Source organism: Microtus oregoni, unplaced genomic scaffold, assembly GCF_018167655.1.
Source record: "Microtus oregoni isolate MIOR12 unplaced genomic scaffold, Mior012 000010F_ref0000083, whole genome shotgun sequence".
Lineage (NCBI taxonomy): Eukaryota > Metazoa > Chordata > Mammalia > Rodentia > Cricetidae > Microtus > Microtus oregoni.
Window position 1 is genome coordinate 48,097,576 of NW_024543069.1, and position 1,153,433 is coordinate 49,251,008.

General features: G+C 36.9%; 1 protein-coding gene across 1 annotated transcript; it reads left to right on the top strand.

Moving 5' to 3' along the window:
- Positions 1 to 106,928: 106,928 nt before the first annotated feature.
- Naaladl2 (N-acetylated alpha-linked acidic dipeptidase like 2) lies at positions 106,929 to 942,350 on the top strand. The gene is made up of 14 exons (XM_041659204.1): positions 106,929 to 107,037; positions 325,670 to 326,171; positions 440,893 to 441,166; positions 455,255 to 455,374; positions 505,643 to 505,793; positions 611,684 to 611,827; positions 629,876 to 629,968; positions 633,250 to 633,455; positions 636,441 to 636,560; positions 723,716 to 723,862; positions 777,783 to 777,878; positions 878,108 to 878,201; positions 904,985 to 905,183; positions 942,044 to 942,350. Exons 1-14 carry the CDS (start codon positions 106,995 to 106,997, stop codon positions 942,240 to 942,242), a joined length of 2,388 nt encoding a protein of 795 aa, XP_041515138.1. The 5' UTR covers positions 106,929 to 106,994; the 3' UTR covers positions 942,243 to 942,350.
- The last annotated feature ends 211,083 nt before the right edge of the window (positions 942,351 to 1,153,433 follow it).

The window sequence follows — 1,153,433 nt, forward strand, 5'->3', positions numbered from 1 at the left end:
AAACAAAGGTGGGGAGGTGAGAGAGATGCCGCTGGATAGACCCTGAAGGAAGTCATGGAAAGACTGACTGGCCTGGGATCTCAAAAATAACACACAAATGACCTGTCATTTTTAAATTTTTAAATCAATTAAATATTTTTCTTTGGTAGTCTTCTTCAGATTTTCTGGAAAATAGGCCATTGCTGCCTCCAAGAATGACAATTAAAAATATGAACAAAACTAAAAATAAAACAAAACACACAAATAACAAAGAATGAAAAACATAGGAGTGTTTAGAAGGATAGCTTAGCTATACAGTTTCTTTCCTTTGAAGACCTCAAAGAATGAAAAGATGGAGGAATATCAGGATTTAAGTTGCATGGGGCAGGTTAAAAGTGTGTAATTCTGCCCTTCTGTAGTCAGTGGTCCTTCTTAGCTGTGTCCTGCAGAGACAGTGTAGGTTCACCATTTTCACTCAAAGGACATGGGGAAACACAGTGAGAATGTCACAGTCTGTATTGAATACAAAACATAAAAAGGCACCACCAGAAGCAAACAGGATTGGTACCCCAATGGCTGCCAGACTTCAAGGTCTGAAAAGGTGAGAATCTGTGCCCACTGTCTCATTTCCACCTCCTATCTGTGACAGCTTGGTTTGTTGGCATGAGACAGTACTACATCTCTTTATTTAGAGTTAACTTTACTAACTATGGTATCCTTTTCACGATAATAAAAAATTATTACACTGGACCCTGGAGCAGTATAACAAGGGATTGGATAAGTTTGAAGATTGGGTTTAGCAAAACACACACACACAATACTATACATGAATATACATATATACACTTTATTGACCTTTGTATCTATATAATATACATATAAATTCTTTAAAATTGTCAAGAAAGCTGTGCATATCTATATGAATATGGATTGTTGAAATACAATGAGATAGTTTTAATAAATTTTAATTCACAACTAATTATTATGAACTAGTGGTTCTTTTGTTAATGAAGTTAATGAAGAATAAGTACAAAGTAAGGACAGTGTAATATTTTTGTGTGCAAAATTGTGGCAATTTTTTAAATTAGGGATTTTTTAAAATTTTTTTATTTATTTTTACTTAAAAAATTTCCACCTCCTCCGCTCTTCCCATTTCCCTCCCCCTTCCCCCAGCCCCTCCCCCATCCCCTTTCCCCTCCCTCTCCTGTTCAGAGAGCAGTCAGGGTTCCCTGCCCTGTGGGAAGTCCAAGGTCCTCCTGCCTCCATCCAGGTCTAGGAAGGTGAGCATCCTAACAGACTAGGCTTCCACAAAGCCAGTACATGCAGTAGGATCAATACCAAGTGATTAGGGATTTTTATTCACTTGTTTAGTATAAGACATTTTTCAGAATGGGTCCAGAATAAACAGACAGAAGAGCTCGCTTTAGGTGCCAAATCTAACACAGAGAATTATGCATTCTCTCTTAGCCATATACCATTCATCACAGGGGTGTTTTCTTTACAATTCTTACTATATAGAGTGACAGTTTCCATCACCTTAGTAAATGCCGAAGGTGGCCAACCTGATTCCCAGCACTAACGTTTTAGGTAATAGATTTTCTGATCAGCACATCTGCTTATCCATATTTATCTGTTAATGTTCGTAACTCCACTTGCTAATGTGCTCCCAAAGGGGGATCTGTGTGGCCAGCTCTAGGCTTCGCAGTTTCTAAGGAGTTCATTTGTTCACTGGTCTACTGTGTAAGCAGAGGCTTTAACCCAGAAGCCTGCTGTGTTTATTGATCTAGTTCTTCGTAATTCCATATCAAGCAATCACACAATTCATGAGCAGTCTGTGAGGGAAGAAATACACATATTACCATCAGCAGGAGACTGAACTAGCCATGCACTTAGAGGCTCCACTAAGGACTGTAGCCTCATCTGTTTTATGTGGAGGGATTGGGAAGGACCACAGCGAGGCTTTTAAACAAATCAGAGTTATGACTTTCTCCCTCTAAAGTACAAATGTTTCTTTAAGGATTCATTTTGGTATTTGCCTAAGGTTGTTTTTGCCTTCTGTTTGAACAGGAAAGGACATTTTCTAAGACCAAATGAGGTGGTCAGTGAAGCAGTGCTCAGTATTGCTCAGCCTTTGCTCTCAAATGGGTCTTTTCCACTGCAGAGTTCTGCTGAACGTCTGGACCTGAGATACATTTCCAGGGACAGACAGTGTTGGACTCTTCTGATGTGACCTCCGCTCCCTCTACTGGAAGGATGGCTTTTACTCTGTATATTCTTTAGCAAAATCATAATTTTTGTAATGGCTCATTTTAAGAGTTTCTCCAAATAATGGTTCCAGGAGAATACTAAAGTTATTTAGTTAAATTGAGAAATTTTAGAGCAGAATTAAGATGAAACCATTAAATTAATCCTGTCCAGTTGTGCAAAAAAATATATGCAGGCAGCAGACAGTTTTGCTGTGTAGAGGAGAGAGAAGCTGGTACAGCGCTCAATAGCACTGGAGTCTGAAGCAGAGCCGACCCAGCACAGGTCTGCACTGTGTGTCCCCCGATGCTCATGTCGCCGCTGATGCTTCTCACTTGTACCCTGGCTTCTCATGGCTCCCCAGTGGTGCACATGAATGTCCTTGGAACCCTTTCTTGACAACTGAGAAAGTCTTCTCTTCATTTTCCAGCATGCTTTTACACACTTCATGATATAGTAAGTGAAGTGTTCATGTCTCTACACAGGAAACAAAAATTCCCTTTGTATTCTTATGCTTCTAGCCTTTTTTTTTTAAAGTGTTTCTCTGTGTAGTCTTGGCTGTCCTAGAACTAACTCTGTAGACCAGACTGGCCTTGGACTCACAGAAGACTCTGTCTTCTGAGTGCTGGGGTTAAAGGTGTGCACTACCACTGACTAGCTGCCCTGTGACTGTGTCTTTTGACAATAGGTACAAATTAACTGTGAGAGAATCTGCCTTCCTTCTGGGCTCCACTTAAATGCCATTGGGTTTCATGGCCAATTTCTCCACTCTTATTTGTGAACCAATGTGCTAAGAAAGGGGAATTAGAGAGTTTGCAGGTCATTTGCAGAAGGCTCAGATCAGACCCTCCTAACTTAAAGCAAAGTCCCTTTATTCCACATGAAAAAAAAGAAACAGAGGTGGAAGTGCATCAAGGGTGCCAGGGTTGAGCAGCTTCAGCACAGCATCTTCTTAACTCGAGGCTGAAAGCGAAGGGGATTCTGGGTTCATAGTTGGTCAGAGGCTTGGCATGGCTTAGGAATATTTTGGAAGCCAGTGATTATGCAAAGTGAAGTTCATTTTTTTCATCTTATTTTCCATAAATTATTCAGAGCTAAAATGGGATGTTCTACAGGCCAATCCATTGTCCATATGGTGGGGGTGTGTATATTCATTCCTCCTTTGTTGATATGATAAAGAACAGCATGCAGAAGTAACTGTGCTTGGGCATCATTTCCAGAGGAATGAGCAGCAAGTGTGGTGGGGAAGCCAGGTAGTAAGGGGCAGACAGGATGACAGGAGCAGAGAGCTGAGAGTTCACATCGTTTGCCAAATGAAGAAGAGAGAGTACATAGACTAGAAGGAAGGCTGTATGTTCCCAAGGCCTCCAATGCCACGGTGACGTACTCCATCCTGAAAGGCCTGTTAAATCTCTCCAAACTAGAGACCAAGTGTTCAAATGTCTGAACCCTTTCGTGTGTGTGTGTGGGGGTGTGTGTGTGTGTGTGTGTGTTGCTGAAGACTCAAACGGCAAGGCTAACTATGTTCTTTTCCACTGAGCTACATCTTTACACTGTATTGTTCCACAATGCCTTTGTTGGCAGAAGATGTTCTCAGGAAACAAAAAGATGTGCTGTGGTTTCTTAAATTGATAGAAAAAGAGTTGACAGCTGAAGAGCAGTCAGTTGTTTGGGGCAGAGCATCAAGGTCCTTGTACTACAGATCTCCACGGTAACCAGAAATGTTAAGAATGAAAGATTGTCTTTCTAATGGAAAGGTTTTTTTTTAAAAAGAAATTAAACAAAAACAAAAAATAAACAAGCAAACAAACAAACAAACAACAACAACAAAAAAAAAACCCTGTTCTTTCATCCAGAAAGCTGGGAATTAGATTGAATAATTGCCTGGTGATCTCTCTAATATGTCAAGCTCCAACAACCAGGACAAGGATGGGGAGTAATCTAAAGACTCTTACATCTAGGGGCTGTCCAAGCTTCCATGACCAAGACCAAAGATACTTAATAATCTAAATGATCCTTACATGATCTGCATAGCCAGGGACTCTCCAAAGCTCCCACAGTAAGGACCAGAGGTAGCTAATAGTCCAAAGATCTCTATACTATTTGTATGACAAGTCAGAGCCTTCTCTAGGCCCTGGTGCTAGTACAAGTAGCCTATCTCTAGAGCCCATGTTCTTCAAAGAAATGGCATGCACCCTGGGTCAAATCTCGATGTAGCTGTGCTTCCTTGTGCACTGAGGATTGTGTTGCAGCATGAAAACGTTTTTCCTAATTATGCTGTGTTTAAATCTGCTTGCAGTGAAACCCCTGCTGTCAGATGCTTTCCAAGTCCTGATCCTATTTGATGAAACCAATCTGAACTGAGTTTTCTTCCTTCTCTAGTCTTCATGCTTCGCTTCCCTGCCTGATCCCTCACAGATGCTCGACTGACACCCCTCAGTCAGTAATGTACTTTAGAGAGCACTAGAGGAGCATTAGAGAGAAGATAAGACATGAGCAAAGAGATAAAATATCTGAAAGAGATTTAACAGAATTCCTGAAAGATAAATAAAGCCATTGATTTCCACCTTTGTAGATGGCCTTTAAAGGGAGAAGGGCCGTCATTACTGAGTGACTGAGTCCTCTCTGCTCTCATGATTTGCAGCTGCATGATGCAGAAGAATGCAGGTGCATTGATATTTTTATCAGCCACTGGCTCCAGACCACCACAACTCACAGAAAGGGCCAAGTGGATCTTCTCCTAGAGCTATCCTTATTTTCAAAATACCCTTACTTTAGAAAAGTAGACAACTTTAAATTTTCAGTCCTTTTTTATTTCAAGATTGCTTTCTCTTTCATTGAAACAAATCCTTCCCACAGTGTGATGTGTTTTATCTTCTCAATGTGACAGCTTGATTTAGTGAAAGAAAACACCATATATTGGCATCCATATATATATAATAAAGCAATAAAACACATAGCAATACCATAGGGCAGAGCAATTCAATGAACATTCTCTTTCCCTTATCTTGTGTTCTGGGGACAAGTCAGCAAACCTGTTGCAGTGGGTGAGGATTAGTGGAGCCGAGATAGCAGTCAAGCAAAGCTCAAGTGAAGTTCATCCCTACCAAAGGGAAGTTTCTGGCTTATAAGATGTATGACCCCTTTGGCCATCTTGTAATCATCCAAGAAGTAGAAGAAGGACGTGTATCCAGTAGAAGCCACTGTTTCTAGTCTGGGTGTAACCACTGAGATGTTCCTGCACTTCTAAATGCCTTAGCATCATGCTACACATGAAAGTCCAATCTGTGTAAAATGGAGTTGGCAATTTAGGCTCAGGTAGAGCCTGATGCAGCACAGCTTCCCTTATAGTTTTAGAGAAGCAAATTTAAACAGTTTTCAATGAGATTAATGATTTGCTGCTAGCGTTTTTATTTTAATTTTTTTAAATTCCATTTTACATTCCACCCACAATTCTCTGCCCCCCCCTTCCACCTCCTGCCTCCCCCCAGCCCACCCAACATCTTCTCTTCCCCATGGGAAGTCAACAAAGTCTGGTACATTAAGTTGGGGAAGGACCAAGCCCCCCCCCCCCCATTAAATTTGTGCATGGCATTCCACCATAAGAAATGGGCTCCAATAGGCTAGCTCATGCACCAGGGATAGATTCTGGACCTACTTCCAGGAGCCTCACACATAGTCCAAGTTTCACCACTGTCTCCTGCATATGGAGGGCCTCATTTAGTCCCATGGAGTCTCCACAGCTTTCAGTCTAGAGCTCATGAATTTTCACAAGCTTGGTTCAGCTGTCTCTGTAGATATCTCCATCATGATCTTGACCTCCCTTGCTCACATATTTCCTCTTCACTCTCTTCAATTGGATTCTCGGAGTTTGGCCTGGTGCTTGGTTGTGGATCTCTGCATCCAATTGTGTCAGTTACTGGATACTCTATGATGGTAGTTTGATTATAGGAGAAGGCCAATCCAGGCTCCCTCTCCACTGTTACTAGGAGTCTTAGCTGGGGTCATCCTTGTAGATTCATGGGAATTTCCCTAGCACCGGGTTTTTCACTAACCCCATAATGGCTCCCTCTATCAAGATCTTTCTTTCATTGCTCTCCACTCCATCCTCTCCCCACTCAACCATCCTGTTCCCTCATGTTCTCATTGTCCATTCCCTTCTCTTTACCTCCCCTCTTTACCCCCAGTTTACCCAGGAGATCTCATCTAATTTCCCTTACCTGGTGATCCATGTGTCTCTCTTAGGGTCTTACTTGTTACCTAGTTTTTCTGGAGCTGTGAATTATAGTCTGATTATCCTTTACTTTACATCCAATATCCACTTATGACTGAGTACATACCATGTTCGTCTTTCTGAGTTTGGGTTATCTCACTCAGGATGGTTTTTTTAGTTTCATCCATTTACCTGCAAATTTCATGATGTCACTGTTTTTGCAACTGAGTAATACTCCATTGTATAAATGTACCACATTTTTTTAATCCATTTTTCAGTTGAGAGGATTCTAGGTTACTTCCAGCTTCTGGCTATTACAAATAATGCTGCTATGAACATTGTTGAGCAAGTGTTCTTGTGTAATGAATGAGTGTTGTTTGGATATATACACAGGAGTGATATCGCTGAGTCTGGAGGTAGATTGATTCCCAGTTTTCTGAGAAACAGTCATACTGATTTCCAATGTAGCTGTACAAGTTTGCAGTTCCATCAACAGTGGAGGCATGATCCTGACTTCACATCCTCTCCAATGTAAGTTGTCCTCAGTACTTTTGTTGTTAGTCATTCTGACAGGTGTAAGATATGGTATCTGAGTCATTTTGATTTGCATTTTCTTGATAATTAAAAAGGTTGAGTAATTCTTTAAATGTCTTTTGGCCATTTGAGATTCTACTGCTGAGAATGCTCTAGCTCTATACCCTATTTTTTTTTTAATTGAATTACTTTGTTTTGTGATTTCTAGTTTCTTGAGTTCTTTTTATATTTTGAAGATCAGCCCTCTGTCAGACAGGGGATTGGTGAAGATCTTTTACCATTCTATAGGCTATTATTTTGTCTTATTAACCTTGTACATTGCCTTTCAGAAGCTTCTCAGTTCCAGAAGGTCCCATTAATTGATTGTTGCTCTCAGTGTCTGCGCTACTGGTGCTATATTTAGGAAGTGGTCTCTTGTACCAATTCTGCAAGGATTTATCAAGATTGTCTTCTTATTGAGCAAAGACGTTTTAAAGGGTCTGAGAAAAAGATGAGTGCAAATTTATATGCCAGCAAGTCATCCACATAGCTAGGACTCTGACATCTTTTCCTTTTGCTAGTAGGAAGAACGCAATTGTTTCTCCTGAAATCTAGTATTAACTAGAAAAATCTTTTTACATTTATGCTATCACAAATATTGTTCTACATGGAAGCTGTTTGCACTCAGTGCTGTGCTGTTAATTTCAATTTCAAAGGTTTATCTGGAATGAGTTGAGGATTATAAGTGGCATATTCTTCACAACTCACACGGAAAACCCAGATGCACATTCACTAGCTAATAGGAGACAGAATTCTCATTTCATACGCATATGGTTTTAACACAGTATGTCTCCCTGTCAATGTATAAGATGCATAGACAGCTATAATTGAATTTTATGCTAAAATGTTTTAGGGTAGTTCTTAAGGAAAGGGGGTACACAGTAGGTAGAAGCAAAATTATGTGTCTCATACACTTTCTTTGTTTTCTTTATATGTATGTCAAACACGTGCATATAATATTTCTCGAAAGGTCAAAGATCAGCGTCAGGTTTCTTCCACAGTCACTCTTCACTTGTTCAGCGAGACTGGAGAACTTGCCAACTAGCGCCACGCATCCTCGTGTCCCCACCTCACAAATGATACATTTATAAATGCAGGCCGTTACTGACATTTTTACATGGTGTTGAGAATCAGACTCGTGTGTTAATGCTTGTAAACTTTATTGACTGAGTCCTGTTCTTTTTTATTTATTAATTTAATTTAATTAATAATTTAATTAAGTAAATTTATTTTTTAGCAATCTTTTCTCTTTTTACATATATGTATATCCCAGTTTCCACTTCCCCACTCCTCCCACTCCCCTCACTTTACCCTCACCCCAATCCTCCATTCACTCAGGTGTTTCAGTGGGTATTCCCCTTATGATCTTGACCCCTTTGCTCAATTACTACTCCTCCATCTCTTAGACTGGTCTCCAGAAGCTCTGCCTAGTGCTTAGCTGTGGTAATATGGGCGGCGGGGCTGCATCCCCAGCACCCCGGCTGCCTGGCTAGCTTATGCCCAAAATAACAACACACAAACTGTATTCATTTAATCACTGCATGGCCCATTTCTATCTAGCCTCTTCTAGGCTAATTCTCACATATTAATTTAGCCCATTTCTAATCATCTGTGTAGCGCCCCTAGGTGCGCTTACTGGGAAGATTCTAGCCTGATGGAGGAAGGTCATTGGTTAAATAAAAAGAAACTGCTTGGCTCTCATTGGTTAGAAGATAGGTGGGAGGAGTAAACAGAACAGAACGCTGGGAGAAAGAGGAAGTGAGCACAGACTCCACAGCTCTCCTCTCAGGAGCAGACGCCTCAGAGAGATGCCATGCTCCCGCTCTCCTGGGCAGACGCACGCGATGAAGCAAGCCGCCAGGTTAGACATGCTGAATCTTTCCTGGTAAGACCGGTGCTCACAGATTATTAGAGATGGGTTGATCGGGATGTGAGAATTTAGCCTGTAAGGGCTAGAGCTAAAGGGCCAAGCAGTGTTTAAAAGAATACAGTGTCCGTGTAATTATTTCAGGGCATAAGCTAGCCGAGCAGGAGGCCGGGGTGCTGAGAATGCAGCCCCGCCACTCTTATTACTACACTAGCCTATGTCCATCCTGGGTCGGAGCTTCATCGCGTGCATCTGCCTGGGAGCTGGGAGCATGGTGTCTCTCTGAGGCGTCTGCTCCTGAGAGGAGAGCTGTGGAGTCTGAGCTCACTTCCTCTTCCTCCCAGCGTTCTGTTCTGTTTACTCTTCCCACCTATCTTCTAACCAATGAGGGCCAAGCAGTTTCTTTTTATTTAACCAATGACCTTCCTTCATCACTTAGCTGTGGATCTCTGGATCTGCTTCTATCAGTTGCTGGATGAAGGTTCTATAATGACAATTAAGGTAGTCTTCAATCTGATTATAGGGAAGGCCAATTTAGGCACCCACTCCACTATTACTCAAGGTCTTAGCTGGAGTCATCCTTGTGGATTCCAGAGAATTCCCTAGTGTCAGGTTTTTTGCTAGCCCCATAATGGCTCCCTCAGTCAAGGTATCTCTTTCATTGCTCTCCCTCCCCATTCTTCTCCATCTTAGCCAACCCGTTCCCTCATGTTCTCCTCCTCCCTTTAATTATCCCCTCCCTCTCCCTTTCTGCCCACTTTTCTCCCCTCCCCATTCCCAATTTTCTCAGGAGATTTTGTCTAATTCCTTTTCCCCGGGGAATCCATGTACGTCTCTCTTGGGGTTCTCCTTGTTACCTACCTTCACTGGTGTTGTGGATTAAAGGCTGGTTATCCTATGCTTTATGTCTAATATCTACTTATGGGTGAGTGCATACTGTGTTTTTCTTTCTTAGTCTGGATTATCTCACTCATCATGGCTTTTTTTCCTAGTTCTATCCATTTGCCTGCAAATTTCAAGATATCATTGTTTTTTACCACTGAGTACTCCATTGTATAAATGTACCACATTTCCTTTATCCATACTTCAGTTGAGGGACTTCTAGGTTTGCAGGTTTTGGCTATTACAAATAATGCTGCTATGAATGCAGCTGAGCAAATGTCCTTGTGGTATGAGTGAGCATCTTTTTGGTATACGCCCAAGAGTGGTATTGCTGGATCTTGAGGTAGATTGATTCTCAATTATCGGAGAAGCTGCAATACTGATCTCCAAAGTGTTTGTAAAGTTTGCACTCCCAACAGCAATAGAGGCATGTTCTTACTCTGCATCCTCTCCAGCATAAGTGTGTTTTTGATGTTAGCCATTCTGACAGGTGTAAGATGGAATCTCAGAGTTATATTGATTTGCATTTCCCTGATGGCTGAGCATGTTGACCAATTCCTTAAGTGTCTTTTGGCCAGTTGAGCTTCCTTTGTTAAGAATTCTCTGTTTAGGTCTGTAACCCATTTCCCAGGAGAGCCCAATCAATCCTGTACAAGAAAGAAATCTCTGGAAGCTTCACCATCCCTAACTTCGAGCTCTACTATAGAGCTATATTAATGGAAACTTTTGGTATTGGCATAAAAATAGACAGACTGATCAAGAGAATCAAATTGAAGACATTTATATTAATCCACATACCTATGAACACCTGATTTTTGGCAAAGAAGCTAAAATTATACAATGGAAAAAGGAAAGTATTTTCCTTAAATTGTGCTGGTGTAACTGGATGTTGGCATGTAGAAGAATGCAAATACATCCATATCTATTCCAATGCACAAAACTTAAGTCCAAATAGACCACAGACCTCAACATAAAGCCAGCTACACTGAACCTTATAGAAGAGAAAGTAGGAAGTACACTTGAACACATGGGCACAAGAGACCATTTCCTAAATATAACAATAGTAGCACAGACACTGAGAGCAACAATTAATAAATGGAGCCTTATGAAAGTGAGAAGCTTTGTAAGGCAAAGGACACGGTCAACAAGACAAAATGGCAGCCTACAGAATGGGAAAAGATCTTTACTAACCCCACATTGGACAGAGTATTAATCTTCAGAATATACAAAGAACTCAAGAAACTAGGCATCAAAATACCAAATAATCCAATTTGAATCCTATTTTTAATAAAAAATAGTATTTGCTTAAAAATATTCAGAATGTCAACAAAACAGCTGCAATTCTTTTTTGCAAATACAGAGTGGTATTCAGTTAGCAGAACAACAATTATCTTCGTATAAGCTGCATCAGAGACAACTAAAGATGAAAAAAAGAAAAAAAAAACTACTGTACCCATATATAACTAACTTGTGCTGTGCACCAACAAGAACCTGCTTTAAATTTCCATGCCATTTTATAACCCCCAGACTGTACAAAGCAAGATTAGTGGCTATGTAAATACCACCAGTACAGGGTTATCTAATGACATATTCGGTAGTGTGTTAACTATAAAAAAAGGATACTGTATAGTTTAAAAATGAATATTACTCAGGCTTACATTTCAATATTTTTCTTTAAAAGGAGTGAGTTGTGTATGGGGAGGTTAAATGCTTTATAGACAAAAAAAAAAGCTGCGCTAGAACAACGTATTCATCATCATCATCTGAATCCTATTCTTAAGTGAGTAAATATTATCTTTTTTCTTACATTTTTATTTTTTAAATTTACATTATAATTACATTATTTTCTTCTTCCTTTCCCTCACTTTAAGCCCTCCCATGGTCTCTTTATTTCATAAATTGTGTGTTACTTCATTAATTATTAATTTCTTTAATAACCTGAGTATGTACAAGTAATACTATACAGAATGCTCTCATAACTGTATTTCTCATTCTGTATACTGTTACTTCTATGTATCCTTTCAGGACTTATCATTTGAGATTGGATAACTAGTTGGTATAGTCTTTTCTGGGGAAGATTGTTTCTCTCCATCTCAGCACTCAGTACTTCTGAAGTTCTTTGTGTAGAGTTGAGGCCTTGTGGGCTTTCCCTATCCACTTGAGCATGTCTCTTTTATTGTCCTTGTTTAGCTCCTGTTTAGGCAGACATGTTGCTGAGCCTTTGTGGGTGCAGCTTCTGACACTGCCAGGAGGACATCTCACAGCAGTGCCCCAGTCCTCCGATTTTTACCAGTCTGTCCACCCTCTCTTCCTGTTATGTAGATATATCCATTGGGATCAGGCTCCACAAGTCCCCATTTTGACTGGTGGTGGTTTTCCCTGAAAATTTCCCTCTCTTGTAAAGATAAGCTTTCTTGATCTGTAGATATAAAGGCAAATATTTCATATTTCATCAGGAATTGTTCTGGGTTTTCTAAATTAGTCATTCTAAGTTTCTTTTTAAGGTCCACAACTCCACTGACCCTGAGTAGTTGCCCAAGTTTCCAGGACCAGGCATGGTTTGCCCCTAGTGGAACTTGCCCTTACTCCAATTAACTAGAAGTTGGCTACCACCAAGTTACAAGTACACTATTGTACACTTAGGAGTATCATGCCAATGTGGTCATTGCAGCGGTACATAAGAATCATAGCTTGAAAGGACGATAGGTTAGTTTCCCCTTCCTGGAGAATTCTCAAAAACTTAAAAATGAATTTGCTGCATGACCCAGTCCTGTGACTCATTGGCACAGTCCCCAGAAAGAACTCAACATCCTGTTCCTGATGCTAACTCAGTCATGTTCATTGGTGCTGTAAGCATGGTTGCTAGGAAATGGAAACCAATCTCCTTCATCTGATGAATGGTAGTGAAAGTATGATATACATATTCTTTGTAATACTATTCATCCACAAAGAAAAATGAAAATGAAGCTGGCACAGATCATATTACTTGAAGTAACCCAGACCAAGAAAGACATATGTCACATGTTCTGTCTAATGGGAGGCACCTACTTCAAATGACAGTGAAAATGGAGCATTGTTGGGGTGGGGTAAAAGAGAGGATGCTAGATGGGGACAAGTGATCTGTCCAGGAAATTGGAAGAGGGAGGCTGTAAGTAAAGGTATGGAAGGAGATGAAACACAGAAGAAGAAAAGAGGCTGAAATAACAGGTAGGATGTCTGAAAAGATGATAAAGAATCATACTTTAGCTATCTATCTGAAAATATCTATCATACCTCTATAGTCTAAATGAAACCTTCTCATCTGGGCTGATAATATTTCTCCCAATAGCCAAAGTCCATCTAACGACACCCTCCACAGACAAAGTGAGAAGCCATCTTTTGAACTTTGGTCAGGGTTGTCTATGAGCCCCACAAAACATTACAAGCTATTGCTACAGCTCTTGGTTGTTACCCAGTAGATGGAAGACAGTCAGTTTTGCTGAAGACACCATGCACTTCAAATGTAGGACCAGAAGGCCCTTGAGTGGGAACTACCGAGAAGCCATCTTCCTGAGGACTAGCATTCATGGTAACATAGTAATATTATCTTTAAAAAAATCTATCTTAGCCGGGCGGTGGTGGCACACGCCTTTAATCCCAGCACTCGGGAGGCAGAGGCAGGCGGATCTCTGTGAGTTCGAGGCCAGCCTGGTCTACAAGAATTAATTCCAGGACAGGAACCAAAAGCTACAGAGAAACCCTGTCTCGAAAATCCAAAAAAAGAAAAAAGAAAACAAATCTATCTTCCTATATAAGTTTAGAGCACTATAAACCAAACAAAGAAAGATATTTCTTATTCTGGATTAAGAAATCCAAATTTTTGAAATAAAATGGAAATTCATTATTATAACTTTATTCTTTAATATTTTGCGGTATGTAGGACATTATGTGTTCATCTCATTTAGCCCTTCTAATCCCCCGTAAAGTAGACAAAACATATGATGCTTTTTGTTTGCAAGGAACATTCTCCATAGATCTCACCATCCTCCATAGGTCTCACCATCCTCCATAGGTCTCACCGTCCTCCATAGGTCTCACCATCCTCCATAGGTCTCACCATCCTCCATACATCTCACCATCCTCCATAAGTCTCACCATTCTCTGTAGGTTTCACCATTCTCCGCAGGTCTCTCTATCCTCCATAGGTCTCACCATCCTCCATAGGTCTCACCATCCTCCATAGTTCTTACCGTCCTCCATAGGTCTCACCATCCTCCATAGGTCTCACCATCCTCCATAGGTCTCATCATCCTCCATAGGTCTCACCATCCTCCATAGTTCTTACCGTCCTCCATAGGTCTCACCATCCTCCATAGGTCTCACCGTCCTCCATAGGTCTCACCGTCCTCCATAGGTCTCACCATTCTCTGTAGGTCTCACCGTCCTCCATAGGTCTCACCGTCCTCCATAGGTCTCACCGTCCTCCGTAGGTCTCACCATTCTCTGTAGGTCTCACCATCCTCCATAGATCTCACCATCCTCCATAGGTCTCACCATCCTCCATAGGTCTCACCGTCCTCCATAGGTCTCACCATTCTCTGTAGGTCTCACCATCCTCCATAGATCTCACCATCCTCCATAGGTCTCACCATCCTCCATAGGTCTCACCGTCCTCCATAGGTCTCACCATTCTCTGTAGGTCTCACCGTCCTCCATAGGTCTCACCATTCTCTGTAGGTCTCACCGTCCTCCATAGGTCTCACCATTCTCTGTAGGTCTCACCATTCTGAGCCCTCATCTTCTTGCTGCAGTGTGTGGTTCTACCATGGGCCATCTCTCATCTGCTTTGCAAAGAAGTATTTCCATAAAAAATCTGCAGTACTAGTTTGTAGGAAATATAAAAATACAGGTGAACTTTTTAAGCAAATGATAAAGTTTCCAGATAAGCCAATATTGCATATACTGTTAGATTCCTTCACAGAGAGAGGGGATTCACCCATACAGTGGAGTGCATAATCTCTGACTATGGCTCACACAAATGAGTGAGTCACAGATTGAGTGATATTTTTTCATTTGGTTTTAGATTTCTTTGTGGTGGAGAATTTAGTTGCTCATCTGAAATAGTATCACTCCGAACAGCCTGGTTTTGTCAGAAAGACAGCTACCTCTTCACAGCTGGGTGATGCTACCTGGTCTGTGACAGGCATTGCTGTTTCTGTTGCTTCTGCGTACATGATTAAACATAACTATCCTGGAATCTTCAGTATCGCTGGAGCTGAAGTGGTGTGTACAACAATATTCATGGCTGCTTGGAAAGACGTGTTCCTCTGTCATGACAAGCAGAACAACACACATTTGTTCTGCATTCTGTTCTGTTGTTCTAGTTATATTTTTTTCTTTTCAACTTTTTCTTGTTGGGAATATTCATGTATTTAAATGGCAAGAAAAAGCAAGCCTGCCAGTTTTCGTCATCTTGGGGAACAGTAAGATCTTTTCTTTAAAAGGTGCATTGTATCTACAGGAATATGTATCCACATTGGATAATACAGGGAATACTGTTGAGTTTTTCTATTTATTTATCTAGAAAAAGAAAACAATGTGCCATAGGATACAATCATTCTGTAAATACACTCTTATTTACTTGGGGTCTCATCAAATGAGCTAACTTAAATGACTTAGTATCGCTTATTCTGTAAGTGCATGTACTTCTTTCTCACTCAAATAATATCTAACATTCAACATGAAAATTAAAAAATGTACCTTTTATGATGATATTTAAAATGAAAATAGTAGCGAGACACATATTGTTATAAAAATAATTTGTAAGTGAGTAGTTTATAAATAAAACATTTTGGGGTGTGTGTGTGTGTGTGTGTGTGTGTGTGTGTGTGTGTGTGTGGTGTGGAAATGGCAGAGTAGGCACTGTTAGAAGGAAAGAGAATCAAATCGTCCACAGTATGGTTCAGGAGAAAGACTTTATTATGGATATGAGAGACAATACACAACTGAGGCATCTGGAAGGGTCCAGACTAAACTGGGCCATGAGAGGAGACAAAGAGAGAGAGAGGGGGAGAGCAAGAAGAGCAGAGAGAGAAAGAGAGAGGGGGACAAGAGAGCCAACAAAATTTATAGGATTCAGAAGTTAGGGGAGAGGAATGAAGACCTTGAGTTAGAAAGGTTTAGGGTAGGATACTGGCTGAGAAGAACTGAGGGGAACCACATTGAATGAGCCTAGAGGCCAGGGTGTGCTTTGCTATGCAAATGGGCAGACATAATTAGTCATTTGTCCTGAGTTTCTTTGGGACCTGGCCAATTACATAGTTAAAAAAATAATCTAAAACCCATCATTAGAAGCATTTGAAACCAAATGCTCTGCTGAAAATGCTCAGGTGCTGAAGATCGTTCCTTTGTATTTACCCGGTATTTAAATGCTGAGGGTTCATTCTTCAGTGACCATAGCAATACTGCCTGCTTATAGGTTTTTTTTTTTATCATTTTTTAAAATTCAGATTTCCAAATGATTGTTCAGGTCTTTCTGCAATTTCATGCACATCTCATCACCCCCTGCCTTTGTTGGTTACAAGACCCCATGAAATGAAGCTTCCATCTATGATATTTGTAAAAGTGTGGCTTTGGAGGCTTAGTTTTCTCCCTTATAAATACCTGGAAACTGAAGAGAAGAAAGTAGACAACCTAGAACAAACAAACAATGTAGTCATGATCTATTCACTTATGGTCATTCAGGAAGGCCTGATATGATCTCAGTTCAGTTTTTCTTTTTTTTCTTTTTGAGCCAAATTTTAATGCTTGGTATGATAAGTACACATGAAATAAACATTGCTAAAACGTGCAAATCGGTAACTGCTCTTATAGCAACCTACCAATTAGTCTCTAATCAATGCAATTATCTGGATCTGCAGCTAATTTGTGGTAAAGAAAATATGTTTTAGTTAAAAATGAAAAGAGTCTACAAGTCTGACTTAGTAGTCAGTTTTGCTTAGTAGAGTGAACCTTAATTCTTAGGCAAACTCTACTTTAGGCATTGCCACAGTTTTAGATTTTGATGGCCCAACACAAACATGGCCACATGCTTGTCTTCTATACTCAGAAGGCTCAGATGTTGGGCATCATAGTGGATCTGAGAACATATAAGCTACTTTGTGCTACCACTATGTCCTAACAATCTAAACCTTACATTTCCATATTTGCAATATGAAATCTTAGAGTATTTATAAAAAAATAAGTAACATAAGTCAAATAACACATGAAACAATTTCACCATAATTTTCTTCCTCTTTACAAACCAATTCACAAACTTGGAGATAGAATTTATTAATTTGTCTAATATAACACAGTGGTAGAAGTGATTCACACTTGAATTTGGCTCAGCATTCTTACAGTATACATGTTACCATGTAGCCCTGTTAAATGAAACTGCGAAGAACAGCTGACTAAACCGCTGATTTTTTATTCTTTCTTAGAATTCGGTCAGTCCCAGCTAGGTAAGGAAAGAAAGAAATCAGACAGAAATATTTGGAATGTCAGAGTATTGTGAAGTAATCATAGAGACCCACACTGAGTCAGAGTCTGTGTCCCAGGGGCATGAGAGAGTTTTGTAGTTCGAGCTCTGAGGATTCTGAAATTTGCTGTTGAAAACCAAATTAAGCGGATTTGTTCATTTGATACCAAGTAATCAGTTTAGTATTTTCCAGAACATTTCCAATACTGGGATAATCTTATTGACATTTCTTTAAACATAAATATAAGATTTTCATGACATTTAAAATTCTTCCTTGATAATCATGCTGCCTCATTAAAATACCATTTATAACTTTGTATTTAGCATATGGATTGTGTAGTGCTCTATTCTTGCCTCTGCCTCCTTCAGTAAATCCTACTGGCATGCATCACCTCTACTAGCAAAGTTTCAGCATGTCTATCTCCAGCAGCGGCTCCATGGTGTCTCTCCAACTCCGCCCTTCTTTCAGTGTAGCTTTCCCTGCCTACCTAAGTTCTGCCTTGCTGTAGGTCCAAAGCAGTTTCTTTACTAATCAATGATAATCACAGCATACAGAGGAAAATCCCACATCAGAATTGTGACAATGATGCTTCTTGACTCAACAAACAGATCCCCAGTCCAACTGATGAAGACATTGTACAATGAATCAATAACAAAGACTTTGTCCCTGTGTGGATTTCCAATACCTGGAGACATATTTGATGCTATTGTAAAACATCTTACTAAAATATTAGTCTGATTTATGTTATGATGTCATAAAAATTAAATGTTTAAAATTATCTACAGGTTTGACTGTATCATGAATATGTGGTTGAACTTACATTTCTAATTGTGTTCAGAGGGATACATGAATATCTTGATTAATAGCATGAAATCTTGGGGTTTTATGCACTGAGGCAAATTATTAAAAGAGAGAACTGTAGAAGTGGCATTCATCCCAGACTCTTTCCTGACTGCAGCAGAGAAGCGTCGGTGCAGTGTTTCTAGTGTTAATGGGGTAGAAAATGAAGAATAGCCATGAAATGTTGGCAATGATGGTTGTAGGATGAACATAGGTTGAAATTGGATTTGTAAAGGTCTGTGCATCAGCTGTTTTTTTTTCTTTCATCTGATTGAAAAATAAAACAGAAAATGGTAAAATTCCGCAAGAATTTGAGAAGCATGGTCCTTTGAGATGTTAAGGGACTAAGATTAATTCATCAATGTCCCTTCCCTTGTGTCTTACATGAGGAAACCGAGGCTAAAATAGAGGAAATGGGTACTGTAGTCTTAATCATTTGACCCAGCATGTTTTTGTGGACCATTGAATTTAAGAGGTTCAAAGTCAAGCTGGAGTAATTACTGTGGAATAAGAACTGTCCTGGGGCTGCTCTTTCTCCTCTTCCCTAATTCTTATCAAAACCATTCCTAGCCTTCATTGTTTACCCAGTGTTGAGCCTTAGGGAGAACTACAAAACACAAGACAGTCTGAACCTATGCAGTGTTTGAGTCATTATGTGCAACTTCCATTGGGGAGTCTTAGAAGTAAAGCAAAGAAGCCACATCTTACAGCTCCCCCCTCACACACACTAATATATATATATATATATATATATATATATATATATATATATACTCATATGTGATAGAGAGGCAGGGTATTTCCATGGAGCTGCAGTTGGCATCACCAGTCTCCTACCTTAGTCTTCCAAGTGCTGGCATTACAGATGTGTGCCACCATACCCGGCGACCTAAATTACTCCTAAGGACAGAAATAGGAAATTTATTTGTGTGTTGAAATTTAATCTGATGCAAACAGAGGCACATTTTGTCATGGAAAACTTGGAAGTTATGCATGTACAGATGAATTCTTATTGCCTTTATTTCTGTTCCTCTCTGTCCGTTTTACAGCATGGAAATAATAGAATGGAGAATTTAATGACCAGGAAAATAAAACCAAACCAAGTCATTTAATGTGGACTCCATAAGACAAACATACATGCATGGGGGCAGAGGGGCAGGGAGGAGAAATCATTCACATTTATTTCTGAAGCTCCCAAATTTTAGATTCTATGGCAGATGGAATGGTTATTTATATAGCTAAAATGAGAACAGCATTAATTTTTGTGAAGTACTTGAATTCATAGTGTCATCTTACCCTGGTTAGAACAAGCTCCATTAACAACAGTGCGGGAAAATGCTGAGTTTTGTACTCTGAGGTGCTGCTGAACCAATCATAGCTCCTCTCTTACTGTGTTGCCCTCTGCACTATCCCTCTCACCTCCGTTCACCCACACAGCACCAGAAAATAGAGTTCCTGTCATTAGGAAATGTGTAGAATGTTGCAACAATAGAAAGGGAAAGAAAGACAAGAGCAAGTGCCAGTTGTCTGTGTCACTTCTCTGGGCTAACTGATGACAAGGCTGCTTAAGTTCACCGTCTTTCAGGGTGGCTGGTATTTATTTTTGAATGCAATGTTTAGGACATCTCTACCTACAGCTTGGGTTTTCATTATCTTCAGCAGCATGCCATCTTGACAAAATGATTACAGAAGATATTTTTTACATTATTTTCCATTACTTGAATTTTCACACCATATAACACCTGCTGCCGGAGAGGAACATGATACCCTCACCTCACAGTGGTGAGGGCGAGGAAGGCAGAGGAAAGAGAAAGCCTCCAGCTCAATTGTACAGCCAGCTATAAGTATGTTACAGCCGCCAGCAATGTTGGTGACCAGACACAAAATCCAGGAAAACAACTTTACTTTCATTGTGGGAGTCTACCTTGGGACCACATGGGATGCACACCTCTCAGCTTTTTGAAAGGTTCTGGAGTTTTCTCAAGCTATCAGACTTAGAATGTGTTGAAGGTAAAGACTTAAGGGAGTTCATTCCCCCTTCCCTGGGAACATCTGTGTGTGTCACCTTCTTTCTCACTTCAGGCCTATGTTGGTAGTCAGTGTGTAATTCATTTGGGATTATTCCATCTGCGGGTGGATCCAACTATATCCAGCTCTAATGTTGCTGATGTTCAGGCTTTCTTTACAACCACAAGCATTGTTGATCTCTACCTAGCTCCAGGTCTCCTTGTGTCATATCTTTCTTTACTGATGCTTAAACTCCTATAAGGTGAACGTCAGAAATGACACAGAGAAGAGTGAGGAGTGAGGGAGACACATGTGCATTTATTGATAATAAGCAAAGATACGGATTCATCTCTAATTCATTTCTAATTTAACGTGAATAGGCACCTTCTTCCAGGTAGTCTTAATGAGCTATATTCAACTTAGGACACTACTAGTGTGTCTGTTATTGTCGTATTTCAGAAATCCTCAATATGCTGAGTTCTCCTTTAAAACCATGTGTTTACTATTTATTAAATACCTGCTTTTCAATAGTCTTGGTGTTATGGTTTATGTAAAACACTGCAAGTCCCCAAATGGCAGCCATTGGCAGTGGGTCCCAAGACCACGGAGAGCCGTGAAGGTAGCCTGTTCCCAGGTAGGGAGCCTCCGAGTGGCCTGTAGGCCATGAGGGCCAATGGGTCCTTTGCAGAGAGGAGTCACGTAATGGATACGAAACTGAGATGGCTAGGCACGCCATGCAGAGTGAGATTGGATATTTATTTAGTGGGTTATGGAAGGAAAGAGGAGAGGGAGGGTGAAGAGAGAAGAGCAGAGGGAGAAAGGCAAAGGGGGGGAAGGGGAGAAGTGGGGAGAAGGGAGAGAGGCATAACCTTCCTCTTTGAGAGAGAGACACAAAAGAAGAGAGCTCAGGCCAGAAGAAGAAGGAAGATCTGTCTGCTTTGGTGGATGGGGGAGGGATTGGGTGGGGCTTGTCTCTTAAAGGATCAGGACAGACCATTACATTCCATTTCTTTTTTATAATAAAATGTATGGAGGTTAGGCACTACAGGTTAATGGAATTGGGGTGGCAGATTCTCAAGACTGCTTCCTGCTTATCTGTGGGTGTTGTCTGGGGGAGGGGCTGAAAAAGCTAGGTGCTGGTCACATCCTGGGATAGCTGGGCTCTTTGTTCCTGTCAAGTGTTTGTGATATGGAAATGTCTGGTTTCTCTTGTACCTGTTTAAAGTATTGGCAGAACAGAGGACAAAGTTAAGTTTAGGAAAAAAAGTTTTAGGACCGGGGAATTGAGAGGGGTGTTTAAGGTGACATGTTTAAGGTGGATCCTTCGATTTAGCTCCCTCTAACTTACAACAATTTTTTGGGTTTATAAAAACATAAGTTTAAACAGCAGCATATTTATATCAGAATGACTGTGACAGATACTTTTTGAACAATGAAAAATATTTTTAAGACTATGAAAGTCAGCATAAGAGAGAAATTTGACAACTTGTATTTGTCTTCACACCTTTATAACTAACTTACAGGTACACACCTTAATAACTTATATTTGTATTTTGCTAAAATTTTTTTGGTGAGATTGTTCTTTTAAACTGATAAAACTTCTCAGTTGTCAAACTGTATCCAAGGTCTTTGAGAAGGATAAAGTTTTACTTAAATTATTGATTAAAAAATGACAAAGAACTTACTTGTTAGGCACCTAGCAGTACTCCTCAAGGAGGTCATATTTGCCTTTCAATGTTTAGTTCACGGCATGCCAGGCTCCAGAAAGATCCTGTGGGCTAAGAAATTTGTAGGAAGACAAACCTATTTTGACCTGAGCAGCTAGGCTGTCAATTCCAGTGATTCTGTCCACTGTCTGGTAATCTTCAATTTAGATGAAAGACAGTTTTGTCCAGTGGTCAGCATTTGGCAGTTGAAGCAAATTGTGGATGGATGTTGTTCTGTGCCCATTTGCCTTCTGTCTTCTTTGGTGGAAATAGAGTGCTGGTGCTAGGAGCCAACCTGTCTCTTTTTGTTATGAAAAGTGTTTTTTTTAAATAATTAATGCCATATTCCCCAGATCTCTGAGCAGATAAGGGCTGTTTACTGAGTATAGACAAGTTATAGCTACAGTATAGAATCTGCCTGCAGAACTGAGTCTGAGCTTGACTGCACTGGCTCTCAACAGGTAAGATTTACACTCCTAAAAAGACAGAAGAAAACCTGCTTGCAATAGAAGGTTAACAGCAGAACTGACAATAGTGGTTTTTCTTGTAAGAGACTTTAAAGTACATACCAGTTTAACACATGAGAATTATTGTTTCATAGTCTGGAATGAAATAAGCATATTGCATTTAAGTTACATGTATGCACACACACACACACAGAAATTGAACAGGAATTGGGGAAGTGGATGCTCTTGGTGGGACCTACCAAAGGCATGCTACTTCCCAAAATGCACACATAACAGAGTCAACACTGGGGAACCAGGCAGGGAATACCTCAGTAAAGGTGGTGGGACATGGTCACCTAACCTGGCTCTCAATTAAGATGGTGGTAAGGTCACCTGACCTCAGTCAAAATGGCAATGGTCAAATGTTGTATGGAAGAGAGACCTAGAGGCGTGATCTGCCCTGTTGCCGTGCCGCAAGCCGCGATGGGGAGTAAAGGCTGGAAATGAAAACAGCAGCCTCATGGATCTGACCAATTTTGTCGGCCGCGATAGTGGTGGCCGGGGCAGTTTGAGGAAAAGCGAAGCCAGTGGAAAACCAGAAGAGTGAGGATTTAAGTCTGTCCTCACTGTATTCGGTGTTAGGTAACAATGTGGTCAGTATGTTTTTCCCAAATAAGACACATTCTAAATTATCAATACTTCTTTGATTTCATTAAAATTTACCCAGAAGTTGTCTTATCTTCCTTTTTTGTTGCTGTTAAATCTGAGGTTTAATTTTTGGTGTGATTTTGTGCTTATTGTAAAATAAATAGGTACAAGTATATGAAATATCTAATGATGACTTTGACTCCTTAAGTAAGGTTGGGGAAATAATATCATCATATTATATCTAGATACATAATTTCTTTATGCCCTACTTGTTTTTCATAGCTTTAATATTAATTCTATGATTTTAAATGTGTTTAAACTGCAGCTACAACACACTGCCTTCAGAGAATGTCAAGTGTCAAGCCATCAGGTGCTGACTGGTTGTTTTATTGTTCATCTTGTTGAATGATAAGATTTGAACACGTTTTAGTATGGAACAATGAGGAAAATAGATTTTTTGTTCTGTTTCCAATTCTTATTGGCATAAGTATTATTGCATTTTTCTTAACATTTTTAGCATTTTTTCAGTGGGTAAATGTCTAGATTTATTAAAAATCAATCAGTTGTACTTTAATATACAATATTTACTAAAATATTTTGCTTTTATTTCCTTATGCATTTTCCTTCATATTTTATAACCTAATTTGCATTCTGACATATGCAACTAATAAAGAAAATCACTTGAAGAGACAACTTATAAATATCTAAGTTCTCAGTATTCTCTACCATCACATTTCCTCTTTCAAAAGGCTTTAAGTAGTCCCCTTTGAGGCTAACTATATTTTTCTAAGTTCTCATCATTTATTTTGATTTCATTATTTCCTTAAAATTATTTTTAATTTTAATAGTCTTTATCCAAGATATTCAATACCTAAGCCCAGTTGTCTATTATCTTTTGGGTACTATTATTTTCAGGTGTGTGACTTTTGTGTACAGGTATTTGTTTAATTCAGTGAAACTGTGTTACTGTCCCTGTCTAAAATACCTCATGGTCCTATTAAAGAGAAGAATGGCCAATAGTAAACCAGGAGCAAGGTTAGGTGGAGTTAGTAGGCAGAGAATATAAATAGAAGGATAAATCTGACAAGAAAAAAAAGGAGCAAGATAATCAGAAGAGGAGGACATCAGGAGTCAGCTACCCAGCCACTCATGGAGTAAGAAGGAAAGAGGAAAGAAAGGTATATAGAAACGGAGAAAGATAAAAAACACCAAGAAACAAAGGTAGTCTGTATAATTTAAGTTAAGTTGGGAAGAAACAAGCCAGGAATTCATAACTAACAATAAATCTCCATGTGTGATTTATTTGGCAGCTGGGTGGTGGGCCCCACCAAAATGTCAAAAGAGTAAAATATCCCACAACAATTATCTCTTACTATAGAAGCTAAAACATTTTATTTTACTAGTAACTTTGATGTTTTAGCATGGTTATAAGCTTTTTATCAATTTTCAATATAAAATATTAATTAGCTATCTTCAGAAAATATATCAGTGGTTATTTTCACTGTTGATTTATATTGAAAATGAGAAGTCAGTTGTTTTATCTTCTGTCTGCATATGTATTTAGCCAAATCAGAGTTCACAGTTACACACAGAGGCATAGAACTGTGTCTAGAAAATGACAAGTAATGTTCATCTCTGGATAATGTTACCACTTGTCTTAAAATAAAGGAGAAGGAAACCTGATAGCAGGCTTTGTCTGCACCCAAACTGCTGCCAGTTTGGAATGCAATCCAACAGGTGATGAAAGACGCAGTTGTGGTACAGACTGCCTACTCAGTGAGCATGAAGACGTTAAACTCGGGAAAGGAACATGGGCTGAAAAGCCGGAAAGTGGGAAATCCTGCTTACTGTTTGGCATATTCTGTGGCCTTTCATCGGTGGGTAGGTAGAATCAGTAATATTTTAAAGATTACTTCATTGAATTTATTAGTAAAAATGCAATTCAAAGTGTTTACATAATTCAGGAAGTATTTTATATTAAGGAATGTATGAGTTATAATATTTAATAAATAGTTTTCACTTCAATTGTTTATAAGTACTTTAAATTGTTTTCTCATATAGTTTTGATACTCACTTTGCCAAGGTATATTTGAAATCATAATCTTTATGTTAAAATGTTATAACCCTATTACATTTCTGTCTGAATCTGTCTAATTCAGAATGAATTTATAACTTACGTAGTTTAAATTATTGGGTTTCTTCATGTTCAGATAACTTAATGTTTAACTCTGATGTTTTGGTCACTGATAAGCTAAATATATTTGTACATCAATTGCTCTGTGGTTCATTAAAGAGATAAAAGAGCAAATAAAACCCTTTCTCTCTAGTCGAGCAAATGTATGCATATTTATATATATGCACACATGCACACACAAAAGGTAGAATATTCACAATGTGGTAAGAGAAACTTCACTTCTATCTGAGGAGTCTAGAAAGAGCTAAACATAGAAGTATGGAACATGGGTTTCTCCTGAGTGCAAATTAATGTTCAGTCCAACATACAGCAAAGTGCTATGGACATGGTTGTTACTGAGTGTAAGAAAGTGATGTATGCACATGTGATGCCGTGCAAGATCAAAGCTGGTTTAGAGTGTAGAGAGACACTGTTTGTTTCTAATAATGCCCAGTAGGTAGACGGCAGCTGAGAATGGGTGGTGTAATGTCTAGAGATGAACTGAAAGACATGGATGCTAAATAGATCATAGGATTGCTATGTTTGAATAAGGTACAGAGCTCGCATTCTGCACAGAACCTAGAACAGTTACACTTGGTGGTAGAGGAACTATGTCACCATCTCACTCCTTGTAAAGATACCAGCAAGGGTTGTACAAAACAAGAGTGGCTGAGCTTGTTGTAAAAAGTTTAGAGAGAATCAATTTGGTGGAAGTTCTAAGAGAAGTAGAAATTTCCAGAGATATTTCAAAGGTATAAATACATTCTCATTCCAACAAAGAGGAATAAACACATAAGGGAAAGATAATTTGTGCATGATTACACACAGATAATGCATATTCATAACTGAACAAGGTGATCAGGTGTTGCTTTGTTGACAGACACTAAGACAACCCTTTTATACTTCAGAAGTTTGGAGCTTGGAGTTGGTCCCAGCATCTTTTAGTTTTTTAATTATGATAAAAGTTTATGCACACTTTCTGAACTATTGGCTATTACCAAGTTTCTAAAACACAGTAATAAATTAGATTAATTCCATTTGCCTGAAATCTTTACTCTTTTTTCTGTATTATTTTCATGTCATTGAGTTTTGTTGCTCTGCTGTTTCTAATTTATCACTTAGAGAATGAAAATATGTATTCATGCTTTTTCAAGAATAATTTATCACTGCATTAAAGAAATAGAAATGTATTATCTTCCTGATTTTCATTGCAGTTTTCTTTTGAATATTTGCAGATTCAAATTAAGTAGAGAGCATGTTAATTAGTGTGCAGATTTTTTAAACTGTCTATAATAGGAAGCTAATTGGTGTTTTCCTTAAAGAACAAATTTAGAGAAATGTGATTTGAAAGTTTAGGGCTGTTAATCACACTGAACCAAGTAGAAGAGACTATTGATTGAATAAAATAAGCATTTTGATTGTTTAACTACCAGCTTTATTCTCAGAGAATGGAATTAACTGATAGTAATACCTGCAACACTTAACCCATGAGAATTCTGACCAGATCTGAGTTCCTGTGTTTTGCCATAGTAGGTACATGCAGACACAAATTGGTCTATGCAGTTTAGGTTAAACTGGGAACATTGGGAATAAATGCATGAAAATAACTGTAAAAAAATCTTGGAGTAAATATGATTTATAAATGCAAAGTGTCAAAAGACATTCTTACAGATGTTTGGGGGAAACCAAGGTATATTTTGTTTGTTCTGAAAATAACTCTGAAAGGTGTGAAAATAGTTGGAAATAAAAGGAAAGTGTCTGGGCAAAGTTAAATGGTAAGCAGTGTTTTTATTTGTGGAGGAACTGAGCTGTAGATGGATGGGTAGGATAGCTACAGGTTTAAGAGTCGTCTTAGCCAATGCAGTGCTGAGGCCCCAGGGAGCCATGCTAGCTGCACCTGGATGAACGTGAATGCAGCAGCGCAAGACGCTAAGAAGGACAGAGACTGATTGGTCCTTGGAGGTCAGCTGACAACAGAGAGCAGGAGAATCTGAAGTCATCCCAGGACTGCTTAGAGAAGAAACGTACTCTGGGCAGAAAATCTTGTTTGCACACACTGAAGAAGGTTTCCGACTTCTACTAGATAATTGGTAGGTAGAAACTACATTCAGCATCAGTGAACAGATTTTACCTTAGAAAGCAACCGAAGTATCTTTCTGGGAGTTCTGCAAGAACTAAGTTTGTGATTGCTTCCCAAGAATCCAGAGACAATTGCTGAGAATACAGCTTCCCCAACTTTTGACTATTTGTTTGGCTGGAGAGGATTCAGGCAAACAGTGAGCTTTTCATTGGCGGTATGAGTGCACACACTAACATATGCCCGTGCTAGCTGTTGTGAATTCTTTCCAACTGCTACTTACAGTTTTATTTAGAGAAGTTGAGCAATTAAATTAGGGCCTACTTCAAATACCAAATATGTCTAGATTTAAGTGTTAAATGTGGGAGAAACTACGGGAGATGGGCTAGGACAAAACTTTCTAGTCAATATTTGTAAAGAATTTAGAAGGCCAAATGTTTCAAATGAAAAACAGTTTTTGAAGTTCATCTGTTAGCATGTCCCATATTAAGTAGATGCTTCTAGTGATGGAGACTGGAAAACAATTGGAATACGTGATGCATACAGATGTCTTTTAACAGGGACAATTTGAAATTCTCTTTATCCAATGTCATTGCCCCTGTGTCAACATATTTTTATGCTTGTTTGATGAATAAAGGTGGTAAAAATATTTCTTTTTGGGGGGTGAACTTAGCAGCTCTTCATTTTTTTTTAATTTATTTATTATTAAGGATTTCTGCCTCCTCCTCGCCACCGCCTCCCAATACCCTCCCCCTACCCCGATCAAGTCCCCCTCCCTCATCAGCCCAAAGAGCAATCAGGGTTCCCTGACTTGTGGGAAGTCCAAGGACCACCCACCTCCATCCAGGTCTAGTAAGGTGAGCATCCAAACTGCCTAGGCTCCCCCAAAGCCAGTACATGCAGGAGGATCAAAAACCCATTGCCATTGTTCTTGAGTTCTCAGTAGTCCTCATTGTTCGCTATGTTCAGCAAGTCCGGTTTTATCCCATGCTTTTTCAGACCCAGGCCAGCTGGCCTTGGTGAGTTCCCAATAGAACATCCCCATTGTCTCAGTGTGTGGGTGTACCCCTCGCAGTCCTGAGTTCCTTGCTCGTGCTCCCTCTCCTTCTGCTCCTGATTTGGACCTTGAGATTTCAGTCCCGTGCTGCAATGTGGGTCTCTGTCTCTGTCTCCTTTCATCGCCTGATGAAAGTTAATATTCAGGAGGATGCCTATTTGTTTGTCTTTGGATTCACCTTCTTATTTAGCTTCTCTAGGATCGCGAATTATAAGCTCAATGTCCTTTATTTATGGCTAGAAACCAAATATGAGTGAGTACATCCCATGTTCCTCTTTTTGGGTCTGGCATACCTCACTCAGGATAGTGTTTTCTATTTCCATCCATTTGTATGCAAAATTCAAGAAGTCCTTGTTTTTTACTGCTGAGTAATACTCTAATATGTATATATTCCATACTTTCTTCATCCATTCTTCCATTGAAGGGCATCTAGGTTGTTTCCAGGTTCTGGCTATTACAAACAATGCTGCTATGAACATAGTTGAGCATATACTTTTGTTGTATGATAGGGCCTCTCTTGGGTATATTCCCAAGAGTGGTATTGCTGGGTCCAGGGGTAGGTTTAAAAGAGCCCTTTTCTCCCTGCCTTCCCCATATATACTCACTATCCCCTCTCCTCCATTCCGAACTCTAAATCTAGAGCGTGGCATCTTACTGTCACTTTGACCTGCAGGTGGTCTTTTTATATAAAATCACAGGCAGTAGAAACAACCCCGGGCATAATCCATGATGCCTGTGTGAATCATTGCCAGTTCCACACTACATTCCCTATTTGAATTAGATTGTCCATCTTGGGTCCCTTTTCTCCACTTCTTTGACAGACTTAGAAGCAAGGCTGATAGCTGCCTAAATTGATATCTAACTGGGGAAGCAAAATATGAATCAAATTTTTTAAGGGCAACTCATAATGTGTCAGTATTGTAGTCATACGGCAGTTGCAGTTTTAAGGATAAAACAGCCTTTATTTTTCCCATAACCACATAGTTCTCAGAAGGCTTATGGCTTGAGGAGCCAGATCCTACATAGAGATTACAAAGAAGCAGGCAGGCCAGTCAGTTATTGCAGGGCCGCCTTACCTCCTCTTCATGCATGTCTCTTCTATTTTCAGTGGCTCTCTTACTTTACTCTAAGAATGGGATACACAGCATTTTTGGCTAGCCTATTCTAAAAGGAAGTCCCAGGTAGCATGCTGCTGGTATATGCTTACCAATACCCTGACTACCCTAAAGGAATATAAACCAGCGATAAGGGAGCATACTCCCAGGCTTCCTAGTCTTTTTGCTTGAGCATCCTCTCAAGGTAAACCATCTGAGTACCAGGAGAAGCAGTTTGCTCTATAAATGGGTTGAGAAATGACAGTTGTCAGTGACGAAAGGACAGATGCCTTCCATTTGTCATCTGTTTCATTAGTTTAAAGCAGCAAAATAGATTTTAAATGTCTTAATGGTTTAACACATGTAAATTTATTAACACAAGATATTAATGCACTGCTTATGAGTTTTGTTTGCATTTGTTGTGGTCAAACCTTGTGGATATAGGAAGGCTATTATCACATCCAATTTTAGAGCATTTTTCTTACTATTCCATCACAGTCAATGTTCTATTGATGCGAAGAGACACCATCACCATGGTAACTCTTAGTAAAGAAAGCAATTAACTGGATTAAAGTTTCAAAGGTTTAGTTCATTATCATCATCACAGGAAGTACGGCAGCACTGCCTAGACACCGTGCTGGAGAGAGAGCTGGGAGATCTACATCTGGATTGGCAGGAAGTAGTAGGAAGAGAGAGAGAGAATCATCAAGCCTGGCTTGGACATTTGTATCTCTGAAGTCCATCTCCAGTGACCTACTTCTTTCAAAGCCACACCTGGCCAAACAAAGGCACAGCTCCTAACATCAATCCCTAAACATTCAAATAATGAGCCTGCAGGTACCATCATTATTCAAACCACCAAAACCCTCATACCCATTAGCAATCAGCATTATTGCTTCTCTACCCTATTCTCTTGCAGCCATTTCTCTACTTTCTATCACCAAAGATGTGTCTATTCCAGACATTTCAGATAATGAACTAACAGTACAATATTTTATTACATAATATATTTGTTTCACTTGGCATAGGTTTGCAATGTTTAGCTACAATATAGCATATAGCAGTAGTTCATTAGTTTTAATGTTATAAATAATATTGTTAATAGACCATAAAATTATGTGTTGTACTTTTTTTTCATGAAAAAATGGATCTTTTCAAAAGACTGTTGGTAAACTTTTGATTAATACCCAAGAAAAGAAAATAATGTAAGTGGGGAGATGAGGCCACAGTGCAGGTTTCCCAATAGGAACTTCAGAGCAAGACTACCCTGTGGCAGGGTATGTGAACATCTTGAACAGCTGCCCTCTTTGCACAGTTATTGGTAGGGGACTCCTGAGTAAGGGGACTCCTGAGAGGAGCCCTGAGGTAGAAAAAGATGTAAGATTTATCTCTCAACCAATCACATTCCTTGGGATCCTGTAGTCTTTCTTTAAGAAATGATCCAAGTATGTAATTTCTGTAGGTAAATTTATTGTTAAAATGCACACCTATTAGAAATGTTTCAGGCATTTGCTTATCCAATTAAGAGTTCTGAATCTTATGCATATTCATCAACTGTTTCCTTTCCCTTGGCAGCTTTCGAAGATAGAGGATTCCACTTCCTTCTATTGGGTCAAATTTTCTCTAATAAGAACCACTGCACACAGGACAGCTCAGTAGATGCTGTTGACTAACAGACCTAGCTAAAATTTACAAATACTGCTTTTGTGCATTCTGCATCTCCTCTTCTAGAAATTACTGAGACATTCTTAGTATTGCAAAAATCATATGGAAATGGCCTAGAGCTACTGGGTGACTTCCCAATGATGTCACAATCCGGGTAATGACAGTAAAATAAAAACCATGATTGCCTACCATTGACAGCAGAGTTAAATTCTCTGGATTAAAAATATGCATGCATTTTATAGTCTAACAAAAGTACAGATGGTGCATTAAAAAACAACTTATGAAATACTTTTCCACTTAGCGTCTTTTTTTCTCTGTTCTGACACATAAAGTGACAAAATTATAAATAAACTCAGATTTTAAGCTTTAAAATTGATGAACAAATTGAAACTAACTCAAAGTACGTTTTTGAAGGTGAAAATGGGTCAATGACTCTGAGTTGTGACTTTGTGTAGAGTTGAGCAGTGCTGCATATGTAGTGTTGTCGAAATTCTGAGGCGTTCAATTGAATTATTCTTTTTGTCGTGGTGAGAACACACTTTCGTCAGGGTTTCTATTGCTGTGATAAAACAGCAAGACCAAAAGCTAGATGGGAAGGAAAGGGTTTATTTGGCCCACACTTCTACATCATACTTCGTTATCAAAGGAAGTCAGGACAGGAACTCAAACAGGTTAGGAACCTGGAGCTGATGGAGGGGCCATGAACTAGTACTGGTTACTAGCATTTTCCCCCTGGTTTGCTAGACCTGCTTTCTTATAGCACACAGGACCACACAGGGATGCCACCACCCAAAGTGGACTGTACCCTCCCCCATCAATCACTAATTAAGAAAATGCCTCACAGCCTCATCTTCTGAAGGAATCTTCTCAGCCTTCCTTTCCGATGACTCTAGATTGGGTCAAGTTATAAAACTAACCAGCATGGAGGGGTCAGAAGGTAAGAAATGTCTCTGGATTGTCAGAAAATTGGAGGAATGAAATCATAGAAAAGAGATCCTCACTGAGGGTATCATCCTCTCTATATAGAACTTTGTAACTCAGCTATTTCTGCAGTGTTAACTTGTCGACATAGGTTTCTGTCCTGCTTGGTCCTGCAGCCATTGAATCTCAAGAAACACAAAGAGGCTTACATTAATTATAAATTGGCTGGCCTAGCAGCTCAGGTTTCTTATTAACTGTTACATCCTACATTAACCCATAATTCTTGCCTGTGTCAGACACGTGGCTTGTTATCTTTTATCAGTGGGGCATTCTCACCTTGCTTCTTCTGTGTCTGGGTGACAACTGCAGACTCAGCTTTTTCTCTTCCCAGAATTTTCTTGTTCTGGTCGCCCTACCTATACTTCCTGCCTGGCTACTGGCCAATCAGCATTTTATTAAAATATACAAGTGACAAAATTTTACAGGGCACAAACCGTGGTCCCACAGAATTAGCTCCTCTTCCTTCTTCCCCAACCTTCCACTGTTAGCAAGACTTAGTATATGATCTTAATTTTCAGAGTTCAATCTTATTCCATCTATTTTCTTATTCAAAGGTGCCAGATGACTATTCAAAAAAAAAATCAATCTTAGACAGAAGGCAATTTTTAAATAGTACAGCTAGCTAGCTGCTAGTGTTAATGGGGACAAATCCACATAGCTTTGAAAATTATTTGCTACTGATATCTCAATGCTATAATAATCACACCAACAGATATCTTAGCTGTATTTTTTAGTGTTCACTGAATACACACTGCCATCATTCTAGATAGTATACTCTAAGATATTCTATATTCTTTAAGTACTCAAAGGGATTTTTTTTTTTTTTTTGGATTTTTCGAGACAGGGTTTCTCCGTAGTTTTTGGTTCCTGTTCTGGAACTAGCTCTTGTAGACCAGGCTGACCTAGAACTCACAGAGATCCACCTGCCTCTGCCTCCCGAGTGCTGGGATTAAAGGCGTGCGCCACCACCACCTGGCTCAAAGGGGTTTTGAATATGGTGTTCGGTGAAAATCTAAAAAAGATTAAATTAGTTTACTAGAAGACAATGATCATTCTTAAAAATGGCACTCCTCATTCTGCACTCTCTTATAAGGTATATCATACCACTTACATAGCTGTAGGAAGACCCTGGCATTCCATCCTGAGTTATAATGATAGGGAATAGTCACCTTTCATCCATGTCTAAGGAAGGAAGAGCACAGGTTATTTTCCCAACTTTAAAAGTTTCAGTTAATATTCTTTGCATCACTGGGATTAATCTCTTGCATGTTCAGAATGGAATGTCTGCACTTAATAAATAAAATATGCAATTCTCATCCTGGAAGTATGAATGCTTGTCTGCTGGGGCTAAGGAGAATGCTTTCTTATATTAGATGGGCATTCAGACCAAATTTCTTAAGTGGTATCTTTAACCTCTGAGTTTTCATTGTCCAGCTATACCCCCACCACTTAGTAAGAGTTTATATTGAAAATAATGAAGATGAGGAATAAGAATAAGATCCATAGGAGCTATTTCCACACCCACCCCCCAACATTAGGGTGATTTGAAACAAAAGGTTGATGATGAGGATTGCATTTGAAACAACTTAAAGGATGGGTAAAATTAAGTCATTATGAAGGAAACAGATGGTGAAGGAGTGGGAAACAGAATTAACAAACAAGTGAAGAGACAAACACTTGATGTGTTCAGGAGGGATAGCATAGAACACCCAGATGGCAGTCATTGTTTACTATAGCGGGACAGTGGAGACGGGCCCGGTATGTACAATGGAGACCAATGCGGTGACAGGTTTTAGCAAGCAGAGACCATACAGGTCTGTCTGAGCCGAATGCTTCTCTCATTTATTGCTGGGCATATACTGTATAGCCATGAATTTATCCATTATTTAATACAAGACTTTATACATCAATAGGTCCATTAATATGTATGTTTTTATTATTATTAAACTTGACGTTTACTTGCACCTTAGCTGCCTGACTGGAAGTCGAATGTACATATCCATTGTTTCTGTCTTTCATTGTTGGTTTCCGTTCATCATGCAAGTGGTTTGCTTTTATTCAAGCTTGAACAGCACTAGATCAAAAGCTAGGTTCAAGTAGCAAATGGATGAGCCAGAGAGTAACATTGCTCTTCCTAGAGTTCAAATCTACACTTGAATTAAGCATGCTCTCTGAGAGAAACACAGAAGAAGAATGCATGCAAAAGTCACTTTGTATATTTGTGTGTGTTTTAATATTTATGGTCTCGTTTGCTTTGATTATCATGATGACTTTTGTGCACTTGACTGATATATGATAAAATTTTGATATTTACACTGACATGAAAGAATATAAAAATAAGTTTGATGAAATATCTGAATGCAGGCCTATATTTATTGAGTATAGATGTAGGCATTAGGAATATTTTAAATATATATGTAATAATTTTTAAATTAAACAGTGAAATGAGTAGTGTATACTGTGTTGATGATAAGGAGATTTGGTTTCTCTTAACTCACTTTCTTCTTTTCTTGGATGACATTCATATTTATGTTTTTATGTAAAAATGACCAAGCACAGTGTTGTCCCCAGCAGAGAGCTCAGGAAATGCTAGGTGCCTGGTATTGGTGAATGAATGACTGCTTACTGATTTAGGATTAGCCTTAATCTCACATGATTTCTACCCAATTTTCTTCATTCTAATTAAGAAATTTTAGAATTGAATGATTGATTGATTTGGAGACAAGCTCTCATGTAACCAAGGAAAGTTTGAAACTCAGTGTATAGTTGAAGATGACCTTTAACTTTTGATTCTCTTGCCTCCAGCTTCTGAATCCTGGGATTACAAGGTAAAGCTGAAGTGTACCTATTTGTGAGATAGGAGGGATTAAACACAAATTATTATATGAAAGATAAGTAATTAATAACTGAACAACATCTCAAGTCCCCAGAAATTTAGAATTGTTTTCTAGTCAGGCTTGAGTCCCCTAAAGATAAAAAGAACCACAGTATTATTTTAATTATCACCTGATATGAATGATTCTGAAATGAGTGATTTAACAGCAATAAAATTCTTTCCTCATTTGAAAATTTTCAATCATACTTATAACGATAGTATTCTATGCCTCATAGAGAAATTATATTGATTAATGTGAGTTAAGCAATTGCGAAACAGTACAGAGCTCCATACCCCCAAGGAAAAACTACACTGCGGAAATGTACACCATTGACATCAGTTATTTTTATTCGAGGATCACGGAAAACACCTATTCAAACTCACCAGGGCGTTACTGGAGCTAATTGAGTGATGTTCACACAGCACCAGAAAGTGGGGGAAACTCACCTTCCCTTGCTATTTAAAGTGTGTTTCAGAGGTTAAATGACGTTTGCAGGTATTTACTGTTTATATTGAAAGTTCATATAAGTTCCTGCTTTACAATCCTCCTTGTTCACTACACACCAGACTGTCCTGTCCCTGTGGTTCTCTGCATCCTCGAGCACAGTAGCCCTCTGCTGCACCTGTGCAAAGTGGAAGAATCTGCAAGCTGCATTTGTGTTGGGAACATTAATGTTTCCAATATAATGATTATTATGTAAATAAGCACAATAAGTTTTAGTACTGTTTCTTGTTTCCTTTATCAATATAGTAGACTTTATTATATTCTTTCTATAGGATTCTCTGTGAATTATGTTCTATGAGAAGGTCATGGTACCATGTTTGCCCTGTAAGTCTATCCGCTGAACTGTAAGGCTTGCCAGTAAGATGCAGGTTGTGAGAAAATAAAGATTATAGCCATGTTGAATTCCTGGTATATTTATTTAATTTTTATGGTATTTGAAGGCTTTGCCATGACATCTAAATATTTAAAATTTTTGAAGGGGTCTAATGTGGGAGTGATTTCTTATTAATAAAGAAACTGCCTAGGCCCATTTGATAGGCCAACCCTTAGGTAGGTGGAGAAAACAGAACAGAATGCTGGGAGAAAGAAGCTGAATCAGGGAATCGCCATGATTCTCCCACTCCAGACAGACACAGGTTAAGATCTTCTCTGGTAAGCCACCTCGTGGGCTACACAGATTATTAAAAATGGGTTAGAGCAATATGTAAGAGCTAGCCAATAAGAGGCTAGAGCTAATGGGCCAGGCAGTGTTTAAAAGAATAGTTTCCGTGTAATTATTTCGGGTATAAAGCTACCCGTGCTGTGCCGCTCTTATTACAACAGAGGTCCAAATGTGAAGTTTTGCTTTAAAACTTATGAGATCTCTATCCATCACCAGATGAAGATTCTATGATGATATGCAAGATATTCGTCAGTATTGCTCTAGGATAGGGTCATTTCAGGTTCCCAATCCTCAGCTGCCCAAGGAACTAACTGGGAACCTCATCTTGGGCACTAGGGAGCCCCTCTAGGGTCAAGTCGCTTGCCCACCCTAAAGTGGCTCCCTTAACTAAGAATTGTGGTTCCGTGCTCCCCTATCCACCTTTCCTTTATCCCAATTCTCCCGTTTCCCAGGTCCCCCCTCCTTCCCTTCTACCTTTTCTCTCCCCATCTCCCCTTACCCCCATCAGTGACCCACACAGGAGCACTGGACTGAGCTCCCAAGGTCCCAAGGAGGAGCAGAAGGAGGGAGAACATGAGCAAAGAATTCGGGACCATGAGGCGTGCATCCACCCACTGAGACAGAGGAGCTGATCTACGGGGAGCTCACCAAGGCCAGCTGGACTGTGACCGAAAAAGCATGGGATAAAACCGGACTCTCTGAACATGGCGAACAATGAGGGCTGATGAGACACCAAGGACAATGGCAGGGGGTTTTGATCCTACTTAATGTGCTGGCTTTGTGGGAGCCTAGCCAGTTTGGATGTTCACCTTCCTAGATATGGACGGAGAGGACCTAGGACTTAACACAGGGCAGGGAACCCGGACTGCTCTTTGGACTGGAGAGGGAGGGGGAGAGGAGTGGGGGGAGGGGGAGAAGGGTGGGAGGAGGGGGAGAAGGGTGGGAGGAAGGGGAGAAGGGTGGGAGGAGGGAAAGGGAAATGGGAGGCTGGGAGAAGGTGGAAACTTGTTTTTTGTTTATGTTTTTTTTCTTCTTTTCGCAATAAAAAAAAACTTATGAGAGTACTCTATTCTTAGCTCTCTTCCCCCTTCATTATCTCTTTATCACTGTATTTCAAGTGGATCCCTGCAGGCCATTCTCAGCTAATATCCTTTTCCTGATTTAATGCATACTACCCAGTTGGTGATTGTGTACAGCACAGGCATTGCATGATTAGCTGTGTTATCTCTATTCTTACGTCTATTTAGTTAGCTGGTACCAAGAGGCCCCAACCCTGTCCAGAATACCATTCAATTAGCATCATGCTGCTGTCTAATCATTTTTGCATGATATCTGTAAAACAAGAAAATAATACTTTACAGCTGCAAGGGAAGGATGAGTATAGATTTGACGTCTCCTATCAGAACTTTCTTCGTCCCCTAACAATAAGTAGATTGAGGTTGATTTGTTTGCTGTGCCATTTAAGAAATATTTTATTTTCCTTTTTTGGGGGCTATGTTTGGCTGATAATGACTAAAAATTTAGGAAACAATAAGTTATTCAGACCAGGAAAAATCATATATAAAATTGAATTGTAAATGTTTACAATTCCAAAAGATCTTAGAAGATTAAGTATGATGCATGTGTGGAGTGCCTGGGAGGTATCTCTGACAAGCAAGGGGACCTGACTTTGTTTCCCAGCACCCACATAAAATGTCAATCTCACAGACATAACTGTACCACCAATAAGAGAAGAGACAGGTGGAACTAGAATTTATTAACCACTAACAACTTGATAAACTGTGTTTCCAATGAAAGACCATCGAAAAGGACGACACTCAATATCAACATTTTTCCTCCAGATGCTTATGCCAGGTATATATCCACCTATATTTGTACATTCACACACATGCAACTGTGTATTATACTACATCCTTAAACACACAAAAACATTGAAAAGTAGACATGTTTCTGAAGGTTCAATAAAATATCGCTACAATAATAATAACAAGAAGAAACTATCACTGTTTTTCTGCTCCAGTCCACACATAAAAATGATCTGCTTCTCTATTATGTTTGAAAAAAAAAATACAAACATTCTGACATAAAGTAAAGCTTGGCTACCCGTGTGGGACTTAAATCATACAGCAAAAAGAAAGCGTCTTTAGAGTGATAGTCGGATTTGAATTCTTGAGATATGAAGTTTTTAGTTTTCTTATTCCTTCTTCTAAACTGACAAAATATTTCACAAGTGAGGAAAACATTAAAAGTGTAATGAAAACACAATGCCCAAGATTGCATAAATGCATCTTGTTTTATTTATGTTTCTGGGTGTTTTAAAACCAAATTATTGGGTTTATTCACTGTTTTGACAGAGGCACGATGAAGAGTGGAACCTAATGATTGTTTCATGGTTCTATTCAATAGAGCTGGCACGGGGAAGCCATGGGCTGGGCGGCAGTGCCAGCACAGTGTTGATCACGTGTGCTTTGTCCCCTTGATCAGATAAGACTTATTCAATTCCTTCTGGATCCATATTACAGAAGTTTGTGAACAGGTGTCCCACCTTTAAACTAGATGAACTACAGTACATCTGTGTTCTTACCAAAGCAATTGTTTTGTCTGATTAGTTTACCATGAACTGATTTATATTCATTTAAACTAGCAAAACTCTCTATAGTTTTCTGTTTTCAACCCAGATTTTTACTTCATTCTGATTGTGTTTGTGTGTAGGTTATGTGGGAGGGACTTAATAGTGGACATGAAGATGTTTTGTGTGCACGTGGAGGCCAGATGTTGACATCAGGCATTGTCTTTACTCATTCTCAATGCATTTACTGAAGTGAAGACTCTTGCTTAACGTGGAGCTCATCAATTTAGCTTGCCAGCTTGTCCCTGCAGCTCCTGTGTCTCAAATCAAGTATGTGATTTTCAGGTAGGCCACCATGCTGGGCCAGCATTTCTGTGGGTGCTGGAGGTCTGAACTCACGTCAAGCACCTTATCCACTAAACCATATCTCTAACCCAGCTGGACAGAAATGAGTATACATATGAACAAACATGAAGCTTTTATGTTGTGCTAGCAAAAGGCACAAGAAGATACATTAGTATAGCTCAGTTTTTATTTGAAGAGACTGTGTCTTTTTTTATATTCTCTTTCTCAGGCCACTATCAATGTTTACATAAACATATTTACTCATGACGCAATGACTATAAACCACATACACCAGTGGTGAACAGAGTTAGAAAGAAGATAATTTTTTATTTGAAAAATGAAAGACGTGAACGTGAATCTGGAAGTCATAGAAGTCACAGGTAAAGTTGGTAACAAGGAAAAGGAAACATGAAGTCTAAAGTCATCAGGAAATTTGAGAAAATGTAGGAGCATTCATTATACTGAAGGTGTCATATGGAGAATGATATGCCAAAGGACATGACTTCCGTATGATCAAGTGGAGATGTTTTATTCAAATGAATTATAGGAGGCAGATAGATCCGTGTCCTCATAGATAGACATTATGGCATTCACAGATATTAAACAGGTTTGACTCTTCAAAGGGAGAGATTTGTAACCTGTTTTCTGGCCAGAAGGCTGGGAGAAGACGTAGTTAATAGCCTTGTGACCTTTGTGCTATCTGTGTGCCCAGGCCACACCAGATTCTCCCCCAGACATGTATCTTGAAATAAATGGAGGGAGAAATATTAATAAGAATTAGGGCACAAATCATCTAGGCTTTAAAACTACCAGTGATCAGCCTACATATTGATATATTGTATAAAAATTGCAACCTTATATACTTTATAATAACTTTGATACCTTTACTAAGTATTTGTCTCCACCAGAATTGAAAGCTAGAACAAAGTTTGGTATATGTGTGCTGAAGATGCAGCTCAGTAAGCCAGAATCTACTTCAGAGCATTGTCGGCTGACATGTGATAGCAGACTGTAAAAAAGAAAAGATATTTGATATTTGTCTTTCTCTCGTAAGACATAAAAAGTCTAAAGAAAAATCAGTCTTGGGTTATTTTACTAATTTCTCTAGAATGAATTCAGAACAGGTCATGATTGGTAGAAAGACTTTTCACTCACCATTGTGGAGAGGATATTTCAAATTTCTGAAATCTTACTCAGAACCACAGGAGTATTAATAGATAAACTCTCTCCAAATATAATCATGCTCTGAGCACTGAATCTAGTCACTCAAAATGAATTTAGGGAGAGCAGTTTCTTTCCCATACAGGAGAGGAACAAGACAAGTGAGCTTGTACAGTTATTGTGTTAGTGATGTGTGCTTGTGATGCCAAACACAGATCTCCACTATGTCTAGTAAGGAGATGGTATCCCTGACAATCAGCTGCATCTGAATTAAAGGGATACTTTTAGGACCTAAAAAAGTCAACTTAGGAGCTATGTGTTATGTTTCAGGCCATATTAATGTAGCTTCACTATTTCTGGGTCTGTAGTAAAGAATAAGATCATGGCCAGGAGCATGGGATAGGTATGAGCAGCCCACCCCATAGTGGCTAGGAGGCTGAAGGAGATGAGAGAGCAAGAGGGAAGGGTGTGGCTCTATCCCCCGAAGATGTTGTTCTGCCTCTCGCACTGTGCACCATCTTCTAATAGTGCACTTAGCCATAAATTTTCCCATGGCCTGAGCCACTGACACAGCTAAAGGCCTTATACTCCAATCGCTTTCCCAGAGTTGGAACTCTGACCATCACTACTTCAGTATGAGGCCTGCATCTCACAACCATTTGGTATATATTTCAGCTTGAAATCATAGAAGACTTCCTTGTCATTTTCATAGTATTTTGAGGAATATAAGAAGCAAAAATGAGTAGAGCAATGATTGAGATTAAATCAACTCTCTAAGCCCACCACACAAAAGAGTAACAGCTCCTTCAATGTTGTACATAAAAGCAAGGTTCACAAGTGAACTAAGTCTTAAATAGAGAGATTGTAATGGGTCCTTAAAGTGGATATCTGCATGGAGTTATTGTGTCTTCTGCTGAGAGCATCATTGCCATTATAAGAAACTGTTTTCATTAACCAACATGTGCTCACTTGTAGTATTAACAATAGCCAGCAATCTATGGACAGAAACCCGGGAACGAAGATCAAAATGATTCTTTGGAGAAAATCGTGTATGACAGATGCACTTCATCAACTGGTTTAGTTTCTCGCCTTTCTCTCCACTGCATATTTTGTGTTTCATAAATATTTTTATTTGAATTTTTTTTTAATTTTACATAACAACCACAATTCCCCCTCTCTCCCTTCCTCCTGCTCACCCCTCCACATTACCCTCACCTAACCCCCCTTCCAATCCTCAGGAAGAGTAAGTCCTTTCACAGGGAGTCAACAAAGTCTGGCATATCAAATTGAGGAAGTCCCTCCACCTTTCATCAAGGCTGAGCAAGGTATCCCTTCATAGGGAATGGTCTCCAAAATGTCAGCTCATGCACTAGGAATAAATTCTGGTCCCGCTGCCAATGGGTTCACAGACTGCCCAAGTCACAGAACAATGAAGCACTAAATGTGCCTAGTTTGGTCCTATGCAGGTTCCCTAGCTATCAGTACAGAGTCAGTGAGCTCCTACTAGCTCAGATCCTCCATCTCTGTGGATTTCCCAATCGTGATCTTGACCCCTTTGCTTATATGGTCTTTCCTCTGCCTCTTCAACTGGACTCTGGGAGCTTGGCCCAGTGTTTAGCTGTAGATCTCTGCATCTGCTTCCATCAATTACTGGATGAAGGATTTATGATGACAATTAAGGTAGTCATCAATATGCTTACAAGGTAGGATCAGTTCAGGTACGCTCCTCAGTAATTATTTAGGGTCTTAACTGGGATAATGCTTGTGGATTCCAGGGAATAACTAGTTTCTTGCAAGCCTCATAATGGCTCTCTCTATCAAGATATCTCTTTGTTCTCCCTTTCTGTACCCTCCCCCCATAACTCAACCATCCTGTTTCTCTTTAGCCTATCTCTTCCCATACCCCTCCCCATTGTCCCAATTTACTCAGGAGATCTTATCTATTTCTCTTTTCCAGGGGAAATCATGGATGTCTCTCTTAGGGTTGTCCATGCTTCTTAGCTTCTCAGGAGTTATGGATTGTAGCCTGCTTATCCTTTTCTTTACATCTAATTATCACTTATGAGTCAGTATATACTGTGTTTGTCTTTCTGGGTCTAGGTTACTTCACTCAACATGGTTTGTTCTAGTTCCATCCATTTGCCTGCAAATTTCAAAATATCATTTTTTTTTACCACTAAATAATACTCCATTGTGTAAATATACCGCATTTTCTTTATCCATTCTTCAGTTGAGGGTCATTTAGGTTGTTTTCAGATTCTGGCTATTATTAATAATGCTGTTATGAACATAGTTGAACAAATGTCCTTGTAGTGTGAATGTGCATCCTTTGGGTAAATGCCTAAGAGTCCTAAGGTAGATTGAATCCCAATTTTCAGAGAAACTATCACACTGATTTTCAAAGTGGCTGTACATATTTACAATCCCACCAGCAGTACAGGAGTGTTTCACTTACTCCACTTCCTCTCCAGCATAAGTGTGTTTTTGATGTTAGCCATTCTGACAGGTGTAAGTGGCATCTCAGAATTGTTTTGATTTGCATTTCCCTGATGGATAAGGATGTTGAGTAATTCCTTAACTGTATTTTGGCCATTTGTGCCTTTTCTGTTAAGAAGTATCTGTTGAGATCTGTACCTCATTTTTTTTTAAATTGGATTATTTGGTATTCTGATGCCTAGTTTCTTGAATTCTTTATATATTTTAAAGATCAGTTCTCTGTCAAATATGGTGTTGGTAAAGATCTTTTCCATTTCTGTAGACTGATGTTTGGTCTTGTTGACCTTTTCCTTTGTTATAGAGGCTTCTCTGTTTCAGTAGGTCCCATTTATTAATGGTTGCTCTCAGTATCTGTGTTACTGGTGTTATATTTAGGGAGTAGACTCTGATGCCAATGCATTTAAGGCTGCTTCCCTCTTTCTTTTCTTTCAAGTTCAGTGTAACTAGGTTTATGTTGAGGTCTTTGATCCATTTAGACTTGAGTTTTGTTCATGGTGATAGATATGGATCTATTTGCATTCTTCTACATGTCAACATCAGTTAAGCCAGCATTGTTTGTTGAAGATGCTTTCTTTTTCTATTGTACAGTTTTGGCTTTCTTGTCAAAAATCAGGTGTTCATAGGTGTGTAGGATTATGTCAGGTCTTCAATTCTATTTGATTGATCCACGTGTCTGTTTTTATGCCAGTACCAAGATGTTTTTATTACTCTTCCTCTATACTATAGCTTGAAGTCAGGGATGGTGATTCCTCTGGAGGTTCTTTTATTGGACAGGATTGTTTTGGCTATCCTGATTTTTTTTTCTATATGAAGTTGAGTATTATTCTGTCAAAATCTGTGATAGAGTTGTGATAGAATTTTGATGAGGACTGCATTGAATTTATAGATTGCTTTAGATAAGATTACCATTTTTAATATGTTGATTCTACCTATCCAAGACCATGGGAGATTTTTTTCATTTTCTGATATCTTCCTCGATTTTTTTTTTTTTTTGAGATTTAACGTTCTTGTCATACAGGTCTTTCATTTTTTGGTTAGTGTTACCCAAAGATATTTTGTGTTATTTGTGGCTATTGTAAAGAATAATGTTTCTATGATTTCTTTTCAGCCCATTTATCATTTGTGTATTAGAGGGCACTGATTTTTTTTTTTTTTGAGTTAATCTTGTATCCCAGCTGAAGGTATTTAATAGTTGTACAAGTTCACTGGTAGGAATTTTGGGATCACTTATGGATACTATCCTATTATCTGCAAATATCAAAAATTTGACTTCTTCATTTTCAATTTGTATCCTCATGATCTCCTTTGTAGTCTGTTGTAGTTTTATTGCTCTGGCAAGAACTACCATTACTATATTGAATAGATATGGAGAAATGGGACAGCCTGTGTTGTTCCTAATTTTAGTGTAATCACTTTGAGTTTCTCTCCACTTAGTTTGAAGTTGGCAGTCAGATTGCTGTATATTGTCTTTATTATGTTTAGATATGTTCCTTATATCCCTGATCTTTCCAAGACCTTTATCATGAAGGGGTGTCTGTTTTTGTCAAAGGTTTTTTCTGCGTCTAGTAAGGTAATCATGTGATATTTTTTCCTTTAATTTGCTTGCATGGATGGATTAAATTGACAGATTTTCATGTGTTGGACCATCCTTGCATCTCTGGGGTGAAGGCTACATGATCATGTTGGATGATTTTTTTTGATGTGTCTTGAATTCAGTTTGGAGTATTTTATTGAATATTTTTGTATCAATGTTCCTGAGAAAGATTAGTCTATAATTTTTTTCGTTGTTTCATCTTCATGTGATTTGGCAATCAGCATGACTGTATCCTTATTTAAAGAGTCTGACAATTTTCTGTCCGTTTCTATTGTGTGGAAAAATTTGAGGAGTATTAGTAGTAGCTCTTCTTTGATATTTTAGTAGAATTCTGTGCTGAAGCCATCTGGCCCTGGAAATGTTTTCTTTTTCCTTTTTTTTTCTTTTTCTTTCTTTTATTTTTTTGTGGGTGGGAGACTTTTGATGACTGTTTTCTATTTCCTTAGGAGTTTAGGCTTATTTAAGTTAAATGGTCTTGGTTTAATTTTAGTAAGTCGTACCTATCCAGAAAATTGTTCATTTCTTTTATGTTTTCCAATTTTATGGAATACAGGTTTTTGAAGCATGTCCTAATGATTCTCTGGATTTCCTCGGTGTCTGTTGTTGTGGCTAACCCTTTTCTTTTCTGATTTTGTTAATATCCTCTCTCTGGTTTGTTTGGATAAGGGTTTACCTATCTTAATTGACTTTATAAGGTAACTAAATCTTTTTTTCATTAATTCTGTATATTGTTTTCTTTGTTTCTATTTTATTAATTTCATATGAGTTTAATTATTTCCTGACATCTACTCTTCTTGGGTGAGTTAGCTTCTTTTTTCTCTAGAACTTTCATGTGCGTATTTAAGTTGTTAATATGAGATTTCTCTGGGAACTTTACGTAGGCACTTAGTGCTTTGAACTTTCCTCTTAACACTCTTTTCATAATGTCTCATAAGTTTGAATATGTTGTGCCTTCATTTGCATTGAATTCTAGGGAATCTTTAATTTTGTAATTTCTTCCTTGACTCAGCAGTGATTCAGCTGAGTGTTTTTCCATGAGACTATAAGGTTTCTGTATTTTTGTGTTGTTGTTGAGTTCTAACTTTAAGCCATAAGATACAGGGATTTATTCCAATTTTTTGTGTCTTTGAAGATTTGCTTTATGACCAAGTATGTGATCAATTTTAGAGACATTTCCATGAGCTGCTGAGAAGGTATATTCTTTTGTGTTTGGGTGAAATATTTTATAGATGTCTATTAAACCCATTTGAGTCATAATATGTTCCCTTATTTCCTCTGTTAAGGTTTTGTCTGGCAGACCTGCCCATTGGTGAGAGTGGGGTATTGAAGTCTCCCCCTATTAGTGTGTGGGATTTGATGTGTGCTTTAAGCTTTTGTAATATTTCTGTTACATATGTGGGTGTCCTTGTATTGGGGGCATAAATGTTCAGAATTGAGACTTCATCTTGAAGGATTTGTCCTATGATGAACATGAACTGTCCTTTTCCATCTCTTTTTATTAATTATAGTTTAAAGTATATTTTGTTAGATATTAAGATAGCCATACCAGCTTGTTTCTTAGGTCTATTTGATTGGCAAATATTCTCTCAACACTTTACTATGTGCTAAAGTTTTTCTTTGAAGTTTAGGTATATTTCTTGTATGCAACAGAAGGATGAGTTCTGTTTTCATATCCATTCTGATACCCTATGTCTTTTCATAGACAAGTTAAATCCATTGATATTAAGGGATATTAAGGACCAGTGATTGTTAATCCCTATAATTTTCTGGTTTTGTTGTTGTTAGTGGTGATGGTAGTGTGTCTGTGTTTCCCTTCTTTGGAATTTGCTGGTATGAGATTATCTATTGTATGTGATTTCGTGGGTGTAGCTACCTTCCTGGGTTGAAACTTTTCTTCTAGTACTTTCTGTAGGACTATATTTGTGGCTAGGTATTGTTTAAATCTGATTTTATCGTGGAATATCTTGTTTTCTCCATCTATGATGCTTTGCTGAGTATAGTAGTCTGTATCTGCAACACATCTGTCCAGGACTTTTGGCCTTCAGAGTCTCCATTGAGAAATTGGGTTTAATTCTGATGTTTGATTTATATGTCTCTCGGCCTTTTCCTTTGCACCTCTTAGTATTCTTTCCTTATTCTTCAAGTTTAGTGTTTTGATGATTATGATGATTATATGGTGAAGGGACTTCTTTTTAGTTTTTGTCCAGTCAATTTGGTGTTCTGTAAGCTTTTCGTACCTTCATAGCCATTGGAAGAGTTTTCTTCTGTGATATTCTCTGTGTCTTTGAGCTGTAGTTCTTTTCCCTTTTCTATCCTCATTATTCTTAGGTTTGGTCTTTTTATGATGCTCTGGATTTCCTCAATGTTTTGCATTAAGAATTTGTTGGATTTGACATTTTCTTTGACAGATGAATCTCTTTCCTTTATTGTATCTTCAATACATAAAATTCTCTTTTTACTTCTTGTACTCTCTTGGTTATACTTTCAGCTGTGGTTCCTGTTCATTTACCCAGATTTTCCATTTCCAGAAATCCCTCAGTTTGGGTTTTCTTTATTGCCTCTATTTCAATTTTCAAGTCTTGAACTGTTTCCTTCACCTGTTTGTTTATTTTTATTTCTTGACTTTCCTGACTTTCTTTAAGGGATTTATTGATATCTCCCAATTTTTATTTGTCTTTTCCTAAGATTTTTTTTTATTTCCTCTTTAAGGCCTCTATCACCTTCATAAAGTTATTTTTGAGGTTGCTTTCTTCTATTTCATGTGTGTTGGGAAGTTCAGGTCTGGTTACTTCAGAACCAATAGGTTCTGGTTGTGCCATATTGCTCTTTATGCTTTTGAATGTATTCTTAACTGCCTTCTTCCCGTCTGGGTTTGGATAATTATAGATACAGGTATTGATTCTTCTTCCAATTATTGCAGGTGAAGCCTGTGCCTCCAGGTGACTTCTCACTGAGACAGGTGGTGGAGTGACCTTACCAAGGTATTTTTGCATGCTGACTGGCAGTTGGGACTCTTCTTCCAATCAGAGCAGGTTGGGACTGTGCCTCTAGTGGTCTCTGATGTGGTTTGGGATGGTGATTGGGCAATCTCTTCCTCCACTTAGTGCAAGAGGGGGCTGCGTCTCTGGGGTCCTCTGATGCAGCCAGGGCTGTTGGTGAGCAGCCTTGACACAGGAGACTTGCCTTTTGACAGGCTGCTGGGACTGGGATGGGTTGGGGAGGGGCACAGCAAGTGCCTCCAACTCAGAGCCGAGTAAATGCAACTCACCAGCCTGGAGAGCCACCACTCACTTTCCCTCCAGTCACTGAATGTGGGGACTGTGCCTCCTGGGGCCTCTGACATAGCTGCGGATGGCAGTAAAGTGGCCTGAACACAAGCGACTTGTCTGCTGATCAGCTGCTGGGGCAATGATATATGTGGGAGTGTGCACAGTAACTTTTATAAAAGAAAATATTTAATTGGGGCTGGATTATAGTTTCAGAGGTTTAAACCATTATCATCATGGCAGATGGCATGCAGGCTGGCATTGTGCTGGAGAAAGAGCTGAGGCTCTACATTTTGGTCTGCATGAAGCAAGGAGAAACTGTGTTGGACTTCTGAGATCTCAAAGCCTACCCCCACAGTGACCTACTTTCTCAGGAAAGGGAACACCTTTCCTAACAAGGCCGTGCCAATTAATCGTATACTTCCTGTGGGCCACATGAGTTTATGGGGGGCTATACCTATTCAAACCATCATAGTTAGTCAATAAAAGTTTTATATAGCACTTTAAGTTCTTTCCATGAAAAATTCCCACAGAGTGAAGTAAATACCCATCCCTGACTAGGGATTCTACAACTCTGCCTTAGGCCACATTCTCCATTCTTGTCTGCCCTTTACTTCATAACTGCTATGATTTTATAGTTTATGTTCTCCAAGATTCCTACACTGAAACGAAACCCTAATATGATGCTGTTCGGGAAAGCAGCCTTGGGAACAACCTTTGAAAGCTCTAGTGCATGTATTCAGTGACATTGTAAATGTGGACCCAGACTTTTCTTCTCACTGAGATGGTAAAGACAGAGGAAAAAAGAAGCAATTTGTGAGTTAACAAACTAATCAAAGAACACTGGCTCTTCAGGTGCTGTGACCGAGGGCTTCCCAGTCTCTGGAATTTAGAGAAACATTTCTATTTTCTATAAGTCAACCAATTTATGTTTTATTAAAAAAGCCCAAAGTGTCTTAGACAACAATGTTTGCAACAGTCTCCAGAGTTTACCATTATTATAGCATTCCTATGATGAAATACTATAGCTGAATTTAGGCATAAAAGTTTTGAATTTATCTTAAATTTCTTTTAATATTATGAATATTTAAAATCTTATGTATCTAATTTTTATCCTTTAACAATTAAAAAATCATTGAAGAGTAGGGTGGATTTGCAAACTCCATAGAGAACAAAAATCTTTGTTCTGTTCATTGTAATATCTTGTGCCTTACACACAGAAAGTAATAAATACTTGTTGAGTGGATGACATGCACCGACTTTTTATGTCTGTATTTCTTTGGTAGGTCACATAAATTCTTTATTCATTACCCCAGACACTACATTTAAACTAGTTAAGGCCAAACAATTTGTTGCCTATCAATCTATTTTGTCATGGTCATTCTTTCAACCAGTGTCTGATGTCAATGCCAAAGGAAAAGGAAAAGACGCTCTACCAATATTCATTTGTCTGTTGTTTATAATGGATTTTTGATTTATCACTTTGTGTTTCTGTGATATGATTCTTATATACTCTGCTCAGATAGACGGTTGATTTTCCATCTTATATTGCAATTCTCTTGCCTCATGTTTGACCTATTTTTTCCCACATTGGTATGTGAAGAGAGCACAGCCACTTGTAACCACTGTACTGTGTCTCACTTAAAAATTCCCCCTGAAATATAACTATGAATGGAATATAGAACTGTATATTATTCAGCTTAATAATTCTTCAATTTTCTTCTCTTTTTCTTACTTCTTAATTTTTCTTAAATCTGGGACTAGTGAGACAGTTAATTGTTACAGGAGGAGAGGGCTGCTTGTTGTCCCAGCTAGGTTACACCCGAAATAATCCGAAATAATCACACAGAAATTTTAATTAAATCACTGCCTGGCCATTAGCCCTAACTTCTTATTGGCTAATTCTCACATCTTGATTTAACCCATTTCTGTTAATCTGTATATTACCACTTGGCAGTGGCCTACCAGGAAAGATTTGGCATGTCTGTCTCTGGCAGCTCCATGGCTGCTCTTCTTCTGCCCTTCTTCCCAGAACTCAGCAGGTAATGCTGCTTTACCAAGCTAACCAAGATAACAACCTAAACTCAATCCCCGAGATCAACATGGAGGAGAGAGCCACTTCCCAGATATTGATCTTTTCTTTTCGTGTGAATCTTGTGGAATGCATGCATGTTCCCTGATACTAAATAAAAATCTATAAAAGCAAGCTGGCTTCATCTATTGTACAATTCTTTTTCTCAATAACTTCTTCCACAGTTTTCCACAGAGATAGAATGGCATTACACTATAGATTGATGTGACACCCCAAACCAGTTGTTTTTATCTGTACCACATTCTTCTTGTTAACCATTTAAACTATGAGAGTTGGAAACAGTCAAGCATTAGGGTGATGTGTGTGTATAAACTTACCAACAGAACAGAGGCAGGAGGATTATCATTAGCTTCTAGAACATAAATAAGATTTACTCATTAAAAATTAATAAGTGTGAGATGGAAAGCCAGTATTCTTTCATGGGATGACACTGGGTATATAATGGCCATGGCAGGAATGATGAATGTTCAGGAGCAGTTGGTCGACATATTGTTCTCCATGTTTTAGTAGCTTTTTTGTTCTTGTTTTGTTTTGCAGGAAAGAAGATAAAGTTTGGTAGATGGAGAGGGTACAGGGTTCTAGGAGGGATTGGGAGCTGAGAAATAATGCTGATCAAGGTACCCATCCATACGGAATAGACTCCAAAAAGCCAGTTCATGCACTAGAGATAAATTCTGATCCAACTGCTAGTAGTCCCACAAACTCCCCAACTACACAACTGTTATCCATATCAGAGGGTCTAGTTCAGTCCTATGCAGTCCGCTGTCAGTCTGGAGTGAGTGAGCTCGGATCAGTTGTTTCTGCAGGTTTACCCATTGTGGTCTTGACCCCATTGGTCAGAATATTGCTTCTCCCTTTCTTTGACTGGACTCTGGAAGTTAGGCCCAGTATTGAACTGTGGATCTCTCCATCTGCTTCCATCAGTTATTAGATGGAAGGTCTATGATGACAAGCTAGTCATCCATGTGCTTACAGGAGAAGGCCTGGTCAGTGCCCCTCTCCATTGTTCCTTAGGGTCTTATCTGGGTTCATCATTGTGGATTCCTGGGAATTTCACTACTTCCAGTTTTCTCGCTAGCCCCTAATGGCTCCTTCTATCAAGATATCTCTTTTCTTGTTTTCCCTCTCTGTCCTTTCCCCAGATCATCCATCCAGTTTCCTTTTGTTCTCCTCTCCCTCCTTTTCTCTCATCTCCTTTCACCCTCACCCCTCTCAATTTTCTCAGGAGAGCTTGTCTAATTCCCCTTACTAGTGAAATCCATGTGTATTACTCTTAAGGTACTCATTGTTACCTATCTTCTCTGGGGTTACGGACTGTAGGCTGGTTATCCACTGCTTTATGTCCAGTATCCACTTACGAGTGAGTACATATCATGCTTGTCTTTTTGGGTTACCTCACTCAGAATGGCTTTTTCTAGTTCCATCCATTTGCCTGCAAATTTCATGATATCATTGTTTTCTACTTTTGAGTGGTACGTAATCCATTGTGTAAATGTACCACATTTCCTTTTTCCATTATTCAGTTGAGGGCCATCTAGATTCTTTCCAGGTTCTGCCTATTAAGAATAATGCTTCTATGAACATAGTTGAACAAATGTCCATGTGGTATGAATGTGCATCCTTTAGGTATATGCCCAAGTGTGGTGTTTCTTGGTCTTAGGTAGAATACTTCCTAGTTTTATGAGATACTACCATGCTGATTTCCAAAGTGACTTTACAAGTTTGCAATCACACCAGCAATGCAGGAGTGTTCCCCTTCCTCCACATCCACCCCAGCATAAGCTGTCCTCAGTGTTTTTGATCTTAGTCATTCCAACATTTGTAAGATGGTATCTCTGAGTTGTTTTGATTTGCATTTCCCTGATGGCTAAAGATGTTGAGCAAAGTGTCTTTTGGCCATTTGTGTTTCCTCTGTTAAGAATTCTCTGTTGACATCTGTACCCTCTCTTTTTTAATTGCGTCATTTGGTAATTTGATGTCTAGTTTCTTGAGTTCTTCATATATTTTGAAGATGAATCCTCTATCAGATGTGGGGTTGGTGAAGAACTTTACCCATTCTGTTTTGTGTTATTTTTACTATATCATTTGCCTTACAGAAGCTTCTCAATTTCAGGAAGTCCCATTTATTAATTGATGTTCTCAGTATATCTGTGCTACTGCTGTTATATTTAGGAAGTAGTCTTCTGTGCCAATGCATTTAAGGCTACTTGCCACTTTTCTGAGGTTTAGTGTGGATACTGAGGTCTTTGATCCATTTTGACGTGCATTTGTGCATGGAGATAGATATGGCTCTATTTACATTCTTCCACATGTCATCATTCAGTTATTCTAGCACTATTTGTTGAAGATTCTTTTTTTCCCATTGTATAATTTTAGTTTCTTTGTTAAAAATCAGGCATTTGTAGGTATGCAGATTAATATCAAAACCTCAATTTGATTCCCTTGGTCCACCTGTCTGTTTTTATGCCAATACCAAGCTGTTTTCATTACTATAGCTCTATAGTAGAGCTTAAAGTTTGGGGTGGTGATGCTTCTGGAAGTTTCTTTATTGTTCAGGATTGTTTTAGGCTATTCTGGGCTTTTTGTTTTTCCATATGATGTCGAATGTTGTTCTTTTGAGGTCTCTGAAGAATTATGTTGAAATTTTGATGGACGTTGCATTGAATCTGTAGATAGCTTCTCATAAAATTGACAATATTCCTGTTAATCCTTCCTATCCAAAAGCATGAGAGATCTTTTCATTTTCTAATATCTTCTTCAATTTATTCAAAGTGTTAAAGTTCTTGTCATACAGGTCTTTCACTTGTTCGGTTAGAGTTACCCCAAGATAGTTTATGTTGTATGTGGCTATTATTAAAGGTGATTTTTCTCTGATTTCTTTCTCAACCCATTTATCATTTGTATATAGGAGGGTCACTGATTTTTTTTTTTTTTGGTTAGTCTTGTATCCTGCCACATTACTGATGAGGTTTATCAGCTGTGGGGGTTCCCTGGTAAAATTTTTGGGATCACTTATGTTGTTTGTATCACATCATCTGCAAATAACAAAGTTTAACTTCTTCCTTTTCAATTTGCATCCCCTTGATCTCCTTTTGTTGTCTTATTGCTCTAGTTATAACTTAAAGTGCCTTATTGAATAGATGTGGAGAGAGCCTTGCTTATTTATGATTTTACTGAAATTGCTTTGAATCTCTGATTTAGTGTGGTTTTGGCTGTTGGCTTGCTATATATAGTGTTTATTATATTTAGATATATTTCTTATAACCTTAAACTCCCCAAGACCTTTATCATGAAGGTGTGTTTGGATTTTGCTCAGGGCTTTTTCGGCATCTAATGAAATGATTATGTGTTTTTTTCTACAGTTTACATTTATAGTGGATTACATTGACAGATTTTCGTATGTTGAACCATCCATGCATCTCTGAAATGAAGCCTACTTGATCATAGTAGATGATTTTTCCGATGTGTTCTTGGAATAAATTTGACAATATTTTATTGAATACTTTTGCATAAATGTTCATGAGGGAGATTGGTCTGTAATTCTCTTTCTTAGTTGCATCTTTGTGTGGTTTGGGTAGCAGGGTAGCAATAGCATCATATAAAGAGTTTGACAATGTTCCTTCTGTTTCTATTGTATGGAACAATTTGAGGAGCATTGGCAGTACCTCTTCTTTGACATTCTGATAGAATTGTGCACTGAAACCATTTGACCCTGGTTTTGGTTTGAAGACTTCTGATGACTGCTTCTATTTACTTAAGGGTTATAGGTCTATTTAAATTGTTTTTCTGGTATTGATTTAATTTGGTATATGGTACTTATCCAGAAAATTTTCCATTTCCTTTATATATTCAAATTTTGTGAAATACAAGCTTTTGCTGCATGACCTGATGATTCTCTTGATTTCCTCCATGTCTGTTGTTATGTTATTCTTTTCATTTCTAATTCTGTTCCTTTGAATGCTGTCTTTCTACCTTTCTGGTTAGTTTGGATAAAGGTTTGCCTATCTTATTGTTTTTCTTGAATAACAAACTCTTTGTCTCACTGATTCTTTGCATTGTTTCCTTTGTTTCTATTTTATTGATTTCAGTCCTCAATCTGATTATGTCCTAGTGTCTACTCCTCCTGGGTGAATTTGTTTCTTTATGTCCTAGAGCTTTCAAGTGTGGTGTTAAGTTGCTACTGTGAGATTTGTCAACTTTCTTTATGTAGGCACTGAGTGCTATGAACTTTCCTCTTAGCACTGCTTACATAGTGTTCCATAAGTTTGGGCATTTTACGCATTCATTTTCATTGAATTCAAGGAAGTCTTTAGTTTCTTTCTTTATTACTTCCTTGACCTGGGAGTGATTCAGGTGAACATTGTTCAATTTCCATGAGTTTGTGGTCAATCTGCAATTAGTGTTATTGAATTGTAACTTTAGGCCATGGTGATCCGACAAGAAATGGGGGTTATTCCATTTTTTTTTATCTGTTAAGGTTTGCTCTGTTACTGAGTATGTGGGCTATTTTAGAGGTTTCATGAGGTGCTGAGAAGAAGGTATATTCTTTTGTGTTTGAGTGGAATGTGTTTTATAGATATATGTTAAGCCCATTTGAGTCATAACATCTGTTAGTTCCTTTATTTCTGTTTTAAATTTATGTCTGGCAGTCCAGTCCAGTGATGGGAGTGGGGTGTTGACGTCTCTCACTATATATGTTTGGGGTTTGGTGTGGGATTTAATCTTTAATAATGTTTCTGTTTCAAATGTGGGTGCCTTTGTATTTGATGCATAGATGCTCAGACTTGAGACTTCATCTTGTTGGATTTTTCCTGTGATGAACATAGAATGTTCTTCTCCCTCTCTTTCGATTAGTTTTTGCTTTAAGTCTATTTTGTTAGATATCAAGATACTATAGCATATATTTCTTAAGTCTATTCGATTGGAAAAATCTTTTCTCAGTCCTTTCCTTTGAGGTAATGTTTTTCTTTGAAGTTGAGGTGTATTTTTTTGTATGCAACAAGAGGATGAATTCTATTTCCAAATCAATCCTTTAAGCCTGTGTCTTTTATAGCCAAACTGAAACAATTGATATCAAGAGATATTAATGACCAGTGATTGTTATTTCTGATAAATTTTTCTTTTGCTGTTGGTGGTGGTACTTTGTGTGTGTGTGTTTTCCTTGAGATTTGCTGGTATGGGATTATTTATTACCTGTATTTATGTGGGTGTATCTAACTTCCTTGGGTTGGACTTTTTCTTCTAGTAATTTCTATAGGGTTGGATTTGTTGTTAGGCATTGTTTAAATCTGTTTTTGTCATGGAATATCTTGTTTTCTCCATCTGTGATGATTGAAAGCTTTGCTGGGTGTAGTAGTCTGGGCTGATATATGTGGTCTCTTAGGGTTTGCCATACATCTGTCCAGGACCTTCTGGTCTTCTATGTTACTTTGTAATTTTCCTTTGCAGCGTGTAATAGTCTTTCTTAATTCTGTAGGTGGTTTATTGTTTTAATTATTATATGGGAAAGAAACTTTTATTCTTGGTCCAGTCTATTTCGTGTTATCTAAGCTTTTGTATTTGCATAAATATGTCCTTCTTCTTTAGGTTGGAAAGTTTTCTTCTATTACTTGGTTAAATACATTTTTTTTTCTGTGTTTGAGCTGGACTTCTCCTTCTTATATCCCTATTTTTCCTAGGTTTGGTCTTTTCATGGTGTCCCAGATTTCCTGGATATTTTGTATTAGGAATTTGTTGGATATAACATTCTCTTTGACTGATGAATTTATTTCCTCTATTGTATCTTAAACACCCGAGATTCCCTCTTCCATCTCTTGTATTCTGTTGGTTATGCTTGCATCTGTAGTTTCTGATCATTTACCCAGATTTTCTGCTTACCACATTCCCTGTTTGTGGTTTCTTAATTGTCTCTATTTCAATTTTCAAGGCTTGAACTGTTTCCTTCACCAGTTTGTTTGCTTTTTCTCTTGACTTTCTTTAAGGGATTTGTTGATTCTTTTTAATTTTTTGTTTGTCTTTTTCTCCACTTATTAGGAAATTTTTTCATTTCCTTTTTACAGGTCTCTATCATCTTCATAAAATTATTTTTAAGAACTTTTTTTTCTGATACATCTGCGTTGGGATGTTCATGTCTTGCTGTTGTAGAACCACTAGTGTCTGGTGTTGCCATATATCTCTTTCATGATTTTGAATGTATTCTAATAGTGTTGTCTACCCATCTCCTCCTCCAATCAGTGCAGGTGGGGCCTGGGCTTTGGCAGCTTTCTCTTCCTCCATTTGGTGCAGATGAGTTTTGTGGTTTAGGTGGCCATTCTTCCTACAAGTGTAGTTGGGCCTTGGCTCTACTGATTGCTCCTCCAGGTTCATGAGTTGGGGTGGGGCTTGCGATGTGCCACCTGGCTCTGAGGCCTAGAGAGCAGGGCAGTCAAGCCAGAACCAAAACCCTGACCTTTTCAATGTGCAGGTGGAGCCACACCTCTGGTGGAGGCTGATGAGGCAACAGATGGTTAGGGGTATGGTAATTCTGCTTCCAGGTCTCTGGGGTTTCAATGGGTGGGGGTGGGGCTCAGAATGTGCCACCTGAGGGCTAAGACCTAGAAAGCAGATCATTCAGCCAGGAACCCAAATACTCACCTCCTGTTGATGCAGGCAGGGCCTAGGCTCCAGTAGGGGATCTTTGGGGGTGTGGGGAAGCTGCTGCCAGGTCACTGGGGCTTCAGGGTTGGTGGTGGGGCTGGATATTTTATGGGGTTAGGGCCTAGGTAGCAGGGCCCCTTTCATCTGGAAACCTAAACACTCAAGTCCACCAGGTACAGGCAGGTCTGCAACTCTGGTGGTCTCTGATGTAGTGGGGGGATGGTTGGGGGTTTGGGAAGGCTTCCACCAGGTCTCTCGGGAGCTGGTTCTCAGGTACCACTGGAGTCTAGGGCCTAGAGAACTTAGCTGTCCACCTGGGAACCTAAACACTTTCCTCCTTCAGGTTCAGGCCGGGCCACAGCACCAGTAGTTGCTTTCCAGGTGTAGGTGGGACCATGACTCCATCAAATAAAATATTTTTAATAAAAATATTATATCCTTCCTTTCTCTTCCTCCCTTTAATCCCTCACGTCTTACCTCATTGTTTCTCAAATTCATGGACTCTTTTTAATTATTATTCTTACACACACACATTTACAGAAAGAGATATATCCATAAACACAATCTGCTAAGTGAATTAAGTGTTGTTTGTTTGTATATTTAAGATTTTAGAGGTGACCATTTGATATTAGATAATGGTTAGGTACTGATTCATGGGCATACTAATTCTCCCTCTCTCAGAAATCGTTAATTATGTATAGATCTTCATCTAGGTTACACCCTATGAAATTACCCCATTCGTGTTAGGATGTCAACTGGTATTGTAATTATCCCAGTCTTGTTTAGCAGTCATATATTTTGTCCTGAGTCATATCAGGAGACACAATCTTGTAGTAGATGCCTCGGTTTTTTTGTAATCTTTCCACTTTTCTTTTGCAATGTTTCCCAAACTGTTGATGTAGGAATTGTATTGTAGATAAGTCAGTTTGGGCTGGTTCTGTTTGTCTCCACTTCTAACTAAATACCGCTTTCTGTGACAGTCTCTCTCCATCTCTGCTTCCTTCATGAGGATGATAGCTATTTATCCACACATTTGAAAATGTCTTCTTATATTATAGCTGAAAATTCCTTTATATGTATATTATATATATACATATATCATATATTCATTATCTGTTCATCAGCGGAAAGTCATTTAAGTGCTTCCAATTCCTAGCTACTGTGATAGAGTGGCAATTGACCTTGATGAGTAATATCAATATTATACTTTTGACTAAAGTTATGAGTTACTTTTTATGAGATAAAAATGGTCACTCTATTCTTAATAAATATATCATGTTTTTATCAGTAGAATTATTGTACCTCAAGATGTTTACAGATGGATAATATCTTTGAATATGTAAGCATATAATTCATTGTGGTGAAATATGGTTTTAGAAAAATGGTTTTTTGTCTTTTTATGAATTGCCTTCATGAACTTAAACAGTGTATTTGGACTGATATAATTTGTAACATATATTATAAATGCTATATGGTTATTTGTGTTATTCCGTTAATATTCTTTCACCATATGTGTACACATGATGTATCATATGTATGTATATGTGTAATTGAAATGGTGTTTGTTGTTTATTAACATGGTTTTCTAAAGAGTAAGATATCAGTCATTGTATGAGCTTAACCTAGAATTGGATTACTTTAGATTACTTGATACTGTCCAATTATGGCATATCCTATTGTCTATTTTGAACCAAAAATAATTATCTTGCAAGAGATATACACAGTGGACACCATAACTAGTGTGTGGAAAACTCTTTAGATAAAAGATGTTGTCATAAAATTGGTAGTTCTGGGTACTTTTAAGGTGTAAGATATTTATGAGTGAATCTATTTAAAAGCCTTTGTCTATTTCACAAAATAGTCTTCCTATAAATTTAGCAATTTTTGACATAATTAAAAAATAGAAGTCTAAGAATGGTTACAAATTATGTTAAATAATTTTTTGCCTTAGTTATTTCACTCATTATTGCTATGTGTGAATAACCATGCCATCTAAGAATCTTCAGTTGTTTTGAGAAAAAAAGACATATTACTCAAAAGATCTTCCCAGTTAAGACACAAGAGTACAAACAATATAAGGGGAGATTTTTATGTTAGTGTAGATGGGATTTGATTTGTGTGGGCTAGAAGACAATTGAATTCAAAATGCTATTTCTTTAATATGCAAAGAAATTATTTTGTTTAATAAAGACTTTCTTTTTAAAAGAAAGAATAAAACTGAGAAATGTTTAAGGTCTAACATAAATTACATTATCGCAACTAGAGCTGCTAAGCAACCTAAGAAATGGGAAAAGTCAAAGCTCTTAAGAAACAAAACCTCTACTTTGCAATAGTTGATTCATTTTCTACCATTCTTAGGGCAGTATATAAAAAACAATTATTAAACAAGACATTTAAATATGTTGAATAGGTTCTTCTCAGGAAGTGACTTCCTTTTGTCTAATGAGAGTTTTCAATCCCTTAAAATAACTAACTTTTTGCTTCATTAGTTTCTTCCTTTAGAGGTATTGATATTAGAAGTGTTATCTCTAGGAATCCAATCCAGCATTTGATTTCAATCTCTCTTTTTAGCATCTGCAATGTGAGATTCCCCTCTATATGCTGTGAACACCATTGGTTAATATAAAAGCTGCCTTGGGCCTATGCAGGGAATAGAGGTAGACAGATAAAACTAAGCTGAATGCTGGAATAAAGGAAGTGGAGTCAGAGGGAGAAGCCATGTGCTGCTGTCAGAGACAGACATGCTGAAACTTTTCTGCTATGCCACGACCTCATGGTGATGCACATATTAAGGGACATGGGTTAAATTAAGATTGAGAGTTAGCCAATAAGAAGCTAGAGCTACTTGATGGAGGAAGGTCATTGGTTAAAAAATAAAGAAACTGCCTTGGCCCATTTTATTGGTTAGAACATAGGTGGGTGGAGTAAACAGAACAGAATGCTGAGAGGAAGAGGAAGTGAGCTCAGAGAGATGTCATGCTTCCCTCTCCCGGGCAGATGCAATAGCTCTGCTCTCTGAGGCGCACACGATGAGCAAGCCACCAGGTCAGACATGCTGAATCTTTCCCGGTAAGACCGGTGCTACACAGTTTATTAGAGATGGGTTGATCGGGATATCAGAATTAGCCAGTAAGGACTAGAGCTAATGGGCCAAGCAGTGTTTAAAAGAATACAGTTTAAAAGAATATTTCGGGGCATAAGCTAGCAGGCAGCCGGGGTGCTTGGGACGCAGCCCTGCTGCTCCTATTACTACAGCTACTGGGCCAAGCAATAATTTAAATAATAAAGTTTCTGTGTGATTATTTTGGTTCTGGATGACTGGGACAAACAAGCCCTCCTTGCAAAAGATCTGTATTTAATTCTATTAATGAAGGGTGAGGTTGGGAGATAGGGAGTAATTAAAAGGATTAAAAGATAAAATGAGTAATTTTTCCATACCTAGATAATCATTTTCTGGAGACTCAGAATGGCTTTTTTTCTAGAATCATGCACTTGCTAAGGTTACCTCAGTTTACCATAGTCTTGGCAGAGGCTAAAATATATTAGATATTATCCATTCCTATAGGAGCATACTACAAAAATTAAAATTTTACTTTAAAGTATTTTATTTTTCAGTGTGTGTTTGCTTGTGTGTATGTGTATGAGATGTGTGTATACATGTGTATATATGTGGAATCAGTAGCCTGACTATTGTAGGTTTCTTGCTCAATCACTCTCTACCTTATATCTTCATTGAAAATAATTTTTTAGGCAATAGATTCTATCATGGTTTTCCCTCCCCAAGTCTTCCAAGATCCTCCCTACCATCTCCACACCAATCTAGCTCCATATTTTCTTTTACTGTATTTGGAAAACAAATACATAAACAAATCCAACAAAAAAAGAAAAAATAATAACAAAGAACAAGCATAATAAACACACATATAAAGATTGGAAATCATTGTATACCAGAAGACCAGGAAGACAAAAAACAGCCCAAACAAAGCAATATGAGACACTAAGTACACAAAAATATCATTGAGTTGGATTTGTGTTGGCCATCTGCTGCTGAGCTTGGGGTCTACCCTTATACATGGTTAATACACACAGTGAGACTCCACTGGAGAAAATGAATCTTTTCTTTGTAAGTGGATGCCAATTGAAGATAGCTCCTGGGTTCAAGATGGTCCCTCATGTGTGTGGGTACTTGGGACTCACACACAGCAATTACTTTTACCTAAAAATTCATCTCCTGACCCTTTCATTATTTATTTTATTTGCACAAAAGTGCAGTTAGTTGTTGAGAAATAAACTATTTTCAATGTCTGGGTGTCTGTGTACTAAATTTAAATTACTTGTGTTTAAAGCTGTTTTTTTCTCTCCATTTGCCATTCGTATTTAGAAAATATTAAAATTAAAATATTAAAATATTTAAAAATATTTAAAATTTTGATCACTAGAAGCCACATTTTTCTTGTTAATACTTATATTATGGAAAAGTTAACAATGAACTTGCAGAAGAAAAATTTGCCATAGTTCTTATATTGGTATGCTGCAGTGGTTTTGATTAAAATAGCCTTTATAGACTTACAAATTTACATACTTCCCCTGTCTCCCCCATACATATACCAATCACTTGATGGAACTGTTTAGGAAAGTGTGGCCTTCGTGAAGGAGGTGTGTCACTAGGGGTGACTGAGGTTTAAGATTCATGCCACTCCCAGTTAACTCTCTCTGCATTTAACTGTGGGTGAGATGGGAGCTCTCAACTACCCTCAGCACCGCGCCTGCTGCTGCTGTGCTCCTGCCATGATGCTCATGAACTCTAACCATCTGCTCCCAAATTAAATGCTTTCTTTTATATTTGCCTTTGTCATGATGTTTTCACAATTGAAAAGCAACTGACACAAATATAGCATTTTAAAATGTTATACATTAGCATTTAGCTAACCATAACATTCGAAGTACACTTTAATGAGTTTTAACAACAGTTTAAGAGGTCACTAAAAGTGTTGCACTTCTGCTTTGACATCTCTAATTTTGCTAATGGCTTGTGATTGGTGTTATAAAATAGACATGCAAATTCCTATATTTGGCACCAGTGAAAACTTTCATCTACTGTGGCTAAAAATATTTCAATTGACATTCCAAAGATGACATCAGGCTTCTCTCAAATTTCTTCTTGTAAATTTTCAGTTTTACAGTTTGAAGCCACACACATTAAACACATTACATTGTGTTAACATTCTCCTGTATTCAGCTTTATTGTATGCAGAGTGGATTCTCAGTTTTTCACGTACCAGCTTTGGTGTAAGTAACCATGATATGCACCATTCTCTCTGTCTCCCTCTCATTTAATGAGTAATTGTTGCTCCTCCTCTTGGCGTAAACCTTTGCCAAGTGTTGAAGATGAAGAGTAAACACAAGCTACATGTCTTCTCATCTCATGGTTTTCAGTAGGGTGTGGAGACAAACATTCAATAAGTAGCTTTGTTCATAAGACTTGAGGATAGGACAAGGTAAAATTAATTAAACAATAAGACGTACAGAAAAAAGGTTAAAATGATTATTATTCATTACTTCTATCAATCTCTAAAATTGTCTTTAATTACTATATATGATTTCAGAATTAAAAATACTTCATATTGGATTTTCTCTTGTGTGAATTCTATGCATACATATGTCTGTCTCTCTGTGTGTATGTATATGTGGGGGTGTAAGAGAAGTATCAGAGAACTGTTTAGAGAAATAGGAAGGAATCGGAAGGTGACAGGGATAAGAGAGGAACACGAGGATGTGAGTGAGTGAATGTGATCACATTTGGATTGTCACTGTCTTTAGTGGACACATAAAACTCATTGTCTTTAGTAGACACATTAAATAGGCTCCAGAAGGGTCAAAGAGACTGGAGAGACAGATCAGCAACTAAGAGTTCTTGATGCTTTTCCAAAGTTCCTGAGCTCTGTTCTAGTACCCTTATTTAGATACTAATGCCACCCTGATGCAATTTCGGGGGGATCACATGTCATCTTCTGTCCTTTACAGGCACCTGCATGCATGTGTACATACACAAATACACACACATTCACACTCACACAGACACACACACATAAAATTTTTAAAATTATTTAAAAGGGATCAAGATGAATTTTTTCATAATTATAATATTTTACAAATTTAATGCTAAAATATTTATGATAATAAAGTGTGCAGAAGATTTTTAAATATAATTAATTTCTTGAAATACTTTTAGAAAATGTGAATCTCTAAAATATTTATATAATTTAAACCTTAAGATGTTTTTTGATCATGTGATTTGACCTGCAATCTAAATTTTCTTAATAGCACATATTTCGATCCTTCCTGTTTCTCTTTCCTGCCTGAATAATAGAGAAGAGACAGCAAACAAATGAGAGGGCTCCTGTTTTAAGGTTGTGCTGATCATCAGTCTTTTTTTTGCTTGCTTTAAGGACAAAGGTCTCAGTAAGGCTCGCCCATTAAAGCTCATTACTGCTGTCATTGTGTGGAATGAAAACATGAACTTCATGTATTCTTCATTTTATTTTATTAAGTTGTGATACCTGTGAAAGTTTTTTAGTTTAATATTTCAGGGATTGCTATTTATCAGCTTGAGTCTACTTTTTAACTTTCCCAGGTGCTTATTTTAAATTTGACTCATTAATGGTTCTTAAGAATTTTGTTAAAAAACTATAATCTATACTGAAAAACAGATACCACTTTCTAGTTGAGGCTAGTGACCTATTCAATTGACTAGTTCTTTTTTAATTTATAAGTGCATGAAGCGCTCTGCTCAGAGTTCTAAGTCCAGAGATACTGTCTCCAAGCAGCACTCAAAGACGATGGGGCAGTGAGTTTTGAGAGATGTGGAATACGTGTGATGTGGAAATAATGCTACCCATTTTCACAGAGAGCAAACCCGAGAATTCTCAGTTGTGCAGATAATAATAACTCATGTGAAATTTGAGTAACAGATTATAGGAGACTCTGCTTCCACTGCATTTAATTGACTTTGAACATCATTCTGTATTGAACTATTTTTTCTGGAATTTTATTTAATTTTGTGTATGCAAAGACTTTTCACTGGTTTGACAGTTGTTTTTTTTTAATCTTCTCAGCACTGAGCAATTTTATTTTTTATATAAATTTATTTGTTAAAGATTTCTGTCTCTTCCCCGCCACCACCTCCCATTTCCCTTCCTCGCCCCCAATCAAGTCCCCCTCCCTCGTCAGCCCAAAGATCACTCAGGGTTCCCTGCCCTTTGGGAAGTCCAAGGAACCCCCACCTCCATCCAGGTCCAGTAAGGTGAGCATCCAAACTGCCTAGGCTCCCCCAAAGCCGGTATGTGCAGTAGGATCAGAAACCCTTTGCCATTGTTCTTGAGTTCTCAGTAGTCCTCATTGTCCGCTATGTTCAGCGAGTCCGGTTTTATGCCAGGCTTTTTCAGACCCAGGCCAGCTTGCCTTGGTGAGTCCCCAATAGAACATCCCCATTGTCTCAGTGTGTGGGTGCACCCCTTGCGGTCCTGAGTTCCCTGCTCGTGCTCTCTCTCCTTCTGCTCCTGATTTGGACCTTGAGATTTCTGTCCGGTGCTCCAATGTGGGTCTCTGTCTCTGTCTCCTTTCATCGCCTGATGAAGGTTAATATTCAGGAGGATGCCTATATGTTTTTCTTTGGGTTCTCCTTATTTAGCTTCTCTAGGATCACTAATTATAGGCTCAATGTCCGTTGTTTATGGCTAGAAACCAAATATGAGTGAGTACATCCTATGTTCCTCTTTTTGGGTCTGGCTTACCTCACTCAGGATAGTGTTTTCTATTTCCATCCATTTGCATGCAAAATTCAAGAAGCGATCAGGGAAATGCAAATCAAGACGACTTTAAGATACCATCTTACACCTGTCAGAATGGCTAAAATCAAAACACCAATGATAGCCTTTGCTGGAGAGGTTGTGGAGAAAGGGGCACACTCATCCATTGCTGGTGGGAATGCAAACTTGTGCAACCACTTTGGAAAGCAGTGTGGCGGTTTCTCAGGAAATTCGGAATCAACTTACCCCTGGACCCAGCAATACCACTCTTGGGAATATACCCAAGAGAGGCCTTATCATACAACAAAAGTATATGATCTACTATGTTCATAGCAGCATTGTTAGTAATAGCCAGAACCTGGAAACAACCTAGAAGCCCTTCAATGGAAGAATGGATGAAGAAAGAATGGAATATATACATATTAGAGTACTACTCAGCAGTAAAAAACAAGGACTTCTTGAATTTTGCATGCAAATGTTTTGACAATTGTAATTTGTGTATTTCTTTGATTCTGTGTTGTGGTTTCAGCATGCATTTTGGTAGGCATTCTATGATCAGAGCAGATTACTGAGTCTTTATGGTCATCTGGTAACCAAGCCAGAGTAAATTCTCCGTGATAGATTCCTAAACACACAGAATGATCAAGAGACTTAACATAATCCCAAAACAATGTGACAGAACTTCAACACAAGCATTTCCAACCCTGCATGTAAATGCAATCACTTATTAAGCATGGGTTTATATATTTTAGTGCTCATCCTTGAAAGAATTTGAAATTTTGTTAGTTCATGTGCTAGCATTTCATGAAGTGGTAGTTTAATTGGACAAGAATGTATCTCTTACTTCAGCAATTTTCAACTTTACATTTTTTCCAGCATGAATACCAACACACTTAATGCTTGATATATTCAACTTCTGCTTCTATCTAAGACAATGAAGGAAAAACCAAACCAAACAAAACAAAATGCTGCTGATTTCCCTGGCCAGGGATGCATTTGCTAGTAGGTTTTAGTTCGTCCATGCACAGTGCACTGAACAGTGTCCAACTGAAGCATATGGATATTAGCCATCCAATTTTATCTGATACAGCATTTACTCAATGCAAAATTTAATTTGCGTTAAAATATTCTTTTTCTATTTGTTCTATTTTCCATGTATATATTTTTCTTTTGTAATTTGCTTGTTTGACACGTAGCCATGCTAATAGCTTCAGCAAGTCTTCCTCTTAAGAATGTGTAGTTTGCAAGTATATGTAAATTGCTCAAATGCTAGAAGCAGAAATGAACAAAGCAGGCTTGAATAATAAATATTTAATTTGTTTCTCATGCTGTATTGTATGTTGCTTTCATAGCGGGCATTGTTTTCATTTCTTTTTCAATGTATCTCTGTTTACTAAGATTTGAAGCATTCACAAAAGGATACATTCTCTTTAACATAGTTGCAAACCTATGCAGCCTTAAAAGAAAGCAACACATTTGTTCATCCCCTGTACTCTCATTTTGTGTGCGTGCAAATGCACACATATGCTTGTTCAGTGGCATAAGCCACAGATATTTCTAGTAACATGCTCAAAGGAAGCTACTAGTTGGTTTACAATATTTTATCCACTACATATGACTGTTTTTTCAATGCTCATAATGTCACAAATCTAAATAAATTCAATATGATATGCATGAAAAACTTGAAGAGTTTGAGAGTTTTGTCACTTTGTCAGAGGCAAATTGTTAATTTGATATTTTGAGTATCTTAAGTACTAAGAAAACATACCCACACATTAAAATTCTTACAGACCAATATTATTTTTCATGAGCAATTTAATTTTTGAAGAGACAACATTTAGGAAGTAGCAAAGTGGGAAATAAATTCTCTCTTCATTATGTAAAAATTAGAGTGTAAAATCCCATTAAGTGAAACCACACATAGGCAATTAAGCACTTACAGTGTCATATACAGCAGTTCAGTTTTCAGAGTGGCCTGTGTAAAGCAGATGACAAAGCAAGGAGGCAAAAGGTGCAAGTGTCAGCCTACCTTGAAGCATAACCTAAAATGCAATTGAAAGGCTTAAGCTAATGGCTCACGCCTGCAATCCCAGAACACGTGAGGCAAAGGAGGGTTGCCGTGAGTTTGAGGCCAGACCGTAGTATTCAGTGCGTTTACAGTTGTTCCAGTTAGAACTTGATCCAACAGCTAAGACTGCTAGCAATAGTGGAGAGCATGTCTGAAGGGCCTTCCCCTATAATCAGATTAGTGACTACCCCAGTTGTCAGCATAGAACCTGCATCCTGTAAATGATAGAAGCAGAGGCAGTGACCAACATCCAAGCTCTGGGATGAGCTCTTGGAGTTCCCTTGAAGAGAGGGAGGAGGGGCCATATGAACAGGGATGTCAACAGAACTATGGGGAAAACCACACAGACAGCTGACCTGAGCTAATGGGAGCTCATGGACTTTGGACTGACAATTAGGGAAACTTCATGGGTCCAAACTAGACCCTCTGAATGTGGGTGACAGTTATGTGACTTGATCTGTTGGGGGAGGAGGGGAAGCTGAAAGTCGCACGAGGTAAAACCAATCCCAGGAGCACAAACTGGTTTTTGGAGTCCATTCCCTATGATGGAATACCTTGCTGAGTCTTGATGGCACAGGGGAAGCTTGGTCTTGCCTCAAGTTGGTATTGCCAGATCTTGTTGACTCCCTAAAGAAGGCCTTACTTCCTCTAAAAAGTAGTTGGGGGATGAAAAGGGGAGGGAGGAAGAAATGGGGTTGGTATGTAAAATGAAAAGCAAAAATTTCAAGAAAAATATGAAAAAAAACACAATTTAAATTCCAAAGTCATCTTGCATTGAGAAACATATGACTAATATCATATTGGTATTTCTGCATCATGGAACTGATAAAATATTACTAAAGAAGTTAGTAGAATACTTGGCCTATAGTTTAGTGATAAAGCAGTTGTATTTTGAATAATTTCAGGCCAAAGCTGTAATAATGTAGTCCCAAAGTTCAGTTTCCAGCATCACACACATACTCACACATCAGAGAACTTTCTTCCTTTATTTAATAATCATAGTAACATAAGCATGGTGAAATATCCAGGGGAAATAACATGGTCCATATGTCCATGCCTTTCTTATTCAGTTTTATTTTCTTAGTAGAATATTTTGCTGAGTGTAGAATTAGCTCTGTTTAATGGAAGTTCAAAAGCAGGATTTATTTTAGACAGACTTTTTATAATCAGTACTCTAAACTTGTATCTATATTAAAGCAAAAACAATTGGCATATATGTATAAGTATCTGTGTTGCTCTAATCCATCCAAACATTGAAATCTTCCCTTAAATTATTTGAAATAGTTTTTGTAAATCATATTTAAATGCACACTTTATTGAGCCCCAGATTTCTGTGAACTTTTCTTTTAGATATTATCCACTAATTCAAATTACTTTGATTTGTCTTTTTTGAGCATTTACCTAACAGGACTCAGTAATCTTTACTGTCATGGTCAACAGTAAATAGGTTTTACATAACTAAGTCACAGAAAGCCGAACTGAAGCAGGTAAGAGGTGAGGGCTGGCCACCTTGTTGCAGCACACAGACAGGAAAGGTCTAGTAGGGGTGTATATACCCAGACTCCATTTGCTCAGGAGAAAAAAACTCAGAGTATGTATTTCTTTTTGGCTTTGGAAATACTGATATGATGGTGAGATGGCTCAGTAGCTCAGGCGCTTTGTTGCTGAGCCTAAGGAACTGCGACCTTCTGGGGTGGAAGGAGAGACCGCAATGGCCCAAGTTCTTCTCTGGCTTGTATGTGCTTATCACAGCACACTATACACAATAATTAATAAACAAATAAAAATGCTAAAAGAGTACTATAGCAACCATTTTTTAGTAGGGAGAGCATGTTGCTTCCTGAGTACATAACAGGTGGTTGAAGACAGTAGCTGAGTCCAGTGTGTTGCGCTGACAGCAGCGGAGGCGTGCGAGCCAATGTATCTGAGTCACCGCCATGACGTTATGTGACTCCACTGAGTATCCACCCTTGCAAAGAGGCTGAGTGTTTATAAAAGGGAGAAGGCATCCAGATATTTTTATAATGAGTGGCTCTCATCACTTTGGGGGACAACGTTGTATGTAAGAGGGCACATAATACAAAATATCGAAGACCCAGTGGGGACTGGTTTTAACCTAGGGACTAATTATATGAGTTAATTGACATTTTCTGAGTTTTCATATTTAGTGTATAATCTTTTACTTTTCTGAAATAGATGTTAGTCTGACCAAATAACATTAACAGTTTTAGATGTCTTAAATTTTCTGAAAGTCTAATTATAAAAAGCATTCAAAATCTCAATCTGTAATTCAGTTCCACGGTTTCATGTGTCTCTTCAATGGATAGTCTGGGTGTAACGTGTGGAGTTGCTTCACATCCTGAGCACATTATACCGTTGGAGCTAGAGACATTTCTAATGAATGTTTAATGATTATGTAGAGGGTTTGGATCTGAAGAGCTACCAAGAACTTTGTGCCTCGGTTTTCAAGACAGAAAGAATAGGAAGTATATATTGTGATCAGATTTGCCATTGGAACTGTCTGATGTTATTTGCTGTAGGAAACAATAAGGGAGCAACCAAAGGGCATATAAAAAGTTCCCCAAACCACAAAAGTATGTATGAGATTCTCCAAGGGATGCCCAACACTGATTGGAATTTGTATGTCTTTTCAGTCTCTTGGTACAGTGTAGTTGAATCTCAAGCCCAGAATGAAACTTAACAGGATAATAGTATTTCATCCACTGTTAATCATAGAATGATATGTCTTACGTGCTAATAATATGCTTTAGATTATCACAAATAATTATTTAAAATATGCTACTGTCACAAAACTTTAAGAGGATGGCTTCAAATATCTTATGTGTGTGTATGTTTATGAAATCTATACACACAGTTTGCCCACAACATTAGAAATTGTATACTTTAATCTCCTGTGGAAGAGGCAGAGGAAGGATTATAAGAGCCAAAGGAGTCAAGGACACCATGAGAATACGGTCCACAGGATCAACTAACCTGGGCTCATAGGAGCTCATAGAGACTGAAGCAGCAATCACTGAGCCTGCATGGGTCTGTGCTAGGTCCTCAGCATGCCTGCTGTGATTGCTTAGCTTAGGGTTTTTGTGGGACTTCTAATAGTGGGAGTTTGGGCATCTCTGACTCTTTTGCCTGTTTTCTGGACCCTTTTCTTCCTTTTGAGTTCCTTTGCCAAACCTTCATATGAGGTTTGGGGCCTGGTCTTATTGTATCTCGTTGTGCCTTATTTTGATTGATGTTCCTGGCATGCATATGGTCTACTTGTTTATTTAGGTGGAGAAGGAGTAGCGACAGAAAGCTGTCTACTGTTTGGCTGTGGGTTGTTGCATCTGTTCCCATCAGTTGCTGTAGGAAGCCTCTCTAATAATGACAATTTTACTAGCCACTGATATTTTGTAGAGCAAAATATCATTCGGAATTGTTTGGAAATTGTTTCATTGACATTTTCCTTTCTTTTGAACAGTAGTGTCTGGTTCTACCCTAGGTCTCCTGGCCATCAATCATTTGGATCTTAGCATCTGGGCAGTGCCAGGCATGGGCTCGTTATAAGTGGATTGAGCCTCAGATTTGACCAGCCATGGGTTAGCCACTTCCCCAAGTTCTGATCCATCATTGCCCCAACACATCTTGCAGGCAGAACAGGTAGAAGGTTTGTGACTGGATTAGTATCTCAGTCCCACTGCTAGCTCCCTTGGCTACGGAAGACAGCAAGTTCAGGCTTGCATCCTCTATTACTAGGAGTCCTCGCCAGGGTCACCCACAGAGTTTCCAGTGCACTAGGTTTCCACGTTGCTCCCCAAATGCACCCCCAATTCCTTCTCTACCCCACCTGATCCCTCCTGTCCCTATACCTACTCCAAAGTCCACTTCCATAATCTGTTATATTTCCTCTTTCTAGGGAGATCCATGTGTTCCTCCTAGAGCCCTCCTTGTTACTTAGCCTCTCTGAGTCTGTGGATTGTAGTGTGATTATCCTTAACAACTAATATCCACTTATAAGTGAGTACTTATCCTCTTTGTCTTTCTGGGTCTGGGTTGCCTCACTCATGATGATTTATTCTAGTTCCATTCATTTTGCCTGCAAATTATATGATGTCATTTCTAACAGCTGAGTAATACTCCATTGTGTAAATGTACCACATTTTCTTTATCCATTCTTAAGTTAAGAAACATCTAGTTTATTTTCAGTTTCTGTCTATTATAAATAAAATCAATATGAACATAGTTGAGCAAATGTCACTGTGGTAGGATGGAGCATCTTTTGGGTGTATGTCCAAGAGTGATATAGTTAGGTGTTGTTGTACATTTATTCCCAATTTTCTGAGTAACCACCATATTGATTTCTGCAGTGGCTTTACAGGTTTACATGCTCACCAGCAATGGAGGAGTGTTCCCCTTGCCATGCATGACTGCCAGCATGAGCTGTCACTTGTGCATTGCTCTTAGTATCAGACAGGAGTACTAGGAAGTAAGAAATTTAACTTCAGCTTCTTTGCTTCGATTGGAAGTAATATGGAGTATTTGAATGTCAATCATGTCTAAAAGGAAGGGGAACAAATTGAGTCACTGGATTATCCACAAGAATAAACCAAATGACAAAATCAGTCACAATGTTAATAATGACTTTGAATTACTAAATTGTTTGTCTTTACAAAATAGCTAAAAAAAATAAATCCCTTCAAATACTTCACATGAGAATATGGTCTGATCTTTGTCAAATACCCTTTAAAGCAGAAATTGAGGAATGTGCTTAATAATAAAATAGTAAACAAATACTTTGCAAAAGAGGATTAGAATATGTTATCATTCCCTGTAGAGTAATTCATTTAAGGCTAAAGCTTTTAGCCTCTTCTACACATACAGTTTACCAGTTTGTCATTTTCTCTCTTTTCAATTATGGACAAAAATTTTAAATAATGGATACAGTGCAGTTGGGACACAAGTAGCTCTACCCAGTTAGCAGCCTACTGATGAATGCTCGCCACCCGAGAACAATGGCTGTTATTCTTTGTTGAGGACTCCACAGGTATTTAAAATAATAAATGTGGAAGCAACAATGATTCATATACTACAAGCTCTGAAGATAAAGTAGACAGCAAGAAAGCAAATATGGGAACCATAAGCAAAAGCAAATTCTAAATCCAAAACTAAATTCTAAGGATAAAAGTCATAAATGAAAAGAGGTCTTTATTTATTATTATTATTTTGTGTATGTTCTTTTCTGACTAGCATTTCAAAATTATTTTCTAGCTCTTGAACAAGCTGATATTTTAAAAACAGAACTACCAGAAAAAGATGTTTCTCTTCAGATTGTGCTATGTACATGTTCGTTGCCAATAATGAAAGCACTTCTCTGAATTTCTACACTCACTTTATTCCACAGAAAATTCAAGCTGTGTTTTAGTCTTGGCGAAACAGTCCCATTGGCTTTCTTCATCTAATAGCTGCTTGGGATTAGCCATTGATTTGTCTGCCGTCGGTCCAAGCATGCTCTGAATGAATGCAGCCGATAGACTCAGTCATCCATCTTTATCCAACAATGCCCTTTAAAAGGCCAAGAGCACCCAAGTTGTTTAATAAAACTCTCTTCGATTGATTTTCATTTTTGCAGATAAGAATGGAAGGACAGGTACAATTCCCAGTGGCTGCACTCACTCCTGCAGCAGAGCTAGGAGCCCTGTATGCAGGTATTGTCTAGAGGGGAACTGATTTACTTAATACAGGGCTTATTTCTTGCTGCTGCAGAGATGCGTGAAATACCTACCACTTTGTGAGACCTAGCCTTAACTGTCTTACGTTTAGATGAACTGTCTTCGAAGCATGAGGATTTTTAACATTTATACATCTGGAGTGTGTATGTGTGCGTGTATGTGTGTGTGTGTGGGGGGGGGGTTGCCGTGCCTGTATCACATGCATGAGTGTGAGGGTCAGAGAACAGTTTGTGGTAAGAATTTTGTCCTCCCACCATGTGGGTCTATGGGCTAGAATTAAGGTCATTAGGACAAGCAGCAACTGCCTTTTCCCACTGAGTCGAGAGCCTGGTCCTCTATATGTTATGTTTAAAAACTCTGTGTTGCATTGCATTTGTTGCTACATTTATTTCAATATGAAATCATTTGGTTTATATAGAACATCAAGAAAAAACTGTTGCGCCAGGAAGCTGTGTCACCTTTGCCCTGTGGCTTGTGACATTTGCTCACGTATCCTGCATGTATGGCATGCCTTTCCCCTGCAGTTCCATGCCCCATTTAAAGGAGCTCTGGTGAGATCATTCAAACGTCTCTGCTTTAAGATTGTCTGACAGAATGAAGGCGGAGATGTAGAAATTCACATCAATAATACAAAATTTAGAGAATGCCTTGGTTTACAGAATAGAACAAAGAGTTTCACAAAGCCTCTAAGATCTTGCTAAAATCCATGAGGTCACTTTAGGATAAACAAAGGCCCTGTATAAGCTCTTGGTTCTCTTTTCCTCATTGCAAACAGGCCAGTTCATTTTCCTCATCTATTTTTTTCATTTACTATTTCACTTTATCAATGTATAGGCATTTATTTGATGATTATATTTTTAAGTTTTTTTTAATTGACTCATTCCTGTGTGAGACTAATTCTCCTCTCAACAGCCAATAACTACTTTTAGTTCTTTGTACATAGGTGGAAATCCCATTAAATATTCAACCTTCCATGTTAGCATGCCCATTTATATTATTGTTGTTCTGGTCTTGTTTATGGAACCATTTCTAGAAGAGATTATTCCATAGCAGACTTCAGCATATTTGGGCTCTTTCAATCTTTCTGGACTTCTTTTGTGATGTTCACTGAGCCCTAATATCCTGACCCAAAAGCCTTTTCCTGTGGTTTAGCTTTCATGGTTCTTGAAAATACTGTACCAGGTGCTAAGAGTGGGAATCAACTCAACAGGGCTGCCCAGCAGCAATACCTATGAACCACAACAGTTACCAGTATGGCAAGATACGTGTAAAGGTGCAAGTAACACTTCCATGTTCATATTTTTGGGGCTTAGTCAATAGGAAAGAAACATGACCTGGTGCAAAATCCTAGATTCCTGGAACTCATGACATCATGGACCTTAGAACAGAATCAACAACGGCCACTTTTCTAGACCAGCATTGTCCCTTACTTCATTCTAACCTTATCTTTATGTTTACAAATTGTATATCTTTGTTGCAAGTTTTTTATTAGATAATGCTAAGAAATTCTTTCCTGTCCCTTTTGCATGAGGCTGTAAATCCCTACGCTATACAGAAGACCATACAATGAAGATATGACTTTATTGTGAGATTTGTGAAGGTTAATTTGCAACTCTCATGTGAAGAGTCCCAGTTTTCCATTTATTTTTAAAAATAGAAAAAAAAATAGATATTTGACCTAAATCAGCTAAAACAAGTCTACTCCATCCTAACTTCTCTTTCTATAATTTCTTCCATTTTGGGGTTGCCGTAGAGACTGGGCCCAGTCTAGTTTTGTGGGATCTCTGGTGGGAGTAAAATTAAATTAGGCTTATTATGTATGTGTATGCTGTTCATCATAATTTTATGCATTTTAAACTATTTAATATATTTTGATATGTAGTCGTGCCTTCGGGAAAATTGTTAGTATTCCTTTTGTGATCATTATATGTGCATGATAGACATGTGCATGATAGATCATTATAGGATCACGTGCTAAACTGTCTCACTGGAGAAGCAGTATGGGTAGTGGAGATTTTACTGTGTGGAGTTAGAAGCAGCTTCATTAAAATATGTCAGATCAGATTATCATATTAAGTGGGATCTTTAATGAGCCAAGCAGTGGATCAGATATAACCATAATCACACCACGTATTTGCTTTCATGTTCATTAGAATTGTGCAAACTACAATTCATACACCTTCTTTGTTTGTAAGTGTGTGAAACTGTAACAATAAACAATATACTGAGTGTGCCTGCAAGTGAAAGAAACAGACCACCTAGAGGTTTTCCAGAATTTTAGAATAGTCCTTGTATTTTAGATGACATTTCAACTATGAGTTGTGAAAGCAAAAATAAAAACTTTTATGCTATTAGTAAAACACAAATTTTGATTGTATAGAAAGCCTTAGTTTTTTGTGCTTTCTGTAGTCAGTATTATAAAATCATTGTCATGAAAATTACAAGACAGTTCAGAAATGTGCAGCCTGAACTGTGAGAGAAAGGAGAGCTTTAAAGGTGCTCTGTGGAGTGCACTTAGGACTGACGGGCGATTAGAGAACCCCTCTGATTTGTAAAACATCTGGTAGAAGCTGGCTTTTGAAAACCCTGTCATCCATTGTCTTTGTATTCACTTTCAGGACCAGTTTCCATCTGTAACTTTGTTTTCAGAGAGCTCCTTCTCTCACAATTTGATGACTCCCAGTCACGGCCAACTCCACCACTACAGCCTCTGTGACCCACATATTCAGAAACAGTGGTAGTGTCTTTTGTCTGTTCTCCCTTAGGTAAATCGTTAGGCCGGTACCAGTGGTGGCTCTCCTAGCTGTTCCTCCCTAGGTTAAATCCTCAGCAGCTTTCCAGAATGGTTCTGCTTCTCAGATTTCCCATCAACCACTAGATTATGGTGCCCTTCCTCATTAAAGAAATTTATTATTTCATAATTTCATGCATGTGTGCAATACATTCTGTTTAATCCAACCCTTTTATCTTTTTTTTTTTTACCCTTGACAACCCCTCTCCACCATTCAATTCCCTTTCCCATATTCCTGTATTTTTGTTTTTATTGTGACCTGTTGAGTCTTACTAGATCCATGTACATGGCTATGGATGTGGAAATACCCACTGGGGCCTGGTGAACTCACAAGTGGGTAACTAATTGACAGCAGTCACCCCTTCACACCATCCATCCATCCGTCCGTCCATCCATCCATTCATCCGTCCGTCCGTCCGTCCATCCATCCGTCCATCCATCCATCCAGACTACTAGTTCCCACAAGGCAGTGGGGATCAGTGAGTTCCCCTCCTATCTGTGTCAAGGACCTTGGACATTAGCTAAGACTTCTACACTTATATAAACACGGACATATAAAAGTTAGATGTTGGTGAAGTAGAGCAATACCAGTGAATATTGACATTAAACTTGCATAGGTTAGCAGAATCTTGCTTACTAATCCCATTTGGTAGTATTTTGCCTTCAGTTTAGAAGTCAATACCTATCTAAATATAGATTATAACACCTGGATTGAGCTTCAGTGGTATAATAGGGAAAAAATTCATGGGTTACCCTGCTTAGTACTTGACACACAGTAATAAATATTATAATGATAGCTATTATTTTTCTTTAACAGCATTTAAAAAGAAACACAATCTTGATTCTCTACTTTTCAAGGAGACTGGGAAAAGTTTAATTACAGCTTTTAAACCCATGAGGTTTCTCCTTTCTCTAAGGATGAAAACATGTTTTTCCCGGAGGAGCTGATCAGATTGGGTAGATGAACCTTTAGCTTTGAAAGCAAGCCTGGTGAGGCCTGAAGGAGTTAGAGGCAATCACACAGGCCTGCCTTACCCCAGGAATTTGAAAGCTTATGGGAGTGTTGTAAGGAGCTGCGGGCTGCTTCCCTGCCGCCCCAGCTCCCGGCCGCCAGCTAGCTCTAGCTTATGACCCGAAATAATTACACAAAAACTGTATTCTTTTAAACACCGCTTGGCCCATTTCTATTTAGCCGCTTCTAGGCTAGCTCTCGCACCTGGACTAGCCCATTTCTAATAATCTGCTGTAGCCCACGAGCTGGCTTACCAGGAATGATCTTAACCTGCGTCTGCCTGGAGTGGGAGAGTCATGGCGACTCCCTGACTCAGCTTCTTTCTCCCAGCCTTCTGTTCTGTTTCCTCCGCCTACCTATGATTTAACCTATGAGGGCCAGCCAAGCAGTTTCTTTATTACTTAACCAATGAAATCAACAGATTGATATATGACACTCCCACATCATGGGAGAACTTCTGATGCTTCTCAGGACCTTCGGTGTTAGATCCTGGGCAGAGATCCAGTCATCCTGGAGGAAGATAAGAACAGGAGACATTGTGGAGGCACATTGTTCATGAAACATTTAGTAAGATGGAGAATCATAAATAGCTTCACTTCTGGTCAGATCTCTTTTAGTCATTTCTTATTTTATGAATTAACAGAACAGTAAAAGTGAGCATGGGGAAGGATGGCAGGTGCTTTGAGAAGGACTGACAAATGGGATCTTCAATTGGGAACATGAGGAAGTCGTGGTTAAAAATGGTACAGGCATAGAGACAAATGTAGTCAAAGGTAATATTAAATGACATTCAAATGACCTGGGAAGTTCCCATAGCCTGGAGGCTTCATATAAGGCTAGGATAACAATAATAGGGGAGTGATTTTAAACATTGTAACACATATATACCTATGTATGCACACACACACACACACACACACACACACACACAGAGAGAGAGAGAGATAGGAAGAGGGAGCAAAAAGAACATATTGAGAGTAGGAGGACTCAAACTGGGGAGACAAGAAGAGCAGTGATCTTGACTAGTTACTAAAAACTCTTGCATTCAAAAATACATTGGTTTTGCCTGGTGAAAATATTCCAACTCCTTTCTCTTCTACAGCGTAACTACAAATCTGGGGTTATGGGAAACCTGATAGTTTAAAATTTCCAGTTAGTATAAAAAGCACCTTGTTCTGGGCCAGATGTACAGTCTAACAGCTAATAGGAGAGACAGATACTTGTAACCTCTCTTAGAAGAGCGAGGCTAAGTCAGAGATGAGAGAGGGTGACAACAAACAACAGCTCAGAAGAATGACTGTGACTGAGCTGGGTTTGAAGGATTTGTCAAATGCTGCATGTGGTGGTTGGTTTATTGTGATTGTGGTATGGGTAGGTAGGTATCACACTACTATATACTATCGCTCTCTCAGTCAACAGTGCCCTCAGGAGGACTTGATGAAAGCAATTTCTGTTACGGCTACTAAGAGTATGGAAATGGTTAATATAGTTTAAATGTGGATGCATAGTTTTGTAAGACTTTACTGCTGTCAAATTCATGTATCTTAAAAACCAGGTTTGACCTTCCCCAGTTTAGACTTACTTTCTATTTTTAAACACAAAATGCAAATTATTTTACAAAATAAAGAAAAATGAGCTTTTAGTTTCTCTCATTGTGAGACCCTAATTAAAATGTTCCATTTGAAAGATTTTTGTCAGCTCAAATTCTTGTTAAATAAATGTTTTATAGCCTTCACTTGAGCATTCGGCTGCAGTATTCCTAGAGGGTAAATTTGCAAAAGACCACCGAACTCATATATATGGCTGCATATCTTAAAATACAGATTGCTCCATGAAAATTTTAATGCATGAAAACCCATTCGCCAACAAATTTTATATCTAACATTTTAGGAAAATGAAGTACATTAACATTGGCAACATGTTGGGGCTAGAGAGATGGCTCAGTGGTTAAGAACACTAACTGCTTTTCCTAAAGAATCCTGGTTCTATTACCATCACCCTTAAGGTTGCTCATAACCATGTGGAACTGCAGCCCCAAGAGACCCAATCCTCTCTTTAGACTTCAGATACTGCACACATGTGATGCATGAATGTACAGACAGGCAAAATACTCGTGCACTCAAAATTACAAAGTAAAATCAGAAAAATAATAACAGTAAAAGAATATTAGCATCATTCTGAAGCAAGAGACTTCTCCTCTACTGTCCCCTGTCCTCATAGACCCCGGTCATCACAGACCCCGGTCCTCAAAGACCTCAGTCCTCCCAGACCCCGGTCCTCACAGACCCAGGTCCTCACAGAGCCCACCTTTGGTTTCCTTATCCAAGCTCATGGGAAACTAACATGAATTTGAGCAATTACCATAATATAAACTCAGAGTCTGTTTCATTTTCAGGAAGCAATAAATTCATAACACAGTTCATGAATTAGGTTAATCCTTCCCTTTTAACCCTTTCAACGATCTTTCAGAACTAGGGTGGCTGGAAAACTGCAATTATACTAATTTAAATACATCATTATCTGAGACAAATTTGGTTTTACAAAGGGATTTATGTCTTATGCAATATTGTGACCATAGTTGCATATAATTTTATTGACTTGTGTCATTTTGTGTTTTACATTAAAACTGAGATAGAAAAGCAAAGCGCAGAATTTAATGATCCAATTTAAATATTAGTCAATTAAAATTATTTTTGAATTTATTTTTGGTAATTCACAAAAGAAGACTTTCAGTACATATATATGAATCTTAAAGGGTCTTTTACAAAACTTCTGAGATATATCATTTTACTATCATAAGCTTGCAAAGTCTGCAGTAAACATCAACTTTCTATTGTGGGAGAGGGTGGGGGGCTATCTCACTGATTACATACTCTTGATACACACACACACTTGTGAGTATTTGCAAAGCTCCACAGCATGCATCACAGTCTGGACTTGGAACACACAGGAAAAATGCTGGGGTGAGCTCAGTTTACTTCTCATGCTCTGGCACTGACAATGTGTTATACGAATCAGGAATGTGGGTGAATTCACAAAGCAAACGCTGCTAGGAACTAGGGTTGCTGGGAGAGTTTGAGCATGAAACCAAAATAGCAGGCATGTAGCCCTGCTCTGCTTGTGGTATCCAAGCTGTTCTTCCGAATAGATAAAGGAAGACATCAGAAATTATTTAGCTTATTTGACACATTTAATTCATTACTGAAGTAAGATCTCAATTTCTATTAACTTTGTAAAGCAATTTCATTGTTAGCAATACTTAGATAAATGAAACACAAGTTTAAAATCTTATGTTGTCTCAATTCTCATTGTTTAATTTTAATTTAATTGTAACTTTGTTCACATTGGCTTTATTTCTCTCAGTAAAGTTCCAAGTTCATTTCTACCCCCCCCCCAAGTCGTCTTAGTTAATCAGGGTTTTTCAGAGCAATATAACCATGTATATTTATATAGATATGGTGTGTGTATATATATAGGGTTATATATGTGTCCGTGTGTGTGTGTGTGTGTATCCAGATACATATATGTGTCCTGGATACATATATCTATAGGTGTCTTATCCTGAAAAGGCCACCTCTCCTGCTCCAAGCTTTACTCAGTTTTCTGTAATACTCTATGTAGGGTTGAGACTTGAGGTATTCATCCAGTTTAAAATGCATGTTGGTGTGAGTGAGTGTCATCCTCGCCCAGCTCACATCTGATAAGTCATATTGTCGAGGCTCTGTGGGTAGTCTGTTGTTATTAGGAGACACAATCTCATAGAAAACTGCCTGATTCCCTGCCTCTTCTCTTTCTGTTCCCCTCAATGTTCTTTGGGCTTTAGGTGCCTGAGTGTTTTATAGATGTATCCACTGGGATGGGACTGCACAATGCTCCATTTTGATTTGTTGTAGATTTCTCCATCTGTTGTGCAAAGAATTTTCCCTGATGAGAGGTGAAGACACACGTGTCAGTGGATATTGGACCAAATGTGTATAGGTTGTTAGTGATTGTGTTGGTTTAGTAAATTAGAGGGTGGAGATTCTCCTCCAAAATCCACAAGTTCACTAGTAATTAGTGAGGTTTCTGGTACTAGGCTTGCTATCCATCCTGTTGAAAGGTATTTAAGTTTATTTGGAGGGTTTTTCTGTCAAGGTATGCGTGTCTCTACTGCACCTCTAGGGATATTGTGCCACGCTGATCTTTGATATGTTTTATGGGAGTCATAGCTGGATAGGGCTCTTCATTGTCCCCGTCCTTTGCAAGCTTGCATACCATATTCTGGGACTATTGAAGGTAGTTTTCAGGAGTGGGTGGGGCACTCAGGTCAGTTCCAGTTCAGGGGTCTGTAGGCCTTTTTTCTGAGGAACTTGCTTCCACCTCACAAGGGTAAGCACAAAAATCATCAATAGGTTGTACTTGGGAGGAGTGTCTTTCTTAGATATCCCTGGACAACAACTGAAAAAAAGGCTTCTCATATGTAAAATGGTGATGCTGGCACAATGATTGTGTATATTGGATTGCATATGAGACTTTTTAAAATGTTAACAAGCTGATAGCATGGCATTTAGTGTATAAGTTATCATAAACATGAATGAGTAAATGACAATAGATCATTGGTGTCAGAAAAACTGAGGTTTACATTTCACTTTCACCTTTAAAAATTCTTTAACATTTTGAAACTCATTTTCTCAGTGTATGAAACACTATGTATTTGTAGAGTGTTTTATTAAGAAAAAATGGCCTGTGTGAAATTCTCAAAGAACTAATTTTTAAAAATGTAAAGATACAACAAGAAGAAATACAGCTGCCTAAAGTAATAGTGAAATGGGATGTTTCAGAATTACTTTTGTTAGAAAAAGTCCTATTGGCCTACACAAAAGTCACAGCTCATTGTTCTGGGAAGGCTGTGGTGCTCAGAGACCCTTGCATAGTCACCTGCGTGGACCTACTGCTGGGATCACAGGCCTAGTTATTACAATCCTTTGCTTCACAAGCGACACACATGATGTAAATCAATTCTGAGTTAAACTAAGCAATTAATGAGAGCATATTTATTATAACCAGCTGAATGAGCAGGAATTATTCATGGTACGTCCACAAACTAAATTTATTTGCTTTCGCTTTGCCCTTTAAACTGCATGCATTCTGTATCTCTGGTTGAGAACTGGGGCAGATGGCAGATGTCACACTTGTCTTCCTTGTCCAGGGGAGAGGAGTCTCCTGGTTTCCTAAGTCAGAATTAAGTTCAGTCAGTCACCTGTGGTGCTGAGCTAAATTCTACTGCTGGAATGCATTGCCCCAAAATGTGAGCATTCTAACAGTCCAAATCCACCACAAGTCCCACTGCACTGAGGTCCTAATGTCAGCAGCACTGTGGGCTTTCCCAGATGTCTGAGGACCTCTTCTTGTTTTCCTTTTTTTTTTTTAACTTTTAGTGACTATTCACTTTGGGTGGCCTGCCATGTCTTGTTCTGTGTTCAAAATAAACACCAAGGACTCCAATCTTTTTTTCTACCCTCTGAATCCTGTCTGTTCCTTGATTTCTAGGAATGTGTGCTATTAGATCAGCTCAGGAGTATCTGCAAGGTAATCCCCAATTTCTGGGTCATATTCCTAATTACCTGAATTCAATCAGTAAATTGAATTCCCCTTTGCCATGTACCAGAAGTAATTTCAATGCCTTCAGCACATCATACTGTCTCCTATGTCTGTCTTAACTTCAAAATTTTGCTGAGATTTTCTAAACATTTAACTGTGTCAGAAACAAGCCAAAACTATTTTTGACTTCCATTGTTTGCAAATGAATTTTTGCGGTTAGAAATTTTTATAAGCTCCCATTGAGGTCTCTCGCTCCCAATTTCTAAGTGTTGGTCAACTTCTTCAGCAAATGATCCCTAACCTTGATCAAAACTGACCAGGTATGGCAGGGCAAGTGATCTGGGAATAGCATGTCAGGCCCACGAACCCTTTTCTTAGGGAGGTAATTGTTGCATCACCAAAAAATGTCTCCACTGAGTATGTAAATTTCTAGATATTCTTATACATGAGAAAAAGTCGCTCATTTATGAAATCCAAAGCCTGACGGTAATTTTAATAAGGCACGAATATTCTGAACACATTTTTCTCTTTCTTTCCTTTTTTGTTTTCTGTCACATATTCTCATATAGTCCAAGTTGGCTTTGAACTCACTGTGTAGTTAAACCAGGTACAAACTCATTATTTTCCTTTCTTCACTTCACAGGTAAGATTTCTACCTACAAGTCGAGCTCTCTCTTCATTCATTATATCTATCTATTTTTACAAATTACTTGCATGGAAATAATTACCTTCTAGTCTGTGTTTTTAAGATAAAGACAGATATACACACAACTTTTGTATTTGTGTGTGATATTCTGAGTGTTACTTTGAAAACCAAGGTTGATGTTGCATGCATATGAGTCTAATGAAAAATAGCCTATGTACTGACCTATATAGGGGAAATGTTGGAGATGTATCTCAGTGATCTAGAGTTTACATAACACACACAATGTCCTAAGCTCAGTCCTCAGCACTGTCCAACAACATTAATAATATATATAATTTATGTGGTATATATACAGTAATATGTATGTCATGTACATATACATGTATCACACACATATATGTATGTATATTTCTCCAACATTTAGATTTGTACATAAGGTGAGGACATTGTGATATAGAAAAACAACTTCATAACCTATATATCACTATGCTTTCTAATTGGAATAAAACAAAATCAAAGATCATCAAAATAGTAAATATTTCCCAAAAGTCTGCCCTGTTCAGACCCTGCACAGCCATGATAAAGTATCACCTCATCCATGCAAGCAGATTCAAACATGATCTCCATCTTAAAGAAAATCAGGATGAGCCAACCTGCTGATGACCACAATGGGAGGAGTAATGGGATAGAACTGAGATCACATTGCCAGTTCTGAAGCACATAAAATAGTTCTCATAAAAAGAATAGCAAATAAATTTTATGGAGTAAAACAAAATTCAAAATAAATGCTATATATGTGTCTGCTCTATCCTCTCAATTTCCTCACAGCTCATGTATTGTAATTTCATCCTGGGTATCTTTGAGACTAGGGTTATTTGTTGTATGACGTCGACATTTCTTTGTCGACATTTTTAAACTCTCATTCCCATGAAGATGATTTTTGTTTACTTTATCAAGACTGAGAAATGTCAAGTTTATTTTCCTATTCTGTCAGGTCTCTAGAGAGCACCAGCTTTTTCTCGGGTGGCTCCTTGTGTACTTGCTGCCGCTGCTGAAACACAGGTGTTCTACCACTCTGCCTTTTAAACCCAAATCTGCTAAATCAATGTGCTCAATAGGACAGTTCTATCATTCTTTGTAAAATGAATGTTTATGAAAATCATGCTATAAAGTATCTGCTATATAACATTTATTTATCCTTTTCTCTACCATCCCACTGCAGAACATGAAAGTCTACAGCTTTTTAATTATAGTGTAGTTTCCTTTTATTCAATTCTTCCTAAAATTTGCATAATTTGCTCTCCTTATTGATTGAATTTATTACTTATATACACAGATTTCTCCTTTATTCTAGTTTATTTTCCAATACCAAACCTTAAGAATCCTTTTATAAAGGTTGAAGGTATGAGTCGTAAAAATGTCACACAAAGATTATTTGATATTTTTCAGAGAATTTTTAAAGATCTGTTGTCTAACTTTTCCAGAGTAATATAAAATAATCAGGAATCATAACTAGTACAGCCTCTTTCCCTGAAAACAAGAAATAAATATTTCATATAAATTATGAAAATAATGGATAACTTGGAAGTATCAAATATGAGGAGAGATTCAAGGCAGAAACTACATAATCACCAACATCCAACAGTCTTAAGATGTAGAGCAGGTAGTTAAATCATTTTTTAATCTAAAATTTTTATTTGTTTGATAATTTCTGAGTTCCCCTCTTTCCTTCCCACTTACTCCCATTTACTTCACAACTTCATCTCAAATTCATGATCTCTTCTTTTCTAATTATTAGTTATACAGTCACACATCACCACCATTATCATCACCACCATCATTGTCATCATCATCATTGTCATCGTCATCATTGGAATGTGTTAGCCTTTTTCTTCTAAGTCAATAAATGGTCCTGCATAAACAGGAAGAGATGACACCATTTTGTCAATACTTTTGTATTTTGACAACACTTGATCTAGACGGCCTCTGGTCCCAGTACCACTTATTCTTTTGAACTTGTTTTGCAGATCATGCATTTCTTGCAAACCAAAGGTTCCTGGCAAGCTTTTGTCAAGCAAGCCCATTGATCCTGTTTTCCCAACATCAACTGGTTATTTCTTCACTCTAACTAACCTTTTGTTAATTATCACAGTCTTTAAACTTCTAAAATATTTTAGTTACCTGTGTTTACTAATCTTTGATGTTGTTATTGCCATTGACTTGGATCACCTTGATCTATGATCTTGTTACACAGTGAATTTAATCAGTCAATCCTGGTTGAGTTCTGAGACATTCCTTTTTCTTCTCCTTCTCCTCAGGCATCTTTTCACAGAAGACACAATAATACAGAAATTATATAATTTCATAATTGCTTGTACATGTTCCACTGACTGTCCACACATTTCTCTGATGTGGGAGTGTCATCTATCTGTTGCTTTCATTGGTTAATTAATAAAGAAAGTGCTTGGCCTTTGATAGGCCAGCCCTCAGGTGGGTGGAGTAGATAGAACAGAATTCTGGGAGAAAGAAAGCTGAGTCAGTGGGTTGCCATGATTCTCCCACCTGACACAGAAGCAGGTGTGGGAGAATTTTTCCTGGTAAGCCACCTTGTGGTGTTACACAGATCATTAGAAATGGGTTAATCTAGATGTGAGAATTAGCTGATAAGAGGCTAGAGCTAATGGACCAAGCAGTGTTTAAAAGAATACAGTTTCCATGTAATTATTTCAGGTGTAAAGCTAGCCGGGTGGCGGGACGCAGCCCACCACTCCATTCAACAGAGTGGCACCCAACATGGTAATTAACTCCACATAAAACCTGAGAGGGCTTTAAAAAAAAAGGGAGAGGGAGTTTAACGCAGCTTTTTGCTGTTCGTGGGTTGTGTGCCGCAAAGAAATTTTCCTGACTCAGCAGCAGGAAAAAAACTGGCTGTTTTAAAATGCTGGCTTTCTGGGCTGTGCCACCATTGTGATCTTTGTCTGGCTCCTGTGGGAGACAGAGCTTTTGAATGGAGCATTTGGAGTAATGTGCTAAAGCTTGCTTGATGGCAATGTGGACTTGCTGTATGCCTGGAACTATGCTCAGTTCGTGGGTACCAAATGGCTGACGCAAGAGCGGCTCCAGCTCTGCTCCTCCTTGTTGAATTGTGCTGATCTCAGGTGGGAACTGCCATAATTACCATAATAACACTGCAGTTAAGGTTCAGACTGGGCAGGAAACAGGCTCTACCTATTACCGTATTACCTCTATATGGCACAACTTAAGCTTTTAAGAAATGCTTAGCATTTTAAGAACTGCTCCTGGATAGTAACAGATTCACAATAGGACAGATTAAGACATAGGCTTGGGAGAGAGAGAAAAAAAATATAGAAAGAGACAGAATAAAATGATAGAATAAAAATAAGCCACGTAAAAATGGAAAATTCACAGAGAGTCTGGATTCTTTGTATTATTGTGTTTTCTTTAAAAATTTTGACTGTGAAGGAGCTAAGTACAGAGAGACATTTCATTATATGGGCTGCCAACTGGAACCAGAATGGATATCATAAGGGTATTATTATGACTTCATAATTTGGGTCTAAGGATATGATGCTTTGGAGAGGGTCTTCTTTTGTTTTCACAGAGGATGAGACCCTCTGGATTGTTTCTATCCCAATATGGTATGATAGACCATGCCCTCCTGAAAGGTTGCTGTGCACACCCTCAAAATATTTTTTTCACTCAACCGCCAACTGAAATGAACCTGGCACACAGGTTACACCATGAAAAATCTGATTAACAGTGCCCCCATTCAGCAGGAAGCAGTTTGGAAAGAAAAAAACTGTGCCAATGTTCGCATATATTATTTATAAATGTTCTTTACATTTAAAGGGGGATATGATATAGATATGAATAATTTGCATTGGTATGGATTTTAGGGTCAATTTTGTTATAAGTACATGTATTTCTGATATTGATTAAGGTATTATGATTGTGTAGTTCATTTTTAAAATGTAAAGTATAATTAGGAAATATAGGTTGTTAATGGATAATCATCAATAAAAGTCAAGCTTGTAGTTATATTAGTTACATTTTCTAGATATATAGAGATATAATTCAATTAGATAGGCATTCTTCATATCTTTCAAAGACTACAGAACATGGCATTTAAGATGTTTTAATAACTTAGGGCTTTTCATGACAATGAGACACGTCTGCTCCTGGCAGCACCAATATACTTCAAGAGGAAGATGGGCATTGAAGAGGCTCGTTATGGAGTTGGTTAGCCATTTGAGCAAGAAACTGCTCTTGTCTGGACTGTTGCATAAACTGGGCACAGAGAACCCACAGAGAGAGTACTGCTGAACTTGCCTAAAGGTGAGATGGTCTTTCAGGAGTTTCTGATTCATGAAAGAATCTGCAAGACATTCTGCAGGACACAGTAGAAAGTGACTGAACTGTCTTAGAAATTTCCTGATTCATGGAAATGTCTGCTGGATACTATGGGCCTGTAGGCTAAAGATGGATGCCCCAATGGTACAAAAGAACTTTGGGTAACTGTCTAGACAGTGAGATGTCTCTGTCATTTCTAGAATTTTGGACTTCTTGTTTGCTTAGGTAATATTTTATCCTTCTGGAGTCTTTGATAGAGTTGAAGAATGGTTAGTTATAGTTATAGTTTTTCTTAATTATGATAAAAGATAAAATAGATTGCTCTTCGGGCTGAGGGGGGGGACTTGGTTGGGGGAGGGGGAGGGAGGTGGGGGGTAGTGGTGGGAGGAGACAGAGGTCTTTAATAAATAAATTTTAAAAAAGATAAAATAGATATAAATATTATAACTGTAATTCTTACTTGATAACTATTTTGTTATATGTAATTTTAGTACGTTAAAATTAAAGCCTTCTTTTTTGTTTAAACAGAAAAAGGGGAAATGATGTGGGAGTGTCATCTATCTGTTGCTTTCATTGGTTAATTAATAATAGGCCAGCCTTCAGGTGGGTGAAATAGACAGAAAAGATTTCTGGGAGAAAGAAAGCCAAGTCAGTCAGTCGCCATGATTCTCCCACCCGACACAGACACAGGTTGAGATCTTTCCTGGTAAGCCACACCTCGTGGTGCTACACTCATTAGAAATGGGTTAATCTAGATGTGAGAATTAGCCGATAAGAGGCTAGAGCTAATGGGCCATGCAGTGTTTAAAAGAATACAGTTTCTGTGTAATTATTTTGGGTGTAAAGCTAGCCAGGTAGTGGGATGCAGCCCATCGCTCCATACAACATTTCTCACTTAAGGTTCTTTCTTCCTTATCTCCCATCATGTTTTCCTTTTTTAATCATTCCTGTATCCCTCTCTCCCTTCATTGAATTTCATTTACATTATTTGGTTCAGACTGGCCTTTACCTTATAATCTTTCTATCTTTTAGCTTCATAGATGGTGACATTATAGTTGTGTGCTACCATGTCCAGTTTGCAGATCTCATTTTAAACTAAAATCTAAACTTAATTCAGCTTTGTGAAGAAACCATATTGAAAACAGAAATAGGACTGGCACCATGGCCAGTGGTTATGCATGCATGTTTCTATGTCTGTTTAAAACATTTTTATGTATTGACACATATTGTATTGATATACATACATATATATATATATAGTATATATTTACCATATTGCAGTGTACATTTCTACCTCTGATTAACATACTTATATAATGTTTGTGTATTGATATATATTTGCCATATTGCAATGTATACTTGTACAGTGTTTATATTTGGAGGTCATTATCCTCATTTGTTACACAGTTGTTTATTGTCTTAGTCTTTAAGTTAGATAGATATTGAGAATTATATAGATAAATAGTCATCTAAGTTTGTCATTTATAATTAGACTAATCAGGTTCTCCTGATATATAGAGATTATACTCAGTATAGATAGATAATCTTCAACCTCTTCAAAGAGCTGTAGAAAATGGCCTTTAATCTAACTCAGAGTTTCGTGATAGTGAGACACTATTGCTCCTGGCAACACCGCTCTATTCCTGAGAGAATGTTGAGCACCAAAGACACTCCACCTGGAGCCTTTTTTTTTTTTTTTTTGGCAGAACTGGCCTTTGGGCAAAGAAATGCCCATACCTCAACCACTGACAGAGATACAGAGCATGCATCAATGGATAAAACAGGACTGTCATATCCTGCCAAGACAGGGTAAGATAGTTTTGAAAAGTTCCTTGCCTTTAATAATGGTATGCAGTTATGTTAGGCCTTAGCCAAAATTGGTTGACTCAACGTTGCAAACAAGACTTTGGGTGATTGCCCAGGTAGTCAGTTGTCTCTGTCAATTGTTGCACATTTTGGATATATCTCGTTTGTTGAGTAGTGTTTATTCCCTTCTCAGATCTTTGATGGAGTTGAAAATTATATAATTGTAGTTACTCTCTACATTATTTGGACTCCTTGAGATAGAATGTTTAGCAAAGCTTTTGTTCTCAATATTGTTTGTTATATTTATTATTTGTTGTTATTGTATATAGTTGTATTTGGTTTAGTTCTGTCTTATTTAGACAAAAAGGGGAGATGTAGGGATAAGTCCCGCCCCTTAGGGGGCGTGTTCGCCTCGGGCTAATGTTGGCCTATAAATTTGGCAAGCCTGCTCCCAGCCATCTTTTTCTGCTTTCCTGGTCTCCACGGGAACGGTGGTTCTGTAAGTCTATTTCGCCATTAAAGCTATATATATTTTTACAATCTGTCTGCATTCGTTTACGCCATTACATTTTGGCGCCCAACGTGGGGCTGGAACCCACGACCCTGAGATTAAGAGTCTCATGCTCTACTGACTGAGCTAGGTGTTATTCTCATGAAAACTGACAAGATGGATGTAACATATCCTTATTGATGATATAAAGGGGTGCTATCACTCTGGATTAAAATATAAAATCCAGTGGTAGCCTTCTCTGTGAAACCAATGCCTTAATCAAGAGGAAATATATACTTTCTTGAATTTTATAAGGGCTGAGAATGATGAGGCAGGAGGCTTCAGAAAAATTATATGACACTAGATGTGTCCCTGGGAAACCATGTTCAGAAGATGAATGTCAAAATGAAGCAATGTGTTCTTGTAACAGCAGCAAGTCCTTCATTCTACCAGAAGGGATTTCCATTCAGAATTATTTTAGTTACTTGGATTTTCTTTTGTAGCAACATTTAACTTTTAATGTAGCTTTGCCTCCAAGTGTGAATGGTTTGGCGGTCTCAGATTAGTTGGAGCAGGCTGGATAGCCCCTGATAGGTGTGACTTTCTGGAGTATGTAATTCTAGACACCAGGAGAAAAGACATGGTTCTTGAATGGACCTGTGGGACAGAGGCATTTGCGGTTCCTGAACAGAGGAAGACTAACAGTTGGAAATCACTGCATAGGTCTCCAGCCTTGTGAGTAAGCTTGAGGGGGAGGGTCATTTCAGACAAGCAACAGGAAGGCCTTTAGGGAGTCCTGCTGAGGCTGAGGGAGGAATTTAGTACATGTGAGACAGATGTAAGCTTCTCTTGTAGGTAGTTATTGCAGCATTCAGAAGTTTTTACAATGATGATGTGTGGAGGTGGCTATACCAAATGACTCTTTTGAATGTAGACAAAACAACCTTATCTTTGAAAAAAGATGTCTTGTAGGATTTTCATAGCTAGAGGGCATAAATTAGTTACTTTTAAAAGACTGAAAGGACCTTCAAGACTCCTATTAAGGGATAAGACAGCTAGTGACATTAAGTAGATACCAGTGCTTATTTATCATTGTGGAAAATCATAGTGCTACTAAGGATTACACTAAATCTACTTGATTTTCCTCTACCAGTGGCGCAGGGAATCTTACACCATACCTGTTTCCCACATAGCTTGTAAAACATTGCAGTCTTCTGCTGAGAGTGAGCTTGTTGGAAATTGTTGCCTTTGTGCTCTGATTAGGATGTATGAAAATATTAATACTCTTTCACATCTGCTAGCATCATATCAATTTTGAAACCTGTGGATCAAGAAGCAATGTTTACACTTATGTTTTATTAAGAAATATATTTAAGGGTTTGGGGGAGATGGCTCAGTTAACAGAGTCCTTGGTTTATAAATGTAAGTTTGACATGCTTGAGTTTAGATACCCACTACTAATATAAAAGTCAGGTGTGATGGCACATATCTAAAGGAGTGGAAACAGGAAGATCTCTGGATTTTGCTGACCACTGTAGCTGAATCCAGTAACTACAGTTTCAATCAGAAACAGTATCCCAAAAGCTAAAGTGGTGTGAAACGGAGGGAGACATCCAGTGTCAATCTCTGATCTCCACGTGTACCTGTACACAAGTTCACCTTGCATGCATTATCATGTACACAAACACATTTACATTAATCCACACGAATACATTTACACAAAAATTATAACACACACATACACACACACATATACACACATGATGTTGGATGTCCATCTGTATGTGTTTTGCTCTTATTGGTTAATGAATAAAGTTGCTTTTGCCTATAGTAGGGCAGAATATAGCCAGGCTGGAAGAAATATATAGAGAGAGTAGGTGGAGTCAAGGAGCTGCCTTGTAGCTGCTCAAGGAGAAGGACATGCCAGACCCTTAATAACCTTACCTGTAGGCCACAGCCTTGTGGCAATACACAGATTGATAGAACTAAGTTAATTGATGAGGTAAAAGCTAGCTAGGAATACGCTAAAGACATTGGCCAAACAATGTTATAATTAATATAGTTTTTCTGTGATTACTTGGGTCTGAATATCTGGGAAATGAGCAAGCAGTATCTTCCTCCTCCTCTTCCTACTACTACTACTAGTACTACACACACAGACACACACACACACACACACACGCACCCACACATAGTGTGCACAAAAGTACATTTCGGTCACATATGATAGTATATGTGTGTAGTATTAAAACTTTTGAAATAAAGGATGATCAAAAATTAAAGGGGTTAAGATTTAGAAATATCATGAGTTAATAACCAGCTTGCAGTATTGAGACTCAGTGAGAAGGAAGAAAGGGTGAGAGTAATAACTCACTCATAAGTCCAAAACTTGCTATTGCCACACCACCCCAAATAACAAAAAACAAAAATTGATATAACTAATTTTCTATTAAAGGAGCCACAAATCTAAATACTATTACAAATGTTCATGATTGATTTAGGAATAAATGTCACTTCTTCATGGGATTTACAACTTCAGTGGTAATGGAGGAAGGAGTTGAGGATGAAGCAGAAACAACAGGAGAATCCTGGCTAGAAATAGAACCTGAAGATTTTATGTAACTGCTACAATTTCATAACGAATGGGATGAGAATTGCTTTTCGTAGATTGTGGAGACCCAAAAATGTGAGCCTATTTCTATCTTGTCTGAAGGTCAGTGAGGTTTAGCTTGTTCAAAGTTGTTAACAACAACTGTGGCTAGACACCCTAACCTAGGGTGTGGTTACTTGTATTTTGGACATCAAGATGGCCCATACAGGTTAACCCTTTCCACCCTGACCAGAAGTCAGAAAATTCAAGCATAGTTCTGCTCTTTCTTTTGAAATAGTATGTTTGACATAGGGAGTGACTGTCTTCAGGATACTTGGTCTAGGATGGGTTGACTACCTAGACAACAGAATGCTAAGGACTTGATGTCTCAAACTATTGAAGCAAATGGCTGTTCTAGTTGTCCTTTGTATCATGTTAATTCCATCTTTTGTTTTCTTCCCCCTGTTGTATTGGGGTATAAAAATGTATGGAAAATTAAACGTGAACAATTTTCAGTATTTACAGGAACCCCTTTCAATACCTGCTTCTGTTTCTGTTTTATTATTCTCACTTGCATCTTTTTACTCTTCACTAACTTTTCTAGACTGCTTGCCCTACCCTGGTAAGTGGTGTCAAAGCTGCTCTCTGACAGTAGATAAGCACAGAAGATGTAAACACTGTGGAAATGACAACAGTATTTAGGATATTACAGAAGTATAGTTCTTACAGCAGTGTCAGCATTAGCCGACAGTGACATTATGGGAAGTGCTAGTGTGCATAAATACTGTCAGGTGTGTAGAAAAGTCATTAGTGAAAGAAATAATCAGTGCACATACAAAGTTCCATTGTCAATCATCATTGAAGGAAGGCTCTCTATTAGCAACGGTATTGTTGCTCACTGCAGACTCAGATAAGTGCTAGAACATTAAAAAGCATCTTTAATGAAGGTATCCATTTTCTTCCCAAAGGCATGTGCTTTAATTGACTACAGTAAGTTATCAACATATCTTTGATATGTGCTGGCAAGCCAAGGTTTTTCACTTGTTTGATGTTGACATTACTGCATCTGACTAAAGTATGCCTCTATCTAGAACGTTTAACTATTTCATTTCTATTTCAGTTCACCGCTCCTCTCCTCTTTTGTTTGAGATTGAGGTTTTGTCTGGTGCTGAGGCTTCTTTCCTCCAATCCTCCTGCCTCAGCCTACTCACTGCTTTGATGACAAATGTGCCCAGAGTTCATTTTTTAAGATTCATTTTATTTTACATGTGTTTTGCTTGAATACATGTATGTGGACCACATGCGGGTCTTCTGCCTACAGAGTCCATAAGAGGATATTACATCTCCTGCAACTGGACTTTTAGTTTGTGAGTGACCATGTGGCGGCTGGAAACCAAACACAGATCCCCAGCGAGAGCCAAAAGTGCTCTCAACCTCTGAGCCATCTCTTCAGGTCCAATGCCCAGTTATTTTATACTGCAAATACTCTTGGCAGTTGTTTTTACATGAATCAACTTGTACATTTTTAAAAAAAAATATTGATTTTTAAGTCTCCAAGTGAAAGTATAAATTATTCGGCCTTTTTAAAAATATTGTAAATATATGTTTTTGTGCTCTCAAGAGCAGTTGTAGCACTCTGTTGTACCTGGCAAAGGTGAAATCCTGTTAGATTTGCTTCTGACATAGTTACACACAGAGTAGTAACATGAACACAAAAGCTGGTGACTGCATTGAGCAACAGGTAATCACGGTGATCTCTGACACAGGACAATCAAGTGAGTTGAGCCATCAAATTCCCCTGCCTTTCTACCTGAAGGCATTTTCCAGAATGCAATAAACAGAGCAGATCCCCTTACCGCTCCAGGTGAAACCATGGAACTTAAGCAGACAGAGCTGGACCCTGGTGTCTGCAGAGGTGATACTGAAAACACTAAAAGTTGCCACACTTCTGTAGAGTAGCCCTGGAAAATTCCTAACTGAAAACCAATAATGTCCAAGAATTAAAGTTATAATTGTGCAAGGAGCTGTTGAGGACAGCAAGGTTACTAGACTACACTGCACTTAGCAAGGTCTGCAGTGTGTATACACAGGGCTGGGATTCATTTGTGTACCTACCGAGAGGAGAAAAATCATTGACTGTGCAGTCATAGTCCTCAGTGCTCCCCACATATTGCATACTTAGCATCATAACTATGCCTATAATACAGAAAACCCCAAATTTGCCATAGAGAACGATTCCCAAAATAATCAAGTTGATCCACAAATGACCTGTATATGGCAAACTTGTCACTCAGCAGTGTAAAAATATAGAATAATAATATTCCATGTCAAATAAAAGAATATAGGCCTGAATAATTAAAAAACTATGAAATTGAAATCCATAATTAGAAATAATTAGGAGAGACCAACCCAGAGGTATGGAAGGAGCAGATATGTACTATAAACTTGCTTTCACAATATGCTAGATTATGTGAGTGCAAACATGGATAGAATGACGTGGGAATCAGGAAGATATCAGAATCAATTCTATATTTATAGCACACTATACACCGCAAAAGAGACTGCTATTCAACAAAAACCCAGGATGATAGCTCTGCAAATAAAAACAAAAAAGACATATATATATATATATATTATACTAGATATATATAATATATAAAGTATATATTAGAGCTGTCATGATCCACTCTGTACACTTATTTACATCATTCATTGTCTATAATATATGCTTTTATGGACTATCACAAGTAAAGAAAAATGAGGGAAGAAAAGAAATATTTTAATCTAAAAATCAATAGAAGAAATACATTAAGAATTTGGTGAATATTATAAATTTATAGGTTTAAGAAACTTATCAAACTCCAAGTGTAATACACATAAATAAAATATATGAACTCAAGTCACAATGACATTAGTTAAAACAAGTGACACACAAAATAAATAGAAACAGAAAAGGGATTTTATCAACTTCCAGAAGATTAAAGATGAGAAATGTCAGAGATTATCAGAAAATAATCCAGAGGGCAACAGAACAATATATAAAATGAAAAAGGGGGTTGGGGAAGATGGAAAACTCGGGGAAAGGATAGCAAGATAGAAACTCATCTGTACAGTGAAAGGGTCTTTCAACAGTGAGCACTAAATAAACACTTTTGCAGACAAGCAACGCTGAGAATTCTGTTTCAGCAGGCAGGAACAAGAAGGAATACTCAAGGGCACTTTAGAAGCAGCAGGAAAGCTAAACCTGCATCCACACAAAGGAAGAAGCAGTGGAAAATAATGAACATTTCTTTAAATATAAGACATGTTTCTCTCCATTTGAATGTACTTAAAATATAACCAACTACTTAAAGCGAGAATAATGGCAGCATATTGTGTGGCATTGCAGCATATGTTTCAGTAATGTGTGCTATCGGTATCACGCAGGAGAGAAGCAGGCAGAGCTGTACAATTCTCCAAATTAGTTACATGTGAAATTATATGTTATTTGAAACTACTTCACATTACCATAAAGTTAAATAGTTTAAGCTAGAAGAAAGGAAAAAGGGGGAGTGTTTTTGCTTGTTTTTTTATTATTTTTCTTTACTCTTTACTCTTCTGGCTCTTTTGGGGGCCCACCACCCTGCTCCCAAATAGACACGCGGAGGATTATTATTACTTATGCATGTCCGGCCTTAGCTTAGCTTTTCTCTGACCAAATTTTCTTAAATAAATTATCCTACCTTTTGTGTCTGGGATTTTACTTTTTCTTACATCTGTATATATTACTTTCACTCTTTGTGGCTGGCCGAGTGGCTGGCCCCTTGTTTTCTCCCAATTTTCTTACTCCTTGTTCTTTTTCTCCTCGTTTTTATACTCTCTGCATGCCAACCCTGCCTGTCCTTTCTCCTGCCTCACTATTGGCCGTTCAGCTCTTTATTAGGTCATCAGGTGTCTTAGACAAGCAAAGAAACACAAGTTCACAGAGTTAAATAAATGCAGCATAAAAGAATGCAATATATCTTTATATCATTAAACAAATGTTTAATTAATTAAACAATGTTCCAGAGCAGAAAGAAATGTAATATATCTTAAAGTAATATTTTACAACAGGGCAGAAAATGAAATTAAGAGATTGAGGAACAGATGCAACGCTGGCTATGAAGAAAAATGTAGAAATAAAATTGAATACTAAAATTAATTTTTAAAATGAGACAATATAAAGAACAAATGAAAAAATGTAACAACATATAGAAATCAAAGTATAACTAAGTCCAATAAATAATTTTAAGTATATTCATGAAGTCCAAGTATAAGCAGAAATAAAAGACTTATAGGTAATGTTAAGAATAAAGGATTCTGTCCTGTGGCCTACTTAAAGGAAAGAAAATTGAAATATAAAATTAAACTAGACATAAATGTCCATCAATTAAAATATTAAGATGCTTGGTAAAATTGATACTCACCAGGATATTAAGAACAGCAGATTGAGCTGGGCACACATAGACTCCAGGCCTCCAAAGCTCTCCTGTCCTCTTTGGTTTCATCCACATCTTCATTTAGACTACTTCCTCCTCCCTGAAGTTCGCTGTTATAATATTTCTACCTATGTATTTCATACTTGTGCACCTTAATTTTCGATAATCTATGTTCTTCCCTATCTCTAACTTGCCTGTAATCTTGCCTCTGAGAAAAATGTGGTATATTCATATTTATTATCAGTCATATCACTTAGCATGATGGATGATCATTTAAAGTTTCTTTTTCCTGTAAATGAACTCATTTTCTTCCTGTTTACAGCCAAATAAACACAACTCCACGTGGACAGATCACATTTTCCTTAGGCATTCACCTAAAGATGGGTGCATTTCTGGTTCCATAACTTGCTTATTGTGACTAGTGTTGTAGTAAGCATAGATATGAAAGTATGTCTTTAGTGTGCTGACTTTTACTCCTTTTAGAATGAGCCAAAGAGGACAATCTCACTGATTTCTGTAATACATTGTCTCCAGCAGCATGGGAAGGACACTCAGTACTCACCTTCTCACCACATCAGTTGTCATTTGGTTTATTTGAAGAAAACTATCATGATGCTGGTGAGATGAACCCACAATGTGGTTTTAATTTGGTTTTCTTTGATAGCTAAACATGTTGAACCTTTTCAATTTATTTATTGATTATTATATTTTCTTTTAAAAATTCTGTTTGATTCATATTCTCATCTTTTGACTGGATAATTTGAAGATTTTGGCTATCAAAGCCTCATTGGATGGGATCCACTGTGATATGTTTTCAGATTCCAGAAGAACTGTGCTCACTTCAGTGAGCATCATCGCAGTTAGTTCTTATAGACAGTAGGGCTTCTCTTACAGCATGGAACCAAGGCAAGAATGGAATAGGGCACAGAAAGGGGAATAATGAATCACTAGAAAAGTTTGGGAGAATAATGGACTATTATACACAATGTAATGCATTAAAATGGTATTCATCTATAATTTATCTCTAATAGATACATACAGTATAGAGCCCCCAACTAATTTGAACATTTTTCAAGTTATTCTTGTAACATTTTCATAAAGAAAGGAGGGTACCATTGTCTTATTCACTTTGTATGCCCTATCTCTTTATAAAAAAAAGCAAAACTGAACGTTCATGTATCAATTATTGTGATTTCCCGAGCTTTGTAATCTTCTCCAGGAAAACAGTGCCCAATTTTAATGTCATTAATAGGGAAAAATATAGTAAGCCTTTATTTAAAATTGTTCCCTTTCATTTTTACAGATGTTTCTCTGTGTAGCATAAGATTCTTGAATTTAGTTGTTGATATTGTCCAATTAACAGGGTCATATTTAGCTAAGATTTGAAACACAAATGTAGCAGTTCTAATGTGCTTATTTATTAGTAAATACTTGGTGTTGTATTTTGTATATTTACGCTGTGACTGGGATGAAATCTCTAGAGACTTGGTTATTAGAAGTCCAGCCTAGGGAATATTTTAGTAATAAAGCTTGGGTGTGAGCACATGAGTGTGTGTGAATATACATAAAAGCATCACCTGGTTAACTTTTCCTAGATAGGTATTAAATCCAGATGAAATAGAAAAATTGGGACAAATTTTAAGAAATGCTATTCTAGTATGTTCTGCCTCATCGCTTTATTAATAAGTTCTCAAAGCAACTGGAAATGAGTGGAAAGCTTGGCTTCTTTATTTTGGGTCAGTCACCTGTGTTCCTCTCCAGGAATGGATAAAATGCCAGGTATCTGGCCTCTGCTCCTTCAAAGCTGAGGGCAAGAGATAAGAACAAGAACACATCTTCTATCGACTTTTACAAAGTCCGGTTCCACATTCCCAAATGGTGCCCCAAAGTCTCCAATCTTCTCCTAAACCTGCAGTCATCTTGTATTCCAGAACTGGCAGAGTCTCAACTGGCAGACCACTCCTCCTGAGATGACCTTGGACAGGAGCATTGTTTCGCCTGAGCCAGATCATCCCCTCCAAATGACAGTACCTTGTCTAGGGTATCTTCAAAGGTTGCAGCGATCTGCTAGGCCACAGTTTGACCAAAACTTGTTAAAAATACCTACCCTGCCCCAGGTTTCTCCCTGACCAAGCCCAAAGCTCATGCTGGTACCCCAAAGATCGTCTAAATATTTACTTTGTTTTTGTGTTTGCTCGCTCTGTTCAGTGCCGGCTTCTGCCATATTGAGATCCTAAGTGCCACCTCTGGCCCAGAACTCTGGATACACAGTGATGACTGGAATTGAGTAACTCATCTAAAATAATTATGATTTTATATTAAAAACCAATTTCTATAAGAACAAAAGGTTTAAAAACCTTGTGCAAGATGTGTGATCTCTTAGAATTACCATCAATTAGAAAGTAAAAGCTTTTTAAAAATAATTTTAGTAACTAAATTGCCTCCAAGTTCTCAATGCAACTTGCACTTTCATGTTTGATTTAAAAAAAGCTGTTTTATTTAGTGGTGATCTATGTAATTTAATCTTAGTTAGTTTACTAACACCATTATGAAATTCAAAATATATTATTTTTAAACTTATCACTAGTTTCTGAGTTCTTTTAGGAAACATAAGGATGTTAATTATTCTATTGAACCAAAGAATTGGTAATATACTATAAAAAGATAAGCTGGAATACTAAAGACATTCTCAATTCAGTATCTCCCATAAATGTTTTCTTAACTTCATTACTATGCTTTAATAGGAAGGAAATATGCAGTAAAATTATCATTTATTTACCCATCAACATTTATTAAACAGTTATGACTCTGGAAAATCTAAATTCAACAGGTAAGAAATGTTCTAACCACCTGTCCTATCCTGAGAACAAGAAGGTTGGACCATAGGTAGCCAAGACTAATATTTAGAATGACATTTTAAAGTTAACTGATATGTTGGGATATAGGAAATCTGAAGACTTTAGAAGAGAATAAAGGGCTTGATAGAACCGTTAAAATCAACCTGGAGTTTCCAACTTCATTTCTACATTTATTCATTCTTAAAATTGCTAAGATGCCACTGACACCTCATTCCCCAAGGTGCTGGGGTGCCTTATTTTCAGCATCCTCTTAGGAGTTTGTTTTCTTCTCGCAGGTGCCTCCCCATTGAGTCTCCCATCCTGCAAACCCCATTCAGAGTACTGCTCCTTCATTTCTTTTCTTGCTCTTTCCCCATTTGGTAAATCTGGTCTCTGTAGGAAAAACAGCAGCCATTTCATTTTAAAAGGAAATCTATTTTAAGTAACAGCAGCTTGGGGAAAGTGTGCAGACTTTAATCCTTCCTCCTCTTTTCTTGAACAATGCTAGTTGGCATGCAGTCAGCAGGAAAGTGAACCTGGAGCTTTCAGAGAAACATTCTCAGCAGAAAGTCGTGGCCCATTATGACAGGAACAAAGGCAATTCCCTTGGAATCATTTTCCAGGAAAACATGTTACAGCACTGTGACTTTATTACAAAAGAAGGAATGACAAAAGAAGAAAAGTAGAGAGAGGGAAATGAAAAAAGGAATATAAAATAAAAAGAAAACAACACTCAGATAGGAAATAATAAAATATTTTCTCTGATTCTCACAATTGATATGTTATTTTTGAGAGCCTACTTTTGATCGCATTTGGTGGTTTGACGATGCTATTCAGTGTTTATTTTAACAAGCTATTGCTATTACTGTGTTCCATTTGGATATATCCATCTATTTTATCTCTTTAAGAGGAGAGAAATGCTTCTAGAGCGTAAGGAACCTCCCTTCTCACTCGGTGTCATTTCCTTGAGGGTTAGCCATCAGTGGTGGTCAAGAAAACCCTCATTTCTGAGCAGCTCTTAAATGGTGCTTTCATTTAATTAGTATTATCTGAAATAGCTTTGTCACAGTTGTCAATCATAACTGGTTATCTTCTTGGTGTTTAGCTTCTTGTTTGTTGTGGTTTCTGGTTACATCTATTAAAAAGTTACATAGAAAAATTGTCTTCATATTTTGGTGTTGCTGTTGAGCATGTACGTTTGTTGGCTTTCCTTATTGATTTCTAGATGTCTTAAGGTTTCCAAATTGATGCCAGATGTTGGTGATGCACATCTTTAATTCTAGCACATGGGAGGCAGGCAGATCTCTGTGAGTTCAAGGCCAGTCTAACAAGAGTTAGTTTCTAGACAGGCTCCAAAGTTACACAGAAACTCTTTCTCCAAAAACAAAGACAAAAACAAACAAACAAAAAAGTTTCCAAATTGATAACATCATCATTCTAGATTGTCATTGGGATATTGTATATCCCTTTCCCAATGCACTTTCTCAGCTTAGAGTTTTAGGAAATATTTTCTGTTTTTGAGTAAACGGTGTGCACTCGTAGATGGGTGTTGTGTGTGTGTTTGTGTGTGTGTACCTTCAATTTGAATTACATTTACTTTCAAAGCATTAAGTAGACACTTACATTCCATTCTCTTGCAAGGCACAATTTAACTTGTCCATTCTAAACAGTAGTTTTATGTTGCTTGCATAAATTAAGTTTTCTACTGTCATTATATTTCTAAGGCTGGGACAGTTAGCAAGGGGATGTTACTTTAAAAGATATTTAAGTACATATTTCTTGAGATTTTTATACAACTAGGATATGTTACTGTGTACTGTGATCATAGAATGTATTTAATGTCTAGTTATTTAGTTCTCCCATTGTGTGAATATAGGATGTGATTCCCAGAAAAATGTCTGAATGCATTGCATTCGCACTTCTGGCTCTTTCTAAGATGGCAGTGCTGTGTTTCTATTATTATTAAATGTTTCACACAGAAAACAGTGTGTGTGTGTGTGTGTGTGTGTGTGTGTGTGTGTTTGTGTGTGTGGTTTCTTTGGCTTCTCTTATTTAGTGAAGGTAAAGAGGATGAATGATGAGAATGATACTATTCTCCATACCATTAATTCTGACGTTATCAGTTTCCTTCGTAATGAACGTTCCTACCAATGAGTCACTATTTCTGTTCATATTCTTTAGTCACAGAATACAGTGACTGTAGTTGGTTGCTTTGTTTTGTTTTGTATTTGCTTGTTTTTATCCTCTTTGGGAGCCAGCCTCACAGTGCCTAAATAAATAACCGGAGACCTATTCTTACTTACGAATGCCTAGCCTTAGTTTGGTTTGTTTCTAACCAACTTTTCTAACTTAAATTAACTTCTTCCTCTTTATTTCTTTCATCTGGACTTTTTACCTTTCTATAGTCTATAAGTCTTTCATTTCTTCTTACTCCATGGCTGGCTATGTGGCTGAGTAGTTGGTCCACGGTATCCCCCTCTCTTTCTTTTCTCTCCAGCCTAGATTTCTCCTATTTATTCTCTCTGCCTGATAGCCTTGCCTATCCCTTTCCTGCCTAGCTAATGGATGTTCAACTCTTTATTAGACTAATCATGTGTTTAAAACAGCAAAGTAACACATCTTTATAGAGTTAAACAAATGCAACATAAAAGGATGCAACATATCTTTGCATCATTAAACAAATGTTCCATAGCATAAACAAATGTAATACATCTTAAAATAATATTCCACAACAAGTAACTATATGGAGATTGTGCAGGTATAGCAAAGGATAGATAAAAAATTCCAGTCTAGGTGACTAGGCACATGGTAACACCCCAATACACCTAAGGCAATGTTAGGCACTTCTCATCTGTCTAGTATCTGTTTACCAGGCTGTTCATCCACATTTATTCTGGAAGGATTCATATAATTACTTAGCACTTACACAGAACAGACAAAGCAAACTAGCATCTATTTTATAACAATGATGTGTGTGTGTGTGTGTGTGTGTGTGTGTGTGTGTGTACACGTGTGTGAATATCAGAGGTAAACTATTCGGGAATCAGTTCTCTACTTCTACTGTGTTCCAGATATCCAATATACAAATGATGTCACCAGACCCAGCTGGAAATTGTGCCATGTTATTGGGCCCCAACATAAAAAAGTTTTAATTACAAATACCCAACAAAAAGTCCAACTTTAATGAAAAACAAAACAAAGCAAAACAAAAAACCTATTCAAGAAAGATAGATGATGAAATATCTGGTTTTAAATGGTACCCTGACTTCTTTTAAAGTGACAGTAGTTGAACTTATTCTTTGACCATTTCCCACATATATATAATCAATTCTGATGCAGTAGCTCCCACCTACTCTCATCTTACCTCGATGCCATCTCTTGCAATCACATCTTCTAGTATTGTGTTGTGGTTTGCTGGATTTAATCAGTATTGTCAATGTCACCAAGAGCTGGCACTCAGCTGATGGAGCCTGCTGGGTACACAGCCGAAGATAAAGGCTGCTCCTCCAAAATCAGTCAGTAGCTATGGTTCAGCAGGGGTTAGAGTCCTGATTGATGAATGACAGTTGAAAGGTCCAGCTTACGTAGACCCATTGCAGGCAGCGAGGGCTGCTTAGGATCATAGCTGCTGCAATGGGGCCATATTCAGCAGAGGGCATCCCACATCCCTTCACCTCACCCTCTGGCTTTTTTGTTCTTTCTGCCCCTTCTTCTACAATCTTTTCAACTTCAATATTTTTATACTGTTGATAAATTTATTTTGACAAAGAAAGAAAAACAATAATTAAAGACATTTTAATCCAGATAATTTTTTATATTATTAATTTCCAACATTTGCAAATGTTTGTAATATTTTGGGTAATTGTAAAGACTTTAAGAAACAACATGAGCCAGGTGGTGGTGGCACATGTTTTTAATCCCTGCACTTGGGAGGCAGAGGCAGGCAGATCTCTATGAGTTCAAGGCCAGCTTGGTCTACAAGAGTTAGTTCCAGGACAGGCACCAAAGCTACACAGAGAAACTCTGTCTTGAAAGCAAAACAAAATAAAGAAGAAACAGCATGATGTGTAATTAGCCGATCAGCATATTTGACACTTAAATAGTAACTCGTGTAATTATTCCAATGGACTGTTCCTTCCTCCCTTCGTAGACAGTGACAGAGGGAAATAGCTTAAGCAACTGGACTAGCCCTAGACAAGAGCTTCATCTGTTTGCCCTAATATTTATGAAATAAATACTTCAAAACACGTAACTCAGGGAAGAGCATGCTTCTCAGTCTTTGATGGAAAGCCAACACTTGTACCTCATGGCTGAGGGTAGACTTTTTTCTTCTGGCTTTTTAGCTTTTGTCGAATCTGATCTAATCCCTGAGGCACGTACTTTGTTCTGTCGTAACTTAGTCTCAAAAGATTATGAATTCAAGGGTTCTAATCATTTACTCTTCCTTCTCCATAACATTCATATTTATCTCTTTTATTCTGTACAGATGTAATCATTTATTCTCTATTGACAAAATTAGCAGGTATGTTGAATTATCAGGTTTATATAATATTTGACATAGCTAGTGTCTTACATCCCATGACTCACTTGAGAATTTTCACATTCTAACATATGTCTTCCTTCAAAATCAGAGCCAGATAATCACAGATGCTCCCGTGTTTGACCTCATGCTAGTTTATTCTATAACATTGATTTCTCCACTATGAGTAGTTGGAATGCTATGTAAGAGTGATTGTATTCTTCTTTTCCAACTCTTTTTGGATTTCATTTCTGGATTAAATGATGTGGTTAGACACTTTCATTTAACTTTGGTATCTAAATTTTACAGTTATGAAACTAAATTTAATATCTAAATTTCTACAGTTATGAAAAATTGTGCAGGGCACATTGATTCAGAGCATTTTAAGATTCAGAAAATATTCTTGCAAATTTTTAAAATCGTCAGTTTTCTTTGGCTTCAAATGAAGCTGAGAGGCAATTTCTACAGTGTTTGATGAAGGCATGCTAGGTGTGTTCAGAGCAGGTGTGCAATGTTAAAAGTATGTGTGGCAATGCAGTGTGACAAAGACCAAGATGAAAGAGACCCTTAGCATCATGAAAGGAAGTGTAGGACAAAGGACATGTAGGGTGTCACAGAGGAGGGACTCCAGAATTTTTGCCAATAAGTGTAGTAATTAGAGCGGGGCTGCGTCCCCAGCACCCCGGCTGCCTGCTCGGCTAGCTTATGCCCCGAAATAACAACACACAAACTGTATTCATTTAAACACTGCTTGGCCCTTTAGCTCTAGCCCTTACTGGCTAATTCTGATATCCCGATCAACCCATCTCTAATAATCTGTGAGAACCGGTCTTACTGGGAAGATTCTAGCCTAGTCCATCCTGGGTGGGAGCTTCATGGCGTGCGTCTGCCCAAGAGCCAGGAGCATGGCGTTTCTCTGAGGCGTCTGCTCCCGAGAGGAGAGCTGTGGAGTCTGACCTCACTTCCTCTTCCTCCCAGCATACTGTTCTGCCTACTCCTCCCACCTATCTTTCAACCAATAAAATGGGCCAAGGCAGTTCCTTTTTTAGCCAATGACCTTCCTCCAACAAATAAGTTACTCAGGTAAACAGTAGATAAATACATTTTCTTCTAGGCTTCTAGAAAACATTTTGACTATTCAAAATCAAACCCAGGACCTATCAAGATGGCTCAGTATCTGCTGTGTAAGCGTGAGCATCCCAGCCAGATTTCCAGCACCTGCATACATAGGTGAGCTCTGTCTTCACATGTAACTCAGCAAAGGGGTGACAGAGACAGGACAAGCTCTCTGCCCCAATCAGAGTCTCTATTTCATTAAATATGCCAAAAATTCACTTGACAAGATACCTTCTGGCTTACACACACAAGCACACACAAAAATACACAGGTGTATCTTTGAACATGTACACACATATCACCAGCAGCAACAGCAACCATTTCCCTCATAAAAAGTTTTCCAAGCATGTGCAAAGGTATGGAAGAGATATTCTTATTGTTTCTCTGTCACTGAACATGTATTTTTGGTATTTTGTAGTGTCACAAATGACTTTTATGCTATTATCTTGGGTCAGTAACAAGAACAGAATGTAGAACTGTATTCCCCTTTCTCTGTAACCCACTTCAAACTGTAATCCACAACCCAGTATGCACACAATGGTGCTCTGTCCTATTACTAACTCAGGGTAGGTACCCGGAGCAATAATGTCAATCAATACATTTCCAACATGGTTAAAAAGACAGAAGATTAGAATTCATGTTGTTCCGGGGACCATGGAGTCAGACTATGATTACTGCAGTACTCTCCTGGTAAACATTCAATTTCAGTCTGCCTTGGCAAAGTTTGTAGCATGGTACATAAGGTAAGCCATGCAGCTGTTTTCAGAAGGAATGCCGTGCTCAGGAGCAGACCCAAGCCTGGATGACTAGAACCAGAGGCCCTGGCTTACTCTTACGAGTCAGGCTTTGATAGTAAGTTTTCTGGCATGCTCATCTGAGATAAGAAAATTAGTGTCAGGTAAACGATAAAGTCAACACAGAACATTGAAATATGGGGCTGGAGAGAAGGCCCAGCTGTGAAGACAATCGACTGCTCTGGAATAGAAACAGAATTTGGTTCCTAGTGCCCACCACAGATGGCTCACAACAACCTAAAACTCCAGCTGCAGGGTATCTGAAATGTCTGCTCTGTATAGACACATGTACATACTCACACACAAAAACACATACATGCATGCATACATATACATAATATCAATGAAATAAATGTTCAAAAAGGAATACTGTGTGAGTTTGAGGCCATTCTGGTCTACAAAGTTAGTTCCAGGACAGCTAGGGCTGTTACACAGAGAACACCTGTTTTAAAAAAGAAAGACTGAATTCTGACAAATATTGTGTTACTGTTACTATTTTTTAATGAATTTCTCATCACTACTGTTGCTTATATGGACTAGTTATAAATTCAGACTTTGCCTTATGCTAGTAAATGGTGAACAGATTACTTGTAAATGCAAAAGAGTTGTTAAAGGAAGAAACCAAGTCATACGTATCTCTAGTCTTGTTTTCCTGGTGAAAGCCAACAGGCAAAGAACTCAAGAGGGGGAAAGTGGAAATTCAAATAAATCTTTGTAATTTTATCAACAATTTCTTCTGTCATTTACGAATTATAATTTTAAGATAAAATTCTACTTTATGGCTCATCTTAGTGCTTATGTTTCCTTGAGGTTCACAGTTACTCTCAGTTAATGCTATTTTTTTCCTATTATATTTTCGTATTTTTTTCTATGATGTATTTTTTGTGTTTTTCTATTATTAAAATACATGAATATCAGCAATCTTTGTAAATGAGGACTGGATCTTTAAGACTGAAAGGATTAACTTATTTTTTTCAATGTACCTTTTGCTGGCCTGGAACTGCTGGGATTGAAGGTACACATCACCATAGTTACTCAGTCTGAAATAATTTATTTAAATCTCCCTGTTAAGTTGTGTGAAGTGATGCATAGATGAAATCTCAGAACAGGGGAGAGAGAGCAGGAAATGCACAACTTTCAGCTTGCGTGGGCTACATAGTGTGATCACTTCTTCCTTTATGCTTGTTTGTTTGTTCTATTGCTTTTTTTTATTTATATGCTGATTTTTGTTTATTTGTGATAGGGTTTCTCTGTAGCTTTGAAGCCTGTCCTGGAACTCACTCTGTAGACCAGGTTGGCCTCAAACTCACAGAGATCCACCTGCCTTTGACTCCCATTCCCCAGTGCTGGAATTAAAGGGGTGTGCCACCACCTCTTGGCTAGTGTAACCATTTCTTCAACAAACACACAAATGATAAGTAAATAAGAAATAGTGAATAAATATTTACCATAACTGATGTCAGATAGCAGCTAGTGACTCTACCTAAGGAAAAGAGAGAGAGAGAGAGAGAGAGAGAGAGAGAGAGAGGAGAACAAGAAGAAGAAGAAGAAGAAGAAGAAGAAGAAGAAGAAGAAGAAGAAGAAGAAGAAGAAGGATGAGGAGGAGGAGGAGGAGGAGGAGGAGGAGGAGAAAGAGGGGAAGAAAAAGGAGGAAAAGTGTCCCTCATTTTATGGTATCATCCACCATTTCGTATTTAGTGGGGTCCCACATTAATTTTAATCTTCATATTAACTTTGTGATGTAAATATTACTCCATTTTATGTCCTAACTCAACAGTACAACACAGATTCTGATGCAGTTCTTTCCCCCTATTTACACAATAGATACTACATAAAGTGCTTACATTTTTATTATATGTCTCTAAGAAACACAGACTAAGAACACTAAACAGAAAACAAAAGAAGACAGAAGAGAAACATTTCCTCTGAAACATGCCCTGTTGATAATACCGCCAACACTCGGGGGAAAAGTCAATATCCAAACTGGAACAAAGCCATGTGTTGTGAAGCAGTTTAGTAACAGGACTTTGGAGGAAAGCATGTGAGCTCACTTCATAGTAAAACAGGTCCTGCAAGGCCAGGTAACTCAGGAAGCCGAATGGTAATTATTCACAGAAGAAAGCCAGCAGTGTACTGTTACAATACTACTGTAGCAAGTCAGAAGGTCACAAGGCTTGCAAGGTAGCTGACACAACCCGAAACTGCTGGGCCCCTGTACAAAGAAAGGATAAAATGGGAGAGAAGGAAGCTGGTTTTTCTAACATGTCTTTGCAAGGTAAGCGCCAACAGCCTTTGAAATGTTCTCAGTCAGAAACTTCAGCAGTGTTCTTAGCTCTGTGTGTGCGTGTGCCCGCGCGTCTGTACTTCAGTGCATGTTGCCACCGCTGAGTTTTGAGGTATTTCCAGGCTGGGGGAGAGCGGTGAGGACTGTTACTAACGTGGAAGATGGATATTGTCGCTGCCGCGCTCACTCCTTTAACAATAGTAGAAAGTAGATAATGCCTGGGAATCCATCTGAACCCTGAGACTTGGTGATCTGGGCTGCAGTGGGTTTTCAGGGGCGCTCTCCCCAGCACTGGAAGAATAGTTATTTTTGTGTGCACTCGTGGATGTTTTGTTTGTAATCAGGCACTGTCATCGCGATCACTTAGGTTTACAAGTTAAGTGTCCTTGTAATCAATGTAACTCCACTTTTTCAAAGAAGGGAAGCAGTCTCAGAGGGCCAGCTTATCAGCAGGAGGAGTGGCTTATTTTACAGGTCTTACTTCATCAGATACCTTTGCCCTTTGAAGGGTTTGCTTTATTGACTTTGGCTAGAGTAGGCAGCCAGGCTTAATTTGTTGGGAACACGGGGCGGCTCACACATTTCCTTATTTGTATGTATGTATGTATGTATGTATGTATGTATGTATTGTGTGTGTGAAGCTCTTTTCTCAGAAAATAAATCAATAAATACTCTCTTAGTATGTTTTGCAATGTTTTATTATTCTACTCTGGAAAATTACTTACTAGCTTTATATAATAACATTTTCATCAGAAAGTATTTTTTAAATGTATTTGATAATTGCTTTTGGTTTAGGTTATTCCTGTGAAAATATAAAAAAACCTTTGTCACCAAAAAAATTGTAAAATATTGAACTGTTTATTCAAATGAATTCATCAAAATGGCAAGGGTGGTGGCCAGTCTTTAATCCCAGCGGCAGGTGGATCTCTGTAAGTTCCGGGCCAGCCTGGGCTACAGAGAGTTCTAGGACAAGGAGAGCCAGGTCAACACAGAAAAACCTTGCCTCAGAAAATAGGATAAATGTACATCTGTGAACAAAAACCAGATGCTTTAGAACAGCTTGGTAGCCAAAGTGGACCATCCAATCACAGATGAAGCCTTTGCCTACTTCATCTTCACAATAGTTGCTTTAGAGTTGCAAAATCTTAGTTTTTAAATCTTTGTATTTTTTCTAAAATACCTTTTGGAAAACTGTGGAAATGCTATTATTAGAAAATACTCTTAATTATAATTAATAAAAAATTATGTGATGAATCTAGTAAAATTAAAAGGCTCATTTGCCAGAATGTCTCATTTAGAATATTATGAGAATAATTTATTTGCATTAATTTTATTGACCAAGAGGTAAAATAGATATATACCGTATATGTGAGATATATATACCCATATATCACATATATATGTACATACCTTAACTTTAAGTAGTAGTATTCCTTGGAAAAGTATGAAAGAGGCACCTAGACTGTAAGAACATTTCCTAAATTGATTCCCTGAAGAAAATGTATATGACTGCTGCCGTATGCTAGTCCCTTGTAGGTTTGCTGATGCAGTTCACAGTTGAACATAAATGTAAGAGGACACAAACCTCTCCCATACTGTGACCATCTCAGTATGTGGGGAGAGCATCAATGTGTTTGCATCCTAGCATGGGGATGTTGGCTGTTTGTTGCTGTTCCATTTTTCTCATGTTTTCATACTGTATTTCTGACAGTCTACTTTCCCCTTCTCCTGTTATTCATACACAGCCTGCTTAGAAGTCACCTTGGCAGGTCTGCCAATTTAAGACCTGTGGTTTTAGAGTGTTGGCATGCTGTCATTTCAGTCCGTGTCACATGAAAATAAACAGAAACTACTGAGAGATTTGGGGAAACAAAGGAACATTGGCAGTTTTTACCCAATTTCTGGATTATTTATAATATAAAGAAAATTAATGTCTGGACCATGTCTATTTTTATTTATGTGTATAAAGATAAGGTGTTTTGATAATTTTGCTTACCACCTAGAGAATCAATACAACCCAGAGTCTTCATTTATATAATATACTAACATTGTTGTGTTATCAATGTCCTACCCAGTACTAGATCTGAAAATAGATATCAAAAATGATCAAAATGAATGAAATAAAGTATTTTCAAAGATTAATTTTGCCTTTTACTTAACAGCATATATTTTAAAGACTGTTCTGAGCTGGTCAAGGTGACTCACATTTGTAACCCTAGCCCTAGGGAGATGAGGTAGGAGGTGTGCCAAGAGTTTACACTAGCCTGTACTACAAAGTACGTACCGAGATAACCTAAGTTGTGGTGTGACACCCAGTGTCAAAAGAAAGAAAGAGAAGAAAAGAAAGAAAAATTAAAACTCTGAAGTTACTTGAAGATGGGTGTTTTTTTTTTTTAATTTGAAACACTATGTTCAGATATTGTTCTTCATACATGAAATACATAGCAGAAGGACAAGTGTTTGTCTTTGACGATCTTATTTATTATTACTGGAGCTCTTACATGTGCCTTTCAACAATGATTTTCTAAAGATGTTTATGTAGACATTTGATATGCTGGACCATCTCTAGACAGAAATGGGGGGTATTATGGTATAAATATATGGCCAAAATGTGTTGGTCATAATGTATCTGCGACAGAAGGCAGCCCCTGTTGGGAGGTGTCTGTGCTATGAGCGTTCTGCTGTCTTGCGTGGGTTCCTACAGCTGGAGGCAAGGCTGTTGTGAACAGTTGCTGTTCTGTTGCCCTTCTACATTCTGCCCTGAGAAGGTGCAGCAAGAACCTCTGTGCCAGATCATGGGATTCCTGTTCTTAACTGTGAAAGTAAAGTGGTGCTGATCACAAATTCCCAGTTTATTTTATTCTATTAGGGTAGCACAAACTAGTCTGTGTCAAGGGTTAGCCGTAGAAATAGAAGAGTCTTCATTTTGCTGGTATTATGTGTGTGTGTGTATATATATATATATATATATATATATATATATATATATATATATGTAATAATGCTGCTATATATATAACTTTATATATAGCCACAAAGTGATATATCTATATAATAGCATGTATATAGTACATATATGTATATATACATATATACCACATGTACAAAACATACACAGACATATATATAACACATGCAAAATCACATACACACACACACATGACACAGTCAAGCACCTGGTTGTACATATTCTTGTTACTGAAGCCCAGGCACTACTGATCTCTCATAGTTCAAACAGCTTGGAAAACTGGACTTTCGTATGTCAACAGCATGGGAAACTGGGCTTTAATAGTTAAGTTAATCTAACTCTATCTATAGTTTAATATAAATGAAGTTTTATTATCCTTCTAAATACAAAAAGTAATTCCTTTGAGTCTCCATGTCAGAGTGACCAGACAGAGAATTTAAGATATGAATTTTACAGTAGAAGTTCATCATATTCCCAGGTTCAATTGTGACTTGCGTAGGTTAAGACAGAGTACCAACTATGAATAGCATACAGAAATGGGTCATAAAGAATAGGCATGTGCTCTTTACACCTTGTCACTTGCTGAGGAAAGGAAGAACCAATTTCTAGCATATAGCACATAACTCAGTAGGTCAGCTCATTGCTCTACAGCACAGGTGGAAGCCATTTTTCAGGTGACTGGATAACCTGCAGTTCCCTTCCCAAGTCCCCGAAAGCTGCTATAGTCCAGGATTCCCTGTTATCTTTTCTTCCATGAGTGATTTAGATTATCTGCCGCTCCACATATTTTGTTACCAAGAAAGCATCAGGAAAAACTGTGAAGAAGACAAAGCATGTGTGATCACCAAGTTTCTGGGCCTCACTTGATCATGCCTTCCTCAACCCCTGTGAACTTCTTTCTTGCCTAAGCTGTCTCTCAGGCTCTATCCTTAGGTAGATATTTCCAAGTCTCCTTTTAAAGGGCTCAGCATGTAAATTCACTCCAGAGATGACTGAATAAAACATATTGCCTAGTTTTGAGCACTCACAAGGTCTTCAAGATATATCAAGAGCAATATCTGTCCTCTTCTACATGTATTGATGACACCAGTTCCTTGCTTCGCAGCAGTGTGTGTTCTTTGGGAGCTTGGGGTACCAGTTCTTCTCCCTGCCTCAGTTCCTTCTTGTTCTGTAGTTCTAGGAAGCAATTATTTACAGTCTACAAAAGCACAGGGCCCAGCATGGAAGAAAAGACAAGCCAAAACACTGTTCTGAGTCAGGCAGAATTGGCTGGGCCCTGTGGAAGACAGTACGGCTCTGGCTAGTAGACAGCACAAAGAGCCTTTGCTAGCACACTAGAGGAGACCTGGCATGCAGGGGAAAGGCAAAACTGCTGTGGAACTCTAACACTGCCAGGCCAGGGAGAACTGGGAAGACGAGGAGTCCCGTGTATGTGCTGTGTGGAGTAGGAGACAGAGATCCCATGAAACTGAGAAAAATTGTCCTTATTTTCTCAGAAACTTTGTCAGAATTTCAGTCTCCACTGTAGTCACCCAGAGCCTATAATTTTATTGAAGAATTTGGGGCATTATTTTTTAGAGCTGTTTATTTTCCAAATCCATAATGAAAGTCAATCTTCGGGGTATTTTCAATGGTGACACATTGTAGGCTTTGTGTTTATGACCTGGAAAATAATGTCTTGGACTCAGGCTATGGTGGGACTGGACCCCCCAGTCTTGGCTTTCTTCGAGACTGCATGGCATTTATGGAGAGACACTTTTAAGACCTTGAGTTAAACATCCCTTTCCTCCAGGAGTCATCTGAAAGCCACAGAAGGATTCTCATGGCATGCTTTAAGAAACAAAGCTGTTTTTTTTTCTGGCTAGTAAAAGAAAAACAAAGAAGTCTAGGAAGAAAGATAGGTGCCTTGGTGTCTGTGGCTGGGAGGTGCACCCTCAGGGTAGTAGGACTGCATTCTCTGACCCGTGGAACTGGTTTGGTGTGCATACTTACTGTGTGTGGTGGGAACTATCTCTGCATTCACCATTGCAAACCATGCTTGTGAGTGCCTAGAAAGATTTCTAAAGCCACAAAGAAGACTTTCCAGTTGGTTGTTGCAAAATTTTAACAACAGTTTAAATTAAGACAGGTGCAGAGAACTCTCCTTTAACCTACATGACAAGGACTCCTCCTGCTCTTAAGAATAGATGAAGGTAGGGAGATGATGCCTGTCTTAGTAGATATGAGTTATCTACTAATAGTTAGACTTAAACATTGAAAAGCAGAGATGAAGAATAGATGAAGGTAGGGAGATGATGCCTGTCTTAGTAGATAACTAATAGTTAGACTTGAACATTGAAAAGCAGAGATGAAGAATAGATGAAGGTAGGGAGATGATGCCTGTCTTAGTAGATAACTAATAGTTAGACTTGAACATTGAAAAGCAGAGATATAGGAGTTGGGATGTTTTACTGATTTAGCAGAGTTCTTTGGAGTTGAAACTTTCTGCAGCTTCCTAGACGTTCTCCTAACTTGAGAACAGAACCAAACACGTTTAGAGAAAGTGAAAGGACTGAAAATGCCAAGCGTAAAAATCCACAAGTATCTGAGTTAAATAAGCATGCTCCCAGGCAGGAACGTGTGAGAAACTGGCATCAGGGTATTCTGATCAACAAGGCTTAGAATTCTGGTGAAGGGAAATCAGATTAGGGGATGACATTTGAAGTATAATACAAGAAATAATGAAATCAGTGCTCCTGAGCTGGGAAGCTGTCTTCACATTCCTTGGTCTTTTTAAGTAGAAATAGAATCTGAACCTTATTTGAAATAGATTGACAAGCAATATGTTAAATGGAACATGAGGTAAAATGGGTTAATAATATGGTACTTAGTTAAAACCTGGTGCTGAGGGAAAAGCCATTTTTTCAAATGCTTTACAATGCAGTGTTTCTGGACTTTTAGCTTCTACGAAAGACAGAGTATCCCTTTGACTGAAATGATGCTTTGTGGCATTAAAAGAGTTTTAAAAGGAAATATTTTCTTTCCATTAAAGTCACTACAAGAAGAAAATGTTCTATATACATTTTAAATGATCTACACCATGATCATTTAACTATTATTGTCAATAATAATGCAATTAAGGTTTTCGTGTGTTCGAAAGGGTTTCTCTGTCTTTGAATCACTTCCCTTCCTTTCAGGAGTGGAACAAAGAATGCATTATTAATCTTATGATTATATGTGTATAAGCACCATATAATTATTACATTCTGTTCTAGTCTTTGGATTTTGGAAAGAGTTTAAACACATTTAAATAATTGAGTAGGGGAGCCAACTTTCATTTTTTTCACAGTTAATTTTGGAAGGATTATTAACTAAACATGTTGTTGGCTTATTATTAGAAAGTATTACACCTGGTTTACAAGTGAAGGGAAAATGGGCAACTGACAAGTTTGCAAAGGAAATGTCATTAGGATGAAAACATAACCGGGCGTTGGGCTGCACTTGAACCCCTGAGCTTCTAATCTCTCTTCAGGAAAAGAATGTGTAAACAGTTTTATTTGACAGGGCTATTTGGTTGCTCTGCTGATAGATATGTTTAATCATCCCCACAGCTAAATGCTTTAGAAGTTGCTTTCATAAAAGCTTTAGTAATTTATATGGAAAACCAGGGCAGCCCTCCCCTCTGATGCGCTGATCTGCGGAGTTCAGGCTCTATTACACCTCTGTACAAATGAGTGCAATTTAAAGAACATGCATAAAATCTTATCTACTAAAACACTGCAGAAGAAAAATGTAATCAAAAGTAAATGTACCACAATAGGCATGCAGATGTGAGAGTCCACTTTAAAATAACACAGTCAGCTTTGCTGCGTGATTTGGAATCTGAGAAATGATTAAGCTCTTGAAGTTTATCTATGTGATTTCTTTGTTTTATCAAAATAATTTAAAAAAAAAGACTTCCTTTGAAATAAAGAGCATGAGACACTGAAAAGTCCGAAGAGCCACTCTATTTAATTTTCCTCTTGTTTATGGATCAGCAATGCAATCACAGACAAGTCTCTTCTTCCACTGAGTACTGATGAATCTTGAAAAATCCTTCACATTCACATTTCTTGGGGCCTCTGCAGTGAAGGGTTGCACTTAGCCTTAGAGGTGAAATCTGCCAAGGGGCCCTCTGCAGTGAAGGACTGCGCTTAGCCTTAGAGGTGAAATCTGCCTCCTCTCTTGATGATTCTAGGTATTTCATACCACAGACAGTTATCTAAGAAACTGTAGATCAATATAATGTTTTGATATTGAAATAACGGTTTTAATTGGCTCTGGAATCTTTAAATTGGAACTAATGGAAAGAAAAAAGTTTTTTGTTTTTTTTTTGTTTTTTTTTTTTGGTTTTGTTTTTTGTTGTTGTTTTTTTGTTTTTTTTTGTTTTTCGAGACAGGGTTTCTCTGTGGTTTTGGAGCCTGTCCTGGAACTAGCTCTGTAGACCAGGCTGGTCTCGAACTGTATCTCTATATGTTTCCTTCTCTCTTTTCCACTTATTACAAACAAAGAAGATGTAAAATAGCACCAACTTATTTTGTCACAGACTACAAGAAACATATCTATGAACTGGGGAGGTAGACGATAGGAGAGTCGATACTTGCTGTTATCACAACAGGAGTTAAATCTATATATGAAATGCATGTTAGAATATTTCAAACAACTACTCTGTAACTCACAAGTTTCCAATCAAGTTCCCAGGCAACAACATAAAATTGATTTAAAGATACATTGCATTGAGATGCTATGGAATGCACAAATGATTCCAGAGAGCCACAGTTTCTTGGCCAGACAGTAAATGGCAGGCTATAGCCCTAACTAGAAAAGGAGCATTTGTTAGACGACACTGAGTATTTTTCTTCAAATAGCTATACAGAAACAGGAAAGTACCATGTAACCCATATCAGAATCCTGTGTTCCAAGCCACAGTGAATGTTCTTCACATATATTTATTTTAAAAAATTCAGATAATTTTCAAATACATTCTAAACATGGAAATAAGAAGAAAGCATAACCAGTGAAAATGAAATGGCAAATACAGACTTGGTCTTGGGGTGTGACTCAGAATTTGCCTATTTACCTCTTATGAGTAAAAACACATTTGATTTTAAGCAGTCAAGAACAAAATAAGCATTTGAATAACTTAACTCTTCACATTTCTCAGAATTTGAGACTATAAAAAGCAATCTATTAGATATTAAAAGCATACTAGCGCTTGAGTGGTGCTTTCTGCTGGAGTTCTAGGTTGGATTGAAAGTCGTCTGCAGACGTGTTGGAGAGGGTGGGTGAATAGCACCAATGCAGAAGAGAACTTCGGTGTTGACTTGCAGTCCATTGACCTATGACCTGCAGATATAGTGAGGTGACGTTGCTTCCTCAAAATATTTATTGTCCATACGAAAAATTTTATCCTGGTATAAAAGAAGAAAAATTGATAGGAATAACACTGTATTCACTCCCCAAGGACTATATTTTTACTCTGTTCAGTTGTCTATTTTACCTATGCAGATTTCTTTGGGAAAACATCTTTTTACAGATAAGAAATTTTTACTTTGCATACACAAAAACAAAAATCTTGTTTGTATATGTAAAATTCACTAGCTAATAAATTGCATTTAACCAAGTACTGTGATGAGATTTAGTGACCATCTGTAGTAATACTGAGATATAGGTCACAGAATATTTTAGTTAAAAGATGTTCTTTATATGAAATATGCTTTGGCATAAGAGTATAATCTCATAAAAAGTTGAAAGAAGTAGTTCGTATGCCCCTTAGGACAGAAATTAAATGTACAAAGCTTATGTGAGCCTCACAACTGTCTTAGCTTTCTCTCATCTTCAAAAAAAAAAAAGCCAGCAAGCTTCCTAATTCCATGCTGAGACCTGTACATACTGGTTGTGCCATCAGGAACTTCTGCTTTTCTTGTTGCCATTCGGATCCCAGGTGGTGCCTCAGGAATACAATGGCAAGGTGCCCGAGCTAAAGCTGCCAGGCTCTGTCCCACTGTGTGATATTGTTTCTCTTAATGTTTCACCATGAGACATTTTCTTTTCATGGAAATTTGTTCACTGTATATTTTTCTACATTAAATTTTTATCGTGTGATGAAGGACCATATCTGACATGTTTATTGTAGTCTTCTTTTGCCTAGAACCATCTCCAACACTCTGTTTTTTTAACAAAGAACACATCCAATATGCTTAGAGAAAAGCAAACATAAAATCCATAGTGTTAGTTCTACGATTTACATTTATTCAAACATGAAACTTAGTTGAGCATAAAGTAGCAGCACTTATCATGATCAATAAAAACGTAAGTCTTAATTAAAATGCCACTGAGAAACAAACACTGTCTTAAAATGAAAGAGACTGTTTCAGAAGATGAGTATGTGGCACAGTGTGTTTGATTCCAGGGAATTTGCAATATTCATTTGTAATTCAAGGTTGGATAATCTGTTCCTCCCCTCTACTGTAGTTTTCATCTACGGTGGTACTGGGTGGGGTTACCAGCATAAGCGGTCACTATAAGTGGGGAAAACAAGATAAATGAATGACCCTGAGAGGAAAAATTGGCTCATAAACAAACTAACTGATAGAGAATCAAATGTCTTTAAATGCGCAAACAGGAGGCTGAGCTGTTGGTGTTGCCAGTTGCCATACAACTAATAGAAGATGTACAAGACTTGTCCAGGGTAGATATGGGTATCTGGACAAATGTCATATGTTTGCCTTTGAATACAGCACAATTTAGGCAACTGTGAGGCACTGAAGCACTAGTCAATCTTTTGTTATGATCTATTGTACAGGATTGGATAGCCACGGGGAAACTGATCCTGACTTTTGACAAATCATTAGTTTTATGGAAAATGTATTTATATAATTATTTATTTTGTGTATATCAGCCACATGTTCCTTATTAGGAGATCCTGAAGATTAGGATCAATTTGCAGTACTTAGCACACGACTGTATTTCTTTGTCATCACGACCAGTCTCATCATCATTATTTTAATTTTAAAATTTGTCTTCAGCATCTCTTCGTAATGAAGAGCTGAACCCATGTCACAATCATTGGGACGTAAATGAAACTGTGCTTGAAAGAAGGCTGAAATCAGATGAAATTTTTGCTTGTATTGAATGCAGAAAGAGGAAAATAGTGTAAACTCGAATGTTTCTGTTTTTGACAAAGAACGTAGTAATTTTAACTGATTCAGAGATGGAGGATGAGAATGCAATTTAGAAAAGAGAAACATAAGGTGGCCACTTCAGATAAGAGCATTTCATTGACGGGGTCTATCCTGGTGCAAATGGTAGGATTTAAACTGTGATGATGGGGCAAGAACGAGGACGGTTTTAAAGTGTTGAATGTTTTGAAGGCAGAGGTTACACTATTGGCAGGAGTGGCTCACACTGTATGATTTCAGGATAAGAAGATGGTAGGCGGTAAGTGTTTGAGAGGAAGTGACAGGATTTAAGATGTGGTCAGCGGTGAGAGAAAAGATTCGTGTGTCAGAGTTCTCAGGGAAATGCATAGTAGGGGTTTGTATATGAACAGATGAAAATATAAAATGGCAGAAGATTTGATTTGGTGGGAGATGATTGGTTCAAATCTACAATTACTGCAGGGCATGAGGCAGACTATAATCTGAAACTCACCAGAATTGCTGCAAGAGACTCATCTGTAGAGGCGAACTTTAAGGCACTTGGAATCACATAATACATCCCTGGGAACTAGCTACAGTCAGAGAATGGGAACAAAGTAGATAGTATTAGCAACAGGAGTTTTAGGAGGCTGCTGGTATGTTATGGGAAAACTGAATTTCAAGGACAACCAGAACCAAAGGGGGTATGCTTTGAAAACCTCCACTCTTACTGGAATGTGCTTTTCTTTCTTTCAGAATGCCACTTTCTCCTGACCCTCATGCGTAAATATCTTTAATTAATTATCTTCAATAAAACGCAAATTCTGGTTAGATAATAAACACAAGGGGTATCTCAGAGGCAGAAGAGGACAGGAACTGTACAGTAGCATTCCATTGCAATTATTTTAATGTTTGCTATGGGCGATAAAATCCAGTGATGGAGACAGTAACACCACTGAGTGACATTCCCATCACAACAGTAAGGTAAGGCAGGAGTTGGGTGGGATGCCAGTTTTCTCAAATTAGAGTAGAGTGAGAAGGAGAACAGCCACCAAATGGCTTGTGTCTTCTACCCTTGTAGTTTATGCAACCCAAGGAGCTTGGTGGGTTTCCACATGGGATGTTGACTCCAAGTGGGATTATTACGAGGATTGTCCAGCTGCAATTGCAGTGAAGGATGCCAGAGGTAGTCTCTGATGTGGAAGAGTAATGAGACAAAACTTACACCCTGTTTCGTAGAGATGAGACGAACGTGTGTGTGTGTGTGTGTGTGTGTGTGTGTGTGTATGTGAAAGATATATGCCTACTCTTGATTTCTCCACATGTGCACCTACATATTACTACTCTGGAACCTAACTAGAAGAGAAAATGCATTGATACAAATCCATCTGCATTTGTGAAAACATTGGATTCTCTCTACTTCCCTGGTAATAAATTTAATAGCAACATCCCATTTGTGAAGCATTGCAATAGCAATCATATGGACTATCTACTATATACTATCCAGAATGAGATTGACAAATTCTGGAATTTGGAATGCTGAGGACCAGTTCCATTTGACTCTGCCGGAAGGAAGGAAAATAAAGTGGATCAATATTAATCTGTTCGCAGGTTTTACGATTTTTCAGTAAATGTTAAGTAGTCAGATTGGTGTCATTATTTCATCACTAATAATGAAAACATTGCACACTAGAACATAATTACGCTGCACGGAATGCTGTGTGCTGCTGATAGGACCATGTAATGGGGAATCGTAGGACTGTAGAAGCGTTTGCAGAGCCCAACAGTGAAGCCTTGATCAAGGTGATCTCTGGGCTCTCATACCTACACAATAGCTGGCAGGTAGACCGAGCTGTCCATTTGGAGGAAGACCACAGCATTCCTGTTCCTTTCAGACATGACTGAGACCCATGGCAAGAAGTTGAATGAGATTCTGTACATCGTTGTTGAAAAGAAATGGAAGCTAGTGGGAGATAGTTCTCCTCTTGTATGAGCCCTGTGTGGGTAGCTCAGCTTTTAGCACACAGTTACAGTGCTGCTTGTCCTGGATGTCATCCTCTCTAGTGCCTCAGTCTGACAGAGGAACATCTGCCTTGCGTGGTCAGGTGGCCCTATGAATGTGCACAATGAAACCCTCTTAGACCTCACAAGAACTAGCAGGTGAATTACTAGTGCTGTCGTGACTTTTATTGGCCCCAGCTATTCTATATTACTGAGGACAGGAATGCAAGAAAGGGGCCATCCCCTATCCAGAATGGAGGAGAATTTTGATGATGTTCCTTGTGGACACATCACCCCACTGCTTTGGTCTGGCTCTGATTCTGATGGATTAGGTTTTATGGGGCATGATTGGGGGCTTCAGTAATAGGTATTTCTCTCTGTATACAATTAAGAGCAACTGGGCAGCCCTTTACCCAGTTGATTCTAACGCCCTGATTTCCAAACCAGTCAGCTAGAACCAAGTACCACACAGATGGAAAAACTGTGTATAGTCTGGAGAAGCATCTCTCACAGACAGCAGATGGGTTAAGAAATTAGATGGTGCTGAGGAAGGTGGGTGATATGGTTTCAGGCTGCAGGGTTGACCAGGAGACTCCATGGACACACTTCTTGGTTCTACGGAATCCTGTCAACAGGAGAGCCTACACCTGGAGATGATAGTGGCAACAGCAGCAATGAAGTCCATGATAGCTCATGGACTTGAATTCATCCTTCTGAAGCCTGCTTGAGTTTTGAGGTATTTATGTTCGCTTGGCCGTGAACTCATTGTGTAACTCAGGCATCCCTGAAGTATGATTCTCCTGCCTCAACTTCCAGGATTATTGGGATCGCAGGTGTGTACCACCAGGCCTGTCAAGGTAACAAATTTTAAACATATTTAGCCTCTGAACTGATGTGTTTTCTGTAGCATCTGCTCTGGAGTGTCTTAGAGTAAACTGAATTACTTAGTTTTAATCTTAGCAGCCACCTTCTAGAAAACCTACTGTGATCAAGAAGTCATACCTAGTCACATAATCTGATGTATAGGAACTTGAGAACTTCCATGGAAGAATTTTCTTTGGCTTCTACCATGCTGCCATTATACTGTGTTGGAAGTGATTCTATACTGAATTGTATTTCTTGCATGTTTTCTCCTACAATGACAAACAAAAAGGAAGGACAACTCAGGAAGCTTCCAGGTTTCAGAGTTTGCTATTGCTTAACAAGTTTATCAATCTTGACTTTCCAAAAATGAAATATGTTTATTCCTAGTGCCCTTCTACCCTCTACTTCTTCTGCAAGTGATATATTCTTGCTTTCTCTAGACACTACCCATGTTCTTCCCTCTTCTTTCTGGGGATGACGTTTTTGCTTACCTAGTGAGATGAAGTGATAAGTACTAAACTTCTACAAAGGCAGGATTTGTATATTTTAAGGAAATGATAAACACAAATTAAATTTTAATATGTAACCTACAAAAATATAAAAAGAAAATAAAAACACCCAAAATTTTAATTGAATACCACTAATGGAAAAAGCTATAATTCAATGAAGATGTAGTTTTTTCTGCCTCTTGATCACTATAGTTTCCTAGTGTACTATTATTATAATTATTAAATGGCCCAGCCAAAAAGGAAATCATAACACTCTAGGGAAGTGTTACTTGACATTTAGCCACATGGAAAAATTAGCAGCTACTAAATCTTGCTAATAGAAAGAATAAGGTTTTGAACAGTCCATTCTGTAGTGCTATGGCTGCATTCTCAGGGCTCCCTAGAGCAGTCACTGTGCGCACAGATTTCTGTTAGATCTCACCCTGATTCCACTTGTCCCATCTCCATTCACCACCTTATGATATTTCCATCATACATACATTCCTGGCATTTTCATTAGAGGTGATAAAGCCCTGCAGAAGTAATTTGAAGTGAATGAGTTCCACTAAATTCAAGAATATTTTGACTGTTAGCCTTCATTTTGAATTTTAGGTGACCATATGCAATTATTAAACAGTACAGATTTATCTTCAGTAACTACACCTGGAAGAGGTTTTTAGACAATGGAAGTTCCGCTGATGTGAATTTCCTTCCTAGGGTTTCTAACTTAACAAATGACATGTAAAGGACATAAACTTCTTTATATTAGCTATAAACATAATAAAACATGTTCCATCATATAACATTGACTCAGTCAATAATTCTAGGCTTCGCCTTAGGGTTTGAAGAGAAAATTATTCCTGATACACATTTTAATTATGCAATGAACTTTGGGAAATAGCTATTGATCTTCAGCATTTTTTGTCAAAAGTGTTTTCTTTCTTGTTCTAGAGCCAGGGTAAAATTGTACATAGGCTCAAAATGAAGTATTCCAAAGGAATCAAAGATAGAGTGGACACAATAAACACTTGGCTGTTTATTTCAGCAATGGAACTGTTTGATGGCTTAAAAATAATATTTGACAATCTTTCTGCAGGCTAGATACACATCTGAGTTAAGAGGTATGTTACCTTGATAGGCTTGGTGGTGCTTACCTGTGATCCCAATTATCCTGGATACTGAGGCAGGAGAATTAAAGTCAGGAGTTGTATTAGCTACACAGTGAGTTCAAGGCCAGACTAAGAAAGTTAGTGAGACTTTTTCTCAAAGTTAAATATTCATCAAAATCTGGGATATTGCTCAGTGGTACTTGTTTATCCAGCATGAACACAACCCTGCGGCTAATCCTCAGCTCCATAACAAACAAAACAAAGCAAAATAAAGCAAAAAGAAACATGCATCTTGTTTTATAAAAAAAAAAATTGTCTAGTAGTATTTTTGATGATCGTTTCGATTTTAGAAATAAAAAGACTTAAGAAGATATATTTATGTACTACTAAGTCCATTTTGTTTCTCTCTCTCTCTCTCTCTCTCTCTCTCTCTCTCTCTCTCTCTTCACACCCTTTCTTATTGTTTGTTCTCCTTCTTCCTCTATTAAATGTAGTCCAGGCCAGCATCTAACTCACAACCCAAGAGCTAAGATTTGAGGTGTAACCAAGCATGCCCACCTCATGACTTAAACATCTCTTAAAACTGTATGAAATGCAATGGACTTTTTGACTGTATTTTAAAAGTGAATATCCCCTATTTTTCATCCTCAAATCATTGCATTTTTCTGCTAAAATTAAGTAGAAATTCACCCGCAAAGATAATGATTATGATTATGAATGACAACAAGCATAACATAGCTAGTACTACCTGAACTTTTATTAAAGATAGAGATTACTATAAGCAGTAGTATATGGCATGTTTTAACAGTCACAACCATTGTGTGAGAATGACCCTTTATTCCCCCATCCACAATAGGCTCTGTTAGTCAATATAGGTATTAAATGGTAAAGTCAGGCCTTAAACCCACATCTGTCTTTCATATATTCATGTTCTTCATCATTAGTTATAGGATCCTCTGCTGACATGAAAAGGAAATGGAAACTCAAGTTAGAACATTAAAGTAGGTTCATATTTATATTTAATGGTACCAAATGAATTTGCCATTGGGTTAGTTAGTGTTTCATTCCTTTGACAGAATATCTGTAATAATCAGTTTATGCTGATTTATTTCAGTTCACAGGTGTCTAGGTCTCAGCCCATTGTCTGTAGATCTGTGATAAAGGAATTCATCCAGGTGGGAATGACTGTGGGTATAAATTGTCACCTGGTGACAATCAGGAATTAAAGAGACAAAGAAGAGAACCATGTATACACTTTTTTTTCAGGGATGAAGGGTGAGAATTTTTCTATGCAATGGAGGCTGACTTTAGCCTGTAGTCCTTCTACTTCAGCTTTGTGTGTGTTGGGATTGTAAACATGCTGCATACCCAGCCTTCAACTGGCATTCATCATCTACTGGAACTTTTCCATATATCATAGATACATTATACAAAAAGATTTGCTCCAGGCATTTTTACACATTGCAATATATAAACAATATTTTAAAACTTAAATTTTTGTTTCAGTATTCAAGATCTACCTGTGAGCAAAGATTGTCTTCTAACCGTATTGTAACTTTCTCCATTGGTGTGTGTGTGTGTGTGTGTGTGTATCTACATATGTGTGTGTGTGTCGACATGTGTGTGTTACTTTATAAAACAAAGTGGACTTTTGCCAGTTTTATGATTTGAACAGGGAATAGTCATGGTACTTAGGCATTATATTAAAATGTATACTTTTAAAAGTAGGATAGTCTAGTAAGCGACTGTCCTAAGTTTTAAGGTTATATTTATTTACCCTGTTTGGGAAGAGAAACATTTAAGTAGAGTAAGTAAAATCTGCTTCATCCTCTGACCAAATAAATGGAGAGAGTATTCAGGTTAAAACTTCCCTTGAGCAAAAATTTATTGACATAACCAGAACTTCTGAAGAATGTCAAGTATCAACTCATCGTACATTCCCAGTTAACATTAGACAGAGTGGTGTCTACTTTTCTGAGTAGGCATAAGTCATATTTCCAGATCACTGGTTGATGTAGACTTGTAAGGACAGCTACATATTTTATATAATAGATGGCTGAATGTTGCTTTCATTTCATCTCTACACATATGCACCTACGTAGTCAAGACTATGTGCCCACTCAGCAGATGGAACATGAGCACATTTCACAGTTGTTAGCCACATTTTACCAGAGATGGTTCTGGAGAAAGTACCATGGTCTCATAAGGGTTTTGCTTCTACATGAAAACTAAGTGTCAATCCTCTCTACTGCTCTCTTCACTACTGATACTTAACGTGCCCAGTGAAAATATTTGCATAGCTTTGTGGGAGCTTAGGCAGTTTGGATGCTCAACTTACTAGACCTGGATGGATTTGGGGGTTCCTTGGACTTCCCACAGGACAGGGAACCCTGATTGCTTTTCAGGCTGAGGGGGGGGGGCTTAATTGGGGGAGGGGGAGGGAAATGGGAGGCGGTGGCGGGGAAGAGACAGAAATCTTTAATAAATAAATAAATTAAAAAAAAAAAGAAAAAAGAAAATATTTGCATAGTCAGGCAGGAAGGTAGCATGGGGTTTCCTGGCTCTTCTGTCTGCCAAAATGACAGGTTGCATTGCAACCAGTGCATAACAGAGCAACTAAGAATGTTCAGTGGGACAAAACACATGTGATACCAGTATAGGCGTTTTGAAGGAGTGACATATTATGGAAAGATTTGGCCTCAAGAGATTGTATTGAGGTTCTGGGTGTAAGAGCAATCTATACATGTGTAAAAAGCATTATTAAAGTTAGAAAAATAACCTTGACAGACAATGTGCATAAACGAAGGACTTTGCTACACAGTTTTTTTAAAAATACTTTTAATATTTTACAAGTGTCCTATTTCTATCAGTAGAAGCAAGGAACACCTGTCTTGGATGATGTGATCTTTTCTGACAACTGGACATCTTATTCAACTGCTGGGAGGGCAGTAATGACTGACTTGTTGAAATTTACAACAGAGAAAAAAAATCCAGCATCATCCAATGTATTTTAAGAACACTTTTAGTCTTTAGTGCCAACCTACTTTCTGTAAAATACCTAACCTAAAATGTAACAAAATAAATTCAGTATAAACACAATGTATTGGTCTCAAAATTTCAGGTTTGTTAATCATCTAATTGAAAGAAGTAAATTATGGCTGCAAAATAAAATATTTGCTTACCATATATGAATTCTAGTATTTGAGTAGAAGTACAGAGAAAGAGTGGCTTCCAGATACCATCCATGGACTCCAGTGGACTGACCCAGAATGAAGACTTCTATATTCATGTATATTTAATAAGAGACAAGGTATATATAGTTCATTATATTTTTAGAGTAATTTATAATCCCCGTATCATTAAGATGATTTCAAAATTTCCCATATTCAAAATTGTATAATTCACTTGGCATCTTTATATATTTCTGTTAATGCTTATTAACATATTTTGCAGAGACACAGGCATATTATTTTATTAAAAATAATTGTATTTCCATTTCTAATAAAAGATTTATATTTCTTACTGTAAATATTTTACTAAAGACTATTGAACATTTTGTCATCAGTTAAAAATAAAATAAAATCAAAGTAATATCTTACCAGTAGGGAATAAATTGTTACTTTCCCATTTTTTACCTACATAGATCATTAATACTGAAAGTGAATGAGATATCTGTATATACAATATAGGAAAAATATTCCTAGGGAAAATAAAAATACTCAGTTTGGAGATGATAGCTTAGTCAGAAAAGTATTTGCCATGCAAATATGAGGACTTGAGTTGACTGCCCAGCACTTTTTAAATTCCTAAGAGTGTGGAGGATGCTTATAATCCCAGGGCTGGGGATGAAAAAACCAAAGGACCCCTGTTGTTCAGTGACCATTAAGCTCTGCCTATGCTGTGAGTTCCAAGCCAATGAGAAACAGTCTTTGCCAACAGAGTAAGCAGACATTGAGAAATGACACCGGAGATTGACTTCTGGTCTCACATGTATGCCCACACAGGTGCCCATGCACCATCCTACACACATGTACAAAGGTGCACACACTCACAAATAATACTAAGCTGCTAATGTAAAATAAATTAAACAGATAATTAGCCTAAGACGGATTAATAGAGAAATACTGGGTTCCTTGAAGGAAATAAAATGTATATGTTGAGAATTGTGTGAAAATGTAATATATAATAAAATTAAATTTAATCATGATAATGTATAACAAATATATTTTAGATTATTCTCCACAAAAAGTATTAAATTTTTTTCTTTCAATGAACTAGAATAAGGCTTCCTCTCCTATTCTGTGGCTCTGTTAGAAAAAGCAATAAAACAATGAGGCAGTAAGAACCATCGAAGTTGAAGGTTTAATTGGTTTTTGCTCTGTCTCTTGTTTCCTGCACTTCCTTTATTTCCTGACTAACCACTCTCTACCCCCATTTGTTGTTCTTCATTATAATTCATTGCCATAAACTAATGTTAAATTTCTTCTCGGTGAACTAAGCTAAATGCATGTGCAATGATGGGTTTATAGTACAAATGGGAAGGAGTGTGTGTGTGTGTGTGTGTGTGTGTGTGTGTTTGTGTGTGATCTCACTTGCACTTTCTTCTTTAAAATCGTTGTATAGAGGCAGCCATCAGGATTCTTGGGCTAAGGTTTTAGTCTTTGACTCCTGTGAGAATATCTTCATTCACTGGGGCTTGTCTGGAACACCATAGACTGAGAATCAATACACTGGGTTACTGATACATTGTTATCTTCCCTTGTATTGTGTTTTACAAGCAATCTTCTGTGAGAGGAGCTGAGTGGAAGATGCTTTGGACAAGAGGCTTATTAGGAACTGCCTTAGTTAACTGGGCTACTATATCAAACTCCCATAGTTGGTGCTTTAAGTCATAGATATGTTATTCATAGGTCTGACAAAGCCACCATCAAGGCACTGGCAGAGTAAGATCATGGGGGAGTCTCTGTTTCTGGTTTGACAATGGCACCTTGCTGGGTCCTTACAGTGTGGATTAAATTTTTTTCTACCTTATTCTTCCTACGAGTATTCTGGGATCCTCCAGATCAAAACCTAATTACCCACGGAGACTCTACCTCCAAAGGCTGCCAACCCAGCTTAGCCGGTTGACAATGATTCAAGCTTCAAAACAACATTTGATGTACTTGGAGTAGATAGATTTTACTCTTTCTCTATTATCAGTTCTGGAAGCATCATTCAGAGAAGATCCCTCTGTATCCCAAAAAGCCCTGGCAGCAATAAAAAAACATCATTTTGAGTACATTTATTTTGGACTTCTAGCACAGCTCAGATTTATATTTTTTATATTTATTAGAGTGTTATTTCTACTTACTATTATAAATACGTTGTTTCAAAATAAGCCATAACTTTTAGTGTCTAAGTTTTTAAACTTATGTGATGCAGTTAAAGGAGGAGCCACTTAAGGGGACTCTTCTGAAGAAGGTGTGGAGATCTACAGCCGGAAGCTGCGAATGGAGATTTTAGCTGAGTGTAAACTTTTGCATAATTTAAGAACAGCATGATTTGTCCTTATAAGAAAAAGTGGAAAAGTTTGCTCTTCAAATGAATTTCTTGTGAGTAAATATAGTATAGCATAATTGGAACTACCAATCGTTAGACAGAAGAGGACTCACCTGTGTTTAGCTGTAATGCTATTTTATGTAACTTCTGAAACTAGTGCCCAAATTTTAAATAATAGCTTTATGTACAAACGTATGTCGTGGCATGAATTTAAGAACCAAGAGTGATACACTGGGTCCATCAAAGCTGGTCTAGTGTCTAATTTTAAAATGACGTTACAACTAAGTCATAAATAACACCCTAACAATATCTTCAAAAATAAATCTATGTAAAAGACTTCAAAGAAAAGCTATAGTTACATAATTAAATACCATAAAATTGCCACATAGAACATTACAGAAGAGAGAGGTGAAAGTCAGATGAAAGGTTTGTGTTATTAATGCAATTTTCTTCATGCAAATATTTTTTCTCTATATTTGTTAGCTCTCATAATCTGGATTTGGAAACCTAAAGAATCATTCTTTGAGAATATTTATGTCCTATTTAGATAATTGTGCTAAAATTTCCTGAGTTTTAGGATATTACTATGGAAATCTCCAAATACTGCAAAAGCCTCCATTTTAGAGGTTCAGGTTTTATTATTCTTTTCTTACCAAATAATTCTCCTTTGGTAGTTACTTTGTATTTCTCTCGTTAATGTGACTTTGAGATTACGTATAATAAATCTACTTTATTAAAGAGCACCTTGTCTGTAGACACTTTTAATTGCAAAGATAAGGAAACTCCATTTGGTTCACTCTTAATCTTGTCAAAGGCAGACTCCTGAGGTAATCCCCCTTTTCCCTAGTTCCACACAAGTTGTCCTCTGGTCTAAAATCTAAAATAACCAATTTCTTGTTTCCAATGACCTTGTCTTTTAACACTTATACACTTTAATAGCTATTGGGTTAAAATGGTTCTTTTAGTATTCAGTATTTTTTGTTCATTACTTGCTCAGTTATATATATATATATATATATATATATATATATATATATATATATCTTTCGTAATTTTGAAATGTGATTTATTTTCTTATCCATAGATTTTTTAAAATTCTATTGAATTCCATATAATCTAGTATTATACTTTGTACAAATAATTTCTTCAAGAGAATCATAAAATTTATATTCACAATTATCTAGGGGTCCCCCCCCACTCACCCAAAACAAAACAAAAAAACCCAGAGTCCCATTTATCTTACTCCTATCTATAAAAAAAAATGCTTGAAATTAATGTTTTGGCTTAGTTCTTTCTATTTCATCTCATCACGTGTGTTCTAAATATTTGTTTTTAAACAATTTAGTGAAAAGCACTGTATTAGGATCAATTCTGGCCCTCCCAACTATTCCAAGATCCTGCCCATTTCCTACACACCCCACTTCATTCTTTCTTTTCTTCTTCTTTTCTCTCTCATCAAAAAGATACATAAAAAATAATCAAACCATCATTCAAAGTGAAAATCAAACAACCTAAAAAGAGAGTAAAAGGGAGAGAGAAAATGAAACAAAATAACAAGTACAGCCCTCCCCTCCGCCAGACTCTCCCCCATCACCAATAGATCAGTTCCACTGTCACAGTGGGTGGGTGCACTCCTTGTGGTCCTGACTTCCTTGCTCATGTTCTCCCTCCTTCTGCTCCTCATTTGGATCTTAAGACCTCAGTCCGGTACTCCTATCTGGGTCTCTTTCTCTGTCTCGATCCATCGCCAGATGAAGGTTCTAAGGTGATATGCAAGATGTTCATCAGTATGGCTATAGGGTAAGGTCATTTCAGGTTCCCTCTCCTCAGTTGCGCAAGGTACTAGCTGGGGACATCTCCCTGGACACGTGCGAGCCCCTCTAGAGTCAAGTCTCTTGCCAACCCAAAGATGGCTCCATTAATTAGGATATATATTTCTCTGCTCCCGTGTCCACCCTTCCTTTATCCCATCCATCCCATTCCACCAAGTTCTCCCCATTCTCCCCTTCTCATGTTTCTCACCCCAGTTCCCCTTAGCCACATGCCACCTCACCTCCAAGTTCCCAGGTTTTGCCCTGCAATCTTGTCTACTTCCCATATCCAGGCGGATGACTATATGTTTTCTTTGGGTTCACCTTCTTATTTAGCTTCTCTAGGATCACAAATTATATGCTCAATGTCCTTTATTTATGGCTAGAAACCAATTATGAGTGAGTACATCCCATGTTCATCTTTTTGGGTCTGGGATACCTCACTCAGGATAGTGTTTTCTCTTTCTGTCCATTTGCATACAAAATTCGAGAAGTCATTGTTTTTTACCACTGAGTAGTACTCTAATATGTATATATTCCACACTTTCTTCATCCATTCTTCCATTGAAGGGCATCTCGGTTGTTTCCAGGTTCTGGTTATTACAAATAATGCTGCTATGAACATAGTTGAACAAATGCTTTTGTAATATGATAGGGCATCTCTTGGGTATATTCCCAAGAGTAGTATTACTGGATCTTGGAGTAGGTTGATCCCGAATTTCCTGAAAAATCACCACACTGATTTCCAAAGTTGTTGCACAAGTTCGCATTCCCACCAGCAATGGATGAGTGTGCCCCTTACTCCACAAACTCTCCAGCAAAGGCTATCATTGGTGTTTTTGATTTTAGCCATTCTGACAGGTGTAAGATGGTATCTCAAAGTTGTTTTAATTTGCATTTCACTGATCACCAACGAGGATGAGAATGACCTTAAGTGTCTTTTGGCCATTTGAATTTCTTCTGTTGAGAATTCTCTGTTCAGCTCAGTGCCCCATTTTTTAATTGGGTTAAATAGCATTTTAAAGTCTAGTTTCTTGAGTTCTTTATATATTTTGCAGGTCAGACCTTTGTCTGTTGCAGGGTGGGTGAAGATCTTCTCCCAGTCAGTGGGCTGTCCTTTTGTCTTGGTGACAGTGTCCTTTGCATTACAGAAGCTTCTCAGTTTCAGGAGGTCCCATTTATTCAATGTTGTCCTTAATGACTGTGCTGCTGGGTATATGCGTAGGAAGTGGTCTCCTGTGCCCATATGTTGTAGAGTACTTCCCACTTTCTCTTCTATCAGGTTCAGTGTGTTCAGCCTGATATTGAGGTCTTTAATCCATTTGGACTTGATTTTTGTGCATGGCGATAGATATGGACCTATTTTCATTCTTCTACAGGTGGACAACCAGTTCTGCCAGGACCATTTGTTGAAGATGCTATCTTTCTTCCATTGAATACTTTTAGCTCCTTTATCAAAAATCAGCTGTTCATAGGTTTGTGGGATAAAATCTGGGTCTTCTCCTCTATTCCATTGATCGACTTCTCTGTTTTTATGCCAATACCAAGCTGTTTTCAATACTGAAGCTCTGTAATAGAGTTTGAAGTCAGGGATGGTAATGCCTCCAGAAGTTCCTTTATTGTATAAGATTGTTTTGGCTATCCTGGGTTTTTTGTTTTTCCATATAAAGTTGATTAATGTCCTCTCAAGATCTGTGAAGAATTTGGATGGGATTTTAATGGGGATTGCATTGAATCTATAAATTGCCCTTGGTAGAATTGCCATTTTTACTATGTTGATCCTCCCAATCCACGATCAAGAGAGATCCTTCCATTTTCTGGTATCCTCCTCAATTTCTTTCTTAAAGGACTTAAAGTTCTTGTAAAACAGATCCTTCACATCCTTGATTAGAGTTACCTCAAGATATTTTATGCTATTTGTGGCTATTGTGAAAGGTGATGTTTCTCTGATTTCCCTTTCTGCTTTCTTATTGTGTATAGGAGGGCAACTGATTTTTTGGAATTGATCTTGTGTTTTGCCACACTACTAAAGGTGTTTATCAGCTATTGGAGTTCTTTGCTGGAGTTTTTGGGGTCGCTCATGTACACTATCATATCATCTGCAAATAATGAAAGTTTAAATTCTTCCTTTCCAATTTGAATTCCTTTGATCCCCTTATGTTGTCTTATTGCTATTGCTAGAACTTCAAGCACTATATTGAAAAGGTATGGAGAGAGTGTACAGCCTTGCCGTGTTCCTGATTTTAGTGGAATGGCTTTGAGTTTCTCTCCATTTAATTTGATGTTAGCTGTCAGCTTGCTATAAATAGCTTTTATTATAGTTAGGTATGACCCCTATATCCCTAATCTCTCTAAGACCTTTATCATAAAAGGATGTAGAATTTTGTCAAATGCTTTTTCAACATCTAATGAAACGATCATATGATTTTTTTTCTTTCAGGTTATTTATATGATGGATAACATTGATAGATTTTCGTATGTTGAACTAGCCCTGCATCCCTGGGATGAAGCCTACTTGATCATAATGGATAATTTTTCTAATGTGTTCTTGGATTCGGTTTGCCAGTATTTTATTGAGGATTTTTGCATCGATGTTCATGAGTGAGATTGGCCTGTAATTCTCTTTCTTGGTTGAGTCTTTGTGTGGTTTTGGTATCAGGGTAACTGTAGCGTCATAAAAGGAATTTGGCAATGACTTTTCTGTTTCTATATTGTGAAATACATTAAGGAGGTATTAGGTCTTCTTGAAAGTTCTGGTAGAATTCCGCATTGAAACCGTCTGGACCTGGGCTTTTTTTGGTAGGGAGGTTTTTTATAACAACTTCTAATTCTTCTTCGCGACTAACAGGTCTATTTAGATTGTTCACCTGGTCCTGGTCTAACTTTGGTATATGGTTCTTATCTAAAAAAGTGTCCATTTCTTTAACATTTTCCTATTTTGTGGCATATAAGCTTTTGTAGTAAGATCTAATGATTCTCTCAATATCCTGTGTCTGTGGTTATGTCTCCCTTTACATTTTTGATCTTGTTAATTTGTGTATTCTCTCTCCGCCATTTGATTAGATTGGATTGGGGTTTATCAATGTTGCTGATTTTCTCCAGAAACCAGCTTTTTGTTTCACTGATTCTTTGGATTGTTTTCTGTGTTTCTATTTTGTTGATTTCAGCCCTTAGTTTGATTATTTCCAGTCTTCTACTCCTCTTGTTGAGTCTGCTTCTTTTTTTTCTAGAGCTTTCAGGTGGGCAGTTAAATCTCTAATGTGAGCTTTCTCTGTTTTCTTTAAGTGGGCACTTAGTGCTATGAACTTTCCTCTTAGCACTGCTTTCATAGTGTCCCATTGGTTTGAGTATGTTGAGTCTTTATTTTCATTGAATTCAAGAAATACTTTAATTTCTTTTTTTTTTATTTTTTCCTTGATCCAGGTGTGGTTCAGTAGTTGACTGTCCAGTTTCCATGAGTTTGTAGGTTTTCTAGGGGTAGCATTGTTGTTGAATTCTAATGTTAATCCATGGTGATCCAATAAGACACAGGTGGTTACTAATATTTTTTGTAACTGTGTAAGTTTGCTTTGTTACTGAGTACGTGTGCAATTTTTGAGAAGGTTCCATGAGCAGCAGAGAAGAAGGTATATTTTTTCCTATTTGGGTGGAATGATCTATAGATGTCTGTTAAGTCCATTTGATTCATTACCTCCCTTAATCCTCTTATTTCTCTGTTAGGTTTCTGTCTGATTGACCTGTCCATTGGTGAGAGAGGAATGTTGATATCTCCTACTATTAGTGTGTGTGGTTTGATGACTGCCTTGAGTTTTAGTAATGTTTCTTTTACGTACGTGGATGCTTTTATATTAGGGTCATGGATATTCGGGATTGAGACTTTGTCCTGATGAATTGTTCCTGTTATGAGTAAAAAATGTCCCTCTCCATCTCTTCTGATTGATTTTAGTTTGAAGTCAACTTTGTTAGAAATTAGTATGGCCACACCTGCTTGTTTCTTAGGTCCATTTGCTTGATAAGCCTTTTCCCAGCCCTTTACTCTGAGTAGGTGTCTGTCTTTGTGGTTGAGGTGTGTTTCTTGTAAACAGCAGAATGTTGGATCCTATTTTCGTATCCAATCTCTTAGCCTGTGCCTCTTTATAAGTGAATTGAGTCCATTTATATTAAGTGATCTTAAGGACCAGTGGTTGTTAACTCCGGTCATTTTTTCTTTCTTTCTTTCTTTCTTTCTTTCTTTCTTTCTTTTTTTTTTTTGGTAGTAGAGTTTGTGTGTTTCCCTTCTTCGAGTTGTGCTGGTGAAGGGCCATTAGATGTCTGAGTTATTGTGGGCATTTTTGGACTTCTTGGGTTGTGATTTTCCTTCTATTACTCTCTGTAAGGCTGGATTTGTGGCTACATATTGTGTAAATTTGTTTTTATCCTGGAAAATTTTGTTTTCTCCATTTATAGTGAATGAAAGCTTGGATGGGTATAGTAGTCTGGGCTTGCATCCATGGTCTCCTAGTTTCTGAAGTACATCTATCCAGGACCTTTGGCTTTCATGGGTTTCCATAGAGAAGTCAGGTGTAAGTCTGATAGGTTTACCTTTATAAGTAACTTGGCTTTTTTCCTTTGCAGCTCTTAATGTCTTTCTTTATTCTGTATGTTTTGTGTTTTTATTATTATACGGCGAGGAGATTTTTTTTTTTTTTGGTCCAGTCTATTCGGTGTTCTGTATGCTTCTTGAACCTTCAAAGGAATATCTTTCTTTAGGCTGGGAAAGTTTTCTCCTATAATTTTATTAAATATATTTTCTGGACCGTTAAGCTGTACTTCTTCTCCTTCTTCTACCCCTATAATTCTTAGGTTTGGCCTTTTTATTGTGTCCCAGATTTCCTTAATGTTTTGTGATGAGAATTTGTTGGTTTTGCTGTTTTCTTTGATCAGTGTGTTTATTTTCTCTATGGTATCTTCAGTGTCTGACATTCTTTCTTCTATCTCTTGTAATCTGTTGGTAGTACTTGTCTCTTTAGTTCCTGTTCGTTTACCCAGATTTTCCATCTCCATCCTTCCCTCAGTTTGTGTTTTCTTCATTACTTCCATTTCATTCTTCAAGTCTTGAACCGCTTCCTTTACCTGTTTGATTGCTTTTTCTTGTTTCTCTTGGTTATCTTGGGTATCATTGAGCGATTTATTAATTTCCTCTACCTTTTTTTTGTAATCTCTAATTGTTTATGGCAGTTTTTCACCTCCTGTTTAAGGTCTTCTATTATTTTCATATAATTCACTTTTGAGTCGATTTCTTCTAATTCTTCTGAAGTAGGGTGTACAATTCTTCTTATTTCGGTATCCCTGGATTCTGGGGATGTCATGTTGCCTTTCAGGTTGTTGGAGGAATTCTTGCATTGGTGCCTTCCCATCTCTTCCTTGAAATGGAGCCAGGACAGGCCTGGTGTCTTGGTCCAGACTTTGCTGTGACTGACTCTCTGGGTGTATCTCCTCAGTGTAGAAGCAGGAACCGTTCCCGTCCACATGAAACTCCTCAGCACTGAAACATAGACACCTCGTAATCCAATGACCCGCGGACAAACGGGCAAACTTGGGGGGGTGGGTAGGGCTGGGTCAAGTAGAACACAGGAGACCCTGCTGCGCAAGCTGAAGGTGCCCGCGTTCCCTTTGTGGGTCCTTGAGGCCTGCCCAGTAGGCAGGCACTCACCTCTCTGGGTGGGTAGCCTTAGTGTAGGAGCAGAAACCTGTTCCTGAGCAAAGGACCTTGCAGACCACACAGGCTTGGGGGGGGGGGGGGTGTAAGAAAGACAGCCCTGCAGAAGGAGCTGGGGGAGAGGGGTTTGTCTAGAAATTATATTTTTGTAAGCAAAAAACAACATTGAGAGGACATGATTTACTGTGGCTTACAATTCCACATCACAGTCCATCAGCTGAGGAAGTTAGTCAGGAACTGAAGGTGAGAGCTTGGGGCCAGGAACTGATGTAAAAGCTATGGAGGAATGCTGCTTATTTGCATGCTTCTGGTGGCTTGTTTGGCCTTCTTTTACATAGTATCCAGGACCACCAGCTCAGAGTTGACATTGCTTACAGTGAGCTGGGCTACCCACACATTAATCATCAGTCAAAAAATGCTCCATAGGCTCGTCCACAGGCCAAGCTAGTGGGACATTTTCTCAACTGAAGTTTACTCTTCCAATATGGCTCTAGCATGTGTAAACTTGATACAAAACTATCCAGCACACACCCAGGAAGTGGTGGTGCACACCTTTAATACAGCACATGGAAGGTAGAGACAGGCAGATCTCTGAGAGTTTGAGGCCAGCCTAGTCTACAAGACCTACTTCCAGGACAGGCCCCAAAGCTCCAAAGAAACCCTGTCTCAAAAAACCAAAAACCAAACAGACAAAACAAACAAACAAACAAAAAAAAACTAGCCAGCACATTTTAATTGGCAAATACAGTGGCCCTGAGTTCAACTTTCATACTTTTCCTGCACTTATAGTCTTCAACACTTTCAACCCGCATCTTTCAAAATTGCTGCTCAGCTAATTTTGTTGTAACCAATGCTTCCATTTCACATATGAGGCATGATGGACTTGCTTCCTTTATAATGTAATCTAATCCTCTTCTCTGAGTATTTGTATTCTGTACTTACATTGTTCTTTTGTCTAGTGGTAACCAGCATAAGTACATAATTATATGCTTTGTTTTGTTGGTAACATATTTCAAGATGCACTATTATTATGGTGCTGTTTGAATTATATTTACTACATCAACATAAACATATAACTTAAGCTGAATTATTTGCCTGGTTTACTGTGATCCACAAATAATTACAGTGATGTCAGCTTGAAAATGTTATGTGATATTAAAACCACTGGATTCTTTCATTTCAGACTTGCCTTCAAAATCCTTATAATTTTCCCTATGGTTCATTAGGCACTGTTCAAGCTAGGTATACCCTTTACCATCATACAAAGCTCCTGCATAGCAATTTCAATACAGTTTAGAATTTTCACAGTAGGTGGTAGCCCAGTTGATACCTTCTCTTAAGTTCCAAACCCCATCCCTCTGTGCATAAGGTGTTATCACTCAAACATAAACTTAATGAAATTTGTCATTTAAAAAGTTCAGGGTATTTATATTGCAAAGTTAGAGTGTTTCTTTACTTTGGATTTTCATAGGTAACCCAAACATAGTTTAAAGCATGTTAGTATATTAAGTGAGAAAGTTGTCACAATCATGCTATTTTGCAATCTTTTTTAACTACCGTCTCCTTTCTTCTTCAAGACTGTAAATAAAATGAACCAAACCATGTGGGAATTAAATCTATATTCCTTTAATCATAGGGTTTATCCTCTCCCGATGACTGTCACTCCTGTGATTGCCCAGGTGCAATGTTGTCCTGTGTGTACTATTGTGTCTCTCCCACTTTGACTTGACTTCCTGCTTCTCGTGAATGGAAAGGGTCAAATGAACATTTGTGGGAATGTGTGGGAGTTCTATGATAACAAGAAGGGTTAAAAAGCCGGGTTGTTTTTTTCTGGATTAGAGAAGCAACTGTGAAAGAGTTTTAGAGCGGGTCTCCCTGGAGGCTAGGAATGCATATGTCAGCCTGTGAATTTCCACTTAAAAGTTCTGAAGAGAAATAAATCAATATGGAGGTTACTGTAGCATAAATTATACCATGGTTTGCATTGCAAGTGAGCTTGAGTCATGTTTTGAGATACCACCCGTGGGGTCAATCTAGAATGCTGCCTATAACCATCATGACAATGAAATATTATGGGTAGTATGTGTGCTTGCTAAACACAATTTATAAAAAAAAAAAAAAAAAAAAACAACAAAAAAAAAAACCTAACTTATTTTCTCTATATTTGAAGCTATGGAACATTTAGAAGTGTCTGGAACTGAACAAATTTAAAATGGAGACTCTGAAAGCCTTCACTTTTTTAAAAAATTTATTTATTTATTAAAGATTTCTGTCTCTTCCCTGCCACCGCCTCCCATTTCCCTCTCCCTCCTCCAATTAAGTCCCCCCCCCTCCTCAGCCCAAAAAGCAATCAGGGTTCCCTGTCTTGTGGGAAGTCCAAGGAACACCCACCTCCATCCAGGTCTAGTAAGTTGAGCATCCAAACTGCCTAGGCTCCCACAAAGCCAGTGCGTGCAGTAGGATCAGAAACCCATTGCCATTGTTCTTGAGTTCTCAGTAGTCCTCATTGTCTGCTATGTTCAGCAAGTCCGGTTTTATCCCAGGCTTTTCCAGACCCAGGCCAGCTGGCCTTGGTGAGTTCCCAGAACCCAAAGAAAAACATATAGGCATCCTCCTGAATATTAACCTTCAGCAGGCGATGAAAGGAGACAGAGACAGAGACCCACATTGGAGCACCGGACATAAACCTCAAGGTCCAAATCAGGAGCAGAAGGAGAGAGAGCACGAGCAGGGAACTCAGGACCGCAAGGGGTGCACCCACACACTGAGGCAATGAAAGCCTTCAGTTAATGAGTGGTTGTAACTAACAGGTGTTTTACATAAGATAGATTTTATCTATGGAATAGCAAAATGAAGATGACATTAGCATTTTGGAGGTGGTCATAACATAGTGTCAAAATCTTGTAAGTAATATAAGCATGAAAGATGTTATAGGAAAGGGTCACTGTGATTAAGAAAGATGAAAAATAAGAATAGTTTAAAATCCCTGAGCACAGAAAGATGGAACTTTCCTAGTAGAAACTATTGAAAAAAGAATGTGAGGACGAGCACGTGTGCCTTGAGCGGTGGCTGAGCCATACGGAGCAGTTGTCACCAATGCAGAGAATGGGCGTTTGATTCCTAGGACCCATATAGGTAAGGCCACAGCAGCTTGTAACTCCAGCGACAGGAAAGAAAGCACCCTCTCTTGTCTTTGTTGGCGCCCACACACAGACACACATGACTGAAATTTAAATAAATCTTTTACCAAATGGGGTAAAGGTGGAGGAAAAATGGAAGGAAGGCAGTGAAGGAATGATTGCTAGCCCTTTGGGGCTGAAACTAATGACCTGGGATGGAACAGCCAAGAAAATAGCAAAGCATAGTTGGAAACATTAGCTATCACAGGCCATTGTGAAAATATATACAGTCTTGAGGTAATATTTGTTCATGTTGTGCTGAGCAGACTGTGTGTGGTTATGCATTAACTAGCTCCATCTTCAGCTTGCTTCTGTGAATTATTAAGCAAACCTGAGATAAGAGATTCACTTACAGGTTGATATCTTCACTTTTTGAAATCTGCCGCTGTGTCCTTTCTGCCTCAGCAGTAAGAGTGCACGAGCTCCGTCATTCCCCAGCTTCACACGGTAGAAGGTCATAACTGACTCCTGGAGTTTTCCTTTGACCCTGGCACAAGCACTGTAACCAACAAAATAAGATACCAAACGAACAAATAAATATGTAAATAGTTTCAGTGGTATTTTTTAGTCATTACTTAGTTGATTCTATGTCAATGAAATAAAGAGTTATCAATAAGAAAGTAACTTATTATAATATCATAAGAAAATACCCCTATTAAATATTATTTAACTAAAAGAAAAGTACTTCCTAGAAACCAGGGATGTTATGTATTCATGCTAACACCATCAGTGATTCTACTCAGAAAAGCAAGGAGAGTTTCCAAACAAGTAAATCTTATTAAGTAATGGGTTAATACTAAGAGTTCCAGTAGTTGGCAAAACATATTGATATTAACATTCCTAGTATTATATTGACAAATAATTTTGCTGGTTAAAATGCAAACTAAAGATGCAGCTAATATTAAAGCTATAAAGATATTCCTTACAAAGGAAAAGATGCGAATTGGGACGCTCATTATTACTATTAATACTAAAAAATATTTTAAAGTTTTGTAGAAAGCAGGATATAAAAAAGAATTGAATCAATTGTGCTGAAAAAAAAGGCTAAATGTAGGATTATTCTCCATCAAACATGTTTTCCCTAGAAAATACATGATCATGAAAAAAACTTCAAGGAAAAAAAGAAAAGAAAAATTTAAGCCATTTATATATTCTTGAAATGAATAAATGGTAAAAATCATTCTTTTTCAAAATCAAATAGAAGAGCTAGTAATTGAGAAATAAAGTAGTAAGCTACATGTAAATCTTTTTAATACAATTTTAAACTCATGTTTTATATATTTTGTTTTACGCAGGAAGTATTGTTCAGTAGTAGAATCATATACACAGAAACAATAACCACACTCAGGAGAGGCTCTTGCTTACAAATGAATTAAAACAGAAGATGAACAGATTTCAAAGTGGCTTTCCAACTGACATCAAGAACAGTAATTAATGTCACATGCCAAAGTTGGCCAGCCATTTTCCACACAACAGACCCTAATTTAAACGTAACAGTTTTATTAGTAACATAATTATTTATAAATCAGGGAATTAATGTAAAGTAATATAAATGTTACATTTCATATGTGCTTATTATATGTGGTGAATATTCTACATACAAATCAAAATAAAAATTAATTTGTAGCTAGATGTGGTGTCTCATGCCTTTACTTCCAGCATTTGCAAGGAAGGAGCAGGCCTGAGTTCGAGGCCAGCTTGGTCTACAAAGCTGGCCCCACGACAGCCAGGACTATACAAGAAATTATGTCTCAAAAGCCCCCTAAAAGCTTTTAAAAATGTAATTTTGTCTTAGGTTACTTATAGTGATAGTGAGGGAACATTTAATTTTTCACCATATCTTTTCATGTATTCTGATTTATTTTAACCATGATTATATCTTATTATGGAAATCATCTAAGTTAAAATAAATGGACTTTGTCAAGCAGAACTGTCTCTGAAGAAGTAGCTTTTACACTTAACTATTGCATGTGTGTGTCCACTGTGTGGTTTCTAAGGGCTGGCAAGGGTTTCTAAGGGTTTAGCAGCAAATGCCTCTATCTGCTGAACCGTTTTGACAGCTCATAAAAAACTGCTAAAACCAAAAGTAATACAAGAAACCACAAACAAATTTACAAAAAAAAATCTTTGAATTGTGAGATGTATAAAACAGACTAAACCTTTTAATGAATGAGATTAAAAGCTTAATATATAATAGCAGTCAATATTCTACCAAGTAATTCACTTTGAGACAGTGACAGCGAAGAGATAATTGAGAGAAAGCAGCCTGTTCTCCAGCTGGAACCACGAGGGCCATGCCAGAGAAGAAATGCAAAGTTCCTAATTGACAAAGTGCCTGTAAAAGTTGTTTGCCCAAAAGATCTATTGAAGGCAAGGGGACGGTTAACTATGAAAAAATTAATCTTCATCTAAAGGAATATAGTCATATGGTCAGATCTGAAATTCAGATGATTAGCATGGCATAAACACTGGCAACTTCTCGCTACTATAGAGCACAAACTGACATTCTAACTGAGAATCAGAGTTCGCCGTCATGTGCGCCCATGGGTCTACAAGGTAGTTTAACGTCTTCGTTTGTGTCAGATATTCAACTGCATCTTGGTTAACGTCAACACGGTCTCAAATAGCATGTAGAGGAATGTGAAACTCCTACATGGGGCAGTCTCTTCAGTTAGTAAGCAGTGAGTACTTGTCAAATTGAAATAAGCACACACACACACACACGGGAGCAGGGAGAGAACACATTGGGAGTAGAACACTGCTGTATCTCTTCCCAGAGATATGTCAAATTAATAGAAATTATGACAGCAAAAAGTGTCACTTTTCATATTTTTAAAAAGATCAGAAATAATAAACTCAAATGCTAGCCAGGAAAGTTAAGTGTGTCTGCAAAATACAGCCAGGACAATCCTTTGCTAGCAATTTGCAAATCTACTGACATTACACTTTTTTTTTTAATTATTCTTTTTTTTTATTGAAAAAAATTTCTGCCTCCTCCCAGCCTCCCATTTCTCTCCCCCTCCCCTACTTCTTTCCCCCTCTCCCCATTCCTCTCCCCCTCCCTCTCCAGTCCGAAGAGCAGTCAGGGTTCCCTGCCCTGTGGGAAGTCCAAGGTCCTCCCCACTCCATCCAGGTCTAGGAAGGTGAGCATCCAAACAGGTTAGGCTCCCACACAGCCAGTACATGCATTAAGATCAAAACCCAGTGCCATTGTCCTTGGCTTCTCATCAGCCCTCATAGTCTGTCATGTTCAAAGAGTCCAGTTTTATCCCATGCTTTTTCAGTCCCAGTCCAGCTGGCCTTGGTGAGCTCCCAATAGATCAGTCCCACTGTCACAGTGAGTGGGTGAACCCCTCGCGGTCCTGACTTCCTTGCTCATGTTTTCCCTCCTTTCTACTCCTTATTGGGATCTTGGGAGCTCAGTCTGGTGCTCCAATGTGGGTCTCTGTCTCTATCTCCATCCATCACCAGATGAAGGTTCTATGGTGATATGCAAGATATTCATCAGTATGGCTATAGGATAGGGCCAATTCAGGTTCCCTCTCCTCAGCTGCCCAAGGAAGTAACTGGGGACATTGCCCTGGGCACCTGGGAGAACCTCTAGGTTCAAGTCTCTTGCCAACCCTAAGATGGCTCCCTTAATTAAGATATGTGCTTCCCTGCTCCCATATCCAACCTTCTTTATCCCAACCATCCCATTTCCCCAAGTTCCCCCCATCCTCCCCTTCTCACTTTTCTCTCCCCATCTCCCCTTACCCCCATCCCACCCCACCCCCAAGATCCCAATTTTTGCCCGGCAATCTTGTCTACTTCCAATATCCAGGAGGATAACTATATGTTTTCTTTGGGTTCACCTTCTTATTTAGCTTCTTTAGGATCACAAATTATAGGCTCAATGTTTTTTCTTTATGGCTAGAAACCAATTATGAGTGAGTACATCCCATGTTCATCTTTTTGGGTCTGGGTTACCTCACTCAGGATAGTGTTTTCTATTTCTGTCCATTTGCATGCAAAATTCAAGATGTCATTGTTTTTTTATCGCTGAGTATATATTCCACACTTTCTTCATCCATTCTTCCATTGAAGGGCATCTAGGTTGTTTCCAGGTTCTGGCTATTACAAATAATGCTGCTATGAACATAGTTGAACAATTGCTTTTGTAATATGATAGGGCATCTCTTGGGTATATTCCCAAGAGTGGTATTGCTGGGTCCTGGGGTAGGTTGATCCCGAATTTCCTGAGAAACCACCACACTGATTTCCAAAGTTGTTGCACAAGTTTGCATTCCCACCAGCAATGGATGAGTGTACCCCTTCCTCCACAACTTCTTCAGCAAAGGCTGTCATTGGTGTCAGAATGGCTAAAATCAAAAACACCAATGTCATTACACTTTTACTCTTTTTCACTCAGTGCGCTATTTCTTGTAATTTTACGTCGTGTTCCTAAGGGCCATTTTTCAGTTCCCAGCACCATGGTGACACCACACAATCTTCCATAATGCCAGTGCAGGTTATCTGATGCTCTCTTCTTGATGGTGATGAGGGCTCCAACTTTACATTCTGTTTGTGAACACTTCTACATGTAAAATAAATAAATCTTCAAAGTAAGAATTAAAGGTAAAATGGCTAATAAGTAAATAGGTGTATGTACACCTCCTATGACCATGAATATGCATGTATATGATTGTGTTAAATGAAAACTTAGATATTCAAGTAGGACATGTATCTTATACTCACAATATAGAAAACATTTATGATGAAAAAGTGTAGTGGCATAAATTAGAAAGTATGACACTGTGTATTCAAATTTTAATTTAGAAATAATTTCTAGGTTTTTTTATTCTTCCAAAAATATTGTTGACATATTATATTGAAGCTTTTAAATGAAATTAATAGGGAATGAATACTTTATTGTGGTCACAAGTGTTTAATAATTAATTCTCAAGAGAATCCAAGTTACCACATTAATCAATGGTTTAAAGAAGACTGAGAGGCTTGGAAGTGCAGGACAATTTAGTTAGAAACAATATTGATTTGACAAGAGAGATGGGAATTACATGCTGTACTTTTTAAATGATGGTGAAAATGTCACTCAGCAAACTTTATGTTACCAACTTATTAAGAACCTAAAACAGGTTATTCTTATCAGGATGTAAAAATATTTTCTGTGTGTTCCAGAGATCTAGATTCCTCCATTTGTAACATCAGAAATTTGTATGCCTTAATTAGTTTGTCATTCTTGGATCAGACATTGTAATCTGTGCAGGAGGGCAGCACAGCCTACCCATTTCCTGCATAGCTATTCTTTGACACCTTCCTAGCAATCCTGGCTTGTTTAACTAACGATGCAAAGGACCACTAGAGCCAAAGTCAGAAAGAAGGTACTGTAAATCCAAACCATCTCAGTAAACTTTATAGACTGTAAATATTTAAGTGGAGAAGATCATCACACACTTCTCAGCCAAAGACAGGAAGACAGAAGTGTCGCTCACAAACAAAAACAAAAACAAAAAAAAAAATGATAAGGCTATTTCTGTAGCTTCTCCCAGCAAGAACTTCCATTGCCTTTAGTTGGGTGTTCCAGACTCTTTAGAGCTTGGGGCAATAATTCATTCAGTTTAAAAACTTACCTCATCACTTTTGTTTTTTAATATATTTTCACAATATTAAGAACGGTTCACATTTTTTTCTGCTCTATTAAGAGTAGTTTTGGTATATTTGAATTTCAGCTCTGTCAAAATCTGCACACGTCCTAGGGGACTGCTGTGTGGGCAACACACAGCTGTTGTAGTAAGTCCTTCTGCAGCAGCTTCCTATTCCCAGTGACCCGTTCTTAACTAGTCCAGTGGTAACTATTCTGTATTTACATCAGATATAAATCGTAACTGTGGATATTCCAAACTGGCCACACCTTCAGTTCTGATCCTTTTTCAATTCCATGTTAAATGATTCGAATTATACAGATCTATATCTCTGACAGTACCAACACCTGTATAATGGCTGTCTATACTCTGTGCTATTTAATTTCATGTCACAATGCTGCTTGATACCATTATAGTCAATTAGTGACATATTGCTTTCAAGGAATAATAGTTGTTATGAAGCTTCTTTGAAAAAGTTATCGATGTGTAAGCTCACATCGATACTGGTGACAGGAAAGTCTATGCAATCCTTCCTGGGTAGCAAAGGAGATCAATGGGAATGGAGGCCACTGATGAGAGCATGCTAGAGGGGTGTTGGGGAGCATGTTCAGAGTGTCTTGTATATTTGTGTGAAAATGTCTTTAGAAACACTGTATTATAAAAAAGAATATATAGAGAGCGTTGTAAGTGAGAATTCCATGGTTTCTGAGATGCATATTTGAAATTAGTTGGCCTGTGCATTGTGAAATGGAGCCTCAAACTAAGGATGAGATTTGTGAGTAAACTTTTTCACAGAAATGAAAGATCCACAGAACAACAAGCACACCTTTGATGTGTCAATATATGAAATTTAAAAGTGTAAAGCTTTTATTTTTGTTTCTGGTTATTTTTTCATTACTATTACTTTTATTTTTAAAAGCAAATCAACTTAGTCTTATATTTTACATTCTAATCATCTGTCTGCCTGAGACTGATTTGTGGGAGGTCTGTGCTAAATGGCAGGAGGGCCTGAGGGAGTGGGGTCAAGTTATCCAGTTCTCCAAATTCTTGAAGAATATCGATGCTGAGAGACCAAATAAGAACACGAGGTTTTTGGATCTGACTCGTCAGAAGTATTTAGGGCGTTGGCTATAATTTTAGTAAAGAAGAACAAATGTACAGTCTTATGCCAGTCACTCAGAGATCTGATATAGTACAGCTGAAATGTTTGGATACAAACTTCTGTAAAAGATAATGTTAGCTGTGTGTTTCTCACTACTAGACCACCTTTGTCTGAGTCTGCAGTGTCTGATTTTTCTGTGCTGGCATCCATAGTTGTGCTATGCTGCCAGCCTTCAAGAGCCAATCATTAATGCTATTAACAAATCACACTGATAGAATTTCATTTTGGATGGATTATGGAAATATGTTTTTCAGTTAATAAAATCAAAAGAAGATTGAAAAAGAGTCAGCACAGTTTCCTGACAAAATACCAAATCTTTAATAGTTGGCTTACTTAAGATGTGGTAAATTGTTTTATATACCAGTGTTGTTACAAATGAATACTTAATGAAATAATGTGTTTGATATATTTTTTGAAATATCAACCACTTTCCAGCATTAATCAATTTCTATTTTTACATCAATTATCTCTTTTAAAATGATGAACTTAGTTGGAAGGGGCTTGCCTGAAACAAAAAAATTCCTTTTATCTTTCCACTATTTCATCAGTGATCACCTCCCCTGTTGATTTTATGTCTGTATACAATGGGTTCTGGAGTGTGGCGTCACTGTATTTGGTGCCCTAACATAAATCCCAGGGAGCTGGTTACCCCTTCACGGTATACTCTTAGGGACAGCACTCATCTCTTGTTTGTGTTAAATGTCTTAGTCTTTTCATACCACATGGCATAAATTAAATCAAAGTCATTTCAGAGCAAGGATAGAATAAGTCCTCCTCAGTGGGAAGTGGCACACAGGAATCCTGCACACCAGATGCAGAAGTCAGACTGGCTTTAACATGTCTTTAACATGCCAGTGCTCCCTGACCTGTCAATCAGTCATAGTGCCACAGAAATTGTGACTATAAAAGTTAATATTTTCAAATAAGCCCTGGGATACTCGTTGAGAGTGGGTAGACTTTAGGTCATCTGTGCAGATAAGTCTAAAGGAACAAAGGAAATGGGTAGAACTCTTAGTCAGCTCTCATTAGACAACAGAGAAGAAACCGCCTTTCCATGTAGTATGCGAGGCTGACTTGGGATGGAGTCTGTCTCCTGTCCTATGCTTAGTGAAACTTCCCACTGCTACATTACTTTCATTCATTCACCTCTTGTCACTGCTGCTTGTTATAAACAAAATTAGAGAAATGATCAAGAACATGCTTTTTTGTTTTGTTTTTGTGTTTTTTCCCTAACAACCAATTCATGAAGCTGTGGCAGTATCCACTCATCTCAAAATAAAAATGTAAGTGAAGGTACTGATGTTTAGATAAAGTCAAATATCAAAGTGGCTACAGAATGATCTAGAGCACTGGCGAAACTGCAGAGGCATTCATGGCAAGCCCATTTTGTTAAAATAAGGAATGTCTTTATCTTACTCAAAATGGACTCCTGAGCTTTACTGTTCCAGTTGTCTGACTGAATTCAGACTAGTCATGCATGTAGCTATATACGTGTAGCCATATGAGATCAGTCATCATTGAAAAAATACTGTTAGTAAAATAGGTCTTCATGGAATGTGAGATCACATAACAGATGTTGTGATGGAACATGTCCCTCCATTATTGTTTTCTTGGAGGAATGAATTCAGTCTAGAGACATGGACAAGATATTACTTAGCAAAGCAACAGCAGAAGAGCTAGTCAAAGAGAGATTGGAGTGAGCTGTCCCAAGGTGGAGAATAGCATAGTGGGGCCTGTGTTGTGGATTTCAAACAAATTTTAAGAACATTTATGAAATGGCAAATTCATGAATTAATGTGACATAATTCCTATCCCAAATCCATGGTGGGCTGGATACCCTTCTGAAGATATTTCTGCCAATGGTCACCATAAAAAGAGGAAGTTCTCAAACTCCTGGGCACATGATATAATGATGCCGAGTCTTTTGAGAATGAAGATTGTCCGTGACCTTTCTCTTGCCATGACAAAACTCTGTGGCCAATAAAATGTACAAAAGAAAGTTTTTCCTTTTGGCTTGGGATTTCCAGAGTTAGAGTTCATAACCATCATAGTGGGGATGACAGCAGCGGGCAGGCATGGCGTTTCAACAATAGCTGAGAACTTACACCTTGGTCTTCATTCATGAAGCAGAGAGAGCTAGCAGTAAATGGTGAACCTGGAAAGCTGCCCATGGTGGCACACCTCTTCCATCAAGGCCACACACCCTATATTCCCAAACATCTCTATCAGCTGAGGACCGAGTGTTCAAATATATGAGTGTAGGGAGCTATTATTATTCACACCGCCAAATGGACCCTTTGTTTGTACATGTATGTGGTTGAATACACAGATACCTTGGTTTATGACGTAGTTGGAACAGCCTATCTGCAGCTTCATGGGTGTTTAACTGCTCAGGGCTATGACCACTCTCTGAAGATGTAGCTACCAAGTTGTAGCCCCATATTCTCTTGGTTCCCTCTCATCTAGAGGTTTGTGTAGGGAAGGTCTGAAGTGGGCTTCCATCTGCATTGGTTGGATCACTTTTAGAAAGAATTCTTAAAATGTAGCCTCTCATTCTGGGGAGGGGAATTTTGGAGCACTTCTGGGGTGCTAACGAGAGCTTGCTGAAAGCTGCTTTTGTTTGCTTTTCATGTAGCTCAGCTTCTGCTCTGCATACTTCCATTTCTCATGTCTGTGCTTAGCTCTGCTGCTTTAGCACGCCTTCTCACCCTGACTTTCCTTTCTCTCTAACAACTACCTGTGAAACTTTTAAAAGAGCTTTTCAAATAGATAAGTTATAATGTTGTTCTGATGAAAAATTATTTAAAACAACCCATACAAACATCCTTGTTATTCTTATTTCACAGAGATATTTTTTAAAAATATTTACTTTTTGTATGTTGGTGGGGGTATGCATGCCACAGGCAAGTGCCATCTCCTGCTGTGCCATCTCACAGGCCTGGAGATTTTGGACATTATGAAATTATGCAGACTTCTTTATGGAGTGATTTGGAGCAAAGATTATAATGTACTTTTAGTTGTTGTTGTTTTATTTTTTTGAGGCAGGATGTCCTGTTGCTTTAGATATCCTCAAATTCACTGAGAACCTGAATCTGGCCTAAAGGCCTTGATCATCTAGTCTCTAATCCAAGTGCTAGAATTATAAACTTGAGAGAAAACTTTGTTTCAAATACTTGATTATATTACTTCCAGTTCTCAAGCTTTGAATAAATATATTTCTTTTTTATAAATTGAACCAATAAAGGAGTAAATGACACACATGTTTTGTTTGTCTAGAAAAGAACATAGTTCAAACACAATAAATAGCATTTTGGTTATTTTAATCTTTAAATTTACTGGCAGAGGACACGCTATTTTGAGAGTCATATGGTTCATGTCTTTTTACTGAGTAATTAAAGTTAAAAATTTCCACTGTAAATACAATAAAATTCAAGTGGGAGTAATGACACATTATGCTAACATATTCACAAAGCACAGTGTGATACACCACAACAGAAATAAAGAGCTAGTATTTTAGTTTATTAAATTAATCTGGGAAGATTTTCATCCAGAAGTAGAGGATTGTCTTAAAAAGTGGTTTTTAGAAGCTTCATTTTTCTTACTTTATAAAATCTTCTAATAAAATGTTATATAAAAATTCAAAACTTTTGGAAAAAGTTTGCACACTAAAATAAAATTAACCTAAAATTAGTAGCCTAGATTATTTCAAAAGTATCAGCATTTTATCATATTATTCTATTTTGTACATGTGTACTTCTTTTCAAATAATTTTTCTTCACTATGTTATATGATGGTTTTCCATTCACCGTTCATGTTGGGTACTTTCCTCATTACATGCCATATTTGGCAACACAAGTAAGGGAGGATTACTTTGGGCTCCAAGTCTGAAGGAATACAGTCCATCCTGGAAGGACAACTTGATGGCTTGAGTGGAAGGGGGCTGGTACAGAGACGGAAAAAGGGGAATACTAGTGTCTACATTTAGGTTACCCAAAACACACAGACTTGATTTCAGTCCTAAGCCATAGCCCAAAGGCTGCTGGAACTCACATTCAGGATGGATTATCTTTTCTCCTAAGATAAACCTCTCTGGAGATGTTTCTTAGCCATACTTCAAAATGTGTCACCAAGGTCATTTCAAACCAGTAGAGTTGATAATTGAGTTTTGACATTATGCCATGCTTTATGAAGAAAATTCCGGTGGCAACCATGGCACTGAAGGGCATCTGAAAAGGAGCCTTTTCTCATTTTTACTGCGGGGACTTGGGTGGTCAGTGAAGAAAAGAACAGCAGATGAGTTTGATTCAGTGATGGGTGTGGCGGTTTCTGATTTAGAAACAGCAAGCAATGAATTCCACATATGCAGGTGAGGGTTACTATGCAGGCCCACAGTGTGGACAGTAGATAACACTGGAGGGTGAGGGTTCACATCACATCTCTGTTCAGTTCACATCAGCTACGTCAATAGCTTTGAAAGAAACTTTGCTCAGCAAAGTCAAGTTTAATAGCCTTTTATATTTGACCTGTTCTTCTGTTTGTTTTGTTCACTTTGGTTTTTTCTCTAGAAAAGGAGACAATGAATAAGAAATGTTCAGAGTCAAATCTAGTCTAGGTCTTCAGTGTGGAATCCTGGGGTAAGGGCAGTGAATGCTTTCAGAAGATTGACTAGCAGTGTGTCCTGGCACACTGGAGCATGTGAGTCCTGATCACACTTGCGTCTTGACTAACAGTTTGTCCAGCTACACAGGAACATGTGTGTCCTGGTTATGCTTGTGTCTTGAATAGCAATGTGTTTGGGCACATTGGAGCACATGTGTCCTGGTCATGCTTGCGTCTTGCTCATCTTCCTGTTTTCAAGGCTTTGGCATCATCAGGAATAAGCCATGGCTGAGGGCGCTTAATACAGGAAAAAGAAAACAGCACATGTGCACACACACACACACACACACATATGCACGCACGCGCGTGAGAGAGAGAGAGAGAGCGAGAGCGAGAGAGAGAGAGAGAGAGAGAGAGAGAGAGAGAGAATATGTACAGCCATATTCCTGCAGTCCAGAGACTTGTGAAGCTGAGACAGGATCATCACAGCTGGACGTCAGTCTGGACTATACAGGAGCTATGAAGGCCCTGTCTCAAAAACAAAAAGCCAAGTTGGACAATTTTATTTTTTTCTTTAAACAGAACACATGCTTTCTGAAGAAATATTGTTATCAGTTTGAAGAGTCACACATATGTATTTACTTTCTCCTTAAAATTAACAACTGGTGATCTAAAGCCATAGGCTTTGGTTTAAAATCAAAAAACTAGAACCAGATTTACCTCCCCTTGGAAACTAATGAAAATTGTATACAGTATTTAAAACAAGGCCTAGCAAAACCTTGGGCAGAGAGATCTCTTAGATAGGGAAGTTGAAGAAGTGAGAGGAGCACTCATTTAGTTTTTCCTGGACAGAGCCTCTGGTCCATGATGACAGAAGGCCAAGCAGAGCAGAGATGCCCCAACTACTGGGAGACTTGATGGGATGAAGAGAAGCCAAGGTCATCACAGTTTAAACTCTTTTGTTGTTAAACTATTTCAATTTGGGGTTCAGCAATTTTTAAAAGGAAAGGACCTTACTTTTCTCTCTTTGTTTTGTTTTGTTTCCTATTCATTTCCCTTATTGTGCATTCCCATTTAAGGGCAGCCATATCTCAAGCGCCGAAGTCCCGCACCAGTGCCTGACAAGGGCGCTTTATGATGTGGCCCGGAAATGTTGGCTGCAAGTACCTCAGCCTTGAAAGGGATTTTTTCAATTAAATTGTTAAGATGTGTTTTTAACGTAGTACTTTCTGAAAAATCTATTCTCCGGCAGACAGGCTTACAGCTATCTTCCATTAGGGCTGGAAATTGACTTTTTAGCCACTGACACTTGACAGGGTGTTTATTTTCCTGTTACAACAATTGCCAATTGCCCCACCAATCTCTCTTCTCCCGGAAATAATGAAGGTCAGCTGCAATGAACCACACTCTCTGGAGCCTCTCTGACTATTTCTTTGCTTTCATATTTCGAGTTGTCAATTCTCTCATTTTCCTTAACGGAAAAAAAAAATAACAGGCGCTTAGTGCTTCAGAAAAGCTTCCCAAGGTGGGCAGCACAAAGAGAGAGGTCTGCCCGTTGTTCTTAACTAAAACCAGCATTTGACCAGATGGAATAGCAGTCAACATAGGCACACTTTCTGTATTTTATTACTATTATTATTTCAAAAAGCTCTTCAGTTTCCAGATAAAATATAACCTTGCAGTTGCTAAGGCAACATTTTTTTCCCTTCTTAGGAACAGCAGAAAAAAAAACAAGTAAAAACAAACAATCCTCCCAAACTTCCATAAATTATTGATACATAGATGTCCTAAGATAATCATAACTAAATATTTTACTGGAATCCTAGGTACCAACACAGTTCATGGGCAGATTCATCAGAAGTACAGCTTCCAGTCTGTTCTCTTTCTTGAGCAACCTAATGCAAATAAGGGAAATGATATTGACCACTCTTTTTAAAAAAAGTTGCACTTTTTCCTGCTCTTGTTACTGTTATTCATCTTGCTGACTATCAGCTTTCCTCAAAATGAAGCTCAAGACAGAATTGTCGTGGATATAGTGAAATACGAAAACACCAATTGAGGGTGATGGTCTGCCTCTTGCCTGTACTAGCTTAGAAGCACACATTGATTGCTTCCTGTTGTAGTTGTTCCATGATGCTTCTTTCTGCTGTGATTTTATTAATTTCTCCTCACAGTATGGTAGGATTATTTATGAAAGTATTTGGAATTTAGAAATGGTTGGGACAGTCTTTCTATTTCCATTCAGAATATCCCAATAAAGTCTGACACAAAAATATGCTAATATCTATGACATGTCATTGTTTCTAAGATGTGCATATCCACATTTTACATATCATTTATTAATTTTCTCATACTATACAACTCTGGCAGGAATGGTAATAATTATTTCAACTAGGCTCGACACAAATTTGTGGCATTTTTCCTGCCTCAACCACTTGAGTAGTGAGATCACAGTTGTATCTTGATACCTGGCTCCAAAATTCTTAAACTTAGTATATACCTTCCAATTCGTAGTATGTTATAACTGCTCCTAGATTCTGTATATTTCAAAGTGTCATGAAATGGACATCATAATAAACAGCACTTTTGCCAGATGAGACTAGGAATGATTTGCATGTATGAATGGATTTGAAAGACCTTTCTCCATGAGTTATTTTAATTGTGTCTCAAGAACCACCACAATGCCAAGTAACCATATTGTTCCAAAACAAAGTCACATCTTAATTCCTACGAAAAGGGTGCTGTTTCCTAAGTCTTGTCCCTTGAGATTTTTTTTTTTTTTGTGGCATTGTTCAGGTGTCAGTCATCTCTCAACATCCTCTTAGGATTTATTATGTCTGATTGTGTCAGACAAGACTGTTAACAAGATAGTTCATTCTGGATGCACTGTGGAGGAAGAACCATGAGGACCATGCATCTGCTTCTCATTGCTACCTCCCTAGTTCGCTTCATGGGCATCTAGTGCCTATTCGCATAATACAGAGCCTCCAAAGAAGTTCGGGGCCATTGTGGGCTCTCAAGTAGATTGCTGCATTCTCTGACATTCAGACTCACTTCTCGCAAACTTGACACCATATCTGGAAAATGGAATGGTATGTTATCTTAGTAATTTAGTTAGTGTTTGAAGATGTAATCTCATGAAATGCTATATTATAACTGCTACTCAACAAACATCAAGTTCTTTTCTCCACTTTCTTTATATTTTCCAGTAAACATCTCTTTAGGCCAATTTAGTAAGAAATGATTTTATGTATTATTATTTAAAGGTTATCATTCTTAATGTTTTCCAAAATGTTTTAAAAATACTGACTCAGAATAGATATTAATCTCACTCAATAGTGAGTTTTAAATAATTAGAGTAGTATGAGGAAGAGAAGATGAGGAAATCAAAATTCCAGAAAAAAATTAGAATGATTATATAGTCTCAATAACAAGAGATTGGGCATTTCATTTGTGTATTCTACTTTCTCCTATATTTTTTATTTTATTGTGTTAAAATTTAAAATGGTATTAAGCATGGTGGTACATATCTGTAATGGCAGCACTCAGGATGTCGAGGCAGGAGAATTACAAATTGGAAGGTGGTATAGGTAATGCTAGTGAATATGAAATAAAGCAAAACACCCCCTGTGAAAATTATAATAGATAGTGAATATTTGGTGCCATCTGGAGTCTATAGGAATGGACTCAAGAAGCTGGCAGACCGAAATCTGTAGTGTGTTTTACTCTTTCCTCATGCCACTTTGAATGCGTTACTTGATATGGTCCCAGTTTCCTGTAGGGAAAATTAAATTCATACTATGACCATTAGATGAGTAAAAGGGGATGATGTGTGCAGAGTGTCCGGGCATGCTGTGCCTTAGAGAGCACAGGTGGCCAGCACAAGTTCTTCTAATACCTTTGACATTGCCTGAGAAATGAAATTTTCCTTACATAAGTAAAATTCAGCGATAATATACTTCAAATGATGACTTGTTTTTGCAAGTTCATTAATGATAAAATTTTTTTTGGAAAATCAATGTCCCTGTTCTGTAGAAAATGAGAATGAATTAATCAAATCTAAAGCCCCACATCAACTGGGGATGGAGGTTTGAGCTTGTTAAGGCAACAAAGATAGAATAACATATGCTATGTCAACACCATAGAGATTATGTCCAGGTCTGCAAGTTTTCTGCAGAAATGTTGATGAAAATGTTGGAATTTATCAGTTTTAAATCAGTTATTGGCATGTTTGTGAAGGGGGGAGATGAATAAAGTTACATGTTAATTGACCCGAATAAGAAAAGCAAAACTCTACCAGCTTTAATAGTGTTGGGAAAGTTCTAAAAGTTTCAAAGTCTAAGACAATATTAGGAATATAGCATAAAAGTGCTTACTAATTATAACCTTTAAGCAGAAATATTTGTAAATATATGTGATCAGCATGCGTCTTTCATCCCAGTTACTTGGGAAGCTAAGGAAGATCTTGATGTTAAGGCCGGTATGGACAATTTGATGATAGATCCCAAAAACAAAATGCTAAAGATAGATGTTCTAATTGTAAAGCAGGGGACAAAGCCATGCCCTTCATTTGCCTCAGTATGTATATGTTTTCTATTTCCGAGAACCTAGTCAAAGGTCCATATTGTTGTTTATGTTATCCCAGGGAATAAATCCATCCTGGCTGAGGTTGCCCCATCCCATCAGAGTCTGACAAAATGTTAGACGTCTTCTAAACCTGGCTTTCTTTTCTGCATTTCTAAAGAAAGGCTGACTTTGTCCCACTTTTACAAATTGCAAAGCCAGGTTTGAATGGAAGTTCTCTGGGTTATGATAATGGCCAATGTCTCCAGTGTTCAGAATTGCCTTCGTTGCTTTTCAATTGCTGTGAGAAAGTGCCAAAGCAAGGCAACTTATAAAACCAAGCATTTAATTCTGGATTTACAGTTTCAGAGGCTTAGAGTTCGTGGTGGCAATCAAAGGCAGGATAGCTGAGACTCTTGATTTGCAAGTAGAAGGGAGAGAGTAGGAGACTTGGAATGGAATGAGACATTAGAATCCGTTCCTTCGATGTCCAACAGTATACCTTTTCCCAAAAGGCCACACCTCCCAAGTCTTCCCAAACAGTTCTACCAACTGGAGACTGAATAGTCAAATATGTGAGTCTATAGTGTCTGATCTCATTCAAATCACCACAGAAAAATATCTTGCTTAAAAGGGTTATATCAGACCATTTTATTATAATAAAGATAAAAAGATAAATTAATCATTTCAACTGATTAAAAATTAAATTGCATCATACAGTATTTTAGTGAATTTAAGAAAAAATATTATCAGAACTTTGGCCCAATCACATTATACTCTTATGACTATGGTCTTTTCTATATGTGACATACTGTAAACGTTTTAAAACAAAGATTTAAATCTGAAAAGCAAAGGGCCTTTTGGCCAAAGACATGACTCGGCAAATGACTCAGCAGTAAGAGCACTTACTCCTCTTCCACCAGGCCCAAGTTTGGTGCCCAGCAGAGCAGGTGGCCTACAAATACCTTGATTTTGACTTTATTTTTCTGGCCTCCACAGGCACCCACATGTATATAGCATTCTCATACAGAGTCACACACACAAATACAGAAACAGACCAAAAGATACACAGACACACAGAAGCACACTAAAATAAATAAATGAATGAATGACTGAATGAATAAATAAATAAATAAATCTTAAAGAATAAGTGGGTCTTGTGATGCATGTATGTAATCTTGTCAATGACAGGCTATGATGTTATACAGTGAGGTTGTCTGAGAAAGAAGTAAGGAAGCAAGGAATGGGGACAGAAGAAAGAATGGGAAAGAGGAAATGCAAAATACATTTATAGTGCCTTATGCATAGACTTTGTATATTTCTTGGTGTCAAGTTCTATTTAACATGTTCAACATTGTTCCAGCCTCTTGGTTCCTTGGTCTACCTGTACTGGGGAAGCCACCCTGGTCTGCTTGTGACAGAGAACGGTTTCAGGCAATAGTTTTCATTTGAAACTTTCTTTCTTGTATGCTGAAAGCACTTTTAGAATTAAAAATGTGATTTTATTATAATTCAGCAATTGTAATTTCATTCAAAATGTAAATTAATGTAATTCTATAAGGGGAGCAAAGAAGATTGGATTTTTACATAGTCCACTTTAAAGAAAGTTTATTTCTGTACTCTTCAGATCTCCTTCACTTATAATTCTCTACTAGTCCTGAATTTCACCAGGAACCTGATGATGAAAAAAAGTCAAAATATCAAAGGCAAAACATTTGCATCATGCTCACTGTGGCTAAAATACATTATATAATTCATGGAAAAGGGATGATTAAAATGCTAAGTCACAGGTACAGTTCAATGATGTTGAATGAAGACTTGAAAGTGCACGAGCATATGGTAAACTCCATCCTTCATATTGTGTAAGATAATTTTTCATTTAACTAACATGGTCTGGAGAATGAAATCCTCTGGTTTTCTTTTTAGGTACTCTGTAGTACTGTGATCTGCTTACGTAAAGAAAAGACACAACAGGACCCTGGCTACAGACAGACCATATAATTACCTTGTTATTTCCAATCTTTTTATTTCTTGAACTCTTTCCTATATCAAATATGATGAACTATTTGGGATGTATAGATTATGATTTAATTAAAAAACAGTTGCATTCAGCTACAGGGGGGAGGACCTTGGACTTTCCACAGGGCAGGGAACCCTGACTGCTCTTTGGACTGGAGAGGGAGGGGGAGAAGGGTGGGAGGGAAATGGGAGGCTGGGAGGAGGGGGAAACTTATTTTTTTCCTTTTCTCAATACATAATCAAAAAGAAAAAAATAAAAAAAAGAACACATTAGACTTGGGAAGCAGGACTTCCTATTAGAAGACATATATATGGGGCCCAGGATTGGCCACTTTTCCTTATTTTCCCAGGTGCTTAGCTAGTCAAAACAGGAGGATTTCAAATTTGAGTGCAATCTAGCAAAATGATTACATAAATATTAAGTCAGGTGAACATATAATTACAGTTCTATGCTTACTTTTGTGAAAAATATGTGATATTAGTTAACTTTTAAGTGCGTCAGCTTCACTTTTCTCCAAATAGACAATGACAACAAATAATAACTACCAAGAAGCCCTTATTTGGGGGTTAATGTGATAAATCTTAGCCAACCCAAGAGACTTTAAGAACCCAGGATGTTCTGCCCCATCAGCCCAAGACCAGTGAGCTTACTCTACACCTGCAGCTGGTAGCAGCACTCTACTGTTCAGTTTTAGTTGATTCTCCTTAAATAGGACCCAGTGTTTCACTAACTGGTATTCATTCTGAAGTGGTTCATGTTCTCTTAAGAGAGCAACTGTTCTTTTACAAGTGATTACTCATGGTCCCTTAAGAAAAGCTCCCAAGGTTCCAAAGAGGAGCAGAAGGAGGGAGAAGATGAGCAAGGGAGAAGATGACCACGAGGGGTGCACCCACCCACTGAGACAGTGGGGCTGATCTATTGGGAGCTCACCAAGGCCAGCTGGACTATGACTGAAAAAGCATGGGATAAAACCGGACTCTCTGAACATGGCGAACAATGAGGGCTGATGAGAAGCCAAGGCCAATGGCATGGGGTTTTGTTCCTACTTCATGTTCTGGCTTTGTGGGAGCCTAGCCAGTTTGGATGTTCACCTTCCTAGACATGGACGGAGGGGGAGGACCTTGGACTTTCCACAGGGCAGGGAACCCTGACTGCTCTTTGGACTGGAGAGGGAGGGGGAGAGGAGTGGGGGGAGGGGAAGAAGGGTGGGAGGAGGGGGAGGGAAATGGGAGGCTGGGAGGAGGCTGAAACCTTTTTTTCCTTTTCTCAATAAAATAAAAAAAAAAGAAAAAAAAAGAAAGCAAAGATATTATCTTATATCATTAGTCTTCATTCTCACAAATGTGGTCTCAGAACTGGTGTTATAGCAACTTTGATGTTTTCCTTATTTATCAGATGAAGTCATAAAACTAAGTCAGGTTCAGGAGAGAAGACACACTACCTGATGGTGGAAAAGAAAGGGGTGGAAAAGATCGTGACAGGTTTTGTAATATGCTAAAATCCTATGTATTAGTTAATGTTGGCTGTATTGGTTACTTTTTCCAATTCTATGGCAAAATGGCTGTCAGAAGGAACTTAAGTTGTTGGTGTACACAAGAGTTCCACAATAGCCCAGACTGGAGTATAACAAAGATCTATTCATTTGGGAATAAACTAACAGTAAGGGCAGCAAATCTGCATTCCTCTGCATGCCCTGGGAACTGGAACCAAATCCAGTAGCCAAGAGAGCCTGACGTGCTTTACATCTGCGTCTATAGTACATGAGATCACACCGAAGTTGACTGGTATATTAAAGGCTATTGTCTGAGGGAGTTCCTACAGCATTAAGGTAAATGAATTAATTTTGAGTAACTGTACAAAAAATAGCACAGTGCATCACATCAAGGGAAAGCATGGCGGCAGGACTGAGTGTCTATTCTGGTGACAGGTTCATCTAGCAAGCCTAGATTCATGAATGCTGATGCTCATAGCACTTCCTGGTTTCTCCCTTCTGTTCAGTCTGGTGCCAGACTGTGGAGTACAAATGCCCACTTTTAGGACAGATTTACCCTACTCAATAAATCACTCTAGAAAACACCCAGATTGACAAATCCATAGACGTGTTTCCATGGTGATTGCAAATCCCCAGTCAATTTGAGAATGAAGATGAACCATCGCCTTCGTCTAGAAGAATATGTGGCAAGAAAATTATGATTTCATTAAGGCTAATTTGCTTGATTGATTTAAAAGTAAGTTATTTAATTCTTATAAAGTATTCTTATTTTGTATTGTCTTCTCCTGTTACAAAATTTTGTATAATTACTCACTTTACAGTTTAGCAAGATTTTTTAAAACTACTAAAATTAGCCAGACTAAAATATTTTTTTAAAAACTGAAATAATAAATGTAGCAACATTTTATTTTATTTTATTTTATTGCTTTTTCGAGAGAGGGTTTCTCTGTAGCTTTGGAGCCTGTCCTGGAACTAGCTCTATAGACCAGGCTGGTCTCGAACTCACAGAGATCCACCTGCCTCTGTCTCCCGAGTGCTGGGATTAAAGGCGTGCGCCACCATCGCCGGGCCAGCATTTTATTTTTATAAGAAATAATGTAGTCATCTATAAGGAACTGGAATAAGAAAATCATTAGGCCAAGAACATAGAAATGTTTGTTCACTGATGGATCTTATTATGTATGTGTTTGAAGAGAAGCAGGATTACAATATTTTCTTTAACTTTTAGAATAAAAACAGTAAATACAAATTTTAGTTCTAAATTCTGTTCTAGGACCCAAAGAGATGCCTGAATGAATTCTCATATAGAGCCAACCTCTATATGCAAAGTTCACACACAGCCTACTTAAATTTAATGCCTTTTCTACTTCAACAAAATATGCATATCTAAATACAACCAAAAGTTATACTGTGGATATAGGGTTAAACAAGAGATTAGCATGAATTTCTATTTTCTTCATTAGAATTTAAGAGACAGGAGCCTGGTTCATAACATGACTTTGGTGACTTCACAATGCTCTTTGTTTTTCCCTTTTGTCAATATGGCTTCTCCTTGGAATATCTGAACTGTAATAATCACTATTTTGGTTCCATTTATGAATAAAGCCATGCCTACCTAAATGCAATGTGATTCTTAACTCAAAGAAGTATCATGTGGAAAATCTGAACAAAATGGGAAATTCCTGCTCCTAGTGGGCCATCATTCAGAGCAGTGTACAGTAAGAATATTGAGAATGGTTTTGTTTTAGAAATTGTCTATAGATGGCGGTGGACCATGGATAACCCAATCCAGAGGAAAATAAATTACAGAGACATATTTCTGGGGATGAAGGAGGTTTAGAAAAATGATGTTCCAAGACCTGCCAGAGTTTCACTTGCCATATAGTTTCTTACTACATCTAAAGGTGCATCATCTATCTGTATCCTCTTCTCAAATAAAGAGATAAAATCATTCAAACTGTACAGAAATGATCTTTTAGTCTCTAGCTAAGCACAGAAATATAGAATAAAAGTGCTATAATCTGATGTACATTTTGATAATATCTTCTAAGATTTTGTGAGCGTGGCATTGAAGATATAGAATATAAAACTTCAGTTTATGCACATTTTCAGAAGTTTGCCAGTGCTGAGTCCCATGCTCTATGCAACTGCAAGATGATTCTTAGAGAACATGCTGTCGTGACATTTGTAAATCACAGGAGCTGTGCGTGACATAGAAGTGTGGGACTTGATTGTGAAAACAGCAGAAAATTGAGAAAAGCACATGCAGTCTCACTTCAGAATGTTCGGAGGTCTACAACACAGTGTCTGTATAGAGTACAGAGAAATACCCTCAATAATTACACTGCCTAACTATAGGCATCATCTCAGTTTTCTTAATGCATTTTTATAGGTGATTGGATAAAATGCAATGAAAGAATATTAAGTTAAGATAGGTAAGTCAGGATTTGACAACGTGAGGCAGAGTATGCTGGGCTGTGGGAAGTCATTCAGCTCGCTGCGCTTGACGGGAATAAAGATATCGCACAGAGTGTGGGGTGTTTTCCGAGCTTGTTATGATCTCATGGTTTGTTGAAGTTTATAATGGTCTAATCCTTTTTCAGTTTTCATTATTTGTAGTTTTTCAATTCCATTAATGAGCTTTGGAAATTTAGTACAACTCCTGCTCCTCATGTGTGCACAGTATGACAACTCTTTTCCTTATATGGTGATTGACTCTTAACTAAGAATTTTACTTAAGAAAGAATGTGCTATTAGTAAACATAAATAACCAAGACCAATGATAATCTCATCGTTATCAACATTTAATATTTAGTATCAAATTATAAAATGTAAGTTATAATATTAATTGGTTATTATAAAATATGATTTTAAAAGTGAGAGGTGCCCTATGACAGGGCACAGGTATGGAGCTCAGATCTGCTGTGTAGGTTCTGCCTCCACCTTTATATGACTTATGCCATAACACTCAAGTTGCCAGGTATCTGAGGTGCACTAAGGTTGTTGTGGAATATTGCTTGAACTATATAAAGATATATTGCTTTTCCTTATGTTCTGGAGTATTAGTTTAACTATGTACAGATCTGTTGCACTCACTGGACCCTATTTCATTTTATACATAGAGCCCTAGAAGTTTAGAAAACATTTTGTACAAAATGGTATTTTTTCCTGGAACAGAGTGGAAGATTCTTGCAAGCTTTTATTTAAAGAAAAGGTATGACCCGCAGAATGGCCAGATCCTCTGTTGTGAGGGGCCACAGACTGAACAGATCTCTAGTTCCTGAAATAAGAGGATTTCTACAGAATGCTGGTTTCTTATGAGCTTTTCTTAGAAGTCAGGAAGACCTCTGTGGTTTCAAAATCAGCCGGTGCGATCTTGTCTAAAAGTAGTTTCGACTTCTTCTCTCTCATAGAAAAGATGGCATATTTTCTTTGTTTTATATTTATTTTTTTTATTTTTACTTAAAAATAAAATTTCCACCTCCTCCCATTTCCCTCCCCCTCCCCCCACTCCCCCCATCTCCTTCCCTCTCCCTCTCCAGTCCAAAGAGCAGTCAGGGTACCCTGCCCTGTGGAAGTCCAAGGTCCTCCCGCCTCCATCCAGGTCTAGGAAGGTGAGCATCCAAACAGACTAGGCTCCCACAAAACCAGTACATGCATTAAGATCAAAACCCAGTGCCATTGTCCTTAGCTTCTCAGTCAGCCCTCCTTGTCCGTCCGACACGTTCAGAGAATCAGGTTTGATCATATGCTTCATCAGTCCCAATCCAGCTTGCTTTGGTGAGCTCCCATTGGATCAGCCCCACCGTGTCAGCCTGTGGGCGCACAGCATAAGATGGCATATTTTCAAACAACTTGAATGCATTCATGTTTTTAATAGATGACTCATTGCCGGCAAATGTTTACTAAGGATGGGCTTTTATATTTGTAGGCTTTTAAACATGTATACTAATGGCAGGGCTACACAATTTATTGGAAAATTTAAGGATATGCAACTTTGCAATGGCAGCCCCTGATGGAAGTCTGTGGCGAGGCTGAGGGCATCGCATTTTCCACAGGAGGACATTCTGTTGCTTTCTCCCCAGGAGTTGCAGTATTACCAGTTAGGGTAGACTAGTAGCACATCCTTAGCCAGGCACAAACAAAGAAACTGCTGAGGCTAAACTGGATGCACTCTCTGTAGGACTGAGCACAGCGATGCCATATCATGCCATCACGACAGCAGGGAAGTGCACAGAAGTGTCTTGGCTAATGTTCTTTATTTGCAAATAGAATATTTATGTTTGTTGTTCATTTTGTCTCATTTCATCTGTCTTTCCAGGTCTAGCAGCAGGTGGTATCAGAAAGATATATAGTGCAGAGGTGATCAAAAGGGAAATTAAATCTATTGAGATTTATCATATTGGAATTAGTCACTGGACTTCTCAGATATTGATAGTTGAGCTCTCTTTAGATCTGCACCCAAATTATGCACTAACATAGTCCAAGGACAGAAAAATGGTATAGACTTTCTCTTTTACGGTGCTTTGTGAATTCTATATAAACTTTAACATTACATCAAATTGCTGAAATTTAATTTTGAGACAATGACTTACAGTAACATATTTCAAGATTGCTGTTATTTTTAAATTTTAAATTAGGATGATTTTGTTAATTAATAAAACTATTTCTTTTGGAACTGGGAGTTTCTTTTCTAAGTTAGCTGGATAATCGTGCTTTCCTCCCTAGTATAGATATAGTTTGCCTTTTGAATCCCTGAGAGAAGAAGTGATTTTTTTTTCTCTGCTGAGAAATACTATTTGTTACATGAGCTATGGTTATAAATGAATTTCAGGTTACTTCTGGGAATTCCTTTATGACCTCAGGCACACCCAGTTACTACATTCTTTGGAAATGGTGAACTTTTCCTCTGAGTTTTAGATGTTGACAAAAAAATCTACAAGACTTTAAAGAATTACGTTTGTGTTTTATCTTGTGTGTGTGTATTCTTACATGTTTGGATGTCCATGGAGGTCAGAATGGGCATAGAATACCCTGGAGCTTGACTTATACACAGAATTAAGCTGAAGAGCCTGGGCCCTGGGATCATTCCTTATGCCCTCTTGAAGTATTCTTAACTGCTGATCAGTTTGTCCAGCCCCAGCACTCACAGACTTTAGCTCAGCAGAGGTACCCCTTTCAAAGCTTCCTCAGAAGATTGTTTCTTTGGATAAATTTTAGGAAAATGAAATTTTAAACTATAACACTTTAGTTAAAATTTGATTACTGATTTCACCTTTAGAGAGATGTCCTTTGTTTCCCATGAAATAGAAAATGTGATATTGATACTTTTAAAAAAAAATCTCTCACTGTTAAAGAGAAAGAACATGTATATTTTATGAAGACATTTGCTTTCCTTGGCAGAACAAGGAATAGAAAAACAGAACACTCATTCTAGTCAAAGCATTTAGTGAACAATATTTGAGTTGGAGAACTGGATATAACTGGATACTTACAGCTTTTGGAAGGTTCTCTGGTCTTGTGTGTACATATTTAGTATCTATACCTACTGCAGTGTGGAACTTTCAACAGCTATTCTGAGCTGTGGTTTTCTGATCCTTGAAGCTCTGATAAATAAACACATAAAAGATCATATAGCAATGGAATAGCTTAGCATTGTTTCTGGCACTGATTTCCTCCAATATTCTATCCAGGCCACCCATTCACAGGTCTGTGTTTAGTTCTAGTCCTGCCTCTCTCACTAGTACTACTGCTACTAGCAAGAATCTCTGGCCCCACTCTTAGTACCTGATGAGATTTACCAGCATTTTCTTATTCTTGTGTGAAAACATATTACATTCCATAGCTAATTGTTTATTATTTTTAATTCATCTATTCATTTTCCATTCTGGCCACAGCCTCCCCCACAGCCTCCCCTTTCAGCCCCTCCCCCTCTATCCCCACTTCCACTTTGGTTCCCACCCCCTATTCGTCTCCTCTTATTTCTCCATCCAGGAAAGGGTAGGTCTCTCATGAGTACCAAAAAAACACCGCATATCAAGTTGCAGTAAGACTAAGGTGCAGTAAGCACCTCCTCATGTATTAAGGCTGGGTCATGAGACCCAGCTTGAGGAGTAGGGTGGCAAAAGCCAATAAAAGAATCAGAGACAGCTCCGTTCCCTCTGATGAAGTCCCACAAAAAGACTGCATGGCTGTCACATATATGCAAAAGGCCTAGGGAGCCTGCCTGTGGTGGCCTTGACCCCTCTGGCTCCTACATTCCTTTTTCCTCCTTCTCCTTAGAATTCCCAAACTCTATCTAATGTTTGGGTATGAGTCTCTGCTGCTGCCTTGATCAGCTGCTGGATGAAGCCTCCCTGATAACAACTGGATGAGGCACCAATCTGATCCTAGTTGATGGCCAGATCAGGCTCTCCACTATCGCCATAAGTCTACACTGGGGTCCTCCTGTAGACCCCTGGGAGATTCCCCTGCCCTAGGCTTCCACCCAATTCAGAAATGTGTTCCCAGCAGTCCCTCTCGGCACTCTCCCCTTCCATGGTTCCCCAACCTGATAGCTCAGGATCCCATCTTCACTTATTCTCAGATCACTCACAAAACCTCTTCTATTTTCCCTCCCTAGGGAGATCTGAATCTGTAACTTGTTTTCCTGAATATCCTCACATCTGTGAGACTCTGAGTACAGGATAGCAGGTAGGTGTGTTTCTATTCTCCCTCTCTCTCTCTCTCTCTCTCCCTCCCTCCCTCCCTCCCTTCCTTCCTCTTTTTCTTTCTTTTTTCCTTTCATATATATATATATATATATATATATATATATAAAATATATATATATATATTTTTTTTTGAGAAAGGGTGATTTCTCTATATAATGAACTAGGCTGGCCTTGAACCCCGAGGTCTACCTTCCTCTGACTCCTGAGGGCTGGGATTAAAGGTGTACACTACCACCACTTGTCTCTTTTCAGTTTCTTCTTTAGTAATAATAAAAACCGTGACCATGAATTCTTAGGTATTATTCTGTTGAATTCATTCTATCATAGGTTTAATCATTAAAAGTACTAAGTACAACTCTATGGTACACATTTTAGTTAGGCAGGAGATAGATACTGTTTTATCATAAATATATCTTCCTTGTCCTGGCAAATATAATATATTGAGTAGACAATTTAAATAATGCAGATTAATTTGGAGAGAATATTTTTATAGAGGAAACAGATGTTATTTTCTATGATTCTGATAAATTGACCTGTCATCTTTTGTAGTGGATAGGGTGGGTGAAGAAATCTGCCTACTGTGTTCTTTATGCACAGTGCAAGAAACAGAGGTAGGGATTCAGATGACTGTTGTAAATGCAGTGTTCTGCCTAGAGTAAGGAGAGATTTTGCTTTTCCATTTTACTCATTCAACTTCACATATTTCTGAGATTGAAGAGATCTGCATATTCAAAGGGCTTCCTGTAACATTAACTTGAAGCTGTTGTTCACACGAAGGTCGGAAAATGAGCTGTTCTTTTTCTTGCTTAATGTTGTGGTTGAACAAACGACCTTGCCGTGGCCAGGCTCCAAGTCTGCATTAACGAGGGACCATCATGTAGTTTCTGGAGTGTTCCTCAGAGCTGTTAAAAGTCACTGACAGATGCCTCAAACTTCAAAAGTTCTGAATAAAATTCTGGTTTATGGTATTTTTGACACAACTGTTACCAGTTAAGAAGAAAATGAAAACAGTCCTCGGTGGCATTCTGAGTCCACACCATCAGTGGCAGCATTTGTCTCAGGCTCGGCATTCTCTCATTTGAAGCACCACAGTTGATGAGTGATGGTGGACATGATTGGTGGAAGTAACACTCGGAGAAATTGCTCTTAAAAAAACAACAAACACATCCTGGTCTACAAAGTGAGTCCCAGGATAGCTGGGTCTATGTAGAGAAAACCTGTTTATAAAAGCAAAACAAACGAAGGACAAAAAAGCCAAACAACAACAACAACAACCAAAAATAAAAACTTTAAGAAGCTTGTTTGGAAGTCCTAGCAGGAGAGTGTGGCACCTCATTATTGAAGGACCAGGCCTCCTCTATTCAGCGAAGCTTGTCTGATCAGTTGTGCAGCTGGGAGAGCAATGTACATGGAGGGGGGAGGAGAAGGGGACCCCGACCTAGCCAGCCTCAACAGTCAAGTCAATGCTGGAAATCAATGGGATGCCAGCTGTTACAGCCACTTATGTTTTGTTGCTAGCTCTTAGGAACCAGTTCCTTTTGACTGGGGAGAGACAGAAAGGGAGTGGATCTGAAGGGCAGGGGAGGCAGGGAGAAATGAGGAGATACAGAAGGAGGGAAAACATTAATCAGGACATATTACTGTATGCAAATCTTTTTCCATTCAATATGAAAAAGGGTTTTTTTGTTTTTGTTTTTGTTTTTTTTTAAATTTTGTTTTATACATTGATAACTTCATACAGGTCTTTACTGAAGTTTGGTAATTTAAACTCCTATATTCTCCACCATTCCTGCAGAAATTTTCTTCCCAAATAGTACCCTTCTGTTCAATGTCCTTTGTAAGGACAATCCACTGAGGTTAAGTTTGTTTGCATGAACATTGGTGGGGGTGTTCATTAGAATATGGGTAACTTCCTAGTGGCTCCACTACTGAAGAAAAGTGTCCCTCCCCACAGCACCCATTAATTCCCATGCTCCCTGACTGAGTGGGGTGACCACATGAGCCATCATCTCCCCTTGTATGATGAAATTGTGACAGGTCCATTCCTGAGGAGACTGAACACTGTATGTTCTTTCTCATAGGTGAATCCTAGCCCCAAATATTTAGACTAATGTGTTTTGACTAAAACTTTTGTAGCTTATATAATATGCAGATTCATGTTTGTGACTTCAAAATTTTGGAATTTTCATATACTGTCAACTTTTAAGTTTATTTAATGAATATCTTTTTTCATAGTTTTTATTGATCTTTACATTTTTCTCTGCTCCCCTCCCTGCCTCCCCCCTCCCCTTCAACCCTACCCCAAGGCTCCCATGCTTCCAATTTACTCAGGAGATCATGTCTTTTTCTACTTCCCATGTAGATTAGATCTTACAAAGGACATTAAAGAGATGTAAGTCTCTCTTAATGTCCTCATTTTTGTCTAAGTTCTCTGGGATTGGGATTTGTAGGCTGGTTTTCTTTGCTTTATGTTTAAAAACCACCTATGAGTGAGTACATGTGATAATTGTCTTTCTGTGTCTGGGTTACCTCACTCAAAATAATGTTTTCTAGCTCCATCCATTTTCCTGCAAAATTCAAGATGTCTTTCTTTTTTTCTGCTGTGTAGTACTCTACTCCATTGTGTAAATGTACCATATTTTTCTTATCCATTCTTTGGTCAAGGGGCTGTTACATTGTTTTCAGATTCTGGCTATGATAAACAGTGCTGTTATGAACATAGTTGACCACATGTCTTTGTGGTATGATTGAGCATCCTTTGGATATATACCCAAAAGTGGTATTACTGGGTCTTGAGAAAGGTTGTTCCTAATTTTCTGAGAAATCACCACACTGATATCCAAAGGTGGCTGAGGAATGGATAGTTATAGTTTTCCTTTGTTATGATAAAAGATAAAATAGATATAAATATTATAATTGTAATTCTTACTTTATAACTGTTTTGTTATATGTAATTTTACTATGTTAAAGTGAAAGCCTTTCTTTTTTGTTTAAACAGAAAAAGGGGAAATGGTATAGGAGGCCCTTCTGTATTTGTATTGCTTTCATTGGTTGAATAAAGAAACTTCCTTGGCCTTTTGATAGGGCAGAACTTAGATAGGAAGGGAGGACAGAACTGATTTCTGGGAGAAAGAAGGCTGAGACAAGCAGACACCATGAATCTCTGGCCTAAGATGGATGTAGGTTAGAATCTTGTCAGTAAGCCACAGTCAACCATGGTGATAAACATTTTATTAGAAATGGGTTAAATCAAGATGTGAGAGTTAGCCAATAAGAGGCTAGAGCTACTGGGCCAGGAAGTGGTTAAATTAATACAAGTTCTTTAGTTATTTCAGGGTTAAGCTTGCTGGGCGGTGGGATGCAGCCCACTCCTCCATACTACACAAAGGGACTGTTTCAGCTTACATTCCCACCAGCAATGCAGAAGTGTTCCCTTTTCCCCACAATCTTTCGAGCATACATTGTCATCAGTGTTTTTTTTTTTATTTTGGCCATTCTTACGGGTTTAAGATGGAATCTCAGAATTGTTTTGATTTGCCTTTCTCTGATGACTAAGGATGTTGAACATTTCCTTAAGTGTCTTTCAGCCATTTTAAATTCCTCTGTTGAGAGTTCTCTGTTTAGGTCTGTACTCCATTTATTTTATTGGACTTTGTGTTCATTTGATGACCAATTTCTTGAGTTCTTTTTATGTTTTGAAAATCAGACCTCTGTCTGATGTGGGGTTAGTAAAGATCTTTTCCCATTCTGTAGGCTGTTGTTTTTTCTTGTTGACCATTTCCTTGCTTTACAGAAGCTTTTCAGTTTCAGGAGGTCCCATTCATTAATTGTTTCTATTAGTGTCTGTGCTGCTGAGGTTATATTTAGGAAGTGGGCTCCTGTGCCAATGTGTTCAAGTGTACTTCCCACTTTCTCTTCTATAAGGTTCAGTGTGGCTGGCTTTAATCAGTTTCTTCTAATATGCAAATTAGTTAATGAGATGCTAATTTGCAATTTATGTTAGTGATGATATTACACAGGTCTCAAGATCTATAACCACTTTTTATGTTTTTCTGTGTCTTTTGTCTTTTTTGTTTATGTTTTGAAATGTATGACTTTTGAGAAGTACTAGAGATTGAACATAGTCCTATTTAATAGACAAGTGTGCCACTCTGAGCTGTGCTTCTGGCTCCATTTACTTTTTATTTCGAAACATAGTTGCATTAAATTCTTTTCCAATGGCTATGAAGTTCCTTTGTAATTCCTGTGACAGGACTTCTGATCCTGTGGAGTAGATGGAATTAGAGGACCATGTCACTATCCCCAGAATTCTTACATATTTTTCTACATAAGATTAACAGGATTAATTGATATGTTTAGCACACTTTACTGAAAGCGCATAGGTATTTTGAATCATTGCCATGGTATTGTTGATGTCTGCTTCTGCATTTCTTTCACATAATGGTGAGAGGAAAGTGATTATTCATTTTGGAAAAACAGCATATAGAAAATCAATGTTGCATAACACAATATTGTTATGATTAATGGCTTATTTTGTCAGGAAAGCATCATTCTCATGGTTAAAGATCTAATTAATTCATCGGTAACAGATATCTATTAAATCCAGGATGAGTGTTCACTCGTCACAACATCAGGGGACTGGCTGAGAAAGCCAGAGTGAGGCCCCTGTCTACAGGCTTTCCATTGTGTAGGGGTGCTGTAGTGACCCCGACTGTGCTTTTGTATGTCTCTTCATTCTAGGAGGAAAATGTAAAGGGATTTGCTTTGTTATTCTGGATATATATATATTGAATATATATATATATATATATATATATATATATATATATATATTGAAGATTTTATTCCATTCTGACCATCTATATGCGAAATGAAGATGTGTGTGTGCGTGATGGGTGGTGCGTGTGTGTGTGTGTGTGTGTGTGTGTGTGTGTACCAAAAGGCACAAGTTCTACCTCCGACATAATTTCCCAGGACCAGTACTTGCAATCTTTTGAGACGTGGTGTCTCCCCAAAACCCAGAACTCACTAATTTTATCTTTCTGGCCCTAATTCTAGGATAATAATGGTTTCCTACCTTGTTTGACTTCTTGTGTGAGTTCTGGGACTACACTGACTTTATCATACCTTTGTGGAAAGTACTTTGCCAACTTAGCTATAACCTCAAGCCCTGCAAAGTGATCTTGATCTGTTTAGATCTGGCCTTGTTTAGGTCTGTCACGTAATGCGTACCACTACAAGTGGAATGCTTTCTTTTATTTAATGTCCCTATGATTTGAATAGCAAATCAAAAAGCAAATTGATTTGATAGTGAAATGCCCTTGGTTACTCCAATGCGTATTCATAAATATCACTTAATGAAGCAGAACCTGAACCACAGGTCTGAGGTAGCATTCTCTCCCAAGCAAAATACAAACTATTATAGCAGTTCATTTTTACTCATGTGGAACTCATTCCAAGTCTTGTAGTGGGTTCTTCAAAACTTCTAACACCAGTCCCAATAAAAAGTATGTATTTTCTGCATAGATATACCATGTATAATGGTTAACAGACAAATTAAACACAGTTGAAGTATTAGTGACAATTAAAGTAATAAAGCAGAATAATTATAACTGCATATATTAACAAATTTATAGAAAACTTATGAATTACTTATTTCAGGAACTTACAAATTGCTTATATTCAGACCACATTTAATTATGAGTATATAAAATCATAGCCAACACAAACTGACAGTGGGGAAGTACCACTTTCAGGGCATTGTTCTAACCACACTTTAGTCAATTTCCATATGATCTTAAACTAAAAGTTCAATAATTTTTGTTTTATACCTTGTTATGATTTTATTTAATATGGTTTCCAAAATCATATTAGCGATTCTGTGAGACGACCACTAATGATTAGTGACACGAAAAAGGAAAAGAGGTCTCGAAACAGTGGCCCGTGAGCAAGGTCAGTGTTACTCCTAGTGTTTAGAAATCATCATTTATGGAGATGCAGTCATATTCATTGTCATTTAGTATCTGTTGTACTGGAGCAAAGTGTTTGCAAAGCAACACAAAGGAAACGTGTTGGTCCTGGTGGAGATATTCTCTACCCTGACATAGCGAGGATGCTGTGGGTGCTCATACTATGCACAACCGGTCAAACTATTTATACTCTTTAGATATAGGCAATATAGTGTGTTTCGTGTATACTACCTCCAACTGAAATTTGATAAAACATATTGAAACAAACATATTATTATGGAGAACATAGTAATAAAAAGCACGCCCAAACATTTGTCATTAGATAGGACAGAAATGCAGTTATTCTGCCAAATTGTCATTAAAACGGAATCCTAAAGTCTTTATCAACGTCAGATCTCAACACGCTGAGAAGATAGGACAGAAATGCAGTTATTCTGTCAAATTGTCATTAAAATGGAATCCTAATGTCTTTATCAACGTCAGATCTCAACACGCTGAGAAGCCTTTCAGCAGCCGCACCCCACTCAGCACTTGCTTGACCATCAGTGCTCCAGAAAATCTAAAGGAAACTAAGGTAGTGATTGTCTCCTACTGCATGAGGAGAACACAACATGACAAGGAGTCAGCTTTCTGAGAGCACAGCAGATAGGGTATGGGGAAGATTCAGCAACAAAGGGCCTGCCACAACTATCCCGTGTCCATGTCCACTGTGCATGGAGGCCTGCTGATAATTCCTGCATTCAGAAAACAGAGCCAGGGTATCCCGAGAGCAAGTAGCTAGCTCGATTGCCTATTTTGATGAGCTCTGGTTTAAATTGAGGACCCTACTGCGGTGAATAAGGTAGAGTTGACTGAGGAATCTTTTCTAAGTCTTCCTCAAGTGTCCACATGTAGGTACACATGCAAGTATATCCACATGTATCTATACATATGTGCACATCATACACATGTACATTTAAAAAAACTATAAGAATACAGGGGAGTACATGGAATCTGCTGTGTTTTTTTCAATGATAATAATTTAAGCTTTTCAGTAGTTAGAGAAATTGAGAATAGCAAAAACTTCTCAAAGAATCAGGTTGGTTTTCAAATCCAATTCTTTTATTTGCTCCCTCCAAAAAATGTAGGCAGGTAAGCAAGCTGCAGAGAACCAGGAGTTTTTTTTTTTTTTAAAAAGAAGAAATGATAAAATGAGCATTCTCTTCATGCAGCTGTTTGTATCCATCTCTTAGAAATGTAGCTATTCAATAAATATGTGTGAGCTGAAATAAAGAGTCTAAAAGTCTGAGTTGCAGAGTTGCTAAGCAACTGGCCAGAATATAGTAGTTAGTGACTCTTGGTGCTCTCCTGCTGGCTTATGGTCTGTCTGAAGACTGGATTAAAATCATTTGCATATATGTGAGCTATTTAATTAAAAAGTGCTAACCTAGTACTCTAGGAGCCATTTGTAATATTCTATAGTAATTGCTCTTTGTACAAATATTGTAATTTTCACATTATCTCTATACCAAAGACAAGTATTTGTTTTATATGGATATATTCTGTCCCTTATGAAAGAGAAACATGCAAACATCTCTCTATATGTATATACACATATGACATGTATGTGTATTATACATGTTCTACATGTATAATGTATATACACATGCATATATGTGTTTATATAGTCATTGAATTTATTCATTTATATATAATATATATTTACTGAGTATATGTTAATTTCCTTAGTAATAGAGTATAATATGAAGTAAAAACATATTGTAGCATTTAGAGTTCTGGAAAGGTCATTCAATCCAAATGTAGTAGGTATTGATATATGTCTATATTTCTCCATTTGTAAAATAAGTTAAGGCAGGTTAATGAGAATCCATATTCCAGGCTCTGAATAAAAGCCTTTTCTGCTGTCATTACAGTTAATCACTTCTAAAATATCCCAGAGGTTAATACTGGCCCTTACACAGCACAAATAATGAAACTGGGATTGTGAAGACCACCTTAGCTGGGCACTTCACAGGTAAGGAAACTGCGATTGTAAAGACCACATTAGCCGGGCGCTTCACAGGTAATGAAGCAGGGTTTGTAAAGACCACCTTCACAGATAACAAAGCTGGGATTGTAAAGACCACCTAAGCTGGGTGCTTCTCTCCGCACTGTTTGCTGCTCCGCTGTCATTGCTGTTATCTGAGGTTTGATTATCATATAAAATTAGAAACTTAGAGTTCCAGGGTTTCTCGGTGGAGGATGTCTGTAGCATACAAGAGGTCCTCCATTCAATCAGAGAGAAGCAAATCACTGATAAAGCAAAAGAGAAGAGCATGGAGAAGGAATAAGAGAGAGCAAGAGAGGAAGACCAAGAGAGGCAGAGACAGCAAGAAGCAGGGACCCTAAGGATCAAAAGTCCGAACTGCCAGGATATCTGGATTCTTGGGAGTTACCCAGAGATCACCTTCAAATGAAATCCACAGATGGGGAAGTGGATGTGGCCCATATCTGCAGGTTATTATTGACAAACCCTGTCCTTCATTATTCAAATTTGTAGTTAATGGGGATGTAGATTTATATTAACTGGAAGAATGAAATTAGAAACCTCTAATAGAGGGCTTCCCCTTCCTCTTAAGTTATTCTTTTTTTTAAAAAAAAATATTTATTTATTTATTTATTTATTTATTTTCCCTTCAAAAATTTACACTTCCTCCCCTCCTCCCATTCCCCTCCTGCTCCCCCAATCACCCTCCTCCCTCCCTGTCCCTCCTTAAGAGAGGGCAGGGAATCCAGCAGTGTGGGAAGTCCAAGGCCCCGCCCCTTCATCCAAGCCTAGGAAGCTTTGCATCCAAATAGACTAGGGTCCCCAAAAGCCAGTATGCGCAGTAGAAACAAGTCCTAGTGCCTTTATCAATGACTTCTCAGTCAGTACTCATTGTCAGCCACATTCAGAGAGTCCGGTTTGATCACATGCTCATTCAGTTTCGGTCCAGCTGGATTTGGTGAGCTCTCATCAGAACAGGCACACTGTCTCAGTGGGTGAACCAATCCCTCAGGGTCCAGACTTCCTTGCTCATCTCCCTCCTTCTGCTCCTCAACTGGACCTTGGGAGCTGAAATTGGAAGCAAACAAGATTGCTGGGCAAAAGTTGGGAGCATGGAGGTGGGGTTGGGGGAAGGGGAGAGGGGGGGAGAGAGGGAGAAAGGAAAGACTGGAGAGAGCTTGGGGGAGTGGGAGGGTAGAGATGGAGGAAGGGCAGATATAGGAGCAAGGAAGAAGATATCTACATTAGGGAGCCATTTTAGGGTTGACAAGAGACTTGGCTCTAGAGGGGATCCCAGGTGTCCATGGGGATGTCCCCAGCTAGGTCCTTGGGCAGAAGCAGAGGGTGCCTGAACTGGCCCACTATCACACTGATGATTATCTTGAATATCACCATAGAATCTTTGTCCAGCGACAGATGGAGATAGAGACAGAGACCCTCATCAGAGTTATTCTTCACAATGAGGTGGAAAACATGAGTAGCATCCTGTACACATTTTCTGTCTAAATTCTGTATATGATTTTTCTAATACTTCTTCAGGCCGAGAATTTGAATTTATTCTTTTTTCTGTTTTTGTTTTTGTTTTTTGGAGACAGGGTTTCTCTGTGTGATAGTCCCGGCTCTTCTGGAACTCACTGTGTAGACCAAGTTGGTCTCAAACTCACAGAGAGCTGCTTGCCTCTGCCTCACTGAGTGCTGGGATGAAAGATGTGCTCCACTACTTCCACTTTGAATTCTTAAATATTCTTTGGTTAGCATTTTCAATGAAATATTATGTTGTTATTGTTGTTTGTGTTTTTAGTTTCTATTAATACATGTGTGACCTAGTTTAATTAAAATGTGTGGTAAAATTTTAGCAATAAACCCCGTGAAAGCAGAAGCAAAGATCGTTCTTCCTGGATTTGGATCCTGTTCCCTGATGAATAGCTGTGCCTTTGGGCAAGTTGTGCTATCAATGCTTAACCTTCCCTTGTCTGCTGAGTAGGGATCACCCACCTCCTAAGGTGGTTGTTGTGAGGATAAAAACCAGACAGATATCAAATACTTAAGGCTGCTCACTGTACAGTTAGGAATGTTTCTGCTTTTATCACCATTTTTACTGATCTTAGGCAATTTGTAAGTGTAGTTTTGTACCTCTGTTGAACAAACTAAAAAATAGATCACGTGGCTGACTCAGTGCTTAAGAACCATTGTTGTTTTGGCAGAATTCAATTCTCTGAACCCATGTGACACTTCACAACCATCTATAACTCCAGTCCTAGTGGATCCCTGATGCCATTTACTGACTAGCGGGGGAACCAGCCGTACACATACCTACCTACACATACTTACTTGCAAGCAAAATACTTACGTATATGAGATAAAATAAATTATTATAAAATAAGAAAAAATGAAGATAGTATTAGATCAGGGTCTTAGTGGTTCCCACCGGGAGTGCTACTCTTCCACAGGAACTGAATTCATGTCCCTGGACCCGTATCAGATAATTATAGCTAATTCCATTTCTAGGGATACAACCTTCTTTTCTGGCTTCTGTGGAATACATAGCAAAAGACATATGTGAAGATAAATAAAATGAATCTGTAAAAACATAATGAGGGTAGAAGGAAGTATATAAGAACAAGCTAGAGGGAAAGGGAGGGGCTGAGTAGGTAGACGGTGATTTGGGTGGACCACAAAGCTCCCAGGTGTGTGCAGAGGTCTCCTCCTGCTTTCTCCCACTTGCCATACAGTGAAAACTCAGTTTGCTCTTGCAGTCTTCTACCTATTCTTATTGAGCATGTGGATGGATATTCCATTTATAAGTATATTTACTACTGCAACTTAGGGACTTAAAAACAAGCCATTTACTTGGAATAATAAAAAATAAGCATTCAAAAATTGGTACTCTACACTCAACTCATCCCTAACCCTAACCTCCATTCAAAGTGATAACAATTTGATAATCTTGATATAAAACTGTGCTTAAATGGGGTAATTGCCTTTTGCTTGGTGAAAGCATTATTATTTGTCTAGAGTACATTTGTCTTCAGAAGGGTCAAATGTATAATTTTCCTGCCAAGTGATGCTGATTATTCTATATTGTAGTTATTCTGACCAGGTTGTAGGTTAAAAGCAACTTTGAACATTGTCTTCTTTCAATTGCAACACAGGTGCTTTAAAGAAAATTCTTAAAGAAATTTCCATGTTAAGTTAGCTCAGCCTTTGCAAAGGAGAATTTGCAAGGCTTTCTGGAAAGTACAGCCAAAGACTGCTTTTTTATGGTTTCACTCGGAGCAAATGTATGGACATAATCTGAATAGGAACAGTTTCTAAGATTAACAATGTCCTCCTTAAATGCTGACCATGATTAGGAATGGTCATATTAAAATCTGAATTTTTAAAAATTACCCAGAGCTACTCTTCCAAGGGCAGATATAAGCAGCGTGTAGCACTCTAAGGAGACTATGATGTTAATGATTTCTATCTACACTTGTATTAGTCCTGAAAAATGTCCATGGGAACATTGAAAAAGTCTTGTATTTGTTTTCTTTGTTCTTTTAGCTGAAAAATATATTTGTGGTACTAACATTTTAGAGGAGTAGTGATGATACATATATGTTAATATATATGCATGCACAAATATGTTATTCACATATACTGCTGATATATACATACATATGTATGTATGTTCTATAAGTCCTATAGTTATTATTTTAAAGATTTAGGATATCTTTTTTTCCAATATATTTTATTTTGGGACACTTACTTCTGTTTTAGAAACTAAATTCAGTATATATCAGTATAGATGAAAATATATTATAAAATATCATTTTCCATTTTATTAATTTAGGTATCTAAGATATTGGTATATAATACTGAAATGCTGTTGGGTTTTGTCACCTAAAGCCTTAGCTAAATTTAATTATTTTAAAAACAAGAAAACAGTAATTCAATAGTACCCAAGGGCTATTTTGGAGAATGTTTGGATATATCCATGTTTACTCAATCCCATGTTTAATTATAGCTTTTCAAATTAAAATTAAATTTGTCAAGCATCACTGAAAACAATATTGCAAAATATTAATATCTTTCTCTACTGAGGTAATTGCAATCACTGCAATTACACATACACACACACAAACACAGCTTTCACTTTAAATGGAGTAAGATGTAGTTTATTTTGAAGCTATTTTGAGTGACCATGACCTGGGATCACAGACATAGGCTAGCTAAACTTCTGTGATCGATTGTGGAAGCATTTCATGAAGTCTTATGGTCTTACAGAACAAAGAAAGTCATAAATCCAGGTAACTTTAAATGCACTGGTATATACATCCAAGAGATGGTTAGAGCAGGGTGGGGGAGGCATTCCTATGGTCCTAAGATGTTATCTAGTAACAATTTTAGCCTTTGGGTTCTGGAAGCCAGTACTCTGCTAAGTCTAGAGATTTAAAAAAGTTTTTATCTACCAGTAACTGTTAAGTCTGGAACGTAGCCCCAGCTCCTGGCATACATCCCAGCCCATGGTCTGGGAGTTACATTAGTCTGGACTACAAATCCCAGCATGGTCAGGACCACTCCCACGAGGTATTTAAGCAGGGCTCCGGAGGAGACACACATGGTTCCTGGTTCGCATGTGCTCCCCACTTTCCTGTTTCCCCATCATGTGGTCAGCCACCTGAGAGCATCATATTTAATAAAACAATGGGCATTTTAATTTGGTTTGATCTGACCTAATTAGATTTCGATATTTTTCTAACAGTAACAGGATTTTTGTTGTGACACAGAATTGAGCAAGGAATGGCTATTCTAAAGTTAAAATTAACCCACCATTTGGTAATTAGCCTCGGAACATACAACATTCTAATCTATTCACTTTACAGAAATTCAAATCTTTCAGTCAGTTTTTGCACACATAGGTTCTTTCTAGTATTCACATAGTTAAGTAATATTCAAATGGATTGATTATAAAAAACAAAATGATATCATTTTCAAGCATGGTTTCTTTGGCTGGTGAAGAGTGGCGATGACTTTTTTTTCTTTCCTGCCTGATGTCAGGGGTCTCTTTGAAGAGGACCTGGGTTATTTTGAGGCATCCTTTCTGCTGTGTGTGCTTGTCCATTGCCTCCAGCTGGGTCCTTATCTGGGCTGTTAGTTGCTGCATTTATCTACCCTTCTTCCTATTAGATGCTGCATCAAAACACTATATACTGGGCTCCTTGGAATTTATTTCCTACAATTCTAGAGAACAAAAAGTTTAAATGTAAGTCATTCAATGTCTGCTAAGGGCTGCTACTTCATAAGTAGCTGTTTTACTAAGCTAACCTGAATGAAACATTAACAAAGGGATTCTTACACATGGCCCATTTATACTGTCATTATTACTAGGTATTCTACTCTATGGCCTAATCATCCCAAATGTCTAGCTTCCTAGTACCTTTACCTTGGGCAAAAGGACTTTGGCCTATGAATAACAATGGTGGAGGTCATAAATTTTCAGGTTTACATCTCCAGTTGTCCCCAGTGAGCAATCTGAATGCCTCCTTGCCTGTAGTTTAACTAACTTTAGAAGTCATAGAATGTAAATTTAGCCATACTACAAGCTTCCCAATTTCCAGAGGTAAGGATGATTCTTGTTAGTGTCACCTCTTATTAGGTGCAAGGTCAAAGTCACAAGTTGCATTCCAAGATGATGGGAAATGAGAATGTTGTTGTAGCCATGTAAAATGTCCTATACAAATGACATAATGAGCAACTATTTCCTCTTAATACATTCTGCAATGAGCTCAGTTAGTTCCACCTCTGCTTTAGAGTTTCGACTAAGATCCCAACTAGACTATCAACAGGAAACAGCATACTATACCCTTCACAGTGGACTGTTAGTCAGATCGAAAAGGTGGATACAGACAAATGATGAGTGTTCCTCCCTTTAGGATTTGGGCTAAAGAAAAATAAATAAATAAAGTCACTTGTAGTAACAGCAGCTAAACATTTCTGAGAACTGTATGTCTTCACTTTTTCTCAGAATTATGAAACAGCAATACTGCTGGAGCTAAGTCCAGCACAGAATTCCTGGGCTCCCACTTGTCCCTTGGTTTTGAGAAGCGTTTCCTAAAATGTTAGCCATATATTGTAATATCAGACTTTTGGAAGAAAAGAAGTCTGAAATAAATAGGCAGCAAATTAAACCTAACTTTGGGCTGTTTCATATGGTCTATTTCCAAGAATGTTTATTTATTAATTTTCAAAGATTAAAAAAAATACAACACAGGCACCACCAATAAAATAAAAGTAGCAAAATATTCTGCAGAGATGAGCTAATATAAAATGTTTGCTGCCTGACACCTTATAGGTAATGTGATGAGCCCCTCCATCTCTCATACTTGATCAGAGTACAGACTCAGCTGACACAAGACGTACAGACCTGGAGCCAGAAGCGGGAAACGAGTTGTTGGGATTCTGCCTCTTTGTGAAGTTCCCTGAGAGTTGTTACCATGTTTAAAACATCTTGACCTTGAGATTTCAGTCCTGTGCTCCAATGTGGGTCTCTGTCTCTGTCTCCTTTCATCACTTGCTGAAGGTTAATATTCAGGAGGATGACTATATGTTTTTCTTTGGGTTCTCCTTATTTAGCTTCTCTAGGATCACTAATTATAGGCTCAATGTCCTTGGTTTATGGCTAGAAACCAAATATGAGTGAGTACATCCCATGTTCCTCTTTTTGGGTCTGGCTTACCTCACTCAGGATAGTGTTTTCTATTTCCATCCATTTGTCCTACTGCACGCACTGGCTTTGTGGGAGCCTAGGCAGTTTGGATGCTCAACTTACTAGACCTGGATGGAGGTAGGGGTTCCTTGGACTTCCCACAGGACAGGGAACCCTGATTGCTTTTCGGGCTGGAGGGGGGGGGGACTTAATTGGGGGAGGGGGAGGGAAATGGGAGGCGGTGCCGGGGAAGAGACAGGAATCTTTAATAATTAAATAAATTAAAAAAAAGAGTGAAAAAAATAAAACATCTTGAGAAGCATAAAATTTGATTGTTCACAGAAAGGTGTGAACTTGCTAGAGTCAGATTTTTTAACCAATGAACTAAATTCCAGTTTTATAAATTGCTATGAAAAATGTGTATATGACTTTTTCCACAGTGGATCTTGTTTTGTTATTATGAAGAAAAACTAGATAAGAAAGTTAATGAGTGTTCTTCCAATCCAAGATCTAAGCTAAGAGCCTTTCTAAGTTTCAGCCTTAAAGTTTTTGATATTACTTTGAGCTGCTAGTAGTTTTCATACAATCTAAAAAGCCATTTCAAGTTCATAATAATTTTATAAAGTAATTACTTCAAACAGAAGGATGTGTACAACTTTGCTTTTATGTGTCAAACAAAACAAAACCTGAAGCCAAATTATTATGTCACAGAGAGTACATTATATCCTGTTGTTCAAATTCTCCACAGACTTGAAATGACTTCCTGTTATTTATTCTTGAGTACTCAGTACCGAAGAGCTAGTAAACACCAAGTAAATATTTGTTTCATGAATAAATTGATATCTCCTTCCATGACTCTTGTAACATCAAGAATTCTGACCTAATTCACACTCTTCAGGCTGCAAATGAAATCACATGTTGTTGTCCTCCATTTGAAACAGGAAGTGTATGAGATAGATGCCCCCCCCCCCCGTATTATCACAGGAGTAATTGAATGAAGAATAAAGTCAAGAATATGTGTTCCTGAGTACTGAGTTCAAAATGAACTCTCACTGCAGTGCATTTACTTGGAAACACCTATCACTAGAGACGAGGGCACAGCCATCATTTCTCGTGAAGAAAGCAAACATATATTGTTATTGTAGGGGAGATTTAACTGAAACACCTTGATAAACTAAAGGGGACAATCACATGTCTCCCAGGGCATTACATCCCTAATCTACTCAATTTAACAGTCTGAAACGAAACCCTTGCTGTTCCTGTAACCAAGACAGCATTATCACTGTTTGCACCAAGGATTTTTACCTACATATCCAATGTGAAGAACTATGCTGGGTTAGGTGATGGATGCAAAAGTTGTCATTGCATTTTTGGTATAGTCCAAGTTTACACTTTTAGTTGAACTGATAATTTTCTACCTTTGCACTGCCCTTCTTTTCCACTCTCAAAGTATCCTAACCACCATGAATACAGTAAATTATGCATCATATTAGTGGTGAGCCATCTCCCTAAGGGAGATTAACAATGGGAAGTCACTGAGGTAGGAAGTAAAATTCATTGAAGTTGTTAAATACATTTTCATATTTAATTCTTATGATAGCTCTGTGGGAAGTTATTATTATTGTGATGATCTCAGTTTTACAGAAGAACATGAAGCAAAAAAAATCCACAAATGTTTAAGAGTGGTGTGCTTCATAAATAAAAAGGGCAGTATTAATCAAATGGATTCTTGCTTTAAAGCTTACAATACCAGGTTTTATGCTACTTTGCCTCCTGAATAAAAACACTGTAACACAGGTAGCAACATACAAATTTATATATATTTATATCCTAGGCCTATATGTGTTTTCTGTCTTCCCCCCATCAGGCATTATTGTCAACAGTACAAATAACTAACAAACGCAGTAGTGTGCTTCTGTGATAGTCCTTAGTATTTTGATGGAAACTGATACAAAACAACATGAAGAAGTTTGGCTGGATGATGAGAGTAGGAAGATGTATAACATAAAGCGATGAACAGTGTGCATTTCCCAAGGTCTCAACATCAGGGATTTCAACCAGGAAATGGGTCGTGTATCTTCCGTGTTTGAGGCTGTGTGGTGACTTTCCCTTTGAGCATGCTCTGACACTGCTCATGTCACTGCACTTGTGCTCGGTGCTCTGCATTTCATCAGTGAGAAGTAGAATCACTTGCTTTCTAATTACTTCCTCATCTATTTTTTCTTTACCAACACCAAATACACAGAAAAACACACAGAATATCTCTCTGCCTTTCCCTCAGTTGGTGTTAGTGAGGTTTCACGAAATTAAAATATGTAAACTAAATTAATCACAAACCTTTTACTTCTCTCTGTGTAGAAAAAATTCTGGATAAACTTTAATGTCAACCGTCTCAGGACTCTAGAAGTGGCCTTGATGCTCTCTAGTGAGGAGTTTGACTTCATTACTAACCTACCCTTTATCAGAGGTCATCTTTACAACTCTTTCTTCCAATGCAGTGAAGGACTTAAGATTAAGGTCCCAGTGAGAAACATGGACTACTGATTGGAAAACAAATAAGAGCTCTGGAGAATTTGGCTTATCCTAAGAGGAAATGTTCACATCTCAGGATTACTGCTAATTTCAGAACCCTGAATTCAATCCCTGGAACCCAGGTGGAAAAAAAAAAATGGAACCAACTTTTACAATTTGTCCTTTGAGCTCTAAACACACTCACATACAGGGATGTAATAAGGACTTTTACAAAATTACTATATATATTTATTTTTCCTTTGAAGCTAGATTGGAGGTGCTACAACAATACAGCCTGAGTGGGAATGTGTGTGGATCCATTGCTCGGGATCCAGCGTGGGGCACGCAGGCTGGTAGATATGTTCTTCCTCCAGTGAGATGCAGTTCATTATACTCAGTAAATAATCCTCTGAGAAAAGTTTAAGTGCTATGAAAATCAGGTTCAAGAGTACAGCTGAAGTGTTCTGACGATTCAGGCATGGAGAGAAAGGCAGTGAAATATGGATGGGAAATCCGATGCCCCTACTGACCTGCCATTAGCCTTCTGTCACCACAGCCCATGTTGGCTGAAGAGACAACTGGCGAGGTTCATAAAGTATTATATACATAATTAGAAGTCTTCTTTCTTGAGAGATAGAGATAGCACCTTCTGGAAAGCTCATTGAATTTGCAGTTCCATGTGTGTTTGGGGAATTCTTCCGAAATTCCTGTATCTATTAAGTAAAATACATTATTTGTCTTTTTAAAATTGCTTCTTATACTTATAAAAATACTTAATGAATCTAAATGCAATCCAAATTTGTTGCCTTTATGAAATGTACTTGGAAACCTTTTTTACTTGATTAAAAAAAAAATGGGACTGTTGCGGGAGGTCCTCCCACTCCTCCAGCCTATCACCGCTGAGGTACCAGCCCACTGGGGCGTGGTTTCTCTCCCTTTAAAAAAGCGGCCACTTCCCTCTTCTCTCTCTCTTCACTTCCTGCTCCGCCTGCGACTAGACTCCTTTCCTGGTTGCAAAGAGGGCTGTTGCCTGGGACAGTGATCTGTAAGTTTTTTCCCCTTTAAATAAATACCACCCTAATAATCATAACCCCGAATTGGTGTGGCATTGTTTGTGACTTACGCCTTCATTTTGGCGCCCAACATTTGGTTTTAGAACCTCTCCTTTCCCCACTCGCAGCCGCGAGTTCGGCTTGGCGGCCCCAAGTTCGGCTTGGCGGCTGCGGGCTTGGCGGGCGCAAGTTCAGCTTGGCGGCCGCGGGCTTGGCGGGCTCTAGTTCGGCTTGGCGGGAGCCCTCCCCTTCCTCAGCCGCCAGCGGCCTTGGACTCCCCACGTGGATTTAAACTTCACAGGCCCGCGTAGTCTCTGGCCGCGTGGTTTGCTCTTTTCTGAGTCATTTTTAAATCTCCCTTGCAAGTACAGCTCTTAAGTGGCACGAACCAGAGCACGTGGTTGCTGAAAGCTGCAACCCCTCAGGGTGACTTGTTCCGTCTCAGGAATTGATTTAATTAGATTTATTTTGTTGAGAAACTTGAATTTTCCAGTTTTTAACATCTACTAAGGCACTGAAACAGGACCATGTTTTCACCGCGACTCTGCAACAGCGCCACCTGCTGGATAATAGGTAATATTGCCGTTTTTGTTTCTAACGCAAATTTTACTGCTTTGTTTTCACTAATACAATGGATTAGTAAATTTATATTTACTAATACAATGAATTACATCATACAAGGTTTATATGATTATGGGGATACCTTAATTTGCTTGTTACTAGCCTTCAGTTTTCTTTTCCATATTCTATCATTAAGGAAGAATATGGCACTCCTAAGAACGATTGAATCTTTACGTACTAATAATGAACAGAAGAATATGGCACTCCTAAGAATGATAGAATCTTTACGAACTAATAATGAACAACTAATTGACAGGATTAAAATTATTGAAAATCAGAGGTTATCTGAACAAGTGGATACTATGACAGACAAAATTGATTCCATATCCAAGGGTATTAGAAAGTTACCTGAAAGGGTTCAGGCTGTTGAATTTGACGTTCAGACTTTATCACAAAGTTTTGATAAGGTAACAGACAGAATGTACCTCCAAGATGGGAATCTACATGATATACAAGAAAAGTTTAAGGAGGACATGTTATCTTTGAAGGAAAAAATTAAAGCTTTGGAATCACAGGTGCAGAATGGGGACCAAAAAATTGATACCTCAGTGAAATCACTGGAAATATATACAGGTCAGGAGATTCAGGATTTAAGAGAGACAATGATAAAAAGATTTGAAAAGATTGGGGAAATTATTGCAGCTGGTGAACAGAGTAAGGAGGCACAAGGACAGGATACAAGGCCTCCACCAGCTATTAGAACTGGCTTACCCAGGGTTCTAGCGACATACCCTATACTTAATTCTGAAAAAGCATCAACTTCTAAAGGCTCAAAGGGAGTCAGAGAAGCTAGATGGACGCCAATAGCAATGAATGATCTGAAAGAAATTAAGCAAGCTGTTGTTAATTTTGGCTTGCACAATGCATATGTAAAGGAAATGATAAGGACTTGGGCTTCTAATGCTAGAGCTACTCCCCATGATTTCCATCAGTTAGTGTCTGCAGTTTTAGATAATGGACCTTCCTTGATGTTTGGAATTTATTTCAGAGAAGAATCCAAACATATGGAACAGCAAGGAAGAGCAAAAGGTATTGAGGTTTCCCAAGATCAAATTCTTGGTGCAGGAGAATATGCTGATCCACAGGTCCAAGCTCTTTATGACGATGAAGTACTGTGTCTATGTCACCAAGCAGCTTTAAATGCTTGGAATAGGATACAAGATCCAGCAAAAAGGGTCGAATCATATACCAGAATTAGGCAGGGACAGAGAGAACCCTTTATTGACTTTTTGCAAAGATTAATTAAGGCTCTGGACATAGGGGTAACAGACCCAGAAGCTAGACGAATACTTCTTGAATCTCTAGCTTTTGAGAATGCAAACATAGAATGCAAAAAGATAATTGGGCCTTTAAAGTCTAGATCAGCACCTATGGATGAATGGATTCAGCATACGATGAATGTTGAGACGTTTAGCTATAATGATGAATCTTGGGTAGGAGAAGCGATTTCCAAAGCAATGAGGAGACATCAAACTGCCAGGTGTTTTAATTGTGGTAAATTAGGACATTTGCAAAGGAATTGCAGGCAAAGAATTTCTAGGAATAATATCTCTTCTGGGAATGACAAAAATAGGAGACCTCGGCCTTCAGGTATATGTAGGAGATGCGGTAAAGGCAGGCATTGGTCCAACGAATGTAGGTCAACAACAGACAGACGGGGCAATCCGATATCATCGGGAAACTCCTTGGGGGGCCTCTCGCAGGCCCCCAAGCCAACAGTGGCCCAGTCATTCCCAGTCACAGTGGAGAACGTGCCTCACCAAGAAAATTAAAAGCTCCAATTTCTGCTGTAAAAGTAATACTGGTCTAAATGAAGAATTACGTGTGGAGGATGAGTCAAAAAACCCAATAGGACAGAGTAAACGTATATTTTGGCAGACTTCTATTAATGATCAAAGACCAAAGCTAAGAGTCTGTATAAATGGCACTTTTATTGAAGGCTTATTAGACACAGGTGCGGATGTAAGTATCATTACCCCAGAATCTTGGCATCCGAATTGGCCTCTTCAAGAGGTAGATGTTCAATTCCTGGGAATTGGAACCCTATCTCGTGTAAAACAAAGCACAAGATGGGTTGAATGCATAGGGCCCGAAGGGCAAATAGGAAGACTAAGGCCATATATAGCCAATATTGCCATAAATTTATGGGGCCGTGACCTGCTACAGCAATGGAATACCCAGATTAACATTCCTGTATTTCCAGGAACTCATAATTCTGGGAAGGATATGATGAGGTATTATGGGAAAAGGTCACCAGCCATTCAGGCTGTACAAGAACATACAGCAAATACCAAACCTTTAGAGGTACCAACGGCCCTACCTTTAAAATGGCTAACTGAGAAGCCAATATGGACCAAACAATGGCCTCTAGCTGAAGATAAACTACAGGCATTGGAACAGCTGGTGCAAGAGCAACTAGATGCTCACCATATTGAAGAATCAACCAGCCCTTGGAATTCTCCTGTATTTGTTGTAAAAAAGAAATCTGGTAAATGGAGAATGGTGACAGATCTAAGAGCTGTCAACAAAGTAATTCAACCTATGGGCCCACTACAATCTGGAATTCCTTTGCCTTCTCTGTTACCAAAAGGATGGCCTCTTATAGTTATTGATTTGAAAGATTGTTTTTTCACTATACCGTTACAAGAAAAGGATAGAGAAAAATTTGCCTTCACAGTGCCTACTTATAATAATTCTCAGCCTAATAGGAGATATCAGTGGACTGTCCTCCCACAGGGTATGCTCAATAGTCCTACACTGTGCCAATATTTTGTAAGTAAGCCATTGGAAATAATTCGTAAACAATTCCCCAAGTCCATCATTTATCATTACATGGATGACATCTTATTATCTGATTCAAATAAAGATACTTTAGAAAGGATGTTTGAAGAAGTAAAGAAAGTCTTGCCTAGGTGGGGATTACAAATTGCCCCTGAAAAGATTCAAAGAGGAAATTCTATTAATTACCTAGGTTACAGAATAGGGTTAGAGAAAATTAAAACGCAAAAGGCACAAATTAGGAGAGACCGGTTAAAGACTCTTAATGACTTCCAAAGATTGTTAGGAGACATTTCCAGTCTACGACCAGCTGTTGGGATAACACCTGATCTAATAGTTCATTTAAACAAAACCTTAGATGGTGATAAAGATTTGAATAGTCCAAGAGAACTGACAGCTGAAGCAGAAAAGGAACTGACAATGATTGAGGAAAAATTACAGGAGGCACATGTGGATAGGGTGAACCCAAATCTTAGCTGCATCCTAGTCATATTGCCTTCCAGAATTTCTCCTACAGGGATTCTAATGCAGAGGGAAGATATTATTTTAGAGTGGATATTTATACCTAATAAACCAAGTAAAAAATTAAAAACTTATGTGGAAAAGGTCTCTGAATTAATTATAAAAGGTAAGCTGAGACTTCGTCAACTAGCAGGTATAGACCCAGCAGAAATTATAGTGCCTTTTACTACTGAAGAAATAAAAAAGTTATGGGAAGACAATGAACCGTGGCAAAGAGCTTGTGCTAACTTTTTGGGAGAAATTAATAGCAACTATCCCAAAAGTGATAGACTTAATCTCATAAAAAGAACTTCTTGGATTCTTCCTAGAATTGTACGTGATGCTCCAATAACTGGAGCCCGTACGTTCTATACTGATGCAAATAAATCAGGGAAAGCAGGTTACAAGTCAGATGAATTGAGTAAGGTGGAACAAAGCCCTTATAATTCTGTCCAGAAGGCAGAATTATATGCCATTCTTATGGTGCTAAGGGATTTTAAAGAACCTCTTAATATAGTTACAGATTCACAATATGCAGAAAGAGTTATCTTGCATATTGAAACCGCTGAATTTATACCAGATGACACAGAGTTGACTTCACTGTTTATCCAGGTACAAGACATAATCAGGAACAGGCTTTGTCCGATGTACATAACACACATCCGGTCCCATACAGGTCTGCCTGGTCCTCTAGCCCAAGGCAATGCTGAGATTGATCAATTATTGATTGGAAGTGTGTTGTAGGCCTCGGAATTTCATAAGAAGCATCATGTCAATAGTAAAGGCCTAAAGAAAGAATTTTCCATTACTTGGCAACAAGCTAAGGACATTATAAAGAGATGCCCTACTTGTTCTTTCTATAATCAAACACCGTTGCCTGCAGGGAGTAACCCAAAGGGTACTAAGAGAAATGAAATCTGGCAGATGGATGTGTTCCACTTTATGGAATTTGGTAAATTAAAATATGTACACCACACCATAGACACGTATTCAGGTTTTCAATGGGCTACTGCCCTGAGCTCAGAAAAGGCTGATTCAGTAATCACACATTTATTGGAAGTTATGGCCATCATGGGTATACCTGCGCAAATAAAGACAGATAATGGTCCAGCATATGTATCTAAGAAAATGAAACGCTTTTTTGATTATTATAATATAAAACACATTACAGGTATACCAAATAATCCTACAGGTCAGGCAGTTATAGAAAGATCAAATCGTACTATAAAGGATATGCTGAACAAACAGAAAGGGACTGAAAATACCCCCAGAAATAGATTACATAATGCTTTATTAACCTTGAATTTTCTTAACGCTAATGAGAAAGGAACGACAGCAGCAGAAAGACATTGGATAATGGAAAAGTCTGCTGAACTAAATCAACCGATTTATTTCAAAGATGTGCTGACCTCTCAGTGGAAGCCAGGAGATGTGCTACGTTGGGGAAGGGGTTTTGCTCTTGTTTCCACAGGAGAAGAAAAATTGTGGATACCATCAAAATTAATAAAGTTTCGATTTGAAGAGGAGAAACCTCTTGGAAAGGAGAAATGACAACTCATCCACAACGATGATATTCATACAGGTGGTAAGAAAAACATATAGAATGGGGGCAGGGTTCTGTTCTTATCTCCACAGGAAAACACTCATCTTTGAGAAATTCAAGGGACCCTGGATGTTTGGATACTGACAAATGGAAAAATACCTGCCCAATAGGAAATATGAAGACAACTGAATGGATTGTGTAAGTAATATTAAACCATATTTCTAAATTTTTATAAAGCTGGTTTTGAAGTTGGACTTTGGCTCAGTCCCTCTCCAATTCCAAGCCTGTTAGTAAGAGAAAAACCCAGAGTTTCTGGAGTTTCTGTCTCATGTCAAGAGCCATGATATGGGACAGAAAGAAATATGAGTTTAGAAAACATCTTTGCTTTTCTTCATATCTATCATACTTTTCATTGAATATATCTATCATGTCTTTCATTGAATATATATATATGTTTATATATGTCTATATGATTAATGTTTAAGTTTTTCATAATGAACAATGAGTTTTTCCTGAAGTGACATTTGAAGTTTTCAGGAAGAAGATGGGGCCCCATAACAACAACTCCACCTGGTTGATATGACGTCATGATGCTGATAGCGCTACTACAAGACCTGCTTTTGGTACCAGCTGCACAAGACAGTTCCAACTTGGTTAGCTGAAATGGTGCACATCTTATACAACATTTTGGCCAGACCTGCACAAAATACTCAGAGACTATTGGCAATTTTAAAAGACATTGATCTTGAAATTTAACCATCATTTCACTTTCACAGGATCCCCCAGAAAGAACGTCGCCCCCATGACAGCTGGAAGTAATTCTAGAGGACGACGTCCCCTTTCCCAGTAAAACTTGCCCTTGGGTTTAGGGACATCATTTAGGGGTTGATTATAATTAGTACACGATTGAGGGTTGGGGGAGGAATTTTATACGCTCAGGGATCATTTAAAAAAAAAAAAAAAAAAAAAAAGAGGGATGATGGGATAATAGATTTGTAATTGTGAGTTACTGTTTTTAGACAAATACATTGGTATAGATTCTTGTATATTGATACAAAGTTAAATTATATTGACTATTGTACGCATGCATGTTTCTACCTCTGTTTAAAACATTTTTTTTATGTATTGACATATATTGTATTGATATATATATATATATATTGTATATATTTACCATATTGCAGTGTACATTTCTACCTCTGATTAAGATACTTATATAATGATTGTGTATTGATATATATTTGCCTACTGCAATGTATATTTGTACATTGTTTATATTTGGAGGTCATTGTCCTCATTTGTTTCACAGTCGTTTATTGTCTTAGTCTTTAAGTTAGATAGATATTGAGAATTATATAGACTAATAGTCATCTAAGTTTGTCATTTATAATAGACTAATCAGGTTCTTTAGATATATAGAGATTATACTCAGTATAGATAGATAATCTTCAACTTCTTCAAAGAGCTGTAGAAAATGGCCTTTAATCTAACTCAGAGTTTTGTGGTAGTGAGACACAATTGCTCCTGGCAACACCACTCTATTCCCGAGAGAATGTTGAGCACCAAAGACACTCCACCTGGAGCCTTTCTTTTTGGCAGAACTGGCGTTTGGGCAAAGAAATGCCCATACCTCAACAACTGACAAAGATACAGAGCATGCATCAATGGATAAAACAGGACTGTCATATCCTGCCAAGACAGGGTAAGATAGTTTTGAAAAGTTGCTTGCCTTAGAAAATGGTATGTCAGTTATGTTAGGCCTTAGCCAAAGTTGGTTGCTTCAACGCTGCTAATGTGACTTTGGGTGATTGCCCAGGTAGCTAGTTGTCTCTGTAATTTGTTGCATGTTTTGGAAGTTGTTCTACTGAACTTCCTAATTACCCAGGTAACATTATTTCCCTTCTCAGATCTTCGATGGGGTTGAAGACTATATAAATGTAGTTACTTTCTCTCATGACTTGGCCAAGTTATTTATTATACAAGACCTAAGCTAGTTAGAATAGGATATTTGTACTTATTGTATATAATTTCATAGTAGGTTTAGAACTCTCTTATTTAAACAAAAGGGGGAGGTGTTGCGGGAGGTCCTCCCACTCCTCCAGCCTATCACCGCTGAGGTACCAGCCCACTGGGGCGTGGTTTCTCTCCCTTTAAAAAAGCGGCCACTTCCCTCTTCTCTCTCTCTTCACTTCCTGCTCCGCCTGCGACTAGACTCCTTTCCTGGTTGCAAAGAGGGCTGTTGCCTGGGACAGTGATCTGTAAGTTTTTTCCCCTTTAAATAAATACCACCCTAATAATCATAACCCCGAATTGGTGTGGCATTGTTTGTGACTTACGCCTTCATGGGACCACAGCTGAGAAAGTACCTTGAGTCTTTATATACTGTATGTTGGATACTTAAATTTTATTTCAATTTCAGTTTTTGAGAATTCTATATATTAACACACTAGATTGTCTTTACATCATTTATGCCACTTCCTCTCCCTCACCAACTCCTCCCAAGTACCCTATCTTATTACCTTTTTATGTATAAATTATTTATGAGTTTATCTATGTGTGTATATATATATGTATATATGTCTATATGTGTTTGTATAAATTTATATGCACATACTATCTACTGATTTCAATTAGCTTTTACCATATTTGTACATTTTTAGGGCTGAGAAATGGAATGGGATGATCTATCAGGCAACTCATCCCTGGAGAAAGTGAATTTTCCGTTTCTGCCTGTAGCTCTCCATCACAGGATGCGTGTTGAAATACGGAGCGGCGGGCTGTGTCCCGCCACCCAGCTAGCTTTACCCGAAATAATTACACGGAAACTGTATTCTTTTAAACACTGCCTGACCCATTAGTTTCAGTTTCTTATTGGCTAGCTTTTACATATTGATCTAACCCATTTCTATTAATCTGTGTAGCCCAAGAGCTGGCTTACCAGGAATGATCTTAACCTGCGTCTGTCTGGAGTGGGAGAATCATGGCGACTCCCTGACTCAGCTTCTTTCTCCCAGCATTCCGTTCTGTTTACTCCGCCTACCTAAGGGTTGGCCTATCAAATGGGTCTAGGCAGTTTCTTTATTAATAAGAAATTACTCCCACATCATTTCCCCTTTTTCTGTTTAAACAAAAAAGAAAGGCTTTAACTTTAACATAGTAAAATTACATATAGCAAAACAGTTATCAAGCAGGAATTACAGTTACAATATTTATATCTATTTTATCTTTTATCATAACTAAGGAAAACTATAACTATCTACTCATTCTTCAACTCCATCAAAGACTCCAGAAGGATATAATACTACCTAAGTAAACAAGAAATAAGAAACTTCAAACTCTAGAAATGACAAAGACATCTTGCTGCCTGGACAGTCACCCAAAGTTCTTTTGTACCGTTGGGGCATCCATCTTCAGCCTTCAGGCCCATGGTATCCAGCAGACATTTCCATAAAGCAGGAAAATTCAAAGTCAGTTCAGTCACTATCTGTTGTGTCCTGCAGAATGTCTCGCAGACTCTTTCATGAATCAGGAACCCCGAAAGACCGTCTCACCTTTAGGCAAGTTCAGCAGTCCTCTCTCTGCGGGTTCTCTGTGTCCATTTTATGCAACAGTCCAGGCAAGAGCAGTTTCTTGCCCAAATGGCTATCAAACTCCATAAGGATCCTCTTCGATGCCCATCTTCCTCTCAAAGTAGATTGGTGCCACCAGGAGCAGATATGTCTCATTGTCATGAAAAGTCCTAAGTTATTAAAACATTAAATGCCATATTCTGCAGTCTTTGAAAGATATGAAGAATGTCTATCTAACTGAAATGTATCTCTATATATCTAGAAAATCTAACTAACATGACTACAAGCTTGACTATTATTGATGATTAACCATTAACCTATATTTCTTAATTATACATTACATTTTTAAATGAACTACACAATCACAATACCTTAATTAAGATCAGAAATACATATACATATAACAAAATTGACTGTAAAATCCACACCAATGCAAATTACTCATACCTATATCATTTCCCCCTTTAAATGTAAAAGAACATTTACAAACAATATTTTGGGAACATGGGCGCAGTTTTTTCTCTCCAAACTGCTTCCTGCTGAATGGGGGCGCTGTTAATCAGATCATTTAGGGTGTAACCTGTGTGCCAGGTTTATCTCAGTTGCCAGTTGAGTGAAGTAATTTTTTGAGGGTGTTCACAGGAACTTTTCGGGAGGTCGTGGTCTATCATACCATATCGGGATAGATGCAATCCATAGGGTCTGGTCCTCTGTGAAAACAAAAGAAGACCCTTTCCAAAGCATCATATCCTTAGACCCAAATTCTGAAGTCATACCCTCATGATATCCATTTTGGTTCCACTTGGCAGCCCATAGAATGAACTGTCTCTCTGTACTTAGCTCCTTCACAGTCAAAAATTTTAAAGAAAACACAATGTACATAATCCAGACTCTCTGTGAATTTTTCATTTTTACGTGGCTTATTTTTCTTTATTTCTTTTAATCTCTTAACTATCTGTACTCTGTCTCTTTAAAGACTTTACCCTTTTTTTAAGACATTTGCTTTATTCTCTATATTCTTATTCTTCTCTCTCTCAAGCCTATGTACATTCATCCAACTCTGTGATCCACTGAGGTCTGTAATGTCTGAATCTGTTTTATTGTGAATCTGTAATATTTTTACTATCCAGGAGCATTTCTTAAAATGTTAAGCACTTTTTAAAAACTTAAGTTGCGCCATGTACAGGTAATACGGTACCACCTGTGTCCTGCCCAGTCTAAACCTTAACTGTGCTGTTATTATGGTAATTACGGTAGTTCCTGCCAACCAGCACAGTTCAGCAAGGAGCAGCAGCTCCTGCCTCAGATCCTTTTGGCTCCCTGAGCAGCACCATGAGCTGGACATTCAAGGTCATTTATTCTCTGCATTTCAACCGGTTGTGCACCTCTAGCAGTCTCTGCTGCAGAGTGAAGCATCTTTGATCAGGGGAGAGAGCAATTTATCTATGGCTTTAAAAATAACTATTTAGAAGGCAGTTAGAAATTATATTAAGTTTGCAAAATAATAGTAGGTGGATGGCTCTCCTTTAGGGTTTGTAACTTCTCTAGCCATGGCTTCTTGGCTAGCTTTCCGATATCACACATGTGTGCTCTCTTGTTGAACAGGTTTAAGTCCAATTATACAGCTATGGTAATCCCCAAGTTATAAGTCCCTAAGGTGTAAGTGCTGCTTATACCTAGGAATAGCTTCTTTGACTGTTCTTTGTTGTGGTTCAGAGGCTTCCCATCTCGATCAGACTCTTAATCACTTTTGTTCCTTGGCTACGTGCATAGCATCTTCCAACAAAATGGACTTGGACCTCAGGGAATTGCCTTCCACATGAGTATAGCCTGATTTCTCCAGGCTCTATGAATGGAGTGTGTGGTATCTTCAGCAATAGATTCTTCCTCACGTGTTCTGTCAGGCAGCTAACAACAATGGCAGTGGGTGGAAGAGGCTATTCTTTTGCTGTCAATGTGACTGCACCTGAAATTATTTAAAACCCAAGAGCTGGGTACACCTGTGAAGGGAAAGATGTGCTATCATTTCATTCCCAGCCATTAATAGTGCATCAATTTATGCCACAGAAAGGATAGTAAAATTGGTGATAAAATGTCCCTTCGTGATAATAGTAGTAGGGATAATAATAAATAACAATTAAAAATAGTAGATATTGCTAATAATAAATAATAATAATATTAAATAAATAATAGAAGTAGAGAACCTTGACTCTCATTGAGGAGTGGCAAATGCTTTAACCCTGCACATTTATAAGAGCCATTGCATGGCCTCAATGGCCATCTTCACCATCGACCTTTGTTTCAAACAGCATCAGATAAAAGACCACAAAGAGTGAAGGAATGCAATCTCTTCTGTTTCTTACTGTTGGCCTCTGGGCCTGGGTCTGAGGTGAGGAGTGGCCCAGAGATGCTATTGCTTGTGAAACTAGGTAACAACAGGGATTCTGAGGCTAAAGGAAGCGGCTCATTTTGAAAATTATGTTCAAGGTAGCATTCAGGGCTGGAAAAGGAAGGGCACTGTAAAAATTGCAAATGGTGAAGTCATATTTTGACTTTATTTGTGGACTCCATATCCCCAGTGGTCTGTTATCAGTGTAGTATTTGGTTCTTTGATTTATTTTTTAAGTGTTTAGATGAATAATATATTAACTTTTAAGAGGTGACAGATTAGTAAATTTATTTTACTGACTTTGTGGAAGAATAAGGATTTCAAAGACTGAATAAAGCCTGCTTTGAAAATCGGTGTGTCTACAATTGATCAAAGGGGGAGAATGAGTCAGACACGATGGCCAGGACTTCATTTCTGTATAATTAATTCACGTCCTGACTCGCAAACCTGCGCCAACCTTGGCAAGCTTGTCTCCCTCCATTTCCAATGTAGTCTGCTAACAAAGCTCTTCTTAAGGCCTTCTCCCGTCTACAGGAAAATGCCCTATTCTGTACATTGCCTTTTGCAGGGCATCTTTCCCCATAGCACAGCTCACGCCACCCTTACTCCAGCCATAGTACCTGAGCTCTTGCGGCATCTTTATGTTAAGTCTAGACTCCTTCCAAAGGTTCTTTAATGTTTTATTATAATTGTTTATCCACCCTTTGTCTAATCACTTCTTGAACTCCTTGAAGGACCTGAATAAATTTATATTTGTTTTTCTAAAAGTTAATACTATGCTTAGAATATACTAAATGATTAGTTGACATTTACTAAAATAAATTAATGAATGTATTGAAGCAGCAACCTTTAACCCATGTTGAGTGAATCACGTAGGTCTCTGCCACTCAGAGACTACAATACCAATGCTTAGATATTTAAAGACTCTATTACATTATTAGTTATTTAAATTACAGTGGAGTGCTTTATTTATTGATGCCATGTTTAGATCAAATCTGTTAATATCTCATTTTACTTTTCAGCAAATCTTTTATTTAGTAATGCTACTAATTTGTCTATTTCGTCTTTGCTTTCCTTTTTGTTCTTGCATTGTAAGTACGATGATGCATTTGTTTAATCTAGGATAAATTTTAACCCTTGATGGGTTCCGTCAGTTTGTAGACTACTTACATTCAATCAGTGAGAAGTTGGAAAAGATTATCTTGTACCATCATAGTAAATTTAATTATTTCTGTTGTTGCTCATAGATAATATGATTATTTATATTTGGTTTGTTTTATGAGGTATCTGTAAGCACTTAGCAGTGCAATCAATTGTTTATGCAATAACTATTTTTCAAAAAGTAATTATTTCCAAAGTGCCAGTGTGTGTTCTTGAAATATAACACAGTCTCCTATTGGGGTTTTGATGCTGGAAAAAAAAATTAGTCAAATTAAAAAAAATTGTGTAATAAATATTGTGGACATCTGTTCTTGAAGCAATTGTGACAATGGTTGCTTAATCATTGTCCCCTGGTACTGTTCTTAGGCACATTCCAATCCTGAAAGTTTTGGTGTGTAGGAACATGGCCAACAATCCATTGATTTTGCAGTGGCATATGTGTTTGTTGGGCACAGTTGAGCACTCATCAGGCATGATGATGTTGTTGTGAAGCCATCTGATAGCTATTCACAAGACCTTGTAGCAGGATAAACTATGTGAAAATAGATATTTTACAGACCTTAAATTTATGTTAGAACAGATCCTAATCTTTGAGCTCATCATTGTATAGGCAAAGCAGATTCTTTTGTGCCATCTTACTACCTGATGTACGCAACTTCGGGAGATGCACTACAAATGATTGTTTCAAAGAATTCTATCACAGAGGGACATTCCTGTAGTGATGCTACAAACTCTTAACTGATCTATGAATGTGGTACGGTGTAAGCCCTTCTGCCAGGTGACTCACTAAGGCTGCTTACAAGGGTACCCAAGTGTGCATTGTGACTAAATGAAAAGCTGAGCAAACAAAGGCTCCAAGAGTCCATCTTCTCTTTGCAGAGGTGTAACTACTGCATGGCAGTGGTAAGTGCTTCTCTGCACAAAGTCAAGTTACAGGAGCACTTAGAACTGAAATTACACAGGTCAGGGAATCCTGATTGCTCTTCGAGCAGATGAGGGGGGGGGACTTGATCGGGGGAGGGGGAGGGAAATGGGAAGCGGTTGTGGGGACGAGGCAGAAATCCTTAATAAATAAATAAATTAAAAAAAAAAAGAACTGAAATTACGTACTCAGTCATCATTTTCCAGAGGAGTAAGAGTTTAATTGAATGCAAGTCTTCAGATCACATCTCGAGTTATTTCATTTTATTTTGTTGTTGTGATCATTATTGCGGTGTGTGTGTGTGTGTGTGTGTGTGTGTGTGTGTGTGTGTTTGTGTGATATGGGAATGCATACCATGGTGTATGTATGGATGTCAAAGAATAACTTCATAAACTGAGTTTTCTCCTACCCACTTTTCAGGAATTTCATGGTTCAAAGTCGGGTCACTTATTAGGCTGCTTCTACAATCTACCCATCTGACAGTTATATTAAAATGCAAACTTGAGCTTACTGGAACTGTTCCATGCTACTTTATGACCCAATATTTATTGATTTTTGCTAAAGGCTAATAGTCCCTAAATGTTGCTGCTCATTGTAAATGATTTACTTAGACAGTCAGCAATAGGTGTTAACTGTTTATGAAGGTGGGAATCTGAAACAATAGAGAGAAGTTCCTGCATTCAGACTAACTATGTCCTTGATGATTCATTGTAACATAGGTGTGTCTACAAGATGGGAAATGCAATGACTTGGACGCACTCCCAAGCTATGATTATATTGTTGACTTTCCATTAACTGCCTCCTTGTTCCAGTTATCAGGTTCCTAATCTAGAAAACCGGAGAAAATTGCTGGTCATTTCTATCTACCCGTAATTGAGGATTCGCAGGAACAATTCCATCAGTAATTAGTAACTGATTTATGATTTTCTTTTGTTTTGTATTTTTTTTTGAGACAGTCTCTGTGTAACAGTCCTAGCTGTTCTGTTACTACTTCATGTAGATCAGGCTGGCCTCAAACTCACAGAGATCCACCTCCTGAGTGCTGGGATTAAAGTCATGTGTCACCACTGCCTGGCTGATTCATGATTTTTTGATATTGGAAAATAGATTTTCGTACATATATTCTGATCATGGTTTTCCTTTTTCCATCTTCTCTAAGATCATCCCACTTCCCCACTCACAACCCTCATGACCATTTTTCACTCTCTAGAAATCAACCAACCAAGCAGCAGCAACAACAACAAAACAGGATAAAAAAATCAAAGAAGACCACAAGAAAAATACACTGTACATATAGATACATTTATAATATAATATAATTAGTGAATAGATTAAGAACAAGAGTCATATTTCAAAATGTTGAGAAATCAAAGACTATTTTATTCTAAAGGTTACTATTTAAAAATATTTAACAGATTCTTGGTGGCTATCAGTAGTACAAGATGGTGCATATTTCTCCAAACAACTTGACAGTAAGCCTGCCTTACAATGGAATCAAATCATCTGCATCAGCCAACCACTAAATAAGTGTTTAATCTTTTAAGTAAGGGTTGCATCTCATTCAATGGTGTATCAAGGGTGTTGGCAAAGTATAGAGGGAGAAGTAAAGTGAAATTAGCTGACAAATGCATTAATCATGAAGCAGGGCTTAAATAAAGGTATGAGAGCATATTCTCAGTTCCTTAAAGTCACTAGGATCCAGTGGACAGCAATAGAAGATGGTGAAATTATATGTTAATTAACAAAGAAAAGATAATTTTGAAGACAATAAAAATGAATATACAAATAAAATTTACGCGTGATGTATGGGCTGGGCCTACCAGATGAGGATAAATCACTTGTCAAGAGGAATAAGTGAGTTATAATAGAAAATGTAATAGATAATATAAAATTGCAAGGCCTCTTCATGCGGAGCATTTAACAACCAGTTCAGTGTTTTCATTAGGTATTCTCTTTCCTTAGACTTCAATTCTAAAACCATCCATCCAAAGGACGTGTATCCATGTATTATCACCTAAGTGATATAGAATCATCAGAGAGGAAGTAGCCTTGATTGAGTAATGATCTCCAAAGGTTACTTCCTGTAAGACATGTTAATAATTAGTGATTGATGAAGGAGGGGACCATACTGTTGTGCATTATGTCATCTCTAGACTGGTGGTTCTGAGTTCTATAAGTAAGAGGCTGAGCAAACCATGGTGAGCAAACCTATGAGTAACACCCCTCCATGACCTCTGCATCAGTTCCTGTCCTTAGGTTACTAGCCTGCTTGAATTCCTGGGCTGGCTTCCTTTGATGTTGAACCATAAGGTGGAAGCATAAGCCAAATATCCCCCCCCCACACACACACACTTGATTTTTGGTTATGGTGTTTCATTACAGTAATAGAAGTCCTAACTGATTAACCTTTCTTTTGCAAAAGAATTTAATACATATATGAAACAAAATTATATCACCTTCCTTTCCCCTTTCCTACCTCCCTTGTTTCCAGGCCTACTCTCATCTCCCTTGAAGAACTCCTACCCCCTCCAGCAAATTCTTAAATAGATAGCATTCTTTTTCCTTAATAATTATTTCTTTGATTATTATATTACATTTATATATGAATATACAAATATATGTAGCTACAACTTGTTGAGTCTATTTTTATTGTGTATGTATGTACCCTTATTTTACACAGTAAGTATTTTTAGGTGTTAAACTGGAAGCTGAAACCTGCTTCCTTAGTTACAGAAAAAAACTGATACTCAATACTCAATGTTTTGATAATGTGAACATTATTTTATAGCTGAGTAAACTAGGAAACTTATTAGCCTTTCTTGAATTAATACATTCTCTCTGCATAATTTTAATGATGATAATGAAACATACTGGGTTTAAATCAATTGGGGGTGTTTATACAACTTGAACTTTAGAAGAGAATCCAGGTGGATCATTTTCCAGAGTAATCGATGGAACATAGTTATAGGGTTAATATAAAAACTTTAGTAAACTTATACTATATTTGAAAAAGTATTTAAGAATTTGTATCAGGGTATTAACTTGAAGAATATGTGAAATTTAGAGTTGTATCAGTTCCTTATTAGAGTAGGAAAAAAAAAGGAGATTTGAAAAAAATTGAAAAATTGCAACAGAAGCATTTTTAACTTTGCTGTGTAGGTATTTAAGTAGCTGCACCATTTGGGTGGGGTGTACTGTATCTCTGATGTCCCCTGGACTTCCTTTTCACAATTATTTGATTTCCTGACACCTCTCCTCTAACATAATGCTTTCAAACTTTACGTGGTGTTACAATAATTAGTTTAATGTTTGTCTCTGGTATGATCATGTAGGTAGAAAAAGCTAAACCTTATTTATCTTAGTATCATAGTATTTAAATAGCTCTTAAGGCACATGAGATTTCCAACAAATGTCAGTCAACTTAAAAATGTATGTCAAGAGAATGTTTGGGAAAGATAGTAGTCTAAAACTTTGATTAAGATAGTATGCTGTAAGAAGCTAACTAGGTTGGCAGATATCTATAAAGACAATAACATTATTTGGATGTTACTTAATAATATCTCTCTTAAGTTTTTAAATGAAATATGAAGTTAATTTATTGCATTTATATTAATACATTATACTTAAAGCTATCAAAATATACACAAATATGCAATAAAGCATCAAAATTATTTTTTTATTTTATGTATTATTATATCATTTGAAAAAACAACTTAGATATTTAATGGGACTTAAAATGGTTATTTGCATCCTCATTGTATTTCAAATGGTTTGCCTCACTTTTCATAGAACTTCATACAAATGGCTAGCATAATTATTATGTTTCTGCACTGTTTTATACATATAATGACTAAAATGTAAGTTTTTTTCTTATATAACTTACATTTTACTGGCAGGACACACTAAATGAAAATACTCAGAGAATCAAGAATTTTTGTTCAGTCGTGTTAATATACTAGTCAATATCATTATGCTGATTTTGACAAGAAAGTGTGAGAGATCAGAACTGGATAAAAATATACCATATTGAATAATAATTATATATGTACATGTCTGTATATATGTATAAGTATGAATTTATACACACACAGTCTGGTATTCAGTGACAAAAAACACCCATTGAGAGTATGTAAACATAACAGTAGAGAATAGAGCCACAGATATGTCAATATTTAAAAATTTAATAGATAGGGAAGGATAATTCATGAATGAAATGAGTGAGCAGATGATATCAAGTAGCCTGAATAGAAAGTGCATTTCAATAAGAAGAAAGTCATTGCTTGCATCTAATGCAATGAGAGATAAGATTGCAAAGAAGAACAAAACAGAACAAAAGCTCAACAAGATGACAATCTCTATGACTCATATATTATTACTGCCAACTCTATGAATAGCTGTAAAACAAATTTTAATTATAATTGTATACACACTTTTTAGTCCATACACTTCCCATTTCTTTCAGTTTCTAAGCAATTAAAAAATAAGCAACATCTTATCAGAGTGATGATTGGAAATATCTAATGACTGCCATTAGAAAAGAAAATAAAAGATGGTGCATTACTCACATGTTTAGAGAATACCCGTGAATGTCAGGTATTATTATAATAATGGTAGTTATTTGTTCCTTTATACGCTCTGATGATGGTAAACTTAAAACACTTTCCAATGGTTGTTTCCTGGCTCGGTTTCACAGCAGCAGGTAAGATGCATTTATTTGGAGGATTGCATGTAGGTCTAAAAGATGCTGTTGTCAGGAAGCCACATTTACTTTCACCAATCCGTTTCCACAGGGACAGTCTGAACAATGCAGGCTTTCCACAGAGTAAGAAGTTAAGAGCTAATGGGAGAGACTGTAAGTCTTTCTATGACTACCTATTTTCTCTGAAGGTCAGTTGGCATATTGTCTGCACTGCATAGTGTTCATCAAAGTCGTATCACAAGGGTATTACTACAGAAAACAAGGCTATATCTTGTGAAGTTCATGCCAAGAAGTGTGTAAATTAACTGTATGTCACCATGTAGTGGACAAAGAGTGATGTTTCTAAGTATATGATTTGGTAATTTTCTTCAGAGAAAAGTAGCAGAAAGTTATTATGAAGTGATAACATCAAGGCATATTTTAGTGTAATAAGAATGGAAACTTGGCATAAAGAAGAGAAAAGGTCAGTTTCCTCAAAGGCATAAGATAAGTTTGTTCTGGAAAAGGACCCACTGCAAAGGAAGAGCTGGGAGATGCAGTCACAGAAGTCACAAGGCAGAGCACAGTGAGAGGGAGGTTTTATGGAGTGAAGATGGAGCAATTGCTCTGAACATAACTTACTTTCCCTGGGAAGCATTAGGTGAACACAGTAATTGAGGAGAAAGAGAATGGGGGCTAGCTAAGGATTGGCACTAGGGATTTGAGGAGAGAGGAAACGAAATATAAGCATTAATGTCAAGAGAACAAAAATAAATTTCCTGTAAAATTTATAGTATGATTGTCTGGCTTTTGTGAGTGCCCATTTGAGAGTCTAGATCATTTGATCATAAGCGTAAGTGAGTCCACTCAGCACAGTTGTGGGTCATAACTCCCTTTGACTGGATCATAATTACCAGCTGCCTGGGCTATTACCGTCCTTATCTAGTTAATTTTTCTTTCCTGGATTTTTCCTGTTAGTGCCGCATCAATGTTCTTAAAATACTTTTAACATAAATTAAATTTTGGGACAGAAAATATTCATTGTGTCCTCTTGGTCTTAAAGACCATATCCTTAGATATATGCTCCCAGGCCTGTAATATGATCTTAGCTGGTTTCTTCAGTTGTGGGGAACAAAGAGATTCTTCCGTGAGGCAGTCATATAACCTACTGTATACTTTGTGTTTGAGAGTGCTCACCAGGCAACTTAGGGTAACCTCTTTAAGCAAGGGCGCTGGAAGATTTTGGAGGACTACAAGAAAGCTGGTAGAGAGAAAAGGGATGGCAGTCTCAAAACTTTCACGGTGCATGAGAGATACTTAAAGTAACAAGCAAACAATTCACTTACTTGGTATAAGAGTTATGTGAAAAACAATGAAAAAGAAAAGCAATAGAGTGAGGCAACATTGTGGTCAAATTCTATGCATATTAATTTTGAGATGACCAAGTAAACATGAATAAATTAATGTCTCACTTTTTCCAAAGTTTATGTATGCAAATTGTATTAGAAAATGAAGATTGATGGCCATTTCTATTCATTTATATTGAAATAATAAATTGAGATATCATCATAATTTACAAGCATACATTCATATAATTTTATACATATATCATAAGATATATATAAATATATGATATAAGATATATGAATATCATAAGAATATTAGGATCAGTAAAAAAGACACCAAGGAAGGTAGGAGAAATGAAGTAGTAACTAGTTATACAAACTCAATATGAAATTGATATGTGTGATAATATTTATAATATCAAAGTATATGGACAAGAAAAGCTGGTATTCTGGTATTTCCAATTGTTAACATTACTATAAAGGAAGTTCAAGGACCATTTTATTAGATTTTGAAAGAAAAAAACATGACAGTCAAGCTGTAATTCCCAGCAGGTGTTTGAAGGATGGAATTTGAGGCTAGGAAGAGAGAAATTGAAGCCCTTTGAGTTGGAATTTGGAAATGTAGCGTGCTCAGTAAGATCAGCAAGCCACTACAGAGGAAAGGCAATGGGTCTCAGAGAAAGCCGAGAAAGCACAGCATGTCCAGGAAAGCATTCTTAGGCTTGGGGCTGGGATCTGAAGAAGGGATAGAAACAAGGAAAAGAAAGTTGCTTTGGGCTTTAGAACTTAGGAAGCTGGCAAACCCATCTGGGCTCTATGAGGGAAGCTCCTTAAGCAGTTACATGGGGTGGGGTTTCTCAGGAGAATAATTGTATTATCTCATTAGATGATAACTATTCCTCCCATCTCCTTAGCAGGAGTACAGGTAAATCTGATTTTGTGGGGAGTGCTCGCCTGGTCGAAATGACAGAATTGCTCTTATAAATTCTTAAAGAAGGACAGGGTAGTATATGAGAATGTCAAGGGGAAGAGAAGATTCCATTCTTTTGATCAGAAGCAAGTAGTTTTCACTCAGTACAACTGGAAAAAGCCCAGCCCTGATACTTCTACCCAAAGTTTACCATGAAGGTTATCTAAGCCTATTAATCCCTATAACATTCCACCTCAATAATTAAGACCCTAAAAGGAAATCAGCATTTGGGCTAAAGTGGGGCATAAAAGGGAAGGGATCTCCATCATTGTTGACTTTCAGGTCTTGAAAGGAAACCAAAGGAACATGTCGATTGCAGCAGGACCATCAGAGTGTAGCATGACTGTAGCAGGAGATAACATCAGAAGAGCCATTTAGGTCATTGGTTAATCATGTGACTACCAAGGTTATAGTAGACATACCTATTTTGACAATGGCAATCCAGTTCCAAAGACTCCCACCAAAGAATTAAAGGTATCATGACTTGTGTGTTGGTCATGCCATCAAGTATAGCTTTCTAGGCAGGCAATTCTCATTTAGGCAAGAAGACAGATAACAAGAAACCTAAACTTATTCCTGTCCTCAAACCAGAAGAGTAACAAAGACATTTTTCACTTCCGAGCAAGGATGAGAATTAGAATTGCTTTCTTTCGGTGCCTGCCACCAATATTTCCTTTATTATATTAAATAAAATGAACAATATGGAGAAAGATTGAGTTTATGACAGTAAATCAAATGTTCTTATGGTGGAATGGTTGAAACTATCAAATAGCTATGTGATAGATTTCAAAGATAAATAAGGAAGAACTCCATTTTGAATTTTTCTTAACCGTGTGTGTGGTCGTGCAGACTCTAATTACAGTGCCGCCCTCTCGAGATGTACCAGGATTTCACTTCTTCCATAATTTATCCGGTTCTTGCCTTATTTAGACAAAGGGAATAGATAGATAGTATATTTAGACTATAAAGAGACTTATCAAGATATTAGGAATTTGTTTTGATTTTCTTGACTTCTATAAAGCACATTCTGAGGAAACCTGACTTTTTAAGAGAGAGACCATGTTGAGAGCAACCCTGTATGCAGCCTGTTTAGGACACTAGAGTAAGGCTCACATGGATGATCTAACATTAAAGTGAAGATTGCTCCAAGGCCATCAGGGACCTCGGGCGAGTCCAGCAGCTCAATCTCCATTCTTACAGGAGTACAAATAGCTGAGACTTTGACCTATTGTGTATTACTATGCATAAACTATTTAAATATACCATTCTAGTTTGTTGTGAATTGGTGTGTTTGCTCAAGCGTGTAACAAGTCAGAAATAATTTGTTACTCCTGGATTACCATTCTTTGCATTCTCACCACCGCCAAGGATAATAAGAGATAGTTAAGCATGCCGAACACAACATTTGTGTGGAACACTCCCCGATCGATTTTCAGTATTCCCTCATGTCCTAAAACACTGTACTCTATCTTCAATTATCCACTCAGTCTAAAGATGAGAACGCCTAGGCCTAGGGGTTTATTAACCTAGTCAGGGATACACATCCAATAAATTGGTAAAATATGCCACACAGATTGAACTAGCTAAACAGTTGTTTTTTCCAACTAACTTTTGAAGCCCTTTATTTCTAAATTTAAGTAACACTTATTCCATACTCTCGAAATTTCCAGTTGTGAGTAATGGATAAAATATATTTGTACCATAACACCTCTTTAAAAAATTATAGCAAGGCCGGGTGGTGATGGCGCACGCCTTTAATCCCAGGATTAAATTAAATTAAATCCCAGGATTTAATCCTGGGAGGCAGAGGCAGGCGGATCTCTGTGAGTTCGAGGCCAGCCTGGTCTAGTACCAGCTAGTTCCAGGACAGGAACCAAAAAAGCTATGGAGAAACCCTGTCTCGAAAAAATCCCCCCCCCAAAAAAAATTATAGCAAGAACATCATTACTGAACATTTTTCATTTATTTATTTGTGTGCATATGTGCATTTGGGGTACATGCATAAGCATGCTCCAGTATGATTATGGAGTGCACATGGAGATTAGAAGACAATTTCTGCGAGGTTCTACCAGTTGGGTCATAGGGTAGGAACTCACGCTATCAGTCTTGAGCTGTCTTGTTGCCTTCATTGAAGATTTTCTTTATGCCAAGCTGTGTTTTCTAACTTAATCATTATATGGCAGCTACACCTCTACTTTTATGCATCTAGATAGCAAATAATTTGCCATCGACCTACAATGGCAATTTTATAAGACTTAGACTCTAACACAAATCTTTCTATTATGTTACTGCTGGTGATAATTCCTAGATTGATATTTAGTTTTAATTTAATTTTTAGTTTCATTTAATTTTTAGTCTCTTAATCCCAGGATGATCTGTGGGAAGCTCTCATCTCAATGACTTTGTTCCCTACAATCTATTCCTGGTCTCCCATATATTCTTTACATATTACCAAGGTCTGTCTATCTGTTTTTCTTCCTTCTTTTCTAATTCCCCTGTTTCCATGTTCTTAACTAAATGTAGATGATAGGGATGTTGATCTCATGCCTTGTTAAAACAATAGCCAACATGCAAAGATTGTCATAGGACAAACTTTCAGTAAATATTAGTGAGTTAACTTATGATTTCTATGATTCTGGTTGACATGAAGTTACACTTTGAACCTTAAATTTTTCATAACCAAGATCCCACTGTCTAAATAAGAACACAATAAGTAATGTTTGAGATATACCCACTCTTTTGGGACATAAAAGTTATTGTAATATGGAATTATATTTCATGGAAAGTCTTTCTTGGTACCTAGAGAAATATCCCTGGTATCTCTTTGCCTGTGTTATCAAAGAGCACACCTTAAGCCCCTGTATTAAAGAATGTAGAACTCAATATAGTGGTTTCCATGGACAGCTATCACTAGCAGAAGATGTAAGATAAATTATCACAAGAAAGAGAGCATTTTAATCCCCCAGAGTCTGAAGATTGTGTCTACATAAAACTAAGGCTTTGGAAAGCAGCTTACACATCTCAAATTAAAAAAGAAACTCAGATATTAAACCAATTAAGATAATCTTAGTGTTCTTTTTACTTATTTCATAGCTTGGAAATCTTTCTAAGAATACTATTTCAATAAATAGCAAAAAACGTGTTTTCAGTTTGTTACTTATAATGATTGCAAAGATGAATTTTTTTTCTTTGAGGGAGATAACACTTGAGATGACTTAGAACCAGGTAGAGTCAAAATGTGACTGATTTCATTTCTTAGCTTCATGTAGGGACATTAACATGCATAAAGCCAATCATAAGACCACATTTTAATGCACTTAGAAGTAATTATTTCAAATAAATACAAAAATGTGAAAATATAATCTATTTAAATCTATGTAAATGGGAGGTTATAGTGAATTAGTATATAGCATTGCTGAGTAAATTGCTCAGGGTTTCATTAAAAAGAAAAGACTAAAGACTTGGGTTAGCAAGAAAAAGCTCCTCTGCTCTGATTCAGTTGCTTTAGGTTGTTAATCTGGTCCAAGATGATCAATTTCTCATTCATCATAATAATTAGGAGTAGATTTACTGAGCATTAGTGTAATTTTCAATCATGCTAATAGTTGTACAATCCTCTCCTCATTAATATAAATGAGGTAAATTAGATCTGTGACATTATAAAGGAGCCGCAGAAACTGCAGGAACTTTCCCGGGCCCTCCCTAATCTCCATTAATTTAATTGTGATATGTTGTTGCTTGATTCTTATTTTCACTCTCTTTATTTTCCATTGCTAATGGTTCCTTATACTGGTTAATGAGTATACTAACCTCTTAATTTAAGAGACTGCTGTGGTGTAGTCTAAATCATATATACTTATCTTGTCTCATTGCCTTTAACCCTTTCTCAGATATTCAGTCAATACCATTTATGGAGCAGTCACCCATGAGATTGAAAATTAGACATCTCAGCACAGAGTTACCCCCCATCAAAAGAAAAGAGAAACGAAAGGCATACCTTGCCTACCAGTTTGCAGTCCAGAAGCATTGCGAGTCACAGTAGTGTAATTAAAGATGTGAGATACTCAGGCAGTTTTAAACTTAACACTGCTTTTTTATGGTATCCTTAAAACTTTTATTTATATCCTCCAGATGTCAAAATAAATTCACTTTTCTATGTTTTATAGTTTAGTCTTAAAAAAATGCCTGTCCTGAAAGCACTGCCTAAATTATGTCTTCTCTGTACACATTTATCTGAGCTTTTTCTTAGTCCACATCAAACGTTAGTCAACACTGATTTTATGACTACTTACTTTCTCTCCTATAGTTTATAGGAAATTGAAAAGCATGAATAAAACTGTCTTCACAGATTCTATCCAGTTGGTTACTATGTTAAATTGTCAGATCAATAGATGAACTGTGACCTTTGCCCATGTGTTATACACATATATTTTTTTAAAATAATTTTTAAATTTTCTTCCACATGCAACATTTTAAAAGATTACAATAATACTTTTTTATTTATTTTTTAATCATTAAATAAAAAGAAAAATTCAATATTCCCAAGCAGTGAGGAATAGCTGAGATTTTATAGTATTGCTAGCCATCTCAAGACTCACAGTGTATGCTAATTCTTTTCTAGAGTTTAATTAACAACAACTAAAATGAAAATTAAAGACTTCCCAGTGTTTTTTATACTGGATAGTGTTTCTCAGTTTTATGCTTTCATGTGCATTAATTAAGTCAGTTATTATCCATACTTCCTAAATTAGTAAATCCAGATGTGTCACAGGGACATTGGCGTCAAGCTAAATCATCACTCTGACATTAGCAGTCATTTGCCAATATTTAACAAGCCTTGGCCTGCCTTGGCTTCTTCACAGTAACATAAAGATTATGACAGAAGACTGGTGAAAATTGCAAAGAAAATACATGGTAAGCAATATATTCCAAAGTATAGCCAAGTGTTAGCACACTCAAAATATTTGGATTAGCAGGAGGTAGCAGCTAGGCCATCAGCTCTGTGACAAACATCAGCCACAGAAACAGCATCCCAGAAAATACTCAGTCCTCCTCAAGATGTCCCTATCCATAAAAATTGCAAATTTTCTGTTTCCTCTACATACTCATTAACCTCCATCCCTTGCATTCCTACATCCCATGAATAGCATCATAGGCCACCCTCTCCTTGCTCCTCCATCTGTTTTTGTGTGAAGCCTGCATTTCCTCCTTTCTTCTAGTAGGTTCCAAAACTACACTATCTCTACACTTTCCAGTTACTGTCTTAATCGCCTTAAGTTGGGTGGTCATTGCCTACTATTTTGGTTATTTTTTTCATGTTGCTGAGATCAATAGAAGCAGCTAAAGGGAGAAAAAAAAGTTGTTTTTTGTTTTTTTTCCTTATAATTGAGGGGATGTCGTCTGGCGTGACAGAGAGGACATGGTGGTCCAAGAAGTAGTTTGTGCTGTGTCTGTAGGCTGGAGGCAGAGAGAGGTAAGTGTTTATTTCAGCTGGTTTCTTAGTTTTTCTTCTTTTCTTCTGTTTTTGATTCCTGTTTCTATTGTCTTACCACCTTTGGTAGTTTGAATAGGAATCATCCCCTTAGGCTCATACAATTAAATGCTTGATCAGCAGGGAGTAGCACTTTTTTTTTAATTAATTAATTTATTTATTTATTTTTGTTTTTTCTAGACAGGGTTTCTCTGTAGCTTTGGTGCCTGTCCCAGAACTAGCTCTTGTAGACCAGGGGAGTAGCACTCTTTGAATGGATTTGGAGATGTGATCTTGTTGGAGGAAGTGTGTCACTGGGGGATTGGCGTTGAGGTTTCAAAAGCCCAAGCCACGCCCAGTTCTCTCTCTTCCTGTGGTCTATTGATCAGAATGATCTCAACTACTGCTCCAGTGGGTGAAGTGCCATGCCTGTGGTTGAGCTCCCTGCCTTGAAAATCTACTAACCTCTGAAGGCGCAAGCAAAACCCAATGCAATGCTTTCTTTTATGAGAGTTATCTGTGTAATGGTGTCTCTTCAAAGCAAGAGAACAGTGATGAAGACACCACCACTTTCAGAGTGAGTCTTCCGATCTCAGTTAAATCTTTCTGAAAACTACCCCACAGATGACGGCCTAAGGGTACCATTCTAAACAGAGTCTAGGAGACAGTTCTTGAGTGAATGGAAGCTGGCAAAGTCTACTCAGATAAGCTGTTCCCAATAATCTAGTCATTTTGGCCAGTTGCTCCAATTCTATCCTCTGTAGCACTACACTGTCACATATGTACAATGTACCGCTTTGGCCAACTCAACTTTGGCATCTACTGAATTCTAAGTCTTTGGTTTTCCATTTCGTATGAGAGCTATCACAGATAAAAATACTGTTTCAAATCTATATGCATTCCTTCTATTGATCTTTTGTATACCAACTCAATTTTCACACCCAATCAAAAAGCTTAAAAGGCAAGGGTAAAAAATTGTCTTCATAAAAAAATGAATGAGAAGGCTACTTATTGCAAGTCCAGAGAACAAGTACAGTCTTCGCCAAGAAGTCTCCTGCGACAGACTGGTGTCCTATCCAATTGGATGATTTATTTTCACCATGATAAATAGATTTGAGTAAATAATATCTTCGAAGATTGACTACATTTGTCAAAATGACACTTCTAAAATCAGATCAAACACTTTATTTTTCAGTTAAAAAGAAAGCGTAGATTGTAGATTCCACGAACAATCAACTCAACTCTGTGATTTAATATCTGCATAACCATCATAAACATAGCTTTTAAGCTATATTCTTATGTAGGCTGTCTATCCCTACTGCTAAAGTTGAGCTACATCAGTATCTTCATCCTAATGTGAGCTCCTTGGGAGACTATAGCCCCACCACTCCACTTTCTCTAGTTTGCACTGAGTTTCTTTCACAGGTCTCATGTTTGTGATGCTGGACAGAAACAGTCCATGCTTTAATCCACTGTACAAGGAAAACAGACTAGGAAACTCAAGCTTCTTATTTTATGTCTATTAAACCTACCATTAATTTTTGCAATAATGTTGAATGGATTTGCTTACTAGCAATGTCCTAAGAAGATATTCCACACTGGAAGGTTTCAATAGTAATAAAAGCAGAAGAGATGGAACAGAAGTTAAAAGTGATTATTGCTCTTTCAGAACTCTGGACTGGTATGTCATAACGGCCTATCCAGTTCCAGGAAACTGATGCTCCCCTTTGGTCCTGAAAGGTACCTTCTCATATACTCAGCACATACAAACACACACACACACACACACACACACACACACACACACACACTCACACACGCACACACACAGAGGAGCATAGCAATGTGTATGTGTGTATATATATATACATATACATATATGTATGTGTATATATTTAATTTTGTTATGTATATTTCATAATATTTATATTTATACATAATATTTATGTATATTTATAATATACAATTATGTATTAGATAATCTATGGGTATATATAATACATAATAAACATGTGATTTATTTATATGTACTATATATAATATATATCCATTGGAGGTTAGAAGTTTGAGATAACTTAGTTATTATGTTTATTTTTCCTAAGGCCCCTCTCAGTCTTTAAGGATTAGCCCCACCTCTAGGCCCACAGGCTGGCTCTGCTTCACATTTCCCTCTTTAGTCTCTTCCTATTTTATAGGAAGACATAGTGTATAGGATGAGGACACGTCTATTATATTATCTATTTTATAGGAAGACATAGTGTATAGGATGAGGACACGTCTATTATCTTATTTAGCTTCAAAGCCCATTAAAGCACCTACCTCCAAATGCAATCCATACACAAATGTTACCTAAATGTTATTGCTTAAACATAGGAATTTAGGTTCTGTTCATAATGGAAACTTGTTGGATGAATGATTTGGGTTGCTTTTCCTGGATACAGCAAATTCTCTAACCTCTATTTCTTTAGCTTTTTTTGTAGTTCAGTATTTTGAATATTTGCTTTTTTATTAGAAAGTCCTAAATATCCTTAGGAGAACATTATACCTCCTGTCCCCTTCACTAAACAGTTTTAAACAAGTAATCATTTGATAAAAAAAAATCCATTTTCAATATAACTTAACATTTCTCTCTATTTTATGTGATTTTCACCATAAACAGAACAAGTATTTTTAATTTATAATATGTAATAATGGTTAAGATTAAAGTACTAAGGTGGAAACAGTATAGTTTTACCAATCTTACTAAAACTAAGGTCATGATTTCATTTTAGTGAGTTTCAAGTGTTACGTCATTTATGTAGTGTGTTCTTTAACATTATTATTATTACTCCAGCTGACATTTTTTATTAAGATATATACTTTAGAACTCTTTCAATTTTATGATGTCAGTAGAAAAAATTGTTGGTTTGCTAAGTTAAAATGTCTCTCCTTTTTTAGTTGAAAACTTATTTTTTTTTTCTGATTTAAATTGCCACTTTGAACATCAGAAAACAAAAGGTGTGTTATACATGGAGGAGAAGCCGATACTCCCGGGAAATTCTCTGCGGTGATTTAGTGAGTGACTCATTTAGAAAATGATGAAGTTAAGGAGTTATAAGTATTAAGATCCATTTGACTTGCCATTTGCCTAATTTGCTAGAGAGATTTTCAGAGGTTTCTCAAATTGCCTGAGTCACAATGGAAAGAAAATATGTGTGACAGTTTTTTTTTTATTGTTGTTCTTGTGGTGGTTTTATTGCCATTGTATTTTTAAATATAAGCAGTTTGCATAGTATTAGGAAAATGCCTAGGGCCACGGTACATCCAGTGGTTTACATTTCCATCACTCATATGTACAAAGAGAGGATTATTGCTGAAATAGTTTTACATGGTTGCACACAGCAACTTTCTGCTATACATGTTAGCTTGCAGCACTAGCTACAGAAACAGGTTCTAAATATATTATCTCTGGCAGTATAGTATGAGAAAATATTTGATATTTAAAGAGAGACTGCATTCCTTATTTGTTCATTTTTCATCTTTTCATTTATTCACTGGTTATCACATGTCTCTCAAAGGACAAATAATGACCCCTCAACTGTGTGTAATCTAGAGTCCTGACCCTTGCAGTGGAGTATTTAGAGGACAGCAGCTGCTCTTCTGAACATTAATTTTTCTATATATTATCATTTATTGTTAAAGGAAGATGGGTAGAGATGAAGAAAAAAGAGAAAGAGAGAAGACAGGAGGAAGGAGAAAGGCAAAAGCTTGAACTGTATTTTTCTGGGATGTGTGTAATGTAGCCAGATGTCTAATTACTCAAGTTACAGAGAATTTTTTTTCTATTAAAAAAATAAATACTTTGAGCTTTAAAATAAAGTTCATTTTTGAAAGTTTGGTTATTTTGAACATCATAGAAATATCTTGACACTAAGTTTGGTATTAATGAATTAGTTGCCCTTTAAAATGAAACTATTTGCCAGTTTCTTTCAAAAGTGATGGTAACTTGAGGTTACTATCTGTCCTTCGTTACTATAGGGATAGTGTTATAGTGCAGAGCCAGCGAGGCAGAGAGCACATCAACACACTGGGTTCTGTTCTCCTTCCTTCTGTGAATGACTCAATAGCTCTATCAAGCTAAGGAGAATTTCCTGCTTCTATCATTGGATTGATCTAACAATGATTGTTGATGAATTATTATGAGAGGAATCAATACCTAAAGATCCCATGGTGAAGTCTTGAAGTCCATGTTGCTGCATTCCTGGGCACACTGCAAATCAGGCTGCTTTACTGCTACTTTTTGCTGTGCTGACCTGAATTAAATCCTTCCCTTCTACCCAGAACCCACAGATATGGTGGAACGATACCACTTCAACTAGGCCATTCTGTATGAAGAATGAAGATAGGTCAACCAAAGTAACTGTGTCATATGGAGAGACATTCCATGTCAGAAAATAGTCTTACTGTCATTCCAAAGGAAAGCTAACTCTGGACAATTTTGAGCCTAGTCTTTTAAGACTATGCCTAAACTGTAATCTGAAATGCTAAAATCCCAAAACATCAAAATTTGTGAAACTGAGATCCCAAAATTAGCATACTAAATGTTAACATACTAACTCCCAAAGAATTAACATACTAAATGTCAAAACTCTGATATTTCCAAACTTTATTTTTTGTTGACAAAAGAGAATATAAATGGAATTGAGAGACAATTCCAATGAATGAGTTTATAGGTTTTTCAGTTATATGAATTTGTTGAAGGAGCTGCGGGTTGAATTCCTGCTGCCCTGCTCACAGCTGCCTGGCTAGCTTATGCCCTGAAATAACAACACACAAACTGTATTCATTTAAACACTGCCTGGCCCATTTCTATTAATGTGTGTAGCACCAAGGCGCACTTACCAGGAAGATTCTAGCCTACGTCCATCCTGGGTAGGCACTTCATCACATCAGCCCGGGAGAGGGGAGCATCTACAGGGTGTCTCAGCTCACTTCCCTTCTTCCCAGCAGTCTGTTCTGTTTACTCCACCCACCTATGTTCTAACCTACCAGGGCCAAGCAGTTTCTTTATTAATTAACCAATGACCTTCCTCCATCATGAATTCTTATAAAAGAATTAAAGTGGCAGCTGTCAGTCACAAAGGACACTGAGACATAATCCCACTCACTGAGACCTATTTGAGTGAGAGGACCTCAAGGTCATTGTTGGGCATTGATGAAGATAAAAGTCTATGTCTTGCTTGGTTCTGCAGCTGTTCAGTCCTAAAGAAACACACAGAGGCTTACATTTATTATAAACCACCTGGCCTATTAGCTCAGGCTTATTATTAAGTAGCTCTTACAACTTAAATTAACCCACAATTCTTGTCCATATATAGACACGTGGTTTGGTACATTTTCTCAATGAAGCATTCTAATTTTGCTTCATCTACATTTGGGAGACAACTGTGTTTCTGCCTTTTTCCCTCCCAGAATTCTCCTAGTGTGGTTGCCCTGCCTATACTCCTAGTCTGGCTTCTGGCCAATCCGTGTTTTATTAAACTAATATGAGTGATAAATCTTTTGGGACTTTAAGCTGTAGAGACTTTTGAATTGCAACACTCACTAGTATGCCATTTATTGTAATGCCCGAGTTGAACTCTAATGGCAGTGTGGTGATCGATTGTGGGCAAGCTGTACTTGTTCACCTTAATCCCCACAAAACAACAAGCAAAAAATGAAAGACATGGAACTATTTGTGCTAGCTAGCTGAATGACCTCAGAAGAGGATTTGTATATCAAATACCTCATGATAATGAGCACCCTGATTAGAGCTTTGTAAATCCTTGAAAAAGAGACAAGCTGAGCAAAGCCCAGTTGTTTGACCCACGGAAGCTGAGATAATAAACATGTCCCTTCTTAAATGTCTGTGTTTGTGGCAATAGGTTGTGCAACAGGAGAAAACAGCTGTGTATATAAATATGACAGTATGAACAATTCTTATAATTTCATGGTTAACTCAATGCACAATATTTTTGCAAGAATGTTTCCTTTTTTAATTTTAAAATGATTCTACAAAATGATGAACCATATTTTCTTTAAGTTGTCTTGGGCTTTTGTACTTTAATTTGTAATGAATGTTGTTCTTTTGATTTTGAGACAGGGTTACTGTCAAAAACTCAGACTGATTTCAAACTCGTTGTCTTCTGCCTTAGTCCCTGGGGATGTTAATCTTATAATCTGCAAGACGGGTTCAGATACAGAATCAAAGTATTGAAAGTATATAGTATATTTTGGACACATGCTTATGAGGGCATAATTAAAATGATATGTTCTCATCTACTCCACTCCTCAGGTCTTGTGTTGTGTTATTCAAGGAGAGTGATGTGAGGAGACAGTGCATTTGTCTTGTCTCTCAGAGAAACTGTGCAAACTTAGGACTCTCATCCCTGAGAGTCTGCGATCCTAACTAAGTCACTGTGAGCATGTGCTCTGTATATTAGCTCTGCTTTCTGCAAGCAGGGGTCACTCTCCATTATAGGGAAACCACCATCAAATGCATATACAAGCGAAGTGCTACCAACTTAGTCTGTAGTTAAGCACAGCAGTCACTGTCAGTGTTCCACATTGGTTTTCTGTAAAATAAAGAAACACCTTTAATTTTCTGAGCCCAAGGGAAATAGACACATTGTCAGATATTTAATATTCCCAGTTTTAAAGCCTTGGCTCATCTACACTTCTGGATAACAAGTGACTTCAGAGAGTATGTCCATCAGATAATGACTTAATTTGTTTGGATATTCCCAGCTGAGTCAAGAGCCAGAGCTCTCCTGAAATGTCTCATTGATTATTTTGTTCTAGAACTCAACCAAGCAAGTTAAGAGAGTCTAAACAATGTTATAGGTAGCACAAGGACCACTATGCTAATTGTAGTTGAAGTTTTGGAGGAGAGTATGCTCTGTGAAAGAGGCCAAAAACAGAAGGGCTAATCTTTCATATGTGTTCAGTCTTTAGACAGCTGAAGTGACAGACATAGAAATAAATGAGAGTTAATAAGGTCTGAAGTGGCGATGCTCAAGCCAGAAGGAGGAGGTGTTGGTTATAGGGCACAGTTTGATCCAGGTGAGAGGAACAAGCTCTGGAGACTTGTCAGGTAGCATCTGAACAGTGCACTTGTGATAATGTCCACCTGAAATGACTAAGAGAGGCTCAGCATGTTGCTTAGCTTTAGTCAACAATTCTTTAAAGTCTTTATTGTCTTATTCTTTAAAGTCTGTATTGGCTCCATAATATATACATAATATATACAATTTTGTCATATATATATATATACAATTTTGTCAGTTGGAAACAACTTTTAGATCAGGAATAATAAAGAAATATACAATTGGAGTTTCATTAGGTTCTAGGGAGTACTTTTGAGAAGAAAACCAATTTTAATTTGTTGAATTAAAGGTCATCATTAAACTGTGGCCCAAAGACAAAAAAAGTGCTCTGAGTGCCAATTAAGAAGGCCTCATGTCAATTGTTTTCAAATTTGGCCCTCAGAATATAATGTAAGATGTAGACTTGATGGTTGTTCATTAGTCATTCTTCTGGGATTCACCCTGATGGCATTGGAGAAGCATTTTATGCCTATTTACAATATGATAGGTTTGAAGGAATATAAACAGGGTTTGTCCTTTGGACCCTGAAAGTCATTTCCCTGTTGTTCCCCTCAGTTCTGTCTGTTTCCCAACCTTCAATGCCTGCAGCTTCCTGTGTTACTTTTTTCTTCAGCGTGCAGTCTCGTCCTTCTTTTGTAAATCACATAAAGCAAGACTTGGCAGGGAAGACACTGCTCTCTATTGCAGTTCTAGACCCTGGGCAAGACCTTGTGTGTGTGTTAAGCTTGTGGCTACTATTCTTATCTAAGACATTTTATTGAAAAAAATATTCTGTTCCTAGAACACGGAGCTCATGTTCTTCACTTTCAGATGAATGATTGATTGCCCCTGTTATTTAAATAGTACTTAAATTTTCATACCTATATAGCCAGGTAGGAAAATAAATATACCATGAGGGCAACAAAACAAACTATGAATCTCTGTGATCAGTATACTTCTCCAGTGGATTTGGACAACCTAATATATTCTGGGAACTTTCAGCACTGCTTACCTGCCCTTGAGAATATTAATGAGTGAGTTTCAAGCATATATATATATATATATATATATATATATATATATATATATATATATCCATATACAGAGATGGGCAATATATTCTGTGTTATTTGTATGTTTGTTATTTATTTTGGGGAAAAGTCAGTAGTCCAGACTGCTTCAGAGTTATTAGGTACTGAGGATGGTCTTAACTCTTGATTCTTCTGCCAACACAGGAGAAGAGCGCTGAGCTTACACAAGTTACCTGGGTTGTCTGCCCTACAGGGTGTAAACTCAAGGCTCCCTCCATGCTCTGCCAGCACTCACCAAGTGAGCAGTGTCTGCAGCATAAATTCTGTTTACATTAAATCCAACTGTAATTAAAGAAAATTTGACTCATTTTCTCACCACTCTGTAATATTGAGACTTATGGTGGTAAAAAACTGATGTATATGTCACTGTAGACACTACATGACAAATATGTAATTAAAATTCAAACCTGCTTTTTGTAGTGAAGGGTTCATAGCAGTTCTTACTCGTCACGCTTTACATCAATTCTTCCTGTTCTTCTTCCTTTCTTTTTAATCTACTGCTTTAATCTTTGCTTCTCTGTGTTTTCTAAACTGTTGATTTGCCCTGTAACTGTAATTGAAAATCAGCTGTGATTAAAGACATCAGCTACAACACTGCCACCAGCTAACTTAATACTGACTCTGACTTATGACTTATGTTCCAAATAAACACATTGTGGGCATGATCACATTTTTGTTGGGTGTGCACAGATAAGTAGTTCCGGAGTGACAACGTTCATGGAGTTCCAAAATGGCTCACAAGACTTCAGTCCTCTGACCAGCCTGAGTTACTCTCTTCATTCCTCTGATGGCATGCTTGAGCAAAGCAGTATGAGGAAGGAACTATTTGCTAAGGCTCCTGGTTTGTAGAGATCATCTACCATGGTGCAGAAAGTACGATGGCAGGACCTTGAGACAAGCTGCTTCCTTAATCAGAAAATAGAGAAATTTAAATACTGTTGATGGTAAACCTCTACAGAAACACCTCCCAGACATGCCCAGAACTGCATCCCTTACATGATTGTAAGTAAAGTCGAGCTGATTTTCATGGTTCCCTACCATACCACCTGCATTTCAAGTGAAAATGTTTCCCTGTTACAGAAGATGAGAAATGAATGCAGTGTATTATTTTCTCTCACTACTCTTTCCCCATTCCTTCCCGTTCACTACATCGTTTCCTCCTGGATTTTGTCTATAACAACGTTGAGAACTATCTTCATCCTACAAGGACCAAAAGAATGTTATCCTTAAATTTTAATGACACCATCTTCAGATAGGTATATGACCTCCTAAGCACAGATTCTTCTACAGACTAGAGACCTTAGGGTCCTTAAAGATATAGAAGGAAAGCAAATGAAATAGCATGATAAAAAATTGTTTTCCAATATAGATAAATATATTAGAGATAAGATTGATTGATTTATGTTAGATAATATATATATTTAGATATTGAAATAGACAGATGAACAGACAGATAAAAATGTTGTTGTTAGGCTTTGTTGAATAATTTGAGATGCAAGGTAAAGAAATGAGATTTTGGTCAACTATTGAAAAGACTGAATTCTGGTTTAAAAAGAATGTGACAACATGCCTGGCTTGTTAATGCTTTAAGGACTTGAAGAAATATGTATGTACTAGTGGATTAATATCAAAAAAAGTGAATTAATTTGTTCCAAATTTCTTCACAGTTTTCCAAAATAGCAACAACTACTGAGTAATGAATGAATTTTGTACAAAATGTTTTGGCAGAATAACATCTAGATTGATATTCAGATTAATTTAAAGTCATATACTTTATTAATTAAATGCTTTTATTTAACTCCAATATAATAAATAAAGAACTGCTCTATTTTCTTCTATCCTGATACACTCTGTGCCCAGATGAGCCCTAGGCCTTGCGAGGTCCACAGTGAATGATACCAGCTTCTGGTCAGAATGTGACTGATTAGCAAGTGCCAGAACATGAGCCCTCGTCAGTCAGAATATCTGTCAGGCTAAATGAAGACCTTGTCTCAGAACTGTGACAGCGACAGTGGTGAAGTCTGGCCTGATGTGCAGAATCTTCTTGGCATGGTCTTAGTGCCCAAAGGGAAGACTGAAACAGGCATTGAAGGAAAGTGATGAATGTTTTGAATATTATTGAGCAGACATTTCTGGTTTCAGCATTGCCTGAGCCGATGTTTCTATTGCTGCAATGAAATAAAACAGCCCAAGAGCAAGCTGGGGAAGAAAGCATTTATTTGGCTTAGGTTTTCACAGTTCATCATTAAAGTCAGGAGCAGAACTCAAGCAGGGCAGGACCCTAGAGGCAGGAGCTGATGCCGAGGCATGGAGGATCACTGCTTACTGGTTTGTTCAACATAACTTGCTTAGCCTTCTTTCTTTTAGAATCCAGGACTACCAGGCCAGAGATAAGACCACCCACAATGGGGTGAGCCCTCCTAGATCAATCACTAGTTAAGAAAATTATAGGCTTGCCTACAGCCCGATCTTATGGATGCTCCCTCCTCTCGATGACTGTAGCTTGTGTCAAGCTGACATAAAAAAAGACATAAAACTATCTACACAGCAATGTAAAAGCTAAACTTCAGATAAAAGATCATATGGCATGCTATCAAAAATTCTAATGAATAGGAGCAGTGAGATGCCTCAGAATAAGGGACTTGCACCAAAGCCTGATGAACTGCCTGTGTTCCAGTCCCCAGATTAATGTGGTTGAGAAGACTAATTTCTACAAGTTGGTTTTGACTTCCTTGAAATTGCATGCATGTGGGGACACACACACACACACCCACGCACGCACACACATGCACATACACACACGAAATTTAAAAAAAAATCTAAAGAAAAAATGTTTTAAAAGTCTTCCATAGCTGCATTATTCACTGATTTCAGGAACAAGTACCTTCATTTATAGTGTAAACTTTCCAGAACATTAATTTCATTTCATTTTCAACATAAAGTTGTATTCAAGTACCTTCTCTATGTATTTACCAGAAAGTTGACTAATAGAATTTGTGTAGAGATTTTTCTAGTTTGAGTTTCTCTTGGTTAATCTTGCCTTTCAATAAGGAGTAGAAACACGGAAGAACTGCAATGGAGCATTATGGCCGTGAGAGCAAACGGAAGACACGGCAGTGGCTCTACAGAGTGTGCTCCCATCCCCAACATATTATTTTCCTTTAAGACCTCAGTCTTTGCAAAATGTCTCTAGAAAAATGCGATTGCATCAGTGCCTTGAAAGTTTAATGCACAGATTTAAGGTTACGTAAATCTAAGCAATGAGCATTTTTTAATTGAAAAAGTAATGAAAAGTTAGGATTTCTTAAAACTACAAGTTGTGGAATTATTAAAATGATCGTATATGTATGGACCTCTGAGATATGGTGCAGAGTTGACTGCTTAACATGATTTCCTTGTTAGAATCTCTTTCTCTCCCCTTCTCCCTTTCTCCTCTTCTCTCCCTGCAGAGACAGACTGGAGTTCTCTGTGTAGTTCTGGCTGTCCTGGACCTTGCTCTAGAGAGCAAGCTGGCCTTGAACACAGATATCTGCCATCCTTTGCCTCTCCAGTGCTGGTGTTAAAGGCATGCACCGCCATACTTGGCTGAGCATCTTCTAATTGGAGAGTGTTATCTCAAACAGTAAAGAATAACAAGTATTAAAGTCTGTGTTCCTCATTTGGTTCATCAGTTAAGTGGAAACTAACTGTTCAATTCAGTTTCAATGAAGATTTAGTTTTATTGTTTCTTATCACGTCTTCTAAAACTAGAATTGTGCTAAGGTATATTGTTGTTGTAGCTGTTACCATTTTGTATTGAATCTTTTACTTACATCCAAATATCTACATTAAAGAATACACTCTTGGAGAGTGATATTTTGTCTTCTGTTTGAGGGATTCCACATACGGAAATGCAATGCCTTATCTAGAAAAGTATCCAAACCCAATTTCTCTATTTTATTGAGTTAAGAATAGGCTAATGATAGCTTAAACAGCATTTATCATTATACAAGGGCATTTTAAACAATTTTTTTTAGGCAACACAGATCCAAGTTCTAATCTATTCCCACCACTGAACCATGGGGAAGTTTTTAAAGTATGATATTCCCTAAAGATTATGTTGATTAAAACAAATTGTAGTAATGCATTTCTAGTTCAGTCCATACTCACACATATTTCTGATATGCCCTAGGAAACAATAAAAAGAAATAGTCAAAATATAAAGCTGTAGGTCGGTCATAAGCCAGGTAGTATATCTAGCACTCCCTCTGCTTAAACAGAAATCAAAGGGGAGCAAAAACTGTGTTCATGTTTGTAAGCAATCTTCCAACTGTATCCCAATTGAGTTTAAGTCTGGCTATTTTGGTCACAAACTGGGCAGTGACTCAGAACCTCTGGTTCTGTAAACAGTGACATTGACAGAACCTCAGAACCTGCCAGAAATGCAAATGTACAGGCATCACATCCAAATCCAATGAAGCAGAAATCCTGAGAATGGGGGCTCACGGTCTGCTGTAATAATTCCTCAGAGGGTTTCAATGCACGTCTAGTTTGGAAGGCACTGAAACAGAGAAAGGGGCTGATATCAAGCCTTTATGGCGAATACTCATAAATTCCAAGCTCCACAGCACCTGCCTGGAAGGAATTTTAGAAATCAAAAGTGAACATGATAAAGTTGAATGTATTTCGTAGAGGGCAAGTGCTTACAATTAAAGAGAAAGGTAATTTAAAAGAACATTAAGGTTGGCATGCCTTGGTCCCAACCATTATTCAATCATAAGCAATACAATGCAGCAGGCAAAAATTTGTGAACATATCTTTAAACAATGACAATAAATATTTAGGAAATATTTGGAGATGTGATTTATTCAAATCAGTTCATTGGTGATACATTAAAAATGTGGAGAAGGCAATACCCTCAGCCACTTCCTCAGGTCATGGACTTTGGGGAATGAGGAAGTATTTTGAGAAATTAAGGTCTCCTAACAGCATAGACTCCTAAGATCATACATTCCTATGGTGTGCCATCACTTCTAACACATTCTCCTGGAGCTTAGAGAGAAAAAAGAGGGAGAGGAGAGAGAGAAATAGAAATAGAGATACATAGAAAGAAAGACAGACACAAAGAGAAAGAGGGGAGAGAGAGACAGAGACAGAGAGAGAGACACACACAGAGAGACAGAGAGTCAGAGACAGAGAGACAGAAACAGAGAGACAGAGAGAGAGAGACAGTGGATAAGGGCACTGGCTGATCTTCTAGCATACTTGCTCAATTCTGAACACCCAAATGGTAGCTCAGAACCATTTCTAACTCCACACACAGGAAACCTGATTTCCTTCTTCTGATTTCGGTGGGCATCAAGCATGCACATGGTGCACAGACATCCATGCAGACAAAACATTCATACAACCAAATAGAAACAAATCATCTTTCTATTGTTTAAAAGGTTATTTCATGTGGTTTTATTCTTCATAAATTAGTAAAGTTAAGAAAGGTTTGTGAAAGGAATAGAACAATTTGTTGGGGTAAATTATTTAAACATTGAAAAGTCCAGCAAGGGAATTGACTTTATACTGTTTGTGGATCTGAGTTTTTGTAAAGCAAGAAGGAGCACAAGAGGACATCAGCTTGCTAAAAAAGAACATCAGCCTGATTGCTGTACAATAATAGATTAAAGGGAAATTTACTTAAGGTGGAAAAAAATTCATAGATTCTTTTTTTTTGTTTTTTTTTTAAATTTATTTATTTATTAAAGATTTCTGTCTCTTCCCAGCCACCGCCTCCCATTTCCCTCCCCCTCCCCTAATTAAGTCCCCCCCACCCTCAGACTGAAAAGCAATCAGGGTTCCCTGTCCTGTGGGAAGTCCAAGGAACACCCACCTCCATCCAGGTCTAGTAAGTTGAGCATCCAAACTGCCTAGGCTCCCACAAAGCCAGTACGTGCAGTAGGATCAGAAACCCAGTGCCATTGTTCTTGAGTTCTCAGTAGTCCTCATTGTCCGTTATGTTCAGAGAGTCCGGTTTTATCCCAGGCTTTTCCGGACCCAGGCCAGCTGGTCTTGGTGAGTTCCCAGTAGAACATCCCCATTGTCTCAGTGTGTGGGTGCACCCCTCATGGTTCCTTGCTCGTGCTCTCTCTCCTTCTGCTCCTGATTTGGACCTTGAGAATTCAGTCCTGTGCTCCAATGTGGGTCTCTGTCTCTGTCTCCTTTCATCGCTTGCTGAAGGTTAATATTCAGGAGGATGCCTATATGTTTTTCTTTGGGTTCTCCTTATTTAGCTTCTCTAGGATCACTAATTATAGGCTCAATGTCCTTGGTTTATGGCTAGAAACCAAATATGAGTGAGTACATCCCATGTTCCTCTTTTTGTGTCTGGCTTACCTCACTCAGGATAGTGTTTTCTATTTCCATCCATTTGTATACAAAATTCAAGAAGTCCTTGTTTCTCACTGCTGAATAATACTCTAATATGTATATATTCCATACTTTCTTCATCCATTCTTCCATTGAAGGGCATCTAGGTTGTTTCCAGGTTCTGGCTATGACAAACAATGCTGCTATGAACATAGTAGAGCATATACTTTTGTTGTATGATAAGGCCTCTCTTGGGTATATTCCCAAGAGTGGTATTGCGGGGTCCAGGGGTAAGTTGATCCCGAATTTCCTGAGAAACCGCCACACTGCTTTCCAAAGTGGTTGCACAAGTTTGCATTCCCACCAGCAATGGATGAGTGTACCCCTTTCTCCACAACCTCTCCAACAAAGGCTATCATTGGTGTTTTTGATTTTTGCCATTCTGACAGATGGTATCTTAAAAATTCATAGATTCTAAATAAAGTCCAAATAAGACAATAAGGCCAGAGGAGTGCCAAAATGCTATAGGATACAGTACAGACAAATTGCTTTGGAAATATGTATTTGACAGCTCTGTGCAACAGTTGCACATACAAATAAAAGAATCAGGAATGATGGGGCAGAATGCCTGCCGAAGTGAAGCAACCTACACACACTAAAGACTTGTATCTTCCGTATTCACTCGTTCATTTACTTATTTGATTATTTTTATGTTTGAGGCAGAGTTTCTCTCTATTGCCTTGACTGTCCCGGATCTCACTTGGTAGTCCAGGCTAGCCTCCAACTCAGAGATTTAGCTGCCTTTGCCTCCCAAGTATTAGGATTAAAGGCATATGCTACCAACACATGCCAACAGCATTCCTAAGTATTGTTTTTAACTATATTTGTAATTTTTCAATTGTCCTAATATGCTAAATATTTTGTCTTCATTTAAGTAACATTGCTTAAAATTTCTCTGTGGAGACTATGAAAATAAATTTATGTGTGAAAACATAACTTAGTGTTGTATGTCAGGAAACCAATTTACTAAAGAATAGTTTTATCCTTATCATGTTTCTTGTGGTTTGTGTCCCAGAATTAAATCTCTGTGAATACAGAATGACATCCCTTTCAAAAGCACCTCTCTTAGATCTCAAATCCATTTTGTCTCTACTAAATCAAGGGTACTGATTTAATGTTTCTTAATGTCTTGGAAATAAATGATATTTTCAGTGTCTTACCAGCTATCTATTGTCATATTGCCAATACTGTGGTTTCCCTGGCCTCCTTATATCATAGCTGAAATACTTATTTTATTCGTTATGATCTATAGAAAATAATTTGCATGTTATCCATTATTAATCCCTACCTATAGGAAGGAAATAAGAAAATGAAGCCTTGAGTCTCTCAGGAAAAATATTGTCCGAATCAACCTAGAAAATTTTACATACAAAATTATTAGATGGACTTGGAGAGTCTATTTTCTTTTTATAAAACTTCCATGTAACAAAGTTTTAGAAAGAATCCTTAAATATTTGCTATTTGTTTTAATCAGCATAGTTTATTAAAACTTGTATACATGAAAAACTGAAAGGTGTCAAGAGTTGATAAATGAGGAAAACTAAACTTTATATACAGAGGGCAAGTTTTATTAACTACACATGGCTATAGATATTTATGTAGGGAAATATACATTTTCCTGCTCTACTAGATTAGTGGCTCTTAACCTTATTAAACTATTTGAGCTTTTGAAGCAAGACTAACAGCTGTTTCTATTCGCATGAGATTCTGACTAACTGGTTTAAGGGAATGTGGAAGCCAGCAGTTAGTATTGTTTAGACCTGTTGCATGTGACTATTTGGAGTCTAAGGTACTGTATAAATGTAACTATCAACACAGAAAATGTACCATTGAGTCAAAGCAAAACCTTACTCTTTAATAGGTGTCAATATATTACAATCAATGAACATATAGTCATTTTTTCTTATGTCTTATATACAAGTAAGCAGTATCTAGGAGAACCCACACAAACTCCCCTTTCTTTATTGTGGACACAAATATTGGAAAAATAAACAGGGAAATTAGATTTATGAAGCTGATAGGTACAAACATCTATGATACTTTCACCTTATGTTTGGGTAGAGAAAATATCTATTATTTACTCAGTGAAAACAGTGAGTTTGTACTGAGTAGCCAGTATTTGTCACACTGACATCCCTACAGGACAATTCTACTTACAAGAGACAGGCCGAATTTCCATTATGGAAGTTACATCTATGAAGTAGAGTTAAAATTTGACAGTCAATAATTTAATATTATTGCTTCATTTTCTTTGTATATTTATAGGTTACCTATGAATTTCCACTTCCAAGATATAAATTCCGTTTTACAACAAACAAATTTAAATAATTATAAAATCCAAAAAAAAACTGATGGAGGTAAATACCCAGTTGCCCCAGTTATGAAAATATAACATGAGTGATGGATAATTGACCACACTCTCAGCACCCACATGTGGTCCCTGAGACAGTTTAGTGGTAAAAAATTGTCAGAGAAAAAAAAAATTGTCAGAGGACCCAGTTGGGAACTTCGTATGTGTTTATGAAAGTATATACTTTTGAGGGATTTTATTTCTATTCAGCATATGTTTTAGATTTTGTATGAGAACATTCGGCATCATTCAGTAGAATCAGATACGTCCTGCATCTATTCTGAAACTCGACACTCCAAATGCAAAACAACAAAAAGCTAGAAGTCAGATGAAGGAGAAAGATGCCAAAAGAGAATATGCAATTAAAAGATGCATTTGTGCAGAAAGAGACCAAAAAAGGTTGTTCTTGATTAGAGACAGTGGAGCAGAAGTGTTATCGTTTGGTTGAGAGAAGAGTCATGTAACAATAATCGTTCTGAGTTGGTATTATGTTAGAAAGAGTAGCTGTCAGATTGTCATCCAAGAGCTTTCTGTGTGTGTGACTAAACCAAGCCTAGAGAAAAAGTACCTGGAGATGCACAGAGCTCCCAGACAATGTCTTCCCCGATCATCACTGGGAGGCATATCTGACTCTTTCCAAAAAGATCAACATTAAAATTGACCTAAAACTGCAAATCATTAAATGAAACACAATTCACTATTCTATTTTACTGATTACAATACAGTGGCTTTAATATATATATATATTTTTCAGAATGAGTTGTTGGAAAAGTTAAGTTTAATGACCTGTCAATGTTTGGTGTTTGGTGCAAGACTTAATAAATTGTACCAACTATGATAAAAAAAAGCATAGAATACAAGAAAAATAAATTTAAGGGCAATCAGGACTATATATATATATATATATCTCCATATATATCCTTGAGACATATAAAGTTTGACCTATATCTCTTCTTAGACAGATCTGAAGATTAGATTTTTCCAATTATTGTATAATAAATGTTGAGAAATAAAAAAGATTAGTTTTGTGATATAATCTTTGTTGTTTGGAAGAGTGCAATTTCTTAGGTTTACTAACAATGAAGTAGGACCTATCTTCTTGTCTATTTTAAATTATAGTAAATATTTTAAACTCACAAGATAATGGATCTTATTATTTTGGCAGAGATAGCATCTATTATTGGGTAAACAGTATGTTTCATATACTTTACTATTATGCCTTACTTATACTAACTTAGACTATGTTTTACACACTTTAACACAGAGAACTTTATTCCAGAGACTTTATGCTTTGTTTCATTCAGATTATTCTTTAAATTTATGAATACATGTGCCAGTTTTCAGTGACAAAAGAACAATTCTTAAATTCTTAAAACTTGTGTTGTAAAAATGATATTCAAAATGTAAAACTGTTTTATAATTTGCCACTTAGAAATTAAACAAATGTATTGACTCAAAAGATATTAGTCAACCTTAACATGATAATTAAGGATATGTCACTCATATTCTTTATATATCTAAATATCTCACCATAAGGAATTTTTTTTGTGTGAATTATAGTGTTCTTTTAGATGTGCATCTAGAAAAGCAGCAAGCCAATCATCCTGCCTTACTTTTTCCAAGCCAGCCTATGATGTCGGATGTCCTTCTGTATGTGTGTTGCTTTATTGGTTGATTAATAAAGCTATTTTGGCCAATGGCTTAGCAGAGAAAAACCAGTAGGGAAATCTGAACAGAGATATATAGAGATAGTATGCAGGAGTCAAGGAGACACCATATAACTGCTGAAGGAGACAGGAACTGAAACCCTTCCTGGTAGGCCACAACCTCATGCTGATACACAGATCAATAGAAGTGGATTAATGTAAGAGGTAGTTAGGAATATGCTTAAGCTATCAGCCAAGCAGTATTGTATTTAATATAGTTTCTGTGTGATTATTTGGGTCTGGGTGGCTGAGAAACAAATGAGCAATCTCCACTAACAAGTCTATTTCCAGCTTATTAAAGATACTTGTCATAGATAACCAGCATATTTCAGGCAGGAATAGTGGACCAGAGCACACAATCATTAACATTGTATAACAACTCTCAAACTCCTTTCTTGTGTGTAATACTAAGTCAGAAATCAGAAATGAAATCTAATACTGAAGCGAACAAGAAATTGGGTTTGTAGAGAGCTGGGATAGATCTGAGAGGAATTGGGAGAAGATCAATATGATCGAAGTATGTTGTTTGCAATTCTCAAATAATAAATATTATTTAAAACAAACACAAACAATAAGTTGTATTAGAATTTAGTCCCTGGGAGTCAGATAAGAGGGATTAATGTAGGTTGTGCTTAGTCTGAAATAAATAGGGAATTCTGTCAATATCACCATACAACCTTCATCTGATGGATGGAGATAGAGACAGAGACTCACATTGGTATACTGGACTGAGCTCCCAAGGTCCAGTTGAAGAGCAGAAGGAGGGTGAAGATGAGCAAGGAAGTCAGGACTGCAAGGGGTGCATCCACCCACTGAGATGGTGTGACCAAGGCCAGCTGGACTGGGACTGATGGAGCATGTGATCAACCTGGACTCTCTGAATGTGGCTGACAATGGGGGCTGACTGAGAAGCCAATGATAATGGCACTGGGATTTGATTCTACTGCATGTACTGGCTTTTGGGATCCTAGTCTGTTTGGATGCACACCTTCCTAGACCTGGATGGATGGGGTGGGGGGGCTTGGACTTCCCACAGGGCAGGGAACCCTGACTGCTCTTAGGACTGGAGGGAGATGGGGAGAGGGAGTGGCGGGAGTGGGAAAGAAATGGGAGGAGGTGGAAATTTTTAATGAATAAATAAATAATAAAAATAGGAATTCTGTGTCATCTAAAGCCAAGTAGTGGGACCAAGTCTTTATAAGCATAACAAAACAAACAAATTCTGAAACCAGCTACCACCAGTACCAAACACGATGATAACCTTGTGTACATGGAAAATTTCTTATGAGCTTGACACATCTTATTAGCTTATTATTTAACATCTTTCTTGATGTGCAGGAAATGCAAATAACAAAAGCATTGATTTGACACTCATGTGTTTTAGAAAGAGAATCACTACATTTTCCAGGAATATATCATCTCAATAATGTTTCTGAAAAGTGCAGATTGTTTGACATATCTGCAAAACCAATTCTGGAAATATCAGATCCCAACACATCTCTTTTTTTAGGTGTGTTAAGTTTATACCAATAGTGGAGTGGGTAGAGGACATAAAAATTGGAGTTCAACCTTATGCCAGGCTAAGCTAAGTAACTATCCAATTCAACATAAGGAACCCCTTCTTGGAGCCAAGTGGAGCTCTTAAAACTAGCAGGGAATGATGCCTTCTTTCATACCAATTTATATTGGGACACACCCTATTAATGACATATGCTTCTACCTCTATCCTAAACAAGGAAGTGTTGAGTGCCTTAAGAAAATAGTTTAGTGCTGACTTGGGCAACACTTATACTAAATCTGGAACAATAAGGAAAAAATTATTATAGTACTTACAGCAGCAATAATATGAAAATTTGTGAGTCTCTCATGTGTTTGAACGTGAAATTGGGTGAATAGGGATGTGGAGGGGATCTATTAAAAGTAGGAAGAAAAGAAAGAATATGAAAAAATATATTTTATGAAAAATTTTAAATTAAAAAATTAATAAAAGCTAGAGAGGAAATAGAAAACAATAAAATACCTTAAAAATCAATTTTCCCATTTTCGCTTCTTTGATTAAACCTAATCAAAATAATATTTCGACTATAGAATTCCCAGAAGTTCACAGTTATTCAAAATGCACATATTTAACTTAGTGTCTCAGTGCCTTCAGCTTTCTGTTCTGGTATGTTTGGGCATTCCTACTGCCTGGTGGGCTTGGCTTATGTGTGTTGGCATTCCTAATGTCTGATAGGCTTATCCCATTAATGTTGGTTTCCCTACTCTCTGCCGGGCTTGATCCATGTTTGCCTGCACAGGTTCCACTTTTCTATTTTTGTCTTTGGAACCCTCTATCTTTTATTGGTCTTGATAGTTGTAGTCTGTGGTGTGAGAGAAGCCAACATAGCCCTTTCTTTTGGATACTGCTGCTACAACTTAATATAGTTTTATAACTTGAGAATATAGGACATGATGGTCCCTTGAGAGACAGACTTAATTTCTGTACTTTTTAGTATTGTTGCTTTAATCTGTCTCGAGATTCACCTCCTCAGGCTGGAGACATAGAGCTGTTGGTAGAGTAGTTCCCTACAAGGCAAGAAGGCCTAGTGGCTGGATTCCCACTACCCCTTAAAACCAGGTCCAGGACACATACCTTTAATCCCAGAAGTTAGGAGGTGGCAGTATCTGATAATTGCAAGTTCAAGTTGTTTCCTGTAGTAAATGATACTATGTCTCCTCAAATACAACAATACCTCCCAAAAGATTCAGAAAAGTTTTTCACTCATGTAGAAGCCAACAATTTTAAAAGACAATAAAAGTCAAAACAAAATGGAGTGTGACAGGGACCAGTTAAGTAAATTTACTTCTAGAAAGAAGTGGAAACCCCAAAAGATGTGGGTTATGACTTTGCAGTGCTATCATTAAATTGTGAGTGTTAATCACATTAAATGTTGTGTCCTTCTAGATGAAGTAACAGCATCTTTCAACAGTAGACATGTTGAACTATAGATACCTTAATATATTTAGCATTCATCATTTCTGGGAAAGACAATCAGGCTATATCCTTGTGAGAACTGTAAGAGATCATTATAACAAAAAACCAAGTAAAATCAGTCTATAATTGTTACATTAACTATTCATTTTCTAAGATTAAAGAGCAGAGCCCATGCTTCCTTTACCTTAGACTTTAAGAAAATAGCATGTATAAAGGCATTGAGTCTATTTTCCCTGTAAGAATTTAAGATAAAGGTAATATATATTCTTTTTGTGGTCCACTGATCCGGCACTGTAAAAGTTTTCCAAAATTAGACTCATTTTAATAACATTTAAGTGGCTGACAGCAGCTAATAGGGAGAAAATTATATTCCTAAAAGGTGAACATTTTTTTTTCAATTTCCTCTCTAAAGATTCATCTTTAGAATTTTCTTTCTCGATTCCAGCTGTGCATTGCAGGAGTCATGGTCTGGACATTAATTAGTTACTTGGAATTAGAATTGCAGCTTACTGAAGACACCGTGTGTCCTGTACTGTTTCTTAGAGTCAGTGACTTAGTTGCTCAGGGATCAAGTCCCTAATCAGAACCACTGGTCACATTATTTTCATAGTAAAATGGAATGTTAACTTTATGCAAATGGAAATAACTTATTTGTGACTAACTTGTATTTATGAAGGCACTCAAAAATCAAGTTTATAATTGATAACATATGTTCTTAGCATTGTGAATATTTGCTCACCCGTTTCAGCTTCAGACACAGATATCTTTCACTTTTAGCATCAATATAAGGCTGTTATTACTTGATAACATTATGTGTTTCTGCAAGGGGTTTTAAGAAATACCTTTTCACCTCAAGTGGAGAATTGAATTTAGATTTGGTTACTTTCATTGGTTTGTCAGATATGTACATTTGGAAACATAAAGATAGCATTAACTTGTAGCTGGAAAGTTGACTTCATCAGAGGGCTCTACGATCTATTGAAATATAAATTACTTCTCCATTTTGCCATTCTTCCTGTTCTACAATGTGGGAGTGTACATAGATGTGCATTTATATCTCAGTTTGATTCAATGTGTTTTAATTGACTACCTTTCATGAATCAAGGTATTTGTTGTGAACTGGAAGGGAAAAATAGATATAGGACATGGTACCTACCTCTATAAGGAGAGCGCTTGTTTGTTCCTGGATGCTCAGCCCGGAGGTAACCACACAGAAACCATATTGCTTGCAATACTGTTCGGCCAATAGTTTAAGCGTATCTCTGGCTAACCCATATTTTAAATTTACCCATCTCCATTAATCTGTGTATTGCCATGAGGTTGTGGCTTACCAGGTAATCTTCTGGTGTCTGTCTCCAGCCAGGCTACATGGCTTCTCTCTTACTTCATCTTCTTTCCCCAGCATTCACTTTAGTTTTCTCCTGATATTGGCTGAAGCCAGCCTTCTTTATTCATTAATGGTAATCACAGCATACAGAGGTGAATCCCACATCACCTACCACTTAGGGATAGTAGTTCATTCAGAAAAGAAAAATGGATGAATGTATAGTGTTGTGGGAGAATGCTTTTGTACACAGTAAATTTTTGTCACTTGTATTGGTTTAATATAACAGACAGGGCAAACAGATTATGAGAGTTCTGGGAAGAGGAAAGGCAGAGATGTAGTCACAAGTCTGACACAGAGAAAGCAAGATGAGAATGCCACCAAGTGAAAAAAGACACCAAGCCATTTGGCTAAACATAGATAAAAATTATGTGTTAATTTAAGTTGTATGATCTAGTTAATAATAATCCTAAGCTAATAGGCCAAACAATTTATAATTAATATAAGTCTCTGTATGTGTCTTTGGGATTGAACAGCTGGGGGACCATGGGGGACAGGAACTTTTGTATACAGTATAGTGTGAATACATCCTGGTGCATAGCCTGTATTCAGTCTAAGTGAGTTTTTCTGAAGTCATTCTAAAACTATATATAAAAAAAAAATCTATGATGAAGATATAGATTTAGGCTTGAAAAAGTTTTATATAGAGAGGGACTGGTTAAAGTTTACCATCTTGAGTTTTCCAGTATTCTAACCCATATTCCTCACTGTATCTCAAGACTAGTCATTTGTTAACTATAAGGAAATGACCGTGAATGGTCATCACAATCAGTTTACTTTTTCATCAGAAATGTATAGCTTTTCCTTTGTTCTTGATTTTCTTTCACCCCTTTTATCTCCTGTGATGTACTGAATCAATACATTATGTTGCTTGAAGGAAAGAAAGCAGAAGTTTGATTTGATTTATAAGAATCAAAAATTAATGGCTATTATTTTATATTTCTAATTGAGAACTTATTAATACCATTAAAACCTACTGATCTTTTAAAGTTATCTTGTGAAGTAGAATTTATTTCACTATGCACATAAGGAAAGTAGATCATGGAGATACTGAAAATGGCTTACAGTAAAATAATCTCTACCTGGACTTGCTTTTCTTGGTTCAAAGAGGTTTTTCATTTGCTTCTTTGATTATTCTTCACAAAAGAAACATACTCCACTTGAAAAAAGATTATTAGCAATACTGGGGTCTTGAAGGTCATTTTAAAAAGCTTTAAACTGTCTATAATAAATAGTTTGTAAAATCATGATATAATAAATTTCTGTAACAAAGTTTCTCTCCTGTGGTGTCTAGAAAAGATTAATATGTTAATGTGTTTATAGTGGGTCTTCTCTTTGCTAGGGTATTGCTAGAGTTTAATAAAGAGGTTATAGGAATTGTACTGTTAAATGCCATTTTTTATGCTTAAACTTTGTCTGGCGTTGTTCTAATGACTTGACTTTAGGGTATTTACTATCCAAAAAGGTTCAATGAGGAAAGTGCTATTTTCATCTGTAAGATAGAGAAGAAGGCGTTAAGAATTTGTTTTTTGTAAAAACAGATCAGTAGGAATGTTTTGAGACCTGATGCTTCGTGATTATTGACTGTATCTCAACCCTATATGTCTTCTGCTGATGTTGGCCATAAGTCATGTGTACTTGGGCTTACTGTTGCTGGCTGTCTTGTCTGCTTCTGAATATGCATCTTCTTGTGAAGGTGTGTCATGTTTGGTATCCTAGGTGGTATCAAATTCCAGATATCGTACTTGGCGATTAGTAAATAGTCATTAATTGAATGAACAAAAATTCTAGATCTGTAATCTAAATAAATACAAAATACAAGAAGTCAAAAGAGAGAGGATTTGATGGGGAAACTATCAACTGATAGTTTAAACCAATCACATCTAGTTAGGGTGTGGCCACCTAGAGCCCAGGTAGAAAAACCTGGGGATGTAGGTGCACGCTCTCTCTTCACGGACCTATCGGATTTCGGAGCTCCCATAGTGTAAGTTTCCCCTCTTTAACCATTAAAGGATTCCTGTTACTCTTGAACTAGCCTGGTTACTTATCATACTGACCTAATTCATGACAAGGGTTAGTAAACTTGGGAGAACTAGATATCTTTAAACGGTCCCTTGTTAGAAAATGTCCCAAGTAGACACTATGATGTATTGTCATCTACACAGTACCTATCTGTCAAATCCCCTTTTGGAACAATTGAAAGTCACCATGATAAGAGTACATTGAAAATCACATTAAGAATAAATATATTATTTGGTTTAATCGAAATTGTTTTATTTCAAGTTTAAGAGATCAAAATATTCATTTATTTTTTGCTTTGGGCTTCAAATCATATTGGTTTATTTGGAAATAATATTGCTATATAAGACATCTTCAGAATGTTTTGAAATATTGCTAATTGAGTTATATGTTTCAGCAGTATTTGACTAAAAGCAGTTGCTCAAGTTTCCAGCAGAGTTAGAAATATTTATCATGGTTGTGATGTAGCATATGCAACGTCCTTGAGCCCTCTGAGAAGAAAGCTGGGCTTCAAGCTCTTCATACCCACTGTGTGACTGCCTCTTTTCTTCTGTCCCTAAGTGTTTGCAACTGGGCTATCTTTTCTCTCCTTCCAGGGACTCTCTTGGAGTCCATCCTGTAGTCTCCGTATTGGGGACTTTCATAGACTTCAGTCACACTATAATGGCTTCCACTACCCCTGACACTTCCACCCTCCCCAACCCAATCTGTGATGCCTCATGTGGGGTGTGGGTGTCAAGTGGCCTTTTCTTAGTCCATTGTGCTTTGTTTCAGCCAATTCTTGTTTCCATAGCTATACCAAGCTTTCTTGAATACAAGGATTCAGAAATGAGTACATTTCACAATACAGCAAACGCTTAGTGAAAAGTCACTGTGATTTGAACATTATGCAAAATGACCTGCTGTTTCTGAGCTATACAGAATTATGTGTTTTGGAAGATTTTTATGGCAATCTTTCAACATTCTTCTAAACCAATCATACCTAGGAAAAGACTTTTTGGTCTTCTATTTTGTTTTACTTTTTATTTTCAGGACATAATCCCCTTGAGTGGAAGTCTTTGGAGGATAGAAATGGAAGAGTGAGAAAGCATCCATCTTCCCGATAAGTGTGCAGGGCCCTTGAGCTGTTAAGAACCACCACAAACATATTTAACACATATTTTCATGAAAAGATGGCATGTAATTTCTGAAATACTGAAAAGTTCTTTCATCAAATTGTTATTGTTCTTCACATTTAACACAACTCAAAACTCATCTGCCCATGTTTTTAAAGGGTTTATTTTTAGTTCCCATAAATATCTGACTTTGGCATTCCCATTACTATGTGGACTGTTCTGCTCTACTCAGAATCCAGAGAATACTAATTTGAGTTTTGGCATCATTTTGTCATTATAAAAATTCTATTTCAACAATCATAATTGTAAATATAATTAATATTATATCTAGAACATTATTGATGGAATACTAGATTTTTAAAATCTATGGCAGCAAATTATACATTCTTTGACTCGGAGTTTCCCTCTCAAGTTCTACAAGTGCCTAGGTTATTGTTGTCGTTGTTGTTTGCTTCTTTGTTTGTTTTATGACATTTCAAAATTGTTACTCATGAGACCAGGAAAAAATAGCAATGTGCATGTACATTTTTGGTCTATTAATTATTGTATCAGTTTACAAATTAGAAGTAACACATTGAGAGTTTAGGAGACTAAAATAGGCTATGTGAAAACCAGGGTCTATGCAGAAATAAATACTAGGGTAGCGGAGAGGATTCCTAGCAAAAAGTCTGCAGGAAGAATAGCTACATGACTTGCTCTTGGGCAACTGAAAAGTGTTGGGGAAACAGGCATCTGGCAAATAGCCGTGTGTGTGTGTGTGTGTGTGTGTGTGTGTGTGTGTGTGTGTGTTTGTGTTGTGTATATATGTATGTGTGTACTGGTTCTCTCATATATGTGTACATGTGTGGCTGATTGACATCAAGTATTCCTTGCTCATTTCACCTTACTTTTCGAGGAAGAGTTTTTAAACAAACCCAGAGCTCACTAGTTGGTGCAAGGGTGGTCCCAAGGATCCTAGAACCTTCCTGTTTTTTTTTTTTATTTTGGAGACTTCTGCCACCACTATGTTGCTTCTTTTGTTTTTATTCTCAACATGGACACCCATGATCCAAATTCAGGTACCTGCCAACCCATCTCCCCAGATCCCTTGTCTATTTTTAGTAGAGCCAAAAAATAACATCTAGATGACCACGAGACAGAAAATCTATGTGGCTACAGATATAGGAAAGCTGGGAAACAACTCTAGAAACTTTTTTTAGAAACACTCTTGGATCCATGAAGAGGAAGGAATTAATTCCAGAGACTTCAAGAGGACCCTCTAGGTGAAGTTTGGAACCAAGAAATCAAACAGAAGTTTCTCGGGTTAACTAAACAGAATATAGTAAATGGGCAATCTACCCCCAGTGTAGTCAAAAACAGATCCGAGTGTTAGTAACAGTAGGGAAGTGTTAGTGACAGTAGGGAAGCCTGCATTTAAATTGGAGCAAGGACAGTTCCAACCAATAATGGGCTTCCAAGTCACCTAGCTTCTTAGGGCTCAGATGCTTCTATAACACTGTAAACTTCATGTCTTATAAATAGTCACTAGGTAATTAAATGAGAATAAATGAACTAAATACTCTAAGTTCTGTTCTTTTTGTCATTGGAAGAGTTCTGGGGTTAAGATTTCTGCTACCATATGCAGCATTTTTACATAAGATCTGGGAATCAAGACTAAACCAGGACACTACAGAGAGTACTTTTATCTGATGGTACTCTCCCAGGCCACAGGTTGAATCTAAATTAACCCTAGAGGACATTATTAAGAAGTAATCTCATGTAAATGAGTTTTAGCTTGGTCAATAATGTTGCTTTTAATCATTATTCCCTACTGAAAAGCTGAAAAAATGAAGGTAGGATCTTATTGCCTATTTGTAGCCTAAATTGAATTAAACTGGAACAAATAACAACCATATGTCTCTAGTGATTTAGCTTCATTTTTATTTAGTCAAGTCAAGTATGCTATTTCTCTAAAGGGATTAGTCCACATTAGTCGGCCTTTTGTTGTATGAAAATCACTTTCAGAGAGGCTTCCCACACTTCCCACACACTTGGGTTGGCATCTTCAGTCTGTTTCTGTAAACTGCTCTACTCTTCCCATCTAACGACTTTGCACATGTCTTCATCGCGTCGATTTTGGCATCAATCTCATAATGCTGCTTTGGTAAGTGATTGTATTTTCCTGTCTGAACTTCAAGAATTCCGAGCGTAAAGCCAGAAAATAGAGAAACACTGACTTTACGCAAAGCCGTCATTCACCGTCATTAATTAACAATCTTGACTACTGAAAAAAGTACAGTCAAGTGCTACTGCAGGAATCCTGCAGTCTGGGGCCTCTCCTGGAGCTGAGTCCTGTCCTCTGCAGCCTTTGTGCTAGCTGCTCAATGTATCCCAGAAGGGCTCTGTCTCTGTCAGTAGACATGAATATCCTTTCAGTCAGGGTAGCTCAGTTATCCGACTCTGAGGTGCTGTGCGTCTACCAGCTCTTCATGTACAACTTACATACTGTCCTCTTTTAAAACTCTCTACACTGGCACGATTTAGAACATTCCATAAGTTTGTGGGCTTTCTGGGGGTATAATTATTGTTAAATTCTAACTTCATTCCATGGTGATCCGAAAAGACAGAGATGGTTACTAATATTTTTTTTTGTGTCTGTGGAAGTTTGCTTTGTTACCGAGTATGTGGTCAATTTTCGAGAAGGTTCCATGAAATGCTGAGAAGAAGGTATATTCTTTCCTATTTGGGTGGAATGTTCTATAGATGTCTGGTAAGTCCATTTGATTCATTACCTCCATTAATTCTCTCATTTCTCTGTTAGGTTTCTGTCTGATTGACCTGTCCATTGGTGAGAGAGGAGTGTTGAAGTCTTCTACTATTAGTGTATGGGGTTTGATGTCTGCCTTGAGTTTTAGCAATGTTTCTTTTACATAAGTGGGAGCTTTTATATTAGGGGCATGAATATTCAGGATTGAGACTTCATCCCGATGAATTGTTCCTGTTATGAGTATAAAGTGTCCATCTCCATCTCTTCTGATTGATTTTAGTTTGAAGTCAACTTTTTTAGAAATTAGGATAGCCACACCCGCTTGTTTCTTAGGTCTGTTTGATTGAAAAACCTTTTCCCAACCCTTTACTCTGAGTAGATGTCTGTCATTGTGGTTGAGGTGTGTTTCTTGTAAACAACAGAATGTTGTATACTGTTTTCGTATCCAATCTCTTAGCCTGTGCCTTTTTATAGGTGAATTGAGTTCATTGATATTAAGGACTGAGCTCCTAAGGTCCAAATGAGGAGCAGAAGGAGGGAGAATTTGAGCAAGGAAGTCAGGACTGCGAGGGGTGCGCCCACCCACTGAGATGGGGTTGATCTAAAGGGAGCTCACCAAGGCCAGCTGGACTGGGATTGAATGAGCATGTGACCAAACCGGACTCTCTGAATGTGGCTGACAATGAGGGCTGACTGAGAAGCCAAGGACAATGGCACTGGGATTTGATTCTACTGCATGTACTGGCTTTGTGGGAGCCTAGTCTGTTTGGATGCTCATCTTCCTAAACCTGGATAGAGGGGGGAGGACCTTGGACTTACCACAGGGCAGGGAACCCTGACTGCTCTTTGGACTGGAGAGGGAGGGGGAAAGGGAGGGAAGAGAAGGATGGGAGGAGGTGGAAATTTTTAATAAAAATAAAAAAAGAACATTCCATATACTCATTGATTGGTTTATTTTAAATATAACTACTTAATCATCTCTATCTATTTATCTATCTATCTGTCTGTCTGTCTGTCTGTCTGTCTGTCTGTCTTTCTATAGAGAGAAGCATTCATTTATAATCACCCTGCTTTTGTTTTATTTGAAACTAAGTCAGACTTTGTACTCCAGGTTGGTTTCAAACTTGTATTCCTGCTGCCTTAGTCGCCTGATAGCTGGATTTACAGGTGTGAGCTACCTCACCAGGTTTTAGGAACTAACTAATTTTGACTTTTAATAAAATGCCCACATGCTTCGAATTTAGAGTGCCCCATCATTTAGCACATATCCCATCTCTCATTCTCCAGGACACTTACTTTTGCATCCCATGATTGATGTCATGGGCAACTACATTTTGAAAGAGTTCCACCTTCTTACATTTGTAAAGAAATCTTTCTTCTTGCTTGCAATTGAAATAATTCTAAAGCAATCTTACCAACTTAGAAACTGAAGAGAAAGATTCCCAAGTTCTACAATGGTAAGAAGTGTCTCATTAACCAGCTGGTCAGTTGACTGCTTCCCATGGTTCTGACCAAATTAGTTTTGTTTTGTCTTGGGGGATTATGATACACTGCAGGAGAGGAGCCAAGAGAGTCTTTAGAGAAGTAGAAGAATAGATGTGAAATTTGATGGCTGGCTGCACTTGGTTTCTTCTGAAGTATAGTACTATTGTGGGTTGACTAGTTTCTTTATTGAGATGCCTACTTTGTTGAATGAGATGTTCATTTCTACCAACTTTTCCATTTTGTATCATGAGGTGGAGCTTCCTTGATCTCTAGATAAGAATGTTCTAATTGTACATGGGAACAGCAGAAGCCTCAAGTGTGACACACATCAGGAGGCATTATTGCAGAGTACTAAGGTAACAGACATTTATATTATAATATTATATTAGAATGCTTAAAGAATATACATTGTGAAGTGCACTTATTGAGGATCATTATTTGATCAATTTTATGCAACAATGTATAATTTATAGTTACTATCTTCTTGAAACATAGGTTAAAAATGAATAAATTGAAAAAACTCTTTAGACATAAACAATTTGCAAAATATATTTGAAAGCAATTTGTATGTTGATTTAAATTATTACAAATGTATTGAGTATGATAAACTATAAAATAAAACATTTCTAATCTATATTTTTTCAAATCCTTAACAAGAGGATTTCATAAAATCATTATTTTTGTCAAATCCAGTTAAAATAATTTGAAGTACTCAAAGTTTTAAAATATTTTGTAGTGCTTTTTCCAGAGACATTAGACAATAAGTTGGTTTATTGCCTCTACAGACAGTCGAGCTTAAATATATATTGGTTTTTCAAGACAGAGTTTCTCTGTGGTTTTGGAGCCTGTCCTGGAACTTGTAGACCAGGCTGGTCTCGAACTCACAGAGATCCGCCTGCCTCTGCCTCCCAAGTGCTGGGATTAAAGGCATGCGCCAACACCGCCCGGCTGCTTAATTATATATTACAGACACAGAAATACTTAAGTAAGTATTCAAATAATGAGAATCTACTTTATATATTTAAACACATCAAGAATAATGAGCTATGTTGCATTTTTTAAAAGCTGTTTGGATCTGCCCATGAATCAGACGTTGTTTGAAAATAGGGTCATTATAGGTACAGTTTAGATGAGGTCAGAATAGGTTAGACTGGTATGTAAATGCAGTGATTTAGTTTTTGTAAGAAAGCTACATGAACACTTGAGATTTGAGAGATGCCATGTGGTAATAGAGAGATATTAGAATGCTGCATGTACACATGACGCTATGCCATGGATTTCTCGTGAAATAGTCTCCTCCATAGGCTCCAGGAAGAATCAGCTGGTGGAGTACAGTCTCCTCCATAAACTCCAAGAAGAATCAGCTTTATCAATATCTTGAGTTTAGATGTTTTGTCTTTAGGATCGTGAAATAAGAAATGATATTATTTTCAGGCCTCCATTTCATGGTTATCAGTTAGGAATGTCGTAGCTAAGAAACATTCTGAACCTCTAATAAACAGAATGGAATCTTCATTTGGCCAGCTAAGGAAGAGCCTTGCATTGAAAATTGAACAAGGCATAAAAAATGTGAGCCTCTTATTTCAGGAGATACATTTATAAAATCATTAAGCAATTCTCTTGTTTCTTCAACAAAGACTGTCAGAGACAGGCTAAAAGATAGAATGATACTTAGTAAAAAATAACATGCTACATTTACAAGATGTAACTCAATTATTTTTAAAGTTTGTACTATACAAAGATTGCTTACACATGGATTTGTCACATGTTTGGGTCAATATCTGCTAGATCAGAGAAGCTGAGATGCAACCTTCTGACTTTCCATTTTGACCAGAGACCAGCAAGAGAGCATCTCTCCATCCCTTGCAAACCAAAGGGAATATGGATCTCTAAGTCCCTCCCTCCTCCTTCCTGTACATCTCTCTATCATATTTCTGGCCCCACCCCCATACTCCCTATGGCTAATTCCTGTCAACTAGTTGCTGACTTCACCCCCTGAACCAAAGTTGATTTTATTAACACAATTTCAGGGTTTCACAGTACAATCAGATATCCTGAAACAGTAGCAGTTAAGTCAAATAATCCAAAACGTCAAACATCCTCAAGATTCTTCCTAAGGTATGAGCTCTTTTTTTTTTTAATTTTTTTTTATTGCGAAAAGAAGAAAAAAAACATAAACAAAAAACAAGTTTCCACCTCCTCCCAGCCTCCCATTTCCCTTCCCCTCCTCCCACCCTTCTCCCCCTCCTCCCACCCTTCTCCCCCTCCTCCCACCCTTCTCCCCCTCCCCCACTCCTCTCCCCCCCCCTCCCTCTCCAGTCCACAGAGCAGTCCGGGTTCCCTGCCCTGTGGTAAGTCCTAGGTCCTCCCCCCTCCGTCCATATCTAGGAAGGTGAACATCCAAACTGGCTAGGCTCCCACAAAGCCAGCACATTAAGTAGGATCAAAACCCCTTGCCATTGTCCTTGGTGTCTCATCAGCCCTCATTGTTCGCCATGTTCAGAGAGTCCGGTTTTATCCCATGCTTTTTCGGTCACAGTCCAGCTGGCCTTGGTGAGCTCCCCGTAGATCAGCTCCACTGTCTCAGTGGGTGGATGCACGCCTCGTGGTCCCGAATTCTTTGCTCATGTTCTCCCTCCTTCTGCTCCTCCTTGGGACCTTGGGAGCTCAGTCCAGTGCTCCTGTGTGGGTCTCTGTCTCTATCTCTATCCATCACCAGATGAAGATTCTATGATGATATGCAAGATATTCATCAGTATTGCTCTAGGATAGGGTCATTTCAGGTTCCCAATCCTCAGCTGCCCAAGGAACTAACTGGGAACCTCATCTTGGGCACTAGGGAGCCCCTCTAGGGTCAAGTCTCTTGCCCACCCTAAACTGGCTCCCTTAACTAAGAATTGTGGTTCCGTGCTCCCCTATCCACCTTTCCTTTATCCCAATTCTCCTGTTTCCCAGGTCCCCCCTCCTTCCCTTCTACCTTTTCTCTCCCCATCTCCCTTTACCCCCATCCCACCCCATCCCCAAGATCCCATTTTCTCCCCGGAAATTTGGTCTACTTCCCTTAGCCAAGAGGACAACTATATGTTTTTCCTTGGGTTCACCTTCTTACTTAGCTTCTTTAGGTTCACCTCTTGTAGACTCCGTGGTCCTTATTTATGGCTAGAAATCAATTATGAGTGAGTACATCCCATATTCATCTTTTTGGGTCTGGGACACCTCACTCAGGATAGTGTTTTCTATTTCCATCCATTTGCATGCAAAATTCGAGAAGTCATTGTTTTTTACCGCAGCGTAGTACTCTAGCGTGTATATAATCCATACTTTCTTCATCCATTCTTCCATTGAAGGGCATCTAGGTTGTTTCCAGGTTCTGGCTATTACAAATAATACTGCTATGAACATAGTTGAACAAATGCTTTTGTCATTTGATAAAGCATCTCTTGGGTATATTCGCAAGAGTGGTATTGCTGGGTCCAGGGGTAAGTTGATCCCGAAATTCCTGAGAAACCGAAACACCGACTTCCACAGTGGTTGCACAAGATTGCATTCCCACCAGCAATGGATGAGGGTACCCGTTCCTCCACAGCCTCTCCAGCAAAGGTTATCCTTGGTGTTTTTGACTTTAGCCATTCTGACAGGTGTAAGATGATATCTCAAAGTTGTTTTGATTTGCATTTCCCTGATTGCTAAGGAAGTTGAACACGACCTTAAGTGTCTTTTGGCCATTTGAACTTCTTCTGTTGAGAATTCTCTGTTCAGTTCAGTGCCCCATTTTTTAATTGGGTTAATTAGCATTTTAAAGTCTAGTTTCTTGAGTTCTCTATATATTTTGGAGATCAGACCTTTGTCTGTTGTGGGGTTGGTGAAAATCTTCTCCCAGTCAGTAGGTTGCCTTTGTGTCTTAGTGGCCATGTCCTTTGCTTTACAGAAGCTTCTCAGTTTAAGTAGGTCCCATTTATTCAATGTTGCCCTTAATGTCTGTGCTTCTGGGGTTATACATAGGAAGCGATCTCCTGTGCCCATCTGTTGTAGGGTATTTCCCACTTTCTCTTCTATCAGGTTCAGTGTGTTCGGGCTGATATTGAGGTCTTTAATCCATTTGGACTTGAGTTTTGTGCACGGTGAGAGATATGGGTCTATTTTCATTCTTCTACAGGTTGACATCCAGTTGTGCCGGCACCATTTGTTGAAGATGCTTTCTTTCTTCCATTGTATACTTTTAGCTCCTTTATCGAAAATGAGGTGTTCATAGGTTTGTGGGATAAAATCCGGGTCTTCTATACGATTCCATTGGTCGACTTCTCTGTTTTTATGCCAGTACCACACTGTTTTCATTACTGTAGCTCTGTAATAGAGTTTGAAGTCAGGGATGGTAATGCCTCCAGAAGATCCTTTATTGTATAGGATTGTTTTGGCTATCCTGGGTTTTTTGTATTTCCATATAAAGTTGATTATTGTCTTCTCCAGATCTGTGAAGAATTTTGATGGGGTCTTGATGGGGATTGCATTGAATCTATAAATTGCCTTAGGTAGAATTGCCATTTTTACTATGTTGATCCTCCCAATCCAAGAGCAAGGGAGGTCCATCCATTTTTTGATATCCTCTTCAATTTCTTTCTTCAATGCCTTAAAGTTCTTGTCAAATAAATCTTTCACTTCCTTGGTTAGATTTACCCCAAGATATTTTATGCTGTTTGTGGCTATCGTGAATGGTGAAGCTTCTCTGATTTCCCTCTCTGCTTCCATATCCTTTGTGTATAAGAGGGCGACTGATTTTTTGGAGTTGATCTTGTATCCTGCCACATTACTAAAGCTGTTTATCAGCTGTAAAAGTTCTTCGGTGGAGTTTTGGGGGTCGCTTAAGTACACTATCATATCATCTGCGAATAACGAAAGTTTAACTTCTTCCTTTCCAATTCGAATCCCCTTGATCCCATTATGTTGTCTTATTGCTATTGCTAGAACTTCAAGTACTATATTGAAGAGGTATGGAGAGAGTGGACATCCTTGTCGTGTTCCTGAGTTAAGCGGGATGGCTTTGAGTTTCTCTCCATTTAATTTGATGTTAGCTGTCGGCTTGCTGTATACAGCTTTTATTATATTTAGGTATGACCCTTGTATCCCTAATCTCTCCAAGACTTTTAACATAAATGGATGTTGAATTTTGTCAAATGCTTTTTCAGCATCTAATGAAATGATCATATGGTTCTTTTCTTTCAGTTTATTTATATGCTGGATTACATTGATAGATTTTCGTATGTTGAACCAGCCCTGCATCTGAGGAATGAAGCCTACTTGATCATAATGGATAATTTTTCGGATGTGTTCTTGGATTCGATTTGCCAGTATTTTGTTGAGGATTTTTGCATCGATATTCATGAGTGAGATTGGCCTGTAGTTCTCTTTCCTGGTTGAGTCTTTGAGTGGTTTTGGTATCAGAGTAATTGTGGCTTCATAAAAGGAATTTGGTAATGACCCTTCTGTTTCTATATTGTGGAATACATTAAGGAGTATAGGTATTAGGTCTTCTTGGAAGTTCTGGTAGAATTCTGCATTGAAACCATCTGGTCCTGGGCTTTTTTTGGTAGGGAGGTTTTTGATAACAGCTTCTAATTCTTCGCAACTTACAGGTCTGCTTAGATTGTTCACCTGGTATTGGTTTAGTTTTGGTAGATGGTATTTGTCTAAAAAAGCGTCCATTTCTTTTACATTTTCCAGTTTTGTGGCATACAGGCTTTTGTAGTAAGATCTAATGACTCTCTGAATTTCCTCTGTGTCTGTGGTTATGTCCCCCTTTTCATTTCTGATCTTATTTATTTGCGTGTTCTCTCTCTGTCGTTTAATTAGTTTGGATAGGTGTTTGTCAATCTTGTTGATTTTCTCCAGGAACCAGCTTTTTGTTTCATTGATTCTTTGGATTGTTTTCTGTGTTTCTATTTTGTTGATTTCAGCCCTCAATTTGATTATTTCCAGTCTTCTACTCCTCCTAGGTGAGTCTGCTTCTTTTTTTTCTAGAGCTTTCAAGTGGGCTGTTAAGTCTCCAGTATGTGCTTTCTCTGTTTTCTTTAGGTGGGCACTTAGTGCTATGAACTTTCCTCTTAGCACTGCTTTCATAGTGTCCCATAAGTTCGAGTATGTTGTTTCTTTATTTTCATTGAATTCAAGGAAGAGTTTAATTTCTTTCTTTATTTCTTCCTTAATCCAGGTATGGTTCAGTAGTTGACTGTTCAGTTTCCATGAGTTTGTAGGCTTTCTGGGGGTAGCGTTGTTGTTGAATTCTAACTTTAATCCATGGTGATCTGATAAGACACAGGTGGTTACTAATATTTTTTTGTAACTGTGTAAGTTAGCTTTTTTACCAAGTATATGGTCAATTTTCGAGAAGGTTCCATGAGCTGCAGAGAAGAAGGTATATTCTTTCCTCTTTGGGTGGAATAATCTATAGATGTCTGTTAAGTCCATTTGCTTCATTACCTCCATTAATTCTCTAATTTCTCTGTTAGGTTTCTGTCTGATTGACCTGTCCATTGGTGAGAGAGGAGTGTTGAAGTCTCCTACTATTAGTGTGTGCGGTTTGATGTCTGCCTTGAGTTTTAGTAATGTTTCTTTTACGTACGTGGGTGCTTTTATATTAGGGGCATAGATATTCAGGATTGAGACTTCTTCCTGATGAATTGTTCCTGTTATGAGTATAAAGTGTCCATCTCCATCTCTTCTGATTGATTTAAGTTTGAAGTCAACTTTGTTAGAAATTAGTATGGCCACACCTGCTTGTTTCTTAGGTCCATTTGTTTGATAAGCCTTTTCCCAGCCCTTTACTCTGAGTAGGTGCCTGTCTTTGTGGTTGAGGTGTGTTTCTTGTAGACAGCAGAATGTTGGATCCTGTTTTCTTATCCAATCTCTTAGCCTGTGCCTTTTTATAGGTGAGTTGAGCCCATTGATATTAAGTGATATTAATGACCAGTGGTTGTTAACTCCGGTCACTTTTTTAGTAGTCGGGTTTGTGTGTTTTCCTTCTTTGATTTGCGCTGGTGAAGAGTCTCTAGATGTCTGAGTTATTGTGGTCATTGTTGGACTCCTTGGTTAGTGATTTTCCTTCTATTATTTTCTGTAAGGCTGGATTTGTGGCTACGTATTGTTTAAATGTGTTTTTATCCTGGAGAATTTTGTTTTCTCCATTTATAGTGAATGAAAGTTTGGCTGGATATAGTAGTCTGGGCTTGCATCCGTGTTCTCTTAGTTTTTGCAGAACATCTATCCAGGACCTTCTGGCTTTCATGGTTTCCATAGAGAAGTCAGGTGTAAGTCTGATAGGTTTACCTTTATAAGTAACTTGGCCTTTTTCCTTTGCGGCTCTTAATATTCTTTCTTTATTCTGTATATTTTGTGTTTTGATTGTTATATGGCGAGGGGATGTTTTCTTTTGATCCAGCCTATTTGGTGTTCTGTATGCTTCTTGAACCTTCATAGGTACATCTGTCTTCAGTTTGGGAAAGTTTTCTTCTATAATTTTATTAAGTATATTTTCTGTACCGTTGAGCTGCACTTCTTCTCCTTCTTCTACTCCAATTATTCTCAGGTTTGGTCTTTTTATTGTGTCCCATATTTCCTGAATGTTTTGTGATGAGAGTTTGTTGGACTTGCTGTTTTCTTTGATCAGAGTGTTTATTTTCTCTATGTTATCCTCAGAATCTGAGATTCTTTCTTCTATCTCTTGTATTCTGCTGGTTATACTTGATTCTGTACTCTCTATTCGTTTACCTAGATTTTCCATGTCCAGCCAGCCCTCTGTTTGTGTTTTCTTCTTTGCCTCCATTTCAGTTTTCAAGTCATGAACTGTTTCCTTTATCTGCTTGATTGTTTTTCCTTGGTTTCCTAGGGTATCGTTCACTGATTTACCCAATTCCTCGAATTTTCTATTATACTTCTCACCCATTTCCATAAGGGCGTTTTTTATATGCTGTTTAAGGGTGTCAATCACTTTCATGAAGTCAGTTTTTTCTACTTCTTCTTGATTAAGGTGTTCATGTCCTCCTGTTGTGGGGTCACTGGCTTCTGGTGGTTTCATGTTGTTTTTCAGATTGTTGGGAGAATTCCTGCATTGGCGTCTGCCCATCTCTTCCTCCCAATACTCCCTTTTGGATCTTCTTTTACAGGATCAGGTCTTCTTGCCCACTGATGTACCTTCCCAGTGATGTCACTCCCCAGAGATGTTTCTCCACAATGATGTTTCACTCGGTGCCCAGATCGAAACTCCGCGCTGCTTGGTTAGCTCACGAACAAAGGGCCCACCCCGCTCGCTGCGGGCAGGCTATAGGAACAAAGGAGCTACCGGCCACCCCTTTGTCCTCCCGGGTTGGATTCGGTCCCAGCATCCTAGCAGGCTGGGCAGGGAGGCGCTATGCCCCAAAGGAGGGAGAGAGGGAGGGAGACAGGGGGTGTGGGGATCTGGATGTAAGCTGAATGGGATAGAAATAGAGAGGCGGTTTGGGCAGTATAGCCCCTGTAGGATGGCCTGGAAGTGTGGGCGGGCTGAGGTATGTTCCCAGCTGCCGCAGCACTCACTCACCACAAATGATGTTTCACTCGGTGCCCAGATCGAAACTCTGCGCTGCTGCCTGGTTAGCTCGCGAACAAAGGGCCCACCCCGCTCGCTGTGGGCAGGCTATGGGAACAAAGGAGCTACTGGCCACTCCTTTGTCCTCTCGGTTCGGTCCCAGCGTCCTGGCAGGCTCAGGTATGAGCTGTTAATGTTCATTTATGACTTCTGTTTTTCGTCTGTGCTTCAATCATGATGAGTTTCTGCATTTCTTTCTTTCCTAATAATTGAAGTTGTTTAGTTCTATCTTAAAATTCATTTTCATTAGTTCATGAGTGAGCTCTCACCCTACTCACTTTTAAATATCTTTCTCACTGTTATTCAGTGATCACCAGTCTTCTCCACTACTGAAGACACTTTCCCATTTTGTTCACCCCATTGCTGTCCTATCTAGAAGACAGTTGAGGATACATGGATAGTTATCCCTCATTAATTCTGTATTTTAAATAAAACATATCCTTAAATTTAATGAAGAAAATTACTCACAGATGACTATTTAAGACACATTAATAAATATTTTGTTTATTGATTAGTTCATTATAACCGTAAGCGTCTTTAGGCGTGAGCATGAGTGATTGACTACAGTAGTATGACTAAATTCTTAATGAACAAAAATTGTGAAGATATTTTAACAACTAAATCACTAACATTTATTTCTCTAGCTGAAAATATGATTCTTGAAGCTTGATATACACTAGGCAATAATTAGAATCCAATACTTAAAGATTTTTCATACTCAAGTAAATTATTCATACATTTAACAATAAGGCTTTTTAATAAAGGACATATCATAGTCATATAATAAGGTATTGTGAAGTCAATTAAAACAATTTATACGGCAGCACAGTTATTGACAAAGAAACATATTCAGGATACATTACTGTTTTTCTAAGTAGAAAGAATGTATTTCTGTATAAGAGTATATCTGGAAAATTTATAATGACAATGGTCAAGTATGCATTGTTAAGCTCTTCCTAAAGATAATTATCTCTGAAATTTACTTCTTTGCTTTCTAAAATATGCTTTATTAAAAGTGTAATAAAATACCATATATATATAGTATTATATATATATATATAGTATATATATTTTATATTATATATAAATATTTAAGAAAATACGAAAGGGGAGGGCCTTGGTCTTGCCCCAAACAAGGTTGATGTGACAGACTTTGTTGACTCCCCATGGGAGGTCTTATCCTCTCTGAGGGGTGCATGGAGGGTGGAATGGGGAGAAGGTCAGAGGAGCAGAAGGAGGGGAGGGTGGCAGAACTTGAATTGGTATGTAAAATAAAAATACTGTTTTAAAAAAGAGAATAAATAAAATAAGAATAACTAAAAGAATTAAAGTTTTTAGCATTAATCCACCATGCTTTTCAAAATTAAATTTAACTGTTGTATGTGAACAGTAGAGAAATGAAACAGTTATATTTGTCATTTAAAGTATCTTTTTGGAAAGTGATAGTATAATTACATAACTCAGAATGGCAAGATAATAGATTTGATGACTTTACCTGACTTATTCATGTTAATTTACAGAAACATATAAATAATAATATATATCTTACAGAACTCTTTAGTTCCATAGTAGTACTGAAAGCAATGAAACAACCAGCCACAATTTTCTGGTAGTTGTGTTGTAGAAATCAGAGTAAATACTCTGTATGATTGTTTTTTTTGTGGCTTCTAAGACCATGCTGTGGGGTAGATAGGACATTTGCCCTAAGTTACAAACTCAGTGGCATTCCAAGAAATGCAATCTGTCTAACAAGTTATAACTAATTTGTTATCAGAAGTCAGGGAAAGGTGTGGACCTTTATACATGCAAAGTACCCACTTCTTCAAGCATGTTACACCAACTTGGTAGGCACTTTCTCCAAGCCTGTTAGACTGACATGGTGTGCATTCTGATCCTTCAATTTTCTCCACTGTTGATGTGACTATTTGCATGTTTGTAAATCTGTTTTCCTGAGAATTTTCTTTCCTGAAATTATGATAGGATTACAAGGTCTGTAAGAAGACTCCAACTGAAAATAGTAATATGCAATAGGTTTTTTTCCTCAGGATAATTTTCTGTTTGTCAGACCCTGAATTTACACACATACACACACACACACACACACACACACACATAAACCACAAATTTATGGTAATGTCTAATTTCCACTAAATAAAACTTCTCCATCTTTTTATTTTTATAACATACAAACCACTTTCACAGTATTCCCACCTCATTATGAGTGTGTTAAGCAGCTGTGAATGCAGGCGTGAGCATTGGGTTAGAGTGTTGCTGTGAGCATTGAGTTAGAGTATTCACTGTCCCCTTCATGCAGCTCGTGAGACCCATGCTTTCTCTGGGTCTCGTGGCTTTTCATAGTGGCAAGAACATGAGAAGTGGCTATGCAGCACTATCCTCCACTGATTGAGGGTCTCATAAAACCTGTCAAAAACACCATCAGCAGCCAGTGCAGCCCGGCAACCTTTTGGAGAAGAAGCTTCCATGTTTATATTCAAAAGTATCAATCATTCTAATACAGACTCAAGCTTGTCTTTCTGTAGCAATATTTCCATTTGCAGTAAAGATGTGAGGGGAGGACTTGTGTGTTCCTGGATCTTATATCAATGTCAAAATTAGTACATAAAGCATCCATCAATTATATACACAAGGTGAATTGGTCATGCCTTTTACAAAGTGCTATATATTTGAGATTTTACTATATATTTTCAGACACCTCTGGAAGCAGGCAAATTAATAAGTATCTGACTACCATATCTGAGCAGTAGTGAAGGGTATGACTTGAGAGTTCCATTATTTTATCAGCCCAGACATCGGAGCTCTTAATTCTAGAATTACGCTAATGCTTGTTTATGAATACCAGAAATATTTTCAGTTTTGCTTTCAATCATCACAAATATAATAGACTGTTCAAAGGTAGTTCTGAAACACTTACTGACTGTGGGCCTCTATGGATATCTAAGCAGACTTAATTTTGTTTGCCTGAAATTTGCTGAGTGAGTATACAGAGTTATATCACATATAAAGTCTTTATCAGATGAGATATAACTTTGTTATGGTTGGTTATTATTACAGTTAACACACACTAATCCATATCCTTACATTTAAGTAAAATGTCACTTCAGAGGGGCATGGTTAACGTTTTCATAGTGCTCTTCCCCAGACAATGTTCATAACCAGGGCCTTGAAAGCACTGCAATCATTAACTTTGTGATTACATAAATAAGTATCAGCATAAAGGCTGGTGAGCAAAAATTCAGATTCTGGGTAGAGATTTACTCTATTTTGAAAGGTATTCATACCAAAAAAAATTAATATTTTTTTATTGAAAAAAAAATTCTGCCTCCTTCCAGCCTCGCATTTCCCTTCCCCTCCTCCCACTCCTCTCCCTCTTCCCCCTCTCCTCTCCCCCTCCCTCTCCAGTCCAAAGAGCAGTCAGGGTTCCCTGCCCTGTGGAAAGTCCAAGGTCCTCCCCCCTCCATTCAGGTCTAGGAAGGTGAACATCCAAACTGGCTAGGATCCCACAAAGCCAGAACATGAAATAGGATCAAAACCCAGTGCCATTGTCCTTGGCTTCTCATCAGTCCTCATTGACCGCCATGTTCAGAGAGTCCGGTTTTATCCCATGCTTTTTCAGTCCCAGTCCAGCTGGCCTTGGTGAGCTCCCAATAGATCAGCTCCACTGTTTCAGTGGGTGGGTGCACCCCTCGCGGTCCTGACTTCCTTGCTCATGTTCTCCCTCCTTCTGCTCCTCATTGGGACCTTGGGAGCTCATTCCAGTGCTCCAGTGTGGGTCTCTGTCTCTATCTCCATCCATCGCCAGATGAAGGTTCTATGGTGATATGCAAGATATTCATCAATATGGCTAACATTTTTTATACCAAGCCTATCTCCTGCTTTCCTGTGCTTATTGGCCGGGCGGTGGTGGCGCACGCCTTTAATCCCAGCACTCAGGAGGCAGAGGCAGGCGGACCTCTGTGAGTTCGAGACCAGCCTGGTCTACAAGAGCTAGTTCCAGGATAGGCTCCAAAACCACAGAGAAACCCTGTCTCGAAAAACCAAAAAAAAAAAAAAAAAAAAAAAAAAAAAAAACAGCTTGATGAGGTTTCCACCAGAGGCACTGTTCTCAGTGTATGACCTGGTTTGTCTTCAGTTTTAATCAGCAGCAATACCAAGATTACCACATTTTAATAATTTTCAAGTACAGTAGATCCCCATACTAGTATCCACTAACTGCATTCCATTGCTTCTGGGAGATGTCTATGTAAAGTACTCAGAGGTCATATTTTTCACGTGGAGTATTTAACAGTCTCTAAGACACAAAACGTGAGAGTTCAATTTCCATAGATAATAAATTTCTACAGAAGTAAAGTCAATTAGCAAAATTATATTTGAGAATGTTAATTCTGTGTACTTATTTTCTTGTATTAATACCAACAATTATCTACCCATTAATCTATTCATGGGGAACTATAAAATAAAATATTTTTGGATTTAATTATTCATAAGCTTCAGCTAGTCATGGATTTGAGAAGTTCTCATCAGTAATGTGTCAGAGAACATTAAGTATGTGCTTGCCCTGTTCCTATGAGACTAATTGAGTCATTAAGCTATACCCATTTGAAAACTGATGAAATGACACACACTTAAGTCATGAGCTTCCTGGTGATCTGAATTCATTCATTAGCATTTTTGGCTCCTTCCCTCCTTCTTTTCCCTATGGATCTATGTGAAGCAGTTGAAGAGCATAACCATGTCTTAACTACAAAAGACTGATACTGATCTGTGCTCCCTGAATCAATGCATTGAGTAGCAGAGTGTTCTGTAGCATCAGACACTAATCGATGTGCTCATTGCATCTTTTTCTCATGGCACTGCAAAACTTATATGTTGATAAAATTCTTCAATGTATGCCTATTTATAGGTAGATGCTTTCAGAAGATGCCTTTGGGGAAAAACAGGTTTATCATTGTAGTAACAGTGTGTGAGCTCCCCAGCATTGTAAACTAGATCTTTCCCTTTAGAGATATTCATTGGAAGATATATTACAATATGTTCTGTTTAATAATTGATCATTTACTAACTATAGTCAAATGGACAGCAGACTGAGCATATTAGTGCACAGACTCTATAGTAGAATGCACAGTGTTGCACTTCCAGAGACTCATACCATGGACTAGTCACTCACCTTTCAGATTCTTGAAGCTCTGATTGACTTTTGAAGCATAGTTGACTCACAGCGTTTTGTTGGGGTTTTACTCTTTCTTGGTTTAGATAATCAAAATAATAATAATAATAATAATAATAATAATAAAGTCTCAAACAAATATAACCAAACACCCTAAAGAATCTTCTCAGTTTTTAACACTTGCTTAAGATATTAAAATTATTGTTAATAAGAAGATTCATGATGACTTTTTCTAGTAACACCTGCATCACTTCTGTATATTTCAAATAATTCTTCAAAGCTTTAATCATAAAACTCCCAATCTGTAGTGAATTATACTTTGGCATACATAGTTGTCTAGATTTACTTGTTGTCTCTTAATTCCAAATTGATTCCTGTCCTGAATGGGTGTGATTCTCTCTTTGAAATCCCTCTTCTGGAACTCTAGATTCCTGGTGTCTTTTGGACCATTATTGTTAGGTACCTGAATTTACACTGAAGGTACACTTTAACTGACCTTCCTTGTTTTCTCTCTCTAATACTGAACATTCTGTTAGGATTGCACTTCAAAGTCTTACTCCGAATCTGGGAGCTATCAGTCAGAAGTCTCCAAAGCATGTCAGTACCTTCACTGGGAATAGCAACAAGTGTTGTATTCAGAATCCATCATCATTGACCTGGTTCTCTTTTATATATCATATATCACACTCTTTGCATGCCTCATTTGCATTAAGGGTCCCTTTCCAGGGCAGCTTGTCTCCATCAAGAATATTGTATCTTGGGGTAGTCTAGGTCAAACAAGCACAGTTTGATAGTATAATACACTTTGTCTTTGGAGAGAGAAACATTGCCATTTTCAGAATCCCGATTGTGGAGCACTGAAACTTGGTTAGAAGGAATAAACAAAAGAGCAAGAGATGGATGCTTTGCGTTGTGATTATCAGTGAGAGGAAGGTGTTCAAGAATCTTCAGAAATGGATAAATTTTATTATCAAAAAGTATAAAAAAAAGTTACGAGTTAAAGTTGTGAGTCCAAAAGGCAGGATGCTGTTACTGAATGTGATTAAATCACCAAGCAATTTCTGCATCCGCTGCCTTTTAGCCCCAGGATTTCAAACTGTGCAAGGGCAAAGGCCAAGCCTCCTTGATTAACCATTGTGTATATAATATCTGACTCCAAAACGATTCTCAAGAAGTATTTGAATGTTTTTTTTCTCAAATGAAAATGGTTTCTGACAATTTGCTACATCCTGGGGAATACAATGATCTAAAAAGGAAAAAGAAAAAAATAGATAAAACTCTCATTTTCAATCACTCCCAAGACATTAGGGGCAGCAGCTTCATGGTTTGAAAACTCACACATCATTTTAAGTGCCATGATGGGCATGTCCACAGAGTGCAATAATCTGTGCAGCTTCCTTACTGCATTTCCTACTTACCTTGTGTACAAAAAACACTGCCACAGAGACTGCACAAAAATCACCTTCACTTTCAACCCTACAGCCTCTCATTTCCAAAGAATCTACCTTCTTTTCCTTGTTGCTTCTATCCTTGCTGTGGGAGAAGAAGAGAGGGAGAGAGATTTCTATTTCTGGGAGTCAATTCCATAAATTTGAAGTTATATCTAACTATAGGTCAGAATGATTTGTTTAGATTTTTGGGGTATTTGTATGGAAACCTTGTTCAGAAAAAAATGCTTAGGCAACCACTTTTAATTAGTATATTAAATAAAGCAAAGGCTACAGATTATAAAATTTTAAGTACTAGACTTGAAGATAGCAATAATTATTTTGCAACTATTACAGAATATCCCTAAACTTGGAGCTATGGGTTCCAATAGAGACATTTTAGACTTACCTGGTCACTTTAGTTCAGTCAATAGCACATTGGATAGTTACCAAAGCTGGGACCTAATTTTGCCTTGATATGAAAATTTATACCACAGCATATGTCATATTATCAATGTCTGTTCAGGTGTACTTTTCAGCCAATTATATAATATTTGGACATATAAAACCATATAATTAGAGGTCATGGGTATGGTTACTTCCTATAGCTTTGACAGGTTTAACTTTGCAAGATAGAGCAGTATTAATAAGGGCAAGGTCAATAATTTGAGCATTTTTTTATTCAATTACCTTTCATTCTATCTGTAGCCATTGACCATACAGCACATGCTGCTCCTCAGCTTTCAAAGGTATGTTTGACTGAGAGAGACGGACCAGGTCTATACAGATGAATCAACAGCAATTCATCTTATGAGTGAAAAGTGACTCAAACACATATCTCTGTAGCTTCATGTTAACTGACCCCTTTATGACCCATTCTGTATTTGTGAAGCATCCACTGAGGAGTTCATACTCGACTAGACCTCGGAGAAATGAGAAGTGTTCAAGATGAAGACTCAGGAAAAGCCCTCAAGTTGATTTTGTTTAATGTTCTCAGATTTCCTACTGCTGTTTCAGATTGTTAGCATGCTGGAATTTTCTTTCTTTGCTAGGCTGGTAGGTAGATCACTTATTGTATGCATTATTTTATCTGCAATTTTTATAATGGGATTTTTTTTACACAGTTAACATATGTACAAGACCTACATAAATAAATGTTATTTAATCTATTCTCTTATGTTTTTAGATAGAATATGAAGTAATGTGTTTCAATGTGATATTTTCATATGCAGGTAACATTACTCTTTACAATTTAATCTTCAGAGAAACACTTACTAAGATCTTATTATTTTGACATTTAAAAATAGACCCATGATATAGTTAATTTTCTTCAATTGATGACTAGCCAGAATATTTTAATTCTTGCTCACAAATAAACCTGTTATAAAGGGTGCTAGAAACAGCAGGCGATTACTATTCTGAAGTCATCTGTCTGTAATACAGGAGCCTGTAACAGGGTAAATACATGGCAGTTTTCAAGTACCCTTATGATAGAAGACCCATGATGGATTGTCTAAACCTGTGAGCCATTGAACCCTGTGTATGCTAAAATTTCATATTTCTATAATCAAAACCTAAAATCAACCTAGAGAAATTTCAATAATATATTAACATATTGTGAAAAAGTTGTGTCACTGTGTTCTCTAACATTGTTATTGTAAAATAGATCTTTTGTGATGATGTAACATGATGTAACATTCTGGGAACTGAGGTGGTATTAATGATGATCAGGCACATAGTGTACAAAGTCTAGACTTTGGACAAGGAAATGTAACATGAGGGCCTGCTCTTGGGGTTTCTGTCTTGCCCTGTAGCCACAGCCAGTAAGACCCAAAGAAAATCACACAGAGGTCTCCATAAGTTATAAAACTGATTCCCCATTAGCTCAGACTACTTTTTAGCTTTTATTACTTATATTAACCCATTATTCTTATCTATGTTAGCCACATGGCTCAGTACCTTTCTCAGCTAGGCAGATCACATCTTGCTTTTTCGGTGATCTGGGCAGGACTGGAGGAATGGGCCTCCTCCTTCCTAGAATTCTCTTGTTCTCAAAGCCCCACCTCTACTTACTGTCTGGTTGACCTGCCTATATTTCCTGCCTGGCTAATCAGCATTTATTCAAAATATGATTGACAAAAAACAGACAATTCTCCCATACCAAGGAAAACTTCATATCCAGGAAATTACATGAGATTATCATAATACTCAAAAATGGGTTAATTTCAAAACTTGTATTTCTTATTTCTGGATATTTCTATAAGAATGCAAGCTAAGGAGGGGATGTTGAAGACTGTAGTATAATCTATCAACTGAAAGATTCCCAATCATTGCCCTTCTCAGGAATAGGTATCATTTGAGGTGAATTATGTAAACAACATGACTTATAAGAGACTTTCAAACATACTAAAATATTTGTACCTTTATAATTTATTTATATTTAGTTTTATTGTATGCTACACTGTTTCTGAAAACTATCTGGTGTACAATAAATTACATTATTCCATAAGGATGAATATAAACTAGCAGGAAATGGAAGAAAAAAAGAAAAAAAATCAAATGCAAATATAATGTTATTTTCTGCAACAAAGAAACCAATTTCAGTTCATCTTTTCCTTGGCCATGAAAAATATACAGCATATAAGAAATAATATATAAAGTATAATTATTGTCTTAGTTAGGGATTTATTATTATGACAAAACACCATGACCAAAATGTCATTTGGGAAGGAAAGGGTTTATTAGGCTTACAGTTCAACATTGCTGTTCATCACTGAAGGAAGTTAGGACAAGAACTCAAACAGGGCAGGATCCTGGAGGCAGGAGCAGATACAGAAGCCATGGAGGGGAACTACTTACTGTCTTGCTTCCCTTGACTTGCTTCTTGTAGAACCCAGGACTACCAGTCCAGGGATAGCACCACCCACCATTCACTGGGCTCTCCCCCATTGATCACGAAAAAGAAAATGTCTTACAGCTGGATCTCATTGAGGCATTTCCTCAACTGAAACTTCTTCTGATGACTCTAGCTTGTGTCAAGTTAATTCACAAAACCAGTCAGGACAATTATATAAAATATATAATACATAATAAATATCAACATCTACAAGGATTTCATTAATAGAGATAAAACAAAGTAGAGATGGTAGATAGATTGTAAGAACCAGGGTAATCAAAGAAATTGCTGTGAGATGTGTCTTCTAATAACATCCGAAGCTACATCCATTAGGTCTTACCAACATGACTGCCCACTAATGGATATGCCAAAGTAGACAGGAAAAATCCCATGGGGCCTTAACCTTACACCAAGAGCCATAGGTGAATAAGTAAAGCTAGGAACAAGGAGAGGTGGGCCTCTCCTGGGAAGACCATACCAATTGGTTGTCTAGGGACCAATGGTCAGTCTTAGAAATGCACATCCAAGTAACCTTATAATGATTGATGACATTATGTGTAGAAATCTATATGTATACACGTATAGGCATGTAATAACAATTAGTGAAAGAAGAGGCCATAGCTGTGAAGGGTGATGGAAGAGAGTATATGGGGTGAAAGGAGAAACATAATTATATTAAAACTCAAAACAAGTTTTGTTTTGGAAAAATATTCTAGACTTTTAGATGTAATTGTAGAGACCATCAGTAGCAGCGTAACCTTGCCCGCCATGACAGTCTGGAATCAAAATTCTCACACATCAGCAATAAAGCTAACACTGAAAAGAGTAGTTAGGGATGCTTTCGGCCTTGACCGAGCCATTAGAACCAAAAAGTCTCCCCTGGGTTGACCCTCAAAAGACGTGACTGAGGGTTTAGAACTGTGTGTGGAATCAGGTTCCAGTTTCTTGTAGATGCATTTATTTTGGTCAGCTCCTTGAAAGGGGTTAGCCATATAATATCATATGTGTAAGAATTTATTTAATTTCCAGTTTTAATTTTAACATAAGTGTGTGTCTGTGTGTGCATGTGCACGTGAGGACAAGAACTCTTCAAAGTCAGAGGCACCAGATTGCTCGGATGTTGGAGTTTACACATGGTTACAAGCTGCCAGGCATGGATGCTGGGAACTGAATTCAGATCCTCCATGAAAACGTATGTGCTATTAACCTCTGAACTTTCTCTCAGATTCATACTTGAGCTATAATATTGTGATTCTCTTTCACAATTGTTCTTGAAGAACTCAAATGGTGGAAAGTAGAAGCTGTGAACTCAAGTCTGTCTTGTAAAAGGGTTCTTTTTTTTTTTTTGGTTTTTCGAGACAGGGTTTCGCTGTGGCTTTGGAGCCTGTCCTGGAACTAGCTCTGTAGACCAGGCTGGTCTCGAACTCACAGAGATCCGCCTGCCTCTGCCTCCCGAGTGCTGGGATTAAAGGCGTGCGCCACCACCGCCCGGCTTGTAAAAGGGTTCTTGAAGGAGGTTTTGGTCATAACTAAAGCGCATAACAATGATTGTAAAAACACTTTAATGTCCACAGTTGAGTTAAAGGCAAATGGAAACTTATATTCATTTGTCTTCATGTCATTTCAGCGACTAGTAAGGTTACCTATCAAAGGAGCAGCTAAAGGTAGTGGTAATGTATTGGTGGCTGAGAAGTTTGGTCAAATATACATATTCCTGTTCTGTCATTGCAAACCATGTGACCACTTAGTGACATGAGCTGTCTAAGGTTTTCTTTATCAATGAAAACTATATAGTCACATGTGCCCAGATGGTGTGTGAATGAAAAGCATTTTCAGAGATCCCTGGTCATCTCCTCAAATGCTCAAAGTTGTGTGGCACTTCATACACTTCAGGGGGAGGCTCCTTCAGATTCCTGAGACAGTTTTATTAAGTAGAAAATACATGACTTCCAGACACTTAAATGAAAATGCAAGTGCTTTGTTGAACATGGAAATATATGTCCAGAAACATCTAGGGAAAAATATTAGCCAGCATTTACCAGCCTTTATCTTGATTTTCATCACTGTTTAGCCATTTTAACAAATGAATTACTAGGGTATCAATCTGCTCTCTACGGGAAGAACTGACTTTCCCTATCAGGAAGTGGTTCTGCCTCAGACAGCCATTTCTTAACTTCAGCATCTGCCTGGGTCTGGTGTCTCCACTCTGCTGGATTCTCTGTGGATTCTGAATCTACCGGCATCTGATATTGCATTTGCTAATTTCTCAGGACACATCTTTTTATATGTATGCAGATTCTATCAGTCTTTTTTTTTAATGGGGCATATTTTAGAAACCTTCATTTCACTGACATTATTGAAATTCTCTAAACGTCTTACAGATTTACCTTTTGGTAGTTATATGAGTTTTATAAATAGCTATAAAAGTTATCAAAATTTTCTTTTTTTCCACTTATTTTCTCTCACATAAACAACTATAGAAGTTTCAGTTTTTCCATTACATTTCCATGTTTTTCTTAACAATTTTATTATTTTATCTGACATAACCTGGTTCATTACTTCAAATTTGTTTCCATTTTATATAAGTTTTTATGTCATATTTCTTATTTACACTAATGTAATTTTTTATATTCACTACATTTGCATGACCTGATACTGCGAAGCAAGCAAATCTGGGTTAGGGGGATTCTCAGCCCCATCCTATAGTTTTTGTTCATTTTCCTCATGGCAGAAAATGTGTGGGACAGCAGAGAGTGCTCAGCAGTGCAGCATAGTACGTGGTCACTCCTCACTGTCACCTCCTGTCTCTGTATTATCTTGGCGTCACAGGGTGTGCTCAGGAGAGCTGGAATCCCTCTTTGCTGCGGGCGCTTCTGCTCTTCTGAAGATAGAGAAGCATGGCGGGAGAGGAGGAGAGGGCATACTAATGCACAGCCAGGGAGACTGACTGTAGGAGCTCTTCTTACAACATAGGCCACCATGACTGAACTCTGGCTCTGCCGTGGATGACTATTGGTGGTACGCTAGAACTGGATACAAATTTTATAACGGTTTCTAAGTTCTGTCAACATCTTTTCTGCTTCTGCTCTTGCTCTGGAACTGGGTTAATGACAGACACCAGAAAGTTGGATGAGCTCTGTTTTTCTGTTTGTATCTTGATAAGTTTTATTTTTTTTATTTTCTAGGATTGTATTCAGTTTTATTAATACATATAATTAGTTACCAGAAAATACAAAAGAAACCAAACAAGCAATGGAATACTATTTTTCAGAAGGGAAGACAGACTTGATTCTGTACATTTAATTAGTTAATAAAGCCCTAGGCAGCATGAGTTTGAAAATACACACCTATAGGTTTGTTTGTTTATTTGTTTATGTATTCCAGGATATCTGTGTCTAAATAATCCTCATTTATTATCTGCTTTCAGGTTGCTGTAATTACAGATGGTTGCATCCTTACCCTATTGGAGGCATATTTAGATAAATTTCATGATTTTAGAGGATTTAGAGACCAGTGAAGTGGAGAGAGAATAAACATTTGCCACAAATGGGCAGGAATCCAGAAATTATATCCAGAGAGTTAAAAGTGCTGACCTAGTGGGAACCACACCATATTGTTACAAGTGAAAACACATTTGTGTTTCTTTATAAATAGGAAAATATTGCCTCACAGAAACCCCAAATATTAGGGCCTTAGGTACATTCCAGTATAAATACAGAATGAAGGATAGTGTTTGGCACTAGGGGGTGGACGAGCCTTCAGTGCCCTGGGGAACATACGGCAGAGAGTCAAGTGCAGTGTCGTGAAAACATGAATACTACTAGAAATTTCTTCATGCTGTATTAGAATTGTCTTCTCTGTTCCTTCAAGCCCCACGCTCTCTGGACCCTGTGGAACACTTCCTTTCTCTAGTGTTATCTCTGCCGTTTAGTTTATGGATGGACTTTTGTGTATTTTTTAAATTCCTCAAGTGCCATTCTTGGCAAAAAAAAAAAAATGTTAACTTTTCCTTTCACAGTCACTTACACACATTTCATGCACCCATCTTCTTCATGAATCCAAAACTTCACTTACTCAGTTTGTATGCTGATACAGTAATAGAAGGTGTAGATACATGTAGTATCTACAACTTAGAAACAGTACCAATGGATGGGAAGTGAAGTGGCTTGCACAGGAGTCAAGCCCAAGGCAGAGAGACATGGAGTGAAATCAAACTTGACCCAAAGTCTAATAACAGACATCGCTCCACATACTTCACAAAATGAGCACCGTTGTGGAAAAAGAAAACCAGCTAATGTGTGGTTTTATTGTGTATAAAATCTGTTCAGTTGAAAAGATCTTTGGTACTTAAATCAAAAGGAAAGTCTGTTAAGAGTGGTATCACATGAATTCCACACAAGAATGCCATGAGCGTTAGGTTTGCTTTGCCCCAAGTTCTTTAGAATCATGTTGCTTTTAATTTTAATCTCATCAATAGAGCATAAATATTTTTCAAAAGGTTTTTTTTTAGCTTTAATAGATTGACATAAAAAAGAATGCATGAGATCGACCTAAAACACTGGTAAGATACTATTTTTTTTTGTTATTCAGAATTTTATGCCCTTGGCAATGATCCATGCTATGTCCAATACCATAAATAGCAAATGGTTGTTCTTTAAATTTTTAGTTCAGATTTGTCAGTTATTTTGAATATATAATTAAAGAAAAGTATCTTAAAATTTGTAATTAGAACTTTATCATAAAGATCATGAAATTAAAAAACACCATGCACAAAAATTAGCCAGACCCAAAATATATATCTGAAGAAATTTCTGTGTATTTAGAGCAACCATTCTGAAGGTGCGGAGATTAACATTAGATTTTACACTTGGACTATGGAATGTACTTTTAAACATTTATGTACTGCCCCAAAATGAAAAATCTTTTGCAAACTTAGTAGTAAATAAACAATTAGGTTTATACCCTCAATTCATATTTTGAGATCATAATTTAATTACATTTCTCCCCTCCCTTTCCTACCCTTCCCATACTCTCCTGTACAAATCTCCCTGATCTCATCCAAATTTATGGTGTCTTTTTTCACTATTATTGCATTTTTGCATGAATAGATTATATATAAATATCGGTATAGATGGTATATAGATACATTATATATTTACATATCATATGGATGGGTATATATATCCCTAATATACCTGTTGTGTCTCTATAATGTTACCTGTATGTATGTTTTCAGGACTGACTATTGCAGCGGACAGCTATTGATATGCTCTTCTCTGGAGTAGACCACTTTGCCTGCTTCTAATTTTCCTTGGTTGCCTTATAATTCTTGTACAGCTGAGGCTCGTGGACCTCTCCATCAGTTTGGGGTGTTCATTGCTGTCATCCTTATTCAGCTCACACTTAGGCAGCCATGTTGGTGAGACTCTGATATCGCTAGAAGACACAATCCCTCAGCAAACTCCCTGACCCTCTAGCTCTTGGGTCTTTCTGTCCGCTTTTCCTTATTGTTCCCTGTGCCTTAGCCGTGGGAGGATTTTGAGGATGTATCTATTGGGACAAGGTTCCTCAGCTCTGCATTTTGGTTGATTTGTTTTTTTCTGTGGTGATCTCCATCTGTTGCAATGAGAAGTTTCCTTGATCAGAGATGAAGACTATAATTATTTGGGGTTAATGGGCAAATATTTAGACTGTTTTTACAGATTGTACTGGTTTGGTTGTAGATTCTTCTTCAATAAATATGATTCCACCATTGCTATATTTCCAGTACTAGATCTCTTAAGTCCAATGAGAGGGATGTTACTTACTGCCAAGGTATGCATGCCACTCCTTTATCCATGGGGCTATTTGTGTGATGCTGGTCATTGTTGTGGTTCCTATCATCATAGCTGGGTAGTACTGTTGGCTGCCTCTCTACTTTCAAGTATGAATGCCTCATTTTGGCACCAAGGAAGCTAATTCTCAGGGAAGAAGCATTCATATTAGTTCTGGCTAAGGGATCTCTGGGCCCTGTTTCTAAAGTGCATTCAGTAAGAACTTACTTTCTACTCCTGGTGGATAACCAATATCAATAGCATTAGAGAGCCTTAGGTCTGGTATTGGACTTTTTGCTATATGGCCTGTGGGCTCTTTACACATGGAATTACCTGCATTATAAGGTTTTCATTTTGTGTTTTTACATAGAGTTAATAGTATGATGCCTTGTGGGATTTGCAGCCTTCCAGACTGCTCTTTAATATATAACCCTTTTTCACTTTCGTCCCATTCTCAATGAACCTTCCTGTCCCATTTCCCTGACCAGACTACTCTCACCTTGCTATTCCCCTCTATTGTTTCCTAGCTCCCATCCTGGCAATGGTTCTGTTTAACTCTCCTGGTTTCTGTTGTTACTACAAATTGTGTTCTCACATCTGTTTCCTGAATTCAGTCCTCTCTCATCACCTCCTCCCTCATCAACTATTGTTTGCTTCTTGTTATTTTATGTTCTACATGTTTAATATACCCAAATATACATTTGTTTGCACACACACACACACACACACACACACACACACACACACACCTTAGGTCCTTCTATGATGGAGAATATGTAGGGTTATTTTTCTGAGATTATGTGACTATGTGTGACTATTCTCAATATTATATATTCTGGGTGCATTCATTATTTTTTTTTCAAATTTGACTTTAGAGCTGAAAGTGGTGCATTTTACATACACTATCAAATTTTCTTTATTAATTCATTTCTTGATTAAAAACCAGTTTGATTCCATTTCCTTGCTATAAAAAATAAAGTACCAATAAGCATAGTTATTTTATAATTTCTCTTTTCAATCATATTTTACCAATTAAAATTGGTATCTTTTAGTTTCTTGTTAAGGATGATTGTTATTCCATGACATAGAGTCTAAATAAGGAATGAAATACCTAACATGTCCTTCACAGAGGTAGGGTTGGAAACACTTAGAAGATGCTGCCTATAAGTAAACAAGGGAAGGAAAGAAAGAAGGACAGAAGGAAGGAAGGAAGAAAAGAAGGAAGGAAGGAAGGAAAAACAGAAGAAAGGAAATAAAATAATTATCAGGAATATACAAGAAGTAGATGACTAGGTCTTTATCTTTGGAAAATTGAATATGTAAAATTCAAATGTGCATGTCATTTTGTCGCAACTTAAAAAGTGCCTGTTAATGTCCTGTGTCTGGCAGCTTTACTCTTCAGAATTTAAAGCTTGGCAATGAAAAAGCTAAATATTTGGTACATGGACTGTGGTTTAAGCATCCTCTGCTACAGTCTGGATTATCCCATGCCTGTTGTACAACTCTTTCTCTTTGAAAACCAACCTTATTGTGTTAGCGGACAATGAGGAATACTGAGAATTCAAGAACAATTGCAGTGGGTTTTTGATCCTACTGCACGTACTGGCTTTGTGGGAGCCTAGGCAGTTTGAATGCTCACCGTACGAGACCTGGATAGAGGTGGGCAGTCCTTGGGCTTCCCACAGGTCAGGGAACCCTGATTGCTCTTCGAGCAGATGAGGGAGGGGGACTTGATCGGGGGGAGGGGGAGGGAAATGGGAAGCGGTTGTGGGGACGAGGCAGAAATCCTTAATAAATAAATAAATTTAAAAAAATAAAATAAAATAAAATAAAATAAAAAAAAAAAAAGAAAACCAACCTTAATAATGTTTGTATTATTCAAAGTTTATAAAGGACACACTGACATTTAAAAGACCACTTACAAGCAATAAAAAAATTTAAGACAGTGAGTGCTGACCACCCAAAACAGATACAATGCAGAAACAAACAAAAAAAATACTTAAAGAAATAACACTGACCCGACCAAATTTAAGTTTTTAATTGAATATGATCATGTAGAAAAGTGAAGTTTAAAATGCTGTGCTGTAAAATGTGACTCTACGTGAGTAGAAAGTACACATGGCAGTCTTCTCAGAGGTTTTCTCTGCATGTGTGTAAATGCCACACAGTGATCCCTCCCTGTAAAGAAGTGTATCTTTTATCCTATTTGAAATGTCCCTAAATGCACTGCCTTTTGTGAATGTGCCTGGTGCTTTAAACCCTGGTCTTCCATAAAGGCTCTGTCAGGCAGTGTGTAAGTCGGTTTGAAATTAGCAGTTCTCTGGTTGTGAAACTTTGACACTGGCTGTAATTGAGGAGCCTAATGTTGGTGTGTTCTTAAGTATTACCTATCACCTGAAGTATGACACTGTGGTAACTGCAAGACCTTGGGGATGCCTGTAAGCTGGCGTTGCCATCTGACTGCTGCAGAAACTGTCTGGCAATCTTCCTAATGTCTAGACCCGGGATAACTAACCTGGCCATGCAGGCTCTTCATTGCCTATTTACATGCTGTTGCTTTGTAAGTTGTTTGCTCATAGCTGCTCATTCCTTAGACTTAACACCAAGTCTTAGAAAATGATCCCAATGCTTTCTGTAATAACCGTCACTCATGTTTTAACTTCCTAAATACACTTTCATTGCTTTTCTGAAATTAATATATTTCTAATGTTATGCTTTCAATCTTGCACTTGATTCCTGTAAATGCATTTTATAGCATTGAGGATGATTTACCTAGAACATAAGCCCTTGGTTTGACAGTTGTATCATGTGGATTGTGTATCATGCAGCAAGCAATGATAAAATGGAAGCCAAAGTTAAAGACAAGATTTAAATCATCAGGTCAGCTCTAATGTTACAAAGGACATTGCCATGAAATAAAACAGCCAGATCTTGCTTACTTTGAGATAAGAGTTATTGATTTTCTATTAACACTGTGTAGAATTTGCAAAATTAGTTTGTAACTTCTGAGGAAATCTTTATAAATAAGGCATAACAACCCAGAAGACCTTAGGTATAGTGTCAGACCCTTTCACATAGGAGGATATAAAATGCAGTTTTCTATTACCAAACTGTTGTATTTGATGAATTTTCACATAACTTCTTTGAATAGATAATGGAATTTGTGGAGCATAGATCTCATTTTATATATTAATATACGCTTATGTGTTTACACCACAGGAGAAATTATAATGTATTTCCTTGCCCATTTTAAGATTTATGACGAACACCCCTGTCAGAACAGATTCTCCACAGTTATCTGTTAGATAATGTTGTTTGGGCAAAGATTTGTTTGACACGGGGATATTCAGAAACAAAGGCACCAAACCCAAAGAAATGGCACTTTAATTAGGAAAACATAGATAGCCATGTAGAAGGGATAATGTGAAAGGGGGGTGCCAGCTGCTAATAAGCTTGCTGTGAGGAGGGCTGTGCAGGAATGTGCTGTAGATGCTTTCTGGTCAGGGCACTTCTGCAGGATGAGTCTCAAGTCCGCCTTCAGGTGAGGTGACTCAAGAAATTCACCTATCATCAGGCATCAGAAGGACAGACCAGAGCATCACTTTCTTCTTCTGTAACAATACCAATGTTTCTTTTTTAACAGGTGTATAAATGACACAGGCTTGTTGCAGTAAATATGAAAAGTATTAAAATGAATAAAGAAAAAATGGTTCTAGATTTTCCAAGGTTGTTAGTAGTGTTTCATTCTTTCTCTCTTCACTATCTTTGCCATAATTTCTCAAAAACATATAGAATATTTTCCTTGTATTCATCGTATTCATCAAATATGTGATATTAATTATGTTGCAAAATTTCATCAAATCAATATTATTCTTTTTAAATATTATTCTTTAAAATGTTTTAAACTGTGAAATAAAATGACATAGAATATTAATCAGTTACAACCTTGATAAAATGAATAAAATTATCTTTATCTTCAATATATTTATGTAATTTGTATTGTATAAAATTAATGATGTTTTATGCAAATTCCAGTGACATCTACACAGTACGAATCTATTGTATCTTGAGTAGATTTGCTGATCTTCATTTTGATGTGTTAAGGATCAAAGCCAGGCCTGCCTCCTGCTTGTTAATGCTCTACTCCTGAGCTATAGCCCTAGCATTGATTCTTTTAGCTATTATCAAGAATTTCACTATTCATTGCTTATTAACCATGACTGTCTACAATGTACCTAGTGACCCCTATATAATCCTTATTTCCAATTATAATATTAGCTAATTACCTTCCTGGATTCTGTGCATTTAGATTCTGTTGCTAACAATGTCTGTGTTTAAGTTCTTCTCTCCTGATGTTCTCCCCTAGAAATTCCCCTCCTCAGAGATTTCAAATAACACACACACACACACACACACACACACACACACACACAATGTCTGTGCATGTGTCTCTATGTGTGTGTGATCTTTGTCATCTATCATCCTGGCGCCACCATTTTCCAACCTGTATTTTTGTCGTAATTCTCTTTTGAGGAATTTTTTTCAGAAATGCCAACAGTGCAGTCATGTTTAGACATCTCAATTTCTCTGTGAGTAAATGGAAGGAGTTGTAAGTTCACTTGTTGTTTCCAGCACTAGCCCATCCTCTGACTGCCTGTTCAGTGCGACCCTATAGCCTCTCTTGTCATCACTGTCTCCTTCTCTGTAACTCAGCTGCTTACCATCTTGCCCACAGCGATCCTCTTTACTACAGCATGTCTTTGTTAGAATCCTGGATTGCACATTTTAACTGACTTGGCTCCTTTCTAACTTAAATGCTGGACCATAACAAAGCGCTTCCCTTACATTCCTTCCTTCTCCCTTAATACTACCATGCTTTCATCCTGGGAATTTCAACACCATCTGAGGTTTGACGACATCTGAGTCTACATTCCAAGTCTAATTTCTTTTGCCGAGCCCAGTTCTTGTACAGAGAGCTGTATATTTGGCATCTCCATTTGCACATTTCATAATAGATTTCAGATAGAACATTCCCTAAGCAGCATATGAAAAACCTTACCGCCACACTGCATGCAGTCTTCCTGTAGACTTGTCTACAGAAAAATGTTATGATCTTATTGATTCTCAGATTAAAAAAAAAAAACAACAGCTGTGGAACATTCTAGATCTTCTTTATTCTAATCTATAAGCATATTCTATTGGTATTCCGATTCACATGTATTCAGTATATGGTTGCTTCGAATCTCCTCCATTATTGTCACCAGGACCAGCACTCGTTGCATACTGTGTCTCCTGCTTCGGGACGTGCCAGCCCATGCTCTAATCTTCACACTCCCACTAGGTTATTCTATTTCCAACTGAAATCCAGTCATTGATGCTTTGCTACTGTCTACCTAGTCGCACAGTGTTCTTTAGAGGCACTTTTGAACACCAGCAACATGTGCATCTTGTATCAAACAGATACGATTATGTTTATCCTTCAGTGTATTGAAATGAAGATTAACTTGTTTGTTCTCCAGTTGAACTGCATTACAGTATAGTAATTAGTCACGATGACAATCAGCCCCCTGGCAACTGCACTCAAGCTTCTGTCACTGGATTTACTGTCTCCTACACATCCTTGTAGCAATGTTCTCTGCATTCTGGCTCTCTTCAGATGGAAAGCCCTTAGGGGTGCCTTCTCTCAACACCCACTATCCATTTCTGTCTGGCCCATGAGTACTGTTTCTCTTGCTTCATGTTACACTTCTCCATGTAGATTATTGGCAGTGAGATACAGGGAGGATTTCACAGAGCGAATGCTACATCAAGTGTGCTTCGGATCAGTCTTCATTTCTCATTGTCTTTTATGCGATTATTTACTCTCTACTCTCATTAGAATATTGGCTACTGACTGTTTATTTATTGTTTTCTAGATGCCCAGGAACAGTGTAGACACAGTGTAAGTAATCAAATGATATTTGTTGAAGAGTTAAATGGATAATAAAAATAACACTATCATGAAATTTAAAAACTTGGTATGAGTTTATAACCTACTCTATAATCTTCATCACCTTGAGCCCAACTGGACCACATGTTTGCTTGGTTTTTGCTAGTTTTTTTTTTCTTTTCTGAGAGCAAATTTATCTGATCCATGAGTATCAAAAGTAACACTAACCCTGATAGAATTTAGGTAGATAATGAATCGGTTTGAGTTGGTGATGAAACCATATTCAGTAATTTTCTAACTAATTTGGAAACTGTGTATATTCATTTCTGTCTGAGATATGATAAAATGCACTTTCTTGAGTAGATAGTAAATATCTCTGTTAGAAACAACATGCCACTAAATTAGCTTTTAATACTTTCATCATAAAGCAAAACTTACTTATCTATTTCTTGCTTTGTGTGTCTTCTGACTATTTCCCCTTTGTACTTACCATTCCTAATAACAAAGGGCTACCATAATTGTAGGCAGTAGGTAATGTCAAGCAATAAAAACGCAATGCTGACTCTCATTTTCTGCTTTTGTTTCCTATATTTACAAATATGTGATGCCAAATATGTGGTTTTATTTTACTACTTATTCAAAAATATTTTCTTTTGTCATATTAAATATTTCTGAAAGATTCTGCTGATAAATATCACATTTCAAGTATGTTATTTAATCTTCCAGCCTTTCTCACTCTTATAATCTCTGTCTTCCAAATTTTCTCACATATAAAACCCCTGTTGCCTAGCTTTTCTCAGTCATATAACCTTGTCTTCAGTTTTTTGCTTTTATTACTCCCGTTCTTTCTTCTCACAGTTTTCTGGAGGCTTGCTCTTTCTTTGGCCCTATTGTTGACCCAGTGCTCTCAACCAATACTAGAAAATTCAGTCACCAAGAAACAATCCTTCTCTGAATTTAGATTGTTATTGAATATAAAGAGTGGAAACAACCAGGTGAACCAGGTCTTCCCACAAAGATGCAGACTACAAAGCAAAAGATGATGTGTCACAGAGTGATAGTGCTGACATGGGTGGGGGTCAGTTTCCTGAAAGGCTGCTTCTACATTGCCACAAGAAGCTTCATGAACTGCCACTCTATTTGAAGGAAAGAGGCTCTAGAGACAGTGCTTCCTAGTTCAGCAGGTCGCAGAAGAGTCAAGTCTCATGAATGTTCCTGGAAGCCAAGGAAATAGGATGGAGAGGGCTGTGTGCCATCTCTTTACAAGTATCCCAAGCATGATGTTTTGGAGAATGTATGCCATGTATGTGCTGATACCAATGGAGACCAGAAGAAGGCATAGACTCCTGGTCTCAAGTTACAGATGTTTGTAGGCAGCCTGGTGTCAATGCTGGAAACCACACTCAGGTGCCCTGCGAGTGCAGCATGCACTCTTAAATACTGAAACATCATCTCCCACACTCATACACACCATTTCTTTTCTTTTAATAAATATTGCAAAATATTATAAACCATGCATACTTTTCTGCTTGCCAGTCACAGAGGCACAGAGACTCACCCAAGTATTGGGGAGGAGGTATATATCTGATGGTGTGGCTGTGGATGCGCGTGTCCCAGCTTAGTGTTTTGAGATGGGCTTTGTGCTGAAGCAAGACTTAAAAAACTGTTAGATTTGGCTGGCTGGTGAGCTTCAGGGTCCACAGTCTCCACCTCTTGGTCCTAGGACTGCAGGCATATCCCCATCGCACTGGCTTATTACCTGGGTGCTGTATCACGGAACTCACTTCACTGTCCTCTCAGGGTCCCAGTTCCAGCCTCCATCTCTCTTATGAGCCCTAGATCTGCCTTAATATGCTACCAAACACTTCCACTGTATGATTCAAAGATTCCTGAGTCAACAAATCCAGGCCTCTGGCAAAATACAAAACTTTAGATATCTAATTGTTAGCAGAATTAATTCATACTATTTCTGTAAGCTTCCTGAAAACAAGATTTTTGTGTTTTGTTTTCCTTCATCCTTGTATTTTTGACATTTTGCTCAAGGTTCTAACACCAATATGCAGTCAATATTAATACTGAGAAGGATTAGTCATATTGGAGAAGAGTTAGACTTACCTTCCTGAAATGCTTCTGGCCCTGTGGTATGGTGTTACAGGTTCTGTTTCTTTCAACCATTGTGGAGTAAAGACAAACCGTAACTGGGAGACTCACTCTACCCTTTACCACTCTGCCCAGCCTCCATTTGAGCATTGTTTTACACCTCTGTAACACTTGGAATCTCTTTGCTATCCACCTTAGTGATTGCGTCAAGGATGAACTGAGATAATGAATTCTAATGTGTTTTGTAAACTTAAAGTTTCCATTCCTTTATAGGCAAATCCAAAGAATAGTGTCCAGTCTCTCTGAAGGGACCCTTCCTCCTGACCAACATTAACTGTGTAAAATATGTAGACTCTCCTACTTACACAAGTGTATCCATCGAGGCCTCGGAAGGTGACCTTGCCTGTGCACTCACCAGGAGCTGTATTCATGTCTCTGAGTCACTATGGCAGGCACATTTTTATTTTTCTCTTTTCTGTCTTAATTTTTATGTCAGTCAAGAAGATTTTTGTTTTGATTTCAATTCATGTCATGTCCTTCTTTTTTGCAACTCTTACTTGTAATACATTATTATGAAAATATTTGCATATCTTGGGTATGGTACTCTTCAGCCTTCAAATGCTGATGCTGTGTTTTCTTGGACTTGGGTCGGGAATTCATTATTAGTAGCCACACCATGTGGAGGATGCTGCCTTTCATGTCGTACTTCTTATCTGTAAAGCTCTTAGCTTATTTCAAGTATAATTAATACTTTTGGCACCACTGATCTGTTGGTTTGAAAGAATTATATACTTTGTGGGCTGAGATGGATGAAGCCACTTCAAAGTCCTCTGTTTAGGAGCTGAGATGTTTCTGAAATGTCCTGGAGTTTTGCACAGCAGCCTCTCTCTAAACTGGCTTAGCATAATCACTGACAACACACAAGGTTTCAGTCAGTCTTCAGTATTCTAAGATCAGCAGATGGCAGTATCGTAGCCTGAGTTATATCTGTTGATTCAATAGTTCCTGGTAGGCTCTGCCCATGGCTGACACCCAGGGAGCATCCTAGAAAAAATAAAAAGAGCATCCTTACAAAAAAAAAAATGGAGCTGAGATCTCCTGCTATACTGAGTGGTAGTTAAGGCCCTGAAAGATACTAAAGGCCCCTGGGGTAGAAAATGCATCAGTGGTCTCACCCAGCTACAGACCATGTGCCACACCGACCCACCAGGAAAGTATGCCTACTGGTGCCATAGTGGCAGAATTGGAGAATGTTTGAATGCATTCCTACTGAACTTGAGCCTGAACTCTGGAAAGGAATGCACACTTGAAATTATAAATCTTGTTCAATGATTGTGGTTAGGAGGACATGGGCCCAACAGAGGTACACTTAATTATTGTTTAAAAAATATGTTTTCCATTAATTTCTTGACCAAGTATTCCAATGGCACTGTAGCTTTGGTTGAATGGCTCGATCATTCCTTTGGAAATATATGCATTCTTGTCAGCTTTATAGATAATAAAGGGTAGACTACCCCTAATGTGTTATGGCATATGTACAAATTTAGAGATTTAGTCCACTATCAAGCCGTTTAGATTTTCTATCACTTCTTACATTTCCCCCATTTTTTCCTCCATGCAGAAATATTTAAGATTAAGTCTTAACAAATTCTATGTCTACAAAAATTCTTTGAATTCTGACCACTATTGAATTCTTTAACTTTCCTGAATTTATTCACTTTATAGTTATAAGTTTGTGACTTTTGGTTTATCACTTGCCTTATATATAACCCTCTGGGTCTAGCCAATCACCATTTCATTCCTCCACCTTTGTATAAGTTGGGCTTTTAAAGATAGTACATATGAGAAATTATGTAGGGTCCCTCTTTTTGTGTCTGGCTGATTTCCCTCCATACCATGTCTTTTGGATTGATCCATGTTATAAACATCAAATTTTCCTTCCTTTTTAAAGTGGTATAATATTCTTTCTTTATGTTTTGAGACAAGGCCTATGTAGCTCTGAGTGGCTTTCTATGCAGAGAAGGCTGGCCTTGGCCCCTTAGAGATCCACCTGCATTTGCATCCTGTGTGCTGGAATTAAAGGTGTGCACCACCACACCTACCCTGATTTTCCAAATGCCCAACAATACTACCATGTCACCTTTTCTTCACTCATCAGTCATGTTAGTACTGCTTCTCTATATCTTATACGTTGTTACTAAAGCTGCAGTGTGAGTGAAATGTCCATGTCTCTGATTTCCATTCGTTGTGCAGTTAGAAGTGACTTTTCTGGATCACATTATTGCTCCAGTCTCACTTGGTTTCAGATGCTGTTTTCCTTCTGAAGAGGTCTCTCACAATGAGCATGACAAGCCCTCAGCTTACATTTCCCTGACAGTGTATACGGATTTTCTTTTCCCATCATCCTTAGCATGTGTCATTGCTGACATTTCCATAACAACCATTTATTTTCCATGTGTACCTTGATAAATCATTGTAGGTTTCCCCCCAGTTTTTCTGACGATTAACGGTGTTGAACAGTTTCAATACATCTGTTGACTATATGGCTTCTTTGAGGAATATGTTTATTTTGATCTTTTGCCTGTTTTTGACAAGTATATTTTTATTATGGATTTCTATGCTTTTTCTAATATATTTGGAATGTATAGTTAGAAATGCCCCTCCTCATTTTATGGATTGCTTTTTCATATTGTTGACATTTTAATTTGTTAATTTCTTATTTCCTTTAATATAAAAGGATATTTAATGTGATGTAAAATAAGTGTCCATGTTCATCTTTCTGCATATGTACATCTTTTTTCTGAACATTATTTGCTGAATACATTATCTTTTCCACATTGCATAGTATGGATGTGTTTGGGAAATTCGGTGCTCACACCTGTATGGATTTATTTCTGGATTCTTCATTCTGTTCTGTTGATTATGCGTCTGTTTTTAAGTCAGTAGCACATTATTTTGATTGTTGTCGCTTTGTAATAAAATTTGAAATCAAGAAATATGTTGTTTCCAGACTTATTTTTGTTTAAGATTTCGTTATGTGCTGAAATTTTTATGTTGTGCAACTTTCAGCATTTTCTTACCCTGTGTCTGGAAATAGACCACCTTATAGATTGTGCTGCACACTTAGGTTTCTGGGTAGCATGAGCAGGCTGGCAAGAGTGATTATTTGTATGCATGAATATGAATTACTTTTCTATTGATTTGTATAGTCTTCAATCTTAATAAATATTTTATATTTATCCATTATAATCATCTTTCACTCAGTAGCTAAATTTATTTTCATATGCTATTTTCCATTGTCTCCATACATGAACTAGTTTCCTGAACGTAGATCATTTGCTGGCATGCGCAGAAGTACAGCTGAGTTATATGCTGATGTTATAAGGGTTACACTATATCTTGATGCCTACTCAAAACAGTGAATTTTCTACCTATTTTTGGGGAAAAATGAAAGACTTTAAACTGGAATTAAATGCTAAAGGCGACAAGGAATGGAATGTTTTCCGTCCTTCATCTCAGACTCCTCTATGTTTTTTAAAAATATCTATATCATTGCTGTTTTTACTTTGTATTCTGAGATACTCAGATCATAAATGCAACTATTATCTTTCTTTGTCATGCTTAACCTTGACAATTTAGTAGAAAATTTGCAATGTAACCTTTTGTATGTTGTGGTAATATGAGAAGGTTGAGCTGCTGAATAAAATCAATTAAAATATTCATGGGCAAATACAGGATTTGAACCTTGTAAAATGAACTACATGTTGTCACAGGCAACTTTTATATAATAAAATCTACACCCTTTAGCATTGTAACAGGATTTGCTTATGGTTTCATATTCTGATGACAGAAAAACAGCCTAATGATTTCAAGTGGACTTTTTCATTGTTTACCTCTAATTCTCTTTGATCCAGTAATTTGTTAAGATAAAAGTAAATGCGTCATTTTTATAGTATGTCATTTTTAAAGATATAACTGATAGATTATAATTATTATTTCCCATAAAACAATGCAGGTTGACTGACTTCTAAGGGTAATATGACTAGTAAGAGTCTTAAAGTCTAACAGATTGCCTTCTATTTATTTCTAGTATCTCACTTTCAAAGCTTTACTCAGATGTGATTGCTTCTATTACCGTCTTTATTTTTTTTTATTCTATTACTCTCAATTTTAGCTGCTCCTTCAGAAATCCTGGTGGTGTAGATTAAAAAAATAAATTTCTTGATTGTTCTCGCTAGAGGAGTATTTCATTTTCCTTTATAGTAAAATTGAGATGCTTAGATATAGTTTTTTCCTTGTTTCACATTCCAACTCTGAAGATACCATATTTTATTATAGAAGATAACCGACACATAGTCTAATAGATGTAGGTAGTGACATACACCCATGATACCAGAATTTTAAATGTTGAGGCATGGGGGTGTGAGTTGGGATGTATTAAATAGCTTGGGATACTATCAGAAAAAAAATTCTCACCTCTAATTTAGATGTGCCAACATGTGTGATTCTCCAGATCTCCTTAAATTATTCAAGCAAGAAAGCCTGTCCCAGAACTAAAACCTCCAAACACGGGCATTCAACAAACCGGTATTGAGATTCAGAAGTTAAACTCCTGTACCATCCAATGCGCTCAAGCTTGCTCTTTGCCCTAGGAGAAAGTATTATCATCATTTTCTAAAGCTTCCTACTCTTCAAATATTCTTACTTTCCCAATATTTCAGAAATACAAGGCATTTAAGAGAATCTTCCCAACCATTATCACATGTTCCCTGTGTGTTTATTTCAGTTGTGCCATAAATAGTCTTCGGGATTTAATGTTTATTTTCTGCTTGATTAATTCTACATATCTGCTTTTAGGAGTTTTGGGTTCGGGGGTGTACAAGTTATCTCTAAAGTCACAGCTGATTTCTAGCATCTATCTTTTAGTATCATAAACCTTCATGAGCGTGTCCCACCTCTGGGAAGTGTTTAAATGTAGATTCTGATCTCATGGGGTTAAGATGGGCCTTCAAGTGATAGTTCCAGATATGTTGCTGGAGATGTGCTGTGATTGGTCACTAGGTCATTTGAGGATTAGGAACCAAATCTTCTCCTGGAGCCCATTCCATTTGTTTACCTTCATCTAGCTTTTCAGACTGTTTTCTTTATAAATGTAGTTTTACCTACATTTATGAATGAAACAGTTCCCTACATGAATGCTATGATTTCTTTTCATAGGCATCCTTCCTGTTAGAACTGACTTTGGAATCCATCTCCAGACAGCAAAACTTCACATAGGGTACGGATTATATTAGAACATTGAAAAAGAATCCGTTACTTCAGCTGAGAAGTGAGAGCATGGGCAGTAATGAGCAAATTCAACATTTCCTAACACTAAACACATCTCAAGGCTAGCAACCATCCAAGACACTGCTGGTTTCGGTTGCATCAGCCAAGACTGTAGCCTTTCTATGCCCTGTTTCCCACCCATCCTCTCAATTCTGTGGCACCGTAAGATCCACCATTCCTAGGAATGCCATAGAGGAAAATGACTTTTCACTTTCATAGGCTGCGCTTCCGTGACATGACAGACTGGCATATGAGGGATCATTCTCAGTTCTGGAAGCTAGGTGTCTAAGATCAAAGCCCTGGCTGACCTAGTAGCTAGTGATAGCCCACATCTTAGGTCATAGATACCCATTTTAGTGTGTGTTTGTGTGTGTTTGTGTATGAGAGTGTGAGTGAGTGTGTTCAATATATAGGTACACAATGAAATTGATGCAGTCCGTTTGTAATCTTGAGAATGGGGACACAGGAGGAATTTGAAGGAGGGAAAGTGGGATGAGTTGGAGGGATCAAAGGAGGTGTGAGAAAGTGATTAATTTTATTTGAGTTAAAGCATACTAAAATAAAATAAATGACAAAATACAATTGCAATTAATTGGTACAAGTATGTAATCAAATGATGAAATATCTTTGTCTGTTAGTGTATCAGTGATTACTATTTAGTTGGGTAATTCAGTAAGCATAATTTCTGTTTTGTTCATTTTTGAAAATACTACTCCTCAAATATTTACTGAAAGTGCACTTGAATAAAAGGTGCCTTGCTATGAAATAAAACAGCAACAACAACCAAAAATATTTAAAAACAAACAGAACAACAACAACAATAAAAAAAAAACAGCCAAATAACAGAAATAAAATACTTTGGCTTTCTAACAGGAGTATGTGTTTTAAAATCCAATTTGTAAAACAAAACAGAATGAAACAATACATGTTTGTTTTGTGTTACATATTTTCTTTTATGTTTGTTTTACTGCACTACAGATAAGAGGAAGAGATTTATGTACATGCTAGACATGTACTCTAGCACTGAGCCACAGTCCCTGACTTAAACATAAAACAAATACATACATTCAAAATCCCCTGTAAAAGAATCTGAAATAAAACAAATATAATGCAAACTGTAAATTTATCAGAATTCACTTGCTAGTTTTGTTGAATAGTAAGCAGGATTAAAATTTTCTCTTTAACATTTTGATAAAGTGATAGAGATCAAAGAATGAAATTACCTGACACAATTCATATTACTAAACTGTAGGTGGAAAACTCTGGCATTTTATAAATGTTCTCATTCTATATCTCCTTTTTGTCTTTTGTATATATATATATATATATATATATATATATATATATTCACAATTGGCAAATGGCTAGTTTTAAATAACACATTTGTGTGTGACCTTTTAAGAAAATTACCAGTGTCTTTGTTTAGAGTGCAGAGGGCATGGGTTTCAAGGAGCATTTCCCACGAAATGGAGTGTATTACTCCAGCGTCACAGGCATGCTGTCAGGAAGTGGCACTTCATTAAGATAATGTGACCTTTAGAATATTCTTCCAGCATTTAATATGTCTTTTGTGGTAGGATTTGGACTTTAAATTCTGTAGCTTTGCAATAGGTTTGGAAAGCAAAGCAGCTGAAAATGCTATCCCTATTCCATGAGTGCTGTACACAGTGCTATTTGGGTTCTGTGAGGCCTTGACCCTAAAACAGCATTAAATGTCAAGGAAAGATTTTTTGTAAAAAAGGGGGATTATTTCCAGGAAAATGACTTCTAGAATTAAAGTCAAATTGGCAGCTCATGCCTTCAGAGGAAAGGAAGAAAGGAAGAAAGTGGCTGTGTAGTAAAAAGCAAACTCAAATTTCCTTTTCTGTAACATTCCCAAAAGCATGTTGGAAAGAGCCCTGAAGCCTATTTCGTACTCAGTAAAGACGGGAGACAATATCTATTACAGGGCACTTGCTGTGGCAACTTACAATCATTTGTTCATTCGTCAAGGGTAAAATGTTAACTTCTAAAATGATTTTTATGCAAGGACAGAATAGACAAAGTAGTGGAAAGAGAAAAGGACGTGCTCTACCGCTGAGGCCTGAGGCAGTATTTCTTGGGAAACATTTACATGTCAGTATGTTTGTTTATAGGTTTACATTTTACAGACAAAATTGAGTCTTTTACTTGGATTCCTTGAAATCTCCCTTCAGGCAAGTAATGTCTTTATTTTGATAATTAGAAGTCAGAGCGTGTTCTTCTTAATCACACATCAGAACCAGTCCTGCAAAGTTCTCTTTATGAGATGTTTAAAGTAGAGGACCCACTGAAGCCAGCAAGTGTTCATCTTACGGAAAAGAAGTGGCTGCTGAAGAGGACAAATAAGGAAGACTTTATCTGTTTGTCTGACACATGGCTTTTGAGAAAAAGTTCCCACCCACCAGACTCCACTAACAAAATAGAAGTCAGAATTAGTGACATAATCAGTGGCAAGTAACAGAAGCTTGATATTTATGGTTGAAAAGAAATCAGATGCAGCCCCAGGGATTTCATGCTTCTGTTTATCTTATGTGTGGTTGTGACAGCTTCATCAGAGAGTTACTACATTCTGAAATTGTGCCCAAACCAGGCACTAAGGTTTCCACTGAGTTAAACATGGAACAACAGACAATTGGTGTGCCCAATTGTTGGGTGTTTTTCTAGCATAATCTAAGCCCTGGGTTTGATTCTTAAAACTGTCAAAATACAAAACAACTATGAGACACATAGCAACTTATTCCCATTAGCATGGGGTTGGTATATTCATATCAATGATGTGTAAAGTCTTCAAAGTGTAAAAATCTTTTCTTTCATAATTAGAACCAGATATGGGTAATTCCTTAATAATAGATTAATCTTCCATTGTTGCATAGTACATTCCCACAAACTTCATAGTCTAAGACAACATTTTTCTTCAATCTGTTTCTGTGTGTCAGTATGTGGGCATAGGTTAGAGGAGGACTCTGCTGATTTTCACACAACTGCAATCATGGGCAGCCAGGTGTCTTTCTGGAGGACATAGTCTATTCGAGATGATTGTTGTAGAAATAAGTGTTTTCTGTTTACAGGCCCAAGGCCTTTTGTTCTTGACAATTCCCGGTCCCATGCTGGCCCTCTTTATAGACAGTCGATATGATGCCACTTGCACCTCTAGTTCAGCAGGACGGTTGACCTATAGTCAATTAAGATGGAGATGTTCACATTGTCATCTTGTCATAGAAGTGAAACCTTTTACCACATACTGCCATTTAGAAACTGCAAAATTAATAGGGAAGATTTTATATCTGCAGGACACAGGGAAGGGAGAACCTCCAGGGTGGTCTCACCACAGATGGTCTTAGAATTCGGCTTTTGCAATACAGTGAAATTAAAACTCACTGTGGCTTTCAGATATCCCACCGACTTCAACAATTTCTTAGGGATTCACTGACTGTCTATGAGACATTGAACAAACACCAATAAATTGTAGATAATGTCTAATGTTTTGAGTTCACTATTCTAAATTAGGGAGGACATGGCTTGAATGTCATAGGAGATTGTTTATTATCAAGGCTTTATTATTTAAAGTTAACCCAATTGTCTGAAAACTCCTGTAATATAATAAGTACCAGTTAAACTTTTAGAAGATTTTGGTCATGGTGTCATGTTTTTTCCTGTTAGTATGAACTTGTCAAGATCACTCAAAATAATAATCCCAACATTCAGTTTGTAATGTAGATCTACTTGAAAAGCCAGAGCAAATTCTACGTGTGTTGTAACAGCAATAAGCAAACAGAATGTGTTTTTGCATTCCTTCCCACAGCCTCATCTCCATGACCAAGGATCTTCAATGAGGAGATCTATGGCAGAAAGTCCCAGTGATGTAAACGTCTTTCTGTATTTTTCTTGATTTCCTTCACTACTCTTGCCCTATCGACAATTTATAACCCCTGCACCATCTGGGGAACAGACTGCTGGCTGCCAAGGAGACTCATTAACATTCCCCTCCAGGAATGCTTGCTGTTTAATTAGGCTGCTGGCTGGATTCAGGCAGTGAGAGCCTTAGGTGGCTGTGTAACAAATCCATGACTCCATGCCTTCCGAAGTCAAGGTCACTGAGATACTTGCTTACACTCAATACAGGAAGGGAATCCAGAGCACTGGCTGTTGATGCCTTTAATGGGGACACTCCCTAGTTAATTGAGACCTTAAATTATCCCCCTCTGAATTCACAGCTGTCATACCCATGGGTTGTATGACAATTTCCTAACCCCTAGGACTATCAGGTTCGGCATCCAGGAAAGCTTCCTTGTCAGAACTAGTCAACAATGTTTGTAGAGTACTGTCCAGATACAATACTGAAATCACTATATGCTTCATAATTAAGTACATCTGATTAACTAAATTTGCTGAGGACAGACTGCTTACTGTTCTTGAGACATACTTAAGTAGAACAAAATTAGAACAATAGTATCTTTATCAAAGCTAAATTGCTGAAATTCTATTGTAAAGGCAATGCCTCGATATTAAAAATTCCTTAATATTCAGTAATATTTTCTAACTATATGTAGTTTACAAATCATGTCAACTCAGACTTTTCCAAGACAGAATCAACCAACTGGAAAGCTTTTTGGCTCAGGCAACAGTTCATGTATTAAATAATTCTTACGTTCAGTTCTTCTGTTTTTCAAATATGAATTGATCATTTGTCCATAGTTAAACCAAGTGTTCCATGCCATTCATGTGATTAATGGTGACTCACAAGAAGTTTGAGTCAGTCTCTAGTGGGGGATGGTTATTATTCTCAGTCATAGAAACAAAATACAGTCACAACAATGGTAAATAAACAGACTTATTCCTGTGAGCTCTCATAACAGAGAAAGCTGACCTTAGCTGATGAGGAGTAAAGACTTACCAAGGGAAGAAACTTGAACTGTGTTAGGTTTCAGACCTGGTACAAATGGCTGAGTTGCCTACTTAATACATCAAAAAAGACACTGGCTGCGAGGTTCTCCTTGCATCCCTCAGTCCCTACCAGCTACAGGCCTCTCCTGGATGGCACACCCCACTTCCATCCAAAAATTCTAATTTATCTTATCTGCCTTTCCCTATGTAATCTATCTCTTTTGGTTACCTGGATGTTTTATGTTTGTTTTTGTTTTTGTTGACTTTCTTAGGGTACTACACCTAATTCCCCCCCTTCCGTTCCCCTCTGTCATTTTCTTACATGGCACATCTTAAGGTCATGTCTGCTCCAAACTCTCCTAGATGTCTCCCCTTTATCTACAATGAACTTTCCCCTCCATCATACCTAGGGACCATCTTGTTCTTTCCCATCGTATTTCTTTTTCCTTCATTCAAAGTAGAAAGAAGAAGAATAGAGCAGAGGTTCCTCGATGTCACCTAGGAGGGTGAGACAGGGTCCTAGCAAGAGGAATTGGTTGCTCTGGGTCAGGAAAATCAGAGCTCATTTTGGAAAGCAGCTATTGCTTGCTGGTTTTCAGAGGCAAGTGAATGTAACATTGGATATGAGCTAAAGAAACTCTTTACCCATTTCCTGAGACTGAAATATCTTTCTAATATTCCATTATATTCTAATATACCAACATCTAGAAATATCACGACCATTAGGACTTGTGGTGCTTTCTTCTAGATCTCTAACTTAATTTTGATTTAAGAAGGAAAGCATGCAATCTTCCTGTTCCTTCCTCGCTGCAGAGAACTGGACTTTTACTGTTCCACAGTCTTTGCCTGTATGACCTTTGGCAAAGCAGTCAGTAAAAACAGGCAGACTTTGTTTTGTCTTCACTCTGCCGGTGTTGAATGAGAAAGACTAAGGAAGGTCTGTGATCCTCAAGGAGAATCCCATGGAGCTGCTTTACCCTTGTCTGTTTCTCATGCTAAATTAAAGCATCCCATCTAAAAGACAATTATTTGGGCTGATCTTTAGTAATATTGATATTACTAATATATTATTACTAATATAATTTACATTACTAATATAATTGCTAATAAAATATTACTAAATAGTAATACTTTCTTTGAAGAGGAAGTTTTACAAAGTTCTTTGATGTGTTTCTATATGTATCTATGTTTTTTCTTTAAATATTGTAAGCCCTCCTTTACTCCTTTCTGAGGAAAAGTGTTTTGATTTTTTTGATTTTTTTTATGATTTATTTAACTTTATTTTATGTACATTGGTGTGACGTTGTCAGATTCCCTGGAACTGAATTTCCAGACAGTTGTGGGCTGCCATGTAGTGCTGAGAATTGAAACCAGGTACTCTGGAAGAGCAGTCAAATCTCTTAACCTAGGGGCCACCTCTCTAGTTCATGTTTTGCTCTTTTTATGTAACAAGTTTGTTTCTGCTTTTGTTTATGTGGTTACAGGTATCAGCAATAGACTTTGAGCCATGTTTACTGATGTACAGTTAGTATAAAAGGGTTAATCACATATTACTCAGGGACTTCTTTTTTTTTTTTTTTTCAGGTTGGAGTTAGAGCCTCACAAACTGATCAGAAAATCATTCAGGGATAAATGTGTTAAAGTCCCCTTCCAGCTGAACGTTTTAGTCATAGACAATTGCACGTAGGGTGATGGAAGGTATTTTTTTTTGTATGAACATGCTTTCATTTCAACTTTGTAGTTTCATTCTTTAAAGAAATTTCTGGGATATCAGCATCTCCACAGTGGCAAATGCCAGGCCCTCTCTGCATCCCTCAAAATCATCTTTAAAGCTCAATCTCTTTCATTGGTGTTAACTTATGTATTTTTATAGCTTAAGGTATGTATTGTGAAGTCTGTCAGACAAAGTAGAGTCCAGGCTGATTGTAATTCCTGCAAGGAAATTCTTCAGAAAGGTGACTGGCTGTTTCCATAGCTGTCTAATTAGCTGCACAGTTGTCACGTATTTCTGTTACTTTTATTTTGGAATAATAGGCATTTAAGAGAAGAGTAACCTAGAGGAGTAACACTCATTAAAATTCTAGAAAATATTATAAATGGAAAAAGAATAAGCAAATTGCAATTCATCTCTGTGCAGATGAAAATACTTATGGTCTTTTCATAAGTCAATAAATCATTTTAAACAGCAAGAAAAGGGTTTTTATGAGCAAGAGTTTCCTTTGAAGCTGATCTGATAATTTACTGAAAACAAAGTATGGGAAAACACATCAAAATCAGAATGTCAAAGAGAGAAGTATCCCTTATAGATACCCACTGTTATCTAAGTGTTGGATGTTTTCTGTGAAGCCTTTGTTCACACACACACACACCACTCCTCTAGGGCTGCTGTGGTGTCAAAAGTTAGAAGAACTGCCATGGCTCAGAGTACAGGAAGAGAATGTGTGACCAAGGAAAGATGTCAGCAGGGGCCTGATTTAAATCCTGAGATATCTTTATGTCAGATCTTCTTGGGCTCGTGCATGTCCAGTGATCTCTCTTGTCTTTCATTGTTTACCATTAAGAAGAAAGAAAAGACAAATTTAGGTCCATCTGGCAAACAGCACAGAATATTTTTAAGTAACAGAGTAACAGATGAGCTGATTCCTTCTTTGTAAACTTCTAAAGCTTTTCATTAGAGGAGTCATATAGACACACTTGGATAAATATAGACATCCCTGCCTCTCTTAGACAGCTGGGATTTAGCACAAGTGTGTTCCTATATCACAGTAGCATGTGGGCTGCAGACAGGAGCAAGAGAAGTCCGCAAGCTTCTAGGTAGATTTAAGAGTAAAAGTGTAACAGAATCTTTATTTTCTTCTGTTTAATGTTAAAACGCTTTGTTAAGATGGTAAAAAGAAATGGCGTCTAAGTTGACTAGGAATGAAGGGAGAATAGATATGGCTCCGAGTCATTTTACTGTCACCTCACTGCTGAAGGTGGGTAGCTGATAGCCATGACTTCATCAAGAACAACTTACAAGAGCTTGTTTTGTGTAATATGAAGAAGCAAGCAAACAAAACCCAAAACTTTGTACTTAGCTATCCTGATTGATACCATTACTGATAGGGTAACAACCTTAAGGTCATAAGCCTTGATGATTTTCTCATGTTATGTTAATGGTAACCAGTTTGTAGAGACTGTTGACTCAGCTACTTCTTTGCTAATGCTGAGAAGATAAATCTAAACGTGGGCTTGTGACAGCACTTAACTTGTTATAAGAATTGTCATCCTTGCCTCTCTAGTCTGTTTGAAGGGCAGGAAGTTTGGCTGTGTTGGGTGGGGGGTGGGAATCCAGCTGTAAATGACACTTGAGATGCTCAGCTAGTTGTCCCAAAGAAATGGCTAGGAAGCATTGGTATCAGAACCATAAATGTACTTTTATTATTTAGGGCAGGAAAGTGTGATTGAACCATTTGTCTATAGCTGTAATTGAGCTACAATTTTCATTGATTTCATAAGCCTCATCTTAGCCGATGATTTGACAAAATGTGTTTAGTTGACTTTGTGGAAAAATTACATTCTTCCTTTATAGTTATTTGTTCTGACTTAAGTGTCTTCTGCAGTAGAGCTAGGTCTGGTTTCCATCTGTTAGCACAATTTAGACAGAAAGCATTGAGAACGTTAAGCTGCAGGGAAACAAGTGGGGAAAAGTCAAGCCTGTTGTACAGAGCCAGTTTCCCAAGATGTAAAGATTTAACACATCTCTAAATTGAATCATCTATATTAAGCAAGTACACACAAATTTACCCGAGTCAGTGAGTTCTATTTTTAAATATATTTTCACTGATGGACGATCCAATATTTTTATATTCTTGAATTTGGGTTAGTTAGCCTGTGACAGTGTAGAAGCTCAGCAGACACTCGGTAGCCAATTCCTTGGCTGTTAAAACAGCACATTGGCCAGAAATCCCGTGAACCCTGTCCCAGGTTCACCCCAATAGAGCTGAAGTTTTTGATTTTCATATCAGATTTCCCTACAACAAGGAGGGAGTCAAGAGAAAGAGCCAAGCAGGCTATGCAGCAAGGAAAGGACCATTGTTGGAGAAAGGCTGAGATACGACCGGAAGAAACAAACAGATAAAAGCCCAGGAAAACTGCTCGTTAGGAGTTCGGGTCCAGGGAAGGATGGGGGAGTGGGAGGAGAGCAGTAAGTGGAAACTGGGATTGGTATGTAAAATGAGATAAGATTGTTTCTTTTTTCGTTTTTATTTTATTTTATTTTTTTTAAAGTCCAGTAAGTGAAGACAGTTCTGATCAACATGCAAACATTCTAGTAAAATACCAAGTGATGATGCTGGACACATTCATTTCTGTAAGGTCTAAGTTCAGACCATGGTATGTGTTTTTCATTCTCTCCATCTTGCAAGAGAGAGACTACTCAGGAGGAGACAGAATTACAGACGGTACTTCACGGAAGCGGAGGCTCAGAATTACAGACGGTACTTCACGGAAGCAGGGGCTCAGAATTACAGACGGTACTTCACGGAAGCAGGGGCTCAGAATTACAGACGGTACTTCATGGAAGCAGGGGCTCGGCCACCTGCTAATTTAGAGGGGAAAAATACCTGAAATCAGAGGGTTTTCTCTTTTAAGTTCTAAGTTTATTCTTTTCTTAAAAATTTCATCCTCATATAAAATGTTTTGTCAAGTCCATCCTCCCCCGTTTATCTTCAGTTCCTCCACTGTTGCTCACGTCACTCTTCCCTTTCCTATTTACGAGCTCTATTGTTAAACTCGCTGAGCTCCACTCAGTGCTTCCTGCATGTGTATGGAACTGGTCAATGAAGAGAGAATAAGATACCGGGGATTGCTGAGTCCAGAGAGCACATGTCTACCACGCCTTCTACATCCCAGGCTTAGGGAATGGGCAGGGAGACTGTTCTGGCCAGAAGTAGTGGATGTCTGAAGAGAAACAGTCCATACCAGAGATGACAGACCATGGCTTACAAGAGGGACTGTTTGAGTGTTATTGCTGAGGTTTCCACGCCCTTCAGTGGTGGGACAAAGCCAATCTGTTGAGACCTGGTAAGAAAGGGCCTGGGAATCAAACACTTGAATAACATACATCTCATGCACAATGATCTTCTTTTGTGTCCCTTGGTTAAATCTATGTCTGAACCACAGAGGAAGCCATCCTGGCTCTGCCCCAGAGGGGTTTCTTTGTGAGTAAAGCAGGCTGGAGGATGCTGGGAATTGATCTGGGCCAGTGACAACTCTCTGCTTGTAAATCCCCTCCTCTCTAACTATGTTGATAAAGCTCCAAATGAACTAGCTAAGATTCAAGTGGAATGAAGCTTTTGTTGCTTTAGAAATGGGATATAATAACATATAGTTTGAAAATATCTTGATGAATCACTTACTGACTGATGACTTCCATGCAACATTTGAAGATATTAGTAATAAACCTTAAAGTAAGACATTTATCATTATAAAACTATAATGTTTTAGGAAAGGATGGATGAAGATATTCTGATGATAGTTAGGAACTGAGAAATTCACATGACTCTTGTCATGCCAATCTGAGACTCTTAGGTCTTGGGGCATGCCTAGGGCCTTAAAGCTCTTCTGTGAAGCATAGCACATGAATCAGAGGTTGGGTCACCAGAAACCAAATAAATCTTGGCTGGCATGGCAGTATTGCTGTAATTGTGGTCTGAGAAACAGAGGCAGGGGTCCCAGAGCAAGCTGGCTAGTGAAACCAGCCACATCCTTGGGCTTTGGATTTGATTAAAGAACCTTGTCTCAGTGAATGAGGTGGAAGAGTGACTGAGGATGATTCTTGGCATCTCCCTCAAACCTTCACATGTGTGCTTATACCTGCACACACACACACACACACACACACACACACACACACACACACACACTGAAAAATAAATTTGACTCAACTGCAGCATTGCTGCTGAGAGTCTTATGTAACTTACTAACCTTCCGGGCACTGCAATGTCCTGAGGAGCAACTCTTAGTAGTTGCTAAATGACTTCATATTCTATTGTCATTAGGATTTTGTTGGTGAGAAATTTATGGTTCCAAAATTTATGAAAATTATGCCTTTAGTATAATCTGTCCTGAAACCAAAATCCTATCACAAGACTCCTTTCAGAGAATAACACTGTTTCTTGCTTGTAGAGTTTGTAAAAGGAAAGGAGAGATATTTGTTAGATACTTGCAGTCAGACTCAATGAACTTGTTAAAACAATCCAAAGGATACAGGAGATCTGTGTATCCCAGTTCAAACAAGTGCCTCCCTCCTTGAATCCACTCATCTACATGTGATGAGAATCAAGCCCGTGTAATTCAAGCCACTTTAGAGATGTGCTTATGTGTAAAATTATTTTTGTACTCCTGTCTAGAACAATTTGTACATTGATACAAATTCAAATTATATTTATTATACTGAATATGTTTCTATTTCTGTTTACAATAGTTGTGCACCTGTGCAAAGTTATTTTGTCATATTGTATGCATGCATGTTTCTATCTCTGCTTAAGATATTTTGTATATTGATGCAATTTTAAGATATATTTATCATATTGCACTACACCTTTCTACCTTTAATCAAGATTATTTAATTTTATAATGTGAAGCCTTAGTCTTTAAGCAATATAGATATTAAAAAATAAAAGTGAATAGTCAGTCACCCATGTCTGTCATACTTATAGTTAGGCTAGTCAGGTTCTCTTGATGCACAGAGATTGTACTCCATAAAGATAGGTAATTTTCAAACATTTCAAAGAACTGGAGAATATGGCATTTAAACAACTCAGGATTCTTTTTATGCAAGACATGATTGTTCCTGGCAGTGCCAATCTATTCCCAACAGAATGTTGGGCACCAAGGCCATTACTTGGAGCTTCTTCTTGACAAAATTGGTCTTTGTGCCAAGAACTGCCTTGCCTCAACTACTGACAATATGCACGCTGTCCAAACTGGACAAGCAGGATACCAACAAAAATGACTGTTGAACTTTTCCAAGACTGGGTATGACAGTCATTTGAATTTTCCTGCCTTTGAAAATGGTCTGTCAGATAATCTAGGCCTTAGCCAAAGTTGGTTGCCCTAACATTGTAAATGAGATTTTGGGTGATTGCCCAGATAGCTAGCTGTATCTGTCATTTCTTGCACCTTTTGGAAGTTACTTGCTTGCACTTCCTGCTTGCTTAGGTAACATTATTTTCCTTTTTAGGGACTTTGTTGGGGTTGAAGACTTGATAGTCACAGAAACTTTCCTCTCATAACTTAGCTAATACATTTTAGTATAAGACTTAGACTCCTCAGGATAGGACAGCTATTAAATAATCTCTGTTATTTGTTAATCCCCTTTGATTAGACATTTAGCGTATGTTTCTTGCTTGATGTGGTTCATGTTGTTGTAGTTCTAATTTTGTGTATTTTTTGTCTTTTCTTTTTCCTGGATAATACTTGATCTTTGTTCTTATTGTATATAGTTTTGTTTTGGTTTAGAGCCCTCTTATTTCTTAACAAAATGAGGAGTTGTGGGAATTTATTGAGTCAATAGCCTTTTAGAAACCAGACCATTCGGGCATAGTCTGAGGTACTATAAGCACAGACAAGAAGTGTGCTATGCCTGCTTTTAACCTTTCCTTTGGTTAGTGGTTGGAGTTCTGTTCGCAGCTTCCGGCACTCGTAGAGCAGAGGAACACAGTGGCTCTCTTATTGTGAGTGTTCCCCAATCAACATTTGTTATCCTTTATTACGGACCCTCATAGACCTCCTTTAATTATTCAACACTCACGTTTGAAACAAAAAAAAAATGAGAGAACTCGTATCAAAAGACAGTTCTCAGCATTGAGAGGTTTTCTGCTGCAGCTTGATGCAATGCTTGCCAAAGGTCATGGGTGCAAAAAGTCTCTGTGCTTCACAGTCTCGTTCAGAAAGCTGCACTGTTATAAACTGCATTTGCTGAACCAGAATAAACCTGCCTCTTTTATCAATAATGTAGTTTGTACTGAAGGCTGGCTCTGAATTTTCTTCATGTATATCTCCCCGTACCTGTGAGCAAGAGAGAAGTAGAGATTGCATGGAGAAGTTCAATGACCTCTTGCACAGCAGTGTATGGTCTGATGATGGCCTAATACCCACACCCACCTAAGGCAAATGCGGCAGGGAGTAGAGTACCCATACACCGTCAGATTCAATTGTACTCAGCCCCTTGAGTGTCTTATTTGCTACAGTCCAGAGGACAAGTAGACTCCCTGAACAGTGGCCGTCCTTAATCACAGAAGCACACTCTTCTGCCTTCCTTTTCAGGCCTGGCTGTGTGGGAGGAGAGGTGCATGGCAGGATACACACATTTCAGAGCAAAACACAGGTTGCAGCTGTCACAAAGAAAAAATGATATCACCGACAGAAAGGGAGAGATAGCAGCATTACCCGACAGCCTATCTGAAGGACTCTCCTGCCTCTCCAGTCTTGATTGGGCCTGAACAATCTGATCTGTACGACACAGTTGGCCTGTAGTTTTTTTTAAGCAGTCATGCACCAAATTGGAGTTTTCATAAAGGCAAGGCCGTCTCTTCAGGGTTCTGCTCAGCATCCTACAGTGTGTGTGGCACAGCAGGAACACCAGAATTGAAATGCTTGTCCCGGGAAAAGAGGGCCAACCCTTGACGGAAATCAAAATCTGCCTTATTGTCTTCTTTTGTGGGGAACATTGCTTCTTGATGCTAGTATGAACCAGACCAACAGTTCTTCCTGGGTTCATGCTGGGACTCCAGGAAAAAGGGCTGGGAATAAGGAAATAAACAGTCAAAAACTAGGGTCAGAAGAGCTGCAAGGACAGTCGACCTAAGCCAGCTAGTTAATCAGTATCCCAGCTCCTTCTAGCCCTCAAATGGGAAACCGGAGTACAAGCTGGTAAAGAGGCCAGTCAGCAGAGCGGGGTCTCAAAGCAGCTGAGCTCCCGTTTTGGCAAGGCACATGAAGCAGACAGTAAGCAAAGCATCATATCTCAGGGTTTGCAACATTTGACTACAGATTTACACGGGAACTGACTAAAGTTCCAGGCCTAACAGAGACCTGGATTCAGTTCGTTACTGACCTTGTCAAACTTGATCCTGGGAGGGAACAAGGAGTTCCTTCTTTCCCTTCACAGAAGCTCAGAGCTCCTTGTTCCCACCCACAGGACCCTGGAGGGCTCTGCTTTGTCCAGTCTCTCACGCTAGTGCAGGGCTCATTTGGAAACCAGGTTCCTGCAGTTAGAGTCAAATCTACTAGAAAGCACACTCTAGTTACTCTTAATTGTTGAAATATCAATCAGGGCTCTCAGTCCGGGGCTATAGCAGGTGTGAGCTCTCCAGGGAACACACTTAGACACGGCCTGGCCTTCATGAAAGCATTGCCAATGACTCTCTTCAGAGCTGTATTGTCATTTCACTAAGAAGAATGAAAGAATTAAAGGAGCTTTGTGATGATCTTGTCAATTTTCATAAATGTCAAGCCATGCCTCACACTGTTTTCTTTGTTTTAAGCCTTGATAACCTACCCCCATTCCAACTGAATCCTCAGTTTTTGTACGTGATGTTGCCAATAGCTCCTTTGCATTGACTCAGACAAAAACATGCTAGTATTTTCCTTTCATTATTGAAATACATTCTGTACTCCTTATTGATCAGGCCAATAAATGACTTGAAAGTTTTAGATAGACACAACATTAAACAACCGCAGAAGTGCAAGACTAGTATAAAGTAAGTTTTTATTACTTACCGAAGCCTCGAGAATATTATACACAAGCTGAAAGCACCTGGCAGGAAAGTGTTTCTGAAAGTTGTAAGAAACGAGATGATTTTGCAGGCACTGTGTTGCCTTTCAATACATTTTTGAAGAGATTTGGGGTGGGGGATTCTCTAAAACTGGGAACAAACTAAGAAATATCCCACTCAATGTTCTCAAGACTTTGTAAAGATTGCCTGAGAAATTCAGTTCCTGTGTTGCAATGTTCCAAGTGGCCTTGACACAAGCTAGAGTCATCTAGAGGAGGGAATCGTTGAGAAAATGCCTTCAGAAGGCTGTAAGTTGACAAGCCTACTTACTTTTCTTAACTAGGGACTGAGAGGGGAGGGCCCATCCCATTGTGGTGGTGCTACCCCCGGGCTGGCGGCCCTGGGTTCTATTAGAAAGCAGGATGAGGACGCCATAAGGGGAAGGCAGGACACGGTACCTCTCCATGGCTTTGCATCAGCACTGGGCTCTAGGTTTCTGCCCAGTATTAATTCTTGCCTTAGCTTCCCTCAGTGTGGTTCAGGATATGTGAGTCAGACAAACCCGTTCTCCTCCAAGGGCATTGGTTATATTGTTTCACCATAGCAACAGAAACCCTAACTACAGCATCCCCCAAGAGGAAAAACTAACATTTAAATTGAAAGTACGAAGTGGTGAGTAAAATAGTCCTGGAGACTAATATCTTGGCTTATAAACATAGAACTAATTTTATTTTAGCTTTGTGAACAGCCAATTAGGGGTTGCAGAAAATTTGAAAAGTGACTTTGGAAAATTATGCACTTAGCATTTGCCATGAAAACCTCTCTTGGAGGCATCAGACCTCCAAAATAGAGCAACCTTTAGGAGAACAGCCAGTGACTATGTGTTCTCCAACTTCCAACTTGCCACTCGGAGTTTATTGTTTGAAGTGGGAGAGCTTTCCCAAAACATTATTTTAAAAATAGCATAAGTCTGTAAGTTTTCAAAAACATTCTATATAATTTCATCCAAATATGTAAATTTGTATTAATAAACGATGACCATTAAATTATTAGACTTTTGTGGTTAAGTAAAATAAGGAATTTTAAAGCACTATTAGGTTGACTTTTATTGCATATAATGAGAATCTCCCAGATGGTGGAGAAATCATTAAAAATTAATTTTATAGGCACTGGCCTTGTCTTCAAGTGTCTTGAACTGATAAGCTTTTTTACTCTTTGAAAATTGCTTCAGTTCATTGATGAAGTAAAGTGGCTGGCTTTTTAAAATTGATAATCCTATTATAATTATTAAAGTGTAGCACATTTAGTTTGGCTAATGTGTTTAAAGTGAATCACTACCCCTCAGAGAAAAATTATGTAATAGTGCAGTGAATTCCACATTTTGAGTATTATTAATACTTCATTCAGACACAAACCACTGTTATAAACTCATGATATTGTGGTCATGCTTTGTATGTTGGATGATTGAAAAGGCATGATTAAAAGATACTATCAGTTATAAGTATTTGCTAACTTAATAGCATTTTTCACATTTTTGTTTGAAAAGCAGAAGGGCATTATTGCTAACAGTATAATGCATTTTATGTACATTTGTGCAAGTTTCCAGTACCTTAGCTGCCCCGTTAGGGGTTGGTGAAATTTGGTGAGCCATTGGTCTAGCGTCTAGTGAAGAATATTGTGGACAAAAAACAACTAACAGTACGCTATAGCCTGTGTCAAAGACGAGTCAAACACTCACTTGTCTGTGCTGACTACTTGCTGTATTCTCCTGATATCCCAGGGGATAAGGAAGAAAGCTCAGGTTACTAGAGTGACAGTGGGGTAGAGGGCAAACACATACTCATGTTTTCTCAGCAAGCGATCCTCTAAAGCACATACCCAATACTGCAGACTGATAGAACGAAAAGCAAGTATGCATCGATTTAACTTTATTTATAATTCCTTTCATTGGGCTTCTTTCTTTTAATCACATATCATTCTGTATTGCTAATTTTATTTTTAAATTTTGAACATTTTATTTCTAAGATTATAGTTTAATAATATTTCTTTCCCCCTTTTCTTCCCTCAAAACCATCACTCACAGCATTTCTTTGTCTTCTTCAAATTCATAGTCATTTTTCTCTTTATTAATTTGTTATCACATGCTTTTCTAAATATGACCTGCTTGACCTGTATAGTGTTATCCATGCTTTCAAGTGTGACCATTTGGTATTAATTAACCAATTTGTGTGTTCTTTCTGCTCTCCAGCTATTTGTGTAAGGTTGAGGCTGAATATGCTTTTAGCAATCTGCTTTGCCCGGGTTATTGGTGTCATTCTTATTCACTTCACATTAGCGACACTTCATAGGCATGGCTTCTGACATTTTATGAAACACAATCTCACAACAAACTTCCTGATCTTGCAGTCTTTCCAACTCCTCTTCCACAATGTTGCCTGAACGTTAGGTGTGGGAGTGTTTTGTAGATACAGCTATTTGAACAGGGCCCCATAGCTCTCAGTTTGTTTGCCTGTGGTTTTTGTAGTGGTTTCTGTATGTCACAAAGAAAGATGTTCTTAATGAGAGGTGGAAACTATACTTATCTGTGAGTACAAGGACAGATTTTCATGACAATGAGACACAACTGCTCCTGGTATCATCTATGAGAGGTGGAAGCTATACTTACCTGTGAGTACAAGGACAGATTTTAATAACAATGAGACACAACTGCTCCTGGTAGCATCTATTTACATCAGAGAAGATGATGAGCATTAAAGTAACTCTTTATGGATTTGCTTTCATTATTAGCCACTGAGTAAAGAAACTGTTCTTGCTTTTGACTGATGACAGTGAGCTGTGTAGATTGGACATTCAGGACACAGAAAGACTGATGAACTTTGCCAAGAAAAGGCAGGACAGTATGTCAATATTCCTGTTTCACAAAAGACTACCAGACATTCTGCAGGACACAGAGGAAAGTGACTGACAAGCTACTAATATAGGTGGGGCGATTTTTCAAATTTCCTTCTTCACTTTGAAGTCTGCTAGACACACTAGGCTTGTAGACTGAATATGGATCTAACAATGTTGCAAATAAACTTTCAGTGACTGTCCATGCAGTCAGATGACTCTGTCATTGCTAGAAATTTTTGGAAGTTGTTTGCAATGCACTTTTTGTTTACTCAAATAATATTATCCTTCTGGGGACTTTGATGGAATTGAAGACCAGATAGCTATAACTGTGGTTTTCCTTAGTTACAATTAAGAATAAATTAGGTATAAAACTTTAGATTCAATAAGGTAGGATAGGTAATGAAGTATTTTCTTTTAATTTGCCAGAGAGAAATGAGCTGGAATTCATTACATCATGAATATAATCTTTATTTGCCAATTGTTCTTATTGTGTATAGTTTTATGTTAAAACTAAAACCTTTCATTTTTTGTTTAAACAAAAAATAGAAAATGTGGAATATTATTTGAAGGTATGTTAAGGCCTAACAACAGGTATTGTCAGAGGTCCTGTTTGTGTCTAGCCAATGAGGGGTGACCACCTGATATCAAAGGATCAGGATGCCTGGGTATTAAGAGGATATGCAACTTTCTCCTGGTTGTTAAATATGTGTTTTCCCCATCCTTTTCACCACACTCTCAGCATCTGTGTTCATCATGCCTCCTCACGGCCTCCCCCAAGGAAGACATTAAGGCTCAGCAAAAATATTCTAAGCACAGTTATAATTCATAAAGCTTTCCCAATAATATTATACTCTAGGTTCATTATGAGCATCAATTTTCAAATAAGCCAATGAAAATTTAAGGAGTAAAAGGAACTGGTGAAGGTTTCAAAAATGTCTGAATTTGAGAAAGGATTGTAAGGTATCCTAAACCTGTAAGGTGCATTACACTTCAAATGATAAGATACAGTGTTATTTTTATTTTAGACTTATGTTAAGAAATCTTCTTGACCTTAATACATCAAGGTAGCTTTGGTTCTATATCAACCTTGTGTATATATATATATATATATACAAATATATATAAATATATATTTATATTATATATTTGTATTATATAAATATATTATATATTATATATAATATAATATATTATATTATTATATATTATCTATATTATATTATATATTATATATTATTATATTATATTATATATTATATATTATTATATTATATTATATATATTATATAAATATATATTTATATTATATATATTTGTATATATACAAATATATACACAAATATATATATATATATATATATATATATATATATAAACAACAGCAACAAAAGATCAGGAAAACAGAAACAAACTAAATCAAGGTTTTATGAAAAGCACTTCCTACTGAGGGGTGAGGCATTTGGATCTTTTGCCTTGGTTCTGAGTTTCTGGTTTTCACTGATATTGAAATGAAATATGAAAAAGTACACACACCTCAAAATAAAAAATATTATAAAAGTTTCGTGAGTAACAAATGCACAAACAGTCTATCTCTATATGTGTGTGTATATAAGTGTGTATATGTATATGTATGTATATTTAAAAAGATGAAAAGCACTGAGAAGAAAGTGTAGGAGTTATTTTGCCAGACCTTGTGCTTGAGGCTTAGGTGTATTTTACTTTAGAGTACCAGATAATGGGCATGTAAAAATAGCTCTGGAGCAGGTGTGTTGAGTCATCCAGACAATCTGAAGTTTAGAGGAGCGTGATGTAGGAAATAATACTGGCTGAATTAGTCTGACTGACGAAAGTGGGCAGTGCAGAGGTTGAGTAACAAGTCCACCCATTATGATGATGAGAGTCAATGTCTATCCGATCCAGGTTAATTTACAATTCAACTTTCCAGTATGAACTTTTAAAGTAAATGACTTTTTGATTTGTATATTTTGATATTTGACTGCATTAAGTGTTTATTCTAGAGTTTCTCATTTTAGGTTGGTACACAGCCAAATATCTACAAATAACTAGGGAAGAATTAATACTCAAAATAGTCCTTAGCATATTTAACATGGACACATATGAAACATGTATCAGTGCCTCAAATTCAAATACTTTAAAAGTATTGTTTATCGTCTAAGATACTGTTCAGATGTGTATCTGTATTGCCAGGGCTATGTATGCTATTATGCAATTCCACAGTGCCAGAGACCAATCCAGCCTTGCAGTCCATGCCACACAGGATTGTGTAAAGTCTAACATTATTGGAAAATGGTGCTAAGAGTAGGTAATAACTTTAAGGCTATAATTAAGTACATTGTAATAAGATTTTGTCTTTTAATGACCATCAGTAGTTGTTGAACAGAGGGTCAATTGAAGGTTCATTAAGACATGCTCAGAAGTTTAAAAAAATGCTTTCAAATTGCAGATGTATTTGCAGTGAAATGGATGTTAAGATTGCTCTGTTGAGTGGTGTCTTTAACACTAACAAGTCAGGTTAAATTTTCTGAAGTATTTTAAGAAATTTAAAAAAGAACATTTATTTTCAATTTATATAACATTTCGAGTTTCAGAGGTATAAGATCATAGTAAAAAGCACAGGAAATTTGGCTCTTGCATTAAAGTGACCTTTGGTGTTGTTTTGTCTGAAGCATCTTAAAGAAGAGACAAAGCAGAAAAGGAAGCAATAATATACGTGGTAGAATTTTGGAGAGCATCTGCAGCATGCTGCATTTGTCCACAGACATTCGTTAACATTTACACTCACAACAGTCATGCTGAAATATACTTTAAAAACTAAAGGAAGCTAGAAAATAAGATATTATATTTATATTTCTCAAAGTGCCATGAGGGCATTTTAAAATATAAAATATAATAAATTTGAGATTTTAATAAGAATTAACTTTTTAAATGGTATTATTAAAATCAAGAATAAGGACAATGGCACATGGGAATATTTGTAAAGGTAATTTCAACTAATTATGATTGCATACTAATAGATGCACTTATCCTTTTAACAATTTAACATTCTGCAAATTAACTATATGCATATAAAAGTATAAAAAAATCAGGGCCATTAGAAATATGTATTAACAAATAATATTAATAAATGATATAATATACAATATTAAAATGTTATACATTAATATTGTATTGTTGGTATATTAGATATCATATGATATGTTATATTATAAATATAATAATATATTATAAATATATATTATAAATATAATAATATGTTAATATATAAATATATTGATAAGAGATCTATTGTATTTTGAACATTGCTGAGGCTATGCTAATTAAATGATATGGAAACATTCACAGCCAAGGCCATGCATCTGTCATAGATCATAGTCTTTCTCCAATATTCATTGTTCATATGTAGTTCATCTTCTTTCTGTTTTGTGCACTGACAATGTGGAACGTTTTCTCTAGAGAACACAATGTAACAATTACACTTTTAGTAGGACTTCCAAACACTCTGGAGATGACTTGACGACTTAAAGAACCACTTTAATGGGTGGAATTTTATGCAAATAATGTCATTTGATGTAAGGACTTGCCTGAGCTCCTCCAGTCAACCCTTCCTAGTAGCTGAGGGGACTGATAGCTACATGTGGTCTTTTGTAAGGGATATTTCCCCCTCTATCCAAAGTTACATCATTCACCATGATGAGCTTTGTATCCATTCTTCTTCAGAAAAGTTCCTGGAGAATTTCACACAGGAGAACAAAGCATTTTGGTCGAATCTAACTCTCATCTCTCCAGTTCCTCCTGGTTCCCACCCCATCTTCTTCTCAAATTTGTATCGTCTTGCTCTCTTTTGTCTTAAATATGTTAATCTCAACTGGTGTTGCCCTGTGCAGTGTAGGGATGACTTCTGAATCAGAGATCCTCCACCAGTGGTCACATTCTCGATGAGAACTGAATTTCCTTCCCTGAGTAGCAGCTGTCTGCATGTAGATGTCATGCATGGGCCTTGTGAGTGCTTTGCCCATCCACACTGGGATGTTACCTGTAGACATCATGCGTGGGCCTTGCAATCTCTTTGTCTATCTGTACTGGGATGTTGTCTGTAGACCTCAAGTGTGGGCCTTTTAAAAGCTTGGTCCATTTGTGCTGTTATGTTGCCTGGTTTGGTCTTGTGCAGAAAATCAAATCCTCAGTGCAGTACGCCAGTCATGTTTAACTGATAGTTTATTCAAGCAATCTTTTTGTGCTCCGGCTCTTACAGTCTTTACACCCCATTGTTAGTGTATTTGTTGATGTTGAGAAGAATCTTACTGTGTGGATGGAAACATTTTATGTATCACCTTATCAGATTATGGACATTTGGTTGTTTCTACTCTCTGGCTGCTGGAATAATGCTGCTTTCAAATATTTGTATTAAAGTATTGTTGTACATATATGCTTTTATTGCTCTTGGGTATCCATCCAGAAATGGAATGGTTGGATTGCATACATTTTATGAAAAACTCTCAGATTATTTTGAAGCAGCTGCCCAGCTTTATTTTTTGTTTGCAGTTTGTGAATTCTAACTTCTTTTCATTTTATTCAAACTTATTTTCTGCCTTTTTTCTTTACTATGCTGTCATAGTGAGTATCGCAAGTTCTTTCCTTTTTGTCGAGAACTGTCTCTCTCTGAAGACTAATGGCAGCATCTTGCCAGATGCATAATATCTTTAAATCTTCTTTAGAAAAATGTCTGTTTAGAGCCTTCATCCATTTTTGAATTGGATCATTTGTCTTTTTAAAATTCAAGTTGTAAGAGTTCTTTCTATATTCTCAATGCAAGTCCCATACTGGATACGCGATTTGAAAGCATTTCCTCCAATTTTGCAGTTGCCTTTTCATTTTCTTGATGGTATTCTTTGGAGCAAATGTGTTCATGATGAAGTCTAATTTATTCATTGTTTCTTTTTGTTGCTTGTGCGTTTTGCAATAAATTTGTGCAAGATAAAAACATTGAAAAATAAAACAGGCCTTAGAGTATTATTTCATTTCTCTATTAGTTTGCACATAGCACATCTCCTTATGGCATTTTTAATACATACTCTGTCTTGGTTAACTCCAACTGTATCTATCCCCCCATCTTTTTGCCTTCTATATTCACAAACATCTATATCAAATATCTGGAATCTGAATAGGAAATCTGATGTAGAACTCAACAAATTTATGTTAAATAAAAATGGTTTTGAGTTTGGGGTCTGTGATAGCAGCTGTGGAACATAGTTTCTTTTATGTCAATCTTAGAAGGTAAAGCAAAAGAAATATACAAGCCTTTCCAAAATTCTACAGGAAGAATCCTGGATGTCAGGAAGTCTACAGAGAAAAAAAAAAGGAATAGTACATGCATGCAAACACACTTTCACACATTACTCTGCAGGGGTGCACTTGGGAGTCGGGGAAAAACAGTAATATAATAAAAACACACTATACAAAATTTTCAAAGAATTATTAAATATTTGAAAAGAAAAATAATAGAATTCTATGAGGTTGTTCAGGGAATATATGAATTCTTACTATTCCAAAGACATGTAGTCTTCTTTTACATTAAATATTTAGAGATTGTTCTGTGAATATTATAGTTTATGTAACCCCAATTTTTACCTTCAGGTCATTACTGCAAATTAAGATATCAATGTAATTTTTCAGGCTTTAAAATTGCTCTTAACTCTAAGCTCAGTCCTGTAATTGATTAGTGTCTATTTTGTCAACAAGAGAACTAAAGTAAATGTGTTCATGAAGTAGTTACTGTCACACTGCTACCAACATTAGCTTATTTTCCTAATAAATCTTATCCAGGAAGAACTGTAACTGACTGCTAAGATGGGATTTCCAAGGAAGGTATCATAATATCAGATATTATTTGTTATAGGATATGAGAAAATTTAAGTTATTTCGTATACTGGAATAATTTGGTGATTGTTATTTTGTAGGTAGAAAGATCAGAACAAAGTGGAGCTGTGCTCCTTGGTGGACTTCTATTTCCTAACCTCCTTAACTTGCTTCAGAGCCTATTAAATATTGACTATGAATTGCCTTCGTTTTTATTTGTCATAAGAACTTAAGAAAAACCTTAAGAAATTTATATATTATCTTACTCTCTATGCCTTGACGAGGTAAAAGTCTGTAAATAGAAGATTCCCTAATAATGGTTGAGGGATATTTTAATATATGCTTATTGCCATAGGTCATTTGGGGGTTAGTTTATGTACAATTAGCAAAATAATAACACTCACTAGGATCCATGACTCTTCTTACCACTGATCTTTCACCAAGTAAAGATACCAGGCTTGGGTTTCATCTTTTGTAGCAATACTTAAATTCAATCAGAAAGTAGAAGAATGTTCCCACAACATCCACGCTGCTATTGCTCCACAGGATTCACAGTGAGAAAAATTGATAATTATTATTTTCCTCTGCTGTCAGTTGAGATGAAGTAAGTCAGTTGGGATGAAGCTTCTAGGTGCTACATCAATTTGATTTTTCCATATTTTTTGACTCAAGTAGTTTTAAGGTCTTAATGTCAGGATCTAGATGGCAACAGAAGCATTGGTAATGGTTGACTATAATGTTTGGAGGTCTGTGAGATGTCACTGATCAACAACTTCAAAAGAGTAACTCATTCTTGGCACTGCTCATTTTGTGGTCCTACGGACATTGTCACGACATACAGCATGACTTCATTTTAACTGTACATATATGTAAGTTTCTACAGAATAAAATTGCCATTGACTTTTTATGATATAACCATAGCTTAGTTATTCTTTTCTGAAGTCCATCTTCTAGACTGTTCTTCCATCCTTCACTTTAATTTAACCCTTCTTATTCAATTAGTTCCCTTTAACTACTTATACTACCACACTGTATATACTTTACTCTCTTAAAAGCCCCAATGATCCCTTAGTAATTTCTTGATCTCTATGAGTATTCCAAATGAACACTCATCCCTAAAGATTCAAAGCTAATACTCACAAATTAGAGAAAACATGGGATATTTATATTTCAGGGCATGCATTAACTTATTTTGAATTATTTTACATTCATCAATTTCCTTATGATTTTCATAATTTCATTTTTAAAAGCCAAGTAATATTTAGTTTCATAAATTTTCTACATTTTTATTATCCTCTTATCAGTAGATGTAAAACTAGGCTGCTCCTATTTCCTGGATAGTGTAAATAGAACAACAATGAGATACAGTCATTTCAGCAAAGCTAGAAGCAGATCAACCACATTGTCTATCTATATCATTTTTTGCATATACTCAAAGAACTCTGTACTACACCAGAGAGATACCCTTACACCCATGTTATGGGGTGTTCCAGAATATAAAATTTATTTTTTTTGTTTTAAAGAGATATCTTTGGAGGTGTTGTCTACATTGTTGAATGTGGAGGACAATTGTTAATCTTTGAAACATTTTCTTACTCATTACTTTATACTGTTTCTTCTTGCACCTGGGATGTCAGCCACCAGCAATGGTATCCACGGGAGGCAAAACAAAAAATTATCCTGTACAATTTTGGTTGGAGGAGGTACAAGCTTAATAATGATTTGCCAGCATCTTATCTCTTCATCTAAATGAGAAAAGTCAATATACATGTTGTATATATGACTGTAGAGCTAAAGAAACTGAACCAAAGTACATAGAAGTGTCACAAATTGCTGTGAGATAATGCTCTTGTACACTGTAAAATTTTGTCACTCATATTGGTTTAATAAAATGCTGATTGGTCAGTACCCAGACAAGAAGTATAGGCAGATGACCAGACTAGGGGAATTATGGGAAGAAGAAAGGCAGAAACAAAGTCACCGGCCAGACACAGAGGAAGCAAGAGGAGAATACCTTACTGATAAAGGGAACTCAACCATGTGAATAAACATAGACTAGAATATTGTGTTAATTTAAGTTGTAAGCAATAGCTAATAATAAACCAGAGCTAATAGGCCAAACAGTTTAATGTTGATGGATACAGGTCTGATGGGGGAGAGTCTTCTGTTTTGTGTTAATTTCATTGGTTAAATAAAGAGACTGCCTTGGCCCTTTAATAGGACAGAAAATTAAGTAGGCAGAGTAGACAGAACAGAATGCTGGGAGAACAAAGCCAATTCAGTCAGTCATCATGATTCTCCCACTCCAGACAGATGCAGGTTAAGATCTTTCCTGGTAAGCCAGCTCGTGGTGCTACACAGAATATTAGAAATGGGTTAGATCAATATGTAAGAGCTAGCCAATAAGAGGTTAAAACTAATGGGCCAGGCAATGTTTAAAAGAATACCATTTCCATGTAATTATTTCCAGTATAAAGCTAGCCATGTGGGTGGCTGGGTGCCAGTAACGTAACCCGCCACTCCTCATACAACACAGGTCACACAATCCAGGGCTAACTCCAAGATATATTTTCTTTACTTTATTATATTTTCTTTATTATATGGGGCAAACTCACAAAACAGGAATGAGAAGTCCAACCTTAGCCATGTAGAGTGGGAACCACAGAGAGAGTGAACCCTGGGCAGGCAAGAGTTTTTCTCCAGGTATCCAAAGGGACATGCCCTACCCTGGTCCAATCTCTAAAAGATCATTGGCTGACAGAGATTTCCTATCATTGTCCCCTTTTGTCAAAACAAGAGAGTTCCAAACATACTACAAAACTGTATATACTAAGAAGAGATATCAAGTATAAATTTAGGATTACAACCAACATAAACAATATTAAACATGGAATATATGCTAAACACTTTAATAAACATTTTATCCTAAAGAGTCTAAGTCTTGCATTGAAAATGGTTTCACTCAATCATAAGAGGAAGGTAACTATGACTATCTAATCTTTAACCTCATCTAAAGGAGATAATACTATTTGAGTAGGCAGGAGGTGCAATCAAGCAGCCTCCAAATTGTACAGTATATGGATAGAGACAACTGGTACCATGAGCAGTTACCCAAAGTCTCATTTGCAGTGTCGAAGCAACCAAATTTGGTTAAGGCTTAGCATAACTGACAGATCATTTTTAGAGGTAGGAAAATGTTTAGAACCTTCTTACTCTGCCTTAGAAAGATTTGACAGTCCTTTTCCTTATGTCCTGCTTATCCATTCCAGACACCATGTACTTTTTAGTGGTCGAAGCATGGGCAGTTTCTTGCTCAAAGGCCGATTGTTCCAAGAAGAAAACAAACTCCAAGTGAAGTGTCCTTGGTGTTTAACATTCTCTCAGGAATTTCTATCAGGAGCAATTTTGTCCTATATCAGCAGAACCCTAAGTTATTTAAATGTCATATTTTCCAGATCCTTGAAATGTTTGAAAATTACCCATCTATGTAGAATATAATCTTTATGTATCTAAAGAACCTAATTAATTTGACTATATGTATAACAAATATGAGTGTCTCTTGACCTATAATATTATGACCTGTATAATACTATAACCTGTAAGAACCTGTATAAATAAGACTTTATATCAGAATATGAAACATCTTTAAACAAATGTGCAGTAAAGGAAGACAATGACCTCAAATGTAAACAATGTATAAGTATCTTGATCAGAGGTAGAACTGTATAATGCTATATGATAAATATATCCTAAAAATTGTATCAATATAAAAATGTCTTAAACAGAAGTAGAAAAATGCATCTATACAATCTGACAAAATAACTTTGCATAGTTGTCCAAATATTCTAAATAGAAATAACAAATATAATTTGAACTTGTATCAAGCAACAAGACACTATACTAATGTAAATTGTCCATAAATAATAGTTCACAAGTATTTTCTTTATTTCTCACTATTGGTATTATTAGTATGAATAAGTTCACACTAAATTATCTATTGAGATTCCCCATCAGTTTATAATTAATATAAGTGTCTGTGTGTTTCTTTGGGGCTGAATGGCTATGAAACTGGTTGTGACAGAAACTTTATCTTCAAGTGGCACCCGATGTGGGGCTCAAACCCACAAACCTGAGATTAAGAATATCATGCTCTACCAATCTAGCTGTTTTTATTATTCATGCTACAATAAATGTAAATATTGATGAAGAAATGAATGACCCAAATTTATATTGAATATAAATTTAAATACCATGGCTGGAAAAGAATGCTTGCTGCTATGGCAGAAGACCAGAGCCCACTCCCAGAACTCACATCAAGCAACTCAAACCAGTTTTAATTCCAGTTTCAAGGACATCCATTGCTTTATTCCAGTCTATTTTTGCATGTGAACTAATGCAGGGCACGCATAGAAAAGCAGGCATACCCACATACACATAAATAAAAATTAACAAAATTTCACATAAATTACTTTTGAAAATTAAATATAATAAAGTTAATGAAGTCATGTAATCATTTTTACATAAAAGTATATCTGTATCATGAAATATAAATACATGTGAAGTGTATAATTATAAATAATTATACATTTCTTTAATTTTTAATTTTTTTCATAGAATATATTCTAATATATTTGGCTTAGGAATTTACAGTTTCTATTTATATTAGATAAATCAAATGTGGTAAATAGCGCTAGTGATGATCATGCTGGATTTTATGACTATCCTCTCTCACTATAATACTGTCCCTCATACCAGCTCATTCTTGCCCTGTATCATCACTGTGTGAGCTCAGAGATGCCTTGTTCTGGAAGAAACTGTAGTGATTACTGTGTACAGAGGTATTCATCTTCTTGTTCCTCTGATCCAAACTATTTCTGTTGAAACTTTGCATGTCCCTTGCCCGCCATCGGAGATCCTTATCCTGATTCCTTTAGACACTCATTCTCAACTTCCTACTTGAACAGATCTTTGTAACATTTTTAAATTACTTTTTGCAAGCATCTTTTGTCAAGTCAGTTTTTGTTCTCATTGAAAACATCCTTTGAAGGTGAAAGACCTCTACAATGAAAACTTCAAATTTCTGAAGAACTATACTTTAGAAAGTCACTAAAAATTGGAAGGTGTCCTGTGTTCATAGATCAGAGAATTAATATTGTGAAAATAATCATCCTACAAAAAGCAATTTGTAGATTCAATGCAATCCAAACCAATAGTCCACAACATTCTTAAAAAATACAAATAAAATCCTAAAATTCATATGTAACCAGCAAAGATCCAGGCAAACCAGAGCAATCTGTATTTAAAAGGAAGAATATTGGAAGTATTGCTATTCCAGATTTCAAAACATAGTATTTCTATAGTAATAAAAATACATCTTGCTGGCCCAAATCAAACATATAGACCAATGAAATAAAATATAAGATTCAAAACATAAATATAGCCATCTGGTACTTGTCAAAGTACAAAGTGACAAGGAAACCCACAAAATGAGAGAGAAATTTTCTAGCTATACATCTGACAGAGGATTAGTATATGAATATACAATGAAACTAATAATGAAAAGTCAAGGGAATGTGCTTTAAAAAATGGGCTAGGGATCTCAACATACAGTTCTCAAGGGAGGAAATACAAGTGGCTAAGAAATACCTCAGAAGGTGTTCATCGTCATTAGCAGTCATGGCAATGAAAGTCTGAGATTTTATTGCACCTATTACACCCAACTCAAAATGGCCACAATTAACACAAATAAATAGATAGTTAATTAATTAATTAATTAAATAACAACAATATCAAAACTGGTAACATGTGCTGGTGAGGTTGTGGAGAAAAAGATTCTCTCATTCTCTAATGATGGAAATGCAGATCAGTTCAGCCACTCTGGAAATCAGTAAGGAGAGTCCTCACAAACAAAAGTAAATGTACAATATGACCCATCTCTATCACTCTTATGCATATACTGATAGGAATCAATATCATACCTTCTCAGCAATGTTCTTAGCTTCCCTGTCCTCATAGCCAGGAAATAGAAACAACATAAATGGCCTTCCACAGATGAATGAATAGGGAAAATGTAGTACAGTATAGTAGAATACTATTTCTATGGAAATAAAAAGGAGATTTTCAGATATATAGGTGGACCTAAAAGATTATCTTAAGTGAGGTAACACAGACCCAGAAGGATGAATGCTTTGTGTTTTCTCTTAGGATTCTAACTCCAAATTTTCCAATGTGAGTATACAAAATGAAGTAACTAGAGAAACAAGGAAGGCATAATGGGACCAAGGTGATGATGGGACTGTGAGGGACTTTGGGAGGAAAGCTTGAGAAAGAATTGCAAGATTTAGGTGACATGAAATAGGAAACGAAATAATGGAGAAGGGACTCCTGCTGGGAAGAAGGATGGAAGGTCAATACAGGAGAATGAACTATAGAACAAAGCCTCAAGAAAACATATTATTTTATATTTACCCCAAATTATACCCAGTACTTGTAAGTGCATCACCATCATTTTGATAGACAGGCATAATTTTTTACTGCTTTCTAAACCTTATGCTCATTCCACCCTCATCTCAGAAGCTTCTGTTTGCGGCAGAAGTGACTATGGTAGAAAGCACAGCAGGACGCAATGCAGAGATAGCAGGTCATGAGGAACACGATTCCAACAGCAGTGCGTATACCCCAATGCAAGTAGCTACGGTTCAGGACACATTGTGGGAGAGCATAGTAGGAAAACTGCAAGGGCCAGAACACCAGGACGATTTTAGTCGAACAGTCTCTTCTAGAACTGTCTTGATAAACAGGAACAAAACAATGGCAACATCTGTGGTCATATTAACATGGAAAGAAAGTTTGGCTGCATTGCACCCACAGGTAAAGAACTTGAGACAACTAACTATTGACTGCAGGGATAAGGAGAATAAATTTCAGAGGAACCCCCTCCCTATTTGTTGTCCTAAGTAAGTAGTGACCTGAAATCATACATACAAAAGCAACAAAATCGGACTCAGGACGTTCACAGGTTTTCTTTACAGATACATGTAGTACACAAACACATACACACATACACACACACATATAAATACGTATGTGTAATAAATACAATCAAAGAAATAGAGGCCCTGGAAAGAGTTTGAGGGATAATGACTGGAGAGGTGGAGAGAGAAAGGATTATGTGCTATAATTCTCTTTCAATAATAGTATTAAAATTATTAGAATTTTTTGATCTGTCCATTCCTAAAGTTTTGGTTTAGACCTTATAGTTTCACTTTCAGTTAGGCTCTAGGTTTCAGCGCATAGAGAGCAGAGTTTATATGCCTGTGCATATGACATGCACACACTCACATAAACACCTTTCTGTGCCTGTGCATATGACATGCACACACTCACATAAACACCTTTCTATGCCTGTTCATGTGACAGTCACACACTCACATAATCACCTTTCTGTGCCTGTGCATATGACATGCACACACTCACATAAACACCTTTCTGTGCCTGTGCATATGACATGCACACTCACATAAACACCTTTCTGTGCCTGTTCATGTGACAGTCACACACTCACATGGACACCCTTCTATGCCTGTGCTTATTACATGCAAACACTCACACAAACACCGACACACTGACATTTTTTGTATTTTATGTGGTTTATTTGTTTTATATTTTTTTACTGTCTCTTTAAAGATTGTTTTATTTTTAAAAACTGTTTCTTTCTGTAACTGCCTATACCCATTTTTTCTTAAGCCTACATACATTTTACTTATTTATATATTTGTTTATTTATTTATATTATTTAACGGAAGAATGGATCTAATGGTAACTACACACTGACATTTATTTTGCACTGCTGTGAATTGATCCCAAGACCTTTGACATGGTAGCCAAGAGTTCTTTTGCGTAGATAAACTCCTTGACCTCAATTAAAATTTCTAATACTAGTTCCTTGGGATTTTTCTTTGAATTTTAATAGCTATAATACTATCTGTAGCATTGCTAAATATTAAGGGGCTGTGGTGACTAGGAAACATTTGTGGAATATTTTCTATATCTTAAGGTTTATGTTAAGTGATCGAAACTGATACAAGAAAGTCTCATTATGCCCCAGTAGCTATAATCATTTACTGTGCTTGAGTTCATTTGTATGAGTTGGAAGAAGAGTATAGAAAGATCAATTTATTCACTTAAAGTCAGTGTCAGTGAGTAGCAATATAATGATTCATAATCTTTACTGCTGCAAACTCAAGTGCACAATAGTTATTGTCTTAAGTTGAAAAAATATTATTTTTCTATCATTAATGAAAGTTTTAATTCATGTGTTATGGTAGCTTTAAAATGGTTTCATGGATTTAACTACAATAGGATACAGATTTTAAAACTATGTTCCATATTCAAGTCCTTTGTTTTTATTCTGTTGTCTTTCAAGAATTACATTGTAACCCGAATTGTCTTTCATAAAATTAGTTGATTTCTGAACATATTTGAATTCAACTTTACCAATTTCCTTGGTTGGAAATTATATACTATAGGTAACAAACAAGACATGGCTAATAGCGATACCTACAACAATTTGCCTCCAGTTTGGAAAAAAACGGGGAGAAAATTTTGCTAAGAAGAGGACATTACTAAACCTAATTTTACTGTCTTAAAGGTCAAACTTGGTTTGTTTGTCCTGTCTATTAAAAAAATTCTAAAAATATTTTCTTTTCTTTGGAACATTTTTTTCAATCTTTAGGAGCCACTTAATTAAATTATTACCTGCTGGAGCACCATCTGTTTTGTTCTAGAAATAAGAAGCATTGCTTTCTTTTCACATAGCCTTGGTAAATATGTAGAAAGTGCCAAAAAGCAATAAATATCATCAACAGATGGACTGCGCCACTTCAGTCTCTCAAAGGCCGTCTTGATTGTTTTGTGGATTGCTAAATAATTTCTTTTCTGGATATATCCCTTTTAAAGTGTATTATGGGCAGCAAAAGTTGAATTAATTTTATTTTGTAGATCCCTTCACATTTTGCTCCATGATATAAGACCTGATTTTATATTATCCTGGATATTGCTCCCATCATAAACACCAGGCTGAAATGCAAATGCACTTCCAACCTCACAGTGTTTCAAATGGCCTTGAAGGTCCTTAGTCCCAAGGTAGTGGTTCTAACGGCCTTGAAGGTCCTTAGGCCTATGATAGCTTTTCAAATGGCCTTGAAGGTCCTTAGTCCCAGGGTAGTTTTTCTAGATACCATCTCTGTAGTGCATGATTCCATTTCCCTTCTGCTCTCATGTTCCCCAGACCCTGTCAACAGTGTTTATATTAATCACGCTGCCAGACAATTTAGTTTTTCTTCTTCATGAAGACTTGCTTATAAACAGAGACTGCAATTTTATTTCCGGGCCACCCGGAATGAGACCTATCATCCACCCCATCTATGATCTGCTTGAGCACATGAAGGGATGGGACCTGGCCTGCAGATCCAAAGCTTCAGAATCTCTACAACACAAGGAAACAACAGGATTCAGGAGGAGGCCCAGCAAGGACTCAGCATTGATAGGGTAGTAGAAACCAGAGGCCTTGAACCAGACCAATGATTCTTTGCAATGACCGCTTGTAAGGAAAGCTATATAGACAGAGGGTTCAAGGTGTGACTCATGATGTCACACTGCAGCCACCATGATGAGATTTTAACGTGTTTCTATTTTTTTCTTTTTTTAAATTTATTTATTTATTAAAGATTTCTGTCTCTTCCCCGCCACTGCCTCCCATTTCCCTCCCCCTCCCCCAATCAAGTCCCCCTCCCTCCTCAGCCCAAAGAGCAATCAGGGTTCCCTGCCCTGTGGAAAGTCCAAAGAACCCCCACCTCCATCCAGGTCTAGTAAGATGAGCATCCAAACTGCCTAGGCTCCTACAAAGCCAGTACGTGCAGTAGGATCAGAAACCCATTGCCATTGTTCTTGAGTTCTCAGTAGTCCTCATAGTCCGCTATGTTCAGCGAGTCCGGTTTTATCCCAGGCTTTTTCAGACCCAGGCCAGCTGGCCTTGGTTAGTTCCCAATAGAACATCCCCACTGTCTCAGTGTATACCCAGGAGAGGCCTTATCATACAACAAAAATATATGTTCTACTATGTTCATAGCAGCATTGTTTGTAATATCCAGAACCTGGAAACAACCTAGATGCCCTTCAACAGAAGAATGGATGAAGAAAGTATGAAATATATACATATTAGAGTACTACTCAGCAGTAAAAAACAAGGACTTCTTGAATTTTGCATGCAAATGGATGGAAATAGAAAACACTATCCTGAGTGAGGTAAGCCAGACCCAAAAAGAGGAGCATGGGATGTACTCACTCATATTTGGTTTCTAGCCATAAACAAAGGACATTGAGCCTATTGTTAGTGATCCTAGAGAAGCTAAATAAGGAGAACGTGTTTCTATTTTTATTTTATTTTATTTTCTCTTAAATTTTGTTTTATTTGAGGGTGTGCAGGGGTGGAGGGCAGACACGAAGGGACAGGAATAAATGGGATCGAGATACATGGTGCAAAAGACACATATAATAAATGAATTAAAGAAAAGAATCTACTAAATTTCTCATTTTTGCAGCATGAAACAATCCATAGTGTGTGTGTGTGTGTGTGTGTGTGTGTGTGTGTGTGTATGTATTCTGTTGATTGGACCAGGAGGCATGTACAAGGTAGACTAGTGTCAACATTGGAAATGTATAGACAGTTCCTGTGTTATAGGACACTAAACCAAATAATATAGTCAGATTTGTTTTGGCCAAATATGATACGTGGTATTTAGCTAAGAAAAATATACCCATGAAACACATAGCTTTGACCACCAGCCATCTTGTCATTCCTCATTTTTCACATGGGAACTTCAGTGAAACTCAGAAGGCTTCTCCTTCCGTACCACATATCACTCAGGCTAACCTGCAGGTCTAGTCCAGACAATGTTTCTTACATGTCTAACACTTTGTGATGAATACTGGGCTTATCGTTCTCCTTTTATGGTCTTTTCTACTTCAAGAAGTTAGGTTGAACTCTTGGTCCCTCGGATAGTTTGAAAAGATAGTTTGAGAAGAAATTTTTGGAGATAAGCTGCAGAGATATCTTTTAAAGACATAGCTTGTTCCTTTTCCACATAAAACAAAGAAAAACCATCCTACAAGTCACATTTCTAGAAAACCTAGACAACAAAGAGGACCCTAAGAGAGACATGCATGGATCTAATCTACATGAAAAGAAGAAAAAGACAAGCTCTCCCTAGTAAATTGAGAGCATGGAGATCATGGGAAATGATAGAAGGGGAGAGGAAAGGAAGGGAGGGAAGTAGAGAAAAATATATAGTTCAATAAAAACAATAAAAATAATTCTTTACCATAGCTTATGCTACTGATTTCAAATTTGCCTTAGAATTTGGTGATATGATATGGTGTGGTAATATACACATTAGTCTTTTTGAGAGAAGTGTGGACAGTTCTACTGGATTAAATATTAAATATCTTTAATATGTACACACACACACACACACACACACACACACACACACACACACACACACATTGCCTGTTGGTCTTCTAGAGGCCACATCCGTGAAGGAGTACTGGGAGTGAGAATCCTAGACCGGTTCCGCTGCAGAAGGGAGTGTGAAGAGGGACATTTGTAGATAGAGCTTTAGTTTTGATAGTGTCAAAAACTGCAACTCCAGGGATCGGTTAAGGATCAGTCAAGTCTAACTGTTACTTTGAAGACTCAAGCTTTGGTATGTATGAGATATTAGAGAAAATGTCATCTTTCACTCAGTTCTTAAAACTGGTTCTTCATTGTTTGAATTGTATAATGTGTATTATATCTGAAAAAAAATGAAATGAGCTTTATTTAGTCAGGTATCTTATTTCCTGATAGGTTCCTGAGAGCAGTGGTAAAGTCAGGAAGAATGAAAGGCTGATGGGATGTAAAATGTTTCCTTCAAGAGGACTTTGGGAACAAAGAAACTGAAAAAAAAAAAGATAAAATTCATGTTGCTTACATAGTAATGCAGGTATTTTAAAATGGAGTTGCTAGGTGAATTTTTTAAGATTTTCATGCTGTAAAATAACAGTACACCTTTCAATAGGGACAATTATACAGAAATTCTCTTAAGTGTTTTGGGTTCAATGTCTTTGTGAATATTGTATTTGTGTGCCTTTTCTCTAACATTTAATTTCATATCACTATTACTAAATGTTTCATTCAAGGCCTTTCATTCTCCCTTCTATAAATAACATGTAAGCAACACATGGTTGATACACATTTTAATAAACAGTTTGATAACTTTAATTTATTCTCAACTCATAGTCTTCATATATATAAATTTATGACGAAAATTAATTTCTCATATAAACTGTCAAACAGATGTGACAATGTATGATTATTGTATTTCTTATTTTTTTTACGTTAAAACAGACATTTTATTGTAAAGTTTAACAGCTGCTACTTTGCCATATTTGAAGGAAGGTCATTTACAGAAAGAACCTAAATTTTATACATTCTAAAATGGTAATTTTTCTCAGAATTGCATTTCATATCAATATGAGACCAGAAGAAAATATTTTTTAAAAATCCTTTCTTGACTTTAATGTTTGCAGGTTTCCTTACATGACAGGAAAGAAAGAAATAATTAACAGAGCTCAGCCAGGGTGTTTTGTTTCGCTTTCATTACAGAGATGTTTTTTCCATTGTTTAAGTGTTTGTGTCACATGGTTCTCAAGAGGGTCAGAGGACAGCTTTGTGGAGCTGATTCTGTCTTTCGAAAATCTAAGACCTGCAAATCAGGTCATCAGTTGTGGTAACCAGTACATTTATCTGCTGGGAAAAAGGTGTCCACTCTATCCTATTTAGACAATTATTAAAAAGCAGTTCAACCTGGACCCTGTCATCAATTGTCAAATGAAAACACTTTTGTGTTTCTCCATAGTGACTGAGGGTCACAAGTCTTTCCTCCCTTCCCATTCAAGGAAACACGATAAGCCACTTGGTTGTCCCGGCCTCTGCAGTTGTCATGTGAGACACATGGCAAGCAGTTATTCTACAGCTCATCCCTTCCTTCGCTGTCACTCTTTGGGTTAAATTGCCAGTTTTAATTTCCTTTCCCTTTTGGACCCAGAAGTTGAAAGCCCAATCATAAACTTTATATTTGGACTTCCTTCTTGTGCTTTGAGAGAAAGAATTGCTTTTCTGAATATTCCCAATTTAGATTTGAGATGGTTCGTATGAATCATTTTGCTCTGTGACATAGTTTTGCGAGAAATAAATACACTGCATAAATGTTTCCCTCTGAGATAGCTTTTCCCAGCAGTTAACCACAGTAAAATTATAGCTAAAACTTTTTTTTAATAAAATCCCAGAGTATGTATGAAAAAGCCATTTTAGTAAGAAAAGCATACAGACTCTGAGAGCCAGAGTTGCCAATCTGGGCTTAAAATTGTCCTTCCATATTATAATTTTGAAAAATCCTACACCACAAATTTCAGAATAATGCATTTCAAGTTTGCAGAAATATATTGATACATTTTTGAAAAAATAAGATACTTAAAAAGTAAGCCAATACATGTTTTTAAAAATATAAAAGACTGCACTTGGTGGCCTCATGAAGATAAAATCTTTGTCTGTCCTTGGAAATCCAAAGCCTCCATCATAAGGCTACAACTTAAGATCATTCGTGCCAGCTTAAAAAAAAAAAACTATAAAAGAGTGCAGAGTATCTATCCAACCAAGGGACTACTTCTGGCAGCACTTAAGGAGCTAAGTGATGATTGTGTGGATGCACGAACTCTTGACATCCTTAAAGCCCTCTCAAGTCTGTGCAAACCATACATAGTAGGGAAAGGTACAAGAAGCAGCAAAGGGGTTTAATAACTGAAAACAGGTCAATAATAGGCTGAGTGTGAGCTGTATCTTCCAAGCTCCTAGCATCATTGTTTTGCTCTGTCTGGGGAGCAGGAGGAAAGAGAAGTTTGAAATTGTCACTAAGAAGAGGGCATAGAGTAGTGGTAATGGTTGTTTTTTCACAACACTGCTCACAGAGGCAAGGCTCTCTTGCTCACAGTCATGGCTGCAGAAAGCTTGGGTGTTGCTGGGTCACAGTGGAGAGCCTGAAAGTCCAAAAGAGAGGTCCCTTAGGTACTAGTCACGGCAGACTCCAGACATCTAAGAACGAAGCAAGGAATAATATGGTTGAGTGGAGTTGGTCTGCATTACAGGGTGATAAGATAAGGACTAGAAAAAGACAGTAGATCTCTGGATTTGTATCCTATTGCTAACTTTCAGAACTCCAAAAAATCCTGAATGTTGTAATGTTGAAAGAAGGCTAGACATCTCTGCTTGAAAAGAGCCCACAGGTGGGTCTCTGCTTGAGAAGACCCACTAGACACCCTCTGCATGAGAAGACTGACTGAATAGACAGCCCTTCACTCTGCTTTGCCTCCACTGAAGATTGCAGCTGCCTAACATCCACTTACAGTGGCTTTCTAGAGCAAAGCATTAGAATTTTCCCCTTTACCCTTCTTTATTCAATGCTTTTGTGGTTATATTGATCTCATTTATGTACGTTTCTAGCATAAGTAGTGTCAAATACTCTGAAGGAATATAAATTCTTTAGATGTCAATAACTCTAGATAGCAGGATGTAAAAGAAAGAATGGCAAGCAAATAAGTAAATAAATATAAAAAGAAGACACTTTAGTACCTCAAAGCTCATGATGCAGAATCAGCACCTAAGAGATTGGGGAAAATTGTCCATGGCAGAAATAAGAGTCATTTACACTGGCCTAAGTTAATAGTTTATGATCTTACTCAGTTAAACTGACAGAACAGAAACTATAGTTATTACTAATGTTGTAGTTGCTCATTTAAGACCCCATAGAGGTCTATTTCTTTGGTTCCTTTTAATGAATTCTACTTTCGTCCATTCCTACATTGACTTACGGCCTTCTGATATGGAAACTTTTTTCTTAGATAAGGGGTAGTGACTTCAATTACACCCTGTTAGAATATGTTGTACCAACTGCAGTGGCACTAATGTCCCAAAAGGAGTGCCCCCCTCAGGAAACTGGCAGATTGTCATACATATGTAAGCAGTTTAGTCCAAATTTGCACTTGCCAACTGGATTACACCAAACAATTTTCTTTCAAATGGTTTTAAATGCATCTTACACTTTATAGCTTGTCCATGTGACATCTTGTAAGTATTCTTTCCCATGCCATTAGCAAGAATCAGGGTAATTCAAAGTTTTAACTGTATTCATCCCATCTTAATAATCTAATCTCTTTAAATTTAGTTTATTATTACCCATTTTAGAGTGGGTTTTGGCCATTTTTTCTAAAACATAAAGCAAAGAAAATAATTTCCCTTTACTTTGTACACAATTTATACATTTAATAAAGCATTGATTTTATATAGTTGACATACAGGAGAGCAATAAAATAAGGGCTCGATACATTTACAGAGATGGTGGCTGTAGTTAAAGCCATTTGACAAGACCTCAAATGAAAATTAATCTCATTGTAGTGAAAAATTAAACCAGGGACACATCTTTTGAATTATTGTTCTTACAATTTTGTCTGCCCTGCTTTCAAGTTGAAATCTTTAAGGATTTTAATACCAAAAATTCATTCCATAAACATGGGAATTATTTTTGAAAATAGGTTAATGCTAATAAATTTGTGTCTGATGATTTTAGCTTGAGGAGAACTCTTAAGGTAAGAGAGGGCAGCATACAGATGGCATGAAAGAATAAAAGAGAAGTTGTTATTTAGGATTAAAGAGCAGGAGCTGGAATGAAGGAGCAAGAAGATTGGGAAGGGTTAGTGGGGGGGAAAGCTGAAAAATGTATGTAGACATATGTGTTTGAGATTGTTATAAGAGAACTCATTACTTTGAATGCTAACTTTAAAAATGAAAGAGAAAAATAAGCTACTTCAAAGAGAGATGCTACCTTTAAAACAAATGTACTAGTAGAAAATATTCCTTTAACTTTAATTTTCTTGTTTCTTGAGAATGTCACACATGTATACATTGAAATATGATCATATTCACCTCCTATTTCCCTGTTCCAACACTAACCGAATCTCCATGAAAGCCCTTTCAAACTTGATGTCCTTTAAAAACATTATAATCCATTTAGACCAATTAGTGAGTGTTGTGGGTTTGGCGCCTGACAGGTCTGCCTGCCACTGGGGTGGAGGGGGGTTCTCTGTTTACATCTTTACCAGCTAGGTGCCCTTAAGTATTTAAGTTGTATAGTTACATGTGCCCCTTAAAGGCCTGATCCATCCCTGATCATATTTCTCTCTCTCTCTTTCTCTCTCTCTCTCTCTCTCTCTCTCTCTCTCTCATTCCTTCCCTCCGTTCCCTGGTGTCTGTCCATTTCTATCTCTCTCATGCCCTCACTCCTATGGTGTTTTGCTTCCAACCCAGGGGTTATGTTAGGGTTAGCAACCTCTTTCATCAGAGCTGTTGAACATCTGACCTCTTAGGGTTCACCCTGGCAGGGCACACCAAAGGTACCATTTTTGCCACTTTATCACTTCATTTAGACCCATAGAACACTATCAGTATTTTCTCATTGTACTTAAATATTCTATTACAGAACTGTCATAGGAAATTTAGAGACTGCATCATGTTTTAAAATTAATCTACTAGAGTCCTGTATTTACTCTTCTTATAAAATGCATTTACAACAAAGAAAGCTTTGGAATGTCTTTCTAATTCCAATAAGACTCATAGCATCTCTTCTACTGAATTAAAATACTGTTAGGAACATCTAAGTCAGTGAATCATATCCAAATAATCATAAATTTGTAATAACGAACACACTGCATATATAGATAAATACGTGTAGTGTGTTTATGATTATATATTGCTAACTTCCGAGACTATTAAAGGGAAATATTTATCATTATAGGAAATACTTTCCTTTCTATAATTGTTCTTTCCATAAACAGACTAAAGATAAATTCATCACTGTAATAAAATTTAGAACTGGTTGTTGAAAACCAGACATGGCAATTTTTATAAAACATTAACCAAAATGTCTCTTACCTATCTGCACCGTGTTATTTATTAACAAGGCGTTCCCCACTCTGGGGGTATTGGAGAACAGGGCTCTATTCCTCATTATATCTGGTCCTTCTTAATAAGACTTGACACATCTAGTTATGTTTCCTTTTAATTAGAGCTGAATTTTAATGTTGTTGTAAACAAATTTTTCTTTGGGCACCCAGCTCACCAAAACAAAACAAAACAAAACAAAAAAACTCTTAAGACTTATTATTAATTACTATTTGGAAAGCTCGACCTTAGCTTAGACTTGTTCCTATCTACTTCTTATAACTTTAATTGACTATATCTTTTAATCTACGTTTTTTATGTGGCTTATTACCTTTACTCTGTGCCCCCCACTTTTTCTCTTCATTTGGCTCATGACTGACTTTCTTTTTCCCATAGTTCCCTATGTCTAGAAGTTCTAACAATACCTCCTGCCAAGCTATTGACTGTTTAACTTATTAAACCAAACCCGGTGACACATCTTCACATAGTGTAAAGGAATATTCTACAACAGGTGAGAGGTCCAGATACTTCTCTTTTCTTGGATTTTATGAAATTTTTGTATTGAATTTTGTTAATAAATCATTTGCAAAAAGGTTAGAGTGTTTTCAGTGCTGTGAACACATGCATCTCATTTACTTTTTTACTGCAAATTTAATGTATGGCTACTTATGCTTTAAATACATGCAGCTTAGGCATACAAATATTAAAGAGTTATCCTAAGTTACACAGTGCGCCTAGAATATGATTGAAATAGTCTTAGAATATACACTGTTACTCTGAAATGTATAAAGGTTGAACACTGACATAGTAAAGTTCTTCTTGTAGGAGTGGAAAGGTAGAACAATAGTTAAGATCACTTCTTTGAGAAAATGGGAGTTTTGAGTTCCATTCCTAGCACAACTACTGGTAACCCAGCTCCAGGGAGGCCAATCATTCTTTCCTATTCCATGTTTACATGCACGTACCCCACAGAAACATGCAGAGCACAGTCAAAAATAAATCTTTAAAATCTTAATTTTCTCCTTGTGATTATTCAATGAAAGCAAATGCTCTGATCATATCCCTAAATAGAATAACTAATGCAGATCTTATTGCCTAATGTTTTAAAACATTTATCTACTTTCTCAATGTTTTGATAGCCACCATGTCATGATAGACCTGAAACTTTCACAGAATGTATTCTACACTTAAAAAATTCCAACTTATTACTATACTTCCTTTTATATCTATGTAATTTTTTTTGTTTCAGTCAGTATGAAGTTGATGAAATAATATTTAGAAAATTAGGCTTATATTAAGCATGTTATAACACTATATGAAACTTCCTTATGTTTATATGTTTATGTGTGTATGTGATATATGGTCATGTTCACTCAGTTGTTATGTACATATATGTGCACATACACATATGTACAATTGAGGAAGCCAGAAGTAGATGCTGGATATCTCTCTATATTGTCTTCCCCATTATTTTGTCATGTTCTATCTGTTACAGAACCTGGATTGCAATGATAAGCTAAGGATGACTGGTTACTGAGCTCTAGAAATTCTGTGTCTCAGCATTCCCAGGTCTGGGAATTACAGGGATCCAAGCCATGTCTGTATATCAGGATTCCCAGGTTTGGTGTTACAGGGACCCCGTGCAATATCTCCCTTTGATTTGGGAGCAAGGTATCTGAAATCAGATTATCACACTTCATACTTACATAAAAAGCATTTTGCCGACTAAATCATCTCCCCAGTTCTGTAAATTTATTATATTGATCTAAGCTTATTTTAGACTGAAAAAATATTTTTAATTCAACTCAGAGCTCCTTTGACTTTTCTTATAGAAGAATAAGTATATGTGAATGAAAAGTGCTTCAGCATTTGAATTTAAAAATGTTAATATAGGAAGATCTTTTCTAAGTAAAGATCTGTTGAAATCAAAAGAATGTATTAGACTATGCATTAAACACATTTTTAAAAAAGGATCAAATATCAGACTATAACGAGTATGCATATTGTTCAAGTTTCTACTAAAAGAAACATGACAAATTCTATGGCTTTATCTATACAAAACTGCATTTTTTTTTCCAGGGAGATTTATGGAGTGTGCTGAATATTTACTTTCTTTTTTTTTCAATTTGATATAATCCTGAAACATCTGGGAAAGGGAAACCCTCAACTGAGAAAATACCTACACAATATTGGCCTGTAGAAGTATTTGTGGTGTTTTCCTGATTATTGATCGATGTGGGAGTCTCTCCCAGCCCACTGCCTGTTGGCCCAGCTCCTATTACTGAGCTGGTGGTTCTTGGTTCTGTGAGAAAGCAGGCTAAGCAAGCCAGGGAGAGCAATAATCCTCCATAGCCTCTCTATCATCTCCCATCTCCAGGTTCCTGCTTGGTTGGATCTCTTGCCTCAGCTTTCCACAGTGATGGAAAGTGAGCACTAAGTTATATGTAAACAAATAAACCTTTTTCCTCCCAAGCTGCTATTTGTCATAACATTTACCATAGCAATAAGACTAAACTAGGACATAAGATTAGCATAGTTTAAAGTCTCTGTGTTTGTACTACTTTTAAGCCACTTGAAGTGACATAACACCTTAAGTTTAATGGACTAAACATAAGAGGTTTAAGTCACAATTATATTATCATAACGTATATCTACAATTTGTCTTTCCCATTTCACTCTGGAACTCAAAAACATTACTTAAAGGAAGTATGCTATGTCACTTACTTGCCTTTTAAAGTACAGCTGTTTTATTTTATAGGGAAGTACATTCTTTGGAGGAAAGGAATCATTTACTTTTTCTCAAGATATCTTAATAATTTTAGTCATTTGGAGTTTATTTTTCCATTTTGTTTTTATTTGGTTCATTGAGTATGGTACATAAAAATAAACTGCTAGAGAAAATACTAGATGTTATATTTTATAATAAATATAATGGCTTTGTGGGAGCCTAGGCAGTTTGGATGCTCAACTGACTAGACCTGGATGGAGGTGGGGGGTTCCTTGGACTTCCCACATGACAGGGAACCCTGATTGCTTTTCGGGCTGAGGGGGGGGGGACTTAATTAGGCGAGGGGGAGGGAAATGGGAGGCGGTGGCTGGGAAGAGACAGAAATCTTTAATAAATAAATAAATAAATAAGAAAAAAAATAAATATAATGTTTTCTATAAGAAAAGAAAAATGTTAAATGAACTAGTAAATTTAATGTATGTATTTTTTGCTTTTAAATTTACAGATGCCTGAATAAAATGAATTTAATATGTACATAAATTTAATATACATAAATTGAATTGCTTTTCCAGGTAAAGGATTAAAATTTTCCATTATATATGCTATTACAAACTCATTTTCTTGACCATTTTTCAAAAATTCTTCTGATGTTTATTATATCAAGTGACTCCACCACTCTTTGATGCAGGTAGTGCTCCACCAGATGGAAGATTTTGTTGAAAAATTATTAGTGTGTAATGAGTCTGAAAGTGGATTTCAGGCAGGCATCCATCCCGGTGAGGACCTCGTATCTGTATCTGCATTACACCCTAATTGATGGCTCTGCCTGATGCTTGAGAGGCGTTAAATTGCTGATGCACGTGTGATGGAATGCCCATTGTCAGGCTGGAGAGGAAAACTTGCTCTCACCCTTGCTGTCCACTTTAAAATGATTTGTAGGGAAATGACTTTGAATGCTTATGTTAGAGGTCAGAATTATAATTATCACAATTCTTTCATAGATCTCATATGCCAAGACTTCATTGCAACAAGCTGCGTTTGCCTATAATATTAAAAAACAAGAGAAGTGAAGGGGGAGCAAAGAAAGAGATTCTTATTCAGTTATACGTGAGGAAAGTCTAGATAACTACATTGAGATAATGGCTGAGCAAACCCATCAATTGTATATAACCAAAAATGTAAAGATAATGTGTGTAAAAGGGAAAGGGATGAGAAAGGGAAGGACATGGTATATAAACTCATCAAAGTACATGATGTATTTCAAAGAAATTGTCCTTTTGAAACATAAACTATTTACAAAGAAAATGCACAAATAGGCTTTGAGGGAGAGCAGAGAGGGTATAGAATACAAATGAGATGAAACTGGAAAGGAAAATTGGGGGCTGGAAGTGAGAAAGTGAGAACGGGAGACGTTAGAAGACAGAAGAAAGGAGTATCAACAAGACTGCGTATAAAAATCCCGTAAGGAAATAACAGTGGACCTGTGTCAGGCCAGCGTATTTCAACTAAAGAAAGAATTACTTCCTTTGTGATAAGAAATTTCAGTTTATAAAAGATATCAAAATAAATTGACTTGTGAGGTTTTATTTGTTAGATTATCACTTAATTTGTAGACATAGTTTTACAAAATCTCAGATCTTTTTAGGGGATTTGTTTCCAAACGCCAGCTTATACTTTCTGATTGAAGAAGTCAGATTTGAACACTGGTTTGTTCTGTGTATCCAGAGTAAATCTTTCATTCCTTCAGCTATCTTTGGGATTTTCAGACTACACAGTATATTTTGTTAAATGCATCATTTATACAGAGTGTTATTGTGAGTCCACCTCTATTTCTTATCAATCATCACTTAAGCTGTCTGAAATTGTCACCACCCTGAGATGTCATTCATTTTATCTGCGTATTTTGTAGTGATAAAAACAGAAAGCAAGCACAGAGTCATAAAAGAACCAAATAAAACCAATGATTTTAAGCAAATGCTGGGTTTTCTTAAATTGTCTGGGCAAAATTATTTTAGAAAAGAGTCAAAACTGAAGGAGTGAGAGAAAGAAAAATATAATACAAGAAGCCATCCCCGATGTTCTAATACCTACCAAGTAACAACTGCATGATTATGGCTAATATGTCACATTTAGTTTGGATATACAGACGTTATTAGTTTCTTCTGTCATTACTTTGATAAAATGCCTTGCAAGAAACAACTTAAAGGGCAAATGATTTATTTAGTTCATTGTTCAAGGATATACAATCCATCAAAATGGGGATGTCTATGCAGCTAGGGTCTCTGTGGAAGTCGGAGATTTGCTGTGCGGCTTTTTACGTCCCCTTGGATCTAGAGGGAAAACTGAGAGCAGCAGTAAGGCAGGACTATAATCTTCAAATACCAGGTTCATATCTCTTTGACTGTTCTCTTGGCCATATATCCAGAAGCCTCCATGATGTTGCAACCGCAAGCTGTCTATGGGGCACATTTTCCATTCATACCGTGGTATGGACTAAATTTAAATTAAAAATACAAAAACAAACCATAGTATGTATATATGGCTATTTTATGTTTTTTTCCCACCATTCACAATGTCTTACAGAATTACATATTTATGTTACATTATATAATTCATTTTATTTATTTGTTCTTTTGTATTTATTATTTTTTGTCCCTAAATCTTGAAACATTGCTCCAGATTCTTTTAATAAAAACTGCAAGTAGTAGATAAGCTTCGGTTCATGTTGCCATGTTTAGAGAGGTAACATCTTTCCAAGGTAATAGAGAATTCCTTTCCTTTTCTAAGTTCTTTTCCTTAGCATTGAGACAGCATCCCAGCATGTGAAGCATCCCTGGATAGCAGCCATTCTAAGATTTGCAAATGAACTGTGTTCATGCTTTCTGATTTGTAATATTTTCCTTGCCTGATTTTGTGGTTCACATTCCTCCCCTTTGGGTAAAACTACCAAAAGAACTATGTTTTCAAGATTTCTTTGTTTCTCTTTTTCTTTCTTGCTTTTCTTTCCTTCCTTTCTTCTTTCCTGCCTTTCTTTTCTTTCTTCCTTCCTCCCTTCTTCCCTCCCTCCCTCCTTCTCCCCCTCTCTCTTCTTTCTTTCTTTCTTTCTTTCTTTCGTTCTTTTTTTCTTTCTTTCCTTCCTTCCTTCCTTTCTTCCTTTCTTCTTTTTTTCCTTTCTTTGTATATTTTTGTGTAGGAGTGCTGTTCTGAATGTTTGTTCATGTTTCATGTATGTCTAGTGCCTGTGGATGCCAGAAGAGGTCAAATCCACACAGTAGTTTTGTATTCTAGGAGCTGAATCCATCTCCTCTTTAAGGACAGCGAGTATTCAAATTCTGAGCGCTTCTCTCCAACTCTAAGAATAGATATTTTTAATGATTTCCATTGTTCTGTGACCCACATATGTGGTATCTTCCTCAATATGTTGTAACTGTCCAGTTGTAGTGGTTAACCAGGAGTAATTTCAATAACCTGTACTGTCTGGGATTCTGTGGGAAATCATTTCTCAAAGAGAAATAATCCTGGTACTAGGTTTGTATTTGCTAGACTGTGATGGCTACTAGAGGAGCTGTTCCTTTGTTATAGGGTAATTTGTTTTAAATTCTCTCTCTCTCTCTCTCTCTCTCTCTCTCTCTCTCTGTGTGTGTGTGTGTGTGTGTGTGTGTGTGTTTGAAGCTTCTACAGTAGTAAATTTCCATATGACATTTTCAAAAGGTCTCTAGTGTTCATTACCACATCCTTTACCCTTTCCTCCCACCCCAACTCACAGAACCCTTTTAGTTCCATTACTTCTTTACCCCATTTTACCAACACATTGTATCTCCTCTCCTCCAAAAGCCCTTCCCATGTGGTCTCTCACAAATTTCCTGACCTCTATGGATATTCTAAAAGGAACACACATATCTACATATTCAACACAAACATACACATACAAGAAAAATGCAAATAAAGTTAGTCTTTAAGGGTCTGAATTTCTTCAGTGGAATCTAGAACTGCAACATGATTGGATATAAGAGCCTGGGACTATATGCCACATGCTTGAAGGGCGGGGCTACTACTGTCATTCAAATCAATTAACATTGTATTAAAATGAGCTTAGTCACTTACCATTATCCACATGCAGTAGTGCATCTCTCAACTTTCATCAAAGCAGCTTCTTGTTGTAGTAGATGGTGATCAGCAGAAACCCACACACAACTTGTCAAAATACAGAGAATAAAAGCCTGTGAGTGTTTAGCACTAATTGGGACTTTGTAGCATATGCTATTCCCCCAAGGCATAGGGATGATGGAGGAAGAGGGAGCATAAAGACAGTAGGAGTCATAGGCTGTGTATGAATGTAATAAAACAGTGTTCTGGACAGAAGACAGTTGTATTTATGAACTCACAGCAGTTGGGGCACCATGCAGAATACTTATACAAGTTCAAGGCAGGCAAAAATCTCAGTGTGGAGTCTTAGAAGATGGGTGCCCCTTTCTGAGGACCTATTTGCAGTTGAAACTGCTTGGAAAGAGTATATTGGTTTTCTTTAAGGTTCTATGATCCCACTCTTGGTAGGACCATGCTCCAGGGTTGACCCTTCACCCGAGTGTAATTGCAATCACTGTGTTTAAATAACCAAATGAAGGGCATGAAATTGGATGAATAGAGATGTGGGGGTGGATTTAGAAGGATTGGGGTAGGCAGGTAAATATGATGAAAATACATTATATGAAATTCTTGAGGAATTAAGAAATGGTATTAAAAATAATAAGAAAGCTTAAATTCATTCTTTCCATATATTCTATTAGAACAACTCTGCAGATTTTGTCTGTTCTTTTGTGTTTTGTTTGTATTTGTCTCTGAAGATTGATTGTCTTGTTTCCCTTGTAGGTAGAAGGACCCATCCATCTTTACCATTGTTCCTTCTCCTACTGACTGATATAAATGACATACTCTGTTTGGGATTAATTCTGGATAAGAATGAATCCTAGTTGACAGAGTAGTATATGAGAATTTTAGAATTATATTTTTATTGTGCATGATTGAATATTAAGTTACATGTAATATTCCTAAAAATTGAGAATTTTTCTGTTATTTGGGTTTCTGTTAGCCAACCTGTGAGACGTCAGAATTCAGTGGCTGATGCTACCTTCTCTCATGAGGTCCTAGTTTTTAATCTTCTTTGTTAATGTTAATGTTGATTTGTCAATGACTATCATTAAGAATTAACTTCCAAATACCACTTGAGCTTTGTGCTTTGCTATTTCTACTGGGAGATACAGAAATATCATCTCAGCATCCAGCTAAGATGACAAATCCAGTACATATAAAAAGTAAGTGGAAACACTGTAGACACTGTCATTTGCAGTGATAATGTTCCAGTGGCTTTCAGAACTGTGACTTCCTACAATTAATTAGCTGACTTATCCTAAAACCACTCTGCAGGACACAGCGGACAGTCATCCAAAACTCTAGGAGAAAACAACTTCCATGTGCCACTTGCAAGGTTCTGAAGCTAAGACCCCCCATGCTGCCAAAGGGTTTGGTCTTTGGACCTATTCCATGCTGTACTTTTACTTAAACTTCACTGATCTAGGCTAGTTCACGTCATAGTTCCTGGGAGTACTTTACTCCTTTATGACTGCTTAAAAATTTCCAGCCCCTTTCTTCAGCCACGGCTGTATGAATGTGCCATGTTTTCCTTCATGCAGTTCTACAGATCGGACCCTTGTTGATGGCTTTACCGCTTCCAACCTTAGTTTGCAAAAACCACTCTAGTACACATAATCATCCTAAAAATGTTTATCCTTTTTTCCTCATAAGAGATGAAATCATTACTTCATTGTATTTGTCCTTACATCGTTTAACGTTGTTTCTAAAGTGGTTAACATTAACTGCATGTTATACATTTTGGATATTTGTGTGCTCCGGTCACTCTCTACAGCTACAGAGATTGGTTGTGTATGTGTAGATTTTAATGCTTTTTAAATAGGATTTCTGCCAAATACTTTCAACTTTTATTGCTTAGATCTTATCTATTGTATTTAACAGAGAAATAGGATTAAATTGCTTATCACTAAAGGTTGCTTTCCATGGGGAAATGATTACCCTTACTAAATGTAGGGGGCATGTGTGCACATGTGTGCACATGTGTGCACATGGGTTGAAGGCAGAAGTCAAGGGCAGATGTTCTCACTTTTCTTATACAGATGGGTCTTGAACATGCACATATATCTAAGATACCTGTCCAGCAAGGCTCAGGGATTCCATGTTTCTGCCTCCCGGGTCCTAGGATTGTAGTGGTCCGTAACCATTCCAGTCAGCTCTCTTGCCTGAGTATTGGAGTCTGACCATAAACCCTCATGTTTGAGCTACACATGCCTAAGCCATCTTTCCAGACATGAATCATTGAAGTTTTATGCTCCCACATAGACATCCTTGTTAAATTTTTTGTTTTTACTTTTAATTTTAAAAATAAAAAGCTTATTTTAATTTAGTATAATTTTCATTTTCTCTTATTTCCATAGGTAAAAAGATGGCTTATCAGAAGGTCAATGCAGATTTAAGAACCTCAGGAAACTCACCTTACTTAGACAATGATGACATCCAAGCCACTGCCCTTGACTTAGAGTGGGATATGGAGAAAGAACTGGAAGAACCTGGCTTTGACCAGTTCCAGCAAGATAATGCTGAGACTCAGAACTTGGGGCACTCAGAAACTTTAGAGCTCCATCTCGATTCCATTCAACCAGCTGCTTCACCCAAAGGAAGGTTCCAGAGACTGGAAGAAGAGCCTGACTATGTTACGCACTACCCAAGATCGGCACCAAAGAGCAAACACTGCAACTTTTGCTACCTTTTAAAAATAGTTTGCACAGCCACAACTTTATTTATTTCTGGAATTCTAATAGGTTATTATGCACATATGAATTGCCCTTCTGATGACACACCATCAGGAACAAAGGACCTTCAGTTATACCAGGATATTCTCAAGACAATCAAAGCAGAAGATATTAAGAAGTCTTTCAGGTAGGTGCAGAGGAATGAATGTTGGGATGCATTTTCTGGAAAAGAAATCTCTAAAGAGAGATTGCATTGGAGATACAAGCAAGTTTGTCAAGTGGGTGGATACAACTTACGCCAGGAATAGAAACTTATGGAAGGATATCCATTTTCAGGTTTATGCCTCTGCAATATAAATTTATGATGTAGTTCTATGAATTGATAATAGTAAGCATGACTACAATGGCAACTAAAAGATTCTAGCCTATGCATTTTCTCCCTTTGAGAAAGCCTGGTAGGCCACGTTGAGATGCAAAGATGGTTTGAAACAAAGGTAATAAAAACTAGGATATTTGTCCTATGGTTACAAACTTGATTGGCACTTATAATGTGCTTTATAGGATGAGATAACTGCCATTAATTACTCAAGGGGTATTTGGACTGTTGACACCCTGCATTCTTCCCCTTTCAAGTAAGCACTCTCTGTTTTAAATATGCCAGATTCCAACCATCAGACAGTCCAAAATGCTACGTTCTCAACTGCGCATAACTTAGTGGATAGCTATGGGACCAGAATGCATTGATTACTCAATCAAATTATAATAAACCAGTCTTATTGAGAACTTAATCTGAGTTGTTAGGAAGAGCACCAATGTCACACATGTGACAATTTGACAATTGTGTTTGTTATTGGCTGGCAGTTTACATGCATAATAAAATGGATGGAGAAGTAATACTGGCAAATGTCTTCCGAGAACTTAGGAGAAACAAGCATCCCTTTAATCATTTATACGTAGCTGGAGTCCAGCATTGCTGCCTCCCCAGGATGTTTGTTGTGGGTGACAATGATTTACAGCTGCAGAGTTGCTGGCAAATGAGCATGTCTAGTGATCTTCCTGGGAAAACTTACAGGGAAGATGTACGATGTGTAGCAACGCTGATGAATTCTAATACTCTCCCTGAACACATGTCTGAGTGACAGATGGGAATACTGTTCTTCTGCACAGCTTGTCTGCTTTTCACTGCTGCTTAAGCATCCATGGAAGTGTAATTGGCAGGTGGTAATGCTTTCTATGATATGTCCCAATGTAAACCTTCTGTACTGAATTGAGTTAAAAGTTGTGTTTTAGAAAGATCTACTGTGTCAGTTATGGGTTGACCTATACATCAGGAAATTCCATAAATATTTCAAGCAATGAATATTCAATTATTTTACTTTATTTCATGTGTTGTGTAAGGTTTATGTACACATGTATCTGAAGAGATCAGTATCAGTGGCTTTCCTTATTTGTTCTCCATCTTCTTTTTAAGATAGTGTCTGTCTCTCTTTGAAGCTGCTGTTATATATTCACCCAGTTGTCCAACATGCCATGGTGTCTTTCTGTTTTCTTCTTCCCAATACTGAAACTGCAGCTGTTACTCGTAGCCATGCCTGGTTATTGCATGGGCGATATGGAAAGAAATCACATATGCTTGCAAGACATGTACTTTATTGACCAAGCTACCTCTCTAGTCAGCCTTTGAACAGTAGATATTCAATATCGGTCTGTTATTTCATCACTGGTGAAGAATGTGAAACTTTTCAGAAGATAGGGAGGCAGTCCAGAATGAAGCCACCATTAAACTTAGAAAAATAAACGGGTGGAAACTGGACTTTCCTGTTTACACAAGTGCAGGCAGGATGCAGCCTCAACTGGGGACAATAGCAGGTCTGTAGAGGGTGAGAAGCATAGCATCCCAGTTTGCTCCTGCCCCTCAGGGTCCTAGAAGATCCTCCAATGACTGAATCCAGAAGGATGCTCACTGGGAAACTGCTTCTAAACGTGTCAGAGGCTGAAACAGGGAAGGGAAGAAGGACTTCATATGCCTCTGGCAGAGGGGTGCAGTCTCTTAAACAGAACCAGTAAAGTAGAACCATGTAACCAGTAAAGTAGAACCATGTAACCAGTGAAGTAGAACCATGTAAAGCTGGGTTTACTTCACCAAGGCATTCAGGTTCAGTTTACTTCACCAAGGCAACCAGGCTTCTGCAAGGGACTGTAGATTAATTTGCTCTTTAACATTAAGGGAATTGCTTTCTCCCCAAGCTACATGTCAGTTTTCAGTTTATCAGCAAAGTGTAGTTCATGGACTCAAACCTAATTTTTTTCTTTACTTTGACTTAGTCAGAGTTAAGTCTGTATGAGGTCATGGGGGATTTCCTGTTTGATTTTATTTACTAACTAGGCTACATATATGTTTTCCTTCTTTTCACCTTATTAATTTTGCTTATTTTTCAGCACTTTGAAAAGCTTGCTAATATCCTTATTTCAAATAAACAACAAATGATAAAAATTTAAATATATAACTAAGTAAAAGTACTATTTTCCCAACAATGGAACTTGAAGGTGTGTGGATTTTATTTTCTAATTAAATGAAATGAAATCAACTAAATGTGATATATCTAAACTTAGCTCCAAAATACACTTTACACTGGATTAGTCTATAGGAATATCCCTTGGTAAGACACATATTCAATTGTGCTCTATAAAATTTTTATATTCATATGGTTTTCTTAGATAATAGTTTTTGCCCAAATACGTTTATACTAGCTCTCTGAATAATATCCTCTCAGTCAATGTCAGTTTTTCCTCAAAAATATTGTTACTCCATTGATCAACAAGTCTGGTCCTCTGCCAGCACCATACTGTTTTAATTACTATAGCTCTATAGTACAATTTAAGATCAGGGATGTTGATACACACTAGTTATTTAGGATCTTGCTTGCTATCCTGGGTTTTTGTGTTAATATAAGAAGCTGAAAATTATCTTTTCTATCCCTGTGAATAATTGTCTTGTAATATTGATTAAGATTGCATAGAACCTACAGATTGCTTTTGGTAGGATGGTCATTTTACTCTATTAATCCTGAGTGTATATTTTAATTCAATAATTTTCTTGGGTTTTGACAATCCAGATACCATAAAATATAGAATGGAAGAGAAGTATGTACTCTAGATATGTCTCCTACTATTTCACTTTACATAAATATTAGGATAACATATGCAAATGCTATAAATTATCAACCAAAAATCACCCATTCTAGTACCTTTTTGAAAAATAACTCTTACCTTTACCTATCAATCAAAAAATTGCATTGTGCCACAAATATTTTCTTGATAACTACTTTAGATGTATCTTCAATTAAATATACTTAGAACAATGTTTGCAGTTAATGAATGTAAGTATATATAACCACACTAACATACTGCTTGGTGGTAAGTGCTATAGGTGTTAGGAACTTTCTTCAGCCATTCCTCATAAAAGAACATTTAAGTTCTTCTAAACATTCTTAGAGATAAATGTTTGTATTTTTATTTAATTATTCTTTTCTCCATAAATGCCTGGAAGCAAATAACCACTTCAGAGAGTTTAACTTAGTTGTTAACTTTGTAATATAAAATTGCTTTGCAAAACCACCAGTCTTCTAGGTCCTCATTACTGTTTGTTTTTGATAGACCAAAAATAAAGTTATATCATTTTTCATTTGTTTATTGACTTCATTTGTATTTCTTTTTGCTTATATCAACTATTTTTTAAAGAATCTACCTCACCTAGATTTTTACAGGTCCAGAAACAAAATATTATAATAGAAAAATAGAATGTGATATATATAGCAATTGTTGAGTTTATTTTGTAGTTACATTTTTAAATTTTAGTTTTTGTTTTTAATTTCATGCACAGATATTGTATTTAAATAATTTCCACCCCTTTCTAGCTCTCCTCCACATCCCCCTACCAAAGTCATGACCACTTTAATTATTATCATTTTACACACGCACACACACACACCACATATTAATTTCATTTCATGTAGCTCGTACGTTCATGTGTTTTGAGGTGACAACTTGCGACTGGATAATGTAGCAGGATGCTCATTTGGAGTGGAAGACTAGTTCTCCCTCTTTAACACCTATTAATTGCATGTAGATTTTTTCATCTGTGAAATCTCCCCCATCGTCAGTAACATGTCACGGGTATTGTCATTGTGCTTGCTTTGTATAGTCAACCATATCCTTGAGTTTCTGTGCATGCAGTTTGCTGTCATGTAATACTATCTCACAGCGGAGACTCTGGTCCTCTGGCTCTTACAGTCTTTCTCCTTTCTCTTCTCCAGTGTTCCCTGAATCTTAGGTGTAGTAGGGGTTGTCTTGTCAATGTATCAATTTGGATTGGATACCCCACAGTAAATTGTTCTCTATCTTGACCAGCTGTGGATTTCTATAATTATCTGCCTGCTTTAAAAAGAAAATAATTTTATGAAGGGTGAAAGCTACACATATCTGTGAGTATAGGAGAAGTATCTAGAAGGCAGCTAGAATACAGTTAGAAACTACTAAAGCAATTTGGGAACAGGACAATAGTAAGTTCTCAAAGGCTGTTGACGTTATCAGCCATAGAAAGATAGTTAGGTTTATAATAATAAACCTCTTTCCTGTTGAGTGTGCCTATGTACTATTAGCCATCAACTTATTTCTCCCGGATCTATGTGCCACTGTCATACATAGTGTTCCATGTTGTTCATTGTTGTAGTTTGTTAGCTTTGATGCAGGGTGGGGTTTTGATAGATTTTTCTCCCTTGACAGCTTACATAACAACTCCTGATACTATGAGAGCTTGTCCTCAGGGAAGAGGCTTCCAGCCAAGCCGCACTCAATTCTACCATGTCTTATTTCACAAGTGTAAGCAGTTCTACCCTTCTCAGAAGTGACTGAGGGCAGAAAATAACCTACAATGTTTGGAGTCTTTCGTGCTCCCCTGTTCAATAACTTGACGAGAGGATTTCCATGCCTGGCACTGTTCCGTTGTTGTTGCTGCTCTTTGTTTTTGTATTTTGTTTTAGATAGCCTGTGTGTCTTGAAGGAAGCATTACCACCTCAAGTACCATAATTTCTTTAAAATATATAGGTGTGTGTACATGTATATATGCATATATGTATATATATATGTCTGTGTGTTTACACATATGCTTACATATGTATGCATTTTAGGCAACTATGTTTTCCTGTGACTTTTCAAACATTCTTGAACTTATTTTCCTTCCTCTCTTCCTTTGTCTTTGTATTGCCTCCCTCCTAAATCCCCAGCTACCCAGCTTTGATCCATTTTGGTCTCCATGGTACTTTGTCCTGCTCTCATTCCTATAGATGCATTTTGTTATCAAATGCACTGTAAGTTTATCAAATGTAACAACAAGATAAAGTTCTCTAGCAATTTGTCTCATTTAAATATCTACACTTCTTGGAGTGTTTTAATTTATTATCTGCCTTGATACAGTGAGTTAGACATGTATGAAGTTACACTATGAAGTCATCTTTATGTATATAAAACACTTTCATCCTTAGGTGGGGATTAACTGTTCAAAAACCTTTAAAAATATTTTAAGTACTTTCAACATTGTGGTGATGATTGAGAGCCTGCTCAGAAACATAACCAATTGTGGCATTTCAGAAATAGTAATATTCTAGTAATTATTTTATTTAATATGAAAAATGGAAGTTGGTTCTCAAATCCCATTTATATTTGATATTTTGAAATGTATTTTCAAAGATCATTTTCTTCCCTCTCACATACTCTTCCTTCTTTCTTAAAAGAAGTATTTTGTGTATATTCCTATAGGTTTATACCTGGGAGCTCAGTCTTCAAAGGCCACAAGATGACATCAGATTCCCCAGAACAGAAGTTCAGTGGGTAGAGAACCACCCGGCAGGAAATGGGATTAGAGCTTAGATTGTTTTAACTACTGCTCGGTCTCTCTACCTTCTTTGTTCAACACTTTTCATGTTCTTTTACTTTACTTTAGCAACTAATTTATTTTATTATTGTGTGTATGTAATAATACTCTGTACCAGGTAACCCTACTTAGAACATTTTAGTTAGGTGTCTGTGATTTAGGGACACTACCCAAGGCATGACAAATGGGCAAAATACTTAAATTCCTTTGCTTTTCTCTTACTCCTGTACCCATGAATCACAGCACTTGGCACTATTGTTTCTAACTCCTTAGAGTCCTTTTAGTTCCACACATTAGCAGATCTTACTTCAGAGTCAGAGGAACAGAAGGGAAGTTCTTCCAGTATTATTCTAATGGGATCGCTATGCTAGATCACGTGATGAGAATCAGCTTTATTGAAATTATCTTTGCCAGAGTATCCATTGCAACACTGACAGGTGACCGTCAGTGAATTGCCGTTTTGTGATCCTTCAAATTTGATCACCTTGAAGGAGGCTGCAAAGGCTCAAGATATCTAGGACAGAATATGGATGTGTTTTCCTCCTCTTCTCATTTCTTCCTTCTCTGTTCACAAGGAAGAAGAATGTAAAGAGCTCTGCTGCCTTGTGGTCCCTTGATTCAGCTCACCTTCTAGCTTCCTTGTTATATAATGTCACTGTGTTTTCTGGGCTCAGTTCCCACACCTGCCATTCATCATTCCCACCTCTTTCTATTCTAAATCTATTCTTTTCTTCAAAAAGAAATGAATCATTGATGTTGCTCCAGAATATTCAAAACTACAATCTTCACCTAAAAATGAAAGCAGAAAAGTCCTTCATGAATACCGGGGGTTAATGTCTGCATTATCAAAGAGTTAGATAGAGTTTGGTGTTAGTGGCATTTTTGTCCTCTGACCAACAGAATCTGTCATATCTGTTGCATCTGTTCTCCTGTGTTTTATACCAAGGCCCATTCCTGCTGTTCTTCGCTACTGCCATTCTCAACCCAGAACTGTCTCTCTACTTCTTGGTTTTAGTCATTGCATAATTGTTCTGGCTGAGTCTTCTTCACCCTTCTCATTCTGTTCTTTTTCTTTTCTTTTTTTTTTCATTTTACATCTTGTATTAGAGAAGAAGATAGCAAGAACATTGGGACAAATGAAGAAAGCATAAAGGCACTGCTATTTTAATTAAAGAAAAATGTGTAAACGTATAACCAGTGTCATAAGTCAAACTATGCAAATGATGACTGAATTTACTAGAAAAAGAAATGATGGTTTCTTAAGGAAGTAATTAGATATTCTACCATTGAGCTTCCACATTACAATTATACATTGTCTTAAATTTAATCATAAAAGGAATGCATAGGATATGATAATTTAATTATGCAGAGAACCTCATTACTCTGAACTTTAGATAAAGCATTGCTTAACTTAGAATTATTTAAAGTCATGAAGAAAGACATTACTATTTTTTACTGATTGAATAAGACTCACAGATATATGAGAGTTAAAGTCCTACCTCCTCTTCAGGTAAATGAGGATTGTTGAAAACAGAGGTTTTGCCTGCATTGCCCTCAACTTGCTCAAATACTAGCTGCCTAGAGTGTATGGTCCAAGTATCATCTCTATCATAGCTCCTTCATGTCACATACATTTTGTATCATTTTTCCTCTCTCTATCCCTGCAACTAACTCTATGCACTTCAACTACTTAGGGGTGTACTACTTTCCACAGTGGAGGGAAAAAAAGAATTCGACAAATTGAGTTCTAGACAGGAGTTCAATAAAACTAGCATTGAAGAGCATAGAGCCAGCACATGGTTGCCCTTGATAAACCTTTCTTTCCTATGCATTATCCTTTCAATTGCTGGAAAATAAAATGACATTCTGATTACGCATGGTTCCTTAGTGATTTTTTCATATATTTAATGCACATTTTAACAGTTTGTGCCCAATATTAATTTTTAAGTTGGAAGGCTTTGTTTTTATTACATAAACATAGATATGAAGTTCTACTACAGTACAGCTGAGATTGAGGGGGGGGGACCAGTTTTTACTGGCTTTCTGTTTTATCTTGAAGTATCACTTTATTTCTATCCCCTCTCTTTCTTCTTCCTTCTCCTCCTCCTCCTCCTCCTCCTCCTCCTCCTCCTCCTCCTCCTCCTCTGTCTTCTCCTCTTCCTCCCTCTCTCTCTCCTTCCCCTTCCCCTTCCTGTCATTCTCCTTCTTCTTCCTCTTCTACTTCTTTTCCTATATCTCTTTACTTCACTCTACTGAATCCCTCAAGTCTTACTGTACAACACAAAAGAACCTGGAACTTGCTGGGTCTCACAGGCTGATCTCAAACTCATGATCTTCCTGTCCCTGCAACCTGAGTGTTGGGAATCTATATGTACACCATATTGGTGCTTTCCTGAGAGTGAGATATTTCTATCTCATTCATCAAGATCTCTAGACTGACTCAGAAGTTTGTCCTGAAATTTGTTTAACTTTAATATAGTCACATGCTTTTGTTCTTTTTCTTATGAATTGATTATAATATGCTCTTATTTCCATTCACCATCTTGTCTTATTCATTTCAAACAGAAGCAAACTGAGTCAGGTGTAATAAAAAGAGATAAAAGAATCATTTCCTCAATGACCATGCATATCGGCTTCTTGCTGGCTAGCCCAGCTTTCTAGCATGCCCACTGTAAAAGTGTTGGCAATGACAACAGTAGCTGGAGTAAGGCGGGGTTTCAACAAGTAGAGGTTGACAATGGCGTTTTCTCTTTAACAGTTAAGGAAATCAAGATTCAAAGGTCGGGCACAGTCATGTGAAAGTTAAAATTTGAAAGTCCAAAGCTGCAGAAATCGAGGAAGATACTTGAAATTTTCTGCCAAAGACATCAATTCAATAGTCTCATAAAGATGCTTTACATGTAACAGAGTAATGCATATTTAAAATAGATTATATAACATTTATCAAAGCAAACTAAATATTTTATCGTATTCACTGGAAATTTCCAACAGGTCTTTCTAGATGGGACAGAAACTAAATATGGCTGGTAGTTTAAGTCCACAAAACAAATGAAGGAAACATCACACACACACACACACACACACACACACACACACACTCACACACACATGCACATACTCACACACATGCACACACACATACTCACACACACATGCACACACACAAATACACATACATCATACACACACATGCACACACACAAATACACACACACACATGCACACACATCATACACACACATACAACTCTTGTTGTCTTTGTTTCTCTGGAGAACACAGGATATATCTATACTGATTTATGGAACCTAAATAAAATGGTATAACTTAACTCGATTAAAAAAATCCTGTATAATTTTATAATAATTTAAACTATCTCCCCTTAGGAACAAACTGAATAATGATGCTGAATATATTATGCTCAATGAAGAGTAATTCTTCACAAATGTAGTTTAGCTTTTGAGAAAGTGATGAAGAGAAAAAGTGAATTTAAGGCCAGTCTACCAGCATTGGAAGTTCATATCAAAACTGAATTTTTAAAAAATTAGCAAGCTCTTGGCTAGCATCATAAAACCTTATGTTGAATTCTTAGTACTAAAATAAATGTTGGTAATTACCTTTATGTCACTAATTAGTGTATTTTCGGAGCTTATTTTAATGTAGACCTACTCAAAATGTACAAAGACACAATTTTAAATTACATTATACTGCATCTACCAAAGTTTTCAATATTTTACATAAGGCAATCATTTTCTCCAGCATATTCAGTTCATGGCATCAACATGAAGTCAATTGCCCAAGCAAAATTACACTTCCTAAATTTACAAAGTGACATTCTTATCTAAAAAGAAGATTGAAGTTTTCTTCCTTTTCATTATAACTGGACAAATATATTAAATTTTCTATGTCTGATTTGGGAAATCAGTTTCTGCCTTCACTAGCTGATTGTGTGCTGTGTCTGGGTCCTTTACAAATGAACTGCAATTCTATTGCTTAAAAACTGCCTTCTTGTGCAACACGATGCAGTAATGAATTAAATCCAAATGAGCCTCATATTCACAGTGCCGTTAGACAGAACTCATCCCTTGCGGAACTTTTTATTATCTAATACAAGGCAAGCTAATGTCTTCCCCTCATGGCTCACTTCTCAGAAGGGTGTGCAGCTCAGCACAGGAAATAAAGAAAACTATGATTTGGGATCAAATTGTCTTTTTATAAACTCTCAAAACCACTGAGAGCACTTTAACATGTCCCCAAATATGCAAGTCAAATTTTGCTAGAACAAGAAATAAAGGGAGTTGTTTCATTCTTTGGAGAATATTTCTGTCTGTGATAGAATGAAACTGAAGTGAGCCATTTTCTTTGAACAGAAATGTGTGCAGGTGGTTTTCACTCTCAATAAAAATAAAATAAGTGTGGGCGTTTTCTCGCTTTTTTCTTCTCTGGGTTCATCATATTAACTCTATTCTGTAGGGAAGAACTTGTTAGATCAGCTTGTACCAATATTGTAGTTCAAGTTGCATAGATCTAAAGCTCTAATTTATTAACTTGATAAGTTTGCTAATTCAATAAAACACCAGCTATTCCCTTGTAACTACCTAAGGCATATCTAGAGTGCATATTTTAATTTAACTTTATATTTCAGAATGTAACTTGCCACTGCATTTGGGCACATGGTAACAGTGGGAAACATTTCCTGTATTTCACTAGGACAGTCCATATACAGCCTATTGAGTTTTCTGTCATAGGCTATTAATTCTGGCTACCCGGGCTCTTTGTCCCATGCTCATTGAGAAAGCCCTTTCCAGATATCTGTGCTCTCTCTTGCTCAATGTTATCTTTGTTATTTGGTGTAATGCATTGTCCAGATCTAACCCTCCCCTCTCTGGTTTTGAACATAGCACCTAAATTCTTATATAATGTTCAAATTACATAATGTATGAATATAAAATACTATGAATTAAGAAAAGTCAATATGCTTCTCAATATAGCAAACTAAGGCAGAGGTAAAAGCAGTTCAAAACAACACCCTTCTGTGAGGAATATCTCTTCCTAATTTAAGCGTTTGCATTGTTCTTCTTAAAATTGCTTTGCTTTTACTTTTGTGCAGAGTGTTCACCTGCAAGTGTGACTGTGTACTGCTGTGCACAGTGCCCACAGGGCCAGAGGACAGCATCTTAGAGCTAAAGTTCTAGTTGTCTGTAGCTAAAATGCTAGGAATCAAACCTGGGTTCTCTGCAAAAGCAGCAAGCTGCTAAGCCATTTTACCTCTAACTCTCTAAGCCTCGTATTCTACCCACTGAGTTATTTCTCCAGAACCACCTGTTTTTTCTAAATATTCCTGTTAAAAAGAACACCTGGTAGGATACAGACACACGTCTTATTTGGGTGCCTCTTAATACTGTTTCACTTATTCCCCTAGAGTTGAATCTCAGGGCCTAAGCAGTGAGTATAGGGAAGATTATTAGTTGTTGTTATCATTGTTTATTTACTGTTTTTTTTTGTAAGAAGTCATCAGCCATTCACCATTAAAGGACTTTCACTGACTGTCATCCTAGTAAGCCTCATCTTGATCTACTCCCAGCCCAGAGTTCTTTGAAATTTCTCCCATCTTCTGTTATTCTCTTTTCTGAAATAATATCCTGCTATGTGTAAAATATAGAACACAAAAAGAATACATCCCACGACATCTTAGATCTTACGAGAATTATTTTTACTTATAAATTATTGCAATATGAAGAACTGAGCATGAATACTGTAGAGGAGAAGGGTGTGCAAAAAGTTGGGGCTTTTTAGGAGTGTGTCCTGAATGGCCAAAAATGATAGATAAATAAATACATGGCTGAGTGGTTTGACTTTCAAAAATGACACACACGAGTGTGGAGGGAAGAAGTAGCAAAGAGAAATCAACGTGGCTGGTAAGGACACATTCTTCAGAAACAGTACATTTGTAAGAAGATTGAGTCTTTGGGAGTAAACTGAAATAATTTCAAGGATGATCTTGACATGAGGTTGTTAAATTAGGTAAAAGCTCATAAAGTGCTGCAAGAAGGAATCCTGAAGTCTAGACATGCGCTTTCCGAAGATAACTCAGTCGTAAAGAGTCTGGGGAAAGGGGCAGATTCCCCTATACAGTAGACAAATAGGAAGTATCTGTCAAATATGCAGTTGGCCCATAAAGTGGTGGAGTATCTGTGAATAAGTGGACACCTAGCTATTAACCTAAGGACCATGATTCCTATAAATGGCATTCAAATCTCATCCAAACTTCCCTCCCAACCTGAAATAACACAAGTTTCCATGCTTTGAGATCTGGTGTCCCTACTAGTCTTTTGTACAATGATTTTTCAAGATCTGTGAAAGGCCTGAGGTTTTATGACACTGTTAACATAGTTAGCCTGCTTTAGTTGCATGAATATCAAAGAGGACCTGAAACTTAGGGGTGAGACCAACATAGTAGATTCCTGTTTAATAAACTTGGCAGCATTTATGCATGAGCAATTTGATCCCCACTTCATGCAAGGTAATTAAAGATGGCTTGGTGACACCCGTAGGTATTCGGAATAGGGATTGAGACCAGGGATGCCTCTCCCACCCATGCCTGCATACCTTTTCTTTCTTTCTTTTTTTTCTGGATTGAAAGTGTGACTTTCAGTTCTTCTCAAGGCAACTGATGAATGCATCTGTTCAAGAGTGTAAACAGACCTGTCCACTTTTCCTGGAGGAAATGCTCTTATTATCTTCCAAGTCTGTCTTCTGCTTGGACATTTTTGAGCTCTCTAAGTCTTTGTGGTTTGCAGAAAAGGGTGGCAGCGTCTCAGTAAGTCATTTCTCATCTGCACACACTAAGTGGCGCTTCATGTACATAATCCTTGTTGAGCTAAGAGAGTGAAGCTTTCAGAGGACCATGGTCTGAGACAGAGGAAACCACAGCCAGAGGTGACATCTGAATGCTCACACTTGAGTAATACACAAGGAGCCCTCGTGGGGAAGGCCCGAATCTCAGAGTATAGCAGTGTAATTTCTCCCTTTGGCTGAAGCATCACAGCAAACATAACTGATAAATCAAAGCTAGCATGTGGAGGACAAAAATAATTCAAGGATATCTCAGGGTCAGGGTCTGGGATAACAGGTGGATATGCCGGTTTTACTTAAATAGCTGATTTATTCCAGCTTGATATTTCAAGCTTATATGAATTGAACAAATTTATCATATAAACTGTGCACTGCTTTTTAAACACAGTATATATGTTTCTCTCTGTAAGTTATATGTTTACTTTTGTTGAGTCCTTTTTACACTGAAAATCAAAGAGCTAGTTGTGGCATAAGATTCTCCAATGAGGATGAAAAGGATTAGGACAGATAGAAGTTCTAGGAAAAGTTCTAAATCCTAAGCCATTGTCATGATGGTCCATCAATACATTGATATTCCACAATGCCCAGATCAAAACCTGATTCCTAAAGTTCAAACAGTGGGTGTGAGTTTTATTTGTTATTTTAGTAACTTTTTTCCATTTATTTTACATACCAACTAGTTTCCCCCTCTGCTCACTTCCTGAACCCTTTCCTTTCCCATCTACCCTCCTCCCCATCCACTCTTCCTCCATCTCCCAGGGCTGGGGTTGGGGAGATAGAGGGATGGAAACTAGGGAATGCGGGTTGGCCGGGCTGGGTGCAGGGGGTGGGTTGGCAGCAACATGGAGTGGGGAGTAACAAAAGTGACACCTTGATGTGGGGGGATTTTGGAGTTAGGGAGAAACCTGGTGCCAGAGAAACCACCAGTATTCCACCAGAATGACCCCAACCAAGGTTCCTAGCAATGATAAAGAGGGTTCCTGAGCTGGTCGTCTACTGTAAGCAGATTGGTTACTTCCCCTAACTGCCATCAGGAATTCTCTATGCAGCAACTGATGGAAGCAGAGGCAGAGATCCACAGACAAGCACTGCTCTGAGCTCAGAGAATCTTGCAGAAGAAAGGGAGGAGGGATTGCACCAGCTCACGGGGATCTGGTGTGTGGTGGGGGGCGGGGTTCAGGTAATGATGGGAAAACCCACGCAGACAGCTGACCTGAGATCACAGGAGATCATGGACCTGGAACCAACAGTCGGGAGCCTGAATGGGACCCATGTAGGCCCTCTGCATGTGGGTTACCATCTTTTATCCTGGTCTCACAGTAAAGCTTCTAACAGGGAGAGCAGAACCTCTCCCTGACTTTTAAATGGCTTTGGTAACCTGTTTCCCATGCTGGATTAACTGGCACCACCAGGGTAGTAGCTCGGTCCTTCCTCAACTTGATGTGCCACGCTTTGCTTAAGCCCATTGGAGGCCTGCCCCTTTCTGGCTTTGTGGGAGCCTAGCCAGTTTGGATGTTCACCTTCCTAGACCAGGATGGAGGGGGGTGGACTTTGGACTTTCCACAGGGCAGGGAACCCTGACTGCTCTTCAGACTGGAGAGGGAGGGGGAGAGGAGTGGGGGTATGGGGGAGGAGGAGGAGGAGGGGGAGGGAAATGGGAGGCTGGGAGGAGGCGGAAAATTTTATTTTTCAATAAAAAAAAAAGAAAAGAAATAAGAAAAAGAAAACTCCTGTTCTTTGGCATTGAATTGGCCATGGTGAATTGTTGTTGTTTGTTTGTTTGTTTGTTTGTTTGGAGTAGTTACATTGATTAGCTAATCTGAATCCAGTCTTTCATCATAAACTAAAATGGATTTTTAAATCATTGGATATAGAAATGAAGAGTAATAGGACTCATGTATGTTGGCAGGATTCCTACCAGTGTGTCACAGTCTCTCACTCCAATTAAATTCATTTAAACACATTCATAAACTTGATTTTAAGTGAAATCAAGACACTATGTTTTGTGTTGTTTGTGACAAAACAGTAGCAGTACTCTGAATCTATTTGGATTAGCTGTGATAGAACCCATTAGTACGTGAATTATGTTTTAGAAACAGTATCCTAGTTTGGTATTGTACTGTACCTTCAGGTAAGAAGGGGAATTATGCTTTGAGGGGAGGGGGGCTGTATGTGCCTGGACATACACCAAGAGCACACTGACTTTTACTTCTTTGTTATTTAATATCCATCTTAAGGAGTTTATACTTGCTTTGTATCATAGACACCAAGAGATTAACTAGTTCTTTAACTGATTAGTGCCATGATTTTGCAGAGCACATAGTAATATAAACATAGGTTTATTTTTAGTTGTTCAAATAAAAAAAATTATAAGTCATAAATAAAACTCTAAATATTTGTCAGTGACAGACAGATGGTATGCTTATTTCGATGGTATTTTGAAGCCAAGTCTGTAAGTACAATGTTGGGCTAAAAGTGACCCTTTTAGGCAGCAAGTCTAAACCCCTTCTGTATTTTGTTGGGCTAAAATGACCCATTTTGAAGGCATTTTCTGGGTCTATGGATTGGAAGGCTCAAGATCTTTACAGCAGCGAGAGGTGAACAAATGTATTTTCTTTCTGCAGAAGCGACTAGCGTATTTTCCTCCTGTCAAGTCCTATTGAAGACCATCAACATTCTGAGACTTTAGTCTCCTCCTAGGCCTCACAGTGGCCAAAGATAAACCATGGAGCTGAAACAAAGTACTTGACTTTTGTGTGTCGTTAATGAATATGTTACTAGTACTTGGACAAATTCAAATAGATAAATAAATAAATAAAGCATAAAGACAAAATAAAATGATCCCAGGAACAATAATGAGTTATTAGTTTCTATCACCAAATAATGTGGTTGAGTATGAACAGCATGCAGGGGAAATTGCATTAGAAATTCATTTTCAAAAGCAGTAAGTTGTAAATAAAACACTCAACATAGTACATTCTGGCTAAACAGGAGAAAGCAATTGCTCAGTTGAGTGTCTCTTGTGTTTAATACTCTATAATGCCCAAATCAAAGTTTTTAATAAATTTTAAAAATGCAAGTTATCCAAATCTGCAGCCAGGTTCCGGCTCAGCAAGCTCTGTCAGCATGGCTTACAGGCCAGAGCCTTTTCTGCTCTAACGATGCCATGATGAATGGAGAATGGCTCCTGCTGCCCATTTATCTCCCATGATTACTGCTCTGAGCATATTGATTCTCTCTGAGGCTTCTTAGACTCAAGGCTGCCGTGCAGGTAGAGACACCATCAGTTTTATACAGTGTGCTCTTAATGTGCTCCAATTTTCACCTCTTTAGACAAGATGTGCGAGTCAATAACTAGCAATAAATTAAATTTTTTACTCATTCTAAGGTAACACCTGAGAATTTTCACCATCACAATACAGTCATGTGCTGCACAATGAGATTGTTGCTAACAATAGACTCTACAGACCATGGTGGTCCCCTGAGTCTGCATTGCTCATTAGTAGTGAAACTATGACAGTATATGTAAGTCTGAGCTGTCATGGTCACACAGCAGTGAAATCACCTAAGGGGGGATTTACCCAGAGGCATGCTGTGATTCATTATATTCTGTATACTCAACAAATATAGAGAAATATAAATTATAAAAAGTCACTACTAAATAATCAAAAATCCCTAAATTGTATTCCTTTTTTATTTAGTGGCTGTTATTGAAATTGTGCTTGCCATAATATTGGGTAACAGAAAATTTAAAGGTACATGAGTAGAATTCTTATTTTAAAAATATCTCAAAATATTAGAAAAAATATGGGGAGATCTTTAATTAAATGATAAAACTAAATATAGTGTGATATGGTCAACAATTAGGAAACACTTAGTAATACTTATTATACTTATTAGGACGATTCAAAATAACAGAGATACACATGCTGGCAAAAGGAAAAAAAAACTTGAATGAGATTTGTAGGAGCCTCTCAGAAAAAAAAAAAAAAAGAGGTAATATTGTAAGACATTTAGATATGTGCTTATTTGGAACAAGTAAATGGCCTTTGATTCTGTGAGGCTGGACTGTAGCACCTGAAGAGGAGGACTGTAGGACAAGGTGTGTAGTCAGAGGGAGACCGAGACAAAAGAGAAGGGTAGCAGAAGACCAGGGGAGAAGGAGCCATGAAGATAGACTGAAGTTAGAGCATATGTCTTTCTGTGCCATCTTAAAGCATTTGGTTCATCTGTAACCTTAAGACTAAGGAATGCCTTAGGGAGAGACATTTTGGAAGAACAGAAAAAGCAGAAGGACAGACACTATGAGAGAACCCTGACAGGAAGATTGTTGTAATGGTTCCCTTTCTTTGACTGCTGTGAGAGGAATGAGAGAAAACCTCATGGAATGGGAAGCCAGCCTGTGGCTTTCAGAAGTCCTTTAGAGACAGCTCCCGTGGTGGGTGCTGCCTCTGAAGAAATCAAGAAAGATCCTTGTCTTCCTGACTGAATTAAACTAAAGATGGCAGTAGGTCAAACAGTTTTCGTCCTTCCTAAAATAACCTAACAATTATTTTCTTGTTGCCTATCTTAAGCAAAGCCCACTGTGATATACCACGGTGTGATTAAAACAGTATTTAACACATTACTTGGGCATTAAACCATTAAAATTGTATTTAAGAATCTTCTGAAGGTATGGATTTCTAAATAGAGTGTGAAGAAGCATGGTTTTATGCTTTTAGCCCTTTATTCATTTGGGACTTGCAACGAAAGCCAAGGACTTGGTCTCATAAAGGATACTGCGTGTTGCCTTCTATGCCGGTGTTCCTGCAGCTCTAACTGAAATGACAAGAGCAAAAGCCATTAAAGAGCAACACTGGAATCGATCAGGGATAATGAAATTGCATTGGCCCAAGTATTAATCAATTTTAATAATTGTGTGTTACAACGGGTTTTGCAGTAAAGGGCTGTTATTTTCAATTCTGCTCACTTACTCTCTGACCACATCGTTGTCACACAACTGAAAAGCATAGCTATATTCAACACCTGTGGTTATAATCCACTTCATTCATTTGCTTTTTCTTTGCAAATTTGTATAAACTCCAAGTTGGCTAATTGGTTATTGAAACCATTTAAATGAACTCTTTCTTTCTTGCTATATAGATATAACCTTTAAAAGCCTGTCTTCAAATAGAGCAAGACTAATTGAGGATAATAAAAAATCAATACTGGAACAAATGGTGTCTTGATTCATCAGCTTTTCACAAAGCTATAAACTGATTCAATAAAATAATCATCAATCAAATCACAGACAGATCTGTATTCTCTTATAGTTTTGGGCTTTTTATACCTTTTCAAATGGCATCTTATATTTTCCTGAAACTTTTAAAGTAACCAACTCCCAGTTTAAGTAAGTTTTTTCTCTTATCTTTCCTGAAAAAGTATAGTAAAAAAGAATCTGTTCACACAGGGATTGTTCCTTTACTGATGTAGGTTTGTCCACATGATTGCACAGGTTTGAAGATTTAGTGCATGTTGGTTAAGTCATAATGCTAGCTACTTACATAGGTGACATAATTCAGACTATTTTGCCCCAAGTGTAACCGATAATAGATAGGTGCCCAACTCTCTGCTTCAAAGTTTGAGCTTACTCTACCGTTGCCATGACTACTTGTTGGCTTGTAAAGTGGAGGATAAGAAATCTCATCACTGGATCTTGGAAAAAATAATTAAAGAGACATATAGGAGCTAATTTTAATTATGTCTCTTATTAGAGATGTATTTTGATCATATTTACCCCCACCAGCTCTTCCTAGACCAACCCCTATCCTTAGCCACATTTTTCTGTCCTTTAAAATGAAAATTGAAATAATTGTTTTCATACAGCATACTATGTTCATGCTTTTTCCCTTTCCCGACTCCTCCAAGATCCTTTCCTCCTCTCTACTCACACAACCCCATGCCTTCCTCTATAAAAAAAAATTAAAAATGAAGAAACAAAGACAAAACAACAGCAATAGTATAAAAAAGACAAGAAATCACAGACACACATACAAAAAACCCATTAAAACAATAAAACAAAAAATTAAAATATGGACCCAAAAGACCAATAGGACCAAAAAATGCCCAAATTTTATGAGACAAAATGTCTATCAAAGCACCATTGAGTTGATTGTCTCCTTATTCTTTCTTTCTTTCTTTCTTTCTTTCTTTCTTTCTTTCTTTCTATTATTATTACTATTATTATTATTATTATTATTATTTTATTCCTTGCCAGTGGATGGCAGTTGCAGAGAACTGCTTGGTTATAAGTGGAAAACCCTTCCAAACTTCTACAAAATAATATTTGTTAATGGTGGGAGCAGTGGGCTACGGCCCTGGCTCCAGCACGGCTAGCTTTATACCCGAAATAACAACACACAAATTGTATTCTTTTAAACACTGCTTGGCCCATTAGCTCTATCCTCTTATTTGCTAACTCTCACATCTTGATTAACCCATTTCTAATGAGTGTAGCACCATGAGGTGGTGTCTTACTGGGAATATTCTTAACCAGCCTCCATCTCGGAGAGGGGAGCTATGGCGACTGGCTCACTTCCCTTCTACCCAGCATTCTATTCTGTCTACTCCACCACCTATGGGCTGGCCTATCAAAATGGCCAGGGCAGTTTCTTTATTAACCAATGAGAGTAATACACAGACAGATCATCATTTCCTCCATCATGTTTTTATATGTCAGTTTAGTGAGCAGGAATGATAGAAAGACTGCCATGCCTGCCAAATCCACACAGTGAGCTGCAGCCAAAGTCTGCAGAGTGGCCCTGTCTCAAAAAATCTGAAAGATACAAGGGATTTAGAAAAGTTCTTAAAGAAATAAGGGAAACTTGCTGGGCAATGAAGATATACACCTTCAATCCTATCATGTGAGTGACAGAGGTAGGCAGATCTCTGTTTTTGAGGCCTTGTAACAAAGAAAGCTCCACGATAGGCATGGTGAAAAGATGAGAAGAGAAAAGAAAAGGAGAGAAGAGGAGACAGATGAGATGAGATGAGAAAGAAGAAAAGAACCCATCACAAGAAAAAAAAAAAGCACAGAAACTTGAAGTAGAGAGGTATTTTTTTTATCATAACTGCTTAGACTTTGGAATTATGCTGTACCTAATACAGCTTAACACACATATTAAAACTTACAAAAAGTGGTGGTATTCCTAGATGTTAGGGTGGTGGTCTTAAGCCATGATGCTTGTCATTCAGTATCTTAAGTTCCTTTTGCTTGGTAACATGTGTGTCCATGTTAGTGCTTCAGAAAACTGTATAAGTAAAAATTTGACAATGTTCTCAATAATTTCAATATTTCATACTAATTTCCTGAGAAATGCCCAAATTTCTAATCCTGGCTTCAATCATGCATGCCATGGCTCCTAATTCTATCTGCTTTTGCTTCTTTGTCTTTCAGCTGTGCCTCACAGTGAGATGACCTTTAGCTGCCCAGATGCGTCAACTGTTCACTGTCTCTTTGTCCCATGTTAAATTGTCACCCCATCTCAAATACTGAGAGGCATGTGACTATTGGGCAATTGAAATATGGGCATTTTAAATAAAGAATTAATTAATTAATTAAATCTAATACTAAATTATGTCTGCTGGTTCTAAGATTTTATAACAGAATGAAGCTCTAAGACTCATTGCTCTTTTAATATAAGAATATTGGGGAAGCTTATGCAATGGGTTCAACAGAAAAGTAATTGAACTAATCTGGAGAGTGGGCAGTAGTGACTTAGCTTTGGGAGGTGTAAGTGGAGACAGTAAGAAGAGCTTGGATTTGGCACATATTACAATATTAGCAAGTTTATCTGCTAGATGTTTGATGTGAGATGAAAGAAATAAATGAAAATATGGCTCCATTTAAGCCCAACTGGCTAAAAGAATAAAAATCTTATTCACTCATAAAAATTCAAAAGGTATAGTATTCACAGAATCAAAATCTAAACCTGATGAATGTGAGATAATCCCGTCCACTTAATACTCAAGAATATATGTTGAGTATATGCAGAGTATGCAGTTCTGAATTGCCAATGTGTTATTGGCATTTAAAGCCCTGCAGTTCATTGAGATTAGAAAAGAAGTCAGTACGAACAGAATGATCTGATGGAAGAACTGACTAGGGCTTTAAACACCACACAGCATTCATTGCAGTCGAAAAATCGAAAGAGACGGCAAAGGAACTAGTCTGGTAGGCGAAAAATAGGTGGCGAAAATCAAGAGGAACATCTCATTAATCTTAATCCAAGTGCCCATGATATACATGATAGAGTCAACTGACTAATGGATTGATTGTTCTGTTTCTTTTACTTTAAACTTAAAATTCGATGTAAGTTGTTCTTGTTAAAACATGCAGTGTATTTCCTGTCTCACCTGCGTTACAAACTGTCCATTTGCCTTCAAGTGCCATACACGAGTGATTAAAAGCTCAGAAATGGACCACAGCTCCTGCAGTGATCATACATATTTGGTCTGTTTTGTGATTGCTTCCCATACTCCCTCAGAGGACCCTGACATCTGAGTAGTATTTCACCCCGAACTATGTTAGAAATCTCTTCATGAAAAAATGCAGTAGAGGACAAATCCAATCTTCCCTTTTAGTAGCTCATAATAAAACTTGTGAAGATTCAGGCTAAGGGACATCGAATGGAATTTCAAATTGTTCCTCTCTGTTCTTATATTCTTGTCTACCTCATGCAGCCTAGGTGAAACCATGAATGCCTGCCTAAAATTTTCATCCTGGCTCTCATATAATTGACTTTAAGTTCAGAAAAAGAAATTATACTTTAGTTTATACAAAGTAATATTTATATAAGTTTGTAAATATTTTGTTTCAAACTATAAGACATAAAATGTGCTTACATGTTTTTGAAAATAATGAATTTTGTCCAGAAATTATATTAAAAAATCCTTCAACAATTATAAGTTGATATGGTCATAAGTTACACAATAATGTCTGCCAGTAGTTCTATACCTGAAGGGTTTAGCTGGTTGTAAATAGTGAAAGGAGTTTCAGGATTCACAAATGAGCAATAAGCAAGTTACAGAAAATCAGAAAAACTGATATACTGAGATACAATAAAAAAGAGTAATTAGGCATATTGCCATATCTATTCTAGAAGACAGATTACATATATTTGTAGACAAAGGCCACAAGTAAATTGATGCTGGAAAGAGACAATGCAGGCCCAGGAAATGTGCTAGAAATTAAGAACCAAAATTTCTGACTCAAAACCTTTGGAATCATATTTGTATTGAATCCATACTTTTTATAATTTTTGACTGCCATGTCATGTTGATTTATTACAAAATGCATTTGTGGGCATTAGTTCCAAGTAAATAACAAAGTAAGTTAATATATCTTAATCCAGAACATATCCTTTAATCAAATTAGTAATTCAAAAAACTGAAATATAGTCATGAAACCAGTTTTGTAAGTGCCAACTTACAAAAACTCTTTAGTTTTCTTAGTAGTTTTATATTTTACAGGTATAAATTACGATTATACATTATCTTTACATTTTGTTTTTATAAGTATTACACAGGATGAGTATCAACTAAAGGCAACTCAGGTTTTGAAGATTTTTTAAAAGCTTTTTAAATATGTGAAATTCAGTTTTCTTTCTGCTTTCCTATTTTTAATAAATATTTTAAAAGGTTGTATAAGCAGGTATTGGGCAGTATTTAGTTGTGTTGTTCTGCCATTAAAAGTTTTTTCACTCTAATTCTTGTGTACTGGTACATTAAAAACAAAAACAAATCTTATAATCAAGGCTATTTGACAAGAACGTCTCTTGGTGGAAATCGGATTTTTCAAAAACTGTTTTAAATAAACATCTGTAATTCATAAAGTATCCAAATAAGAGAATAAAAATGGCACTCAGAGAAATTCATATATTTGAAATCATTGTACCCTTATCTTGTTTAAAATTTATCCCGATTTTGATAACAATAAAAAATCAAATTTGATATTGGCTATTTATTTAATACCAAAGAACATGATGCACTGTGAGAAAGAAGCTTGAACTGTTTTCTGTTTTATTATGTGTGCTATAAAAATATTTCCCTTCCCTTTTTATATACTTGAATTGATCATTCATAGAAATGTAAAAGCTTCCATTATCAGATAGGGATGGGAATGTGCAATCATAAGCCCGAAGAGGTAATTTATTTCCTATGATGCCTTTGCTATTCAGAGAGTTCTCCATATTCCTTCAAATGATTTGTAGGTGTGATTAATGTACTTTCCTTTAGCATCATCTTATATTTCATTATTCATATTTAGAAAGTTTGTTCAAATTTTAACCTAATACGTTCCTTCTGTAATTTTAATTCATTACCTCTAATCCCATTTTAAATTGAAACAAAGAGTAGTTACTATCATCAAATTATATCTGTTCTCATATTTGAAGATTGCCATGGCTTTCAACTTCCATTTCTTTACAGTGGAAAACATTCCTTTTAAACATTGCGTATTGCAAATTGCTTTCATGCCCTCTGTAGTTGGGTCAAAAGCAGAACAAAAAATGAAAAAGGGAGTAACAATAATAAAAGTAGTGAAATCAATCATTTAGTGAAATCGTGTTTCCTTAAGACTGTGTGGTAAGGGAGAGCATGGTGATGAACATGAATATGAATAAATTAAATGGCACAGAGTAGACAGTAGTCTGTCAGGAGGGGTATAGCAGAAATTATATGGATAGGAAAACTGCATTTCATATACCAGCAAAGCTTGTGCTTTTGACCCTCAATAACCATCCCGGCTTTCTACAGAAAATATGTTAGTGTAAAAATAAATCAATCTCACCATGAAAATATAATTAAAGGAAGTTATCTTGAATTCTCCTTAGGCAAAACTAAGTGACTATGTAAGGAAGAACTTTGATCAGTTGTGAAAGTATGCAATCATTTCAGGGAAAAATAGAATGTGACCTGGGGCTAACTTTCATATCATTCTATTTTATTTTCTCTGGATTTTTTTTTTGAGAAAGCTATAAAGTGGTTTCCTTTTTGAGTGTGTAAATCAGTATACCATGCTCTTACAAGGCAGAATTGACTCTACATTCCACTTCATACAATTTATACAGCTGTGTAATGGGAAGAAGAAAGAGAAAGAGACATCAGTAGCCTGTAGATCACTGTTCATTCACTGAAGGTGAAGGAGGAAGCTTTAAAAAGATCCTAATTTGTGACTGACCACACACTAGGAACTGAATGGTAAGACACAAATCTAACAATGTATGGCATGCACTTCCCCCCACAAACATACATGTTCAACTTGGCATAAATATCTCTATATACTCACATATAGAGATTATATTTATGTATATATATATATGTATATATATATACCTATATGTGTGTGTGTGTGTGCCAAATTGAGTGTGTGTGTGTGTGTGTTTCTGATTGCGCAAGTGATGCAGAATCAACAATTCTCTTTACACTGAAAAAGCAGGAAGAGTAAGCAGGATAGTTTCCCTGCATGGCACACAGAGAGCTGCTTCCAGCCCCAGTTGTCCTCATGCTTGTCAGTAAATTTCTCCTGCTTAGGGCACAGAGGGAACCCTGCGGGTAGTTAGTTTCATTCATTTCCCCCCAGGAACTTTAGAGAATCCCTTACATTTATTCTCAAGGCTCAGATTTGGGTTTTCTCCATGGCCAGTTTGGGCATCGGTTGTCTTCAGTGCCGATCTTTAACTTGGCTTCTATGTTTTCAGATTTCCTGTAATTTTTAAGGTTTTTTTTTAATTTTAACATCATAGCCTATTGCTTTTTTACAGTAGACAAGATTACATTTTCAGACACATAGTTCTTCATTTTCTTACTGGTAATAAATGTCTTTGTTTTCAAAAACAAACTACTTTCTTCTCTTATTGGATATATTACTTTATTGTGCATTTCAAATTTTGATTAATATTTCTAATTAATTGATTCTTTGGGAATTTCACATCATACACCCTAACCCCACTCATCTCCCAGTCCCTGCATATTTACCCTTCATCCTTGTAGCATCCCACCCTAAAAAAAATGTAAAATGAAATAATAAAAATAAAAATGAAAGATAACAAGAAAATTAATGACAAAACAAGACAGAAATCACTTTGCACCTCCTTCGTTCGCATCTCTGCCTTGCCTCTTCCTTCCACTATGTGGCACTGGGAGCTGCTGTGTCTCGTGCAGTATACCCTTTTGTTCAAACAGCTTTTCTTGCAAATGTTCGTTGTGTGATGCGCTGTTGGTCATGTTCAAGCCCTTGGCTGTTGGTACACCATCAACACTGGACCCTCACTGAACCTCATGTCAGACGTCCTGCAGTTGCCCCAGTCCTGGATAAATCCTGCTACAGCCAAACAGCCCCTTCAGGAACTCCAGTGGTTATAGATGGGGTAGGTGTTGGGAGTGCCCCCTCCAAATCCTGGTGTGTGCCTGGGTGGTAGGTGAGTTGGTTTGTGCTGGCCCCTGGGACTACACCCTTCAGGTGAGGGGTCAGAGCCAGCTCTCCCAGGCCCATGGTGAGGAATGGGGTCAGCTTTCCCAAATGTGGGGGTGCGGGGCTTAAGGAGGGCAGCAGCTCTCCTATGAGGGGGCAACCATCTCTCCCATGCAGGGGTCATGGGGTCTGCTATCCCAGGGTGGGCAAATGACAGGGTCAGATCTCTGGTGGAGGTAGGGAGTGAAGGGTGGGGCCAGCTCAACAAGGTTCTGGTTCTTTAACACATGGTCCAACACACGATTCACTTGGCCCCCTCTGGTAACATGGGAGATGGACATTAACACAGATGCCAGCAGTAACAGGACAAGGACCCAGCCAGACATGGCCCTAGGCTGAAGCTTATGTCCAGACACCTCCATGACCCTGTGAGGCAGCACAGACCACTTAGATTGGAATGGCTTCTGTAGAGGCATTGTCCTTGGGCACTAATATGTAGCGGCCCAGACCCTGAGCATCCTCATGACTTGGCACAGACTGAAGCTGAAGCAGAGCCATGGACTCAAACATGGCCTTTGACAGCAGTCCAGGACCAGAGGTCACCATGGCCTTGGGTGGTAAGCAGGCCATTCTTCACTACCTTCGCCTTTTTAGATCTGCATGTCTTCACAAGACATGAATCATTCACCCTCCCTCCCTCCCTCCCTCTCTCCCTCCCTCCTTCCCTCCCTCTTTCTCTCTCCCTCCCACACCCAGTCATATATTTGCTCACCATAACGGTGCCCTTGCCCAGTACCGCAAGACTGTTCTTCACCCACCCAGTCCTCAAGGTGCCAGGCAGGCCAATTAATTATTTTTAAAGCTTTGTATATGAGCCCTATATTGCTATGCCACTCCCACTCCTCTCAAACTCATGCTGTGCCTCCCATTCCACCAAATTTATGATGGTCTCTTCTTTGTGATTGGTGTACATACCAATACATACATGTTATTGGTGAATCCCACCAAGTTGAATTATTTTGCCCATTTCTACTTGTGTTCATGGCAAAACACTTGAGATCAAATTACCTGTTGGGGAGCTCTTTTCCTTGGAGGAAATTAAGTCTCTATCTCTCAGCAACCTGATTATTGTTAAATGTTTCATTTTTAAATTTATTTTATTTACTTGTTTTTTTTTATTTTTGTTTTTTTGAGATAGAGTCAGAGTTTATTTGTGAAGCTTTGCCTGTCCTGGAACTCAGATCCACCTTCTGCCTCCCAACTAAAGATGTGTGCCACCACTGCCTGGCTAACTACTTGTTAATTAATTCTAACATGATGTTTTAATTTTTCATTGAAAATTTCATTAATATATGCAATGTATCTTGATCATATTGAGTCTCACTCTAGTCCTGCAGCTTCCCTGGTGGCTTTCCCCCAACATATCTCCCTCTCCATCCTATTGGGTTTTTTGTTGTTGTTAATTTGTAAACCTTGTGTCCAATCAATTAATGGTATTCATATATCCACGTGTGGCTGTCTCCTGGTGGACAACCTACTAATGACCACATTGCCAGAGAAAGGTGAATCTCCCTCCCAAGTACTTGTCTGCAGTAAGATGTAAATTTATATATCGTCTCTTTGGAAAGGGTATCCAGCATTGCCAATAGGCAAAGGATTTTCATTGGGCCCTATCTCTCCACTGAGTTCTTAGCCTCTTTTTCAGTGCACATCATGTTTCAAAGATTCCCATAAATCAGCTTCATCTCCATTACAGCATTTGGTTTGGTTTGGTAATATATGATTTAGCAATCTGAATTTAAATTTCCTTAGATACCTTTAATCTCTTGAATTAGATTAGAGAAGCATCACTTTCCAAGTATTCTTCCATAATAGTAACATTTTTTGGTAAATAAAACATTACATATTTATGTCAAAAACATGAAATAAATTCTTGATTAATTATCATTAAAAAACAAAATAACTTGACAAAGTCAACTGACAGCTAGAAAGATTATCTGGGTTCAAGTTTTGGTATTCATTTCTCTAGTTTCTTGGTTAAGCAAATCATGGCCTTGTGGGTGAAGGACTTGTTACTGGGATGCACGTTGAAATGAAGCTGCTTCTCTGATAACATCCGGGAAGTACACAGTGTAAGTGAGAATGGCTGAGGAAAAAGAAAGACTTTTTCAGAGCATATTCCCAGTGACCTCCTTCTTCTACTTCCAAAAGTTTCTGCCACCTCTTATAGTATTATGTATCCATCAATAAATAAACCAACTGAATAGGATAAAGTCCTCATGATCCAATCAATTACACCAGGGCCCAAATCTGAATCTCAGTGTACTGGAAACCAAGCCATTAAGAGCATTTCAGATCCTAACCATAATAGTAGGTTACTTTCTGAACTAACCATTTAAACAGAGTTTGAGCTTGGAGAGCGAGAGATAAAATGCAATGAACGTAAGTTGCATATATGCATGCATTCATTATCAAAAACATAACAGTAAGGAAAACAGAAGGTAAACTTAGTGATTTGTTCAATTCTTTGTTAATTTTTTGACTACTTAAATATTAAATCATATATTACTTTGATATGATATAGTGTTTAACTTTATTGTTATTATTGTAAAAATCCACACTTTCTACAAATTTTGAATAATTTTTTTCTAGCAGCAGTAGCTAATAATTGCTTTATACCCACAATACTTAAAGTTTTGCAAGATGTTTTAGAACATTCTTCCTACAAGTTCAAAGGATTTCAGTTTCTGAAGCAAATATTAATGGAAACTCTTACTTAAAAATTTCAGACATGTCTTCAGAATCAAGCACAGACCGACTGTTGTAGACATGGTAATGGTTTTTACATGTTTTTGTAGCATACAGATTAGATTAATGTAATTCTGTGTTTTCACCTTATTCTGAATTCTCCTTGCAGAAATTTGACACACTGTATTCGGTTATAAGTAGTATTCATAATCCTTGTAGGATAGTGAGAAATCTTGCCAGTTGAACTATTCCGGCCAGCTTAATACTGTATGTTGTGCTGAATTTTGCATTTCATCTGTGTGTATCTGTTGAATCCTAAATAATCATCCTAGAGAAACAAATTGGATTCCACTAAAATTGTCTTCAGGAGTTGTTAGATTGAGAAGCATCTCTTTGGTCTGCTTAGTAACCAAGGAAGGACCTTGGAAAACAAAGTTGAATAGGCTGAAGGAAGCAACAGACATGCCACATCACAATTTTCATAGAAAAATGAATGAACAATCCCAATTTAGTTTATATGTTTTCGTGTGAGAGCTCCCTGCCCCACACTTTAGTGCAGAAGTCAATGTAACTGATCATCTCAAACAATGAAGAATGAAGGACTAAGGAAGGTTATGTACAACAGAGGATCTAAGGCTCAGAGGAATTTTTTTTTTTAATTTATGTAGCAGAGGATGCAGCATATATTCGAGCAATGTGTCCTGTGTGGAAAAAATTTCCAGAATGATTGACCTCAAACATTTGATGCAAATTTATTTTTTTCCATTTTTTTATTGAGAAAAGGAGAAAAAAAAAACAAGTTTCCACCTCCTCCCAGCCTCCCATTTCCCTCCCCCTCCTCCCACCCTTCTCCCCCTCCTCCCACCCTTCTCCCCCTCCCCCCACTCCTCTCCCCATCCCTCTCCAGTCCAAAGAGCAGTCAGGGTTCCTTGCCCTGTGGTAAGTCCTAGGTCCTCCCCTCTCCATCCATTTCTAGGAAGGTGAACATCCAAACTGGCTAGGCTCCCACAAAGCCAGCACATTACGTAGGTTCAAACCCCATGCCATTGTCCTTGGCTTCTCATCAGCCCTCATTGTTCGCCATGCTCAGAGAGTCCAGTTTTATCCCATGCTTTTTCAGTCACAGTCCAGCTGGCCTTGGTGAGCTCCCAATAGATCAGCTCCACTGTCTCAGTGGGTGGGTGCACCCCTCTTGGTCCCGACTTCTTTGCTCATGTTCTCCCTCCATCTGCTCCTCATTGGGACCTTTTTAAAAGATGAATGAGAAAGACTCAGACTTATCATGTCCCTTCATTATGTATTCTCTTGTGTCTACTGAATGACAAACTCGTCATCATTTGATGCGTGCTAAAGATTTCTGTGTGTTTGCTTTGTGAACCATGCTCCTCTGTTCATGGAATGCTGGTGTCTCTTGAATGAAATAATGTTATTTCCTTGGGGTTGCTCTTACTGTAGTTGTCTTTTGTTCATTGTTTTGAGGAACCACATTCTTTTATATAGGTGTACTATGCAAGTTGATATATCTACGCAACACTATATGAAGTTAGTTCTCCATATACTAGCCATGGGTTGTTAGATTTTGTCCTTTTGATAATGGCTATTCTTAGTTAGGCGCATTGTGGTTTGATATCTGCTTCTACAATGGTTAGTTACCTTGAGGAATTATATACCTGTTGACTATTCTTATGTTCTCATTTAAGAAATGTCTGTTTAAGTTGATTGCCCATTTTTTTAAACCAAATTATTTAGTTTCTTGTAGTTATTTGCTTCTGAAGTTCCTTGTGTATTCTGAATATCACCTGCTTGTCAGACGTACAAATTGAAATGTTTTCTTCCATTTTGTAAGTTGTCTGTTCACTCTATGATAGAAGAATTTGTTTTCCCATAGTTCTCTAATTGTTCAGATTTTTACTATCTTTCTGAGAAAATTCTGTATGCAGTTTTTCTAAAAAGAACATCTCAATATGTTAAAAAATTTATAATGAAGTAAATTTTAAGTTAAAGAAAGGAAACTTGTTTATAAATTTTAATGAAACATTTATAATTTATATTTCTTAATTGCTTGATTGTCAACTTCTAGTTCACTCAAAAAAACAGTGTTTTAAGTTGAATAAATTATCACTGTTTCATTAATCAAAAGTTCCTTTAACACAAAGAATAAAGGACCACATCAAATCTAATAATTACCCCAAATTAGTTACCCAACATATCTCATTATCAAAATTTTAATGTGTTTGTAATGTACTATAGAATGCTACTAACATATTTTCTCACTTATCCAACAAACTAACTTTGAATTATTTTTTGAAGAAATGTTATTTTATTACCTTCTTTATAAATTGGCTTAGTGCATTTATATTGTGATGTCATTTATTTGTGAACAAACCAGAACTACATTTTTTATTTGTAATTAGTCTTCCATTTTTAATAGTATCACTAAATTTAGAATTTGTATTCCTTCCATTTTAAAGGTCACTATAAAACTGTCAACATGAGTGTCTGTCAACATTTAAGTAGTAGCTTGATCCTGAATTACACACAACTCATTACTGGTGAACAACTTTTAGCTTTGATGGGACAGGATTAATGCGGCGTGGTACTTAAAATCATGTACTCCAGAAAGCCACCTCCTTCTGCTGAGGCATTAAAAGAAAACTGGATGCCATCCAGGCTTGCCCAATGCTCCAACCAATTGCTTACATGTTTGACAGAAACATCTGGCAGCGCAGATGCTGACTTCTGGAAAGCCATAAAGATTTTGAAGGAAGGAAGACATTGCTGCATGGTTTTTGTCACCTACTACTTCAGTCATCAGAACAGCTGACTATGTGCTTCTCTCAGAGCACGGGCTTTTCCAGTTCTACAGATGAAATTCCTAGATCATGTGTAACTGTGTGTATGGGAATCAAGTGGTTTTAAGCTATCCCAAAGTTCCAAAAGCACATAGAAGATGCGATGAATATGTCTGGTTGTTTTCAAGTGCCTGTCCAACAAGCCTTAAGCTAGGTGACAAAAATTCATAGGCTAGCCTGTTGGCAGAAAAGTTAATGACAAAAACCTCTCTTGATTTCACACTCTGTCCTGCAAACACTCACAAATAAGTCTGTCAGATTTTGTGCCAATGAAAGAATTTGGGCTTAGCTTTGTTTATCTTAGTTGTTACAAATTCTCCTCTTCCATCATTTTTTTCTCTCTTAGAAATATTATTATTAAAACCGATGTGACAGCTGCCAGTGAATCTATCTGTTATTTGCCTTTTAGAGCAATATTTCATATGCCATGTGCATCCATAAAAATAATGATCTGGAGGTTTTTTGGAAACCTTTTCCTCTAACACTCAGATACTGACATTTATGAATTGGTCTTATAATAACCAGTTAGGTAGCATGTCTTTATTTGAATACTTTGTGACAATTAATGGGACAGTTTTTAAAGAGATATAATCATGATCAGGGTGGGCATGGTCACATTTTACTTCCCTTTGCTGCTCAAACTGAGAGTCTGAATACAAGACTTTCACGGATTGATTTCTGCATTCTTTGTTTAATCAAATGCTAATGATAGCCTGCGATGTTCAGGGTATTCTAATAAGTGCCACATACACAAAAGTGACTGAAAGGGACACAATCACTGCCTTTTGGCGGCTCACAGGTTGGTCACAGGAGCCAGGTATTCAAATGCCTCCATGACCAAGGAGGTAAAGAGGTGAGCTAAGCTCTAAATAGAAACATATAATTAGTGGTGGAGGATGTGCCTGAGGGGAAAGCATGTTCTACCAGGTGGAGTCAAAATTCAAACATCTTCAAACAATGAGTCATACTTTTCAAAATAAGAGACTCCTGCAGTCTGGGCACTTTGGCTCTCTGTGCTTAGTTTTCGCTTCTGATATGAATTACAGGATGGATACCCACAGACAGAGAGAATCTCTCTAAACTCAGGTTGCTTCTCTAATTAGCATCTGTCTTGAGAGCAACCGTGGTCAAGGCTGGACTGGAGAGGTGAGCTACAGTGTGTGCCAAGTTCCTGTCACTGTATAAGGCTGTGGCCCACCCCTCTGTAGTGGATCCACATAGCTATATCTTTGGTAATTCTGGGAAATATGTTGCTTGTCTCATTAATAGTAACTTTTTTATGCATTAAGCAACCTGTTTATTATTCTATAAAGTAGAAAAAAATTGGGGTTTTTGTTTTCCTTGTTCAATCTCATTTATTTGTTAGAATTTTATTGAGAGCTTCATAAATATATAAAGTGTTCAAAGCATATAATTTGTCTTTACAATTAGACAAACTGTCATAAGATTAATATAATCTGATATCAGTCTATTTCAACACTAAAAATCTCCATTTATTCTTGACTGAGTATCATATACAACACAAATTTAAGAATTAAATATAATGTGACAGACACATCTAAACTTATGCACAGACCATAGTACTATGTAGATGTCAGAATTACAAAACTCTTAGAAAATAGATTAGAAAAATAAATAGATTAGAAAAATTAGGAACATAAATTAGAGCAGATAAGTCTCTTAAGTAACTTTCCTTACTTTAAACTAGGCTATTCCTATATCATACAGCAAAGTACATGAATTAAATAATAGCAATGATAAGTAATAAAAAGTAACAACAATAAAATAAAAAACATTAACAGTTTTATGTTCCAAACAATTAACATGAGAAAAATAGAACAAAGTTAGTATCAAACAAATTTTCCAAACTTACTTTATTATTAACAAGTATTATTTATATCAAGTCTAGTAATGCTACCCTTCTTAGGAATCAGATCATCTTTATAATATCTGGAGCTATACCCACACATCTATCAATTTGCTTACCTACCTATCCATTCTTTCTTGTTCTCTGTGTATGTGTTTGTCCTTGTGTATCATGTGTGTATGTGTGTATGCACGCTTGTGGATTCATTTGTGTGTGTGTGTGTGTGTGTGTGTGTGTGTGTGTGTGTATGAATATGATACCACTCAAATATGGAGGTCAAAGGACAACATTCAGGAGTACATTCTCTATCTCTGCTATGTGGGGCCTAGAGAAAAAACTCAGGCCACTGATCTTGGCAGAAAGAGGTTTGACCTATGAAGCCATTTTTCCATCCCCTGGATATTTGTTTATAAAGCTTTATGTTAAATGGGTAATATTTTATGAGAGTTTACTTTAATTAAAATTATTTGCATATGATTAAAGTAAATGAAGTTTTCATCAAAATTATGATATAAATAAGGTGATAAAAATTTTACGTGTCTTTAACACATATGTTCGACTTCATCAAGATTTCTAAGATCATATAATTAAATTGTCTTTGTCTTTATTAGGACATCCCGCTGAGGTTAGCTAAATCTGCATTTGCTTTGGGCCACAAAAATACTATTAATGGAATGTAGGAATGATTTGAACGGCTGTCTTTTGCTAAGGAATGTGAGAACACAGCACAATATTGCTACCAACATGATGAAACGTTGAAAAAAAATTCCAGGAATGACTGAAGAAAACTGATAAACTGAAATTGGGGCTTAGTGATTTTTTTTTAATGATAGTTTTCTTTTTTTTTTTTAATATTTCAACCACAGTTATCCCTCTTACCCCTCCTTCCACCCTGATATTTTAAGAATTTCATACAGATAATCATTAATAATTGCATTGGTAGATATTCAATGATCCCCTGTGACTTAGTTAAGGTTATTGGTTCCATGATAGAACACCAGAACAAACTTGGAGAGGAAAGGGTTTGTTTTGCTCATAGTTCCATCTAGCAGTTTATTATCAAAAGCAGAGAGGGCAGAAACCTGGAGGCATGAATGGATACAGAGTCCATGGAGGGCTTCTGCTTACTAGTTTACTCAAATGGCCTGCTCAGTCTGCTTTCTTATAGCACTTAGGACTACCAGAGATGGCACCCTCCTCCATCAATCACTAATTATGGAAATGTCATATAGGCTTTTCTGTAACCAAATCCTAGGGAGACATTTTCTTAATTAAAATTCCTTTCTCTCAGTAGCTTTAGCTTAAGTCAAGTTAACATAAAACTATTCAGTAATGCTGATATTGGATTTTATTTTTTTTATTTTGATACCATTTCTCACACTGTAGTTTAGACTGGCCTGGAACTCACTACTGAAACATTACTTAGATGCTCTGATACTGTTGCATCTGTTGCCAAGTGCTTTGATTACAGGCATGTGCCATGATACTCTCTCTCTGGGCAGTAATACAAGGCTTTATGAATGTCAAGCAAGCACTCTTTCAACTCATCTACACCTCTGTTCCATCATTAGTTCAAATCATAATATAATATTTCTAAATAGATGTGAAGTCTGGCCTCTTTGAGAAGAAATTCTAGACATTTTTTGAGGCAAGTCATGTGAAGTTTATTATATATATATAATTCAGTAATTATAATTACTGTATTATATATAAATATATATATATATACATACATATTTCTAAATTATATATGCATTTTTCTGAATTTCTTTTTTTGTGTGTAAAAATTGGCACATCTTGGTGACCCTTAATAGGACACATCTTCTAACCTCTTGAAGATTCCTTTCTTCCTGAATCACCCCCTTCTGCCAGAGTGTGAATCTGCACTATCTTACAGGCTCACCTCTTAGAACCTCCTCTCAGTCAGTAGTGGATTCTTTAAAACAGCTATGTGTAGCACTAGTTCTAATTAGTCTTAATAATAAAAGTCAGAGAAGCACAGCAGCCAAGGACTAGGGCTTTATGAAATCCTCAGGTTGAAAAGGGGCTGAGCTCTTGTCTCCTTCTTCCTTTTAGTCCTCTCTTCCTGTCTCTCTTCCTGTCTCTCTGTACAGACCTCCAGACCTCTAAGGTCAAGTAGTGGCTAGCTCAGCCCTCCGATCTTCAGACAAGCTTTATTTCTTAGAGTACAAACAAGATATCACTGCAGTTATGAGCTGCAAATAGGCCACTAATGGTCAGATTTTAGATCACAGCATAGCCCTAGTTCCTGTACAACACTCCTCTGTCCCTCCCTCCCCCTCCATCTCTTCCTCCTTTTCCTTCTCCTCCATCTTCTCTTCTTTATTTTCTCCTTTGTCGTTTTCTTTGACTCAATCTAGCATGATTTTTTAGTTTAATTTTTTTTCATACAGTATATTTTGATCATATTCTTTCTCCTTTCTCAACTCCTAGATTCTCCGTTGTTTGCTACTCCCCCGACTTCATGCTCTACTTTGTGATCAGCTGAGGCATAAGCAATTCATTCTAAGCACCCAGGATGCTGGCATGCTTTCCACTTGAAATTACGATCCATAGCAAACCCTGCCCAAGGTTGCATCTTTTATATACTTTATTAAGGACTAGAACAGTTTCCAAGGAAAAAGGTTTCTCCAGTTTCAGTGTTCATCTTTTCTACCCCCATAGGGGAAAACTGAGAAGACACTCTTTCTGTTTCCTCTTTCAGTGTTGAGGACAGTCTCTCTGTTTAATATAGTACTCTGACTCAGAACCATAGAAAGGTTGCTTGCTTAACACAAGACCACAGGCACTATCTCTAACAGTGAGATTGCCCTTTGGGAAGTCCGCAGATACCATACTCTATGCAGGCATGGTAATTCATAAAGCCTCCTTCTGGAATGCCATTCTGTATGTGTTCCCTGAGTCAGCCATGCCCTAACTTCTTAACATCCAATGCCTAAAGTACTTTAACTGAATGTTAATTCAGCTATCTTTACCTTTGAATACTTAGAAACCTGTTTGCATTCTTTATTGAAATAAGAAATTGTTACCTCATTTATTACTTTGATTTATAAATTTGTTTCACACTTCTTCATTTTTCTGCATGTGCAGGTTGTGTGTGGGGGGATGTATCATATGAATGCCTAGTTCTCAAAGAGATCAGAAGAAAGTGTTGGATCCCCTAGAAATAGAGCTATGGATAGTTGTGAGGCATCATGTAGGAGCAGGGAATCAAACCTTGATTCTCTGCAAGTGCTCTTGACAGAAGAGTCATCTATCCTGGCCTGCATATCAATCTTTAAAAGTATTATAAGGGACAAAAATAAAACTATTTCTTACAGACACGACAGCATGTAAAGTGTCATATGCTGAGCTAGACCTACTGTTGATTGGATGACTTTTTACAGGATAACGGTGTCATTGATTGGATGGCCATCAGGATAACAATGTCATCAATTGGATGGCCATCAGAGTCTATTTATTCAAGTGAGTTTCATTGACTGGTTAATATTTTAAAACCAATTATGAAACTACAGAGAACTAAAATTGCATTTTAGCTTTGCTCCTGTTGCTGTGATGTAACTAAATTGGGAAGTGTTGATTTTAGCTTGCAAGTTACAGTTCAAGGTTGTGGGAAGACAGGGCGAGAACCTGGAGGTAGGAACTGAAGAAGAAGGCTTGCAGGAATGTTGCTTATTGGCTTGATTTTGATGACATATTTACTTTGCTACTTTATACTACCCAGGATCACCTACTTACCAGTGGGACTAACTATGGAGGGATGCATCCTCAAACCGCTAGAGTTAATCTTTAAGCACACACACTTGCATACATATCAGTCTTATGGAATCATTGTTTTAATTGAGGTTGTCTCCTCCAGATGCCTGTAGCTTATTTAAACTGGCAAAAAAGAAAGAAAGGAAGGCAGAAAGAAAGAAGGAAGGAAGGAAGGAAGAATGGAAGGAAGGAAAAAAGAAAGAAAGAAAGAAAGACAGACAGACAGAAAGAAAACACCACAGGCTTTTCCTGTGATTATAGAGGGGAAGGGGTCATTAGTTCACATTTCTGTTCCCAAAAAACAGAACTATCTGTTTAATTTACGTTAATGCTTTTGAGGAATTAGCTAGGTGCTACCTAGTTACCCTTTCTTGGAAGGAGCCTCTGATGTGTCTTCTTTTTTCCAATGAATAGTTCACAGGCTATCTCTTCAGGCATACAGTATTTTCCTCTGAGACCTTTCTTTAGTAACTTCAAGATGAGTTCTGGCACTTTGATCAACAGAAATTTGTATAACCTCCAAATTTCATCTTTGTTGTATCTCTGCACTGATCCATGGGTGTGTTAGTTATGAAAACAGTAAGGCACCTCTTGTCTTAAAAAAAAAATTCATTGTGTCTAGAACAGCGGTTCTCAACCTGTAGGCCATGATCTTTTGAGGTAGCATATCAGACATTTTGCATATCAGATATTCACATTGAGGTTCAAAACAGTAGCAAAATTACAGTTATGAAGTAGCTAGGATATAATTTTCTGACTGTGATCACTACAGCTTGAGACACTATGTGAAAGGATCACAGCATTAGGAAGGTTGAGAAACAATGTTCTAGAGAGAAAAAAGTCCTCCTAAAAGCTCAGATTTTCAAATGTTAAAGACAAATAATCTGCTACCTTGTTGATACATAACCTAGAAGAATTTATTTTGTCTCTCTGTGCCTTTCGTTTTTCATCTATACATTGAATGAAAATGCTATTTGTCACTGGAAGGGTAGAGTTACAGAAATTATTACTTGTAAATGTTTAAAGCACTTGTGGTGCATAAGTATCACATGAGACATAGATTGTTAATGTCGTAGATTTTTAAACCTCTATGTTCCATGGGAGTAGTTGGGAACAAAGGGAAGCTTGGCAGCTGTTGTGTTTGCTGTGCTTTCTTGCTTCTGAGGACTGATGTTGATGCCTTTTGACACCTAATATGTGAGGATATGTGAAATGAAGATGGACTTGACTAAATACACCAGGCAGGTCAAAGGCCTGCGTCACTGCCCGTAATAAAAGCTATGGTAAAAGCATGTAAGGAAGAGAAATTGTAGTGTTTCACAGTACAGTGTGTTGTGAGATACTGAAACTTTAAATAGTTAAAATATGCTTGCACTGATTAAGATTGAGTTTGGACTATGTGTAAGGGAGGGCAGTTCATGCAGGCTGAAGGTACGTGAGCAAGCTCCGGTTTTTCAGGGAAGGCATGGCTGACTAAAAGCACGCATGACTTCCAAAATTATTCAGCACACCTTAGTCAGGCATCCTCTATTCTAACAGAGGTAACAAACAGTGGATTCCTGAACTTCATCTCTGGGGCAGAGGAGCCCGAGCATCCACATTCTTTCCAAAGCTCCCCAGAACAGCATAAAGGACACCAAATGCTACTAATCTAAAATCATCACGGGTCCATTCTGTAATAGCCAAGGCAGCTGCCACTTTGACACCTTCTCTTCTACTTGTCATGATTTTCTCTGTTGCTCTCAGTTTCAGTGACAGGAGTTAACATGGCTTACTGGGGTGAAGCTCCAGGAGGAAGATTGATTATAGTTCTAAATTGGGAATAAGGTCATTACACTCTGGTGCATGGTGGATGCGTTGTGTTTCCATTTCTGTTCATGACATCCTTTTTATTTGCCTTATGATATATGTTGCTGAATTCTACATGTTTCTACTTACACTGTTTTAACAAATAGTGTTTATTTCCCTGGATGGTAATGAGTTGAGTTTGAAATACCAAGGCAGTGTTCCCATGGTTGTGCAGTACACTTACTGGAGAAGCTTTTAAAGAAGCAGGACATTGTGCTTCACCCAAACACAATGAATGGAGCCACTGGAGATTCAACAAGAACACTGGCTTCTTTTTAACAGGCTCTCTAAATACCATTCTTATGTACTCATCTTGAGACTATTTTAAGAACCATTTTCTTTCCTTTAAACTTTTTCTTTCTTTCTTTCTTTCTTTCTTTCTTTCTTTCTTTCTTTCTTCTTCCTTCCTTTCTTCCTTCCTTCCTTCTTTCCTTTCTCCCTTTTCTTTTCCTTTAATTTCTGGGACAGGGTCTTTGTGTGTACTCCTGACTGTCCTGAACTTCACTTTGTAGAACAGACAGGCCTGAACTCATAGATAACCTCCTGCTTGTGTCTCCTGAGTGCTAGGATCAAAGGTGTGTACCACTATGCCTAGTAAGAAATATTTTCTCAAGGGGTTCAAATAAAGAATATTAAAACTGGGCCTCTACAAGAAAAATTAGGTAGATTAATATTTGTTAAAAAAAATAAGGAAAAAGTTGAATTCAGATCAGCTCACAGTCAAGGAGTAATAGCATGTGGCTAAGATAGTGTCGGGCTAAGAAATGTTTTCTTTCTTTTTTTTAAATTTTGTTAGTTGTCAGTCATGGTTACTTCCTCAATGTTTTGAAGATTTTCCAAAACCAAAGTAAATTGTTTTAGTAGATCATGAATGAAAAATAACACTATAGAGTGAAGGCAACTAAAATTATGTAACTGTGTGAAATTGTCAAATAGTAAAAAACATAATAAAAATAGACAAACATCCTTCTGATTCACAAAAGAGTCCATGTTCTTCACTTCCTACTAAATATCAGATAACTATTTCTCCCACATCTATGAAGATAATATCAATAATTTTCTTCAAGAACAAAGTTCATCATTTGAAGATGGATTGAATTACATATTGAATTACATATGATGTCGTCACTAGAATCTGGTGTAAGAAATATTTTAAAGCTGCCTTTACTTTTGGTGGAAGTTTAAATAATACCTATGATGAAATTTTAAAAGGTGTATATATTATATTCTAAATTACTAGCTAGTGTTCTGCAGAACGAGATCTCCCCCAGCATTTGGAACCTACAACTTCTCTTGTGATTGTCTGTATCACAAACTAAGACATACCAATCTTCCAGAAACAGATGTAACTGTGTGTATCACATACTCAGGGACAGCTAGCTATAGGAAACAGAAGCTATGCCTTTCCCACTTAGTTTGCTAAGGTGAAAAGGTGAAGATTTTAACTTAAATTTTTAGAACCCATATATGTAGATTCAATATAGTTAAGGAGCTCTTTTGTGATGGTCAATATAAAACACTTTTACCTAACAGAGCCTCTGTCACTATCCCATTCCTCTCCCTCCTACGCTTCCAGATACCTTTTTTCAGTCCCTCTGTTCCCCATCCTCTTCCATGCTTTCTGTCTTTCTCCTTGTTGAAAAAAAAAACAAAACAGTTTTTCTAAAATAATGTGTAAATTTCTGCCTAAATGCTTTTCTTACTTAGAAATCTCTCTCTGTCTCTCTCTGTCTCTCTGTCTCTCTCTCTGCATGTGTGTGTATTTGTGTGTGTGTGTGTGTGTGTGTGTGTGTGTAAGAGAGAGAGAGAGAGAGAGAGAGAGAGAGAGAATTCTTGGAGCTGGGTAAGTTGGCATATGTTTGCATTCTTTGCACTCAGAAAGCAGGGACAGGTGAGCACAGATTATGTAGTAAGTTTGCAGTCATCTGAGCTACATTATTAGACTTTGAGATACAGTGAGAACCTTTCTTAATAATTGTAGTGATGAGCCGAGCAGGCCTGCTTTTCGTCCTGTCCGGATCCTACACAGCTAGCTTAGCCCCGGAAATAACAACATACAAACTGTATTCATTTAAACACTGACTGGCCTATTATTTCTAGCCTATTATTGGCTAACTCTCACATCTTGATTGACCCATTTCTAATAATCTGTGTAGCACCACGAGGTAGTGGCTTACTGGGAAAGATTCAGCATGTCTGACCTGGCGGCTGGCTCCATAACGTCTGCCTCATTGCTTTCTTCCCAGCATTCTGTTCTGTCTACTCCGTCAACCAAATTTTCTGCCCTATTAAAAGGCCAAGGCAGTCTCTTTATTAACCAATGAAAGTAGCACATAAACAGATGACACTCCTACATCATTTTCCCTTTTTCTGTTTAAACAAAAAAGAAAGGCTTTCACTTTAACAAATAATAGCAATAATAATAATTATAACATTGTGAAACTACATCAATAAAACAAAAAGGCACATTGGTCCTGAAATCACCTCTCTCCAGTTACCACGCACCATAAGTATCTCTATGGATACATATTAAGTGTTCGTCTATACCTAGATGTATTACAAGCTGGAAATGCAAAAGCGCAGTATTGGCAAGTGGTGGAAACTAGATTTGAATAAAATATTTGTTAAATTTTGAACTCAAGCTTCTTTGTATCTTTTATTTAGCTAGAGTGAGCCAAGCATTAGTTTAATCACATGTAAAAAGGAAACATAATGTCAGTCAGACTTATTATAGCAAAGCCATGAAGTGTTTATAAGCATCCTGACATATTATAGGCATGTGAGTGGCAAGAGAGTTTCATTAATGTTTGATATGTGATCATGTGCAAAATTGTCAATTAAGCCACTGAATTCGTCTTCTTATCACAGAAGGTAGGTGATTCTCACCTTGATCTAGAAGTCTAGCTTTCTTACTCTCTTTCAAGAATGATATCACAGGACCAGCAGCTGTGTGCACTCACAGAACCATGACTGAAAATGAAGGGGTTCAGGATATTGTGACCTTTCTAAATTTGTGAACTATTAAATTGACTTTATTCCCCATGTATGTAAATGGAAGGTAATATTTATTTCTCAGTTTCTATTATTTGTGGCAAATATAATTTGATGCAATTTCAAGATTTGATTAAGATACATAACTACCACAAGATGTTGAATTTGATTGGCATGTGGATACATTCCATCATAGATTTTCAAAATGCTGCTTGTATGATTAATCCTAATCTAATTCTTCTTAAAAATTAAGTGTTCAGGAGAACACTTTACCTCAAAAACCAAAAAATTATAGAACAATCTATATCATTTTGTAGATTTATAATGCAATTTGTGAGAGAAAAATGTTCTCTCTTTGCTCAAATCTCTTGATTTTGTAAAGATTTTTATTGACGTTGCAGCCTCTCCTCACTGTTCTCTCATTGTGTGTCTACTCTGTACAAGGAACATTCAGCTTCCAGCTGATTCATCTGCTCCATGTGTCATAGCTGAGTGGTCGGCATGGAACATAAAGGACCTTCTAGCCAAATCCAGTGATAAAGCTAAGTGTTCTTCCTGAGAATGAAAGTATTTTCCATTTCAAGGAAAAATCAGGAACACTGTGCTTCATGGTACTCAGTCAAGCACAGATGTCACTTACTTCTGAACTAACACACAGGTGGAGGAAACACTAGTGCAGAGCTGGGTGTGTGTAGTGCATTTGTCAAAGAAGAACATGAATTGTATTGACTGACTGATGTGAGAATCCCCTCTGTGTGCTGTAATTACCATTAATGAATAAGAAACCGCCTTGGCCTGTTGATGGGGCAGAACTTAGGTAGGCAGGGGAAGATGGAACTGAATGCTGGGAAGAAGAAGGCAGAGTCAGGGAGATGCCATGGGGCCGCAGCTGGAGATAGAAGTGCTGAAACATGGCTGGTAGGCCATGACCTTGTGGAGATACACAGATTAATGGAGATGGGTTAACTTAAGATGTAGAATAAGCCAATAAGAAGCTAAAGCTAATGGGCCAAGCAGTGATTTAAATAATATGGTTTTTGTATGATTATTCGATTCTAGGTGGCCAGGATGAACAAGCAATCTCCTTGCAACAACTGACAGCTTCAGAATTTCAAGTATAATTCAAAATCTTAGAGTGAATACAGTTTGTCTTTAGTAGATATCAGAAAGGGGTAGGGGGTAAAGTAAAATGAAGACAGTATATTTGACTATCAAAAGTAGGGATTGGAATTAAAAGAGAATATTTAGTCCACATTCAAGAGTAACAACAGACATTGAAGGGCATGTACATGTTCAATCTTGGGAACAAAAAGTCCTTGTATATTGCCCTGTAGGTTTTGTAGCAGCTAATTTGAGGGAAATTTATATTTCTTTAGTCCTATTTTGTATATATAAAATGGAATTTAGAATGGATTATTGATTCTCAACACATAACTGTCATGAAGTACTACAACATCTTAATCAATTGTGGTAGTGAAGAAGAGGGTCTGTATTTCACTCTCTGTCAGCTGACTGTACTTTTCAGTCAGGTGAGTAAAATCTGAGTTAAGGGAATTATAGTGTGAAACTTATTGGCGTTGTTAAATAAAAATCTGGAGTCAGATATTAGGGGGTAAATGCTGAAAGGTCAGAGAAGCAGAACAGCCAGCCACTAAAGTTCTTTCCATTATGAAATCCTCAGACCAAACCATATTATGAAAAAACTGCCAAATACGAGAAAAATGGTAAACCTAAGAAATAGCCAAGCAAGGGGGATATCATAAGCATCTTGTAAAACCACACCCATAGTGTAAGTTAAAAAGCTCTGAAAGCCGTGAATGGTTAAATTGTCCGGCATACCTGCAGTTTTTTTTTTTTTTTTTCAAATCAGCAAGAGTAAGTGCAATAACCGTTGCCTGCCAGTAGGAGGTGGGGTGCACCTGAATCCTCGTGGTGGGTGCATGAGAATGGGAAAAAAATTCTGAAATATATACTCAAATCCAGAGGTTAAACTCACAGACCGTGTGCTGTGTAAATTACGCTAAGAAGATCACCTGCTATAATGGCTGTAGAGCTGGGTGCCAGTTGTGGTATAGAGCCACCATGGCAGGGCTTGAGGCCTCACCCGGGCACAGGGGTGTTAGCACTCGCTCATCGGCGCCTACAGTGGTGGCATGCAGCCAGGCAGGGCAAGAACGAACAAGGGAGCATGTTGCAGAAGACCCGCAGCGAAGTGGGGGGGGAAGGTCTCTGTGGAGGAGAGGCCTCCCTCCATCGGTGCTGTAGAAGCAGACCCCATCCCCGCAGCCACAGGAGAAAGCTTCATGGCGGGGTGCAAGATTTGGTGCAGGTATCTAGAGCCTTAAAGGGCTCCAAAAAGCCCCACATTGGGCGCCAAGTGATGGGCATAGTCGACTAGAATTAACCAGATAAGCTCACTACAACAGATCTAGTTTAATATTTGGAAAATGGAAAACTCACACGACTGGGGACCAGCAAATACCATGCACAGCGAAGCAAAGCAAAAAGGGGAGGGCAACTGGATTCCCAGGTCTTTCTTCCCTGGCCCCAGAGGGCCAAACCCTAGCCAAATGTGATTGGCTGAGCTTCCCCATCGGGCTACACTCCTGTTCCCTTCTGCCTTATATTTCTTTCTCTGTCCATCCATGTCACTTCCTGTCTCCACCTCTCTAGTGTGAGATCTCAAGTGCTGGGATAAAAGCAGTATGCCACCACTGCCTGCCCTCTATGATTAACTAGTGGCTCGGTCCACCCTCTGATTTTCAAGCAAGTTTATTTGTTAGAGCAGAAACAAAATGTCGCCAAGGAAGATTCTAAGGTTCTGAGGGCTTGACACTGGGAAAGTCCTGTAAATGCAATGCTATATACTGAACGCAACTAGAATCTAGTTTCATACACATGAATGCTCATTTTCTTTGGAGACTGTTAGAAGAATTCATTCTAATTTATTTTCCATAAAAAGGATATTATGTATATAGTTATGATTCCATTAGCAGTGATTTCATTCTTTTCTTATTTCTACTTGCCTCCTATGCAAATCTTGGCCTACATGAAGTTATATGTTTATATATTTGTTTTTTGACTTTTTCTATCTCAACATATATACTGCTCATTTTCCTTGTGCAACTTGTTAATTTGGCTCTATACTCACAAACAAAAGTGTGTATGAAATTTTTTTATTACTAATTCTCATAAAAATAAAAGTAAATCACAATTCTAAAACAGTAGTGGATATGAAGTTCCATCCACTTCCTGTAGTATCCAATGATACAGAAGTAGAGAAAATTCTGACCATGTTAAAGCTTTGTGAGTATGATACAAGCACATATTAATAACCTCTTCAAAAATTCAAAGTACTTAGAAGTATTTTTCTCTTCTGAGTTTTCATATTTAATATGTAAACAGCTATAATTTTATAGTGAGGCCTTTTGATCAATAAAAAGTAAATGAAGTTTTTATTGAGAAATAAATATTTTAGTACAAAATATGATGACTTAAATGCTGAAAGTATTCCAGGAAGCCCATAGCTGCTACTGTCCTGTACTCTTAACCTTGCAAATACATTAATGACTAGCTATTTTGAAAGCAAATATCTTAAAAATGTTACAAGCTGTTTTGCCATAGGCTGCAAAATGAACATCTACTACATTTTCTTTCATTTTAGCTGTATTTTAACTTTTGGAGTACATATAAATTATACATAGCACGTGAAAATGTTAGCATCTGCCATTTAAATTGTTTTGAGAATTTGGGAGTCAAATTAAAAGAAGAAAAATTTTATATTAATTGAAATGTGCATTTTGGATTCCCCAAAATATGCAAGGACTCCAAGTGAATGTTTCACTTGAAAGGATGGACAACTAAACTACCCAGATGAATCCAGTCTGATTTTATTTTTAGTTCCACAGTTATCCATAAAGACAGGAGCCACACCCAGCTTTTAAGCCTGTAAAATTCTCAGCAAAATATAAGAAGAAACGGTAAGGGAAAGTTTTCAATTTTTATCAAAAAATGAGGCTCAATTTAAGCACTGTTACAAAAAAAAGCTTGTAGCAAGCAAGAAGTCAGTGGGTACCATTTGTGTCTAAGCATCTAATAGTTCCAAGAATGAGAATTACATTTTAATTATTATTTTATTTTTTAACTTTAAAAAATCCCAATACAAATTCCCAATTCCTCCCCTCCCCTCCTCTCACTCCCCTCCCAGTCCCTCCACACACCCTCCCACTCCACTCCCTCCTATCCTAAGAGAGGGCAATACACCCCGCCTTGTGGAAAGTCCAAGGACCTCCCTATTACATCTAGGTTGAACAAGGTATACATTCAAAGAGAATAGGATCCCAAAAGGCCAGTGCTCGCAATAGAGACAAATCGCAGTGCCACTGCCAGTGGCTCCTCAGTCTTCCCCAACTGTCAACCACATTCAGAGGGACTAGTTTGATCCCATGCTCATTCACTCCCAGTCCAGTTGGAGTTGGTGAGCTCCCATTAGCTCAGGCAAGCTGTCTCAGTGGGTGAACCCCTCATGGTCTTGACTTCCTTGCTCATACTCTCACTACTTCCACTCTTCAATTGGACCTTAAGAGCTCAGTCCAGTGCTCTGATGTGGGTCTCTGCCTCTGTTTCCATTCATTGTTGGACAGAGGTTATATAGTGATATTAAAGATAATCATCAGTCTGACTACAGAGCAAGACCAGTTCAGACACCCTCTCCTCTATTGCTTAGGGTCTTAGTTGGGGTCATCCTTGTGGATTCCTAGGAATTTTTGTAGAGCAGGGTTTTTTGCTAACCCCATAATGGCTCCCTCACTCAAGATAACTCTGTCCTTCCTCCATCTCGACTAGTACTGCAGTGCACTACTAGTAACCAAGATTTTCAATAAGGATAATAGTCTATTCATCTATGAAGGGCTTTTAAAAGTGGAATGTTGTGGATCTCAGTCCCAGTGGATACATCTACAAAACACTCCAATGCCTAACACTCAGTGAACATTGCAAAAGATGGGAAGCAAAGACTTCAAGAGCCATAGGATAAGGTAGTTTGCTTTGATATTGCATCTTCTAGGAATGTCAGAAACTACACACATAAAGTCTTACTAATGTAACAGCTCAAACATGAGCTAATGAGGATGACACCAGTGGACCTGCAGAAGTGGATAAGGAGGTGCCCATGATGTGTCAACCCTACCCAAGAAACCATAGGTAACTGTGGAAAGCTGGGAATGGGAGAGGTGCTCTTGTTCAGGGAAGAGCACAGCAATTAGTTGTGGAGCCAAAACCCATACAAGTAAAATTAGACATAACAGGTTATATTTAAGAATGTATGTATGTATATATGTAATTATGTATGTATGTATGCATACTTATTTGATAACAACAACATTCAGTGAAAAGGGGAGTTAATAACTTTAAAAGAGGGGTATATGGACTGGTTTGGAGTGAGAAAAAAAGGGTAAAATGTAATTTTATTATGAAATCTTAAAAATAAAATTGAGAAAAAAAAATTTAAATGATATATAGAGACACATACTCACAAAGATTTACTAAACCACAAAAATAATTATATATCTGAAGGAAGAAATGAATGCAAGCTGAGGTCATTACAGAAAGTGAAATAAATCAGACACAGAAAGGCAGCAATTACATGTAGTATCTTGTGTGTGGATCCTGGACTTGATAAAGACTATTATCTATCTATCTATCTATCTATCTATCTATCTATCTATCTATCTATCTATCGTCTATCTATCTATCATATATCTATCTTCTATCTATCCATCTTCTATCTATCATCTATCTATCCATCTTCTATCTATCTATCATGTATCTATCCATTTCTATCTATCTATCATCTATCTATCTATCTATCTATCTATCTATCTATCTATCTATCTACCTACCTACCTATCTATCATCTATCACATATCTGCCCACCCAACCATCCAGCATCTCTTTGAAGAAGGATAGTAGTTGTTGGGGTGGAAAAGGGGAAGTGTATGAGAAAACATATAATATTTTTGAAATAATAAACTATCTTTGTGGAAAAAATTCTTTGTAGTGGTCCATATCTATGATAAAAAGAAAATTTTTAAGTCTTGAAACTACATGGCAATGTATTTGAAATAAATTTAAAAAAATCAGTACCTCAATTATTTAGCAACTGTTAAAGTAATGGAGGATGTACAGTTAGAGTCCATGTTCCCATAGGTAAAAAATACAGTAAAATATTTTATCATATAGTTAGTGGTTACTAATATTAGCCACTTATTTTTAACTCACTTTTAATTTAAATTGACTTTACCAGGGATTAAATCTAAGAGCAATTTTTGGTGAAAAGTGGTGGCACACACCTTTAATCCCAGCTCTTAGGAGGCAGAGGCAGGCAGATCTCTCTGAGTTCGAGGCCACCATGCTCCACAAGAGCTAGTTCCAGGATAGCCAGGACTGCTACACAGAGAAACCCTGTCTCAGAAAACAAACAAACAACAACAAAAACTAGAACAATTCTTAAAAAAAAACTCCACATTTTGAGAGTTTATGTATGTAGTCATCCCATTGTATTTTGGGGGAATTGGGTCAAAAGCTTTGGGCAGAAGGGCAGATGTCAAAATAGAAAGATGTCCAAGTTTGCCAAGAATTAGGATATTCACTTTTATTAAACCTGTTTTTCTGTATAATCTGAATGAACTAAAAGAGCCATATGTTTTGTTTTCAAGTCAGTTTATTAAGTATATAGCAATTAAAAGTAAAATAATAAGTAGGATGAAGGAAAAAGATAAATAGGTATAAGTGATGGGTAGAAAGATTAGATAGATAGATGATTGATTAATAAAATATTTTCAAATTATGTGTTGAAAATATCAAGTGGAATCAAATAATTAAGCTCCTTGAAGCCTTAAGCTAGAGTTCCTCATAGAGTCTTAGAATAATCAGTGTCCCCTCTACTGAGGTTTATCAGGAAAAGAGTGCATAGCAACCGAAAGGTGACATCATTGAATTGGGCACTCTCAGCATCCCACAGAAACTGAGACATCAGCTGGGGCTCTTCATTGAGTTTGCCTTCACGGCTAAACTTCTCATCCCGCAACTCTGACTTCTGTTTCAAACTGCAGACATTTTTGTGGCATAGCAACACCAGTTGGAAATGATTCAGTTTTTCTATCTGTTCTCATGGACACAGTGTTTGTACTGCTCTGTCACAATCACAGCCCAGGACCTAGAGAAGGGGTCTTGGAGAATGCTTCACACATTTGGGTGTGAAGAGATTGAGGAGCAAGCCTTCTTCAAGAGGGGGCTTCCCAATGAGTCCAGATTCCCACGGCATTTTATCATTACAATGAAGATTGCATGGATGCATATTCTTTACATATTTTAACTCTAATTGATTTGGAATACCCAATACAGGGCTACTTATTTATAATCGCTCATGCAATACAACTTAAATAAGATAGAATTTAAATGTGAGATAAATGTGGACTAGACAATATATCTGGAATAAGCACAAGAAAAATCCTGTTCATCTTTACTACAGCAGCAACGCTTTAATTATTTTTGTTTTTCATTTACTTGACCCCATGGATATATGTGCACAGCAAGGCAATATATAATTTCTTATCACTATGATAATGAATATTTGTAGTGACAAAATTATGATCTTTGCTATTCTTTAAGAGTCTCAAGCTGAAAACATGTTTTAAAGGAGAGGATACAAGCTAGATATAATTCATGTTAATTTGAAATTTATGATACTTCTGATACTTCATCAAAGAATAATCCTTGAAACTAAAACAGATTTCAACAAGTTATCTGTCACCAAATTCACTTTGTGATGTGGGGGAAATTATTTTAATACCATAAAAACATGTTCAGATGACTATTTCTGTTGAGTGCTTACTAAATTAATAAATTTTATCAAATATGAGTACAAACATCACAAAGATACAAGTAAAAATGCAGAAATACAGTTTTGTCACAAACAAAAAAATAAAAACAAAGAAATAAAATGAAAAAAAAAAGATTAATGCTATCCAGGATCATTGTGGGTTAGTGATTGATGTGTATTCTCTGTGGCCCATAAAGCAAACGTTAGGGATTATAGGACTGAGAGTGTTCAGATGCCTATGTGTGAGTGGCAGAAATTGGCAGTGGCTAAGTTTAAAGAATAAAAATGTAGCTACTATGCTGTTGCCAGAGTAGGTCTAAACTGGACTAGAGAGTTAAATGGGAATAGAGGAAATACATTGCTAGCTTTGCCTATAGCCTTGAGGTATGACAAAAGAAAAAGGAATATGTCCTCCAGGGATCCTAATTCTGAGGATAGAATAGTAACTGAGTGGGGTTGGAGTAGCAAGGTCATGAAGATTCTTCTTTAGTAGTAGAGGCAGGGTCAGCAAAATGACTCATTACACATCAACTTCCCAAATAAAGGTGTTAGTATGGTGTATGACAGCAATGGCGTCTTAGTTTCTTTTCATTTTTCTATTTTTTTCTTTTTTTTATTGAGAAAAGGAAGAAGAAAAAAGAAAACCAAGTTTCCACCTCCTCCCAGCCTCCCATTTCCCTCCCCCTCCTCCCACCCTTCTCCCCCTCCTCCCATCCTTCTCCTCCTCCTCCCCACTCCTCTCCCCCTCCCTCTCCAGTCCAAAGAGCAGTCAGGGTTCCCTGCTCTGTGGCAAGTCCTAGGTCCTCCCCCCTCTGTTCATATCTAGGAAGGTGAACATCCAAACTGGCTAGGCTCCCACAAAGCCAGCACATTAAGTAGGATCAAAACCCCGTGCCATTGTCCTTGGCTTCTCATCAGCCCTCATTGTTCGCCATGTTCAGAGAGTCCAGTTTTAACCCATGCTTTTTCAGTCACAGTCCAGCTGGCCTTGGTGAGCTCCCAGTAGATCAGCTCCACTGTCTCAATCATTTTTCTGTAATAAAATACCCTGGAAATTTCTGGGGAAAAGGACTTGCTTTGGCTACAGTTGTTCCAGGTTATATTCTGGTCAGAGAAGTCTGAGGGAGCTGGTAGCAGAGCAGTCATAATCAGTGACAGAGAGGGAAGAGTCTGCATTAGTTCTCAAACTGCTTATTCTGTTTTATACAATTCCCAATCCCCTGTGAAAATTCTGCCACCCAAATGAGAAGGTCTTCAAAGTGTACATGATCACCTACAGGTGTGCACACAGGCCCTTCTCCTGGGTAACTCTAGACTCTATTCCTTATCAGTCAAAACTAAGCAGCACACATGGCTAATGCACTTTCTGTAGAGTCTTCCTTCGTTTAGACAGGCATAGCAACTGCAAAAATCTGATTGGCTATCTGCTTGTCTCTCCCCACAGAGCCTGTATTGTCATGGGGATTAGGAAAGTTGAGATGGCTCAGCCCACTGTGGCTACCTGAATATCTGTAGATATTATAATGCCGTGCAGTCTGGCTGCTGCCTGTTCTAAACCCACCTTCATGCAGTGTTCTTTAAGAGTGGCACGTCCAGGAGCAGGTTCCTTTGAGAAGCTGTTTTTTCTTCTATTTTTAGCTTAGTCACAGCAACTGGGATCTCACTGTGTAATTGTCTCAGCTTTTGCAGTTTTCCTTTGCAGTTTGGCTTCTTCTATTGTGTTGAGTCATTGAACATCTCATTCTAATTTTAGGGTCTCAATAAATGTTCACACTGATTTGCTGTAAAGTGTAAACTGAACCTGGGATGAAACCCTTCTCATTTCCCTTCCAGGTATGATGTGAGATCACCTGTTTCTTTAGATGAAATGATTTGACTTCTTTTTATTCTAACGAGAGCCCCATTTTCATTACATTATCGATCCCCTGCTTCGACTCCCACAGGTGGAACTGTCGTGATTGTGGATTGTACATGAATAGGTAGAGCCACACAGACTTCATTCTCAAGTCAGACTCTGGGGCTTAATGAACACTAATGTAGAAAAAGGCATATTTTATCATGCTTATGAAGAAATTCTAGTGCATGTTTTCTCTTTGCTTCTGACTGATTCTGTTTCATAAATGGTTAATTCAAATTATTTCTAACTCTTGAGTGTATATTATGAATTTAAAGCTCACTGCATGCTCATACTGTTTGCATACTCCTGAAGCAATCTTGCCAGGAACCAGCACTAAAGAGAAAATTGATATGCCATGTTCTTTAAGTTTCATTTTCAAAAAATGCTTTGTCAAAATGCTACAAAAGAGCATACCCCCATTTTTCTGTTCTTGCTCACCTGTAGACTGATCTTTTATTATTTCTTCAAAAATATTAAATGTCTGTATAATTTTTTATATTTAAAATTAAACCTGGATGCTGCACTCTTACAGCATTGACCACATAAATACATCAGCTATGATCCATCAAGCATAAAAATGATGGTGGCCCATAAGGAAATGACAAAATAAACTGGCATAGGCCTTTTCCTGCCTCAGGACTTAGAAAAGTAAATCTATCACAATTGATTCTGCAACTTGATCATTATCATTTATATTTCTTTGCTGTTGTCTGTATTTAGTTTCATGGTAGGAGAAAGCTTGTGTTGTATTTGAACAAAGTTTGATTTAGGATGGCAGCACCTGGTAAAGAAGGTGAAAATGACTGAAAGAGTATAGAGTTAGAACGTTGTTCAGAAAGATAATTGCAGACCCTTTTCTCCTTAAAGAACTTTTTTTCTATGTGATATTCCTCCTGCCAAATGGAAAGGAGGAATAAGACTCAAGTCTTTTAGGTGCTCCACAGAGCTAATCAAAATATAGACAGTTACCATGGATTGAAATGCATAGATAAAAATCGAAACAAATGCTAAGAGAGAGGGGAGAAGTGAATAACACTTTGAACCTGAATTATAAAATTCTCCCATGTGTAGACAGTATATGAAATGCATGGCCTTTCTTATTTGCTTGACTTAATAACTGATGTCCATACCAGACTAGTACAGAGAGCCATGAACACACAGCAATGACACTTATTTATTATTTACTTTCCATTATAGTGTAAATTGATTTAGTTTTCCACCTGTCTGTTTGTACCCCTGTGAACGAGCTACATAGCTCTACTTTTGTGCTCCATTGCACCTTTTCTTTGGTACAGTTTTGGTTGAGTAACAGAAGAGCAGCTGCTCACACAGGGGATGGAAATTCAGTGACTCATGAATACACACAAGAAAGAGCAAAGGCAGTGTTTGTTTGAGAGGAGAGGCTCAAGATTCTGCTCTTGATGATGCAGAACTTTGATGTTAAACAGGTTCTGATCTTGGCATTTTGACAAAAGTCTAGTTTTATTGAGGTTCGTAAAGGAAATACAATGCAGCTTCCCATGCTCCCAGGGATGATAAAATATGATTGCATATCTTATCACTACAGAGGCATTTTCTTTTTAAAATCCAATCAAGTTTAATATTACGTTCAGTTCAAAGACATTTATTGTTTTTTATGACCGAAATAGATACATGTTCATAGGAGTTAAATCATGTAGTCAAAATGGCTAAAGGAAGTTGAGATAGTAGTCTTACCTATCACTCCACACTAATGTGCATATAAATAGCAGTGTATAGACAGCAACTTTACAAAAATGTCCATGTCATCAACATAAGACACACATGCTTCCATTGTGGTTGTATCTGTGGTGTCAAAACCAAAAACTGAACTTTTACTAAACCAATAGGCTCAATAATATTGGTCACCTGGGTTGAACAATATGAGTTGGGAAGCACTGTTCTTAGGCTGTAGAAGCCTGAGTGTACCATGAACCATAATAATGTGCTGGGATTGTAAAGCTTTCTCTAATCTGCTTTTTAATGACAGTTTTAAGATCTAACAGACTTGGCAATCATCCTCCGATGAATTTTAGAAAGCACACCACGTAGTTCAATACAATTGACTCTCTGTACTCTACTAGTATATAGCTGATTCCCTGAACTGTAACACATCAAAATGTGTAGAAAACATCAAATGAAAACACTGCCATTGACTATTCCATGTCCTCCAATGAGGACTCTTCACTGAAATCCCTCTTTGCTAAGTAAGTATTCAACAAGTCAGTTGTGTGTCTCTTTTGAATTCACTGAATGAAATGGTTGGAATGACCAAATCTCTGTCTTCATGAGGCTTACAGTCCACTACTGATATTATGTGGAACATTCACTGTGAGGCCTTTCCGAACACCTCTCCCCAAGGGTTCACAGGATTTCAAAGGATGATCCATTTATATCCACATTGTGTACAATGATTTCTCACCTGACTTTTCCACTAGGCTGTGAATTTCTTGACAGTTTGTGAGATCAGTCTTTGAATAGCAGGTACCTTGTAAGATCACATGGTCCCCCAAAAAAGTTTTGATATATTAAAAAATTAATAAGAAAAACAATAAGTTTGTAAATAGACTATGGTTAGCAGAATAAAATAAAAATAACTTTTGACATTATAATATTTGAGGCTTATTAGAATCATTAGACATTTATAAAATAGTGAAGATGTACATATATCTGTACATCACTTTTGGGAAAATATAACTATTTTAGAAGTATGACACATATTGCCTAATGAAAAGGGATCAAGGGTTAGGAGTTTAGTTCAGAGTAAAGATGATTTTCTAATGAGTTCAAGATTCTGGGTTAGGCTTCAAATATAGGGGAACAAGAAAAAGGGGAAAGGAAAATAAGAACAAAGATATAGTTATGATCTCCTTTCCAAACCATGTTCTTATCCATGAATGAGCATGGGCTGGAGTGCTGTGGAAGGTTATTGTGTAAGGCAGGCGCTGGCCTCACTGGGAGACTCATGCCCTGTGTTCTCCACAACACGGAATCCGCAGACTCAGGGAGTGCACTTGGTGTCCTCTGGACCTCTCCAAGCCTTTTGCCATCACCAAGCTTCTCTGAGCTCTCTGATGGTTTGCTGACCTCTCCAATTCTGTTTATTCTCTACTCATTACTCACCTTCCTCCTGGGTTCTATCTGTGTTCCTCTGATAAAGTAACTACAGATGCCGCCTCTGCCCTTCTAGTTAGAACACAGACTTTTCAGCAGGACTTATATCACCTTTTTCTTACTAAGGCATTCTATACCTTTTGATAATTAACCCACACACACTTTCAAGATTTTCATTACCACTGACCATTTCTTGTCATACTCTTTACCGGCTTCATATCTCTTCCTTCAGCTGCTAGAACCACCAGTCTCGCTTTTCCTGTGCAGTCTCCTTATTTCCAATGCTTTAGCTGCATCTCCGCTGATACTGGAGTTGTTCTATGAATTAAAGTTCTCTCAGTCAGGGATGGAGAAATAGTGACCAAGATTGCTTACTAATCATGCAACTATTTCTGTGGTTCAGGATCCCTTGTAACTTCAGTTCCAAAGGCTCTGTTGTCTTCTTCTGTACCTCATGGGCAACTGCAGCCCCATCGCATAAACACACAGAAACACTTGCATACAAATAATTATAAAAATTCTTGAAGTCTTTTGCCTCTTACAGCATTCTCCCCTCACACAATTTAAAGAGAAATTTGGTTTCCTATTTACAATGTCGTAAGTATCATCTGCGTTTAATTTATATGGTTTTAATTTATATGATCTCGTACCCATCTATTCACCCCTAATTCATATTTCATCACTTGTTAATATTTCAGTTTATTTCCCTATATGTCTTGAATCTGCTTGTTTTTGTCCAAATCTCCTATTTTTTTCTTGGATACTGAAACTCTTCGTTTTACTAAATCTACCCTTCTTACAGCCTTTGAGTCCAGGGGTCAGAAAACTTTTGTCATAAAGAAAAAGGTTTTAAGACATGAGCTGTGATGATGTTAGTCTGTTGGAACTACTTAGCTCTCTCATAGAAGAGAGAAGCCGTTATAATAATGTGTGATGAATATTTTACTGAGTAAACTAGCTGTCTCCCCAGCTTTGCCTGCCCAGCAAACTTGAGTCCCTAAGCTTAGGAGCCCAACACTCTTATTAAAAACAAATCAAAAGCAGGCAGAGCCATATATGTCTATGTTGGTGGACAGAAACAAGTAGATCCCTAGAGCTTGTGAACCAGTTGCTGAAGCCAAAGTATTTAGCTCCAGGTTCAGTTAATAAAATTAGGTGAAAAGTCACTAAGGAAGACCTCTGACATCCACACAAAGACACAGACTCAGATACACACACACACACACACACACACACACGTGTGTGTACACAACTCTATTCACCATAGAGATTGAAACCTGTTTGGCTACATGCAAATATTAACATTCCTCCCCTGGCTCACTCAACTGATCCATTTCTTGACTATTGTGTAAAATGCTGCAGTCAGCATCTAGGTCCTGAAGTATTTTTGGCATATTCATTTCTTTTTTCAGAACTTTAGTTTTAGTCTGGAGTGTGACTACTGGATTATAGGTCAGTTTCTCTGTTTGTTTTCTATGAAGAACTTTCACACTGTTCTCTTCAATTGTGCTAATTGATACTATCATCATCTGCAATTCACTTTTCTCTATATCCTCTCCAGCAAGTGTTATTCTGCTTGCTTTAAAATAGTAGCTTCCTACTGGGCTGGGGTGAGGCTCAGTATGGTTTCCATTTTCATTTCTTCCATTATTGGTGCTGAGCTGGGTTTTGTTGCTTTTTCTACACTGTATGTGTGTGGCAGGGGAATAAACCCAAGTAATCTGCCTTCTTTTTGTTTGCCATTTAATATTGTTACACAAAGATTTTAAAGATGCATGCTTTTCTCAGATTTTGTGAGTGTTAAATACAAAGTAAATATCCACTTGGTTGTGTGCCAGGATTGAACTCCTTCAATGTCATACAGCAATATACCATAATTATTCATAAAATATCAGATAGAGTCCAAGACAATAAGATCATGCATTTTATCTCCTTTTTTGTGACATTGAGCAATTCAACAACTTTCCTGTAGCTTTGGTTCTTGTAAGGAAGTGAAGAATTTACCAGAAAGAAGCAATGTAGAGGTTGGGGTGTTTTGAGAATGCCTGTCATGTGAGACAATATTGATATTATTGACAATATTAATATTGGTGATAACATTGATACTATTACTTATTAAAATATAAAATAATCACAGTATTAATGTGCATAAATGTACATTAATGACAATGGGTCACTGAAACAGTTCTCTTTGTCTTTGCATGATTTATGATATACATTTTAATTTTCTATATTAGTTACTGCCAAGACATAGACATGCTCTCTGAGAACAAAGCAAAACTTCACTCTGGGGGATCACTTGCAGACTTGACCTTACTATATAACTAAAAATCTGAAGCTCTGATTTTTTTTCTATGAATTTTATGCCTACTTGTATTTGATTTCTTTCATGGTGATAGATTTTCCAATAGGACATAGAACAGTGAAAAGAAAGCATTCTGGTTATAGCACTAATAAAAATGGCAGGCTCTTACTACAGTTATATTACAAGGTATTGAAATAGTATGTGGTTAATACATTGGACAGTTTCATGTCATAACAGCTGATGTTAGTTTTGTTCTGACCTTTTCATTTAAACAAGTGTAAATCACCAACTTCCATTACATTCTCAGAGAGTAATTATAGCTCAGCAAATTTCATTTATCTAAACCAGTATAATCTTATACATTCAGAGCATGCTAACTACAAGCTAAATATATTCATTTTCTTCTGTTACAGCTACCTTTCTCTGGTTCCTCATCAGCACTTATAAACAAACACCTTATGGCCTGGTAAATGAGCCTCAAAAAGCTGCTATGCACAATCAAAGCAATTGCAGTTATTTAAATGTGAATAAATATGCAATTGCTGCTGTCATCGAATGCACTTGCATGCAAACAAAGCCCAGATATATACATAAGCCACCCAGTGCGACGTACTGACTGTGAGAAACAGGCTTTAAAGGCTCAGGCTACTCTTAACTGTGCTGTTTCCAGAGCTGAACCAGTATTAATCAACCTGAAGCAGCTGCTAAACAATCTGAGATGAAACAAAATAAAACACTGTAAATATAAAGAAAATGTATAATTGTTGGACTTCAGAATCCCTGCAAATCTCTGGGAATCTGGGTAATAGTGACAGCAGCTGAGACTGAGTTCTTTCTGGGAGCATTCAACATCTATGGAGCCTGCATGGAACTATAAAGTTTTTAAGTCCAGTTTTATTTATTTATTTTTTTTCAGAGTAAAGGTTTCCAGGCAACAAGAGTAGTAGGACTAAGAATCCAGTACAAAAGGGAATTTTTGAAATTCTAAGGAACATCAACAGGGTTCCTTATGCTACTGATGCCATACTGAGAAACTGAGGTGTGCGATGCCATTTCTCCAGAAAATACTTTTCAGTAGTTGTCTTAAAATGGAACCTAAAAACCCCTGCTTATATTTGTTTACACTATGCTTATGGTATGTGTAGAAAAATGTAAGATTTTCTCTCTCATTCTCTCTCCCCCACTCTTTCCATTAGCTCTTCTCTCCTGTCATATTCCATCTTTGCATCTCTCTCTGACTCTGAAGATAGAGTCAGTCCTAACAGAATTGTAGGACAGATTTCAGACTCCTCTGTCTCAGAGGAAAAACAAGAGGCAAAGAAACAGGGGAAGATAATCCGGGATAACATCTCTGTCAAAATCCTTTACCTAGTCACACTTACAAAATCTCATTTCATGTAATGTAACATATTCACAACTTCCAGAGGAAAGAGGGTAGTTATTTTGGAAAGCCATTATTCTGTTTCCTGAAATCATGTTACAGAGTCTTCTGTGAGGGTTTCTGACTTAATTGGAAACCTACCAGTGCAGTCTGAACTGTGTCCTGTGATTCTGCTCAGGACTTTCAGCCAGCCCTCTGCAAAATATTTATATTGTATTCTGTAACTCAAATGTTCCCGTTATCACATTATAATTGATTATTATGCTATTCCATGATGAGATGCAATTCATTAAAATAAAGAGTATATAAGTTTTCTTAATAGCATTTTCTTATGCAGCAAGAAATAAAGAGTTCCAGTTCTATGGCCATAGAAGATATATTTACAATCATTTTACCCATAAAAACATAAAACCATTCAGTATGAGATGCGCAGATTCCAATAAACTAGTTCACAACAAAAATGGGCTTTATCAGAATTGTCCCTTACACCATCAAAATAGAATGTTGTCTTTTCAAAACAATTTCCAGATGAATAACATATCATAATGTGTATTTGCTAAGGCATAAATAACTTCTGTAATGTAAAAAAATGTCAAACATAGATAAATTTGAGGATATGTATTAGGAATAAAGGAGATATTTAAGGATCTAATACAGCATTTGTTTCTCTCTATATATGACTGTCTGCCCAGTGTTGCATCTGAATGTTAAAATGGTAGTTTGTATATGTTTAGAAATCAAAGTTAGATTGAGTGAGCACATGACAGAATTGTGTTATGGCTAAAAAGCAGAGAAGATAATTGAGCTATTGAGCTAAAGTAGTCAAATGCCAGATCAGTTATTCTACACTATGTGATAAATTGCCCAACAGCAAAAAGGGCTGGACATATTATGGATAGAAATCAATGTTTAGTTTTTTTTTTTTTTCAAGACAGGGTTTCTCTGTAGCCTCTGCCTACCAAGTGCTAGGATTAAGGCCTGTGCCACCACTGTCTGGTTCAAATTAAAAATTTTTAAATGTGCTCATTTTTGTGTTATGTGTTTGCTTGTTGATTTGGATCTAGGAAAGGGAAGCAGATCTCTGAGCACTGGAGTTCCAGGTGTCTGTCCTGGTATCAGTGCTGGGAATAAAACTCAAGGGCTCTGCAAGACCAGTGCCATCCTAGCAGCCAAGCTTCTCCAGATTCACACAAAATGAATTTTGAAAGATTTGAAAAACATGAAACTACATGAAATTCACAAATAGCAAATTTAAAAGTACAGATGATTATGATGTTGTAAGAATAATTTATGTTAGGCCCCCTTAGCCTCCTTATTCCCCGGGGAAAGGTGAGTGTGCTATCTGCCTGTTCTGTAGCCCCACAAGGTGATAGGGTGTCAAGTCAAAGCAGGAATTTGGTTTATGCTAGCTTATATAGGCTAACTGACATGGTGTGATGCGGGGTACTTCTAGCCAATGGGAGACAGCCAAGCCCTCCTCTGGCTGGAGGGACATCTACCTCTACCTAGATTTTGCTGTCTCATTCTCACTCTGTTCCTTCAAACTCGAGCCAGGCTATTTGTTGTTGTTGTTGTTGTTGTTGTTGTTGTTGTTGTTGTTGCTCTACAGGCCTTGACGTACCGGCCCTGAGATAATTTGGGCTCAACAATTTAAAAGGCAATGTACTTTGTGTCAAGTAATTGTAACTAAAAGCTAGTTTGGGAATTAGGAAATATGAGAAGGTGAGTCAATTAGAAAACAATCTAGTGTCAGAAGTTAGAAGAGTAAGATCTTCATTGGATGCAATTACAAAGCTGCTTATTCAAAATGGCTCAGTAGGCAAGAACACTCATTGTGCAAACATGAGAACTCAAGTTGACTTCAGCAGCACTCACATGAATCAAGCATAGTATGGCCATTTCCGGAGATCCCAGGAGCTTCCTGGCAAGTCAATGTAACTGAAATAGTGAACTTGAGGTCCAGTGAGAGACCTTGTGCAAAGGATTAAGGCATTCAAAGCTGCTGTACCTCATAAAGCCAGAATGTGGCCATCATGTAGAGATCACCTTTCTTCTCTAGCAAAATCTCTTTCTCCAAGAAGTTGATCGTGGAAGATTTCCAAACCTTAGCTTTACTCCATTGTTCAATAGTCTTAGCCTCTTTGCCGAACCAGGTAGTCATTTGTAATTAAGGAACAGGCTCTAAAACAGCTTTAACCAAGTCTATCCAGTCTTTAAGTCTATTATATACTGACCACAAATTTAACATTTGCTTTAAAAAAAAAAAACAGAGAATGCATGCCATATGAGACTATTGCTTCTTTGAAACTCTAAAATTGGCACATGATTCCATTCAGCTCTTACTCTATCATTTGACAAGTCCTGTATGGTTACTGGATATGTTAAGGTTGGTTGATTGAAAACCCTAGGTTGTACCTCTCTATTCTTATAATATGACACTGAAATTGATTCTCCACTAAATTCCTCTGTGTGGATTTTAACATCTCTGTGATTTGTTTTATTAAGTTTTTCTAAGGCATGATTCTTAGTACTCAGATTAACCAAATGCTTTAGTGATACAACAAAAATGATAATTCTGATAATGTTTACTACTGACATTACATAAATCCCATCTAAATTAGTTATCTTCTCATTCAATCATTCCATTTTCAAACTGTCCAGTGTATTATCATACAGAGACACAAATCCCTCCAGTGTAATAGTGTTTCCCTTTTATTTTAATGTGGGGAAAAAAAAACCTCTCTTTTTTAACTAATACCTCCCTTTAAGAATTCCCAGTTGTCTTACTAAATTTACTGTGGATGCTGATAAAGATTTTAGGTTTATTGTTGCTGCATAGAACAGTAAAAGCCTGACTGGGTTACAAGGCTGCTACGTAGTTTGGCAGCAGCAAAGACAGGGCTCAGGGAGAGCCTGCCAGGAGAGATGAAAGAGAAGTCTAGTTAGTAAAGAGGTGACTCTGGCTATGTTTAGCTCCAGCCTATGCTGGTGGCTGTATAGCCACAGGCAAACAGCTTTTTCATGAATTTATACCCCACATGTTGGACACCAGATACAGCATGAATAATAAAAACCCACAGACAGATATATGGATTAAAGCTGAAGACCAGAGAAGCAGAGCAGTTAGTCACTAGAAAAACCTCTACCAATGCTCAGACATAAGGGTTGGTTCTCAGTTTGCCTAGACTGCACTGTGTCTCCAATAAATCACAGACTCCACACTCCAGTGAGCTCCATCTCTTCCCCATTATACGCATCTATTCACCTTGCCATATTGCTCCTATTTACACCTCTCTAATGCTGGGATTAAAGACAAGTAACTCCTAAATACTGGGATCAAAGGTGTGAGCTACTACCACTGGGATCTGTTTTTGGAGCTATCTTGTGTAACCTAGGGTAGCCTTACTCACGGTGACCCATCTGCATCTGTTTCCTGAACCCTGGGATTAAAGGTGTGTGTCACAACTCTCTGGTCTCTAGTGATTTAATTTTGTTACACTCAGATCTTCAGGCAAGCTTTATTTATTAAAATGTTAATCAAATATCACTCCAGTCCTCTATTTCAAAAAATAACCATTTGATATGAAAGTCAATAAAATTCAAACTAGAAGTTATTCCAGATGATGGTCAGTGTTGTCAACCTGAAAGAACCTGAGACCACCTAAGGGACAAGTCCCCAGGCACACTTGTGAAGGATTGTTTTACCTGTGGATATGTCCAAAGGGATAATGTTGATTAGGCGAGTGGAAGTAGAAAGACACATAGAGCTAGATTCCTGGACTATATGAGAAAGAGAAAACCACCTGAGCACCAACAACAGATCTCTCTGTTTCTTAGTTGCAGATGAAATGTTACAGGCTCAGATGCCTACTGCTCAGCATTCACTGCCATAGTGGGCTATAACCGTGTACTGTGAGCCAAGTAAAACCTTTCTTCTTATAGTGGCTTCTGTCAGGGAAATTGTCACAGCAACAGGGAAAGCAACTAAGACATTATACAAAGGGTAACAAATACAACAGGGGTAAATCTCACTAGCTTCATTTCCATTGCAGCCTAGTGAGCAGATACCTAATGTTTTACTGCCAGATACATGATACACTTTTGGATGATTGCACAGGGAAATGTAAATGGGGTTGATTACCTATGAAGGCCACATTTTCCAGGCTCCATGAAACCACTGTTGAAATTACATTTAAAATCTCCTAAAAAAAAAATCATGCTCAAACTAAGTGAATGTGGTTATCCACTTTAGTTTAACAAATTTTAAAATCAAAGCTATGAACAAAATATGTAGTCAACAATTTGCATACAGAAGATGATGAAGCTAAAATCATAAGAAGAGAGATAAGTAAGAGAAACAAGGAAGTGCTGGTTTGATCAGGCCCACTAGGGATTTTGTTGCTCTAGCTTGCTAGCACAGAGAATAAACAATATGTATTTCCTAAAAGGATGAATATATTAATGGAGAAATATTTAAATGTCCACATCCTCAGCGCTTTCTTTGTTTATTGGCACAAAAGAATTTCTTCATATACATTGTATCTGTTCAGAAGATAAAGTACATCTGACAAATGATATACATGCAACACATTTGGAAGACAGTGAAATAAACTGGAAATCACTCTAAGCTGGCTATCCGGGGATTTAAGGCTACTTTCACGTTGTAGGTAATTGGGCATCTCTGCGATTTGCATAGTTAGAGCAGGACATTACAGACATTATAATACTTGGTTGGGGCTCATAGTCACTTCTCTGTTGTAGACAGAAGTATCTGTCCCCTCGATCCTGTGGCTGTTCAGTCTCAAAGAAACAGACAGAGGCTTATCCGAATTATAAACTACTTGGCCTATTAACTCAGGTTTATTATTAACTAGCTCTTACAATTTAAATTAACTCATAATTCTTATCTGTGTTTAGCCACATATCCTGGTACCTTTTCTTAGTGAGGCATTCTCATCGTGCTTTCTCTGTGGCTGGCTGGTGACTGTGCTTCTGCCTTTTCTCTTCCTAGAATTCTTCTAGTCTGGTTGCCCTTCCTGTATTTCCTTTCTGGCTATTGGTCAATCAGTGTTTCATTAAATCAATATGAAAGACAAATCTTTAGTGTACAAGAGCATTATCCCACAGCATTTTTTCTTTTTAAAGCAAAAACCCTGACTCTAATTTCCTTTGTTTAGCACTTTTTCTGACCATTACCCATACATAACAACTTGTAACCAACACAGTAAATAAAGACAAATGGCATCCAAATGTTTGACAAGTGTTTCCATATAAAGCCCAGGAAAGTTTATTTATTTTTTTTTAAAAAAAAGGATACTAGACAGATAAGAACAGAGCCAAGGCTAGGTGATGGTGCCACTCACTTTTAATGCCAGCATTTGGGAAGCAGAGGCAGGCAGATCTCTGTGAGTTTGAGACTGGTCTACAAGAGACAGTTGCAGAACAGGCCCAAAGCTACAGAGAAACCCTGTTTCTAAACACCAAGAAAAAAAAAAAAAAGAACAGAGTCAGTAAAGATTCTTGGTAACCATATTTTCTATGGTAGGCTGTGTTTGCTGGCAGTGAGCAGAGGCATGGCTCTGTTGTAGTAGGTCACTTGTTCATTTCCAAGACACCCAGACTCTTGAAATAACCACATAGAAATTGTACTAATCAAATTACTGCTTGTCCTATTAGCTCTAACTTCTTATTGGCTAGCTCTTATATCTTAATTTAACCTGTGTCTATTAATCTATTAATCATTATGTGACTGTGGCTTCCTGGCAAGGTTCTGGCTCATCTGTTCCTGGCGACAGATATATATGATAAAAGATAAAACATATAAATATTGTAATTGTAATTATTGCTTGATAACTGTTTTATGTATTTTTACTATGTTAAAGTTAAAACTTTCCTTTTAATTTAAACAGAAAAGGGGAGGTGGGATTCCCCTCAATATTCTGTGTATACCATTGGCTAATAAAGAAGCTGTTTTGGGTTTGTGATAAGGCAAAGTAGAGCTCGGCAGGGAAGACTAAACTGAATGCTGGAAGAAAGAAGGCAGAGTCAGAGAGAAGCCATGTAGCCCTGCTGGAGACAGATGTTGGAACTTTACCCAGTAAGTCATAGCCACGTGGTGATACACAAATTAATGGAGGTGGATTAGTTTAGGATATAAAAGTTAGCCAGAAATACACTTACACTGGCACTAGCTTTAGTCCTGTGCCAGATTCCAAAGTTCCCCCTGGTATCCTTGACATTTCCTTTGGGTCCCTATGCAACTCCTCTGCCCATCCTATGGACGGGCGAGTCTCCTCCTCCTGTATTTCTTCAAGTATTTCTTTAGCTGCGATGACCTCAGGTCTCACTTTCACTTTATCAGTAAGTAGGGCATCGCCAACCAGGTGCCATAGCGAAAAGGTAGATACAGGGACGCTATCGGCACCCGCCTTTTGCAGCCGTTTCAGCAAATCTCTTTTTACCTGTTTCCAATTGGAGATGTTCAAACCTCCACCTGTCAAAAACCATGGGCTTGCTGCATCTATATTCTTTAAAAAATCCTCAGTAGTTCTCTGTTTGACTGTGGTTTTTTGTTGCTCTAACAATTTAGCTATCTGATATACCAGGTCTCTCTTACTACTTGTGGATTCCATTTTTTTACCCCAATCCATCCTTATCGGCCTAGGATGACCCCGTCTGCTACCCCTTCTTTCTCAGATCTCGGTGGGAACCTCCACTTTGCTGCACCAGCATGGCAACTGTAGTTCTTCTGAGCAAGGGACATCGAGATTAACATGCAACACAACTTCAGGTTCTGCAGGCAAGCCTTTATTCCACTTTCTCACACAGTATATATAGCCCTCAGTAGGGGAGGCCAAGCCAGCAAAAGCAGGAAGCTCATCACTGTAACTCACATCTTAGGGGTAAACATTCTTAGAAACATTGCTGAAAACAACAGATTGTTTTTGTTTTCAACCACAAGAGTGCAAAACAGATCAAGTGGAAGTACGAAGGCCTGTCCTCAAGGGACCCAACATTACATAATTGGCCAAACAGTATTGCAAATAATATGGTTTCTGTGTGATTATTACAGGACTGGGATGGGCAGAAATCTCATACAAAATGGCTCCTTTATGCTGACATCAATCTTTATGTGGAAATTCTTGTCAAACATTTGGGTGCCATTTATAGTACGACTAATAAATAATAATAATAGATATTGAGGTTCAACCTGAAGGTCTGAAAGGCAAAACAGTCAGCCACTGGCTCTTACTTCTACCTTGTTCAAAATAGCAAACCTGTCTCCAGGAATCTCAGAATGAGACTGTGCATGAGAGCTGTCTCCTCCCATCTTATATTCCTCTCTAGGGCTGAGATTAAAGGCGTTTACTACCTGGTTTCTATGTCAACTAGCGTGGCTACAGGGTTTAAAGGTGTGTGTTACCACTGCCTGGTCTATAAGGCTGGTGAGTGGGGCTGTTTTACTCTCTGATATTCAGGCACACTTTATTTATGAAAATACAAGTGAAATATCACTACAATCTCTACTGTTTCCTCATTGCCTACATTTGGTTTTCAATCCCCACAACTTAACTATGATGTACTTTTGTTAAATATAAGATGATATTCAAAATACTGTATAATAGTACCTGACAAAATTCTGAGTAAGCATTATTATCCTCTTGAAAAGTCTAAAAACATTATACCATAAAATAAAGAGAATTTTAAAATTACTATTTTGACTACATATACTTTAAATGATGTAGTTATCTGAATATAATATGTTTTACAGAAACTGGCAAAATAAAGAAAAAAATGATCAAGAAAATGTAACATTACCTACCTTGTCATCCTATTAACATTTTAATTGTTATAATACTTTTTAGTTCTTAGGTATAGTCATATTTTCAAACTTAAAATTATGGTGGTTATATAATTTTAAATCACTATAATTTTATACTAAATTCCAAATGTACCACTGAATATATTTTTAATGGAAACTTCACATTAAGATAAATAAAATAAAATATTTATTTCAAAATATTTTTCAAATATTAAAAACATCTTTCCAAGATATTTAATTAATAACTTTACTTAATATAAATAATATTCTAATCATAGTTATATATGAATTGCACTCTATCAATCAATTATTTCTTTGATGTAGCTTTGTGTAACAGTAGTCATAAAGTCAAATGATTTAAATTATAATTGAAATGTAGTAGTTACAAGTTTAAAGGAAATTTTCTGTTCTAGCAAATCATTTTATATAAGTTGTAGGCAATTTCTGTTGTATAAATTATTTAAAATAAATTTTATGTATGTGATACAACATTTTATTCTTTAAAACTTTAGCAGAAGATCCCTTTGCAAATAATGTGTACTTTTTATATAGTACAACAGAATCTGAGATAATTAACAATTAAATGTAGATTTTAATTGTTATTCTATAGTTCCTTTTTCTTGACTCTGGAGAAAAGAAAAGGTCTAGATTAGGAATTTAGAATTCATTTCATGTATGTTACAAAACACAATTTCTATTTAAGGTATTAACAAAAATGCTACAATACAGCACAAAACACAAATGGAGTTAAAATTGTCATGAAAACAGTCTTTCCAGAACACTTCCCTAAAGCCAGAGATTCATTAGGCTGCAAAAAAGTTAAACATGTGTGATAAAACGTCAAGTACTCACTTATACCAAGGGGAAATTTTGAAATATTGTTAACTGCAAAGATTAAAATGATGTTAAGTTGTGTGAGCCACTACCAGCAACTGTAAGTGATACTAGGAATTTAACAGATATGTGTCTCCAGGTATCCATTCCTATGCAACATGCTACAAATCAGTGGAATAGCCTTCATCTATAAAACAGCTATCATCAAAATCTGGTGGAAGCTCTATAATGGAAAACTCCAGGGCATTTCTAAATTGGCAGTACAAAAAATGACAAGGGATACATCATGGTAGAATGTAAAAAGCAATAAAAAGAAAGCAAGAAGAAATGAAAACTTAGAATTGAGTAGATAAAGATTAAATACAAAATAAGAATGTCTCTTTGAACCAAACACAGTGAAACATTTCAGCTGCATTTCTTTTACTTACAAATTTTTCCACCCTCCCATTCCCCATCCACTCAGAAAGAGTAAGACTCCTCAGAAAGGGTAAGGCTTCCCAGGGGAGTCAATAAAGTCTGGCATCACAAGTGTAGGCTGGACCAGTCCCCTCCCTCCTGTATCAAGGCTGAGCAAGGTATCACTCTATAGAGAATGAGCTCCAAAAAACGAGTTCATGTACTAGGCATAAATTCTGGTCCCATTTCCAGTGACTGTACGAACTGCCCAAGCCACAGAACTGTCAAACACATTCAGAGGGCCTAGTTTGCTCCTATGCAGGTTCCTAGATTGTCAATCCAGAGTTAGTGAGTTTCCACCAGATTGGGGTCAGCTGTCTCTGTTAGTTTCCCTATCACCTCATCATGGTCTTGACCCCTTCGCTGACTCCTCCTTCCTCTCTTTGACTGGACTCCAGGATCATAGCCCAGTACTTAACTGTGGATTTCTGAATCTGCTTTCATCAGTTACTGGATGAAGCTTCTATATAACAATTAGGGTTGTCATCAATATGCTTGCAGGAGAAGGCAAGTTCAGGTACCTTTTCCACTACTGCTTGGTGCCTTAGCTGGGGTCATCCTTGTGGATTCCGGGAAAATTTTCTAACACAAGGTTTTTCCTTAGCCCCATAATGGCTCCATTTATCAAGATATCACTTTCTTTGCTCTCCCTCTTTGTCCCTCCCTCAACTCAACCATCCTGCCTCCTCATGTTTTATTCCCCATCCCCTTCACCCCTTTTCATGTTCACAATTTCTTCAGGAGAGCTTATCTGCTTCTGTTTCCCAGGGACATCCACTCAGGTCTCTCTCTTAGGCTCCTCCTTCTTACTTAGCTTCTCAGGGGTTATGGATTGTACACTGGTTATCTTTGCTTTACTTCTAATATCCACTAATGAGTGAGTACAAGCACAGTATGTCTTTCCAGGTCTGGGTTACTTCATGTAGGACTTATTTTCTACCGCCATCCATTTGCCTGCAAATTCCAAGATGTCATTGCTTATTTACTGCTGAGTAATACTTTTTGTATAAATGTACCATATTTTCTTTATACATTCTTTGGTTGAGGGACATCTAAGTTGTTCTCAAGTTCTGGCTATTATGAATAATGATGTTATGAATATAGTTGAGCAACTGCCCTTGTTATGTGAATTTGGGTCCTTTGGTTGCAAGAGTGGTTTTTCTTAAGTTATAAAAAGTTATTAGGCAAGCTATTGCTGTCAAAAATACCAATATTGTTTAGAATTATCAGGAATCTCTATAGTACATATATTTTAGTTACAAGTAAGTACCCTTTTAGTTCTGTACCTCTAGGCTCTAATACTGTTCTGTATATAAAACTTATACAAATTTAATTATTGACCTCCACTGACAGTTAATAAACAGTACTAGCAGAACTCAAACATAGTTGTCCTAACACAAGATATACTTACATGATATCATTTATATGCCCATTTATAAAGCATTGACAATTGGAAGAATAGATCATTAGAAAGCCTACATTTGAAGGAGCAGACCCCTTTAGTTTGCTTTAAAATAAGCTTTATATTTAATATCTAGTTTTAAATCATTCCAAAAGTAGGCTTCAGTAGCTGATCTAATTTATTCTCTCTGTACGGTCCAGGATGCCCTCAGTCTTCCTCCACGCTATGATTGCAGTCATTCGCAACTCTTGGTGCCCACATTTTAAAACATCCATCCTTCATCTCTTTTCGAATAACCTCTGTTTTCCAAGAATATACCAAATTATTTTATATGTTGTAATAAAGAATTAAGCTATATTTCCTTAATACTAATATCAAAATAGCAGAGACTTTCTGTGGATTTAATACTCCTGTGTGTCTGTGGGGTGTAGGTGTGGGTAGGTGTATATGTTTGGTTGGATTTTTGTTGTTTAAGACAGAATCTAATCAGAATAGCATCAACCTCTCTATATAGGTAAGGCACACCTTGAATTCCTAACCTTCCTGCCTTCACTTCTGAAGTCTTGTGAGTACAGACATATAGCACCATATCTAACTCTCTTAAACAGTAATGCAAAAATATCAACAATGTAAATTCATGTTGGAGAAGAGAAAGATTTTGCTCTGGTTCACCTGATAGGTCTCCATTTCCTAGTCTTGTGTCAAGTGAGAGTCAAAAACACTTCTCTCAGCCTCTCCTCGTGTGTACATACCCTGTCCCAAGACCATGGTCAAGTTTCTCACCGCAATACCTCAATATCATGATAACAACTTGTTTGAGTTATGGTTACTCTTGCTGTGATGAAACACCATGACCAAATCAACTTAGGAAGGAAAGGGTTTATTTGACTTTCACTTTCATACCACAGTTCATCAAAGAAAATTAGAACAGGCCTACAAACAGGTAAAGAACTTGGAGGAAACACCTGATGCAGAGGCCATGGAGGATTGCTGCTTTCTGACTTGCTCCTCATGGATTGCTCAGGCTGCTTTAATCTAGAACCCAGGGCCACCATCCCAAGGATGACACCCTCCCCACACATACCTACTAGAAATTAAGAAACTATCTTACAGTTTGGTCTTATGGAGGCATTTTCTCAATTGAGGTTCCCTCCTTTCATATAACTCTAGCTTGTGTCAAGTTGACATAAAACTAACCAACACAGATCCCTTTGAATAGCATGGACATTATAGCAGCATTAATGAATCTCAATTAGGATCACAAGCTCAATTGATATTTCTTTTCTGTTTCCATGCACTTCATCAATGTATTACAGTTTTCTATGTATAGGTCTTTACATCATGCTCATTGTAAATCATCATCTTAATTTTATTTCAATTTTTAAATTGAGCTGTTCCCTTGATATCTTTCTCAAGTAGTTATTTTAAGAAATGTTAACAATTTTTCTGTAAACTTGAAAATGAATATTTGTTTGTTTTTATTTCTTTCTCTTGTTTGGTTGTTCTAATACTTCTTTGGTGTAAGTAGGCATCCTTGTCTCACATCATATCTTGGATCAAATTAGAGGAAATCTTTCAGGGTTTTTTTTTCTGGCATATTAACCATAGTCGTGTATGATGTATGTGTATGAAAAGATTTTGAACTTTACCTAATTCTTTCACTCTGCCTGCTGAGATGTTTTTGTATCTTTCTTTCATTCTGTTAATGTGATCTACCATTTATACATTTGCATATGTTAATTCATCTTATGGTGATAGATCCTCCTAGTGTGAATTAAATTTACCTTACTGATATTTTGTTGAAAATTTTTGCATCTATGCTCATCCTTCCTATCCACTGAATTTTGTTTCTTATGAAGAGTAAATCCATTTTGGAAGTCAGTTATATTTATCACTGTACCATCACTGCCTATAATACTTCAGTATTTCCATTTTGAATGAATTTTGAGTTTCACAGTTTCTTAAATTGTTGTTGATCCATGGGGCTTGAAATATACAATTGTATATCAAAAGAATCCAAATTTAATGTTTTAGCACTAAGGATAGAACCTATTGCCTTGCATATCAAGCAAATTCTTGATATGTGGGCTTAATTAACAACACAAGAAGTCAATTTTCAAAGTGCAACTTTGGTGGCTGTATAGCCATTATGAAAATGCAAACACTTTTCTATGCTTTTGTGCTCTGTGGAAACTTGCATGACAGGATGCTGTAACCTTGCTCCTGACTGCACAGCTGCCTACTGTTGTCATTCCTTAGAAGGCAACTTGTCCCATGCTTTGGGCTCACTGTGTTCTGAGATGCTCATTTTGTGTTCTAAACCTATAATTTTCCTAGTTCAACTTTCCAAAATTCTCAGTGAATTACACATACAACCTAACAAAAGAGAATTTGTATGAAAATGTCTTGTTTGATTTATTTCTTTAAAAAGTCTCAGTATTTTTTCTCTTTATACTAATATTAAAGAGGTCTTCCGGTGCTGAGGGAGCTGTTGTTATCTTATTAAGAGTGAGAGGGATGTCATGGCTTTGCAGTTGAAGTGTCTGTTTCATGAGCAAGAGAAATAAGTTTGACACCCAGTTAAACGTTGTGCAGGCATGGTTGTCACCTATAATTCGGGCATGTGAAGTAGAGGCATAGTATAAACAAAGCAAAGTGACCAGTAAGACTAGTTGTATCAGCTATCCTGGGTTTAGTTGAAGGACTCTGCCTTATTGAATAAAGTAGAAAAGAAGTCAAAATCTACATATCAACCTCAAACTATGTAATGCATTCACATACATGTACACATATACCCACAACATATCATTCACAACTGTAGAGACACACATACATGCATGCACATCACATATATACACATAAAAAAGGTCAATATTTAAATTTGTTTTCCTTGTTTGCTTCTATTAGAACTTTTATGTATTTATTACTATTTAGAATAATTATGGTTAATAAAAACTTATTTATTCATTCTGCTTAAGATCTTTTCCATCAAAGTCCTAGCATTACTAAAATCTAAATGCCAAAATTAAGTAACACACAAACTTGTGTTTACTTCTCATAATTTCTCATAACTATAGCCAAAGGTCTCAAAACACGTACAATTAGTTAAAGTTACTTTCTTAAATATGATACTTAAGACTCAGTGTTGTAGGGGGCCATTTGTTAGTTCCTGGTTGCTAAGAACCAAAATAATCACTCAGAAATTGTATTAATTGAAATGCTGTTTGGCCAATAGCTTAAGCATATTTCGGGATAACTCATATCTTAAATTAACCTATTTCTATTATTTTATATTTTACCATAAGGTTTGTGGCTTACTGTCAAGGTTCCAGGTGTCAGCTTGCGTCATTGTCCTCTGGTGGCTTCATGGTTGCTCCTTAACTACTCTGCCTACTCTCTCTCTCTCTGCCTCTCTCTCTCTCTCTCTCTCTCTCTCTCTCTATATATATATATATATATATATTTATATCTTCAAGCCTGGCTATATTCTGTTAAGCCATTAACTGAAACCAACTTGCTTATTTATTAACCAATAAAAGCAACCTATATACAGAAGGACTTTCTTCACCAACTCAGTTTTTAGATTAAGCTACCAAACACTTTAGAGTTTTGACCTCCCACTTACTGCTAATGCATAGTAGAGAAAGCCTGCCTTTGAGAGTTCATCAATTAGTGTGAATGCTAGCATTCTGTATCTGTGTTACTTCATGTAAGTAGCTAAACTTCTTATTTACTTTCAGATTTCTTTCTTGAACAAAGCAAGGATAATAATATCTTCATTGTCAGCATTATTCCAAAATTAAAAAAGATTCTATGAAAAAAAAATTAAAAAAAAGATTCTACGCATTAAGTACCTACCACTGTACTTAGCAAACAATTGTGCAATAAATACTAAATTTTTTTTCATTTAGTTACTCTATGACAGTTTATATATTTTGATTGCTTCTTTGGGACTCTTGTTTCTCTTGACTAAGGTTATGTTAAGCATAAAGGATAAGAATTTTATGTTTTTGACTCGCGGAAGTTGCTTAAATTCATAGTTTTTGCACATTATGTGCAGGGCATAACAAGAACACAGAAGCAATTAATCCACATAAATCTCCCTAAGCAGTATACTTAGGAGACACATGTTCCCATTCATCCTAGCAAATAGGGTAACTCATTGACACTATTTGTCCAGCTGCCGACACTCATAACTCATAGTTCAGCAATTCTGCTTCTGGTCCTCACCCACCATAGTTATCCACATATGCACAAGGGACTTCCAAAATAATGTTTAGCTGTGGTTTACAGAATGAAAGTGTACATTTCTCTTTCTAGTCAAATGGGTAGGTTGTAGTGTGCTTGCAAAATAATAGTGAAAATGCACTAATATCTTAATGTTAAAAGAGATGAATTTATCAGGTATTAAAATTAATAAAAAATCATCTAAGCAGAAATATGTATATGTTGTAGCATGAGATCATTAATTAAACGGAATAGTACAACATAGACATATAATAAAGATACCTAGTTGTCCATGAGTCATAATGATTGTCATAATTTCCCATGCTATGGACCAAGAAATGGCCTGTGTATGGGCAAGCAAACACTCTACTACTGAGCTAGTTACCTCCTTAACATAATAAATGACTTGCAGCAAGTGTTGAGTTCTTTTTGAAGGGAAGTTAAAATTATGATTATAAATTACTAATCTATTTGCAGCTAGAACTAAGTTACATATTTTTACTTTTTTGTCTGTGTTGAAAAATAAGGTAATGTCATATGTTTCTAAATATACTGCAATTAGAAGCCTTTCAAACTTTCTAGTTGTTTCTGTTCACATATGTGCATCACTATATCAACATTTAAAACCATCTTTAAATATGTTGTTGTTCATTTGATATTATACATTCTCAAGTTTGAAATAATTTTTCAGCAATATTGCTGTGTTGAATTTGAGAAAACATGTCCAATTTTCATACCCCACAAGCTGTCTTGTATATTTTCATCTGAATTACTTAACTGCTGGAGATTTTACCCAGGAGCGGCACAATGTAGGCATGAGCTTAAATATTTGACCGATTGAGTGACGACTGACATATTGCAAATGATGAGGAAATGAAGAGAGAGTTTTAAAGCGATGAAATTTACTTTAATTTTCATGTCAGTCTTCATTCCACAGCAATCTTGCCTTTGAGGATATATGTCCCCAGATAATTCTCTTCCTAGTTTTGCTGGATCATGGAAACTAGTCTTGAACTCTTAGCAAGATTTTCCTCACATGCATCAGTCTCCTTCACAACTGGAGACAAAATACAGTATCTCATGTTTTTCTGTCTGTTCTTATAATACAGTGGACAGAAATCAAAAGTAAGTGGTATTTTCCCCACTACATGAAGCTGACGATCTTCTCCAGCATTGAACAATGGCTGGGTAGCCACTAATCTAAGTCATTCCTAATCCTATGTATCAGATAATAACATCAGACCATCATGAATGTCCCCATTTCCGATGCCTCTTGCCAACCACTGGTAGTCAAGATTTATCTCTCTGCTGAGTATAAATTGCATTTACCTTAGTAATTATAACAATAGCATTTATGTTTACCAGTTTATAATCATAGATACTGCACACAAAACACAGATAGAGCAATGCATAGGATGTGATTATGTGAAGAGATGTGGGTCACTCTTCACTGTCCCATTTTAGTAGTTATTCCAGGTTACACACTCACATCTGAATATTTGGATCCAGAAAACACATAGTATTTGTCTTTCTAGGTATGGGTTATCTCACTCAGTATAATATCTGCTAATTCCATCAATTTTCCTGCAGATTTCATTATTTCAGTTTTTTTTACAGCTGAGTATAAATCCATTGAATATACAGATCACATTTTCATTTGCTATAAACCAATTGAAGACATTCAGATTGCTTCCACTCACAAATACAGTAATAAAAATTTGACTGAGTAGATTTCTATGGAGCAGGATATAGAGTTCTTTGGGCACATAACCAAAAACAAAACATTTCAAGAATGTTCCAAATTGTTTTCTGGAGTGACTGCCTAGTCTGCAATCCCACCAAAATTGAAAGAGTTTAATTTTCCCTTCCCTTCTTCCATGTACTCATCAGCATATGGCTTCAATTTTTTTCTTGATTTTAACCATTCTGACTGGGGTAATATGAAACCTCAAAGTAGTTTTAATTTGCATTCACTAACTGCCACGGATATTTAAAACAAATGTTTGAGTATAGCAAGTAGCCCTCTTAGGCATTGTTCTATTGCTGTGAAGAAGCACCATGAGAACAGAAACTCTTAAAAAAGAAAGCATTTTAACTGGGGGCAAGCTTACAGTTTCAAGGCTCAGTTCATGATCATCATGGTGAGATGGCCATGGCCACAGGCAAGGTATTGGAGCAGTAGATGAGAGCTATGTCCTTATCCACAGGAAGCAGACAGAGAGAGACTGGTCTTGGCAGAGGCCTTTGTAGCCTCAACACCCACCCCAAAGTGGTGGGTCAGCAAGGTCACAAATGATCTTTGTAATCCTTCCATTAGATCAGTCCCACTGTCTCCGTGGGAGGATTCACCCCTCACGGTCCTGACTTCCTTGCTCATGTTCTCACTCCTTCTACTCTTCATTTGGGCCTTGGGAGCTCAGTCCAGTGCTCCAATGTTGGTCTCTGTCTCCATCTCCATCCATCGCCAGATGAAGATTTATAATCCTCTTTTTGGGTCTGGGTTATCTCACTCAGTAAAGTGTTTTCTGTTTCCATCCATTTGCATGCAAAATTCAAGATGTCATTGTTTTTTACCACTGAGTAGAACTTTAAAGTGTATATATGCCACACCTTCCTTATCCATTCTTCTATTGAGGGGCATCTAGGTTGTTTCCAGGTTCTGGCTATTACAAATAGTGCTGCTATGAACATAGTTGAGCAAACGCTTTTGTTGTATGATTGGGCATCTCTTGGGTATATTCCCAAGAGTGGAATTGCTGGATCCTGAGGTAGGTTGATTCCCAGTTTCCTGAGAAACCGCCACACTGATTTCCAAAGTGGTTGCAAAAGTTTGCATTCCTACCAACAATGGATGAGTGTTCCCCTTACTCCACATCCTCTCCAGCATAGGCAATCATTGGTGTTTTTGATTTTGGCCATTCTGACAGGTGTAAGATGGAATCTCAAAGTTGTTTTGACCTTCCAACGAGTTCCACTCCCTGATGACTCAGTACTAAAATAAATGAGTCTATGGCACCATTCTTACTCAATCACCATAGTAACTGCTAGTGACCCCTTCTGTGTTACCCATCAGCTCTCCTGAGAGGAATGAAAAATGAGCTGACTAGTAGTCTGCTGTGTGAGCTGTACTTGCAAGGACTATGCTGAGCTCTAAGTAGAACAGACATGGTTGAAGATAAGTCAACATAGTGCTTGCCCTCAAGAAACAAACAGGCACCATTCCTGGGTGAAGTGTGAAGTGTTTCCATCTCACATTTGCATCACTAACTCATTCCTACCCCTTTTGTTTTTTCAGTATTTTTTTCAGTTAATATGCATTTGACTTTGATGTGAGTGCAAACAGACGCTTTTTGCCAGTATAGGTTAATGCAGCAAACTGAACTGCTGATTCTAGGTCAACAAAAATTAGCACCTCACACATGAAAATTGCTCTTTGTTCTTACACATGCTGCTGAATCCAATTGCTCTCATTGTCATTAATTTTAACAGAATAGAGTTCTAGCAGGTTTAACCTACAATATCTGATGCCAGGAACATTAGCAATGATGCTCAACCTTCCACTGTGAAACAACAGAAAAATCATGCACAGGTCTTAACATAGGAAAGCTTAGTAAATACATTGTGTTGACTTCTTTTTATAGTCTTCTCAATTCCAGCTAGGGACCAGAATTTTACTCAAAAAAAAAAAAATGAATGGAAAGCAATGACTGCTTTCAGAGGGTATGGCTCCTCCTGGACAGAATGTTCTCAAGCATCCTGCTGAGCTAGTTTTGCTTGGCACCAGAGCTGGCCCAGAGAATTGCATTCAGAGATTCTGAGCCTTGCATGAGTAGCTCAGTGGCCAGGTCCCTTATATTTCACAATATCTCATTGGATCCCTTGACTGAACAGTCAACTACTGAACCACACCTGGGTCAAGGAAGAAATTAAGAAAGAAATTAAAGTTTTCCTTGAATTTAATGAAAATAAAGAGACAACATACTCAAACCTATGGTACACGATGAAAGCAGTGCTAAGAGGAAAGTTCATAGCACTAAGTGCCCACTTAAAGAAAATGGAGAATGCATACATTGGGGACTTAACAACACACCTGAAAGCTCTAGAAAAAAAAGAAGCAGACGCGCCCAGGAGAAGTAGAAGACTGGAAATAATAAAACTGAGGGCAGAAATCAACAAAATAGAAACAAAGAAAACAGTCCAAAGAATCAATGAAACAAAAAGCTGGTTCTTGGAGAAAATCAACAAGATCGACAAACACCTATCCAAACTAATTAAACGACAGAGAGAACACGCAAATAAATAAGATCAGAAATGAAAAGGGGGACATAACCACAGACACAGAGGAAATTCAGAGAATCATTAGATCTTACTACAAAAGCCTGTATGCCACAAAACTGGAAAATGCAAAAGAAATGGACATATTTTTTAGATAAGTACCATATACCAAAGCTAAACCAAGACCAGGTGAATGATCTAAATAGACCTGTTAGTCGCGAAGAACTAGAAACTGTTATCAAAAATCTCCCTTCCACATTGGATCTTTTAAATACGTGGAACAACTAAGAAGAACACCATGTAGATCACATTTACTGAAGAAAATTGAATACAATCAAGTGTTTAGGGATTTGTGGAAATATTTCACCTTTTTGAAAATGCTTTCAGCCTTTGAGGTTGACAGTCTATGCAGTAATATAGTGGTGACTTAAAATATGATGGTCACCGAAATACTCTGATTTTGATAGCATGCTTTGAAATCATGAAATCCAATTGGCCACAAAGATCAAGGACTCATCATCATGGGAAACACACATGGATGAGTTTAGAATATGTTAGAGCACCGTCATCAACCCAAAGTTGGCAATTTTTAACATTACTCAACACAGTTTCTTGTTTTCATTGTTACATAAATTAGTTTGGACTATAGCTATAGCAAGTATATTATTAAATACATTTGGTAATTGTAAGAAATTTGAAGAGTAGTCTCTAACTCCCTGATAGGTGGCAAACACACCCTGAAATCCCTTTACAGAGTGCACACATATATCTGGATTTTAAGATAAAGGCACAATCTACTTATAGTTTTTAACATTTTTCAGCAAAATAAAATTTGTGAATTTTATATATTTTATCTGTACTGTTCAGGAGGCTGAAGCTGCAATTGGATTAAAAAGGCAGAAATGTGGGAGACGGCATATCTAACAGTTAGTGATATGGCCTTTATTAGTGCACGTGTCCTCTCTGAGCCTGACTCTCATGGTAGAAAAAGAATATGTAACCTCACAGCACCGTTAGGTAACAGATGTAAAAGAGGGGTGAGAGGGAAATGCAATTATTTCTTTACCTGGGCAGTTACATATTTAAAATGAAGGGAATGGGGGAAAATAGTAACTTTCACATTATTTTGTGGTTAGTCCAACAACGGAAATATTCCCTCTGAATATTTCACACAGACATTGAATATTAAGCACAGTGTGGCATTCTTCTGCCTCCCATGTGCAGGGAAGACAAGATGCAGTCCTGTCATCATATTTCCTCTTTGATACAATCAAAATAATGGGTCCTTTCTGCAGGCTCTGCCTATTGCAGTATAGAGCTCAGTGTTTCAAAAATGCAAAATGAAAACCATCCCTCCACTGGTATCTACTTGGTTAGCTGTTTTATCAAAGGTGCTTTGAGCTACAAAGTTGATCTGTTGTATCTCAAGTCCATTTTTATTTTTTGTTTTCTTAATATGTAAAATCTCAGAGACATGGAGCAACAATTTATTTAAAAGAACTAAATATTTAAGAAGTTATCTATAAACGTTTAATACATTAGTCACAATTTAATGGGATTTGATATGGTTAAATTAATCCTAGTAGAACTGTTAGAAATTAGAACGTTTGCTTTGTGGAACGCTGTTAGCTCTTCCTTGTAGTAAGATCCTCATGGCCTACATATTCATATTGATGCATGCAAGCTACAGAACCGAGAAGGTTGCTGCAAGAACTTTCTTCAAACATTAAGACTAAGTCTCTCTGAGTTCAAGGCCAGCCTCATCTTCATACTGAGAACCAAGACAGCTAGAGCTATGTAGTAAAACTTTGTCTCAAAACAAAACAAAACAAAACAAAACAAAAACAAATAAATAAAACATTAAGCCTAGCATACATTTTGGAAGCAGATGCTATTTTTAAGAATGATATCATTTTAAAGCTGAGACTTTTAATTAGGTGATTTTTTTTTATACCAGAAGCAAAGTTAACAGGTTGAATGAAATTTTACTTAAGGCACCTTTTGCCATTTTTAGTAGGTGATTAGTCATTTTCCCCTTCCTGAGAGTGTTTGACTGAAATTCAAAGGATGAATCATAATTTCAGGCTGTTGCTTACCTCATCCCAACCAAAAGAAGAGCCTGGAAATCATCTCAACAAATCCAAAAACTAATGCCTTAAGGAATTTGACAGAAGTATTTAGCAAACTGAAAATTACAGCTATCTGTCACGTTAACTTTTCAAGACATGTAGGCTGCTGAAATATACACATACTATTTATAAAGATGTATCCAATTTAGAGGATCTCCTTGAATATATGCAAACACGCCTGCCCCAGTAAGGAGTGAACTCCACTTGGGCTTAATTTGTATTAAAGACATGAGCTCACCAGTTATCAGAAATATAAGGAGTAGACAAGGTCATTTCCAAGAAGTCATGACATTATATGTGGTTCAGTTAATATCCCTTACATTTTTGTGCATATTTGTTCTCCAAAATACAAGTATTTATACATATATATTCAATTGTATTTATGAATATATGAACACACACATATATTAAAGAATGTAAGCAGGGTGTGGTTGTAGTAGTACAGGCCTTCAATTCTAACACTCAGGATGCAGAGATAGCTTTTAGGCTACCCAGGCCTGTATAGTGAGATTCTGTCTAAAAGGTAGAAAGAAAGAAATGGCAAAGATATTTTTTTTGTTTAGATGATAAATAGTCAGCCAAAAAAATAACCTGAAATAATTGTATATTAAGCATATGAAATTATTCACTAATGAAGATTTTTGGTCAACAATGATTCCTGGCTTCTTTGAGCCTCTGTATTCCCCTAGTTGTTGCTAGGCCTTCTTATTCCCCAGGGAAAGGTGAGTACGTATCCGCCCATTCCACAGTCCTACAATGCAGGATGCTCATTCTGTCCACCCAAGATATACGACAGTCAGATGCGATAGGGAGTCTAATCTAGCATGAGCTAAGTTTATTATTGTGAGCGTCAGCTTATATAGCTTAAGTGACATGGTGTGATGTGAGGGTACCCCCATCCAATGAGAGGCAGCCAAACCCACCCTCTGGCTAGAGGGGCATCTGCCTAATTTTTGCTGTCTATTCCTCATCAGACTTGAGTCAGGCTTTTTTCTGTTCTATAGGCCTCGAGGTACAGACCCTGAGATAATTTTGGCCCAACAAATGTTAATTTGGATAAGAACTTTAAATGTTAGGAAAGAACCACGTATAAGTAAAAAGTTGGGTTGTTCTCACCATTTTTCAGTCCTAGTACTGTTTATTTCTTAACAATATGAATGGGTGGAAGTCAATGCCATAAGATTCACTGATCTGTACTACTACAGGGAAAGAAGAATGCAGTAATTACCCAAAAGCAGTTTAAAAACGAGAGCACAAACAGCTGATGAATCGCTTGTGTGCCGTAATAATGACTTAAGAAGTCGTGGTGGAAAGGTCTTAAAGATAGAGCCCAGGAGCACACTTAAAGGTTCAAGGAATGGGGGAAAACTGAAAGAAAGACTGAAAATACCAAACTTTTCTTTTGTCTGTATGTTTGTTGTCAGAATGTATTTGAGTTTGCCTGTTTTATATTTTAAACAAAAGTGTCTGATTCAAGGACCTGCATTATGGTGAAAGAAGCTTTCCATTTCTGAAGTTAATGACCCTTTGTGTGGATATATTAAAAATGAATATATTAAATATATCCATAAATACATATTGTGAATACATCATATATATAATGAATATATATCATGAAAATACATACATGAATAGTCATGTCACTTGGTAAACGTCTTCATTTTTATCTGCAATATCATAGTAGGTACTGTGGATAAAGTGATGGGCAGTATTATAGGGTTTCCTCTTCTAAAGATACTTACAGTCCATTCAGGAGAAACAGGTAAGTTCTCTCAGGACTAAGTTCTGAGGTTGCCTTTTCACTGTTTTGTTTACCTTTGTCCCTATGGCTTTGCCATGAATACTCACAGATTGTGCTGGAAGCACTCCACTTCCCTCTAATAGCACACAACTGCTTTGGAAAAGGCTTACAGTTTCATTCAAAGAATCCAGATAACATTTCTGTATATTCATTTCTGTGCTTCTGTGTGTCTGAGGGGCTGGGCTCATGCCATGGGGTACATGCAGGAGTCAGAGGACTGCTTTTGGAAGGTCAGGTTCTCTTTCAACCATATGGGTTCTGGGAACCATCTTGGTGGTCGGTGGTTTTATCAACTGAGCCATCTCATCAGCCCCCATTTATGTGGTTTATATGTTTCCATAGTTCTTATTGTCCTCTTACACTGACCAAATAAATGGACCTCATTCCTTAAGACTAATAAGAACACATTGCAAATCCTGACCGTTGTTTAAAATTAGCAAACCTCTTAATCTGAGAATATGTATCCATGTTCTTTGATTTTCTGACATTGGTCATGACATGTCTCAGCTTCCCCATGTGCAGAGTAAAGATTAAAGAGACTTGCTTAAAGATTTAATGAAAAAATTTAATGAGATACATTTAGAAAACACATTACAGAGGTCCTAGGGTATTGTCAACACCCAAAATGTAAACTCTTGTCAATATTTCTGTGAGTTTGTAGTGCTAGTAACTTCTATCAAAAAAAAAATGCATCTAAAGGTAGATTTTAAAATGTACTCTTATCTCTTCACAGTTATAAATTCATGTTGTTTTTTATATGTATATTTATATATCCAGGAGTAATAAAGTAATGACCATGCATGCATATATTTAGACAATGTACTCTTTCCTGAACAAGTTATTCTTTCAGACTGTACATGATCTGTATACTGGTTTCTCAATCAGTTTCTCGAGTTTTCATGTCTAAGAACTGAAATTTCTTTCTTTCTGTCTCCCCATCCCAAACAGCTTCCAGGTTCCCCACTTTGATCCATATCATTGCATCCTAACACAGTCAATTTTAATGTCCAGCATCTTTGGATTTATAAAACATTTCCAATAAATACACTTTGTGAAGGAAACTATGTAAGCTGAGAACTAGGAACTGAGAGATATGTTGAGCATTGTCCATTTTGAATAATATTATGTAGTAAATTTACATACACTTTATATGCATGGTATACATGTGTGGTTTAGCAATCTGAGGCACAGAGCAGTGAAGTGGTTTATATAAAGTTATTCAGCTTTTAATTATTAAAAGGATTTATTTATTTTATTATTAAAGTACTACTTGCTCAAGGCATTGTTATAGATATCAAATTATAGAAGTAAACCAAAACCACCAAATAAATATCACTCTCTGGTATCAGGAACAGACACTGCAACAAAAATAAGAATCCATGTGCTTTACTTCAGAGGTGCTGTCAGGAAACTTAGAGAAAATGAGGATGCGAGAGAAAAGGCCAGAGAGAGTGTAACCTAAACACCTATAAAGAATGATAAGTAAGGGCTTCTCATTATGAGGAATTCACAGAAAGGATCTTTTACTCTTAAATATAAATTTGGGACTTGTTCTGGGAGATTCTTTACTACTGTTATGTGTGAGTGTGCGCGTATGCATACTATTCACGGTGCACAGAAACTTTGTGGTTCTCAAGCTTGGAAACCTGAGACTGCCTAGCATATGGGCAGTGTAGTAAGTGATTCGAACTGTGCTCTCAGTGGCAGGATTGCAGACAGGTGTTGGAGGCCAGAGAGCAATGTGTGCTGTTCTACTTCATAGCGTTGTTTAACTTACTGTAGAGACAGGCGATCACACGGAAATTGGTGCTCACTGTGTTCACTAGACTGCCTGGCCACCAAGCACAGGAGTTTGTCCCCCTTCTCCTTGCCAGAGATGGGATTACATGGAAGTATCCCCCAATTTGTCCTGTGGGTGATGGGATATGAGCTCAGGACATGGGTGAATATTGCTGACAGAGCTCGTCTCCCTCCCCACTCCTTGCTAGGACTGTGTACCAACTGATACTCAGATACATTTTCAATCCTAAGAAACCAATAGCTTTCCTCAGTACAGAATCTGACTATTATTAGAAATAGTTACAGAGGTCTTCACTTTTTCCTTTAAATTATGTTAGTTTTTAAAATTCTTACCTGTGCTTTATACTGCCTCATCTGTAGCTGCTATAGAAATCTACTGTATGTATACATGTATAATATTTCACATACATAACCTGAATTTACAGCTGAATTATAAAATGACATATTAATGTAACCAGTTAAGTAGATCATATGTGTTACAAAAAAAATACGGATATGATTTGAGAAATAATATTCAGCGATAGTACTTCTCTACAGCTCTTTAGGCTGGAAATCTTTGTTAATGGCAATACTAATGCCAATACCATAAAATAGTTCTCAGCACTTTTATTTTTTTAAAGGGCAAAATCTCCTCAAACTCAGGGAGTTTTTTATAAAGTAACCATCATTTTTATGTGTAGTAAACAGAATGAGATTCATGGTTAGGTATAAACTGGGCAACCTAATTCATGCACATGAAAAATAAGATTCATTTTTGATTTCCAAGTTCAGAAAAAGTTGAGAGTTTGTATAACTAACTGGACTTTAGGGACTTGTGATGTAAAGGACACTTTCAGCAATCTTAGGTAAAACATCATGCTAGTAGCTATGCAACTGTCTTCTCTGAGTCCAAGAGACTGTGTTGCCCCACCCCCTATCTCGAAAGCCCTAGTATCTGTTTCTACCAGAAGATAAAGTGGAGATGCCTAATGCCAAAACCTCTACTGAATGACGCTGACATGGAATTGGCCAGGCTTAAGTGCAGTTTTCTCTGTGTTTACGCTTCATCAAGCAGGAGACAAGTTGAACTGTAGATATGTTTAAAGGTAGAAAAAGAGACTACAGGCTCAAAATCTTGTTTCGTTGCTGTCTTTGGGAGTGACATATAACCTTCCTGAATGTTCTGGAAGCCTATATTAAATATAAATGTGAGTCAAGTATTCTGAAAAATAATCAGTCCTTAAGAAAGTAATTCTTAAGACAAAATTGACTAACATCTTGAATATTAAAAGAAGTTTGAATATTTTTTAGTCAGATTTAATTTTTCCAGGGCCATTGAAAAATGTTTAATTCAAAGTCTAAATTGTTAGTTTATTTTAACAACTATAAAATTCTGTATGGTCATCTATATTACAAACTGGAATTCACTTTCCCAGAAGACGTTTTATCTTTTGTCGATTATTTTCTCATACTACTATCTAAAATGTATTCCTAAATCAGATTATTTGATGTGTAGTTACATTTTCTAATAGTTAATTCCCATTTGTTATTTACCAAATATTTAGAAATTTAAAGTAAATCATGAAGTGATCCTATGGTTCTTCAGCTCAAATTAACAAAATCAAAATGACCATTTCTGGACATTTCTGTATTAACATTTCTCTAATATGTGAATGTGTGTTTAAATGCATTCACACACATGGGTCTGAGACATTTGAACCAAGTTGTTTACACTCTCTTTGGTACTGTAACATTCTTCCAAAAGTTCCACTAATTCCTAAATACTGCCATTTATAAAATTATTTTCCTACCGAGCAGTACTTTGCTTTATACAGTAGCTAGCATGTCAGTGCAGACAATTAAAAGTAAACATCTCACAGGATTTTATGAGGGTCCTATATTAGCGGAAGTTTGTTGTTGTTTTTATTGTCTTTCTCAGGGATTTTGCTGTACTGGGGAATCACCCCAAAGTTTTCTGCATGCTAGGTAAGTACTCCTCTGCAGAACTACATTTTCCTCTTGCAAATTTTATTTTAAGTGGCTTCATGGAGTAATTTTTACCTCCATGTTATTTTTACATTTTTGCAAGGGGGGATATTGCTGTCCCTGATGGAGACTGGATTCAACAAGGATACCACTTGCCAGGGTAGGGGCATGGGGATTAGAAAAGTTAGTAAATAGTACAAAGATGCAAATGAAAATAATACAACAGAGGCATCGGAGAGTACCAGGAGGGAGTTCAAGTGAATACTGAAATTCACCCATGTTTAATTTTCCATACACTTTTCTACCCCAATACTACCGGGGAAGAAGACCAATGACTGCCTTAGCATGAAACAAAGGACCACTTGCTTCAATTCCTTGAGCCACCAAGCCTTTAATTCACAAGAAAGGCATTCTGTTGTTTAGGCAGAGAACTCACCCTAAACCAAGTATCCTGAAGGCAGCCACTCCCTAGGTCAAACCTCCTATTTCAATAGGAGGAGCAGAAGCACACCAGAATTCTCTGACCTTTGGTCAAGGTGGAGTGGATCTACCTGTAAGGGTCCTCTTAAAGTCCAAAACACAAAACAACCACACCCCAGATGGGTGTGTGGCCACATTTGCCAACAACTTTGAACAAGCTAAAACTCTCTGACCTTCAGACAAGGTGGAAGTAAGTTCACATTTCTGGGCCTCCATACTTATCTGTTGTAAATCTTTGATAATGTTTCTAAACAATGTTTATTTTGTTGCACATTCTAGTGAGCTATTAACCTTTATGATTATCATCTTGTACTTGGCTTGCTCTCTTGAGGAGTTCTTTTATTTTCTAGAAAGAAAATTCCTTTTATTTTCTTCTTTTAGCATTTACCGGCTTTCATATTTTCCATGTATTTCTCTTACACTTCCAGTCCAGCAATTTTGGAAGTGTATACTGCTATAATATTAGGGTCTCAATGTTAGTCCTATTATAGTTTTCATCTTGTGCTAGGTTGTGTTGATGTTTTCACAGATAATATGTAAATAGAATTTGAAATCTTCCAAGTGAAGGAAATGGATACCTATTCATTATGGAAGCTCCATCTGCTTAGTCACAAGGATATCATAATCACCACTATGTGTGAATTCTGTTGATTGATGGATGAGTAAGGGCTATTCGTGCATGCAGAGATGGTTCAGATTAATATCTGTGGCTTCTTTCCTAGTCCTTAATAGATTCTCCATTTCTCTGTATCTAGTGTACATTTCTACTTCTTTGATAAACACAACCATATTCTCATCTCTTTAGGGCCATAGTTTCTTAAACATGTTTTATATCTGGGGTAAACATTTATTTTTTTTCTACTTAGTCCATGTGAAATTAGATTAGTATTCCCAGGGAACTCTGGGGAAAACTAACACAAATTCACAGGAAAGCAGGTGCATAGGAATAGATGTAATGAAAAATTCAATTGATTGCTTCCTCAAGTGCGGCTCACGTGGCTCAGAGGTCTTAGTTCTCTGCCCCACAACAGCATTGATGCTCTTTCTAAGCCTCCCAACTCCCTTCACAGCCACTTGCTAGGGCCTAGCTACATGAAACTGTTTGCACGTTTGTCATGCTTAGCTTCCTCAATTGTTATTCAGAATGACTCACTTGGCTCACAACATTTGAAATATTTATGGTTTTAATGGACCACAACTGTGAACTTGGCTTTAGTCTAAGAACATTGATTTTTTTTTCAAATTCAATTTCAGAACACAGTCGTTGACAATTCATGAATCCAATAGGATAAAATCCTTTTAAGTAGGTTTAAAAAAATCTCTTTTTCATGAAGCAATCAGATAGAAAATATAATTTAATTAGCATGTTGAAATGAAACAAAAAATTATTTTTGTATAATCTTTAAGTTTGGAAATACATTTTTATAAAATTTGGCGCACAGTAAAAGAAACCCTAAAACTTATTTTACATCGTATGTCTTATGATTTTCCCGTATTCGATTTCTGAAACATTACCTTCAGTTCCTTCCACCTCTGCGTCTCCTCTGGTGAAGAGTTGGATGATGGGTTAAAGCGGAAGGGTATAGAAAAACTTGATCACACCCATGTTCCATGAATGGCAACAGCAATCTGTTGTTTTATGGCTTCCCACCATCCTTCTGCTGCCATTCGCCTTTGACACTGCTAAGTCTAAGACTTTCAGAATTTATCGTAGGAGCTACTACCACAGAAGATCTCTTTCCTTCTTTATTCCTTTACACAGGTCGTTTCTCTAACACAACTCAAGGGCCTAGCTCCTTAAATGGGCCCATTACTTTTTAAAGTTAAATTGTATCTGCACCTGCATTATCAGTTTGATCTGATAACTCACCAGATCACCTCACTAGGAGCCACTCAAACCGTTCAGTGTATGCATTTGCCCTTCCCCTATGTCCTTTCCTAGTCTAATTTCTATGCATGTCTTAAAACAGCATGGAAAGCAAAATCCTTCTTCCCAGCCTTCTTAAAACCCTCATTTCCTGTCACTCAGAATTATGGATATGCCTCTCATTTCTCATAACATTTAATTATTGTCTCTAAAACACACTATCCCAATTGCTTTTAGAATGCCAGAGTTCTCTGCAGTATAAACTGCAGTATTTCTGTCTCAGTATCCCCTGAGGTGGGAAACCGCATAGTCAATCTGTAGGTCTGGTCTCTTCCTGCCACCTGGTGTCAGGTGTCGACTCCATAACATGTACTAAACACCACTGGCAAAAAGAAAATATTCTATGGTTGTTTTAAAAAGTATGTTAGTTTGCTATGCTTATAGATTTTCTTTTCTAAGCCTTCCCTACCCATCCTTCCACCTCCAACCCATGTCCCAAAAACTTAATGAATTTCTGCACGTTCATCAAGAAGTGTTTCTTTCCTTGGGAAATGTTTGTTAAAAGCAAGTAGATTATTTATTCTGATATCATTCTATTCATTCAGAACATCCTGTGTTTTGTGTTGTTTTTAAGCTTTGCAGCTTTTGAGTATACCAATTAAAAAATTAAATCGCTATAACAAAATTTTGAAAACTAATCTACCATCATATCTTCGTTACTATTTCTTTACAAACAGAGCATGCTTTCTCCCTGAATTCTATTTTAAATAACCATCTTCTCTAACTTTGTAGTCCAATTTCTTTTTGTATGCCTCCACCATCTGTTGTGTGTCTCTTTCTCATGTAAACAGTTTTCCCTTGTATAGTAAGATATTTAATAAAAACGACTTACTAAAAAGAGCACTTCTTGGGTGGGAGGGACAGCTAAGTAAACAGAGCGTATACCATGCAGCCATAAGGGTCAGAATTCAACCCCTGGCACCCATGTACATGTATGATTATGCTAGCCATCTTGTCATCCCAATGCTCCAAAGGAGGAGGTATAGTATAATCTAAAGCCTGGGAATATCAGTTCAGGGTTCAACTGTGAGACCTTTCATCATTAATTAAAGAGAGGAGTTATCAAGGAACACTCCCAGGATTATACATAACAGCAGAATTTCATGTATAAAATTAAAGAATAAAAAGAACAATTTTTTTAAAAAATTGTAAGCAATGTAAAGATATGAATATATATATATATATATATATATATATATATATATATGTAGTTTGGGTAGTATGTTTCTTACCACTTTTTCACAGGCTATTAATGTGTTTAAAGCTACTTACAGTGTTGTCTCATTTAGGTCTCATGATACTTCTAATAACATTGGTATTAATACTCTTAACCTCATTTTTATACAAAAATGGAGATCCAGAAATATATGAGTAAGTGTGTCAGAATTAATTATTTGAGTGCAAGAGTTATGGATTCAAATATGTACTCTTAATTACTGCACTGTGAGCTCTTTGGTTATGATTCTCCATAAGGAAGTAGGATTGACAGCTGACCAGTTTCTGCCCTCTCAACAGTGGGGAAGGGATGATGATTTCCAGTCAAGACATCATTTGGACCTTTTTTAAGATACTGATCTCTTTTAAAAGAGTTTTGAATGAGGAAAACCCTGGCAGTCTTTTCCACCACCATTTCTATTTCATAAATTTCTCCTTTTAGATCAATGACAAGAGTGGAGCTAGGTGGCTGTTTAATGCTGAGCGAGCAATGGGTTCTGCAATGCTTTCCATACTTCTATTGAAGATGAGCTGTTCATTTTACACACTGATATTTCTTTCTTAGTGATCCGAAGAGAAGTGATTTTTGTGTGCTTCATTAACTAGACTCACGCATGAAGGAAACATCCATTTGGGAACGATGTCTGCCATCACAGGTAGCAGATTAGGGGCAAAGTAGAATTATAACTTTCCAGATTTGCTAATGTTTTCAGGCTGTTTGAGAGGTAGAATGATTGGCATCAATCATTTCCTTTTTAACATCCTATGACTTACATAGCTCCTTAAAGCCTCAGCTCATGATTAGGCAGAAGGAAAAGGAAAAGGAAGAGAAAAAGCATGTGGAAAAGCAAGGAAGACTTGTCAATCCTTTGACTGGAGATAAACAGTCAGGAATACCATTAATTTAAAAGTGTATGGTTAGCCCAATTACAGAGAGGAATTGCTATCACTGTGCTGCAAAAAGAACACATAGAATTGACGTGCAAAAGTAATACTCATCACATAGATGGGTTAAGAATTAAATTACCTGACTAAATTATATATTTATAATAAGCTATTCACATTGGCATTGGTTTTAGAAGAAATTAGGTAAATTATGATGGTTGGACCTGAGTTTACTAATGCATTCTGGGTGTCAACTCAGGTGGCCATGCAGGAGAATGCATGCCTACTTGGGGGTATTTTTCTGTTTAATTCCACCTTCTCAGCATCCCCATAGTCCACTTATTTTTCTATAGATTATCTCCTGTTTTCTCTTGTTTGGACATTTTCTCATTTATTTATTTAGTGATGGGAATTGGAGATACAGTAAGATGTGTGAAACTTATTAAATCTTCCTTTAGATTTAAGTATTGAAAATATTTGAAGATAAAAAAGTGTCATCTTTAAAGTCATGGAGAACTAAATGCACTGATAAAGAGGTAACTATTTTTTAGGTCCTTCATTTGATAAATGAAAGAAATGGGCTTGGCTTTAGAATGAAAGGAAGGTAGCCAGGCCTCCAAATATGAATGCATATAATCAATGACTTGAGTTCAGGGACCCATCATGTTCTTCTGGCTTCTTTGGAATATGGAATTTCTCTCTGTCTCTGTCTCTGTCTCTCTCTCTCTCTCTCTCTCTCTCTCTCTCTCTCACACACACACACACACACACACATTATATAGTACTGAATCCTTTTTTTTTGGCTCTCCCACTCTTCCATATGCCAGGCATCCTATCAATTACTACGTGGTCACTCACATGGACTTTTCTCTTAACTTTTGTTTGTGTGCATGTTTCACTTCTAGAGCTATACAGGAACAGCCTCTAATAAATGCTTTCTGGTCCTCTCCTTTTGGTAAAGACTACCTATCACACCTGACAACTGATAATAGCTGGTCAGCTGGTGAGTGTTGGATTAATCTGTCATGCTGTGAGTGGAACGATGGGGGCCATTCCTCATTCAATCCCATGAGAATATAGATGATTATAACAATTCTAGTTCACAAAAAAGAAAGTTTATGGTAATGCAATTTTCCTGGATTAACCCTTCTCAGATATGGAGACGGTGTCTGGGAAATAGGAAGTTCATTTCATTAAAATACAATAATGCATTAATTCAGAACGTACCATGAAAATTAATAGATTAAGAAAAATATAAACAGTTTTTCCACAATTACTTCTTAAAATAAATCATTCTTCGAGTGATAAAAACAATAAACTATCAACCTTAAGGTCACTGTTTTCATGTTTGAAATAAAGAAATGAAGCACAGAATGTGATGGCTAATGACGGCTGTCAGCTTGGTGGGATCTGAAGTCACTGAGAAGACACGCTTCTTGGCTCGTCTGTGAAGGGTTTTCTTTATGCTAACTGACATTGGGAAGTCTTTGCTGCGCTTGTGTGGAGAGCTAAACTGAATGCCAAGGCAGCCACCTGAGAAGCCACATTCATTTCTTTCTGATTCCGGGCTGAGTGCAATGTGATGATCTACTGAGCTTCCTGCCACCATTTCTTTCTCAGTGTTGCAGATCAACATTTCAAATTGTGAGCACAAATAAACCCTTCCTTCCTAAAAAAAAAACCACAAAACTATTCTAGTTCCCACCCTAGAAATCAACATTGTATCAACAATCTTCTAATGGTTTGTTTTCCACAAGGCACACATAGACTTTCATGCTTTTGAGCTTAACAACAAATTAGATAGAGAGAAAATAAATAGTATGGAAATTTTGAACACATATTAAAGCCAATGAAAGTTTAAAGATATCCAAGGAATAGCTATTGGTCATTTTTTGCTTAATGAACTCCATTTTCTCCTATAATAATTAATAAAACACAGGGTGGTGTTAGCGCATGCCTTTAATCCCACCGCTTAGGAGGTAGAGGCAGGTGTGTCTCAGTGAGTTAGAGGTCAGCCTAGAAAAACAAGTTCCAGGACAGTCATAACTGTTACACAAAGAAATCCTGTCTTGAAAAAAAAGATAATAATAATTAAACTACTGGCTGAAAAAATTTAGTATCTTAGCAGTATGTAAGTGATAGACAGCATGTAGTATAATTTTTACTTTATATTTGAAATTTTTACGAATTGCTAAAAAATTATAGAACTGTTGATGGGATTTTTTTTAATATTAAAAAGCCAAAACTTTGCTTAATTGAAGGAGGGACTTTTTCTAATTTTGTTTGGTGTCTGATTGGCTTTCTCTATTTTCAGTGTGTCTTATGAATAAGACAAACTATCAAAAGCAGAATTAAAGAAAACATGCTTATTACAAAATCAAGTTAAAATGGGAATTTTTTATTTTACTTTCTAGGACAGAATGTATACATCTACCGCATTTTCTTTTCTGAAACTATAAAAGATATTGCTGATGATAAAAATAAAACATAAACGATTTCATTTCAATGCATGTTGGAACATGTCTGTGAATGAAGCTGTGTGGGGAGAATTTTGAGAGCTTTTGAAAAAACTCAAAGTCAAAAGACAACAGTCCTGTGTCTGCTGTGCCTCCACATGATGGGTTGTTCTGGGACTGGGCTCTTGTCATTGCCCAGCTGCAATAGCAGGAGTGGGTTTACTGCAGAGTCCCCATCATCTCTGACTACTGACTGTTCTGTGCCCCTGACTCTACACAGCCTGAACTCGTGTGACCTTTGTTTATTTGAGCTCGCTTATTTCTCAAAATACCGTCAAATTATAAACTGCCTGATGCTCTGAATAAAGGCAGCTATTGCATGAGCCTTTAGTTCATTTTATTTTTAGGGTCTGCTTCCCAGGTTCATGCTGCCGATTAGAGTGGCAACAAATGAATAGTCTACAAGTAATGTTCTACTCTCAGACCGGCTCTGCCAGACGCCCAGAGAGAAGCGGGAGTTGCATGTCTCAGCCTTACTGTAGGCTTCTCCTCTCTCTTCCTTGACATCTGTACAGTATACCATTTGTTCTTGTTATTATAGTCATTAAATTGAATATGGGGACAATTCATTGTGGTTCTTCTTTGCTTTTCCGTGATGGCTAAATATATTGAGTATTTATCCTTTTTATCTTAGTTGGAATTGGATTCTGTCTATATGTCCTTTGAATTTTAGTTATCCTTCAAGGAAGTAGGCTTTATTTTGTCAATTGCATATACACATACACTTGAATTCCATTCAAAGTTTTTGTACCATGTGTGCCTCTGTTGAAACTTAAATGGCCTCATCACTTGTGATTGAGCTCCTTGTGATTGAGAGTTAACTGATGTTTGACATCTATGCTGTAGGTAATGTCCAAAGAACATGATTCTCTCTTTGCATTCATTTTGTCATGTCAGAATCAAGTTTTGGGAGCTGAATCCTACCAAATGGAGTCCATAGATGTTTTTAACGTTATCGCATATTTTGAAGAAAATTTGAACATTAAAGAAATTTTATTTGTAATAATAGTGTTGATTTAAATTTAAGTGTTGTACAATATCATAAGAAAGATATGTGTTAAAAATAATTAGAAATCAGTATACTATGTATCTAATTCAGAAGGCAAAAATCCAAGAACTAAGTATAAAGTACAATTTATAGATCAGACAAGTGGGGTGGCTCACCAGCTTGTGCATATGTCTAACAGCCTAAGTTAATCTCCAGTCCCACCATGTGGTAGTGAGGAAGGTATGTGAGTGTGCTTTGTGGAAGTCAACGCAGCTTGTGGAAGTTGCTTCTCTCTGTTCACTGTGTGAACTCTAGGCAATGAAATCAGAGTTTCAGGTTTGGTGTCAGGAGCCTTAAGTGTGGAAGCATGTCACTGGTCCTGCAGACTGGAAAAGATAAGGTGGTTCTTCATCTATAAAGATAGAGGAAAGTCATTCACTATTCAATACACAGAAAAAAAAATTCTCAAAGTTTACACCAATATTAATTAGAACAAGAATTTTTCACTAAAAATATGCATGGAAAGGCATTATTTTAGAGCAGAGAATTTAAGTCTTCAAATGTTGAAGGCACACTTAGGAAAGCCAGGTACAAGAAGACGATTCTGAATTTTAGAAATTCTTTTAATCAACTTTGCTATCCAACTGTCATTTATGTAACCACCAAATTCTATAAGCAAAAATTTTTAACTTGGACCTCACCAAAAGCATGGATTTAAATATGTTTCCTTCTGAGTAGACACTGAGACTGAAATTATAATTTACCTAATTAAACTAAAGAGAACTATTTTGCAGAAGTTGTGAGATATAGAAAGGGTTTATACAGAGGACAATCACAGACTGAGATTTTCCACATGAAAGCATCCGGCTAGATACAGTATTAGGTTACACATCTAAGACCTCATTGTTTTAGGGAATCTTGGGTAGTAAAGCACAAGCACAAGGTAGACTTGAGTTGGTTTGCCAGAACTCACAGAAAAAAGCTGGGTATGGTAGTAAGGATTTATAATTCCAGAAGAGGAAGGGCAGATAAACAGATTCATGAACCTCATTGTACAACCAGCCTATTCTAATAATTAAGCCCATTTTCCAGAGAGACAGGGAGAGACCACATCTCAAAGACAAGGTAGGAAGCACTAGAGCTATGACATTAGCAGAGTTTATGTTAAGTCCTCGTTTCACACATGTCTCACACCTCTGTCCCCTGTGCTCTCTCTCTCTATGGCTCTCTCTCTCTATGGCTCCCCCCCCCCTCTCTCTCTCTCTCTCTTGCTCGCTCGCTCGCTCCCCATTCCTGTTCTCTTCCACAGACATGGTTATACTCAAGTGCATACAAGGTTATCATTTCAGGAATACTGTAATTCTAACAGGCCATAGGATACATTAAAAAATTACATAGATGGGCTGGAGAGACAGCTCAGTTGTAAAGAACATGTACTACTCTTACATAGGACCTCTGTTTGTCCCACAACACCCTTGTAAAACAGCACACAACAAGAGTTCCAGAGGAATTAGTGCCTTCATCACAATAAACCAGTACTCATATATGTACACACACACACACACACACACACACACACAGAGAGAGAGAGAGAGAGAGAGAGAGAGAGAATAAAATAATCTTTAAAAAATATGCATTGATTTTATGAATACAATACATTATGCTAGCATCTGATGAATATAGAAGAGAAAGTAAAAATGTGAATCAGAATTTCTCATGTATTCGTGAGAAATATCTAAGAGGAAAGCCCCCACAGACTACAACCTGAACCTTATCAAAATTTTAATCTTACTGAATCAGACAGTGCACTGTCCAGAACCAAGAAAATTAGTGCCATGGTTCATGATTTCAGATGGTTGCAGAAAAAGTCACATCAAAATTCATAGAACAGGCTCTTGATAAAATGTCATAGCCAAGCTTGATAAAATTCCAAGATAAATGAGATGAGAAGGAAATGACTTGAGTACATTACTTTATTCACTAAAAAGGTAAAACCAGAAACTAATTTAAACAAAACTCTAAACCTACATAAAAACAAGAGTATTAAATTTCAGTTATTTAGAAATATAACCATTGCAAACCTTTTATTCTTTCAAGAATAAAAGCAACTGGCAGTTGGCTGATGATTATGTGTACTTAGACAACCAAGTGATTCTAGGGAATACAAAGAGCTTGATGAAGCAGCTGAATATAATGAATTAGGAACAGATTGATACAAAAGCAAATTTAATAACATTAATAACTGACAGGGTTGTGAGCTTGAGGCCAGTGTGGGATATGTACTATGGCATTTGTCTGTCCTAAAGAAAGCAAACCAATCTAAAAATGAGTATTTAAATTCAATGCAGCTTTTTAGAAATTATGAATATGAACAATCAGTACTGAGCCCAGGATTCAGATTCAGTATATTTTGCTCAATCCCTGTTTCTTTCTTAAATAAAACTGCTGCGGGCTGGTGAGAGGGCTGAGGACAGTGAAGAGCACTTTCTATTTGGGATTGGTTTCTGAAACTCACATGGCCTGTCACTACAGTTCCAGGGGAACACTACCCCCACCAGCATCAGCACTATCGTCTTCACCCAGTTTTAAAAATAAATCTTTAACTAACTTAAACTTGCAAATGTTATTTTGCACCTTAGATGCCTTAAGATTACTATATTTATAACGGCTGAGCAGGATTTGTCTATCTATCTATCTATCTATCTATCTATCTATCTATCTATCTATCTATCTTCTGTCTATCTATATATCTATCTATCATCTACCTGGCTACCTATCTATTATTTATCTAATGTTTTATATATTTTATTTATTGACATTTTCTAGAATTATCTTATCTAACTGGTGTTTTAATAGAATTAATTTTCCATGTTGTAAAGCTTTATTCACAGGAAATGAAATCTAATATTTGAAACAAAACTGCCAATTAGCTCTGAGAATTCTTAACCAGTATAGAAACTCCTTAATAGAACCAAGGGTTTAGAATTTTGAAATAGAACAATTTATTCCATTAAAGTGCTCTGGATTGTGGTGGAGGTAGTAACATACATTTTAATTTAATCTCCCAAAGCTACCTAGAAAAACACCAAATAAGCAAGAAGTTCTAGAGTCTTTCTTTATTATGTTCTAATCAGTGTTCAGAAAAGCCCTTGAGGAACAGGGAACTGAAAAAAGAAGAATCTACACTTCTCAAGGTTAGTTGAGAAAGACGTTTGACTCAGAATCTCTCTCTCTTCCTCCCTCTCATACTCTCTCCTCTTCTGCCTTCCCTCCAGCTCATGCCATATGCATATTAAGGTATACACACCATGTCTCTGCAAGTGCGAGTCCACTGTTGGTATTTACATATATATTTTCCCATATGCATATTAAAGTGTACACACCATGTCTCTGCAAGTGTGAGTCCACTCTTGGTGCTTACATCTATATTAATATATTAAATTATGTTCAGTAAGCCTCAACTTTGTTTCAAAAGGAAAAGCCCATAATCCAATAAGAATATCAACAATTCTGTTTGATCATGTGCTGATATTATTAACTGAATCTAGGATATTCTTTTTAGACATCTGCCTGTATAACCTTAAAAGCATGTTGAATATTAACTTTTAATTATTTTAAACTCCTTTATTTAGAAAATTTGGTTTCAGAGTGATGTATTAGCCACTTCTGTAGTGTCTATGCAGAAATATTTGCCAAGCGCCAGAATTCTAGATTCTCTTCTGTAATGTCTACATTTCAGTGCTGAGGGAAAGATCTGTCACTCACCAGAAGGGCATCTTCAAACACATGAACAAGCTGAAAGTGTCTTATTTTCATCAGTGTAGTTGACACCATTTAGTCTTCTTTTATATAGCTGTCACAGAGATATTTTCCTTTTCATTTTTTTAAATGAAACTTTAGAAGTATATTAAACTCCTATGAAAAGGATCTCAGATTGCATTCCCACCAGCAATGGATGAGGGTACCCCTTCCTCCACAGCCTCTCCAGCAAAGGCTATCCTTGGTGTTTTTGACTTTAGCCATTCTGATAGGTGTAAGATGATATCTCAAAGTTGCTTTGATTTGCATTTCCCTGATTGCTAAGGAAGTTGAGCACGACCTTAAGTGTCTTTTGGCCATTTGAACTTCTTCTGTTGAGAATTCTAGACTGTACATAGTAGACTCAAAAGCAGTCCTATCTGGGGGGTAAATATAAGCTTTCAATTTCAGTGGGTTTTTTTGGTGGTGGTAGTGGTTATTAGGTATTTACTATCTATCTCCTAAAGTAGTATAGAATTATTCAATAGCAGATATTGCTGCTCCATACATGAAAAGATTCCTGAAGTCTAAGTGGCAGCTGAGTAAAACATGAGTACTAGCTTGATCTGTAGAGAATATTAGACATGGAGTGTGAATTTCCAAAACTTCCCTACAATCATCAGCCTTCAGATTCCTTCATTGGGAGAAGCATATTTTAGTATTAATATTTTGCTGCAGACAGTCTATAGCTCCACTTGAAAATATACCTTATTTACTCTTTGAGGATTTTATTCATGTATAAAATGTATCTTGGCCCAACATATTTTATTATTTATACTCAGAATAATGAACTATTTTTTCACTGCTTCTCATTGCATATGTTCAGGGGAGTGTATTTATCATATTCATCAAATTATAATATGATTCAAACAATATACCATTTTGGCTTTTGTTCTCATGTCAATATGTAACAAGTTATCAGAATGTAGCTCATTCTTTCATTATCTTATGACCTGAATAATCAACTATTTTCCCTATTTTATACATACATAACTCCCTGTGACTATAAGTAAGCTGTACTTGTTTGCTTTCTTAATGGGTATGGACCCTATACAGGACTTTGGTTACCATGAGAAAACTGCAACAGATCTAGATTTATGTGTTCTGTCTCCTCAGCTTTTACTGAGATCCTTTTCTTTTTTTTTCCTGCCATAATCTTTGTGACACACGCCTTTAATCCCAGTGCCTAGAAGGCAGAGACAAACAGATCTCTGTGAGTTCAAGGTGTAGTAGTGTACACCTTTAATCCCGAATGCCTGGGAGGCAGAGACAGGCAGATCTCTGAGAGTTCAAAGACAGCCTGGTCTACAGAGTTACTTCAGGTCAAAGATACAGAGAACCTATCTCAAAAAGCAAAGAGTTAAAAGTAAAAATAAACAAAATAGAGGTTAAAACAAAGCTGCACAAAGATGGAAAATACACAGAGAATCTTGATACTGTATGCTATTATGCTCTCTTTGAATTGTTTAAATGCTGAGGAAGGAGCAACAGCTGCTAAAAGATATTTATTTATAAATGCTGCTGAACTAATCCAACATAGATGTTTTGATGCCTTGGCTTTGAAATTTGGATCTAAGGACATGATACTTTGGAAAGGAGTTTCTTATTTTGTTTTCACAGAGGATGAGACCCTGTTCATTTCTTCCATTCCGATTTGGTATGATGGACCACGCCCTCCTGAAGGGTTGGTGTGAACGCCTTCAAAAAATTGCTTCGCTCAACTGCCAACTGAGATGAAACTAGCACACAGGTTATACCATGAAAGACCAAATTAACGACGCCCCCATTCAGCAGGAAGCAGTTTGGAGAGAAATAACTGCGCCCAAATTCCCAAAAAATGTTTATAAATGTTCTTTTACATTTAAAGGGGGATATGATATAGATATGAATAATTTGCATTAGTATAGATTTTGCTTTATTGATAGAGATTTAAGGTCAATTTTGTTATATGTATAAGTGTTTCTGATTTTGATTAAGGTATTGTGATTGTGTAGTTCATTTAAATATGTACTGTATAATTAAGAAATATAGGTTGTTAATGGATAATCATCGATAATAGTAAAGCTTGTAGTTATGTTAGTTAGATTTTCTAGATATATAGAGATGTATTTCAGTTAGATAGACATTCTTCATGTCTTTCAAAGATTACAGAATAGGACATTTAATGTTTTAATAACTGAGGACTTTTCATGACAATGAGACACTCTGCTCCTGGCAGCACCAATCTACTTCAAGAGGAAGATGGGCATCGAAGAGGCTCGTTATGGAGTTTTGATAGCCATTTGGGCAAGAAACTGCTCTTGCCTGGACTATTGCATAAACTGGACACAGAGAACCCGCAGAGAGAGGACTACTGAACTTGCCTAAGGTGAGATGATCTTTTGGGGTTCCTGATTCATGAGAGAGTCTGTGAGACATTCTGCAGGACACAACAGATAGTGACTGAACTGACTTTGAATTTTCCTGCTTTATGGAAATGTCTGCTGGATACCATGGGCCTGAAGGCTGAAGATGGATGCCCCAACGGTACAGAGGAACTTTGGGTGACTATCCAGGCAGCGAGATGTCTCTGTCATTTCTAGAGTTTGAAGTTTCTTAGTTCTTGTTTACTTAGGTAATATATCTTTCTGGAGTCTTTGATGGAGTTAAGAATAGTTAGTTATAGTTATAGTTTTCCTTAGTTATGATAAAGATTATTGTAACTTTTACTTGATAACTGTTTTGTTATATGTAATTTTGCTATGTTAAAGCCTTTTTTTTTGTTTAAACCGAAAAAGGGGAAATGATGGAGGAAGGTCATTGGCTAATAAAGGCACTGCCCTGGCCCATTTTATTGGTTAGAGGATAGGTGGGAGGAGTAAACAGAACAAAATGCTGGTAGGAAGAGGAAGTGAGCTCAGAGACTCCACAGCTCTGCTCTCTCGGGAGCAGATGCCTCAGAGAGAGACGCCATGCCCCGCTCCCGGGATGAAGCTCCGACCCAGGATGGACTAGGCTAGAATCTTCCCGGTAAGACCGGTTCTCACAGATTATTAGAGATGGGTTGATCGGGATGTGAGAATTAGCCAGTAAGGGCTAGGGCTAAAGGGCCAAGCAGTAATTAAATGAATACAGTTTGTGTGTTGCTATCTCGGGGCATAAGCTAGCCGAGCGGGCAGCCGGGGTGCTGGGGACACAGCACCGCGCCCCTAGTACTACAGCGTATGACACACTGTAGTGGCACAGAGGTCAGTGTGTGACCTGGAGAACACTAGATGTGATTTAAGTGGAAATCACTGCGTCTAAACACAGCAGCTTATATGTATGCAACTCTTATCTTCATTTTTCCAGTAAAGTAAAGGTGCTCTCCAGAGTGTCAAAGACCTAAATGAATAAGAAATTTGGACATAGGTCATGATAATCTCTGCCAGTCTCCATCAGTATTCTGCATCTTTTGTATCCATGTTTAAGTGTTTGTATTTATGATATGTATGTGTTTGCATTTGAGCATGTATGCACAGGTGCGATGTGCATCTGTATAAATGTCTGAAAATGAGTGCTTATTACATTCACTCTTGAGTCTCTGCTTATGGACTGAATAGTTTTATGAAAAATGGAAATCTGAAAAGCAGAATGCCATTGTATCATGTTGTCAGAACTATATAATCATCATGAATTAGCATGCTTATTTTGTAACTCTAAATACTTTTCTGAACAGGAATCAAAACATTTTATGGAGATGGAGTTTCCCTGTCCAGAGCTTAAATGTACTACAGTCAGTTGTTTGTATCTTTATCTAATGAGTGTATTCCAATTATAACATATAAAAATTATGGAAAATTAGACACACTTAATGGGAACCAGACTTTTGTACTGTGTTGGCTTTCAGGGTAAGCTTGAAATTCTTTGAAAAGTAAGGCTTTTTGACAGTTATTTATTGTGCGCAGCCATAAACCTTCGGATTAATTGCTTGTTTTGTACAAATGTCAGTTACTGATTAAGTTTTGATCACTCTGTTTATGTCCTGTCACAGCTTTAGGTGAGTTACGATATTGTTTATCATCAGTCTTTTTTGCTGACCCCTATAATATAAAAAAGTCTGATGCCATCAGAAAACTAATTTTTTCCTTATAGATCTTCACTAGATGCAAGACATATTCTTCTCTGATAGAACTATAGAAATAGTAAAGGCAGTAAAAACAATGCTGGAACTAGTTTTGTAAAATTTTACTAACTTGACAACTCTAAAATGTTTAGATAACATAATAAAGTGTATTGATGTGAGCTTGAGGGCTGGAGAGTTGGCTCGTAAGTGTACTTGTTGCTCTTATACAGAATGAAGTTCATCCTCACAATCCATGTTGAGCAGTTCACAAATGTCCTCAACTTAATTTCCAGGGTTTCTGACTCCCTTCTGGCCTCAGTGCACACCTGTATATGTATACCCCCAAAGACACTCATACATAAAATGTAAAATAAATATTTAAACAGTATAATTACTAAGTATGTGACTATATTTGTGAACACTTCAAATTCTCACTTGAGAACTGGCTGTGCAGCACTTACAAAAATTCTGTAAATTATTTTGTATTCTTACACATAAAAATCAAGATTTTATCCCCTGTTCCCATGGCTGACTTACTCCTTGCCTGTTAACAGTATTTTAGAGCTTGCAAACTGTTTTTCTCTCCATGAGTTTATTTAGTATCTTCAACCTACCATGGATCTCTCTTACCTCAACTGAGGCTTGATTATCTTTATGTAGTAGCAGCACTCTTACTTCTAAAATCAATGACTATTTGAAGCTTTCATGATAGTCACTATTTCAACTTTGCTGAACACCAGTTTCCTCATTTCTAATGTTTTAATATAGCTACTTTTCAGGACTGTGTAAATATTTACAAATCATTTTATTATTGAATCTAGGTCATCAATAAAAGGAGAGATGTTAGCAAAACAAGCCTGATTTTTCCCTGTGTTAATAGGACATTTTTAGCATGATGTCATTACTACAGCACAAGTCTTCTGCTTCACTTGTTCCCCCAGCCACTGGAAATACACTCCTCTTTCCTATACTTGCAGCCTGTATACATGGCACAGGAATATAAACCTTGCAGGACCCTGCTGTCTATTGTCTGCATACCTGGCATTTCCCAGCTTTCCTGGAGTTTTACATATTGTTTTATCTTAAAAACAAGCAAACAAACAACAAAAACATTTTGTGTGAGAGATGGTATCTTTGTTAGTGTTTCAATTGCTGTAAGAGTCATCATGACTTCAGCAACTTTTATACAGGAAAGCATTTAACTGGGGCTAGTTCTAAGTTCCAGAGACTTAGTCTACCATCATCATTGCTGGAAATATGGTGGCATATCAGCAGCTATGGTGGCAGAGAAGTAGCTTTGGATTCTACATCTTGATCAGCAGACAACAGGAAGTGAAGTGGGCATAGTTTGAGACCCCAAAGCACATTCTCACAGTGATGCACTTCCTCCAACATTGCCACATGTATTCCAACAAGGTCACACCTCCTAATAGTGTTATTCCCTTTGGGAGCCATTTTTTTTTTCAAACCACCATAGAGGGTATGTGCCATGGCATATGTGGCTGACAGAAGAAAACTCATGGATGTCAGTTTTCTTCTTCTACCAATACATAGGTGCTGTAGGCCAAACCCAACTTGTCAGGGTTGGTGATAAGTTTCTTTACCTTCCAACCTAGACAACCCCATGATGTCTAGACTTAAGCTTCTCATCACCAGAATGTGTCTACATCTTATGTAATAGCTATGACTTAATGTTTTTGTGAGCACCCTGCTCAAGAATTCTGCAAGTCTAATCCCCTAACATCCATATCAGCAGTCACTATGGGTGACTCAATGCACTTCTGTTGTAGGCATATCACAGTCTTTCCATGTGTACTTTGTCAGTTTACTTTCGTTGTTGTTATCCTACAAGACAATGTGCATCAATTTCATTGAAAACAAGAAGAAACAATCTCTCAATTTTGAACTTGTCTGTGTTATAATTAAAATCATTGTGTATATTACTGAAAGTAGGACTCTAAGGATTAGTCCAGTCTGATAGAGGGTGGGCGCTAATGAATGTCTTCCTGGAGTGCATGCAGCACTAATTAAATTATCTCTAATTGAATGATTGCTTTTCTATTAGTTCCTATGGCATGGGGTCATTTCAATAGATACTTAATGAAGGAATAATGTGTGTGGCAATTTGTAACCATCCTTCCCAAAGATAGCTTATATACATTTTCTAGGCTGCCAATAATCTGTCACAAATGTACTGCCAAATTTTTATTTGATTTGCAAAATTATTCTTTTGACTTTTAGTATGACAAGAAATCATATAAATCTAGTCATGGAAAAAGTATGACCAATTTTAGATGTTACAGATCTTGATTCAACATTCTCTCATCTATCCAAAGTGTCTGTATTGTTAATATTAAAAGAAAATTCAATTTTTGTCTCACTGTTTTTCACATTATTGTTATTTCCATCACAGTTTAGGAAATAACTTACATTAATTTAGGTTTAATGGTGCTTTTGGTTTTATTAAATGAGCATCAATTAACAACAGTTACAGATAATTACCAAAATATGGAAATATTGATAATTTCTTCCAATTTGTACCTTTATAAAATTGGGAGTAAGGTTACTAAGGATCCTGCTAAGGGCAAGTAAGTAGGTATTTTAATGCTAAAAGTCTTTTCCAAAGGATTGATGTGTATATGAAGTTACAGATACTATGGTAGCCCACATAAGACTTACACATTCAAGCCTGACAGAATTAGAGCAAGGAAAAAGGAAGTGGGCAAAAAGTACCACACAAACCATACTAAAGAAGGTGTTTGGAATTGACACTTGCTGAGAGAGGGCAAATCGGTTGTCCTGAACAGAATGACAGTGCGTTATCAAACACACTCTCTCTAGTGTAGGCCTCATGCTCAGGAACAGTTGATGAACACAAAATGGACTCCATGTTTTGTTGTGTATACTTCTGTTATGAGTTGGTGTTATTTCTTTTTTGTTTTGTTTTATTTCTTTTTTAGTTTTGTATTTTATGAAAGAGAAAGAATGTGAAACTGGGTTGGTAGCGAGAAGAGGAGATGAGGATGATCTTGGAGGACTAGGGCAAAAGGAGTGAATATGATAAAAATATATAAAACTTTAAAAATAAAAATTTAATAAGAAGACAAGAGGTATGAGTTTTAATATTTGTGATGGAAGTCTATAGTAAAGTGCAAACATCATGCCACTACTAGCATAGCCAAATAAGCAGTATTATAGTCTAGGATTTGAAACCATATTAGAAACCTAAAGACACCAAAAGAGTATAGCTATCAGGGACTATGAGAGATACAGCAGGAAGCAACTAATGTCAGATGTCAACCAGCCAGAGGAATGATTCTCTGATGGAGGTTAATCCTGTCCAGGTCAAACCTGCAGGACAACGTGCTCTGGTAATTGTTGTTTACCTTTGCTAAAGCAGCTTGATATCTCCCTAATAGTGCAAAATCTCATGTGAACTGTATATATAATCTCATAATATCATCTCATAATTACATCTCAATCTTATGGGCACATATATCTGTGGGTAGTCAGGAAGATGACTTTTCATTTAGCTATATAATTTGGATATATAGAAAACATACTAAGACATGCTTTATAACGAGATCTATTGTCCATTGTAGACACTTAAATGCCTGCTTTATTCCTTTTGTTCAGACTAACTGCACATAATTTGTTTACTTTACCTCAGAGCACATTCTAACTAGACTAAAGGATTTTTGTAAATAGATCATAAGTTTAAAACTTTACAGCAATGCACAGGGTCAGTTTCACAGATGTTCAACCTAGGTTGCTCCACAAAGCACCCCAAAAAAAGCATGCCAATTTTTCACTTGCCAAATCTTCTGACAATAAACCTATGTGTCATTGTTTGTCACTGGGCACTGTGCCTCCTCCTGTCTGGTCACAGTCTTACTCCTGTAACCTGGGAAACTTGTGTTGCCACAGTAAATAACTTAGCTACTTATTGCTTACACGAGGGATGTGCTTTTGACCAATGAGAGGTAACTCTTGTAACTTTTTCATGGTTTGAAGACTCCTGTAAGAAAAAAAAGTTATGAGGCTAGAGGGGGAAAAAAAAAAACTAGGCAGAATTAGAATTAGGACAGGAGAATTAGAAAAGAAGCAGAAGAATAGACAATTGTTTCAAACAGCACAGTGTGAGAGAATTCATTTGCCCTCATGTAACCAAAGCGCTTTCACTTGCAGCAGTGTCTAATCTGAACCCTGAAGGGGGCCTTGGGGCTGGACTCCAAAGGTCCTCATTATACAGCATTAACATAATAATGAACACACAGACCATTGAATTCAGATAATGCAATCTATGTGATTTCAGTGGGTTTTAATCCCAGCATGATTTGTTTTCTAGTCTGGCATCAGGTAACATATAAATGTTCTATACTTGTACACTCATTGGACAAACTAGTCACTCAGTGGATAGTTGAACTATCCAAATGTAAAAATTAAGTTATTTTCATCATCTATTTCTTGTTCATCCTTGTTCTATCAATTATGGAAATAAGTTTGTCACAACATTCAACTTTGACTCTAGATTTGCATTTATTGTATCTTCAATTTGGTCTGTATATGTTTAGAGACCTGTCCCCAAGTCAGAGATCTTTCTATCTTCTTTACATCCTTAGCCATTTAAGCTATGAAATAGCTGACAGACAATAGATACACACTGGTTATATTTTGATAAAATATGGTTGAGTTTAAGATTAGAAACATGCTTCCAGTTACTAGTGCAGAGAGTATCAAGACAAAAAAATTACTCAATGCTGTAAACTGAAGAAGTTAGGACAGTCCTGGCACACTCTGCTAAACAGAAAATTTTTCATGCCCTTAAGGCCAGGAAACATCTGTTTCTTTTCAGGTTTGACATGTTATACTTCATATGTGTTTGAATCAGTGTCACTGCCTTCCCACTTACATGCATACATATTCTCAAGGACACATACAGACAAATCCAAACACTCATACACACACTTGCACATATCCAGGAAAAGTTTGAGCATACATCAAAGCTTTCAACATTTGTACTTCCATATTTATTGCTGTTTTATTCTTAATGGTTAGGGAGGGGAATCACCATAGATATCTATCAACAAATGAATGGAAAATGAATATGTAGTATGTGTGTATATGTGTGCACACATGTTTAGGTATTTGAGTAGTCTATCATTTAATCAAAAGCCCCTGTGAGTCAGTGTAATTTCTGGATTTATGCCATTGAATCACATAAGAAGGTGAAAGTGAAGGCCTGTAATGCCTGATATGAAGATTAATTTGTCCATTATTGTGATGTGCCTTTAGATTGTGATTAAATGAATTAAAATAATTTAATGAGAACAGTGACATCTGGCTTAATATGCCTTGAGAAACACCAAGTTCAGAATGCAGGCACTATTATTGTTCAGAGTACTGTTCTCAGAAAGGGTTGATATAGTCCTTCACACCTCAGCAGTCACAATGATTTTATGTCATTTCTTTACAGTTCCGTTCTAAAATATACTTTAAATGCAGAATCCTATGACATTCCATTATGTTTTCCCCTTGCAAATGATCAGCTATGAAGTTTCTGTCTGTTTAATGTGGGTAAGGGTATTAGGGTGAGAATTGGATCATTGAAGTTTTTTTCGAGAATATGGAATAATGGTTATCTTGACAGGATGTCTTATTTCAATGTGTTCTATTTTCTCAAATCCAGTTTGTTTTTTTGTCTTATAGAAGTTGTTTGACATAAATATAAAATTAAACATGTACTTGTTGAGTATCAAGCTAGTCCATCAGCATGCCTTCTAATATTTGCAAAGCAAATAGCTTTAGGCAGGGTGCTCCATCAGGAGTAGAGGATCAAGATCCCTCAAAGAGAATCCACTTCTGCACTAATTTTTCATGTAAAATATAATCAGTTTCAGTTTTTTTCTCATTTAGAGCATTCTCAATCTGTCAAAATTGATCTATTGTGCCCTTGAAGGGGTATATTAATTTTCCTGTGTCATTGTTTGACTAGGAGTGACATCTTTAAGATGTCACACCATTTATCTTATTCCCCAAGCTGATATCATGCCTAGAGCTTTGCGCGCCCTAGGGAAGCACTACTGTACTATGAAATACTAAGAATGCCTTAGCTTTGACTCTTGTTCCATAGGCACTGGTGTTGTTCACTTCACACTTTGAAGCAATATCCCTCTTTCACCAGGAACTCACCTGTCCACTCACTCCCATTGAGGTTATAGGTATGTTCTACCATAACCCACAGTTGACATGGTTTTGGAAAAAAAAAAAACTCCAGTTTGTAAAATGAACACTTTACTATTTGCATTATCTGTGTAACTCAACTTTCGGCTTTTTAATGTATACATAATATCAATTGTACAATATAAATATGAGCATTTGTTCTTTTGTATACACACAGAAGGAAATAATAGTGGATCTAGTACATATGCTACATTTCCTCTTTTGCAACGTGAATATCACTCCTGAGATATTTTCTCTGTCTGTTCACTGAGAGTACACTCTTGGCAGTCACCCCGGAACTGTGAATGCTGCATGCACCACTTCCTCCAGTTCTGACATCAGTGTTGCTCCGTGGCTCATCCAGTAGCAGGTGTTGAACATTGATATAAACAGAATTTTGTCTAACGAAGCCAAAATCCTTCCATATCAAGTCTCTGTTGGCCAACGGAACATTAACGCCAAAGCTCATTCCAAATTCAGGTCTCAGCCATGACAGTTGATTATGCTACCTGCCAGAATTACTGGCCCATAAAAACCCTTATTTTAGAAATTAAGTCAGAGTGAAACTTTCTCTCCAATAAATACCTTGTGGTTTGGAGTAACACAATTCTATTTTTCCAGGTTCCTCAGTTAGTAAATTGAGATTGCATAGCAGTTAATTCCTTAATAACATTTCTGGTTTAATATAGAAACCTGCTTAATTATAACAGAAATGCTTCCCACATCTCGCAAACCATTTACTACGTGAAAAGATTTTTAAAAAATGAGGAAAGTCACAAATAAATATATATGTTTATGTTCAAAAGAATTTTAGATCATACAACGGATTCCTCAAACAAGTCACTCATATCAATAAGACATTGACTGCTACTTATTTAAGTGAAAGCTTTATGAGTACTTATATATTTTTTTTGTTTTTTTTTTATTTATTAAGGATTTCTGCCTCCTCCCCGCAACCGCTTCCCATTTCCTTCCCCCTCCCCCCATCAAGTCCCTCTCCCTCATCAGCTCAAAAGCAATCAGGGTTCCCTGACTTGTGGGAAGCCCAAGGACCGCCCACCTCCATCCAGGTTTAGTAAGGTGAGCATCCAAACTGCCTAGGCTACCCCAAAGCCAGTATATGCAGTAGGATCAAAAACCCACTGCCATTGTTCTTGAGTTCTCAGTAGTCCTCATTGTCCGCTATGTTCAGCTAGTCCGGATTTATCCCATGCTTTTTCAGACCTAGGCCAGCTGGCCTTGGTGAGTTCCCGATAGAACATCCCCATTGTCTCAGTGTGTGGGTGCACCCCTCGTGGTCCTGAGTTCCTTGCTCGTGCTCCGTCTCCTTCTGCTCCTGATTTGGACCTTGAGATTTCTGTCCGGTGCTCCCATGTGGGTCTCTGTCTCTGTCTCCTTTCATCGCCTGATGAAGGTTAATATTCATGAGGATGCCTATGTGTTTGTCTTTGGATTCACCTTCTTATTTAGCTTCTCTAGGAACATGAATTATAAGCTCAATGTCCTATATATGTGGCTAGAAACCAAATATGAGTGAGTACATCCCATGTTCCTCTTTTTGGGTCTGGCTTACCTCACTCAGGATAGTGTTTTCTATTTCCATCCATTTGTATGCAAAATTCAAGAAGTCCTTGTTTTTTACTGCTGAGTAATACTCTAATATGTATATATTTCATATTTTCTTCATCCATTCTTCCATTGAAGGGCATCTAGGTTGTTTCCAGGTTCTGGCTATTACAAACAATGCTGCCATGAACATAGTTGAGCATATACTTTTGTTGTATGATAAGGCCTCTCTTGGGTATATTCCCAAGAGTAGTATTGCTGGGTCCAGGGGTAGGTTGATCACGAATTTCCTGAGAAACCGAAACACTGCTTTCCATAGTGGTTGCACAAGTTTGCATTCCCACCAGCAATGGGTGAGTGTACCCCTTTCTCCACAACCTCTCCAGCAAAGGCTATCATTGGTGTTTTTTATTTTAGCCATTCTGACAGGTGTAAGATGGTGTCTTAAAGTTGTCTGGATTTGCATTTCCCTGATTGCTAAGGAAGTTGAGCATGACCTTAAGTGTCTTTTGGCCATTTGAAGTTCTTCTGTTGAGAATTCTCTGTTCAGCTCAATGCCCCATTTTATAATTGGGTTGATTAGCCTTTTACGGTCTAGTTTCTTGATTTCCTTATATATTTTGGAGATCAGACCTTTGTCAGTTGCGGGGTTGGTGAAAATCTTCTCCCAGTAAGTGGGTTGCCTTTTTATCTTAGAGACAGTGTCCTTTGCTTACAGAAGCTTCTCAGCCTCAGGAGGTCCCATTTATTCAATGATGCCCTTAGTGTCTGTGCTGCTGGGGTTATACGTAGGAAGTAGTCTCCTGTGCCCATGTGCTGTAGAGTACTTCCCACTTTCTCTTCTATCAGGTTCAAGGTCTTGGAGAGAATAGGTATACAAGGGTCCTACCTAAATATAATAAAAACCATTTACAGCAAGCCAACAGCTAACATTAAATTAAATGGAGAAAAACTCAAAGCCATCCCACTAAAATCAGGAACACGACAAGGATGTCCACTCTCTCCATACCTCTTCAATATAGTGCTTGAAGTTCTAGCAATAGCTATAAGACAACATAAAGAGATCAAGGTGATTCGTATTGGAAAGGAAGATGTTAAGCTTTCATTATTTGCAGATGGTATGATAGTATACATAAGCGACCCCAAAAATTCTACCAAAGAACTCCTACAGCTGATAAACACCTTTAGTAATGTGGCAGGATACAAGATCAACTCCAAAAAATCAGTTGCCTTCCTATACACTAAGGATAAGGAAGCAGAGAGGGAAATCAGAGAAGCATCACCTTTCACGATAGCCACAAATAGCATAAAATATCTTGGGGTAACTCTGACCAAGGAAGTGAAAGATCTATTTGACAAGAACTATAAGTCTTTGAAGAAAGAAATTGAAGAAGACACCAGAAAATGGAAGGACCTCCCTTGCTCTTGGATTGGGAGGATCAACATAGTAAAAATGGCAATTCTACCAAAAGCAATCTATAGATTCAATGCAATGCCCATCAAAATCCCATCAAAATTCTTCACAGATCTGGAGAAGACAATAATCAACTTTATATGGAAAAACAAAAAACCAGGGTAGCCAAAACAATCTTATACAATAAAGGATTGTCTGGAGGCATTACCATCCCTGACTTCAAACTCTATTACAGAGCTCCAGTTTTGAAAACAGCTTGGTATTGGCATAAAAACAGAGAAGTCGACCAATGGAATCGAATAGAAGACCCTGACTTTAACCCACAAACCTATGAACACCTGATTTTCGATAAAGGAGCTAAAAGTATACAATGAAGAAACAAAACATTTTTAACAAATTGTGCTGGCAAAACTGGATGTCAATCTGTAGAAGAATGAAAATAGATCCATATCTATCACCATGCACAAAACTCAAGTCCAAATGGATTAAAGACCTCAATATCAGTCCGAGTACTTATATATTATAAAATCATTTCATTTAAGTTTACTTGATTTCACAAGGTTTATTTTTGTGAAGTTTTGCACAACACCAAGGTTTAGCAGTATAAATGTAATGTATTTTATTATTTTTTAATATTTTATTTGGAGAACCTCATACATGAACACTACATCAACATCACTCTCTCCCTCCATCTCTCTCCATATTCCACACCACCCAATTCTTGATCACTTCTTAATTATTGTTGTAAGCACATACACACAGAGATACACACGTTTGTGTGTTCAAGCAGATGCACACATGTGCACAGAAGTATATACAACCTACTGAATCAACTCAGCTTTGTTCATGTATACATGTGCCCATGTCTGACCACTTGAGTTTGGACAGCCTGTGTGGGAGCTCATCCCTGGAGAAAACTGATTCTCCCTCTCAGCAGGCATTGGCCATTAAAAATGTGGAATTTTTCCTGACCAGTTTGGTGTAACAACTAGTGTTATCTTTATGCTGGTCTTATTTAGGCATCCAATTGCTGAGTATACTTTAGTGCAGCTTTCCTGTCATATATAGAAGATGTTGTCTCCTGGTTCCTACAGTCCTTCCAACCCATCATCCAGGATTTTCCCTGAACTTTGTTTATAGTGGTTGTGATAGTGATATAGACATATCAGTTGTGTTGGGCACCCTGCACTCACTTATTTTGTGCATGTTGACCAGTTGAGCATCTCTTTAACAGGCTTTATCTGTTGCATGAAGAAGTTTTTAATAAAAGGTGAGAGCTACACTTAACTGAGAGCATAATGATAAATATTTAGAATGCAGTTACCAATTATATGGCTTAGGAAATAGCAGTAATAGGTTCTCCTCTAATGTCTATGAGTCTCCAGCCACAGGTAGTAGAAGAAGTTAAAGTTACCTGGCTTACATGTACATTAGAGATATCTAACTTACAGGTACTTGGCTAAGTCACCAGACATGTGCTTCCTTCTACAGACAGGCCAATGAGAGTGCTGCTGCCTGTCTCCAATATAAAGGTATCAATATTGCACCATTGGGGATGTCTTGATGGTCTAGTCACTGCACTAGTTCACAGGCTTTACAGCAGAGTAGGACTTGTAATATCTGTCTCTTGACAGTTGGAATAGCATCTCCCGAGATTCTGAGACCAGAAGTCACTCCACACAATGGAGGGTTCCAGGTCACTAAAGGGAGTTATACTGAGAGAGACCATCTCAGAACCACAATAACAAAGACTTCATGTTCTCTCTTAAATGAGGATCCTAACTCCAAATATTTGTGAGTATATAAGCTGTAGTAACCACAGAAACAAGAAAAGTAAAAAGGGTGCATGGTATGTAAGTAGTAGATGAGAGATTCTAGAAGGGCAGATATTATGATACAGATACTTTTTAGGGGTAATGAGGAAACTTCTGGGATACTTCATTTGGAGAGAGGATGGAAGAAAATGCAGAGGGAGAAGAGGACAGATGTGTGTGCATACGTATGCAACTAATTTAAATGAAATCGTGCCATGTGAGCTGAAAATGGATCCCAATAGCCACAGACTATTTAACAATAACTGCAATGACAAGCAAAAATCATAATGTTGTTCAAGGAAGTCTAAGAGATTCCACAAACAATATAGACTGCTGTCATTTCTCTAGATTACCTTCTAGAACTTGAAGGTAAGACCCTGTTTATGAAATGCCACACTCTTTAGACACAGGTCTTTGAGGAATGAAGCTAAACAAAAGTTTGTGTGAATTTAAAATAAAAAAAATGAGGTAGGGCAGCTTTAAAAATAAGAAAATCAAACATTAACTGTTTGAATATTAGGAATGCTATGAACTATTTATGAATAAATGATGTTAGAGTATCAATTTGTGTGTGGGGTTACACCTTGTGTGCTAGCGCATGTAAATGCCCATGGTCTCTGTTTAGTGTTTCTATCTCATTCCAGACAAATGTTTGGAACAAGGTCTCTCACTGAACCCAAACTAGCCCTTCCAGTTAGACAACCACCCATATAATTATGTGCATCCGTAAGCTTTGCCAGCATCTTAGATGATGCTTGTTGTATGTTAATGATTTTGTATTGTTTAGGTTGCTCTAAAGATGCTCTTATGTATTCAATTAAATTCATCCTGAAAGCATAGTATAGTAGATTTAAAGTATTTAATCTCTAATGTATAAAATGATGGGCCAAAGAACAGCACTTAAAAGTTCTAAGCAAACATCTGCACTACAGTTTATGAAAGGAATAACCTAAGTCATAACCTTATCACTTTACCCAGAACTTTTCTCCTTTAGATATTGTGGGAAAAGTACCAATTGTTGAAAAAGTTATAATTTAATTGCAGGTAGTCAATAGTCTGCATGTTTACTTGAAGCATTTTCTGAACATTATTATATTTATTCATGTGTGTGTGAGTGTGTATGTATGTGGCCACATGCCCCCGCCATGTTGCCCAGATTAAGGTCAGAAAACAACCTGTAAGATTTTTCTTTCCTTATGTCTCAATCTCAAGTCATTAGGCATGGTGGAAAGGGATAATTCTATTGAATGATCTCATGGGACAGTGTTTTGAAACTGGTATTCTAAAAATGCAAATATGTATTTATAAAAATGAGTATTGCAGTGGATTTATTTGAAAAGATTGTTAGGTTAATCTGAGTTGTCAGTGAGAAGAAGCAAGAAAGAAACTGAACTAAGTAAAAGGTATTGAGCCAGCATTGCGCCAAAGCTTGGAACCTGAAGATGACTAGCAGGGGGGCAGAGAGTGATGAAAGGCCTGTAGTTCAAAGAGGAAATGAAAACGCACATGACATTAAAGGTGTTGATTAATCAGGTCATAGTTCTTCCATAAAAAGACATCAATTACAGACAATTTTTAGTTTAAATATAATATTCTTCAAATATCTTAATCTTATTTGATCTCTCTCAGAGAAGGAATCAAAAGAAAATACTTCTTATCTATGAGGTTTGTATAATTTCTTGCCGAAATTAAACAGAAGATATTCCTGAAAGAAACATTGCATTGCTTCCAAAATTAGATGTGAATACCTAAAAATTCTAACGCATCTCATTAGTTAATAGAGCTTGATATTATTTGACAGAATTTATTTTGGTATGCTCTATTATTTTGGAATGGATCTCATATGAACATACCAGGATGTATGATAAAGTTCAATACTCTTTCAAAGAACATCTTAGTAATGGAGAACAGAAAAAGTTTTCCAACCTATTTATGAAAACAGCTAGCACTTCTTTTTTAAAAAATATTATATTAAACATTTTCCAAAAGTCACCCTATGAATAGTAACTCAAAAATTAAAGTAAAATTTTAAATTGGTAAGAGAAGAGGTAATAAAATATCCATTTGCTGATTTTATAACTTTTATCAAAAAGCAAAAATGAAGGGATGTTTCATAATTAATGATGTCTTAGAGGAATTGAATGGTAGAAAAATTCAATAGCATCACCCTGTGGCAAGCAGTGATTAAGGCAAATAGTTTAAGTTTATATGTCTTCGTAATTGCCAGCAGTTTCATAATTATCATAGTCCAGCCACATGGCTTTGAGAAAATACCCTAGATTGAGCAGAAATTGATTTTTTACAGTTTTAGAGCTGAGAAATCCGAGATCCCTGTGTCTACATTCTTTGGGATGGGTCTGCTTCCTCACAGAAGGTTTTTTCTAGCTGTCTTGTGTACTGTGGACAACGTCTAATTCTCCCTCTGGCTACTTAAATGAGAGTGATGATTGCACTCCCTGCCAAATTCCCACCTCAGCATTTTGGGACTTAGTATTTCACAGTACCAATTGATGGGATTGATTCAGGAATTCAAAATTGAAAATTAATATTAACACCTAATGCTATTTTATATGAGGATGATATAGCCTCCCCAAAAGACCTTTAACTTTATTCAATGCCATGTATAACCTCGATATTGGAATGAAAGGCTTGTTTCAATGCTAATGCACTGTTTATCTATCCCTTCCTGTGATTATATATGGGACAGAAGCAATTCAAAGTAGAAATTAATCAGAGTTCACAATTCCAGAGGAAACTCTTTTACGTCTCTTGATCAATAAAGAAGCAGAGAGCTATGCCATAAACGATGTGGGGTGACTTCTTCAAGGACCACCATAAGTGGCAACAATCGCCCGAGTTTCTTCTTCTCCTGCACCTCTAAGAAACAGTCAATGGAACACAATAGCCTGCCAGGGGCATTTTAGACCGAAGCTTAAACATTCAGGGTGGAAGAGGGACAGAACAGAGTTCTGTTTTAGATATCAGTAGGTAGAGATTATATCAGTATTCTTATAGGGAAACATATTAACTGTAATGACATATCTTAATAATCATTATAGCTGGTATGAGAACTGATTGTACATGGATGTTATTAATGTTGATAGAAGAATCAGAAGTCATAAAGCAGTAGTTGGCATTCATCATTCCTTGCAGTCCCACTTGAAAAATTAATTCATCATGCTTTGATTTCATTTGATCCCTCCATGCACCTCACTACCACCACTCTGCAAATCTCTTAAGGTCCGATTTTGTCACATTTCTCTTTCAACATCTCACAAAATCTATTCGTAATGGCTCACGTATGAATTTAGTCACATATATAAATTGTAAAGACTTCCTCCTCTTTTAAAATGTGCTTTTAATTTTTTTCAGAAATTTGTTACAACTCTATAAAAGTGAAGATGACATGGAAATTCCAAAGAAGATTAAGACTCACTGGGCTGCACTGGGCTTGGAAGATACACAGCTTTTGAACTACTCAGTGCTGCTGGATTTCCCTGGGCCCTCTCCAGGCACCATTACGGTGAGCAGCACTGGCCAGTGTTTTTATCCTGATGGCCAACCTTGCAGGGAAGGAGCCAGAAAAGGCCATAGCCAAGATCTGCTCTCCTCATACGCAGCCTATTCTGCCAAAGGAACTCTCCAGGTAATTTGACCATTTGTCTCTGTCATTCTCACTGAAATGGAATTAGAAAACAACAGCTTTCATCTAAATTGAACTAACTGGCAAGGTGCAGCATACAGAAGTAGCCATTAAATATTTTCCATGTAGCAATGCCAGTGATCAAGGAAGATGGGAAGAACCTGAATCTTTACTTGTCAAATATTGAAGGTGAAAACATGTTAGACAGATTTAATTCAAAAGTGTTGAAGGTGCAACTGAGTTATTCACGTTTTCCTCAGCCCATATATTTCAATAGAATCTCATTTATGGTTTTGAAGAGGCAAATTTGAATATGTTGATATGTAGAGAGAGAATAGAAATAGCGAGGATTGCATTTGCGATTGTTTATGCACATAAGAAATGAAGAGGAAAATTGATGTGATTATTCACACATTTGGGATTTGAAATGCAGCATGCCTGCATTCATGATGGCAAATGTGTGAAGGGGAGCCAGGTGTGCATTATTCCTCCAGCTTCTGTAGTTCTTATGGCATTCTGGTTAAGAGCAGGCTAGGGCCATTTGAGTGGATTAAAGCTCATGCTGTGGTTACCTGCTATTTTTCTACCCCTTATGTGATGCTTAGCTCTGTGTGAAGTTTCACTACTGTTTCACTTGTGGACCACTGTGGGAATTAAAATAACTAATCTAAATGAATCCTGTAGAACAATTCATGACACAGAGCGCACACAACATGAAAATTAGAACTATTGGCATCTTTTTGTAATATGAGGGCCTGCTTGTTGGGGTTTCTGTCCTGCCCAGTTCCCACTGCTGTTAAGCCCCAAAGAAATTCACACAGAGTTCTCCAAAAGTTCTAAACTGATTGGCCCATTAGCTCAGGTTTCTTATTAACGCTTATGACTTATATAGCCCTTTATTAGTCCATTATTATTATCTGTGTTAGCCAGATGGCTTAGTAACTTTTTCGGCAGGGTAGGTCACATCTTCCTTCTTCAGTGTCTAGGCAGGACTCTAGAAAGAGCTTCCTTCTTTCCAGAATACTCCTGTTCTCATTGACCTGCCTCTACTTCCTGTCTGGTTATCCCACCTATGCTTCCTGCATGGCTACTGACCAATCAGCATTTATTTAAAATATAATTGACAGAATACTCTTGTCCCACACCATCTTTTGCTTTAAATAGCAGCTGTTTAAACTCATATAAAATATAATTTTATCAGACATGTTTAGTCTTTTTAAAATTGTAAATTGTCTAATTGAATACTGATGGTGTTTTCCTGTATTTCTATTTTTATGCATGTATTTAAGATCTTTATAGTAAACTATAAGGAAAACATGGGACATTTAAACAATTTAACTTACCATTTACAAATACTTAAAACAATGGGATAACCAAGTTTTGTTATATTGCAACATACATTTTCTTTTCTTTTGGGGTTGCTGAGGTATATAGTAATTCATGTGAACTAGAAGGCCATACAACTTTCATTTTGTGTTGTTTTTCATCTTGGCTTTTAGCAGAATTACATATAACAAGTACAAACTATTGATTATATTTAATTTAATTTTAAATATATGCACTATTTTCAACATAGAACTAATTTGATTTAATAAACCATACTTTTCTGGTGATAATGGAAACATTTTAAGTTAATGAAAATACAAGGAAGCAGTCAACATCTTTGCCTTGGTTAAGAAGCAGTAAATTTAGGGCAATGTGTGAAAAATTAATCTATTTTGTCTTAGATTCCAAACATTGACCAGAATCACATAGTATCTCTGTCCCCTTTATTCTATTTTTCCCTAGTACATGCAAATCATCTCCCTCCCCCACAAAAGAAACCCAAACCCCAAGAACAACAACAGATAGTAATAGAAGTTTAGTAATTCTTTGGACTCATTCTTACCTGTCTGGTTTTCAGTTTCTCCTGGCAAATATTGATGATTTATTGATCCTTGAAAAGTCATATTCTCTTAACGTGGTCCTATATGATCATTGCCATTAGACCATATATTTCATATACATGACTGCAGAGGTATATATATATCTCAGATTTCTGTGTATATTTATCTTATAAGTGATAGGTGTTAGATACTTTTATTGTTTTTATAATAAACTAAGCTCTCCAGAATATTACTTGTGACCATTTCATCATTTCAAATGTATTTAAGTTTCTAATTTTAGTAAGAAAGTTTCAAAAATACTAATAAACCAATTATTAAAAAGGATAATTGAAGGTTAGATCATTGTAAAATGTACTCCTTTGACACATTTAGCTTTAGCTAAAAGGGTGGTTGAAAGACTAAATGCAGGTACACATGAAACATCTCTTTCTATTTAAGATTTTAATTTGTAAAAGTTAGTTGTGTGACTTAGGTGAAGACATTAAAAAAACTATTTTAATATTATTAACACAAAATATATTACATACAGTTCATAAATAGATGCATGAAGAAAGTATGTATCTGACATGATATGTTTTAAACTCAAATGGTATGACGAGGATGCTCAACAGTAAAACAATTCTCGCTGACTCTTGTCTGTGCACACAGGCCATGTGCACATTTCTTTTTTACATGTGCATACTTTTTATACCTATGTTGTAGGGGGTTGTTATTACATTGAAATTCACACAAACATCTCTTAGGAAAATGGTGATTTTGTGTATCTTTGACCATTCCCCAATTTGAGTCAATCTTGAGTGGCTGCTGTTACTGATTCAGAAACAATTCCTTTCTTATTTTGAGTACATTCTGTGTTCATGAATTTCTATGAGGCAGAGCCATTAACAAGTTTTTAAATTATTCTATTTTACTGCCAGAGAAGCTCCCCACAACGTTCGCTTTTGACAAGGTTATTTGCAGAGGAGTAGTCCCCTTTACTTTGGAGAGCTGTCATGGCTATTCATCATAGGACTGTTTTGTATAAGTTTCCAATTTTTGTTTTCTGGTAACTGTCTAAAGAGCATTTGTGATATCTGATATCTACTCTGCAAACCTACTTAGTGCCAGCATGATGGATTGTATGCCTTGCAAATTCTTTGTAATTCATTGTGCATTAGAAAGGTGACATTGTGTACCCCACAATAATGACAGGTAGGTCAGTAAAAGGGTCTTAAGGGGATTGCCTTGTCAGATGCAAAATACATATTAAAATGGATATATAAATAACATGTGTGTGTTTAGCACTAGGAAATATTAAAATGTTTATGTTTTACTGAAATAAGAATAGCAACAAGAATATCATCACAGGAATAGAGACACTGTTCACAAGGTTTTAACATAAATAATTAACTTTGTATACAGAAAATATGACTTTTTAGCTTATTGGTGCAAAATCATTTCTTTTGTTTAATTTGAAGCTTGATTGACTTAGATCAAAAGAACACAATTAATATTTAATAGTTTTGTCTCTACTATGTTTTGCTTTTGAGGCAGGGGATTGGTTTACAGCCCCAATATTTTAGGGATGTGGTCTGTTTTCCTTCTGTAAAGTTTCATCTTTGCTCAGGAAGCAATTCAAATAATGTAATTTTATGGGGAAGCTTATTTTCAAAACACATTGACTATGCATAAGATACATTGCTATTGACATATTTATTTGGTCTCTATTCCACAGACTAAACTGAACTAAAGAATTTATACAGTCAGTTGCACAGATGTGGAATCATTGAGCCTCCTAATCATTTAGGACCTTGTTCATGTAAGGGGGAAAATGACATTTACATAAATGGTTGTTGTTGGATAGAAATGCGAAATCTTAGTAAGGGTCTGGTACTTGGAAATATTCAATTAAAAATAACACTTATTATTATTTGGAAGAAAGTAGACATTTTAAATAAAGAAGTTATGGAAACATCAAAATGCTCTTAAGATTATGAAAATTCAGATTTATTATATTTATCTTATATGTGTGAATGCAACCTTCCATATTTCTGTTTACCATGCCAAATATTAATAATTAGGAAAATGCTTTTATGAATAAAGCATAAAACATATATTAATTTGATGTCTTAAGTAATGCAGAAATGGAATATTTGATTTGTGAGTAAAGAGTTATCCATGGTATCAAGTTGGACATGATAAGTATGGTTTGCTGTTATGTGTAGCTCCCATGGCACAGTAGTTTAGCACATGTAATCTAAACACAATATCAAATATTTGGATAGAAAGTCTTAAAGAGAAAAAAAGAACACTTCTAAAAAATAACTCATACTCTGCTTGATTTTTTTCATGGCTGGGGAATGGAAAAAGGCAGAAGTGCATATACTTGTTATTAATCGATAAAAATTGCAGAACTCTGGAGGACATGAACAGAAATTCATTATTTAAATATTGGGTGCATGACCTTGAAGATGAAGTTTTCATGCCCCAGACAACTCTGTAATGTTGACAAGGGACTAGCATTTCCCTAGCTTTGTTTATTTTTCTCTTGTTGGTTCCATATTTTGGTAACCTTTATAAGTCAAAGACAAATGAGTGAGAAAACATCTACATGAATTTTTTTCTAATTTTAAAAATTGACATTTGATGTTTTAGGCAAATATGACCTGTTTCTGCTTTCAGATGATATGTTTGCTACTCAAGTGAACTTTGCAGCAATGTAACAGATAGGTTATTTGTGATATCGTCACAACAAATGTGGGGTCTTTAGTGTTAAAACATTTAAGTACACACATTTTAATTTTACTGCATTATATCAAAGGATTTTTTTTTGAGACATGGTCTCTCTATAGAACTTTGACTGATCTCATCATCCTTCCTCTTCCTACTGAGTGTTAGAATTAAAGACATGAATCATGGTGCCCAGTCCTATTTATAATGATATTAAATATCCATTATTATCATACCATTTGATGGAAATTTTTACTATGTTTTAAAGGTTTACTTTGATTTAAAGAATATTTCTTACAAAAATATTCTGATTTTCTTGGATATTTTAACTATATCTTAATTTATAGAAATATGAATGTTCTAGCATAAAGGTTTATAGTAATATCTACCTCATACCAGTAAATTCTAAAATTTGATGCTTCCAGAATTAGAGAGTTGGGCAAAAAAATGCAGCCTTACGAGACCTGGATAGAGGTGGGCATATCTTAATTTATAGAAATATGAATGTTCTAGCATAAAGGTTTATAGTAATATCTACCTCATACCAGTAAATTCTAAAATTTGATGCTTCCAGAATTAGAGAGTTGGGCAAAAAAATGCAGCCTTACGAGACCTGGATAGAGGTGGGCAGTCCTTGGGCTTCCCACAGGTCAGGGAACCCTGATTGCTCTTCGAGCAGATGAGGGGGGGGGGACTTGATCGGGGGGAGGGGGAGGGAAATGGGAAGCGGTTGTGGGGACGAGGCAGAAATCCTTAATAAATAAATAAATTTAAAAAAAAAATGCAGCACTTTTGCTTTTCACTATTCCATGCTGTGGCAGTTGCTTTTAGAAAGGAAATCATGATTTGACCATTCAGAAAAAAAAAAAGACATTTCAGAAAAAGTCTTCTGAAAGAATTTCAAGCCCTTACCTTAATTAAGTGAACATCATTAATTCAGTAATGTGCCTTGCAGCTATTACTATGTTATTCCTTATATTCTAATATGCTACTCAAGGAGGGACTTGTCTAAAATTTAGTGACTGGATCTCACTTATATAGTGGGGCCTATTTGGCTTTCCGCAATACATCCTCAGGCCTTTCATATGGCACTCAACAAAGATCATAGTAATAATGAAGAAAACTGATAAACTGATATGTCCATGAATCTGCACAGTAGAAAAGCTGCTTTTAGAGAGAAGTGATAAACTACATGAAAGCAAAGCTTTGTAAATTATTTGCCTCTGTATCTTCAGAAACTAGACTAGTGTCTGCTAAGCATTTTTGAAAGAAATTATATAATTTAAAGGTTACTTCCTTTTTTGAACTTCCATAAAACAGTTATCTCCTATTTTTTCTCTTATATTTCATTCTGTTGAAGTCAAAATACTTGGGGTCCTGAATCAGCTGACAATATTTTATCATAAACAGGGAAAAGGGAGATATGAATAGATTCATGCTGGTGCTCAGCTCCTTTTCGTAACTTTATAGAGTCCAGAATTTCCCTCCACAGAAAATGACTCTTCCTGAATAAATTAATGTAATTAATATAATTTCCTAATCGGCATGACCCATCTCCCTGGTTATTCAATAGTATTCAAATAAATCATTACTGGTCGACTGTTAATAAAAACACCTCTGACTTGGTTACTTTTATTGATTGCTTCAGATATAGCTTTTAGATTCGCACCTTTGTGTGTGTGTGCGTGTGTGTGTGTGTGCGTGTGTGTGTGTGTTCAAGATGATCTTGCCATCTCTGAACAGGTGTGACTAAAACTTGGCAAAATTTTGTGACCCTGATAGGACGAAATTTGGGGAAGTCATCAAAATATTCAATGCCAATGAGGCTAAGAGAAAGAAGCAAAAACATCAAATTTCCAAGTTCTTCTTAGTTGAATCAAATACAGAGGTGGAGATTTTATCTTTGCCAAGTCTCTTGTTGTAATTAATTCTATACTTTAATTTCCTTGTGTATAAAATGAGGATAAGGCCAGGAATCTGTTCCTTTGAAATCTCACAAAGACTTGAGAAGGTAATAATGATACAATGTTTAGGAGAATGTGACTTTCCAGAATGCTACAATAGAATTTGCTTTCAGAGAAGGGTTGTGGCAGTGCTAAATTTTTTGGTAACTGAGGGAAGGTTGAGGTGATGGTTAATTTTTTTTCCCTTGGTTCCTACTCATAAAAAATCTTCTCATTTCATCCCAGATTACAAAAACAAATGTCTCTCTCTTTTCCTTATGAGTTGTGATACCTACTTTCCACTATCTGCTATGCTGTACTCTCTCTGTCTCTGTCTCTCTCTCTCTCTTTCCATTCATGTGTTAGCTTGTTTTGTTGCATTTTTGTACTGTGTTCTAAAGAGCATAGAATAATCATAGTCACTGCATAATTGATGAAATCCAAATTACTCTTATCAGCACGTATATGTATCAACATAGATGTTTCATTACATAACCAGACTATCCTGTTGTATTGTTTTTACACCAACAAGAAAGGGAGCCCATCATAAATCCAACCTTCATTTAAAAGAGCCTATATAGTTTTGTCATTTTTAATGGAGTATAATATTGCCATCTGGCATAAATAATTCCATCAAAAGAATTTTAAATTTCTATACCAATTAACTTTGGGATAATGCTAACTTTAATAGGAATCCATTTTTTTTTAACTCGTGTGATTATTGACTTTAAGAGAATAAAGGAGAATAGAAATTATAAAATTAGCTATCCTATTTGGAAATGGTGTTCCCTGTTTTCATTTATTTTGTACATATTTGAACTATTTGTTTAATATTTGACAGATAAATATTTTGACTGCTCTAATGTTCTTGTTTTTAATTAATGAAATAGTTAACTCATTTCTCTCTCACATTTTATTAATCAGCTACAGATTATTTTATAAAATTTACAATTTCTATTAATATAATCTGTGGAAATTTCATCATAAAACCCATAGGATTATCAATGTCAAAGATATTACTGTAACAGAAAGTTACTATTTTATTATGTTACTTCTGTTAAAATTTAGATCCAAAATTTTTTCTTCTATATTTTGTCATTTACTCTCTCTATATATAATAGATGATATTTTATTTTATTTCAATTAACTTATATGATACTTTACCTCGGTTTCAAGTAAAAAACCTGTCACTAATAATATATAGAGTTTTGTGCAAACTAGTGTGCTCAAAGTACAGAGCCAAACATGACATCCCAGGTTCAATCCTTACCATTCACACTAGTAGAAAAGATAAACCAATGCCTTCATTAAGTTGTTTTACGACCTCTACATATGCTTCATGACAAATGCTTGCTTATGTATAGGCGTATATACACACACACAAAACACATTATCATCTTAATCATCATCATCTTCTACATATTAAGGTAAATAAATTAAAATGTTTAAAAAATATATTGCTTTTTCAATAAATTAAAACATTCTAGAAGTTATTTTCTTTTATTTTTGTAAATTATATTTGATTGTTTCATCATTCTTAAATACTATGTGTACATCATTTTAACCCCTCCTTCTCCTTCACCCCTTCACCTCTTCCCATGCTCCCCCCAACTCTCACTCAAGATCACAACATCTCTCCTATAATTATTATTGACTTGAACACACACACACACACACACACAGACACACAGACTACTGGGTCCTGAAGTCTTACATATATGTACAAATATTTGGAATTAGATAACATCTTGGATGGAAAAAATTAATTGTTCCTTTCTCAGAAACCATTACTGCTTGTATTTCATCACTGAAGGGAAGGACCTTGTGAAATTTCCCCTATGGCATTAGGAGGTTCACTGGGGTCATTGTCTAGGTCTTGCTTAGGCGTGTTGTTTATATTTCATGAGTGCAACATCTATAAGACGCTATCCAGTGGCAGGATTCTTGGACTTTGGCTATTAAGATCTTTCTGTTCCTTTTTTTTTTTTGATGTTTATTTCACTTCTAACTTTATTCTCCTCATGGCATACATCATAAGAGAATGAACATTTCAGAGCTCATAAGAAAAATCTTCTAGAACTTGGCTATGGATTACATTGTCTGTTTTAAATAAAACATTTGCATGTCAATACCAGTCTTCAATCTTCAACACTATAGTGGCATTTCACTTGTATTTTAATAAATAAAACTTGCCTGAGAATCAGAGAGTAAAACAGCCCCAATGGTCCGCCTTACTGACCAAAGAGTTGCAGCAAACACATTTAATTCGAGTAGCCACACTTGTTGCCATGGAAACCGGGTAGTGAATCTCTTTAATTCCAGATGTAAACACCTTTAATCCCAATCCTAGAGAGGATTATAAAACGGGAGGAAAAAGCTATCAATATCAGTCTCATTCTGAGATTCCTAGAGGCTGGATTGCCATTTTGGACTGAGGTCAAGGTAAGAGCCAATGATTGGCTGCTTCACTTTTCAGATCTTCAGTAAAGTTTTATTTATTAAAATACAAGTGAAATGCCACTACATGACATGGTTTCTGAAAATATGTTAGGGTTAAGGTAATGTATAAAGGTGGGGACCTTTTTATGTAACTAATGTGTTTGTGCAAAAAACTTAAATGTTTTATGATACCAAGAATGTGTCCTCTCTCTTTTGTATGTAAAGTCAAACAAAGATTTCACTCAACAGAAACAAAATTTATAATCATTTTGACATTTCATTCTTAGCCTGCAAAACAGGCACAAAGTAAACCCCTTTAGATCAGAAGGTTGATTCTGTAGAAGTTTATGTAGCCAGTTGAACAGACCACCACAGGCTGATGGGTGGAGATTCTGTTTAGATGGTTCTGGCATAGAAGACAAAATCAGCAAATCAATTTACTGTATGACTGTGACTATGTGTGTGTGTGTGTGTGTGTGTGTGTGCATATGTGTGTGTGTGCATGTGTGTATGTATATGTACGTGTGTGTATGTGTGTGCATGTGTGCATGAATGCATATGTATGTGTGTGGGTGTGCATTTGTGTCTGTGTATGTATATGTGTGTGCATGTGCACATGAGTGTTTATGTGTGTGTGCATGCGCGTGTGTGTGCCTGTGTGTAGTGTGCATAGAAAATGTCTGTATGGGAAGGGTGTTCTTGTCCTTTCAAGCCCATGTGGAGACCACAGGCAGATGATGTAGGCTGTCTTCTGCTACTTGCCACCTTATTTTGATGCAGGGTCTCTCATGAAACCTCTATCTCACACCTACATTCGGTGACACAACACTGTAAGCATTATCTTGTGTCTATCCTCAGCACTGAGGTTATGGGCTGGTCCTCTGTGCCAAGCTTTTCAGGTGTGTACTGTGGACCTGAACTCAGGGCCTCATCTTTATATGTCAAGGACTTTCCTCTATCCCCTAGGAAAATGTAATTTTAATCAGAGCCTTTGATCCACAGACTGACTGGCCCTGTTTAAGCAGACAGCACCATGAATTTTTCTTCACTTGTGGATTCAGTTGTTAACCAACTTGATGAAATGGCCTCCAGAGAGTTTGTCCAACTCCTGACCACAGAGGATAAAGCTTAGACAGATTCCTTTCTTCTCTGAATCTCAGTTTCCTTCTCATGAGGTGGTGGCAATCCTGGGAGGCTACCTGAGATGGGTATTTTAGAGAGTGTTCTAGACCCAGAGATTTATCAAATACATTTTGGTTATTGTTATTGTTTCATAGTATGTCTGATTAACAACCCAAAAGCTTGACACTTTAAGGAAAATATTTTTTTTTCAAAATAAAGTTGTAACACTTTTAGTAAGTCATTGATATGCAATGCCTTTCTTAAAATGATTTAATTATCTTAATATTTACTATTACTCACTGCACAGGAAGACTGACTTACTAATTTCTATGACTTTCTTTTAACAACTATTTTGATTTATAGAAATTCCATTAAATACATTTAAATCCTGTTTTAATGAGTGTCATTCTATCATATTTCAGTCCCAAGCTTTGTTAATATCTCTTGTTGATTTCTTTTCAAATATTCCAGAAGCATTTATTTTTATATCGTGTTCAATTTCCACTCAAATATTTCAATGTGTACCGATTTTGTTATCCACCTAGTAAAATGGATTATTTTTGACCTGGAATAAGGTGTACTGTTGCTTTTTAGTTGTCGTTATTGTTTTAAATTCTTTGTTCTTCACTGAAAAGTACAATATGCACGATTCAACTTCATCTCTATTTCCGGGCATAAACTAAAGAGAGTGTTTCTGATGGACTAGTGAATGACTTTTCTAACAGCATATATGCATTCAGAAGATTGCTGTAGCAATGACCACCCATGTACAGGAATGTCTTGCACATTATCATAGCATTGCACATGTGTAGCAGAATAACTCAGAACTTTTATGACAGCCATGACTTTCAGCTTTCTCATAGGTAAGTGAGAAAGATTTTCAGAAAGAATATTCTGAGAGAAATCTTCAAAAGGCAATGCATGGCCAGGCGGAGTTGGTGCACGACTTTAATCCCAGCACTCGGTAGGTAGAGGCAGGCAGATCTCTGTGAGTTCGAGGCCAGCCTGGTCTAGAAGAGCTAGTTCCAGAACAGGAACCAAAAGCTACAGAGAAACCCTGACTCAAAAATCCAAAAAAAAAAAGGGGGGGGGGACTGGAGAGATGGCTCAGAGGTTAAGAGCATTGCCTGCTCTTCCAAAGGTCCTGAGTTCAATTCCCAGCAACCACATGGTGGCTCACAACCATCTGTAATGGGGTCTGGTGCCCTCTTCTGGCCTGCGGTCATACACACAGACAGAATATTGTATACATAATAAATAAATAAATAAATAAGTAAATATTTTAACATAATCCAAAAAAGAAGCAATGCATGCATTTTTTTGTCAAACCTGAAAGTCATCAGAAAACTAAGGCTACTGCAAATATTGTAATTATTACACGTAAGTTAAAGCAAATTTGTATAGTTTTGTCTGTGCTGAGGAATATTGTAGTGAGAATAAAATCTCTTCTATGCCTACATTCTTAGTCTAATTAGATGTATTTTATTTGAGGTTAATTGAAGAACTGATTGAACTTTTGATAGATTATACAAGCTATCAATACTTTAATATTTTTTCAATTATGTAATATTTTTTCATGATTGATATTTTTGTAATTTTCACACATATATGATATATATTTCAATTTATATATAATATATTCACATCTATATAATTATTGAATAAACATCTAACACTAAGTCTTATCTTTCCAATGCTGTAAAGTTTTTCCTCAACCATTTCTAAATATGACAAATATGTTCATTAATATGACCAACAGAGTAGTAGTCTGTTTCTAGGCTCTGTCACTGAATCTCAATTAATTAGTGTATTGCTCACAAATTTGAAATGAAAAATACAAATTTTCTTATTTTTGCAATACACTCATTAACGTTATATGATCATTTATTTAATCAGGTTCTTAAAATCATAGATCAACAGTTATTTATATGGTAATGGCTTTAGTAAACTCAAAAATACATTAAATGCACTTATAGTAATATTTTAATAGAAAGAAAATCATACTGAATGCTCATCTGACAGAAGTGTTTTAACAGTTAGGTTTCTTGACAAATTCACTTGGTAGTATAACATTGCTTTCCCATTACTTCATTTTGTTTAAATATAAACCTTAATAACCAACAATGCATGCTGAATAATTAATTGGGGAAACTAATATTCCATGTGCCTTCAACAAAAAGCCTTGTAGTAGTAGAAATTGAAACTATGCATGCACACATGCATACACACAAATATACTCACACTTGTGCACATATATACACATACATGCATACACACACACACACACACACACACACACACACACACCACTGAGACGGAACAAGGGAGGTAATAAGGGTTATGTTGGAGTTAAGCCCCCATTAAATCTCTCAGGATTCAGAAGGACTGATATAGCAGAGGAAATCCTGCGGGTAAACAAAATAAGTAAGCTCAAGTAAGTCTTTGTATCATGTCTCATTTATTCTTTCTTACTCTCTTTAACACTCTGTTGGTGCTCCTTCCCTTTACAATGTTCCTTCTCAATTTTCCTCTTTTGGTGTTCCTCACTGTTCTTCATATACCAGACATAGTTAGCAATTCCATAGGTGATTACAAAGGTACCAAGCATGCAGTTCTTAGGGCTAAAAGGATGGATGAAAGATTGACAAGGTAGGTGCCATATGTCTCAGAAAGGGATAATATTGGTGGATCTTGAAGCTCATAAGAATATTTCTTAAGAGGCAAAAATGTTCGCTATCTCGGGTTATTATTATTTGTGATTTGTATGTAAATCCATGTTCTGGAAGAGGCAAGAAGACTCATTTTTGAGTCATAATAGAAGTTTGGAAATGTAAAGATATTTTTTGTTAAAAGCAGAAATATCCCCTTTCTTGTTTAGAAGGCTACATGTATATAAATTAAAGAGATGTCTCCATCAAGAGCAGGAGAATTTTCAAGTTTTACATTTTAAAAAATTATCCAAAGGGAATGTAAAATACTAAGCTTGTGGCTAAACAGTAGGAGCTCTTTAATAGAGGCAGCCACAGATTATTTGGAAGTCAAATAAGTAAAAGTTTCTATTGGGTAGCAGTGAAATACAATCTATCTCATAGGTAAGGTTTAAATGAACCTTGATGTGTTAGCACAGTTTTGAAGATATTGATAAGTGTAATAGCTGAAAGTGATGGATAATATTAATAATCAACTCAATGGAATCTAAAATCCCCAGTGGCTGGCTGGACCTTTAATCATGCCCGTGGGGCACTATATTGACTATACTAAAAAAAGAGTTGCCGCCTGGGAGTTGCACCATTGCCTCACTTGGATCATAGATTTGTTGTATGAAAAGTGGAATGTAGGAGCAGAAAGTGTCCATTGAATTCTTGACTGCATATAATACTTACGAATTTTTAAAACAGAACCTTTGCTCAGAGGGATTGTCTAGTGAGGATGAAGTGCTTTAGATGGAGTGAAGAGGGCAGAATTTCCCCTCTCCATTTCTCTGTCCACTGCCACTTACTCTTTTTATCATCCCGCCTGTGAAAACTGTAACATGAAAGAATATATTTTGTGTTACATAAGCATTAGAACCCACAAGAACAATTATTTTAATAACAAAAGTTACAAAAAGCATAGCTGGAAAGAACCATATGGCCTACTAGGAATGTCTTTGATGGGTCCTGCAGTTCAGAATTTTGCATAAGGAAAATATCAACAGGAACCAGGACTACCAATAGAGGCTTCATATATTAATAAATATTTAACTTGAGAAAAGGGGGAACTATTTAAAAAGAACAATGTAGAGGTCATGAATTATGGCATAAATAATTATTTGAAAGCATAGTTTCAATACCAGAGTGTCATATTTGTGATGGGGTGACATAACAATTAATCGTCAGTGATAATCCAACAGTTGTGTACAATTATTCATAGATATTTATATTTGATAATAATAACTGATATTATTCTTATTATAAGGTTTTGTTTTTCTTTATATTTTCTCGTCTTTTCAGGCTGATGTCATTGATGTGAGTTATGGAACTGCAGATGATTTGAAAAGGATTACAAAATTGAAAAATACAACAAATCAAATTGCACTCCTGAAATTAGGAAAATTACCACTACTCTATAAGGTTAGTACAAAAGCTCTTATTTGGTTTAGAGTAAATACATTTTTTTTGTGGGTTGTTTGATGTAGGTGCTTTTGAAATTATGGAGAGAGTGAGAAAGTGTGTGTATGTGCATGAACGTGTGTGTGTGTGTGTGTGTGTGTGTGTGTGTGTGTGTGTGAATGTATGAGAGAGAATGATAAGAAGTGTCATTTCCAAATTAGAATAAATTAAGATCTTTATGGAAAAGAAGTTGATGTCTGTATTCTTTAAATGAGGAGATGCGCTAGTTGGGGATGGGTGAGTCCTTGAGCTCCTATTCAAGGAGCATTTCCATTAAAGGGCCACACCTAAAATGTTGACAAAGACAGCTTTGGTTGCTCTTCTGATGACATATTTGAAAGTTCCAATCGGTGGTCAAAACTGGCAATTTTCCAGGTGCATTCATCCTGGTAGATCAGAATCTAGCTAGTTTATACTCTTCTGTGATTAGTTTTGTAAACTCTGAAACTTTACAGTTATTGCCTGTACTCAGGAATCCAATTAAAATGCAATATTATAAGGAGATGTAGAATTTCCATTTATTTTATTTAAGTTGAAATTTATTAACATTCATTCACTAAATGAATCTATAATTAAAGCAATTCAAACTAAAGGACTTGGCACAATGTATAGCAGGGTTGGGGCCTATTATTTTGTTTTCTATTTCTGTGTAGAAATAATGGTCATTGTCACTATGTCATGGGAAACCTCTTGTTCTGAATATAAATTGAACTTTTTCTTATCCAGTTTTTAAGGGTTTTGCTAATCCCCAAGACTCCAAAGATATTTCCATAAAACTGTTGGGTGGTTTATTATAAAAGAAGAGGTCAGACATGTGGGCACATTCCTTTAATCTCAGCAATCACAAGGAAGATTCAAGTTGATATCTCTGAGTTCTAGGCTACTTGATTCATTGCATAACCCCGTGTCAGTCAAGTCTTCAAAGTAAGATCCTATTTAAAAAAAAAAAGGAAAGGAAGAAAGGATAAGAAGGAAAGAAGGAAGAAGAACTCTTTGTACTTACATTTCCTCATCTTTCAAGGATGTACTTATACTTAAATCAGAGTTAGATTATCCATAGCTGTGACATAGTTTTAAAGATAAAAAATAACAGTGAAATTATTTTGTGCTGGATAATCTTTTAAGTGTAATAAGTACTTTAAAACAATCATATAAAGTTACAGAAATAAGGCTCAATCAATGTATTCTAATTAGAGAAAAAAGATAATAAATACAGTTGTGGTCAAAAAATAATAAAATATTAGCAGTGGTACATACATAAAATCCAATACTAAAATGATTCCACATTTCTAGAGGTAAACTAAAAGGGTACTTTTTTTTAAAAAAAATGGAAGAGGGAACCAAAGTAACACAGTTGGTATGTGTGACTCTAATGTGTTCATTGTACCAACTATGAAGGGGGGACTTAGGTTAGCTTTAGTAATTGACATCTCCATCTGGACACTGACCTGAATCTACACATTATAGATGTTTGTGTATTTCATAAGATAAAATGCCTTTAAATTTCAAATTAGGAGTCTGGAGCGGTGGCTCAGCTGGTGAAGAGCACTTGCTGTTCTTGCTGAGGATCACTGATGCACCTCCCTGTCAGGTATATGGTAGTTTGTATGGTTTACCTGTGGGTAAATCCCTCTTAATTCTCAAGCCAACCAATTCTCCAGAACATAGCTGCACCTGTTTCTTTTTTTAAATCTGAAGTTTAGAGTATGAATTAACAACCTATTTGGGATGGAATAGTTTTTTTGACTAGGATTAGCTTTGATTAATCTTCAACGTGTCGGAATGCTCTCAGTGACAGTATGTGAATTTAGACCTTCATAAATTCTGAACTTGCTAAATTGCACTCCTCTATGGAACTTTTTTTAAACAAAAATACTGGAAAGCATTATATTTCTTATGGACATTTTCACTAAATATAGTAATAAATACATAAATACTGTGTTCTCTATAACTTGTAAAATTAAATAAATTACAATAGACATAGTTTACACTAGGTCCTAACACAATAACCCTCACAAGGAGGAGAAAATCCTATATGGAGTAAATTATAAGAGAACATCTAATTTAATTAAATATGTCATTTCAGGATAGTAAAACTACACTTAAAATTTACAAATCCAATTGCTGTTCTTACAAATGGAATAGTGTAGGTCATGTTTCAATCAGTGTCATAGAGTGAGGTATTAAAATGTTTTTATACATATTAGAGTATTACTCAGCAGTAAAAAACAAGGACTTCTTGAATTTTGCATACAAATGGATGGAAATAGAAAACACTATCCTGAGTGAGGTAAGCCAGACCCAAAAAGAGGAACATGGGATGTACTCACTCATATTTGGTTTCTAGCCATAAATAAAGGACATTGAGCCTATAACTCATGTTCCTAGAGAAGCTAAATAAGGTGAATCCAAAGACAAACACATAGGCATCCTCAGGAATATTAACCTTCATCAGGCGATGAAAGGAGACAGAGACAGAGACCCACACGGGAGCACCGGACAGAAATCTCAAGGTCCAAATCAGGAGCAGAAGGAGACGGAGCACGAGCAAGGAACTCAGGACCACGAGGGGTGCACCCACACACTAAGACAATGGGGATGTTCTATTGGGATCTCACCAAGGCCAGCTGGCCTAGGTCTGAAAAAGCATGGGATAAATCCAGACTAGCTGAACATAGCGGACAATGAGGAATACTGAGAACTCAAGAACAATTGCAGTGGGTTTTTGATCCTACTGCACGTACTGGCTTTGTGGGAGCCTAGGCAGTTTGAATGCTCACCTTAGGAGACCTGGATAGAGGTGGGCAGTCCTTGGGCTTCCCACAGGTCAGGGAACCCTGATTGCTCTTCGAGCAGATGAGAGGGGGGGGGACTTGATCGGGGGAGGGGGAGGGAAATGGGAAGCGGTTGTGGGGACGAGGCAGAAATTCTTAATAAATAAATAAATAAATAAAAAAAAAAAAAAAAAAAAAACCTGCAAAAAAAAAAAAAAAAAAAAAAAAATGTTTTTATTTTCATCATATCCATTTTAAGCTTAAAATGACAATTTTAAAGATTTAAGTATCCTAATAACTTTTCAGATTCCTAAAAATGAACTAATTTTATATATCTGATGAAACATGTATACAATAAGAAAAATGAAAAGCATATGACACTTAATTCTGTACCTCAAAGCCAGTACATTGCTGAATGGTTCTTGATCAGTATGTGTTGTATGAAAGACTTTCATTGGGAGATACAACACACATGTCAACTCACCCCAAAACCTTGGGAGATACAGCACACATGTAGAGTCACCCCCAAAGAAAGCTACAATCAACAGCTCAAAATCATAACTGGAGCCAAGTCTAACTTGGCAAATAAATGAAACTGTTGGAGCGGATGCATTGAGTGCTTGGCAGATCACAGATATCCTTGGTCTACAATTTTGTACTTCTCCTAACACCCCTGGGGGAAAGTGTGAGGAATCCTGCAGGTTCAGCATTCTTAGACATATGAAGAGTTTTTGTCAGTCTGAGTCTCATAAGCCTTTCGTCTCACTCCTGACAGAAAGGTTCTACTCACATGAAACTGAACGCTTTGTAGCTCTCTGAAACTTAGGCCTAGAAATAGTGTGTAAAGGGATAAGCAATATACAATTTTTATGGGCTTATTATATTTGTAGAATGTGTTCTATGCTAATGAACACATGTGTTTAAGCAAAACCTCATGTTACTTGAAATTTAAACTGACTCATGCTCAGAACAATTAAATTTAAAACAATTAACTAATGTTCTATTAAAACATAAACATAGAAGATAAATGATGAGAATTGCCTACAAATCAGCAGCAGTCTATATCAACAATTGTCAATGAAATCTATGGTTGTAACATATTCAAGACAAGTGGAAGATCACTAGGAACTGTTCTAATTAGGTATCTAAAACTCCTGACAAACGCTTCATTTTGAAAATTCATTTCTATGAAGTATGTGTATACTATTTGTTATCTTTGTATATTTTTGAGATCTTTATTGTTTCATTTATCCCAGATATCAGTTTTTCAAAAGCCTTAGTTTAAGTCATATGAGACTGTTTTCAAAAGTACAAGAAATATCAACCTTCCCCAGCCCCAAAGGTTAAGGAGCAAGCAGAAGAGGATGGAAGGAAATAGGAAGCAAAGAGAAGGAGGGAAGTTGTGAAACGCTACTTTCTCCCGTCAAATGGCCATTGCACTACAGAACTCATAACAGCACCAGACGTGAGGTAGCCACTTCATGTATTAGATGATCATCAGAAGTAGTGAAATTTTTGCCTAATTTCTCATTTTTATTTTCCCAATTCAAAATATGCTTGTGTTTACTTGTTCAGTATCAAAAATAGGTAGTACATTGAGCAAAGACTATATAGTAAATCTTATTTCATTTTCTAAGCTTATTCAAAATTTAAATACATTAAGAAAGGGTTTAATGGTCAGAGAAATTAGAGGACACCAAGAAAACAAGGCCCTCTAAGTCAATATGAACAAAGCTCATCAGAACTCACAGAAACTTAAAGCATCATGCACAGGGCCTTCACAGGTCTGGACCAGGTCCTCTGTGTATATATTATTGGTTCTCATTTAGTGGTTTATTGGTTCTTGTTTAGTATTTTATTGGAGTCCCATGTGTGTCTTCTCTTGGGCTTTTTTTTTTTCAATTGGTTTGTCTTGCCTAACTGCTATGTGATAGTTTTATTTTAGTTTATTTTGTTATAATTTAAAGAATATGAGTAAATGAATGAATGAAAACCCAGCCACTGTGGTAAAGGTTAACAATTGAACTGTCTGGATCAGAAAATCAGTTTTCTTCAATAATGTGATGCTGGATAAATAAACCACCCCAGGACAAGCCCCATGTTTAGGTGTAGTAGTTGACCAACATATAATGTATTGCACAGTTTTCACATGTTCTTTTATTAGGCTACAGTTTAAAGGTTTTGGTGGTGGGGGAGATGTATTTTGTTTTTGCATTATGTTTTTGCTTTATTTTGAGAAAAAATTTAAAATTTATACTTGGTTTGATACAAAGGGGGAACAGATATGTAAGGACTTGAAAGAGGGGAAGAAAATGACCAAAATATATTTAAATTTTAAGATTGTTTAAAAGAGTACAAAATATAATAACAAAATGAAAATTTTATGGATATATATATATATATATATCATTCTGCTCTTCTGGTTAATCTCTCTACAAAACTCTTTTTCTCTCCCTCCATCGACTCTTCCTCTTCACTTCTGATACTTTTCTTAGATTCATGATGTTTGGCTTCGTTTTCAATCATAACCATCTGTTTGGCTACTTTGTTTGGAATATTCATTGAAGCCTGGTAAGGCATCAATGCGCCCACCCCTGAAAGAAATGGCTCCTTTTCCCAAATTCAGCCAGCAGCAGTGATGAGTCAGACTCTCTGGGTCTTTCATTCACCCATTACTGACTGTGGAACCATTCTTGTACAGTGTAGTCATCTTTCGATGTGGATAATCCCTGATTCCTATGGCCATGCATTGCTGAGAAGATGGCATTTCACAGTCATTTCCTGTATTTTCTAGCTCTCTCCTCTTTCAGTCTCCTCTCTCGCATTGTCCCCTTAGCCTTAGAGGAGAATGTCTTCTAAGTACTGTCTAGGTATAAGAGCATATTTACAAGGTGACTTGATGCTATGCCAATTTAACTAAATAACGGAATTAAGTACCCTAGAGCCCTCCTCCCCAGTAGCTTTTGACTGCATTTACAGTTCTGGGCATGGAGTCCCTCCTGTGTAGTGAGACTGAAATCAATTGGCTATTTTCACAATTTTTTGCCACTATTACACAGGCATCTACAACCTTCCCAACAAATTAGTAATGTTGGTAGAATTTACAACTGGTTGAAAGCATTGATCACATTTGTCTCCCATCAACAGTCCTAGCACCTTTTGTCATTGTGAAAGATTGCAAGTAGACAAGAGGTTGCTAGATAAATTCCAGCTTGATTTTTCTTTTTTTTTTTTAACTTTTTTTTATTGAGAAAAGAAAAAAAGAAAAAAAAAACAAATTTCCTCCTCCTCCCAGCCTCCCGTTTCCCTCCCCCTACTCCCACCCTTCTCCCCCTCCCCCCACTCCTCTCCCCCTCCCTCTCCAGTCCAAAGAGCAGTCAGATTTCCCTGCCCTGTGGTAAGTCCTAGGTCCTCCCCCCTCCGTGCATTTTTAGGAGGGTGAACATCCAAACTGGCTAGGCTCCCACAAAGCCAGCACATTACGTAGGTTCAAAACCCCGTGCCATTGTCCTTGGGTTCTCATCAGCCCTCATTGTTTGCCATGCTCAGAGAGTCCAGTTTTATACCATGCTTTTTCAGTCACAGTTCAGCTGGCCTTGGTGAGCTCCCAATAGATCAGCTCCACTGTCTCAGTGGGTGGGTGCTCCCCTCGTGGTCCTGACTTCTTTGCTCATGTTCTCCCTCCTTCTGCTCCTCATCGGGACCTTGGGAGCTCAGTCCAGTGCTCCAGTGTGGGTCTCTGTCTCTGTCTCCATCCATCACCAGATGAAGGTTCTATGATGATATGCAAGATATTCGTCAGTATTGCTCTAGGATAGGAACAAGGGTCACGGAGTCTACACTTGGTGATCCCAAAGAAGCTAAGTAAAAGGGTGAACCAAAGGAAAAGCATATAGTTGTCCTCTTGGCTATGGGAAGTAGACAAAATTGCCGGGGAGAAAATTGAGATCTTGGGGGTGGGGTGGGATGGGGGTAAGGGGAGATGGGGAGAGAGGGGGGAGAGGGGGAGAATGGGGGGAGCTTGGGGAAGGGGGAGGATTGGGATGAAGGAAGGTTGGATGGGGGAGCACGGAAGCACGGTTCTTAGTTAAGGGAGCCACCTTAGGGTTGGCAAGAGACTTGAACCTAGAGTGGCTCCCAGATACCCAAGCCGAGGTCCCCAGTTAGTTCCTTGGGCAGCTGAGGATGGGGAACCTGAAATGACCCAGCTTGATTTTTCTATTTCGTGAACTCAATATGTGTGGTGCCTTCAGCAATAAGGATCTTATTTAGTTCCGGAGAATAACCAAGAATAATGGCAGCAACCCATATTGTTTTGGTCTCTCTGGTCAAACAAGTCAGTGTTTGGTTCTAAAACTTTCCTAAGTGGTGTTGAGTATGCAGCAGTGAGCACTGGTAAGCTTTGTATGCATTGTGGCAGTGAGGCTGACTTATTCTAAAAGGAAACACATTTTCCCATTGAAACTTTCCAAATATCATCTCTTTCCCTGTTACAGGGAGCCTAGATTGGTTGAATGGCAACTTGAGGATATTTTTGGATAAAACCGTATTTAAATGGTGTCACCAGTGAGTCTATGGTGAGTCTGCATTTGAAGGCACACTTGCTTCTGTTTTACTTTATAGCAATCTTTACTGGTATTTAATGAAGGAAAATAGAGGGCAAACATCATCTTGCTACATAGAAAAAAATGTGCTTTGTTGACTGCAAAGTCTGATGGGCACCTCACACCGTGTTCCCAGAAGTAATTACAAGAGACCAGTGCCTCCAAAATTGGTAATTATAAGATTTCAGAATGATTTCATTTGTTATAGAAAATGTGGCCAACAGTAAACACAAAACAAGAACACAAAAGTCTTACTCATGAAAAGAAAAGTAAGCTGCATTTTATCTGAATTTTTCCCTTATCCACTAACTTAAGCTAATTTTCTAAATTATGCAGACCAATATACTAACTATATCTACAAAATGTATTTTGACTGAAATATCACTTCAATCAAAAACTTATAAAATATGTTGAACTGTGTCATTCTACCACATAGAACTCAGCCTCTAGAAAGTGAATTTAGATGGGGAGCAAGATGGCCCTGTGGGAAAGGAGCTAGCACCCAAGAATAACTACCCGAGTCTGCTTCCCAGAGCTCACATGCTGGGAGAGGAGAATCCCCTCCCACTCGCTATCCTCTGGCCTCCCCGTGTGCACCATTTCATGCACATGCCTCAAAAATACGTACACAAACATGTGCACAAGGAAATGTAAATTAAAAACAAAGTGACATGAATGTCCATGGACTCTGCCCTGGACGTGGAAGAGGAGATGGGAAACTTCCCGGGGCCTGTGAGACGGAGCGGGAGAAGTGGTTTGTTTGTTTGTTTATTTATTTATTTATTTATTTATTTATTTATTGATGATTTCTGTCTCTTCCCTGCCACCTCCTCCTATTTCCCTCCCCCTCCCCCAATCAAGTCCCCCTCCCTCATTAGCCCAAAGAGCAATCAGGGTTCCCTGCCCTGTGGGAAGTCCAAAGACCACCCACCTCCATCCAGGTCTAGTAAGGTGAGCATCCAAACTGCCTAGGCTCCCACAAAGCCAGTATGTGCAGTGGGATCAAAAACCCATTGCCATTGATCTTGAGTTCTCAGTAGTCCTAACTCACCAAGGCCAGCTGGCCTGGGTCTGAAAAAGCCTGGGAGAAGTGGTTTATATGCTGGTCTGTTTTCTCTGCTCCAGGCCTGAAAGAGAAAACAGGCCAGGTTCCACAAGACCTCAGGTAGACAGGCTCGATTAGGGGGAGAAAATTTATAGAGGGGAAAGAGAGAAAGAGAGAGAGGGAGGGAAATACAGAGAAAGGGAGAAAAGGACAGAGGGACAAAGAGACAGAGACAAAGAATGGTTTATATCTGCCTCTGATCCAAAGGCAATGAGGAATGGACCGAGGTAAGTGGCCTTCTTGATATCTAAGCCCCCAAGGTTTGAGCTGCTACCAAGGTCTAAGCCTGCGCCCATGGTCTATGGCTCCTGTTACCACAGGAGGCCTGCACAGGTTGGACCTGCCCCTCACAATGTAAGGGAGAACTTGTTCTACCCACCACCAGCTGCAGCACTGCAGAGAGAAGACCCCCACCTTGCCTGGACATCATGATAGAGGTGACTGTTGGCGAGAGTGCTCTTGAGTTGGTCCTGAGCACATGAGAGTGGTAGAGCTGGTCCTGCCTCTCATCTGCTATACCATAGTAAAAGCAAGAGGAAAATCCCATCTTTCTGCCCCTCACCCACTTTGGCAGGTAGGAAAACTGCCAAATGGTCATGAGAACCATTGAGCTGGCCCAGCATCCCAGCAGCGGCAGCACTAGGGAAAGCAGACCTTGAAACTCACCTGGGCAGCAAAGTAGTGCTAAGACTACTGGCCCGTGAGTAAGCCCAAAGGGCATGAGCATGAGAGAGCTAGTTCTAGTACTGGTCTTCCATGCCATGTGGAAGCGTGGTCAGCAAAGAGATGCCACCCCTCACTCCTTGTTGTCTGCGGTAAATGAGAGAGCTGGCCGCTGGAGTGTGAGAGCTGGAGCTGGTTCTGCCCCACACCAGCTGCAGCACAGAAAAGAGTAGCACCTGCCACCGCACCTGAGCCGCATGACAGAGCTGATCCTGCTGGCAAAGGTGTAAGTCCCCAGAGTGGGAAATCTGGCCCTGCACCCGTCGTCTGCCATAAGTGGTGAGAGAGAGGGAAAGATGCCCTCCCGCTTGCCCATTGGCACCTGCAGCAGCTGAGGGGGCTGATCCTGTCCCTCACCAGTTCTAGCCTTTGGGAGAGTGGACCCTGAACCTTGCCAGGGTAACACAGTAGAGCTGAACCAGTACAAAGGAGTGCAGGTGAGCTGCTCCAGAGAATATAGCGTGAGAGATCGGGACTTGCCCTGCATCTTCCCTGTGGTGGTATGCAATGGAGAGAAGCCTCCCCAACTCCTCAGGGCTTGTGGCAGGAGAAAGAACTCTCCCTGAGGTCACAGGAGCAGGAGAGCTGGCCCTTCCTCTCACCAGTTGCTGCACTTTGCAGAGTTGTCCCAACACTGAGCCTGGACAGCGCAGTATAGCTGCCCTGGTCACACGTGCAAGCCTGTTCAAGGACATGTGAGGAAGAGAATCAGTCCACCTCTTGCTGCTTACTACATTGGATAAGCTAGCCATGGCAGTGCTGGGGGAGCTCACGCTGGTGGTGAGGACAAGGGAGAGCTGTATAGCTGACCATCTCAGCAACCATCCAGACCCAGAACCAGGGCTAGGCGTTTGCCTATGATCTGCTGGAGCATGGAAAGCGGCTGGTCCTGCTGATCAAAAGCTGCAGGATCTCCATGACACAGAACAACAACAGAATATTCAAGGGGAGCTCTGAGAGCCCTGTATTGAAGGTGTAGCAGAAACCAGAGGTCTCAAAGCAGACCGATGACTCATTACAAGTGATGCTTGCGAGTAATGTATTGACTAAAGGGTATACTGTGAGATTCACTGTGTCACACTACAGTTTCCAGGATAAGATTTCTTTTTCTTTTCTATTTTTTATTTTACTTTGTTTTCATCCTTGGGTATAGGTCACAAGGGTAAAGGGTGGATGGGAAGGGGCAAGGGGGATGAGCATGATCAGAACGCAGGATTTGAAATCCATAAAGAATCTATAGAAAAGTTGAATTGGAAAAATATAAAAAAACAACTAAAGTAGGTGAATTTAGAACAAATATAAATATATTTGAATATTTCAAATTACTTTCCAAATATTTAAGTATTTCTTGTGGCTTGGAACTAAAGGCGAGCATGTCTGCAAAGCTTCCCGTTTCATCTAAAATTAACTGCATAATTTAGAGGGCATGTCTATGTTATGTTTAGCTAATCACATAGGTATTAACTTACTTACATCTTTAATTTATTTTATTTTCATTAGATATTGAACTATTTGAAAACTATCAAATCATAACCAGTAACATTATGAGTTAGTATTGATTTTGTTTTGATAACTCTTATTGTGAGATCCTGGGCCCAATTATCTCCATATATTCATACTCACTTTGTGGCATGAAGGGACTGAGAATTTTATTTCTCCCAGTTAAATTTTGGTATACCCATTTTGAAAAAATGAAAAAAAAGGAAGAAGTAAAAGAATCAGAAGGAAGTGGAAGGGGGATAGAGAAGAAATGGAAGGAGAATAGAAGGAGGAAAGAGAAAGGGAGAGATAAAATGAAATAGTGAGGGAGGAGGGAAAGAAAAGAGGAAGGAGTGGAAACAGACATTCTTTCCTAGTTTAATCCCCAAACCATCACCGTTTCACAAAAATTCTAAAACATTTAAAAAATAGCCTAAATATTTGGAATCATTACCATAGAGAACACATTATGAAAATATTTTCACATTTTAGATTTTCCATTTCTTCCCATATCTGGTTGGCAAAGTTTTAAAATGCTTCAGGGCATACCAATATTTAAAATGGGGTACAGATCTAAACAGAGAAGCACAAATAACTGTGAAACACTTAAGGAAATGTTTAATATCCTTTGCAATCAAGGAAATGTAAAATAAAAACTACATGGATTGTCCATCTTACACCTGTTAGAATGTCTAAGATCATCAAAACAAGTGACAGCTTGTGCTGGTGAGAACGTTGAGTAAGGGAAACATTCATGCACTGCTGGGAGTGTGAGCTTGAACACTGCAAGCCACTGGGTAATCAGTGTGGTGGCTCCTCAGGAAGCTGGGACTCATTCTACCTCAACATCCACCTATATTATTCTTGGACGTGTAGCCAAAGAGTACTTTATCCTACCCCAGAGACACTCACTTAATCGTGGCCAATGCTGCTCTAATTATAATAACCATAAATGGGAAACAACCTAGTTGTCTCTCAGTGGAAGGACAAATAAAGAAAATGTGGTACATATGCACAGTGTAGTATTATTCAGCCATTAAAAAAATGCCCATCATGAAATTTGTGGGGAAATTGATGGAACTAGAAAAATTATTGAGTGAGGTATTCCAAATCAAGAGAGATAAATATAATATTTATTTATATATTGAATATTAACTGTTAAGTCAATGATAACCAAGCTACAGTCCATAGAACCACAGATATTAGCTATAGAGTAAGGGACTAGGAATAAGAGATCTCATTAGAAAAGGAAAGTAAAACAGATCGTTATGAATGATTTAGGATTACAATTGGAGAATCGAGGAGGTTGTGGGAATGTATATGGGAAGAGTCATCTAAAAACAGGGTGCATTGGAGAAATAGTATGGAAACATAATACAATAGAAACATCCTAAAATATACACATATGTGAAGGTGTCCTAATGAAATCGCCAAATAATGGAAGAGACAGAGTCCAAGCTGGCCAGCCCTTGTCACTAAAAGAAGCTTTCAGAAAAGATATTTGGTTACATCTAATTGGTTCTTGTCCAGAAGGGACCCCACAAGAATCCCCATACACCCTAGGCTGTTGTCAAGACTATAGCTTGCTCTCCACAAACTCACAGCAAATTCCCATTGTTGAAAACAACATCTATACGACTTGTTGAACATGTAGATGTCAAGCTGGTGTCTACATAGAGCTTTCAACCCTATGTTCCAGCATCTTTGATGCAGGAAGGAACTCTGCACGCTATCAAAAATGAAACATAAAGATACCACATTTTCTTTATCCATTCTTTGGTTGAGGGGCAATTAGGCTGTTTCCAGGTTCTGGCTATGAACAAACAAAGCTTCTGTGAACATAGTTGAGCACATGTCCTTGTGGCAATATTGAGCATCCATTGGATATATACCTAAAAGTGGTATTACTGGGTCTTGAGGAAGGTTGTTTCCTAATTTTCTGAGAAATCGCCACACTGACATCCAAAAGGGCTGTACTAACTTGCATTCCTACCAGAAATGCAGGAGTGTTCCCTTTTCCCCACAACCTCTCCAGCATAAGTTGTCATCAGTGTTTTTGATCTTGGCCATTCTTACAGATGTAAGATGGAATCTCAGAGTTGTTTTGATTTGCATTTCTCTGATGACTAAGGATGTTGAACATTTCCTTAAGTGTCTTTCAGCCATTTTATGTTCCTCTGCTGAGAGTTCTCTGTTTTGGTCTGTTCTCCATTTTTTTGTTGGATTATGTGTCCTTTACACAATGGAGTACTACACAGCAGAAAAAATAATGACATCTTGAATTTTAAAGGAAAATGGACGGAGCTAGAAAACATTATTTTGAGTGACACAGAAAAACTGTTGTCACATGTACTCACTCATAGGTGGCTTTTAAACATAAAGCAAAGAAAACCAACCTACAAACCACAATCCCAAAGAACTTAGACAACAATGAGGACACTAAGAGAGACTTACATAGATCTAATCTATATGGGAAGTAGAAAAAGACAAGATCTTTTAAGTAAATTTGGAGCATGGGGTCCTTGGGGGAGGGTTGAAGTGTGGAGGAGAGAGGCAGGGAGGAAAGCAGAGAAAAATGTAGAGCTCAATAAAAATCAATCAAAGAAAAAAAGTGAAACATAAACACCCAGCCAGCTATAAACCCTACATGTATAGTATTATACTATCTGCAAGATATGCTAGGGTATTTTTGACAATAAAAGTTATGGGAATAACCAACCAAAAACTGATTGACTTAAGGCTAACTCCACCAATGGACCCCATTCCAGGATGACCAATAATCTAAGGCTAGACAGCCTATGAACCTAAGGCAATAATAAATAACACTGATCCAAAAAAGAAAAGAAAATAGAGAAAGAAAAGAAAAAATAGTAACAAAGAACCTTTAATGATGTTCTGCTATACTATTAACAGAAGCTTCCTCCTGCAGCAAATGGGAACAAATATAGAGATCCACAGCCAGACATTACACAAAGAGGGAGAGACCTTAGAACACTTGGTACTCAATAATATGTCTCCATCAAATCCCTTGCCTCAGAAATCAGGGAACCCTGAAAAAGAGGAGGCAGAAAGAATTTAAGAGTCAGATGTGATGAAGGAAACCAAGAAAAACGACCTCTAAATCAACATGAGCAAACACGTATGAACTCACAGAGACTGAGGTAGCATGCCCAGGGCCTGCTTTGGTTTCTATCAGTGCCTCTGTGTTTATATCATGACTTCCAGGTTAGTGTGCTTACGGAAATCCTGGGTGAAAGAATGGGTGGGTCTCTGATTCTTGGGCCTTCTCTTGAGCTCTTTCTTTCTGTGGGCTTTTTTTTTTTTCCTGACTTCGATGCCACACTTTTTGCTTTATCTTATTATATTTTATTTTGTTATAGTTTTAAAAATTGACTAAACCTATGAACTCAATGAATGAATGAATGAATGGATACCTAGCTACTAGGGTAAAAGCTAACAACTGAACTGTCATAAGTTCAGAGCTAGTTTTTTCAGTGGAGTGACACTGGCTTATATCAACCACTCCAGGGCATGTCTTAGGTTGAGCAATAGCTGACTAAGAAATGAAAATGATATTTAAAATTAAAAAATTTTTTAAATGATAAAAACGTAAGAAAAGTAAAAGCTACATGGTGTATTCCATCTAAACTTTAGTGCAGTTGCGTTTTTTACAAGTTACTATTAAGTGAGTTATACAAACTATTAATACAACATAAAACAATCTCCTTGAGCTTTGAAACAATCTCTACTTAATAAAATATTGTTTTAATTAGTGATTGTTAACATACAACTGAATTTATTGAAGGCATACATTTTCATTAACTATTATATAACTAAAATATACATATACTCTGTTTATATAAAAGCTATACAGAAAGTTATATAGCCTGTGTATATTATAGCTAAGAATGCAACCTTTTTTGTTTGAATAATAAATATTTTAAAACAATTTTATTGGGGCTAAAAATTTGCATTTCATTTGCTACATTTTCATTTTTTATTGTCTACACATAAATATAATTTTAATGTATTTTCTTTTACATTGAATTTTAGATTACACCTAGTAACCTTATTGAATATGTAAATTTCTTTTTCATTTACTTAAACTAATAATTATTTTGAAATTATGATCATCTGACTAAACTTTAGAAAACAAGAACACTAATGGTTCTGATTATTATTAGAATAATTCCACATTTTAAATAATTTAGCTCTTGAAAAATCAAAGAATTAAATAGTTTCTTTAATCTACAAAACTTGGTTAGATAAATTTAGACTGACATTCATAATTAAAGAAATGATATTAGCAAACCCTTGAGAGAAGATGTCAGATTTTCCATTTCCAGTTATGATTCTCCACTAATTTGCTAGACTTCTACAGTTATTTATACTCTCGACATACCGTTCAGCCTAGAACTTAAATATGTAGGCCTATAATTCTAGAAATGAAATGTGTACTCATATGACATTTGTAATTCTCAGGGATTGATTTTGTGAAATGTAGGATAGACTTTCTCATACAAAATCTGTAATTGCATGAAGTTTAATAGAGAAATCTTCCAGACCGACATGCCACACTTAATCCAAAAAACTGTCTTGGCATATGTCTGCCCCAGTAATAACAGGTCTCTAGTGAATTAGTAACAGAGATATCTGATGGTATGGTAGTATGGATACTAAAATGTCTGTCACATAATTGAAAAAGTTGCTTCTCTTCTGTTATAAATATAACATTTTTTGTTTGTTTTTCGAAACAAGGTTTTTTTGTGTAGCCCTGGCTTTCAGAGAATTAACTCTGTAGACCATGCAGGCCTCAACCACACAGAGCTCTGCCTGCCTCTGCCTTCAAGTGCTGGGTTTAAAGACATATGCCACTATGTCACATGGCATATATAGGCCAATTAAATAGCCTGATTTGACTTATATTTTTGATGATACCAAACTTCAGACTCAGAGTTATATTTTATACAAACTCAAAATTTTCTTACATATAGAATCTGTTAAAAATTACACTGTTTTACCAACTAAAATAGAGTTAACCTTTTCAAAGTCAAACAAGAATTATTATACAACTGCAAATATTTTATTACTGGGAAGCAGCCCATCAGATATATAATGCAATCATTTATTAAACAACCCAAATATGTAACTACAAGGAAAACTGGATTTTGGCAGAATGTAATCATGCTTTCAGAACATTGAAAAAGAATCAAGTGTTTCAAGATTTCAAAGTATTTTTTATAATATTTAGCATTATTTATTATTACTCATTCTTTGGTAGAAAACCACTTTAGAGTTAAAATCAAAGAGTTTGTGAAGCATTTTAAAAAGGAAATTTTAATGGAAACAAACTGAAATTTAATATGCACGTTTTAATTTGAATGTAAATTAACTAAAAGACATTTTTATTTATGTTTAAAACATTCCTAATGTCTTACTAAATATATATGTGTATATTTATTTTGTCTGGTTTCATGCTTTCTAAGCTCTAATTGATGATAAAAACAGGATAATACAATCTATTTTTACTTTTATTTTTTAATTTTTGAGGTTTCAATTTTTTTTCTTTTAAACTTGGCAGACTTTCTCTATTTTCCTCCCTCTTCTTCTCACAGTACCTCCTCTGCCTCCCCTCCCATTTGGATTCACTTCCTTTCTGTCTCTCATTAGCAAGCAAATAAGGTTCTAAGGAAGAATGATAGCTAATAAATATATAACAAAATAATATATAATAAGAGAAAACAAACTTATTATATCCAGGTTGGCCAAGAGAAACAATTAGAAGGGAAACAACCCAACAGAAGGCCCAAGATGCAGAGAACACTTGTTTACACAAGTAGGAATTCCACAAAAGCACTAAATGGTAGCCATATGTATATGCAGAGGACTTGATGGTCCTTAAGGCACTATGAAAACTGCCTGAATCTCGAGTTCGCATGAGCTTAATAATGTTGACACAAAAGGCCTTGCTTTCTTGGTGTCCTCCATCTCCTCTGGCTCTTATACTCTTTCCACCTCCTCTTCTGTGGAGTTCCCTGAAACTTGAAGGGAGGTATTTGATAGAGACATATCAAGTGCTGAGTCTTCCAAGGTCTGTCACTGTGTATAATATCTGGGTGTGAGTCTCTGTGTTTGTTTCCATCCTCTGCAGGAGGAGATGGCTGAGCATGACACTGACCTAAGCAGGATGCCATTAGGAATCATTTGATTGCTACTTTTTAATTTTTAGAATAGCAATATATTTGCTTTATCTTTTAGTAAAAGATTGAGACTATTAATGATAATGATTGTTGTTGGTCATGGCTTTTCATGATCATGTTGAGAAATACTTGCTACTTCAGGTTTTTCTTTTATTGAAAGATATTTTTATGTATTTTTTTGTAATTATGGTTTTCCTTCTACGAACCTGCCCTCTTAGACAAATCCTCACTTTTGTTTCTTTTTCCTTAGGGGAGAAATAAACAAATGGAAAGGGAATAGATGAGTGAGGGAAGAAATATAGGGAAAAGCAGTTAAAACTAAGGGCTTTTTGAGCGGTTGTGTAGAACTCTTGTATAAGGAGAAGCTTCCTAAACTATATACCTATCTGAGCAGGAATAAATGGAATACACAGGGAGATGGAGTCCCAGCTGAACATCTCTCATCACAAAATCAAGTCTCCAGTTTTGGGAATGGGTTACATTTAAAGGAACTGTTGGCCAAAAGTATGTCATGGCAACTCCCAAACAAACGGGGCTGTTGTCAAGGCTATTGGTTGCTCTCACAAACTGAGAGTAAGGCCCCATTGCTGAAGACAACACCTACATAACTTACTGAATATACAGAAGAAGTTCAGCTGGTGCCTACCTAGAGCCTTTAACCCTACTGACTAGTTTTCATGGTACTAGAAAAATACTCTTAATATTACCAAAGGAGAAAGATAAATTGCAACCCAAATTCAGAGATATTTTTAAGGGTTAATACTTTTGAAAATTGAAAAGTTCCTGTGTATAGTTGCAGCTTTTTCTAGACACATCATTCCCTATTTTCTCAAATCCCTACATAGGGGTGGTGACTGTTGATCAAAGAAATCTCCAGAGTCTGAATGAATGATTGCACTAACACTATTCAATCTATTATGGGACAGCAAATCCTGCCTTGCAAACCCAGCACACTCAGGACTTATAGTTTTGAATTTACCTGTGTTCAAGAACATTTAGATGACTTTTCTGGGACCTTTGCAGTACTCTGATCTCAATTATCATTCTTCACAACTGAACAAATAAGTTTTCATGCTGTTTTCAAATGCTTCAGGAGGAGAAGGCTAGGAAATGAGAGAGAACTGTGAAAACTGTGGAACTGGTTGAGAGGAACAAAGAGTGTCTGGGTGCTCATCTGTGGTACCTGTACATCTGTTCAATTCTTTACAACTAAATTCCCTAGCTGCAGCAATTGAAGGGAAAATAAAAACAGGATTCTCAACAGGTGCCTGGAAATGGACCCAACTCTCAACCCCAATTGATCTGGTCCTACTTCAGTTGAGCTGGTCCTTCTTGCATGGGAGCTGATGGAGTGCTTTCAAGAAAAGCTCTCCATTTGGACACAGCTTCTGATTTGTGTGGAGAGTCTTTCAGTCATCTTTGCTCTTACTCAATCAGGCATACTAATCAAAGGATTGCACTTTCTAATTTAGCTCTTCAACTTGGCTAATGGATAAAAGAGCATCACTTGATATTCTGCCTGAAAAGTATGGTAACAAAAAAAAAAATCAACGAACTGATTGGATGTAGTCATTTCAGCTTTAATTACTTTTTATACAAACTGACTCTTTTTTTTATCAAATTAGTGGTATGCAGGCAGGGATAGCCTAGGGCCCCCAAACAAAAGATGCATGCAGTGATTTGGTTTTGAATCTGCTCTCTACTAAAGTGCCTGCATAAGCAATGGGACCTTTGAACTTCTGAGTTCTGAGTTTATTAGGCAATAGCTCTCACTAAGTTCTTCACCAAGTGTTTTTACTAAATATTAGCCTGGATAAAAATAATCTACATGAAAATACTTATGAAGCTTTCATTATAATCATGTTATGTTGTATGCTCATGTATTGGACAAGCAAAGGTGAGTTGATCGAGTGTGCGAATCATTTGACGAATGCCTATAGAATGTTGGCTGTGCTTGGTGGGTTCCTGTGAATATCTTCCAGCATTATGTTTATTTAGCTAGCCACTAAAATCATTGTATGTAGAACTACTTTCACCTTAATAATTTAAAATTTTAAAATTTAAAAATTATTTTATTGTGCTAAGTAAGTCTTAGACATGTTTGGGATTAAGAGTTGGTAATTTATTTCTTTACTTTTTATTAAGATATACTTTAAAAATAGAAGTATTAGCAAGAACTATTTTTAATGAATTGATATTCATTTCTCTCCTAGGTTTGAGATTTGGTATAAATACATTTGCTTCTGCCTTCAATATGTCACAATGCCATGAAAATTTTATCAGATTTCAATTATAGAAACATGTCAGTGTTTAGGTGGAGAGTGTACATCGTAACTGTGGCCTAATAAGACAACCTCTTTAGAAAAAACAAAAAAAAAAAAGAAAATTACTGAGTAATTCTTGAAAAATACACAGAATTAACAATTTAGTCTTTTCTATATATATTATTTATTAGATTTTCAGGTTTGGTTTGATTTTCTGAATTTTAAAATGGATTAATGAAATTGAGGAATGGATAAAAAAGTCATACGTGAATATGAAAAAAGTGAGTTAAGTTACTTGTTGCTTGTTATATGTGAATAAAAAAGGCAGAAGAGAATATTAAAAATAATCCCCAGACCCTGAAAGTGTTACAAAATTCGATCCTCTTCAAATATAAAACACAGACTTAACTATATATATATAAACATATAGTTTTAATTTTAAACAATAATTTGTTTACATATTTATTTTGTTTACATGCCAATCCTAGTGCCCTATTTTCCTTCTGCTCTCTCTACTTACCCCATCCATTCCAGAGAGGGTAAGGCCTCCCATGGGGAGCAGCAAAGTCTGTCAGTTCACTTGGGGCAGGACCAAGGACCTCCTTTCTCTCTCTCTCTATATATATATGTCTCCGTCTTTGCCCTTTCATAGCATTTAATGTCTCATCTTCCACAGTTTATTTATGTGTTTGTTTTAATTTTAACATTAGTATTTCTCTAAGTGTAGGATCATGTTCAGGAGACATTGTAAAATACCATTTACACTTCTTTTTATACCACTTAAGTCACTGCCACACATCCAAAAATATGGAAGTTCATGTTTTTATGAGTGAGGGTGTGTGATCTAAGAGACTAGGGAGTTTACCTCTTGTGTGAATAGGGTCCTTAGCACTGATTAACATATTCAGTTCATTTCAGTGTAATGTAAGAGCAAGTTCAGTTAAGCTATACTTCACTCAGTCTATTCTGAGAATTCATCCATTCAAGGAAATATAAAATAAAATTTTATGTATGTTATTCAGAAAATGAGCTTACTCTTTCACTGAGTGTTAATTTTAGTATGAAGTGAAAGTTTTATAGCTGGATGAACTGTTTTCATTAGAGTTTACATTGTCTCTGCAATAATCCTCATATAATTCCTTTTGGATTGCACTGGTAACATAGGAAGGCCTGTATTTTATCTTCACTGTTATAATTTTAATATGTGAGGAGTGTGGCGGCCCTGCCATTGAGCCTTAGGCTTCAACTGCTTTTCTCTGTTTAAAACATGCAGTTCACTTTTCAGTATAAAATTGATTGATTATATTTCATTTTATGAAGACAGTTATTGTATTAATTTTTATGATTTAGTCTGAAATAGAAACCACCTACCAATGTATTTTTATGTAGATTTTCTGAATATATTCTAAGACACAAGATACAAGAGCAGTTACTCCTGTCACCACAGGCCTGCCTCTTTCATGTTGAACACACAGGAGACATAAAACAACATGTTTGAAATGCATCTCTCCTTTCTAAAGGACACCATGCCAGGCTCAAGGATTCTTTGTGACACAGACAAAATTAATTAACCCAGATGAACTGATTACCACAGCCCCTGATTTCTGTTAATAGCCATGTTTATCATCTTAATGTGAAATTGGCTTCTAGCAATTTACACAGTTGTGTATGACGCATTCGTTCTGCAGTATTCGACATCAGATAAATATGTAGGGTTGAGCAACACATCTGCTCGCATTTGTCAGCCCTGGTTCTTCCTTCTCTTCCGCAAAATATAGCTTCCCTGTGTTTGTATGTGAACTGATGTATTGTAAATATGTGTGACTCTGGATGTTCTCATGAATAAGTAAGTGTGTGTGTGTGTGTGTGTGTGTGTGTGTGTAGAGATGCATATGCCCATCTGTTTATGTGGAGACTCAAGATTGATGATGATGTGTGTTCTTTATTTTCTCTATCTATTCAGACAGAGTATCCCTCTGAGCCTTGATATGGACAATTTGGTTAGACTAGCTAATCAGCTTGTTCTGAGTGGTCCCAATACACAGACTAATGAGTCTCACAGTGATTGATCATTACTAATGGACCTTTCAGCAAATACCTAAATTTACACATCAAATGTAGAGAATTCACATGTAGGGATTCCACAAATATATGAAGGGAATCATGCAAAATATTTACTTATTCGTGGTATATCATCTTAATAATCAGTTCTCTAGACATAAAAATGTGGTCTTCATTTGCTATATTGATCAACAAATTTGTATTTCAGATAAAATGGCTTTAAATGATTCAAAACATCACAGTGTATTTAGTCTTCATTTCAGAAAAATCAGTTCTTTACACAATATTTGTATTTCTTTGACAGACCAAGGGGTTACATAGCTACCTATAAATACCCCTGCAAAATCACAAGAAAATAGAACCCTCAACTTGGATTTATTTATATGGGACCCCATGGCAACAAAAGAGATATATTGATATAGTTATCAATATAATCATTTTAAATAAAGTAGCCTAGCCACAGCAATGGGAAGATAAGCCACCCACCTACCAATGAAGGAATCCAGAGCTCATGATAATGTTGGTGGAAGACTGACCCTGTTTAGTGTAGCTTTCACGCTTGCTTTCATTTTAAACTCTCGTGCAGAGTGCTGATGTTCCTGATTAAAAATACACTTCAATTCAAAATATCAGGAGGGTGGCTTTTTTTTTTGGTTAAGCCTCCCAATTTGGTTAAACAGATAGTAAATCTTCAGCTTGAATATATTATGACATACAACTATATATTATGTCTCACTTTAATCCCTAGTTCACGCCATCTGTGCATTTTTATGGCAGAAGATATTATATGGCATTTTATTGCTTCCTGAAATTTGGAGAGGGGAGAGTGATATAGAGTGATAATGTCAGGAAGGGTGATGTAATAAAAGATGGTTCTGCATTTTATACAGATCCTCTGCATATTAGTATATGTAAAAGTACTAATAAAGATTCATAGCAAAAGCTGCTCTTAGACTTCCAGAGCATTTGCTTATAGAATTCATCACAAAGTAGATAGGCATATTCTGGGATGTTAGAATATAAAGCCATTAAAAACTGTGGACATTTTATAAAATTGTATGGGCAGGAATTTTTTCTTTATTCTTTGTTGAAGCAAAATTGATGGATAGAGAGTTGTCTTCTTCTCCATTCGAACATAGGGCCAAGTGTTATCTGTTTAGAACAGCTTTGAGAAACAACACCCACATTTATCCATTTATTCCTTGAGAGTAATTTGACCCTCACAGAATTAGAAGAATCCTTCTATTGCCAGTCCTCTAGAAACCTGCTTTCTAGTTCTTCCAGTATTTCATGATTTTTATAACCATTTATTTGCTCCACTTAAATTGTTGATTTAAGCATATTTGTTATTTAAAATAATAAACTACAAATCTTGAGGCACAGGCAGGTCATTCTTCCACTTAGTATGAAGATAATTCATTCAAAAAAGGAGAAAAACATGATGTTGTTAGTTTGTGATTAACCTCCTCCTCTGTATATACAGTGATAGTTACCTGTGCTTGAAAAGTGCCCTAAGCAGGAGGCAGGGAAGGATCAGATCAGGCCACTAGTGCAAATCATTAAATGCTGGGGTACCCACTGCCTAAACAGTGTGTCATTTTCACTGAAATGATATTATCATTTCCCTACAGATGTTGCTAAAACTGAGAAAGAATTGAGAGAGGCAAATTTATATTTTCTTATTAATAGGTATACCACATATACCCCAAACATACACTGTATATCTTTCAGGGCTCAACAGAGTGTGTAAGATTTGTCAGAGTACATATGATTTTCCCTATGGTGCACAGTAATTCACTATGTTCCCTATGACCACTAAGCTTGTCTAGATGACCCCTGTGTGTCGTGTTGTTTCTGTGTGGGAGGCTGAGCTCTGCTGTCTCAGACTAAAGCTGTGCATGCCTCTGATCTCACCCAGAAGCAGAGCTATATGTATCTCTCAAATATTTCTAATAATTAATTTGCTAAAACAAAGGCCTTATGATGGTGGAAGAGACAACAATGCCGACTTGGAGGTTTGCTGAAAGTCAGCATTACAAGATAAGATTGGTTTGAAATGATATAAGCGGTGAAGTTTCTGGAAAATACACTGTGTGTGTCTCTAAGGGATGTCTACATGATGCTTTAGTAAGTTTGACATAATTATTCTAGTTTTTATCTAAAACAGTCTCAAGAAATCTTTAAATTTTAAGGAACAAATATATTCTATTATTTCAAGTTAAGATGTCACTTTAAGAGTGAACTGAAATAGGAATTGTTTGTAGTTATTGATTTTAAGATTTCTATACAATGACAGCAATAAGAAGTTTAAGTGTTAGATTAAAGACAAAATTATACTTTAGTAGACATCGTCTAGATATGAGTCATGGTTAGTATGGTTTTGAACAGGTACAAAAGAAGGAATCTTGACCCAGAATTAAAAGTATCCCCCTAAAGTTAATAGAAAATAAAATATAAAATATTGCTATCAAATATATTCTAACAAAAACATGAAAGATATTTTGGGTAGGGCATACATACAAACACTAAAGGGAAAATTAAATACTAAACTGCAATAGAATTAAAATTATATTTTATATCAAGGACATAATTACAGTAATGTAAAAGGCTATATTGGAGGAGCATAGTTCTGGAGCATGATGAAAGCAAGGCATGTTCTGGGACTTAAACCCAGAATTACACACACACACACACACACACACACACACACACACACACAAAAAATCTAAAACTGTAGACTGAGAGAATACCATTGGCACAGAAACATGACAAGGGGCTTGCACATAGAATATGCCACTAATAGAACAGAAATTGAAAAAAATCTATGTGAATTAATACTGCACATAACAAGGAAGCCTCTGAAATATAAAAAAACCACCATAAAGAAAGACAAACCACTGAGTAACACCGCAGCTTCATTAGCCTTAAGAACAGAAATTGCAGGCTGCTGAGAAAACAGAAAATCTTACAACTTTCTGAGAGAGATCAGCAGTTTCTGAAGGTGCCTATTTTAGTTAGGGTTCTCCTGCTGTGAAGAAACCCTGGCCATAGCAACTCTTAGGAGGGAAAACAGTTAGTGGGGGGATTACAGTGCATAGGTAAAGTCCATTGTCATCATGTGGGACATGGTAGCAAGCAAGTGGGCGTGATGCTGGAGAAGGAGCTACATTTTGATCCTGCAGGCACTGGAAGTGATCTGAAATGTTGGGCATGGCTTGAGCATATATGAGATCTCATAGACCACCATCATAGTGACACACTTCCTACACATTTCCCTACAAGGCAGTGCCTACTCCAACAAAGCCACACCTCATAATAGTGCCACTCCCCATGAGGTTATGGGGGCTAATTACATTCAAACTGCAACAGTACCCTATCAAACAATCTTGAGTTTCCAGTTCATACTTAAGAAAAAAATAAATAAAAATCAACTGAAAGAACTCATAGAGCATTCTTTGTATATTTTGGAGATCAGACCTCTGCCTGATGTGGAATTAGTGAAGATTTTTTTCCCATTCTGTAGGTTGTTGTTTTTAGTTTGTTGACCATGTCCTTTGCTTTACAGAGCTTTTCAGTTTCAGCAGGTCTCGTTTATTAATTGTTTCTCTAAGTGTCTGTGCTGCTGGGGTTCTATTTAGAAAGTGGTCTCCTATGCCAATGTGTTTAAGTGTACTTCCCACTTTCTCTTCTATAAGGTTTAATGTGGCTGGCTTTATGTTGAGGTCTTTAATCCATTTGGACTTGAGTTTTGTGCATGGTGATAAGTATGGGTCTATTTTCATTCTTCTACATGTTGATATCCAGTTATGCCAGCACAATTTGTTGAATATGCTTTTCTCCATTTGATTTTTTTTTTTGCTTCTTTGTCAAAAGTCAGTTGTTTGTAGGTATGTGGATTAATAACCTGGTCTTCGAATTGGTTCCATTGGTCCTCCTGTCTGTTCTTATGCCAATACCAGGCTGTTTTCAGTACTGTAGAGCTCTGTAGTGGAGTTTGAAGTCAGGGATTGTGATGCCTCCAGAAGTTCTTTTATTGTACAGGATTGTTTTAGCTATCCTGGGTTTTTTGCTTCTCCATATGAAGTTGAGTACTGTTCTTTTAACGTCTGTGAAGAATTTTGTTGGGATTTTGATGGCCATTGCATTGAATCTCTAGATTGCTTTTGGTAAGATTTCTATTTTTACTATGTTAATTCTACCTACCCAAGTACATGGCAGATCTTTCCACTTTCTGGTGTTTTGTCCAAAATACACAAAGAAATCCATCATCAAAAGAACAAATAATCCAATAAAAATGGAGTACAGACCTAAACAGAGAACTCTCAACAGAGGAATCTAAAATGGCTGAAAGATACTTAAGGAAATGTTCAACATCCTTAGTCATCAGAGAAATGCAAATCAAAACAACTCTGAGATTCGATCTTACACCTATGAGAATGGCCAAGATCAAAAACAATGATGACAACTTATGCTGGAGAAGTTGTGGAGTAAAGGGAACACTCCAGCATTGCTAGTGGGAATGCAAGCTGGTACAGCCCCTTTTGATGTCAGTTTGGCGATTTCTCAGAAAATTAGGAAACAATATTCCTCAAGACCCAGTAATAACACTTTTGGATATATATCCAAAGGATGCTCAATCATGACACAAGGACATGTGCTCAACTATGTTCACAGAAGCTTTGTTTGTTCATAGCCAGAACCTAGAAACAACCTAAATGCCCGTCGACCAAAGAATGGATAAGGAAAATGTGGTACATTTATACAATGGGGTACTACACAGCAGAAAAATAAACAACAACATCTTGAATTTTTAGGCAAATGGAGCTAGAAAACATCATTTTGAGTTAGGTAACCCAGACACAGAAAGAAAATTATCACATGTTCTCAATCATAATTGTTTTTTAAACATAAAGCAAAGAAAACCAGCCCACAAATCACAGACCCAGAGAAATTAGACAACAATGAGGTCCTAAGAGAGACATACATAGATCTAATCTACATGGGAAGTAGAAAAAGACAAGATCTCCTGAGTAATTTGGGAGCACTGGGAACTTTGGGGAGGGTGTAAGGGGAGGGAAGGGGTAGGTAAGGGAACAGAGAAAAATGTAGACCTCAATAAAATTCAATAAAAAAATAGACCATGAACATTTGTTAGAACTTTTACATGAAAACCCAAAACTGGTCCCAACCCACAAATCAGTGTGTAAGTGATTAAATAAATGGAATGATGTAAATAAATAATAATAGATGTGATTGATAAAATGGAATGTTATTCCTCTTGTAAAAGGACCAAGTAACCACTGTGCTTGACAACAGAAGAAATAGGATAAATCTAAAAACACCTGCAGCCCAGGCTATAGACCTAGAAAGTGCACTTGCTATGTAGTCTCTCTTAGAACGTAGTCATCAGTGCTTTCAGGGGAGACCTGCAGATGATCAGTGACTTTACTGGAACTAGGGGCTCATCAGGGAAGAGGCATACAGAAGCAGAGAGACAGAAATGATCCTCATCTTCATAGAAGCCACAATATGTTTCAACTGATTGATATGTACTCATAAAAAATGATGAATTTTACCACATAAAAATTACATCTCTATTAAACTTAAAATATGCAGGAAGGTTTTGCAGACACCACTATATTGGTAAGAAAAGATATCAATCATAGAACCACTATTGGGATTTTCATGTTACACTTTTCTCCTAATGGGGGAAAATAATTTGAATGTAAAAGTCCTTAAGCTGTTTTCATAAAGCCATAATTTATTTGGAAACAATTAAAACATAAATTTTGGACAATATTACTATTATGCTTTTGTACATGAATCAACATATAAGCAGAGATATATGTAAGTCCAGCTAGATGTCCTACCATTTCCCTGGAGATGGTTTCTTGTAGACTGATGCCCTTTATCTTAGTTCCCAGTGTGAGTATCTGTAAACCAGTAATTAAGTTGGAAATAATCACCACAAATTCATCTGCATCCAAAAGCAACAGCTAATTCAAATGTTAAGTTGCTTGGTTGACTAATTTTTAATGTATCTTTGAGTATTTCCTGTAATTTATTCCAAATGAAGTCATATTCCAGCAGTAATCAATATGATCTAAATTAGATTTTTCTATCACAATGTTTTATTGCTAATTTTATATTTCAATAAGAATGAAAATTAGCCTTATCTGACAGTATTGATTTGCTTAAAGATAAACTTTACCAACTAATTAATCACATGTTTAATTTTGTAAGTGAATATAAAATTTTTAATTGGCTGATTAATTATTCAAAGTAATATGTACCTAATTATGCCTGAGGTTACATATGTTATTAAGCTGTTAATGATTAAAACAGAACAGTGCTTAAATGTTTTACAAAGTAGCATGTCATGTACAGAATATCAGAAACAAAAATTTTATTATAACTTGCTTTAGATGAATAACATGTGGGAACTCATCGAGGGACAGAATGGTCCATGAAAACATGTTGTTGTGTACCTGGTGAACACATCCTTAATGTAAGGACGTGAGTGAAATTGTAGAGTGTGAGAAAAGCATTCCAAATCTGTGATCGTCGATGTCTGGCACAGTTCCAACAACTTTAGTCCCAGCATTCATCAGGCAGAGGCAAGAGAGTCTCTAATTTCAGGGCCAAACTTGTATACTTAATGAGTTTGGGCTAGCCAGGGGTACATAGTGAAGCAGTATCTATGAATAGACAAAAAGATGTTGAGAATAGTTATTGCTTATACATGTCTTCTAATACGTCTTAATACAGAGTCATTTACTGACAAACACAGGAAGATACAACTTTTAAATTATCTTCACTGCATTATTCAATATACTTTTTATATTATCCTTGAAAGTAATTTCTTAAAGATTATTGTTTTCCATCAGCATCAAATGTACACACTATTTTAAATTATCAACTATGAAAAACAAAACATCCAGTCACAAAAGATGGCTTAACAGGCTGCAGAGATGGTTCAGAAGGACAATGAGTGCTCATAACCACCAAGCCATCTCTCAACCTCTTACATGGCATTTTTAGACTTAATAAAAGAGAATGTGCCGTCTGACCAATGTCTTCAAGGACGATCCTGATTTATAGTTATAGGTCAGGAACTCTTACATTTATCTTTGTGGCAGTCTTAAAATATATATACACTTTGAAAGATAGAAACTTCCTAGGTTGTTTCTGGGGCGACTGGTGTTTTTGAACTATCATTATAAAAAATCTTGCTACAGTCCATCTATGAAATCCTTAACTCTTTGGTTCACCCTGTGGATAACATTTTCACCTATTGCTACTCTCCACCACTGACATTAAAAATTGCACCTCTTTAGATGTATGGTCAGTCATATGATTATGAGTTCAGACTGAGATAATTGTTTTTACACTCAGTGGAATATGATGTTTGCCAGATTCATTTTGGAAGATCTGATTCAGTCATTCTTTCAACAACTGTTAATTGATCAATAAAATACAAGATGAGCATAAGGGCTAGAAGGTGAAAAAATTCACTTTGTTGTAGTTGTGGCCATTTTCAAGTCAGCAAAGAAGCAGTATTTTCAAGATCCTGGCCCATTTTACATAAATAATCTCCACCCCAGAATAGGGGGATTGTCGAGGCAAATCTTAATAATGGACATTGGGTCAACATGGAATTAAATTTAGCGTTTCTTTTTTTGTTACATCTATCTATCTATCTATCTATCTATCTATCTATCTATCTAATCTACCATCTATCTTTCTATCATCTATCTGTCTGTCTGCCTGCCTGACTGCTTGCCTGCATATGTGCAAGCATGCATGTGTGCGTGTGTGTTCATGTGGGTCTGGTACTCACAGTGTCTAAGATGTCCTATGATCCACTGGAGATGGAGGTGTGCTAAGGTCAGAGGACAACTTGTGAGAATTGCCTCACTCCTTGCACTGTGTGGGTCCCAGGGATTAAACTGAGATTGTCAGGGTTATCACAAGTGTCTTTACCCATTGAGTCAACTCTCTGGGGCCAAGGTCAGGTTGAGTGCTGACTGATCAGTTGGTTTCTGCTGACCAATAGCTCCAAACTTTAGTCACAGCTTCTTAACTGTGTAACACAATTTACTGCAAAATTTAAAATATTTAAACAATATACTATACTTTAAATAACAATGCCCTGGACATAATGTAGAAAACAGTTCCTGAGTTCATATACACACAAATAATACTAAATAAACTGAGCAAATTCTCTCTCTCTCTCTCCTTCCTTCCCTCCCTCCTTTCTTCCCTTCTCCCTTTCCCCCTCTCCTGTGTGTGTGTGTGTGTGTTTAAAAATATAAAAGAAAAGAAGTCATGAATTTGAAAGGGAACAATGTGATGGTGTGGGTGGAACTGGAGTGAGAAAAGTGGCTCAGAGAAAATATAATTACATATATTTTCAGTTTTAAAAACCAAAAATTTAAAAGAAAACTTTAAAAAAATTGATTGTTCCTTACAAATTATAGTGTAACAAATTATACAGAAAAAATGTGTTTCTAAACTTTCCTTCCCTGAGCCCATATTAAATTTCCAGAAGAGAGTATGCTTTTGGTAAATACTTGTTATCGGTGGGCGTAGTAGTGCACATCTTTAATCCTAGCACTAAGGAGGCAGATGTCTCTAAATTCTAGGCCAGCCTAGTTTAGAAAATGAGTTCTAGGACAGTCAGAGACTAAAAATGAAGGGAAAAAAAGACAAAGAAAAAAGTAAAGAAATAAAGGAAGGAAAGAAGGTGAAGGAAGGAAGAAAATAAATACTGTGTACATTTGAATCACTCTCCACACATGCAAAATATGTCACATAAAACATTCTCATATGTTGAAGTTCTGACCCTCCATATGATGTTAGACCGGGATTCAAGGTGCCTCCGGTACATCAGAAACATGTCCCTCCTGAGACACTAAGTACTAGCACTTTTACCTGAACTTCCCAGATTCCAGACTGTGATAACTGCATTTCTGTGGTTTATAAACAACCCAATTGGTGGCATTTTGTTATTGTTGTACAAATCCTATGCCAAATTATCTTAATTTAAGGAAATGTATTTCCTTAAATCTGAAAGTTTAAATTGAGACTGGAAATTTGTAGATATTTGCTCTCCACATCATGAGACGAAAGAAGGTCATGAAGATATTCTACTGCAGAAACTGTTTATGACAGGCAGAGTATCTCTTACAGCTGAGTGCAAATGCACTGAGCAGGGAGTTTATAGAAGCTACTAGGCAAGAAAAAAAGAATTCATGGACATGAAAATCTATCCAGAAATTTAGGAAAGCATATGAGAATAGTGTACCGTGGAAGTTCCCTCCAGACCTAGGACATAGCCACTAAAGGAGAAAATGCTGCTTGCACCAACATATTTCAAAAAAAGGAAATATGTCAGATTGCTTGTTTACTGATGACTTTCAACTTTATTTTTTTCTGTCTTTAAGCATTTGAGACCTGTTTTAATTGTCTTAAACTTGCTTGAGACATTATGTAATATAATTTTACTTATTCAACTCTTTTTTTGTATTGAGATGTATAATAAAATATCTTTGCTCATGGTGCTTCTATGAAGGAACACATGAACATGTGGATATCTAGTACCAAGTTAACTCCATCAGTCAATGTAACTTAAGTTGTATTTTCAGAATCCAGCATTGGAATAAGAGCTTTTGGAGAAAGGAATAGATTATGTGTAGTCCATCAATGTTTAAGGCAAGCATCAAACAAGAGGCTTGTATTGACTTTATAACAGAGTCAGTCAAATGATGCTTCCCATCACAGTTCAGACCCAAGAGTTCTGGACAGCTCTGCTGAGCCATTAGAGGCAGGCTAACACAGCTCATTGTTATTCTGGCTCCCTTTCCCCTTCTGTATCCATTTGTCTCTGGGAGTAGCAGAGCAACACACCTCTTTACACCAGTTACAAATCAATAGACTACCCTTGATTCTCCCTCAATGTTCTCATTCAGAAAATTGCAAAGCTTGCAACTTTTAAAATGCCTTTAATCTTCTACGCTATTATTGCTTCTGCAGTACAACTTTCCCTACCCCTGCTTTTCCTGGATTGACACATACTCTGCGCTGCTGTCAAAGTCTTTCTGAAAACACACACTGGCAATGAGGCTTCCATGCTAAATATCTGGTACATAGCAAACAAATCTCTAGAAATGTTTTAGAACATTTGATTAATAATATTTATTCATTTTAATCCATAGATAATCATTTATTAATATGGTGTATAATTTATTGATGTCTTCATTGACCTAACGAACACCTGGTAAGAGACGGAGGTTTCATTTTGGCTTTTTGTTCTTGTGGATCTGGGTCACCCAGATGAGGAAGGCATGGGACAAAAGCAAAAGACTTTAATTCACATTGTACCTACAGTCATCAGTCAGGTAGTGACCAAACAATTTGCATATGTTGATAATATCCAGTAAACTCTCAACAATGTTTTGTGTTGCTGTATCTACACGGTAGTATACTTTTGAGGTAAAACTAATTTCCATCTCTTTACCATTACTTAATGTTTAGAAACTTTGAGCCCATTCTTTTATTTATACCTAGTGGTATATAATAGATGCTTCAGTATAGTGGTTTCTGTGCAATGAAGAACTGTTTTCAGATTCCCAACGCCCATATAACATGCTAAGTATGGGCAGAATCAGTTGAATCCCTGGAGCTCACGGGAGCCCACTCTGGTCACCTGATGAACTACAGTTTAGTAAAGAGACTACACCAAAAAATAAGGCAGAGAGTGAGAAACAATGACAGCCATCTCAACTCTAACCACATGCATAGGCACATGCATGGATACATTAACTTGCACACACTCATTCACACACATAATCAAGTACACACACACATTATAATAGACTATAATGAATTACAGTACCTCCACTTTTCAATAGAAAACTTATTATTTCTATTTAAACACATATTTTATATGATGCAGAAACACATTTGAGACAAATAATACTCCTAAAGGCATCATAAAGATGTATATATTTATACATTGGATCTATGACCTGTCTAATATTAACCTTCGTCATTCCCTACCATTTATTATCATTCAAAGTTCAACTGATAACTCTCACGCCAAATCATGCTACTTTCTCTGCTATATCCACGTAGTGTTATGTGTTCTCCTTTGAACACACTTCCTTGTGGAATAAAAGGTTTCAGAATTACTCTAGATTCAGTTACCACAGGAAAACTCCTTTGGTTTCTTTCTTTCTTTTGAGAAATTTTTTCCTTATTTGCTCATCTAAACTGTGATCAAATCTTTATGGCTGCTTTCATTATACTATGAACTATATCAGACTCATGTAAAGATAGGTCTCTAACTGCAAGTATATGACAATGTTCTGCCACCAGTACCTCATTGGAAGCATGTAGGAAATTTTCATTCCTCATATGGTTATTTTATATTTCAGATACTAAATGAAGTGTTCAGAAGGTAGGATTCCACATCCAATAGTGGATGGAACAATTCCACAAACACAAGCTCTATTGTTCTGAAGTCAGAAAAATTTCTTGGAGTACTTCTATATTAATTGTAGACACCATAAAAGAGTTTAAACACAGGCATCAGCAAAGGTGGTTCTGACTCGAGCTTCCTAAAATGGGTCTCTAAGACTGGGTTTGGATGCAGTATACCATTCAATCACTCCACATCAAGCACTCATCCTCATTCATGCATTCATGCCATTAATACAACTGCATGGTCCACCTGTCACCCTGGCTGATCAGCTGCATTTAATTTATCTGAGAAACAGTGCCCCATCTTCCTTCCAGGGTTTAATGAATGCCCCTATAGCTTTTTTGTGTGAAACATTCCCCAGAACAAGGAGTTACAACAAAGCCAGTATGCCCTCAAAGTCTAATCCATTCATATTTGAGCCTTTATAAGAAAATGCTTAATGATTGTTTTAAAGGAATGGCTTACAGAAAAAAGTCAGTAAACAAGGACGCTTTCAGCATGGAACTCCAATCTGTTTTTATCATGATCTGCTAAACAAGTAACCAGCTGAAGTCACCAGAGTAAAATACTAATAAAGAATATGAATTTCCTGGAAATAAATGCCTGTTCTAGAAACCGTTCATGAGCTACTTTAGAGCATAACATTTGTAAACCAGTTACAAAAACCTCAGAAAAGATGATTTCTCTTGCAGAACTGTCTTTATGCGTTTGTTGGGTAGGACACTTTATGAGGTTATCTCTAATTTTGCTAACTTTTGTACGTTTTACCACATAACATTACAATAATAATATTCACTATCCATTGGTCATCCATATTTCCCATCAATGCTGTGCTTTCTTGTGTTAGTTACCACACTGCAGTCTGGGGACTTCATATTGATAATTGACAGAAACATATTCATTTATAGACTTTATTTTGTTGTATTTTATCTTTGACACTTTACTAATAATGCAAATTTATGTCCATTGTTTTCAGATAAATTATGTATACATTTTTCACTTTAAAAGAGTATTAATTTATTATTTGTAAAAATCTGACATTACCACACATGATGGAATTTGAAGACTTGAATCTATTTATTATTTCTCTTTGTCACTGGCTAGAAATAATTGCATGTTAATTGATAATTTTTACTTCCCAGTTCTGAGAATATTTTTTGATCCACATAAGTGTTTATTGAACAACAGTTAAATTAGTGGTAAGTGGATTTTCATTATATCTTTTCTGTATCCATCCACCTATTTGTATGTTTGTCTGTTTTTCTGTCTATCTGCCTACCTAATTATCAAATCAATTTATCATCTATATTTTTATCACCTCTCATATACATATATTTATGTAATCTATCTATTCAAATTTATATTATTTACAATTAAGTCTTATGGAAGCAGAACAGAAATGTCTTCTTTGTTTCATTTTTATTCACCATTCACTTTAAGTGTAATTAATTACCTCTCATTTCTTACTTTTAAATCCTGTGATGTCATGCAGAACAAATTTCAATACTTTGAATATTGTAGTAGTACATACCATGGGACAGTAAACAAATTTCTAAATAATTAAGTATATTATAACTTTGAGTTCTCAACAATTATTCATATTTAAAAATAAAAATTATTCCTTTTATTTCTTATTGCTTTCTGTATATCAAAGATGAAGTTTCTGTGCTTTGTCATCTTCCAATGAATTAAACCCTGCCTCTGACTAGCTGTTGTCCTCTACCAAGACTGTATTTAAATAGCTAATAGTGTTTCAATTACAAACTAGCTGAGTCTACTGTAGATGTCGCATCTACAGTATTTAATATATATAATGGATATATATATATATATATATATATCCATATCTAACTGCTGAATTTTACAGTTACTTCATGGACTTAGGTTTTAATGTACTTCCTCTTATCAGCACCTTGAGGAGCCATGGGTAGATGAAAATAAAAGCTTGCTATACTCTGAGATGTGATATTTCTAAGCAAAGGTTTTCACCCTCCACCTTTGTTGTCAGATTGCTGGATCTTGGAAACAGCTTATTGGAGGGTGAAGATTGCTATGCACAAATATGATAACATTAAGCTGAGAATTACTGTGCATGTATATGGTAACATTTGACTGAGAAACGTAAAAGTATTTGTAATTTTCTTTAGACTTTGAAGCAACAATACAACAAAATTTTAAAGAGAACTTACCCATTTTCAACTTTGTGTTTTTATGTCAGTTCTATCTAACTTCAAACTTAAAATAATTGAGTATTTCAGTATTTAGGGTTGCTCAAATCTTTGCAGTCTCTTCTGGAACTACCTGTTTCTCACTGCAGCTTTCCTATTTCCTTTCTGAACTGCTGACTTTCGGGGAAGCTCAGACTCTATCTCTCAATTGTATATTGTGTACTTTTATTTTTGATTTATTTAAATTAGATCATGCCACATCACCTACACTTAACCACGAAAACAGTTTTAGAATGTGAATGATCAGTTTTTTTAATATGAAAAAACATGCTATAGCAAAATAACTTATGTCTTTATGACGTAAGTAATTTGTTATTTTCATCTTGGTTAATTTTCATTTTCTTTAATCTACCACCGGGTGATTTATTGGACCATTTTTAAGTTCAAGTAAAATGAAGAACAATAGTATATATTTACTCTGAGGTTGCATCAGTTCAAAGTAATGACATTACTGTGTATGCATTAGCACAGTATATAAGAAAAATATTTAATATTCTGCCACAGATTCCATGAAGCTGGCTTTTCTGTTTTGTATTCTTGAAGTGTGGTTAATTCCAATTTCCCTACTGCACGTTTCTGTTTCACTGCATATGAATGTGAATGCTAAGGTACACTCAATTAGCTATGATTTTTATCTATTGATGTGATGAGAATTGGTAAACAAATAAAGAGGGAAAGGTACTTATTAAATATAGAATTTGATGAATTCCCGCTAGAACATCCTCATTATCTCAGTGTGTGGGTGCACCCCTCGCTGTCCTGAGTTCCTTGCTCGTGCTCTCTCTCCTTCTGCTCCTGATTTGGACCTTGAGATTTCTGTCCGGTGCTTCAATGTGGGTCTCTGTCTCTGTCTCCTTTCATCGCCTGATGAAGGTTAATATTTAGGAGGATGCCTATATGTTTTTCTTTGGGTTCTGGGAACTCACCAAGGCCAGCTGGCCTGGGTCTGAAAAAGCCTGGGATAAAACCGGACTTGCTGAACATAGCGGACAATGAGGACTACTGAGAACTCAAGAACAATGGCAATGGGTTTTTGATCCTACTGCATGTACTGGCTTTGGGGGAGCCTAGGCAGTTTGGATGCTCACCTTTCTAGACCTGGATGGAGGTGGGCAGTCCTTGGACTTCCCAGAGGTCAGGGAACCCTGATTGCTCTTCGAGCTGATGAGGGAGGGGGACTTGATCGGAGGAGGGGGAGGGAAATGGGAGGCGGTGGCATGGAGGAGGCAGAAATCCTTAATAAATAAATAAATTTAAAAAAATATATAGAATTTGGGCAAGGTTGGTGACTATTAATGTAAACCCCGAGACTGTGAATAAGAAAATTCTACTGTACAAATAATCCTCCTTTTGAACAGGCAAAAGGCACCAGCAACTAACTATCAATCAACACTGAATGCTAATTATACACTGCTCTGTTATATTGATGCTCATTCAGTCTGAGTATTGGAAGCCCTTGCTAGGAATCTGAACTGAGATAAAAGCAAAGTTTAAGAAAAAAAGAGAATATTTTCCAAATCTCCAAGAATAGTTGTGAAAATGAAATGATGCAAGTCAATTATTTAAACTACAAATTCAATTTTAAAGTAAAATATTATTAAGAATAGTTCTACTTTAAAATTTTTTTCTTTTAGTTTGGAAATTATACTATAATTACATCATTTCTTCTTTCCCTGCCTTCCTTCTCTCCTATACACACTCTTGTTTCCTTGCAAATTCACGTCTTCCTTGTCTATTAAAATCTCTATTAAAATTTATAGAACGATCAGGTTTGTATGGTACATCCCAAGGTCTAATACATATAGAAATTATTAGTAATAAAAGTATCTGGGGTATCATATTTTCAATTTTGTTGAGATATTTTAATGGATTTTTTTCAGAAATTATTTTGGGATCATATTTCCTTTCCCCCAACCCCAACAATATCTTCCCCAGCTAGTCACCCATCTAACTCCACACCTTCCTTCTCTCCCTTTAGAAAATTGGCAAATTAAAATACAAATAAACCGAGTAAACAAGAATTTAAAGAAAGAAACAGAAGAATCACAAAAAACCCATAAAACACAAATTGGAAAATATATTAGCAAAAGGATCAGTAATATAAATAATGCCCAAAGACAGTAGGGACAAAATATTCTACGAAATTGGCATTAAATTAGTTTTGTGTTGGCCTTCTACCCTGTGCATGCAGCCTGTTCTTAAGTATGTCAATATTCCCATCATATTAATAGGTCCTCCTTCTGTGGCAAGAGAACCATTGTGGTTTAGTCACCAGGAAAGAACCGAATCACAAAATCAGTTTCTCTCTTCCATACGTGTCAGCATTTCTTAGCCGGTTCTCGTTGGTTCAACTTTTCTTTAGAAAATGCTATTGAGGATGTATCTATGGTATAATTTTTTTCACTTCTGTGCACCTAGGCACTAATGTGTCTGTGTTCTCTATCTAAAATTCTATTTCAACACAGATCTGGAACAGGAGAAATGGTAGGGATAACAGGCTTGTGGTAGATGTCTTAGTTTCTAGGACAATCTATCGAAATAATAATGAAGATTGTGTCCCTGAACACTTGTGATGGAAAATCAAGGTCAAATAGACTTTTTCTCCCTTAATTCCTAAAGTAACATTTACTATCTGAATGAGAAAAACATCATGGAGATGACTGATCCCTTCACTGCGAAGGGAATTGGCTTGCTCTCTCACAGTTAAAAGCCCTTTTGAGCTAGGAAAGTGGCAAAGCTAACACTAATGTTCAGGAAGCATGTCCTGCTTGCCTGCTTGCCAGTTCCAGTCAGATGGAATGGCAAAGGCAATGAGGGGTGACCTGCAAACACCAGAGACAGGGGCACATAGTCTCTGACTTTCTCAGCAACTATTGATCTTTCTAACTAGCAAAGCAGAAAGTGGAATGTGGAGACTCTTTGAGCTCTGATTCATTTCCTAACATGAATTTCACCTGGAATTTGAAACCTGTAAAAAATTACAGAATGTCCAGAAACAATAGTATCCTTTAACTGTTCACATCTTCCTCATCCTATATAACTGAATGAACTAATATTAAGAGAAGATAAAAATATTTGTGGTAAACTATGCTTTAAAAGTGGAGAAAAATGAAAAAAATTGCAATTAAAATAGTATTTGGCTGAATGGAAGGAGAAACATGAGAAATAATTATGCTAGTTTTAAAGATATTAACTGATGTTGTAAGTGGAAGAATTGTTAAATAAAAAATTATTTTTTATTTAATATGGTTTCGAAAATATTCCAAAGGTTGGAAGACCTTTGGACTAGTGGTTTTGATTTGTGATTTCACATGGACTGAGAAGAAGATATGGCCTGGTAGGTGTGGTTCCTGGTGGAAAATCAGCTCCCTGTGACCACTGACTTTCAGAAATATTACCAAATAGTTTTGTAACTTTTATCTCTAGACAACTTATCTCATAATAAGAATTTTCTTTTCCTTTACTGGCATAGACTCCTCTATGATTAATTGAAAAAAAAATGTATCTCCATTAACTGCCCATCTCTTTTCCTCTTCTTTATTTATTTATCACCACTAAGATAACTAATGAGATAGAAAAAATAAAATTCACATTTCAGGTAGAATTTTATAGAATGTAAAATTCTTCAGCCATTTGACTCCCTTTGACTTTGTTAGTTATTATGTGTGACTGGTAGGCAGATACCATGCCCTTTATCTTCGTAAGATCTATAATGCTAAAAGCAAGAAGAGGAAGACCATATGGCAACAAGGAAGTTCCTTTCAATATAAGAATATTGAGGGTTCTCTTTAGTATTTCAGTTACAGAAAAGTTTTTTTTGTAAGCAGTATGAAAGAAAATACTGAATATTTCACTCCCATATGCATCAAAGATATTCAGATGATCATTTATATCAGTAAATATATCCAGAAACTAATTTTTGTCTTACATTTAGGCTTATAGCTTCAAGTCTTCATATATGACTATGTATCCCCACATAACGGCAGAAACAAGACAAGCAAAATGGTATCATTCCCAGGATAGATGGGAACAATAAGGAGAGAAAACAGCAGGATACAGGTGATCTGATTAGGAGGTGGGGAAGGTGAATACAGAAGGGAGGTGTTCATTAGTTACAGCCCCTGAAATTCTCCCCATTCCTGCTGTCTTTAAAGTATACATTTAAGTAAGAAATGTAAATAAAGACCCCTGTAATTTTTCTCTTATTTTTTATTGAGTCAGAAAATTATATAATCTCAGGTGTACACCACCATGCCAGTCTACAAGATTAGCTCCAGTTTCCTATTTCTGGTCCCATCCTCTCTCCCACACACAAACCTAAGCACTAAAGACAGATGCTACAAAATTAAGTGATTAGCTTATGATGCAATCTCTCTATGTAAAGCAGTAATGCTCCTTTCTGTCTCTTCTGAACATGCTTTGCACTACTTACAAACCGTACATGTCTAGAAATGGAGGAAAACTGCATGCAGCTGCTAATGTGTCCTCCCTCACAGCACCGGCTCTGAGGAATGAATGAATTGTGACAGGCAAGTGCCCTTAGCTTTATTACTGCATTGAGCACTTTAATAATGATGACTGAAAGTAATGTCTGTTTTTAAATGGCAATTGTCCATGCATCAAATGCTGCAAAAGATGTCAAAACATGTTCTTATTTTTAAATAATAAAATTTAAGATCATATTATTACTTTCTCATTATCTAACAGCAATGTGGATATTGAAAGGGAAAGGCACAAAGAGTAAATTTTAGGGAAAATTACGTCAGCCTGAAATCTGCTACTAATAGCAGAGTGGTCTTGACCTGGTTATCTTTATGCCATGTTTGCTTCACTTTTGTGATAGAGTTTTCCAGGTTAAAATGAAGCTAGAATGCAAGAATTTTTTAATGAGATAATACCCTGGGATGCCTCCTTGCCCCCTTACCTTCATCCTGATCATTATTCTTTAGTTCCTTTCCTCTTTTCTTCAATTGTGATGATACAAACTGAAAAATTTTGTTTCAACCTTTGCAGTAATATTAACTTTCCAATGACTTGACGGTTTCTCCAGGAAAGAAGAGAAGTCACTTCTTGTTAATGTCACTGTGATTGTTGAAATAAGTCTTTACGTATCACGTACAGCAATTTGAAATCACAACTTAAGGTGTAGAGTGATTTCTAGGAAGAATGGTGTGATCATCCTCTGGTGCACTCTGTCTGATTGCAGGAAATTGTCTTACATAATAGTCTTTTTCTAGATAACAAAAAAGCGAGTTTATTTCAGAAACATAGCAAAGCAATTAAGGCTCTACAGACCTATTTAGTGTCATCTTTTCAATACAATACACAAGTAAAGGCCAAATGCATGGCCGCCTGCAGGAAGGACAATCACAGGAATTTCTGTAATAAAATGTGAGCCATCAGTTCTTCAGGTAAAGACAGCTATTTACAAAGTGACATGTTATTTATAACACTTTTTTAGTTTTCGTCTAATAAGCACTATTTAATTTGCATGTATAAAATAAAAATTTATTACGACATATAAGACTTATAGTATTTTATTTATATTATATACTAGTTTATTATTCAGTGTTTTCTTGTTTTGTTTCGTGTTTTGTTTTGTTTGAGACAGGAATTCACTACATAGCCCTTGCTGGCCTAGAATTCTCTGTGTAGATCATGTTGACCTCAGACTTACAGAGATCTTCCGCTTCTGGCTCCTGAGTTCTGTGGTTAAAGGCATGCACCAGCACATCCATTATGTATTCTTTGGAGACAGGATCTCATGTAATCCATGCTGAGTTTTTGCAATGTTATTGAGGGTGTCCTTCTGTCTCCACCACCAAATACTGACTGATACTACAAACATGCACCACTGTACCCAGGTCAGATTCATGTTTTAAAATACTATGGTCAGGTTACAAAATATTTTAGTATATTCTTTTAACATTTATTAATCACCACAAAGGAACATTTCTAATAAGACTATCAGTACTTTGAGAATTGCATGCTTGTTTAGATTGTTCAAATAAACTGCCCAGATTTTATAAAACAGGACACAGCAGGAATCATCAGAGTTTTATAAATGTGTCCTCTAGTTAATGTTTGTTTAAATGATGCCTATATTACTGAAACAAAAACATTGTCTTAGCTGGGGTTTCAAAGGCTGTGCTAAAAAGACCACAACCAACTTGTAGAAGAAAGGTTTTTTTATCACATTTTATAGTTGTAGGGAAGTCAAGGCAGGAACTTAAGGCTGAAACCTAGAGTCAAGATCTGATACAGAGACCCTAGAAGAGTGCTACTTACTGTCTTGTTTTTCATGACCTGCACCGTCTTCTTTCTTCTAGAACACAGGACCAAATGTCTACGTCTATAACCACCCACAGTTAGCTAGGCATTTCCATTTCAGTTATCAATCAAAAAAAATGCCCTAAAATCTTTCTCAGAGGCAAATCAAGTGCAAGTATTTTCTCAATTGAGATTCCCTCTTCCCAAATGACTCTAGCTATATCAAGATGATGTAAAACTAAAAAACAAAGATGTACTGCAGTATAAAAATGCACAGATTGAATTGGGGAAACTCCTGTTTAGTCCTGAACATTACCACATGGTAGCTTTGGTCCTTTTGCGAAGACTTCAATAGTCAGGGTTTTAGGAGCTATAATGAGAATTCACGTGATCTGATTATGTATCAGTGAAAGACTTAAAGTCAGCACCTGGCTCACAGTAGATGTGAAATAAACCCATGATGATTTATTAACCTGACTCAGAAGATAGTGATACACCTGTTTCCTGAATCTTTGTCTGCGCTTACCTGATACCTCTTTATGTGGGTCTGTTCTCCTCTCCTTGGGTTGCTATAACAACGTGCCACAGCTTGGGTTATGTAAGAGTAGAAATTAGTTTTATAAGAAATTTGCCTACTAAATTATTGACATGTTTTTTTTTATTTTTTTCTGTGCTTTTTCTCCTTAGATTTCAGTTGGCTCCCATTTCCCTGTGTTCTCAAGTGTTTCCACTGTCCCTGTCTTATGATGATTGGAATGTGTGTATGTATATGTGTATGGTATGTGCATGTATGTACAGTTGTTCTTGTGTGTGAGTCTGTGCATTCTATATGCATGTGTTCATGTGCCTTTGCATGCATTTGTCTCTGTGTGTTTGTGTATGTGTGTGGGTTGTTATCCAGGTAGGAGTGTGTACCTATTGAGTCAAGGAACAATAGCATGTTATTCCTGGGGTGTAATCTTTTAGGTATTTTGAGGGAGGTATGTACAGGGCCTAAGGCTCTCCTGGTGAACTAAGTGCTGGCCAATGAACGCACCCACATCTAACACTGGGATTATAAACATATGCTATATGCAACCACACCCAGCTTTTACAATTGGGATAAGGAAACTGGATCCTCAGAATTGTGCAACAGATACTTTTCTAACAATTTAATCTCTCCCGTTCCTTCTACTTTGTCAGGAAGCTAAGACTTTGGGACTAGTGTCCACTCATTTGACTTGTGTGAATATTAATGACATTGCTGTAGGTTCTACCTTTAAGAGTTGATGCATTATAACATGTGCTGAATGTGAGGATTTCATCGTATGAGTTTGGAGGGAACCCTCCTCAGCTCATAAGAGCTATCTGTTGAACTACAGCCTTTGTATATTATGCCCATGTTTCCCATATGAAATCCCAAAAAGCTGTGGTAGTACCAAGGCTCTAAAGGTGTTGAAGGATGAAAAACAGAACCATCATCCTTTGATGCTTTAAATGACTCTGGAATTCTGAAAATACCTTGAATTTTGTGCAAATCAAATCAAAAGTACAAGGGTAGCATGTTCCAAAATGAAAGGATAAGTTGACAATTCAGGAGGATGGCTGAACTCAGCTGCTGGATTCGAATGACACTTTCTTACTAGACATTGTAGTAGTGAGTTATATAAAAAAAAATAACAACTGGAACATAAAAGATACTCAGTTGAAAGATTGAAAAGAAGTATAAGGAATAACAGAAACCAATATAGGCTCCTTTTCTTGTAACCATTCATTTGAATTAATTGTCTGATTTTCCCTGGGTATCCAAAATTATATACTTCCTCAATGTCCAGATTCTACCTGTTCACAGCAATGATTGCAGACATATATTGACTACTATTCTCAACAGTAGAATAGTTCCTGGGAAACTTAAAGTCATGTGAGACATTTCTAACAACCCATTATCTGACTATGAACTGGTACTGTCAATTGGCATTTGATTACTTGGCAATTGATTGTATACTGAGCACAACAAGAAATGTATAAATGTGGCCTGTAATATGATGTATTGGATCAGCATCCTTGAAATGGCCAATACATTCATGTATAAAGCTGTGTCAGGGAGACAAAACTCACAATGTCAAAGCCTTCTAGGCAAATTACCTCCAGTCTGTCTCTACATTTCAAGAGCAAAATGTAAATTAAATCAGAATAAAACTATTTTTAGTTTGTATTTTAAAGAATGATAAAGAGAGAATGTAACACATTTAATAAAATGTTTTGATTCCTAAAATTTAAAAATAATTTGGTTTAATACTTATAGTCTATAAATTTCACAACAAATTATGTTATGCTAGCTTCTTAGTCCTATTGTGTAAGCAACAGAACAAAATAACATGTCTGTAGGATAATTTCAATATATACACTATGAATGTGCGTGCATGAAACATTCATTCATTCATTCAATCACTCGTTAGTTAATAAGTATTATTAATGAAATATTAATTAAATTAATCAATTAAAATTCATTAAATATTAATTAAAAATTAATTAAATTATTACTGACACAGCACATACCTTAAAATGTGCGTTTCTATAATGTGGTAGCATAAATGCACCAATGAAGAAATAACTTAGTTTTATAAAGCTTAATTCATCTTGGTAGGTGGTTACTCTCAAGTGTAAACTTGATAAGAGTTAAAATTAACTGACAGAACTCAGAGCATTCATATGAAACATTACTCAGATTCAGATAATTAAGTTGGAAAGACAAGCCCACTGTGAGTGGAACCATTCCCTGAGTTAAGATCTCTTCTGTGTAACAATGAGAAAATGAGCCAAATATGTGTATTCATCACTGTGTGCTTCTTGATTTTTTGATACCATATGAACAGCTCTCTGCTCCTCCTTATTTGTTATTTCCCACCCATGGTAGGCTATAACCTTTAAGTTGTGAATGAAAATAAGTCCTTCTTCTTAATTACCTTTCACTGGAATAATTAATCACAACAATATGAGAAGTAGCTAAGATACCTGTTATAAAAATTTGAATGTATCTCAGGACACCTGAGGAATTCCTTAGTGACTAGTCTGACTTCTGTATCAGGAACAGCAATCATAAGAAGATACTGTGAAAGTCAGGCAAGAACTTTGAAGTAGATGAACTTGTGTTGTCTCTTCAAAATGAAGGTCACAGGTCAAAATATTTAGAACTGTGTAGTAAAATGGGCTCTTTGTGTTAAACCAAAGGATATAATATGTAAAAAGAAAGTTGGTTTTATTATTTCTATTTTCATGGAAAGCATATTGTCATATAGATGGTATAGATGTATAGATGGATGGATAGATAGATAGATAGATAGATAGATAGATGTATAGGCAGAGGTCACTCACTTGCTTCCCAGTGGCTCAGAAATGAAATAACCACACAGAAACTATATTAATTGCATTACCATTTGGTCAATAACTTAATCATATTTCTGACTAACTCTTATTTCTTAAATTAACCCATTTCCAATATTTTATATTTTACCACAAGGCTTATGGGATACCAGCAAGGTTCTGGTGCATCCATCCCCTGAGGTGGCTACATAGCATCCCATTGACTCTGCCTTCTTTCTCCCAGTATTCAGTTTAGTTTTCTCGCCTGGCTCTATTCAGCTACAGTACTAGGGAAACAGATTTATTCATTAACCAATAATAACAACACATATGCAGAAGGACTTCCCACACCATTTTTCCTTTTCTATCTAAATAAAAAGGATGGTTTTAATTCTAACAGTAAAATTACGTATAACAAAACAGGTATTAAGCAAGAATTACAGTTATAAAATTTATATCTATTTTATCTTTTATCATTACTAAGGAAAACTATAAACATCTATTCTTCAGTTTCATCAAAGACTCCGGAATGATATAATGTTATACAAGTTAATAGGAAGTACATTGTAAACAACTTCCAAAACTTTAGAACTTTAGAATTGAGAGAGACATCTCCCTACCTGGACAGTCACCCAAAGTTCCTATGTAACATTAGGGCATCCATCTTCAGTCTATAGGCCTATAGTTTCTGGCAGACTTTTCCCATGAAGCAGGAAACTGAAGATCTTTTCTGCCTTGTTATGACAAAAATCTATCAGTTGCTTTCTTTTGTGTCCTCCAGAATGTCTTCTAGATTCTTTAATAAAGCAGGACCCCTGAAGAACCATTTCACTTTTAGGCAAGTTCAGCAGGCATTTTTCTGTGAGTCCTGCAGGTACAGTTCATACAGAATACCATCAAGCAGTCCAGGCAGGAACAATTTCTTGCCCAAATGACTAAAGAGCTCCATAAGGAGCCTCTTTGATACCCATCTTCTTCTTGAAGTAATTGATGTTTCCAGGAGGTGTCTGATTGTCATGAAAAGTCCTAAATTCTTAAAACATTTTAGATGCCATATTCTGTAGGTCTTTGAAAGGTTTGAAGATTACCTATCTAACTTCAATATATCTTGATATAGCTATAAAATCTAGCTAGTATGACTATAGGATTGACTATGACTATGTATTAATCTGTATTTTCTAATTATATACTACATTTTAAATGAGCTGCGCAAACATAAAACCTTAATCAAGAGCTGAAATAGACATATAGACATATAACAAAATTGACCCTAAATTTGTATCAACAGACCAAGATCCAAACCAATGCAAAGTATCCATCTCTATAGCATATTCTCCTTTAAATGTAAACAACCATTCATAAACAATATTTAAGAATTTGGGAATAGTTCTATCCAAACTGCTTCCTGCTTTTTGTTGGGTGAAGTAATTTTGGGGTTGATAGCAACCTTTCAAGTAGGTCTTGATCATTTAAACCACATTGGTATGGAAGGAATTCACATGTTCTCATCCTCTGTGAAAACAAAAGTAGAACCTCTTTTCCAGAGCAACATATCCTTAGACCCAAATTTTGAAGTCAAAATACTTTTTAAAATATACGTTGCTTTGGCTTAGCAGTCCCCAGAATCAAAAATCTCTCTGCACTTAGCTCATTCAAGGTCAAAAAATTTAAAGAAAACCCAATAGTATACATAATTCAGATGCTCTGTATAATTTTCATCTTTACATATCTTATTTTTCTTTACTTCTTTAATCTATGACTGTCTATACTGTGGTCTCTTTAAAGACTTTGTTTTTTTTTAAATGATTTACTTCTTTTTATAACTGTCTATATTATTTTTATTATCTCTCTCAAGCTTGTATACATTTATCCAACTTGTTGACCCATTTAAAGGTCTTTTTTTCTGAATCTGCCTTCATTGCATATCTGTAATAATATTCTGCCCAGGAGCACTTTTAAAATGGTAAGCAACTTGGTCACTGGGGTTGGCTCTGCTTCTCTCGGGCTTTCAATATGGTGGAGGTAGTTTACCATCAGCTCTGTGACTGTTGGGTGGGAGCCATCCTCCCCACCTCAATTCTGGTTAGCACCGTGAAGCATATAAACCCTTTTTATCTGAGTAAAAGCTAAATATGTCATGCACCGCACAGCATGGCCTGGACATATCTCTGTGTCTTACGGCAGGAATGCACCATGTTCTTGCCTGTGCATTCCTAGCAGACCCAATCCTACCACCTGCCCTACCAGGTGCAGGGGCACTGAGCTGCAGGCATAGTCTCAGCTGCTTTCCTTCAAACCTGGAGCAGGCATACAAGACTTAGGCCCAAAAACCCCATTTCAAGTGCTCAGTAGCCAGACCTGCTGAAAGAGTCAGCCATTTGTGCTGGCTAACCAGGAAGCCGCTGTCTTTGTGCTGGCGAACAAGGAAGCCTCTGTTGGACAGTTTTTTGCTGCTAATGGTGAATCAGAAAGACCTCTCTCTTTTTGTTTTGTTTTGTTTTTGAGACATGGTTTCTCTGTAGCTTTGGAGTCTGTCCTGGAACTAGCTCTTTTAGACCAGGCTGGCCTTGAACTCACAGAAATTCATCTGCCTCTGCCTCCCTGCTTACCGACAGCGAACAGAGCCCACAAAGAGAAAGAAATGTGGCTAAACTGTGATTTCTGTTTGTCTAGAATTCCTTTCCAAGCTCTCTCGCATGTAGCAGCTAAAAGTAAGGGATAACCCCTAGAGTGATGCGATGTGCATTCCGTGGCATTGGAGTTCTGCTGCTGTCCGTGACTGTGCCTGGCATGTAGATGATGCTCAGTAAATGAGTCCTACTAGCTGACTGTGGGAGGTCTCAACCTCACATAATTCTGAGCAGACTCACTGACACGGGACAGGTTTAACTTAGCCAATGAAACCTTGCTTTTTGTTATTTTCTAAACTTTCTTTTTATTGATTTTTTGTGTCTTTCACATCATGCATCTCAGTCCTATTCATCTCCCTGTCCCTTAAGAGCCACCCTCTGCCCTTGCAACCACTCACTCCCAAATAAAATAAATAAAATAAAATTAGAAAGAAATGTCTCATCATGGAAACTTCAGTGTAACATAGTAAGTCACACAATATATCATTTATTCCATATATCTTTACTTGCAAGTATTCATTGCAAAGAGTCATTGGTGTGGTTTGTGGCCTCTGGTTTCAACTATGCTGTTGATATTGGGCCTTCATTGTGGTATCTCTTGCATTTCCTGTTATTACTTTACGTTGTGAAGAACTTCCAGCTTTGGATCTTCAGGATGTGCCCCTTCACTTGTTCCAACAGATGGTAAATGGGGTAGAAGAAGGGGTAGACCACCTCATTACCCTGGTTCTGATTCTGGGTAGTTGCAGGTTTAGTCAGTAGTCTTGATTGCTTACTAGTATCCCATGATATGTATCACGAACTGTGGTATGGAGAAGAAGCTTGATCCTGCCCTCAAAGCAGGGTCCAGTCAAGATCACAGTGTCTGTCCTTAGTCCATTGCACACTTCAGTAAACAATATGAGCAGTAATCGGAAAGTAAACTATGAGTATTAAGTCAAATCTCTGGATCAGTTAAAAATATACACTCAATCTGGATGTTAATCTTTCACTGTTTATTGACTTAATGGCCTCTAATCACTTTTATCTCTGATGGAAAACAAATAGAAGCAGCAAATCATGCTTATTGTTACTCATATCACATTAATTCACACTAAGGTGCATAATGAACATAAATTGGTTAAGCAAACAAAAAAATTAGAACATTGGAAAATATCAAGATCGTTATCCTGTTGTAACTATACGTGTGCAAGTTTAAAAATGAATACATCTTTCCATCAGGCATCTTGAAGAAGATAACCTGGGGCTGTTGTCAAATGCTTCAATCAGGATCAGACAGCAAAGGGTTTTCACAAGCAGGTGTCTTCTGAGTTTGTTTGGAATTCTTTTACTGCCCTCTCTCCCAGATGGGACTGAGCACCCAACCTGAATAATATCAAGGAGATTTTTAGAAGGTTTACTGAGGCAGTTAATTTCCAAATAGCCTGAGAAGTGGTTTTTCATTTTAAGTTGGTAGAACAGGCTTTCCTCTGGAAGATGTAACCTCATCATACTGGGCACTTTCTGTTCTGGAGAAGGACAGAAGAATAGGCAGAATAGCATTCAACAAAAGCAGAAGTCTGTGTGGAGGGGAATCCTCTGTTAGACTAGCAAAAGTAGCAATTCTTGGACTATTAAAGAAGAGAGAGAATGAGAAAGTCTGTAGCAGAGGAAGAAATCAGATATGAACAATATAGAAACGTTGCCTAGGAGGTAGAGAGAGTTATCAAGACCTTTGGTTACTTTTTAAACAAGGGACACCTATATCACACACTTTCCCTAAGCCTCAGAAAACTTCATAGAAAGAGTATAAGAACTGACGGACAAGGAGGAATTGTGTGTAAGAATATCTTCTACACACGTTGGAACCACTGCATTGTGAACTCAGGGCAGCTGTGGTTGCTGACCTGAAACTAAGCTCAAGTATGCACAGCACTAATTTAATTCAGTAAGTGATTAAAAATTAAATCAAAACAAAACAAACAAAACTGAGGACATGAACTTAGAATGGGACTTCACAGGAAATCAAGAATGATTTGGAAGAAATGGGGGAATAATTCAAATGCATTGTATGTATGTTATTCCAAAGAATAAGCAGAGCATGTCATATTTAAAATAATAAAACAAAAACGTTATCCATGTACTACCCATGCTCTTTTATGTACTAATGGTAACAAGTATAGTAAGTGTTTTGTTGACTTGACACAAACCTAGACTTACTTGAATATCAATTTAAAAATCGCATCTGTAAGATTGGCCTATGGGCATATCATTGAGGTATTTTCTTACCTGATAATCCGTCAAGGAGGGCCAAACCCAATGTAGGCATTACCATCCTTGGGCAGGTGGGTCTGGGCTTTTTAAGAGAGGTAGCTGAGCAATCTAGGGGATGATACTCAGCAATCTGTGTCACTCCACAGCCTTTCTTCAGTTCCTCCCTCTAGGTCACTGTCTTGAGCTTCTGCTTTAAAAGATTTTGGTGATGTGTGACTATAAAACTATCTCTATTAGAGTTTCTATTTTGGGAAGAGACACCATGACTACAGCAACTTTTATAAAGGACAACATTTAATTGAGGTGACAGCTTACAGTTTCAGAAGTTTAGTCCATTATCATCATGATAAGGAGCATGGCGGCACACAGGCAGACATGGTGCTTGAGAGGGAGCTAAGAGTTAAAACATCTTGGGCCACAGGAAACAGAAAGTGAATAAAGACACTGCATATGGCTTGAGCATATATGAGACTGCAAAACCTGCCTCCACAGTGACTCACTTCCTCCAACGAGGTAATGCCAACTCCAAAATTAGCTACATTGCCTAGTAACACCACTCACTATGAGGTTTTTTGGGGGCCAATTTCTATCAAACCACCAAATGTTGCTTTAGGGTGTAATATTTAATAGAAATGACAAAAATCAAAGTAGAATAATAGCACACAGCTCAAATTTTGAAAAACAGAATTAAAATGACTTTTGACAAACATTGAAAGAATTCTGAATCATTTTATTTGCCTACAATAAGGAAGAAGTGACTTGTGAACATCCATTGTGTACAATGCTTTTAAATATTTCTCTCCTTATTTAGATTTCCTTACTGGAAAAGGCTGGGTTTGGAGGTGCTCTTCTCTACACTGATCCTTGTGATGTACCAATGTCTGAAGATCTTAGCTCTGAGACCTTTATGGTGACGCTAAATCCAGGAGGAGACCCTTCTACACCTGGGTACCCTAGTCTTGGTAAGCTTGTTCTTGTAAGCCTCATATAGGCATGATTTGTAAGTTTATGCTATTTAATTTAGTCAATAGATAGCAAAAGTACAATTCTTAGTGCTCCATAGTTTTTTTGAAGTGAATACTTTATCTATTCAGAAGTATATACTACCATTCTATTGTAATAAAGCATTTCTAGAAATCTATAGTAGGTTGCCATTCCAATAATGTATGCAATGACAGACAGCTAGCATATGCTATAAGATAAATTTGGTTGGGGAGACACTCAGTTTGGATACACAAACAAACACCACTGCACTTGGCCAGTTGTGATAACAGTGAGTCCAGTGTTTAGGGCTATACAGATTCTATTAGCAGAACTAATTTAAAACCATTTTTCAATGATTAGGAATTCTGTTATAATTTAAGGTTGATTAAGCTCCAAAGAAGGATAGAACAACAAGAATCCTTGAAATTATTTTCTGGTGGTTTTATTTATCCTGTATGCAAATTAAATTGAATAGGCCAGTGACTACTCTGTCACCTGCTTAGCTTTACCAATGGCTCCTGCTCTACTACTCCTGTTTGGTCTGCATATTCCCTAATACCTTTACCCAATTCAATTATTTTCCAAAAACTTTGAATAAAATCAAATGATGATTGAGACATTAATGTGATCCAGTAGATAGTTAGCTAAGAACATTTTCATTTTCCCAAAAATTCTGATCCAGGAAAATAACACACAGGATATAGGAGCTTGCCACAGGATTCTGTCCTCTGATTCCAGTTCCCAGAATCCCCTTGGTGGAGATGAGAGTTAATACCACAAATTGTCCTGTGACCTCCGAATGTACAGCATGCTCCACAGCCCCTACAAAATAGACCACATTCTGCTGGGATGTCAATTGCACTTTTTACATCACTTCAAGTGCGTGATTTTTAAGTCAAGACTGTGAAAGTATTCCTCCAAAAATTTCAAATGAATTGCTTTAGTGACACAGAGGGATCCATGTAAGGAATTGCTACTTCCCAGGCCTCATTGCCCAGCCAAGCTGTTCCTAAGTAGTATTGCATCAGAGCAGGAAGGAATAGTTTCTAACCTGCATGTTCCCGTGTGATTTAGCAAAGAATGTCTTGGAGTCATCACTTCAACAAAGGCAGCATGGTCATTTCGCTGAGCTTTATTTTCTTGGCAGTGAAAAGATTATGCTGCTCCAGTGTGTCTCTCACAAGGTGGTTTCAAGGAAATGGAAAACCTTGAATTCCAAGTCTGACTTAAATGGGAACTCTAAAGGAGGAGCCCTCCATCTGTATTCAATCACACTGCTGGTGATTCTGAAGCAGTTCAAGTTTGAGAAGCACTGGACTAGAAAAGCTTTATCGTGCTTCATCTGCCACATCCAAATTGGACCAGTGGGGCCGATGCTCTGAACTATGTGACCTCTCGCTACTGTTCCCTCAGCATTTGAGCCTTTCATATTTGCTCTCTCTATATCAGTAGAAATTCTGACAGGGCATCCTGGATTTGCAGCCCAATCTTGCTCTCAGCAGACTACCAGTACAAAGTCAATGCTGCTGAGTAAACAGTTTCTTCCCACAAGAGCAATGCCTTGGGTGGTGTTTGTCCCTGACTTTATCTTTAACTATAATCTAATGATTGTTGCTTTAAACAAAATATATTCCTGATGTGCTTTTCACAGAATATGCAACCTTTTCCTTTAGGTGTGTGTTGAAACTTCTCAAACATCTTATGTCACTCAAAATACATTGTGATTGACACCAACAGTTTAATTTTTTATTTACTAATGAGTACTATAGTCTATTGTGCTAATTCCTTTGAGCTGTAATGGTGGCACATGCCTATACTGCCAGGAGTTGGGTGACTGGGGCAGATGCTCAGAAATTCAGTTATCTGTAGCAATAAAGTTAGTTTGAGTCCCACCTGGGCTGCACTTTGTGATCTTGTATTAAAATGGAATAAATAAAACCAGCAACTACAAAACCAATGCCAACACCCAGAAAATAGAATTTTACCAAATTTAAAGAGTTAACAGTGCATCAAAGTTTTATTTATTATTTTTCTCATAACTTTGTAGGAATGAAATAAGCCCATGGGGCTTGTTTTCTGCTGTGTTTCGTTTCTAGTTGATATTCACAGTAACTAAACAATTTCGATATCAGTGGTTTTCATATCTGTAGTTGTGATTGGTCTACCATCACTTATTAGCTATTTAAAGTCAAGCAAACAAAAACAAAATAGAAAGCTATGGGATGCACAGATACCAGAAAAGTAAGAGGCAGAACCCATTTCTTCATTAAACCACAGTAAATAAACTTTTCCCTCTCTCAAAGTATTAAGCTGTCTGAAATTTACATCTGTCATAGTTCCTGGAGTCAGAAACATTTTCTACGCTTGCATTTATTTTACTAATTTGTCTTCTGAATTTAAATCTTTAATTTACTTTTATTGTTGCTTTCAAATAACAGTATATCAAACTTTTTGACTACTAGTTTATTGAAATTCAAGCTGTTTCCTCCATCGTGATTTAGTGTTGAATATCCATAAACTGTATTTCCAGAACTCCATCTTGCTTAAAGCTCTTACCTCTTCCCCTCTGTGCTTGTGATACCCTTTTCTCCCTTTCCCCGGTGTTTTAAATTCTCGAGGAAGGTCTTTTCAGTGGTTTGACTCAACTGAAATGTGAAACAAGATACAGGTTATTTAGTATTCCCAGAGTTCCAATTCAGCGGATCTGTGCTTTTATGCACTGTCTGCTCAGCCCCACACTTGCCAGTCAGAGCTTTGCAAAGACTAAGATGGTCACCGAGTGTGACCAGGCTTCAGCAGATGTCTTTGGTCCAGTTACTTGGACAAATGTCTGAAGAGTGACCTGAGTTGGTGCTAAATAACCCGAGAAAATGTTGAGCTATTCCTTGACTATAATACCAGAAAATATGAATACCTGCCTAGTTGTCAGAGCAAAGGGTTAGATGCTCAGAGCACGGATGCATTGTCACCTGGTTGGGGAAGCACAGAAAACATCTGCATTCTCACACTTCGCTGTCACTGCCCCGACATCTTCCTGGCTATATGAAATACTATCAAACTCCTTTCTTAGAATTACTTTAAGGAGAATGATGGTTAAGCATCATTTTTTTCTGCAAGTTTAATTCAATAAATATTAAAACTACATATTATTTAAGTTCAAACATTACTTTGCAAACAAAATTTTGATTTAAAAAATAATTTATGAGCATAAGTTTATATGGACCTACACAAGAAGCATTTTATTTGTTGCTAAAATATCTAAGTGTGCAGCTTATAAAAAATGCCTTTGAGTGGTTATTGTTCTTAAAACCTGTGTGCTGCTTGGTGTATCTGTCACTCAGAGTGCTCTTCATTGCTGTACTGGGAGTGCTTTATTTTGAACAAGTACTAGACTGATAGAGTCGTTTGTTTTGCTTAAGAGCCAACGTTTCCATAGAAATCTACTGTGAGTTCTCAGGGTGATAAAACCTCTACTGAGAGAAGGGTCAGCATTTTTGAGCAGCTGGTATTCTCCTAAAGGACTTGAGTTAGGCTTCCACCCACCTCTAGGGGCTCGAAGCCACCTGTAGCCCCATTTCTTGGGACTTCAGCATCCTTCTCTGGCCTCCTTGGACACCTGCATACACATTCACAGAGACAATCATATATACACATGAGTAAAAATAAAATAAAATAAAATATTTTAAGAGTCTATTCTTTAAAACTAGGTGTTCAAATGCATTTCTACACAATAGACAAAATAAACTATTTAAGTGGTACTTCTTAAACTTCATGCTAATTTTATTTTTATCCCCAGTGGTCTCTTTTTTAGTGCACATATGTAATATTACTTTAAATTATATGTAATGTGGGGGAGCTACATACACTCCACACAGGCACCCTCAGAAGTCAGAGCTGCGGCATCTCCTGAAGCTGGAGCTCCCATCATCTTTGAGATCCTGAAGTGTGTCTGAGAACCCAAACCCTTCTGGAAGAGGAGTAAACAGTCATAACAGCTGAAAGTTTTTCCCCCTTTAACGGTCTCATAAACCGAATAAATTTTACTAGTTCCACATTCCTAATTGGTAAACTGATCTATATTAAAAGTTACCTAATTAAGATAATAATAACTCTAAGTCACAAATTGTCCAATTTCTAACCTAGAACTACTCTTCTAACAATATTTTGTATCTATCATATAACATATATAAAAGTCTGAGTTATTAGCAAACAAAAATTTGAATTCAATGCAGAAAAATTGGGGATTTAGTTCACCACTGAGCCCGTCTGAGGGTCCCAGTGGGGCTTTTGGAAGCCTTCTAGGTCCACTCGGGGTCAGAGTGTCAACAGTGCTGTGACGAGCCAGCTGAGAATGGTAAGGAAGGACATGTTCACTCACAGGAACCACAGAGTTCAGTCTGTCATGGTAGGGAGGCATCTCTAGGGCTGCCCAATTAGTTTCGGCGGGAGCTCGTGGCAAGACTCTTCATATAACCTGTGACAGAACCTGTGAAGTCCATGTTTAGTGAGCTGCTTTTGCCAGTCAGCCTCTTCTCTAGCATTCTCACCAAACAGCACCACCAGTGTGAATGGGATTTCATATTAAACCATAAGAAATATGCCAATATGACACCCAAACTAAAAAGAATCTCCTCTCCCTCCCTCCCTACCTTCCTCCTTCTCTTCCTCTCTCTCTCTCTTTCTGTGTGTCTCTCTCTCTCTGTGTGCGTGTGTGTGTCTGACACACACATATTTCTACAAATGGCAATGGTGAACACCTTTAACGCTAGCACTTAGGAGCAGAAGCAGATGGAGACTGATCTCAATGAGTTCCAGGGCAGGCAGAACTGTTACACAGAGGAGCCTTGTCTGGAAAGACAAAAACAAAAACAAAACAAAACAACAACAACAACAACAACAACAAAAACCCACAAAAGCATTCTATTACAAGAAATAAATAGAACACTTATCAGCCAAAGAATGTAAGAAAAAACACAACAAAAAAATAAAAAACAGCAAAAAAGTGAATTTGGAAGGTTGATATATAACTCAATGTTTATAAGCACTGGCTACTCTTGCAGCAGACCCAGATTTCGGTCCCAGCATCAACACAGTAACACAGTGGCTCATGACTATCTGCTACTCAAGTTCTAGGGAGTCTGATGTTCTCTACTGTTCTCTAGGCATCGGAAATGCATATAATATACATACATAATTGCAGGGAAGTCACTCATACACCTCTAAAATTAAAATAAATTAGTTTTAAAATGTTAGTTTTATTTTTTAACCACAGACATTTGGCTACCTTTCTGTTTTGGGTTTTTGTTTTGTTTTGGCTTGGTTGTGGTTTTAGAGGAATATATTCAAAATCTGTCATTTCTCCAATTTTATGAGCTTTCTTATTCTTATATTTGAACTGTATAAAAGATCCCTCTATCTTATTTTTAAAAGTTTTCTCTTTTTTTTTTTTTTTGTTTTTCAAGACAGGGTTTCTCTGTAGCTTTGGAGCCTGTCCTGGAACTTGCTCTATAGGCCTGGCTGGCTTCGAACTCACAGAGATCCGTCTGACTCTGCCTCCAGAGTGCTGCGATTAAAGGTGTGTGCCACCACCACCGAACTGTAAAAGTTTTTTTTTTTCTTAAAGAATTACTAAAATTTCATTGGTCATTGGCTTCCTTTAAAACCAAACATCCAAAAATTCTTCTCCACTCTCCATTGTCACGCTTTTGTCAATGTTACCCTGGTCTCTGGCATGACTTGTCTTTGAAATGGTTTTCCTCTGTCAAGGAGTGACTCCTTTACCACACCAGGTCAGTCAATAATTTCTTCAGTGACCAAGGTTTTGGGTGGATTAGGCACAACCTCTTCTTTCATAATTCAAATTTACAAAAGGCATAAGTAAGATATTCTTCCAATGAGAATTCCAGTAGCAGAGAAATTACCCCAAGTAGGTAGAAGTGGACAATCCACAGCAAATGCTCCTGATGGCCCAAACTCACTTTTGAAACAAGAACTTCATAGTTTCAACTTGAATTCTTTCCTCCCTGGGATGGAAAAATCATTCAGAAAGCTCAGTTTTATTAGCAATCATCAGAAAAAGATGTCCTACACCATAGTTTTGTTTTACACTTAAAAATTCATAACAGTAGAAAACCTGTGGGTGGTGCGGGAGAATTGTCTGTAATCTGTCAATCATGTTTTAAATAAATGCTGATTGGCCAGGAAGGAAGTATAGGTGGGAAAAACAAACAGGAAGTAGAAATGATGCAAAGAGAACATGAGAATTCTGGGAAGGAGGAAGTTGATTCCTCCCACGCCTGACCAGACCACCAAAGCAGCAGGATGTGATCTGCCCCACTGAAAATGGTACCCAGCAACATGGCTAACATAGATCAGAAAAATGGGTTAATCAAGATGTGAGAGTTAGCCAGTGAGAGGCTAGAGCTAATAATGGGCCAATCAGCTTATAATTTATGGAGACCTATGTGTTATTTTCATTGGGGCTAAACAGCTGGGGGTACTGAGCAGGACAGAAACCCCAAACAAGCAGGCCCCCTTCATGTTACATGTGGGTAAGCTGTAGTGCAAAGAATTTATAATTTTCTATAACACATAAGGGTATATTTCATCTTTCTTTCCTTCCTTCTTTTTTCTTTTTTTAAAAAATACTTTCCTCTCTTATTGAAAATAGATTTTCTCATATAATATATCCTGATTATAGTCTCCCTTCCCTATTCTCCTCTAGTTCTTCCCCACCTTCCTCCTCTCCAGATCCACTTCCTTCCTGCTTCTCGTTTCAAAGAGGTAACAACTATGCTACCTACATTAAGATCAAACAAAACAAAATAAAGAAATCACATGTGAGTTGGACAAGGCAACCCAACAGAAAAAAAGAGCTCAAGAGAAGGCACAAGAGTTGGAGACCCACTTGTTCAATTACTCAGCAGTCCCTTAAAAACACTAAACTGAAAACTATAATATACATGCGGCAGATGCTACACAAAGCTGTGCTGATCCTGCACACACTGCTTCAGTCTCTGTGAGTTCTTGTGATCTTTGCTGCTTTGTTTCTTTATAGGGCCTTGTTCTCTTGGTGTCTTTTAAACACTTTTAAATGTAAGTTTTGTTCTTTAACCACAGGCACTTGGTTACTTCTTTGTATGGGTTTTGTTGGCCTGAACAATCATAAGCACATGTCTACTAATGGGCCCTGTGATTCAATGTTCATTGTTGCCCTGTATGTTTCATTGCCGTAAACCTTTATATGAAGGACTGGCATTAGTAGCAGGCTTTTGTTGTAGTTGTTGTTGTTGTTCAGGAAAACCTTGACTATTATGGGCTATTTGGTCACATGGTGAGACTGTGTTAATAAAATCAACCTTGCATCAAGGGGTGGAGCTAGCAACTAGTTGATAGGAATTAGGCACAGGGAGTATGGAGGGCTCAGGAATACGAATAGAGAGACTCATAGGAAGGAGTAGGTAGGGATTTAGAATTTCACTGCTCTTCTGATTTAGAATAGCTGGAAAGACACTCTCATACTGGGTCTTTGGGTGAAAAGGAAGCTCAGCTATTTGTTTTTTGACCTTTCTGAGCTAGCAGGTTTTCCCCTCACCATCTGACTCCTGAGTCTTTATTGGCAAATAGAATGATAGAGACTTAGTTAAAAAATACATTTGAGGGCAGTGGCAGCGTCAGTGCCTGCAGGAACTGAAGTCTCACCAGGCCTTGGCCTGAGCAGCCAGGCGCTGACTGTGAAGCTCTCCGGGGCACAGAAAATAGGTGAAATATCAGTAGATATAGGTGTATCTGCTAATCCTACAGAAAACAACACCTGACAATCTGAAGAACTGAGAGCCCACAAGGATAGTGTGGCTGCTGCTGACATTCACTACAGTAAGCCCACTAGGACAGGGTAGCTGCTGCTGACAGTCACTGCAGTAAGCCCACGAGTTCAGGGTAGCTGCTGATGACAGTCACCATTCACCGCAGTGAGCCCACGAGGACGGGGTGGCTGCGGCTGACATTCATTGCAGTTGACCAAATGCTCCCTTGAAAGGACGAGGCTGCAGAATGGTGCATCCAAACAGAACACCATTGTATGTACCACAGAAACATGACTGACCTTATCCTTGGCAATGAAAGGACAGGCCTGTGTTGTCCAATTCCTTAGACACAAGCTATGTCTGTCTCTTTATTTTACATTAAATCAATTAAAAGTAAATGAAATTTAAAATATAGTCATCCGAGCCACATTTCAAACACTTGGCAGTCAATGTAGCTATGGCAAAAGATTTACATGGGTAGGGGAGTGTTTTTACCCAGGATGTACGGAATATATGGCTATAATTACCACATTGTGTGGAAGTGTCTGTTTCAGGCTGTCCAGAGCCTGTTTCTCCACAGTGTTGATAGCCAGTGGTTGTTAATCTCTTAATTTTTTAATCACTGGCATTATTTGAAAACTGCATTTATAAAGCATACAGTATGAACCACATGTTTCGGGACGCTTCCTGAATCCTCTTATGGCTTAGTGTTAAACTGAAACATAGCTGAGTGTTTCTAAAGTAAACATTTCCCATTTCCAGAATTCTCAGAAGAGTTTTTGCATTTTAAATATGTTAAAATAAATCTTGTGATGTGGTTTTAAAGGGTGGCTGCATTTGCTACAGACTGCTAGTGCTGTAAATTTCAACTCAACACAGTTTCTTCTGAAAGTCTGTCCTGGGCGAGAAAGTGTGCTCTACTTTTGTTTTGACTATCAATTACCGCTCAGTTTAAAATTTTCATTGAAAACTGGAAGATTAAATCATCCTTGGAAATTTACAGGATTCATTTTTGAGAGACAAGCAGTTGGTGCTCAGAAACATGAACGTGAGCATTTTTTGCAATATGTCAAAAGCTACATTTTGATAGTTGTTTCTCATGTGTTACTAGTGTTGTCTGCTAGAAAGAGTCAAGGAATGGTCTTTCTATCCCTGGGAACTGATATCACCTGCATATTTGAAAAGTTAGTGATTTGCCTTCACATGCCATCTGATGATACATGCCGACCATGCACAACCCCATCTGAGAATATACAGTGACCATGAACATACAATCTGAGGATATACAATAACCATGCACAGCCCCATCTGATGATACACACCACCCACGCACACCCCCATCTGAGAATATACACCAACCATAATATGCCATTTAAGGATATACAATGACCATGCACACCCCATCAGATCATACACACTGACCATGCACACGCCCATCTGATCATGCACACTCCCATCTGATCATATACACTGACCATGCACACCCACATCTGATCATACACACCGACTATGCACTCCCCCATCTGATGATAACAGTGACCATGGACACCCCATCTGATGATATACTCTAACTATGCACACCCCCATTCTCGGGTACATTCCCATGCACATCCCCATCTGAGGATTTATACCAAGCTTGCTGCTGGCCGGGTAAGGGCCCCTGCAGACATCTCGCCTCTTCCATCTCTCCCACTCTTAGCGTTTGCTATAGTTTGTGACTTGATAAAATTGCCAAGAACATTTATTATGAGTTTTAGGAATCAGAAATCCAAATAAACCTGTACAGGGATCCTTACCCTAGACATTTTTGCCTGTTAGTATTTCTGTCACATTTTCACATCCTCAGAAACAATGTAGTCTGAAAGATCTAATTTTGAATAAGATGTTAGGTGAGCTATTATTCAATCAATTCCACCTTGGTATTGCTGGTCAACAAGCCCTGCACACAAACCTGTCATCACCCGGCTCTAACTACAGAGAAATACATAGTTTACATGGCAGGCATTTCGTGGTCTGTGGTCTAGGGTGTGATAGAAAACATAAGCAGGAAATATGAAAAGGGAGGCATGGTGAGGTCACGTGGTTACAGAAGCACATTCACCTGCATAGTGCACCTGTTTATGAGTCAGCAGGAAGCAAACACTTCACCCTGGAAAGTAATCTGCTTGATTGTTTAACAATTAAAGTTGTAATTAGATTTATAATTGAATTTTTGGTGTAGTCTAATGTCTGGAAAATCTCTGTATTTCTACTAATCCTTCACTCAGCATGATCTGTTCCAGCCCACTGCCAACCATGTTCAAAGATTTGCTTTTTCCAATACAAATTAAAACCAAATCCTTCGCCTTCTCTAACCACTCCCTTAGGTGATTCTTCCCATCTCTCAGTGACATAACAGAAAGTACAACTGGAAATGAATGGTAAGGTGACAATCTTAAAGCAATGACCATGTGCACATTTTTGAGAATTAGGTAAAACACAAAATATATCTTATAAAAATTTCATTTGTTCCACAAGCTCACTTAGGTTGTACTCATGGTCGTCTGAACTCCAAGCAGGTCAATAGTCCAAGTAAGCTTTGTAGTTTATAGTAGATCTTACCTAGGTAAGCATAGCCCAAGTTCAGACTCACAATTAGCATGGGAAGATTTTTGAAAACTACAGGGAACTAGAAGAAAACAAAGAATTGCTTTAGATGTAGTAACTAAATAATAAATCAATCAGGGATGTTATTTAGAGTAAAATATTTAATATGAATAATTGACTGACACATGCATTTACTGGGTACCATGGTGACTCTGTTCAAGTGAAGATTTCCCACTGTCTGTCTGGGGAACCTAAGGGGCACTAGGATGAGAGATGTCCTGGTCAGTGGCGTATTTCTCTAAAATTCATATTTTGAAGTAGGATACCCTAGTATATCAGAAGGCTATTAAGTTTTCCCTTTTTGAGATTAAAATCACTTATTTTTGAGGACAGAAATGAGTGGATTACAGAGAAGCCTCAGCTCATGCTCCTCTCTATCACACTCTTTCTCATAATGAATGAATATTAGCACTCTCCAGGCAGAGACAGGAGGATCAGAGGCTCAGGTCCGACCTCAGGTACATAGTGCATCCAATGCCAGCGTGTGAACACACACGAGGCGCTGCCTCAAACACAAAGATAAAATACAGACAAACTTGGAGAGAGGCTCCTGCAACAACATGGCTGCCTTTGAAGCCAGATTAAGACTTTTGAAGAAACTCATGGTGCAGACATGTTGATCCTGTACTCTGACTTGATTAACTCAGAGAACATGGACTTCTGTTCAAGGCATTCATCTGTGTTATCTGGTTATAGAGTCAGAGAAAAGTTGAAAATAATCTTCTTTGATTGTATTACTATTAGAAATGTGAGGGAAAGAGATACAGCTTTCTATTCACCTCTATTTACACTGTCTACAAGAGGAACACAAAGCAGCAAAATATTAAGTGCAGCTTTTGTGTGCACCATGCAAATCTGTCACTAATATGGTCACTTGTAAATAATCTGTCCAATAATAATTTGATATTTCCCAAAGAAACACATAGAACTAGGAAGTACCCTACCCATGCATTCAGTTCTCATGAGACAAGACTCTATAGCTCAGAATATGTGTCAGAACTCCAGAGAAGAATCTGACTTTTAAAACATCTCTAACAATATGGCATGGCAGTGGAGGGTTTAGAATAAGAAAGCTATGTAGACAATGAGGCTTCAGTGAAGGACTAAAGTGAGTGATCTTAGAGTGAAGCAGGAGGAGCCAGAGAAATCTTAAAAGAGAACAGCCAGCTATTGCTTAGATCACTCTAGAGAAGTGTGTGTCTTCAGATACTCACAGATCAGAAAATCCTAGTTACTGAAGTGTGGTGATGGTCCATAGGTTTAAAGTTTATGTGTGAGCCCAAACCTTTGCTCAGGTTAGCATATTGAAATACACATTTATAGGAGCCTGTATGTTGGAGGATGACCTTGGATGTTTCTCTTCAGGCGCCATTCATCGTATTCTTTGAGATAGTCTCTCACTGGTCCTAAGTGACCAAATAGGCTAGTCTTACAGTCCAGCAAGTTCCAGTGTTCTGACTGTCTCCACCTCCCCCAGGACATGGATTACAGCCCTTGGATTGAACTCTTTTCAATCAGCAAGGAGCTAGGAGCTGGGCCAGCTTGGGCAAGGCTTTCAGTAGCAGTGCCTGGCTCTGGGCAGGAGATGACAAGGACACAGCAGGGACAAATGCAAACATGGACAGAGGCTCACTTCCAGAACTGCTGTGAAAAGTTCCACACTAACTGCAAAAAGAGCTAAAAGACGTAAATATTATTAAAATTAGTGGAAACCCCCTTAAGGCACCCGTCAGGTATTGTGAGGTGGAGATACAATCTTGTCAAGGAAGTGAGTCATCCCCCAGAGACCCCACAAGTTAATACTGCAAAGAGCCAGTATAGGTAGCATAGTAAACACTCCGGTGTTACACAGAGCTCAGGTGAGATAATTAGAAGCAGGGCCAGCTTGAAAGAGGCTCTGAAGTGGGGCCTTCAGGAAAGCCTCTGGCTGTACAACAAAGGCCTGAAGAGTGGCAGCAGCCCTCTTGCTCCTGGAGCTGAAGGCTGGCGACAGCTCTGAAGCATTCTTCAGCAGACTCCTGAAGAAGACAGTGAAGTCTCACAGTCCTCCTAACAAATAGGAGCATTGCAAGCACATAGACTGCAATTATTGATCAAAACACAGGGAACCAGGAAGGGCAGACGTAGGGATCTATTGCCAGTGTCTTCCAGGTGTGCCAGGCTCCCTAGGTGCCCCGTAGAAAGGTGCCAGGACCTGCAGAGTTCCCGTGGTTTTCCTTTTTAAACGCCACTGCTGCACTGAAATAGCAAAGCAGCTTTGGATTCTCTGCACTGCAAGGTATATTAGTGATCACGGCTCCTTGCTTCTGCTCTAAAAGTGAAGACATGGAATAGTTGATGACTAACGCTTGAGTAGAACAATGGTTTTTCGTTCCTTACAGCATCTGTTTTGGTACTGAGATATACTAGTCCTGAGAAAAGCTGAAGCTAGTGAGCTCTGTGGATACAGCTCGGTGGGTGCAGTGTCCACCCATAGCTCTGCTGGATCCTGTGGATACAGTCTGGAATTCCCAGCAGGTGGAAGGAAGAAGCCTGAGAATCAGGAGTTCATTGTCATTCTTAACTACATAGTCAGTTTAAGGATAGCCTGGGCTACATGAGACCAAAAAAAAAAAATGAATATAATTTTAACTAATATATGAAAGAGATTTGTGGCCATTACCCAGCGTTTTGACTGCCTTGAGAAATACATCTTTTCTGGCCGGGTGGTGGTGGCGCACGCCTTTAATCCCAGCACTCGGGAGGCAGAGGCAGGCGGATCTCTGTGAGTTCGAGACCAGCCTGGTCTACAAGAGCTAGTTCCAGGACAGGCTCCAAAACCACAGAGAAACCCTGTCTCGAAAAACCAAAAAAAAAAAAAAAAAAAGAAATACATCTTTTCAAAACTATACATTAAAAAACAGATTTAAAAGCCAGCCAGTAAGATGTCAGAGAACTCTCTGATCAAAGTGTCTTTTGAAAAAACCCTTTAAGTTCTCTGGATAGATGCTATGTAATGTTGCAGGTAATTACTCTGGAGGAGAAAACAAGTTTCCGTACTCCAGATCTGTGTGAGAAAACAGGAGCACCTGGAAGTTGCTTCTGGAAAGAACCATCTCAGTTTCTGACTCATGACTTTTGAAAAGTCTATAATAAATTTGTGTTGACAATTTTAGTTTTCTGAAGGTTTCAGGTGTCTGATGTATATTTATACCCACAGACAAATTTCTGGTCACGTTAATTTCTCTTTTTAAATAAAAACAGACTATGAGCTTTTTGATAAATAATGTTCAGAAATGTACGTTACCATTTAATTTGCAGTAGAATAGTGAAGAAGAGTGTAACTGCCTGCCAGCTCCGGAATATCTCCTCTGAGGCTTAATATTAATTACAAACTGTATGATCTATTAGCTCAGGCTTATTATTAACTAGTTTTTACAACTTAAATGAACCCATTTCTAGTATTCTGTATTTAACCATGAGGCTTGTGGCTTGTTAACACATCTTGCTTCTCCAGTGGCTGCTGACCTCTTCCTCGGACTCTGCTTTCTTTTTCCCCATATCTCTGCTTGGATTTGCCACCTTACTATATTCTGCCCTGCCATATGCAAGACAACATTATTCATCAGCTGATAAAAGCAACTCATATTCACAGCATTCAGAAGGGTATCCCATGGAAGAGCTGAGATTTTTCTTTTGTCAAAGATAAATACTGCAAACTTAAAAAATATGCATGTAAGTGGTATATCATTTGGCCTGCTTTAAAACTTTTATTTAAATAAAAAGACAGTAGATGAGGTAATGACCATGCCCTCTGTCCAAGGTCTTTCCTTGCTTCCTCTTGTTTACAAATATAACTTTTAAATAGATGGTTTTTAAAAATGAAAAAAGAAATCAAAAGAAAAGAGACATGACTGCTCCTAGATATGATGGAGAAGAAGGCCTATGTAATATATATGTGGGAGAGTGTGAACAGAGGCAGGGACATCTAGGAGATGCCAGTGTGGACTTGACCCTGAGTCATGTCAGGAGAAGGGGAGAAGAAAAGAGAGGGAAGAGAGAGGAACAAGGTACATCAACCAGGAGGCCCAGAGGGCTGAGAGATAACAAAACGTTGATTATATGGGAAGGGTAGCTGAGGAACAGCAGCTCCATCCCTCGCCTGGAGAAGTTAAAGGAATGGATGAGGTATGCCAGCCCAGAGGGCCTTGTATCAGATAGAAACTGAGGGATGGATGTGGGGAGAATCTGGCACCTCAACCTCCTCAACATAACAATTTATGTGTTTGTGCTTTTATTTGCATTATTTAACTGATAATTATGCAGTGTGGCCACATCAGCTTCTTTCCTCACTTATCCGAAAATACTGGAACAGTAGGTGTGGCTAGTGTCCCAGTGTTTTGCAGAGATGGGGAACAGGAGAAAGGATATGCAAATCTCTCAGGATTACAACAATGACTTTTAGTTGTCAATGTTTAAAGAGTTCTGAAAAACAATATCTGATTTGCCATTTATTTTATACTGATTGCTTGCATAAATGTTAAAATAAATGTGTTTGTTCTTCACACAGAAACATGCAAGGTAGTTTTTTTTTAATTATGTCCATTTTATAGATATTCCAGCAACCCAACATGTCACTACAAATTGTGTGATTTCCTTTTGTCTTATTTTGTTTCTGTTAGAGCAGTATGTGCCCATTCACAGAGAGTGGTATCAACAGTTGGGAGTAGCATTTCACTATTAGCCACTCAAGCAGAGTTCACACACATTTTATAAAAAACCAAATCTGTCAAAAATGTTCAACAACTCTGAGGTACAATGACAGAAAGAAGAGTGGCAACTTTCCTTTTTCCTCACTGTGGTTGAAGTCACACAGTGGTAGGGCTCTGGAGACCCTGGGGAACCTCCTCATTTCACAGATATGGAAGCTGCAGACAAAAAGGGTAAATGACTTGCTTGGGGTTAATCAGCAAGCTCCATCTTTTAAACAGCATGTTAGAAGTACAATATGTATTTGCTCTCCTTTAAGTCCACATGCTCAACAGGCTTAACTTAACAGACTTTGGGTGTTGAACGTAAGAAAAGTTGAATGAGCAATTGAAGCTCTTTCCTTAGCAGCTATTATACACCAGGAGTGGTACTGGACTTCTGCACATGAGCCTGGTAAGCAAGCATCAAACTTAGCATCTTTAGAGAAGTTTCAAGAACATTTAAAGAAAAGGAGCTAAGCATCAGGCACCTTGTATCCTCATGCCAATTAGCTTTTGACTGGACAGCCTGAGTCTTGGCTGACACACCGGGCTGACCTCGGATGTGTCATCATAAGAACCCAGAATGTAGAGGCTCCAAGCTAGCAAAGTCATCTCAGCATGAATTTTCAGTTCTCAACAGATATTGCTGACAGCCCTCCCTTTGGTCTTGCGATGATTTAAGCAAATAGGTCACAGATGTGCAATCTCCTTCCAATTAGAGAGACCAAGATCTACAGCTGGGAAAGCAAGCTCACATTTTGTGTTTTATAAAAGACCTGATGTGGTATGAATTGACTATTGATTATTCATTTAAAGGAGATATTCAAAACTAAATGTACTGGGTGAAACCCATGTGCCTCCATATTATCCACTGAGCAGGGGGGAGGTCCTTTGTTTTTGTGAATATATACACCATAATAATGCCACTAAGCTAGACTTGGAAACAGGAGAGCTATACCTAATAGTACAATAGGAAATAGTCATCTCTTCACTGTCACACGATGGTGGATGGAGTGAAGAGGGGGACTTTGCTTGAACAGGGCTTCATGTCATAGCTTTATTAAGGATTGAAATTGGTTTAGGAAACACTCAGGAGAGGAAATAGCAAGCTTAATGGCTTCTTGGGAGACAAGCTGGGGATCTAAAATATGTTCTATGTTGTGTGTGTGTGTGTGTGTGTGTGTGTGTGTGTGTGTGTGAGCATCCGTGCACACATGCACTCACATGAACTCATACAGTGTATGCAATGGTTTATTAGAGAACAATGTCCTGGAGTTCGACTCCTACCACAAGGTGGCTTTCAGGGATTGAAATCAGGTCCTTAGATGTAGAAATGAGTAACTCTACCTGCTGAGCCATCACACTACTGCTCTATATAGAAAATACATTTCTTTACGCCATGACAATCCTTATTTAAACTGGGATATTGGTAGCAGATTACTATAAGCTTTTCTATGTGTTTCCTATCCCAAATGATCATACTTTTAATTTCTTAAAATACTAGGCGTGTATTCTTTTATATTTTGGCTAGCCATCTCCAAAGTCAAGGTGCTCATAGAGCCTTGTCACTTTAAAACTCTATAGAAGGGCCAGTGCAGGTCTGAGGCAGTGAACTCTGAAAGAGCAGCAACCTGGGCCGGAGTGAACCTGGGACAGTGAACTCCATGGAAGCAGGAGCAGATCCAGACCAGGGTCATTTGCGGAAACAGGACTGAGATGGTAGAGCAGGAGTGTATCCAGACCAGGGACATTTGTGGAGGCAGGACTGAGCCAGGTATCTGGGCCAGAGTATACCTGAGACAGGAGCAGGTACAAGGGAGCAACTGTTGAGCGAGTGGGTCAGAGCAAGTGACCACTGCTGATCAAGACATGAATCTAGGATTTTCTTTTAATTTTTTTTTCGAGACAGGGTTTCTCTGTGGTTTTTGAGCCTGTCCTTGAACTAGCTCTTGTAGACCAGGCTGGTCTCGAACTCACAGAGATCTGCCTGCCTCTGCCTCCCGAGTGCTGGGATTAAAGGCACGCACCACCACCGCCCGGCTAATCTAGGATTTTCAAGGAATAGACCTGATCCAGGACTTAATTAACAAGAGATAGAAATCACTGGTCATTAATATCCCTTAATATAAATGGACTCAACTAACCTATAAAAAGACCCAGGCTAACAGATTGGATATGAAATAAGAATCCATCCTTCTACATATAAGAAATACACTTCAACCTCAAAAACAGACATCGCCTCAGAGTAAAGGGTTGGGAAAAATATTCCAATCAAATGGACCTAAGAAACAAGCTGATATAGCTATCCTAATATCTAACAAAATATACTTCAAACTAAAATCAATCAAAAGAGACAAAGAAGGATATTTCATATTAGGCAAAAAAAAAATCCATCAAGAGGAAATCTCAATACTGAACATCTATGACCCAAATACAAGGGCACCCTCACATGTAAAGGAAACACTTCTAAAGCTTAAATCATATATTAAACCCCACACACTAATAGTGGGAGACTTCAACACTCTACTCACCATTAGACATGGCAGTCAGACAAAAAAATTATCAGAGAAATAAGAGAACTAACAGATATTATGTCTCAAATGGAATCAATAGACATCTATAGAATATTCCATCCAAACATAAAAGAATGTACCTTCTTCTCAGCAGCTCTTGGAATCTCTCAAAAATTGGCCACATACTTAGTAACAAAACAAACCTCAACAAATACAAAAATTATTGAAATAACCTCATTTATCTTACCAGATCACCTTGGCTTAAAACTAGAATTCAATAGCAATTCTAATTCCAGAAAACCCACAAATGCATGGTATTAAACAACGTTCACCTGAATTATCAGTGGGTTAAGGAAGAAACAAAGGGAGAAATTAAAGACTTCCTAAAATTCAATGAAAATGACCAAACAACATACCTAAATTCATGTTACACAATGAAAGCAATGTTAGGAGGAAAGTTCATAGCACTCAATGCCTACATAAAGAAGCTTGAAAAATCCCACACTAGTGAGTTAACAGAACACTTGATAACTTTAGAACAAAAAGAAGCAAAATCACCCAAGAGTACTAGATGGCAGGAAATAATCAAATTGAGAGCTGAAATCAACAAAACAGAAACAAAGAAAGCAATACAAATAATCAATGAGACAAAGGGTTGGTTCTTCGAGAAAATGAATAAAATAGAAAAACTTTCATCCAAACTAACCAAAAGGCAGAAAGAGAATATCCAAATTAACAAAATCAAAAATTAAAAAGGAAACATAACAACAGACATAGAGGAAATAGAGAATCATCGGGTCATTTTTTAAATACCTGCATTCGAAAAATTGGAAAACATAAAGGAAATGGACAACTTTCTGGATATATATCACTTACCAAAATTAAATAAAAAGCAGATAAGAGAATCAAGCAGACCTAAAATTGCTCAAGAAAGAGAAACAGACATCAAAAGTCTCCCAAGGGAGAAAAAAAAAGTCCAGGACTAGATGGTTTCAGCTCAGAATTCTACAAGATTTTCAAAGAACTAATACCAATACTCCTCAAATTGTTCCACAGAATAAAAAGAAGGAACATTGCCAAACTCTTTTATGAGGCTACAATTATCCTGATACCCAAGCCACAGAAAGACACTACTAAGAAAGTAATTACAGACCAATCTCACTCATGAACATTGATGCAAAAATACTTAATGAAATACTGGCAAATAGAATTTGAGAACATATCAGAACAATTGTCCACCATGTTCAAGTAGGCTTCATCATGCAGGGATGGTTCAACATATGAAAATTTGTCAACGTAATCCACCATATAAACAAACTGAAAAATAAAAACCACATGATCATCTCATTAGATGTCAAAAAAGCTTTCGACAAAACACAACATCCTTTCATGTTAAAGGTCTTGGAGAGAGCAGGGATACAAGGAATATGTCTAAACATAACAAAGGCAATATACAGCAAGCCAACAGCCCACATCAAACTATCTGGAGAAAATCTCGCAGAGATCCCACTGAAATCAGGAACAAGACAAGGTTGTCCACTCTCTCCATATCTATTCAATATAATTCTTGAGGGCCTAGCTAGAGCAATAAGACAACAAAAGGAGATCAAGGAATACATATCAGAAAAGAAGTCAAACTCTTACAATTTGCTGATGATATAATAGTTTACATGAACAACACCTAAAATTCTACCAAGGAACTTCTACAACACTTTCAGTAATGTAGTAGGATACAAGATTAACTAAAAAAAAAAAAAAATCAATAGTCCTCCTGTACACAGATGATAAATGGGCTGAGAAAACAATCTGAGAAACATCACCTTTTACAATATCCACAAATAGCATAAAATATCTCAGAGGAACTCTAACCAAACAAGTGAAGGCTTGTTTGACAAGAACTTTAAATCTTTGAAGAAAGAAATTGAAGAGGAGACCAGAAAGTGAAAAGATCTCCCATGCTCTTGGGTAGGTAGAATTAACATGGTAAAAATGACAATCTTACCAAAAGCAAATCTACAGATTCAGAACAATGCCAATTAAATCCCAGCAAAATTTTTCGCAGACCTTTAAAAATAGTCCTCAACTACATGTGGAAAAGCAAAAACCCAGAATAGCCAAAACAATCCTGTACAATAAAAGAACTTCTGGAGGCATCACAACCCCTGATTTCAAACTCTACTACAGGGCTGCAGTACTGAAATAGCCTGGTATTGGCATAAGAAGAGACAGGAGGACAAAAAGAACTGAATCAAAGACCTGAATATTAACCCACACTCCTTTGGACACCTGATTTTTGACAAAGAAGCAAAAAAATATTAAATGGAAAAAAGAAATCATATTTAACAAATGGTGCTGGCACAATTGGATATCAACTGAGACATGTCTGCTCCTGGCGGCACCAATCTACTTTGAGAGGAAGATGGGCATCGAAGAGGCACCTTACGGAGTTTGATAGCCATTTGTGCAAGAAACTGCTTTTACCTGGACTATTACATAAACTGGACACAGAGAACCCACACAGAGAGAACTGCTGAACTTGCCTAAAGGTGAGATGATCTTTCGGGGTTCCTGATTCATGAAAGAGTCTTTGATACATTCTGCAGGATACAGCAGATAGCGACTGAACTGCCTTTGAAATTTCCTGCTTCATGGAAATGTCTCTGGATACCACGGTCCCGTAGGCCTAAGTACAGAGGAACTTTGGGTGACTGTCCAGGCAGTGAGATGTCTCTGTGATTTCTAGAGTTTTGTAAGTTGCTTACTTCTCATTTACTTGGGTCTTTGATGGAGTTGAAGAATAGATAGTTATAGTTTACCTTAGTTATGATAAAGACAAAATAGATATAAATATTGTTATTCTTACTTGATAACTGTTTCGTTATATGTAATTTTGCTATGTTAAAGTTAAAGCCTTCCTTCCTTTTTGTTTAAACAGAAAAAGGGGAAATGATGGAGGAAGGTCATTGGTTAAATAAAGAAACTGCCTTGGCCCTGATGAGTTAAAATTTAGAAAGGCAGAGTAAAAAGAACAGAATGCTGGGAGGAAGAGGAAGTAAGCTCAGATGCTATGCAGCTCTCTCCAGGGCAGACACGATGCAGCCAGCCACCAGGTCAGACATGCTGAATCTTTCCTGGTAAGCGCACCTTGTGGTGCTACATAGATTATTAGATATGGGTTAAGAGGCTGAAACTAATGGGCCAGGCAGTGTTTAAAAGAATACAATTTGTGTGTTGTTATTTCGGGGTATAAGCTAGCCAAGCGGCCAGGAGCCGGGCTGTGGGAAGAGGCCCTCAGCTCCCTACAACAGAATGGAAGAATTAAAATAGATCCATATCTATCACCGTGCACAAAACTCAAATCAAAGACCTCAACATAAAGCTAGCCACACTTATCCACATAGAAGAGAAAGTGGGAAGTACACTTGAGTGCATTGGCACAGGAGACTACTTCCTAAATAAAACCCCAGTATCACAGACAATGAGAGAAACAATTAATAAATGGGAAGTCTTGAAACTGAAAAGCTTCTGTAAAGCAAAGGACATGGTCAACAAGACAAAATGACAGCCTACGGAATGGGAAAAGATCTTAACTAACCAAATATCGGACAGAGGTCTGATCTCCAAAATATACAAAGAACTCAAAAAATTGGTCATCAAAATAACAAACAACCCAATAACAAAATGGAGAGATGGCTCAGAGGTTAAGAGCACTGGCTGCTCTTCCAGAGGTGCTGAGTTCAATTCCCAGCAACCACATGGTGGCTCACAACCATCTGTAATGAGATCTGGTGCCTTCCTCTGGCGTGCAGGCATACATCGAGGCAGAATGTTGTATACATAATAAATAAATAAATCCAAAAATAAAATAAGCCTAGGCTTATTTTTGAAAAAGAAAATGGAGTAAAGACATAAACAGAGAACTTTCAACAGAGGAATCTAAAATGGCTGAAAAACACTTAAGGAAATGGTCAACATTCTTAGTCATCAGAAAAAATGTTAAGTCAAAACAATTCTGAGATTTCATCTTACACATGTAAGAATGGCCAAGGTCAAAAACACTGATGACAACTTATGCTGGAGAGGTTGTGTGGTAAAGGGAACACTCCTGCATTGCTGGTGGGAGTGCAAGCTGGTACAGCCCCTTTGAATATCAGTGTGACAATTTCTCAGAAAATTAGGAAATAACCTTTCTCAAGACTCAGCAATACCACTTTTGGGTATATATCCAGAGGATACTCAATTGTGCCACAAGGACATGTGCTCAACTATGTTCATAGCAGCATTGTTTGTCATGGCCAGGACCTGGAAACAACCTAAATGCCCCTGAAATGAAGAAGAGATATAGGTAATGTGGTACATTTACACAATGGAGTAGTATACAGCAGAAAAAATAACGACATCTTGAATTTTGCAGGCAAATGGATGGAGCTAGAAAACATTATTTTGAGAGTGGTAACCTAGACCCAGAATGACAGTTATCATGTGTACTCATTCATAAGTGTTTTTTAAACATAAAGCAAAGAAAGCCAGCCTACAAATAACAATCCCAGAGAACCTAGACAACAATGAGGACACTAAGAGAGACATACATGGATCTAATCTACATGGGAAGTAGAAAAAGACAAGATCTCCTGAGTAAATGGGGAGCATGGGAGAGTTTGAATGAGGGGGAGCAAAGAAAAATGTAGATGTTAATAAAAATCAATAAAATTGAAAAGAAAAGACGAAGATACCATGTATTTGAGAGAGAAAGAGCAGGGAGAGATATATGGGAGAGTTTGGAGAGAGGAAACAAAAGGGAGAAATATTGTGAGAAAATTATTATCCCCAAATAAATAAATATATTAAAGGACAAAACCTCTATGCAAGAGGTGTCCTTGGATCTTTCTGTCCTGTGGTGACTGTGTATATTCTGCAGTGCCCCTGGCCTCAGCTTGTCACTTCATTTTTTTGGGGGGTGGGGGCTGTCCATGGCCTTATATCCATCCTCCTTTCAGGTGTGATTGTACCTTATGTCTCTTCTTATGAGGACACTGGCATTAGACTCAGGGTCCGAGTGATGTGCATTCCTTACTTCATAATTACATCTGGAATGATTTTTCCTAAGCAAGGTCACATTCACATGGGCTTGAAATACACAATTATATTCTTCATTACATCCTTCATTTGTTTTATTGACTTCATGTGATTTATGGAATGATTGACTAATAAAGTTCTTTAAAGTACGAGTACATACCTACCACTCTGAATTTTCCCAATGAGAGTAAATATGTAGTTTTCTCTGCACACGTAAACGTTTCCACTGTACTTGATACTATTGTTTTTATCAGTCCTTTGTCTAAGTTGTGTTGTTGGTTGTATATTTATACACAGATGAATAAAAATAGCATGGTCTCTATCCTCACAGAGTAATAAGGAGAATCATCACCAGACAAACAATTTCTGATTAAAATCCACAAAAGAAGTGCATAGTATAAACTTAACTGGGTAGAGACTGGAGAAGGTTATTGAACCCAGATGTTTAGCAACAGTGTGTGAATAAGAAACATTGGGGTCTGTTAATGAGCACAAACTCTCCATGCAGAAATAGCTTCCATTATCTTCTTTTCTTTCTAAGGAAAAAGACATCACTTGCTTTAAACACCTTTTTCTTTGTGGTGTCGGTGGGTGGGGGTGTGTCTGTGTCTGCATGTGTGTAAGGATGTTAACAATTGTGATTTAAAATATGTTTATGTAGATTGAAGTCCAGTGATTTGAAGATTAGGAACCCCCAAACACACTCTTTTTGTGCCATGGTAGACATGTTCCCTTTTGTTTAAACTGCATCAGTAGCCTTGTGAGTCTGGAGTCAGGTACGAATGGCAGAAAAGTATGGACACCCCTCCCATTTTTTATGGTTCAGGAGGATCTGTTTATCAGGCCTGATGAGACATTGAAATGGATAAGCTCCTGGATCTTATTTTAGTATATGGAGAAATCCCTAATTCTATTTCACAGGCACATGAGATCAAGGAAGACCAGGGTTGTTTCTCTGTATTTTCAGTGGTTGCCAAAATGTTTGTCACATATTCAAAAGTTGAATGGAAAGATAGACATTTTTTTTTCTACTCATAGAAAGACCTAGTAAACAGTTCATGAACTTTCATTATCTATGGCTTCCCAGGAGATGCTAAAGGTATGTGTTTATTTTCTCCTACTTTCTAGATAAAATCCAAATTTTGATTGAAAAAAAAGAATAATCCTGTGAATCCTGGATAATGTCTTACAATAAAAAAGGAATAGCTCGAGAAACACTTTTCTTCCTTATTTTATTAGATCACCTTACCTTATTTTCTGTCTTTGTTTTTATTTCAATACTCTTTGGCTATTTTTTGTTATTGTACGTACCCCTTAAAATGTGGTAAAATATGAAGCAATGAAATCAATACATATCTAAAAAAGAAAACCACAAAGACAGAAATGCAAACTAAATTACGTCCTATCATAAATTTTCCCCTTTTTTGATGGAGAGGCACAGTGGGGAGCAGAATCTTTTCCTGAAATAGAAAGTTCAGAGGAGTCCCATCCAAAGCATTCATTTCATGGCCTTAGAAGCACAGCAGTGGGTCCTCTTGAAACTCACCAGCTTCTCCATTTTTCACATTTTAAATTTCCTAGCTTAATAGAATGTTGGAATTCCCCTTTAAGGACTCATTTATAGTACCTAAACAGGTGGTAGCAGCCTGGAGGACTGGGGAGAGCCCTTCAGAAGGCACTGTATTATTTGAATATTTCTTCTATAGCCAGGAATCATGAATCTAGGAATCAAGGGGTTGGTATAGGAATAATTCCAGAAATGCTTTGCTTCCAGATACTATGACCTTATGCCCTTCTGGCCTTGATGTTTAGTGCTTCTTTAATGAGGCACAACAAAATCTCTGCTGAACCAGAAACTAAGGCTTCCCCTAGCCACTTTGGGCTCCTGATACCCTTAAGATAATAGAATTAGAGCTGGGCAGTAGTGGCTCATGCCTTTATTACCAGCACTTGGGAGGCAGAGGCAGGCAGATTTTTGTGAGTTCAAGGCCAGCCTTGTTCCAGGAGAGGTTCCAAAGCTATAGGCTACAGAGCTACAAAGAAACCTTGTCTTGAAAAACCAGAAAGAAAGAAAGAAAGAAAGAAAGAAAGAAAGAAAGAAAGAAAGAAAATAATAGCATCATAAATAAATAACAGTATCAGAGGGTTGATTGATCTAGACTAAAAGAAGGAATTTGGACTGCTTCTCCACAATGAAGATAAGGAATAATGTGTCTGGACTGTATAAGGATTCTATAGGATTATTCTTTTCACTATGTCCTAAGATTAAGTATATAGGAAACCAAATAGTCTGATCTAAACCATTCGTGAATGAAATATGAGTTACGTCTAGAGGAAATAAAAAAAAACAAACCTAACAGGAACATCATGAGTTTTTGCTAAGGTAAAAGAAATACATAGGTAATATAAGAAGGTAGTTATACATAGTCAAGAGCACAAGGCCATTTAGGGAAACAAGGATTGTAATTGCCTTCAGTAGTTCTGGCCTGTTTTGCTAACAATACAATTTTGTCTGTACACTCACTCATTAATCATATATTTGTATTTTCTTTCATCTATTTCTTTATTATGAAGTATAAGACTGATAGAGATAATTCAGAAGTAAATATTATAAGTCTGTATTATTGTATTGAAGTTACTGAGTACTAAAAGACCAAGTGTTTCTCAGGAGACTGCCATTCATTGCTACAGGAAAAGTTGTCTATTTATAGTTTTGTGTGAGATAGTTATATCATGTTAGATGAAATTATGCCTTTGCTCTATTTATTTGGAAATTATGCATGACCTAAGGAGATGTACTTGGGCATCAAGTTTACAAGGACTCTACTTGTGAGAATTAGTCTTGATCTGGAACAAACTAAGAAATAAGTTGTGCCTACCTGTGAGAGATTTTTTTCTGGTTTTGGTTGTTTAAGGTAGAAAGATCCACCTCTAAATGTTGACCGCATCACCATATGGCAGCAAGGATAAGGGAAGCTGCCCCTCCCAATAGATTTCTCTTTGCATCACTTCCTTCCCACTTTACTGGTGCGTACATCTACACTGTTAGCATGTTCAAAAACTCTGCCTTTGGTGTTGCATTCATTCACTGTTATCAAAATCCACATTAGTAAATCTCCCCAGTTGCACTGAAGACAAGTGGTTCTCAAGGAATCCTCCAGAATCAGTAGTAGATTATGACACACCTGGCCATGTGGACTACATTCACAGCACCTCCAGTATGAAGGCTTTAGAGGTTGAACTACCTAAATTATATTATGCAGGCCTATCTTGTAAATTCCCCTAATAAACTCCCCTTTGATATATATTAATTCTTTCAGTTGTAACCTTCCAGACAACCCTGTTTGCTTCATGAACATGCAGAGTAATTCTTTCCTGGAAAAGCTGGTGTCTTTTAAAGAAATTCTATATGACAAAAGAAAATCAGAAAACTTAGTGTTTGCTTTGTTTTGTTTGTTGTTTTGTTTACTAGCTAGGATATAGATTTGAAAAAAAGGGCACCTTCTATGGTTTGAACTTTCACCTATAAAAGAACGTACTTCTGAACTTGTTTCTCAGTTTGCTAATACGTGGGGTCATGAAGAAGAGGAGTTGAGACATAAAACTGAATTCAGTGAATTGTCTTAAATAAAATCAAACAAAGTTACCATAATGAAAATATGCAACGACACCATCTGTTAAAAGGCACTCCCCAAATTCCAGTTGATCTCCTTTAGCCAAGAGTTAGGTAAGCTTAAGATAATGCTTCACATTTCTTGCTTTGTTAGTTGCTAACAATCAAAAAATTACGTATTTTCTTTGTAGTCAAACATAAAATATATCTCCCTGAAAGTTTCAGAGTCTTGAGAGATGAACTAAAGAAATCTCTACAAACAATATCACAGCAAAGAGCAATCTAACAAAGCAGCAAAGTTTAAATTCATATTTTGGAGTAAGATGGGGACAAAAAAATGCAGTCAACAACTTGAAACAATAACAACAAAATTCAAGAGGAAGTAATATATATTTATTTAGGTCAAATTTTTATTGAATTCTCTCTCTCTCTCTCTCTCTCTCTCTCTCTCTCTCTGTCTGTCTCTCTCTGTGTGTGTATGCACACACATGGTGCGTGCACTTGGGAATGGTTCTCTATTATTGTAAATCCTGGTACATTTTATTTCCAACTAAGTAATCTGATGCAATTCTTCTCAATTGGAGGTCAAGTAAAACTCTAGTATTGATTCAACACTTATTTAATTCATGATTTGTGTATTATCTGATGCCCAAAATATTCAAATTAACCTAAAAATTTACAGAAAAAAGGACTATTTTCCATATAGACAGAATTTAGGTTGCTATTGCTTTAAAGTATTTCGACACGAGAAGACTGAGGTTTGTTGTGCCCTGAGATTCGCTAAGGACACATGCTGATGGATGAAAGAGCTGCCTTGCTGTTTCTCCCTTTTGTAGTAATATGAGCGGCGGGCTGTGTCCTCAGCACCCCGGTTGCCTGGCTAGCTTATGCCCGAAATAACAACACACAAACTGTATTCATTTAATCACTGCTTGGCCCATTTCTATCTAGCCTCTTCTAGGCTAATTCTCACATATTAATTTAGCCCATTTCTAATCATCTGTGTAGCGCCCCTAGGTGCGCTTACCGGGAAGATTCTAGCCTATGTCTATCCTGGGTCGGAGCTTCATCGTGTGCGTCTGCCTGGGAGCTGGGATCATGGCGTCTCTCTGAGGCGTCTGCTCCCCAGAGGAGAGCTGTGGAGTCTGAGCTCACTTCCTCTTCCTCCCAGCGTTCTGTTCTGTTTACTCCTCCCACCTATCCTCTAACCAATGAGTGCCAAGCAGTTTCTTTTTATTTAACCAATGACCTTCTTCCATCACCCTTTGTTGTTCTATGATTGAGTCTCATAGATAAAGCATTTCCAAGAAAATTTAGGTTTTACTGATCTATGCGTAGGATGGATTGAAAGAGACAGGATTTGAAATCTCAGAGCCACTTATTTTGACAAATATATTTTGACAAAAATAGTTTAGTGTCTTCAAATCTAGTTTTCAAATATAGCAAACTTTCCATTCAACAGATTTATCATTTAAAAACAACTTTTGTCTTTATGAAATAGACAAGTCAAAACTAAAACTATAAAATATGTGTCTCTGTAATAACCAAGAATTATATTGAAATACTGTCATTTGGAATTGCCTAATAACTAAGAGGTTGGTGTTAAACATGAGAAATATTCTGATTGCATATTTTTAAATTATTTCTACATTAAAACTGTGGTTTTATATCATTCATAACCTTGCATATCACTGCAGTTCTTCCTATACCTATATGCCACGTTCAGAATCCAAACTTTTTCTTTAGTTTTGGTAATAGAGCGTCATTTGTTCATTTCTATTCATGTGTGTTCTATCCCTGTGTTGGAGCACAAGTGTGCTCATGTCGGTGCATACAGGCGGAGATCAGAGAACAGCACTTTTATTCCTCCTCGTTTTCTACTGCATAGGTCAGGATGTCTTAACCAGTCTTCTAGGTCTCTTACCAAGTTCCCCAGGTCTCTCTCTTACATCTCAGGTAAGAACACTAGCCTTATAGATGTGCTACAATGCCCAAATTTAAATGGATTGCAGGTATCCAAACTCAATCCCTCAACTCTACCCACTAAGTCACCTTCCAATCCTAGAATGATATTTTTTTAAATTTATTTATTTATTAAAGATTTCTGCCTCCTCTCCGCCACCACCTCCCATTTCCCTCCCCCTCCCCCAATCAAGTCCCCCTCCTTCATCAGCCTGAAGAGCAATCAGGGTTCCCTGCCCTAAAATTGACCAGATAAAAAAGCAATGTAAAATCATAGCCACACCTGGATAATGAATGACACACTGAATGAGTAAAGGACTCATGGATAGGAGAAGATAATGAAGAAAAACCACAATACAAGTGATAACTATCCTTGATTTAACAATTTGTTCATGTGCGAAATGATACTAAAAGGATTTTAATTATATTGTATTGCACATATTTGTAAATTAATATATGTATAAACATGTATATACATAGAGAGAAGGAGAGAGAGAAATATTTCAAATGACAGAATGTCTTATAATGTTAGCTATTTAGTTTGTAAGAAATGTCAGTGTCAGTTGTGACACTGAGAGGAGTATTCTGAGCCAAAAAAATTGTTTTATATGTATTAAAGAAAACAGGGAATCATTAACTGTTTCTTCACAGGTTAGGACTGGTATCATGGTAAGAACATCAGGTGAGAGTAAAGCGGAAGTTTTGAAACTGTCACAGTGAAAGTGACTTACATGTGGCATATGATGAAATTCAATACTCAGGTGTGGATTTACAGCCACTAAAATTATTCTAGTGGATCTTGATCTGTTCACCTATCAAGAAAGTCTGAAATAAATCCCTCCTGTTCCTCTTCCTCCTTTTCTGCTTCATCCTCCTCTTTCCCCTCTTCCTCCTCTGTCACCACTCCTGCTACTACTATTTTGCTGTTCTTTTCAAAGGGAAAAACATGTAGGCTATTCTCCTATCCCCCGTGTTCACTAGAGTCCTTTATCTTCAGTCATTTTAAAGTCATGTTTCTTTCCTGGTCAATCATTTCCCTTTTACTTTCAGTGAGTGATGGGAACTTCTCTTTTAAAGTGAAAAATTTCCCTTTAAACATTTTTATATCCCTTCTGGATATTTTTATTTCACTTGCCTTACTTTAATAGACATATTCTATCAACCTGGAATCCATATTCTCCTTACTCTTTGAAAAATGAGAAACGCAGCCTACACTAAGGAATAGGTCACCAAGATCAATCGAGGGAGAATGGCAATCCATGCTGCTGTATTATTTAGGCTCAAGTCACCTTAAGTCGGTTTCATTTTTCATGAAAACCCACAAGATTATCAAATAAATGTATTTCTTTACAGAAAAATCAGACACACTTTTGCCAACCATCTTACAATAGCACTTTTCTTTTTTCTGTCAAGAGAAGGATTTGATTAGTTAGGTATTTACTGAAAGGTATAATTAGAAAATACTTCTTAATTGAAAAATGTGTCCCAAGCACTTGTCTTTTGCCCTATTGGATAGTGTGTCTTTATGTGCGTTCTGAAGACAATACTCCATTGCTACCTTTCAAACATGCTGTCGTTCTTCCTAGTCTGTTGGTCACACTGTAGCACTTACCACATGCAGAATGCCGCATAATTCTGAGTCACACTTTAGATTCTGTCCATGCAAAGCAGTATAAACAAGGAGATATTTTCTATTTTTATATCAAATATGGATAATTCTATGGTTATATGAAAACTACGTATTTCATGAAGCGATTCTTAGGCAAGACCTATGCTATGTATTTTATACAAAGGTACTCAGAAACGAGCAGATTTAAAAGGGACCAACACTGAAGACAGTGGGGACATGGACAATCTTCTATCAGCAATAAACTGTCACCACCAGAAGAAGTGTTGACATAGAACAGAGTTCAGTAACCATAAAGCACTCAATCAAGGCCAGCTGTCTTGAGGCCAGCAGAAGGGCTTAGATTGGACTCATTAAGAACTGTAGGACCTGAAGAGCATTCCAAAATCCCAAGAAAACTAAATTTTTTAAAATAACTATTTTTATAAAGGTTTTATAACTAAGCAGAATAAAGAATAGTTTTTTTCTTTCTGTTATAGGATTCTGACTTCTCAGCTCACTTGTTGTCGTGAATATGCATGCAGCATTATGACTTGTATCTTTTCAGTTGTAGCAAGCAGAAATTTTCCTCTTTTATATTTTCTAGTTTATTGCATTGGTTCAGGACATGAGTTTTTGTTCTTACTATAGTATTTTAGAATTTCTTAAGTATTTATGTATATTTATATTTATTCAACTTATTGTTGGTTTCAAAAATAATTGTCACCTTGTGAATAACTGGATTAGGATGCTATTTTACTCCAACTTGCTCTATTTTTAATACAATAGCCTACTGTGTCGTGATAAACTAACAAAAGTATGTGTCGGGCCTGGGAGGATGTCTCAGTAGGAAAAGTGGTTGCTTGCTATACACTGTGACCTGAATTGCATCCCAAGACCCATGTAATAGTCATGTGTTGTGGCTTGCACCTCTAATCCCAGTGCTGGGGACTGCAAAGATAGGGAAATTCCTGAGGCTTTCCCCTTGCCATTTTAGAATAATCCAGGAAGTTTGGTTTCAAAGAAAGACTGTCTCAAAAATAATGTACAAAGCAACTGAGGAAGATACCAAGTCTGTGAACAAGCACACAGACACACAGACACACAAACACACACATGTGCATGTGAGTGCAAAGGAAGCATCTAATAGAATTCATATTTGTGCCTCTAATTGTTATCTTGTCATTTCAGTGAAATTATCAGTTCTTTCAATATGAATTAACATTCAACATTTTAAGAAGTATCATTAGTTTTTTAAGTTTTCTTTTTTCCAATAATTTTATTTAAAAACTTTTTTATTTTAGATACCAACCCCAGTTCCCCCTCTCTCCCATTCTCCCGTCTCCTACCTCCCCTGCTTCCCATCACCCATCCTCTCCTCAGAGGGAAAAAGGTCTTCCTTGGGGAGGCAACAATGTCTGGGATACCTACTTGAGGCAGACAGGGCCAACTCCTCTCCCCCATATCAAGACTGAGCAAGGCATCCCACCATAGGGAATGGGCTCTAAAAATCAACTTCATGCATAGGTCTTGGTGCAACTGCCACCCCTTCCCCAAAAGATCAAGCCACATAACTGTCACCCATACTCAGAGGGTCTAGTTCAGTCCCATACAGGTTCCCCAGAGATCAGGTCATAGACCTTGAGCCCCCTAGCTCAAGTCAGCTGTCTCTGTGGTTTTCCCCATCATGCTTTTGATCCACCCCCCCTGCCTTGTTCATATGACCACTCCTTCCTCTCTTCAACTGAACTCCATGAGCTCAACGCAGTGCTTGACTGTGGGTCACTACACCTGTTTTCATCATTTACTGAATGTAGGTTCTATGCTGACAATTAGGGTAGCCACTATTCAGATTAAAGGGGAAGGCCCTTTCAAACACCCTCTCCACTATTAAGAGTCTTAGGTGATGTCATCCTTGTGGATTCCTGACAATTTTGCTAACACCAGATTTCTCCCTAATGCCATCATGGTTCCCTCTATCAAGATATCTCTTTCATTGCTCTCCCCCTCCATCCTTCCCACAACTTGGTCTTCTTGATCACTCATCTCCCATCCCCCATTTCCTCCCTTTTCACCCTCCCAGTTTACCCAAGAGATCTTACCTGTTTTCCTTCCTTGGCCCTTCCCTTTTTGCCTAGCTTCTCTGGGATGTGGATTATAGCTTGTTATTCTTTGCTTTATATCTAATATTCACCAATGAGTGAATACATACTGTGTTTGTCTCTCTGGGCCTTGGTCACCTCACTCAGGATGCTTTTATTTCTACTTTAATCCATTTGCCTGCAAATTTTAAGATATCATTGTTTTTTTACTGCTGAGTAATACTTCACTGTAAAAATGTACCACATTTTCTTTATTCATTTATTTGGTTGATCAGCATTGAAGTTGTTTTCAGGTTCTGGCTATTATGAATAATGGTGCTGTGAACGTCGTTGAGCTAATGCCCTTGTGGTGTGATTGTGCATACTTTGCATAGATACACTAGAGTGGTATTGCCGGGTCTTGAGGTAGACTGACTCCCAGTTTTCTGTGAAACCACCATTTTGATTTGCAAAGGGGTTATAAAAGTGTGCACTCCCACCAGCAATGGAAGAGTCTTTCTCTTACTCCACATCCTCTCCAGCATAAGTTTATAAAACATCAGGATTCATTATGTACTTTTTCCTATAAAAAGGTTTAGGTTTACTCTGCTCCCCATTACTTCTAACCCATTTCCAGCTGCTCAGCTATGTTTAAAGCTACAGTGTTTGGTGGTGGTATATAAACTGTTGGCTTCCTCTCCTGCAATATACTTCATGCCAGGGCTAAATCTAGAAGCTGTCCTTTGTGTTCTGTGTCACCACCTTCCACTTACATATTTAAAAGAATAATGAATGGCATAAAACAAAACGACTTCATCCTCCAAATGTTGTAATAACTGTTGAAAGCGTTTTAGGACTGTCCTTTTTTGATAAATGCTCCAGCAAGAGAGTGATGCCCACCAACTTCAAATAGTAAACAAACTGTAAACATCAGTCAAAATGAGCACAGTGAACATGAAACAATGCCATCCAAGCTTTGAAGTGTCCTCATTTGCTTTCTTCATGCTTGGTTCTGAACTTTGACAGCATTGCTAACATCATGTCTAATCTGTTATCAATGCAGATTTGATTTCTCTGTGCTAATGCCCTTTGCAAACAGTAAGTAGACATCAACAATTCTTGTATATTCTCCTAAATAGGAACTCTAAATGCCAGTTAATCTCATTATTCTTGAATAATCAATTATTTACAATATGCAATCATCCTTTATAGTAATTAGTTAATAACTAAGCAATTTGCTGCAATGACTTCTCAGAAAACTGATGACCTCAGAGAGGCATTGCAACCTTTTATTTCCAAAGACAAAATAGCCACTTGAATTAATGATATTTTCCAAGACTATCTCTGAAAAATATACCATGACTCTCCATTTTAACATTTTAACAGCCATGACAATGATGGAGAGCCACTCCATGGTACTAAGCATGGCAGGTGTGGGATACTGAATGAGAGTAAATAGAATTTACTTTCAACCCCTCATGCATTGTCTATCTCATAAAAAGAGAGAAATAATAAACTGGAGATACAATTTGATTTATTTCATGAATTAAATATTTATTTACTTATCCTATGTGTCTTTAATATGTTAGTGAAAAATCTCAATGTTGCTTATCTTGTGGAATAATAATTCTTTCCATTTTACATAATTTCTAGGAAATGAGAAGCTACAGTTCTTACAGAAGAGAATCACACAATTGTACCACATCACTAATCATTGCAAAGTTCTTCACTGTTTAGTTTGGATTCAGTGGCCCTTCATGGCTGAGAAATTAATTAGGTCTAGAAATCTTAAGACGAGGGTGCAGGGAAAGAAGGAAGGGAGAGGGAAGCACGATGCAGTGAGGAGGAGGCAGGGCACAAATAAGCAAGTTCTTTCCTAGCTCTCTGAACTGCCTAACCTGTGTCTTAAATGGAACCATTTAAAACCATGTTTAATCCTACATCTTGTGATTTAACTGTTTTTCTAAATACTATTCTTATGCTGAAATTTTGTGATTTCATTTAAAAAGAAGAAAATTTGTCATTCACATCACTAACATTCCATGGAATCCGTCCTCTTTCTCTCATCATTTAATCTATTTCTCAAGTTTTAACACCATCAATTTCAACATTTTTTTGTTTTGTTTTCATTACTGCATAGTTATAGGCATTGGCCATAAATTTGCGGTAGTTTATAATCTAATTCCATCATTTTCTTTTATTAGTATTGTTCGATTATAAGCTCTGGCTCGGCCCTGCCCAGTCAGAAAAACCCCGTTCCTCCCATTCCCGCCCCCCTGTCTGCTTAGAGTCCCCCCCAAAAAAAAGGCACCACACAGCCCATCTCCAAATTCCTGTTGACTGTGCCATCTTCCTCCCCTGATGCCACCAACCACCCAAGCCCCCTCTCCCCAAGTGCTCAGTTTTTGCCCATACTTGGGTACACACCCAGCTTGTGGTGGACACTTCTTCACCCCTCACCTGCAATCTATCAAATCTTCCTGATTTAGTTGGGGTGGGTGACTTCTCTGGACTTGATATCTGGAACAGGTCAATCTGCCTGGGAGTTGCTTTGTTCAAAAGATCAGTTCTACTTTTCCAGTTGGGCTTGATCTGTTTTATCGCCTTGGCAAAAGACCTTATTCTGGGTGGGGGCAAAAAAAACCTATTAAGTATCGTTTTTGCCATTTTCCAACTTTTCACCCTTACTGAGAATCACCTATGTAAAGGTGAATAAAAGGTAACAGTTCTGTCCCCACTTCTGTGTTTTTGAAGATATTTCCTCTCCTCCTCTCTTTGTCTTTAAGATTTTCTTTTTTTTAAAAAAAATTATTTATTTATTAAGGATTTCTGCCTCCTCCCCGCAACCGCTTCCAATTTCCCTCCCCCTCCCCCGATCAAGTCCCCCTCCCTCATCTGCTCGAAGAGCAATCAGGGTTCCCTGACCTGTGGGAAGCCCAAGGACTGCCCACCTCTATCCAGGTCTCGTAAGGTGAGCATCCAAACTGCCTAGGCTCCCCCAAAGCCAGTACGTGCAGTAGGATCAAAAACCCACTGCGATTGTTCTTGAGTACCCAGTATTCCTCATTGTCCGCTATGTTCAGCTAGTCCGGATTTATCCCAAGCTTTTTCAGACCTAGTCCAGCTGGCCTTGGTGACTTCCAGATAGAACATCCCCATTGTCTCAGTGTGTGGGTGCACCCCTCGTGGTCCTGAGTTCCTTGCTCGTGCTCTGTCTCCTTCTGCTCCTTATTTGGACCTTGAGATTTCTGTCCGGTGCTCCCATGTGGGTCTCTGTCTCTGTCTCCTTTCATCGCCTGATGAAGGTTAATATTCATGAGGATGCCTATGTAAGAAGGAAAGCATGAAGCCCAACAAAAGCGTAAGAAGATGGGGCTTACAGGAATTGTGTACCACAAACTAACAATTCCTGTATTCCTGTAAGCCCCATCTTCTTACGCTTTTGTTGGGCTTCATGCTTTCCTTCTTACCTTTTTAATATTTAACTTTAAGTGAATAAGTTATCTATTAAATTATTATAAAGAATAGGGAGGAGATACAAATCAATGCACTGTGGTTTATAAAATATAATTTATCCATGTAATTGGATGGTGTCTATGTGTACAATGTCACTATAACTTGCATAGAGTCTCTTAATATTTTGACTCCTGGGAGCTTTCCTTCCTGTCTCTGGTGACATGCATTGCTATGGAGTTTTCATGCATTTGGTGGGTTATTTTCATCATGGATTTTCATTTCTGTTCATTTCAGAGAATTGCTAAAGTTGACAAATCCATTCACAGCAAGTAAATCCGCCAGGTCTGCCAGCTCCCTCTTCCTTGTGCTTTCACAGTTTGATCATCTGCCTGGACTCATATTCTATTTCCTACTCTCACCTCAGTTCGATTGCTTGTTCGCATAGCTCTCAATTTTGCTTTTGCATTTTAAACCATTCATTTAGTTGTTGTTTTCATTTCTTTAATTCACTGGAGTTTTGTTTGAACACTAACATATATATATATACATATACATATACATATACAAACACATATATTACAATGATATCATGTATGGTTTAAGGAAAGTGCCCCTTTTTATCTATTATTACATATATTACTTTATTTCTACATTGCTATACATATCGGTTCTTCAGGCCCTTGTGTAATTTCAAAGCAATGTGTTTTTATGTCTGGTCTGTTTTTAAATTTTGTTTGTTTGCTTGTTTGTTTTTGGACAGAGTCTCACAAAGTAGATCTGGATAGCCTGGAACACACAGAGATTGTCCTACCTCTGCCTCTTGAGTGCTGAGATTAATTGCATATACTACCATGCCAGGAAGGTTCCTTATTGCATATTTTTCTGTGTGTTTGTCCACTCTGTTTTAGCATTATGGCTTTTCTTCTAATAATGTATTTATATTTTAGGATAGAATATCATAAATGTAATTAGTTAATACTTGACTATAAGGAAATGATGCTCCTTAAGTAGTTTACTTCTTTACGACATCAAGTCTTTGCACCTGTGTCTCTGTCCTTGATTTTTCCTCTTATATCTGTTTCCCCTATTTATTAAGTTTTATTAGAGTCAACATTACTTTCCAATGCTCAGTTAACAACACATACCAAAGTATGTGTGAATCATAACATGATATTATTCCATCATAATTATCTTTGTAATTATTATTTTGATAAGATAATGTAATTCATTTTCTCATGAAATTAACAGTACTTGCCACCATTGTTTATAAAGTTACCACCATTATAAGAACATTAATTTAGAAAGATCTAACACACTTTTTATATGCTAACTAGAATAATGCTAGAATTTATCCTTGGCATTCCCTTGAGCTATATACTCTTTTACACGTATTCACCAAATAAAACTAAGTTAGCAAAACAAGACTTTTTAAGATTCTCTGTCTATCAAAATCCATAATCCAGTATTGACAATGCTGTGCTGACTGTCGACTTTTGATATCAGTCTGCTCAGTATCAACACAAACTCACTTTCTCTCTTTTGTGTATCACAACTACAGATTTCTGTTTCTAGCTGGGATTCAAGAGTAAAGTTAATGTTTGAGTTTGGTGAAGCCTTATTTCATTGTCCTGTGTAACTAGGTTTACTAATTCATAATCTCCCATTCCCTTCTCCCCTTTTCTTCCCTGTTGTGTTAGCCTTCCTAGTTTCTATGTTGTTAAGATAAGAACACATGTGTAAATTCCATGTATAAAACAAAGCAAAAGCATAATCTCATTTAGAAACTGTGGTGAAAATCAAAAGCCAAATAAAGGGAATGTTGGGGCAGGTAAAGAGACTACAGAGAATGTGTGCAAACTCTGTAGCAGATTTCGGGTTCTCAGAAATGTGTACAAAATCTTAGAACATATCTTGGATTGCAAACTTGGTGGAGACATCACCAGATCCATTGTCTTTAAATGACTGTTCAGATGACTCAAACACTGTGATACTTTCCTGAGTCAAATTTGACTACAGTGAATGCAATTATTTGTACGAAAGTTGCAACTGAGTTCCAAGCCTCGATTCTCACAAGCCACCTACTGTCCTCTTCTAAGTTAATGGTATTTTCTTCCCTATCTAAGAGAGGAAAGAGAACCTAGCATTGAACCAAGTTTAAATAACACAACGGTAGTGTACTAAGAGGCTGCTTGTTTGTTTCCTGGCCACCCAGACTCCTGATGTAATCACACAGAAACTATATCATTTAAATCACTGCTTGGCCCATTAGCTCCAGCTTCTTATTTGCTAACTATTACATATTAATTTAAGCCATTTCCATTAATATGTGCATTACCATGAGATCGTGGCCTATTAACAAAGTTTCAGAGTGTCTGTCTCTGTCCGTGGCTCTATGGCTTCTCTCAACTCCACCTCCTTTCTCTCAGCATTCAATTTAGTTTTCCCCATCTACCTATCCTATCAGACCAAACCAGTTTCTTTATTAACCAATAGTATTCACAGCATATAGAGGAGAATCCCACATCATGGTAGAAATGAAATAAGAGCAAGGGTATCCTAAAAAGTCGGATCATAAATTAGTAGAAGTAAAGTTAATATTAAAAAGGAAAATACTGTTAATTTTTAAAAGTAATTTATCAGTTATATCAATAGACTCCATCTGATATGGAGAAAAATCATTATTCCTTGAAAATCTGATACTGTGCACTGAAACATTCCCTCAACAGTTCATACAAGAACACTATGTGTCAAAAACCCTGGGACAGAATGGATTACTGGTTTGATTATATGCTATCATTTAAACTATTATAAGGAGGAAAACATACAGAAAATAATTATACAGTGACTGTGGCTTAGGTGGTCTCTGATCTAGAATAAGTACAGTAAGTGAGATTCTTGGTTATTTTAGCATATACTTGTGTGTGTAACGATAACAGTATATATATATATATTATAGTCATGAATACATAAATATTAGATACATAACTATATATGATAATACATATAATGTATACATAACACATGTGGGTATGATATAAACACATGCATACTATACGTACATCCGTTACATGTATATATTTGTGAAGAAGGATGCTTAAAAGGAATTTCACACTAGCTCAGAATCGAGAAAAATAGACAGTTATATCTTTAGGGGTAAACTCACAAATCAGAATCAGAATTTTCTGCTAAAACAGAGAACAGAAACTGAATCCTGCAGCCATAAAAAAAAGGCAGGACACATGCTTTACATTGGTATAAATAGTATAAGAGGCCATGCCCCAGTGGGCAGGTAACTACTGGCTGTAGGATTTCATACAGCATCTCCCCCTTTTATTTAAATAAGAGATTTCTAAGCCTAATACAAAATTATACACAATAAGAACAGATATATTCAATAATTATCCTATCCTAACTAGTTTAAGTCTTGTGTAATAAGTAACCTGGCCAAGTCATGAGAGGAAAATAACTACAGCTATCTAGTCTTCAACCCCTTGAAGATCCAAGAAGGGAAATAATATTACTTGAGCAAGCAGGAAGTACAATCAAGCAACTTCCAAAATGTGCAAAAAAAAAATGACAGAGACAACTGGCTACCTGGGTAATTACCCAAAGTCTCATTCGCAACTTTGAAGCAACCAACTTTGGCTAAGGCCTAAAGTAACTGACAGACCATTTTTAGAGGCAGAAATTTTTTAAAAACCCTCTTACCCTGTCTTGGAAAGATTTGACAGTCCTGCTTATCCATTTCCAGATACCATGTACTTTGTTAGTGGTACATGATAGGCATGGGCATTTTTTTGCCCAAAGGCCAGATTTGCCAAGAAGAAAACAAGCTCCAAGTGGAGTGTCTTTGGTGCTCAATATTCTCTTCGGAATAGATCAGTGCTGCCAAGAGTAATCGTGTCTCATTTCAACAGAACCCTTAGTTATTTAAATGCCATATTCTACAGCTTTTTGAAGTGATTAAAGATTACCTATCTATGCAGAGTAAACTCTGTTTGTATCTAAAGAACCTGATTAGTCTAACTATAAGTATGACAAAGATAGATGACTGTTGATCTATAATTCTTAATACCTATATAATCTAAAGTCTAACAGTTCATATTAGAATATTATACAATAAACAACTGTGCAATAAGTAAGGAAAATGACATCAAAATGTAAACAATGTACAAGTATCTTCATCAGAGGTAGAAATGTACATTGCAATATGACAAATATATCCTAAAATTGTATCAGTATACAAAAATGTTTTAAGCAGAAGTAGAAGCATGCATCCATAAATATGACAAACTAACTTTGCCTAGGTATACAAATATGGTGTACGAAAATAGGAACACATTCAGTAAGCTCTGCTGTGGCAGAGGTTCTACAAAAAAATGCGTAGGTAAAAGCAAGCCAAGCAGGCAGGGTCAGGAGAATTTCTGGGTGTGGACCGGCTAGGTCTTTAGGCTGTCTACCCAGTAGACATGGAGTCTGAATCCACATGGGTGCCAAGATATAAAAGGACGCTTTGAAGAAATCCCATAATATCTCAGAACTGAAAATAATAGACAGTTATGTATTTAGGGGTGGACTCACAAATCAGAATTCTCTGCTAAAACAGAGAACAGAAACCAAATCCCAGAGCTGGAAAAGAGGCCAGATGCATGCTTTACATTGGCATAAATACTATAAGAGGCCACACCCCAGTGGGCAGATAACTACTAGCTGTAGGATTTTCTACACCACATTTGTTACATGTATACATCTAATATATTACATACATACATATATATGTATATATATATATAATATATATATTTTAGAGGCCCATAGAAACATTCATGCAGCAGAGTATCTGCATGTATTCACAACAATCTTTGTAGTATGTTCTAGGCTAAAACTGAACTTCTGGAAATACTGGTACTGTAGACGGCATCATATTTCCTGTTGGGTGTGGTAAATGCAGCCTCGTGTTTCACAATCTTCAGACAATCTGAGAGAAGAATTCTTAGGACACTATTAGCAACGTATACCTCTTCCTCTTGAATTCTCCATCTGAGCAGGTGCTAAATTTTAATAAACATTTGCTGACTTTTCTTCTTCGGAGACACCCTACTGGGATACCAATCCCCACTTCCCTGTCTGAAGGATAGTGCAGAGTTGTCGTAAGCTCCAGGAAATAGTTGGGTCAATCCATCTATTACAGGTGTGAAATTGAAGAACGCTGTGTTAAGATTGAATTGAATATTGTCACAAGTTGGTTGAGCTCTTCTTGTCTGAACATGTCACTGAAGAAAGCTAGCATGTAAGCAAAGGATAAAAGGATGGTTATTTAGTCCAGTCCTAGATCATCACCAAACTCTGAACATAATTGAAAGAATACGTTTTTACCTTATGTATCTCATCTATGTCTCTTAAATGTGTCTCATTAACTATGAAGAGAGCAAATAATGAAAGCATATGCCATAATTCTTATCTGTCACTTTATACAAAAATTTAATAAAACAAGGTACTTTAAAAGGTCCTAATGTACACAAGGAAATAGTGGAAACTTTATTTTACACAATGAATTTTTGCACCATAAAACCCTAGCTGACTACTGGCCAAGAGTGTCACCAGCTCTGGTTCTATTATTATTACAAATTTTCACTTCCTCTCCTCCTACCATTTATCTCCCCATCCCCTCATTCTCCCTCCCCCGCCCTCTCCAGTCCAAAGATAAGTCAAGGTTCCCTGCCCTGTGGGAAGTCCAAGGTCCTCCCCCCTCCGTCCAGGTCTAGGAAGGTGAACATCCAAACTGACTAGGTTCCCACAAAGCCAGTACGTGCACTAGAATCAAAACCCAGTGCCATTGTCCTTGGCTTCTCAGTCAGTCCTCCTTGAAGGCCACGTTCAGAGAGTCCAGTTTGATCACGTGCTCCATCAGTCCCAGTCCAGCTGGCCTTGGTGAGTTTCTATTAGATCAGGCCCACCGTCACAGTGGGTAGGCACACCCCTCGCAGTCCTGACTTCCTTGTTCATGTTCTCTCTCCTTCTGCTCCTCATTTGGACCTTGAGAGCTCAGTCCAGTGCTCCATCTTACACCTGTCAGAATGGCTAAAATCAAAAGCACCAATGATAGCCTTTGCTGGAAGAATATGGAGTAAGGGGAAAACTCATCCATTGCTGGTGGGAATGAAAACTTGTGAAATCACTTTGGAAATCAGTGTGGTGGTTTCTCAGGAAATTCGGGATCAACCTACCCCAGGATTCAGCAATACCACTCCTGGGAATATACCCAAGAGATGCCCTATCATACTACAAAAGCATTTCTTCAACTATGTTCATAGCAGCATTATTTTTAATAGCCAGAACCTGTAAACAACCTAGATGCCCCTCAATGGAAGAATGGATAAAGAAAGTGTGGAATATATACACATTAGAGTACTACTCAGTGATAAAAAACAATGACATCTTGAATTTTGCATGCAAATGGATGGAAATAGAAAACACTATCCTGAGTAAGGTAACCCAGACCCTAAAAGATGAATATGGTATGTACTCACTCATTAGTGGATTCTCACCATAAATAAAGGACATTGAGTCTATAATTTATGATCCCAGAGAAGGTAAATAGGAAGGTGAACCCAAAGAAAAACATGTAGTTATCCTCCTGGATATTAGAAGTAGGCAAGATTGCCAGGCAAAAATTGAGAGCTTGTGGGTGGGGGTGGGGTGGGGGTAAGGGGAGATGGGAGAGAAAAGTGAGAAGGGGAGGATGGGGAGAGCTTGAGGGAAAGGGACGGTTGGGATGGAGGAAGAGTGGATATGGGAGCAGGGAAGTATGCATCTTAATTAAGGGAGCTATTTTATGGTTGGCAAGAGACTGGACTCTAGAGGGGTTCCCAGATGTCCAAGGAGATGTCCCCAACTTGTTCCTTGAGCAGTTGAGGAGAAGGTGCCTGAACTGGCCCTATCCTATAGCCACACTGATGAATATCTTGCATATCACCATAAAATCTTCATCTGGTGATGGATGGAGATAGAGACAGAGACCAGCTCTTGTTCTAATCACATAGTGCCTTAGAGTCTCCTCTGGCCTCTGAAGTAGATTGGGAGTACTGTACTTAAGAGAGTCTAAACTGTCTTGTATGTCCAACTGCGATCATGCTGTGACATTTCTGTCATGAAGAACTTTAGCTTATAGGTCTAAATACTGTAAGAATTTAGTATACTCACATTATATCAATAAATATATACAGTGAAGGCAAGCTGATAAGTTCAGAGGGGCTGAGAACGTAAAGCAGAAAAGCTGTTGGCTTTTGAAGACGACTTTGCTTACAATTGAAAGCAAGCTTAAACCCTTGTTCCTAAGCACCAGATGCAATAATACTGTTGTGTCCACAGTCGTCAATGTATCTGACAAAATCATCCATTGGAAATGAGAGTCCACATTTGTTGGATTAAACGTGTAGGCACAGCTTCTCTAAAATCATAATTTTTAAAAAAATATTTAAAAAATTCAAATAGTAATAGTTACAGTCATATGTAGTAGGCTACTCTTACTTTTCTGTATTTAACTCTATCTTAAGATTTTTCATAGAAAGCTGGGTCAGAATTCCAATGAAACCATAAGTTAATATTATAGATGATAGCACTTAGAAGGCAATCTGTTTTCTGCATATAAATTCTTAAAAACAGTTTGAGTACCACTTAAAATGCTTAGCATACATCTTTTAAGATATGTAATACCTGGAAGTTGTCCGTGACCTTTAGTAAAACTTTATCCACATGAACATTCCTCTAGAACACTAATAATTTTTAAAAGGAGTATTACCATAGGGTGGTAACATAGTTCTATTTCCCTAGGCCAAACCCTTGGCAACTCACAAAATAGGCAAATACAGTTAATTAAAAATGAGTTTGGCCACAGTGTCTTGGAGTATACAGGAATTCCCCTTGGGAATCAGCTCACATAATTTCTTCCCCAGCTTCGTAGGCAGATCTCATTTAACATGGCTGACATGTGGCCCTGCAGGCTTCACTCGGCTGCCATGATTTCAAAGGTTGCCATATTTTTAGCAAGCCCATTCATATTCTGAAGGCCCCGTCATAAAAGTGAGCAGAATATTTGTCAAAACCTATGTAATCCTTAGATTGCTCAAAGAGGGGGCCTTCTGAAGTCAAAATAAATATGCTTTCTCGTTCTTTATGTTTTTATAGCATCTATTTAGGTGTGTGTGTGTGTGTGTGTGTGTGTGTGTGTGTGTGTGTGTGTGATATCCTGCATATAAAGAAATCAACTAAGTTGGAATTGAGCAGGGTTTTTTTTTCCTTTCTAAAAAAAAAAAAAAAAATGAAAGTCTTGCCAACCATTGAGTGTCCCAGAAATTAGAACGAACGTTCGCTTCTTCACTGCTGTGGTGGAGACTGAAGTTACTGTTTTGATTTAGAGAGAAGAAACAGGTTCATGCCCACTCAATATGATAAATCATTTAGGCTCTTTCCTCAAATTGCTACCTAACAATTTCTATTTTATGTCTCATTTTGGCTAAAATGGAGTTTCATCAGAAAATTTTTGGACCTGGGCATGTTGCCATACTCAATATATTTTTTTTAAGATAGGGAAAATCAATGTTCAATCAAACAGATTCTGCCACCTTAACATATAAGAGTATTACAAGTTATAATAAGATCCTGGCTAAATGTTTTCTTTCCTGGGATAAGGCAATCACAGCAGCTATGAGTTTCCGAGTTTCTAAAGATGAGTATCACAAACTTTCCAAGGAAAAAGGTTTCCCTGAAGCTGTCTCATAGTGGTGAAGGCTGGGAGGAACTTCTTGTCTAGCTGAACAAGAGCAAGTCCCCCTTGCGGGGTACAGTTTCGTCATTTTTGTTTAGGTACTATGGTGATCCTGAGAACTATCTTTGATAATTTCAAGCTTCAAATTGAAGATGTAACCAGACAATACTATTGAAATATTTTCTCTTGAATCAATATTGAATACTTTGCCCCATATTTACTTTTATCAGAATTTTAGAGAGATATTGGCACAGTTAAACATACCATTTTAACACATAATGCTGTTGAAGAGACAGATGTCACCAACTGTAGAAACACCCCAGAAGCTATGAAACATGTCTGCCATTCCAAAGGTTCCATCATGCCCTGACCTCTCAGGCATTGCAACCAAATCATTTACAGAAATTACCAGAGATTTAGTCTTTAGCCCAGAAGTTTTCAGTATTTACCAAGACAAATAAAACTCTTATTTTTAAAAGGCAATTGATATGCAATTTAGATGAATTTAATTGATAATGGCAGCCCCTAATTGGGAAGACTTAAAATGTCAGTTAGTCAAAAGAACAGAGAAGACTGGAAAAGCATCACTAATAAGTAAAATGGAATACCAGCCACTACCAGAAACACATTAATACACTTGCAAAAATATAAGTGAATTTAAAATGCTGAGGACAAATCCCAGACTGAAGCAAGATGTAAGGTCCCATTCGTGACGTTCCTAAATTGTTCACATTTACCAAATTTAGAACCTTTTCATTTTAAGGAAACCTATGACCTTTGATTTTCTACCTTCCCACCTGGCCACAATGAGCCTAGCATGTATACTTCCAGGATTCCAGTGTGTTCCTGCTCAATACGTTCTTACACCAGATACCCTTAGCAGCTGCAACGATGGGCACTGTTCTGCTGCTGCACTGAATTTTTTCAGAACTAACATGCAAATAAAATATTATTTTGTTAATTTATCACTGAGGTTCCCTTTCCCCATATTGTTGCCTACATATCCCATGAGGGCCTAGGAATATGGTTCAGTAGTAAAAGTGCTTGGTGTGAAGCAATAAGACATGTTAGAATTTTCTGTACTCAAATAAAAGTTATGAGGTGGTATAGCTACTCTTTTAGGAATACCAACACCTAGGGACTTATACAGGTGAACCCAGAGCTCACTGCCCAGACAGCCTACCTGAAGGGGGGATTTTCACTCTGAATAACAGACCCTGTCTCACCAAATAAATGGAGAATGGCAAAGGAATATTTCCAGTTTAAACTTCTGGCCTGTGTGTGTGTGTGTGTGTGTGTGTGTATGTGTGTGTGTTTAAACTTCTGGACATGTGTTCATACAGCACACATGTACAGCTCACAGAAACATATATGCACACATGTGCACACACACACAAGCTAACATGTGATGTCATGTGATAAAAAGTCAAAGTTTTTACTGTAACCGTTGTCCAATAACTTGTGAGCTCTCAGCAGAATGTTTCCTTAAGAGAGAAAAGAGAAATTGAAATTCTTTTATAGTAAGCCAAAAATATGCCATGTTGTAGAGTCAATTCTTTCATTCTAGTTGCATAATCCATACAGTTATTGACTTATTTGGGTTTTAGAGCTTTGAGTGTTTTGTGATACCGCTGATGTCATATCTGTGGCTATGCATGTGTCCTGGTGCATTTTCCATTGACAGAGTACAGAAACTGTCAGGACACTGAATAGGGTTTAATCTAATCAAAGAAAAATTTAAACACTATGTATTAAACTTCTAACATATTTTTTCTATGTAAGCCATTACTTTCAAAGTATACCTCATGTCTAATATTACAGAAAGTGCTAAGAATTATAACAAACAACCTTAAAATATATTGTATAAATAGTTTGCCAGTATCTTTTACTTCAGATCAGAAAAAAACATATTTTACTATCTATTTTTATAAACATAATTATAGGAGTGGAATATTTTTTCTTTATATGTTCTTAAATTTATATTAGATTTAATGTTATTTTCATAGAGTATAATTTAAAACAATAATGGTTGTAAGTATTTTTGTGCAAAAGTGTTCAAATATGTTTTAAAGTTTAAGACACAGCAAAAATTACAGGTTTCTTTCTATGTACACAAATTTAGGTTTAGCATTTCTTGTTTTTAAAAATGTATTCTTTGCAAGTTCATGTAAATGTGTACATGTATTTTTATATATGAACACATTCAATATACTTTGATCATATCTACCATTATCCTTTCTTATTTTCTTTCCCCTCTCAATCTCCCTTCTTCCCCCAGTAAGCCCACCTTCATGACTCTGTTGTGTTCACCTGATGTAGTTAGGGTTACCTTCACCAACATGAAGTAATGGTGTCAACCTAGCAGTGACTCCCACTGAGTAATACAGCTCTTCATCCAAAAACCATGACTGCTTACATTCCTCAGGTAGTGAACCTGTCATTATTGGTCAGCATTTTGACTATTACTCCTTTCTACATAAACGATTATCCACTGCAAATGTACACTACTTTGATAAAGACTGAGAGCAGAGTTGATTTATGAGAGAAACATAAATGTTTAGCAATCATTTTGAAAACATGTTCATTTAGTAAAGAAACAGTAGTTGGCTCACCCAAATATATATTTCCTCTGATATAAATTTACTATTAAAAGTAGAAATGTCTTTTATTTTCTAAAAATTTATTTTCCATATCTAATAATTTCAGCCCTGTGAATACTCACAAATTTTTGTAAAATAAAAATTCATACTTATTTAAGATGATTAATGATCATCTAAAATGGAATTTACTGTTTTCTACTAACTCATTAAATGTGTTTAATTGCTCATAATAAAAATTCATTTCAATTCCTTTGTAGAAGCATTTGCTAAATATCAGGACAAAATTATACAGCTCTGACATGACAGTTTTTTTTTTAGCTCTTTTTGTAATAAGAGTTTCCAAGCCATGGGAGATCTGGTTTAGATGGCTGAGATTTAATAATGTCTAGCTTTTTTCCTAGGATGATATTGACTTGTAAATTTGTCTGGAATAGTATTCAGTGAACAGCAGAATGTGAGTTTCTCTGAGACAAGGGTTGTGTGCATGGTGGACTGGGAGGGCAGCTGCAGGTGGGGCAGCATGCCGCTGGTGGCCGAGCTTCACTGCCACCTGTCACTTCGATGAGCCTGCTGTCTTTTCAGGCGTGCTCTTCTGTGCCCTAGTTTTCTCATTAACCCACTTACCATCGTACTGTCCACTGGCCCTTCTGGACGAACTGCTGTGTCTTGTCCTATCTTTCATACAGAATCTTAAGCACTTCAGGGGAAGCTCTTAATTTAGGCGATCAGTACCACAGGAGGGGAGCGCCTTGGAGAACTGAGGTTCTGTTATGTTTTTTCTACCTTCCAGGATAAAAGCATGCTGTTTGGAGAAGCACTGAGCATGGTTCAAGGAAAGAATCCCAGCTAAAAATAGATAAACGAGTGAAGTCAGACATGAAGAAATCTTTTCAAATAGTTCATAAGACAGCAGGGCACTATTTCATACTTCCTTAGAAATTGAGGAGTTTGAAGGATAAAACCATGCTGTTGGTCTGAGGCCAAAATATTCATGCCAAATAAACATTTGTAAATGGAAATTATTCTGGGATATATAAAATTTTATGAAAATAGTAGAAATTCTTGAAACCTTTATTCAGTAAATTTAGAAAATAACATTTAATACCTAGCCTTGACATATGTTTTTCTCTGAATTCCCCCCAAAATAAAAGCCAGCAAAGCAAATAACTTGTATTTGTAGATTAAATGCTACAACGAGCAATTCTAGGATTGGCAGAATTTTACTTAGATTAAAAATATGAATTGAACAGTAATTGACTTGCTTTTATTCCCAATGTCATTTCTCAAGCAGATAGAAATAAGTACAATGACTAAATATTAGTTAATTTTTAATATACATATATATTCAATTATAACATATAAATTTCTTATTTAATGTTGTAATCCTGTTTTTAGTGTTTGAACAGACACTTGAAATCCTGATCCACTTTCTGCTTTTGAAATAAGATTTATTTGGTGCTGGGATGACAGACCACTCGATTAAGTCCTTGCTGTGCAATCATGAGGACCTAAGTAGAGATTGCGAGAACACAAGTAACCTTAGATATGGCAACATGTGTCTGTAATCTAGACTCCAGTGACAAGAATGGAGCCAAATACAGGCAAATCCTTAATGCTCACCAGCCAGTCTGGAAGAAACAGTGTTTTTCTTAAAGAGATGCTATATCAGCATGGTAGAAGCAAGGTCCAACACTCAAGGTTGTCTCCTGACCAGCACCTGAACTGTGGAATTCATACACCCACCTTCTCAGGTCACTTGCATGCCTGCACACATCATATGCATACACAAAGGTAAAGTGAATTATAGAGAAAATAATCTTTATTTTAATATAATTATATCATTAGATTTATATGATGGTGTATTTATAGCATGGTATATGTTTGTGTCATTTTATTTAATTTTAAGACAGGGTCTCATGTTTCCCAAACTGGCCTTAAACTTGCTATATAACTGAAGCTGCCCTTGAAGTTCTCACCTCTTTGCATCTATGTTTTAGGTTCTGGGGGGTCCTAGGCTTTATGCAGTGTTGGAATAAAATGCAGGACATTGTATAAGGCAAGCCTGTTAGCTTGAGCTGCATTCCCATCTGGCTATTATTTTTCTTATTATTCGATAGATGTGTTGAGTAGATATGATCAGAATTTTACACCCTATCACAATATTTACTGTTTGTCCCTTTAGAAAGTTTTCTGATTTATATATAAACCAAAAATATTTCACATCTACTCAATTAAATGTTTTTATATTCTGAAGGGAGAATAAGTATCATAAGATATTCAAGGTCAATTCTATTTCCTGTGCATTCTAAAGATGATAACTGCTAACTAAAGGGTATGTAAAAAGTTTTAGATATGTTAGAAATGAATTTATTAGCTACGTGGAAATTTATTTTATTTTTCTGCTTGAGATTCAATATAAGGACAAAATATACCCCAAAACGTATTCAATAAGCGAAGAACTTGTATTTTATTGAACATATTATTTCCTAAATATCTTTACCCTCCCCTTCTACCTAAAAACATTTTAATATTATAGGACAGTGATATTCTCTGAAAAGAGTATCAATACGGTTCTTCAAAGATGTATATATAACAAAACCTGAATACAAAATAGAACTCTAAACAGGGCATAGAATCAGAGGCCAATTGACTGTTCATCTAAATAAATAGACACAGGAGCTAGGCAGGCGGCTCCATCAGCACAGCACTTGCAGTGCAAACATGAAGAATAAAGTTTGAACCCTAGCACTATGTGAAAAGCTAGGCATGATAATAAACTTGTCTAATGCTGGGGACATGGCAGAAGGATCTTGCAAGCCTTGTGGCCAGCCAGTCTAGCTGATGAGAGAGCTCAAAGTTTGGATAACTTGGGAATCTTGACATTAGAAATCATGCATTTCTCAGATTACACCTTCTGACTTCATTGCAGACAGGAGGTGTCCTTATGAAATGAAAGCAGAATTTACCATGGGTTTTTATATTTCATTAATTTGTTTAGTGCTATCATTAATTTTAATAGGATATTTATGAGTTCATAACTACTTCTAGATTGTTAGAGCTAAGCACAGAGTGCACACTCCCATTACATATTTTGTTATTTTAAAGGAGGTATAAATTTAATTATGAAGATTAGTAAAGAATTTTATTTTCCCTTCAGTGGAATCACTTTCATTTTAGTGACCTAAATCCTTCCTTGTCTTTTTTAAAATTTATTAAATTTTTAATCCTTCCTGTCTTATCTTAAATTGGATTAATTAAAGTTACAAAGATGTTTTGAATATTCCATAATGAAATTAATTTAGTAAAAGTGTTAATATGCATATATTGACTAAAATATTTTTTTAATTTTATTAACTCTTGTTTGTAACTTATATAGATAGAACTTGCTATATTATATTTTACCTTAAATGTAACAGTTCTTTTGCATATTTTAGATAGTTCAAGTCATTATTCCCATTCATTCTTCCTTTAACCAAATATTTACTGAAAGTTTATCTCTAGTAGTTTGATAGAAGAGTGACTTATTTTTGTTTACTTCTCTGTCCCTATTTCCTGGCATGTAGCAGCAATTCAGAACAATTTCTTGAATGAATGAATGAATGGATCTGAACAATGACAATTCACCAGGAAAAGATTATCACTTCATTGCCCTAATCCTCAGTTGTTTAGACATGAAAGACATTTGAACCACTGCGTAAAATGTACATGGCATAAGTAATTTAAAAGGGTTGTAGGATAATTTTCAAAAGCACCTAAGACATTTAAGAAGAGGACCTGCCCGTGGTCACGGCATGTCTTTCTATATAAATTAACCAAAATCTAGACAGTCCCTTACAGAAATGGCCAGTGGTTTATTTCTAAAGCAAATCCAAATCCCATCACTTTGACAATCACCATTAACAACCATGAAAGATTACTTGTAAATTGATTTTGCAAGGCCAGCAGCAGCCTGCTCCCAAAGCTAGACAAGATGCCAGTGTTACCGGTATCTTAGTCAGAGTGCTGCCTCCAGGGTTCTTCATAGACTAGTCATGGGAGCCTGATGCCTGATGTGCAATGGGGATAAAGAGAAAGAAAGTGTGGGAAAAAGAGGGAGTGAAGGAGATGGGGTGGTAGAAAAGGAATGAAGGAGAAGAAAGAGTAAGAGAAGGGGAGGGAGAAAAGAGAGAGATAGTGAGAGGTAAAGGCAGGACACAGAGGAAGAGAAAAGAGAAGAGAAGAAGAGAGGAGAGGAGAGGAGAGGAGAGGAGAGGAGAGGAGAGGAGAGGAGAGGAGAGGAGAGGAGAGGAGGAAGGAGGAGAAGTATGAGAAGGAGGAGGAGGAGGAGGAGGAAGAAGAAGAAGAAGAAGAAGAAGAAGAAGAAGAAGAAGAAGAAGAAGAAGAAGAAGATAGAAAGGGAGGGGAAAGGTGGGAAGCACAAAGGAATTATGTTTGATTTCGAAATAACCGAAAAACATTAGGTTTAGGAGTCTACAAAGAAAATAGTTCCAGAAACACATTGGAAGAAAGATATGGGAGCCAATGCATCTATATGTGCACAGTGGTCTCCTGGCAGTCTGTAGTCTAATTGCTACTCTATGGGGTTCTGAAGAGATCCTGGTGGCACTGACCTTTGCAAAAAGAAGACTTTGTTCACCATATGAGATGAATGCCAGGAGGGTTAACCTTTCCTGGGGTTTAAGATAAGCTTGGAAATGGAAATAAGAATCAAGGGGAATGGATTAGAGGGACACTATGAAGTAGGTTAGGAAAAGTGTACACCTTCCTTCAAGGTGTACAAGAAAATTTTTGAAAGATTCTCAGGTATACTATAAGAAATACATTTTAAACAAATAGTTTTAAATGTGGCAGATAATAGATTTTGAAATTAAAATTTCCTATATTAAACTCTAAATGTTACAAATCAACATTTTTTTTTTTTTTGGTCCTTAGTAATAAAATCAGCTACACTTAAAAAAAAAGAAAGGAAATCTTAAGTCAGTATCACTCATGAACATAGGTACTACATTTTCAGCACATACTAGTAAAGTGAACTAAACAACTCACTAATGGACTCAGTCATGTGATCAAGTAGAACCTCTAGCTAGAGGCAGACTTACAGTCTGTACAAGTCAGAAAGTGTGAGTCCACACAGTGCAGACTTAAGTTACATGTTATTAAATGGTTTATCTCAGATTTGCCACGACTTTTTCAGTCTTTAGTCATTACATGAAGACTGCATTGTGTTTAAATACATGAGTCCTGTATTACAAACTGTGGAGAGTTCCAAACAGTCTGTGGGATTTCCCTGTTATCCCGATAGCAAAATTGAGCATGCTACAGTTTCATTGACTAACATGTTATACTATATCCTTCTCTGAAAGACAAAGTCATTGTTACCCACCACTATAACGACCATGATATTTTTTCCATCAGTGTGATTTTGCTGAATATATTTTTTGTGCCTTTGAGATGATACTCTTCTCCTTCTTCTATCCCTATTATTCTTGGGTTTGGTCTCTTTATGGTGTCCCAGATTTCCTGGATGTTTTATATTATGACTTTGTTTTCTTTGACTGAGGAATCTATTTCCTGTATCTTATCTCCAACACCAGAGATGTTTCTTCCATCTCTTGCATTTATGTTGGTTATGCTTGCATATGTAATTCCTGGTTGTTTATCTAGCTTTTCATTGTCAGAATTCCCTCAGTTTATGTTTTCTTTATTTCTTCTATTTCAATTATCAATTCGTGAACTATTTTCTTCACCTGTCTGATTGCTTTTTCTTGGCTTGTGTGTCTTTCCCTCCGTTTCTTTAATGGAATTTTTCATCTCCTCTTTAAGGGCCTCTATCATCGTCATAAAGTTATTTTTAAGATTATTTTCTTGCTTCTTCTGCATTGGGATGTTCAGGTCTTACTGTTGTAGAACCACTAGGTTCTGTTGGTGCTTTGTTGCTCTGTATGTTGTTGAATGTATACTTACACTGGTGTCTACCCATATCTTCTGTACATTGGTGTAGGTGGTGTCTGTACTTTTGAGGGTTACTCTTGGTGCAGGCATTGTCTGTGTTTCTGGGCACAGCTGATACCTCGGAGGGTGTTTGAGTTTGTGAGGTGTATTGGAAAGTGTAGATTACAAGGTCCAATGCGGGGAGAACTGAAGTGGTTTGCTGGCAGGAGTCTTCCTTGCTTACAGGCTAGTGGAGCTGCAATAGATTGAGGGAGGGGCTTGGGATGTGCCCTAGGCTCTAAGGCCTAGAAGAGGCTGTCCAGCTGGGAATCCAGTCACTCAGCTCTTCCTGTAATCGGTATAAGTGATGTCTGTGGTTCCTCTAATGTCATGGAGGATGGTTTGATTTGTGTGACCAGTGACTTCTTATGCCAGGTTTTCAACCACAATTTATAAATAAATCTTTGCATTATTATAATATAACTGTTATATGCTGGGAGCAGTTTTAGTGAATAAACAAAGTGCAAGGTCGTATTTCAGTCTGGCCTAAGAATCTCCACACAGATCTTTAGAGTGACAGGTACTATCATGTTGAGGGATTAGTTTCCTTCACCTGAGTTACTGCCAAGAAATGATTCTAATTGTCTATACTGAAAATTTTGTAGCTTAAATGCAGGATAATTTTAAAAATTCTTATTTTTGTATTCAGCCTGTTATATTTTATACCTTGCTGCCTTCCTTCAGTTCATATTTCATTATACTACTACTGTTGACTCCTTCCATTGGGGATCTTTTAAAAGTATGTTTGTTTAACCATCTTTGAGCATTTTCAGGTAAATGTAATCACAATATTTAGGTGAGGTATTTAGGAAAACTAAAATCATTCTCTCTGGTTCAGTTTTCACATTTTTATCACTAACTACAGGTATCATTGATACTATTAGTGGTGTAAGGGAAGCAGGGTAAGGGAAGCAGGAAACAAGAAGGGAGGGTTGGAAGGAAGGAGAAAGACTAAAAATAGGAAAGAAAGAATAAAAGATGGATGAAGAGAAGCAAAGACTGTTTGGGCATCAGGCTTTGTACTTGAAGGGAATTCGCCTCTGTGCTGTGTCTGCTCTATGTCCACATACCATTTACTGAACGACTTTTTATATATTAGTAGTAGCTTCATCAGAATTTCCTTAAGCTGTTTTTCTGATCTAAATTCAAATGTTGATTTGCAAGTTATATTCAGTATCTATTGTAACTCCTTTCTCCAGAATCATTTCCTAAGGAAGAATAAGTATTAAAATTGAAGAAATCTTTCCATCTAAAAATATTTTATATTTAATGAATAAAATATAATACAGTAAGATTTATGGAAATAAAGTCACAGTTTCGACAATGGTCTATTGAGAGTTGAAGACAGAATATGGGTGTATATTGAAAATTTCTTTATACCCTTATATTTTGAATTAATAATTAATATGATGCTCATGGATCTGCATGAGGCATCCACATGGGAACAGCATAAAGCATTTCATCTAGAACAAGAGAAGGGTGATCATTTTTAGTACTCTTGATATTGTATTGGAAACCTCCACAAGAACAATTAGACAAGATGAAGGAGCAAATGACATCTAAATTATTACATAGAAAGTTAAATTATCTCTGTTCAAAGATGAGATGATTATGTGTTTATATATACATACAAACCTTCCACATGGCCTGTAAAGTTTCACAATGAAAATTCAACATATAAAATATAATATATTATATATCAATAATGAATAATTAATACATTGAACAATAAGCCAGGAGAGTAATCCCATCTACGGTAGCTATAAGAACAAAACATTTAAGAATAGATTTTTATCAAGGAGGTAAATGAGGTATACTGTAAAACTGAAGTTATTGTGGAATGACAAAGGATTCATTCTGCTATGAATACTACCAGGCCTTTGCCACTGTGGATTAAATATGCATATTTTTCCTATTGTTTACATTTTGTTATTGTTGTTTCTTGAGACAGAGTTCAAAGAATTATCCCAAACTGGCCTCAAACTTGCTAAATAGCTCAGGCTGACTTTGAAATGTAGATCCTCCTGCTGTATCTTGAGTAGCACTAGCAGAAGGACAGATCTGCCTATCTCACCAGCCTCTTCCTATGATTTGTAAGAAACAGTTTTTGTAATATTGGAATTTTTGTTGTTTTTGTTTGCTTGCTTGTTTTGTTGCTTCCTGATTGATTTTCCTTTTCTGGAGTCAAAGACTGCTGCTTAACCTGAACCTTGGATCCAAAGTTGTTTTTGTGTTGTACACATTTTCCTAGTTCCCAGTCTTTTTAGTTTTCAACCTAAGATAACACATGGTAGAAGTTCAATGTCAAAGAAAGTAAGTGGGCTTCATTTAGCTATCTTGTGTACAAAATGCAAACAAAAATATTTTATTTTTATGTTTATTCTCACTCTGAGAATTATCCATGACCTCTGTCGCAGAAGAAAGGTCAATTCAAGTCTACAAAAGAAGTACACTTGAATTGTTTAGGAAGAAGTTTGAACTCCGATTATCCCAATTAGATAACATTTTACCTCACTGTTTAAGCTACAAAGCAGGAGAAGACAAAAGAGGGAAGAAGGAATAAGAGAAATATAGGGAGACAGAGGGAAGGAGGGGGAGGATGTGAGTCAGAGGACTTTATTTAATCCCTCCATGATTACAATACCTCTCTGCCAAGTGTTATATTTACCAGTAACTAGAGAATTTTTAAATGGAATTCTGATGAAATAAATTTACCCCAATTATAATTTCAGTTCAATGTTAAAATATTTTACGCATCCTGTTAAAATTCCAATGATACAACATTCTTTATTTCAGTAATTCATAATTTTATAGTGTCTGTGCCATGCTTAAAATGTTGCTACTCTAATTAGCTCATGGTCAATAGGGTCTTTAATTAGAACATTGGTAATCTATCCCCTGAAGCATTTCATGGAGTGTGTTTATGTTTCCAGGATGGGTATCCTAATGAACATGATGATTAAAAAGTACCATTAAGTAGAAATGAAATAGAATACCCATCAGGGCGCATTATACTTTATTTCATAAAAGAACAGTCTGTGTTTGGAGTTTACTATTAAAATGATCAGAGAATTTGAAGAGTGTACCTTTAAATTTATGCCAATAGTAAATACATTATAGGATGACTTTAGTTAAAACGTGATAGAATCAAAAGGAGATTGGCTTTTTAAAAGGCTAATCCATCGAAGTAGTTCCAATGGTAGGCATTGCATCATTAAAACTGCCAAAAGGTTATTTGAGCAGTGGAGATAGTTTATGGGTAGAAAAAATTGGCTGTGTATGCCTAGATAATGTGGAATCCCAGAGTGAGGATTTAGCTTTGGAGCAACTGAGATGCATACAACAACTCATACAACAGAATGGGTGATGGATACTTGCAATATTGTGATTTTATTTACATGGGGTGTTTTCAACATAAAGCTCTATTTTCTGAAGTATTTTACTCACTTCCTTTATAATTATCTTACACATAATATTGTGTGTTTCATCTATCTCAATCCATATCTTCTGAAAGCCAAAGGAAATGAACATGATATACAGCAATGTTTACTATTATTAATTCTGATACTGTGCCAGTAACCTTTTAAGCTAAACTAGGATATACATTTGAGATTCTATTATTTTTCATCAGTAATATTTCTCCTAATATCTTCCTTATTAATTATATTAATTTTCAACCATGCAGATTGTTTTGACTTAACAATTTGTTTTATCCTAAAAATATTCAAAAATGAAGTGTCCTCAAGTTTATCATGATACTGAAATTCAAACTCATTGCTGTATTTGTTGGTTGCTACAGACCAAATTCAACAAAGTGAACAAAGGTGTATTTGAACTTGACTTTCCAAAAAAAAAAAAAAGAACTATGAGCTTCAGAGCTTCGGGAAGTTTTTTAATAGATGAATTTTACCGATCATAGCAAGCAGGATGAATTAAACATTAAATGATTAAAATTATATATATATATATATATATATATATATATATATATATATATGGTGAAATGGTAATTTCAGGCAATGAACAGCAACAGATATTGATGGAGAAAGGAAGGAGGGGCACAAGGGAAAAACATTGTGCCTATTGATAGATGCTCCTAATAGAACTAAAATATTGTCACCATGTTGAATCTAGTCAATCAGAAGTCTGTATTTAGCTCCTGACTGACAAGGAGAGAGGCTGAGTGAAGATTTTTAATGATGCCCTGAGGAGGACAACAAAATTGCCACACAAACACAAACTCTTCAAAATGACTCATCATTTTGTTTTAAATGATTCCTAAACAATAACAAGAGGAGGATGATTGCCTAGTGAGAGACCCTCAGAGAGAGGTGTCTATAGAAGAGTCGTCGACCCAAGAACAAGAACCAATCCCCTGGATGCAAAAGCACGAGGCAGTTTATTAATTAGATACACAGGTGCCTGTGGATGCTGCAGCAACTAAGTTACAATTAAGTAACTGAGCATGCCAGGCTGATGGCACATCATGTATTTATAAGGATTTAAGAGTTACATAAGAGGCTTGTCTAGCAACAGCATTTCATTGGTTCTCAAATTGGCGGGCTTAGTTCACCCTGGGGACAGCCCTGTGTCTATTCTCGAATTTCCCTGAAAAACCATAGAACCAGATAAAACACCCTGTAGCAGGTTGACAGTTTAGATAGGATGTTTTGGAGGGGGTGGAGTAGTCCCGAAAAACCACAAAGTAGATAAGCACTCTGCAGCAAGTTTGACAGTTTAGATAGACTCCCTTGGCGGGTGGAGGATTCCCTCTTCTTAGCCTAGTCAGTGAGTCTGCAACCCATAGATACCCAGTTTTAGCATCGGCTGAGCTGAGGGGCCCAGCTAAATTTCAGCAAAGTTTAACACAGTACACGGGCATGGGGGTCTTTCAAGTATAGGGGTCTTTCACTAGTATAAGAGGCAAGTGATGGCCGGGCGGTGATGGCACACGCCTTTAATCCCAGCACTCGGGAGGCAGAGCAGGCCGATCTCTGTGAGTTCGAGACCAGCCTGGTCTACAAGAGCTAGTTCCAGGACAGGTTCCAAAACCACAGAGAAAACCTGTCTCGAAAAACAAAACAAAAAAACAAAAACAAAAAACAAAACAAAACAAAAACAAAACAAAAAAAAGAGGCAAGTGATGAAGGGTCAATCAAAAGCTGCATATCTAATACTTGAGCAAATGGGCTCTGTTAAAATTTCATAGTATAATACAAACAATCCTTATTTAAAAATACACTCTGGAATATTAAAAGCAAAATTATCTATGGCATCACTTTAAAGTCATTTGGTTATATGGGTGCTTAAAAATGAAATCCCACAATTGGTAGAGTTTTAAAACTGGGTGATCAGTACCTGAGGTTTACTGTGCTGGTCTGTGTGTTACTTCACTGTGCATTTTTCATAATAAATTTTATAGAAGTGAAATAGCACTAAATTTCATACCTATCAGAGGGTCAATACAGTTTTCTCTGGCATAATGAAATGTGTTGCATCTTTGTGTATATTTACGCAGAGAGTCCTATCTACATATGAGAATGTCTTACTTTGTATGGCTACCATAGTTGTCTTACTGACTATTGTATTTAATTCATATTACTATAGTCACCCAGTTTAGACGGAAGCTTTTTTGTGCCCTTAAAAAAATCTATAAAAAACTTTCTCTTTCTATAAAACTTTTACAGAAAATTTAAATAAGAAATTACCATCATTGCACATTATTAATACAGATTATTTTTATATTGTTATATTGTAGTTTAACATTAGAGGTGACTATAGAAATAAGCAGGCTAGTTAAAGAATAAAACAATTATATTTTTATTTATTGTAAGGAGGAAAAACTCACAAAACAGAAAATGAGAAGTCCAAGTTCTGTTGTGTCCTGTGAGAATCACCCAGAGAGAGAGAGAGCACCTGGGGAGTGCACACATTTTTCCCTTGGTCCTGGGAAACCATGCCTTAACTTAGATCCACCTCTTAAAGATAATTGGCTAACAAGGTTTTCCCATCATCTCTCCATTTTGTCTAAACAACAGCACTCCAACCCCAATACAAAACTATATACAAAAGGAAAAGTTATCAAGTATAAAATTATAAACAACATCAGCAATATTAAGCAAGGATCACATGACAAACGTTTTAATAAACATTCTCTTCTAAGGAGTCTAAATCATGCATCAGAAATAAGCTTGGCTAAATTATAAGAGGAAGGTAACTACAATTACCTAATCTTTAACCCCATCCAAGGCCTGAGAAGGGAGATAATATTACTTAAGTAGACAGGAAGTGCAATCAAGCAGCTTCCAAAGCTAGCAGAATATGATGAAGACAATTCGCTACCTGAACAATCACCCAAAATCTCATTTGCAACATTGAAACAACCAACTTTGGCTAAGGCCTAGCTAACTAACAGACCATTTTCAGAGGCAGGGAATTTTTTAAAACCATCTTACCCTGTCTTGGCAAGGTTTGATAGTCTTTTTTCTTGTGTCATGCTTATCCATTTCAGGTACCATGTACTTTGTTAGTGGTTGAGGCATGGGCAGTTCCTTGCTCAAAGGCCAGTTGTGCCAAGAAGAAAACAAACTCCAAGTGGAGTGTCTTTGGTGCTCCACATTCTCTAGGGAATAGATTGGTGCTCCCAGGAGCAATCATGTCTTATGTCAACAGAACCCTAAGTTGTTTAAATTATTTAAATACCATGTTCTGCAGATCCTTGATGTGGTTGAAAATTAGGCAAAATACAATATCTATGTATCTAAAGAACCTAATCAATCTGACTATATGTATAGCAAATATCAACAACTATTGAAATATAATATTTAGTATCTGTATAATTTAAAAACTAAGAATTCATGTCAGAATATTAAATAATCTGTAAATAAATGTGAGCAAATAAGGACAATGATCTCAGAAAATAAACAATGTACAGGTATCTTGAACAGAGGTTAGAATAATATATAGTACAATATGATAATATATTCTAGAAGTTGTATCAATATACAAAATGTCCTAAACAAAAGTAGAAACATACATATATACAATCTGACAGAATAACTTTGCATAAGTATACAAATATTGTAAACAGTAATAACAAATATAGTTTCAACTTGTATCAATATGCAAAAAACTATACCAATGCTAATTATACATAAATGTTAGCTCACAAGTATTCACTCTATTACCCACTATTATTATCCTGCTTGTTTTAAATAAACATAGTTTCTACTCCAACCCTTTCCCTGATACAAGTAATAATCAACATTCCTTCTGTTCTTGCTTTTCCTTCTGATTTGAAGTAAGGCATTGGGCCTCCATGTACATGAAGGTTGTCTATTTGTATACATCAGTGTTTTGTGTTAATGACTTTAGGTGCTTGAAGTGCATGATCCATCAAGCACTTGACTCATGGTGCTCCACTGTGAACTGTGGAAGCTCCTGGTGCTCTACAGCTAGAAACAAGATGCTGTCTTTGGCTATACTTGCTTGATACAACCTACGTATGTTCCCATAAGTATGCTAACTATGGGGTGTTATTTCCTTTCCCATGAAAAGACACTGTAATGCCTTCTGCTATATATACTCCAAATTTTGTTTGGAATATATAATTGTTATTAATAGTAAAATGTTACAGTACCAAAATTTGTTATAGACTGTCATAAAGTAAGTATTAATTATTCCTTTATGAACTGTAGTATATTCACTGAAAATTTTACTTTTGAAAAGTATAAACAAAAAGCATGTGCTATAATGCATTCAAGCTTATACAAAGGCTTGAAAATCCAGTTTATAATAATAAAATTATTATATCTTGAAAAAAATATACAATACTAACCAATTAATGATAAGAAAATGTCTTCTTAAAGTGAAGTTATGGTAAAGTTTTTCAACATGATATCCCAAGAAAATTACTCAGTAAAATACAAAATTCTGATATAGATTTAGAATAATAGTACAGAAATGATTATTTTACTTAGACTTATGAAATACTAAAATGTGTGAGTTTGATTTATCTAATCCTATTGGGATTACTGTTCTACACATACAATTCTTACTGAATTATTACAGTGTAATAAATGCAATCATCTATAAATAATGTACAGACATCAGATTTTACCCTAAATAATTAAGACTATATCATATGTATCATTTTAAACATTTTTAAACAATAATTTTTTGTTTTACATACTAATCCACATCCCCTCTCCCCTTCTCCTACTCCCTTACCTTCTCCCCATCACATCCCCCATCTACTCCTCAGAGAGTCCTCCCATGGGGAGTCAACAAAAATTTTCACAGCCATTTGAGAGAGGACCAAGTCCCCCTCCGCCACTGTCTACTTAGGCTGTGTAAGGTATCCCTGCATAGGGTATGGACTGCAAAAAGTCAGTTTGATTTAGCCGTCAAAGTCTAGGCTCATAACAAAAAATATCATATGTACCATAATAATGTCATTTTGTACATTATACATAAATGACCAAAATTGGAAGATTTAATGTTGCTAAAATTTCTGGTTTGCCTACACTCTATACTCAAGACATGACAGTTGTCCATTGTTGCAGTACATTTATCCTTCTCTCCTAATACATGTTTCCATGAAAGAGACTATCAGCTTGCACTGATAAAACTTTTGTTTTTATCAGAACCTTGATACTATAATTGCAAGTTATAATTTGTGCTTTCAATTTTTTTTGTTTTATTTTTCTTGATGGGTTCATATTACTGTTTTTGTTTATCTATTTATCTATTTTTCATGATGGGATCTTGTGTAACCCAGGCAGACCTTGAGTTTCATGCAGCTCAGGATGACCTTGATCTGATTCTTTTTCCTTCACTTCCATAATGTTAAGATTGAAGGCATGAGCTACCATACCCAATTTATGCATTGCTAGGGATTAAACTCAGCTTTTATGCGAGCTGAGAAAGTATTCTTCCAATGGAGTTATATTGTGAGCCCCAGTCTTTTTAACTTAGATTACGTTGTTTCTATCAGGAGGTCATAATTTTGTAGGAAGTCAGGTGGAAGCTCAGGTAGATGTGGTCCTACATTTCTTTTCAAAGTTCAGTCACATTTTCCTGAGTTAACCTGATTTAACAGCTTAACCTATGGCCACTCTTTATTGACTACAACCAATCCTGTTAACTTATACATAGTAGAGTGACTGTACCAATTTGTAAAATGATTTAAATTTATCTTAGAAAATTCAACCAGTTATGGTCTTGGTCTGAATGTCTGCCTTCAGTTTAAGAACCAGTAAATCATAAATTAAGTTCTTACATATATCACCTGCAGAAATATACTCCTCTGAACAAAAAGAAAAATAACATTATTACATATTAAAATTTGATAAAGGATGGCTAAAGAAATGATTACTCACTGGATAAAGTTGCTCGCCAAAAATCCAAGTCAATACCCAGGCCCCATATGGTAGAAGGAGAACCAAATACCTGTGAATTGTAGTACACACACACACACACACACACACACACACACACAAACACTAAGTTAAAATAAACATTGGTAAATGAAGCTCCATAGTATAGAGTTGTAACAGACTTTCATGTTAGAGATTAATCTTCAGAGCTCTGGGTAACCAACAATGAATATCTAAATTAAATATATTGATTTTATTTAAAATATTGGTTTGATATGCTAGTCTCTATCATGTCCTAGCTTATAGAATTATTAGAAAACTTTGAATTATATGCTGACCAATGTCTGAGTTCCTATTGGGATTTCTCTTACATATCGCCATGTTTTTGTAAAATATCAAGTTTCTTGTTAAGCAATATTTAGTTCATTGAAAACTTTCACATAAATATTCTTACACATGGTTCCTGTGTGTTTTGATGCTGTTGTTGAAGATATATCACCATCTTTTATTACCTTTTTTTCTTCTCCAGTCTGTATACAGAAAATATTGAAAAACCATCTATTTTCTATCTGGCATCATTCAAGCTTATAAATTTGCAAGTTATGGGCACTCTTGATCTTATTGTTTGAACTTTTGTGTGCCTATTCCTTTCTTTACATGTTCTTAGAATGTGCTGATAGCATATGGAAGAATGTCTTGATTTGAATTTCTGGACCCAATATGAGTTCTTTCAAGTCCCAACTCCTCGAATGGTCACTGGAAGTCATTTCTCGTGAAATATGGTATATAGCAGAGAGGAGTAGGAACATCAGCTAGTGTCTCTGGAGCTACAGAGCCTGGGATCTGGTTCTTTCCAGTTCTCCAGAAACTCACCATGTAATTCAGAATTGGGTGATTGCCACTGTTTTCCTCGGGGAATGATTCTGGCTTATGACTTAATATCTCAGTTACCGACACCCCAGATGTAGTCAAAAACCACCTAATAGCCACAGCTTTCCAAAGAAGATTAGCTGCAAAAGAATCGTAATTGCTAACAAGATAATCACATTAGGGTAACGGATCATAGAGACACAGAGAGGACATGTATCGATTGACAGCACACATCGTCTGCTAATGCTGCGTAGTTAACCGTGCATGTACTGTGACACCACCTGCTAAGGCTGCACAGCTAACCATGTACAAAGATTACATTCATTCCATGTGGTTTATAATCTTCAACACAGGAAAAATAGCAGGAGATGTTCAAGCTCAAAGAAATGTAGGCTGGAAAATGACTACTCCCGGCTTTTGCAAACTACTGAAAAAAGTCTCACACTGAACTTGCAAATGAACTTTACTTAACCTGGACCAAGTAGAACGTGGCCTCATATATTCAGGTCCACCTGCACTTTACTACTTTCCGTGTGGAAGGATAAATTGCTCTGACAACACACGTTTCTGGGAACATCATATTTACGAAGAATAACAATTTATCACTCAAATTTATATTTCGATGAAATGTTTTTCCAGGAAAACATTTTAATTTTATCTCACCTTTTATAATTTCACCTGACAAATTAAATGACTTGAAATAGAAATGGATTTCAAAAAATTATGACTCATTATTATGATCTATACAACCACATAAATCTTAGATTATCCTGAATCTCTTAATTTTACCATCAGTTATTCACATACAGATTTTGATTCATTATAGTTTATGCAACAGATACACATCTGGAGGATAAAGTCATAGTCTTTAATAGGGAAAATCCAACTATGATTACTTTATTTATTTATTAAAGATTTCTGTCTCCTCCCCGCCACCGCTGACAATGGGGATGGTCTATCAGGAACTCACCAAGGCCAGCTGGACTGGGTCTGAAAAAGCATGGGATCAAACTGGACTCGCTGAACATAGCAGACAATGAGGACTGCTGAGAAGTCAAGAACAATGGCACTGGGTTTTGATCCTACTGCATGTACTGGCTTTGTGGGAGCCTAGGCTGTTTGAATGCTCACCTTACTAGACCTGGAAGGAGGCAGGAGGTCCTTGGACTCCCCACAGGGCAGAAAAACCTGACTATGATTACTTTTTACAAATGAGGATATTTTGGGAGTTTCTCCTTTATGTGGTCATTTCCTATTACTGATTTATAATTTTATATGTATGGTAGTTTATTTTATAAGAAAATTTTACTAATCAGTATAATGAAAATTAAAAAAAAATAAGTAATGTTACTCCTGGAGATATATAATAAGATACAGAAAGGAGTTTCATGGACATGGTGATGCTTATTCCTCATAGTCATTGTGAATCAATTTGAAATATGTCTGGAAGGATTTTTCTATATAGAATTAACCAAGGATGTAAAGTCTACCCCAAATGTAGTCAGAATTATTCCACAGGTCTAGGTTCTGGGCAGAAAAAAAAAGGGTTCCCCTCTCTCTGCTCCTTGATTTGTGGAGATATGAAGAGTCTCAGCCACAAGCATCCATGAACTCTGTCCCCTTGGTGATAAAAGAAACCCTTTCAAACCATAAGCCAGAATCAAACCGTGAGTCCAAATCAAACCTTGTTGTTGCTTCTGGTCAGATGGTTTTTCAGAACAATGAGAAAACTAGCATGCATTACATTAAGGTCATTTTTTCTTGATTTTATTTATTATTTTTTAAAAAGAAAAACTGTCTTTTTCATTAAACATATCAATTCAAGTTCCCACTCACTCCCCTCCTCCCATTCATCCACCTTTCTCCCACCCCACCCCATCCACTCCTCAGAGAGGGTAAAGCACATTGCTTTGAGGAAGTTTCAAGGCCCTCCCTACAGAATTATTACAAAAGTTAAATTACTTGTACTTTTCTCTGTAATGAGAAAAAGAAGCATGTGTTTTGAATTAAGTGACAAACTGCTTCTCTACAAGTTTCTTAAAATATTGTCATTTATGAATGATTTTTATGTTTTAATTCTGTAAGTAATTAAAATCAACCTTTTGAATAAGTCTTCAGTCAAGTAGATTTTGAATAATTCTTGAATCAAATGACTTTCACATATACACTCATCATAAATATGATTTTTTTCACATAGATACATGGAGTCTAAATGTAAATTCAAATGAAATTCATAACAGACTGTTTGGCTTAGAATGCTTACATAGTAAGTACTGATACCAGTGCTACTTCCAGCATGGCTCCAGGGTCAGACCTGACTGTGCAGCAAGCAGTTGAAGAAAGGACAAACCCATGGACACACAGAAGCTGAACTCAGGTGCAAGGGTTCTCTGATGGAGAAACTTCAGTGCCATAGGATTTCAGCATATTTGCTATATAGGTTGAACATGGATGTGGGGTTATTTCATACAGCTTCTCATTATAGGCAGATCAAAAAGGAGGCAGTGTTGAAGGTTTACAGATGAGCAAAGAGGCACATTCAGATACTCTCTGTAGGGGAATCTGTGTAAGGGAGCGGTCTTCAGATCATGAATGATGAGGGGAACACAGAGGATGATATGGAGGACATTGCCTGCACTCTGTCTCAACGTCCTACCTGAACCAGAGGAAGGCTTTTCCATCCTTCTGAACCTCACCTCAGGCAGGAAGGCTTTGCCATTTTACCGTGGGTTTGTGGTTAAGGTCTTTGACATAGCTATGGCCATGTCAACAACACGTGTTCATTCGGGACTTCATCATTCAAATCCCACAGTTTTCTACTCTCTACAACAAAGATATATTATACATTCTTTAATCATGGAAAACTTTATTTCTTTGCCTAACAACCTCACCACCTAAAAAAAAAGATAAGTAGAAATTTCTTACTTATCATAATTTTAAGTTATAAAAATGTAAATATGCATGAGCTATGGGTGAATTTTAGCCAACTTAATATGAATGCAATTCTTTTTTCTTAGTTTTAAGCATAATATAATCATGTATATTGGCACAGAGTCCACTATAACATAATGAGATTATGCACTTGTTTACTTGTTCTTTATTGGATAAATGCAAAGTATAACAGCAAAACTATTAACAGAAGTTTTGAGTCAGATTCATATTTCAAAAGGAATTTTCAGAAGTATTGTTGAAAACAAATGTTCATTAGACAGAAGATGCATATATTATTTAAAATTATAAACTACTGAAGAACCAAAAACACATGTACGTGTGTATGTGTGTGTGTGTGTGTGTGTGTGTGTGTGTGTGAATGTGTATTCAACTTAGAAATAGGGAAAGGTTTTGCACATTCTCATGTCTTGTTTATCAGATAATAAATTTGAATTTCTTAAGTGAACCATAAGTCATTAAAAGCAATGCCTAAAGCATTCGCGGTGGGGGAGACATGTTTAAAATAGGAGCTTCCGGGAGGAGAATTTGACATGCAGAGGGCTGAACTCATATAGATTGCTTTTTATTCCAACTTTACTGCCCTTTCATTATATGTAATATATGCTTGTACACATACAATATCTATGAGAATGTTTCTTAAAACTTGAGTATACCTTGAAAGCCTGCCCTGGTTATATTTAAAGACCAAAGATGTTTAAGATTTTGTCCACTGGATAATAGCACAGAGAACTGTGCAGCAGCAAATGGCACAGCAGAAAGTTCACAGAATGTAGACTCTTCTGTCATACTGATTTACTTTTTATTCAAGAAATGTTTAGGGTGTATGCACACATGTGCCAGCCACTCTGTTAAAGCTGGAGAAAACATTGCAAACAAAAGTACATATTATCTTTCCTCCAAGAGCTTCCAGGCTACAAGTCAAGACTGCTAGTCAAAAAAATTCTTCAAGTAAATGAAGAATTTTACTATATGGTACACTTTGCCTATAGAGCAGGTAGTTTTGATGTAGGCACAGGCAAAAATCACAGAAGACTTTGTTGAGCAATAATTAGTAGTCTTTGAAACAAACGTTATCTTAGAGAACTTGTAGGACTACAATATGGAAATTATGAGACATGCATTACAATCTTATGAAGAAAAATGTATGCAAGAATGGAAGAAATTAAGGAAGTACTCTTGATCTACACCAGACTAAGTCAGTCAAAACTTCAGCACGAGTAGGGGAGGGGCTTACAAGTTCACAACCCTAAATGAGGAGCTATTGGTAGTTGAGAGTTGCTGGGAGAAAATAATCATGGATATGACTCCTGATTCGCTTCCCATGTAAAAGTAGTGGTCCACCCAGATTAGTATACATATGTGCAGTACTCATAGGGACCTTTTAAAAGAGGTTGTGAAATTGGGAGGGTGCAACATGTTGGAAGTCTAGGAGGGGTTGTAAAGGGAATGTATGTGATAAAAATGCATTGTACTCAGATATAAAATCCTATAATAATGTTTTTATCCTGAATAGAGAACTTGAAGGCGAACATGATGATCTTTGAAAAAAAATAATGGCACAGTAGTCATAGGTCATGTTCCGGACTCTAGTCTTAAGCGTAGTGCAGTAAGAAACTATTGAAATGTTGTAAAGATCACATACTTCAAAAACGTTATTTTGGTTACAGTTTTGAAGACAGATTAGGAGAGCAGGTAGTGAAACAAAGAAAGGTAGTTCAGGAGTAATAGCTTCCTCAAGTACAAGGAGTGGTCAAAATTTAAATAAGTAGATGGCATCAATAACGAATATCATTTTATCCAGTGAACTAGACTGATGAGGTAACCCATTTATCCATTATGCCATGTATTGGTGGGTGGCAAAAAGGGACACTCTACTAAGGAAAGACAATGATGAAGTGAGGAACTGCCTGAAATTCTACTCTTCATTTGTTTAGTGAAGAGCAGTGTAATAATTTTGTGTATGCAGTAAAAGAGATAGTGTTTTCTGTTGTACATAGTGTACTAGAGTTCAAAGGAGAAAGAAGATGGCAGGCAGTAGATTGATAGAATGTGTCAGCTCCATTTCTATTCAAAGTGAAGTCTCGTGTCCAGATGAAATGTTTATCTGGACAAAAGAGGTTAAAAATAGAATATGAGTGTAAGTGAGGGAATTGGGGACTCTCCAACCTGTAACAAAACTATTTACAGATGTTGAATAAACAAAGACAAGAGAATGACTCGCCTTGGCAGCATCATGTCATTATGAAAAATGTAAGAAATATGACTATGAAAATCCATTTATGTTTAAAAAAACTGCACAAATTCAGAAAAAGGTTTTTCCTTTGATAATGAACTATTTCCCAAACAATCATGTCATATCAGAGACTAACTTGTCATATGGCTTGATAGCAGTAATGTAGGTCTTCAGAACCACAGTGATTCACTACGTTTAGCTACAAGAAGGTATAGGCAAGAAGCCAAGGTTTGGTCCCCAGATACCATAAGTTGAAAGACTAGAGTTAAGAAATGAATTAACATATCAATGAATTAACATATTTCTCTAAATTAAAATGCTAGAATGTTCTACACAGTGATTTCAGGCAGCAAGGTTCTTCTGAGTGCTTCCCCAAAGGACAACTGTCTCAGTCAGAATCAACATGCTGTCTGAATTCATTGGACTTGAAGTCAGTCTTGTATTTAATTAGATCAGCTAATGTATTTATGTTGAATTCTGAATAAATATTTACCTAACTTTTATTGAAAACACTGTAAGACTTCTTTGTCCTCATCCATATGACCATGTGTATGTATGCGTATTACACACATATCATTTATAATTATATAATTTATAAATTAAAATAAATAATACATTTAAGTTATAGTCTACTTACAAAATCTTAATAATTTTCTTTTTCTCTGAGAGAATGTATGTAAATTTCATATTCTTCCACTGTGTTCACAAACATTTGGTACTGGAATTTGGAACAAGAATATCTTTAGTTAATGGTATGTAATATAGGACAGAAAACAGTACTACAACACATAACAATTTAGCCAAGCTGTGTGTTGGTTTTTCTTGATATAATTAGGATAAAGGTCATTCTCAGACACTAGTTTTATTTTTAAAAACCAAATTTCAGCACTTTCATTATAAAATACCAAAATATGAAAAAAGTCCCAGATGGTATTGTGAAAATTCTCATTAATGAGAATTCATCGTTACATAAGGCACAAATGAATACTGAGGTGAGTATTGAAATAGAGAGAAAATAGACAAGCTAACTCTTTACAACTGTGCACTTCCCTCTCATTAAAAATAAGCCATCTTTTTAAAGGGTTTCTCATAGATTCAAACACTAGGATATTTGTGTCAAATTCTAATTCCTGTTGTGCCTAGGAACCACATGATTTATTTTTCATTAAAATAGATGAACCATGTATTATATGGAAATTATATGGTAGGAATGTAATCAATAACTTAAATGAATTTATCATTTAGAAATTGCTCTAATGCAAACAGTTCTCAACATCTTGCTACCAGGAAGGCTATCACAGAGGTCTTAGAAAATAGATATTCAAAGAGAAAAGTTAATGCCTCAAATCACACTTCAACATGAATTCAAAGCATACCGAAAAGCTGGTGTGAAGAGAAAGGTTACCATACCAGCCCAAGACACAAAAAGGTCTTCATTGTGCCTCCTATCACCTGCCATGGGTTTATGAGTTATGGTTTTAAGTTAGGGGAACTACAGGTAAGGATAAAGAGTTGCTCAATATCATGTGTGTGCTTCATAGTAAGGAATCAAGAGTAATATGCCTCATCAGTAGCTATAGCTGACCAGCAAGTCTATGAACTTATTTGTATGTCTTGGTTAAGAACACAGGGAACAAGAATGCTTCTCAACAACTTGTAACAGATTAAGGCAATATGAATGTTGGCTGCTTATGCATTTTACCAAATAAATTCTTTTTTTTTTTTTTTTTTTTGGTTTTTTGAGACAGGGTTTCTCTGTGGTTTTGGAGCCTGTCCTGGAACTAGCTCTTGTAGACCAGGCTGATCTCGAATTCACAGAGATCCGTCTGCCTCTGCCTCCCAAGTGCTGGGATTAAAGGCATGCGCCACCACCGCCCAGCTTACCAAATAAATTCTTAGTTTGTTATGTCTTATATGTATTTTCAACCATATTTGATTAGGTATCTCCTAATTTAACACATATATATTTATTAACACATGTATCTGCTCTTCTTTAATACATATATAATTATTAATTATTACTTAATTTGAAATACCTTAATATGCTATGTTTATATTTTTGAATAATAAGATTATTTACCTTTTAAAAATAAAATTATGCCTTTAATCCCAGCACTTGGGAGGCAGGAGCAGGCAGATCTCTGTGAGTTCGAGGCCAGCCTGGCCTACAAGAACTAGTTCCAGGACAGGCTCCAAAGCTACGGAGAAACCTTGTCTCAAAAAACAAAAATAATAAAAAATAAACATTCTCAAATTAAGTTCTTTTCCAAAATTGAAAGGCAAAACTCTTCCCTTTGTTATGACATTAATAAAACAGGCTACACTTTAGTGTTGTTTTCAAAATTCAAAAATTGACTTTGGAATGCACTAAATATTCTTAAAAATGTGATAAATAAAAAATTAATAATAAATAAAGAAAAAATAATGATAAATAAGAAAATAATAAACTGTGTAAATAATGAAAAAAAACAGTCATGACCTTGGGCATAGTGTAGAATCAAGATCAAACTAGTTAAGTTTTACAAAGCTGCAAAGATAAGGAAACTGTACGGAGTCATGGGGGACAGTGCTTATAGTTCCTTTGAAACATAGGTTGGAAGAAGTGTGAGCAGGCAGAATATTAATCAGCCTTCTTTGGGGACTCAGAATAGAATCAACTTAGAATAAATGTTAACACTGCTCTGGATCACAGGAAATCATTTTGAAGGAGAAGTTTTCTGATGGGATTAGAGTTATACAATAAACCGCTTGACTTTTCCTTTGGACTTTCCTCTATGTCTTTGTGTAAATGTATGTCTACGAGTCCTTGTTTGCACACACATGCACTTTTGATGGTAATAAAAGGGAAAGAATATAGCATGGCCCACTGCGAACAAAAAGAAACATCTCCACCACCATTTTATTTGGAAAATGGAGGGTAAAAATTAACATAACCAGCAAAACAAATACCAGCAAACATCACATATAAATGCTAAACAGCATAACAGAGATCTCACTTAAAATATATCAAGCTGTAGTAAAAAGTAAAACATAATGTAATGCAATGATAAAGAGAGAATAACTTCTTCTAAAATGTGAGTGAGAGGTTCCTGAGGAGGACCACACTACCTGGCTATCCAGTACCAAAAGGTGAGGCCTGGAAACATACATGTAAGTTACAGTATATGGTTGGAGCAGGATATATTTAGCAATATATATGCACATGCATGTACATATGTGCTTGAAAAAGCAATTAGTGGAAAATAAGGCCATGACTTTGAAGAGGAGTGGGGAGAGGGATCTGGAAGGTTTGAGAGAGAGGAAATGGAAGGGAGAAGATGTCTAATTGAATCAGAATCTCCAAATGAAAATAAAATATATGTGCATGTTAAAATCATTGTCATTGATTTTATAAAGTAGCCCGCTGCCAGCAAGCCAGATGTAAGGCAGGGTGAGGCCAGAGGTATAAGGAAGTTATATAGCCATTGCAATCTTCTTAGCTGAAAAACATATCAATATGTGTAAAATCTCACTTCAAAATATTCCCCTGTGGTTTACTATCAGTCAGAAAAATGGAACAAAATCACTCCCTGCTTTAACTATTAGAGTAAGACATGAAGTATTTATCAAGATTAAAAGCAAAATATGAAATGGTGGAGATTTTATTGAAAAAGTGTAAGTGCTATTGTTCATAATTAGATAAAGAAAAAGTATTTACTATTAGCACATCCTCTGTTCTCTGAAGACTGATATTTCTAATACTTATATCAACAATTCATAACTTGAAATAGTGATGTGAAAACCCAGCTGCTTGCTATAAGCAACTTTGAGTTTTGGTTACTGTCACCAAATGACAATGTCTGTGTTAAGAGTTGTGCTAATAAGATTTCTGGCATTAAATAGAAATAAGGCATTTTCACTTTTGAAATATTTAATATAGGAAAATGCTACAAATGTAATTTGCATAATGATAAAGCTGCTTAAATACAAGAACAAATTTTTACTGACACAAATGCTAAGTACAATCTAGCAGTGAGTATTACATCACTCCATGATAATATGACCAATTATACACTTGAGAGAATAAATTAATTGAGTGTTAAAATGTGTCAAAATATGGTTGTGATTCTATGATTTATGAAGTTTGTGGATAGTAATGTATAAAAATGAACAGCGATATGAAGCTGAGCCATGGTAATCCTTATGCTAATTATTGCCAATATTACCATTGAGACATAAGAGGTTCCAAAACATAATGTCACAGGCTAACCCATTTTTCAATTGGACTTTGTGGAACACTAATTTTTTTAGTATTTCAGGATATATTTGCAAGTTTTTTTATACCTGCATTTGAAAGTTTAGGTTGAAAACTAACAGCCTAATGCAAAAGGAATATAAAATATCAAAAGTAGTCTAGCAAGCAACCACAGATAATCAGCTTATGAAATATTCAATACACGTTCAATGCTAACTCCTTATGACAAGATCAGGCAATACAAAATAAGATGTGTCTACTCTAATTCATTACTTAGAAATAGCAGAGGAAATAATCATTGAAATAATTCTGAAAGTAAACATAATTAGCATCATTAATCATCAGCTATAAATTATTTAATTCAATAATAGTCCTGGAAGAAAAATTAATATTATAGTTATTTTTCATTGAATGCTCATCATCATAATGTTGTCAACTAGAATTCTGATGCCATCAAATGATTTAGAAATATTTAAGTTCAGTTAATACTGTTAGGATGCATTAAATTGTACATTATAAGATAATGATTTTAAGGAAGCCAATTTAGTACTTATCCCTGATTCAAATTTCTGTGGTATAAACCAATTAGCCTACACACTCCACATAAGCTCAGATCATCAACACCATGTTGTAAACATTTTGAATCGAATTCGAAAATCAGTATGAGAAAAGATATAAAATGAAATGAAAACCAATTCCTTATAAAGAGATTTTATCACTCTGATACAAATAAATGAATTCTTAATATATAAGACACTTTATTTCACTCGTTATCAAGAATGATAAATGCCTATAATTACTGTGGCTAAGAAAACAATTAAAGCAAGCTCTCAGTAATTAAAGCTAACTGTGCCAAAGTATTTCCTGCCTTTGGACTGGTGAGCTTCTCTTGCAGGTCTGCATGAAGCTCGCTTAGCCTTAACATAGTCCTTGATGCATGCTGGCAGCAGGGAGAGTTGTGGTAAAGTTACAGAAGTCAACAGGGAGGAGTGGAGGAGAGGAAGAAAAGTACCAAGATCTCTGCACAGGTTGAGTTTGGAGCAAGTATTAGACCATCTGGAGAGCAAGAGTTGAAATGGAAGGGATAGGTAAAGAGAAAAGGCATCAAGCAAGTCTTTTGAAATAAAGATTAAAATCTTTTCATATTTTGAAAGCCTTTATGAAAACATTGAAGTTGTTTCTGCCGTCTTAACGTTGGATTTCAGTCACAGTGCCTCAAGGCATGAAGCCCTTTACTGGATAAATTAGCATGCATTTGTTTTCTTATTTGAAACATCTGCTGAATTACTCAGCTGAACATAAAACAGGAGTATCTTATTTTCATCACGTTATTTCCAGTCCTTGCTTATTGGATTCAATGTAACTCCTTTTAGAAGTAATATGTGTTGGGCTCAAATTTTTATTGTATATTGGATGTTTGTGTCCTTCTCTGATGTTCCATAAGCAGAAATTGTGTGAGATTCAATGGCCAGGACCATTTCCCTGCTCTGAATAGTACAACATATAAAATAGTATAAATAAAATATATAACATTGCCTAACTTGTTCAGTTCCTCAGAACCTATGGAAGATGTCTTGGCATTTTGAATTTAAAAGTGATTGGTATATAATAGCCTGTTGGGGTTGGTATATAAAAACTGTGGGGTAAATGACTGTGGTTTTCAAAGTGAAGAGCTCAGATAATTGGAAAGGAAAAGAATAGTGAAATTGGGAGGCTGATTTTCTACTGTGGTGGCTGTTACTTTGACAACGTGGAGCTCCTACAATAGATCAATTGGGACATTCAAATTTTCTCAATTTTATAGCCTATGTTGAGACATAAAAGTACTTGGTTTTTATATATATACATTTTTATTGAGCTCTACATTTTTCTCTGCTCCCCTCCCTGCCTCTCCCCTTCTCCCTTCAACCCTCCCCCAAGGTCCCCATGCTTCAAATTTATTCATGAGATCTTATCTTTTTCTACTTCCCATGTAGATTAGATCTATGTAAGTCTCTCTTAGTGTCCTCATTGTTGTCTAAGGTCTTTGGGATTATGATTTGTAGGCTGGTTTTCTTTGCTTTATGTTTAAAAATCACTTATGAATGAGTACATGTGATAATTGTCTTTCTGTGTCTGGGTTATCTCACTCAAAATAATGTTTTCTAGCTCCATATATTTGTCTACAAAATTCAAGATGTCATTATTTTTTTCTGCTGTGTAGTACTCCATTGTGTAAATGTACCATACTTTCCTCATGTATTCTTCGGTCTAGGGGCATTTAGGTTATTTCTAGGTTCTGGCTATGACAAACAATGCTGCTATGAACATAGTTGAGCAGATCTCCTTGTGGTACGATTGAGCAACCTTTGGCTATATACCCAAAATTGGTATTACTGGGTTTTGAGGAAGGTTGTTTCCTAATTTTCTGAGGAATTGCTACACTGACATCCAAAGGGATTGTATCAGCTTGCACTCCCACCAGCAATGCAGGAGTGTTCCCTTTACCCCACAACCTCTCCAGCATAAGTTGTCATCAGCTTTTCTATATTCACACCCAGACTGGCAGAGGTCCTGGCTCAAGCCTAGCTTCTCGAAGGTCCTAGACTCACGCCCAGACCCACAGGGGTCCTGGCTTAGGTCTACTACCTTGAAGGTCCCAGATTCACATCCGGATCCTCAGTGGTCTTTGGCTCTGGCTTACTTGCTCAGCGGTTACTCACCTGTACCTGTTCCAGTTGAGTTCGCTGTCTCCAGTCTGTTCTGGACCAGGTCACTGGCTCAATTCTGATCTGCCGGTGTCCCAGGACTAGATTGGTTCCTGGCTCCCACTCTCGTGGAACTTGCTTCCTCAGGCCCACTCCAGCCTAGGTAACTGGTTCAGTCCCACTCCTGTGGAATTTGTTGCCTCAATCTTGCTTTAGCCCAAGGTAGTACTTGAATTTTTGCACAAATTCTTTAGGAATGTCAGATAATTTAGTTGCCTGGCTACTGATGCTCACCTGTATTAAATGGACTAAACTCTTATGTCTTTAAGTGATTATACTCTTTTGTAAAAAAAAATGATATGAGAATGCAAAATATATAGAATGGCTAAATAATTCACATCTTATTAGCATCAGATATATTTATCAACTAATTATGTTATTTATAATTATAATTAACAACAAATTTACTTTTAGCTGTTGTATAACATTGTTCTCACATAGCTGATAAAGTTCACAGCTGAATCCAAGTCGGAGAAATGTAGCTTTAAGGAACTTTAAAAGACTTCCTAAATGAGGCGCCGTGCTTGCTCAACTTTCTCTGTTCTCTATGAGAACCTAGTTTTGTCAGGTAGTTCACTGCATTAGATTATTTCTGAATATGTATCAGTTTCTTAAGTTTTTCAAAAATTTAATTGTATTTCCTATATTTCTGTTTCTCAAAAGACAAAACAGAACAGAAAATTTCTAAAGTCCCTAGCCATGTTAATATAAAAGTGATCTGTGGGCTGGAGAAATGACTAAGCAGTTAAGAGCATTGCTACTGTTGAGGAGCACACCAGCTCAGCTCCTAGCACCCACATGGCTTAAAACTCTCTCTAACTCAAGTTACAAAAGATCTGATACATTCTCCTAGCCTCTGTGGGAATAAGGCACACAGGCCATGGACTTGCATATATGCAGGAACAACACTATATATAAAATAAAAATAAATAATTTTTGAATAATTGTATTAACATGTTCCTGCAGAAAGCAATTCAGTTATTCCATATTATAACACAGCTTAGGCTACTCAGCAAACACATGTCATTTGCAAAAGTTCTTTAGATCTCAGTGTCTGCTGAGGCAGACCCACAAAAAACAGAAATCAAAATGATGTAATCATAGTTTGCTTTCCTCTCTCACCCTTTATATGAATGCTTTAATTATTGCTTTATCTTTTCCATGGTGTTCTGGTTATAAGTATTTTTTAAAGAAAATGTAATCTCTTTGTGTGTGTGTAAAAGTGTGAGTCAGTGTCCTGTGGAGAAGAAATATTTGGAGATGAGGTATTTGGACAAAAGGGGAATCACACCAGGTTTCATGGTGGAACCAGTTTTCTCCTGCCCAAGAAAAAGACAAATAAGAATCAATAAAGAAGCAGTCATAATAAAACTAGTAGACTGTTGCCACAACTACCAAAATGAGTTAGGAAAGGTATATCCAAGCAATAAAATCTATATCTGAATTTCTTTTTTTTTTTATATCTGAATTTCTTAACGGAAGATCAAGGTTAGGGTAGACATTCCAGACCTCAGTTTCCTCAGGTATACAACACATACACTGACACCTTGAACTTTTCCATGAAGGCTGTCAAAATCATCTGCAGGGCCTTGTGAATATAAAAATCAGTATTAGGTATTTACAAGTCCAGAGAGCTCCATAACTTCATTACAATGGACACATGTTTGTTACTAAGGTGCTTTTGTGACTCTTGCCCTCTTTGGCTGTTTTGTGGCACAGTGATTTGAATTTAGAATTTAGTTTGTTGTTCTTGTGGCCAGAGAGGCAGTTCATTGGAGAAGGGTTATTCTGGCTCCTATATTATGTCGAGGATACCGCCTAGCGTGGTGTGGTGAGAGGGTTAATGGTGGCTAGGGTTTGAAAATGCAGCTTCTAGGCAATGTTCACGGACTTTCTCAAAGGTTAGCAATCCTCTAATAGCTCACAGACAGCTGCCACTAAACACCACACTCCTTTTGCCCTGTTGAAAGAGAATAGGTTGGCTGCTGTTCTTTAAAGACTTTTGCTAATTTCCTGTATGAACAAAAATTCAAGGATAAAGGTAGACTAGAGCATGTCGAACAATCATGATGTTTTCTGATAAAAATGTTGACTATTTCAGACATGCCCAGATTTATTATAACTAAGCATGATGTTAGATATACATTTAGAACAAAATTTATTTAAACTTTGGAAAATACAAGTAATGAATTCTAATTTTAAAACTTTTTATAGCCATTGGAATTAAGTTATGAAAAGATTACTGGAGACATTTCTTTAAAAGATAATGGTTTAAAATTGATGTCTCAGTAATTCGAGTTCTAAGACACATACTCAAGAGTGTGATAACGTTGAACATTTCCATTTTCTTGGATAACTCATTGGTGGCTGGACTGCAAGATCTTTTAAAGCTATTTTAGGTTTTAATATAGCACAATTATCTCTTTGACAAAAGAATTTGAAAACAGAGACAAAGGGTTAAATCTAATTGGTAGAAATCCTTTGTTAGAATATCAAATACGATAATTATATTCTCATATATAGCATTTGCTTTCCTATTGGCATCCATATAAAATGTCAGGGATTTTTGTTAAATTTAATAGTAGAAATATTCTGATTATATTTAAGGTTGTAATTAGTTATATGAAACATTTCTACAACAGATATGGAATAAATCTTACTGCTTCATCACTTTGTTGTTATTATAATTTTCTTTACATAAGTATTTCTATTTCAAAGTCTGACTTTTAAATTATTTCATTTACTCACGCACATTTAATTGTTTGAATGCATGCACAGCTCAGACACATGCTTCATTTCCACAAAAGGTATACCTCTTAGGTAGGTGCCTTACTTAGGGTTTCTGTTGCTGCGACAATACACCATGAAAAAAAGACAAGTTGGAGAGGATGGGATTTGTCTTACCCATCAGCACAACTGTTCATCACAGAAGGACGTCAGGACAGGAACTCAAGTAAGGTAGGAGCCTAGAGGCAGCAGCTGATGCAGAGACTGGCTTGCTTCCTGTGGCTTGTTCAGCCTGATTTTTTTTAATAGAACCCCGACCCAAACCCAACGATGATACCACCCACCATGGTCTTCCCTCATTGATCACCAATTGAGAAAATGCATTACAGCTGGGTCTCATTGAGGCATTTCCTAAACTGAGGCTCCTTTCTCGCTGATGAGACTCTGGCTTGTGTCAAGTTAACAACAAACCAGCCAGTATAGTAGATAAAGCTGTGGTAACTATGAACTAGTAAGTTGCATTGCCCTTTCCTTCATAATGGCCCTCACAGTGTGACTCAGACTGCAGAAGATGCATTCCCAAGGAAAAAGTTCACAACATGAATTGAATCCTGTAACAGATAATCTTTAGTTCCAGCTTGGTGTGATTTTAAATCACCTGCATGACACACCCCTGGGAATCTTTGAAAGGATAGTTGTATAATGTCAAAGCCCGAAAGCAAAGAATTCAATAACAAGTTCCTTCCCCGATTCTAGAAATCCATGAAATAAGACTTCAATTTTAGTATCTGCAAAATTTTCACACTAAATATTTGCTACTCAAATAGAACTCAAAACAACCAAAATTTCTAAGCAGGATTTCAGTATTAATTTTTTACCATTCTTGGACTTAAAAACAAAGCGAAGCACTGAAAATGCTTAGATGGATGGTACATTCCATAAACATAATAGATTGGGCCTAGTGTTATAACTCATTAGAGGTAAAATTACACAAGCAAAACTCCCTAAGTCAGTGTCAAATCACTTAAAATTTAATAAAATTTCCAAAGAGAGAGCATCAAGCACATCCAGATAGCTCAAGAGTATGGCAGTTTTTTAAAAATTTGGAATCAGTCTACTTGAAGTTCCAGTAATACTACTCTTGGCTATATACCCAAAAGATGTTCAATCATTCTGCAAGGACACTTGCTCTTCTATGTTTATAGCAGCATTATTCATAATAGCCAGAACCTGGAAACAACCTAGATGCCCCTCAGCCAAAGAATAGGTAAAGAAAATGTGATACATTTATACAATGGAGTATTACTCAGCAGTAAAAAACAATGACATCATGAAATTTGCAGGCAAATGGCTGGGACTAGAAAAACATCATCCTCAGTGAGGTAATCCAGACCCAGAAAGACAAACATGGTATGAACTCACTCATAAGCAGATATTAGATGTAAAACAAAGGATAATAAGGCTATAACGCACAGTCCCAGAGAATCTAAATAACAAGGAGGACCCTAAGAGGGACATGCATGGATCTCCCTAGGAAGGGGAAATAGATCAGATCTACTGGGTAAACTGAGAGTGCAGGGAAGGGTAGAGGGGAATTGGGATAAGAACTTGAGGGAATGGGATGGTCAAGTTGGGGAAGGGCCAAAAAGAGAGAATAATGAAAGAGATATCTTGATAGAGGGAACTATTATGGAGTTACAAAGAAACCTAGGGCTTGGGAAACACCTAAAAATCCACAAAGATGACCCCAACTAAGACTCCTAATAATAGTGGGGAGGATGCCTGATGTCGCCTTCTCCTGTAATCAGATTGGGGACTACCCTAAATATCATCATAGAACCTTCATCCAGTAACTGATGGAAGCATGGGCAGGGATCCACAGTCAAACACTGGGTTGAGCTCCTGAAGTCCAGTTGAAGATAGGCAGGAGGGATTGTGTGAGTAAAGTGGTCAAGTTCATGACAGAAAGACCCACAGACACAGCTGACCCAAGCTAGTGGGAGCTCATGGACTCTGGAATGACAGCTGTGCAGCCAGTATGGACTGAACTAGGCCCTATGAATGTGGGAGACAGTTTTGTGGTTTGGTCTATATGTGGGACCCCAGCAGTAGGACAAGAATTTATCCCTGCTGCTTGAACTGTTTTTTGGAGCCTGTTTCCTATGGTGGTGTACCATACTCAGCCTTGATACAGGGGGAGGAGCTTGGTCCTGCTTCAACTTGATATGCCAAGCTTTGTTTACTCCTCATGGGAGTCATTACCCACTCTGAGAAATGGATTGGAGGTATGGTGGGGAGGGGAGGGAGAAGGAACTGTCGTTGACATGTAAAATGTATAAAAAATATAAAAAAAATTAAGTGAGGGAAGAAGTCCAACCCTAAATGTGGGCAACACCATTTCACGTATGATCCCAGACTGAAGATAAAGCAGAAAAAGTAAGGAAGTCAGATGGACTCCATTCTGCTTTCTTTGCTTCTTGGTCCACTAAATTTGTGAGCAAGTTCATCCTGTCACAGCTGTGAGCCACCTCGACTGGCAAAAATCCCTTGCTATGACAGATTGTGCCTCCTGAGCCATGAATCAAAATAGCATTTCTTCCTCCTTACATTGCTTCTTGTGAGATATTAGGTTAAGACACTGTGTGCAGTAATTAATTCACAACCTCTCTCCTGATATGCCAAATGAGGACTTATGAAGGGTGAGGTGTTTGGTACACTATTTTAATTTTTCATTTAGTTACTTGTTACCCAGGCTATGAAGCAGTTTTGCCTGGATCCAAGGACCCCCAAGAAGACCACCATGGAGTCACACTTCCAAATGCAAAACCAAGATTTTGTTTATCAAGTACGGGCTAGCACGGGTCCTCTGCCTCACAGTCTGACACAGCAGATGGAGGGAGAAGGACCCCATCTAATTCTGTAAGGGGTTCATAAAGACAAAAAACACAAAGTAGCCACAAATTTACAGTCTCAAAATACAAAATTACTTATCTTCTACCACAATTGGCAAAAGTTGAGGTAAAGCTCAGCTGTTAGTTCCTGATAGGCTATTAGTATCTAAGGGGGGGATAGCAACAGTCCCCCTGGTTACACCCTCCAGACATCTGCTGACCCTGGGCTAACCACAGGGTCTGCTTGAAATATTGCCCAGATGATATCACCCAGATGACAGGGGAAGTTGGGTGGGGGAATGGGCTGCAGTCAGCAATTTTATGTAATTTAGGTTTCTTAATTAGCTAATACTTCCCCTAAAGAGGGGTCCTACAGCCTTCAGCTTATCCTGGGGGATGGTGTATAGTTCAAGATCTCAAAAGGGCCCAGCACAGAAGTGGAATCTTTTCCAGCCTTTCAGTGATCTGAGTTCATATCCCAGAATCCATGTAAGAGGCTGGGTTTGACTCTGAACACCTGTTACCCAAAACTAGGGTGTAGAGACTTCCTGGCTAACATCCCAGCTCCAGGATCAGTGAGACACTCTGTTCTAAGAGACTGAGGCTCACAGTAATAGAGCAGGATAACCAACTTCTTTCTCTGGCGTCTGGACACTGCATGACATATATATATATATATATATATATATATATATATATATATATACACACACACACACACATCCATACCATACATACATGCATTCTTTAACACACATGTATATGAACATTCTCTCTCTCTCTCTCTCTCTCTCTCTCTCTTTCATTTCCTCCCTCTCTATCTATAGGAGGACTTTTTAGAATGGCTTATTACTGTACTCCAGCTAACCCAACAATTGATATCAATGAAAGGTCCAAGAATTCATTGATTATTCAGTTCACAAGGCTGGATGTCTCACCTGGTCTTCAGAATATGCCAGAATGCTAAAGGAGTAGACTCTAATGCCAGTGAAGAATGAGGCTAATTAAGAGCCAGAGCCACCGGACAGAAATCCCAAGGTCCAAATCAGGAGCAGAAGGAGACGGAGCACGAGCAAGGAACTCAGGACCACGAGGGGTGCACCCACACACTAAGACAATGGGGATGTTCTATTGGGATCTCACCAAGGCCAGCTGGCCTAGGTCTGAAAAAGCATGGGATAAATCCGGACTAGCTGAACATAGCGGACAATGAGGAATACTGAGAATTCAAGAACAATTGCAGTGGGTTTTTGATCCTACTGCACGTACTGGCTTTGTGGGAGCCTAGGCAGTTTGAATGCTCACCTTACGAGACCTGGATAGAGGTGGGCAGTCCTTGGGCTTCCCACAGGTCAGGGAACCCTGATTGCTCTTCGAGCAGATGAGGGGGGGGGACTTGATCGGGGGAGGGGGAGGGAAATGGGAAGCGGTTGTGGGGACGAGGCAGAAATCCTTAATAAATAAATTTTAAAAAAAAAGAAAAAAAAAAGAGCCAGAGCCAGAGTCAGAGCTGGAGTTGGAGCCAGAGCCAGAGGCAGAACAAGCAGGCAAAGAGAGAGAGATTCTATTTTCCATGTCTTTGTTATAGACTACCAGAAGATGTGACCCAGATTAAATTGTATCTTCTCACCTCAAAGATACAGATTAGAAGTGGGTCTTCCCACTTCAAAATATTAATTCAAAAAATTCCTTACAGATATTCCTAGCCATTTGGGTTTTAGTTAATTTCAGATATATAGATAGTAGACAAGCAAGAATAACCACCAGACTGCATTTATTCCATCTTAAATGTTGACGCTTGAGGGCCTGGAGCTAGGAACTACAGATGACAGAGAACATTCTTCAGCTGTCTTTCCATGCCTGAGTTTCCTCATTCTCTTACAGTTTCACCCATTTTTCTGTAAATTTCATGATTTCATTTTCTTTTTAGCAGAAGGGCATGCCTTTTGCTTTGTTTTGTTTTTCAAGACAGAGTTTCTCTGTAGCTTTGGAGTCTTTCCTGGAACTAGCTCTTGTAGACCAAGATGGCCTCAATCTAGCAGAGATCCTCCTGCCTCTGCCTCCTGAGTGCTGGGATTAAAGGCGTGTGCCACCACTGTTCTACTCAGAATGGTATTCCAATGTGTATATGTACCACAGATTCATTATTCATTCATCTGCTGAAGGACATTTATGTTGTTCCGTTTATTAGCTATTGTGAATAAAGAATCAATGAACATTGATGAGCAAGTATCTTTCTGAAGAATGCAATTTTAAGTCCTTTGGATACATGGCAAGGGATGGTATAGCTGGGTCACATGGTATACTTTCCTTTGGAAGATTCTACAAGTTGATAACCATAGTGACTGCAACAGCTTGCAGCTCACCAACAGTTACTGACAGTCTCCCTTTCATTACCCCTCACCATAATTTCCTATTAGTTGTTTTGCTGATTATAGATTATAGATTATAGAACTGCCCTTTTTCCTCTCAAGATAAACTTTGTCTTTGTCATTTATTTAAGACATAAAACTCCTGGTTTTCTTCTTTACTATTTTAAACAAATGTTAATACTAATATTAAACGTTACAGAGTATTTTGCATTAGTTTAATCCCAGGAGTCATTTGATCATTGCTATGTTTAATTTGTTGTTCAATTTGCAACTGAGAAACAGTGTAGAAAATCCTCTAACTGTTCTGAAATGTCTAGGTAACTCATCGTAGGAACACCATCATCTTTCACACATGAGGTTATGTGAATGCTTGTGGTTTTAAGTACATGTTTAAGGTGATTCTCTATTTTTCCAAGCCAAACTGTAGGCATTATTACTATAAAGGTGCTTTTCATTAACAATCGTAGGATTTCGGGAAGGTTGTGGGAAGTTGGTCATTAACAGTATAAAGAATTCCAAACTCCCTTCTTGTGTGGGCAACCCAAATCAGAAAATCACTATAAAACCACCCTATGAAGTTTTTGTATAAGTCTCTCAATAGGGAGAGTTTAGAATAATAAGTCTTGGCAGCTCAAGATAAGCGCATTGTTTAACAACTTGTCATAATGCTAACTTTGAAAAATAAAATTAAGTATCAGAATCATCCGTCTGAAGATCCACAGTCCTTTAGAAGAGGAACTGCTGCTCTTTGGAGAAGCCTCATCTCAAGGTCACAGTAAAGTTCAGAACACAAGGCACATTGGCAAATCCAGTTGCAGGTGTCAGGCCCAATAGGTCTCTGCTTTCAAGGGAGTTAATCTATGCTAATGGTGGAAGGAGAAGAGAACACAGAAATACACTTTTGTTTCCTTGGAGATAAACAAAAGTAAAAAGATTCCATTAGCCTTTAGAAAGTAGGACTTGATTGTAAAGAATTCAGAAAAATCGTGAATCAAAGTGTGCATAGACATTTATGACTTGAACAATGAGAATCAGGTTGGTGCCATTTTCTAATATAGAAAGATAGAATGTATGAATTTGAAAGAGAGCAAAAACAGATATATAAGATATTTTGAGGGAGAAAAGAAAAGAGAAAGGTTGTAATATTGTAATCTCATTTTTTTAAGAGTAAACTAAACTGCAGTAGAGGTAAACAGATTCAGTGTGGGAACTACAACAGTTCAGAATGCTGACGTGATGTCCAAAAACAAACAAGTGCAAGAGCGATGATGATCTCCTGCGAGTCCAGTCTGACCACTTGGTTCCAGAATAAGATGCTATGGTGTTAACACTATACCTTTGCAACTTTTCTGCATTCCTCCCTCTACCAACAAGTAATGATATTCCCTGAAACTGTGAGGTATGGAAACAAAGGAAACAGTTCATTGATCATAGTATTATAATCATTCCTATTAAGAGAAAAGAAGGTTAATCAAATAAAAAATGCTTTGTGGGTTTTTCCTTGTAATATTGAGAAAATATATGAAAATTAATCACATTGGACATTAAGAGTTGGTAATCCCCAGAGTTGAATACTTAGCAAAATTTTGAAATTAAACAATATTCTGTTTTTTGGTACATTTATTACCAGAGCATTTGGTTGAGAATGATGATAGAGAAGGTGATGACAATGTTAACGAACATAGAATATTACAAAAAAATTCCTATAGGTAAATGCTATCAATTCAGGTGGAAAGAAATCATAAAATCATTGTTAGAAACATTCCACAGCCTGGCCAGTAAGAGCCATGTCAATGTCCATCTGAAGTCTGTTTTGCTTTAAGCATTTGGACATCATAGAGAAACTATTTTTACAAAATTCCCTCTGAATGTGAGTGACAGTTGTATGGCTGGAGAAGACTGTGGATCAGTGAGGCAATGAGAGCAGGTTTTATCCGTACTGCTTGTTCTGGCTTTTTGGAACCCATTCTTTCAGGAAGGACACCTTGCTCAGCCTAGATATGGGGGGAGGGAGGGACTTGGTCCTGCCTCAAAGCAATGTGCTAGACTATTTTGACTCTCTATGGGAAGCCTTACCCTCTCTGAGGAGTTGATTGGGGAAAGGATGGGAGTAAGGTGGAGGGAGCAGGAGGAAGGGAGGGAGTTGAAAATGGATTTGGCATGTAAAATGAAAAAATATTTTTTTAAAGAAATAAATTCTAAAAATTATAGAAAAAGTTCATAAAAAATAATTCACGACTGTCAGCTTGAATTCAACTCTAGTCCACAGATATAGCCTTCTTAACTTTGTGACATATTATGTGAAATTTAATTTGAATATTTTAACTGGTTATTTGAAACTAAGATGCCACCAGCCCCAATTATATTAATGCATCTCCATACTTCACTACTCTCAGGACTTGGAAAGAACTCATACTTCAGATCCAACCTTGCTGTTACCTATAAAGGATTTTGTCAAAGATTAAAAATGCAAATGAAGTCATGCTCCTAGATTCTCCAGACTTGTCTCTAGCCTTATACATTACTGAGACATTCTTAAATTTAGCAATTAAATACCCAGATTTCTAAAGTTACAAGCGGATAGGCACATGGGTGTTTTCCCTGTTTGGGAAGACACATCCATATCCTCAGGCCTGTGTCAACAAAGAATGGGGGCCTCTCCATTGGTTAGTGAGAGGATCCTTCCACCTAACCTTTAGGCAGAACTTTGTTGGTAGGGATCCCCAATGTTTCTGGAATCTATTTTGTTTATATGATTTTTGAAAATTTAAAATATTGATGGTTAATAATGCATACAACTTTTGCAGTTGTAGATGACGAAGACTTCTCCCCCTTTTTGTTTTATAAGGACCTCTTTGAGATATTAGGGTTGTCTTTCGACAATCACTTAATGCCGAGTGTGTATGGGATCCCAGTGGTATGCGTAATATTCCATCTCTGCAGAATAATTCTTTTAGAGTTTTACTTATAAAATAAGGGCCGTTGTCAGTTTGACCTGTTGTGGTAGTTCCAACGCAGCAAAACATTGTAAGAAGTGGCTTTTTTCCCCTGAGTAGGCGGTAGCCCAGCATGTCTTAGCGTATGTGTTTATGGTCATAAACATATATTTTAATTTGCCAAATGGAGGGTAATATGTTACATCTGTTTGCCAGAAGATATTAGGTCCTAACTCTCTTGAGTTCACCCACTGGTCCTTGTAAAGAAGTGGTGTGGAGAAATTGTTGGCAAGTCTTATATGTATGAACAATTTTCTTTAATTCTGTGGCAGGAATCTGGGGGTATAGGTATTTGAGTCCTCTCAAGTTGACATGAGTTAAATCATGCATTTGGGTAGCATTTCATATGGGCAGAGTTGAGATCTCTATGAGACAGGCCCCTGAAGCTGCAGCATACATAGCAGCATTCCCTTGGGAAATGAGGCCAGGGAGGTTTTGGTTTCCTCTGAGATGTTGAACATATATATATATATATATATATATATATATATATATATATATATATATATATAGGTTTTTCTAGCTTCTAAGAGCTTTCTGAGTTGTATCATCAAGGCAGAAATAGGATTAGCATCCAATCGGATATAGGCATAGGGAAAGTGTGGCAGTAGGTTCACCACATAAGAGATGTCTGAATAGAGATTGCAGAGTTCTGGAATATGGCCATCATTTATTTATACTGAGCAGATCCTCCACAAGGGAGAATTTTGGTAATCTTTGTCTTGGTCCCCACTGCAGGGAAAACTATAGAGGTAGCCCCATTCTTCCACCATCTGTGCAAACAGTGAGTGCCTGAGGCAGGGGCCTAGAAGAAAAGACTCGGGGGACTCTCCAGTGTAGTTCTCGATATAGCTTCACTAACTGGGACTCCCCAATGTGGGTATCCAGGCTCCCCAGAAATCCCCCCAGGGTGAGGCTCAATTGAGAACAATGTCTTGCCACCCATTCTAAATCCTTAATTTTGAATGGAATTATTAACTTAGAGCAATCTTTTCCAAATTGTTGGAGGGACGTGTCCCTGATTTTTATGATCATATCAGCTATTTGGTTGACTAGAGAGTACACTCTGGGAGTGCCACCCAGGGTGGGGTGTACCCATTCTAGTGGTTGTGACTGCTGAACAACGGCAGCCAGCATGGTCTTTTCTCCTAATAATATCCAGTCTTGGATTAGAATATTCAGATTATATCTCAGCAAAGAAGCCTGATGAATCTTGTTGGTGAATTCAGTGAATGCCTGACGACACTTGGGAGCAAAGAAATGATCTCATAAGGTTGCCTCCCTTTTAGGAGATTATATAACACATCTAGTCTCCCAGTCTCTACGGGTAATCAGGACCTTATCCAGTTCATTTCCCCCAGTATCTTTTATAATCTCAATAAAGTGAGAGGCTCAGGAAAGAGTATTTGCAGTCCGTTCACTTTGGCTTGAGTGAGTGTTAACTGGGATTCCAATATATGAAATGGTGGTATCTTTTGTTTTTTGTTTGGGGCTATATTAAAGCCATGTTGTTGGAGGATATCAAGAATAGTGGTTATCCAGGGAGGTAGCCCTGATTCCTCCAAATGCCCAAATTATTATATCATCCATATAAACATATAGGAGGGTATTATCTTTGTCAAAATAAGGAGAGAGTATACTATACAAATATTGTAGGCAAAATGCCAGACTATTGGCCATCCCTGTATGAGAACAGCCCATTAGTATCTCTCGTCAGGTCAAGAGGAGTTAACTGTAGGAATAGAGGAGTTAACTGTAGGAATGGAAAAGGCAAACTTTTCACAATCCTCCTCATGAAGAGGAATTGAGAATAAGTAGTCCTTCAGATCAATTACAGTGTGGTGAAACTGGGAGGGAATTGCTGGGACCCAAGGTAAGCCCCTTAAAGTTGCCCCTACTAGCTCCATATGGGCATTGATTGTTCATAGATCCTATAGCATTCTCCAGGTCCCATTAGGTTTACATATCACAAACACAGGGCTCATCAAGGGCCTTATCCATTCTTTAAGCAGATTTCTGATGATTTCTTTGAGCATCCTAAGGTTAAGTTCAGGTAATGGACACTGCTTTACCCATACCGGCTTTCCAGGTGCTCATCTGGGGGCAGAGGCCTCTACTTTTGGGTGTGACTCCAGGTGTCTGGGATCTGCCCAAAGACACCTTGTTTAGTTTTATCATCATAAAAGGCTAGGTGGTCAATGGTAATAACGATATCCACTTTTAATAACAAATCTTGTCTAAGAAGGTTTGCAGACAACACTGGGAGGATCAGAGGCCTGAACATTCCTTTCTTTCCTTTAGACCCCACCCAGGTGTATATTGATTTCCTCCTGGCAAGGAAGGAGCCCCCTTATTTGTCCCTTTCCTATCTCCCATTTTATCTTTTCCAGGGTGCTGGAGGCATAAGGAGGTGGCCACTCCTTGTCACAGGCAATATCTACTTTCCTTTTTGTCTTTACCCCTGCCTGCCTTATCCCTTCCCCCTGGGACTGGTCTTCAGTAAACTGCACCTATTTTTGTTCTTCCTCCTCATATGTCTCCCTTCCCCTTGTTCTTTTGGTTAATTGTTTACTTTTGGATTCTTCAGACCTCTCCCTATCTCTGACCTTTTCAGTACCAGCCATTGGGGGAGGCAGAACAGTGGGGTGAAAACATGCCTTAAGGGCCATAATAGTTGGATAGAATCCCAATGGTAGGGGTATATCAAAGTGTTTTGTCCTTCCTCTGGCCAGAGTCTCCACCCAGTTTTACATGTCTCATGAGAAAAGATTCCCAGTGGGTACCCAGGGGACTATCTATCCTCCCATGCGTGGATTGCACTGTGGTCTGACATTTCCAGGCCTCAGGAGACTAGCATATATCTCAGCGCCTTAAGTACTGGGTCATTTTGTGTGAAGTTGCATTATTCATCTTGGGTTCCCACTCACCTTGAATACCACTTTGCCCTGGGACCAGTAGCCCCACATTGGGTGCCAGTTTCCAGGCCTCCTTAGCCTTATTCCCCAGCAAAAGGTAAGCATGTTATCTACCTGTTCTGCAGCCCCATGAACAATCAGACCTATAGTCCCACAATACAGGACAATCAAATATAATAGGGAGTCAAGTCAAAGCAGGAACTTAGCTTATTACAGTGAGCATCAGCTTATATAAGTTAAGTGACATGGTGTGATGTGCGGGTACCTCCAGCTAATGAGAGACAGCCAAACCATCTCTCTGGCTAGAGGGGCATCTACCTAGATTTTGTTCTTTCATCCTCATTTGGTAGCTTTGAGACTATTCTTCAAACTCAAGCCAGGCTTTTCTTCATTCTATAGGTCTTGAGGTACAGGCTCTAAAATAATTTCGTCCCAAGAGCTTATGCTGGAGAGGATGTGGCATAAGGGGAACATCCTCAAATGCTGGTGGGAATGCAAACTTGTACAATCACTCTGGAAATCAGTATGGCAGTTTCTCAGAAAATTGGAAATCAGCCTACCTCAGGACCCAGCAATAATACTCTTGGGTATATACCCTAAAGATGCTCAATTATACTACAAGGACATTTGTTCAACTATGTTCATAGCAGCATTATTTGTAATAGCCAGAACCTGGAAACAACCTAGATGTCTCTCAACCAAAAAATGGATAAAGAAAATATGGCACATTTACACATTAAGTACTAATCAGCAGAAAAAAAACAAAACAAAACAAAACACAATGACATCTTGAAATTTGAATGCCAATGGATGGATCTAGAAAAAAATCTGAGTGTGGTAACCCAGACACAGAAAAATAAACATGATACTCTCGCATAAGTGGATACTAGCTGTAAAGCAAAGGATATTGAGCCTATAGTTCATGATTCTAGAGAAGCTAAGTAACAAGGTGAACCTTAAGAAAAACATACAGAGATCCACCAAAAGGAGAAATAGATAAGATCACCTATAAAATTGGGAACATGGGGGTCAGGGAAAATGGGAGGGTGGAAGGAAAAGAGGAGGGAAGAAGGGGAGGAGAGGAGATCTTGAAAGAACAGGATAGTCGAGATGGAGAGAGGACAGAGATGAGAGCAAGGAAAGAGACATTTTGATTGAGCGAGCCCTTATGGAGCTAGCATGAAATCTGGCACTAGAGAAATTCCTAAGAATCAGTTAAGACCATAAGTAATAGAGGAGAGGGTACCCGAACTGGCTTTGCCCTGTAGTCAGTTTGATGAATATCTTAAATGTCAATAATAGAATCTTTATACAGCAGTTGATGGAAACAGAGACAGATACCTGCAGTGAAGCACTGACCTGAGCTCCCAAAGTCCAGTTGAAGAGTGGGAGGAGTGAGACTATCAGCAAAGAGGCCAAGACCATGATGGGGTCAACCACTGAAACAGTTTACCTGAGCTAAGGGGAGCTCACTAACTCCACCAGGACAGGGAAGGAACTAGGATAGGTACAAACCTGAATGTGGGTGACAGTTGTATGGCTGGAGCAGACTGCCTGGCCTCTGGCAGTGGTACCAGGTTTTATCCTTACTGTTTGTACTGGATTTTTGTGAACCTGTTCTCTTTGGATGGATATCTTGCTTTTCCTAGTTAGAGTAGGGAGGGCCTTAGACTTTCGTCAATGCAATGTGCCTTACCTTCTCTGAGGAGGGATGAGGGGTTGGGGTGGGGAATATGTGCAGGGAATGGGAGTAGGGGAGAGAGGGAGAACTGGGATTGGTATATAAAATGGAAAAACATAGTTTGTTTTCTTTTAAAAATCAAGAAGAAATTATAAAAAATGATTTTTTTCTCTAATACTCTCTGAAATAATTATGCATTTTAAAAATAAGCCACTCCCTTTTCCATATTTTCTTGTAACTGCTGGTTTAAGATATGTACCTCATGCATATTATTAAAATAAGCTCTTATATATTGTATTATACTATATCCTATTACATAATATTACATTGCATTTATTATATGTTGACAGATTTCCAGAGTAACACAAGTAAGATTTCCCACACTGGCAATTGAGAAGATGAGAAGACATTTATGGCTTGAAACAGCTGTTACTGACTTCAAACAGCTGGTCATTTTATTGCTTCCATATTTCATGCCCTTAATAATATTAGGTTTCTGCCAGGTAGTGGTGGCACATGACTTTAAGCCCAGTACTTGGGAAACAAAGGCAGGTAGATCTCGGAAGTTTGAGACCAGTCTGGTCTACAAAGAAAGTCCTAAGACATCATATCCACAGCTTCTGTTACACAGAGAAACCCTGTCTCAACAAACAGTATATATATTATATATATATATATATATATATATACACATTGAATATATACTGAATTTCTTCGTTACCACACAAATTGACTGACATTTCCTTAGCCTTTTCCAATGTATCTTGTAATTTTGACTTTTTTTTTCAGAAAAAAAATATTAATTCAATTTCCTTTCAATCTTTTGCAAATGTACTTGGTGTTTCTTATGATACAGAATAAATGTTCCTCTAATTCATATTCATTTGTGACTTGAAAATTTGAAGTGATTAAACATGAGCAACTGTTAGACATTTTTCATCTGTAATTTCCCTTTTCTACCATGTTACTAGGAACATTGCTTTTCTGAACCAATTATTTCACATTTTGTATTATTTTTAGATACTATGTGCATAGTGAAGAATATAAAGGACACAGTTCATAAATGTACATATATATTGAGATAGAAAATGGCAGTAGTCGATTCTCCTGTCAGGTGTGAGACTTTTCCAGCAGTGGAGGCTTGGCTAGGTTTGCAAGCCAGGTATGAATTCCCAACATTTATGCAGGCCTTAAGTACAATTAAACAGCTGGTGGTCACCTTCAAGATAAAAATGCCTCTATTGCACTATTGAGCATATCTTGGTGGTCTGGGGAATATAGTGATTCATGGAACTTACAGTCTGGAGGACTACTGTTTGCTTCTCTCCCTTGGTAGCTCACACAGCATCATATACCATGAAAGTCAGTCTGTGGAAAGGAAGCTTGCAGATCAGCTCCACATTTATCCTCCAAGTCCTATTTTTGATATGTGACTGGGATTTTTGCATCATCATGGTGCATAGCATAGATCTTGGAGGAGCCATCATTTCCCCATGTGGATTATCTCTCTGTCTCTTTCTCTCATATATATGTACTGTGTTTGTGTGTGTTTGCATACATATTTAAAAATAATAAAGAAGAGACTGGATTTGGGAGCTGGAGGCACAAAGAATTTGTAGTGGAGATATAGGGATGGGAGTGAAGTAGATATATTTCTAATGAATGAAGCTCTCAGACAATTTTAGAAAATTTATTATTAATAAAGCATAAAAAAATCACTTCTCGGCCTTTTGGCTAAGATCAAGTGTAAAATCCCTGAATCATAGTTTTTTTTCTCCTCTGCAAGATAATGTAGACTTCTTGAAAGCCAACATGTTAGTTTTAGAGCCTACTCCTGTGTCTTTAGCTTGTAGTTAGGATGTGGGAGCTGTTCAATAAAAGGGTTCTCTCTTATCACAATGAAGGAAGTTTTTGCTTTCTAATGTTTCTGTTAAAGCCATTACTTGATTTTTCACAGTGTAGCTTTTTAAAGCTTTCCAAATGAGATTCTCTTCAGAAGAGCAAAAGGCCCATTCACTAGATAACCTTCTACTGCTTGTTGTTTAGCAAAACAGAAAGTGTCTTTGTCCTGGAGAGATTCTAAATTGGACTGTGTATTTGGACACTTCAGATTCAGATGCAGAAAGACCAATATGCATTTGCAGAACCAAAAGGATCAACCACTATTGAAGTAGTATAAAACAAAGATTGGGGGAGGAAGTTTGTCCTTGGAGCCAAACCTGAGGGCCTGGGTTGGAGCCCCAGTAACCGCACAGTAGATTGAGAAAACTGACTCTCACAGGTTGCTCTCTTCCTTCCATATGCACCCCTAGTGCTCACACAGACACATGCGTGAACCACACACAAAGGGAGGGAGATTCTGTGTTTATAGCATGTGGCATCTTCAGTCATAGGGTCTTACTTTCTTGTTCTGGAAGGCGCCAAGAATTGGAAAAATAATACAATGTTTTGGCATTCTCTTGGATATTGCTGACCAAGAACTCGAAGGGGACTTTTTAGTACTCAACATTTGTGTTACTGAATCATGAGTATTGGTGGTGTCAATTTTCTTGTTGCTGTAACAACATGCCTTAGAAAATAACTTAAGGGTTATTTTCTCTCAGGATTTGAGAAAATAATGTTATTATTAGGTCATTGTGGCGGCGAGAGTTGTTCCAGCTGTTGCAGAAAGAGAAGGTACCAGCTCGCTACATTGCACCCATAGCTAGGAAGCAAAAAGATGAATATTCATGTACAGCTAAGTTTTCTTCTTTTCATTCAGTCTGGGACTTCATATCAAGGGACAGTGCCACACACATTCATGTTGGACTTTTTGCTGTCCTTGGTTAAACATTTCTGGAAATATTTTCAGAGACATAGCATTCATGTTACTCCTAAGTGAATCCATATCCAGTCAAGTTGACACTGAGGAATATACATCACAGCATGGATGCACTAGCATCATAAAATGTCATATCACTGGCAGACATACATACTTTAATTGAAACTTGAGGTAATCTTAAAATCTATGAAACTAAATGAATCATGAAAATCTTCAGAAATTAAATTTTTCATGTTAAAATGCTTTTGACTCTATCCTAACACAATCTAAAAATACCATCCTTTCTATATTATTTATATTATCTTTGAAGCTATATTTCTAATGCATCTCTCTTTTAGTTAATTTTCTATCAAAACTGCTTTGATCCCATACTGTTTTATTGTTTGTTTCATTTGTGTTTCTCGGTGAGACACATGGGGAAAATGCCTATTATTTTTGTGACTGGAAGTTGAGAATGAAAAATAAATGATTACACGACATGTTCATGATCTCATGGATCTAGAAAAAATATTTCTTTCAGTTCTACTGGATAGCATACAGATAATAAATGCCATGAGAGCAGCGTTATTCATTATTTTATGAATATTTCTCTGTAATACTCAAGTGTGTTATTCATGGCTCTAAAAGGTTGCTATGAAGAGGCATGTAGCAGTTTTTCCTTTCATTTTATGTTCTTAGAAAGTACAGTTCAATGCTTATTCCTGTGAAGGCATATAAGACAACTAAAGTCACTTGTAATGTGTGGACGATGGCAAGGCAATGAACATTGAAAATATTTGAAGAAAAATCTTTTGTGTACAGGTGAAATTGCCCAATGACATTAAATACAATATGTATCTATTTCAAGTATACTGATGCCTCGTTCTTTCCATCACACCTTCTCATTCCATTCCTTTTACTGATGGATGTTTATCTAAGCAATCTACAAGATTGAGATCTCAATTGTGTATGTCATTACCTCATTACCATTCCCTGTTCAGTGTATTGTCAATTATTGTCGATCTTGCTTTATAAGGAATGTCTTATAGATCTTTCTCTGGTTTAGATGCTGAATGTCTTCTCTCATGGTAGATATGATCATAGCAAATAAGTCATTATTCTATTTGTGATTAATGGTAAAATATATTTTAGTCATATTGTTATATGAATGATAAAATCTTAGTGAATTCTTTCACATTCTTACTGTAACTCTGAAAACACACATCAATAAGGAAGTAGATGAGAGAGTTGCTTTAAAGTCAATGTAGGAAATAGTTCTGCTAATTTCATGTTAAGAGAGTCCCATGTACACATTATGAGTTTAAGACTCAGAAAAAATGTCACAAAACATTCCCCAGAATCACTTCTGGGTTAGAGTAAATGCCAGATGGCCCTTCAAAGCATTAGCTATGTTTCCTCTTAAATATTACCATGGCAAAATAGAAAGGGCTGAAGAGCCCATAACTATCTAAGAAATACTTAGTTCATTACTCTAATAGTATCTTTATCGGGGAATCATATATTAGTTTCTTTATACACTTGTTATTAAGAACCTTTACCAACATGTAAATATCAAAACAAATGGCTGCCTGACCACTCATATTATCAGGCTCATAAAATAAAATATGCTTATTGCACTTTGGAATTAAAATTGTTATTGCAAATTAATGGCTGTAAATTTCCACAACTAGAACAAATTAAATAAGCAAAACATACTTTATTTGCTGTCAGCTAAAAAATGCAAAACACACTTTTTTTTCTAAAAAAAATGAAAATTTGCAAATCATCCCAGTGTTTATACCCTTCAAGTCGGTGATAAGCAACTTCCCAGGGGAAAGTCTCTATAGAATATTGCTTTACTTTTGGTACCCAGAATGTGCAGATGGCTAATTATTCCAGCATGAATCAAGACATAGTGAGAAAACTTGATAACTTCTCTACTTGTTCATCGTTCTTTTCAAATTGTACTATTTTTGAATGCTTTAGGGAATCAAACACTCTTAGAATAAGTAAATGATGACTATAGAAAATTTAGTGTTCAATAACGTTGAGAATAGTTCGAATGTAACCTGTTTTCTCTCTGAAGTAGAAATAGGAAAACATCTGTCAGTATCACAATAGTGTCGTTGTTATTACACAACCAAAATTCCACATAAAGCAACAAATTTGTAATTTATTCAGTAAGATAAAAATGCTATACCAAAGAGAAGTTTCTTCAGGAGAAACTACTGAAAGACTTTACAGAAAATATTGCTAATGAAAATACAGGGCTTGGCTTTGTTCAGAAAGGATTAAACTAAAGAATTTCAAAGCACTGGATATGTAGGAAAATATAATCTCCTGATTCTGTAAATAATATTCAAATTATAGGACAAACCTCATATCAATTAACATTACAGTTAAAAGTATGTACTATGCTAAAAATACATAATCTCTAGCTTCATACCTTGTTTTCCTAGACATTTGTCAAACTTTTTAGTACATCAATAAAAACCATGAAAATTCCCTGGCCTCAGTAGTGACAGTTTTGCACGTATGTTGGCCTATTTGACTGAATGAAGTAGTGGTGATTTATATATTATTTTACTTAGCCCAGAAATAATTTTACTTCCCCAAAACAAATGTTGAGTTTACATATACAAACATAAAAGAAAAATCACTGGAAAAGTTATCTTGTTCTTTTTATGTCTATTTCACACATATGACAAATACTTGTACATGAGTTAGTAAGAAAGGAAGACCCTCAATGACTTTTTTTCTTCACTTTTTTATGTGTATGAGTATTTTGCCTGTGTGTGTCTGTGTGTGCACCATGTGTATTCATGCCTGTGGAGGCCAGAAGACAGAAGATGATGTCAGATACTCTGGAACTGAATGGTAATGAGCTGTTGTGTGGGGGCGGGAAGTCAAATCCAGGTTTTGTAGAAGAGCAGCCAGTGCTGTTAAGCATTGGGCCATCTCTGCAACTCCTCTGATCAACTTTGTATGAATTCTCTTTTATATATGTGCTTTCTTCTTCAACATGAGGCATCGTCTTCTGTTCCTTTTATCTTTTTTATCTTTAGTAGTTTTTGTTATCATTTTTCAATAATTTTATTTCTGAGAGCTTTATACATGAGTGCTGTGTCTGTCATCTTTTTTTACGCTCTAATGCCTTCCTGCTTATTCCCTCCCAAAATCATTCTTTTCTTTAATTATTATTGTCTGAATGTGTGTTTGTGTGTCTGTGGTATGGTGTATCCACATGCATATACACAACCTAATGAGCCAATTTAGTATTGCGTATGTGATGCATCCTAGGCTGACCACTTGGAATTGCACCACCTGTACAAGTGATCATTCCTGGAAACAACTGATTTTTCCTCTCCCAGGAGCCTTGACCACCTCTATATCTCTTCATCTAGAGTAGGCCATATGGATTCTTCCTGGACACATCTAAATGACCATTTGTAGTGTAATTATGCTAGTCTTATACAGGTAACCATGAAGTTGAGATGCCATAAATGTGTTTTTGCAGTAATGTCTAGCAGACCCTGTCTAGCAGCAGACATCCTGGACACATGACTTTTGGGAGATTTGCAGCTCCTCTTCAGTGATGTTTCCTGAACCTTAAAAGCAGGAGTTGCATCAAAGAGGGTTGGGCACTCCAAGTAAATTACTCTTGCATTTTGATTAGTTGTGGATATCTGTAATCATCTTTAACTGTTACAAAAAAAAATAATCTTCTCTGGTGAGGAGTGCTGCATGTAACTTTGTATGTAAGAATAAGTATTTAGATTATATTCGGAGATTATATTCATTAGGAAAATTGCAGGAGTAGATTCTACTTAAGGGTCTGTGACCTTCACAACCTCCCAATAGATCATCACAATAATTGGTAAATTTTAGTTAACAAATGTGTGTGTTACTTTCTACTCTTTCATGCACAACTATAGCTGATTTTACCTTTGATTAAGGATTTGCAACATGACAATATGCTTTTGCTTAAAGGATAAATGACCAAATAAAATCATGAAGCCATCTGTGTCTTGTAGAAGAGCTTTTAATTGGGCTTAATAATAAAACCTTGGAGTTAGCTCTCATGGGTGAAAACTGAAGGGTCAGAGAAACAGAGTGGCCAGCCATTAGAGAGTACTTACCCCTACCAATGCTCAGACCAATGGGGAAGTCCTATCTATACAAAACCTCTGACTGCATGCTCAGACTAAATCCTCATACTGTATCTGAGCTCCTGTCTCCTCCTGCTTGTATTCCTCTCTCTGCCTACCCATAGTTCTCCTGTCTCTGCCTTCCTAGTGCTGGGATCAAAGGCATGTGATTTGTATGAACTCTGTTTTTTTTTTTTTTTTTTTTTTTTTTTTTTAGACAGATTCAATCTTTTGTAGCCCAGGGTGGCCTTGAATTCACAAAGATCAGTGAGCCTTTGTCTCCCGAATGCTGGGATTAAAGGTCTGTGCCACCACTGCCTGTCCTCTATGGCTATCTAGTAACTTAGCTTTGTACTCTGATCTTCAGACAAGCTTTATTTCTTAGATTACAAACAAACTATCACTACAATGCCCACACTATAACTGTTCATTTGGACCACTGTACAAGCATTCCTCCAAGAATATCCAGACAGCATCCAAATTTTTCCATGTCCTGTGTTCGTTCTCATGTGTGCAGCAGTGAAGAAGCCCCAGGGATTCTATATATGGTGGGTGAGAAGAAAGTGAGTGGTTAGCATAATCAGTTCAGTATTTTGTGTAATCAAAGGTTTCTGTAAGGGACAGAGAATGAAGACAAATCTTCCTGAAATAAGTGGCATGTATTCTCATGGAACTTCCATAATCTAAATTCTGTATTGGTCTTAGAGGAACGAATATTTTGTGGAATATGAATATCAATAATAAAATCCACTCATAGTTAAAAATACATCTTTACACATACTGTGTTGTGTGAGAGAGACAGAGTCCTAGAAAAAAAAAGAGAGCAAAAGATATAAAAGAACACAAACCATGTCAATTGCTTTCATTTTTTAATAACAATCTAAACAACCCAGTGTAGACTTTGACTGGCTCCAGGACAGTTAGTGACATTTGCAATAGTGGCTAATAATTGATGGAGGAAGGTCATTGGTTAAATTAAAAGAAACTGCTTGGCGCTCATTGGTTAGAGATAGGTGGGAGGAGTAAACAGAACAGAAAGCTGGGAGGAAGAGGAAGTGAGCTCAGACTCCACAGCTCTCCTCTCGGGAGCAGATGCCTGAGAGAGACGCCATGCCCCGTTCCCAGGCAGACACACGCCATGAAGCTCCGACCCAGGATGGACATAGTCTAGAATCTTCCCGGTAAGACCGGTGCCCACAGATTATTAGAGATGGGTTGATCGGGATATCAGAATTAGCCAGTAAGGGCTAGAGCTAAAGGGCCAAGCAGTGTTTAAATGAATACAGTTTGTGTGTTGTTATTTCGGGCATAAGCCGAGCAGGCGGCTGGGGTGCTGGGGACATAGCCCCGCCGCCCCTATTACTACAATAATAAACTGAGAAAAATGAAGTGTCAGCTATATTCACAAGGACAGCAAAATGACTAGCCAATTTAATTCCCTGGTCATTTAAAGAAAACTGTAAATTTCGTGGACTGAAGTAAAAATGAAAACACAGTTAGGCTACATGGCTAATAGGTTGACATCAGTCAAGGAGGTAGTCTTCAAAAGAAAAGGCATCAGATATTCTGGGACAGCAGCTGCACAGTCTTCTATGACAGCAGCTGCATAGATTTCTGGGAGGGCAGCTGCACAGTCTTCTGGGATGGCAGCTGCATAGATAACTGGGACAGAAACTGCATAGCCTTCTGGGACAGCAACTGTGCAACTTCTGGAACAGTAGCCTCATAACCACTTCCTTTATCTGATTACTTGAGTGTTATTTTTTTCAGTACAGTGAGGAATAGAGCAAAATTATGTGTTCACCCATGTTTTACATTTTTGTTCCTGTTAAAATTATGTAAATTATATTGTGAAAAATATGAAACTGCACAGCATCTAAAGCCAGTTCTCGCCTGGTCTGGCACCTGCCACATGAGTGATTTTATCAGATAATGGATTCTCCATGGAAGAACCTGATGTTCTCCATTGTGACTAGTGCCTGGGTCACGTGTTCGTTTCTTGTTCAGGGTCTGTGAAGCAGAATGAAGAGATATAGGCTTATATTGAATGGCAAAGGAGGACCATGAGAAAGAAGAATGGAGAGGGATGAAGTCCAGAGATATAAAGGGGTGTTAGTTCAATTGAATGCAGGAGTTACCCATTCCTCTCAACTGCCAAACCTTTTAACCCACATGGGCCCTGTTTTTTATTTAACACATTTTCTACCTTAGATTCTCATGGTACCTCGTGTTGAGACTTCCAGAGTCTGATATTCTGTTTGGATAATTGACTTTTGTTTCATATGTTTGTATTTGAGTCAGACTTAAAGTCTCTCCCCATGCTTTCTCTCTCAAACACACATATACACAGACATCACAGAGAGAGAGAGAGAGAGAGAGAGAGAGAGAGAGAGAGAGAGAGAGAAAGCATTGACACTAATGTTTCCTTTGCACCCATAACCTGATGTAATTGAAGTGGAAGCTAACAGTTTGAAAGATATAATACGGTACAGAACTAGATATACACAGTTACATAGCGATTTGAACTTCATTTCTCTTTTTGTTCTGAAGTCTTCAGGTCTGACTGTTTGAAGTAATGGACCACTTTTTACTCAGTAAGTCAGTATACCCAAGACACTGGTGGTTTAGAAAAAGCAGGTCATATGGGTCGATGAGTTTTTAAAAGATTTATTTTTATTAACCAATTAAAGATGGTGTTTATATGTATGTCTGTTTGGGGTTTGTGCATCTGTGTGAGCAACTGCCACAGAGCCAAAGTGAACGTTAGCTTCTCTAAGAAGTCCTTACTGGTGGAACTGTTCCATGTGAGTCCTGCAGAGAGGGCTACTAACCACTGAACCATCTTCCTAGCTCAAGAATGATATTATCATAGTGAAATTGTTTATTTGCTGCATTCCAACTAATGAGTCAAGACAGGGTGAAACAGTCTTGTCTACGCAAAGTCTCATATTATATGCATGTGGCATCTGTCACAGGTGGAATTACTAATAAAAGGGATCCATTTCCCTTTCTCTTTAGATTACAACATATACACAAAGTAAAGGCAGTTAACCATCAGCTGTACTGAGGCTGATGACAGTGGTTATTGAGGACACAGAAGCAGATTCCACAAAGCAGTACTCAGCGCTGTGGCACATATTTTCTCACTTAATGCCCATTGTATCTGGGCATATAACACACTGAATTTTGTATCACTCATAAGGTATTCTTATAGTTCATAAATGTGCTTTAAAATACAAGTAAATGAACTGGTACACACATTTAGTTTTATTCAAAAATCTCTTAATATATAAGAAAATAAAATTCTAGGTTTTTAATAAAACAGATTTTTAAAACATAGTTTGTAGCCGGGCGGTGGTGGCGCATGCCTTTAATCCCAGCACTCAGGAGGCAGAGACAGTCGGATCTCTGGGAGTTCGAGGCCAGCCTGGTCTACAAGAGCTAGTTCCGGGACAGGCACCAAAGCTACATAGAAACCCTGTCTCAAAAAACCAAAAAAAAAAAAAAATAGTTTGTGAGTATAATTTAAAATTAGTGTCCTGCAAAATCCTGCTTTTATTATCTGAGGAATGAACTGTTTGTCATATTTCCATTAAGCTGAAAGTGAAAAATTAATGAACCAATTACTTGGATATTTCAAAACTAATTCAAATTTATTAGTCATGCAGCCCAAAAACCATCAAAGACTTAGGAATGCTCAGTTTGAGTTTAAGGTTCACTCGTATTTAACTTTTGAATCCATTGTTTCATGAGCATCTCGGAGGAAAATAGAAGTTAAGTATTGACTTTTTATTAGCTGATAAATGTGTTTAAATCTGATTTATTTATTGAAATGCTTTAATCTACCAATGATTACTTTAGAACAGGAAATATCAGGGAGTTAATGGGAGCGAATGAGCTTTGGAAATATATTTAGTGTGTCTGCTGGGGAGGTGATAGCTTATTAGTAATAAAGCAGGATCAAAGTAACAGTGGAGACATACAAGCTTTTCTTTCTTTGTGCCCCTGCTCCATTCATAGGGACTCTGAGAATTAGCAATACAGAATATTTTTAAAACAGTTGTTGATTCATTTGTGTTTCTCAAAGAGCTATTTCAAAACTTCCCAACTAGCCACCCTGGTGTTGTCTGTGTTTGGCGGCATGAATTATTTTTGCCAAGGTACAGGATGGAGCAGAAGAGGACTGGTCAGTATTGACTAAAGCAACTTCCTGAAATCTGCATATCACTGTCACATTGACTCAAGAGGCTACATAGTTTCTAACATCATGTCTGTGAACCGTGCATGTCCTGGCTTATGAGCATATGACCTATGCAGTCTCAGTATCCTTTCTGAAATGTCTCACACTTGATTTATACTATGCTATTGCCTTATCAAATCTCTCCTGCTTTTCCAACTAGCAACTCTACATTGTCTCTTTGCTCCAGGCTCTGCAAATTAGACAACTTGTCATGGTCTTTGACATGAAACAGTCAAGGAGCAATGAAGTATACTGTGGCAAAATTCACTGTTACACATGGACATAAAGGAACAGAGAACCAAGACTAGCTTTGTGCTTCTCCAGAAAATCTGATCTCAGTTTAAATCTTTATTACTATTTTCTTGAAACCACAGCTTCTATGACAGCCATTGCCTTAAACAAAATATTATTTTTCTTTGTCTTGTGGTTTTCTGAAGATGGACGCTCTAAAGTAATCCAACACTAGTTTAGAGCTGTGTATAATAACATGTTCTTTATTTAGGGGTTGACTCACAGATCATAGTCCTACATGAACAGGAAACAGAAACCGAATCTAGCAGTCCAGAGAGAACATGCAAGCTTTATGTCTGCATTTATAAGAGACCACACCAAGTGGGCTGCTGTCTTAAAGGCTATTGGCTGAAGAAGTTCACACAGCAGTTTCCACATGATAAATTTAAAGAGTGACTCACAAACATTTACTCATGTATAATCTGCCTCCTGGAACCTGGTTACCAAGATCATGGAGATCTTCACCCTTTGCAGACAGATCAAATTTGACTCCAAGTAAACCTCCAGAAATTATTTTCTTAATAAAAGTTCTGTATATAGTACCACATTCTAAAATTTAGCTGTCAGGCTTCACAGTGGATTTCCTTTTCAGTGTCAGTAACAGAGCTTTCCTAAGTGTTTGGTTTTTACTTGAGCATATTTGCTTTGTTGTCCCCTCCACTATTCTCTGAATATGGTGTGCATGGTTGTTATATTTTATCTTATCAGTTTTGTTTGACTTGCATTTTATTAAAATTATAGATAAATGTAGTTCATTACTTAACCAAATAATTCCAAGAGAATTTACTTCCTAAAATTATCTGTTCCACCCATTCTTATGTCTCCTTCTCTTGATTTCTCTCAAGTGCACAATTAATTGGCTTCAGCATGGTTTCTTGCAACCCATGTTTATAGTTTTATTCTTATTCCTCCACACGTGTTTGAGATACATAACTTATTAGTCAACGTGTGTGTGCATGTATAGGTACATGTGTATGTGAGGTGAGCTTGTACATGTGCATGTATGTATGGAAGCTCAATGACAACCTTGAATGTTGCTTCTTAGGCAATTGCCTTGTTTTTAAGAGATGGGGTCTCTCATGGGAGGCCTGGAACTTGTAAACTATACTAAGCTGCCTAGAGGAATTCTTCTGAATCTGCAGTGACTCTAACTGTATGCTACAACACCAGCATACCCCACCCCTCTTTTACATGAGGACTTTGGGGAAAACTCGGGTTCTTGAACTTGCAAGGCTAATCATCACTGAATTAACAAAGTCAAGGCTGCAGAAATGGCTGATGGAAGTTAACCAATACTTTCCAAACCATCTTCCCAGAACTATATTTCAGGTTTACTTATTATTTTGATTGACTTGTCATTCTGCATCATCAGGATTTATCTTTCTGTCTCAAGCATACCATTCCATGTTTCTTCATTATCTCCATTCTCTTGAAATACAATTTTATGATTATATTAATTATGAATATACCACTTCTAGTCATACTGTACTATTGCATCTCATTTTTACACATCCTGTTAAAGCTAATCGTTGTCTTCAGATAATACCTACTCTCCTGTATATCTGGGAAATCTTTAAATCCTAACTCTAATATTACTCTATATATTCCCTGGACTCATTAGCTCACATCAGCCATGCATCCCTATAGGAGGAGAGAGCTGCTTGTTGGTTCCCTGCCACTTAGCTCCAAAAATAATCACAAAGAAACTGTATTAATTAAATCACTGCTTGGACCATTAGCTCTAGCTTCTTATTGGATAACTCTTACATATTAATTTAACTCATCTATATTAATCTGTGTATCAACACGTGGCAGTGGCTTACCAGGTAAAGTTCTGTCTGGCTCCAGCAGGGCTACATGGCTTTTCTCTGACTCCACCCTTCTTTCTCCCTGTATATAGGTTAGTCTTCCCCGCCCAGCTCTGTTCTACACTATCACTGGCTCAAGACAGTTTCTTTATTAACCAATCATATTCACAGCATACAGAGGAGAATCCCACATCACCTCTGCATTTATTTCCACAACCTCTTGAACTCTGCCCACAGCTTTCCTCTTCTCTGAAGATGCCTTTGCCTGAGAGTTCATTCTCATGAATTGGATAAAATAAGTTGAATTTAATTTTGGATGTAGGTAATATTCAATGACCTATAACTTAGGTGTGGCAGTACTTGGACAAGTTGTTTTAATCAGTGGCCTTCTGATTTTCATTAGTTTTAGATTTTCACCAGTCTGCTCATATCTTCTACTAGCAAAAGCTCTATTTCCTGAAGGCATTGGTCAGAGTTGGCCATGTAAATTTTCAGACGTTCCAACAGTATCCTGTTTAAGAATGGCAACTTCTTCATTATCTGAATCCTCCCTCTTCTGTTTCTACTTCCCACTGGCATGATGACGGGCCAGGCATCCACATTGACTGTATGTACAAGAGGCCTTCTTCATACCATGCTTCGTAGGATCCCCCTTTTTCATCCTGTCAAAAGTAGAAGGATCTGCCAGTGCCTGGGCCTTTGGAATTCTGTTCTACGAGCCACATTCTTTCTTAGTTTCCTCATCACAACATCAGGTCCAGTCCCTGGGGTCCACTCACTGTGTTAGCTGCTAATTAACTGTCAGCTGCTACAGTCCAGCCGCCCTCTGCTGGCTTGGTTCCCATGTATTTCTGTGTCTCCATTCTTTTTTTTTTAAATTTATTTTATATGACAATTTCAGTTCCCTCTCCCTTCTGTCCTCTCACTCTCTCCATCTTCTCTCCACCCCACCCACATCCACTCCTTAGAGAAGGTGAGGTCTCCCATGAGGGGTTAACCAAGTCTTTCACATCACTTGAGCCAGCACCAAGGCTCACGCTTCCCCCACCCTGTATCAAGGCTGAACAAGGTATCCCTCCATAGGGAATAGGCTCCAAAGGGTTGTTGATTCATGCAGTAGGGATAAATATGGTTTCCACTGCTAGTGGCTTCACAAATTTTAAGTTCAATCTTTGTTGGTGCCCAAGCTTGTCAATCTGGGGTCAATGAGCTTCCACTAGCTCGAGTCAGCTCTTTCTGTGGGTATCCCCATTGTGGTCTTGGCCCCTTTGCTCATGGACTCTCTCCTCTCTCCCTCTCTATGACTGGATTCCAGAAATTCAGCCTAGTGCTTAGCTGTGAATCTCTGCATCTGTTTCTGTCAGTTATTGGATGAAGGCCATATGATGACAATTAAGGTATCATCAATCTGATTCCAATGAAAGGGCAGTTTGGGTACGCTTTCCACTATTGCTTTGTTCCATTCTTTTCTTGTTACCTTGGTGAGTCATTGCAATAGAACCGGTGGTAAGTATATGTATATGTTGTTGAAGAAGGTATATAATATTATTCAGATTACATAATTTTATAGTATTTCAAAACACTTTAACAAACAGAATATAATTGAGTAGTAAATAAAAGAACAAATATATATTTTACTATTCAAAATTTACATACTTGATTACAAAGAACTTGTCTATGATTGTTTTCAATTTCTGTTTGCTAAGGATTTGGGTTTTTTTTTTCCTCTTTTGAATACAGATGGAAGCTTTAGACAGAGCCGACCAAACCTCCCCTCCCTGTTAGTGCAGCCCATCTCAGCGTCCTTTGCTAAAACACTGATCGCTTTGCCGAAACTGAGAATGGATAATGATACCTGCAGCCCTCTGGAGCTTCCATATAACGGTAAGGTAATCTGTGCTTCTTTACATATGCTGAATACTTTAAGAACATTGATCACTTTTTATATCTCTTAAATTGTAAGGTCAATGATTTTTCATTTCAAAACTGCAGACTTTTGGTAGGAGAGGCATCTGTACCATTCTGTGCTTCAGTAGGTATGAGTTTGAAAGGTATTTATAATTAAAATCTAAGAAATTCATGAAGCTGGAATATTTTTGCAAGAAGAAAAAGGGAAGTTTGGGTTATTCCAAAGAAAAGGAGCTTTAGTAATAAAGTATTTGTGCATACATGGAAATCTGCTTAGCACATCTTCAGAGCTTCAGCTCTAGAGGGCTCACTACCTGCCAGGGTTCAGTGGATAGCAGCAGCTATCTGGGGTATGAAATCTTTAGTATAGAACATTAAAACCTAATTCCTGCAATTGACTAAAAAAATCCCTCTGTCTATACACATCATTGCCCAGGAGATGTTTTTTGTTCGTTGGCGAAATTTGTCAGATTTGTTGGACTTTGCAAGATAAAACTGAAGCAGTTATGCTACCTGTGTTGGGATGAAAGTATGGGCTGCATCTTTTTTTCTGCCATCAGCTTCAGCATTTAAGTTCTGAGGAAGAGACAGTCTTCACATGTTGTTAAAACTGCTGTGAACTAAGATTCCAGTCCTTTGGCTTTGTGTGTCCAGATCTGAGGCTCTATCCACTGCCAGTGGTTTACATCTGTTTTTCTCCTAACAACAAAAGCATTAAAATATGCTTTGAAGAAAACATTTCCAAAGTCAAGTTTGCTGGATGCTAGAGACATAGGAACTTTTCAGTGTGTATGTGTACATGCATGCATGTGTGTGTGTGTCTGCATATGGTTGCATTTGCCTCAGCATATTTGTGGATATGAGAAGACAACCTCTGAGAATCAGGTCATTCCTTCTAGAAAATGAGTCCTAGCATCAATCTCATCAGCTTGGTGTCAGGGCTTCCTCCTGCTGAGCCATCTCTGCTGCCCTGAATCTGTTAATTCAGTGAAGAGTAGAGCTTTTTCTGCATTTCAGCAACTATCCACCTTTTAGAGTACTGATATTTCCTGTGATAATGTTGTAATCACCCATCTTAGTTCTGAGTTAATGCCGCAGACTTTCGTCTACTGAAACATAGAAAAGCCACACATTTGTGAGAATCAAAGATGGATATCTACCCTAGCTCTTTTGTAAACAACAAACTGCTGTGTGTTTTAGTGAGCCTCTTATCAAATGATGATGGTGATTGCCTTCTCAGCAGTAAAGCGTCTTCACATGAAATGTTGCTCTCTAGCTAAAACCGAACATGAAGTTACAGACAGCAGGTATGGAGCTGGCAAGGAAAGTAGAAATTGAGAGTTGGAACTTCACATTTCCAGTGTCAAAGAAGCATCATGAAAGATCTGCCAAGGAACTGTGTTATATAAAAATTTTTAGAAAAATTAAAATAGACTTAAACTTAGAAAAGAAGTTGATGTTTGTGAAGTTTTCATTTTTCAGAAAACAGATTTTTTTTTTTTGAGACAAAATTTCACAGTAGCTATTGAACCAGACCTGGAAATCACTCTACAGACCAGGCTGGTTCAAAACTCACAGTGCTCCACCTGCCTCTGCCTCACGAGTACTGGGACGAAAGATGTGCACTACCACCGCCCAGCCAATAAACAGATTCTTACATTTATATTGTTTGGACAGCAAACGAGCATACTGAGAGTTTGTGTGATTTAATTTAAATGTAACTTAAAAGGGGGATAACCACATCAAAGTTCTGCAAAGAGTTATTTATAACTCACCAAAGACAATTAACTTCTGAGTATGTTATATACTCTTAAAATTGCATTAATTGCTCAAGTGATGTGTAAAGATACAACATGAAAATACCAAAAAGGTTCTTTACTTCGAACAAGAGCGATACTTCTAGTTTATAAATTAAAAATAGTGTAAAACCCATTATAGTTGAATTTGTTCTTTCATTGAGCCTTCTAAGCATAGTCTTGAAATACAGTTAGAAAACTTTATTTCATCAAGATTGAGAAATAGGTAAATGTATGTACACATCAAGTAATTATTTATTTTTTTAACTTGTTATTGCAATGGATCAGTATTCTCTAAAATCTAAGGAATGTAGCCAAATTTCTCCATTACAAGTGCTTTATGAACACTTTTACACTTTTTATTACATTTATCAACATTTTACAACAATGTAAGTAGATCTGAGCATTCTCTAAACTCTATAGGTTGGCCTGACTCTCTCAAACCTGTTGGTATATTCCATCTCATAAAGCCTATCTACGTACAGCAAAACCAAGATTCATTTTCTGAACTTTCTTTGAGCAATAACCCATTTCATCACTAGAAGAAAATTTAAAAACAGGTAGCTCTGAACTCTGCTTCATTGCTGGGACCATGGTAGTTTATAGTGGTAGCTAATTGAGCCAGTGGTGAGTAGATTTAGCTGAGTAAGGGAGAAGGGGAGAGATGGAGACAGAGATGGGGGTTAAGTGTAAATGCTAGAGGTGGCAAAGGGATTATTAACCACTTAGTGAAGCAGTCACAGGTAAAGCGAAATTCATTGAGTTGGCCAGAAAGGGAAAACAATATATTTTCTTTGGAATGTAATAAATTTGTGTTTGTTTTTCAGTTATTTATACCAAAAGCTATCTAAGTGATTCAAATAATAAAAGGTGAGGAAAGAAATGAAATGTTAGCACATGAAATAGGTTTAGGATACGTAAGGAAGAGATGAGGGCATTTTGTGGAGACTCTTTAGAGAAGCAAACTATTGGGCCAAAAGAACCACATTTGACTGAATAGAAACAGATTGTACTGATTAAATCATTGGATGCCCTGGATTTGTTGGTTTTGGTCTCTCTTTTGAGAGCCTATCTGCTAATTTAGTATGTTCTCAATCATTTTAATTGATGCTCTAGACAGGACTAGAAATGTTGGTGTCAAATATTAATTCTACTTCATGTTTAAGATTCAGGAATACATTGAAAATACTAAAGTGACAAACTATAGGTTAATATAACTTAAGTGGAAAATATACGTATATCAGGTTTAAAGGAGGAAATTTGATGAACTTGATTCATTTAATATTTAAAGGGAGAATGATTGTTTAATTTTATGCTGTATCAAACTTACCAAGGAAGACAAGTTTTGTGCAAAAGTAAACGGTGTAAAACACAAGTTTATCTGCTTAAATAGAAAGAGGAAAACTAGTAATGTAGCTCTGATTCCCTTATTCTTAATTTGACACATTCTCTGGTGAAAATTAGCTCCATTAGAATAATAAAGCAACACTTAACTCATAATATCATTTAGGCTTTTTTACAAGTTTCAAATTGTTGTAAATAGTTATCTTTTGAATTTGTTATTATCCACTTGAAAGAATTCATTTACATTTCTTTAGAAGATATTTCACTATATATTTAATGTATTAATGTTACAAATGGTGATTATGCAAAAGTTGTCATTAAATAGCTCATTTTAACTATTCAAAACATAGTTATTAACAAGAAATGTTCGTTTACTTGGATCCACAAATGTAATTTTGCTACATCAGAAGCTAATGAAACTGTCTAATAGTATTAGCCTCAAGGATGCCCCCTGAGAGGAAAATCTAGAGGAACCTTTCATTAAAATTTGTTGGCTATCATCTATCCATCCTGTGAGAAAACATGTTCTGAGATACCATATTATTAGATAGCTGATAGATTGACATGGCCTCCAAATAATACTAACAATAAAAGTTATTAAACTTTTTGACCTTACAAAGGAAAAAATATGTAGGTTATTCTTTTTAAGAAGAAAAATTGTGAATGTGTTTTGCATGAGGATTGGTGTGCTAGTCTCTTTTCCAACACTGAAACAGAAATATTTGAGATGAAGGAGTATTGTTTGATTTTGTCTAACAGTGATAGGGGTTAGTTTGTGGTCAGTTTGCCTTGTTATGTGGTCTGTAGTGACAAATCATTGAGGAATCTATCAGAGACAGTGGCTAATTAAAGCAGAATGAGGAGAAACATGGGAAGTGGCTCTTTCTCTTCCTGAGGTGCGTCTCTAGCTATCAACCTTTTTGCCACTGGGTCTACTTCCTGCAAGTTCTATTGTCTTCCTAAAGCATCACAGAGTAGAGACACTCACAGATCATAGGAAACTCTCATCCAGGTCTTAGGTTACGGACATCTAGTCATCAGTGAAAAAGAAAATAGCCCTCAAATCATGGGCATAATTTTAGTTTGTGTACACAACTCTATACAGCAAAACATATGGATAAAATCAATGTGCTTATGTATAAACTCAATATGTCATCCATATGGGTAAAATCAGTGTTCCTATGTACACAATGGTATATGTCATCCATATGGATAAAATCAATGTGCTTGTGTATTCAACTAAATATGTCATCCATATGGGTAAAATCAATGTTCCTATGTACACAATGGTATATGTCATGCATATGGGTAAAATCAATGTTCCTATGTACACAATGGTATATGTCATGCATATGAGTAAAATCAATGTGCTTGTGTACATAACTTTATACAGCATACATACAGGTAAAATCAATATTCTTGTATACACATCTCATGCATATGGGTAATATCAATGTGCTGTGTACACAGCTCTATATGGCATACATTTGAGTAAAATCAATGAGCTAGATCACATTAGTAAAGAAAAATAACCAGCACTAAAGGCTGCATGTTAGCAGTTGCTGCTGTACCCATTAGCAGTGACATCCAGGTCTCTAAATTCCAGCAGCCAATTGCACAGTGCACCTGGGGGTCTGGGCTGGAAGCTAAGGACAGAGGAAGTTGTGGAACTGAAGAGCAGCATTCATGAGTTGCCAGTCTGAAGTCCTGGCATAAAAGGAAAAGGAGTTTCAGAATTCACTTTGAAGGACTGTTCATGAAGGATCTGAAATACAGAACACAGGTGTGAGACCTATTGTCCAAAGTCCACAGACAGTAGACTCAGACCTGTTTCCTGGGGAGTGAAGGTAGGGCTTACCCAGGGTGACAGAACTGTCATTCGCCTTGAACTTCTCAAGTTTCCAGCGTTCTGTTTCATCAGTTAACTCTTAGAAATGATTCAGCATAAATTTTTGTTTGTTAAACACTGAAGGCAATCTGAGATGCACACTTTCAAGTAAAATCATTTTCACCTATACTACCCAATATCTCAGTGTTATTTTGTCATTTTTGTAGCTTTCTTACATTCTTATCTTATTGTTTTTAAACATTTAAACATTTGTCTACTCTTGATAGATTACAGAAGCTCCAACTAATCTTTGGAGTTTACACATGTAATAAAATCCAATGCAATGTATGTCATCTATTTTGATGATCTGTTTTTCACAATGGACAGATGTTGTAATTTACAAAGTTACAACCTATTGGAAATACCTTGCTCTTTCTGTTTTTACATCCTGCTATTTCACAGCATTCTCTGTTATTGTCTTTACACAGCTGTTCAAGTAAATATTGTATAAACATGCTTGCATGTCTAATTTGTGAAGCCCCAGAGCTTCTTATCTGTAAGTCTCGATGCCAACACTGACCATCCCTCACAAGTTATTGAGGCTCCTCTCAGGTTGAAGTGAGAGGAGCCTCACTTATTCCTTCTCTTAGGCTTCAGTGCTTGTATGCTGCTAGACACTAAGATATGAAATCTCTCTGACCAGGATGAATGATTTAACGTTCATTAGAAAACACTGGTTATTCCTTGTTTCTATATTTCAACTCTTTGAGGTTTCCCCTGTAGGACAGAATCTGATATATGCTCTACAGGTATCTGAAATGAATGTGAAACACAGAGTTTACAGGTAGTGTTAACATATTTAATTTGATCTAAATTTCCATTCTATGTTATTCAAATATTCTATATCTTGTTAGTCTTTTAAAAAAATCACCCAGTGTGAATGTTATTTGTCCATCTTGTTGTGTCAACTTTTTATCTTAAATGTTTTGCTTTCACTTCTTGTGTGCTTTTGTTCTGAACACTTGTTACTGATTAGTAGAGCCATTCAAAGAACAAAACAAAGTTCTTTATAGCAACACGTGCCTTCATTGTGTTTAGACTGATAATTACTTACACTAAGATGTTTTTCATTGTTTTATTTATTTTTGCTATTTTGGTAATGTTTTGCTTTTAATTTTTCTAAGTCTTAATCTCTATTTCCATATGTCTCAGTAGGACAAATAGCATGCATTTCAAATGCAGTGTTTTATACAAATTGGAGCATTTGATTCAAAACAATTATTTTAATTTCTGTGTCTTTGCATTTCTGAGCTTAATTTGGCATTTCTATCTATACCACATTTTTTATTTTTGTGGTTAGGTAACTTATTATTGTATTAGAACTTGAACTCATTATGTTCTTTTGGAGTTACTGTAATAATTTCTGCCTAAGAATCCTTCACTACTTTATTACTTCATGAGAACTGACTGTTTGTCATCTCCTGAGTCCAAACATGCAGCCTCTATAATGCCTGCTTCCTAGAGGAAGAGTCATTATTTTCTTTCATCAAAATGAGCCCTTTATTGAGGGAAAGGAGACCATTTCTTAACTTCATTAATCATCCTTTTGCATAACATACTTGCAGCTCACCAACAAGTAAGAGATTTCATAATCAGTGCACTCAAAACCAGCAAATTAAAATGAGGTGGAGGACACCTGATGACATTAGAATATCAGTCTTTATGATGTCCTGCCTGCAGGATTAAGAACTTGTTCATGCCCTTGTACTTCATAGGGTTGTCCAAAAACAGTGTCTCAGATTCATCAAATTCTCTGAACTTCTAGACAGATCGATTATATAATTTATGTGTGTTCACATTTTAACTTAAATTTTGACCTAATTTTGCCTTAATGTTTGACATTTCTCAATACTTTTAATGAAATTTATTATTGTAAATTATTTTTACTTGGAAAATGTAGTCTAGTATCCCAGGCTACCATATTACCTGCAAAGAAAATCTACTCTCTGTGTGTTCATGTCTTAGCAATAAAAACACAAGTTGGTGTTTATACAAAGATTGATTGACGTAAAATATAAGGTGGCATTAAAAGTAAACAAAATACTTAAAGTGTGCACTACATGACCATTGAGCCAACGGACCATATACAAGATGTAGTACAAAGCTGAACAGAATAGATACATACATCAGTGCTGCTACCACTTAACCTGGGCTAGTAACTACTACTATATCTAAATTCATGAAAAAAATGTGAGGATCGTCACAGGGAATAGCAAGACCCTGAACTGTAAGAGAGAAGCTGTTACTTTTGGTTAAGCAAGGCGTCTTTGCCAGGGAGCAACCAGGCGAGAAGGGCAATAGAAAATTAACCCTCTAATCCTTCACATCCACAGCCTACTGATCAATGTTGAAGCCTTCCATTGGATACACACTACCTGAATCCTGCAATTATGGGTGCAGAATGATGTGGTCCATAGCAGGCATTCTCCTGGAGTACTCGCATGGTCAAGGAGTCAACAGTAGATTTGATAGACAAATGGGACCTGTGTAGATGAGGCAATTTTCCAGAAGATTAGTTTTCTCATTGATCCTATGATTTGTGGCTTGTAGAGGTTTGGTAGAATGATGTGGAAAATTAATCAATTTTATCAAATTTCACTCTTACAGAAAAAGTTTTGCTTCTTTTTCTAATAGTCATATTCATCAAAATATCTCTTTACTCCTGCAAAAGGAAAAATGTATATTTTTCAAATACATACACCTCCATCTGTGTCAATGTGTATGTGAATGTGTGTATGTATACTGGAGATAGGGTGAAAAACATTCCTTTTTAAAAATATATTAGCTGCACTGCCATAGGATAGAGCAGCTTTATTTTAAGGATGTTTGTATAAATAGTTGACATTTTAAAAAGATGTTAAAGGATTACAGAACACCAATTATTGAAAATGTGAGTTTATAACAGCCTTTAGTCCCCATGGAATGGAGAAAAATTGAAAACACACACACTAAAGTGCCATTAGTAGAAGTAATTGTACTTTAAACTCACATACAAAAATTCTCAGGCATAGAGAATAGACAAGATTTCTATTAAAATTAGAAACCCTAGCAAGAACAGTGTCTAGGGAAACAAGAGAAGTTTAATTATTGTGATTGGAACACAAAGCTGGAAGTAATCTTTTTCTCTCAATTTCTGTAGATAGCTTCCAGGTATTTCTGAAATATTTACTAAGGTTGGTTTTACCATGAATAAAAACTTGTTAGTCTTATAAGACAGAGAGTGAGAATCAGTTAATCTTAACATCGGCAGGAATGCAACAGGTTGTTGTCTCTGGAACATAACCTGTAGACATACATACACCTGTAGGAATTATTTCACTCAGCCTGAAGAAATTCAGGAGTAGTGAGAGGCAGTCTTTGTCTCCTGACCCTGATGCCACTCACTGTATGTGAATGCAAAAACTGAGTGAGTCAAACTTTCTCATGTTGAAATCCTTCAAACTGCAGATGTCATATTTTAAAACTGTCCTTTAGCAACATGTAAAACAGAAACCATTTGGTAAAATGAGTTGGAAATGTAGGGACATCCACATGTGTGTATGCACTATATATTTAAATAATAAATTGCTGCTGAGTGCTCTCAAAAATTTCCTCATTTCAAATTTCAAGCTATTTTTATCATTTTCAAATAAAATTAATATTAATGAAAGTTTGAAAGTATATCAAAAATATTTTCTCTTAGTTATTTAAAAGCAAAAAACTACAGAGTAGCTATCCATATCTGAACTCTCCCAGAATAAATAATACAACCATTATAACCACTAGCATCTTTTGCTACACACTCCACTGGCACAATTCAACTGAGTCAATCATTTCAATAAAGTCCCAATTGCAGAAAGCTCAAATCAAGGTCACACATTGTTCAAAGTTGTCTTTTTTCCTGTCTCCAGTTCTTTCCAATTAGTACTTTCAGCATAGGAATTTTGACAATAGTAATGGTGTGCCTTTCCCATTGCATCTTCCAGATGATACATGGTACCATTTTGTTCTACCACTAGACACATTTTAGATAGCTTGCTTACACTGTTTTCTTCATTAAAGTCACCTTTTTCAACTTACCTTTTTCAGATCAAGTCTGAACTGATATATCCATTCTGCCTTCCTTCTTTCTGCTTCTACCAGTTAGTCTTCACTGTTGTTGTGCTCTGATTCAATTTCTGATACCATTGTTGGATTGTGTGACCCAATTATACATTTTCCTAACTAATTCAATAAGCTATAATATACTACTACCTTTTCTGTGGATGGCTTATGAAGTTTATTACAGAAGTTTGCAATCATACACAAGTTCAGAGACACAATTTAAATGAACCCATGGACCAATCACACAGCTTTAGGTAGATTTATTTTAGCTTCTGTTCTGATACATTACCTTTTCCAAAGAAAATTAAGAGATTTCAAAGAATGCTTCAGTAGATGTTCTAAAAGAGAAGACCATAAAAGCTCTATTATTGTGGTAGCAGTCATATTAACAAAATTAGTCTGCACTCTGTGGTACTATCTAGTACTTACTACAGGTTTAATGGTCTTGGTTATTTAACAATTACTGGTTTGTTAAATAAGAATTGAGTTGAAACTGACATGAATTTTCCCTTCCAATTTCACATATTTTCTTCTATAAAATCTGCTGAGTAAATACATTTTTTTTCTTGAAACTACAGTTATCAAACATTGTCCAACAATGCAACCTCAGTCTGGATTCTGTTCTCTCTCAATAATCATTTTCTTTTCTTTGAACATTTTCTTAGTTTCTAGTACTATAGGATTTTCAAAATTATCTTGTGATTCTCCAGCTTTTCTTAAAGACCTTTCTTTTTAAATAAAAGAAGAAAGAAAAAACAAAAACATAATTTCTTTGAGACCAGAGACTGTTGTCTAGAAAGTATGACCTGCAGGTTGACAATGTTTGTGGCTTTAGAAAAAGTCTTCCAAATACCATTCAGAGAATAAGGCTTAGAATAGTTATTTTTACTATATTTCAACCCAGATATATAAAATAAATCAATACACTGATGTATCTGATAATTTGATTTATGTTATCTAATTATCTACCCTATCTGCCAGTCATATATCTCTCTCTACCAGTCATCTAGTCTCCATGTCAGTAAGTCCTTTTTATGACAGATACCTGCTTCTCACGACACTACATATACTAAGCAATACAATCGTGTCATCTTTGTGTACTCAGCTGATGCTGCTCCTCCTGTTTCCAAAGATCTCCTTCTTACCCACTGTAGTCAGACAAGCATGACACTCTCTCTTAGAAATGCTTTTTCCTACATCCAATGTTTTCCTGCCCCTACCCCAAGGAAGCTATTAACATCCTCACTCTACTCAGTGTGCAATTTTAAACCACTGCATGTTATTAGCTCCTACATCCACCTGTATTCTCTATGTGCTTCTTTGACTTTGCCCATTGCATTAATCCCTTGACAATTCTTTTCCTTCTCATTCTGTTATCTCTGCCTCCCCTGCGTCTGGCTCTGTCTCTCCTGCCTGTTCCATCCATCGTCTCTGTGTGTTTCTTTTTCACTCTAGAAATTCCCAGATTTTTTTTCTCTTGTCTAATTTTACAAGAAAATAACCAGTGTTTCCCTTTATTTCTAGAATTGTTTCAATTATTTTCTCCATTTGCCTCCCCCTTATGGGAGGATTTCTTAGTGTTAACTTCAAAGCTTTTTAACCATTCTTTACTCAGAACCATCTAATGCATTACCTAGTCTGTCTTTTTTTGTGCATTCCTTATAATTATTCTACCTTATTTAGCAATTATTTAATGATTTTGATGTGTTCCTCATTGCTAACATGTTCTGATACCTTTCTGTATTTAGTTACAGTGCTTATATTGGCATCATGTATATTCCAATGTGACTACTTTGTCGGGGCCATTAGCCATTTATTGAGTCTTTATTTGGTTGTGCATGTATACCTTATTTCTGAGTACTTGTTACCTTAGATGTACAATTTTACCCCTTTGTGATTTATGGGAAGACACAGCTTATGGTCAAGACTCAGTCTACATCTTCCTGAGTGAATAGGCTAAGAGCCAGTTTCTACTACTATTAACCTACTGTAAAGCACCTTCATTTTTAACCAGTTCAGTATCAAGAGATTTGCTGTTATTAGATGCTGTTCTAGGAAGAGAAAATATCCTTGGGTTTTAATACAATCATCTCTGGGGATATGGCAGAGAAAATAAATAACTGGGAAAGAACATTTGTTGAAATCTCTTTTCAATAGGCTTCGGCCCTGAAGGCATAGGGAGGTCTGGCTAACCTGTACTCTGGACCACTTGGAAATCACTGTTTCCTAGCACCTGCGGTCAGTGTATAGCCACTATGTAGCCACTATGTACATCCGTGTGTCCTGTTTGTGAGCACATGTGCTGTGCTCCTGTTTCTAAATAATCTTTTCACACGTGAACACTCACATACGTGCCATTATCTTCTAAGCTGTTTCCCCATGTAGGCTACCTTTGTTACCTTCTCTAACTTCTACTATAGATGGTGCTGTAGAGAGCTAATCTATTCCTTGCCCAAAATACAAGATATCTATTGTTGCTGCTGTGAGCAGACACTTTGTCTTAATAGTGAATTGTTTACTTGAGTAATGGCAGCAGTGGTAAATGGAACATTAGAATATCAGTTTGTCAAAAACTTCACAGAGATTTGTTACTAAAATTTAAAACATGACCACTATCATGGTACTGTTTGAGTGAAAGAACATAGATTATATATGTGTATTTTCGAATATGGACATGGAATATTACATTAATATGCATCAAGATATACACATAATGAAAACATAAATGAGTAGAAGAAATATATCATTTTGGTATACTACTGTTTCATTATTTAGATCAGTTCTTTGTGCAGGTGTCTTCAGAGAAGTCATTTGTCAGTGGAAAGACTGTAGTAGAAATAAAACAAGGGCTCCCAGTCTTTGTCCTGACTCTAGGCTGACTGAGTGAACTGGCTGGCGTGCTGGTGGCACATCTTCTGCTCTCGCCATCAAGAAAATTAATGAACAACTGCTTCATAGCTGGAGCAATAGCTATGGGGAAGGTCACCAGAGGAAAACAAACCAAAGTCAGCATCAACATATTACCTTAATATTGAGTTGGGTGGTAAAGGAGAAGTTTTAGAAAAAAATTATACAGATTTATTTTATAGGAAATGTACAACATTTTGGAGAATGGAGAGATAATTCATCCAGTAAAGATCTGCCATAAAGGCCTTTATATTATATTACTTATAATTATTAAACAATAATAGAATATATGCAATTATCATATTATCATATCGTCAGTGAGAAAATAACTCAAATTTCAAATTTAACAATGGTAATGTATATAGAAGGCTAAAGCCATATCAATATTAATAGTGTATGCATTGATTTATACTGAATGTTTCTACAAATTTTTATTCTCTATCACCTATAATAAGCTAAAGGTCACTGAACAAATACCAAAGTATGAGTGGTATATAGATTTTATCTGACACCCATCATTATGTTAGATATGGATAACAACACAATAGTGACTATTAAAAATAATTCAAAATAATGTAAATGTATATGTCATATGTATTCAGAAAAAAGGTTTCTTTTAGTATTTTTGCATCTCAAATATCATTTTTATTTGAATGTACTATCTTTAACTGGCTTATAGAAACAACCTTCCTAAATTTCATTTGTAAAAGTGATATTTTTTTACCTCTTTAAGAAAAGGAATATTCACAAATAATCACAAAGATATTTTGAACAGTAAAAAATGTGTAATTTAAGGTTTTAATAGAATGAAATCAAGAAGTATCTTCAAAATACTTAGATTGTATATATAAACATTAACATATTACAACTATATAGAAAATCTTTACCCTTTGTTCATATATAAAGATTTAAAAAATAGTGAGCAAAGCATTTAAATAGGGGAATTATGTTAATAAAAACATTATATTCAGATAAAATTAGAGGAGTCAATCTGTATTAGATATAATAGTAAGAAAGATAAAGAAAATATTTTATATTTGAATCCTATCTTTTGTGCAAGTGATATTATGCATTTTTCATTATCTTACAGAAACTGTAAGAGAAAGAAAAGCCCCTAAAATATGTGGGAGTTTGTATAGTCCACATAACAAAAGTAATCTAGAACAGAGGAGGTATAAAGTTATGAAATATTTGTTTACAGATATATATATATATATATATATATATATATATATATATATATATGTTTTGTGTGTGGAAATATCATTAAGCATGAGGCATGTCTGGACAGTTCAGTTTATTCCAAAAATGCACATATATGTAAAAACTGTGAAGGGAAAGCTTCCAGCTGTCTCTATAGATGACTCAACATCTGCTTATGGGAAAACCTCTTAGCAAAATAAGACTAACAATGAATTTCTTAATTTGATAAAAGGAATTTCTCAGAAACATATGTCAAGAATGTTTTAAAATATAAAATGTTAAAAAATATTCTGCTTAAGTTAATAATAAAAGGTAAAGATCAAAGAAGACAGTTTTGTCTGCTTTCTATGCCTGGGCTCCAGGACAAAATGATAAGTTGCTAGCAGGAAGCAGTGTTAGGTAAATGACTCAATACGGATATCTGTGAATTCAGCCTTGGGAGGCAGCAGTAGGGAGACCACTTGGTCTTGTTTGCCAGCTTCTCTAGCTCGTTGATGAGCTGGAGGTTAGTGAAATTAAAGGGAGGATGGGAAGGTGGCTCAGCAATGAAAGGAGGACTGGAGAGATAGCTCAGTGACCAAACACTTGCCATGTAAGTGTGAGGAATGGAGTTTTTATTCTCAGAAGCCAAGTAAGAGCAGATTGGGTATATCAACCTACTAAAAATACCTGGTTTTTGCATGCATAGAGCAAACTGGCTGGTGAAACAAACCATATAATGGAGCTATACACTCCTTTGAGAAAACTTGACTAAATGAATAAGGTACACAAGGATCAAGAAAGATTCCTGATATCAACATCAGGCCTCCACATTCAGGCACACATAAGTATGTTCACATGCATAGACTGACAGAAGAAAAGATGCAAGCACATACAGACACACACACACATGCACTCATACCTCAGACTCATGCACATGAAAATAAATAAATAGGAGAACAATAGAGAATGATATCATATATCAACCTCTGCTTTGCACATGTGCACACACACAGGTGAGCACATACATGTACACAAACAAACACTCATACATACACACATAAAAGAGTGAAAAGGAGTTGTCTTTATTAAGAACCCAAGTAAATGAGAGGCCATGGGCCCAGTTTGTCATGGTGATGTGTCGACCAGGCAGAATGTCACTACAAAAAGCAAGAATGTTGATTGGAGATGTGAGAGACAGAGAAAAAGAGCAGTTTAGATACTGTGAAGAGAGGCAGAACTGGAGATGTGTCAACAGGGGAGACACAGACTGATGTGACAGACATTTACTGCCACCAGAGTCCATGGTGATGCCAAAGCCAGTGCTGCTCTCAAAGAGCATATCTGGGTCCATGGTCCTACTGCATCTGTGCTGAGGATGATGTCGGTGGCCTATGTTACCACCAAGAACCATGAGCATGCCTGTGGTCTGGACTGCTACCTGAGGCCATGTTAATGTGTAAGAGCCTTGCAGAGCTGGTGCTGCCCTCACTGGCCCTGGGAGTGCTGGTTCCAACCCTCATGGGAGAGTTGGTACCAGAGGCAAGGGCAAGGGAGAACTGGCTCTGCTTTTGGAGGGGGTGGAGGGAGGCTGTCCTAGTGGAGGTCTGGGTTTACCAGCACAGCTACTATCCAGGTCCATAACCAGGGCTTCGAGTTGGCCCATCACAACATCTAACCCATCCATGACTGCTGGAGTGCATGAAGAGACTGGTCTGGCAGAACCATAGTCACAGGATCTTGACTACTTGGGGCAGTAGCAGAATAGCCAAGAAGAGTCTCACTGAGGGTCCAGTGTAGCAGAAGCCAGAGAGAGGCCTTGAACCAGAACCAATGATCATTGCAATAAACATTTGTAAGGAAAGTTGTTTGAGCAAAATAGTATATGCATGACACACTGAATATCCCAAAGCTACTACATTAGAATATGTGATGGAGAAGAGGGAAAGATGGAGGAGTGAAGTCATTTTTTAGATTTATTTCTTTGAAGGGGGTAAATGCTATAATGGCAGAGAACAGACACAGGACTTGGAAATGAGTTAGATTAGAGTGCATATTGTGAAATTCATAAAGAACCAATTAAATTTGTGGATGAAAAGAACCCTACGGATAAATTAACTGTGACATTTTGAAGATTAGCATAAAAATTTATTATAAATCAAAAGTATAAAAGTAAATGACATTCTTGTATGCAATATAAATTATTAGAAAAATAGATATAAAATAATAATATAAATTCAATAATAATTGTATAAAACTGTTGAGGAGAAAATATAAAACTTTGTTGATAGACATAGGCAAGTGAAATCAGCTAGGAAGTGTACCATGTTTCTGTATTAAAGAGTGGGTATCATTCCCTCAGACAGGACTAGGGCTACTATGCAATCTTAATGGAAAAACAAAAATAGAAAATCTTGAAGCTTAAAACTTTAGTATTAAAGTTCATATGACACTAAAACACAACTGTAAGGCCATAAATAAATGCACATGTATTAAAAATCTGTAGAATAACAGCTGTAATAAGACAAACTATACCATAAATTAAATAATGACAATTTGTTTTCCACAGTCTCAGACCAGGATCAAAGATATCAACCTGAAAAAAAAAAATCCAATTTCATTGTTTCAAGTGTTTGAAGACTATGTGAATTACCTATAATTAGAATTACCCTTATTTTTTATTGGTAGTGGCACATAAGAGTCATGTTACATGCATGAAGGCCATAGGATAGCCTCTTGAACTCATTTCTCTCCTTAAACCATATGAGTCCCAGGTATGGAACTGAGAACATCAGTTTAGGAAGAAACTGCTTTGCCTGCTGGGCCAGTTTGCTAGCCCCAAGGAAATGCTTTCTAAGCTAAACCAAGCAAAACAACAATCCCCAAATCAGTAACTCCTGTCCCTAGGGATTTAATGTCCTCTTTTGATGACACACAAATGGAACACAGAAACACATGTAAGCAAAACATTAATGCAAATAAATTTTTTTAAAAAGTAGAGAAATTAGTAGGGCTTATTATATAACCTATGAAAATAGATGGCATCATATGAAAATAGGCTTTAGTATTAAATAGGAATAATACTCCATATTTTTATTGGATTATGTGTACATTTTGTGACAAATTTCTTTAGTTCTGTGTACATTTTGGAGATCAGACCTCTGTCTGCTGTGGGGTTAGTGAAGATCTTTTCCCCTTCTGTAGGCTATTGTTTTGTCTTGTTGACCATGTCCTTTGCTCTACAGAAGCTTTTCAGTTTCAAGAGGCCCCATTTATTAATTGTTTTTCTCAGTATTTGTCCTGCTGGGGTTATAGGGAAGTGTTCTAAATTTTGACCTTTTTTTATGAGGGAGGGTTGTGGTTTTTTGAGACTGGGTTTCCCTGTAGCTTTGGTGTATGTCCTGGAACTAGCTCTTATAGACAAAACTAGCCTCAAACTCACATAATCCAATAAAAAAAAAATGGAGTACAGACCCAAACAGAGAACTCTCAACAGAAGAATCTAAAATAGCTGAGACACTTACAGAAATCTTTAACATCCTTAGTCATCAAAGAAATGAAAATCAAAACAATTCTGAGATTCTGTCTTATACCTGTAAGAATGGCCAAGATCAAAAACAGTGATGACAACTTATGCTGGAGAGGTTGTGGGGAAAAGCGAAAACTTCTGCATTGCTGGTGAGAAATCAAGCTGGTACAACCCCTTTGGATGGCAGTGTGATGATTTCTCAGAAAATTAGGAAAAAACCTTCCTCCAGACCCAGTCATACCACTTTTGGGTATATATCCAAAGGGATGCTTAATTGTGCCACAAGGACATGTGCTCAACTATATTCATAGCAGCTTTGTTTGTCATAGCCAGAATCTGGAAACAACCTAAATGCCCCTAGACCAAAGAATGGATAAGGAAAATGTGGTACATTTACACAATGGAGTACTATATAGAAGAAAAAAAAATAATGACATCTTGAATTTTGCAGGAAAATGGATGGAGCTAGAAAACATTATTTTGAGTGAGATAACCCAGATACAGAAAGACAGTTATCACATGTACTCAATTACAGGTGGTTTTTAAACATAAAGCAAAGAAAACTAGCCTACAAACCACAATCCCAGAGAATTTAGACCACAATGAGGACACTAAGAGAGACTTACATAGATCTAATCTGCATGGGAATTAGAAATATAAAAGATCTCCTTAGTAATTTGGGAGAATGGAGACCCTGGGGGAGGGTTGAAGTGGGGACTGGAGAGGCAGAGATGGGAGCAGAGGAAAATGTAGAGCTCAATAAAAGTCAATAAAAATTGAAAAATAGAAATAATCCTTGTAAACTATTTTATGTAAATTTTTCAATGATGATATGATAGTCAATCACACAGAGAAAGGGTGTTTGTCTTAACCTCTTTTTCTAACATTAATAAATATCATTAGATTATAATAAAGAATATTAACATTCACAGAAATAATTGTATATGCCTTTTTTCCCCTTTCTTTTTTTACAAACTGTAACATTCTCAATCCCCCAGCAGCTTTCTGTGTATTCTTATGCTGGACCCAGTGCTGGAACAAATGTGAGATTTAGGGTGTCACTTCACAGCTTTCAGAGCAGGAAGCTAGCAGTTGTGTCATGGTGACCATAGCAGGACAAATCCCTAAAATAGAGTCAGCATAAAAATAATCTTATTTGGCAACTAAAGTGTAACTTTAGCTATTTGAAAAAAAGTAAATCATGTGGAGTCATATTTACTACATAAAAAATTCTAATGTTTTTAGGGAAACACAACAATATCAATAAGTTCTTTGAATTTCTTTTCTTTAAACAGAAAAAAGAACTGTCAGTTTGCAAGTGCAGACAGTCATGGAATTTAAACCAGTGACTAATGTTGTTGGGTGTCTAAGAGGCTGGACGTCACCAGGTAAGTTGGCTTAAGTAGTTATAATCTAGTTCCTAATTCATATAAAATGACCAAAGTGTTCTATTTTCAAAGATAATTTTAAAATGGAGTTCAGTATCCTATTTTATGTGTAACTGGAGGTTAAGGTGACTAAAATAAGATTGACATAAAAGTTTTCCTTTCTTTCCTACAGCATCATCAGAAACCAGCATTAGTAGGCAGGGTATAAGAGAGTGTAACATACAAGAGAGTGTAAAGGCCAGGAAAGGAGACAAGAGGGAAGTTTATATTTGTTAAACTGAAATAGAAATCGAAACACAATACTTTTCTTATTTTCTAACTATGATACTATGGAAAATTTCAGTTCAATGACAAAATACTTTAAAAAATTATCATAGCTTTTAATGATGCAGTTGTTGAAAGAAAATCAAATTTGGGTCTCAAAACAGAAGCTTCTAGTGCTATTCTCCGCTGCAACCTTAATATATCCTCCACTCATCATTCCTCTCAGTGTCTTTGTTCTTTTGCGTGTGAAAGGTCGTCCACTCATAGTTTCTCCCAATGGCTACGTGGTTTTGGGTTTGAAAGGTCTTTTTATGGAAATGATTATCTCATTAGGTATTAAATAACTTACACCTTCTTTTGAACTGTTGATGTAATGGTCAGTCTAAAAATTAAAACTAACAGTATTGGGTACAGGTCCAGTTAGCTGACTAATGCCAGCACACTCTAGTTCATCACATGGCTGGATCCCAGTTCACCGAATGACAGCAAAGCATGTGCAGTTTACTACTATTTTCATTTTGTTAAATGTTTATTTATTATACACATGTGTGAGAGAGAAGATGGGCACGGTATTGCCATCGTGGGCATCTGAGTGTCCGAGGACAGCTTTCAGCAATTCCTCCTCTCCTTCCATCACAGACTCCAGGGACTGACCTCAGATCACTGGGCATTTGGGCTAAGTTCTTTAACTCATCCAGCCAATCTGCCATCCCCAGAGCAGCAGTAAGGTTTACTGCACTCATATCACTTCTGTGGATTTGACTTGGACACCTACTGATCATTCCTTGGAGAAATATTCTTCTTTATAACACTAAACCTAATTGCTGAACCAGAGAATTTTGAAATCAAGTTTATTTTTCCCTATTCCTTGACATCCAACTCTTAAAATTTTCATGCAGTGTATTTATTTTCCATGGGTCCTTTATTGTACAACCTGTCATTACAGTATCCTTAGACAGAGCCACAAATAAATTTAGAAATCCATCTGACTGCATCTCCCCTATTTCAGTGGCTTTTATTATAACCGAGTCCAACAGAAGTATGAGAATATTTATTATTTTCCACTTGTAACTCCTCACAAGAAAACACAGTTGTGCAAAAAGTGTACCAGATCCGTGGTAATAAAATTTTAATCTACCAAAAGAAGTTTTGCATGCATAAATTTTCAAATATTTCTTATTATGAATTTATTTTTTATTTTAAAACTTATTTATTTTATACACCAACCACAGTTCCCCCTCCTTCCCTTCTTCCACTCCCCTGTACCTTGCTCCCACCCCACCCCCATCCACTTCTCAGATAGGGCAAGGCCTCCCAAGGGGAGTCAACAAAGTCTGGCATATCAAGTTGAGGAAAAACTTCCATGTGAATAGAATAAAAATATTGTTTATTCACAAGGATTTCTTATTTATGGATGCTATAATTCAGATTAATTGATTGATTGTTAATTTATTTAGGATACAGTTCATCTCAAGGAGGACTTTAAGACGTTTCTGAGAGATAAGGGAAAAATGTCCAAGAGTTTAATATTTGAATATATGCTGATGTAATGTTGCATGTAGTGTTATATCACTTTAGGTATAACTTAATACAGAGGTGAAAGCTTTAAATTCATTGCTGGTTTAAATTCAGAATTGAAAGCTAAATGATTCTATACCATTATAAATCTTTGAACAATCCTTGTCCTCGTGTAGTCCAGAGTGATCCATTTCATTCATTTAGATGTAGGACCTACTTTATGTCAGATATTGTTCAAAGTAACGCATAAATAATAAATTACTTTAAATGATAGAATGATGTATTGTTAGGTATTATTTTTTAACACAGAGAGGTTAAATTTTAAAAGGCACAGATAGTTTAAATAAACATCCAATGGTCATACAACCAGTGGTTTGGCGAATATGAACCAAAACCCAGATTTTATCAAAGATGGCCTATATTTTAGAAATCACGTTGATATCTCTTGTGTCCATAATTAGGGGATGGTACCACTAGCAAGATACTAAAGTGAGAGGAAAACTTGTAGGTATAATGTCTCTTTTTCACCATGTGGGTCCAGAATCAAACTGATGTCACAGTGCCTATACCCATTGTGCCTTCTTGCTGACACCTGCCTGTATAGTTACAAGGAAAAATCACCTAATCAAACAATAATGAGAGTGCTCTTTCATAAATACATAGGGTTACTTGATCAAATTAGGTGAACTCTCTTCATTTTGTGGATAACATACATTGACCAAAATAAAACAAAGTAAAACAAAGAACAACCAAAAAAAAAAAAGGAAAAACCAAGAGGACTCTCAGGAGCTATATTTTGATCCTCCTTTAACTATGTGTATTGTCAGTGAACCACACTAGAAGGACTATATCCATGAGCCGTGGAAAGTTTTCTACAGGAACATATAAGGAATTGTTTGTGACCACAAGAAATAAAACATGTGGAAAGTTAAATTATCAATGGTCCTGGCTTGATGGTGTTCTATTTTTTTTTCAGAGAATGGAGAAGGGTTAGATGGATAAAATAAAACTATAAGTATATCCCTATATACCTATTCTTTTTACAGTCTATACATGACTAGCAAATTTTTAATATATATGGCTCCTAAGATACTTTTTTTCAGATGTGTTAATAACTCATTATTATTCACTAAGCACACACACATTGTTGTGTACTTCCCACCATGATGCCAAAATGTTAGATAAGAGTTTCATTGTGAAAAAAAAAAGAGTTTCATTGTGGTATATTGTAAACTTAATTAACTAATATTCATGTTGCAAAGAACAGTAATATGGACCTAAACTTTGGATTCATAACCGACTTTAGCTGCTGTTTCTGCATTGATATCCCACACATAGGAATCAAGAAAAATGGTGGAAAATGTTAATGTGGTATTAATTATCAGAACAATTTGGCTCAATTGGTTCTTACTTGTACAATAGACTTATGTAAATGTCATTAAACTTATTGTTGAGGTTTACATTATGTTTTAATAATTCCTGTTTCATTCTATTTCCAGACCGGTATGTTATAGTTGGCAGTAACCACCATGCTGGATATGGTTACAATGGACAGGAATGGGCCAGCAGTACGGCAGTCATCACAGCATTTATACAAGCCTTGATGTTAAGAGTGAATAAAGGATGGAGACCAGAGCGTACCATTGTTTTCTGCTCATGGGGAGGAACGACTTGGGGCAACATTGGCTCCTATGAATGGGGAGAGGTAAAATAAATTAATTAATTATAACCTTTTATTTTATTTCCATTTCTTCTATTCTTTTATTTTCCAGATATTTCAGTCTAATATTATTGAAAACAAATAAATATCGAACTTCTCATAAAGGCTTCCTATCTGTTAATTTCTAAGAGGAAATTTGAGTTATTCCTTTGTGGATTCTGTAAGATTTAAAACTAATCTTAATCCATTGCCTTCTTCCTCTCACACCCACATACCTGTGATATCACTTGCAGTAATGTTTGCTTGATCATTCTACTTAGGGGAACACACACACATGAAATAAAAAATAGTCTTAAAGAAAGTAAAAGAAAGACCCCATGTACTTTTACAAAGGGAAATAATCTTAAAGCTAAGAAAACGTTTACTGGCATAAGTAAGCTCAGCAAGACATGCAGAACCCTCTGATGAGATTCTTTTCAAAAAGTGTATTTCTAATGAAGACACTCCAATGTTTGAACCTTTCTCAATTCCAGCAGGAAAAAACAGTAGCTTCTGAAACAAAATTTTAAAGTTTATTTCATAACTTCAAGACCAGTAAAACAATTTAAAAGTACCTTTTTGCATGTTTATAGATTTGTACTTCTTAAAATAATTATAAACAATGAAATTGTGATTCAATTTTCTAATAAATATTAAGAAAACATCTTAAAGAATGTTTTAAAGTACTCTCCATTGTGTCTACAACTTTCACAATTAATTTGTATTAATATTTATTCAACAAGTATGTACAAATCATATCCATAAAATACATTTTTTACATTACTTCCTAGATTATGTATTTTAAACCCAAATTCATAGAGAACTGTACTGCAAAAATTCCTTGGAATTATTTGAATGTCAGTCAACACAGTCTTAAAATTAAATAAATATGAATTTGCATATATTGGGCCATTTTTTCAAACTACATGAATATTTTGTGCTTCATAAAATATAAGTTTATTTTATATACATTGTGACGTCATTGTTCCTTTTGACAACTCTGTAACTTCTCAACACAGACTAAATAAAAAATCTGCTATGGCACATAAGTCCCAAAGAATACAAAACATGCTTGTATACACACAAACAACAAAAATAGACTCAGCAGGTAGTATTTACATATTTGCTCATACATATGCATGCATATGAATGCAGCAATAATAAAGAAAAATAGGTTATCAGCTTGAATGATTGATTGTTGTCATGAGGGTCTGAAGTAAGTGTACTTAGGAGAGGTACAGGGAGGAATGGATAAAGCGAAAGTGATATAATTCTATTCAATTATATATATTTAATTAAATGTACATATATATGTAGGTTGCTCTCTCATGTATGTGTGTATGTGTGTCTCAAACTGAGCAAATTTACAAATTTAGTTATCTTCTAAACTCCTAGATGAGTAGATAGACAAAGACAAAAGTAATAAATGATCAAGTATTTTCAAAGTTCACCAGTAACTAATAAAAATGTATCTATAATTTGTATATAATATGTTATACCACTGTGTCACATAAAAACATTTAAATGCCATCCATTTGAAGGGAAGTGTAGACCCTTGGTTGTTCTTTCCATTTACTCTTATGCAATGGGTTCCTTCTGAAAATGAAACACTTTTGTTTGTATTGATCATGAGTGGAAGTGAGCAAGAAAAATTTTGATCATGTCCCATCTTGCCCTCCATGATTTTGCTTGCATAGGAAACCCTGTAAACCCAGCTGAAGTTAACAGAATTAGCTGCTCAAGAACCTTTTAAATGGTAATTCTATCCACACAAGTAATAGATAACTGACTTCGGACCGACACTGATCCTTGTGAAAAATCAAGACATTTCTTAAAACAAGATCTTTTAAAATACTATTCCTTATGTGAAGAATATTTTTCACATGCTCCTCTGGAAACACTACAAATTTTAGAGTATGGAAATAAGAGTTCAGATCTCTTCTATTATAGACATGTTATTTTGACAAACTTGACATCTCTGAGATTAGATTCCTCAAGTAAGTATATGACTGTCTGTCTCCTGCAGCGCTCATGAAAATCACAGTATCTGAAAGAGGAAATGTCTTGTGCTCATGCTTTGCAAGGAAGTGTGTATGTGTTTGGTATCTGTATCTTCATGTGTTAAGAGGGGGTAACTTTATCCTCATGTGTGTGTGCTCATGTGTTGCAAGGAAGTGTCTATGTGACCATGTGTTATGAGAATTGTTTTCATAAAATCTAAGTAATAATGGACAATTTTTACAATATTGTATGTGAAATTACCGGAGTTTTAATTACTCATGTGTTGATTAAAAAGATGAATTACTTTTAAGTAATTGCTCATCTATCTCAATTTGTAGATGAATTTCCAACATTAAGTAGAGATAAATCAAGGATATAAGTCCCTCAGAGCTTTCTTTTCAGCGTGGGGTCAGAAATCTTCAGTACTGCAGGGCAGGGATAATAGATGCAAAGCCAGGCCACTGAGTCATTCATGACATATGGCACTCGTGAGGGTTTTTATAAGGTAATATTTTCAGGGTCACAATTCTTTTTTACCTACTTTTTCTTGAAATAAGAGTTTATCGGTGAAAATTAGTTTACTACTTCATAGGAAAATTCTGTCAGCCCTATCCAGTGAAGCTCAGCAACTATGTTCTCTAATTCATTGATGAGAGCATTAGACACTATCATTGAAGAAAATTCCTTATCTAACGTGCTCTGCAATTGAACTGAACATTATACTAACTGTTCAGCTCCTTTCTCTTAAAATGATTACTTTATATAAGCACTGCTTTTGCAGCAGTCTGATTATGCTTAGCAGAATAAACCAAGATTGAGGAAGAGTTTACATATAGAGGGAAAATGTTTATCCTTAACCTATAAGAAAGTATTTTACACCTTCTTTCTGGTAACAATCATATTTTAACACCAAAATATTTATTATACTAATAAGGTAGAATGTATTATTTAATTGTACCATTGGTAGAACTTTTAAATTTTTTATTTCAGGATCTTGCGAAGGTTCTACAAAAGAATGCTGTCGCTTACATTAGCCTTCATAGTCCTGTTCGCGGCAACAGCAGTCTGCATCCAGTAGCATCTCCATCTCTGCAACAACTGGTTCTAGAGGTAAGGTGGACCAAATGTCAGGGAATAATTGCTCAAGGTTGCCTTCTCCTCTCTAGGTTAGTGTTTCTTGGTTTATTTCATTTAAGTAATCATAAAATGATATGTAAAGGTTTTGAAGAATTGCCTGCCATTGCATCTGTTTGCTTATCTATTTGTCTGCCTGGTTGTTTTGGAGGAGTCTCTCCATGTAGCCCTGAGAGGAGCTAGAATTCATGTGGTAGACTAGGTTAACCTATAACTTAAGATACCCCGGCCTCTGCCACTAAGTGCTGAGTTTACAGATGTGTTTTTTTGTTGTTGTTGTTGTTGTTTTTCAATAACGAAATTTATGAAAAAGGAAAAACTTATTTTCAATGAAGTGTTGTGAACTGTAAAGTTTATGCCATCTCACTAATAATCATTTCTCACATAACTCAGAATTTAGCAAATATTTTTTCCTCATTTTTGTTCCCTACTTATATTTTTCATAACATTTTCTGAACATGAAGGTGTCTGTGCTGTTTCTTCATATGCAGAAAACCACACTATCACTGGGGTGCGGGTTCTGTCCAGCCCCAGTCTCTATTGGCAAACACTGAATATGACTTTTCCAATGGCCACAGGGCTTCCAGGAAATATCATTGGAACTGAACTCGACAGAGATGAAACATACCCCGAGTCACTATAATGCTCGACTGAAATGTATTGCAAATGAACACTTTATGACTTTCATAAAATATTTTCTAGTTTGATAATTTTCATTGACATTTTCATATGTCATACAATAAAGAGAGACATTGAAAAAGATCACATGGAAAAATATGCACATTTATTTTCAACTGTGCCCTAGTGTGCAAGCTGTGAATTATATCTGGCTTCTTTACCAGACTCACAAAAAAATCCATGGAGGAAACAAGCTGCTTATTTTTCCCTGGGGATTTCAGATACTTCTAAATAAGTGAGTGGCCAAGAGAAATAGCCCAGATACTGAGAAATGGAAAAAGAACTTCATTTGTTGGCTTGTTTTTGTTTTGTATACATAGAGAATGACACTAAGACACACAGCTCTAGAACTGAATTAGATAAATATACTTTTTTTGTTTTAAATTTTATTCATTATTATCTGAAACTTTAAATATAATGTTATAATTATTTACAAATTTCATGCATGCATGCAATGACTATATTTACCACCAACTCATCCCTTTAGCTTCTTCCTGATACATACACCCTATCCTCTCATATCTCTTCTGTGTGCTCTATTTCCTCTTACTTATTTTATTTTTTCTTAGCCCACTGAATGCAACTTGTCTTGCCTGTAAGTGCGGAGCCCTCAACTAGAGCATGGTTAATCAATCAAGAGAAAGTTGACTTTCTCTTTTCCATAAGCTGCCTGCTATCAATAGCACCTCAGTTTCTCCAGTGTTGACCTGATGTAGATCTCATGTAGGGAATGACAAATTCTGTAGGTTCACGAGTGAGTTCAGAGGTGCTCTCATTTGCAAAACATACTTTTTCCTTTGGTCTTCCACAATTTCTTCATCTTACTGCATTTCTATCCCTTCTTCCACGATGCTCCCTGAGCTTTAGGGGTGGTGGCAAGGTGTGTTGTTGATATTCCTTCCACGACTGAATACTCCATAAACACTCTTGCATTTTGACCTGTTGCAATTTTCTGCAGTAATATTATTTCCAGGTATATAGTATGGAAAGAGAACAGACAGAATGTGATGTGCTAAATACATGTGCAAACCTTTCAAAGTGCACATTTAATTAATAAAAATATAAATTAAAATTCTGTTTGAATATTTTCATATGAGAAACTGTAAAACATTTAGTATGTGCAGCCATTTATATTGGGGGAGGAAAAGAGTGTAAATAATTAAATGTCTCATGGCAATATCCATTCTTATATATGCTTAAGAGAGAAACATTTTTTGGTTCTGTATTGAAAATACTTATATACTAACCTTATATGAAAATGACCTTGAACTGTACTGAAAGAAAACTTCAATTTATTTTGATTAATGTGTTTATTAATATTCATAAAACTATTTAATTTTGTGTGTCATAACAATGATAATGACAAATTAATTTGTTTTCCCAGAAAATCTAAGGTCTATTAATGACTTTTACCAATCAAATGTGAACCAGAGACAAGAACTAATGCTTTTGCTCAGCTATTTTTTTCTGATATTTGTGCTCCTATGTTGATTGTGCTTTTTTGCTCCATTTGTGCTTCTAATGTTTTAACAAATATAAAACTGATCATATCACTTGAAATTGTTAAAAGTTTTAAAGCTGGACAAGTCTATTTAAAAACTCAGAGTATCATTTTTGAGTCCTGAATCTTTTATTTAAGAAATTCATATACATATATGTATTCAAACCATAACTTACCTCCCCCTGTTTTGTGTATTAACTGCTTCAGTGGACCAGGTGGATCTAAAGTGAAATGTATAAGAGAATATATACTTAATACACATCAAGAGAGTGTGAAATTATACAAAAATGTTATCAAAATACACTGGAATATTAAATGTTAACGTATTAGTTAAACAAAATTTGAGGTATGGATTTGGATCATTGTCTATAATCTTCAGTTTCTAAAAGAGTTAAATAAAACTTCAGGTTTGGATTTGGATTATTGTCTATAATCTTCAGTTTCTAAAAGCACACCTCTGCTGGAGACTTCTGTGTGCTGGCAAAATACCGACAATGTTTCTGTCCACCTGTCTATGTAGAACAAGAATTGCATTACCGCAAGATAGATACACTACAAAGTAACTTTAGCTGATACAGGCAGTCAGCTACATAAGGCAGGGGTACCAATCAAAGTCCCAACATCAAGGTCTGGATGTTCAAGTAGCTGAATTTTAGAATCAATGTTTGAGATGTCAATATCATCTGCTATGTTCATGTAAGCTTTGCCAATGGTCAACACAACTAAAGGAATTTTTAATTTATGAATCTCTTTTTAAAGTGCATTATGGTTTCAGATTTTTATTATATATAATAAAATAAACTTAAATTAGCCTACTGTTGATATTAAAAATGATTTTCTATTAACAAACACTTAAATATGTACTCTGTGTACATGCATTTGTGTGTGAATGTGTTTTTGTGTATATGTGTGAATTCACTTATTTCTTCTGAATAAAGTAATGTGAAATAAATTCTTTTTAAAACCTAAATGTAAAATAGAAGATAAACAAGTCAGAGGCCTTGGTTGATGAAATACATCTCACTTCATACAAAATAACTTACATTATTACTGCTAAGATGGAGACAGAAACATTAGTACATGATGCAAACATGCACTACCTCTGTCTCTACATAGTTCTTCCCTTTCAGTCTTGCAATCATCTTCCATAGATCACAGAAAGTATTGATTTTGCCCTAAGAAAAAGGGAAAGAAAAGATCTTCAAATATTAGTCAGGGCTCTGTATATCTCAAGCAAATAATGATGAAATTTCTAAGAACTTATTTGGGGAAGACCTGAGGCACTTATACATAAGAAAGTAGTTAATCTAGCCATACTTAAATCACATATTATTTTTAATTACCTTACAGAAACTGGGCAGTCTAACAAAAAACTATGTGACCACCCAAATACTGTAAAATTACAAGGCACAGGCACTGTCACAAAAGCTTCTTAGAGTTGGTTAAGACAGTTTTGAAGTTTGTAAACTTTTTAATTTTGTTTTAGATTGCCATATATACTAAGGTATGGTGCTTTGAATGAAAATGACACATATGTTGGTGGAACTATTTGGGAATGACCTAGGAGGAGGTGTCGCTTTGTTGGAGGAGATGTGGTCTAATTGAAGAAGATGTGACTTTGTTGAGGAGGTTTGGCTGAGCAGCAGGATGTGTATTACTGAGGGTGAGCTTTGAGGTTTCTGAAACCCACGCCTTTCCATTAACTCTGTCTCTACCTCGTGCTTGTGGATCAGATAAAACTTTTCAGTTACTTCTCCAGAGTCATGCCCACATGCCTTCATCTGTGTTCCCCACCATGATGGTTATGAATTAACCCTCTGAAACTGTAATAAATCCCTCAATTACATACTTTATTTTATATGTTGCCTTGGTCATCCTGTCTCTTTGCAGCAAAAGAAAAGTCACTAAGACCTAAGACTTTCCCTAAAATATGCAGTGCACATATATCAAACCACCCATATTCCCTTCTTCAGTGCATTGGGCATAGAAGTGGGCAGGAATACTTCAGAATCCTGCCTAACAGTCTGTTGTAAACCTCCTTACTCGATGTGTCTTCACAGGGAACTCAAGTTGTGCATGACATTGCTTTAAATGTTACTGAACAAAATGAGCTAATGAAATGCCCCAATTTTCCAGGAGCTTAGGACTATGTCAGAAACATAAAGCATGCAATAACAGCTAGAGAAAAATACAAGTAGGAGATACACTGCAGTAGAACTCACAGGAACGAGACGATGGGATTGGATGAATTTTAATACTTGCGTTAAAGGACAGTACATGAAATCCAAACAGACTTCAAATCCCACTCAGAGTCCAATGAGTCTTGTAAGTCAGTGCCGATGATACCAAACAACTAATTTCTTTTAACCAGTTGTGTTAATGTTTCTTTCACTCCTTGGTTATATCTAAGGGTGCTGCTAATAGTCTTCTGTCCCTCTGTTTGCTTCTGATAGTCCCCTCCACAACTTGCTGTGGGTAGATGATGCTCTTCTTACCTGTCCATGCCGGATTTTTCAAGAAATCAAAACAAATCCATGAGCATTAGTTCAAATACTCCAGTTAGCAGAACTCTGACTTAAAGACAGTAGAGGCGTTTGTCATGGGAACAAGACTTCTAAATGAGCTATCATCTCCTAAATGGTCCTAAAGGGGAAATGATGATATGTGTCTTTCAATAACAGACACCACAATTTGGGAACCTCACTGAACCTGACATCATACTGAGGATATTTATTTTACAGCACAAATGTCACCAAATCCAGAGCCCAATAAATAGCACGCAACCATTCTCAGACTTCTGGTATCTCTTAAATGTATGTCTGTCCATATTTGTATGCATGACTATGAAATCAGGAATCTCTTAAAAAAGAAATTACTATTTTCTAAATTTTGTTCATTTTATCACTATTTGATATTTTACATGGCCACACGATGCTGTAACAGCTCAATTTTAAATGAATGTTGATTAAACATGGTGATATTGAATATGCTACCAGTTTGAAACATTATAAAAGTCATTTTTCCTAATTGTAAACCTACCAGTTCATCGAGAAATGCCCTGCATATTTTATTCCCAGAACATTTGAAATGTGTCTCATCTAAGTGAATCAAAGTCTTAACCAGAAACCCATGACCTTTGCCTGACATAAGGTTTCCATTGCTGTGATAAAACACTGTCACCAAGAGCAACTTGGAGGAGGAAAGCGTTTGTTTCACCTTTCATCTCATAAGTTATTCACTGAGGGAACCTGGGAAAAAATTCAAAGCAGGACCTTGGATAGAGCAGCTTGAAGCAGAAGCCATGGAGGAGCATTTCATCCTGACTTTGCTCCCATGGCTTACTCAGTTTGCTTTCTTAGACAACTCAGGATCACCTACCTAGAGGTGGCAGTATCTGCAGTGAGCTGGGCCCTCCTACATTATCATCAATCAGGAAAATGCCCCACAGGCTTGCTTACAGGACAGTTTGACTGGAATATATTCTCAGTTGAAGATCTCTCTTCCCAGTTGACTGCAGCTTGTGTAGCAGAGATACACCTAGCCAGCAAGGCCTTATTAAATTTTGTCCCTGTTTTATTTAACTCATTCAGTTAAACCATTCATGCTTTTCAATATGTTTGCTGTCTTGTCGTCAAACAAATGCCCTTATTTTATGAGGTTTCCATAAAATTATTTTCCATACACATTTTACAAGTGGTCACTGTCTAAGAACTGTGGACAGCAATGTGGGTTAAACATGTAAAGTTATTCAGTGTTTGGTCAAGCGCAAATCTCCATGTATCTTGATAACAAACTTAGCACACTCACTCCATTGTGACTTGATTTCATTTTATATTATTCAGACAATGCACATGATTTTCATGTCTCACAGTTTAATTTAACTTGTGTATATTTTTAATAGTAGCAGGTGATAGGAGGTGTGATGGGAAAACTACCATATAAGCTGTGCTGTTCCTCAGTCTGCTCTTGATAATTATATTTGAAACACTGAAATGAAGCTTGTTTTCTATTATTCTTGCCAAAATAGAGAAAAGTAAATTTGCTTAAAGTTTACTTCTATTTACTTGACTATCATGATAAATTATATAACTGTGTGTTTTATTTTCTATTTTGTTCAGTCAATTGATGAGAAAAATTATCTTTACTCTTTTGATAGTCATGAATTCTCATACTGTTTAGTGGATTATACTTAATTTATCTTTTTTGTGATGACTTCTACTAGTAGTCAACTGAAATGACCATATAGGCCAATATACTGATTTAAAATCCTCCTTACATTAATTTCCTACCTCAATAAAGTCTTCCATTTAAGATTGTAATTCTATCGGCAGGATTATATCTCCTAGGTTTACAAGCCTTCTCTCTGTGTTAAGAGCAGGCAGTCTCTCAAGTTTATTACTGTTTTATGAGGTTTCCTCTTCAGTGTACACTGACAATATGTAAATCACATTTTGTTTAAATCTAAATACCAAGGGAAGTCTTAGATCTAGTTCAAATCCCAAGATTCACAAAGCAGCTTATTTAGATGTTTGAGTTATTTAGCCAAAGAGAAACCCAAGCAGCTAAAGTATTAGCTAATTGAGTTTGAATTCATTCACACAATCATAATTAACATTCCATTAATAAAAAGGAATGAGATGAACAGTTCTTTGTCTGTGAGTTTCTAACACTCTCCCAGACATTTGCTTGGCAGGACTTCAAAAAACATCCAGGCGAGGTGTGAGCAAACCTCATGTTCAACTACAGAGTCATAATGCAGCTCAACATGTTTCCTTTTTTTTCCCATGAAATTCACTCTAAGGATTTATTATGGCTTATATTTTCCCATCTGCATATCAATTATCTCTAACATGTTAGATGAAAAATCATTGATATCATTTTGCTATTTATCCCACACTTATACCTGATGGTTGTCATTAATAACTTGAATATTTTATACTTTTATGAGTAATAAATAAATTAAAGTTTTTACACTACAAAAATAAATAAAGAAAAACACCCTTTCTAGATGTAAGTCCTGGAGGAGTTTGGTGATTGCTAGCACTTTTCCATGACTATTGTTGCTTCTCATGTTCAAATGCTGTTGTGATAAAGAAATTTTGATTTTGAATGGTTACTTAGGTCTTGTTCTTGATAAAATAATTTGATTTACTGAAACATGAAAAAATCAATGAAAATGTTAAATAAATGATTAAATATTTCTATATGCAAATGGCCTTGACTAAATCCATCTCCCCATTGTGTTGTGAAAAATGTTACTAAAAATTCAAAGGCTCAGGGAGTAAATGAATTGATACAGTCTGTTTCAAATCTTCCTCACTGAGAATCATTATCTTTTAGGTCTAGTGGATGAAATTCTTCCAGCAGCTTAAAAGACACTGGCATTTGACACTTTTTTGAAAGAGAGAGTAATTTTTCTTTAATGGTATAACCTATGGGAGTTCAGCAACATGTCAGGGCAGCCTCCAGTCCTAAGACTAGTTATGCAACACAAAGTGGAGATGCTGGATAGGATAAAAAGAAATATCAAATTAGAGTAGCACGTATGGGAGGATATTTATGGGAGAATTGGAGGAAGGATGAATATGTTCAAATATATTTTCTTAAATTCTCAAAGAATTAATAAAAATATTGTTTAAAAATAAGATAAGTTAAGCTGGAGAAATGGCTTGGTGGTTAAGAGAGCACTGGCTAATCTTCCAGAGGTCCTTAGCTCAATTCCCAGCAACCAAAAGATGACTCAGAAACATCTGTAATGAGATTTGGTCCCCTATTCTGGCCTGCAGGCACATGCAGGCAGAAAAATGTATGCATAATAAATAAATCTTTTAAAAAAGATAAATTAGGTCCCCCCCCAAAAAAAATGACCACAGAAAAAGCAATTTTAAGTAAACACTGTTGAGGCTGCAGGTAGATTCTGTACAAAAGCCTAAGCAAAGGTTAAATACTCTCGCTTTGCTAATAAACTCCCTTAAGTGATAAAGTCTAGAATCTGTATTTTCAAGCCAATTAACCTCTTCTGAAGCATCACTCAGAATCAGCTGCTCACACTTGGAGGTGAACTCTCATTCTTTTTCATCAGAAATATCTCACCTACCAGACCCCAATCTTGCTTTAGCTACCTTTGTTAGCTAACTCTTGAGTATGAAATTATAATTTTAAGATACAGATAATAAAATATAGTTTTCCTGTATACCATGATAGCAATATTCTATGTATCTCTAAGGCTCTAAGAAACAATTTCATTGTGGCCTAAGGAAGATACTCAAACAGGAAGAATTGCACTCAGGCACTCAAACATTGTTGACATATTGGGAAAGAGATAAAACATTTTTATATGTGACTTCTTCCACCTATATCTATTTGTATAACCAATCATTTATAATAAGTTCTTTGTTTGTATGTGGTTAGTTAACGCATAAGGGGGCTTGCCATTTTTTTCAGTTCTATTAGTTACAAAATTTTCATGTTTATCATTTGTTTATCTATACCATGACTAAAAATTTCAGTTATAACTCTATAAGCCATATATGATAACAGTTGTTGAAATATAAGATATTGTGAAAAATTTAAGCACTGTATCAATGTGTATGCTTTCTGAAGTTGGTTGAGCACATAAATCTGATGGATAGTCATTGGCATTTTTTATGATAACCTTTCAAATGGTTATCATCATGATAAAAATGACAATTAAAATGAAAAATAGATTAATATGTAGGGCTGCAGAAATGCCTCAGTGACTAAACTACTACTAACCTAGTTATCAGTACCTACTCCTCTTACAGGGGACTTGGGTTCAGTTTCCATCACTCACATAAGACAGCTCACAATCTCCACTAAGACTAGTTCTAGTACATTGGACCTCCTCTCCTGGTCTTTGTAAGTATTGCACTAACATGCTCAAATCAACAAAGAAACACAAGTAGATAAGAACAAAGTAAATGCTCTTTGGGGATGGCAACGGCTGTGACTGAAATGTGACTTTACTGAGGACTATAAGGAAAACTGTAGCTAAGAATCACAGCACCAAAGACAGAATCCTGCCCATGGCACCCTTTATCTTTTAAAAAAATTAGAATTATTTATTTGAAGATTTGCAATTAAATGAAGGGTACTGATCAATTGTTTTGAAGTGATTTTTACCAGATATGGAATAAATGGTATTTTTCTAACTATATACAGTCAGTCTTCAGCAGGTTTAATAACATTCAGTAATCAACTTAGATTTTGAAAATTCTAAGCCATGTGCAATCTCTAAGAAAGTAGTATATTGCTATAAAACCAATAAAGATGGTTGGCATTTTCACTTTATAGTACAAATAGGAATTGATACAAAATAACTATGTGTATCATAAATCAGTTCTCTTCAAACTCTCAATATTATTATATTTTAGTTTTATTTGAAAAATTTTGTTCCCTTTATGTGAAAACCACCCTCTAATTAATCGCTGATGGTTTATTACTCACAGAACTGCTGATATTGGGTCTCCCTGAATAACACACACAGCCTCACTATAGTAGGAGGTCGCTAGTTAGTTCCCGGATGTTTAGCCCTTAAATAATCACACAGAAACCATATTATCTGCAATATTGTTTGGCCAATAGCTTAAGTGTATTTCTGGCTAACTCTTATACCCTAAACTAGCCCATGTCCGTTAATCTGTGTATTGCCACATGGCTGTTGCTTACTTTATAAAATTTCACCCCAAGTGTGTGTTTCTGGCAGGGCTAAATGGCATCTCACTGACTCTGCCTTCTTTCTCCCAGCATTCAGTTTAGTTTTCCCTGCCTACCTCTATTCTGCCCTGCTACAGGTACAAAGTAGGTTTTTTATTAATCAATGGAAATCACAGCATACAGAAGGGAATCCCATATCACCTCACTGTTATAAAATGGGAAGAGTGGCATACAGCATTTCCTGGGCATTAGGGAAGAGGTCTTGTCATTCAAAACACATTGTGCTATAGTGCAGAGGCTGTAATAGATATGGAACATAGAAATGTATTTAAAAGGCTAACAACTATACTATATATAGAGATTTTAATTTTTACAAATAAAAGTGTTTCATGCATGAATATTTTTCATTATCTGATATAATGAAATTTCATATAACAAAATTATATATATATATAATCACAATTATCAACTGATTCTCTTGAAAAACAAATATTTCAAATTTTCATTGTAACATTGTTTCCACAGTGAAAAAAAAAATCTTTTTTTGTTCAACTAGAAATCTCGAGAGTTAAGAAGATACCATTCCAAATACTATGACCATATATTGCTGTGAATACAAAGCCACAGTCATAGTAACTGAGCTGGTACTCATGCTGCCTCTTTGGTGACATGCAGAAAAGTCAGAGTCCCCATATTCCACCTCTTGAAATCCTCCAAGACAAGTCACATCCTCCCATCATCAGCAAAGGCATGCATGGCAGTCCCATTAGATGACTGCCCTTCTGAAGACCCAAGTATATACATGTGGAAGATGTGGTCTCAGTAAGCTGTGAAGTTGTTATCATATTATAAAATACGGATTGATCAAAGTTTTATTTCGCACTGTACACCCTCAAAGAGATTTCTTCCCAAGACCACAATGCTTAAATAAAGGACTTAAGTGACTAAGGCAGAAAAAAGTCACAGCAAATACCTTCAGAAGACAAGGCACAGCAACCGCAAAGCAGAATAACCTCCCAATTTATTAAAGTCCAGATGATGAGGTAAATGGAAGTCAGATACTGTGGAAAGTCAAATTAGATTAGAGCTTTAAGTGGGAAGGTAAATACATTGTTCTCCGAATAGTTAGCTCCTCCATAGTGACTGAGACCCACTTGACTCTGAAAGACCATTCTTGGTGTTTGTTAGGGGTTATAACCTAAATGACTGTCACAGCCTGAAGTCTTTGCATCCGGAGAAGTGTCTGATAATGTGTTGCTGTCACTGCATGAGCAATTGACATGTTCATCAGACTCTTGATTTCGCAGGTATTCTGAAGTCCAGAATTTGGGATCAGTAACTGTAGAGGATGGTCTGATAAGGTTCAGACTGTATTTGACAGAAATCGACTTCAAGTTGTGACATATTACTGCTGAGGTAACACACTCTTTAAGAGAGGGGGAATGCATTCAAAACATCAAGCTACATAATTATTTGGAAACATGTTATCTATTATACAGAAGATTGTTATCTTTTCAGACTAGGAGGCAGTAGTTTACCTACATATAAATTTGGAATAAATCCCAAAGCATGAAATTTCTGAGTAAAATAATAGCAATTTATAATATTATAAATTTCCATTACTACTCTTTCTCCATTATTTAAATTAGTTGTAACCCATTCATTTTACTGGAAGTTTCATTTGATTACAAGAGATGTCCAGTTGGGACTCCCCCACTTCCCTCATTATTTGGAAATTTCAATTAAGGTTGCCTTTATATAGGTGTATGTTTTAGGAAGTTCTATTTAATTTAATTTCAATACTGCCACACTAATTCAACTTTTAAATTCACCTTTTAAACATCTTTTTAATTAGGGAAGGTCATAGTGTCTCACATACAATATACTATTTTAGTATCTCTTTCCCCCAAATTAATGGTAGCATCTTGAAATGAGGTTCCTTGGAGTCATTTGTTCATAGCTACCATATACTGTATGGTGGAAAAAGTCCCATTAGAAGAAAAGAGTTATCACATCCTTGGGAGAAGAACATGATTGTCAACCAGAGAGAACAGGATGCCAGGGCTTGGGGTAAAAAAAAAAAAAAATAGCTGTAAAAAAATTCCTTGGAGGCACTTAAAATTTTGTTTAGCAATGATGATAGTTTCAGGATCTGAAAGTCATATAGGTGAGCTATATCCCAGATACTGAGGTGCCAGGCAGTTGACATTAAGATTAGGGTATGACAGTGAGAGAAATATTCAGCTTAGAAAACCAGACGGGATGGGAGGGCAAAGTTATTCTAAGTGAGCAAAGTTAAAAGAAAACAATGAATTTATGCTGTAAATCAAACAGGGATTTGCTCATGGTTCAGGTAACTAAAAGTAGAACCTAAGGATAGCTCCAGAATTCCACCAGACATCAGATCTCATCAGGACACTGTAGAGAAGTCTAATTGCTTGCATCAGCAATCTGGTTGTTCATTCCTATGCCTTTAGGCATACAAAGCATTACTGCCAGAAATGAATATTCTAAGGGATGACAGTTCTTCTCCTTGAAGCATCATGCCAAGACATGCCTTTATGGGAACAGGCAGGCACTGAGTACTCCAGTCATAAGCCTTATATAGAAATATCAAAAATATTTCCCATGTTAAAAAATTGCTATGATGAACAAAAGCACATTAATGTGAATATACTGAGTACTAAATGTTTATTATAAGGAATGCATTTTGTTGAATGTGCATAGTGCTATGCCACATACATATGCACAGATATATGAGCACGCTATCATAGATGATATCCAAAAAGTTATCTGCATCCAATAGGTAACGCAACTATAGGATGAAACTTTTATGCTTCCCTCACCGTGTTCTTGTAAAGTGTCCAGTTATTTGAAAAGAATAATTTAACAGTTTATCAAGAAGAAAACCATGTGTCATATACCTTAACAAAAAACCCAGAGTTTCAGTATTCCTGCAAAAGAAGTGGAAATATGCCTGTATCAAGACCTCTAAGGTCATGCTCCTGACATGTATTTATATTAGGCCCACCATAAAGGTCAAATCTTCATCAACATGAAAATGAATAAATAATGTGTGCTCTAGTCAAAACTGGATGCAAATCAACTATAGGCAATAATAACCTATTGCCAGGCAGCATAGTGGACAATCCTCAAAATATCATTTGTGAAAGAAACTGCTCAATAGAAACTCTCTCATCTTATTTCATTTACAAATTTAGTAGAGTTAATTTGAAATAAAAGAGGCTAGTATTTACTTCTGGATTGGCTTGTGATTAGACTGAAACATAAATTTCTATATATTCAAGATAATTCCTAAAAATATTTTCAAAGAATTCCATTTCTTGTTTGGAAATATAAATGCTTTTGCTATAAAAGCATTGGGGTTAAACATAAAATACTAATGGGGAATATCTTAAAAGTTATTCATTTTCAATAAGAAAAAATTTAAAGGAACTAAAATATACTTATCTAAAAGACACATATTAGCCAACTTCAAGGAAATCTCAGCAGGAATGTTAAAGCAATCATTAGATTTTAAGTCTTCTAAAATTACTGTAATTTTATATTCAGTGAATTCTTCAGCTTGCAAAAGAGCATATTTGAATCTGAATTTTTCAAGAGGCTGCCTTTCTGCATTATGGTTCCAATCACCAAATATATTTCAAAAGAAAAAAGTCACAAAATTATTAGCTTCCAATGTAACCATGGATGCCAGACACAGAGTTTATTTAGTCAAAAGCTTTTAATGTCACTAAAGAAACATGCAATTGGTAGAGAAGGCCATGGTCTTGAATCCTTCAAGTGTCATTGAAAAGCATTTCTTAAAGCTGTTGAATCCAGTTCTCTTGGAGAAAATCTAGAGTGTTATGTGAGCTATCACTTGCACATGTTCAGAAATAGTTCAATGTATCTTTTGATCACACTTAAAAGACATGAACTTTTTTTGAAAAGGTACTTGTTCTTACAGACACACTGCCCCATTAAAAAGTAATTTATCTTTGTCTACATTTTCACTGATCCCTTTGATTATTTGAGATTAGGAGTTACTTCAATCTACAAAATATACGAAAATCAGACTCATGGTTTAATTGTTTTGTTCTGATGTGACATAGGAAATTTTATTAACCAAGAAGCAATGGAGAATTAGCATATTCTGAGACTGACATGGTGGTGTACTTGTTTTCTGGGCTTTGGGTAGTTTCCTTATTAGTAAATAAAGCTTTATTGTAAGCTTTTTATATGCTCATTTCAGTAACATCTTGCAGATAGGGACATGCAGTCAAATAAATCTACAGTCCTCAGGCACTGTTACTTAAAATTTGTAAGCAGAATTTCAAAGAGGACACAAAATTATTGTTTGATACATGTACCTACAGACTGATTAATTAGTTGAACTAATATTTATAAAAACCAATCTCTCTCTCTCTCTCTCTCTCTCTCTGTGTGTGTGTGTGTGTGTGTGTGTGTGTGTGTGTGTGTAGAGTGCCTCAACTGACCAAAACAAAAGAGGGAGCTGAGTTACAAGCATTTGGGACCCACCAGACCCAGATGCTGGGACCTGAACCCAGGTCCCGTGGAAGAGTTGAAAGCACTACCTACTAACCACTGACCCATCTCTCTTGTTCCATTTTCTTCCCTGTTTGCTTTTGACTCAATTCATCTTAACTTATTACTGGTAAATTTGTTGGATGCAGATGGAACTCCTAGCATGAAATTTTCACCATATTGAAGTCTTCTTTTGCTAAGTAATAGAAGATAAAGTTGTGTGTACATGAGCCGAGTCCTGTACTAAATGTGCCTATCTATTGCTTGATAATGTCCTATAAACATTAGAGTTCCCAGATTAAGTGCAGTGTTTCAGAAAGGCATGTTTCTCACGAGAGACAAAACATGCAGATTGTAAATTTTATTTAGTTCAGCCCACACTTGTCAGCATCGTGAAGGAGAAGTGAAATCACCATCAGCTAGATTCCGAAGGCAGACAGATGTACTCAGGAGAAGGACCTCTCCAAACCAAAGACTTGATCTAGATGAAGGCTGAAAGCAACAGGAGAATGCTAGACAGATAAAAGTCTTTTACCGTGAATGATGTGGGCATGTACACAAAGATAACATGTTTGCTGTCATTTTTGAAGTTCTTTAACCAGCGAAATCTACTTTGAAGAAAAATATAGTGACTTTTGTAAAATATGCACATTTGTGGAAACAGTTTTCACTCTGTTTCAGAAGATTTATAGCATGCTAGTACTTTCAAATCACTGAACACATGTATTTTTGAAGAATCTCTTAAATGACATAATTATTTTCAAACACTGTACAACTTACAAATTTGTTTATAAGATATATTCTAATCATGTTATCAAATTACTGCCATCACAGCCAAATGCTACTTTATTGATATTTTATGTTTCAAATTAAGGATGCTATGTAGTCAATTATTGTTAATATTTATTTTTAGAAAAGCACATAAGTCAAATCCTTTATTAGTGAAGAAAATAACAGTTTGATAATGTCAAATCATTTGCAAAATATATAACAAAATCAGATTTCACACTGAGATCAATAAAAGCAAAATGTACAGTGACACAGCCATTTTCACAGGACACAAACCATATATGCATGTATGTTCACGTGTATATGTGTGTGCGCATGTGTGTGTGTATGCAAGATTGCATAGGTGTTGATTAAGACAGAAGCTGTGAAGTCAGTTGTGGGAGAAGGTATAATAGCTATAATTGGCAAATACATTATCAGCAAGTTACATGGTTTGGAATTAGCAATATTGCCCAACAACGTGAATAGATTTGCTTTGTAAACTTGTCATATGAGGACGTGGCTGTTACTCATGTGCTCTCTGATTGTGTAGAGAAACTCCATTCAAATCTTACTTGCTATTGAATGCTTTCTCATCCAACTGCATTGGCTAAGAATGGGAAGCGAACACAGACCAGGACGGCCATATTTATGTGTCCTCACATGCTAGAGAAAGTGATGAGACAAGCTGTGCAATACTTGACCAAATGGATAATGACCTTTCAGTTTTGTCAAACTTTGAAACTGGCACGATAATTCTAATATTTTTATGGACCAACTCTGTTTCCCAAATCACGTACTCAAAGTGCTGAGGTCCAGTCAGCCAGTGAGTGGAGGTGTGGCCTGTGTGAGGGAAGCAGATCAGAGATGGAGAATCTCCTAAACCAGGATTAGAAAAAAGAGAACTAAGACTTGTCCCTCTGCCTTTTCTCATCTCCCTCCTCTAGAGTCTAAGGAGAGACGTTGAGAAGATAGCCAGCTGTTAGCAGAAAGGTCATGAAAGGCCCAGAAGTCCTGATGCACTGATCTAGGACTCTCAGCCTCCAGAATAACCAAGAAATAGTTACTGCCAGCTCCATCTACCTGCCTATGGTGTTCTGCTATAGTAACCTAAGTTGACAATGCAAATCTCTTCCCACACCAGAACTAGCTTCATGAGTAAGAAAATACTGATAGTTTTTAAAATCTGCATTTATATATGTGATCTGTTTTTTAAGACTTCATGACATAATTTTCTTATTTAACTCTTTCTCTTTTGCTTCCCCCTCATTTTTATTAATTCTTGGAAGACTTCATACATAGTATTTGATCATATTTACCATCCTCCAACTCATTCCAGACCACTCCCTTTCCATGGCCACACAATTTCATTTTCTATCATTTTTATCTAACCCATGAAGTATATTTTGTGCTTCCTATAGACTTTAGAAAATATAACTTTCACTGAAGTGTGTTGTACCCACCAGTGGCTGCATCCTTACAGAAAACTGCCTGTCCTTTTCTCAATTCCTGTCAACTCCCAGAAGCTCCATAGCTGGGGCTGGGATGTCATGCTGAAATTTTGTGTGGTCTGAGTTTATACAGATCTTGTGTATATTATGTCAAATGCTATGAATTAATTTTTGCCACTGCCCTGCTGTGTCTATAAAACAGTTCCTTATAGCCATCCATCTCCCATGGTTCTGACAATTTTCTACTCCCTAGTCTCCCTCAATTCTGAAGTCTTGTGTGGAGGGCATGCTTTAGAGATATCCCTTTTAGGTTAAACATCCTGAAGTCTCTAATTCTGTACAGCTATGGGTCTCAGTTTTAATCCTCATCTACTGCAAAAAGTAACTTGTCTGAAGAAGGCTGGATGATTCACTAATCTAAGGATAATAACCTTTGAAAATCAGGTTAGTAGAGCACCCATGTAGCAGAATACTATTTATGAGTAAGAAAAATCTGTTCTCAAAATCTGCATTTTTACATCTGTTTTAAAAGGCTTCATGCTATAATTTTCTTTTACTTAACTATTTTTTAAATATTTTTTATTGAACCTATGACCTGTCTAGATATAGGTTCTTGACCCTAGAAACAAGAGCTTCAATTGCTCTTCACTTTCTTCTGGAATATCAGCCTCGTGGGGGCACAGAGTGATAGCAGTCTATTTCCTTCACAGATGTATTTTTGAACCCAACTCAGTGACCAACACAGGAGGTTATGCAAGCTAAAGTGAGATTTTAGGGGGAAAAAACTAATTCAGCTATGCTTTTTGGCTTCAATTTCCCAATGCAAAGCACTGTCCATGGAATCAAGGGCAGATTTTGCATGTATGCCTCCAAGTTCTTCAGTTCTAGCTTCTATTACTTTCCTCAGTATATCCCCAGAACCCTGACATCTCAAGAGAGAATGAGAGGCTCCTTATTTAACATGAAAAATAGCCCTGACAGTCCTAACGATGAACCATCTTCTGCAGTTCAATCCACACATATTGAGTATTTTTTAAAACCATGTTCAATATCTCCTTATATACATGTAAACCGTGCTTAAGCAATCATTCTATGGATGCATTTTGATGAAAAATTTATTAGAGAAAGTATGTATGAAGCGTTCTTCAGGTGCATTTTAGTGAAAAGTTTATTAGTGACAATGTATTAGAAGAAAACCTGTCCATTATGATAATAAAAAATAAATCTTGACAAGGCATAGGATTTCTATCATTCCTAGGATTGTTAGAAATGTATGTTCTAAACTTACTTACTTATTTCATTTATAGTTTATTGAGTTCTATCAAATAAGTCTATATTCTGGAAATGCTGGTATCAATTTAAGTAAGAATGTTAATAGGCCAGACCAAGGCAAACACTGCTGAAATGGAAAGGCCAAGAGAGATAATATGATAGCAGTGATACTGGTAAAATAGAAAGTTGCATTGTGATGTTTAGCGGCACAAATATCTGAGATGTTCACCTGTCTACACTGAAACATTTCAACTCTTGATTCTACATCAAAAGCAAGCCTTTGCTTGTTTGACACAGTCACCGACTTCTTGTGTCGTTCTTTAGAGGGTTGAAAAGAGACTGAGGACCAAGAGTGAACTTGCCTAAGATACTAAATATAATCTTACAGTTCAGTCTTGTGTGTGTGTGTGTGTGTGTGTGTGTGTGTGTGTGTGTGTAGGGCGTGTGTGCGCACGTGTGTGTATGTGCTGCTATTTATACCACATATGGGTATCAGATCCCTTGGAGATGTAGTTATAAATGATGAGGGTCTCCCTATGTAAGGCGTAGGCACTGAACCCACGTCTTCTGCAGGAGCAGGAGTTGCTCTTCACCACTGAACATCTCTTCAGGCTTTGAGTGCGATGTTTTTGCTTGTTCACGTGTGTAAAACTAAACACTTTTTGGAAGAAGCATAGCTTCAGAGACTCATATATTCCCCTAACAAAGGAAGATGTGAAATAATCGGTGCAATTGCTTTCAGTCCATCAGTCGTGATTAACTATGCTGACAGACTCTTACGGAAAAAAAGAAAAGAAATTTGCCTCAACAATGCTTATGTAAAAAAAATAAACTTATGCAAATGAAGGTGTAAGTCACAAACAATCCCACAGCAGTTTGGAATTATGATTAATAAGGTGGTATTTATTTAAAGGGGAAAAAAACTTACAGATCACTGTCCCAGACAACAGCCCTCTGTGCAATCAGGAAGGAGTCTAGTAGCTGGAAGCAGAGCAGAAAGTAAGAGAGAGCAAGGAGGGAAGACACTGCTTTTTTAAAGACAGAGACCACACCCCAATGGCTGGTTAACATTCAGCAAGTGGACTTCACTCAGGCGGATCTGTGGGAAGACTGTAAAGACTAATCATTCTTCCTCCTTCCCTCATTGTTGTTGACTCGCCTGCTATTATCATTGCTATATTACTTCTTTTAAAACACTGCTTCCAGCTCTTTGGTGACTAATCACTCATGTTGCAAATGTGACTCATTTGAGGAACTGGTTGGTTTCATCAGTTTAGTGTTTCTTTCCTAACTAATCGTCTGTGTGTGCAAAAATGTGTCAAACATGCTATTATTATCCTTTGAAAACATCTTCTCATGAAAGACTAAGTTGTGTGAAATAATCTTAGAGAGAATTCTATATCAATTTATTTCCTCAGATATTACAGCAACAGATTTTTAAAATATTTTCCAAAATAGAGTTTGTGATCCTTATTGGTTTTTGAGATACTCATTAATCAATAATTTAACAAGTTAACCCTTGACCAATGATTTTTTACCATAATTTGACAAACTGTGTATTTTAATCTACCTAAGTATATTAAGTCTGTACTATATTAAGAATTATTTTATAACAATTATTATATACAATGCATATATTTGTAATATAAAATCTCTGTGATACATATTTGGGCATCTAGGATAATGACTGATGAATATATATATATATATATATTCTTGAGTAAAAACCAGGCAAACATTTCAGATGTGTCCTACATGTAATAGTCATACTTACTGTGGAACAGAGGTCAGAAAGCGCTATAGGAGAGGCAGACAGCTGCTAGCTCTGTGAGCCATCGTGCCTCTAGAAGGACTGCTCTCTGATAATAGAGAAGCATCCACTGACAAAAGTAAAGTTAATTAAATCTTAAAATACTTGTGTAATAGGCCTCAGGTCAGATTTGTTTCCTGGCTATAATTTGAACTCCTACATCAAATCTGATTTTTTTTTTCCCTCTTAGAGTACATATTTACTCAAGAGCAGAATAGCCCAGAAGTTAACATCAAATTCTAGGCTTTCTTTTGAAATATCTGAAACAGAAATCTATCAATCCCCAACTGTGAGAGGGCTGTCCTGACATTTCAGTTGATAAAATATAGCCTTTTTGTTTTTATTCATTCAGGACCTCAGAGGGTCTGGAGAAACTAACTGTCTCCTGCTGCTCCTAGACATTTCTGTCTGAAATTTTGCTACCAATGATGTTAGTTTATCTGATACAAAGTTAAGAGTGCTCAGGAGGAAACTTTCTACCTTTGTCACATGATGAAGAATCTCTATTCTTTACACTGAAGGAAACAACACACTGACAGAAGTCAAATGTGGCTACTGTGCATAGCAAAGCAGAAAGACTTAAACTGCAAAGGGGGTGACATTGACTCCTCCATAGTGAAGGTTCATGAAGAAAGGCGCTGAGCATGGGGCACTGAGCGTGGGTCAAAGAAATATAAAGGAATAGCAACGTTCTTTCCACATGTCTGTAAATGGCATAATTCTTACTATTTCCTCAGGCCCTAAAACCATTGTACCAAAGTACTAATATAATTTGGCAAAGTTGGAGTTGAAGAATGACTTCTACATCAAATCAGAACTGATGATATATAAAACTCAGAAATTTCTCAGATTTCATACTGAGAAAAGCAAGTCTCCTACAACTCTATACAATGAATTTATCCAGTTAGAGGTCCAATTTTGCACAATCACTACACAGCAACGTAATTATTTTGTACCCAAATTACGTCCACTGACTGGGGTCCCAGTCCCTCCATGGAGTTTGAGAAACACTTGTACAAAATAATTCTAGATGAAATTATTGACAATTTAATAATACGACTAAGTGTTGGAAGTGTTTTCATTTTTTACATAATGCTATTATAGAAAGTATTTGAAAACATTTTAATTAGTCTAAATGCTTTGAAATAATTACAATGGACATCATTAGAGCTTATCTTGCTCCTGAAAATGAGGAAAACTGAGAATAATAAAAACAATCCCAATGATGGAGAAAATGGTTTTCCATATCCTTAAGAGTGAAGTTGTAATTAGCTAGAATTTGGAAGAATGAGAAGCTGTGGTAATTTAATTTTCATAATAGTGTAAGGTAAACATAAAAATGTTTATTATATACCCATTTGTGGCAACAGTTCTAAAATGATTAAGTATTATATTGTGCCTTAGTAAGTATAATTTACTGAAAATAATTTAATTTTATGGTTATTGTAGGTCATTGCAGAGAATCATCTCTCTGTTTTCTAAGCTCACTTTATTAGAAATTCCTATACTGAGTTCATCTTAATCTGCTTTGCAGTGCATAGAACATTTGATCTGCCAATCTGAATTTTCAGTCTCAAGAAAATGGTGGGTTTTTTTTCCATTATTCTATAGTAGAAAAGACAATACCTCATATGTAAAACATGCTCAATAAATATTGAATGGGGACCTCATGAGTTTTAACTGTGTGATATTGTTGGAATCAGGAAATGTCTCTTCTGTATGACAATGGGTCAGAGAGGCCAATGGCTGATGTTAACTAATCAAATCCTTTTTGTTTTAAAATATGATTCTTTTTATCATGCCCAAGCCACAATTCCTCAGACACTTAACAAATTTATGTGTCATATCCAAGACACCTACTTTTTATATGTATCATATAAAAACACCTACATAAAGTGGCTATTTTTTTTGGGCTCAATAAAAAATTCTAAAGTCTGTGATAAATAGGGGCTGAAATCAGCTGTTTGTAAATGCTTTTTACAGCTACAGTTATACTGACAGTGGAGACAATGCAAACTTCAGAATCTGATTCTAAATTAACAGCCTATATTGTTTACATACTTACACAGATAGATACCTCTCGGAGTTTTAACTCTACACCCAGATTCTGTACTCCTCCTGTCTTCCCATCTGCCCTTTCTGAAAGATACAGGTAATTATCCTTCTGGCTCTTGACACATTTACTATTGGAGGGTTTTCTTTTTCAAATACAAATTCACAGGCCACTTAAACTTCAAGTCAACTTCCTAAATTAAAATGAAATACAACAGAAAACTAGAAGACAGTACTCTATACACTCCATCACCCTCTCTAGAGATATCTGTTATTTTTATTCTTTGCCATGCAACAACATGGGGTTAAATATTATTTATTGTCTTCTCTCATGATTTTGTGGGTTGATTGTGTTCAGTAGGAGATTTTTTACCTATGGCTTCTTAAGTTCTTGGTTTTTAAATGGTGGTTGAGCCCTAGTCATGAGAAGTGACCTGTGTACACACATATAACCCTTCATTTTTGCTCTCATGCAGGCTATTTCTATGCTTATCCATGTTTTTCTCACAGATGGCATCTCTGTGGAACTGAATGTTTTGATGGTTAATACAAACTTCAGGCTGCCAGGGTCACCTAGGAGAGAGTTCTCTGGACATGCCAGTGAGGGATCATCTAAATTGGGTTAACTAGAGTAGGAACAGCTGCCTTAAATGTTCAGGTGGCGGTACTAAATTTATGAGACTCCTAGAATTCATAAAAGGATAAAGTTGGCTGGGTAACAGCATTCACCTCACTCTGATTCCTGATTGTGGATTGAAATGCACACAGAAAGATGGGGGATGCAAAGAGAATACACACATAGAGATAAAATCATAAACATAAGAAAGTACGCAAACATGTGGGCACACCCTCTCATACACATACATACATACACATACACACACTGTTATTAGGAATTGAATGTTTCAATTTGATGTAGGAGTCCTCTCTGTGTGCTGTGATTACCATCAATGAATAAAGAAACTGCTTTGGACCTATAGCAAGGCAGAAATTAAGTAGGCAGGAAAAGCTAGGCTGTATGCTGGGAGAAAGAAGGGTGGAGTCAGAGACTCCATGAAGCTGCTGCCAGAGTCAGACATGCCAAAACTTTGCTGGTCTAAGCTAGCTGGGCTGCTGGGAATCAACAAGTGGCCCCTCCTCCATCAATTATGGAGGCTGTAAATTCCTGAGATCTGGTACCAGCAACCCGGTCATTAGGGGAACTCTTTGTCAAGCCTAGTTCAAGTTTTAATGTTTGCAAAACAAAAGAGCTGACAGAATTCTTCTGTTCTAGGAGCTGACTGCCATAAAAGCCAAGATGAGTCAATGTTTAAACTAAATTCAAAAAGGAATAGACCAACATCCTAGGTCAAAGTAGTCAGGCATGAGGTGCTGTCTCTTGTATGGGGTTGAGTCATCCTCTTGGTTGAGCTTTTTAGCTGATCCGATGACAGCCACAGACCTTACACAGAGCCACATGCTTTAGTGACTATATGATTCTTCTGGAAACACCTCCACTGACATATATATATATATATATATATATATATATATATATATATATATGTATCTGGGCATGTTTTGGCCCAGTCAAACAAAGATAGCACTGTAATTGTGGAGTAGGATATTTGGTAGCTGGGCCTGGAATCTATGGCCACCTCTCATTTGCATATTTTTAATTCCTTATTACGATTGTGTTTTACTTGTAATTATTGTTAAATTGTTATTAATTTGTATGAGTGTGTACACACATGTTTATGTGTACATATCCATATGTATGGGAGTGCAAGAGTATTCACAAGACAACATCTGTAACCAACCTTGAGCGTCATATTGTAGGAGCTATTCCCCTTGTTTCTTTCAAAAGGTCTCACTGAATAGAATAGATTGGATGGGCTGTGAGCCTGTGAGTCTGCTGTCTCTGTCTTCTCAGCGAAAGGCAAGTCCTTTTCTTAGGGGCAGGGAAGCAAACTCATGTTTTCTTGACAAGCACTTTACTAACTGAGTGATTTTCCCAGTCCTGATTTGCTGCTTGCTCCTTCTTGATTCCCACATGGCTTTTGTTCCAAGGAACCACTTACTTCTTGAAATACTTGTCCCCGAGTTTTAACGTTATAATTTGACTCTGGGTATTTTTTTATACCAAAACTGCTTTTTTCCTTAATGCCACTGAAGTCAACTATCCCAGAAACCACCTGTCTATATATCTGACTTATTTATCACTTATTTGTCTATCATCTATTTATTTATGCTTTTTGAGACCATGTCTCACTGTGTAGCTCTGCCTGTCCTGGAACTTTGTAGCGCAAGCTGCCTTTGAGCTTATAGAGATTCAATTGTCTCTGCCTTCTGAGTGCTAGGATTGAAAAGGTACACTACAAGACTAGGCTTCATTTATATATATATGGTATATATATATATACCATTCTTCTTTCAGAAAAACTCAATATTTCAAACTTGTCTCAAGTCATTTTTACCCAGATTTTCAAGTTTCATATCTTTGGATGATTAATAATTTTACTTCCAAACTTGTCATTGTTGTTTCCTGCACATGCTTACTTCATATAGACAGCATTTACTGGCCTTCGTAGGCTCCAGATATTTCTTGTCTGTCTTCTAGATTCTAATTTTAAGATTCTTCCTTACCACCAGTTCAAGAGATTGAAACAAGATTTCCCCAACATCTAGCTTTAAATTTCACCATCTGAGCCAAGCTAAACCATTGCAATTATCTACTGAATTATATAAAACATATGGAAAAGATGTCCCTTTTTATTGAGAGTTTTCAGTTCCCAAATAATGTAATTTTTGAAGTACCAGGAGACATCTTCATTGCTACATATAGAGAGCCTGTCTGAAGTTGAAACCCTTGAGAGGAAAGTGAATCTCAGAAATTGTAAGAGACAAGATTACTTTGGTACAAATATATGAACCAATACATTTTGATTTTGTTATGTGAGTATGAGTTGGCTTTCTATCACTTGTGATCTGTAGAGTTCTGGCTGATGCTTCTGCTGTTATATTTGATTGCTGTTTTCTGATCCAATCCCTTTTGATTCCACCCATATAAAATTCTCTTCTGTGTATCATTACAGCTACCACCTAACTCAAAACTCCATCATCTGTCATCTGCAGTAAAGCAAGAGCCACTCACTTACACAGCTTCATTTCCCAGTCAAAATCAATATTCACTGTTGCTACGACTATCTTTCTAAATTATAGTTTTGATTTTGTCAAACTCCTCTGCTTATCATTCAAAGCCACTCACTGTCTTTCTCTATTTCCTGTGAGGACATCTCTCAACCCACTAATGTTTATTTACCAGATGTAGTGATTAAGACCACTGACTCTGGAACCAGATTTACAAATTTAAAGTCAGAATCCATTACTGCATAGGCACATAAATAACCACATTTCTTCCTTCTATCCTAATTTTCCCAGCTGCAGAATCACCATCGTAAAAGCACTTGCCTCAAAAGATTGTTATGATAATTAAAATAAACTTCAGTAGGAGATAGTGATAAATGCTAGTTCAAATAAAACAAAGCTCAGGGACTTGCTTTAATTTGAGGTGTGTTATCCTGGTGACCGGGCTGGAAGAAGACCCCATTCGAGGTTCACTGCTTGAAGGAATGAATGAGGGATGCTTGTCTCTGATCCCCATCACTATTCCCATTTCTGTGACACTGAAAATGTTGTATTTTTGACGTACAGAACTCTTATGTCTGCCACAAATATGAAATGCTGTCCATACTTCAATGCTTTACTTAAATGATGCCTGCTTGAAGTAACTGGAATAGAGTCACCAAGCCAAAATTATATCTATTCCCACACTCTACCAAAAGAAAATTCTCTCATCTTGAGTCCTCTGGACTTCTCCACTGGTCTTACCATTTTTTTTTTTTGCACTGTTTTCAGAGTCATCATGATTTCATGAGGTGGAGAATGAATGACACTGGCACTTGCACATTCTGCATTTATTTTGTGGTTGCTGTAAATGACTGCCACACAGCTAAAATAAAACATAGTGCAAGAAGGAAACAAGAGGAATGTATCACAATGCAGGAGAATTGTTATCATACCAGAAACCTTCAAAGACTAAAGAGGACTAAACTGGCAGCGTCATAGTTGAAGCAGTCAGAGCTCACTCAGACCAGCATCTGAATATCGTAAAGGAGGAAAGGCAGCGCTGACCAGAAGTCAAAGTCAATCAAGCCAAGCATGCTTCCAAAGGAATGAACAACTTCATAAAAAATGCAATTAATGTAAGAGAGACAGTAATTTGGGCAGTAAGTGGTGATGTTGGCATCATTGATTAGTAAGTAGAGCACACCCAACTGGAAACAGGGTCAAGGAAAATTCTCCTGTCTAAAAAATACACATAAGGCATGAAAGTAGGCACTGGCTTCTTTAAAAAGAGAAAAGGGATTAATGTGAGTCCAGAGGGGCTCCTTGGGTGACTGTGATCAATCAACATGATAAATATGTATGAAAACAATGAAGATCATTATTATATAAAATAAACAGAGGCTAATAAAACAATCATTCTCAATCTCTATATACAATTTTTTTCAATATTTCTTTAGTTTTCTTTCTTTGTTTGTTTCTTTGTTTATGTTTTTTAGACAGAATTTTATTATATAGCGAGGCTGGTTTCTAATTTCCTCCTGTCTCAGCTTTTTGAGGACTAGCAGTACAGATGTAAAATATCATTCCTTACTCCCTCCCTCCACAATCCCAGGTCCCTTGTATCAGTTCCACAAGGAGATTGCAAAGATTGCTTTCTCAAGGCAAGACAAAAATTAGCAAAAAGATAAAAAAACTGAGATGTTAAAAATACGATAAAGATTGCAAACATGAAACCTCAAACCAGACCAATGATTCATTGAAACAAACACTTGCAAGTGATGATATATTAACTAAAGGATCATGTGATTCATTGTGTCACACTACGGTTTCTGTAATGAGATTCTTCTTTTCTTTCTTTTCCTTTTCGTTTAAATTTTATCCTAGGGTCAAGAGGGTACAAGGGTAGAGGGTAAATAGGGGAAATGAGTAGGATCAAAATGCATGATGTGAAATTCACAAAAAAATCATTAAAAATTTAAATTTGAAAAAAATTAAATATATGACAAAGAACAGAATTTAGAATTGAGTTTGAATTTAAGAATTTAGTAAATGAGTTTTAATAAAGTTCTGACCAGCTTTAAGGAAAATTTTCTTTGACGTTTGTGTTATCAAAACATTGATTCAGAGACTCTCTTTTTGCAAAACTGTTAAGGATTTCATTGTTCACATGTACAAGTACATCATAAACAGTTGGTGAAATTGCACTAGATATATGTACATGCTATCAATTGAATTAATAAACTGTTAATAATAAGAAATGGAAAAGCTTATTTGAGATAAGATGATATCTAGCTGTAGTAAGGATTCTTAGAATTGTGCAATGTCCCCCAGGATACCTTTGAGTTTATCGCATGCTAGAATATATGTTTTCAATGATACCTGGTTTTACATTGAAGATGGTTTCACAATAAATTACAAAGAAATATCATTATTACTACCTAGTTGTCTCTCTATTGAAATCATATAGAAAGGAGAAGGTAGCTTAAAATTTCTAAGAAGGCAAATTTTGGTGAATAATTATGGAAAATGAAATTCCTACATAGAATTAAACATGAAGAATGCCCAGAGCCTCTGCAGTGCATTTGGCCAGGACCATAATAATTTGTGAAGGTGACCATACTTCTGACTTCATTTTAGCATAATTATCTCTTTAAAAACTAAATCTTCACATACACTTACATTGTGAAGTACTATTGGCAAGGTTTCTATTATATAAATTTGAGTAGATAATTTAACCCATAATCATGATATAAAGAATTTATTGATAAGTTCCTTCCTTATAACACTACCAAGAAGCAAAGTACTGCAAAAATACAACTACATACATTATTTCAAATGGGAAAGTTCAACTCTGTTTAGTTACATATTCTCATAACAATCTCCTGGGGACAAGCAGGAATGTCAAAATCTTATACTAACTTCAGACGAGTTGAAATCAAAATGTACTTTGGCAGTTTTTTCTAATGTGAATACAAACAACTTTCAAGGTAATTGTATATATTATAAAGTGAGGCATAAAGGGATCCTAGATTGGTAGCAGTCTGGGCAATATTTTGTGTGGAATGGGGTTGAAAACCATGCAGGTTTCCAACTCCCTATCCTCTCACCATAGCCTGCTCAGTGCGGGTTATAGGTTCGCAGCATCAACCAATTGTCAATGTTTTCACTTAAGGTTCATAAAGTCTCCTTGGACAGAGGTTGAGGCCATTAGCGTTACTGTTACAATATTTTCAATTTATACTGATAGTAACGAAAAGAACAACTTTACCTACCTCATCTCATGAAATCTCCCCATATCCATCAAAATTTTGTTTACCTAGAAATCCACCTCTTGGAATTAAAAACCTACTTCTCCTTGAATGTGTTGATTCATTTATAGGGCTTTATTGATACATTGTTAGTTGGGATTAAAAAATAAAATAAATTTAAAGTCCACCAGTAAGGAACAAATTAAATATCTATATTAGATCAACATTCTGTATGACTATATATCCATGAGAAAGAAATATCAATTTGTATTAATAGACAAAATTATTCCTGTTTTATTGCTTAGTGAAAATAAAAATAAAATTGAGGAGAATTTATGTCTGATAAACACATATTCATATTTGTATTTACATTTTCTAAAACTTCTCAAAGTGAGGCACAATAGGAAGAAAATTATGGAGACACGGGAAGACCAAAGAACCCTTCAGCCTAGACTGTCAATGAAGCCTGTCACCAGTTGGAAGCAGAGTTCCAGCACAGGCCACGTGTACTGAGAAGGTTCTAAAGACTGGGAAAATTTCACCTTTATATATAAATGTTAAATTAGCAGGGGGTTAGGTAAATCCCTGAAAGTATAAGACTTTGGGTGCGGCCTCGTTTCTTTCCTAGACATTGCTGGAGAATCTCAAACAGATTATGAATTTGTTCACAGCAAGGACAGTCTACCATGTAGCATCTTTGTGTTCTTAACAATTGTTATATTTGCGTGGTGCTCTCAGAACCACCCAATAAGCCCATAAACTCCCTTAGTCCCACTTGTAATTGTGTCAAACCTACCGGAAGCGAACACACATGATTAGTGTAAAGATATGGAGACCAGTTCTGGTTGGAGATGTTACCACTGCTTTTGGGTGCGTTTCACTCCTTCCCTAGACCCTTCATTTTGATTTTATGTACCTGAATGTTTCCCTGTATACATTTCTGCACTAATAGCCTGCAGGGTCTGAAGAGACTAGAAGAGGGGACTGAATTCCTCTAAACTGGAATAGGTGATATTTAAGCTGCCATGTGGCTCGTGAGAGTTGAACTCTATCTGACAGAGCAGACCTTGCCCTTAAACACTGAGCCTTTGCTCAGCTTAATTTTCCATTTTAAGAATTTAACATACATTGCAGTTCCCTACAACACATTTCCTTGTTTCATGGTTTTATTTACATGGCCTTTGCTTTGCTGTGGAGAAGAATTATCAGCCATATGTATGATTAGCTATGAGCAAGAACCTCTAAAGCAAACCCAATAAACAGAGAAAGAGAAAAATAACCTTTCTTGTGTTCTTGTGTTCCTCACAAGGACAGGTGGTGATCCTGGGGAATCTGTTCCTTCAGTGCCCACACTATCCTCCTATTGTGGACACCTGGCTTCTGCAGTAGTGATTAATATGATTTTGATGCTGTATGGTGCAATGTGAACAGCAGTCACGATTGGAAGTTCTGATCAAGGTAGTTATCAATAAGGGCTGGGAAGATGCTCCATGGTGAACTTAACATGCACGAGGCAGTAGATTCCATCCTCAGCACCAAATAAATTAATTTTAAGCATTAATAAAGAATGTATAAAAATGGAAATGAGAAAACAAATTGTCAATGAATATTTTATAATAATCCCTAGGAATGGTGTTTTTTTATTTTTTTCTGGTGTCCAGGTTATATAGCTAACCCCCACAATATGTCAGCTAATGAAAGGTAATATTTACACCTCTAAATAAAGTTATATAGTACTCACCGAAGAACATGAAAAATTAGACTAACATAACTTGATTAATGTTGGAAGTAAAAAAGTGTTTTTAAAAGAATTTTCAAGGTAAGATTTTCTTTTGGGTTTTTAGATGAGAAAACGTTTCTTCTTGATGTAGAATAATGCTGTTTATATCTTGCAGCTGAACTTCACATCAAAAGTTTCGCCTCACACGGCTTCTTTTATTTCTGCATGATTGACCTCAATTGCCTCTCATTCTTTAGTGTATGGAGAAGTCAATCAGGCACCTGTACAAAGAGCTAAAATGAAGCCCTTGAAGTTGAATTTGTAGCTTTGAGGGTCAGGGTACTTTTCATCTGCATTCCCACTTTCTGTCTTTGTGCGACAGCATCTGACATGGAACGAACAGTAGTAAGACATTTGGAGTATAAAATGCTTGTCAGGTAAGATGCTAAATACCACTGAAAGAGAGAGCTAAAATCCACAAATTTATGATGATCATGAGTGCCTGTTACTTATGCTAGCCTGCCAATATCTGGCAAGGAAAGAATGCTCTGATCAAAGCCTGTTAAATCAATCTCAGGCGTGGCAATGATGCTTACATTAATTAAAACATATATGTGAACATGCACATATATGCCTGAACAAATGTAGATTACATAGGTCTAGTATTTATTTACTATTTGTATAGCTATAGAGCTGTGCAAAACAGTTGGAAAATGTCTCAATGGGGAAAGGGACTTGCTACCAAACCTAATAACTTAAATTCAACCCCCCAGGCAAATATGGAAAGAGAACAGACTTTCAAATTAAAAACAAAAATGAAGCCAAATCACTAGGACTACTGTGAAATGTCTTTAAAAATAGCTACTGTATCTTAAGAATACCACCAGATTACCTTTATTTTAAAAATCAAGAGCCAAATAGCAAGGGAAACAAAAGCACAAACTACATATCTCTCTCCACCAAGTGAAACTCCCGGTGCCAGGAAGAGGTAGCATCTAATTGAGTTGTTACCCAAAGGGGCTTCATGAAAAGACCCAAAAAAACTCAGGCTATTACCATGAAATGATGGTAAAGCCCTATTGCTGAAGATAACGCCTATATGTGTCCCTGAACATGGAGCAGTCCTGCTGGTGCCTACCTAAATATTCACTCTACTGACTAGTATTCATGGTACTGGCAGGAACTCTACACTCAGCCAAAGGGAAAGGAAATACCAACCCCGGCACAAAATCTTCAATGGAAAATGGTATCATGCCTGCATGATCTCTTGATGCTATAGTGGCACAAAAGTTGTAGGAGTAATCAACAACAATCTGATTAGATTTATGGCCCATTCCATGATGTGAAAGCTGTGCCAGACACTGCTGGGGGGTGACATGAAACCTAAGAATAGATAGATCATAGATCTAAGGGCAAATCAAAACTGTTGTCTACCGAAAAAAAAAAACAACAACAACAACAAAAAAAAAACATGGCAATGAAATGATTTCTAGTGACATTCTGCTGTACCCATAGATTAGTGTCTGGCTCCACTACCATCAGGGAAGCATCTTCCTGCAGCAGATGAGCGCTAGTATAGAGATTCATAAGTGGGAAAGTGGGACAATGTGCCGAAAATGAGAGACTTTGCAACACTCATTCCTAAATGAGATATCTCCATTCAACTGCTCCCCACAGGGCTCAGGAAGCTCCCAGGAAGAGGAGACAGACAGATGTAAGAAGCAGAGGGCATGATAACACCAATGAAATAGTGTTTTCCAGGTGCAGCAGTACTGACTCACATATTAACTCACAGAGATTGTGGCAGCTTGTACAAGGTCCCAGGACTGAGAAGGGAATGGACACAATTTTCTACGCTGAACCAAGGCGCTATCTCCAATTAGTGACTGCTTGCAAAGGAAATCTTAGGTTTCTCCAATAAAGTCTATGTGTACAAAGCATACTCAAGGGTGGGTGGTATGCCCAGTAGGAGAACACCAATACAAAATGAACTCAATAGTATTTTATGATGTTTAATTTTCTTTAATCTTACTGGTCCTTTGTTTGTATATTATGGATTAAGGTTTTGTGTTTTAGAGTGTGTTTGTGTGTGTCTATCTGTGTGCTTCTAGTGCTTTTTGCTTTCTTTCTCTATTGTCTGTTTGTTTTCTTAAGAAAGAATGAAAGAAAGTGTGAAGTCTGAAAGTAAAGGAGGTGTAGAGGATCTGGGAGAAGATGAGGGAAGGCAAACTGGTGCAGGAGAATTGTCTGTATTCTGTCAATCATGTTTTAAATAAACGCTGATTGGCCAGGCAGGAAGTATAAGGTGGGAAAACCAGACAGAAAGTAGAAATGATGCAATGAGAACAAGAGAATTCTGGGAAGGAGGAAGTTGATACCTCCCAGTCCTGCGCAGACTGCAGAAGAAGCAAGATGTGACCTGCCAGCTGAAAAAGGTACCAAGGCATATGGCAAAAATAGATCAGAATAATAGGTTAATATAAGCTTCAAGAGCTAATATTGGTCCATTAGCTAAGAGTACTTAGCAATCAGCTTTATAACTTATAGAGATCTCTGTGATTTTCTTTGGGGCTTGCCGGCTGTGGGTTATCGGGCAGGACAGAAACCCCAACAAGCAGGCCCTTTAGTGTTACAGCAAACTGTGATCAGAACAGAGTGTATGAAAAAAAGTAAAGTAAGTGCCGCTGTTGCTTAGGTCATAGATGAATCTGAGGCTATTATAATGAAAGAAACAAGGCAGAAACAGTTTTCATATGTGGATCATAAAAAAAATGCATGGTTAAATATAGAAGTGCGTGTGTGTAATGAACAAATTTAAGTATCTAATATATAATAACGAGGGATAGACTGACAGATAACATTGAGGGATATACTTAAAGATAACACATTGTTTCTCAGATTTTTCTCAAACAACTAGATTATAGCTAGTGTTGCCACAAAGCAAATAAATTGTTAACTTTGCAACCCAATACAAATCAAATACTATTTTTGAATACATGACTAGAATCTAGAACATATAAATTTATTTATTTTGAAAGTACAGACTTGTTTTTCTTGCCATTAAATATACCATAGCTGTATAGGTATACTAATAATATTGTCATATATATTGGGATGATAACTGTAATGTGAAAGGATTATTTGTGGTTTAATTTCATTTTCTCTTTCTTAGACATTCTGAAAAAAACTCTTGATTCAGAAAATGTAAGTTTATTTTTTATTTTAGAAAAGAAAATTGACAGCTGTTCTTCCTAGCAGCAACATACTTAGATTTATTTTTAGTTCAGCTTCTCTTGAAAGCAGAATTAACTGTGCTAGAAGTCTAATAAAACAGAAAACGTCTGCTGCTATCAAAATGTATACAATTCTTAGGGACATATAGCACATGCAAGACTGATCAATAAGATGTATTCATTATTTATGGCTCAATAGTGTCCACACTCAAGTCCACATTTCTTCAGCTCCTGGGAAGCAACACAACTGTTTATGTTTTCCTGCATATCTTGCTACTTACAAATTTTTAAAAGAAGGCCTGTAGATGCTATAGTTTTAATCAAGAGATAACATAAGTCACTTACATTTGGGGATCAGAATTCCCCTTATAAAACTCTGGGACTTTTCTTCCAAGGAACAATATATATGTTACCACTATAAAAAGGTGAAATTCTTTTTCAATCTACTAGCACAAATGTTATCTTTATGTTATTTTCTTATCTGTAGAAAATCCACAAGAACTATTATGGAAACTATTAAATTAGTAGGTGCATAAAAAAAGATAGATTCGAAGCTTTAAAATCTATTGAGTACATCACATTTCCCTAGTGTGTGATGGTTACTTTTATCTGTTAACCAGAGAGAATCCAAATAATTTAGGAGACAATTGTCCAGACAAACCTTCAGAGATTATAGAGACGAAGTTAACTGAGATGGGAAGACTTCATCTGATTGGAAGGTGGGACTGGTTCTGACACAGATTGCTATGTAACCGATCTCTTCACACTCATGTTTTCATGACTTCTCCATTACTGCAAACCCCGCTTTTCTTAAAAATTGTATTTTGGCCATACTATTTAATCACAGCCACAAGATAAGAAACTAACAGGATTTATCAAGTTCAAACACAAATTTGAGGAATAATTAGCATTAGCTTGGATTAGTGGTAAAATTTATTCATCTGACTCTAATCTTTACAAACTGCTTGAAAATTTCATCATGGTAAAGGCATTATATACTTCTATAGGGGTATGTACAAAAATTTATGTTATTGCTTAGGATAAATTTGCTCATTAAGAATAATTATATATAATTATATTTGTAAATTTTTAAATTTTGTAAAACTTTTAAAGCTAAAAATTTATCCATTTTCAAGTAACATTATATAATTACAGAAAGATAGCAATAAAAGATGAAGAGTCATGGATATCTTAATAAACAATCTAAAAAATCATGTACCAAAATTTTAATAGCACTTTAGATTATTATTTATTCATTTCCTATTGCACATTCAGAATATATGCTTTTCAGGGCAACAAGATGATGTAGCATCTGGGACTGATTGCTGGTGTTCCGTCCTTTGGACCCACATGGCGGGAGAAAAACAGCAACACCAACATCACACTTATGTACGCACATACATACACAATAACAGCAACAATAAACGAAATCAAAATCCAAGGACTTCTATTAGAATATAAGCCAAGAGTAAAAGACATTGCTTTCTTCTTAGGCAGTAAATAACAACACTTTATTAGATTTATTTTTGCTTTCTTTTAACCAAATGACAAAGAACCACTATATCAGCTTTTTAAAACCTAACCTGAACATTATACATTTAAACAATTGCGGGCTGGAGAGATGGCTCAGAGGTTAAGAGCACTGCCTGCTCTTCCAAAGGTCCTGAGTTCAATTCCCAGCAACCATATGGTGGCTCACAACCATCTGTATGGGGTCTGGTGCCCTCTTCTGGCCTACACACAGACAGAATATTGTATACATAATAAATAAATAAATAAATAAATAAAAAAACAAAAAAAAAAAACAATTGCCACAACCGATCAAGTTGCCAGCACCCAGTTATAGCTAGAAGACATTCTTAATTTATATTAAACCAGAAATGAGTTACTACCAATGCCCTCTTATCTTTCATTGCTAAATACTGAAACAGTAGTTTTTGAGAAAATTCATTTGGTGATGTGGACTTCAAGGACTGCCATTACTTGAGCACAGTTGTGCTGGATGGAAGCAGACACCCGCCTGTGGATGAGAACTGTCTTTTTCTGGCACTGCTGAAGTCACAAGACTCACTTTGTGCAAATTTCAAGTAAACTCCACTGTCAGTAAATTCCTCCTCTCCCTGCTTTCTAGTGGTTGGAATCAGCCAGGGCCACTTGGAAATGCAAAATGTTCAACAGGCCTCATCAGGCTTCGTTTGGGGCCTTTTGAACTGAATACCATTGACTGCTGTCAACACTTTCCTGTCTTATCTTGTGCCTCGGGCACTGAAGTTATGAGCTGTTGCACTTAAAGAGTCATTTAACACAGTTACCTCATTGCTTTTTGCCCAGGTGAAATGGAAAAAAATCACAGATATGATTTTGTCATTGCAGTACCTTGGCGGATCTGCCAATTTATCTTCTGCAGTGTGCACGGTGTAAACACTTCTAACTTTTATGCTCTGAACACGTATCATCCTTGAATGCTTCATTTTATTGGTATAGAAGTAATTTCTGAAGGTCACTCTATATAATACATGAAACTTGAAGGTTCACGCAATTTATGTTCATTTCAGATAATATCATACAGCATTTAGGAACTATCAACTTTCATTTTCTAAATGTTTGATCTAATAAATTTAAAGATAAATATGTTATGAGCCTTCTGGGAACACATACCCGATGTTGGCTGTGAAAAATCATATTCAAATATTGATTGAAAAAATGTAAGCTCTTTGACTTCTTTTCTTTAGAAGATTTTAATTCCTCTCAGTCACATTTTACTGGATTTAAGATTGTGACAAAAATATGTTTAGGAGTGTAAAAGGTATAGGGGGAAAAAGAGAAAATGTAAAAGACAAAATTCTCCCTTTGGCAATTGTTTTAGGTACAGTTTCTGTTGCTGTGAAGAGACACCAAGACCATGGAACTGTCGTAAAGGAAAACATTTGATGGGGTTACTTATATTTTCAGACATTTAGTCCATTATCATCATGGTGAGACATGGTGCTGGAGAAGGAGCTAAGAGTCCTATGTCCTGCAGGCAACAAGAAGTGAACTGAGACACTGGGTGTATCATGACCATATATGAGACCTCAAAGCCTGCCTTTACAGTAACACACTTCTTTCAACAAAACCGCATGTACTACAATCATGCCGTATGTCCTAATAGAGCCACTCTCTTTAGGGGGCATTTTGTTTCAAACCACCACAGCAGTTCTGATAATTTGAAGCTTGTTAGGTATAATTTCAGGCTATTTAAATGGATTTCATTATTATACACTAACTGCATAAGCATTCATGTTATTTAAATGCCCTTAATTATGTAATTTACATTTTATGTAATGGTTGAAAGATATTGCCAATCTCTTTGGACTTGACCTTCTTGATCATATCTCATGAGATCCACTTGCTTTCCTGTGGATAAGAGCTCTTCATGAATCTGTATAGTGTGCTCTTTCATGATTATAACACTGAGGGCACTATGAGTAACCACACATACTTCTCCCCCATATCATTACTCACCACATACCTTTCTAGCAGCTGTAAAAAGACATTATTTTCCCATTCACAAAGAAAAGAAAGACATTCACAAGAACACCATCAGACAAACACAGCAGTGCCTTCCTTAACAACCTGCCCTACTTTACTAAGTCTCCCACTCTGGGTTCTAGATGTCCAAGTGTTCATTTCCTTCTCTCATAGTGATTAGCACTTTGTGACTAGTGTGAAAATCTATAGACGGAGACTGCTTGTTCATCCCGGATACTCGGATACGAGTACTCATACAGAAGCTATATTAATTACAACATTGTTTGGCCAATAGCTTTTTGCATATTCCTAGCTAACAACTCTTACATCTTAAATTAACCCATTTCTATTAGTCTGTATATCACCACATAAACATGGTCTATCTGTAAAGTTCTGTCTGGCTTCTGTCTCCTTCAGTAGCTACATGGCGTCTCTCTGACTCTGCCTACTCTCTCTATATATCTCTTTCAGCCTGGCTATATTCTGTTCCACTACAGGCTGGTAGAGCTTCTTTATTAACCTATGATAGTAAAACATATTTACGTCATACAGAGGAGAATCCCACATAAGAAACCACTTCCATATCAAAAGGAAAAGGGTCAATGGGGACCTTTTAGCTTCCACAAGCGCTAACCAACACAAGACTTTTACCACCAAGTTTCTTTTTCTGCTCTTAAGCATTCAAACTGAAGGAAATCTTTTGTATCCTTTGTGATATTGCTAATTTCATTACCTGCTTAACATCAATATCTTGTCTTCTCCTATTAATGACTTAAACACTTTCCTGTTCCCTTGTATCTTCCACAAATGAGTAGATTAATGCTAAGATCTCTCCTGTGTGTTCTTCATGCTCCTATTACTTCCTACAATACTGACTACCTTCAACACCCCAGAAGGCTCATGAATCCCTTTTCAGTGTCTATCTGCTCACTTGAATATCACCAAGATCTCTGTCTTACATGAAATTAACATCTATCTTTCCTATCAGTCACCAAGATCAAGTCTATCTTCCTGTATTTGATCATCCATTCATTTAATGCAATAGCCATAATTAAAGTTAAACTTTATTGATGCTACTGTGGGAACCAAGAAATACAGATCCATGTCTTACCATTGTCTGGTGACTACTAGGCGCAATTTGCACCTTCCAACACAGGAGGTGGTCACCTGGCTCTTTTGAAGTTCAGCAAACTGGGTGCCACCCTGGCAGGTGGTCTGGATATGCCAATGTACCTCTGCTCCTTTCATTGTAACTATGAGATCACCTGGGGGGGGGAAGGTGACTAAGTGTTGAGCAACTATATGTGACTTGAGTCATCTGGCTACCTAGGCAAGAGAATGTTAATGAAGCCTTTTGATACCCGATTCCCCAGTTCATGTTTCATATAAAAGCTGTGGAAAAAATAATGAAGGTGGTTTTCAGGATCTGAATAATCCCTGAAACTCCCTCCTGATACTGTCTAGTGTTTTGTGTTTTTATTTTCCTACGCTTTGACCCTGATGAGAAGTGTTTTTCCTTGAAGCCAGTTTTCAACATGCCACCCTGCACATCGGACATATATAAATGGCAATTTTTCCATGTTTCTGCCTACTAACTTTCCTCTCTTACCCCTTCCTTTTCAAGAAAGCTACCAACTTCTGTGAACTTTACTTCAAATTTTCTTCAAATTTATACCTCTGTTTTCACCTTGGTCTTCTTTAATTTGAAAATTTCTCTGTTTGTCTACATTACCATAAAGAGTCTGTTTTTTCAAGCTAGGAGCAGAACCCTGGGATGTCTGCATGATAGACAAGCACTTTACAATGGACTTGTAGCCTCACCCTGCAGTAATGTCTTACTTGGTACTTTTGGGTCTGTTCTATTACATGTTGATAGCTTTCTGCATATGGGCATTATAATGAATCAAAGAACAGATTCACTGTGAGTTATTGGCTCACATAATGTAATATTTATTTCTTGTATCCATGTCTTAAACCTGCAAACTGTCTTGAGATCAGTATTAGGCATTCCCAGGTCTCCTACCAGCCGCCTTCTGTCCAGGCTTCCTATAATCAATCTTGCATGGTTGCAATCTCCAGAGTTGTTTGTGCCCCTGATAATGTGGGTGATGGCTCTCTTGCATATGACTCTCTCATTCTCTCCAAAACTTTTATCACTCTTTACAAGTGCCAAATGCTTCACGATGTCTTTCCTGATATATTCATTACAAATCAGCCTAATATAAAATGAATTGGTTCTTTCTTGTGGATTCTACTGTAAAAAATTAGAACTTCATCTAATTATAGGTCTATGCCCTGTTAGTTCTACTAATACTAAACAAGGACATTAAACATGGACAATGTTTTAAAATACTGAATTACCTTATTAATTAACATACAGATGAAGGTATGAGTTGTAAGTGATTCTTTCTGTGTGTCAGCTTTGTTCATTCCTATATACATGGAAGATGCCATGAATAGTATAAGGCTAGGCCTAGAGTATTCAGAATAAGTCTGCAAGTCGCTCAAGAAAAGCATCACAACCTGCTGGTGACGTTGTACAAAGCATTTGTAAGTCATTTATTTTTAAAAATCCTAGAATGCATAGTGTGTTTTGTAATTTTCAATTTGTCTCTTTGTATATTAAGTGCCTTGATTTTCAGCAACCTGTCATTGGGTACCATTACTAGAAAGTATAATGATTTGGCAGTTCCCGTGGAGTGGCAGATCCTGTGTTGGGAGCCTTGGTGCACAGTGAGTCACTGCGGGTGATTTAGGGCAGTGGTAGGTGGAAGACCATGGCAGGTCATGAGGGGCAGCCAGTCTGACCACCCAAGGCCCCTGTGGGTCCCAGGCAGGTGGGAGGCAGCAGGTGAAATACCTTGGCGGGTCAGAGGGCAGTCAAATGTGGGTGAAAGATGGATCGGCACTCCATGCAGACAGGGTGGGTATAGTTTAGTGGGTTATGGAAGGGAAGGAGAAAGGGGAGAGGAAGAGAGAAAAACAGAGAGGGGAGGAGAGGAGAAAAGGCAGCAACCACCTCTTCCGAAAAGAGATAGACACAGAGAGAGAGCACAGGCTGAAGTAGAAGGAAGATCTGCTTGCCTCAGTGGAAGAGGGGGAGTGGGCAGGATTGATCTCTTAAAGGGACAGGACAGACCATTACATTCCCATCTCTTTTTATAATTAAAAGGTGGGAAGTTAGCCACAATAGGTTAAAGGAATTGGGACAGCAGATCTCAAGACTGCTTCCTGCTTATTTGTGGACCTTGTCTTGGAGGTGAGGGGGACTGAAAAAGCTGAGTGCTCGTTACATCCTGGGTAGGTCATCTTTTTACTCCTGTCTGATGTTTGTGGTATGGAAATATATGGTGTCTCTCAGACCTGTTTAAGGTATTGGAAGAACAAAGGACAAAGTTAAGTTAGGAAGAAAGAAAAAAGTTTTAGGACCAGGGAATTTGGGAATATAGTGGTCTATCCTATCCCTTTAAGAGACAAGCACCCCTCTTCTTCTGAGGCAAGCAGATCTTTCTTCTGCTTCTACTCTGTGCTCTCTCTCTCTCTGTCCCGTCTCTCTTCAGAAGGGGTGGCTGCTGCCTCTTATCCTCTCCCCCCCCCCATCTTTCTCCCTCTCTCTCTCTGCTTGTCTCTCTCTCTTTCCCCTTTTCCCTTCCCTTCCATAATCCACTAAATAAACTATACTCATCGTCTCGGCATGGCATGCTCATCTGGCTCTCACCTGCCATGGCTCATCTTCCAACCGCTGCCCCACCAATCTGCTAAGGTCTCTCACCTGCCACCCCCCACCCACCTGGGACCCACAGAAGCCTCGGTTGGTTTGATCTGCTGCTCACCATGGACCGCTATGGTCTCCCACCCGCCGCTGCCCTAAACCACCCACAGTGGCCGGCTGTGCACCAAAGCTCCCAGTCTGGCACCTGCTGCCCCTCAGGGAACTGCACCGCTATTGTATCTAGGCCATTACAGAAAGTACAAGAAGTAAAAGAATATGTTCAGGGACACACAGGCATAGAGTGTCAGAGCTATGAAGTTGCTAAGGATTTTTTTTTTAATTTAGCAATCATATTTCCTGTTTGAATCCCAGTACCATCCTCCCCCACTGCAACATACCTCTTATTTCCATGACTCACTCTTCATCCCTACAATCAGGAAAACAGTGGCGCCTACCACAGAGAACTTTGTTGAGGGTAAATAAGCGATGCATCTCTACCTCTTAGTAGTCTAGCAGTCAGATAGGTAATATTCTACTAATATTAAGTAATTTAGGATCTCTGAAAAAGAAGTACTATACTTATATAGTTATAATTCCCAGCCCCACAATAATTTAAGATTACAAATTAAAAATATGTATCAAGTGACTTTGGACACTTTCACCGTGATGGGTGATTTTCATTGTCAATATGATTGGATTTAGAAATTAACACACATCCGTGTGTGTCTGTTGATGTTAACTGGAGAGAACAGAGCCACCTTAATTGTGCCCATGCCTACCTCCATGGGCTTCTTAGAAAGAAGAAAGCAGAGAAAGGAGGCTGAGCAGCATTTCTCGCTCTCTCTCCTCTGAGTATAGACCAGTAGGACCAGCTCTATCAACTTCCTGGTGCTATGACTTCCACCACCACAATGAACTCTATATTTTCTAATATTTCCCGTAAGGTACTTTTTCCAGGTATTTCTCACAGAAAGGAAAAAAGTAATTAATATTGTTACTGATGATAACAATGTCTCATGGCTACCTGGCTAGGTGTCCAATCACATCTGCTTGGATGATGACTAGATAAACCAATCTTAGCATGATCTAGTTTCTTAGAAACAAGAACAGTGGTTTAAGGCTAAACTGAATTTTGTAAGGAAGCATATTTAGACTTCTTATCCCACTGCTGTACTGTAAAATACATTTTGTTTGGTGATAGGACTGTTTAGAAAGTGGTTAAGTTTAATGGGTGTTTTAGGTTAGGCCTTACTTCCTCCATTCTGACTGATATTCTAAAAAAAAAGAAAGAAAAATTTTGAACTCACACAGAACTATGTGCATACAAGGGACAAAATAGGAAGGTGATCTTTTCATACTGAAGTCAAAGTGAAAGCCCTCCACTGAATTCAAACCAGAAATGAACTGACCTCAAACTTTCTGGCTCCATCACCAAATGAAAAAAAAAAAAATGAGCATTTGCTTTTAACTAATCCACAGGTCTCCATTTTGAGAACTGATAAGAATTAATGTAGAGGAGAACCCCTACTCATTATCACCACACAGTTTAATCAAAGTACAAACTGAGTCAAACAGGAATGAAGATATTTGTAACTTGCTTCTGATCAGGCAGACTGCCCTAGCTATAAACATCACAAATTCTTCTTCAAACTTTTAGCTTCTGCAAAATTAATGAAAATGCAATAGGAAAATACAAATGTCAGTAATCTAGAGTACAAAGAGTCATTGTTATAATCAAATTTTAATGTAAGTTGTTCAACTTTGTATGTTTAAGTTTCCATCAATGGTCCCCATCTAGCAGTTACTTTAAACAATTTCTTTAAGTTTTGGGAAGATTTTAATGAGCAAATTTGACCCTTTGTCAAGTGTTAATTATCCTGGGTCAAAGTTCAAGGTTTTATTTATTTTCAGTGTGATCGACAATTTAATAAAAGGAAAAAAAAAAGGACTTCAGAATAATTATGTTTTAGGTACAATTCATTCATGTAGCATTGTTAACTTTTCCAAAGGTCTCTTAATTTGTTTCTCTTAGTTTGTTTGAGAAAGAGCCCTACTAAGTATCCCTGGAAGACCAAGAATTTTCTATGTAGAATAGGCTGGCTTTGAACTCATAGAGCTCAGCTCTGTCTCTCAAGTGATACAACTAAAGATATGCGGAACTCTGTTCAGTCTCCCAATTAAAGTTTTATAGGAAAAAGACAAAACTCAAAAAACCCAAAGCAAAATCAATTTAGTACTCTTGATACAAAGATGAAAAAAAAAAAACCTCTGTTGATAAGAATTCTGCTTTATTGCAATTATTTTTATAATTGGAAAGACAGAGCAGAGAAGATCAAGCAAGAATTGATGGTGGTGTCAAAGCACTGAGAAATGTCACTGGAGATGGCTGAACTACTATATAATTTTCTTGAGAGGAACTACAGTCTTCCAAAAGAGATATTATCTGCTGTCATTTCTTTGAAAAATAGAGCACCTGATTCTAATGCTTCTTCTTTGACTAGGCTTCCCAGTAGGGACTGGATGGTGGCCAGAAAAAGCAAACATTTTGCCCGTGTTTCTTTTCTTTGTTTTCTGAGGAGCAGTCACTGTTCCTCCCTTCTTTCTAATTCAGTGTTGAAGTGCTATTGTCTAGATTGTAGATTTCATCTATTGCTCAGACTTCCCAGTTTGCATTGCAGAGTGGGAAAGATCAGGATTACACTCAGAAGCGAATCCCCAGGAAGTTACAATAACATATATGTGTGTTTTTTACTTATCAAATGCACTGTTATGAGATAGGCACAATGTTTTAGTTTTCACATGCTTATTATTTAAGTTCATTTTTATGAACATTAAAACTTTGACCAAATAGTGTGCAATTATAATACATTCCCTTATAAATTTAATAAACATTATTATTGGGATATATTCAGTGTGCCACACACAGTCCTTGAGATAAAAAAATAAGATAAAGTGGGTTGAAGAAAAAAAACACAGCAAAAACAATAGCCTGTGTCTTGTCTCTACTTTGCTTCCTACTACTGGAATCTAAACCTCTGTTTATAGTGTAAGGACATGACCTGACCGCGACAAAGTTGAGAAGGTTTTTATCATCGGTATGAGAGAAAGTACAGTCAGAGACATCTGGAAGACTCAGGAGCAGGGAAAAGAATGTACTGGGCTGAATAAGGCCAGTGTGCTGAAGGAGGTAAGACAGTGCAGAGGAGGGAGAGAAAGAGATCAAAGAGGAGAGAGGGCCAAGAGAGAAGGGGCCCAAAGGGCAAACAGGGAAGGGGCCAAGAGGAATAAGAGACAACCAAGAAAACCAGAATAGTCCATGGTCGAAACGGCAGGGTTATATATGAATGTGAATCTAGGAGACATTGTATTGCTAAAAATAAGTAAATAAATAAATAAAGTCAAAGTGGGTACCTTTTGTGCCCTGCTAAAGTATGCTACTAACCAAGCATACCAAGCACCCCAGAGTTAGTGTTAGAGGTTTACTGGGGGAGGGAGGGGGGAGTAAAGCGCTGCCTTAGTGTGAAGACATGAGTGAGGCAGGCAGACTAACAGAGAGACAGACATCGGGGAAGAGACAAGAGGAAGAGGGGAAAGAGAAACAACAGAGGCAAGAGAGCGAGCTGTGCCTGGCAGACACTTTTATGGGGCGCACATGTCACGTAACTGATGGTGGACAGGCACCTGGCGACAGGAGATGACGTCACTGCTTTGTTGGCAGAGAAAGGCTACTGCTGTGGCAGGAACTAAAGGGAAACCTGTGAGCTGGAGAAGTATAGGGTAGAGGACACGGTGAGAGAAGCAGAGAGGAGCTGAGGCCAGCATGGCCTTTGTAACAGGTACTTGCAATGCTGAGAGAGCCTAGAAGCCAGCATGAGATTTAGTATGATAATAGGCACTATAGTGAGCCATTTGGCCTGAGTTTCTTTTGGTGCTGCCATGCTGACCAAAAGATCTTGAGGTAGAAGGGGGCTATTTTACTATATGTTTTATCATGGTGGCAATAGTTTGAAGGAGGTGATCATATTACATCCAATGACAGAAGAAGAAAGCTGTGGACCACTGTGCTCAGTTTCCTCTCTCCAGTGTATGTATCTTTGGCCTTTCCAGAGTGGGCAGACTCTCACTCAAGTCTCCGGATAACACCACCCCCCAGGAACTCATGAGAGACTCTTGCTGCAATCACACAAGGTTCATTGACAGGACAGGAACCAGTGCGCTGGGGCCCAAAACTCATTTCCCAAGAAGGGGAGAAGGGGTATTTAAGGGAAGAAACCACAACCCAGTAATCCAAAGGGGGTAGGGAGGGCGTCATTGGAAAATTCCGACAATACCAGTGATCACTGAAAAATTCCGAAAATACCAGTGATAATCACAAGGGGGTAAATCCGTATTTCTCAAGATTATTCTCAAGATTATAATCTAACTTTATCTTCAGCTAGTTCCTGAAACAGAGTCACTGAACCTGTTAACCTAGACTTTTGGCTCTATTTTTCCTGCTAGAGGGGTCTGGATTTAGCTGGGTCTTTCAGGCCCAGAGAATGATTCTGCCTAGAATTAGTCATATGATCATTATAAGGGTGAACTAAAATTAATGAAAATTAAATTCAGTCTAAAATTCAATTAGCCATACTATATTTTCAAGTGCTCAATAACTCTGTGTCATTAGTTACAGGGAAGATCAGGAGATAAAGGTCCTTGATCATTGTTGAGAGTGATTTTCTGGTTAAAGGTTTGTATGTGCTCATGCTTGTTTAGTATAGTAAAACACAGTTTCATTTTATGCATGATGAACAGCACTGTGGTGAAACCTGACTTGTTTTAAACATGTTCATCAAAAGCATTTGACGTAAGTTTTTTCACATATATGTAGAATGTCTATGTATGATGGAGGAAGGTCATTGGCTAATAAAGGAACTGCCCTGGCCCATTTTATTGGTTAGAGGATAGGTGGGAGGAGTAAACAGAACAAAATGCTGGGAGGAAGAGGAAGTGAGCTCAGAGACTCCACAGCTCTCTCGGGAGCAGACGCCTCAGAGAGAGACGCCATGCTCCCGGCTCCTGGGCAGACACACGCCATGAAGCAAGCCGCCAGGTTAGACATGCTGAACCTTTCCCGGTAAGACCGGTGCTCACAGATTATTAGAGATGGGTTGATCGGGATGTGAGAATTAGCCTGTAAGTGCTAGAGCTAAAGGGCCAAGCAGTGCTTAAAAGAATACAGTGTCTGTGTAATTATTTTGGGGCATAAGCTAGCCGAGCAGGCGGCCGGGGTGCTGGGAACGCAGACCCGCCGCCCCTATTACCACATATGTAAAATGAGATGTTATTAATATTACTTTCTCACCAATGGAAAATATTTACTGTTAGCGTGCACAAGCAATTATGACAGCAAACAATATCCTGAGTCCCCAGGGCTTCAGAGAGATGGACATTAACGTTCAACAATTACAGAATTTGTGTTTGAAAGGTCAAGGGGTAACACATAAGTGTTAGCAGAGAAATCTATAATATGTGATCATATAGGTGGCGGCATTTCTAAGGGGATAAGGGATCAAAAATGCTAATTAGAGAAACAAAGTTGGGCTTAAGGAGCAGCTGAGAGCAAGGATTCGAACACAATCAATATGGATTTGTTGAACAGTAGCTTACTGCATCTTTGAAGCACGCTGAGCATGAGACTTTGCAAGTGACCTCATGTCATGCTCTTACAGAAGCAAGACAAATCACTTTTGGTTGTGTGGGGTCATGGTAAGATTAATGTGGTAACAGCAGCATGATAATTCAATGCCTCTATGATGCCTGTAGTTCTATTAATTTCTTAATAAATGCTTGTAGTTATTTGCTTCTTTCACATACTTCTATTTGCATATATATCTATTCATTATGTGAAGATTTAAGTGACTTTGCCAAGTATATGAACATTAACACTAACACTGAAAAATCAGCATTCACAAGTCATTAACTATAATATCATGAAAGAGGAATGTAATATTTTCTCTAAGATGCATAAGTTTTCACATTTTCATATTTTTCTCTTCTATTTGAGAGCAAACTTTTTAAATTTTATATATTTTTATCTCAGCATTTATTAAACTCCACAGCAACACTCTGCCTGCTCTCATTTTATGCATCTTTATCTCAGCATTAAACTCTGCAGCAGCAAGTGCCAGCTCTCAGGAGGCTGCTGAGTTTGAGGTTTCTTTTTCTTGCTCATTTATATACAGCTTCTGTGCAATCCTATCTTAAGGGAGGAATACATGAAGGGTAGTGATGTGGAGTAAACGGAGAAGAGTAGAGAAGTAGATTTTGTTTCAAGACATCAAGATGTGTTGTATGTGAGGCATCAAGACTGGAAAAGGTATATATATATATATATATATATATATATATATATATATATATATATATATATATCACTAACAGCAATGTCTGTGGCAGAGAAGCAAGACCTGGGGACAAGGAAAGGAGAAAGAGTCAAGTAAGCAGGAGAGATCCAGTTAGTACCGAATGAAGTTAAAAATGGTTCAGTTTACATAGACATAATTTAATAGTATTGACTGAAAAAAGGAAAGAAGTGTGGTGGAAAACGAAGCTTATTGTAGCTAAGAGGGAGAGCACACCACAGGGAGAGGCAGGAGCATTGGGTAGAGTCCAGAGTGGACATGCCCAGACTGAACTGGGCTATGTGGGAAAGTGGAAGGGAAAAGGGACAGAAGGAACCAGGTGCAGCAACCAGGTGATCAAAGATTAAGAAAAAAGGAAAAGTTAACCAAAATATCTGGATTATATCGGGAAGAGCCTCTGGGTAGGACATGGGTTATACCAGTCATACCCTATAATATACAGGGACTGAGGGATATTGGGGAAACCTGGAGGCCAAGTCCTCTTTGATACATTAAATAGGTATCTCCAGAGTTTCAAACTTAACAATTATGATTTTTAATAAGTGATGTTTCTTCCAGTGGTTCCCTGAATTTAATCTATAAAATGGTGATTCTTAGTTGGGCAAAGTGAGTAGCACATTACTGTAATGCCAATGTTCTGGAGGATCAGGAGTTTAGGGTTGTCCTTGGAGTAAATAAAGAGTTCAAAGAAAACAAACAAAGAATAATAAGAGTGATAAAAGCCGGTTAAACTTCACTAAGGTTTAATAGTAAAAATGTTTATTATCTTAGTTTCTTTTCCTATTATTATGATATCGCTGTTTCAGACTGAGGTAGCGGTAAGAGCCCGTGGCTGACTGCTTTGCTTTTCTGATTTTCAGGTTGAACCCCAATTTCTGTCTGGGTTTTTATTAATTGTGCTACAATTCACTGTAGACAAGATGGCTGTCCTCACTTCCAGAACGGGAACTGCACATTTTCCTCATAGGTTAAAAAGCAAGACGAATGGGAAATGTGAGAAAAGCGTGCTGGTAAATAGGCCAAGAGGAACTAATTTGTGTCTTTTCAATTTACCATCGTGTCAAAAACAAAAACAAGAAAGCAAAAGCCAAACATTTCAGCGAGAATTCCCAATAGCAGAGAAATAGTAATTAAATTCTAGTATAAAATGTAATTATACCCATTGGCAGTTAGGTGATTGATTGATGGGATTTATCAAAAAAAAGTTAATACTGTTTTCCACCAGCTCTACACTATAGTGATTAATTAAGCACTTAACAAAACGAATATTCAACATAACCAATTTGATAACATTGACATCTCAAATATCTGGAAATAATCTAAGCTACATGCCTTAATATCTAGAAATGATTTCATCCAGAGATGCAGAAACTGGCTTTTTTGTTTATTGAAGAATTAAAAGACAGTGAAAATATGAAGGACAGTTTTCTTGAAAACTTTAGAAAAATATCCCAGAATAGGCCAACTGTAAATGAGGCAGCTCCCCAGAGTTGGAGAATTGCGACGGAAAAGGGCTAGCCATTTAAGTTAATCAGGCATGGAGGTCAGACACATGGTGTCCAAGCAGCTTAGTAGGGAGGAGGGCTTTAGAAGAACAGTAAGAAAAAGCCTATTGCCTATTCAGGTTCCCATCAGCATCCAAAAGAGACAAAAAAACAAAAAGAACCAAAAAAAAAAATCCAAAAAAAAGCAAGGAATATTTTCAGACTCTAAAAGATGCATGAAGCCAACAGCAGAGTGGAGTGCTTGGGGTGAATACAGAGAATAAATTCAGTTTCTCATTGAAAGGACAGTTACCTGCCTAACTTTTTAACATGTACTAAAAGAGATCTACTGCCCAGTTGATTGCCTAGTCCATCTGGATCAAAGCCTCTAGTTTGGGTTTCTTAGAATGTTAAGGCTCCACACATCCCAGAGATCTTATCCACTTGACCAGAAGGAACTGGTTCTTCTTAGTAACCTATCCTGCTTCTATGTCGGAAAGATGTATGAAAAATAGGACTGAAAATGTTTCACACAGTTTGTCTCCAAATTCCTTAGATTTCCATTTTAACTCATTTTTATTGCTGTGTGAATAAGACATATTCATAATCTAAATAAAATAAAGAATTATTTTAATGTGAATAAAATAGAAATTCCATTGTGCCTTTGAAATAATGCTTTAGTTAATACACTTTTGCACAAGTTTTACTATTTCCAAAAGAAATGTCATTTGTTTTCCAATATTTACCCCATTTAATTAGTTCTATCTTTTTTTTTCACTGAGTACCATGTTTTATTCTGAGTACCAAATGAGTGGTTTCAGCCCATAAAGTACCAGGAGGGACTATGGGTGGAGCTGTATCTTCCAGCAAAACCGCTCTGATCCTAATGTCCAAGAATGGCTCTTTATGTAGAAAGATTCTCTGCAACTAGTGTCAAAACTATATCGTTTTGGATTAGAGTGGGCTCTGACCAATTGATTCTTATTTCCCTTAAACAGAGATTTGGACACAGAGACAAATAAGGACATAATGAGAGATCGAGACTGTTGCTATTTTTGTTCAAGCTGAGGAAATCAAAGAACTGTAGTCCTCTCCAGGAGCCAGAAAAAGGAAGGAGCAGTGTTTGTGAAACTTTCAAAGAGCTGTTAATTAGTCTTCTAGCCTCTAGAACTTACTGTGATGGGCCAGTGTTGCTATAAATTACCTGGCTTCTGGAATATTCATATCAACTCTAAAAAAGATATATAGAGAAGAATATAGTTAACATTAGATTTTTTAATAAGAAAAATTGCAGGATAGTATTAGTAATAAAATAATAATTTTGACTAGTTTTATGATGGGTGTTATTTAATGTCTTTCATAAATTATTCCCTTTAAGAGTCTGATATCAAGGTTTAATTGAGCCTCCATAGGCCGTTAAATATGAAAATATTGATCAGGTCATTAAAGCTTTTAAGCTAGCATTTAGCAATTCAAAAAAATTGTATTTCTATGTCTTAGATTTATTTTCTTCTGACTATTCATTGTAATAAACAAAATGTATTAATATTTTTATTTACTATCTGAAATATTTCTTACACTGATATTAGGTTTCTCAGCTCGCACAGTAAGCCAGATAAAGCTGAATTAAAAGTAAGATTCCAGGTTTATTGGCCAAAGTACTCCTGAATTACCTCTCCAGTTCCGAAAAGGATCAGCAAAAATTACATGGCCGGTCTTGAGGAAGGCTCTTAAATATTTTGTAGGCTTGTACTTGAGCAATTAGCAACTTCGGGGGAGGAGCCTGAACTTTAGGCAGTCTTTCTGAGGGAGCAGGGTTTGGCATGCCCCCCTCCCAAAGCTGGAGATTCTATCAGAACACTATTATATAAGTTTGTTGATCGCATTCATTCTGGCTGACACTTTGTATATGCTGACAGATATTTGATGAATACTTTTGATTCAATAACATACGTACTATATTGTCATTTCCAGAATTAGGGAGAAACAGTCTCCTCAGCAGTTGTGGTTAGCTTCCTAGGGCTCACAGCATGCTAGATGTGATCTTGAAATTGGACATGGCATGTGGCAAAATGTTCCAAGCAAAGACATAAAGAGGAAGCTTGGTTGTTGGTCCATTCTCAAGGATGAAAGTAAGAGGTGGCACGTAGGTTCTCAGAACAAAACTGCCATGGTCTTACTAAGATATGACTGGCAAGTAGCAAGTCCTGTCTATACAAGCCACAGAGTGGCTTTCCTTGAATGACTTGAATGACTTCTCAGTCAGCTGTGGTAACCTGGAAATGGAAGAGGCATGTCAAGCTTTGGCTATGTAACAGTTTCTCATTAGCACTCGCTCATCTACAAACATAAGATTTTATTAGTGTACTTTTCTTCATTTTTAATTTATTCTTGGAAAGTTTCATACATATATTTTATTGATTACATCTATCCTTTTCTGCCCCCTTCAGGTATACATAGCACCTGGCTCAATCCTCCTAGCTTGTTTTGTCCAGTTAGTCCTTCTTGTATGGCCATGGGTATAGGCCAATCTCCTGCAAGATTAAGTAAATATTTTATATTATTTAGTATAACATCTGATGTCATTTCAGTATCCAATTAGATCATAACCTCATATTTTAATATTTTAAATATGCTTTAGTAAAAAACAGTTTAATAATCCACATCAGGCTGACCTTTAGCCTAGAGCCACCTTTGCTGAACTGCAGCAGAGTAGTGTTTGTTCTCATGTGGGGTATTGTTGATTATCCTCCTCAATAGCTTCCTGGTAGAAAAGTGTCGTAGGTACAAATCAGATGCCAGAAACAGAGAATCTTGAAGTTCCACTCAAAGACATGCAATCTACCAATCTACTACTGTACCTGAGACACAGAAAATCTTCATTATAGAGAGACTGTGTGAATCCTGGAAAGTATATGTGATTTGTTTTTCATTTCTGTTATTATGTATATCAGTATTCTTCTGGATGAAGAATGCTTAAATTTAAAAAGATACTTTGTGTTATTTGCTAACGTTTCTATATGTAGGTATCTATGATATGTGTTGGTGTTAATTTTGGCACCTGGTGCCACAAGGCACACCTAGAAGTTTGAGTCATTTTTAGAGTAACATTTTTGTTTTGTTTTCTTTTTAAAGTCAGGGTTTCTCTGTTTAACAGCCCTACCTGTCCTGGAACTTGCTCTGTAGACCAGGCTGGCCTTGAACTCACAGAGATCCACCTGCCTCTGCCTCCTGAGTGTTAGAATTAGAGGCGTTCACCACCACCATCTAGCAGCTCGAGGCATTTTTAATGTAGCATTTTTTTCTTCACACTGTGTGTTTGAGAGATCAAATTCAGGCTTATTCTGTAAGCACTTTTACCTGCTAAGCCACTTTACTGGCTCAGCAAAATCTTTATGTTCCCACCAAATGGTGAAAAAAAAAGTTCTATAACAGTAGGTTTGGACTTCATAAGGTGAGACTTTGCCTGTAAGTAATCTCCCTTTTTCTTTCTCTCTCTCTCTCTCCATCTCCTTCTCCCTCTTTCCTCCTCCTTCTCCTCGTCCTCCACCTCCTCCTCCTCCTCCACCTCCTCCTCCTCCTCCTCCTTCTTCTTCTTCCTCTTCTTCATCTTCTTCTTTTTCCTGCCTCCTTCCCACCCCACCCACTTCATGTGACCTGGGAACTTCCAGAACTCAGTCCTCTGCTTCCACCACTTGAGTCCTGGAAATCAAATTCAGGCTTGGCCTGACAGGCAGGCACCTTCAGTCTCTGAGCCTTTTCACTGGCCCCAGATGAGATACTTTCAATTGGCATGCTTCTTAGGGACTCCATCTATTATGCTAATGAGCAGGCCTTGAGTTGTGGGGTTATAATAAAATGTTTTTCTTGTAAACAGGATTTTAGAAAACATAATTTAATTTCTCCTTATAGTAAAGTATTTTTTAAAATTAATACCATAAATTCTAATGGTAATAAATTGATCATTAATTCTGATTAGTTTTGGAAAACAACCACACTTTAACAATAGAATGTCTTTACAGGAATGTCAAAGCCAACCCAAATCAGCTTTGTCTGGGAGCAGAGACGTTATTTTCAAGAACTTTACTAGAGTTGAATATTTATCAAATCTGTGTGGTATCGAATAAAAATGTCTGAAATAATATACAATTCACAACTCCTGCCTTGAAAGGGTATCAACTTTCTTTAAAATGACAACACCAGTCAGATGCTAATCCTGAACTAGTTAGCTGCTGCTTCTGCGGTAATAATGGTGTTTGGCACAATAGGAAACAATAGAAAAATGATCTGTGCATGTTTTAGTAAGTTTCAGTGAATGTCACCCTTACCCATTTGTAATTGCTGCTTCTGTACTTTGCAGTCCCCTTGAGGTGTAGATGATGAATGGTGACTGAAACCAACTTTTATTTTCCTGTTAAATGACTGAAAGGAGGAATTGGTAGTCATTATTCTCTCTCTTGCTGCTTAGGCACTGAAAGGGTTTTACAGAGGAAGAGTACCTTGTGATCAAGGCCAAAGAATGTGGCGAAAACTCCTACTCACAGAAGATATTCTGCTCTACTCACGGATCAGTCTTGCTTGGCCACCATTAGCAAACCTTCCTTCTGCAGCAGATGGAGACAATTACAGAAACTCACAGCCAGAGAGACATTCTGGAGGGAGAGAGAAAGGCAGTCAGACAGAGACAGAGAAGGCCAGAGGTAGACACCGAGAGAGTGACAGAAACAGAGATAGAAACAGGCCAGGGTAACAGACCATGGCAATAGTGGAAACCCGTCACATTGGGCTTTAGTGATAACTTATGGTATGTTAACATGAGGGAGGGGTGAATCTGCTTCTGGAATGTAGGCAGTTACTATCAAGCACATTATTAGTATCCCCAAAACAGTGGAAAAATCTTCACTGATTAATTTATGTGTTTTGTTGTTGTTGTTGCTGCTGCTGCTGTTTCAATGATGGCTATGGATGAGCAAAATCTGAGTGATGATAGCCAGGCAACTCATGTTCAGGTTCTCGCAAGTACCATGTTTCAATGTGATAATAATTTCATAAAAATTTTCAAAGTAACAGAATTAAAGAAAGAACAAATTAAGGCATTTTTCAAATACATTGGCTGGAACATCAGATAGGTATGCATATGCTTCAGATATTACCTAATGATATTCTTTGGGCTGGTGCAAGGCACAAGTGTTATGGTAGAAATAAAATGGTGCTTTTCCCGAAGGGGTTTGCAGGCCACAAGGAGCAGCGGGTCCCAGGCAGGGAGCCACATGGTGGGTAATAGGCATGACATGCAAAGAAAGTGGGTATTTATTTAGTGGGTTATGGAGGGGAAACGGAAATGGGATAAGGGGAAAAGGGAGAAGAGCAGAGAGGTAAAGAGAGAGAGAGAGAGAGAATGAGAAACAGAGAGGGAGGGGGAAAGGAGTCATGGCAGCAGCCACCTCTGCAAAAGAGAGATGGAAAGGAAGGAGCTCAGGCTGGAAGCAGAAGGAAGATCCAATCCACTTGCCTCAATGGATCGGGGAGAAAGTGGGCAGGGCTTGTCTCTTAAAGGGACAGGATAGACCATTACATTCCCTTCTCTATTTTATAATAAAATGGCAAGAGGTTACACACAACAGGTTAAAGTAATTGGGGCATCAGATTCTCAAGACTGCTTCCTGCTTATTTTTGGGTATCATCTTGGGGTGGGGGAACCTGAAAAAGCTGGATACTGGTCATATCTTGGGATAGCTGATCTCCTGTCTGGTGTTTGTTGTATGAAAATGTCTGGTGTTTCTTATACCTTTTTAAGGTATTGGCAGAACAGAGAACAAAATTAAGTTTAGAAAAAAATATCAGGACCAGGGAATTGAGAGGGGTGAATCTGACCTGTTCAAGGTGGATCCTTTAAATTGTCTCCCTGGAACTCACAAGAATTTTTTGGATTCATAAAAACATAAGTTTTAAAAGCAGCAGAATGACTGTGAGAGATGTTTTTGCACAATGAAAAGTATCTTTAAGATTATGAAAGGCAGCAAGAGAGATAATATCTTATTGCAATTTATTTGTTGAGACTGTCCTTTAAGATGACAAAACTTCTCAGCTGTCAAACTGCATCAGAGACCTTTGAGAAGCATAAAATTTTACTTGAGTTATTAATTTAAAATGACAGAGAACTTACTTGGTTGGCACCTAGAGTTACTCCTCATGGTCCTTCATGGTCGTTGAGGGTCATATTTGCCTTTTGTTTTTTTAGCACAGGGCCTGCCAGGCTCCAGAAAATCCTGTGGGCAAAGAAATGTGCAGAGAGCTAAGCCTAACTTGACCTGAGCAACTAAGCTGTCGATTCCAGTGATTCTGTCAACTGTCTGGTTATCTTCAGTTTAGATGAAAGGCAGTTTTTCCCAGTGGTCAGCACTTGGCAGTTGAAATGAATTGCAGATGGACATTGATTTGTGCCCAATTGCCTTCTGTCTTCTTTGGAGAAAATAGAGTGCTGCTGCTAGGAGCCAACCTGTCTCTTTTTGCTATGAAAAGTTTTTTAATAATTAAATATTTAAATACCATATTCTTCAGATCTCTGAGCAGTTGAGGAATGTTTATCAGGTATAACTTCAGTGTAGATTCTGCCTGTAAAGCTGGGTCTGACCTCGACTGTACTGGCTCTCAATTTACCAGGTAAAGCAAGATTGGATTAAGAGACTTAAAATACCAATTTAGAACATGAGACTTATTGTTTTTGTAGTCTGAAATGAGATACAATGAACATACAATTAAAAGATTTAACAGTAAACATAGGTACATTTAAGGTACATGTATGCATACACACAAATACACAGTGAACAGGAATTGGGAGAAGTGGATGCTCTTGGTGGGCCCTAACAAAGGCATGCCACTGCACAAAAATGCACATTTAACGGAGTCAGCAGAGGAATTTAGAGACAAAAACATAAGTAAACTGGGGGACCAGGCAGGGTATGCCTCAGTAAAAATGGAGGGACTTGGTCACCTGATATGGCTGTCAGTTAAGATGGTGGCAAGGTCACCTGACCTGGCCATCAGTTAAGATGGCAGTAAGGTCACCTGACCTCAGTCAAAACGACAGTGGTCACATGGTGTATGGAGAAGTCATTTTTTTTTTTTTTTTGAGCTGCGGGCGTTTAAAACATAATGACAAGAGAAACCTAGAGACATGATCTGCCCTGTTGCTGATCCACCACACCACAAATGTGTAGCAAAGGCTGTAATTGAAATCTGCTGCCTCGCAAATCTGACTAATATTGTAAGTTTCCACAGGAGCAGTGGTAGTGGTGGCAGGGATAGTTTGAGAAAAAGTGGAGCCGGCAGGACACAGGCAGAGTATTAACAGGCAGGTGGCTGATAGTTTGAGGGTTTATACCTTTGCAGAAAAGATGAAAACCAACAAAAACAGCAATACCATGGGACCTATAGGAGGATGTCTCCTCTCCACCAGAGAAGTATGGATGAAGTCTGATTGGCTCTAGGTCTGGGTGACTCAGAAGTCAGAGGCTAGAGGATGCTCTGAGCAGTCTCTCACTGCAGGGACCACTTATGCATTATTGAAAAGAATAGAAAAGAAATGAAGAGAAGAGAAGAGACAAGAAGAGAAGAGACAAGAAGAGAAGATAAGAGACAAGAAGAGAAGAGAAGAGAAGAGAAGAGAAGAGAAGAGAAGAGAAGAGAAGAGAAAAGAAAAATTCAAGGGATCCTAGGCCCAAAATTGAATGCACCACACAGTGTGTACAGAGCTAGTGCAGGTGGACTACCCTGGTTAGTCTGATCATGTTTTTAGCTATGGGAAGCAACCAGAGATGACTGTCAGCAAAGGGCTCAACAATAGCTGCGAAAGCTGTGATTGGCTAACTGGAAGGGGAAAATTCACCACTGAAGCTATTGATGTGCACAGAGGACAGTGTTCAGGCAGATAGAATGCAGAGCTGTTGCTATCATGTCCTAGCCTAGGGTTCCACATGTCCTCAACCAGCCAGCCCTTGGGCAGAAAGGAGTGTGGAAAGAGCCTGGCTGAGTCACAAGCATGGAATGCAATGATTTAAATAAAACGGCACCATTTCCTGAGTGGCAGCAGTGGGCAGCAAGCCACGAGACTATAGCAGGCCAAGAAGGCAGCAGCCAGTCTCAGACAGGGAGCTGCCTGGCAAGTGAGAAACAGAGACAGATAGACACACCATGCAAAGAAAGTGGGTGTTTCTTTAGTGGATTTTGAAGGGAACATGGGGTAAGGGAGAAGGGGGAATAGGAGAGAGAGGCAGAGAGAGAGAAAGAAAAACAGAGAGAGAGAGAATGAGAGCGAGGAAGAGGAGAGAGGAGAGGAGCCATGGCAGCAGCCACCTCTTCCAAAGAAAGACAGAAAGGAAAGAGCTCAAGTTGGAAGCAGAAGGAAGATCTGCTTGCCTTGGCAGATGAGGAAAGAAGTAGGTGGGGCTTGTCTTTTAAAATGACAGAACAGATCATTACAATAAGTCTATTTAAAAATGCAAAAAGAATGGTACCAGGCTGTCACAAGGATGTTAGGTTAAGCACAAATGTGGGCAATAAATGCTAATTTAGGGCTAAAGTAGCCCAAGGGAATTTGAGTCTGATGAATTCACATTCTACCTCCTATAAGCACTACAATTTTAGTTAATGGGGGTATGATAATTTTCTCCCTTCTGGTAACTTCAGTTCACAAGTCTAAATATTAAATAAAATATGACTTCTTCTAATATAAAGAACATTTGTTTCCTTTTCATATAATGTCTAGAATTCAAAATGTGTTTGTGGATCTAGCTGGATAGAAAGAAATTATCTGGGGTGATGGGAGCAGCATTCTGATTCAGAAACTATCTGCCATGAAAATCAGCAAGATAATTTTTCATCTTAAATTACTTTTATTTTATAATTTATGTGCATGGGTATTTTGCCTGAGTGTTTTTCTGTGTACCTTCCACTGAAATCAGAAGAGGGTATGTGATTCCCTGGAACTGTAGTTAGAGACTGTTTGGGAGCTGACATGTTGGGAATTGAACCTGTGTCCTCTGGAAAAGAAGCAAGTGCTCTTTTATCTGTGCTGGAGGAAGAATCCTAAGGGCTCCACCTAGGAAGAGAAGGAGGTTGAGGTTGAGGAAAAGTCTAACTAGAGAGTGAGAGGCCCTGGGCTTGGCTGGCTGTTGACCTTCCCAGTTACAAAGCCTTGATGACTTCAGTTTGTGTTCAGATGTGACGCATCCATACATGAGGTCCTTTATCCAATATTGTGATGGCAGAGCAGCAAGTAAATATAAACCTTAAGGTTTGGTTGGTGTATTTGCATAGGTGCTAGATGGCTTCTCCAAATGCTCTTACCATAGGAGACTATACATTGTCAGCTAGTCCATCAAACCCTACCCTCCAGGGGAGATAGAGCATAGTTTTCAGAGTTGGCATAATGGACTCCAAAAGCTGCACTTCAATTAATGACTCGGCACCTAGTGTCTAGACATTCAAATAGCTGATTAAAATATTAATTCTAGAAGTCAAAGTTCAGATCTTCATATCATGAACAGACTAGTTTAATGGAGAAATTTATTAATTTTTCTCTGTCATTTTATGTTCCTCATAGAAGTGTACCAGGAATTAGTGTTATAAGCAAGTGAGACGTTTCATAGGAGCTATCTTCCTTCCACCCTCTTCTTTAGAGAGTTCACTCTTACTGCTCTCATCTGGTGTTTTTTGAAATGTCTTAACTCCTGTTTCCAGAGAGGTGTTGGAGGAAGGGCAACTTGTTAGTTCCCAATCACTTAGACCCGAAATAATCACACAGAAACCATATTATTTAAATCACTGCTTGGCCCATTAGCTCTAGCTTCTTATTGGCTAACTCTTACATCTTAATTTAACCAACTTTCAGTATTTTATATTTTACCACGAGGCTTGTGGCCTACCAGCAAGGCTGCAGAATGTCTGTCTCTGGTGGAGGCTTCGTGGCTTTTCTCCAACTCCACCTTTCTTTCTCCCAACATTCAGTTTAGTTTTCCCCTGCCTAACTCTATTCCCTGCACAAGCCCAAGAGAGTTTCTTTTTTAACCAATGGTATTCACAGCGTATAGAGGAAATCCCACACCAGAGAGGTTTTCCCTTTCTCTGATCTAGGAAGAAGGTAGCAGTAGGGAAAATGCCCACTAAAGTGGGAGATATAGATTCTCCTCAAAGAACCATAAACTCCTTAACTCTGGGGTAGGTTCTATGAGGAACATAAATTTGAAAGAGACAAAGCAAAGGGGAGTTGTTACATGCATGGGAGGGGATGGAGGAAGAATGGGGAAAGAAGGAGAGTGATGAAATTATATTTTAATCTAAACAACATATTAATTTTTAAAATGTTCAGATGCTTTCACTCAAATTTGTTTTTCTATATACTTCATGGAATAATACAAAGCTGGCAATATTAAACTGTATACATTCAGCCCTGTGGAAATACCAAACCTGTAGTCCTTTACAAAGTCCAGAAATACATACATAGCATACTTGTCACTAAAAAAAAATAAATTCTAAACTATTTGCTTAAAATAGAGATCATAATTAAATGATTTTGAAGAGAAGGAAGTTTCACCTGCAAGTTGTTTATGTGAATTTATTTGTGGAGTATGGAAGCAGAAAATCACTGATTCCTTCTGTGTTTTTCCATAAATTTCTGTCACATATGACAAAATATAAAATGTAGAACACAAAATTCATCCAAAGATTATTTCTTGCAACATAATAGGAATTCTATGAATTCTAAATATTAATTTTATTATTTTCAGTTTCATGTATCTGTGTGTGTCTGTGTGTAGGTATGTGCATGTGTGAGTGAAGGAGCCTGTGATGTTAGAAATGGCTATGTGCTGCTCAGACTAAGTGCTGAATACAGAACCCTGGCACTTTGCAGGAGCGCTATGCGTTCTTAACTGCTGAACTGTTTCTCCACCCCCAGTTGGAGGAAATGTGACAGCTCCCACCTTTGTGCCAGTTGCCAAGAACTCATCCTTACTTATATTGTCAAGTTTTTGCATTTAAGTCCTGGTGATAGAGATAAGGACCTTTCCCATTTTTGGCAGGCATTTTGGTTTTGGTTTTCTTCATTGGTTTTGAGACATGGTTCAATTATGTATCCCAGGCTGGTCCACCTTGCTCAGAATCCAGAGTGCTGGTGTTACAGACACATACTTCCCTACCTGGTTTTTCAACTTTGCCTTGTTAGCTTTTTGCAAGTAGCAGAAGGCCCAAGTTAACCTGCTGGTTAAATGATAAAGGAGATGCATGGGTACAGAAGCGGCTACACCAGGAGACACCTGGAAGCAGTGTTTTCACTATCATGAGCTCTCTTGTCTGCTTCTGTGGCAGTTGCTTTGTTTTCAGTTATTCTCTTTTTTTACTGTATGTTTTCTTGAGAGTAGTAACACAGTAGTTGCAGTGGTTTTGAGTTGTGCATTTTTATTCACAAGCTTAGAAATGAAAATCTGCCAATATTGTAAGAACTTTGTTTACATTATAAGAGAACTTTCCAGAAAGTTCTCTTGACCAAAGGAAGTTTGTGTCCTGATCCAGGCAATCTGTTTTAGGAAACCTGAAGTATGGTAAGTTAAAAGACCAGTCAGTATCCACATCTAGAATCCACATGTGCAATCTCACCCAGTCATATGACTGCTGTGTAATACAGACAGAATAATTAAATCCTGAGAGAGAAACAAAGAATTCACAGTTTCACATTTTTCAAAATTTTTCTATGCAAAGAATTACTTGGTTATAAGAGCCAGTACCTTAAATTAGCTAAACTGATGAAAAGTGTTTAGGTCACAAACCCATTTTTGGGAAAACAAACTTTAATTCAGAAGTTTTCTGTGTCCTTCTTTTATGTGCATTTTTGTATCTTGTGTTAACTATGGTCTTCTTTTCTCTCCTGTTGCTCTACATAACAGGTTTTATTTTGAGTCTATTTAACAGAGAGCACATGGCTGACCAAAGTGTCAAACTCATGTTTATAAGCCTTACATCTACCGTACCCACACGGGACTAGCCACACACAATATTCCTCCGTCTGAAATTCCACCCCTGCCCATTCTCTCCCAGTGGTTGTAAATCTACTAATACTTAGAGAAGAGGAATGTTATGTGATAAGTTAAATTACCTCTTCAGCAATACTAAAGGGATATGAGCAAGAGGAAAATGGACTCTTTTCATATTAAAAGAGCATGAGTTTTAAAATTAGAAAGAGGAGCTCTCTGACCCTTACTTAAATGGGTCACCAGAAATCAGATTTATTCTCCTTAGTCCTAAGGCTTTACATCTTTTCATAAAATAACATTAAATGTGGTGTGTTAAATACCTATATGTATGTTTCATTTTATTCTCTAAACTTATGAGAAGTGTATTTATTTGTGGAATGCCACTTCATGGTCTGCTGGAGTTTAATGGCACCAGCAGATGGCAAACCTGGTATCCTAACTCAGATCCATTTGGTGACCAAATCCAAGCATTTCACATTCTTCACAGTCATAGGTAAACAGGGCTTTGTACAAACTGCACTTAAGTTTAAATTCTAGCTTTATGTTTTGTAAGAAAAAAAAAACAAAAAATAAAGAACAACACGATACATATAAACAATGAATAAAATAACCAAATGTAATGAGACAGAAATCTAGCAAATATTATAGCATGCTTTTCAAATTATTTCTTTTATGTTTTAAGATTATAATAGATTTATGTTATTTATCTCTTCCCCTTTCTTTCTCCAACTTTGTGACCCTCCTTGCTCTCTTTCAAATTCATGGCCCCTTTTTCATTAGTTGTTGTTACATACATACACATTCCCAAACACATAAATACAGGTTACTCAGTCTGTGTCATGTTATTTCTGTGGATATTTTCAGGATTGATGACTGCTATTGAATAACCAGTTGGTTTGTACTTTCTTGGGAATGGCTCTCAGTATTCCTTAGTTTATAATAGTTTATAATAGTTTATAATAATTCTCTGTGTAGGGCTGAGGGCTCTTGGGCTTTCCCAGTTCATGTGAATATGTCTGTTGCTATTATTCTTGTTCTACTCGTGTTTAGGTAATCATGTTGTTGAGATTTACAATTATGTTGCAGACTTTTTTTAATTAATTTACTTATTTATTAAAGATTTCTGCCTCCTCCCCGCCACCGCCTCCCATTTCCCTCCCCCTCCCCCAATCAACTCCCCCTCCCTCATCAGCCCGAAGAGCAGTCAGGATTCCCTGCTTTGTGGGAAGTCCAAGGACCTTCCACCTCTTTCCAGGTCTAGTAAGGTGAGCATCCAAACAGCCTAGGCTCCCACAAAGCCAGTACGTGCAGTAGGATCAAAACCCAATGCCATTGTTCTTGACTTCTCAGTAGTCCTCATTGTCCGCAAACAAAGGACATTGAGCCTATAATTCGTGATCCTAGAGAAGCTAAATAAGAAGGTGAACCCAAAGACAAACATATAGTTATCCTCCTGGATATTAACCTTCATCAGGTGATGAAAGGAGACAAAGACAGAGACCCACATTGGAGCACTGGACTGAAATCTCAAGGTCCAAATCAGGAGCAGAAGGAGAGAAAGCAAGAGCAAGGAACTCAGGACCGCGAGGGGTGCACTGAGACAATGGGGATGTTCTATCGGGAACTCACCAAGGCCAATGGACTGGGTCTGAAAAAACATGGGACAAAACTGGACTCACTGAACATAGCAGACAATGATGCAGACTTTTAACAATTATTTGCTTCATTCTGTTAGCTTAATCAATAGAATAATATTTGGGGAAATACACTAGAATATGTTGAAAATATGTTGAAATGGAAAGGTGGTTTAAATTTAGTAGTTGCCATTAAGAACTTTACTGACCATAATCAAGTTACCGAGTCTATAACTACCTATCTATGCAAATCCATACTCGTTTAGAGAGGCTCATGAAGACTGTTGCTGATAAATGTGCAAAGGCTAATTTCCAGCGCAATAGTAAACACATTGCCAATAGTTACTCTACAAAAACTGAACTAATAGATTTGTTTGGTAGACCCATATATGGATATGTAGAGAGACGCCCTGAATGTAGAATATTTTAAATAAAATGTCTGCTGTTAACTTACTATTTTTTTCAGAACTAAAGTGTTGTATTTATTGGGTGACTCTGAATATCTAGACACTAGTTGAAGTGATTAGCACTCTTGCTTTTACAAAACTCTCATAAATTGGGCACTCTATGGTTCTTTCAGAGAAGAGGAAACAAGCTCAAAGAGAGTACATAGCTTGTTCATGGTTACAAGCTTTAGTTGCAAACTAAGACCAGTAAGACCAAAGTGAAAAGTTTGGTACCCAATAAGATTCTCTGCCGACGCAATAATACAAATCAGACCAAATCTAACTGAATTAGAAAAAGCCCAGGTTTAATGGATGCCAGCACTCTTGGGTGCCCTTGCAGCGTCTCTGAGAGGAGAGGGGAAAGGAAGACCAGAAAACCACCTGTTTGTTCTCTGGGGTGCAGTTCAAACTCCCTGTGGGAGTGGTCCTGAGCATTCCTGGGGAGGGGTCATTGGTTGTCAGGCTTTCTTGCAGACAGAGTCTTGACTGAGTCAACTCCCAGGGAAGGGGGCTTGGGATGGAACTCCTACCCTAATATTCCTGACTCTTTGGATATATGGATGCCAGGGGCCCTGGTGTTACTTCTAACCAAACACAAAATAAGATCTGTCTGATCCCAAACCACATATTATTTTGAATATCACTGCTTCTCAAATATATATATCACATTAAAATGTATCAGTAATTTAGAAAAGACAGCTCCTAAAATTACCAATTTAATATGTCACCATAGCTATAGATATTTAGTTCGGTTTTGTTTGTTGCATGTGTATGAGAAGAATAGCAATTGATTCTAAGAAATGTGCTTTTATTTATGATCACAAAAAGTGTAGGGCAATTTAACAATGAATTCATGTTTATAGTTACTGTTACAGCTATAATTCAGTACCCGTGTTTACACAAATGACAACATTATTTAAGACTCAAAGAATGGTAACAATGTTAGAAAAACCATATATCAAAATATTAAATTAAGAATGAGTTCGGGCTAACTTAAAAGATAGAGAGTCTTGAAAAACAGACTCATTAGAAAACCCTGCACTTCACAAAGTCGAATTCAGATGCCATGAGCCTGACCTATTGGCTGATCTTGACATGTTTTTGTAAAGAAGGTGCACCATTAATAGTGAGGGTATAAAAGAGTAGTGATGGCTAATGACTTCATCTTTGTTTATTGACTTAAAGATTCAAAAGATTATGTTCACATGCAGAATTAGAAGAAAAAATTAGTGATAAAGAGTTAAAGTTTGAAATCTGGTCATTTTGGTGTGTCTATTTATTAACTTCTATATGTTTTTGATGTTTCCTGCATATGTAAATATACATATTTTAAGGAATTAAAAATAAATTGAAATAGGTAAAGGTGACTGCTCAGAAAGTTAAGCTGAATAAGTGGTTTTCGGTGACCATTTATTAGTGAAGTACTTAAAAGCTTAATCATAATGATGTCATTGGGATTAAGCTTTATTAATTTATCTTGGAAAGCAGAAGATCTAATAGATAATAGAAGCAGTACTGGTTGAAAATATCTGAAAAAAAAAAGAACTTCATCAAAATGACCTGTTTACTTACTCATGAATGATACCCACAATAGACATTAGATAATACCTGCTTAACTAACATGTGGATGATACAAGATATTAATTCCAGATTACATTTTTGACTGTGGTTGGTTTGTTAATAATGTACTCTTTGTATTGAAGTATTCTATAATTTTAACATTTACATTTCAAGTTTGCATAATAGTCCACCAGTGATTCCTTTAATTTTTTTATCTTATGTGTGTGTGTGTATAAGTGTTTAACCACATGTATGTTTCTATACTACATGTGTGGCTGGTGCCCACAGAGTCAGATGAGGGAATTGGACACTCTGGAAAGAGAGGTAGATAATTGTGAGCAGCCATGCAGCCCTATGGGGGCTGGAAATGGAACTTGAGTCCATTCTAAGAGAACACAGTGATCTGTTGAGAATGAATTGCTGAGAAGGCTTGACAGCCCCCTGTGGTTTGCTTTTATTCTCCAAGCCTAAAATGAAGCATAGAACATTAATTAACTCCTTTGTTCTTCCCCTTTCTTTTACAAACATGGCAGTGGTGTGGAATAGAGTTGTACTTCTGAGCTGGAGGATGATACTGGGGAGTGGAGTATAAAGACTTTGCAGATTACTATAATGTAAGATGTGGGTGAAGAAGCCTGGGAAGCGTTAACACTGAGCTGAGGGATAAATGATGTCACTGCCATAATGTAAATGGGGGAAACCCTTATAGGAATAACCCTCAGCTTCAGTATCAATTTTTAATTCAAAGAAAGATGGTATGTTTAGAAATGAAATTCACCCCAAAACTTACCACAGAAACAGTAATGATATCATATATCAAAACATGAGACAAAGGAAAGAATTTAATGGCAAATACTAAGAAAGAGCTGTGTTGTATGTGTATGAGTAAGTGTGTATGGTAAACCATGAGAAGGAACATGGGACTCAGAGAATGTCCAATATTGTCTGTATTATGGATTCAAAGGCATTTCAAAGAAGAGATGGTTGCTTTATTAGACTACAAGTGTAGGATTGCACCATAAAGCATAGGGTCTTCACGCTAATCTCCAAAAGTCTGTTGTGCAGAGAATGCCTAATACTAAATTAATATGATTTATTAGCCTTGATGTCTTCCTATGAATTTTTCTCATTCAATAACTTACATATATCAATATCCCTGAGATGGTGTCAGCTCAAAGTCAAGAGAATTATAAAAAAATAGATGTGTTTGGACATCTTTTCAAAGATAACCTTTTAAATAAAATCACTTCTCTCCCCTCTTTCCCCATAGGTAGATCCATTCAAACTCTGTAATTATGGCATGATGAATTATAACATCCTTTCATTTCATGTTTCTCACTAGTCTCCAACATTGAATTGAATAGACAAGGCTGGCCTTGAACTCACAGAGATCTGCCTGCCTCTGCCTCCCGAGTGCTGGGATTAAAGGGGTTCACCACCACATATTAAAAGTATTAGAATTATTTTTAACACCCTCCTATACAGTAATCTTTCTTTCATGCCCCTTCTCTCTTCACCAGGTTTTCCACATTGCTTTCTTCTTAATACCCAAAGTCCTTTTCATTTATCATATTCCACATCACTCCCTGTAAAATCAGTATTCTCCTTGTTGAATTCTTAGTACCCATCTGCTGGTTTGCATGCAGTAAGTGCTTGCCTATCCTAAGGATTCTTAACCTATGGTTGAATTATTTGAGGGGGGGTTAATGAATATTTCACAAGGCTCACATGTCAGATACCTGCATATCCAGTTTTTATATTATAATTCATAACAGTAGAAAAATTACACTTGTGGAGTAGTAACAGAATTATTTTATAGCTGGAGGTCACTACAACATGAGGAACTGTATTAAAGGGTCACATGTTAGGAAGGTTGAGAACCAGTGGATTATCACCCCCTGAAATTCATCTATTATTTACCCATTCAGCCAAGTCATCTCTGGAAATCCTATCTCTAAAGACATTAATATGGAATTAAATTTATATATCTCTATGAAGATTCTTTTGAGAATCATGGCTTTCTTTTTAAAAAATAGTTATTTTATTTTAAATGTATGAGAGTTTTGCCTGCGTGGATGTATGGCCAGGAGAAGGCATTGGATTTCCTCACACTGGAGTTAGCTCTGTCTGTAGTCATCATGTGAATGCCTGGGAAATTAACACAGGTACTCTATAAGAGCAGCAAGTGCTGTTAACTGCTAAGTCATCTCTCCAGCAATAATAGTATTGATAGCAATAATATTTTGAAGCATTTATATAGCCATTAATATTAAAAAAAATTTCAACAGCCAAGTGGGTTATTTCAGCTACATTGAAAGACAGAACAAAGCAAGTACTTTTATGTTCATTTACCAGAAAGAGAAATAGGATCAGAGAATTTATATGGCTTCTATGAACTCACCCAGCTAGAATTCAGTTAATAAGAATGTAAGCAGAAATAATCAAGCATTAAAATACAAATACAATAATCTGAACATTACTAGATTAGCTAATCATTTATGCACTGGCAGTGTTTATTAGTCAAGTTAGTTTTAAAATATGTGAGAGTATGTTAATTTATAAGCAAGTCTGCCTGTGGTAAAATTCTCAATCAGACACTTAAGACAGAAGCACTTTCAGCATCGCTAGGGATTTAATGGTTTCCACACTGTCTGTGTGGGTTTGTTCTGTTGCTTCCCTTGTTAAGTTGTTCTACAGTATGAGCAATGTCTATAGGCAAGTATAAGCTTGAATAACAACAATATTGTTATTTCTTTGGGTGTTTAATAAGATATAAGTTACTGGAAACATCGTATCTGGCATGTAAAGCTTTTTGCATTAGTATGTGTTAAATATTTTTTATCATGTCTTTTTGATGCTGACATGACTTGATTAATAAATTAAATAAAAACGCTACATTCTATGACTTGTTGGTTTAATAAAAGCTGAACCAAACTGATACAGGCTGAGTTACATGAGCAAGAATAGTATTGTTCCAGATCCATTAAAGTCTAAAAGATCTGGGCATAAAATAGTTCACTGTTTGATGTTTAAGCAAATAATTTAACAGAATTTTACTATGTATTTTTTATCAACATCACAAACAAGGGAATCACAAATAAGTAATACAGTGATCAACTCTCTTGTTGGTGATTTGGCAAAGCAGACAAAGCACAGATGGGATAAAATGTAGCAATGCACAGAAAGAATTAACTGAAGGTGACAAAGAGAATGGAGTCTGGTATACCAAATCCTAAGACTTTATCAACACAGCATACAACAGGATGAGTGAACGAGCACCTCCCAGAGACCCTGGAGTAGCTGAGTTTTTGTAATATAAAGAGCGAGATTCACTACATGTTCCTTACAAGCCTTTCAATTCTCCTCAGTATAGATGGTCAGTTGTAGGCCAGTCTGATTATCACAGAGAGATACTATTTAAAAGAAAATAAGCAAAATTTCTCCAGGACACAGTGCTGAATGTAAAGGAATATTAACATGGAGCTATATGGACTGTGGTGATCTAGTTGAAGTCCAATTATAGTTTCCTTTTTCCTTTGCTGTTAAAACCATAAAGTTTTTGTGAAAGAATTATGTATCAAGTGTTGAATATTATTTTGAAATTTTATTTATTTATGTGTGTGTGTGTGTGTGTGTATACATGCATGTGTTGGATGTATTTATGCCTAAGGATATGTATGTGAACCACATGAATTACAAGGCCTGCAGGACTCAGTTGAATGCATGGAATCACCTGACACTGGAATTCCAGGTGGATGTAAGCAGTGCTATGTTGATGCTGGAAACCCTACTTAAGTTCTGTGTAAGACTAAAAAATGATCTTAATTGATGATGCTTCTTTTTAATCCCTTGCTTTTTTAATAACTAAAATTTGGGGGACACAAAATGTTTTTGGATTTACTTTATGAACTATTTAATTTATATCCATTATAACCCTGAAATTACCACAGAGATTTTATCTGTTATTAGTTAGTATGTCTGTTATTAATGAAGTATTGTTATTAATTAATCACATTGCAGTGATTAGGAATGTCAGATATTTTACTTATTCTGTTCAGATCATAGGGCTGACAAATGATGGAGGCAGGATACTTAGTTGAAAGTGTCACTCAAGAATGCCACAAAATTAAATAAAACTAATTCTTATACCAATATTAAATATGTGGCATTTTCCCCACAGACCTTACAGTGAATATTAATAATGTATTATACTAATTAATACAGTGTATCAAGTCTTCAAACTATGTTTCAAATGGTTACAGAAAGTTTTTAAATGCTCTTTTGTAACAATTGCTTTGTTTTCCATCTTAGCATTTTCCTTTGCTAAATATTAATATTGGCCTATATTTCTATATTTGATAGAAGAGTCAAGAGTAAAAATTTTTGTCAATTAATAGCTATCATTTTATTTCTATCATAGAAAATGCTTATTTTCAAAGGTAACTCATCTTATTTGAAGAGAACTTTATGGGTGAACACAGGTGACTTGTGCCAAGTCTTCGACAAGTGATTAATATAGATACCTATGATAGCTCAACTTATCACAGTACTTCTCCCACTTCCCACTTTTATGACAATAATTATGTCTCTTTGTGGCTTCACTTTTTCCCCAATTGGTGGTTTATTAACCAAGTTAGATTAATCAATGAGAAAAGATTCACTTTATAAAACTGTTTCCCACAGACCACATCACTTTGTTCCTTGCTTATTTTCAACATCTGTAGTTTATCATTGGTAATTTTTTTTTACTGGAAAAGACATCAGTTTTAGGGGTTTAATCAAATGTATACCAAATGAATTTTCCCAGTCTTCCTGCTTTCTCCCTCTGAAAAATCTTAATATCTCCATGCTTTCCCGTGATTGCTTAGTGAGTCCTTGTTTCTATTCAGGAGACTGAACATAAATCTTAGCTGAAAGTTGTTGGTCCAGACCCAAGAAACTCTTATATGTGACTCCAGAAAATATAGTCCCTATTCCTCTAGTTGTTTCCATAGGGCAGATTTTCACACAGACAGGATTGCCCCAAAATAATTAAAGTGTCACAGGTGATATCTGTTCCCATTTTAGGTTAGATTTAGGATAGGCCTGGAAGCTTATTTCACACTGAAGCCCAGTATTTCTGACATTGAATCATCTCTGGACTTTGAGAATAAGAACCCCTTATAAGCATTTTTAAGTTCATAGAATAATCAGTGTTTTCATTATGTACTAACAATAGGTTCAGCAATAATAGAATTAGCAGAAAAAATATATATAATATGTATTTTCATAGTGAGAAAATACTTTGTTGTATAATTTTTGATATTTTCTTTAAAGTATCCTATTTAGGTGTTGTTTGCATATAATAAGGTGTAACTAGATTCATGAACTTTGGGTTTTAAAACCTTACTTGCTTTTATTTATGTGTACCTACTCATCTATCTGTAAATGCCTATTGAAAGTGGAAATGGTCATTGGAACCCCTAGAACTGGAATTACAGGTGGGTGATGGCAACCAAAATGAGCACCTCTGCAAGAACAAGTGATCATAATCACTGAGCCATGTTCTCTAGATGAAATATTATGATACTGGATTGAAATCCTAAATTTTGCTTCTGTAAATTCAAATCATAAGTTTCATATTGAAGGAAAGGTTAAAAAATAGTCATTGACATTTTTGATAATATTTTGGAAATATAAAGTAAATATTAATGTAACCATAGCCAATTACATTGACTCTTCGTTGTAGTAGGATTTTGGGTACAAGACACCAGCTCCCAAATCATGAGAGACTTGAATGCTAATCCTTAGCTTATGCTTGTCCCACTAGCTCTTATAACTTACACTAACCTGTTTCTCTTATCTAAATTTTGCCTTGGGGCTTTTTAAATTTCTTTCATTCTGTATGTCCTACTCTGTTCCTGGTTACCTGACCCCTCTCATCTTCCTCTCTTTCTCTCTTGTTTCTTCTCCCTCTTCTCCTGCACCTAGATTCCTCCTACCTGCCAGCCCTGCTTATCTCTCTACTGCCTAGCTATTTATTAGGTGTTCAGTTTTTTTAAAATAAGACTAATCAGGTGCCTTAGTTAGGCAAGATGAAAGAGCAACATATCTTTATATAATTAAACAAACAGCATAAACAAATACAATATACCTTTACAGAGTTAAAGTAATATTCCACAACACTTTGTCTACAGGATGAAAAGAATTGGGAAAACAAGATGAGAAAAAGGTTTTGCTTCAGCTATAGGATGATTAAAGTAAACTAATAAAGAAAATTAGCAGAAGGAAAATGCTGTATGTTGTTTATGGGCTGTTACAGAGGTGAGAATTCTGGCTAAGATTTTATTTAACAGCAAAATAAGAAATAGTTAAAGCTATCAGTTGCCTTTGTATTCATTATTGTATAGACGATGTTACAGGTTAGAAGGACCACTTGTGTTCTAAATCTGCTTGTGCAGAAATGCTGGAATTCAGTAATCTATTACAAACAATAAGAGAGAACGAGGAAGCATCTTTGCTCATTCTTGGCTTCTGATCTAGCGTTTCTGGTTCAGAAATTAGGGCTTCAAATAAGGCGACGAATACTGACAGTCTCTAGTGCATGCTGCTTGAGGGGATTCCATACAATTCCTAAAACTTTATATTTGTGGCACCTTGTTTGGAAGGAACTCAAGTCAGAGATTGGTTCAAAGACAACAAAGCATCAATGCAGATCAGAGAGAAGAGTATGATATTATGAGCCACCTCAGAAAGGTCTCTTCTGAGAAGTGAGACGTAGGATAATTAGGAGCTGGACATTCGAAAGACCTTCTTAATCAGAATCTACTTTGTGTAGTTGTATGTGTGTATGTGTGTACGTGTGTGTGCATGTATATAGGCACACAACAAATCACAGTGTTACCTAGGTTCCATCATGCTCCATTTTGTAAATTAATTTTAATTTAAAGATTTTTTTCTGATTGTGTTACCAGAACTAAAAAAACAGGTATATTAGTAACAAAATGTGACTGCCTATCTATATTGTCAGTTTGACTGAATTTAGAACTGAGAAGTGAACAACCCCTGAATAATTTATATGAGGAAACATGTAGATTAGGTAAATGAAAGAGAAAGACACACTTGGAGTGTGGTCAGCAGCATTTCATAGAATAGATGATGGACTGGATAAAAAGAGAAAGAGGGTGAAGTAGCAGCATTCATCCATCTGCACTGTCACTGAGGGTTCAATGTGATGAGTAATCTCCCACTACAGCTGGGCTCTCCCTGTCATGAGGCACGAAATCCCCATGAAGTCTAAGTTAAAATCAACCTTTTCTTTATTAAGTGGTTTGATCATGTATTTGTCACAGCAATAAAAAAATCAACAGCCACATGATATTCTTGGAAAACTGAACTTGCCACAGAGCCCAGCAACGTGTCTGCCACTGATGCAGGATGAGAATCAAGTGACAAGAGGATAGGCAGATACAGAAATGCAGTATCATCTGCCAATCTAGACAAGATCCCTTGCTTTCAGTCAATTATCTATAAAAAGGGACTGTTGAATGGGAAAATGACAGCTTTTTCATTTCATTTTAAATTGTATTTACTTAAGTAGCATTCAAAGTAATGGTTTTCATTATGATATTTTCACATATATTTGTTTAAAACATTGATCCTTCTCTCTCACTTCCCTCTTCCATCCCTGTTCCTTCTTATTGTTGGTCTCATTCACTCCTATTCTGCTTTGAAATTACATATTTATTATTCCATTATCTCTTCCCCTTCCTTAAAAAAGCTCTCTTATACTTTTCATGATCTACATGAATACATAAAACTTTAAATCTGTGGTTGACATCTGAATGAAATCATCGTCTTTCTCATTCTGAGTCTGGGTCATTTCTCTTAATAATTTCCAGTTATGTTCATTTTCCAGAGAATGTCATCTTTCATTTTTCTTCATAACTGAATAAAATCCCACTGTGTATAGACCATTTCCCCTGCTATCTACTGATGGATATTTAGGCTGTTTCTATTTCTTGGCTACTGTGATTTGAGCAGCAATAAACATTGATATGCAATTATCTCGACTTTGTGGGTGACTCAGAGTCCTTTCGGTATAAACTGAGGTGTAGAAAGCAGGGGCATGTGATACTACTCATTTTTAATACATTCCTAGTTTAAATCTTCCAACATAAAATGAAGAGGTAAGTCATAGAGGATTTAAAATCCTCTTCAAATGATATATTTTTCTCTTAAATATATGCTTAATTTGTATAAGACTGAATTTTTCTTATCATGATGATCCTCTTAAAATGGATATATTTGAGTTTTTGATGGAATTTCATGTATTCAAGGTTGAACTCAAGCTTGCAATGCAATTTACAGTGGATGGCCTCTAATCACCTGTGTCTACTTTCCCAGTGCCAGAATTACCAGAGTCTACCACCACTAGTGACCTATGGATATACTATTTGATAGTCATGATTTTTTGCAGTTTTGATTTATATTTACCCATTTTACCCTAAAAATTAAGTATCTGTGGGTCTTCACACTTGCATAAAATTTCATTCCATGATTTCAGTTGCCCAAAGTCTATTATGGTATGAAAATCTGAAAGAGGACATTCCAGAAATAAATGACTAGTGTGCTTTACATCTCCCACTGTTCTGCGGAACACTGCAGGATATCGTGCCATACAAGCACACTTTCATTTTCTGGAGTAAGACTCATCCTTTCTCTTCCTGGTTCTGTTAGATATCTATGTCATAGTCACCCAATCACTATCATGGCTTTCAGGGTTCCTACTGCAACATCACAAGATTTAGTTGTTTTCATTATTGTTCAAGTACCAGTTCTTAATTATGGCCCAAATGCAAGAGCAGCAATTTAATATGAAAAGTAAAGTCATGGGGGGGGGGGGCTCCTTATCAGTGAAATCAAAGCTGCAGTGAGATATAAAGAGAGAACAAAACAGTGAAAAACCAGACCCATTTGTTATAGAATTTTATAGGATATAATTCCTGTTCTGTTTAGTATTTAACATAAATATTATACTAACTCTAATTTATTTAGTAAACTTTGCTTTATATATAATTGCATAGAAAAACACACACCATATATCAGTTCCCTTATAGAAAGTTTGTCATTATCTGAGTGGCTTAGAACTTCTGCTCACTGATAATAAATGATGTAAGGCTTCAACATCATTTAAAACTATGCATATGTAGTATATAATATATACTACAAAAATAATATTTTATAATCAGCCTCTTAACCAGACATTAAAATGATTGCAAAATATTTCTTATGTTGAGATATGAAGTATAAATGAAATGTGGTGGAATACAATGATGTTATTCTTTCAAGTTCCCAAAAGTCTAATAATCCCCTAAACCACAATGTCTTCACATTTTTGCTTTACTCCCCTTGTCTGTAAAGCCCCTGGTGAAAAGAAAATAGAATATTAAATTTTACATGCAAATCTTCAGCAGTTTGCAAATGACAAGAATCAATTCTGCTTGTTAAATTATCTGTTTCTACTACTGGTATTTTAATATGTTGAACATGTATTTCATGTTATAATACACAGCTATACTTTTATATCACAGAGATTTACCGAACTGTGTGTATCTCAAACGTGAAATTTTTCTCTTTGTTAACTGTTAAAGGAAATGTTGTATTAACATGTGTGTTCTTTTCATAGGTCTTATAGTGATGTTAGCAGATAAATATTTAACAGAAGTACAGAAGGTGTGAAGTGTGTTCCACACAATACACTAATAGCTCTTCTTTGCTTTTGTTAAATTTTTATATCCTCTTATTAGTTTGGAAGCATGTACTGATGAACACATAGGTTAGAATATTTGTCATGGAAGTGAAGATCCAAGCATATACTTATGGTATTTTAAATTTTTTATAACATCAATTGCTTAATTTGGTTGAGAATAGGGAGGAACTTCAATACAGCCTCATTTAATTTCAAGTCGACATACTTTAAGTCATATTGCTGGTGGCAAAGTTGTGATCAGTATACACATTTAACATTTTAACAAATGTTTTCTTCTTTTCTGTTTCTAAACTATTTTTTTCTTGATTTTTACTGAACACTATATTTTTCTCTGCTCCCTTCCCTGCCTCTTTCCTCCCCTTCAACCCTCCCCCAAGGCCCCATGCTCCCAGTTCACCCAGGACATCTTTAACAAATGTATTCAATGTTACCATTCAGCACTAAAAGTTTCCTCTTATTTCTTGCCTTCTGATATACTCCCTGTGCCCAAAGGAATTGTGGGGACTTCACTGAATGTTAACTGTCCCTGTTTAAATTTGAGTAATAATTTTCAGTTTATGCTGTTAGCTCAGTTTGTATTTTTTGAGCATTTTAAGGACCAGGAAGTAATCAGAAATAATTCATCATTCACTCAGATCATTAGTGATTTAATATGGTAACTGTGAAATAGGAATCTCTGGAAGCTAGGGTCAGTCTAGAAACGCTGGGGGTCTACTGGCCAATTGTTGTCCACTTGGTTCTTGGGAAGTTCTGTTACTAATACATCATCATATTATGTGAGGGTCCATGACCTCACTGTTCTTACAGGTCTTTATTTTAAAAATAAGGTTTTATTGAGTCTTTGATAATTTCACATCATGCACCCCAATCTGATTCATTTCCCTGACCTTCTGTACCTAATTTCATCCTTGTAGTGTCCCCCCCAATGGAAAACTTAAAAAGAAATAATAAAAATTAAAAAGAAAAAGAATATTAAAACAAACAACACAAAACAAAAACAAATAAATAAAAAGTAAAAATGAAAGCAAACAAAAATTAAAAAAAAATCCCACTTCAATTCTCCGTCTTCCTCATCTCTCCATTACTTCTTCATTCTTCTTAGTGGCATTAGGAGTTAAAAGGATCATGCAACAGATCCTTTTGTTCAAACAACTTTACTTGCAAATGTTTTTTGTATAATGTGCTGTTGGTCAAGATCAAGATTTGGCTTCTCGTATAACATCATCACTAGATCTTCACTGAATCTGTTCTTAGATATCCTGCTGTTTCCCCAAATCATGGAGATTCTGAGACTATGGTTCTGTAGGGATAGTCCCTTTACCCATTCATAGATTGAATGCCAACTCAAAGCTCTGAATGTGTACCTGGGTGGTAGCTGACTTGGTCAATCTGGGTAGCTGGGACCAACCACCTAGGTGAGGGGTGAAACATAGGTTGTAGGCGTGAAGCCAGCTTTCTAAAGTTGTGGAGGAGGTAAGGGGGCAGCTATTTTATGAGGAGTGAGGTCAACTCTCCTGTGCTGGGGTTATGAGGTTTCACTATCCTTGGGATGGTGAGGGATGGAATCAGCTCTCTGGTGAGGGGAGGGCAACTCTCCCAAGGCCACTAAAGGTTGAGGCCAAATCAGTATGACCCTTTTACTTCAACCCATGGCTCAACACATGGTTTAAAACATGGTTCACATGGCCTCCCATGGTAACATGGACAATGGACATAAGCGCAGACCCCAGCTGCACCAGGAACACAGATCAAGAAATGGCTAGCAGCAGCTTGAACCTGGTTGTCACCATGGCCCTGTGTGGCAGTGAAGGAATCTCAGATCAAATGGGCCCACCACTAGCCTGGTCCTCTGGCTCCAACATGGCACCAGGTGGTGACTCAGAACCCAGGCATCCTTGTGGCCTTTGGAGCCAGGCAATGAAAATAAACAAAGATCTTGGCCATAGTAAGACCATAGACCCAAACATGAATCTAAGCTCAGGCCAAGATGGTCCAGGGTCATAGGATCATTATGGCCCCAGCAGCAGCATGACACTTTGATACCACCATGGCCACATGTGGCAGCCCAGACACTGTGTATCCTCAAAGACTTTGGTGGTAACAGGAGGAGTTCTAATCTCTTAAAAGACTAAGATTTTTAAAAGTTTCCCTAAAATAAAATTTCATGTTTCTTTGTAATAATGGGATAAGCTATAGCTTCTTAAATGTCTCCAAGAATTTCTACATTGATCTCTTCTTTCTATTGGGAATCTTTTAGTTACACAAAATAGCTAATAATTTATGTAGCTATTCTGAGAATTGAACACAATTTTGCTATTGCCTTGTAAATACTCTACAACTCTGTTAAATTACTGGCCTTCTGTTTCCTCTTGTACTTGCTGAACTAAATAACATATAGTCAATACATTAATTTGAATCTTTGTTAATGTTTGGTGTTGTGGGAACAGATTGTTTATTTTTATAATGTGAAGCCTTAGTCATTAAGTTATATAGGTTATTAAGAATTACAGGTTAATAATCACCAATGTTTGTCATACATATAGTTTTGTTAGGTTTTCTAGGTGTACAAAGATGTATTCCATATAGATAGATAATCTTCAAACACTTCAAAGACCTACAGATTATGACATTTAAATATTTTAATAACTTATAATTATGTCGACAAAAGAAATGACTGCTCCTGGCGGTACACATCTACTCCTGGGAAGATAATGGGCACTGAAGACACTCCATATGGAGCTTGTTTTTCTGCTGTGGGATAATGCTCTTGTACACTGTAAAGATTTGTCACTTGTATTAGTTTAATTAAACACTAGTAGCCACCCCCAAAAAATATAGGAAGGACAACCAGATTAGGAGAATTCTGGGAAGAGGAAAGGCAGAGACAGAGTCATCAGTCAGACACAGAGTAAGCAAGATGAGAAAGTCTTAGTAAGAAAAGGCAGCAAGTCATGCTGCTAAACAGAGATAAGAATTGTGGGTTAATTCAAGTTGCAAGAACTAGTTAATAATAATCCTAAATTAGTAGGCCAAACAATTTATAATCAATATAAGTCTCTGTGTGTTTCTTTGAGAATGGTACCAGACAAGACAGAAACTTCTGTCCACAAAAGGTGCCCAAATGTTTGGCAAGAATTTCCACATAAAACCTGAGAAGGCTTTAAAAAAAAAGAAAAAAGAAAGGATTCAAGACAGATAAGAAGAGAGTTAAGCACAACTTCTTGGTAATCATCTTTTCTCTGGGACGCTCTGTTTGCTGATAGTGAGCAAAAGCTCCTTTATGGTGGCATCTAGGCATCAGAGGTTCAGGTGCTGATTTCTGAGTTTGTCACTATTGGATGGGTGTTTTCCCATTGATTTCTGTTTCCACTCTGATCTTCTGTCTTGAGTGGCCTCTAGTTCTGGTGGTCAGCGTGTCTCCTTATCTAGCAGTATACCTTCACTGGAGTTCTGGGTGCCAGTGTGGCCTCTGGAATTCTGTGTACTGACATGAACTCTGACAGAGCAGAGGGTTTCCATCAGAGTTGCCAACTGGAATATCCTACGTACTTCCTTTTTGCTAACTTTGCTAGGCTGGTCTAGTTAGTGCACACTATGATACTTTTGGATCTCTGAAAACAGCTGGAGTTCACTAATGCTCATCGCAGAAATCTACATCCAGGCATACTTGTGAGGATCAGAGAACAGTCTGGTCCATCCAGCATGCACAGGGATCCCAGTCACCGCTACAACTACTCATGGCCACACATAGCAGTCCTCCTAAGACATTTGAACTAAGCAGCTCCTTTAATCTTGAGAAAGGAAAAGCTTCTGATCAGTTGTTAGTTTTGACGTGGTTTTCATAATTTTGAACTCCTGGATATTCAATTTAAAAAAAAAGTTACCATCATTTAACTATTTGAGATCAAAATTCAATCAGTTTTAGCAATAGCAAAATTACTCTTAATTTATATATTTTGAATTTCCTTTAATTTTTCCATGTTTGTTTAAATTTAGTTTTAATTTTAAATTTGTTTAAATGTATTATGTGTGCTTTGTATAGTGATCATTTTCACCTCTTTTCTAGCTGCTACCTCTCTCCCTCTTCTCTCCTGACAAATTTCTTTCCTGTTGTCATATGTATTTGTTTTCTTCTGTGATCCAGAAAGGTTAACCAATGACATCTCTTGGGGTGCAGATTTGGAGCTAGTCTTTGAAGGCAGGGTGGCTCAACAGATACCAGAGCCAGTTAGTGGTGCCTCCCTCCACCCCAGACTGTTTGCATTCCCTCACACTAACCCTGACTTGACTGACAGCTGAGAAGGCTGAAGTTCAGTGGTCCTAGCCAGGGTAACTACAGCTATGAGTTAACTATCACAGTAGGTGCACCGTGTCTAGGAAACGGTGGTTCATAGCCTTTCACCCTGTCTTCCAACTCCCCTTTAAAAGTATTTCATGAGCCATTGAAGGGGTGGGCAAAATGTCTTGTGTAAGGCTAAACCCACACTTGTTATTTATTTTCTGTGTTGTGGGCAGCTGGATTTTCCAATTTACCACTGTTGATTGTAAAGGGACTTATCATTTTAAACTGTGGTTGACCAAGGAACTTGAGTGCTATAAGTGTTGATACTGATGTCATCAGCCATAGGTAACAGCCTACATCATACTTTTCCTTGACACAAGTCCACACAAAAAAAATAAACCAACATAAGAGACATGAGGCATAAGAATTGGAGAAAAAAAGAAGGAATGTAAGAAAGCGAGAATAGGGGTCAGATTCCGCAGAAATGGCAGCCAACTGCAGTGGAATACCACTTCCTTAAAAGGACCATAAAATATAAGGTTATATCTATCAACATCTCATATAAAGTGTAACACACTTAAAGGATGGGACAATTTACAAAAAAACACTCCAATGTAAAAAAAAATAAAGCTAAAAATGAGTTTGAGTTTGGTTTCACTTAATAGAACTACACACTGGAGGGATGGTATTCTAGATATTTTCATGAAATTATTATGGATGGTACATTTAAAATTCAAATTGTTTCACTGAATGTCAAACAGAGGCCATTTTTTTAAGGTTTTGAAACTGCATGGTATTACAGGAAACAAACTGTGGGAGAGATTTGGCCTCCACAGCCTCATTCACCATGGATGATCTTTATCTCTCTTAGCAGAAACACTTTTTACACAAAGGTAATTAATTCTTCCCTAAAATGCTATTATAACAGGCTTGTATTTAAAACACCTGGCACATAGCAGATGTGGAATACATATTTGTTAAATCTCTTTTGTGGCTCCACTATTGCTGGGGGTTTGTTTTGCTTGTTTTTTAGTTTACAGGCTTTTGTTTTTCCCACTAGTTTTTCTTAGCATGTTCTTAGCTATATTTTATTAAAACATGTAATTTATATAGGCTGCTTTGTGATTATAAATTTATTACACGGTATCAGAAATTCTTATGTTTTTTAGGAAAGAAAAACTTAATTAAGGAAATATAATTTTATATATTTCACAAAATAAAAAATATGAGAGATTACACTAATTTCTCAGGTCTATATAGTTAAGTTTTATATAAGATGGTATCAAAGAAAAGTTTTAAAAAGTCTAGTCTTATTTGTTTTGTGACTTAAGAATGAAATGTATTTCACAAAGTTCAATATTTAAAAACTGTTTGTGGTGGTTTAAAAGAAAATGGCTCCCAAAGGGAATGGCATTATGAGTAGGCATGGCTTGTTTACAGAAGTGTGTCACTGTGGTTGTAAACTCTGAGGTCTCAGATGTGCTCAAGCCATGCCCAGTGAGACAGACCACTTACTGCTACCTGTGCAGTAAGAACAGAACTCTCAGCTACCTCTGCAGCACTGTGCCTACCTGCATGTTGGCATGCCCCCCCCACCCCCGATGTCAGTGGACTAAACCTATGAAACTCTAAGTTGCTACTTCAACTTAATGTTTTCCTTTGCAAGAGTTGCTGAGGTCATGGTGTCTCTTTACAACAACAGAAACCTTAACTAAGACTCTGTTCTAGAAAAGTGATAGAAATAAACATTAGGTAGAGCTTGGGGAATCCTGGGAAAGAGGCAGAGGAGAAATTGTAGGAACTAGTGGGGACAAGGGAACCACAAGAAAACCCATAGCACTAACTAACCTGGGCTCATAGAGACATAACTGACAACCAAGGAATCTTTGTGGAACTCTGTTAGGCCCTCTACATATACATTACAGTTGTGTAGCTTGGTCTTCTCATGATACTCCTAACAGTGAGAACAGGGACTGACTCTGACTCTGTTACCTGCTCATGGGACCCATTCCTCATACTGGATGGCCTCATTCTGCCTTACTAGAAGAGAAGGTACCTAGTCTCATTGCAACCTGATATATAGCTAGCTGATACTCATGGGAGGCCTGCCTGTATCTGAAGAGTAACTGAGCAGCAGGAGTGGATGGGGGGGGGGGGGGCTGAAGAAGGTGGGAGGGAATAGCTAGGAGGAGAGGAGGACTGGGAAACTTTGATTGGGATGTAAAAGCAAAAATAAATATATAAATAAACAATGACCAAAACTGCTCTATAGATGTCTTTCCTATCTTAAGAATGAGAAAACTACACTGAAAAGACTTTGCTTTATCAGGATGAACATTCTGTACCTTGCAAGTCAGGAAAAAAATAATTGTATGAAGAGATTTACTAAAAATGCTATTAATGTTGATTTTCTTCAGCAATGCTAATTTGTAATGCTTATATGAGTACTCCACAGGCTATGTATCCAGTGTCAAATGCGCGCCTCTTAACTCTCTCAGAAGAAGACATCTCCCTCTTAGCTTACAGGATTATTCCCATTTGGTAGCTCAAGGCTGTAAGACATGTGGTAAATGCCACATAAACATATTCCTTAAAAAGACACTGATGCTTTCTTTAAAATGCATATCTGAAAAGATTAAAACTAATTTAAAGTGCAAGCCACCAACCTCATGTGTATTACCCATGAGGCTCCTGGCTTGGCTAGCCTGCTCTTTACCTTTTCCCTTCAACACCCATGTCTAGCAATATACAAAGAATCAGTGAGGCAAAGAGTTGGTTCTTCCAGAAAAATCAACAAAATAGACAAACCTTTTTCGAAACTAACCAAAAAGGAAAGTGAGAATATCCAAGTTAACAAGTTCAGAAATGAAAAACGGGACATAACAACAGACGCAGAAGAAAAAAGAGAATCATCAGGTCATATTTCAAAATTGGAAAACTTAAAGGAAACAATTTTCTGGATAAATATCACTTGCCAAAACTAAATCAAGTCCAGATAAGCAAATTAAACAAACCTCTAACTGCTGATGTAATGATACCTGAAAGTCTAGAGCTGGTGTTGGGTGGCCTTAAATGAGCAAGTGGGCATTCCTGGTGTTGGGCGGGGCTGAGATTAGCGTGGGGACAGCTCCTGTCCTCAGTGCTCTTTGAGGGGCCTCTAGACACAGCAGTGGCCTGCCAGGCTCTGATGGGCACACTCCAGTGAAGCTCTTTCTTTGCTCGCCATTCTCTGTGTGTGTATTTGAAGGAAGGCAACGATGCCTCCATCTGTCAGACATAGACACATTCCTGCTGATGGTGTTCTTTCCTCTGTCTGATTTATCACGCTCAGCACTTCGCTTGCTTGAAATGGTAATGTGTGGTCCTACGCTGTCCACATCCTTTGCCCTCCTGCTTGCTAAGTGTGCATTTTTCCTGCCTTTTCTCCCCATGTTCTCTTAAAATTAAATGAATTACCTCTGTGAAACCTTAGGGTACTTATCTGATTTACAGCTGCCCTGCAACTCTGGTCACATACAGAATAGCAAACTTTTCCCTACACCCATTGGTACTTCAAAATACATGCAAAACAATTCCAGTTGTTTCATCTTTCTGGGTTAGTCTTCCAAATGTTTATTTTTTAAAGAGAAGTTACTAAATTGTTTCATCTGGAGAGGAATTTTGTTTAAATATTTCATTAAAAGTATTTGCAGCCTGAGACAGTTAGTGTTCATTTGAAAACCAGTTAGGTTTTTTAGCTTTTTTTTTTTTTTTAATGCGTGGCAGCTGGTATCTATCACAGAAGTGCTGACACCATATTATTTAAAATAGCACTGCCTGGGAGGCTAGGGAAGCTATTTAAGACAGAGCTCAAGAAGGCTGGGGAAATAATAGCCAAAGTTATGTTATGTCAGCCGGTTCTTCAGCATGGAACAGCATGCGAGGCCAGACTGGTTATCTTTCACATAGACATAAAATCTATATCCTGTTCTGATCATTAGAGATCCCATGGGGACAGTATCCAGGGGGACTGTGCCTGGATCTCATGTGTTAGCCAGAGGACAGCATGTGGGGGGTGGGGGGCTGAGGGTGCTGTGAGTTTCCAGTAAACCCTCATTTTCACTTAAACGAAATCAGAATGCAGTATTGGGGAGCTATGGGCTTTGTCTCTCTAGGTTAAGCTTGCAATTCAAGAAGAAACAGTTTATCATGAGAGTGAGGGACACCAAGCTTGATGAGGACATTTCAGAGAAGCAAAGACACTGGAGGAGTTATCATCCAGTACTTCATTTCAAATCATCATTTCCCTTAAACTGAGAGGCAGTTTGGTTCTGTGGTATTCAAATGACACTTTGCATATGACCTGAGGAACTCATTCCTTCTTTTGTGGATAAATAGAGGAACCAAATGCAATCATTAGACTGGCATAGACACTTCAAGATAGTGCATCTTGAAGAACCTAAGAAGAAAGTCCCTGCTTGCACTTTTGTATATGGAATCGCCAATGTTGGAGGGTTTGAAACAGGGCACCACCATACAGGCAGGGAATTGGACCATAAGGGCTGAGCCCTAATGGATGGAGCTGACATTCATTAAAAAAGCCATAGACATCGGTTTTTCTGTTCTCGACACTTGAAGACCCAGGAGAACTACTCTCTGTACCAATCCTCAGCCTTGTTGACTATGACAGTACTTGGATAGCTTTTTCTTAGCCCCCAGATCCACTAAAAGAGAATTTCTTTTGCTTCAGCTATCCAGTATCTGCCATGCCATTGTTGCTGCCAAGACTGAGACATACATGCACGAAATTGTGCTCAGGCAAGGGAGTTGCCCCTGCCTCCTGGGAGGACCAGCCTGCACACTACATCCAGAGCTTCATTTGGCTGGATGAGGGCTTGCTTTCCTCAGATCTTAATATCACCCAAGACCACCCTCACAGGAGGACTTAACAATGTGCTTTGTATTGAGGCTTTCAGGAGTTGAATGAGGTTGGCATACAGAGTCTGTAGTAAATGACGCAGGCATAGTGTTTGTAGTGAGAAATTATTTTCACTACTGTAAGCAACATGACGGCACTGGGGAAACCACTGTGCTACCAGTGGGATGAGGTTAGCAGATATGGCTGAAGTGAAAATAAGGATCTAACTCAATAGTGGTAATAGACTGTAATCCTTACCTTTAAATGTACTTCGCCTGCACAAGCAGTCATTAGATTTCCTTTGACTAGTGAATGAATTCCTGTTTATGCAGGGAAAGAGAATATGAGATAAATAAAACACTTGAGCTGTTAATCAGCAACACATCCTTTAAAAGCATTTAAAACCTGGTTTTGAGTTGACACTGTAGTAAGAAGGTCATAGAACTCACCATGTAATCCAGCCTGGTATCACAATGTGGATGATCCTCCTGCCTCATCATCCTATGCACTGCAGTTATAAGTGTGAGCTGTCAAAGCAGGATTAAAATGTTTTAGTTTATGATACTGAAGTAAAAATAAGGTGAAAAGGCTCAATTATTTGATACTGATTTATTGATTTATTTAGTGATTTACTGATGGCATAAGTCACAAAACAGTCTCATACCAGTATGGAATTATGATTAATAAAAGAGCTATTTATGTAAGGGGAAAACTTACAGATCACTGTCCTGAGTGAATAGGAGCAGAGTCTAGCAGCTGGAAGCAGGAGCTGTACGCAAAAAAGTGAGAGCAGGGCTACAGCTACTTTTTAAAGCAAAAGAGACCATGCCCAAGTGGGCTGGTATCTTAAAGGCTATTGGCTGAAGGGGCAGAAGGAGCTCACACAGCATTTTACTTAAAGCATTGCTCATACTGGCTATTTTCCAAGTATGACTTCACAGGCTACATGGGACAGAATGAGAGAGAGAAATTGCTGAAGCTCTGGGTCTTTGCCCTTAAAATCTGCTGACTGTCATATGCACTTCTGTAATAGCCTGCATGGTAGCCCTCCCCTCCTTGTGGTTCTAGAGCAGAAAATGAGAAAGCAAACTGCACCTGAGGTGAAAGCTCGTTAGGAACTATCTTGGCTTAGGTCCACTAGTGACATCTCCTCTCTTCTACTTTCCTTGGTGTCTGGTTGATTATTCCAAAAAGATCCCACAGCAGTACCTATGTCTATCTATATTTATGTCTAATCTATATTTATCTATATCATCTACCAGTCTTACTATCAAAAACATGATGTTGGGTGGGAGATGTGAGGGGAAGAATGGGGAACAGTAGGAGAGAAAGGATGAGGTATAATAAAATGTACACACGTATGGAGAAAGAATAATTACAAATTTAAAAGTATTTAAAAATATTTGTCAGTATGACTTAGCACCACTTCTCAATTACTATAAAAGCTAGGCTAATTTGTGTATATCTCACATATTTGCTCATTTACTGAGTTCTTGCTTTGTGACTTCCAAGAATTGGGATGGTAATGTCATTTCTGGTCCTCAGCAGACTTGCATGAAGAAATGAAACAATTGACAGACACAGTTGTTGCTTGAACTTGCTTATTTTATGAACTGGAATAAAAATGCTTGTTACCAAACATTAAATCTAGTTCATTTTGAACTCCTTAGATAAAATACTTAATAAGAATTTACTCAGCCTTGTAAATAAATTTAAAAAGTTAATTGACCTGCACAAATTTGCTTGCAACCTTCCATCTCCCACGGTATTTAACTTCTAGGAAAATAAAGCAAACAACACTTTACTCTCCTCTCAGACATTAGTGCTTCTGAGGGTTTAGTCTATTCCAGTCAATTACTTGGTATGAATCAGATGCACTCCACTAAAGTACTCTTTGGAAAACTGAACTTAGCAGCAATATTACTTAGCATTTGATAAGTGAATTTGATATAGTTGGGCTTCTTTCCTTTCCTTTCATTCTTTCTTTTTTTTCTCTCTCTCTCCCTTCCTCCTTTTCTCTCTTCCTTACTCCCTCCCTCCATCTAATGGTATCAACTAGCTACTACTCTCTACACTGGCCTATTATTTGACAGAGAAATGCTTCTAACCCAGATTGCAGATGCAATCCCATAGAAACAGGTAACTCACATTTTCCTGTTAGCTGCTACTAAATTGTAAAAGAAAACAAGCAACCAGAGCCCAGTGCTTGGAAACATGATAATGTAGCTGGAATTTTCTTTGCGCCACCAACCAGCTGCCAAATAAAGACACAAAGACATTAATTATGAATGCTCAGTCATAGCTTAGGCTTGTCCCACTAGCTCTTTCAGCTTTAATTTAGTCTGTTTCTCTCCATCTATGCTTGGCCTCGCGGCTTTTTAACCTTGGTTTCCTTCTGTTTGTCCTTTTCTGCTTTCCCCATGTGTCTGTCTTGCCCCTGACATCTCCCTGTTGTGTCTTTTTCTTTCTTCTTGATCCTAAATTCCTCTTCCTCCTTACTCTCCCTGCCTGGAAGTTTGCCTATCTCCTCCCTCACTACTGACCATTCATTCAGCTTTTTATTAGACAAATCAGGTATCTTAGGCAGGTAAGGTAAAAGAGCAACACATCTTCACATAGTTAAACAAACGCAACACATCTTTGCATAGGTAAAAAAAAAAATTCCCCATCATGGTAACTGAACACACTCAGATAAGCAGGGGTGGGAAGGAAGAGAAAGGGGAAAGCTGAGAAAAAGGGATGGTATGAAAATGAACTGATAAAGCCTGTAAAGAACTAGAGAAGCAAACATACAGGCCAGGCACACCAAGAGATATCTAGAGCACTGTCAAAGAGTCAGGGCCAAGGGTTTGATCCTCAGAGGGAGCACCTGGTAGGGCCCTAAGTTCTGGATAAAGGGCATAGTCAATAATACTCAGGAATTTGCTGTTGGCCAGAAGGGATCTCCATCGGTTTCTGCAGCACTCAAACAGTAGTTTTCTGATACTCTGAGTTGAAGCCAGAGCCTGAAGATTGGAAACACGGTACAGGATACGAGCAGGGCTATTCTGGAGCCTTACACCAGTGTCACCAGATCCAAAGGATGCCACGCAGTATTTGAGCCCGCAGGATCAGGCCTGTGGTCAGCATAACTGCATCAGTCTTTCAGCTTGCCAGCAGGCATTGTAACAAACTTTATCGCTACGTTACTATTCCCCTAGGCAGTTCATATTACTAAAGTAGTCAAGAAAAGACTACTGTAGAGAAACTAATGTGCCTAAGCAGCTCAGGAGACACAGCTCAGAAGAGTTAATCCAGATGACTCAGATGACTCATTTACAGAGTGTATGGACCAATCACAGTCATTTGGTCACTTAGTTTGGACCAACTATAAGTATTCGGCCAATTACAACAATGATAGTCTTTTGAACGAATCACTGTCTCATTTTATAACCAGTCAGAGTCATCCTTGCACCAGGAAATTGTTTCATCTCTGGTCAAGGTGGACACAATTCACTGAGGCTTGTGATTACAAGTGGGTTGTAGACAGTCTCTAACAGCACTGGCTCTTCGGAGCACCAGGACAGTCAGCTTCCATCTTTTGCATAGTTAGCTGGAGGCGTTCTTGGTGCTGGCATAAGGCTAATCCAGCTGCCTGTTTGTCTCATAGACATTTTGCTTAAAGCATTTCAGGAAAGTTCAACAGCTACTAATTAAGGAGTCAAATGGCTCAATCCACAAGACTTTTGCTTATTTACATGGAGAATAAATGTCAGGAGAGCTGACAAATACAAAGTTAAAAATTTTATTATGGGCTATTTCTCACCAGAGGCAGCCACCCTTCTGAATTCTTTCTTTCCAGTATATCTCTTGACTGAGGTTTGTTGTGTGGTGTGACCTTTTTTTGCAGGAAATGGAGCCCGGTTGTAAAAACTTTTGCTGGAGCAGACTGGAGCAGAGCAGCACTGTAACACACTTTGGCCAGGGAAACTTTCCCCTAGTGAAGCAGAGTTGTTACATTCCTAGGGACCTATGCAGAGCTGTAGTATTTCTCCTGGGGAAAATGGCCCCTGCTGGGGCAGAGTTGTTACACTTGTATTGAGGACACATTTCCTTAGATCAGGGCTGTAAGTTCCTACTTTTACAGTGTCTTTGTGGTATTCCTTGGTTCCCAGCTGCCAGGATACCTTCCCACTGGAGAACAGATTGCTGCCCCTACTTCCAATGGTCCCATTGAAGGGAAAAGCCTGGTCACCTGCATCCCAACATTAGCTCATTGATTTGCTGATATCGGGGCCACATTTTGAGTGACACTGACTTGCAAACTATCTGGGAAGCATGAGTCGATGTTGACAGTATTTAAATTGTGTTTTTCAGACAATTAAGTTCAACTATACCCGAAAATCTCAGTGCCCAGGAGCCAACGTCAGTTCTGTACAGATACAAGGTGATGCTGATTATTTCATCAACCATCTTGGAGTTCCAGCTGTGCAGTTTACTTATGAGGACATCAAAACATTAGAGGTAATTGTCTCTAAACATGGGCAGCACTCACTTGCAATGTAGCAGATATGCAAATTTTATTTTAACATAGCTTCGTATTCATCTTTCAGACAATAGGAAGGGGCTTCATTGTGAAATAATCTTTTTTTTAGAAGCTTTGAAATATCATTTGGAAACATGAGCTTTAAAGAGTGTTTGATTCCGTTTTGAAAGACTTACCCTGTTGCTCACATTTTCATAGAGAGCCTTGCGGCAAGAAACATCAGTTGTTGGATTAACATCAGAGCAATTGTAGACTTCAGTGTTGACAGAAGCTCATGGCATGAGCAGAAGACTCTCCTTCTGTGCCCGAGGGGAAATAAATTTCTTGTGCTCTGTATTAATGTGAGTCTTGTGGATTAGCTCTCAAAGTTTGTCAACAGTTTGCATTCCTGAAAACCTTTTCTCCAAAGAATAATGTGAAAGTGTGATTCATTTTCACTAACCTTGTTTATCTAGTTTTTGGGACTGAGTCCTTTACTATTTCTGAGAATCAGCAAGCTGCTTCCAAGTAAATCTAAACCTTCTTGCACACATTGTTCATGTGTTTGTGAGAGGTTCTGGAACACTCTGCTTTAGGACATTATTATCTTGACAACACATTGACTACAAAATAGAGAGAAGTGTACTATGGTCTTTAAATGTAGATATGTCTAGGAAAGACTTTTAAGTTATGTTTACATAGATCCATCTCCAGTTATGCAGTTCCTAAATTCTAGTAGACTTGGCAGGGCTTAGTGCTATATTATCCACAGCTCTCTGTTCTACACTCTTGTTTCCCTGGAGACAGTGATTATTATCCACTATCTCATGGAGGCAACAAACTCCAGGAGAATCCTATTGTGGGGAGATTAACTCTGGTAATGTAGAGTAATACTTCAGATTTACTTCTTTAAGATCTTCGTCCACCATCTTGAAACACATTTTAAAATTATTGTGGTTGTTTGTATGAACATGAAGGGTGTGCTTGTCACAGCAGGTATGCAGAATTTGAGGAGAAATTTCAAGGGTAGTTTCACTCCTTTCAAAGTAGACTCTGAAACTGAGCTCAGCTTGTCAGGTTTATGTGGCAGGTGCTTTCATCTGCTAGCCATTGCTCTGACTTCATTCACCGGATTGGAAAAGACTGTATACGCATGTAGACATGTTGGTTCTTTTGCACAAACTCCAATATATGCACATTAATAAGTCGATGACCTGCACTGTCACCTGAAGCCATGTTGATATCCTAGGCCTGTGAGGCCCCTGAGGGCTATGGTGGTGTCTGTGGCCCATGCAGCAGCAGAGGGCTTTGTTGATTGATGTCTGTGGTCTGTATTGCTACCTGAGACCATGCTGAAGTCTTTGGCACATTCTGCTTTCTCCCGAGATTGTGTTTAAGTCCGGGATCTGTGCTTCCTTGATTGTAAAAGATAAGAAATCTATGTTTGCCATGGTATTGATGACTGCAGACTCACAGCTGAGAAAGAGGGATGTAGAAGGTTTCTGTGTCAACCCCTACCCCTTTTGCCAAAAAAAAAAAAAAAAAAATCATAGAAAGCCACTGAAGGGAACTCTTAAAAATTGTCAGAAGAATGTTGAAGAGTAGTTATCCACAGTTGGTGGCTTCTGGAAGGGTTATGGGTGGGGAAGGATTCAATTTTGCTTAAGGGGTTTGCCACTGGGAGTTTGAATATGCCCTAATGAGTATATGGGCAACACCAATTGAACTTTCTTTTTCTTTTTTTTTTTATGTGGGAGTGGGGGATCATGAGGGTTTTGGAGACAGATTTGGGAGGACTGGCAACTGAGTGTGCTTGGGGTTCATGATGTGAAATTCCCAAATAATCAATGAAAATATGAAAAACATAAGATAAGAAATAACATCTACATTTTCCTGCACAATACCTTTGAATTTTTCTCATACTCCTCAAGTCCTAGCATACCTGACTGCCATCTTGCTCTCCAGTTGAATGGTAGCTTCTGTTTTGTGCACCTAACTGATTTTCATTGAGTTTTTAGCCACAAGTATTCTAGCATAGCTGTAGGACTTGAGTAAATACCCTACAAGACAGATTTAAAAAAAAAAAAACAAGTCTATTGGATTTATTTATTTATTTATTTATTTATTTTGTTATAAACTGATTGACCCATTAGTTCAGGCATCTTATTAACTCTTATAGCTTATATTAGCCCATTATTCTTGTCTATGTTAGCCACATGGCTCAGTACCTTATTCAGAGAGGCAGTCACATCTTGCTTCTTCTGTGGCTGGGTCAGGACTGTGGAAATGAACTTTCCTCTTCCCAGAATTCCAGATTTATTTTTTTAGATGAAGTGCTTTTGTTTACTCTGGAACACACTTTCTAGACTGTGCTATGGATTAAATGAGATTGTGAATGAGCTCTGTGCTCATGCTAAGACCCCGTCAACCATCGTGATTAGCACAATTTCTTGTCAGGGTTTAGGGTCCATAGATTAGTGGAATATTGCCAGATAATTGGGAAGCACACATCAGTGTGTGAGGTAAGAGCTCTTCATCGTTAAGGTGAACAGATGTTTTCTGGGGTTAATCCGCTGGAGAATGTGGGGAAGCAGATGAGAGGAAGCAGATGGGAAATGACGGGCTACGCTGTGCTGTTATCACTGGGAAACTCCTGGAATCCAGTGTCTCTCCTACAGAAGGGCCTTACTCTGAAAGACCCAAACAGTGTTACAAACCACACTTAGAATGCCTAACTCTTGTCTTCCAAATCAGTTTTCATTGTATTTGTTTCTACAAAAGTAATTAGTAGAGTCCCCCATGTGTTAGTGACAAAACCTTGCTTATGGTGATTCAGTGGGGAGAAGTTTTAAAAATAGACTTGTCCCTTACAAAATAGGATTGGTTATGATGATATGATTCATGTACACTCTCAGAAGAACAGATATTAACCTTTACTTTTTGTGTTAGCCTATTATAAGTATTTGTACACAGATATTAAGAGGAATTTTAAATATTGAAAAGCTTCATGTAGGATATTAAAATATTTTACTATGCCAATCAATAAAGTAGTCAAGAAAATTAGATCCTTCTCACAAATTTAATTTTCACATGTTGTGTTTAGAGAAGTGTCCCAGAGGGCTAGGAATCAACACTGTTTCTATAGATCTGTTATTTCTCAAGTCCACGTGTGTCTGTGCCTCTGATGCTTTACTGATATCTAAGAAACAAAATTGACACAAAATAGTACATTCCGCTCTTCCCCTCTGAATTTGGAATTTTCTCCACAGGCTCATGTTTTTTGCAGTTGGTCCCCAGTTTATAACACTAATGTGAAGGCTGTATAGGCCTTAGAAGGCCTGGTTTGATTAAGCAAGGGCTGGTACATGTAGCTGTTTCTACCCTCTTTTTTTTTTGCTTCCTCTCTTGCTGTTGTGTAAGGAATCTCTCCTATATATTTCCACCACCATAAACTGTTTTGTACCTTCCCTTTTTTATAATTCTAAATATGTGAGAAATAAATAAATCTAAAATAAAGATAAGTTCTTAACTAAACACAGATAAAAATCAACAATGAACAATAAACTGGAATAATTATAACAATGTACTATTTTAAAGATGTTGTCGTTGTTACTGTTGCCGTCAGGAATCATTATTAAATAAGATGTATTGTAATAATAGGACAGAGAATCTAACTCCTGATAAGTAAAGCACTACAAGAAGTTGCATGGGAAGCTGGACTCCACTGGGTAAAAAGACACTCACATTTTAAGCAGGACAGAACATCGAACTACAAAGATTGGCATGCAACTGAAAGTTTACTGCTTATTTCTGAAACTTCCCACTTAGTATTTTTGCGCCGAAGTTGACTATAGTTAACTGAACTGGTGAAAACAAAACCCTGAATACATGGGGCCCTCTTTACATTTAGCAATAGCAATTGAACCACATGAAAACTAAATTTTAGAAAAATAAGCTATTGCAAAGGGATAGTTTGCTACACACATTGGATATTATTAGTTTTGCTTTTAATGAAATCACGCAGTTAAAAATATGTATTGAAATTTTGGGCATTACTCATATTCTCAGGTGAAACTTTTCTTCCTCATTTCTGTGCATTCAAATGCATCACCTGAAATTGCATAAATCACAGTTCATCTTTGCCATTCCTCTGCATCTTTAGCTTTCCAGTAACTAAAGCTCACAAATCCACAGGAATCAACGTATTTGCCAAACGGCAGTCGATTCCTTCTTATAAGATATTGCCCTATTAATTGAAACATACCTGACTTTCAACTTCATTTAAATTGAAGTTTTTAAATTTATAAACACGGCTGCACCTGTTAGTAGAAGCATTCTTCACAGTTTAAATATAAAATAGAGATTGCCGCAGAGAAAATGAAAAGACAGATGCTTTCCAATTAAGGGTGTAGTATTTATGACAAGTGGTGGTCCAAGCACATTGCTCAGTCATTTACCAACTGTCTGACATAATTTTTGCTCTAGATTTGTGTTTTGATTCTCTGCAAGGCATGTCAGAGGCCCCATTTTTCCTAGCACATCATAAGATCTTTATGCTCACCAAGTTTTATAGCACCAGTTCAAGCTCTGGTTCCTCACTCTGCTTAATCTTGTATTTCTTGCACTTCCACTTGAGAAATTCCATTTTAAGCCCAATATACCTATAATCCAGGGCTTAATATTTTCATAATAATGAGGTTAAAGTGTATTATGGCTTTTAAATAGTAAGAGCCATGTCATAATTGTTTCAACATCATTTAGCGAGCATCAAAGGCATAGTGAAGTATATTAATTTTCTTTAAAAGCTGAATGAATTTATGAGGAATTTGACTCTTAGACCAATGTACAGAAAAGTATATATATATGTATATATATATATATATATATATATGCAGTTATAAACTTTTAACAATCAGTAATTTTGTGGGGAAAAGCTGACAATTCATTTTTACACCAAATGCAGTAGCAAAATGCATGCATATCCAAACAAGGATATGAGTTTACATTTTTTTTTGTTTTATTCTGATCAGAAGAGAAAAGTTTTTTTATATAAATTACTACTTCTATTTTCTGTTCTGAACATAGCCATGGCATTGCTAGGTTAACAAATGATTGCCATTCAAAAGTCAGTTCAAAATTCCAGACTTTAGAAACTAGAATAATTGCCATTTATTTCTACATATGCTCTACTAATATTTTGCAATATCTTATAGAAGCAATCCATAAAAATTTTTCACCATAAATGCCAGTTCCAGTTCCCCCTCCCTCCCCTTCTTTGACTTCCTTCCCCTTTATCCAGCCCACATCTGCTCTTGATGCAGGGGGTGGTGGAGGGGTGAGGTAAGGCATACCAAGTTGAGGCAGGACCAAGCCCCTTCCCACTATATCAAGACATAGCAAAATATCCCACTATTAGTAATGGCCTCAAAAAAAGCCAATTCATCCACCCAGGATAAGTCCTGGTACCACTGCTAGGTGCCCCCTTCAACAGTTCAAGCCACATAATTGCCCCCTACATTCAGAGGGCTTATTTTAGTCCCATACAGGCTCCACAGCTGTTGGTCCATAGTCCATGAGCTTCCACTAGCTCAGGTCAGACTTTCCCCATTATGATCTTACCTGTATCCCCTTATTCATATGAACCTCACTCCCTCTCTTCAAACGAACTCCAAGAGCTCAGTCCAGTGCTTGGCTGGTGGACACTGCATCTGCTTCTGTCAGTTACTAGATGTAGGTTCTATGGTGGCAATTAGGGTAATCACTAATCTGATTATAGGGAAAGGCCATTTCAGGCACTCTCTCCACACTTTCTAGGAGTCTTAGGTGGGTCATCCTTGTGAATTCCTGGGAATGTCCCTAGCACCAGGTTTCTCCCTACCTCCATAATGGCTCCCTCTGTCTCTTTCGTTGCTCTTCCTCTTTTCCTTCTGCCAACTCAGCCATGTTAGGTCCTCATGTTCCCATCTTCCATCCCCTCCCTTCTATCTCCTCTCCCAGTTTATCAAAGAAATCTTAATAAGTGGCATTTTGAAACTTTTCTATTTAAAATGCTGTCACTGGAAACAAAAAGAAAGGGTTCTTTAATATCTAGAACCATAGTCATATTTTAGAAAACCTAATCACGTTATCACCTCAAAATAGATGGTATTTTTATTTTCTCATTTGTTTCTCTACAAGTCTCCAACTGTGTCTACATCTACAGGCACTAAGGATCCTCTTCCATTATAAGTTTTGCTTTATAAATAATACAATATTAATGCTATACTTTAGTTAGCATTGCTATAATATGTATACATTTAAATATAAATATTGCATAAATATTATTAATAATTAACTTAAATATAATATGAATTAATGGAAATAGCTGGACAATTTGTAAATTAATCAATTATTGGGGAATCATTTTATAGGCCTACTGCTTGGTGGCAAGCATTAGAACCTGGGTGATATTCCATAATCAAATTAAAATCTGAGTGTGGTGGTGCATGCTTTTAATCACAGCACTGTGAAGGCTGAGACAGAAATACTCCTGAGGTTCTGTGATTAAGCCCTGCTTAATCCAATGAATCCACAAGTCCCAGTGAGAGATTCTGTTTCATAATAAGGTGAATTATTTCTGAGGGAGACACACAGTGTTGATCTTGTGGCTTCCACATGTATGTGCACACATATAAGTACATATGTATTAATACATACAGTCCTGTACACAAACCTGTATAAGAACACAAAAATAAAAATACAGATGCTGTGGGACAATGGAATTTTTTTTTCTTAAAAATTTCCGCCTCCTCCCCGCCTCACTTTTCCCTCCCCCTCCCCCCACTCCCCTCCCCCTCCCTCTCCAGTACGAAGAGAAGTCAGGGTTCCCTGCTTTGTGGGAAGTCCAAGGTCCTCCCCCCTCCATCCAGGTCTAGGAAGGTGAGCATCCAAACAGGCTAGGTTTCCACAAAGTCAGTACATGCAGTAGGATCCAAACCAAGTGCCATTGTCCTTGGCTTCTCAATGGAATTTTATCCTGCCATTTGTATTATTTTTAATAACACGCTGATTGGCCAGTAGCCCAGTAGGAAGTTTAGGCAGGGCCACCAGGCAAGAATTAGAGGCAAAGCAAAGAGAATTCTGGGAAGGGGGAAGTTTTAATCTGCAGTTGTGATCCAGATATAGAGGAAGCAAGATGTGACTGCCTTGCTAAATAAGCTACTAAGCCATATGGCTAACACAAACAAGAATTATGGGCTAATATAAGTTATAAGATTAGTGATTACCCTAATTGTAATAAGCAGCCAGAGATACTATACCAATCAGGTTATAACTACTGAAGACCTCTGTGTGATTCTTTGGGACTTAGCAACTGCAGGACTGGGTGGAAAGAAACCTCTGTCAACAAATGGAACAGAAAACCTTGATCAACATACAGATGTTTAAAAGAAAAACTCATATGATTGGGAAGGGCATTTGCCTTACATTTTTATAAATCTCATAAATATGATTTAATACAAAATTGTGTTATTTTTATTAGTTTCTGCATGTAATATTTTGTAACATGTTATCTTGATGCAGATGCATAAAAATTTCAACTAGTACTTGTTTTCATTAAAAGCATATTTTCTCCAGTACTTTCTATGCGCCTAAATATCTTAGCTCCATAAAGATTAATTTCTATGTGGAATCTGAGTTCATGTTAATGAGCTTGCCATAGTTTCTGAATAAAATACAGAAGTGAAAGTAAGAAAAGATGTTATGTTCCTGTTGGCTTGAAATAGTTCATATCTCTGAGAGATTTAAAGTCTCTGGATGGGAAGAAAGCTGGTTGATGAAGCTGACTTCCCTAAATTGGCCTACTTTGTTTTCCATAACACACGACAAGTGTTCAGCTTCACCTCATTCAAGGATATGAGCTGTGATTCGGTAAAAAACTGTGTGTGTGCTTTCTGGTCATCGCTGGGCATTTCCATCCCACTCACCTGACAAACAACATGAAGTAGAGAATATAATACCATCATATACTGAGTCTCTACAGTGGAGCCTGCTTCGTGGAGACATATCTTTAGAAAAGAAGGTTAAACCCAATCAACAAATCAACTGTCACAGAGCATACTGGGGAAGTTTTGATTGCACATTATATGAAATGGCTGTCACACAGGGAGTGATATTAAAGTTGCTCTGTGCTTCCAAGAGCCTGAGGAGTAAACATAAGAAATTGAAATATGAGACAGATGTGAAGAAAAAAAAAACAACAAAGAGTGGAGAAACACTGAAGACTCAAATCGGTAATTCAAAAGTCTGCTTCAAATTGCTTAATATTTTGAAATGGCTACAAGGAGGACAAGTTTTTCCATACTCCTTGTCCTTTTTTGGAATTCTAAATGAGAACATTTATTCTGGATGACTGTCCGCATCAGGTCAAAATATGTATCACAAGCACTATATTTTAACTCCAGTGCTGTTTTGGTTGAGCTGAACAATGACCAGCCCTGTTATGAGGGCATAAGGTACATGGTGAAGTTTTATAACAATATTAAAAGGGGCTTAAAAGTAGACTATATAATGGTTTGCCAATATTAAGCTATAGAATGCATGGCAAGTCTGATGTGATTCGTTTAGATATATGTTTGTTTAAAATTATTGATTTTTCTAGTTGGAAACTTTATACATGTTGTATAGCATTGGCAGTTTGCCAAAAGTTCAAAAATATATAAAAAGGAAAGGTTTCTTCCCTCCATGCAGCCATAGTATAGATTGGAAATTAGAAATGGAGGCAATCAAATAAATCAAGTACAATAAAAATGATTAACTGTCAGCTTTGATCCCTTTAAAGCATAATGACCAATGTGCATCTTAAAGATCCTGGACACTCGTTGTCATGGCTAGTGGTGATTCTCAGCTAGGATCACCTAGGAGATGGGTCTCTGGACATGTCCAAGGGATGTTATCTTAATTATGTTTATTGGGTTTAGGAACACCCCACTTAGCTGTGCAGGGGTATCTGAACAGAGTATATAGATCAGCAGTATGTGGTTAACGCTCTCTGTTCCTCAGTTGTGGACATGATGTGACCAACTGCTTCCAATTCCTACCACCATGGAATCCTATTATGATAGTTCTGTGAACTGTGAGCCATCTAATCTAAACAAACCCTATTTCCAGGAGCTCATTTTCATGGGTATTTTATCACAGCAACAGGAAAAGAAGTTAAGACCTGCCCCATGTGCAGTACTACCTGAGCTTTGGCACACTGAGTTCACTTGGGTGCAGTAGAGAGAATGCTTGTCTAATGTCTACACTACATATGCACTTTGGATTACTTATCCATACTACTTACACACTTCAAATTAGTTATCCATAAGGTATATTTGCTTAAATTTGCCAAGCGTGAGTATAAAAATCTTCCTTGAGAGATCTCCATTGGCATCATTATAGAAGGTGACTGAACAACAACGAAAATAATAATATGAAAAAGAAGAAGCAACTCTAAAACTGGAGGGAAATTCATCATAATTAAATGCATTTTAAGCCATTTGCCTCACAGATGTCTTTAAACATTCAAATTCTTTTTTAAAAAAATCACATCAAAATAGTGTGGGAGAATTGTCTGTATTCTGTCAATCATGTTTTAAATAAATGCTGATTGGCCAGGCAGGAAGTATAGGCGGGAAAGCCAGACAGGAAGTAAAAATGATACAATGAGAACAGGAGAATTCTGGGAAGGAGGAAGTTGATTCCTCCCACTCATGCCCAGATCACCAAAACAGCAGGATGTGATCTGCCCTGCTGAGAAAGGTACTGAGCCACATGGGTAACATAGATCAGAATAATGTTTTAATATAAGCTACAAGAGCTATTAAGTACCCTGAACTAATGGACCAATCAACTTTATAACTTATAGAGATCTCTGTGTGATTTTATTTGGGGCTTGCCAGCTGTGGGGTACCTGGTCGGACAGAAACCCCAACAAGCAGGAGCCTTTCATGTAACATCAAAATACTGGCTATAAGTATACACTCACAGTCTTTAAAATACAACATTTACATATATGTTTTTCTATTATTTGATCCAGCTTCTAATTAATTAACCCGTAAAAAGTGGGGCTAATACTATTGGCTAAGAGGAGGTCCTATGAAGAACTTGTTAAGAGAGCCAAAATAGTAACAAGGGAAATTATATTTCTAAATCACTCATTATAAAATATGTACCAGATATTGTTGTCTTCTAATCCCTTTAAATATGTTATCATATTTATTTCTTGTATTTACAGCTATCACCTATAAAAAATTGGTAATAACCCTAGTTTCTTTAAATTTGGTAAAACCTAACATAGAGTAGTTAAGTAACTTAATAGAGATCACCTATTAATTCTAAGGTCAAATCTATGAATACAACATCCAGTCACAAGATCTCCAGCCTGTGTCAATCACATATCCTTGCACTATTTCCTTTTCTTTCTTTCCTTTTATTGTCTTTTCATGACAGGGTTTTTCTTTGTAGTCCTAGCTATCCTGGAACTCCCTCCATAAAGCAGGATGGCCTCAAACTTGGAGATCTACCAGCCTTTGCCTCCCAAGTTCTGAGTCTTAAGGTGTGATTTACCACCACCTGGCCACTTGTACTCTATTAAAAGTTTCTAGCTAAACTATAAGGTAGTAGTCTCCGTTTCTCACTTTCTCTATACTCCAACATGATAATGTGATGCTTGATTCATTTTGTATACTTACATTTACAAAACATTGTAAATGACTCATTTTGACCATTTCCAAAGGTAAACATCACTGGATAATATGAAGGTATGATCTTTACTTTGGTATGAATTGTTATTAACATTTTCTTTAATGCTATGTCCCATTATAAAATGAAGTCAATGACTTAATACTAACTTCTCAAGAATACATTTCATGTGATTGGTACAAGTAGTAAAGGAAGACTTTAAATTATCCATATTTGTTGATTATATTATCCTCTACAATAGAGGCTTAAAGACAACCAGTGCTGGAAAACACTTTCAGCAAAGTAAGAGAATGCAAAATCAACAAATGAAAATCAGTAGCTTTTCTATATAACAATAACACATGATGGACGAAATGAAGAAAGCAATTCTCTTCAGAATATCTTCAAAATTACCTATGAATAAACATATAGAAGAAATGGAAGAATTCTACAATATAAAGTGTAAAACTCTGTAAAAAAAAGAAACTGAAAACAAAATGATCTGTTCTTAAGAAATGCTGCTGAAAATGTGGGGGAAAGACAATCCTTAAACACTGCCAGTGAGAATAGAAATGGCTCCAGACACCCTAAATCAATAGAAAAGTTCTGAAAATAAACAAAACTAAATGTTGAACTACATATGACTCTGCCACATCACTTCTGTGTATGAACCTGAAAGTCTCTAAGCCAACAAAATGCAAGATAACATTCACGTTATTATAGCATTTCCACCAAGAGTTGAGTTATTGATCAGTCTGGATTTCACCAGCAAATGAATGGATAAAGCAAATGTGATTATGGATGGCTATATAGATGATAGATGTATAAACAAGTTGATAGCATGTAGATAGATGATTGATATGTATTCAGGGTAGTTTTGTTCACAATAAAGATGATTATAATTATGTTGTAACAAGGATACAACTTGATATCATTATATTAAATGAAATTATTTGGGTATAGAAAGACAAATATCATGATTTGTCTCTTTTGAGCATCTAATACTTACAAATATAAAAGTTCATTTATGTATACGAATGCAATGTGAAAGCACAAGGGGTTGAGAAGGGGCCATATTAATGGGAGGGGAAAGCAGGAAAGGCTAAAGGGTAGTATGCTAATCAAACTACAGTAAAAGAAAATAGAAAACATGCTAAAATCAAACAACAATATATCTTCTATTTAAATTTTGAAAATAAAGATGTCATAATGGTTCTACTGGTCATCCCATTCCTCAGTGAGTGTGCATGCACCCGAGACTCACAGTGACTGTGCGTGCACCCGAGAATCACAGTGACTATGCTTGACCTGGGGCTCACAGTGACTGTACGTGCACTTGAGGCTCACAATGACTGTGCGTGCACCCGAGACTCACAGTGACTGTGAGGATCACAGCTTTAGATACTGTGATCATCCCTTGCATGTTTCCTAATTTCATTTCTAAGCTAATTTCTGTGAAAGTGGAAATGAACATGTTCATCTTGTCTAATTCCTGTATGAATGGCATATTTCCATGAAGTAAATATTTTTAGAACTCAAGACATTTAGAAAAACAATTAAGACAATTGTTAAACATCAAACTAAAATCTGAAAAGTTGTTTTGCTCTCCATATGTCCCAATAAACCACTTCCAAGGGGAGTCTGTATCTAGGCTCAGCAGCTCCGATGACCATGCTACAAGTTGGTTGACTTGTCCATACTGCCTCAACTTTGGCAAAGTTTTTCGTTTGCTTGCTTTTAATCTATATATTTCTCTCTTTCTTGAGACAGAGTTTCTGTGTGTAGACTTGGCTGTCCTGGAGCTCACTCTGTAGACCAGGCTGGCTTAAAATGAACTTTAAACTATTCTTTAATTGCACATTTTCCAAGTCTATTTCACAGAACTTACAGTTTTGTGTCTTTTTGCCCTGATAAGCAAGTGTTTTTGTAAAAACTACAAAGGAAGTGACATTTATGAAATCTCATAAGTGTTCAAAAACATCAGATGAAAGTCGAGGCTGCTTGGTTTATAGAGATTTCTGCAGCTCCCCTGCAGAAGTTCTCATGTCTCTGTCAGTCTCAGGAGACAGCAGTTGTATTTGGACTCCTTTCCTGGTGCGTCTGTCTCTGTGATTTTAAATGAATAGAGAGAATTCTGCTGAAAGAGAACAAAGTATTTTGAAAGCATTTTGATTTTTGCAATCTTTTGTCAGTAGTTTTAGACTTGAAATTATTCTGACCCAATTTTCTCTTATCAGTGAAGAGCACAGTAATTCTATAGAGTGGACTGTTTAGGTAGCATCAAGAAGTAGACAAAAAGAGATAAAAGTGTACTTATGAGTTGAAGATCAATCACTTTCATCTTTAAATATCTTCATAGTTGCTTTATTTATTTATTTATTTATTTATTTTGGTTTTTCAAGACAGGGTTTCTCTGTGGTTTTGGAGCCTGTCCTGGAACTAGCTCTTGTAGACCAGGCTGGTCTGGAACTCACAGGGATCTGCCTGCCTCTGCCTTTTTGCAATCCTTATCTGAGGATTATAAATTTCACAATATTTTGAGAAAAATTCTAATTATGGGAGATATATTCAAGCGCATCAAAATTGGTACCTGCATTTGAACATTCAACAGTGAATCACAAGTATATTTTAAAGATTTATCCGTGTCATTGTTTTATATGTACATATATCCTAAAGTTGTGTGTATATATATCAATATTCCTAAGTACAATGTAAAACTGTATACATTTATAATTAAGTGAGCTGGAAATCACTTAGAGTAAGGGAGAAGACATGTTTTCAATGCACTACTTTAGTCATTAGCTATAATGCACATGGACAGGCAATGCTTTAGCTATCATTATGAACACTCAGAAGCAAAACCTCCTAGGTACTGTACTGTTTTAGGACGTCTATTGCTATGATAAAAGAGAACTACATAAACAACTTGGAGACAAAGGGTTTATTCCATTTTGTAGCTCATAGTCCGTCACTGAGGGAAGGCACACCAGAAACAATGCCTGTTGGGAACCTGGAATTAGTAATTGAAGCAGAATCAATGCAGGAATGCTGCTGGCTTGCCTATTCTGCCCTTTTGAGCACCCAGGCCTACCGCCCAGAGTTGACACTGCTGACAGTGAGCACAGCCTTCCAAATGATCAATCAAAAAATTCACTACAGGCTAATCTGCTGGGGTCATTTTCTCAATAAAGGCTCCTTCAGTCTTCTCAAATGACTCTAGCTTGTGCCAAGTTATTTATTTATTTAGGTATTTTTTTTTTAAAGACAGGGTTTTTATGTTGCTCTGGAGCCCATACTGGAATTAGCTCTTCAAGACCAGGCTGACCTCAAACACACAGAGATCCGCTTGCCTCTGCCTACTGAGTACTGGGATTAAAGGCGTGTGTCAACACTGCCCAGCAAAAAATACATTGGTATTGATGTTGAGAGACATGCTCTGCCAAAATATTGGAGTTAAACTGAGGTTAGTTTGCCTCTGTGTAATAGCCACCTTCCTAGGTCAGGTGGCTGATTGGCTACCAATGACTTGAAGACTCCTACCCCTTCATGATTTTAGAGAATTCACGTGATCAAAGTAAGACAAGCTGCTCTGATGTAAACATAATACTGGGTGGTGAGTCTACTTGTTTGTGTGGCCCAGTTCCTTATGATTGATTAATAGGAAAAATGACTGATTTATTTCTTTTTAGGGAGGCACTGATTACTGAATCCTGAAATTTGGATTTATTATTCTTTGTAAACAAAAATGTGATTTGTTATAATTATTAAATTTAATAATTAGCTGAAGGAATTAATTTTTAACCCATATATTGTAGATACAGCCATGCATGTATAGGAAACACTAAGTGGACTGGATTATGTGCTTGGTCTTTTAATTTTTAAAAAATATTATTTTATGTGTATTGGTATTTTGAATAATGTATGTCTGGTTCCCTCAGAGGCAAGGAGAGGGCATTTATTCCCATAACTGGAGTTACAGACAGTTGTGAGACACCATCATCAAATCAGTGTCTACTGGAAGAGCAGCCAGTGTCTTAAACTCCAGACACATTTGCTTGTTTTGAAAATGAAAGAGCGAGTTATGTCAGTATTACGAATGGGGGATGATGACACAACAAGGAACTGGAGGGGACCTGATGATGGATGCATTCGATCAAAACTCATTATATATGTGATGAAGTTCTCAAGGAATAAACAAGAGGTTTTTTTTTTTATTTTTTTTTTAAAGTTTACCCTGGGTTGGGGAGATGGCCTAGTGGGTAAAGTGCTTGCCATGCAGGCATCTGGACCAGAATTCTTATTCTAACCCACAATGCAAAAATTTGTTTGTCAATACAAGTCTGTAATCCCAGATCTGGAAATCTGGAGAGCAGAAACAAGTAAATCACTGGAGCTAAAGGCTGAACCCTCCAAACCAGAAAATTCCAGAGTGAGAAACTTTCTCAAAAATAATGTGCAAATGAGTTTGAGGCTTATACCTGAAAATGACCTGTGCCTCCCCCAACCATGGGTACTCACAGCAGTGTATGCACATACTTTTATACACACACACACACACACACACACACACACACACCTCACTAAATAAACAAGAGTCAAGTGTAAGTCTATTCTGTTGGTGCAAAATTGTAATCCTGGTATTTAGCAGTCTGATACTTGCAAATTCTTGTCAAGACTCCACTAACTATGGAGATCCTGTCTATAAATAAGTTAACTAAGTAATAAATTAGCAACAGTCTTCTTCTCCCTACTGCCTGCCCAGTATGGATATCTGTAGCTACTCTGCTATAATCTCATGTTTTATGAGTTATATCTTTTCTTTAGTTTCCCTTCTCACTTTCCCTCTCTGACCTCATTAGTTCAATTCCATTTTGTCCCGAATATTTATTTTTAGTATGCCTCTACAATTTTTCTTTAGTTTTTACTTTGTGCTGTTCCAATTCTGTTCACCTTCCATTATGTTTAGTTGAATCTGAACTTCAAAGTTGCCATTTTCTGTTTATTTTCAGATGAAGGCTTGGTCTTGCCGCCTTCTTCATAGAAGGCACCATAGAGGACTATTTGTTATATGGTTAAGTATTCGATATTTAAATGCAGATATCAAACTGAAAAAATATGTTTTTAAAATATTTTTTTAGCCTTGGGAAATACCCACTGAACATAATTCAGGAGATGGCGCTGAAATGAGATATTTTCAAATTCCTTCTTATCCTTTATCAAGGAATGAGTAACACCAGAGGAGACTCCCTACCCTTGCATCTATTCTTAATCTCTGTCTGCTTTTTTTTTTTAACACCCTCAGGCTCTGCCTCAAATGATCCAAGGCACACTATATGTATTTCCCACTTTGTACTCTGGTCATAACATATAACCCAACTCCATGCTCCCATGGAAATAAGTGATACCCACGCCTGGGATTTGAATCATACAGTAGCAGAAAAGACTCTATGTGGAGGGTGGTTACAGAAGAGAAGGCCATATCCTTAGGAATGCTGAAGAACTAAATCACAGGAAAGCTATATTCTGGTAAATAGAAATATTTGACTCTGGAGGAACACTCTGTCTGTGCTGATTTAATATCAGAAAGTATGGAAACATTTTTTAAAGAGCATATAATTTTTCTCTGGGACCAACCAAATTAGCAATGAACTTTACAGGCACCAAGGGAATGCTGAGAGTAGGTGACATACTCTTCCCTAGAGAAGACTATCTAATAACAAATGATCATTCCCCAGAACGTGTAAACAAATAACATTATACATACCGAACAGGTATAGTTATGCATTTAGGAAAAGGCATACAACTATACAGAACTGGAAGAATAACAAGGAGTGGAATATGAGAGCTTGATGGGAGAAAAACGAAGAGGTAAATTCTGGAACTATATTATGATCTCAAATATGAAAGAAATATTGAAAGCCTAGATTCCAGAGCCTAACATATCAGCATGTGCAGAGAGATGAGTATCAGTGAATTAAACTCCTAGACGCCTCCGGTTCCCAGCCAGAGACTTGATTCTATGAAATGACTTGAGTCAATTGATGAAAAGTCATTTTTTTCCTTTTTTGGGGATTAATTTATATATTTTAAATTTTTCTTGTATTTATTCAGCTTATGTGGTAGTTTACAACATGGATTTTTTTTATTCATCTAGACAGTTTCTGTGTTCAAGTTACTCTCAGTTTTCTGACTCTCCTTTCCCATTAGTCCTTTTCATCCTAGACATTCTAACTTTTATTGTTATGTCACATGTACATACATGGTTTTATAGATTTTCATAAAAATCTTGGAACAGTAAGTGAGAATAAACATCATAAGCTATTTATCTTTCTGAGAATGGTTTAATTTTGCTTAACATAAAGTTGGATGCTCTTGATATTAGAATTTTCATGCTTGAATTTTAATGTGAAAATTAAGGTCTAAACCAAAACTAAAGAAAGAAATTAAAAAATGCTAGATAACAACTCCACTCTGTACTTTAGTCTTTTAATATTAGATCCATAGTGACAATATTTTGTTATATGTCATGAAAAAAGATAGATATGTATCACTGTATAAGCAAAATATAACAAAATTTAAGTAGTTCTATTTTTGTTCAGTGAATGGATTTGTGAAATTAGGGAATGAATCTCATTGTTATCTCTATTTTATCCAAAGTTACTGTGTATTTACATACTTTGATTTTCCCTTTCATCCCCACTTCCTCCCTCTTTCCTTCATTCCATTCTTCACTTCCCCCACATCTCTTTTCTTTCATCCAATTTTGATCACATGCATATATTACTCAAAAGTGTTTACTTTTATTTTAAAACATGGTAGTTCAATATATCTATCTATCTATATATATCCATCTTTTATCTATCCATCTATCTATCTATCCATCCATCCATCCATCTACCTACTACCTATCTGTCTGTCTGTCTATCATCTATCTATCTATCTATCTATCCATCTTTTATCTATCCATCTATCTATCCATTCATCCACCCATCTACCTATTATCTATCTGTCTGTCTGTCTGTCTGTCTATCATCTATCTATCTATCCATCCATCCATCATCTATCATCTATCTATCTATCTATCTATCTATCATCTATACCTGCTCTCTATAAAACCATACTCAGTATACCTATTCTGTTGGATACTGGGTTTGCCTGTACTGTTCTATCAAAATGTAACTCAAAGCCACCTACTTACATTTTGACAAATCTTTGCTAATCTATTTTTTTCACATGATTATATATTAGCATATTCAATCTTAACTTACTTGAATGTTTTTTAAGGATATCCTATGTTAAATCAGTTTTTCAAAATGAATTTTTTAGTATTGAATGGTAGTTTAATAATTCTTCCCAGTGCAAAAATATAAATGACATGGTGTAGATTTTTGTTTGCAAACCATAACAAACTATGAATCTACAATTAACTTAATAATGACATTGGGAAAGCATCTGTAATTAAGACATACATCTTTCTGCATACTCACATTTTGAAAGTGAACCACAAGAAGCTTTGAAACATCTGATGTGTTGAAGCAGGAAAACACAAAATGTGTGACAAGCAGCTTGACAGGTGTCAAGAGATTGCCTTATGAAAGTTCCACTCTGCTGTTTGAAACTGCTGTGAGGAATATGAGCAGAGAGCTCCTTCAACAAGGTCATCCCACTGCCCAGGAGGGTGGGAGAAGAGGGACAATGAAATAAATTGGTGCTAAAGTGTATATAAATCAGAGTTAATGATTTCAAGGGCATAATTCTAAAATTGCAGCTATTCGCTGTTAAAACTGAATAAAGGTATATGTTTGTGTATAGCGACAAGTGTGCAGGTTGTTAGGAAATAGCAGACATGATTAATGCCTCCATCTATTGGGCCTGCCACCCCTTCAAAACAGCACCTGCTTTTTCCATTCTATGATTAACCTGTAAAGCAACAGAAAAATAGACTCCCACCACAGTACACTCCATCATTCTCTGAAATTTTTCTTTTCAGGAGGAGAATACCACTTCCACTTTGGTAGGTTGATGGCTTAATGTGGCGATAGATTCCCTACCCAAATCCTTTCTGTGACATTATGGTTTCATTTGTTTATTGCTGAATTATATGTGTGTTTTCACATATAAAAGAAATTTATCTGAATAGACACTGAATTTATACTTAATGTAATAATTTATGATTGAAATTGCATTTACCCTGATGACAGAATGGAAGATAGCTTGCTTACAAAACATTTGGAATAAAGACAATGAGGCATTTGTAAGTCTTTCCATGTCGTGGAATTTTTCAGAATGCTCCTTAAGATGCAGAGAATTTCAGATGTATGTTTTCTTTTAAAAGTTGTTGCTTTTTATGTTTTAGACTTTTTTTCTTAATAGCAAATGGCTTTTTTCTCATCTAAACTGTATTTTAATTTGGTGCCATGAGATAGTGCTTTTTTAAATATTTTCCAATATTTAGCCCTTTCTTATTGAAAATAAAATTAATGCAACATACAACCAAAGTTTTACCTACCCCATCTTGTCCCAAATCCTCCACCTCCCCACCTCCCTAATTCCTCACTCACAAAGCCTACATCCTTGATTTCTCTTTAGAAGACAAACAGACCAGGAGAACTGGAGGCTCTAGGGAGGCACCAGCTCTACTTCTGTGTGGTCAATGAGATACATAAGTGTTGTCTTCAGTAGTTTCTCCAGTTCAGGAAGTTATATAAGTGTTGCCTTTAGAAGCATGGATGTACCATCAGTTTGTAGAGAGAAACTAATAACCTTGGAAATAACCTAAGTTTTTGCAATCAACACAAATTATTTAACCTAGAAGATAAGAGAAGTATCAGACTTATAGGCTCAGAGCTTTTCCAGAAACATGAGATAAGTTATATTTGTGGAAAAAGTTTCAGAGAAGGAAACAATAGAAATCAACCTATGTGTTATGGTACCACGAAAGCAGCTTACTCTTTCTTTGTTTAAAAAAATTAATAATAATTACTATTGATTAAGGTTAACTGAGTACAAACTGTGCAAAAGACTAAACTATGATTTGAGAACAGATAAATCCTTTATATAATCCACAGAGCTCAAGGAATTATACTCTCATTAAAGTACCAAAGCATCAACATAATCAAAATGCAAAGAGCAAGGCACTGTTCATTGACAAAGAATTTCTCTCCCTTACAAAAAATATATTTATGTCCATTTTATCTGTATGTTTTTCTGCATGTATGTACTTCCATGTACTATGTGCATGCAGTGCCAGTGGAAGCAAGAAAGGGGCATCACATCTCCTGAAACTGAATTTCCAGGGGGTTGAGAGTTACCAGGTGGGTACTGGGAACTAAATGTGGGTTCTTGAAAAAGTTGCTTTTTCAGCTTCAATAAGGTATTTCTATGGACATCACTAAGAGGATAATTCCAATCTTCATAAGGAATTCCTTATGCCTGCCTTAGAGTTCAAAAGATCCCATTTCTATAAAATCTTAGTCATTGTATGGAAAAACTTTTTGAAATTTCATCTTGATCATTTTAACATGATTTACTCCCATAAAATCAAATTATGATATTGGTAGTGAAATCTTCAGTTTCTTTTATGAGACATATAATATCATACGAATAGTTTGTAAGCTCTTATTTGATAATGTTGCTATTGTTCTATTATTATAAGTTCAAATGAGCAGATCAGAATCATATACAGCATTTATTGTTTTTGAAATACTTTTTCATACTCTTAGTATATATTCACAACACTTGATATCAAATTTTCAACTTGTTTATCAATAGATTTACTTTTATTTAATTTAGGAGGCTCTGATACAATATCCACGCACTGCTAGTTTGCATATTATGCAAGTTTATATTCTACTTATGCCCCAGTCATCTGGATTACTTAATCTTGGTGATTGTCTAATCACATTGTTGTATAATATTGCACTGTGCACATCAACCATAGAAAATAGAATCCCATTTTGCTGTGGTTTCAGATGCTGGTTTGCTTATCATAGTTTAGATTTCATCGTGGCCATAATAAACTAAATGAAGCTAAATTATACCATCTTGGAGAGAATTTTATGTAACTTGTAACTGTAGGCTCTTATGAAGACATTTCTTTTTACAGTATAGGGAAAGAATATTGTTTCCATGACATTATTTGTATGTTGCTATTTCTTTAAAATATGCATAATTTTAAATTAGCAAACCTTAGTTTTTAAAGATATTTATCTTTTGAACATGTCCAGAAAGAGCATTGAAAAATGTTGTAGAACATGGCCTCCAGCAACACGACAGGTACATTGAGATTATTATAAACATTAGCAATTTGTTTTAGAAAAATGTTATGGTGTACATTAGTATGAAATCTCTCTAGTTTTAAAAATTATTTATTGGCATATATAAATTTACTATGCAGTATTTTATGCTAGCTGTCCAGAACCTAGCTCTGGATGGCTTAAAGAACATTTATTTTTACCATCTAAGTCATAAAAGTTGTTTTCCATATCTTTAGTCAGATTTAACTACAGGCAGGAAGGAGTAGAGAAATTACCTGTCACATTTTTCACAGGCTGGATCAAAATACTGTAATACCATGGCCCACTAAGCTAATTTAGGAGAAAAAAATGGAAAGAGGCTTGTAAAAGATGGCATTTATATGTAATATATGTAGAGGAGTTTAGGGTTTTGACAGTTTGAGATTGTATTCTCTGTAGAGAGAATACATAATGATGTATTTCTTCTGAGGTATGCACAACTCCTCGAAGGGAACTTTCTGTTCTTATTAGCTCTCCTCAAAGTAATTCTCCATCCCTGTGAAAGAAGGGAACAGAAACTTAAATTCACACTTGTCTTTACTTATCAACAATTCAGCCCTTTGCTCTCTTTTTTGAGACTTAAATTTCCTTCGTTGGTAGGGAAAATTCTAAAATGGGCATAAATATTGAGACTTCACCACATTATCTATTGATTCGCCATACTTAATAGTGAACCTGTCTGATAAGAATTAGAGGCACAGGATCTATTGTAAACCCTTAATGAGAAGGACTGGACACAATCAGTCTGAGTCCCAACTTGTTTCTTTCTAACTTGAACACTTTGAGAAGGATTCTTTAAACTGTGTTTTCCTTATTATAGGGTGAAAGTAGCACTGATGCTGGTCAGAATATCTATTCCTTGTACTTCACTGAAGCTGCCCCACTTCAGCATGCATTCATTGATGGAGGAGGATCCCTTGAGTCTTCAGAGGATGTTTGGGAGTGTCCCTGGTCTCCACATGTTAAATGCCAGCATGATGACCCTTCTCCTCTCACTATGTAACCAAAAGTGGCTTCACAAATCACCAAATCGAAATTATCTGGATTACATGAACAACTGTGCCTACACAAATTCAGAGCCCTGTACAGTTCCTGACACATAAATTATCAGTGAAAGTTAGAATTTATTTTATAAAACGTATACTTATTTTTTTTTAAAGTTATAACCTTAAGGAACTCAAGCATTATCTTGGTGTCCTCGTTGTTGTCTAAGTTCTCGGGAATTGTGATTTGTAGGTCTGTTTTCTTTGCTTTATGTTTAAAAACCACTTATGAGTGAGTACATGTGATAATTGTCTTTCTTGGTCTGGGTTACCTGACTCAAAATAATGTTTTCTAGCTCCATCCATTTTCCTGCAAAATTCAAGATGTCATTATCTTTTTCTGCTGTGTAGTACTCCATTCTGTAAATGTACCACATTTTCCTTCCTAGGTCAAGGGGCATTTAGGTTGTTTCCAGTTTCTGTCTGTGACAAATAATGCTACTATGAACATAGTTGAGCACATGCCCTTGTGGCATAATTGAGCATCTCTTGGATATATACCCCAAAGTAATATTACTGGGTCTTTTGGAAGGTTATTTCCTAATTTCACCACACTGACATCCAAAGTGGCTGTACCAGCTTCATTCCCACTAGCAATGCCGGAGTATTTCCTTTACCCCACATCCTCTCCAGAATAAGTTGTCATGAGTGTTTTTGAGCTTGGCCATTCTTACACATTGGTGTAAGATGGAATCTCAAAGTTGTTTTGATTTGCATTTCTCTGATGACTAAGGATGTTGAACATTTCTTTAAATGTCTTTCAGCCATTTTAGATTTCTCTGTTGAGAGTTCTCTGTTTAGGTCTGTACTCCATTTTTTTTTATTGGATTATGTGTTCTTTTAATGACCAATTTCTTGAGTTCTTTGTATATTTTGGAGATCAGACTTCTGTCTGATGTGGGGTTAGTGAAAATCTTTTCCCATTCTGTAGGTTGTTGTTTTGTCTTGTGACTGGGTCCTTTGCTTTACAGAAGCTTTTCAGTTTCAGGAGGTTTCTTGGCTGGGTTGTGGGTGCACACTTTTAATCCCAGCACTCAGGAGGCAGAGACAGGTGGATCTCTGTGAGTTCGAGACTAGCCTGGTCTACAGAGCGAGTTCTGGGACAGGCTCCAAAGCTACAGAGAAACCATGTATCAAAAAAACCAAATGAAAAAAGAAAAGAAAGAAAAAGGGAAAGAGAATAAGCTTTTAACATCATTTTTTATTTAAATTTATTCTTGAAGCACATGTATTAGCATTTGATTCAGGAAAATGGTAAAAGTACCTCCAAAGAGCTAAAAAAAGAATAATTGTTGTTCCTGTGATGTACATTGAGTATATAACCTGTCTTGATGAGAATTTAGATAAAAGAAGGAGGAATGGGTGGGGGACAAAAGAGAAAAGAGAGGGAGATACAGAAGGGGAAGTTGATGTAGTGTTGGGAGGCATGTCGCCTAGTTTTGGATCAGCACATGAATTCTTGTCCAATGAGTCTCTAAGAGCCAAGACCCATGGAGATGATCTCTCACTCAGCAAGAGCCAGTGGACCTTGGGACAGCACAAAATACCTTTTGGGTTACAACACCTGCACCCTCACTTCTCTTTCATAATGCTGGTGATTGTCTCGGCAGGTTTTAGTCTCACTTTGTCAGCCATGCATGGCATAGATGTAGTCATTCCCAGAAACCCCATTTAAAAAAAAAACATATTTCTTCCTAAAATGCTTTGGGAACCTGATGCTTCTCAGGTTTCTTTTCTGGAAATACCATCTGTTACCCCAGACCCTGGAAACATTTTTGATTCAGTGCTGACAGGCTAGGAGGCAATAAAAGTTAATGGACATATATAAGGAAGCAGCACAGAGGACATTAACAGTGCCTCCCAATTCCAAGAAAGAACATCAAGAATGGTGCGGAGTGATGAAAAAAGAGTGCCATATCAAACTTCCCCATTATAGACAGGCTTTGATGTGCAGAATCCTTTTGTGGGGCATGGCAAGGGTTAGAGAAATCCAAGCTAATTGTATGGAAGCAGCTTATGCTAACTCACTCCTATTTCCATAAATATGCTTTGTTAAGTTTTGAGCAATATTGTTGTTATGAGAAAATGTGCCTATTATCACCACCTTTATAGGTTTGTATGGACAGGATGTCCCTGACTCTATATTTAGCTAAACTAGGCAGAATCACGAGGGTTGCTTTGGTTTAATATTGTTTTAACTTAAAAGTTTAAAAAAAAATGCTTGTTTTTGCCTGGGGTTAATGCTGAGCTGTGGTGGGTTGAGAAAAACATGTTTGTCTTTGAAGTATAAATAAGGATGAGTCAGTCTACTCAGGGCTGCCACATATGTGAAACTCAACTGGTGGTCAGAATTTTCTTTCCACAGATCGCTCTTCCCTATTTCAGGACCCAGACACAATTACAGCAGGATCCCAGCAATGTGTCAGTTGAAATAATAAGAAAAGTTTAGTCAAATTACTCAGCAGGAATTAGGAAACAGAAAGTGATTAACACAAGCCTCTGCTTTTTAACAGAGTACTCCTCTTGATCTGTTGTTTGCCTGTGTAATTGTCTTTTCCTGGGTTAAGGAGAGTAGGAGCTCTGAGCATCATTGTAAAACACAGGGATAAAATATGGAATTGCAGTTTCTCAAGGCTCTGATTTCCTGGTTAACAAGGTAGAGTGCAATTTCACTTCGGACCAGTTTCTGTCATAATGTAGACAATGTTAAAGCACAGTGGTGTTTTATTTGTTGGTTGGTTGGTTGGTTATTTCTTTGTTTTTCTTTTTTCTTTTCCTTTCATATAACACAGCCTTTCCTACCTCCCGTCCTCCCGGTCACCACCACTGCCTCTCTCACCAACATCTACTTTTCCCGCTTTTTCCCATCAGAAAAGAGCAGGTTTCCCAGGGATATCAACTGAACATGACATAACAAGTTTCATTGGGACAAGAAACAAACCCTCATAACAAGGCTGGACAAGAGAACTCAGTAGGTGGAAAGAGGTTCAAAAATCAGGCAAAAGAATCAGAGCCACCCACCACTACCAGACAGTGGTGTCTTTATGATGATGTTACCACCTACTGAAAAGTTTCTGCACCCTGATAAAGCTCTCCATTGATGCAATAACCCAAACCAGACCAAATCAAATCAAATTAGGAAATGCCTAGGTTTAATGGATGACAATGCTTCTGGGTTACCATACAGTCCCCTAGAGAGTAGACAGGAAAGGAACCTGGACAACCACATGTTTGTTCTCTGGGGTAAAATTTAAATTCCCTGTGTGTTGAAATAAGGAGCGCGGGCTGCGTCCCCGGCACCCGGCCGCCCCCACAGCTAGCTTTACCCGAAATAATTACACGGAAACTGTATTCTTTTAAACACCCCTTGGCCCATTTCTATCTAGCCTCTTCTAGGCTAGCTCTCGCACCTGGACTAGCCCATTTCTAATAATCTGCTGTAGCCCACGAGCTGGCTTACCAGGAATGATCTTAACCTGCGTCTGTCTGGAGTGTGAGAATCATGGCGACTCACTGACTCAGCTTCTTTCCTCCAGCCTTCTGTTCTGTTTACTCCACCCACCTAAGGGTGGGCCTATCAAATGGGCCTAGCAGTTTCTTTATTGCTTGACCAATGAAATCAACAGATTGAAATATGACACTCCCACATCACCTGTGAGACTGGTCTTGAACATCTCTGGGAAGGAGTCAATGTTTGGCAGTCTTTTTTCAGAGGTGGAGTCTGGACTGAAGCAACTCCCAGGGGACAGGGCTTGAGATGGAACTTCCGCCCAAACATTCCAGACTCTGTAGATATATGGATACCAGAGGTGGGGTGACACTTCCAACCAAACATGCCAGACTCTTAGGTTATGGGGAACTGCCTCAAGTCTGACTACTTCCTACATAATATCAAACTAACTGAATAGAAGTTGTTTTATCTTTTCAATGTAGAAATTACCAGTGACATTATTAGATGGTCTTTGGGAGAGATTTGGAAGGCCTTAACATGTTGCCTTTGCAAGCTTATAATGCACTTATTAGCCCGGAGCCTCTACATGTTAGCCTTTGCAAGCTTACGATCCACATGTTAGCCTGGAGCCTCTCTTACCAGTGTTTATTCTTCGCTAGCCTTTCATCCCACAAATAAATTTTAGATTTAGCCAAATCCGAGCCAACGAGCAGGCTTTGAGCCATTGAATAGTCTGTGACAAATAGACCTTGTTTCATTTCAAAGGATTTGAGCTTGAAATTAGTTTTAACATTTCCAAAGCAAATGTCTCCCCTCCTGTCATCCATTGCCCAATTTAAACTTCCCATCTGCATTTCTAATTATAATACAGAAAAAAAATCTGTGTTGAACAAAGGATTGTTTTTATGAATTTTCATTTCAGGAAAGACAAACTTGGTCATACAGCTAAATGAAGGACAGACTTTTCATTTCCTATGCTAAAATCCTGTCTAATTGTTTAAAATTATTTTAGATGCCTGTCATTTCCTTTAGAGCATACTATCATATTATTACAAAGTTTGTATGTGGCCATTTTCTAAAATTTTAAAAATAAATTGTTTAGGAATAGCAGCATTATCTTGAATATTAAGGTATTGTACATAATGTACATTCTAAATGCATTTTAAATACTTTGTTAGCATAATGCATTTATCCAGTACTTTCTTTCCCCACAGCTGTTTTGTTATTTTAAGCTCCGTGGTACTGGGGTTCAATAAGAGAAACTATCCTGTACTGCATCTTTGTCAGGAGCATGGGGTAGCTAGCAACTTTGGGCAAGTTTTATGTTCACAGAAATATCTAATATGAGTATCAGCTCTGGCATTTTGGATACATTTTTAAATCTTAAAATATTAGTGGATAGATTGGGATAAGTGACTAATGTTATCGCCACAGAGATATTTTCTGTTCTAGATAAAATTTGAAGTCAGTTTACTAAATGACTGGTAACCCACCTGTTGTAGGAGTCCTCTTGTTTGTTCCCAGTAACTCAGTCCCAAAATAATCACACAGAAACAGTATTAATTAAATCACTGCTTGGTCCATTAGCTCTAGCTTCTTGGTGGCTAACTCTTACATCTTAATAACCCCTTTCTATTCATCTGTGTATCACCACACGGCTGTGGCTTACCAGGGAAAATTCCATCCAGCATCTGTCTCTGGCAAGGCTGTGTTACATGACTTCTCTCTGACTCTGCCTTCTTTCTCCCAGTATTCAATTTAGTTTTCTCTGCCTACCTAAGTTCTGCCTTGCACAGGACTAATACAGTTTTTTTTTAATTAACTAATAGTATATACAGTATACAGAGGAAAATCCCACATCACCCACCCAGTAAGTGATGCACAAATAACCTTCATTCCTTAGTTCATTAATATCATCCCTTCTAAAACCATCAAACATTTAACTAAACATCAAATACTGAACTTGATAGCTTTATAGCTTTACCCACATACTATGTCTTAAGTAAATGTCCATGGCAGAGCTGGGTTCTCCAGTTGTTACCAGAGTAACTAAGGTATAGTACTTTTACTTTAACAAAATTACATATACTCTTGTTGAACTTACTTTTCAAACTGCCAGCTCCCAAATAAAGGCGTGGAGATTTATTATTAATTATTAAAATTTTGCCTTAGCTTAGGCTTGTCCCATGTTCTTATAACTTAAGTTAACCAGTTTCTACATTCTGCCACATTTTTTAACCTCTCCTCAATTCTTTATTCCTGATTTTCTCTTCACCTCACTGCCTTTTCCATGTGCCTAGATTCATAACCCTGAGTTATCCTCTCTCCCTGGAAGTCCTGTCTACCATCTCCTACCTAGCCGTTGGCCACTCAGCTCTCTATTAAACCAACCATGGGTTTTAGGCAGGCAAGGTAAAACAGTGGCATATCTTTACACAGTTTTCTTAAACACCCCAAAACATTGTACTCCCTCAAATTTTTCCAAATATATCTTAATTTCTATAAAAAAATGATGATAAAAAGTTTTACTTATTTATTTATTATCTTGAGCCTTGAGATAGTTGTGTGTTTTTCTCAGGTAGACCTTCCATTTACTGAAGGTGTAAGAGAAATTTTTATTTCAACTGTTTTTTTTTTTTTTGCTCTTAATGTTATTAGCATTTTCCCAGAAAATACAAATGGAAAAGTCTTATTGTCTGTGCCTAGTAAAATCTCAAAAAAGGAAAATAAAAAGAGACACATGTATGAAATACTATGCTTAATTTTCTTTGACGTGTCTTTACTACCTTACCAAATGGTGACACAAGGAAGACCGGGAAGGTATCTAGCTATCACATTTTTAATAATTATACAGAGGGGTGAGATATATTATAATGCTTGTCTTTAAAAAATAGTAAAATTCTTAGTCCAATGCTTTTCAGATGAGAATTTCACTAAACTTAGAATATATATTTTTACTTTAGGTATTTTTATTAGTGAATATAGTCTATAAACCTTGTCATAAAAAGTAGTAATTTCTTATTCAACAAAATATTTCATAATTTTCTCACCAGTATTTTACTTTCATACTCTACATTCAATATACAACACATTCTTTTCACATATTCTATCTTCAAATGTTCTTGCTGCCCCTGAAAACTTCTTTTCTTTCATCATGTAAGAGTTTTCTAATTTTTTTCTTTATGTAATTAGTTTTCTAATTTCTCATTTTTCATTATACTTTTCTCTATGGATAAAAGATATTTTTCAATTATTTATATTTATATTCATATTTATATTATCAGCATGTTCATATATCACAACAATAAAAGTGACCTCTATTATGCTGGTAAATGTTAGAGCATACACAGAGTGAAGCAGTGTCAGGGAGAACACATTGTTTATTATCGTAGCATCCATCATACCTGTATTTCCAAGGTCAAGAAATCACTGTGTGAAATATAAAACCAAGTAACAATTACCATACAGGGCCTTTGGTAATAAACTGGAGTAGCTTAAAAAGTCTATTAGCAATGGTTGTCTTTTAATCAAACCTTGATTAGAGAGAAATTGACTCCATAGTCCAATAGGTTTTTTTTTAAAAACAAAACAAAACAAAACAAAACAAAACAAAACAAAAAAGGCCTTCTGTAGTCAGTCTTAAGTCTCTAACTTTTACATTAGAGATAAGGCATGGGTATGGTCATTTTTCTAGTTCTCAGTGATTTTAATGTGTGCTTAGTTGGAAATGCATGGTTAGAAGATCCTGTGATATATGGAAAAATAAAACACAAAAGACTGCCCAATCTAAAATCTGACAAGTTCAGAATTATCACACATCAACTGAAGCTGCAGTTGAATATGTGAAGGATGCTCTTGAGGTCACAGCGAAAGTAAAACAGCCAGCATCCAGATTCTTCCTACTGCTTCCTTTGGCTATCAGAATGTGGTGTCTTTCAGGGTAAGTCCTGCATGTGTGCTGTTTATTCATTTAATAGAAGATACATTCTCCAATTTAAGATTGTGAGATATGAACTAAATATACAACACTTGCACACCAAAGGCTCAGCAAACATTGTAGACAAGGAGGTCGGAATAGTATTCGGGTCAGAAGATTGGAGTGTTTGGTGTGGTGTGAGATTGTGTTTCTCAGTAATATCAAAACCTACACCATTTACTGTCACCAACATTACTGCCCAATTGTAAGTTGAACACAGACAAAACCAGTGAACATGCCAAAGTGGATCGGGGAGAGCCCATGAGGATCCAATCCTATACAAAGAGCTATAGACAACTGAGGAAAGCTAGGACTGGGCAAGCTGGTTCTCCCCATGGAAGTGTATCCCAAAGTTGTCCAGTGCAAAACAGTCAGCTCTGATAACATCTATACAAATAACAATTTATATACTAAAATAGTTATAATATACATATATGAAGGGGTGGTTATATTGCAGTGTTTAGAAAAAAGAAAGGGAAGGGAAGGAATTAAAATTATTATCTCGACAATAAAGTGTAAAAAATAATAAAACATCCTGTAGGATAAGACAGGTATATTAGTAGGTACAGTGAAGACGAATTTCAGATCCTTAGAACCAAAGTAAAGAGCCAGGCTCAGTGGCAGTGCCTGTAAACCCAGCATGGGGTTAGAAGTTTCCATAAGGCAGATTAGCCAGCTACCTCAGTCAATCAATAAGCTCTATGTTCAGTGGGAGTACCTGCCTCAAAAAATAGGATGGGGTATGATAGAAGAAAGCACACAACTTTAACATCTGATCTTCACAGGCATGCATTTATATACACCTGCACACACACAGGTACATATATGAAAGTTTCATACAGTCATGGTATATGAGATCATTTGTGTTAAAATATTTTCTTCCCTTTCATCTTTTAAATAAGATACATTATTAGTTATTTCTAAGTCTATGTTTTTCTATAATAAAAAATTTTAAAAGTATATTAATTCTTACAAGCAGTTCCTGAGCAAGCTGAGTCTCATGCTGAAAGCATTATATATTGGAAGGAAATGCTCTCCTTCAGATCAAGTGTCTGCAGATCAGGCATAAGTCAGATTTTCCTTCTCCATTTCTTTTTATCTTCTCTCCCACTGTTTCTTTCTCCTTTGCGCTTCCAGAGCCTTTGGCATATAACTTGAATTCAAAACTAGACACCCATTATATATTTTTATAAAAATTGTGTAGAGATGTTAGACTTAGTAAAGAATCCTTTAAACATGAGTTAAATTCACAATATTATAGGTTTTAGAACAGCTAAAGATGAAGGAAAACAAAAATGATCTTCACTTTCTCATTATATTTACTGAATAACTGTGCTATGCAAAATACAAATTACTTTTCTAGTGGGCATCCTAATAAAGATAGCCCATAATAGCCTTTGCACTATTTATCTTAGTTTGTGTTTGCGACATTGACTATTTTATTTCAAAAATATTTACAAAACAAAATTCAGGCTGATAGGAGCCATTTCTTGCTACCACTACATTAACATGCACAGCCATGAGGAGACCGCAGCTAACGCAGGACACCACTTCTTTGCTTTGTAGTATTAGTGATAGCACTAAGTCAGGTTTGTGTGTGGACCTATATTCTCTTTTGGACAACTAGAACAAAACCACACAACAAGGTAAGGAATATTTTCTGAGAAGGGCTCAATAGCTTGAATGAGGACAGGCCCCTACCTTGAGAAAGATTGCCACAATTGAGCTGACCTACCCAGAGTAAATGATCAAACAAATGGTAAATGATAGGTAGTAAATCTTGGATACAGTGAAAATATGAAGCAAGTAGACTTATAAAAGATTTATAAGCATAATGATCTCTATTAAAATTTTAAAATGAGTCCATTACAGGCAGCATAAGAAAGATTTTGAATGAAGAAACTGTATCCATATCTTTGTACAATCAGCATATAAATATACTGCATATTTAATGTTATCTGCCTATGGCATTAACTCTGCTGGATATAGAACTCCATGCCTATTCATCCTTTTCATCTCCACGCTTACATATGTATGAATGTGATTATTTGTGACTGTGTGCATGCTTTTTTCAATTGGAGGATGTAGTTAAAGTACATTCTTAAATCTCATATTTGTATTATCCTCAGCTTTTCTGTGCTCTGATTAAACTACATAAACTAGGTGATGGACAAAAATAAATCTCAGTTCTGCAGAGAGAGCTGAGTAGAAGTTGATGGGCAAAATCTTTTATTCCCCAATCCCTTCCCATCCTGCTAAAATCAGTAGTCATTTTCACGATGTGAATAGCTGCAATTTTGATGAGTTGTTTTGGAAGACAGAAATATGTAAAGATAGTATTGTAATGAGAGGCAGCACTTGTCTCCTAACAAGGCTTTAAAAATCTTTCACTGGTTATTCTGTTAACTAGGATCCTGAGTGGGTAAATTAGTTCTCTTGTTTTTCAACATTTGACTTGTAAAAATAAAGTGTTCCATATTTCCAATACTGTTTTCATCCCTGAGATACTCTTAAGTAAGACAGGGAGCTGAAAAGAGAATATATGCATTAATATGGTATGGGAGGTCCTTCTGTCTATGTCTTGCTTTTATTGGCTAATGAATAAAGAACGGGCTTGGCCTATTGCATGGGAGGAGAAGGGCAGAGTCAGAGAGACACCATGGAGCGCTTTGTCGGTAAGGTACAGCCACGTGGTGATACATATGGCAAATAATAAAAATGGGTTAAAATTTATATGTAAGAGTTAGCCAATAAGAAGCTAGAGCTAATGGGACAAGCAGTGATTTAATTAATACAGTTTCTGTGTGATTGTTTTGGGGCTGAGCAGTCAGGAATCAACAAGCAGCCTCTCTCCAACATTAATATGCATTAACAAAATTTATTTTATATATGTTAAAATATGTTCATAAGATTGTATTTCCTGGGATTTTACCAACATCCATTTACTATATAAGATGCTTAAATATAAAATACTGTATTTAATTTAAATATTGAAAAACATAGAGCTATAAACCATGTAAGCATAATTTTGGCAGTTCTTTTGATCAATTAAGAAATGAGAACTGTTTTGTGAACAATACACAGTCTGATAGCACATCATTACAGAAGAGGGCTAATTATATGGATAAAGGCTAAAGTAATCATTGTTCAGCTGGATTATATGTTTTGGACATTACCAAATACAACTGTGTAAACAAAATTTTGTTACTGCGGTCTGACTAAAAGAACTTTATTTTCTGGAATCTTCATGTGTAATGACTATGGTTACAAACAGATTTCATTTGCAAATTCTGCTGTTGATGGTTTGCATGGCTGAGCTGTAATGGTAATTTAATTATTTTTAAACCATGTATAACTTGTAAATGGTTGAAACAGCTTTGTTGTACAAGTATCTTTTTCCAGCAAATAGAAGTATAAATTAATATTTTATCCTGATCTTGTAAAATACAACTATGCTATAAAAGTGATAAATATATATGGCTAAGAAATTTGTTATTTTAGTGTAAGTTTATATGCATCTTTCAATACAGTGTTCTAACCTGTAAATATAGAGTTGAGTGCCATTGAAACAACCTAATGTGTCTTCTTAGCTCCTCGTTCAAAATCTTAACAGTCTCTCTTAATTATATTGCAGGATAGTCCAAATCCCATGGTATTTCATTTAAAGTCTTTGTGACCTCAATTGCTGCATGCCCTTGCTATTGCTCAACTTAAGTATTTTAGTCAATTAACATCAAAAAAGGAGAATCTAGCTTCAAAGAAAGACATTCATCTGCCTGCATTTATGCCTCTTTCCCTTTTGCTGTAATTATAAATCTTCCTAGATTAAGCCTCAAAGTACATCTTTTTAAAATATTTTTACTTTTTGAGATCACAATATAATTATATGATATCTTCCATTCTATTTCCTTCCTCTCGTCCATAATATACCCTTATGTTGTTTTTCAAAACTGTGACCCTTTTTTTCTTTAATTGTTGCAAAGTACTTACCAATTCCTTTCACTGAAACTACAGCTTGCTATCTGGCTGTTTACTTATGTGTTTCTTTTTACAGAAGATTTATATCTTCACACCTGGACAAACACATGGATACATTCACAGAATTCACATTTTTAGTGTTATAAATGCAAATACAAACTTTTGTTAGTAGAAACAAGTCCATTGTATGCACACATGAGCAGAGACATATATGCTAAAGGTAATGTGTCCTTAATTAATAACAACATCCCTTCTCTCATTTATACATAATTATATATGTTCATATTTTATGTTTCTCTTATTATTTATATGCTTTACAAAACTAATGACTGGGTTATATTTCTTTTTTTTTTTATTGCGAAAAGAAGAAAAAAAAACATAAACAAAAAACTAGTTTCCACCTCCTCCCAGCCTCCCATTTCCCTTCCCCTCCTCCTACCCTTCTCCCCCTCCCCCCACTCCTCTCCCCCTCCCTCTCCAGTCCACAGAGCAGTCCGGGTTCCCTGCCCTGTGTTAAGTCCTAGGTCCTCCCCCCTCCGTCCATATCTAGGAAGGTGAACATCCAAACTGGCTAGGCTCCCACAAAGCCAGCACATTAAGTAGGATCAAAACCCCCTGCCATTGTCCTTGATGTCTCATCAGCCCTCATTGTTCGCCATGTTCAGAGAGTCCAGTTTTATCCCATGCTTTTTCGGTCACAGTCCAGCTGGCCTTGGTGAGCTCCCTGTAGATCAGCTCCACTGTCTCAGTGGGTGGATGCACGCCTCGTGGTCCCGACTTCTTTGCTCATGTTCTCCCTCCTTCTGCTCCTCCTTGGGACCTTGGGAGCTCAGTCCAGTGCTCCTGTGTGGGTCTCTGTCTCTATCTCTATCCATCACCAGATGAAGATTCTATGATGATATGCAAGATATTCTTTTGAACATGTACAAGTACTGATCTGTAGCTCAATAGGCACTTTTTAAGAAACTATTTGGAGGTTCTCACAGAGGGGCACAAATACTCATACTCCCTTGAGAAAAGTCAGTACTCCTCTACCAAGGAAGGTTGCCCATTTTGACCAAGAATATAGAGTTTAAAAGATTTATAAGGAATAGCGAGGGAGGGAGAAGATACTCACCTAACTAGTCTAGCAGCCATGAGTAGAGTGAGAGATGTTGAGGCCAGATCATGCTTACACCATAGTAAATACAGAATGATATAATAGGCTAGTAACAGAACACAAGAGGCTATTGACTACTGGTCTATTGCTGAATTACTATTGTTTACTATTTAAACAGTTTTAGATCTTAAAATTATAAAGTTTATATCCATAATTTTAATAGTATTTTTGAGTAAGGAAAAGCCACTCTTCTCATGTAGGATTTTTGGTTGTGTAAAATTTTGATAAAAACTTAATCTACTCAAATAATAGCATAAATATGGATGCGGTTAATGTCATTAATGGTTAATGCATTGGGTTGACAGACTCATAAATATCATAATAATGAGTATAAGCATTTGTTTAACAGTTACCATTACAATTGTTTTACTTATTCCATTTCTTCACTCAATATAATTTAATAATGTTGCTGATATTATTTTACTACTTAATTATAACATGATATTGATATATAAATATAACACATACCATGATTCTAAAATCTTTGGGTCACAAAACAATATACATAAGAAACTATGTAAATAACCTGTCTGGTGGCTCTTTCATTGCAAGAAATAGAGTCAGAATTCAAACTGAGGCCAAATTATTATTAACACTACAGTACCATGCTAACTATATTGAGATTGGTGAGAAAGATAGTCTTTTAGGTTTGGCCATTTTATCAAACAATAATAAGACTAATCAGGAACTGTATAATGTGTTAAAGAACTTCAATTAAGACCCTTCTCAAATGCAAATGATATGTAATCTCAGATGTAATTAAATTTGAATACTCCTAAAAATAACTGCTGGGTGTGAAATATATTAACACACACACACCCACATACACACAAGCACACACTATTAAAGAGTTGAGTCAGTTGTAAAATGTTGGTCACAAATCAAAAAGAAAAGTTTCCTCCCACCTTTTTTTCTCCATTTTCCCCAAATTTTGATCTTCCATTCATTGATTCATAAATCAATTAATTACCATTGAAAGACCTTTGGGCTGAGGGAAATTGGATACAAATTAAAAAGAAAAAGGGACTAATTTGTTTTAAGCCCGGAAGTTTCATGTTCGATGGGGAGTTTAATTAGAAGTGACCCATTGTTTGAAGAGTAGAGTATTGATGTCCTTTTGACTTCACTGCCCCATGGACTGGAGGGAATCGAGAGAAATGATTCTTCTTAAGTGGAAACTAAGGAATCAGTGATATCAGAAAACATTCTACATTTGGATACTCTATAAATCTTGCAAATAGAGCTAAGTATAGTCTTTAAAGGCAAATGTAACAACTCTGCTGGTACTTGTATTTAATACCTCATTATAACTCCTAATTATTCAATTAGATGTGACTTTTTTGTTTTGCTTTAAACTATTTCAAAAATAATTTTGTGTTTTTATTGATTCTCAAGTAAATAATGAAAAGAATGATATGAATACATTTAGCTAAAGAAACCATTTAGCTCAAGGAAACCATTTCTCCAGTTATAAGACTTTCCAGAAATCATTCTTAGACCTTGAAATTGAATCTATCTTCAGTCCCTAGCCTACATGAAAAAAACAGAGAATTTTATCTAGTCTTTAGTAAGTGAGAGGTGAAACAGACAAAATTAATATTTTTAGGGATTCTCCATGCTAGCAACGTGAAGTTATTCATATGCTAAATGAAATACCAGTGGGCTATACATTAAGGCAGATATAGGGATTTGAAGGGGTCCTTTCCACAGTTTTCTTTTTGAGTTTTGCCACAGCTAATAGCCACATTGTATTAGTATTTAATAACAAATTATATGAATTATAAAAAAATCAAAATTACATGCTAAATGGAAACACTCAGATAGGCTATTGTTGCAAGCTTAATTTCACAGCATATTTTTACCTACATTATAGAGCAGGAATCAATCCTATCAAGGTAATACCTTCCTATTTCTTGATAAAAGTCTCTGAAAGTTGAAAGATGCCTTCCTGGGTTTGAATAACACATTTGTTTCTTTTCAGACTCATGTTGAGATTCTTTTGCCCTTAACTTTAAGACCTTCAAATCCCTTAATTTTTGTACATTTGATTAAGCAAATCCTTGAGGAAAGTACAGAGTGACTATTGAACAAAAGCTTTTTAGGAGGCTAACAGGCTCTGACCTCTGAAAATGTTAAATTAACTTGAGGCCTTTCCAGAGAGCATTATTTTACAAAAAACATGTCAAAGTTTGGTATCCTCATTATCTAGAAAATATCTTTCCCCTTTGAGATGTGAGCCTACTGGCCTTTCTTGCAATTGTATCGCAACTAATTTATGTAAGTGTAACATCTCAGTGGCAAAAGAAATTCTGTTGCCATGCCATGTGTCAGCCCTGCTACTGTGGGTCTTTCTGCTCACCAAAGATCTTGAGCCAGTTTTGATTAAATATGCCTCTGGAGTTGACAATCAACTGCAGATCTAAGCTCTTTATGCCCTTGTCTTTGATGAGGCACTGGTTATTACATCATTTTATAGTCATCTTTTGCTTTTTCTTATATTTATGAGAGCATTTTTATCCCAGAAGAGAGACGGTGATTAGAAAGCAAAAACAGAATGCATTTACCACATCAATAACTAAGGTTATGGAACAGAGATGTAGCTATGGAGTCTAAGTCAGCAGTTTCAGAAAGGAACCAATATAGTTCTAAGTTCATCCATTCTCTTTTGAAAACTTTTGATAGAGTATTTTTGACATGAGTTAACAGAGCTCAGATGAAGAGGTAAGTTTCTATCATAAGAAAATTCTTATGCTATAAAAAGTTTTGCATGTTTGCATACTCATGAAGTAAAGTGTTTAATTTTTCTTATTTGCAAGGATTTTCAAAAGTGTTCATGTTAATAATGTATTAGAAATTGTATTCTATATATTATAGACAATGTAATATTTTGCTTTTAAAGTAGGTTTTTAATTGAAAATATTTTTTCCACAAAATATATTCCAATCATGGATTCCACTCTTTTACCTCCTAAATCTTTCCAATTCCTTTTCACCTCCCCACTCACTCAACCCAATGTCTTCTTTCTCTATTTATAAATTAAATAGACAAACAAGCAAATAAAAAACAAGACAAAGAAAAAGACAACACACAAAAAAACTCATGAAAACAAAACAAAATTGAAAATCATAATATATTAAGAATAAACAAGTAAATAACAAGTAAGACCAGAAACTACCTAAACATAGCAATGTGGGACACAAAGTCTACACAAATACAGTGAATTAATTTTGTGTGGATCAGCTACAATTACACATGGGGTCCTACCATTAAGTGCGATTTATATACTCAGTAGAATTCCATTGGAGAAAGCTGGCTCTTCTTTCTGCCCTCCCTCCCTCCCTCCCTCCCCCTTCCTTCTTTTCTTCCTTCCTTCCTTTCCTCTTTCTTTCTTTCTTTCTTTCTTTCTTTCTTTTCTTTTTGTACTATTAAAGACATGTAGAAGTATTTATTTCATAAATTGACACAAGTTTTCTATTGATCAGTTTGACAACAGGTAGCCTTAAAAATCAGCATTTTTATTCCCAAACTAAAATTTTATTCAGAAAACATTTCTTAAAAAAGAACCATTTATTTTCATGCACATATGTGTTTGCCTTCATTTGTATATGCTTATCTTCTGGCCCTGTAGTTTTGAATAGTTCTGAGCTAGCATGTTGCTACTAGTAATCAGTCCCAGGTAAACTGGAAAAGCAGCCTTCCTCTCAACCCCCTTGAAGTTTTTGTAGCAACATGAGAAATGGGTTCAATTAAATGACTGAAAAAGAGACAGCTCTTTTAAAAAATATGATAATGTTAAAAATTTAGATTTAGAGTTGGTATTGTAGGGCAACGCCTACTCTATGTGCTACATGCTATGTTAGGTACAGTTGGTGACTTGGGCAAGGGCTTAGAGATTGAAACACATAAACACAGACACACAGAGACATGGGTGCCAAGAATGCCTCAAGAATGTCCCGAGAATGCTTTCTTTATTATGTTCCAGGGCATCTTGTATAGATAAGGTCTCCTTGACTAATGTCCATGCCCTAACTCTCAGCTGCAACCCCAAGAGAAACCACTGTTCTGCCATCAGGAACTCCTGACGGTCTTGTGCTCAGAGCAGCTGCAAAATAAGTTATTTGCTCAGAGCAGCTGCAAGCACAGGAAAACAAGTTTACTTTGGCAGGCAGAAGGTCACCGGAAATTCAGGGTCAGGGGGGGCCACAGTCCCCAACAGGGTATGGTGAGGTGGCTCAGCTTTAAAGCCTAGGATTACAACCAAAAACATAAGAGAAAACTATTTTTCCTTACAAGCAGGTGTCACCTGGAGATAGCTTCTTGGATAGGATTGGAGTTGTTGTCCACTTTCCCTCTAAGGGGCAAGGTTGAAATATATTTTACAATATTTAAGAATACAGAGTTTTTAGGTTCAGTCTCTAGTTTATTGTTTATATTTAAATTTGTTTTGTCACATTTACCTTTAAATGGAAATAATATTGACTTCCTGGGGATTTATTGAAATTAATTGAACTAACACTTGTGTGTTTTGCAGCATTGAGTGTTACTCATAATACAAAAATTTGGTTTTCCCTCTATGTTTTGTGTAGTGATATTTCATTTGTATTTTAATAAATAAGCTTGCCTGAAAACTAGAATGCAAAACAGTCATGCTAGTCAGCCATACAAGTGAGGCTGTGGTGACACACAGCTTTACTCCCAGCAGCCACAATGATTAGCTCCAGGGGCTGGGCAGTGGAGGTGCACTCCTTTAATCCCAGCACTAGAGAGGAATACAAGGCAAGATAAGACAGGAACTTTCTCTCTTTCAATTTGAAGATTTCATAGAGGTAAGCGGTCTCTAGAGGCTTGGCTGCTTTGCTTTTCTGATTTTCAGGTTGAACCCCAATATCTGTCTCTGTGTTTTTATTATTGTGTTACATACAATCATACATACAGCCTGACATAATCTCATATATATGTAGGAACACATAAGTAAAGATACTTTACCTTTTCAAATACCTGTGATGTAGAGACACCTTTTTTTTTCTCCAGCGCTTATCATGAGTTGTGCAGTGCACTACATTCTCCCTTAATATTTTATTCAGAGGAAACAATCATGTTAAGATCTCTAAAATTAAGTATGTTTAATATTTATTTTGTAAATTAAATTTATTTATTATTTAATGTTTGTGTGAATGGGATGTTAATGCATAAATGCCACCTGTGGGAATTGATTCTCTCATTTTGCCACATAGGTTCCAGTGATTAAATTCAGGTCACCAGGATTGGTGAAAAGCCACTTACTCACTATGTTATCAGTTTATTTTTAGATGAGACAATACTTTAAATGTTAAGCACCATGGCTTAAGTAAGAAGACATCTTTGTGCAGTTGCATTATATTTAAGTGTTGGGGTGAACTGACCTTCTAAATAGTAATTAGCATATATATATATATTAAATTATATTGAGTTGCTTACTAAACATCCAATCTATATTACCTAAAGATATGACCATGCAGTTATTGCTTCAGTAGAAAAGGCTGTGTAAAGTTGTTTGCTTATTTTTATAGTTTTGAAATCATGAAATTGCCTATGAACTTTCTAAGGATATACTACTCATTCAGTATAGTTACACATTGACTTGGGGTTATTTAAAACTGTATATATGACTCAGATGACCAAGAAAGAAACTTTAGCTTTGATATAAGTGTAAGGAATCATGAAGATCTTTAAGAAAGTCATCAGAGTTATTATTTTCATCTCTAGACATTCCATACATGGTCCTGGAGAACTTAATCAGAACTTTTCATATTTCAAGTTTAGAGACAATTAAATGAATTTAAGAAAAGAAAGCACCAGTACTGACATACAGTAGTAGATCCAAACATATTCAGTTAGAATGCATGACAAAACAAAGAACAAAAACTCTAATATATTCTCAAAGTTTGTTAAAATAAAAAATGCTGAAATATCAAAAAAAAAAACAGGTGGAACACTGCAGGTAAAAGAACAGTTCTTTGGTTATAATGCACCTTGATTTATGAAAACTCAGGGTGAGCTGGTGTTTTCTTTTTTCCATACATATTGTGATGGATCAGATTTCTCCATCAATTGACACTGAGCACAGCAACCCCATCACTAAGAGAGTGAGGAAGGAATGATGAATGTTTTAGGCTGGTCAGGCTATAGGCTGAGATTCTGTCTGAGAAAATGTGAAGCAGGAACAAAATAGACATAGAATCCTTATTACTAGTGCATGGTGTGTACAATGGTTAAGGTAAATATAGAGTTCAGGACTAGAAGCAGGGAGAATCAGAGACATATAACCAACATGGGCTGAAGCAGGAGTTTACCTAGATGCTGTAATAAAATACAAAGTAAAGAAGGAACTGGGGGTATAGTAGGAAGTTCCTGAAATGAGGAAGGCTGGGGAGGTAGTGGGAGGTCCTATAGATAAGAGGGCAGGGGAAGGTAGTGGAGATATTCTACAGATAAGAGACTGGGAAAGTAGTTGGTAGGTCCTGGAGATAAGATGCCTCGGGAGCTGGTGGGGAGATATTGTAGATAAAATGGCTGGGGAATTTGTGGGGACGTTCTAGAGATAAGAAGGCTGGAGAGGTAGTGGGGATTCCTGTGCACAGTAGGGCTGTGGTGGTTGTAAGGAGGTCCTGTGGATAAGAGAACCAGGAAGGTAGTGGGGAAGTCATATAGATAAAAGGGCTGAGGAGGTGAGGTAGTGGGGAAGTCATATAGATTAGAGGGTTGGGAAGGTAGCAAGGAGAGATCCTACAGATAAGAAGACTGGAGAGATAGTGGATAAGTCATATAGATAAGAGGGTTGGGAGGTGTTGAGAAAGTCATATAGATAAGAGGGCTGAGAAAGTGGGGAAGTCATATAGATAAGAGGGTTGTGTAGGTGGTGGGGAAATCATATAGATAAAAGGTTGGGAGGTGTTGAGAAAGTCATATAGATAAGAAAGTTAGGGAGTTAATGGGGAGGTCCTATAGATAAATGGGCTGTGTAGGTAGTAGCATTTAAATTGTATTTTATTTTTTTTATTTAAATTTATTTATTTATTAAGGATTTCTGCCTCGTCCCCGCAACCGCTTCCCATTTCCCTCCCCCTCCCCCCATCAAGTCCCCCTCCCTCATCTGCTCGAAGAGCAATCAGGGTTCCCTGACCTGTGGGAAGCCCAAGGACTGCCCACCTCTATCCAGGTCTCGTAAGGTGAGCATCCAAACTGCTTAGGCTCCCACAAAACCAGTACGTGCATTAGGATCAAAAACCCAGCCTGGTCTACAAGAGCTAGTTCCAGGACAGGCTCCAAAGCTACAGAGAAACCCTGTCTCGAAAAAAAACCAAAAAAAAAAAAAAAAAAAAAAAAAAAAAAAAAAAAAAAAAAAAAAAAAAAACCAAAACCCACTGCAATTGTTCTTGAATTCTCAGTATTCCTCATTGTCCGCTATGTTCAGCTAGTCCGGATTTATCCCATGCTTTTTCAGACCTAGGCCAGCTGGCCTTGGTGAGATCCCAATAGAACATCCCCATTGTCTTAGTGTGTGGGTGCACCCCTCGTGGTCCTGAGTTCCTTGCTCGTGCTCCGTCTCCTTCTGCTCCTGATTACATGCAACCTGCCTGAAGATCTGAGAGTGAAACAGCTCCATTTCTCAGTGTTAAAAGTCATTACAGATCATTAAAGGTCATTACAGATCTTTACAGACAATTGCAAAACATACTTTAATCCCAGAAGCTACAATAACACACACACCCTTAATCCCTGTGGCCACACTAGCTGCCACAGAAACTGAGTGGTACATGCCTTTAATCCAAGTACAGAGAGGATTAATAAAACAGGAGGAGACAGCTCTCTGACATTCTCACTGAGATTCCTGGAGGCAGGATTGCCATTTAGTACTGAGGTCAAGGTAAGAGCCAGTGCTGGTTGTTTTGCTCTTTGGATCTTCAGATTGAACCCTAATCTCTGATTCTGAGATTTTACTATTTGTGCTTCAATTGGGCCCCAACTTTTGGAACATGAATTTATAAAAAAAAAAAAAACAAAACAGTTTGCCTGAGGAATTTTAGCCACTGGCACAGGCCAGAGCCGGATCCAAACCTAGTTGTTTGTGAGCAGTGGAAGGCATGTTTCTTGGTGGTGACAGGGACCTTGAAACTTCACAGAGTTGTGGTAGTAAGTGTGGCTCCTGCCTGTACCTCCACCATGAACCCAGTGTCAGGAAGCTAAGGAATAGGCACAGCCATCCGCCAAAGTCACAGCTTTAATCCTAGGCATATTGTTTAGCAAATTAAAGACTCATGTGGTGAGAAAAAAAAAGATATACAGTAAAGACAGTTTCAGAACAAAAAAAAAAAAAAAAGAAACCTCAAAATGGTTTACAGTGTATTTAAAAATAGACATAGGCTTGGGAGAGAAAAGAAAAAGGATAGAGAATGTTCTTTAAAAAGAAGAAATAGAATAGTCAGGTGTTGGGGCGCACGTGTTTAATCCTAGCACTTGGGAGGCAGAGGTTGGCAGATCTCTGTGAGTTCAGTGGCAGCCTGGTCTACAGAATGAGTTCCAGGACAGACAAAGATACACAGAGAAACTGAGTCTCAAAAGCCAAAAATAAAAAAAATAAATAAAAATAAAAGAAATAGAGTTTAAAAAGTTAAAGCCACGTAATGATGAAAAATACACCAAGAATCTAGATACTGTATTGTTGTGTTGTTTTTGAACTGTTTGACTGTTGAAAAAGGAGCAACAACTGCTAAAAGACATTTGATTATAAACGCTGCTGGATTAATCTAACCTATATATTTTGAAAATGCCTTAACTTCAAATTTAAGTCAAAAAATACGTTACTTTGGAGAAGAAACTTTGCTTCTATTTCTACAGAAAATGAGAGTATGTGGATTCATTTTGGGTTAAAAAAATAAGTTTTAATTGAGGAAGACCCCATGAAAAATCTCCAATATGAGCAGTAGGCCAGGAAGATCCAACATTTTAGAGCACTTCTGTTGCAGTTTCCCCTGAGTTCTTCATCCAGAACAGCTTCAAGCCTGCTGAATGAGATGGTTCAGCCTCACAGAATACTCCAGTATGGAATTAACCATAATCCTAAATTTTCTTTTGATACCCAAAAGATTATCAGTGTCCCTGATAAGCCGGAAGTAGCCTAGAAAGCTATATCCATATTCCTAAAAAGTAGATAATGGCTGTTTGTTTTGTTTAGAGTGTTGGTTACAAGTTGTTATTGGTAATGGTTAGGGAAAAAAAAGCTAAACAAAGGAAATTAGATTCAAGGTTATTGTTTTGAAAAGAATAAAAAGGGGATATACATAGGCTCTTGTTTTGAAAAGAAAAAAGGGGGATATAGAAATGATAGGATAAAAGGGTAGATTATTGAATTTACTGTGAAAAGAAAAAGGGAGGTTATATATATATATGATAAGATAAAAATGTAGATTATTAAACCTTTTAAAAAGCAACTACCAGTTTTGAATGTTTTACATTTGATTAGATTTTGTATATTGTATACAGATTTTGTATATTGATAAAAATTTGAAATTAATTTTGTTAGAACATACTGTATATATATTTCTACTGTTCAAAGTATTGTACCTATATAACTCATTTAACAATGTAATGCAAATTTCGAGTCCTTGAAAATTATTATTACCAACTTCTTAGGCTAATAAGGAAATATAGGTTAGTAATTAAACACCTAGTATAATCAAACTTATAGTCACATTTGGTATGTTTTCAAGGTCAAACAAAGGTATATTTAAGAAAGGTCTTCTTCAAGCAGTTCAGAGATCTACAGAAAATGGCATTTAAGATGTTTTAATAACACAGGTTTTCTTTTTTATGACAATGAGACATGTCTGTTTCTGGAGGCACCAATCTACTTCAGAAAATATCATGGGCGTCAGAGAAACTCCACATGGAGTTTACTTTCTTTGTGGCAAAAGTAGGCCACTGGGCCAGAAAATGCACCTGCCATGGTTGACAGTATGTTGTCCTAATTAGAGAAGCAGGACACAAAATATCCTGCTTCACAGAAAAGTCTATCGGATATGCTAGGCTTACAGGTCAAAGATGAATGACCCAACACTGCAGAGGAATTTTGGGTGATTGTTCAGACAACCAGCTGTTTCTGCATTACTCACAGTTTTTAGAAGTCGTTTGCTTGCACTTTCTGCTTATTCAGTTATTTTTTATTTCTTTCTTGGGTCTCTGAAGGAGTTGAAGATTAGATAGCTATAGTTATAGTTTACCAGACACAGAAAGCAAGTAAATTATGTATAAGACTTTGGACTCACTACGACAGAACAGAATATTTTCTCTGAATTTGTCAAATGCAAATGGACTAGACATTGTTGATATATTTATTGCTGGCATATATTGTATGTAGTCATTATACTTATTGTATATAGTTTTCTTACATTAGTAATAGCCTTCCTTTTTTTATTAGAGAAAAAGGGAAATGTAGTAGTATTTCAATTGTACTTTAATAAATAAAGCCTGTCTGAAGATATGAGAGTAAAACAGCCCCACTGGTTAGCCTTAGAGATCAGGTAATGGTAACAAACACCTTCAATACCAGTTACCACAATGACATGTGTCAGAGCCCGTAGGCCCCAACATAGATATCTACTTTCCCTAACTTGACCAGTATGGAGACGTGAGAAAATAACGAGACACAGTTCACACAGTCATCACCGAAGGGCATCTCAGGCTTCCTTCATCCTGAAGATCTACCCGCATTTATTATATAAAACACCTTTTATCCCCCAGGTAAACCAAGGTGGGTCTTCATTAATTTTCTCTTTACAGGGAACACGGGGCTAGGGAAACACCTGCAACTTAGTCACCAGCTTTAGAAAACACCTCTCCCCAGGCGATCTACATTTTTTTCATTATTATTATTATTTTTTTATTGAAAAAAAAATTCTGCCTCCTCCCAGCCTCCCATTTCCCTCCCCCTACCCCCACTCATCTCGCCCTCCCTCTCCAGTCCAAAGAGCAGATCTACATTTTTAACGAAGGAGCAATTCATCCTGGCCTTTGTTAGTTGGCTAACTTGCTGGTTTGGCAGGATTGCAGCTGCCTAGTGGCCAGAAAGCCTGCCTGTAAATTATTTTATATGAAATATGGGCCCACAATCCACTCTCTCTTATTAAATTTTAATAACCCCTGTCCTACTGCAACAGGACAGATCGATCGTGCCTGGCTTGGGCAAATTCTTTTTCCTTTTACCAAAATTTTCAAGTCTTTGGAAAGAGGAATTTGTTGTATACTAGTTCCTGTCTTAGGCATCTGGGGAGAGGAAGCTTCAAACCAGTCATTGACTGTTGACCTCTGTAAAGAAAAGAGATTAAGGAGAGAAATATACTTTCAGGCCCTGTGTCTCAATAGCCACACCTTTTTTCAGGATAAATTATAATGCTTTATGAATAATTATGCTCCCAAAGGCTATAGTCTCCTATTTTAAAGGAGAGAAGAATTGCCCGAGTTGAAAGTGTTTCTTCCGCTGGTTCAGAGCATCACTTAGATCTAACATTCTCAGCACATGCATCAACTCTTTAACACTAGTAGCCACACTATCTACCTTAGAGACCAGGCAGTGCATGCTTTTAATCCCATTATTGCATGCCTTTAATTTCAGTCCTACAGAGGATTATAAAATGAGAAGAGACAGCTTTTAGACACATTCTCATTCTGATTTCTGGAGGCAGGATTGCAATTTAGTACCGAGGTCAAGATAAGAGCCAGTAGCTGGCTATTTTGCTTTTCAAATCTTCAGATTGAACCCCAATTTCCGACTCTGAGTTTTTATTATTCATGCTTCAGAGGCCCTATAGACAAGAGGGCTGAGGAGGTTGTGGGGAGGTTCATAGACAAGAGACTGGAGAGGCAGTGCTTTGGTAGTGTGCTTGCAGTTCGTGTGACAATTCCTAGATGTAATCAATAACACTTCCATAAAAAGTAACATGTCCATGATTAGAGATGAGGAAAGGCAGTCAGATATAAGAGAGATAATCTTGAAAGAGTCTAAATATAAAGTAGATTTTTCTATGGAAGTATTTTATCAACCCAGTACACGATGCAAAACTCAATCGGTTGAATTGGATTTATTCAGGTTTTAAGACATGTAAAAGTTATTCCTTTTAGGGAAGAAGGGCTAGGCCTGTGACTCTTCTTTGAAACACAATGTTATTTAAGCTGTGTGATATTGGTAATGTGCTGTTATGTCAGCTTTCAGGACTCTGGAACTAATGCCCCTTTGGAATATAATTACAAATTCTTAGGAATAAAAAAAAATCTTTAGTTTCTTTCACTTCTATTCATTCTTCAAAAAATTTCTAAGATTATCCTTTAGTCAAAGTTGCCGTATGATTTTCCCAGAGAATCCTAACCACGTGGAAATACAGAAGTCGTCACCTTCTGGCAGCATAGTCATAGTAGGGGCAGCACGGAGCAGATTCAGAGTCACTGTTTATGATTCTCAGTTCACTAACAGCAGCATCTTCACCCCACTCTGATTTTCCATTGAGATTTTATATATAATTTCATTTGATCTCAAAAAAATTCAAAAACTTCAAAATGTTTATCAAGTATGCACAGAGCCATGTGACACACACCAGCTCTCTAGGACTGTGTTGTATGACTTTGTGAGAAAATGTAGTTATTTGAATAGCCTATTCTTTATTTCACATATTTAAGTTGAATTAAAATTCTAATGTCATTCCTAGAATTAAATTAGAATACTAAATCTATAGGACTTAACCTATAAAAGTAGGCTGAGTGTTTTCAATTATTCCAGTATTATGTATAGAATTTTCTAGAACCTGGAAATATAATTAAAATGAAAAAAAAACTGAGAGTATTCAGGAAATAATGTGCCAATATTGTTCAGCTTTTGACCTTTAAATGGTTACTCATTTATTTAAACTCAGCATTATCTCACATCTTCTGTATATTGAGGAACAATGAGAACATTATGTTTCAAAAATTATGGCTATAATTACCCTTCCCTCTATCCAAAAGATAATGAATGTCGGTGTCATTCAAAGGCTATAATGTTATAATTCCACATATTAAATTTATGTATTGATGTGTATCTTCTTGATTACAGAGAGAATATTGCAATGAAGGAAATGAGTGCAGGATTTTTGGATTCAATTTTATTTTTCTGAGGAAGGAGTCTTTGATTATAGCCATAAAATTATTTGTAGTGCTTTTTATGGAAGCAGACTAAGGCTGATGAAAGGAGAAATGGGACAGAATCTTGGACAGCCATCCTTGTTCAGTGCACAGAACCTTAGTTTCTGAGAATCTGTACAGTGGGGAGGCAGCATGGTGTTGGAATAGAAGTGCAGCTGTGGACCCAGATACACCATAGTTTATAAACCGTCTGCCAATTATTTATAGTATGATGTCAGGTTAGTTTCAGAAACTCATTGACTCTCATCCGTAAAAACTGGTAGAGACAGCTCTTACCTGATACACACAAGTGCATAATAAACTTGGTGATCATGGACGGGTAATTAGAAGCCTGGGGCAGTGGTGCTGGGATGTGAGGACTGTGGAGGTTTTCTAAGCACTGGATAATAGAGGGGCACATATGAAAGGCTTCTGGTGAGTTCATCTTCAACGAACCTGTGCCCAAAACAATCACAAATAATCCCTTCAGAAAAAGAATCAGGCAAAATATTTTAGTCTAGAGGTGATTTCAAATCCTGTAAACTGAGTGTTGACTAGAACCTAAGACAAGATCTTGGACTCTTGCCTTCCTCAGTGTAGACATTAACACTGTCTTTCACTTTACTTAAATCATGGACTCTTTTGACACTTCATCTCAATCCTGCATTCTTGGGAAATGCTAACTTTGATTTCTTTTATTTTAAGCCTAAGATGTGTTAATTTTATTTTTCTTTTAAGCAAATCTCTTTGTATTTCTTGGTGGATGTAGGAACATGTACTACTTTCGTGAGTTTTAATGTCAGAAACAACCTCAGGTGTTGGTTAGCTGACCTGTGAACAACTGGGGCTTCTCCTGTCTGTCCCCTGTCTCACCATGAGGATTCTGAAATCATAGATATCCACTTCACCATTATAGTATGTTACCCATGAGTTCTATTTCTGCTCACTGCTAAAGTGTTCTTTTTGTTTTATGTCTTAGTAAATGACCCTTTCACCCCCTCATAAACACATCAGTATATTCCTTCTTCAAAGAACACCAGGAAATATGACTTGTTCCCTCAAATATAATGCTACCTATGAAACTGTTTTCAAACTTTAAGAGTAATGTATTTTGTAAAGCAAAATTATATACATAATTTGTTGTACAAAGGCATGTGTCTGGTAATTTAAAGTTCAGAATTAGCTTTTGGTTACAAATAAAAGTGAGGTTTTAATCAGAGATAATGGTTAATACATCCTTTATCTGAATACCCATTTCTTCCTTACAGGATGTTTTTATATGCTTTTTGTTTGTTAGATGCTAATATCAATTTTCTGATGGGAAAAGATGGTCATTTTTCATCGAAAGCTATGAACATTCACACTTAGACTGAGATGTTCAATGAATTGCATAAAGATTGCTGGCAAGTTTTAGCTACTTTAATGATATAGTTATACATATCATTATATATATATGTTATAGAGGTATTAAATATTATAGATCAGTTGTCATCCATGTTTGTCATACTTATAGTTAGACTAATCAGCTTCTTTAGATAAATAGAGATTTCATTCTGCATAAATGGGTAATCTGCAACCACTTTAAAAAACTGTAAAATATGACATTTAAATAACTTAGGGTTTTGATGACATGAGACAGGATTGCTCCTCGCAACACTGATCTATTCCTGCCAAAAAGATGTTGAGTACCAAAAACACTCCACGTAAAGCTTGTTTTCTTTTTCATAAAATTGGTCTTTGGACAAAAATCTGCCCAAGCCTTGACCACTGAGAAAAATGTACAATGTCTGGACTGGAAAAACAAAATACAAACCCAACCAACCAACCAAACAAACAAACAACCCTGCCAAACCTTGCCAAGACAGGGTAAGATGGTTTGAAAATTTGTTCTGTCTCTAAAATGGTCTGCCTTAACCAATGTTAATGTAAGGTCAGGCGTTAACCAATGTTGCTTGCTGAACATTGCAAATGAGATTTTGTATGATTGCCCAGGTATCCAATTGTCTCTGTCATCTACTGCACATTTTGAAAGTTGCTTGATAGTATTTCCTGCCTACTCAAGTAATATGATTTCCCTTCTAAGGTCCTCAATAGGGCTGATTAGATAAACATAATGTTTTCCTCTCATGACTTAACCAAGCCATTTCTAATATAAGACTTAAACTACTTAGGATAAAATAGTTATTAAAACATTTAACATATGTTTTTTTTTGGTTTGGGATAAAATAATTATTAAAACATTTAACATATTTTCTTGCTTAATATTTTTATACTGATTATAATTCTAATTTTCATACTTGATATCTGTTCTTATTGTACATAGTTTTATAGTGGGTTAAAACTATCTAATTTAGACAAAAGAGAGAGGTAATGGGCAACCTCCTTTAGTCAATGACCTTTGAGAGGCTGGACCAGGTTGGACGTGGCTTTGGGTATCAAAAGGTGTGTGCCTGCCACTCTCTCTCTGCTCTCATATCTGGATGCTGGATTCTGTTCCTGTTCCCCGTTGTGATCTGTTCCAAAACAAAAGAAAACAAAACAACAGCAAAAAAAAAAAAAACTTATTATTCCCTATTCAGACCTAGTGTGAGATTACTGTATTCGCATTTCCTTTCATCTGGCACATTCCCCTTCACTTTTCTACTCATAATGGCCAGTATATGGAATTAGTCTACATGCTTATCAAGAATGTTTAAAGAAATGGTCATATATACACAATAGAGCTGTATTTGCCCATAAATAATAAAATGAAATAATTTGCTGTATAATTAAAGGAACTAGAAATCATCACACTGAGTAAAATAAGCCAGGTTCACTCACTCAAAAAGGTAAATATTGCATTTACTGTTACCTATGAAGGTATACATGTTATATGTGTATATGTTTGTGTATGAAGTAGAGAGTGGAGAAGAGAGAGAGAGGGCGGGAGGAGAGATATGGGAGGGAGGGAGTATGGCACAGAAAGATAAAGGGAAAAAATAGAGAAAAAGTATCTTAGTCTTTAATTTTGGAAAGAAAGAGAGACATGACAGCACAAAGGGGATTATTTGTAGGAGGGAGACAAGTAAGATGGAGAAGGAATGAGAAATGGAAAGAGGAAGAAAAATGAATTGTTAAATTGCAATAAATACAACAAATGAATCATTGTGCTTGCACTAATTTAGTTTCAGATTTATCTCTATGCTAGTTGCAATGACCATGCTGGGTTTCCAGCTTCTATTAGTGGCTCTCTATTAGAGTATATATCCCACCTTTCCCCAGCTTTTCTCTGTATGTCCGTCATTTCTTCACCGCCTGTTGCCCCAGCATAGTCAACTCCAAGCCGTAGAGGCCAAGGCATAGCATTCCACCTTACATAGAGTTCCTGAATCTCACTACCGATGTGCGATTCCCTTCTACATGATGTGAAAATGGTTTATTACCATTAATTAATAAAGAAGCTGATTTGGCCAATACCCTGGCAGAATAGAGCCAGATGGGCAATCCAAGCACCGCTAAAGGAAAAAAGTAGGCAGAGTCAGAAGACACAAGCAAACTCCAGAGAAGCAAGATATGAGGTAACAAGCCATGAGTCTCATGAAAAAATAGACTATTAGAAATTTAAGTTTTAAGAGTTAGTCAATAATAAGCCTGAGATAGTAGGCCAAATAGTCTGTAATTAATAAATATGGTTGTGGAACCAGGCAGGATAAGAAATATTCAGCTACACATTACTTTTTCTCCTACTTTCAAGACAGACTGCTTCAATTAAGAACAGAAATAGCTACAGAAATTTGGATCATCACTTTTCTACAATCATTATAGATAAACATTTTAAAAATCTCTTTTTAGGGTAATAATTAGTCTATTTCTATATTATGTCTTTAACTCTCATCTATTTATCTATCTATCTGTCTGTCAGTCTGTCTGTCTGTCTGTCTACATGTCTATCTACCTACCCATCTATCTACCTGCATACTTACATAGACCTTGCCCCAATTTTTCTGTTTTCTATAAAATGAATATCCTACTTAGGGTTATTTTGATGTAATAAAAAACCATGAACAAAAGGAACTTCGGAGGAAAAGGGATTATTTGCTCATGGTTCATATAACAAAGAAGTAAGGGCAGCAACTCAAGGTAGGAACCTTGAGGCAGGAACTGAAGATGAGGCCATGGGGGAGTGCTGATTTCTGGCTTGCTCCACATAGCTTGCTCAGCCTAGTTTCTCATAGAACCCATGACCATCAACTCAGGAATGGCACTACCCACATTGAGCTGGGCCATCTCCTTAAATCACTCATTAAGGAGGTACCGACAGGCTTGCTTGCAGCCTGACCTTATGAAGTCATTTTTTAAAAAATGGGGTTTCCTCCTCTCAGATTTTAGCTTGTTTCAATTTAACATAAAACTATACAGCATCATTTACTCCATGTCAACTTGACACATAGCACGTCACTGTTAAGCCACATTTTTCCTTTGTCATTCATTCTCAAGCTATCATGTAGAGGCAGAGGGATCTCTGTGAATTTTCAGGTCAGTTTGGTCTACAGAGCAAGATGCAGGACAGCCAGGACTAACTACACAGAAAAACCCTGTTTAAAAATACCAAAAGATAAAAAAACCCACACATTAAAAACATTAATAACTTTAACAGTCCCACAGTCTTTATTTATTTAAACACATTGAAATTTTAGTCCCTTTAAATTTGCAATATTTTTAAAAATTCAAAATATTTTTTAAAAGTTTAAAATCTCTCAATGTGTCTTCTTGCAAAAATAAAAATTAGGTTAAATACTTTTTTACTTAAAGAGGGAAAATGTGTGTATAATCTCAATCAGGTCAAGGCAAAACCAATGTAAATTACACAGTGTCCAAATTCTGGAATCAACTCAGTTTTCTGTGCTCCTCCCAAGTGTTTGGATCACCTCTCTAGTTCTGTCCTCTGAAGCACACATATCTTGTCTTCTAAGCTCAGGCAGGTGCTACTTCATTGCTGCTACTGTCCTTGATGGTCATCCCATGTTGCTGGCATCTATAGAATGCTGGGTTCTTCTGCTGCAACTGGCCAGCACTTTCACCGATAACCTCTCTTACATGTTCTTATGGTGCCTTGCCTCAACTTCTCTTTATGATCCCTGTAATCTTCTACTGAAGCTGCACCTTTGCCAATGACCTCTTCTGGCCATTCACAGTGCCAAGCCTCAACTGCTCTCCATGACCCTTACTTCATGCCTTCAGTACTAGTGTTACCTGGGTGACCCTTACACTACCAAGTTCAGATGCCAGGATAAAGTGCAACCTTGGCTGACCCTGAAATACAACTTCTTTACTAGTTCTGTTATCTTGTTAATCTCAGCTTGTTCTTCAGCCCCAAATAACCTTAATTCAAAAATAACAAATGACCCCAATAAAAACTTTAAACATCTCTCTGAAACTTCAGAAGCCAGGCCTCCATCATCAACATTGTTCTCAACATACTTATATTCCAAGTTCCAATAGAACAATTCACTTTGTTCTAAACACTCAACGCCCAAATTTCTAGAATTCTTCCACAATAATGCCCCCTGCTAAAAGGAAAAAAAAAAAAAACCATGGTCAGGTCTGTCATAACAATGCCCCACTATCCTAGTAACAAGTTGTCTTAAGGTTTTCATTGCTGTGATGAAATACCATGACCAAAAGCAACTTGGGAAGTAAAACGATTATTTTCCTCACAGTTCCATATAACAAAGCAGTAACGGCAGGGACCTGGAGGCAGGAACTGATACAGAGGCTGGGGTGGGTGTTGTTTACAATTGCTCTTCATAGCTGGCTCAGTTAGAATGCAGGACCACAAGCTCAGGGAGGGCACCATGCATGATAGTTTGGGTCATAACCCATCAATCATTAATTAAGAAAATGTCCTACAGGCTTGTCTACTTCCTGATTATATATATATTTTAGGCTCCCTCCTCTCAGAGGACATTACCTTATGACAAATTGACATAAAGTTTTTTAGCATGATTTAACCTCCAGGTTCCTAAATCAGGATTTTATTGACACAGTAAGAAAACCTTACAGTGATTTTAAGCTTTGTGCATCTTTAAAGGAAATTCAATAAAAGTCTCAAAAAACAAAATCATGAAGAGTTCTTTTTGTTTTTACAGGGTCCAAGTTTTCTCTCTGAAGCCATTTTTCCTAAACACGCAACCAAAATTGAAGAAGTTGATCCATCTTTCAGACTCCATGAAGCCATTACTAAGGTGAGAATGTCTCTGCATCTTACAAGTGAGGAAATGTTCTTTTATGTTGTTCTTTGTGTATGATAATGTTTGTTTGGGGGAGGTGAAGAAAGGAGAATGTCAAGAAAAGGCAAGAGAATGCTCTTAAAGTAGTAAAGATGATACCAGATAAAATCTTTCAAGATATAGCTTGTGACTAAAGGTTTATAAAAATATAAATCCTCTGTAAAACAATTAGCATTTGCTCTTAATATGAAACTGTTTGTCTTTTATTTTAAATACATGTCTATTTCAGATGACCATAAAAATAGGTTGTCTAGCTTTTCCATCCAAAGTTTTATTTTAATATGTTTACTTATTGAACTTCTGATTATTTAAATTGTGTGCATGTGTATGTGAAATATGGAAATGCACAGGTGTCATTGTGTACTTGTGGAGAGGAAATAATGGTAACTTTTAGTTGTTTCTTGCCATCCACCATGTTGTCCTGGATATCAAACTTGGGTTGTCAGGCTTCGCAATGGATGCCTTTGCCCTGAGCCACCTTACTCTCCTGTCTGTTACACATTCTACTTTCAGTAAAGAAGGGTTTGCTCTCTCAGGTGAAGGACTGCATTTACAAGGAATATTTCTACTGTGTATTTTTAGTCATAATTTCATTATTTAAAGAAAACTAAGTTTTCCAGTGTGGAGAAAATAAATTTATGATTCCTGATGTCAAATAGCATTCTATGAATTTTTACGTTTACAATTATTTATCTAACCTGTCAAAGCCTGCATCTTCAGGATAGACTTTGCAGGATATACTGATATTTCAGTGCCATTAAAATAATCCATATTTATATATGCTTACTAGAATAATTTAATCATCTTTAAATCTAAGCAAAATGTGACAAACTGTTTTTATTCTTCACAAAGGGAACAGTGGTAAACTGACCCAACCCCAGCATCTGATCATAAAAAAAAAACAACTTAAAATTCAGAGAGTGGGGGGTCTAGATCTGTCTCCTGAGGTCTAAGAACTCTGTAAATTTATTTTTGAATCTCTAAAAATAAGTGAATCTTGAATTACAATCTGAATAAATTTTTTCTAGGCTCATAATACTTATCATGTTTTCTTTAACAAACAACTCTAGTTAGCTGAATTCAGTTTTACTACTTTCATCTTTTTATTCCAAATTATTATTTATATATACTAGGGGAAAGTTATCACCAAGTACTTTCTCAGCATTTAAAATACTAGCTGTATTTCTAACACTTAGAAATTATATATCTATCTTACACAAAATATTATATACATATGTACAAATGAAGATATAGGAATCTAAATGGATAAAATAGATTTTCCTCTGTATATAGAAATGTATGCATGATAGTCACTTAAAAGTCTGGGTACTTAGTCTGCATTTGTTTGTTATTTTTAAGATAAGAATTAGAGGACTGTAAAATGATGAAATATTTTTCTGTATTTCTTGCTCTCTGCTGATTATAGAAATCAAGGACATTTGTGAAAGGGCAGCTTGAATCTGCATCAATATCAGATACACAATAAGATGGCATACCTGATGAAACCTCCAGAGACAAAAAGTGCTTGACTTTACCTTAGAGCATAAATGCATGCTTGCTGTAGGTGACAGTTTGTTTGTTCCTGACTGCTCAGCCCTGAAAAATAATCAAACAAAAATTATATTATTTAAATCACTGCTTGATCTATTAGCTCTAGCTTCTTATTGGCTAGCTCTTGCATCTAAATTTAACCTATTTCTATTAATCTGTACATCACCACGTAGCTGTGGCTTAACAGCAAGTTTCTGGCTTATCTGTTCCTGGTGGTGGCTACCTGGTGTCTTCTTGAATCCACCTTCTTTCTCCCAGCATTCAATTTAGTTTTCCCTGCCTAACTCTACTCTCTCCCATCATAGGTCAAGGCAAATTCTTTATTCCTTAATGGTAATCACAGCATAAAGAGGAGAATCACACATCACATGCTGATTCTGAGTAGCTCAGGGCTTCACTGCACAAAAGAAATAGAACTGCTGAGCCACTTTAGAAAGAGATGGGTGAGTAAACAGGGGCCATAAACACAGCCTGAATACCTACATATGTTTAGTAGTCCATGGGATACTGACTTAAGAGACCTTTAGAGAATGAGACACATTTCTTCCTTTGTGTTCTACATGTGTTTTCTAATACATTTGCTGCTAATCAGGTATTTCATTACACCATTAGGGAATATTGGGAAGAATTCCTTGTCTGAACATAAAACTAAGCAAAGGAAGTACTGAAGTCAGAGTTCTATGAAAGTTTTTAACAGCTTAATATTCTTACCCAATGTAAATTATTCCACTAAAGTCTTCAGAGTTCCTGCATTCGCATTGCAAACATAGACCAATGGAAGAAATCATATTTCTGGAGTTCATTCTTAAATAACAAATAGCAGTAATGGGGAGCTGTTAATAGTTAATATTATGTGCCTTGATGCTAAGATCCAGTTTCTTCATCATCGACAGCAACAAAAACACTTGGCAAATGTAGATTCATTGCCATAATATATAGCTTGGAAACACAGAGCAAAGGTTGTTGTTTTATTAAGCCTAGCAAATCTTAAAATTTTAAAATTTAATTTTGTTTTATTATTAACACAAAATGGAAGAAACTCAGCTATCTATTTTCACTAGCAATATAAGACCAAAAGGATTGATGTTAACATTTTCTCAATAAATTTGATATGCTTGTGATCAAGCACATATTAACATTCAAATTTAAAGATCTAACTTCTTTAAAGAAGATTATTTATCTGTGTTTTCTGAAATGTGATTTTATGCAAGGGCAAAAACATAGTCCTCTATTGTCTTTCTATGAATCTAGTTATCATTTGTAGCTTATAAATATGGAAAAAATATGGACATTGAGTATAAGTTGTGGTTTTTGGAGAAAGAAGGTTGTCAGAATATTGTATCAGTAAGTGGTTTGATTACTGTGTGTCATCAATGAAAATTTTACATAGCAGTGTGATGATTAAAACGTAACACTCATCTGAATTAAGAAAAAGATATATGATTTTTTACTAATTATCACAAAATGATACTGAGATAAAAAGGATAGTAGATAAATTACAAGGCATGATTGGTATTGGTTTTAAATACTGTTATTTAACATGAGTAGTGAAAGAGGGAAATTAGCCAATATTGAAGTATTTTCAAGATATTAAATGCAATAGCAGTTTTGAAGGTTCATATCTTAAGTTATTTTAGTCAGAGTTTATTTTCACACAGTACTGACAAAAGAGTTAATGGTGTGTTAGTACCTGTAAAGCAATCACCATCTCCCAGCAAGCAACTATTTATATTTTAGATCTTTGCTAAAGAACACAACTGTACTTTTATATCAACATAAATTGTCTATGTACTAAAAGGTAAACTGTTTGTGATTAGTGTTTTTCTGCCTCTACCTTATACTTTAAAATAAACCAGCTATCTCCATACACGTGGCATAAATGGAAACTTGAAAGCGGGTCTTCATTGTTGTCCTCTAAGGCTTTATTTTATTCACTGTCTTTGAAACTTTCTTGGCGTTTTTCATTTTGATATAAACCACGGAACCCTAGAAAGTAATGAAGGAGACCTCATACTGATGCCAAAAGGAGCAATTATGCCTTCAGCTGTCAAGTGCTAGGTGAAGTGGGTGAAGAGAAACACATACTGCAGTGGGTGGTGAAGGGCCTGTAGGGAGACACACGCTGCTGTAGGTGGTGAGGGGCTGTAGGGAGACATGTGCAGTGAGTGGTGAAGAAGCTCTTCCTACTCTCCAGTGCCTTCATCTTACACATCACATTTTAGTTTTTTAGTTATAACAAAAGCCAAACTAATTTCTTCAAAGACTAAAACATGAATAAATACAAGGAAAAATCCTACCTACTTAACCCTTTAATAAGCACATAAAAATCACCATGTACCTAACATTTTAAATAATTTTCTTTCTCCTTCTACAATTTTTCTAAATTTTTAACAATTGTAATGGTTGATCCTGTCTCTTTAAGAGACAAGCTTCCTCCATCCGTCACTTTCCCCAGCCCCATCTACTGCTGAGGCAGGCAGATCTTCCTTCTGCTTCCAATCTCAGCCCTTCTTTTTCTATCTCTCTCCCAAAGAGGTAGCTGCTGCTGTGGCTCCTGTTTCTTTCCTCATTCTCTGTCTCCCTATCTCTCCCCTTCTCTTCCATAACCCACTAAATAGATATCCAACCTCACTCTGCATGGCATGCCATACCTATGCATCTTAGTATCTCACCTACAATGTGGCTCCTTGCCTGGAACTGGATGACTTCATGGACCACCATGGTCTCAGGGCCCACTGCCCACTGCCGCACTTGGGGACCTGCAGTGTTTTTATTTTTACCATTACAACAATTATCTCACAAATTGTTATTAACTACCAGGACATTCCTGATCATTGACAATAGTTCCTCCAAGGGAATACATCTATAGATCGTTTTAATGTTACATACCAAAGGAAAGAGTTAATGACAAGGGTAAAATGTGGTAGAATCAAAAGCAGAGGAAGAAAATCCCAGTTTGAGATGGTTGCACATTCTCAACACAGGAAAAGATCAGACCAGAATATATGGAGACTCCTTCACCAAAGAAGGGGCATTCAATATTCTGAATTCTCTAATATTCTGAAATTCACTGAAGGTGATTCAAATTAGAAGTTGGTAACAATCTGTGTAAAGCACTGATACATACTTTTAAAAAATTAGGCAAATTTGAGAAACTATCTTAAAAATGACCATCAGCAAGGACAGTCTGTTCTACAAATAAAGTTCCAGGATAGCAAGGGAACTGGCTATTGTTAGACAGAAAAACTGTCTCAAAACAAAAATGACCATCAAGCCGTGAGACATAAACGGAGCCCAGCTAGGGTATTCTACTTGTTTTGCCTTAGCAAGGTGAGACTAGCGATCAGCCATTAGGAAAACTCTCTTGTATGGTGCCACAAAACAGTCAGAAGAACTATCTCAAGTTCTGAGCTTACCTGGGAATATGGAATAATTTGTTCAATTAAGAAAACTGTCTTTTTTTTTTTTAAAGAAAAAAATACATATAACTCCAAGGCAGGGACCTCTGCAGGAATAGATCCAGGCTGGTATTTATAGAAATGGGTCAAAGTCTTAGGCTAATGCAGGCCTGAGACAGCAAACTCCAAGGGAGTAGAACAAAGCCTGGGAGCACTGAGCAACCTCCAGGAACATGGAGAGACCAAAGGGGTAACTAGAACCATGGCACTAACTGTGCCATGAGGAACAACCATTTGAGCCTTGGATTCACTGACACCTAGAAGATTAATCAATAAAATGACCGACAGCCCCAAACACACCTATGGGAGGAAAAGAATATTAATGATAAGAACACATGCAACACCACAAAGAGCAATATAACACCAGTAAAACCTAAAGACCCTAAAAAAGAAAGACTTGAGCAACCAAATATAGATGAAGCAAAAGAAAATGACTATAAAAATAACTTCAGGAGAATGTTTAAAACTCTTAAAGAGGAAATGAGAAATTCCCTCAAATAAATGAAGGAAAAGACAAACAAAACACTGGGTGACATCAGCAAATCCCTTAAATAAAACCAAGAAAAAGAAATAAAGCATATGAAAGAAACTATTCAAAACTTGCAAACTGAAATAGAGACAATAGAGAAAACAAAAGCCAAGGGAATTATAGAAACAGAAATCATGGGGGAAATGATCAGGAACCACAAACACAAGAGATGGAAGAGATAATCTCAAGTGCTGAAGATACAATAGAGGAAATAGACTCATCAGTCAAAGAAAACATTAAATCTAACAAAAGCTTAACCCAAAATATCCAGGAAATAAGGGACACCATGAAAAGGCAAAACTTAAGAATAATAGGTATAGAAGAAGGAGAAGTTCAACTCAAAAGAACAGAAAGTAGATTTAACAAAAATCATTGAAGAATTTGTTCCCAACCTAAAGAAAGATATGCCTATGAAGATACAAGAAGCTTACAGTACACCAAATAGGCTGGATCCAAAAAAAAAGGCCCCTCATCACATAATAATCCAAACACTAAACATACAGAGAAAAGAAAGAATATTAATATTTTCAAAGGAAAATGACAAAGTAACATATAAAGGCAGACCTATCTGAATTACATCTAACTTTGCATTGGAGACAATGAAAGCCAGAAGGTCATGGTCAAGTGTTATGCGGACATTAAGAGAACATGGATGCCAGCACAGACTACTATACCCAGCAAAACTTTCAATCACCGTAAAAGGACAAAACAAAATATTCCATGACAAAACCATATTTAACGAATACCTAGCCACAAACCCAGCCCTACACAAAATACTAGAAGAAAAACTCCAACCCAAGAAAGCTGGATACATCAACAAAATCACAGACAATTGATGGTCTCATAGCAACAAATACCAAAGAAGGAAAAAACACACAAATTAACATCACCAACAACAAAAACTAAATTAACAGGCGATAGCAATCACTGGTCATTAATATTCCTCAGTATAAATGGACTCAACTCACTTATAAAAAGACACAGGCTAACAGATTGGATATGAAAACAGAATCCATCCTTCTTCTGCATACAAAAATCACACCTCAACCTCAAAGACAGACATCGTCTCAAAGTAAACGTTGGGAAAAAAATATTCAAATCAAAAGGACCTAAGAAACATGCTGGTGGCATATCTAACAAAATAGACTTCAAACTAAAATCAATCAAAAGTGACAAAAAGAAGGACATTTCATATTAGTCACAGGAAAAATCAATTAAGAGGAAAATTCATCTATGCCACAAACACAAGTGCATACTCATATGTAAAAGAAACACTTATAAAGCTTAAATCACACATTGAACTCCACACTCTAATTGTGGAGACTTAATCACTCCTCTCTCACCACTGGATAGAACAGTCAGACAAAAAATGAACAGAGAAATAAAGGAACTAACAGATGTTATTACTCAAATGGGCTTAACAGACATCTATAGAATATTCCTTCCAAACAAGAAAGGATATACCTTCTTCTCAGCAGCTCATGGAACTTTCTCAAAAATTGACCACATACTCGGTAACAAAACAAACCTCAACAAATACAAAAAAATTGAAATAACAACATGTATCTTATCAGATCACCATGGTTTAAAACTAGAAGTCAACAGCAATACTAATCCCAGAAAACCCACAAACACATGGAAATTAAACAATGATCATCAATTAGTCAAGGGAGAAATTAAGGGAGAAATTTTAGGAAGAAAGACTACCATTCAAAAGGGGATTTGCCTTGCACAGCAGTGGAGGTTCTGTTAGTTTATGGTTTTTGTGGGGAACATTGTCAATCCAAGTGGCTGAATTATTATAGAATATGTAATATTATTATTGGATATCTAATATTGTTATAAGATGTCTAATATTATTTTTGTATAGCTAATATTAATACATGATATTTAGTATTATTACAGAATATCTAATATTATTTCATAGTATCTAATATAGAATATCTAATATTAATTTATGATATCTAATATTGTTACAGGATATCTAATATGATATGAAGAGTGTCCTCAGAAATATTGTTCTTGAAATTAGTTTACTTTTTTCTATACCAATATTAATGCCAAAATATGATCCTTTGTCAAGAATTTTGACTGATACAATGTCACACAAAAAGGTAGATGGAACACTGTACATGCAGAAAATGTATCTCAGTGAGGTTAAATTTTAGAGGAAGGAGTTGTTTGGATAAAACTTTCAATTGGAGATTAATAGTTTTTATATCATTTGCATTCAGAAAATACAGTAATATTTCATCTTTTCATAGAGAAAACTTTTATTTCAATTTTTAGTAGTGTTTAAAAAAATTAGTGGCAGTTTCACTAAGGATAAAATACATCGGATCAACTTTGATTTTTCAACCATTTCAGGTTGATGTAAATTTTGTATGGTTATTGGTTACCTTTTGAAATAAAATAGTTACTGATTTATTTACTAATATCTTAATATATTATTCTAGATACATGATATTGAAATGTAAATCTGTTTTAAAAGATCAAATATTACTTTTTCTCTTCTTTTGGAGAAGGTCTAGCTGAATAGCTCAGTCTGGCCTGGAATTAACAATTCCTCAGCCTCTGAATTCTGGGGTTACAGCCTTATGCTCTCATGGGTGATTAAATTATTTGTTTAATTTCTGTTTTTTATTTCATGTTTCAAAGGCATGCTTTTCTCTTGAAGCTAGTAAAGTTTTAGGGGATGTCTTAAAACCAGCACAAAACCTGACCGTCATTCCTAACCTGGATGAGCAAACATCAGCATTTTTAGAGTGCTCTTAAGTGGGTGATGGATTGTTTGGATAAAATGTAAGAAGTATTACTTGTAGGAAATAAAGTGTGAGGCTATTTATGGTCCCGTATATACTTTTACCGCATTTGTACTTCCATGTATACATCTGAAGTCATTATATATCTATAGATTAAAAGGTTTTATATGAAAATCAATTTTCCATGTTGTATGAACTTCGTGATATTAGATGTAAAATGTCTCTGTTGAGAGCTTCACTCCATGCTTTCATGACATGCACTAAACCAGACACTAGCCCAGGGAAGTATTTTCAATGCAGAAATTGCATGTTGTAAAGAAAACTGTGCGTTGGAGCTACTCAAGGGAGATGGTAGTATATTAAAAATAACCCTTCATGCTTTCAGAACAAAATATTATAGGTATGTTTTCTTCACAAATATATAATTAAACTCAACATCTTCTTTTAATAAAATTGGAGCTTGCATTGTGGCTATGACTTTTATGTGGAGAGCTTTAGTTTATTGTTTTTCATTATACTATAAAACGTTACAGCTTCGAAAGGAATGCCTTAGATGATCAGTTTTTCTCGTTTTGGTTTTATTACCTAAAAGGTGACTACTATATGAAATGTATTAACATTTAATCTACTTTATTAAAAAATTAATTATCAACATAGATATTGTAATCAATGCTACAGTTTTAAAAGTTATTAGTGCATTATAAGATATGAAATTAGAAAGACTGTTACTGTTTGAGTGTATATTTTACTAAGTTTAAAATACAATGACTGGTGTTTCAGAACATTTACTGCTTTTCTGTAAGCAGAATTTGAGATTGGTTTCTACCACTCATATTACACATCTCATAACCACCTATAACTTCATTTCTGGGGGATCCAACATCTTCTGGCTCCATAAATCCTCTTACATGCATGTATGAATGTATACACACAAATGCATGAAAGAAAAAACAGAAGCTTTAAATGAATATAAAATAAAAATACTGACTTCAACCTTTGTTTAAATAGAAAAATACTGACATATGTGCAAGATACCCACAGAAGGGAGCAATTTGGTGACAAAGTAGAGAGAGTGACTATAAATAATGTGAAAACTTTGACACACAATAAATGTATTTCAGGAAGTTTTCACATCTAACTCAGGAAGCAGTAGCTCATTAAGTACACTGATACATTTGGCGATAACTTCACTTTGTGTTTTATATATATCTGTGTGTGTGTGTGTGTGTTGCCTATTTTGACAATCTGCCAAGAAAATGAAAGTAAATTTCTATTTTGTGTTCCACATTTCTCATTTACTCTAAAGTGGATTTTATGTCTTTTCACACCAGTCTTGGACAATGTCATTCTCAAAGTCAGCTAGAAGTATGCTGACCGAAAGCATTGTAACCAGAGCATAAAAGGTGGACCCAAGAGAATAAGGTCAAATGCCTTTTCAAAAAGTGCTGTTGAAGCAAACTTATATAATAAAGAGATTTAATAGCTCTAGGCACTATCTACTTATTAAGAAAAGAATCTAATATAATGCAACTCATGAGGATGACCTGTGCAGCCTCTTGGAATCTGCAATAATAGACTTTAGTCTTAGCAGTTCAGAAGGCCCCATTGTCCCATATGTGAGTGAAGTACCAGCTGGCCATCTGTGCAAATGTGCACACACAGAAGCTCCTGTAGTAAGAACTAATCAATGGCACAGACGCTCATTGTCACCTCCTCTAGATTTACTCCCTGCACTCCCCCTCTATCTGCCGCTAGGGTCTCTAAATTCCATACAGATGTTTTTGGGGTTTTGTTTTGTGAACTGAACTTTATTTTTTGTATATTTGTACCTAATCTTGGAATTCTGTGGAAACTGATCCAAACTGTAGATTATTGTTAGCTTGGGATGTGATCATCATGTAAACACTGTATGCATGAGTTAAAGCCATCAGTATTTTAGTATAGAATGAACTATATTTTATGATAGTACAGGCCGTTTTTAAAACTGACAAATGTATAATTTGAATAAATCAACCAAAACTGTGCTTACTTGTGTATTACCATTGAGAAACAATACTCACTTTGGCCCAGTTGGGATTTATTTACTAATATACCTATTTCCTTTTGGAAAATAAAGGTGTACAACTTTACTGATTGAAAATATATTGGTCTTCTATCACTTAATAGAAATTCATATTAAATTTTATACCTTTGAAAATATTGATGAGTAATCATAACTATATACCTAAGTCATTCATAAAAATTACAACCCTTGTAATTAATAACTTTTAACAAATAAGGAATATGATAACTTATTTTAAAGCTGTTTGTTCAATGATTAAAATCTTACATATCAGAATGTTTTTTTCTGCTGTTATCTTATTCAGTACATACACACCATCTTATTCAATGGAATATAGAAATTCTGTTAAAATATAAGTGATAAAACTACAATAGACATATTTCATTAAAGTTTCGAAGACAGAATTGTATTTGTTATCTGTTAGAATTTTGTGTCTGTCTTTCTCTACATTGACTGCTGACAAATTTAATTTCTCTATAAGAAAAGGCGTTTAGTATACATTAAATCCGTATCTGTGATGCTATGCCATGCTATTCTCTATCAGTGATACAATTACAACCTTATCAAAGTTGGAAAGGGACTTTTTTCAGGTATCTTTCCCAAAGATCAAGGATCTGATTTCTTTGAAGAAAGAAATGATTCAATAGTTAAATACTTGTGTTATGAATATGAGGACACAATTACTTCTGGATGAGAGTGGAATGCAATCCTAATTCCCACTTGAGGAGGTAGGGAAGGAATACACAGAAAGACCAGAAAGTGAGACTAGTTGTTTAGGTGAGATCTGTATTTGGTTGAGAGACGCTGCCTAAAAACCATAAAGGTGGAGAACAATGAGAAAACTAGGCTTGCACAGGCAGGGTCATCCACATGTACTGCCTTGTTAGTACACACACACACACACATACACATACACACACATACACAGAGAGAGAGAGACATGTGTATATATCCTCTATCATATATACATATGAATATGAATGCTGATTTCTAGAAAGCCATAGCAAAAATGACATCTATAGTAGTCAGTTGAATTGACTTTATACTCTATTTTGTGATAGACAAAGAAATGAACATATTAGTTCTTAAAGGGTTGTACATATATTGTTACTGTAGGATGAGATTTAGGTCACATTAAGTAATCTTGATTAGAAATGGGTGGGTTTGAAGTTATCTAATGCCAAACATCTGGCTACTGAAAAGTCGCATGAGTTACAGGGCAGCTGTAGTGTTTCAGAAAGCTGTTATTATTATAAATAAATATGGGGTAAGAACCATTGCTTTAGAAAATGCTGAACCAGTGCTGGACAATGAAGAAAATTCTGATATGAGGTTGGTGTACACTTTGTATTGTCCTTGGAATGGATTAGGGGGTGAATTTTTAAAAGAAGAAAATCATTCATAAATTGAGCTAGAAAAGCTGAGTTTGATACAGAGCTTCGTTGTTCATTATGAAGACTTGTGTAGATTTCAGAAGAATTAGAAAACACTTCTGTTTATTTTCAAGAAACTACCTTTACCTCCCCCTTGGTGGATGCCAAGCATATTTACCTCAAACTCTGAAACGTCATCAATACATTATTTTTCGTGGCTACCTTAAATTGACTGGATTTGACAGATGAAAAGACCTGACTGCTATATGGGTCTAAAATGCTCATCAGTGAGCCGTGCTGCTTGCAGCTTTGACTAATGATTAATTTAAGAAACCTCAATAATGTCATGAGTTCCTCAGGCACATGTATTAGCCAAAGGAATTAATAACCATTATTTGATGGTAACTTTTATTCAAAATACTAGACACTGATAAAAATGCAGTGTGTTTTAAAACACAATATCTTGTTATAAAAATATTAATATACTCAAGGCCAGCCTGATCTACAGAGCTAGTTGTAGGATGGCCAGGGCTACACAGAAACAACATATCTCAAAAGATCAAAAACAAAACAGTAGTGCATTTATTAGTGTTTCAAATGTGAGAGCATGTTGCCGTGTACAACATGTTTTGTGGTATTTTTTTGGATTTGCTCTTCCTTAGCACTGATAGTAACCCCTTCTTCCTTGATCTCACATGTATCCCAGGGCATTCTCCTGTTTCCCTCCACATTACAGTTTTACGGTTCTTTCAACCACTCTCCAAGAAACCTTTATATTTCATTCCCTACATACCTGCATGCACACACACACAAATGAATACTCATACTCCTTCATAAGCATAAATTTAGATTTTACATAGAAGAAAAATGGGATATTTTCATTCTATCTCTTCTAATTTTGATAATTATAATGTTTTCCAGATACATCCATTTTCTTGCAATTTTTATAACTTATTCTTCTTTATACCTGAATAAAATTCCATTGTATATATGGACTTCATTTTCCTTATCTGTTTATCTGTCGACACATACTGAGACTGGTCTTATGTCTTATCTACTGTAACTAGTACAGCAATAGACAAGGTTAAGCAAATTTCTCTCTGTTATACAATAGCATACTTAATTATTTAATTCCATAGCTTTCCCAGAGACTTTTAGTTGAAAATACTGTCTCATAGTTAAAATATTAAGTCACTTAAATTTACAAAATTTTATCAATACTGACCTACATTTTAACCAATAGCCCATGCTTGTCAATGAAATAAAATCAGCACAGAGATGTTTAAACACAATGTACCAGAAATACTCTCTCATTTTGTGTCAGTCTTTATTCATACTCTAATCTGCTTTCTCATGTCCCAGTCTCAGAGATGTTTACATGTGATATATGGCATTACGCTCAGTGATGAGGCTACTTCATAAAAGCTTCAAATTCTTTATTTGAACTTTATTATATTATTATAGTATATATTAATATAATATTGTTATAATATTTCTTTATAAAAACTTTTGTGTGTTAACCAGTTTTCTGTGACTTTGACAAAATGTCTTGGGTCATTATGTAAACATGAAATGTTTGTGTTGGCTCAGACTTTTGAAGGTTTCTGTCTACAGTGTGTTGACATCATTGTTTGTTTGTTTCTTTTCTTTCTTTCTTTTATTTTTTTTTTTTTTTGGTTTTTTTGAGACAGAGTCTCTCTGTGACTTTGGAGCCTGTCCTGGAACTAGCTCTTGTAGACTAGGCTGGTCTTCAACTCACAGAGATCTGCTTGCCTCTGCCTCCTGAGTGCTGGGAATAAAGGCGTGCGCCACCACTGCCCAGCTGATATCATTGCCTTTAAGCTGCAATGCAGCAAAAACTAGTTATCTCATAGTCAAAGGAGAGAGAGAGAGAGAGAGAGAGAGAGAGAGAGAGAGAGAGAAGAGGAGAGGAGAAGAGAAGAGAAGAGAAGAGAAGAGAAGAGGAGAGGAAAGGAGAGAGGGAGAGAGATACTTGTCATCTCATGGCCAAAGATGAGAGAAAGAGAAAAAGAGTGGTGAAGAGCGAAGGAGAGGAGAGGAGAAGAGAGGAAAGGAGAGACAGACAGACAGAGAGAGGGAGGGAGGAAGGGAGGGAGAGATACTAGTTATCTCATGGTCAAAAATGAGAGAAAGAGAGAGAGGGAGAGAGAGAGAGAAAGGGAGGGAGAGATACTAGTTATCTCATGGTCAAAGATGAGAGAAAGAGAGAGAGAGAGAGAGAGAGAGGGGGGGGGGCTAGGGTCTTTCAACAAACCTGAGAGCACATCAGTGCCCCAAAGACCTGCCATGAGGTTCCACCATCTATCAAAACTTCCATGACCTATTAGCAACGTGGGCCAAGACCAAGCCTAATACATGGTCTCTTTAAGTCAGATACAAACAATGACTTTGCATGAAGCCAAACACTTCTTCATAGCTGGAATCAATGATAATGTCATTCTGTTAAGCAGTTGAATATTTTACATTTGGTAAAATATCTGAGATTTATGGATTAAAATGTAAAATGAATATTTTAAATTGGGGAAATATTTCATCTATTCTAAGTGCTTACTGTACTAGTGTGGGTATTGGGATTCTGATCCCTAGAACTCACATAAATGCCAAGTGAGATTGTCAACCAGCCTATAATTCCTTGCTTGGAAGGCAGACATGAGTTTCTAAGAAAAAGCAGACTTATCAATACTAACTACATCAATGAGCTCTCAGTTCAATTGCAAGTTCTTGCATTAATACATCAGATAAATAGTGACTGAGGATAGTTCCTAACTGATTCCCAGCACTAACCTGGCATTTCCTCATGTACCCACATATATATTTGTGCCCACACATGTAAATATGTGTACATATACATGTCTACCACATGCAGAAAAAGAGAAGTTGTGAACTTACCAAAATGCTAATCCATACTTGGATATGAACAACTAACTTAATAAATAAATGATAAAAGGAAGGATAGGAGACATGTATACCATTTGAAATGATGAAGAGCAACATAGAAATACATGGTGGACTTCAATAGCTAGTAAGATCCATGAAGGAATAAAAGATTTTACACTAAAGGTGTGGTTATTCCATGGAATCATAAGCTGGTTTTTGTTTTTGTTTGTTTGTTTGTTTTGTTTTTTTAATCAAATTACAGTAGGTTAAACTTTAGTCACAACTGGTCATCAGCCAATGCATTTGCTTTACAGATGTCTTCTGATTGAAGTAACTGATAAATTTTCAGGACAGTGGGGGAAAAATGATGGATTCTATGATTTCTTCCCACTTGGCCTTTCCAACCTGTTGTCTCAGCAAAGAATACTCTTGTTGACAGTCATTAAGTCCCAAAGAAAATCACACAGAGGTCTACATAAGTTATAAACTGATTGGCCCATTAACTCATGCTTCTTATTAACTCTTACACCTTATATTAGCCCATTATTCTAGTATATACTAGCCACATGGTTTGGTACCTTTTTCAACAGGGGAGGTCACGTCTTCCTTCTTAGGTGCTTCGGCAGGACTACAGAGGAATGTGCTTCCTCTTTCCCAGAATTCTCCTGTTCTCATTGCCCCACTTCTACTTCCTGTCTGGTTGTCCCGCCTATACTTCCTGTCTGGCTACTGGCCAATCAGCATTACTTAAAAATATAATTGATAGAATATGGAATTGTCCCACACCAGTCATCTAAGTCCTTTCAGGGAACCAGGGGAAAATCAAGTGGCAACATTTAAAAGAAACCCTTGATGTGGTTGTATACTTTATAATGGGAAAGGCCTTCCATTTGGTCCCCAGGACCAAGTAACAAATAATACAAACAAATTCCACTTTTGACAATGTGCAGGAGCTTTGTAACAAATTGCCACTGTTCTAATATGCCTATATATTTGAGCTAAAAGCTCACAGTTTCTGGAATGAGATTTTCTATCTGTCTTATTAATAACCAGTCTTTCTCAGTGGATTTCATCAGCAAACATTCTGTCCCTCATTCTCCTGCATTACAAGGTGTTGTGTTTTCTTAGTATCTTGTAGGTGTAAGTCATATTAAGCAGTACATGTCATGACCTGTGTAAGCCTCCCTAGCAAAGGGATAGACCTGTTGACTCTCTGTTTCACCTGCACAAACTGGCTTCAGCTTGCAACAATTTTTCTAAAAGTACTGTTATTTACTGTGATATTTTAAATTTTTGATTTCTTAAGATTATAATACAATGACACCATTTCTCCTTCTTTTCCTTCTTTTTAATATTTCCACACTGCTCTACTTTTTAATATGCACAAAGGGAACATTTTTTGTGTTTGATGTGCTGAAGTATTTATACACACCATTACTTTTTTTCTGTGTCTACTTTGTAATATTTAATTTATGGGCTAGTTTAATGTTTTCTATGAAGGCTGTGAAAATACACCACAGTGCCTGACAACCCTTTGAGACAATAGAATGAACTACAGAAGATCAAACATTCACAGTATCTGTATGCAGTAACTGAATATTCCTGCTAACTCAGATTAGATGTTAGTCGGCAGGAGGACACAGTGCAGTCTGATACAGCAGACAGGACCCACTAGTGAGATAGAACTGTGGAAGCCAGTGCAAATGTAGCACAGAGTGTTGCTGAGAGTCTAGGGTGAACAGTTATTTCAGGATAGAAAACAAAGTGATTTTATATTAGATAGTTTTAAGAAGTAATAATCATTGTAAAACAAAAGAAGAAAGCTTTTACTGTTTTTGTTGTTTTGTTTAGCTTTTTAGCAAGACACTGAACCCTTTAGGTCACATTTAATCAATCATTTAATGGTAAGAATAAGTCTTCATGAGGGTTACATGCTGACGACAATAATGAACAACTATATTCATATGTTATTAAGGCAGTGAAGAGTCATAGATGATGTGGAAATGTGATACAAGCACAAATGACTACAATTTACAAAGTTTACTCATACGTAATAAAGAGGAAACAAATTCATAATAATCTTCTCTACCTCATTAAAAATAAAATGGGAAAAGAATTAATATGTATTGCTTATACATGCATTCCCATTTTCTTTTCATATATGCCTATAAAGAAAATGGCATCAAAAGTACAAAGTAAAAAAAACAAAAATAAAGACATTCCTTGGGTAAAATTTGACAAGGGACCATGCAAAACCTGATAGGAATTTGGGGTATGAGGGTAAAAGAGTTGATGCTTATTTACAGATAAATTAATAAGAAGACAAATAGAACTTATAATCCAAGGAAAAATGGATATATTTGAAGTGGGTGTATATTGTAGTTTATGACATAATTTTTAAAGAATTATGTAATTTTCAACACATAGTGTTTCATATCGTTTATATTTTATACTTTTTAACTTTTTATATGTATATATATTTTAATTCAATCTAATTTACATTCCAATACTGGTTCCCTCTCCTTACTTCCCTCCTCTTCCCCAGCTTCTCTCCTCAGAGAATGTGAGATCTCCCATGGGGAGTCAGCAAAGTGTCACTTAAGGCAGGGCCAAGGCCCTCTTCCCTGTACCTAGGCTGATCAAGGTATCCCTTCACAACAAAGCGACTTCCAAAAGCCAGTTCATGCACTAGGGATAAATACTGGTTCCACTGCTAGTTACCCTACACACAACTATCACTTACATTCAGATGGCTTGGTTTGGCCTTCTGCAGGTTTCCCAGCTGTCAGTTCAGAGTCAGTGAGCTCCCACTAGCTCAAGTCAGCAGTTCCTGTGGGTTTCCCCACCGTGCCCTTGGCTCATTTACTCTTAATATTACTCCTCCCTCTCTATGTTTGGACTCATGAGCTCAGCCCAGTGCTTTCCTGTGGAACTTTGCATCTGCTTCCATCAGTTACTAAATGAAGGTTATATGATGACAATTAAAGTAATCATCAATCTGATTACAGGGCAAAGGCATTTTAGATACCCCCTCTGCTATTGTCTAGATTCTTAGTTGGAGCCATGTTTGTAGATTCCTGGGAATTTCCCTAGTTCCTGGTTTTTTGCTGACCATATGATGTCTCCCTCTTTCAAGGTATCTTTTTCCTTGCTCTCTGTCTCAGTTCTTCACCCAACTTGACCTTCCAGTTCATTCATGTTCCCCTTTCTACCCTCCTTCTTCCCCGTCCCACTCCCCTACCACCTTTCCCCATTGCCTTATTTTGCCACTTTACTGAAGAAATATTGTCTGTTTCTTCCTGGGATGGGGGAGTATAGCCAAGCATGTCTGTCTTAGGTTTCTTCTTGTTTCCTGTCTTCTCTGGGATTGTGGAGTGTAAAATGGTTATCCTTTGCTTTATGTCTAATAACTACTTAAGAGTGAGTACATACCATGTTTGTCTAAGTCTGGGTTATCTCACTCAGGATGTTTTTTTCTTGTTCCATCCATATGCCTACAAATTTCAAGACATCATTGTTTTTTACTGCTGAGTATTACTCTGTTGTGTAAATGTACCACATTTTTGTTATTCATTCTTTAGTTGTGGGGCATCTAGGTTGTTTCCACTTTCTGGCTATTGCAAATAATGTTGCTAAGAACATAGTTGAGCAAATATCCTTGTGTCATGGGTCTGCATCCTCTGAATATATGCCTAAGAGTGGTATTTCTGGGTCCTGAGGTAGGTTGAGTCCCAAATTTCTTAGAAACTGCCATAGTGATTTCCAAAGTAGCTGTACAAGTTTGCACTCCCACCAGCAATGGAGGAATGTTCGTCTTACTCTACATCCTCTCCAGCATAAGCTATTATCTGTGCTTTTGACCTTAGTCATTCTGACTGGTATTATCTCAGAGTTGTTTTGATTTGCATTTCCCTGGCTAAGGATGTTGAGCAGTTCTTTAAGTACATTTTGGTCATTTGAGATTCCTCTGTTAAGAATTCTCTGTTTAGGTCTATACCACATTTTTAATTGGTTTATTTGATATTTTGATATCTAATTTCTTGAGTTCTTTGTATATTCTTTGTATGCTTTGTAGATCATCCCTCTGATATGGGGTTGGTTAAGATTTTTTTTCCAATTTTGTAGCTTGCCCTTTATAAATGAAGGAAGGTTCCTGAGGCAGTATGAAAAGATTTCAAAGGAATTAAGAGACTGAGTCTGCAAGTTAATATTCACATTCTTTAGAACAGATAATAATTTCTAGTTGTATTGATTTCCGTTAGGGAATAAATAACACTGGACAGTAGAACTGTCAATACTGAGAAGTAACTGGCCCAATGGTTTGACGAAGATTGAAATTTTAAAAATTAGAAGGATATAGAGAAGGAAAATCCCAATCAAACTGACACTTAATTTTTAAAATCTTAAATTGAGTCTTGACTTAAAATTATTATATATGTAATGATAAACAAATTGGAAAAATTCCTATTTTCTCCTGCCTTTTTCTACATTGTTATAGTTTATCTCACACATTTTTTTTTAGTTTTGTAAACTATGATGTTAGAAATAATTTCTAACGTGACTTCTCTTCCAATGCAAAAATCCCATTCAAGCCAAATCAGACAAGCAGAATTAAAGGACATCCAGGTTTGTTAGGATTCCTGCACTCTTGGGTGGCCCTGAGGGGAACCAGGAAGCTGCCAACGCGACCATGGGAGGGAGGGGGAGAAGACCATGAAGGAACTTTCTGGGAGCAGTTTATATAGACTGGGGGAATGGTCCTGACCTTCTCAGGGGAGGGTCCAAGGTTTGATGGGTTGGGCCTCTAAAGATGGAGGCCAGAGATGAGAATTTACATTCCAGACTGTTTGTATAAGGGGTGACAGGAAGTTGAGGTGATATTTTGACCAACATTTAGGCTCTCTTTGGAAAAAGAGGCATTGACTCAAGTCTGGCTACTTAATGTAGGCGTGGGACGGCATGGGTAAGGGTAGAGCTGGGTGTTGGTGGGTCCATGCTCAGTGAGAGATGTGGCTGGAAAGGCATCCTGTTTACTGTCATTGTGCAGATGCCAAGCATCTGTTTCTTGCAGGAGGTAAGAAGGCAGGTATCTAGGAAAAAAATTATTATTACCTATCTTATTTGTATCACCAAAGATGAGTGTGCTAGGATGAAGAGCAGGTAGGCACTTACTTGTGGCATCTTGGAAAACTGGAATGTGGAAGGTCATGTCTGCTGAAAAGGCCAAGTGTCCGGAGTCTCTGCTTCAGCCTTGAGAGATGGTACCAGCATGGGTGTTTCAGGAGCCTGGAGCCTGGAGGGGATGGTGAGGATTACCGTGTGAGGTCCTATCCATTGAAATTTGAAAGACCTAGGAGTTAGCTAAGGATATCTCAACTCAGTAAAGGTGATGGGCAAGCAGTTATCATTAAGGAAGAATGAGAGAAAAATTGTCCTGCAAGAATGCAGGGCAGTGGCAAAGTCTTAAGTGGGGAGAAATGGGTCCTGTCTACCCTAGAGCTGAAATTGGTGAGGAAAACGTAAGACCCAAGTAAGATGTTAGAACAGAATAGCTAGCTCCCATGTCCAAAAGAAAAGTAATGGACTTACCCACTACTTGCAGCTCTACCCTAGGATCAGATAGGGTTACAGGATATACCAAGTCTGGGCAGCGTCAGTCCTCTGCAAAGCTGAGTACAAAGGCTGACAAAGTTTCATTTGTCGATGTTGGTGAGGCCAGACTTCTGTGGCATGGCATAGAGGACCAGCAGCATAGGGGCATTGTGTTTTCCAGTGTCTAAGTTTCTGGCAGATAGGACATGGCCTTGTAGGAAGTTTAGTGAAATACCGTGTCATGTGGCCATTTAGGCCACACTTTTAACAGCTTGCCTTTGAAGTTGACTTAGGCTGGGTTCCATTAAGGTAGAGCCTTGTGGTTGGCTTTCCTTGTCCCCCTTCCCATGGCCTTAGGAGAGTTACTAAGGCCTGAGCCATTTTCACCAATTCCTGCATAGGGGTTTGGGATCCCTCCTCAGCCTTTCTTAACTTTTTTCTAATATCTGTTGCTGACTGAGAAATAAAATGGGTAGCCAAGTTCATGACTCTTGCTGGCGAGGTAGGATCTAGCCTGGTATATTTGGATCATGGTCTCTTGTAACCAATTTAAGAAAATGGCTGAAATTTTAAAATTAACTACTTTTTTTATGAGACCATTTCCATACCCTGAAGGAGGCAACGAACCATGTTTCGCCTCTGTAACGAAACTCTTTACTATAAGCAGAAGGATTAGTAGAAAAGAAACCCATCTGCTTTTCTATCTGAGAGAGATCTGGAAGAGAAAAGGGAACATGAACTTTCATAATGCCATCCACTCTCACCACTTCCCAGAGAGGGCAGAGAAGGGCTGAGCTATGGTGGAATCTGGTATGGGAGGAGACTGAGGAGGATTGGTTGGGGCTATCCCAGTGTGCAAAGGGCGTCCGAGGGTGAGAATATGAGGTAGGGGGGAAGAGGAGAGGAAGGTGGGTAAGGTGGAAGTTGACCTTGAACTTCCAGATTGGCGAGGGAGGGGGTAGGAGAGGACAGGAAAAGAGAGGAATGTAGAGAATGGAGGGGACTGGGTAGTGTGGATTTGAGGGAGTGGGGGAGGGGCCAGCACTTCTGACTGCATGATCCAGCTGGAATCTTTGGGGTCACAATTCCTAGATGATGGGAAATTTGGAGGCATTGCGGCCTTAGCAACCAAGACCAGTGTCTCCCAGACTCACCCTTCTTTACCTGTATCTTTGCTTTGATTTCCCCACTCGGTTTTATCCTGCCTTGTCATGGGCCAAAGCAGCTTTATTTATCAGTCAATGAGAACAACATACACAAGATCCCACAGCACTAGTGTAAAATGAAGCTTCCTTTATGGCTCAGTGTATGTTTTGTATTAACATTTACAGCATCCATTATTATGGATCCTTTTTATCATTGTAATAAATATAGTAAAACAATGCATTCCATATAATTACTTTTCAGAAACTTTCAATTCCAGAAGAAAAAAGTAAACAAGGAAATTAAAATTCTATTAGGTTTTATGAATTGGTTAAAAAAACTTTTTAAACTCTGAAGCAAGATGCTAAAAAGAGCAGATGTACTATATCTTGTATCTTTAAACAGACTTTCTACAAGATACCCCAAATCAAGTAATTTGCATGTCTAGAGCAAAGTCAGACAGTGTAATAAGCCTCTGATTTTTGGCCATATGTTTATAGTATATGAAATAATTTGGTTTTCTTTATTTCCTTTTATGCATGATTCTGGTATCTTATGAAAGTAATATTTTCTAAAGGAGATAAACTATTTGAAAACAGATAGACATATCCATATGACATGAATATTGATTATTCCATTTATAATTTATATGAAGTATGAAATAGTAACCTTAGTTTTGTCACATCTTTCACATCAATACATTACGTGGTAACTTGCAAATGCTGTGTGTTTAGTTTTAAAAAGTGCTCATTAAAATCTTTAAAATTGTTATGCAAAACTTTTCATTATTCAAGACAAAAATGGTACTTGTAGTCATTACTTTTACAACTTCTGTTACAAAATATCTGAGAATAGCAACTTCAGAAAAGAAGAGATTATTGTGACTTACAGTTTGAGCACAAATGTTCTACCTAAATTGGAACGGCACAATGAGGGAGCAAGAAGCTGGCTGGTCACAATATATTCCCTGTCAGGAAGCAGGGACCAATGAATGCATCTTGCTCACTCTGGAATTGTACCCCATGGAATATGTCACCCACACTTAAGGTGACTCATCCCACCTTACTAATCGTTAGATGACCCTTTATTGATAAGCTGAAAGGCTAACTTCATCTGCTTACTGACTGCACAGGCATGATGGAAGCATGTGTCCTCCATGGTTCTAGATCCTGTCAAGTTGAGCATGAATACTAACTATTGCAATATTTACATTTACCTTAACCCCAGAGGTTAACTTTCCCTAAGACCCTTTAAGGGTAAAACATACAACTCAGTCCATATGTTGCAAAGGAGCCTAGCCTCCCATCTTTACAGAATTACCTCAACTGAAAAGCATACCTCCTGTGACATGACACAAGTGTATATCAACGTGGAATGTTCAGAGTTCTGCTATATCAAATACAACAAATATAAATATGTATTTCTTTCCCATCCATCACTAAACTTAGATTATTCATTCTCTGTCACTTCACCATTTCTATTAGTTTATTTTGTTGCACAGAGGAAAGGTATTTGTTATGACATGACTGTACGTGCCTAGATTGTACTAGGATCACAGTCATCCCTGTATTACTTCCTTCATATCCTCCTCTTTCATCCCCTTTGCCTTCCCAAATCTCCAGCATGATTGAATCCACGTTAAATATGTGATTACAATTATTTTAATACTACAAGTTTGAAGAATATTGCTAGAAGTTTTAAGAGTGTAACCTGAGTGGTATATGGATATATTTTCACCTTGAGACATAGCAGACAGCACAGTCTTTGGGAGTAAGTGAATGAGATGATGTTTGTGAAGCTCTTTGCAAGTGGAGTCCTGTGTAACTGTGAGAGCAGAGTGAGAGAGGTCTTTACAGCACGTAGATTAGTGCCCATGGAGCAACTCTTGACAGTTACTGTGGCATCATAGCAAAGCAGAACTCTCTAGCCATCAGCTCTCATTTCTTGTGCTTGTTAGCACTTTGTGTTTATTATCTATGGATTTCCCTTCAAGCTGTCAGAGGCAAAGCAATTACTTTACAAACGCTGATTTTGTCTAGATCCGGTGTGCCCTCAGTAGAGCTTTGTAATAACATTCAACACAAAGCAGCCAGCACTTCCATTCTGCCTCATGATAACATGTCATATCCCAGTTCACTTAACCAAATGGTGAGTATTTCCACTTTAAATGCTTTTCAGAGGAATAGCACAGAAGAATCCTGGCGCAGCTTCGGAGGTCACTTGAGGGTACTAGCAGTAGGTTCTACTCTTTTGTCACATTTGCTGGGCTGTATGTAGGCACAGACTGGGCGTCGCTCTCTCTCTTTTTAATTCTGCCCACTTTTCTCATGTTAAAGAATACTATAGTCATAAAATATGGAAAAACAGTATTCTTGAGGGGATATAGGTTTATTAATTAAATGAAATAACATGATATAGTCTGTATAAAGGTCTGTGGCAAGATTGTGCCCACTGTATAAAATACCGTTAAAATCTGAATACAATTCATATTGAAAATATAGAAAGAAAATAATAGTTTCAATTCAAATTATTCCTGTTGGAAATTACTCAAGTGAAGCATTCTAAAACTTAGAGCATTTTCTTTGCTTGCTTCCATATTCAAATTCTTATGGAACTATGAAGGAACCGCTTCCAAATGCACGTGTGTTCACCCCCACACACTCTTATTCTTTGCCATAAAATGTTTCTGAACAGAAAACATATTTCCACTAGCTTTTAATGAAACTCTCCAATATCAAGCCCAATTCATGTATTCTCCAGAAAACTTTTCTTAGTTTCTAGATGTCTATTGCAGAAACATCATCAGTAAGCCTTGTTGCAACTGATGAAGGCAACACAAATTGAAAAAAAGGAAAAATATTTCATTCCTCTTTATAAACTCAACTCCAAAATAATAACTGTAAGCCTTTCTGTTTTCTGATAAGAAGAATCAAACGCTTTGCCTCAGGTCACTTTTTCTTCTAATTCTTTTCAAATCTTTAGCTGTCCCTATCACAAACTAGGCCCACAAATTTAATTCAGCAATAAAAACTAAGTGTTTTTCGATGCTGGTGAACAGAATCTCCCTGCCAAAAGCAGTTGCTATTGGCTACAGAGCTCACTCTTTTGGCAGCAGCTTGATTCTTATTGTTTGCATATAATTACTTAGTTGGATGCCTGTGAGAACAAGATAATTTATAAAAAAAAATATACAGATGGACCACAACTACAGATCTGGCATCAAAAATTTGTTTTTTGTCTTTTAACTCCTCACTGTATTCTTGCAGGAAGTCTTTACCCCATACTGATTCTTTTCCTTCACACTAATAACAGTTTAATGGAAAAAAAAAACAGTCTGACAAAAACCAAAAAAAGTTATAATTTAGAGGACGTTTAAGATTCCAGTCTCCACTTGCCCATCAGAACGTTGGTGAAAAAATGTTCTGTCATTTTAGCATGCTGAAAACTTACTATCTTCTTGGTATATGTGCTACTCTACTTGGATCGCTTCTACAAAGGATCACAGGGTGGATGACTTCAATGCTAGACATTCATTTTATCACAACTCTGCATCCTGCTGGTCAATATCAGGTGGCAAGGGGATGTAGTAGCTGGTTCATAGCCTCTGAAGAGTGTGTGCATAGAACGGCAGGCTGAAGGGGAGACAGCAGGAGGCTCAGGTGTCCATGTTCATAAAACTCTAATCCTATCAAATTAGGAACCAACTTATGACCTCATTTAATCTTAATCACTTCCCTAAAAGTCCCATCTGCTAATGTAGACACACTGGCAGTAAAAGTATCAACATATGAATTTTGGATGAAAGAAAAGCCTTAGTTCATCATAGTGCTTGTGACCTAAAGTTTAGAGATGTATACTATATTTACAATGCATCAATTTTATATATTTACCTTCAAACTAAATTGCAAATCTCTTTCAGTGGAATTTGGCACAGTTACTTTAGGTTCCCATTTGCCAGCTTCTGTGAAAGCTGGGTTTCCTGTAACTCGATAAAACAACTCATAAGAATTAATGTAAGAAAAATGAGAATTGTGTTCATAGAAGCACATGAAACCAAATAGTCAAAGCAGCATTATCCAAAATTGGCCTCTATTTCAACCAAACAAGCTTTCTGTCCAAGAAAGCATAGCGTATCCATACAGCTTAGTACTGGAGAGTAATTGAAAACTATGAAATGCTGATGTATGCCTGAGTATGGATGAACTTCAGAAACGAAGTATAGAAAACCAGACCCAGCAGGTTATTCTTGATTGTATTGATCTGGACAGAAAAGACAGATTTGTAGATACAGAAAGCAGAGTTACCCTGAGCTGGACTTTGAAGCCTGTGAGACATGAATGGAAAATCTCACAAGTGCAGCTAATGAGATTGAAGAAATGGCAGAAATATTCTAGAAGTGAACAGTGGAGATGAGGGTGTTGCTTTATGAATTTATTTAAGGTCATCAAGTTAGCATGGTGGATCATACATGCAGTTTCAGCTATTGTAAAACTGTGGCAGGAGGATAATGATGAGGATAACGATTTCTGGGTTTTAGGTTAGTTTAGACTGAAGAGTGAGGCATATCTTAAGCATATAGATAGACACAAACACAGAGACACACACAGACAGGCAGAGAGATGCACACACACACAGACACACATACATAGATACACACAGACACACACACACAAACAAAGAGACGCACACACACAGACAGACACACACAGACACACACACATAGACACACACAGACAGACAAAGAGATGCACATACACACAGACACACGTACATAGACACACACAGAAACAAACACACAGACAGACACACATACACACAAACCTACCAATAACCAGCAAATCAGCAAAAGCAATGAAAAGGCATAAGCACAGCATAGTATATTGGTGATGGAGGAAGTTCATGTTGCCTAAACATCTCAAAGATTTGTTAAAATAAAAGCATTCTTCTGGTCCCATGAGATGTCTCAGCAGGGACATGGCTTTCAAAATTTCAGCTATAAGAAATTAGGTAAAATTCTAGAGCTTTATAAATGGTCACTGTTAGCACTGCAAATTATTATCATTATTTTTTGCTTATTCGAGACAGTTTATAAGATCTATCGGCAGCAGACATGACCTTCATTCCAGCACATATTACACGGAGGAGGATAGTTGTGTTTCATTGATGAGCTGTTAAAATAAGCCATAGTTACAATATATAATTTTATCTCTCATTTTGATAAAAGATTAATTTTAAATCAAGACTGTGTGTATGCTTGTGAAGATATGACATATTTGGCACACATGTGTTGTTTTTCATGGTATCACATACCTAAAATGTCAGTGCTCATTACATTATTGGAATATCTGTTAGAAAATATTTATAAAAATATTTTGTTTCAAATGTTTGGAGTCGTAGTATTAGCTCAAAGTCACAGATGATTGCAGTTTTCTAAAAAAATACTGTAATCATTAATAAAATGCCCACACTGGGGAGGATGCTCATGTTCAAGCATACATAGTTTTTAACATTAGGAAATAGAATATCTGAGTGAAACTAAAAAAAAAAACCATCTTTCTATACTCCAGTATATATATATATATATATATATATATATATATATATATTCATGTTATATGTATGAACAAAATATCTATGTTACCTGGGGCTTACCAAACAATTAAAAAATCATAGCTGTTGTAATGCTTCTGTTTGTTTCCTCATAATCAATGAAGTGTACACATGTGTTTAAAGTCTTGCATTACATGGTCTGTGTTCAGTCTTAGCCACAGTGCTTCTGTAAATCACTAGATATTCATTTTTGGAAATACTGTAAACCATTCACACTAAGATTTATCCCTCCCTCAGTGATCTGTAGTACTCATCGTTAGATATTAGAAAGCAATGGCTGCTCACTCTCACTTTTTACAAAGTTTCCATGGAATAATTCACAGTGTCGGATGGGCTCTTTGTGTGTAGTGATAATTCATTTGTATTTTAATAAATAAAGTGGGGCTGAAGCTCAGAGAGTAAAACAGCTGCATTAATCACCTTTACAGACCAGGCAGTGGTGACACACACCTTTAAGCCACGCTAGTTTGCCATAGAAACCAGGCAATAATTTTAATCTCAGCGTGCCTTTAATTCCAGAACTAGAGAGGAATATAAGATGCCAGGAAATAGCCCTCATATACAGTCTCATTCTAAGATTCCTGGAGGCAGGGTCACCATATCAAACTGAGGTAGAGGTAAGAGACAATGGCTGGCTATTTCACTTTCTGACCTTCTGGTTGAATCCCAATTCTGTTTCTGGGTGCTTATTAATCATGCTACATTTGTGTTACTTTATTTCCATTAAGATTTTTATTTTTAATTATCTATGTGTGTGTATTTATATGCAGTTCTGTGTGCTTACCACAGAGCCCAATGTGTTCAAAAGAGCTCAACAGATGCCCTAGAGCTGGAACTACAAGCAGTTATGAGAGACTGAATGTGGGTGCTGGTAACCAAATACAGATCCTTTGCAAAAACAGTACAAATTCTTATCCAATGAGTCTTCTCTGTGTTCCCCATCTTAATAAGACTGCCATGATGTTCTCATTTGTTTTTAGGGATTTGTTGACATCACTTGTTGTGGTTTGATTTCTTCTCTACTGGCTCATCTATTTTAAAGTTTGTTTCCCAGTTGATAGAACTGTTTGTGAAGGTTAGGAGGAGTGGCTTGTTAGAGGTGGGATTTGAGGTTCAAAAGACAATGCTAAGACCTGCTGTCTACCTCAGGCTTGCAGATCAAATATAATACTCCTCCAAAACCATGCCTATCTTCCTGTTGGTATGCTTCCCTCCATGATAGTCTTGGATTCACCGTCTAAAAGTGTAAGGAAACCACCAATTAAATACTTTTGTTTACAAGTTTTTTTCATTGTGGCATCTACTCAAGTAAGATAACAATAACTAAATCACCTCTATAGGAGGTATTAGATGATGAACCCATAACATAGAAAAGCAAACAGTCCTTTGTGTCTTAGTCACTCAACTGCTGGCATCTGTGTGCAAAGCAAAGGGTCTGAGGAATTGTGTATGCCATCCCTGGTTTTATGGATAGAGGGACCAAAAGTTCAGACTTTTAAATGTCTTATCTGAAGACATCTGTGTTATATAACAGTTTCCTGGGAGACTAAAACATGCCATTGTGCAAGGAAGATCCTTGAGCAAGAAGGTAAACAACTCAAGATAGCATCAGGAAGTCCTTGAAACTGACCAGATTCACTAGGCTCCTGCTGACAGATTAAGCAATAAAAGTCTAGAGTCCCTCTCCAACTGAAGAAAGCAGGGCAACAAAGAAGACTTTTAAAACCAGACCAGCTGCCTGAATGAAGCATAATACAGCCAAGCTGCCTGGAAGAAGTTTAGATCAGTTGAGGCACTGTGAAATAACACTCTTCTACCTAATGAACTGCCCATAAAATGTGCAGTGTGCTCCACGTTCTCAGCTTTGATAGTTGTCTCCCCTATTGGGGTGGACTTTTGTGATACAGGTGTCTGAATCATTTATGCTCCTGTAAGTAACTCCAATAAAACTCATGGTTCACCAACTAGGACTTTGGTGGTCCATACTTTGGTCTATCATTTTCTCCCTGTCTGGGATGAATAGATGAATGCAATGGACAAAGCCTCAAAATATGTTACTACTAAAGCAGAGTCAGCTCCCAGAATGATGACTAGTGTACATTAAATATTCATTATGCTTGCTATGTCTTTCCCAGGCTAAACAGAACATGAGAATTTTCTTTTGTTGTGGGATAATGCTTTTGTACACAGTAAAGATATGTCACTCATATTGGTTTAATAAAATGCTGATTGGCTAGTAGCAAGGCAGGAAGTATAAGCAGGGTGACCAGACTAAGAGAATTCTGGGAAGAGGAAAGGCAGAGATACAGTCACCAGTCAAGATAGAGAGGAAGCAAGATAAGAATGTCTCACTGATAAAAGCTGTGGGACTGAGTAGGAAAGACACTTCCATCTACAGACACTGGCTATGGATGTTTTGCAGCCAGACATTGTCACACTGTTCTAGAGTATGAGTAAAATTCAGACATCTGTGTTAGGATCACTTTATATTCACTTATAAAAAAATGTATAGCTTTTTAAAAAAATTTCTAACTCCATATTAATCCATTTCTCAATTGAATTGAATGAACCATTTTTGCCAAGTTGAAATTTCCATTTAATTAAGGTATCGTTGATTTTTATTTTAAACTTCTGAGAATAAATAGCCCTAAAGATGTGTATGTATGTAGACTTCACTGTGAAGGATATTATCTAATCTTTCAAATATTTAGATGAAACACCATAAGTAGTTACATTTAATCTGATGATTTAATTTTAATTTTGTTGAGATACAACATAACATAAAATATTTTTTAAAATATAAATGTATTTTTGGATAATTACTAAATACATACAAAGACTTTTTTTTATAACTTTTTTTTATAACTTTTTTTTATTGAGAAAAGAGAGAAAAAAAAACAAATTTCCTCCTCCTCCCAGCCTCCCATTTCCCTCCCCCTCCTCCCACCCTTCTCCCCCTCCCCCCACTCCTCTCCCCCTCCCTGTCCAGCCCAAAGAGCAGTCAGATTTCCCTGCCCTGTGGTAAGTCCTAGGTCCTCCCCCCTCCGTGCATTTCTAGGAAGGTGAACATCCAAACTGGCTAGGCTCCCACAAAGCCAATATGTTTTTCCAGAAGAATACCGAAGTTCAGGAGTTTAGGAGAAATAGTAGCATATCTACTACCAATCACTGTAAAATTAATCAGTTTACTCTCAAATTAGCAAATGTTTTTTTTTTTTTGTGTCATGATTGCCATGTCACATTGCCCCTTCTATACGATAAAAGAGTTAAAATTTTAAACAAATATACTCTTGCCAACATCCTGGAAGTGATGCCTACTGAAACCAGCACCAGCATTATGCAGTACAGTATGCCATGCAGTACCCTAGGAGCCGTCTTGTTTCATTTCCATGTACCTTCCCCCAGTGCTACTATAGCACAAATAGTGATTTTTTTTTTTTTTTTTTTTTTTTTTTTTAGGAAGAGGGGCTGCTTGTTTTTCACAGCCACTCGGATAGTTTAGCCCCATAATAGTCACACAGAAACTGTATTAATTAAAACACTGCTTGGTCCATTAGTTCTAGCTTCTTATTGGCTAACTCTTACATCTCAGTTTAAACCATTTCTGTTAATCTGTGTATTGCCATGTGACAGTGGCTTACCGGCAAAGATTCAGCATGTCTGACTCTGTTGGCTCCATGGTGTCTCTCCCTGACTCTGCCTTTTTCTCCCAGCATTCAGTTCTATCTTTCCCACTTATTTAAATTTTGTCCTATCAACAAGCCATAGCAGTTTTGTTATTCATTAATGCTAATAACAGCATACAGAGGGGAATCCCACATCAGATTTTCCATCCTACATATCGAAAATAAAAGTGCACATGATCGAATAATTGAGTCAATGTCATCTGAATTACTATTTTACTTTGACTTCTCAGAATTAGTTTAAGTGTGCCAGTATTTAATAGTCTGGGAGCCTAACCTTCTTTTAGCTATGTTGAATTTCACTATAATTATCAAATTATAAATACTTGTTTACAACACTGTATATTTGAATGGACAATTTATTGTTTAGAGGATTAAATGATAGTATGTGTCCAAGAAGCTATGTAATTTGAAGGTTAACTCATTAAGTTGTAAATCGAAACACACAATAGATCTTCAAATATAAATATGAGAGAGAAGAAATCAAAATAGCATGCAAATTTGTAAATTCATAGAACTTTTATCTGTTCATTGTTTATCATATTAATCTAGTTTGTGGAATGAAGATACTAAACAGAATGACAACACTTTATTGCAACACAGTAAAGGTTCTATTTGATTGATAATGAAGTGATGGAGAGACACTGGTCAGGAGTCAGGAAAGAATATCACTTTCTAGGAACAAAACTGCTACAATTACTTTGCTTATCACCTTTGCCAGGTTACAATCTCAACCAAGGACTTCAATCTAATGTGTGTGTTTGAAGGAAATGACACTCATTCTCTGAAGAGAAAAGTTTGGATTCCTTAGAAGAAAGTGGTAGATCATAAGTATTTCAGCATCATAGATTATAAAACTATTCTCTGTAGTTGGACTGCTAAATGAATGAAATTAACATATTATCCTGTCACTATAATCTTAAAGATATGTTTTTTTGTATTCATTCCATTACTGTCTCAGCTACGGATTATATAATCTAAGATCAGTTTTTGCTATGGGTGAGACAGCCTGAATGAAAAGGTCCCTTTTGGGGGGAATGCATCTCTTATTCTCCCTTAACTAATATTTTTTTCATGAGATTGAGGTGAGCTGGTATTATGAACAATAGAAAAAATTATTAGATAAATATATAAGAAGTTAAAACAGAATAGAAATTGACTAGCATTTCTTCCTTGCAAAATGTGGAGCAACATATAGTTAGAAGTTAACAGAATTCAGAAATGCTTTTTGTTGATTTGTATTTGTTAAAAACTATACATTTTTCAGTATATAAATATTTAAAAGATATATAACACCAGAAATTGATTTTATACTTCCAATTAATGTTAATGTTAAAAATTTATTGTTATTTATTTATTTATTTATTTATTTAGGATTTCTGTCTCCTCCAAGCACCCGCTTCCCATTTCCCTCCCCCTCTCCCGATTAAGTCCCCCTCCCTCATCTGCTCAAAGAGCAATCAGGGTTCCCTGACCTGTGGGAAGCCCAAGGACTGCCCACCTCTATCCAGGTCTCCTAAGGTGAGCATCCAAACTGCCTAGACTCCCACAAAGCCAGTACGTGCAGTAGGACCAAGAACCCCACTGCGATTGTTCTTGAGCTCTCATTATTCCTCATTGTCCGCTATGTTCAGCTAGTCCGGATTTATCCCATGCTTTTTTAGACCTAGGCCAGCTGGCCTTGGTGAGTTCCCGATAGAACATCCCCATTGTCTCAGTGTATGGGTGCACCCCTCGTGGTCCTGAGTTCCTTGCTGGTGCTCCGTCTCCTGCTCCTGATTTGGACCATGAGATTTCTGTCCGGTGCTCCCTTGGAGGTCTCTGTCTCTGTCTCCTTACATCGCCTGATGAAGGTTATTATTCATGAGGATGCCTATGTGTTTGTCTTTGGATTCACCTTCTTATTTAGCTTCTCTAGGAATATGAATTATAAGCTCAATGTCCTTTATTTATGGCTAGAAACCAAATATGAGTGAGTACATCCCATGTTCCTCTTTTTGGGTCTGGCTTACCTCACTCGGGATAGTGTTTTCTATTTCCATCCATTTGTACGCAAAATATTATTATTTAAAGTTGCACATTGTCTTCATTTGATATCAAAATTGTCAGAGTAATGATTTTAAACATGACCCATATAATGTTTTTTAAAAAGTCTCATAAAATTATATTATTGTGACAAATTGTACTAGGTGAGCTTTTGCAGATGTTCATACATGTACAAATACATGCATGCACATAATCATACAGGATGCCCCAACTCATTACACACATGTTTACTAAATTCTAAATTTACAATGAGAAAGAGGAAATCTGGATGTTAAACTTCTAAACAAAGATGTTCCTGAATCTAAGTTTTCCATGAACATGTCATGTATAGAAATTTAACATCAAATTGATTCTTGTTTTTATATAAATATATAAACAATATTAACTACAATTTGTGTTCTTCTGAAGATCTTATGTCTCATATATAATAAAAGTTTAATCAATATTTATGTTTTATGTTTATTATTGTCAAAACAATGATGTCTTCCACTGAGTCTGATTATAAATACAAAGAGTTAAATTCAAATTTCAATAACTGTACATGTAATCATGAAAACTCATGATTACAGCATGTTTTTTTAATTGATAGTAGATACAACATAACAATATAAGAGAAATTTAATTTTCTATTGTCTTCTCTTCAATAGTTTCGTACATACATTTGCATTATTCCCTTCCCTACTCTCTGCTATGTCCCCCACATCCTTACCTTTTGTTCAGAATTTTGAGTGTAGATGATCTCATCCACAGGTTTACCCAGTGCACTCTGTAAGGGCCTCATTAGCAGCCCCACTGCAGTCCTTTTGGTGCTTCTTCAAGAGCCTGTGACTCTCCTTGCTTACTCTTTAGTTATCAAAATGTCAAGTCACTAAAAAGCAAACAGAATGAATATCAGCCGTCCTCACTAATAAAATATTTTGCAATATATAAACACAAACATTCTACTTTGTACAATTGACTTGTTTAAATTCAGTATTTTACTATTAAGGTCTTTCTTGGAAGACTCAGTCTTATTCTTAGAAATAAATCAGATAAATTCATCATTTTGTAAAGTTTAATGTTATCGTAGATTACTACATTACATGCAACTAGTAAGACAGACACGCAGGAGATGTCCTGGTTTGCTGGATAGGTCCTTTGCATTTGCACTGCTAGGCTTGATGAAATTGTTCCAGAAATTGAATTCAGATATTAGCTTGGTACTACACCGCATGAGAAAACGAAATGTCTCAGAAGTCAATTGCTTATTGTTCTTGAACCTTGGAAACCAGGATCCAGGCCCAGCAGTTTTGGTACTTTCTGTTTTGACACTGGTACCTGGTTTCCCCTTTTAATATTTGCTTGTTTGTTTGCTTTTCTGGTAGAAGAGGTAAGCAAGCAGTTTTTGACTTCTTGCACGAAAAGACTAGATTCAATTTTGTCGGCTCCATCCTCATGGAGACCTGCTAAATGCTGCACCTATTTACATTATTTTATTTAAAAAGTAGATTTAACAAGAATTTTGGAGTGTAATTGTTCAGAGACAAATTTAAAGTATGTCTAATGTCTTTATGGATCAACACAGCATACAATATTAATCTTTAATGAAAAATGTTACAATGATATGAGAATATAATTTTCTAAAATTTGTCAAAAACATATCTTAATTTCAGTATGCAACATATGAGGAAAAGATTACATGATTCAGAATAACCTGCAATGCAAAAATAGAGTAAAATATAATAGAACAGTAAAAAGTGTATGAAAAGGAATATCTTCTTCTGCTTTTACATCTGTGATCCATCTATCTATCCCTGAGAGAAGAGCAGACTGGACTTCAAACACCATACACAATTGTGGTTCACTTTGGTTTAGGCTCAGATGAACTATCTTTGTAAACATAAACTCTTGTTCATCTTTACTGAACCATTCTCATATCCTCACTTGAGCTCATCCTTTCATGGTTGTGAAAGTCTTTTGTATAAAACTTCATCAATAATCATGTACAGTTATTATTCATTTGTTATGAAAAATATCATAGGATTAAAGTAAAACTCATTAAAATATGTGAAATTTGTGAAACGTTCAGTAAAGGAGAAATTTCTTATAAATGCAATAAGTAAATAATAAATAAATAGTCTACTTCTTTTTAAAATTACAATTGTCATGTAGTTTGAAACTTTTGATTTATATATACTGAGAGAGCTCTGTATTTGTTTATTTATTCATTATTTAAGAGCTCTATTGAAAGATCCTGCGGGTTTGTTGACTGTTTTGAAAAGATTGTTTTAAACTCTTCAATTTGAAATGAAGTTTGCATAATCTCAACTTGATTGGACATGAAATAGTTTAAAAACCTTTAAAAGTATATTGAGGAAAATGAATAACAAACTTGAAAAACTAACAAGAGCCTATTGGGGTCTAGCCCCAAAGCCATTCAAGGTTCAGAAGGGATGCACCAGTCAGCAAAGGATTTAGGATTTCTGAGTATGAATGAATCTCTCACTCATGATTTTTCCAAATCTGTCTCTTTATTCTTCTGCCTTTATTCTAATTCTCCTTTGCTACTTCTTACTTCCCCCAGCTTCTTCTCCTCTAGTCTAAAAAATCTTATTCCTATAGGAGCCTTGAAAGGATTTTAAAAAAAAAATTAAGAGTTACTTACTAAGCTTTCATTGGTCAAAAGCACATTCTTATAGTAAACAATTAGGAGTTGAGACATTGCCATGACAACACAAGGGTCCAAGATCACAAGAGTAAGACTGTGACCAGAGTGCATGGGTGCAGTGCCCAGTGAGATAAGTATTGAGACATAGGTCTATTGTTAACAGACTTGGCAAGCAAATAACGGGCTCTTTTTCCCAAGAGTGTTTGTTTAGCAACCTGGTTAGACACCTGCAACTCTGACCCTGTGCATAGCTGCAAAGTTCCAAACATATGATTGATTTACAAAAAGCCTTTAGTCTAGCTTGAACTTGTTTCGAGGTGAAAGTGAGTCAGCTATGTCAGAATGAACAAAAAGGAACAAAGCAGGCTTTTAAGTGTTTACAGTCGCAGTGGGACAAATAGATCTAGTTATGAAGCATGTCCTAGTATATTTTCTATATATCAAAACTACATAGCTAAATGAAAAGTCATCTTTCTGACCATTCACAGATATATGTACCCATAAGATTGAGATGCATGGGATTACATATATACATCATATGAAATTACACACTACAATGCAAGTATTGGGGATACAAAGCTGCCTTAGCAAAAGTAAGCAACAGTTTCTAGAGTCCTGAAGTCCTTTGCTGGACAGGATTAATCTCCATCAGAATCACTCCTCTGGTGAGTTAACATCTAAATTATCAATTGTCATATACTGTATATATATCCATGGCTTCTGCCAAAGCAAGCAAACAAAACCACATTATGTCATTACCCAAAATAGACATCTTTAGGTAAAATAAAACCATATGCTGTATAGACTTGTAGTCTTCAGCTCCAGTCTTTGCTCATTTCATTTCTTCTTGCTGGATGAGTAAATAGATGATAGTAAAAACAGTAAGCCAGCATTTGCTCAGCCCTGCCCTGTTCAGCCTTGGGGGCACATGAATTCTCAGCCTCTGATCTACCACTTTGTCTCTTTGTCCTTTTGTGGGTTAAGGTTCTTTAGGCATCAAATTCAGTAATAAAAGTCCCAACACCATCGGCACTAAGGTGGTGGCTGATCCTGGGTGTCTTCTCCTTGATTTTCTTTGTCCTCTGCATTGTGCTCTCCTGGGGACTTTGGAGAGAAAAGACGGTGTAGAATTCAGGTCTGTAACACTGATGCATACCGTGTCTCACTGATATGCCTTGCTCCCCTATACCCTGGTTGTCAGCACTGTCCATCACTTCTCCCTGAACAGGAGGGTTGGAATACTGTGGTCAATGCCTGCAGGGTCTTGCACACAGTAGAGTGGGGAAGCTTACATGCTTCAGGACCTGTGTTGTGGAGCTTGTCTTTTCCAATCATCATTTTCTTCCCTATGCTGGTGACTTTGCAGAGGGCCTTGAGTAGCATCTCTAAAGGTTAAGGCTGGCTGCATATTGGATGCCTTGAATTGGGGATTCTACCAGGGCCTACCTATAACCTTTACTGCCTCTGCAGAAGTTTAACCCCATTGTGTGTCCATCTGCAGTGCAAAGGTACTTCCCGATGTTATTGTTATGGTGGTCTAGTGTACAAACACATTGTTCCTTGTGTCATTCCATTGATGGAATTATATCCATTCCTTACACTAAACCATTTTATTGTTCACATGATTTTCATTGCAATGACCTTGTCCCCAAATGTAGGCAGCACAGTGGGACTGCCTGGGCTGCTGCTACTGGCTTGGTGTCAGTGTCAGGCGACTACAGGGTGTTGACCTCTCTGTACGGCTCATGGTTATGAAGGTGATAATAGCCTCAGCTGCAGCTGTGCTTCTCCCTTGCTGGTGACTAGGGCAGCCAGAGGAGGCTTTCAGGACTCTCTAGGGTCCACGTTTCCTTCCTGTTGCCTATTAAAACATAAAGTTTGTTCATTTGGGTAAGTGATATTTATAATAAAAAAAACTATACATTTTCCAAAGTATATATGAAAACAGGATTTTGTTTTGTGTCTGAATATTGGACCTTTTGAAAACATATACATAGTAAAGTAATACTTATGGGATCTGTTTTCTTTACATTGATTTATTTCAGTTATTACCCATCCATTAATGCACCATGAAATTAGACTGTATTCCAGGGAGGGCACATACACACATATAGAGTACAACTGGTGGTGTCAGATAGTTCTTTTTTTTCCCATGTGGGCTATAAAGGTTCAGGTTGTCAGACCACCTATTGAGCCATCTCTCTGGCCCACCAAATGTATTTTTGAGAGACCATGGCTTCCTCTTAAGGCAAGTTTGATCATCAATATTTATGAATAATGTTTAACTGAGAAAGAAAACTTACTAGAGATAGGGAATTTTCTGAGCAAGAACACATCACAAAAGAAAGAGCCATTCTTACGTAATTCAGAGTATTGTCCGACTCTTCAGTCTGTTACCATATTTTATGAGCATTCCAAATTTCTTTTTAAAACCTACATGCTTGTCAGTAGTTTATCTTTGTGACTCTGATGTAACTCTCTAGTCCTAACTAGCTTAAGCTAATGAATGGTGGTTCATTTTGTTTTAGACTTTCGATAGTACAGCATTGGCTGGAGTTAGTTTGGTAATATGTAGAATTGTTGGGAGCTACCAGATATCTTCTTAATTTTTATGCTCTGATGAATAGATATGTGTGTGTACATACTTGGCCTTGATTTATGTTTTCATTAATAAACAGACATTTTATAAAAATAATAAAGCATCCTTAAGAAAGTCATTTTGAGTCTTAATTTTATCTTTTATATATGTAAGGCATAGAGTATTTCTTATTCCTATATACAAAGGTTTAATCTCCTGTACATTTAAAACATGGAGTATATTTACTCCTGTGAATACAAGTTAGGCATCTGCTAACAAGATACTTTGTAAAATATTCATGAATGTATACACTCTTTTCACACAGCAATATTTTGTATTAAAAAATCAATATGAAAAGACTCTTCATTTGAATGACTAGTCAAAATTTATTGATATTAAGTTATAAGCCTTTCTCCTGATTGTTCCACATAAAGCTCTAAAATTATCTTGTTCACTTTCATTTGTATTAAGTAAAACTAATCTAGGATGAAGAAGAGACATATAATTATGTATATTTGACTAAGTGACTTCAACATTTTTCTCTATAAAAATCTATGAAAGGTTTTACCCTATATTTCCAGCTTAGGGTGATGGCTTTCGCACTAATTTCCTATGACACAATGAATTTCTTTCTCTTCATTTGGATGGTCCCTTAACTTGTATTTTCATCACCTGGGTAATGCAATTGACAAGTGTGTATATGAGCCCTGACACATCTCATCGATATATATTGTAGTCAAGGAGAGTAATTTGCCCAAAGATCATAGCCTGCCCAGTAATTTATCTCACACCTGCCCAAGCAGACACAACAGTCTAGCTCATCCATCAAGTTCATGATGTAAGCCCAATGGAATTGGAAGCCTACAGGACAAAAATGAGATTGGTGTGATCACAATTGCATGCGAGGTGACAGGGCAACTCTTACAAGGCCACAATTTAAAATGATTGCTTACCAATATCTAAACATTCAAATTAGTATGACAGCATCCAAATAAAGAGAGGGATAAACAGTTAATTCAGAAATAAATATTTTTTTTCCATTTTTTTTATTGAGAAAAGGAGAAAAAAAAACAAGTTTCCACCTCCTCCCAGCCTCCCATTTCCCTCCCCCTCCTCCCACCCTTCTCCCTCTCCTCCCACCCTTCTCCCCCTCCCCCCACTCCTCTCCCCCTCCCTCTCCAGTCCAAAGAGCAGTCAGGGTTCCCTGCCCTGTGGTATGTCCTAGGTCCTCCCTCTCCGTCCATTCCTAGGAAGGTGAACATCCAAACTGGCTAAGCTCCCACAAAGCCAGCACATTACATAGGTTCAAAACCCCGTGCCATTGTCCTTGGCTTCTCATCAGCCCTCATTGTTCGCCATGCTCAGAGAGTCCAGTTTTATCCCATGCTTTTTCAGTCACAGTCCAGTTGGCCTTGGTGAGCTCCCAATAGATCAGCTCCACTGTCTCAGTGGGTGGGTGCACCCGTCGTGGTCCCGACTTCTTTGCTCATGTTCTCCCTCCTTCTGCTCCTCATTGGGACCTTGGGAGCTCAGTCCAGTGCTCCAGTGTGGGTCTCTGTCTCTGTCTCCATCCATCACCAGATGAAGGTTCTATGATGATGTGCAAGATATTCGTCAGTATTGCTATAGGATAGGGTCATTTCCGGTTCCCTATCCTCAGCTGCCCAAGGAACTAACTGGGGACCTCGGCTTGGGCATCTGGGAGCCACTCAAGGTTCAAGTCTCGAGATGGCTCGGTGGTTAAGAGCACTGCTTGCTCTTCCAGAGGATCCAGGGTTCTGCTCCAGCACCCACAAAGATGGAATCAGGGCCAAATGGAGTAAGCTTTCAGAATGGTGGCGCACGCCTTTAATCCCAGCACTCGGGAGGCAGAGGCAGGCGGATCTCTGTGAGTTCGAGACCAGCCTGGTCTACAGAGCTAGTTCCAGGACAGGCTCCACAGCCACAGAGAAACTCTGTCTCGAAAAACCAAAAAAAAAAAAAAAAAAAAATTTTAAAAGTCAATGGCTTGATAGAATAATATCCTTAGAGGATTTAGGTTAAACAGATAAGAATATATATTGCAAGCTGAAATTTATGTATTTTTCTATTTCTATCACAATTAAATAATAATATAAATTCTAATTTGTTATTATGAAAGCTTTTTACTATTTATAAAGTATCACATTGGAGCCTGTTTTCAGTCTTCCATGATGGAAAAAAATAGCTCTTAGTATATAATTTTCAAACATTTGCCACCCCTCTTTTAAAAGTTGAGATGGGCAGCTGATAATACCCGAGTTTATAGATGAGAAAACAGAAATTTGGAAAATAAAAAATAATTTTTCACAGAGGTAACACTGGCCACTGAAGTGCCAAGGATATAATACAGGTCTCTGCCATATGGGACTTTCTGTGACAATGGAAGATTACCTGGTGTGGGGCTCACATGTTCTGCATGTCACTGCTCCAAAAGATAAACACAGCAGGTAAAATGCAGAACTGAAAAAAGATTTGACAGAGCATCTTGCATTCTCCTGTTTTTTCATGAAAGAAAATGAAATTCAAAAAAGGGAAGAGACTAAAATTAGAACTCAGTTTCTGAGAATTATCAATTGGTTATTTTAAGAGAGCCAATTAATGAAGCTCATTATAACTACCTTATCATTGTTTTAATATTTTCCAAATAAGCTTCTCCTAGTTCCTATAAATATTTTTTCTTGAAGACTTCACAATCTGGTTCTGGAGATGTGATTTAGTAGTTAAGAGTGTTTGCTTCTCTTTGAAGACATGAGTTCAGTTCCCAGCACACATTTCTGGTGTCTGTAACTCCCACTCTGGTATATCAGCTGCCCCTCCCTGACTTCCACAGGTGTTTGCACTCACATGCACACATCCACATGGGCACATTTGGACCCATGACTAAAACAAAAATAAAACTTTAAAATTCCACATTCTTAAACTGAAAAGGTTTTAGTGTAAACTTTAAATGGAACATGTCATTATAAACCTGTTGAAAGAGACAATTTTCTTTTCTTCTTGGTCTTAGCTTTTCAGAAAACAGAATTAATCATTGTAATACAGATATATACATTACTGGTGAATGTGATATCTTCTTTTAAATATTTATTTATTTATTATGTATACAATATTCTGTCTGTGTGTATGCCTTCAGGCCAGAAGAGGGGACCAGACCCCATTACAGATGGTTGTGAGCCACCATGGGGTTGCTGGGAATTGAACTCAGGCCCTTTGGAAGATCAGGCAATGCTCTTAACCTCTGAGCCATCTCTCCAGCCCCTGAATGTGATATCTTTAAGTATTAGTTTGATCATACATTTGAAACTTCTAACACTTAACATATGGATTAGTTTTTATAATAACATAGCTAAATGGATGGTTATAAGAACAAGGAAGGCATCAACAAACCTATCAAACTGCTTGAGGGAAAATCCACAGGGCTCAGACTTACACAAAGAACTATAGGCAACTGAGTAAAGCTGAGATGGGAAGTGTTCCTGCCCAAGGGAGGGTACGCCAATTGGTTGTTCAGTGACAAACCATCATTCCTGAAAACACATAAAAGCCACATTAAATGGACTGAACAGGTTATATTTAGGAACATATAGAAAGTAGAGGTAGACATGTTGTAATTATATAATAGTCTTCCTTGTTTCTATGTGGGCTTAGAAAATTGAAATCTCTTGAGGATGGGACTCGACAAAATCACTAGGGTAGGGGAGTGTGAATTTAAGAAATATGAGTAAAGAATATGAAGACACATAAAGATAATAAGACAGAAACCATAGAATAGTAGTGAGAGGGTATTTTAGTGATGAGTGAAATCACTGTGTTTATTTTCCCACGGCTTTTATAACCAAAGTAAATTGGGAAGGTGAGAAGGTAACTAAAAGTTTATTAACATGATACAAAGTATAACTCAGGCAGTCAATAGCTTTTCACTCTGAGACATCAAATCATTAGCATTCTGTTGTTTAGGTAGTGAAGCTGCTCTTGATCCAGTCTGCTGAAGGCCGCCCCTTTGGCAGGTGACCTCACAGATATAAAAGAAAGTGCAGAAATACATTTCCATATTCTGACCACCTGTCAGGATGGCATGGACCTACTTGAAGGAGCTATTTCAATGCTGAAAAAAATCAAACATATCAGATCCTGAGTTGGGACATGCAACTATGTTTGTTGATAATTTGAGTAATGTCTAAACTCTCTGACTGACAGACAAGATGGGAATGAGACCACATTGCTCAGCCCCCATAGAAGTCTGTCTAGAGATAAGTGAAGTAAAACTTTAATGCTCTTTGTGTACATCACTACAAATACTATTTTAACACATTAATATAGCTATTTTCCCTACAACTGTCTTTGGATTTCAGTCTTATCTAATTAATATTGGCTATATTTTTGAAAACATCATAGCAAATATGATGGTAAATTACTAATTTTCGGTTGTTCATGTTCCTTCTGTATGGAAGAAGATAGTGGACCAACAGTCTATTAACCAGGTAGAGCCAAGGAAAAGAACCAAAAGGGACATATTTCTTACCTGAGATCCAAGTGTTTCACACCTCAAATATTTTATAACATAAATATTCAAAGAAATATGAACACTGAGAAATTTTCCAATTTCTGTGAATGAAGAATGCCTTAAGTCTGCAGATGAGGAGTCGGGGAAGGGGGCTGGGTACTGTGATCACAATGAGCATTGTACTCTCCAATATGCAGGCAGCAGAGGCCACTGAATGGAAAGTGAGGAACTAACATGGATTTTCCTGAGTTCTTTGGTAGCTTTAGATGCACAAAGCCAAATATCTTTTTGAACTAGATTTGCAAGGCTTAAGTTAGATGGAGAATGTGCTTTTCCTCTACCTGTGACCTGTCAGGAAAGGCACATGAAATATCTTTCCAAATCTTGCTATATTTTCTTGTTGTTTGCTTTTAATGCCCTTGAAATTTACCATGATTTCTATCTAGGCATAATTTTTAATAATGAAACTTATTTATCCTTAAACTGATTCATCAGACATCAACTACATGCTGGACCCTTGAGCACACCGTATAGAAACTATACTTCTTATTACACAAGCCTGAGACAATAACATTACTTTAATGCCACATTCTCCTTTGATGGGCAATGTTGTTGTTCCTCTAAAAGAATTATTTTCTTGCATAATAGGTGACCTTTTGTTGGAATCTATTATTCTAATAGTCACCAGAGGGATGGAGAAAACAGATTAGTTCCATCATTGCTTCACCCATATTTTTTACAAAAAAACTTTCATAGCTGCCCAAGGTACTAGAATGTCCTAATAATCTTGAAATTTGGCCTATGGAGCTTTCAGAAGGAAAGCCATTGGGTGTTTGATAAGTTTCTTGCCGTGCCCACACATCTTTTTTATGAGATATTGTTCGCTATATTATCATGGCTTTACAAATAGCATTGTAATATAACTTCATATTACATTTGGCTTTTACTGTATTTTCAGAGATTTTTCATTTTCAATAACAAAACTGAGACTGCTTAATAATTGCAACCCTACCACATGTGAGTGAGCTGGGTCTTGTCTAAGTGAGTTCAGAATAAATAGCCCCTATCATACAGCACAAGGAGACATTAAGGAAAGAAAAGCAGTATATTTCAAGACGTTCTTTTTAGTTTGCATTGTTTCCGTGGCCAAACCCTAATAAGATTTCTATGACTGCTTTCCTCTTTGCAAAGATAATTTTTCCTTATCTTTGTGCATTGCTTTAGCAGCAGGATTAACTGTATTTACACACACACACACTCACACAGACATACATACACACAAATATATTTACCTTTGACAAAACAACAAGGTTGCCTCAATTTTCCATTTGATAAAGTGACTATAAGAGGCTTCAGTTTGATAAGAACACAGTGAAATACATTTGTGATTTGATTTTTTTTCTCAGATATACATTTTATGGCTTTGGGCAATCAATATTTATTAACAATATTTATTACTGACACATTTGCTATGTGTCAGACATTGCACCATGTGTTTATTAGTTACTTATCCCGTGACAAAATAAACTGGCAAAAGCAGCTTAAGTTAAAAATGGCTAATTCTGGCTCACAGTTCCAGGGGGAACAGTCCCCAGGGATAATTCTGTTTCACAGTTCCAGGGGACAGTCTGCAGAGATGATTATGGCTCACAGTTCCTGGGTACAACCCCTTATGGCAGTAGGAACTTGTGGGAGCAGCTGGTCACACTGTTATACGGTTAGGAAGCCAACAGAGATGAATGCTGGTGCTCAGATTGTGCTGAATCAGTCCAGCAGCTAGGGTGTGTTTTCCCACTGAGACTGAGCAAATCCAGAATATCACAATAATGCCCAGAGACTTGTCTCTGGATTCTAGATCCTGTTCAGATGACAATTCATACAATAAACATAACATATTTTACAGTCTTTGGTTTTCGTTTGGTATTGTCCTTGTTTAGGCAATAAGGGACAGAAACCAAGCATCTGTAGTTTAAACAATCTGTGGTTTAAACAAGATTTTAGAGCATAGCATGGGCCGCTGTCCATTAGTCATCATTAAACCAAAGCCAATCTATTGTTCTATGTGCCTTTCAGTCATGAGAATGACTTAGAAAACAAAAAAGTGTGCAGCATATTCAAACTAGGAGTTATTTCAGTTTTCAATAATTTTTAGGCTTAATTTGTAAATATAGGTCCCAATGGTTACTGACTGCAGGTTCACGTAGCAGTTTAAGTATGACATTGTTTACACAGTCTCCATAGCTGCGTTCTTCACTGGCCATACCCGTCATATGTGTACAGGTGATACTACCCACCATGTCATACTGTGACATGGGACATGCAATGGACACATTTATTGTCTCTTCTTGCAAAATCCCCTTTTAAGCTTCATTTTTTTCTTTAGAGGAACCGCTTGATGTGCATTCACTTTTATTTAAATTATGAATCAGATAAGATTCTAGCCAGAAAATAGTTAAAGTGACACATAATTTAGAATATAGTTGGTAGGTTTAATTTAGTTATTATTTTTCTTAACAGTGATATGACAATGATAAATCTGATAATTATTACCTAAATTTGAAAAGAATGTGAGGTACCAGCAATAATGAGATGGATTTTTTTTCTTTATGTCTTTTTGGTTTTTCAAGAAAGGGTTTCTCTTTTAGGTTGTCCTGGAACTCACTCTGTAGACCAGGCTGCCCTTAAATTCACAGAAGTCCACCTGCTTCTGCCTCCAGAGTACTGGATTTAATGGCACAAACCACCACTGCCTGGCCAGATTTTCTTATTTATCTTTGGGATGATGCTAAATACTGCTCAACAGAAAAAAAATTTAAACTGCCCTTCAGGAAGGCAGTATTATATAAATGATTTCTTTCCAAAGTAATTCCACCAAAGGCATGATTCATTGCAGTGATTCAGCTCAGTCTGTTATTTGAAACACCCTGTTCACTGTTTGAAATGGTTTCAGTCAATAGTATGACATCTTGTAACAACAGCAATCACACAGAGTTTGCAGTTATGTGGGCTCTGTTCATTTGACATCAGCATTTTAGTGCTTAAAAATATATGAGGCAAATAATTTCATTATCACCATTGTTTTGGAGCTGTTTCCACTGCCTTCATGCAGATTGTGGAACAAAGCTTAGGAATAATAAAATTAACCTTGAAATTGTTTTTCTCTTCACGCAACAATTAATAACATTTAAATAGATGTTCAGTATATACATTTTTCCCTACTAACAAATTTTCAGTCCTGTAAGATACACAGATCTTGTCCAAATAACATGGTGAATGAATTGGCTTGTTTTTTCACTATTGTTAGTTGGAAATAGTTATAGAAATGGACCTGAAAATTGGAAATAGTGTTAGTTTTGTTTTAATTTACTTAATTTTTATGTGAACATTGTTATTGATGTATGATACATCTAAAAATATTAGATAAAAAATTAAGAGATTTCTTGTTTTCCAAAAATTAACTCAAAAGAAAATAAAACAATTTTTATAACATTAGATAAATCTAATTCAATTGTAGAACAATTTTAATATTAAGTGCTTATGTAAATTAAAGTATTTTGATTTTCTCAGGAATTCATGGCAAACAGTTGAAAAATATCCAAAGCATTTCTTTTTATTTTATTTTATTTATTTCTCATCTATTTATTTTGTGGTGCTTAGAGAGTCTTATATTTGGAGAAAATTAAAATATCTTCTTACAAGTTTTGCTTGATATGTCTGAAATTTGAATCCATAAATAAACCTGCACTGCTGAAAAAAATGTATGGTTATACCAACAATGGTATTCATTTGTATGTATTTAACATAGTCATCTTTCTTTAAGATCCTAATAACTGCTCTTTTTCCTCAATTTGGGGTTTGTTGATTAGTCAATGTGACCAAAAGGTATCTATTGTTATTTACAGAGATAATGAAAGACTAATGAGTTCAGAGTGCATATTCAGCTGTTTGACTTGGATTCTTGTTCCTCTAAAGAACTAATGACTGGGCATCCAAAACAAGCCTGAACCCAGAAATCAGTGCCCTGGTTTTACAACCGGTTTAAGAAAAAATAATTAAAAGGTTATCAAATTTTTAGGAATATATAAAGAAGAACTTTAGTCTAATTATATATACTTTATTACTATAATATAACAATATTTAAAAACAAAATTTGAATTGAAATCCTCATTTACATAGGAAGCAATTTGTGAGCATGTTTTACTATGTGCATGTTCATATATGTGAATGTTTGTCTGTGTGGCAAGTACATGAGTAAACATGCATGCAGGCCAAAGGTCAACCTCAGCTATCTTGGATATCATTCAGAGTCATCAGGTATGTCCAGCCTAGTATATACATATAGCATATATAGAAAGACTATATATATATATATATATATATATATATATATATATAATCTCTGCAGTATATATAGTCTCTATCTCTATCTATATATTAGATATGATATATATACTTTCTATATATATTATGTATACAGTCTATATATAATATATATGAGAGAGAGAGAGAGAGAGGAGAGAGAGAGAGAGAGTGAGAGTGAGAGAGAGAGAGAGAGAGAGAGAGAGAGAGACTTAACTCACTAAATGAGCCAGGCTGGCTGACTGGTGAGCCCTGAAGATTGTCATGTTTTTGCCTCTTCATCACTGAGATTACAAATGTACTCATCCATATTTATTTTTGGCGAGTCTGGGAAGAATGTATATATTTTTTTGGTTTGGATGGTATGTTCTCTTGATGTCTGTTAGGTCCATTTGGTTTCTAAAGTCTGTTAACTCCACTATTTTCTGTTTAGTTTATATCTGGTGACCTAAACTTTGGTGAAATTGGGGTATTGAAGTCTGTCTCCCAATATCAATGTATGATTTAAGCTTTAGTAACGTTTCTTTTACACCCATGGTTGCTCTTGCATTTGGATCATAGATGCTGAGAACTGAAAGGTCATCTTGTTAGATTTTTCCTTTGATGAATATGCAGTTTCCTTCCCCATCTCTTTTGTCTAAATTTTGTTTGAAGTCTATTTTATTAGATATTAGAATAGCTACACCATTTTGATTTTGGGGAATATTTGCTTGAAAATTTTTTTCCAATCTTTTAGTCTGAGGTAATGTCTACCTTCAATGTTGAGGTGTGCTTTTGTATGCAGCAGAAGGGTAGGTCTTGTTTTAATATCCATTCTATTAGTCTGTGTTTTTTAATTGGGGAATTGAATCAACTGATATTGAGAGATATCAATAGCCAATGATTGTTAATTCTTGAAGTTCTTTGTTGTTGCTGGTGGTGGTGGTAGTGTGTGTATGTCTGTTTTCCATCTTTGGGTTATATTGGTTCGAGATTATTTATTTTCTATGTTTTCATGGGTATAGTTTGACCACTTTAGATTGGAATTTTCCTTCTAAGACCTTCTGTACAGCTGGATTTGTGGGTAGATATTGTTTAAATTTGACTATATCACAAGATATCTCATTTTCTCCATCTATGGTGATAAAAGTTTTGCTGGGCATAGTATTCTAGACTGGCATCTGTGATCTCTTAGAATCTACAGCATATCTCTCCAGGCACTTTTGATTTTTAGGGTCTCCATTTAGAATTAGGGTATAAGTCTGACTTTATGTGTTGTTTGTCTTTTTCCTTTGCAGCTTTTAATATTATTTCTTTGTTCTGTTTAGTGCTTGGTTATTATGTGGCAAGGGGGCTTTCCTTGCTGTCCGATCTTTTTGGTTGTTCTGTAAGCATCTTCTACCTTTATAGGCATAGCCTTCTCTAGGCTAAAAAAAAATTCTTCTATAATTTTGCTAAGAATAGTTTTTGGGCCTTTGAACTGGGAATCTTCTTCTTCTATTCCTAGTATTCTTTTATTTTCTTTTTTTTAATTTATTTATTTATTAAAGATTTCTGTCTCTTCCCAGCCACCACCTCCCATTTCCCTCCCCCTCCCCTAATTAAGTCCCCCCCCCCTCAGCCCGAAAAGCAATCAGGGTTCCCTGTCCTATGGGAAGTCCAGGGAACCCCCCACCTCCATCCAGGTCTAGTAAGTTGAGCATCCAAACTGCCTAGGCTCCCACAAAGCCAGTACGTGCAGTAGGATCAGAAACCCATTGCCATTGTTCTTGAGTTCTCAGTAGTCCTCATTGTCCGTAAGGAAAGAATATTCCTAGTATTCTTAATTTTGGTTTCTCCAAAGCATCCCAGATTCTCTGGATGTTTTGTGTCATGAATTTTTTTATGTTTTCTTTGACCTATTTATTTTGCCTTCAATACCTGAGATTCTCCCTTCCATCTCTTAGACTCTGTTGATGGTATATGCATCCTCAGTTCCTGTTCACTTACCTAGATTTTCCATTTTACAGTTGCCTCAGTTGGTTTTCTTTATTGCTCTTATCTCCATTTTCAGGTGCTTCATGCTTATATTTGTTTCTTTGGATAGTTTTTTTGGGGGGAGTTGTTTGTTTGTTTTGATTTTTGGCTTTTCTGACATTCTTCAAAGGGATGTATTGGTTCTTGGCTAATGTTTTACTGTCTTCTCAATGATTTCTTTAAGGGTTTTATTTATTTCTTCTTTAAGAACCTCTGTCATCTTTATAAAATGTAGTTTTAATGTAGTTTTCTTGTTCTTCAGCTGTTTGTAATACTTAGGACTTGATGTAGTGGGATGGCTGGGCTCTGTTGGATGCATCTTACCTTTCCTCCTGTTGTGTTCTTACACAGATAGGCATCTGGACTTGGAGTGATTATAGATCTAGATGTTAATTTCTGAGTTTGTCTTTATTGAATGGATATTTTGTTCCTTGGTTTCTGTTTTCTATCTGGTCTTCTGGCTGGAGTACCCTGTAGTTGAGGATAGGGTTTCTACTTGAGTTGAGGGGCGGATTTGTGATGTTCTGGATGGTCTGATATGGTCAGGGGTCTTCTGGGGTTCAGGATGCTGGCCTTGCTTCTGGTAGGGTAGGAGGATTCTGCCTTGTTTTTAGGGAGCTAACATGATCCCTTGGGTCCAGGATAATGTTCTAACCTTTTTGGAGTAGGAGGCTTCTGCCAGGGATGCAGGCCAGTTTGGTGGCAATGAGAGTGAAAGAGATTGGAGTTATGCTGAGAAGGCTCGGCAGGGTAAGGGTCGGTAGGTGTCTTATCTGGTTTTCAGGGAGATGGCCTGGCAACTCATGGGTAAGACTCTTCCACCAGAGGTGTGGACTGGGGTATCAATAATTTTTATTCTTATTTTTATGTATTTATTTGTATGTACTTATATGAGCAGTTATATATGTTTGTATGAACACTCGTGGCAGTGCACATACATGTGGAAGTCAGATTTAATTTAGTACCCTCCTCAGCTGCTTAATTTTTAAGACAAGGCACCTCATTGAACCTGAAGCGCACTGATTTTCTGGTCTAGTTGGCCAGAAAGTCCCAGGGGTCCTGTCTCTACTTTCTTTCTGCTGAAATTACAGGAACACAGCCCCCGAGTCATCTTCCCTGTGATGAGTTTTAATTATTTTTAAATGCATCCTTTCATTTTTCTGGAGTTAATAATTGAAAAAGAAGAAATGGTAGAAAAACTTAAGTTTCATTACATAGAAATGTTGCTTTTTCTTAATTTCCTCATTATGCAGTATGTATTTCCCCTTATGTTTTAAAACAAGGGAATAAGTCACAGCAGGAAACTTTTAATCCTTGATTTCTTTTATTGAATTGCTATCAAAAGACATCATTTCCCCACCTTTGTAACAGTAGAGTTCAGTATTTAAACACAGCTTTAATTACAAAAGTCTGTAGAGCAAGTCACTGTGGGAAGAAAATGCTGCCTAACTGAAACTTGAACTGGAGTTAAGAGTTAATCATTTCTAGAAATAGTGCTGTGTTTTTATCGCTTAGTTGAAATAGCACATTTCCACCTTAACCCCCTCAGGGAACAAATAAATCACGAAAGCCTGATAATGAACGGCGCACATAAATACTCATTTGGGCTTAGTCTGCTGGGTTTTTGTAGCAGTTGTTGGCCAGTAGGTGAAAGCTGACCCTCTCATCCTGTGGGTTGTACTGAGGGAACTAAGAAACTTGATAGTGTTGGTGAATAAAAACCCCACTGATTAAGACTGCGTAGAATTGGCAGCTGTAGAAAGGGGAAAGGTGCTGGGTTTGGCTTGTCTTTCAGTTTTAGAAGAAGATAGACAAAGTAAATTGTTTAACCTTTCGTGGAACTCATTACAAAATCTGAACTTCAGAAGACCCAGCAAATAATAGAAAAAACAGAGGCAGTTAAGGTTTATAAAGAAATTTGAAGTAGAACAAGAGAGGAGGAAATATAATCCCAATCAAAATGACATGGATCCCCAAACATCTCTTTGTAATACTGTTATTTGTATCCTTTAGTAGAACAGAAAAGATTTATTAAGCGAAACATGAATAAATTAGGATATACAACAAAATTGTGACAGCTAGATTTTATAAAATGTAATGGGAATCTTATGAGACTAGCATGACGGTTTGGAACCATCCTTTCTCAGCTATGCAAACTATGTTGTTTACACATTTTCTAAAAATTTTAGTTTTACTTGTAAGCCCCTACCTTCGTTGGGATCCCAGTCATTTCTAAGCAATGTTGAGTTTTAGAGGATTGGATGCATACTTTCACGTGAAGTTTATATCCGATCCTGCTGGGCCTTCTCCTTTATAACACCTCTTCCCTATCTACTTCATGTCCCATTAAGTTCATTGTATCAGTATCATCTCACTTCATTCAACCCACTGAATCCTTTGAGCAGGCAGATTTGTGTACAGTTGCTTCTTCTAAGATTAAGATTCACTGTTCTCACAAGACAGAAGTATCTTATTTTGAACATAACAGAATTTCCTGTTAAACAAGGGCAAGTCAGATCATTTAAAATGAAACAGATGGATAAATATATTATTCATTAAAACCATCTTTCCACTCTATTATTAAACATAAGAATGTGTTCTTTAATTGGTTCAAGGTTTTTGCATGGATAGAGCCATGTCTAAATGGAGTGATAGACTTTGGAGGGCTAAAATTTTAGTTTAAATTTCAGCTGGATTTAAATTATTAGCGACTTTTAATGTTGAATGAATTAGGCACAATTACTAAGATAATTAATTAACTTATCTTTTAAACAAAATACAAGATCCCCAGTTTTAATGGTACCAGTGGGAGAGGCATTAGCAGATTCCACATACAAGTTCTCTCATCAAATGGTATCTCCCCTTTGAGACCTGTCTTCCTTAGTTGTCTGTATCTTCCCCTCATGGTTTCCATCAGCACAAAGGTCAAACCTTCAGTGTAATTAAGTCACACTGCAAGCACTTACTTTCACATTATGATATCCAGTTACAAGGAAATGATAATGTTTCAACAAAAATTCTGACAAATTTTGAGTGCTTTCATCATTGTGGTGCTACCTGTTTAAATTTTAGGTTTAACTCTCCAAGTTCTTGTTTTGTAAGATGATTAAAATAGTTTCAGGGCAGTGGTGGTGCAGGCATTTGAGTGGGAGAGGCAGCACTGTGAGCTAAAGGTCAGACTGCTCTACAAAACTAGTTCCAAGATAGCTAAGGATCTTGCTTCACTTTTGAGAGTTTTATATTGAATGATTTAGTTAACTGGATTTAAAATTTTTTATTTTGTAATTTTTTGAGGTTACAGCATAATTATATCATTTCCCCCACCCTTCCTCCTTCCAGTCCCTCTGATATAATCCCCTTTCTTTCTTTCTAATCCATGGACATGTTTTCTTTAATTTTCCATATATATGTGTGTTTATATATGTGTATATTATGTATATATGTATACCTGCATACATAAATACATAAATAGTATGTGCATATATATTTGTGTTAGGATGTGTGTGTGTATATATATATATATATATATATATATATATATATATATATTTATTTATATAATCTGCTTACTCCAAGTAATGTAACTTCTACGTTGTTTTCAAACCTGACCAACATGGTAGGAGTAGTGAACCAACTTCTAGAAGTAGTTCTTACATCCTTGTGTGCACTACAGCATGCATGTATCCATATATACACACAGACACACAAGAAATAGAAACAAGGAAATGAGAAAAATCATTGTGATTAAAAATACTAAGTATATACTCTTTTGAAATTAAGTTATGCAACAGAGTATGAAGCAAAGCCATAATATTGTAGATATAAATGCACCTCTTGTATGTATGTGATAATAATAAGATTTTGGCCTCTCCTGGGACAGCTTGAACCTCAATATTTGACAGCTGAAGCTGTATGAGATTTGTTGCTTGCTTGGCTCAATGAAACAAATAAGTTGACTTCATCACTACATATTACTATGTGCACATGCCTTGTCTAAGTTAGGAACGAGAGCATGTCTTCTAACTAGAGGGACACGATTCTCTGAGGATTAAGAATTCAATATATGCATTTTATTTCTTCTACTTCTAGCTTTCTGGAATCAATATCTGTAATAATTAGAAAAAGAATATTTCCATGTCTGAAATAATTTAAAAAACAGACATATGATCGATGGCTCTTGTCACTATGAATACCCATGGCAGGCCATCTGTCTCCTCTAATTTTTATGATAAGGTCATTATATCCTTTAGTTTTGACAATTTAAAAAAGCATTATTTCCCTTCTCAAATAAAATTTCCTCTATTAAAAAATAAGTTATTCTTTTTTTCCTATACTAATCTCTACACTGGTACAATGAAGAATGTTAAGGTTTTTACTCATTCTAGCATGCATCATATATTAGACTATTGCTGGATATGAGGTCTTTAGCAAGGGTCTTTATATCTTTTAGCCTAGTTTTGCTCTACCTAAGGGTTTGTCTGTCAAGCCCTACGTGATATATGATTTTATGTAGGGTAAAATCACAAGTCCTGTATTTTATATTTCATCCGAGATAATGCAGCTTGTGTTCTCTGGTTGATTTTCTTAAATCCTAGCTGTCGATCAATCTTTAGAGTGTGGTAATGCATTTGTGCACATCGTTCTTGACCTGCATAATCGATCCCCTAGAGGCATCACCAGAGATGCACGTGGCTCTAAAGGGTGAACTTCATGATATTCAGCATTCCCTTGTTCATCAGATACTGGCTTGGCAGCAGCACATGCATTAAAGTTCATCTGTTCTTCTAGGAACAGCTGGTTGATATGAAAGAGGTAGAGAGAGGATAAATAAATGTTCTAAGAACAACCTGGGCTACTATAATAGTATCTATTCCATATGGAACAGTGGCTATTCCTGAACTTAAATCACCTTAGTTTCAATATTAATCTATTTTGCAATTATGCCCATGCCATTTATAGAGTGCCTAGGTATATAGAAATTCTCAGAAATGACTGCAGATATTTATATCCTCCACCTGGAATTTTATTGCTTCTGTGTGTTCTCAGCTATTGGGCTGAGTCTAATTTAATACACACATTCTTGATAATAAAAAGAAAATAGATAGTCAGTACTGGCACATGCCTTTAATCCCCTGAAGCAGAGGAAGTTGGGACCTTGAGTTCAAGGCCAGCCTAGTCCACAGAGCAAGTTCCCAGACTGTTACACAGAGAAAACCTGTCTTGAAAAACAAAACAAAAACAAACACACAAAAAAGAAAAGAAATAGAAGACAATTTTTAATTTCTTTCAAGATTCTCTTTTTTTAAGGTAACTCACATAATCGGAGTTTACAAATTGTTTCCAGAGAGGATGCTTCTCAATTTTTCCCTTATCAAGAACTATCATATGTACGGATAGATAGATGGCTTGACTGTTATCAATATGTACTATTCTTGCAGGGCATCTGAGTTTGATTCCAAACTCCACATCTGAGAGCTCATAATTACATGTAGTTCCATCTCTGAGGACATTCTATTCTTCTGTCCAACATGAGCATTACATTCACTTACACATACCACACATACATACACATTGTGGTAGTTTGAATAAAAATGAACAACATAGGCCCATAGGGAAAGGCACTATTAGGAGGTGTAGCCTTGTTGGAGTAGATATGGCCTTGTGCAGCAAGCATGTCTCTTGGGGGCTTGATTGAGACCTCAAATGGTCAATCCAGGTCTAGTGTGAGATTCACTTCTTGCTGCATACTCATCAGAATGTAGAACTCTCAGCTGTTCTCCAGTGTCATGTCTGCCTGCATATTGCCATTCCTCTGGCCATGATGATAATGGATTAAACCTCTGAAACTGTAAGTCAGCCTTAATTAAATGCTTTCATTTAGATGAGTTGTGTGGTCATGATGTCTCTTCACAGACATAAAACCTTAAGATATACATATATAATTAAAAATTAAAAATAACTCTTTAGAAGAAACATCAAAAGTAATATCATGATGAAAATCAGTCACTTAACAAAATAACTTTGGTGTTAAAGGCTTGTGGTGAAGAAGAGGCTAAAGAGAATGGAATGTAGAAGGTCTATGGCATCAGTTTCCGTTAGTAATACTCCGCAAAGTAGTAATTGTAGGCAGAGTTTTCCGTCCTGCCAGCCAGCTTCCAAATAACCACACAGAGACTTAATATTAATTATAAACACTTGGCCTGATAGCTTAGGCTTACTGTTTAGCTAGCTTTTATACTTAACCAATTTCTATTATTCTATATGCTGCACCAAGGTTCATTTACCTTGTCTACACATTTCCCATCATGCTTGCTCTGTGTTTCATGGTATGTGCTCAAGACTCCTTGTACTTCACTCTTCCTCCCAGGGTTCTTTCTGCCCTAAAAATCTTGCATAGCCATCGGCCAGTCAGCCTTTTATTAGCCAATTAGAGTACCACATATTCATAGTAATACACAAAGGATTATTTCATGATAAGCAAATTTAGATAAACCCTGAAACATATAAAAACTAAATGGTTATTATACATGAAAAAAATCAAGATATAAAAATGAGGATATTCCAGCAGCCTTCTGTAGGCCAACCTTATGCATGAATGCATACATATAGACAGACACATACACATACACACAATATTATTTAACAGCCACATATTATATTCAATAATTATGAAAAAAGTGATCAGTCCTATAAAATGTGAGTAATGATCTCCTTCACAGATTTAAAAACAAATATATCTAAATATGATTTTTGTAAGAAAATCACATGGAAGAATAAGTTTGAGGAAAGCAAAATAACTTTGTGATGTGCTGAGTATTTTCCTATCTTCACTACTTCCTCAAGGGACGTGGGTCTAGTTCCTTAGTTTTTTAAGTGTGTAAATTTATTTTAAATAATTGTAATGATTTTAGCCACAACAACGCTGATAGTTTCAGGTTCTAGGGGCCATACATGTGCAGACAAGCCCTCAGGCAGAAGTGCCTATTGGCCCCCGGGGATGTTAAAGGGTCCTGTGTGATGCACATGCAGCGTGAATTACATCATGACTCAGCTAAGCCCTTTCGTGCATGTGTGGTTGCATTATCCATGTATGACTCGGCTAAGCCCTTGTGCACATACGTGAGCCCCATCATTTGCGAATGAGGTAACAACATCAAACCCCACACACATGCACTAGGCAGCTTTTAAAAGCTGGATGCACCTCCTTCCTTTCTCTCTCTGCACAGGGACTTCCCCAAGCCTGTACATGCCCACTCTAATAAACTTCTAAGTGGGTTTGTTGCGTGTTCCATGTTTCCTTCTTTCTTGTGCCAGGTAATTTCAGTAATCAGAGTATTTTGTAAATTGACAAATATTTTAGATGAATTGTGATTGCATTTTTAATAGAAACCAGTTTGTTTCTTCACAGGGAAAGTAGAGTGAAGAACAAGTTAATGGATTTAATTATTATAGATGGCCAACCTGAATAGTTCAAGCAAATATTATCTCATCCACAGTAGGAAATGTTTTTGTTTGTGTCTCTCTAATAATTGCCTCAGGACACAACGTTCCCTGAGGAGGCAGTCTTCAGCTATCTGTACATCTTCCTACTTAAATTCCACTTGACTAGAAGACTGAGCCTGTCAGGGCTCTTATGGGGATCTTCTAAGATGTGCTAAAGAGAAACTTTAACTAGCCACTAAAGAATTAATTGGCAGCATTGTTTCATTTTTTTCAAGATATATGACTCCATCTATAGTCTATAGTCTTTGTGTGTGAGAATGTGTATGCTTGTGTTTGTGTATGAACATATGTGTATCTCCAACAAATATATATTTCAAAATATGGAAATATTAAATAGGGCATCTTAAAGCAAGAAACACTATTTTGCTTCCAGTTGATATTTAACTTATTAAAAATGGATTAAAGTGTAAAAAGGTGTTTTGTTACCTTTCCTGCTTTTCTGAATGCAAAGAAGGGCAGTTCCTTGCCTAGGACCCCATGATAACATTTAGCAGTAGAAAACACAGGAGGAGGCATAAGCAGAGGCATTCAGAGTCAGCCGGGAAAGAGCATTGAGTTGCCTTACTACTCCCTTCGTTTGTCTTGTTTTAAAAGACATGCCCTTGACAGAACACTATTGCCTTTAGAAAGCTAGGAGGTAAGGTGGGGCCCTGATGATTCTCAAATCAGTGATCCTAAAAGAAAGTCACTACAGTAGTTTTACATGATTTTTAAGATCTGAAGTGTATTTCGTTATCTAGGCTCAGTGAGCCTGAACTTGAAATGGTGTGCCTGATGCAGTATTGTTTATTAAAGAGTACACTATTGCTTTCGGCTTATTGCAATTGAAGTTAAGTCTAAGGCTCTTCTCTGGAATCTTAATTGAAACACCATATTCCTGAATGAAACCAATCTACCTGAAATATAATTTAACCCTCAGGAGCTGCTGTCACTGAGAAGTGAGAGAAGGCTTTGTGTATTCACTAGTGTGTTTCCTTCCAAGAAATGGTCCAAAGTAATGCCATGAGTTTAGGAGACTTACTTTGAGCAGCATCTTCTCAGTGAAAAGTATAACACATTAAGCAGAAATAGAAACTTTTTTGAACTTGAGAACAGACAAATCAGAAGATAGAAATTAAAAGGATGACTTCGCACCCAGTTTGTCATGACTGAAATTTTCTTATACAAAATTAACATTACTGGTCCAATCTCTTTAGATCTTTGCAGATTGCAGAAGTGAGCCAGGTCTACAGCAATTGCTTAGAGTCAGAGGTATTTTAACTCCAACATGAAATTTCATAAAAGCTCTGCTCTTTTTATAGTTTTGTGTCTCCAAATTGCCTGTCATTGTTCCTCAAAAAAATGTTCAATTGTGATTTTGACCACATAAGCAATGTCTTCTGTGTCTATGATAAGATTCGTTCCTTGTTGAAAAGTCTGAAGGCGTAAGTCATAAACAATGCCACACCAGTTTGGAATTATGATTAATAGGGTGGTATTTATTTAAAGGGGAAAAAACTTACAGATCACCATCAGCCCTCTGCGCAACCAGGAAGGGAGTCTAGTTGCCGGTGGAGCAGGAAGTGAAGAGAGAGAGGAGAGGGAAGTGGCCGCTTTTTTAAAGGGAGAGAGACCACGCCCCAATGGACTGGTATCTCAGCAGCTATAGGCTGGAGGAGTGGGAGGACCTCCCTTAACAGAAGTCTAAGGGAATGTTCATGCCCTTGACTTATTCTGTGCTCTACAAACTGCTGGCTATTGAAGATTCAAATCTTTTTGCTGGAGAAGCTCATGGTCTAAGGCAGTACTGGTTCTCAAACTTCCTAATTCTGCGACCCTTTAACACAAGTCCCTCATGCTGTGTTGACCCCAAATCAGAAAATTATTTTATTGCTACTTCATAACTGTAATTTGCTAGTGTTACTCATCATAATCTGATATGCAGGGCATGTGATATGTAACCCCCAAAGGGGTTGCAACCCACAGGTTGAGAGTCACTGGTCTAGCGCAATAGAAAGTCATATAGATATTAAATTTTTAGAGAAAAGAGAAATAAAAATATATACTATTTTAAAGGAAAGCAAACTCTTTGTTAATTTGATGTATAAGTATTATTTAAGTGTTGGTCCAGTTCCAGGAACATATAAGTCACAACTCATTACTGTGACAAAGCCTTCTTAATGAAGGTCGGTTTGCTTTAAGTACAGTTCAAGATACAACCCTTCATAGTGACAAAAGCATGAGCCACCTGGTCACACTGCATCTGAAGTTAGGAAGCCAAGAAATGACTGCTGGACGTCAATGTGCTTTCTTTTCATTTAGTCCAGGACTACAGTGCAATGAACAGTGCTGCTGACAGTGAAGGCGAGGTTTGCAAGTGTTGGTCGATTACCCAACCACCTTTGTGCACACCCAAAGACTGAACTGACCTAGATAACACTTGGAGCTACCCTGAAGGCTTCTTTACATTTGTGTTGCTAGCCGTGGCCAGTTGAAAGCAATTTTAACCTTGACAAGTGTTTTACAAACTTGATGTCAGTACTCCTATTGTGAGTGCCTGCCATGTTCATCTTCCTGTTAACTGAAAGTAAAAGTTAGTCTACTGTTGAACCTTGTGTATCACCAGTGAGAGAGAAAGCCTGGGCCTGTTTCCCCAGGCCCATTGCAAACCATGCTTTACATTTTTCCTGTTATAAGAGTTCTGCTTTATTACATCAGAAATGTCCAAACAATGCATTTTTATGTAAATACATTTATGATTTAAATTTTATATTTTCAATATGTTACAATTCGAGGATAGCATATGTATAAGATTCTTAGACAGATACCGAATATTTGCAAAATGAGTGCAGAGTTGTCATCCTGAGTAGGAAAATTCAGATTCTAAAAATCTAAATGCTTTCATATATCCACTGTGCCTCATGGTTTCCACGTCTTTAGAGTATTTCTAAGTATAACTAAATATCTGGTGCAGCTCAGCCCACTACCACCCTTTGCAGTTATTATAATTTACTTAGGATACTTAACATAATAATAAGTGAATAAGTAAACCACTGTAATGAATTTTATTGTCTTAAACACATGGATTTTCATTGCAAAGCTCTTAATACTTGTACACATATTTATGTATAACTGTGTTTTACCATTAACTTAATCCTGAAGAGGTTATTAGCTGAACTAAGTTTCCTTAGTGTTGAATTTTTCCAGGACAGGGATGTAATGTCAAAAAGTCATAATTCTCCATCTTGGGTGTGGCACCCAGGATATTTTGGTTATTGAATCCAGAAAGGAATTACTACAAGCAGCATTTAGTCAAGAGAACATTAAAGAAAAAAAAATCTCTAAATGTGAAGAAATTAATGAGTGACTAAAAACATAAAATAATTTAGAATAGTAGTTGTTTTTAAGAAAACTTGTTATGGAATTTAATAATATGCATTTTTATTCAGGTAAATAGATTAAACATGCAGATAGGAAAAGAAAGTGCCCATGTGATAAGATTAAAAATAGTAATCTTTGGCTAGAAACAGCTGCAGAAAGAATTTAATGACTTGGATATTAGCACTGAACAACTTAACATACAGCATTGAGAAGTAAAGATTTACTATAAAAACCTTTTTGTGTTTTAAACTAGGCTGATGAAATGGCTAGGTGAGTAGATGCTTCCTTATCACCGTGCAAGCAAGAGGATCTGCATCAGATCCACACACTCATCCAGGAGTTGTGCAGCAATAATGACGCACATCTGCAATGGCAATACTAGGGAAATGGGAAGGGATGAGCCCTGGAGCTCCCTGGCGATGTCAGCCAGTCTATGTGGTTCACGAGTATTACTGAGGATAGATAAAGCATACTTTCATCAGAGTCATGCTGTAGTAAATAAATAGCAGTTGTAGAAATAGAAGAAGCATAGCCATGACAGAGTAAAATTAAACCAATTTAGTTATTATGTTTGTATGTGTTCTTCAATATCAAAGTGTATTATCTATTATCTTAGTAATAAACTTTTCCTTAATTTAAACTTTTAAATAAAAACAATTTTTTAAATTGTAATAAAGACATGGATGAAATGTGCTTGCAGAACAATAAATTTTCCATTGGCCATTAAAATATTCAAATATTTAAAAGGAGAAAATTACTTGAACTTAATAATATGTGAGTAAAGAAAAATTTTAATTATATGTTTTAATGAAACTTCCCTGCTGTGAATGTTAGGGTATGTATATTAAAAGCTATTTAAAGCAAAATATTAAAATCTAACTTTAACTATGTAATGCATTTAAAGGTTTATATTGTTTCTATCATGAAGATTTATGCAGTTAGTTTAAGAGGCTATCTTTGTAATATTCACTTCTTTAAATTTTAAAAAAAATATGCTTTCCCATGACCATTTGCAAAATACCATGTTCATTTATGTATTTAGTTGTAGGGAGGTTGATATCAGAAGGAGGTCAAAATAAATAGAAGCAGCAAAAACAGTATAATACAATTATAAATTGCTATGATTCAATTGAATCCACAATGAATAAGTTCCCTTCTGCATTTTCTACAGGTATTATCTGATGTTTGACCCCACTTATGGCTGTGATTGCAGTATTTTAGGGGTTTTTGTCACTTGTAATTTCTGGAAGAGCCTTTTGCCCTCTTTATAATAAAATCCTGTAGTTGAGAGTCCCCATAACTGTCAGTCAGGACCTTCACTGCTTCAGTAACCTCCTTCGATAATCCTGTTTAGCTTAGAATAAAAATTAATAAATACCTTTGTGTTGGTGCTTTAAAGTGACACCAATAACAATTTTCTCCATGCTTATTTTCTTGATATTTTTATATTTCCTAATGTGTTAGAAATCAGTTTGATAAATTATCTGTATATTTTATCTTTAAAAACGAACTAGGTATGTATTTAGCATTACTATAGAGTATCCTGAGCACATATCCTCAGTATCTCAGAGCAGTTGAGATATAAAGAGCCAGTCTGTGAGTGTTTGAAAAGCCAGGAAAAGAAAACAGCCAACCCTCAGGGAGTGCCTCACCCTTCACAAACTTATTTGCAAGGTCATAAAACTGAAAAAAAATGTTTCCTCATCTATTCTCATTTCTCATAGAATGATTCCAGGTGAGGGTCACACAGATCAGTATAGATATGGGGTCATCTGACTGCATAGGAAGCCAGCACCAAAGGCTTAGGCAGCTTTATAGGTGCTGGAATGGAGTGGTGGGTAAAGGATTCTGAGTTTGAAAGAACCTGTATTTACTTCAAGACAGAAATATCTTCAAAATAGTATTGTCATCCCTACTTTCTGAGAAGGATCTCTGGACAGAATCTTAAGAAATATGAATCTATCAAAAGTACTTGGCTAAGAAGACAATTAGACAAAGTGTCACCAACCATGGTTCTGAGTCTTTTTCTATAAGCCCCATGGGGTTCTGCAGTGTGCAAACTGGGCAGTGAACCTGATGAAAGGTGAAGAGCATCCTCAATCATTTGTCATTTGGTGAGACTTTCGTGATTGTGCCTGGTACAACCCACCCAAGTCTGTCTGCCTCTCAGTTGAAGTTTGATCTCACTATGTAGCCCCGGTTAGCTGGAATTCTCCAAGTTGGCCTGAATGACTGAAAATAAGACTCTCCTTCCTGTCTTCCTCTCCTAGGTGCTTGGATATGTACATGTGCATATTCCCACACATATACCCACAGGCACATGGATACACACACATCCACATGCACCCATTCACACTGCATGCAAACACATATACCTCTACAAGCACTTGCACACATGTATACACACACACACACACTTATGTTTGTAGTGTGTGGTATTGAGGAGCAAGTATTGAATGCATGGACTAACATATGTGAGGCAAGAGCTATAGTTTAGCTACAATCCCAACCTTAATTACATTTTACATAAACATTTTGAAGTTCTCATAGGACAGTGGGCAAGTATAAGATAATACTTCAATATTCTGAGACTTTTCTTGGGATGAAGTTTAATGTTTGTACAAAATATATGAAGATACATTGATAACATTAATATGCATAAAATATTAGAATCTGGAGTCTCTCATGGTACCTGAGGGAATTTTTATTTTGAAATTCTTATTGTGACTCCTAAGTCCCTGCATAGGATTTGTGAATGAGGATATAGAATATGTGCCATCAGCGGGCTAAATATCCTTTGAACACAGCCTCATCATTCTTTGTACTTCAAGAAGGCCAGACACATTGTCGAAGCATTGGAATGCAAATAGATCAGCCTCTGAAATCGACCACAGGGCAACTTTAAGAAAAAGGTATTGATCATTTAAACATCTTAATGAAAGGCCATCCCATATAGTTCCTGACTTTTGATTTTTGTGTTATCTCCCGTTCTCCAATGATTTTCTTCATGCATGTGACAGAGTCTATAAAGAGGAATAAAGAATGCTGAATAATAAATCCAGAAGATGTTGAGCCCACAATAATGCAAAAAATTGAACCTGTAATGTGGGGAGTGGGCTGACTAGAGGCTGCATCTTGATGTGAGTCTCTAGAACTTTAGACTATAGATGTCTGAGTACCTCTTTAGAGATTCAGCAAGGGAGGATTATAAGTGGAATTAGCTACATTAATAATTTGGAGTGTATAAAATGTCATCTATGGCATTCTATTGAATAAGCTTTTTATTGTTTGGGTTTCATTAAAAAAATAGTACAAAACCATTTCGTATGCTTTTCTCATTACCCTGGCGCTCAAATTCTGTTTTTTTCTATGAGACCTCAAATGCCTTTAAGTCAGTTCTCTTATGTTTGCAATTTTTCAAGCTCCTTACTCCCATGTTTTTGAAAGTCATTTATTGATTTACAAAGTGCCTTTAAAATTTACCTTTATGCTTGTACTTGGATCACGTGGCAAGAATTACATTTATTGAGTCACTGCTATGCATTAGGTCCACTGCATTCATCACTCTATTGAATCTTTAGGACAATTCTGTAGAGAGCATTAATATCTGCATTTAACATAGGAGAAAATGGGTGGTCACAGGAGTTTCTGTGCCTGATAACATTTTCATACGTACCATGTTATAATATTATAAGATTCAAGCCAAACTGAGTCATACCTTGCAGATACCACCTCTCACTGCAATTCTAAAGAGCTAGAAAAGGCATATGCAAAAATAGAATGTTTATTTTGATTGAAATTATTTTGTCTTAAACCTCTACAACATGAAAACCTTTCAGTGAGCAAATCCAAAGAATTACTGACTTTCACTGTGTTCTCCACAGCATGAGGGCATCAGTGCCCTTTCCTTGTGCCTGTTGTTGGAAATACAATGGGTGAACTTGGTAGGAAATAATCTGAACAACAAATGGAGGGACTGAATATTTAACTTGCTGAAATATAAAAATCCCTAACCCAATTGGTCAATGATACAGAACTCAGAAAATAATCATCGTTTTAATCTGGGTTACTGAGTGCCGTTTTACTATTATTCTGTTCTATACAGAACAATAAAAGGCTCCATTTCCCACCTTCCTGAAAAATAAAATTCTTATGGATAATACTCTTATCATGTTCCACTCTCTTTTTTTAATTTTCTGATTAATCTAAGATGATATCAAATTGAAAAAATAAATAACTGTCTAGAAAGAAGAATACTTACTAATAGAGAATATTATTTTGAAGATAATATATTTGCTATTGATGTTATCAGATTCAATCTCATAATAAAAGGCTAGCTCATTATTTATTAATCTATTTTTCTGTTGGGGTCCAACCTTGATGGTTCCTGTATTCCAGGATATGGTTGTGTGGATTAGAAATGTTAGGTAAAAAATAGAGATACAAAATAAAAAGACAGAGATACACAATAGGGTCAGGAGGGCAACCCAGTGAATACTGAATTTGCCTATATTTATTTTCCATATGCTTTATATACTCCAATCCAAAGGTGGGTTGAATGTAAAAGACCTCTTTACCATGATACAAAGAACAAACAGTGCAATTACCTCTTCAATACCTGAAACATCAAGTAGCTATATCCTGAATTAAGTATTCTATTGCATAGGCAGGACATGCAGTGTCCACACATTAGGCTAAGCATCCAATAGATGGACACATCCTGGTCAAGTGGCCTGTTATAACCTTAAAGGAGCAGGAATAGGCCTTAATTCTCTGAACTTTGGTCAATGTAGAATCTACATTCATGGGTTCTGATTTTTTTTATCTTTCTAAAATATTGTCTATTTTCCTGGTCATTTTAAATTATTTATTTATTTATTGTTTTTCATGATAGGATTTATCTGTGTTGCTTTGGCTGTCTGGAACTTGTTTTGTAGACCAGGCTGGCCTAGAACTCACAGAGCTACACCTACCTCTGCCTGTTGGGTGCTGGGATTAAAACTGTGGGCTGATTACTTTTAACAAGCTTAAATCTAGCAATATGGATATTAAAACAAAGAGAGTCAGTCTTCTGTCAGTTTTGTTGGTGGAATGAAATTTTGTTGGTAAAATTCTGTTGTTAATCTTACTTTCTGAAAGATGTTGAATCATCATACCTAAGCTTTCAGTTTTATCTTGAAGGTTTTCAAACATTTAGATATTGCACACTTCTTAGTGAATCTTTCTGCGTATGGACTTTCATTACATTTGTGTCTACAAATGTAGCTATGGTCATAGCTCTTATATGTCTTAGTTACCATTTTCTAATTATGCATATATATTTAAGTTAATTAAAACATATAACATATTCTCTCTGGATATATGGATATAAACACACATGCACAAACACCCCTACATAGACAAATGCAGACACATGCAAACACACAAACATGCTTTGTCCTGATTGAGTTTTATGACCTTTGAAAATACTAATTTCATGCATAAAAATAGTACCAAAAATTGTCCTGTTTGTACCTTTTTCAAAATAATAGATTTATTATCAGTTTTATTCATTTTTATCAGTTTAGTATTACAAATTAATATTTCTTTTCTAATTATGTAGATTTGTTCAAAATGAAAATTAAAAGCACTGCTAGCATCTTTTTGACTTTTTTTACCCTTCATTCCAACATCTCTCTGTTATACTAGGCATTGTTTTTTAAAGAAATATCTTCATTGTCACTCATGAATTAGAGAGAATTCCTTCAAGTTGGAAGCTAAGTCAGTAACATGAAAAGATATTTTCTTTTCTTGTTTATGTTATGCAACAGTGTTTCAATATAAAATTTCATGTTGTTTAAAGAAACAAAGAGAGATGAAGAAAAGAAGTTTGGCCCTAATGGTTACACATGAGAGCATTGCCCAGTATTCAGATTTAATTTGTCAGTGCCTCCTGACTCACCTTAAATTCAAATTATACCAGCTACAATAATCCCAATAGGTTGTTCATATTTTAATGAGGAAAGGAACAATCATTGACTATAATGTAATATTGGCTTGGGAAATAGTTATTCATCAAGAAGTTGTTTGCATTGAATGTTCAGCAATATGTAAAGGATTGTGAAATAGAGTCAATCCCATAGGAAGTGTCCAATTATCCACAGCAGTGTCTACAGCATCACCCTCCCTGAATTGTTCTAGATTTAATATCCCAAAGCAAACAAAAACCAGCAATTCCAACTTCCCCCAAACAAAAAGGCCTAAAGATACCCTTTAAAATACCTTTCCACATATGACTTCAAGACAAAAGTTATGGATTTCAAATTTAACTGTTCCCACATAAAATTATACACAAGTAATTAAATTAGAAATGCATGGACTAAAGGCTCAGCAGAATGGCAGGGTATTGGTAAATTTTTACAGTGTGGATTAAGAATACATTTTGACGTCAAGTTAATGCACTACATGTTTGCAGCAGGTTTAGCCATACAGCCACTCTGATTCTTGCTTCAGTAATCACTGTCTTAAAAACAAAATTGGGAATGAATACAAAGTACCAGCTCTCCTTCTGTTTGTACTGTCTTCCTCTTTCAGAAATGGCATGAGATATGTTGTTTCAATATCTATACACAAAATGATAAAAATTTGCAGAAGTAATATACCTTCAAAATTAAACCAAAAGGAAAGAAACATGTTACACAGAACTCAGGTATTATGTTATTTTATGGTGTCTGTTGTCATTCCCAAACACTTAGAACCTTGAACTCAAAGATAACTAGGAAAAACTTGTGTTAAAAAATTTACATGGCTATGAACAAGTAATGTTTGAAATCTATTTTTTTGCAAATGTTTTGTTTCTTGTGCTTAACAGAAATAAAAACGTGATTTAAAGTTCATAAATTTACATTATTTTCCAACTAAATTATATATGTGTGTGTGTGTATATCCCACACATACATACACACACACACACACACACACACACACACACATATATATATATATATATATATATATATATATATATATCTGGAAAAGTAATTTTCAGATTGACTTGTGCATAAAATCATGTATATACAATGTTTGAAAATCCCTCTGCTAAGCAACTAAGCTTAATATAAAAGCTTGTGTAGAACACAAATGTTTCCTAAGCTTTTCCTATTCCTTTCCCTCTGCAGTCCACATATATTTAGAATACTGCTTATGTAATTAAAAGTCTAAAATAGCAGTAAAATTAAGCTCATTGTCAAGAAAATGTACACTGAGTGTAGTAACCACAGTAATTTTGTAAACATACTAAATTATGCATATTCATAAAGAAAATGGTATGTATTATTTACTACATTACAATATTGCATATATTGTCTTTTATTTCTAAAGACATTCACAAAACTGAATGTTTTGCACATGATGTAAACATTGTGGGGAGCTGTACTTGCACCGACTGCTTAATAATTACATTTAATAAACAACCTTCTGTCATAGTCTCCTAGCTTAGAGAAAGTGCTTGATGCCATAAGAACAAATGAATGCAGCACTAGGAACATGTATGAATAATAAAAATATCCCAGAAATATCTATCTTGAGATTCTTTTATTGATTTAAAGAAAAGAATTCAAACCATATCTGTCATGAATAATCAATAATTTTCTTAATCCAAAAATTTCCAAATGTTAATTCAAACAAACACAAAAATGTGATGCAGTATCTACTTGTCCTTATGCTGGCTGTGTGATTTGCTTAGATCTTAAAAACAATCAGTAACTTGTAAAATAATGAACTGATTTTCCTTCTTTCATGGAAAGCATGCCTAAAATGTTTTAGTCACACAGTACACATGAAGATGTAACAGTGAATTAGAGTTCGTACTTAGCATAAAGAATTCACAGAGCGATATAAGAATATGGTATATAGTTTGGAGTCATTTATTTTAGTCAATCTCTTGAAAACTAATTTTAGGGCAACAGTTACTGCCAAAAAAAAAAAAAAAAAAAAAAAAAGCAGGTGTTCCCGGCCCATACTCTTCTCTATGTTTTCTATTTACAGTGCAAAAATGGTTTTGTGGAGCTAAGGGAGGAATCAGTGCTGAGATGAGGAGGAAGAGTCCCCAGGATCCATTATGCTTTCTGTATTAAAATCAGAAAGTAGGAATTCTGGCTTAGGCAGGCTCTTTTGGTGTCATCTTTGAGTTCGTCATCCTTACTACTTTCTTTTTTCAATATTCCACATCACTGATCCTATCTCTAAAAAGATGAAACCAGAAATGGGGTTATGGAGATGGCTCAGTGAACTCCTCAGCCAGACAAGCATGAGAACCTCAGTTACACGCTTTAATGTCAGGCTGGTGCTTGCAATCCTAGCCTCATGCAGTAAGACTGAGGAAACAGGAAGGATGCTTCCAGGGAGTTTGGAATCTAGTCTGCTTTGTGCAGGGCTGACCAACAAAAGGTTGACTTAAGGTAGAAGGTGGGGACTGACACCCAATTTTGTCTGTCCTCTGCCCTTCACGCACACACTGTAGTACATCTACTCAAACCCACAAACACACAAGTAATACAAAACACAAGCACACATGGATTAAAACCCAAAACAAAACAAACAAGAACTCCAGGTATGGTAAGTCATTTAATCTACCAATAGGCCATCCCTGTGCTATGGTGATGAAGTTTTGGGGGTCTTCAACAATGTAATTGACAAACATAAAGTTAGATTTCATGCTCAATCAACCCTTAATGAGCAGTCTCCGTGTTGCTGCTGCTTGACTTTCTTCTGTATCTTGCTGTGCTTGCATTACCTAATTTGATGTGCTCGTGGTGACATACAGAGATGTCTGAAAAACTCCCTTGGATAACTGGGCATTTTATACAATACACACTTGCAATCTTATGTAGAGTGATTTTTTTAATTATATATAAACCATGATTTCCAACAAGATCCTTTTAGACTTTCAATAGGGACTTCGATGTTTCCCAGTTCTTCCATCAAAACACTCTCAAATTGTAGACTCCATGATGCAATTTTTGGTTGGAGTCACTTTTCAGTATTTGTTGTAGTGATTTTCTCAGGAATACTTAACCGAATACTGGTTGATGTGAATGAAGCACATGTGCTGACCTGTGTAGAAGAGCTGTCAACCTCTTTGTCTGCATGGGGGCAATCAGTATTGTTTCTTAGATTCTTTTTTTAGAATCAAAGCTGCTAAGATGAATAAAACCTACATCTTAAGTTAGGCAACCTTACTGAACAAATGGTTTAAATAATTTTTAAATATTCCATTAGAATGGCATAATGCTTGTAAAAATAATCTTAAGTGTCCAGAAGATATTTTTGGATCTATTCTTTGAGGAATAAACAATTATGATCTTATATTTGTAATCATTAAGCTTAATAATGTTAGTACCCATGACTCCATAGGTGGTATTATACTTATTAGTAGCAATTATCCTGGCTGTTTCTACTGAAATTAAAATGGCAATACAATGCCTAACCTAAAAAATATAAAATAAGAAGAGGAAGAGCAAATAATTGGTCATCTTACTGGGGATGACTTGGTGCCAGGCTGACATTTTTGATATTCACTTTGCATGCCTGACTGTGAAGAAAGGGTGTAGAAAAGTAACACAGTTTACAGAAACCTGGTGAATATCCAGAGCATCCCCAACATGCTTGTAAAAATTGCTTGTTTCCTCATCTTTTCAGTAAACAGATATTATCACAAACACTCCAAAACATGTACTAATGGGCACCTACCATATTGAAAGCCTTCTGTCTGGTGCCATGAGTAGGAAAGGAGTCATAGGGACAGAAACCCTTGTTAAGCATCTTTGTGTCCATGAAGAGTGGTGAGAATGCAGAATGCCTTCTAATAATGTAACAAGTGATGTGAGTGTTATTTTCAAATTTGGGAAGAAATTATCCAGAAGAGAAAATACAAAAAAAAAAAAACATTGAAAAGTTTCTGAGCCCTAATAAGCCTCTCCACCAATGCAATAATTCAAATCAGACCAAATAAAACCAAATTAGAAAAAGCCCAGGTTTAATGGATATCAATGCTCATGAATGGCTTTCCAGCCCACCCAGAGAGGAGACAGGGAAGAAAGACCAGAAAACCACATTTACTCTGTGGGGGCAGTTTAAATACAATAGGATTTGTAACTATTATATTTGATGTGGAATATTTAAGAAGGTCGTACTTGAAAAAAGAAAGTAGTAAGGATGACGAACTCAAAGATGACACCAAAAGAGACTGCCTAAGCCAGAATTCCTACTTTCTAATTTTAATACAGATAGCATAATGGGTCCTGGGGACTCTTCCTCCTCATCTCAGCACTGATTCCTCCCTGAGCTCCACAAAACCATTTTTGCACTGTAAATAAAAAACGTAGAGAAGAGTATGGGCCGGGAGCACCTACTTTTTTTTTTTTTTTGGCAGTAACTGTTGCCCTAAAATTAGTTTTTAAGAGATTGACTAAAATAAATACTCAAGACTTTGCGAGTGGTCTTGAGTATTTCTGGGGAGGAGTCATCATTTGGCAGGTTTTGTCAGGGATGGAGTTTGGACTGAGGCAACTCCCAGGAGAGGGAGCTTGAGATAGAACTTCCAACCAAACATTCCAGACTCTTTGGCTATATCGATGCCAGGGACTGGGATGAAGCCTTGACCCAAACATTCCAGACTCTTTGGGTATATGGATACCAGGAGCTAGGGTATGGCCTAACACAGACATTCCAGACTCTTTGTGTATATGGGCGCCAGTTTAAGTCTGGCTACTTCCTGTGGGCATGGGACAGTGTCGGGGAGGGGAGAGTTGGGAGTTGGTGTGCTCAAGCTCAGCAGGAGGTGTGGCTGGAGAGGCATCCAGTTATCTGCCATCCTGGAGACCTCATGCATCTTTTCCTTAAAGGAGATAAGGCAGATTGCTAGAAACAAAAATAGATTGCTATTTTCAGCCCTATGAATAGGGCTAGGCAAGGGAAGGGTGATTAACTGCCAGAAAGAATGGGACTGAGAAGAACCCTGTTTGTACAGGAGAAGCAACAGGGAATGAGCAAGACATGAGAGCAGATATGCCCTTTAAAACCAGATTTCAGTTGCTGGGTAAGTGCCCACTTGAGCCTGGAGAGGTTCTACCAATGGTGAAGTCCCAGGAGGAGCTGGTGCAGGTATTATCTAGAGGGCCCTCTATAAATTGGTCTTGGCTCAGACAACAGAAGTGACCTGTAAAGTAAGTGTAAAAATGGATGGGGTCAAAATAGGCTCTGGAGACAGTTGGATTTTTACCAGACCAGATTTTTTTTGATACAACAGCAGAACTTTACCCAGGAACCTGCATGTATAGATAAGACAGCTGGAACAGATTTACATCTTGGTGTCATAGCAAAAGGACATGGTTTTAGGTTAGAAGCCATGAACATTTTAGATGACAATTATCTGAAACCTGTTAACCCTGGACTGAAGCCTGTGAAAGAGGCACACCTTTCTGTACTTTTAGCAGGACACTTAACTAATATAGTAATAAGTTACCAGAGCAGTGGGAGAAACAGTGCCCTCAGTGGGATCTCCAGATGAAAACTTTCTGCACCCTAATAAGCCTCTCCGCCAACGCAATAATCCAAATCAGACCAAATCAAACCGAATTAGTAAAAGCCCAGGTTTAACAGATACCAATGTTCCTGGATGGGTTTCCAGCTCCCCAGAGAAGAGCCAGGGAAGGAAGACCAGAACACCATGTATTTGTTCTCTGGGGTGTGGAATCTTGAGCATTCTGGGGAGCAGTTATTGTTTGGTCGGATTTCTCGGGGTGGAGTCTGGACTGAGGCCAATGCCAGGGAAAAGGACTTGGGAAGGAACTGTCCACCCAAAGAAGCATTACATATATTCTGTCACAGTTCTTACGTGATTACCACTGTTATTCTTTCATAAAAGGGTAGTTAGCAAGGGATCAAGAATGAGGAAAGTATACATTACTGTTCTTCTTGCTGTGACAAAATGCTAGATGAAAGTAAGTGTAGGAGCTAAGTTTGTTCTGGCTCACAGTAAAGAACACAGTGTAGCTGGGCATGGTGGTACATCCTTTAATTCCAAAATTTTGTAAGAAGGGGCAGGCAGATTTCTCTGAGGTCAAGACCAGCCTTGTCTGCAAAATGAGTTCCAGAGCAGCCAAGAAAACACAGAGAATTCTTGTCTCAAAAAAAAAAAAGAAAGAAAGAAAAAAAAGGAAAAGAAAGAAAGAAAGAACACAGTACATGAAACAGGTAATTTTTTAGGCATGGAACTTAGGCAGCTGGTCTAATTGCATCCACAGTTTGGAAGTACAGTGTTCAATCCCCTTTCTCCTTTTTATTCTGTCCTGGACCCCAGCCAATGGAATGGTGCCTCTTACAGTTTAAATGGGGCTTGGTAGCTCAGTTAACCCAATCTAGAAAGTTTCTCAAGGACACAAACTGACGTTTGTGACCTCTATGATTCTAGATTCTACTAGGCTGACAAGTGACTATCATAAAAACATCAGTTGTTTCCTGGTACATTCCTTTGTCTTGTGTATGATAACATATATCATAAACACTCAGTTGCTCTTAGCCTGTTGGCCTTTCTCCTAGAAAGAGGTAGAATGCCATCTGTTCATTGAAGAATGTGTCGAAGCTTCCTGCTGAGACTATACTCAGTGCCTTGGTAGCTGTATCTCTCTAGCCCTCTACCCTTCATTTCTTGAAAAGCCAGGAATCCACTGCACTTGAAATTACCTGCCATGAGACTAATTCTCCTCAACACTAGTATATGATAGTAAGTTTTATTCTAGTACTTATGATCCTGTCAAGAGTTAAATACAGGGTTAGGCTATAAGATACACATCTTGTGTGTGTGTGTGTGTGTGTGTGTGTGTGTACATGCACATATACACAGAGATTATAATACACATAAACACACACACACACACACACACATATATATATATATATGCTACTGACTGACTACTAAAAATACATTTTCATATACTTTAACATGAATCATCCGATTTTATTCTCAGCTTAGTCAGTATTATAATAGGGACTTGTAAATTATTTATAAATGTCAAATCCTTTTAAACCTACCTTCAAGATATTTTAAGCAGTGGTATACTTGTAATGTTCAACGATAAGCCACCAAAAGAGTTAACGGAGTGCCTAAGGCACTTCTCACAGTCCACATAAAACACTAGAGCAGTGACATTTTGTGATTTCTAGGTTATTTTTTGAGGTCTTGATTTTTTTTTTTTGTTGTTGTTGTTTTTTGTTTTTTTCGAGACAGGGTTTTTCTGTAGCTTTGGTGCCTATCCCGGAACTAGTTCTTGTAGACCAGGCAGGCCTCGAACTCCCAGAGATCCGCCTGCCTCTGCCTCCCGAGTGCTGGGATTAAAGGCGTGTGCCACCACCGCCTGGCTGAGGTCTTGTTTTTAAACATAAAATTTGTCATAGTAATTGTACCCAAAGAATTTACGTCTTCTGAATTTGCAATCCCTCTACTGTTGTAGGAAAGGCATGTGTAGAGAATTTGGCTATAAATATCACAAGTTGGGATGGCATCTACCCAAATTTAGGTTAGTTAAAAAATTTGAAAAAATGCCAAGTGATAAGCTTTTACCTGACTAAATGGAGGCATCTGACTAGAAAAAATTGAAAAGGGTCAATATTGTCATGAGGATGATGAAAGGAGCAGAAGTATCTCCAGTATCTTCTAGGATGAGATAGAGGATCACAAAGCCTTACATAATCAGATGAAAAGACAGCTGCAGAAACTGTACAAGTAGAAGTCAGCTGTTCTTTAGAATGAAAAATTCAAAGCTGAGCCACAAAGGTTACAATCTGTTCTGAAACTGCTCCTGGAAGATGCTCATATTAAAGGTCTTTTGAGTCCTTGCAATAAATATGAGATTTTCCATATACATGACATTTGAAAAGTCAGAACTTGTTTGATACAAAATATTTACAGAAGGCTATATAAAGTCTGTTGAGAGAAAGTACAGATCATCAGGTTTTAGGGCTACTATGAAGAATAGCTTCTTCTCCCGACTTTCCAAATGAAGACAGGATTGAAGTGTTGAAAAATAGACCCCAATCTTTCAGCATGCCTTCTGAACTTAATCCTATTTAGAATTACATATTTAATTTAATTTCAGCTTAATATTATTAAATTCATATAATACAATATAATTTATTATAATACACATAATTTCATTGACAGAATTAAGGTGATAAAAATGTGTATATGTGTGTACAAATGTGTGTATGTGTCTCTGTGTGTGTATACAAATGTGTATGTATCTGCATATGTGCCTTGAGTCTGAGGGCTTCAACAAGCAGAGTAGTTCCAGAATAGTTATCTCACTGGAAAGTGATGATGGTTTAGTCCCCAAGGCTGGCTGTTGTAGTAGTCTTAATCAAGTAATAGAAGCCACCTCCTTGGTGCCTATTCCAGGAAGAAAGCTTAGAAATGCTGATTCTGCCCTCAAAGAATGAATCAGCATCAGCAATAATAGCAGGGCAAATCAACTCAGTGGCAAGAGGGATTTTTACCTGAGGAAATGGCCAGATCATCTTCCTCTAGATATGCTTTTTATCTGGGCCGCTACCTGAAGGTGCTACCATCAGTAATGTAGATCTTCCCTCATTGTTACTCTACCTTAGAAAGTAGACATTAAAACCAACCATAATACACGACAAGTACATGTATCTTGGAAAAGCATATGGGGAAGATGGAGTGTTCATTGGTGTTAGGTCCTGATACACATCTGTCAGTCTACCCATTAGTTAAATACACAAACGAAAGGCACAGTAAAGTCTTATGATAGTATAATTTGATGCAATATTGGTAAAGAACATAGTAAAACAAAGACCAATCTGATGAGAAATAAAGGCTGCCGGACTGGAGAGATGGCTCAGCTGTTAAGAGCACTGATTGCTCTTCCAGAGGACCTGGGTTCAATTCCCAGCACCCACGTGGCAGCTCACAACTGTCTGAAAATGCAGTTCCACAAGATCTGACACCTTCACATCAATGCTCATAAAATAAAGTTAAATAAATCATTTTTTTAAAAAAAGAAATAAAGACTGCCTTTTCAGAGCTTGAACTGGGGAACTGGTCACGATAGTTTACCTTGGTAGAGATTCAAAGACAGACAAAATATTTTAAAAGCTTTTTAGGAAAAAGAAAATATATGTACTCATTGGGCCCTAAAGATTTCAGAAAATTATGGGCAAGCTAAGTAGAAGTAGAGTATCTTAAGTAGATCAGAGAATTTATTTCTTCAGACTCGAACAAGGGCATGGAGATTCAACAAGCTATCAGCTAGTGTTTGAGTCTGTCCACTTTTTCTTGATAGCTGCATAAGTTTAGGGTTTGCATTGTTGTTATTGTTTATAAACCAGAGTTCTATGTTTTATTTTTTAAAGTTCTAATTATCTGTACGTATCTGTGTGGGGGTATGTGGATATGGAGCCCAGAGGTGTTGGATGCGCTTGGAGATGGGCATACAGGCAGTTGTGAGCCTCCTGACTTGGGTATTGGGAACCCAACTGAGTCCTCTACAAGAGCAACATACATGTGAAACTGCTGAGTCATGTCTCCGGCCCCCAGAGTTCTACTTTAAAATAGGTTTGGTAATTCTCTCTATTTGTATATTCTGTCTCTCACTACAGATGCACACCCCTTGCCTGCCCATATGTGCATGCAAACCAGAAGCTGACTTCATACACATTTACCCAGAAATGTCACAGCTTCCCTTAAAAGAATGCACTCATGGACACAGGATAAAAATGGCAGCAAATGGCTAATTGGCTATGATTCCACCATGTTAATTGAGTCAAAGAAAATTAAAACCCATTAGCAGCACACAATTCATTCTACAGGCAGTTGTAGTATGGCCATCATGACTGTACTTGCTGCTAAAAGATAATAAAGTAATTCTTAAGTACAACTTTTCTTGAAACATTTCTATTTGTCTTACATTTTTTTCAAATGTATGATTAATGGTATTGTATCAGTTACCTTTTCTATTTAGGTAACAGTAGCTACTCATTTTCCTGTCGTTTTCTGTAAAACTGAATGAGTTTCACTTTGATTCTGTTTCCACTTTTAGAAACTAGATGAGGACAAGACTAATTTATCCAAATTTTAGCATCCTGAATAATGGACTTAGTCTGCCATGAGAACTAATGGATTCAGCTAAATAGTTCAGAATCTCTAAACCCCAATGTTTATTTACGGTTTCCTCGGCAGTTCTTTTCCCTGAGAAAATAAATTATGAACAAGTCAAACATGCTGGTTCTAACATTTAGCCAGATAACAAATGATCTCATGAAACAACACTAATGAAAAGAAATACAAGGCTAATCTTGCAATCTGTGCTAACAGTCATTTATAGAAGTCTGGAGCTAAAGTTTTGCTGTTTCCTCTGTGCAGATCGTAAACCTCTCAGAGGACAGTGTGAGTCAAACATGAGAATCTGCCCATGTATCCTTAAAAGGAATTCTGACCCAGGAGTCTGCAGAGCTCACCTTAGGGTCTCTTTCAAAGTACATTCTCTTAAAAGTGTTGCTTTTACTTGTGTTGCCAAGTCACTTAATCAAAGCATCTTTGAGCTGGCTATGGTAGAGTCACTGTGTTTTGTGATGAACATGAAAGAAACTAAAACAGAATTGCTTCCCACAAAGTTAGAGCACAGCAACGCATACTTGAATAAAAATAAAAAGATTGTGGTATAGTAAAAATACCCAATGAATGTGACCTTTGCATCGCAGTCATAGCCCATTGTAAGACATATAATAGAACTTATTTCCAGCCGCTGGGAGGTTCTTATACATGCTATCAAAATGTTCCTAATTTTAGAACCAAACCCGTTAAGAATCCAGATATTCTTGGTTGTCAGAGAATGAGAAGCAGCAACCTTTCTGTCTATTTCAGGTGATTACAATCCCCCTTGCAATATACCAACTATATATGTGTTAGTGAGTCTAATATCAGAATAATTCCTCTGGGAGAGGATAGATTGAGTCGGAGTAGTAAAGCCTCATAACATGTTTTTAGCTCTGAGAAGAAATTCACCTAAGAAAGAAAGCTGAATGGAAAGTGATTGATCAGATAGTTGATCTATCTCATCACTGAATTGAGGCAGGAAATTCTCTCACTTACTATTAAATGCCTTCTGTTATGTAATTAATTTATCTTACCTGCTACTGAATAAATTATTCGAGTTACACTCAATTCCATCACCAAATAGTCTTTGAAAACATACGAAAGCTTTCTTCTATTTGAGAGCTCACAAGAGTTTAGAACCCCTGTCAGTGTGTACCAGCATTTTTGTCATTTCTTTTGTAAATAGCTTTACATAGAAAGCCCTCTTGAACTTTTCAAGCACCTAATCATGTAAGTGCTTTTTAAATAGAGGGAAATATATTTTGGAGGTGACTCATTAAGCCTTAAGTACTAGCACTATGATTCTAGAATACTTCAGGAGGTCCATCACACTCTGAAGATGTCCCTGATTTGTAGTAGATCTGACAGGTGTCATTTTTCTATTAGCCTGAGGAGGAATTGAATAGTCCCTTATAGATGGGGACTATGGCTCATTTTTAAAGGACTGTGCCTTTTCTTACTTGTTAAACTAAAATTTAAACTGTGACTTATGTAAATCAACCTACATATATGCCCGTCTTTACTCAGCATTGTAGACAAGGTAAGTTTTTTTTTTAATTATTGTTAAGTGAGAACCCTTAAAACATACAGAGTTCATCATAAATTTACATACAGTGACCAGTGTGTTAGTTAGCTGATTTTTATCCATAGAGAATGTAAGTAAGTTGATCTGTTTATCACAAGAAGTATTTTTGCAAGGAAGACCAGGCTCCTTGGAAGTTATATTCTTCACTGTGAGAGGGAAAGATAAGAGAGAGCCTATCTTTTTACAACATTGTATTTACAAGAAAATACTTCGGTCACAGAGAAACCATTCTCCTTAAAGATGGCAATAGGCTTAATTAGCTCTTTAAAAGATAATTACAAACTATTAGTTCTTTATCTTTTTAAAGCTTTGTTGAATTTAACATTTTATTCCCATCTACACTAGCCTAGATCCTTGAAGAGACAGTATGGTATGCCCATTTCTTAGGCTATACTTAAAATTAGATATTTTGATAATTTCAAGGATTCCCAAACTTGCACGCATTTCCTTTGTTTATTTAGACAGATATTTGTAAGTTAGTACAGTTATAAAATCTGAATGCATTCTACAATCTTTCCTTCAGGTTGGGCCCTGTGGGGAAAGGCTAGTTTCTGTATGATGAAACATGTGGAAGTTCCTATCTCTGGTAACATGAGAACAAGAAAACAAGAACAGCCCCATCTCAGAAAGTTAAAGAGGATTCGTCATCATTTCTGAGGAGGAATGCTGCATCTTTTCTGTTGATAGATATTTACATTTTTATTAGTAGTATGCTTACAGTTGTTATGAGTTATATATTCATTCATTTTTAAACTATATCAGAAATTAGGATAAAAATAAAACTGTCTAAACTTGTCCTAAGTCAGGTGACTAGTGGGAAGTTCAGCCTGTAATCTAAACTGTGTTCCTGAACCAGAATCACATCAGCTCATCCAACTTATCTTCTCATGAAGGAATGCAGTAGGAAGCTGTAAACAAGACCAAACCCTGAACTGAAATATCAGCAAAGGGCATAATTGTGAATGTATTACAGAAAGTACAGTGACTAGGTACTTTCAGCTTAAATATAAATATTCATATATATGCATACATACACATATGTCTATTCTCACATATACATTGTCAAAAAGCTTTTGAACTCTAAATTTAGAGAATGAAAAAGCCTAGGGTAATAAATCACATTCTGTCCAACATGCAGGATCCAGAGAATGACTAGGAATATATGAATTATTCTAAAAGACAAATATAGTCTACTTGGTCCTAAAGTTTTTACTTGCTTGCTTAAATTATTTTGAGTTACAAGCATATCAAGGTGCAATATTTACCAAAATATTAGTGTTTTCTATTGTCAACTTAGGTCCCAGAATTCCAAGAAGCTATGCATTTTAAAATTTAAATGTTGACTAAAGGAAGTTCTAGAATACATTCATATTTTAATACAGGTGTGGTGGTTTGAATAAATGTGGCCCCTATTTGGTTCATAGATTTGAATGCTTGTGCACCAGGGAGTGGCATTATTAGAAGGTGTGACCTTGTTGGGAGACATGAATCACTGAAGGTGGCTTTGAGGTTTCAAATGTAAAAACTAGGTTTAGTGACTCTGATGTTTAACAAACTGGATGTTGAACACTCAGCTACCTTGTCAGTACCATGTCTGCCTATGTGCCACCATGCTTCCTACCGTGATGATAATGGAATAAACCTCTGAATGTAAGCAAACCCCAATTAAATTTGTTTTTGTATAAGACACCATGATCTCCTCAGAGAAAGAGGACATTGATAAAGAAAATATATTATATATTTAATTGCAATTCCTAGGTTGGAAAACAGCAGTATTTGAAGGATTGCTCACCAAGAAGAGAAAATGATTCAGTATCTTGCTGAAATTATTCTACTCATATTGGTAAATCTGGAGAAATCAAGTCATAAATATTTATTCACCTCTAATAAGCATGGGATATTGGAAGATAATTTGTGAGTGAGAGAAAATCAAGACTTGTCTGCAAGCCTTATATTCAAAATCATGTTCAAATTATCAGTTACATTACAGATTGTTCTTGTTGCTGAAATAAGCAGCATTTTTTTACTTGACTTTATATAACACTCTGTAGTGACTGTATAATACTATGTAGTGACTATATATAACACTCTATAGTGAGTACATATAACACACTGTAGTGACTACATATAACACTAGGTAGTGACTTTGTAAAACACTGTGTAGTGACTTGTAACACTATGTAGTGACCACGTATAACACCATGTAGTGACCACGTATAACACTCTGCAGTGACCACGTATAACACTCTGTAGTGACCATGTATAACACCATGTAGTGACCACGTATAACACTCTGTAGTGACCATGTATAACACTCTGTAGTGACTATGTATAACACTATGTAGTGACCACGTATAACACCATGTAGTGACCACGTATAACACCATGTAGTGACTATTTGCAACATTATGTAGTGATTAAGCATTGCACTATGCAGAACAAAAAATCTCATTGTTATATTTATATTGAGCAGTAGTGTTGAGATAAGATTTTATAATGTGAGGGAAATAAATTTTTTATAGTTTTTGATCATTGAAATAATACTAAACACTCTAATTTATTCAAAGACTATGAGGCATTGATCTAGACCAGGCCCAGGTTTTTACTTTTTGCCTTTGTAGGCCATATTTCCTACAATAATCTAACATCATTAGTAACAAAAAAGTTAATAGACAATATATCAGAGAATAGATATGACTGTGTTTCAGCAAAAGCTAGCAGGTGGTGGTCTCATGAATGACACCACAGTTGACAGTAAACTTGGTACATGTTCATTAAAGCTGACTAAAGTACTTAAATCAGTATCCTTAAAACCCTCTCTTCCATAGCCATAGGGAGTCAGGGCCAAAATATGCAGTTAGCTTTGAGTACCCTAAAACATGTCTGTTACTCTTTCAACCTCTTCAAATCCATGTGATGACTGAATAAAACAGTAAGATGGGAGAAGCAGTGTAAGATTGGAGCTGTAGAGCATGTACAGAAACTGCTGACCTCAACAGATGGCTTAAGACTCTCTCAGCCTCCCCCATGGTAGATGAGTGCATATTTTTCAACTTTAAAACTCTTTGCCTAAAGGTCTTATAGTATAATCAAGTGTAACATTGACACTGAGAAACTTGAGTTCTTCGAATATCTTTAATCCAAGAAAAACCCCATGAGATAGCCAGTCCTCCATAGGGGCTCCAGTCTCACAGGGTCAATTGATATTCTTTAGCCATGCATAGGACCACTTTGAAGACAGAAAATACTACATACACAGAGTGTTCCTTTGGATCATAGTTAACACAATATTATAGTCCCAATATTTTAATATATATTATAGTCAAAATATTTTTAGGTAATTGTTATCCTACTTTCAATTTAATTGGTTTCTAGAAGTAAACATATGGCATAGTGTGTGCCAATACTAATATAGGAATGTATAACTAAGATATTGCTTCACTATATATGCCCCTTACATACAAAATTGGGAAAAAAATCCACTGATTTCTAGAACTTGGGATGAGGTAATTGTAAGTATGACAGTTAGGTGAACAGGGATAATTAGCAACAGATTGAATTGTAGGCAGAGATGGATCATTCATTTCCCAGGCACCCAGACCTGAAACAATCACACAGAAACTATATTAAGTACGGCACTGTTTGACCAACAACTCAGGCTTATTTCTAGCTAGCTCTTATATATTCAATTAACCCATTTCTATTATTTTGTATTGCTACAAGGCTGGGGTCTACCGTTAAGGTTCTATCCATCGTCTTTCTCCTTTGTCAGCTACATGTCTTCTCCCTGACTCTGCCTACTCTCTTGTTATTTCCTGCCTGGCTTTACTCTGCTAAGCCATTGACCAAAGCAGCTTTACTCAACAAATAATAAATCAAAACATACAGAAGGATGTCCTGTGTCACAATGTGCCTTAAATGTGCACAGACTGAAATCAGACATTTAATTCTTGATGTAGTTTTCTGAATGTATCAAGCTTTCAGTGCCCAGTGGACATTTCTTTCAGGTAGTTATATAATCATTTGAACATGAAAACATGGAATTTGGTTTGGAGCAATGGACCTGATAATTTTTTTTTATTTTTATATATTATTTGAAATGACAGTACTAAAAAGAATTATTTAGGAATTTATTCAGAGAAGTGTTACCACCTCAAACTAAATTATTTACAAATGAAACTGTAAAACAGTTAAAAAGTAGCAGTTATAGTAGCTTAACACATCTTACTAATGGGGATATATTTACCCAAGGCCTCCCAAGGGATTGTTGGTTTTAGAAAAACACAGGCAATCCTATTCTTGACAAAGCTGGTAACAGCATATGATATTGTACTCTTTTGAGGCAAGTCAGTGATATGATGTGAACTATGCCTATGAGTATATTTTCTAGATGTTGCAGCCTACTTAGGGTATGAATTAGAGGAAGGAATTAATTCTGCTCACTATTTTACATAAATATATTGTTTTATTATCCATCATTTGTTTTTGAAATAGGAAGAGGCCTAAATGTGGCCTAGTGGTGATAAGACAGAGAAAGTAGGAAGGCATGTTCAAATTAAGTGTAAGACAGATAACTGAGAGATCTCACTCGCAGATCTGGAGAAAGGAGTCTAGACGGAAAAGACGAGACCTGTTTTCAAGGCATATCATATTTATATCCAGAGGAGAAGGGAGAAGGAGAATAAGAAGGAATAATAGATATTCTTTTAAACTCAATAGCACAACAATTATTCCTTGTGGTTGATTTTATTATAAAACAGTTAAAAGTAGATGCAAAGAAGTAAGGTATTCAAAAGCAACACTGTAAAATAGTCAGATTGAAGATGGTAATCATGGATTTATACCAGAATGAAACATGTTTTACCTAAGACGAGGAGATATTAGCACAAGTATGTGACAAGTATTATTTTATTTTAAATATGTTTTAGCTTATATGACTAGATTTTAATCTATTACATATCCATATGATATAAAATATACTAAATATGCATATGTGATCAGATATGTATAGGTACTAGAAGATTAGTAAGAAGAAAGATACTTATATTCAGGTATGCACATGATACATGTGTATTGCCTCTGTGTGTAATTTCAGTAATTTTTCAGCATATACACATATATTTAAAAGTTCGTATGTGTACATGTATGTATGAGTGTTCAAATTCAAGTTTTTCAGTTATATACATATATATATATATCTCAGATACATTTTTAAAACTTATTTTTATAGTTGCACTTGCTAAAAAGGCTTTACATATATGTACTTGATTAGGTAAAATTCTTATTCAGTTACTTTTTTATGTTCAATAATAAATGCAAAACAAAATTATTTTCAATGTTTATGTGAATTGCTTTATAAATTCTACCCTGATGTTGAATTTTAAAGTTTATGTCTAATATTTAAAGTCAATAGTCACCATAATATGGATAAAGACATTAATGTTTTTAAATTTGTATTTGCTTACCCCTAAAACAGAAATGTTCTCTCTGCTTGAAACATGATAGAAAGATGAAAATCATTTTACAATATTCAGCAGCAATAATTACATTCAATATTATATGAATTATTTTAATTAGGCATGCTTGAAAATATATATGACTTTCTTGGAATAATAAGCAGCTAAAGATGAGACTTGATTAGAAAATGCAATCTCTTCTACAGGTTCAACTAAATCAACTGAATTTTGATAATGGTGACTGATTAGAGAAATATTCATTGGTATCCTACTTTAAGTCATAATTCAAAGAAACTATTTTATCTTTTAAGAGTTTTAGGTGTAGTTTGCATAGTAATGGTTCAAATTTTAAATCTGTGTGGGAATTTTAGGAGTGATTAAATTGTGTATTAATCAGTTTGTGATTTAAGGTGGCTGGTGGATTTAAAGAATTTCTGTTTATACTCAATTAAAAAAACATCTATGGTAGCAAGACTTGTAATTACAGACAAGCTTTAAAAGTCACACTGTATGTAGAGATGAACTACCTCCTGTCATTCGTTGACTTTGACAAACTAAGTATATGCTATTTATCTGGGTTCTCTAATTTGTGTTTCTCTTGTTTATATTGTATCCTGGAAAAAAAAAAGTAGGGCAATTTGTTATAAGGAGAAATCAAGGATTATGGGGTAAAATGTTATCTACTTAGCTGTTGTCAAGGACACAAAGCTTTCACACTGTGAAAACAGAGGATGGTATTTACTTTTAAATCTATCCCCAGAGCAATTCCAGTGTGCATTTATTTCTGCTAGCGATGACATATAGTATAGAACATTACCCAAATGCCTTTCATTCTAGAGAAATATACATGCACAAAGGTATACCTCTTTAAAAGTTGCACTATTTATTTCCACCCAGAGAAGCTTATGATAAAATCTATTTGTCATGACAATAAAGACTAGAGCATATATTATGTAGACATGATCTGAATTTATAGAGACATGATAGGCTTTTTGTAGAATAAATATAAAAATGCATTATGCCTACATCAGAGGGTGCATGTAAATAAAAGGAGTTGTTATTTACTATTATCAAATTATAAATATGTAAAAGCTTGGCTGTAGCTATGACTCAGTGATAGTACGCATGCCTAGCATGCTTAAAGCACAGGCATCAACCTCAGAACGCCAACAAAACACCAAAAAATATACAAACTATTGAAAGGTTTGTCTTAAAAAGCTTATTTCTTCCATGCCAATTCAGTTAAATTGACAAATTTCTATTTGTGTCATTAATTCAGATGGAAGTGTAATGCATACTCTTGTCTTTTCTGTAATATCTCCCAAGGGGACTGATTAAAGATTAAGCTGTAGACTACATCTTCCTACTGAGGGAAAATCAGAATTTTGACGCAGGAACCTTAAAACAATGAAGGCAGGCAGATTTACAAAGAACTGTTAGGAAAGTAACCCTTTGGGGTTCCCAGAGAATCAGAATCAACTGAATTTTGAAGCATACAAAAGTCCAATGACAAAAATAAAGAAAAAACTCTAATGGTCTTGAATTCAGAAAAAAAAAAGAAGTCAATGATGCTACTTAGTTTACTAGCAGTCTCATAAGTAGACACATTTGCTCTTACTATGCTTCCTTACATACCTAAGTCAATGTTTGCCTGTCTTGTACAAAGCTTAGCTCTATAACACTATGTTCAAAGTCACTATGCCAAGTGCTATGTGAACTTGTGAGGAAACCATGAAAAAGTCATGGGTCCATCCAGAGTCTCAAACATGAAATAACAATGTCATCTTCTGAGCTCATGCTTCAGACATGTAAATTAAGTTACAAAAGGAAAAATGATAAAAAATTACCTACTCAAATTATTTTAAGTAAATTTGGAGTTCTCTGTTAGACCGCATTCATAGCTATCCTTGGCTATAAGAAGCCCTTGAATTGCCTATTAGACATACTTGGAACAAGAAACATTTCTTCAACATGACTTAATCAGTTTTCTGCTATTGAAATGGTCAAATTATAAACAATTGAGGTCATTTGGCTCATGGATTGGAAGGGTAGGAAATCTAAGAGCTTGGCACTGGCATCTAGTACCAGTCTTTATGCTGTGTGGGAGAAGAGCAATAGAGCATACAAGACAAAAGGGAGAAAATCTCATTGAACTCGCATTTCTGAAGAAACTGTTACTAGAACAAACCTCTGTTCTTCATAAGCCATTTTTTTCAGAGGCCAGGGAAATGAGATTGCTCTTTCTTTCTTTCTTTCTTTCTTTCTTTCTCTTTCCCCCTCCTCTCTCTCTCTCTCTCTCTCTCTCTCTCTCCCTTTCTTTGTGTTATTCTTCTCTTATATATGACATCCTGAGATGGCTCAACCATGAAAGGCCAGGATCGCATCCAAAAATATAAGAGACTACTTTTATTTATTTATTTATTTTTATTAAAAATTTCCATCTCCTTCCCTCCTCCCATTTCCCTCCCACTCCCCCCTCCCACTTCCTCTCCAGTCCAAAGAGCAGTCGTAGTTCCCTGCCCTGTGGAAGTCCAAGGTCCTCCACCCTCCATCCAGGTCTAAGAAGGTGAGCATCCAAACAGACTAGGCTCCCACAAAGTCAGTACATGCAGCAGGCAGTAGAATAAAAACCCAGTGCCATTGTCCTTGGCTTCTCAGTCAGCCCTCATTGTCAGCCACGTTCAGAGAGTCTGGTTTGATCACATGATCTATCAGTCCCAGTCCAGCTCAGTGCTCCCATTAGATCAGCCCCACCGTCCTGGTGGATCCCTTGCTGTCCTGACGTCCTTGCTCATGTTTTCCCTCCTTCTGCTCCTCATTTGGACCTTGGGAACTCAGTCCAGTGCTCCAATGTGGGTCTCTGTCTCTATCTCCATTCATCACCAGATGAAGGTTCTATGGTGATATGTAAGATATTCATCAGTTTGGATATAGGATAGGGTCAGTTCAGGCTTCCTATCCTCAGCTGCCCAAGAAACAAGCTGGGGACATCTCCTTGGACACCTGGGAACTCCTCTAGAGTCAAGTCTCTTGCCAACCCTAAAATGGCTCCCTTAATTAAGATATCTACTTCCCTGCTCCCATATCCACCCTTCCTCCATCCCAACCACCCCATTTCCCCAAGCTCTCCCCATCTTCACCTTCTCCATTCTCTTTCCCCCTCTTCCCTTACCCCCACCCCACCCCCACCCCCAAGCTCCCAATTTTTGCCTGGAAATCTTTTCTACTTCCAATATCCAGGAGGATAACTATGTTTTTCTTTGGGTTCACCTTCTTTTTATCTTCTCTAGGATTACGAATTATAGGCTCGTTGTCCTTTATTTATGGCTAGAATCCACTTATGAGTGAGTACAAACCATATTCATCCTTTTGGGTCTGGGTTACCCCACTCAGGAGGAGCTAAAAGTATACAATGGAAGAAAGAAAACATCTTCAACAAATGGTGCTGCCATAACTGGATGTCAACCTGTAGAAGAGTGAAAATAGATCCACATCTATCACCATGCACAAAACTCAAGTCCAAATGGATTAAAGACCTCAATATTAATCTGAACATGTAGTCTACAACACATGGGCACAGGAGACCACTTCCCATGTATAACCCCAATAGCACAGACAATAAGAGCAACATTGAATAAATGGGATCTCCTAAAACCGAGAAGCTTCTGTAAAGCAAAGGACACTGTCATTAAGACAAAAGGACAACCTACTGATTGGGAGAAGATCTTCACCAACCTCGCATCAGACAAAGATCTGATCTCCAAAATATATAGAGAACTCAAGAAACTAGACTTTAAAATTCTAATTAACTCAATTAAAAAATGGGGCACTGAACTGAACAGAGACTTCTCAACAGAAGAAGTTCAAATGGCCAAAAGACACTTAAGGTCATGCTAAACCTACTTAGCGATCAGTGAAATGCAAATCAAAACAACTTTGAGATACAGTCTTACACCTGTCAGAATGGCTAAAATAAAAAAAAAAACACCAATGATAGCCTCTGCTGGTGGGAATGCAAACTTGTGCAACCACTCTGGAAAGCAGTGTGGTGGTTTCTCGGGAAGTTTGGGATTAACCTACCCCTGGAGCCAGCAATACCACTCTTGGGAATATACCCAAGAGAGGCAGTTTTCTTTATTAATTAACCAATGAAAGCAACAGATAGATAGAAGACTCTCCTACATCAGTATGTGCCAGGTGAGTCGGTATTTATATTCATGATGGGAGTTTCTTGTATTAACATCATAAGGAAACTTAGAGTGTGTGTAGAAAAAACAGAGGCAAGTTCCTTTACAGTACTTTTAATGAATGTTTCTGAGATGATTTTTTTTGTTCTTTGCATTTATTGAAACAGATGAATTCATTTTTCATCTGCTTTAAACTTTGACTCACCCTTGTATTTGATAACCAGCCAGCATTCCCAAGCCTCAGAACACCTACTATGTAGTGTCATATTGAACCTCACTTCCATAGTCATCCATGTAGGCTATTATAATTTCATAAATTTCACTCCTATAGTCATAATGTAGGCTATTATAATTTTATAGGCTGGCTAAGATTAAAAACAAAAAACAAAATAAGCTAGAAATTTGTGTTTCAGTCCTGGAGACTAAGGAACCAAGATTAGCCTCTGATGAGAGATGATCTGTGATTCAAACATTCTTCGTTGTTTGGTTGGACTGATGGATAGAGGACTTGCCTAGCATGCACAAGGCACTGGCATTCCTAGTATCGCATGTATCTTAAGGTTTCCATTGGTATGAGGAAACAACATGACCACAGAACTTTTATAAAATAAAGTATTTAATTGGCAGTGTCTTACATTTCAGAGTCTTAATTCATTATTGTCATAGAATTAATTATAGTGGTACTCAGGAGACATGGTGTTGGAGAGAAAACTGAGAGCTCTATATTCTAATTGGCAGTCAGTGGGAAGAAAGAATGACACTGGACCTAACATGAGCTTCTGAAACCTCAAAGCTTGCCCCAGTAACATACTTTCTCCAGCAAGACCACATCTACTCTAAAAAGACCATGTATCCTAATGTTATCACTTTCTTTCAGTGTATGGGGGTCATTTTCATTCAAACCATTACAACATATATGCATGCACACATACACACACAAGCACAACCCTTAATGCAGGGTCTTACTATATCTCCTCACATGGTTTTTGTAATTATCTATTTTGTCTTTTTGTAGGGATACTAATTTCAATTATGAAGGTTCTGATCTCACATTCTAATACAACCAAAGATTTTACATTCTTGTATTTTAATATTATTTCCTTGAGGGGTATAGTTTCAGTATATGAATTTTAGAAGGTCATGATATAGATAATGCCATTCTATGTCCCTTACCTTTTAAATTTTTATTTGTTTATTTAATATATGTCAAAATAGGTCCTCTGTGGCACAAATAATAAAAACCAAGAGATAGATACTTGGATTGAACCTGATGATTAAAGAAAACAAGCAGTTAACCACCAGGGAGACCTTTTACCTCTATAAAATCTTCAGACTCAAAGAGTGATCCTGCAATGCTCTCCACCAACCTCAGACTCCAGACTCCACCGAGTTCCTGTCTCTTCCCCCTTATAATCCTCTCTCTGCTCAGCCATATTGCTCCTGTCTCCACCTCCCTAGTCCTGGAATAAAAGGTGTGTAATCCCAAGGTGTGGTATCACCTTAGTGTGACTTCTGTTACTCTTTAAGACAGATTCAGTCTTGTGTTGGCCACAACACAGAGATCAGTTTTCCTCTGTTTTCCTGTCTGCTGAGTCCTGGGATAAAACATGTGCCACCACTCCATGTCCTGCATGGATGACTGTACAGCTGCTTTGCCCTCTAATCTTCAGGCAAGCTTTACTTATTTAAACACAAATAGAACACCACTATAGTCCACAGCATGCAATTCAAGATTTAAAGCCAACGTACAGGAGTCTCCTAACTCTTCCAGTGTTGTGGGCCCTGTATGTTAAACTCAGGTTCTTAACTTGGTGGTAAGCACCTTTACCCATGAAGCTATCTTAGTGGCCCATCTTCAGTCTTTTTTCTTAAAACCATCCTCATGTAGTTATAGAAGCACACAAACACATACAATACCTACGATGAATAGTTGAAATAGATCTACCCATATAAACATGAATAACATTTGATATGTACCTCAAAATAAACTGTAAGAATTTTTAGTAATCATTATAGGGAAAGGTAAATATTGGAGACAACAATGAAATAATAAATCATAATGAGAAAATATTCTAAAATAATCATGTGTCTCTGAAAACAATATAAACAATGAAAATAAAAATAATTAAAAATTATATACGTGTCTATATATAATATATAAGTATTTCAAAAACATTTTATTATAATTATATTTTATATATGATACAATATAGTATTACCTGTAGATATTATATATAAGTGTATAATATAAATTTATGTATGTGTATTCATGCATACATACATTTATTAAAATATTAAATCTGAAGAAATAATTCAGAAAAAAATTTGTAGCATTTATAAAAATAAAAGCATTAATAAGTAAGAACTGTATTACTTGGGCCATTTCACTTCAATTACCTTAAAAGGGTGATGATAGGTTCCTACCAGTATCTGAAAATATAAGTGTGTGTGTGTGTGTGTGTGTGTGTGTGTGTGTGTGTGTGTTAGGGACCGCAGAGGCCAGAAAGCAGCATTGGATGTCCTGGAACTAGAGTTACAGGGAGTGGTGAACAGCAAGATTTGGGTGCTAGATATCAAAATCAGGTTCTCTGTAAGAGCAACAAGGGTTCTTAAGTACTGAGCTATTACTCCAGCTTTCTCAAATTTTGTTTTTGATATCAACTAACTCATCCGAGGATCTGAAAATTGCTAAGATGTCAAAGACTACTAAGAAAATGGAAGTCTACTCAAAATGTGTGAGTCAGGGTTCATCCTCTTATCCTTGGCTGTGAGAGACAAGTTTCACATGAACCCTGAATAACTTTCTTACAGACAGGAGACTTTCAGTGAGTGTTCAGGTTGTCTCCAATAAGAGCTGCATAAGGAATTGGATTTATCAGAGTTCTGTTAGCTCACTAACTTTCCTTCAGTTTCTAGAAAGTGGCCATATTCATGAGCTCTTTCAATGACTCAGCGTTAAGCCTCTCAATCATTTCATTCCTCCTTGATAACCAACCATGAGCTGAAGCCTTCTAAGAGCATTATGACAACTGGAGATAGTGAAGTCTTAACAAGGCATAGCGGCTGGAGCATTAAATCCACACACTGTAGATCAAAGGCTGTTGGATTTTCAACAGGTTTTAGTTGCATATCTTAAATGTTGCTGATGGTGGTAATGTAGGTTTGAGATATAGATTTTCAGAAAAGAAAAGCAGGGGCAAAGTATGCCTTTTCTTTACAAGTGAAGCTTTTCTTTGGAGGCTTGGATAGAATGGTGAAAACTAGCTTCCTGGTAAGTTGTTACTGACCCTGTAGTGTCCCATTACAATCTTCCTGAGTTGTCAAGCCATGCAGTGTAGCTGATATGCACTTCTCCTCCTTTGAGATGACTGAAAGGACAGTCTTCATCTTCTGCTGAGCTGCCTTTTCTTCTGTAAAGGACTTCTCTGTCTACCAAAGGGAACTTCTTCAGCGCCTGAATCAGCCTTTGTAGTGGTCCAATTCATTTACTAGAATGTTCTCAATCCTCCAGCCTCTCCGAGTGTTACCCTTTCGGTAAAGGCCAAAAGACATGGAATTTCAAGCCAGTTTTGGGATGATTGCTCTCTGTAATAACGTATGTGTCCTTTTAGGTGGCAGTCATTTTTCCATTAGAGCTATTTCACAGTAATAACTGCTCTACCATTTTACTTCTAACCCAGATCTCTTGTGTGTAGATGTGTGTGTGTGTGTGTGTGTGTGTATGTGAGTGTGTGTACATCTGTATTTACATGCACCTGTGTATGTGGTATGGCAGGGGCATAGGTAGAGTTTTAAGGGCAACCTTGGGAGTTCATACTTGCTTTCTACTTTTTATAAGGCCAGGTCTCATTGTTCTTTCCAGTGTGCTACAAAATCTTTTCTAGCTAATGCAGGGGTTTTAAGGGGTGTGTCTACCTCTAGTTTTGCTAAAAGAGCACTAAGATTTCTGATGTGAACTATTATTGGAGTTTTAACTTTAGTTCTAAATATTTTAGTTCAGGTGTTCATGTTTATGTGGCTTATTTTTTTATTCTTGTCTCTAGCACTAACCAGAACTCTTGAATACTAGGACTGTTAGAATTGTTTTCTAAGATAAGTCTTGCATATGTATCTGTAAGATAAAGTATTTAAACAGATTGCAGGATTGCCCTGCAATAAATAAATTGTTGAAATTATTGCCCTATCTCACGGGTTAATTGGTGAACAATACTAAGACCTCAAATTCTGTAACTGTTCTGTGAATAATAAAGATATATTTAAAAAAAGCACAGTGCTGGATCAGACTGTCTTTCTAAGCAACATATGAAACATAAAGGAGATCTCCCCATAATGCCTGAACATGGCAGTGCACTCAGTGTGTGTGGCTCCTTATTTACATGCATATACTTTAGATTCAACTGAACAATAGCATCTGCTTCCCAGAAAGTTGCTAGAGGAAACTTGTCATGAATATAATCACACATCAAAGATATAAAGCCTGTGTTTCTCTTTCACTATTTTTAAAATGTCAAGTCTCCCTCTGTGGGAAGCAGTCTACAACAACATGTATTGCATTCAATGTCAGAAAGAAAAAAAATGCATTAGCAATGTAATAGCATAACTTCCAGGTCACATATATTTTGACCATTATTTAAATCGGATGTCTTTGTAAGTAAAAGGAGTTTAGTTCAAAAGAAGAATATTTTTTCTTTACCACTCACCTATCATCCTTCCGCTCTAATGCTTCTACTGCATCTGTGATGAAAACATAATTATTTAATTATTATAACATTATTTCTAGAACAAAATTTTACCTCATATTCAAATGACCTTAAAACATTAGTGGCTTAATTTTTGGTGGCTCTCATTGAAAATATACAGAAGGAAACAATTTTGTGAGCAACTTACATAAAAAAACAGCATTTATCAATAAATTCAATGTGATAGTATAGACTGCTAATTTGACAGGCTATAGCATCATCAGAGAGACAGGCCTCTGTATATGTCAGTGAGTTTCTAGAGGAGATTAGTGCTAGGAATGTCGGGAGGGATTATCTTGGTGAGGTGAATTGAAGTGGGAAGGCCATTCTGACTGGGTGGCCTGGACTGAATCAGATGAGAGTATGAGAGGAGCGACAGCATCCATCTCTCTCTATGCCTCTTTACTGTGGATGTAATTTGTCCAGCCGCCTTTCAAGGTCCTGAAACCTGGGCTCCCCCAACAATATGCACTGTACCCTCAATATGTGAAGAGAAATACATTCTTTCTTTCTTAAGTTACTTTTACCAGGCTTCTGTCTCAGCAGCATTTAAAATAATTAATAGAATAAAGGATTGCCTTTGAAAATGATTAAATTCATTATTGTCAAAACGACATTTGTTTGGAGTCACAAACCAATACAGTCTTTATTCTTGATTAAAGAACCACACTATTTTGCATGCATTGATACTAGCATTGGTAAGCTATATACCAAAGCTTTGCATAGGAAGTCATTGTCACTTGCATTTCTGCATCTTGAATACTTGGCCCATGTTGAGTTAGCATTTAAGAAGCTGATAAGTTGGTCCTCTTTTGCTTCTGACATGGATAATTGATAGAGTGCTTGATGTAATAAAGACACAACAGCAATACCTCACCCCCTTCTGTTTGCCAAATCACATCTCCGCTGACTTGTGCAACTGCTGAGAACTTGGCTTATTTTAGTGGTAGTGGTGGGCATGGACAGCTATTTCTCCCAAACCATGACTTTTCTTTCACATTTTCAAGATATGTATGCTAAAGAAAAATAATTTAAAAATTAAATATTATAATCCTGTTAAGAAAGTCTGTATGGTGCCAAATATGTTTCAGCAAGTTTACTGTTTTCCCCCCCTTTATCCCATGCCTAGGGTGGTGCTTTCCTCACAGAGGTCTTCCACGAGGAAGCCTATCCTGATTCATGTACGGAGCAAGAACCCCTGTAAACCTTTGCACGGTGCCTTGTGAAATGCTTTATTCTAAAATTATAGTCAATATTTACCTCCTTCCATGAGCAACATTTTAGTAACCCAATGAATTTAACATAGTCCATCATATATCACTGATGCAGAATAAATGTTGACTTAATAATAGAAATATCCTCTAGTAGCGTGAATGAAGATTTATGGCTGATTACTTACAGTCATCTGCATGGTAGTTATATTATTAAAACATTCCCCAGGGCCCTTTTCAAACGTGCTAAAGTTGGAGTCCTAACTTTTACTTCTCAGGCACTGTCTTCCTTCTCTTTTCTCATTGTTCTCCCAGATTATCTGATTATCTAACAGCTTTGTAATCAACATTATTCCCTTTAATGATATTGAAGTAAAAACAATCTTTATTTTTCAGCCTCAAGGAGAACTACTTTACTTCATACAATTCTGCATAGTTTTTGGAGCTAGGAAACCAGAATCTGCATACATGAAAATTAGTTCTGGCAGTATAAAAATTATACTTCTAATAGAGTGGCTTGCACAGGTTTTTATGTTAAACATTTTTGATGAGTGTACTAAGTTCTTGGCTGTTCCTTAGAGTTATATCTTTTGATTCAGTGGATACTGTGTCAGTAGCTACTTGTATTCTTGATTTGTTAATATTCAAAGAATGAGAAATAATCTGCTCATTGGTGTGATAATTGGAGTTTAGCATCTGTAGCCAAAATTCTTTCAGTCAAACCTCAAAATGACTGTGGACTAGCTAAGTGGCCTTCAGATAGTTAATTAATTAAGTAATGTCTTAATTTTCTCATCTGCAAAATATAATAATACTATTGTACGGTTTAAATGAATTAACTCATGTAAAGAATTTAGAATATTGCCTGACACAATAGAAGAGCTTTAAAATGTTACTTGTTAATATTATTGTTAATATCATGTTGAAGCTAGTTATTAGTGAAACATAATGAAGATATTTAATCATTCATTGGCCAGGCAAAATAGTGGTTGACATTGAAAATAGAAAAGCTTGTGTGTTGGTGCTTCATTTTCTAGTGCACCAGAACATATTAACACACTGGGCTCTTCTCCAAGCTGCATAGTTAGCGATGTCAAAGCCAGTTCTGAGCCTGAATACATATTCCAAGCACCATACTTACATGGTACAGTAAAAAGTAAAATGTGGTACTTTATTGGAAACTGAAGATTATTCTTACTAAAATGTTGCTGGTAAATTGTTTCCTCTTAAATTTAAAAGTATCCTGACTTTTTTCATTGATAGATTTTAGCTTTCTTCTACACCCAGTAGAATAGTAAAGATCACACTGGAAAATCAATAGATCTTAGTTCATGGTTTATTTACTTGACCACATGTCACAGCAAGCTCACGTGTCTCAGTGTCCCTGAATGTCTATGTATTACTTTCGATATATATCTCACTGACCAAAAAGAGCAAGTGTTGTGATTATCTCGCAATGACAGCTGTTACTCTAAAGTTCTACCATATTGTAAATTTGACCAAGGACATAAAATCAACTCCATAAGTGTCTAATTGTATATTATATATGTGATATGAACTGTGTTCACTTAAATATGGATGTATAAAATTGAACAAACCTAGCAATGTTTATTAAATTTCTTTGCCTGAAAACAAAGAAAATTACCATCATTGGTCATGAATTTGCTTTATAGAAACTGTGTGTGCCTTGTATAGTTATGTGTTATCATTAACTACTGAGTCAGATCAAAGCTTGTTTTATAAATATGGTACCGATTGACCAATAGTTACAATGATTAGATCAAGAGGAGAAAAAGAGCTCTGTTTTTTAGATATTAAAAACTTGTGGAGGGAATGCTGTTTTTCTTTCTTCTCTTCTTTTTTTTTTTCTATACTTGTCTGAAAAGCAAAAGAAAGATTTTGGAGAAAGTCAGAAAATATAAATACAACCTTATAGAGTAATATTGGGATAGATATATTATTTAGTAGCTTTAAGAAAAGCAAATCAAGACAACTTTAAAATACCATCTTACACCTGTCAGAATGGCTAAAATAAAAAACACAAATGATAGCCTTTGCTGGAGAGGTTGTGAAGTAAGGGGTACACTCATCCATTGCTGTTTGGAATGCACACTTGTGCAACCACTTTGGAAAGCAGTGTGGTGGTTTCTCAGGAAATTCGGGATCAACCTACCCCTGGACCCAGCAATACCACTCTTGGGAATATACCCAAGAGATGCCCTATCATACAACAAAAGTATATGCTCAACTATGTTCATAGTAGCATTGTTTGTAATAGCCAGAACCTGGAAACAACCTAGATACCCTTCAATGTAGAATGGATGAAGAAAGTATGGAATATATACATATTAGAGTACTACTCAGCAGTAAAAAACAATGACTTCTTGAATTTTGCATGCAAATGGACGGAAATAGAAAACACTATCCTGAGTGAGGTAAGGCACACCCAAAAAGGGGAACATGGGATGTACTCACTCATAGTTGGTTTCTAGTCATAAATAAAAGACATCGAGCCTATAATTTGTGTTCCTAGAGAAGCTAAATAAGAAGGTGAACCCAAAGAAAAACATATAGTCACCCTCCTGGATATTAGTCTTCATCAGGCGATGAATGGAGACAGAGTCCCACATTGGAGCACCAGACTGAAGCCCCAAGGTCCAAATCAGGAGCAGAAGGAGAGAGAGCACGAGCAAGGAACTCAGGACTGCGAGGGGTGCACCCACACACTGAGACAATGGGGGTGTTCTATCGGGAACTCACCAAGGCCAGCTGGACTGGGTCTGAAAAAGCCTGGGATAAAACCGGACTCGCTGAACATAGCAGACAATGAGGACTGCTGAGAAGTCAAGAACAATGATACTGGGTTTTGATCCTACTGCACGTACTAGCTGTGTGGGAGCCTAGGCAGTTTGGATATTCACCTTACTAGAACTAGAAGGAGGTGGGAGGTCCTTGGACTCCCCACAACCCAAGGAACCCTGACTGCTCTTTGGGCTGATGAGAGAGGGGGAGTTGATTGGGGGAGTGGGAGGGAAATGGGAGGCGGTGATGGGGAGGAGACAGAAATCTTTAATAAATAAATAATAAAAAAAACAAAAAAAACTGTTAAAAAAAGAAAACAAGTGTATGAGATTGTATATATATATGAATATGGAATGTGAACTCATGAAATCAGTTATAAATTATAACATTTTTACAATGATTATTTATAATTATAGAATCTATATGTATAGTCCCTATATTTACTTTACTGAAAGTACTCTTATGAACCTTTAAATATGACAAAAACAATTTCATGATGAAGACAAACATACTTGTTGTATATGAAATAAATGTGATTTGCTTCTATTTTCCTTACAAGTTGGAAGAGGTTGCTTCGTAGTTTCATCTTTAGATGTTGAATATTGACTAAAGTCAACAATTCCAGGATATTAATCACAAACATCAGCATTTTAGTAAAGGAGGAAATGTTTTGTTCTATAGTGTTCAATAACTCATTTTATCTCTTTAAAACACTCTTAATTCTATATTTAAGTTTTTTTTCTTTTCTTTTATTCTTTTTCTTTAATCAGGGTTAAGATAGCCTTAAAGAAGGAGAGGGGAGGGTCCTGGGATCATGTGTGGACTTGCCTGTGGGTGCATGTGTTCTATGTGTGGGTCTATGTGTGCTATGATACGTATGTGGAGGGCAGAACACAGCTCTCAGAGTTCATTTTTCTGATTCCATCATAGGATCTGGGAATTAAGCTCAGGTTGGATCATCAGTTTTGCATAAGTGATTTTACCCCTGAACCATCTTGTGGGTTTGAAGCCAGATTAGATCCCGTTCTTCATCCTGTTTTCATTTTAATTACAGGAATATGTGTGTGCAGGGCTGCATGTGATGAGGAAAAGCGCACATGAGTGCCGTGGCCAAGGAGGCAAACAATGGCCTTAGATCTCTTGGGCTGGAGTTGCAGGTGGTTATAAATCACCTTGTGGGGGCTGAGAAGTTAGCCCCAGCCTTGGTGACAGCAGTTCATCTCTTAACCACTGAGTGCCACTACAACATCCCTGTGCCTAGTTAGTTGTTCTGTGGAATCTCAAATTTGCCCTCTACTAATGCTGTGTGTGCACTGTCTAAATATATTTTATGTTGCTAATAGATATTCACAGTGTGGGAATTTATAAACAGTAGAAGTTTCTCAGCTCATAGCTTTGAAGGCTGAAAATTCCAATAGCCAGGATTCACTGTCAGGTGAAGGACTCCATCCTGGATGATAACTGAGTGGGCAGGAAGCTTGTGATGAGAGGACACAGAACACATATGCTTCAACACCCTCTTTTCAGTTAAGTATTCCTTTTTTGCCCCCCCCCTCCCGTAGCACCAAACATAACCCTAATTTCCTCCCAGTAGCCTTTTTGCATCTATATAAGAGCTACAGATCCACACATGGACGATATGTCTAGACAATACCACATGGGGATCTAGGTGTCACCCCTGTCTAAGAGTTGAGAATCTGGCAAGTACCTGCCAATATTACAAGAAACTGATATATTTAAGTCAAAAAGAATATATATGTATTACAAGTAGGAACATAAGCAGAGAGGTTTGGAGCCTACTTTTAACTCATTACAAATAATGAAAAAGCCTTTGCAAGACTATTCCATAGACTTAAAGATACAATAAGATGGCATTGACATCAAAACATGCTTTGTGCTCTTGAAGGTGGCCACTTGTTGGTTCCTGGCAACTAGGTAGCTCAGACCCAAAATAATTACACAGAAACCATATTATTTAAATCACTGCTTGGCCCATTAGCTCTAGCTTCTTATTTGCTACCTCTTACATCTTAATTTAACCCATTACTTTAATTTAGGCATCACCACGAGGTCGTGGCCTACCAGCAAAGTTTCAACACATCTGTCTCCAGCAGCGGCTCCATGGCTTCTCTCTGACTCTGCCTCCTTTCTCCCAGCAATCAGTTTAGTTTTCCCCACCTAGCTCTGTTTCCCTATATCTCTGCTATAGGCCCAAAGCTGTTCCTTTATTAACCAATGGTATCACAGCATTCCGAGGGGAATCCCCATCACTGTGCAGTGATGTGAGAAGATTGCATGACCTTTGTGAGATTTGGTTTCGTTATCTAGTATACAAACATAGAGACACCTATGCTGAGCCATGGTGAGTAGGAAGTGGTGCAAGCACTTCTGAGCAGCATCTGGCTCCAGAAGTTTCTTGATAAATTTTGATCGTCGGTGTTAGCTCTTACCATTACTTTTAATGCTTTCTCAGTGTGTGTCCTGACAGTCATCGGAATATCTATTAACATCTCTACTGTCAGCTGCTAAAGGTTTCCTTATAATGAAGTATAGTATGCAGGATTAAAACCTGAGCCTCACATAAGCATCAGGGATATTTGCACTCTTCTGTTTGAGGAAGGCTGTTCTGCAGCACAGCTCACCTCCCCTTACAGGGCACTTAGCATACAACTCTCCCTCTTGCCTAGGAAGCCACAAAAGAAAGTGGTTTAGCATCTACCATGGCCCATGTGCCTTCAACGTCCAACTTTTGGTGCCAAATTCTTTTCTCAAGAAGTAGTAGGATGGCTGGCATATATTCCAGCTGTTGGTGCTGCCAAATGAATTCTTTTAAAAGCAGAACAAAACAGTGTTTTCTAACAGCACAGTCACCCGTCTCCTCCCCTCCCCTTTCATTGGAAAATCTTTTGTAAAGTCTAGCTTCCTGACAGCAAAAGCGTCAATGAAGCCTGTCTGTTCTGTATTTCCTATTATTCAGTGCAGATTGGAGAAATAAACCTTCCCATTTCCTAATAATTCTTACATTTTTATTTAACAAATAATTTATTTCCAAATATCGGTGTTCAGAGCATGATTTGGACAGGGAGGTGGAGTGAAAGGGTGACTCCTAGAAACCTGTTGCAGGCAATGTTTTTCTTCCTAAAGCACAATGTGATCAGGCAGCTCCCCAGGGAATTTACAGCAGATATGCTGGCGATCAAACTCCACAAAGACATTTTGGCCATTGGGGAAAAATCCATTGCTACATTGGGAGTAAAATACCTCAGAGAAATAACAGCATCTCTACTCTTCATTTCTCAGAAACATGTTTTTTGTTTGTTTGTTTCTAAGGCTGGACAGACAAGATTAAATTGCACTCTTATCATGAAATGAATTGTGTGAACAATAGGGAAATACATGTTTAAGTTATATAGAATTTGGTGCTTCTTGAATATACAGATCTGGATCTCTAAACTCCTGTCTACCTGGTATGTTGTGTCTGAGACGGTTTCTGCCCTGACACAAGTTACCGCTCTGCTCTTCATGTGTAGGGTTTCCACACTGTTCACAACACCTAGAACAGTTATAGCACCAACACAGTCCTGTTTCCCTAGGAGCTTGGATTCAGGTTCATAAGAGGGACATACATGCATGGCATTTGCTGGTACTCTTTAGGTTCTGAGACAGCTGTGTCAGTGCAGATGACTAGCAGAATGTGACCAGCATGTGCCACTTTTGTGTGGCACATGGATCAGTTTTCAAATACAACTTTAGGGTGGAGTGAGGGGTATGTGCATAAAAAAGTCTCAGCATGCCCTTGGGGATGCCATTTAGATTTATTTTGAATTCAAATTAAGGTATGTTCTGGAAATACACACACACACACACACACACACACACACACACACATATCATTGCTGATAAATTTCAGAAGCATCAATAAGAATGACATTAAGCATTAAGAAAGGCATACCCAAGGGACTAAAGAAATATATCAGATTGATTATATATTGAATGAAATACAGAAATGGGTAACTGTGTCTGGAGTTTTTCTTAGTTCAGTAACCAGATGCTGTTTTAAGTTATTTTTCTATTATATTTGATCCTTTTTGAATATAAAGAATTGTCTTAAATGCTAACTTCTTGATATTGTAGCTCATGAAGGAATGAGTCATTTTATCCTTTAACCATCCTATGACATGAGAAAGGTATCTAGAGCTTTTTGTCTGTAAAGAAATATAAACTCAAAAAAATGTGAGGAAAGGATTTTTCAAAATTAAATTTGTGTCTTCTTCTTATTACTCTGGGCATGGAATAAAATGTGAAATAACCAATAAATTAAAAGTGACAGTCTTAACTATTGAATACTACAAATTCTTCTTCTTTTTTTTTTCATTTCAGCTCTCAGGAGAAGTAATTTTACAAATTGCAAGTGAACCTGTTCTGCCCTTCAGTGCCCTTGATATAGCCCTAGGAGTTCAAAACAGCCTTAGAGGTAAGTGTTCTTTAAATGCTTATAATTTTGATGAGTGAAAAAGTTTTCAAATACTTTGAACAAGGACTAAATAAAGTATCCAGTGTCTTAAAAATTATAACAATGATTTGGCTGTGTTCCTCTGAGGGGAAAATGAGAACAGTTGAAAAATGTTTAAGCCACCCTGCAGTCAGAAACGAGAGAAACCTTTGTGTGACAGAAGGCAGTGTGTCGCAGACTGGAGGAGTTTGACTGCTCTCGTTCGTTACACAGATTTGAATCTCAAGTCAGAGGTTCTGTAACTATCCACAGATTCACTGTGACTAGCAGTTCAGGAATCCGACCTTTTCCATCATTGGACACAAGATGAAATCCGAAGTTCCTCCTTTGGGACTGGTTCCTGTGGGATGTGGTTCATGTTCTTGGCTCATGTCAAAGGCAGCAGTGAGGCAACTGGAGAATCAATTCCATCGTTTCCATCTCAGTCCCTCGCATATAAACATCTGCAGCACTCAGAACCTCACCTTCCAATTAAGCTGTTTCTTGGCTTCATTAACTAAAAATAAAGGGGGAGACTGTGATTAAGGTTGTCATTAATCTGAGTAACATATTCTGTTAGCATATCTTTAAGGAGTCGGGGATAGAAAACTACTCAATTGGAAAGAAAACCAGTGTTTTAGCTGCAGTGTTTAAAGTGTCCCTTGACAACAGAGCAACATCCAAAGATTTATAGTAACTTGGAATTGAAAACATTTTTTTTAAGTTGAAGCCATTCTTCCTTAAACAATTATCCAAGTTTATCTATTTATTATATGCTGACTATTACACTGGATGACAATGGCTTTGCCAGCTCTTTTACCTACTCTTGTTGATCTCTGTAGCTCTCCTCTTCTGTGCTTCCACAGGCTCCCCTCACTCCGAGGTTGCCATGGCTACTTGTGCCACTCTGTCACCACTTTACATTTGCTATTTCGAGAATATCTGGAGCTCAGAATCAGGGTAGCGAATCACGTGGCACTTTGCAAAATAACCATAGAGCAGGTACAGAAAATAAATAGTTCTGTGAATAATAACCTTTTCATAAATATTTTATATTTTAAAAAAATCTTTTCCATTTGTTCTAGAGGTTGTTTTTCTTTCTTTTTTAGCATCTGAAATTTATCCTCTATAAAATTCTGTTGGCCTGGAAGATCGTACTTTAAACTTCCAGAGAACAAAAGAAGAGGCTTTTTACATTATGACATCCTTGAGAAACTTGAAAATATCAACATTGTCTAATAGGATTATAAAAATTCTGCAAAATTGCCTATGATCAATGCCTATGCAAGAAAGAAAAGTAGAATTAAATTTAAAAAGGTTAAAGAAATTAAGGAAGTAAGAACATAAGTATTAACAAAATGATTTTAAATCAGGGACATTTGCTACTTGATTTTTTAAATAATTGAGTTTATTTTTAAATACCATCAAGTAAGCATACTAGTTAATTATTATAACAACTACTAACATTTTTATAATGCAGAGCACTTCTAGGGCTCAAAAAGATCTATTATTCATGGTGAGAGTTATATTATTATTCCAGTTTTGATAGGCAGTTAAAGACCCCTTTCAATTTAAGCCCCATCTTTCTCTCAAGAGAAATAACATGTTACAAATCATTTTTCATGAAACTCTGTTGGACTTCACAGGATCTCCTAAAATGATTCAATAACTATGTTAAAAATTCACTGAATATATATGGCATGCTTACCTCAAATAAAAAAAAAAATAGAGGGGGCATGAGGGGACGACATACCAGTTTTGTTACATGCTGCTCAAACCTCAAAAGAACCCTGAGGGCCAGGCATTAAGTACAAGTTGAAAAATTTATATGTCATTGTGATCTCCACAAAAACAGCTTAGAACAATGGTATATGTGCAAACAGCTTAGCACAATGATGTGTGCTAAAACATCTTAGAACAAAGCTGTGCGAGAGCAGCTTAGAACAATGCTGTGTGGGAGCAGCTTAGGACAATGCTGTGTGGGAGCAGCTTAGAACAATGCTGTGTGGGAGCAGCTTAGGACAATGCTGTGTGTGAGAGCAGTTTAGAAGAATGGTGTGTGGTAGCAGCTTAGAACAATGCTGTGTGAGAGCAGCTTAGGACAATAGATAGTGTGTGCAAGAGCAGCTTAGGACAATGGTGTGTGCAAAAGCATCGTTAGAAAGACTTAAAAGAGAATGGACAGATAGAAACCAACCAAGTATATCTGATGGTAGTCAGGTGAAGAAGTTTGGCATATTTTTGTTTTGATGATGATGGTGTTGTGAGGAGGCAAAATTTGATCACAAAGGAAAGAATGAATAACTGGCTTGATTTTTCTTGAGAAGGAGATACCTTTAGTTTCAGGTCTTTGCTATGATAAAGACAGGTGTTGGCTTATTTGGGACACATTAACAAAAGTTGCAGACTAGATAAACAGCGAGGATTTATAGCTCATAGTGTTTAGGGCCGAGAACCTCAAGATTCAAGCCCAGCATATTCAGTCTCTGCATCCTGGTGCCCAGATGCTGATGGTTTTCTCTAACCTCACAAAACAGGGAAGGATGAGAGGTATTTGGGTCTCTTACATGAGAGTGTTTGTCTTATACCCTAGCCATTTCACAATGTCCAGACTGACTAATGCAATTCATCTGGGGGTTAGGATGACAGGATATTAACATCAAGAGAGGAAAGCATCTAGAACAAAGTGGGAGTAGAAAAATTAGTCCCTAAAGTATGAAGAAAGAAAGATATAGAACGTGGTAGATGGTAAGTGTGCATGCATGAACAGCTTGTATATAATGGTTCTGTTGGACTTCTCCATATTCGGTCCATGGTTCACATCGATGAGGACGACTAACTAGGTTTAAGTGTGGGCATGTAAGGTCTTCTCAAGTCTCTCTATTAATAAAGAATAAAGTAATTGTGTAGGGACAATGAGAGAGGAAAGTGTGACAATTTCTTAGAGACCCTAGAATGTGTAATTTAATAACTATACATTGGAAATGTGATAACTCAGCATAATTATACAATTTTATACCTTCAGATGGAGACATAGTACTGAATGAGAACAATTATTCCCTAGCATGCTGGTTAAGCTCTTACAGCAAAACTGAGGCAATTACCTTTATTTCATCTAAATAATCTGTATACAAGAGCCTTCTGTAATGGTGATTCAGGAAAATGCAGAATAATACTTACTTTTTTATATAAAGAATATATATTCTTGACAAAGTTTGAAGGTTGGAAAGGTATGACTTAATGCTAACAACTTTATGATCTTAGTCAATCCTGATGCTTCAGTTTGTGCTTTGGGAATCTGCATCCCTAAAGCCTAGGGTGCTTCTTTGCTCCCAGCATGTAGGAGATAACACTGAAAAGATATCCTCACTGCTCTGAGAGTTACCTCAGACGATTCTTAGTTTCCTTTTTAAGACAAAGTATCAAGAAGATCACAGAAACTATCATTTTCTTCCATTTCATTAACTGAGAACTAAGTTGTCAAAAATAAGCAAGAATTAATTCAGATTTATGATTGTTCAGATTGGGAAGTGATTTAGAAATCTCTTTTTCTCTCCCGGGCCTAGTCACAGACAAGACATGGCAGACAACATAATCCAGACGTTAGCAGGTAGAGAAGCAATTAAATTAGAGCAGCGCCAGGCTTAGGTTATAGCAAGAAGACGAATCACTCATCAGGTCAGTGAGATGTCTCAGGAGAAAGATGCTGAGAGCCTGAGCGCTGCCCTTCATGCAGATCCTGTGGGGTGCATTATTCTGAAAGCATCCCTTCTCCATAAAGAAACTAGAACTTTTCCAGGACCTTACATGTAGCAAAAGCTAGTAATACACTTTGAGGTCACTTAAGACGTAAGACTGCTATCCTCCTGTATACTCAGCTGTTTAACCTACCTTCAAGAAAACAACTAAGCTTCTTGCTTTAAATTTTCTATGTAATCAACTTTTACAGGCTAATAATGCACAACTTAAATTATATGCTTTTCCATGCCCCTGGAAAGCAATAAATGAGTATATGTATTAATGTGTACTGAAAACTATTTGTAAGAAAAAAATGTGTTTAATAAATGTTGGACACAATGTATGCATCTTGTTTGATAAACAATCTTTGTGGTACTCTGTTTTCAGGATAATTTGCAGTCAGTGACTTCATCGCTTGTAACTCTGTTAAAGATTGCTGTACAGTACTCTACTCAAGTTGATTCTTGTGTTGTTCAGAAAATGAGAGCCAAGCTCTTTGTTATAGACACACAGACAGAGCCAGGGAAAAATGTATTGACAAGATAGCATTCACATAGGCATAGCTTCATTCTATGACAGAAAACACCAGAATAGAAACAAGCAACAGAATTGAAATCTGCCCTTGCTCTTGGTTAAATGGTATCAAGGAGAAATATTTTATTATTTTTTTTCTAACTCCAGTGCTGACACATTCTTGGCAAAACCAACACAATATTCACATGTAGAAGAAAGCTGACTCCCACACATTGTCTTGTGACTTCCATACATGCACCATGGCACATGAGCACACACACAAAATAAATGTGTAAAAATGAAAACACTCTACATGTGGCCCAAGTTATTAACAACCCTCTAATTAGGAACATGCCACGATAGCAAGAAAAATCATGATTAAGAGATGAAACCTTGGTTATTCCGTGGGGATTTATTTCCTTTTGAGATCAAATACTGCTGTCTAAATGCAGCCGTTTTCATGTGATCCTAAGCTTTATGAGGGCTCAGGCAGGAATGCCTGCCTTCTTACTGTTTTCTTAGGCTGCCTTTTCTACGGGTGAAGAACTTTGCCTTTCACGCTTAGTGATTTTCATTGTTTTATGTCTCATGGTAAACTCCTTGGGTACTGCCATGTTCCTTTAATTCAGACGTTAGATTTTAGAGTTATCCATATTAAAATCTCAGTGACAGGAAAATAAAATGTAGCAAACATAAGTTTAAAATTCTTTTAATACCTTGTGTCTAAATATTTGTTCAAAGAGCTGCAGTTTGTAGTCTTCAACATAGGCTTTTTCCCCATTTTGATATTTTAGTCATCCCAACTTAAAATGATGAAATATTCTCTGCTTTCTAACCTGCATGAACCTATTCAGTGACTATCATATTGGCTATAACTGTGTTTCCAATACATATTATTTCAAGGTGCTAATGTATAAATATGACAATGATGTCAATATTTAAGTGATTGATTTTGTCAACAATGCTAAACACTCCACTGTACTAAACAGTTTATGTAGTCTGTTAAAAGAAACACACATTTTTGTGGCTTAATACAAGCTTAAATTGCTGATTTATTTCTTACTTTGTTATGACAGTCAGCAGTGATTAGTCTCAAGTTCTAAATTATAGTAAAGGAAAAGAAAGGTGACCTTCAAGGCTGAGCGATAAAATACTGTTTCTCCTGACTGCCAGCAGCGCGAGGACTAAGGTCTCTGAAACCCAATTGCATTTTCAGTACTGTAATTTTTACCTCTTGACAATTGGCCATCTTGTTTATTTATGATACTAGTTTATGGTCACAGCCAACCATTCTCCACTGTTCCCACAAGCACTAGAAAGAGGGATCATTTACTAGTGAATAATTTGATTGAGTTGATTTACTGCATCTTTCTTGAAAGCATGTTTTGACTGAGTGACCTTGGCTCTTAATATTTGGTCAATAACAAAAAAGGAAAAATGAATATATTTATCCATTGCTTGGGGAGATGGAATGGAAATAGTGGCTTATAAGGTAAATGATACACTTCAGATACACTTCAGTGTTTTAATGCATGTGTGTGCATGCAGGTGCACATGTGCATACATTAAAAGACCAAAAGACAAGACTTGCTGCTCTTCCTTTGTCCTCAAGTGCTACATGTCTTTTAAGGCAGGGTCTTTCAGTATCCTGGACTGAGTAACTAGTTTAAGATGGGTGCCAGTTAGCCCAGGATCTGCCCTCCTCTGACTCCACAAAGGTGGAATTCTAAGCCTGTGCCAACACCTTTAGCTTTTCATGTGGATGCTAGGGATTGCTCTCAATTGGTCATGATTCTAAGGCAAGCCCTTTAACGACTTATATATTTTCCTCAGACTCCTTAGATGGACTTTTGATAAAAGAAACGTCAAGCCTGAAAGATTCTCTTAGAAAGTGATAAAACTAGATTGTTGGAGTAGAGTAGGCATTAAGGAAACAGAAAGTAAAGCAATCTTATAGTTTGGGAACCTGCAAACACACTAGAGAATGGGAAACTAATAATCTCACTCAGTTAGATTCTCATCTTTGCTATATTTTAGCAATAAAATACTACTTTACAATAATCAATGACTATAGAGTTGTTACATTTATTTTTTTTTACTTTCCAGAAGTCTGAATATTAATTATTAAAAGTCATTGGAAAAAATTGCATGAACCCAAATAAGGAGAAGTAATTCCCATTTGATCTGGCTATGTGTAGTAATAAGAGTGGCGGGGTTGCGTCCCCAGCACTCCGGCTGCTCACATGGCTAGCTTATGCTCCGAAATAACAACACACAAACTGTATTCATTTAAACACTGCTTGGCCCTTTAGCTCTAACCCTTACTGGCTAATTCTGATATCCCGATCAACCCATCTCTAATAATCTGTGAGCACCGGTCTTACTGGGAAAGGTTCAGCATGTCTAACCTGGCGGCTTGCTTCATGGTGTGCGTCTGCCCAGGAGAGTGGAGCATGGCATCTCTCTGAGGCGTCTGCTCCAGAGAGGAGAGCTGTGGAGTCTGAGCTCACTTCCTCTTTCTCCCAGTGTTCTGTTCTGTTTACTCCTCCCACCTATCTTCTAACCAATGAGGGCCAAGCAGTTTCTTTTTATTTAACCAATGACCTTCCTCCATCAGCTATGTACATATTTATTTAGTGTAAGCCAGAATTAGTAGGAAATATAATTTTGAACACGGTGGCTAGTTGCCACCTTTGGATTGTCTCAATAAATTTAAATACTGTTGGAAGCTTTCCCCTGTTCTTTGAATAACTGGCAATGCTAATTTGATGGGACCATTTTTGTTCTTATTAGCTTTGACAGTTTATTGATGTCATTTGCTACATTTGGAAGGAGGGCAGAATTTTCAAGGTGATGGTGCAGAGGCCAGGATTTAGAGTACTGTTATATTTGTAGCTTAAATTTTTAAATGTCACAAGCAATTGAAACCCATATAATGTGTTAATTTTCTTCTTGAGTAATATAAAATGAATTTCCCAGTTGGCAAAATAAAATTATATTCTGAAAAAATTGCATGATTCTTGTTCTAAGCCCATCTGTCTCCATCTTGCTTTTAATTACCACCAGTGTCAACTCTGCACTAGCTGCCACATGGGGAGCCCTCTCCCTGCTCACCTCGTTCTGTGTACTCCCCTTGAAGTTCAAGGCCATCTAAATTTCAATGATTCCAAAAACAAATTTTACTTTCCTTCCATGCATTTTGACAGTGCTAGATCTCCAGTTCTGATCATAATAAGAATGTCTGAAAACACCTTCTTCATGTGCTAAGTATTTCACAGAACATTTCTCCAGTCTCTCTCAGGAAACCAAAAGGGTTGAAAAATATTTCTAAAAATAGATTTTGCCTTGATCCTCACCTTATTTACATATTAATTCTAACTAGATGACACATTATTGATCATCATTCAAACCATTGAAATATTTGAGAAAGCATGGGTGCAAAAACAAACTCTAACCTATTTTTATGATGTTGCTGTTGGTCTGTCAAGGTAGAGTTTTCTTCCCCACGGTATTTATTTGAAACGACTGATTCTGCTTGTTTTTCAAATAATGCTCCTTATTTGATATTCTATATTCATGCTTCTCTTCCTATTTTTTGGAATCATGTGTTTACTTTTGTTCATCTCTTGTTGCACAATTTACTGTTAGTCACTCATCTCCCTTTGAGAGGACCCCTTTCTTCCCCAAGGTCCCATTGGATGTGTTTCCTCTGCTTTTGACTGCAGTTCAGAATGAACAGTGCAGTGACAGCAGTCTGATGCCCACCTCTTATTCTCCTTACACTTCTACTATAATAACTTATAATGTTATGAAATTTTCAGAATGTATCATTAACATAAAATCCCATGCTTATGAAGTAACAAAATCTCAATCTATTACTCTATACATTTTGAATCAATGGTTAGATTCAATAGTGTTTTGATCATTTTGTTGGTTTAGTTGCTTTGCGTAGCCTATCTGTTCAAGGCTCTGGGTTTGTTTTCCAGCAACAAACTCGTAAATAAATCTTAACTTCACTTGTAATAGAATCTAAGGATATGCCCTCATGTTCAGCAATTTTACTTAAAACTTGTTTTTTTTTCATTTTTTGAATTAGCCAATGTAAAATTAAACTCACATATACCCTTAAATATACAGCTTCAAATTTCTGCCTGAGGTCAATAATGATAAGAATGTGTAGTACATGAATATATGCAATTCACTTCAGAAAGCTTTGGGGGCTGAATAGGCACCTCAGTGGCTAAGAGTACTACAGCTCCTGCAAAGGACCCAGGTTCAATTTTCAGAATCCACATGATAGCTCAAAATTGTCTGTATTTCAAGTTTTAGGGAATCTATTATCCTATTCTAGGCTCCATTGGCTCCTGGGAATTCCATGTTACACATACTTATATGCGAGCAAAATGTTCATATTCATAAAAATAAATGTATCCTTTAAAAAGAACTGAAAGCTTTAGCTCTCTTTCCCAAAGCTGTCAATAGTCAGATCTATACCTCCCTGCACAGTGGCAGCATCTGTGAGTTACATAATGAGTTCATGGTTCATTTTATATACTAGGCAGGCAGGGATGGGAGCAGAACTCATTTCATGTAGTGTTGGGAGATTAGTTACTTTCCTTCTGTGATAAAATATTATCACTAAAGGAAGTTGTAGAAGAAAGAGTAATTTTGGCTTTAGGGTCTAGAAGAAGAGAGAAGTCCTGATTTGTGGGGAGGCATGGCAACAGGAAGTCAGAGGACAAATCTGAGAGACACTTCTTCAACAACAAAAACAAGGCAGAGAGAATGAACTAGATGTGGGCAGACTGAATTCTCAATGCCCATTCCCAGAGGGGTGCTACCTACAGTAAGACTCCATCTCCTTAAGACTTCACCACCTCAAACAGCACGGCTAATTGGGACCAATCTTTTAAATATGTGAACCTATTGGGGAAATTTCTCATTTAGATCTATGCAAAGAAAAACTCCATGCATACTCCATGTACTGTTGGGGAAAGAGCATTCCTGTAGCTTTGGGGACATAGACCATTCCATTTACTTGTGGACTCAGAGCTCCTTGTATACAGTGGTGTGGGGAGTCATTACCCAACAAACACTCTATTCAGGAGTCCTAAAGTACTCTTGAATGAAGTTTGCCCTGGTTACCTGGACTATTAGATAACTTGTGCATTCAAGAATAAAATGTTAGGTGATGGTGGCACATGCCTTTAATTCCAGCACTTGAGAGGCAGAGACAGGCAGATATCTGTGAGTTCAAGGCTGGCCTGGTCTACAGAGTGAGTTCCATGGCTGTCTTCAAAGATACAGAGAATCTCTGTCTTGAAAAACAAACAAGAATATAATACTAAAGTATTTTTTAAAAAGTGGCCAGTGTCTAATCCTTCTCAAAATATCCTTTTATCATCTTTCCTAAGAGGATCCTGCATGCATTCATTTGTTCATAGTTACTCGTGATCTTCTTTATCAATTTTCTTTAAATATATATACTTTGATATCCACTGTAAAATCAAGTCTGACTTCTCTGAGCATTATTCTTGATTTAGCTCCCACACATCTTTCTTTACCTGAGTGCTATTTAAGGAACCAGCTGAGATGATACATTGTGGTTTCTTCCAAAGAAGACAGCATGAAGAATAGAAAATGTAGTATAATAAAGAACTGTTGCTCCATTGGCTGACATCATATTGGCAATATATTTTCTTTTCTTTAATGGTGATATGATATTTTTAAGGCTGACATTAAGTAGCTTATGTCTTCTTCCAAATAATCTCAATTATGCTTTCAACCAGTGTATTATACCAATCACGTCATCCTTTTTGTATTGTTTTACATCAGAGAGGTCTAAGCAGTAATTGTGTATCTGTTAGTGCCTTTAAAACTGTGATAAGCTCATGGATACAGTAGTGGTTTCTGAGAAATGTTAGCAAATAAAAAAGGCTGTGATTGTATTATGGAAAAATGCAATATTTGAGTACAACTGATATATTTCCTACATAATTTAAAAGGAAATGGAGTGGAATTTTTAAAACTACAGTTGCAAAACAGAACCAAATCATACATAAGTGCAAATAAGTTAATATCTAAAACTTTTTGGACTATTAAATGAAGAAGAATGCTGAAAAGAAATCCCACACTAGCAGCTCATAACTGAATATAATAGAGGGTTATTTATTTAGGGGTAGACTCACAGATCACAATCCTCTGCATGAATAAGGAACAGGAACTGAATCATGCCACTGGAAGAGAAGCCAGAAACATGGTTTACATTGATATGTATATTATAAGAGGCCATGCCCAAGTGGCCAGGTAACTTAATTTCTACTAGAGGTAGCAATTCCTACAGCACCTCCCCTTTTGTTTAAATAAGGAGTTTTAAGCCAAATACAAAATTTTCTAAGGTATCCCGTGAAGGTAAAATAATGGCTAAGTTCCAACAATATTGTTTGGTATAATTGCAAATTGTCTCTGAGTATTCTGTCGGGTTTTTCTGAGGTTCCTATTTGGAGTTCTGGCCAGAACACTGTAAAAAAGTGCACCATTTCAGCTAACCAAGTTGAAACCATCTTGAGTAGCTGGTACCCAAAACAGATCACTATCAGCATCATGACATCATATCAACCAGGTGGAGTTGTTGTGGAGCCCCATCTTCTTCCAGGAAACTTCAAAGATTACTGCAGGAAAATTCATTGTTCATTGTGGAAAACTTAACTATTATTTATACAGACATATATTCAATGAATGGCACAATAGAGACAAGATAGGTGTGTAAAGAGTAAATTGCTTTTCTAAATTCTTTCTTTCTCTTATCCCACACCATGGCTCCTGACATGAGACAGAAACTCTGAACTTTTAGTTTAACATCATGCTTTAATGTAGAGAAGGAAGGAGTCATTGTCCAACTCCAAAACCAGCTCTCTCTCTCTCTCTCTCTCTCTCTCTCTCTCTCTCTCTCTCTCTCTCTCTCTGTGTGTGTGTGTGTAAATGTTTATGTTTTGATCACCTGTCCTTATAAGTTATATTCCTTTTTTGATGATCTTTATTGGATAGTTACTTTTCCTCTGTCAGCATCCAAACATCCAGGGTCTCTTGAATTTTTGAAGATGTGTATTTTCCTGTAAAGACAAGACCATAACCATGCCCCAACCCTATATGTTTTCCTTACCACCTGTATGGTTGTCACCCCTGTGGATGAGCCATAATTTCTCTTTCTCAAGGAATTTCTTTTTAAAACTGAATCCTTATTAATTTTGATGGTATTCATAATTTTTCTTCCCCTGTTGAAACAAGAGCAAAACCACTCCCCCAATGTAACACATCTCCTGGCTTCCATTGTGAGGTCAACACATCTTTGGAATACATTGGCTGATTGAATTCAGAAGACTTTTCTATTATAAAATGTCTCTCTGCTGCTGTTGTCCCATCTCAATAGTGTTAAGAAAATTCAAGATCAATAAATCATTATATAATCTTCTATGGGGGATATTTTCCATACCTTTTGTTTATTTAACATATCCTTTATAGTTCAATTTGATCTTTCTATAACTACCTGACCTGTAGGATTTGGGGTATACCTACAATATGTTTTTTTTATTATAATAAGCAAAAAACCATTTAATTTTCTTAGAGACATATGCTGGAGCATTATCTGATTTTTTTGTGCAGTTATACTCATGATGGCCATAAATTCTAATAAATGTGTAATTACTGAATCAGCTTTTTCTAAGCTCAAAGCAGTTGCCCATTGAAAGCCTAAATAAATATCAATGCTGTGATGTACATATTTTAATTTCTGTAAAGTGGAACACATCTATCTGCCAGATTTCATTCCTTTGAGTACTTTTTGGGTTATTCTCTGAAGGTAGTGGTGTTTGGTTATAGAAAGAGCAAGTAGGACATTTTTCTTACAATCTCCTTAGCTTGTTGTCATGTAATGAAAACTCTTTCTTTAATCATTTGCTAATAACATGATGTTTCTTATGAAATTCAGAGGCCTTCAACACATTTTCAATCAGTAATTGATAAATTTCTGCATTACCTTGTGCTAGAGGACTTAGCAGACTCATATAGGATCGGATGTGTGATATGTATAAGGGACTGAGCTGATTCCTGATTATATATTAAGCCTGATTAATTCCATTGGCAGAGAACATTTCTAAACAACTTTTTATTTTTTCTGGATTATCTGTTATAAATTCAGTGGTTTCAATATGCAAGACAACTCTTTCGGCATATTATGAATCAGTAACTTTTTAAAGAGCTTCTTCAAAATTCCTTAGTACCATGAGAATAATATATAATTCTGCCTTTTGGACAGAATTATAAGGGCTTTTTTCCACCTTACTTAAATCTTCTGATTTGTATCCTGCCTTTCCTGATTTATTTGTATCAGAAAAAAATGAATAGGCTCCAATTATTTGTGTGTCCCGTACAATGCAGGTAAGGATCCAAGTAGTTCTCTTTATAAGGTTAATTCTTTCACTTTTGGGATAATTCCTATTAATCTCTCTGGAAAACTTAGCGCAAGCTCTTTGCTGAAGTCCATTTTCTTCACATGATTTTTTAATTTTATCAGAAGTAAAGGGCACTATAAACTCTGCTGGGTCTATGCCTACTATTTGAGGAAGTCTCAATTTTTCTTTTATAATTAATTCAGAGACTTTTTCCATATAAGTTTTAAATTTTTTACTTTGCTAATTTGGCAAAAATATCCGTTCTAAGATAATATCTTCCCTTTGCATTAAAATTTCTATAGGCGAAATTTTAAAAGTCAATATGAATAAATGCAATTAAGATTTGGATTCACCCTATCCACATGTGCCTCCTGCAATTTCTCTTCAACAACATTCAATTCCTTTTCTGCTTCAGCTGTTAATTCTCTGGGACTATTTAAATCTTTGTCACCATCTTAGGTTTTGTTTAAATGAACTGTTAGATCAGATGTTATCCCAAGAGCAGGTTGTAGACTGTCTCCTAAAAATCTCTGAAAGTCATTAAGAGTCTACAATCAGTCTCTCCTAATTCATGCTTTTTGTGTTCTAATTTTCTGTAAATTTATTTTATAACCTATGCAATTGACAGAATCTTCTCTTTGTATTTTTTCAGAAGCAATTTGTAATCCCCATTTTGGCAAAACTTTCTTTACTTCTTCAAACATTCTTTCCAAAGTATCTGCATTTGGATCATATATCAAAATGTCATTCATTTAAAGGTAAATTACAGATTTAGAAATTTTTTTTTACTTATTATTTTCTATGACTGACTTACAAAGTATTGGCATAGGGTTGGCTATTGAGCATTTCCTGTGAAAGGATAGTCAGTTGGTATCTCCTAGTAGGTTGAGAATTATTCTAAGTAGGCACTATGAAGGCAATTTTTTCTCTGTCCTTTTCTTGTACAGGTATGATGAATAAACAATCCTTTAAATGAATAACTATAAGAGGCCATCTCTTCGGTAGTCAAAAAGGCAGAGGAATTCCAGAATGTAGAGGGCCCATAGATTGAATTACCTTGTTGACAGCTCTTAGATCTGTCACCATTCTTCATTTCCCACATTTGTTTTTAAAAACAAATACAGGAGAATTTCAAGGGCTTGTTGACTCTTCAATACAGTGAGCATCTAGTTGATCCTGTACCATTTGTTCTAAAGCCTGAAGTTTATCTTCTGTTAACTGCCACTGTTTAACCTATATTGGTTTCTCAGTTAACCATTTTAAAGATAGGACCGTTGGTACCTCTAAAGGTTTGCTAGTTGCTTTGTGTTCTTGTACAGTCTGAATGGCTGGTGACATTCATGTATAGTGCCTTATAATATCCTTCCCAGAATTATGAGTTTCTGGGACTGCAGGAATGTTAATCTGGGTATTCCATTGCTGTAGCAGGTTACAACCCCATAAATTCATTCACTGTAATATTAGCCACCTACAGCCATGGGATTCCTTTCTGTGCTTCTGGCCCTATGCTTTCAACCCATCTCTTGCATTATTTTACTTGAGATTGGGTTCCAATTTTTAGTAACTGAACAGCTGTCTCATGAAGAGGCTGATTTCAATGCCAAGATTCTGGAGTAATGATACTTATGTCCACATCTGTGTCTATCAAACCCACAATTACAATGCCAGTTATATGCACTCTTAGCTTTGGTCTTTGATCATTTGTAGAAGTCAACCAAAATATTTGTTTCCTATTTCCTATTGGAATATTTGATTTATCCTCCATGCTTATTCCATCATCCAGAACAGTATGGTCTTTTACAGAAGGCTCTGGATTTTTAAATTCTTCTGGTGAGACATATCCTCCACAGTGACTGAAAATGACAGGACCACTTTTTGCTTTGGGTGCTGAGAGAGGCCCTCCAAGAAATTTCCTGATGGTATCTGGTTGCCTTGTCTGTCTTTTATTGATCTGCATTCATTGGTCCAATGTTGGCCTTTGCCACACCTTCTACATATACCTGAAGGGTGAGAGTCCTCCTGTTCCTGCCATTCCCAGAGGAAACATTACTCCTAGGAATTCCTTGTGTACAATCCATCCTCATATGTCCTATTTTACCACAGTTAAACTTTTGGCATTTTGATGTCTTCTCAACCTTTTGGAAATTGCTTCTCCTACCCAAGATTTAGTATTATAGTCAAATACCTCAATGTTCATTGTATGCAGGATCCATTCATCTATAGGTGTTTATCTAACCTTTAAAGGCCCAAGTTATCTTTTGACATTCTACGTTGGCATTTTCAAAAGTGAGAGATTCAATAAATACTCATCTAGTATCTGGATCTGTTACTCCTATTTGCCAAAGTAAATTACAGGGCAGGAAGCTAAATCCCAGGGTAAGTCATCTTTGACAGCTATTATTGATGTTAAGTCCTGTGCTTGTACCTTCCTTTGTTGCTCATCTGCTCAAATATTTTCCTCAATAGTCCCAAATCTTTTTACTATTGTCTTTGTAAAGCCTGTATATATTTCTAGTGATTTCATTGAGTTACCTAGTTCTCATTCTACACATGTGATTCCTAGATCTGAAGTTTTTCCTTTAAAGATAACATCTCATTTTTTGGACATTATTTGGACAGTGTGCAGATTGCCTTCCTGGAAAAATACTCTATCTGCTAACCTATCATAACTTTTTTAACAATTTTGATTCTCAAATTAAATAGTATGAATTCTTTCAGATAATTTCTCTGTATCCTTAGATGTGGATTCAATTTTGTGTGACAAATTAATGTTACCATTTTCAATAGTATTAATTTTTTCAGGTAACTCTTGATTTTCAGTGGTATTAATCCTGTCAGCTACCTGTTCATTATTAGTCTGTAAAGACTGTATCATTTCTAAAGCTAAATAAGAAGGTGAACCCAAAGAAAAACATATAGTCACCCTCCTGGATATTAGTCATCATCAGGCGATGAATGGAGACAGAGTCCCACATTGGAGCACCAGACTGAAGCCCCAAGGTCCAATTCAGGAGCAGAAGGAGAAGAGAGCACGAGCAAGGAACTCAGGACAATGAGGGGTGCACCCACACACTTAGACAATGGGGATGTTCTACTGGGAACTCACCAAGACCAGCTGGCCTGGGTCTGGAAAAGCCTGGGATAAAACCGGACTCTCTGAACATAACGGACAATGAGGACTACTGAGAACTCAAGAACAATGGCAATGGGTTTCTGATCCTACTGCACGTACTGGCTTTGTGGGAGCCTAGGCAGTTTGGATGCTCAACTTACTAGACCTGGATGGAGGTGGGGGTTTCCTTGGACTTCCCACAGGACAGGGAACCCTGATTGCTTTTCGGGCTGAGGGGGGGGGGCTTAATTGGGGGAGGGGGAGGGAAATGGGAGGCGGTGGCTGGGAAGAGACAGAAATCTTTAATAAATAAATAAATTAAAAAAAAATAAAGGTAATGACAAGCTCTAATTGATTGACAGGGAGATGACTGCTAAGGTTCCTTGAAGCATAACTTATACACTGAAAAGATTGGGTGAGCCTTACGTGTAGAGCTGCTTCTCATTCCCTGAACTCTGGAAGTAATGCCTGCTGTGTGTCAGGCAGATTGCCACTCTCTTTTTCTGGAACTAAGCAGTTCAGAAAGCTGTCAGTACTCTGCAGTACCATAAAAGATAAATTCATTTAAAGTTAAATAAGAGAGAATGGTACAGTTTGTCTCACTTGATTTTGTAGTAATGCCTTCAATTCTGTATTGGATGGTAGATCAGAAGAGATTTTTTTCTTTCTTAAGAGGAAGAATCTCAAAGATGTCAGACTTGTTATTTTCTTTGCTCACTCTTTCAATTTCAGTGAATTCTAATGTGCTTATCCATCTCACTTTTCTTTGTGCAAAGATAGTCTGAGTTTTTATGCACTAGCTTTGGCGAATCATCACAATTTAAGAAGAGACATGCCATCCTAAATTTCCCCTAAGTTATTTGGTACTTGATTTTCAAAATGAACAAAACTCTATCCTCATGAAATTCTGTGAAAGCAAATACAAAAATTAATCATTATGGAATGCACAGTAAAACAGAATGTGTTCAAACACAGTGACTTCTGCAGTTGAATGAACCATATCATTATTTGTGAGCAATGATTTAAAATTTATCTTCAGCTCTCATGTATTTTCTATAAAAGCTTAACATATGTAAATATATGATACTTCAGAGATTTTATACTTTGTGAGGGTACTTCTTTTAAACCAATTTGTAAAAGCTTTTGTACATTGTATACAATTAATTATTGCTGTTTTATATTTTTTTAATTTAGGCCAATGTGGTGGCTCAGCAAGTTAGGGCACTTGTTGCTAAGCCTGATGAATTGAGTTGTTGTATCCCCAAGGTGTACAAGAAAAAGGAGAGAATTGTTTTCTAGAATTTGTCCTCTGGCCTACTCACTCATCCCTAAACATCAAGTGGAACAAAAATATATCATTTGACCATTCTATACATGCTTATAACTTGGTTCTCTTCATTCCCATTCCCTCTCTTAATCTCTCTCCTCTCTGAGGTAAAAAGACATGAAAATGGGAGAATTTGTTGAATTTTCTTTCACATGATTCTAGTTTGTTTTGAACTTTTTATAACCCCCCTAATTGAATCTACTTTGTTCATTTAACAATTATGTAGTTTGTTTCTTCAACTAGATTCTAAAAGTTATGATAGTAGTAGATAATTTTGTGAAGATCTATTTAATGAATTATTTCTGTCACTAACATGGATGTTCATTACTACAGTATCTTTATAGTATTTCTTAAATTATCAAGGGGCAGAATGAGTGCAGTAGCATATGAAGGAGATGTCTGAATTCCACAATGAGATAAAACATACAGAGCAAAAAGACTGAGGTTATACAAATACCAGCTGTTCAAGGATCTTGTCCAAGCTGAAGATCTTGGACTTCCTCCACAGTAGAATGTTCTTTTGTGATCATGATCATTCTGTGCTAACCCAAACCTCTCCACAATGAAAACCTTAAAAGGATGCCCATATCTTCCTGCTCCCTTGCCATACTACTAATACAGCAACTTAGACTCTATATATCTATACTTCTGCATCAATTTGACTTGAAGTAACTGCACTGACGTGTTGATTTTGTTGTATTGATTTGTCTCAAATTGCCTAAGAATGACAGTAGCTATTGCCCTACAGAAAGATGATCATAGACACTTCTATCATAAAAGTCTAACATACATGTTTTCAAATAACATTTGCTTACCTGGAGGGAAGTACTTGGCATGTATTATTCACTTGAACATCATAAAAAAGCTATGCAGTAATAATGTTAATATATTTATTTGACAGTTAAAGATTCAGAGGGTCAACAGTGCTACAAATATAACTTAGATACGAGGGGGTAAGAACATGGCACCAGACTCAGCTAGGCTTGGCCAAAGGTCCAAGTCTACTGACACATTATGGCTTTTCTCTTGTGCAAAAGACCCGGGACTGCTTTGCTACCACCATTAATAAGCTGCTCAACAAGTGGAAAGAAAACAAAGAATGCTTTCTGAGAAACAAATGAAACAAACATAGCAGTACATATGATGATTTCTGGGATATTTTGAAAGTCAAAAATATATTTCAAATATGCATTATCAAAAACTATTACTGAAGAAATTAAAGCCCAAAGTTATATCTTATATCACATTATAAGAATAGACAGTCTTTTCTTCTCTTAATTATTTATTTATTAAAGATTTCTGCCTCCTCCCCTCCACTGCCTCCCATATCCCTCCCCATCCCCTAATCAAGTCTCCCTCCCTCATCAGTCCAAAGAACAGTCTGGGTTCCCTGCCTTGTGGGAGGTCCAAGGAACACCCACCTCCTTCCAGGTCTAGTAAAGTGAGCATCCAAACAGCCTAGGCTCCTACAAACCAGTACGTGCACTAGGATCAAAACCCAGTGTCATTGATCTTGACTACTCAGCAGTCCTCATTGTCCGTTATGTTCAGCGAGTCCGGTTTTATCCCATGCTTTTTCAGACCCAGGCCCCCTGGCCTTGGTGAGTTCCCGATAGAACACCCCCATTGTCTCAGTGTGTGGGTGCACCCCTCGGGGTCCTGAGTTCCTTGCTCGTGCTCTCTCTCCTTCTGTTCCTGATTTGGACCTTGGGGTTTCAGTCTGGTGCTCCAGTGTGGGACTCTGTCTTTGTCTCCTTTCATCGCCTGATGAAGACGAATATCCAGGAGGGTGACTATATGTTTTTCTTTGGGTTCACCTTCTTCTTCTTTTTTTTTTTTTTTTTTTCGAGACAGGGTTTCTCTTCTTATTTAGCTTCTTTAGGAACACAAATTATAGGCTCAATGTCCTTTGTTTATGGCTAGAAACCCACTATGAGTGAGTACATCCCATGTTCCTCTTTTTGGGTCTGGCTTACCTCACTCAGGATAGTGTTTTCTGTTTCCACCCATTTGCATGCAAAATTCAAGAAGTCATTGTTTTTTACTGCTGAGTACTACACTAATATGTATATATTCCACACTTTCTTCATCCATTCTTCTGTTGAAGGGCATCTAGGTTCATTCATTCATTCTTTCATTTATTTTTTTATTTCTTTCTTTCCTTTTTATTTATTGAAAAAAAAATTTCCTCCTCCTCCTAGCCTCCCGTATCCCTACTACTCCTCCCACTCCTCTCCTCCTCCCCCCACTCCTCTCCCACTCCCTCTCCAGTCCCAAGAGCAGTCAGGGTTCCATGCCCTGTGGAAAGTCCAAGGTCCTTCCCCATCCATCCAGGTCTAGGAAGGTGAGCCTCCAAACTGGCTAGGCTCCCATAAAGCCAGAACATGAAGTAGGATCAAATCCCAGTGCCATTGTCCTTGGCTTCTTATCAGCCCTCATTGTCCACCATGTTCAGAGAGTCCGTTTTTTTTTTTTTTTTTTTTTTTTTTTTTTTTTTTTTGGTTTTTCGAGACAGGGTTTCTCTGTGGTTTTGGAGCCTATCCTGGAACTAGCTCTTGTAGACCAGGCTGGTCTCGAACTCACAGAGAGCCGCCTGCCTCTGCCTCCCGAGTGCTGGGATTAAAGGCGTGCGCCACCACCGCCTGGCTAGAGAGTCCGGTTTTATCCCATGCTTTTTTAGTCACAGTCCAGCTGGCCTTGGTGAGCTCCCAATAGATCAGCCCCACAGTCTCATTGGGTGGGTGCACCCCTCACGGTCCTGACTTCCTTGCTCATGTTCTCCCTCCTTCTGCTCCTCATTGGGACCTTGGGAGCTCGTTCCAGTGCTCCACTGTGGGTCTCTGCCTCTATTTCCATCCATCGCCAGATGAAGGTTCAATGGTGATATGCAAGATATTCATCAGTATGGCTATAGTATGGCTATATGGCTATTTCAGGTTCCCTATTTTCAGCTGCCCAAGGAACTAACTGGGGTCATCGCCTTGAGCACCTGTGAGCCCCTCTAGGTTCAAGTCTCTTGCCAACCCTAAGATGGCTCCCTTAATTAAGATATATGCTTCCCTGCTCCCCTATCCACCCTTCCTTTATCCCAATCATCCCATTTCCCCAAGTTCTTCCCATCCTCCCCTTCTCACTTTTCTCTCCCCATCTCCCCTTACCCCCATCCCACTCCACCCCCAAGATCCCAATTTTTTTGCCCGGTAATCTTGTCTACTTCCCCTATCCAGGAGGATGACTATATGTTTTTCTTTGGGTTCACCTTCTTATTTAGCTTCTTTAGGATCACAATTATAGACTCGGTGACCTTTATTTATGGATAGAAACCAATTATGAGTGAGTACATCCCATGTTCCTCTTTTTGGGTCTGACTTACCTCACTCAGGATAGTGTTTTCTATTTCCATCCATTTGCATGCAAAATTCGAGAAGTCACTGTTTTTTTACTGCTGAGTAGTACTCTAATATGTATATATTCCACATTTTCTTCATCCATTCTTCCATTGAAGGACATCTAAGTTGTTTACAGGTTCTGGCTATTACAAATAATGCTGCTATGAACATAGTTGAACAAATACTTTTGTAATATGATAGGGCATCTCTTGGGTATATTCCCAAGAGTGGTATTGATGGGTCCTGGGGTAGGTTGATCCCAAACTTCCTGAGAAACCGCCACACTGATTTCCAAAGTGGCTGCACAAATTTGCATTCCCACCAGCAATAGATGAGTGTACCCCTTCCTCCACAACCTCTCCAGCAAAGGCTATCATTGGTGTTTTTAATTTTAGCCATTCTGACAGGTGTAAGATGATATCTCAAGGATGTTTTGATTTGCATTTCTCTGATCACTAAGGAGGTTGAGCATGACCTTAAGTGTCTCTTGTTCATTTGAACTTCTTCTGTTGAGAATTCTCTGTTCAGTTCAGTGCCCCATTTTTTAATTGTGTTAATTAGCATTTTAAAGTCTAGTTTCTTGAGTTCATTATATATTTTGGAGATCAAACCTTTGTCTGTTGTGGGGTTGGTGAAGATCTTCTCCCAGTAAGTGGGTTGGCATTTTGTCTTAGTGACAATGTACTTTGCTTTACAGAAGGTTCTCAGTTTCAGGAGGTCCCATTTATTCAATGTTGTCCTTAATGTCTGTGCTGCTGGGGTTATACATAGGAAGTGATCTCCTGTGCCCATGTGTTGTAGTGTACTTCCCACTTTCTCTTCTATCACGTTCAGTGTGTTCAGATTGATATTGAGGTCTTTGATCCATTTGGACTTGAGTTTTGTGCATGGTGATAGATGTGGATCTATTTTCATTCTTCTACAGGTGGACATCCAGTTGTGCCAGCACCATTTGTTGAAGATGCTTTCTTTATTCCATTGTATACTTTTAGCTCATTTGTGGGTTAAAATCAGGGTCTTCTATACGGTTGGTTGACTTCTCTGTTTTTATGCCAATACCAAGCTCTTTTCTTTTTTTTATTAATTTATTTATTTATTAAAGATATCTGTCTCTTCCCCACCACCGCCTCCCATTTCCCTCCCCTTCCCCCAATAAAGCCCCCCTCCCTCATCATCCCAAAGAGCAATCAGGGTTCCCTGCCCTGTGGGAAGTCCAAGGACCACCCACCTCCATCCAGGTCTAGTAAGGTGAGTATCTAAACTGCCTAGGCTCCCACAAAGCCAGTACGTGCAGTAGGATCAAAAACCCATTGCCATTGTTCTTGAGTTCTCGGTAGTCCTCATTGTCCACTGTGTTCAGCGAGTCCTGTTTTATCCCAGGCTTTTTCAGATCCAGGCCAGCTGGCCTTGGTGAGTTCCCGATAGAACATCCCCATTGTCCCAGTATGTGGGTCCACCCCTCGTGATCCTGAGTTCCTTGCTCATGCACTATCTCCTGCTCCTGATTTGGACCTTGAGATTTCTGTCCAGTCCTCCAATGTGGGTCTCTGTCTCTGTCTCCTTTCATCGCCTAATTAAGGTTAATATTCAGGAGGATGCCTATATGCTTTTCTTTGGGTTCTCCTTATTTAGCTTCTCTAGGATGACTAATTATAGGCTCAATGTCCTTTGTTTATGGCTAGAAACCAACTATGAGTGAGTACATTCCATGTTCTTTTTTTGGGTCTGGCTTACCTCACTCAAGATAAGGTTTTTTTATTTCCATCCATTTGCATGCAAAATTCAAGAAGTCATTGTCTTTTACTGCTGAGTAGTACACTAATATGTTTATATTCCATACTTTCTTCATCCATTCTTCCTTGAAGGGCATCTAGGTTGTTTCCAGGTTCTAGCTATTAAAAATAATGCTGCTATGAACATCGTAGAGCATATACTTTTGTTGTATGATAAGGCCTCTCTTGGGTATACTCCCAAGAGTGGTATTGCTGAGTCCAGGGGTAAGTTGATCCCAAATTTCCTAAGAAACCACCTCACTGATTTCCAAAGTGGTTGCACAAGTTTGCATTCCCACCAGCAATGGATGAGTGTACCCCTTCCTCCACAACCTCTCCAGCAAAGGCTATCATTGTTATTTTGATTTTCGCCATTCTGACAGGTGAAAGATGTTATCTTAAAGTTGTCTTGATTTGCTTTTCCCTGATTGCTAAGGAAGTTGAACATGACCTTAAGTGTCTTTTGGCCTTTTGAACTTCTCCTGTTGAGAATTCTCTGTTCAGCTCAGTGCCCCATTTTATAATTGGATTGATTAGCCTTTTACAGTGAAGTTTCTTGAGTTCTTTATATATTTTGGAGATCAGACCTTTGTCAGTTGCAGGGATGGTGAAGATCTTCTCCCAGTCAGTGGGTTGCTTTTGTGTCTTAGCGACAATGTTTTTGCTTCACAGAGGCTTCTCAGTGTCAGGACATCCCATTTATTCAATGAGGCGCTTAATGTCTGTGCTGCTGGGGTTATACATAGGAAATGGTCTCCTGTGCCCATGTGTTGAATAGTACTTCCCACTTTGTATTCTATCAGGTTCAGTGTGTTCTGACTGATATTGAGGTCTTTAATCCATTTGGACTTAAGTTTTGTGCATGGTGATTATATGGATCTATTTTCATTCTTCTACAGGTTGACAATCAGTATTGCCAGCACAATTTGTTGAAGATGCTCTCTTTTTTCCATTGTATACATTGCCTACTCTTCCACAGGTCCTGAGTTCAATTCCCAGCAACCACATGGTGGCTCACCACTATCTGTAATGAAGTCTGGTGCCCTCTTCTGGCCTGCAGACATACACACAGACAGAATATTAAATAATAAATAAATATTTTAATAAATGGGCTGGAAAGATGGCTCAGCAGTTAAGAGCATTGCTTGCTATTCCAAAGGTCCTGAGTTTAATTCCCAGCAACCGCATGGTGGTTCACAACCATCTATAATGAGGTCGGGTCCCCTCTTCTGGCCTGAAGGCATATATTGTATACTAAATAAATAAATAAATATTTTTTTAAAAAAGCTGACAAACTCATGGAAACTGAACAGTCAACTACTGAACCAAGCTGTTTTCATTACTGTAGGTCTGTAATAGACTTTGAAGTCAAGGATGGTAATGCCTCCAGAAGTTCCTTTATTGTATAAGATTGTTTTGTCTATCCTGGGTTTTTTGTTTTTCCATATAAAGTTGATTATTGTCCTCTCAATATCTGTGAAGAATATTGATGGGACCTTCATGGGGATTGCATTGAATCTATAAATTGCCTTTGGTAGAGTTGCCAGTTTTACTATGTTGATCCTCCCAATCCAAGAGCAAGGGAGGTCCTTCCATTTTCTGGTATTCCCTTCAATTTCTTTCTTCAATGCCTTAAAGTTCTTGTCAAATAGATCTTTCACTTCCTTGGTTAGAGTTACCCCCAAGATATTTTATGCTGTTTGTGGCGATCGTGAAATGTGATGCTTCTCTGATTTCCCTCTATGCTTCCATATCCTTTGTGTATAAAAGGGCAACTGATTTTTTGGAGTTGATCTTGTATCCTGCCACATTACTAAAGGTGTTTATCAGCTGTCGGAGTTCTTTGGTGGAGTTTTTGGGGTCGTTTATGTACACTATCATATCATCTGCAAATAATGAAAGTTTCATTTCTTCCTTTCCAATTCGAATCCCCTTGATCCCCATATGTTGTCTTATTGCTATTGCTAAAACTTCAAGCATGATATTGAAGAGGTATGGAGAGAGTGGACAGCCCTGTCATGCTCCTGATTGTAGCGGGATGGCTTTGAGTTTCTCTTCGTTTAATTTATGTTAGCTGGCGGCTTGCTGTAAATAGCTTTTATTATATTTAGTTATGACCCTTGTATCCCTAATCTCTCCAAGACTTTTATCATAAAGGGATGTTAAATTTTGTCAAATGCTTTTTCTGCATCTAATGAAATGATCATATGGTTTTTTTCTTTCAGTTTATTTATATGATCCATTACATTGATAGATTTTCGTATGTTGAACCAGCCCTGCATCATTGGGATGAATCCTACTTGATCATAATGAATAATTTTTCTAATGTGTTCTTGGATTCAGTTTGCCAGTATTTTGTTGAGGATATTTGCGTTGATGTTCATGAGTGAGATTGGCCTGTAATGCTCTTTTTTGGTTGAGTCTTTGTGTGGTTTTGGTATCAGAGTAACTGTAGCTTCATAAAAGGAATTTGGCAATGACTCTTTTGTTTCTATATTGTGAAATACATTAAGGAGTATAGGTATTAGCTCTTCGTGGAAGTTCTGGTAGAATTCTGCATTGAAACCATCTGGTCCTGGGCTTTTATTGGTAGGAAGGTTTTTTGATAACAGTTTCTCATTCTTCTTGACTAACAGGTCTATTTAGATTGTTCATCTTTTCCTGGTTTAAATTTAGTATATGATATTTAGGTAAAAAGGTGTCCATTTTTTTTTTACATTTTCCAGTTTTGTGGCATACAGGCCTTTGTAGTAAGATGTAATTATTCTGTGAATTTCCTCTGTGTCTGTGGTTATGTCCCCCTTTTCATTTCTGATCTTATTAATTTGCATATTCTCTCTCTGCCTTTTGATTAGTTTGGATAGGGGCTTATCAATCTTGTTGATTTTCTCCAGGAATCAGCTTTTTGTTTCATTGATTCTTTGGATTGTTTTCTGTTTCTATTTTGTTGATTTCAGCCCTCAGTTTGATTATTTCCATTCTTCTACTCCTCCTAGGTGAGTCTGCTTCTTTTTTTTCTAGAGCTTTCAGGTGGGCTGTTAAGTCTCCAACGTGTGCTTTCTCTGTTTTCTTTAAGTGGGCACTTAGTGCTATGAACTTTCCACTTAGGACTGCTTTCATAGTGTCCCATAAGTTTGAGTATGTTGTTTCTTTATATTCATTGAATTCAAGGAAGACTTTAATTTCTTTCTTTATTTCTTCCTTGACCCAGGCGTGGTTCAGTAGTTGACTGTTCAGTTTCCATGAGTTTTTATGCTTTCTGGGTGTAGCATTGTTGTTGAATTCTAACTTTAATCCATGGTGATCTGATAAGACACAGGTGGTTACTAATATTTTTTTGTAACTGTGGAAGTTTGCTTTGTTACCGAGTATGTGGTCAATTTTAGAAAAGGTTCCATGAGCTGCAGAGAAGAAGGTATATTCTTTTCTATTTGGGTGGAATGTTCTATAGATGCCTGCTAAGTCCAATTGATTCATTACCTCCATTAATTATCTTATTTCTCTATTAGGTTTCTGTCTGATTGACATGTCCATTGGTGAGAGAGGACTGTTGAAGTCTTCTACTATTAGTGTGTGCTGTTTGATGGCTGCCTTAATTTTTAGTAATGTTTCTTTTACGTACATGGGTGCTTTTATATTTGGGGCATAGATATCCTGAATTGAGATTTCATCCTGATGAATAGTTCCTGTTATGAGTATATAATGTCCCTCTCCATCTCTTCTGATTTATTTAAGTTTGAAGTCCACTTTTTAAGAAATTTGTATGGCCACACCTGCTTGTTTCTTAGGTCCATGAGAAGCCTTTTCCCAGCCCTTTACTCTGAGTAGGTTATTTATTTCTTTTCATGGTGTCTGACTGTGGCCTTGATTGATTCATATTCTCTATGTAACCAAGAATGATCTTAAGTTCAAAATTGTTCTGCCCCCCAAATGCTGGCAAAACAGGCATGAATCTCCATGATTTTACCATTTACTTTTCTTTTCTTCAAATGCATTTGTACTGTGGTGAGCATGGACTGCTGAGCCTGCAAGATCAAGGTTCCATTTCAACTATGTTACTTGCTTGATAATTTGTGACCTTACCTATTTTTCAAACCTTAATTAATCTCATCTTCTGTATTATAAACAATGTTTGGTAAATTTTAAATGATTTACCTAATAAAGTACAATAATTGTGTATGAAACTCAAAATAGTGTTTGTAATATAGTAATATATCTGTCATGAGGGAGTAGCCATTCACTTAATGTAATAGAATATACACCTAAGTATGGACAGTATGTTTGTTAGAAAAGATATGTTATCAGTGTTTAATTGAAGCATATAAACCTTTCTTTGGGAAGCAAATGACAGAACTATTCTCTCATCAGGGTTCTCTCTGATTTATAAAGGAGAGACACGATAGTATGTTTGCTTGGCTCCTTTGGTAAAATGACTCATAACATGGGCTCATTTATCTTCACCAGGTGATGAGCCCAGTGTCCCTCACCTACTTTCCATGGCATCACACCTGAGGGAGAGTGCTGAAATCTTCCAGTCAGATGAGATGCGGCCTGCTAATGACCCAAAGGAAAGAGCTCCCAGCCGTGTCCGAATGCTCAATGACATCCTTCAAGACCTGGAGAAGAACTTTCTTATAACGCAGGTGCCACCAGGTTTTTATAGGTAGGAAATAAACTTCCATGTGTATGTCTTTCCTTCAAAACCATAACTTCACTTCGTGAATGTGTTAAGGATTATAATATTTCAAAGAGATTCCACTTTAAGATATTTAAGAAAAGCACACCGACGTGAGAACAAACATGACATGAATAAAAAAGTGGGGAGAAGCCGGGCGGTGGTGGCACACGCCTTTAATCCCAGCACTCGGGAGGCAGAGGCAGGCGGATCTCTGTGAGTTCGAGGCCAGCCTGGTCTACAAGAGCTAGTTCCAGGACAGGAACCAAAAGCTAAGGAGAAACCCTGTCTCGAAAAATCAAAAAAAAAAAAAAGTGGGGAGAAGATAAGAGTGGTATGAGAGAGAAAGAATAGGGGATAGATTTGATTAAAAAATTTTAAGCCTGTATACGTAATCCACTTTAAAAACAAAACAATAAAATAGTTATAGGTAGAATAGGTAGAATAGGAAAATAAATGAATTAAGATTCACCATTCAAAGAAAAGTTCAAATTAATAAATATGGAATGATGGACACATGACAAAATATCTTTTATTGATATCAGTATGATATCATTATTGGAAAATAAAGTGTAGTCTAAACTTCCATGGGGGTGAAACATACCAAGAGATAGGCCAAGCAGCTGTTTTACTAATAAGAACATGTCTAGAATGTCGAGCTTATTATTTCTTGCTATAAATTATGACAATATTAAACACATTTAATATTCTGGTGCCATGGATCTTGAAACCACCAAGAGAGTAGGGGCAATTTAGTTGGAGGGCAACAGGAATGCTCCTGAGATTATGTAGACAATGGTTTTTTAGAGACAGTAGTATAGCTCAGGCACAGTGCCTAAACCCAGTGGAATATCTTTGTTTAGGATGTAAACAAAGTAGAAAGTAAACAAAGGGGAGATAAATGTTAAACAATTTCGAATATTTTAAATACTTTGTATAATTGATTCATTCTTCTATTAAGAATAAAATATGTACTTTCTGTAAGGTAGGCAATAAACACTATATAAAACAGGGTAAGTATTGGTGTAAGAATGTAAAAGAAAATTCAACGTTACTGGATTGTTTAGATAAAAATATACTCCAACCCAGTTTTTTTGTCAGTATCTTTCATCGTAAAAATTTTCTATGCCCCTTCCCCAAAGGAAAACCAGAAGGCAACAGTCTGTGCTTATATAATGTATATGGGCATGATAATTTAATATGTACTTTTATATGTATGTGTATCTTACATATGCATGTTATGTATTTTTGCATTTATAAATGATACTTATTAAGTGTTAAATTTATGACTCTTTATGAAAAGTTCAGTGCTGATTAACCTATTGTCTCACTTCCTCATGGCTTTCACTTGTCTACCATCTTGTTCATAATTAGAATTGCTAAATATGACATGTACAGCCATACGCTAAAGGAAAGAATCAATAATTGATACAAAGTATAGCTATCTTAGTTACATATGAGAGTTTCTAAAATTGCTCTTCCCCAAAGACTATGACAGTCTTTATAACAGTAGACGTCTATTTCTGTACATGTTTAAATATGGTTATGAGTGTCGATTCTGTAACTGTTAAGTGAACATGAAATTTGAGTGGTATTTGGTAGCAAACTTAGTAACATGGAAAGAACCTTACTGATCCACATCTTAATTTCTGCATCTATTAAATGAGATAGCACATGGGAATCTCTTATAATAAAAGCATTATCATGAAATTTTGGAAAAAGCTGTATAATATTTATATTTTTTTCATAATATATGAAGGCATTATGTATGCTCCCTGAAACTTTTTCTCAGCCCCTGAAACTTAGCAGGCACTTCAAGTAAATGTCGTTTCCCCTGATAGCATTCTAGCGCAGGGTTAGAAAGAAGACAGAAGATGATTTAGTAAAATATAATGATAGTACAGGTAAATATATGCTTAAAAATCCAACCACATTATTGACAGAATTATTTAAAATGTCTTTATGAGAGTAGGTAAATCATGCTGGCGACCCATTTAATAAGGCTTGTATCTATATGAAGAATACATCCCCTTCTTAACATTTTTGCAATGTGTATATGGCTTACCTACATGGCATGCTTTTTCTTACCCTTTCAGTAGTATTTATTGACTCAACTTACTTCATCTTGTGTTTTGAGAAGAAAAGCAAGCATTTGTCTGTTATTGACTAATACCCATAAAAGTGACTTTATACTCTTATTATCACAACAAACCTTATCTAACTAATGCAACTCTAAACATTATCACATATTCTAGTTCACATAATAGAATTTAGAAATGAACAGCTAAGATTCAATATTTTAGCAGTTACCAAATGTTGACTATAGTTGTTAATGAAATTCATGTGTAACATGCCTTTATTTGGGATAAATGCTGGGCCCATGGCAAAGTCTATTTATAGCTTTGTAAGGAACTGTGTTCCAAAGTAGGTGTATAATCCTGCACTTACAACAGTGAGTAGCATGGCACTTCTGTCATCCCTCACCTGACCTACATTTGCTCTTGGTGGCCTGGGAATAAACTCTGCTGAAAGGTGTACATTGATGTTTATTTTTTGAATTTGCAATTCAGTGATGCCATTTATTGCTCACTGTCCTTTGCTATGATGAATTCTCACCTGTGTTTTCTAAAGTGAGATTTTGGTTCAGGTCTTTTGCTCAATTTCAAAACTGAGTTAGAGAAAAATGTAGAGCTCAATAAAAATCAAAAAAAAAAAAAACAAAAAAAACTGAGTTATTTTACTTCTGGTTAGAGATTGCATGAGTCTCAAAAGAGACTTTGAACGTTAGATTTTAAAACATTGTTGAGACTGTGATAGACAATGGGACTTTTGAAAATGGACTAAATGCACTCTGCAGTATGGTATTGTTACAAGCTTTGTGGCAAGGGAGTAGAATGTGGTAGTTGGAATGACACTACTGGGAAGTGTGGCTTTGTTATAGCATGTATGGCCTTATTGGACAAAGTGTGGCACTGTATAAGTGGGCTTTGAGGATTCATATATGCTGAAGCTATGCCCAGTACCTCAAACCATTTCCTGTTGCCTGCAAGATCAGGATGTAGTGCCTTCTCCAATCTCAGCTCTTTCTCCAGCACCATGTCTGTCTGCTTGCTGCCATGTCCACAATAATGAAAATGACTAAACCCCTGAACTGGAAGTCATCCAATTAAATGTTTTTCCTTTATAAGGGTTGCTATGATCATAGATCTTTACAGCAAAGAAACCATAACTTAGACAACTGGTATGCAAAATATAAAAAAAAATTATAAAATTTAGCAGTGTTAAATCAAAATCAAAATCAAAAAGAAGGTCACATACTCCCACATGATACCTTTCTAAAACATAGGTGAGAGAGAATAGTGAGGAAATACTGGACAAAAACAAGACTGAAAACCAGCTGGGCAAATTACAAATTCTGCATCTCCATGTCTGATATCAAACACTCCAGATCTCCATCTTCTTTCAGCTTTGTTGTCTGCAAAACATTTCTTTTTCTTGGGCTGGTTCTACTCATGGTTAGCAGCTCTCCTTGGCAGGTATCTCATGGCTCTGATATTTCCAATACCTTGGGATTTCCAAGGCTATCCAGGCTTCCCTTTCACAGCTTCACACAATGGCTGCTCTAGGCCTCTATTCAGGGTCACCCCTGACATATGCCAAGTCACAGTGGCTTTTCTTAGTCACTCCTTGACTTTAAAGCCAGAAACATTTGGCCAAATTTACCAAGTTCTTCTGCTTGCAGGGGCCAGAACATGTCCACCTTAATTATAGTTTTATCAAATTTCTACTTTCCATGGTTTTCTTCACTACCTAAGCTTGGCTGTCCTGGCATTTCTTCTATAGAATCAGACTAACGTCAAATTCAGAAATATTCCTGCCTCTGTCTTCTCAGTGCTGGACTTAAAGACATGTACCATGAATCCCAGTTTCAATCTTTTCTCTTATTGCTTTTCATGTGTTATAAACTTAGCTGGATGGGATCTTGCTCTGAGTCACTATTCCCTTTGTTTCATCTCTTAATCTGTTTATCTCCTTGGACACAGGATTTAGCTACATTCCACTTCTCCATTCTCCTTTTCTCTTTAAACTGTACATTGTATATTCTTTCCTTTCTCACCTTGCTCCTTTTCATTATAAATCTTCATTAGAGTTAATACTAACAACCACAAAACAGAATAAGTACGAAGTTGTTTTGAAATTTCCTCTGCCAATGAAATTAATCCAAAAACTCTTCATTTAACTTCAAGCAGACTTTTAGGATAAAGGCAAAAAACAGTCACATTCTTCACCAAAATATCACAAGACTAATCTCTAGGACAGATACTAACATTCTTCTCTACTGAATTCTTTCGATGGAGGATCCCACAATTCAGTTCACACAAAATACCATTGTCATTCACATTCCTAGTAGAATAGCCTATTAAGCAGCACTTAAAGTGTCAAAATGCTTTTCCTTATAATCCACAGGCCCAAGGTTAATATTCCATCAAACAAAAGCATGGTCAGGTCACAGCAATATCTCAGGTCCTGGTACCTTTATCTGCCTTAGTTAGGGTTTCTGTTGCTGTGAAGAGACAACATGACTAAGGCAGCTCTTGTTAGGAAAGCATTTAATTGAAGTGGCTTGCAGTTCCAGGGGTTTAGTCTATTATCACCATGGTATTGTGGCATGCAAGCAGACATGGTAATGGAGAAGGAGCAGAGAATAGAAAGGGGCTACATCCCGCTGGTAACAGGAGTGACCTGAGATAATGAGTGTGACTTGAACAGACATGAGACCTCAAAGACAACCTCAAAGTAACACACTTCCTCCAACAATGCCATGCCTACACTAACAAAGCCGTACCTCCCAATGGTGCTATTCCTGCTGAGTTTATGGGGGCCATTTACATTTAAACTACTACACCAGTCTTCTGTCAGTTAATTCTTTGGGAAATATTTTCTCCTAGTGTGTTTTATCTTCTTTTCATAACAATATCTTTTGGTGAGCATAAGTTTTAATATTAATAAAATGAGGCTAATAAATTTATCCACACAGTAGCACTCTGTGGTTTCCAAAATCTGGTTATAAAAGCCACTGTTATATAGATTTCTTGATCTCCTTGTATGAAGCATTCTCAGAATTTTACAGTTTTATTTTAAGCTTAGGTATGCTAGCTACTTTAAGTTCATCTTTGTGAAATGTAAAATGTTTGGCATAATAGTTTTAATTCCTTTATATTTGCATGAAATATCATTTCTAACCCTGTTTGCTTGAAGTCTATATTTCCTCTGTTCAATTGCCTTGGCTACTTTGCTATACAATAAGCATTTAATATAGTATTGTGCTGGTAGAGTCTAACTTGTTCAGATAGAATGGCTTTCACAATGTGTTAAGAACATTAATGTAGGAGGGACTGAGCTAGGATTGTCAGAAGCAGGAAGGGGTTTGTATAGGGAGGTTTTCTGTTCTCAGCTTGAATGTACTGCAGGAAGCTAAACAGTATTTCTGAGTATTAGTTTAGCTTCCATAACTAGAAACTCTTCAAGAGATGTTAAAAATAGAAAGAAGTTTTCGGAAATGAGGTCATAGTATGATAAATATATGAACTTTATACTTCTATATAATTTTAAAATGAAAGTAATATTATACAATTACTCTGTGTCTATTTGTCACTCGAATAGTATTTGCATCTCCACAGCTTTTTTTCCCCCTATCTACCTAGGAAGAATTATATTTTTATTAAGTGACACAAAAAAATTATTCCCCCTGCTCCAGGATCACTGCATTGATATCTATCTTTAAATTCTAGTTTAAGTAATTTTTTCTCTTAATAAATATTTAATTTATTGTCATATAGCTAAAAAAAATACCAATCAATTGTCTGAATAGTACCGCCTTCCAAGTATCCACCAGTCACTGCAGTGACAAAGATGCCCAATACCCACAAGTCACTGCATTGATAATGATGCCAGATACACTCTAGTCAATGCAGGGACAAAGATGCCCAATACTCACAATTCACGGCAGTGATGAAGATACCCAATGAGAATGCTGCTAGCAATTTTTTGTGATTGAAATTTACTATCTTGTGAATTTATACTTTCTATATTGTTTTAGCAGACATCAGAAGATTCCCTACTTGTCCCTAGTTACTGTGTTTGTTTTATTAGGTGTATGTTTTTGTTGCTATGGTGTCTCTATTATTTCTCTTTTTTTCTCAGCCAACTCCAGCCTACATAACCTTAAGAATGGAAGACTACTAAGCCTTACCTTCATTGGATATTAAATGAATGAACTACACTTCATAGACACAGAAATATCTTCAACCTACAAATTTCACATGTTAAAAATATGGAGTTTTAAAATGTTCTCCATCAATGCCAATAGCAAAGGCTTTCTGTCAAAGAACAACCCAAGGCATTAGAATGAGTTACAGCAGCATGTTCTCAGTTGTACATTTAGACAGAATATCAGCATAAAGACTGATTGGAGCTTCTCTAAACATTTAAAGGAATGATAAACTGAAAAATCTCAGAAAAGTTACATTTAATTTCAACTAGACACAGCCTAGACTTATCTGAGAGGAAAGCCTAGATTGAAGAATGCCTACATAAGATTAGTGTTTGGGCATGTCTCTCATTTTTGATCACTAATTGATGTAGAATGGTCCATTCCACAATGGATGGTACCTAGTCTAGTGTTCTGGGACTATATAAGAAAGATAGCCAAGCATGAGCCACAGCAGGCCAGCCGATAAATAGTATCCTCCAGTTTCTGCTGTGCTTCTTTGCTATGAGTTCCCTGGTCAAGGGTAGTGCTTCATGGAATAGCAAGCAGTCTTCCCTTAATGTTCCAGTTCTGATTTCACCTAGGTATAGTAGACTGTACCCTGGTTGTTTTACTCAGAGTACCACTGTAACATAAAGAAATCTGAAGCAAGATGTTCCTGTTATGCTATGATAACATGCAAACAGAGACACACAGACACACACACTCACACACACACACACAGACACACACACACACACACACAGAGAGAGAGAGAGAGAGAGAGAGAGAGAGAGAGAGAGAGAGAGAGAGAGACTGTTCTTCCAAGTGTGTTTAAATGAAATTTCATCAAAGGAAAGTAGACTTACTATGACTTTGTGAAGGAAAGCTAGAGGGTCAACAACTGTAATTGCATTACTCTTATTTAATATCAAGAGTATGGATAATTGAGAAGAACACAAGTATGAGCTGGTATTTAATGTTACCTTCCAGGTAAAAATTCTCAAGGAAAATAAACATCTTCTAACTGTACTAGAGGTAATAAATTATTAGATAACCATCAGATTTCTCTAAAAGAAATCTAGGTTTGACGAGGTAGTTAAATGTACTAACAGCCAAGTCTAATGATCTGAGTCCAATCTGTGGGACCCATGTGTTGAAAAAAAGAGAGCTGATTTCTGCAAAATATTGCCTGATCTCCACCCATATACTGTGTGGTACATGGGCACCCACATAACATACATGAACATAAACACACATAAATATAACTTAAAATATTAAAATAAATCTCGTTTTTAAATTATCCTATTATTTTTACAAAATATATGGTATATTCAACTGCATTTGCTTATATAAACTGAAGGGCTATATAGGAAACTACTATAACACACACTAGAAAGATAAAATTGAGTATCAAATAATGGCCATATTCAATAGTTTAAAGAATGCCATGCATTTGTAGATTAAGGGACAGTATATGTTTGTGCATGTGTATATTATGAGCTTTATGCTCACATGAAAAATGTTGTCAGAACTTCTTTTGGAGATAGCCAGAATGGATTTGTGCAAATTCAGAAAACCATTTTCAAGCTAAGCCAAGGCAAGACAATTTTCATGTGCATCCTTGAAAGCAGGAAAATAGCAGTGTAAATGTCAAGATGCTTCTGCCTTGAACCAAAGTAAACAGAGCAAGCAATCCGTTAAAAGTGCTTTTCAAACACAAAGTTCCCAACTTTTCTGTGGAAAATGTTAGCTCTCATTTCTATCTAGGCAAGGACGGAAGGGTATTGTCCAGAATGATGTAAAAGCTAATTCCCAGACACCCACACTCATGCCTGTGCTGCACACTCATGGCAAATACTTGATTTTGAAAATTTCAAGAACTTTATAGTGTATAGAATACAACTTCCCCGCAACATTTATGAATTGCTACAAACTCAAGGCATGGTGTTTTAATTAGAGTCAGTATTGTAAGTAATAATAGAACCTATTGTTTGCTGTTTGATTAGGGTAATGACTACCTTGATTTATACTTTTCTTTTAGTGAGGTGTGCGTGGTCTGAATGGGAATAAAATCCCATCATTGTTTCCCTGGTCATTAATTCTATCTACCCTTGGTTTCTTTAGATTATGAAAAATAACTGTGTATTAAGGATTACAATAATTCTTTTAAAGTATTTTGAATAGTGGCTGCTAGAACTAAAAGATTAATGCATGAATAGAGAGTAAAACAATGGGCCCAATGTAAAACTTCCAAAAGTTGGTGAGCTGACTCATGTACAAAAACTTTTGCATTGTGTATCATTGTATATATTCTTTTTTTATTTTGAATATACATATTTATATGCTTTATGATGATGTATCTTTTGCATATTTTTATTTTATCTAAGATAAAAAATCTCTTGTATTTTAGGAGAAACAGAATTAATATACCAAATTCCAAGCTCATTTTTAATTGTTGTTTTTTGTTTCTACTAAAACAATGTATCACAACAGGATACAAAACATTCACATGCCTTAGACAAACTTCTGTAATCTTTTAAAAAAATCAGTTTTCAGTGATTACTTTCTACAGGCTTTCAGTCTGGTTTTTTCTCTTTTTTTGCTGCAGTTCTCAGTATATTTTAATTCCATTCCTACTACAATTACTCCCCTGTGCTGCTTACTGAAAAACAGCTGTATAAAGGAAACCGAGGCAGAAATAGATAGATGTCATGAGAAAATCAGTTTTATTCCCACCTCAAAACAGTCTTTCATAATACTTTATCAAAAATTTGAAAACATCTCAACTAACAAATGAAATGCTATGTTTTATTCTAGACCAGAACCTATTGTAAACCTATCAAAAATATTTCCCTTATACCATCATCTATGCTGGCTTATTATTATTATTGTGTAACATTCAGGTCTTCAGCCCCATTTCCTAAGTCTAACTCATCTATTGTCTATATGTTCAAGTCACCTGGATTAGGGTCTGTTGAGATGCTATAAGACAAAAAAAAAGGGGGGGGGGTTGCCATAAAAGACACCATCAATGTGATTCTATGATGAATGAAAATTCTTTCATGTGTACATATGATTTCTCTGAATTTTAATCATAAGTTCAGACACTATTGATGCATAGACTTGTCACATGAACATGTTCTCAGTGACTGGTGTTAAACAGTTTATAGGTTCACTGATGTAGAAAGTTGCTAGACAGAAAGATGCAAACCCTCATGTCTTCGGTTTCATAGTGTATGAAGCCACCTTGCACTTCGCACCACCCCTCTCAACACACTTTGATATTTTTCACATGAGGTTCTATCTAATCTCACTCACCTTTGGAAGTAGAATAAATTAGTGGTTAATACAATGGATTCTGGGGTTGGAATAGCTAGGTAAAATTTTGTTTCTTTCATCAGCTCAAGTTTAGCAAAGATAGTTTATTTCCATATATTTTTAAAAGATTTTAAATTTAATTAATCAATTTATTTTACATCTTGACTGAAGCCTCCACACCCTCCTCTCTACACATACCTCCCTTTCTTGTGCACCCCAGCTCAATGTACTCCTCTTCTGTTTCTGTTCAGAAAGGGGCAGGCCTCTCACGGTTATCACCAGAACATTTCAAGTTGTAGTAACAATAAACACCTCCCCCTGTATTAAGGATGGGCAATGGCAATTGAATATGAGGAATAGGTTCCCAAAAGTCAGCCAAGACATTAATAATAAACCCTGTCTCTATTGTTAGGAGCCCCACAAATACACTAAGGTCATCAGATTTCACAGAATCTGAACCAACAACAATGCATTGGGACTGCATGGGACTAACCTAGGCTCTCTCTATATATGTGACAGCTGTGAGTTTTAACCTCTCTGAGGAACAATTTTGTAAGCTAGCAATTAGTTATCTCTGAGAAATTTCTTTGAGACTTAAAAACAAAATTTATGAGAACAATTTGTGCTTTGGAGTCATCACTATCACACTGTTTTGTACATTCAATGCACATCTACTAACTGGAGCGCAACGGGGCTCAGAACCAGTTTTGTCTGAACCTTTTTGTGCTACTTTTAAATTACACAGCAAAAACACTATATAGAAATAATTTATAGCCAGGTGGTTGGAGATCAGCGCTATATGTATGAAGTCTTGGAGAGGATGGTTTCCCCAGTGCTTAAAAATAAAGTGTGTGTGTGTGTGTGGTTGCACACTCATGTGTGTGTGTGACACAGAGAGATCACACACATAGATGCAATTACGCATTCCTTCTTCTGTATGTTGGAAGAAATAAGCACAGTGCTGTTCTGTGAAAGGCCTTTGAGGGGAGACAAGATTAGAAGTAGTACAAACGAATCCATGTCTATCATTGCCAGGAGCTTAATGAGTTAAGAGACTAAATATTTATATATACTTAGTTCCAGCTTTGGGATGAATATTCATTCTCTATCTGAACCCAGATACATTTGTGTGTGCCCTGCTATCTCAGTCTCTATATCTATAAAACATGCCCAATGTCTTCTCTAGATGAAGAACAAGCAGGGCAACCCTCACTCACTTTTATAATAGGAACTCTTCTGTTTCAGTGGCAGGAAAACTGAAGTACAGATATGGGGATGATGTGGGACTCCCCTCTTTATGTTGTGAATACCATTAGTTAGTAAAGAAACTGTCTTAGGCCCATGCAGAGCAGAATACAGGTAGGCAGGGAAATCTAAACTGAATGCTGGAAGAAAAGAGCATGCAGATTCTGGAGAAGCCATGGGTCTGCCAGAGACAGATGCAAGCCACCAGCTAGAACCTTGCTGATAGGCTACGAGCATCATGGTAAAATATAAAATAATAGAAATGGGTTAATTTAATATGTAAGGACTTGCTAGGAATATTCTATAGTGTTTGGCCAAGCAATGATTTCATTAATACAGTTTCTGTGTGCTTATTTTGGGGGTCTGGGCAGCTGGGAAATGAGCAAGCAGCCTCCTACAACAGATTGATGTACCAACATGGCTGAATAAATCCATGTAAAACCTGACAAAGATTATAAAGTGATTCTAGACACAAAAGAACAGACTAAAGCATATCTTCTTAGTAGCCAGAATTTTGCTGACAGTTTGCCACAGGTCCTTTAAGAGAGGTCTTACTGATTCAGCAGTAGCAGAAAAAAAGCCTCATGGTTTTGAAACAGTATCTTCCTGGGCCATCCTGCCAGCATGAACTCTGGCTCTTTATGGAGGTCCAGCCAACGAGCAGTTAAATGGGTTTTTAAGTAGCATTCTACAACTTGCTTAATGGTAACATAAACCCAATGTATGCCTGAAAACCCGAGGTTTGAGCATGGCTCATGCTAAAGCGACCACTGCCTCACCTTGTTGGATTGGGCAGAGCCAAAAGGCAGCCTTGGCCCTAATCATGCCACTGCTTAGCATTTTAAGAAAAATTTTAAGTGCTCCTGGACAGAAAATAATTACAAATACATAATAAAGACAGATTCAGACAGACATAGATGTCTAAATGGGTTACATTGTTGGATCAATGTAGGTAGGAATGGGAGAGAGAAGAAAAAGAGTATAGGGAGGTATAAAAAGAAATTGTCTAAAAAATCAAACAATGTCTTTAAAGAAACCAAATACAGACAGTCATAGATTAAAAGGAATAAAAAAAAAAGCCACGTTAAGGTGGAAAATACTCAGAGAATCTGGATTATGTATATTATTGTATTTTCTTTGAATGTTTTGACTGCAGAGAAATATTTGATTCTGAAAGTTGTTAAGATAAACCAACACAAAGGTTTCTTGATTTCAAAATTTGGGTTTAAGGATATGTTGCTTTGGAAAAGAGGTTCTTCTTTTCTTTCTATAGAAGATGAGAACCTATGGATTTCTTACAGACTAATGTGCTTTGATGGACCAAGACCCTCAAAGGTTGCCATGAACACCCCAAAAATTACTTTGTCCAACAAAGAAAAGGAAGCAGTTTGGAGAGAACTATGCCCAAATTCCCTAAATTATTATTTTTAAAGTTTGTTTACATTTAAAGTGGGATATGCTATAGAGATTTGTAGTGGTATGGCTCTTGGTTTGTTGATACAAATTATTTAAGATCAATTTTGTTATATACTTATATTTCTGCTCTTTATTAAGGTACTGTGTTTATGCAGCTCATTTAAAAATGTAATGTATAATTAAGAAACAAAGATCATTTAATAATAGTCTAGCTTGTAGTCATGTTAGTATGTTTTCCAGATATATAGAGATACATTTCAGTTAGGTAGGTATTCTTCAAATCTTTCAGAGATTTTCAGAATATGGCCTTTAAAATGTTTTAATAACTTAGGACTTTTCATGACAATGAGACACATCTTCTCCTGGCAGCACCAATCTACTTGAGGAGGAGAATGGTCATTGAAGAGGCTCCATATAGAGTTTGGTAGGCATTTGGGCAAGAAACTGCTCTTGCCTGGACTGCTTGATGAACTGGAAATGCAGAACCTACAGAAAAATGACTGCTGAACTGGCCTAAAGGTGAGACAGTCCTTTGGGCTTTCTGCTTCACTAAATAGTCTGCCAGACACTCTGCAGGACACAGAAGAAAGTGACTGACAAGTTTCTAATACAGGTAGAACTGTTATTAAAATTTCCTGCTTCCTGGAAAAGTCTGACAAGAACTATGGGCCATTAGGCTGAAGATTAGTACCCACAACAAAGAAGAACTTTGGGTAATCGTCCACACAATGAGATATCTCTGTCAATTCTAGAATTTTGGAAGTTGCTTCCAATGAACCTTTTGTTTGCTTAAGTAATATTATAGCCTTCTGGAGTCTTTGATGGAGCTGAAGAATAGTTGTAGTTTTCCTTGTTATGATAAAATATAAAGTAGATACAAATATTGTAACTATAATTCATGCTTTATAGCTGTTTTGTTATATGCAATTTTACCATGTTAAAGTTAAAGGGGAGGTGATTTGGGATTCCCTTATGTATGCTGTGAGTACCATTGGTTAAAAAAAAAAAAAAAAAAAAAAAAAAAAACTCTTGTAGTCCTGTTCTTGGCAGAATATAGCTAGGCAGGGAAATCTAAACTAAAAGCTGGGAGCAAGAAGACAGAGTCAGGAGGAGCCCTGGAGCTGCCGCCAGAGACAGACACAAGCCAGCAGGTAGAACCTTGCTGGTAGACCATGAGCCTCATGGTAAAATATAAAATTAAAGATTGTTTAATTTAATATGTAAGAACTTGCTAGCAATATGCTATAGTGATTGCCCAAACAGTGATTTAATTAATGTATTTCTGTGTACTTACTTTGGAAGTCTGGGTGGCAGGGAAATGATCAAGTGGCCTCCTACAACATGATGACTTCATCAAGGTCAGTTCATGGCATAACCAAGTTCAAATTCATGTTCTAATGTCCTTTGCTGTTGGTTTACTGTAACATGAACGGGGGCCCTGCTTGATGTTGTTTCTGTCCCGCCCGGTACTCCACAACTGTTTATTCCCAAAGAAAATCACACATAGGTCTCCATAAATTATAAGCTGATTGGCCCATTAGCTCTAGCCTCTCTCTGGGTAGCTCTCACATCTTAATTAACCAAGTTTTCTTATCTATGTTAGCCATGTGGCTCAGTACCTTTTTTTAGTGAGGCAGATCACATCCTGCTGCTTCGGTGATCTGGGCAGGAGTGGGAGGAATCAACTTCCTCCTTCCCAGAATTCTCCTGTTCTCATCACATCATTTCTACTTCCTGTCTGGTTTTCCCGCCTATACTTCCTGCCTGGACAATCAGCATTTATTTAAAACATGATTGACAGAATACACACAATGGTCCCATTCCAGTTTACCTATTGCACAATGCTGCCGTTATATTAATAAACACTTTTGATGAAGTGAACTTTTGGCTTTCAATAGCACTAAATCTTGGCATGGACTCTAGTTGATTAACAATTTCATAACATATACTCTAGTTCTTTTTAGTAAGAACTGTTTATTGTGTGTCTGTCTGCCTGTCTTCCTGTCTATCTATGTGTCTTCATATCTTTTTGTAGAAGAATGTTGTGCCAGGTTTGGGAAGCTATTCTAGTATTATTGAAAACTTAGGCCATGTACTGTTGCACATACACTCATTTATTTGTCAAAATTGATTTAGTATGTATTGATTAACTACATGCAGGCATTGTACTAGCTTTGAGACCACAATAGTGATAATATTCCTAATAACAGACTTGAGGTATCATTTACAAGTAAAGCATCTTCTTTCATTTTTTTTAACCTATTTGCAAGAAACTTTACTAAGTTATTGTGTTTAGAATTCAGCACAAAAAAATGAAATATTTTTTTTTCCTTAGCAGTCAGTACTACACAATTTAATTTTGTTCTGGTAGTACCAGACTAAGGATTCTGTTTGCACTTTTATAACTGCAAATATGCCATTCCACTGGTCCCCCTGAACCATTTTCCTTACACTTGCCTACTCCTAAAACCTCTTTGAAAATAGCTACTCTGAGACTTAATATTAATTACTTACTATTTGGCCTATTGGCTCAGGATTCTTATTAACTAACTCTTGCCGGGTCTCCTTAGCCTTATTCCCCAGGGAAAGGTGAGTGTGCTATCCACCCATTCTGCAGCCTTACAACTCAGGACAATCAGATCCACAGCCCCACTATGGAGGACAATCAGACGCAATAGAAAGTCAAGTCAAAGCATGGCCTTAGTTTATTACTGTATCAGCTTTTACAGGTTAAGTGACATTGTATATGTGGGGCTACCTGCAGACAATGAGAGACAACCAAGCCCTCCCTCTGGCTGCAGGAGCATCTAACCAGATTTTTCTGCCTCATCTTCTTTCAGTAGCTTTGAGAGTATCCTTCTTACTCGAGCCAGACTTTTCTCTGTCCTGCAGGCCTCGAGGTATAGGCCCTGAGATAGGTTAGGCCCAACAAACTCTTACATCTTAAATTAACCTATTTCTATTATTTTATACTTTACCATGAGGCTCATGGTTTGTTACCTCTTGCTGCTTGTGCGGCTACATGGTGTCAGCCTGACTCTGCCTTTTTCCTCCTTGCATTCAGTTTAGTTTTCTGGCCTACCTATATTCTTCCCTGCCAAACAAATTCTTTATTAACCAATGGTAATAAAATATATTCATAGCATGCAGAGAGGAATCCCACATTTCACTCTGTTTGAATTTATTAAAAAACGTCTCTTTTTAGATTTATTGTTTCTTTATATTTCAAATAAGAAAAACAATATTATTGTCAGATTTGCAAATGGAGATACAGTCATTCTGAGGATAAAACCACTATAATCTCTCTTCTATAGCACATTTTATTTCTCTAAAAATGTATTAAATTTTAATACATCTTTATATATTAAATATATTAAGATTAATAATAACATTTGTGTCAAAGCAAGTGTAACTTGTAGAAGTTACTGTACTAGCCATTTTCCATGTATCATCTGTAAACCTTTTAGTAATCCAATCTATTAACTTATATTATTTTCTTTATGCTAAACAACTCATGTGAAATAGAGATGGGCTTGGAACCAGGCTTTTTAAAACTAAAATCCACTGTGCATTCTAAAAGACAGTGCTGCATATATTTGACTCAATTTACCCCTAGTTTGGTTAGAAGTCAATGATAATTTTAGCTAGATATTGGTGTTCATATTGTCTAACATTCCTTGAAATTACTTAGATACTTGTGTCCTCAAACAGTAAATATCACAGATAAACATCTGCAAGGCTCTAACTCTGTTTCTAGTATTGGGAAATATATATTCTCTATTGTTCTAAATCATACAAATCATTTTACCCAAAGCATGGTCTTATTTCCTCACACTTCCATAAATTTTTAAATCAAATTATAAGGGAGTAGCATTTATTTCCTAGAGAAATATGATATAGTATGATACTTTTTTTTTTTTACAAAAATACCATGCCATGTAAAGATGGTCACAAAAGCAAGGCAAAAAATTGAACTATAAGTCATGAAGCCTGCACACCATCTACCAAGTCATTCAATGAGCAGTCATTCGCCTTTTCTGGCATTTTTTTTATTTTTTATTTTTTTTTTTACCAATTAGTTAAGATAGATTTGGAGTATCAAAGTTTCAGTAAGTACTTATAAAAGCATTAACTAATTTTCTATATTTTAAACATGCATGAAAGATAAATAATTACTTTGATGACAGTAAAAAGTTTGCTATGTCTCTGTCTTATTTATTTTATCTCATTTTTCTGTCTCCATTCTAACACATTTTACATTTTTCATGCTATCTTACTGTCATATGAAGAGAATTAAGAAAAGTGACCACACTTGGTACTTTCTTTATATCCTCTTAGGTACATAATCTCTCCTTTCTCTCTCTCTCTCTCTCTCTCTCTCTCTCTCTCTCTCTCTCTCTCTCTCTGAGTGAAAAATTTGTATATTGAATAATTCTTATGATCATTAAGTGCTCATAATCACTTAGCTCAAGAAGGAAACATATTTGCTGATAACCCAGACATTGTAAAGAAGTAAGTTAATTAATCCTCACACCACATACAAAAAATAGGTAGCAAGTATAACATACTGATAAAATAGACAAGGAAAAAAATTAGCCAGTAGGCTTGACTCTGAAAAGCATATATTTGTTTCTAAACCCATACTCAGTGTACTTCTTAGTTCAGTTGAAAGCTTACATGAGCTACTAGCTGAGTAAAGGAAACAGGTGAGCTTTCCCTGGCTTCCTGAAATACCTGTTGAGTCTATCTACTAGTCATGGATATGTTGAATATTTAGTCTGTTTCTAAGAGTCAACATTCCATGGTTATACTAATAAAAAAGTGTAACTTCAGGGCCGGCTTGTTGGGGTTTCTGTTATGCCCAGTTCCCCACAGCCATCAACCCCCCCCCCCAATCACCCAGAGATCTCTATAAGTTATAAAGCTAATTGGCCCATTATCTCAGAATACTTATTAGCCCTTGTAGATTATATTAACCCATTGTTCTTATCTATGTTAGCCATATGGTTTGGTACCTTTTTCAGCAGGGCAGCTCACATCTTGCTTCTTTGGAGTCTTGGCAGGAGTTGGAGGAATCAGGTTCCTCCTTTCTAGAATTCTCCTGTTCTCATATATCATTTCTACTTCCTGTCTGGTTTTCCTGCCTATACTTCCTGCCTGGCCAATCAGCATTTCTTTAAAACATGATTGACAGGCAATTCTCCTGCACCAAAAATGTAGTCTCTTAAATTGTAATCCCGTTGAGAGGACACCAGCCTGGGACTTTAGATAAAGACAGGAAAGGATGATTAGGAAATATCTATATTACACTGTATAATGATATATACATATAATATACAGCTTGACATATAATTAATACAATACTAAAGATCAAATTGTGTGTGGAAGGATGCTAGGATTTCTTCAGTCTAGCACATGAAAAGTCACCATATATTTCCACCAGTACAAAGACTGGAAGGCAACCTGTGCTAAATCTTTTATGGATAAGTTTAAACTAAGTAAATACAAAAAACTCACCTTATTATAAGTTTCTCAAATAAAAACATCACACAGATAATTTAGAGAAGTCACTCAAACACTTTTTTTATAAGTGGATTAAAAACGACGGTGCAAGTGTAAATACTAGGAGAAGCTTCAGAGGCCAATTTAATAGTGTAGATGGTAAGATGTACAGAACTAAATGCTTTCTCAGTAGAGTTTGTTTGTGTATGTATTGCATGTTCTGGATCTATATGGCAATTTCATGGAGTCAAAGACTATGAGAACTGGAAGGATTCCCCTACACAAACATGCTGTATTCTAGGTGTTCTTTGAAATTTTCCATGAATTTTCTTCTGATCCCTGCCCACTACCTGACTAAATGCTGCTGAATAACATGGTCCTGTTTCTTCTTGATAGTTCCAAATTATACTATGTATTCTTTGATGTGCTTAGATGAAATCTATGAACTCCATCTTTTTTTTTTATGGTGTTTTCTTCTGTCTGCAATGAACTAGAATTTGTCTCATGCTGCATACATACAAAGCAGTTTTTATTCAGAATTCTACTGATAATTTTTGTTGATATGTCATTTAGTTCAGTATTATGCCCATTATTAAAACGAGGTCTCTGGGTCAGAAAAATTAAAAATGTCAACAGTGATATTAAGGATAATATATGACAAAGTTCTATAATAATAAACCTTAATTTTATATCAAATCTATGATCTATTTGTAGGTAGCATATATATTTTTAAATAGTCATGTAAGAGAATTAACATATATTTAATATAATATACATATAACAGATATTTATACTTTGTACTGTGACATCAATACCTATGCCTTGGGTGATTTTTTTTCTTAAATTATCTTCCAGTTGGCATTTTAACTATATTTCCTATCTATGAAGTGAAAATCCCTGCTTCTGCTTTACAACACTTATGTGTGTTTGCTACAGATCCCTATTGCAACTGAATGTATTGAATGTCTGCCATTATCAGACCTGTTCTGCACAGAGAAGAATTAGACACACAGAGCTCAAAGCTATCTTGTGTACTTTGTCCTATTGAAATAAAGAATGAATAGACAGGGATCAAAAGACTATGTCATTACAAGTTTTTAAAATTGTTTTAATTGAAAAAAGCAATTTTTTTCTTTGAAGGTAGTCAAATGGATTTGGTACAGGAATGTAGCATGAAATTAGGAATTAGAAAGTCAATGAGAGGTCCGTAAGAAGGAATTAGATGTTATTAGCAATGGTTTAAAAATTTGATTATATTAGCATATTTAATCAACTACCATTGTATCTGTCTATATGTCTAAGACTACTCTGTGATGGAATGATTATACAGGTAATGTAAGAAAGAAAGAGGTTAAAATTTTTATTTTAAACCTAGGGATATCAAGAAAACAAAGGTGCAGCATGGAACAGAGAAAAATCTAGGAGAGTCAGGGCTACAAAGATGAACCCCAATTAATAAAAAAAAGCAAAGTCCCTAGGAGAGAGCTCCACAGAGAGACAGACAGAAACAGAGATCTATAAAGTAAATACCTGAAACTTACAATATTGAGGTCAAAATTCATACTGCAACTTTGGAAATTTAAGATATTCTCTCTCTCTCCCCCCTCCCTTCCTCCTTCCCTTCTGTCTCCCTCCCTCCCTCCCTCTCCCTCTCTCTCTCTCTCTCTCTCTCTCTAGTTCTCTTCCATTTTTTTCTTTCATGATGTCTCTGTATTTGCACTTAGGGCCCTCAACTGATTATATGACACCCTAAATGGCTACCAAGGGAAATTTCCTTCATTTAAGTCAACTGATTATAGATATAGTTTATCTATATCATGCCTTCATAGCAACAAAAAAATGAATGTTTGATCACATGACTAGATTAACTCACTTAACACATAAAATTAAACACTATAGAGATCATTTTCAGGAAAGGGAAAAATAATTTTTAATTAGTTGGAAACAAAATCAACAAAATTAGTGATGGTTTGGATCACTGGGTGAAATTATGGGCTAAATGAACAGTGACCAGAACTCTTGAAAAACAGTATATTTTAATAGTCATACTGTAGACAGCAAGAATCTGTTTAATAGGCATACTGTAGACAGCAAGAATCTGTTTAATAGGCATACTGTAGACAGCAAGAATCTGTTTGTAAAAGGGGATCTCATTTGAGATCATATTTTCAGGTTGCCTGGGGAAGACCTCTATTGTTAAGGATCGTAAATAGTGTTGGGAAGAAATTTTGTTTCCATTTGTTGGATTGATTTGGGCTAATTCCAATTTAGACAAAAATTACCATGCCACCCAGAGATAGTTAAATGCGAATGGTAATTGATTCCTTGTTCTATCATGTGAAATTGGAGGAAGTATGGCCAAAGACTTTTGGAAGGAATAGCCTTCAGATAGTCTGGATAAACAGAATTCTTTGTTATAGCTAATCATAGCAGGCCCCATTTTCTGAACAAAGCTTACAGATGTTTCACCAGGGAGTCTGGAAGAAATGGTAATTCGGTGTAATTTTATACAAAATTATTCAAAATTATTCAAAATAAAATGTAATCTAGTTCAATATATTTCCTGTATGATTCCTTGTTTCCCAGTCTTCTCTCCTTTTCTATACTATGCTATTAAATAAAAAAAAATTGACAAAAAGAATAAGTGTTTTTTGTTTTTGTTTCTTTTTTATTTATTTTTATAAAAGAAAACAAACTATCATTTTTTTTCATTATTCCTACCAATCCAAGTTCCTACTCCTTCCCTTCTTCCCATTCCCTCCACATACCCTCCCACCCCAACCCCATCCAATCCTCATTGTTTTGCAAAATAGTCCACAGCCATCCCTACTGTATCTAGGATGAGCAAGGTATCCATCTAAAGAGAATAGGTTCTCAAAAAGTCAGTACATGGAATAGGGAAATATCCTGGTGCCATTGCCAGTGGCCCCTCAGCCTGTCCCAGCTGTGCAACAGTCGACCACAGAGAGACTAGTTTGTTCCTATGCTTGTTCCCAGTTCTGCTGAAGTTTGTGAGCCCCCATTAGCTCACATTGACTGTTTCAGTGGGTGTACCTATCATGGTTTTGACTGTTTTGTTCTTATTCTCATTTCTTTCACTCTTCAACTGGACTTTAGGAGCTCAGTCCAGTGCTCCGATGTGGGTCTCTGACTGTTTCCAACAGTTGCTGGATATTCATCAGTCTGACTACAGGGCAAGGTCAGTTCATATACACTCTTTTCTATTGCTTAGGGTCTTAGCTCGGGTCATCCTTGTGGATTCCTGGGAATTTCTCTAGAGCCAGGTTTCTTGCTAATCCTATAATGGCTCCCTCAATTATGATATCTCTTTTCTTGCTCTCATCTTTGTTCTTCCTCCTTCTCAAGTATCCCATTCCTTCAAGTTCTTCTCACCTTTCCCTTTTCCTTCTACCATCCCTTCTTCCTCAAACTCCATGCTCCCAGTTTTGTCAGGCAATCTTGTCTATTTTGACTTTCCAGGTGGATCTGTATATATTTTTCTTAGGGTTCACCTTATTACTTAGCTTCTTTAGGATCATGAACTATAAGCTCAATATCCTTTGTTTATAGCTAGTATCCACTTATGAATGAGTACATACCATATTCATCCTTTTGGGTCTGGGTTACTTCACTCAGGATAGTGTTTTCTAATTCCATCCATTTGCATAGAAAATTCAAGATGTCATTGTATTTTAAAGCTGAGTAGTACTCTAATGTGTAAATGTGCCACATTTTCTTTATCCATTCTTTGGTTTGTGTTTTCTTAGAGCTAAATTTATAATGTCTGCCTTTCTTTCTAAATGAAAATTTCAGATAAATAGAAAATAATTTCGGATTTTGAATATTATAAATTAAAAGCAGACACAATGTGTTTCTGGGATCACATCTAGGGAATATAGAAAATTGCTGTTTCATTTCTTTTTATAAAATGTTGGCGTATTTTGTACATGCAATTCTATATATCACATCTTAATGACTCTGATTAGAGTCTCCAAGCTTAAATCAGTGTAAATTATATATGTTAGATTAGTTGTGACTAAATTTTATTTATCTCAGCTCATTAAACATACCTTTGTCCAAAGGTTGGCTTTTCAGGACTCATAAATTGTATAAACCCTATCCTGAAAATATTAAATAATTTCAAAACTAAAGAACTCTCAAGGTTTAAATTGCACACCCATTACAGTATCATGCTGAAATTTTAAGGTATCATATACTGTCCAGCAGGATGTAAATTTCTCCTTTGTCTAGTGTTTCCACAAATGTAAACAGCTCTTCTTAAATTACATGGTAGGCTTCTCAGACATCATGAAACTGTCAGAGCATCAGATGGTACCAATATTGTGATCACATGCTCTTAGGATAATAGTGCTGCCTCATAGCCAGAAAATGTGTTTTGGCAATTTTATTCAACAATATTATTGTAATTGTTTAGTTATTAGATATGATCATTATTATTTTTTTACTCTGACTATAATTATGCCTAGAAAAACAAACAATACTGTCTTGGTCTTAGGATCTCCAAGGGGTGATAAATGTCTTGCCCTGGGCAAAGTTGGGATATTACAATATTAAGCTATTTTTACAAATGTCTACATAAATTTATTTTCTCTGAATAAGCAAATGAAAAGTTTCACAGAAATTATTGGACTTATGCTATAAAATCTGTTATAAAATATAGTGTCATCAAAATTTTATGGATATATATATATATGTGTGTGTGTGTGTGTGTGTATGTGTGTGTGTGTGTGTGGATGGCATAAACTAAATCTATCCATTTATTATGGCTGTCATAACAAATACAAATAAATCCAGCTGCTTTAAAACTAGAGAGATGTATTTTCTCATAGTTCTGGAGGGAGAAAGTTTGCCATCAGGTGCCAGTAAGTTGATATCTCTAAAGGCTTTAAAGGAAAATCCATGCCTGTCAATGCCAGCACACTTTGGTGTTTCTCTGCCACACTTGTCTCTACCCACCCCTCCCATTTGTGTCAGGGAGCAATGGTTCCTTGCAAAGTCCTTGAGGACTTTAGTTTCTATTGCTCCTCTCCTAATTGATGTCATTGTTCTGAGTGTGTGTTAACTGCTGGTGCTTGTCTCCATTCTTCCATGTTACTTCACCCTCTTCAGAGACAGTCTGTTGAATTTTGTGAGCATTGCTTGCATTTCTAGCTACTTGTTTTAGTTTAGGCAGGGATGCTACAATTCATAAATGAACTTATCCCTATATCAATTAATCATTGTTGATACAGGAGAGTGAAATTTTAAACTTTCTTCTCCTGAAAGTATATTCTTCACTGGGTAATAACCTACACAAATGTTTGTCAAAGGACTTTTGAGACCTTAGTGTAGAAGACTTGCATGCTCAGAACTGGAGTTTTTCTAAATATACACATATTTTGAGAGCATAAATGAGGAAAGTGGGAATAAGTATCATCTGATTACAACTGAGTAAGAAGTCATGTTTTAATACTCAGGTTTTTTGTAGATGAAGGAAGTTGATATTGTGAGGCCAATCACATAACCATTTCCCTTCCGTATAGCATATGTGACTTAATGAGTCCAAACTATGTCTTTTCAAAGATAGTAAATTATTTTACTTATGTATTCTTCATGATCCAAACACACTTGAGCTTGAAGGTCAGAAACCAAATGCTAATTCCTGCCTGTGGATGATAAGTGAGGGATGTAGCAGTACACTTAGTGCTGCTGCAGTTAAAGATCTCTAAACATTCCTAACACACACTACTATTTCAGGGAATAAAAGCATGGCCACTTGTCTTTGCCCTCTCTTAAGTTAGGAGATTTTTACATTCATCTACTTATTGTGCCTTTTAAATTATGAAGCATGTTTCCTTCCAAAGTCAGCATCCCATTGATTTAATTTATACTCCGATTTTGTATAAGATATGTTCTTCAAAATATCTTCTAAAATATTTAATATAGCTAGAATATCACCCTCAAAGTTCATAGTGAAATATCTTTTCACCTATGATTGTGCTTGGATATGGCAACTTGTTGACCAGAAAGTATCAACATAATCAGGACACTGTCACTCAGAATACACTTGCTTAGCTTGGAATGGGTGTATTTTTATTGGTTTTCATTACTATTTGACATTGTACTTTACTGTATAACAGTCAGCTTTTAGTTATCTATTGGATTTAGAAAAGGAGACATGAAATTTAGAATTTTCCTCATTTTTCCTATTCAAGTATGTCCTAAATATAACAAAATTCTGTTTCTTAAATATTGCACATGTAACTTGACCATTGTCATATGTTTAATGGGACTGTAAAATCATCCTGCAGACTCCCTCCCACTGTTCTAAGGCTGTGGACATATTCTTCTTCAGGAGGATTTGATTTTTGCATACCCCACAGTTCACTGAATGGTATAAGTTTGAGGATATTGGATTAATGTGTCTGACAGAATATTCACTGAGTGTAGAACAAATGTCAAGGTGATGTGTACCAGCATGCCTATTTCAAAGAACCCATTAACATCTTTCCTCTCAACTTAGATCTACAGTTCCAAAGGATCTGATTCAGAGGCATATGCATTATTATTATTTTTGGAAAAATTAGACATGAGGATTCTAGAAAAAAAGACTTCAGACCTGTAGAACTGGTTTAATTAAAAAGTCAATAACAATAAAACCTTAAGATGGTGACACATAAATCTTGCAAAATAATTTTTCCCAAATCCCTACAATATAGTTATTAAGTAAAATACACATACATTAAGATTATTTTTTACTTTAACTTATTTAAGAACAGATTGGGTCATTTCTTAAAAAACCACAGAGTCTAGTATGATTAGTAAATGAAAAATGTAACAGTTACTCAATTAATTCAGATTTTATTAGCAGAGTAAACAAAGGACTTAGTATACAAAATTTAAAAGGGGTTACTTGGATAGTTATACCTTAATTATGAAAACAAAATAATTACAAATTTCCCCTTCATTTTGATAATTTGCATAATATGGCTAATTATTGAGAAATCCATGCCTGGTTATGAAGAAGATGGACTGAACAGTCTTGGTGAAACAGATTGCTGGAGTCTAGTAAATACTGACCTCTTTTCCTCTGGGTAACCAAACAGTGCCTGATTCAAGTTGCACATGGAATTTTAGTTCTTGACCTTATACCCTGGAACTCAAGGTGAAGTTTCATTAAGTTGATAAGGGTAAACACCGTTCGTAAATCCAATACAAACTTAATCAGTAGATGTTCAGATTTTTGAAAGAGCAGTTTAATCTAAACATTTGCCAAAGATAATTTTCTCTCACATGAAGGACCTTTCTCTGGGTATCATTTGGGGAAATCGGAGCTCTAGATCTACTAAGTTGTGCAGCTAAAATGGTGCTTTCTAGTTTCTATTTCCCCACTCTGACACAAGAAATGGACACTTACAGAGCAATCTAAAATCAGCTTTCTTCTTTGCCTTTTCTACTAGCCTCCTCCCTTCTCCAGTAATCTTCCCATTTGTCTCTCCAAATATAATTCAGTGATACCCCATGCATGAATCACTCTTTATGAGTCTTTCAAAGCATTTAGGGTCATTTTGTTGGGAATCATTTTTTCCTGCATTTTTCCTGTGCTACTTTTTGTTGTTGTTGTTTTTCAAGACAGGGTTTCTCTGTGTAGTTCTGCCCAGGAACTAGCTCTTGTAGACATGGCTAGCCTTGAACTCACAGAGATCAGCCTACTGCTGCGTCCTGAGTACTAGGGAGTATGTGTAAAGTATAAAGGTATGTTCCACTACTGCCCAGCATGCTACTATTTTTAACTGTTGATTAAATCATGTACTTTTATATAATTAACCTTTTCTCTAGGAAAAACTGGCTTGAGAACAAAACAAGATCTTTTGTGAAATGCAAAACTCACTGTAGGGTCTGGGGAGTATATAAATGTCATGATATAGTTAAGGTACAGAGCTTAAAAAAAGCTGTACACATGTAAGGCATCAAGAATTCACTGTGTCTAGATCATTTCACCAGACTACTTTACCCTTTTATGTGTGTGCTGTGCATGTGTGTGTGTGTGTGTGTGTGTGTGTGTGTGTGTATGTGAATACATATGTGTATGGGCACATGTGCTCATGAAGGCCCAAGATTGATGTCCAGAATCTTTCTTAATGGCTATTCACTATATAAAATTAAGTATGGTCTCAGTAAAACCCAGAATGTGCAGATATTGCTAATCTAGCAAGGTAGCATTTTCTGGAAATGCCCTGTTGCAGGCATTTGAAGCTAGAATCACATTGAAGCTAGAATGACATCTGTGCAGATTTACTGAGATTCAAAGAAGCAATAGTCTCATATAGCATGCATTCATCTTATGTGAAGCAAATGTTAAACTCATGGTCAAATTGTAATAGAATTGTACCTAAAAACTAGACAGAATTTGTTAAAGATGTTTATTCTACAATTGCAATGGAGTACTTGTTTCAGAGAAGAGCCTAAGAGTAAAGCTATTGGTATGGAAATCTTCCAAGATGAAAGTCTTAAGAAGGAAATTATGCTACTGTAGAAAGGGAAGATGTACATGATGACCACACCTTGTCCTGTCACATAGCAGCTTTGAGTTCTTGAAACAGAACTGAAGAAATAGGAAAGAAAATTAAATCATTTACTAAAGACATAGAAGTCCCAAAAGAAACTTTCATGGATTTCTTACAAAGATTAACATCAGAAATAAATAGACTAATACCAAATTCAGAAACTAAGCAATAATAATTGAACCTCTGGATTTTGAAAATGCTAATTCTCAATGCAAAAGGATAATTAGGTCATTAATGGCAAGGTCAGCACCTTTGGATGAATAGATACAAGATACAATTGATATTGAATGTCATGATCATGGTGATACTTGGATAGGAGAGGTGATTTCCAGCGACTTGAAGAAAAATCAAAGTGTAAAGTGTTTCAATTGAGGCAACCAAGTTTAAAGGCATTGTAAACAGGAAATTCCTAGGAACAGTGTTTTTTTTTTGTTGTTTTTGTTTTTTTTTTTCTTGAGTTTAATCCATTTAGAATGGCCCTCTCTTCAGGACGATGCAGGAGATGTGGCAAAGGCAGGCATTTGACCAATAACTGTAGGTCAGCAAGGGATATTCAAGGTTCCTTTGCCATCAGGAAACTCCATGTGAGGCCTCTTGCAGGCTTCTATGCCAAATCTGGTTCAGTTTTTCCTACCATCAGAGAGGAAATTCTGAATGCCTACCTATTGTTAAAAAAAAAAAAAAAAAACATACTGCTCTGGATAATAAAACAATTACAGCAGAGAGAACAAAAATTCAAAAGAAACAATGAAGCTAGTATTTTGGTGAAGTTCTATAAGTGAACAAAGACCAAATTTTAAAATAATAAAAAAATGATGTTATCATTGAAGGCCTGATAGACACAGGTGAGGATGTAACAAAAATTTCATTAGAAACTTGTCATCATAATTGGCCTCTCCAGGATGTTCAGTTTTCAGGGATCAGAACTTTATCTAAGGAAATGCAGAGTGCAATGTGGCTTGAACGTGTTGGACCAGAGAGGAATATTAAAACTGTATGTGGTTAACATAGCAGTGCATTTATGGGGACATGATTTGTTACAGAATGAAAAACTTATATTAACATTCCCCCAATGTTAGAAACAAACCATTTAATGTACATTTCCAGAAAAAATATTACAAGATTTTATAAAGAATAGTCACTGATCTTTCAAGTGTATACAGCTGTTGATCTTATGAAGGCACCAATGGTCCTACCTTTAAAATGGTTGACAGGCAAACCTGTATGTTTGGACAATGACCTTTAATAACAATTGTTTACTAAGTGATTCAATCATTGGGCTTTCTACAGTCTGGCATTTCTTTGCCTCAGAGAAAACACAATAATATATATTTAATATCTATTATTAATATATAATGTATATAATATATACAATAATATATTTAATATATCATCAATTAATTATTTATTGATGATATCTTATTAATATATTATTGTATATAATATATAATATATGTCAGACTTTCTGTGAATTTTCTATTTTAACATGGCTTATTTTTCTTTACTCCTTCTGATCTATGACTGTGTATACTGTCTCTTTAAAGACTACCATTTTAAAATGCCATTTACTTCTTTTAATAACCGTTTATATTCTTTTTCTTCTTTTTCCCAAGCTTTTGTACATTTGTCCAACACTGTGACACATTTTGAGGTCTTTTATGTCTGAAATTGTCCTCGTGTGTATCTTCAGGAGTGCTTCGTAAAATGCTAAGTGCTCCTTAAAAACTTACGCTGCACCATTAGTAGAGTATATACAGTACTTTCTGCTTGCTTCACGTGCTCCAACATGGCGGAGTTGCTTGAGAGCCATGTACACTGTACCATTTCCAGGCACACAGCCAGTCCATGTTGATATCAAGCAAGGCACAGTAAGCTTCTCACAAACCCTATCCAAATGTTCAGACTTCCATAAGAGCCAGAGGTCACATCGGCAGTGTCACTCAGAAAGCCTGTGTTGCAAAATGATGTTATTTTTTTTTTCTTGCTACTGCCGTGTCAGGAAAACCTCTCTTAAATGAGCTGCTACACACTGACAACAACAGCAAGAAGCTGTGCTAAACTCTGTATTTTTGTGTCTAGAATTTCTTTCCAAACCCTCTCAGGTTTTTAAGTGGATTTTAGTTGGCCATGTGGGCGCCAATTTGTAGAAAGGAGGCCACCTGGTTCATTCCAAACTGCTTTGCCCTGTAATAATTACACAGAAACTGTATTAATTAAATCACTGCTTGGCCAATTACTTAAGTGTATTGCTAGCTAGCTCTTACATCTAGAATTAATCCATCTCCATTATTTTATATTTTATTAAAAGGCTCGTGGTCTACCAGTAAGGTTTAGAATGTCTGTCACTGGCAGTGGCTGCATAGCTTCTCCCTGACACCTCCTTCTTTCTCCCAGCATTCAGCTTAGTTGTCCCCACTTAGCTCTGTTCCCCTATAGGCCCAAAGCAGTTTCTTTATTCATTAACTAATAAAAGCAACACATAGACAGAAAGACATCCCACATCATCTGAGAACTACTTGCTAAGCTCCAGCCATCACCAGTAAACAAAAAATAAGACCTGATCCCTGGCACGGGCTATTAGAATCCTGTCTTGACTCTGGTGTTGCTCCCTCGTGCTCTCTATGATCACAGGGTAATGTAATCTATAAACTACTTTATGGGCTTTTCAAAGAGTCTTGTCACCTAAAGGTTCTAGATCCTGCTAAGGTTTGCAGTCATGAGAGTAAAAACGCATGACTAATGACAGGAGAACAAGAAGAGTGTTAAAAAGCTTCATCTTCTGGTCCAAGTATGGATTCTGAAGAAATGACTAAATGTTTTGTCTAACTTCTGTCTCCCATTTGGATTCATAGAAGATTCTTTGTGCGCAGACACATGTTTATCTCTGTTGACAACACAAAAGTTCTTTTATGGAGGGACTCTTCCTTGATCACATGTAGGACACTCTTTGAGTAAACCACATTAAAAATGAGGCAGTCAGCGGTATTGAAACATCTTGACTATCACTACATAGACCACAATTGTTTCTCTAGCATATTTTGTATTTAATCACAATAGAAACAGGATACTTTTAATCTATCTCCTGGGCTATAACGTAGCAAGATAATCTATTTTTGTACACTTTGATGATTTTCTTAGGTGAGACTGTGTAAGACAAACTACCATGCTATGGATGGATTGGCAACAGGTACTTCTTTTCCCAATTCTAGATATGTTTAGAAGTCCCAGATCAGGTTACCAGCACAGCAGGTTTCTAATGGTGATCCATTTATTTTGTACAAGTGACTGCCTTCTTTCCAAAATCCTGGCACAGTAGAGAAAAGCTGCAGTGGTCTTTCTTTCTATTGTACAAATCCTCCTCCCACCATGGGGCTCCACTCATGCAAATTCATTTTAAAACAAAACACTCCCTCTTGCTAACACATCAGAGAGATTAGGATTTTGGATAAAATCTAAGCACTCAGTCCATCATGGTATTATATTTGCTTTCTTGTTTAAAGTAAAACCCTACTTGTCATCATATGAACAGACTTTTAGGAATCAACAGAAGGAATAGAGCTTTGTAAAATAGACTTCAAAATAAGGGTCTTGATTTTCTGACAATCTAAGTTAAATTGGTCATTTAAAACATTACTAATAAATCTCATCATATTCTGTTGCTTTATTAAGAAAAAATAGGAAATGGATTTCTATGTCAACTAAACCCTGCCAAGTCTCACAGGGAAAACAATCCCTAAAAATCTTCCCAAACAACCTCTTGAAAATCATCCCCAAGATTTAGTGTCTTAAAACAATAGTTATTTGTTTCACTTATAATTCACTAGTGCAGCTATCCAGGCAAGACTCAGGTGTGCAGTGCTTACAAAACCACACTGGGCTATGAATGTCTTGGTTTATGAATGTACCCAGTGTTCCTGCTGCCCAGCTGTCTGAAGCTCACTTCTTATAGAACTCAGATGATCATATCTTCTGTGACCCAGTGTTTGTCTCTTAAGTGACCTAATCTAATACTGAGTACATGACAGTATGGGAGAAAAACAACCTGCTGGAAATGGTGAAATATGGGCATGTTATATGTGCATATTTCATTTGAAAAAGCAAATACTAAAGTTAGACTAGATTTGTGAGTTCAAATGGTGAAATGGATCTTACATCTTATGTTATAAGTCAGAAATAAATTTTTAAAGGGGGTTACATGCATGGAAGAAATTAATTATAACATTTTGTTTTGCTAAATTTTATAATTGTTTTGCTTTGGTCTTGCTACTGGGGATTGACCCCAGAGCCAGCGATACGCTCAGCACCTACAGTGTCACTAATCTGGACCCCAGTGCAGAATGTATATGTTTCTTTACACACATTTCTTTGATTGTCTAATGAATGATCTCTGGCTGGATAGTATTAATAATTGATTTAATTATTACCCTGATAGAGCTAGAAGTTTCTTTTCCACATGCCAGTTTCCAATTAACCACTCAGAGGCTAATATTAATTACAAACTTTTTGAACTTTGAGCTCAACTTATTATTAACTAGCTCTTACCACTTAAATTAACCCATTTGTATTATTTTATATCTTACCTCGAGGCTCATGGCTTGTTACCTGACATCTTGCTTCTCTGGTGGTAGACAACATCTCTCAGACTCCCCCTTCTTTTTTTTTTTTTTTTTTTTTTTTTTTTTACTGTATCTTTGCTTGAATTTCCCACCTGGCTCAATTCTGTTTGGCTATTGGTCAAATCAGTTTCTTTATTAAGCAGTGGTAATATAACATATTCATAACATACAGAAGGACATACTACATCACCATTGGAACTTTAGATAATAGCAACTTCAATATATCTTAAAAGCTATTTTTGTAGTATAGCTACATATTTTGTGAATTCTTGTAGACATAGTATCCATATACAATCATTATTTTGAATGCCAATATAAATACAGTGACCTGGTCTTGATGATGGAGAACAGTTAGTGTAGTCAAAGAGAGAATTAGAAACCACTGCACACAGTTGAAATACACATCCTTTCTGGCTGTAGCATGCACAGCCAGTCAGTTCTCAAAACATATTGTTTAGTTTGATTTAATTTAGAAGTTTGCCAGCACATAGTACAATGAATGTTAAGTCAGGTTTATAGTGGGTGTCATTCCATGCTCGTAAATATAAACTTAAAAAAGAGTCGTTATTTTTTTATCTTTCCTTCACTAATTTCCTAACTCACACAAGTGGAAATGGTTCTTGAAGATTTTATATGTATTTTGTTTCAAAATTTATTTTGCCCAATGTTTTCATTTCCATAAGTTGAATGGGATATATTTATCTGTTGAAATATTCATCTCCTCCACTGATACTGCCAGGAGTTATTAGTTATGTTTTAGATTTGGTACAACTCTCTTCTGGTCACCATGACATGACATTGAAGAGGACCCATTAACGTGAGTGATGCATGTTGTAATTTCATTAGTGCCATCAATAATGCATTACATGTTTCTTTTAGAAGTCTTTGTGTGTGTGTGTGTGTGTAGGGAGCATTTCAGCAGAATTATATAAATTGCATTTATTTTACTTGATTTTAATTTTGTTTTTATTTATTTATTGTGTCTTTCACATCATGCTTCCTGATCCCAACCTTCCCCCAGAATAAAACAAAATAACATTTAATAGAAAAAAGAAAAAATTAGAAAGGGAAAATCTCACCATGGAAGCTGAAGTGTGACACAGTGAGTCATGCAATAAATGCCTTTAACCATATAGTTTTACATGCAAGCATGCATTGCAAAGAATCGTTAGTCTGGTTCAAGGCTCCTGACCTCTGCTAAAACTTCAACTCTGAATCTTCACTGGGTCTCTACTTGAACATCCTGCATCTCTGGGTCCACAAGAATTGTTGTACCCCTCCCCAGTCCAGCAGATAACTGATGGAGTAGATACTGGGGTGGGATAACACATAACTCTGTTTCTGGGCCTGAGTATTTGCAGGACTCATTTATAAGATCTACATTTTTAGAGATGAGGGAAGATAGGCTTGGGTGTAGAATTAATGTTATCTCAATAACCGCACAAATGATTCCAGTTAAATAATACTTTATTTATATGTGATGTCTGTAATGCCACGCTGAGATTCATGTTTTTATTTATGCAAATGGGAAGGTGATTGAATTAAAATAGTATTCACAACTATTGTTTTTGCAGGGAAACATTTTTAAATTGGACTAGAGCAAGCATGTCTGTGGTCAGTGTCCATTGAAGAATATAAATCTTTGTGATTATAATCCAGATTCCTCAATGGATACTTTCTGCACAAACATTTTCCATTTTCTTCTACTCTTATTGTCCTCATCATCTATGTGTGACTTTTTTAAATAGGCTATTAGTTGATTTTCAGTCTTACTTAATCTGAAGTGTATAGGTTTATGATGGGAAGGAAGTACATTTGAGGCTTCTGACAGGCTTTTCAAGCCTTTAAACTACAAAGGAAAATGATAATCTGCTAACTTTTCAGAAAACAATGCAGATACATAAATTTGTTATGCAAACAGGAATCTGAGTAGTGTCTATACACAAAAACTGGAAACTATTAGCTACTTTTGAAAGTCACTAAGAGAAGTAATCTTTAGAATGAAAATATAAGATTGTTTATTCCCAGTTTGTTCTTCAAGTTAGATAATAAACAAAGTGAAGATATATTCTATTATTATAGTAGAGATAAACTTCAGCTTACATTAGTACCTACCCAAGTTGAAGGTTTTCCTTCAAATTAAGATGAAAGAGTCCTTGTCACTTATATTCAGCTGGAATCTCAGTTTCTGAAGTTTTGTTCTTATTTGTATCCAGTTTAAGTAGAAATGGATGTGAGTATTTATCTTATGTAATAGCTTGCTACAAGTTTTCTACTTGAATCACATAATGTATGGAAAATGTGGAATTTCATAAACCAAAACAATGACATCTGTTCACATGGCATGTTTAGAGTCACTAAGAAGGCAGGTGTGCATTCTCACTAGTTAGAAATGGCGATCTTCAGACTCCATTGCATTGGCCTTGGAAAAATTCATGTACTGTTTTCTAATGTTAAGAACTGATGAAAGAAAGTACTTGTATTTATGGTGATTTAGAAATGAACATTCTTTGTAGAGTGTATGTTTATTGTTTTATATTATGTTGTATTACAGCATGTTTCTTAAGATAAATCACACAATCTGTAAGAACGGAAAATATTTGTTAATAGCTTCTGGAAAATGTCTTCTGCACTTTTAGATTCTGTATATTTGAATGAAATCATTCATGATTAAAGTTGAAGCTAAAAGGAGAGAATTGACAGTGGTAAATATCATGCATATGATTTTTTTATTCTACTAAATCTAAATTTGTTTTTGAAAAGTAGCACAAGTTTCATACAAAGGAGTATTGATCATTATGTTTGAAGCAAATCCGTTTAACTTTGTGTTTTAAATGAATGGATTATTAAACAGTTTTTCTTTTTTTTTCTTTTTTTATTGAGAAAAAAAATTCCGCCTCCTCCCAGCCTCCCACTCCTCCCCCCTCCCCCCACTCCTCTCCCTGTCCCCCCACTCCTCTCCCCCTCCCTCTCAAGTCTGAAGAGCAGTCAGGGTTCCCTGCCCTGTGGAAAGTCCAAAGTCCTCCCCCCTCCGTCCTGGTCTAGGAAGGTGAACATCCAAACTGGCTAGGCTCCCACAAAGCCAGAACATGTAGTAGGATCAAAACCCAGTGCCATTGTCCTTGGCTTCTCAGCAGCCCTCATTGTCCGCCATAAAACATAAATATGCATGTTTTGTCTGCTGCATTATTGGTTTCATTATGATTTGTGAGTATACCGAAGAAAAGATCTCACTACTTCTTTAATTGTCCTTCAAAAATAACTATGCTATGGTGGAACTGTCAAGTTTTTTATAGACTCTATCATGCAAGAGATAATACATGAGACTGTCCTAGGAAACTTCATTTCTGTGCTAAATATTTATTAATTTGTCTTGATTTCTGCATTATTTGTGTTTTTCCCCCACAAGTGTCAGTTTGACCTAACAAAATTATTCTTTAAGGTGTCTCAATTAAGCTGCTTCACTAATTCTTGTGTTTTTGTTTTAATTTTACAAACTTTTAAATCACTCGGTATTGGCCTTGACTGACAGCCCAGTGGAAGCCCAGTGACCTAAGATTAATGTGTAGAACACAGAAAGTGGAAGAACAGCATTGACTCCCACAAGTTGTCATCTCATTTACTGTTTGTATTGCGGCATAAGCAATTGCCTCCCACAATGTGCCCAAAATTACACACACACACACACACACACACACACACACACACACACACACACAGGGCAGTATAATTATTTGCTATGTGTATAGTATATTAGTCATTCAGCACATATTTAAAACCTCAAACATTTATTTTTTTTCTTTTTTTATTTATTTATTAAAGATTTCTGTCTCATCCCCGCCACCTCCTCCCATTTCCCTCCCCCTCTCCCAATAAAGTCCCCTCCCTCGTCAGCCCAAAGAGCAATCAGGGTTTCCTGCCCTGTGGGAAGTCCAAGGACCATCCACCTCCATCCAGGTCTAGTAAGGTGAGCATCCAAACTGCCTAGGCTCCCACAAAGCCAGTACGTGCAGTAGGATCAAAAACCCATTGCCATTGTTCTTGAGTTCTCAGTAGTCCTCATTGTCCGCTATGTTCAGCAAGTCTGGTTTTATTCCATGCTTTTTCAGACCCAGGCCAACTGGCCTTGGTGAGTTCCCGATAGAACATCCCCATTGTCTCAGTGTGGGTGTACCCCACGCGGTCCCGAGTTCCTTGCTCGTGCTCTCTCTCCTTCTGCTCCTGATTTGGATCTTGAGATTTCTGTCTGGTGCTCCAGTGTGGGTCTCTGTCTCTGTCTCCTTTCATCACCTGATGAAGGTTAATATTCAGGAGGATGCTCAAACATTTATTAACCTATAATGGTAGACAGGTTCACAATCTTAATGGCCCCCATAGGGGTTACACAATTATTAGCTGTGGTTTTGTCAGAGTAGCTATGGCCTTGCTGTAGAAAATATGTTATTACAGGAGTGGGTTGTGAGATCTCATAGGTTCAATTTACTCAGCATGGCACACAGTTGCTTTTGCTGCTACCCATCAAGATGTAGAACTCTCAGCTCCCTTGCACCATTTCTGCCAGCACGCCAACATGAAGATGATCAGCTAAATCTCTGAATCTGCAAGCCAGCCCCAATTAAATATAATAATTGCATAGTCATGATGTCGCTTGACAGCAATAGAAACCCTAACTAAGACAGAAATTGTTACCAGGGACTGGGGTACTTTTGTGATATACCTGATCATGTTTTTGCTCATATGAATTTGGACTTGTGGTACTTTGTGTTAGGAAAGCATTGGAATGCTTTAAATATTGCTTAATGAGCCATACCAATAGGAATATTGAAGAGTGTTGCTGACAGTGATTTGAGTTTGTGGCCTGGCTTGAAAGCTTTCAGAGGAAAAGAATTTTTGTATGTGACCTACAGATAATTCTTGTGATATTGTGATGAAGAATGTGGCTGCTTTTGCCCTTGTTTGAAAGGTCTGTTTGAGGCTAAAGTGAAGAGCTTTGTTTTAATTCCCTTGACAAAGGAAATTTCAAAACAGCCTAGTATAGATTCTTCCATGTGGTTATTTCTCTAATGAAGATTTATAATGAAATGAACCAAGATGAGTAAGTAAAAATACAAAATGCGAAATTTGAGGAGAAAAGGAGCACCAGGAAATGGAATGGAGCTAAGTCCAGTGTTCAAGGTGATAAACAGATAAAGAAATGAAATAACGGAATTGCTGACCTCAGGGAAAGATCCCATCAAACTAAGCTTCCTACTTGTGAAAATGAATTCAAGAAAGGCTTATGTCCAGGCCTGGTGGTACATGTCTTTAGTACCAGCACTTAGGAGACAGAAAAGGCAAATTGCTAAGTTTAAGATCAGGTGATTTTACATTGTGGCATGTAAACTCAAAAAAACTAACCATTACCAGATGGAAATTACAGATATCTAGTCCAAGATGCCAATGGTACATGGGGCAGCTACTGCAGCAAAAGATTGTCTAGCCCAATGTGTTGCTAGGCTAAGATCCAGAAAGTCTCTGCTGTGGGTTAAGGCTTTACAAATTCTCCTTTTTGTTGTATAATGCACTGACTCATTTTTTCCATAGCCAATAATGCGCTAAGATACAATGTGGTATTATTTAATACCTCTGCCTCATGTATTTTCTGGTAATTAGCTCTAGATGCTTTGCAAATGTCTCACTTAAAATTTTGGAAAACCCCTTTATGATATGAGATAGCATTGTCTGCTTCAATCAGGAAGCATACACTGCCTGATGACTTTTGATTCTACAAATGAACTTTATCTCTGTGCATTCAATCATTATAGATTGAAAAATAGCAATGCTGCATTTTAAAAAATTTCTTCGTTATTTTGTAGACATTATTCCTGACAAGGTTTTGATATGGAAATATAATTGTGCATAAAACATTTACGTATTCCATCTTTCTTTTAGAAACATCCTGTACCATCTTGATGGGAAGACAAGCCAGTTTTCCATCATCAAGGAGGCTTGGGAGCAGTGCAGTTCGCTGGCCTCAAATGAGACCATTCAAGAGGCCCTGTCCGATGTGCTGAATAGCATCCATTCAGCTCAAGTTTTCCTCAAAGCAGGATTGAATGTGTTTGAAAGTGTCTTGGTTGAAAAGAACTGAGAAAATACACAGCATTTTAAAAGTTTGTTTACAAGTATAAAAACAAAATCTCTAAATTGACCAGGTATTGTGTGTGTGTGATCAAAAACTTTACCCTAATTTTAAAGCTATTAGATGGCATATTTTTAAATGTACATAAGAAAGAACATTTTGCACATTTTAAATATTTTTATATTCCCATTTTAGTATATAACAGCAATTATTGAAATAATACCCAAGATTTATCTATTACAGAGAAATATGCTGTATTTTTGTAAATAAAATGCTTGTGAGGGGGTTAAGATATTCTTGGCATTACCATTGCTGTGGACAGAATGTGGAGGAATGCCAGAATTCTCTCTAATAAAATTTCCAGTGACTGAGTTTCTATGTTAGACATGGAGACCTGAAAAGTTTTCAGATAAATGTTCAAGTAACTGTTCAATATGAAGAAGTAATGCATTTTGAATGAGGAATTGATGTTCAGAACCACTTTAAATGTTTCTATTTTATAAAATGAAGTTCCTTTTCTTGACACAACTAGATGTAGTAATGCACTGGTTATGAAGTTGAATTTTGTAAGTACTAATGAAAAAAGAGCCATAAACATTCCATGGGGGAAACTCTCAAGAAACTGGAGAGAGCAATTTAAATGCAAATTCTTCCTAAAGCTACACGTTTTGAAAATCTTAAATTGCCTCAATTGATGCTATGTGAGCTTCAGCAGTGATATACATTGACAAGGGACAGCACATTCCTTCCTTTCCCTTCTGTGGTTTCTAATGGAATGACGAAAGCAGGGAATAGGCTACAGGAGGGCATCTCACATGGCTGTCCCTCCTTACATCTTTTCCACAATCCCTTGCTATAAAGTGATTTTAACAGAATACTGTATAACAATATTGGAAAATTCTCACAGTTTTTCTTTGAAAATCCAAAATATCATCAAATACATGTGTTATTTTTGCCAGTAGTAAATTACTGGCCCCCCCAAAAAGCCCTACTATGAAAGAGATGTCTGTTTTTGTCAACAAATATTCTAAATACAAGAAGAAAATTTATCATTCCCCCTTTATTTTCCTTCATAGTGGCTAAGATAAAAACAGAAAATAGGCATGCCACTATGATATCAAAAATTTAAGTGCTTTAGAGCCTTTGTCTCTTACGTAAGAGAGGGACTTTGTATTTGGGTATTGTTAGTCAGAAGCTCCACAGTCCATATCCCTTCAAACAAAAACATTCTTCCTGGTGATGGAAAAGCAAAACATTTACCCTACCTTGTCAACACATTTGTTTTAAAATATTCTTCTCCCTAAAAACAGAAAAAAAAATATTCTTCTCATACCGAGTAATGCAGTTTTCCTTTGAGAGTAGACCATGAAAATATTTCTTATGACATTCTCTACACATTTCAATCCTGATACAATTGGCATTACACATGGCCAGGAAAATGTTGTAACTATCTTTGTTTGTCTAGGACTTTACTTCTTTTGGATAAAGTAAGGTTAGTTTAAAAGAAATCTGGAATTGATAGAAGAGAATTAAGCATCATTGACTAAATGATTTATAAGGGGCAGTTCTTCCCACCATTAATAATGATTGTATGCTCAGAGCATATAACTGGGACAATATGCTAGATAATTCAGGCAGAAACACATATTCATCTGAAGTGCCTATGTATGAACATTTTTATATGAAAAATTAAACTACCTTTTAGTATATTTAATGTACTTACTTAATGTAATTATGTTGAACATACTTGTTTGAGAATGTTTGCCACAATGCTGAATGTGTATAGGAAGGCATCACAAGGGTCTAGGTACTGCTCGCCTGGCCCTATTTCTTTTCCATAGTCTGCAGAGATGAGCAGAAAAGGGGTAACAGAATGCTTAGACTGCCAGAGAATCAATCCTATGTCAAGGGTGTTCAACACTGAATCATACTTATTTGTATGAAGTTGAATTTAAAACAAAGAATGACAAAATACTTTTGATTTCATAGATTATAATCTTAGATCAAACCCTAAATTGTTTTAGCACAATAATTCAAAAAAGTATGAAGAACAGAAAATCACCGTTTTCTAGATATTTATTTAAAGACTTTGTACATAGAAATAACTAATCACATATAAATCCTGTATTACTTCCTGATAAATTTATTGTATTAGTTCTTTGAAAACCGCAGTTAACCCATTGCTAGCATATTTTATTAGATCATTTAAAAGATCAAACGAAAAGATAAAATTACATTTAAAATAGATGTCAATGAATTCTAAAGATTCTGTTCCACATTTTGGTTTTAAGGGAGCCCTGAGCCTTGTGACATAGTATAACAGCTGTGACATGCTTACGTCAAGACTCTTTCAGATGCATAGCATGTTAACTTTCTCCTGAACTGCCAAGTGAATGAAGTACCGAACAAGGTAATGATGAGTGGGATGTGAAACGGTAGTGTTTTCTAATGGATATTGAGACTTCTTAGTATCAAGTACTTCTCAAAGTACTTCATATATATTTGGTCCCAGGAGACAACAAATCATAGATGTTCCGTTTGCCAGGAAAATGTGGAGAATATGTGCTGTGAACCTACCCAAACAGGAAATCCAGGGATATTGTCTTAGTAATAGAGACAAAAGAGAGCCTTAGCAACAGTCAAGACTAAGGTTGAGCATTCTGCCACAATCATAAAATCACCACTATCCCTATAAGATGTAGTACCTGAGACCGATGATGGAGAAGCACACAAGTCAGCATCCATTCAGAGAGGGGCTGAAGCCACTAAGATTTTCATCTTCTTGTCTAGTGTGTACTGTCCTGTCTCCCAGAAGAGTTATGGATGGCCTATTCAGTGAATGCTTTGTAACTAGTCACCATGTCAGATGCTGTGGGCCGGGAACATGATTTTAATGCTAAGCAAGCTCACATTTTGACCATACTTGACAAAGTATTTCCAGGCAATCTGGCCCCATCATATGAAGTCTCAGGAGTGATACCAGAAGTCAGGAGGAGGCTGAGTGAAATGTTATTACAGAGACCTCTTAGCTGGGAACATCAACAGTCTAAATTAGTATTTTTTGAAATGTGAAATTAGGGGAAGAGTTTTCAGCATATCTATTCTCAGACTCAAAATTGTCCGTTTTAATAATTTCTAAACTGTATCAATCCTATATCCCAACAAAATATCTTAAAAGCCTATGAAAATATAAAAAAAAATCACACTGATGAAGGATCCCAAAGATTCGAAAATTCCATCATTAAAGCCCCATTAAGCAGCTGGAGAGTCGATTCAGTGGTAGGAGCACTTGAAACCTGACTATATATAGCAATTCATTTAAGAAGAAAAAAACAAGTTTAATAAGACATATTCAGACTTCTGAGGTTAATAAAAATGTTCTGTTGACTTTTTACCCTCAGAAGGACCCTGTAATGTCAATGTGCATGCCTTAGAACAGGCAAAAATAAAAATATGATCAGCCTCAGGTAGTTCATCGATATCCTTGGTAGGATCCACTTCACCATAATTGTAAAATATCTAAAAAGCAGCATACATAATCCCCAATGGCTATAGCCCAACAATGCTGTGCCTGTGTAAGTTGAGAAACCATGAAATCTAAGCACATAATTATATCATACCAGAAAAACTAAGCTTCAAGTTATAATTTTAAACCAGAATGCACTAGTCTTGTAATACCTCCTCCAAATGTCTATACAATTCACCAAGAAAAAAAACAAAATAAAACAACAAAAACAAGTGCTTTCATATATGTCTATGGCTATATATCAGACCTCAAAACTCCAACAAACTTCTTAAATAACTACATAGCATGTAGAAGTCATGTTGGCTAGAAAGATAAGTGTCACACAAATAAGATATGTTACTCTCTTATTCGTGGTGAGTCAGCATCCTGACTCGTTTTTTTTTATGAGTATTTTCAGGATAAATTGTTAGACTTACCCAATAATGTTCTTCTGAGACACTTCATACTGTGTGTAATTAATTCCTGCAAGAATTAAGCGTTCTCTGATGATTATATTTTGTCATATTAGTGGTTTAGTATGTTACTGACATGCACATTTGCTTAAGAGAAAGGAATTATTTTAAACTGCCAATACATGGGCTCTCCAAACAAATTACTCTCCAACCTGTTTCCATGGAGGACTGAGAATTCAGCCTAGGAATAGGAAAACAAGGGCATGATATTTGCCTCACTACTCAAGCAATTTCAGAACAATTCCATGAGTTTAAATGGCAATCTTAAAAACTGCTCATTAGAGTTTGCTGTTCTTAAATCTGAAAAAGCATTGCAGAGTTCAAATACTCTATTAAGTGTGACTACCATACAGTTGACTGGATTTGTTTTATTGAATTTTGAATGTGAAGTGACATAAATTTGAAAAATTTCAAACTATATTGTAGAATGTTGCTGGTCATCACCATGTTCACTCAGAAATACACTGTATTTTCTTTCTAGATAAACTCTAGAAATTTATTAGACATGGCCTTGCTAGAATGGTGGTGTTAGGGTTAATCTATTTAACACAAGTCTTTCTGCTAACCACCAATCATTTTCATTCTATAATACCATTCCAGTACCCTTCAAATATGTACACTAACAGTGCCTTTAGCATAGAGAGGTTTTTAAGAATCCTGAAGTGCAGCTTACTGTGAGGTGACTTTTTTCTTAAAGGCATTTATAATCCCATCTTCAAACTGGTTCAGGATTTTAAGAGCAAAGGATTAAACTAAGGCATATTTAGGACCTGCTGTTGTAGTATTTCTGATCATATTATATTTTTGGATATACAGTTACAAAGCTTGCAATAAAAAAAAATGGTGACACTGAGCTTTTCAGCCAAAATCCACTCTGCAAAGCCAAAGAAACACATGGTTGCTCTGCTTTCTTATTTCTAGGAGTCAGTCAAAAGTTAAAGCACAAGACACCTATAGACAGCCTAATCCCAGGGAAATCTTTAATGACTACACAAAAAACCTAACAGTATTCGTTCTTCCTCCTTTGATAGGTTAAGGCAATAAGCCCAGAAGTAGCTTTCCTCAGCAGAAAACAAATTTTATTTCCTCAGGTGTAATTAATATGTACCATGTCAGTCACAAAAGGCCACTAGTGTCTGCCTCATGCCATATGTCATTGCTATAGTTCTGCAAACTCAAAAGATTAATATGTAATTATTATTATGAATGATTATGCTGCATTAACGTTGATAGTGGTCTTTTGTTCTAATTAAAGTGCAGACTTGGCATCTGTATAGAACTTCACTGAAGAAGTTGAGCCAGAGTCCCTATTTTAATGGACTACAAATATTTTTCAATTAAAATGTACAATTTTAATTACCTATGCTCTTCAATAATTATAATTTTATAGTTCCTTCAAGGAATTGTATTTAATATGGGGCCATGCAGGGGTTAATGCCTGAGTTTCACCTTTGAGATTTCTTAGCCATTTAAAAATATATTTTCTGTACCTATAGTATAATTTTATGAAAATTAATAATAATGATATTATTTAGTTTTATATGCTATGAATGGACCTCACTCTGAAATTTAGAACAAAACATGACTAATTTATAAAGATTATTTTCTTTCTTTGTATAGAGAAAGACAAATATACAAACAAACAAAATATTTCACTATACCAATGCAGCTTGTCCACAAAAAGGGAAATACCCAGATGGTTAAGTGTGGCTCATATAATTATATTCCAAAGATGTTATAAATAATTCCATTTAGTGGCTAAGCCAGACTCTATTAGGTGATTGAGTGTGTACAATGGTAACAGAAGGGTTTAGTGGCAAATATATCCCACACATTTTAACTTGGTATTTGAAAAAGAATTATGTCTAGATTAGAAAAGCTTCCGAGGGCATTCTAGCATTCTAATTTGTTTTTATAGACACCCAGAAAATTGCATGGCATTTTGATAATATTTTTTATGTGGGCTTCCAATGTTCATATATACAAGTGTTTAGTATTTTTTAGCTTTTTTAGTTCTGTTTCTAATGAAACAACCTTTAAATGGACAATTTTTTTATAAATTTTACATATTTTTGAAGTGCTATAGTATCACAAAATACAATCGTAGAATTGCAAATGAAAATAAGCAGATAAAAATTTATAGTTTCATGGGACAAAATGCAAAGGCTGATTTTACCAAATAAATGTAACTTAATCTAAAACAATCACCTCTCTGAGTATGCCATTAATAAATTTTATTGAACTGTATTATTGTTAGCTTTTGTTCAAGATAATCTTATTATCATCTGTGATTGTTAAACTTCATTGCATAGAGATTGCTAAAGTAACCTTGATTTTTAATGACATTAGTTTATGGGTGCATTTTAATGACATTAATTTATAGCTGTATGTCTATATTTTCCAATTACTACATATGGTCGAATATCTACTTTCTCTGTGTGAATGTCCATACAAAACTGAATGTTTTTTGCATCTTCTGAAGTGTGATCTCAGTTCAGTATATAACCACTTTGTGTTACTTCAAATGACTCAATATGCAGATTTTGATGTGATTAGAGTGATAAGAATGCATTGACTTTCCAAATCCATTAAGAATGAGTAAGCATTTTATATTTCACTGGCTTAAATATTTGCTCATAATGAAAAACTTAGTACTATTAAATAAAAGTCTCTTTAAAATAGCATGTTCTGTTTCATAAATGCAATGGATATAAATATATAAAGTATCATTTTTAAAGCATCAATTTAAATATATAAATTGCAAGTGAAAATGAATATGTGTGCTTTTGTTACAAATACGCAGTATTTTAAATATGTTATTGATGAGATATCTTTTCATAATGATTTCCACATCAAAACTGGTATTCCATTGCCCCTTATTTAGGAAAGCCTGCTTATAGTTTTATCATTCTTTGCTTGAACTTTCTGTTTTCATATCACACCATTTCAGGTTTCCAGTGTGTGTTGTATTCTAACCTTGCATAACCACAGCTTTACCCATTTAAACAGAGATTCATTTTGTTTCCATAAAAACAACCATTTTGTGAAATGCTGATAGTTATTCATCACCTAGAAAATGATATTTTTGTGCATTCTCTAGAAAGTTTCATTCACTTATTAATTTATTTAGTAAACATGAACTAAGGGCCTGTTCTAGCCCAAGTGTGTAAAAAGTATCCCACACAGTGTGCCTTCTAGCTCTTCAGTCCAAAAATCATGTAACAATTTAGTTTCACATTAATAAGAGTTTTAGAGTTAGTCATGGTAGAGTAGATTACTGAAAACTGAACAGAGCAGATATAGATGGAAGGTCACATGGTGGCCTCACTGACCTTCCATGTGGATCTTTAGAAAAATATTGTTCTTTATCCAGTGTTCTGCTGTGTGGTGGTTGTTGTTCTCTATGATCTTACCAATGTGTAACTCTATGCTTACATAGGATGTTATTAATTGTACCTTTTAATGTTTAGAGACTAATACAATAGATGCTATTTGAAGAAGGAGCTGCGGGCTGCATTCCTGCCACCCAGCTCCTGGCTGCCTGGCTAGCTTATGCCCCAAAATAACAACACACAAACTGTATTCTTTTAAACACTGCCTGGCCTATTATATCTAGCCCCTTTTTGGCTAACTCTCACATCTGGACTAACCCATTTATAATAATATGTGTAGCACCACGAGGCAGTAACTTACCGGGAAGATTCTAGCTTACGTCCATCTTGGGCTGGAGCTTCATTGCGTCTACCCCAGAGAGGAGAGGCATGGCATCTGGCTCACTTCCCTTCTTCCCTGCATTCTGTTCTGTTTACTCTACCAACCTATGTTCTAACCTATCAGGCCAAGCAATTTCTTTATTAATTAACCAATGAAATCAACAGATTTATATATGGCACTTCCACATTATTTCCCCCTTTTCTGTTTAAACAAAAAAAGAAGGCTTTAACTTTAACTTAGCAAAATTACATATAACAAATCAGTTATCAAGTAAGAATTACAGTTACAATATTTATATCTATTTTATCTTTTACCATAACAAATGAAAACTATAACTATAACTAACCATTCTTCAACTCCATTAAAGACTCCAGAAGGATATAATATTACCTAAGTAAACAAGAAGTAAGAAACTTCCAAAACTCTAGAAGTGACAGAGACATCTCGCTGCCTGGACAGTCACCCAAAGTTCTTTTGTACTGCTGAGGCATCCATCTTTGGCTGTCAGGCCCATAGTTTCCAACAGACATTTCCATGAAATAGGAAATGTTAAAGGCATTTCAGTCACTATCTGCTGTGTCATGCAGAATGTTTTGTAGACTCTTTCATGAATCAGGAACCCCGAAAGATAATCTCACCTTTAGGTAAGTTCAGCAGTTCTCTCTCTGAGGGTTCTCTATGTCCAGTTTATGCAACAGTCCAGGCAAGACCAGTTTCTTGCCCAAATGGTTATCAAACTGCGTAAGGAGTCTCTTCGATGCCCATCTTCCTTTTGAAGTAGATTGGTGCTGCCAGGAGCAGACGTGTCTCTTTGTCATGAAAAACCCTAAGTTATTAAAACATTAAATTTCATATTCTGTAGTCTTTGAAAGATATAAAGAATGTCTATCTAACTGAAATAATATCTCTCTCTATATAGAAAATCTAACATGACTACAAGCTTGACTAATATTGATGATTATCCATTAACATCCTATATTTTTTAATTTGCATTACATTTTATTATTTTATTTATTTATTTTTTATTTTTTTTGGTTTTTTCGAGACAGGGTTTCTCTGTGGCTTTGGAGCCTGTCCTGGAATTAGCTCTTGTAGACCAGGCTGGTCTCGAACTCACAGAGATCCGCCTGCCTCTGCCTCCCGAGTGCTGGGATTAAAGGCGTGCGCCACCATCGCCCGGCTTGCATTACATTTTAAATGAACTACACAACCACAATACTTTAATCAAGAGCAGAAATACATATACATATAACAAGATTGACTTTACAATCCATACCAATGCAAATTATTCATATCTATATCATATCCCTCTTTAACTTTAAAATAACATTTATAAACAATATTTGGGAGTATGGGCACAGTTTTTTTCTCTCCAAACTGTTTTGTGCTGAATGGGGGTTGCTGTTAATTAGATATTTCATGGTGTAACCTGTGTGCCAGGTTCATCACAGTCGGCAGTTGAGTGAAGAAATTTTTTGAGGGTATTCACAGCAACCTCTCAGGAGGGTGTGGTCTATCATACCATATTGGGATAGAAGCAATCCACAGGATCTCATCCTCTGTGAAAACAAAAGAAGACCCTCTCCAAAGCATCATATCCTTAGACCCAAATTCTGAAGTAAAGATACCTTTAGAACATATATGTTGGATGAGCATAGCAGCCCACACAATGAAATGTCTCTCTGTACTTAGCTCCTTCACAGTTAAAATATTTAAAGAAAACACAATGTATATAATCCAGACTCTCTATGAATTTTCCATTTTTACGTGGCTTATTTTTCTTTATTTCTTTTAATCTATAACTATCTGTACTCTGTCTCTTTAAAGACTTTACTCCTTTTTAAGGCATTAACTTTAGTCTCCATATTCCTTTTCTTCTCTCTCCCAAGCCTACATACACTCATCCAACACAGTAACCCATTTAGAGGTCTTTTATGTTTGAGTCTGTCATATTGTGAATCTGTAATTTTTTACTATCCAGGAGCATTTTTGCTTTGCAGTTTTAAATCACTAAGCATTTAAGAATTTAAGCTGTGACATTCCTAGGTCAAAAACAGGTACTGCCTGCTTGCCCTGCCCAGTCTAACAAGGTGGAGCTGCTTGTGACTCTGAACCATTTGCTTGAGGCTCTGGAACAGTGGGCTGCTCTGGATGTTGGCTCCACTTCTCTCCAATTTCACAATGGAGCAGGTACCACTTTTACTAGCTCTAGAGCTGTCAAGTAGGAGCCACACTCAGCATTTAACTCTGAGACTGAGCGTGCAGCACCGAAACTCTTTTCATCCAAGTTAGAGCCAAATCTGACAGGCAGAGCACTGTGCAGCCTGGAAACATCTCTCTGTATGGCTGCAGGAATCTGACATGCTCTCTCGCCTGCCTAAGGCTGATCCCACAGTCTGCCCAGGTGGAGAGCACATGCATGGTCGTAGAGTACTTTCTTTCCAATCCTGAGCAGGCACACAAACATCCAGTCCCATAAAAGCCATTGAAATGCTTTAAGGCCAGAGTTCGCACTGGTGGCACAGCCCCAGGAAGCCATGTTTTAAAATGACTGCATTTTTTTTCTGCCTCTATTGCTGAAACAGGAAATCTCTCTATGGAATGTCCTAGCAAACAACAAAAATCTGTGTTAAACTCTCTCTCCCTTTTTTTTAAAGCCCTCTTAGGTTTTTAAGTGGATTTAGTTACCACGTTGAGAAAATGCTCCTGGATAGTAAAAAAAATTACAGATTCACAATAGGACAGATTCAAACATAAAAGACCTCTAAATGGGTCACAGTGTTGGATGAGTGTACATAGGCTTGGGAAAAAGAAGAAAATGAATATAGAGAATAAAGTTAAAGCCTTTCTTTTTTTGTTTAAACAGAAAAATGGGAAATGATAGAGGAGAGTTATCTGTCTATGTTTTACTTTCATAGGTTAATAAAGATACTGTCTTGGCCCTTTGATAGGACAGAAAATTTGGTAGGTGGAGTAAACAGAACAGGATGCTGGGTAGAAGGCATGAGGCAGATGCCTCAGGCATTTGCCATGATTCTCAGACCCCAGACGGATGCAGGCTAGGATCCTTCTCAGTAAGCCATCACCTTGTGGTGCTACACAGATTACTAGAAATGGATTAATCAAGATGTGAGAGTTAGCCAATAAGAGGCTACAGATAACGTGCCAGGCAGTATTTAAAAGAATACAGTTTCCATGTAATTATTTTGGGTAAAGCTAGCCAGTGGCCGGGAGCTGGGAGGCAGGAAGCAGTCTGCACCTCCTTCTACAATATTTTATATAAATAAATGACCCAAAATCTTCACAGTGAAATTTCTACAGTGTTGATGGAAGCCACTTAGCCCTGAAATAATCACATATTATTTAGATCTCTGGCCCATTAGCTTTAGCTTCTTATTGGCTAACTCTTACATCTTAATTTAACCCATCTCCGTTAAGCTGTGTATCACCACCAGGTCATAACCTACTGGCAAAGCTTCAGTACATCTGTCTCCTGCAGCAGCTCCCTGGATTTTCTTTGATTCTGCCCTTCTCTTTCCCAGCATTCACTCTAACTTTTCCAGCCTAGTTCTGTTCTGCCCATGCCAGAGGCTCAAAGCAGTTTTTTTATTCATTAACCAATAAAAGCAACACATAGACAGAAGGACTTCCCACACCAATATAGTTCACAGATTCATTCATCAAAGTAGCAAGATGCAAAAGTAGAATGCAAAAATCATTAGCTTTATGCTTCTTGCTCCACTTTCAGCAGTCCCTTTTCAGGAAGATACTAGACTAGCTTCTTGCCATCAATTCTATCAACCCCAGAGACCCAAGTACTGTCCCTCATCAGGGAGACATTAGACATACTCTAGCCCACTTCCATGCTATGACTAAGGACCATGAGTCCTGAAACTGACTTTGACCCACCCAATCTTCCATGCTGTAAGAGATCTCAGATATACATTGGTAATTCTTTCAGCACCCATCCATTGTTTGAGGAAAAATTCAGGACCATGAGTCCTGAAACTGTCTTTGACCCACCCAATCTTCCATGCTGTAAGAGATCTCAGATATACATTGGTAATTCTTTCAGCACCCATCCATTGTTTGAGGAAAAATTCTGGGCACTTCTTTCAGACCCTTTAAGATTGACTATGAGAATTTTAGAACTTTACAAAAGGTCTGCTCCTGGAATTAAAAACACCACTTAGATTTAACTAAGCAAGGATCACTTCTGATACTCCATTCAAACATACACACTAAGTTACCCAAAGACTGAACCCTACATTACATACAAATGGTCAATATTGGAGCAACAGGAAACAAATTTTTAAATACCCACTCAATAAAAGAGAGATTATTTCCATGTCAAGAAACACTATCAAAAATGTAATTCCAGATACATAGGTCCTGTCTTAGATTTTTATTGCTATGACAAACCAGCATGATAACAACTCTTTATTCTTTAATCTCAGTTTATTGACAATACATAAACTAAACACTGTTGAATTTACAGCTTTTTTTATTTTTTTTACTTTTTTTAAAAAAGGAATCAAATTATCCTTTTTTATCTTACATATCAACACCAGTTCCCACTCCTTCTCTTCCTCCCACACTTCCACCTACTATCCCACCTCACCCCCATCCACTTCTCAGACAGGGTAAGGAACATCATTGATTTAGACAATGTCCAAGGTCTCCCCATCTATATCTAGGCTGAGCAAGGTATCCATAAAAAAGAATAGGTTCCAAAAGAGCTAGTACACACAGTAGGAATGAATTCTTGTGCCACTTCCAGTAGCCCCACAGTATGCCACAGTCATAAAACTGTCACCTATATTCAGATGAACTAGATTGGACCTATATTGTTTTCTTCCATGTATGGCTAGAGTTGGCAAGGTCCCATTTGCTCAGGTATACTGTTTTAGTTGGTATACCCATCATGGTCTTGACCTCCTCACTCATATTCTCACTTCTTCCACTCTTCAACTGGACTTTAGGAGCTCAGTCTTGTGCTCTGATGCAAGTCTCTACTTCTCTTTCCATCACTTGCTGGATGAAGGTCTTATGGTGATATTTAAGATATTCATCAGTCTATATACAAAGCAAGGCCAGTTCAGGCATCCTATCCTCTATTGCTTAGGGTCTTAGCTGGGGTAATCATTGTAGATTTCTGGGAATTTCTCTCGAGCCAGGTTTCTTGCTGAACCCTCAATGGCTCCTTCAATTAAAATATTTCTTTCCATGTTCTCATCTCTGTCTTTCCTTCATCTTGACTATCCTGTTCCCTCAAGTTCTTCTTACACCTCCCCTATTTCGCTTTTCTTCCTCTTCTGCCCTCTGTACTCTCCCTACCCATATGATTCTAATTTTGTTAGGCAATCTTATCTATTTCCCCTTTCCAGATGGATCTATGCATGCTTTTCTTACGGTTCACCTTGTTCCTTAACTTCTTTAGGATCATGAACTATAGGCTCAGTACCCTTTGCTTTATAGGTATTATCCACTTAGAAGTGACTATATTCTATATGTATATATCAGGGTTTGGGTTACCTCACTCAAGATGTTTTTTCTAGTTCCATTCATTTTCATGTAAATTTCAAAATGTCATTTTTTTAACCACTTCATAGTACTCTAATGTGTAAATATACCACATTTTCTTTATCAATTTTTTTACTTCAGGGGCATCTAGATTATTTTCAGGTTCTGGCTATTACAAATAATGCTGCTATGAACATAGTTGTAGTATGATTGTAGTATGATTGATGTAGTATGATTTGTAGTATGATTGAGCATCTTTTGGGTATGTGTCCAAAAGCAGTATTGCTGGGTCCAGAGGTAGGTTGATTCCCAATTTTCTGAGAAACTGCCATACTGATTTCCAAAGTGGTTGTACAAGTTTGTACTCCCATCAAAAATCATGGAGTGTTCACCTTACTCCATATTCTCTCCAGCATAAGTTATCATTGGTGTTTTTTTATCTTAGCCATTCTGACTGGTGTAAGATGGTATCTTAGAGTAATTTTGATTTGCATTTCCCTGATGGCTAAGGATATTGAACATTTCCTTAAGTGTCTAATACCTATACTCCTCAAAGTATTCCACATAATAGAAACAGAAGGAACATTGTCAAACTTTTTTTATGAGGCTACAGTAACCCTGTTATGAAAACCATACAAAGATTCAACCAGGAAAGAGAATTACAGACCAGTTTCACTCATGAACATAGATGCAAAAATACTCAATAAAATACTGGCAAACAGAATCCAAGAACACATCAAAAAATCATCCACCAGCCCTCTTTTGGCGCGTGGCATCGCCCAGCGCAGCCTATCTGGGCACTGGGTCCGAGTACCCGGGGCTCCCGGGCGGGCAGCAGTTCCTTTGTTTCTGTGGCCTGCCTGCACCAAGCGGGGTAGGCGCTTTGTCTGCGAGCTGCCCAACCAGCACGGAGGCCTGATCTTTCGGCGCCAGGAGACCCAGCATTGGGGTGAGTTTCTGGCCCACGGCGCCAGCCTGGGACGGGGAGCTCGGGGGTTTCTTGGCCGCCTGTCCTGCTTGGGCTCTCTGCAGGGCCTCTACTCCCCGGGTGCTGCCTCTTTCTTCCTGGCCCACCCAGCTTCCATCCAGAGCCCTCCCCACTTCGCCCCCACTGCCCTCTTTTGGCGCGTGGCATCGCCCAGCGCAGCCTATCTGGGCGCTGGGTCCGAGTACCCGGGGCTCCCGGGCGGGCAGCAGTTCCTTTGTTTCTGTGGCCTGCCTGCACCAAGCGGGGTAGGCGCTTTGTCTGCGAGCTGCCCAACCAGCACGGAGGCCTGATCTTTCGGCGCCAGGAGACCCAGCATTGGGGTGAGTTTCTGGCCCACGGCGCCAGCCTGGGACGGGGAGCTCGGGGGTTTCTTGGCCCCCTGTCCTGCTTGGGCTCTCTGCTGCCTCTTTCTTCCTGGCCCACCCAGCTTCCATCCAGAGCCCTCCCCACTTCGCCCCCACTGCCCTCTTTTGGCGCGTGGCATCGCCCAGCGCAGCCTATCTGGGCGCTGGGTCCGAGTACCCGGGGCTCCCGGGCGGGCAGCAGTTCCTTTGTTTCTGTGGCCTGCCTGCACCAAGCGGGGTAGGCGCTTTGTCTGCGAGCTGCCCAACCAGCACGGAGGCCTGATCTTTCGGCGCCAGGAGACCCAGCATTGGGGTGAGTTTCTGGCCCACGGCGCCAGCCTGGGACGGGGAGCTCGGGGGTTTCTTGGCCCCCTGTCCTGCTTGGGCTCTCTGCTGCCTCTTTCTTCCTGGCCCACCCAGCTTCCATCCAGAGCCCTCCCCACTTCGCCCCCACTGCCCTCTTTTGGCGCGTGGCATCGCCCAGCGCAGCCTATCTGGGCGCTGGGTCCGAGTACCCGGGGCTCCCGGGCGGGCAGCAGTTCCTTTGTTTCTGTGGCCTGCCTGCACCAAGCGGGGTAGGCGCTTTGTCTGCGAGCTGCCCAACCAGCACGGAGGCCTGATCTTTCGGCGCCAGGAGACCCAGCATTGGGGTGAGTTTCTGGCCCACGGCGCCAGCCTGGGACGGGGAGCTCGGGGGTTTCTTGGCCCCCTGTCCTGCTTGGGCTCTCTGCTGCCTCTTTCTTCCTGGCCCACCCAGCTTCCATCCAGAGCCCTCCCCACTTCGCCCCCACTGCCCTCTTTTGGCGCGTGGCATCGCCCAGCGCAGCCTATCTGGGCGCTGGGTCCGAGTACCCGGGGCTCCCGGGCGGGCAGCAGTTCCTTTGTTTCTGTGGCCTGCCTGCACCAAGCGGGGTAGGCGCTTTGTCTGCGAGCTGCCCAACCAGCACGGAGGCCTGATCTTTCGGCGCCAGGAGACCCAGCATTGGGGTGAGTTTCTGGCCCACGGCGCCAGCCTGGGACGGGGAGCTCGGGGGTTTCTTGGCCCCCTGTCCTGCTTGGGCTCTCTGCTGCCTCTTTCTTCCTGGCCCACCCAGCTTCCATCCAGAGCCCTCCCCACTTCGCCCCCACTGCCCTCTTTTGGCGCGTGGCATCGCCCAGCGCAGCCTATCTGGGCGCTGGGTCCGAGTACCCGGGGCTCCCGGGCGGGCAGCAGTTCCTTTGTTTCTGTGGCCTGCCTGCACCAAGCGGGGTAGGCGCTTTGTCTGCGAGCTGCCCAACCAGCACGGAGGCCTGATCTTTCGGCGCCAGGAGACCCAGCATTGGGGTGAGTTTCTGGCCCACGGCGCCAGCCTGGGACGGGGAGCTCGGGGGTTTCTTGGCCCCCTGTCCTGCTTGGGCTCTCTGCTGCCTCTTTCTTCCTGGCCCACCCAGCTTCCATCCAGAGCCCTCCCCACTTCGCCCCCACTGCCCTCTTTTGGCGCGTGGCATCGCCCAGCGCAGCCTATCTGGGCGCTGGGTCCGAGTACCCGGGGCTCCCGGGCGGGCAGCAGTTCCTTTGTTTCTGTGGCCTGCCTGCACCAAGCGGGGTAGGCGCTTTGTCTGCGAGCTGCCCAACCAGCACGGAGGCCTGATCTTTCGGCGCCAGGAGACCCAGCATTGGGGTGAGTTTCTGGCCCACGGCGCCAGCCTGGGACGGGGAGCTCGGGGGTTTCTTGGCCCCCTGTCCTGCTTGGGCTCTCTGCAGGGCCTCTACTCCCCGGGTGCTGCCTCTTTCTTCCTGGCCCACCCAGCTTCCGTCCAGAGCCCTCCCCACTTCGCCCCCACTGCCCTCTTTTGGCGCGTGGCATCGCCCAGCCCAGCCTATCTGGGCGCTGAGTCCGAGTACCCGGGGCTCCCGGGGGGCAGCAGTTCCTTTGTTTCTGTGGCCTGCCTGCACCAAGCGGGGTAGGCGCTTTGTCTGCGAGCTGCCCAACCAGCACGGAGGCCTGATCTTTCGGCGCCAGGAGACCCAGCATTGGGAGAGCCAACATTGGGGAGAGACAGCGTTTGGTAGGCAAGGAGACCTAATCCGGTAAAAGAAGATCCATAGGGAGCATTTGGAAGAAGAGATGGGCCGACGTCAAGGCAAGAATTCGCCCAACAAGCTGAAAAGCAACATGAAGCTACCAGAAACAAGCGACCTCACGACGGGAGGACAAGAACCCCTTAATCAAGAGGAAGGAGAAAAGATTGACTTCATGAAAGTGATTGACACCCTTAAACAGCATGTAAAAAACGCCCTTATAGAAATGGATGAGAAATATAACAGAAAGTTTGAAGAATTGAATAAATCAGTGAATGATACCCTAGAAAACCAAGGAAAAACAATCAAACAGATAATGGAAACAGTTCAAGACCTGAAAACTGAAATAGAGGCAAAGAAGAAAACACAAACAGAGGGCCGTCTGGACATGGAAAATCTAGGTAAACGAATAGAGACTACAGAAACAAGCATAACCAGCAGAATACAAGAGATAGAAGAAAGACTCTCTGATTCTGAAGATACCATAGAGAAAATAAACACACTGATCAAAGAAAACAGCAAGTCCAACAAACTCTCATCACAAAACATTCAGGAAATATGGGACACAATAAAAAGACCAAACCTAAGAATAATAGGAATAGAAGAAGGAGAAGAAGGGCAGCTCAATGGTCCAGAAAATCTATTTAATAAAATTATAGAAGAAAACTTTCCCAACCTAAGGAAAGATTTTCCTATGAAGGTGCAAGAAGCATACAGAACACCGAATAGGCTGGATCAAAAAAAAACATCCTCTCGCCATATAATTATCAAAACACAAAGCATACAGAATAAGGAAAGAATATTAAGAGCTGCAAAGGAAAAAGGCCAAATTACTTATAAAGGTAAACCTATCAGACTTACACCTGACTTCTCCATGGAAACCATGAAAGCCAGAAGGTCCTGGATAGATGTACTGCAGAAACTGAGAGACCATGGGTGCAAGCCCAGATTACTATACCCAGCCAAGCTTTCATTCACTATAAATGGAGAAAATAAAATTTTCCAGGATAAAAACAAATTTAAACAATACGCAGCCACAAATCCAGCCTTACAGAAAGTAATTGAAGGAAAATCACTAACCAAGGAGTCCAACAATGACCACAATAACTCAGACATCTAGAGACCCTTCACCAACACAAAACAAAGAAGGGAAACACACAAACTCTACGACTAAAAAAAATGACCGGAGTTAACAACCACTGGTCATTAATATCACTTAATGTCAATGGACTCAAGTCACCTATAAAAAGGCACAGGCTAAGAGATTGGATAAGAAAACAGGATCCAACATTCTGCTGTTTACAAGAAACACACCTCAACCACAAAGACAGGCACCTACTCAGAGTAAAGGGCTGGGAAAAGGCCTATCAAGCAAATGGACCTAAGAAACAGGCAGGTGTGGCCATACTAATCTCTAACAAAGTTGACTTTAAACTTAAATCAATCAGAAGAGATGGAGAGGGGCATTTTATACTCATAACAGGAACAGTTCATCAGGATGAAGTCTCAATCCTGAACATCTATGCCCCTAATATAAAAGCACCCACGTACATAAAAGAAACATTGCTAAAATTCAAGGCAGCCATCAAACCGCACACACTAATAGTAGGAGACTTCAACACTCCTCTCTCACCAATGGACAGGTCAATCAGACAGGAACCTAACAGAGAAATAAGAGAATTAGTGGAGGTAATGAATCAAATGGACTTAACAGACATCTATAGAACATTCCATCCAAATAGGAAAGAATATACCTTCTTCTCTGCAGCTCATGGAACCTTCTCGAAAATCGACCACATAGTCGGTAACAAAGCAAACATCCACAGTTACAAAAAAATATTAGTAACCACCTGTGTCTTATCAGATCGCCATGGATTAAAGTTAGAATTCAACAATAATGCTACCCCCAGAAAGCATACAAAGTCATGGAAACTGAACAGTCAACTATTGAACCATAGCTGGATTAAGGAAGAAATAAAGAAAGAAATTAAAATCTTCCTGGAATTCAATGAAAATAAAGAAACAACATACTCAAACTTATGGGACACTATGAAAGCAGTCCTAAGAGGAAAGTTCATAGCACTAAGTGCCCACTTAAAGAAAACAGAGAAAGCTCCCATTGGAGACTTAACAGCCCACCTGAAAGCTCTAGAAAAAAAAGAAGCAGACTCACCTAGGAGGAGTAGAAGACTGGAAATAATCAAAATGAGGGCTGAAATCAACAAAATAGAAACACAGAAAACAATACAAAAAATCAATGAAACAAAAAGCTGGTTCCTGGAGAAAATCAACAAGATTGACAAACCACTATCCAAGCTAATCAAACGGCAGAGAGAGAATTTGCAAATTAATAAGATCAGAAATGAAAAGGGGGACATAACCACAGACACAGAGGAAATTCAGAGAATCATTAGATCTTACTACAAAAGCCTATATGCCACAAAATTGGAAAATGTAAAGGAAATGGATACTTTTTTAGATAAATATCATATACCAAAGTTAAATCAGGACCTGGTGAACAATCTAAATAGACCTGTTAGTCGCGAAGAATTAGAAGAGGTTATCAAAAACCTCCCTACCAAAAAAAGCCCAGGACCAGATGGTTTCAATGCGGAATTCTACCAGACCTTCCAAGAAGATCTAATACCTATACTCCTTAATGTATTCCACAAGATAGAAACAGAAGGGTCATTACCAAACTCCTTTTATGAAGCCACAATTACTCTGATACCAAAACCACTCAAAGACTCAACCAGGAAAGAGAACTACAGGCCAATCTCACTCATGAATATCGACGCAAAAATCCTCAACAAAATACTGGCAAATCGAATCCAAGAACACATCCGAAAAATTATCCATTATGATCAAGTAGGCTTCATTCCTGAGATGCAGGGCTGGTTCAACATACGAAAATCTATCAATGTAATCCAGCATATAAATAAACTGAAAGAAAAAAACCATATGATCATTTCATTAGATGCTGAAAAAGCATTTGACAAAATTCAACATCCATTTATGTTAAAAGTCTTGGAGAGATTAGGGATACAAGGGTCATACCTAAATATAATAAAAGCTATATACAGCAAGCCGACAGCTAACATCAAATTAAACGGAGAGAAACTCAAAGCCATCCCACTTAACTCAGGAACACGACAAGGCTGTCCACTCTCCCCATACCTCTTCAATATAGTGCTTGAAGTTCTAGCAATAGCAATAAGACAACATAATGGAATCAAGGGGATTCGAATTGGAAAGGAAGAAGTTAAACTTTCGTTATTTGCAGATGATATGATAGTGTACATAAGCGACCCCAAAAACTCCACCCAAGAACTCCTACAGCTGATAAACAGCTTTAGTAATGTGGCAGGATACAAGATCAACTCCAAAAAATCAGTCGCCCTCTTATACACAAAGGATATGGAAGCAGAGAGGGAAATCAGAGAAGCTTCACCATTCACAATAGCCAAAAACAGCATAAAATATCTTGGGGTACATCTAACCAAGGAAGTGAAAGATCTATTTGACAAGAACTTTAAGGCATTGAAGAAAGAAATTGAAGAGGATACCAAAAAATGGATGGACCTCCCTTGCTCTTGGATTGGGAGGATCAACATAGTAAAAATGGCAATTCTACCAAAGGCTATTTATAGATTCAATGCAATCCCCATCAAGATCCCATCAAAATTCTTCACAGATCTGGAGAGGACAATAATCAACTTTATATGGAAAAACAAAAAACCCAGGATAGCCAAAACAATCCTATACAATAAAGGATCTTCTGGAGGCATTACCATCCCTGACTTCAAACTCTATTACAGAGCTACAGTAATGAAAACAGTGTGGTACTGGCATAAAAACAGAGAAGTCGACCAATGGAATCGTATAGAAGACCCGGATTTTATCCCACAAACCTATGAACACCTGATTTTCGATAAAGGAGCTAAAAGTATAAAATGGAAGAAAGAAAGCATCTTCAACAAATGGTGCTGGCACAACAGGATGTCATCTTGTAGAAGAATGAAAATAGACCCTTATCTATCACCGTGCACAAAACTCAAGTCCAAATGGATTAAAGACCTCAATATCAGCCCGAACACACTGAACCTGATAGAAGAGAAAGTGGGAAGTACCCTACAGGAGCTGGGCACAGGAGATCGCTTCCTATGTATAACCCCAGAAGCACAGACATTAAGGGCAACATTGAATAAATGGGACCTACTTAAACTGAGAAGCTTCTGTAAAGCAAAGGACATAGTCAATAAGACACAAAGGCAACCTACTGATTGGGAGAAGATCTTCACCAACCCCACAACAGACAAAGGTCTGATCTCCAAAATATATAAAGAACTCAAGAAACTAGACTTTAAAATGCTAATTAACCCAATTAAAAAATGGGGCACTGAACTGAACAGAGAATTCTCAGCAGAGGAAGTTCAAATGGCCAAAAGACACTTAAAGTCGTGCTCAACTTCCTTAGCAATCAGGGAAATGCAAATCAAAACAACTTTGAGATATCATCTTACACCTGTCAGAATGGCTAAAGTCAAAAACACCAAGGATAACCTTTGCTGGAGAGGCTGTGGAGGAACGGGTACCCTCATCCATTGCTGGTGGGAATGCCATCTTGTGCAACCACTGTGGAAGTCAGTGTTTCGGTTTCTCAGGAAATTCGGGATCAACTTACCCCTGGACCCAGCAATACCACTCCTGGGAATATACCCAAGAGATGCTCTATCAAATGACAAAAGCATTTGTTCAACTATGTTCATAGCAGTATTATTTGTAATAGCCAGAACCTGGAAACAACCTAGATTCCCTTCAATGGAAGAATGGATGAAGAAAGTATGGAATATATACACGCTAGAGTACTACGCTGCGGTAAAAAACAATGACTTCTCGAATTTTGCAGGCAAATGGATGGAAATAGAAAACACTATCCTGAGTGAGGTGTCCCAGACCCAAAAAGATGAACATGGGATGTACTCGCTCATAATTGGTTTCTAGCCATAAATTAGGGCCACGGAGTCTACAATAGGTGAACCTAAAGAAGCTAAGTAAGAAGGTGAACCCAAGGAAAAACATATAGTTATCCTCTTGGCTAAGGGAAGTAGACCCAATTGCCGGGGAGAAAATTAGGATCTTGGGGGTGGGGTGGGATGGGGGTAAGGGGAGATGGGGAGAGAAAAGGTAGAAGGGAAGGAGGGGGGATTTGGGGAATCAGGAGAATTGGGATAAAGGAAAGGTGGATAGGGGAGCACGGAACCACAATTCTTAGTTAAGGGAACCACTTTAGGGTGAGCAAGAGATTTGACCCTAGAGGGGCTCCCAAGTGCCCAACATGAGGTTCCCAGTTAGTTCCTTGGGTAGCTGAGGATTGGGAACCTGAAATGACCCTATCCGAGAGCAATACTGACGAATATCTTGCATATCATCATAGAACCTTCATCTGGTGATGGATGGAGACAGAGACAGAGACCCACACTGGAGCACTGGACTGAGCTCCCAAGGTCCCAATGAGGAGCAGAAGGAGGGAGAACATGAGCAAAGAAGTCGGGACCACGAGGCGTGCACCCACCCACTGAGACAGTGGAGCTGATCTACTGGGAGCTCACCAAGGCCAGCTGGACTGTGACCGAAAAAGCATGGGATAAAACCGGACTCTCTGAACATGGCGAACAATGAGGGCTGATGAGACGCCAAGGACAATGGCACGGGGTTTTGATCCTACTTAATGTGCTGGCTTTGTGGAAGACTAGCCAGTTTGGATGTTCACCTTCCTAGATATGGACGGAGGGGGGAGGACCTAGGACTTACCACAGGGCAGGGAACCTGGACTGCTCTGTGGACTGGAGAGGGAGGGGGAGAGGAGTGGGGGGAGGGGTAGAAGGGTGGGAGGAGGGGGAGGGAAATGGGAGGCTGGGAGGAGGTGGAAACTTGTTTTTTGTTTATGTTTTTTTTTTCTTCTTTTCTTAATAAAAAATATTATTAACAAAAAAAAAAAATCATCCACCATGATCAAGTTGGCTTTATCTCAGAGATGTGGGGTTGGTTCAACATATGGAAATCTATGAATGTAATCTACCATATAAATAAAATGAAAGAAAAAGCATATGATGGTCTCAATTTATGTCAAAAATCATTTAAGAAAGTCCAATACTCTTTTATGATAAAGGTGTTGGAGAGATCAGGAATACAGGAAACATATATAAAAATAATAAAATAAATATACAGGAAGACAACAGTGAACATCAAATTAAATGGAGAGAAACTCAAAGTGATCCCCTAAAATCAGGAACAAGACAAGGCTGTCCATTCTCTACATATCTATTCAACATAGTTCTTGAAGTTCTGGCTAGAACAATAAGGAAACAAAAGGAGGCCAAAGGGATCCAAATTGGAAAGAGAAAAGTCAATCTTTTGTTTTTTGTAGATGATATGATAGTATACATAAGTGACCCCAAACAATCTACTAGGGAACTTCTACAGCTGATAAAAAAATCTTCATTGATGTGGCAGAATACAATATTAACTCAAAAAAAAAATCAACAACCTTCCTATATACAAATGATGTAGAAACTGAGAAAGAAATCATAGAAACATCACTCTTCAAAATACCCAGAAACTAAAACTAACCAAAGAAGAGGAAGATTTTTTTGACAAGAACTTTAAGTCTTTGCAAAATAAATTGAAGAAGATACCAGAAAATGAAAAGATCTCCTATGCTATTGGATATGTAGGATCAACATAATAAAAATGGCTGTCCTACCAAAAGCAGTCTATAGATTCATTCCAATCACCATTCAAATCCCAACACAATTCATCAAAGACCTTGAAAGAATAATAATCAACTTCATTTGGAAAAACAAACAAACAAACAAAAAACCCAGAATAGTCAAAATTCTGTAAAATAATGGAATTTCCAGAGGCATCACCATCCCTGATATCAGGTTCTATTATATAGCTACAGTAATGAAAACAGCTTGATATTGGCATAAAAACAGAGAGGTTGACCAATGGAATCAAGACAAAGACCCAGATATTAATTCGCACACTTATGAACACCTGATTTTTGAAGCTAAAATTATACAGTTGGAAAAAAGAAAGTATTTTCAACAATGATGTTGGCATAATTTAATGTCAACATGTAAAAGAATAAAAATAGACCCATATCTATCCCTATGCACAAAAGACAAGTCCAAATAGATTAAAGACCTCAATATAAATCTGAGCACACTGTACCTTATTGAAGAGAAAGTAGGGTGTTGCCTTCAATGCATGGGCACAGGAGACTACTAAGTATAACACCAGTAGCAGAGACACTGAGAGCAACAATAAGTAAATGGGACTTCTTGAAACTGAGAAACTTCTTAAGCAAAGGACACAATAACATACTAGCTCTTATAAAGGAAAACATTTAATTGGTGATGGCTCACAGTTCAGAGATTTAGTCCATCTGTTGGGAAGCATGGAAGCATGCAGGTAAACATGGTGCTGGAGTGGTAGCTGAGAGTGCTACTTCTGCATCAGCAGGCAGTAGAGAGAGTGACATTGGTTCTGACTTGAGCTTCTGAAACCTCAAAGCCTGCCCTCCCAGTGAAAACTTCTAATCGGGCCGCACATACTCCAACAATGCCACACCTACTCATAGTGACTATGGGGGCCATTTTCATTAAAACCATCACAGGTCCTATCTCAAATATACAAAGAGGAATAACCAATAAAAAAGTCTCTGGCGAAAATTGGTACTTTGATACTAATTTCCCCCCCAAAAAGTGACTTGAATGAAACAGATAATGAATTAAAAATAGCAATAATAAACATGGTCAAATAACTCAAAAAAGGATATGAATGAAGACTATGAAAATTCTAATCATTGGATAAATTAATGCAAATCATCTAATAAATAAAAACAGAAGAAAAATTAAATAAAACTTGAAATGAATTTTAAAAAAAATCATAGAAAAGTATCACAAATATATTGGGTCATAAGAGAGTATCAGGTATTGAAACCAAGGTAGAGAAATTGGGTCACTCAGTCAACAAAAACTTCAAATAACCATCCCCCGCCAAAAAACCTAAGAAGAAAACATTCTGGTAACTCTGGAACACTATAAAATTTGAAACCAATGAATAATATAATTTCATAACTTTTGTATTGAAGAGACACAAATTTGTATTGAAGAGCTACATGCATCTAAAAACAGTAAAGAGCAAGAAAATTAAGATGCTAAGAACCAGCACCCTAAATATATATTTATAATTATATACAAAACAATAAAAACAAGAGAATATGAATTTGAAAAGTTGAAGGAGCTTGGAAGCTCAGTCCAGTGCTCCAGTGCGGGTCTCTGTCTCTATCTCCATCCATCACCATATGAAGGTTCTATGATGATATGCAAGATATTCGTCAGTATTGCTTCTATAGGATAGGGTCATTTGAGGTTCCCTATCCTCAGCTGCCCAAGGAACTAACTGGGGACCTCGGCTTGGGCACCTGGGAGCCACTCTAGGTTCAAGTCTCTTGCCGACCCTAAGGTGGCTCCCTTAACTAAGAATTGTGTTTCCGTGCTCCCCTGTCCAACCTTCCTTTATCCCAATCCTCCTTTTCCCCCAAGTTCCCCCCATCCTCCCCTTCTCCCTTTTCTCTCCCCATCTCCCCTTACCCCCATCCCACCCCACCCCCAAGATCCCAATTTTCTCCCAGGCAATTTTGTCTCTACTTCCCATAGCCAAGAGGACAACTATATGTTTTTCCTTTGCTTCACGTTCTTACTTAGCTTCTTTGGGATCACCAATTGAGGAGCAGAAAAAGGGAGAACATGAGCAAAGAAGTCGGGACCACGAGGGATGCACCCACCCACTGAGACAGTGGGGCTGATCTATTGGGAGCTCACCAAGGCCAGCTGGACTGTGACTGAAAAAGCATGGGATAAAACTGGACTCTCTGAACATGGCAAACAATGAGGGCCGAAGAGAAACCAAGGACAATGGCATGGGGTTTTGATCCTACTTAATGTGCTGGCTTTGTGGGAGCCTAGCCAGTTTGGATGTTCACCTTCCTAGATATGGACGGAGGGGGGAGGACCTAGGACTTACCACAGGGCAGGGAATCCTGACTGCTCTTTGGACTGGAGAGGGAGGGGGAGAGGAGTGGGGAGAGGGGAAGAAGGGTGGGAGGAGGGGGAGGGAAATGGGAGGCTGGGAGGAGGTGGAAACTTATTTTTTTTTCTCCTTTTCTCAATAAAAAAAAAGCTAAAAAAAAGTTGAAGGAGAAAATTGAGAAATCTCAAATTAATAATTTTGTAATGCATCCAACAGCCTTAGAAAATAAGAACAGTCAATATCAAAGATAGTAGACAGGAAGAAAGTACTAAAATGAGGACTGAAATTAATGCAATAATGCCAATTTTTTAAGATTTATTCATTATTTATACAATATTCTGTCTGCATGTATCCCTATGGGCCAAAAGAGGGCACCAGATCTCATTATAGATGGTTGTGAGCCACCATGTGGTTGCTGGGAATTGAACTCAGGACCTCTAGAAGACCAGTCATTGCTCTTATCCTCTGAGCCATCCCTCCTGCCCCCAAAATTAAAAAAAAAAATACAAGAAATAATTGGTTCTTTGAAAAGAACAAGATTGATATTCCTGCCTTTCCCCAACTTAACCAAAAGAAAGACAGAGAATTTATAAAAGTGGAGAACAAATGATAGACAATACAGAGGACACAGAAAAAAAATCCGAGAACAAGAAAACACCTTAAAAATTTATTTAAACCAAACTGAAAATTCTAAAAGAAAGGGACAGATTTATATATATATATATATATATATATATATATATATATATATATATATCATATCAAAGTAAAATCTCCTGAGTAAATTGAGAGCATGGGGACCTTGAGAGAGGGTTGAAGGGGAGGGGAGAGACAAGAAAAGGATCAGAGAAAATGTAGCGCTCAATAAAAATCAATAAATAAGTTAAGTCAATATACAGTAGATAATTTAAACAGACCCAAAGTACCCAGTGAAATACAAGCAATAATTACAATTCTCCCAACTAGAATTCTCCCAACTCAGTGGGGGAGGCAGATTTAATGCAAAACTCCACTAGACTTTCAAAGAGGAACTAACACCAATCCTCCTCAAACTATTCTATAAAATACAAATGAAAAAGCCATTCCAGATTCTTTTTACAAAGTAAATATCTCCTTGATACCAAAACCATACCAAGATCCAACAAAGCAAGATGACAAGACAAATATTTCCAAAGAGTATAGACTCATCAAAAACCAAAAAAAAAAAAAATACCACAACCAAAACTGCTTCATGCTAGACTTGCAGGAATTATTCAACATATTTAAATTCATAAATGTAATCCACCACACAAATAGACTAAAGGGCATCTGATTACAATTAGTTAAAGTCCTTTGACTAAATATAACATACATTATTGGTAACAGTGCTGAAGAGAATAGGGATAAAGGGCACATATCTGAATATAATAAAACAACACATGCTCCAAAAATAAGCATATATCCATTAACATTTTAGGCATTGCAAATTTATTTTTAATAATTATTAAAAACAGGGCACGAAGTTAAGTAGATAGGTAAGGGGAACTTGATCTGGAAAGTTTTAGGATTGAAGATGATCAAACACATTGTATAAAAACTTTGACATTCTCAAAGAAATAATTTAAAAATAAAATAAAGTACTTTAAAAAGCAATACAAAGGAAGCCTACAACCAAATTATCATGAGTGAGCAAAAACCTGAAGCATTTTTACTAAAATCAGAAATAAGAAAATAATAGTCACTATCTACAGTCTTCAGAATATTTCCATCTTGAAGTTGTGGCTAGGGCAAAATGTATTAATTGAAGGTAACAAAGGGAGTGCACACAGAAAAGAAAGCAGTTAAAGTATCTTTGCTGTGTGTGACGTGATTCAGTCCTTAAAAGGACTTAAGGAAATCAACAAAAATTCCTACATATGATAAATATATTCATCAAAGTAGAGGATGCAATGTAAAAACAATAAAAAAAACAGAAATATTTATACACATGGATAACATAGATACTGTGGAGAAAATCAAGTGAATGATACCACTTAAACAATCTGAAAATTCATGAAATAAAATCTAACCATGTAGGTGAAAGATGCATAACAATGAAAACTTAAAAAAATGAAACAAAAAAACCAAAGAAGATACCACATCCTCCTTCCCTTTTCTTGGTATTGCCATTCATCCTCCATTAAGTCCTGCCCCAATACTTGTCCCATTTCTCACTTCTTAGAACCTGTATCTTCTTTTCAAGAGCTGTAAAATACATAACAAACTACACAGTACCAGTTATAAGAAAATATTGTATTTGTTGATCAGGACTATCCAAGTGGCTTCCAAGGTAAGATACTTCTGACAAACTGGCCAGAAATTGAAGATAAGTCACCATTGCTGAACACAATATACATTTCAGACAGAGCTTGGCGATTTCAAGATGGAGGTTTCCTGTAAGTTTCTTCCCTGAGGATGAGCTTTCATAATACTGGAAGGTACTTTAAAGTTGCCAAGGCATAAAATAATCAATAGACATTTCAAGCTCTAATGCTTATGAATTTCTATAATGTCAAGCATGGAAGATATCCTTAGAGATACAGTAGAGGCTGTTTTGATAAACGCAGCAGGGCTGTGTTCCCTCCCAGCTCCTGCAAGGCTAGATTTAAACCCGAAATAATTATATGGAAACTGTATTCTTTTAAACATTGTTTGGCACATTAGTTTCAGCCTCTTATTGGCTAGCTTTTATATATTGATCTAACCCATTTTTAATAATCTGTGTAGCCCATGAGGTGGCTTACCAGGGAAGATCTTAACTTGTGTCTGTGTGGAGTGGGAAAATCATAGCGACTCTGACTCGGCTTTTTTTCTCCCAGGATTCTGTTCTGTTTACTCTGCCTATCTAAATTCTACCCTATCAGAAGGCCAAGCAGTTTCTTTATTTAACCAATAAAATCAACACAAAAGACTCCCACATCAAGAGGCATTTGTATCTTAGTGGTAAAAAGCAGCTGTAAAATTAGACTTAAGGCCTATTCAGTAAGGGGAAATTCATGTTTGGCACTATAAATCTAGCCAAGTCTCTATGGCTGGTGAGCCAGGTAGCCTAGAGAAGACCCTACTAGTGCCTCTCTCATAAATCAAAAATTTTCTGACTATATTTACATACATATCCTTATAACAACAGACAAGTTTAGCTCTTACCTCTCATAAAGAAAGCAGATGGAGATCATCACAGAAACCCACAACTAGTCAAAATGCCTAAATCAACTGCTTGTAGGGTGTCCAACCCCAATCTATAAATTTCAATGCTACCGCTATACTTAGGACTTAGAAGGAATTTGTGGAAGTGATCACAGAAAGATTGCAATAGCTAGAATACCAGTACCAATGCTGTGAGACTGTCTTCCACACATTACAGAGAAGCTTGGCCAATGGAATCTCAACAGTACAATTGCATGAGCAAGACCTAAACAATGACATCATCTGACATTCCATAGTGGATGAAAAAAATCACATACAGCCTCATCACCAGATGAAGAACAGCATAACATTAATGACTGCAGGAAGGGAAAATTAGTTTTCCCAAGGAATGAGCCACTAAATAGTTGTTAAGTGGTCAGTCTAAAAGATTTTTTAATTAATTAATTACTTTATTTATTTATTAAAGATTTCTGCCTCCTCCCCGCCACCAACTCCCATTTCCCACCCCATCCGCCAATCAAGTCCCCCTCCCTCATCAGCCCTAAGAGCAGTCAGGGTTCCCTGCTCTGTGGGAAGTCGAAGGACCATCCACCTCCTTCCAGGTCTAGTTAGGTAAGCATCCAAACTGCCTAGGACCCAACAAAGCCAGTAGGTGCAGTAGGATCAAGACCCAGTGGCATCGTTCTTGAGTTCTCAGTAGTCCTCATTGTCCACTACATTCGGCGAGTCCGGTTTTATCCCATGCTTTTTCAGACCCAGGCCAGCTGGCCTTGGTGAGTTCCCGATAGAACATCCCCATTGTCTCAGTGTGTGGGTAGAATGCCCATGGCCCTGAGTTCCCAGCTCATGCTCTCATTCCTTCTGCTCCTGATTTGGACCTTGAGATTTCTGTCCGGTGCTCCAATGTGGGTCTCTGTCTCTGTCTCCTTTCATTGCCTGGTGAAGGTTATTATCTAGGATAATGACTATATGTTTTTCTTTGGGTTCACCTTCTTATTTAGCTTCCCTAGGATCATGAATTATAGGCTCAATGTCCTTTATTTATGGCTAGAAACCAATTATGAGTGAGTACATCCCATGTTCCTCTTTTTGGGTCTGGCTTACCTGACTCAGTGTTATATATTTCCGTCCATTTGCATGCAAATTCAAGAAGTCATTGTTTTTTACAGCTGAGTAGTACTCTAATATGTTTATATTCCATACTTTCTTCATCCATTCTTCCATAAGGGCATCTAGGTTGTTTCCAGGTTCTGGCTATTACAAACAATGCTTCTATGAACATAGTTGAACATATATTTTGTTGTATGATAGGGCATCTCTTCGGTATATTCCCAAGAGTGGTATTGCTGGGTCCAGGGGTAGGTTGATCCCAAATTTCCTGAGAAACCGCCATACTGCTTTCCAAAGTGGTTGCACAAGTTTGCATTCCCACCAGCAATAGATCAGTGTACCCCTTACTCCAAAACCTCTCCAGCAAAGGCTATCAATAATGTTTTTGATATTAGCCATTCTGACAGGTGTAAGATGGTATCTTAAAGTTGTCTTGATTTGCATTTCCCTGATTGCTAAGGAAGTTGAGCATAACCTAAACTGTCTTTTGGCCATTTGAACTTCTTCTGTTGAGAATTCTCTGTTCAGCTCAATGCCCCATTTTATAATTGGGTTGATTAGCATTATACAGTCTAGTTTCTTGAGTTCTTTATATATTTTGGAGATCAGACCTTTGTCAGTTGCAGCGCTGGTGAAGATCTTCTCCCAGTCAATGGGTTGCCTTTTTGTCTTAGTGACAGTGTCCTTTGCTTTACAGAAGCTTCTCAGTTTCAGGAGGTCCCATTTATTCAATGTTGTCCTTAATGTCTGTGCTCCTGGTGTTATACGCAGGAAGTGGTCTCCTGTGCCCATGTGTTGTAGAGTACTTCCCACTTACTTTTCTATCAGGTTCAGTGTGTTCTGACTGATATTGAGGTCTTTAATCCATTTGGACTAGAGTTTTGTGCATGGTGATAGATATGGATCTATTTTCATTCTTCTACAGATTGACATCCAGTTATGCCAGCACAATTTGTTGAAGATGCTCTCTTTTTTCCATTGTATACTTTTAGCTCCTTATTGAAAATCAGGTGTTCATAGGTTGGTAGGTTAAAGTCCGGCTCTTCTATTCAATTCCATGGTCAACTTCTCTGTTTTTATGCCAATACCAAGCTGTTTTCAATACTGTAGCTCTGTAATAGAGTTTGAAGTCAGGGATGGTAATGCCTCCAGATGATCCTTTATTGTATAAGATTGTTTTGGCTATCCTGGGTTTTTTGTTTTTCCATATAAAGTTGATTATTGTCTTCTCCAGGTCTGTGAAGAATTTTGATGGGACCTTGATGGCTATTGCATTGAATCTATAGATTGCTTTTGGTAGAATTGCCATTTTCACTATGTTGATCTTCCCAATCCTTGAGCAAGGGAGATCCTTCCATTTTCTGGTGTCCTCTTCAATTTCTTTCTTCAAATACTTAAAGTTCTTGTCAAATAGATCTTTCACTTCCTTGGTCAGAGTTACCCCAAAATATTTTATGCTATTTGTGGCTATCGTGAAAGGTGATGCTTCTCTGATTTCCCTCTCTGCTTCCTTATCCTTAGTGTATAGGAAGGCAACTGATTTATTTTTTTGAGTTGATCTTGTATCCTGCCACATTACTAAAGGTGTTTATCAGCTGTAAGAGTTCTTTTGTAGAGATTTTAGGGTCGCTTATGTATACTATCATATCATCTGCAAAAAACAAAAGCTTAACTTATTCCTTTCTAATACGAATCTCCTTGATCCCCTTATGTTGTCTTATTGCTATTGCTAGAACTTCAAGCACTATTTTGAAGAGATATGGAGAGAGTAGACAGCCTTGTCATGTTCCTGATTTTAGTGGGATGTCTTTGTGTTTCTCTCTCTTTAGTTTGATGTTTGCTGTCAGTTTGCTGTAGATAGCTTTTATTATATTTAGGTATGACCTTTGTATCCCTAATCTCTCCAAGACCTTTATCATAAAGGGATGTTGAATTTTGTCAAATGCTTTTTCAGCATCTAATGAAATGATCATATGTTTTTTTTCTTTCAGTTTTTTTATATTGGATTACATTGATAGATTTGTGTATGTTGAACCAGCCCTGCATCTGTGGAATGAAACCTACTTGATCATAATGAATAATTTTTCTAATGTGTTCTTGGATTCGGTTTGCCAGTATTTTATTGAGAATTTTTGCGTCGATGTTCATGAGTGAGATAGGCCTGTAATTCTCTTTCTTGGTTGTGTCTTTGTGTGGTTTTGGTATCAGGGTAAATGTAACTTCATAAAAGGAATTTGGCAATGACTCTTCTGTTTCTATATTGTGAAATACATTAAGGAGTATAGGTATTAGCTCTTCTTGGAAGTTCTGGTAGAATTCTGCATTGAAACCATCTGGTCCTGGGCTTTTTTTGGAAGGGAGATTTTTGATAACAGTTTCTAATTCTTCGTGACTAACAAATTTATTTAGATCATTCACCTGGTCTTTGCTTAACTTTGGTATATGGTACTTATCTAAAATAATGTCCATTTTTTTTTTTGCATTTTCCAGTTTTGTGGCATACAGGCTTTTGTAGTAAGATCTAATGATTCTTTGAATTTCCTCTGTGTCTGTGGTTATGTCCCCCTTTTCATTTCTAATCTTATTTATTTGCGTGTTCTCTCTTTGTCGTTTAATTAGTTTGGATAGGTGTTTGTCAATCTTGTTGATTTTTTCCGAGAACCAACTTTTTTTTCATTGATTCTTTGGACTGTTTTCTGTGTTGCTATTTTATTGATTTCAGCCCTCTGTTTGATTATTTCCAGTCTTCTACTCCTCCTGGGCATGTCTGCTTCTTTTTTTCTAGAGCTTTCAGGTGTGCTGTTAAGTCCCCAATGTATGCTTTCTCCATTTCTTTAAGTGGGCATTTAGTGCTATGAACTTTCCTCTTAGCACTGCTTTCATTGTGTCCCATATTTTTGAGTATGTTGGCTCTTTATTTTCATTAAATTCAAGGAAGATTTTAATTTCTTTCTTAATTTCTTCCTTGACCCAGGTGTGGTTCCTTAGTTGACTGTTCAGTTTCCATGAGTTTGTCGGCTTTCTGGGGGTAGCATTATTGTTGCCTTCTAGCTTCAATCCGTGGTGATCTGATAAGACAAAGGTGGGTACTGATATTTTTTCGTATCTGTGGAGGTTTCCTTTGTTACCAAGTATATGGTCAATTTTTGAGAAGGTTCCATGAGGTGCAGAGAAGAAGGTATATTCTTTCCTATTTGGGTTAAATGTTCTATAGATGTTTGTTAAGTCCATTTGCTTCATTACCTCCAATAATTCTCTTAATTCTCTATTAGGTTTCTGTCTGATTGACCTGTCCATTGGTGAGAGAGGAGTGTTGAAGTCTCCTACTACTAGTGTGTGTGGTTTGATGTCTGCCTTGAGTTCTAGTAATATTTCTTTTACATATGTGGGTGCTTTTATATTAGGGGCATAGATATTCAGGATTGAGACTTCATCCTCATAAATTGTTCTTGTTATGAGTATGAAGTGTCCATCTCGATCTCTTTTGATTTATTGTAGTTTGAATTCAGTTTCTTTAGAAATTTTGTATGGCCACACCTGCTTGTTTCTTAGGACCATTTGCTTGAAAAACCTTTTCCCAACCCTATACTCTGAGTAGATGCCTGTCTTTGTGGTTGAGATGTGTTTCTTGTAAACAGTAGATTGTTCGATCCTATTTTCATATCCAATCTCTTAGCCTGTGCCTTTTTATAGGTGAATTGAGCCCATTAATATTAAGTGATATTAATGACCAGTGGTTGTTTACTCTGGTTATTCTCATTGCTTTTGGTAGTAGAGTTTGTGTGTCTGCCTTCTTTGAGTTGTGCTGGTGAAGGGTTGCTAGATGCCTGAGTTACTCTAGGCAGTATTGGCAATGTTGGATTCCTTTGGTTGTGATTTTCCTTCTATTACTTTCTGTAAAGCTGTATTTGTGGCTACGTATTGTTTAAATTTGTTCTTTTCCTGGAATGTTTTGTTTTCTCCATTGATAGTGAAGAATAGCTTGGCTGGGTATAGTAGTTCGGGCTTGCATCCATGTCTCTTAGTTTCTGCAGTACCTCTATCCAGGACCTTCTGGCTTTCATGGTTTCCATAGAGAAGTCAGGTGTAAATCTGATCGCTTTATCTTTATAAGTTACTTGGCCTTTGTCCTTTGCAGCTCTTAATATTCTTTCTTTAATCTGTATATTTTGTATTTTGATTATTATATGGCGAGGGGATTTTTTTTTCGATCCAGTCTATTTGGTGTTCTGTATGCTTCTTGAATATTCAAAGGAATATCTTTCTTTATGTTGGGAAAATTTTTCTTCCATAATTTTGTTAAAAATATTTTCTGGGTCTTTGAGCTGTGACTCTTCTCCTTCTTCTATCCCTATTATTCTTTTGTTTGGTCTTTTAATTGTGTAACATATTTCCTGAATGTTTTGTGATGAGATTTTGTTGGCTTTGCTGTTTTCTTTATCCGTGTGTTGATTTTCTCTATGGTGTCCTCAGATTCTGAGATTCTTTCTTGTATCTCTTGCATTTTATTGATTATGGTTGTTTCTGTAGTCTCTGCTCATTGACCTAGATTTTCCATATCCAGCTGGTCCTCAGTTTGTGTTTTCTTCCTTGCTTCCATTTCAGTTTTCAGTTCTTGAACTGTTTTCATTACCTGTTTGATCACTTTTCCTTGGTTTTCCAGGGTATCATTTACTTATTTACTCATTTCTTCAAACTTTTTGTTATACTTTTCAACCATTTTTATAAGGGCATTTTTTACATGTTGTTTAAGGGACTCTATTGCTATCATAAAGTCAATTTTTTCCACTTCTTCTGTGTTAGGGTGTTCAAGTCCTCCTGTTGTAAGATCATTGTGTTCTGGTGTTTTCATGTTGTTTCTCAGATTGTTGGGTGAATTCTTGCCTTGGCGTCTGCCCATCTCCTCCTATTGATGCTATCTAATGGGTCTTCTAAAACAGGATCAGGTTTCCCTGCTGGCCAGGGGCACCGCTTTCCAAATGCCCTCACTCCGTTTCCTGGCTCCCGTCAAGATCCCTCTCACCACTCAGAAGGGTCTTCAGGAAAAGTACCAGGCTCCCCATTCGCTGTGGATCTCGCCAACAAAAGGCCTACCACTCTGCAAGCCAGCCAGCAAAACAAAGAAATTCCCGCTGCCCTCTGCCCTGAGCACCTGACCCTGTTCCCAAACAGGCTGAACTGGTTGAACCCGCAGCCCTGTGAAAGGTATGGCGAAGGAAGGAAGCCCCTGGGCGCAAGCTGTGATGGGCCAGGGATAGAGAGGTCACAGCAGAGAAGGAGCAGCCCCAGCAGAGGGGAGCAGCCCTCGCAGACTGACCCAGGAGTCAAGGGGGTTGTGGAATGCTCCCGCTCTGCTTCCTGGCACCTTTCGCGGGCCAAGAACACTCTCACCACTCAGGAGGGTCTTCAGGGACAGGACCAGGCTTCCCGTTCTCCAGGGACCTTGCTGATAAAAGGCCTACTACTCTGCAGGCCAGCCCCCCAAAGCCTACTTGGTTTAATTGTAGTGGGACGATCTGTTCTCAGTGTGGGCTTTACTGTTTCATGCTTGGACCATTCCAAGTCCACCGCATCTGTGCTGCATCTGACGTGTCTGCACACTGGTCTCTCCACCACATCTGAGCACAGATCTCTCCGCCATGTCTGAGCGCCTGTCTCTCTGCTGCTTCTGCGTGCCCAGCTTAGAAGATTTAAACATGTGAAAAATACTAAATAGTCTCAGCAGGGAAAAATAGCCATAGAAGAGAGGGTGAGAGGGGGTGGCAAGAAGGATATAGAAGAGGGTGGAGGGAGGAGAGATAATGTAAATACATTGTACATATGTGAAAAAGAAATTAATTAGTTAAAATAAAATATTTGAAACAAAAAAATGAAAAGGAAGTAGGCAGAAAGTAATTCAGAAAATCTAAAGAATTAAAATTATCTCATTTAGCTTAAATTTGAAATAGAATACCTGAAATGAAAATTAATTTCTTTGAATAATAGGATGTCTACTAGGGCTTGGTGGTACACAACTGTAATCCAGATTCTAGAGGTAGAGGTAGAAGGATTTGTAGTAATAGGAGCAGCAGGGCTGCATCTCCAGCACCCCGGCAGCCTGCTAGCATATGCCTTGAAATAATTACACAGACACTGTATTCTTTTAAACACTGCTTGGCCCATTATATCTAGCCTCTTCTTGGCTAACTCTCGCACCTGGACTAGCCCATTTCTAATGTGTGTAGCATCCCAATTGTGCTTACCGGGAAGATTCTAGCCTACGTCCATCCTGGGTAGGAGCTTCATCGTGTGTGCCCGGGAGAGGGGAGCATGGCCTCTGCTCCAGAGAGCAGAGCTGTCAAGTCTGAGCTCACTTCCTCTTCCTCCCAGAATTCTGTTCTATTTATTCCACCCACCTATGTTCTAACCAATAAAATGGGCCAAGGCAGTTTCTTTATTAGCCAATGACCTTCCTCCATCAAGGATTGAAAGATGAAGGTCACACTCAGCTGCAAAACAAGGCTGACGACAGCTGGGATCATGAGACTGCCAAGAAATACTACAGAGTGTTCAAAAGCAGTTTAAAGACTAAACCTGGTTTCTCCGAGAGTCTGTGATATGAAAGCATGTTCCTTTATTTTCTCCATGGACAGAAGCCCCAGATTTCACATTTCCTCCCAGACTCACAGATAAAGGCCAACTGTATTTACCATAGGCCAAGGGGTCCTTGGTTAACCAAAGTATGTTATATCTATCTGTGTGGTATATGTTATCCCTTAGGCTGCATGGCAGAGGTGTAAGAGTGTTGGGTACATAACGAGATATCTATATATCATCTATCTATCTATCTATCTATCTATCTATCTATCTATCTATCATCTATCTCTTTATCATCTATCTCTCTCTCTCTATCTCTCTATCTATCTATCTATCTATTTATCATCTATCATCCATCTATATATCTATCTATCTATCATCTATCTATCTATCTATCTATCTATCTATTTATCATCTATCATCCATCTATCTATCTATCTATCATCTATCTATCTATCTATCTATCTATCTATCTATCTATCTATCTGATGTGGGAAGTTCTTCTGTACATGTGTTCCTTTCCTTGGTTAATGAACAAATCTGTTTCGGTAAGTGGCTTAGCAGAATATAGCAAGGTGTGAATTCTAATCAGATAGAGAAGAAAAGAAGACAGAGTCAAGGAGATGCCATGTAGCCATCATAGGAGACAAACATACTGGAATCTTGCCAGTAAGCCACAGTCATATGGGATATACAGATTAATAAAAATAGGTTAATTTAAGATATAAAAGCTAGCTAAAAAGATGCTTAAGCAACTGGCTAAACAGTATTTCAAATAATATAATTTTTATGTGATTATTTGGGTTGTAAGTGACCAGAGAACAAATGAGCAGCCTCTGACAACTATCTATGTGTCTGTCTGTCTGTCTGTCTGTCTCTCTCTATCTATCTATTTATCTATCTATCTATCTACCTACATACCTACCTACCTATCTACCTTTCAATCCTTTCTCTCTCTCTTGTTTTTTCAGACATCAACTCTTTAGGCACTGATCATTACTTCTCAGACTAGAACTTACACAGATTACACGAAATTTGCTCTATACATTTTATGTGATTATTATCTTTTGTACAAGATAAAACTTTGGTTGTGACTTTTGGGAGTCACAGTAACTTCTAAGTATGATTGTAGATTTCTTAGAGAGATATTTACTCTCTGCATCAGTGTGGAATAAACATTTCTTTACAGAAGCAAAGACTAGCACTTGATTACTGATGTCAATGTTACTCTCAACATTGTTAAATACTGAAAAATTTCAATGCAGTTCATCACATGAACATAGTAGAAATGAAAAAGAATATTGCTAGCCATATGTAGAAATCTAGTGTTGGGAGATAATCCTTCATGCTGTTTCTCTAGATTTTGCTGAGGACTGTCTCACAGATGTTTGTTTCTCCCAACAATTTGAAGGGCTGAGCTGCTCCTCGCCTGAGAACGGAGTTGTTTATTGCTCAGTATGACAAAGACATTTTCAATCAGTAAAGCAAAAGCTCATAGGTGTGCTGACAGCCCACTTTAAAGACTGAAGCTTCCCTAAGCTCCAAGTCTCCCACCTGATGCACCCTCATCTGTAGGCTTCCTTCCCTCATGGAGATTTGGGGGCACAAGGAAAATAACATATGCTATAATTAGTAAATACTGATAAGAACATTTTTGAGGAACAAAACTTTTACTGCTTATAGTATTGTGAATAATGAACATTAAGTATGTAATTGTAGTATTTCTATTTACTGGAACAATTTCATGTGGAAAGCTAATGGGTATCCTTTGTCATTGTATAACAGCTGCTCTGGGTTTTTGCACTGTTAGATAATTGTATCATGGGTCTGCATTAATGAGAAATACTAAAAAAGAAATTGTTATGGTAACAACTTTATCATACTGTGTACATGCTGCATAAATCCTAGTTAAGAGTTCAATCTCAAAATGAGCAAGAGATGGCAGTTGATTTAATTCACATGGACTTATTCCAAGGCTGTTGGTGTGGCTCAATGAGTGTTTAAGTTTGTCAAATGACATCAAACTGTATTTAAAACTGATGTCTTATAAGTAAAATATCAATAGTGTGAAGGCAGAGAAGTAGAAAGAAAATGACAGCTGAAGATGAGCAAGTGGGGGATATCAAATCTAGGGTGACTCTGAATCACATTCAGACCTCACTCATCTGCAAAACTGAGGGAACAGTTTCTTTGCATAGACAAGCTGCAGCACTTTAAAAATCAACCTGGACAAATAATCCTAGAACTGAAAAAGGTAAAACAAAATGCAGTTGAATATCAAAAATAAACTCACAGTATATTTCCTACAAAGGTAGTAATTGCATAGAAGACCCAGTTTGCTTTTTTTTAAGTCAATGTAATCCCTCAAGTTTCAAATAAAACTGATCTTTTCCCATAATTCTATGACTCAATATCTCATTGTATGCCTTGTGCTACCCGCTGGATTTTCAGCCTCATTTCATTTCTGGTTTGCTATGCTGTCTCAATGGTATTTTCTTCTTGGCTAAGCATCCCCATCCCCCCGCTATTTTAGTCACTTTTCTCTTGCTGTAATAAAAAATACCATGACCAAAGCAACATATATAAGAAAACTTTTAATTGGCATATAGTATTAGACTCTATGATAGCAGAGTAAAGTAACAGCCAATAGCTGACATCTTGCTTAATAAGCAAGAGGTACAGAGAAGAGACACACTGGAAATTGTGTCAAATTTTTTTAAACCTCAAAGCCCAATCCTGGTAACATACTCTTTCTAACAAGGCTACACATCCTTATCTTTACCAAGCTATTTTTCCAGTTGGAGTCCAAGTATTCAAACATAAGGACCTAGGGGGCCATTCTTATCCAACCTACCCTGCCTATAATATGAAGTTTTCCAGCGACCTTCCTCACACACTGTTTTGTACAGGTGTTCTCAGAGTCACAAGTGCTGTCTTCCCTGTTTCTTCGTTAGTGTCTGCATATTGCTAGATTGCAGTTAAACTACTTGAATTTTACTAAGACATGACAGACATCTTTTTATTTATTTATTTATTTATTTATTTATCTATTTATTTATGCCAGTTTTCATAGTAACTTGAACTTTTCTATTCAAAAGTATTACAGTTGTAATTATAGTTTTAGCTTTTATGTGTGGTTTTGTTCTGATTTAGAACATAAGTCTTTCATCTAATCATCGCTTTTTCCCAAATACCTCATGAATCTAGGTCTAAGTTGGATGGATAGATGGAGAGATTCAATTAGTAATCTTAGGACAGGTAAAAGCAGCTGCAGGAAACAGTCCAGGCGACAGCACAATCTCTTCCTGAAGAAGGAAGAAAAAAATAGAGTCCCCAGGATACTTGTGTGCCTAAGGCAAGTTCAACCAAGCATGGATACTAAGCATTTATAGTGTTCCTCTTCCAGGATGAGGTGTTGAAAGTTACAGAGGTAGAAGGGAGTCTTTATGCTACGTTCTTTCTTTCACCAATGTAATTTTTATCCTCGGCTACACCTATATCTTGGAAACCACTGCAATCTAATGTAAGAAATACAAACATGATACACGGTGGTATGGGCAGCACAGTGAGACCATGTCTTGTTAGAAATGAAGAAAATATTCAAGATTCACTATTCCATCACCATGAATTTCTATGAAATTTCCTTCTTTTTTGTCATTTTAATGGACTCAATTAAACAATAAATTTATGGTATACTTAATCTCATCTTTAAAAATATTCCTATGAATAAAATATTCAAATATCAATGTTCCAATTCCTTTGCAAAAATAATAATTTCTTCTGAAACTGAGAGCAAATCAAATGCTTATGTTTCCAAACACTTAACACTGTGAAAAAAGTCATGGATAGCAAGTGATTTTGCAAAACTGCTGATGTGCAGACAAAGTATAAGATCATAATACAATATCATAAATAATGGACTAGATAGAAAAAAAGACTATTTTTGCATAATCTTAGGAAGTAATACCTAAAGCAACACGATGAACTCCATTATTATTCAAGAAGATAATCACATCGAAGCCACTTGCCTATCATATAGAAACATTATTTTATTTTAAATTGAGGTTCCTTCTTCCCACATAAATATAGTTTGGGTTAGCTTGAAAAAGCAAAAATGACAACAACAAAAAACTAAATGGCATAGTGTTCAACGAATAGATACTGAATGAATAAATGACTTGGAATAATTAGTTTTTATATTTTCTAGAGAATTACCTGAAATAATGAAATATAATTATCTGTGTCCATTTCTCTAATAGAAAACACTGTTTGAATACACAACAACAACAAAAATCAGAAGTCATTAGAAACATTATTTTAAATTTGGGAAATACTATCCATGACTAGTATAGTAACAAGCATTGATCGATAATAAATTGAATAATAAATGAAATTCAAAAGATTGGTATAGTTAAGTGGATTAAAGTTTCAACTGAACAAGTAAAAAATATAAAATCCCAAGCTTAGCATATCTGCAAAAAAATCTAGTATGGTTAATTAATTTAATTTCCTTTAGAATAAATATGTTAAGCTTGTTAAATTGTTCAATGTGTTGATACACTCATACTGCATTAACAGGCCTGTAGTGAGGGTAAGAGAGGTGATGGCCTAAATATTTTTCTTGAAAGATAAAATAGAATGTTTTGTTCAATATTTAGCCCCAACTTCAAAAAATAACCCCAATAAACCTAACTTTGTCCAAAGTACCATAATATGAAAGCTAAAATCCAAGAAATTATGTAGCTTTCCACCCTAAAGAACAGATCTAAAGATATAATTTAGTATTACATTTCCAGTATTAGCCAAATTTAGTATTGCATTTTCAGTATTAGCAAAAAGAAAGTAATTAAGGAAAAACAAACAAATAAAAGAAATTGAAAGATCTTGGGTGAAGCAGGGAAAGTCATTAGAAACTACAGGAATCTAAGAGTTCACAAATTTGAGCAAAATGGAGACATTATGGGAAAAAAACATGATGAACAGACAGATAAGAGGAAAGAAGTAAATGTAAAGTCAACAGCAGCAAGTTGTGCCGGTTAGCTTCTGTCTCTAAACTTGCATATCTGCCTCCTTAGTTAACAAGTGACTAAACACACTTATGTTAGGGAGAATTTTTGTGGACATATGGTCTACTAGTTATGATGGAGGAAGGTCATTGGCTAAAAAATAAAGAAACTGCCTTGGCCCATTTTATTGATTAGAACATAGGTGGGTGGAGTAAACAGAACAGAATGCTGGGAGGAAGAGGAAGTGAGCTCAGAGACGCCATGCTCCCCTCTCCCGGGCACACGCGATCAAGCTCTGGCCCAGGATGGACATAGGCTAGAATCTTCCCGGTAAGCGCACCTTGGTGGTACACACTTTATTAGAAATGGGCTAGTCCAGGTGCGAGAGTTAGCCAAGAAGAGGCTAGATATAATGGGCCAAGCAGTGTTTAAAAGAATACAATTTGTGTGTTGTTATTTCAGGTAATGCTAGACAGGTGACCAGGAGCTGGGGTGGCAGGAACGCAGCCCGCAGCTCCCTTCAACATAGTTATTTTGTTGCCTCTGTGTTAAAATTTCTCTTGAAAAGCAAGTTAAATAAAGAAATTGTTTATTTTGGCTCACAAGGTTTTGGTGTATCATAAAAGGAAGGCACTGTGTCAGGACTGAGCACCAAATAATCACATTAAAGCCATTGTCAGGAAGCAGACATTGATGAATGCTATTGCTTATTTGCTTACCTCCTTTTTATTCAGTCCAGAGCTCCAGTTCAGGATACAGTTTTGCTTGCACATAAGGTCCATCTTTCTACATCACTCCCTTAAGGCATGCCCAGAAACTTACCTAATTTAGACACTCCCTCACAGGTATGCTGAGGCTGACCTACTCTAGAAACTCCCTCAAGGCATTTCCAGAATCTGACCTAATCTAGACACCCCCTCACAGGCATACTCAGAGACTGACCTAATCTAGAAACTCCCTAACTGGCATGTTCAGATGCTTGTATTTTGAGTGATTTTAGATTCTGTGAGTCAATCAACATTAACTATCACACTTTGGAAGTGCCCATGATCCCAAGACCAAAGTCATCTACACTGTGTTAACAAGACCAAGTATTGACATTTTCACAAGCTCAATCTCTTGACTACAGTTTCCACCAGTTTAAACATGTTAGAGATCACAGTATCTAGAAAAAAACTTGACTACCAAAAATCACTTTGAGCTATGATATCAAATGCATTACAATAATGAGAGATATCGGAAGATCTTTCTCATCATCAAAAATTCAAAGACATGTGGAAATTAGTAAATATCCAATGGAGTTGCATTCCTATGTCAGTCAGTAACTGGTTAAAGTAAATAGTCCTCATTGTGGGTGAAATCATTCAACCATAACAAGCCACAGCAGAACACAGAAATATGACTGTAATTTTTCTCTGCCTAACCATCTTTTAGATAGAACATTGATTTCAGTGCCTGAGCTGTCACAGTGAAACTGTGGCTCTGAGCTGCTTTTGGTTTCATGTTGTTGCCTGTAGATTTGGAGGCTTTCCAACTGTCATTACCATGTGAACCAATTCACCAAAATAACACACCTCTTACTACTGGTTACTTTATATATGCATATGTGTACATGTGTGTCTTTCTCAGAGCACAGATTCATGAGAAGACGAGACACTAACTGTTAATAAAAGAATTGGAGTTCTTATCAATAGGATTTTGATGTAATTAAGAAAACCTGAATGAAAGAGGGGTTGAAATAAAAAGAGAAAAAGACAGAGACAGAGGTAGAGAGAGACAATGAAAGTAATAAAAAAAGTTGATGATGACACTGGTGATGGCAATGGTGATGGAAGAAACAGGGAAAGAAGTGATGAGGAGTACGAAAATGAATGCATTCATTATCTGAAAAGATCACATTGAATTGATGCTATTCCAACATCATTTGCTCCAGGACAAACCCACTAGTAATAGCATTTAAAATGTGACACTAGATTCTATCCTTGGAGAAAACATTCAATTCCTTCATCAATCCACAGTCATTTGTATATTATATAAATCTTTATATGCAGTAATAGGCATCCAAACAATCTATCATATTTGATCAATCCATACATAAATCACTTATTCATGATTTACCATTTCTAGCTTGACTTGTTGATTTATCTCCAGACAAGACAAGGTCAGTACCAAAAAAAAAATGATTAAGTCTTTTGCCCTTAAGAGAGAACAGCTTAACCAACAAATTCATCTTCACATCTGACCTCATGAATCTTGACACTGGGATTACTGTATGAATAGAAATATCCCTTAAATGAAAATGTCTTTGAAAGAATACAGAAGGTATACAGAATAAGTATGAGAGTATTACAGGTGTTTTACAGCTACTGTATGTCTCATGAAAAAAAAAACAACAATCAAATCCACTACTAGGTCATTACCTATCCCTGTTGTTGGAGGCCATTTATCTGTACTAGGAGGCTGTTTGTTTGTTCCCTGCAACCCAGGCCACAAAATAATCACTCAAAAACTAGATTTTTTAAATCACTTCTTGGTCAATAATTTAAGCAAATTGCTAGCTAGCTCTCACATCTTTGGTTAACCCATTTTTATTATTTTATATTTTAACAAAAGACTCATGGCCTACTGGCAAGGTTCCAGCTGGCATCTTACATCTTTCCCTCTGGCAGCTACAAGACATCTCACTGACTCTCTCTACTCTTTCTATATACCTCTTCCACCCTGGCTATATTCTGTTAACCATTGCCCCAAACAGCTTATTTATTAACCAATAAAAGAAACCACATATACGGAAGAACTTTCCACACCATTTCCACTTTTCTGTTTAAATAAAAATGAAGATTTTAACTGTAACATTGTAAAATTATGTGTAACAAACAGGTATCAAGCAAGAACTATAGTTACAATATTTATATCTACTTTATCTTTTATTATAAGTAAGGAAAACTATAATTACCTATTTTTCAACTCCATCAAAAACTCAAGAAGGATAAAATTGCCTAAGTAAAGAGAAAGTGCATTGTAAGCAACTTCCATAACTCTAGAATTGACAGAGACATCTTGCTACCCTGATAGTCACCCAACGTTCTTCTGTAATGTTGTGGGCACTCATCTGCAGCCTGCTGGCCCACAGTTTCCTGCAGGATAAATTATAAAGCAGGAAATTTGGAAGATAGTTCTGTCTATATTGGCAATTTGTCAATCACTTTCTTCTGTGTCCAGCAGAATGTCTAGCAGACACTTTCATGAAGCAAGAACACTGAAGGACTACCTCACCTTCTTTAGGCAATTTCAACAGCCATTTTTCTGTGGGTCCTGCAAGTTCAGTCAAGAAGTGCGGCCAGAGCATTTCTTGCCCAAATGCCTAACAAACTTTTTGAGAACCATCTTTGATGCCTATCATCCTCTTGAAATAGATCGTTGTTGCCAGGAGCAGATTTGTCTCACTGTCATAAAAAGTCTTAAGTACTTAAAATATTTTACTTAAAATATTTTAAATGCCATATTCCGTAGGTCTTTGAAAGGTTTGAATATTATCTCTCTAATGGAAATGTGTCTCTATATATCTAGAAAACCTAACTAACATGACTACAAGCTTAGCTATTAGAGGTGACTATCTATTGACCTGTATTTCTTAAATATACATAACATTTTAAATGAATTGCACAATCACAATACCATAATCAAGAGCAGATATATATATTTACATATATATGTATATATACCAAAATTTATCTTAAATTTGTTTCAATAGACCAAGATCCATATCAATGCAAAGTATTGATCTCTATACCATATCCCCATTTAAATGTAAACAAATAATTATATATAATTATTTAGGAAATTTGGGTGTACTTCTCTCCAAACAGCTTCCTACTTTTTGTTGGACAAAGTAATTAGGGGGGAGAGTGTTTATGGTGACTTTTTGGGGGTTCTTGGCCCATCAAACCACATTGGTCAGGAAGGAATCCACAGGTTCTCATCCTTTGTGGCAACAAAAGCAGAACCTCATTTACAAAGCAACAAATCCTTTGACCCAAATTTTGGAATCAATATACCTTTACAATATATTTATATTGGTTTAGCTTAAGACCATACAATGAAATGTCTCTTTGTACTTAGCTCCTTCACAGTCAAAAAATTCAAAGAAAACACAATATTATATATAATTAAGACTCTGTGTATATTTCATATTTATGTGGCTTATTTTTCTTACTCTGTTCCTTTTCCTACAAGTTTAGTATTTATTTTATTATCTTACTCCTTTAATCTATGACTATCTGTATTCTTTTATATTATATTTACTGTCTATTTACTCCTTTTCTTCTTTCTCCCAAGCCTATGTACATTTTTTAAACACACTGAGTCTCATTTAAAGGTCTTTTATGTATGACCCTGTCCTATTATATATCTGCAATCCTTTTCTGTCCATTTGTGCTTCTTAAAAAGCTAAGAGGCGTGCTATGACAAAGATCAACATTGCTTTGCCTTTTCACTTTACCCAGTCAAACCTGGTGGAGACATGTTCACTTTCTCTGCAAGCCATGCATGTTGTCCTAGATCCAAGGATGTAGCAGATATATGTCGAGCCATTAAGCAGTTTGTAACATGCTGCTTATGCTCTTTAGCTAAACCTGAAAAAGTTTGTGTGGGTGGAACCATAAAGCTACCATGTTAAACCATGCATTTCTTCTTCTTTTGCTACTGCTGAATCAGGAAGACCTGTCTTAAAGGATCTGCAGCATGCTACGAGCAATAAATACCCATTCGGAAAAAAAAATTAATTAAATTTTGTTTTAATGTCTAGAATTCCTTTTCAAGCCCTCACAGGTTTTATGTAAATTGAGTTAGTACATGTTGGATCATCAATTTGTTTATGAAGGCTGCTGTCTATAGTAGAAGGCTGCTTGTTTGTTCCCAACTACCCTGACCAAGAAATAATGACCCAGAAACTATATTATTTAAATCACTGCTTGGCCAATTACTTAGGTGTATTGCTGGCTAGCCTTTATATCTTTGGTTAAACCATTTCTATTATTTTACCATGAGGCTTGCAGCCTCCTGGCAAGGTTCTAGCTGGCAGCTTTCCTCTCTGGAAGCTATATGGCTTCCCACTGACTCTTCTTACTCTCTCTCTCTCCATATATGTATATATATATATATACATATACATATGTATATGTATATATATACACATATAATTTTTTGTAGCTTAATGAGTTTTCATGGAACCTGGGATAATCTCTCTCTCTCTCTCTCTCTCTCTATATATATATATATATATATATATATATATATATATATATGTGTGTGTGTGTGTGTATACATATATATTTACACACATATATATATTCCAGCCTCGCTATACTTTGTTAAGCCATTTGTCAAAAACAGCTTCTTTATTAACCAATAAGAGAAACACACATACAGAAGGACCTCCCACATCATATATCTAATTGTATTAATTTTCACTCTTTTTCCATATTAATTTCTGGGTATGGCTCCTTCACTGTTTTGCACTTACCTGCCCTCTGATGCACTAATATTTTTACATCCATATATATATAATTCATGTAATATACTTAGCCATGAATCAAATTGAGAGGTAGGAAGATAGCCATCTCTTTCAAATCTTCCTATATGATGTCATAGATAACTATAATAGACTTGATCAACTCTGACATTCTTGGCCAGGGAATTCTTATTTTCATATTTATTACTCTTGTTCCTTGTCTTGATTTTATGATTACTTGAAACACCGAATGAGATATAAGAAAAAGAAATTTTTCTGCTATTAGATATTTCTATAAGAAATTACCATAGATTGGGTGAATTAAACAGCAAATACTTTGGTGTTTTATCTTTGTTTTTTTGATTGTTTCAAATTCAAGAGGATGGGAAGTTTATGACAATGATGTTAGCTAATATGGAACTTCTCACTGGTTTTCTTATGGTAATTCCTGTCTATGTTCTTCTAAAGCAGAGGAAAAGGATCTGTGTTATCGCTCCATTTAGAGAGTTCAATCTTACCATTATGTTCTGAAAGAAAGAATTCCACCAAACATAATTATTTCCCCAAAGAATAGTTCTACAATTGTATCTGGTAGTTCATTTTTTTACCAAAAATTATTTTATATAGCTTAATGAGTTTTCATGGAATCTGGGATAATCTCCAGACTTTTCAGCCTAGGAATAGAAGCTATTTCACAATTTCAATTCGGTTTGTTTGTTTTCTATATTTCTGCTCTCTGCTGTCTGCTCTGAACTAGTTTTAACCATACACTCCACAAGTCCATCTCTTCTTGTGCTTTTGTACATATGGTTCCCTCCACCTGAAATGCCTTCCATCTTTTTGTACTGAGAGAAATACTTACTTATCCTTCAAAACCCAGTCCCATTGATGTCGTTCCTGACCTCATCTTACAGAAAAGCTGACAATCCTTCCTCTAATTCCATCCCACACTGATTACTTTCTGATGTAGCACTCGGCCCCAGAGAGCAGCGATGTCGTGTTATGAAAGTATATCTTTTATTCTAAAAGACTGGAACTTATGCTGGACACCACAGCCAGAATTAATAAAACATCCAGAGGTCACTTAAGGCTTAAGGGGACTAGCCTACTTAATCTGTTTGCTTAACTTGTCTCTATTTAAGAAAACAATGTAACAACCAAACTTACTTACCTTGAATTTTCAAGGTAGTCAACTTTTACATCCTAAGAGAATGCCTGGCTGCAATCTTGAATTATGTATTCTTACATGCCTGTGACCCAGAAAAATATTTAGGTGTATCATGGTTCCCTGACCTGTGGGAAGCCCAAGGACTGCCCACCTCTATCCAGGTCTCGTAAGGTGAGCATCCAAACTGCCTAGGCTCCCACAAAGCCAGTACGTGCAGTAGGATCAAAAACCTACTGCGATTGTTCTTGAGTTCTCAGTATTCCTCATTGTCTGCTATGTTCAGCTAGTCCAGATTTAGTACAGCATGGATGCACTATTTGTGATGCAGTGTATTCACTAATGAATATAACTTGTACATCAAGACTGGGATGTGAGTATGCTATGAGTTCATGGTGTGAAATTTCCTAAAACATTATAAAAATATTATGGGTAAAATTACCAGGAAAGAAACTTCTGAGCAGACATCATGGACCCAGGGAGTGCAAGCTACAGTGACAACAGTCAGGAGCAACCTCATCTCTTTGGTAGTGCGATTCACTTTTGGTATCAGCCTAGGGAAGATAATAACTCAACTCGACGGAATGCTGGAGGCAGTAAAGCATTTTCTTTTCTTCTCTAAAACAGACAGTGGGTTTAGATTTACTTCTCTGTCTATCATGTTTCTGCCATACTTATAATTTATAGATTCACTAAATGTCTTTATATGTCATCCAATGTATAGGTAAATATTTCTTAGAAGGAGTAAATTTTAGCCATCAAAAAAGGCTGTTTTTTTCCTCCTTCAAGGAAATTTTGTCTTTTCTTACTGCTTCAAGATCTCTCCTATTTTACTTTTTCTGGACTTCTAGAATTATTGAAAACCACATTGAAGTTCTATGTCTGTATAAATTACTGTTACAACAGACATGGTAATTCTCCGTTGGAGAAAAATACATGTTCTTTTCTTTTAAAGTCATGCCTGTGTCTGGAACAAGTGGAAGTGTTTCTTTTCATGATTAAAATGCATGTCCTAAATGACAAAATCTTGTTTTACATAGCCCAAACTGACTCTCATTGATTATAAATACAAGGATTGGTAGTAGTCATCTTTGAAGCAGGTCCCCAGTTACCCATATCCACATATTCCCCTCTTTTGTATAATTCCTTTCCCCTGAATATGGACCGGATATAAGGATTTTTTTTAGTAAATAGAATATAGCAAATTTATAGGACAATATCAGTTACTAAGTTAAGTGTAGAACATGGCTTTAGTTTTTCTAATGTGTTTTTCCATCAAATACTTCAGATAGAGAGCTAGTAATATTGTGAATATCTCTATTGTGAGGCACAAATGGAAATTAAATAAAATTGTCATTCCTGCACCATATGAAGAACTGAATTCTGCTACCATAGGAGCTATTGTAAAAGTGTTTTTCTCTGCTAGAGACCCCGAATGAGATTATAGCCTATAAACACCTCATTTAAAGCCTTAGGGAATTCCCGAGAAGGAAGACTCAGCTAAAATCTGTCTAAAATCCTGTGACACTTAGGACAATAAATGTTGTTGCTAAGTTCTAGAGTTTTAAATGTCTATTCATAGACAACTAACAAATTACTCTAAAGATATGGTATCATTATATACACAGCAATGATTATTAATTCAGTGTAAAGAGAACAGAAAAAATGGTAGTATTGGTTCAGGTTATATGAAAGACAAATGGTCACAAATACTGTGGTAGTTTGAAGGAAATTGTTTCACAAAATCATAGCATTATTAGGAGGTATAACCTTGTTGGAGTAGGTTTTGTCTTATTGGAGGAAGTGTGTCACTGGGGAGGCAGGCTTTGAAGTCTCTTATATGTTCAAACCAAACCCAGTGAAACAGATGACTTCTTGTTTTCTGAAAAAGATGTAGAACTCTCCAGTACCATTTCACCACCATGTCTGCCTGCAGACCACCAACCATGTCCTACCATAATGATAATGGACTAAGCCTTTGAACTTTAAGCCATCAATTAAATGTTTTTCTTTATTAAAGTTGCCATGGTCATTGTGTCTCTTCATATCTATAGAAACTCTAGAAAATACAAATACCAACATTATACATCACATGATATATGATAAAGTGTCTTAAATGTGATTTGCAGAACATTTGAAATGAAACATTACCACCCAAATCATACGTTCCATCCTAAATCAGCTGCATTCCATGTTTGCATAGATGACACCGCCATTATTTCCTCCAGCCTGCTGCCCTAGATTGGTGCTATATTATATTATCTCTATCTATCTATCTATCTATCTATCTATCTATCTTCTATCTATCTATCATCTAACTCTCTGTATGTGTGTGTGTGTCTGAGGGAGAGAGAGGGAGAGAGGGAGAGACGGAGAGAGGGAGAGAGAGAGAGAGAGAGAGAGAGAGAGAGAGAGAGAGAGAATAAATGCATGTGTGCACATTCATGCATACGAAGGCATGCAGGGGCCAGAAGAGGGCCTAGATCCCCTGGAATGGGAGTTACACACAGTTTTGAACCATTTTACCTGGATGATAGGAAAACAATTCTGGTTTCCTATAAAGATAGAAAGTGATCTTAATTGTTAAGGTCCTAGTAGTATTATTTTTTGTTTTGATTTTTTTTAACAGAACCTACCCCTACAACCTGGGTATAAACATGTTGAGATGGAACCAGAAAAAAAGATTCAAGGAAGAAATGAAACAGAAACAGAAACAAGTATGAGATCTATTTCTTTTGTAAGAGTATAAGTATGTATAACACTGATGTCTTGTACTGTGGTACAGAATTCCATTCTGAAAAAATAGTGTGAGAAAATATGTGTTATGGATCATGAGGAAGTAAATGAATGGACTACAGTGCATTTTTTGATTTTTAACATCCAAATGGATTACTAATTTAATTAAGGGTGCTCTGATTTTGACAATAAAAACTTAAAATAAAGTAGATGGTCTCTCTTCCAACTCTATAACAGTTGTGCTAGTCTGTGCGGGCTAGGTTCCTTCTGTCAGATATCCTATTGTGATCTTAAGTTTTCAAGGTATAGTGTGGGCTCAGAGAGGGGCTAAAAATTTCAGTGTCCAAAGAAATGCCTCCGGATGTTATTTTAAAGGGAAAATTTTGCCTCCTTTCCATTTATCTACTTATTTGGTTCACCAGTAATTTTGTCAATTCAGGGATTTCTGTAATATGTTAAATGTTAAATTGACAAGTGATAGTACATTTCTTGTTAATGGGTCCCATTGAGACAGAGGGAAAGATGCTTATTCAACAGTTAAAATCAAGATTTATTGGAGACTAATATTCCAGAAGCAGAGATATTGGATAACATTATCAAATAAATGTAAAAGAATCAAGGCTACTATAAAAAAAACTATGATAAAGGTGACATAAAGAGAAAACTAAAAAATAAGACTAATAAGTGTTATTAAGACAAAAAGGAAACAATTTGTTTTTGTAGACTGTTTCTGTTGTTCTTTTGAGACAAGACCTCATATAACTCAGGCTGGTCTCAAGTTGGTGAGAAAACCTAAGATAACTGTGACTCCTTATATCCTCCCTTCTTCACTCCTCAAGTGCTGAGATTAGAGGAGGGCTCCCCTATAGACACACACACAGACACATACACACGTATGTGTATATACATCATGTGCCTGTGTGTGCATGCGTGTGTGTGCCTGTGTGTGCATAATGTTACTAATACATAATGTTACTGTAATATTCTGAAGTCATCTTAGTAATCATATAAACTTCATACTCCTGATACTTTAAGATAATGATTGAATATTTTTGTGGTTTTCTTGTAGCAATCTGGGTGACCTAAATGGGATAGCCATAATGTTTGACCTTACTTTAGAATCTAATCTTTTTTTCTCTATAAGAATCCAGAAACACTTCACAAAAAGGATGTTTTCCACAATGACTGATGTGGCAAGCTGCAGTGACAGTTTCAAACAGCAAGCTTACTGTGTCCTTTGCATTATAAATGTTCAGGAACTGTGTCAAGAAGATAATGTGTATTTGTTAATCTACAGTATGGTTGGACTCGTTTTGCTGTGGAAAATAGCATTTTTTTTTCACTTCTAAGCATGTGTCAGGACCCCTTATACACGTCCTGCCTCTGTTTGAGCTCTACCACTATCATTCAGGTATTATTAGCCATCTCAGCCAAGAATGGTAGAATATCTAAACTATTCCCCAGCAATAATCAACCTCAACAAATTTATATGTGACTTCAGTCTAACCCAGTCAACTTAAGTAAAATAAAATCACCAGTCTAATGAGGGATCTCCATCTGTGTGCTGTGATTACCATTGATAAACAAAGAAACTGCTTTGGGCCCATAGCAGACCTATAGGGGAACAGATCTAGGTGGGAAAAACTAAGCTGAATGCTGGAAGAAAGGAGGGAGAGTCAAGAGAAGCCATGGAACCTCCACAGGAGACAGACAAACCCAACTTTACTTGGTTAACCACAGGCATATGGGGATACACAGATTAATAGAAATGGATTAAATTAAGATGTAATACTTAGCCAATAAGAAGCTAAAGCTAATGGACCAAGCAGTAATTTAATTAATGCAGTTTCTCTGTGATAACTTTGGGGATAAATGACAGGGAACTAACTAGTGGCCTCCTTCAACACCAGTCAACTAAGATTTGTGAGGAATAATAAAAGATAGGTATTTGAAGTTATTCAACCTTGAAAAGGTTTTGCATAAAATAACAGCTATTATAAACAATGATGTTGAACATGCAAAAACTACTCTTAAAGTACTAATATTTTCATTCAATCATCAAGCAAGTGTATGGGCCCTTAATTTTAAGGTTACAAGTGAAGAATTCGAATTTTGACATTCTGTATAAAAATCTGACATTCCAAATATTTAAACAAAATTTAAGTAGCCACCAGGCAGTGATGGCACATGTCTTTAATCCCATCACTTGTGAGGCAGAGGCAGGTGGATCTCTATGAGTTCAAGGCCAGCCTGGTCTACAAGAGCTAGTTCCCGGACAGGCTCTAAAGCTGCAGAGAAACCCTGCCTCAAAAAAATTAAGTAACCTAACAGTTTTATATAAGTAAAGTATTTTCATATTTCAAAATCAGAGCCAAATTTTTCATAATATAAATCTCCTTTTGTTGGGATAAAAGAATCAATAAAGATATAGTCCATCAAATGTATAAATGTCATTGATTGGCAAATTTTATTGAGCACTTGTTCTTTGTCAGGTTCTATGAGATCTGCTTAGTGTTCCTTTCAAATTTAACCTTTGGTGACACACAATCTGTGCTTCTTACATGAAATTTATACATACTCAGGGTATAGTTTAATTAAGCATAAAGCCACAGAGTTTAGGCTTGTCACACTTTTTCTCGGTCAGTTTGTAGACTGCCAATGCCCAGAGCCTGTCTAGGATTTAACAGTAGCAACTTCTGCAGCACCTGCAAAACAGAACAAGAAGATTCTCTTGTCAGAATCAGCAGGCAGACTCTTCAACAGGGATGAGTGCCAGGGAACATCAGTGCTGGCTGGCCTGGGTCCTTTGGAAGGATTCTACTTTGCTAAATGATGAGGAGTCAGCTACAAAAAGACACTCAAGGAAACTCATCTTTCTCATTGTGAAGCAGCTTAACTACTACTTAATAAGGTGCCAAAGAGGAATGGTGCTGAGGGAAGCAGCTATCTCTTACCAGATAGGGATAGCCCTCCACGTATGTGTGTGTGTGTGTGTGTGTGTGTGTGTGTGTGTGTGTGTTTATGAATGTTTGCCTATAGATAAGCTTGTGTATCATGTACATGCTGTGCTTGGAGCAACCAAAAGATGCTAGGTTTCTTGATCTGGACTTACAGAAGGTTGGGAGCTATCCTGTGGGCACTGTGGAAGAGCAATCAGTGTATTAAACTCTGAGCCATCTCTCCAATCCCTTAATGTTATTCTCACTAAACTTCAGTATCATTTAGGTACCATATTTAAACATAAATAATTCTGAGTTTAATTCTTGAAGGTTAAGAATAAACAGGCCTGTGGTTAACCTCAGAAATTTGTATTTTTAGGAAACATTGTTCAGCTTCATGGGCAGACATGTTTTATCCACACTGTTTTAAGTGCTTAGGTAGAAGAGAATCCCAAGTTCTTTTATAGCATGCAGCAAGGAAACATGTAACATAGTTACAACATAGCAATACTGACTCAACCTAGCCTCAGGTAAATGCTAGTAACCAGGGAAGTAGGGCCTATATGACATAAGGGAAGTAGCAAAGGCCAGTGGGTACTGAGAAGCAACTGATCTCTTATTTCTTAATGTGGTTCAAATTAATGGTTCATTTGGTCATTAGTTTTTTTTTTTTTATGTACTGAATGTATCAGGTCCAGGCATAAGTTTACAAGACTAAAAGAGTTTATTGGAAATTATCTTTGCCCTCACATTAATATGGCCCCTGGAGGCAGCATGACCCACAGACATCAATATGGATTCAGTAGGCAGCCCAGATAGAGTACATTCATGGACTTCAGTGGTAACACAGGCCACAGACATCAACACAGACCCCCGCTGTAGTAGGACCATGGACCCAGACAAGGCCTTTGGTGGCAGCATAAGCCTGGATATCACTATGGCCTCAGTTGACAACAGCAGGCCACTCACATCAATAAGGCCTCCAGGGCCATGAATATCAGCCTGATTTCAAGTTGCTGTAGGGCCACAAACATCCACATGATCCTCTGCTTCAACACTGACTGGGAAAGTAGACCACGGATACCAAAGTGGTCTCCAGGAACAGCACAGACCATAGAGCTCCTCTGAGGAAGTCAAATCCAGAAAATGAACTCTTTTTTATCGTGGATATCCTGTCATTGCTTAGAATCAGGGTGATCATGCAACTGGGCAGCATTTTGTGGGGTGTAGTGTTGGAGGGCAATCTCCTGGCTGGTGCACACTACCTGGTCAGCCCTACTCAGCAAGTTCATGTCCAGTGTGCCCACCCCTCCACCACAGTCCTCTCTCACACCTATTACCACTGTCACATCTCCACTCTCACATCTCCACTTCTACCACTCACTCATTTCTCATCCATCTTTCCCACATCTCAATCTCATATGTGTTTGCCATAGTGACATTGGAAACTGCAATGTGTCACACAGTATTATTTTATCTAAACAGTTTTACACGCAAATATTTATTGCAATGAGTTGTTTGATGAGTTCAAGGTTCTGGTTTCAGACATGCCATAAATACTGGTCTATTGTTGAGATACATCTTGTATATCCTGCTGTTGCCCAGAATCAATGTGATCTTGAGGCTAGGTAAGGCACATAGGGGCAGTTTCCATGCAAGCTCCAGGCTGCTGCATACCTCCCTGACCTCTCTGTCTGCTGCTCTGAGAGTCCCTAGGCTCAATTTTTTAGGCTGCAGGCACTACCACTGTCCTGTGTTCTCTGTCTCCTAGCAGGGCAAGCCAGGTAGAGCTGCAGCCACAAAGACTCCATGTGAGGGCTGATCAGTGAGCCTATTCAATAATGACACCTGGTTCTGTAGGACCAGCTCCTTCATTCACTCCAGCAGCCCATACATGGAGTAGATGTAGTATACTGACTCAGTGATATGCATCTGGGCCTGAATGGCAACAGAATTGTTGAGCTTGACCATGCAGACCTTTCCATGGTTTCTCTGGCCACTCATTCATGAGTCCAGTAAATGATGCCAATTTGGAGACTCAGGGAAAAGACTCTTTGACCTCCTAAACAATTTTCTATTTGCTATTATGAACAAAGTTTCTTGAAGCTTTGGAGATCGAATATTTACATCTGATCCTAATGTTCTTGTCCTGGAAGCCTATGCTAGCAGTGAAAGCCAATCAACTAGGCTCAGACTGTTTATTTTATTTATAAGGAGAGGGGTAAATGGGGAATTATGGAGGTGAATTTGATCAAAGCCTGTTATGAAATTGTCAAAGAACTAATAAAGTACTTAACAATTTTAACCTTTTAATTATAAGTACAAATGCTTGTCTGCTTAGGAGCATGTGCACATGAGTACATTTGCCTGTGCAGGCCAAAAGAAGGTATCAGATTCTCACAACCTTGAGTGGGAGGTGGTTGTGAAATCTTGGACATGGTTGCTGTGAACTCTCCAAAATCAGCAAGTACTCTTAACCATTAAACTGTGTCTCAAGACTCTTGATTTTTATATCGTAAATGCATTTAGGTTCTAGATAATTTAGTATTGGAGGACTAATAAGTCATTACTGATATGGGAATCCCCTCTGAATGCTGTGAATAACATTGGTTAATAAAGGAACTGCTTTGGGCCTATAGAAGAGCTATAGGGGAACAGAGCTAGGCAGGGAAAACAAAACTGAATGCAGGGAGAAAGGATGTGTAGTCAAAAAGAAGCCATGGAGCCTCCACCAGAGACAGAGGCACTGAAACTTTGCTGGCAGGCCACAACCTAGTGGTGACGCATAGATTAATAGAAATGGGTTAATTTAAGATGTAAAAGTTAGCAAATAAGTAGCTAAAGCTAATGAGTCAAGCAGTGTTTTAAATAATATAGTTTCTGTGTGATTATTTTGGGGCTGAATGGCTGGAACAACCAAGTGGCTCCTCCAACAAAATGGAGCCAACATAGTAGACTAAATCCACATAAAACCCGAGAAGTCTTGAAAAGGAATTCTAGATACTTAAAAACAAATTTCACCCATATCCACCTCCCCCCAACAATGGGCTATGCTTGCTGGAGGCATGCTGCAGCTTTCTTAAGAGAGGTTTTTTGATCCCATAATATTCAGCGAGACACATCTGATCCTGGCAGCACCAATAACTTTAAGAGGAACATGGGCTTCAAAGAGGCTCCTTATGGAGTTGGTTAGCCATTTGGGCAAGAAACGGCTATGCTTTCTGTAGGAAAATATGGGCAAAAATAAAAACCCAAATCGAAGGTTTTAAAAATAAATGACTGTAAGGACTGACATTATTCCTTCTCTTTCAGAAGGAGACAAATGTGTTTGTGCAATATTTCCAGAAAGAGGTATAATTAAGAAAGGAAAGAAGAATTGTCTGCATTAGAGATTTTTTGTAAGATAACCCCACATCAGTTAGGCATATGTTACCAGCACACACTCAGAGTGTGGCTTTATAACTAAAATACAATGATGTCATTCTTTCTAAATTTAAACTAGAAGCAGAAATAAAAATAGCATACACTTTTCTCTGAGTACGTAAAATGGCTTTTCAAAAACTCTTATTGTAACTTATTTCATTTTTCTTTAGCAGCCTTACATTTTGACAGAATTTGATCTCTCCTTGAAGGCCACATTGAGCCATACACAACATAATATGACATGAATTTCTTTACTTTCCCGAAAATAATCAAAATAATGAAGGTACTTAATGCAGGAAACTGTGCTAATTAGGGTTTTGTGTTTTTCTTGTTGTTTTGTTTTTGTATTTGTTTTGCAACTAGATACTAGCTAATGTCATGAGTGAGGAAAGATTCTCAGTTTAAGAAATGCCTCAATAAGATTGGCCCACAGGTAAGCCTATGGGGCTTTATTCTTTTAAATGGTTGATGTGCTAAGGCTCCAACCACTGTGCGTTACACAATCCCTTGGTTGGAGGTCTTCAGTTGTTTAAGAAAGCAAACTGAGGGTACTCCTTCCTCCACAGCCTCTCCAGCAAAGGCTATCATTGGAGTTTTTTATTTTAGCCATCCTGACAGGTGTAAGATGATATTTCAAAGTTGTTTTGATTTGCATTTCCCTGATTGCTAAGGAGGTTGAGCATGACCTTAAGTGTCTTTTGGCCATTTGAACTTCCTCTGCTGAGAATTCTCTGTTCAGTTCAGTGCCCCATTTTTTAATTGGGTTAATTAGCATTTTAAAGTCTAGTTTCCTGAGTTCTCTATATAGTTTGGAGATCAGACCATTGTCTGTTGCGGGGTTGGTGAAGATCTTCTCCCAGTCAGTAAGTTGCCTTTTTGTCTTGGTGACAGTGTCCTTTGCTTTACAGAAGATTCTCAGTTTTAGTAGGTCCCATTTATTCAGTGTTGCCCTTAATGTCTGTGCTGTTGGGGTTACACATAGGAAGTGATCTCCTGTGCCCATCTGTTGTAGGGTACTTCCCACTTTCTCTTCTATCTGGTGGGAATGCAATCTTGTAGAACCACTTTGGAAATCTGTGTTTCAGTTTCTCAGGAAATTCGGGATCAACCTACCCCTGGACCCAGCAAAACCACTCCTGGGAATATACCCAAGAGATGCCCTATCATATGACAAGAGCATTTGTTCAACTATGTTCATAGCAGTATTATTTGTAACAGCCAGAACCTGGAAACAACCTAGATGCCCTTCAATGGAAGAATGGATGAAGAAAGTGTGGAATATCTACACATTAGAGTACTATGCTGCGGTAAAAAACAATGACTTCTCGAATTTTGCATGCAAATGGATGGAAATAGAAAACACTATCCTGAGTGAGGTAACCCAGACCCAAAAAGATGGATATGGGATGTACTCACTCATAATTGGTTTCTAGCCATAAATAAGGGTCACGGAGTCTACAATTGGTGATACTAAAGAAGCTAAGTAAGAAGGTGAAGCAAAGGAAAAGCATATAGTTGTCCTCTTGGCTATGGGAAGTAGACAAAATTGCCGGGGAGAAAATTGGGATCTTGGGGGTGGGGTGGGATGGGGATAAGGGGAGATGGGGAGAGAAAAGGGAGAAGGGGAGGATGGGGGGAACTTGGGGAAAAAGGAGGATTGGGATAAAGGAAGGTTGGACAGGGGAGCACGGAAGCACAATTCTTAGTTAAGGGAGCCACCTTAGGGTTGGCAAGAGACTTGAACCTAGAGTGGCTCCCAGGTGCCCAAGCCGAGGTCCCCAGTTAGTTCCTTGGGCAGCTGAGGATAGGGAACCGGAAATGACCCTATGCTATAGCAGCAATACTGACGAATATCTTGCATATCATCATAGAACCTTCATCTGGTGATGGATGGAGATAGAGACAGAGACCCACTCTGGAGCACTGGACTGAGCTCCCAAGGTCCCAATGAGGAGCAGAAGGAGGGAGAACATGAGCAAAGAAGTCAGGACCACGAGGGGTGCACCCACCCACTGAGACAGTGGGGCTGATCTATTGGGAGCTCACCAAGGCCAGCTGGATTGTGACTGAAAAAGCATGGGATAAAACTGGACTCTCTGAACATGGCGAAAAATGAGGGCCGATGAGAAACCAAGGACAATGGCACGGGGTTTTGATCATACTTAATGCGCTGGCTTTGTGGGAGCCTAGCCAGTTTGGATGTTCACCTTCCTAGACATGGACGGAGGGGGGAGGACCTAGGACTTACCACAGGGCAGGGAACCCTGACTGCTCTTTGGACTGGAGAGGGAGGGGGAGAGGAGTGGGGGGAGGGGGAGAAGGGTGGGAGGAGGGGGAGAAGGGGTGGGAGGAGGGGGAGAAGGGGTGGGAGGAGGGGGAGAAGGAGTGGGAGGAGAGGGAGGGAAATGGGAGGCTGGGAGGAGGTGGAAACTTTTTTTTCTCCTTTTCTCAATACAAAAGAAAAAGAAAAAAGAAAAAAGAAAACAAACTGAGTAAGCCATGGGAACAAACCCATAAGCAGCACTCCTCATTAGTCTCTCCTTCAGGTCCTACCAGCATAATGTTGAATTGAGTTCCTCCTTGACGTCTTTCATCATGAACTGTGATGTGGAATTGGACGTGAAATAAACCCTTTTCTCCCCATCTTGCTTTTGGGGAGGTCTTTATCATAGAAATAGAAAGAAAACCAAGAAAGAAATTCTCTATTACAGTATAAAATTTTCCTATGTAATTAATTATTTCCAGATCTGATCTGAATGTCTGGCACAGCGTTGAGACAATATAAAATGTGCACTTCTGGAAATACATGACTCCTGGCAAATTATTTATCTTCTCTGCATCAGAATCTGTAAAATATTTATTTGGAGTTATACTGAAGTGGAAACAAATCCTAGCGTGGCAGTTCCCCAATCAGATTCACTTTTGATTACTGCAATTATGCTAATGCCGTGTCACTTTTCATAGCAACCTAACTTTTGTACTCAGTCCAATGACTGAGCAAGTAAAATATGTAATAAGATTCTTAACTTTTTAAAATAAATAATCATGACATTACTTTTGATAGGGAAGAGGGATCTACTTGATATTTTATATAAAATATTTCAAATAAACTAACCCGCCCTTAAATCATATTCAGAGAACCAATGTGGGTTCCTCTAAATCCTATGAATGTATTGCCTAAACCTATCTATTTAACCTGATACTCTTGCAAGATATTGATATTAAAGAGAAATGTTCAGATACCCAGTGAAACAAATTTCATTATCATTTAACCGTTCTGCAGAGGAATCACACTGAAATTCTACATCTCATGACTTATTGATTTAGTTATTTAACAATTTCATAATCTTTTACAATGGGTTCAAGTTTCCATGAGTTTAAGAAATTTTATTTAAAACTTCATCCAGACATGGGGCTTAGTGTGAGCATCAGTAATCCTGAAGGGTGGTGATCAAGTCAGATTTTTCATAAATTTCTTTGTATCCCTCCTTCTCTGCGATTATTTTGGGCTATACATCTTAATTTTAGTTAACTAAATGGTGTCTTAAGTGATATTGCCATTTCCGGTTCTGGCTACTGAATTTCATTTCACCTCCCTTCAAGTGTCTTTTTATGACAGTAACATATTGGATTTGGCAGAAGTAACATCAGCCTGATACACTAAATACATTTTTAATTCTCTCTTCTCCTGTCTGTAACCTCTAGCCTGGATGATTTTGGAGTTGTGCCATTATTAGATATATATTTGGCATATACACTTGCAATTTGTAAATCTTCCGATATCTTGTCTTTCCTGAATAATACAAACTTCAGAGTATTTTCAATGTGTTGCTATTTTAAGAAATACTGTAATCAATTAACCACCAAATTATCTCAGAGCAATAAATTATAATTACCATCTTCATCTCATGATAACCACTGCTTTACATTTTATAAGGGAGTCAACTTCAACTGAGTTTTTCAATCAGCTTATAACACTTAAAGCACATGCATACTACCACCAACAAAAAAGCAACAACATCAATAAATATTTAAAACTTTAAAATAATTCTGGTCTGTAGTTCATTGCCTCTGACCTTTCTGCATCATTGTTCGGAAGATATAAAAGAGAAAATCACCAATAAAATGTACTGTATCATTTATACAAACTAAATATCTATATTTCATAAGAACAAAAATTGCCTTTATTTTAAATAAAATCATCCTATACATTTAAGACATTTTCAGGTATCTAAATGAACACAATTATCTAAAGCATTCTGAATGTTTTCATGTCTGTAAATTAAACTGTTTAGGAGTTTGTAATGAAGATAATTGAGTGGATAAAAGGTAGAAAATTAAGATAGTTATATTTCTTTTAAAAATTAAAAAATTACTGGAAGAAAGAAATATTTACATCAAGAAAATAAAGAAAAACTATGTCAAATGGGAGAAATGGGTGATGAGGTTGTGGATACACAATGTCTTATTATGCTTTCCATTTATGTCTGATATAGTTCTTGAATTTAATTCCTATTCTGATCAAAGCTCCCAACTTTCCCATAAGAGACTTAGTAATTATCTGAGTTCAGTGCATATTGAAATTGTCAGACTATGTGAGCTCAGTTTTTGCATTTGATTCTTGGCTCTTGCAGACCCACAAATGTAGCTGTAGCATGATCACACACACACACACACACACACACACACACAAAATTGAGATTTCAGGTTGAGCACTGGGAATTCAGTGTTTTTTTAACTAGCCAGTTTCATCTTTGTAGTTGTTAAAAATAGTCAACTCACTCCATTGTTCTGTAATTCCTCTTTTCCCCCATTGTTCCCAAATAGATGCAAGTCAGTTTTATAGAGTCTTATATCTGAAAAACACTTTATTCCAAGAAAGTGCAGTTGATAATGCAATCAGAAAATTCTTCAATATAAGTCATTCCATAACAAAGTTATTTTCCTCATGTTTTGCAGAATTTCATTCAGTATCAGACCTAGTAGCCATTTCATGCCTGTGATTTATTTATTGGTGATATTAGTTATAAATAATATAAAATGGCTCTTATAAATAAAACATACACATTAAAGACTGCAAGATAATGAAAGACCACCCAGTAGCACAGATACTTGCTTCCAGGATGGATAAGGACACAGGTTCAGACAAGATAAAAACTGACTCATTAACAAGGACCTTGCCTGGTTCTGGCTTCTCTGTAACTAGCCACCTCCCCAGTTCATGAACCTCTAGACAGTTGCTTGTCTCTACCTGACTGCACTGGGCTATTCTAAGTAGTAGTCACTCCCATTACATCACACTGTTATCTTTTCCCCCAGTGTCCCATACTAACCAAAGCCTATTGGAACTAGAGACCCTTCATGTTCACTGGAAAGAAGGTGAAAGCCTTGTAATTCCATAAAAATCATAGACTTGCTGTGTTCTGTCTTTGCTCTCTGTCAGGGGCCCATGAACAGATGGGTATGCACATCTTGGTCTATGGCTCACTTAAAGTGCTATAGTTCAAAAGTCTGACTTCAGCATAGGAGGCAAAGAGTCTCATTTGGATCTTATTACTCAACAAAATTATCATTCCTGAATCTTGATTGGGAAATATCAGAAAAATTCATTGAAGGTAACCTGATAACATAATTCTTCATTGATCTACATCAGTAGAGTTTTCAAAGAACTGTAAGAGGAGGAGGGGTGACTGTTTAAGCACACACATGAGTCGACTAGTCAAATAACAGAAAAGACCACCAAAATACCATTCATAAAGCTTTGAAAACATGGTGTGCCAGGTTTACTTCACTCTGAAATCCTGGGTATGGAATTTTGCACACTTTCCCAAGTTATTTCCTGGTCCTGCTAATGTTGGTCAGGAGCTGAAAAAGCCAGGCATTTTTACATTAAGTAAAATGAGAGTTTGAGAATTATAGGGTCACAGTTGGAAATGCAAAATAGTATAGGAACATTTCTATATACTCATCACCTAGGTTTTTCCAGATAGTCAGTGTTTCTAAACTCAGGGAAGATAGGAACCAGAAGGTTGACATTGAGCTGCTTTTTTGCAGCAGATATGGTAGCTGAAGAGCTGTAGACATGTGATTGCTTCAGGGAGAGGGAAAGTGCATTGTCTTCAACAGTGTGATATAAGGATTTATAAGGATATAAGGATGATATGAGGAGTACATTACAAGGCAGTCCTCAAGCCTGAGAATAGTCAGTCAACACAAGTCAGAACGGAAGGGAGAAAAAGGAAAGGAGTGATGAGGGGGAAAGGGGTCAGTTTAGTTTTTTCTACCTACCTATGCTCTGCCCTATCAACAGGCCAAGACAGTTCCTTTATTAAGCAATGGTTTTCACAGCATACAGAGGGGGAACCTATATCACCTCCCCTTCTCTGTTTAAATAAAAAGGACGGTTTTAACTTTAATACTGTAAAATTACATATAACAAGACAGGGATCAAGCAAGAATCATAGTTATATTATTTATATCTACTTTATCTTTTATCATAACTAAGAAAAACTATATTACTACTATCTATTCTTCAACTCCATCAAAGACTCCAGAAGGATATAATATTATCTAAGTAAACAGAAAGTGCATTTTAAGCAACTTCCAAAAATAAAAAAGGGGGGAATCAGTTTATAATTAATATAGACCTCTGTGTATTTCTTTGGGACTAAATCACTACAGGACTGGATGGAACAAAAAACTGGGTGAACAAATGGCGCCCACATGGACAACTACACCCAAATAAAGCCTGAGACACAAAACAATAGAGTTAAATATGGCTTATCCATAGCAGCATTTTCTCAGGTGGACTTTGTTTGATAGAGGCAAATGGTTCTCATTTAAGAGAAGTTTCCTTACTCAGCTTTAGCTGCAAAACTTCACAGCCGTTTTAAGAGGCTCTGCCACAAAACACTTACATGGTATCTTTGAATAGCCTACAGCATGCTTCTTGGTTGTGTCACAGATTTTGAAATACCATACAGTTGTGACAATAAACATGGTTTTGGCCAGAACATCTGCCATGAGGCTAGACTCTCAGCAAAAAGTCAAGGAATGGGCTGGATCAAGCAGTCAAAGCCATGACTTTAATCCTAGCCATATTTCTTAGCAAATTAAAGACTCTTGTGGTCAGAAAAAAAGAGAGATATACAGTGAACATAGATCCAAAGATAAAGAAAACCTCTAAAAGTTTACTGTGTGTTTAAAAATGTATGTAGGCTTGAAATAAAAGGATAAAGTCCTTAAAAAAGAGAGTAGTTGTGTGTGGCAGCACGCACCTTTAATCCCAAAACTTGGGAGGCAGAAGCATGTGGATCTTTGTGAGTTACAGGACAACCTGGTCTACAGAGTGAATTTCAGGACAACTAAAGATACACAAAGAAACCCTGTCTCAAGAAGCCAAAAATTAAATATAAAAATGAAAGAAATAGAGGTTAAAATAAAGCCATATAAAGATAAAAATACACAGAGAGTCTGGATACTCTATGTATCCAGAAGGAAATGAGGGACGGTAGATTCCTTCTGCATTAAGAAAAATCAGGTTTTATCAAGGAAGATACCCCCCTGAGAAATCTCTGATAGAAGAAGATGGCCCAGATGTCTGAGATCTACATCTAGAACAGCTTCGTGAATGCTGGTTGAGATGATCAAGCCTCACAGAATATTTCCGCCAGGACTTGACAATAATTGTAAATTTTCTTTAGATCACCATAAGATTATCAGTGGCCTCAATCAGCATGAATTAGCCTAAAAAACTACATCCACCTTCCCAAAAATTGAATTATAGATGTTTTATTTTCTTTAGAGTGCTGGTTACAAGTTGTTATGGATAAAGGCCAGAGAAAAGCTAACCAAAGGAGATTCAATTAAGAGTTCTTGTTTAAAAAAAAGAACTTGTATTTTCAATAAACTATGATTGACCAGTAGTCATGAAGGATATATAGGTGGGGTGACCAGGCAGGAAATAGAGGCAGGGCAATGAGAATTCTGGGAAGAGGGAAGTTTCAGTCTGCAGTTGCCTCCAGATGCAAAGGAAGATGTTGCTCTGTCTTGCCAAAAAAGGTACCAAGTCATGTGGCAAACACAGACAAGAATTATGGGCTAATGTAAGTTATAAGAATTAATTAATAAGAAGCCCGAGCTACTGGGCCAGTCAATTTATAATTAATATAGACCTCTGTGTGTTTCTTTGGGACTGAATGACTACAGGACTGGGTAGGACAGAAAACTCAGTCAACATTATTATACGCTGTCTCCTCTTGCATGTGTCTCTGTGTTAGTTAGTGAAAAGATAGGATTTGGTCATTTTCTCACTTATCATCTATTTTATTTCATTTGTATTTTTCTCAAAGTTAACAAATTTTAAATTAAATATTATGTAGATGGTAAATCTACATTATTTTTCTTTTGTTTTCTATACTTTTCTTTTTCTTTTTTTCTTTGTGAGACAGGTTTCTCAGTGTAGTCCTGGCTGTCCTGAAGTTCACTCTGTAGACTGGGCTGGACTCAAATCAGAAATCTGCCTGCTCTGCCTCCTGAATGCCGGAATAAAGGCGTGTGCCACCACCGTACTACCATCCTACATACTACCTTCAAACAATATACTCCCTACATAATTCTTAATGTTTTGTTTTGTTTTTCTTTTGAGACAGGTTGTCATGCAGTCCAAGCTGGTTTTCAGGTCTTTACGTGCTCAAGAATAACCATGATTTTCTGATCCTCCTATATTTCCCTTTTTGTGTATGGTTATAGGTATTAAGAACCATGTTTAGGTTTATGTGGTGCTGGGGATTGAGTCCAGGGCTTCATGAAAACACCCTATAAACAAGGCTTTTTTTTCTCTTTTTAATATGGCATTTTGCTCTTACTTTTATATTTTTATTTATTTGTTTTGAGTATGTCGTGAGCACTGGAAAGGCACAGTGTATGTCACAAGGTCAGAAAACAGCTTGCAGAGTTAGGTGTTTCCTTCTACCATATGTGTCCCACATACTGAACTCAGCTCATTAGTATTGATAGCGAATGACTTCTTTGCCCACTGAGCCATCTTGCCATCCCATTTTTAAAGTTTTAATATGTATTTTATACTGCTTGATTTGTGATACAATTGTTATACGCTACATAAATTTAACTCTCACATCCTCTTGCTATTTCCAATAGTAAAAATATAAAAATGCTATTCCTCTTAATATTTACCCTTTTAAATTTAATATAAGAATATTGAATAGATCAACATTATATTATGATTTAACTTCATCAAAAGGGTTTTGGAATTTGGGAAAGTGAAATTTACTTATTAAACAAACTGATACTTTACTGGTTTTATTATATATTTATCATCCCTGATTTCCAAGACTCATTTTTATGTTATTTAAGTTTAGTAACCATTTTTAGACCGTCATTGAGGTGCATTTTTTTTGTTCTACATTGTCTGAATTCCTTTATCTGAGCATGTGTGGATTTTCCCTTCCTTCTGATGCTACTCTCAGCAGCAGTGAGGTTGAGTTGAACGTCATTGTTCACGACACTCAAAAATTTGATGTTTTTTTTTTTTTTCTAAACTACATAGTTTCTGAGGGAAAACTGGCTCTCGTTAACTTTTTTTCCCAGGCTGAGAAGATATCTCAGGCAGTAAAGTGCTTGCTCGGAAAGCATGAACACCTAATTTCAGGTCCCAGATACCATTTAGAAAAAATTGTGTACAGTTATGCACTTATAGTTTCAGCTTCAGGGAAGCAACACTCAAGATTTCTGGAGACCATTGGCTGGCTGAATTGATGGACATGATGAGTTTAAAAGTGCAAGACCCTAACTCAAGTATCAAGGTAGAGGATAACCTAAAAGAATGACTTCTGTAGGATATTTGTATACTGTGTGAAGACATATTTCTCTGACTGATGCACAAGAGACTGAGTGGCCAGTAGCTAGGCATGAGGTATAGGCAAATTTCTGAGGAGAGAGAGAGAGAACTTGGAGGAGTTACCTAAATGAGTAATTTCACCAGCAGACTTGGAACAAGTTAGATGTGCTATATGAAGAAGAGTCACATGGCAGAATAAAGATTCAAAAATATGGGTTAATTATGTTAAATGATCTAGGTGGAAGAAGCCTAAGCAAAGGCCATGCTTTTATAATTAACAGTAAGTCTCCAGGTCATTATTTGCAGGCTGGTATCCAAAGATAGTTCTACAAGGAATCTTGCTGTGTTTGTTGCCTGATGTGTGCCTTGTAAAGCCTCATAGGACTTGAGAAAGCTGGAAGAAGAACATTTCCAGTAGGCTTGCTACTTGCAACGCACAGAAGCAGGGCCCTTTTAAGAGTCCCTGAAACTGAGCACTTGAGTGGCAAGCAGTAAGCTACTCAGTGGTCAGAGACTAGATAGAAACAACTTCAAAGCATAAACCAGGAAATTTCCCATAGCTGGGAAAGATAGACTGACTCCAGCCAGGGTCTGCAGGCATGAGGTTCCACTCACACTGACCTGACAGTGCAAAGCCAGATGCCAGACCCTGTGAGGGTGGTGGAGGCCCTTCACTGCCAATTAGCAATTTACAGTTTGTTCACATGGTCAGTGAAGGCTGAAAATATATATAAAAAGTCAGGTCTAAACCAAGAAAACCTTTAAATAGTCAGAATGCTTAAAAATGTATTTTGATGCTAAAGGAAGAGAAGAAAATTGGTACAGACAGTCATAGAAAAATAAGTAAATGAAAAATAGTAAATTCTTTAGAAAGAGAGAGAGAGAGAGAGAGAGAGAGAGAGAGAGAGAGAACGGAGTAAAGTAATAGCAAAAAAGGTATGCAAAGAGGGGAAATACACAGGGTTTCTCAATTTTGTATGTTATTTTGTTGACTTTGAGTTTTCTAAATGTTAATGCACAAAAAAGAATTGTTGCTGAGAGACTGCATTATGTAAATGGCTTATATTTTAAGAATATCTTAACTTCAAAATGGAAGTCAGAAAATATGTTGCATTGGGTAGAGTTTATACTTTTGTATTCACAGAAAACATAAAGTTATGGTTCTCTTCAAAATTAATGATGATCAGAATTGATTGGAGGATACCTCCTGAAAACCGTGTCTACATACATGAAAAAAGAAATCAAGAAAGACTACAGACAGGTGACATGCATGCTGATTCCTTCTCTATGAGAACAGTTCTGAGACTGGATGAAACATGATAAATCTTGCTGGCTACAGAGTCCTCATCAGTTATTATTACATGACACCCTTTCATATGGTATAAATAGAAGTTTGGTTATACAGTACAAGCAAACTTCCTAAGTTAACAGGTGCCTTTTACCTGTTCAAACATAAAACAAGAAATCATCTTTAACTGACTTGTACACACCGCGTATTCCATATACAAACCTATATGTACCCATGTATGTATACACACGTACACACACACACACATCACCTTTTAAAGTTTGTGTGTTTTCAGAACAAAAGAATCAGATACCAATAAAGACAACCCAGGTGATCCAGCTTTTCAACATGCCTTTGTTGTAGTATTCTCAAAATTCTGCATCCAGAACAACTTCAAAGCTGCTACCTGAGATGGTACAGCCTCACAGACTTCTCTAGTAAAGATTTCATATAAATTCTATGCTTTCTCATCACATAGAGACTAACCAAAAGTAATGGAGCTACCTCTTCCAGGACTTGACCACTATCCTAATTTTCTCAGGTTCTCCTAAAGACACCATCACTTCCAGAGAACAGAAGCAGTCTAAAAAACATGATGGTAACATTCTCCAAACATGGGGTGGATGATTTTTGGTCACTCAGTGAATTATAGATGTCTGTCATCGTGTAGGGTGCTTGATAACAAGTTCTTATTGGTCATAGTCAGGAAAAAAAATTAAGCAATGGAGATAAGATTCAGGGATTCAGGGTTCTAATCATATAAAAAAAACGATGATATAGGAATGATAGAAGAAAAAGGTAGATTATTTAATCTACTTTTAAACTAAAATGCAATTACTAGCCTTAAATATTTTACATAGTTATGATTTTTGTAAATGTTGATACAAACAATGTTATTTTTGTTATATTGTATATATGTTTCTACTCTTGTTTGTTGTGGGATTCCCCTCTGTATGCTGTGAATACCATTGGTTAATAAAGAAACTGTCTTAGGCCTGAGCATGGAATATAGGTAGGTGGGGAAAACTAAATAAATGCTGGGCGAAAGGTGGTGGAGTCAGGTAGAAGCCAATAATCCGTGCCAGAAACAGACATGCTGAAACTTTTTCCAGTAAGCCACTGCCACATGGAGATACACAGATTAAAGGATATAGGTTAAATTAATATGTAAGTGTTAGCCAATAAGAAGCAGGAGCTAATGGACCAAGCAGTGATTTAATTAAAACAGTTTCTGTTTGATTATTTCAGGGCTGAGTGGCCAGGAACCAACAAGCAGCTCCCTTGCAACACTTGTTTAAGGTATTGTACCTATGCTGCTCATTTAACAATGGGATATAAATTTCTAGTCATTGAATGTTTTAATACAAACTATTTAATAAATAAGAAATGCAAGTTAATCAGTCAACTTTGTGGTCATGATTAGTATGTTTTTAGGTCAAACTAAGAAATATTAAATAGATAGATGGTATTCAAACACCACAGAGCTACACAATATGGAATTTAAAAATTTTAATAACATAATGCTTTTCCTGATAGCAAGACACATTTGCTTCTGGAAGCACCACTCTACTTCAAAACTGATGATGTGCATTGAAGAACCTCCGTGTGGAGTTTGCTTTCCTTGTGGCAAAGCTTGTCATTTGGGCAAGAAATTGCCCTTGCCTCTACTGCCTACAGTTATGCTGTGAAAAATGGACAAGAAGGATACAAAGCAAGGTGACTGCTGAACTTTGCCAAGACAAAATAGAACTATAATTTAAAATTTCCTGCTTCACAAAAAACTTTGTTTGATAGTCTAGGCCTGTATGCCAAGATAGATGCCCCAACACTGTAGAAGAAATTTGGGAGATTTTCCAGACACCCAGATTTCTCTGTCATTTCTGTAGTTTGAAAGTTGCTTGTTCTGCACTTCCTGTTTACTCGGGTAACAGTATATTCTTCTTAACTCTTTAATGGGGTTAAAGACTAGATTGCTATAGTTGTAGTTTTCCTTGCTTCTAAATTTAGAAAAGAAACTCATGAAAAAGGTGTAAATTATATAAGGCTGAGAGACATAAAAGCTAAAATTATTTATTTAAGAATATGTTTTGATGTCTAAAAAGATCATTTTAGGTTGGAATACAAATTATTATAGAAAGTGGTTTAGGTATAAAACTTTAGATTCATCAAGATAGAATGCATAATGGAGGATTTCCTCCAAATATTTCAATTACAAGTGGACTGGACATGCATAATTAACTTCTTACCTGATAATTGTTCTTATTATATATAGTTTTACTATGTCACAGTTAAAACATTTCCTTTTTAATTAGACATAAAGGGGAAAATATTGTAGGGTATTTGTACATTGTATGAAGATATATTGCTGAGATTTGTGTAATAAAAAGCTGAAGGGCCAATAGCTAGATAGCTAGGCAGGAGGTATAGGTGAGACTTCTGGGTAGAAAGAGAGAAACTCGGAAAAATCTGTATGTGCAATTTCATCAACAGACTGAAAGCAAGTTGAATATGCTGTAATAAGAGGTAACTGACCCATGTGGCAGAATGTAGATTTAAACATATGGGTTAATTAAGCTATGAGAGCTAGTTGGTAGAAAGCCTAAGGAAACGCCAAGCTTTCATAATTAATAATACATCTCCAGGTCATTATTTGTGGACTGGAGTTCCAAAGGTAATCCTACATTTATAGCTTGCTATAAATGACTGCCACGGTTCTTCTTACTTGTACAGCCACACCTGCACCAACATACACACATGCATACACACACATGCATGAACACACACACTAACACATGCACCTGAACATACATGTACACACACACACATGCATGCACAAATGCATGTAGGCACACAAGAACTCACCAAGTTTTTCTTTCACAGGTAACCTATCATCTCTGTTGTTTTCATGCTTTTTCTCCAGTTTCTTCCTTTACCTCATTTTGAACTTACTGTGCTTCTTAATCTAAAGGTTGATAGGGTTATTTGTCAGTTTTGTAAAGTTAAAACACTATGTTTTCAAAAGTTCCGCTCCTCTCCTTGTAGATGCTGATAAAATAAGGTTTGTGCAGTTCTGTTAAAGAGTCCTGTACTGCAACTCTACTGGGATCTGTTTTGTTTTGCTTTCCTTCCTGGTTTATATTGGCTTTATTGTTCTGACTGAGTAACTGTTATTCAGCCTATAAGTTTATTATTTTTCTATCATTTTTTTCTGTTACTGAGCTAGTGCATTGAGTTTTAATCTCACTTATTGTATTCTGTAGTTTTAAAATTTCCCTTAGGCTCTTCATATCTTTTATTTATTGGCTGAGATTTTCTGTACTCCCACTTGTTTGTATTGTGTTCATAATGGTTCATGAGGCATTTTTATGATAGTTGCTTTAAGATCATTATAATCCTAAAATTTTTGCCACCTCATTGGTCATGTCAAATAATTGGTATTCTCAATTGGGGTGGAAGTCTTCCTTATTCTTACTATGTTGAGTTCTTTTTTACTGAAATGTAGGCATTTCCTAAACTATATGAGACTGAACATTATCTGAGGTATTCCATTAGTGCTGTCTTCTTTGTTACTGCTGGTGAATACTAAAATCCACATTCTACAGCAGGCTTCCATATGGGACACCACTGCAGCTGAGGGGTAGATGGAATCTGTCTTTTCACTAATCTACTTCTGCTACTGATACCTCCCTTGATTCAGGGATAGAGTTGTCATGTTACAACATGCTGTAGGAATCCTTCAGAAACCAGGTGACATGGTATCCTAGTGGCTGGTAGAAGGTGGTAAACACTGATTTTCTACAAGGTCTCTTATTCCAAAGATGTCTTGAATCAAGTGACCCTTGAATATCTGTATATAAGATTCAGAAGGAAAGAAATTGTCCTCCACCAAAATTTCTACTCTAGTTTCATGAGTGATTGTTCAACTGCTTATTGGAAAAAAATGAAATATTGACTTAGTAAAGGTTCAAGGCAGTGTTCCCAGATATTTATATATTTCTCCTGTATCAACTTTCTAGTTTTTCTATATGAAGCCGAGTGGCTAACTATAGACTTTTATTCTTTCATAGAGGTTAGAAGTCTGGGAGAAAGTTGTCAACATGGCTTATTTATTTTGAGAATCCCTGTTTGGCTTTAGACAGCCTCATCTTTCTTCCATTTAAAAGGTGTGCATGCATGTGTATTCTAATGCTTTGCTTTTCAGATGAAATCATCAAGACACTTCAATAGAATGCAGATGACTACCGAAAAAAACATACAACACATACTAGATGTTTAAAATATAACCAAAGCTTACTAATATGATTCTTAGCATTTTAAATGACTTACATTACATAAAAATACATTTAAAAACAGACATAAGGACCGATGGAACTGAATCAAAGACCCAGGTATCATACAATCCACATACCTAGGAACACTTGAGTTTTGACAAAGAAGCAAAAAGTATAAAATATAAAAAGAAAGCATATTCAACAAATGCTTCTGGCATAACTGTATATCAACATGTATAAGAATAAAATTAGATCCATATCTATAGCCATGCTCAAAACTCAAGTCCAAATGGGTCAAAGACCTCAAAATATAATCAACCACACTGAGCCTCACAGAAGTGAAAGGAAGTACAATTGAATGAGTTGGCACAGGAAAACACTTTCCAAATATAATACGAGTAGCACAGATGTAGAAGTTAGCTTGAATTGGGAAATAACCAGGTTGGCTTAAAGATAAACAATTATATTTTTACATATTATAAGGGGAAACTTATGCCACAAGAATGGAAAGGCTAAGTTCCTCTGTGTCCCTGGGAATAACCCAGAGAGAATGATCCCAGTTTTTTCCTGGGCTCCAGGAAGCCATGCCTTAACTGGGTTCCATTTCTTAAAGATAATTGGTTAACAAAGCTTCCCCCATCACCTTCCCCTTTTTCTAAACAAGATCAATCCAAACCCAAAAGGACTATATACAATAGGAATAGATACTAAGTATAAAATTACAAACAACATAAGCAATATTAAGCAAGGAACACATGACAAAAGTTTTAATAAACATTCTACTTCAAGGAGTCTAAATCCTTCTTGTTTAATTTCTTTTAGATCAGTCATATGTCTGGGTTCCCATGTATATTCCTTGACAACCTTAGGGTACTTTGAGCCAGATACTTTTTCTGATGTTATTACTAGAAAGACAGGTAGACCTCTAGAGAAACTATTCCAAATATTTTTACATACCAATGAGGTTAAATTTTGCCCTTTTATCTTTTGTTTCCGGTCATCAAATTCGATATTTTTTAAAATCTTTTCAAATCTGTTTACCACTGCCTTTTGTAATGTTTGGGCCTCCTGTCCAGTGTTCTGCTCTAATGCGCTCTTTGAGAATTCCAAAGTAAAGATAATGCAGTAAAGATAATGTCTCATCTTTGGACATAATCTTCATGGCATGCATATTACCTTCTTAGAAAGATATTTTATCAGTCAATCTGTCATACCCCTTTGACAGAGTCCAATTAATACATTGAGTAGTGCAAATTTTCTCAAATAATGTTTCAACACCCACTTTCATTGATTGGGTTTTTTTTTTTTTTAAAGTTTATTAATCACATTTTGATAGTACATCATGCATACATTATTACATATCTGTATTTGCAAGGTCTCGTGTGCTGTTGCAGCCTATGCATACAGTCCTGGCCCGACTGAATATTCCCTTCTCTTTATGTACCCAATTGGCTGTTTCCTTCTCCAGAGTGCTGAATCTCCCTTTAAATAAACTACTATCAGTCTGTACCATTTTCAAAAGTATCTCAGTTGACCGAGTCTTGTTAGTTAAATTTTTAGTATTCTCCTTCTGATGTACAATTTATTTTTTGAGAAGTTTGTTATCTGATGGTATCATTTCTAAAAGTACCTCATTTGACTGAATTTTCTTAGTCAAAGTGTTTGTATTCTCCTTCAGATGTACAACCTCCTTTCAAGAGGTTTTCTACTAGTCTGTACCATGTCTAAAAGTACCTCATTTGCCTGAGTATTGCTAGTTAAGGTGGTCCTGTCCTTCTGATTTCCAACTTCTTTTCTAGAGAGCCTGGATTTAGTCTGGAAAGACTGCACCATATTTAAAAATGCCCCATTCTTAGCCCTGTTGTCAAACCATATTTTTTAAGAAAAAAATATTGAGGACAAGACTAAGTCTCAGAAATAAAAATGGTTGTGGAGACGGTACATCATATAAGTCTTGTAAAACCTCACACTTGGTGTAAGTGGAGAGGCTATTGAAACCTTGGACGGTTAGGCTGTCTGACATATTGCCCTTTTAAATTAGCAACTTATGAATTATAAATCTCACCTGTGGTTTAATTAGCTGGAGTAGGTGCAATAGCTGTTACCTGCCAGTAGGTCATGGTGCACTTGGAGCCATGTGTTTGGTTTAATCCTGATTTTAGAGTTAAACACAGAAAGGTATGCTTCGATTAAAAAGTTATTTTGTATAAATCACAGACTTTGTGCTCTGTTAAGGTGCCTAGACGTTCAAAAGCTGCATGAGACAGTCGGCAGAGGGAGGAAGGTGCAGGACAGAAGGCGTGTTGCCCACAGCAGCAGTGGTAGGCCTGGGCTGGGTGCGAGCCCCTCAGCTGTTGCCCTCAACAAAGGTGGCAGTCACTGGGCATGGGCTGCTCAACCTTTCCTCCTCGGCCTCCTGTGTCTCTACCCACACTGCTAGTACTGCTTGAGCTTCCAAAAGTGCAGAAAAAACTGGACCCAGAAGTCAAATAGTAGCATCTAATCAGGGATCTAATCAGGGCTGCTGTGCGGAAATTCTACACCCAAATGCATGTAGCTGGCCAGAGCCGCCAGAGACTCTAGTGGCCCTATATTGGGACCCAAATAGGGCCCCAACTGTAGAAGTTAGCTTGATTAGGGAAATAACCATGCTAGGCTAAAGATAAACAATTATATTTTTACTTATTATAAGAGGAAACTCACACCACAAGAATGAAAAGTCCAAGTTTCTCTGTGTCCTGAGGAAATCACCCAGAGAGCATAAGCACCTGGTCTGTTCCAGTTTCCCCCCCCCCCCATGGGCTCCAGGAAGCCACGCCTTAACTAGGTTCCACTTCTTAAAGATGATTGGTTAAGGAAGCTTCCCTCATCACACAGACACTGAGAACAATTAATAAATGGGACCTCCTAAAGCTGAGAATCTTACTAAAGCAAAGGACATGATCAAAAAGACAAAATGACAGCCTACAGAATGTGAAAAGATCTTCAACAACCCCACATCAGAAAGAGGTCTGATATCCAAAATATACAAAGAACTCAAGAAATTGGTCATCAAAAGAACAAATAATCCAATCAAAAAATGGGATACAGACCTAAATAGAGAAATCTCAACAGATGAATCTAAAATGGCTGAAGAACACTTAAAGAAATTCTCATCATCCTTAGCTATCAGAGAAATGCAAATCAAAACAACTCTGAGATTCCTTCTTATACCTGTTAGAATGACCAAGATCATAAACACTAATGACAGCTTATGCTAGAGAGGATGTAGGGTAAAGGAAACACTCCTCCATAGTGGGAGTATAATCTTGTACAGCTGCTTTGGAAATCAATATGGTGATTTCTCAAAAAATTAGAAAACAACCTACCTCAAGACCCAACATGACTTTTGGGAACATACCCAAAGGATGCTCAATTACATCACAAGTACATGTGTTTATTTATGTTCATAGCAGCATTATTTGTCATAGACAGAAGCTGGAAACAACCTCAATGCCCCTCTACTAAAGAATGGTACTCTTATACAATGGGGTACTGCACAACAGACAAAAATAATGACATCTTGAAACTTGCAGGCTAATGGTTTGATCTAGAAAGCATCATATTGAGTGAGGTCAGACACAGAAAGACATACATAATATGCACTTACTCATAAGTGGCCTTTAGACATAAAGCAAAAAAAAAAAAACAGCCTACAATTTATATTCCCAGAAAACCTAGATAACAAAGAAGACCCTAAGAGAGACATACATGGATCTAATCTACATGGAAGTAGAAAAAGACAATATCTTTTGAGTAAACTGGGAGCATGGGGATCATGGAATAAGGCAGAAAAAGGGAGGGAGGGAGGGGAGTAGAGAAAAATATATAGCTCAATAAACAATTAAAAAAATAAATACGTAAGTTTCTTTATTAACTTAAAGATAGAGCCGTCAACTCAGTGTGTAGAGTACTACTTTAGGTTGACATCTAAGCTCCGGGGTACTCAACTCTAAATGGAAACATCAATCATTTCTAGTATATTTTCTATCAATTAGATTTATGACTATATGTACAAAAATACATAATTTGTACCAAGTTGAGATTTTTTTTCTTAATTTATGGCTTGGAGCTAAAACAATGCCTCACTGGAGAAGAAATTAAAAGAAGGACAAAAAGTTGAGGACTGCAATGTCAGAGTGAGAATTTAGGAAAGATATGATGTAAATAAAGTTATGGATCAAAAGATTCTAATAAACTTTTGATGTGAATGTATGTACCCACACATGCTTCTGCTGATTTATGGTGTGGTCATATGTGAAAAATTATTTATTTAATACCAAAGTCATTGAATGTTAAAGATGTCAAGTTGCAGGGAAATCACTGTTCCTCAGCTAAAGGAAGCTCATTGTCAACCTGTTTAACAGGGCCTTAAGTTGGAAAGTTTAGAATAAGGTAGTCATCTATTAGAGATGCTTTATTTCAAAGGAAATACTCATAAATTTTGAAAACAGATATCATTAGAAACTAGTTATATGACCTTGAACTCCTTTACCTTCTACAGCATAGCTTAAAAGAGAAAAGCAAAAGGAGATTTATTTGGAAAGAGCCATCATTATTTCAACCTTCCTCCCAGGTCAGGTTCACACTTGACATAGATAAGCTTTTGTGTCTCCAGATCACAGAACTAGATCTTAATACATAATGCTATTCTCCCAGCAGGTCAAAAGTATTAAATGCAGAGGAAGCTACACAGAACCTGTGACAGAATTTTCAATTTGTAGCAGTTGCTTGAGTCAGAGTCTTATGTATCTGAGACTGGCCCATAACCTGCTTTGTAACTGAGGTTAACTTTGAATGCTGACCTTGAACTTATAACCTATCTCCATGGCCTCAATGTTGAAATTACAGAGGTGAACTGTTACACCTCCCCTGTTATGCACCACAAGGTAGAAAAGAGACAACACTTAAGGGTTCAAAAGATTTTTTAAAAATCAACACTTAAGCAGGTCACAGATTGACAAGGACTTTAGAACCTTGTTTCTCCTGACAGCCTTTAGTAGAGTCAGAAGTGGAGTTTATAAGCATAAAATTCAAATAATTATGTTTATAGAGAACCAAAGATGCATTACAGCTTTGTCTGTGGTTTACAGAGGAGGTTGATCAGCCATTGAAAAGTTCCCATCCACCCTAGGGCTTGAGAACCCAAACATTATTTCACCCTACAATTAAATGAAATCTGAGATGAAAATGACAGTATCCAGACTAAGGTGCATTTGCATGCTCCCTTTATGAGCCATCATTTCCAGTTTATGCAGTGCTGGGGATTAAGGTCAGAGTTTGTGCAGCTAAGCAGTGTCCTTCCCAGGAAGTCCACCACCCGTCACTGTAGTCACTTTGGAGAATCAGCATGGCTGTCACACTGATGCTGTTTCTTCTCCTACAGGCCAGCGGACTACAGCAGAACCCCAGCATGGAAAATTCATTCCAAAGATTAGGTGAAGACCTGTTTGGGGAAGTTTCTCATGAGAGGCATGCAAGGGAGCTCAAGAAATGAATTAGTCATAAAAGCCTTGCACAGGAGCAGAGGGACCTGAGATTTATCAGAAGAATACACATTATAAGCCAAGAAGGTGATAAGAATTTGTAATCTGAACTCTGGACAAGCAAGAGACAGCCCAAATCACAGAGCTGTCTGTCCATCTAGTCAAGATTGTTTGCTGAGTTGCAGGCCAATGAGAGACTATGTCATAAAAAACAATGTGGATTCCTCAAGAAGATAAATCAGGGTCATAATATTTTCCAAATTTATTGTAAATGACATATTTTAAAATTACATATTAATGTACAAAAGAAAAATGAAGAGCACATGGATCAGTGGGAAAAGGGGTCTGTTGCTTAGCCCAATGGCCTTTGTTCAATTATGGTGAGCCAAATGGTGCAAAGAGAAAACTGCCTATGGAGAATTGTCCTTTCCTTCTTAGGCACAGACATGGTTTCTTAGTCCCCGGCTAACAGATCCTAGCAGTCAGAATCTCCCACCAGGGAGGCAAGTTTATATGAAATTAGGAATTGATAACCACAAAATGTGCATCCCACACCCTTCCCTGCCTCCAGACTGGGTTTCAGATTGTATGACTGCCTGTATGTGCTGTGAACCATCCCTCTCGTTGGACAGATTGAAGAAGAAAACTCTCACTTCTGCCTTGTGGATTCTGATTTCATCTCTTCAGAACCCAGGTCATCCTATCTCTCTCTGGTCCTGAGGTCACAACTTTGCTATTTTCTGTCTGTCAATGGAGCTAATAACACTTTTTAATAAATGTCTGACTCACAACAACAACAACAAAGGAATCACAGTGGGATATAAGATAGACCCTTAGGATCATTGGTTTAAAAGATACTTTGTAGCAATTTAAGGCCATGCTCTTTCCATTTAATGAGAGTTATCATAAGAGACTAAACCAGAAAATCTCCAGTCCTACAATTGGTGTTGCATGCAATATTGCTTAAGATGTTTTTGTGCTGTGGATATTTTAATATTGTTTCTCTGCTACATCACAGGAGGGATCATGAACATTTAAAAATTAGGTGAGAAGAGGCAATGACAGCTAGGCAAAGGAAAAAGATTATAAGCCATCTCCAACCAATGCTAATTCTAGGCACTTCTCCAAGTGAGAAACAGACTAATGTTAGATTGCATTTGAATTCTGGTTACTGTAGGTAATAGTGCTTTTTTTTTCTTCACTCAATTCAGTGAGAGATGTTAGTTAATTTGAGCATATATTTATGTATGTATGTGTGTGTGTGAGAGAGAGAGAGAGAGAAAGAGAGAGAGAGAGATAACATATATGTAACATATGTATGTAACTTAACAAATAGTTACAAATTTTTATTTGTATGAATAAAATCAGAAGGGTGTCTGTGTGCAGGTGTGTGTGTGTGTGTGTGTGTGTGTGTGTATGTGTATGTGTACCTTAAGAGTAACAAAAAAAAAAAAAAAAACCAAAGGACTCTGATTGTATTCAAGGCCTGGTGAATAGTTCTGCTCACTAAGTACAAATTAAATGAAGTAGTATATACAAGGAAACCCTTTGAGTCCTGAATTGTGACTGTGTTTTGGACATATAAAAAACTGGGATTAGGCCAGGGATGATCCCAGTGGTTGCATAGGCATGTTAATTCAAAGCTAGTTTCCACAAGAGAATGCAACAACACTTTGTGTCTCAGGAATCACAGTTGACCTTCATTCCCTTCATATCAAAGGATGGCTTTTAACTAAGTCTCCTGTTTCTGACTTTCAAACATTATGAGAGCAGGCATGCCCCATTATATCTAGTGTGTGAAGTATTAGAGATGCATTTCATACATGCTATTGGGTGTTCTACCAACACAGCTATATCTAATACCTATAGCATCTCATGTTCAATGTCTTCAGCAGCCATTGTTCTTAAAAGAGAAACCATCCCCGATCAATCAGGGTTCCCTGACCTGATCGGGGGAGGGGGAGAGAAATGGGAAGCGGTTGTGGGGACGAGGCAGAAATCCTTAATAAATAAATAAATTAAAAAAAAAAGAGAAACCATCCTTACTGTCATAATGACCTATTCTATTCTGCTTCTGCTTTTAGCCACCACTCTCTCTGACATATTTCCTTTTTCATTATCCATTAGCTTGTTTATTGCGCCTTTGTGGCCAGCAGGAAGTTGTGTCCTTCTTTCCAGTGTGGACAATGGTGTCAGATGCTTCATATGATTTATGAAACTCTTAAGCTCATCTAAAGCAAGGATTTGATAGGTACCTTGGTCGCTATTTTGGGGACCTTTGTGAAAAAAAAAACTTATACACTATTACATAATGAAAATATTCTCAAATTTTTGGTTTGAAAATATTTTACAGTCTTAAAATTACTAGTTTTGGAGAATAGATTTCAAATTTCAAAATTTGCCTAAGTGAAAGCAGTGATCCAAAGTTGATCCCTAGCCCCTACATGGCAGCTAATTGTAACTCCAGTTCTAGGGGTTCCGATGACTTTTTCCAGTCTCTACAGGCATCAGACATAAAAATGGGCAGAAAAAAAATATCCATATACATAAAATTAAAATAAATTATTAAATGATCAAGATTGCCCAAGATCTTTTTTCTATTACTGTTACCATATTGATAATTATTATATGAAATGTAAAAATTGAGAAGGGAAGTACAGATATTAAAAGTAATATTAACATCAATTTTATTCAAACATACTTAGTATAGCTACAGAACAATTGCCAGGAAAAAATGATTTAAATTGAAAGAGTGACCTTACATTTTCATATCCCCTTAGTTATATTTCATTCTCAGACCTTTTCTATATTTAGAAAATTGTTAAAATTGATAAATAGTTCCATGGATATAAATTAAGGAGAAGCTGACCTCAAAGATGTGATTCTAGAAATAGAAGGACATAACTAGCACATTCAAACTTCCTTGGAGACATTAGTCTCCTGGACCAGCATCTATCCATTTGTGATTACAGAGGATTTGGGACTGCATTTCAAAGCATGGAAAAATTATGCTGAAAGAAATTTGGATGATTCCCGCTTTCATTACAAGTTCTAGAATTTTATGAATTCTAAAGACATAACACAAATGTATACTGATAATTCAATCATAACGATCTCCAAACACCCAATTGTAATGTATAGAATATGGATGTAGTTGTATAAGCCCACATACATTTTATACAAATTTTAAGCATACATAGGTATAAACATGTTCCTAATAGCTATCCTAACATAGTAAATCTATATAGTAATTATAGAGATATAATTTCACATGTTTATAATATGTTTATACATTCATATATAGTTATACAACTTTAACTATAACTCAGTATTATACAGTTGTATAAGCTATCGACCATGGTCCACTCTACAATTGCCTATGAGGGAAAGCAGAACAACAGTTTTGGAAATTGGAAATTCAAATTTTTGCTTAAAATATGGAAGTGGCATTGAACATGATGCTTATGATAAAATATTGTCTTTTGTCTTGTCACTTCAAGTCTAGTTCTCAATTTCTCCATTCAAAATCTTCTTAATGTGATATAACTGGAGTATATATTTCCCCAGTTCCCCATCTGTTCCAACCCATAGTCATCCTCGTAGGTCAAAGAAATGAAGCCTGAGCTTAGCAAACTGATTACTGCTTCTAGGTTAAATTAAGAGCTGAATTCTCCTTCAGATTTTGAATCCAGTGATAACATTCAATAATGGATTAACTCAATGTGAGTCTTTTGTTATGACTTACATACACAAAGAGTAACACACTTCACAATTAAGGAATCATCTGACTCCTAATGCTTGTATGTCTCTTCCCGATTTTTTTTCCTCCAATTTTCTGACTCAAGATGAGACAGCCCTGGATGTCTTGTTAACTCCTGTTTGGAGGTGTCACCAGCCCAGAGCTCTGAGTTTTATTTTCAGGCAGGGATTTCTGGCTAGAAACTCTTTTGTATTCTGTCTTTATTTGATGGCTTTGCTTCCTTGTGCAAGGCCAGTAGGGTGCTTTTTTCTTTTCTGTCTTTAGCAGGTGACTGAAGCAAAAGAGTTGTCAATCTATACCGAAAGTTTAAGACATTGGATCTGATCCTGTCTGACCTCAGGGATTTTCAGGTAACTGCTGTATTAAGTGCCCTTCCCAAATTGCTTTCAGAAGCTGTCAGCCAATAAGAAAAAGCTTGAGGCAAAATGCTGACATTTTTGAAAGAAGCAATTGAAGAGTTGCAAAAGAGAGAACTTGAAAACAGTTCTGAGTGTGACTTTCTGGGAGAGACAACTTTGAAGACACTAGGAGAGAAGACTAGTCTCTTCCACTCTCTTAAGACCACCCGGCATTCAAACAGATGTGATTGCAGGTCAGCACATGGAAAATAACCCTGGAGTGTGCTGCTAGGTGTAGCTCTGCAGAGAATTTGACAACCAACTGCACACTAAGTCCAAATCGACATGCCAAATGATGGGGTCAAGAGGTCAAGGGCATCTTTGCATCTTTCTTACCTGAATTTCTTTGTTCTGTGATTAGACTGCATGATTACTTTTTACTGCCTAAATTTGCAAAACTGCACTTGACACTGCCTCCATTGTTCTCTCTTTCTGACACTGGAGAAAGAGTTACTGACAGGATTTAGCAGTAAAAGTTTTATCCATTGCCCAGGCAGATTTCTGTGCTTCATTCTGAGCCTGTGTTGTATATAAAACTTTTGACAGAATCTTTGAAGAATCCAGGCTGCTTCATACTCTGTAGGCCAGTATGACTTACAGACCACAGAAAATGCACATCCGGCAATGTGATCCTTCTAGGTACATAGGAAATAAATCTAAAGACCTGGAGGTTTTTGTTTGGCAAACAATTGAACAAGAAATCTCTTGGGCTTCTTCTCAGGGTTTGCCTAAAAAAAATCTTCAAGTGTGTGTGTGTGGGTGTGTGTGTATGCAGGCTCATGCATGCACATGTACGTATGTGTGTTTGTGCATGTTTGCACACATGCGTGTGCATCATGAGTGTGAATGTATAAATAGATTAATAAATATAAATCAAATAACTTTGCCTTCCATGTCCTTTGCACACCCTTTATGGCTCTTGGTTTTGAGTTTTTATAGGATTCCTCTTCATGACAATGTGTATATCTCTGTGCCTACATATATTCCTTGTGTTTGGCCCTTTTATTTGTTCATTGTTTTGATATACTCCAATTTCTTTGTTTTTTATTTATCTTATTTTAATTTATTACTATTCTTTGGATTATTTTGTCTTCTAACAAAATAAAGAAAATGAGGAGATGTGAACAGGAACTGGGAAGGGGACGGGGAGATGAAACTGCACTTTCAATATATGAAAAAATTCATTTGACATATTTTCAATAAAATTAATAGCTATCACTTATTGAATTTTCACTATATTTCCACCTCCCTTTTATCACGATCAAAAGTCAACTCTAATTTTACAGTTCTGAACCTGAAAGATTAAGTATCAACAACAACAACAAACTACTCTTAATTATTTTTTTCCGTTTATTTATTTATTAAAGATTTCTGTGATGAAAGGAGACAGAGACCCAATTTGGAGCACCGGACAGAAATCTCAAGGTCCAAATCAGGAGCAGAAGGAGAGAGAACACGAGCAAGGAACTCAGGACCTCGAGGGGTGCACCCACACACTGAGACAATCAGGATGTTCTATCGGGAACTCACCAAGGCCAGCTGGTCTGGGTCTGAAAAAACCTGGGATAAAACCAGACTCGCTGAACTACTCTTAATTATGATATCAGATTGACTAACAGAAAAACCACATTCATTAAACTTTCCTAGACTTATTTTTACAGTTCTTATCTGTATAAATTTACGGAAAAATGCATTATTTTTGTTTTACTAATGGAAAGTGAGCATCTGTAATATTTGTTTATTTGTTGTTTCATCACTACAGTAACTTTTCAAATCATCTTTACTTGTATGTATGGGTTTTTGTGTGCATATGTGTCCAGGCACAACATGCATACCTATGGCTCAGAAGCCAAAAGAAGGTGTTGGATCCCTTGGACCAGGAGGCTGTGAGGGTCCATTTGTGCTCCCTGAATCAAACTTAGGCTTTCTGGAAGAAGAGCCAATGCTCTCAACCTGCTAGCCATCTCACCAGCCCCACACTAATTTCTTTGAGATTTAATTTACATATATATATATATATATATAGTTTGTATCTAGAAATTGTTCATACACTGACCCAAAAGTATCATATGTAACTCTGTGAACTTGGTCCCATTTGACCCATGATTGAAACCTACTCTTCAACTTGGAAAATACATGGAAAAGAAAAGTAAGCTGAGACAGACTTCTTACTCTTAGATATTTCTGCAGATATTTTTATGTGTTATCAAATGGCAGAATTTTAAACATTTAGAATTTTATGTATGCAGAAGTAAAGGCCTTTAAAATACTGACCTTATTTCCATTAAACCATTTTTTTCTGAAACTCATTTTATTCTTTCAACACAGTTCCACATGCTAGTAGATAAGCTAGTAGAGCACTGTCTCAGGTGACAGAAGAACAAAGCACAGCAAACGTGCAGTGTGACATTTTCCCAGGGGATCTTGCTTTCCAGGGAATGCAGAATGAGACTGTGGAAAGAATGTGGTATCTGATTTCCGTTTGAATCCTGTATGCTCTGTGAGTTGTTCAGGTACCACTGGACAGTTTACTTCCTGAAGCTTTGTGTCCTTTGTGGTGAAATAAGGAGATGACAGATGTCTGGAGTTGATGTTGGAGGAGGAACCTGAGTACTCTGCTTCCACCTTTCAGAGCCATCCCATTGGCACTGGATATAGGACACTCCACCTAAGTGGAATTCTGTTAGGGACTATTACTTCAACTACATAAATATGTGTTACATTTGTTTATTCTGCATTTGTTTAATTATGTAAACATGTGTTTTTGTTTCACCTTGCCTGCCTGAGGTACCTCATTGGTCTAATAAAACATGAGTGGCCAATAGCTAGGCAGGAGTAGGATAGGCAGAGTTGAAGGGCAGAGAGAAAATAACTAGGAGGAGAAATCCAGGACTGAGAGAGAAGAAGGACAGGAGAACCAGGAAGAAAGAGAGGCAATACATAGTGCAGAAGCCAGGCAGCATCCAGAAGACAGACACAAGAAGCAGTGGAAGTAAGACATACAGAAGGAAAGAAAGGGAAAGAGCCTTGAAGCAAGATGTAGATGAAGAGAAACGGGTTAAGTTATAAGACATGATGGGACAAGCATAATATAAAGTTGAACATTCAAAAGTAATAAGAAGTCCCCATGACATAATTTGGGAGTTAATTTTTGGCCCAAAAAAGGCCTGGTTAAGAGATGTGCCTGCAAGTTTGTCCCCTATCTCAAATGCACTTTTCTGTGTACTTCTTTCTCATACACACTAATTTGAATGTATACATAATGAATTCAAAGAATATGATGGTGAAAAACTTACTGTTTCCTATTTTTATTTTGTTTTCCATCATTTAAATATATTTTCCTTTTTTTTTTTGGATTTTTGAGACAGATTTTCTCCGTAGCTTTTGGTTCCAGTCCTGGAACTAGCTCTTGTAGACCAGGCTGGCCTCAAACTCACAGAGATCCACCTGCCTCTGCCTAATGAGTGCTGGGATTAAAGGGATATTTTCCTTTGTTTTTGAGAAAGTCCTCTTAGACTTTTCAAATTTTTAAATATCATAATTTATAGTCATACACATTTATAATCTCTTTGGATCAAATCTACCCACTTTTTAGTTCCATCCATATGAACTCCACCACTTTCCCCTCCCAATTTTATGCATTTTCCATCTTGCTCTCTCTTTTTAATAGCCACTGAGTACACTTATTGCTGCTTGTTTGTGCATGAATGTGGGGTTAACGTTGACTGAAGCACGTGTAGTCTCTGCAAACCTTCATTCCTGAAGAAAACTGATTCTTACTCACTCATCAGATAGAATGAGACTGGTGAATTTCTCCCCATCCATGATGTCATTGTGCTGGTTTGATTTTGTGATTGTCTTTTTGACACAATTGTGAATAATTTTCTTAATTGTATTAATTGGAAACTTATATGGGAAGAATTACCCTGAATTTGGGTTGGAGCATATCCTGGGATGTACCCCAAAATGAATAAAAAGATATTGAATCTAAACATAGGCAGGTAAGCATTTCTTGCTCTCTACTCCTGATGTTGGATGCAATCTGTCCACCTCTCTCACACTTCTACTACCTTTTCTTCTCTGCCATGACTTCTCCCTTTAGCTTGTAATTGTGAAGCAGAATAAATCCTTCCTTCCCTAATGTGCCTTTGTAATGGTATTTTCTCATTGACAATGGTAAGGTAACTAAGACAGTATTCAAGTGGACCCATCTTTTGTGTTGTAGGTTCACACAGCCTGTGTTTGAAGACATTTGTGTAATTAGTGTACCTCAAATTATAACCAAGTTCACAACTGTATTTCTTAGTCTACCTTTCTTGGAGAAACTTTTCTTTGGTGAATTCAACACTAAAACCAACAGCAATTTTGAATTGCAAAATTAAGCTTTTGTAAAATCTTAGGATTATAAAGACAAGGAAGTCACATTCATTGCTATGTCCTTACTTTTCTGCACACCTATGCTACATTTCATGTACCAAATTAATATTCATAAACACAGGTGTTAGAAGCAAAGATAACAGAATACAGACAAGTGTCATACATTCATATATGCACTACTAGTGCATTCATGGATAACTGCCTTTTAAAATGTCAAGCAATTAACAAAGAGAGAAAGATTAAGTACTAGCATGTGCTAAACAGGCAATGCCCTTGAGGGTTCACATGCCCTTTTGTACCATTCAACACATATACATCAATAATGGGAAACATTGTATAAGATATGCCTCATTGAAAAGTTCAGTATAGAGATTGGGAAGCCAAAGTTAACAAGGGTTCAAATAATAGACCTAGAAAGCAGTTTACTTAGAATAAATGAATTAAATATGCGTTCCTTTAATAGTAAGGAAATTTTCTGTTTAGAGAAGCTACTCAGACATTGTGAAAAGTTTGATATCATTCGTCTTCAATGATTGAAAATGACTTTCAGTACTTAAGCTATAAGAAACAAGGAATAAATAGAAGTATATGGAGTGAAAGGGTGTTTACGAAAGGCTCAACATGTTTTCCACACCCACATACCATCTATAACTAGCACAGTAGGGAGGTTAATGAAATATTTGAAATTGCATATTGAAATCCCAGCACAATGAAAGACACCCCCACTTCTACATAGAGGTCACAGTGTCTTTTTCCTGCATCTGGGGAGACTGTAAAGTGGTCTGGTGTGCAGCTTCCATGAGAAAGCACTCCAGGAGGACCTCTGAACTTAATGAAGTTCTGGGAAAGATTCTACAATAAAACTCTAACAGAAACCTTCAAAGTAAAGGATCTGCCAGAGAGTATTCTCTAAAGAGTACTAGAACTTTCCCAGAAGAATAAACAGAGCAACCACAAAATAGATGGCTGGTTTCTAGCACTGTATAGTATCAAAACTCTTTCTCTGAAAGGAATGACAAATAAGTGTAGAATAATTTTTAAAGCAGGATAAAGGAACTGACATTTCAGTCTGCAAATACCATGTGCAAATATCTGTAACCCTAGCTTATAAATATGCACTGGTATATCTTATCTACATAAACATCTCTTTGATGTATATGTGTCTATGATCTGTTTCTCTATGTAGTTACACATTTTCTCTATATAATTATCTACCTGTCTGTTAATCTTTTTAATATGTATATAGATAAAAAAGGTACCATAGAAACAAACACAGAAAACACACCCCTTTGAGAAATTGATTGAGTTATAAAATTGTGGAAATAGTTCTTAATATAGATAAGAAAATCAGGGCTGGTATCCATAGTGTGGGCTGCAGGGTTACACTATAAAATAAACACTCAGAAGATATAGGGCTTAAAACCAATGCAGAGAAAACCACACTAACACAGAATCTAAAGTGACTTAGACGAAGTCGTAATAAACAAAAACTAACAGGTATTAGAGTACCGATACTGATTCATCCCTTGCATTTTTTATTTTTACCATAAATTATGAAGAACCAAGAGGAAGTGGCATATGAATGGGGAAAATAAAATGCCATGTCTGTAATAGAGCAGGAGCAAAGTGGAGAATTTGTAAACCTGGATGGGAGAGTGCCATCAACCTACTTTTTTTTTTCTCCTCTGGCAAATACAAGGACCTGGACTTGAAATATCAGATTGTGATGTGAAATAACGTTACTCAGTTCTAAACACAGCCAGGCAACCAGTCAACATTGGGGCCAAAACCCCCAAATTGTTAAGAAGCAGTATTTTGAGTTCAGGTAGAGACCACACCCATACTTTCAAGGGTGCAATCCATATTGTATCTACCCAAAATCCTTCATAGTCCTTTTAGAAACAACTGCATGTCTCCTGTCTAGGACTTAGAAGAACACCATGTCTAAGTGCTTAAATATAGAAAAGTTTAAGCCAATAACAACAGATATTTGGGTAAGTATTGTTTGGGTTTGATTATTTACCTGCCTGTTTATCTGTTTAATGTGTACATATTAAATTATATAAGTACAGAAAAGAAAAACAAATTATAAGGTCAGTTTTTTCAAATATCTGATTGTAACTAAGCAGTGTCATGACATGGATTGCCAAAGTATTATTATTATTGCCTTTCCTGTGTTAAAATTTGTGTTTCTTGAGGCACATAGTGTATATACATATATGTGTGTACATGCGTAGTTAACAAATATAATGTGTATATGTGTATATGTTTAAATATATATAATATATACATATGGGAATGTGGAATTTTTATCTGAAATTTTATGTTATATAATTCAAATTACAATAATATTTGTGCATTTGTCTTTTTAAAACTAGGTTTAGTGTAAATAAAGGCCAGTACCAATTATTTAAATGGGCAACATGCTTATTTTGAAAACTGCAAATATGAGTAATATTGTATTTACAAGTTAATATTTATCATATTTCAACAAAAATAGAACTTTTGAGACAATTAATTAATTAATTTTTACATTTATTAATAACTTGATTTTATACTCATTTTAAGAAGTAAATATTTTGGACATAAAATGGTATATATAATTTTAATTTTCAATGTTTCTATCTATTTAAATTTAAATTTTGCTAAACAGAAATTTACTTTTTATAGTTAATATACAACCATTTGTTTTAAATTTTTAAAACAATCTTATTTTACATACCAATATCAGTTCTCTCTCCCTCCTGTCTTCCTGTTTCCCCTACGCACCCCCCATCTACTCCTCTGAGAGAGTAAGGCCTCTCACACAGAGCCAACAAAGTCTGTCACATCACTTGATAGATACTTATCCCTTGTATCTAGGCTGAGCAAGTATCTTTCCATAGGGAATGGATTCCAAAAAGCCAGTTCATGCCCAGAGATAACTACTAGATCCACAGAATTTATCAAAGATAAATTACCCAAGACAGACAACTGTCACCCACATTCAGAGGGTCAAGTTCAGTTTTTTGCAGGATCCCCAGCTATCAGTCTAGACTAAGTGAGCTCCCACTTGCTCTAGTCAGCTGTTTCTGTGGGTTTCCCCATTCTAGTCTTGGTCCCTTTCCTCATATCACTCTTCCCTCTCTGTGATTGGACTCCAGGAGTTTGACCTAGTGCTTAGTTGTGGATCTCTGTATCCGCTTCCATCAGCTAATGGATGAGGGTTCTAATAGTGACTTTGGAAATTCAATATGATACTTTCTTAGATAATTGAGAATCAATCTACCTCAAGACCCAACAATACCATCCTTGGGCATGTACCTGAAGGATGCATACTCATACTACAAGGACATTTGTTCGACTATGTTCATAGCAGCATTATTCATTGTAACCAGAACCTGAAAACAACCTAGATGCCCCTCAACTAAAGAATAATTAATAATATGTGGTATATTTGCACACTGAAGTACTACTAAGTGGTAAAAAACAAAAACAAAACAAAACAACAACAAAAAAAACCAATGACATATTGAAATCTGCAAGCAAACAGATGGAACATGAAAAAACCATTCTGAGTGAAGTAACCCATCACAGAGAGACAAATACAGTATGTACTCACTTATAAGTAGATCTTAGACATAAAACAAAGGATAACCGGACTATAGTCCACAAACCCAGAGAAGATAGGAAACAAAGAGAACCTTAAGAAGGACATATATGGATCCTCCAGGAAAAGGAAGTAGACAAGGTCTCCATAGTAAATTGGCAGTGTTGAGGGAAGGGGAGGATGGTACAGGAGTGGACAGGAGAGTAAGGAAGTAGGGAGAACATGAGGAACTGGGAAGATCGAGTTGGATGAAGAACAGAGAAGAAGAGAGAAGAAAAAGAGAAATGTTGAAAGAGGGAGACATTATGGCGTTAGAGAGAAACCAGGCACTAGAGAAATTCCCAGGAATATACAAAGATCACTCCAGCTAAGAATCTAAGCAATAGATTAGAACCTTAACTGTCCTTACACTGTAATTAGATTGATGACTACCTTAATGGTTATCATAGAACCAATCAAATGTTTTAATTACTAATCACCTACTTCAGGCTGTCTTCTTGGTAAGTGATTATATATTAAATATTTGATAGCTTTGGAAGCTACATATTATATTGATTTTATAATCTTTTTAATTTGAGTTTTATACTTCTTCAGAAAATATTACAAACCATTTTTATCATGTCTGAAGAAATCCAGTCATGTCCAGCTAGCTATTGCTCTGCCAGGTTCACACACATCTTGATTTGAAAAAAAAAATCAATAGTCTTACTGTAGAAAAGACTGATTTAATGACCCTCCCTCTAAGAGGGTTTTGTTGCTGCTGTTGTTGCTGTGATATAAGAGAAAGCAACATCAATGAGAACCTATTTATTTTCAGTAACAGTTTCAGATATTTCACTCCATAGTCTTTAGCTCCATAAACTCAGGTATCTGGGAAGGCAGAGCATAACAGCAAAGGATGTTCAAGAAGACTGTCCACTTTATAGGGGACAAGAAACAGAGAAAAGAAATACGGAAAATGGACATGGCAAGATATTGTCCAGTGACTGTTTTCCTGTAACAGGAACCAACTGCTTGCTTTTCGTCCCTTTCCAAATTGTTATACTATTCTGAATCTATTATGTAATTCATCTCCCTTTGTGATCAGAGTCCATGATCTAATTATTTATAGAAATGCCATCAGACAAACCAAGAAGAAGGCTTTACTAAATCCAGTCAAGCTGATAATGAAGAATAACTGTCACATTAGCTCCTACTTGAACCCCAGACATGGATATACATAATGAATTTGCAGTATTTTTAAAAAATTGCCTAAATTAAAACAGTTCATATTTACTTCATACTTTATTTCTATGTTTTGTTTAATGAAATCAGAATATGGAACACATTCTACAAGTTTTCTACATCAATGCATAATTATTAAATATTTAGAGATATCATAAGTGGGTCAATCTTTTCATACATGTCTTTGACATGATAAATGCTACAGAGAAACTTGATGCTAGGGAGTTCAATAAATAGGACTGACATTGTAGAAGAGAAATTTCATAGGACAAACAAACAAGCATGAAAAACAAAGGAACATAATCCATACTCTCAGGAAAATGTGATAGGATATTTTATCCAAACAATGAAGAGAACTTGTTATGAGGAAATTGCTCAGAAAAAAATTCCAAAAATTCACAAGAATTATTAAAATTTGGAAGACAATTCTAAATGAGATATTAGATGTCTTTGTCAAATCCCACCCCTCAGAGGTCAGGAATCCTATGGAAGAGTAGGCAGGAAGAGTATTGAAGTCAGAGGTGATAAAGGACACCAGGAGAACAAGAGCGTCTAAATCAACATGAAAAAAATCTCATAAGAACTCACAGAGACTGAAGTAGCATTCCTGGGGCATGCATAGTACTATACTAACTTCTCTGCATATATATTATAGCTTTAATTTTAGTATTGTTATGAGACTCCTGCGTGTGAATGAGTGGGCCTCTGATTGGGTCTTTTGGGCTCTTTTCCTTCTGTTGATTTGCCTTGTTCAACTTTGGTGTGATGATTGTTGTTTAAATAAAATATTCAACAAAATATTTTATTTTGTTATGTTTTAAAAACATTACTTGTATCAGAATATTGCTAAATAAAGTCTTTCTGATTACTCATTCAAAAAAATAAGAAAAGATAAAACAGCTAACATTCTCAAAAGGAAAAATTTCTTCTAAACCTGATTTCACTGAAGCAACAGAATGTTTTGCTCTTTGATTGTTTAAAATTATTTAGTTAAATAGGTTATGTTATTATTCAGTACTCTCTGAGAGTATTGATACTAAGTGACCTTTGACTTCAACTGTCAATGAAGGTTTTTATTTAACCTCCAAACTCTAACCCCCAAATAGAAACAAAGCATACATTTCAATCTGTATTAGTAAATGTTACAATTTAGCAAAGATTAAATTCAGAATATTAAATTTAGGCTTAAAGTAGCCCATATATGACATTTGTCTCACATTTACTCTAAATGATATTCTTGCTTGTTCTTTGAGAAAAACTTTTAACAACTTTCAGCTTGTATCTTAGCCCCAAAATAATCATACAGAAACTGTATTTATTAAATCACTGCTTGGCCCATTAGCTCCAGTATCTTCTTGGTTAATTCTTACATCCTAGTTTAACCCATTTCTGTTAATCTGTGTATTGCCACATGGCAGTGGCTTACTGGCTAAGTTTTGGCAGCATGTCTTACTCTGGTGGCAGATCCATGGCATCTTTCTGACTCTGCTTTCTACCTCCCAGAATTCTTCTGTCTTCTCTGCCTACCTAAGTTCTGCCCTATCAGGTCAAGGCAGTTTCTTTATTCATTAACCAATATAAGCAAAACACAGAGGGGACTCCCATATCATATATTTTTAAGATTCAATTTTTAATTTATCTCTACATTTATTTTTGTGCATGGATATGTGTACATGAGTATATATCCCAAGCAGTGGAGGTGCTGAAATTATAGGCAACAGTGAGCCCCCAGATAGCTGTGACCTGAAAAGAACTCAGTTCTACTTCAGCCACTCTTGGCCAATGAGACACAGCTAGCCCTCAGACTATTATATTACCTGCTCAATCACTGCCTTCTTGCCTCTCCAAGATAAACACAAATTGTTAAGACTATATGTGCCATATCAAAGTGAGAGACAGTTGGGGTGCTAAATCTCCCATATGTTCCATCAGTCTCTCAAAACTTTCCCACCATTCATCAGTGTACCCTTCAGATGCCCAGAAAGTGGACCTTATCTTTGGTGTTTTGCCAAAGAGCTCTGAGTAAGATCCGTATATTTCAAACTCAGCAGACTGAAGCCAATACAGTTCCCTGAAATACTCTTTCAGCTATCACTTTTCTCCATTTCTGTTTTAACTAAAAACAACTTGAATCAGGCAGACCAAAAATATTTCTTGTTTTCTGATTGCCTTAACAGACATACTGTCTGAAAGTGTGATAAACTTAGTAATATTCAGGCCCCAGAAAAATGAACATATAAATTTATAGAAATCTAGGACATGGCATTTTCCATATTGGTTTAAGTAGCACAATATTACTACTGGTGATTAAAGTATTCCAGTATATATCCAGTTACTACAATTTTACTCAATACTCCTAAAAATTGTTTAGCTTTTCTAGCAGTATAGCAAATGAGATAAAGAATCATAGATGTCAAAGTCACCAGTTCTAATGAGCTTAGGGAATGCACACTATGCTGTGATTGGAGTAATTTGCCTTTTTTGTTTCTGTAGTCTCAAGGGTATTATAAGTGCTTAAGATCAAATATATAAAATATTCTTATACTCAATAACATTCTGTGTAATGATGCCAAATGGAAGGGAACTGTTATGCACATACTGTCATACAGGCACAGAACATTTAGAAATAAGTCTTTAGCTATTTCCTCTACTTATGTTCACATGTAATTACATATCATGCATTACTTTTAAATTTTTAAGCACAGCAGTTTATTGCAACATACAAAAAGTGAATTTGAAATTGACTTCTTGTCTTAGAAATAATGATTGTAAGAAAAATTATCATCAAAACTAATTTGGAGTAATGTGATTCTTTGATGCCATAGATATACAAAATAAATTACACAGACAGAGTCAATTGAAATTTTAAGGACTTCTCAGAATACTTAGATTAGATATTTCTCATATTGAACACACAAGGAATGAACATCTGAGCTAGAAAATAATTGGATTGAAGCATAGTAATTTAGATTTCAAAGATTTAAAGGGTGTGATTTTTTTTCAAGAGCAAAAATAATTTTGAAAACAAGTACCCAACAAGAATACCCACAAATCCTTTCTGAGTGCTAGAAAGTTCGAAAGACATTTGGACATCTAAGAAAAGAAAGAACAAGTAAATAGATGCTGTAGGTGAATTTCTGCAGCCTGAGTACTGGCCCATGGTCTGTACTTGTGATATTCTGTTACATGTTTCTTTAAATGATGTCTCACTGTGTAGATCTGACTGGACTCAAACTCACAGAGATTTGCCCATGCCTGCTTTCTAAGTATCAGGATTAAAGGCATGCACCACCATGCCTGACTCTGTTATCTTTTTAAACTACTTTAACTAAACGTCTTTTCCTTTTATTTTGAATTATGTAAAGTCTAATATTATGAATGTCTCTCCCACTGAAAAGAGACAGCACAACTAGATTAAACTACAACAGTTACTGGCATAGCAAGTGTCTTGATAGCTTTTCTATTGCTCTGATAAGGTGCCATGACCAAGGCAACTCAGAAAAAAAAGAATATATTTCAGCTTTACAGTTATATTTGGATCTATAAGCATGAGACTAGTGCTAACTGGATTGACATGGCCTTGCAAAACCAAACATAGCTGCCAATGACACATTGCCTCCAGTGAGGCCACACCCCTAATCCTTCCAAAAAACTTCCACCAAATGTTGCCCAAATATTCCAACCCATGAGACTATGAGAGTCATTCTCACTCAAACCATAACAGCAAGATATCCCCAAAAGGTTCATTAGTGATACTAATGTATTGGCACTAACCGATAGCTATCTAATTGGACTTAAGCCTTACTCAACATGTGGGAAACAACATTTGGTGCCAAAAACCTAGTAATCTACTCAGTGCTAGTGAAGTTATGGATCTTAGAGGAGAACCCACTACTATCATTTTCCTAGATCCTACTAACTCATAGTTGCTTTTCAAATACCTGTCCTTATACTCATAGATAAAGGTGGCACACCCAACATCAAAGAAGCTTCTTTTCACAAAACACATAAATCAATATAGAAAGTCACAACTGCCCAAAATGCAGAGAACAATTGTGGGTGCCTAGTCCGAATGTATACATCTATAAAATAACTCCTGTACCCTAAGGCTTGGAGAACACAGCAGAGGAAATGGCAGACAGATGATAATAACCAGAGGACCAGCAAGTCTACTTGAATATTGTGTCTCCTATAAATTAGAAAAGCCACATTCATGATACCTCAACAATACAGCTGCTTAAATGAGACCAGAACAACAATACCAATAGACATGCTAACTTGGAAAGAAGACATTTGATAGGACTCCACTTTTAGATCAAGAGCTACAGACAATTAGCAACTGCTGAGAAATGAGAAACTTATCTTCCTTAGACACAAGTCCCCTAGTGGTTTATCCAGTATTAAATATCAGTTCTAAAAACACACATTAAAACAACACTTAAAAAATCAGCATGCCATATCTACACATTTTTACATTTACATACATATGTAGCAAAATAATTAAAGATAAAGATACCATTAATTTGAGAAACAAGGAGGTGGAACAGGGGTGGGATTGGAGATAGTAGAAGTAAAGGTAAAACATTTAATTAAATTTTAAAAATTATAAATAAATAAATTGACAACCTCTTCTAAACTGAGTTTTTTTATTCTTACTTCTAATAAGCATATAGTATAGGACTGTAGGTCAGTAGTAGATGAAGGACAGAAGGAACCACTCTAAAGAAAGAGAAAAAAATATGGACAGAAGTGAATACTTATTATTTAATTTCAAAACAAAGAAAACAAGTAATGCTTTAACACATCACAAACAGAAAATTAAAAAAAAAACAATGAGACTCTCAAATTTGGAAATGGGGAAATAAATATTCCTATGGGAAATCCCAATAAATTTTAAAGGATGAAGATTTCAGGGAATGTGGAGGGGAGAAGCAAAGCGGGGAGGAAAACATGAGGGATCCAGAAGATTGAATTGGTTAAAGGACAGAAAGAGAGAGCAAGGAAAGGGATACCTTGAAAGAAGGAGCCATTGTTGAGTTAGTGAAAAAATCAGGCACTAGGGAAACTCCCAGCAAACCACAAGGATGATCCCAAGCAAGAATATAAGCAATAGTGGAGAGGGTACCTAAACTGCCCTTCCCCTGTAATCAGATTGATGACTTCCTCAATTGTCCTCAAGAACCTTCTCCAGTAAATGATGGAAGCAGATGCAGAAAACCACAGCTAAGCACTGGCTCGAACTCCTAGAGTTCAGTAATAGAGAGGGAGGAGTGGTATTATGAGCAAAGGGGCCTTGCAAGACCATGGTGGAAATACCCACAGAAACAGCTGACTTGAGCTAGGGGGAGTTCAATGACCCCGGACTGACAACTGGGGAACCAGCATAAGAGCAATAAAGGCCTTCTGGATGTGTGTAACAGTTGTGTGGTTTGGGCAGTTTTTTGAGGGGGCACTAGCAGTAGAAACTCCCTAATGCATAAATTGGCTCTTTGGAGCCCATTCCCTGTGTAGGAATAACTTGTTCAGCCTGGATACAGGATAAAGACATTGGTCCTGTCTCAAAGGATGTGACTCCCATGGGAGGCCTCACCTTCTTTCAGGTCTCTTAGGAATGGATGGGTGAGGAGTGCGGAGAAGGCAAAGTGGAGTGGCAGAAGAGGAGGGGTAGGGAACTGGGATTAGTATGTAAAATAAATTTGTTTTAAAAAGGAAAAAAAGAAAGAATTATTTTAAAAAGAAAAAAGTACTGGAGAGAGAGCTTAGTTTTCAAGGCTAGGCTCACAACTAAAAATATATATATAAAAAAGGAAAAAAAAGATTTCTTATGGGAATGAATGTTGTCAGAAAGAATTTAAAAGCCTGATGCACACTATTCACAAGAATTTTAGATAAGATTTAAAGAAAACTGAGTGACAGGAATGAATGGAAAAATACGCAAACAAAACCTACCATCTGATATAACTACATTAATACGAAGCACTGTAGAATCAATGGATGGACTATTAACAGAATGCAGAGAATGATTTCCAAGAGACAACTCTTTGGATTATTGTGGATGTGGAAATACCTAATCCTTTTTTATGCAAAACATTTTTTCATGTAATACAACTTCTGCCAGATCCTCCCTACTTCTGTTTTCACCCAAACAGATCTCTGTATGGTAATTTAACAAAACTAAAAAGATAAAAGTGAAGAAATCAACCATTAAGTAAGATATTTATATCATTATTAAAATTATATGGTATTAAATACACTGATATACACATATATATATATATATTTATATATATGTATACAATATATGTGTTGTTGTCAGAGGAAAACTTTTGAGAATCAGTTTTCTCCTTCCCCCTGTAGATCTGAATTCAAGGTATCTGACTTGGCAACAAATGTCTTTGCCCACTGAGCCATCTCACTGGCCCATGTGGATGGTTTAAAGTAAGACAATTCATTTAAAAAATGCTATTCTTAAGAAATCTTGGTCAAAATATAATGAAGTTAGAATTGAATACCAAAAGAGAAGAACTAGAAAACATTCACTCTGGAAGTAAAACAGATTTTTGTGAACATCAGGTGAGTCCAAGCATTTTGACAATGAATAATCAAAAGTATAAAATAATTTAGAACTGGACTACTAAAAACAATTACGGTAAAAAAATTTTTTGAAGACTCCAAACTTAATTCTTTCAGTAACAGCTTGGAGACTCAGGAGTCATTTTTTCCAGGTACAAGGACATTAGCATCTCGCCTATTTCCTTACACACTCTGCTTTTCCAGCATCTTGTCAAATACAAATTTGAATTCACAAAACCACATCCACCTTGCAAAGTGATGAAGCAAATTTATCACATCTTACCTTTTCTACATAACATTATTTTTATTAAAATTATATACAATATCATTATTATTGTTATTATGATATATAATGGTATGGTATGAACTTGACATTACATATGACACATAAGGTGTTATATATGTAAAACTGTCACATATTGAATGATCCATGAGCTTTGAGTAATATGTTATGTCTTCTCTATAGAGCTTTAAGTAGTAGTGTTTAAATAGTAAAAGTAACCTTGTGACTATATGGTGCTCATGATTTTTGAGCACTCTTTGCTTATCTCATTTGTTAAAATCACAACTGTACAGAGGTAGGCACTCATACTAACACAAAGTTCTTACTTTATAATCTCATATTTCTCTCCTTAGACAGCGTTTGATTTTACTTTACAAATTATTGTTCTTAATAGCACAATGTTTGATTAATTTGAAAACTGATATAATCAAAGTATAAATCATAGTACTTCATTTTGTACTTTATCTGGAAGGTCCATTATCAAAGTCATTATTGGCGTGAAATTTATGTGCTGAGCAGGTTAGAACTGTCATCTGCCTTCAGCATTTCTTGACTGCAGAAATAAAACAAAAAACATTTATCTGGTGGCACATTCACCCAGCCATATTACACATGTGCATATCTGGAGATAATTTAATAACTATATTTCTAGATTCCAGATTAAATCTAAAACTAGAAACTAAATTTAAGTGGAAAATGCGAGCTAATTAGATTACTAAAAATTTGGACAAATTGCTTAGAGAAGAAAGGATAAGTTTGATATAAAAGTTTTCACCTTGATATCAAGTCAATAATTATGACAGAAGCAAATATTTCTTGCTAAAACATCAATTCCCATCTATATAAAATATTTACATTTATATAGCACCATATAGTATATATGCATATCTTATTCAGCTAATATTTTTTAATAACCCCACCTGTATATCTATAAACTAGTCTTTTAAAAAATAAATTGGCTTGGTTAACAAATCTATAAACTGAATTATATTTTATTTTTACATTTTGTCTTGATGTACTCTAGGGGAATCTCATGGTTCCTTTGAAACATTAATTTTTTTTTCTACTAAAAGTTACACTAAAAATGAAACAGCATGCAGAAATTACGGTAGAAAATGGTAACACCTAACTCTAATCCAGCCTATGGGGGCAGTAGAGGCAGAAGTCCCTGCTATGCAATAAACCCAAGCTACAAGGTGCCTTGAATACTGCCCAGGCTACAAGAACAAGACTTATCTACAAAACCAAAAACTTATAAAGTGTTTTCCTGAATTTTCTATTAAAATTGAGTTACCAATAGAAAATATTTAATAATGAACAGTCCCAGTTCAAGGCTGCAGGCTGCTCACCACTCTTTCAGAGTCACGTTTTTACTATTCCCTTAGAGAAAGAGCCGTCCTTAAACTACACCTCCCGGGAGTCCAGCACTCACTTCCGATCCACAGAGGCACCTGCACACAGAGACATGCATAAGCACAGGAGGCATACACACACACACACACACACACACACACACACACACACACCAAATGAAAGTAAATCTTAATGAAGGTCCTTTGACTGAAATGTGCATGTGTGTCACTGTGCTGGATAACTCTCTAGGTTTACCTTCTTTGGCTTTACAAAGTCAAAATTGTATTCTTTTTTTCTTTTTTGACTTTGTAGTCCATTTTCCACATATGTTATATAAATATATGTTCTGGTGTTATACGCAAGGAATTTTAAAAAATACATTTCCTACATTGGCACTGTCGTGATTTCATGAAGCAGTGCTGTAGTTAAAAGCAGAAGCAGCCCATGAAGCTAATTGTGACTTTATTATCATGGCTCCTCCAGAGCATCAGCGGTACCTTTTAGGTAATTGTCAGTCCATCAGCCTCTACCGAAGGGGAAGATATAACTGGTATGGACTTGTCTAGTTGATCTGTTTCCAAGCTGATATTCCAGTCATACATGAACATCCAGATCCTTTTCTACTCCTTCTTCATTCTTTTATTCCTTGCTGCCCTTATGGCTACAGAAAGTACATCACCACAGAAACCTCTTATATGTGCTATAAACTCTGACAGCATGGCATATGGGTGAATATTAGATAAATTTCATATCCCTAGAATGATTTTTGATCTCATTTAAATAGGGATAAACCCAATAAAGATGTCATCTATTCCATTTGAGCAGCTCTTATGATTTAATTCTATTTACACTTCAGTTAATTTGGCTGTGGCTTTTCTTTACTGCACAAATTAACTATTAGAAATGTCAAAATCCCTTAGGACATGTACCAAGTAATTAAAATAATAAAAATAACTGACAAATAAGAACTGAACGTGTCACTAATGAAAGCAATCAAGGTAGATTAGTGAGATGACTCTCTTATGGAAAGAGGGAGTTTTCATCTGTGGTAAGTGAAGACAATGCCTACTAAGAACATAAATGAACAAATCATCTATTGAAGCTGAATATGAGGAACATTTGCTTTTATCAGATAATAAACTAGCCGAGTGATGCATATAATAATGATTATGTTGCTGGCACAAGGAAAATGTAATTAGATTTCAAAATTGGCCCATCAAACAGCTTTCTTCTAGAAGAAAGTATCCATAAATTCTGAAGCAAGATAGTAAAACCTAAGAACAGAAAAATAAGTAGAACAACTCACAGTGCCTTCAAAAGAGACTGATATCTTGAAGTACTGTTATTGCGATCAGATGTGGAGCTGGCATGACTAAGGAATTCCTTCACAATTCTAGATCAGATCTCAAATCAAGACATAAATCAAAAGGCATTTTTTGGGAAAGGTTGCTAAATGAATCAACTGCTAATATTTTATTATTCAATGCATCTACTAATCATTTGGGGGGAAAATTGTTGGATATGTATCTAATTTCCTTAACTGAGAATTCTTAAATCTTAGATAACATTCTAAGTTGGCATACAATTAAATGTGCCAATGTGTTAAATATAAATCACAAATTCAAACAATAGCGTGTATCCTTAAACATGACTATAAATAAAAGTCAAATATGTGCAGGCATCAGCTAAGGGAATAATTTCCTCCCCTTTTTGAAGAATGTAACCCAAAATATTTCTACTTCATTTGCAAAAAAAAAATTGTGGGCTTGTGGGTGGGCTTATTTGAATTTTCTCATTGTTTGTTATTGGATAACAACTAGCATGAGTAAAATATGAATATTTTCCTACATTTTAAGATGAGCATTAAAGCATTCAGGCAAAAAAAACAATATTTTGAAGTTGATATTATGTGGGGAGTGGACTGGTTTGAAGAGACTGGGAGACACTGGAGCAGCTGCCAGTGTCTAAAAAGGAATTATGCTCCATGGGTTAAGAGAGAGTGGGAACTTGGGCTGTATATGAATTCTCCCCTCTCAACTCAGAGTTCAGACTTAATGGTAAATCCTCTCCTGGACATTGGCAGACCTTTCATTCAAGGAAGAGAGTGTTCATAAGGTATCTTTAGCTACCAATAGGAAGGAAAGAAAATACAGGATAGCTACCCACCTACATGTTTCTTCTTGAAAGAGACATGGGTACAGGCTTCTAGTCTAAAGAACACGCAAAAACTGTAAAGTCCAAAGTAAAAAACTAGAGGAGCAATGGAGATACACAGACAGCAAGGTCTGAATTGGATCCCTACTTGCACACTCACACCTCACACACACACACACACACACACACACACACAACTGCATATCTAACTGGCAAGCTGATGGGGAGTTTAGAGCTTTCTGGCCAGCTAGCATAGGCAATTGGCAAGTTCACGAAGAGACAAAGTCTCAAAACCTCAAGTAGATGATAGAAGACTTGAGTGTCAACCTCCAAGCTAAACACATGCATACATGCACACGCATATACACAGAAATGCTTATACATACACAAACACAGACATGCACAAATACATTAAAGTATACATCTATACAAAGTAATAAAGATGACAATGACAGTGAAGGAAAAGGCAAAAGCACTGAATTAATGCTTAAATGAAAATATCAAAATTAAAATTTCAATCAAGTTAATGTTCCTATAAACCAAGTCATTGATGAACTGACAAGTCAGTACTGTGGTTAACAAGATGAAACTGAGGAATTCAATCACAGAAAGGACAAATATCTAAAATGTGAGAAGTTAGATTTCGGAGAATTAGGAAACTGAACCTCAGCCACTCAGTGACCATAGGAAATGGAAATTAGCAGCAAACAAAGCTTTGTTGGAAAAGTCTTGGGATCCAAGCAAAATGACTGGCAACCAAATTTCTTGGGACCTGCAAAGTCAAGGCAGGACTGAGCTGGGCGTTTAGCTAACAAAATTCACAGGCTTACAGCAGTCCATGCTTTTCTAAGAGCAGGATTGATTTCTGTAAGTGAAGAGAAACCAACATTTATAAAAGGTCAGAAATATTTGGTTGTCTTATACATTATAATATAAATTATTTATTATTATAATTTTACTCAAAAATCCATTTAGTAAGTAACATTGTTGGCTAAACATTATGAACAAACATGATTTACATTTTAAGCAAATGGAAAGCAATAGAATTGCTACAAAAATCTTTATTCGTGTTATGACTTAACAGTGGTGAGTTTATTAATTTTGGCCTCAAAATGAAGATAACCTTCTGAATAAAAGGAATTAGAAAATTTAAATTAAAATTGTTATCCATTGTTCCTGATATTTAAAGCATGCTGGTCAGCAGAACTGGATTTATTATTCAACTGCAGGTCAAGATTTGAAAATAAAGGAAAATAATAAATAGAACGTTACTAAGAAACTATTTGCCTTTTTAAGTAAATCACAAGTGCCAGTATATCTCCGCAAGACTGATGCAATGTTTACTTTAATTAAGAAATGATTACATTTTCAATGAGAAAATAGATCGCCTATAGTAAATCTAATCATGTTGGATCCTTGGTTCTTCAGGCACTGATAGATAAGTGTCTCAAAATCCCTCTGCAGACTCTCTCCCAGGGAGAGGTCTCTCACAGCTCTCAGAAAGAGCCACACATTTTCCACTTCCTACTCTCCAAGAGTTGAGATAGATTGGAGACATTAATTAATCTGCTACATTTACCCAGAATCATTGTGACTCTAATTACATAGTCTAAGTCATATACAGAGAATATAGTAACTAAGCCTGTTTTCTTACAAATGCAAGAATATCTCCCTTTATTTGAAATTTTTATGAGGGGCGACCTCTTCATCCTGAAGTTCTCTGTTTTTTGTTGTTGTTGTTGTTGTTGTTTTTCTTTGTTTGTTTTTTTAAATTTATTATATTGAAAAAAATACCAAGCCAAGTTTGCTCCCCTCCTCTCATTCCCTCCACACACCCTCCCACCCAACCCCCATCTAATCCTCAGAGTGAGTCAGGCACATTACTTTGTAGAAGGTCCAAGGCCCTCATTACTATATCTAGGATGAGCAAGGTATACATCCAAAGAGAATGGGATCCCCCAAAGCTAGTACATGCAGTAGGGATAAATCCTGGTGACACTGACAGTGGCCCCTCAGTCTGCCTCAGCCATGCAACTGTCAACCACTTTCAGAGGGACTAGTTTGGGCCTATGTTTGTTTTTTCCCAGTCCAGCTGGAGGTGGAGCGCTCCTATTAACTCACGTAAACTGTTTCAGTGGTAAACCAATCATCGTCTTGACCTCTTTGCTCATACTCTCATTTATTCCACTCTTCAACTGGACTTTGGGAGCTTAGTTCAGTGCTCAGATGTGGGTCTCTTCCTCTCTTTCCATCAGTTGCTAGATGAAGATTCTATGGTGATATTTAAGATATCATCAGTCTGGCTACAGGGAAAGGCCAGTTAGGGCACCCTCTTCTCTATTTCTGAGGATCTTAGATAAGTTCATCCTTGTGGATTCCTGGAAATTTCTCTAGAGCCAGGTTTCTGCTAACCTTATAATGGCTCCCTCAATCAAGATATCTCTTTCCTTGCACTCATCTCTGCCCTTCCTCCATCACGACTATCCCATTTCCTCAATTTTTCTTCAACCCTCCTCTTTTCCCTGTCTACCCTTCCTTCTCCCCTGGCCTCCATGCTCCCAATTTTGTCATGTGCTCTTTTCTGTTTTCAATTTCTATGTGGGACTATATTTGATTTTTGGAGGGGTGTTGACTCTATTACTTAGCTTCTCTAGGATCATAAACTATAGGCTCAATGTCCTTTGTTTATTACTAGTATCCACTTATGAGTGAATACATACCATATTCATTTTTTTGGGGTCTGAGTTACCTCAGGATAGTGTTTTCTAATTCCATCCATTTGCAAGTAAAATTCAAGATGTTATTGTATTTATCACTGAGTAGTACTCTAATATGTAAATGTGCCACATTTTCTTTATCCATTCTTCTGTTGAGGGGCATCTAGGTTGTGTCCAGGTTCTGGCTATTATAGAAGATGCTGCTATGAACATATGCAGCATGTTTAACAAATGCTTTGAAGTATGTGGAACACTTTTAGGAGTATAGGTATTAGCTCTTCTTAGAAGTTCTTGTAGAATTTTGCACTAAAATCATCTGGTCCTAGGCTTCTTATGGTTGTGATAGAGAGGAGTGTTGAAATCTCCTACTATTAGTGTGTGGGATTTGATGTCCGATTTAAGCTTTAGTAATGTTTCTTTTACATATGTGGGTGCTCTTGTATTAGAGGCAAAGATGTTCAGGATTGAGACTGCATCCTGATGAATTGTTCCTGTTGTGAGTATAAAGTATCCTTCTCCATCTCTTCTGACTGATTTTAGTTTGAAGTCAATTTTGTTAAATATTAGGATAGTTACACCTGCTTGTTTCTTAGGTCCATTTGATTGGAAAACTTTTTCCCAACCCTTTACTATGAGATGGTGTCTGTCTTTAAGGTTGAGGTATGTTTCTTGTATATAGCAAAAGGCTGGATTCTATTTTCATATCCATTCTCTTAGCTTGTATCTTTTAAAAAGTGAACTGAGTCCATTAATATTAAACATTATTAATAAGCAGTAGTTGTTAATTACAGTTATTTTTTTGGTAGTAATGTTTGTGTGTTTCTATTCTTCGATATAATCTGGTGGGTAATTATAAGATGTCTGTGTTTTTGAGGGTTCAGTTAGCTTCCTTGGGTTGGGTTTTCCTTCTAGAACTTTCTATATGACTAGGTTTGTGAATACGTATAGTTTAAATTCATTTTTATTATCGAATATCTTGTTTTCTCCATTGATGGTGAATGTAAGCTTTGCTAGTTATAGTAATCTTGGCTGCATCTGTGGTCTATTAGTGTCTGCAACACATCTGCCCAGGACCTTCAGGCTTTCATGTTTTCCATTGAGAAGTAGGATGTAATTCTGATAGGTTTTCCTTTATAGGTTATTTGACCTTTTTTCTTTACATCTCTTAACATTCTATCTTTATTCTGTAGGTTTTTATTTTTATATGAAGAGGGGATGGGCTTTTTTGTTGTTGTTGATCCACTCTATTTGGGGCTCTGAAATCTTCTTGTACCTTTATAGGGATATCCTTCTTTAGGTCAGGAAAATTTTCTTCTATGATTTTGTTGAATATAGTTTCTGTGCTTTTGAGTTGGAGATCTTCTCCCTCTTCTACCCCTATTATTCTTAGGTTTGGTCTTTTTATGGTGTCCCAGATTTCCTAGATGTTTTATGTTAAGAATTTGTTGTCTTTGACATATGAGTTTATTTTCTCTACAGTATCGTCAGCACCTGAGATTCTTCTATTAGTTATACTTGTCTCTATAGTCCCTGTTTATTTACCCAGATTTTCCATATCCAGAATTACCTTGATTTGTGTTTTCTTATTACCTGTTTCAGTCTTCAAGTCTTGAACTGTTTTCTTCGCCTGTTTGATTATTTTTTTCCTGGTTTTCTTGGCTTTCTTTGAGGGATTTATTAATTTCTTTCAATTTTTAACTTGCCTTCTCCTCCATTTCTTTTAGAAGTTTTTCATTTCCTCTTTAAAGGTCTCCATTATTTTCATAAATTTATGTTTAAAGTCAATTTCTTTTACTTCTTCTGGGTTAGGATGATCAATTCTTCCTGTTGTGTAACCACTGGGTTTTGGTGTTACCATGTTGCTTTTTAGGTTGTTGGAGGAATTCTTGCATTGGTGCCTAGTCATCTCTTCCTTCAAATGAGCCTGGCAGTATCTTTGTGTCTTGGTCCAATCCTTGTAGTGGCTGTCCGAGTGTTTGGGAGTTTTTCTTGTTCTGTTATGTACTGCCAATACCTGTCTCAGAAAGTCTCTGAGGTTTCTATATGCTTGCTTTCTTGATCTTCTCTCCTGGTTTGCTCTCTTGGTACTCTCTCTTAATCACCTCAGTGTTGTAGCAAGCTCTTGGTTATCTCAGTACTATAGCAAGCTCCAGGTTCTTAGGTGGGGTATGGCTAGTAGCTTGGGGGATCCAGTGGATGGGTTTGGGTTTGGGGGTAGCCTAGCCACAGGAAACTTCCTGAATCCTGGCTAGAAAAGGCAGGGAGTATGGGGAGTAGCCTGGGGTTTTGTCCCACTGTGGAGGTGCTTGTCAGTAGGGAATACCACCATGTAGCTGTTCTTAAATCCCCTCAGTATTGGAGCAAGCTCTGTTTCAGAGTTCCACCAAAGTTGCAGAAGGAGAGGTGGATTTGGGGCCAGGGTCGCAGTTCTCTGTTTTCAGATGCCCACTTTATGGTTGTTATTAGAGACTGTGGTGGTTTGAATGAAAACGGCCCTCATAGGCTCAAATATCTGAATGCTTGATCCAGAAACCAATAATAGGATTTGGATAATGGACACTGCATATAGCCATCTGCTGTGTAAACATGAGGAGCTGAAAACAAATTGCCAACACCCATTTAAAAACTAACCATGGCCTGAAACTCCAGCATAGCATGTGTGGTTGTGGAAAGCAACAAGATAGTTCAGGATCTCTGTGGCAAATATTCTGGATGAAATACTGATGTCTAATTTCAATCAGAAATGTTTCCTGTATTGCTTCAGTGAGAATGAATCAAGGAAAAGACCTGATGTCCTCCTCTGATCCCTGCATATGAGTCCATATGTGCACACAGCCAGATACAGAGGCTGAAATAGAAATAGAAAATAAAAAAATTTATAACAAAATTCAATGGACAATACTGCATATTTTTCTAGGTCATGTGATATATAAATGACAAGGTGATGTTAATATAATAAATCTGTGTCTTTTTAAGTAAGAAATAAAACAACAATAGCATGAGATAAAAAGGGTATTTTAAAAGTGCAATTGACATTTTTTTTCCATGCTAATCATGTGGATTCTGTTACTTATATTCTAGGTAGGGAACAAATTTAACATCTGTTTTATTCTTTCTATGTACTTAAAGGCCTGCATGAGGCCTGCCATGAACTAAAAGATGAGAGTCAATTTTAATTTAAGACTCACATATAAGGGAGAATGGAGAAATTATAATTAAGAAAATGACTTCAAGTCACCATGGAGCCTGTTCTTGATGATAATGTAACCTATGTATCCATTGAATTACCTACTTATAAGTCCACATTACTGCAGGATGCCAGGGACATTAGGCAAATCTGCACCTGAATGAAAGTGCTGAGTCAGCTGACTTGTAACAGCATATCTAGTAAATGGAGCAGCTGCCAAAATGCTTCAGTTCCTTAGGAAGGGTATAAATATTAATTTTCCTGCATCTTTGTGCTTGATCTAAGTTGCAGAATTTAGGTATTGGTATTTAATTCCAGAATGAAAATAAAAATAGAATTTTCACAGAGGATATTCAGATAATATAGTTACCATAGAAGGTTTTTCTTTTGAGTTTTCCTGGTATTTATTTATGTTATATGTTTTGAGGTAAGGTCAATTTCCCAAGTGTCTGTCTACTGAACAAAGTATTTAATGTGAGAATGTGGGCAAAGTGAGATCCACAGGCTCAGGGAAAACCAGAGAATTTCTGTGACTGGCCTGATTCACATTTATGTTAAGTATCTAGGGTAGGACTCATGTTGAAATCACTCTTTCTGCAGAAGTAGCAACAGTCCATCATATGTATTAGATATTTTATGTCCTTCAATGGTACACATATCAATTGTTTCTTTTCCATAACTGCATTGATCAGGACGTCATGAGAGTTTTGCCAAGTGCTGTGGAATAATAGACTGTACATTGTTAATGTAGTTCTTACCTGTATATATTTGTATATAGTTAATGTGCTTAATGTATATAGTTTTATTATGATGTTAAAGCCTTCATTTATATTGATTAGAAAAGGGAAAAAAAGATGTGGACCGTTTCTCTACACTGTGTGAATATACATCACTGTGATTGATTTGATAAACAAATTGACTGGCCAGTAGCTGAAGAGAGTAAAGTTAGGTGGGAAATTCTAGCTGAGAATGCCAGGAATTATAAGTATAGAATCTGGAGCATCCATCCATAGATAAAGGTATCAGGAGATGAATGTGTCATGATAATATAAGTACTGCCATGTGTCAGAGCTTAAACAAGGAATATGTGTTAACTTAGAATGTAATAGCTAGTTAGTAGTAGGCTCGAGCTATTAGCTGAGCATTTGTAATTCTTATAAGCCTCAGTGTGTTTATTTGGGAGCCATTAGTGGGAAAAAAATTTCTGCCTAAAATGGTGACAAGAATAAACACCAAGAAATTTTTTTAAAAAGTTCTAAAATGGAACCAAATGTGCCTTTCTAGACCTAAATGGGTCAGTGGATAGAGAAGCATCTCCCAGCCACTGCCTATAGGCTTGAGTCACCAGCATGAGCTGAGCCAACATGCTACATGTGGGTATGGGGTTTTGCTCACACATAGAGAAAAGGCTATAGATATGCAATAAAGAGAGTTCTGGGCAGAAAAATAAAACCTCTAAATGGGTCACCATGTGTTTAAAAATATGCACAGATTTGGAAGAGAGAAGAAAAACAGTATATAAAAAATAGTTGAAGAATGATAAAGTCCTTTAAAAGGGAGTAAAGTAGGATGAAAGAAAACAGCAATGAAAAGATGAAAAAGGCACAGAGAGTTTGGATCCAGTATGTTTTTGTATCGCCTTTAAGTTTTTTGGCTGCTAAGAGACACTATAGTATAAAACTCTTAGATTTAACCTATATATATATATATATATATATATATATATATATATATATATATGTCTTGACTTCAAACTAAAAGTCAAAAGATATGTTGCTTTGGGGAAAATGTTATGCTTTGTTTCCTAAGGAAAGAGGAGACTTTGGATTTGTTTAAAGTTAAATGGTGCAAATGTTCCTTCTGTTTGTGTGTTACTTTCATGGTTAATGAATAAAGAAACTGCCTTGGCCTAGTTGATAGGGCAGAAATTAGGTAGGTGGAGAAAACAGAACTGAATGCTGGGAGAACAAAGGGCAGAGTCAGAGATGCCATGGATCTTCTGCCTGACATGGATGCTGGTTAGAATATCCAGCAAGCCACAACCACATGGTGATTAATGGAGATGAGTTAAACTAATATGTATGAGTAAGCCAATAAAAAGTTATAGCTAATGGCCAAAGGTGTTTTAATTAATAGTTTCTATGTGGTTGTTTAGGGTGTAAGCTAGCAGAACAGCTGAGATGAACAAGCAGCCTCTCCTTGCAACAGTTGAAGATGACCAGGTTTGTTCAAGGAAGATCCCCTGAAGTCTTGCTTACAGACATAAAGAAATAAATTGAAAAAGACTACAAAGGACATAATGTGTATTTTAAAACAAAGGTATCATTTTTTTGGCTGACTTGTGTACAATGTATAGTCTACATTTGTATTAATACAGATATGTATGTTACCTTTAAAAGTTTATTTATTTTTTGTAGTATGATTAATAAAATCCTAGAGAAAGAAGTTGGGTTTTATCCTCAAGGTCACAAAAGCAAAACAGCCAGGCAATGACTCTTACCTAAACCTCAGTCCAAAATTGTGATCCGGCCTTCAGGAATCTCTGAATGTGACTACATGTAAAAGCTGTCTCCTTCCATCTTGTATTCCTTTCAGAGCTTGGAATAAAGGCAAATACCATGATTGCCCAGTCTCTATGAGAAACTAGTATGACTATTGGGATTAAAGGTGTGTGTGTGTGTGTGTGTGTGTGTGTGTGTGACCTCTGCCTGGTCTGTTATGATGATCAGTGTGACAGTTTCAGCCTCTGAACTTCAGGCAAACTTTATTTATTAAAATACAAATGAAATAGCAAAACAATTTTTAGAGTAAGGGGACCGGACAATAATGAAAATGGGTGGCCCAGGTGTTCCAGCTTCCAAAACAACTTTCAGGATCACAGAATACTAAAGACTTATCAATTATCCTAAATTTTCTCTGGTCACCCAAAGATTACCAGCAGCCCAAAATAACAGTAAATAGTCAAGAGAACTACATCTACACTTCCCCTCAAAAATGGGTTATGAATGCTAATTATCTTCTAAGGGGGGGGGGTTGGTTACAGGTTGTTATTAATCATAGTCAAGGAAAAAACTGAAAAAGTAGTTAAACTCAAAGATTTCTTTGTAAAGGAAAAAAAAGGATACGATATAGAAATAATATGTAAAAGGAGATATTGATGATTTTACTTTAATTCAAAAAACAGCTATTAATTTATGTGGGAGTCCCCTCTGTATGCTGATATTACCATCAATGAATAAAGAAACTGCCTTGGCCTGTTGATAGGGCAGAATTTAGGTAGACAGGGAAAACTAAATGGCATGCTGGGAGAAAGAAGGACAGAGTCAGAGAGAAGTCATGGAGCCACCAGAGATAGATGCTGGGAACTTTAGCCAGTAAGCCATAGCCATGTGGCAATACACATATTAAAAAATATAGGTTAAATTCATATGTAAGACTTACCTAAGAAGAATCTGGAGCTAATGGGCTAAGCAGTTATTTAATTAATATGGTTTCTGTATGATTATTTTTGGGTCTAAGCTAGCCAGGCAGCTGGGAACCAACAAGCAGGCCTTTTTGCAACAAATCGACGCATCAATATGGTGAACTAAATCCATGCAAAATCTGAGAGGACTTGAAAAGAAATTCTAGACACTAAAAAACAGAGTTTAGCCACATTTTTTTTTTCCAGAATGGGCTTTGCTGGAGACAGCATGCTGTGGCTCCTTTAAGAGAGGTCTTACTGATTCAGTCCTAGCAGTCATATGGCTTCAAAATGGCAGCTTCCTAGCTCTGGGCCATACTGCTAGCATGAACTCTGACCCTTTCAAGTAACAGGGCATTTGGATGGGGTTAGTGAGCAGCATGCCATGGCTTGCTTGGTGGCAACGTGGAATGGCTATGTGCCTAATAGTGGGGTGGTGTGCATGGATCAAAGGCATGAGCAGTTCTGCCATGCTGGACTGGACAGGGCAAGCAGGAATTACCATATAGGCACATTAGGCACAGATTAAGTTTTAAGAAGTGTTTAGTATTTTAAAAAGCATTCCTAGACAGTGAAGAATTACAGATATGCATTAAAGACAAATCCAGATGGAAAAGAACTGTAAATAACTTACAGTGTTCGATAAATATACATTGGCTTGGGATAGAGAAAAAAAGAGTATAGTCAGAAAAGGAAGTTAATGGTTTAAAAAAATAAGTAAAGTCTTTAAAAAGACAGACTACAGACAGTCATAGATTAAAGTAGTAAAGAAAAATAAGCCACATAAACATGGAAAATTCACAGAGAATGTGGATTATGTATATTATTTATTGTTTTCATTGAATTTTTAGACTGCAGAGAGACATTTGATTCTGGGGACTGCTAAACTAAACTGACATATATACTTTAAAGATATCATGATTCAAAAATATTGATCTAAGGATATGTTTCTTTTGAAAAGAGGTTCTTCTTTTGTTTCTACAGAGGATAAGAACCTGTGGAATCCTTGCAGACTAGTGTAGTTTGATAAACTACAACCCCCTGAAAGGTTACAGTGAACACTCTCAAAAACTTACTTCTCCCAACTGCTGACTGAGATGAACCTAGCACATATGAGACACCATAAACGACCTGATTAACAGTGCCCCAAATCAGCACGAAGCAGTATGGAAAAAACTAAGCCCATATTTTTAAATATTGTATATAAATATTTGTTTATATCTAAAGGGGGATATGATATAGATATAAATAATTTGCATTGGTATGGATCTTGGTTTATTTATACAAAAGGCCAATTTTGTTCTATATATGTTTCTGCTCTTGATTAAGGTATCGTGTTTGTATAGTTCATTTAAAAATGTAATATATAATTAAAAATATAAGTAAATAGATAATCACTTATAATAGTCAAGCTTGTAGTCATGTTAGGTAGATTTTCTAGATGTATAGAGGTATATTTCAGTTAGATAAGTATTCTTCAAACATTTCCAAGACTATAGAATATGGCAATTAGAACTTTTTATTAACTTAGGACTTCTGACAGTGAGCTACATCTACTTCTGGCAGCACCAATTACTTCAAGAGGAAAATGGGCATTAAAGAGGCTTCTTATGGCATTGGTTAGTCATTTGGGCAAAAAACTGCTCTTCCCTGGACTGCTTAATGAACTGGACATGCAGGACCTGCAGAGAAATGACCCCTGAATTTGCCTAAAGGTAAGAGGATTCCCTCAGGGTTCCTGCTTCAAGAAAGAGTCTGTAAGACATTTTTCAGGATATGGAATAAAGTGAGTGAAAACTGCCAATATAGGAGAAATTGTCTTTGAGATTTCCTATTTCATGAAAAAGTCTGCTGAATGCTATGGGCCTGTACTCTGAAGATGGATGTCTCGATGGTACAGAAAAACTTTGGGTGACTGTCCAGGCAGTAAGATGTCTCTGTCAATTCTAGAATTTTGAAAGGTGCTTATGATGCACTTTCTGTTTACTTGGGTAATATTAAATCTGTCTGGAGTCTTTGATGAAGTTGAAGAAAAAATAGTAATAATATAGCTTTCATTAGTTATGATAATGATGGAATTGAAGAATAGATAGTTATAATTGTAGTTTTCATTTGTTATGATGAAAGATAAATTAGATATAAATGTTGTAACTATAATTCTTGCTTGATAACTATTTTGCTATGTGTAATCTTGCTATGCTATAGTTAAAACCTTCCTTTTTATTTAGACAGAAAAGGGGAGGTGATGTGGGAGTCCCCTCTGTATGCTTTAATTACCATTAATGAATAAAGAAACTGCCTTGTTCTGTTGATAGAGCAAAACTGAGGTAGGCAGGAAAAACTAAATGGCATGGTGGGAGAAAGAAAGGCAGAGTTAGATAGAAGCCATGGAGAAGCCAGAGATAGAGGCTGGGAGCTTTACCTGGTTAGACACAGTCATGTGGTAATACACAAATTAAATGAATTGTGTTAAATTCATATGTAAGAGTTAGCCAATAAGAAGTTAGAGCTAATGGGCCAAACAGTAATTTAACTAATATGGTTTCTTTATGATTATTTCAGATTTAAGCTAGCTGGGTGGCTGGGAACCAACAAGCAGACCTCTTCCACTAATTAATGTCAAAATATCTTACATTGAGATGAAATTTCATTTATTGATGTAAATTTAAAGTTATTTCTGTTATGATGTATGTATGTTTATACTCTTGTTTGGGGCTGTAGGAGAGACCCAGCCAATCACTTTACTTGGGGGCGAGGTCCCCCAAGGATATTTCTTACTTATAAAGATTGTGGGCATGCTCCCAGCCACCCCTTCTTCTGCTTTTCTGTTCACCGCGGGAACCTCTGGTTCTGTAAGTCTATTTCCCCATTAAAGCTGTATGTATTTTTACAATCTGTCTACATTCATTTTAAGCCAATACTTGGCGCCCAACGTGGGGCACGAATCCATGACCCTGAGATTAAGAGTCTCATGCTCTACTGACTGAGTTAACTGGTTTGATGGGATGATTGGTATTTGTAAATTACTGTTTTTAGAAAATTGTATTGGTACTGTTTCTTGTATATTGATATATTAAATATTAAGTGTGAGTGTTCCTACCTCTATTTTTGTATAAGAGTATGCTTATAACTTTGTCTATATTGTATTGATACATCTACCATATTACAATGTTCATTTCTAACTCTGATACTATTTATATAATGACATTGTTTACAGTTGAAGATCATTGTCTTCATATATTGCACAGTTGTATATTCTTTTAGTCTTCAAGTTAGATAGGTATTGAGAATTATGTTTGGCTTATTTATTTTTAGGTTAATCAGGTCTTTTAGATACATAGAGATTATATTTAGTATAGATAGTATAATCTTCAGCCTCTTCGAAGAGCTGTAGAAAATGGCCTTTAATCTAACCTAAAATTCTGTGCCAACGAGACACAATTACTCCTGGCAACGCCACTCTACTCCAGAGAGAATGTTGAGCACCAAAGACACTCCACTGGGAGCTTGTCTTCTTGGCAGAACTGGCCTTTGGGTTAAGAAAAGCCCATACCTCAACTTCTGACAAAGATACAGAATATCCATAAGTGGATAAAACAGGATTGTCTTATCCTGCCAAGACAGGGTAGGATAGTTCTAAAAAAGTTCCTTGCCTTTAATAATGGTATGTCAGTTATGTTAGGCTTTAGCCAAAGTTGGTTGACTCAATATTGCAAACGAGACTTTGGGTGATTGCCCAGGTAGTCAGTTGTCTTTGACAATTGTTGCACATTTTGGATATCTCTTGTTTGTTAAATAATGTTTATTCCCTTCTCAGATCTTTGACAGAGTTGAAGATTATATAATTGTAGTTACTCTTTACATTATTTAGACTCCTTGAGATAGAATGTTTAGCAAAACTTTTGTTCTCAATATTTGTTTGTTATATTTATTATTTGTTACTATTGTATATAGTTGTATTTGGTCCTGGCTCTATCTTATTTAGACTAAAAAGGGAGATGTAGGAGAGACCCAGCCAATCACTTCACTTGGGGGCGGATTCCCCCGAGGATACTTTTTACTTATAAAGATTGTGGGCATGCTCCCACCCGCCCCTTCTGCTTTCCTGTTCACCGCGGGAACCTCTGGTTCCGTAAGTCTATTTCCCCACTAAAGCTGTATATATTTTTACAATCTGTCTACATTCATTTTACGCCGATATGGGACATTGTGCTTATGCAGCTCATTTAAAATATAGTATATAGTTAAGAAATAGAAATTAATTATTATTCATCTATAATAGCATGTTTATGATCATTTCAGGTATTTTTTCATGGTAATGTACAGATATATTTTGATAAATAGATGGTCTACAAACACTGCAAATACCTAAGGTATATGACAGTTAATAAGTTTAATAGCATAATGATTTTCATGTCAATGAGGCACCTCTGCTTCTGGTAGCACTGATCTACTTCAAAGAAGATAATGGGCATAAAAACAAGTTTGCATGGAATTTATTTTCTCTATGACAAAACTAGACATGTGGGTAAAGAAACAGCCTTTGCCTCAATTTCTGACAGATACTGTCCAAATGAACCTATAAGATACAAAATAAGTATAAAGTGACTGCCAATTTTGTCAAGACAAGGTAAGACAGTCCTTCATAATTCCCTGCCTCTTAGAAAGGTCTGTCAGATATCAGGAATGTAGGCCATAGTTGGATGCCTCAAAATCACAGAAGAACCTAGGTGACTGTCCAGGTATTTGGATATCCCTATCACTGGAAACCATTTACCCTTCTGGAATCTTTGATGGAGGTAAAAACTAAGTAGTTATAATTATAATTTTCTTAGTTATGATAAAAGGTTAATCAGGTATAAAACTTTAGAGGCACAACCATAAGATAAATAATAGAGTATTTTCTCTAAATTTGCCAAATATGAATGGACTAGATACTGTAACTGTAATTATTATTTAATAACTTTTTATCTTATATAATTTCAGTATATTAAAATTAAAACCTTTTTTAAATTAGACAAAAAGGGGTAATCTGTGGAATAATCCCTTTGCACACCATGAAGATTTGTTACTGTAAATGGTTTAATAAACCAGTTGACTGTCCAATAGCTAAACAGAATAAGTTTAAGTGGAATAGCCAATCTATGAATGCTGGGAAGAAGGGCAGTGTCTGGAATCACCAGTCAGATACAGAAGGAGCAGTAAATGAATATGTCAGCCTAATAAAGGTACTGCCACATAGCATAGTGTAAATAAGGGATATGGTTTAACTTAAAATGCAAGAGCTAGTAAGTAATAAACTTGAGCTATTGGCTAAGAATTTTTCTTTTTTTTTAAATAAAGAAAATATCTTATCATTTTACATTCAATGCCAGTTCCCACCTCTCCCCTCCTCCCATTCCCACCACTCAACTCTTCCATCCCAATCCCATCTACTCCTCAGAGAGAGTAAGGCACTTTGTTGTGGGGAAGGTCCGAGGATGTCCCTACTATATCTAGGCTGAGCAAGAAATCCTCCAAAGAGAATGAGTTCCCAAAAAGCCAGTGCAAGCAGTAGGGATAAATCCTGGTGCCACTGCCAGTGGCTCTGCATTCTGCCCCAGTCATACAGCTGTCACGCATATTCAGAGGTACTAGTTTTGTCTTATGCTGGTTCTTTCTCTGTCCAACTGGAGTTGGTGAGCTCTTATTTGCTCAGGTAAACTGTTTCAGTTTGTGTCCCCATCATGGTCTTGACATCTTTGCTCATATTCTCACTATCTTCAAGAGGACTCTGAGAGCTCTTGACTGCGCATTTATAATTAACATAAATCTTGGTGTGTTTATCTGGGAGCTGTTGACAGATCAGAAGTTTCTGTCTACAGCCAAGTGGCCCCTTTCGGGTATCTTAGGTTCTGCAGTCATGCATGCTGGAAACCTGTTCTCTGCCTTGTCTTCTTTTCTTATCACTTGATGAGATGAGCATTTGTTTCTGCCATATCTGATACTCCATCACAGGTTCAAAGAAATGGGTTTGCTGAGTTTAGACAGAAACATTAAAAATTTTGAAACAAAATAAACTACTACTTTTTCTTTGTACATAAATTTTCTCAGACAACTCATTACAGTGATTAAAAGCTGATTAACAGTAGTTAATATCTATCAGTGGAAAAGTCAACTGTATGTGGATACAATTTCACTAGGTATGTAACCAGTTAGAACTTATACTCCTGGTCCTCCTAAACTGTAATATTTTTGATGCATGTAAAAACACATTCATTTTATGAAAGCATTGTTGTTATCATTTGTACGGAATATGACTTATGGAAACCATTTTAATCTTAGCCTTTTATATAACTGATTGATTATAGTATATATTCCCTGTATTCCTTTTTTACTTAACCATCAGAATAAATCCAATCCATATTTCCTAGGTAAGTAAATTTCAAGAATCTGAGAGATTAAATCATGAGCCAAAGTCATCTCTGGAGACTTCTTCTGAATCACATATAAAAATGTTCTACCTAATAAAAAATCTGCATAAACCTTTCAGAGAGCTCACTTCAAATTAATATGAACTAACCATTGGAAAATTAAGACCAAAACAATGAACTGCATGCACAATGATCAATAAAGAACATATTAGTGGCTTCAGAAAAATATAGATTCAGTCAGAAGTATTATGACCTCTGCTGTGGAGTGATACAGATAAACTGACCCTGATACTTGCTGATAATAATTATATGGCATTGCTCAAATTGCTCCGACATCCCAAATACGTTACTAATCTCATCAGTAAAGTGAATGAAAACACAAAACCACATCAATGCTCTTATAATCATGAAAAAAAAAACAATGCGGGCAGAGCAATAACATTAAAGCAGGTATTAAGGTATTAGCTGCATTTGGATGGCAGTAAATATTACTAGTTGTAATGGTAAGAACATTAAGATAAAAGATACTCTGTTCCCAAATGTATAAAGCAAAGCTCAAGTAAAGAACATAACACGTTTATCCTTAAAAAGGTTATAACCAACTTGATCAAATAGAACTTGAAAATAAACATTAATGTAATGGTATAGAAGATCCGATGCTGTCCTATAGATGTTTCCTGAAGGTTTCAGAATGATAGAGAGCCAGGTGACCTATACTGCGTTCTATAGAAAAAGTAGTATTGAAAGTCAGTGATAGAAAGAGTGAAGGCTTCTTATGTGTTGAGTCATTTTAAATGCTGCCTGGCATTGGGCTCACAGTAAGAATACATTTCATTGCACAAATTGAGGGAAAGTTACATACATTGCCTGTGGTTAGAGATAGGATGGGAAGGAGCTGCAGGTGGACTGACAAGTGAAATCACTGAAATATGAAGTTAGGCCAAGTTCTCAGAAAGAAAGAATCCATGAAGAAAATTTTCAGAGCCCAATTATAAAATCTCTATATTTACATAAAGAAAATTACATTATAATAAAATACAAAGAGACAATATTTTCAGAAACCTAGTCAGTATAATTAACATCAGTGTTACCTATTTATTTCTAAGCCTACATTATTGGGACTCTAATTATGAAGAATGCAGTTCTTTAAGGACTCTGGGTCTTTGAGAATCAAATTACTAAAATCAGTTTTCTACTCGTTAACAATATGGCAGTAAAATGTTTCTGTCTTACTTAAATGAAGCTTTCTATTTGGATGACAAAAAAATGGAATTTTATCTGAAGAAACTGGAAAGTTAAAGAATATTACACAAGTTTGATATTGAATAACAACTGTTATAATGAAATTTTGGCCAAAAAGGAGGCTTTATATTCAATTGAAGCTCAACTTATAAATCAAACACACTTTTAAAGTCAAAGGAAATGACACCCAGTGCCATTCCTTAGCAATAGTTATATCTCAGAATGTTTAAACAGAACACCTTGGTATCTACAATGGAATTCAGACTTCAAAAATATCTTTAAAAAGCTGACTAGATGCCATTGTGTCTTGCAAATCCGTAGACTTTTTATTTAAAAAAAAAATTGAACTGAGAGACACATGTGTCTTCTACATTTTCCATTAATAATATATTATATTTTCTCTAAAATCATTCTCAAATAATATTTTTACTTAACAGAAGAAACTTAAATTGTTATTTGGGAATACAAGAAGCATAATCTTTGTATGGTAATTCTGATTATATAATTATTATTTTATTTATTTAACCAGAATCTTTATTTTTATTTTTTGCATTTACTTTTAGAAAAATAAATCAGGTTAATTGAATTCACTGCAGGGTTTTGCAGGCTAGGCAGAAACAAGAATACCGTTGTTAGAGTCTAAGTTACTACTTATCAGCACACTTTGTTAGGTAAAAATAAACAAGTCCACGGTACAACCAAGTGCTCAAGCTCAGATCTGTCATGTACTACCTTCGGGTGTGATTCCAGCACTGTCAAATAAAATAAAGAAAGAAAGAAAGATAGTTAGAGTTGTCAAAAAAATAACAGTCCTTACTCACTTATGTGGACAGTTTGATGAATGTCAAGATAGGACAGCCTTTCTGGTCTTTCAAGAGACATCTCCAGACAGCTCATTTCTTGTTCCTTTCACGGGTGTGCTAATGTTTCACACAGTCGCCTGCTACTCACATCTAAACCTTTATTTTGGAGAGAAAGGTATTGATTTCCTCAGGCATTGTGTTAAACTTTTGTCTACAGTACTGAATCAGAGGACTGTAGTTTCTGGTCAAGTGAGACTTATAATCTACTGTCATACTGTGTAGAAACCAATCTTAACAACCAATTGCTAAAAAATTGAAATGCTATAATAGTATATTTTCCATGTTTTTAAAAACAGTTTCCTTACCCATTTTAGACCTATATTTTCAAAAGTTTAAAAGGGAACTATTATGGTGATTTTTATTTCTATTTCTCTGTATTATTTACATATTTAATTTTGCTGCAGAAAATTAGGAATTTTTATTTTTTCCTACTCTGAACTCATTTGAAATGAAGTGCCTGAAACACAAGATTTCCCAAGATGTAGAGGTACTTACAAGGAGTGCTACTTGAATTCAATCCAGAATTCTTTAGACTTGTTGCACTTTATGAGATGCACAAATACATGGTACATTTTCACAACCAAGAGCAAGAGCTCACAAATGTTCTCAAGACTTACTGAAGATGTCAATCATGGGCTTCACTGCTTATGTATATATTCACGCTTGTCCTAACAACATAGGCTCTCAGAAAATCTGAACTTTGGCTTCTGGAATGTACAATACGTTTAGGTTGTTCTGTTCTAAGCTCTATTATCCTTTATCTCTTTAAGTAAATATATATTTGGTAAGAACTTGAATTTAGCCCAGGTGTTCAGTATTTCAAAAAAGAACATCTATTTTTTTTCCAGATATGCTGTTTAAAAGAATATTTCAAAATTATTATTAGTTATGGTATTAGTTATTATGTATGGATTCAGATGCCAAGTCATAAATGTGGAGGCCAGAGCCATCTCCTTGACCCTTGCTTTAGTACACAGAAGAAATAGACTGGTTTACTGATGATTGCAATAACACAGAAACTGTAAGAGCATGGATTCAGGGGTAAGATGGCAGTATATGATCAGTCGTAGAATCACTTGGGTTCTATGTTATGACACAGGAAATTATGGAGCTGGCCTGGCCTAGCTGCCCTGAGAGGCATGTGCCATAGGTATTTCAGGTTAGAATCTGTGGTTCCTTGAAAATGTGTGCCTTTCCGATGCAGAGAAATGGCAATCCCTCTGTCAGCGAAACACTCATGACACCCACGTTTCTCTGTGCTCCCTAAAAGACAGTGAAGCATATAGAAGTTTAATAGGACAATTAGGCTTGTAATTAGTCTACACAATTAATCTCATGTGCCCTGGACAGCTTGCAAATAACACTGTATCCTGGCAACTGCCACTGAATTGATCCTGGCAACCATCATTATATTGTTTCTGATAAGAGTCTGACTACTTGGAATAAACTTGTCTTAGCTTCAGTTTTACGGAGACCTCTTCAACCCAGCTTGGTTTAACTCCTCAAGGGCTATATCTGGTGACCTTTGCTCAGTAAGTACTGCTACTTACACAAGTGTAACAACCTCTGTGGAGGTTCGAATAAGAATGGTCCCTTAGAGGTTTATATATTTGAAAGAACTAGGAGGTGTGGCCTTATAAGAGAAAGTGTGTCAGTGGAGTAGGCTTTGATTTTCCAAAGCCTAAAACAGACTCAGGGTCTCTTTTTTTCTGATGACTGTGGATTCAGATGTAGAAATCTCAGCTACATCCCCAGTAAAATGCATGTCACCATGCCCCATGCCATGATGACAATGTACTAGACTTATAAAAGTGTAAGCAAGCCCCAACTAAATGCTTTCCTTTAAAAGAGTTGCCATGGCCATAGTGTCTCTTCACAGCAATAGAACAATGATCAAGCAGAGAGAAATTGATACCAGGGAGTTGGGTATTGTTGTGATAATCTTAACTATGTTGCTTGTTGACAAAAGCTGGATCCAGGGATTTTGGATTAGAAAAACGGTTGAATGTTTTAAGCAGAACTTGCACAGCCATACTATCAGGAGTGCGGAATACAGTGGTACTGAGAGGCATGTAGATTATGACAGTCCAGTTCAAGACATTTCAGAGAAGAACATTAGTACGTGGCCTAGAGACCATTCAGTTTTAGATTAATGGTGTCAGAAGAAGAGTTTTTAAGACAGCCTACTCTTTATTGTGTTGTATGATTATTAATGGTTAAATTTAGCAAATATATTATGAAAAGGAGCAGACTGAGCAAGAAAAAAAATTCAAAAAGTTTTAGGAAAGGAAGAAAACCAGAAGTATATTGGAGTTAAGTCCAGGGCTCAAGGACATAAAAAGTTTAAAGAAAAGCCTGATTTTAAATGGAATAAAGGGAGTGAATATCTTAAGGCAAGACTTAAGCCAGGTAAGATTTCAACTCTTGAAAAGGAATTCAAGAAATATTAAGAAGTGAAAGAAACCATTGACAATAGAAAGTTGATGCAAATGTTATTGAATAAAGTAGGCATGTTCCTGCATTGGCAAACTGCAGAACATGGCAGCTTTAGTCACGTGATTCAGGTTTTAAACACAAGATAAAAAGAACGCATTTATCCCTCAATGACTAAAAAAGCCAATAATGCCAGGTGTATTAGGAGTGTCCCTCCAAGAAGGTCCAGGTGTTTGGAATCTCCAGCTTTGAGCCCCATTCCAGACCCTGGCCTCAGCACTCCCTACAGCATCTCCCCTGGAGCTGCCCACTCTGAACCCCACCCTCAGTATGCCAATTGGTGGCGCCTCCCTAGGAGATGCCCTCTTCACAGTCAGCTCTTGACAAAGTCTGCCAAAAGACAGCCCATTCGTGGGGCGGTTCAAGACCATACCTATAGCTACTTAGGACCTGATAACCAAATTTGCCATGTGATATCTCTCTCACCCTCCTGAGGGTCACCCAGGAGTGTTTTGCTCACATTATACTTGGCTTTATTAACTTGGCTTGATCGGTGGTAATGGACTTCCATTAATCAGGGATTTAAAACTTATCACCAGGGAAGTTACTAAGTGAAGCTGATATGGTGAATATAGATTGCCTTGGAGACCCCAAGATGTTGGAAAGTCCAAGCCATTCCCAGTGTCTTGCTGCCTGTAGATCCAATGCAAACTCTCAGCTACTTCAAAATTGTGTTTGCCGGCACAGTGCCAGTTCTTTACCATGACAGCAATCGACTAAACCTCTGAAACTGTAAGCAAGCCAAAATTAAATACTTTCGTTTAGAAAAGTTGCTATAGTTATGTTGTCTCTTCATAACAACAGAACAGTGACCAAGACAACCTACAGACAGGATTCATCAGCTTTGGAAAAAAAAAATGTCCCAGGGTGGTGACTATCCCATGTCTGGTTGCCTTCCTTGTCTTTCTGCCACTCTGTTAGTCATATGCAGTCCTGAAATTTAATGACCTTTATCTTTTTCCAATGAAATTATGTGAGGTGAGACTCTAACTCAATTAGCATACATAAATCAGAGAGCACTTTGTGTGTTTCTGATGTTAAGAACACACTCCCTTTGCACACTGATTCACAGCTGAGCAATCACTGTATCTTTATGAGAATCCTCCTGAGACCTATTTATCGTTGTGTTGTACAACAGTGCTAAAATTTCTTACTCATCCAATTAAAATTTAAAACTGTTTGCTACTAAAGATTGTTTTTCTATAAAAATAGATTTAAACAGTTAATATACATATTCGTGAACCTTTTTTCTATTATTGTGAACATAGGAATCTTAAAAATAAATAGAATGACGTCTCATCAGCCCTCATTGTTCATTCTATTTATTTTTAAACCCGGACTGCTCTGTGGACTGGAGAGGGAGGGGGAGAGGAGTGGGGGGAGGGGTAGAAGGGTGGGAGGAGGGGGAGAAGGGTGGGAGGAGGGGGAGGGAAATGGGAGGCTGGGAGGAGGTGGAAACTTGTTTTTTGTTTATGTTTTTTTTCTTCTTTTCTTAATAAAAAAAATTAAAAAAAAATAAATAGAATGAGGAAGAACGTTCCATACAAGAAAATGGATGGTTTTTAAATACCCTCAAGTATAAAGTATTATAATTCCATAGGTGATTCAATAAGGGTAAAATAGTTAGCATATACTTAACATAGAGCTAGAAACATAGAAATGAAAAAAGCTAAATTCTGTATAGATTGGATCCCTCAATTATCAAGTGATTTTGAATTGTGCCTGCAGTCACTCATTACAAGTCAAGTAAGACAGATACAGTCTTCAAATCAGTTCATAATTCATATATAACTCTTGGGGCTCATTATGATTTTTGTTATGATTTTTGCTCCTATTTATATCTCTTACCACACCTTCAGCAGACAGAAGTCATGTGTGTGTGTGTGTGTGTGTGTGTGTGTGTGTATACTCAAATGAAAAGTCCTAATGCTAAAAATATATGGTTATTTCCATTTTTTGTGTATGAACTTCAATGCAGGCTCTCAGCATTAAAAACTTACAAATACTTTAAATATATGAGGAAAAAATATATATTCCACTGTATTGGAATAAAAACTCATGAATATATAAATGATTTAAACTACTGCATATCCAAACATACTTTGTAATAAAAATAGTAAAAATATAAAGAAACTATCAATATTGTGATGATCAACTCTCCCAAAGCTGATGTAGCGTGGTATTGAAAATTCTCACAAAATAAGTTTATGTCTTTAAATCCCTAGAATGTGTTCTCCAGTTTGTAGGATGCCACTGCATTTTCATGATCACTTTCTGTGCTATGTAGACATTTCAAAATGTGATGTGTTACCATGTGTTTGTTTTTAATTGTAGCCTAAGCTTTTTTTTTTTCCAAAACAAAAACTCATTGCAAAGGCCAATGTCAAGGAGCTTCTTGTGATGTTTTATCATAGGAGTTTTATTGTTTCAGATCTCAATTTTAAGTCTTTTATTCACTTTGAGCTGGTATTTTTGCTTTGTAAAAAAAAAAAAGGCTCCAATTTTATTATTTCGATTACAGAAAGACAGTTTTCCCTAGTACTGCTTCTTAAAGAGATCATCTTTCCCAGCTGTGTGTGGGTCCTCCATCAGCAATTAGTACTCTTTATATGTTTGGCATATAATAATCTAAGAAAAGTTTAATTTTCAAACATTTTAAACTCATAAAATTCACAAACAGTCACAAGGTAATGTCAATCAAAGTCATAATGTCAAGAGATGCCAAAGTGTACTATGAGTTAGTGGAAAGGGGACTTAGTTGGTAGAGATGCAGATTAATGCTACTGTAAGGGCAATCAGTGTGGAAGTTCCTTATAATTTAAGAATAAAAATTGCCTACAACCAGCAAGGTGTTCTTGAGGTATGCCTGAAAGATATGACATTACCACTTCATGAAGGTTTCTACCTGCATGCATAGATTCTACCTGCATGCAAGATGTAATACAACCTATATGTGAATACTACTTAACTGTATAAAAAACAATACAGTCAATAGCAATAATTAAATTTCTAGTTTTTATAATGGTGGCATAGTCCCTGGTGAAAGCATTAACCATTTTACTTAACAATGCTGCGATAGTTTTATTGTCCATTTTACATATCATTTTCATGGAAAGTAAAATCAGTAAGTAACTTAATTTTCAAGAAGGCAAAAAGTACATGGTAGCAATATACTTTTACACCCACTTTAAAATGATAATATGTAAGCAGAGAAATGAGACAGGGGAACACAAGTGCAGATGCAGGAGTGTTGGAAACAAAATTGGGAGTATGGCTTAATGCTAGAATGTTTGCCAAACATTCAGACAATAGATGGTTCCTGCCCATTACCTTGGTAGTTCAGAAGTGGAGACAGGAGGATCAGGAGCCTAAGCTAAGTTTTTAGTTACATAGAGACTTTGAGACCATTCTGGGATACTAGATACCATGTCTTAGAAGTGAATAAACAGCAAAAACATCAAAAACTATGGAAATACAATGGTTACTTAAGGAGGAGAAGTTGGTGTTCTAGCATATTAGATTTAATTACCATGAATTTTAACTTTAACAAGCGAAATATATCTCTGAATGTATTTACTGTGACACCTAGACAATGAAAGAAATACAATTTCTAATTTAATTAATTTATTACATCCCATCAGCAGTTCATTCTACCTCCTTCTCTCTGCACAATCCCTTACTCATATCCCCTCTGTCCCCACCTCAATCTACTCATCCATTTCTGTTCAGGAACGAGCAAGAATCCCACACATAGTCAACAAAACATCGCATATCAAGTTGTAGTAAGACTAAGCATCTCTTCTTATATTTAGGCTGGGAAAAGCAACCTAGTATGAGAAATAGGGACTCAAAAGCCAGCCAAAGCATTAGGGATAGCCCCTTTTCTCACTGTTACAAGTCCCACAAATAGACCAAGCTATTCAACAGTGACATATAAAAAGGAGTCCTATATAGGTCCCGTACAGGCTCCCAGGATGTTGGTTCAGACTAAGAATTTCTATCAATCAGGTTACCATTTTCTGTGGGTTTTCTTGTGATGCCCTTGACCCCTCTGGCTCCTACAATCCTTTCTCCTTCCCTTCTCTCCAGTAGCATCCCCTGAGCTCTGCCTAGTGTTTGGCTATAGGTGGTCTCTGCATCTGTTTCCATCAGTTACTAGATATAGGGATACAATTTTTTTTAAATATTTATTTATTTATTATGCATACAATATTCTGTCCAGACCTCATTACAGATGGTTGTCAGCCACCATGTGGTTGCTAGGAATTGAACTCAGGACCTTTGGAAGAGCAGGCAATGCTCTTAACCGCTGAGCCATCTCTCCAGCCCCCATAGGGATACAATTTTAAGACACAAATAAATAACCTTTTCAAGTGAATCAATGGTTCTGAAATTGGAACACAGACAAAGCAAAAAAAAAAAAAACCTTGTAACAATTGTACCACTAGTCAATTGCTCACCTGGCAAAAGGACAAGGTTGCTTGTAAACTAATTTGCTTTGCTTAAAAACCATACACCCCTGCTACCTTATCAGATTAATAATTTGAAAATTTTAAGACTTATTTTGTTGAAAAATTGTAATTAGCACTAAAGAATTTAATGTCAACTCTCTAAGAATTGGCAACATTTGGGTGTGAACTGGGATTGCATTTATCTTCTCACTATTTGATATTGGTATGTGTTACTAAAATTACTTCCCTAGGGGAGACATAAGAAAATATCTTCTCCTAAGGTCCCAAAGACAAACCAGCAAAACTCCCAACCCAAGTTCACCTGGGAAACCAATGGGTCTATGAGATTACTTACAGAATGATGTGTGGGGTAATATGGGCAGGAGCACAGATGAGTGGCCTTAAAGTAGCCACAGTGGAAAGTCCGCACCAAGCCGTTGTGATGGCTTCCTCATGACTGGACTGGATAGTTGGGTCCCACTCCCTTTGTCTCCCCATCTATATTCTCTAACCCTTCCCCAATACTATTTGCAACTGGGGTAGAATTTCATTCAACTGGATGTTCATGTGAGTATCCCATGACTCTCCCTGTACCTTCAATCTAAGAAGGAAGGTAAATGGTCAACAGACCAAGCTGCGGTAATCTTTTGTGTGATCCCAGAAGAATTCCTGAAGATAATGGGAGTTTGGTAGAGAGGATGGTTCTGTACAATAGGATGTATAATATAGCAAGTTCAGAGTGTTAAGATAGAACATTGAAAATTATATTTACCCACTTATTTGAATATAGAAACTTCCACCATAGCTCTAAATAACAGCTTCTCTATCCACAGTCCAAGTCTGTCCATGCATATGAACAGAGTCTGAGAGTCAAATCAAGAGATGATATGTTCCTCTCAAGATACTAAATGTATCTGTTTATAAAATATAATGAGCCCTATTTCCCAATAATATCTGTCATTGAACCTCTTTGTGGTAAATACATGTACTTCTTGATTTAAATAACTCCTCTATAAAAGGTTTTCTTGTAGATACAATTTAAACGTCAGGCACTTTAAAGGCAAATAAGAAACATTCCTTGTTTTAGGCACAAGTTGTTTGCTATCAATAAAGTTATTTTTAAACATAATACAAAAGTAGCTATACAAAGGACAATGGGAAATGTCCCTGATGGATAAGAATGAGAGTAGAGTAATCCAAAGAGCTGATAAGTTTAATGTTCTGGGAAGAAAACACATGACAGAAGTTGTCTCCTAGTCCCAGCAGAATCAATAAATCTCCATGTCAAAGAATTATGAGATGACACTTGGGGATGTCTATCACAGCAGATATATTACTTAACTAAGATATCTTAAGAGTTTCAATATTGAGAACATTTACGAAAGTATATTGAGAGTATATTGGTTATTGTAGTGAGTTTATATACTTCCATACAGTTAAATTCCTTTTCCAGATAAATTCTTTGCCATGATATGTTGAAAATAACCATTTTAGATCGCATTTTTCTATGTAGAATGCTAGAAAACTCAAGCAGAGCTGATTTATCAGGAGAATTATTCATTTAATTTCCAACATTTAGTATTTACGTTCCTTTCCATTTGTTTATTCATTTTATCATTATTCATTTATCAAATATTTATTTAAATGAGTTTTACTATGACTGAAGAAGTGGTAGAATGAGGTTTGCAGTGAACTTATTACTTACACAAGATTATTCTTGAAAAATCCTCTGGTCAGACAAAAGCTGCAAGACTGAAATTCACATTTCATTACTTTTTAACAATTTGTCCAATTTATTCTTGATTTGGATGATTACCTTGGGCTGCATGAATTATTTAAAGTAAATTTCAATAAATTAATTAGTATCTGGTTTATAGAATAATACTTTGTACAGTAAACATGCTATATGTTAAATTAGAGACACTATATAGCTGTCACAATCAAATTTTTGAGCATGGTAAGCTCGGAATTTCTTTGACTCATGGAGTTATTCTTGTGTCACTAAATATAAGTTTGCCACATATTTATAAAATGTAAGTGAACTATATTAACATGGCAAGCAGAGCTGGTTTTATTTGTTTAAGTATAATTTAATATCCAGTTTTGCTAGTCTAATGGAGCTTGAAGTTTTGTTTCCTCTGAGCTTTAGGTTGGCCATAAGGCTCTTCTGTATTTGAAAATGAACACTTTCCTAAATGCATAAGGTGTGTGTGTATGTGTGTATGTGTGTGTGTGTGTGTGTGAGAGAGAGAGAGAGAGAGAGAGAGAGAGAGAGAGAGAGAGAAAGAGAAGAGATAGAGGCACACATATAACAATTTTGCCTCTTTATATTTTGAAGTTGAAATTTGTTAACCCACACTTACTTACATAAATACATTCTTACCTTTCATTCTTTTTATCTGTCCTTGCCTTATCAGCAGGCTTTGAATTTACTAAGCAGTCAAGCAAACCCTTGACATGAGTTCACTGCTTGTGCTTTGAGTTTAGAATTAGTGAAGTAGGCCACCACAACCATCTATACTTTCCACATTCATGTTTCGGTTATGACCTCATGATAAATTTAATAAAATAAATTTGTTAAGTATGTTGAACTATCTTCTTAGTAGGACCTTTCTTACTTGAAATAACAACAAGCAAGCAAGCAAACAGACAAACATTTTTATCTGTTTCCTCATAGCTTCATTCCCAACTTCTCATTCTCTTTATATATCTACCATTTTTGTTTGCCTTATTCATTGTGGCTTAGAAAATTTGAATTCTAACTCACTTTTGGTATTTTAGCACTCCTTTGAAAATACAGCAGGGTACATCACTGAAAAAAACTCTGGTCCTATATTCCCTTAAGCTCATATGAGTCTCTCTCTTGATCTTCCTACTATAGCTTTAAATAATATAATAAATTATGCTCAATCTCTGTGTTTAGCTGTGTATGTGTGTATGTGTATATTTACTGTGGTGTTTCTTTCTGTATGCTGTGATTATCATTAATGAATAAAGAAACTACTTTGGGCCCATGGCAGGGCAAAACTTAGCTAGGAGGAGAAAACTAAATTGAATGCTGTAAGAAAGAAGGTCAGAGTCAGAGAAAAGCCATGGAGCTACCAGAGACAGATGCTGGGAACTTTACCTGCTAAGCCACAGCCACATGGTGATATACAGATTAATAGAAATGGGTTAAATTAATATATGCGTTATCCAGAAAGAAGCTAGAGCTAATGAGCCAAGCAGTGATTTAATTAATACAGTTTCTGTGTGATTATATCAGGGCTAACCAGACGGGAACAAACTAGAAGTCTCCCACTACAAAGTGGCACACAACATGGTCAACTACATCCATGTAATGCTGGGTGGTGGTGGCACATGCCTGTAATCCCAGAATTCAGGAGACAGAGTCAGGTGGATCTCTGTGAGTTCAAGAAAAACCTGGTCTATAAGAGCTAGTTCCAGGACCGGCTCCAAAGCTACATAGAAACCCTGTCTCGAAAAACCAACCAACCAACCAACCAAATAAATAAATAAACAAATAAACAAATAAATAAATAAATATAAAACCTGAGAGGGTTTGAAAAAAAAATTCTAAACATTAAAAAATGGAGTTTAGCAGCATTTTTTTTTCAAATGGGCTTTCCTTGAGGTGGCACACTGCTGCTCCTTTAAGAGAGGTCTTACTGATTCAGCAGTAGCAGCTGAGTGGTTTCAAAACCAGCAGCTTCCTGGACATGAGCCATGCTGCTAGCACAACTCTGACTCTTTTGAGAAACCAAGCATTTGAATGGGGTTTGTGAGCATCGTGCTGCAGCTTGCTTGGTGGAAAAATGGATTGGCTGTGTCACTGGAATTGGGGCGGTGTGCACAGCTCAGAGTTGCAATTGGCTCTACCATACTGAACTGGGTGGGGCATGCAGAAAGTACCTCATATACCCTAGTAATGGTGCAGCTTAAGTTTTAAGAATCGCGTAGCATTTTAAAAAGTGCTCCTGGACAGTAAAGAATTACAAATATACAATGAAGACAAAGCCAGATGAAAAAGAACTCTAAATGAGTCACACAGTTAGATAAATGTATATAGGCTTGGGAAAAAAAAGAAATATGAAGAGTTATAAAAAAAGAAGTAAATGGTTTAAAAATATAAAGTTTTTAAAGAGACAGAATACAGAAAGAAAAATAAACCACATAAAGATGGAAAATTCATAGAGAGTCTGGATTATGCATATTATTGTGTTTTCTTTGAATTTTTGACTGTGAATCAACCGGTGAGAGGAGTTCTAAAAAGTGATGTGATGTCTACAAACTGCAACAACAGTCAGCACAGCAAGACTCCCAAGAGTTTTAATAGTGCCACTTACCTCTTCATGGTGACCAGCTGTCTAACCAGGCTGAAAAATCATTCAGTAGGAAGGAATTCATGCCAGGTACTGTAAACTTAGCCAACTATTCATAGCTGGTGAGCCCATGGAATTTAGAGAAGAACCAACTACTGTCAATATCTCAAAACTATGTAATCTCTAACTTCATTTGAAGCATGTATCCTTATTACCATGGATGAGTGTAGCCCTCATACCTTACCAAAGAAGCTTCTGCTTTGCAGCAGAGACAATGAAAGAAAGACATAACTATTCAAAATGTAAAAGAATACAGACTTTGGCCATGCCTCTACAACTCAAACCATACACATAGACTCAGAGAACATCTTTGAACATGGGTCAGAAAGAATCCAAGAGTCAGAGAACCAAGATATTATCCAGAGACTGTTTTTCTATAATGATATGGAAGCTGCACGCAGAAATTTTCAACAGCATAGTTGTCTAAATGAGACAAGAGCAATGCCACCACAAATTGGCATGCAGTATAGAAAGGGAGAATTTCACCAGTTTCCATCAGCAATGAAAAAGTGCAGGCAATTTACAACTACTGAAAAAGGGAGAATTAGTCTTTCCTGGGGGTGATTCCTCCAATTTGTTCTTCAGTGTTGAGTTGATAGTCATAAAAACAAACATTTTGGCAACATTAAATTGTCCTAGCAGGCTGTATTTACATCCATGTGTGTGGGTGTATGGGTGTGTGGGTGGGTGGGTGACTATAATTATTAGAGAAAAAGAGGCCATAAATTTGAGATAGAGCTGGGAGAAGTTCAGCACAGGGCATGAAATGAGAAATGCATGATTTTGTGACTACAATGAATGTACATCAAATTTTAAAAGTGACTTTTAATAAATTTTGAGAGTTCAGGTGCAAATAAGACATCAGTAGTTACATCAGGGGTTGGGGTGGGTAAAACACTGTTGGTTTTTCCTACTAGAACTTCACCAGGTTGTCACAGAGAATATTAGAGGCAGTCCTTGAGAGCTCAGGCAGCATTTTAAATACATTGCTCATATTCACCATATTTTGATTTTTTCCCCATTAACTCCATTGTTTCTTTTCCTCTCTCCAGTTTCCTTTTACATTCATGTTCTTTTGTTTTGATGTACATTTTATATTTGCCTTTGTGAATCTGCTTAAATTTTTCTAGGATGATCATGACCAGTTGAATTCTTTTCCCTATAAATGACATAATTTTATATCTAGTTATGGTTGAGTTAAATTACTCTGTGAATATAAATTATGTTTTCATTGTCCACTCATTCATCTGTTTGCCTCCAGGGTGATTCCATAAGTTATTTTTGTTTTGAGAGCCAAGAATCCTACTTTTTTGAGTTGAGTGTTACAGAAAGGCACAACAAAATGGTTATATAGATCCATACAATGAATTAAAACAAGGATTCCTCACTATCAATTCATGTTTCATTTGATATTTAACAAATATGCACAAATATGAAAACTTATAGCAATTAGTCCTGAATGTAGAATGTTCCAATTGGCCCATGTGTCTGAACACCGGGTCTTAGGCTAGTGATGCTGTTTTGGGAAGAGTTTAGAGATGAAGACAAGGTGGGTGAAGATTCTAACCTAGCTCTGCACCTACCTTTCCAATGTACTTCTTCCATGTCTGTTGAAATGTATGATATCCCAGTCCTTAGAATCTGATGTAACAGAAAAAGATCCTTTTGCCAAACAATCCCCCAAACCATAGAGTTTATTCTTTGTACACCCTGAGTCACCTTTGTCAGTCATTTCTGGTACTGATTCCAGTTAATGGGAAAAGTAACTAAATTACAAATTGATACTAGAAGTAAAGTATAGCTGTGATAAACTTGACCAAATTCTGGAACATGTTTGTGAGAAGATTGTAAAAGAATTTGGAGATGCTGATTTTGAAATCCTCATCATGCTATTATCATTCTAAATGCCCCTCAGCTGAAGATTGGATAAGAAAAATGTGGTACATTTACATAACGGAGTATTACACAGCAGAAAAAAAATAATGACATCTTAAAATTTGCAGGCAAATGGATGGGGTTAGAAAACATCATTTTGAGTGAGGTAACTCAGACTCAGAAAGACAATTATCATATTACTCAATCATAAGTGTTTTTTAAACATAAAGCAAAGAAAAACCAGCCTACAAATCCCAATCCCAGAGAACTTAGACAACAATAAGGGCTCTAAGAGAGCCATTCTTGCATCTAATCTGCATGGGAAGTAAAAAAAAAGACAAGATCTTTTGAGTAAATTTGGAGCTTGGGACCTTAGGAGAGGGTCTAAGGGGAGGGGAGAGGTAGAGAGGGAAGCAGAGAAAAATGTAGAGCTCAATAAAAATCAATTCAAAAAAGAATGTGTTATGTTTTTTGTCTCTTTAAGAGACAATCCACACCCACTCCCAGTGACCCGTGCCCTCCTCCCACCATCTTAGATTCTCACTGTTCCTCTGGCATGCAAGCTACCCTTCTCTGCTTCCTTCTCTGTCTCTCTCCTTTCTCTTCTCTCTTCCCTTTCTCTCTCTCTCCTTTCTTTCTCCCTCCTTTAAGTAATAAATATCCAATTCTATTCCATACAATATGTCTGCCCACTTGTCTCCCACCCATGCACCCACACACCACTCGCTGCTGGGAATCTGCATCTGCCAGGGACTTACTGTTACCTGCCCTGCCACTCACCGCATGGCAGGACCAGTCCACCCAGCCGCAAGCTGCTCAAGTGGCTCTCCCGGGACCGGCTGCGAGCAGCTTGGGACCCACTGGGCTCGCTGCTGCTCTGTGGGGGATCTTGCAGAATTTTTAAAAGAATGCCATAGAAAAGAATCTGTTTGATAAGTGTGGAAGGTTTCTGGTATAAATGGAGAGTGATTATTGGGCTCTTGAGAATGGGGACTGTATTGGGGATTAAATCTATTCTTGTTATATCCTGGAAAAAAGGATGGTCATGTTCTAACTTTGTTCAATGTATCTGAACAAGGCATTACTGAAAACAATGGACTGATTTGTCTAACAGAGGATATTTGAAGACATAAATAACATCTCTGCTCTGACATGAATGCTGCTTGTTGCTTTTAGAAGAAAGTCACACACATTGGCTAAAAACGAAACTGTACAGATTGTAAAGGAAAAGATGTTGAACATGATTAAAGTTGGACCACATTTCTAAAATTGTTCAACATAAGAGGACTATCATAGAGAAACTTCTGATAGACTTTCACAAGGACAATGGCAAAAATGTCTTCAAGCAAAATTCCAAACATCCAAGGCACCAGCAGAAAAAAAAAACATGAAAATAGGAAGACTGTAAGGAAGATGAGTGTCTGAGAAGATAGTGCCTCCATGTGATCCCAGCTCTAACAGAACTGCACTGAGAAATATTTTCCCAGATTTAGCTACACAAATGATCAACAGCTGCTTCAGCCATATTCAAAAAAGACATGTTGAATGGGAAAGAGAACTTGGAATCATCTTAGTGTGTCTGTTTCTCAGGCATGAAAATCTAAGTGACATAGGCTTGTGCCAGGCAATGTGTACAAGGACGTGTTACTTGAATGAGGTCTCAAATCAGCTGTGAAGGTGACACCTATGATACAGTGGTTATCTCTATATATTGTAGATGACAGGAGCATGGACCATCTCTCATGAAAAGTGTCAGACACAAGTGATGATGGCTCATGAAAGCAACCATATATGCTGCAGTCATCAACTGTAGAGGAGTTACATTTCCTAAATGGAGTGGAAACCCTATGATGTCATTGAAATTCTTGGTTATTAGACCCAGATCTGTAAGATATACCATTTGTCCTATTGATTTTCAGTTATGCTTTGCTCTCATTATTCTTTCCTTTTTTCTATGCCTGACTTTTGGAACAGAAATGCTTCAGGTGTACTATTGTATTTGGATTTGGATATATGTTACTTGATTTTGATTTCATAAGGGTTCATTCACAGTGAAGAGACTGCCTAGAATCTCAATAGATATGCTAGACATTGGACTTATGATTGCTACTGACACAAAGATTATAGGGACTCTACAGTTGGGATGAATTTATTTTATGTATGAAATGGGCATAAGCCTATGGCAGTTGAGGAAGGAATACTATGTTGGGGATGTGACGTGTCCTCCATGGGCTAATATGATAAATACTTGATCCCCATGGAGAAACTGTTTTGGAATGCTTGGGACCTTTTGGACCTTGGACCTGTTTGACATATTTAAGGTCTTAGGGGATGAGACCTTAGAGTTCTTGGTTAGATCTGTTCTGGCCAACTTTTTCTGAGAAGTGAGGAATCCAGTCACCAGTTCCACTACTATAGACAGAAGTTCCTGCTTTTTTGCTTTCCCCACTATGATTAACTTTGTCACTTTAAATCATGAGATGAAACTAACTTCTCCTACCTTACATTTGCTTTTTTCAGATATTCGGACCCATTTTATATCCATATGCAGAGGTGAGTGTTTTAAATTCTAGACTTGACATGGGAATGTAAAATGAGGTTCATTTATCTTGTAATATTACAAATATCCAAAGTGTAAGGGATTTGGCAAAAGAAAGAGGAACCAACATAAAGAGTTAAAAATATTCAAAGTTGGAAACAATTTATTCAATAGGATATGTAAATTTTGTTCTATAAATTATATACATTATAAAACAAATACTCTTCAGTTTGAATCAGTAAATTAAGTTAACCAGATGATGTTTCCTATCCCACAGCACTGTATATTGGTGGCATATAAACATTTGGACACTCGAATAGATCTTAGTCAAAATTAAGTGAAAACATGTAGGTCTTGGGGTTTTCAAAATGGAACACTGATCATGCCCTACGGTTGGACTATAGGATATCTGGGATATGTCTTGAACTACCACAAGGCTTTCTTGAGTCTTTAGCTACCAGAATATAAACCCTGGTACTTTTTAGCTTTGCTGACAACATGAGCAAATTCTTCATAATTTCTCCCCTTCTTTCTCTCTTCTTCTTCTTCCTTCACTGTAACATGAGGGACAGGCTGCTTGTTGGGGTTTCTGACTTACTCAGTACCCCACAGCTGGCAAGCCCCAAAGAAAATCACAGAGATCTCCATAAGTTATAAAACTGATTGGCCCATTATCTCAGTCTTTTTATTAGTTCTTGTAGTTTATATTAACCCATTATTCTTATCTATGTTAGCCACATGGCTCAGTACCTTTCACAGCGGGGTAGGTCACATGTTGCTTCTTAGGTGGTCTGGGCTGGAATGGGAGGAATGGGCTTCCTCCTTCCTAGAATTCTCCTGTTCTCATCACCCTGCCTCTACTTCCTGTCTGGTTGACCTGCCTCTACTTCCTGTCTGGCCAATCAGCATTTATTCAAAACATGATTGACAGAATACAGACAATTCTTCCGCACTACCCCCCCCCTTTTTAAAACAAAGGAAAATAAAAACATGATTGACAGAATACAGACAATTCTTCCGCACTACCCCCCCCCTTTTTTTAAAACAAAGGAAAATATCCATAATCCATTTTTTGAGACTGTGGGTGATTCCAGGCTGATTGGGGGTGCTTGCTTGATAACTGTTTTGTTTTATGTAATTTTACTATGTTAAAGTGAAAGCCTTTCTTTTTTCTTTAAGCAGAAAAAGGGGAAATGGTGTAGGAGGGTCCTTCTTTCTATGTGTTACTTTCATTGGTTGAATAAAGAAAACCACCTTGGCCTTTGATACAGCAGCCCTGAGATGGGTAGAGAATACAGAACTCAATGCTGGGAGGATGAAAGCAGGGTCAGAGAGCCACCCACCATGAAGCTGCCAGGTCAGACATGCTGGATCTTTCCCGGTAAGCCACGAACTCGTGGTGACATTATTAGATTATTAGAAATTGGTTAATTAAGATGTGAGAGTTAGCCAATAAAAGGCTAGAACTAATGGGCTAGGCAGTATTTAAATGAATATAGCTTCTGTGTAATTATTTTGGGTAAAGCTAGGCTAGAGCTGGGTGGCAAGAAGCGGCCCACCTTTCCTTCTCACTACACTTCACCCTTCCCTTTCTTTCTCCCTGTCTATTTCCCCTGTTTTATGCATATACTAATTATGTGAATGTTGTCGGTTATCTACAATTTTTAATAAATCTAAAATGTTTATTTCTATAATCATATTAATAGTAGGTCTAATTCTTCCAAATATTGGGATGTAGTTTTAATGAATGTAATATTATGACATTTCTGGATCAGTGCTAAGCTCAAAGTTAATATCAGTAAATTTGGTCATTATATCTGGAATGCCTACTTTACCAATTTTCACTAGCAACAATCCCTGTTAGTAAAATTGAGAAAAGCCTATTGTATATAAACTAGTAGGATCAAACTTTCTACTGTTCAGATGATTTCCAGATTTTGCATCATGTCTGCTTCAGATACAAAACGTAATTCAGGATATATATGCACATTCCTTTTCGGAACTTCAGAGATGTTTCATTTCTCCAGGGTGTGTTACTCAGTTTTGTGTTTTCTTGACATCTTCGCTGTTCTAAACTTCCTGTCACCTGTTTCTTTGGTATCTAAGTATATATTGGACTGTCATTTTCCATTGCCAATTTAGTCATTGTATACTTCATATCTTTTCAGGTTTCCCGCAAAATACTTCTTTTAGTGTTTCATTTTCAAAAATTGTGTATTGTCTCTCAAAAGGAAACTCTTCAGCATATGCATGATTTTCTGGCTTTTATTTGTCTCATTCCTGACATGATAGCTTAGCAAACCCAGTCTTTTTAGCCTTCTTGTTCCACTGGTTTCTTTCTTATTCTAACCATTGATTCTTTTTAAAAGTCTTCCTTTTAAAATCAGAGTTTGTTCTGAGCTTGTATAAGCTTTTCTCTATAACTATTAATTGTTTTGGAAAATATTTGACTAAAACATGTTCAGTAATAGTGCAGAATAATTTTAAAGGAAAATGATGAGAAGTTGTGAAATTCTGGCATCAAGTAAGAGAGTACTGGCAGTAAGATTTGGGTTCTTCTGTTTTATTGCCTGGATCAGCTACCTGAATTTTCATTTCCCCAGAGCTCCATTTCTGCTTTGAAGATGTTCATCCATCAGATAAAATATAATGAATTAAAACCTTCAGAGCCTTTAGCATCTTTGAATTATGAGAAGGAATGATTATTTTCACTGACACGTGGAATGAAGATTAAAATGCTAAGACTTTGCCCATCCCACTCTGCTAAGCAGCAGATCAAAAGACTCTTGCTGGAGACTCTCCAGTAACACAGGTGGAAAGGCAGAACTCAAAAAAAAAAAAATCCCTGGAGCTCCGTTCTCATAGGAGGGTGCATAGGAGGCTGGGAAGGCATTTAGCGTGTTGAAAGAACCAATTTAGCACTGAAAATTGCTAATGGGGGCTTAAAATGAGTCACAATCACAATGTGTAAGCAAACCTGGCAAGAGGTTGAAGGTTTTATAGCTTGCAGAACTGAGGACCATAAGTCTGTGTCTTAATTTAAGCAGAAATAGCAAAGATGTAAATATCATACCTCCTGTCAAAAAGCTGTGACATATTTTTCCTTGTGTGTGTGTGTGTTTGTGTGTGTGTGTGTGTGTGTGTGTGTGTGTCTTTCTCAGCTATATGACAGAAACGTTCCAGAGGTCTCATGAATATCCTAGATGTGGGTGCTTGCTGGTTTGACTTTCTCAGGGATATAAGCCCTCACAGAGTTACTGGAGCCAACTACGGCTGATCCAATGTGGCTATTCAAACTTCCAAGAAAATAAACTTATACTTTAGTGAGAAAAGCTGAAAACCATATGGAATACTAAAATGAGTCATTTTCTTTTGATCTCCTTTTATTTAGGGCATTACAGGAATACTAAATTAGTGTCTTTTATTATGGCATGAAGTAAAGAATGCTATAAAACATAGTATCAATTGAGCACTGATTGATTAGGAATCTCTAAAATACTGCATTTACATCGGTCCAGTTATGTCAAGAAGAAAGAATACTGTGTCGATTTTGAGTTGCTGTCAGGCAAGTGTTTCTGAATTCACACCCTATCCATTCTGGAGATCACTCAACATACAAGCACCAAAGGCAAGATTTGAACATGGATTACTGCTCCTGTCTTTTATAGTGTTTAGTTAGTCAAGCTCTAAACTCAGAACAGCCAGTCCTGCTGATGAACTGTGTGGCTCTTAGACCTTGAGTATTATGTCTTACTATTTTCTCTACAGGAGTTAATCTACCAAATAAGGAGGGAAAGACCTCTTCCTTCTCTGACTTCCTTGTCCCAGTTGAAACATCCGCCTTAACCATAGATACAGCTGCTGCATTTTGCAATGCGGTTCTGAGAACTAAGAACTTCAGGTGCAGGTATATATGATGCCTTAGGGACATGGCAATATCCTATCAAAAATGCTGCTATGAAAACGTGAGACATATTTGGAGGGAGGGAATTCATGTTTGTTTGCCTTCTTGGCTCTGGACACTTTCTGTGTCAATGCAGCGAAGAATCTGGGAAAGTTAAATATAGTAGTTCCTCTCAAAACCTGAACTTAGCATCATCTCATTCACCCTCCCAAACTCAGTGTGTTTGAGATTCAATGGGATGACCTCATACAGAAACTAAAAGCAAAGGACAGAGTCACTACATTTCTTTCCCTGCCCTCTGAATCCTCTGCTTGTCTCTACCCTTACTGCCTGAAACACCCTCCTTTCCTCTTCATCATCTCTCAGTTAAATCTCCTTGGTTTCCTGTCAGCTATTATAGTAATAAAGAGAGCTTTACTGTCCACTCCAGCAGAAGTCCTGGAGAGTAGGAACCTCTACTACTGAAGGCTGTTTGGAAAGTTCATCTGCACAAAAATAAAAAGGGACACAGCTTTTGGGGGAACAAAGAAATATAGCATAAAGGTGGAGATGAAAAGTCAATATGCGTGGCATGCTTCAGAACAATTCTAACATGGCCAGAAGGAGTCTTGGTAGGGGGGAGTGAGTGAAATAAGTAACATAGGATCAGAGCCAGAGTTACAGTTTCAGAAATGTGCCGTAAGGCATTATTTAAATTCTGTAGCACTCATTTTCTCATTAAGTTGCTATGGATTCAAACCTAGAAGAAAAAGACCACAGACTTTGTTCAAATTATAATTAAATGAATTTATCATTAACTACTAGTCAGGTGACAGCCAAACTGTAGGCATGTCAAGCAGAAGAGGCTAGAGGAAATATGCTTAAAGGTCAGCACCACAATTACTTCATTTGTGTGGAATGTGTAGCTGAGTGAGAAACTGCTTTTGCTTGCCTTAGCTGTGAAGAGCTATCTCTCTCCCTGAATATAGCCATGAAGGACTGTCTCACTCCTTAGTACACATAGATATGTGGGTTTACAAAAGCCAGAGCAAGCAGATAATGCCTTGCAACAGTTTTGTGATTTTAGCGAGGGCAAGGAGTCAGAGATGCCAGAAACTATATTTTAGGAATTACGAATGGGTACCTATTACAAAATGGAGTTCTTCTTAGCCACCGTAGAGTTGGGATTATAACAATATCCACGTGTGCAACTTGTGAAAAATAAATTAATCAATTATAAACTTATAAACATGGTATGAGAGCTAAATAAGAAAGAGCTAGTGAAGAGTTCTTGTAAGAGCAGATGCACTAGCTCTGTCTTATTCTTTTTTTATTTTTTATTTTATTTACTTTTTTTGTCTTATGCTTATGAATGACACAGAACAAACATAGAATAGATATCAGTGAGTATGAATTTCATGAGGAAATTGTGTATCTGGGCTGGTGATGTAACACGGCAGGTAGAGAGCTTGCCTTATAATCATGAGAAACTAAGTTGAATTCCCAGAATCCACTTCTTAACAGTTATGTATTTTGTATTCTTTCATAATCACTGCATGAAGAAGTCATCAGACAATTCTTGGACTAGATTGCCAGTCAGCCTAGCCTAAGATGTGAATCATCCTGTCAAAGAAAGAGAGAGAGAGAGAGAGAGAGAGAGAGAGAGAGAGAGAGAAGGAAAGATTGGCAGTGCCTAAGAAACAACCATCAAGCACACCCTATGGCCTATACATGCATGCATACATGTGCACACTTTCTCCTGCATACACAGACACAGGTGCACAGACTCTCTCTCTCTCTCACACACACACACACCCATATACATTTAACAGTTAAATTATATGTCACACACAGTGGATTAAAGGATAGGACACAGAAGTGAAGTGATGAAGAATATCTGTGTATTTCAAATGATTTCAGCATCTTCACACCCTCATTGAGATATGATGTTCTGGCCTTGTTGAATAGAAGCTTGTAACTGGATGAGACCGCTTTTGCATAGAGAGATCACAGGTCACTACTCTCAGTCTCCCCGCTCCCCTGCCTCTCTCCTCTCTACTCCCTGTCCAGTTAAATTCTCTTTCCCCCTGTGACACAAAAATTCCAGAGAATGCATTCTCTAAGCTAGATGGAGGAACCTGACTTTACACCCACACTGCAATGTAAATGTTGCTTAAACCACTCCCTTTGTGCTATTTTGGTGACACAGCTCAAAATGATCAATGAAAGAAATCGTAAATCATCTCAGGCTCAAGTAAATGTTTAAAGAAAACCACCCATATATTTATTGGGATAAGACAAACTATTCCCAGCCATCGAATTGTTAATAGATGGCCCACTCCAGAGAGTTCATGCATCTTCTCTGGGATTCTTTCCTGCATTCCTCGGGTGTCACAGAGAACTTCTTTCATCCCTAGGATGCCACAGTGAACTTCACATCAAAAATAACAGATTTTAGAGGAATTCAGAGTCATACTTAGGATATGTTCTAAAGTATTATACTCTGTATAAATATATATGGAGGTAGGGGAATTGGACAAGATCTTAATGGACTTAGGCTGTCCTTGAACTCCATGTAGGCAAGGTTGATTTTGAATGCTGCATCCTGTCATCTCTACCTCTCAACACTGCAAATAAAGTCCTGTGGTGTCATGGCTAATAGAATTTGGGAAAAAAAATATTATGCCTAAGTTTAAGCTATATCATTGGGCACTTACATTATTCCCATTGGCGAATGTAGAGAACTTACTAATTTCCACGTTTAGCTCAGATGCTAAGAAAAAAAATTACTTTTTTACAAAACCAAATGTGTTCTTCCACACAGCTTTCCTCTCATTCAGTATTGCCTTTAAGGAAAGATAGGGAGATGGTCTAGTCACTTCTCTTCACAAAATTACTGAATATTAGGATTCATTTAAGGATTACATTGATCCAACCGGTAACTCTAGCTTTTACTGTAGGATATTCACATGTAATTTCAAGTATGGATTACAGCTCTATAATTATGACTCTAATTATCCTTTTATACTCTTGGTCAGTTCATTAAAAGAGCTACCCAGCGAGCAGTCTTTCATCTTCAAGCATCCATTGTCACAGCCGTTTTTGCTGAATGCTCTTCACATACTAAATTGACACTTGCTTCCAGTTTGCAAAGGGCTCCTTTCTACATTTAGACATGTTCTCAGCCTAAGTGCATTTGTCACACTTTGAGAAAGCTTTAAAGACCTTAAGAAAATAATTGAAATGATTACCAGCAATACTAAAGTGCATTACAACATTAAATGTAAATCTTTACTTCCTGGCTTAAAAGCTTTCTTTTCTGCCTAACAAGAAAACTATGTGGTTTGGATTATTTGTCTGTCCTCAAGTAATTTTAAAGGCAAGAAATAGCATGGTAGGAAAATGTGTGTAGTCTTGACATATACATAAAAGCTGGGCCAAGGCAAGGAAGAAATAATAGGATAACAGTAAAATGGTGCTGGGAAATGAACTTCTAATTTTATCCACACTGGTTATACTTGACTCATACTGTGGCCGGCTTACACCTGAACCCAGTGACCGTGGATTTAACTGGTTAAGGTCCTTCACAGATAGAATTAAGTGAAGCACTTTGAGGTGCAATCTTCATTTACCATTTCAATAAGCTTTAAGGATAAATGATTGCCAGGGATAAAAGAGACCGAAGAGAAAATCATGTGGATGGAAAAAGACTGTGGTGACAGAATCAAAAGACCAGGAACTTCAAAGGTAAAGAGAACAAGGATCTCCTCCAATAATGGGAGAAATCAGCCCTGCTAACACCGTTATTTCACAATACAGCCTTCTAAACTACAAGAAAGTTGCTTGTTCCCAGTTGCTTAAAATGTCTAAGTTTATGCTGCAGTGATGATTCAGCTCTTAAAAAAAGCACACTACTCAGGGATAGTACCTGAATTTGATTGCCATCACCCACATCAATATATTCTTAGGTGTGCCATCTGAATTCTATAAGCATCTACACACACAAAGCATACACCCATATACATTCACATGAATAAAAACAAAATTCTAAATCTCTAATTTTGATTAGTGCAGAAAGCAAGAGTACTAATTAAAAAGGGTTTAAACTGTTTTATTGTGTTCAACAAGGTTGAAAAGCAAGTACTGTGCTATAATTTTTACAGCTTTAAACCTGATGGTCCCTTAACCAGCAAGTACTTGAAAAAGATAGGGAGGGTGTCTTACTGTTCTATTGATGTGAAGAGACATCATGACCATGGCAGCTCTTATAAAATAAAGCACTTAATTGCAGCTCGCACACAGTTTAGAAGTTTGTTCCATTTTGCATCATGGCAAGAAACATGGAAGCACATAGGCAGGTATCATGCAGCAGAAGTAAATGAGAGTTCTATATCCAGACCCTCAAGCAGCAGGAAGAGACAAACCCTTACCTGGCTTGAGCTCTTGAAACCACAGAACCCATACCCATGACACACTACTCCCAACAAGGTCATACCTCCTAATCCCTTTCAAGTAGTTCCACTCCCTACTGACCAAGAAATAAAATATGAGCCTATAGGTACCATTCTCATTAAAACTACAACAGAGGTTCTTGAAGATATATGGGAAATATTTTCCAACATGGAAGACAGCTTTAAGGTCTATGCTCATTTACTCATATGATCCACGAGACCAAATAAGAAGCTTGAGAAAGCTGAAGAATTAAAGTTTTAAAACCTTTAAGAAATTTATATCATTTGAGAATTTTTGCTTTTATTCTGCAAGTGTGAGATAATTAGACCTAATAATTAAAGGGAAATTTTCACTCTGATGTGCAAAAGAAGATGACAGATGTGAAAAAGTAGATTCAGGGCAAGCAGGAGGCTACAAGCATTGTCTAGATTCAGATTCTTATAATAATATGGAATCATATCATTGGCAAGAGAGTAAGTTTGGTCACATGCTAGATTGGATTTAGGTAAATAGCATAAAGAAATTCAGCTTTATATTTCCTGAAACAATCCCAAAATAGACTGTGAACTTCTGCCTGTGACCATACATGTTAGTGTAGTTGGGCTGTTTTGTGGAACACATCCCCATTTTGGTTTTCATTTTACAGGATCTTAGTGATGTTAAAGTACAAAAGCAAAGTCTTTTCTTTCACATTTGATGCTTTTCATTTTCATCTTATACTGCTAAAGGCATCTACTCAGGTTATTATATTCGCTCTTAAATCACTAAAGGCTCAGTTGGGACTGCTTCTTTGATGCTCCTGTATTTATCATACTTCCTCTCTCCCATATTATAATAAAAATAAATAATAAAGCATAATAAATTCAACAAGTATATGAAATAGGTTTGTCGCAATGACCTTGAAATGTTCTATAAATGAAATTTCTCTTCCCCATTTACCACACAGTATGAGGAGAAAGAAAGGAAGAAGGGGTGGTCCCCCAGCTTTTACTACCGGCACCCAGAGAGCAAGATGAAACAAGTTTGGATGATGGACAGTCTGACTTTCAGATAGCTACTAGACATCAATAATGTCATGCAGGTAGTTGGGAAGTATAGGCTAAAATTCAAGGGGACGGTTCAAAGTAGAGATACATATTTACTGATTAAGTTGCAGGTGAAATCTAAAAATATGAAGCTGAATGAGAGCTGAGTGAGGCTGCCAATGAGATGAGACAGAGAAGTGCAGTGTATCAGTAGTGGAACACCCAAGGATGACTACAGTGCCATAATAAGAATGAATTTAAGAAAAGGGAGAACACCCGATGAAGGTTCTATGGTAATATGCAAGATATTTATCAGTGTGACTATAGGATAGGGCCAGTTCTGGCACCCTCTCCTCAGCTGGCCAAGGAACAGCTGGGGAATTCTCCTTGAACATCTGGGAACCCCTCTAGAGTCAAGTCTCTTGCCAACCCTAAAATGTCTCCATTAACTAAGATATCTACTTTCCTGCTCCCATAACCACCCTTCCTCCATCCCAACCATCCCATTCCCCTAAGCTCTCCCGATCCTCCCCTTCTCCCTTCTCTCTCCCCCTCTCCCCTTACCCCCACCCACCCCCACCCCAAAGTTCCCAATTTTTGCCTGGCAATCTTGTCTACTTCCAATATCCAGGAGGATAACTATATGTTTTTCTTTGGGTTCACCTTCTTATTTAGCTTCTCTAGGATCCCAAATTATAGGCTCAAAGTCCTTTATGAATGGCTAGAATCCACTAATGAGTGAGTACATACTATATTCATCTTTTTGGGTCTGGGTTACCTCACTCAGGACAGTGTTTTCTATTTCTATCCATTTGCATGCAAAATTCAAAATGTAATTGTTTTTTTACCGCTGAGTAGTACTCTAATGCGAATATATTCCACACTTTCTTTATCCATTCTTCCATTGAGGGGCATCTAGGTTGTTTCCAGGTTCTGGCATAGAACCTTCATATGGTGATGGATGGAGAAAGAGACAGAGACCCACACTGGAACACTGGACTGAGCTCCCAAGGTCCAAATGAGGAGCAGAAGGAGGAAGAACATGATCAAGGAAGTCAGGGCCATGAGGGGTGCACCCACCCACTGAGACAGTGGGGCTGATCTAATGGGAGCTCACCAAGGCCAGCTGGACAAGGACTGATGGAGCATGTGATCAAACCGGACTCTCTGAATGTGGCTGACAATGAGGACTGGCTGAAAAGCCAAGGACAATGGCACTGGATTTCGATTGTACTGCATGTACTGGCCTTGTGGGAGCCTAGTCTGTTTGGATGCTCACCTTCCTAGACCTTGATGGAGGGGGGAGGGTCTTCCCACAGGGCAGGGAACCCTGACTGCTCTTTGGAATGGAGAGGGAGGAGGAAGGGGGGAGTTGGGGGAGGGGGAGGGAAATGGGAGGAGGTGGGAATTTTTAATAAAAATAAAAATAAAAGAAAATGGAGAACACCTTGGTTTCTGTTTGGTCAAGCATTATATCTCTGAATTGAGTGCTGGAGTTGGCAAGATAAAATTTATGCTGACTTGGGAAGAGCAAGTCTGATGAGGTGGAAGAGAAAAATTGTAACTGAAGTAGGTTTATAATGAAACGTGCACAGAGAGTTAAAGAATAAAATTCTGACTACTTTTCTAAGAGTAAAACAGAGAAATTGAATGGTGATTCAAGAAGTGTGTATGCAAAAATAATTATTAAAAATGCGAATTAGCAAGATAAATCCATTTAGAAATGATCTGAAAGGCAAACATTTGACAATATAAGAATGAAACCAGGTTGATGTCTTGAATTAGGCAAGAAGGAGTTAACATTGGAAGATAAGTGAATTGTTTATCATAGGATTGAATGGCTATCACTTCAAACTCCATGTAAGTCATTTATCACTTATTTAACCACAATCACTTCACTCCCCACAGTAGAATTGACAACCTTGGGCCATAGGACAACAGCTACCAAAATGTGCTAAGAAATTCTTTTCAGTTAATTTAATTTTCCTAGTGAAATTAGAAGTAAGATCGCCGATTGAGAATAAGGGTGCAAGGTGCTGTAGAGGATTAAGAAAGTTAAGAGAAGTGAGACACATATAAAGAAATAAATGAAGAAACATTCGTGATAACTTAAAAGTATTAGATGATCTCTGGGAGCACCTGGCCAAGACCTTGTTCAGCTCTCAGCAGCAAGGAGCAGTAAGTTCAGAGATGCTGGCCCCCTTCCCCTATGACTTGCATTTGTCATGTCTCCTCTATAACTTGCAATCAGATTCTTTTCCTCAGTTCTTTGTTTTGCTTTGTTTAGTAACCTTGGCACTGCTGGATTTTTATGTTGTAGATCGTCCCTCAATTGCAGTCTGTCTGATGTTTTCTGCAGATAGGATTGAAGATATGCATCTTTGTCAAGAATGTCACAGATGCAATGTTTTGCTTTCCTAAGTTCATTTTATCAAGGGCATACAATGGGAGTAAGATTTTTAGCACAATGTTGATTTTGATTTTCTGTTTCAGATAATGTCTTCCAGGTGTCTTTGCTAAAAAGTCATTATTTTCATCTTTATAACTTGTCATACACTGACAGACTTCACCAAGACTCCATTTTTCATGTTAATGTTTTAACTAGTTTCAGTATATGTCACTGGTTTTTACTTCTGTTAGTGTGATAAAGGGAGGATGATTTTTTCCAGAGTCATTAAAGGAAATCCTAACATAAAGAAAATGTGTTCCTCAATGTTTAATTGTTAAATCAAGCAATCCTACTTCATCATGAACTCGCTTATATTATTCTAAAAAATACTGCTATTACATTGCCATCTATATTTCAGGATCTTTGACCATTCTGAAGTTCTTCAGGCTGACCATCTTGTCCTTCTCCCAGAATGGCTTTCTAACACTTACTTTCTAAAAGCATGAGAAAGGCTGACATCCTATGGTTTGTTCCCTCTAATCCTACTATCAGCCATTTCTTTAGGAATCCCATGATCTTTTTGATACATTATATTTAGTACCAGACCGTGCTTAGTTTTGAAGGCTCTTTTGCTGGGCATGCCTAGGACTTTTACCCGCATTTGTCTCTTCACATATATTTGAAGCTCAGCATCTAAACGGTTAACTTTGATTTTCATCTAATGCTTCAGGGTTACTCTTGTCTTTGAATATTTTTGAATTTTATCTGCCAAATATAAGTAATTATTTGCTTAATCCCATTAGATTTTCAGATATTGATCCATACCTTTGTAAAGAAGAAATGCTGGCTATAACACAATGTTGTGTAGAGCTGTGTGAGTTAATACTGGGAGCCCATAATGAAATGTTTTGGCCAAAGTTGATAGGCTAATTCTTTTCTAACTATTTCTCACCTTTTCTTTGCTACTTTTATCAACAACTTTACAATTCTACCATTTGTTTGTCATTTAAGTTTTATCCTTTAAAATAGTGATTTTTAGGTCTCCAAAGTATTTTAATGCCCTTAAATCATAATCATAGTGATAAAATAATTTGCATTCACTGGAGTTTGGGCCCTTGTTTATCAATTTTATAATTCTTATCTCTTAGTTCTCCTACTCCAACTCTATTTCCAGATAATTAATGTATTAGACATGTGTGATTTGTTCTACTTTTTTCTGTTCCCACAAATGAGTAGGTGAGTGTATATCTTCTTGTATTCCTTTTAATACACAAGTAACATACAAGTTACTTTTGGGAAATAAGAATTTTTATTTTTCATCAAATATTTTTCTATCATCATATCACTTTGTAATTATTACCTTCATTCCTTTATAGTGTTATAATATTCCTACATGAATTTAATGATCTATTGTATGTGAACATCTGTAGGAAGGTGGGTTTGAATTCAGCCGGTACTATTCTTGTCCTTATTGAGACCTTTTTGTTTTTTCTGCTTCTTTGGCAGGATAGTTGCAGTTTGGCTCCATTCCCCAGTGCAATGATTATCCCCCAACCCCACCCAACCTCTTGATATGATCTCTGTATCATATTCCCCTTTAAATGTAAACAAACATTTATAAACAATCATTTAGGAATTTGGGCATTGTTCTTTAGATTATTTCCTGCTGATTGGGGGCACTGTTAATCAGGTCTTTCATGGGGCATCCTGTGTGGTAGATCCATCTCTGCCAGTAGTCCTGAAGCTGTCATGGATGTTGGACCATCTTAGTCATTGCTTCAGTGGTCTTGATTGATCAAACTGTATTAGCCAGCAAGTAACCTGCAGCTTTCTGTCCTCTTTGGAAACAAAAGCAGAACCTCTTTTTCAAACCAACATATCTTTAGATCCAAATTTTGAAGTCAAGGTACATTTAAACTATGTATGTTGATCTAACTTAGCAGCTCATACAATGAAATGTCTCTCTGTATATAGCTCATTCACAATTAAAAAAGAAAGCACAATAATGTACATAATCCAGACTCTGTATTTTCTATCTTTACATGCCATTTTTATTACTTTTACTCCTTTAATCTATGTTTGTATATAACCCTTTATATTACTTTTATTGTTTCTTTAAAGACATTCTTTGATGTTTATAACTGTCTATAATCTTTTTTCTTCTCTCTCCCAAACCTATGAACATTTTTGAACACACTGTCTTGTTTAGAAGTGTGTTATGTCTGAATCTGTCCTATTGCATATCTAAAATCCTTTTCTGACAAAGAACATTTAAAAATGGTAAGCAGTGTGGTCACAGCAGCCCTGGATGCGGGATCTACCTGTTGCAGCCTTTCAATATGGCAGAGGTACATTTACTTCCAGTTCTGAGACTACCAGGTAGGAGCGGCATTCACCACCTCAACGTTGGGAAGGAGCATGTACCACATAAACACTTTTCATCTGAGTAAAAGCTAAATCTTCCATGCAGCACAGGGCCTGGAAATATCTCTATGTATGACAGCAGGCATCTGCCATGCTCTCCTGATTGAACTCCTAGCAGACTCGATCTGGAAGTTGCCCAGGAAGCTTCTGTTGCACTCTCGGCTAATTTCCTTCTTTCCTCCTAACTGTGAGTAGGTGTACAAGGACCCTGACGTGGAGTAAGAGGCAGGCCATGTTAGACCCATGTTGGGTGCCATTTTGTAAATGGAGACAGTTCCTTTATTTCCCAGCTGCTCAGACCTGAATAATCACACAGAAGCTATATTAATTACAATAGAGTTTGGCCAATAGCTTGTGCATATTTCCAGCTAACTCTTACATTTTAAATTAACCCATTTCTAATAATCTGCAAATTACCATGAGGCTGTGGCCTACTGGTAAGTTTTTGGCTGGCAGCTGGTGTCTTTCTTCTTTGGCAGCTACATGGTGTCTCTCTGACTCTGCCTACTTTCTCTTTATATCTCTGTTCTGATTTCACATCTGGCTTTACTCTACTAAGTCATTGGCTGAAACACCTTCTTTAATTACCAATTGTAATAAAACATTTCATAGTCTACAGAGGGGAATCTCACATCATCCCAGCTGTGACATGATATATCTTTTGATATGAAGAGTGTTCCTATGGCTTACTATGCTAGTGACTTGTATGGAGAAATAGAGTAGGTAATTTCTAAATTGCAGAAGCTTAAAGAAACATCTTGATTCTTATAATTTTCATCCATCTATCACAAGCTCTACAAAACTTATGATGTTTTTTTTTCTATGCTAGAATTCTGGAATCAAGTTGTGCGTCACTGTTATAGCTATACTCAGTAGTTGTGAAATGTGATTGAAACAGAACAATGACATTAATGAGATTTGAGGATTTTATGGTAATGAAAAAAATTTGCTTAACTTTTTGGAATTGCCTATGATTTAAGACATGGAAGAGAACCTGCATCTTCCATGTCTGTCTTTTCAGCCTTCCATATGTACCACAAAGTGCATGCCAAAGACAACACATCTTTATTTCCCATGGCTTTAGATGCTTAACACTGAGGATCAAGGTGCACAAAGGGATCACTTTAGACAGACTTCTTACTGGTTTATTATTTGACCACTTTCAATACCTGTGTTTTCATGTGGCTTTTGTTCTCCTGGGTAAAAAAAGAAAAAAATCAAGGGAGAGAGCTGGGGAGAGTCAGAAAACTGAAGCTAAAATAAAAGAGGAGGAGGGGAGGATAGGGGAGAGGAGGGGAAAGTCATAGAAGTAAGGGAAGGGGAGGATAGGGGAGAGGAGGAGGGGAAAGTCATAGAAGTAAGGGAAGGGGAGGATAGGGGAGAGGAGGAGGGGAAAGTCATAGAAGTAAGGGAAGGGGAGGATAGGGGAGAGGAGGAGGGGAAAGTCATAGAAGTAAGGGAAGGGGAGGATAGGGGAGAGGAGAGGAAAAAGGGAAAAGAGTTCAAGAGACAAAAGTGAAAGGGAAGAAGAGTGAAGATGAGGAGAGGAGACAGAAACCAGGTAGAATAATTGAATAAAAGGAGAAAAAAGGGATAAACAGGGAGGGAAGTGAAGGGAAAAGAAAAGAAAGGCAGGGAAGGAAAGAGAAAGGAAGGGCAGGAAAAGAGGTAAACCTGAGGTTTCATTTATCTCTTATCCATCAGTCCTGTAATATTAAGACCACAGTTATATGGCTTTCTTTAGCTTTGTCTATATACAGACCCTTTCAAATACAATGACATTGGAAATTAGGGCTGAACCATGACTTTGGAAATTTTGAAAATTTGCATTCTATAGCATCTTGGTAGGAATAAATTCACATAAGAATTTTAAAATGCACTTTAATGTATGATAAGCATGTTCAGTTTAAAATAGTATATGTGTACCTACTATGCAAATGTTAATCTTAATGCAAAATGATGCCTATTTGGTCAGAAATTAAATCCTTGATATTCACATCGATGTTTCTCTGGGAACTTGTCCTTGAATTCTTTAGGTTAGGAAATTACATTTTATGTGCATAACTTAAATAATTCAATAATACAAATACTTAAAGTCAAAATCAATGCTTATAAAATCAATTATAAAATTGCATTCATAATAAGTATTTACTCTCTTCTGAATGTGATGTAAAAATTGGTGTTGGCTTATTCTTTAACGGTGATTCAAATTAATAGTAGTTCAGGCAAGTGAGCAGTTGGAACATCTTGATCATTGTTCCTAGATGAAAGATGGTGGTGCTATAATTAACATTATAGCCCGTTGTCCAGATACAGTGACCTGAAGCTTTATCAACTCTGTAGTCGTGTATATGTGGTCTATGCAATGAAGATATACATTGTTCCAGTCACAGAACTAATATACCCAGCACTCAGTTTCCTATATAAATTGACTTACCAATTTAGAGTGATTATTGATAATTAAATTGCTTGGATATGGGAAACAGCAGGCATACTTAGAGAAAAAAGTGTGACTTCAAGGCAACATTATGAACCTTTCTTTAACCCTGCAAAACTTTTGAGGTAAGAGGAGAATAGATACATTCAGGGTGACATGGCTCATACATCATGGTTTCTATGATAAATAGTGACAAATAGACCACATGGATGTGAGCAAGAATAACAGAGAGAAGAAAGAACCAAGGACAAGATATAGTTTCTAGATGCTCGTGGTCAAAGATCCACCCCCTTCAACTAGGATTGACCTTATAAAGTTCTATCACTGCTCATGGAATTATGAACCCATCAGGTAATTAATTCATTGATGAGAACAAAGTCCATGTGTTCCATTTTCTCCCTGCACTCATCACCTATAAACACTGCTGCATCTTGCATATTATGCTCAATAGAGGAGCCTTTTAGAGGACTTTTCTTATTCAAATCACAAGGTAAGAACAGTATAATTGTTAAGATATGCATTTATCCTTCCCTTCCAGAATTCATGTCAATATCAAGGCTGCATTTATAAAGATCTTTTTGTGCTTTGAAACAAGGTTCCAGAGAGCCAGCCTACCATTTTGAGAATATTTTTGTTATGGTGTTGCTAAAACATCTTTACCATAAGTTATACTATGTTCCTGAAATATTCTAAGACAAGGATTCATTCTATAAGTTCTCATCTAAATTTCAATGACAGAATAATATTGCCTTCTAATACTGGGCAAGAAGAATCCACCCAAAGTTCTTTCCTTTTAATTTATGTCTTCTGGGACTGCCCTCATCCATACTCAAAAATTCATTTTGAGTTCCTGGTAACATTGACACTTTTATGTGTTTCTGATAACTATAGATTGCTTTATCAACAATGTTACTATTGACAGTGTTTTTAATTTGTGAAATCATCTCATCTTTAATTGTTTATGTAGTATATGCAGCTTGAATTAAACAAATGAATATATAAATCAAGATCCACATTTTAGTCTGTCACTGAGATTCTGCATGTCATTCTGACAGAAGTCACAAATCAAAACAACTGGGGAGGTTTGACAAGAAAGAATCTAATAATTGGCTACAAAAAAAAAGTATATAAATGTAGACAGAGTGGAACAGCTATGTATTTTCAAGGGTCAAAAGTGTACCTTAAACTGATGAAATGACTTATCAGATTAAGAGGCCATCCTCCCAAATCTAATGAACTGAGCTTGCTTTCCTGGAACTCACATAGTATAAGGAATGAACTGTGTCCTAAAAATTGTCTTCTGACTTCCACACACATGCCATACCGTGCACATGTCCCCTTCACATGCAATAAGGAAGTCTAATAAATGAAAATTTTAGTATGGCCCATGCGGTAAAGCTAGCTTTCTCTCCTCTCTCACATGCAGTGGAGGTCTTGTGACATATTTTACTTCATAAATTAGTGTGTGATGTTATCTGTGTATGCACATAATCCTTTGAGGCATCAACAGTGCAAACTGCACTGGTTGTTGGAAACTTAAAGGCAATTTTAACTCATATGTGGAGATACAGAGCTATGATAATGAAATTCTTAGAGAAAATTTCCATTGTGAAATGTAATTTAAAATGAATATGTTTGTTTCTTCTTGTTGGTGTTTTGAGACTGGAGAAAGAGGGTGTCTCTTGCATCTCAGGCTAGCTTTAAACTCAGGATGTAGCCAAGAAAAACCTTGAACTTTTGGTATTTCCGTCTTCACTTTTGCAGTTCCAGGATTATAGGTTTCTTTGTTTTTTGTTTTTTAATCACCATGCTTGGCTGTGTATTTGTTTCTTAATGTCAAAATTGACCTGTTTCAACTTTTTTATTTCTAGATTTAAAATTTTTTTTTAATTCATTGGACTTATTTTATTTATTTTTTATTGTTTATTTATTTATTAAAGATTTCTGCCTCCTCCCTGCCACTGCCTCCCATTTCCCTCCCCCTCTCTCAATCAAGACCCCCTGCCTCATCAGCCCAAAGAGCAATCAGGGTTCCCTGCCCCGTGGGAAGTCCAAGGACCACCCACCTCCATCCAGCTCTAGTAAGGTGAGCATCCAAACTGCCTAGGCTCCCACAAAGCCAGTAAGTTAAGTAGGATCAAAAACCCATTGCCATTGTTCTTAGTTCTCAGTAGTCCTCATTGTCTGCTATGTTCAACAAGTCCGGTTTTATCCCATGCTTTTTCAGACCCAGGCCCGCTGGCCTTGGTGAGTTCCCAAAATGGACATTGAGCCTATAATTCGTGATCCTAGAGAAGCTAAATAAGAAGGTGAACTCAAAGAAAAACATATAGGCATCCTCCTGAATAATAACCTTCATCAGGCAATGAAAGGAGACAGAGACCCACATTGGAGCACCGGACAGAAATCTCAAGGTCCAAATCAGAAGAGAGAAGAAGGAGAGAGAACACTAGCAAGGAACTCAGGACCTCGAGGGGTGTACCTACACACTGAGACATTGGACTTATTTTAACTCTAGGGTTTTTTTGTTTTGTTATGTTTTAGTACCCAATATCTTCTGCCACACTATTGCAATATTTAGTATTAGTGGAAAATTCTATAATCAGTATATAACTAATCTATAATTAAAAATGTAATTACTGGTAGTCTTGACTCACATTTTGAAATATTTGAGTAAAGCATATAGTGTCTGAATCATAAATTAAATCATTATTTTATCCCTGGCTAAGCATTATATTAATACCATCATTTCAGAACCAGTCTTTGTTGACAAAATAGAAAATTAAATTTTTTCAAATTTAAGTTTTATTCTGTAATAGACTTGAAGCTTTCTCTTTCTCTGGCAGTTATTGACCTTTTCCACAAGAGATTATTAGAGATAGGTCATAGCCTTTTTATTTTGTTACCTTAAAGCTAAAGAATTTATTATCTCATCCTTAATACTATGGCAGCTCATTTCCTCCATGGGCTGTGTAGCACATAAATAATGTAAGATTGAAAGCCTGAGAATTCCTTTATCAGCAGATAGCAGAGCACTTCAAAAATCCTTTTCTGGCTTGAGGTAACAGTCTGCGTTTATGCTGAACCTACTCACAAGGCTTTGTGAGCTGCAGTCAGGTGGGAGATAAGTGGGAGAGTGTGGGCAAATCTGAGGACAGATGTACCATAGACTGAGTCCATCCTGCATAAAATACACTAGCAAGGGACTTGGGGAAGGCAGCTTCAGTGCTAAGGATGCAGTCTGCATGCATTCATTACCTTTCATCTTCACTCTTGTTTTCCTGGCATGGATATCTCGGCAGGAAAAAACTATTAGAAAAGCTTAACTAGAGCAATGTGGGAAATGGGAGAAGACGTAGATATTTTGCAATTGCAAACAGGATGACCATGTTTACTTTCCTTAGTAGAGTTCAAATAACAAAAGTGACAGGAATGCTCCGACTGACAGAAATATAATGCATTTCTCAACTGCTGCAAATTCTATTACCACTCAGAAGAGTTGAAAGAAAAGTCAATATTCTAGCTTTTTTTAATGCATGCACTGGAATACAGCCAAATAATTATGTGGCCAATTTTTTGAGTTACATTAAGATGGCTATCAACAGAAGGTTCAAAAGATCAGCGGTTTTGCCACTAGACATTTAAAGGTCTAATTAAACATATTTATGCATTCAAAAATCACTTTTATTTTTAAAGTGCTGTTAAGCACTGGCTTATGAATTTGATTCTCAAGCCTCAGTGATCATGACAATGTTGAATGAATCTAAGCCAGGAGAAAAGTGAACATCTTTCAATGACCTGAATCACATTCTGCATTGAATGTTAAAACAACAAATATCATTAGATACTATTAAATGGTGTTAAAAAATGATATACATTTTCATTGTGGAGTAAATGTAAGCTAAATATCTCAGATATATCTTGAAGCAATATAAATACTCAGATACAAATAAGTTTCTGAATATAGTTTTAAGTTCAGTCCTGTTTTCAGGGCATATTAGTATAAATCCAAATAACACCATGATACAGATAATGTCTGACATATTTTTCTGAAACTTTCAGCAAATACAAAAGTTATTGAAAATTATCTTCCAACCAAAACTATATTTTATATCAGAGCTTCACTTTTTGGTCCTTTTCTGAGGTTTTTTTTTTTTGTATCATAAAAAAGATAGTTTCCACAAAGTTGTAATTTAAGGGATGTGTAGTTTCAGTATTTCATCTGCTTAAAATAATTCAGCATGCTAGTTTAAAATTAAATAAAACAAATAAATGTTACCTTTTAGCACCTGCAATAAAAAATTTAAGTAGCTTTATATTCTATTCAACAAAGTGTCAGATGGGTATTTAATAATTTAATATGAGAAAATTAAATTGGTATTATACAGACAAAATGCCACAAAGGCAATGTAATTAATTTATTTGGAGTATTTTTTTAATAAATAATTATGTTATATTGGTCATCTTGTTGATTTTTGTGTTTTTATTTTCTTTTTTTATCTTTTTTTTATTGAGAAAAGAAGAAAAAAAAACATAAACAAAAATCAAGTTTCCACCTCCTCCCAGCCTCCCATTTCCCTCCCCCTCCTCCCACCCTTCTCCCCCTCCTCCCACCTTTCTCACCCTCCCCCCACTGGTGATGGATGGAGATAGAGACAGAGACCCACACAGGAGCACTGGACTGAACTCCCAAGGTCCCAATGAGGAGCAGAAGGAGGGAGAACATGAACAAAGAAGTCGGGACCATGAGGCGTGCACCCACCCACTGAGACAGTGGAGCTGATCTACTGGGAGCTCACCAAGGCCAGCTGGACTGTGACCGAAAAAGCATGGGATAAAACCGGACTCTCTGAACATGGCGAACAATGAGGGCTGATGAGACGCCAAGGACAATGGCACGGGGTTTTGATCCTACTTAATGTGTTGGCTTTGTGGGAGCCCTAGCCAGTTTGGATGTTCACCTTCCTAGATATGGACGGAGCGGGGAGGACCTAGGACTTACCACAGGGCAGGGAACCCGGACTGCTCTGTGGACTGGAGAGGGAGGGGGAATGGAGTATTTTTAATACCATAAAAGACATAAAATATTTATCTGGCAAGTAAATACAGGAAGATGAGACCTAGATGATAAGTAAAACAGGTGCTAATATAGAGATTCACTAAGACAGAGCAGTAAACATTGATAGAAGAAGTTATAAATAAGAGATGAAGGTCTTGCTTCATGGCATTATAGCATCTAAGGACAGATACTACCTGGTGGAGACAGACCAGATACGATCCAAGTTTTAAACAGTTTTGTGAATGTGATGAGCTGAGCGCTTTAAAGTGTAGGTACACAATAACATATTATAGTGAAACACACAATGGGAGTTAAACAGACAGACATAAAGTTTGTCTACTTGAATGGTCTCAAGCAAGGATTCTATCTGATGGTGTGTGTCTTTAATCCAATCAGAGAATGGTTGTTAGCTCCCATGACATTTGTGACACTACTGCACCAGGGTTTTATGCAGCAAACCACTGTTGTAGAATGAAGGGCTTATAGCTAGGTTGGTCTTCCCATTTCTCGTCTGACGATGTGTGGAGTGCCTTCCAGTGGCATAGAGATAAAGACTCTTTTTAAGGATCAACTCAGTTTGTCCATATTCAATAAAATATGCAAATGTTCTCTTCAGCAACAGAGGCTAATGAATAATTTGTAGAGATAGCCTGAGTTGTTTAGTGATGTCCATGGGGCTCCTTTGGCCAATGACTCAACTAGATTTAAGTATTCATGGTTTTGAAGTTTTCTCTTGATGGTGAAATATGTCTAGTTGGGCCACTTTCTTCCTGTTATTTGATGACTCCATTTAGATTTCCTCCATGTTTAAAATCCTTCTACATTAGTAGGTTTTCATATGATCCCTCAAATGGACCTTAGTATTTGTTGTTTTTCTTTTAGTTTTTCCCTCGTCCTCCTCCTCAGTCCCAATTTAATCTTCCCTCTCCAGCTCTCCTGCCCCATTACTCTCCATAGGTCAGTATTTTATTTTCCTTCCTTGGAAACATCCAAGTCCCTTACTCTATACCTAACCTCTATAGTAGTATGGATTGTAGCATGTCTATTGAAGGCTTAAAAGCTAACATCCACATATAAATAAATACATACAATATTTGTCTTTGGAAGACTGCATTACTTAACTCTGGAAAACTTTTTGTAGCTCTGTTTACCAGCATAGTTTTAATTTTAGCAGGTGAATAATATTCCATGTATAAATGTGCCATATTTTATTATCCATATTCAAATCCAGCATTTGTGGTAACACAGAGCTGGGATTATTAGATTAAGTGGCAGAAGCCCTGAATACTAAGATAGCTAGTGTGTCAGAACAGAACAGGAATCAATAGGTGTTAAAGAGATGGGCTAAAATAAACTGTGGGAGTTTTGATAAATGTCATCAATGCTGAGTGACTGATAGATTATTAGATGTTATATACAGATTGAAAATAGATGAATTCAAAGATTCTTAGCATAAAGGAATAATTCCTGTTTTAGGAAACAAGAATTGCCCCTTTTTTCTGTTATGATGATCATCCTACATTGTATAAATATATTAAATCATTTCACTGCAGTCCATAAATAAATGAAATAATACGACTCAAAGTATACAAAAAATTTGACACTTAAAAATGTAACTAATAATCTTTTACATCTCAAAATAAAGGAAAGTTCTGAGTTGTTCTGTGAGATAATAAAGTCCCCCATTTTATATGAAACAGGTTTTTATGTAGCTCAGTCTGGCATTAAACCCTGTGGCAAGGCTGCCATTGAACTCATTGTCCTTCTTTCTGTCTCTCCTGTCCTCTCCATAAACCTTAGTGCTTGGATTACAGGCACAAGAAATCGTCACTACCAGTTCATTTGGTTCATTCTAGGTAAGTACCGTGGCAGCTGATGTACAGACCCAATGCTCTATTCTGTGAGTTTTGTAATAAAAAGTACTATTGTATTTTCTTCTGTATCCTTGCTTGGGCATATTATAATTTAAATTTGGAAACAATGTTAAGTGCAATGCTTAAAGCTAAAGCAAGGCCTAAAATGAAAAATATGTACTAGGTCAACATGTAAGTCACTGTCTTTTTCCTCTCTTTTTACCCTTATTAACCATTAAAAACTTTCTGGCTTATTTGCTCTTTCTGGTGATTTTGCTATTTTCACTACAGTATTAATTTCAAACAAGTTTATATTTTTAAAAGTAATCTTAAACTAATAATATTCACTATTACTGCAGAATTCTCTTTTCTCTGAAAATGCTCTCTCACTTAGAGTTCACTTTACTTAATATGACTAGAGCTTTACACTTAAATTTTTATGATTATTAACCAGTATTAATATTTTTATTTAAACTTAAACTTGTTTTCAGAATTTTTAATACTTTTTTTCCTATGTGAAGTATAAAGTTAGCTTTGTTAATATTTTCTTCCAAATAACCTTTGAATTTTAAATTGAGGTACTTAGATTATTTACATTTAAGATAATTGATAATTTTTTCAAGTTTAACATTATTTTCTCTTTGTACCAAATACATATTATTGCTTTTAGATTCTTCCCCTCTTTATTTTTTTATTTTTTAAATTTATTTATTTATTAAAGATTTCTGTCTCTTCCCCGCCACCACCTCCCATTTCCCTCCCTCTCCCCCAATGAAGTCCCCCTCCCTCGTCAGCCCCCTTGTTATTTTTGATTAGGATTTTGTATTGGCTACTGTTCTCTTACTATGAAGAGACACCATAACCATTACAACTCTTACAAATAAAAATATTTTATTGAGGCTTGCTTACAGTTTCACAGGTTAAGTTCATTATTATCATGGAAGGAGTATAGGAGCATGAAGACAGACATGGTTCTGTAGAAGTAGCTGAGAGTTATACAACCAGATCCACAGAGAGGAGCACTAGAGAGAGCCACTGATCCTGACTTGGGCTTTTGAGACATCAAAGCCTACACTCAGTGACATACTTCCTTCAACAAGGTCGCTCCCATTCCACCAACGCCTATTGATTAGGGAGTAGTGTCACTCGCTAATGCCTAAACCTTCAAATATATGAGCCTATGAGGCTCATTCTTATTCAAACAACCACAGATTTGTTCTATTATTTTGCTGTTGCGAATAAAAAACAGTCTGTCTTATACTGTTACTATTGCTTCAGTGAAATACCATGATATAAACCAAAGTGGAGAAGAAAGGATTTGTTTGGCTCATACTTCTACATCACCACTGTTTATAATTGAAGGAATTTGGGATGAGAATTCAAACAGAGCAAAAACTGAGTTGAAGGAGTTCATTCTGAGGCCATGATAGGGTACTTCTTACTGCCTTGTTTCTCATGGATTACTCAGTGTGGCTTCTTAAGTAGCTCAGGAGGGACCCCACCCACAGTGGGCTGGGCTCTCCAACATCACTGCTGGATGCACCCTTTCTATCCAATGACTCGAGCTTATGTCAAATTGACATGAAACTATTCAGCACAAACTGGCCAAACAACTTAATGGAAGAAAGGTTTTATAAGGTTTAGGATTTCAGTTTATGGAGTGAATCCAGGACAAAAACTTAAGAAGAATCAGAGGCAGGAACCATTGAGAAATGCTACTTACTGGCTTGCTTCCTTGCTTAGCAAGCTTTCTTACATAACCTGGAACTACTTACCTAGGAGTGGCATCATTCATAGTGAGGTATAATAATCACCACCTATATTAATCAGTCATCAAGAAAATGCTCCATAGGGTTGTCCGAAGACCATAATTGTCAAGAAAATCCCCAGTTGAGGTTCCCTCTCATAACTCTGAACTATATTATCAAATGAAACTAACAGAATGTTTTTGTGTTGTTTTCTTTCCCTTTTCTTAACTTTTTTGAAATAATATTTTACTTTTTAAATGTAGATATTATATAATACAATGGAGATTCATTAAACATTAGTTTTATTGTACATTTCTTTGTCTATATAGAGACCTTAGAATACATTATTTTCAATTTTTGTATCCACTTTTATGAAGGCAATGTATCCTAAGGTCTCTGTATCATCTCTCTATTATCTGTCTATCTGTCTATCTATCTATCTATCTATCTATCTATCATCTATCTATTTATCTATTTCTGTCTATCACCTACCAATCATCTCTCTATCTACCTATCATATATTTCAAAAGAACAACAGATTCTATCATCTAATATATGTATATACAAACCTCACAAAACCCAAAACCAAAAATTATAAACTAAACAGTTACCAAATCAAAGCACACACCAAAATATGGAGTCCATTATAAGTTGGTCATCTACTCAAGAATATAAGGCTCATCCTGAAGTGGTGAATTATTTTCATTGGGGAAAACTGATTTTCCTTCTCCCAGAAGGAATAATGACTGCTGTATTGTTAGCCTCCACCATACTGACTAGGCCTTCCTCCCTCCCTCCCTCTTTCCCTCCCTTCCTCCCTCTCTCCCTCTCTCCCTTTCTCCTTCACTTCCTTCTTCCCTCCCTCTCTCCTTGTCTTCTTTCCTTCCTTCCAATTTCTCAAATGTAGCAAAATAAAATATAATAAAATAAAACAAAAACTGTCATATCCAAGTTGAACAAGACAAACCAACAGAAGGAATAGAGTAGAAAAAAAAGACACAAGTATCAGAGATCCACTAGTTCACACACTTAGGAGTTCAATAAAAACACTAATTTGGAGGCCATTCTATAAGTGCAGAGACCCTGGTGCAGAGCCCAGCAGGACCTGTGCATACTGCCATAGCTCATGTTGCTATGGAGGGCCTTTTGTCTTGTTGTGTTATATGCCCTCTGGCTCTTATACTCTCTACTCCTCCTCTTCCATAGGTTTTCTGAGTTCTGAGGGAAGGTATTTGATGGAGATATGCCATTTAGGGATGTGTAATCCAACTTCTTCCTGTCTCTTTTACCATAATGTCTGGATAGGGGTCTCTATATGTGTTTCCATTTGCGGCAGGAGGAAACTTATTTAATGATGACTGAACAAGGAACTTGTCAATAAGTATAGCAGAATATTATCAAAAGTATTTTTTCCTTTCTTTAAAACCTGTTTTATTTGGTTTAACCCTAGGTCCTTGGGCTACCAGTCTCAGGTTCTTGGTAACCCTAGCAATGTTAGGTATGAGTTCTATCTTATAGAGTCGACCTTAAGCCAAATCAATAATTGTTTGGTAACTCCCATGAGATTTGTGCCACCACTGTTGATTTCTTATAACAAGTTGGAGCTGATTTTTGTGCAGGGTGATAAGTATAGATCATTATACATTCTTCTATGTGTAGGCATCCAGTTTGACCAGCATCTTTTGTTGAAGGTGCTTTGATTTATCCAGTATTTATTTCTGTACTCTTCATCATAAATCAGATATCCATAGATATGTGGATTTATGTCTGGGTTTTCAATTTGATTCTATTGATTGATATATCTATTTGTGTCAATGTGTTGTTGCTTTTATTATTATAGCTTTGTAATGTAGCTTGAAATAGAAGATGATGATACCTCTAGGAATTCTTCAATCATGATTGTTTTAGCTATCCTCTTTTTTGTTTATTTGTTTTGTTGTGTGTGTGTGTGTGTGTGTGTGTGTGTGTATGTGTGTATTCATGTGAAACAGGATTGTCCTTTCAATATCTATGAAGAATTGTTTTGGAATTATCATGGGGATTGCTTTAAATATGTAGATAACTTTTGGTAGGATAGCCCTGTTTACTGCATTTATTTTTCCTATCTTTGAGCATGAGAAGTATTTCTGACTTCAGATACCTTCTTCAATTTTTTAATGAGTTGTTTTTATTACACAAATCTTTTATTTACATGCTTAGAAAACCCCAAAATATTTTGTGTTATTTGAGACTTATATGGAAGTTGTTTCCCTGATTTCTTTCTGAGATAATTTGCCATTTGTATCTAGCACGCCTACTGATTTTTTGAGTTACTTTTATATCCAACTACTTTACTGAAGGTGTTTATCAGCTGTAGGATTTTTCTGGTGTACTTTTTGGGGTATTTATTTATACTATCATGTTATCTGCAAATAAATATACTTTGACTTTTTTCCTTTCCAATTTGTATCCTGTGATTTCCTTTAGATACCTTATTTTTCCAGCTAAGTACTATATTGAATATGAATGGAGGAAGTGGACTATCTTTTCTTGTTACTGATTTTACCAAAACTGCGTTGAGTTTCTCTCCATTTAAGTTGATGTTGCCAATAGGCTTCGTTTATTATATTGAGTTAGGTCCCTCGTACCCCTAATCTCTCATGGATTTTTATCATCAAAGGGTATTGGATTTTGTCAAAGCCCTTTCAGTATGACCATGTGAGTTTTGTCACTTTGTTAATATTGGATTACATTTATCAAGGTATTATGATGAATCATCCCTGATTCTTTGAGTGATTACTTGATTGTGGTGGATGATCTTTTGCATGTTTTCTTGGACATAATGTTATATTCTTTTGTGTTTCAATGAAATGTACAGTAAATATCTGTTAATGTTCATTTGGGTAATAACTTTAATTAGTTCCAGAATTTCTTTGTTTAGTATTTTTTCTAAATGACCTGTTTATTCATAAGAGTGAGGTATTAAAGTCTTCCACTATCCGTCTGTGAGGGTCAATTTAAGATTTAAACTATAGCAGTATTTCTTTCACTAATCTTTGTGCCCCTATGTTTGGGGCACAGATGCAAAACACTAAAATGTCCTCTTGCTTGATTTTTTTTTTTGATGAGTATGTAGCATCCTTCCAATCTTATCTGAATAGTTTTGGTTTGAAGTTTATTTTGTGAGAGATTAAATGGCTGCATCATTTTGTCTGTGTGGAATATTCCTTTATAGTGTATGAATATATGTTGCTATAATTAGTTTAATAAGGAAGCTGACTTGTCAATAGATGAACAGTATAAGGTTAGATGACTAAGCCAAACTGAGGAGATTGGGAAGAAGAAGGAGGAGTCTGAGGAGCTGCTAGCCAGATGGAGAAGATGCAAGACATGTAAAAATTGAGTTAATATGCAATGAGTCATGTAATAGAACTTAGATAAGAAATATGGGTTAATTTATGTTATAAAAGCTAGTAACAAACCTAAGCTATTTGCCAGTGATTTATAATTAATATTAAGCTGATTTGACAATTTGCCTTGAATATCTTTTCCAACCCTTTGGCCTAAGCTAATATTTACTCTTGAGGTTAAGATATGTTTCCTGGGGGGCTGGAGAGATGGCTCAGTGGTTAAGAGCATTGCCTGCTCTTCCAAAGGTCCTGAGTTCAATTCCCAGTAACCACATGGTGGCTCACAACCATCTGTAATGAGGTCTGGTGCCCTCTTCTGGCCTGTAGGCATACAGACAAAGCATTGTCTACTAAATAAATAAATAAATATTTTTTTTAAAAGATATGTTTCCTGGGTCCTGTTTTTATATGAGTTCTGTTACTCTGTGTCTTTTTTTTTTTATTGGAGATTGAGACTGTTGATGTAGAGATATCAATGACCAATGAGATTTCTATTCTTGGTGTGTGTGTGTGTGTGTGTGTGTGTGTGTGTGTGTGTGTGTGCTTCATTTTGGTGACTTAGGATTACTTATTCCCTGTATTTCCTTGGATGTAGTTAACATTTTTTAATGTGGAGTTTAACTTCCAGCACCTTCTGTGAGGTTGGATTTGTAGATAGTGCTTAAATTGGGTTTTCTCAGGGAATGTCTTACTTTCTCCATCTATAGCAATTGAAATTTTACTAAGTATAGTAGTCTGGGCTTGCATTTGAGGTGTCTTATAGTGTGTACAACATTTATTGTAGGCCTTCTGGCTTTTAGATTTTCCTTAGAGGAATCAGATATGATTCTAATCTGTCTAATTTATATGTTATTTGCTTTCTTTTCCCTTACAGTTTTGATATCTTTATTTTGTTAGTTTACTGTTTTGATTATATGTAAAGGAGACTTCATTTTCTGGTCTATTCTACTTGGTTTCCTGTATGCTTTACGTCCTTTAATAACCATTTCCTTCTTTAAGTTGATCAAATTTTCTTCTATGATTTAGTAAAAAAAATTTTCTGTGCCTTTGATCTGTGTTTTTCATTTCTTCTTTCCTCTACTCTTATCATTCTTAGATTTGATTTTTTCCTAGGGAACAAGGTTTACTGAATTTTATTTTGCAAGGAGTTTCTAGGCTTAACATTTTCTCTTACCAATGTATCCATTTTTTCTATTATTACTTCAATGCTGGAGATTCTCTGAGGCATTCTGTTGGTGACGATTTCATCAGTGGTTCCTGTTTGATTTTCTAATTTTTTTTTCTTTTCAGATATCCTTCAATTCAGTTTTCTTTATTAATTATATTTCCTCTTTCAATTTTGTATCTGTTCTGTTCATTTCATTCCACTGTTTGTGTTTTCATAGATTTTCTTGAGGAATTGATCTCTTTTCTCCTTAAATATCTCTATCATATTCATAAAGTCTTTTCAAGGTCTTTAATTCATGTTTTGACTATATTGAAATATTTAGAGACTTCTGTGTTAGGGTTGTTAGGCTCCTATGGAGACACATTGTTGTGACTGTTATTGATTTTGTTTTCATAATGATTCTAGGTATCTAAGATTGGGGAAATTATAGTTCTATATGCTGACATCTGGTTTTGTTTTTCTTGGGTGGGTGTTTTGTTTCTTAGTGTCTGTTTTCTCTTTGATTCTGTTTAAGTTAGGGTTTTTATTGGTGTGAAGAGACACCATAACCATGGCAACTATTATAAATGAAAACATTTATTTAAGGAGCCTGTTTACAGCTTCCGTGATTCAGTCCAGTATCATGTAGGGAGCATGGCAGCATGCAGGCATGTTGTGGGAGGTCCTTCCACTCCTCCAGCCAATAGCCGCTGAGATACCAGCCCAATGGGGCGTGGTCTCTCTCCCTTTAAAAAAGCAGCCACTTCCCTTCTCCTCTCTCTTACCTCCTGCTCTGTTTCTGGCAACTAGACTCCCTTCCTGATTGCGCAGAGGGCTGTTGTCTGGGACGGTGATCTGTAAGTTTTTCCTCCTTTAAATAAATAACCATTCTATTAATCATAATTCTAAACTGGTGTGGGATTGTTTTTGACTTATGCCTTTGCCTTCATTTGGCACCCAACGTGGGGCTCGAACCCATGATTAAGAGTCTCATGCTCTACCAACTGAGCTAGCCAGGCGGCTAGGAGCTGGGGCAGCAGGAACACAGTCCGTAGCTCCCACAACACAGGGAGATATGGTCCTGGAGCTTAGAATCCTTACATCTTCATAGGTAAGCAACCAGAAGGCAATTGACACACTGGATGGTATCTTGAACATAAGAAACCTCAAACCTGCTCCCACAGTGACACACTTGCCCCAACAAGGCAATATCCAGTCCAACAATCACAACTCCCTATGAGTTCTACTCCCTATGAGAATACGGTGGTCAATTATATTCAAACTACCATAGGTTCTTAAACTTAGTATTGCATGTTAAAAAAATATTCTTGATTCCTGATAGGTTTGGACATTTGGCATATTACAGATAAAATACGATTCTGGGTATTGACAACTGAGACTTAGGAATGGGGATGAGATGGTAGCAGTGAAGAGGTTTCTCAAGATGTGGAAAGTGTGGTGTTTCACCAGGATGTGTTTAGTTAGTCATCTGGGAATGGAGTACAGATACAGGATGCAAAGCACTGAAGGTTATTTAAGAGCTGAGGATGAGACTAGGTGAAGATCTGCCCTTAGCCTACTTGCTTCTCTTGGTTCACAGGGAGTGCCTGCTAAAATTTGGAAATAGAACAAAGCAATGAATGGGGTAACAGATAGGTAGTAGGGAAAGATCTTTAGGGTTCACTGGAAATTGGAATAAGAGGAGGCTACAGGAGATGTCCTGTTTCAGAACTAGGGATGAGACTAGAGATTAAATTTGGAGGAGCAGAAGGTCTGCAGTTAGTTACCTGCTTCCTTGACTGGAGTGGCATATGGGTTCCCTGGGAGTGCATGCTGGAGTTAGGGTATGGGATAAAGCAATGATTAATGACGAGGATATTAGGAGGTAGGTTCTGTGTAGCCTACTGGAGATGGGGGTGATGGTAAAATGGAGGTCTGATGAGAGCTAAAGATGAGAGTAGGTGATTTGGAGGAATTCAAGAAGTGAAGATGTGGTATTAGCATTCCTCTTGCCCTGTAGAGTGGCCTGTGGATTCCTAGTAGAGTTGCTGGAATTGAGACTGGACAAAGGCATGATTTGTGGAGGAACATTAGACCTGTGGAAACTGCTAAAGATGAGTTATAGGGAGACTGTTACAGGAATTCTCCAGAAGAGATGGGGATTGGACAGTGGGATTATACTTTGAGGAATGGAGGGAGAGGTGAAGATGGATAGTTAGCTTGTCTCTTTTCCTGGCCAGAGTGGCTTCTTGGTTCCCAGGGAGTTTCTGTTGCTTTTCTAGTATTTCAGAGCACAAATTCCCTCCAGTCAATCATGTCTCTTGAGTCAATCATGTCTCTTGAGCACATATACTGTTACCTTAGAATTAATTAGTTCAATTAGTAGTTTTTGAGTTATCAAAAAGTATCAATGAATATGTTACATAATACTCAAACTAAGGCTTGAAAATTATTTTAGAAATGGTCATATTTCATGAAGCAGTAACAGGACCACATTTCATTTGTTTATGCACTCTGACTCATGGTCTTTTTAATAATTCAGAACCTTTAGTGTATAGCTGGATCATCCAGAGGATTGTTAAAACACAGATTGCTAGATTCTGTTGTTGTTGTTGTTGTTTTTTCTGGTTGTACCTGCCAGGGATAAATAGAAAAACTGTCATTCTAACAAGTTCCCAGGGGACATTTAGGTTACTGGTGCAGATGCCACAGTGCAAGTATTTCTGCCCTAAGTTATACATAGAACACACTTTTGTGAATTCTCTGCAACTGGTCCCAGGATATTTTCTAATATCTAAGATACCTAGTCTTCCTCAATCACTGTTACCATCTTGTACTCACCAGATTTACCCATGATATCCGTGGTACTAGAACCTCTCAATGGCACTTTGATAATTCATTAACGTTTGAAGTTGTGAGTGGAGCATTACCTGTGGTCCATCACAATTCTAATAATAGTTATTAAACTATAAATTTAGCTTGAAGGCTCTGACTTCTTCATGGCATGATGAACAAGCAGCTATTCTAGTACATTATGACATTGACATTGATATGATCTACAAATACTAGAATATTTCCTAATTGGAAGCTCTAAATAGATCATAAATACTTAGCTTTAGGTTTAGAGGTATTCAAAGACATCTTAATTCCCACAAACATAGAGAAAGAACATAAATGTGTAAGCTAGGTATCAACTGAGGCAAAATAGTGTTGTTTCTTACTTTTCTTACAATCTAGACAATTATTCATTTTAGAGCATAGGCTGTTAATAAAAAATTATAAACATAAATTAAAAAGGCTCAGTTATCCAGTCAAATGGAATAAGACATGCAAAAGTTTATGACTGGCATTTCAGGTGAATTTATCACACACAAAGGGACTTTCATCAACCTTCAGAGGAAGGGTGCCATTTATTGAAGTAATAAACCGTGGAGAATTAATACAAACAACCATCAGTTTCATATCCCATTAATCATAAAATCTATGTATTAACAAAAGAGGAGACAAACATCCTAGAGATTTTTTTTCTTGTATTTTAATCTTTATTTTTATCTCATTAGACATTTATTTGAATCAGTTTTATCAAAGGTAACATAGTTGTTGACAAATATAACAGCTAACATTTTCATTATTTTTCATATATAACACTTCTTTCCTCTTTCTGATTGGTGAGCATAAAAAAAAGGGGGTATTGTTAGTACATGCTTGAGAACACTTCTATGCTGTGTCCCATATTAAGTAAATGTGGCTCAGTTTATTACATTTCACTATGGTCAATGGTTTTATCCTGCTTGGGTTCAAATATGATATGTCTCAGATAAGCTCAAGTTTTGAGGGTTTAATTGGCAACTGATGAGTTTTTGAAAAGTGACTGATTCTTGGGTATTTCAGTATAAGTAACAGCTTCATCAGGATGGCATTTTGATGAAGTGATGGAGATTAGAAAATGAGGTCTAGAAGGAAAAAACATTTTACTGAAAGCATTTGCTGGAATTGCATCATGTCCTGGCTGCTTCCTGCACCTTCCTCTTTCTATGCTGAGGTGAGCTGTCTCTCTGTGCTTTATGGCCACCATATTACCAATGGCTGTGTTCCTTCATGCTTTCCCCACTATGACAGACTAAAACATCTGACACCATGAGCCAATACACTATTTCTTCCTGGCTGCTCTTTCTGTCATGTTTATCACAGCAACCGTGAAGTTAAAGCGCATGAGAATGTTGAAGTATTGACTCCTAGAATTCTGGCTGGGTCACTCATAAATACAGTTGCTTCTCATGAGAAGTCTGGAAATTGAAATGAATAGAATATAATTATTCTAAATGAGTCTTTCAGAAGAATAGTTATTCCTTGATTTTTTTCCTTTATCTTAGGGTTGTTGCTATTATCTTTGGCAGCAGAAAATATGACACAGAATCCAGTAATTCATTAAAAAATGGTGAATCTTGCTTTCTTATCTAGCATATAATTTCAAGGTTCCTTCTAACCTTCAATTTTATCCAATAACCTGAAACCTTGACTCTACTTTGTGTCTTCATTGCCCACTGTTCTCTTTGATCATTCAAAATAAAGTCAAAATCTTTTGATCTTTTTCTCCCTTTAGAATAAATTTTGTTCAGTCAGTAATAGAACTGAGGTATCATTTGAAGATGCTAGAAAATTTTGCAAAAATATCACTTTGTTGAGTGTTTAGAAGGAAGTAAAAAAAAATCTCTTCAATTGACATTGCTGGGCACAGAATTACTATATGAGAAGAATCCAGGTCAAGCCATGCACTCTTTTCATATATATATATATATATATATATATATATATATATATATATATATATAATTTCAGTGTAGTATGTGGCCCTTTTCTATTACAAATTCTCTATTTGAAGCTATAGCCACTTATGGCTGTAATACTGAGTACTGAACAAAGTTAACATTCTTAACTTTTGTTTAATAAAAAGTCAAATGTGGCTTTGTTTCTAATATTATGTCCCTAAGATTTCTTTCTCTCATTGTGAGCTGCTTAATTGCAATTATCTGGAATTATTAATTAGAATTTTAACTTGAATTTTTCTGTACTTAACATAATTAGATTGGTGACAGAGGAGCCTTTTACTGTAAATAGTTGGGTTGGATAAAATTCTAGTTTTTTTTTTTTCCTTGCTGCTCCTGTTATGAGGCAAGGTCACAACAGGCCCACCATCATCAAGGAAGCTCATAGTTACTGGTTCTGTGCTGACCTTGAGGAACACCGCACAGCAATAAGCTAGCTTTCCTCATAAAAAATTAATTATAAGAACCTTGACATTCTCCAGACCTTTCTGCCAAGGACTAGTTCTGAGTCAATGGTCTTCCCACACCTGTGGAATGTATTTGAAGTCTGTAGCCCAAGTTGCCACCAGGGGCAACAGAGAGGCCTAGAGTCTGGGCAGTTTTCTGTGGCCTTGTTGATGTCTGAGGTCCATGCTACAATTGGCGACATACAGATCTTAGTGGCTGGTGCTACCATCTGGGACCATGTGACATCTAAACCAGAGCTGTAGCTGATGGCCATGTCTGGGCCTGTGGTCCCACTGCAGTCTGGGTCTGTATTGCCACAGAAGGTTACACACAAACCAGGGGGCAGAGTCACAACCTGTGACTTTGTTGGTATCCAGGATCTATGCCACAACCAGACTCACCTGTTGGAGGGAGCTGCTTGTTTGTTTCTGGCCCCTGGCTAGCTTAGACCAAAAATAATTACACAGAAACTATATTAATTAAATCACTGCTAGGCCCATTAGCTCTCACTTCTTATTGGCTAACTCTTATATATTAATTTATCCCATCTTCATTAATCTGTGCATTACCACAAGGTCATGGCCTACCAGCAAGGTTTCAGCATGTCTATCTCTGGTGGGAGATCCATGGCATCTCTCTATCAGCCTTCCTTCTCCCAGCATTCAGTCCTGTTTTCTCCACCTACCTAAGTTCTGCCCTATCAACAGGCCAAGGCAGTTTCTTTACTCATGAACCAATAAAAGCAACACATAGACAAAAGGACCTCCCACAGCAGTCATCCTGATTTGTGTGCCAATGCTTCCACCTGTAGCCAAGTCATCTGGGCCCAAGCTGCTGCTGAGGGCCCCCTCTGGATAGCATGAGCATAAGGAAACTGGTCCTGCTCCTTAACTGAGGGCCCTGGGCTTGTTTTCTTATATCTCTTAGGGGTTGTTACTGAAAGCAGTTCTATAGAGAAGTTTCAAAAATAAAAAGCTTTAGCAGAGAAAAATATAGATCCTTGGCAGTAATAATTATTTCATATAAGGGTATCCTACTTCTCAATCACTCTGCCTCTGACCACTGAGTCATTTGAGAAAAAAGTGGCTCTCATTGAACCTGAAGGCGGGAAAAGAAAGGTTTATTTATCAATACACATGCAGTGATTTTGAACTCCTATAACCCATATGTGTGACTTTCTTTTGTTTTATTTGATTTTTATTTTGAACAGTAAGTATATAATCTAAGATAGTCCACGATAATTTCCATGCAAATCTACAAGACCCAATAAATCTTTTTATATTTAAAATTTTAGTCTTGAAAAAACTAATGAAATTTATTCAAACTCTAGTAGTAGCTAGCCATTCTAGAAATAATTTTCCCTGTTTCTGTAGTCTTTTTGTGATTATGTATGTATCAAGGTAGGTAAAGTTCATAGAACAGTTGGAATTGATTATCTCCCTTAACTTTATGAGTAAATCATGGTGATTTATTTCAGTTTAACAGGATCAAAGTGGCTTGCAAATGTTCTTATTTGCTGAACTATCTCATTGGTCCTGAAAGGCTTTTGCAAATGATTAAGATATTTACCTATTCCTAGGAATACGTGTTATATACTTACCAAACTTATCTGTAGGTATTGTGAATTTTATTTTTTTAAACATATAAAATATTTCTCAAGAATCGTACAAGTACAACAAACAAGAGTTTTTGCCATTTTTTTAATGCCACTTTAGCAATTTGGGGATTCCATTGTGTCATATTTGCTGTTAGCTAACAAACAGAGCCAATGAGCCATGATAAAGACAGATCTAGTTCATTTATTTCAAAGGTGATATTCACAAGCCTCCAGGGAGAAGCTACTTTTCTGCCTCAGACTTGGTGTTTTATCCTCCCCATCATGTTCAGGACTATGTGACTTTACTGAAATGTGTTGAATCCTGACTTCTCTCTGGGAAATGTTCTTGTACACGAGACCCATGAGGAAAGGGGCATTACCAATGTTCCCATCAGAAGACGAGCTCAGAGCAGCAATGAAAACCTTAAGAAATTCTATAAACATATGAGAAATGAAGAGATGAATAAATGAATGCAAGAAAAAACATCTTAAAGGAACTATAGAAAACTGCATAGATGGAGCTGAGGAGCAGCTCACATTTATGTGTGATAGCTTGTTCCTCCCTATTTGAAAAGCAAACACTGTACTTGTAAGTTAATGAATGATACAAACAAGGAACAAAGGTATATCATTAAATAATTACTGAGATCAGATTATTTAGAAGAGAAGAGGAAATAACCTGAGATGTCTTTGAGACAATGCTACTACTCAGTGGGTAAAAAGAATTAAAGTGAAGTGAAAATATTTTCTAAGTTAAGCCACTACCCATGGATCCCCTACGAGGGTTTACAGTTAATGAAAATACTTTTTTTCCAAAAATAAATTAGAATTTTATGAAATCAAAATAATTCACTTACAAAGAATAATAAAAAATTAAATAATTTGGACTGAGCTCCCAAGGTCCCAATGAGGTTCAGAAGGAAGGAGAACATGAGCAAGGAAGTCAGGACCACGAGGGGTGCACCCACCCACTGAGACAGTGGGGCTGATCTATTGGGAGCTCACCAAGGCCAGCTGGACTGTGACTGAAAAAGCATGGGATAAAACCGAACTCTCTGAACATGGCGAAAAATGAGGGCTGATGAGAAGCCAAGGACAATGGCACGGGGTTTTGATCCTACTTCATGTTCTGGCTTTGTGGGAGCCTAGCAAGTTTGGATGTTCACCTTCCTAGACATGGATGGAGCGGGGAGGACCTTGGACTTTCCACAGGGCAGGGAATCCTGACTGCTCTTTGGACTGGAGAGGGAGGGGGAGAGGAGTGAGGGGAGGGGGAGAAGGGTGGGAGGAGGTAGAAACTTTTTTTTCCTTTTCTCAATAAAAAAAAAGAAAAAAGAAAAAAAGAAAGACTGATATCCAGAGCATAGGTATGCACAGAGAAATTTTGGTGTCCAAGTATGTAACAGGAAGGGCCCACTTGTTCATCCTTTCTGCCCGGCTAGCTCAGCCCCAAAATAACCACACAGAAATTGTATATATTAAATCACTGCTTGGCCCATTAAAAAAAATTAACTAATTGCCTTCATTTAAAGAAGGTTTGAAAAAAAAGAGAGCAATGTTAAATTTGGTGATTTCTCTTCAAGGGTTAACAGTGTAATTGTTTTTACGCTGGACAGACAGATGACTTCCATCTTCAAAAGTGTAACTAGGAAATGACAGAGATTACACTCAAGATAGGGAATGAAATGCTTATTAAAACATATTTTTCCTAATTGCACTGAAACACATAATAGTTAAAAAAAAAACCTAGGACCAGAAAAGCCTAGGCTTATCACTTCTGGATTTCAAATAGTAGGTAGAAACAAAAAGGCTTGGAGTCCAGATTGTGGTTTCTAGTCATAACTTGAAAAAAGGAAAGGGTGTGAAGAAAGAACAGCTGGTTTCTTGCTTCAAGGACACCAAAGATTAATATTATTTTTTTTAACATTATACTAAAAAAAATCACTAAAATCTGCAGAGACAATGTATCTCATAGGTCCAAACATGTTGTACATTTCAGGTTTCTAATGATAGAATCAAAAGTATTCTTAAACATAAAAAGAAAAATGAATGTAATGATAAAAATGCCAAAGAAAGGAATAGGTGTGTATCAAATAAAAATGCAGAAAGGAAAACCAATGGTGCTGGTACTCACTAATTAAGAACTTATATGAAGACTTTAAAAGAATGGAAAATAAAACACCTGATATAAAAAATAAAGGGTTTAATGAAATGGGAAGGACTAAATTGGAGTGTAAGAGGTAATGGAAGAGATATGTGAATGAATATATGGCACTAAACATCTTTGAACACTTGAACATGTCATATGAATGACAATTAATATAGGATCCTCCAGATAGATAGATAGATAGATAGATAGATAGATAGATAGATAGAGGCAGTTTAAATGGAGTTACCTTATATTGGGAAGACAAAAAAGGCTAATAAGCAACAGTGATGAATGATCTCTTTCAGAATTATTGACCAGTGAGGTTCCATAGATCTCCAAAAATTGAAAATGATACCTGATGCTCTTGGTTGCCTTCCAGAACTTGAAAGTAATACCCTATTGTTAGAGATATGATGGAGGAAGGTCATTGGTTAAAACTAAAGAAACTTCCTTGGCCCATTTTATTGGTTAGAACATAGGTGGGTGGAGTAAACAGAACAGAATGCTGGGAGGAAGAGGAAGTGAACTCAGAGACGCCATGCTCCCCTCTCGCGGGCAGACACTATAGCTCTGCTCTCTGAGGCAGACGCGATCAAGCTCCGGCCCAGGGTGGACGTAGGCTAGATTCTTCCCGGTAAGCGCACCTCAGAGCTACACACTTTATTAGAATTGGGCTAGTACAGGTGCGAGAGTTAGCCGAGAAGAGGCTAGATATAATGGGCTAAGCAGTGTTTAAAAGAATTCAGTGTCCGTGTAATTATTTCGGGGCACAAGCTAGCAGGCAGCCAGGGTGCTGGGGATGCAGCCCCACTGCTCATATTACTACAGAGATACCACATAACTGAGTTATTCAATATGATGAGACAAGATTGGGCCCTTTCAAGGTAGTGTATTTATAGATAGCAGAATGTGATGAAGTCAAGGTGGTACAGACTTGGAAGCTACATCCTTCCTGGCTAGCTTTCCTAATGTTTAGTGCTGGAAAGATCTATGCATGTTACCAGATAGCAAAGGAATAATCAGTCTAACTGCAGATACAATAACAACTGGCCTACCACTATATGCCCATTGTTACAATAATAACATTAGCATTATAGACGTTGTCAACTACATTATGATTGGATTTAAGCCCCATTTCACAGATCAATGTCATACATGGCATCATTATCAGGCCCCAAAACTCTAGATAGACTGGTTCTGAGTTCTAGGAGAGAATCTATTACTATTATTCTGCTAAATGGACTGAGTTTCAAGCTGACTCCTAATAATTTTACCCATATATAATAACCTACTAGCTTTATACCCATAGATTATGGGTCTCCCAACCCTCATAAGAGAAGATTTTATTTGCAATAGATGGTGATTAACACAGAAATTCATAATTAGCCATGATTCAGAGGCTGAAATAATTATACCTAAATGTTACATATATGCTGTACCTTCTTTCCCACTTCTCAGGAATCAGTGTAAAAGACGGGATGGAAAAAGACTGTAAACATCAGAGGTGGTCGATGACTACACAGCCAGGCAACTACACAGATAGATTTGCAACAGTATGACCACATGCATAAGATCTGGCCAGTTACTATCTCGACTAACTCTCAGTGCTAAGAAAGGAGTTGGGTGCCAAGTCTAGCCCTACCCAATGAGCTATTGGCAACTCATAATCTTTGGGAGTGGAGAATCAGTTTTCCCCAAGACTGCCTGAATGAGCACTACACTCCAGTGAAGACACACACTAGAATATCTTGGAAATAGAAGTTTGTTTTAATGGGTTAAAAAAAAAATACACAAAGTTGAGTGAGTAGGTAGATGATGAATCTGGGAAGGGTTTTTCAGGGAATGAGACTGAATATGATCAAAATCAAAACCCGTAGAATAAAATTCTAAAATAAGCAATACAAATAGTTTTTTCTTTATCACATTTTTTGTGAGTATGCACGCATATACTCACAAACTATTGCCACAGTAAACAAGTAGTAGTCACAGGATAACTTGCAGCAGTCAGTTCTCTTTCCACCCTGTAAGGGCCCGCAGATGGATTTCAGGGCACTGGATTTAGCAACAAGTGTCTTTATCTCTAAGAAACCCTAGCTGGCCCAGAAACCCACATTTCTCGAGGAAAAGAGCATGTGTATTTAGAAAGCAACTTTCTATCTTTATATTTCTATTTGAAAATTTGAGGTTAAGAAGAGTAAGACTAACATAAAGAGGCATATGTAAGATATGCCATATGTCTAAATTGTTGCAGTGAACCCTAAACCACACTTAGGAATATTCATCCTGATAAAAAAAGAGAGGAGTAATGTAGACAGAGACAGAAGTTTCTATACCACCCAGTCCCAAAGCCATTTAATCCCAAAAAAAACCACACAGAGGCCTATATTAATTATCAATTCTTTGGCCTGTTATCTCAGGGTTATTATTAACTAGCTCTTACTACTTAAATTAACCCATAATTTTTGTCTTTGTCTAGCCACTTGACTTGGTACCTTTTCTCAGTAAGATCATTTTCATCTTCATCTGGCTGGTGACTGCATCTCTGTCATTCCTTTTCCCCAAATTCTCCTAGTCTGCTCACCCCACCTAAGCTTCTTGTCTGGCTACTGGCCAAGTTGTGTTTTATTAAAACAATATGAGTGACAAACCTTTATAGTGTACAAGCACATAATCCCACAGCAGAGTAGATTATCCATAAAGAACGCATGTAACAATTTGTCTATTCCTTTAAAACACCTTGTCTGAGAAAACAGATAAAGGCCATGTTATTAAAAATACACTCATCTAACTGATCATCCAAAATGATTTCCTAAGAAGGGATTCAGTTATGATATTGACAAATTGGTCAGGTATGCCTGCTAGTTCAGCTTGTATAGGAATTTAGCTGGGAAGCTCAGTGTAAGATAATGCTTTTGATTTTTTCCAATAATAATACTAATAATAGAGTATTTTAGAAACTAGAACTTAACACAAATATTTAACACTATCTTCTATGGGGACAAATTAGAGGAGGGATAGTGAAAGGGAATGGTGTTTCTCAAGCACTTTATGCCTTCACAATGTTCAATTTCCACAAAATCAAATGCGCTCTCCAGTTAAACTGTGACTTCAGGGAAAAAGAGACGAAGTATGATTTCGTGGCCTCTATCTCTCCAGCTGTGTTTCTCATCAGCATTCAGATTTATTCCCAGAGGATGATTAGTAATGTCTGAATAAACTTCTAATTGTCATGACTTCGAGATGTACTGCAGCTAGCAGAAAGAGGCCAGAGATGCTGATAACATCTTGTAATGCATGAAACTAAACCTACAGCAAATAGTTACACAGCATAAAATCTCAGTGAAGGCATATAGATAAAACTGCTCTAGCTAATAACAGATGTCTTCAGATGTGAAATTTTCAAATTAAACTACACATTATTATAATTTGGTAAAAGAAAAATGGCTAAAGATGTAGTTATCAGTCATTTTTCATTTCCTTGATAAATTTGGGAAGCAATGTTTAGAGTTGCTAGACTGAAAGATACAGAAGATTTGGTGTCCAGTTCTGTGTCTGCCATACCCTTTTATAATGCTGAGATGGAAGTCAGTGTGGTTTGTAACAGAGAGTTAGAGAATACTGACTAGCAGTTGATCCTAGATCCCGCTGCTACTACTCATTGACCATGTAAGCTTATCTTAGGAACTTTTTCAGTATTTATGTTTGCAGGCTAGGAATTAAAGTAGTATATGCATCATCATATTCTGTATGCATATAATGTCATACTCAAATTTACTATAGTTTTTTTTTTGTAATAGTAAATATCAGACAAATCACTGGTTTTGGTCATTGGGCTGCTTGCCTTTTTCTTCTATAAAATAAAGATACTTGATATGACAATTTCTAAACTAACACATAAAATGTGAAAATTTGTTTCTTAAATCCTATGACAAGAAAACCTAAAATTTAAGAGTAGTGGTTTGAGAGATGGCTTCGTGCTTAATATCATTTATCTTTGTTGTAGTAAACCCAAGTTTGATTCTCAGTATGCACGCTGGACAGCTCACAACAACTGTGACTCCAGATCTATGGGATCTGACATCCTGTAATTGTGTGCAGGCATTTAAAGTCACATGTACTTTTATACATAGAAATATACATATGCATATAGTTGAAACTTTTGTAAAACTTAAATTACATAAAAATATGTAATATTGTATTAAGATAATATTTTAATATTACAATAATATAATAAGCACTTAGTATGTAATAAAAACCTTAACTTTGCTGAATTGTAAAATATGATGTCTCAAATATAATACTTAAATAAACCAAGAAATACTTCTCAATTTACCAATCCTAAACTGTGAACAAAAACAATTATTTGTAATTTTAGAAAACGGAAAGAGGGAAGAAAAAAAGCAATTTCAATTCTTGTTGTTTTTGAAAAAACATAATTATAATTGAGTTTATTTAATTGGAGCAAAATTATCAATATTTGCTCATCTAAGTCTGAGAGGGCAGGTCACTGGAAGTTAAGAAGGGGAAAAGAATACCATAATCCCTTATCTGTTTGTAGTCCTACATGATGAAAAACTTCCAAATTCAATAATTAATATTTCAGAAATATCCAGAAGAAAATTTTCAAAAACCCAAATAAACAACAGCAGAAAAACACTATTTTTATATCTCTAGAAAAAAAAAGAAAATGGATTAATTCTAGAAATCATGACAATTTACTAACTTTTAATTCATTATACTGCTACAAAAATTTTCTACAAATTTTGGGAATATTTAAAGAATTATTTGATTTCTTCTATGCATGGTAACCGAGCAAAGATTAACCCTGGTAGAAATACTGTGATGCTGAAGATTGTGATAAATAAAGACAACACTTCAACATTTTTAAAGGCTCATGAGTCCCAATATTCTCAAGACATCATTTTATTATTAATTTCTAGTATATTTTCATTCATATTTAACTTAGTCTATATAGTGTTGGATTAGTGTGTTAGTACACACATGCTATGCTTTACTCTTATGCTGTCCTCTTCCAACCTATTCTCTCCCATTTCCCCTGAACACTTTTGCTTGTGCTCTACCAACTGCCAAAAAGTCTCCTTTATGCTTCATGAGTTCAATGTCACATGGATTCCACTTGGCTCCTCCCTTTCCCCCACAAAGCTTGTCCTTACCTCAGAGGCTCTTTTGTCCTGCATTGATCAGTGTGTGATTTCACACAGACACACATATATATGCATACACCTCAAACATTTTAAGATTATTTATTTAGTACAGACTATTCCTGAAATTGTCATGGGGGTTCCATTCAATCTACAAATTATTTCTAACAGCATAATCATTTTTACAAAAATTCTGGAATCCAAGAACATGGAATGTCTTTTCATATTCTAAAGTTTTTTAAAATTTCATTTTTCGGTCTCTTAAAATTTTCATTATAGATATATTTAATCCCCTTAAAATGATTATTTCTAGCAAGTTTTTAATGTATAATTAATGGAATTTTTTTACACATTTGACCATTTGCAAGTACATTATTTATAAATAGAAAGGAAAATTATCTTAGTACTTTTTAAATATCTTGCTATGTATCAGAATATATATCATATGTAACTGGTTTCCCATAGGACATTTTGGATACTTTATGCATAGGATATTGTCTCTTAAAATATTTTTCTAATAATATTCTGTTTATTTATGTCTCTTGTATTATTGCTCAGGCTAAGACTTGGAACACTGTACTAAATCAGAGTAGTGGATACTTGCTCATTAATGACTTTGGTAGAAATGTCTTGCTTTTCCTCATTTCCTAAATTGTTAGTTATAAATTTGACAAACCTTTCTGTGATTAGATATGTTTCTTCTATTACTAATTTTCTTAGTGATTGATCATAGAGCCATGTTGTCAAGGTTTATGAGAAGCTTTGTTGTGCATTAAGAAGATAGTGAGATTTCTCTCTATAAGTCTATTTATGTATTGTCTTGCCTATAGTGTTTTGTGTGTGTGTGTGTGTGTTGAGCCAACTTTGCATACTTGGGATGAATGCATACAATATGGTCATAGTAAATATCTAAAATGTCCTCCCAAGTTTGACTTACAAACATGTTACTGATAAATTGTTTGTGTATGCTCCCTAGTTTCATTTACTTATTGTCAGTGGATTTTTATCTATTTTTAGAATCAAGGGAGTACTGATTTCATAAATGGAGTTATATAGTAAAATTTCCTTTCCATTTTCTACATTGTAGAAATATTATAGTTGTCTCTTCTTTGTTTCGTAGAGTTTGATAATTAATCTTTCTAGACCTTGGATTTTTGTTATTGGAAGATGTTCTATTTCTATCTGTTAGTTATCTATACCTTCTTGGTTTAACTTTAGTAAATCATATGTATCTAGGAATTTCTCTTCTTCTTGATCTTCCAGGATACTAGAATATAAGTATTCAATGTATTCCTATCAGTCTTTTAAATTTTGCTGATATCTATTGTAACCCTCTCTTTTTATTCTCTAATTTTATTTTCTTCTCTTTTTTTCTTTTGTTTACTTTGTTTCATGATAAATCAATATTTTCTTTTTCTCCAAATAATTCTCTGATTCATTCTGCATACTATATTTTCAATCACTATTTCATTATTTCTATTCCAATTTTGCTATTTCTTTCTGACTTTTAAATTTTGATCTGGTTTATTATTGATATTTTAAGAATTTAAGATGTATCATTAGGATTTATAGTAGAATATTGTGATTTTAATAAGGCATGTACATGTTTCAGCATTTTTTATTGTGATTTTAATTTAGAATGTTTTAAATTTTCTCCATAATTTTGGTCAACTGATCATTCAGGACTGTATTTTCATTCTCTAAGTTTATATGTACTTCTATCACTTCTCTTAGTATTGAATTCTAGTTTATGAATTGCATTATTCATAAAATAGAAGATACTATTTTAATTATCTTATAGGTCATAGTGTGATAGATCTTATGGAAGATTCCATGGACTCCTTAGAAGACTATCTAATTACTGGTAGATGAAATACACTGCTTACATCTGGTAAGCCTATTTGATCTCTGATATTTATTTATTGATTACAGTTTGTAAGATATATCTAGAGACGAAAGTGGTGCATTAAAGCCGTCCATACCTGGATCTATCTGAACTTTTAGCTCACTGTTAATGAAATTGAGGACCCCAAAATTTTGTGTGTACATGTTTACCATTAAGTGTTCTTGTTGAATTGTTCCACTTATTAGTATAATCAAGCTTTTATTTATTTACTGTTAATATTTTATGACTAAGTTTGGTTTGAAGTCTATCTAGCCAGCAGTAGAGAAGGTTGGGCATGGGCAGTGTGGGGATTAGTTGATATCATTTCACATTAGATTTCTTATTGGTCTAACACTTGTTTAACTCCAAGATCATAGCGGAAAAGAAGATTATTGAGTTACATAACATCAGAAATGAAATTGCAACTATGTCATTCTAATCCTTTTTAAGCATGGTCATTGGGATTTTTTTTTGAGAAATATTAATAAATGCCAATTTATGTATTTATCACTACCTGTGATTTATTAAAAAGCTACAAATAGTTTGAATTAGTAAATTAATTTGCTTGTTTATTATAACATTGATTGAGTTTTAAATCAAGTCTTAATGTTAACCAGAACATTATTCAAGAATTCTACATGTGTTCATGTAAGATATTAAAGTTCATTTCACAACATACATGTCTGTTTTGTGATAGCTAAAGAAATATTGTCTATTGCTAGGATAGATTAGCTGGTCTGAAAAGCTCTTTAGAAAGAATGGAGCAAATTCGTACTTTGCATAGTACAGAATGGTTGAAAATAACATCATGCTTTCTATTTGTTGGTGAAGTTTGTTCACATGGTCTAAATGAGAAATAAATTTTGGCATTCTCTTTCAAAATTTATCTAAATTATAGATAACATTATATAAAGATTATTCTGTTAAATTAAGCAAGAGATAAATGTTCCTTTCATGCCTCAAAACCTCCCGACCATAATCAAGCTGATAGAGTGAAAGATCTATATCCCACATCAGAAATGAAGCCATCCAGCTCTTATAAAATACCCAGATGTGCTTATAAAATGAATTAACCATAATCTTTACAGAGGTATCAATGACACACATTAAAATTTCCATGTCTTTAAAGGTTAATAAATCAGGTAAACAGAAATGCATGCCAGAAGCTGTAAAACGTTACACACTCACGCAGTTAAATGAGTTGTCCTTTCTGTTACTTTAATAAAGACATATTAGCAAAAGTTTCTTTTAGTGGGGTGTTATAGTTCTGCCAGTAACGTAAGTGTTTATTTTGAGTTATTGCACCTATTGCTGAGGATGTCTATGTAAATGATTAAAAATGAATACTATATTGATCGAGGATAGGGTCATTTCAGGTTCCTATCCTCAACTGCCCATGGAACTAACTGGGGACCTCGGCTTGGGCACCTGGGAGCCCCTCTAGGGTCAGGTCTCTTGCCAACCCTAAAGTGGCTCCCTTAACTAAGAATTGTGGTTCCAGTGCTCCCCTGTCCAACCTTCCTTTATCCCAATCCTCCTGATTTCCCAAAGCCCAACCTCCTTCCCTTCTAACTTTTCTCTCCCCATCTCCCCTTACCCCCATCCCACCACACCCCCAAGATCCCAATTTTCTCCCCGGCAATTTTGTCTACTTCCCTTAGCCAAGAGGATAACTATATGTTTTTCCTTGGGTTCCCCTTCTTACTTAGCTTCTTTAGATTCACCTATTGTAGACTCCGTGACCCTTATTTATGGCTAGAAACCAAGATCAATACTGACGAATATCTTGCATATCATCATAGAACCTTCATCTGGTGATGGATGGAGATAGAGACAGAGACCCACACTGGAGCACTGGACTAAACTACCAAGGTCCCAATGAGGAGCAGAAGGAGGGAGAACCTGAGCAAAGAAGTCGGGATCACGAGGGATGCACCCACCCACTGAGACAGTGGAGCTGATCTATTGGGAGCTCACCAAGACCAGCTGGACTGTGACTGAAAAAGCATGGGATAAAACTGGACTCTCTGAACATGGCGAACAATGAGGGCTGATGAGACACCAAGGACAATGGCACGGGGTTTTGATCCTACGTAATGTGCTGGCTTTGTGGGAGCCTAGCCAGTTTGGATGTTCACCTTCCTAGATATGGACGGATGGGGGAGGTCCTAGGTCTTACCACAGGGCAGAAAACCCTGACTGCTCTTTGGACTGGAGAGGGAGGGGGAAAGGAGTGGGGGGAGGGGGGAAGGGTGGGAGGAGGGGGCGTAGGGTGGGAGGAGGGGGAGGAAAATGGGAGGCTGGGAGGAGGTGGAAACTTGTTTTTTTTTTTTCTCCTTTTCTCAATAAAAAAAAGCTTGGAAAGGAACTCTAGACACAGAAAAAAAATGAATACTATATCATAAATATAAAAACAAGACAATATTTAACTATTTTATTTTGATTTCTGTGTATGTGTGGGGGTGCGTGAGTGTGAGTTCAGATGACTACAGAAACCTCAGTCTTTGGATCCCCTAGGCCTGGTTTGATAGGTGTTTGTGAGTTGCCTGACATAGGCTCTGAGTACCAAACTCGGGTACAATGCAACAGGAGTTTTTGTGCCTAACTGTTGACTATATCATCAGCCCAGGGAACAAGGCATTCCTCTCTGTTTCTAATCTAAACTCCATGTGTAGCTGTTTTTTTCTATGTGTGCTTAGGTATGCTATTTTTTGGTCATATTTCCTCATTAGTAAAATTAGAATTTTAGAAATAGTATACACTGTCTTGGGTTGTTATCTTGGGTTGTTACAGTAACAAGGTATACTAATGAATGTGAAGTGCTTGGGATAGTCCTGTGACTAAGAAAAGATTCAAGAATATATACTTTGCTACTGCTGCTGCCAGTGGCATCCTTAGCTCTTCCGTTTCTGTGTGTGTGTGTGTGGGGGGGGGGGTGTTAAACTCTCTTTAGTTTTAAAGACAAGAGGATGAACCTTCAGACAGAAGCCAGGTGATAGATGGCTTGTCTTGTTTATGTGAAGCACAGGCTTCCATCCCCAATATTCACACATGAAGTCATAATATTACATATGTGTTAAATGTATATATCTATTGAAAGGACTTATCGATTGAAATTTCTCTGTTCTTATTTCTTGAACTCATAAAATACTATATATTCCTTTATACTCTTCTACCACCTATTGCTCACAAATATTAACTATCCAAAAAGCTTAACATACGTAGTTTTGTAAAACCAGCATCAATTTGTGTAGGTTTTTTGTCTGATGAAGTAGACTTTCCACTCTGCTGTACTTCATTATTCTAGTGGATTCTGCGATCTGCTATGTATATTTGATGTATACTTCAACTATAGCCCTCTGAGGCGGAGGATCCATGGCTTCTCTCTGACTCTGCTTTCTTCCTCCCAAAATTCCGTTCTGTCTTCTCCGACTACCTAACTTCCACCCTATCAACTAGGCCAAGGCAGTTTCTTTATTCATTAACCAATGAAAGCAACACACAAACTGAAGGAACTCCTATACCATTTCCCCTTTTCTGTTTAAACAAAAAGGAAGAATTTAACATAGTAAAATTACATAAAGCAAAGCAGTTATTAAGCAAAAGGGACCTGTCCTGAAATTCAATCTGTAGACTAAAGTGACCTCAAACTCACAGAGAGCCATCTGCTTCTACCTCCCAAGTGCTGGTGTTAAAGGTGTGTCCTACCACTACCCAATCAATGTTTATTAATTTTATATTTCTATCAACTTTGATTTTTTAATATAAGCTCTTAAAAGCTATGTTTTACCTATTAATTTGCATGTTTATTTTACCAAAATCTCTTCCTTTCTGCTTTACACTATTGTTTCCCAAACATTTATAATCTCAAGATTTAAGCAATGTTGTCAGACGTGATACCTGCCACCACAAACCATATATTAAGTCTGGAGAGGTAAGTCTATTCTCCCAGCGCCCATATCTGTTCTTTCCTCTGCTAACTTTATAAGACATCCACATTGAATCTAAGAGATTGTATCACATTCCTCCCATATTGTAAAATCCAGAGATGCATGAGAAAACTCACTTTCAATGATATCACTTGAACTTTGCAACAGGAATATTAAAAAAAAGTGCCACATTTCATTAAGATAAAAGTAAGATCAAATACTTACCATGGTTACTGAATATTTCTTCTGGCTTCAATTTTTATTGGCTGAGGCAATTAATCAATAAGTAAGGACAGGGGTGAAAACATATGGTCTTTGATATTTAATAAATGAATCAGTGGAGTCCCTTGCTTAAGCTTATAAATTAATAAGCATTAGATCCTTTACTTAATGAAGAACTTCCGAATAAATTATCCAAAACACCATGGCACAAATTCAAAGGCATTTTCTGACCTTCTTATATTCTGGCCAGACTGAATTTTTAACGAGATGCTATATCTGGGAGGTCGGCTAGAATGTGCTGATATGAAAACTGAGCTTCAGAAAGGCAAACTACAAATGTAACTAAGAGAGCAAGATAATGTTTAAAGGAGACTAAATTTGAAGAAAATGTTTATGGCCTCCATGTTTTTATAAAATTTTAGTAAAAGATGATATGGATTTATAGTTCTATTAATAAGTTTATTTTATATTCTATTTCAAAATGCTGAAGCACAGTAAACAATGGCAATAAATCTGCTAGTATGTTTTAAGGTTACAACAATCATAAATAAAAACAGAGTTTTATATAATTTAATATTATTTATATTTATATTATATTTTATATTACTGCTTTAAAAACAAGATATGAGAAAAAATAAGAGAATATGGAAAAAAGTTCACAGCACTAAGTTTTTATAGTAAAAACTGTCTTTATGTCTTTGACTATTTTATTATTATATAAAATAGTATAAAATGTGTAATAGTGAAACACTCAAAAGGAAAAATTGGAATTTATAGTATATTTCCTAAGCTAAATAAAAATCCAGATAAGTCAAAACTAGAGTTAGCATATTTTTCTCATAAAATTCTGCAAATACACAATTTTGTAATTTTAATTAAAATATAGCTAAATTTATTTTGATATCTTTTAAATAATAAATTAAATATTAAACTTTTGTTTCTTATTCTATACAAAAGTGAACTTAAATGATTTCAAGTAAGTCTGTTAATACAAAATCTCTCTAGTAATGTTCTCCTAATGACCTACTTTCTTAATTTTCAACCATTATATTTTTTTCTGTTTTTCAGTCTTGCTACTACATTGAATTCTAAAAATGGTGTTTAAGAACGTTTTTTCATATTTTTTTCTAAAAAGAAAAAGAAAACATATATGAGAGGCTTCCCTCACAGTCTCACATTTAAAATTTTCATGTGCTTATGGTATAAACTGGAAGTTTTAGTTTTAGATTTTATTAAACAAGAAGGTTTTTGCAAAAGTGAATCACTTCCTCATCTACTCTACTTCTATACCTGTTTTATATTAAGGGTTATTTAGAGTCAGGTATCTTTGTACTGAAATTATGTGGTAAGCCTGAAGAAAAATGCAGAACCATGACATCAAAATAACATAAGGACTTTGCCTAGGGATTTCAGGTCCCACTCAAGACAAGTCTTTAAAAACAGGAGGTTGTAATTAATAATATTAGAAATCTTTAAATATTTTTTTATGAAATCTCCAGTTCCAATTGTAAAATAAAATTATGTGTATATACATGCATAAAATTTATATAGATATCTATTTTATATGTATGTATTTAATTATTCAAGCCTTTTTTTGCCAAAGGTGAGTAGAACAAGAGCATAAAATAAAATGCGGGTGAGAATTTAATTTTAGTTAAGAAAAAGTGACTGAGAGCAAAAGAGACAGTGTACCTATGTTGCTAGGTTTGAGGGACTAGGTTATATGTTAATGATTTTTTATTGACTATATTGAGCTATACATTTTTTTCTGCTCCTGTCTTCATCTTTATTGATATTCCATGTAGCAAAGCATTGGATTATTTTTAACTTACCTGAAATATATTTGCAAAAAGCAGGACATTTTATTTTCTTGACTTTTTAAAATTGCAGACCATGCTGTAGGTTGATACCAGACAGTGTAACAACCAGGCCTGTAAATTTTGAAAGTATTGAGTCTTTCTTTCTGGCTCCTTACAATTGAATACATAATTTTAAAATGAAATTATCTGTGCATCCTCCTTAAAAGGAATAGCATTACACTTTTTTTTTGTATTTTATTAGTTCTGTCTTGATTTTCAATCTTTAATTTTTTTTTGTGTGTTTGTTGCACAAGTGGGTATTAAATTCATGAGATCTAAGGATCATCCTGCATCTTCCTAATTAGTGACAGCGGTATTTGTACTGCCCCATGCCAGGTTTTTCTCCTCCATTTTTAATGCTATAAAAAATGGGTGAAGATGTTTGCATACCACACTTTCCTTACACTGAAACTCCTCTGCCTCTTCCACCTATAGTGCACATCCCAACTATAGTACTTCCACCTGGAGTGCCCAGGGTACTTAAAGAACCAACGTGTATTCATCTTAGACTTAGCCACATTACAGTGAAGACAAACTAGGTTCATTCCTCTTTATAATTAAACTCTGATTCTTAAGGATGGATCTACAATCCTTAACTACAAATGTCTTTTTACTGCCTATACAGAAATGACAATCATGTCTTTGTTTCAAAAAGTTGTTTATCATCATCTTGAGATGTTGCCTTTGTTTCAAAAGTTAAATAATCACCTAAGTCTGCCTTGTTGTAACTTCTTATGTTATAACTACCTTGTTATGACCATCTTGCAAATATGCCTTTGTTTCAAGTGCCTGTTATGACTAACTTGTTATGCTTATGTTCTGCTCCTGTAACCCCACCTATTTTTCCCATCAAACCCACCATTTGGAAATCCCCTACCCTTGGACTATAATAGCTTTGAATTCCTCTCATTAATTTTTAATTTCTTGAACCACACTTTATGGGAAACAATTAATGTCCATGAATAAAAGAGTTTGCTCTAATTGTTTGCTTTAGTTAATTTGATTATGATGATTTGAGTCTGTCAGAGGAAAGCCACTTGTTCATTCCCAGCTGCCTAGAACCAAAATAATCACAAAGAAACTGTATTATATTAAATCACTGCATGGCCTATTAACTCTAGCTTCGTATTGGCTAGATCTTGCATCTTAAATTAACCTATTTCTACTAGTCTGTGTATCACCACATGGCAGTGGCTTACCAGGAAAGGTTCTGATGAGTCTGTCTCTGGTGGAGGCTATGTGGCTTCTCACTGACTCTGCCTGCTTTCTATATCTATTTCTTTCAGCCTCACTTTAGTCTGTTAAGCCATTGGCCAAAAGAAGCTTCTTTATTAAAATATGAAAATAAAACATATTCACAGCAAACATTACCACCCCTTTTATTTCAAAATAAAAATGAAGGTTTTAACTTTAGCAAGATTACACATAGAAAAATAGTTATCAAGCAAGAATTATAGTTACAATATATATTTTTCTTCTTTATCTTTCATCATAACTAAGGAAAACTACAATTATAACTATCTATTCTTCAACCCCTTCAAAGACCCCAGAAGGATATAATATAACCTAAGTAAGGAGGAAGTGCATTGTAAACAACTTCTAAAACTCTAGAATTGATAGAGACATCTCACTTCCTGGACAGTCATCCAAAGTTCTTCTGTAATGTTGCGGGCACCCATGTTCAGCCTATCAGCCAATAGTATCCAGCAGACTTTTCCAGGAAGCAGGAAATTTCAAAGACAGGCTCACCTATGTTGGCAGTTTGTCAGTCACTTTCTTCTGTGTCCTTCAGCATGTCTGGTAGAATCTTTCATGAAGGAGAAACCCTGAAGGACTATCTCACCTTCATTAGGCAGATTCAGCAGTCATTTTTCTGTGGGTCCTGGCAAGTCCAGTCAAGCAATTCAGGCATGAGCAGTTTCTTGTCCAAATGTCTAACAAACTCAATAAGGAACCTCTTTGATGTCCATCTTCCTCTTGAAGTAATTGGTGTTGCTTGGAGCAGATGTGTTCCATGTCCTAAAAAGTACTACGTTATTTAAACATTTTATATGCCATATTCTGTTAGCCTTTGAAAGGTTTGAAGAATAACTATCCATCTGAAATATATCTCTGTACATCTAGAAAACCTAAGTAACATGACTATAAGCTTGACTATTATAGATAACTATATATTAACCTATATTTCTTAATTATAATTTACCTTTTTAATTGAGCTGCACAAACACAATACCTTAAACAAGAAAAGAAATATACATATGACAAAATATATCTTAAATTTGTATCAATAGACCAAGATTTATACTAATACAAAGTGCCCATCTCCATAACATATGCCCCTTTAAAAGTAGACAGACATCATTTATAAACAATATTTTTGAATTTGGGCTTAGTTCTCTCCAAACTGCTTCCTACTTTTTGTGGGATGAAGTATTGGCAGGGGTGTTCATAGAGACCATTCAAAGGGTTTTGGTCCTTCAAGCCACATCAGTCTGAAGAAATCCACAGGTTCTCATCTTCGGTGGAAACAAAAGAATAACCTCTTTTCCAAAGCAACATATCCTTAGAGTCAAATTTTGAAGTCAAGATACCTTTAAAAATACATGTTGGTTTAGCTTTTTAGCCTGTACAATGAAATATATCTCTGTACTTAGCTCAATCACAGTCAAAAAATTAAAAAGCACAATAATATACATAATTCAGACTCTCTGTATATATTCCATCTTTATGTGGCTGATTTTTCTTTATTATTTTTAATGTATGACTATCTGTACTCTGTTTCCTTAAAAACTTTGTTTTATTTTTAAAAATGATTTACTTCTTTTTAATACTTTCTATACTCTTTTTCTTCTCTCTCCCAAGCTTACATACATTTATCCACACTATAACCCCTTTAGAAGTCTTTTTTTAAAAAAAAAATCTGAATCTGTTTTATTGTGTATCTGTAATTATTTTCTGACCAGACACACCTTTTTTATGCTATGCAGGTGTGGTAGGGCCAACATGGCCCTGCCTGCTTGTTCTGCCCAGTCCAACATGGTGAAGGCATGTTCACTGCCTCTGAGAGCTATGTACATTGCTCCATATAAGCACATAGCAGGTCTACCTTGCCACTAAGCATGTTGTAGCACTCTCTCCTCAGACCCCATTTAAATGCTTTGTAACCTCCCAAAAAGGTCAGAGCAATTCCTGCTGGCAAACCATGAAACCTTCTTTTTTTTATTACTTTATACATAATACCAATCAAAACTTCCATTTACTCCCCTCCTCCCAATTCCCTCCCACTTACCCCCCCAGCCCCCTCCATTCCTAAAAGAGGGCAAGGCACTCTGCCCTGTGGGAAGTCCAAGGCCCTCTGCCCTACTTCCAGGCTTAGAAAGGTGTGCATCCAAAGAGAATAGGATTCCCAAAAAACAGTACATGCAGTACAGACAAATCTCAGTGACACTATCATTGGCCCCTCAGTCTGCCCCAATTGCCAGCCACATTCAGAGGGTCCAGTTTGATCCCATGCACATTCATTCACAGTCCAGCTGGAGTTGGAGAGCTCCATGAAGCCTTTTTAAGAGAGCTGTGCAGTCTTTGCTGCTACTGCTGAGTCAGGAAACCCTCTCACCATCAAGAACAAGAAGCTGCATTAAATTCTGATTTATGTGTGTGTGTGTGTGTGTGTGTGTGTGTTTATGTGTGTCTAAAATTTGTGTTCAAGCTCTCTCAGGATTTTTATTTTATGTGAATTTAGCTAGCACACGTTGGAACGTTAATCTGTTAGAGGAGGCTGCTTCTTTTTGCCTGGCTGCCCAGAACTGAAATAATCACACAGAAACTGCATTAATTAAATTTCTGCTTGGCCTATTAGCTCTAGCTTCTTATTTCTAGCTCTTACATCTTAAATTAACCTATTTCTATAAATCTGTGTATCTCCATGTGACTGTGGTTTACTGGGTTAAGTTTTGATAAGTCTGTCTCTGGTGGTGGCTACCTGACTTCATATCTTTACTTTTTTAAGCCATAAGCCAAAAGCAGCTTCTTTATTAACCAATGGCAATAAAACATATTTAAAGCATACATTGCCTCCTACATCATGAGTAAGTGTTCTTTTTCTTCCCATCTTTTTAACTGACATATTCTCCAGGTATATCCCTATACCTCTTCCACATATATGCTATCTAAGGTCAACTACCTGAGTCTTCAGCATACTTAACTCCAGTGTAACCATTACCCTACTCTTCCACATGTAAGGAGTAATGTGCAAAAGTCTAGAGACTTCAGGGTCCTTCCCAGTACAAAGGACAACCAAATAGAAACATCCAGTCTCTCCTATATTTTATTACCATTTTATTATGCATATTTCAGGTTTTAGGGTCCCATTTTAGGAAGACATGATTTTTTTACCACAAATGTTAGTCTTTTTTTTTAAAACAGTCCTGCCTATATATTGTTATCCCCATGAAATTGTAGTTACAAGTGAAGCATCCCACAGTCCCTACATAAATATTCTAGCTTTGATATTCTGTCCTGTTGTTTTACTTTCTTTCCTGACTACTAATTCTTGCTTTTATTACACACAATATAGTTTGTTATTTTAAAAGGAATTAATGAATATCTTTGGATATTAATAGCATCTTAAAGGGGGAAGGAGACAGTATAGATGGCATGATTGCTGCTGCTTTTCCATTTGTTCATTCATGCATTCAGCACTTTTCTGTACATCTTAAAGTGAACTTCTATAAGATCATTATTTTAAGATCTAAGCAAATGATACCATGTGGTTTATGACTCTTTGTGTCTGGCTTGATACTTAGCAGCCTTCAGGTTATTCAGAATTTTGATTCAACATGTAAGCTTGTGAGCTTTCTGCTATGGAGCCTTACAATATTAAATTACTGTAATGACAATAGAAGGATCTCATCATATTTTATGAGTATCATGTACAGAGAGCTAAAATATTTGCTTAAAATTAAAGTTTTTCGTACCAGTAAATTATTGTCATAAAGAAAAGCTCTTCATGCAAGGTTTATTGTCCAGCTACTCAAGGAAAATTTTGAAGATTTAATATTCTTCATGTGTTCAGAAAGTAGAAGATCAGCATGAATGAGGAGGTGAAAAACAGGAACATTTGTACATCACTGATAAAAGTATAAATGAATAACATTATCATGTAAAATATAAAATAGTTATTTTAATAATTAAACATAGAACTTTCATCAATCTCTCCTTGCAGGAACTGAAACCATTGTTATAAGCAGATCTGTACTACTATGCTGATGTCAGTGATACTCATAATAGCCAAAAATAGAATGGGTTGTTACATGTATCCATCAATAAATAAGTGGGCAAGGAAATGTGATAGGCACACATATAAAGACATACTTACAATAAAAATATTGTTCATCCTTCAAAGGTTTTGTTTTCTGTAGTAGTATGTCTGATCATTGGCTTCTTTTTACTATACTCCAATTCCTCAGATCCTCAGATATTAATATTAGATCCTGATGATTTTTGTAAAACAAAATTAAATTAGTTCCTTTCAATATCATATGTAATAGCAAAAGTACTATGTTTGATTATAGTTGTTTGCCTTATTTGTAACTCAATTAACGGATTAGAATAGTTATTTAATTTACTAGTAGATATTTAATCATAATTTTTATTATTGAGAATTGGCACTGCAGTCTCAAATGGAATGTCTTAACTCTTTTTCTTATGCCTTTTAATTTTCAAAGATTTGTTTACTTTTTATGTATATATTTATTTTGGCTGCATAAATGATGTATAACGTGTGTGTGTGTGTGTGTGTGTGTGTGTGTGGTGTTCATGAAAATTGATAGAGGGAAGCAGATTCCTAAGACTGGAGTTCTGGATATTTGTGAGTCAAAATATAGTTCATGGGAATCAAGCCTGGATCCTCTGTAGAAGCAACAACTGTTATTAACCTCTGAAATGTCTCACTAGACCCTTCTTGGAATTATTAATTTTATTATAGTTATTAAGATAAGTTTAATATTATACATACATGCAGTAGAAGAAAAGAAAGTGTGGAGTAGCCTTGAATGAACTAAAATAGGAAACTAACCTTTGAATATAACATCGGTATCATAGTCACTGATATCAACAATTGATAAATGGGACCTCCTGAAACTGAAAAGCTTCTGTACGGTAAAAGACACTGTCAATTAGATAAAATGGCAGCCTATAGAATGGGAAAAAAAAAACCTTCACCAATCCCACATCTGACAGAGGACTGATATCCAATATATATATACAGAACACAAAAAACTAGGCATCAAAATTCCAAATAATCCAATTAAAACATGGGGGTACAGATCTAAACAGAGAATTCTAAACAGTCAAATGATTGAAAGGCATTTAAGAAATTGCTCAACATCCTCAGCCATCAGGGAAATACAGATCAAAATGACTTTGAGATACCATCTTTAACCTATTAGAATGGATAAGATCAAAAACACCTATTATAGCATATTCTGAAGATGATGTGGAATAAGAGAAACACTCCTCCATTTGTTGGTGGGAGCTCAAACTTATACCGTCACTTTGGAAATCAGTATAGTATGGTAGTTTCTCAGAAAATTGAGAATCAATCTACCTCAAGACCAAGCAATACTACACTTGGGCATGTACCCAAAGGATGCAAAATCATGCCCGTATGAACATGTGTTCAACTATGTTTATAGCAACATTATTTTTAATAATCAAAACCTGGAAAGAACCTAGATGCCCTTAACTGAAGAATGGATACAGAAAATATGGTACACATATACAATGGAATATTACTCAGTTTGTAAAAATATTGAAATTTTGAAATTTGCAGCAAATGGATAGAACTAGAAATAAACCAACCTGAGTGAGGTAAACAGACCCAGAAAGACAAACACGGTGTATACTCACTCATAAATGGATATAGACATAAAGCAAAGGATAACCAGGCTACAATTCACAACACCAGAGAAATTAGGTAAAAAGAAGGATCATAAGAGGGAGTGGCATAGAGGACTCAGAAAGGGAAAATTTATAAGATCTCCTGGCTAAATCACAAGGGGATTGAAGGGAGGGGATAGAGGATGGAAATATGAGGGATTGAGATGTCAAAGTTGGAATAGAGATGGAGAGCAATGAAAGAAATATCTTGATAGAGGAAGCCATTATGGGGTTAGGAAGGAATCTGACACTACAGAATCTCACATAAATCCACAAGGATGACCCCCAGCAAAGACTCCTAACAACGGCAGAGCTGGTGCCTAAACTGACCTTCCCCTTAGTGACTAATTGTCATCAGAGAACCTACATTCAGTAACTGTTGGAAACACATGCAGTGAGCCACAACAATGAACTGCGCTGAGCCCTAGGACTTCAGTTGAAGAGAGGTTGGAGTGATAATAGGAGAGAGGGGGGTGGTGTCCATGATCACGATGGGGAAAACCATCCAGACAGCTGTTCCTAGCTCTAGTGGGAGTTCAAGGACATTGGACTGACAGCTGGGGAAACTGCATGGCCCTCTGAATGTCGGTGGCAGTTATGTGGTTTGATCTGCTAAGGGGTTTCCCTGGCAATGGAACCAGGACTTATCCTGGTTGCAGGAATGGGTTGGAGCCCATTTCCTATGGTGAGATAAGTTGCTCAGCCTGATACAGGGGGAGGGACTTGGTCCTGCCTCAACTTCGTGTGTCAGACTCTTGAGTCTGGAATGGAGACCTTACCCACTCTGAGAAGTAGATGGAGGGAGGTGGTAGGTAGAGAGGTGGGGGATGCAGGAGAGGGGAGGCAGGAAGAACTGGGGTTGTTCTATAAAATGGAAAAATAAATAAAAAATCTAATTTTTCCATTTGGATATTGATAAATCTAACTTAATCTATATATTTTCCCTTATTTCAAAAAGTGTATTTGTGAACAACTTCTGACTACACTAAATAAATATAAAAATAAACCTGTTGTATAAAGAACACACAAATGAATACAAGAAAATAACTGTAATCATTGTCAATATTGACTTAAAAATTCATTTTAAAATATTTTAAGTATAAAATGGCTTCACATAATAGAAGTCTATAATTTAACAAGGGTTTTTTGTTTTTGTTTTTCATTTTTGCTCTTTTCGGGTTTGCAATACCTTAGATTAAGATCAAAATCAAGGCTTTCAGTTTATTATACAAGCTCTGTGACACTGAGCTACAGCCCTGACCCATAATCTGATAAGTTCTGACAAATACAGATGCCTGTGAAATTGTCTGTGATCAAAAGAATAGGTGCGTAACATGTGCCTTATCAGTGTGCCAGCTGGTATTTATGTCAAACTAACACAAGCTAGTCATCCTCGAGGATAAAAATCTCAACTGAGAAATTACTTCCATAAAATCAGGCTGTAGCCAAGTTTGTACCATAGTTTTTAACTAGTCATTGATATGCAAGGGTCAAGCCTTTTGTGGATGGTGCCATCCCATATCCCAGAGTTCTTCATTCTATAAAAAGCAGGCTGAGCACCATGAGGGGCAAGACAGTGTAATTGGAGATAGTACATTCATTTCCTGGCCTTCCATATCCAAATAATCACACAGAAACTGCATTAATTACAATTTGCTTAGCCTATTATTTCAGGCTTCTTATTAATTAACTCTTACTTCTTAAATTAACCCATTTCTATTTCTGCATATCAGCATGAGGCTGTGCTTATTGCTAAGGGTATGGCATCTATATGTCTTCTTTGACAGCTACATGGCATCTCCCTGACTTTGTCTACTCTCTCTACATATCTCTGTTCAGATTTCCCACCTCTGGATTTATTCTCTAAGTCATTGGCAAAGCAGCTTCTTTATTAACCAATGGTAATATTGGTTAATACTCACAACATGCAGAGGGGGAATCACTCTTTATCTCCCCTTTTCTGTCTAAATAAAAAAAGAAGGTTTTAACTTTAACATAGTAAAATTACATATATAAAACAGTTATCAAGCAAGTATTATAGTTACAATATTTAGTTAATTTACATTTGACAAATTAAGTTAAAAATAATCTATCATCCATCCTATATTTGTAAGTATAAATTTTATATCTAATTTATCTTTTATCATAACTATGGAAGACTTTAACTATAACAATCTGTCTTGAACCCATCAAATACCCCAGAAGGATATATTATTTCCTAAGTAAACAGAAGTTCTTTGTAAGCAACGTCCAAAACTTTAACTTCCAAGGTCCAAACATCTCACTTCCTGGGCTGTCAACCAAAGTTCTTCTGTAATATTTGGGCATCCATCTACCCTTCAGGTCCATAGTATCTGGCATACTTTTCCATGAAGCAGGATATTTGAATGATTGCTTATTCTATATTGGTAGTTTGTCTGTCACATTCTTCTTTCTTCTGCAGAATGTCTGACATTCTCTTTCATGAAGCATGGATCCTGAAAACTATCTCACCTTCCTCTAGCAAGTTCAGACATGATTTTTCTGTGAGTCATGCATGTCCAGTTCACCCAGCATACTATCAAGCAGTCCAGGCAAGAGCAGTTTCTATCCTTGTCACATTGATGGCAAATTCCATAATGAGTTTCTTCAAAGCCCATAAAACACACTTATATACATATTTCAAATCTCTGTGTATATTATCTTTATGTGGCTTATTTTTTACTCTATTACTTTTTCTGCAAGTTTAATATTTATTTTATTATATTTACTCTTTAATCTATGACTATCTGTATTCTTTCATATCATAACTGTCTAAACTCCTTTTCTTATCTCTCCCAAGCCTACATACATTTTTTAAACACACTGCGTGTCGTTTAAAGGTCTTTTATGCCCAAATCTGTCCTATTGTGTATCTGAAATCCTTTTCTGACAAGGAACATTCTAAAATAGTAAATAATGTGGTTGCAGCAACCCTGGATGCTGGCTCCCTGTCTCTTGACTTTTCAATAGGACAGAGGTATGTTTATTACCAGCTCTGGGACTGCTGGGTAGGAGCCGTGCTCACCCCCTAAACTCTGGGAAGCGCTCTACAGTACACAACCCTTTTTGTGTGAGTACAAGCTAAATCTGCCATGCAGCCTATGGCATATTCTGGAAATGTTTCCATGAATGGGAGTGGGAATCGGACATGCTTTCCTGCCTGTGCCTGCCTAGCAGACCTGATCCAGTATCTGGCCCAGGCAGGGTTGTTGAGTGGCAGGCATGCTCTCAGCTACTCTCCTCCTAACCCCCAGTGGGCATAGGAGCACACAGACCTGAAGTGTGTGGCTGGCCATGTGGGTTAGCTCCAAATGTATGGGCATTATTTATAGATGGCATCTGCACCTTCATTTCCCAGCTGTACAGCGTCTGATAATCAGACAGAAACTGTATTAATTACAACACTGTTTGGCCTATTAGCTTAGGATTCTTATTAACTAACTCTTACATCTTAAATTAACCTTTTTTTTTATTATTCTGTATATTGACATGGGGCTGTGGCTTACTGAGAAGCATCTGGTATTTGTTCTTTTTTAGCAGCTACATGGCATCTCCCTGACTCTGTCTACTCTTTTTACATATCTTTGTTTGAATTTCCCACCTGAATTTATTTTTCTAAACCATTGGCCAAAGTAGCATCTTTATTAACCAATAGTAACAAAACATTTAACAGAATACAGGGGAATCCCACATCAAGACACTAAGCAGCAACCCTCTGTGGCCTTTGCATGAGATCTTCCCTCTAGATTCTTGCTCATTTTGAGTTCCTACCTTGGCTTCCCTCAAAGGCCTGTGACTCAGGATATCTAAGTAAAATAAACCTTATCTCCCTAAGTTGCCTTTGGTTATCGTGACGGTGTTTCATCACAGCAAAAGTAACCCTAAGGCAATCCATAATTCTTTCTCCATCTAGCTTAAATTCTTTTACCTGTACTTCCACCAACCAATAACCAGCTATTTTCATAGATTTTTATATATTTTCTAGAATTTTATAGATAATGCAAGAATAGAATTTATGAGTTTTCTTTCCTTATTCTCTCAGTGGAATAAATTTGAGGTTTTGCCCTATTATAGTTCAGGAATTAGAAAGTATGTTTTGGGGGCACCACAAAATAAATCATCTGGACTTGGTGGAATACGATGGGTATTATATTATATATTTATAACCCTTATATTATATTCTAAGCATTAATAACTTGTGTATTATACAAAACAGTCCATGGTACAGGTTTATCTTAGATCTGTAGTCAGACTACTCTTCTTAAAGTCCATTCCCTTCACAAATGAATAGAATTCTGTTTCATGGGGAAAAGAATTTATCTTTCACCTATTGTTGGATATTGGGATTGCTTCGTGGTTTTGCCTGTTAAAAATAGATGGGGTATGAATATCATGTAATGATGTTTATACTTATTTAAAATCACAGCAATAAATAGTAAACAAACTAACATGCTTATATTTTTAAAATAATCATTAGTTTATGAGGTTCAGAGAGAGGTCTTTGTGCTCATAGATAAGCACTAGGGAAAAGGTAAATGTTAAACACTCAGGATTGTCTTTTTAACAAAGAAGACATGTAACTGTTTTCTAGAAGGTTGGGAATGACAATGGGTAATAGTCTGGTGACCTTGTGTTCTCTGTACAACTGAGGACACTTGGCTCCCTAAGTAGTATGTTTATATTAGTCACCCTTATCATGAGCACTGTTTCTCAGAACCCATCTTAATGGAAAATCTCACTTTACAAAGAGATTCAAAGTAATTATGTCTTAAGCTTTGTTTTGCACACACAGGATTGAGTTAACTATCACCAGGAAACATATTTTTTTTAATTGTGCTGTGTTTAAGTATTCGAAACATAAACTACCCAGGGTCAGATTCTCAACCTTTGAACCAACACTGGCTACTGAATCACGATGACCTGTAGTTCATTTTTGCCTCTTGGGGACTGACATTTTCCGGTTTGTGAGGTTTACCCCACAATCAGCAACGAGAAATTATTCTGAAGGAGGAAGTAACATATTATCTCAAAGAACAGGAAAACAATAAACTCTAAAATGGTCAAAATAAGTGAGAAAAAAACAAAACGATGATTAAGTTAAAAACATTTTATTTATCTAGAATCATCATACTTATTATGAATTAGACAAAATTCTTTACACATTTGCAAATCTTAAACAAAGGAGAACTATGGACTAATGTTGTCTCCACAAATAGATCTAAGCTACATAAGAAAAAATCTTGCATGTTAATTGTGACCTTGCCACAAAATGCTGCTTAGCTCCATGTATCAGACCACAAAGTAACTTATGTAAGAAGTATTCATAGGAAAAATGTGTACTAATACTTTTCATATGCATCATGTTTGCTAATAACAGATAAGTGGAAAAGTTACTGTCAGGAACCATGTGCACATTTATTAGTGTTGAAAAGAATGTGGTTTAAGTAAACTCTTCTTTCATTACTAATTCCAGAACAATTCCAGAATGATTAGTAGTTACCCTGAACGTTAGCCAATGAAAAAATGCCGGAGACATTCATTGCTTAGGACTAGTTAAGAAGTGTGGCTGGGCGGTGGTGGCGCATGACTTTAATCCCAGCACTTGGGAGGCAGAGACAGGCGGAACTCTGTGAGTACGAGACCAGCCTTGCAGTTCGAGACCAAGACAGGCTCCAAAACCACAGAGAAACCCTGTCTCGAAAAACCAAAAAGAAAAAAAAAAAGAAATGTGGAGATGTGCTCACTCTCAGGGAAATAACTTTCATAATATTAACACACATGAATGATTTAAGAAATTATTTAAGGATAATTAATCCACTTCTGTCTCCTATGGGCATCAAGGATAAATATATTAATTGTATTATCATATTTTCTTGATTACATGACTACTTGGTTAGAAATGTATGTTTTTCCCCCAAGGAATACACATGCCCTAGCTTACTTTTACAATGTGAAATATTCCTCTCACCTAAGCACAATGAACCTTGACAAATGAAGATGTGTTTCGGCCAATGTCTGTCAAATTGCAAAAATTACAACTGAACCACCAAGCAATACAAATATCTATCACCAAATCATACTTAGCAAACAAACAAGCAAACAAAAGCCAGACTCAACTGACAAGTGGAGGCTCAGTCTCTGCGACATGCAGCAAGGCAGGTCCTATGTTTGCTATCTGAACTTAAAAAACATTCTGGAACTCCACCAAGCTGTTCTCATCAAATTCATTTCTACTGCCAAGACATCCCATAAGTGTGGAAGAGATAAAACTGCAACATAGAAACATATGGGCAGAAGATAAAAGGGGATCAGTGAGCAGGAAAATGCGTTTCTTAAAATCTCCCGCAGTCATTTTTCTTCTCAGTTTTGTTGTTTATTTTGCATTGGATGCCCACAGCCAACACTGAAAATATTTCCAGAAAACAGCAAAGAATAAATCAACTCAGATCAAGAAAAGACACTTCAGTTAATAAAACAACAACCAGCAAGAAGCAGTCTCAAAGAATGAAAGTCAAGTAGTTTGGTGTATTATAACAAAATGGTTATTTTGTTTAGAGGTAATATAGGCATGATTTGATTAAGTGTCAAAAAGATAAGTTACTTATTTAATATTTACTTTACTTATAAACATATGAGTTTTAGGTTTGTCTGGCAGATGCTTGTAGGTCATGTCAAGTTGACAAATAATATTTACCACTGCTCTAGTAATCTAAAACCCCTAGGAAAGAAGAGATACCACTTTGCATTCTAATTAAATATCTGAAATCCTTCTTTACAAAAACTAAAAAGCAAACACCATTCATTTTTAGGGCAAGGAAAGTTGTTAACACAGAAATAATGAGATAGAGTTCATTTTTAGTAAAATTATTTGAATGCACAGATTCGTGTATCCAAATTAATGCATGATAGGTACAAGATACATTACTGTACATAGTTTCTAAGTTACATGAAAGCTATGTTGTTGTGGAATATTATTTTAACTACCTAAACGTGTGTTGTATTTTTTTATGCTTCATTTGTTTTGCCTTGCCTGCCTAAGACACCTGATCGCTCTAAAAACAAAAACAAAAAAAAAATTGGCCAACAGTTTGGCAGTAAGGAGATAGTCACGATTGGCAGGTGGAAAGAGTAAGTAGAAAGAGGAATTTAGGCTCAAGAGAGGAGAGTATGAGGGAGAACGAAAAGGACACATCTGGGGTCAGGTAGCCAGGCAACCACCCGCCGTCTAGACATGGAGTAGGAGATACAGAATGAAAGAAAGTTGAAAAACTCCAGTACAAAATGTAGATGAAGAGAAACGAGTTAATTTAAGTTATAAAAGTGGAAAGCATAAGGCTTCAATAAATACCCATTGCATGAGTAAATTAATTAATGTTTTCAGTGCTAAGTGCAATAAGCAAAATTTAAACAAAATAACAAAGATATACAGTCTATCTCAGTTTATTTAGAACATTATAAAACATCAAAGTTAATGGACCATAAATAAATTTCACAATTTGAGTTCAGGAGGACCAACGCCATGCTGTCAACACACTTACAGAGTCTGCTGATGTCTCTCTCTGGTTCACAGATGTCCTCCTCTTGCCATCTTTGAATGTAAGAAGAGACATGGTTGATATCTTATTTAACAACAGACACATAGAAAATACACTGATTTCTTTATTTTAGCAATCCAGAGTTTACAGGGCTAAAAAAGTGTCACTATATTACCATGGTGTTAAATGTGCTGAGTTCTGACCTTATTCTCTGCAAATCAAGAGCAGAATTCCATACACAAGTATAGGCTGAAAATCAGGCCTGCTAAAGTTTGACTTATGGTTTTTCAGCATTACAATAATGAGAAAATAATATGACTTCAACAAAAACTATACTTTAAACATTTAATCCTGACATTTTGGGGGCTAGACACAAAGCATATTAAAGTTATTTTGAAGATGCTGGGTGGGGAGGGTAGCATGAAACCTTAGCTACCAGTCAAGTGTTTGATCATTGTAGCAAGAGACTGGAAATCCCTGTTCTGCTTAGCTATGCTACTCATAGGTTAAATGGTTTCAGTTCATTGCAAACAAAGGACACTTGTAACTTTCCTTAGGTATGCTAAGCCATAACACCATTATAAGTTGAGAAGCAGCTGTATTTAAAATGTATTTGTATTTCTATACTTTCATCTTAGTGACTGAAAAGTTCCACAATCTCGAACCTAAACATTGAAATAAAGTTTAGTGTTACAAACAAGCATTTCTTCCAACTTTTTCCTCCAGAACACTCTGCTATTATTTCTCTGGCACTTATATCTTGCAAATTTGAAATCATACTGACTTTTTTTTCAATGAGGAAGCTGTTCTTTCTGATTTATTGCTATATCAGTAAAGACTAGATGAACTTTCATGTGGAACAGATTAGTCTTTATTCTTAATTTTATATTTTCTAGAATTTGAACATATTTTCAGGTTCCTGAGGGTTTATGCCATCATATGTCAATATCCATAAAAGCAGAGGGTCATGCTGTGCTGCATAAAAGGTTTTATTTACTCATTTAGCATTCAGAGAACATGTGCTATTGTGCGCTAGGAAAAAAAAGCTATAAATTTTTTTAGCAGAAAATTTAGTATTTCCTCCTACTGACTGCATAACTGATGTGATATAGATAGCAGGCCTGACAACATAGGCACTTGCATAGAGTTCTTCAGTAGAATCACACTGAATGAGATCAGAGCCCAGCACATTTATTGCCATGGTAGTGGTGATATGATCCCCAAACATTTTAGGTTGCCAAAATGCAAAAGGCAGTGATGTGGGATTTACCTCTGTATGCTGTGATTACTGTTAATGAATAAATACACTGTTTTTGGACCTATAGCAGGACAAAACTTAGGTGGAGGAAACTAAACTGAATGCTGGGGGAAAGAAGGGGAGAGTCAGGAAGAAGACATGGAGCCACCGCCAGAGACAAATACACTGAAACTTTGCTGGTAGACTACAGCCTCATGACATATACAGATTAATGGAGATGGGTTAAATTAACATGTAAAAGTTACCCAATAAGAAGTTAGAGATAATAGGACAAGCAGTGATTTAAATACTATAGTTTCTGTGTGATTATTTCAGGGCTTAGTGGCCTGGAATTTCAGTGAATTGTTATAAGTGGAATAATCTTTATTGACCAGTAGTTGTCAGGGTTGTAGGCATATGGTGAAGGGCCACAACTGGTGATGGCTTGAATAGTCCCTGTTGGTTCTGTGTTGGTGTCTGCTTAAATACTGACATATTTACTTGACAAATCGAGAGAAATTAAATTGATTCTGTACATGGAGAGAATTATTGTGTATGTGACTGGAATATCTTGGAACCCAGAGGATGCATGCTGGGAACAAAAACCAGGAGCTGGGAACACAAACTGGAAGTTGCACAAGTTGCCACATGGTAGGTGTATTAGCGGGGGGGGGGGGGGGGGGGGGGGGAGGTGCAGACCCAAGAAACTACCAAGTCACTACGAGGTGAGCCCACCAATGGGGTAGCTTCACTGCAGTAGGGTTTTGAGGGGAAAAAAAAAAAACACTTAATAGGTGAAATCAAGCAAGGTGCACCGGGGTGGGAAACCTTTGTCTGAGGTCTTTTGAGAACTTTTGAGCCCATCCTGGTAGCTGGGAGTTGGGTCCATGCTAGGAATCAAATGAAGCATGATTAATAAAAGCTCAGTGTCAGAAATTGGGGTTCAACTTGAAGGTCTGCAAAGAAAAATAGCAAGCCACTTGTTCTTACCTTGAATTCAGTCTGATATGGCAACCCGGCCTCCAGGAATCTCAGAAAAAGACTATGTCGAAGAATTATGTCCCCTAGTCTTATGTTTCTCTCTAGGTCTGGGATTAAAGGCACATAGCACTGGTATTAAAGGTATGCACCACCTGATTTCTATGGTAAACAGTGTAGCTACTGTGATTAAAGATGTGTCTCATTGTGGCTACTGGTATTAAAGGTGTGTGTCTGTAAGACTGACCAGTTGGACTCTTTCACTCTCAGATCTTCAGAATGTCTTTATTTATTAAAATATAATTGAAATGCTACTACAATCAGGTAAATAACTGACACCATATATGTGACTGCCTACCTCCCATGTACTTAACTATTTTGAAAAACCAAGTATTTATAAGCATTTTGGGTCAAAATAGGAAATAGCATCCATGTAGTCCTTTCAATAAATCATGGATTTGGTGTTTAGAAGAGTCATAAAAATGCATGTGTGTGTGTGTGTGTGTGTGTGTATCTGTGTGTGTCTCTGTGTGTGCATCTGTGTTCATCTGTATTGTGCATCTATGTGAATCTGTGTGTTTTTATGTATACATCTGTGTGTATCTGTGTGAGTCTGTGTGCGTGTTTGTGTGTATACATCTCTGTGTGTATCTATATGTCTGTGTGTGTATCTGTGTATTTCTGTATGTTGGTGTGTGAGCATCTTGTGTGTTTGTGTGTGTTTTTCTACATGAGTCTAGAGATTAGAACACAATCTCAGGTCTTGGTCTTTGACTTCTATTATGTTTGAGGCAGGATTTTATTTGCTTTTGTTGTTACTTTCCTCTATATTTACTAGGCTAGTGCCCTGCAACCTTCTGGGGATTTTCCTGTTTTGTCTTTGACCCTGTAGTATGATCACTTATATTTCAGATACTGCACTTGCTACTTGTCTCTTCCTGTGATAAAAATACCATGGCTATAAGAAATATAAAGAAGAAAGGCTTCGTTAATTTCATTTTTGAAGTTTTGTTTTTTCCTGGTGTTATGAACATCTGAATGTTAGAGTCTTCCAAGGAAAAGAATTATCATCATAGAGATCAAAAGCAAATTCAGTCCTGAAGTTTTCTTTTTCCTGTTTTCTTCTGAACGCTTTACTGAAATATATATGTTTTAATATCTTGCATGTGTGGTTCTCGTCTATTCTGAGTTTGTTTAAATATAATATAAGGCAAAGATCAAATTTCATCTCTTTTTCAAAGAGTTTTTCGCATTCTTAAAATAAGAGTTAACATTTCCTTCGATGTTTTCATAAAAAGTTTTATTTCTCTTGTCAAGACTCCATCTCCTAGAATTTACATGCTAAACTTTCAGAAAAAAAGTTTCCTTCAGTCTTTATTTCAGAGGAAAGAATAAAGAAAAAAATTGTCTTTTTTAGAATTGAATCCTGTTGTAAACAGGCAACTTGTTAGTTCCCTGGCTGCTTATCCCCAAAATAATCAGGCAGAACCTATATTAATTAAATCGCTGTTTGGCTCATTAGTGCTAGCTTCTTATTGGCTAACATATATTAATTTAACCCATTTCTATTAATCTGTGTATCATCACGTGGCTGTGGCCACCAGCTAAAGTAATGGCATCTGTCTTCAGTGGGGCTACATGACTTTTCCTTGGCTCTGACTCTGCTGTTATTTCTCCCAGCATTCAGATTTTCCCACCTATCTCTGTTCTCCTATAGCTCTGCTATAGGCCCAAAGCAGTTCCTTTATTAATCAGTGATATTAACAGCATACAGAGGGGAATCCCACATCAGAATCATATCTTTATTTAGCAAATTATTCCATTCTTCTTCTGTTTTTTTTTTATTATTGTATGTAGAGTAAGCTATTGAGGCCAGAGCGGACCCTGCTTCATTAATTTTGTGGTTTATCATGTACTCCATGCTTCATAATGTAATTGCTGTCATTGCAGTGTCCTTGCTTTATATCATTGAAATAACAAAAGCAAGTCTAAGTCTAGCTCTTTGGAAGGGGACTAAAGTCACTCTTCATTTCATCAAAGAAAACATTTAGGTACAAATCAGTTCACACATTATAGATGTTTAAGTTTTTAACAGACTTCAGTAGAATTACCTCAGAAAAATTACCAAGTGTCGTGCTTCTAAAATTAACATAATTGTTATTGGAAGAGTGTGATTTTCCTCCTTTTTAGCATTAAGATTTTAATTAATTTTATTGATGAGTAAAAATTATACTAATGATACATAATCATTGAAATTATTGTATTTAGAGAATTTTACTGCATTTTGATGCCTTGAAATCATTGAAATATGGCTTTTACTTTCTAAGTAATCATTTTCTGGATTATGACTATTTTTCCCAAAAAAAATCTCATTACTAATAGATTTTGAAAATTATGGTACTTGGAATGCTATCGTCACCTCATTCACAGGAATTCTGTAGAGTACTCGCTTGACAATATTTGGCTGATTGCTTAAATATTAGATGAGGTAAATGTAAAATAAAATCAGTTCTCTAAATGCAGCATTACTAGTGATATCATGTAAAGCTCAGCTCAGCATAAGAAATCGTTACCTAAAAATGTAAAACTGATCACAAGCTGTAGGAATCTTTCAGCATTTATTTGAAGAAGTGAAAGTGGGGGAAGCCAGCACAGAAGTCTAAGACAGATGTAGTAAGCTTAGGGGTTGGATCAGTGTAAGAGTCCTGACTGCACAAGCATGAGGACCTGCACTTAGATCCCAGCACTGATGTATCACATCGTCCATGAACCAACGTGTGACTCCAGAGAGCTGCAAGTCTTACAGTAGGAATGCTAAAGTTATTCTCCTTATCATCTCTAATACCTAGGAGCAAAGGCAGATCTTTAAGCTTTATTTAATAAGAAAGACAGTGATCTGAGAAGATAGGATTAATAGTTCAAAAATTAACCCATCTCCATCTTTATCTCCAGATGGCCAACTTTATAGGGGATGGGAACAAAGTTTATCCCCTTTCCTCTGCTAAGGTTGTCGACCCCATCTCTGTGTTTCATGGTGCTAATGATTTTTTACTAATTATCTTCTGTACTTTAATTTATTATCATCCCTCACCGTGCAGCTGGATTTTCATATCCATAGGCTTACTTAGCCTTGCATTTCTTCCAAAGAGCAATGGTGTTAAAAGATTAACTCAGAATAAGTAAATATTTAACAATTGTTATGTGTTGAGTTATACATCTTGTGTCAGTGAAGAGACACTTCTATTATATCAAGTACCAATGTTCCCTGTCCTCCAAAAGGCACATATGCCCTTTCTGTCCCTTCTATTTTCTTCTCACTATCCTGGTGGTGTAATGACTTGGAGTGATCCTGGTGTAAGTACAGGAATAGAATGCCTGGGTGATATAGTAGTCCTATTTTTAGAATATTATGTAATTTCCATAGTGATTTCCACAGACATAGCATATTTTTAAAGATTATCAACAATGAGTGATAAGCTTTTCTTGTCATTGATTTATTAAGGCCAGTCATTCTGACTGGAGTTAGATAGAATCACTTTTTTTTTTCTGGCTATATGTGTTGAACTCTTTCTAGACTATTTATGAAACTATCAGCAACAATGAATTCACCTTAATAATTTTAGCCAAAAACTGTTCACATGAGTGCCCTGTTGAACTGAAATGGAAAACTGAACTTAGTTTAAAGGAGAGGGAAGCAATGGAAATGAGAAGACATAACTAGTAGTGGAGCTAGCTGATTTAACCATTATTAATCCAAAATCAGATTGATTCTGACTGGAACTGTGCAAATGATATTTTGTCTGTTCCTGAATTCTCTAATTGTTGAAGTTTTAATATTATGAGCACTAAAGATCAGAGGATTTTATTCTCCAAATTATTTTATGCCAAAACTCCATATATCCAACTTACTCTTTTTTTTTTTTTTTTTTTTTTGCTTTTCTTCACATGATCTTTCATGGCCAGACCTCCTTAGCCTTATTCCCCAGGGAAAAGTAGGAGTGTTATCTGCCCATTTCACAGCTCCTCAATGCAGTAAAATCAGATCCGTAGCCCCACGATGCAGGACAATCAGTCACTAGTCAAAGCGGGAACTCAGTTTATTACTGTGAGTTTCAGCTTATATAGGTTAAGTGATATCATGTGATATGGGGGTACCTCCAGCCAATGAGAGACAACCAAGCCCTCCCTCTGGCTGGAGGGGTGTCTACCTAGATTTTGTTGTCTCATCCCTACTCAGTAGCTTTGAGACTATCCTTCAAACTTGAGCCGGGTTTTTCTATGTCCTACAGGTCTCTAGATAAAGGCACTGAAATAATTATGGCCCAACATCTTCCCCCTTTTTTATTGTATAACCTCTAACCCAGTCAACAAGCCAGAGTAGCACACTGGGGAGAGAATATGGGTCAGGGCCACCCCTATGAAGGGTTTTGTCCTGGATACCCTCAAATTGAGAGTTCATCCAAGGGATGAGATGTATTGAGCCTATCAGAATGTACTCAAAGGGCCATGAGTAATACCTGTTGTATCTGTTTTTGGAATGCTTGTTTCAGCTTTTGGAGAACATATGGTCCAAAAAGACAGATCAATAAACAAATAGCCATCTGCCCAATTAGGGGAGAGATGAGTGTGGTAAGCCATGGGGACCAATTGAACCAGGTCTTGTAGGAGCTCCTTGACTTGCCCAAATCAATATCTTTTCTTAACTCATATAGGGTTCTTATAACTATCCCAGAATGGTCCACATAGAAGCAACATTCTTCCCCAAGTGGTCTAGAAATTCGTCCCTGTTCCATAAACAACAAGTCCATGCCTCTCCTATTTTGTAAGATTACCCTTGCTAAGGAATCCAAAGATTTTTGTAAATAATGTAATGCAGCTCTGTCTTTTCTAAAGTCACTGTCAATTGTGAGCAAATTATTCTGATTTCTTGTAAAATCACCAGAAATGAGGTGCCCAGGGCACTCCTAGCCACACCTAGCCCCATCAATGTGGTGACATCCAGGTCCATTAAGGGCTCTCTCATGCCTTCGGGCCAGGAATTATTCTTGTGATTTATGCAACCACTATGTACTGGTGAGTAAAAACTGTTGTGTCTAGCTTCAACATGCTAAGCCTATGAGAGGAATTACTCACCAGACTTTGCTACCTGGATACCTGCAAGTCAGTCAGAATGTTCTGCCAATAGCCTGTTCCTTTCCTGGAGTCCTTATGTTAATTACTGCCAAAGGTTCTGTTGCTAAGGTCGATGTCTCCTGTGATTTTCTTAGTTGATTTTATCTCTTTATTTACTTAACTCCCATACTCTACCCATTAACAAATCTAGTTGTGTTGTGTCCTGCATGAGACTATTCCTGTGTTTCTACTGCTTAGGTGGTAAGATTGCTCAGTAGGTGAAAGCTCTTGTCTTCATTTGCTGTAGCACAATGGTCTTTACTTATATTTTAAACAAATGCTGATTGGCCAGTAGCCAGGCAAAAAGAATAGGTGCGACAACCAGGCAGGAAGTAGAGACAGGGGAACAAGAGTTCTGGGAAGAGGGAAGTTTCAGTCTGCATTCAAGACCCAGCTGCAGAAGAAACAGGATGTGACTGCCTTGCCACAATAAAAGTACCAACCCACCAGGAATAATGGGCTAATATAAATTATAAGAGTTAATAAGAAGTCTGAGCTGCTAGGCCAATCAGTTTATAACTAATGAAGACCTCTGTGTGTTTTATTTGGGACTTAACAACTGAGAGAACTTGGCAGGACCGAAACCTCTGTCAACATTCACTGTTCTTTTTGACTGAATTAGCTATCACTGAGATTATTGTTGTGGTTTCCTAGTCCATGTTATTCTTGCTTCTCTTGCTACATCTATATACTGATGTTGATCTTTATTACAATATAGATGTGGTCACTGGATGCCATGATCAACAACTGATCATAGGTACATTGTCTCTGGAACATTCCACAAATAATAATATTTTGCCCTGCCTCTCCCCCTTAAAGCCTGCAATTGGCACTAAACCTAGTGAATCACAGCTTTTTAAATGTACCATGCTGCTTTATACCTGTATATATTTGGCAATGGACTAAGAATGTTCACACTTTTACCTACTTATGTCCCTGACATTTTCAAACATATTTTCAAAGGATTTATTGAGAAAAAGGAATATAATTGCTTCGTGTGTTCCTAATATCCTAAGATTACCTCCAACATTCTAAATCCCCAAACAAGCAAAGATCATCATCCAAGTTCATCAGTTTGTATTTTCTAGAATGTGCTTCCCAGGCAGCTGGACTCTTAACAAGGCAAATGGCATTTTTGCTATGAGGCTGACCATCTTTGCTCATTTATCTGCTAATTCAAATGGAAACTAATATGATGTAACAATGGTGATTATTCTGGAACACTGTGTTCCTAGTATTACTTTTTAAACAGATAGCTTAATATTATAATTCAGGGAGCAGCAGTAAAACTTGATGTCTTCTGTTGTGTAAATCTGTTAATGATATCCTTAAGGAGCTGGGGTCAGACATTGGCTTCTCAGTTGAAGAGACAATCAAGTTTTAAAATCTGTTTTGGGTCATTGCTCTTTTTAGTTATACTCATAAATGCTAAAAAAAAGTGAAGTGACTATGTATAACAGTAAAAGCAAAAATAATAAGCAATGTCATTCAATATGTAATTCAGTCTTTTCATATAAACCATTGCAGTCAGTCATAAGTGAAAGAATCACCTATTACAAGTCTCTCTGAGAGTGATCATTTAAAGAATGCTTTTAAAAAATTCATATCAAAAACATTCATGAGCTAATTTTTAATTCAGTTATATTTTGTTTATTTGATTCGCTTCACTATGCAGATAGTGATTTTTATTATATGATATAGTTAGCACAAGTGTCTTAGTAAGAGTTTATATATCTGTGATAAAACACCACAATCAAAAGCAACATGGGGAAGGAGAGGATTGATTCCTCTTACACTTTCATATCACAGTTAAT

Bases quoted from the DNA above. Each gene is read 5' to 3' on its own strand.
- Naaladl2 (XM_041659204.1), top strand. From the start codon at position 106,995: ATGGGAGAGAAGGAAGCTGGTTTTTCTAACATGTCTTTGCAAG. The intron at 326,172-440,892 runs GTAGGTGCAGAG...AATTTTTTTCAG, and splicing joins GATATTAAGAAGTCTTTCAG to AAATTTGTTACAACTCTATA. The intron at 629,969-633,249 runs GTAAGTTGGCTT...TTCTATTTCCAG, and splicing joins AAGAGGCTGGACGTCACCAG to ACCGGTATGTTATAGTTGGC.